The sequence below is a fragment of the Penicillium cinerascens genome, assembly GCF_028974065.1.
Source record: "Penicillium cinerascens strain IBT 15544 chromosome Unknown scaffold_4_segment0_segment1, whole genome shotgun sequence".
Lineage (NCBI taxonomy): Eukaryota > Fungi > Ascomycota > Eurotiomycetes > Eurotiales > Aspergillaceae > Penicillium > Penicillium cinerascens.
This window is the reverse complement of record NW_026695298.1, coordinates 1,220,221-2,196,784: the sequence shown is the minus strand read 5'-3', so window position 1 is coordinate 2,196,784 and position 976,564 is coordinate 1,220,221. Positions and strand designations below refer to the sequence as shown.

General features: G+C 51.7%; 370 protein-coding genes across 370 annotated transcripts; 171 read left to right on the top strand and 199 right to left on the bottom strand.

The window, feature by feature from the left end:
• Positions 1-1,669: 1,669 nt before the first annotated feature.
• N7498_009927 (uncharacterized protein) lies at positions 1,670-2,981 on the top strand (the record flags this gene model as incomplete). Its single annotated transcript, XM_058456983.1, has 2 exons — positions 1,670-2,023; positions 2,124-2,981. The coding sequence occupies 2 exons, from the start codon at positions 1,670-1,672 to the stop codon at positions 2,979-2,981; spliced, it is 1,212 nt and encodes a 403-aa protein (XP_058303882.1).
• Positions 2,982-3,782: 801 nt separating this feature from the next.
• On the bottom strand, positions 3,783-5,156 carry N7498_009926 (LSB5 family protein; the record flags this gene model as incomplete). The annotated part of the gene is made up of 4 exons (XM_058456982.1): positions 3,783-3,795; positions 3,847-4,872; positions 4,923-5,074; positions 5,142-5,156. The coding sequence occupies 4 exons, from the start codon at positions 5,154-5,156 to the stop codon at positions 3,783-3,785; spliced, it is 1,206 nt and encodes a 401-aa protein (XP_058303881.1).
• Positions 5,157-5,764: 608 nt separating this feature from the next.
• N7498_009925 (3'(2'),5'-bisphosphate nucleotidase) lies at positions 5,765-6,994 on the top strand (the record flags this gene model as incomplete). Its single annotated transcript, XM_058456981.1, has 1 exon — positions 5,765-6,994. The coding sequence occupies one exon, from the start codon at positions 5,765-5,767 to the stop codon at positions 6,992-6,994; it is 1,230 nt and encodes a 409-aa protein (XP_058303880.1).
• Positions 6,995-7,213: 219 nt separating this feature from the next.
• On the bottom strand, positions 7,214-8,084 carry N7498_009924 (mitochondrial 54S ribosomal protein uL6m; the record flags this gene model as incomplete). The annotated part of the gene is made up of 3 exons (XM_058456980.1): positions 7,214-7,587; positions 7,644-7,757; positions 7,817-8,084. The coding sequence occupies 3 exons, from the start codon at positions 8,082-8,084 to the stop codon at positions 7,214-7,216; spliced, it is 756 nt and encodes a 251-aa protein (XP_058303879.1).
• Positions 8,085-8,760: 676 nt separating this feature from the next.
• On the bottom strand, positions 8,761-10,353 carry N7498_009923 (uncharacterized protein; the record flags this gene model as incomplete). Its single annotated transcript, XM_058456979.1, has 5 exons — positions 8,761-8,960; positions 9,021-9,542; positions 9,599-9,886; positions 9,939-10,184; positions 10,260-10,353. Coding segments are annotated over 5 exons (1,350 nt in total), but the record flags the coding sequence as incomplete, so codon positions are not given.
• A 333-nt stretch (positions 10,354-10,686) lies between these two features.
• N7498_009922 (uncharacterized protein) lies at positions 10,687-11,530 on the bottom strand (the record flags this gene model as incomplete). Its single annotated transcript, XM_058456978.1, has 3 exons — positions 10,687-10,926; positions 10,974-11,105; positions 11,159-11,530. The coding sequence occupies 3 exons, from the start codon at positions 11,528-11,530 to the stop codon at positions 10,687-10,689; spliced, it is 744 nt and encodes a 247-aa protein (XP_058303877.1).
• A 479-nt stretch (positions 11,531-12,009) lies between these two features.
• N7498_009921 (alpha-keto acid decarboxylase family protein) lies at positions 12,010-13,737 on the top strand (the record flags this gene model as incomplete). The annotated part of the gene is made up of 1 exon (XM_058456977.1): positions 12,010-13,737. The coding sequence occupies one exon, from the start codon at positions 12,010-12,012 to the stop codon at positions 13,735-13,737; it is 1,728 nt and encodes a 575-aa protein (XP_058303876.1).
• A 582-nt stretch (positions 13,738-14,319) lies between these two features.
• On the top strand, positions 14,320-15,323 carry N7498_009920 (HpcH/HpaI aldolase family protein; the record flags this gene model as incomplete). Its single annotated transcript, XM_058456976.1, has 3 exons — positions 14,320-14,559; positions 14,618-14,670; positions 14,729-15,323. 3 exons carry the CDS (start codon positions 14,320-14,322, stop codon positions 15,321-15,323), a joined length of 888 nt encoding a protein of 295 aa, XP_058303875.1.
• A 596-nt stretch (positions 15,324-15,919) lies between these two features.
• Positions 15,920-17,431, top strand: N7498_009919 (uncharacterized protein; the record flags this gene model as incomplete). The annotated part of the gene is made up of 5 exons (XM_058456975.1): positions 15,920-16,084; positions 16,138-16,670; positions 16,738-17,131; positions 17,192-17,294; positions 17,370-17,431. 5 exons carry the CDS (start codon positions 15,920-15,922, stop codon positions 17,429-17,431), a joined length of 1,257 nt encoding a protein of 418 aa, XP_058303874.1.
• Positions 17,432-19,003: 1,572 nt separating this feature from the next.
• Positions 19,004-20,978, top strand: N7498_009918 (uncharacterized protein; the record flags this gene model as incomplete). Its single annotated transcript, XM_058456974.1, has 4 exons — positions 19,004-19,105; positions 19,162-19,256; positions 19,309-19,944; positions 20,039-20,978. The coding sequence occupies 4 exons, from the start codon at positions 19,004-19,006 to the stop codon at positions 20,976-20,978; spliced, it is 1,773 nt and encodes a 590-aa protein (XP_058303873.1).
• Positions 20,979-21,706: 728 nt separating this feature from the next.
• N7498_009917 (uncharacterized protein) lies at positions 21,707-24,688 on the top strand (the record flags this gene model as incomplete). The annotated part of the gene is made up of 8 exons (XM_058456973.1): positions 21,707-21,806; positions 21,855-22,669; positions 22,721-22,942; positions 22,991-23,047; positions 23,093-23,429; positions 24,207-24,404; positions 24,458-24,551; positions 24,607-24,688. The coding sequence occupies 8 exons, from the start codon at positions 21,707-21,709 to the stop codon at positions 24,686-24,688; spliced, it is 1,905 nt and encodes a 634-aa protein (XP_058303872.1).
• Positions 24,689-24,899: 211 nt separating this feature from the next.
• N7498_009916 (DUF2011 domain-containing protein) lies at positions 24,900-25,948 on the bottom strand (the record flags this gene model as incomplete). The annotated part of the gene is made up of 3 exons (XM_058456972.1): positions 24,900-25,247; positions 25,320-25,866; positions 25,923-25,948. 3 exons carry the CDS (start codon positions 25,946-25,948, stop codon positions 24,900-24,902), a joined length of 921 nt encoding a protein of 306 aa, XP_058303871.1.
• Positions 25,949-26,418: 470 nt separating this feature from the next.
• On the top strand, positions 26,419-27,017 carry N7498_009915 (LAMTOR1/MEH1 family protein; the record flags this gene model as incomplete). The annotated part of the gene is made up of 2 exons (XM_058456971.1): positions 26,419-26,657; positions 26,723-27,017. 2 exons carry the CDS (start codon positions 26,419-26,421, stop codon positions 27,015-27,017), a joined length of 534 nt encoding a protein of 177 aa, XP_058303870.1.
• Positions 27,018-27,677: 660 nt separating this feature from the next.
• N7498_009914 (alpha/beta-hydrolase) lies at positions 27,678-28,646 on the bottom strand (the record flags this gene model as incomplete). Its single annotated transcript, XM_058456970.1, has 1 exon — positions 27,678-28,646. One exon carries the CDS (start codon positions 28,644-28,646, stop codon positions 27,678-27,680), a length of 969 nt encoding a protein of 322 aa, XP_058303869.1.
• Positions 28,647-29,224: 578 nt separating this feature from the next.
• N7498_009913 (E2 ubiquitin-conjugating protein UBC8) lies at positions 29,225-30,318 on the bottom strand (the record flags this gene model as incomplete). Its single annotated transcript, XM_058456969.1, has 7 exons — positions 29,225-29,361; positions 29,422-29,603; positions 29,656-29,770; positions 29,824-29,861; positions 30,135-30,137; positions 30,197-30,204; positions 30,286-30,318. 7 exons carry the CDS (start codon positions 30,316-30,318, stop codon positions 29,225-29,227), a joined length of 516 nt encoding a protein of 171 aa, XP_058303868.1.
• A 1,172-nt stretch (positions 30,319-31,490) lies between these two features.
• Positions 31,491-32,192, top strand: N7498_009912 (ubiquitin-like protein ATG12; the record flags this gene model as incomplete). Its single annotated transcript, XM_058456968.1, has 3 exons — positions 31,491-31,749; positions 31,882-32,081; positions 32,133-32,192. 3 exons carry the CDS (start codon positions 31,491-31,493, stop codon positions 32,190-32,192), a joined length of 519 nt encoding a protein of 172 aa, XP_058303867.1.
• Positions 32,193-32,296: 104 nt separating this feature from the next.
• N7498_009911 (3-methyl-2-oxobutanoate hydroxymethyltransferase ECM31) lies at positions 32,297-33,408 on the bottom strand (the record flags this gene model as incomplete). Its single annotated transcript, XM_058456967.1, has 2 exons — positions 32,297-32,917; positions 32,971-33,408. The coding sequence occupies 2 exons, from the start codon at positions 33,406-33,408 to the stop codon at positions 32,297-32,299; spliced, it is 1,059 nt and encodes a 352-aa protein (XP_058303866.1).
• A 1,665-nt stretch (positions 33,409-35,073) lies between these two features.
• Positions 35,074-37,208, bottom strand: N7498_009910 (protein serine/threonine kinase activating protein nimO; the record flags this gene model as incomplete). Its single annotated transcript, XM_058456966.1, has 3 exons — positions 35,074-35,234; positions 35,287-36,582; positions 36,699-37,208. The coding sequence occupies 3 exons, from the start codon at positions 37,206-37,208 to the stop codon at positions 35,115-35,117; spliced, it is 1,926 nt and encodes a 641-aa protein (XP_058303865.1). The 3' UTR covers positions 35,074-35,114.
• Positions 37,209-37,829: 621 nt separating this feature from the next.
• N7498_009909 (aminopeptidase P family protein) lies at positions 37,830-39,811 on the bottom strand (the record flags this gene model as incomplete). Its single annotated transcript, XM_058456965.1, has 10 exons — positions 37,830-37,859; positions 37,910-38,036; positions 38,089-38,207; positions 38,259-38,480; positions 38,531-38,564; positions 38,618-38,661; positions 38,712-39,104; positions 39,162-39,322; positions 39,386-39,550; positions 39,613-39,811. The coding sequence occupies 10 exons, from the start codon at positions 39,809-39,811 to the stop codon at positions 37,830-37,832; spliced, it is 1,494 nt and encodes a 497-aa protein (XP_058303864.1).
• Positions 39,812-40,229: 418 nt separating this feature from the next.
• N7498_009908 (pyridoxamine 5'-phosphate oxidase family protein) lies at positions 40,230-41,082 on the top strand (the record flags this gene model as incomplete). Its single annotated transcript, XM_058456964.1, has 2 exons — positions 40,230-40,293; positions 40,346-41,082. The coding sequence occupies 2 exons, from the start codon at positions 40,230-40,232 to the stop codon at positions 41,080-41,082; spliced, it is 801 nt and encodes a 266-aa protein (XP_058303863.1).
• A 126-nt stretch (positions 41,083-41,208) lies between these two features.
• Positions 41,209-43,153, bottom strand: N7498_009907 (GMC family oxidoreductase; the record flags this gene model as incomplete). The annotated part of the gene is made up of 3 exons (XM_058456963.1): positions 41,209-41,468; positions 41,529-42,743; positions 42,808-43,153. The coding sequence occupies 3 exons, from the start codon at positions 43,151-43,153 to the stop codon at positions 41,209-41,211; spliced, it is 1,821 nt and encodes a 606-aa protein (XP_058303862.1).
• Positions 43,154-45,699: 2,546 nt separating this feature from the next.
• N7498_009906 (SIR2 family NAD-dependent protein deacylase) lies at positions 45,700-46,737 on the top strand (the record flags this gene model as incomplete). The annotated part of the gene is made up of 2 exons (XM_058456962.1): positions 45,700-46,045; positions 46,118-46,737. 2 exons carry the CDS (start codon positions 45,700-45,702, stop codon positions 46,735-46,737), a joined length of 966 nt encoding a protein of 321 aa, XP_058303861.1.
• An 880-nt stretch (positions 46,738-47,617) lies between these two features.
• exg2 (putative exo-beta-1,3-glucanase) lies at positions 47,618-50,348 on the top strand (the record flags this gene model as incomplete). Its single annotated transcript, XM_058456961.1, has 2 exons — positions 47,618-48,868; positions 48,924-50,348. 2 exons carry the CDS (start codon positions 47,618-47,620, stop codon positions 50,346-50,348), a joined length of 2,676 nt encoding a protein of 891 aa, XP_058303860.1.
• Positions 50,349-50,501: 153 nt separating this feature from the next.
• Positions 50,502-54,301, bottom strand: N7498_009904 (uncharacterized protein; the record flags this gene model as incomplete). The annotated part of the gene is made up of 2 exons (XM_058456960.1): positions 50,502-50,777; positions 50,825-54,301. The coding sequence occupies 2 exons, from the start codon at positions 54,299-54,301 to the stop codon at positions 50,502-50,504; spliced, it is 3,753 nt and encodes a 1,250-aa protein (XP_058303859.1).
• A 939-nt stretch (positions 54,302-55,240) lies between these two features.
• On the bottom strand, positions 55,241-58,775 carry N7498_009903 (putative SNF2 family helicase/ATPase; the record flags this gene model as incomplete). The annotated part of the gene is made up of 2 exons (XM_058456959.1): positions 55,241-55,633; positions 55,689-58,775. 2 exons carry the CDS (start codon positions 58,773-58,775, stop codon positions 55,241-55,243), a joined length of 3,480 nt encoding a protein of 1,159 aa, XP_058303858.1.
• A 1,334-nt stretch (positions 58,776-60,109) lies between these two features.
• On the bottom strand, positions 60,110-62,193 carry N7498_009902 (serine/threonine-protein kinase; the record flags this gene model as incomplete). The annotated part of the gene is made up of 7 exons (XM_058456958.1): positions 62,055-62,193; positions 61,866-61,988; positions 61,699-61,810; positions 61,436-61,640; positions 61,224-61,379; positions 60,689-61,173; positions 60,110-60,638 (listed from the first exon to the last, which is right to left on the bottom strand). Exons 1-7 carry the CDS (start codon positions 62,095-62,097, stop codon positions 60,110-60,112), a joined length of 1,653 nt encoding a protein of 550 aa, XP_058303857.1. The 5' UTR covers positions 62,098-62,193.
• A 2,208-nt stretch (positions 62,194-64,401) lies between these two features.
• N7498_009901 (uncharacterized protein) lies at positions 64,402-67,848 on the top strand (the record flags this gene model as incomplete). Its single annotated transcript, XM_058456957.1, has 7 exons — positions 64,402-64,649; positions 64,717-64,951; positions 65,004-66,007; positions 66,062-66,782; positions 66,833-66,883; positions 66,939-67,752; positions 67,811-67,848. 7 exons carry the CDS (start codon positions 64,402-64,404, stop codon positions 67,846-67,848), a joined length of 3,111 nt encoding a protein of 1,036 aa, XP_058303856.1.
• Positions 67,849-68,412: 564 nt separating this feature from the next.
• N7498_009900 (mitochondrial 54S ribosomal protein bL33m) lies at positions 68,413-68,815 on the bottom strand. The gene is made up of 2 exons (XM_058456956.1): positions 68,768-68,815; positions 68,413-68,634 (listed from the first exon to the last, which is right to left on the bottom strand). The coding sequence occupies exons 1-2, from the start codon at positions 68,778-68,780 to the stop codon at positions 68,465-68,467; spliced, it is 183 nt and encodes a 60-aa protein (XP_058303855.1). The 5' UTR covers positions 68,781-68,815; the 3' UTR covers positions 68,413-68,464.
• A 990-nt stretch (positions 68,816-69,805) lies between these two features.
• On the top strand, positions 69,806-70,986 carry N7498_009899 (glycoside hydrolase family 75 protein; the record flags this gene model as incomplete). The annotated part of the gene is made up of 6 exons (XM_058456955.1): positions 69,806-70,072; positions 70,129-70,194; positions 70,245-70,381; positions 70,433-70,581; positions 70,632-70,859; positions 70,913-70,986. The coding sequence occupies 6 exons, from the start codon at positions 69,806-69,808 to the stop codon at positions 70,984-70,986; spliced, it is 921 nt and encodes a 306-aa protein (XP_058303854.1).
• A 115-nt stretch (positions 70,987-71,101) lies between these two features.
• Positions 71,102-72,310, bottom strand: N7498_009898 (uncharacterized protein; the record flags this gene model as incomplete). Its single annotated transcript, XM_058456954.1, has 3 exons — positions 71,102-71,498; positions 71,556-72,043; positions 72,092-72,310. The coding sequence occupies 3 exons, from the start codon at positions 72,308-72,310 to the stop codon at positions 71,102-71,104; spliced, it is 1,104 nt and encodes a 367-aa protein (XP_058303853.1).
• Positions 72,311-73,210: 900 nt separating this feature from the next.
• Positions 73,211-73,867, bottom strand: N7498_009897 (uncharacterized protein; the record flags this gene model as incomplete). The annotated part of the gene is made up of 1 exon (XM_058456953.1): positions 73,211-73,867. One exon carries the CDS (start codon positions 73,865-73,867, stop codon positions 73,211-73,213), a length of 657 nt encoding a protein of 218 aa, XP_058303852.1.
• Positions 73,868-76,361: 2,494 nt separating this feature from the next.
• Positions 76,362-78,228, bottom strand: N7498_009896 (uncharacterized protein; the record flags this gene model as incomplete). Its single annotated transcript, XM_058456952.1, has 5 exons — positions 76,362-76,942; positions 76,999-77,305; positions 77,357-77,605; positions 77,667-77,943; positions 78,023-78,228. The coding sequence occupies 5 exons, from the start codon at positions 78,226-78,228 to the stop codon at positions 76,362-76,364; spliced, it is 1,620 nt and encodes a 539-aa protein (XP_058303851.1).
• Positions 78,229-79,234: 1,006 nt separating this feature from the next.
• Positions 79,235-82,265, top strand: N7498_009895 (uncharacterized protein; the record flags this gene model as incomplete). Its single annotated transcript, XM_058456951.1, has 7 exons — positions 79,235-79,451; positions 79,490-79,497; positions 79,550-80,136; positions 80,595-80,804; positions 80,856-81,465; positions 81,524-81,897; positions 81,962-82,265. The coding sequence occupies 7 exons, from the start codon at positions 79,235-79,237 to the stop codon at positions 82,263-82,265; spliced, it is 2,310 nt and encodes a 769-aa protein (XP_058303850.1).
• Positions 82,266-83,105: 840 nt separating this feature from the next.
• N7498_009894 (choline-sulfatase) lies at positions 83,106-84,597 on the bottom strand (the record flags this gene model as incomplete). The annotated part of the gene is made up of 2 exons (XM_058456950.1): positions 83,106-84,300; positions 84,341-84,597. 2 exons carry the CDS (start codon positions 84,595-84,597, stop codon positions 83,106-83,108), a joined length of 1,452 nt encoding a protein of 483 aa, XP_058303849.1.
• A 928-nt stretch (positions 84,598-85,525) lies between these two features.
• N7498_009893 (uncharacterized protein) lies at positions 85,526-85,774 on the top strand (the record flags this gene model as incomplete). Its single annotated transcript, XM_058456949.1, has 1 exon — positions 85,526-85,774. The coding sequence occupies one exon, from the start codon at positions 85,526-85,528 to the stop codon at positions 85,772-85,774; it is 249 nt and encodes an 82-aa protein (XP_058303848.1).
• A 99-nt stretch (positions 85,775-85,873) lies between these two features.
• Positions 85,874-86,887, bottom strand: N7498_009892 (NAD(P)-dependent alcohol dehydrogenase; the record flags this gene model as incomplete). Its single annotated transcript, XM_058456948.1, has 1 exon — positions 85,874-86,887. One exon carries the CDS (start codon positions 86,885-86,887, stop codon positions 85,874-85,876), a length of 1,014 nt encoding a protein of 337 aa, XP_058303847.1.
• Positions 86,888-87,406: 519 nt separating this feature from the next.
• Positions 87,407-89,569, bottom strand: N7498_009891 (DUF726 domain protein; the record flags this gene model as incomplete). Its single annotated transcript, XM_058456947.1, has 1 exon — positions 87,407-89,569. The coding sequence occupies one exon, from the start codon at positions 89,567-89,569 to the stop codon at positions 87,407-87,409; it is 2,163 nt and encodes a 720-aa protein (XP_058303846.1).
• A 971-nt stretch (positions 89,570-90,540) lies between these two features.
• N7498_009890 (DUF726 domain protein) lies at positions 90,541-91,119 on the bottom strand (the record flags this gene model as incomplete). The annotated part of the gene is made up of 1 exon (XM_058456946.1): positions 90,541-91,119. One exon carries the CDS (start codon positions 91,117-91,119, stop codon positions 90,541-90,543), a length of 579 nt encoding a protein of 192 aa, XP_058303845.1.
• A 203-nt stretch (positions 91,120-91,322) lies between these two features.
• On the top strand, positions 91,323-92,477 carry sec17 (alpha-soluble NSF attachment protein SEC17; the record flags this gene model as incomplete). Its single annotated transcript, XM_058456945.1, has 5 exons — positions 91,323-91,355; positions 91,448-91,571; positions 91,648-91,954; positions 92,013-92,187; positions 92,238-92,477. 5 exons carry the CDS (start codon positions 91,323-91,325, stop codon positions 92,475-92,477), a joined length of 879 nt encoding a protein of 292 aa, XP_058303844.1.
• Positions 92,478-93,635: 1,158 nt separating this feature from the next.
• N7498_009888 (P-loop containing nucleoside triphosphate hydrolase protein) lies at positions 93,636-94,295 on the top strand (the record flags this gene model as incomplete). Its single annotated transcript, XM_058456944.1, has 3 exons — positions 93,636-93,666; positions 93,749-94,041; positions 94,179-94,295. The coding sequence occupies 3 exons, from the start codon at positions 93,636-93,638 to the stop codon at positions 94,293-94,295; spliced, it is 441 nt and encodes a 146-aa protein (XP_058303843.1).
• Positions 94,296-95,206: 911 nt separating this feature from the next.
• On the bottom strand, positions 95,207-97,686 carry N7498_009887 (small subunit rRNA maturation protein TSR1; the record flags this gene model as incomplete). Its single annotated transcript, XM_058456943.1, has 2 exons — positions 95,207-97,515; positions 97,578-97,686. 2 exons carry the CDS (start codon positions 97,684-97,686, stop codon positions 95,207-95,209), a joined length of 2,418 nt encoding a protein of 805 aa, XP_058303842.1.
• A 276-nt stretch (positions 97,687-97,962) lies between these two features.
• On the top strand, positions 97,963-99,631 carry N7498_009886 (WDR46/Utp7 family protein; the record flags this gene model as incomplete). Its single annotated transcript, XM_058456942.1, has 2 exons — positions 97,963-98,595; positions 98,657-99,631. 2 exons carry the CDS (start codon positions 97,963-97,965, stop codon positions 99,629-99,631), a joined length of 1,608 nt encoding a protein of 535 aa, XP_058303841.1.
• A 214-nt stretch (positions 99,632-99,845) lies between these two features.
• On the bottom strand, positions 99,846-100,736 carry N7498_009885 (urease accessory protein UreG; the record flags this gene model as incomplete). Its single annotated transcript, XM_058456941.1, has 2 exons — positions 99,846-100,485; positions 100,561-100,736. 2 exons carry the CDS (start codon positions 100,734-100,736, stop codon positions 99,846-99,848), a joined length of 816 nt encoding a protein of 271 aa, XP_058303840.1.
• Positions 100,737-101,625: 889 nt separating this feature from the next.
• On the bottom strand, positions 101,626-104,217 carry N7498_009884 (LIM domain-binding protein; the record flags this gene model as incomplete). The annotated part of the gene is made up of 4 exons (XM_058456940.1): positions 103,841-104,217; positions 102,879-103,681; positions 102,522-102,809; positions 101,626-102,465 (listed from the first exon to the last, which is right to left on the bottom strand). Exons 1-4 carry the CDS (start codon positions 104,151-104,153, stop codon positions 101,626-101,628), a joined length of 2,244 nt encoding a protein of 747 aa, XP_058303839.1. The 5' UTR covers positions 104,154-104,217.
• A 1,543-nt stretch (positions 104,218-105,760) lies between these two features.
• On the top strand, positions 105,761-108,601 carry N7498_009883 (ATP-binding protein; the record flags this gene model as incomplete). The annotated part of the gene is made up of 1 exon (XM_058456939.1): positions 105,761-108,601. One exon carries the CDS (start codon positions 105,761-105,763, stop codon positions 108,599-108,601), a length of 2,841 nt encoding a protein of 946 aa, XP_058303838.1.
• A 1,542-nt stretch (positions 108,602-110,143) lies between these two features.
• Positions 110,144-111,319, top strand: N7498_009882 (DUF4050 domain-containing protein; the record flags this gene model as incomplete). Its single annotated transcript, XM_058456938.1, has 1 exon — positions 110,144-111,319. The coding sequence occupies one exon, from the start codon at positions 110,144-110,146 to the stop codon at positions 111,317-111,319; it is 1,176 nt and encodes a 391-aa protein (XP_058303837.1).
• Positions 111,320-112,051: 732 nt separating this feature from the next.
• On the top strand, positions 112,052-112,725 carry N7498_009881 (uncharacterized protein; the record flags this gene model as incomplete). Its single annotated transcript, XM_058456937.1, has 2 exons — positions 112,052-112,332; positions 112,356-112,725. 2 exons carry the CDS (start codon positions 112,052-112,054, stop codon positions 112,723-112,725), a joined length of 651 nt encoding a protein of 216 aa, XP_058303836.1.
• A 416-nt stretch (positions 112,726-113,141) lies between these two features.
• N7498_009880 (uncharacterized protein) lies at positions 113,142-120,110 on the bottom strand (the record flags this gene model as incomplete). Its single annotated transcript, XM_058456936.1, has 1 exon — positions 113,142-120,110. The coding sequence occupies one exon, from the start codon at positions 120,108-120,110 to the stop codon at positions 113,142-113,144; it is 6,969 nt and encodes a 2,322-aa protein (XP_058303835.1).
• A 256-nt stretch (positions 120,111-120,366) lies between these two features.
• Positions 120,367-120,654, top strand: N7498_009879 (uncharacterized protein; the record flags this gene model as incomplete). The annotated part of the gene is made up of 2 exons (XM_058456935.1): positions 120,367-120,421; positions 120,488-120,654. 2 exons carry the CDS (start codon positions 120,367-120,369, stop codon positions 120,652-120,654), a joined length of 222 nt encoding a protein of 73 aa, XP_058303834.1.
• Positions 120,655-121,188: 534 nt separating this feature from the next.
• On the bottom strand, positions 121,189-122,446 carry N7498_009878 (PAPA-1-like domain-containing protein; the record flags this gene model as incomplete). The annotated part of the gene is made up of 3 exons (XM_058456934.1): positions 121,189-121,455; positions 121,547-121,653; positions 121,711-122,446. 3 exons carry the CDS (start codon positions 122,444-122,446, stop codon positions 121,189-121,191), a joined length of 1,110 nt encoding a protein of 369 aa, XP_058303833.1.
• Positions 122,447-123,531: 1,085 nt separating this feature from the next.
• Positions 123,532-124,791, top strand: N7498_009877 (peroxisomal membrane protein PEX14; the record flags this gene model as incomplete). The annotated part of the gene is made up of 1 exon (XM_058456933.1): positions 123,532-124,791. One exon carries the CDS (start codon positions 123,532-123,534, stop codon positions 124,789-124,791), a length of 1,260 nt encoding a protein of 419 aa, XP_058303832.1.
• A 562-nt stretch (positions 124,792-125,353) lies between these two features.
• On the bottom strand, positions 125,354-125,623 carry N7498_009876 (uncharacterized protein; the record flags this gene model as incomplete). Its single annotated transcript, XM_058456932.1, has 1 exon — positions 125,354-125,623. One exon carries the CDS (start codon positions 125,621-125,623, stop codon positions 125,354-125,356), a length of 270 nt encoding a protein of 89 aa, XP_058303831.1.
• Positions 125,624-126,367: 744 nt separating this feature from the next.
• On the bottom strand, positions 126,368-130,534 carry sec31 (putative protein transport protein (SEC31); the record flags this gene model as incomplete). The annotated part of the gene is made up of 7 exons (XM_058456931.1): positions 126,368-126,412; positions 126,469-126,767; positions 126,822-129,552; positions 129,614-129,700; positions 129,756-130,095; positions 130,152-130,268; positions 130,326-130,534. 7 exons carry the CDS (start codon positions 130,532-130,534, stop codon positions 126,368-126,370), a joined length of 3,828 nt encoding a protein of 1,275 aa, XP_058303830.1.
• A 327-nt stretch (positions 130,535-130,861) lies between these two features.
• N7498_009874 (RNA-binding protein) lies at positions 130,862-131,529 on the top strand. Its single transcript, XM_058456930.1, has 2 exons — positions 130,862-131,248; positions 131,309-131,529. Exons 1-2 carry the CDS (start codon positions 130,928-130,930, stop codon positions 131,444-131,446), a joined length of 459 nt encoding a protein of 152 aa, XP_058303829.1. The 5' UTR covers positions 130,862-130,927; the 3' UTR covers positions 131,447-131,529.
• A 178-nt stretch (positions 131,530-131,707) lies between these two features.
• Positions 131,708-132,341, bottom strand: N7498_009873 (uncharacterized protein; the record flags this gene model as incomplete). The annotated part of the gene is made up of 5 exons (XM_058456929.1): positions 131,708-131,807; positions 131,939-131,951; positions 132,016-132,078; positions 132,195-132,210; positions 132,282-132,341. 5 exons carry the CDS (start codon positions 132,339-132,341, stop codon positions 131,708-131,710), a joined length of 252 nt encoding a protein of 83 aa, XP_058303828.1.
• A 273-nt stretch (positions 132,342-132,614) lies between these two features.
• N7498_009872 (cytochrome c oxidase subunit VIb) lies at positions 132,615-133,257 on the top strand (the record flags this gene model as incomplete). The annotated part of the gene is made up of 6 exons (XM_058456928.1): positions 132,615-132,681; positions 132,764-132,766; positions 132,881-132,911; positions 132,968-133,049; positions 133,106-133,169; positions 133,223-133,257. The coding sequence occupies 6 exons, from the start codon at positions 132,615-132,617 to the stop codon at positions 133,255-133,257; spliced, it is 282 nt and encodes a 93-aa protein (XP_058303827.1).
• Positions 133,258-133,950: 693 nt separating this feature from the next.
• Positions 133,951-135,149, bottom strand: N7498_009871 (uncharacterized protein; the record flags this gene model as incomplete). The annotated part of the gene is made up of 4 exons (XM_058456927.1): positions 133,951-134,649; positions 134,747-134,845; positions 134,927-134,931; positions 134,990-135,149. 4 exons carry the CDS (start codon positions 135,147-135,149, stop codon positions 133,951-133,953), a joined length of 963 nt encoding a protein of 320 aa, XP_058303826.1.
• Positions 135,150-136,414: 1,265 nt separating this feature from the next.
• On the top strand, positions 136,415-137,962 carry N7498_009870 (phenylalanine--tRNA ligase; the record flags this gene model as incomplete). The annotated part of the gene is made up of 1 exon (XM_058456926.1): positions 136,415-137,962. The coding sequence occupies one exon, from the start codon at positions 136,415-136,417 to the stop codon at positions 137,960-137,962; it is 1,548 nt and encodes a 515-aa protein (XP_058303825.1).
• Positions 137,963-138,382: 420 nt separating this feature from the next.
• On the bottom strand, positions 138,383-139,235 carry grpE (mitochondrial nucleotide exchange factor MGE1; the record flags this gene model as incomplete). Its single annotated transcript, XM_058456925.1, has 3 exons — positions 138,383-138,415; positions 138,479-138,904; positions 138,966-139,235. 3 exons carry the CDS (start codon positions 139,233-139,235, stop codon positions 138,383-138,385), a joined length of 729 nt encoding a protein of 242 aa, XP_058303824.1.
• A 557-nt stretch (positions 139,236-139,792) lies between these two features.
• Positions 139,793-142,117, bottom strand: N7498_009868 (putative G-patch domain protein (TFIP11); the record flags this gene model as incomplete). The annotated part of the gene is made up of 1 exon (XM_058456924.1): positions 139,793-142,117. The coding sequence occupies one exon, from the start codon at positions 142,115-142,117 to the stop codon at positions 139,793-139,795; it is 2,325 nt and encodes a 774-aa protein (XP_058303823.1).
• A 170-nt stretch (positions 142,118-142,287) lies between these two features.
• Positions 142,288-143,282, top strand: sod2 (superoxide dismutase sodB). Its single transcript, XM_058456923.1, has 4 exons — positions 142,288-142,502; positions 142,583-142,989; positions 143,050-143,117; positions 143,175-143,282. The coding sequence occupies exons 1-4, from the start codon at positions 142,379-142,381 to the stop codon at positions 143,260-143,262; spliced, it is 687 nt and encodes a 228-aa protein (XP_058303822.1). The 5' UTR covers positions 142,288-142,378; the 3' UTR covers positions 143,263-143,282.
• A 269-nt stretch (positions 143,283-143,551) lies between these two features.
• Positions 143,552-145,006, top strand: N7498_009866 (uncharacterized protein; the record flags this gene model as incomplete). The annotated part of the gene is made up of 1 exon (XM_058456922.1): positions 143,552-145,006. One exon carries the CDS (start codon positions 143,552-143,554, stop codon positions 145,004-145,006), a length of 1,455 nt encoding a protein of 484 aa, XP_058303821.1.
• A 619-nt stretch (positions 145,007-145,625) lies between these two features.
• N7498_009865 (uncharacterized protein) lies at positions 145,626-148,689 on the bottom strand (the record flags this gene model as incomplete). Its single annotated transcript, XM_058456921.1, has 4 exons — positions 145,626-147,959; positions 148,013-148,275; positions 148,337-148,486; positions 148,563-148,689. 4 exons carry the CDS (start codon positions 148,687-148,689, stop codon positions 145,626-145,628), a joined length of 2,874 nt encoding a protein of 957 aa, XP_058303820.1.
• Positions 148,690-149,992: 1,303 nt separating this feature from the next.
• psf3 (DNA replication protein PSF3) lies at positions 149,993-150,802 on the bottom strand (the record flags this gene model as incomplete). The annotated part of the gene is made up of 6 exons (XM_058456920.1): positions 149,993-150,060; positions 150,112-150,220; positions 150,274-150,463; positions 150,516-150,574; positions 150,626-150,694; positions 150,761-150,802. 6 exons carry the CDS (start codon positions 150,800-150,802, stop codon positions 149,993-149,995), a joined length of 537 nt encoding a protein of 178 aa, XP_058303819.1.
• A 656-nt stretch (positions 150,803-151,458) lies between these two features.
• On the bottom strand, positions 151,459-151,794 carry N7498_009863 (uncharacterized protein; the record flags this gene model as incomplete). Its single annotated transcript, XM_058456919.1, has 2 exons — positions 151,459-151,640; positions 151,695-151,794. 2 exons carry the CDS (start codon positions 151,792-151,794, stop codon positions 151,459-151,461), a joined length of 282 nt encoding a protein of 93 aa, XP_058303818.1.
• A 1,194-nt stretch (positions 151,795-152,988) lies between these two features.
• Positions 152,989-154,682, top strand: N7498_009862 (histidine acid phosphatase; the record flags this gene model as incomplete). The annotated part of the gene is made up of 5 exons (XM_058456918.1): positions 152,989-153,185; positions 153,238-153,447; positions 153,503-153,580; positions 154,040-154,303; positions 154,487-154,682. 5 exons carry the CDS (start codon positions 152,989-152,991, stop codon positions 154,680-154,682), a joined length of 945 nt encoding a protein of 314 aa, XP_058303817.1.
• An 810-nt stretch (positions 154,683-155,492) lies between these two features.
• Positions 155,493-158,081, top strand: N7498_009861 (uncharacterized protein; the record flags this gene model as incomplete). Its single annotated transcript, XM_058456917.1, has 1 exon — positions 155,493-158,081. The coding sequence occupies one exon, from the start codon at positions 155,493-155,495 to the stop codon at positions 158,079-158,081; it is 2,589 nt and encodes an 862-aa protein (XP_058303816.1).
• An 804-nt stretch (positions 158,082-158,885) lies between these two features.
• Positions 158,886-162,011, top strand: N7498_009860 (uncharacterized protein; the record flags this gene model as incomplete). The annotated part of the gene is made up of 1 exon (XM_058456916.1): positions 158,886-162,011. The coding sequence occupies one exon, from the start codon at positions 158,886-158,888 to the stop codon at positions 162,009-162,011; it is 3,126 nt and encodes a 1,041-aa protein (XP_058303815.1).
• Positions 162,012-162,815: 804 nt separating this feature from the next.
• kgd1 (alpha-ketoglutarate dehydrogenase KGD1) lies at positions 162,816-166,140 on the top strand (the record flags this gene model as incomplete). Its single annotated transcript, XM_058456915.1, has 3 exons — positions 162,816-163,013; positions 163,131-165,549; positions 165,602-166,140. 3 exons carry the CDS (start codon positions 162,816-162,818, stop codon positions 166,138-166,140), a joined length of 3,156 nt encoding a protein of 1,051 aa, XP_058303814.1.
• A 385-nt stretch (positions 166,141-166,525) lies between these two features.
• Positions 166,526-169,390, bottom strand: N7498_009858 (Chitin synthase C; the record flags this gene model as incomplete). Its single annotated transcript, XM_058456914.1, has 6 exons — positions 166,526-166,663; positions 166,712-167,348; positions 167,401-167,584; positions 167,643-168,489; positions 168,556-168,917; positions 168,967-169,390. 6 exons carry the CDS (start codon positions 169,388-169,390, stop codon positions 166,526-166,528), a joined length of 2,592 nt encoding a protein of 863 aa, XP_058303813.1.
• Positions 169,391-171,603: 2,213 nt separating this feature from the next.
• N7498_009857 (ankyrin repeat domain-containing protein) lies at positions 171,604-173,610 on the bottom strand (the record flags this gene model as incomplete). The annotated part of the gene is made up of 4 exons (XM_058456913.1): positions 171,604-172,396; positions 172,452-172,971; positions 173,325-173,451; positions 173,527-173,610. The coding sequence occupies 4 exons, from the start codon at positions 173,608-173,610 to the stop codon at positions 171,604-171,606; spliced, it is 1,524 nt and encodes a 507-aa protein (XP_058303812.1).
• Positions 173,611-175,316: 1,706 nt separating this feature from the next.
• Positions 175,317-176,933, top strand: N7498_009856 (sugar transporter; the record flags this gene model as incomplete). The annotated part of the gene is made up of 1 exon (XM_058456912.1): positions 175,317-176,933. The coding sequence occupies one exon, from the start codon at positions 175,317-175,319 to the stop codon at positions 176,931-176,933; it is 1,617 nt and encodes a 538-aa protein (XP_058303811.1).
• Positions 176,934-178,235: 1,302 nt separating this feature from the next.
• Positions 178,236-178,916, bottom strand: N7498_009855 (SDR family oxidoreductase; the record flags this gene model as incomplete). The annotated part of the gene is made up of 1 exon (XM_058456911.1): positions 178,236-178,916. The coding sequence occupies one exon, from the start codon at positions 178,914-178,916 to the stop codon at positions 178,236-178,238; it is 681 nt and encodes a 226-aa protein (XP_058303810.1).
• Positions 178,917-182,041: 3,125 nt separating this feature from the next.
• Positions 182,042-183,583, bottom strand: N7498_009854 (aldehyde dehydrogenase family protein; the record flags this gene model as incomplete). Its single annotated transcript, XM_058456910.1, has 4 exons — positions 182,042-182,325; positions 182,379-182,779; positions 182,842-183,010; positions 183,079-183,583. The coding sequence occupies 4 exons, from the start codon at positions 183,581-183,583 to the stop codon at positions 182,042-182,044; spliced, it is 1,359 nt and encodes a 452-aa protein (XP_058303809.1).
• Positions 183,584-183,997: 414 nt separating this feature from the next.
• On the top strand, positions 183,998-185,204 carry N7498_009853 (uncharacterized protein; the record flags this gene model as incomplete). The annotated part of the gene is made up of 3 exons (XM_058456909.1): positions 183,998-184,113; positions 184,162-184,210; positions 184,278-185,204. 3 exons carry the CDS (start codon positions 183,998-184,000, stop codon positions 185,202-185,204), a joined length of 1,092 nt encoding a protein of 363 aa, XP_058303808.1.
• A 2,193-nt stretch (positions 185,205-187,397) lies between these two features.
• N7498_009852 (sugar porter family MFS transporter) lies at positions 187,398-189,136 on the top strand (the record flags this gene model as incomplete). The annotated part of the gene is made up of 4 exons (XM_058456908.1): positions 187,398-187,486; positions 187,535-187,747; positions 187,803-188,374; positions 188,424-189,136. 4 exons carry the CDS (start codon positions 187,398-187,400, stop codon positions 189,134-189,136), a joined length of 1,587 nt encoding a protein of 528 aa, XP_058303807.1.
• Positions 189,137-190,070: 934 nt separating this feature from the next.
• N7498_009851 (uncharacterized protein) lies at positions 190,071-190,877 on the bottom strand (the record flags this gene model as incomplete). The annotated part of the gene is made up of 1 exon (XM_058456907.1): positions 190,071-190,877. The coding sequence occupies one exon, from the start codon at positions 190,875-190,877 to the stop codon at positions 190,071-190,073; it is 807 nt and encodes a 268-aa protein (XP_058303806.1).
• A 1,724-nt stretch (positions 190,878-192,601) lies between these two features.
• On the top strand, positions 192,602-193,385 carry N7498_009850 (secondary metabolism biosynthetic enzyme; the record flags this gene model as incomplete). Its single annotated transcript, XM_058456906.1, is given in 4 exon segments — positions 192,602-192,744; positions 192,773-192,979; positions 193,007-193,077; positions 193,096-193,385. The coding sequence occupies 4 exon segments, from the start codon at positions 192,602-192,604 to the stop codon at positions 193,383-193,385; spliced, it is 711 nt and encodes a 236-aa protein (XP_058303805.1).
• A 160-nt stretch (positions 193,386-193,545) lies between these two features.
• N7498_009849 (TauD/TfdA dioxygenase family protein) lies at positions 193,546-194,677 on the bottom strand (the record flags this gene model as incomplete). Its single annotated transcript, XM_058456905.1, has 3 exons — positions 193,546-194,151; positions 194,213-194,422; positions 194,492-194,677. 3 exons carry the CDS (start codon positions 194,675-194,677, stop codon positions 193,546-193,548), a joined length of 1,002 nt encoding a protein of 333 aa, XP_058303804.1.
• Positions 194,678-198,033: 3,356 nt separating this feature from the next.
• Positions 198,034-198,453, bottom strand: N7498_009848 (uncharacterized protein; the record flags this gene model as incomplete). Its single annotated transcript, XM_058456904.1, has 1 exon — positions 198,034-198,453. The coding sequence occupies one exon, from the start codon at positions 198,451-198,453 to the stop codon at positions 198,034-198,036; it is 420 nt and encodes a 139-aa protein (XP_058303803.1).
• Positions 198,454-199,912: 1,459 nt separating this feature from the next.
• Positions 199,913-201,163, top strand: N7498_009847 (uncharacterized protein; the record flags this gene model as incomplete). Its single annotated transcript, XM_058456903.1, has 1 exon — positions 199,913-201,163. The coding sequence occupies one exon, from the start codon at positions 199,913-199,915 to the stop codon at positions 201,161-201,163; it is 1,251 nt and encodes a 416-aa protein (XP_058303802.1).
• A 1,021-nt stretch (positions 201,164-202,184) lies between these two features.
• On the top strand, positions 202,185-203,826 carry N7498_009846 (cytochrome P450; the record flags this gene model as incomplete). The annotated part of the gene is made up of 4 exons (XM_058456902.1): positions 202,185-202,273; positions 202,331-202,582; positions 202,639-203,097; positions 203,172-203,826. 4 exons carry the CDS (start codon positions 202,185-202,187, stop codon positions 203,824-203,826), a joined length of 1,455 nt encoding a protein of 484 aa, XP_058303801.1.
• Positions 203,827-204,236: 410 nt separating this feature from the next.
• Positions 204,237-205,185, bottom strand: N7498_009845 (class I SAM-dependent methyltransferase; the record flags this gene model as incomplete). Its single annotated transcript, XM_058456901.1, has 3 exons — positions 204,237-204,851; positions 204,915-205,086; positions 205,145-205,185. The coding sequence occupies 3 exons, from the start codon at positions 205,183-205,185 to the stop codon at positions 204,237-204,239; spliced, it is 828 nt and encodes a 275-aa protein (XP_058303800.1).
• Positions 205,186-205,705: 520 nt separating this feature from the next.
• N7498_009844 (MDR family MFS transporter) lies at positions 205,706-207,316 on the top strand (the record flags this gene model as incomplete). The annotated part of the gene is made up of 1 exon (XM_058456900.1): positions 205,706-207,316. One exon carries the CDS (start codon positions 205,706-205,708, stop codon positions 207,314-207,316), a length of 1,611 nt encoding a protein of 536 aa, XP_058303799.1.
• A 1,048-nt stretch (positions 207,317-208,364) lies between these two features.
• N7498_009843 (NAD(P)/FAD-dependent oxidoreductase) lies at positions 208,365-209,444 on the top strand (the record flags this gene model as incomplete). The annotated part of the gene is made up of 3 exons (XM_058456899.1): positions 208,365-208,753; positions 208,827-209,133; positions 209,199-209,444. The coding sequence occupies 3 exons, from the start codon at positions 208,365-208,367 to the stop codon at positions 209,442-209,444; spliced, it is 942 nt and encodes a 313-aa protein (XP_058303798.1).
• A 414-nt stretch (positions 209,445-209,858) lies between these two features.
• Positions 209,859-211,137, bottom strand: N7498_009842 (pyridoxal phosphate-dependent aminotransferase; the record flags this gene model as incomplete). The annotated part of the gene is made up of 3 exons (XM_058456898.1): positions 209,859-210,302; positions 210,379-210,797; positions 210,855-211,137. 3 exons carry the CDS (start codon positions 211,135-211,137, stop codon positions 209,859-209,861), a joined length of 1,146 nt encoding a protein of 381 aa, XP_058303797.1.
• Positions 211,138-211,672: 535 nt separating this feature from the next.
• Positions 211,673-213,776, top strand: N7498_009841 (gamma-glutamylcyclotransferase family protein; the record flags this gene model as incomplete). The annotated part of the gene is made up of 4 exons (XM_058456897.1): positions 211,673-212,008; positions 212,815-213,002; positions 213,076-213,280; positions 213,672-213,776. The coding sequence occupies 4 exons, from the start codon at positions 211,673-211,675 to the stop codon at positions 213,774-213,776; spliced, it is 834 nt and encodes a 277-aa protein (XP_058303796.1).
• A 6,859-nt stretch (positions 213,777-220,635) lies between these two features.
• N7498_009840 (putative PHD finger domain protein (Ing1)) lies at positions 220,636-222,669 on the top strand (the record flags this gene model as incomplete). The annotated part of the gene is made up of 5 exons (XM_058456896.1): positions 220,636-221,031; positions 221,100-221,752; positions 221,803-222,011; positions 222,073-222,558; positions 222,611-222,669. 5 exons carry the CDS (start codon positions 220,636-220,638, stop codon positions 222,667-222,669), a joined length of 1,803 nt encoding a protein of 600 aa, XP_058303795.1.
• A 166-nt stretch (positions 222,670-222,835) lies between these two features.
• dscB lies at positions 222,836-223,778 on the bottom strand (the record flags this gene model as incomplete). Its single annotated transcript, XM_058456895.1, has 2 exons — positions 222,836-223,462; positions 223,512-223,778. The coding sequence occupies 2 exons, from the start codon at positions 223,776-223,778 to the stop codon at positions 222,836-222,838; spliced, it is 894 nt and encodes a 297-aa protein (XP_058303794.1).
• Positions 223,779-224,092: 314 nt separating this feature from the next.
• On the bottom strand, positions 224,093-226,067 carry N7498_009838 (TFIIH subunit TFB1 family protein; the record flags this gene model as incomplete). The annotated part of the gene is made up of 2 exons (XM_058456894.1): positions 224,093-225,867; positions 225,929-226,067. 2 exons carry the CDS (start codon positions 226,065-226,067, stop codon positions 224,093-224,095), a joined length of 1,914 nt encoding a protein of 637 aa, XP_058303793.1.
• A 682-nt stretch (positions 226,068-226,749) lies between these two features.
• Positions 226,750-228,766, bottom strand: N7498_009837 (Leucine Rich Repeat domain protein; the record flags this gene model as incomplete). Its single annotated transcript, XM_058456893.1, has 3 exons — positions 226,750-228,146; positions 228,200-228,538; positions 228,595-228,766. 3 exons carry the CDS (start codon positions 228,764-228,766, stop codon positions 226,750-226,752), a joined length of 1,908 nt encoding a protein of 635 aa, XP_058303792.1.
• A 3,644-nt stretch (positions 228,767-232,410) lies between these two features.
• Positions 232,411-233,865, bottom strand: N7498_009836 (phosphatidyl synthase; the record flags this gene model as incomplete). Its single annotated transcript, XM_058456892.1, has 1 exon — positions 232,411-233,865. One exon carries the CDS (start codon positions 233,863-233,865, stop codon positions 232,411-232,413), a length of 1,455 nt encoding a protein of 484 aa, XP_058303791.1.
• Positions 233,866-234,903: 1,038 nt separating this feature from the next.
• Positions 234,904-235,932, top strand: gldB (putative glycerol dehydrogenase (GldB); the record flags this gene model as incomplete). The annotated part of the gene is made up of 2 exons (XM_058456891.1): positions 234,904-235,311; positions 235,363-235,932. 2 exons carry the CDS (start codon positions 234,904-234,906, stop codon positions 235,930-235,932), a joined length of 978 nt encoding a protein of 325 aa, XP_058303790.1.
• Positions 235,933-237,635: 1,703 nt separating this feature from the next.
• Positions 237,636-239,962, bottom strand: N7498_009834 (uncharacterized protein; the record flags this gene model as incomplete). Its single annotated transcript, XM_058456890.1, has 3 exons — positions 237,636-239,254; positions 239,312-239,709; positions 239,925-239,962. 3 exons carry the CDS (start codon positions 239,960-239,962, stop codon positions 237,636-237,638), a joined length of 2,055 nt encoding a protein of 684 aa, XP_058303789.1.
• Positions 239,963-242,364: 2,402 nt separating this feature from the next.
• Positions 242,365-244,046, bottom strand: N7498_009833 (oleate hydratase; the record flags this gene model as incomplete). Its single annotated transcript, XM_058456889.1, has 2 exons — positions 242,365-243,442; positions 243,499-244,046. 2 exons carry the CDS (start codon positions 244,044-244,046, stop codon positions 242,365-242,367), a joined length of 1,626 nt encoding a protein of 541 aa, XP_058303788.1.
• Positions 244,047-244,629: 583 nt separating this feature from the next.
• Positions 244,630-245,873, bottom strand: N7498_009832 (SDR family NAD(P)-dependent oxidoreductase; the record flags this gene model as incomplete). Its single annotated transcript, XM_058456888.1, has 9 exons — positions 244,630-244,755; positions 244,814-244,876; positions 244,940-245,028; positions 245,080-245,131; positions 245,193-245,300; positions 245,356-245,418; positions 245,469-245,555; positions 245,610-245,754; positions 245,824-245,873. The coding sequence occupies 9 exons, from the start codon at positions 245,871-245,873 to the stop codon at positions 244,630-244,632; spliced, it is 783 nt and encodes a 260-aa protein (XP_058303787.1).
• Positions 245,874-247,061: 1,188 nt separating this feature from the next.
• On the bottom strand, positions 247,062-248,707 carry N7498_009831 (uncharacterized protein; the record flags this gene model as incomplete). Its single annotated transcript, XM_058456887.1, has 2 exons — positions 247,062-248,553; positions 248,616-248,707. 2 exons carry the CDS (start codon positions 248,705-248,707, stop codon positions 247,062-247,064), a joined length of 1,584 nt encoding a protein of 527 aa, XP_058303786.1.
• A 488-nt stretch (positions 248,708-249,195) lies between these two features.
• On the top strand, positions 249,196-250,655 carry N7498_009830 (aspartate aminotransferase family protein; the record flags this gene model as incomplete). The annotated part of the gene is made up of 2 exons (XM_058456886.1): positions 249,196-249,425; positions 249,482-250,655. The coding sequence occupies 2 exons, from the start codon at positions 249,196-249,198 to the stop codon at positions 250,653-250,655; spliced, it is 1,404 nt and encodes a 467-aa protein (XP_058303785.1).
• Positions 250,656-251,241: 586 nt separating this feature from the next.
• On the bottom strand, positions 251,242-251,843 carry N7498_009829 (uncharacterized protein; the record flags this gene model as incomplete). The annotated part of the gene is made up of 3 exons (XM_058456885.1): positions 251,242-251,308; positions 251,368-251,700; positions 251,834-251,843. The coding sequence occupies 3 exons, from the start codon at positions 251,841-251,843 to the stop codon at positions 251,256-251,258; spliced, it is 396 nt and encodes a 131-aa protein (XP_058303784.1). The 3' UTR covers positions 251,242-251,255.
• Positions 251,844-252,072: 229 nt separating this feature from the next.
• On the top strand, positions 252,073-253,026 carry N7498_009828 (uncharacterized protein; the record flags this gene model as incomplete). The annotated part of the gene is made up of 3 exons (XM_058456884.1): positions 252,073-252,132; positions 252,212-252,324; positions 252,387-253,026. 3 exons carry the CDS (start codon positions 252,073-252,075, stop codon positions 253,024-253,026), a joined length of 813 nt encoding a protein of 270 aa, XP_058303783.1.
• Positions 253,027-253,139: 113 nt separating this feature from the next.
• Positions 253,140-255,373, bottom strand: N7498_009827 (glutathione S-transferase family protein; the record flags this gene model as incomplete). The annotated part of the gene is made up of 6 exons (XM_058456883.1): positions 253,140-253,604; positions 253,655-253,735; positions 253,787-253,964; positions 254,047-254,174; positions 254,359-254,899; positions 254,967-255,373. The coding sequence occupies 6 exons, from the start codon at positions 255,371-255,373 to the stop codon at positions 253,140-253,142; spliced, it is 1,800 nt and encodes a 599-aa protein (XP_058303782.1).
• Positions 255,374-255,713: 340 nt separating this feature from the next.
• N7498_009826 (uncharacterized protein) lies at positions 255,714-256,429 on the bottom strand (the record flags this gene model as incomplete). Its single annotated transcript, XM_058456882.1, has 3 exons — positions 255,714-256,126; positions 256,194-256,311; positions 256,424-256,429. The coding sequence occupies 3 exons, from the start codon at positions 256,427-256,429 to the stop codon at positions 255,714-255,716; spliced, it is 537 nt and encodes a 178-aa protein (XP_058303781.1).
• A 331-nt stretch (positions 256,430-256,760) lies between these two features.
• Positions 256,761-257,951, bottom strand: N7498_009825 (putative ATP binding protein; the record flags this gene model as incomplete). Its single annotated transcript, XM_058456881.1, has 1 exon — positions 256,761-257,951. One exon carries the CDS (start codon positions 257,949-257,951, stop codon positions 256,761-256,763), a length of 1,191 nt encoding a protein of 396 aa, XP_058303780.1.
• Positions 257,952-258,272: 321 nt separating this feature from the next.
• On the top strand, positions 258,273-260,425 carry N7498_009824 (putative cell cycle control protein (Cwf19); the record flags this gene model as incomplete). The annotated part of the gene is made up of 2 exons (XM_058456880.1): positions 258,273-259,550; positions 259,604-260,425. 2 exons carry the CDS (start codon positions 258,273-258,275, stop codon positions 260,423-260,425), a joined length of 2,100 nt encoding a protein of 699 aa, XP_058303779.1.
• Positions 260,426-261,258: 833 nt separating this feature from the next.
• Positions 261,259-262,511, top strand: N7498_009823 (D-mandelate dehydrogenase-like dehydrogenase; the record flags this gene model as incomplete). Its single annotated transcript, XM_058456879.1, has 5 exons — positions 261,259-261,311; positions 261,365-261,579; positions 261,639-262,048; positions 262,111-262,350; positions 262,413-262,511. The coding sequence occupies 5 exons, from the start codon at positions 261,259-261,261 to the stop codon at positions 262,509-262,511; spliced, it is 1,017 nt and encodes a 338-aa protein (XP_058303778.1).
• A 327-nt stretch (positions 262,512-262,838) lies between these two features.
• On the top strand, positions 262,839-263,765 carry N7498_009822 (putative formin binding protein; the record flags this gene model as incomplete). The annotated part of the gene is made up of 2 exons (XM_058456878.1): positions 262,839-262,862; positions 262,923-263,765. 2 exons carry the CDS (start codon positions 262,839-262,841, stop codon positions 263,763-263,765), a joined length of 867 nt encoding a protein of 288 aa, XP_058303777.1.
• Positions 263,766-265,395: 1,630 nt separating this feature from the next.
• Positions 265,396-267,931, top strand: N7498_009821 (putative C6 finger domain protein; the record flags this gene model as incomplete). Its single annotated transcript, XM_058456877.1, has 3 exons — positions 265,396-266,436; positions 266,591-266,984; positions 267,066-267,931. 3 exons carry the CDS (start codon positions 265,396-265,398, stop codon positions 267,929-267,931), a joined length of 2,301 nt encoding a protein of 766 aa, XP_058303776.1.
• Positions 267,932-268,406: 475 nt separating this feature from the next.
• Positions 268,407-270,424, bottom strand: N7498_009820 (uncharacterized protein; the record flags this gene model as incomplete). Its single annotated transcript, XM_058456876.1, has 4 exons — positions 268,407-269,531; positions 269,584-269,674; positions 269,754-270,201; positions 270,256-270,424. 4 exons carry the CDS (start codon positions 270,422-270,424, stop codon positions 268,407-268,409), a joined length of 1,833 nt encoding a protein of 610 aa, XP_058303775.1.
• A 141-nt stretch (positions 270,425-270,565) lies between these two features.
• On the top strand, positions 270,566-271,344 carry N7498_009819 (spliceosome assembly protein PRP11; the record flags this gene model as incomplete). Its single annotated transcript, XM_058456875.1, has 2 exons — positions 270,566-270,577; positions 270,649-271,344. The coding sequence occupies 2 exons, from the start codon at positions 270,566-270,568 to the stop codon at positions 271,342-271,344; spliced, it is 708 nt and encodes a 235-aa protein (XP_058303774.1).
• A 558-nt stretch (positions 271,345-271,902) lies between these two features.
• Positions 271,903-273,981, bottom strand: N7498_009818 (serine/threonine protein kinase CBK1; the record flags this gene model as incomplete). Its single annotated transcript, XM_058456874.1, has 3 exons — positions 271,903-272,215; positions 272,275-273,255; positions 273,317-273,981. 3 exons carry the CDS (start codon positions 273,979-273,981, stop codon positions 271,903-271,905), a joined length of 1,959 nt encoding a protein of 652 aa, XP_058303773.1.
• A 721-nt stretch (positions 273,982-274,702) lies between these two features.
• Positions 274,703-276,261, top strand: N7498_009817 (Tim22-complex subunit TIM54; the record flags this gene model as incomplete). The annotated part of the gene is made up of 2 exons (XM_058456873.1): positions 274,703-274,790; positions 274,862-276,261. 2 exons carry the CDS (start codon positions 274,703-274,705, stop codon positions 276,259-276,261), a joined length of 1,488 nt encoding a protein of 495 aa, XP_058303772.1.
• A 541-nt stretch (positions 276,262-276,802) lies between these two features.
• N7498_009816 (peptide alpha-N-acetyltransferase complex A subunit NAT1) lies at positions 276,803-279,475 on the bottom strand. The gene is made up of 3 exons (XM_058456872.1): positions 279,368-279,475; positions 277,328-279,301; positions 276,803-277,272 (listed from the first exon to the last, which is right to left on the bottom strand). The coding sequence occupies exons 1-3, from the start codon at positions 279,447-279,449 to the stop codon at positions 276,818-276,820; spliced, it is 2,511 nt and encodes an 836-aa protein (XP_058303771.1). The 5' UTR covers positions 279,450-279,475; the 3' UTR covers positions 276,803-276,817.
• Positions 279,476-279,959: 484 nt separating this feature from the next.
• N7498_009815 (MIX23 family protein) lies at positions 279,960-280,719 on the bottom strand (the record flags this gene model as incomplete). The annotated part of the gene is made up of 2 exons (XM_058456871.1): positions 280,536-280,719; positions 279,960-280,471 (listed from the first exon to the last, which is right to left on the bottom strand). The coding sequence occupies exons 1-2, from the start codon at positions 280,606-280,608 to the stop codon at positions 279,960-279,962; spliced, it is 585 nt and encodes a 194-aa protein (XP_058303770.1). The 5' UTR covers positions 280,609-280,719.
• A 662-nt stretch (positions 280,720-281,381) lies between these two features.
• On the top strand, positions 281,382-282,523 carry N7498_009814 (putative formamidopyrimidine-DNA glycosylase; the record flags this gene model as incomplete). Its single annotated transcript, XM_058456870.1, has 2 exons — positions 281,382-281,974; positions 282,028-282,523. 2 exons carry the CDS (start codon positions 281,382-281,384, stop codon positions 282,521-282,523), a joined length of 1,089 nt encoding a protein of 362 aa, XP_058303769.1.
• Positions 282,524-282,788: 265 nt separating this feature from the next.
• On the bottom strand, positions 282,789-283,564 carry N7498_009813 (uncharacterized protein; the record flags this gene model as incomplete). Its single annotated transcript, XM_058456869.1, has 2 exons — positions 282,789-283,039; positions 283,342-283,564. 2 exons carry the CDS (start codon positions 283,562-283,564, stop codon positions 282,789-282,791), a joined length of 474 nt encoding a protein of 157 aa, XP_058303768.1.
• A 474-nt stretch (positions 283,565-284,038) lies between these two features.
• On the bottom strand, positions 284,039-285,336 carry N7498_009812 (uncharacterized protein; the record flags this gene model as incomplete). Its single annotated transcript, XM_058456868.1, has 2 exons — positions 284,039-284,433; positions 284,496-285,336. 2 exons carry the CDS (start codon positions 285,334-285,336, stop codon positions 284,039-284,041), a joined length of 1,236 nt encoding a protein of 411 aa, XP_058303767.1.
• Positions 285,337-288,227: 2,891 nt separating this feature from the next.
• nar1 (iron-sulfur cluster assembly protein NAR1) lies at positions 288,228-290,096 on the top strand (the record flags this gene model as incomplete). The annotated part of the gene is made up of 2 exons (XM_058456867.1): positions 288,228-288,335; positions 288,393-290,096. The coding sequence occupies 2 exons, from the start codon at positions 288,228-288,230 to the stop codon at positions 290,094-290,096; spliced, it is 1,812 nt and encodes a 603-aa protein (XP_058303766.1).
• A 3,388-nt stretch (positions 290,097-293,484) lies between these two features.
• N7498_009810 (fungal specific transcription factor domain-containing protein) lies at positions 293,485-295,496 on the bottom strand (the record flags this gene model as incomplete). The annotated part of the gene is made up of 3 exons (XM_058456866.1): positions 293,485-293,971; positions 294,024-295,389; positions 295,436-295,496. The coding sequence occupies 3 exons, from the start codon at positions 295,494-295,496 to the stop codon at positions 293,485-293,487; spliced, it is 1,914 nt and encodes a 637-aa protein (XP_058303765.1).
• An 870-nt stretch (positions 295,497-296,366) lies between these two features.
• On the bottom strand, positions 296,367-297,628 carry N7498_009809 (TauD/TfdA dioxygenase family protein; the record flags this gene model as incomplete). The annotated part of the gene is made up of 5 exons (XM_058456865.1): positions 296,367-296,542; positions 296,592-296,723; positions 296,783-296,831; positions 296,887-297,404; positions 297,460-297,628. 5 exons carry the CDS (start codon positions 297,626-297,628, stop codon positions 296,367-296,369), a joined length of 1,044 nt encoding a protein of 347 aa, XP_058303764.1.
• Positions 297,629-298,640: 1,012 nt separating this feature from the next.
• On the top strand, positions 298,641-300,365 carry N7498_009808 (MFS general substrate transporter; the record flags this gene model as incomplete). Its single annotated transcript, XM_058456864.1, has 6 exons — positions 298,641-298,898; positions 298,951-299,049; positions 299,133-299,345; positions 299,395-299,892; positions 299,943-300,035; positions 300,096-300,365. 6 exons carry the CDS (start codon positions 298,641-298,643, stop codon positions 300,363-300,365), a joined length of 1,431 nt encoding a protein of 476 aa, XP_058303763.1.
• A 392-nt stretch (positions 300,366-300,757) lies between these two features.
• On the bottom strand, positions 300,758-302,758 carry N7498_009807 (S9 family peptidase; the record flags this gene model as incomplete). The annotated part of the gene is made up of 1 exon (XM_058456863.1): positions 300,758-302,758. One exon carries the CDS (start codon positions 302,756-302,758, stop codon positions 300,758-300,760), a length of 2,001 nt encoding a protein of 666 aa, XP_058303762.1.
• Positions 302,759-303,380: 622 nt separating this feature from the next.
• N7498_009806 (Rpo12/RPC10 RNA polymerase subunit family protein) lies at positions 303,381-303,680 on the top strand (the record flags this gene model as incomplete). Its single annotated transcript, XM_058456862.1, has 2 exons — positions 303,381-303,589; positions 303,656-303,680. 2 exons carry the CDS (start codon positions 303,381-303,383, stop codon positions 303,678-303,680), a joined length of 234 nt encoding a protein of 77 aa, XP_058303761.1.
• Positions 303,681-304,153: 473 nt separating this feature from the next.
• On the bottom strand, positions 304,154-305,499 carry N7498_009805 (anthranilate phosphoribosyltransferase; the record flags this gene model as incomplete). The annotated part of the gene is made up of 2 exons (XM_058456861.1): positions 304,154-305,119; positions 305,179-305,499. 2 exons carry the CDS (start codon positions 305,497-305,499, stop codon positions 304,154-304,156), a joined length of 1,287 nt encoding a protein of 428 aa, XP_058303760.1.
• A 263-nt stretch (positions 305,500-305,762) lies between these two features.
• On the top strand, positions 305,763-306,809 carry N7498_009804 (mitochondrial 54S ribosomal protein uL10m; the record flags this gene model as incomplete). Its single annotated transcript, XM_058456860.1, has 1 exon — positions 305,763-306,809. The coding sequence occupies one exon, from the start codon at positions 305,763-305,765 to the stop codon at positions 306,807-306,809; it is 1,047 nt and encodes a 348-aa protein (XP_058303759.1).
• A 502-nt stretch (positions 306,810-307,311) lies between these two features.
• Positions 307,312-308,718, bottom strand: N7498_009803 (phosphatidylinositol-specific phospholipase C; the record flags this gene model as incomplete). Its single annotated transcript, XM_058456859.1, has 1 exon — positions 307,312-308,718. One exon carries the CDS (start codon positions 308,716-308,718, stop codon positions 307,312-307,314), a length of 1,407 nt encoding a protein of 468 aa, XP_058303758.1.
• A 938-nt stretch (positions 308,719-309,656) lies between these two features.
• On the top strand, positions 309,657-311,636 carry N7498_009802 (glycoside hydrolase family 47 protein; the record flags this gene model as incomplete). The annotated part of the gene is made up of 4 exons (XM_058456858.1): positions 309,657-309,942; positions 310,051-310,671; positions 310,726-311,417; positions 311,481-311,636. 4 exons carry the CDS (start codon positions 309,657-309,659, stop codon positions 311,634-311,636), a joined length of 1,755 nt encoding a protein of 584 aa, XP_058303757.1.
• Positions 311,637-312,270: 634 nt separating this feature from the next.
• N7498_009801 (uncharacterized protein) lies at positions 312,271-313,271 on the bottom strand (the record flags this gene model as incomplete). The annotated part of the gene is made up of 3 exons (XM_058456857.1): positions 312,271-312,984; positions 313,044-313,136; positions 313,194-313,271. The coding sequence occupies 3 exons, from the start codon at positions 313,269-313,271 to the stop codon at positions 312,271-312,273; spliced, it is 885 nt and encodes a 294-aa protein (XP_058303756.1).
• Positions 313,272-313,840: 569 nt separating this feature from the next.
• N7498_009800 (amino acid permease) lies at positions 313,841-315,777 on the top strand (the record flags this gene model as incomplete). The annotated part of the gene is made up of 6 exons (XM_058456856.1): positions 313,841-313,992; positions 314,052-314,526; positions 314,582-314,846; positions 314,897-315,076; positions 315,126-315,513; positions 315,570-315,777. The coding sequence occupies 6 exons, from the start codon at positions 313,841-313,843 to the stop codon at positions 315,775-315,777; spliced, it is 1,668 nt and encodes a 555-aa protein (XP_058303755.1).
• A 780-nt stretch (positions 315,778-316,557) lies between these two features.
• On the top strand, positions 316,558-317,358 carry N7498_009799 (uncharacterized protein; the record flags this gene model as incomplete). Its single annotated transcript, XM_058456855.1, has 1 exon — positions 316,558-317,358. One exon carries the CDS (start codon positions 316,558-316,560, stop codon positions 317,356-317,358), a length of 801 nt encoding a protein of 266 aa, XP_058303754.1.
• A 496-nt stretch (positions 317,359-317,854) lies between these two features.
• On the top strand, positions 317,855-319,514 carry N7498_009798 (uncharacterized protein; the record flags this gene model as incomplete). The annotated part of the gene is made up of 4 exons (XM_058456854.1): positions 317,855-318,064; positions 318,128-318,231; positions 318,282-318,353; positions 318,411-319,514. Exons 1-4 carry the CDS (start codon positions 317,896-317,898, stop codon positions 319,512-319,514), a joined length of 1,449 nt encoding a protein of 482 aa, XP_058303753.1. The 5' UTR covers positions 317,855-317,895.
• Positions 319,515-319,983: 469 nt separating this feature from the next.
• Positions 319,984-320,756, bottom strand: N7498_009797 (gluconokinase; the record flags this gene model as incomplete). The annotated part of the gene is made up of 2 exons (XM_058456853.1): positions 319,984-320,436; positions 320,505-320,756. The coding sequence occupies 2 exons, from the start codon at positions 320,754-320,756 to the stop codon at positions 319,984-319,986; spliced, it is 705 nt and encodes a 234-aa protein (XP_058303752.1).
• A 1,493-nt stretch (positions 320,757-322,249) lies between these two features.
• N7498_009796 (vacuolar protein sorting-associated protein 26) lies at positions 322,250-323,749 on the top strand (the record flags this gene model as incomplete). Its single annotated transcript, XM_058456852.1, has 4 exons — positions 322,250-322,469; positions 322,528-323,000; positions 323,084-323,225; positions 323,523-323,749. The coding sequence occupies 4 exons, from the start codon at positions 322,250-322,252 to the stop codon at positions 323,747-323,749; spliced, it is 1,062 nt and encodes a 353-aa protein (XP_058303751.1).
• A 327-nt stretch (positions 323,750-324,076) lies between these two features.
• N7498_009795 (uncharacterized protein) lies at positions 324,077-329,409 on the bottom strand (the record flags this gene model as incomplete). The annotated part of the gene is made up of 5 exons (XM_058456851.1): positions 324,077-324,267; positions 324,302-328,930; positions 328,981-329,154; positions 329,206-329,272; positions 329,332-329,409. 5 exons carry the CDS (start codon positions 329,407-329,409, stop codon positions 324,077-324,079), a joined length of 5,139 nt encoding a protein of 1,712 aa, XP_058303750.1.
• Positions 329,410-329,796: 387 nt separating this feature from the next.
• Positions 329,797-330,456, top strand: N7498_009794 (E2 ubiquitin-conjugating protein MMS2; the record flags this gene model as incomplete). The annotated part of the gene is made up of 5 exons (XM_058456850.1): positions 329,797-329,869; positions 329,938-330,017; positions 330,081-330,206; positions 330,261-330,340; positions 330,396-330,456. 5 exons carry the CDS (start codon positions 329,797-329,799, stop codon positions 330,454-330,456), a joined length of 420 nt encoding a protein of 139 aa, XP_058303749.1.
• A 444-nt stretch (positions 330,457-330,900) lies between these two features.
• Positions 330,901-331,858, top strand: N7498_009793 (LYR motif-containing protein; the record flags this gene model as incomplete). The annotated part of the gene is made up of 3 exons (XM_058456849.1): positions 330,901-330,949; positions 331,011-331,171; positions 331,238-331,858. The coding sequence occupies 3 exons, from the start codon at positions 330,901-330,903 to the stop codon at positions 331,856-331,858; spliced, it is 831 nt and encodes a 276-aa protein (XP_058303748.1).
• A 210-nt stretch (positions 331,859-332,068) lies between these two features.
• On the bottom strand, positions 332,069-332,908 carry N7498_009792 (RWD domain-containing protein; the record flags this gene model as incomplete). Its single annotated transcript, XM_058456848.1, has 2 exons — positions 332,776-332,908; positions 332,069-332,694 (listed from the first exon to the last, which is right to left on the bottom strand). The coding sequence occupies exons 1-2, from the start codon at positions 332,840-332,842 to the stop codon at positions 332,069-332,071; spliced, it is 693 nt and encodes a 230-aa protein (XP_058303747.1). The 5' UTR covers positions 332,843-332,908.
• A 269-nt stretch (positions 332,909-333,177) lies between these two features.
• On the top strand, positions 333,178-334,436 carry N7498_009791 (ACL4 family protein; the record flags this gene model as incomplete). The annotated part of the gene is made up of 2 exons (XM_058456847.1): positions 333,178-333,734; positions 333,797-334,436. 2 exons carry the CDS (start codon positions 333,178-333,180, stop codon positions 334,434-334,436), a joined length of 1,197 nt encoding a protein of 398 aa, XP_058303746.1.
• A 209-nt stretch (positions 334,437-334,645) lies between these two features.
• Positions 334,646-336,357, top strand: N7498_009790 (putative histone deacetylase SIR2; the record flags this gene model as incomplete). Its single annotated transcript, XM_058456846.1, has 5 exons — positions 334,646-334,871; positions 334,971-335,281; positions 335,340-335,891; positions 335,947-336,126; positions 336,175-336,357. 5 exons carry the CDS (start codon positions 334,646-334,648, stop codon positions 336,355-336,357), a joined length of 1,452 nt encoding a protein of 483 aa, XP_058303745.1.
• Positions 336,358-336,890: 533 nt separating this feature from the next.
• N7498_009789 (tRNA (guanine-N2-)-methyltransferase) lies at positions 336,891-338,582 on the top strand (the record flags this gene model as incomplete). The annotated part of the gene is made up of 5 exons (XM_058456845.1): positions 336,891-337,004; positions 337,155-338,026; positions 338,083-338,288; positions 338,352-338,476; positions 338,529-338,582. The coding sequence occupies 5 exons, from the start codon at positions 336,891-336,893 to the stop codon at positions 338,580-338,582; spliced, it is 1,371 nt and encodes a 456-aa protein (XP_058303744.1).
• Positions 338,583-338,693: 111 nt separating this feature from the next.
• On the bottom strand, positions 338,694-339,496 carry N7498_009788 (HIT family protein; the record flags this gene model as incomplete). The annotated part of the gene is made up of 3 exons (XM_058456844.1): positions 338,694-338,941; positions 339,037-339,130; positions 339,251-339,496. 3 exons carry the CDS (start codon positions 339,494-339,496, stop codon positions 338,694-338,696), a joined length of 588 nt encoding a protein of 195 aa, XP_058303743.1.
• A 634-nt stretch (positions 339,497-340,130) lies between these two features.
• On the bottom strand, positions 340,131-342,513 carry N7498_009787 (B-type cyclin nimE). The gene is made up of 4 exons (XM_058456843.1): positions 342,294-342,513; positions 342,150-342,239; positions 340,764-342,045; positions 340,131-340,711 (listed from the first exon to the last, which is right to left on the bottom strand). The coding sequence occupies exons 2-4, from the start codon at positions 342,156-342,158 to the stop codon at positions 340,614-340,616; spliced, it is 1,389 nt and encodes a 462-aa protein (XP_058303742.1). The 5' UTR covers positions 342,159-342,239; positions 342,294-342,513; the 3' UTR covers positions 340,131-340,613.
• A 688-nt stretch (positions 342,514-343,201) lies between these two features.
• On the top strand, positions 343,202-344,484 carry N7498_009786 (mitochondrial 54S ribosomal protein uL2m; the record flags this gene model as incomplete). Its single annotated transcript, XM_058456842.1, has 2 exons — positions 343,202-344,317; positions 344,383-344,484. The coding sequence occupies 2 exons, from the start codon at positions 343,202-343,204 to the stop codon at positions 344,482-344,484; spliced, it is 1,218 nt and encodes a 405-aa protein (XP_058303741.1).
• An 832-nt stretch (positions 344,485-345,316) lies between these two features.
• On the top strand, positions 345,317-348,260 carry N7498_009785 (putative C6 transcription factor Prf; the record flags this gene model as incomplete). Its single annotated transcript, XM_058456841.1, has 6 exons — positions 345,317-345,632; positions 345,716-346,031; positions 346,091-346,610; positions 346,672-347,163; positions 347,215-347,463; positions 347,514-348,260. 6 exons carry the CDS (start codon positions 345,317-345,319, stop codon positions 348,258-348,260), a joined length of 2,640 nt encoding a protein of 879 aa, XP_058303740.1.
• A 571-nt stretch (positions 348,261-348,831) lies between these two features.
• N7498_009784 (uncharacterized protein) lies at positions 348,832-350,056 on the bottom strand (the record flags this gene model as incomplete). The annotated part of the gene is made up of 3 exons (XM_058456840.1): positions 348,832-349,512; positions 349,573-349,885; positions 349,941-350,056. The coding sequence occupies 3 exons, from the start codon at positions 350,054-350,056 to the stop codon at positions 348,832-348,834; spliced, it is 1,110 nt and encodes a 369-aa protein (XP_058303739.1).
• A 1,048-nt stretch (positions 350,057-351,104) lies between these two features.
• N7498_009783 (ribonuclease P protein subunit p40) lies at positions 351,105-352,711 on the top strand (the record flags this gene model as incomplete). The annotated part of the gene is made up of 6 exons (XM_058456839.1): positions 351,105-351,248; positions 351,327-351,471; positions 351,591-351,836; positions 351,902-352,033; positions 352,090-352,420; positions 352,492-352,711. The coding sequence occupies 6 exons, from the start codon at positions 351,105-351,107 to the stop codon at positions 352,709-352,711; spliced, it is 1,218 nt and encodes a 405-aa protein (XP_058303738.1).
• Positions 352,712-352,968: 257 nt separating this feature from the next.
• On the top strand, positions 352,969-353,697 carry N7498_009782 (uncharacterized protein; the record flags this gene model as incomplete). Its single annotated transcript, XM_058456838.1, has 1 exon — positions 352,969-353,697. The coding sequence occupies one exon, from the start codon at positions 352,969-352,971 to the stop codon at positions 353,695-353,697; it is 729 nt and encodes a 242-aa protein (XP_058303737.1).
• Positions 353,698-354,968: 1,271 nt separating this feature from the next.
• Positions 354,969-356,265, bottom strand: N7498_009781 (glycoside hydrolase family 28 protein; the record flags this gene model as incomplete). Its single annotated transcript, XM_058456837.1, has 4 exons — positions 354,969-355,297; positions 355,363-355,492; positions 355,546-355,968; positions 356,023-356,265. The coding sequence occupies 4 exons, from the start codon at positions 356,263-356,265 to the stop codon at positions 354,969-354,971; spliced, it is 1,125 nt and encodes a 374-aa protein (XP_058303736.1).
• Positions 356,266-357,214: 949 nt separating this feature from the next.
• N7498_009780 (putative amino acid permease) lies at positions 357,215-359,056 on the bottom strand (the record flags this gene model as incomplete). The annotated part of the gene is made up of 5 exons (XM_058456836.1): positions 357,215-357,673; positions 357,731-358,080; positions 358,152-358,729; positions 358,785-358,855; positions 358,907-359,056. 5 exons carry the CDS (start codon positions 359,054-359,056, stop codon positions 357,215-357,217), a joined length of 1,608 nt encoding a protein of 535 aa, XP_058303735.1.
• An 859-nt stretch (positions 359,057-359,915) lies between these two features.
• On the top strand, positions 359,916-361,339 carry N7498_009779 (uncharacterized protein; the record flags this gene model as incomplete). The annotated part of the gene is made up of 7 exons (XM_058456835.1): positions 359,916-360,095; positions 360,179-360,283; positions 360,338-360,565; positions 360,631-360,773; positions 360,826-360,893; positions 360,952-360,982; positions 361,042-361,339. 7 exons carry the CDS (start codon positions 359,916-359,918, stop codon positions 361,337-361,339), a joined length of 1,053 nt encoding a protein of 350 aa, XP_058303734.1.
• Positions 361,340-362,315: 976 nt separating this feature from the next.
• On the bottom strand, positions 362,316-367,470 carry N7498_009778 (bifunctional ATP-dependent DNA helicase/ssDNA endodeoxyribonuclease DNA2; the record flags this gene model as incomplete). The annotated part of the gene is made up of 5 exons (XM_058456834.1): positions 362,316-364,828; positions 364,882-365,143; positions 365,194-365,688; positions 365,743-365,838; positions 365,896-367,470. 5 exons carry the CDS (start codon positions 367,468-367,470, stop codon positions 362,316-362,318), a joined length of 4,941 nt encoding a protein of 1,646 aa, XP_058303733.1.
• Positions 367,471-368,049: 579 nt separating this feature from the next.
• On the top strand, positions 368,050-368,508 carry N7498_009777 (uncharacterized protein; the record flags this gene model as incomplete). The annotated part of the gene is made up of 2 exons (XM_058456833.1): positions 368,050-368,309; positions 368,424-368,508. The coding sequence occupies 2 exons, from the start codon at positions 368,050-368,052 to the stop codon at positions 368,506-368,508; spliced, it is 345 nt and encodes a 114-aa protein (XP_058303732.1).
• A 360-nt stretch (positions 368,509-368,868) lies between these two features.
• On the bottom strand, positions 368,869-369,941 carry N7498_009776 (carbon-nitrogen hydrolase family protein; the record flags this gene model as incomplete). Its single annotated transcript, XM_058456832.1, has 4 exons — positions 368,869-369,225; positions 369,284-369,362; positions 369,423-369,871; positions 369,930-369,941. 4 exons carry the CDS (start codon positions 369,939-369,941, stop codon positions 368,869-368,871), a joined length of 897 nt encoding a protein of 298 aa, XP_058303731.1.
• Positions 369,942-370,172: 231 nt separating this feature from the next.
• On the top strand, positions 370,173-373,329 carry N7498_009775 (exosome catalytic subunit DIS3; the record flags this gene model as incomplete). Its single annotated transcript, XM_058456831.1, has 2 exons — positions 370,173-370,368; positions 370,421-373,329. 2 exons carry the CDS (start codon positions 370,173-370,175, stop codon positions 373,327-373,329), a joined length of 3,105 nt encoding a protein of 1,034 aa, XP_058303730.1.
• A 161-nt stretch (positions 373,330-373,490) lies between these two features.
• N7498_009774 (MCT family MFS transporter) lies at positions 373,491-375,064 on the bottom strand (the record flags this gene model as incomplete). Its single annotated transcript, XM_058456830.1, has 2 exons — positions 373,491-374,783; positions 374,837-375,064. The coding sequence occupies 2 exons, from the start codon at positions 375,062-375,064 to the stop codon at positions 373,491-373,493; spliced, it is 1,521 nt and encodes a 506-aa protein (XP_058303729.1).
• An 836-nt stretch (positions 375,065-375,900) lies between these two features.
• Positions 375,901-378,408, top strand: N7498_009773 (LIM domain protein; the record flags this gene model as incomplete). The annotated part of the gene is made up of 3 exons (XM_058456829.1): positions 375,901-375,979; positions 376,136-378,021; positions 378,082-378,408. 3 exons carry the CDS (start codon positions 375,901-375,903, stop codon positions 378,406-378,408), a joined length of 2,292 nt encoding a protein of 763 aa, XP_058303728.1.
• A 261-nt stretch (positions 378,409-378,669) lies between these two features.
• Positions 378,670-379,839, bottom strand: trm8 (tRNA (guanine46-N7)-methyltransferase; the record flags this gene model as incomplete). The annotated part of the gene is made up of 3 exons (XM_058456828.1): positions 378,670-379,328; positions 379,386-379,573; positions 379,673-379,839. The coding sequence occupies 3 exons, from the start codon at positions 379,837-379,839 to the stop codon at positions 378,670-378,672; spliced, it is 1,014 nt and encodes a 337-aa protein (XP_058303727.1).
• A 222-nt stretch (positions 379,840-380,061) lies between these two features.
• Positions 380,062-380,685, top strand: N7498_009771 (ESCRT-II subunit protein VPS25; the record flags this gene model as incomplete). Its single annotated transcript, XM_058456827.1, has 2 exons — positions 380,062-380,524; positions 380,573-380,685. The coding sequence occupies 2 exons, from the start codon at positions 380,062-380,064 to the stop codon at positions 380,683-380,685; spliced, it is 576 nt and encodes a 191-aa protein (XP_058303726.1).
• A 715-nt stretch (positions 380,686-381,400) lies between these two features.
• Positions 381,401-382,829, bottom strand: N7498_009770 (UPF0075 domain protein; the record flags this gene model as incomplete). Its single annotated transcript, XM_058456826.1, has 2 exons — positions 381,401-382,639; positions 382,698-382,829. The coding sequence occupies 2 exons, from the start codon at positions 382,827-382,829 to the stop codon at positions 381,401-381,403; spliced, it is 1,371 nt and encodes a 456-aa protein (XP_058303725.1).
• A 1,089-nt stretch (positions 382,830-383,918) lies between these two features.
• N7498_009769 (MFS transporter) lies at positions 383,919-385,769 on the top strand (the record flags this gene model as incomplete). The annotated part of the gene is made up of 5 exons (XM_058456825.1): positions 383,919-384,098; positions 384,165-384,226; positions 384,287-384,663; positions 384,778-385,386; positions 385,447-385,769. The coding sequence occupies 5 exons, from the start codon at positions 383,919-383,921 to the stop codon at positions 385,767-385,769; spliced, it is 1,551 nt and encodes a 516-aa protein (XP_058303724.1).
• Positions 385,770-386,154: 385 nt separating this feature from the next.
• On the bottom strand, positions 386,155-388,914 carry N7498_009768 (uncharacterized protein; the record flags this gene model as incomplete). The annotated part of the gene is made up of 4 exons (XM_058456824.1): positions 386,155-386,814; positions 386,865-388,281; positions 388,332-388,768; positions 388,822-388,914. The coding sequence occupies 4 exons, from the start codon at positions 388,912-388,914 to the stop codon at positions 386,155-386,157; spliced, it is 2,607 nt and encodes an 868-aa protein (XP_058303723.1).
• A 550-nt stretch (positions 388,915-389,464) lies between these two features.
• On the top strand, positions 389,465-390,971 carry N7498_009767 (putative toxin biosynthesis protein; the record flags this gene model as incomplete). Its single annotated transcript, XM_058456823.1, has 4 exons — positions 389,465-389,656; positions 389,742-389,880; positions 389,930-390,038; positions 390,092-390,971. The coding sequence occupies 4 exons, from the start codon at positions 389,465-389,467 to the stop codon at positions 390,969-390,971; spliced, it is 1,320 nt and encodes a 439-aa protein (XP_058303722.1).
• Positions 390,972-391,568: 597 nt separating this feature from the next.
• N7498_009766 (ceramidase) lies at positions 391,569-392,732 on the bottom strand (the record flags this gene model as incomplete). The annotated part of the gene is made up of 4 exons (XM_058456822.1): positions 391,569-391,752; positions 391,815-392,320; positions 392,364-392,582; positions 392,646-392,732. 4 exons carry the CDS (start codon positions 392,730-392,732, stop codon positions 391,569-391,571), a joined length of 996 nt encoding a protein of 331 aa, XP_058303721.1.
• Positions 392,733-393,386: 654 nt separating this feature from the next.
• Positions 393,387-394,431, top strand: N7498_009765 (putative mitochondrial carrier protein; the record flags this gene model as incomplete). Its single annotated transcript, XM_058456821.1, has 2 exons — positions 393,387-393,438; positions 393,500-394,431. The coding sequence occupies 2 exons, from the start codon at positions 393,387-393,389 to the stop codon at positions 394,429-394,431; spliced, it is 984 nt and encodes a 327-aa protein (XP_058303720.1).
• Positions 394,432-394,906: 475 nt separating this feature from the next.
• N7498_009764 (uncharacterized protein) lies at positions 394,907-396,484 on the bottom strand (the record flags this gene model as incomplete). The annotated part of the gene is made up of 3 exons (XM_058456820.1): positions 394,907-395,116; positions 395,167-395,232; positions 395,285-396,484. 3 exons carry the CDS (start codon positions 396,482-396,484, stop codon positions 394,907-394,909), a joined length of 1,476 nt encoding a protein of 491 aa, XP_058303719.1.
• Positions 396,485-397,342: 858 nt separating this feature from the next.
• N7498_009763 (uncharacterized protein) lies at positions 397,343-397,621 on the bottom strand (the record flags this gene model as incomplete). Its single annotated transcript, XM_058456819.1, has 1 exon — positions 397,343-397,621. The coding sequence occupies one exon, from the start codon at positions 397,619-397,621 to the stop codon at positions 397,343-397,345; it is 279 nt and encodes a 92-aa protein (XP_058303718.1).
• A 1,399-nt stretch (positions 397,622-399,020) lies between these two features.
• Positions 399,021-399,669, bottom strand: N7498_009762 (putative prefoldin subunit 1). Its single transcript, XM_058456818.1, has 3 exons — positions 399,532-399,669; positions 399,268-399,434; positions 399,021-399,193 (listed from the first exon to the last, which is right to left on the bottom strand). Exons 1-3 carry the CDS (start codon positions 399,559-399,561, stop codon positions 399,025-399,027), a joined length of 366 nt encoding a protein of 121 aa, XP_058303717.1. The 5' UTR covers positions 399,562-399,669; the 3' UTR covers positions 399,021-399,024.
• A 702-nt stretch (positions 399,670-400,371) lies between these two features.
• N7498_009761 (HMG-box domain-containing protein) lies at positions 400,372-401,970 on the bottom strand (the record flags this gene model as incomplete). The annotated part of the gene is made up of 3 exons (XM_058456817.1): positions 400,372-401,622; positions 401,679-401,750; positions 401,800-401,970. The coding sequence occupies 3 exons, from the start codon at positions 401,968-401,970 to the stop codon at positions 400,372-400,374; spliced, it is 1,494 nt and encodes a 497-aa protein (XP_058303716.1).
• Positions 401,971-407,478: 5,508 nt separating this feature from the next.
• On the bottom strand, positions 407,479-407,712 carry N7498_009760 (uncharacterized protein; the record flags this gene model as incomplete). Its single annotated transcript, XM_058456816.1, has 1 exon — positions 407,479-407,712. The coding sequence occupies one exon, from the start codon at positions 407,710-407,712 to the stop codon at positions 407,479-407,481; it is 234 nt and encodes a 77-aa protein (XP_058303715.1).
• A 1,915-nt stretch (positions 407,713-409,627) lies between these two features.
• Positions 409,628-412,472, bottom strand: N7498_009759 (putative PHD finger domain protein; the record flags this gene model as incomplete). The annotated part of the gene is made up of 6 exons (XM_058456815.1): positions 409,628-409,901; positions 409,990-410,861; positions 410,913-411,737; positions 411,795-412,014; positions 412,072-412,169; positions 412,299-412,472. 6 exons carry the CDS (start codon positions 412,470-412,472, stop codon positions 409,628-409,630), a joined length of 2,463 nt encoding a protein of 820 aa, XP_058303714.1.
• A 943-nt stretch (positions 412,473-413,415) lies between these two features.
• Positions 413,416-414,808, bottom strand: N7498_009758 (Rcd1-like cell differentiation family protein; the record flags this gene model as incomplete). Its single annotated transcript, XM_058456814.1, has 4 exons — positions 413,416-413,590; positions 413,645-414,020; positions 414,092-414,247; positions 414,316-414,808. The coding sequence occupies 4 exons, from the start codon at positions 414,806-414,808 to the stop codon at positions 413,416-413,418; spliced, it is 1,200 nt and encodes a 399-aa protein (XP_058303713.1).
• Positions 414,809-415,646: 838 nt separating this feature from the next.
• On the bottom strand, positions 415,647-416,867 carry N7498_009757 (uncharacterized protein; the record flags this gene model as incomplete). The annotated part of the gene is made up of 2 exons (XM_058456813.1): positions 415,647-415,741; positions 415,805-416,867. The coding sequence occupies 2 exons, from the start codon at positions 416,865-416,867 to the stop codon at positions 415,647-415,649; spliced, it is 1,158 nt and encodes a 385-aa protein (XP_058303712.1).
• An 824-nt stretch (positions 416,868-417,691) lies between these two features.
• N7498_009756 (uncharacterized protein) lies at positions 417,692-418,462 on the bottom strand (the record flags this gene model as incomplete). Its single annotated transcript, XM_058456812.1, has 1 exon — positions 417,692-418,462. The coding sequence occupies one exon, from the start codon at positions 418,460-418,462 to the stop codon at positions 417,692-417,694; it is 771 nt and encodes a 256-aa protein (XP_058303711.1).
• A 627-nt stretch (positions 418,463-419,089) lies between these two features.
• N7498_009755 (isopenicillin N synthase family dioxygenase) lies at positions 419,090-420,246 on the top strand (the record flags this gene model as incomplete). The annotated part of the gene is made up of 3 exons (XM_058456811.1): positions 419,090-419,440; positions 419,531-419,966; positions 420,017-420,246. The coding sequence occupies 3 exons, from the start codon at positions 419,090-419,092 to the stop codon at positions 420,244-420,246; spliced, it is 1,017 nt and encodes a 338-aa protein (XP_058303710.1).
• Positions 420,247-420,776: 530 nt separating this feature from the next.
• Positions 420,777-421,552, top strand: N7498_009754 (DNA replication protein PSF1; the record flags this gene model as incomplete). Its single annotated transcript, XM_058456810.1, has 3 exons — positions 420,777-420,803; positions 420,885-421,402; positions 421,459-421,552. 3 exons carry the CDS (start codon positions 420,777-420,779, stop codon positions 421,550-421,552), a joined length of 639 nt encoding a protein of 212 aa, XP_058303709.1.
• Positions 421,553-422,380: 828 nt separating this feature from the next.
• N7498_009753 (sulfate transporter family protein) lies at positions 422,381-425,731 on the top strand (the record flags this gene model as incomplete). Its single annotated transcript, XM_058456809.1, has 3 exons — positions 422,381-422,617; positions 422,680-424,014; positions 424,065-425,731. Exons 1-3 carry the CDS (start codon positions 422,389-422,391, stop codon positions 425,729-425,731), a joined length of 3,231 nt encoding a protein of 1,076 aa, XP_058303708.1. The 5' UTR covers positions 422,381-422,388.
• A 452-nt stretch (positions 425,732-426,183) lies between these two features.
• N7498_009752 (guanine nucleotide exchange factor VPS9) lies at positions 426,184-428,386 on the bottom strand (the record flags this gene model as incomplete). Its single annotated transcript, XM_058456808.1, has 4 exons — positions 426,184-426,229; positions 426,284-426,942; positions 426,997-427,250; positions 427,309-428,386. 4 exons carry the CDS (start codon positions 428,384-428,386, stop codon positions 426,184-426,186), a joined length of 2,037 nt encoding a protein of 678 aa, XP_058303707.1.
• A 645-nt stretch (positions 428,387-429,031) lies between these two features.
• On the top strand, positions 429,032-430,833 carry N7498_009751 (asparagine synthetase domain-containing protein; the record flags this gene model as incomplete). Its single annotated transcript, XM_058456807.1, has 2 exons — positions 429,032-429,709; positions 429,760-430,833. The coding sequence occupies 2 exons, from the start codon at positions 429,032-429,034 to the stop codon at positions 430,831-430,833; spliced, it is 1,752 nt and encodes a 583-aa protein (XP_058303706.1).
• Positions 430,834-432,574: 1,741 nt separating this feature from the next.
• N7498_009750 (uncharacterized protein) lies at positions 432,575-433,189 on the bottom strand (the record flags this gene model as incomplete). Its single annotated transcript, XM_058456806.1, has 3 exons — positions 433,036-433,189; positions 432,859-432,978; positions 432,575-432,805 (listed from the first exon to the last, which is right to left on the bottom strand). The coding sequence occupies exons 1-3, from the start codon at positions 433,141-433,143 to the stop codon at positions 432,575-432,577; spliced, it is 459 nt and encodes a 152-aa protein (XP_058303705.1). The 5' UTR covers positions 433,144-433,189.
• Positions 433,190-433,813: 624 nt separating this feature from the next.
• cpcA (amino acid starvation-responsive transcription factor GCN4) lies at positions 433,814-435,017 on the bottom strand (the record flags this gene model as incomplete). Its single annotated transcript, XM_058456805.1, has 3 exons — positions 433,814-434,517; positions 434,578-434,882; positions 434,944-435,017. The coding sequence occupies 3 exons, from the start codon at positions 435,015-435,017 to the stop codon at positions 433,814-433,816; spliced, it is 1,083 nt and encodes a 360-aa protein (XP_058303704.1).
• A 2,394-nt stretch (positions 435,018-437,411) lies between these two features.
• Positions 437,412-439,274, bottom strand: N7498_009748 (uncharacterized protein; the record flags this gene model as incomplete). Its single annotated transcript, XM_058456804.1, has 4 exons — positions 437,412-438,118; positions 438,188-438,719; positions 438,772-438,970; positions 439,030-439,274. 4 exons carry the CDS (start codon positions 439,272-439,274, stop codon positions 437,412-437,414), a joined length of 1,683 nt encoding a protein of 560 aa, XP_058303703.1.
• Positions 439,275-442,998: 3,724 nt separating this feature from the next.
• N7498_009747 (uncharacterized protein) lies at positions 442,999-444,773 on the bottom strand (the record flags this gene model as incomplete). The annotated part of the gene is made up of 5 exons (XM_058456803.1): positions 442,999-443,339; positions 443,392-444,213; positions 444,269-444,528; positions 444,581-444,641; positions 444,698-444,773. The coding sequence occupies 5 exons, from the start codon at positions 444,771-444,773 to the stop codon at positions 442,999-443,001; spliced, it is 1,560 nt and encodes a 519-aa protein (XP_058303702.1).
• A 1,700-nt stretch (positions 444,774-446,473) lies between these two features.
• Positions 446,474-449,002, top strand: N7498_009746 (GcvT family protein; the record flags this gene model as incomplete). The annotated part of the gene is made up of 1 exon (XM_058456802.1): positions 446,474-449,002. The coding sequence occupies one exon, from the start codon at positions 446,474-446,476 to the stop codon at positions 449,000-449,002; it is 2,529 nt and encodes an 842-aa protein (XP_058303701.1).
• Positions 449,003-449,426: 424 nt separating this feature from the next.
• Positions 449,427-449,681, top strand: N7498_009745 (uncharacterized protein; the record flags this gene model as incomplete). The annotated part of the gene is made up of 1 exon (XM_058456801.1): positions 449,427-449,681. One exon carries the CDS (start codon positions 449,427-449,429, stop codon positions 449,679-449,681), a length of 255 nt encoding a protein of 84 aa, XP_058303700.1.
• A 493-nt stretch (positions 449,682-450,174) lies between these two features.
• On the top strand, positions 450,175-450,871 carry N7498_009744 (GNAT family N-acetyltransferase; the record flags this gene model as incomplete). Its single annotated transcript, XM_058456800.1, has 2 exons — positions 450,175-450,353; positions 450,415-450,871. 2 exons carry the CDS (start codon positions 450,175-450,177, stop codon positions 450,869-450,871), a joined length of 636 nt encoding a protein of 211 aa, XP_058303699.1.
• A 475-nt stretch (positions 450,872-451,346) lies between these two features.
• N7498_009743 (H(+)-transporting V0 sector ATPase subunit a) lies at positions 451,347-454,243 on the top strand (the record flags this gene model as incomplete). The annotated part of the gene is made up of 6 exons (XM_058456799.1): positions 451,347-451,472; positions 451,544-451,622; positions 451,703-451,938; positions 451,998-453,230; positions 453,295-454,069; positions 454,125-454,243. The coding sequence occupies 6 exons, from the start codon at positions 451,347-451,349 to the stop codon at positions 454,241-454,243; spliced, it is 2,568 nt and encodes an 855-aa protein (XP_058303698.1).
• A 487-nt stretch (positions 454,244-454,730) lies between these two features.
• Positions 454,731-455,786, bottom strand: fbp1 (fructose 1,6-bisphosphate 1-phosphatase; the record flags this gene model as incomplete). Its single annotated transcript, XM_058456798.1, has 1 exon — positions 454,731-455,786. The coding sequence occupies one exon, from the start codon at positions 455,784-455,786 to the stop codon at positions 454,731-454,733; it is 1,056 nt and encodes a 351-aa protein (XP_058303697.1).
• Positions 455,787-456,957: 1,171 nt separating this feature from the next.
• N7498_009741 (GNAT family N-acetyltransferase) lies at positions 456,958-457,607 on the top strand (the record flags this gene model as incomplete). The annotated part of the gene is made up of 2 exons (XM_058456797.1): positions 456,958-457,351; positions 457,402-457,607. 2 exons carry the CDS (start codon positions 456,958-456,960, stop codon positions 457,605-457,607), a joined length of 600 nt encoding a protein of 199 aa, XP_058303696.1.
• Positions 457,608-458,066: 459 nt separating this feature from the next.
• Positions 458,067-458,800, top strand: N7498_009740 (uncharacterized protein; the record flags this gene model as incomplete). The annotated part of the gene is made up of 2 exons (XM_058456796.1): positions 458,067-458,167; positions 458,623-458,800. The coding sequence occupies 2 exons, from the start codon at positions 458,067-458,069 to the stop codon at positions 458,798-458,800; spliced, it is 279 nt and encodes a 92-aa protein (XP_058303695.1).
• Positions 458,801-460,252: 1,452 nt separating this feature from the next.
• N7498_009739 (uncharacterized protein) lies at positions 460,253-464,273 on the top strand (the record flags this gene model as incomplete). Its single annotated transcript, XM_058456795.1, has 3 exons — positions 460,253-460,260; positions 460,336-460,733; positions 460,792-464,273. 3 exons carry the CDS (start codon positions 460,253-460,255, stop codon positions 464,271-464,273), a joined length of 3,888 nt encoding a protein of 1,295 aa, XP_058303694.1.
• A 700-nt stretch (positions 464,274-464,973) lies between these two features.
• N7498_009738 (AHA1 family protein) lies at positions 464,974-466,306 on the top strand (the record flags this gene model as incomplete). Its single annotated transcript, XM_058456794.1, has 4 exons — positions 464,974-465,196; positions 465,250-465,332; positions 465,409-466,067; positions 466,186-466,306. 4 exons carry the CDS (start codon positions 464,974-464,976, stop codon positions 466,202-466,204), a joined length of 984 nt encoding a protein of 327 aa, XP_058303693.1. The 3' UTR covers positions 466,205-466,306.
• A 462-nt stretch (positions 466,307-466,768) lies between these two features.
• On the top strand, positions 466,769-467,304 carry N7498_009737 (uncharacterized protein; the record flags this gene model as incomplete). The annotated part of the gene is made up of 2 exons (XM_058456793.1): positions 466,769-466,863; positions 466,899-467,304. The coding sequence occupies 2 exons, from the start codon at positions 466,769-466,771 to the stop codon at positions 467,302-467,304; spliced, it is 501 nt and encodes a 166-aa protein (XP_058303692.1).
• Positions 467,305-467,682: 378 nt separating this feature from the next.
• On the bottom strand, positions 467,683-469,424 carry lys9 (saccharopine dehydrogenase (NADP+, L-glutamate-forming); the record flags this gene model as incomplete). Its single annotated transcript, XM_058456792.1, has 5 exons — positions 467,683-468,626; positions 468,678-468,698; positions 468,760-469,041; positions 469,219-469,272; positions 469,373-469,424. 5 exons carry the CDS (start codon positions 469,422-469,424, stop codon positions 467,683-467,685), a joined length of 1,353 nt encoding a protein of 450 aa, XP_058303691.1.
• Positions 469,425-469,781: 357 nt separating this feature from the next.
• N7498_009735 (undecaprenyl diphosphate synthase family protein) lies at positions 469,782-471,089 on the bottom strand (the record flags this gene model as incomplete). Its single annotated transcript, XM_058456791.1, has 2 exons — positions 469,782-470,771; positions 470,865-471,089. The coding sequence occupies 2 exons, from the start codon at positions 471,087-471,089 to the stop codon at positions 469,782-469,784; spliced, it is 1,215 nt and encodes a 404-aa protein (XP_058303690.1).
• A 524-nt stretch (positions 471,090-471,613) lies between these two features.
• On the bottom strand, positions 471,614-474,198 carry N7498_009734 (putative glycerol-3-phosphate acyltransferase Sct1). Its single transcript, XM_058456790.1, has 3 exons — positions 473,852-474,198; positions 472,933-473,793; positions 471,614-472,881 (listed from the first exon to the last, which is right to left on the bottom strand). Exons 1-3 carry the CDS (start codon positions 474,023-474,025, stop codon positions 471,706-471,708), a joined length of 2,211 nt encoding a protein of 736 aa, XP_058303689.1. The 5' UTR covers positions 474,026-474,198; the 3' UTR covers positions 471,614-471,705.
• Positions 474,199-474,991: 793 nt separating this feature from the next.
• On the top strand, positions 474,992-475,743 carry N7498_009733 (GRAM domain-containing protein; the record flags this gene model as incomplete). Its single annotated transcript, XM_058456789.1, has 2 exons — positions 474,992-475,174; positions 475,231-475,743. 2 exons carry the CDS (start codon positions 474,992-474,994, stop codon positions 475,741-475,743), a joined length of 696 nt encoding a protein of 231 aa, XP_058303688.1.
• Positions 475,744-476,185: 442 nt separating this feature from the next.
• Positions 476,186-477,027, top strand: N7498_009732 (cytochrome b-c1 complex subunit 6 family protein; the record flags this gene model as incomplete). The annotated part of the gene is made up of 3 exons (XM_058456788.1): positions 476,186-476,486; positions 476,697-476,819; positions 476,922-477,027. The coding sequence occupies 3 exons, from the start codon at positions 476,186-476,188 to the stop codon at positions 476,984-476,986; spliced, it is 489 nt and encodes a 162-aa protein (XP_058303687.1). The 3' UTR covers positions 476,987-477,027.
• An 820-nt stretch (positions 477,028-477,847) lies between these two features.
• On the bottom strand, positions 477,848-479,464 carry N7498_009731 (putative cell surface receptor/MFS transporter (FLVCR); the record flags this gene model as incomplete). Its single annotated transcript, XM_058456787.1, has 4 exons — positions 477,848-478,690; positions 478,753-479,101; positions 479,165-479,277; positions 479,339-479,464. The coding sequence occupies 4 exons, from the start codon at positions 479,462-479,464 to the stop codon at positions 477,848-477,850; spliced, it is 1,431 nt and encodes a 476-aa protein (XP_058303686.1).
• Positions 479,465-480,162: 698 nt separating this feature from the next.
• N7498_009730 (involucrin repeat protein) lies at positions 480,163-482,765 on the top strand (the record flags this gene model as incomplete). Its single annotated transcript, XM_058456786.1, has 3 exons — positions 480,163-480,327; positions 480,398-482,593; positions 482,652-482,765. The coding sequence occupies 3 exons, from the start codon at positions 480,163-480,165 to the stop codon at positions 482,763-482,765; spliced, it is 2,475 nt and encodes an 824-aa protein (XP_058303685.1).
• A 202-nt stretch (positions 482,766-482,967) lies between these two features.
• N7498_009729 (uncharacterized protein) lies at positions 482,968-484,491 on the top strand (the record flags this gene model as incomplete). Its single annotated transcript, XM_058456785.1, has 1 exon — positions 482,968-484,491. One exon carries the CDS (start codon positions 482,968-482,970, stop codon positions 484,489-484,491), a length of 1,524 nt encoding a protein of 507 aa, XP_058303684.1.
• An 888-nt stretch (positions 484,492-485,379) lies between these two features.
• Positions 485,380-488,041, bottom strand: N7498_009728 (F-box and WD domain protein; the record flags this gene model as incomplete). Its single annotated transcript, XM_058456784.1, has 2 exons — positions 485,380-487,727; positions 487,822-488,041. The coding sequence occupies 2 exons, from the start codon at positions 488,039-488,041 to the stop codon at positions 485,380-485,382; spliced, it is 2,568 nt and encodes an 855-aa protein (XP_058303683.1).
• A 1,683-nt stretch (positions 488,042-489,724) lies between these two features.
• N7498_009727 (Rho family guanine nucleotide exchange factor CDC24) lies at positions 489,725-492,622 on the top strand (the record flags this gene model as incomplete). Its single annotated transcript, XM_058456783.1, has 3 exons — positions 489,725-490,702; positions 490,764-491,012; positions 491,078-492,622. The coding sequence occupies 3 exons, from the start codon at positions 489,725-489,727 to the stop codon at positions 492,620-492,622; spliced, it is 2,772 nt and encodes a 923-aa protein (XP_058303682.1).
• A 975-nt stretch (positions 492,623-493,597) lies between these two features.
• N7498_009726 (pyridoxal phosphate-dependent aminotransferase) lies at positions 493,598-495,220 on the top strand (the record flags this gene model as incomplete). The annotated part of the gene is made up of 4 exons (XM_058456782.1): positions 493,598-493,682; positions 493,740-494,215; positions 494,277-494,562; positions 494,619-495,220. 4 exons carry the CDS (start codon positions 493,598-493,600, stop codon positions 495,218-495,220), a joined length of 1,449 nt encoding a protein of 482 aa, XP_058303681.1.
• Positions 495,221-501,448: 6,228 nt separating this feature from the next.
• On the bottom strand, positions 501,449-502,551 carry N7498_009725 (putative C2H2 finger domain protein; the record flags this gene model as incomplete). The annotated part of the gene is made up of 4 exons (XM_058456781.1): positions 501,449-502,058; positions 502,116-502,195; positions 502,249-502,440; positions 502,498-502,551. 4 exons carry the CDS (start codon positions 502,549-502,551, stop codon positions 501,449-501,451), a joined length of 936 nt encoding a protein of 311 aa, XP_058303680.1.
• A 4,899-nt stretch (positions 502,552-507,450) lies between these two features.
• On the bottom strand, positions 507,451-508,599 carry N7498_009724 (sucrase/ferredoxin-like domain-containing protein; the record flags this gene model as incomplete). The annotated part of the gene is made up of 2 exons (XM_058456780.1): positions 507,451-508,152; positions 508,207-508,599. The coding sequence occupies 2 exons, from the start codon at positions 508,597-508,599 to the stop codon at positions 507,451-507,453; spliced, it is 1,095 nt and encodes a 364-aa protein (XP_058303679.1).
• A 337-nt stretch (positions 508,600-508,936) lies between these two features.
• N7498_009723 (DUF4129 domain-containing protein) lies at positions 508,937-510,151 on the bottom strand (the record flags this gene model as incomplete). The annotated part of the gene is made up of 1 exon (XM_058456779.1): positions 508,937-510,151. The coding sequence occupies one exon, from the start codon at positions 510,149-510,151 to the stop codon at positions 508,937-508,939; it is 1,215 nt and encodes a 404-aa protein (XP_058303678.1).
• A 243-nt stretch (positions 510,152-510,394) lies between these two features.
• Positions 510,395-511,853, top strand: N7498_009722 (3-keto-steroid reductase; the record flags this gene model as incomplete). Its single annotated transcript, XM_058456778.1, has 2 exons — positions 510,395-510,534; positions 510,608-511,853. Exons 1-2 carry the CDS (start codon positions 510,482-510,484, stop codon positions 511,851-511,853), a joined length of 1,299 nt encoding a protein of 432 aa, XP_058303677.1. The 5' UTR covers positions 510,395-510,481.
• A 652-nt stretch (positions 511,854-512,505) lies between these two features.
• On the bottom strand, positions 512,506-513,793 carry N7498_009721 (mannose-1-phosphate guanyltransferase; the record flags this gene model as incomplete). The annotated part of the gene is made up of 4 exons (XM_058456777.1): positions 512,506-512,525; positions 512,579-513,602; positions 513,687-513,730; positions 513,787-513,793. 4 exons carry the CDS (start codon positions 513,791-513,793, stop codon positions 512,506-512,508), a joined length of 1,095 nt encoding a protein of 364 aa, XP_058303676.1.
• A 672-nt stretch (positions 513,794-514,465) lies between these two features.
• N7498_009720 (uncharacterized protein) lies at positions 514,466-515,488 on the bottom strand (the record flags this gene model as incomplete). The annotated part of the gene is made up of 1 exon (XM_058456776.1): positions 514,466-515,488. The coding sequence occupies one exon, from the start codon at positions 515,486-515,488 to the stop codon at positions 514,466-514,468; it is 1,023 nt and encodes a 340-aa protein (XP_058303675.1).
• A 761-nt stretch (positions 515,489-516,249) lies between these two features.
• Positions 516,250-518,879, top strand: N7498_009719 (i-AAA protease YME1; the record flags this gene model as incomplete). The annotated part of the gene is made up of 5 exons (XM_058456775.1): positions 516,250-516,279; positions 516,343-516,483; positions 516,535-516,649; positions 516,708-518,428; positions 518,484-518,879. 5 exons carry the CDS (start codon positions 516,250-516,252, stop codon positions 518,877-518,879), a joined length of 2,403 nt encoding a protein of 800 aa, XP_058303674.1.
• A 1,236-nt stretch (positions 518,880-520,115) lies between these two features.
• N7498_009718 (glycerol kinase) lies at positions 520,116-522,035 on the bottom strand (the record flags this gene model as incomplete). The annotated part of the gene is made up of 4 exons (XM_058456774.1): positions 520,116-520,382; positions 520,446-520,612; positions 520,664-521,658; positions 521,737-522,035. 4 exons carry the CDS (start codon positions 522,033-522,035, stop codon positions 520,116-520,118), a joined length of 1,728 nt encoding a protein of 575 aa, XP_058303673.1.
• A 1,806-nt stretch (positions 522,036-523,841) lies between these two features.
• On the bottom strand, positions 523,842-524,981 carry N7498_009717 (DUF3429 domain-containing protein; the record flags this gene model as incomplete). Its single annotated transcript, XM_058456773.1, has 4 exons — positions 523,842-524,267; positions 524,327-524,551; positions 524,630-524,674; positions 524,745-524,981. The coding sequence occupies 4 exons, from the start codon at positions 524,979-524,981 to the stop codon at positions 523,842-523,844; spliced, it is 933 nt and encodes a 310-aa protein (XP_058303672.1).
• A 1,055-nt stretch (positions 524,982-526,036) lies between these two features.
• Positions 526,037-535,662, top strand: N7498_009716 (membrane morphogenesis protein VPS13; the record flags this gene model as incomplete). Its single annotated transcript, XM_058456772.1, has 2 exons — positions 526,037-535,478; positions 535,535-535,662. The coding sequence occupies 2 exons, from the start codon at positions 526,037-526,039 to the stop codon at positions 535,570-535,572; spliced, it is 9,480 nt and encodes a 3,159-aa protein (XP_058303671.1). The 3' UTR covers positions 535,573-535,662.
• A 339-nt stretch (positions 535,663-536,001) lies between these two features.
• On the bottom strand, positions 536,002-537,321 carry N7498_009715 (uncharacterized protein; the record flags this gene model as incomplete). Its single annotated transcript, XM_058456771.1, has 5 exons — positions 536,002-536,353; positions 536,402-536,432; positions 536,482-536,549; positions 536,599-536,716; positions 536,769-537,321. The coding sequence occupies 5 exons, from the start codon at positions 537,319-537,321 to the stop codon at positions 536,002-536,004; spliced, it is 1,122 nt and encodes a 373-aa protein (XP_058303670.1).
• A 1,742-nt stretch (positions 537,322-539,063) lies between these two features.
• On the top strand, positions 539,064-540,595 carry N7498_009714 (uncharacterized protein; the record flags this gene model as incomplete). The annotated part of the gene is made up of 5 exons (XM_058456770.1): positions 539,064-539,339; positions 539,401-539,527; positions 539,580-539,703; positions 539,772-540,229; positions 540,282-540,595. 5 exons carry the CDS (start codon positions 539,064-539,066, stop codon positions 540,593-540,595), a joined length of 1,299 nt encoding a protein of 432 aa, XP_058303669.1.
• A 625-nt stretch (positions 540,596-541,220) lies between these two features.
• N7498_009713 (proteasome activator BLM10) lies at positions 541,221-547,230 on the bottom strand (the record flags this gene model as incomplete). The annotated part of the gene is made up of 3 exons (XM_058456769.1): positions 541,221-541,283; positions 541,338-546,738; positions 546,800-547,230. 3 exons carry the CDS (start codon positions 547,228-547,230, stop codon positions 541,221-541,223), a joined length of 5,895 nt encoding a protein of 1,964 aa, XP_058303668.1.
• A 754-nt stretch (positions 547,231-547,984) lies between these two features.
• On the bottom strand, positions 547,985-549,474 carry N7498_009712 (uncharacterized protein; the record flags this gene model as incomplete). Its single annotated transcript, XM_058456768.1, has 3 exons — positions 547,985-548,402; positions 548,464-549,088; positions 549,144-549,474. The coding sequence occupies 3 exons, from the start codon at positions 549,472-549,474 to the stop codon at positions 547,985-547,987; spliced, it is 1,374 nt and encodes a 457-aa protein (XP_058303667.1).
• Positions 549,475-550,922: 1,448 nt separating this feature from the next.
• Positions 550,923-552,712, top strand: N7498_009711 (uncharacterized protein; the record flags this gene model as incomplete). The annotated part of the gene is made up of 2 exons (XM_058456767.1): positions 550,923-551,684; positions 551,753-552,712. The coding sequence occupies 2 exons, from the start codon at positions 550,923-550,925 to the stop codon at positions 552,710-552,712; spliced, it is 1,722 nt and encodes a 573-aa protein (XP_058303666.1).
• An 803-nt stretch (positions 552,713-553,515) lies between these two features.
• N7498_009710 (aldo/keto reductase) lies at positions 553,516-554,744 on the bottom strand (the record flags this gene model as incomplete). Its single annotated transcript, XM_058456766.1, has 4 exons — positions 553,516-554,022; positions 554,075-554,431; positions 554,496-554,646; positions 554,719-554,744. 4 exons carry the CDS (start codon positions 554,742-554,744, stop codon positions 553,516-553,518), a joined length of 1,041 nt encoding a protein of 346 aa, XP_058303665.1.
• Positions 554,745-556,050: 1,306 nt separating this feature from the next.
• Positions 556,051-556,233, top strand: N7498_009709 (uncharacterized protein; the record flags this gene model as incomplete). Its single annotated transcript, XM_058456765.1, has 1 exon — positions 556,051-556,233. The coding sequence occupies one exon, from the start codon at positions 556,051-556,053 to the stop codon at positions 556,231-556,233; it is 183 nt and encodes a 60-aa protein (XP_058303664.1).
• Positions 556,234-556,825: 592 nt separating this feature from the next.
• On the bottom strand, positions 556,826-558,240 carry N7498_009708 (alkene reductase; the record flags this gene model as incomplete). The annotated part of the gene is made up of 3 exons (XM_058456764.1): positions 556,826-557,155; positions 557,210-557,845; positions 557,983-558,240. The coding sequence occupies 3 exons, from the start codon at positions 558,238-558,240 to the stop codon at positions 556,826-556,828; spliced, it is 1,224 nt and encodes a 407-aa protein (XP_058303663.1).
• A 580-nt stretch (positions 558,241-558,820) lies between these two features.
• On the top strand, positions 558,821-560,042 carry N7498_009707 (uncharacterized protein; the record flags this gene model as incomplete). Its single annotated transcript, XM_058456763.1, has 4 exons — positions 558,821-558,962; positions 559,015-559,071; positions 559,127-559,676; positions 559,730-560,042. 4 exons carry the CDS (start codon positions 558,821-558,823, stop codon positions 560,040-560,042), a joined length of 1,062 nt encoding a protein of 353 aa, XP_058303662.1.
• Positions 560,043-560,147: 105 nt separating this feature from the next.
• Positions 560,148-562,322, bottom strand: N7498_009706 (transcription factor domain-containing protein; the record flags this gene model as incomplete). Its single annotated transcript, XM_058456762.1, has 5 exons — positions 560,148-560,540; positions 560,599-560,944; positions 561,013-561,589; positions 561,656-562,236; positions 562,291-562,322. The coding sequence occupies 5 exons, from the start codon at positions 562,320-562,322 to the stop codon at positions 560,148-560,150; spliced, it is 1,929 nt and encodes a 642-aa protein (XP_058303661.1).
• A 359-nt stretch (positions 562,323-562,681) lies between these two features.
• Positions 562,682-563,779, bottom strand: N7498_009705 (threonine aldolase family protein; the record flags this gene model as incomplete). The annotated part of the gene is made up of 1 exon (XM_058456761.1): positions 562,682-563,779. The coding sequence occupies one exon, from the start codon at positions 563,777-563,779 to the stop codon at positions 562,682-562,684; it is 1,098 nt and encodes a 365-aa protein (XP_058303660.1).
• A 775-nt stretch (positions 563,780-564,554) lies between these two features.
• Positions 564,555-566,545, bottom strand: N7498_009704 (uncharacterized protein; the record flags this gene model as incomplete). Its single annotated transcript, XM_058456760.1, has 3 exons — positions 564,555-566,180; positions 566,244-566,408; positions 566,459-566,545. The coding sequence occupies 3 exons, from the start codon at positions 566,543-566,545 to the stop codon at positions 564,555-564,557; spliced, it is 1,878 nt and encodes a 625-aa protein (XP_058303659.1).
• Positions 566,546-567,830: 1,285 nt separating this feature from the next.
• On the top strand, positions 567,831-568,954 carry N7498_009703 (FAD-dependent oxidoreductase; the record flags this gene model as incomplete). Its single annotated transcript, XM_058456759.1, has 3 exons — positions 567,831-567,964; positions 568,021-568,132; positions 568,205-568,954. 3 exons carry the CDS (start codon positions 567,831-567,833, stop codon positions 568,952-568,954), a joined length of 996 nt encoding a protein of 331 aa, XP_058303658.1.
• A 496-nt stretch (positions 568,955-569,450) lies between these two features.
• On the bottom strand, positions 569,451-571,448 carry N7498_009702 (ATP-binding protein; the record flags this gene model as incomplete). Its single annotated transcript, XM_058456758.1, has 3 exons — positions 569,451-569,777; positions 569,836-571,319; positions 571,373-571,448. 3 exons carry the CDS (start codon positions 571,446-571,448, stop codon positions 569,451-569,453), a joined length of 1,887 nt encoding a protein of 628 aa, XP_058303657.1.
• Positions 571,449-572,201: 753 nt separating this feature from the next.
• Positions 572,202-573,074, bottom strand: N7498_009701 (carbonic anhydrase; the record flags this gene model as incomplete). Its single annotated transcript, XM_058456757.1, has 1 exon — positions 572,202-573,074. One exon carries the CDS (start codon positions 573,072-573,074, stop codon positions 572,202-572,204), a length of 873 nt encoding a protein of 290 aa, XP_058303656.1.
• Positions 573,075-573,665: 591 nt separating this feature from the next.
• Positions 573,666-578,035, bottom strand: aarA (L-aminoadipate-semialdehyde dehydrogenase; the record flags this gene model as incomplete). The annotated part of the gene is made up of 3 exons (XM_058456756.1): positions 573,666-573,963; positions 574,015-577,604; positions 577,664-578,035. The coding sequence occupies 3 exons, from the start codon at positions 578,033-578,035 to the stop codon at positions 573,666-573,668; spliced, it is 4,260 nt and encodes a 1,419-aa protein (XP_058303655.1).
• Positions 578,036-578,716: 681 nt separating this feature from the next.
• Positions 578,717-580,653, top strand: N7498_009699 (uncharacterized protein; the record flags this gene model as incomplete). Its single annotated transcript, XM_058456755.1, has 2 exons — positions 578,717-580,461; positions 580,521-580,653. The coding sequence occupies 2 exons, from the start codon at positions 578,717-578,719 to the stop codon at positions 580,588-580,590; spliced, it is 1,815 nt and encodes a 604-aa protein (XP_058303654.1). The 3' UTR covers positions 580,591-580,653.
• A 345-nt stretch (positions 580,654-580,998) lies between these two features.
• Positions 580,999-585,265, top strand: N7498_009698 (putative xanthine dehydrogenase HxA; the record flags this gene model as incomplete). Its single annotated transcript, XM_058456754.1, has 4 exons — positions 580,999-581,244; positions 581,306-581,509; positions 581,564-583,521; positions 583,579-585,265. The coding sequence occupies 4 exons, from the start codon at positions 580,999-581,001 to the stop codon at positions 585,263-585,265; spliced, it is 4,095 nt and encodes a 1,364-aa protein (XP_058303653.1).
• Positions 585,266-586,030: 765 nt separating this feature from the next.
• On the top strand, positions 586,031-586,651 carry N7498_009697 (uncharacterized protein; the record flags this gene model as incomplete). Its single annotated transcript, XM_058456753.1, has 1 exon — positions 586,031-586,651. The coding sequence occupies one exon, from the start codon at positions 586,031-586,033 to the stop codon at positions 586,649-586,651; it is 621 nt and encodes a 206-aa protein (XP_058303652.1).
• Positions 586,652-586,905: 254 nt separating this feature from the next.
• N7498_009696 (Kelch repeat protein) lies at positions 586,906-587,985 on the bottom strand (the record flags this gene model as incomplete). The annotated part of the gene is made up of 2 exons (XM_058456752.1): positions 586,906-587,744; positions 587,820-587,985. The coding sequence occupies 2 exons, from the start codon at positions 587,983-587,985 to the stop codon at positions 586,906-586,908; spliced, it is 1,005 nt and encodes a 334-aa protein (XP_058303651.1).
• A 669-nt stretch (positions 587,986-588,654) lies between these two features.
• N7498_009695 (putative iron-regulated transporter) lies at positions 588,655-590,516 on the bottom strand (the record flags this gene model as incomplete). Its single annotated transcript, XM_058456751.1, has 6 exons — positions 588,655-588,945; positions 589,020-589,550; positions 589,612-589,769; positions 589,830-589,869; positions 589,926-590,095; positions 590,162-590,516. 6 exons carry the CDS (start codon positions 590,514-590,516, stop codon positions 588,655-588,657), a joined length of 1,545 nt encoding a protein of 514 aa, XP_058303650.1.
• A 653-nt stretch (positions 590,517-591,169) lies between these two features.
• On the top strand, positions 591,170-593,166 carry N7498_009694 (fungal specific transcription factor domain-containing protein; the record flags this gene model as incomplete). The annotated part of the gene is made up of 3 exons (XM_058456750.1): positions 591,170-592,021; positions 592,089-592,870; positions 592,923-593,166. Coding segments are annotated over 3 exons (1,878 nt in total), but the record flags the coding sequence as incomplete, so codon positions are not given.
• A 556-nt stretch (positions 593,167-593,722) lies between these two features.
• prm1 (pheromone-regulated protein PRM1) lies at positions 593,723-595,927 on the bottom strand (the record flags this gene model as incomplete). The annotated part of the gene is made up of 1 exon (XM_058456749.1): positions 593,723-595,927. One exon carries the CDS (start codon positions 595,925-595,927, stop codon positions 593,723-593,725), a length of 2,205 nt encoding a protein of 734 aa, XP_058303648.1.
• A 2,925-nt stretch (positions 595,928-598,852) lies between these two features.
• N7498_009692 (uncharacterized protein) lies at positions 598,853-602,854 on the top strand (the record flags this gene model as incomplete). The annotated part of the gene is made up of 3 exons (XM_058456748.1): positions 598,853-599,485; positions 599,541-600,828; positions 600,885-602,854. 3 exons carry the CDS (start codon positions 598,853-598,855, stop codon positions 602,852-602,854), a joined length of 3,891 nt encoding a protein of 1,296 aa, XP_058303647.1.
• A 472-nt stretch (positions 602,855-603,326) lies between these two features.
• Positions 603,327-605,087, bottom strand: N7498_009691 (kynurenine--oxoglutarate transaminase; the record flags this gene model as incomplete). The annotated part of the gene is made up of 7 exons (XM_058456747.1): positions 603,327-603,617; positions 603,677-604,268; positions 604,321-604,393; positions 604,454-604,559; positions 604,615-604,699; positions 604,772-604,840; positions 604,900-605,087. The coding sequence occupies 7 exons, from the start codon at positions 605,085-605,087 to the stop codon at positions 603,327-603,329; spliced, it is 1,404 nt and encodes a 467-aa protein (XP_058303646.1).
• Positions 605,088-605,496: 409 nt separating this feature from the next.
• On the top strand, positions 605,497-607,110 carry N7498_009690 (ssDNA-dependent ATPase MGS1; the record flags this gene model as incomplete). Its single annotated transcript, XM_058456746.1, has 1 exon — positions 605,497-607,110. One exon carries the CDS (start codon positions 605,497-605,499, stop codon positions 607,108-607,110), a length of 1,614 nt encoding a protein of 537 aa, XP_058303645.1.
• Positions 607,111-607,508: 398 nt separating this feature from the next.
• Positions 607,509-609,164, top strand: N7498_009689 (uncharacterized protein; the record flags this gene model as incomplete). The annotated part of the gene is made up of 1 exon (XM_058456745.1): positions 607,509-609,164. The coding sequence occupies one exon, from the start codon at positions 607,509-607,511 to the stop codon at positions 609,162-609,164; it is 1,656 nt and encodes a 551-aa protein (XP_058303644.1).
• Positions 609,165-609,618: 454 nt separating this feature from the next.
• cdc31 (putative cell division control protein Cdc31) lies at positions 609,619-610,475 on the top strand (the record flags this gene model as incomplete). Its single annotated transcript, XM_058456744.1, has 2 exons — positions 609,619-609,885; positions 610,005-610,475. 2 exons carry the CDS (start codon positions 609,619-609,621, stop codon positions 610,473-610,475), a joined length of 738 nt encoding a protein of 245 aa, XP_058303643.1.
• Positions 610,476-610,938: 463 nt separating this feature from the next.
• Positions 610,939-615,604, bottom strand: admB (uncharacterized protein; the record flags this gene model as incomplete). Its single annotated transcript, XM_058456743.1, has 3 exons — positions 610,939-613,244; positions 613,898-615,509; positions 615,557-615,604. The coding sequence occupies 3 exons, from the start codon at positions 615,602-615,604 to the stop codon at positions 610,939-610,941; spliced, it is 3,966 nt and encodes a 1,321-aa protein (XP_058303642.1).
• A 584-nt stretch (positions 615,605-616,188) lies between these two features.
• N7498_009686 (putative AMP-binding enzyme) lies at positions 616,189-617,974 on the top strand (the record flags this gene model as incomplete). Its single annotated transcript, XM_058456742.1, has 4 exons — positions 616,189-616,500; positions 616,557-616,821; positions 616,878-617,014; positions 617,069-617,974. The coding sequence occupies 4 exons, from the start codon at positions 616,189-616,191 to the stop codon at positions 617,972-617,974; spliced, it is 1,620 nt and encodes a 539-aa protein (XP_058303641.1).
• An 801-nt stretch (positions 617,975-618,775) lies between these two features.
• N7498_009685 (NmrA/HSCARG family protein) lies at positions 618,776-619,803 on the top strand (the record flags this gene model as incomplete). The annotated part of the gene is made up of 3 exons (XM_058456741.1): positions 618,776-618,949; positions 619,007-619,418; positions 619,475-619,803. 3 exons carry the CDS (start codon positions 618,776-618,778, stop codon positions 619,801-619,803), a joined length of 915 nt encoding a protein of 304 aa, XP_058303640.1.
• A 650-nt stretch (positions 619,804-620,453) lies between these two features.
• N7498_009684 (uncharacterized protein) lies at positions 620,454-621,368 on the top strand (the record flags this gene model as incomplete). The annotated part of the gene is made up of 1 exon (XM_058456740.1): positions 620,454-621,368. The coding sequence occupies one exon, from the start codon at positions 620,454-620,456 to the stop codon at positions 621,366-621,368; it is 915 nt and encodes a 304-aa protein (XP_058303639.1).
• Positions 621,369-621,665: 297 nt separating this feature from the next.
• On the bottom strand, positions 621,666-622,414 carry N7498_009683 (uncharacterized protein; the record flags this gene model as incomplete). Its single annotated transcript, XM_058456739.1, has 2 exons — positions 621,666-621,928; positions 621,979-622,414. The coding sequence occupies 2 exons, from the start codon at positions 622,412-622,414 to the stop codon at positions 621,666-621,668; spliced, it is 699 nt and encodes a 232-aa protein (XP_058303638.1).
• Positions 622,415-623,610: 1,196 nt separating this feature from the next.
• On the top strand, positions 623,611-624,552 carry N7498_009682 (uncharacterized protein; the record flags this gene model as incomplete). Its single annotated transcript, XM_058456738.1, has 1 exon — positions 623,611-624,552. One exon carries the CDS (start codon positions 623,611-623,613, stop codon positions 624,550-624,552), a length of 942 nt encoding a protein of 313 aa, XP_058303637.1.
• Positions 624,553-624,983: 431 nt separating this feature from the next.
• N7498_009681 (C2 domain protein) lies at positions 624,984-628,890 on the bottom strand (the record flags this gene model as incomplete). The annotated part of the gene is made up of 5 exons (XM_058456737.1): positions 624,984-626,411; positions 626,467-627,954; positions 628,011-628,385; positions 628,438-628,473; positions 628,525-628,890. 5 exons carry the CDS (start codon positions 628,888-628,890, stop codon positions 624,984-624,986), a joined length of 3,693 nt encoding a protein of 1,230 aa, XP_058303636.1.
• A 1,442-nt stretch (positions 628,891-630,332) lies between these two features.
• Positions 630,333-631,371, top strand: N7498_009680 (uncharacterized protein; the record flags this gene model as incomplete). Its single annotated transcript, XM_058456736.1, has 2 exons — positions 630,333-630,468; positions 630,548-631,371. 2 exons carry the CDS (start codon positions 630,333-630,335, stop codon positions 631,369-631,371), a joined length of 960 nt encoding a protein of 319 aa, XP_058303635.1.
• An 86-nt stretch (positions 631,372-631,457) lies between these two features.
• N7498_009679 (homeobox domain-containing protein) lies at positions 631,458-633,267 on the bottom strand (the record flags this gene model as incomplete). Its single annotated transcript, XM_058456735.1, has 2 exons — positions 631,458-632,639; positions 632,692-633,267. The coding sequence occupies 2 exons, from the start codon at positions 633,265-633,267 to the stop codon at positions 631,458-631,460; spliced, it is 1,758 nt and encodes a 585-aa protein (XP_058303634.1).
• Positions 633,268-634,234: 967 nt separating this feature from the next.
• N7498_009678 (uncharacterized protein) lies at positions 634,235-641,302 on the bottom strand. The gene is made up of 6 exons (XM_058456734.1): positions 641,136-641,302; positions 640,705-640,815; positions 636,576-640,375; positions 636,153-636,386; positions 634,447-636,099; positions 634,235-634,395 (listed from the first exon to the last, which is right to left on the bottom strand). Exons 1-6 carry the CDS (start codon positions 641,227-641,229, stop codon positions 634,282-634,284), a joined length of 6,006 nt encoding a protein of 2,001 aa, XP_058303633.1. The 5' UTR covers positions 641,230-641,302; the 3' UTR covers positions 634,235-634,281.
• A 602-nt stretch (positions 641,303-641,904) lies between these two features.
• N7498_009677 (acetate--CoA ligase) lies at positions 641,905-644,202 on the bottom strand (the record flags this gene model as incomplete). Its single annotated transcript, XM_058456733.1, has 6 exons — positions 641,905-641,967; positions 642,029-642,303; positions 642,361-642,490; positions 642,549-642,809; positions 642,868-644,112; positions 644,179-644,202. 6 exons carry the CDS (start codon positions 644,200-644,202, stop codon positions 641,905-641,907), a joined length of 1,998 nt encoding a protein of 665 aa, XP_058303632.1.
• A 3,658-nt stretch (positions 644,203-647,860) lies between these two features.
• On the top strand, positions 647,861-650,904 carry N7498_009676 (putative oxalate/formate antiporter; the record flags this gene model as incomplete). The annotated part of the gene is made up of 4 exons (XM_058456732.1): positions 647,861-648,155; positions 648,212-648,304; positions 648,363-649,234; positions 649,948-650,904. The coding sequence occupies 4 exons, from the start codon at positions 647,861-647,863 to the stop codon at positions 650,902-650,904; spliced, it is 2,217 nt and encodes a 738-aa protein (XP_058303631.1).
• Positions 650,905-653,029: 2,125 nt separating this feature from the next.
• N7498_009675 (putative solid-state culture specific protein) lies at positions 653,030-654,304 on the top strand (the record flags this gene model as incomplete). Its single annotated transcript, XM_058456731.1, has 1 exon — positions 653,030-654,304. The coding sequence occupies one exon, from the start codon at positions 653,030-653,032 to the stop codon at positions 654,302-654,304; it is 1,275 nt and encodes a 424-aa protein (XP_058303630.1).
• Positions 654,305-656,176: 1,872 nt separating this feature from the next.
• Positions 656,177-658,441, top strand: N7498_009674 (uncharacterized protein; the record flags this gene model as incomplete). Its single annotated transcript, XM_058456730.1, has 1 exon — positions 656,177-658,441. One exon carries the CDS (start codon positions 656,177-656,179, stop codon positions 658,439-658,441), a length of 2,265 nt encoding a protein of 754 aa, XP_058303629.1.
• A 985-nt stretch (positions 658,442-659,426) lies between these two features.
• Positions 659,427-659,846, top strand: N7498_009673 (uncharacterized protein; the record flags this gene model as incomplete). The annotated part of the gene is made up of 1 exon (XM_058456729.1): positions 659,427-659,846. The coding sequence occupies one exon, from the start codon at positions 659,427-659,429 to the stop codon at positions 659,844-659,846; it is 420 nt and encodes a 139-aa protein (XP_058303628.1).
• Positions 659,847-660,934: 1,088 nt separating this feature from the next.
• On the bottom strand, positions 660,935-662,559 carry N7498_009672 (NADH-quinone oxidoreductase subunit NuoF; the record flags this gene model as incomplete). Its single annotated transcript, XM_058456728.1, has 3 exons — positions 660,935-662,092; positions 662,161-662,232; positions 662,299-662,559. 3 exons carry the CDS (start codon positions 662,557-662,559, stop codon positions 660,935-660,937), a joined length of 1,491 nt encoding a protein of 496 aa, XP_058303627.1.
• A 307-nt stretch (positions 662,560-662,866) lies between these two features.
• On the bottom strand, positions 662,867-664,988 carry N7498_009671 (SET domain protein; the record flags this gene model as incomplete). The annotated part of the gene is made up of 3 exons (XM_058456727.1): positions 662,867-664,065; positions 664,120-664,379; positions 664,447-664,988. The coding sequence occupies 3 exons, from the start codon at positions 664,986-664,988 to the stop codon at positions 662,867-662,869; spliced, it is 2,001 nt and encodes a 666-aa protein (XP_058303626.1).
• Positions 664,989-665,677: 689 nt separating this feature from the next.
• Positions 665,678-669,457, bottom strand: N7498_009670 (SAPS family protein; the record flags this gene model as incomplete). Its single annotated transcript, XM_058456726.1, has 4 exons — positions 665,678-666,349; positions 666,779-667,444; positions 667,500-667,688; positions 667,718-669,457. 4 exons carry the CDS (start codon positions 669,455-669,457, stop codon positions 665,678-665,680), a joined length of 3,267 nt encoding a protein of 1,088 aa, XP_058303625.1.
• A 1,543-nt stretch (positions 669,458-671,000) lies between these two features.
• On the top strand, positions 671,001-671,710 carry N7498_009669 (putative SNF7 family protein (Cta1); the record flags this gene model as incomplete). Its single annotated transcript, XM_058456725.1, has 2 exons — positions 671,001-671,066; positions 671,126-671,710. The coding sequence occupies 2 exons, from the start codon at positions 671,001-671,003 to the stop codon at positions 671,708-671,710; spliced, it is 651 nt and encodes a 216-aa protein (XP_058303624.1).
• Positions 671,711-672,006: 296 nt separating this feature from the next.
• Positions 672,007-673,790, bottom strand: N7498_009668 (NRAMP family metal ion transporter; the record flags this gene model as incomplete). Its single annotated transcript, XM_058456724.1, has 2 exons — positions 672,007-672,823; positions 672,877-673,790. The coding sequence occupies 2 exons, from the start codon at positions 673,788-673,790 to the stop codon at positions 672,007-672,009; spliced, it is 1,731 nt and encodes a 576-aa protein (XP_058303623.1).
• A 1,307-nt stretch (positions 673,791-675,097) lies between these two features.
• Positions 675,098-677,750, top strand: N7498_009667 (uncharacterized protein; the record flags this gene model as incomplete). The annotated part of the gene is made up of 2 exons (XM_058456723.1): positions 675,098-676,713; positions 676,766-677,750. 2 exons carry the CDS (start codon positions 675,098-675,100, stop codon positions 677,748-677,750), a joined length of 2,601 nt encoding a protein of 866 aa, XP_058303622.1.
• Positions 677,751-678,304: 554 nt separating this feature from the next.
• N7498_009666 (uncharacterized protein) lies at positions 678,305-679,078 on the bottom strand (the record flags this gene model as incomplete). The annotated part of the gene is made up of 3 exons (XM_058456722.1): positions 678,305-678,400; positions 678,466-678,527; positions 678,595-679,078. The coding sequence occupies 3 exons, from the start codon at positions 679,076-679,078 to the stop codon at positions 678,305-678,307; spliced, it is 642 nt and encodes a 213-aa protein (XP_058303621.1).
• Positions 679,079-679,911: 833 nt separating this feature from the next.
• On the top strand, positions 679,912-681,276 carry N7498_009665 (ankyrin repeat domain-containing protein; the record flags this gene model as incomplete). The annotated part of the gene is made up of 1 exon (XM_058456721.1): positions 679,912-681,276. The coding sequence occupies one exon, from the start codon at positions 679,912-679,914 to the stop codon at positions 681,274-681,276; it is 1,365 nt and encodes a 454-aa protein (XP_058303620.1).
• A 689-nt stretch (positions 681,277-681,965) lies between these two features.
• N7498_009664 (cytochrome b5-like heme/steroid binding domain-containing protein) lies at positions 681,966-682,657 on the bottom strand (the record flags this gene model as incomplete). Its single annotated transcript, XM_058456720.1, has 2 exons — positions 681,966-682,510; positions 682,570-682,657. 2 exons carry the CDS (start codon positions 682,655-682,657, stop codon positions 681,966-681,968), a joined length of 633 nt encoding a protein of 210 aa, XP_058303619.1.
• Positions 682,658-683,021: 364 nt separating this feature from the next.
• Positions 683,022-684,721, top strand: N7498_009663 (cytochrome P450; the record flags this gene model as incomplete). The annotated part of the gene is made up of 2 exons (XM_058456719.1): positions 683,022-683,151; positions 683,202-684,721. The coding sequence occupies 2 exons, from the start codon at positions 683,022-683,024 to the stop codon at positions 684,719-684,721; spliced, it is 1,650 nt and encodes a 549-aa protein (XP_058303618.1).
• A 687-nt stretch (positions 684,722-685,408) lies between these two features.
• Positions 685,409-687,708, top strand: N7498_009662 (asparagine synthetase B family protein; the record flags this gene model as incomplete). The annotated part of the gene is made up of 3 exons (XM_058456718.1): positions 685,409-686,191; positions 686,243-686,498; positions 686,558-687,708. 3 exons carry the CDS (start codon positions 685,409-685,411, stop codon positions 687,706-687,708), a joined length of 2,190 nt encoding a protein of 729 aa, XP_058303617.1.
• Positions 687,709-688,731: 1,023 nt separating this feature from the next.
• N7498_009661 (uncharacterized protein) lies at positions 688,732-689,960 on the bottom strand (the record flags this gene model as incomplete). The annotated part of the gene is made up of 3 exons (XM_058456717.1): positions 688,732-689,543; positions 689,599-689,824; positions 689,886-689,960. The coding sequence occupies 3 exons, from the start codon at positions 689,958-689,960 to the stop codon at positions 688,732-688,734; spliced, it is 1,113 nt and encodes a 370-aa protein (XP_058303616.1).
• A 2,527-nt stretch (positions 689,961-692,487) lies between these two features.
• Positions 692,488-699,827, bottom strand: N7498_009660 (type I polyketide synthase; the record flags this gene model as incomplete). The annotated part of the gene is made up of 4 exons (XM_058456716.1): positions 692,488-692,651; positions 692,725-699,094; positions 699,158-699,426; positions 699,488-699,827. 4 exons carry the CDS (start codon positions 699,825-699,827, stop codon positions 692,488-692,490), a joined length of 7,143 nt encoding a protein of 2,380 aa, XP_058303615.1.
• Positions 699,828-700,484: 657 nt separating this feature from the next.
• Positions 700,485-701,371, top strand: N7498_009659 (uncharacterized protein; the record flags this gene model as incomplete). The annotated part of the gene is made up of 2 exons (XM_058456715.1): positions 700,485-700,623; positions 700,680-701,371. 2 exons carry the CDS (start codon positions 700,485-700,487, stop codon positions 701,369-701,371), a joined length of 831 nt encoding a protein of 276 aa, XP_058303614.1.
• A 410-nt stretch (positions 701,372-701,781) lies between these two features.
• On the top strand, positions 701,782-702,786 carry N7498_009658 (NADP-dependent oxidoreductase; the record flags this gene model as incomplete). Its single annotated transcript, XM_058456714.1, has 1 exon — positions 701,782-702,786. The coding sequence occupies one exon, from the start codon at positions 701,782-701,784 to the stop codon at positions 702,784-702,786; it is 1,005 nt and encodes a 334-aa protein (XP_058303613.1).
• A 1,370-nt stretch (positions 702,787-704,156) lies between these two features.
• Positions 704,157-706,000, bottom strand: N7498_009657 (cytochrome P450; the record flags this gene model as incomplete). The annotated part of the gene is made up of 4 exons (XM_058456713.1): positions 704,157-704,455; positions 704,521-704,822; positions 704,881-705,014; positions 705,074-706,000. The coding sequence occupies 4 exons, from the start codon at positions 705,998-706,000 to the stop codon at positions 704,157-704,159; spliced, it is 1,662 nt and encodes a 553-aa protein (XP_058303612.1).
• A 461-nt stretch (positions 706,001-706,461) lies between these two features.
• N7498_009656 (HC-toxin efflux carrier TOXA) lies at positions 706,462-708,356 on the top strand (the record flags this gene model as incomplete). The annotated part of the gene is made up of 4 exons (XM_058456712.1): positions 706,462-706,976; positions 707,048-707,116; positions 707,182-707,256; positions 707,318-708,356. 4 exons carry the CDS (start codon positions 706,462-706,464, stop codon positions 708,354-708,356), a joined length of 1,698 nt encoding a protein of 565 aa, XP_058303611.1.
• A 568-nt stretch (positions 708,357-708,924) lies between these two features.
• Positions 708,925-710,988, bottom strand: N7498_009655 (uncharacterized protein; the record flags this gene model as incomplete). The annotated part of the gene is made up of 1 exon (XM_058456711.1): positions 708,925-710,988. The coding sequence occupies one exon, from the start codon at positions 710,986-710,988 to the stop codon at positions 708,925-708,927; it is 2,064 nt and encodes a 687-aa protein (XP_058303610.1).
• Positions 710,989-711,854: 866 nt separating this feature from the next.
• On the top strand, positions 711,855-713,237 carry N7498_009654 (3-ketoacyl-coA thiolase peroxisomal A precursor; the record flags this gene model as incomplete). The annotated part of the gene is made up of 2 exons (XM_058456710.1): positions 711,855-711,904; positions 711,988-713,237. Exons 1-2 carry the CDS (start codon positions 711,895-711,897, stop codon positions 713,235-713,237), a joined length of 1,260 nt encoding a protein of 419 aa, XP_058303609.1. The 5' UTR covers positions 711,855-711,894.
• A 224-nt stretch (positions 713,238-713,461) lies between these two features.
• Positions 713,462-714,552, bottom strand: N7498_009653 (RraA family protein; the record flags this gene model as incomplete). Its single annotated transcript, XM_058456709.1, has 5 exons — positions 713,462-713,629; positions 713,689-713,787; positions 713,846-714,195; positions 714,328-714,403; positions 714,496-714,552. The coding sequence occupies 5 exons, from the start codon at positions 714,550-714,552 to the stop codon at positions 713,462-713,464; spliced, it is 750 nt and encodes a 249-aa protein (XP_058303608.1).
• Positions 714,553-716,020: 1,468 nt separating this feature from the next.
• On the top strand, positions 716,021-718,017 carry dbp9 (ATP-dependent DNA/RNA helicase; the record flags this gene model as incomplete). The annotated part of the gene is made up of 4 exons (XM_058456708.1): positions 716,021-716,213; positions 716,265-716,341; positions 716,401-716,879; positions 716,937-718,017. 4 exons carry the CDS (start codon positions 716,021-716,023, stop codon positions 718,015-718,017), a joined length of 1,830 nt encoding a protein of 609 aa, XP_058303607.1.
• Positions 718,018-718,190: 173 nt separating this feature from the next.
• On the bottom strand, positions 718,191-719,795 carry N7498_009651 (uncharacterized protein; the record flags this gene model as incomplete). Its single annotated transcript, XM_058456707.1, has 1 exon — positions 718,191-719,795. The coding sequence occupies one exon, from the start codon at positions 719,793-719,795 to the stop codon at positions 718,191-718,193; it is 1,605 nt and encodes a 534-aa protein (XP_058303606.1).
• Positions 719,796-719,982: 187 nt separating this feature from the next.
• Positions 719,983-721,312, bottom strand: N7498_009650 (tafazzin; the record flags this gene model as incomplete). The annotated part of the gene is made up of 4 exons (XM_058456706.1): positions 719,983-720,796; positions 720,861-720,953; positions 721,031-721,049; positions 721,114-721,312. 4 exons carry the CDS (start codon positions 721,310-721,312, stop codon positions 719,983-719,985), a joined length of 1,125 nt encoding a protein of 374 aa, XP_058303605.1.
• A 433-nt stretch (positions 721,313-721,745) lies between these two features.
• Positions 721,746-722,455, top strand: N7498_009649 (mitochondrial 54S ribosomal protein mL60; the record flags this gene model as incomplete). The annotated part of the gene is made up of 3 exons (XM_058456705.1): positions 721,746-721,786; positions 721,851-722,080; positions 722,141-722,455. 3 exons carry the CDS (start codon positions 721,746-721,748, stop codon positions 722,191-722,193), a joined length of 324 nt encoding a protein of 107 aa, XP_058303604.1. The 3' UTR covers positions 722,194-722,455.
• Positions 722,456-722,629: 174 nt separating this feature from the next.
• On the bottom strand, positions 722,630-724,804 carry N7498_009648 (uncharacterized protein; the record flags this gene model as incomplete). The annotated part of the gene is made up of 1 exon (XM_058456704.1): positions 722,630-724,804. One exon carries the CDS (start codon positions 724,802-724,804, stop codon positions 722,630-722,632), a length of 2,175 nt encoding a protein of 724 aa, XP_058303603.1.
• A 922-nt stretch (positions 724,805-725,726) lies between these two features.
• N7498_009647 (FAD-dependent oxidoreductase) lies at positions 725,727-726,977 on the top strand (the record flags this gene model as incomplete). The annotated part of the gene is made up of 1 exon (XM_058456703.1): positions 725,727-726,977. The coding sequence occupies one exon, from the start codon at positions 725,727-725,729 to the stop codon at positions 726,975-726,977; it is 1,251 nt and encodes a 416-aa protein (XP_058303602.1).
• Positions 726,978-729,726: 2,749 nt separating this feature from the next.
• N7498_009646 (uncharacterized protein) lies at positions 729,727-730,355 on the top strand (the record flags this gene model as incomplete). The annotated part of the gene is made up of 2 exons (XM_058456702.1): positions 729,727-730,123; positions 730,267-730,355. The coding sequence occupies 2 exons, from the start codon at positions 729,727-729,729 to the stop codon at positions 730,353-730,355; spliced, it is 486 nt and encodes a 161-aa protein (XP_058303601.1).
• Positions 730,356-730,748: 393 nt separating this feature from the next.
• On the bottom strand, positions 730,749-732,002 carry N7498_009645 (uncharacterized protein; the record flags this gene model as incomplete). The annotated part of the gene is made up of 2 exons (XM_058456701.1): positions 730,749-731,908; positions 731,966-732,002. The coding sequence occupies 2 exons, from the start codon at positions 732,000-732,002 to the stop codon at positions 730,749-730,751; spliced, it is 1,197 nt and encodes a 398-aa protein (XP_058303600.1).
• An 897-nt stretch (positions 732,003-732,899) lies between these two features.
• On the bottom strand, positions 732,900-733,235 carry N7498_009644 (uncharacterized protein; the record flags this gene model as incomplete). Its single annotated transcript, XM_058456700.1, has 1 exon — positions 732,900-733,235. One exon carries the CDS (start codon positions 733,233-733,235, stop codon positions 732,900-732,902), a length of 336 nt encoding a protein of 111 aa, XP_058303599.1.
• A 4,066-nt stretch (positions 733,236-737,301) lies between these two features.
• N7498_009643 (alpha/beta fold hydrolase) lies at positions 737,302-738,255 on the bottom strand (the record flags this gene model as incomplete). Its single annotated transcript, XM_058456699.1, has 1 exon — positions 737,302-738,255. The coding sequence occupies one exon, from the start codon at positions 738,253-738,255 to the stop codon at positions 737,302-737,304; it is 954 nt and encodes a 317-aa protein (XP_058303598.1).
• Positions 738,256-738,941: 686 nt separating this feature from the next.
• N7498_009642 (uncharacterized protein) lies at positions 738,942-739,882 on the bottom strand (the record flags this gene model as incomplete). The annotated part of the gene is made up of 3 exons (XM_058456698.1): positions 738,942-738,989; positions 739,054-739,394; positions 739,444-739,882. 3 exons carry the CDS (start codon positions 739,880-739,882, stop codon positions 738,942-738,944), a joined length of 828 nt encoding a protein of 275 aa, XP_058303597.1.
• An 826-nt stretch (positions 739,883-740,708) lies between these two features.
• On the top strand, positions 740,709-741,446 carry N7498_009641 (EXPERA domain-containing protein; the record flags this gene model as incomplete). Its single annotated transcript, XM_058456697.1, has 1 exon — positions 740,709-741,446. The coding sequence occupies one exon, from the start codon at positions 740,709-740,711 to the stop codon at positions 741,444-741,446; it is 738 nt and encodes a 245-aa protein (XP_058303596.1).
• A 244-nt stretch (positions 741,447-741,690) lies between these two features.
• Positions 741,691-743,219, bottom strand: N7498_009640 (putative mitochondrial carrier protein; the record flags this gene model as incomplete). Its single annotated transcript, XM_058456696.1, has 2 exons — positions 741,691-743,124; positions 743,184-743,219. 2 exons carry the CDS (start codon positions 743,217-743,219, stop codon positions 741,691-741,693), a joined length of 1,470 nt encoding a protein of 489 aa, XP_058303595.1.
• Positions 743,220-743,903: 684 nt separating this feature from the next.
• Positions 743,904-744,497, bottom strand: N7498_009639 (histone H4; the record flags this gene model as incomplete). The annotated part of the gene is made up of 2 exons (XM_058456695.1): positions 743,904-744,205; positions 744,488-744,497. 2 exons carry the CDS (start codon positions 744,495-744,497, stop codon positions 743,904-743,906), a joined length of 312 nt encoding a protein of 103 aa, XP_058303594.1.
• Positions 744,498-745,783: 1,286 nt separating this feature from the next.
• N7498_009638 (protein phosphatase regulator GAC1) lies at positions 745,784-748,009 on the bottom strand (the record flags this gene model as incomplete). Its single annotated transcript, XM_058456694.1, has 2 exons — positions 745,784-746,122; positions 746,177-748,009. 2 exons carry the CDS (start codon positions 748,007-748,009, stop codon positions 745,784-745,786), a joined length of 2,172 nt encoding a protein of 723 aa, XP_058303593.1.
• A 2,594-nt stretch (positions 748,010-750,603) lies between these two features.
• On the bottom strand, positions 750,604-750,825 carry N7498_009637 (uncharacterized protein; the record flags this gene model as incomplete). Its single annotated transcript, XM_058456693.1, has 1 exon — positions 750,604-750,825. One exon carries the CDS (start codon positions 750,823-750,825, stop codon positions 750,604-750,606), a length of 222 nt encoding a protein of 73 aa, XP_058303592.1.
• Positions 750,826-751,196: 371 nt separating this feature from the next.
• N7498_009636 (uncharacterized protein) lies at positions 751,197-751,684 on the top strand (the record flags this gene model as incomplete). The annotated part of the gene is made up of 2 exons (XM_058456692.1): positions 751,197-751,235; positions 751,280-751,684. 2 exons carry the CDS (start codon positions 751,197-751,199, stop codon positions 751,682-751,684), a joined length of 444 nt encoding a protein of 147 aa, XP_058303591.1.
• A 4,972-nt stretch (positions 751,685-756,656) lies between these two features.
• On the top strand, positions 756,657-759,457 carry N7498_009635 (SH3 domain protein; the record flags this gene model as incomplete). The annotated part of the gene is made up of 2 exons (XM_058456691.1): positions 756,657-756,713; positions 756,833-759,457. 2 exons carry the CDS (start codon positions 756,657-756,659, stop codon positions 759,455-759,457), a joined length of 2,682 nt encoding a protein of 893 aa, XP_058303590.1.
• A 320-nt stretch (positions 759,458-759,777) lies between these two features.
• N7498_009634 (annexin) lies at positions 759,778-761,209 on the bottom strand (the record flags this gene model as incomplete). Its single annotated transcript, XM_058456690.1, has 2 exons — positions 761,173-761,209; positions 759,778-761,123 (listed from the first exon to the last, which is right to left on the bottom strand). Exons 1-2 carry the CDS (start codon positions 761,198-761,200, stop codon positions 759,778-759,780), a joined length of 1,374 nt encoding a protein of 457 aa, XP_058303589.1. The 5' UTR covers positions 761,201-761,209.
• Positions 761,210-762,051: 842 nt separating this feature from the next.
• Positions 762,052-766,707, bottom strand: N7498_009633 (uncharacterized protein; the record flags this gene model as incomplete). The annotated part of the gene is made up of 1 exon (XM_058456689.1): positions 762,052-766,707. The coding sequence occupies one exon, from the start codon at positions 766,705-766,707 to the stop codon at positions 762,052-762,054; it is 4,656 nt and encodes a 1,551-aa protein (XP_058303588.1).
• Positions 766,708-769,214: 2,507 nt separating this feature from the next.
• On the bottom strand, positions 769,215-770,069 carry N7498_009632 (SAP domain-containing protein; the record flags this gene model as incomplete). Its single annotated transcript, XM_058456688.1, has 1 exon — positions 769,215-770,069. The coding sequence occupies one exon, from the start codon at positions 770,067-770,069 to the stop codon at positions 769,215-769,217; it is 855 nt and encodes a 284-aa protein (XP_058303587.1).
• Positions 770,070-772,614: 2,545 nt separating this feature from the next.
• N7498_009631 (FAD-dependent oxidoreductase) lies at positions 772,615-773,886 on the bottom strand (the record flags this gene model as incomplete). Its single annotated transcript, XM_058456687.1, has 1 exon — positions 772,615-773,886. The coding sequence occupies one exon, from the start codon at positions 773,884-773,886 to the stop codon at positions 772,615-772,617; it is 1,272 nt and encodes a 423-aa protein (XP_058303586.1).
• A 342-nt stretch (positions 773,887-774,228) lies between these two features.
• On the top strand, positions 774,229-776,520 carry N7498_009630 (uncharacterized protein; the record flags this gene model as incomplete). Its single annotated transcript, XM_058456686.1, has 3 exons — positions 774,229-774,659; positions 774,710-774,740; positions 774,796-776,520. 3 exons carry the CDS (start codon positions 774,229-774,231, stop codon positions 776,518-776,520), a joined length of 2,187 nt encoding a protein of 728 aa, XP_058303585.1.
• A 346-nt stretch (positions 776,521-776,866) lies between these two features.
• N7498_009629 (DUF3455 domain-containing protein) lies at positions 776,867-777,683 on the bottom strand (the record flags this gene model as incomplete). Its single annotated transcript, XM_058456685.1, has 2 exons — positions 776,867-776,974; positions 777,036-777,683. The coding sequence occupies 2 exons, from the start codon at positions 777,681-777,683 to the stop codon at positions 776,867-776,869; spliced, it is 756 nt and encodes a 251-aa protein (XP_058303584.1).
• Positions 777,684-779,034: 1,351 nt separating this feature from the next.
• Positions 779,035-782,778, top strand: N7498_009628 (U2 snRNP complex subunit HSH155; the record flags this gene model as incomplete). Its single annotated transcript, XM_058456684.1, has 2 exons — positions 779,035-779,044; positions 779,096-782,778. 2 exons carry the CDS (start codon positions 779,035-779,037, stop codon positions 782,776-782,778), a joined length of 3,693 nt encoding a protein of 1,230 aa, XP_058303583.1.
• Positions 782,779-790,824: 8,046 nt separating this feature from the next.
• N7498_009627 (C2H2-type zinc finger protein) lies at positions 790,825-792,025 on the top strand (the record flags this gene model as incomplete). The annotated part of the gene is made up of 3 exons (XM_058456683.1): positions 790,825-791,276; positions 791,337-791,812; positions 791,866-792,025. 3 exons carry the CDS (start codon positions 790,825-790,827, stop codon positions 791,982-791,984), a joined length of 1,047 nt encoding a protein of 348 aa, XP_058303582.1. The 3' UTR covers positions 791,985-792,025.
• A 921-nt stretch (positions 792,026-792,946) lies between these two features.
• On the bottom strand, positions 792,947-794,485 carry N7498_009626 (uncharacterized protein; the record flags this gene model as incomplete). The annotated part of the gene is made up of 1 exon (XM_058456682.1): positions 792,947-794,485. One exon carries the CDS (start codon positions 794,483-794,485, stop codon positions 792,947-792,949), a length of 1,539 nt encoding a protein of 512 aa, XP_058303581.1.
• Positions 794,486-795,116: 631 nt separating this feature from the next.
• On the bottom strand, positions 795,117-796,440 carry N7498_009625 (putative plasma membrane SNARE protein (Sec9); the record flags this gene model as incomplete). The annotated part of the gene is made up of 2 exons (XM_058456681.1): positions 795,117-795,176; positions 795,229-796,440. The coding sequence occupies 2 exons, from the start codon at positions 796,438-796,440 to the stop codon at positions 795,117-795,119; spliced, it is 1,272 nt and encodes a 423-aa protein (XP_058303580.1).
• Positions 796,441-796,814: 374 nt separating this feature from the next.
• Positions 796,815-799,110, top strand: N7498_009624 (Sec1 family protein; the record flags this gene model as incomplete). Its single annotated transcript, XM_058456680.1, has 4 exons — positions 796,815-796,889; positions 796,941-797,136; positions 797,353-797,564; positions 797,620-799,110. 4 exons carry the CDS (start codon positions 796,815-796,817, stop codon positions 799,108-799,110), a joined length of 1,974 nt encoding a protein of 657 aa, XP_058303579.1.
• A 115-nt stretch (positions 799,111-799,225) lies between these two features.
• On the bottom strand, positions 799,226-802,502 carry N7498_009623 (telomere length regulation TEL2 family protein; the record flags this gene model as incomplete). Its single annotated transcript, XM_058456679.1, has 6 exons — positions 799,226-799,700; positions 799,761-800,477; positions 800,528-801,071; positions 801,123-801,209; positions 801,260-801,610; positions 801,659-802,502. The coding sequence occupies 6 exons, from the start codon at positions 802,500-802,502 to the stop codon at positions 799,226-799,228; spliced, it is 3,018 nt and encodes a 1,005-aa protein (XP_058303578.1).
• Positions 802,503-802,824: 322 nt separating this feature from the next.
• Positions 802,825-804,376, top strand: N7498_009622 (NEDD8-activating protein UBA3; the record flags this gene model as incomplete). The annotated part of the gene is made up of 5 exons (XM_058456678.1): positions 802,825-802,862; positions 802,919-803,020; positions 803,137-803,216; positions 803,270-803,566; positions 803,622-804,376. The coding sequence occupies 5 exons, from the start codon at positions 802,825-802,827 to the stop codon at positions 804,374-804,376; spliced, it is 1,272 nt and encodes a 423-aa protein (XP_058303577.1).
• Positions 804,377-804,997: 621 nt separating this feature from the next.
• On the bottom strand, positions 804,998-806,777 carry N7498_009621 (uncharacterized protein; the record flags this gene model as incomplete). Its single annotated transcript, XM_058456677.1, has 5 exons — positions 804,998-805,787; positions 805,841-806,070; positions 806,133-806,355; positions 806,425-806,656; positions 806,726-806,777. 5 exons carry the CDS (start codon positions 806,775-806,777, stop codon positions 804,998-805,000), a joined length of 1,527 nt encoding a protein of 508 aa, XP_058303576.1.
• A 1,178-nt stretch (positions 806,778-807,955) lies between these two features.
• Positions 807,956-809,196, bottom strand: N7498_009620 (DNA-directed RNA polymerase core subunit RPC40; the record flags this gene model as incomplete). The annotated part of the gene is made up of 3 exons (XM_058456676.1): positions 807,956-808,933; positions 808,998-809,102; positions 809,152-809,196. The coding sequence occupies 3 exons, from the start codon at positions 809,194-809,196 to the stop codon at positions 807,956-807,958; spliced, it is 1,128 nt and encodes a 375-aa protein (XP_058303575.1).
• A 418-nt stretch (positions 809,197-809,614) lies between these two features.
• N7498_009619 (NADH-quinone oxidoreductase subunit D) lies at positions 809,615-811,183 on the top strand (the record flags this gene model as incomplete). The annotated part of the gene is made up of 4 exons (XM_058456675.1): positions 809,615-810,283; positions 810,371-810,734; positions 810,776-811,090; positions 811,146-811,183. The coding sequence occupies 4 exons, from the start codon at positions 809,615-809,617 to the stop codon at positions 811,181-811,183; spliced, it is 1,386 nt and encodes a 461-aa protein (XP_058303574.1).
• Positions 811,184-812,215: 1,032 nt separating this feature from the next.
• On the top strand, positions 812,216-813,289 carry N7498_009618 (transcription factor domain-containing protein; the record flags this gene model as incomplete). Its single annotated transcript, XM_058456674.1, has 1 exon — positions 812,216-813,289. One exon carries the CDS (start codon positions 812,216-812,218, stop codon positions 813,287-813,289), a length of 1,074 nt encoding a protein of 357 aa, XP_058303573.1.
• Positions 813,290-813,364: 75 nt separating this feature from the next.
• On the bottom strand, positions 813,365-814,677 carry N7498_009617 (putative aminotransferase; the record flags this gene model as incomplete). Its single annotated transcript, XM_058456673.1, has 3 exons — positions 813,365-814,073; positions 814,127-814,581; positions 814,645-814,677. The coding sequence occupies 3 exons, from the start codon at positions 814,675-814,677 to the stop codon at positions 813,365-813,367; spliced, it is 1,197 nt and encodes a 398-aa protein (XP_058303572.1).
• Positions 814,678-815,035: 358 nt separating this feature from the next.
• N7498_009616 (aminotransferase-like domain-containing protein) lies at positions 815,036-816,460 on the bottom strand (the record flags this gene model as incomplete). The annotated part of the gene is made up of 3 exons (XM_058456672.1): positions 815,036-815,498; positions 815,561-815,937; positions 815,984-816,460. The coding sequence occupies 3 exons, from the start codon at positions 816,458-816,460 to the stop codon at positions 815,036-815,038; spliced, it is 1,317 nt and encodes a 438-aa protein (XP_058303571.1).
• A 657-nt stretch (positions 816,461-817,117) lies between these two features.
• N7498_009615 (ubiquitin-conjugating enzyme E2) lies at positions 817,118-817,860 on the bottom strand (the record flags this gene model as incomplete). Its single annotated transcript, XM_058456671.1, has 3 exons — positions 817,118-817,401; positions 817,455-817,605; positions 817,834-817,860. 3 exons carry the CDS (start codon positions 817,858-817,860, stop codon positions 817,118-817,120), a joined length of 462 nt encoding a protein of 153 aa, XP_058303570.1.
• Positions 817,861-818,407: 547 nt separating this feature from the next.
• On the bottom strand, positions 818,408-820,313 carry N7498_009614 (serine/threonine-protein kinase; the record flags this gene model as incomplete). Its single annotated transcript, XM_058456670.1, has 5 exons — positions 820,117-820,313; positions 819,737-819,788; positions 819,468-819,678; positions 819,260-819,416; positions 818,408-819,204 (listed from the first exon to the last, which is right to left on the bottom strand). Exons 1-5 carry the CDS (start codon positions 820,121-820,123, stop codon positions 818,408-818,410), a joined length of 1,224 nt encoding a protein of 407 aa, XP_058303569.1. The 5' UTR covers positions 820,124-820,313.
• Positions 820,314-821,268: 955 nt separating this feature from the next.
• Positions 821,269-821,618, top strand: N7498_009613 (uncharacterized protein; the record flags this gene model as incomplete). The annotated part of the gene is made up of 2 exons (XM_058456669.1): positions 821,269-821,413; positions 821,479-821,618. 2 exons carry the CDS (start codon positions 821,269-821,271, stop codon positions 821,616-821,618), a joined length of 285 nt encoding a protein of 94 aa, XP_058303568.1.
• A 216-nt stretch (positions 821,619-821,834) lies between these two features.
• Positions 821,835-823,314, bottom strand: N7498_009612 (uncharacterized protein; the record flags this gene model as incomplete). Its single annotated transcript, XM_058456668.1, has 2 exons — positions 821,835-823,073; positions 823,129-823,314. The coding sequence occupies 2 exons, from the start codon at positions 823,312-823,314 to the stop codon at positions 821,835-821,837; spliced, it is 1,425 nt and encodes a 474-aa protein (XP_058303567.1).
• Positions 823,315-823,791: 477 nt separating this feature from the next.
• N7498_009611 (putative serine/threonine protein kinase) lies at positions 823,792-826,460 on the bottom strand (the record flags this gene model as incomplete). The annotated part of the gene is made up of 3 exons (XM_058456667.1): positions 823,792-825,797; positions 825,850-825,964; positions 826,017-826,460. 3 exons carry the CDS (start codon positions 826,458-826,460, stop codon positions 823,792-823,794), a joined length of 2,565 nt encoding a protein of 854 aa, XP_058303566.1.
• A 68-nt stretch (positions 826,461-826,528) lies between these two features.
• Positions 826,529-827,473, bottom strand: N7498_009610 (uncharacterized protein; the record flags this gene model as incomplete). Its single annotated transcript, XM_058456666.1, has 2 exons — positions 826,529-827,207; positions 827,265-827,473. 2 exons carry the CDS (start codon positions 827,471-827,473, stop codon positions 826,529-826,531), a joined length of 888 nt encoding a protein of 295 aa, XP_058303565.1.
• A 559-nt stretch (positions 827,474-828,032) lies between these two features.
• Positions 828,033-828,957, top strand: N7498_009609 (aminoglycoside phosphotransferase family protein; the record flags this gene model as incomplete). Its single annotated transcript, XM_058456665.1, has 2 exons — positions 828,033-828,537; positions 828,599-828,957. The coding sequence occupies 2 exons, from the start codon at positions 828,033-828,035 to the stop codon at positions 828,955-828,957; spliced, it is 864 nt and encodes a 287-aa protein (XP_058303564.1).
• A 174-nt stretch (positions 828,958-829,131) lies between these two features.
• N7498_009608 (uncharacterized protein) lies at positions 829,132-830,586 on the bottom strand (the record flags this gene model as incomplete). The annotated part of the gene is made up of 3 exons (XM_058456664.1): positions 829,132-829,976; positions 830,038-830,359; positions 830,410-830,586. 3 exons carry the CDS (start codon positions 830,584-830,586, stop codon positions 829,132-829,134), a joined length of 1,344 nt encoding a protein of 447 aa, XP_058303563.1.
• Positions 830,587-831,200: 614 nt separating this feature from the next.
• N7498_009607 (aminotransferase-like domain-containing protein) lies at positions 831,201-833,285 on the bottom strand (the record flags this gene model as incomplete). The annotated part of the gene is made up of 8 exons (XM_058456663.1): positions 831,201-831,458; positions 831,513-832,337; positions 832,388-832,464; positions 832,520-832,687; positions 832,743-832,785; positions 832,853-832,884; positions 832,977-833,013; positions 833,115-833,285. 8 exons carry the CDS (start codon positions 833,283-833,285, stop codon positions 831,201-831,203), a joined length of 1,611 nt encoding a protein of 536 aa, XP_058303562.1.
• Positions 833,286-833,927: 642 nt separating this feature from the next.
• On the bottom strand, positions 833,928-835,796 carry N7498_009606 (uncharacterized protein; the record flags this gene model as incomplete). The annotated part of the gene is made up of 2 exons (XM_058456662.1): positions 833,928-835,556; positions 835,665-835,796. The coding sequence occupies 2 exons, from the start codon at positions 835,794-835,796 to the stop codon at positions 833,928-833,930; spliced, it is 1,761 nt and encodes a 586-aa protein (XP_058303561.1).
• Positions 835,797-836,464: 668 nt separating this feature from the next.
• N7498_009605 (putative 2-methylcitrate dehydratase (PrpD)) lies at positions 836,465-837,986 on the top strand (the record flags this gene model as incomplete). Its single annotated transcript, XM_058456661.1, has 2 exons — positions 836,465-836,795; positions 836,848-837,986. The coding sequence occupies 2 exons, from the start codon at positions 836,465-836,467 to the stop codon at positions 837,984-837,986; spliced, it is 1,470 nt and encodes a 489-aa protein (XP_058303560.1).
• A 45-nt stretch (positions 837,987-838,031) lies between these two features.
• N7498_009604 (alpha-ketoacid dehydrogenase kinase family protein) lies at positions 838,032-839,439 on the bottom strand (the record flags this gene model as incomplete). The annotated part of the gene is made up of 2 exons (XM_058456660.1): positions 838,032-839,178; positions 839,246-839,439. The coding sequence occupies 2 exons, from the start codon at positions 839,437-839,439 to the stop codon at positions 838,032-838,034; spliced, it is 1,341 nt and encodes a 446-aa protein (XP_058303559.1).
• A 555-nt stretch (positions 839,440-839,994) lies between these two features.
• Positions 839,995-840,370, bottom strand: N7498_009603 (uncharacterized protein; the record flags this gene model as incomplete). The annotated part of the gene is made up of 4 exons (XM_058456659.1): positions 839,995-840,082; positions 840,138-840,206; positions 840,260-840,300; positions 840,356-840,370. 4 exons carry the CDS (start codon positions 840,368-840,370, stop codon positions 839,995-839,997), a joined length of 213 nt encoding a protein of 70 aa, XP_058303558.1.
• A 607-nt stretch (positions 840,371-840,977) lies between these two features.
• Positions 840,978-841,973, bottom strand: N7498_009602 (urea carboxylase-associated family protein; the record flags this gene model as incomplete). The annotated part of the gene is made up of 2 exons (XM_058456658.1): positions 840,978-841,174; positions 841,235-841,973. The coding sequence occupies 2 exons, from the start codon at positions 841,971-841,973 to the stop codon at positions 840,978-840,980; spliced, it is 936 nt and encodes a 311-aa protein (XP_058303557.1).
• Positions 841,974-844,417: 2,444 nt separating this feature from the next.
• On the top strand, positions 844,418-848,257 carry N7498_009601 (GTPase BMS1; the record flags this gene model as incomplete). The annotated part of the gene is made up of 4 exons (XM_058456657.1): positions 844,418-844,550; positions 844,631-844,701; positions 844,760-844,846; positions 844,919-848,257. Exons 1-4 carry the CDS (start codon positions 844,493-844,495, stop codon positions 848,255-848,257), a joined length of 3,555 nt encoding a protein of 1,184 aa, XP_058303556.1. The 5' UTR covers positions 844,418-844,492.
• A 1,521-nt stretch (positions 848,258-849,778) lies between these two features.
• N7498_009600 (uncharacterized protein) lies at positions 849,779-851,420 on the top strand (the record flags this gene model as incomplete). The annotated part of the gene is given in 4 exon segments (XM_058456656.1): positions 849,779-850,459; positions 850,511-850,616; positions 850,631-850,689; positions 850,749-851,420. 4 exon segments carry the CDS (start codon positions 849,779-849,781, stop codon positions 851,418-851,420), a joined length of 1,518 nt encoding a protein of 505 aa, XP_058303555.1.
• A 452-nt stretch (positions 851,421-851,872) lies between these two features.
• Positions 851,873-853,803, bottom strand: N7498_009599 (Major facilitator superfamily domain general substrate transporter; the record flags this gene model as incomplete). The annotated part of the gene is made up of 7 exons (XM_058456655.1): positions 851,873-851,887; positions 851,942-852,019; positions 852,073-852,476; positions 852,533-852,682; positions 852,736-853,170; positions 853,227-853,304; positions 853,374-853,803. 7 exons carry the CDS (start codon positions 853,801-853,803, stop codon positions 851,873-851,875), a joined length of 1,590 nt encoding a protein of 529 aa, XP_058303554.1.
• A 668-nt stretch (positions 853,804-854,471) lies between these two features.
• Positions 854,472-856,844, top strand: N7498_009598 (transcription factor domain-containing protein; the record flags this gene model as incomplete). Its single annotated transcript, XM_058456654.1, has 3 exons — positions 854,472-854,553; positions 854,599-854,653; positions 854,705-856,844. The coding sequence occupies 3 exons, from the start codon at positions 854,472-854,474 to the stop codon at positions 856,842-856,844; spliced, it is 2,277 nt and encodes a 758-aa protein (XP_058303553.1).
• Positions 856,845-857,375: 531 nt separating this feature from the next.
• Positions 857,376-858,066, top strand: N7498_009597 (putative lactoylglutathione lyase (Glo1); the record flags this gene model as incomplete). Its single annotated transcript, XM_058456653.1, has 2 exons — positions 857,376-857,981; positions 858,028-858,066. The coding sequence occupies 2 exons, from the start codon at positions 857,376-857,378 to the stop codon at positions 858,064-858,066; spliced, it is 645 nt and encodes a 214-aa protein (XP_058303552.1).
• Positions 858,067-858,203: 137 nt separating this feature from the next.
• Positions 858,204-860,530, bottom strand: N7498_009596 (CCCH zinc finger and RRM domain protein; the record flags this gene model as incomplete). Its single annotated transcript, XM_058456652.1, has 5 exons — positions 858,204-858,524; positions 858,574-859,559; positions 859,612-860,214; positions 860,270-860,388; positions 860,466-860,530. The coding sequence occupies 5 exons, from the start codon at positions 860,528-860,530 to the stop codon at positions 858,204-858,206; spliced, it is 2,094 nt and encodes a 697-aa protein (XP_058303551.1).
• Positions 860,531-861,147: 617 nt separating this feature from the next.
• On the bottom strand, positions 861,148-864,169 carry N7498_009595 (elongation factor 2; the record flags this gene model as incomplete). The annotated part of the gene is made up of 4 exons (XM_058456651.1): positions 861,148-861,448; positions 861,513-863,944; positions 864,007-864,080; positions 864,162-864,169. The coding sequence occupies 4 exons, from the start codon at positions 864,167-864,169 to the stop codon at positions 861,431-861,433; spliced, it is 2,532 nt and encodes an 843-aa protein (XP_058303550.1). The 3' UTR covers positions 861,148-861,430.
• Positions 864,170-864,970: 801 nt separating this feature from the next.
• N7498_009594 (uncharacterized protein) lies at positions 864,971-874,732 on the bottom strand (the record flags this gene model as incomplete). The annotated part of the gene is made up of 3 exons (XM_058456650.1): positions 864,971-874,532; positions 874,586-874,621; positions 874,677-874,732. 3 exons carry the CDS (start codon positions 874,730-874,732, stop codon positions 864,971-864,973), a joined length of 9,654 nt encoding a protein of 3,217 aa, XP_058303549.1.
• A 176-nt stretch (positions 874,733-874,908) lies between these two features.
• Positions 874,909-877,252, top strand: N7498_009593 (OSTA/TMEM184 family protein; the record flags this gene model as incomplete). Its single annotated transcript, XM_058456649.1, has 7 exons — positions 874,909-875,142; positions 875,224-875,241; positions 875,300-875,353; positions 875,429-875,516; positions 875,625-876,608; positions 876,662-877,032; positions 877,108-877,252. Exons 1-7 carry the CDS (start codon positions 875,024-875,026, stop codon positions 877,250-877,252), a joined length of 1,779 nt encoding a protein of 592 aa, XP_058303548.1. The 5' UTR covers positions 874,909-875,023.
• Positions 877,253-877,825: 573 nt separating this feature from the next.
• N7498_009592 (uncharacterized protein) lies at positions 877,826-879,274 on the top strand (the record flags this gene model as incomplete). The annotated part of the gene is made up of 2 exons (XM_058456648.1): positions 877,826-877,937; positions 877,992-879,274. 2 exons carry the CDS (start codon positions 877,826-877,828, stop codon positions 879,272-879,274), a joined length of 1,395 nt encoding a protein of 464 aa, XP_058303547.1.
• A 1,764-nt stretch (positions 879,275-881,038) lies between these two features.
• On the bottom strand, positions 881,039-886,629 carry csmB (putative chitin synthase; the record flags this gene model as incomplete). The annotated part of the gene is made up of 4 exons (XM_058456647.1): positions 886,209-886,629; positions 882,550-886,152; positions 881,190-882,496; positions 881,039-881,136 (listed from the first exon to the last, which is right to left on the bottom strand). Exons 1-4 carry the CDS (start codon positions 886,508-886,510, stop codon positions 881,039-881,041), a joined length of 5,310 nt encoding a protein of 1,769 aa, XP_058303546.1. The 5' UTR covers positions 886,511-886,629.
• A 1,463-nt stretch (positions 886,630-888,092) lies between these two features.
• Positions 888,093-893,835, top strand: chsE (chitin synthase class Va; the record flags this gene model as incomplete). Its single annotated transcript, XM_058456646.1, has 4 exons — positions 888,093-888,202; positions 888,253-888,441; positions 888,496-893,744; positions 893,804-893,835. 4 exons carry the CDS (start codon positions 888,093-888,095, stop codon positions 893,833-893,835), a joined length of 5,580 nt encoding a protein of 1,859 aa, XP_058303545.1.
• A 568-nt stretch (positions 893,836-894,403) lies between these two features.
• On the top strand, positions 894,404-894,889 carry N7498_009589 (uncharacterized protein; the record flags this gene model as incomplete). Its single annotated transcript, XM_058456645.1, has 1 exon — positions 894,404-894,889. The coding sequence occupies one exon, from the start codon at positions 894,404-894,406 to the stop codon at positions 894,887-894,889; it is 486 nt and encodes a 161-aa protein (XP_058303544.1).
• Positions 894,890-894,921: 32 nt separating this feature from the next.
• Positions 894,922-898,179, bottom strand: N7498_009588 (ATP-binding mismatch repair protein PMS1; the record flags this gene model as incomplete). Its single annotated transcript, XM_058456644.1, has 4 exons — positions 894,922-897,773; positions 897,840-897,926; positions 897,992-898,088; positions 898,147-898,179. The coding sequence occupies 4 exons, from the start codon at positions 898,177-898,179 to the stop codon at positions 894,922-894,924; spliced, it is 3,069 nt and encodes a 1,022-aa protein (XP_058303543.1).
• A 255-nt stretch (positions 898,180-898,434) lies between these two features.
• Positions 898,435-899,994, bottom strand: N7498_009587 (serine incorporator domain-containing protein; the record flags this gene model as incomplete). Its single annotated transcript, XM_058456643.1, has 3 exons — positions 898,435-899,740; positions 899,801-899,880; positions 899,944-899,994. 3 exons carry the CDS (start codon positions 899,992-899,994, stop codon positions 898,435-898,437), a joined length of 1,437 nt encoding a protein of 478 aa, XP_058303542.1.
• A 450-nt stretch (positions 899,995-900,444) lies between these two features.
• Positions 900,445-902,549, bottom strand: N7498_009586 (glycoside hydrolase family 2 protein; the record flags this gene model as incomplete). Its single annotated transcript, XM_058456642.1, has 3 exons — positions 900,445-900,619; positions 900,672-901,088; positions 901,147-902,549. The coding sequence occupies 3 exons, from the start codon at positions 902,547-902,549 to the stop codon at positions 900,445-900,447; spliced, it is 1,995 nt and encodes a 664-aa protein (XP_058303541.1).
• A 596-nt stretch (positions 902,550-903,145) lies between these two features.
• On the bottom strand, positions 903,146-906,429 carry N7498_009585 (KH domain protein; the record flags this gene model as incomplete). The annotated part of the gene is made up of 6 exons (XM_058456641.1): positions 903,146-904,593; positions 904,649-904,973; positions 905,027-905,304; positions 905,364-905,487; positions 905,540-905,821; positions 905,911-906,429. 6 exons carry the CDS (start codon positions 906,427-906,429, stop codon positions 903,146-903,148), a joined length of 2,976 nt encoding a protein of 991 aa, XP_058303540.1.
• Positions 906,430-908,870: 2,441 nt separating this feature from the next.
• On the bottom strand, positions 908,871-911,378 carry N7498_009584 (uncharacterized protein; the record flags this gene model as incomplete). Its single annotated transcript, XM_058456640.1, has 1 exon — positions 908,871-911,378. The coding sequence occupies one exon, from the start codon at positions 911,376-911,378 to the stop codon at positions 908,871-908,873; it is 2,508 nt and encodes an 835-aa protein (XP_058303539.1).
• A 408-nt stretch (positions 911,379-911,786) lies between these two features.
• On the top strand, positions 911,787-912,785 carry N7498_009583 (putative pyrimidine 5'-nucleotidase; the record flags this gene model as incomplete). The annotated part of the gene is made up of 5 exons (XM_058456639.1): positions 911,787-911,852; positions 911,915-911,927; positions 911,986-912,021; positions 912,083-912,508; positions 912,607-912,785. 5 exons carry the CDS (start codon positions 911,787-911,789, stop codon positions 912,783-912,785), a joined length of 720 nt encoding a protein of 239 aa, XP_058303538.1.
• A 379-nt stretch (positions 912,786-913,164) lies between these two features.
• On the top strand, positions 913,165-917,373 carry N7498_009582 (uncharacterized protein; the record flags this gene model as incomplete). Its single annotated transcript, XM_058456638.1, has 2 exons — positions 913,165-913,626; positions 913,690-917,373. Exons 1-2 carry the CDS (start codon positions 913,210-913,212, stop codon positions 917,371-917,373), a joined length of 4,101 nt encoding a protein of 1,366 aa, XP_058303537.1. The 5' UTR covers positions 913,165-913,209.
• An 833-nt stretch (positions 917,374-918,206) lies between these two features.
• N7498_009581 (uncharacterized protein) lies at positions 918,207-919,664 on the bottom strand (the record flags this gene model as incomplete). Its single annotated transcript, XM_058456637.1, has 2 exons — positions 918,207-919,344; positions 919,408-919,664. 2 exons carry the CDS (start codon positions 919,662-919,664, stop codon positions 918,207-918,209), a joined length of 1,395 nt encoding a protein of 464 aa, XP_058303536.1.
• Positions 919,665-920,351: 687 nt separating this feature from the next.
• Positions 920,352-920,622, bottom strand: N7498_009580 (uncharacterized protein; the record flags this gene model as incomplete). The annotated part of the gene is made up of 2 exons (XM_058456636.1): positions 920,352-920,509; positions 920,574-920,622. 2 exons carry the CDS (start codon positions 920,620-920,622, stop codon positions 920,352-920,354), a joined length of 207 nt encoding a protein of 68 aa, XP_058303535.1.
• Positions 920,623-922,453: 1,831 nt separating this feature from the next.
• On the bottom strand, positions 922,454-922,903 carry N7498_009579 (uncharacterized protein; the record flags this gene model as incomplete). The annotated part of the gene is made up of 2 exons (XM_058456635.1): positions 922,454-922,808; positions 922,872-922,903. The coding sequence occupies 2 exons, from the start codon at positions 922,901-922,903 to the stop codon at positions 922,454-922,456; spliced, it is 387 nt and encodes a 128-aa protein (XP_058303534.1).
• A 539-nt stretch (positions 922,904-923,442) lies between these two features.
• N7498_009578 (zinc finger protein-domain-containing protein) lies at positions 923,443-924,455 on the top strand (the record flags this gene model as incomplete). Its single annotated transcript, XM_058456634.1, has 2 exons — positions 923,443-924,170; positions 924,434-924,455. 2 exons carry the CDS (start codon positions 923,443-923,445, stop codon positions 924,453-924,455), a joined length of 750 nt encoding a protein of 249 aa, XP_058303533.1.
• Positions 924,456-925,443: 988 nt separating this feature from the next.
• N7498_009577 (anion exchange family protein) lies at positions 925,444-927,325 on the bottom strand (the record flags this gene model as incomplete). The annotated part of the gene is made up of 6 exons (XM_058456633.1): positions 925,444-925,908; positions 925,971-926,114; positions 926,175-926,378; positions 926,450-926,625; positions 926,689-927,044; positions 927,099-927,325. The coding sequence occupies 6 exons, from the start codon at positions 927,323-927,325 to the stop codon at positions 925,444-925,446; spliced, it is 1,572 nt and encodes a 523-aa protein (XP_058303532.1).
• A 572-nt stretch (positions 927,326-927,897) lies between these two features.
• Positions 927,898-930,136, top strand: N7498_009576 (SET domain-containing protein; the record flags this gene model as incomplete). The annotated part of the gene is made up of 7 exons (XM_058456632.1): positions 927,898-928,089; positions 928,158-928,235; positions 928,290-928,658; positions 928,716-928,760; positions 928,823-929,049; positions 929,128-929,689; positions 929,762-930,136. 7 exons carry the CDS (start codon positions 927,898-927,900, stop codon positions 930,134-930,136), a joined length of 1,848 nt encoding a protein of 615 aa, XP_058303531.1.
• Positions 930,137-931,111: 975 nt separating this feature from the next.
• On the top strand, positions 931,112-933,089 carry N7498_009575 (uncharacterized protein; the record flags this gene model as incomplete). The annotated part of the gene is made up of 8 exons (XM_058456631.1): positions 931,112-931,192; positions 931,249-931,320; positions 931,369-931,501; positions 931,555-931,659; positions 931,717-932,305; positions 932,361-932,376; positions 932,426-932,543; positions 932,605-933,089. 8 exons carry the CDS (start codon positions 931,112-931,114, stop codon positions 933,087-933,089), a joined length of 1,599 nt encoding a protein of 532 aa, XP_058303530.1.
• Positions 933,090-934,080: 991 nt separating this feature from the next.
• On the bottom strand, positions 934,081-935,161 carry N7498_009574 (putative GATA transcription factor (AreB); the record flags this gene model as incomplete). Its single annotated transcript, XM_058456630.1, has 2 exons — positions 934,843-935,161; positions 934,081-934,740 (listed from the first exon to the last, which is right to left on the bottom strand). Exons 1-2 carry the CDS (start codon positions 935,068-935,070, stop codon positions 934,081-934,083), a joined length of 888 nt encoding a protein of 295 aa, XP_058303529.1. The 5' UTR covers positions 935,071-935,161.
• Positions 935,162-937,015: 1,854 nt separating this feature from the next.
• N7498_009573 (1-phosphatidylinositol 4-kinase LSB6) lies at positions 937,016-939,390 on the top strand (the record flags this gene model as incomplete). Its single annotated transcript, XM_058456629.1, has 2 exons — positions 937,016-938,497; positions 938,560-939,390. The coding sequence occupies 2 exons, from the start codon at positions 937,016-937,018 to the stop codon at positions 939,388-939,390; spliced, it is 2,313 nt and encodes a 770-aa protein (XP_058303528.1).
• Positions 939,391-940,411: 1,021 nt separating this feature from the next.
• Positions 940,412-943,873, top strand: N7498_009572 (DEAD/DEAH box helicase; the record flags this gene model as incomplete). Its single annotated transcript, XM_058456628.1, has 1 exon — positions 940,412-943,873. One exon carries the CDS (start codon positions 940,412-940,414, stop codon positions 943,871-943,873), a length of 3,462 nt encoding a protein of 1,153 aa, XP_058303527.1.
• A 535-nt stretch (positions 943,874-944,408) lies between these two features.
• On the bottom strand, positions 944,409-945,456 carry N7498_009571 (porphobilinogen deaminase; the record flags this gene model as incomplete). The annotated part of the gene is made up of 2 exons (XM_058456627.1): positions 944,409-945,142; positions 945,189-945,456. The coding sequence occupies 2 exons, from the start codon at positions 945,454-945,456 to the stop codon at positions 944,409-944,411; spliced, it is 1,002 nt and encodes a 333-aa protein (XP_058303526.1).
• A 734-nt stretch (positions 945,457-946,190) lies between these two features.
• N7498_009570 (med21 domain-containing protein) lies at positions 946,191-946,837 on the bottom strand (the record flags this gene model as incomplete). Its single annotated transcript, XM_058456626.1, has 2 exons — positions 946,191-946,742; positions 946,796-946,837. 2 exons carry the CDS (start codon positions 946,835-946,837, stop codon positions 946,191-946,193), a joined length of 594 nt encoding a protein of 197 aa, XP_058303525.1.
• A 134-nt stretch (positions 946,838-946,971) lies between these two features.
• On the top strand, positions 946,972-947,925 carry N7498_009569 (uncharacterized protein; the record flags this gene model as incomplete). The annotated part of the gene is made up of 1 exon (XM_058456625.1): positions 946,972-947,925. The coding sequence occupies one exon, from the start codon at positions 946,972-946,974 to the stop codon at positions 947,923-947,925; it is 954 nt and encodes a 317-aa protein (XP_058303524.1).
• An 83-nt stretch (positions 947,926-948,008) lies between these two features.
• Positions 948,009-948,782, bottom strand: N7498_009568 (kinetochore Spc24 family protein; the record flags this gene model as incomplete). The annotated part of the gene is made up of 3 exons (XM_058456624.1): positions 948,009-948,255; positions 948,306-948,703; positions 948,756-948,782. The coding sequence occupies 3 exons, from the start codon at positions 948,780-948,782 to the stop codon at positions 948,078-948,080; spliced, it is 603 nt and encodes a 200-aa protein (XP_058303523.1). The 3' UTR covers positions 948,009-948,077.
• Positions 948,783-948,962: 180 nt separating this feature from the next.
• Positions 948,963-949,641, top strand: N7498_009567 (mitochondrial fission 1 protein; the record flags this gene model as incomplete). Its single annotated transcript, XM_058456623.1, has 4 exons — positions 948,963-948,978; positions 949,048-949,066; positions 949,134-949,227; positions 949,312-949,641. 4 exons carry the CDS (start codon positions 948,963-948,965, stop codon positions 949,639-949,641), a joined length of 459 nt encoding a protein of 152 aa, XP_058303522.1.
• Positions 949,642-950,311: 670 nt separating this feature from the next.
• N7498_009566 (putative RING finger domain protein) lies at positions 950,312-951,806 on the top strand (the record flags this gene model as incomplete). The annotated part of the gene is made up of 4 exons (XM_058456622.1): positions 950,312-950,419; positions 950,482-950,981; positions 951,036-951,473; positions 951,542-951,806. The coding sequence occupies 4 exons, from the start codon at positions 950,312-950,314 to the stop codon at positions 951,804-951,806; spliced, it is 1,311 nt and encodes a 436-aa protein (XP_058303521.1).
• Positions 951,807-952,173: 367 nt separating this feature from the next.
• N7498_009565 (beta-class carbonic anhydrase) lies at positions 952,174-952,865 on the bottom strand (the record flags this gene model as incomplete). Its single annotated transcript, XM_058456621.1, has 4 exons — positions 952,759-952,865; positions 952,649-952,686; positions 952,450-952,589; positions 952,174-952,395 (listed from the first exon to the last, which is right to left on the bottom strand). The coding sequence occupies exons 1-4, from the start codon at positions 952,842-952,844 to the stop codon at positions 952,174-952,176; spliced, it is 486 nt and encodes a 161-aa protein (XP_058303520.1). The 5' UTR covers positions 952,845-952,865.
• A 337-nt stretch (positions 952,866-953,202) lies between these two features.
• N7498_009564 (putative aminotransferase family protein (LolT)) lies at positions 953,203-954,659 on the bottom strand (the record flags this gene model as incomplete). The annotated part of the gene is made up of 3 exons (XM_058456620.1): positions 953,203-953,875; positions 953,937-954,528; positions 954,578-954,659. The coding sequence occupies 3 exons, from the start codon at positions 954,657-954,659 to the stop codon at positions 953,203-953,205; spliced, it is 1,347 nt and encodes a 448-aa protein (XP_058303519.1).
• A 1,209-nt stretch (positions 954,660-955,868) lies between these two features.
• On the bottom strand, positions 955,869-957,205 carry N7498_009563 (bZIP transcription factor; the record flags this gene model as incomplete). Its single annotated transcript, XM_058456619.1, has 3 exons — positions 957,089-957,205; positions 956,046-957,039; positions 955,869-955,996 (listed from the first exon to the last, which is right to left on the bottom strand). Exons 1-3 carry the CDS (start codon positions 957,182-957,184, stop codon positions 955,869-955,871), a joined length of 1,218 nt encoding a protein of 405 aa, XP_058303518.1. The 5' UTR covers positions 957,185-957,205.
• An 830-nt stretch (positions 957,206-958,035) lies between these two features.
• Positions 958,036-958,482, top strand: N7498_009562 (tautomerase family protein; the record flags this gene model as incomplete). The annotated part of the gene is made up of 1 exon (XM_058456618.1): positions 958,036-958,482. One exon carries the CDS (start codon positions 958,036-958,038, stop codon positions 958,480-958,482), a length of 447 nt encoding a protein of 148 aa, XP_058303517.1.
• Positions 958,483-958,814: 332 nt separating this feature from the next.
• Positions 958,815-963,576, bottom strand: N7498_009561 (GYF domain-containing protein; the record flags this gene model as incomplete). Its single annotated transcript, XM_058456617.1, has 4 exons — positions 958,815-959,131; positions 959,188-962,869; positions 962,923-963,346; positions 963,482-963,576. 4 exons carry the CDS (start codon positions 963,574-963,576, stop codon positions 958,815-958,817), a joined length of 4,518 nt encoding a protein of 1,505 aa, XP_058303516.1.
• A 1,502-nt stretch (positions 963,577-965,078) lies between these two features.
• Positions 965,079-965,750, top strand: N7498_009560 (uncharacterized protein; the record flags this gene model as incomplete). The annotated part of the gene is made up of 1 exon (XM_058456616.1): positions 965,079-965,750. The coding sequence occupies one exon, from the start codon at positions 965,079-965,081 to the stop codon at positions 965,748-965,750; it is 672 nt and encodes a 223-aa protein (XP_058303515.1).
• Positions 965,751-966,686: 936 nt separating this feature from the next.
• On the top strand, positions 966,687-967,898 carry N7498_009559 (putative alcohol dehydrogenase; the record flags this gene model as incomplete). The annotated part of the gene is made up of 2 exons (XM_058456615.1): positions 966,687-967,496; positions 967,599-967,898. The coding sequence occupies 2 exons, from the start codon at positions 966,687-966,689 to the stop codon at positions 967,896-967,898; spliced, it is 1,110 nt and encodes a 369-aa protein (XP_058303514.1).
• Positions 967,899-968,186: 288 nt separating this feature from the next.
• N7498_009558 (uncharacterized protein) lies at positions 968,187-969,000 on the top strand (the record flags this gene model as incomplete). Its single annotated transcript, XM_058456614.1, has 3 exons — positions 968,187-968,324; positions 968,399-968,770; positions 968,839-969,000. The coding sequence occupies 3 exons, from the start codon at positions 968,187-968,189 to the stop codon at positions 968,998-969,000; spliced, it is 672 nt and encodes a 223-aa protein (XP_058303513.1).
• Positions 969,001-976,564: the final 7,564 nt, after the last annotated feature.

Genomic DNA, 976,564 nt, shown 5'->3' with positions numbered 1-976,564 from the left:
TGATACGTCCCTGACTTGGCCTTTAGGTGCGGAACGTATATAGTTCTCATGAGTTAGTGACCACAATGTTTTAATTATAACTTAGCAGAAATATCTCAAAGTCGGCTATGACGACTCACGGAACACTGCAGGCACCGCATTGCGTCATTTAATTATTTAACTTTACTGTATCATGCATTTAGAATGGGTTGAACCCATACTTCGCTACAGCAAGTGACGCGGTTTGACCTTGCTAGGATTGTGGTGGGGAAAACTAAGTTATAGGGCACGGAGGGTGACATTTGCGGTAGGCTACATCCCAAAGACATAAAGATGGTCCTCTCCTGGTCATGCATCTACTGTAGCTTTGTGTAGCTTGTGCCGTGTCTTCTTGTAGTGCATAGTGTTATGTGATGAGATAGACGTCGCGAAGCAGGATTTTTTAGGTGTCGGTGCGTTGCACGTGCAATTGCTAGCATTTCCATTGTGAATCTTTGCCGTTTGTGTGTAGTTTGTGCCGGTCACAGTCGTAATTGGTGCGTCTGCTGCTGTAGCTTGTGCCGCGTCTTGTTGTAGTGCATAGTGTTATCTGATCAGATAGACGTCGCGGAGCAGGATTTTTTAGGTTTCAGGGCATTGCACGTGCATTTGCTAGCATCTCCCTTGGGAATCTTTGCCGTTTGTGTGCAGATTGTGCCGTGTCTTGTCCTAATTAGTGCGTCTGTTCCAGCAGCTTATGCCACCATCTTTAGATGGTGCGACTTCGCGAGTCCAACCAAATTGGGGCATGGCACGGGTACCGTTTGACCTGTCACAGCAAATGAAGTATTATGATAACAGTGTAGCAATTCTTAGGTGATGTTGTATCAGAATGTGACAGGATATAACTAACGCGGCCCGTCCCATCAGATCGGGGAGTTAGGAACGACATTACGTCATAATCGGCCATACAACGTATTAATTAGAACAGAAGCTTTCTGATTATTGGTCCGATTCCACTTCATCTACAGATCTAGTAAGTACCACCGATGAGATAGAGCGGTGGTCGTCATGAACGTTTGGCCGACATAACCGGTTTTCTGTGCACTACGACGTCGAAGTCGACGGAATTTAAAGAAGCTTTCCCCCTCTTCCTTTAAGATCTAAGATAAGTTTTGAAGTACCTGTGTCTTACAATTGATTGATGAGTGTCAAGTTGTGAAAATAACTGCACATACGTTAACTCGGTCTACAAATTTTACGAACTACTAGGTGGGATCACTTAACTCAATTGGTCAGTGTGAACTTATGCTTAATGAGTCTCCATTTGAACACTTCCGAAAAATCTAACTGTTCATATATAGCAACAGCACCTCACCAGGATCACACTCGAAGCTAGTGAGCAACGACCACAACTATCCGAGATATCCCAAGACACATCGCGGTCTGCCCCATCACGATAGCATCAAGTTGTACCGTCGCTGTGGAGCAGATTTTGGCTGCTTCCGCTTCTCCCACCGAGCGGGCAGCGACCGCTGGATTACTTCGACAAATTGCTAACGTTCTTTCCCGTCCCAATGCGGTAAAACGACTTAATTTTGAAACTTGCAACGATTGGGCAGCCTTGGCCAACAAAAGGGCTGACGTTATCGATCCACCTAAGTATACATCTGACACACATCAAACTCCAGCTGATGTCCGATTACATCCCATGACAGCTTCTGGGACGCTGGGATCTTTGGTCGAGCACCTGATCTTACCACGCGAGGAACTCTTATCGGCACAAGACTGTGATGATGCACTCAACACAATCGTGGGAGAGGGTAAGTGTTTCAGCCAGAAATTGATACCGGTAAATGGATATGTGGAGGCTCGCGCGCATACCACGCAATATCTGGAAAACTATCGCGGCAGTTATAATGCTGTCGTGTCGCCTTTCAAAACGCGTAGCAAGTGGCTGAAACTTATACTGGAAGAAGAAGGTCCCTTGCACCGCACAGCTATAAAAACAGCTTTGTTCGATGGTCTCAACCGATATCTTCAAAGCCTCCTACCTTATCCCAATGTATGGAGAGGTAGATGTGATTCTGCCCTCCTCTGCTTATGGTCGGAGACTGTGGAAGCATGTGACGGTGGTCGCACTCCAACATTTGATGAGGCTTTAGGCGTGGGTATGGGAGGGAGACGATAGAGGGCTGGAGATTGCAGCCATCAACCTCGGAGCTATTACTGCGCCTATACGCGGAAGTGGCGGGGTGCGTTTGACCGACCCAACAGAGCTATGGGCTATGCGATACCTCGATTCCGGATGCTTATACTGCGCCGACTTAATTTTCGGTCAGCTGTACATGTGCGACAGTACACTCACCCCGGATCGGATTGCCATTGCGCTACGCGCATCATTTATTTTCAATGACTTGCAAGACGTGGTCAGTGATCTCATTCACGGGGAGCCGGGCAACATATTTTGGTTACTCGCTGCCAACTGCACACCTGTGACGGCTTCCGATGTTCTGAGCACTGTGCGTGCTGACTGGTTGTGGCTCAATCAAGCTCCACATGATGTTGTTCGTCGGGCAACGTGTCGGATGTGGTTGATCGGGGCGGCTCATGCCTTGTGTAACAGGCGTTATCGAGGATATCGATATTCACAACAACTTCCCCAACCAAGTCGAGATGGTTGCAGCGATAGTCCATCGCGGCGACGATTATGGAACTGGGCGATCGATTCAACGAATCCAGACGAGACTAACGAGAAAACTACATTTAAGGAATCACTGGCTGAGTGGTTGCCAGAGGTGAAGGTACTCGATGATGTGCGTCGCGCCGCTATGAGTGACGCTGAGTTAGAAAAGATTTATCGGCATGCGAGTGATCCGATTGCGGGTCCGATAGAAGAGATACTTGCTGGAATAATTTGGGTGCTCGACGTTGAGGGGCATGCGTATGATCGACTCGCCTTCGAAGCCGACCATTGCATGTCTGCCTTGACGAAAGTCAGCATTGCTTCTGTTGAGGTTTAGATACTGATGCACCTATCACTCATTCATTCATTCATTCATTCATTCATTTAATACGGCCGGTGGAAAATCCAAACGGGCATCTGTAAGCCTATTATCCCAGTCTACGGGATCTGTAGTAGAGTTGTCTTGAAAACCCTCGAAGACAGGGGGCCAAGTTGGACCAGAAAGAAAAAAGAAAAGTAACGCTATCGCTTGTCACAGATTGATTGATTGATTGATTAGTTGTCAGGCCCTTCCCGGCCCTCTTCTACTTCTGTAAAACCAAAATCACTCGTCTGCGCTGATATACTGCAGTCATGGACGTGATCCACCTGGACTGGATCCACGGGATCTATACAATGTCTACCTGCCTAGGGCTCTCGATAAGCTTCCATTTGGGATCCGGAGCTGACTAGGGTCTGGCGTTCAATCTGGCCTAAAAGTAAATCAGGGGATTGGACGATGGAATGGCACAGCTGGCAACTTTCTACCTCAACACGGCAGCGACTTTCCAGCATGTTCCGGTTCAAGGACTTGGAGCAACCATTCAATGCTATGGTTGTGGCGGAGATTTGACTTTGATGAGAGCGAGAATCAGATTGAGTCTTTTTTGTAACCGCTTGTTTACGGGCACAGTGACATTTAGATCTGTTGGAGCTAAAAGTTTTGCATTGATTCCATTGAACATAACATATTTACCGTCTCGAAGCAAACACAAGAAACGTATCTCATCGGCACCGGTAAAATTCATGGGGTATACCACGCTCAGAGCCAGTGTCAGAAAGCTAGAAATCGCGGGTTCATAAACCAAGGGTTCACGGCTTATACTTCTTTCCTGTTGATCTGTTAGTGACTATACGAAAGAATAATCTTCGGGTTGATATACCAGGAATATCCGGTCTTCTCAACTCCAGGGGTCTTGATGGCGTTTGAGTCTCCGAATGGGTCATCATCATCTTCCTCTTCTGGCTCCGTGTCACTTTCGCTGTCCAAAATCCGTCGCGTGCCTTGCGATGAGGAAGCAAGCGAAAGGCTGACGGGACGAGCTGGTCGTGGCGGCTTTGGAGGGTTAACGCTCAGTCCGTTGAAGCTTTCGTTCATTTCTTCCTCCATTTCAGCCTTTGACCGCCAATTTCCTGACAAGACATCGTCGTCACTGTCGCTGTCGTAGTCGTAGCTCTTATCCAAAACCTCGAATGCCATCAAAGCCGTCACAAGCTCCTCGTTGGCATGGATCAGTCCGCCAAGGAACTCCTCGCTCTCGATATGCTGGATGTACCGGAGAATCTGGTGTCGGAGCTTCTTACACATTTCGAATCGGTTGTTGCACTCTGCATCCTCGCTAATACGGGTTGTTTCACGGTTGACAAGCTTCAATGCATTCAACAGATTGGTGCTGGCAACCGAGGCGGAAGCCAGAGTCTCCAAGATCTGCGGGCGCTCCCGTTCAAGGTTAAAGCTTCGGCTACTGACCGAAAGTTTCTTCTCCTTCGACTTGTCCTTCTTGAATTTGCTGGGCTTCTGCTTCGGGCTGCTGAGAGTCCTGGCGGGTCCGTTACCGGTTGAGATAGATACCGTGTGTCCCATTGGAGGCTCGTTCGTATTTGCACCTTCACGTAGAACCTTGGTTCTAGCTTGCGTGGCGGGCTGCTTGCGCTTCGGAAGCTGTTGGTAGAGTGCCGTGATCTTGGCCATGCCTGGGGTATCCTTGTATGTCGCAGCCCACTGCCCAAAGAGAACCTTACATTTCTGTTTGACAAGAGGATCTGAAACGGGGTCCGTTCCTGCGATACGTAGCCGTTCCAGCAATGGCTCGTCGGCGAAATCACGCAGGAACCGGTCGCCTGCATTTTGGATAAGAAAATCGAGAATTGTAAGGGCTCGGAGTTGTCGATGAATGTTGCCGTATTTCCTGGGGATTCTTTAGTCTTGGAGATCAAGGCTACCACGGTCATGACTCACAGCTTCTTGCGCAGAGCCCGACTGGCTTCTGTGGGACCGCTGGCTTGGATGCGAACGACATCGATCAAGTCGACGATACCGCTGGAGTCCTCCACTTCATACTGTTCGCTTGTGAGGACTTCAATCTGCACGGTCACCGCGGAGTAGGGTTTCTGGTGGTAGAAGTCCAGGTTAGTATGCCCGGTCACAAGACCCCTTATCATTCCTCAGCCGACTTACCGATGACTGAAACATGGTGGGCCAAGGTTGGGAATTGCCGGCGAGGAAACACGAAGTGAGTTCAAAGATTGCAACAGTGACCTACAGCGACAAGGCTGCAGTTGTCTACCTCGATCAGCCTGCTCACGCTCCCCGTGCCAGGCAGACGTTACGTATAGAACCCCGCACGGCTCGGATTACACCAGTATCCACGGTGATTGAGGGGGATTCGGCCGACGAGGATATCAGCGGGCTGCAGATGAATTTGTACCGTGGACCAGTGGGTTTTGGGTGTTCTGCTCAACGACGCCCAAAGATCAATGGTGTTATCGGCAGACACGTCGGAGGGAGGTCTTGGCACTAGTCGGGAGTCCGATCAACGGTCGAACAGGAGGCGGCGGAAGCTAGTTCACCGCTGACCAGTGAGAAATACGCACAAGGCACAGAATAACTTCCAGAGGCGCAGGAGACAAAAGGAAACAGCATACGTTAAGAAACCGAAAGTAGACTTTTGACTCCCCGTGACCCCCTCAACCCAATGTGGTTTAGGGCGGGGGACTCTCTGACTATTTGCTGATGATGCGCTGAGCTGAACGTATTAGTAAATACGATATCTTTCTGTCAATTGCCTCTGCTTACTGTTGATGATCTCTCCGAGCAGACCTGACTCCCCCAGCTCGTCCTCGAATTGGTTGCGTGTCCTCTCCCGCCTCGTCATTTGCTCCACCCTCATCCTGGCCCTCAGCGTGGCCCTCAAGACCCGCTCCCGTCTCTCTCTTCTCCTTCCCTCTTTCTCCTCCCAACACCCCGCAGTCATGTCTTACCAGCAAGAACGCTACATCGCCGAGCTCGCCGTCCAGCGGGCCTGCCTTCTCACCCAGAAGGTCTTCTTCGAGAAGGCCAAGGGTACCGTCTCGAAGGACGACAAGTCCCCCGTCACCATTGGCGACTTCGGCGCCCAGGCCCTGATCATTCAGGCCATTCGCAAGAACTTCCCCAACGATGAGATCGTTGGCGAGGAGGAGGCCAGCTCCCTGCGTGCGGACAAGGACCTCAGCGCCGAGATCTGGCGTCTCGTCAAGGACATCAAGCTGGAGGATGCGGAGAGCGACAAGGTGCTGGGCGGGCCCCTGCCCAGTGAGGAGAGCATGCTGGATATTATTGACCAGGGCAACAGCGCTGGTGGCCCCAAGGGCCGTATCTGGGCCCTTGACCCCATCGACGGCACCAAGGGTTTCCTCCGTGGCGGCCAGTACGCCGTCTGCCTTGGTCTGATCGTTGACGGTGACGTCAAGGTTGGTGCCATTGGTACCCCCAACCTCCCGGTGGACGACAATGCCACCATCAACGCTAGCACTGGTGCCCAGCAGGAGGGCTCCTCCGCCAACGGTGTCCTGTTCTCCGCTGTCGAGGGCGAGGGCGCCACCAGCCGCCCTCTATCCAACGGCACCCTGGCCCCGAGCAAGTCCATCTCCATGCGCCCCGTTGGCAACATCGCCGAGGCCGTCTTCTGCGAGGGTGTCGAGGCTGCACACTCCGCCCAGGGCGACAACGCCGCCGTTGCCGAGCGCCTTGGTATCACCGCCCCGAGCGTGCGACTGGACTCGCAGGCCAAGTACTGCTCAATCGCCCGTGGCGCTGGTGACATCTACCTCCGCCTCCCCGTCAAGAAGGACTACCAGGAGAAGATCTGGGACCACGCTGCCGGCGATATCCTTGTCCGTGAGGCCGGTGGCCAGGTGACCGATATCTACGGCAACCGTCTGGATTTCAGCAAGGGCCGGACCTTGGCTGCCAACACGGGTGTCGTGGCTTCCCCCAACGCCCTCCAGGATCAGGTAATCGCTGCCGTCAAGGCTGTACTGAAACTGTAATGTTAAATGAGTCTATTTTATGTCTGTCCAAAGCTCCTGACTCGAGCGCGAACGGGGCTTTTTTGCTAGGATCACGCTTGATGCGTACAGAGTACATCTGTGATACCACGTGAAGGAAGTTGAAGAAAGAAAAGTACATATATGATGGAAATAGAGTATAAGAATACACAGAACGAAAGATGCAATGTTCCTTGAAGCCAAAACACATCCGCTCCCAGTTTATTTGATCTTCTTCGCCTTGAGCTTGATGGTCTCCCCGTTGACGAAGATACCCTTGCCCTTGTACGGCTCCGGTCGTCTCCATTCCCGGATCTCGGCCGCAAACTGCGTCACCGCTCTCTTATCGACACTCTCCAGCAGAATGCGGGTCGGCTGGGGTGTGCTGGCCTGGACGCCCAGGGGAATACCGAGTTCAATGGGGTGAGAGAAGCCGACCTTCAGAGAAACGAACTTTTGTCCGGGGTAAGCGGAGCTGACGGTGGTCGCGGTGTCTTCGATGGTAGCCCTGTAACCGACACCGACCAGACTCAAGACACAAATGTGACCTTCAGAGACACCGGTGATGTGGTTCTGGAGGAGCGCGCGGATAGTACCTGGATTGAGAAAGGCGTTAGATTTGGATAGAACGAGCGTTCCAGAAGACACATACCCCACATGGCACGCTGCGCAGGCACTTCAGGATCCAAGACAGACAGAGTAGTCTTCAAGGTAGTTGTGTCGTGGTTGACGGTAAGGAACGACGGAAGCTCGAGGGTCATTTCACCTGGAATCCAGCCCAGTACATTAGCCTCCAACTCGACATTTCTCGGGGGCAATACATACCCTTGGGGCCCTTGATATGGGCGGCGAACTTGGGGACATCCTTTCCTCGTGCGCGGGAAAGTGACTTGGGGAGATCGACGAGGTTCAATGTCACGTCCGGGGGCACGGAAATCGCGGCGCCTCCGACTCGGGATTGCATCGGGGAGGTTGTTGAGAAGCATTGCGCGCGGGAGGGTGAGAATGCGGGAGTAAGGAAGAGTGGTAATGAGCCGCGCTGGAAGGGCTCCCGGAGAAGCTGCCGGGCGCAGCGTTGGGGTAAGAACGACATGATGTTTGGTGTGTTGGTTTCTTGCGCTGCGCTGCGGCTTCGATGATTTTGTCGGAGTAAAATGCGGCCCGATTTGGTTAGCGTCCACGTGATTGTATTTGGCCTGAGATATTGGGCATCAAGTGATTTTCATAGTGATCATGGTTGGGAATAAACTTCCTCCTGAATTATTTATTCAAATCGCGAAATTCCTTGAACCTGATACATGTTTACTGCCTCATCCGGACCCATGATGGTTTTGAGTAACTTCCCACACCTAAGCATTACACGAGGACAGAACCAATTTTGGCCAACATAGCAGACTTTAGCTTTTAACCGAGTATATTTTGTTCTCACCGTACGATCAATTATTACTGAAAACCCTTGGAAGTAGTTCATAAAATATATTCACTTAAGCCATCCAACCGCGCCCACTTCCCCTCCCCCACCCCCGGAAAAAAAGTGCATTCATTATGTATGGTTGGAGATAGAAGAAGAGAAGAGAGCAGAGTAAAGCGTCCGACTTCGTGACCTTGACTAACATGGTGGCACGAGACCACCAAAAAGGGCGCTTGTTTTTCTAGAGCAGATATCTTACCGATTCATGCCTTTGATTCATGTCTTTTTGGGAAGGCAAAGAACTGTAACAACACTTGACAAAGCACATAATCCAGCTATGAGAAGTTAACACTGACCGAGTTATCGACAACCGAGCATACTTGCCACAAACGCAATTCATCGCATAGTATCCAAATGTTTTGTTGAGGGTCCCAGATATGACAGGACCCACACATGTTCCCAATGTCCAGGCAATACTGGCGATCGCAAGGGCGCGCGACTTTCCGCCATTGGGACCAAATGTTCCGGGGTGCTCTTTTTCGAGTTCAATCGCGGCCACTGTCATATTTCAACCGATAGGCATAGTTTTTGACATCAAATACATGGTAGGGAGCTTACCTGTAGCCTCAATCGATCCTGATCCATTCAGAAAGCTAAATTGGATCCCAATCAAGGTCATTACCAACACATACAGAACAGTTCCCCGGATCACTGCATTTATAAATGGAAACTGCTCACTCCCGGGAATGCCCAAAAGCCAGAGCAATGGTGCTAAGATGGCGAATCCAAATGCAGTTGGTATCCGCGTCCCTGCCCGATCTTTTAACCAACCCACCAATGGAGTTACCACAAGACGTGGAGCCTGCAAGGCACCAAACATAAGACCAGACTGCATACCGCCCCATTGGAACACTTCACGAACATGTAGCGGAACGGTAGCATTGAATGTGGCCACTAAGAGACCAAATATGAAACTGCAGTATATGCCACCAACGAAGTTGGGCTTACTGAAGATACATTTATAGAAGTTCGGCGTTGTCTTGGGTACCGCATAGGTCTCAGACCCATCGGAATCGGTGGAGAGAAGGGGGGAGTTCTCAGAAGGAGAGTCCGGTTCAGTAACAGAGTCACCGGTGGTACCTTTAAAGAGATATGTTAGAAACCGAGTCACCCTTGAGCGAAATGAAAGCACTTACCGGTTCTCTCCAGGTGGTTCTTCTCCACCATCAACAGACGAAAAACTATATCAACGCCGATGATCGTGAAGGCACTGGCCCATGCCACCCAGTACCCTGCCAGCTGGAATAATATACCAGACAGCATGGGCCCAGTTGAGGTACCTAGCGATACCGCCATAGATATCACAGCATAGGTTTTGGCTGTATGTTGAAGCGGAACAACATCTGCCACTGTCGCGAATCCCACTACCCACATGATACTACTAGCAATGGCCAGCACTAATCGGCCCGCGAACAGCACAAATACTGTGTGGTGGAATCAGTCACTGAATCACAAGGTTGGTGACATCAGACATACAAGATGACCCGAATGCTGTCGCAATGTTACTACCAAGGCAAATCACCAGCGCCCAAAGAAACCAGTTGCGCTTCGAGGCAGACTTATCCGCGAAATGTGCCAATGGCATCCGGATAATCACACTGACCGCGGCACCCTCAGTCAGCAGCCAGGAGCTCATGCTCTGCGTACGGGAGGGGTCTAAGCCGACCCGGTCTTCGAGCATATAGGGAAGGATGGGAACGATGAAGCTGGACAGAAAGGTATCTATTGGCATATAAATGACGCAGAACTGTTAGGCCAAGAAGCTTCCATTGCCCAGAGGAGAGAAAGGTGCAATACCGGTGAAGAGTGCCACAGACATTGCTGTGACAATAAACCATGTAGATGACCGCCACCGGTGGACTGATGCTGGCTCCAACGACGGGATATCCATGACGAATTACTCAAGCGAAATAATTCAATTTTGGGTGAGTAGAGGTATGGGTGTCCTCCACGTCTTTGAACATAGACAATGGAAACTGAAGTTGCTTTTCATTTGAGTGACGAAAAAAAAAAAAAAAACAAAATTCCCTGCGCCCCTGGCATGCACGTAATCGATAGCGTCGGGTAGTTTTGCAGCTATAGCTATCCTATGGGACTATCATGTTTCATAGGTGGACGAGTATGCCGTATTCACATCCCTTGCTTCGAAGCTACGTTAAGCGAACACCATATGGAGCGGCCTGCGAAGACTATACACAGTAGTAGTTATTGAACCCATTGGACATCACACTCCAAGGAGCCTCGTGGATTTCAAATGATTGTAATCAAGCATCGCCTCTTTTACACATCGCTCAACAAGCGCGCCAACCGCGTCGCCAAAGTCTGCTCGCCACTTGATGGCTTCCTCATCAATATTTATATTGCCCGCTACCTTATCACTCTGGATCCCGCTGGATGTCATCAAAGTGTCCAGGAACAGGTCATCGGAGGAACTGGCCTGAGCTAATTTGGACTCCTGGGCGGGCTGCCATGACCTCTGCACTTGGAACTATCCAGTCCGACCAGCTGCACCAACTGCTCAATGACGCCAGTCTCGTTGATCACGTCGTCAGAATCGAGCAGGATCGGGTCTGATGGGGACCCCCTTGAGCGGATGTCATTCGCATACCAGTCATATAAACGGCGGGTCCCGCGGAGAGACATCTGTGACTCCATATCGCAAAGAAATAGTCCATATCAACGGCCGACGCCTGTACCCGATGAAACTCCAGTAGGGCACGACATAGCGAAGGAAATAGCCTGGCGGGATGGCGAATCAAGAAGATGGGGATCCATGAGCGCAGGAATTCGTCCGGTAGGACTGTTGGGTTTCCCACAGACACCACGTCTCCGGGTTTCGCGTACCTATCCGGTAGTTGGACAGTGAATGCCTTAGTATCTAGGGGGGAGCTCGGGACTTCTAAAAAGTTGCAGTGTTCTTTTGCAAAGACAAGCTTGCCATCTGCCTCTCCCTGGGCAACATAATGTTCGAGGGCATTGAAGCTACCGTGGAAGCTCTCCATGACTTGGGCTTTCGCCTTCGCAGACCACTCGCTCACCGGGCGATCACTGAGCCCAAGGCTCCGCATCAGGAGCCGGGTCTGGAGGGAAATGCAACTACCGATGTAGTTCTAGTAGACATTGGGCTGTTGATCCAAACGAAGTATGCGAACGAAAAGGTTTGATGTTGTTCTTTGGAGACTGAGAATGAAGAAACGCCGAGACGGATCAGGGATAGCGCCGCTGATTGCCATTTTCAATAGAAAGTGGACAACAGCGTTGCATGAGAGTCATCCTCTGGTGCTTAGCTCCTTTCCTTATATTAGACTTGGCGTCACGGTGCGACGAAAGTGCGTGTGCATGGAGCATTATGTTTGATGCATCTATTCCCTTCGTAATGCACGCTGCGATGCACGAACACCTCATTCGTCTTCGACTTCAGACACATCGCATTCAGAAAGTGGGGGTATCCATGCATGCAGCAAGGACATAATGTAAACCTGAACGGACCGACTATAGCGGTATCCTGTATCCTACACAATCCCAATCACTCCAATCATTCGCGAATATGGACCATCAAATCCAACTGGCAGACTACCTATTTCGACGCCTCTACCAGGCTGGCGTGCGTGCCGTCCATGGCGTCCCGGGGGATTATAATATCACGGCCCTGGATTACATTGTTCCCGCGGGGCTGGAGTGGGTAGGGAACTGCAACGAGCTCAATGCCGGCTACGCTGCCGACGGATACGCCCGAGTCAACGGAATCGGCGCGTTCACCACCACCTTTGGCGTTGGGGAGCTGTCGGCCATCAATGCCGTGGCCGGTGCCTATGCGGAAATGTCACCGGTGGTTCATGTTGTCGGCACTCCATCCAGAGCGTTCCAGAAACAGGGCCGGCGCATACATCATACTCTCTGCACCGGAGAGCCAAGTGATTATACCATCTACTCCGAAATGACGGTCAAGATCACCACCGCACGAGAGAATCTGGTTGATGAAGCCACGGCAACAGCCCAGATTGACCGTGCTCTGCGGGAATGTATTCTTCAGTCGCGGCCCGTCTACATCCAACTTCCCACCGACATGGTCACTGCGCTGGTGCCATCCGCGGCTCTAGCCACTCCTCTCGACCTGAGTCCTCCGCCTCACGACCAGGACACCAAAAGACTGGCTGCGAACCACATTTTGCGAAAGATATACGCATCAAAACAACCATTCCTGTTGGTGGATGCTGGTACATCGCGATATGGAGCAACTGATGAGGCGAACGACCTCGCACGTCGCACAGGGTTCGTAACATGCACTACACCCTTTGGAAAGAGCATCATCAACGAGACTATGGCAAATTTCCACGGTGTTTATGGCACGACAGGGAAAAGAGTTTTTTCGTCCTGGGTGGACTCATGCGATCTTATCATCTACATTGGGCCCCGCGTGAGCAACATCAACACATACGGATTTACGACCATTCCCCGGCCGGAGGTGTCTATCACATTCGATCAGAACTTAGTTACAGTCTGCGGCTCCCAAACCTACAACGTGCCCGTGAAGGCGACTCTACAGGAAGTTCTAGACCATCTGGATGCTGCCCAGCTGCCAAAATACACGCCCTATCCCAACCTCCCGAGCCCACAGCAAGATCTGGCCTCGCTAACTCCTGCCCAGCCAGTGGACGCATTGGCCCATGATACATTCTGGGAGCGCATGTCGCACTTTTTTCGCCCCGGGGATATCATCATGACGGAGACCGGAACCTCTAGCACCGGCGGGCGGGAGTTCGTGTTGCCCGAAAACACCCGGTTGATCAACTCGAGCATATGGCTCTCGATAGGGTTCATGCTTCCGGCCGCACAGGGTGTCTGTCTTGCCCAGCGCCAAGGTCAAATGCAGGGGCGGACTATCTTATTCGAAGGCGATGGCAGTTACCAGGTGACAGCGCAGGAGCTGAGTACGATTATCCGCAAGCGTCTGGATCTCATCATCTTCCTGATGAACAACAATGGCTATACCATTGAGCGGCTGATCCACGGCCGCGATGCCGAATACAACGAGGTCGCTCCATGGCGCTACTTGGAGAGCCCCAGCTGTTTTGGTGCGCCCGCAGATGGATACGATGTGCAGACCGCCAGGGTGGAGACCTGGGGTGAGATGCATGCGCTTCTTGCGGATGAGAAATTCCACACCGGGCATGGCTTGCGAATGGTGGAGGTCATGCTGGACACTTATGATGCCCCTGAGGCCCTCAAGTCCTTGACCGCTCGGAACATCAAGGCCTATCAGCAAAAGAACTAGATGACATGGATTGACCGAGCAACATGAATGCGGGTACTTCACGGTGAATATCATCTTGCAGCACAGAATCTTGTACTCCACTTTTTCCGCGGGTCCGTGTTCACTTCATGCACCTTATTTCGCCTAAGTAAATACCAGGCTGTATTGCTTTCTTTCTTGCCTGAATATCATACATCAGTGCTATTCTTGCTTTTTTGTTAATTGGTATCCACATCGGATCTTTCACTAGTGCTGTTAGTGGAGCATGGCACCTGAGAAGGGAGACAAATCAACTACACACGGGCTTGACGTGCTTTCTATCATGCAGCTCCCACCCTCTGAGCAGTACCATTCACCTCCTTCGCTTCCCTGCACCTGTACCCAAGACGATCATTACTTCCTTCTTACCTTGAATTGAAGCAATATGGTGTTACACGAAGTGGCGGAGATGTAGACACCTGGACGAGGAGCTTACACGGGCCAGAGAGACAATCTGCAGCAAAGCCAACTGCGGCCTCGGTGAGCGACCATGCAGTGGGAGATAAATTATCATGTCTCAATCTTGCTCTGTGCAACGAAGCTGTCTCCTTCATAGCTATCCAAATGACTCTCTTCCCAGACCAAGGCCTGGGAATGGCTGCATACCGAGCCCCGTCCCTCTTTCAACCGCATCATGCCCGTCAAGCGTTGCGTGACGCCCACGAAGGAAAGATCCCTCCTCTCGCTGGTCTTTACCTCGGACTGAGCACTGTTCAGACAGCCCGATACATTTCGCCTATGGGATTTGACCTGGTCTGGATCGACTGGGAACACTCAGCATGTAACGTGGAGACAATGACCACGGTTTGTCCTGAAATATCCTTTTCTCTTACTGGGGCCACGCAGGACTGAATGTTTATAGATGGTCCACGAGATATCCTTCATGAGCGAAGGCAAAACCATTCCGTTTGTCCGGTATCTTCTATTCTACGGCCTCATTTCGGACACTGGACGTTCGCTGACGATTTGGAAGGATCCCCAGCCATGATCACGCCGCGGTGGGGTATGCCCTTGATGCCGGCGCCAGTATCGTCGTACCGCAGGTGAATACGGTGGCCGAGGCCAAGCATATTCTATCGGCCACTAAATATGGAGCGAAATACGGTGGTACGAGATCGGCGCCACCCTATCGTCTAATTCAGGGCATCACCGACACTCCCATAGACAAGTCCAAATCCATCCACGAAAACCAGAATGAACAAGCGGCCGTCGTGATACAAATTGAGTCTCTCGAGGGATTAAATAACCTTGACTCTATATTGACTGAGGTTCCCGAAATTGACGGGGTGTGGCTCGGGACCATTGATTGTCGAGTCTCGATGGGACTTCGCTGGGAGGCTGGGGTGGCGCCCACTGAGCCCGAATGGCAGGATACCGTTGCCAAATTCAAGAAGATCGTGAAGAGACATAATAAACCGAGTGGAGGGTTTGCATTGGGTCCGTCAGAGAAGATGCGAATGATGGGTGAGGGCAAAGCCATGTTAATTGTTGCCGTAGACACCGTGGCATTGGTCGGTATGGTTGATGAGTTGAAAAAGGCCCGTGAAGTCTTCTCCCTTCCCAATTGACTTAATCTCGAAGACCTGCACAATATTGGCCCGGTTTCCTTCTTTACTCCATGACCTTCCGTTCCTTGGCGTCGTGACATGGGTGGAATCAGAAGATTTTCTAAGCAAACTCTAACTTCATAATCACTCAACACCAATTGGATTTCCCTAGCGAGCCGTCTACTGTATCCGCCACATAAATTCCCGTGAATACCATCCACGTTTCTAGTTGCCTGAGTAGTCTCCACTAGGATTGCGGGCTGTTCCTGTCCCCGCACTTGGAATAGGTCATGCATGAGTAATGCCAGTATGTAGGGAATAAACAACAGCCGAACTATGCCGGCGTACTCACCGCTACTTGGGAGACTGGGCCGCGTCGATCACTACCACATGGATCCCCCTTAACAAGGCTGTGAAAGCTGGGTGCTGAATTGGCCAACTGCGAGGAGGTATTGACGATCTCCTCTACAGGCGAAACAGCAATTAGACGCGTCACAAATAGTATTCTGTTACTGTTGTCGAAAGAACATGTTTAATACAAGTACTACCTATATAATATATGAAGACCGAGCCAAATATAGCCCCTTACCCATTCGAGATATTTTTCAATAGTCACCATGGAACGTTCCCGATTTGATACCATCCCTCATGCCCCAAAGGACGAGTTTCGCCAACTCATTACTGATTTTAGTACCGATGTATCCCCGAATAAGGTCGGTCTTGTATCGGGCATGTATTGGAATGAAGAAGGAAATGTGTTGACGCTCCCAGTCGTGGAAAAGGTAGTAGTGCAAAGGGATAAATAGAGGGATACCATGCTGAATGAACGACGTAGGCGAAGACGCGTCTTGTGCTCGATAAACGTTCCAATCATGACTATTTGCCCACCCATGGCAATGCATCTTTCATCCACCATACCCAAATCCTCATATTTGGGGAGACTCTAGCACATCAGCTGCTTTCAGGATCGGGCTCTCGGCTCGCCTCGTTACAGACAGTCTCGGGAGCAGGCGCCAATCATCTCGGTGCGCAGTTCCTTGCCAAACACCTCCAACCTCGGCGTATCTGGATCCCCGATATAACATGGGATAATCATCCCGTAATTTGGCAGCTGGCGAGCGACTCAATGACCCGGGGAGTGAAACCCCTGCAGGTTCGGGTCTATCCATATTATGACAAAGAGACCCACTCTTTGAAATTTGAGAGAATGATGCGTCTCCTCGAGCAGGAGGCTGAGACCGATGATATTCTTCTGCTACATGCCTGTGCGCAAAACCCCACGGGGGTCGATCCTACAAAAGAGCAGTGGAAAACCTTATCCGCCTTTTGCTCCCTCCGAAAGTTATTCCCCTTTTTTGATCTGGCATAGTATATCTCACCATCTCCGTCTTCAAAGTGGCCAAGACTAGCATAGCTAAGAATAAACACACCACAGTCAAGGCCTTGCATCTGGGTCACTCGATGAGGATGCATGGGCAATCCGCCACTTTGTCGACAGCAACCTCGAGCTGTGTGTTGCACAAACATTCTCTAAAAACATGTCGCTGTATGGCGAACGCGTCGGAACATTCCATCTCGTTGCGGCCTCTGCAGACGCCGCCACGCGGGGGTTCAGCCAGATCTCCCGGATCCAGCTTACAGAAATATACTCTCCCCCAGCATTTGGGGCCAATATAGCCACTATGATCTTGTCAGATCCAGAACTCTATGATCAATGGAGGCAAGAAATTTGCATGATCCATGGAAGACTCGTAACAATGAGAGCGGCCCTTGTGACAGAGCTAGAAATACTTGGAGCCCCGGGCGATTGGGGTTATATAAAAAGCCAGGTGAGACGGAATCTTCCCACTCTAATTTATGCATCTCACTCAGACTTTGTATCTCGATAGGTTGGAATGTTTACATGCATGAATCTGAGTGCCAGGCAGATCGCTCTTCTGAAGACTTATCACATCTACGTCACAGGATCCGGCCGGATATCAATCGCAGGATGTATGTTTCTTTGTCACGAAGCTATTTAAGACAACCTACGATCCTACTATCCATCAAAGCTAACGTTGGGTCTAGTAAATGGAGGCAATGTTCGGTATGTCGCTGAAGCATTGACTACGGTCATGAGAGAAGAGTAAGGAGCGTATCAGGGTTGGGGGAAAATATAGACTTTGATGTTACAAGTTTCGTCATTGGCAGCAATTGGAAGAAGCGCGATCCCCTTGAATTGTATTTCTTTGGACCTTTTGGTCAGTTGTAATTGCCGGTTGTACGCAGTGGCTGTGCACTTTGAGGAGGTAAGCAATCTCAATGTCTTTTTTCTAAGTTCCACGTTAGGCCTGGTAAAAAGAGGGATATCGTGAATTTGGCGTAGTTTCCATCTGGGTCATATCCAACTTCAAATTTGGTCAGATCGTAATTATCGGCGGCAAGGGCAATTAGACACAGGAGGCCGTCACTGTGTAGCCAGCTACAACATGTTTGGACACACCCTTCGAAGTCCTTTCGGTCATGGTTGAAGAGGGCGCGGACATTGAATACTGCGTTGAGGGGCTCATCTGTGGGCCACTCGTATGTGCGCATTTCGAAGGTGTGGGACATTCCTTGACCATGGTGGGCGAAAAGTCAATTCCTTTGACGTTGCCCTGCACTAGCCATGGCCATGTCCAAGGGCTTCCCTGTCCTGCAGCCAATATCTAGCGTATGTTCGTACGGGGACAAAAAGCTCAGGACTCGATCGATATGCTAGCTATCATCTAGATCGTTCTTGTAGCCTTAGTCATAAGTGGGTTGTGCTTTGAACTTGCTAGCAGCGCCAAACATCATTTTGGGTTGGAGAATTGCACGCCTGCGGTCGATAATCTCTCACAAGCCAGCGAAGCACCGTTTATTCTGTTCAAGTCGTCTCTTACTACAATGCAATGCTATGCTCTCCTCTGGTTTCCCCAGATATTAGATCCATGTCGACTAACTGTAGTAGTGAAAGAGTTACAACTCGAGGCAAGCTCATGGCCTGCAGGGAACACGTAACGAAGCTACAACTACATTGGACGAGTAACCTTTGTCTCTTTCCGGAATCTGGGGTAGCACACCCTTCAGAGAGGCACTGGTTATGCTTGAAGGGACAGACTTCAGACAGTCATAGGTATAGGCCAAATGTGTCATTCTAAAATCAGAACTAATTTCTCCTTCTTCAGACCTCACGAGATGGCCAAAGTGCCGTGTAAGCTCGAAAGGAAGTTGTATCATTTACGCCAGTTTGGCCGGCCGCCTTCCTTTCCACCTTGGGCAGCATCCGGTGGCTGGCTGACTGCTGCATACGATTGATGTATACCCCGCAGCAATACAGGTCTTAGAGCCCCTGCAGCTGCAGCAGATTATAGTTTTACTATAGACGCACCAATGCGGGTCCTGCCGTCGTACCTAAAATCCAGGCCTTTGTCTCGGTAAATCCTTCCAGCATATGTCATAGCGGTGTGCAGCCGAAAGCCAAGAAATGAAAGGGAAGGGCCAATGGTTAATAAACATGAAAAAAAAGCAGCTTTTTACCTAATGGGCACTGGTCATGGACTGCCTAGTCTTTTGAGTGTTATTCATTCCAACTATAGCCCCTTGCGACACAGTCATTGTCAGTATATAATAGGACGCCTGCTCGTATTTCACTCTCCTTGGCCACCCACAAAGGATTTTAAGACTACGAACAGCCCAGCATGGGAGACACGGGACAGATCGCGGACCCTTGGATGCCACCAAAGACGCCCCAGGCGCTACCTCTGGGCAAACCCAACATCTACCCTTTAGGCGAACGACATGTAAGTAGCCCATCTGAATTAACCTATATGGACGACCTGAGGGCTCACCAGCTCAGGGCGTCAGCGTATCCCTGCCCACATGGGATTCTGTAATTGGATTGTCTCGAAAGGAAGACTGGGTTTTAGACCATCTGGAATGCAGCTATCCTCGGTGAGCCGTAATCTCGCCAGAAGACTGAGATTTCAATTAAGAAAGCTTGTAGGTTCTATATCAACAAGCCGGTTCGGGATCTCTCAGCGGCAGTTCTCCAACGGGCCATTGCCTCTGAAAGCAACACTCGTTGCCTGGTCTTTGCGTCTGCTGATGCTGCTCACAAATGCCTTGCTGCTCTAAGAGCCTCTACGACCAGTGCGGAGGACGAGGACCTGGCGTTATTGGAGAGCACCCGTTTTTTTATGCCTCCAGAGTCAGCCCGGGATGCTACAGCCTGTCACTGGGCAAACTTTTCTGCCGTACTATTCCCATTCTCTCTATGGAAAAAAGCGATGGCGTTCTGGAGAGACACTGGAAGTGGACTGTCCACCCGCCACGCAGAGTTCTGCCTTGGTGAGCTGGATTATCTGGACTGTGATTCGGCAGATCCAGCATTGCGCAGTCCAGCACCCCTCAAAAGGTGCCATCGCCGCACCCCCCAAACTCTAGCCTCTGTCCAAACCGCAGCCGCCGGCATGCCTAAACTGAAGTCCATTCTTGCGAAGCTGGCCACCTCTGACCAGCCAAGCGAGCCGGTGGTACATCCTGACGATGTATTCCTCTATCCCACCGGAATGAACGCCATCTTTTCATTGTCGGAGTGTCTATGTTCAATCACGCCTGACTCAACTGTGGTTGCCTTTGGGTACGGCCGGACTTTTTCTTTTTTTTTTGTCTCTCTTTGCACCCGCCCTTTATACCACTTCTAAGAAAGCCTAACCTGACAAAGTCTCTCATAGTTGGCTGTATCCAGAAACAATCGAGGTCCTCCGAGGAGGTGCGTGGAAGAAGTGCCTCTCGTACAAATATGGAACAGAGAAAGAGTTGGATCAGTTGGAGAACGTGCTCCAGTCGGGCAAGCAAATCGAAGCTCTATTCTGCGAGTTGCCCAGTAATATCTTATTGTCTTCACCAGACCTCCGTCGGATCCGGGCTCTTGCCGACAAATTTGGGTTCATCGTGGCTTGTGATGACACTGTCGCGGGTTTCGTTAATCTGGACGCAATAGCGTGTGTGGATGTCATGGTATCCAGTTTAACAAAGACCTTTAGTGGCGCTTCCAATGTCACCGGAGGAAGGTCAGTTTTCAGTCCCACAATTATCGATATTCGCACGCTCACCTCTCCCAGTCTCGTTGTAAACCCCGGCTCCCCGTACCGCAATACTATCAGGGCAGCTCTATCTTCGAAATATGAGGAGACGTACTTCCCCCTCGACATTCTTGCGCTCATAGACAACTGCAAGAATGTGGTCTGGCGGGTGAGGCAATGCAATGAAAATACCCTCCCGCTGGTTGATCTGCTCAGCTCCCATCGATCAATTGCCACGGTCCATCATCCATCTACCGCGCCAACTTCATCCCTATACCAAAGTTTGCAACGCAAAAATGGAGGCTACGGTAATGTCCTAAGTATCATCTTCCATCGCCCCGCCAGTGCCGAGCATTTCTATAATATCCTTGATGTCTGCAAAGGCTCTAGTTTTGGAACGAACTTCACCCTGGTGATTCCATATGTTCAGCTGGCGAATTACTGGAAGAGGGAAAAAGTCCCAAAGTATGGGGTGCCGCAGCACATCATTCGCATGAGTGTTGGACTTGAGGACAGTGACCAACTGGTAGCAACAGTCGCCAGAGCGCTTAAGGAAGTGGAGGAGTTTGAGTCTCAAAACACTGCGTAATTGGTTGATGTATGTGTTTTTTAAGGTTTTACACAGCCGAAGAAAAGAAAGTTGAAAATGTGCGTGATTTATATCAATTTGTGGGATAGTAATCCTTAATCGTCGTAAAATGACAAAAGTATCTTGAGTCAATGAACTTCCAATATAGCTCATCAAACATAGTTCGATCTTACTGCTGTTTTGCGAGATTCCCGAAGCCCGTTTAGCGTGCGTTGCGATGATGATGTGTAGAGAAGGTGCATGGGAAAAAACATCTCTCAAAGAGACTGCCACAGCCCACGCAGCCGATGCCCCTAGCCAATTTCCGTGCGAGCTCGCCTATTTCTTTTCCTGGCTGGCTGGATAGATGCTTGTTCTGTAGATAATTAGCCTCCAATATACGAGAAGAGACTTCCCACTACACTAGATGTAGAGGGGTCTTTCATGATTGGACCTCAGACTTGGTTTCAAGTCTCTCTACCTCGGCAAGAACTCATTACTATGCCGCCAGCAGTATTTTAGTGAAGAATCTAGAGAAAAGCCGTGACTTTGACTCGGTTGATAACCTTAGGGGGCACAAATTTTTCGCTTTCCCTCTCTACCTGGTCATCTACAACCTGCTCCCGGTGAACTCATTTCATCCTTTCTCCACCCATTCACAGCTCTCTCGACGAGCGCAGGCGCCTGTGACTGGGAGAGTTATCTGAAATAATCGTTATTCGCCGATACATGTGAGGGATCCAGGCAAAATGAAGAGGCACTTATCCCCTTGGCTGGCCCTTGTCCTGCTCTTCGGTGCTCTCACTCGAGCTCTCAAAGACCCCAGCCGGGCGCATATTGCCGAAAGTGGTAAAACTCTCGAGAAAACAAAGTGACTTGCCCTGCTGACCGTTCAAGGCAACCTTCCAGTTTATCAAGAGATCTCAAACGGTAGTAACGTCATTTCCTATCTGTCATCGAAAACACCTCATCAAAACGCGATCTTCTCCGAAGCAGTGCATCTCTTGGAATCCGTGTCGACGTTACCATCATGCGCTCGCATCGCGTCGGTGAAGCTGGTGACCTCCTGCAAATCCTTCGAGGGCAATGATAATGCGGATCGGGTATCCCATGAGACCTTGGATCGCATCCGATCAGTCTATGCTGCTCGCCTCGCAATATGCGAGCTCGAAGGTGCAGGCGCCTCAGTCCCCGCGCCTTGCCTCCCTGTCACCCTTGCGCCTCCAGCGTCAAAAATTCGATTTGGGTTCATGAGTAAGACCAATGCTCCTGACACCGGCACAGTTCTTGTTCCAAAAGAGCTGCTCGAGCAGTGCCTCAAGGCTCTTGAGTCACGGCCCCAGTGGTGGACTTCCTACAGCAACAGTCGGCAGAATGCCATGGTCATTTGCCAAGCCTCGCGGATTGAGGTCGAGAAAGAGGAACTACTGCAACTTCACCGTTCCATATTGAGGAGCAGCATCAAGTTGGACGAGGGGTTTCATCAAGCGTTGCGCAATGCCGTAATGGAAGCGTCGCAGCACGAAGCCTTTGTACAAGCTGTCCAATCACTACAAGGGAAGCTTGTGACAGATATGGAGGCCGGCCAGTCTTTCTTTCAAAAGACATTGAAAGGCTTTCTTCGTGATATTGCACTCGGAATTGACACCTTGAATGCTGCTGTCACATCGGCGCTGGGCCGTGTGCGGTCAGAGACTGCAGTCCTCGAAAAGGTGTGAAAAGTACCAATAACCGTCTATTTGCATGAAATAACTTTCTTACAGAACATTCAAAACGCCTCAGGTCAGGTCAACGCTCTCCAACAAGCTTTGCAATTTGCGCATCAAGATTCCTTATCCAGGAACCAGCTGGCTCTCCGTGCGCATGAAGACAACACTCAGGCTTACCAAGACCTTGCCTCGGTACTACAATTGTCACTTGAGTCACTGGTGGAGACAGACATGGCAAGACTCTTCCAAAGTGTAGGAAGATTAGATGCTTCTTTGGTATGTTGAAGCTCGTGGTGCCATGTGAATGACACTGACAACGACAAGGAATGGCTCACAAGCCGACTGATCCTTGTCCTCAAACAAGAGAACAAAATGGCCGAGGTTGGTTTTCGTTCCATACCCAGTGATTTTTGCTGACTTCGAGAGCGACTACAAACCATGGAGGCAGCCATGGAACAATCGCAAGCAAAGGCGGATGAGCTGCAAAAAGGTCAGAACATGCAAGTCCAAGCGCTAGCAGCGCAATTCCAAGTCCAAAAGGAGATGCAATATAACGCGCAGATCTCCCAGGCCTTGCTGGACAAGGCCGCCACAACTGCTGCGAATCTACACACCATCATCGACGAAGCAGCCACAAAATACAAACAAATACCGAACTTGCACTTCCACGGTCTCTCTACTTGGACACTATGCGGTGTCCTGCTCATTCTCATCGGAGCCCATAATATGAAAGCTGCCGTCAGCGTATTCTTCTTGGTACTCGGTAAGAGTCATGTTCCACGGCCTTCCAACCCACCCGCTCAACTGACTCCAGGGCATTTAATCGTCGCATTTTTTTTGCGCTTCTTCTAGTTATACCTCGCATATTCGCTATTCACTTTTCCCCTTGCGTTTCTTATAGGGCTTGCATATTTACCTTATAGCAATGAGATACCCATTTGATTTGCCCATTTCATGTCGTTTCAAGATGGCAATCTCCACATTGCAACCAATGTCTCGAGGAGGTCGACATAATAATGCCATTCCATTGGCTTTTAGCCTATCATAAGATACCAAGCGCCGGCAATGTGGAGGCTTTAGGGAAATGACGTTTCACGTAACCACGCATAATTAGTGACGGCACAGCCACTCGAGCTGTCAGTGCCAAGATGGGACCTGCGGGTCGGACCCAGATGGAACCATGGAAGCCAATCGTCGCTGTTGGATACTTTCTATTGACCTCAGCTCGTGTTTATCACCCCTGAACATGGCCTAACGTGGCTTAAAGTCAATAAAAATTATAGAATTGGCACGCATGAAGATTATAGAGAGCGGCACGTGCTACTAGTCTGGCCTACTCCGGCGTTAAGCACGTAGTGGTTGTGGCGATGTCACTCCTATCACTTCGCCTTCTACACTCCTGATATCGACGACCACTCCATTCTCATCCACTCAAATTCAATAATCGCTATCATGCCTGGTGTTCGTAAGTGTTCATATTTCACACTGCTTTTCTTCTGATCTCGTCTTTCCACCGGCGCTCCGTACTAACACCACGCAGCCCCCGACGCGTTCGCCCAAGTGAAGAAGGGACTCAAGGCTATCTTCAGCCGTAAAAAGGAGAAGAAGGATATTTCCAAGCCCGAGGAGAAGCCCGCTGCTACCGAGACTCCAGCTGCAACCACCACCGCGGCTGCACCTGCTGCCGAGCCCAGTCCAACCCCGGCTCCGGCTCCGGCTCCTGCCCAGGAGCCCGCTGGTATGCCACACCCCGTGTAACTTCTAGTAACTAAACACTGAACCTCGAGCCAGAAACCACGAAGCCCACCGAGGTCAAGCCCGAAGAGACCTCCGCCCCGGCTGAGACCCCCACCGAGGTGCCAGCCGGCGCAAGCAACGAAGACCGGTGCGTGGTTCAAGCTCTCTCTACCAACCAGAATGTCAATACTAACGAACGACAGACGAGCCAACCAAATAAGGTGCACAGCAGTTGGCACTAGGATGCATCTACGTTCTGTCCTGTCCCTTCCCCGCGCCCTTTAAGGCCGTTGCACATACCCCAGCAGGATCTGTCAGCCCTCGAGCTGTTTCTTTCTTTTTGCCTTTTCTTTCCAAGGTTCTTTTACTTGTTATTTTTAATACCCCGTCGCACTGGGCTATCGCCGTGCACTCGCACCATTAACTCGTTCCCGAGAGCATATAATTTGTAGGGTATCATGGTTAATCTTCACACGGGTCACTGTAGACATGCTTCTCACTCTCCCCCAGATGAATCCCCATCGACATCTGCCATTGGAACATCTTGGCCGTTCGCTGCCGCTTCAGCGGCCTTCTCCTCTCGCGCCTTCTGTCGACGCTTGAGCTTCCGTTCTCGGTTCTTGCGGTTCCGCTTCTCGGCTTCATTTTCCTGGGCGACCTTGGCTGCTTGGACCTTCTTGCGCAATTGAACACGACGCTTCTTGCCGGGCTTCTTGCGTGTCAATGGTGATTTTGTCGCAGGTGCGTCTTCAACCATGTAGACTGGGATGTCTGTGGATTTGGGGGGCAGCTTGGTTTGATGACGTTTGAGGCGAGTCACTCGCCATGGGAGATGGCATCCGGGCTAGGGCATTTTGTTAGCGGTGATTCAATGTAACTCACAATTGAATGGCAGGGGTTTGTTCATATGACTTACCCAGGGTTGGGACTTGGCCCACGTCGTCATATGGTCTCCGGTCACGGCGATCTCTTCGAACTGGCGCCTCCTTTCCTCTTGTTCATCTTCATCTTCAGTATCTTTGAGACCGTACAGGGAAGGAGTGGAGAAATAGTATTGCCAGCCGCGGAAGGCCTTGACGAATCGGCCATCGGCGGGGTTTGTCGAGGGCGAGGGGGATCTCAATCGAATGCGTAATTTCTGAGTACCCCCACTCTGTTTCCCGAGCTCTGCGCCTTTGTCCTTCGTAGACTTTTCTTCCGCCTCGGGCTTTGTAGTTGTATCCTTAGCTTTGGCGGGTGCACTGAACAGGCGGAACTCGAACTCCTGCTCTTCATCCTCATCCTTGGCGGTTGGTGCGGGCTGCTGGGGCTCCTTGGTCTCTTCCGATATAGAGCCGGCTCCAATTAAAGCATCGAGATTGAGTAGCTCGCCAAGCCTGGCTTGGGCATCTCGGATGGCAGACTCGTCGACCGGGGACGGGGAGCGGGACGAGGCCGGCGACTGGACTTCGTCGCGGCGAACGCTTAAAGGGCTGGTTTAGCGAGTAAAATCATGATGGGAGGCATATATGGAGCATACCGCTTGGCATTCGGCAGGTCAAACATGGTGAGCAAGCGTACTGTGCAACTCGAATCGTTCACAAAACGTCGTTGACCAGTGCACAGAAGGTGCACGAAAAAGCTGCCGTCTTATTTCCACGCAGCGGCCACGCACCACCTTATCGGCGCCCGATGACATCGCACGGACTCTCCTTCCCAGCCTCAACTCTCGAACCTCTTTTCTCCTCTCACTGCGCCATTTTTCATTTTGTTGACTGTTGTCTATTCTGCATCGCCCACACTCCTTACTCCACTTTCAAGCCCGTTGTCGCGCTCGAACAAATCCCATCCCTGCATCGAGGGGAATGGTCCCACCTCTACATCGATAATTGGGGTGATTAATCCCTCGTGCCCATTCGCATCGTGCGCCATTGTACTGTAAACGCCTATAAATGGGTATCTGTGCTTCATGCCTTGGTGGCAATCGCCACGAATCTCCCGAGGTGAGTTCTGGCTTGACGGCCCTGTGAGACGCTATGTTGTTCAATGCGTATTACCTGGGTCTCATGCGCGATGCGTGGAACGCATGTCGGATACAAACGAGTTCTAACGATCCTCTTAAGCCCGAGTCTTCACGACTCCTCGAAGAAGACCCCTACCAGGCGGGGTATGGCTACGGAGCTCTCAACCATGCTCAGCAGGCCAACCAGCCGGATCCGGAATACGTGAGGCGCGAGCGGGAGGCTCTGGATGCCATTTGCCAGCGCACTTCTGAGTGAGTACTTGGGATCGAATCTCGGCCTGCATGGGGCATCCCTTTGCTAATGGCTCTTTGTACAGCTCCGTCATCGACATCTGGTCCCTCCAACCACAACCTCATCTCCTACCCCAGGCAACCCTCCACGGCCCGACCTCCGCGTCAGCATCTCCAACCCCCGAAGAGGCCTCGCACCTCACCGTGTCTGCCGATAACACCTCTCAGCGGAGCCGTCCTACTTCGGGCGGCACCGTTCCAAAACACTGGGGCGAGGTTGTCGTGAATCCCAGCAAGAAGCGCTCCCGCCAGGACTTGAACGCCGGCAATGAACCGGCCCGTGATGTCCGTGATGTCTTCGGTGTACTCAAGGTCAACTAAAGCTTGACACGGGTTTATGCAAACCATTTTTTCGACGACAACGATGAACATGAAGGGTTCGGGAAAAATGATTTTTGGGAGTGAGAACATACTTCATAAGACTTCCTAGTGCGCTGTACTTTTGACTCTCTTTGTTTTGATGCCGCTTTTCTTTGTTCTTGCATTAATCGCCGGTCGACTGCTCGCACTTATATAGCCACTCACTTGTCTTCCTTTTGGTCTGATAATACCCATGGTGCAGGTTCTTCTATTATCAGATCCGTCTCGTTTCAATTGTTGGAATTTTCTTGGTAGCGTTTTTGGTGAAGCCAGATGGTAAAGAGACTTGTTGTTTTCATATGTTGTCGATATTTCCTTTGGTGTGTCTTGGGTACGTCTTTTGTCCTGAATCTATAGTTTAGATATATTCTCTAGATGAACTTACATCCATAATCCTCCTTGATCTATATTCTGAGCTCGAATATTGAATTCACCATAAAATCAAGAAGCGGAACCAGCACCAGGTTCCATGAGCATATAAATGTTGAGTGGATTCCCCTCTAAATAGACGTCAATTGTTTCTTGGCCTGTACCTAGAACTCCCCCAATCCACGTCTAGTTACTCTTCAGACAGCCCGTGCTTAGTCATATCGCGAGTTGTATTCTTCATCTATTTGCTGCCTATTGACTAAAGAACTTGGCCAGGCATTCCACAACCTCGTCGACATCATCCACATGGGGATAATGACTCGTCCCCTCTATTACTAGCTCTTGCGTCCACTCCGAGGCAAGGTGGCGACGGACAAAAAGCATGTGCGCAGTAGACTGTCCACTGACGAGGCTGTGTCTCCCATCGGGTCCGTGAGCCTCTTGGCTTTGTACAATCAATATGCGAACGGGCTTGTCTCCGGAACCCAACAACAGCCTATTCTTTGCGTCGAGATTCTGCAACGTCTGTGCGGCCTTGGCTTCCACTCCACGATACCAGTGACCCATTCGTAGCGCATACTCGAAATCCAAGCCAGCGAAGCCGGCTCGGGTCGTAGATTCAAATTCCAGTGAAGTCCGTGGACCGAAATACTGACTCAACTGCTCTTGAATCGACTCTCGGTATTTTATTGCCGTCTTTCGTAGGTCGTTATAATTCAACGGCTCGGCGGTTTGTTCGCCTGTCCAGGCGGCATCGAGTAGAACCAGGTGAGAAACTTCCATCAGGCTATGGTCTTGGAGTGCCATCAACAATTCCAGGGCCACTAGTGTGCCCATACTATGACCGTATAACACGGTCGGAATCGACTGCCGTTTTTTATCACCACTAGGAGCGTGGTCATATATTTGCTGATGGAGTACCTCGCAGATCAGTGCAACGATGAGCTCGGTCATGCCGCCGTTCTCAGGCTCAGGCAATATAGATGCTGGTGACTCGCCGTGGCCTGGAAGATCCACTGCGAGATAGAGATAGCCGTGGTCAGCATTTTCTCCGTTCGCAGTTAGGCGGGCGATGAGAGGAATAAAATGTGTTGCCTGGCAACCCCATCCGTGGACTAAGATGGAGATCCGACGGATAGATGACACCGAGGACAGTGTGTTCGTTAGAAACGAGAGTTGGGTAGAGGGTGAGGTGCGTCGATGGATGATGTCGACTGCCATGGTGAAGCTTTTGTTGCTAGCCGATTGACCAAGCGGGGCGGTTACAGGTAGCGATATATGTATTAAAATGACAATCTACGCTTAACCAAACACAGATTAGGATGATTCGGATAGAGGCGGAGGAACAATATATGAGGGGGAATCTATTTTCGAATATACCACTATAATCTCAATCCAACGAATTTCCATTACAAGTCTCTTAACTATGTCATTTTTCTATTTAGATTCCAGTGGATTAAAAGAATTCCGAAGACTTGTGCTGTTCTGAGGCTATGACACTAGCCTTCTCTAAATAGAATAGGTTCGAGAAGAACAATCCATGTAGAGATAGCCGGATAGTCCACTAAGCCATCAGCATCACCAGCATCACCCGTCTCTGACTCCATTTATAAGCATAGCAAATGCAGAGCTGCACCGAGAACCAAAAAAGAAGAGTGGGGAAATAGGAAACTCCACGATGAATGAAACGCCCGCTGATCCTGCTCCCATGGGCAACAAAGATATAAGAAATATTCGAGGAATGCAATATGTCCGTGCAAATCCGACGTGGCCAAGCAACTGGCAACAGACCAGTGCGTTTAGACGTCGTCCATTGCACCGGCAGGTTCTTCACCGCCGGATTCGTAGCTGCCCGCTGAGCTGAGTTCGTCTTCGGACTCGGTGTCCTCGCCCGCCTCGTCCACTGCTTCTTTGCTAGCGTATTTGGCAACGTATTCTGTGTGCAACGGTTAGCGGCCATGTACAACCATCGAGACCAGCCGGAGCCGATACATACCCTTCACCTTCGCCTCGTAGCCTTTGGGTTCCCGCATCATCAATGCCGCAGCTTCGCCATTGAGGGGATCGGAGGGGTTGGGGTAGCGGAGGAGTTGAGGCAAGAAGACTTCGAAGATGTTGATCATGTCGTACATGGGTGACCACGTTTGATTGATAACGTCGAGGCAGACGGAGCCGGACCTGGGTGATGTTGTGAGCAGAGATTCGGAAATTTCTGACACACTTGACTCACAGCTCATCGATATTCGGATGGAAGATGCGGTTGACAAACCCTATGCTCGGGCTCTTGTAGGGGTACTGATCGGGCAGCTCCACGTGGATTTTCCAGTGGCCACCCTGGAATGGTGCTAAGAAGAGGTTAGTATGGTGCAATTCCGATCCATGATGAGCAAGAACATACTTTCTTCGGGACCCTTGAAGCGCACGTAGAACTCTTGCCTGTAGAGTTGAAGAATTGTATTAGAAATGCTGCGAAACCCCTGTCGCAAACGCTTGGTACATACACTAATCTTCAGTTAGCATTCGAGCAAGTAGTCCAGGTCATATAGTCCTTACTGTTGTCATTCACCAGAGTCACCTCATAGTCGCTCATAAGCCTATATACCATCATCAGACATGTTCTAACCAACTCTATCGTGGATCGGGTTCGTTGGCTCGGGTGCCAGAAAGTGTGATCAGATTTGGGGGAGCGGAGGGGATCGGCGTGCATACATCCTAGAGCAAACGTTAGCAAACCACGAGCTTGACGAGCTCAGCAGGTATTCGAGGCATACTTCATGACCTATATAAGCAAGAAAAACGTCGGTATTAGCATTTGCGGGGACCCGGGTAGCTTATCGGGGCTTTCTGGGGGGATTCTCACATCTGTCTCGATTCTTCGCTTCGGACTGCTCATGTTGATTGCTTGGCGCCGTGTGAGGGCGTTTCTTCTGTGTAGATAAAAGGTTTCTTTGTTGGGAGCTCGTCGGAGCTCAGGAACCAGTACGGTCTCGTAGAATGAGGTCACCGGGCGAGAGATTACCCCCGAATCGACGCGGGGAAGTAACGGAGCGGGGCAGATGGCCGGTGGAAGGCCGACGCAGAAAGTATAGAGCGGGAACGATATGTCAGGACTAGGCCGGGAAGCAGATCAGCAAGTAAGACGGTCACAAAAAAGGTCTGTAGAGCAGAGGAAGAAAGAGGAAGAGGGGACGACGGCGAGTGGTGATATGATGGCTGGATGACTCAGCGCGTGAAGGCGGCTGGATCCATGGAACCCGCGATTTCCTTTCTACATTTCAAGACCTCCCCATATTTGGATTCATTTTCTAAATGCTTTCCTTTCCTCCGCCTGACGCTGGGCCCAAGCAGGTCCGCGCATACGTGGTCCAGCTACTTACAACTCAACACGACATCGATCTCGACTTCGCTGAAACTACCGCCGATCTCTGGCAGTTGGGCCGCGGAGTGGACTTTCGATCTGCGGCCAATATAGGCACAGATCTTAGATTTAGAGATGTTTTCGGGGACTCCGTGGGCCCTTTTCTCTATAACACTGCTCGAGAAGCATTTATCGCAGAATATCGTTATTCTTCTCTTGGAATTATTACTTCGTGGGCCGTGAATGCTACCTTTGTTATCGGGCTCCTCTTCGTGATTCGCGCTTTTCGCCAACGGTCGTCGGAAGAAAGAATCCAGGCTTTCATTGAAGCAGGTCTCATAGCGGGGATACCTACATTCACCATTGGTGTGATCGAAATTTTCCACGTTCTCTCTGGCTGGGGGACCTTCCTGATTCTAGCAGGAGCGATAACGGTGATGATTTCCGTGGTGCTTATTAGCATCAGATCTGGTGATCGAGAAATTCAGAAGGCGACGGACAGACAAAAACAAAAATAGATTCGTGTATATAGATACCTAAATGTACAGTGCCGGGTGGATTTAGACTCAGTCAAACACAAGTCAGCCAAGGTTCCGCTCTCCTTACCCACCCGTCTTTCTTCAACTACTCATCCACCCAACCTGGTTTCTATAAGATCGGCTCTCAAAGCAAGTACCGGACTTCAGGATCTAAATAGTGATTTTACCATGGACCCTTCATCACCCTCGGAGCGCTCCGCGCCCAACTCGCCCTCCAACCCGCCCGGGTCCAGCACGCTCAGCCGTCGTCCCCGCCAAGACCCACAACCTGAATCTGACTCTCCAAACAGGGGAGACGGGCCGATACCTGACGATGACCATGGCGCCAACTTGCCAATGAACATGACCGCCTCGGTGATGCTGACAGGCCTTCCCCGCGATGCGCATCAGGCGTTAGCCGACGTGGAAGCTATCGATGCTGGTAAAGGTGAGACTAGATGCAGCCATGTCCGATGTTCCCAACCTTCCTTTTTCATCACGTCCTACGTTTTCCACTCGCGCTAGAATTGAAGTCCCAACCCTGTTTGTTCCATCGACTGGTAAATTAACACTTCTCCAGTCACCGTGCGCTTCCAGCCGCTGCCATCGGCCCCGATACTGAAGAATCGGGTATTCAAGATCAGCGCATCACAAAAGTTCGAAACTGTGGTCAAATTCCTCAGAAAGAAGCTAGACTCTAAAGATACCGACTCGGTCTTCTGTTACGTTAACAGTGTATTCGCCCCGGGCCTAGACGAGGGCGTCGGCGGATTATGGCGAGTACGTCCCGCCTATCCAAAAGTCACAGAATTCTACTCATCGCAACTGCAGTGCTTCAAAACAGATGACCAATTGATTGTCGCTTACTCAATGACGCCGGCGTTCGGCTGAACAGGCGGCATAGCCTCGCACCAGACACGAACAGATGAAAAAGCTTATGTATAGCAGATGGCTCGATACAAAAACATGCAGATAACAGGGCATTATACAAAGCGTTACTTCCGATACATCTCCTCAACCGCCTTCTCGAACTCCGCCAGCTCTTCCTTCGGAATGGGATAGGTGAATTCCTTGGAAGGGAAAGCGCGACTCTTGACCTCGTCGCGGTATTGCGTAATTCCGCGAGTCGCTTCACCCCAGACGTCGGCATACTTCTTCACGAATTTCGGGACGAACCGACCCGGCTCCCAGTTGCCAGTCATGTCGATCTGGACAAGCACCTGGCCGGAGCAACCATTGCCGGCGCCGATACCTATTGTGGGCACCTTGAGCTTCGAGGTGATCAAGGTTGCGACCTCCTCGGGCATCGCTTCGAGGACCAACATGAAGACGCCGGCTTCTTGCATCACCATGGCATCGCGCAGAAGTTGCAATGCACTATTGCAACTCTTTCCCTGGACCCGGAAACCACCGAGCGCGTTCTGTCGTTGGGGCGTGAGGCCTATATGGCCTACGACCGGGATACCAGCCTGGGTAATTCGCTTAATGGTCGGGCCTAGCTCCTCACCACCTTCGATCTTCACTGCATGCACATGACCCTCTTTGACAAGACGTATGGACGATTGCACTGCTTGTTCCGAGCTCACCTCGTACGACCCCATGGGCAGATCACCCACCTATACGTTTGTCAATACGCGCTTCTTAAATCGATCAACACCGAGCAACTGACAATGAACGAGCTCTTAGCACCACGGGCTACACTCCGACAATGCAAGATCATCTCCTCCATAACCATCTCAGTCGTGTTCTCCAATCCCATCGCCACCATCCCCAGACTATCCCCCACCAGCACCATATCAACACCCGCGGCCTCAGCCACATGTGAACTGGGGAAGTCGTGCGCCGTGAGCATGACAATCGGCTCGCCCTTCTTGTATAGGCTCTTTATCGTCTGCATGGTAACCTTCTTGCGAGCATTGGTAGTTGGTTCCGGTGAGTGGTATGAGCTGTATCGGATCTGGGTGGGCGAGGAGGAGGGAATGGCGGAGCTGAATTCGAGGAGAGGTCGGAGGGTTCGAGGCGCAGTACGCAGTCTAGTCGCACTAAGAATGGACGGGGCAGTCAATACGGTCCGCGAGAGCGGCCGTAGAGCTGAACCAGTCGCCATAGCGTTGTGATATCAAGGGTAGCCCGGCGGGGACGCGGAGTAGCTACAGAAGCGCAGCAATAGTATGTGAGGCTCAACGAGCGTTGAATGGAATCGCTGTCTTCCAGTCAGAGTGACTTCTTTCTTTGTTTGGCCGTAGTCGGTAGAGCTGCAAGGGAGCTGTAATGTCGCGGCAATGACCTCACTCAACGGCCGAGGCAAGTGGGCACCACGATTCTTTGAAGAAAAATAGCTGGTTTAAAAACACTCTGTTCGGCAACACGGCACGGTTTTATATTCCAGAAGTCTCGTTTTGCTTCCCTCTGTCCGGGTGTTCGTGCTGGGTTATGCGGCGTAGACGGGAGCATCTCCGAAAAAAAAGCCGGGGTTGAAGCATCGCCGGTAAAAGCTACTCATTCTGTCAGGTGCTCGGTTGTCCTCGGCCATGGCTACTTGTACAACACCGCTGGATTCAACAAATCGACCTAGTGTTTCTTTTGCTTTTGTGAAAGCTGCTCAGATTCTATTTCTTTTTAATTTCTCTCTACTATAGACTCGTGCTGGGGTAGCTCACTGGTAAAAGAGTGTAAGTTACGCCTGTACGGACTCACCGCCTCCCGTTTGCGCCGAGGTTATTTCCCTTTTGGGTTAGTGCGGGGTGTATAACACAAACAATGTGATCTTTCGATTATTCTTCAATTATGCAAGTGATGTGGCAGAGTTGCTAGCTATGGTGCTTTCATCTTGACATACGACCTACTGTTCTCCAACTTATCTGGTTCCTGCATGTGCATGTCTAGGACACCCGCGTATCTCCACACATGCAAGGCACACCGTGTGCCCTCACATCGTGCACTGACTCTATTCGATCCCCACCGGGCGATCTTTCCAGCAAGTACATGTACACACACTAATCAGAAGCAGAAGCAGAAGCAGTGGATGATTGAGTCCATTGGGTAATACTGTATGCAAAACAAAATCGGAGAGGATCTCCGCCACCAGCGCCGGGTATGGGCGTCCACGAAGAAAAGGACACCGCAGGATGAAACAGGACAGGATAAGAAACAACTAGATAAACGAAACAATTAGGCCCGTAGGCTTTGTTGACAGATGTCATCATGTAACAGGATGCAATGCAGCGCAGTGCTTTCCACCTTCCAGTCATGCTCATCGGACAATTATACCACCTGTATACCACATGCCATTACTTGCCACTTGTCTTGAATCGCATGAGGATCAAAGACGAAGCGGGCAAGTTCCACCACTTGGCCGTCAGAAAGGAAAAGAGAGGGGGTCATTAGCCGGGAATGGCCTCGGCTGCAGGTGCATTGAAGTAGAGGTGCGTTTCCGCCGAAGAGTGCCGGTGCAAAAGGTTGAATAAGAAATACAAGGTAGAAGAGAATCGAAGGGCTAGGAAAGGCCGTAACGAATGGACGACCTCCACCCAAGGGAGGTCAAAGCAGGTAGCAATATAAATGCAGGTGCTGTCGATTGCGTAGTGTTGATGCGAGGCGAAAAGAGAAACTCCGCAGTATGCGTATGTGTCGATGCCGGGGTGTGTGTATGCAAGCCATCACTTCCAAAGGCATGGCACCGTCACAGGAGAAGGAAAAAGACGTGGAAGCTGGAAAAGAAAAAAAAGAAAACCAACAGGAACCATTATGCAGGACAGTCGAAAGAAATCCGAAATCCGAAATTCACCGCCGCATCATTGTGGTATCCCCAAATCACTCGTCAAATTCGTACTCCTCCTTCAGAGGCCGTTGGATCTCGAACAGCAGGGCATCGAGTTCGGCCCAGTTGGCCGTGTTCTGGGCAAAGCGACGGTGTTTTCTGGTCAGGGTGTGCTGTGGAGTCTAGATTAGCAGACGTCAACTCCAAAAGAAGAGCAAAGCAAACCTCTTCAAAGTCATCGAACTTATCACGGCAGTTCTCGCAATATCCAGGCTTCGGGTCCCTCCGTCGCTCAGGTTTCTTCTGCTCACTGTCCTGCTCTTCATCCCGACGACGCTTCGTGCCAGCAGCCTCTGCTTGGCCATTCTTCTCGAGAGCAGCGGGCTTTGTGAAGGTCTGCTGACCCCTAGCGGGCACAGTAGACCCGTTAGTAGGACGCTGGGGAGCAGCCATGGATCCGATACCACCAGTGCCCTTTTCCAGAACCTTTCTCTTCAGCCCATGGACTTCCTTGCTCAATCCTGCTTTCGCGCCTGGGGCGGCGGCAGTAGATGAAATCATTTGAGACCGGATGGCAGATGTGACATTTGACGGTTGTACTCCAGAGGCCGCAGGCTCGCGGCCAGTGTAGAAAGGTCCAGTGCGAGGGAAGTGGGGAGGGATGAAGCTCTCTGAGCTTTTGCGCTCGTGGGGATCATCGGCAAGAGCCTTCGCTGGGGCCTCAGGCCGATTGGGAGGCTGTTGCTCTTCTAAATGCTTGGGCTTGTGGAGTTCCGTCACCAGCTTCGTGTCGATGGTCCGCTCGGTGGCAGCAGCAGATGGTTTTGTGCGATGTTCGTCCATGTTCTGGACAGCCGACTTCTTCTCCTTCTGGATCTGCCGCATACGGTGACGATCATATTCTTTCCGGCTCGGAGGCTCATCGATGAATGGGCACTTGCCCAGAGGCGCACTCCGGAACTGTGGCCAAGCTCCATCTTGGCGTCTGGCAACCTTGGAGTACTCTCGGACCATAACCGGCTTGGTCTTTTCGTTCATGTCGTGGATGTAAACGAAAGGTCCCTTGAACATGAGCAACTCCATTGACGACAATGGGTCACGATCAGAGGGTCCATTGAGAAGCTCCTGACGAAGAACGCGCGAGAGGTCATTTTCGCCTCGTCCGTTGGCCGAGGCACCGCCAGCCTTGTTCCGGGAGACACTATCATTCTGACCACCAATATCATTATCGTTGATCGTTGTGATCATTCGCTGAAGCTTTTCCAAGGCCCAAATCTTCATCCCCATCTGTCGAGCTCGTTGCAAGACATCCATGGATCCTTGTTCCCGACGCGCATCGTGCTTTAACGACGGCTGGAGGTGTGTGTCGCCGTTTTTCTCCAGCAGGGAGGGATTTACGGTTTCCATATGAGCATCTCCATCGGCAGGTGCTTCCTCGGTCGGGCTGGTGGAGGCTTCGGGGGGTATGGGACGCGAAGTGACGACGTGTGTGACCAGACGAGAAAAGAACTTTTCCTCACGCTAAGATTTGTCAAGTTAGCAATGTTGAAAAGGACTTGGGCGTGGATTGCCAATGGAACAAAAGCAGCAATGTCGAAACACGCGAAGGAAAACACAGTCCAGGAGGCAATACTTACAGCTCCAAGAGCAACAACCTGGCGAGAGAACTTTCGACGAACATCCTCCGGAATACTGTCGAAGTAAAAAACAAACTGCGGGAACGCCTTGCGGTAGTGCCGTTGCCACTGTCGAATGGTGTCCATAGTGTCCGTCGACGGCTTCTCGCCTCTCGCCGTCTTCAGCTGCGAAGGCCGATCCTTCTCACGAGCAGCTACCAGCTTCTTTTCAAACGCGCTAGGATTGGGGTTATTGGACCGTCTCGAGAAGAGCTTTGACTCGGCACTGTGGTAGGCCGTCGACCGGTTTCTGGAGGGAGACCGAGCATCCTGCTCCGCCGCGTCCATCACCTGCTTCTTGGGCGGAGGTTGGCCGTAGGGGATTTCGAGCTGCCCAGATCGAGCTCGTTTGGCCGACAGGAGCCCTGCCCTATGTGGAGAGTTGGTTGCATTCGGCACGTTGGCGAGAGGGCGTCGAGTCGACATGTTCAGGGAGGTTTGGGGAGAAGGTGGGATAAATACAGCGGCCATGAGTCTCTGTCCCTCGAAGTCGAACGCGTAGTTCAGGGTCAATGAGGGAAGTCAGTGGTAGAGGGGTATTCGAGGTCAAGCACGCGACGTGATACACGTCTTGCAGGGCCCGGACGAGTTCAAAGGTTACACATGGTAACACAGAGCTCAGTAGAGGAGGCTGATGAGCTCGGAGGATTTCAAACTCCGAAAGGAAAGGGTACAATGAAGGGGGAGTAGTGGGTGTGCAAAGGGAAGAGAGTTGAAGGGCAAAGTCGTGTGGTGGAGCCCTTGGTAGTTTGTTTTGGCTGCGCCGGGACAACCAACAGCGTCGCGCGAAGCATGAACATCAACATTGCATTCTTTGCCCGCGCGACGTTCCATTCAACGCCTTCTTTTTTTCCCACTTTACTTCTACTTTCTATTCTCGATGAGATGCAAACATTCATCTTATTCACAAACTCCCTCTCCAGCACGAGGGTATTTTCGTCCCCAACCACCCCCGGACCGGACCAGCCCCCAAACTTTCACTAAGACAAAACTACTGAGACCGAGATGTCACGTCGGATGAAAGGTAATTATGATGTATTGTACATTTGTTTTCGAGGGTATCTGACTACTACTATACACTAACGAGACCATCTAAGGACGCAGTGCCTCGATATCATCGACCTTGTAAAGTTAGCGAAGCAATCAAAACAAACAAATATAAATGGACGTACCTCCTTGACAGCCTCGGGAGTCAGCACGATCGGGTGCTCGTCTCCAACACATACGCTATCTTCGATACGAATGCCAATGCCCCGGAAGTGTGCAGGCCATCGGTCATCGTCGGGAACGTAAATGCCACTTGGATAAGTTAGCTCCTGTCAATATCAGAAATTGGGGGGCCGGGACGCACGGTTCAATGGTAATACAGTGGCCAGCCTTCAGGTTGTGCCCTCTGGAGTAGCCAGGGCAGTCGTGCACGTCGAGGCCAATATAATGGCCAAGGTGGTGGGGGAAAAGGGTGGAGATGGCCTGCTCGCCGTTAGCTACCCGTTTCGCGCTTCACGGAGGTCCGGCTCTTACGTTGCTTGAGAGGTCAAATCCAAGCTGGTTCAACTGGTCCTTCAAGCCGTTCTCGGCAATGCCGTGCAACTTGTCCAGGGAAAAGCCTGCACTCTCGCGGCAGAGAGCTAAGCAGGATCGGTGCACGTTGAGTACAGCATTGTAGAGGTCCCGTTGGGGATCTGTGAACTTGCCGTTGACCGGCCACGTTCTGGTAATATCGGATATGTAACCTCCAAGCTCCTGTACTTTGCATCAGTCGCTGACCTTCGCCTTGAGTATGCAGTACTTACACCACCGCCATCAACAAGAACCAAGTCGCCGTCCCTGGTCAATATTGTAAGCCTCGTCATTTGTAAACCTCTCTTGGATGAACATACCGAAGGACATCATCATTCCTCGTGTAGTGGATGGCCAAAGCGTTCTGTGATCATGAGTTTGAAGCTCTTGTGATTGAATGGCAAGCTTGCTTACCTGACCGCCAGCCACAACTGGTACAAAAGCACTTCCATCTGCACCGTGCACCTTGAACTGATACTCCAAAAACGAAGATAACTCCTTCTCCGTGCTAAAGGTTCGGCGCATTGACTCGGTGAAAGACCGACCCGAGGCCTGTCCCAATCGGCGCAGATGCACAACCTCGTTCTCGCTCTTGAAGGCCCTCATCTCATTGAGAATGTGTTTCAAGGGCAGGACTTTGCGGTGATCGACAACCTTCTTCAACTTCTCCGACGCAACTGTAGGTCCGTATAGATATCGGTGCAGGGACGATCTGGACGGGTCGAAGCCCGGGATTTCGGAGTAGACCTCGGTGGCCTGGGTGACGATCTTGGGCAAAATATCTCCAATGCGCTCGATGTTTCCAGTCTATAACTCGGTGCATCAGTATTATTCTCCGAAAATTTCCCAAAAAGATTCACGCACCTCATCCGCGTTGAACACGTCTACGGCAGCCCGGGTACCGGACCGTGCTCCATCCCAAAGCTCTGCCCTGGGATCCTTTTCTCGTACATAAAGATGGAAGACGTGATTGTCGCCGGAGCCATCGTTTGCGATAATTGCCAGGGCATTCGGTTCGTTGAATCCTGAAGCCGCAACAAGTCATGATCAGCCCACATCCTTCACAACCTTGATTTGCGGGCACCTACCCGTCAAGTAGAAGAAATTTGACTCTTGTCGATACTCGTGGAAAATACCCGGGGCACGGTATTTCACCTCCGATGAAGCCAGGACAGCGATTGCGCCTTTGGGGAGCTTGTTGGCGAGTCGCGAGCGACGCTGGGCATATTCGAGCGCAGTGACACCGGGAGTAACTACTCGCAATCCACAGTTAGCTGTACAGCCCGGTATTCCGATGCGACATCAAAGCACATACGTTCACCAGGCTCAAGGAGGTGGGGATGTGTCTCGTGCAGCGGTTGGCCGAACTTGAGATCCGCGGCACCGACGGAGGTAGCATACGCTCTACGGCGAGGGATCCTGCTCGGGGCCAGACATGGGCGTGACGGAATAATTGATCGACCCGAAGGGCGCAACTGTGCGCCGACTCGGGCGAGAGACCTGCATGTGGCCATCGTCAGACTGCCAAAATAACCATTGATTGATAACCGGGGAAAGCGTGGTTATCGCGAAGTTCAACGGGGCCGCCGCCGAGTCGGCGGTGTGGGCCAATCACTTTCCACATGTTTCACATCGCATGTTTACTTTACGGCCACTGCGACATCAGCTGTCTAGCTCACTCCCACGGCTTGATTGCTCATTGAACCCTGACTCGTTCGTGCGTAACTGTTTCCGGGTTCGGAAATCCGTCGTGGCGGCCAATCGCGCACCGCGGGGAACGCTGACGCGGATGGACCTTCTCCATGGGGTCGTGGAAAGCGTGCTTATCTGGGTTTATATGATGTAGTGGAATATATAAAAGCTTAGTTATTGCTATCTTGATCTTGGATCTTTCATACTTTGAACCATTCGTCTTGTGCATACATATTTACCATGGGACGCACTCTCACCTATCCCAAGCGGACATCAAACACCGCCAATCGTTACAAACATCGCGGTGCGTAAAGCTTCATAGATAGAAAGCTCATCTGCTGACAATATCCTGCCAGCGACATACGACCTGGGTCCGATTCACTCCATTATCAACGACTCCCATGTCCTCCATGTATCTTTCAGCCCGGGCCCGGAAGACCCCTTCCCCGCCATCCTGCCAATGATCGGCCAAATGGGCTCATTCGAGTACCCATCCGCAAGCATCGACGAGCCTCTGGAGTGCTATCTGCACGGCTACGTGAGCTCACGAATTATGAATCTAGCCCGCAACTCCGAGGGTGACGGCCTCCCGGTCTGCGTTGCAACCAGCAAAGTGGACGGACTGGTCCTGTCCCTGACGCCCAACTCACACAGCTATAATTACCGCTCTGCTATCCTGCACGGATATGCCAAGCTTGTCACTGACGAAGCGGAGAAACTCTGGGCTATGGAAATGATTACCAACTCGGTCCTTACTGGCCGCTGGAATAACTCCCGCGTGCCTCCTGACAAGGCGGAGATGTCTTCAACTGTTATTCTGAAGGTTAAGATTGTGGATGGTAGTGGAAAAATCCGTGACGGGGGCGTCTCAGATGAGCGCAAAGATTATGATAATGAGGAGGTTACGAGCAAGGTCTGGACGGGTGTTGTTCCTGTTTGGGAGACCTATGGAGAGCCTGTTCCCAGTGGTGATAGCAAAATGTCCCAGGTTCCGGAGCATATCACTTCCTATATTGCGAGAAAGAATGCCCAGAATCGCGCTTTGGCTGAGGGCGCGGTCAAGATTCAGCTCCCTGCCGAGGAGCAGCACTAAAGTTGAGGGATTCAGGATGAGCTCCAACTAAGCAATTGAGTTGTAAATATCGGTTTCAATTCATTTATATTTCGATCAGACTTGGTATTATTCACACACCCCGGGCCCCCCGGTATAACCTTGGGGTTAGACCATTGTTTTATTTGCAGAGTTCACCTTAACACTATTTCCTCTCGGTATATATTGCTTCTTGATCAGATCCGACGCCCTCTCAGCCACGGCATAAAGAGTGCTTGTCAAATGCCCACATAGTTGAAATGGCAAGACAGAGGCATCGATCACTCGGACATTCTTGGTGCCGTAAACCTTGAGCTCGGGGCTGACAACGCCACCCTTGTCCCGAGGAAGCATGCTTGCAGTGCCAACTGGGTGGAAATTTGATCGATCTAAAAGGGGGTCAGTCGGCGTTTCGTGCTTTCAGGATGCTGTAAGAGAGTAACACTCACAGGTTGACTTGGCCCAGTTGGTCCACTCAGATTCCGATGCATTCTTAGGAACATGATCTAGACTTGGTGAAAACTCGTCTCCCACAAGATCACTGAGAGGAGCAGTCTCGAATAAGTTGCGGATATAGCGAGCCACATCAGCCTGGGAATTGAGGTCTTGTTCAAACATGAAGTAATTCGGGTTGATGGAGGCGGGCTCGGCAGCATCGGGGGACTTGACGTGGATACTGCCTCTTGAGAAAGGAAGCAGAGGCCAGTATTCACTGGAGAACGAGTGTGCAATGGGAACAAAAACAATTTCCGCATATGGCACTTGTGACTTGAATACCAAATCGTATTGCAGCTGAAAAGCAGACAGGAGATTGGCTTCCTGAACGGCCCCATTAGAGGAGTGGGCCACGGCCTTTGCGTAATCCGCAAGACTGGAGTTAACAAAGGAGGCGACGGCGGAGACGTTCTTTCCGTATAGCTGGTCGGCTGATGGTAGAGCAGAGAAAGTTGGTGAGCCGAGCCAGAACTCTGTCCCTTCGTAGGCGAGACCGTTGTTGGTTTGGTCTTGCAGGTTCTCCCCAACACTGGGGTTGTTGACCACGACGGGGATGTTAAACTTGCCGAGAATTTCCGGGTTCCCAATGCCTGAATGCTCGAGAATCACGGATGATTTCAGAGATCCAGCAGACAGAATGACCTCTTTCGAAGCGTATATCGTTTCACCTCCATCGGGGCCAATAACATCGACTCCAATAGCGACAGCCTCACCGTTAGACTCGTTGGCCCAAAGGATCTTGTTCGCGTAGGTATTTGAGATGATCTTCAGATTAGGTCGGGCTTCAAAAGGCCAGTAGTAAGCTCTGGCCGCATCGGCACGAATATTGGCCTCTCTGTCGACTGTATTGGGGTGAGACGTGAGCCCGACCATGTAGCCACCATTGACATCGCGATTATAGGGGAGACCAATCTTCTGGAAGGTTTCGTCGAGGATAGGAAGCATGCTGCTGTTGGTCATCATTATAGGCCAGCCGACTTTCAACGGACCGCTTTCTCCATGATATCTGATGTAGTAGTCGGCACCACGAGCAATCTGTTCCGGGGTCGGGATCTCGAATCCTTCCGATTTCTTGTAGTATGGCATAAGGCTGTCCCAATTCCAACCCTTGTTCCCAACCTTTTCCCAAGCGTCAATCTGTACTTTCTGGGCTCGAGTGTATGCCATCCCTGCCCCAAGCCAGGATTAGCACAAGTTCTTGGGGAGCATACACAGATATAAGGCATCGCTTACCGTTAATAGTGCTTGTACCACCTATTGCTTTTCCAGCACGCAAGGTCTGCCTTGTTCCTCCGGCGTATTTCTGTACATCAGTCTGGTAGGCCCAATCGATACTTGACCCAAAGCTCAGGCCGTAGCCTTGAACGCTAGTGACGTTGCGATTGTTGAAAACCGAGTCTCCGGCTTCGATGACAGCGACAGTAACATCTCCCATTTCTGAAAGTCTGTTAGCAACAACTAACCCACTGGTGCCCCCGCCAACAATAACAAAGTCATATCGTGAGGGTGAGCCATCCTGATTCTTCGCATCCACCGCACCGAGCAAGAGAGTCGCAAGGGCAAGGGTCGAAGCGAGCATCCTCGCTTAGAGCGATAATTGGGGGAGTCAATAGCAATAGAAAGGCCACTCTTTGTGAAAAACAAGCACTTGTTTATAGAAATAACTAATGCTGTTCCTGGGGTACCGGCTCCTATTATTCAGCGCCATCCAGTGGCTTGACAACCGTTGGAATGTTGGCGCCATTCTCAGAGGGCAACCACTCGGCTAACATGTCACCAATAGCCAGATAGCTGAATGAATGGCCTTCCACGGGTAAATAGGCTTGGTCTGACTTGTTGCACGGTGAAACCTAATCCCGGTGTGGTTGGTCTTTTGCAGACAGCCGAAGCAAGGGTCTCTGCGCCAGTACTACTACAACATCCGTCTAGATGTTACAAGAGGTATGAAACCCCTAGGGATGCCCTGGTTAAGTCACGTGATCCACAATTTTGTTTGCTGCTCGCTTACTGTACATGTTCTCACCGCCATTAGGGAAGTATAAAACCAAAGCCGTTTCCCCGTCCCCGCGCTGTAGCAATGTTTTCCCCATTTTCCATTTTCCATTGAGCGACAGTTGCATGGCCGTGAACTAGCAAAAGGGCCGCCACGACTTAGCATCGTGAGAACCACGGATCTCTGACCATTAACCGCTTCCAGCTGTTCAAGATAGATGCTTCCCCTGCGGGTGGCTGGTCAAGGAAGAAGATCGAGTGACTGCAATCTAGAACTTCGCTATAAATTGGCCGAAGATCCTTTTGCTTCTGTCCCAATCAAAGCTCCATAGCGTGTGGGCTTTCCTTCTTTCTTGCACCGAAACAACTTGGATAATTCTCTCGTGTTGACTCCCCTGAATCACCTAGGCATCGCATCCCTGAGCTGGCCAGCTGTGGCGCTCACTCTGGTACGTCATCGTATCTCGTGGTCTGGCTGCGAACAGTACGCGTCGTTGGATGGGTCGGTTGTTGCCAACCTTCGGAGCGCCGCGTCTAACGCTGCCTCGTCAGCTGCCTCGTTACCAGGGATCCCTCCGTGGGTTGGCATCGGGTTCATCTACACCGAGATACCGGCATTTCCGCGGGAGAGCTTGTTCGGAGACCGTCTTTAGGCGAAGTGAACTGGCGCTTTCATTTCAGCGCTGCCCTAGCTGTCGGTGAAGATATGCACTTCTTGGTGTATATTCTTTCCCACGCTAGTTGCTTTCGCTCTGGGCGTGGTGAGTTTCCCGCCGGGTCGGACTTTGAGAAAAACTTTGGTTCTCGATTATCCCTCTGATTCCACTCTGGACGGCGTTGATTGAGGTGTCATGGGAAAAGTAAGACAACGAAGCCGGGCTGGTGCAATGGTAGCACGCCTGCAAGGACGGTACCCCTACCTCATCTGAGGTAGGGCCCTTATGGGGCCGCAGGTATCCGGGTTCGACTCCAGGGCTCGGTAATTCTTCTTTTTCCATCCACTGATAAATGTATCATCTGTTAACTAAATCAACTTTTGCCAAAATGCGATTAATCAACGGGGATTGTTAAAGGGAATTGTTAAAACTCACCCCACCCTGTTATAATCACCCCCACCTCTCCACTTTCCCTATCCTAAATAGGTTTAGCTTAGTAAATTAAAAACCACTATAGGCTTAAAGTGTTGACAATCCAAGGCTGAACCCTCAGTCGAACTTGGAAGGCCTAGATAAAAATGCCAAGGCCGCTGTTACCGCACTCGAAAGTATTAACTCCGAAGGGAAAGCTGGCAATAAAAACCTTAGAAAGATTCTAAGCTCGCGATAATCCAATACCCTAAGTTCTCTAGGCGTTAGAGAGTATTCTTTCTGTAGCCTGAGCTGATAACTACGCAAACCGCTGCGAATATATAATAGTATTAAAGACGTTATTAGCGGCCTTGGAATAATCATATCATGCAGCAAATATTAGTTCCCAGCATGCCTGCTTCCTTAACACACCAGAGACCTTCATTAAGACATGACTGCGCTTTTCCACCCTCTTTGTTCCGTATGAACTTTAGCATCTCTGTCGAAATGAGAATGACAATAACCAAACCGAATCCTTGGTCGTCTAGGCAAATATTCCACGCACAATAAATCTTCGCGCGAGTATTCGGGAATGGAATCATGCTGACTGAAGCCTCTCGATTCAACTTGGATCACAAGGGTGATTCTTCAATCGTTGGAGTGCCTCATTCATTATATGCCAGTCCCGGCGTTTCAATGCGCAGTGCCGTGAAGATCATGAAGATACCCGTCCAGATCACTAGGGCCGACTGCAACGGTAGTTTCTTCGCCAGCTGGATACTTTTCTTGGAAACAACCGTCATATTTTGTCTCGCCTTCGACGAGCTTCTCGTCTGTTGCAACCCCCGTGTTGAGAGCCTTGCTCCAGATGCAGCGCGAACATTTTGGTTTCAACCAAGTGAATTGCCGGGATAAAGTGTCGAGAGTATCCAGAGCAGTATTAGCCGCAACCCAAGAGTGGGCCGCTTTGCCCACGTCATTCCCGTAATACTTTACCGTATCGGATAAACACCTCTACACTTCACTTTTTCCGTTTCCTTTTCACACATTCTCTCTTCTCAACATCATGGCTTCCGTGGTAAAGCAGGCAGCTCGCATTCCGGCTGCAGACTTAGAGTCCTTCACCGAATGCCTCCAGGGCAGCCGGCGAATCCTAGCTCTTTTGGGGGCTGGCATCTCCGCAGCTTCGGGCCTCCCCACCTTTCGAGGTGCTGGAGGACTCTGGCGCTCGTTCGATGCCACGGAACTCGCAACCCCAGAAGCCTTTGAGGATAATCCGGGACTAGTTTGGCAATTTTACAACTACCGCCGACACATGGCCTTGCAGGCTCAACCCAACAAAGCTCACTACGCGCTGGCGGAGATGTCGCGAAAGAACAAAGATTTCATAACTCTATCTCAGAACGTCGACGGTACCACAACCCCTACCCTGTCTCGCCTTGTCCTTGCGTCCTGTACACTTGCTGCTAACACTTAATATTCAGGTCTATCCCAGCGGGCAGGCCACCCCATGGAACAGCTAAAATTGCTTCATGGCTCCCTTTTCAACATCAAATGCACTTCTTTCTACTGCGACTACACACGCACCAACGATTTCACAGATCCCATCGTTCCTTCCCTGGGTATCCCTCAAAAAGAATTATTTCCCGCTGCTTCTGGGGAAGACAGCTCCGAAGTTGCTTCAGCAGAACAACAGTTCAAACTCGCCAACGAAGTCGACATATCCGACCCAAGTAACCCGCTTCCTGAGCTAAGTGCAGACAATCTGCCCAAATGCCCCAAATGCAACGGTCTGCTCCGTCCTGGGGTGGTCTGGTTCGGAGAACCCCTCCCCCGTAACACCCTGGACTATATCGACGAGTGGATTAAATCCGAGCCGGTCGACTTGATGCTGGTTATCGGTACTAGTTCGAGCGTCTATCCAGCTGCCGGCTACACCGATGTGGCCCGCGAAAATGGCGCCAGAGTGGCTGTGATCAATATGGATCCAAATGATGTCGCTGGCAAACGTTCAAAGGGAGTAGGGAAGGGTGATTGGTTCTTCCAGGGTGATGCCAGTGTGATTGTCCCGGAGATCCTTAAGGGCGTTATTGGAGAGATTTGATTGATGACAAGCGACACACATCATTTTCGTAGTCATTCAAACAGCCGTCTAGGTACATAGCCAACCTTGGAAGTTTGAACTGTGGGATGAAAATTATCTATATTGGTTGAAGTGGGAACATTGGAAATATGTATAAGAAAAGAGACGAGCTCGCCGATCACGTTCGTGTAATATAGAACCACCCGCTTGAATCGCTCATCGTCAGCCGGACCCAGGAGATATTGCAAATTGGCTTCAACACTTTATTTTCTTAGTCTTTCTGGGTTTCCTCCTAGGAATTTTTTAAAACGTCTTTCTAGACAACTTTAAATCCAAGTTTTCAAAGGTCTCATTGAAAACGCCCCGACAGATGGCCATGACCACCTAAATAGGCCCACTTACAATATGTCCTTGGTACGACTTCTCTCCCTCAAGATCCACCCGGGGGCGTTGCTCCGCACAACCAGGCCGCAGACCCCACCGCGATCCAAGATAAACCAGGAACTCAAGGTGAAGATAAAACTCAATCACATGTTCCAAATCCAAGATTATTGCCCAGAAGTGAGCGCCATCCGTCCATTACGTGTCCTGCATCCCGATTAGGACGCCCTCCCCACTAACGCATGGGGCAAAAGCAAAACAAAAAACCCCGAAGTTCACCCAGAACCAACAAACATCTCCAGCACACCTCAACCCGATCCTCGAACCCAAGCGCACGAAGCATACCGGCCCAATTGCTTTAATTACGATTCCGACGTGCTGATTTCGCGCGCTGCACTTGTCCCACCACGTTACGTTCCGCGGGGACCACGCCACGCTGGCATTCCACGTCCCCCACCCCCCTGAACCGAGGATCGGCCTCTCGCACGCTAGCTACATACTGCGGATCGGTTGATCGGTCATGCCGGGCCAATCTCGCAGTCGGGACCGCCATGGCGGGGAGAGGGATCGCGCACGCGAGCGGGAGCGGGAGCGCAGACGGAAGCGCGATAGGGAGCGCGAGTATGTCCAGGGCCGCTATGAAGATGATGGTGCCGTGTCTAGCCCGGGGGCTTCACGTGGGAAGTACAAATTCCGTGGAGAGTCTGGATATGATTCCGGCACGCCTGCGGATAGTGACTACGAGGACCGGAAGCGCGAACAACGGCAACGGAGAAGGCAGCGGGACGAGGAGAGGGCTTACAATGAAGCTGTTGATGAGCGAAGGAGGGAAAGGGCTTACAATGATGCCGTGGAGGGTAGGAAAAGGGAGAGGTCTAAGGCGAAAGAGTCGCCTGCTACGTCACCGGTTAAGAAACGGGATCGAGAGCGAGATCGCGATGGACATCGGAGGAAGAGGGACGTTGATGATGAGGGGAGCCCGACTAAGGATGTGAGGGAGAGGAGATCCCGAGCGAGGGATGAGAAGGGGAGAGAGAGTTCTCGAGATCCTGATGCCGAAGCGCGAAGGCAGAGACGTCGAGAACGAAAGGAAAGTGAGCGCGAGCGCGAAAGGAGCTTGGAGGCTGCTGCTGCTGTGTCGGCGGCGCGCAAACATAAGAGTACCGAATCGACGAGCAGTGCTTCGCACCTTCTCAGCGCGGATGCCCTAGCCCGACTGGCTTCTGAGAATGAACGGGATGACAGGGATGATCGTCGGCAGCGCTCTCGAGACCATAACCGGGAACGTTCCCGAGACCATGATGAGGATCGCAGGGAGCGCCGGCGGCGGAAAAAGGCCGCATTAATTGGAGGTGCCGGCGAGCTCGGTGAAGCTCTCATCGAGGGAAGGTCGAGGCACAAGTCTGGAGCACGAGTCGTGTCCGGTGCCTACCTGGAAGAAGGCCGGAGCCGGGAGATGAACATGCGGCGTCGGGGAGGTGGCGGGCCTGCAGTGGAAGAGTGGAAACAGGAAGACAGCTGGGAGGGCAGCTTTGAGAGTGGCGAGAGACGGCCATTCTGGAAGTTCTGGACGAACTGGTCCAAGAAGAAACGGATCGTGATTGGAAGTATAGCAGCGGTGTTGATATTGCTAGCCATCATCATCCCGGTTGCCATTATCGCAGGGAAGGGGAAAAGCAGCGGCTCGGGCTCCAGCTCCAGCTCCAGCTCCTCTGATTCATCTTCACCTTCCAATTCCAACCTTGATGGCATCAGTGAAGATAGTATTCCGGTGAGTTCCAACAGCTTCATAGCGAAGGAGTTAATGCTGACCTTGACATCCCCAGTCTTATGCAAAGGGTACTTACTTGGATCCATTCACATGGTACGATACGGAGGGTTTCAACGTCACTTTTACCAATGACACCGTCGGTGGTTTGTCTCTCATGGGCCTAAACTCGACATGGTCTGACACTGCAAGGCCAAACGACAATGTGCCCCCTTTGAACGAGAAGTTCCCTTATGGCTCACGGCCAATCCGTGGCGTGAACCTCGGCGGATGGCTTTCGATCGAACCATTCCTTACGCCATCTTTGTTCGACGGGTACTCGTCTGGAGCTGACGTCGTTGACGAGTGGACTTTGACTGCGAAGTTGGGGCCTTCGGCAGCAAACACCATTGAAAAACACTATGCAACCTTCATCACTGAATCTGACTTCGCAGAGATCCGGGAGGCCGGACTTGATCACGTCCGCATCCAATATTCATACTGGGCTGTTACAACCTACCCCGGTAACCCCTACCTCCCGAAGATTTCCTGGCGGTACCTCCTCCGCGCAATCGAGTATTGCCGAAAATACGGACTTCGCGTCAAACTCGACCTCCACGGTATTCCTGGTAGCCAGAACGGCTGGAACCACAGTGGCCACCAGGGCCTGATCGGGTGGCTCAACGGGACAGACGGCGAGCTGAATGCGCAAAGATCTCTCGACGTCCACAACCAGCTGTCACAATTCTTTGCGCAGGACCGATACAAGAACATCGTTACAATGTACGGCTTGGTCAACGAGCCACTCATGCTCGACCTCCCCGTGGAGAGTGTTCTCAACTGGACACTGGTAGCCGCCGAACTCGTCCGCAGCAATGGATTCGAATCCACGATAGTTTTTCACGACGGATTTCTCAACCTCGACAGGTGGGCCCACATGTTCAAAACCCACCCCGACAACATGTACCTGGACACCCACCAGTACACGACCTTCAACACAGCCGAGATCGTCCTAAACCACACCGCCAAGGTCGAAATCATCTGCAACAGCTGGAAACCCATGATCTCAAATGTTAACAGCACAACCACTGGCTGGGGCCCGACGATCTGCGGCGAATGGTCCCAAGCTGATACCGACTGCACCCAATTCTTAAACAATGTCGGCCGCGGTACGCGCTGGGAGGGAACTTATGACCCCAGTTCCTCAACAGCCTACTGTCCAACAGCAGACGAGGATACCTGCAGCTGTGCAAATGCCAACGCACCCGTATCTGAGTACTCTGACGTATATAAACAGTGGCTGCAGACCTACGCCGAGGCGCAGATGTCTGCATTTGAGACTGCACAAGGCTGGTTCTACTGGACCTGGCGCACAGAGTCTTCAGCGCAGTGGAGTTATCGTTCTGCGTGGAAGAATGGATACATGCCTCAGAAAGCATATTCGCCTTCGTTCAAGTGCGGAGACACAGTGCCTGATTTCTCTGGATTGGCTGAGAATTACTGAGTGATGTTTATGATGGACTTGCTCTGTTTTTTGTTTTTTCATTGTGTCTCTTGCATCTGCATTGGATATCCTTTTTTTGGTGTTTTTCTGTATATCAACGCAACCTTAGATCGGCATACCCTCGGAATAGTTTTGTTTTCTTCTTAGCTGTATTCAAAACCAGCCTCCCTGCTCCCACATACCACACTCGTAGCGACAACTGTCCTTCAGTTCCTTGTCTTCCACACATCGCAGTAGCTTGTTCACACGCTCGAAGTCAATCGGCTTCATGATCCAACCATTAAAGCCCGCATCGATGTATGACTGCATGTCACTCTCCTTCAAGGAAGCAGAGACTGCAAAGATGGGAACGTGGCGGTTCTCGTTAGGCGCGTGTGCCTCGTGTTCACGGATGATCTTCGTTGCGTTAAAGCCGTCCACGATGGGCATCTGGGTTCGTCAGCTTGAAATGAATTTACGAGGTTGGTGTACCATACTTGCAGGTCCATCAGGACGGCGTGGAAGCAGAGGGGGAAATCGAAGTACGTAGTGGTGCATTCCTTGCCATTTCTAGTTAGGTGGACAAAGTGGCCGAGTTTCTCCAGGCGCTTTTGCACGATGGCGCTGTTGATGGGGTCGTCCTCGGCGACGAGGATGCGGAGTTCAGAGGGTCGTTGGGGCATTTCAGTGGAGGGGTCGTGCCGCTTAGGATTGGCTGTGCCTTCGGTGGATGTCTTTGAGGGAGGTGTGCAGGATGATTCGTAATGAGCCTTCTCCTTGTGGATGGGAAGAGCGAGGTCTCGAGATTCGCCGGACTTGAGGGATATATCAACGTCCAAGAAGTTTTGAGGGGGAATAGTCTCGTCACCGCAGCGACAGCGAATTCCTTCACTTTGTACTGCCTCATTTGGCTTCTGCCCATCATCACTTTTGCTCTGGCAGGTCTCGCAAGATGTTTGATCTTCATCTGAAGCATTGTTTGGCCGTTGGATATTATCTATCTGACCGCTTGCTGAGTCTTCTTTCGAAGCCTCCTGAGGAGTATCATGTGATTCCTTCTCTGGCAATGGGAAATTGACTCTGATCTTGAAGCAGCTGCCTTTACCCTCTTCAGACCTCAGGCTAAGCTGCCCATTCATGTTTCGAACTATGCGAGCAACCAAAGCGAGTCCCAGTCCGAGAACACTTTCCGTCTCCGTGGCCGAGTCCTTCGCGTCTTTCCCATACTTGGGATTCCGCATGTAACCCGAGTTGGAAACTTGCTCCAACTCACAAAACAGCGTTTCAACAGTCTCTGAAGACATGCCCGATCCGGTGTCGTGAATAGCCACTTCCACCGTGATATGTTCAGGCTTCCAGCACTCACTCGGAACACATGATTCGATGGTAACAGCTCCAGATGAAGTGTGCTGAACGGCATTGCTGATTAGATTGGTGATGACTTGACGCACACGCCGCTGGTCACCGAGAACTGGCGGTAATGCAGCGTGCTGCACAATCTGAAGATCGACGTGTTTTTGTCTCGCTTCTTCCCAGAAGATATCAGTTGCTTCACAAAGAGTCTCTGATAGACTGAAGAGTTCATCTTTTATTAGCCTTTGGCCGTTCTCGGCGTTCGTGAGATCCAGGAGATCGTTTATGATGTAGACGAGAGATTTGGACGCGGAATGTGATCTGGATAGGTTTTCACGTGTTTCCTGATTGAGGCTTCCGTCTAATGCAATTTCCAGGTAATTAATGATTGCGTTCAATGGCGTGCGGAATTCGTGCGCGGAGTTGGCAAGGAGTAACCTCATCAGCTGGTTGTTTTGCATCGCGGCCTCTTTCTCTTGCCAGATCTCGCTGAAAGTTCGGTATAGCAGAGACAAGATGGATGCTTTTCCAAACTCCGCGGCAGACCACTCAGCCTGGCGATTTGGCTTGTCGAGACCATTTTGTGGAACACCTGCAAGGCTTTGGTGGTTCTCATTTTGATTATCGCTGCGAAAGAAAATGATGAAGTCATGTCCGTCGCCCGAAAGAGGTATATATAGTAAGCCTGACAGATGCCGAAAACCGGGTGAGTAATCGAGATCTTCGAAGTCAGAGAGAATATTCGTCGACCACAGCACCGTATCGAGCTCTTTGGCACTCAAATATTCAAGGAGAGCCAGCACTTCTTGTGAATCGAACGGTCTGCCCAGGATCTTGATTTCTCCCAAGATGGATGCGGCGGCATAATCAGCCCCGAAGAGACCAAGGAGATCACCTGATGGGCATTTCACGTTGTCACTGTTTGTATGCTCTGGAGATGCGCTCTGCTCCTTCAACTGAAACGGAAGTGTGTAGGAAAGACGCTCGATGTTGCTGGAGACAGCCACGCTCATAATCCAACACACCTTCTGAAGAAGCGGGTGGAGTTGCAAATCCGCATCATAGGATTGGCATGATATCAAGCCCCACAACTTTCCAAAGACATAGCTCCCAATGGAGATACATGCTTTCATCGGCTGGTCCATATTCTCAGAAGTCTCTGAGGCTACTGGCAAGTAGCAGTGGGATAAGTCCAGGCCCAACCGATTTGTTGATACTCGGTAAATCAGCTCAGCAGTTTCGCTTCTCTTTCGGTATGAGAATGACACTGGGCTCCGCAGATATCGCTTTTTCGCATCGTCGGGGAATACCGACTCTTCAAAGTGAAGACCTTCACATGATTCCAGGTCTAGTGATGAATCGACAGCATCTGCAATGACGAGTCCATTGCGATCGCCGTCGAAATGGAACATGGACACTCGATCAAATTGCGTCAGTTGCTGTATAGTCAGAACGGCGTGCTGTACCAGAACATTCAATGTCTGCGCACTGGCTATCGGATGCAGGATGCGTGGAAGGGCATTCAAAAGCTCGGAATCCAGCGTTGCTCTGCTCTGATCCGGGTTTTTGGATTCGTTGAGACGGCCAACTTCACCAGATTTGAGGGAGTCATGAGGCATTTTTTCTTGTGTGTTTTCGATGCCTGGCTCCAACTCCAGCTCCAGTTCACAGATGACATAATTCTTGTATATATTGCTGGTATGCATGGTACACCACACCCGCTTTGTTTCGTCTGCCACAGCTGCGATGGATAGATCAAAGATTTCTGGCCCAGAAATCTTCACGTCATACTCATCATCCAAAACAAATCCGACATGCGAAAGAAAGATGCTTTGCTGAGAGTCAGGCAGGATACTGCAGATCGACTCGAGCTCGAAGAGCTCATCGGGGGTGTAGCCTAAAATCTCCTTGGAGTTGCTGCTAGCAACTTGTGCAGTCAAGGTACCGCCAGACTCGCAGATAACCAGGAATGCGCCAAACGGTTGAATCAAAGTCCGAACTTCATCTTCATGTGAGTATTGCAAACCTGCTGTCTTTCTGCTGATATCCAAAATCCTCCCGCCCTCCAGATTGGTCTGCTGCAATTGTTCTTGAAGACTAGGAGTCTCTGGAGAGCCCCGACTGTTGGGTGAACTTGACTTCGACTCCGGGAATGGATTACCGAGTGTCGGAACTATTGAAAGCGATGGCGATACCCCAGAATAGCTTCCTCTCTCCTGACGCATGCGAGCCAAATAGTCCGGCCGTTTTGTGGAACCCACTCCAATCGTCCCATTCTTCTTGAGTGCATCGGTGAATGGAGAGAAGGGAGTCTCGAGTTTGTCTAACGAAGGTGTATGAAGGGCCGAAGATGGATTGGAATCGAAAGAAACAACAGATCGGATGGGGAAGACACGCTCGGTTGTATCGTTGGCAAGTTGAGGAAGCTTCAGCTTGGATGGAGGCAGCTCGATAACGGTCGACATCTCGGTCTTTGCATCTGACAAGATGCACACGGATTTAGGTTCTGATAATGTTCGTGCAAGGATTTCTTTGTCGTCGGACTGCTTGTCTTCTTTGTCTTCGTTTTCGGATCCATCGTTAATGACCTTCCAGTTGCCATGACCGTCCGGGCCATTCATTCTCTGTGCGGGTTTGTACACCAGGTGCTAGCTAATATTATTCTCTATACCGTCGATTGAAATTAATGCTCTGGAAACTCTGAACTGAAGGAGGAAAAGAATTTGGATCGGGTGAATTCACCATTTGACTGTGTGGGGGTGGAGATACTTTAGCGCTTAAAGCTGCAGCTCATAAAAGAAGCAAAATAAAGACATAAAAGAGCAATATTCAAAGGGTGACCGGGGTCTAAATGCATTGAATGTTTGAGAAAACTCGCGCCTTTCCCGGAGTTTGGAGTTTGGTCTGTGCCTCGCCTCCAGCTACGAACCAATGTCAAGGCATTTTCCCAGAGCACGAAGCTTTCCATAGTACACGTGTTTCCGGTTTGCTCGTCCGGTTCGCCAGGGACTACCGCCGGAAATGCTCTCGCGATCCATGAACCGAAGGCTACCCTCGAAAGACGCCTCGTACATCTTCAGGCCCAGCCAAAGAGCTTTGAATTGTAGAGAATATTCTGCAGAGTCTTGCTCGGTCCTTGTTTCCGGCCAATGGTATATTTTGCCATTGCCCGAAGTTGTGTCATGCAATTTGACTCGCGGGCTTGTTGTCCGGGCATTTCCGTTCAACCATGTCACAGCGTTGTTCTCACCCTTGGCTTTGCCCTGATGGCTTAGCCTCTACAGTTGATGTACTCCCGGGGGCTGGGCAGAGCCTTATGCGATGATACACGCAAAGGCTGTATGTATGTCTTCATGAAATGACATATCAAGAAAATTACAAGAAATTGGTACCACGCGCCATAGACCGAAACCGAAAAAATAAACAAAAAAGGGTCTAATAGTCACCAGACCTCAAATCCCATGTTCCTGTATCCAACCTTGTACCCTTTAAACCTCCATCAAAACTCCCCTAGAATGCTCCTATTTCATTGGGATCAAATTCATATCACACCAGGCCATTTACCAACGTCGACCATATACCGAATCCTCAGGCGTCGATCGATCAGACGGGAGCCAGCGTTTCCGGTCACGCGAGTCCGATCGTTGGGGAGAAGGAGCAGAGGTGAGGTCGTCCACCGCACGCAATAGCCCAGTAGGCTTGAAGTCTAGCGTATCCTGCTTGTCTTGGAATTTTGACTCGGCGTCTCGGCCGAAGAGGGCCATCATATCGCCCATGGTTAATTTGCCGGCGGCGGACTTGCCCTCGAGCGTCATTTTGGCGAGCTCGCGCTTGCGATCTTGTAGGTCGACGATTCGCTCCTCTACTGTGCCCTTGATGATCATGCGGTAGATCTTGACGTCAACTGTTTGGTTGAGACGGTGCACTCGGTCAATGGCTTGTTCCTCGACGAACTGGGTATCACATGTTAGCCATGGAAATTAAAAAGTCGCATGAAATTTAACTTACCGGATTCCAGAAAGGCTCCAGAATGACGACACGACTGGCAGCAGTCAAGTTGAGACCCAGCGCACCGGCACGCAAACTACAGAGCAGCACTCGAGTACCACTGTTATTCCGCAGTTGGTTGAGACTGGCTTCACGGTGATCGTTTCTCATTCCACCATCGTAACGCGCAAATCCAATGTTGGCACGCTTCAGGAAAGGCTCAATCTTGTCAAGCATTGAGGTGAAGACCGAGAAGACAATGAATTTGTAATCCGCCGACTCCTTGCGGAGAATCTTCATCAAATGACGAACTTTGGTCGAGGGCAGTTCACCGTTCTCACCCTCCTCGGGGTTCTGATAGATATCATCATCCGTGTCGGATTCATTTTCGGAGTCACTCAAGGCAATGGGCTTGGACTTCTTGCCGGACGGAGAGTCCATAACATCGTCGTCCGTTTCTGAATCGTCAGAGCCAATCCAATCTCCGCCGCCTTCGGCATTTTCATCGTCAGAGCCGCCAGCTTTGCCAAGACTGGGCATCTTGCGTTGGTCTTCGGGGACAATCCATTCGGCGTCGTCTTCGTCTTCATCATCGCTATCGATGACGACTCGTCGGTTTCTCCGAGACCGAGCAGGTTGTTGCTCCGCGGCATCTTCTTTGCGGTGTTTATGTGCTTTCTTCGATTTGTGTTTCTTCTTCTCCTTGCCCATAAAGTCGGTATTCAAGTCCTTTTCGCACTCACTGCAGCGACTAGCACCACTCTTGGCTTCGGCCTGGCTGAGCTCGGTTTGGCACACGTCACACTTCTTGGCCATGACACTGAGGCCACCGAAAAGATCGGCCACGTCATCCAGGTCGTTTGGCTTTGATTCCTTCGACTGACTGGACGAGTTTCCATTCTGCAAAAGGACGTCCTTGTCGGCGGCCAAATCACTCTTGACCAGATCGGGGTGGTTGCAGGATTGACGCAGACGCAAGAGGAGAACCAAAGCCCCAGCGTAGTCAACCTTGGAGCCGTCCATCATCTGCTCCAATCTGTTTTCAGTTCGTTGTTCCAGACGCTTGTAAAAGTTCATCTCTCCTTCCATGAATTCGGCGTCCACTCTGATGACCTCGCGTTTGACGATCTTGAAACCGTTGGAGGGCTTCTTTTCGCGTCCCTCCGAACCCTCGGCATCCTTCTCCTCATTCCCTTTCAAGACATCCTTAGTACGGCGTTTCATGAACGCCTTCAAGTAGACCCGCAGGCGCTGAATGGCAAGTCCACCACGTCCGTTGGCGAGTGGCCGGCTAATTTGATCTCTCCAAGCAGCCAGGTCGTCAAAGGGCTTGATCCGAAGGAACTTGATCAAACTCTGCAGTTCATCAAGGTTGTTCTGCATGGGTGTCCCTGTCAAGCACCAGCGGAACCTGGCGTCGAGTGCACAAGCAGCTTGTGTAGCCTTCGCGTTGCGATTCTTGATAGTGTGAGCCTCATCAAGAATGATGCGGTACCAATGCACAGCAAAAATGCCGTTCTTTTTGCTCTTGTCTGAAGCAGCCGTCGCAGACTCCGAGGTGAGAGTGCCGTAAGTAGTAATCACCACGTCGTAGTCGTCTAGCGAGCGGGCCGTCTTGGCTCGGTTGGTGCCGTGGTAGACGCAAACGCGGAGCTTGTGAGATTTCTCAACTTTGTCAAGAATCTCGCCTTCCCATTGCTTGATGAGAGCCAAAGGAGCGACAACAAGTGTGCTCTTGCTGACGGGAGTTGATGATGCAGACTCTTTGTCCTTCTCAAATGAGTCAGTTGTCTTGCTGTGTTCGCCGGTTTCGGAATTGCGATTCTTGAGAAGGAGGGCAATGGCCTGGACGGTTTTACCAAGACCCATATCGTCGGCAAGAATTCCGCCCTTGGGGAAGATTCCTTTGGTGGTACGTCGGCCAGTCTCCTTGTCGCACATCCACTTGACACCATCAATTTGATGAGGTAGAAGAGTAACCTTGAGGCCTTCGACGGCTCCGCTATCATCATCATCATCATCGTCGTCGCTGTTGTCCGCTTCTTCGTCATCTTCTTCATCGGCTTCATCGGCTTCATCCTCGACCTCGCTTTCGGAAGCGTTTTCCGATGCCGCTGTTGCCTTTTCTTTGGGTTTGTCGATCGACTCTGGCTCAGCTGGCTTTGTGTCGTTGACGGTCACACCCTCAAGCTGAGCAGCCAAATCATCAAGATCCCCACCGACATCCTTCTTTTCCATTGGCGCAGGTGCAGCTGACTCAGCGTTTCCTGAAATAATCTTGCTCTTGTTCTTCTTCTTTCCTTTGCCTTTGCCTTTGCCCTTGCCCTTGGTCTTTGGTTTTGATGGCTTATCTTCCTCATCTTCAAAAGCGCCTTCGAGCAGAGCTTTGATATTCTCGTTTGCTTTCTCCGAATCAACATAACCATATATATCCATAGAACCAAAGCCAGGAGCATTACTACTGCTGAAGCTCGGCGCATTGTTGCTAGATTGGCTCTCATCTTTAGTCAGATCAATGAATGCTTGGAGATTCTTTGACGCGTTCGAAGCTTTTGGTGCCGAAGGCTTCGACGTGAAGATCGGTCTTGGGGCACGAGGAGTTGTCCAGGTCACATTTTCGGGGCGTTTGATTGGAGTCGCGCCGGGGGGATATCCCGATGGGTATCCCGATCGATGGTCGTTGTAGGCTGACGGTCGCACGGGCTGGAAGGGATTAAAAGGGCCACGCTTTGCTGCAGCCGATGCAGTATCGGTAGGTGCTGGGTGGGGGTGATAGCTCTGAGGAGCTCCATGATGCTGTCCACGGTACTGCGACTGCGACTGCGACTGCGACTGCGACTGCGACTGCGACTGTGGCTGCGACTGTGGCTGCGGCTGCGACTGCTGGGCGGGGCGGTGATGCTCTGGCCGTGACCCATTTGCTTTTGGAATGTTGAAGAGGTGGTTTGACTGATTCTTGGACTGGTTTGGCTGATTGGAACGGTACTGAGAGGGGCCGATCGGCGAAGGTTTGCCAAACTCTGGGTGTTGTGTGGCGGAAGCCCGAGGTTGTTCGCCCCTCTTGTTCGGAGTGAGGGGATCTGCCGGTGCGTTGCTTTCTCTGGCCATAGTTGTGAGTTCAGTCGTCAGCGAAGACTTGATGGCCAAACGCCTGGGCGGATTCTGAGCGGTGTCAAGAGCTGGCGGTCGTCGAGCAGCTCAGGTGTTATCTGAATCGCAACAGGAATGTTCTCTGTGATCGCAAAATCTTCTCTGCAGACTGGGCGCACGAGGCAAGGGGTGGGACAGCTGACAGCATCGAGGTAAGTTAGCTTTGTGTGGAATCTTGGTGGGATCGTCTTATCGGAATGGTCAAGTCCACCATACTATTCGCCTGAAAGGCTCAAGAGGCATGGACACAGCCTGTCATAGGAAATCAAGCTGCCGAAGGCTAGCACGACTCACCTCAGATCAAACCATCACAGACCAAAGATTTTGACGCGGGGAAAGTGGGAGATGAGGAAGAATCGCGGGTTGAGAGCGTTATCGATAATCAATTTGTTTTGGGCGGATTCCCTGGCAACGGCTGTGGCCTCAGGCACGAAACCTAGTATTCCGAGCAAACTTGACTACACATCAGCGCCTCCAGGCCGATTTGAGGAGAAAGAATGAGGTTTGGTAGAGTACAAGAAGAACGAAGAAAGCTCGGTAGGGAGAGACCCCAAGCCCGAATGGCGTCACCTAGACTACCTGTTCATATCGGAGATAAATTGAGTTTGGTGTTTACTGGTTCCAATGCTGACAAGAGGGATATTTATGGTATTTCGTGGAATATCTAGCACTAAAGACATTACATACGCCTATTTTGCAGCCTCAAAATGCAAGCCCCCGTCCCTTCTAAACCAAAGGAGAAGAAAAATTGTCGTGTGCATCGATGAAAGGATGAGATCTATGAGATCCAAACACAACAGATAAAATAAAACACAATTGTGAACAGAAAATGTTCAAAAAGCCGCCCACAATGACATAAGGGTAAATTTGTCGATCTGTACAAAATGACAGTGAAGAAATGTTAAAGATAGGAAACAAATGAATCGTCGCTGAGTCCAGGGAATCTAGGAGAGTAATGTGGAGATGCCACGGGCAATCCGTCGTTTTCTGCAGATATAATCGCAGGTCAAATGTATGATAAGATATCCATCAAGGCCCGGACATGGCTTCCCATTCTCTGAAGCGCTTCGAAGGTAGAGTGAAGTCGAAATGGTGAGGGCAATCCGAGCCGTCTGAATGGAGTGCGTGGAAGACCCGAATGGACGAGGCCGATTAGCCTCCAGTAGTTCAGGCCAATAGCACTGCCTGAAATTAGAAGGCGAACTGTTGCTCCGGTGCAACCAGTGCTTACCAGCGGGAAATATCAAAGATAATTCCTATCACCGGTTAAATCTTTCTTCGACGGAGCATGCTCAGCTGATGATTTGCCTGGCACCCTCTTTACCCAAAACACCGGGCTCGGTGGGCTTTGGACTGCGGTCGCGGCCCTTCTTCCGACTGAGGAAGGACAGCATGCCACTGTTGGATCCCTTGCCCTTGTTCTCCTCGCCCTGCAACCCCTCTGCGGGAAGGGTTGAGCTATGATTAGCGAGCTCACTCCAGCTGCCGGCCTCTTCAAGTACCATTTGCACTCCACCACCTTTGCTTGGTTTCCGTGTGCCGCTTCGCTGGGGGTTTGGAGGTAAAGGGCGATGAAAGGAGGGAGCTGGAGGAGGAATGGGAGAAGGAGAGATGCGGGGCGAAGGTGGCTGCGGGCCGGCCGAACCATTCGGGTCGAGATTCTCACTGAACATCGTGAAGTTTTCGGTTGGGGGGACTCGGTGGATGGATCCATCCTGTTGCGGGGTTGAAACGTTTCGAACGGACGATTCAGGTTGCGAGGGGTGGCGGGCATGGGGTGTGGAGGTAGCGGTCGTGACAGGAATGCAGTCTTCGGGGTTTCTAGAGAGGACGTTAGTGCAGCCCGGGTAATGTCAAAAGGTTCAGCTCACATTGCTGCAGCAATGGCCTCCGCGGCGGTGATTTGGAAGCTGACGGTGGTGTAGTCGAAAGGTTCAAACATTGTTTCGATGAGGCGATGAAGCTCATCCTCCCGAATCTCTTTGGCGGTGGCATCATCACGGAGTTCCGCGCGGGGTTTCTGTCGACGAGCCCGGGCTTCCAGTGGAGCTTCCTCTAAGAGTAGCTCCTCCAAATCGTACGTCGCATCGAAATTGGTCTTTTCGCTGGAGGGTCGGAATACCGGAGCATACTCTTTGCGCTCAAGAGCGGCAAAGTCGATATCTGCGAAGAACATGTGCTGGGTAAAGCTTTCGAAGCCGATCGCACCGATGCGGCGACTACGGTCCTTTTCCATCAATGCACCCAAGGCCCGTAGACAGGGGACTGATACCGCGGGGTTGGTGACATAGTATTTCGGTTGCGCTTTCTTGATGTTTTCGCTCAACGTTTCCTGGCTGCGGCCTTCGAATGGTCGCTGAAGAGACATTAGACCGAACACGAATTCGCCTGCTATCGAAGACATACCTTGTTGTAGATGCACTCGTAAAAAGTCACACCTAATGACCACCAATCGACTTCGTAGTAGTACCCAGTCCCTTCGTAGACCTCCGGGGCCAAGTAAGCCAGGGTTCCTGATTTGCTCGTGAGAGGTTTTCCAGGTCGGAAATCGGAGGCAACATTCTAAAGCATACAAAGTTAGCATGGTAAAGGACAGGGATCGAGATATTGGGACGTACGAAATCAGCCAAATGGACATGTCCCTCGGAATCCAACAGCACGTTATCGGGCTTGAGATCGCGATGGATGATACCCTGCGAATGGATATACTTCAAAGCGCAGCCCAGCTCGGCCATCCAGAACCGCACTGCTTCCTCCGTGAAGCACTTGCGCGAGATATGAAACCGGAGATCACCGCCATTCATCAAGTCGACCACAATGTAACTGGAGAATGAATTAATGACTGGGCCCAAAAACTGGTGTGAAATCGATCAAGACGTACATATACTCTATATCCTGGAAACTGTAACGCAAGTTGCAAAGGAAAGGGTGGTTCAGATGCTCGAGCATTCTGCGTTCGCGGATAATGTTCCGTACGCTCTCCGAACGTACAACTGCAGATAAAGTTAGATGTTTTTCAGATGAAATTAGTGTGGGGAATGAACATACCCTCCTCCTTGCGAATATATTTGAGGGCAAATGTCAAGCCTGTGTCTTTCCTCTCGACAATGCGAACCTTTCCAAAGGCGCCTTTTCCGACCACGCGAAGGAGGCGGAAGTGGTTGAGGTTGACTGGTGGTAATCAGCATCCGTTGGCCATGCCTGCACGTCTCAAACTCCCCACAATAAACGACCTACCTGCATCATTGCAAGCCACGGGCTTTCCCTGAGTATTTCCCATTGTGACGAGTCGAAACGTGGACCGAGGTATTCTATGCTCAGCTAGAGACTTCCAGCGACATCACACTTGGTCGGAAAACCTCAAAGACGAATCGTGTCAAACGGGCCAGTTGAGTGAGTAACGGGCGCAGAAACGGTGATGATATGCGAGTGTCGATCGTAAAACACGAGGTCCATGGGAGACTGAGAGATCCCGGAGGTAGAATTGCGGAGCGGGGGGTTCGGGTTCAATGGATCGCGGGCGAGTTCGGGCGTCAACGTCAACAAGTGCGCGAATCGAGGGTCAGACTAATGCGACAAGATGCACGCATCAAAAGAACTGGATAAGAGGAGGACGAAGTTATGTATGTTCCAGAAAAACGGCTCGGGCTCGGGAAGCTAAGGAGAACCCAAAACGCGCCGGTGCAGAGACGGGAAGGGAGAAACACGCCGACGGGAAGTGAGACCGACAGGAACAAGAGCGAGGCGTGTTCTTTAGCAGAAAAGATTGTCTCTCTCTCCTTCAAAGGTTGTAGGTTGAAAGAAAGGGGATGCCGAGCGGTCAAGAGGTTCACCAAGCGGCAGTAAGGTGGCCAATCAATGATCTTGGGGAAGGGGCGGGCCCTCGTCTACTTTCACTTTTAGAGGTGTCGATCTACATTTCCCTGTCTCAAAGGGGCTCATCTCCTAAATGGGCTTGGTTGCTCCGTGCCTCTCTGCGTCGACGGACCTTGCCTGGAACAGACAAGTTCTGCACGGGGACCCACGCACACGAAAGGAGGGAGGGAAAAGAGGGTCGCGACTAATTCGACGGAGTTCGACTAAGCGGACTTGTGGAGGCTAGGAAAACCCGTCGCGGTGATTCGGGGAAACGCGTGTCCATCGCAATTCATTCGACAGGGCCCTCGGATACGTGAACCAAAGCGATTCCGCCCGGAGAATCGCTCTCCGAAACTCTGTGCCCCCGACCTGTCAGTGTTTCCGCTGCTGGCGACTGTACATGTACAAAAATCTCGATCCACCCCTGGATCGAACCAACAAGAGAACCGCATGCAACTTGCATCTGACACATCACTCGCCACGCGATGCTCCAAACCTTGACACGTCTTTTATCTCGTGGCCGCCACGTTTCCGACCTTGGCTGAGAGGACGATGCAGGAAATTGCAGATGCATGGAAGCGTGTCTTGGGCCCTGAGTCGTACGGGAACGGCTGTGGAAGTGCGGCAGAACATTCGACACGTCTTTGCGTGCTGACATGGTGTGTTCAGTCAACCCCCTGCAGATTCCCTCTCGGAAAGGGGCACCGTATCCCTGAAGATCATGTAGAGTATTACAGCATAGCCGCACTTCCTGGGAGCAGACACTCCGATAACTTGTGTCGAAGCAACTTAGGGTCGCGTGCTGTGGCAGAGAACGCCCACCTGGCAAATGGTCATTAAAGTTAGTAGGCCCGGCGAGGGGCCCACTGGGCGCGAAACAATCGGGATCATCCTTGTTGGTGGGTGTTTCATCTGCGCCATGGCAAAGAAGATATGGCCCATGCTGACACTGGCGGTTTCAAAGTCGTACTTTTGACTTTGGAGAACTCTAGCATGACTCAGGCTCGGAGTTGATCATATTTTGGATTTTAGGGAGCTCGCAATTAATTCACTTTCCAAGCGTTGTCGATCGTCGGTCTCGGCGCCAAGTTGTGACGCCGAAGCATGCGAAGCTAACCGAGCAGCGAACGGAGAAAGTGGGCTCGGTTGCAGTAGCTCACACCAATCTCCCGATGGTATAAATGGGTCTTGTTGTCTTTGCCATTGGATGGTCGGTGGATGGGCTCCGCCGCCGGCACTCGTATTGAATTCAAATTATCCGCAACGCTATTAATGCATCGTCACTTAAATACATGTACTGTATCTTGTTCTCGATTCAGTTAGTGATCGTGTGCGAAGGAGGTAGGTAAATAAAATCGATATACTTCTGCAACATAACTGAAATGCATATTCACATGTGGTGGCATTATAAATTTCACACCAAACATCGCCTATCAAGAGATAGGAGACTATGTCTATGTATTTTTGCCCAAGACTAATTCGGATCCTTTCCTTGTCATGCCATTGAATGAGAAGAAAAGGCGTCCGATGACCAATGCCTCCGAGTAGTCGGCGGCATCGAAGTCACGGGATGCGCCTTCCTTCGTACGCATCCAACATCCTCCTCACCCCACATCAATCTTCTTTTTGATCCTCCTGGCCGAAAATCTTCTAGTCCAGAATGCAAGAAGAAGGACTCATCTCAACGGCAACTGGAAGTGTTTCGCCATACTTCAACCCTCAGCCAATGGGCTCAGCGCCCTATGACCCATCCAGCAAAGGGCAACCTCTGCTAATGCAGCGCCCCCAAAACTCGGGGATCGATATGACTGGCTTCTCGTTTGCAAAGCCTGCTGCCAAACACAAAGGCTTTTTGTTGCCACCCTCTTCCAAGCAAGGCTTGATCAATCTTAATTCAACCTGGGCTGCAGGTACAGTCGAAGGTCAACATAAGGGCAGCGGACAGGATGAACAGTTGCGTACACCAAAGACCCTGTATGTCTAAACTACATTCCCTTGCTAACGAGGTGGCTGATAAACATTTTTATTCTTTTTTTGCAAGGCGACATGCCGAGCCTGAGCCTCAACGTCTCGAAAGCTTCGGTGAGGACGGTACACCACACTGGGAGCAACGTGATACTTTGCGGACCACTGGACCCAGCAACGGCAAGCAACTGGACACGATGACCGGGACAGCGAGCCTGAAAAAGGACCAGTCATCAGGCTTGACAAATGGACCCAAACCAAGGGTTCACACCATTCTGCCCGTGGGTTCTAGCATTCATATTGACACTGAGGTATGTCCTATTTAGGTATGCCACAATAGCATCCTTTACTCACTGCCTAAAGATCAACACATCCCGAACAAGTTCAAACCTATCAGCCCATGATCAGCATGGGCGAACCAGCTCGGGAACCCCGATTCCACTTGTCTCTCGACCACCGATCCATCCCAACAATGACTGTCGAGTTTTCAAGAGTCGCCGACAGAACCGAAATGAGGCTCTTCTAGCAAAACAGCATTCGTTCACGGGTAAATCGGTCTGTAAACAGCCCACTGAGGAGAGGCTTTTCGAGCTTCTAATCGGGAAAATCAGGCAGCGTGAAGAGAAAGAAGCTGCAACTGTCGAGCTCCAGCGTCAGCTGGAAGAACAGAACCTTAGTTTGAAGGACGAGAATCAAAGATTGAAGCATCGACAGGAAGCAGACAATGAGAAATTGCTGAAAACGGTTTCAGAGTCAAATGATTTCCGGTCCCAGATGGACCACTGGAAAGAAAAGCTTCGCAGGTTCAAGCAGGTGGTCAACGAATTGGGTTCCGAACACAACACTCTTCGAGATGAAGCGAACAAATTCAAAGTCATAACTGCATCGCTTGAAAAAGAAAAATCTGATCTTTTGCACGCCATCCACGATATTCGGATTGAAATCTCACGCGCAGAGGACATGATTGACAAACAGAAAGCCCAAATGTCAGAAAGTGAAGCACGTTTCTCCGTTCTCCAACAAACCCTGAAAGCTTCGGAGGAAATGGCTGAAAGTGTCAAAGTGGAGTTGGCCAGCGAGAAAAACCGATCTGTCATCCTAGAATCGTACATACAGAACTATGCTCGAACTCAGACCCGGCAGTTACTTCTGATCAGAGAGGATCAACGCAAATTGATCGAGAGTTTCAATTCAGGAATCCAGTCCCAATCTGAGGAGTCAACCAGCACTAAGGATGCACTCCTTTCGGAAGTCAGAATATGCGCCGACCGACTCTGCACCTCAGTTGATACCTTGAGCGACAAATGCACCACGGAGAGAATGGAGATCCAGGATTTTACAAATACGGTTCACGATGCAGTTTCTCGGTAAAGTCATTTACGGTCCAGGAACAAAAGTCATTTACTGATACAGGAGGCCAGGTTGGACACCATGTCCACCCGTTTCATTACGAGTGTCGATACAAGCACTGCAATCAATACTAGCGTCTCTGACAAGGTCCAAGGAAAATTGCAATTGATCGAACAACATCTCGGTTCCGATTCAACCCTGTTTAAACAGCTTGGTAAGTGCGAGAGCTCCTCTGAAAATCTGAGGGATAATATCACGGCTATCGAGCCGACACTGCGCACTCTCGATAGCTCTGTCCGGTCTTTGACGAACACCGAAAGTATCCTACTCGATGGTCTCAGTGGCTTTTGCGAGAAGCTAGCCGAGGCTCAGATTCAGCCAGCTAGCCTGGGGTTGGAATTGGAGCTGTCGAACAAGTTTGCCGAGAATACCGCACTGCAGCTTCGACTTCAGGCGTTGTCACTAGAGGCCGAATCTCTCCAGCAGCGACTTGGTGAAACCGAGGCGCAAGTCTACACACTCAACCAGTCATTAACAGAAGCGACGGCAGAGCGCCAGAAACTCGAAGATCACAGCCACATAGTTGAAACCGAAAAACTGGCCATGCAGGGTGAATTCGCCTTGGGTGAACAAAAGATTCGACAAGAACTCGACAAGGAGAAGACAATTGCGACTGATGAGATTAGACACGAATACGAACAAAAACTTCAAACACTTCAGAGAGAAAAGGAGGACCTTGAGAATGGATCTGAAGAGGTCCTTGCCCAGCTCGGAGGCGTTCGGGACTCGTTGGTAAGTATAAAGATTGACTGACTGCAAACATGTCTGCTGACAACTTTCAGGTTGAAGCCAAAAGAATAGTTGACGAACAGCGCAGGGACCGTGAGGCTTTGGTACGTCATCCACGTCATTTTTCTCATATTCTGCTAACTCTGCTAATAATTCCAGGCTGAGGAGACTGAGCAGCAGATTCAAGAGCTCACCGCATGCTACTCCGAGGCTATGGCGAGGCTGGATTCCCAGGCAATGCAAATTGAGCAGTATCAGGTGGTGGAAACCGCATCCGCCATCGAGAAAAGTGATCTTCGGGAGCAACTCAAACAGGCTCAAGAAAAGAATCAAGAACTTGAGCGCACATTAACATTAACAGCCGGAACAACGGACCGGCAAGAACCGTCTGCCAGTAATATCGTCCCATTCGCAACTTTCGGGAACAGAATGTCACCGGAGATAGATCAACAGCCGTACGATGATCCAGCTGACTTTGCAATGCTTTTCATTACAGATGAATCGGCCGCGTCATCACCCTGTGGAAAAAGCACCAAGCCACTCCCAAGCAATACTGAACACACTATAGCAAAAAAAGACTTGCCACGACCAATGAAGGAAGACAAAGGCATCTTCGACATTCCGGGAAATACAGACCAACCCCAATTCACCAGGAAGCGAAAGGCCGTCAATTTCGACGCGGTGCCTTCCAGAAACAATTCCAAGACAACCGTCGGAAAAAATTCGGGCTCGATGCAGGCCCAAGGAGGCTTGGAGGATCAGCCCAACAAATCATCAAAGCACGTTCACAAGTTCACTTACAGTCGCGTCCACACAACATCTACCCAGATTCAACAGGAGGAATCCACAGGCCCCGCACGCCTTGCCATCACTGAGCGGCGGACTAGTCCGAAGGGCCTTGTTTCTGCTAGCAGTGGAAATCATCCAGCTAGCAAGCCTAACACCCGCAGTCGTGGCAGACGCCGTTCACGAGGTATGAGAACTGCGTTGCGGTTTCCTATGGTGAGCTGTATTCTGATAACCGTCACTAGGCGAACGCTACGATGCTCGTTTCAGTCAGGAAGACTGATGCTTTCAGATCAACGATGCGAAAACAATCACTAACTCAGGTCCATCACTATATTTTCAGCAAGCGCCCTAACTTTTACAAGGTTGAGAGCGACTATCCAAATAATATTAGAACATACATATACTGTATTATGCACTTACGCTTTGACTTTGACCCATTCGAAAGCTAATCAGTCTCATTATCGGATCGCGCTCCAGTCATGTCTGTTTACGTCCTATCCCCGTGCTTCATACTGGCCCCAGGGACCCTGTTATCAAAAAAATACAGTGATAGTGGAATCGAAATTTATTTCCAGTTGAGAACCCAAAGCAGTAATGCTCTTAAACGCCAGACACAATGCTCCATCAAAGAGAAGTCCACTGCGGAGCAGTCGAGTGCAGGGACATAGCCCTTGACTCTTCCCAGGATATAATGTACACAAAAATTGACACACGCCTTGAACGTCCCCGTACAACGATTGCCACCATTTGCTAGAGTATCGAGATTCGGTTCCGGGGGAAGATGGAGGTCGAAACCCGGATCATAAGCGTGGTTGTCTTCGAGGTCGCGGTACTCGATTTGAATCGGCGGCCTTTCGGGGTGACAATCGTGCCGAATCAAATAGGTGTGAAGTCGCTTATTTCGCCTTTCCACCCTTGGTCGCCTCAAGGAACAGCACCTTCTTCTTCACGACGGGGTCGTACTTGAGCATGCTGAGGGGTCGGTGCACTCGCGGGCGCATCATTGTGCGGTAATAGCCCGTCATGGCCATGGAGATCAGCCGGACGGCGATCGTACGTGACTTTGCTGTTAGAAGAAGCGTGTTAGCAAGCTGGTCCGGTCTCCGGGTGTTGCGGTGCCGGGGGGCGGGCGTGGGGTGCAATTGATGAGATGAGATGCTTGAAGTAGTTCCAAGGGGCAGAAGTGCGGATGGACTCACCTTTCTTCGCCATTTTGCTCGACGTCCCGGGGAATTTGTCTCGGTGTCCGATGGGTTGGAAATTCGAGCGCGATTACGGGCAAAACCGTTTGTGGTCACGTGGTATGCTTAGTCAGTTCACCGCCCGGCCATCGTGGGCATCAAGGTTGCTTAGTTGACTTCAAGTTGATTATTGTCACTTGGATTTTATTAGTGATGCCGGTTTCCTGCTGAGCGCCACAGCTGGAGCTGTAATTTGATTTCTCCTCGTAACGTGCGGCCGTGTCTCATATGATACGCTGGCACAACACATTTCGTTATTTAGGGACAACCCTTGTAAGTTGTATTGGACTCCGACTGTAAACTAAGCGAATATTGCATGCACCATTAGCCAATTGCTCGATGCTGGTTCGATCATGCAAGGCAAGTGGATTCCCTCGCTTCAGAAGGTTACTTCGGCTTTCCGGTTTTCAAACCGGCATTGACCAATAAAAAATCTCGTATTCGCGCTTCAGGGACACTGCAAACTAGTGGCTGAAACACGGTCATAAGTGCTAGGCTCGACTTGAAACGAGAGGACATTTCAATTCCTAGTTGTGCCTGAAATGCCAGTGAAAATAGAATGCACTTCATAGCCGGTAAGCGCTCTTTCTTGCAAAGAGATTCTTAAAAATCCAAAAGCCTGGGCTCTTTAGTACTTTCTCAACGATTTTGCTTCAGTGCCTCATTATGACGATCTAAAGCAAATTGAAACTTAGCCCCGCCCACCTGCCCACCACGGGGTTTAAAGTCGTCCTGGCTGACCTCAAATACACCCTAGGAATTACCCTCTCCGGTTAGCCTTACCCCAACTGCAGGGATTAGAAACCGAGGGTACCCCATACGAGCATGTAAAACACCATGTGAGCTTGCAGCAAGCTTTATGATCACTACCACGTTAGCAAATACGACCCTTCAACCGCCGGCAGGAAATATATAAGGACCATGTTACCATCGTCAATGGAGTAGACTTCAGGTTTCCTCCGATCTTCATTTCATCGATCCCTAAGTAGCTACAACATGCCATTTGTATTCTCAGCCCTAGTGGCCTCACTGGCTCTGTTCGGCCCGACATTGGCTCAGAGTGTTGATGGCTCGAAGTACAACAACCCAACCGCCGGACCTCCCTCGAGCTTCTTCGCTGCCGCTACCTCAATTCCCGTTGCTGCCCTGCAAAGCGCTGCCGCAAATGCTGACACGGCCGCGAAGGATGCAACCTATCCTGTCGACTACAACGATGGTGCTGCAAAGGTTACTATTCATAGTGACTGGTCTAACTTCGATGAGGTAAGTTGGTTTTAAACCCTTCTCCGGTGAGACTCCACTGATACCCGGGCATATAGGGTGCTGCCTTTGTTTGGGTTGCTGATATGGATGTGGATTGCGATGGCATCGACTACCTGTGCAGGGTACGTGATTATCCAGTATCCCACAGACGTCACCTAACGCATCGGTTCAGGGCAATCAAGATGGACAGCCTCAGACCAACTTCGGTGCTCTAGCTGCGTACGAGGTCCCCTGGATCGTGATCCCCAACAAGTTCGCCACTACTTACCAGAGTGTCCTCCCTGGAAACAACATCGGTGCCGTTATCTGGTAGGACCCCCGACCCAGAATAGACGCCATGTGAAACTAATAGAGTGCCAGCGACGGAAATATGTTCTACGGAATCTACGGCGATTCCAATGGGGGCACTCCCGAGGTTATCGGAGAAGCTTCGTGGCTTATGGCTCGCACCTGCTTCCCCAACGATGACTTGAATGGAAACGATGGCCATGATGGTGTTGATGTGACATGTAAGCTGGGCACCAAGGCATTTATGTCCGCTTTTGCTAACCGTGGAAAGATATCCTGTTCACGGGTAATGACGCCGTACTCCCGAGTAGCGCTCTCAACAATAACTATATAACCAACTTCAGCACTCTGCAGTCTATGGGCGACAGCTTGATGGCAGCCCTTGCGAATAACTTGAACCTTTCTGGAGGCTCTGGGAGTCCTACCACTACGTTGATTACGAAGACTACTACTAGTTCTTCGCCTACAACTACCTGTTCTTGGCCTGGGCATTGCGCCGGTGAGTACCAATTCTGATTGAGACAACCATGTCATTTTCTAATGATTTTTTAGGCGCCTCTTGCTCTACGGAAAATGACTGCTCTGGTGATTTGATTTGCACGAGTGGGAAATGTGCCAGCCCTTGAATGTAATTATAAGCATGAGGACTTGAATTCTGTTGATGTATGGAGTGTGATGCTTTGAAGCTGGCTTTTATTGGAACAAATACGCAACTAGCTAGTTTAGCTCTGGGACTTGCCTTTATTGCTTAAAAAGACATCCTAAAGGACCTCTTTCGAACCATACTCTGTTTTTGTTCCACCCTTGCTCAATAAAGTCTCTGCCCACCTTCACAACCTCCTCGATCTGCTGCTGGCTCCCCCATCCAGCAACGCAACTTCCCCAGACAACAAGGTGAACACCAACATGGATCGCAGTTCGGAATGCCGTCTCCTCACTCAGAGGTCCATAGCCCTCCGCAAGCCCCTCAATCATCCACACTCCACAATCCAGGTCTTTGAATAGCTTCGTTTCGTACAACTCGGCAATCATCTGGGCCAGATCCAGAGCTCTGTTCCCAATTTGGCATAGTTCCCAGTCAACAATGAACAGTGTCGTTTGAGACTGCTCAATAAGAGGAGCCTTCGGAATGAGAACACTGGCGATCACGTTAGCATCCTGTGACTCCAGGCTAGATATAGATAGAAAGACCTACTTCCCAGTCCAGAAGTCACCATGAATAATTCCAAACCCCTCCTCCTGATCACTTTTCTTTAACTCCGCAGCCGCGAAACTTTTAACTTCTTCAAAAACATCACGACTCCGTTCCAAAATGTCAGGAAAGTTCGCGACTGTATCTATCAACATAGAGTAATAGATGTAGAATTTCAAATCTTTCCCCGTTGCGTTCTGGGCAAAGAACGATCTGGACTCTGCCTGTTCACTTTTGCTGCCCCAATCATGAAATGAACGTAGCCAAGATCCAAGGGAGCGACCGAGCGATTGCGCCGAAGATTCTGACACGCCATGAGATAGATCCGAGAGAAGAAAATGCTTCAAATCGAGCGAATTGGGAAGATCTTCCATGACTTGAGTGTTGGTTTCCCGGTCAAAATAGAAGACGCGGGGTGTTTTCACGGTAATGTTTGCCTGGGAGTGGGACGCCAGGCCGTCAAGTGCTTGGAGGATAGCATCTTCGAAGTGCTACCTTCAATTAGTACTCAATTCTTGATTTTCCGTGGAACAACTCACACATCGCTTCGCATCAAGCTTGAAATTGCGATTGGAAGACGCGTAGTCTTTCGAATGCTTAATGACAATGGAATCCGGGGATGAAGAGGGGGTACCTCGATAAACGAAATTGGCATTGCCGCCGGACAACCGGCTCAGAGAGGAGCATGCAAAGGGGGTTTGTGAAAGCTGCTGGGCGATCTGATCGTGAATCTCGTCTTTCTCTTCTGCGTTGGCCATTTTGGAGTGTATTCTTGGGGAAGCTGAGAAAGGTGCATTTTCTACCCGGATATGGATCCCCCACTAGTCCGCACTCGGTGCCCGCGACGGGGCAGTGGAGTGCGCCTTGCCCCGCAGGAGATCAGCCACACCCCGCAGTGACTCAACCTTGGGTGATCTCACATTGTAATGGGGTGGGTAAAGTATGTTGAAAATCATGGATAGATCGTCTGAGGCTCAGATTCATCTGCCTTATCAAGTTCAAAGGCCCTAGGCATCTAGATTTACAATGGAAAAAGATGATTCGTAACAAATGTATTGGGTCCCTCAATCTTAGGGCAACGATCAACAAACATTGCGTCAAGGTCATAATGGCCACATTGCGGATCGTTAAAATCAAGCAAAGGAAAAAATCATATCGCATCGGACGCACGTCCTTCAAGCATCTCCACAAAACAAGTGAGTCACTACACAATGGCCAATAGAATCACGCAGAAGCAAGAACATGCATGCAGCAATCGCAACATTGCACCCCTCCCATTGGCTGCCAGACACAAGCTGCAGCTTATGGAGGGGCACACACTAATGGCTCTATCAAGAGAAGCCAACAGTACTATAGAGCTCAAGCAGAAAAAGCCCCCGAGCCACGCCAAGCTAGATCCTTTCCCATCTGGGAATCCGATTGCTGGGGGTCGATGACTCGAACAGAAGTCCTTTGGGCGCATCCAGGCAGGCCCGGCCCCTCTGTTCCAGCTCACTGGGGGTGTTTGGTTACCAGGTGATTTTCACACACTGGCGAAGACCGGCTTGCGGTCGTCGGCAATCAATGCCGTCCGTATGGAAGTGAAACCTGTCGCAATAAAGACGGTTCGTAAGGCGTATATATCATCAAGTGCACAGTTAAATGCCGTCTCCACACATTTAGAATCGATAGTCTGCACCTCGGCGGCGGATTCGGGAGGATTCGAATCGCTGCTCGGAGCGCTCGCGGTCGGAGCTGTAGAGTGAGCCACGGCTGGATGGGCTGCGGCTCGTCGAGCTGCGGGGGCTTTGGTAGACGATAACGTGGCGCTTTCCCTGGCCTGGGGAGCGCTCGACTCGTGGAGCGCGTTCAATGATCTCGGTTGCGGTGGACTCGGGCTCTGGAGAGTAGGAACGGGGGCGACTTTGCTCAATCACTGGCCGACGTGATGGGACGTAAATGGTACTGGTAGCAGGGGAGCGGACGGGAGAGGCGCGGCCGCGACGAGGTGGCTTGAGAGTCATGCCTGCTTCGACGGCGTCCAGCAGGTTGCGGACTGAGTCGGCATCACGAGGCAGCTTGACTCGCATGAGTGTGCCGTTCTCCTTGTCCACGACTGAGAAGTGTTTTCCGTTTTTGCAGTATAGATATTGCGTCACGTCAACGGCACGAGGGTGGCCGCGCTCACAGAGGCCGCCTTTTTGTTCTTCAAGGGCGGTAGTACACTGGGTGCAGTGGCCGACGTGGCGCTTGAACTCTTCGACAACTAACTTCTCCGCGTCGTCCATGTCGCGGACGACAAGAGGAGGCACGACATTCTCAGTTTGGCCAGGCATGGTGTTGGGCGGGGTCAAACTGGGCTGACGCCGCGAAGGGAACCGGCGTGGACTTTCTATGGTGACGGAGTGTGGGTTTATATGGTATTTGGTCGAGTGGAAGGGCGACACGGTGACTGATTTCGGCGAGTCACGCGAGAGACGGTGTGTGATTACCGTATAGACCAGAGTGGTATGCAGAAGTAAACGGGTGATGAGATACTAGTGTTCTTGGAATGTGTGAATGGAGTGAACGGTGGATGGTATGAGACGAAGGTACTTGGAGGGGGAGGGAAGTATATATAGTTTTCCTTATTGGCAAGGCGCACTGCACTGCAGCCTGGACCCTCAGTGCAAGCAGAAACGATGTAAACGGCAGTGACTTGAGCCCCACCGGTCATGTCCGCGTTGCACTAAGTACTTCCCAAGTCTATCTAGCGCCAACCTAGCGGGAAGCTAAGAGTGTGGCTCAGTTGAACACCGCCCGAGAAGCCCACGGTTGATCCTCTTATTGGCCTCCGCCTCCAGTTTGACGGTCTGCTTTCACCGGGAACTATGTCAACCATGATGTTATCCATGGCCTTGAGAGTTTCGTTTTCTTCATAGCATGAACTAGATCATTTCCTTGTATCTCAAGCCTTGTCCGCTATGTCCACCGCCTACTCATTGACCCCCATGCCATCATGGTCAACCGTGGAGGGTGTGGCTTGAGCCAACTCGTGTCCTGAGCTGAGGTGCGGGTCTCGTGCCCCTGACAACCCGGGAACCTGTTCATGTCACTCACGAACGGCCGTCCATCGTGAAATCACAGCCATTACATTTGCTGCATGTCACTACATCTGAGGCTCGTCCCGGGTGCAGACTATCGCGCTCGATTTTCATTTGCTCCGCTGCCGCTGTCCCCAACGCCAGCGTCTACCGAGACGGTCTTCAAACCACCCTGTCCATTGCTCTGGGGTTTCAAGCAACCGCGCTCAATTCCATTATTAGCCTGTTTCGGCTCGTGAACTCTCTAAGAATAGAGCAGCGATCGTGATGAGACGATACTTTGGACCCCACGCCATCACCCCCTCACCATCCGCTGCTCCCTCAAGCCACAAGCCACAATCAAGCACCGCCCTTCAGCTCCTGTGTACACTTTCTTCTTCCCTCTTTCTACCCGGGTGCTGCATGGCCACAAGCCACAAAGCCGCTTATCTCTGAACCGGTTTGGTGCACCAGCTAATGTCTCTCGTCTCGTGTTCTTGCTGACCCTCGTTCCTGAATACATCTCAATTCCATTGACGCTCAGTCCTCTGCCCCGGGGGCTGCAGGGGGTGTTCGAGCCGGGACAATATCTTCGAGGACTCGAGATGATTCGAGCATCCTCTGACGCGCGGTACCTGAGGACGTTCTATTTACAATTGCCTGTCTGCCTTGAAGGCACCTGCAATCACCCTACTCGTGTTCAACACGGGTCAACGCCCAGACCGTGTCAATCCCCCATCCCGCCCCAAAGGCCACATCGACCTCTTTCTTTCAGGATCTGGCCCCTTTACCCCCCAATTATTTTGCTTGGATAGTCCGACCGGCCCCGAGACTCTAGTCCTCGACCCTTTGTACCCGCCGAGGGTTCATTAACTCCATGTATGAAGACACCCGCCGCCGATATGAACCTATACTGGGTGATGTCTTCCACCAAGCCCTGCCGGGCTAGCTCAATCGGTAGAGCGTGAGACTCTTAATCTCAAGGTTGCGGGTTCGACCCCCGCGTTCGGCTATTCCTACAAAATAACCTGAGATATCTTTTTTTATTCCCCGATAAAATTTTTCCTCGAGGCTCGTTCTGTAGTCTGTGAATGGCTGCGTCAGTTTGGGGATCCACTAGTGGGGACCGGCCCGTCTGCGGAAGAACTGGTCTGCGATACGTCAGAGGCGAATGAGAAACGGAGGGGAGACCTTATGACTGACAGGAAAAAGCAATTATTGTCAATTACGAATAAGGATGGATGGATGCCTAGGAGCAGCGGCGGGTGTCAGGGTCAAAGCGCAAGGCAGAATATACCATTTCGTATCGGGGTGAAGGTTCTCTGTCCTCTCCAGCTGATCATGGAATTGCAAGCTAGGCATCAATGGTTTGTAGGCAAGATGGTGGCTTTTTACAATGTAGTGCTCAGGATCCTTGAGATGACCCTTGATCGTGAAATAAGCAACCACTTGGTCCTGTCTGCCGGACGGCTGTCTTGTTACGCTGCCGTTGTACTGTATGTGCGAGCAAGCACTTGAGAACTTGGCGAGCTGGATTGTTGCCCTCGTGCATCAGCTTGATAGGAAGGTATATCGGGATCCTTAATTACAAAGCTTGTAGATCCCCCAAAAAAGTCCCCTCTGATGGACGGACAACCTTGAGGTACTATAAAGTCCATGTTTCCTCCAGCTTCTGCTCCTTCAGCCCAACTTTCTTTTGGACTCTCTTCGCAGTCATCACTCTGCAGAAGCCCACAAGAGTTTTCTACTCCTTTTCGATTACTATACCCTACTCGTTATCCCGAATGTCAATAACGGTCGACTTAAACTTTCTGGCAGAAACCCTGCGGTTGAACAAGATGTCACTTTCACGGTAGGAGCGATGCTTGAGCTCAGGAAGAAAGAAGTAGGCCATAATCCAGCAGACGCAAGCCGTACCTCCCCAGATGTAGCCGCACTTGCCCGCGAGGTCCCATCCCGTCGGGTTAAGCATCTGTGAGGCTAGAAAGATCATAGGGATCTCTGCGATATAGTAGGCGGCACGGCCGACGCCGGTACTCAAGGGCCGAAGACGAACCGAGGACGTCTCGGAAATAATCGTGTACGAGATCGGTCCTAGCGTACCGGCGAAGACGAAGGAGATGAGGATGCCCAGACAGGCCTGGGTGTAGTTGGTGGAGTTGTTTTGTGGGATAGAGGCGCAGATTCCGAGAATGAAAAGCAGGGTGATATTAGTGGCTGTGCCCCAGAGATAGATGGTTCGACGACCGAACCAGGCGGTAAGGAACCAAGAGAGCGCATTAGCAACGAATTGAAGACATGAGTTAATCAGATTAAGCTGAAAAGAACGGTCGGACGAGATACCAGCTTCTAAGCCGGGAGTCAGTCATCCGTGTCTAAAGGTTATTAGCGGGGGAACTACTTACGCTCGAAGAAAAATGTTGCCTGGCTAGCAATCAGATTACCAGCGAAATTCTGTGACGCGTACATCAAACAGGTGATAATTGTTCGCCTTAGATCGGTACCCTTAAATAGGTCGAAGATAGCCGGGATACCGTCTATCTCAGCGCTGTTCTCAATCGTCCGCTCCATCATGGCAAGCGATTGTTGAGCATGCTCTGCGGATTCACTACCGAGGCGCTCGATAGAGTGAAGGGCCTCCCTTTTGCGTCCGCGACGGATAAGCCACCATGGAGATTCGGGGGCAAGAAAAATAAGGATCACAAGGGGCGTCTAAACAAGTCAGCTCTAGTAGGTATAGGATCTAGAAGGAGAGGGACCTACAGGGAAGATCCATTGTAAGGCGAGAGGCACTCGCCAAGCCCACTGATCGGCTTGCTTATTATATCCTAAAGTAGCGGCCGCGGCCAAAATCGAACCGATAGACCAGCTCATTTGCAGAGTAGCCGTACAGGCACCTCGGAGGGCGAGAGGAACAATCTCGCTGGCGTAGGCAGGGGCGTTGGCAATGAAGATTCCCCAAGGAACACCTTCTAGCGCTTGTCCGACCACAAGGACGGCGAGCGAGTCGGCCTAAATGGATTTGGTCAGGCGATAAGCTCAAGTCAAACATCGGATCGGGCGGGCTACTCACAAAGAAAGAAACGAAAATCGCGGCGTTTATAAGAATCAGGGCCAAGATGGTAGTCCAGCGGTAGCCGAGACGGTCGGTGATCGGTCCAGCCAAGAAGACACCAATAAAAGCACCACATTTACCGGATTGGGAGAGGGCGCTCTGCCATCGGGTTGGGATGGTATAACTGCCATCCACTTTGACACCGTACGTTCTTCGAAAAGCGGGAAGAGCGACGAAGTTACCGTTGAGAAACAAGTCGAACGATTCCATGACCTGACTAGCATTAGCTGTTATCCTGCAAACAGAGTGGAAAATTTCCGCGATTCGAGATCTGGGATCTAAGGGGAAACATAAGTACAGGAAAAGAGACTCACAATAGTAAAGCAATGGTAAATGCCCACAAGCAAGCCCAGGGGTGGCTCTTAACCGTCTCCCATAAGCCCATCTCATGCTCCCGGTTCTCGCCATCGATGGCATCAGTCATTAAGAGATCCTGTTTAGGCAAGACCTCAGAATGGTGAACATCGACATGGTCCCCGCTGTGCAACTCCTCCTTTAGCTTAATGATATTTGTCGACATCTCTTTTGATTTCCTCAGTATGTCACAGTGTCAATGCGAAGCAGGGTAGGAAACAGCCTAGGGGAACGAAAAAGTCGGGTCGTGATCGCATATATATATACATACTACCTAGCCCGATCCCATGGCGTGTAATGGAAAGAGTTGCTCGTTGGCGAAAACAGGACAGAGAAGAGCTAACTACGGGGTACGACATCTAATGAACCGCGATTCCAATAAAGGTATCCGCGGCTACGCTAGCGCTCGGCTAATCTTGACAATGTTTTAGAACGCTATATTCGTCCTTCGCAAGCCTCCCCGCGCTATCCGTAGGTATCGGGGGTATAGGGGGTATCGGGGGTATCGGGGGCATCGAGGGTATTTGGGGATGAAGATACGGGGTTCGCGGAATGCACGGGCCACCTAGCCGTTTTGCGTGGCGGATTCTGACCATGTCGCTGCTGAATAGTAACCAAGGGGAAGTGGTAATCTCCACAGTGGGGCTAGGCGGGGGTACACGGGGAACTGCAATATGGCTAGGACTTCTCTGGGATGACCCCGAGACGACGGGGTCATGACTAAACGCCTTTCTGGTACTTCGGCGGCCCGATAGGCTTTTATTTTCATTAGGCGAAGGAAAAATACGCTCCCATACGTCTGGAGATGGCACGAAGTCCGCTCCAGTCTGACCATTCCATACACTCGGGAGAAATACGCGTATAGGAGAAACTACAAAGAGGCCGACGATTACAACGAACTATCGACATACTCTTGCTTACACTTCACGATGCTGTCATAGTAGCCACTATTTGAAAATATCTCGGTGCATACCCTAAAAGCTATCTAAAACTGGATTCGGCACTTTCTACCTTCCGTTTCAGCCTGCTCTCTTGAGTCTCGTTTCTCATTTCTGGTACTTACCCTGCGCCGTCAACTCTATATTGTCAATCTATACCGGCTTCGATCGCTACCTGTCTAGTCAAGAAAGACGTGTAAAGCCCTTTCCACCCGTTCCGCCAAAGAGGCCAAAATGACGCTCACTTCCAGCATTCCCGGTATTAGATCGAAGCTCGACTATATCGCTTCTCTAGGGTTCGATATCTTTTGGATCTACCCTCGCTATTACAGCCCCCAGATCGATATGGGCTACGACATCTCCGACTACGAGTCTATTTACCCCCCTTACGGTACCGTGGCAGGTGCCGAGCGCCTGATCTCCGCGCAGCATGAAATTCTTCCTCGACCTGGTCATTACCCATACCTTTGACAAGCACAAGTGGTCCAGAAATCGAGGTCTAGCAAAAGCAACCCTAACTGGGACTGGTACATACAGCCGCCGGCATAGTACGATGCCGACGGGAAGAGACACCTTCTTAATAACTGGCGTAACTCCTTCGGCGGCGCGAGTGCCTGGGTATGTCACCCCCATACCGAGCATTACTTGCCCGTGATCACTCGCGCATACCTATGGCTTTGGGACGGCGCGGCGCCCGGCGGAGGCTTCTCCTATACGGTCGGGAGTGGTCAGCCGCCCGCCGACTCGTGGATGGCTACACATCCCCACGCCGGCGAGATCAACGGGGCCTGGCAGCTCGGTGGTGATTGCAGCGTACTTGAGTCCTGGCCGAAGTTGCTGCGCATCCGAAAGGAGAAGAGCAGCATCCTCGCCCGTGAAGAATTATCCTTACTAAGAGCCAAGGACGTGGAGCTCTTCGTCTTCGTGAAGGACGATCGCCGAGGCGGCATCATGTTGATGGTTAACTTCACCGCCATGAAACAGCAGCGGGCCATGCCGGCGGCCTCGGAGCCGGGCCTATTAAGCCAGGACAAGACAGTGCGGAAGCTGGTAGTCTCGCTCATGATTCTGAGGCTATCGATGAGTTGGCTGCGTACGAGGGACGGCTATATGATATTTTTATGGCATAAGTTCGGGTGTGAAGAAGACTCCCGGCGTAGCTAGATCAGACTGGCTGGCAAAACTAGAATAGGCTGGGGCCCTTACGTATTAGGGCCATCGTGATAGACAGTACTCTAGATCAATAGAGTCGACAGCGACCGTTCTTGGGACAACGACAGGCTACTCCATCTATACCGTAGGTACGAAAGTGCCTTGAAGTGGATCCCGCTTAGCCACGTATGGTAGGACTAAATAGGTCTTGAATCTAGAGGTTACTAAAATATGAACCAATCAGGGTCTCTGCAGGGAATGCGGAGGTGGCTTGTCTCCTCTCTTTCACTGTGCCTCCCCTCTCTTTGCTCCATTCTTCCTTACCTCCCATCATCTATCAATCCTCGGTATCCTAACCCGAAATTTCCGCCTAATATATACGAGCCGCCATCTTGATAGTTAACTGTGAATATATTAAAATCATGAATGATCCTTGGTGCAGCAAAGGAAACGTCGAGTCAGGCATAGATCGTATCCGGAGGAAGCGTCGACTTACAGGGGGCCAGGGCCACCCTCGGAAGCGAGCAGCAATCGCCTGCGACTATTGTCGATCACGAAAGACGAGATGCGATAATGCGCGACCCTCTTGTGGTCCATGCTGCCAAGCCGAGATTGTTTGCTCATATTCGGACGCCGCTTCCAATATCGAACTGTATGCGCCCCAAGAATTATTGCGATAAGACACCCTCTAATATTCCCGCAGGGTCCAGCATCCTAGTACGAGCGAGCTGTTAGAACGGATCAATTACGCCGTGGATTTGATCGAGAATAAAACAGGCCTTCTTGGCAGCTGTTTTGCTTCGCCAATCTCTAGCGAAAATGGCAATATTGTCCGGACTACGCCTCTACCAATTGGTGAGAGATGTACGGATCAAGCCCGACATGAATCCACTGCTTCCGTCACGTTGGGTTCGCCATCAAGCAACATCTTTACCGAAGACGTGGATAGTTTTCGGTCGCCCGCAGGGTCCCTTGCAAGCGAATCCATACTTCGCTGGCCAGTACTTCTAGGATATTTAACGAAGAGTAACTCGTCGTTTTTGTGGGAACCTGAACCCAGAGATACTGTCTCTCGAATGGCATCAGGCGAGACGCCCAGTCACGACACCTCGCGCCTGCAAACGGTTCTTGAAGGCAGCAAGGTTTCACAATCTCATGCGATCATCGACGAGAGCCGTGTGGTGGAGCTAGTTGACAAGTATCTTGCCTTTACTCATTCCAAGAATCCCATACTCGATGGCTCAAAACTGAGGCAATATGCTGCTGAGGTTGAAGAATTCGGATGCAGTTGGAATGGGCGTTCGTGTCTAGTGGTAAGCGGCGTCCTGAAGCGTACAGTGCTTTGGGAATAGCTAACGATCTTTTAAACAGCTGCTGGCTTGTGCTATTGCTTCTATAACGACTCTATTCTACCCTACTGAGGCCCTGCTAGAAGGGAGCTCGCCCAAATCGTCTGTATCGCCAGAAAGTGCTTTGGGGGATACATTCTTTAAAGCAGCAAAGAAGCGGCTCAGCGTTCTAGAGCTAGGCCTTACATGTGCCCAAGGACAGTACATGGCCGGCATATATGAGATGAACCGCATGCGAGCTTTAGCAGCCTGGAGCCACTACCAGCAAGCAGGCGTCAATCTACAGATTGTTCTTTGGCGGCAAGCGCAAATGGCTTCGCGTGACGACAACGCCGAGGTTAACGGAGACCGCAAGCTCATAGAGAGGCTTTACTTTTCTTATGTGAGGACAGAAAGGTATGATTTTTACGAACGGTTCGAGATGTCCAGCCACGTTACTGATAAGCCATTATTCTACCAGTGAGCTTCGCGCCGAGATTCCTCTTCCGGAGTGTGGGATTACAATGTGCAACCCCCCAAGCATGTTTCCCTCTCCACCTCTGTCGGCAGCTTTGCCTATCCGTATCGCAAATATGAAAGGACCTGATCCCGAAACCGAGGAGACACAAAGTTGGCTCTACTATCTATCAGAAATATCCGTCTTGCGTTCATATACACGCATGCTGAGAGTTCTCTATAGTAACGTCGGGAGCTGGTGGATACGAAACATTGAGTTGGTTACCAATGTCGCCTTAGAGTTCGAGTCCGAGATACACAAGTGGTAAGTATAGCCAATTGGTCTGTCCTACCCAGCTTGCTAATCATCAATATTCAAGGTCTTCATGTCTCCCGAGTGAGGTAAACTGGGATACGGGGGGTTCCCGGAGTGAGCTGGCTTACATCCTCCACCGCCGAAGCCTCTGCATCCAAGCAGCAATCTACTGCCCCCTACTATATTATACCATCCATCGACCGCAGGACACGTCTGCATCTAGTGCCGGATATTCTCTTGCCCAAAAGTGCCTTTGCACCTGCGTTGAAATAATCAGGACAGCAAACCTGGAGAATAATTGGCGTCACGGTGGTACCTGGTTCAAGTTAAGGTCGGTTTTTCGGAGCTCGTTATTACTTCTGGCCGCCGCTCGCAGTAGGAATATTTATCCGCCACGTGACTGGGTAAAATGGGTGCACTTAGCATTACAAATTCTGGAAGACTGTGAAGCTGAAGCTGCTGATATACGTTGGATGAGAATTATTCTGCATAGGGTGATGCAGGATACAGTTACGCCAAGTTGCTAGCTTGGATCAAACTTGGGTCATCTTGGTCAATCATAGTCAGTCAGTCATCTTCTGCCGCGTCTATCGATCTACTTGAAGTGCTTTATCTACCAAGGGTGTAATATACGGGGTCTTAAGGCATTTATAAGTTGGTTAGACCTACTCACTGTCGAGAGGCAACGGCTGAAACTGTAGTAATATTCCAATTAGCCTAGACTTCATCTTACTATTCGTTTACCACCATGCTGCCTATTCAGCTGAACAATTATTTACATACAATCTCTTTATTTCCAGTTCAGCATGAATAACGATCCACCTGTCTGATAGTGAATAACGAATACCTCTGTTCAAAAAAACTTGGGGGCCCCCGGGATTGGGGCCGGTGGTTTATCGTCGAAGCTGTTTCCTTCTCTCATGCCTGGGATGGCAAGGCCCTTTTGGCCGAACCCTGTTACTGCGGCATAGATTCCATCAAACTCTGGTCTCACGTATCTAGCGTACCAGACGCCGAGGCGCTTGCGAAGGCCGTCTCTGATCTGCACAAGACCCTTGTCGTCGAATCGGTTATCGGTCTCACCGGGGTCGTTGACCAAGTCGAATAGCTCGTGGGGGCCGTGGGGATAGCGATGTACGTATTTCCAGTCGCTGGTGCGGATCATCCGGACAGGGCCATACTCGTCGTAGATGACAACCTCCTTTCGCCCTAGTTGCCCCTTACGTTTAAGTAGGGGTACGAAACTGGTTCCCGGAAGGTCCTGTTGAACTGCCGGCTCAAGACCGGTATATTCCAGTATAGTCGGGAATATGTCATATTGGCTCAGGAGGTCGGAGATGGTCCCTCCCGGCGGGATGACGCCGGGCTGACGGAAAATGGCTGGGATCTTTATCGAGGTGTCGAACACGTTAAGAGGACTCGTAGCGTTGCCTTTTCCCCAAATCCCGTGGTGACCCATATTCATTCCGTTATCGCTTATAAAGGCAACCAGGGTATCTTCTCGGATACCGAGGCGGTCGAGCTCCTGCATCAACTGGCCGATGCCATTATCCATTGCGGTGATAGCGGCGTAGTATCCCCGTAGAAGCTCCTTGCGCTCCTCCTTTTCGCCGTGAGGGCAACTGTCAACCTGGCATGGGTGAATGGGCAGCTCCGGGACCGACGTGAAAGCGCAATTGTCGTAGAGCGAAAGGTATTGTTCCAGGTGTTCTGATCGTTCCCATGGCGAATGAGGGGCCGTGTAGTGCACGCTCAGGTAGAAAGGTTTCTTTTCCTGACTCATTTCTTGCATGAAGGAAATGCCATTTTCCGTAATGAAATTCGTTATATAGCCGTCCTCGAAACGCACGTCGCCGTTCACCACGACATCTGGCCGCTTGTACGAACAGCCGCCTCTGGCAATGCTGAACCACCGATTAAAGCCCTTTTGTGGTACTCTGCTGTTTCCGAGGTGCCACTTGCCACTCAGGGCGCACGAATAGCCCCCATCGGCGAGTATTTCCGTATAGCTCGGTTGCCCCGCCAGGTATTCGATGGCCGTTTTTTCCCTCGGGGAAGCGATACTGGATTTGAGAATCCAAGTCACACTTATTCACGTTTCCTGAGCGAATATAGTCGTGCACGCCATGCTGGGACGGGATTCGCCCCGTTAGAATCGATGCTCGAGCGGGCGAACACACGGGCGATGCGCAGAAGAAGTTGTCACACCGTACTCCTTCTGCAGCCAATTTGTCAATATTCGGCGTATGTATCTCGTGATTGCCGGCGCATCGGACAGCCCAAGCCCCTAAATCATCCGCGACGATGAAGAGGATGTTTGGTCGGATAGTCGTAGGGTCAAGCATATTTACGTGTACCTGGGAGTCGCGTCGAGATAGCAGCGTAAAGATGATAAGTAAATTAGTACGTAGTATTCATTTATATACTAGACAGGATATTGTTAGTCGAGGTGGTCCTCATAACCCCGAGATGCTTCTCTTTATACTCGCTCTACCCCGCAGTAAACTGCTTATGGTCTATCTAATAGTTCTTTGGAATCTAGTTTCTTAAATTAGTGGGCCCCTCCGCGTCTTCCCATGGAAGCCAGCCGTAATATAAACCGGAGCCTGTGTAGGTGTTCCTTCGAATCAACACTAAACTGAACCTGGGTATCCGGAGCGAGTATCGGATCCTAAACCCCCGAATAGCCCCGAATACTAAGGACTCCCCGACTCCCCCGTTACCCCCGGTACCCCCGGAATGCCCTCACCGTGGTTCGCTAAGACGCGTCTCCCGCGAATACCCCCGGGACTACCCCCGGTACGCCCTGACGTCCTTGCCGCCGTCCCAACACCTTTCTTAACCCGCCTCGGCTGGGGCGTTCTTTCCCTATCCCCCTTCTCCGCCCCTGCAGATCGTAGTAGAAGGGCAGGTAGAGAAATAGTGATCCCCGTGCTCCGGGACATGTACCACGGAGTTGAGTAAGGGAGATAAATACGGGGCATAAACCGTAGGGCCGGACTCGGTGCCAACCGTATCTAATCGGAGCTATCCTAAGATTCTTTGATGTGGACTTGCTTTCCTATCGCCTATCATGTTTTTCTCTAGGGGTGGCATCATAGTAATGCTGATCTACGGCTCTACGCCTCTCGGGTGCGGCCGACGCTGTATTCTACCCAAACGCAAACTTGACGGACAACGCGGGCGTGACCATACAGGCACACGGGGGCGCAATAATACAGAACGAAAATGCCAATGTGGTAGGCGCCTCGACCTGGTACTGGGTCGGACAGAATGATACCGGCGAACAACAAGCCCAGTCATTCCATGGGGTGTCGTGCTAGGCTCGACCAGACATCGTATGTTATGTGGATATTTGGCGATATCGATGCTGAGACTTGGGATGATGCTGCTGTCAATGACATGGTGAATGAATTGCCTAGTAACCACTCGCCCTATTTTGCTCCTGCAATCCAGCCGACGCTACGGACAGGCGTGGATGCTTTGGCCCTCGGCGCTTTGACATTCTTGAAGCGGAAATGATAGTTTTGATGGCCATTGATTTCATCATATCCCATTGCGCCTGAGTGTACCAATTGAAAAGAAGAACTATGCTCCTTGGCCCACAGGTCGAAATCAATCTCAAGGCTTAGCCACATGAACAAGAACTTTTCCCCTTGCACGCCCCGAGCGAAGCTTGTCAAATGCCTTGACCGCATCCTCAAACTCATACTTGCTATCAAACTGCACCTTGAGCGCCCCCTTCTGAACCAGCTTCCCAAGCTTGACAATATGCTCCTGGGTATTCTTGAAGAAGAAAATGACATACTTCCTCCTTCCACCGCCCAGGAAAGCAGGCCATGCCGTCCTCCCAACAAACGTAGTCATCGCCGACGCGCCAACCTGCACAAACACACCACCAGGCCTCAAGAAATGATGACACTGAAAGTACAGCTCCGAAGGCAACCCAATATGATCAAGGATATGATCATACATAACCCCTTTTTCCCTCAACGTCCCCACAACATCAACAGCAGTATAATCAATAACCTCATCCGCCCCGAGCCCCTGACAAAGCTCAACATTCCTCGTCGAGCAAGTAACCGCAACGAAACACCCTATATTCTTTGCAATTTGAATCGCAAAAAGTCCACACCCCCCAGACCCCCCGTTGATAAACACCTTATCCCCCTTTTTAACATACCCTAGTAGCGCTTGATACGCCGACTGGCCCGCAATCCCTAAGCTCGCCGCATCATCAACGCTCACGCCCTCCGGCACGGCAGCAATTAGACTGCCGGATATAGAGAGGTACTCAGCCAAAGCACCGAACTTCATCGGCATGCTGTGACACCCGTAGACAAGCTGGCCGGGTTCGAAATCCGCGTCCGGGCCGGCGGTTACCACTCGCCCGCAGAAGTCCATGCCGGGAGAGGCCGGCATGCCGATGACGAGGTGCCGGGCGTGCGGGCCCATTTCAGGGACTTTGAAGTCGGCTGGGTTAAGGGCGCTTGAGATGACCTGGACGAGCACCTCGTCATGACGTGGGGCGGGCGGGGCGCGCGCAGATGCGTCGAAGTACAGGTTCTTCTCCAGGCCGGAGGTGGTGGTGTTGTAGAGCCAGGCTTTCATGGTTGGAGGTGATGGTGAGGTCATTGTAGTGGGGAGGTACGTTTTTGTTTCTTAAATTTCCAGGTTGGTTTTTGCTTTTTCTTAGAGCTTGAAGCTTAGGCTGATTTGTGTTCACCGCTTTGGCGAGGACGGCTTTGAGTTACCTGAAGGAAGGATGTTCGGGCATGGATGCATGGATGCAGGGAGCTGGGGCGCTGGTAGCTAGCTATTTGCGCCCGTGCGAGTCCCTGACAGCCACATCACCCCGCTTGCTGCCATTCAAATACAATGATATTATCCGATTTTTCGGCAGAATTGGTATGAGAAATTGCAGACTTCTTGGACACTGAGAAGGATGCAGTAAGGGGGTTGTGGAACAATTCCCTATTTCGCGGCTGATTGTTTGTGCTGTGTGTGATGTGACATTTTAGGGAAGGATTTTTTAGACTGGAGTATAGAGCGATTTGAAATGCTTACATTTAGAATAGCTTAGCGAGATGTTTCAATCCATGTTCGATGATTGTATCTATACTTAACGCCCACAGCTAGATGTAATATGTCTATCTAAAGAGCGGCATGCTTTCCCGGATGATCCACCAACGGCGAAGAATAATCCTCATCATCCAAATCCATCATCTGAATTCGGTGGTGGGTCATATTCTCTTCAGTCTGGGACTCAATTTGCTTTTCCATCCGCTGTTCCTCACCGAAGCCGTCTTGGCTGTTCAAAGCCTCGCGGACAGTCGAGGAGTCACGATCCTTTATACCCGCCTCGTTTTCGTTCCTGAGCCTCTCTGTCTCCAGCTTCTCATCTTCAACTGCCAGAGCACGCTCCTCACGTTCGATCTCGTTCACATCAACATCTTGCAGCCCGACCGATTTAATGATTCTTCCTAGCAAGAATTGGTATCGAAGGTGTCCACTGATAATGTCGCTCACGTTGAGGTTCTCGACTCCGGGGGCATTTTCAATAGGCTGCAGTCCAGCAACGCCGAGTTGGAGACTGCTAGTCCGGTAGAGGAATCCAAGCACGGAGTCATTCTCCGAGTAGACATTGACAACGCGACCGCTGACAACACTGCGAATACGGCGCCAGGACTCGGTATCTGACGGAGTTGGTGATCCCATCAGAATAACTGATTCGACGAGGCCATAAGCACTCCTCTTGCACAAGCTTTGCAGACACGAGAAGATCAAGCGGGAGCCCAGGGAATACCCGATGAGAGTCACCGGTCGTTCACCTTGAGCTTTGTTGATCAGTGCATCTGCCAGGACTTCACCTGCTTTATCGGCTCGGGACTTTGCAACGCTGAATGGATTATCCACGATGCCAGCGACCTTCATCAGACCCAGCGGAAGCATCACGGCACTCATGATTGTGGCGAAGATCGTGCGGCTCAAGACTTCTCGCCCGGCGACAGACCATGCTGCACTCGTAACCAATGCGGAAATCGCATTGCCCAGCTTCATTAACGGCTCCATCTCCCAACGGAGCGCGAAGACTTCAGAATCGGCACCAATGACTCGCCAGGGGACAACGAAGTGGGATTCTTCTTTCACCCAGCCAGTAACACCAATCGTGACACGCAGTCGATGGTCTTGCTTGGCAGCTTCACTTTCACTCTCAGTCCGCCGGCTCCGCGATCCGCGGACCGGAATGAACGCAAAGTCGTCTACCTCCTTGGCATACTTGTCCATCATCCTGCCCGTCATGCGTCCTCCGTAGGCACCAAAAAGCCCTCCAACAACGACGCCGCTTCCCGCTAAGGTTCCCAGCAACCCAGCTGCTGCAGTGGCGCCAAGGCCTAATCCACCCATGACGGTTCCAATGCCAGCTGCGACCAATGGCGCTGCAAGACCACCAGTGACACCAATCAGCACGGCACCGGCAACTGAGGCAATGCCGACTTTCCATTTCCGGGAATCATCACTCTTCTTCACTTGTTGCTTTGCCTCTGGCTGTGATGACAGCGCCAAAGCAGTATCGAGAAGCCCACGTGCAACCTTGACTTCATCTCCATTCAGCACGTTGATATCTATACCCAAGCTAGATGCGACATGAAGCATCAACACCCGAGAATAGGCACTATACTTCTCCAAGCTGAGCAGTAATAGAAGAAGCGAATGTAGAATGAGCAGTCTTGTCGCTTTGGGAACCCGCGCAAGTGGCGATTCCACGGGATGATAGATTTCGCAAAGCTTCGCCAGTCTTTCTTCGTCCTCGACAATGGGAACATCGTTCGATTTGGCGGCATCTGAAGGCTCTTTGCTTTGTTCCTCTTCATTCTCGTCACTGTTATTGACAACCTCGCCAATTCTCAACAAGACAGCGTCTCTCCAATCTTCAAAGTGAGAGAGAGTCCTCTCTTTAGCACGAGCTTTCGCTCTAGCAGTTCTTGCCGCCGCTTGTTGATTCCTGTTAACCGGCGGTGATTTAGCCCCATCTGGCCTGGGAGGCAGCGTGGGGGCCGCTCCATCATCGTCCTGGCCAGACGGTCTTCGATTCCGAGATGAATCATTTCCGGACGGTTCCTTGGTATTCTCAAATATCTCGAGAATTCTAATGCGCATCGATTGCGCGATCTCCGCTACAAGGACCGTGAGATCGGCCCGCTGGGAACGGTCCAAGATTGACGTCAGATCTTGGCCGCGCTCACTCTCCGCGGGTTCATTGGACTTCTTGGATTCGAAGAGATTGCCATGTTTTTCTTTGAGGTTCTTGAACATTTGGAAACAAAAGCAGTAAGGATTGTTAGAAAATTTTCAGAGTGTTAGGAAGATGGAAATTGGAAGTTGACAGGAGCAGAGAGGGGATGGATGTTCTTGGCTCGGAGGCCGGAGCCTCTCGGTGGCCTTAGGCATAAGTGTTTTCGTCACTGCAACCCTCGTAGAACCAGTTGCAAGTGTCGGGGTGCTTTCCAGAGAAACAGAATGTCTTCATTCCGCAAGTAGTTCCTCGTTCATAAGAGTATCCGGAATTAGGACCCAATGTATTAAGCTGGTTGCCTCTTCACTTGACCCGAGTGGCCGTCGAGGTCGTTCATGTGACAGTTTGCGAAACGAATTTCCTCCGCGATATGCCAATAATACTGATTTCATGCATATGGAACTTCGTCAGGCTAGTATATCATAGATTCAAAACAAAGTATGTAGGTGAAATGAAGGCTCGACGAACATGTTGACCTTGTATGAAGTGTAAACTTAGAACGGTAAGCAAAACCGACATTCATCTCTCAGTCCTAATTGTGATGCACTTGTATCTCAAAAACCGAGTCATTTTATCGAACTGTCGGTTTCGCCGTACAGCAACCTGGTTCTATTTGAGAAAATACTCACTGGTGTATTTCAGCGCGAGTGTGGTCGTTAGCGGCATATAATTTGGTTTCCAACTTCATTGCAGAGACCAATTGCGGTTACAGCCACTCCCTTGTAAAACATGGTTTTGCTTCCACAAGCAATCATGGCAGTAGAGATGCGCTACCATCCTTCGCAGGAACTGAGAATCGATTCGAATTGCAATGTTGCGGGGGAAAGTACATGATGTTTACAAAAAAAGACGATGTATGATCCGAGCTGATCAAAGAATAAGGCAGGCAAGTAGCTGCTCAGGGGTATATTGCAGTATATTGTACATGTATAGTATCACAGTCCGCCCGAAGACGATGCGAGCGAAACACAAAAATGCAGGATCGAGACAGCTAAGAAACCCCGCCACTGCCCGTCTCGACGATGAAATACGGCCCCTTGGTCTTAGATGCTGACCCGAGGGCATTCCCATCCCAAGCCGACCCATCTGGACGAGTATTCCGTTCATTCTGAACACGCTGGACTCTCCGCCTCCTCCCCGTCACGCGTTCTTTAGAGATGGCATCCTTGAGTCGATCAAGCCCAATGGTCGTCTCCTTGACCGCGGCAGGACTCTCATCGCGGATGCTGCGCAAGGGCTCGACTCCTGCTGTGTCGACGCTCTGCATCTCTTTCACGAAATGGATTTGCGATTTGAGGGTCTTCAGCATGGACTGCTCTTCTGCTGCGCTGGCTGGTTGCGGGAGAGCTGAGAGGCGAAGGAGATGGTGAAGTTGTTTCGGAGTGATTGGTGGCTTGGAAGATTCTGAGGATTGGTCCGGGAGGAGAGACCGGACTGACCAGCTTGGCTCGGCGAGGATTGACTCGATGTCGGATGTTGGAGGTTTGGAGGAGTAGAGGCGAATGAAACTGGGATTGCGGGCGAACGACCGTAATAGTCGCTGGCCGGCTTGTAAAGAGGCCATCGTCATGTTGTAAAGCAATGCCTGCTTTAAATGAGGCTGTGAATGCTTACGGATGAGCTCCGGGTTGAAGGTCGGCGCAGGCAGTAAAGTAGAGTTGACCCTCACAGACCGCCTCGGACCCACCGATCGATGCTCTCCATCATACCCCGTGCCCGTCGCCTTCTACCAACTGTGGGTTATTCTCTACAGTGATCACATCTCTACTCGCCATGGCTCAAGATCCCCGTGTTCTCCTCCAAAAAGTGAGCTCGACCTGTCCCTTCCCCACCTTGCCTCTAGGCAATGACGAAAGGCGGGATAGCTAACAAGCGCCTCGCACCCCGCGAGCAACCAGGCCGATAAAGCTCTGTCGGGCGCCTCCGGCGGCTTTAGCTGGTTTGGAGGACGCACAGAAAAGTATGAAAGCGCCGCCGATCTCTACACCCAGGCTGCAAATGCCTTTCGAGTACAGAAAATGAGTGAGCCACCCCGCGTCGCCACGTGTGCCTGCTTCACAGTTCCGATCGCTGACGAACGGTGTTCACCTGTGAGCAGATAAGGAAGCTGGCCAAACGTTTGAGAAGGCAGCAAAGATCCAGACGCAGAACCTCAACGAGCCCGACGATGCGGCAAACACCCTCCAAGAAGCGTTCAAGGTCTACCGCAAGTCTGACCCTGAGGATGCGGCCCGTGTTCTCTCCAGTGCCATTCAACACTATGTCTTGCGTGGAAACTTGCGCCGCGCGGCGACTCAGCAGCAGTATCTGGCCGAAGTTTATGAGGTGGAGCTGGGAGATATGAAGAAGGCGCTGGAGGCGTATGAGAAGGCTGCGGAGTGGTTTGAGGGCGATAATGCCGAAGCGTATGGATTCTTTGCATCTCTACTTCAAGGAAGAAGCTAACGTCTGATTCTGTTTTAGCCTGGCGAACAAGCACTTCCTGAAGGTGGCGGACCTGTCCGCGATGAACGAGGACTACTACAAGGCCATCAACAACTACGAGCGCATCGCCCGCCAGTCCATCAACAACCAGCTGATGAAGTGGTCCGTGAAAGATTACTTCTTGAAGGCCGGTATATGTCACCTTGCCACCAAGGTAACTCATCCAAACCCTCAACTACGACAAGCTGCTCACACTCTATTTAGGATCTGGTCGAATCCAACCGTGCGCTTGAATCATACCGTGAAATCGATCCTACCTTTACCTCAACCCGTGAGCACCAGTTGCTCGTTGACCTGCTCCAGGCCGTGGAAGCTAGTGACCAGGAGCAGTTCGCCGATAAGCTGTTCCAGTTCGATCAGCTCAGCAAGCTGGACAAGTGGAAGACTACTATCTTGCTGCGGATTAAGAACAGCATTGAGGAGGCGGAGGAGGACTTTTCGTAGACGAGATTGAATTTATTTTAGCCCTTGATTCCCCGTGCTGTGCAAGGAATATTGAAATGAAGTACTTTGAAGATTATGCGAGATATTGGCCAAGCTACCCCATGAGAGCGGTGGGATGCATTGTGTACCAGCTAGAGCTTGTTGCTTACTATGGAAGAAAAACGGCGCTAGTAAGTGCATTCCAGTTGGTTTTCATGAGTGTATTCAACTTCAATTGTTCGGTCGGACAACTATAAAACCTTCAGAAGTTCTAAATTAGCGATTCCTATACACCGGGTTTCAAATTGAAGATCATCCGTGGATTAGAAACGCTCTAGACATAGAGAAAGTTCGCTGAAACACATAACCACCCAAGACAAATTAGTGGCATGGCCGCCAGAAGATAATGTCGCATGAACAGCTATCAACGCTAAGACACCCTCACTTTCGGTGACTCAGATATCTATGTTTCAACAACGAACAAGCTTGAAAAGGCCACTGTTGAACCCTTAGCAGAGGGGTATTCTCCAAATATCGTCATTCTATCTTCAGGTGGATCGCTGGCTTGGAAGTGGTAGATAGGAAGGTTAGGGCATTTCTACCCAATTCTCGACACTACTGCGTCGTCCGCACTCTCGATCAGGCTGCTATTTTATGCACATATTCATTGCACGAGCTAATTTTCGAGGGCCATAAGGCTAGCTCATAAATTCGAAGAAAGCCGTATGACTTCGGCTTTTGGAGGCAACAAACATACGGTGAGCTTCTTCCGGCGACTAGCAGATGACGATAACTCGCAAGGTGCAAGCATCTCCAGTATCGAAGTGGTTAGCGAGTTAAATTAGACTTACCAAACCTTTGATAGTGATACAATCACCTTAAAGGCTATAATCAGGGAAAAGGCCAGACTGAAAAAGGAATTCGAAGTTTGATGGGGTATAAAGAACTGCGTTAGTGGTCGCTCTACCTACCTATACCGTAATACCGCAACTATTTACCAATCAAGAGTCGTCAAACCTAAGTCTTTAAAGTTTTAAGGGTACATATAAAATAAGTCCCCCTCCATGTCCCTTCTGCTTTAAAGCCTCCCTCCTCTTTAGATTAACCTTCTCCACAACTTATGCACCAGGTCATACTGCTCAAATTTGCAACCTGAATTTTTTCGCTTGTATTCAAATGATGGCCGGTACTCCAGCTGCTTCTACTCAAGGTAACTTTTGAAATATACACCCCCAGCAGCTAATAATCCTTACTGATCGGATCTATTCGAGCAGCCGACTTCTTCCTTACAGTCGAGCATTCTACTCCTGTGCGCGGTGTTGGAACATGTGTTATTGGGAAAGTGGAACGCGGTTCGGTGAAGGCAGGGGACGTGCTCGACATCCTTCGATGGGGCACCAGACGTCGCACGATGTGTACAAGAGTCTTAAATAACGAAGAGGTAAAGGATCATGACACGGTTTATAGTCGAGTCACGCTGGCGCTTAGGGGGGTTGACACTACAGATGTCAAGCGGGGTAGTGTACTGACCACTCCGCCACCGGCTACTCCTAACCCGATGGACGGCAAGAGCTTTAAAGCTTCTGTACGCTTTTCTAGCCGTAATGAAGGTGGCACTGCTATTGGTAGGACCTAAAATCCCACATCCCTACCGCCTCATTATCGAGCCGTGTAGAACCGACGGGAGATGCTAATCAGATCTAATTAGATACAACGAGTCAGGCACAAATTGTCCTAGTTAATCCCGAGGCCCTGGAGGATGGCCAAGAGGTGGTTGTGCTGAGTAGCAAGGGCAAAAAGATTGGAACTGCGACTGTGTCTATGCCTTTGGAATCGTGATCCTTGACTAAAATTATCTTATGTTTTGCGATCTCTCTTACTCTCCACCGCAATCTTCATTCGCCACAGTAAAGATAAGACCTTCTCTCCAATGCCCTAACCAGGAGAACATCCTCTCGTTCCCAGGAACTATAGCGTTTATATAAAGGACCAATTTACTAGGAGGTCCATCCAAGCATACTGGGAAAACATTAGTGAAGCTGATTTCGATCCATCCTGTATGGCAGATGAATGGCAGACGGAATCAGATGCTGCGTACCTCTATCAAGCCCTGGGGGAATCAACCGGGAACGTGGATTTGACTAGAAGGTTGCACCTATCGCTTGGGCGGCTAGAACCAATCCAGTGACTGTTTAACGAGGGTTGCGGGGCATGTACAGCTATTACTACGTGGCGGGCTGTTATTGGCGGGGTTGTTAGGTTTAAAATCGATCAAAACATTGTATGAACCCAAGGAATACATGCTTTGCCAACCGGCGATAATATCTGCAACAATAACTTCCAACCGCCAATTTTTCTATCTATTGAAAAGAGGCGCTCTAGTGCAGTCCGGTCGGAACAGATAGGTCGAGATGGAGAGTAATGATCACCTTGTTAGACCTGGCACATTATAGTTTCTTGTTTGCTTGGCTTGGAAATAAATACGAGCCTTGGAGGTTTGGTGATGTCTCCAGTAGAGTGGGCATTTCGATGAAATGAATGTTTAGATGAGCTTGGTTGGGCTCACCCCGACTTCACGATCACCTTGGGACGTAAGATGTAAGAAGAAATCTCGTAATTCATTAGGAAATACCTCTATATACTTTTGGGGGTTGTGTCATGACAGGCACTCCGGCCAGGAACTGCTCTCATCATCTGATGTATCCGAGTATCGTTCATCCATCTCTTACATCGGGGTTACCAACACCGATTTATGCGCCGTAAGCCTCCAGAGCAATTGCCGGGCGAGGGAAGACACGCTTGTACAAACTGATGCCAACCGAATCCTGGGGGTTGATCTTTGCGTCGAAGGTAGCCTTGAAGTAACCGTGGGTACCAAGACTCTCCTTGATGTAACCGCTGCGGCCACGGCGAGTCCAAAGCTGCAGAGCCTTGAACCAGGCGACATCCTCTTGGTTGAAGAACATATACCGGATGGTGACGACCTTCTTGTGGATTTTGTATGGGTGACCCGTGAGGATGGCACGCTTGGCAATGACACGCTTGGGGTCCGGTGCAACTACAGTGCCGGTACCGATCAGCTCCAGGCGGTTCATATCTAGAGGCTCCTGCTCCTGCTTGGTGTCCGCGGAGTCGAGGATCTCAGGGTCCTCTTCAGCTTGTTTGTTTCTGAAGACAAGGATAGGGACGGCGCCCCAGGTCATGGGTCCAATCCATGTGGCGATAGCGCTGCGGCCTGGGTGCAAGTAACGGTCGAACTTGTGCACGTTGTTGGGGGTGTTGTCAGCGGCGGAGAAGACAGGCTTGACCACCATGCGGCGGGCTCCGCACTGCACAACGAGCTCCTCCTTGGCTTTGAGCGGCTTCTCGACGCTGCCATTCAGGGTCATGTTGACGTTGACCACGGTGTTCTTGTGCTCGTGGCGCAAGAGAGAGAATAGGGAGAGCGGCTGGGCCTTGTGGCGGAGTGCGGATGGCACCGCGCGAAGGTGGATGTCCACACGAATACCCGGGTTAACACCACCGACAAGGGCTTCACGAACGACACGGTTCTTGATACTCTTGTAGTCACCGAACTGCAACAACCGCCGCCAGTCCTCAGGCTCGAAGGGTCGGTCCTCGGATGTCTCCCAGGGACTGATCTTCATGTTCTTCAAGCCACGGAAACGAGCAAGACGTTCTCTCGCAAGAGCGTTAGGGTGCAATTCGATTTCGTCGGGGAATTCAAGGTCCTCCTCGGCCTCGGTTTTGCGGCTAGCGCGGTAATCCGCTAGCTCCTGAGCCTCGTCCTCGGGTGACGGGTCAAGGAACATCTCTGACTGAGGGTACTCGGAGGGGCCGCCTTCCGTCATAGCGTCGTGGTTGTCGGGGAAAACACCGTCTTCAGGCGCGCCGGCGGTGTCCATTTCCATATCCTGATCATCCTCATCCTCCAGATCAGATCCGGAGTCCGAAACGTCCTCGAGATACCAAGCGGACTGGTATGTTGAGGTACCCTTGGGCAAACGCTTGGGCGTCGGGGGAATGTGAGAGTCATCGTCCGAGAAGTAGTGGTGGTCGTCGAGAAGGACACCCTTCTTCTCTGTGTCGGCCATCGAAACCATGTCGTCATCCTCCATTTCAATCTCCTCCGGGGCAATAGTGGCCATGTCGTCCTGGTCCGCGCTGGGGCCGTCAAGGACCTGGTTGGATTCGTCGGTGTCCACGTTCATCGCATCGTCACGCTTGCCCTTGGTGGGCAAAGGAGCTGATGTGATCGAACCGATCTGGAAGTCACCCCAGCCTGGGATATGTGCAATTCTGTCGGCCTTCAGACCCTTTCCACGAACGATACCGGTGATGACAACGTTATCAACCACTTCAGCATCGGCCTCCGGCCACTGCACGCTCTCAACGAGCATCCAGCTACGCTCATCACGCCAGCGGATTCCCTTAGGGGTCGCTGTGCAAAGAGACCGGATCGCATTAGAGCATTCTTGTCGCGAATCGAGCGACATGACCTTCTCCACAGCCGGGAAGAAATGGTTGACGAAAGACTTAAGCGAAGAAGCCACTTGCGGGCGCTTCTTGGCTGGGTTCACCTTGTCAAGACCCTGAACAACTGTGATAACGTTGGAGATACCCTGGCTCTCAATTGATCGCAAGAGCAGCTCGCCCTCTTCCTCCACTTCCATCTCTGACGATACTACCAGGACCACAAAGTCGGCCATGCGGCACACATCCAGAGCATTCATCAGGTCATACTTGGCCGGGATATAGAGCAAGCTCTGACGGAACCTATCAACTCGCACACGGGTAGGTCCATCGATAGAAACAGCGCAAGAGACGTCTACACTCTCGTTCAAAGCTTGGATCGTGGCGGGGATATCGATATCGACGGACAGCGGGACGATAGCGACGTGGCGGGGCGCTCCATTTTGGCCAGTGAAGATGCTAGTCTCCTGGATCCTCTGCTGATGCTTCAATTGTTGTCTCTGGCGGGCCTGGTTGCGGCGATCGAGTTTCGACTTGAGCTGTTGGTGGGGGGTTTTGCGAGTGCCCCGCTCCGACTCGATTTTGCCTGAAGGAATTTAGTATATGACTGTGCGATATGTGATGCTCCATATTTCAACATTTACTCACCCTTGGCCTGATCCTTCAGAGCACTTTTAGACGCATGCTTGGTCTTGAAAGGCTTTTGGGTAACCTTGGTGGTGTTGCGGTGGTGGTGCACCGTTTGGGTGGGCGCCATGTTGGCACTGGACCCTTTAAAACGATATGGGAGGGAGGCCAGATTGAAGGGAATATAAGACTCTTGGGATACTCGGATCTAAAATCAAAGAACACTGAGATCGAGGGAATCCCACGCAGATAGAAAAAAAAATGGCGATAAGAAAACAAAATTCGCCAGTGGAGGATAAGCGAGCGGTGAGAGCAAGTCTTGGCGCAATTTTTTAGATTTCGCTTTTTCTCCGCGGCTCGACCAGCGATTTTCCCACGTCAAAAAACAGCCAGTACATTCTCGAAAATGGCCGACTCGGGTTCGAAACAGGCTGTCATGACGGCTGAAGATCGTGCGGCTAAGCAACGACTGATTGAAGCCCAGAAAGCCTATGGGCGCGGCAAAGCAGTCTCGACCAAGGCCATTCGAAACAAGAAGCTCCGCTCGACACTCCAGGCGCAAGAAGCGAAACAAAAACAAGCTGTTCTTCAGGCTAAGGATTCAGAGATCCTTCTCGAGCACGATGCAGGCTTCCTTGAGCCCGAGGGTGAGCTTGAACGGACATACAAAGTTCGCCAAGATGAGATCAAGGAAAGCGTTGGAATTGAAACGGCAAAGAAAGGATTTGAGCTGCGCCTCAATGATTTCGGCCCCTATCGCGCGGACTACACTCGAAACGGACGCAACTTGCTGCTGGCGGGACGGAAGGGCCATGTCGCAACGATGGACTGGCGCGATGGCAAATTGGGATGTGAGCTGAATCTGAACGAGACGGTCCGCGATGCGCGCTGGCTGCACAACAACCAGTTCTTTGCAGTTGCTCAGAAGAAATATGTCTACATCTATGACCACCAAGGAACAGAGTTGCACTGTCTTAGCAAGCATTTGGAGCCTCTCTATCTCGAATTCCTGCCCTACCACTATCTTCTGGCCAGTGTTGTGAGTACCTTCGATCTCGATTGTCTGTCACCAAATCCTCTAACGAATGATTTATGTATAGGGCATCAGCGGCTACCTGAAATACACCGACACCTCGATCGGCCAAACCGTCGCCGAGTTGCCCACCCGGTTGGGCCGTCCGACAGCTCTCTGCCAGAATCCTCACAACGCCATTCTCCACGTCGGGCACCAGAACGGAACAGTGACATTATGGTCTCCCAACTCTCAAACAGCCCTTGTCAAGGCAATGGTGCACAAGGGGCCCGTCCGCTCGCTCGCAATTGACCGCCAGGGCCGGTACATGGTGTCGACTGGCCAGGACCAAAGGATGAACGTCTGGGACATTCGCATGTTCCGAGAAGTCCACTCGTACTCGACCTACCAGCCCGGAGCATCAGTCGCAATCAGTGACCGCGGCCTGACTGCCGTCGGCTGGGGCACTCAGGTCAGTGTGTGGCGGGGTCTTTTCGACGCCGCCCTCGCCGACCAGGGCAAGGTGGACAGCCCCTACATGGCATGGGGTGGGGATGGCCAACGCATCGAGAACATGCGCTGGTGCCCATATGAGGACATTCTGGGCGTCACCCACGACCAAGGATTCGCCAGTATTCTGGTCCCTGGTGCCGGCGAGCCCAACTTTGACTCGCTGGAGGCGAACCCTTACGAGAATGCTCACCAGCGACAGGAGGCCGAGGTGCACTCTCTGCTCACCAAGCTTCAGCCGGATATGATCTCGCTGGACCCCGATGTCATCGGCAAGCTCGATACGATCAGCGACAAGAAGCGTCAAGAAGAGCGCAACCCCGACCACAAGCCTCAGGACCACATGGAGAAGCTCAAGAACCGCGGCCGTGGTCGCAACAGCGCGCTGCGCAAGTACCTCCGCAAGAAGGGTCGCGGCAATGTCATCGACGAGAAGCGACTCAAGGCCGAAGCTCTGCGCAAGGAGCACGCCGAGCGTCACAAGAACAAACTTCGTCAGGAGCGCGAGGAGCTTGGACCTGCTCTGGGGAGATTCGCCAAGAAGGACTCTTAATACGTTTCTTGCGTTTGCTCGTCTCTCGAGCGTCGGACAGCTATCCAGATACCCAGCCCTGTGGCTTTTTGATATTGGAGAGCAAGCTATGTAGCTGCATTTCAGGCGTTGGAGGAACTCATGTGTATAGAATCTTTGGACCGGAAAAGCTAGTACCTATGTACCATCATTATTTTATGGCGTCTGAATATATGACCATCAATCCCCGGTACATCTACGCATCAAGGCTCCCCGAACCACGCGGTGCACCCTCCTTCCACCGCTGCAGACTCAGATCATAAGCACCACTCCCCTTCCAAGCACTAATAATCAAATTCACAATGTGATCCATACCCTTCCCATGCTTAACAACCGCAAAGACAGTCGGTCCATCCTCCCGCATCTTCGCCGCATCCCTCTCCATAACCTTCAAATCCGCACCCACAGCCTCAGCAAGATCAATCTTGTTAACTACCAATAGATCCGAGCCCGTGATACCCGGACCACCCTTCCTAGGCACCTTGTCACCACCAGCAACATCGATCACATAGATGATGAAATCAGCCAGCTCGCGCGAGTAGTTTGCAGCCAAATTATCACCGCCGGACTCGATGAGCAGCAGGTCGGTGGAGAATTGTCTCTGCAGGTTCTGCAGAGCGAGGAGGTTTGCGCTGATGTCTTCGCGGACAGCGGCGTGGGGGCAGCCGCCTGTTTCGATGGCGCGGATACGCGAGGGTGCGAGGGCTTTGTGGCGGGTTAAGAACTCGGCATCCTCGCGTGTGAAGATGTCATTTGTGACGGCTGCGATGTTGTATTGGTCGCGCAGGGCGTGGCACAGTGCTAGCATGAGGGCTGTCTTGCCGGAGCCAACGGGTCTTGAGGGCTTGTCAGTGCTATAGTTCGGAGTATGGTGTACGGATCTATCTAGAAACCAAGGTCTTGCTACTCACCCTCCAATTCCAATGGTGAAGGCACGGTCCTTCCAGTCTCGGCCCTCGATCAGCGGCATCTCACGGTTGAGGTACGAGCCTGGTCCATCGAGGATGTCGTGCGAGTGGCCATGGCCGTTGAAGGGATCGTCGTGGGAGTGGCTCACGCCAGCATCGTGGGAATGAGAGTGGGCCATTATGCTCACTGGACCTTTTGATTATAAGAAGGGTATAATTGAGAAAATCTTGGAAGAGGTGTGGCCGAGAGAGCGAGGAGGGGCAGTTAAGCAAGGGTGTGGTGGGGAAGCTGCGATAACAACAATGCCGAGAACCCATCAGACTTGGCCGATGCCGAGCGGAGGTCGCCGCCTCGGCCAACTGTACTTCCACTGTTGGTAACGAAATAGCATTCCAAGTACAGTCCGTATAATTCTGCAAATAAGTTACAATGGCACATTTCCCAATGTCTACAGTTGCAAAGTGGTATGATATGTATGAATTCGTCAATATAGCGGCAGAACGATGAGTCCCGTATAGAGAAATCATCAAATCCCAGGTTACGGGCCCAAAGGACCACCCCAATGCACGCAGACGTAGGTCCAAGGAAACAAAAAGCCCGACGCCAGTGCAATCGCCAACACGGATATCAAAGGATTCGGTTCATCCAAAGGTCAGAAACAGCAAAACAAAGAATCCAGAAATCGTCAAAAACCCCCGGGACATGGCAAGAGAGTTCCAAAAATCGAGCATGCAAAAAAGTAAGGGCGATGATCCCGAGCCAACTGAACAAGCGCTGAAAGGGAGATAGAGTACATTAGAGTCGAAGGTGGATCGGGAGATCGATGGGGACGAGCATCATGTCACAGGTGCCGAACAAACGTCAAGGGGCACGCAACGATTAAGCCCCCATTGACGGCAGATTTTTATCGTCAGAATACCGAAAGCTGAAGGAAACATCCTTCTGAGTATCAAAAACATAGACACAAAAACAAACGGGCGGATATGGCGTCTCGCCCAGGTATCCAAAATCGTACGCCGGCTCCCTGCCTCTTGAAATAATGGGAATCAAAAAATGAAGCGACATGATCAGGCGGCTTGTCCCTTCTGCCGTTTGGTCACTCGAGGGCTAGCCTTGACCTTGGCCGTACCGGGGGCAGATGTGCCATTGACTTCCGGGCCCACGTCATCGTTTTCCATCTTGACAGTGCTTGCCCGGCGGCGTTTGTTGCCACCTACATTAGGGCTGTTGTTGACACCGACCGGAGATGGATGGACCGAGCCTGACATTCCTGGAGGCCCAGTAAGCTGGCTTTGAGCCGGACTTGCGTGCGCAGAGCCGAGATGAGGTGATCCCTGAGCGCCCGGCAGACCGAGATGGGCCATGGCAGGCGAGGCAAACTGCGAAGGACCATTGATGCTGGGATTGCGTGCGGTGGGCATGGGTTGCATGCCTTGCATACCTTGCATACCCTGCATGGCTTGCATTGCCTGTATACTCTGCATACCTTGCATACCTTGCATACCTGGGTTCATCGGAGGTGCAAATCCTTGGTTAGGAACGGTCTGCAGGGTATTGACAAGGTTACGGAGAGCTTCGGGAGGAGACAAGGTCGGATTCTGTAGGGAGTAGTGGAAGAGCATTTGCATCTGAGAGATGGTCTCCGCGACTTCCAAAAATCCCATCACCGGGAGAGTAACGCCATGAGAGTTGACCAGTGACTCCGGAAGCGATGGGGACTGAGCCTGCTTTTGTGTCCGCTTCGCAGCGTTCTTGGAAGCCTTGGGGCTCTGCTTCAGCTCCGAAGCCTCCAGTGACTGAGCAATGCTTCGTGGAATAAACTCGTTGTGGCTTGTAACTGTGATATCGAGCATCTCGAGTTTGTTGTCCATGCCAAATGAAGCCCGTAGTTGTCCGTTTGTGAAAAGCTACAAAACGGCCGTTAGCTAATTGTCCAACTGCGTTTTGGAATTAGAGACCATACTTGGCAATCATTCGTAAACCAGTAGATGAAAGAGGTTCGAGGGCTCTCGACGATGTGTCCTCCATTCGGCAATTCCCGCTCACGGGCACCTTCCACAACCATTTGGATCTGGCGGATGCCACTGGAGAATTGGGTCAGGTAATACCGAGCCAGTGCGGGTGTCGTGATCTCAAACTGCTTCGATCCAGTCTGAGGGTTCCAGACGCCCTGTCGCAGAACACCACCGGGCGAATAGAATCGCTCGACAAAGCTGTTCCAGTAAATAAGGTCGGCTGTCTCGTTTCGACTCTGAATGATTGATCAGCAAGGTTCGTTTTTCAGAAACGCCAACAGTTTCGTTTCATTTTCGTTTCATACCTGGAAACTGCTCAAGTTTTCAGCATAGGCGTGAAGATATAAGATCGATTGACCACTCGGTCGGGCCATTCTTTGCATCATCAGAGCATTTTGATGCTGCTGTGCTTTCAATTGAGCCTCCTGAGCCGCCAGGGCCTGCGGGTTTGGCGGGCCAGATGTCTGACCCGGTTGGCCCTGAGCACCTTGAGGCTGCGACTGGGGACCCGACTGGCCTGGCTGTTGACCTGGCTGCTGGCCATGCGGCAATTGCTGTGACTGAGGGTTCGGCGTACCATGAGCTTGCGGTGGGCCCTGTGACTGTGGGGGTTGGGACGACGGGGGTTGAGAGGGCTGTCTCGGTTGAGGTGTACCACTCTGTGGTGGGCCATGCTGAGACTGAGGAGTCCCAACCTGGGCCTCGTGCATGTTGGGAGGTTGGGCGGAACCACGCTGCGGAGTATGTTGGCCGGGCTGTCCATTGTTTGCCTGAGCCTGCTGCGCTTGCTGCTGTGCTTGCGCCTGCTGGAGAGCGAACATCTGTTGCTGCTGGAGGTTTTGCGGTTGACCGTGGGGTACCTGACCCTGAAGGTGCATCAGGTTGACCGGTCGCATTCCAGGGTTGGCCTGCATCTGAGCCAGCTGGGCAGCATTAAGGCCTTGGGTTCCATTGGGTAATGATACAGGGAGGCCGTGCTGTTGCTGTTGCTGTTGCTGTTGCTGTTGTTGTTGCTGTTGCTGTTGCGCTTGGGCTTGCTGCCGTTGCTGGAGAATCATATGCTGCCGCATCATCTGCTGCTGGTGCATTAACTGGGGATTGTTCGCATCTGGCAGTTGAACAAAAAATTAGCATGCGCCCGGAAGTAATGTTGGCTCGGACGCCATGAAAAGAGCCTGTAAGGCCGCGGATTGATGGCTGGTGCCAAGCAGGCGCGCGTGCGTAACGGCGATAGCAAGACCAAGCGAGATGTATAGAAGTAACTCACAATTTTGAGAGAATGCCTGTTGCTGAAACATATGTTGCGCCTGCGCGGGATTCAGATGGGACATAGCGTGGGCATTGGGCATGGGACCGCCGGGACCCGCGGTCCCAGCGCCCGGAGGCATCCCACCCATCATCGGACCCGCCTGGCTCACTTGGGGTCCTCCTGGCGCGGAAACTCCAGGATGCATTTGCTGTACCATGCCAGGCCCGGGGTGACCGGCATTTGGGTGTTGGCCGGGCATTGGATGATGACCCGGGGGTAAGCCATGCTGTGGGATGCCTTGGTGGGCAGCGAATGGTTGCGCCATCATCATTGCGACAGGATTCACCACGGAGTGGAGGGGTTGTACGGCGAAGTACCGCGACGGCGGCGAGGAAGCGACCTGGGGAGGTAGGTTTATAGGAGTCGCGCGCCTGAAGACTACAGACCGCTTTCTCAGCGTTTCGGAGTGGAGGCCCAGGCGACTAAGGATCCAGTAGACGCGCAAGGCTGAAGCATCGATCGGGACCTCAGCCTAAACTTCGCTTCGCCTCAATGCAGGCCTCGTTCTCCTATAGACCAGCCGGTTAGTGCTGGTGGGGAGTACGGGTTGATAAGAGGGAGTCGAAGTTGGGGGGGGGGGAAACGAGAGGTGGAAGATAATAGGGAGGCGTGGAGGGGCTGGGCCTCCAAAAGTAGGAGAACAACTCACACAGCGAAGCCCGAGTCCAGGGCCGATGAGTTGGGGTTATAGGGGACAGGGACAGTCGCGATCGCCCATGAGAGGAAAGAAAGATGATCGCCCGGTGGGAGCGAAGAGGAAACTGGGGACGGAGGATCCGGCTCCGAGAGTGGAGGATGTAACCGAACAGACAACGCGATGGGCTGATGATAGGGGGGTAAACAACAGACAGAGGTCACCACGATGATCGAGATGATCTGATTTCCGTCACGATCAAGATATCGCCTCTTTTTTTTTCCCCTTTCACCCTGAGTCTTATTTTCTCGCTGGCTGCGATTGCAAAGGTGCCGCGCTAAGCCGCTTCTCTGTGTCACGTGACGTCCGTGTATTTCAGCGCGTTTTTTTTTTTCGTTTCCGCTTCTTCGTCTTCACATCTGCTTCGATACCGAAGACTTCATGGGGAGACTTCTCTCTTGATGATGAGAGAACTCTCCATTGTTGTCATCATATCGTATGATCGTCTACTGAATCTCGCCACTAACAGCCTGTCTGTGCGGCTTATTCGCATCTGGTAAGTCTCATGTGTTTTTTTCCCTTCCTCTGGTTCAAGGATGACAATCCTTTTTTACTTCTTTATCCACCAAATCGACCATGACGAGATAATTCGGACCTTCCTTTCCCGGTTGGTCTGCTACTTGCCAGTATATTTTGTCTGAGAACCATTTCAATTGTCAATCGAATATCGCATTGCAAATTGCGTGAGACGTGGGCTGACCCAACTTTCGCATCAGGTGAACCGCCGATTCTCGATCGACCTTGGCATGGCCTGCTCCCTTATATATTATATACTATAGTTGTGAATGGAACCACGTCAATTGATCATTAACTCTTTGACCTCGCTGTAATTGTGTCGTAGCTTCCACACCGTAATTATCCGCAAACTTTATTGTAATCCTGGCCGAAGATCACTCTTAGCGTAGCGACTGTCTCACGAGGCGAATTCAGGTTGTAGACTCGGATAAAGGCTCCCTTTGAAATCCATGCTCATGTTAGAACCAAGTAATTTTACCCTTCTCGAGACTGCATGCCTGTATTTCCATGCGCTCGATTTTTTGACATATCACGTGATCGTATATTTCTCCCGCGGAGGCGCCTGGCGTCTGGATCCGCACGTCTTTCGCGGCCAATGCAGTAACCTGCTTTCCGTGATACCGCATCTTCGATTCCGGTGGCATCTCGTGCCCCGGATGTATCCGTCAATGCCACTGTTCCGGCTGTCTGTCGCGCGCCCTTGTCGATTCATCGCTCGACGCCGCTATCCCGCGCTCACCTCGCGACCTTTCCACTTGTCGCGACGGTGGCTTTCCGCCCCGAACGATCCACATGACGGTACAACACCTCCCGAAAATGTTGTCGATGACTACCGTTCGTCGAATGTCGACGATATTCTTGCGAACAATGGCTCCTTGCCTGCCTCCGTCGCCGACCAGACCAGTAAGCCTGTTTCAAGACCACATGGCTCCGCCGTGCGCAGAGCCATGAGAAACAGGATATCGAAGCAAGACAAAAAGTCCTCGCCAACGCCAGCAATTCCCGAGTGGTTTCTTCGACGAAACACGGTGAATCGAAGTCCTGAGGATCAAGCTGCGGTACACCATCAGCATCAGGTTGAAATTGTGAAGGCGAAGTTGGTCCCGGAGTCGGACGGCGCATCAAAAGGAGAGCAATCTTTAGGCGGCGATGGCAACGACCCCTCATCGACCGAACCGACGGGCTCAGACAACCGATATGCTCTAGCAGATGCAACGTGGGATGAATTGCGGGCATCAGTCAAAGCTGGTCTAAGACTACCATCTACCCAGTATGCGAACGAACCCCCAGCGAAAAAGTCTCACCTCGTACTTCAGTATCCAGGCAATAATGGTATCACATTCTTGGATGCAGTGGTGAAGCGGCTGGCCCATGAATTGGATACGCATCTGGTCACACTAAATGCCCAAGATATCGCCATACTGTTCAGTGAGCTCGACCTTACTGAATCTGGTGCCTCGTCGGCCATTCGCTCCCTTGGTTATGAGGTTTACCGACCCCCAGTCATGGCTTGGCCCGAGTCTGGAGAGGGCGAAGATGGCGACGAAGACATCTCAGAGATTGCTGCTGCTCAAGGCATTCGCGCCGAGGTTAGCACCCCTCGCTTCATTACCATTGAGGCGAGCAGGGATTCAGGCGACATTCCGCTCCCTAATTGGATGGGGTTGAAATCACTCGTTGCATCAATCAATGGTCAACAGGACCACGATCCGAGCGCCATGCGAAATCTCGGTCAAGGTGTGGAACAACGCTGGGCCGGTCTCATGAACGAGCTCATTTCCCCGGCTGATAAATCACCAAAACCTGCCCCTCCTGAAACAGACGGGGCATCCGAGTCGGGTGCTAGCAATGCGGTACTGGCCCGAGACACAATTGTGCACATTCAGGATTATCGCGAAATTCAGAGTACCAGGGAGGGAGCGAGGATGATTGCCCTCTTGCAGAAGGTTATCCAAGATTGGAGGCGTACAGGATCAAGAGTTTTGCTTGTCGGCAGCACGTCTCAAGATCTCCGTCATTCTTCTGCACAAGATGGCTCGAGGTTATTGCAAAATGTCTTTGACGACAACTTCTCGAAGACTCTGGTGATTACCCCCGCCATGTCTGCAAGGGCCGTTGAAAAAACCTTTGCAGAGGATGAGAAGAACCGTACAATGGATATAAACATTCGTCATCTCCAGATGATGCTGCGCTACCGGCTCAGCGAGACTTCTTCTGCCTCCAAAGATCATATTTTGCTTGACAGCGCCTGGCCACTGGATCCATCGACTGTCAAGAAATCCGGCATCAGAGAGCGATTTTGGTCCTATAACCAGGTGCACTGGGTTTCAACTCTAGCACTAGGCAGTGCAGAATCCGATGAAGCCTTTGGCTTCGAACACATCCGACAAGGCATCGAGCTAATGGATAATGGTGATCGAGTTACAAGCGACTGGTTACAGGAGAAATCCCCCAGGTCGACAGATGCCCCTGTCGACCAAAGCCGAGAGCAATTACTAGCCTCCCTGCGCAAGACCTGTAACAACCACGAGAAGAAGCTGCTCAATGGCGTTGTGGATGCAAAGAGCATCCGCACCACTTTCTCCGACGTTCATGTCCCGCCCGAGACTGTCGACGCCCTCAAGACTCTGACTTCCTTGTCACTGATCCGTCCGGAGGCGTTCACCTACGGTGTCTTGGCCACCGACAAGATCCCAGGTCTCCTTCTCTACGGACCTCCAGGCACTGGTAAGACGCTGCTTGCCAAGGCTGTTGCTCGCGAGAGTGGGGCGACCGTTCTCGAAGTCAGCGGATCCGAGGTATACGACATGTATGTCGGTGAAGGCGAGAAGAACGTGAAAGCGATCTTTACACTGGCCAAGAAACTGAGCCCATGCGTAGTATTCATCGACGAAGCCGATGCCATCTTCTGTTCACGCACAGGAGCTAGCAGTCGTACCTCACACCGCGAACTGATTAACCAGTTCCTGCGCGAATGGGACGGAATGAACGACCTATCGGCCTTCATTATGGTCGCAACCAACCGACCCTTCGACCTCGATGACGCCGTTCTGCGTCGTCTTCCTCGCAGACTCCTTGTGGACCTCCCAACAGAAGAAGACCGCCACTCGATCCTGAAGATCCACCTCAAAGAAGAACAAGTCGATCCCTCCGTCGACCTCGCTGAGCTAGCTAAACGCACCCCTCTATACTCCGGCTCCGATCTGAAAAACCTGTCCGTTGCCGCTGCACTGGCTTGCGTGCGCGAGGAGAACGCCGCCGCCGCGCAACACCAAGGCGATGAGCCCTATCAGTACCCGGAGCGTCGCACGCTGACATTGGCTCATTTCGAGCGAGGAATGGAGGAAATCAGCGCATCGATCAGCGAGGATATGTCGTCTTTGTCTGCTATTCGGAAGTTCGACGAGCAGTACGGTGATCGGAAGGGTCGGCGTAAGAAGGCTCCCGGGTGGGGTTTCTCCACGGCCGGTGAGGAGCCTGTGGTGGATAACGCGCGTGTGCGCTCTTGATTTCTGTGGTTATAGATTTGGGGGATGTACTCCAAGGTTCTCTGGATCAAATTTATCCACCGAGGCTCCCCCGTGTACCATTAACGATACGATAGACATGTACCAATAAAGGGTAAATACAGACGTGTTTGCATTACAAGCGCTCTCTTTAGAACCTCCGGACTGTTCACACACGGGTTCACACGTGCTGTATTGGAGGGAGGAAAAAAAAATTGTCTCGGCTTTTGTGTCATAATTTGTGGACTGAGTATAAGGTTTTTGGCGATCTATATATTTCCAGACCCGAGATGCATCCCGAGGACCCGATAGGCGATGAATACTTTTCAGGAACCTTAAAAAAAACTCAGAACCTTGGAGTTAGCAGCTTATTCTTGTCCTGACAAGTCCAAAAAACAAGAGGGAAGATCTGCATGGCGATGTTTTGGCTTGGCTTGAACCGTTCGGACGATGAGATTGGATAGGCGTCTCTGGGTTGAACATGTTCCAGGAAAGAAATTCAGGTCCAACTCTCATTGGGTAATCACATAACCATTAGTTTTCAAAATGTTCATATCAGGCCCTTCCATCGAGCAGCTCAAGAGAATAAAAAGTCTTCATTATCTTGTCAAGCGGAATTGTTGCCTCGTTTAGGGCATTGCGGGGTCTTGCAGGTACCTTTTAAACTAGGACATCGCTGCTCTGTCAACGCAGGGGCTGATATCAGTGTTACCTCCATAAACTGTGATACCTCATTCGATAATAGTTCGATCCCAATAGGGTGTTGACAAACTCCAACTTTATCAAACGCTATAGATAAATTCTCCGATGGTAATGTAACCATTAAACTAAACTATCTTATTGATGTTCGGGCGTTTTTTTTGGCTCAATAAATTTACTGGGGATCGTCTCCATATAGCTAGTTAGGAACTCTTGGCTTACTCGGCCATCCTCAGCTACTCGAATGAAGAAGCCTGCAAGGTATGATATCAGATAGTGTTGTCTTATATCTTGATCAACAGGGATGAGTTAGCAGCCATAGGTACGCGATATCTGCACAAATCAATAGAACTAAAATACAAAACACGTTTCTACTTCTTTTGGTTTGAAATTTCCGAGTTCTACGAAGTGAGAGCCCAGCGGGATGTAACTTTGGGGGCACATCACTGGAAACAAGTCTGAGCCGGGTATAGATCATCGAGAAGCACCTCCACTACTGCATGTCCACCGCCGTCACACCACACGATCGAACTGAAGACAAAGCACTTTAACTTCCCAGCCTTTTGTCTGATCATCAATCACTCAAACACAACATTGCTTGTTACCAACAAAGCGATCTCATACCCAACTTTTGGTGTCGCCCGCGAAGGGAGGGCACGTGCCCCGATGACATCGCATCCGTCTCCACCCGCCTCTCGAGCTTCTTTTCTTCACTGGTGGTCGAGAGGGATTTTTATGCCCCGGCCTGATCCCGCGACGAAACGAGTGCGCGCCGACCACACCCTCCTGCTTCCACCGTCCTGCACGCCTGCAACGGCAAAAAATTCCGACCCCACAACCCCAGCCATGCCCGGCGACTCACGCGACACGGCCATTCGCGAAGCGAAACGGTTCGTCCGCGACGCCGTCCGTAATGACTGGGAATTCGTGCCCTCCACCAGCTCCGAAGCTACCCGCCCCACGTCGTCCTCATCTACTTCTTCCACGGGCACCCTCTACCAAAACCGACAAGTGAGCGAATGGCGATGCCGCGAATTTGACAGCTCGGGCTCCGAGCTCGAACCACAATCATCGGACGACTCCGATTCGGAGTCACCCTCCGGAGGGAAAGCAGCAGCAGACACTGCGATTGAGCGGCGGCGCAGACGACGCCGCCAGATGGATGAGGAGATGGCGTGGAATGAGGGGATGCGAATGTGGATGGCACGACGGGATGCATGGTCTGGGGCTCGGACACGACGACAAATTCGAGCTAAGGAGCAGAAGCGCAAGCTGGATGCTTCGATCCAGGACCAATCTTCTGTCGACGGCGTTGATTCTGGCGTTGACACCGGTGCGGGGATAACCCCGCCCTTGCAGCAAAAATCTCATGGCGAAGCCGCCGAAGGGCCTGGCTTGGCAACCACAATTGAAAGATCGCTTTCTATCTCAGAAAAGGAGAGGATTGAAGAATCCCAGCGTCGGCAAGAGCAGGAAGAAGGGCAATCTACCGCTCCAGACGACGAAAAGCGCAAGGAATCCACAGAGACCAGCATCACCGAACCCGACGCACAGGTGTCCAATGACCCTTCCCACCTGACGACATTCCCAGCCATCAACGACAGTGACCCGGAAGAGGATGAGGAAGAGCTCGATGAGCCTCTCATCCCCGTCGCCCCCCCTTTCATCTCCTCCGAAAACCCCATCCGCGCAACCATCGGCCCCGCAATCTACCCCTCTATCTACACCAAAGTCGTCGTGCAGGGCATGACCCCCACTGTGCCAGTCAACCTAGCCGATCTCACCAAGGCCATGGTCCAAGGCTGGAAAGCAGATGGACAATGGCCGCCCAAACCAGCCGTTACATCGATTGTCCTCCAAGACGACGCCTCCGTCCCCAAGGCGGCCTCGTCCGATGCCCCAAGCCAGACAAGACGGAAGAACAGTATCACGAACGCGATGCGCAAGGTTTTCCAGAACCCCTTCCACCGACGCGGCTCAACGGATGCTGCTTCCGGGAACGGAACCCCCGGTACTGTCTAGTATATAGTCGGACGAGGAGTTGTCGCTTCGAGTTACGACATTATCACAAAGTACACGGTTGTGTAGTGTTTTTCGTGCAATGCATCTGGCGTCCTATTCGGGGGTTATTGTTTTCTCGTTATCTAATGACGATATTGGTATGCGTGGGAGGTTTTGTGTCGAACGATTTCTCATGACTGTTACTATCCATTGACGATGTCTTAATTCGTGCATGGTTCTCTCGCACTTAGTTCCAGGGAGTTCCCCACGGCCAAAACAAGCAGGTCTTGATGATTCTTGACGATTTCATACGAGCCAAAAAATGCAACGTATTACATTTTGCTGCAGCATCAGTAGTACCTTGTTAGTCGTTGACCGAACTCATCATTGCCATCTCGCCTTTTGGTCATTGACATTGGTTTTATTTTAGCCTGAACCCGCCCAAGTTCCATTGAGGCTGCCCGGGACTTCCATCGAGTAGATGAACACGCTGTGAGTACTCTCACCGTGGCCTATTTAACTCTCTTCCAGGAAGACGATTTGAAGCAATGTATCTTGAAGCCGGGACGAACCGAACTATATAGATGATGCGGGTCATGTGCATGTTCCACTCGGGGCTTCACTCGACCGCCTTTCTTTTCCCACATCTTCACCAACAAGCGCGCATTACGTACCAGACTCAATCATCCTCTACCACGCACGTCGTCTCCCGCTGTCTACATCTGGACTGTTTCATTTACCGATTCAAACAAGATGACCTGGCGTCCAGATTACCCTGTTACACTTCCCGATGGTCGCCTAGTGTGTCACACGCACGGCTTCGTAATCTGCGGAGGCTGCTGTGTCGATTACAGCTTCATGGAAGATACCGACACCGAAGATGAAGACGTGGACGAAAGCGATGCGTCTGATGATACACTGTCTTCCGAGGACATGAATGAAGGTCCTGCAGGCCTCGTTAATACTCTCAGAGTCGGCACGGGACGCCTTATTCCTACAAAGGCCATCCCCCCCAATGACAAAGCTACACCGCAGTCGCTTTTCCCGCCTGTATCAGTACCAAAGCTATATCACCCGTACGGCGGTTCATTCGTCAAACCGACCCCGCAACGTTCCTCATCTATACGGATGGTTCGTGTCTGAACAACGGCGAGGCGAATGCCGTAGCTGGTTGCAGCTTCGTTTTCAAGCCCCTCGTGCAAGCCGGGGGTGTCAACTCTTGTCGCTTTCCTCTTGAGAGAGAAGGGCCTACCGGCGAACTCCACCCGCAAACAAGCAACCGCGCAGAACTGCGCGCCGTCATTGCAGCTTTGCGATTCCGGTACTGGCCTGGAGAAGGTTTCGATCGTCTAGTGATTGCGACAGACTCTGAATACGTTGTCGAGGGTATCACATCCTGGATACGTGGATGGCTACGGCGAGACTAGACGACGAGAGTTGGAGCACCGGTCAAGAATAGGGACCTTTGGGAGTGTTTGCTGGGAGAAATAGAAGAGTTGGATAAACAAGGCCTGCGGGTCTTGTTCTGGCGTATTCCAAGAGAATGGAATACAGATGCGGACTATCATGCCAAGCTTGCTGCAACTGAGCGTCGACCGAGCATTTTTACAGACGTCTCGGGCCAGCTCGTTTGAACTCACACATGTGATTGAGGTCGAATATCAGGATGCAACGGGGTCATAAAATACCAGAGAGATTGAATTTGGTGCGATTTTGCACTCTTCAAAGGGCGGGAAGTAAACAGACTTGGAGTATAATGCAACCTTTTGGTATCTTCCCTAACCATAATCATAACCTTCCGACGCCAGTGCTATATAAATGCAAAATTGAAAATTCAAGGTCTTCACTGCTCTCGCAGACAACCGTGTATAGAAGACAAAGTAGACTCATCCCCGATTCCTCCATGAGACTCAATACTCGCCCCCTCATAAGGTGGGAGCAACCCTAACCGTTCCACACTCTCCGTCATTTCTGCAGTAGCGTTCTCAAGGACTTTTCTTGCTACAGATTCATTCTCCACCAGTGCTGCAATATCGGCTTCAGGCATGATTTCCTTGGAGTCGTGACCGGGTCGGGTGTAGTAGTATTTCCCACCATGGAAGGACCAGTTTCGAAGATAGGACTGGTGGTCATCGAATGCCTGGCGGCGAGCTGCGGCCAGTTGCTGGGGCATCTCCGTCGTCGAGGTATTCGATTGGAGCTTGGGTGGTGAGAATTCATCGGACCCTGTACTTGCAGCGGAATTCGTCAAATATGAGGTCACAGCCACGGCAAAGTCTCGGAACCATTGGACGTAGAAGACGAGTCCATCGGCAGATTCAGTGACACGGTCGATGTAGTCTACCACAAGAAGAGAAGCAGATATCATCTCGATGAAAGCGGCGGTCATGGCTAGAACGGTAGGGTCCTTGAACCTAGTCAGTCTGTTGGAAAGTGGCCGAAGCGCACGATAGGATGACTGGAGAACCGCTTCGAAAATCCTCAACAAAGAAGAGACACAAGCTGGGTCTGTGGCGTCGAGCTTGAACAGCAAGTCCTTGAACACAAATGAGATGCTCAGGATGACAGGACGACTCAAAAGCCACGCAGCAGAGCTGCTGAATGATAGTTCAAGGTATGCAGGGAACACACATTGCAGGAGAACAGCTCGAAGCGTGGGCTTGTCGGGTCGCCCGGCTTCATATGTGTCTTTCATCGCCATGTACAACTGGTGGGCCAGATGGCTTTGTTCGCCCCCGACAAGTGCCCTCTCGGCAATGCCTTGGATGAACCCAGTCAGAGCGTTAACCTCCTTGTTCAAAAAGAGCTTCGGTTCGTATCGCTTCAACTTTGCAACAATATACCCCGGGTCTGTGCACGGCAGAGGGAACAGCGCTGGGTCCGTGAAGAAGGGGTCGACAGGCCGGATGTCACTTGTGAGCTCTTGAAGGAACCTGATAATTCGATGGACAAAGTCGACATAAGCACCCTGGGCAGACTCGGCAGCTCCATTACCAAGCTCTCGGTAATTGTCTTTCATGGATGCCATCATTCGCTGAAGTAAATCGGAATAATCGTGCTTCGTAACGTTCAGATCCCGACTCTCGGACTCTTCCAAGTGAAGGACATGTTCGCGCATGTTTGACAGCACACTTGAGATAAGTGACAACCGACGCTGGCTAAGCTCTTCCAGTGTAATTGTGTACCGCTCACTCTTTTTGTCCTTCGTGAAAGGAAGATTTTGGAGCAGCGGATCATGAGGGCTTCCATTCATAAGCGCTTCGGTGAGACGGTGTTGGAATTTGAGCATTGAGGATCGTTCAACCAGAGATGAAATCCATATGCTCATGGCCATGATTCGACAGTCGGTCAGAATATGTCCGTCCTTTTCGATGCAGAGAGCGACAAATTGCGGTGCAAACTTTCTAGTTTGTAGCGTGTTTCGAAGTCTCGTCCAAGACTCGTCGCCGAATTGACTGAGGTAGTTGTCCCAGTGTTTAAGTCCGTTGCGAACAAGGACCTGGGCGACAGATGTCCAGCACTCAAGGGCGCTCTTTAGAATGGCATCCTCCGGGCAATGATCCGCGCCAAAGCAGTTGGAAATTAGGCGGGACACAACTGGATGAAGGGCTTTCTGTACATGCTCGATGGTTTCCCGCGGAGGAGGATTTTGCTGAACCAGCGCCGCATCGATATCAGCCCAGTCGCAATCACCAAAGCCGAACTCTTGACTATCCTCGTCGGCGCTTGCTGCAACCCCGGGGCCTGCTGGCGCAGGAGGCAGGGAAGAAGCAACACTGTCTTTCTGAGAGTAGGCCACAATTACTTGCAGAGCTTGCGCCACGACAACATTCACACGCGCGAGTTTCGGGTTAAACAAACCCATAATGGAATCGAAAGGAGTCTTGGAGATCAGCCGGTACGCATGGTCCATGGATGGCGCCAGCTCAACAGCAGTCTGCATCCCGCCAAGTGCCATGCTCAACAAACTTTCGATTTGCCGCTGGTTCTGGGAAATGGCACTTTCGACAAGCTGCTGGGAAACCCGTTCATCGCCTTTGCTTTGCGTCTCGATTTCCTTGCGGGCAAGTCCGTGCTGTAGCCGAAGCTCGGTCATGAAATAACTGTGCCAGTCGGCGAACGGATCCAGCCCCGCTAGATCCTCCTTAGTTGAGAGCTTAAACCGAACAAGCCTTGCCCAGGACCGGATGTTGATGCTGCACGTTTCACGATGAGAGCTGGCTGGATGGACAAGATTGCGGATAGTCTCCAATCTCGGCCGGCATCCGTCAGGAACAGCCCAGTACAGGGTGCAAAGGAGATCGTGGTGGTTTCTCAGCGCATCCAGGTCTTCGTGACGAAGAGGCTTCTCTTTTGGATATACACGGCCGTGGTTGGGTAGCAGACGCCAGGCGAAGTTTCGAATCTTTTTGTTGTCGTACCGCTTAGACAAGAAGCGAAGGCCGCTCGCTATAATTTTGAGCAGTGTATGGAAGCATGGCTCACCAGCTCGGGCGTCCAAAGAAGGGTTCTGATCAAGCTCATCGAGGAAGGCAGGCGAACCGCGGCTTTCCTCGAGTTTTAAGTTGTAAAAGGTCTTTTGTGCGAAGAAGTCGTATAGTGTGTCGAGGACTGGCCTGCATTCCCTCCAGCCCCACATATTGATCAGACGATGACATCGTTGAAAAAGCGTTCGACAGTAGGCATTATATGAAATAGGCTGCACCGCAGAATTGGTGTCGTAATTGTCTAACGCAGGAGACAGAAGCCTTTTAACAAGATCCCAATTGTCGTGTGTCGCCTTGAACCGGAATTCACGACGCGCAATACCATGATGATCGATCTCATGAAGCGGTAATGGAGTGAACAAGCAACGCCATGCTGTCTCCAGGTTGACAACATCTTTCTGGTTGCGAACGATGCCCTTGGTGCAAGTCTCGAGCTGGATGTCGTCCAGAATGCCAATGAATGCATCTGAGCTGTGCAGGAGTTGCTGAACGACGACGTAAGCTTCCGCCGAAGGAAATTCTTCGCGAATCCCTATTTCACGTCGCTCCTCTTTCTTGGTTTCTTCAAACAATCGATGCAATTCAGCTATCCCAGCTTCACCGAGGACCAATGCAAGGGTATCCTTGGCAGATGTCTTGACGAGCTCTAAAGCATCATCGGCCAGGGCAGAGCTGACAAGGCTGTGGGAAGCGATCTGACGGATCTGATTTGCAAACACAAGATTGTAGTATGCAAACCTCACGAGGCCATATTTGTTGTAGTCGCCGTTGGTGATGAAAGCCGCCAGCGGATCCCTAAGTCGGAAAAGCAGCCCCGTTACACGACTGACAAAGCCTGTCCGGTCGACAGGGTCGATGAATGTCAAGTGCTCCGTCACATAGTTGATCAAGGATCGATATGCGAGCGACGCAGAAGTCAGGTCAGTCCTCGTCTCTGGAGCAGCGGTAGCGCTTTTTTCAACGCTATCGACAATCATATCGAACAAACATCCCATTTCTGAAGAGACTTTCTCGTTCCAGGCACCGCATTGCAAAGTCCGGTCTCTGATGGGGATTGAAGAGAAGCCAGCCTCTTGGTCCAGATCCCGCTTTGAAATATGCAGCGAGCGAGATAACTCGCCACTTCCAATGAATGTAGATTCATGGAAGAATGTTCCGTCACGTAATGGCGCTACCCCAAAATCGACTGAGTATGAGCGTTGCCAATTGAACAGTCCGCCAAAACTGAAAGATGAAGGCCGCGCCGGCGCTGCGTTAATTGCAGGGAGCGAATCCGAGTCGTCGGAGACCGCTGCAATGATTTCTTGATTTTGAACGAACTCATCTGCGTCAAGGTTGATATGGTTGGGTTGGCGTTTCTTCAAGCGGACACGACTTTGACGATATTCGGTATTCGGAGCTTTGCTGGCCGGATTCCCTGGAGCAGCAGCAGTTGATGAAGGAGTATGAATGGGAGGACCCGCGGATCCAGTGTCTGAAATGTACCGATCAAGAGTCAGACTTGGCTTCAAGGCTTGGGATGCCTGTCTTTGGAAGTCGCGATTAAGCAAAGTCAGAGAGCGACCGAATACGGCTCGGCTCGCAGCCTGGATTTGATTAGGCCCTGCCAGGCTGGTCGCAGCAGGACGAAGAGTGTTTCGCTGCAAAGATGATATTGCAACGTTCCGACGAACGATCCATTGATGGCCTTGTCTCTCTGCTTGCGCGGAGCGCTCTGCGTCCGGGCTTCTGTCCGGTGGAGCTGCGGGCACATAATCATCACCAGTTGAGGGATGATCTGGCAAAGGCAAATTGTCATCATCAGGAACCTGAACTGGTTCTGTGGCAGCAAAGTGATTAGAAATTCGAGAATTCCGAGTAGCTGGTGCAGCCTGTCGAACAGCCGAAGGTTTAGCAACTGACTGGCTTTTACGAGGCTTGGATTGAGGACGAGCAATTTTGGTCTGTTTGATTGCTCCTTTTCTCCAGTTTCGCAGAGATTCATTCGCATCTGCAGTATCGTCTTTCGATCCTAATTGCAAGAACTTGCGCGTTGGACTTTGCCTCCCTCCATCCCGGCGTGAACGAGCTCCCCTGGCCGCGATTCTGAGGAATTGAGGCTGTTTTTTGCGGGGTTTGGATGCCACATCGGGGGCATCCAAAATTCCCAATCTTGGGACTGACGCTGTACGTTTCTTTTTCGTTCGGTGTCCTCCATATGAAGCATCCGTGAGCCTGGTTTGTCGTTTTAAGCGAGCTTTCTTCAACCGTCTCTCCATCTGACGGGGATCTTCTTTCGAATGGACACGTTTCAAGTTCTTCCGTTTCTCGCGGGGTGCGTGGGGAACTGTCGGAAGCATGTAGTCGATTCGATTGTCCTCAAGTATGTCTCCATCTCGGTCGAATCCCATGGGCGTAGCTGCCCGCTGTTCGGCGTCCTCCTCGATATTGTGGGCAAATGGAGGTTGATTCTCTTCATTACTCTCATCGGAATCTCCGAGGTCGATCAGACCTTGCTGAAGATTTGACTGTCCTGGTTTCCGGACAATCTTCTTGGCAATCCCTTTACCATCTGCTCGCTGGGCAGCATGCCGATTTTGTTGAGCGGCCTTCTGTTGCTTGAGTCTCTGCTCTGCATCGATACGAACCCAAGAAGCAGGAAGAACGCCTCGAATACGTCGCTGCATAAGCCGATTTATACTATCTTCACTGTTTTCATCAGGTTCTGCAGAGCTTTGCGAGGCATCGGAATCTGCCGACTCATCGGAATCGATGACCAAGCCAGATTGTTCTTCTGTGGTAGGTTCATCTAACCCCGGCGTTGCTGTCTTTGAATAATCGCCGTTAGATTTAGTCGGCGGTGGTGTGAATCCTGGAGGAAAGCGGAAGACATCCGAAGCACGAGGAGTCCTTGAAGCAGACGAATCCGGCGGACTGGACGGAACATCGAAAAGAGAAAGATCCACGCGGCCATTCGGCGGCGTAGTATTCTGAATCACCACTTGAGGTCTGGTACGAGCATTCGAGCTACCCTTGTGATTTGGCGAAACCACCAAGTGTGATCTCTTGCGTCGTTTGTGCGACTGCGTTCGTTGGGACAGAGAGCCCCGCTGGTCACGATGTCGAATTTCTTGCCCAGTCGAGTCCCGTTCTCTTTGTCGTTCAGGCCTTAGAAACTCTTCTGGCGGTGGACTGGAGAGAGGTGCATCAGGGTTGAAAGCATCTTGCTCCTGGCTTTCGTCCGTGGTTTCTGGGGCATAATGCTGTTGTGCCTCTGCAGGCGGTCGAATGGGCTTCATGCCTCTTTCCCTCATTAGTCGTTGATACTTGGCGAGTTCGAGGGCATAGGGGTGCAGCTGGATTGCATTGCGCTCCCGGAATGACCTTCGCGCTGGTTGAGATAATTGCTGTAGAAGTTCTGGCGGAACATCGAGATTCGTCAGGCTCTCATCGATATCTCCTTGTGGCTTCATTATTGGGACTCTTTCCGGCACCCCTGGATCATCTCCAGGAGGAGAATGAAGGGATGACGGAGGCGATGATAATGGAGAATCGTCTTCCGAGCCTTCTTGCTGTGGATTATCTTGGGTGTTGACATCCTCGGTGCGCTTTGTTGGTCCTGGGGGCTCTGTAACCACATTCAACTCATCGGGCGAAGAACTTCGGGACAAGAACGTATCGATGAGCTCTGGCTGATTTCGCGATTCCTTTGTATGGGGCCGTATAGTAACTTTAGATTGTGAAGGCTGTTTGGGTGTAGGAGATTTTGGCGTGGACTCGTGGCTTCGTGATCTCCTTCCAAGCCTGGCGATTTCTATCGGCGAACTAGGAATATCCCATATCTTGTCATCCGGATCTTTTGTTGTGCTTTGGGGTTCCTTGGCAAGAGAGCTCGGTGTTCGTCTTGGTGATGCCCGTTTCCCATATGTTCTGCGTCCTGGCCGTGGTTTTGGTGTTTGTTCTCCCAGGGAAGGGCTTGCTGAGCGATTCTTTGTTTCAATGGCGGCCGGTACAGCCTCTGTACTCGGATTGTTGCATTGATCATCGCCAACTGTAGAGTCCATGCCATGTCCATTTTTGTCTTTGTCGGAGACACCACTGGAATCTCCAATGTCCGAGAGCGTTGTCGAACCGTAGTCATTGTTGATGTCGGGATACTCATTCACAGCTTCCTCGGCTATGGGTCTCGAAATCGACGGAGGGAGAGGGATGTATTCGAGGTCGATCACATCGTTTGCTTCGTCCACTTCGCCGGCAGGGGCAAGTCGGGCTTCTAGAGAGTCGAATTCGTCCTCCTCATCGGAGTCCGGGACAAACCCCCGTTTCCGCCATGGTTCCATTGACATCCTTGGCGGGGCTCGCCCATGTCTCTAGGAAGTCATCGAATCGTGTCGAGAGAAGAATACAGACAAAAGATCCTACAACCAGCAGCGACTGCAGAGCCGTTGTGTTGGCCTCGACGTGTCGTGGTTGACAGACGCGTTCGATAAGCGAACAATTTGGCGACGCGCCGCTAATCAGCGATAACGCTCCGCATCTTCGAGCCCACTTTAATTCTTCCGTCACTTCGACCTCCAGCGCTCTTCTCTTGAACCTGCGAAAATGAGTCGCAATTTCTTTCCAGTCGTGATGGCTATCGGCGTCGGTGTATTCACTGGTACTGTTCACTCTTCCCCCGCTTGCGATTGACTGCTTTGGTTCTAACGTCATTTTTTCTCCGCAGGCTACTACACCTTCCAACCGACCTTCCAGCAGCTTGCAGCCGAGAAAGCACCGGATAGTCAGCCTTATCCTCCTGTTGTCTCATCCAATAGGAGCACCGACTTCCCCGCTGGTGGTGCTTCGCCAAGTGATGCGAAGCCAGAAGCCGAGAAGGGGCAACAACGCTAAAGGGCTGCCACTTGGAAATGCGGAAACATGGCGCATTCTTGTTGGGAGGAAAGTCGGATGTGAAGCGAAAGCTTCATCTGGGACCTGAAATATAGTCCACAACGGGACAAACCCCACATATTCAGGACTTGAACGCATTTCAGACCCCCCCAAGTGAGGCAATCTAGATCAATCAATGCTGCGCAGGCGCAGAATTCCATGGAATGGCTGCCGAGCTTCAATTGCATCCCGTTTGGCATACGGCGGAGCTCCGAGCAGGTCTAGTCATACCAGACGACCTACCTGGGTTTCCTAAAGGTCACAGGAGCGTATTGGACCATGTACAACAGACGGATGAAATACCGCAGCACTTTTACTATGCCTGAAATGTAAATTTTGCTCTCTGAGCGAAGAAAAGCACAAATTCAACGCCATGCTTTAATACAGGAGAAGCCGACAAAACCAGCCGATCCTCAGATATGATCCAGTCCATTCCCAGCCCAAGATAGTTACCCAAAGCGCCTCTAACCACAACAACATCATTGCAGTATGCTTTTAAACTTCCTCCACCATCTTGCCACTTGGAGCTGCGGGAGGAGCGCCAAACACACGGCCAGCTGGGGTGCCGAGCCATTCCTCAGGCACGCCGACCTTGCAGCCGTTTGTGCCGCTGATCCATCGGACCATGAGTGGATCGGCTTTCTCAGGCTCAAGGTTCTCTTGGTCACCGGGGGTCGTGTCGGTGGCATCCGCAGCGATGGCGGCACCTCGGCCACGCCGCTTCGGGGGTTGTTTTTTGAGCAGACGATTGATTGTATCCATCTATACAGGGTCAGATGTGGAGTTCTTCAATGGGTTGCGCAGCAAAAAATGTGTGTGATGTCAAGCTGCCACAGGGTCGTTGTTAATTTACCTTTTCTTCCTCGTTTCGCTTTTCACTCAAATTCTTTCGTCGCCGAGCCATTTCAGCTCGTCGCATGGCACGTTCCTCAGCCGTCAGGTGTTTCTTGACTTGGGGCTCTATTCCACTCGTCAGCATCTTGTTTAATTTGGCAGCTGACAGCTGGATCTACTTACCCATAGGAAGCTGGAGGAAATCGTCGCCGAGGTTCCCTCGTTGACGCTTGGTCTGCTTGCCACCATCAATTGCAAGCGCATCGCTGTCAAGCTCGTCGTCCAGGTCGTCTTCTTCGTCCTCTTCATCCAGATCGTCGACGTTGACATCCGGAACGGCGCTCTCGTCCATATCATCGAGCTCGCCCTCGGCATCGGAGTCGGTTCCCGAGACATTGTCGTCCTCTTCCTCTTCCTCCTCGTCTTCTTCTTCTTCTTCGTCTTCTTCCTCGTCTTCTAGCTCCATTTCCATGGCTTCGACGCTCTTGACATTTTTAGTACGGGCTGGTGCTGCCGCTTTGTTGTTCCGTCTTGCAGGCGGTTGTGGTGGGGCGTCATCCATATCCACGTCTCCATCAGCATCGGCGTCTTCATCCTCTTCACCGGGAGCATCTTCATCTTCGACTTCGTCTTCTTCTTGATCTTCAATATCGTCATCGTCACTGGAGGGAACCTCGACAATCTTCTTTCTGTTCCGACTAGCTCGTGGCCCCGAGACGATGGGGTTCTCTTGGAAGACATTGACCGAGCGCCGGCCAGGGCGGCCGCCGGTAGCTTCCCGCAATTTACCAGCGGGCATCTTTACCGTGAGGCGAAGACTTCTACCGGGATTTCCAGGCGAGTGAGATGGGGAACGGGAAACAGTCAACGAGGCCGGAGCAGCAGTAATACGAGTGCGCCTCTTGGATCTGGTGACCATATTAGTTTCTGGCTCTTGGGGCTCTTCATGAGATGCTCGTGATCGACGAGAACGACGTAATTCTATCATGGCGATGATAATGATGCGAGGATAGTGGGTTGGAGTAAGGATGGGAAGTGCACTCGAAGTCCGGGGGAGGAACCAGGCGGGGTGAATTTGAAGGTCAATGAGCAAGTGTGTGGCAGTACAGACTCAGCTGCTTGCCAGTGCGAGGGGCGCGGAAGAGCAGTAGAGGGGAAAGAGTTCCCAGCTCCTTCGGGGGTCCAATCGCGGTAACCAGGGCTTCAAAGCGGTGCAAATTGCAAACGGGAAGAGGATAGGACCAGCATGTTTCAGGTGCCACATTGTATGTTCGTAACCTGTGCGAACAAAGCGCGCCGGGTTACATAGGATCTGGGTGTGCTCTCCTGGCTGTTGTGCTCCCGGGCTTTGGGATACGGGGAGATATAGGGTACAGGTTGTATGCATGGCAACAAAACGATACAGGGGGTCGCATCTGAGAACCAATCGGGGGGAAGACTCACCAGTACTTTTTCGCAAAAGTTTCAACGTCCAAGAGTTCTGTCGCTGGCGCCGAACGAACAAATGAAGTAACCATCCCATTCTGCCGGGCGGTGGCTGTATACCCTCGTGGCGCTGATAATGGACACTTGTGCACTCAAGTATCCAAGGATTCAAGCATTACTATAGACCGGAGACTATCATTGAGAGCTGGAGTGGCTTGTTTAATTGTACAGGGAAAACTACTACCTGATCTATGCTATCGCGATCCAATGGCCGATAGGTGCTCATCCTGGAGTATCACTTCATAATCAAGGGCCATCCTAGGCTAACATTAATCTTTAATAGATCAAGAGAAAGCGATAAATGACATAATTTCAATTATCCCTGTTAGATACTTTTCAGTCTAGTGATCGTTGGTGGACGTTGGTGAATGATGAATGATCGGGACAACCCGAGTCGGTGCAACAGCCGAGGTCGGCTCACATGGACCCAGTACCACCCAAAGTCCGGGGAAGTTCCTTCTTCTTTCTCCCCATCTCTCGCTCTTGTCCTGGGACTGTACAGGGCCAGACACAAGCACCATGTCAGATCCTTCATCCAAGCCACCCTCTATCCCCTCATGGCAACGGTCACGATCGGCGCCAACCGAGCAGTCGCCCTTGGCCTCGTCGCTAAGCTCCGATGATGCGCCCGCGTCCACTTCAAGGCAAGACCTGGTCGAGCAGGCCTCTAGGTTCCTCGAAGACGAATCCATCCGTGATGCCCCAACAGATCGCAAGGTTTCTTTCCTTGAGTCTAAAGGTCTGAACCCCGACGAGATCCAACAACTACTCGGCGTCTCCCGAAACCCTGAGGCGACCAGCAGCAGCACGATTGCAACCGAGGATAAGGGCCCTGAAACACCATCAGCCTCCTCATTGCCCTCCAACCGGTCCGAAGACACTCCTCCCTCTTCAGTCACTTCTTCGTCGCCATCCAACACCATGTCTCAGCCGCGCTCGACAACTGCCGCCACCGCCTCTTCCGCAGCACCGCGCGATGTGCCTCCGATCATCACCTACCCTGAATTCCTCTTCCAGCCCGCCAAGCCACCCCCGCTGGTAACTATGCAGAATGTCCTGTATACAATATATGGCGCCGCAGGTCTCGGCGTCACAATATACGGCGCGAGCGAGTACTTGGTGAAGCCGATGATTGCAACCCTCACCAGCGCACGGCACGATCTGGCCAGCACAGCGCAAGAGAACTTGAAGAAGCTGAATGAGAAGCTAGAAGAAAATGTCTCCGTCATCCCGGCGCACCTGACTGCGCGTAAGACCGCGTCCAACGAAGAGGACGAAGAGACCAACGAAGACGGTGACTCAGTCTTCTCCGACCCGACAGAGCTCTTCCACCGGGATATTGGCACTCAGACAACACCCGACGTCGCTCCATCTACCACCATGGAGGCAGAAGATGAGAAAGTTTCTCTTCAGGGGCCGGTGGAAGCAGTGAACAACCATATAAGCCGCCTGGATTCGATCCAATCTCAGCTCAAGGAGATTAACAATTTTGAGAAAGATTCGAGTGACCTCGACGACTCGGCACGAGCCTGTATCACCGATCTTCACCACTACCTTGACGGACTGATTTACTCTTCGCCCAGGCATACTATCTCGACGCCTTCGTACGGTCTGTACAGTAACAATGCAAGCAACGGTAGCAGCTCGACCGGTGTGCGCAAGTCTGAAGACGACGCCATCGCCAGCTTCAAGGCGGAGATTCGCGGTGTCAAAGGTGCCTTGTTGAGTGCCAGGAATTTCCCTGCTAGTCGAGGTGGCAGACTTGGTGGTGTGCGGTGATACTTTTGTACACCTAGTGAATTATTAGCTCCTGTAAATTGTTTGTATATAAAGGTTGACTTTGATACCAAGACATCTGTTTCAGGTTTAAAATACCAAATCCTTATGAAGAAAGCTGTTCGGTTCTCCATCAATGACAGAGACAGGAAGAGGAAGTCAATTTTCATTGTTTAGAACCAACATCAAAAGGTCGCGTATAACAAGGACAACTTACTTGCCGTGCCCGCTGAAACAGCCTCCGAAGGTCGAGTTTCAGAAGCCGCCTCGAGCAATTCATCGATATAGGACTGCGTAGTTAAGTTTGGCTTCTGCCTATATCGATATCCAAAGAGCCAAGTACTTCTCGTTTTTCGTTTCTTTTTGTTAGAGAGATCCTCAATTGAGGGAACAGTATATGCTACTAGCATGGAAGCTCGGGTTTTGTTTTTGTTCAGCAATTGCAGTATCATCCGCAATAAACCACCGGGCGAAAACCATCGATTTTCTCCCAGGACATACTCATCTCGGCACGACCGCCCATCATCGTCCATAGGTCCCAGAGCACCCGGGTCCAACATTTCATCTATCCCGGAAAGGTATCATATTCGTCAATAATCGGCCATGCTTCGGTGACCTTGACATACCGCACTGTTTCGTCCTCATAGTACTCAGTCTCCTGCTCTAGGGCATCCTCCGATGCCCCTAGCAGCGTCTGAAGGCATTCCTCATCAATGGCTATACACACTCGGTATTTATTGAAGCGATCACGCTGGCCTTGCGCATCCACCCAGGCCTCGAAATGATCGCGGATCGAATCAATCAATGCCCTGTCAAACTGCGACGAGTCTTCCATAACGGCTGGACTATGCCGGGCCCAGATTTCGTTGTAAATCGTGGGATCTACTCCGGGCGAGGTCTTATTTGCAGAGGCGCATTCTCCGAAAAATGATTTTTTGAGGCAGGCCTCCAGATTTTGACAGCTGTGGAAAAGTGGGCGTCGGATTGAGGTGAATATGTAGTGCGATGGATGGCATATCCCCAGTTTGAATAGATTTTGCGTTTGTGATACAGCTCCCATGTGAATTCAGTTGGGCGAGCGAAAGGCATAAGTTTGTTTTAAATTCAGAAGCGGGTCTGAGGGCCGAGAGGCCGGTAAGTAATAATCCCAGAGACGAGAGGAGGAAATGTTTGAGGGTCGGCTTTACCGTTAGAGGGCGAACGGCTTCCAACACTACTTGACTCACTCGGTGAGGTTCCAAAGTTATCCCGCAGGGGATCCGGGTCTACAAGGTAAATTGCATTAAACATGATCAATCTACTAGTTCATTTCATATGACGTCTATCTGACATTCTAACCCATCCAAGTCCGGGTATCCGTTTTATGAAACATTGGAAAATTTTCTTTTCTCATGACAGTAATTGATCAGACTAGACTCCCAGGGGGAGAACGCAGAAAATGAAATACGCAGGCATTAATAGTAAAATGGACAAGAAGAACCAAGATCTAGGACGTTATTTTGGGGCCTCAATCAATCTTCAGCCCGATCCAAGCTATCAAGCACCATCGAAGCATGGAGTCCTAGCTGATTGAAGAGCTTCACGGAGTAGCTTTGCTCATGCTAATCAGACGCTTGACACCCACCTGTTACCAGAAGAGTCAGTATTGATGTTAACAGAGTAACGGACAAAAGAACTCACCATCCAGTTACCACACTCGTCAAGTCGGTTGGTCATGATGTCAACGTGGATATTGCGGGCCGTCTCATAGTCGCGGTTTTGAATTGCACGGGACAGGTTGGTCATGTCCTCGATGGTGTTGGGCTTGAGTAGGTCCTCGTTGTTGAGGTGGTCAAAGAGGATGCTCAAGCGGCGCTCGGCATCATCAACCTGGGCCTTGAAGGAGCTCGGGGCCCGACCCTTGACCCGCTCCATATCAGTTGAGAGGATCTCGAAGATCGGCATGGCATTGGCAGGGATGTGAGAGCGGTCACCGGGTGCTAGGATATGTCAGCGATTCTATTTATTTGGCCATGGAAACAAAGGCAACTCACGGTACTTGGGGGTTGAGGGGGGAGGTGCCCGCTGAGACTGCGCCGTGGGCGGACGAGATCCCTGTTGCGGAGGCCCCTGGGGCGGAGGCGGGACTTGGGCGGCCATGGGAGGGGGCTGAACGGCAGCACCGGGGCCAGGCGCATATGGGTTGGCCGCTGGTGGCTGACTTGCTTGTTGACGGGCATACGGCGACGGAGCACCCTGAGGAGGAGGTGCCACCGGGGCGCGAGTTTGCATTTGCGGGCTTGAAGCCTGAGCAGCTGGGTTAGGCGCGTACCGGTTGGTGGGCGGAGGCATGCTGGGCGGGGCATTGTACGGCGATGGGCCCCTGGGGATTGAAGCCGTAGGAGGAGCCATACCCGACGCCATTGGCGGGGACTGGGGAAGGGAGGCGTACGGGTTGACAGGCGGCGGTGGGGACGGTCCAGGGGCCATGCTCGATGTCAAGGGCGATGTCACGCGCGGGGGAAGAGTTCCAGCCTTAGGAGGGGGAGGAACAGACGGTGCCCGCTGAGGCGGTCCTGGAGGCGGAGGGCCTTGGGCCAGGGGAGGTGACTGGTTAGGGAACGGAGAGCTGATGGCCGCGGTAGCGGCAGGGGTGCTACGGCGCGATGTGGGAGCCTTGGCGAAGCCCTCGGGAAGATCGTTCCACGCAGGAAGACCAGTGGCAGTGGTATAAGTGGTTATATTGGTGGCCGGCGATTGGGTGCCGGCACGCGGAGGAGGAGGTACACCACCGGGTGCGGCCGGTCCACCAAACGGAGTCGATGGACCGTAGGCCGGTTGCCTCATGGTTTGAGTCGGTTGGTATCCGGCATTGGGCTGGTAGCCAGCACCACCAGCGGCAATCGAGGCGTAAGGGTTGGGGGGCTGAGAGGGCGCGGCAGCCGGGGGACCATACGGGTTCACAGGCGGTTGGGGAGCAACAGCATGGGTGGGAGATGCGTAGGCGCTTGGCGCAGGAACCGCAGGAGCTGCCGGGGTGAAGGTTTGCTGCGGCTGGTAAAGGCTGGGCTGAGTGGGGAGAGGCTTGAAGCCGCCAGTCCTTGCGGTGGCCGCGGCCTGCGCCTTCTGAGGAGCCTGTCTCATGGCGAACTTGATGCGGTTGCGAGCCACCTCAGCCTCGGGATGCTTCTCAGGCACAAGATCAAGGTACTTCTGCGCAACTTGAAGGCGGCCGTGGGTGGCCACAACGTCGGCATACTCAATATACTTCTCGTACAAGGTGCCGAGGCGCCAGTCCGAATCCTTGGTGCGTTCCGTATCCTGGAACTTCGTGACTTGGCGGAAGATAGTAACCTTCTCGATCAGGCCCTGCAAAGCACGAACATGGATGGAAAAGGTCGAGTTGTCCGCATCGGTATCGATTCCTCGTTGCTCATTCTCGCGCAGCTCCTCAACCCAGATAGCCACCACCTTCTCAAGCTTGGAGCCAGCCAAGAAGCAGAATGAGGCATCCTTCCGAGCGGCCTTATCATTAGTGTTGCGAACCTGCTCCTCGAGGCGGTCACCGAGAGCATCACAGAGGTCAGGGAATTCCTTCTCGTCGGCAAAAGTGCACAGTGCAGCCATCACCTCCTTCCAGTTCGAAAGGTCGGCGTTGTGCACCACATCCCAAAGGTTTTTGCCCACGATGGAGGCGAGCAGTCGCATGTAGTTGGGTCCACCAGCCTGCTTGGAGAAGTAATACTCCTGTGCCTTCTCGATGCACTTCTGACCACCACAGATGGCGATCATGAAAGCATCAGATAAGCGGTCCTCCTGCAGAGCCACGTCGAGGGCCTTCTCAAACTCTCCGAGAAGCAAAGCCCGGGTGATCTTCTGCTCCGCCTCACTTTCCGAACCGTTGAAGATCTGGAAAGGATTGTTGGTCTGAGCACCCTTCGACGCAGCCAGCTCGGACAGGAAATTGTCACTGTCGGGGTTTGCATCGAACATGGATTGCAGGCGCTTGTGCTTTTTGGCATTTGACTTGGGCTTCTCGGTCGACTCGCTGGTCTCCTCGTCATCCTTCTTGTCCAAACCAAGCTTCGATAAGCTGTCAGCGGCCTCATCAGCCGAGTCCTGGAAGCCAAGGTACTCCACCAGGCCCTTGCGGGGGTTGTCAGAAAGCAGAGCTTGCATGACCTTCCACTCAGCCTTCTCTTCCTCGCTGGAAGCGCTAGCCGCCCGAGTCTCACAAAGGCTGCGGAGGTCACCTTCCTTCAGAGCATTCTCAAAGTTCTCGGTAGCATTGCCAACGCTCGCATCAACTTCGAAGGGTGTAATTTTGACTTTCGATGAGCGAGAGTCCTTCTCAGAGGCACCAAAGGAGACAACGCGACCACCAAAGCCGAAAGAGGCACCGCAGGGACGCTCGAGCCAGCGTGGAGGCTTCGGGAGGGAGAACTTGGAGACTTGGGGTTGTGTCTGGGCCTTAGCGAAGAAGTCCTCACCGTCAAGGGACTGGTTCTGGTCGGCAATGGCCTGCGCATCGTCGGTCTTGGTGTTTTGGAGGGTCTGGACCGAGATCTTTCCGTCGAACGATGCGGTAGCGAAGAAGTTGGGGTTGTGCGGGTTCCAGCGAGTCTGGAAAGTCCAGTTGGTGACAACGGGGAATTCGCCATAGGGGGTACCGATTTGCGGGTTCCAGCAAATATTGCGGTTGTCTTTACCGGAGGACAGCAGGAGATCGGGGTCGTGCTCGCACCATGCAAGCGAGAGCACTCCGGATTCATGGCCCTTGAGAGTCTATATTGAAACATGTCAGTTTCTCCGCACGCCATATCAAGATAGAAATGGTTCAGCTTACCCGCTCCGGAGCGTGCGAGTTTCGCAAGTCCCAGACATAGATCATGGGGTCCGACTCGAGGGGAGTAGCGGTGACCAGCTTGGTGGGCTATTCACAAGTTATCAGCAATGTGTTACGACCAGTTGTTCATATGATATCCTACCTTCTCGGGGTCCCAGGCAACTGCGCTGACAGCTTTGCGGCCCATGTTGTTGAGGGTCAGGCTCTCCTTCTTAGTCTTGACATCCCAAACGGTCACGAAGCCGGCACTGCTACCGGTTACCAGAATGTGAGCAACCTTCTTGTTCCAGTCCAAGCATTCAATATCATCTGTGCGAGCCGCATTGGTTCCCAATCGGAAAGGATTCTCGATATTGTTCAGGTCTGAAATGTAGAGCTCGCCCTTCGCACCTCCAGTTGCCAGGAGGTTGGAGTGTTTGGGGTTGAATTGGAGGGACTTGATAGCGCCGGAGTGCTTCGAGGTTCTCGAGATCAACGAATCACTAAAATCAATCAGCCATTGAACCTGGTGATATTGCAGAGGTGGAATCCCGCGCACCTGGAGTTGGCAAGCAGCTTATCGGCGTTCCACAGATCCAACGAGCCATTCTCCAAACCACCAGCAATAACACCACGTTTCGTATCATCATACTCGGTCCAAGCCAAGTCATTGAAGCTAAGCACATCCGTCAGTACGATCGGTCATCATGGAGGTTCGTGATCGGTATCCTACCCAGAGTCGGTGTCAAGCTTAGCTATAGGCTGTAGCTCCTCACTAGCGTCCTGGCGATCCAAGCCCAAATCCCACAGTTCAAGACATGTCTTGTTGGAGAAATCGACGTCGACGGCACCTGCGCGTGTTCCGGTGGCGATCAATGGCGATGCAGCCCCAGGAGACCAGGCGAAGGTGGCCGTCCTTGGGATCTCCCTCAGACGGACCATGATGGAGAGAAGGGGTATATGGAAAGGGAATGGAAGCCAGTCAAGGCACGGGTCTAAAAAATCACAATCAGATCCCACCCCAGTACAAGAAATTGACAATGGGGGGCATGTAGCTCAGAGTAAACCAAGTGGCCTCCTGGAGTTGGAGGGACCGGGGAACACGCGCTAAACTCAATCGGGGACTCGCCAAAACACCCCCGAGGCTTGTCGCACGTGATATCAGTTTCTCTTCTTCGAGCAGAGCTGCGGACAAGCAACAATCCACGTGCAGAACACGTTTGTCCTTCCTTCCACGAGCTGAACATATCCGGATCCGTCATATATTTGCGTTTGGTTGAATTTGCGACAGTTTCCAATCTGATTCGAGCTCGGCTTTACAGCAAAGTCCCCACCATGAGTGAAAGCACACGGCTCAAGAGCACGGTCTACGTGGGCGGCCTAGACCAGGGCGTGACGACCCAGACTTTGGCAGAGGCATTCGTTCCATTCGGCGAAGTGGTCGACATTTCTCTCCCCAAGCCAGACGCACCCAACTCCTCTGACGTCCACCGCGGCTTTGGGTACGTGGAGTTCGATCTGCCGCAGGATGCCAAAGAAGCCATCGACAATATGGACGGCAGCGAGCTCTATGGACGCACCATCAAGGTTGCAGCCGCCAAACCACAGAAGGACGCCAACGAGGGATTGGGCAGCAAGACCGCAATCTGGGAGCAGGTACGTGTGAATTACATCTTGAATTAATCGCATTGCGACTAACTGGATATCGCATTACAGGAGGGCTATCTGGCCAAGTATGCAGTCAGTGATGAGGACCGACAAGCCGCCGAAGAGGCTCAGGCCGAGAGCAGCCGCCCGCAAGACCCGATGCAGGGGTTGGAACAGCTCGACGTTGCCGGCCCGAAGCCCGAATAATGTACACTACTATGATGGCTACGATAATAATGAAAGACCACGAATACATCCTTTTTTCCGGAATACACCATCAAAATTCAGCCAACTAGACAAGCCGGACTATGTACACTCTGTGGTACCGGACACGTCTTTTTTCCTGATGCGCTCAATTGCATTTTCTCTAGGCTTCCAATCTGTCTGAAACAATACAGGCAGCAAGAACTCAAATGAGAAACTTGGAATCGCATTATCGGAGCTTAAAGAAACAAAAAGATGGTACATTTAGTGGTCGCGGCTCTCGGGGCTGTTGCGGTAGAGACGGAGAGTCTTGTCGGTCATGAGCTTCTTGCCGCTTGCGTAGATAGCGGCACCGAGGGCGACACTGCAAGGAATGGGTCAGCATGGGGGAACGGGAAATGCTCGATTCTAGGCGCATGGGGGTGGAGAGATGGAGAAATCTCGTGCATGTGATGCGCGGGTTCAATCGGGGTATCATATCAGATGAAAACGTACCCAAGGACGATGCCTGAATATCAGAGAATAGTTAGATATTGCTTCTTTTGCGTAGGTTTTCTTGGTAGAGAACATACCGAGAGGGATCAACTCCGGGGGAACCTTGCGGAGCATGCGCAGGCGCTGCGAGATGGTGTGGGCTGTGGAACAACACGTTAGTTATAATGGCTCTCTCTATATCTCTTCACATTCTCTCCGCCAGGCCAGGCGAATCAATGGCTCGTAGAAGGTGGTGGTGATCAAGGGGGAGTCGTACCGCTGTGAGCCTCCTTCTGCATGGGAATTAGCCTTAACCGAACCCGATCGTATGATCACACCCGAGAAAGGGTCTTTGAGAACTTACAGGGGCGGGGCTGTAGAAAGCCCGCGAGGGCTGCATCCGGAAGACGCGGGTGGGATACATGGTGGTGGATGGAGGGGAGTTGGATGGTGGAGAAGAGAAAGGAAGACGAGAACCGAGAACTTGAGGTTAGCTGTCCCAGAGCGGGCTGTGACTGGTTCGGGTGGTTTTGGGAAAAGCAGCGACGCTCAGTGGCTCTCGCTTGACCGCCCGCGGTCACGCCCGGCTCTTCACAGCTTCGATCACCCAACGTCTCATCTTTACCTCTCGCCTGACCTCTCCCCTCCTACCATTGCCATTGCCTTTCTGTGTTCTTTCTGAGTACACAACGCCAAAATGGGTGCTATTCCGGACGTTGACCCCGACGAGCCCGTCGAGACCAAGCCCTTCAAGTTCGTTACTGGTACGTCTGCCCACTCCCCCTCCCGTGAAAACGAGGGCCATTTCCCCAATTCCCCTCGAGTCAATTGCTAACTATGCCATAGCTGGTGCGTATACCTTTGATTTTCTCGCCATGTGATTTCCTGTCGGGATATCTTGGATAGGTGTCTACCGACCGGCTCGGACAGTGCGAAGTTAACATTTTCCGATCGCGATCGCAGGCTACGATGCTCGTTTCCCCCAGCAGAACCAGTACGCGACCCCGTTCAATATCCCTCTAGCACCACATCTAACATCTGCGCCCCCAGGACCAAGCACTGCTGGCAGAACTATGTCGACTACTACAAGTGTGTCGAGGCCAAGGGTGATGACTTCCGCCCCTGCAAGCAGGTACTTTCGACCTTCCATACCCAATCCGACTGCGACAGACTCTAATCTACCTCCAGTTCTACCACGCTTTCCGCTCCCTCTGCCCCAAGGCCTGGACCGACCGCTGGGACGGCCAGCGCGGTAAGTATTCATCCCCTGGCAAATTTGACCTGCCCATGCTAATTGAATCACAGAGGCCGGCAACTTCCCCGCTCACCTTGACCGGTAAATAACCAGCTGTTGCTTCGTGTTGGTTAATTGGGCTATATCAAATTTTGTGTATTGACAAATCTTCCAATGTACTCTACCTGGTCATGCGGGGATGCATTTCCTTTCTTCCTGGATGTAATCCGATCACTCGGAGGAGGGGCGTCTATAAACCTGCCATTCTGCTAAGAAACGTGTTCGATTAGCTGATGCTCTCCTGTCGTAAGGTAAACTCCAAGTAGGGAGAAGTTTCGGTGCAGGGACCGGGTCAACTGGTAGTTATCCTTCTACTCTCCGTGCCCTGGCGAGGCGTAATATACGAGGTCAGGTCCAGGAGGGCGAAGAGCAATTCTATGCATGGTCTACTGAATGAATGATGCTCCTCGCGGAAAACGATTTGAATGCGATTCAAGGTGTATCTATGTCTATATGGATCCAATCTCCCCGAGCTGCCATCTAATGCATCTTGTACACGGTGGTCCCGGCCAGGCTGCTGTGTTCCTGGCCATGAATCACCAAACTGCTCAACAGTAATGAAAGTGTAAGATATGTACAAGCTAAAATGCTTGTGTTCCACATGTGCTCCGCCCGAAAGGTCAGAAAGAGGGAGCGGGGGTCATGATGTACGGGGAATAGGTCGTATCAAAAGTGCAGAAAGATATCAAGAGGTTGTGACAGGAAGAAAGAAAAGTGCGCAAACCTCTACAACGTCAATCTAGATGCCCTTCAACTTCCGGTAAAGTTTCTTGTGCTCCTCGAGGAAAAGGAACGTGGCAATGGTATGAGGACCCAGACGAATAAAGCTAGGGACCCAGCCGCGGAACGTCCACGCCAGACCTTCCTTGCGGCAGATGTCACGGAGCAGGCTAACAATGCTCTGGCCGTGGCCTTCAGCGTGGGAGGCAGTCATGACGCGAGTCTTGATTACGTCAACGGGACTGCAGACAGTAGTAGCGACGAAACCAGCCATGAACGAGGCAGTAAAGTGCGTGCCCATGTTATCGCCCATACCGGCCTTGTCCATGCATATTTTCTTGAAGGTATCGTAAGAGGCCAATTGCGAGGCAGTCATGAGGATTGCGCGAGTGGAATTCGGCCACACACCACGGAAGAGCGAGCTGAATCCTTCGGTCCGGGTCATCTCAGCCAAGCCGTGGAAGGCATGGCGGTAGTTTCGGCGCTGCGCCGGGGGCAGGGCTGCGTCGGACTGCATGCGCACGTTGAGCACGTCGGCCGGGTTCCCGACAACACCGCCGATGAAGCCGGCGGTACATGACATGCCGAGGAGAGTAAAGACGCCGGGCGAGGAAGAGGGGGAGTTCGGGGAGGGTGTGGCGAAGTGGGATTTTAATTCTTCATAGATGCCGAATCGTGTTGTGGAATAGGTCATCTGACGCAGCATGGCAGCAGAGAGCTATATGTCCAAACCAATCGCGGTATCGTCAGCCAAAAAAAAGTTTCTTATGCAGGGTGATCATCGCTCATCGGCGTGGATTGGGCGCTGCACATACACCATTGTATAAGGCGAAGAATCCATTATATCTGACGATATGTCCAAACGTGCCCACCATAGTCTTCGGGGCATCGGGTGCGCGTGTTTGTAACCGGACCTAGAATGCGACGAGCGCATATATCAGCAATCGAGTTGGTTGGGGCGCAGAGCGCTCGAACATGTCGGAGCCGGAAAGTACCTTGACTGCAGAGGCCGAGTTAGCACACAGTCACATACACAAGCGCATCGCAAGAGCACATACCCAAGTCTAACGGATGCGTCACGCCCGCCGCAAGGCATGAAGCCGAACCTCCAAACCAAAACGGATAATGCACCTTGGTCGATTTGCTCTGTGCAGGCGTCGACACCGGCGCTACCCGCGAATGGGCCGGAGCCTCGAGTAATTTGCCACTATCAGCCATCTTGTTCGAGTGAAACAAGGGCGCTCGATAGCGAGGGCGGGGAAGAGGGGAGAGTTGTTGCTAGGAAGTCCGGCTCTGGATCATTTTTTTCAAGTTGGCGCTGAACCGTGAATTTTGACGTAATTTTGGGCAACGCTAAATACGGAGACAAATCAGGCCGCCGATGCTCCGCTCGGCCGCCCCGACCGACGGCGCATCTCGGCCAATTGTTCTTCGTTCCTTGATGGGTCCTGGCGCCGCCGCCCAATCAAACTCTCGGTTTTCCCTATACCCGACCATATACAGCCTGTAAGGGACGTACGGCCCTTGCCCTGGGTTCCAGTCTTGATGAACTACTCGCGTTGTCTTCGGAGGTTGAAGTAGACCCCGAGGGAATCTCTCGGTGATCGGATCGACGATATACCCGCGGGGTTTTGACGGTAGTCAAGTGGAAATTCGGCGGCACGTATGCGGGTATTCGGTAGAATCTCGGAGGTTAGCGGCGGGATAGGGTTTACCGAGGGTCGAGGGGCTTCATGGTTTTGCCCCCTCTATATCACGGAAGTAAATCAGATAAGACGGCCTAGGAGGGATCTACTATGACTGTTGGCGTTTTCGTCTATCTGTGATTTATCGATCTTTACTCTCTTCAATGTCAAAGAGCGTTATCTCTATAGACTGGTGATGTGGAGGGGTCAAGATGCAAGCTGTGGATCTTGGAAGACATCAAGTTGAGCAACTTTGTCTTCCGAGGCTTGTTATGCAACGTGAGCATTACTTGGACATTGCCATACCTGACGTCTAGCTTCGAAGCTTAGCCAGGTACCTCGCATAGGTAGAGTAAAGCACCTCCCTTCGTACATAATGCGGGTGGTGGTAAATAGCCAATCGTTGTGAATCAGACTTTCTAGTGATTCCAGTAATAAGCAAAAAGCGAAGGCTATAATACGGATGGCATTCAATGCTTTTTCAACAGACGTTGAATATGTTATGGGAATGCCGATATAATAGGAACCTCTGGACTGCTCGTGCTTCCTCGGATTACCTGAGCTTGCTAGAGGCTGAAAATTCACAGAGTGACTTATTTAACACATAATTCAAGAAGAAGCTTTTTTTTCCATGAAATTGGTCACGAAGACAAGACCCTGTTTCCTGGCAAACGTCCGGCATTGAACCGCGGCCTTCAGCGTGTACTTCGGCGACTCATTTCCCCGGCCCCGAGGTGTTTTTGAGATGCCGCAATTCGCAGCGCCGGCTTTCAATTGACAGCCACTCATTCGTCAGCAATGCGGCTGTTAGCTACCGGAAGAGCCCTACGTGCTAGCAGTGGTCGGTGGTCCATTGCTGCGACTCGCCCTATAATCCCTACCCCCCGATTGCATGCACTTCGCGAGTCCATCCCGGCGGTCACTCGGAACTGGAGCTCGACTGCAGCTCTCCGCACCGCTGATCAGAACCCCAGCGCTAGCTCACCGGGCGCAAAGTCCAATCTGAAGATCGAGGGCGACGCCTATCGCACCGACCAATGGACCAACACCCCCGACACAATCCTATCCCATGTCGGACGACGACTCTACCTCGACGAGAACCACCCTCTCGCCATTACTCGTAAACTCATCGAGAGCCAATTCCCCTCCCCCGTCTTCGGCAACTACTCTGAGAAGAACCCCGTCGTCACAACCACACAAAATTTCGATGTCCTGGGCTTCCCGCCGGACCACCCGGGTCGCTCTCGCACCGATACTTACTACATTAACGACAAGACGGTGCTCCGCACACATACGAGCGCACACCAACAAGCGTATTTCCAGCAGATCAACCGGAATGAGCGGGTCCGCCCAGAGGAAGTCGGATACACAGTGATCGCCGATGTCTACCGACGTGATGCCATTGACCGTAGCCACTACCCGGTCTTTCATCAGATGGAGGGCGCAATGCTCTGGAAGCGACCGGACAGCAATCCTCTTGCGCATTCTGCAGAGACCGCTGCCAAAATTAAGGCTGATGTGGAATTGATTCCGCGCCATGACGTCCCCGTCGAGGATCCCAATCCGACCCTTCACCCCCAGCGGAACCCATTGCAGACGGAGCACCATACCGAGGAGGAGGTTGAAGCTATTGCGGAGCATCTCAAGAGGTCTCTCGAGCGGATGGTCATCAAGGTTTTCACGGAGGGTAGCAAAGCCGCGGCAGCCAGCTCTGGGAGCGAGATCGATTCGGAGCCTCTGAAGGTTCGGTGGGTCGAGGCGTACTTCCCCTTCACCAGCCCGTCATGGGAACTCGAGGTTTTCTGGCAGGGCGACTGGCTAGAGATTCTCGGGTGCGGTGTCATCAAGCAGGACCTCCTCAATAACTCCGATGTATCCAACCGCGTCGGCTGGGCCTTTGGTCTGGGCATCGAGCGCATCGCCATGCTCCTCTTCAACATTCCTGATATTCGACTCTTCTGGTCTCGCGACGAGCGCTTCCTGTCCCAGTTCCGTGCCGGTGAGATCACGCGCTTCAAGCCGTTCTCCAAGCACCCTGCATCCTACAAGGATGTTGCCTTCTGGCTGCCTCCCTCTGCTGTGACTGGTGGCAGCAGTGCTGCTGGCGGCGCGGTGCCTTTCCACGAGAATGATGTGATGGAGATTGTCCGCGGAATCGGTGGTGATCTTGTCGAAGACGTTACTCTGATTGATGAGTTCACACACCCCAAGACTGGGCGCAAGAGCATGTGCTACCGCATCAACTACCGTAGTCTGGAGCGCACCTTGACGAACGAGGAAACCAACGAGATGCATAACAAGGTTCGGGAGAAGCTTGTTGGTGACTTTGGAGTGGAGTTGAGGTGATCGAAGAATGATACTGTACTATATAATCTCTACTATACTCCGAACTGTATAAAATAAGGCATTTTCCTACAATGTTTACAAGCATGAAACAAGAATCAGGGACATCCGGAGGCTATCAGCCTCCAACGGGTGTGTATTATACAGAGATGAGGAGAGAGTTATCGGGAGACACAGATTGCGCGAAACAAGTGAAAACACACACCCAACACGAACCCGGACGCCTCCAGTCACATGCAACAAAGATGTATCATACAGATCCAAGAGATAAGCAGACATGAGAAAGAATAGTTTTCCCCGGACCAACAGCCAGCCGCATCCGAGTGCAAATCCCCACCGCGATCATAACGTATGATATATGGTACAGATAGAATGAAAAGAGGAAGGAGGAAAGGCGAAACGTTATAGTGGAGATGAAGAAATCTAGTCGTTCTTGACAACACCGACCTTGGCAGCCTGCAGGGAGAAATAAACGTCAGAAACCAGCCTCAAACAATCAAACTCAGAAGCATAACTTACGCGAAGAACACGTCCGTTCAGTCGGAAGCCCTTGGTCTGGGCGTACATCACATCGCCGTTCTCCATGCCATCGGCCTTGGCCATGAAAGTAGCCTCATGCAGGTTAGGGTCGAACTTCTGCGCCTTGCCGTCAACCTTCTCGCCAGGGTCGAAACGCTCGAGACCGTGCTTCTGGAGAGTGTTCATGAGGATGTTCTCAGTCATCTTGAGACCGGCAACGAGATCGAGCAGAGCCTTGTTCTCCTCAGTCTCAGCGGCTTCGAGCTGGTCCTTGGGCACAGCCAGCAGTGCCCGGTCGAAGTTGTCAATGCTCTCCAGAAGGTCCTTAGCGAAACGCTGGATGGCGAAGTTGCGCGCACCTTCCATGTCACGCTTGGTGCGCTCCTGCAGGTTGCGGAACTCGGCGACGGAGCGGAGGTATTTGTCCTAATGCTAGTCAGTTTTGGGCACGCGACAGTAGAATTGAAGCTTAGAGGGGAAAACATACCTTCAGGTCAATGACCTCTTTCTTCGTCTCCTCGAGCTCCTTCTGGACGGGGTCCTGCTCGGCATTCTCACCCTCGGTCTCCTTGGAAGCTTCCTTCTCGGTGGAGTAGAAGCGGGACATGGGCTGAGGAGCGAATGGCCGGATGGCAGCGGGCAGCTGTTGTTGCAACCGTGTTGCCCGTCGGAGAGCGAGCGGCGCGGATGTGGAGGATGAGGTTGCCAGAACCGACCGGGCGGCCTGGACTTGTCTGATGAGAGTGCGCTGGAACATTGCGAAGGTAAAAAAAATTAGAATTGAGGTATGGTAAGAGTTGACGGGGAACGGTTATTACGATAGCTGATCGGGCAAAATTCATCTAGCAGCCATCACCTGACCGCTTTAGTTGGCAAAACTGCGCCGGTTGCGACCGCTTTCCTTGACGGGTATCTCGATCTATACGGGCATCTATCAAGGAGAGTTATAATCCCCGTTATGAAGCGCGGGCAAAAACAGTGCTCATATGATTATGAGGTAGGGCATATGATAAAGCTTCTAAGGACACTTTGACCCTGGACTTTTCAACATTTGAAGGTCGTTTTTTCTTGGAAATTAGACCGCACTTGGGACAAGTGCAGCTCTTCTTTCGAGCCTTCCGCCCTGTCAGTTCTATCGCGCTTCTTCTCATGAACTTTTCGGCCAGAGTGACACTTCAAGGCCACTTCATGGCCAAAATCATTCGAGTGAAGATGCATGAGATGACGAATTATTAGTGTGGGGTATATATATTAAATAGCACGAAATACATGTCATTGTTTCATTGCCAAGGAGTGGCGGTCGTTGGGTATAAGCTAGCGGCCCTCGGCGCGCTCTACCAACTGGTCGTCCAAGCCCATGGGCTCCCATACTTCCTTGGCCTTCTTGTTTTGTACCATGACGATATCTCCCTGCAAGAAGGCCACCACTCCACCTCTTCCGGTTGCGCTCGCTGTAATGCGGAACAACGGCTGCCCGGTTTGCGGGTGTGCCTCGCGCAACGGCAGCATAATGAGCCCCTGTTCCACACACCAGTTTTCCAGGATGTCTTTGAATGAAATCTCCTCCTCGATGTGTGTTTTCGGCTTTGGTGGGGGAGCTGCTGCTGCTGCCGCCGCTGCCTCGGCCACAGTGTCTTCCCGCGTGGGAATTGTAGCTCGAGCAGTGGCTGGGCGTGGGAGCTCGGCAGCAGCTCGATCTCCTAGCTCTGCTGCGAGGTGCATAGTCTGGATGCCCTTATTCCATTCATTGTCCACCTTGGCAACTTCGTTGATCTCGGTCGGAATCTGTTCTTTCCACCAAGAGAACCAAGTAGCAACTTCCTCGAGGTTGGGATCATTGGTGAGCCAGATGTAAAGAATCTCGTGCCACTTCGGGAAAAAGCCGGAGACAAGCAGCTCGCCCATGACCACGGTTTGGAAATAGCCCTTCCACCGGAAAACATCCTCGAGTGCGGTCAAATCCTGTTCCTGAGGATTCACGATGAAATCTTCACGGAGATGACGCGCCAAGCGCGGTAGCAAGTGGTTGCGTAGACACACATCGAACTCGCTGCCCAGAGCATCTTTCCAGAGGTCCAGGCCATTGATAAGGCCCCTGTGTAGACTCCATGAATCCAACACCACACGGAACTTTCTCTTGGTGTCTGACATGAGACCCGTTGGCTGCTTAGGATTGGTGTGTTTTTCATCCAAGTATTGCAGCCATTGAAACAGCCACCATGGAAACTTTCCATCGTGCTGAGATGGATGTCGTCGGCTGCTTCGGGGCTTCCACTCCTTCAATGCCCCGCTGAGCTTAGGGACAACCAGTTGATCAAGAACATTGGCAAGTACAAATGGAGGGACGATCGCCTTCCAGGAATTAACCAAGGTAGTCGCAGGTGTCGGGTCATAGACATCCCAGTCATTCATAAGGGCTGAACGAACTCGTGGAAGCCAGAGAGTGTATATCATCGTTTCATAGGGCGATGTCGATTGCCGTTGGAACTCTTCATTCTCACTCCGGCGAGCGAGAAGCGGCTGGAGGCGGGTAAGGTTCGACACCAGGAACGTGGGATTCTGCAAAGGCTCCCACTCCTCCATCGCCTGGCGGAATAGCGGGTGCATAGCAGCGACTGCAGCCTCGGCTAGCTTGTAATCATTCATAACGTCCTGATATTGAGTCTTCATGGCTTCAAGCTTGCCAGTCATTTCGTCGAATTTGGCTGCAATACTTTCGTCATGTTCAAAGAGATCCAGCTCTTCCACGGCGGCGATTAGCCCAGTAAGATGATTGACTCGGGTTTGGTAGGCATCTAGCTCTTCCACTACCTGCGCTTCCTCAATCTCGATAAAACGTTTCCTTTCGGTCAAGCCCTTCCATTCGTCTGCAAATGCCTCCAAATCATGTCGAGCACGCCGGGCGATTTTCAATGCTTCTCCTTCGCCCGAACCGACGAATCCCTGCCCTGCCATCAAGCCAGCAGTCGATGTCAAGGTGCGTTGCTCTTTCCCGGTGGCATCAATGAGTGATTTGAGGACATTCGGCACCTCGAGACCTTCCATATCGGTCTCCATCTCATGTGCTGTCCGGAACTGGGGTTTCTTGGGCCGCGGTACCGGGGTGCCTGTTCCACTGCGAGACTCTGTCTTGCGCCCCTCCTTCTTCTTCCGCCGTCTTAGCTTCTCCTCATCGGAGCTGTCGTCGATTGTCTCGCCTCGTCGCGCGGCGTCTCGTCGTTCCTCCTCGCGTGCTTGCTTGGTCTTTTCCCGGACTGCACCCAGACCGGCACCTTGCGGGCGCGCCTGGGCTTCGATCGGTTTGACGATACCCTGCCCGCTAGACCCAAGGCCCTGTCCCTCCTTGTAACCCATCTTCGCCATCATGCGCGCGGCGAATGAGTTGCCCCCGGAGCCCTTCCCTCCACGGGAGGCACCTCCACCGCGAGGTGCTGTAGCATCGCTAGTGCCATTATTCATTTTGTTCCACGGGTTGCGATTGGCGCTGCCCAAACCGCCCATTCTCGGGGGCGATTCGGAGCGGTCTCGCGCTCTGGCGAAACCTCGAAAGCTGGTCGTCGGGCGGTCATCTTCGCTATCGGAACTCATGTCGGCGACCTTGCGCTTCTGGCCGGCATAGGGCGACGATGGCGACTCCATGTCCCCCAGCAGTCACTGTAAAAAAGCGACAACTTCGTAGCTCGCAGCTCGATCGTAAGGTCTTAAAGTCAAAGCTTATGAAATTCACGTGGGGAACCGGGGCGGAACAACCAGCGTCCGAGGCGACGAAAACAAGATGACGTTAGAGCTCGGTTACTTCATAGCTCTCTGAGATTCCGTTCGCCCTTTTTCTTCCCTCTTACTTCATATATTCTCCTCTCTCTCACTTCACCTTTAATCACTTATACCCAAATATTCACAATGGCTGCTCTGTTCTCCAACTCCGCTCGTGTTGCCCTTCGCTCGGGAGCTTCGGCTTCCTCCAAGGCTGGCGCTGCCGGCTTGACTTTTGCCCGCGGCAAGGCTACTCTGCCTGACCTGTCTTGTAAGTACCTTATGTTGGCGCAAAGATCCTGTTTCACTCTATACCCTAGGCGAAGACAAGTAAACTAATCGCAAATCTAGACGACTATGGCGCTCTTGAGCCCTCTATCTCCGGCAAGATCATGGAGCTGCACCACAAGAACCACCACAACACCTATGTCACCAACTACAACAACGCAGTTGAGCAGCTCCAGGAGGCCCAGCAGAAGGGTGACATCTCTGCCCAGATTGCCCTGAAGCCCGCCATCAACTTCAACGGCGGTGGCCACCTTAACCACTCTCTCTTCTGGGAGAACCTGGCTCCCAAGAACGCCGGCGGTGGTGAGGCCCCCTCCGGCTCTCTGGCCAAGGCTATCGACTCCACCTACGGTAACCTCGACGGATTCAAGGGCAAGATGAACGCTGCTCTGGCTGGCATCCAGGGCTCCGGCTGGGCTTGGCTCGTCAAGGACAAGCAGACCGGCCAGATCGCCATTCGCGCCTATGCCGTAAGTCCCGATCTCTACTAGATGAATATGATGATATTTGATAGCTGACACATCATACAGAACCAGGACCCCGTCGTCGGCCAATTCGAGCCTCTCCTTGGTATTGACGCTTGGGAGCACGCCTACTAGTAAGTTGCTCTACCTAAGAATTGTGAGTTTTCTTGGATGCTAACAGTCTCCTTTAGCTTGCAATACCAGAACCGCAAGGCCGAGTACTTCAGTGCTATCTGGGATGTGATCAACTGGAAGGCCGTTGAGAAGCGCTTCTCTTAGAGTGAGGCCTTATATAGGGGGTGCTGCACCCACCAATTGTCTTGTATTGTAACATCTGTCCGATACTTTCAGTCCAGAGAAATTCCCTTTGTTCCAATACCATTTCCTGTTAATCAAAAAGTAAAATGCCAAGTTTCCCAAGCTCACTAGGTTTTAGCCACAATGTGGCTGATCGGTCCGCGACGGCCCGCCGCATCATGTATAATGTAAGCGCGTCACCACGCTCCACGACGATCCTCGAACACAACATTTATCTTGGACCCTGCGCAAATTCCACACCATCGCAACCATGTCAGCAGAGAGCCCCGGCCAAAAGTCAGGACTCAAGTCCTTCTTTTCCAATGCCTTACGTCCCAAGAAATCCCGCCAAACCCTCCGGAAGGGCAGTCGATCGACGACGGACCTGCGGCTTGCCGCTCGTCCCAGCGTCGAAGAATCTCCCCCAATGCCAGACCTAGCGCCCTTGCAAATTCATAGAATGAAATACAAAGCGGCGCACGAGAATCTCGATACCCAATTGGGCGAGCGCCGCGACTACACAGACATGATCCATTCGCTGGGATGCTTGGATGCGGATGATAACTTCGGGCCCGCGGAGATAGAGGACCCGAATCGAGAACCTGGTGAAGGCGATATTGCGAAATTGTCGTCGAGTTTATGGGCCGCTATCGCGTGGTATCTGAACCCGGCCGAGGCCGCTAGTCTGGCTGTGTCCAGTATCACATTGTACCGACGGTTAGGACGACGGTACCTCGCAGCCCTAGAAGCGCCGGAGAACTTCGGATACAAAATGCAGTTTTTAATCCGCATGGACCGCTCTCTACCGCATCATCTGATGTGTTTCCCGTGCGGACGATACCACACGCGCACGCAGGAAGGAAGCGAGCGTCTACGACCAGCACACGTGCTTAACCCGCTGTTCAACTGTCCCGAGGCGACGAACTCACTGAACCCGCAATCTCGAACCCGAATAACTCACGGACGCATGCTCCCGTTCTCTTTCGTGCAACTGGTCATGCGCGCGCACAGATTCGGGCGCGGATACGGTATACCGGTTGACGAGATGGGCCGGCGATGGAATCGAGATAACTGGACGCATAGTTCTCGCTTCCATATCAATGAAGGCCGGCTTTTGATGCGCGTGACAAGCCAAACATTTGCAGCGCCCGGCCTCCCACCTACGGCACAGCGAATGCTCCTATTCTCGCGCGATGACTATTGGCCCTATTTCTCTGCATGCGCACACTGGCGCGACGGGGAGTTGATGCCCATGTGCAAGTGCGCTCTAGGTCATATCCCTGAGCCGCGGAATACGGGCGGGTTACAAGGCATCGAACACAAAGTCAAAGACCGATGGGCTGGTCGAGGGTTCGATCCCAATTCATTGACAACGCTATGTGGATTCTGTCGACCTATGCGTCGCTGCCCGGAGTGTCCGAGCGAGTATCTGATCGAGGTCAAATTGTGTGAAGACAAGTCAGACCCGCGTGGCGGAGTGTTCAGGCAGGCGATCGTGGTGACTCGGTGGACTGATCTGGGTGATGGAACTACCCCGGATTGTTTGGAGTGGGGTGCTATTAATGGGAAGCATAATGATTATGACTCGTTCCATCACTATTCGAAGCGTGGGATTGCGAGCATATTTGAGGCTGCGTTCACGGCTGATACGCTTCCTGGGCAGCGGGTTATTTCGATGAATCCTAAGAAGACGAAGTTGGGTGAACAGGGCGATGATTGGTATTAGGTTGTTGTATTTTGCAGTGCCTTTTGTGCCTGCTCGAACCCAGATTGTTCTAATGTATTATATTATTTTTGTTTCTTTTGCACTTGGCGTTTGGGTGGTCAAAATGGGATTTGGAGTTTGTGGAAATGAGACTGGCTTGGGCTTTAGAAAAATTCGGTTCGTTGGGAGCGCGCACTACAGAGAAAATTCCAGGTGCAATATACGATTGAAGTGGTTGTGGAAGCCAAGCTTGACAAGGCTACTGTGAATCCAATTTGATGAAGGAGTAACACGTTGATCTTCACTTCCCAAATAACCGGCGTTGAAACATCAAACATTGAACCAATTACATCGTTAAATCAAGACATGAAGCCAACCTGAACCAGCAGGAGAAGGCATAAGAAATATGAATGAACCTTCCAACATAATCCTGCGTCAAACCATCAAAAGATGAGGTGGTCCAAACATCGTTAGCTCTCCGCCACCAGTGCAGAGATCTATAAATCAAACAAGGCCGAGGTAACTACCCAACGCCGATGCTGCCTCGAATCCGCAAGGTGGTATACAAAGGAAAAGAGGGTATCATAAAAATACAGGTCATTTTTTGGAGGATTCAAGCCGGCATCGGCATCGGTCCATCTCAGCCTCTCCGAGACCGACGACCCATGTACCTAGGCCGCCGAGCAGTATCATCAGAATCCACAGTCGTCATCGAGCGAGGCCGTGCAGTGGGTGTATCCATGGAGTCCGGGGTAGAAGCACGAGGCATAGAGAACTGGGGAGGCTCCTTCGTGAGGCGCGTGAAATTCCGGTTCTCTTTCTGTGCGACGACTGTGAATGCCTCATCAACAACAGGGATTGAAGGCTCTGAGCGTTTGCCGCCGTGCTTCATCCAGCCGAAAATTCCTAGCGAGCTACGGCGTTTGTGTTCCATACTGTGGGATGTTGGTGGGCGGTCTGAGACTGTGGCGGAATGGGTTGGAAGGCTTGCTTCGCGGGCTGCCATGAGAGATTGGTGGAACGCTCTTGGTGGGGGGTTGTCTTCGAAATCCCCGCATGTGGTAGGAATGTTGGAATAGAAGTCTGCCGAGTTCGCGATGATCTGCGACACAGGGCGATGGGATCCACCACCCGGGTTCCTAGTTTTCGGGATAATGGGGGATGGCGCACCATCTTCATCATCCGCGAAGTCTGGCATCCTTGGCGAAGACTGAAGACGACGAGGACCATTCGAGCGACTGAGGAAGGTAGGGCGGAAGCTGAAGCGTCGGCGTGGCTCCGGACCAGGTTCCACGGGCTCCGGAATAGAAGCAAGTTGCCCCGGGGCAGAGTTCTCAAGAATTTCGAGGGCTTCCATATTGAGAGTTGGGATACCGGGGACTTCAGGCTCGACGGCGAAGGAGTCAACGCTGTCATTGTCGTGGAATGCAGCCTGGCTGATCACATGGCGAGCTGGTTCATCTTGCTGCCGCTCAATCCGAAATGCATGGGCTCTCTCCTTTCGAGACCGGGGAGTCTGCTTTGCGGCTGCAAGCCAGTCCTGTGGTGTCAATGGTGGGGAAGAGTCAAACTCCATCGACTTTTGCTGAGAAACGCGAGCATTTGCGGGAAATTTTTTGATGATTGGTGGAGGAACTGCCTCGTCCACGCTGTTTTGGTGGAGGAGATCGGTAAAGGATTCAAGGGCAGGGTTGTTAGGGCTTCCAGGCCCAAGAAGCTCGCTGGCTTTGGGAGCTACCGTGTTGAACGGATAGATCACGGGTGACTCAGAATTCCTCTCACCAAACCGAGTAGTATCACTGCAGTTGGTCTGCATGCTATCTGTGACGTCGCTACCAGCTCTGCTGCGACGGGTTGTGAGTTCATCAGCAGAACGGTGGCGTTCCAGCCGTGGACCGCTAAATAGCTGATTACGATTCTGTGGGGGGCTCTTCGGCGCTGCGATGCTTCCGTTTGATCCATTGTTAACGGCTGCATATGCAGTGCTCATAGTATCCGGAGTAGGAGGAAGCCTTGCACCTCCGAAAATCGAGGTATCGAGACGTGGGCGACCCCGGGGTTTGCTCGTGAACAAGTCGCCACCGAAAGTTGGAATTGCTGCATTCGAGGCATCGGTCATGGCCCGCTTCTGTCTTCGCTGGATGATAGTCTGCGACTGCATCCAGCTGTCGACATGGTCCTCTTTGTTCTCCGCTGGCCTAGTTTGGGTAACGTAGCTGTCCAGACTGCTCGTGATGGAGACCGCTTTGCGGACAGGGATATCGAGCTTGTCGTAATCCTGCCATTTCGAGGGCGTATCAACCGGGTTCAGCTCACTGGCCTCACTAAGCACGCTTAATCGAGGAGATCCTGGTTCTGTGGCGTCGTTCATCGTGTGGAAGCTCCCCGACTTGGTCAAATCACTCAGAGCCGAGTGTGACTTGTCGTTATCCGGGATATAGAGACTGCGCAGCGCGGCAGTACTCTGATTTTCATCACGCAAAAAGGAAGGCGCCTTGGGGAGCTGCCGCAAGTCCGACGATTCCGGCCTAGCAAGGCGAGATTTCAAAGTGCCGCCTCTCGAGGAGGTTCGTTCGGGGATCTCAAAAGTAGCCTGGGCCTGAGCCTTGGGCGTCGAGGGATTAGGGCCATCGAGCACGAGCCGACTCGGAGACATCTGTGAAGTCCGTCCGCCGAGCTCAAGCTGCTCGATTTTAGATTCCAGCTGACATATGAATTGGACAGCCTCGGTGACCGCTTGGTCTCGCCTGTCCAGTTCCTGACGAAGTTCCTCATTTGACTCCCGCAGACGCCGATTATCCTTTTCAGCCTCGCGAAGCTCCTCTACTTCCTCCTCGAGCTTGTGCATCCGACTCAACTCCTCCTCCATCGACTTCATCCGCTCCAATTTTTTCTCTAGATTCCCCATCTGCTGTGTGCGGTGGAAAACTTCCAACTTGAGATCGAAATTGAGCTTATTCATTTTGGAAACGTACTGCCCAAAGTTAGTTTGTGCTTATCCAATGGTTCTACCGCGGGATGACCCACCTGGTCCATCTCTCGCATCCCCATCTCCTTGGGCTTTCGCAGTCCGGCGGAGAAGGTGTCGCTGACTTTCCGCGCCTTTTCCGAGGCTGTGGAATTGTTGTCTCCCTGTGTGCGGGGCCTTTCAGGAGTTCGCGGGGCATTGTCATCCCCGACTTCGGATTCGGGTCCTCGTGAACCGCGATGCGCGCGTTGTTCCTTCAACATATCTTGCAGGAGAGTCGAAGTAGGGTTCACCAATATGGGAGTACCTTTCTCTGGTGTTTCTAAATTGATGCTCATGATTAGTGTTCCGTTCTGAGCTGGGCTCCTTGGGATAGATCGTACTGTGGCACTGAGGTGGTGTGCTGGCTCCCCCACGCACCGGTGACTGGTCCTGCAGCCATGATCGGTCAGGGCTCATCCGAGGCGGCGTATACATGTTGATTCTGCCCTTGACGCGGGAAAGCGACGGATGCCGAGGGCGACCGGGCTGAGCTGGCGAGAAGCAGGAATATTAGTTTGATCTGAGCACCATGTATAGATCGAACTCAGTTGAGTAGGAACGGCGTACAAGTTGAGCGATTCTTGGAAGGAACACGGGGGCTCGGGGGGCCCTCGGTATGATATACTGGGGCCTGAGAGTGAGGAGGCTTTGCAGCCAAGCTCCGCCTGGCCTTCTCCATTACAGGTACGTCCATGGCGTGCAAATTATGCGCATACTTGACGCAGTGGGGATCAACTGGCGCGCGGTCTGCGTCCGGAGCAATCAGAGTCCAGTGTAAATCGGTAGATTACAGACGAATCCACCACATCGGAAGATTAATCGACGGATGTGCACTCCGCGCGGTCGCAATTGGATGGACGCTAGACAATGTATTGGAAGATCCGGTAACTTTGGAGGATAAAGCGGCTGCAGGAAGCGAGGGATGCGTTGTTGATAAAAAGAGAAGCAATCAAAGACCACTTGATGGAGCTTAGTGGAGCGAGGAAGGTCCAAGGCAGGAAAAGTGAGGTATACGAAGCGAGGGGACATCAGAGAATCAAATTGTGATGAGTCGGTCCCTCATCGTTCGAGGGAAAGAAAGAGGAGAAGTGGGAAAGTCTAAGTGATTTATTGTTGTGCCCTTGGCAGGTCCGGGTGATACCTGGAATGCGCTAAAACGAAGCAATGGAAGATGCGAAGGGAAATCTGAGCATCACATCACAGATTTCACGGATTGCCAGCCTCAGATTATTCGATGATCTGCGTGTGCCTGACATCAATCGAGGCCAATCGGAAGATGGCCGTGGAGCGAGACGGTCTCAGCTTGTCCTTACTTGGTTTCGCTTCGTTTCTTGGGTGCCACCCGCCTGGTCTAACTGCTTTGGATTCAGGGGGTTCATCTTGTCAAATCCCCTTTCTACTGTACATGTACGTCCCCCGCCCTAGCACGGACCTGTGTTTCGAAATACACTTTGATTCCACGCCAAGGGTAGTAACCGTGAGGTTTCTTGTAGGTTGTACACGATTGTCCACCCGCTCCCGTCGCACATCCGATCCAAGATACAGCGAACTCCGTTCATCAGAGCATCCCCACTCGCTTGCAGTAGCTCCCTATAGTCTTATATAGATCGATATCGAACATGAACAATGGCTTGACAGATCGCATGCTCGGACCCGGACATAGCGTCCGCCCGCCCGATTGCCATGCCCGCACTCCACGTCACAAACCCCGAAACGGTAGCGATGAGACCTGTGTAAAGCCTTTCTTGCGCCTTTCTCGGTCCAGAACAGTACTTTTAATCTATGGCTGATATCTGCCACACCGTCGACATAATACAAAGAGCCTTGGATTTATTCTTCTCTATTCTGGGGCTAGAATTTTCCCTTGGCTCACGGTAAACCCCCATGGAGATGTCATTACCATTCGGAATAAAGTTATGCGATAGATCTCATATGGGCTTCTCGAAACCTAGACGAGCTCAGCTCAGCCCGTATTTCCCCACATCATCCACTATAGATCATTTCCTCTTTGCCTCTCCTGACCAAATTCGCATTTCCTTCGCTCGATCGTGAGCAGCACGGAACACTGCGATATGTCAGTTACCACACTCGATAATCCTTCGATTCATGCACATACATTGCCGCTCGGTCTCGTCCAACCCACGAAGGAAATCCACACCATCTCCCACGGCACCGCGCGAGTTATGGGCATGGTCGGCGATTTCTGAAGCCCGTTTCTTGAACGTCTAGGGAGAGGAAATGGTCAGTGGTGGCAGCTTGTGTAGTCATAAAAACCTACATCACTCAACACGTCAACCATGTCTTCTTCTTCGAACAGCTCGAGAATGCGCTCGCTGAGACTGTAAAAATGCGGTGCTAGTGCGCGCAGGTCAACTGTGCGAGGGTCTGCCTTCAGCGCATTCATAACCCGCTCCGACAGTGCCTCGGGCATGTCGAGGGTAACCAGGCGCGAAGTCCCCAGTCGCGCACTTTATTCCCTCGTTAGAATTGGTACACTTGCAGAAACTTTTCACGTCTTACCCGATAGAAAGCATTTCACCCAGCCATAGTGGAAGGTCGATGCGGGTCCCCGCTTTGATCTGGATTTTGTCAAATGCTGAGCACGACGCGCTAGGTTCCGATTATCATACATCTTCTCCTGGGTTGCCTTCTAGGACACCTAGACCCGGGACTTCGAGCTCGAAAGTACAAGGCAATTTCTGGGTTTCGTGGTGTTAGCGCGGAAAGATCCGAACTGAAAGGTCAACCCTCGGGGTGGAGTTCACCTGAGCATCCGTTAGGACAGAATCAATGTCATAGTAGGACATATTGGCACATCGACTCGGTCGCGATCCCGCAGGCCGTTGTCGTTGGGTGTTCCAAGGTATCAATGATATTCGCGGCGCGTCCCAACGGCACGCGTGGTCACGTGATATACACTGGAAAACGATTCCCAGATTGGGCGTTAGTGCCTCGACACCTCGCTTGGGTCTTGACTACTCTTAAATATTGTCGGGCTTCCTATGGCCATTAATGGAGTGCATTCATTAATGTACTTATGTCTCGTTTTTTTTATTTCATCGCCCTGCTCGTGCCAGTCCATGCCAACTCACGAGAACCCAGTTAACCTATTCCTATGGTCAGATATACACTTGGTAGTGATATCGGATCAGGTAGTATGCTCAATCTATCAGACTGTCTGGACTAGGTCTTATACCTAGACGAGTTACTCTTATCACGAGATGGCTGGCTCCTGTAAAGCCCCGTGAGCGGCCATCATCTCCCCGGTAGCTTAAATCATGGGGGTTAAGAGGAGAGCGTTGATTGGAAACAGCGCAAATCATAGCTATTCGTTCTATATTAAAGTTGGTGAGATCACTATACAGGATATCCTCCATAGTCAACAATCAGCTATGTGATTGTGACCCGTGAAAGATGGTCCACTTCCTAGACTATATCGATCCCTTATTTCATAACATCATAATCACTGTCGACCTCCTTCGAAGCCGACACCGGCACCATGGCTTCCTTTCATAGCGTGGTCATAATGCCTAGCGGCAGAAAACTCAGCGTTATCGATTTCAGCCTGACTGGGACGGTGATGCGGCTTCTCATCGCCCTCACTGTGATGGTCAAAGAGGTGATGGTGATGGTGGGTACTGTTGTCTATTGTCTTGCATTAGCAAATCGAATTATGCAAATCGAAGGCTAAAGACATACTGGCTTTATCATCAACGTACGAGTCACGCTGAGGTGACTCATGCGACGCCTGTTCAGAATATTTTCCTGAGTTGTGGTGGTGGTGTAGGATACTCGACATGGTTGTAGGTGGTGTTTGACAGCAGAGTTTGAAACTGGAGGGTCTCAAGCAGATTCTGAGGTTGAGGCCAACAGAGAATTTTCGCAAAGGGATCTTTATAAGTCCCCCAGAAGGATTATGACGTAAGATGGCCCGATTGCTGGCGAAGCTTTCTCGGCCACCCTAGTGCATCCCCGTCTTATCGGACCGGGGATGATTGTGGAGTGGCGGCATCCCGAACCGGTTGATGATATACTGGGTCGTCCCCAATCTTAAGATCTATTAGACAAGGACATGGGTTACATTAAAATTTTTCATGGCGACAGGTACATGGTGACTGTTAAGTTCCACATTGGATAGGAAGAGGCGGATTATTACATCATAGCATCGGGAGGTGGAGACGGTGGTCGGGAAGTCAGGTTCTGGTACTCCGAAGACTCCAAGAACATGGACAAGTCACACCATCCCGGTAAATATTACTGAGGCAAACCTATGGCTTTATTGAGAAAGTTGTTCATGAACCAATAGTTACTTTGTACTTCCCAGGCACGTTTCTGGTGTCCTTTATTGGTGGTGGCTTTGCTGGATGCATGTACGAGCTACCCTAGCTAAGTATTATCGTCAAAGAATGAGATGATGTGAGAAACCTGAACAATGGAGAATATTGGAGCAGGGATAGAATTAAAATAAGCCCAGGTGTAGTATGAACCCTAGTGTATTGCTTGCTCCTTTCGGCATGCGCCCAATGCAGGATATCAATGCTGAACTTCCTCTCTTTATGTGCTTGTAGTTGTTTTCTTTTATACGCCTATGGCTTTTGTTCTCGCTGAGAAGTAGTCGAAAAAATGGACATCAAGTCTCAATCCCATATCTACATAGACGAGATAAGAAGATATCACAATTACAGCCGGACCAAGGAGATATTACAAAGAGGCCTCAATACTTTATTCTCTTGGTCCTTCAAAATCTCCTAAGAATTTAAACGTCTTTTTTAAACCTCCCGGACAAATAGCTATGACCGTTTAGGCCCACTTACAATATCTTCTTGGTCCAGCTGTAGTGATATCAGACCCATAACGAGCGGAGATAAAACGCTCAGTGGGGCATCGCGATTGTCCCGCCCTGACCCCAACCTCTGGCAATCCTACTTTCCGCGTATACTCTGTCGATCCTGTCACCTTTGGTGTCCTTGATTGTGAACTATAAATCGCGAACATGTCAGACCCGACCTACCAGACAAAGACAACATGGGAGAAGTACTACTCTTCTAAAGAAGGACACGGCTCTCTTCTTAGCCCACCAGTCACTGACAGCGCTGCAGAGCTGTCTCCTGCCTTTTGGCATAATGTGACGGCACTCTTTCAGGAGGATGATTCTGCCATCCAAGACTACATCGCTCGCAAATCCCGCCGGTGGGATTATTCATCTTGTATTCGGGACTGCAAGACTGAAGAGATCTGCTAGCTTCGTGCGGCTGAGTCGCAGTATCGCTGTAACTAAGCGGAGAGAGATGGTGCAATTGGGGTGTGAATTGGAAGATTTAGCCGGTGTTTCGTTGTTGTGTCACGAGAGCGCGAGTGCGACTTCTTCCCATGGATCCCAGTCGTTCCTTCCGCTGGAACTTGAGGCGGAGGAACGGGTCCGGATTCACTTAACCATCCCTGCAGCTATAAAGTGAGTTGAGTTACCTAGAGCCTTATCTCGGGTTTAAAAAACTAATCGCGATTAGCCACATGACTTCGATGGGTATTATGCCCGCGGACACTGGCCCGCGGAACCTTGTCTGGGATAGCACGACCGGGACTCTGTAAGTATATTAATCCTACAATTCCTAAAAGTTCGGTAGTTAGCTAACCGTTATATTATAGTTTCTTTGTGTGATATCGAGGCTGGCAGAAGTATAAGCCAGTCACTTCCTGCAAGCCTTTCTGGCTGAAGGTTTTAGGTCTTGATGAGAGTCAAAGATAGTCAGATCCTGAAGTATCTCCGCCAGAAGTGGCAATGTGGCAGCACGGTTCTGGATAGTACTGTTTGCTTATGAATACCTACCGAGTGGGAACCCATCAGGACCACCTTTGCTCAAGCCTTTGCTAATCCCACCATAAAACTCGCCGCAAAGTGTTTTGCGGAAATGGATTTCCAGAGATAATCGACTTCAGGGGCCATATGAATTGGTTTGCATAGAACTGGACTTCTGCTGCTTGCGCTTGATTCTTAAGCCCCGCTTGTAGTTCCTATTCCTGTTTGTAATGCTCTGCTAATGCAGGCGCTCGGAAGTGTTCACCGAAGACGAGCTGCGCAACCATGCCTACTCCCAAGACCTAAGCTATTACTATAGCGTCGGTCCCGGCTCAGTTGGACCGGCCAGGAAGCTCTTCCTTCCTTTCCTTGAGAGTCTGACGACTCCGTTGGGCAATGGTCCTGGTCAGACCAGCACCGACGCGAATGGTGGCACCTTCACCGTTCCCAACCTGATTATGGCCTTCCTCAACGATAACCAGATCTCCGAGATGACCGCTGCCATGGGGATGTTCGACCATGATCGACCCAGAAGAGGCTCTGGTCGATGATCCCGTTCCCGCTCATCGCCTCTACAATGTCGCTCACTTCATCACGACGCGCGGTACCGTTGCTTTGGAGGTTCTGAACTGCGAGTCCGGATCTAATAAGTCTTCCAACGAGACCTACATTCGCGTGCTGTTCAATGACGCAGTCTATCCGAATGCCAGTTGCCAGAATGGTCCCGGAAAGAGCTGCCTGCTATCCGAGTACATCCGATCCTGCAGAAGAGCAAGGCAGCCGGCAGTTTCCTTGACTACTGCAACGTGACCGAGTCTACGGAGCCCGTGGCTGGGGCTAGCTTCTTCACAGACCTGTCGCAGGACTTTTTGACGTTCGTCAAGCCGTAAACGGGGATGCCTTTTTTTCCTTTTTTCTTCTTTTTTTTCCCCTTTTATGTGATATACTTTGAAACCTGGCTTGATCGACGCCGGCCCTTAATAGCCCATCAATCTCGGGCTTACCCCGTAGATTATCCAGATGCGTGGAAAGGATAACCAATAGAAGAACATCATGACGATGCTCAACAAGACTTTGACAAGCAAGGCCTTGTTTTTGTAGATTCAACGTTTGCGCCCGCGCAATTGGTGAGTTTGGTGGTTGCGTGACCACCAGAGGAAGGATCGGCAAGGGTGCATGCGTGCCTGCGTGGCAATCGAAATCAAGTCAAGGTCAAGTTGGTGCAAGGTGCATATCCTATTGAATGGTGCATGGTATTTGCCACGAGGCAAAAAAGCAACGGAAAAAGCGACCCAAGCAGGCAAAGGGGCCCGGAAGCTGAGGAACCTCGTGCTTTTCCCCACCTTCGGCCCTACAGTACACTGGAGGTCTAAATCGGTCTAACTAACGAATTGAGTGGTCCGAGACATGGTAGCCCCTGCACGAACTTGCTAAAGTGGCTTGGCCGTCAAGTGCCTTGTTTTTGCCCACTTAGTGTGGAAATGGACCCCTTCCGGGCCCAAAGGGGGTGTATGACAATCCAAATTTAGCCCGGAGGCAAAAATACTCGGACTTGTAGGTGACACGGATGAAACATCCACCCTGTTCCCTCGTCCCTGGATTTCTTCTCTTTGACTTCACTCACATGGGACTGAACGACTTCAACCCCTGTCTTTGTCTCCGTCTCAGGCCGATTCGGTCTGGACTGCGACTCTTCCAGCATGGCCTACAACCCTGTCGCTCAGGTTGACGAGGTCGCCTCTCACTCCGGCTCCGATGCATCGCGCTCCCCGTCCCCGACTCGCGGTACCTTCCACCACCTATGCGATACCGACCTGGGAGGAAACCACCTGGAGTCCGCGCAGATCGACGACAAACCGGGCTTGGCCCAGCTGGGTTCGATACTCCAATCCATGTCCTCCACGAGCTACGATATAGTCGAGGCCGATGAATACGATGTCGATCCTTCCCTTGCCAAGCAATCAGTCAACCCCCGGAGCATTCCTCCACTCAATACGACTGTCGCGCCACATTCCTCTTCCGAGACTCCCTTGCACAGTGCATCCAGCGACCTCCACACCCCTCTTAGTCACCCGGTCCCAGATCTACAATCTATCCAGGGCGCGTACATTGGCAATGTAGAGCGGTTGGAAATGAGTGCTGAGCGTCTCAGCTCCAGTTCAGCAGACATTGGCAGTGAAATTCGCAGGATGGACCAGGAGCAGAAACGACGTTCCTGCAGTTCAGCGTCGAACTCAATCAACATGCGGAATGGAACATTCTCCCCAACGGGCGTTGCGTCCCCTCTCGGATCGACCATCTCCACGCGACAGCGCTCTGTGTCTGGCGCATCCCGCCTCGCCCAGGTCGCGGAGCCCGATCACGAAGAGGTTCACTTTTTGGATAACTTCCCGGCCCCGTTACCGATCCTTCCAGACTCGCAAACCCCAGTTTATGCTCATGGCAATGAGGTCTACTATGGACAATATGATGGACAATCTGGTGGTCCTGCTGGGGAGCTTGAGAGGCCAGGTACCGCCGCCTCGGGCGATACCTATCAGCAGGCCCGGACACTGTTTACAGACTTTGATGGCGTCCATTTCGCGCCCTTGGAGGGCGCAAATTCCGGACGGCAGCTTTCCCTGAGCCAGCCGCCCCTTGCCAGCAAGCCTGAGTCTTTCAAGATGCCAAAAACGGGCGAACACATGGTGTACTACCCGGCACCCGTCCCCCGCATGTTGAACTTGCCCCCGAAGCTGTCTCGCAAGCCAATCGCAGAACGCGAACAGCGTCGTATGCAACTCTTGACCTCCATTGTTGCTGAAGATAGAAAGTCAGAAGCATGGGCCAGATCTAAGCAGGAAACGCCGAGTGGTAACCAGAAAGTCAAACGCCAGTCCGCAATTCCAGCGCATCTTCGCGCAAGCGTCTTCTTTGAATCCCCAAGCCAATCGCTCGAGATCGATGCCAAACAGGACTCTGCCGTTGCCACGCTTGACAGCATTCTCGACGCTTCGGCCAATGCACCTGTATCAGCCTTTACTGATCACCCTTACGCTGGTCAGGTTGGCTCGTACGTCTATGCGAACTCGAAGCGCAAGACCATTTCGAAGGATCCGACGAGATTGAAAGAGCGGAATTCTCAGCTTTCCATGGGTCAGCATCAGAGTTCCCAGCGAGGTAGCTCGGTTGGTTCGGAAAATGGAAGAGGCGAAGACCATCACGATGAGCATGATTTAGAACTGTCAGGCAGCGAAACTGAAGGCGATGAGGATTCGCCGGGAAGCGAGGAGGAGGACGTCGAAGATTATATTGGACCACCAAACACACTACTGGCAGAACTGGAGCTTCGGAAACAAGAATTGAAGCAGCGACAACGCACTTTCGTGCCTAAGCCGACGCCGGGGATGACAAACACTCTTCTCGAATTGGATGCGATGGCCCAGATGCAAAGTGAGAAAAGACGCCGGCGGCCAGTTACCCTGGCATGGGGCAGTCACAATGCCGATGATGAAGAGGTTCCATTGGCTATGCTTTACCCTGACAAGGCCAATCTCGACGACGATCGTCCGGTTGGTCTGATGGAGCGACGACAGCTCGAAGAAAACGAGCCATTGAGTTCGCGTCGAGCGAGACTTCGAGGTGAACCGGTCCCTGAAAAAAGTCGTGTCACCATGTATACCGAGGCTGCCGAGGCCCCCGAGCCGGAGGCAGAGAGTGGTGACGAGGTCGAGACGCTGGCCGAGCGACTACGACGCTTGCGAGGACAGAACCCGACAGAAAGCGAATTTGCTCATGATCTCTTGGCCGAAATCGAAAGTCGAGCTGGAATTGCTCCTGCTCCTGCCGCCGCTCCTGCTCCCGGGCCTGTGGTCGCCCCCGAAGAAGAAACTCTTGCACAGCGGCGCATTCGGCTGCACAAGGAGAACGGTGGCCAGCAGGTTAACGCGAAGAACCCGCGCATGCGACGAAGCATGGCCGCTCTCCCGCAAGTTCGACAGCCACAGGTCGTTCGCCAGTCATCATCACACGATGTACTCCAGTCCAACATGATGCAGTACGGGAACCGAATGTCCATGCAACAGTTCCCAACCTACATACAGCAAGACCAGGGGGTGAACATGGCTTCTTACCAACAACCTTATGGCTACGGAATGGGTTATCCGCCTGTTTACCCGTACAACAACATCATGGGAGTGAACGGAATGGTTTACCCCTCGCCTAATGTCTGTGTCCCAACCACGCGGCAGCCCGTTGACCCAACTCAACGTGATGTCATTGACCGCTGGAGACAGAGCATTCGCTTTTAATAATCTCTTACCTTCTTGTTTCTTATCCATTTCCCACTTTGTTCCATCCTCATAGCGTCGTCGTTCTGGCGTACTCTGGTTTTGATTCTGGTCGGAATATCCTTGTAGAGTAGATAACAAACTTATGTATGATGTGGGGAGACAATTTGACTCTCTTATTGGCTTTATCTTTGCCATGCTTTTGGGCTGTGCGCCCATTCTATTCATTGACATGGTTCTTCCGAATTGGAATATTCCCACGTTGGTTATGAAGACAACCCATGGTTCAGCGCCTCGGTGGCTCTAAATATACATTTGTGGCTACAAACGTTCCGAGATCTGACTACTTCCTATCCATTGAATATCCTTCAATAAGTAAGGAGCTGTGAACCCTTTTCATCCTCTTGAAATAAGCCTAAAATGAATACGAAGTATTGCATGCACATGTCAATAGAATCGGGTCCAGGCACGAGGCGAAGCTTTGGTGTAGCCAACGAAGTCCGGGAGCTGCAGCCGATTACGTCTCCTTTTATCGGGCGATCTTTTTTATTTTATTTCGCCCTCACCTCCAGCGCCTTGCATCTCCCTATTATATTTAGACGTGACTCGGTCATTCTTTTCAAAGTTAAACACGAATCATCCAAAAGCTCCAACCCCAGTGGCTTCTGCAAGCCCCACCGGTGCCTGGTATGTGAGACTGAACTCAGTCCTGCTTCACTTCTAAAACCTGCTACAGATGATAACGACCGTGATGGAGTCTAACGTCCCCTAAACACTCACTCCGCTTCATATTGATGCCGCCCGGGCTTTGGATCTGTGGCCACGATGCCTCCGTCCACTGTCTTCTCCTACTGGCGACGCGACCACCGCCGCTCAACCGCACCGCCCGCATCCTTGCCCGCACCGTCTCCGGCCTCGAAAGGAGCGACAGACAGCCCCCTCGGCAACCCCCCTCAGCTTCCTGAGATCCCAGACACTCCTACCCTTACGACACCATTCGACGGCGACCAGTCATACGATGCCCCGCCTCGGACCGGTTCTCCGCTGGACATCGATACCTCGAAGCTGAATTTCAACACATCCGTCGCGCCGCTGTCCTCCTCCGTGAGCCTGGCAGTTCCGTTCCCCTCATTCGAGAAAGAGAATCGCCCGCACTCGAGCCCTGAAGAGTGTCTGCTGCCGGAGCCGGGCTTTACGTCGAAACCCAACAGCTCACAACTACTGGACGGCGGGCTGCGACCAGACCAAGGAGATGGCGAGTCGGGCTCTAAACCAAGCTCACCTTTTCGCCTCTCATTCGGAAAAGGACTACGGAATCTGCAGACGCCAGCCGCCGAGGGACAGAGGCGTTCACCCACCACGGAGCCGGCCAGCCACTTCGGATTGAAAACGCCGCCTGACGAGTCACCCTCGGAGAAATCGATCATGTCTCAGAAGGAATTCAGAGCTGAGGGTGCGCTTACTCGGCGGGCAGGAGACCGTGAATTCTCGGGGGAGCATGCCCACCACAAATCGGGAAAAGCAATGCTTCATCTTTTGAACCCGATGTCCCTTCTTGCTCGCCGACGGTCATCTCAGATGGGCACCTCACGCGTGGACAATCCTAAAATCGGTGCGCCGAGCTCGATTCCTGCTATTCCCGATGACTATGACCCTCGAATCCGCGGAAAGATTGTGCACGACTTCTCTGCCCCCAGACCGCGCCGCAATGTATCCGGCACTGCGGCACCTCCCCCGCTTGATGGCAACAGCAATATCCAGGATGCATCGCCATCACAAGCTGGCCTAAGCCCAGCCAGCCGCTGGAATGATCAGACGAGAAGGCACAGTGATCACTCACCTGTTTTCAAAGAGCATTTCGAGGATGATCGGAATGTCCTTCAACCCGAGAATAAGGGTTATCTTCAATCGTCATTACTGACGAACCCCGAAAATTATAGATACGAAAAATCTATTCCTGTCTTTGCGAGAAAGCTGCCCTCTCACTTGCCCGAGCAGCAGAGCCCTGAGTCCATCAAGCAAAATGGTTCTCCTCCAGCAGAGCTCCCTGCAGAGGAAGCAAAAATGTCTCCTCCTACAGAACAGCAAAATCAACCAGACCAAGATATTATTCCGAACGTGCCACATCTACCCTCGAGCTTATCGAGGCACCTCAAGAGCAATGCATCGCGATTCAGCTTCGATATGGGTGGCGTGGAGTCATCCGTCGAGGAGAAGCTCCTCGAGGAGAAGCACAAGGCGAAAGAGGCTGCACGCAAGATGGAAGATGGATACTTTGATGATTTTGACGATGAATTTGATCACGACATCCTGGACGATGTGGACGGCTTGGAAGAGAAGATTCCCGGTGTTAATGCTGATGCCGACGACGACGATTTCTCAGTACCTTATCTTAACGTCAAGTCCTGGGCTGCCCCAAAGTTATCGCCAGTGGTTGCGAGCCCGATGACCCCTGCACCTCCTGAGATTCCAGCAGATGTGACTGGCACGAGCTATCTTGACCCTGAAGCTGATTCTCCAACCTCGTCTTATTCATTTTCCGAGACGGCAACCCAACCAGAGTTCACTGAAATCGAAGAGTCACACGAAGCACAACAGGCTTCTTCTATTACTAGCACCGAATGTTTAGGAGCTGCACCACCAGTTCCGGACGCCAACAAGCAACAAGAACAAACCATCGATGATGAGGATGATCTGTATTTTGATGACGGCGAATTCGGCGATCTTAGCCTTGATGACCGGGATGGAGGATTCGACGAGTCCGTCTTTGACGACGAGACAAGCCATCTTTATGAACGGAGGCCAGTTGCGCAACAAACAGCGGGTTACCCTCCCCAAACAGAAGAGCCTCATGACGATTCTCCACATCAAGAAATCGATCTGGAAGAGAACACTACTCAAGGTCTCAAGCACATGCCCAGCGTGGCTAGCAATTACATAACGACTTCTGTCAAATGCGGTCCGCTCGGCGAGCCGATACCAAACCTGGGTCCAGCCAGGACTCACGGTGGAGTTCTCACAGAGCAAAACCTGGAGGTTCTGCACAATGCTTTGGCCTTTGCAGCTAATGAAGCAGCCAGCAAGAGCCGCGTCGAACGAAACATCAGTATAAGTGATCGGTCTCTAGGGCCCGAGAGCATCTCCCAAACGTCGCAGACGGTGGATTCCCAACCGGGTTTAATATCGGATGACAGCCGCCTTAGCCAAGGGCCCGATTTCATGGCCTTTGAAGAAACCTACGATGATCAGATCTTTGATGATGATGCGTACTGGGATGACGCGATTGTCGCCGCCGCCAACGCCGAAGCCCTGGAAAACGACGACGAGGGCTTCTACGGCCAAGAATTCGGCTTCTACGCGGAGGCACACAGCAACTCCGGTTCCGAGCTTACGAACGGAGGCTACTTCGGCCCTCGAGGCGTCGAAAGTATAACTCGCAGCCACAGCAGTCGCGGCAAGTTCCAAGAACCCAGCCTCACCCCAATCACCGAACGGAGTGAATGGAGCACGCGCAACTCGGTCATTTCACTGAAGGCTCACGGCGCTACCCATTCCAACCCCTCCCTGGCAAGTCCCGGCTTGGCCCAGCTGGTGGATATGGGCAACCTGGATGACGAATTGTCCCTGAGTGCGCTCATGAAGCTCCGGCGCGGTGCGTGGGGCGGCAGCAACGGCAGCTTGCGGAGTAGCGCCGGCAGTCCGCCTCCTCATACGCTTTCGTCATCTAATCGCGCTAGCTTTACTGGGCTCTCGGAAGCCAGCCCTTCGGATGCGCGGTCTTCTCCCGACGAAGGATTGGCAGGCATGGGCTATCACCAGGACGACCACCCCTATACGGCCTCACCGCTCAAAGATCTTGCCGATCTCCCGATCCGCGGAACGGGCCCGAGCAGCGCTGAAAGCGATGTTGAAATGCTGGGTTCTACATCCCAGCATCTCAGTGTTTTGTAGACTTTCACTGGACATAATCGTGGCTATTTTGGCATCTCCCTTTGCATATGACCCCTTTCTCGACCATCTAATGACGATCTAATGACTGCCCGAGTGATTTTGTTTTCAGGTTGGCATTTGGCATTTTTTCTGCTCCTATGCTTGTTGGTTTTTTGGGGAAGAAGGAAGAGCCGACGAGTTAGCATCTTGCTCATGTCTACACGGCCCGATATCTACGAAGCATGTTCTTAGGAAAGGAACCGTATATAGAACCAATTACAAATAGTTAATTGAGAACAAGACGATGGGCCGAAAACACCCGCAAAGGGCCGAAAACCTTACCCGGAACGGTGGAGTGACTTGCCGTCCCAAAAATATCGGCTACTGCTCGGGCTGACTCAGCGCACCAGCCTCAGGCGCCGCAGGTTCGGTCATTCTTGTTCTTTGATTCTGGCTCTGTTTCCTGCCTCTCTACTCTTCCCCTTTCCTCTTTTTGTATCAGCAGGGTTTCTGCTCTCTGATGATTTCCGTTCCTATACAGGTGTTACGGCAGTACTAGTCGACACCTGTCTTTGGCGCATACCCCTTAAGTACGTGTTCTCTTCCTTTCCTCCGTGTTTCGGTATCTTCGGCAGACCCATCAACAACCTGGCAAACTCGAGCAACTTGGGGAATTTTGAGCAACTCCGGACTAACTTGCGCGTATGTAGCTGGTCTACTCAAGAACGTCCGTGGCATCTTTGAGTCTAAATTTCTTGTTCCCCCCCTTCTTCATCGCCTGCACTACATCGGATCCATCTCTGCGATCACCGAAAAAATCCCGCAATGTTTAGAAACACTGCTTTGAAGGCCACCCACAGCGGTCTGCTGCGTGGTGCAACCTCCTCGACATGTCGTCGGTCCGTTCACCTGGCCTCGAAGAGCTCGACCTTCGGCCTGGCTGCTCGCCGACCTCTCGCTCTCGCCAACCGCGTCTTGAATGGCGCTCGACTTTATGCATCGCCCGCGGAGGGTGCCGGAGTGGTAAGCCAACAACACACCCTGATCACCCATGATCCATGTCGAGATGCGCGATGAGAAACCTCAAATTCGGCCTTTTCGCTAACACTACGGCGCGACTTTGCCTCTCCCTTACAATAGGACCCCAACGATTCCTTCCTGTCCGGCAGCACTGCCAACTACGTTGACGAGATGTACATGGCCTGGAAGCGGGATCCGTCCAGTGTCCACATCTCGTGGCAGACATACTTCCGGAACATGGAGGATGGCAACATGCCCATCTCCCAGGCCTTCACTCCTCCCCCGACCCTTGTCCCGACCCCTACCGGCGGTGTCCCCCAGGATATGCCCGGCACTGGCATGGCCGCTGGCGCTGATGTCACAAATCACTTGAAGGTTCAGCTGCTTTGCCGCGCCTACCAGGCCCGTGGTCACCACAAGGCTAAGATCGACCCTCTCGGTATTCGTGGCGACGCTGAGGCCTTCGGCTACAGCAAGCCCAAGGAGCTCGAGCTCGACCACTACGGTTTCACTGAGCGCGACCTCGACCAGGAGTTCGCCCTTGGACCCGGCATTCTGCCGCGCTTCCTGACTGAGGAGCGTAAGAAGATGACTCTGCGCGAGATCATTGATGCCTGCGAGAAGATTTACTGTGGCTCCTACGGTGTCGAGTACATCCATATCCCCGACCGCAAGCCTTGCGAGTGGATCCGTGACCGCTTCGAAATTCCCGAGCCCTACAGATACTCGGTCGACGACAAGCGCCGCATCCTCGACCGTTTGATCTGGAGTTCCAGCTTCGAGTCCTTCCTTGCCACCAAGTTCCCCAACGACAAGCGTTTCGGTCTGGAGGGTTGCGAGACCCTTGTGCCCGGTATGAAGGCCTTGATCGACCGCAGTGTCGACTACGGTATCAAGGACATCGTCATTGGTATGCCTCACCGTGGCCGTCTGAACGTCCTGTCCAACGTCGTTCGCAAGCCCAACGAGTCCATCTTCAGTGAGTTCGCCGGTTCGGCTGAGCCTTCCGATGAGGGCTCCGGTGATGTCAAGTACCACTTGGGTATGAACTTCGAGCGTCCCACTCCCTCCGGAAAGCGTGTCCAGCTGTCTCTGGTCGCCAACCCGTCTCACCTGGAGGCCGAGGACCCTGTCGTGCTCGGCAAGACCCGTGCCATTCAGCATTACAACCAGGACGAGACCAAGTTCGACACCGCCATGGGTGTTCTGCTCCACGGTGACGCTGCCTTCGCTGCTCAGGGTGTCGTCTACGAGACCATGGGCTTCGAGTCTCTCCCCGCCTACTCCACTGGTGGTACTATCCATATCGTCGTGAACAATCAGATTGGTTTCACCACCGATCCTCGCTTTGCCCGTTCCACCCCATACTGCTCGGACATTGCCAAGTCGATCGATGCTCCAGTCTTCCACGTCAACGCCGACGATGTTGAGGCTGTCAACTACGTCTGCCAGGTCGCTGCCGACTGGCGCGCCGAGTTCAAGCGTGACGTTGTCGTTGACATTGTCTGCTACCGTAAGCAGGGTCACAATGAGACTGACCAGCCTTCGTTCACCCAGCCTCTGATGTACAAGCGCATTGCCGACCAGAAGGCCCAGCTCGACACTTACATCGCCAAGCTGATCGAGGAGGGAACCTTCACCAAGGAGGACATTGATGAGCACAAGAAGTGGGTCTGGGGCATGCTCGGCGACAGCTTCGACCGCAGCAAGGACTACCAGCCTACCAGCAAGGAGTGGCTGACCTCCGCCTGGAACAACTTCAAGACCCCCAAGGAGCTGGCCACCGAGGTTCTTCCCCACCTTCCTACTGCCGTGGAAAACAAGTCCCTCAAGAACATCGCCGACAAAATCAGCGGTGCTGATGCCCCCAAGGGCTTCACTCTCCACCGCAACCTGAAGCGTATTCTTGCCAACCGCAAGAAGTCCGTTGACGAGGGCAAGAACATTGACTGGGCTACTGCCGAGGCTCTTGCTTTCGGTTCCCTCGTTGACGAGGGTTACCACGTCCGTGTTTCTGGCCAGGATGTTGAGCGTGGTACCTTCTCTCAGCGTCACGCCGTTCTTCACGACCAGGAGACCGAGGCCACCTATACCCCCCTGAAGAACATCAGTGATAAGCAGGGCAGCTTCGTCATCTCCAACTCGTCCCTGAGCGAGTTCGGTGCCCTTGGCTTCGAGTACGGCTACTCCCTGACCTCCCCCGAGGCTCTGGTCATGTGGGAGGCCCAGTTCGGTGACTTCGCCAACAACGCTCAGTGTATCATTGATCAGTTCATTGCTTCTGGTGAATCCAAGTGGCTGCAGCGTTCCGGTCTGGTTGTCTCTCTGCCTCACGGCTACGACGGCCAGGGTCCCGAGCACTCTTCCGGTCGTATGGAGCGTTGGCTCCAGCTTTGCAACGAGGAGCCTCGTTTGTTCCCATTGGCTGACAAGCTGGATCGCCAGCACCAGGACTGCAACATGCAGATTGCCTACATGACTGAGCCCTCCAACCTGTTCCACATCCTTCGTCGCCAGCTCCACCGCCAGTTCCGCAAGCGTACGTCTTGAATCCCCTTGCGTTGACACCATAAGCTAACACTTCATTCCAGCCCTTGTGATCTTCTTCTCGAAGTCTCTGCTGCGTCACCCCATCGCCCGCTCCGACATTGAGGCCTTCAGCGACGACTCTCACTTCCAGTGGATCATCCCCGACAACGCCCACGGCACTGCCATCGATGCTCCCGAGAAGATCGAGCGCGTCGTCCTGTGCTCTGGTCAGGTGTATGCCGCTCTGATCAAGCACCGCGAGGCCAACGACATCCGCAACACCGCCATCACCCGTGTTGAGCAGCTGCATCCCTTCCCCTGGGCCCAGCTGAAGGAGAACCTGGACAGCTACCCCAACGCCAAGGACATCGTTTGGTGCCAGGAGGAGCCTCTGAACGCCGGTGCCTGGTCGTACGCCCAGCCTCGTATCGAGACCCTGCTGAACGCCACCGAGCACCACAACCGCCGCCACGTCCTGTATGCCGGCCGTGCGCCCTCCGCCTCGGTCGCCACCGGTACCAAGGGCGTTCACCTGAAGGAGGAGCAGGAGCTTCTGGAGGCTGCTTTCTCCGTTCACCAGGAGCGCCTGAAGGGCGAGTAAATGCCTGATTGGGTTCCCCTGGAGACTAGCGTGTGATTGGTTTCCATCTTTCATTTGTACGACATTTCCCCCCTGCATGAGCTGTCGCTTGTGTTCATAACTAGTGTATAGACCTGTCGTGCTCTTATTGGATTACCGACGAGTTTATACCTAGATCCCCATTGTTTGTAAAATACAAATTTCATTAAGTTGTTGCATTTGAGATTAATGCCTATTGAATTTCGGCTTTAGTTGGTTTTCTAGATTCCCCAGTAGTTCAAGTGGCCCTGAAAAGGTGACTTGGACGGGTATGTTGATAATTCTTGTTGACTAGTCTGACTGTAAGGAAACAATTTCTGGCTTTCATCCATTTCCTCTACACTGTCTGCAGGAGAGTGCGAAGCACTTAACGCCTTGAAAAGCAACACAAAACACCAGTCTTCGCCAGAAACCAAAGAGCCCCGAAGAATCGGAAAATAGACAATCCGGAAGTCCCCCAAAGAATGACTCTGAAATACCACGCTGTCCGCAATGTAGACGTCGTCTGTCAAAAGATTAGCATCTGCTCATACCAAGTCCGCCTCCAACATACCGTCAAACAAAGCTGCTTCATCCCAACATTATTGATACACAAGGCCAAAAGCCCATTGCTGAATGTCCACAAAAGCACCAAATTGGTTCGAAACGATTTATACGAATCATCAAGATTGACCTCGTTGTTTTCGTGCGGTTCAACCCACGGCGCGAGAGCCCGTTTAACCGTGAGTTCGAACTGGACATCAATATCAGCCTGTGGCTTATCCACTTCCTCCACAAACGCCGCTTGAGCATCTGATTTGGTCCGCGCGGAGGGTAACGCATCGGCTTTGTCAGAGCCTTTAGTGCCCCAAGATACATCGTGCCAGTTGCAAAAAGCATAGACCATCAAGATGTTGATTGACGACGGCATGCCCAGGAAGTAAGCCCAGGATGAAGTGAACATGTGCCATGGGTCCATGTAGAGGAAGCTGGCGATGAAGTAGATTCCATATGTGGATACCAGGGCGACTAGAACGATCCCACCGGTCGAGTTTATGAAGGAGCGTAGGAAGCCGCCGAAGCCGTTTTCGAAGTTGAAGTCGAGATTGTCTCCTGTGAGTGCTTGCGCGACGAGGTAGAATGAAAGAACGAGGATGTAGGCTTGGATGATTGAGAAATAGATTAGAGATAGTGTGTATGGGAATCTCGACCTTGAATATCATATCAGCAGGGATCTTGTTACATCGTGAGGCTGGAACATACCCCTTTGGACGATTTCCGAGAGCCAAGATGAATTGAAGCATGAGGAACGCCAAATAGCCAATTTTGAGAATGTTGTTTACGATAGGCGTAACGTCGCCCCCGAATGGCCATCCTTTGAAATGGTTCGCTGCACTCGGGGTGCCGACGATGTCCATGATGACGGAACTGGTAAGCCAGTATGATGCTGCCCGTGAGCTCTTAATTAGTTATAATCCAAGATCTGGGGATATATATCACTTTACCAAGTGAGAACCACGTCATGACAAGCTGGCAAATGTTGTAAACAAGCTGAACATGAAGAAGGAACAAGCGGATCCAATTATGCCCACTCTTGTAAATGCGGTTGAAATGCATTATTGCATACAGACTCGCCGCAAAGGACCCGTTCAACCAGCGGCGCCGTTGACTCAGAAACTCGGCCGGACCTTCAGGCACATCGGTCTCTCCCTTTGAAGCTTTGACGTATGTGAGTTTCCATTGACACCCAGCTTTAGCAACGAGCTCAAAGCAGAGAATGCGGTCTTCAGCTAAGAACATATTCTTCTTGAAGATATTCATCCCCTCAATTCCCTTCTTACCTAGCCTCTCGGAGAGCGTATGATCCCCGTGGAAATATTGCTCCAAGGGTCGACCGACTATAGCTCGATAGCGATATGCTGAAAATGCACCCGGTAGAACGCTCACGTACCCGAAGCTGCTTTCCAATGGTTTGTCGAGGATGTTTGAGATTTTGTATTCGAAGTTCTGGGCTGCTACCAGGGGATTCAGGACCTTTGTCCATCCGCGGCCGAGTAGAGCGTGGATTTCCCCGCATGCACCACCTAGGTGTCGGTCATTGTAGAACGCTTCCCAGAGGGTGAGCAATGATTTGTGTCCTGGTTTGGTGCCAGCGTCGATCAGGATGCAGACTTCTGGGTTCAGAATTCGCCCGAAAGCATTGAATAGCCAGCGATGGGAATTGATCTTTTTGCTGTTTTGCTGTTTTAGGCAGAAGATCATCTGTACTGGTGGGAGGTTGGTAGGGTCGTCGCCGAATGGACGGATTAGTTGTTGCGTAGGTGTGACTGATAACTGGGTTGTATACTCGAACTGACACAAATCAATACCGGTGACCTGTCCGTGAAATATAGATGGCTAGGAGGGAGAAAAACTTACAATGTGAGCAACCGTTTCTCTACCATCTACGTCGTGTTTCATCACACCGTCTTGGTATATTCCGATTGTCGCCAGGAGATCCAACGTGTTCTTGTCACAGGGCTTCAGCCCATCAAACACTAGACAGACGACAATTTTCTGCCAAGCAGGACCTCCCTTGTTCCAAAACTCTGTCTTTTTCAGCTGCACGATATCTCTGACATTCTGCATAACGCCGTGTAAGGTTCTAGCCGTAAGAACCTTATCTTCGTTGTAGTAGGTAATGGCGATGAGCATCTCGGTATGCCGATTGTACATGGAAGGGCGGAGGTTATATCCATGTTGCAGAGTAAATTCGTCCGGGTCGCACGTAGCTGCAGTGTCTATTCAACGTTATTATTTGCATAACAGAAGCAAGCTATACCTTCTCACATCTCAAATGAGTAAATTCTTCAGAAGGGTCTCCCTCCAGATCACGGTATTTTGCCTGGACGGCATTGCGTATTGCGCTAGGAACCGGGTAATCGACACTTAAAACGGTGCCATGAACTAACTTAATTCGACGAGTAGGATATCGGCATAGTATTCCAGAAGTATGCATTTGGCGTTGTGCCCAGCGTTTCGAAGTTGTGGACGCCGTTTCGAGATTCAGATGCTCGGATAGTACAACAGATTCTCCATCTGGATAGCAAGGACTTGATGGAAATACTGCATTGGTGTGGGATGAAGGAGCGTAATATGATTGACTAGATGGCTCTGGTCCGCCAGATGGGGTCCTGGGATGGAGAGGAGGGGGTAGTAGAGACTGTCTAGATTGATCGTGTTCATCGGAGACGGAGCTTCTCTGATTAGGCATGCGTTAGTCGGGCCAGAACGCTATCAAAAGATCCTCCGTCTTAAAAGGTACATACACCATAGAAATACTGATTTTCTATGGGCTGGTTATCATTCGGTAAACGGCGCGTCGGGCCCAGCGGATAATCCATAGTGGATGTCAGTCTACAGCAAAATAGTTCGGTAGGATAGTCAAACAAATGCACCAGATAAGGAGAAAAACTGGTGTTGCGCTTGGTAAGGTAGCAAGAGCAGCCTAATCGGCTGTGGTAGGACACAGGTGTGTTTCACATGCACCGACAGGTTCAGAAATAGCGCAAGGCATAGAGCTGTGTAGGAATGGCTGTTACTAATTGTAGATCTAGACAGATCCTTGCAAGCTGAGCTATCGGATAGAATAGGTAGAGATCGCTTCGGTGAATCCACAGTACCAACTGAAACTCGCTGGTTATTTAAAACCGAGAGAGCAACATTTGAAAGCAGTCTAGACCTATAGGTAGCTTTCGGAGCCTTACATGGAGAATTTGAAAATCACTGAGACATACATTTGTATTGAATGGACTACCTTATCCCAAGGCTGGCCCATGGATTGAAGTATCTGGCCTTGTATGTTTTCCTGGTGATTATGATAGTCAGGTTGAGATGGACTGTGAAAACGGTGCCTAATATGTAACGGATACTATGCGGTAGAGACGGCCCAACCTAATCTGCCATCAACAGCCGTTTGGACCACTTGTTTCATATCATCAATAACGCCAATTTCAAAGTATGCAACGTCAAATGATGTACGAGCTGGAAATACACCTTACTGTGCAAGTTGGACTCTCAGAGTAAGTTATGTAAGAGATCGTCAAGACTAATAATGATCAGCTCAGGCGATGACCGGAGAATTCCGATTTTCTGTCTTCATTGCAGCAGCTGAGCTCCCCAAATCTCATTTATCGGGTTACCACGCCGAGTATAAAGTCTATCCCGGGGACCGACTGGAATGAGCTGACATGAACCTCTTGATATACTAAAAAGGGGGTTTCCAACTGAGCCGGGTTGCATTTTGACAGGTTTATGAACTCGGTGCTGGTTCGAGAGTATTTCAGAATGGACCAACTCGTTTGTACCCGGGCCGTGTCATGCAGCGCGGCCTTGGTTTCAAAATTTCGGAGATTGCTGCTTATCATTATTTTAACTCTCGGGGACTTGCGTAGACATCTGTACCCCTTATTAAATATTTACGAATTGACTCAAGGCCTAAAATGCGGTAAATGCTAATAATCGTAGTGGAGCATGATGCCCTTTTACGACCTCAGTAATTGCCATTACTGGTTAGAATTGAAACTGTCTGGATCGGCATCAAAAGTCACATAGAAGATACTCTGTTTGAGCTGAGAAGCCGTATTTGCGACGAGTATAATGTCATAGTGGCTTTTGTGCCGAGTCTCGCTTCTAGCACCGGCGCTTATATTTAGGTAATAGGTTCCCGGTCTTCAAATCAGGGGTCGAATTGAGAACATCGTGCCATGCCCGTCAAGTTTCAATTCCTACCCTACCTCTCATGGAGTAAGACGGCGAGCCACCAAAGACTATAAGATTACCCCCATGTGCCCTCGATTTAGTACCCAACAACAGCAAACAAACCTCGTCTTCCACCACATTACTTTTAATTGAATTCTAAAAAGCCCTCAACATGAAGATTACTCTCATATCTGTCCTTGCCTTTGTTGGCATTGCCCTGGCTGGCTCTCCGGCTACGGTGCGCACCCCCTCTTGCCTCAAGAATTCGCAAGTCTAACCTGATGCATATTAGCTCGGCGCAGGAGCAACTTGCAATAAGGATGGAAGTATGGGAAACTGTGCTTCTGGACTATGCATAGTATATATAAACCTTGGTTGTCCCCAAAGATTAGGAGAATTCTAATAGCTTCTCGTTAGCAAATGCCCACCGAGTCGACTGGAAAATGCCAGTGAGAGTACATTGCCGACTATGGATTCTTGCAGCAGGGCACAATATGAGCGGAGCAAATCGGTCAAGCCTTGCACATCTTCAATAATAGGCCTAATTTACCGTCTAAGGTTATTCGTCTCACAAGAGAAGAAATCCTTAAAGTCTTTCGCGTATGTGCTATTTCTGATCCATCGTATCTTTCCGGCAAGGGTGAACCTTCGGCCAATACCAATGCCATAAAATCCTGGCTACCTTCGGACAACGCGTGGATCTTGCTGCCGCTTGGATCATCTCTTTTATCTGTTCAAACGGCGTTCTTTTTCGTCAAAAAATTCCAGAAGAACTTTCACAGTCGCCAGACTGTCATGATATGCCGCCATGAGGAGTGGAGTATTACCGCGACTGCAGACACAGAAAGGATCGGCGCCCTTTTTCAAGAGTACCTTCACAGACCTCCACCTTGGTTTCCCGGGATTTTCTCCTTTTTCTATGAGAACAAGCAAAGGCGTCATTCCTGTGCTGGGATCCCGCCATTCAAGGTCTGCACCGTAATCCAGCAGGACATCAAGTGTCGGTTCGTACTCTCTGGTAGACTTAGTTCCTGCCACCGTCAACAGACATAAGGGCGTCTCGAAATAAGAAGATTGGCAGGAATTAGGATCAAACCCTGCTGCCAAAAAGTGCTTTGCAATGGCTGGGTTTTCCGAGTACACTGTGTCGGACAAGGCTTTTTGATGATTCAAGTTGCCAGGGTGAAGTTTGAGACTTTGATACTGGTTGATGACACTGAACACCTTCGTTCCAGCCCCGACAACATCCATAACAAAGTCGTCGTAGTGTGGACAGTCTTGTTTTCCAATGAGCTCCCGATCCAGTAGCAACTGAGCGATCTCTAGGTGTCCTTCCAAGACTGGCTCCTCTGAATAGATTGGACGTCGCACTGCTTTACAGAAAAGCCCCCTTACGTTCTCGGCGGATAATTTGGCCCCCATATCAAGTAGTCGTCTGACAATTTCGATATGGCCACTCCTAGCCGCACCCAAGATCGGGGCTTCGTCCCCATCTTCCCTTGGCTCGTCCCCAAATTCCCTTGGCTCGAACCAGTGTATTTCGGCGCCATGGTCGACCAATAGCTCCACTATACCGAGATGCCCTATGAGGGCTGCCGAGAAAAGGGCACCCGTCAAAATGATTTGTCCCAAGCTTCTTGGTGATGGTAGGTTGCTTGGTTGTCCAGTCGATCTTCAGCAAACGTTCCATTAAGTCTTGATCCCCGTCCTTTGCCGCGGCCCGGAGAAGGCACAGAAAAGGGCGTAAGTATTGACTCTCAATAACATCTTCAACATTACATTGCTGTAGAAGGAATCGAGCCAATTCAGGGAATTGGCCCGATGAATTGTAAATTTCCGTGAAAATGTCAAGATCCTCCCATATAGAGAGATTTTGCCAGTCAATGTCCAATTGTGTTTTAAGTTTAACACCCTGTTCGAACAAGGACTTGACTGCCCGCAAATTGCCGTAAATGAAGGCCTTGCGGAGGGCTGTCTCATATAGACCTCCAGAACTAGCGAAGTCAGGTTCTAGGCCAGCCTTTACAAACAAATCGAAAATCTCAAAATCGAACGCCGCAGCAGTTATAAAGGCGGACTGCGGCTCCTGACTCCCTATGCGGGTATAGTCAGAGGTGCAAGGGTCGCACCCATGCTCAATCAGAAGTTTGGCCACCGATATATGGTGATTCATTGCCGCATAAGACAAGGGTTGAAGAAAGAAAGAGACATCGGAGGGATCAAGGCCGTCAAGCTCAGAAGTGCTGAATTCGAGGTCGACGCCGTGAGTGATCAATAGTCGACCACAGACTCGTGGCCATCAATGGCTGCACATAGCAAAGGATTTTTGGCGCTATAATCTCTGGTAGAAAAGTCGGACAGAGAGTTTGGGTTAATCCCTTGCTCTATAAATATCTGAACCATTTCTGCGTCTCCTTTGCTTGCTGCCAACAGGATTGGATGCGCACCTTGTCGCGTGGGGGGATTCGGTGGGATACCGGCTTGCAGCAGCGTTCGTAGACAGGCATGCTTCCCATTTTCTGCGGCCCAGTGAAGAACCGAGGAGGCGTCGATACCGATGTTTCCATCTCGTGGCTGAAGGATGTCGGCTCAGATTAGATCGTAAAGCCGATTATTGCTCAGAGACCTCAAACGTTTATTGGTCCGGACGACAGCATTAAAATCACTCAGAAACTCTAGGTATTCGATTATCTCGAGGAGAATCTCCGTTGGGAGATTGGTCAGCCGCGTCATGATGAATAAAAGAGAGAGTTTTCGATCTCGATCGTGGACAAAAGTACGGTGATAGAAGTTTGACCAAGGGTCGCACTTCCGCACCTCACAGCTTCAATAATCTCGAGGTAAGGCGCCCTATCATGTGAGCTAAGTTTTGACCACTGAGGCGAATAAGAGAAGGCTTCAGCACGACTAATACCCGGATCGTGCAAAACGTGAAAAACAGGATTGAATTTGTTATGTAGAGCCTCAACTGTTGAAACTCGAAGATGCTTGTCCGTACATGCCATTGCTTACATAGAAATTCTTTGAAATTAATTTTTTTTTTCTTTCAAGATTCAGCTTGTGAAGCTTGCAAACATAGCACTCGAGCATCCCAATTTCATTCTGCCTAGCACTAAACTAGTTCATCGCCCGAGCCAAGCCATATCTCACAACTAAAATACACAAATAACCTAGAATAAAAACTACTGGTTCCACACCGCATTCGATTTCCATAGAAGCGCCGTATTCCACCACCTTCAAAGCTCTGAGCTAACTAACTTGCGTTCAGGCGATTGATTCTTGATTCTCAATGTGAGACATGCTCGACTTCCCCTCCAATCTAATGCTTTCGTTGCTCTCATTCTGTTCCTCCGCGGTGAGAACTTCGTCACCAAATTGGGCGCCAATCTCCTCCAAAGTTTTTTGATTGGTTTCACTGTCGTTGGCGTAAACTTTCCAGTCGATTTGCTTTTGATCGTAATATAAAATCACTGCTATGATATGCGGAACAAGCCCAGACCATCCTTTTGGTTGTTAACGGACCCCACTGGCTTTTCTATTTGTTTAACGTATTATAGCCTAGTGCGGCATGTAGTAGATTTACCCCAGGCTTCATATATGAGATGAGGGTCTTAGTTGTAGAAGGTATAGATAAGCTTCAAGTCTCGAAGTCATCTCACCGTCAGGTTAATCATACGCTCCAAACGGATTAGCAGCTGTGATGATTGAGTAAAGGTTTTGGAGCTGCCACGAAAATGTGTAAGGTGACAAAATTTATTCAATTCTCTTGAAATCTATTTAGAAACTTCCTTTAACGAAGCGCTAGTCAGTGATGGCAGCACGGGGTTTTTAGCTTCAAGTTAGCGGATAACTGTGATAAACATGGCATCAAGGGCTACAGACGGCAGGCTATAGATGGCTGGCTATGGCTGGCTGGCTATAGACGGTACGGGATATGTAGAAGATCCACTTTCCCCGCAATCTCTCACTTCTGGCACCGCGCAAGCCTCCGACCCGTGCAGACCGCCTTTCATTGTGCCGCATTTTCTGCCAGTTCAAACTTGGCTACCATCAACTAATACTTGTTAAACCAACCATTTGGCTCTGAAACAAGGCCAAGAAAATGTTTCAACAGAGGATGTGGTCGTAAAAATCCAAAAATCTTACGCAACACGCTTAGCGTGGCTCTTTGTAGGATTCCTATCGTGCCAGGTAGGCGGTATATTGGATCGGAGGGCGGTGTGTAGAGAGACTTTTGCGGTGCCACTGTATTGTAAGTGCTCCCCAGATCTCCCCTATATCAATTCTCCACAGTGGAGCATAAATAGTGCTAGCTTCCTGTAGTCTCCTTCTCGCCAACCGACTCTGTCCTCTCCAGTCCTCATATCATCCAGTTCTTTATTACATCATCTGGAAAACATAGGTCACGCTTCGTGACCTCGATTTTGCCCTTCTTCAATATGCCTGAAGATTCAATTCAAGATGACAAGCCCACGGGTTTGGATCTCACCGCCGGTGAGGTGGTCCACATCGAGAACGAAGAGAAGCTAGGCGTCGACACCGAGCACGGCGCATATCCTCCTGGCAATCAGTACGAACATGTTCTCGAGGCCCACAAGGTCAACTATCTGGGAAAAGGATATCTGAAGCTGTACCTCGCGTGTCTGCTGGTATACTTAAACTCGACGATGAAAGGATACGATGCCAGTATGATGGCGTCCGTCAATGTCCTTCCCAGTTATCTCGCATACTTCAATCTCAAGGATGCACCTGCAAGTTCGTCTATCGTATTTGCAATATTCCAGGTCGGCCAAATAGCATCTTGCTTCTTCTACTGGACGATGGACGTGTTCGGACGAAAATTGGTCCTGTTTGTCAGCTGCATCGGCGTCATAGCTTGTATCATTATTCAAGGTACCGCTGTGAAACTTTCGGTGTTCATTGGCGGTCGATTTCTCGGCTCCGTCTTTTCGACTACTGCTTCATTGACCTCAGTCGTCTACCTTGTGGAAATTGCACCTCCATTGTATCGTGGCGCAGTGGCTGGCACATTCAACACATTGTACTACATGGGTGCCCTCATCGCTTCCTTCGCCGCGTATGGAGCGACCATCCACTATGACTCCAGCTCGAATATCACATGGAAGCTTCCAACATATCTTCAAATTTTGTGCCCCGCGATCATGGCAATGTTTGTCTATTTCATCCCTGAATCGCCTCGGTGGCTGGCTATGCGTAATCGAGAGGAGGAGGCCAGGGCGATCATTGTCAAATATCACGCTAACGGTGATCCTGATCATCCTGCAGTTGAACTTGAAATGGAAGAGATCAAACATTCTCTTATGCTCACTCGCGAAGAGGAAGGCACTCGGCCCTGGGAAATCGCTCTCGACTTCCGGAAGTTATTCGTAACACGCGCCCGCCGATATAGGACAATTCTCGCAGGCAGCATGGGCTGGGTTGGTGAATTCTGTGGTTCCAACATCGCAAGTTATTACCTGCCTGAGATGGCCAAGGCTGTGGGAATCACCGACACGAACACTCTGTTGCTCTTAACCGCGATGTATTTCGTCGTCGCATGGATTGCAGCCATAATCGGAGCCAACCTCCACGACCGCTTCGGTAGGCGCAAAATCATGACGACTGCTATGGGCTGCTTGACGGCCGTCTTCGCCGTCATGGCAGTGACCACTGCAGAATTCCAGAGGACAGGAAACAAGGCAGCCTCCTACACCATGCTGACCTTTATCTTCTTGTTCGGAATCACGTTCTCATTCGCATTCACCCCAATGCAGCAGGTGTATCCCGCAGAAGTCATGGACAATCAGATGCGTGCCAGAGGTATAGCCTTCTTCGGAGTGAACTCGGGGATTGCGGCTTTCACCAGTGTGATGATTGCACAAATCGCTTTGGACTCCATTTCCTACAATTTCTACACATTCTATTGTGTCTGGGACTTTGTGTTGTTGTTGGTCATTTTCTTCTTCTTTGTGGAAACTAAGGAGCGGACTTTAGAAGAGTTGGATTGGATCTTTGAAGCAAAGAACCCCCGCAAAGCGTCCACAGCGAAAATGTGATGGCTTCGTTCTTATAGTCCATAATCCATATATTCATTATGACAGTCATTTAGTGCAGAGATTAGTTCTTCTAACAAAAATGATCAGGTCAGTCCCTGAAGTGTCAGCGCCCACCACCTTTCTATTGTTAGATAGACCTTCCCCTCTGGGATTCTAGGAATATCATCATCATATTCTTCTTCATGATCTCTCTGTCTAGTGATCTCCATCCTCGAGTTTTTGCCATGGCTCTCTCCGACTTCCCCTGAGTCTCGACGCCATCAAATAATAATGGCAACAACGATAAATACCTCGATGAAGGGCTCGCTAGATGTGACAACCTTAAGAGCAAGTTCATGGCAAGACTGCTGACTGGTAGGTTGGATGGGCCTATCAATGACAGGGCCGTGGCAGATCTGAAAGAGAATAACCCAGAATATCCTCTTGTCTGAATATTTCCCTCACAGTGAGAGAAGTGTCTTCAATTGCGCGAGACGAGAGTAAGATAAATCTTTGAGAAATAACCTCACTCTGCCTTGCATGTGTTAGGTGCTTACAGTCAAATGTCAAGATGGAGGATTCCCACATGTGCCAGTACTCTGCGGTCAAATTGGGCTGTACGGACATGGAATTGGATGATGAATTGAGCTGAGGCTGAAGATCAGTTGAATGAGTCTCCAGCCGTTAATATGACTAGCGACATGGAAAGAACAGATTGTGTACAAGACCAGAGAAAGCAGCCCCGTGCACTGTCCACATTTAAAAGTCTCAGGAACCACCCTCCATAGTTGCTTTGGAAGATCCCTGAGGGGGTGTGTCGAGATGGGAAAATGACGGTATAGACTAAGACTGTTGCTTATAGTGCTTTTTTGGTCTAGCGGTTATTTTGCCCTAATTCTGAGCGATAAAATATGGCGGAATATTTGATCCAAAGCAAGATTAGAACGATTGACAGCAAAGAAAAAGACACTTCATAAAACCAGAATTGTAGTAAACCGAAGGAAACAGACGACTAATACAAGAGGTTACTCGGATTGTTGTATGTGTCTGATAAGACCGACTTACCTAGAAATCAGAGCGAAGGGAGGAACCGCCGCTAATAGTAGTACACGCTATATTGCAAGCATCCTCCCGATTTTATCGAAGCTTTGACCTTTGTCTAATTAGTCGACAAAATCATCTAACAAAACTAATTTGCACATTGAATGAGGTGCCTCACACCAAAATTGCCGGACGATTTCAGGCTTTCACACAAGGAAGATATGTAGCATTCTAGAATTAACCAGATTCAAGACATTGCTACTGTACACCCATGGCCTGGCCTTACCAGGGCACGATAGACCCATCCCAGGCGAAAAAAGTAGCGGACGCATTGTGTTCCAACTTTACAATAACATCTAACTGGCCTTTCACCGATTCAGGGATGGGCATACCCCCAGGACCAGTAGCATTCCCCATGTCCGTTGCAACCCAACCGGGGTGAATTGCGGCCACTGTGAAGCCTTGATCATGGAGTTCATTGTGCAGCTGCACCACGATCATGTTTCCAGCTGCTTTAGAAACAGCATAAGGCCCCCGAAAACCACCCTTGGCGTTTATCTGCTGAGAGAGGGATCCAGATTCAGATGAAATGAAAACGATCTGTCGAGTGTTCCGAGCCTTAAGCGCAGGGAGAAATGCGCGAACGACCCGTAAAGGCCCAATCACGTTCGTGTCATAATATTCACGAAGTCGCTCATCATCCGTGCTTAAGAGATATTCGTCGGCGCCGATGGCGGCATTGATAATAAGTGTGTCGATTTCAGAGACCTGAGTCCCTGCCCTAGTAACAGATTCAGGATCGGACTGATCGAGCAATATCGGGACGACATTGGAACTGTCGAAATCAACCGGTTTGCGCACACCGGCAATGACCCGGTGTGTTGGATCTCGACTGAGTTGACTGACGAATTCACGGCCAATTCCTCGTGACGCCCCAATGACGAGAGTAACTTGGTGCGGCATAATTCAATGACCTGTAAATGGCAATCACTTTGAGATTAAATGACTTGGAGCAGGAACGGGTAGCAAAAAAAGTTGAATCACAAGCAGTTTGTTTTGGGAGAGGAACGGAAGTTGAGGACTGCAGCCCCAACTTATCACTTGAGGCGGGCTTTCGACAAATGAATCACCGGAAATATCGCGGGGCCGTGTTGTCTGATTGGAATCACATGTCACTCATATCCTCAGATCTTGACTTGCATCTATAGCCGTCTAAAACCCCTCCATGGTCGAAGTCTATCTCTACGGTCTTTCATGAGTGAACCTAATAAGGAGATTGGTCTTTCTTCGACCGGTCCCATCTAAACCCACCTCTATCTGTAGGAATTCAGACTCTCCACAGCCCGCCCGTGGGCGTGGGGGAGCCGCCCGCAGCCCATCCGTCAGAGCCCGTAGTAGCTAGGTGGCCTCTTATTTCAAGTACTGTAAATGGTAGAGGGCCTGTCGGTCTAGTAAACTAGTATATTTGCATTTATTAGACGAAAAGCGATGATGATTATGAATAGCGGATTGAAAGCTATAGGAAGAAATTGAATGGTACATTGAATAGATTTTGAATATCCATACCCAGTGCTTCATACAGGATAGTTTAGAGGACCCACACCAATTTCAACCAGATCAGACTCCAAACTCGAGAATTCGGGGCAAAATAAATTGAATTCCGGCGTGGAAATATAAAAGGGTTCGGGAAGTTGTGATTCAAAAGTAGCATTCAAACAATTCTGGTCATTGACCAAATCAGTATTTCGCGCAAGTTCAAAATGCTGTGTTGGCTGTCGTAGACGATTAATGTTGTTAAGAGCGTCGGAAGATGCAGTTCTCACTGAAGAGCACGGTCCATCAGAGAGCCACATGCGCTTTAACAGAATTGCAAAACGACTAGCAATGTGGCAATCGCTAACAGCGGCTTCTTCAAGCACTTGAATAAATTTTTGCACCAAATAGGTGATTTCCGCATGCTCCGTGCTGACGAAAGCGCCAAATACGTCCGCTTTATACAGAAAGACAGCGGCATAGACAGTGTACCTATACCAAAGTTAGCCAACCTGTGCAAAGAAGCCCTGAATTGTATCAGGTCAGCTCATGAAGCGTACACGTAAAAGCGGAACGGCATATAGCGAATCTGTGCTTCAGAGCTTGCCTGGACAGTTATTGCCAAAATATTCCGAGCCACATCCACTGCCTCGAGAATGTATGATCCCTCTGCAGTCGACATGATACCCTGCGGGAACAGTGAGCCAGCAACTTTCGGCCCTGGTGTCGCTGGGTTTGTTTCTCCACGGTTGGGCTGAACAGCCCTGGAAAGAAATGACTGAAAAGAGAAAGCATTCGCATATAAACGAACATATTCCTTGAAAATGTTCATAGTACAGTTCAACTTTGGAGATGCCTTCAGACTGTTCCAACGACCTTCCCAGGCTGAGATGGAGTGTCGGAAATCGTCTAGGTATCGATTATAGTCTCCTCGTCCCACCATCTGGGCTTTTCGTTCTTTAGATGCGTATAAGATATCATGCACGTTGTGAAGTAATTGAGTGAGCTCGATAGTGGCTTGTAACACGTGTGCGTACTGGTGCTCTGCGTCTGCTTGGAGCCGCAGGCTTGGAAAGTCGTTCGCTGTGAAGATTGTTGAAAGTGATGGCCCGCGTGACCAGAAAGACTGTCCCATTCGGACGGATATTTGCCGGTCGGAGATGTATACAACTGTCAGAAATTAGTTAATATATAGGCAAGTCAGCAGCTTCTATCAAACGTACATATCCAGGCTAGCAGCTTTCGATTCTCGAGTTCCTGCTTCTCTCCCACCGCTGTATCCCGGAAAGATGTCTTGTCCAGACGAAGCAAATACGAGTGTCTCACAGCCTGACCAATAAGCGACCAGGCCGTATTATCCTCAACGGCACTTAAGTTCCCTGTGAACATGTTGGGATAGGAACATGTTTCGAGCTGCAGGTAAGGAACCCACTCTGCGAGGAGCAGGAGGCCTTCGACCGAGCCGACTCTGAGAGTCGATGGCGTGGCGAGGAGTACATCTAGTAAATGCCGCTTGAGATATTTCCAGCAATGTCGGTGGATTTCTCTGTACGCGATCTCGTCTTTGGACGCAATTGTCAGAATCACAGTCAGGAGGAACGGCTCCTCTACTGCTGTTTTGCGCGGATCTGTTGACAGAACTCGTCTAGGTGCGAGAGGACAAAATGTGTGGTAGTTTTCAGCGTAGCTAGATGGTCAGATTATATGTATTTGTGCGGGATGAAGGTCTCATACTGATTGACTAGACGGCTCACAGTATCTGCGCCTAATACGCCGATCACCAATGTTTCCGTTTCGGACAGTGTCGATTGCAACATGGGATGCTGCGTGGAATTGATCGGACTACTCCCAGATAAGGAGGTCACTACTGGACCTCCGTCCGCCGAGGAGTCCCTGGTGAAGGGTTGCGAGGCCGTGGAGTCATTTGGGTAACTACGAAGCCGAGTGTCGTTCGCCGCGAGTCGCGCAAGGATCTGGAGAGCATCGCCCGGGTTGGCCAACTCGGCGTAAATGGGATCTTCATCTCCTTTTATGGGATCTCTATTCTGTTGACGGGCCGGTTCGTTGTCTGTTTTACTCTCGCTTAGAGACGATGTGGAGCTTTGCTTCTGGCGTGAGCGTCGAAATCGCGAGAAGTCACCCCCGCGCCGCGATCCGGCCAGAACACATTCATCACCGGTGCGAAAACACTGCAAGCATGAAGATTTTGTCGCGCCGGACAAGTTTGTCCTCGGGCATGTCAGCGAGAATGCACAACGCCGGGCTCGGGGACTAACTCACCGATCACATTTGAGCTTCCGTTGGCGACACCGCTGGCACGCACGGTACACACGAACATTTCGACTCCGAGTCATTGCGCAAAATGTGTGAGCGATAGGAACCTAGTAGTTACACGGAGCCAGAAATGGCCCCAAGCATATCTACTCTGGGGAAACCCCGCTTCCCCGGAATTTTTGGAAACTCGGCAGTAGACGGAATTGGCGTGCGGAATACGGGGTACATAAGCTTCCTAGAGGAGGCCTCATTGGTTGAACCAAGCTATCTAATTACCGAACTCATTTGAATAAGTGTACGACTTGAGTGTTACAATACTCGAGGAATCCGGTGGAACCCCATTCGCCCCCAAGCCCGGACTCCTTGTGTCCGGATAGCATTGCCCGTGGCGTCGTTTTCGCCCACGAATTCACGAAAACGCTTCCGGCCTGCATAAGCCGGCCAACTCGCTCCGCCCGAGAAACATCGGCGCTCCACACAGATGCTCCAAGTCCGGAAGTGGTTCCGTTCGCACAGGCGATGACATCCGCTTCATCAGACCATTTGAGGACCGGCACAATCGGACCTGGGTTCAACAAGATTAGCAAATTTGATCTACTTTCCGCGTCGAAAACGTACCAAACTGTTCTTCAAGGACGATCCTAGATGTCGGAGGTGGGTTGTCGACGATACTAGGAGAGAGGTAGAACCCTTTGCTAGAAGCCATGGGTTGTGGCGGAAGGGCAAACTTGTAGCCTTGAGCTTCACAGTCGGCCATCAGCTCCTGGACCTTCTCATACTGCATTCTGTTTTGCATAGGGCCCATCGTGGTACTCGGACTTTCAGCCTTGCCGACCACTATCTGGGAGGCTACATCCACCATGGCTTTCAGGAAGGGCTCGTAAATGCTCTCGTGCACATAGACTCTCTTCGTAGCGACACATACTTGGCCGGAGAATACAAAGCAGCCCTGCACCACTTCTGGAGCCGTTTTCTCGATGTCCACATCGGAATAAATGATTGCCGGGTCATTGCCTCCCCTAGATTATTTATTGTGTAAGATAGGATTCCCTTCGCGGGACTTTCTGGGTTGTATACGTACAGCTCTAGAGTCACGCGCTTCAATGTCCCAGCCGCCTCGGCCATGATTCTTTTCCCCGTGGCAGTCGAACCCGTGAAGCTAATCTTGTTGACATTGGGATGGTTGACCAGTGTGGGACCAATAGAGTCACTACCGCCGATAACCTGGACAACACCGGGGGGAAGATCTGCTGTGCCATCTCAACCATCTTGAGTGCCGAGTATGGGGTAAAGGGGGATGGCTTGACGATGATCGTACATCCTGTCAATAAGGCTGGCAAGATCTTTCCGATAGACAGCACGAGGGGGAAGTTCCATGGGCAGATAGCAGCAACAACTCCGACGGGAACATGACGTGTGATCGCGATGCGCGTTTCATCCTCAATTCGCTCTTCCGGGATACGAAGCTGCAGGTTGTGATCGAACAGGGCCAAGATCTCATTTGCCTCGCCAGATGCCAAGGCACGTGGCTTTCCGCACTCTGCCATGAGCAATTTGGTGAAATCCTCGATATATGACTTGTAGGCCACCTTCCATTTAGAGAGCTTGCTCACTCGTTCTTCAAAAGCAGTGGCTGACCAGGTCTTGAAGGCTTCGTTTGCACATCGAACAGCATCTTCCACGTCTTGCGTGGAGGCCACAGGCACGCTCCATAGCTTGGATTCTGTCGACGGATCAACGCTGAAGGTGGTCTTGTTGGAGGCGCGAAGCTCCCCATGGACAACGTTGAAAAATATCTCAAAATTTAGGTCCATTTGTGTCATTCTTCAAATTGGGGTTTTTGTGGAAGTGCAAAATTGAATGTGTAAGATCTGCGGTGGTACACGTGTTGTTGCTGGGTCGCGCAGGTTGTATATAAAAGATCTCGAGAGAACATTAGGAGTATATCTCACTGATGCGTTGGACATTGATGTTGCAAGCTAGGCTCGGATTCCTGCGTCTATAGCCCTCGGAACAGAAGATGTGGATGTGGGATCCGACCGTTCGGGGGCGGCTATAGATGGAAGTAGATGGATGGGTCCTCACCAACCCCGGGACCAAGTCTGCACCTTAGATTGGTTGGGGGCGTGGGCGACATGTTTTCAGCGTCATATAAAATAAAGAAGCAAATATGGTTACATTCATCAATAATTCCACCATCAACATTTCAAGGTTCTCCCTCTTCAATCCGTCTTAAAATGCAGACACCGAAAACCCACAAAGCCGTGGTATATGACAAGCCGGGTGAGATTTCTACACGAATCGTGGAGTTGGTCACTCCGGCTCCAGGATCTGGGCAAATCCTGATCAAGATGTAGGTCGAACTCCTCAGCACCACGTAGAAGCACTAACATCAACGCAGGACCCATTCTGGGGTATGCCATTCCGACCTCAGCCTCATGACCAGTACTGTAAGAATCCCATTTGAACGTCAAAATCATAAATGGGGCGAAACCTTGCTAACAGCACCTCAATCAGTGGAGTTGGCTTCCCGAACCCGTAAAGAGCGGACAGGTGGGCGGCCATGAGGGCGTCGGCGTCGTCGTCCAGTTGGGACCGTCGTGTGAGGCTTCAGGTGTCAAAGTTGGGGACCGCGTGGGCATCAAGTGGATTGCAGCTGCGTGCGGCAATTGCATGCCTTGCTTGGCTGGGGCTGATGGCATCTGTGTGAATGCAGAGATATCTGGCTATACATGGCCCGGTACTTTCCAGGAGTACGCCCTAGCCCCAGCTCACTATGTGACGCCAATTCCTGATGGGCTGGCAAGTGACATTGCGGCACCGCTTCTGTGTGGTGGTGTTACTGTTTACTCAGCCCTCCAGAAGAGCAGAGCGCAGGCTGGAGACTGGGTGGTCATCGCTGGAGCCGGTGGTGGGCTGGGCCATCTTGCAGTGCAGTTGGGAGGCCGAGGGATGGGGTTCAAAATAATCGGGTTGGATATGGGTTCTAAGGAGTCCTTTGTCAATGAATGTGGCGCCGAAGGTTTTGTCGACATCTCAAAGTATCCTACGGCCGACGGCAAGAGCGTTGCAGATCAAATCCTAGAAATTACCCATGGCGCAGGCGCTGCGGCGGCTGTGATTTGCAGTGCCAGTAACGCTGCATATGCCGAGGCCCTGTCTTACCTGAGATTCAATGGCACGCTAGTCTGCGTGGGCGTTCCGGGTGAAGCAAATCCAATTGCTAATGCCTATCCTCATTTGATCGTCGGCAAGCAATTGGCCATCGTTGGAAGCAACGTGGGCAACCGTCGGGCGGCAATCGAAACACTGGCTATGGCCAAACGGGTAGCCACTACTCCCTTCCGTCTTGAAAAGGCCCAGAACATTAATAGTGTGTTCGAGGAAATGAAAGGCGGGAAGCTGCAAGGACGGGTGGTATTGGACCTACAGTCATGGACTTAAAACAAGGGTTACAATCCCAAGATCAATGCCAACTGCTCTTCCAACCTAGATTCGAGACAAACGCAAAATTCTATGAGAAAGGCAAACAAGAAATCCATTTGAGACAGCTTGGTAATCTATCCGGAAGTAACCATTAAGGTAGCTCCAGGAGTAGCTTATGATCATCATAAGACTTTAATCGCATTGGGAACGTTCAGCAATATCCAGGTTCACTGAAGGAGTCTCTGGATTGGCAGGTGTCAAGGGAAGTGCGAGGCAGCTATACCCAAGCCCATAATAAGGGCGCGGATTTGCATTTTGGAATTGAAAGACAAACATGAATTACAGTAGGTAGGTAGTTGGGTAGATTTCATTTACCCTGACCCCTCGCCAAGGCCTTCCGTGGCCTAGTTGCCGTTTACGTTGTCAAGCTGCCCTCGTGGCGGGCGACTTCGGAATCGTTGTTATGCCTTCGCGAAGCCCAATACAGCATCCACAGTCTTGGTTCGCGAAGCGTGATCTAACTGACCTCTCTTTTTTTCCCGTGGGCCCCCAACAAGCTCGATACGCAATTAAACGCGTCGCCGACTTTCCGCAACTCCCGCTACAACCAACCCCCTTAGATCGGGGCAGTCGCACAGAACGTGTGTCAGTGTTTCCCTGTCGCCGTAGACGCATCGATCATTTTCCTGCAAGTGAAATGATTGCGCAAATGTCGACAGCCAGCAACTTCCCGTCATGTCCCGTACATAGCTACGTGAGCAGGTAGGCTCGGTTCCCCTATAAAGGCCCGTAGTGCCGTCCGGTGTACTTGGCAAATAGTGCATTATCAATAGTACTACGGTAGTTTCCTTCTCTAGACTCTTTCAGTTTCCACTAGATGTAGATAATCTTGCAGACGAAAGCTTTTTCTCAAGGCAGTAAGGGACAATACAGATAGGTTTTGCCCTGTATGACTACCTCTTTGCCTAAACGGTCCGCAGAATCGTTCCCGGGTGCTACGTAATGCCCTAGTATCCATTAGAGACAGATAGTCACTCCGTTGCTTCTAACTGCCTGTAGGATAGCATAAGTAGTCTGTTGACCGGGTTTATTCCCCGGGTATTGGATTGCTTATAGTGCCGACATGCTGTCACTGAGGATAGTAGCTAGCCTGACTTGCTCACTGGTTGATCTCTAGCGCTCAAAAGCAACTTTGTTGAAAATATTGATAACATACAAGATCTCGATCAGTTCAGCGGCGTGTACAGACCATCGATCCATAGGCCCGACCTGAGTCTGTAAGGATTCGGACACTTCCAAATTGTCGTCGAGGATTACGGCTGCGGCGCCTACATGATCTTGATGCCCCGACGCATCCGAATAAATAACAATGTCTGAGGTAGACCGAAAGGTTTCAGCTCGTTGTGTTGCAATCTCTCTATCTGGTTCAATCCCAATATCCATAAAGGTCTCTGTTCTCTATGGCGGTCGCAGTCTAGGGTCGATCATTTCCAGATCCTACAACCTTTCCAGGTTCATTATCTTCCGCGTAATTTTTCAGCCCGTACCCGAAACTTGACTAGTCCTATTATGGGTATACAAAATGTAAATAGCCAATTATAGGCTATAAATATATTACAGCCAGTCCGTATAAAGCTTAAGTGGTTTTAATTACGAACTGAGAAACAATGTGTGTGTGTGTTTCTAAAGGGGAATCTGTTTTCGACTTTCACTGTATATCTTCCTTTTTGTCTCGCAGCATTTGCAGGTCTGCGGCCGATGTCTGGGGGCTGGTGTAAGTTGTCTCTCTTTATTAAAAGAAGTTACCTTGACTTTGATTCGCGATACCATAGCTGTTGTTCGGGCAGTGTTGAAAGGCAACAGGGTCATTCCAGAACTCCCAATCCCTCTCGGCTGTAGTTAGTAGAAAAACTCTCAGATCAGATAGCGTTTTGCCATAGACATATTTATCAAGAGTAGTGTATAGCCATCTACAAGCGTGAAAGTTGAAGAATGCGAAATTGAAAATTGAAAATTATGAAGGAACAAGCTTTACTAGTGGGAACGGCTATAGAAGGGTAGTAGACGGCTAGAGATAGATGGGGATGGCGGACTGAAGGCAATGGGGTTATGGAAGAGGAAACCTTTTTTATGTAATTGTTATATCGCCCTCCAATATATTACTACATCTATCCCTTTCCACTCCTACTACATTCTCTACCCTCAGCCACAATGATGATCACTAATATTTATCTTATCACGGCTATTGCTGTGATTGGAGGCTCGCTATTTGGCTTTGATCTGTCGTCGATGTCTGCCATGTGAGCTGTCTTCGTCGGGGAAATCAAAACTTATTCTAATCAATATAGCCTTCCTACCAACCAATTTAGATGCTATTTCAATCAGGGGCCCAACGGTCCTCCGTTCAATAACTTAACCGATTGTTCGGGCCCACGTTCTACAGTGCAAGGTGGAATCACGGCCTCCATGTCTGGAGGCTCTTTCATTGGGGCATTGATCTCGGGGTTCGTAACTGATATGTTCGGCCGCAAATCCGCTATTCAAATGGGATCTATAATATGGTTAGTCATGCACCAATTATCTGAGCTGTAAGCAGCTGACATTATGGACGGCCAGGCTTATCGGAAGTACCCTCTGTTGCGCCTCTCAGAACATTCCTATGTTAATCGTGGGCCGATTTATCAATGGCCTGTGTGTCGGAACATGTTCAGCGCAAGTCCCTGTGTATGTTGCGGAGCTCGCACCTCCTCACTTAAGGGGCGTAGTGATGGGTACTCAACAGTGGGCCATCACATGGGGCGTTTTGATCATGTTCTATATTTCCTACGGCTCTTCCTTCCTCGCTGGCCAGGCGGCTTTTAGGCTGCCTTGGGGTCTCCAGATGATTCCTGCACTTATCCTGTTTTTAGGATTATTTTTTATGCCTGAGTCCCCGCGCTGGTTAGCAAAGAACGATCGCTGGGACGAATGCTGCCATATTCTCTCTTCTATTCATGCTAACAACAATCTCGATGATGGGTTCATTCAGATGGAGATCCAACAGCTCAAAGACGCCTGCGAGTTGGAGTGCAGCAAGACCGATGACACTTACTTGGATTTATTCCGGCCGCATATGATTTGGCGGACGCACATCATCGTCTTTGTCCAGATATGGTGTCAACTAACCGGAATAAACGCTATTCTGTATTGTAGGCTCTATTGCTTCCCATATGATTGAACGTCCACTGAAAGTTATAGATATCACTTATATCTTTGGAATGGCAGGCCTCATTGGCAGTTCCAATTTGGTGGCGTCATCCATCAGCTCTGTGATCAACGTGGTTATGACGATACCCGCACTTCTCTTTATGGATCGGATCGGACGCCGCCCATTACTGATAGGAGGCAGTATCTCTCTTACCATCTGGTGGACTATATGTGCGGGCCTAATGGGAGGCTATGGCGGCCCGGCTCCCCCAGGTGGTTTGGACCATATCCCCGAAGAGAGCTGGTTGATCACAGGGGCACCCGCCAAGGTTGTGATTGCTTGCTCCTATCTTATTGTTGCCTCTTTCGCCCCAACTTGGGGGCCTGTTGAGTGGGTGTATCCATCGGAACTTTTCCCCTTACGTCTGCGAGGCAAGGCCGCTGGCTTATCTACAGCTAGCAATTGGGCATTCAATTTTGCTCTGAGCTATTTCATCCCGCCCTCTTTTGTCAACATCACTTGGAAGACCTATATTATTTTCGCCGTGTTCGCCTTCGCCATGACCCTTCACGTTTTCTTGGCTTTTCCTGAGACATCAGGGAGGACCTTGGAGGAAGTTGAAGATGCATTCAAGGGTGTTACTCTAGCATGGAGGATGGGGATAGATAAACGTCAGGATGAGGAGAGAGAGCTCGATCAAAGATCAGAGCAAGAAAAACATGATGGATCTATGCACGTTGAAGAATTTTCAGAATCAACGTAGATTTGCCTATCAGCAATGCAGTTGGAAGACGTCCATTTTTGTTATGACGGGTGGGTGAGCAACGAGTTGAGGCACCCTACTTATGTCCCTTTTGACGACGATTTACTCAGCTCCACTTCAACACTAGCACAAGCTTAGATATTCCGTCCGACAAATTCCAAGGTCAAGCATTTAATGAGTGACTGCCGAATTCTCACAGCTGGGTCGGAGCGCACAGTGTACTACATGGGGGCATGTGATGCATTATGCATACTAGGGGCGTATCAGACTCGCCATCCTAGAGGTGGGCTAACCATTCTGAAGTGGTTACAATTTTCTACCCAAAGAGGGAGACTAGCCACTAGTGCAGCAGTTTCATCTTCAGGAGCTTGTCAGTCCCTTTACGGGTTTCAAGGTCCGAATGATATTTGGACTCCGCCTCCTCTACGTACTTCTAAACTGACGAAGACAAAAACATGCTTGGGGCGCCCCTCAAATCCATTCAGGGATGTACATTCATGGCCACATCTTCGAGCAGACAGCCAGCGGCGACATACAAGCCTACAGGTGTCGCCAAATCTCAACAGCCTGTCTATATAACCTCGATCCAGTGTTCCCCAGGAGCTAGTTAAATACCTTCAGATCCATCATTTGGTCGATCTCCTTGAACTTCCTGCCCTTACAGTGAAAATCGAAAACAGTCTCCCCTTCAGACACACGCGTTGGTTCATGGCCTGTACCCGAAACAACGCCAGCCCGCATTCGATTATCTGAAAATCAGTCTACTTAGCCCTATCGAGTCTTTTTACGTATTATATTTCACCAACCAATGAATCATTGTCAAATACTGAAAACCCTACATAATGCTCTTGAAGCGGCAAGGAGAGATCTGGCGACATGAATTAATCCATGTTACGTAACCCGCCGAGAGAAACCCATTCTCAGGAGTTATGCGCTAGCTCCAAATGACAGGCTGCGAACAATGGGTTTGCACCAGGGAAACGAGCTTGCCGAGCACGCCGAACTCCAACTTCAGCTTGATACTATAGACCATTGACTTCAAGGTTGTTTGCAGCGAGTAGTAGCCCAGATACTCCAAGGCCAAAAGCGCGATGTCCAAAAGGATGATCACAAAGTTGATGGTGAGCAGCTCGTACATTATCTTGATACGCCGCTGCTCTCTTTCTGGCCAAATCTTGATCAACTTCACAGTCTCAAAGATATAAATGCTCGTGAGGACAAATTCCTGTGTGCAAAACCAAGCCAGTTCCATACGCTCGATCACATTATACCCGTCGATAATCGGTTTGGTCGGTACGTACACTGTGGAGAACACCAAGATCGTCGTTGGTACTAGGAGGACGATGGCGTCGAGTATTATGAGCCAAAGCACGAAATTGAGAACCTTGGGATTCCTAACGATCAGGTGGAGGCGGGAATATAGCACTACCGACTGACCGGGGACCATGACATAGAGGCCGATAGTGGCGAGTGTCAGGGATAGCCATGTCGGGGCCAGATAAAAGGAATCCAAGAGATAACCGACGGCATACGGGATGACCCCGAGGACGACAGAGAGCAGAAGGGACCAAAAGTAAAGTCCGCGATACTGAGAGAAAGATGAAAAGACAAGAATGAAAAGTTCGAAGGCATTGTATGATGCAATTGCTAAAAAGACTGCCATCAATGTGCGAATGGTCAGATTCTCGCCGTGATAGTCTCCAAAATCTCCATCGGCAGGCTGCGATGGAGCATTTGGCATCGTATCAACACTGCTGCACAATTTAGTAGGGCATGTAAGGCTTTGGGCTCGGCTGCTATGTGGGGATGTAGTAGCATGAGAAACATTACTCCAGCCAAGACTACTCCGTAGACTTTATTAAGATCCAGATCGCTCGCGTAGCTTACTCAATACACACCAATCCGGAGGATCTTTTACCACCGTGTGCCATAATTATGGGGAAAGGGCTAAAACGAGAAAATCAGCTGATTCTTGGGTCCCAGCAACGAGGCTCGAGAAGGCCAGAGCCTGCGCCTGCAGCCAATAACGGTACGTCGGAGATGACTAGCACTTTCAATTGCCACCCTAGGAAACAAGAAGCTCAGTAGGGAAATTGTGGCGTGGAAAGAGATAGGAGACCCAAGGGTGTCCTTTTCAAGTTCGCGAACTTTATCCACGGTGCATGTTTTAACGAACTCTTCTACACGGGAAACTCAAAAGGGTGGGCAAATGGCTGGCGCCAGGCTCGATCACGGGATACAACTCCCAAGAGAATCTACATCAACGCTCTTCGAGTCTTTGTTATGGATATACTAATGGCAAGCGACCAGTTCAAACATAGTGCTTCGCATCCCGATTCTTCGAAAATCGGTGATGTTGATGCATTTCTGGCGAGCTAACACGACCAAGCTTAAATATTACGAGTAATAAGGGAAGGGTAGCTGAGGAAGTAGGGTTTTACTACTGGACAGGCTCTGCGTGGAAACCGGCAATAGACGGGTCATGGTGCATGACCCAAAAAAGCCGAACCAATTACGGTAAACGAAGAGGTAGACTTCCGCATAACCCAACTTGGGTCGAAGGTCTCGACCCAAAACCCAACCGGTTGAACTTCTCTAACCCGGACCCAACCCGGACCCAATGCTGGGGCCCCAATAAAACCCAACTCGACCCAATTCGACCCAACTTTTTCATAATTCAAGTTATAATTTTCATAACTCTAACGTAATTCACAAGCGAGCCGGCCACCCCAAAACACCATATTAAATGCTGTTTTTTACAACCTTATATCTCAACAATCGGGGCTCTTATAGATAGCAAACTCTAAGGCCATATTCTATACAGTAAACAAAGTACTTGGATGGAGTCTAGGAAATTTTGGTAGCGGAATATATATATTTCTGGTTTATTTAGCTAAATTACAACGTAATTTATGGTATTGTGAGTATACGACATTTTGATCGGCTTGAAATTAATATCCACAAGAAAAAATGCCTATCAATACCAGTATACTTATATTGGAATAAATTAGAGCTTTGGTTGTTGAGATATAAGGTTGTAAAAAGCAGTATTTAATATGATGTTTTGGGGTGGCCGGCTCGCTTGTGAATTACGTTATTTGATATGCCGTACGAAGTTAAATATTAGTAGGACTTCGGTAGCACGGAGCATCCCCTCGGAAATGCGTCACAACAATGGTGGTGACAGTCACGTTCCTTCGTCTGTGGAACACGGTTCTGAGCGCGGCACCGTGGTTAAAGACGTATGTGGGCGGCTGTAGATGGAAGTCAGCGGACCATCACGAACCAAGTCCTTCCGGGTTGACAAACCATCGAGTGCCACGCTCCTTGCACCGAGTCCTTAAGAGAAAAAATAAAGTTCCTCCAGGTGTTCTCCAATAACTGCACTTCCAGCAACCCAAGGTTCTTTGGCTACTCGCGAAATCTTTCTAGTTCCTATCTAAGAATTTGTCGATTCACCTCACCATGCAGATCCCGAAAACCCACAAGGCCGTGGGTTATGACAAACCGGGCGATATTATCATTCGCGCTACTGAATTGAATACTCCAGCCCCGGGTCTGAGTAAAATTCTGGTCAAGATATATGTCAAGCTGCTGGCTGCCATTTGGTCACACTGACAATCCACTGCGGTACAGTACTCATTCTGGAGTATGTCATTCCGACCTTAGCCCCATGACTAATAAAGTAAATTTTCCATTCGCTTGTCCTAGACAAATCTGCGTTGACGCTTATTTCTTTTTCCTTCCTAACTTCATCGCGTCATTAGTGGAGTTAGCGCTCGTGAAAAGCGGGCAGGTTGGTGGTCAAGAAGGCGTGGGCGTTGTGGCTCAACTGGGCCCGTTGTGAAAAGCTTTAGGTGTCAAAATCAGTAACCGCGTAGGCTTCAGGTGGGTCGCGTCCATTTCTGGCAACTGCACGCCATGCTTGACCGATGCAGACGGTATTTGTACCGTCTAAGAGGTGTCCGGCTATACGCCTGAGGTGGTGTTACGGTTTCCTCGGACCTCAAAAAGAGCAGGGCCCGAGCTAGGGATTAGGTGGCCATTGCTTGGGCTGGCGGTGAGACCGAAAGAATCCTTTGTCAAGGAATGTTGCGCTGAGGCTTTCATAGACATCACCAAGTCATCCACAGGAAGCAGGGGGATTAAAGATCAAATCCTGACAATCGTTGGCGGTATTGGTGCCACAGCAGCTATAGTGTGTAGCACCAATAACGCTGCATATCCGCTGAGCTTTAAGGAAGTATAAGTGAGATACGGAATTCATTCTTATTCCATTGAGCAAATTATTTAGGTAAAACGAGCGGAATAAAATATAAAAATGAAGAGAGAAACCCAAGCGAAGGAAGTCTGTTATTGTTGAAGAAGATGATTGTTCAGAGTACAATGACAGGTAGACATTCTATCATTCAAGGCAAACCTTGCCTGACATCGGTATGCTCATTCAAGCCCCAAGCTGTCGAGCTCGAATCGTGAACGGTCGTCCGTCTCATGTCCCGCTTGTATTTCCGAAGGAAGGGACCTCCAACAGCTCGGTGCATAGTGCAGGTGTTATCCCAGATAATGAGATCTCCTGGGGCCTGCCACTCAATCTCGACAGTATTTTCATCGCGAGTGGAGTGCTGGAACAGCTGGTCGAATAGTGTCTGCGACTCCTCCGGAACGAGACCCTCAATGTGGTGCACATGGGCCGCAATGTACAAATTCATCCGACCGGAAGGCTCGTGGCGCTGCACTAGTTTGTGTCTACCCATGGGATAGTCAAGCGGGTTGACACCAGCGAAAGCCTCCGGAGCGGCCAACTTGCGAGAGTGATGCATGGAGTGGCAAGCTACGTAATCGTTGGCCAACAACTGCTCCCTGAGGTCTGAGGAGAGGTCATCGAAAGCCGTCCTAGTATCCGCGAAGGCAGTGTGGCCACCCAGGCCGCTTGGCGGCAGCTCGTGCGCCAAGAGCAGTGAGTACCCGGCGCGGCGAGGATTGAAGCTTGAATCCACGTGGAAGAGGTCATTTCCCTTTGTTCCCGCGATAATCAGCCTTAGAATGTACAAGGGTATGTGCTTGGCACCGAAATACCTTATTTGCTTGTCCGCGCGAGCTCTCGGGGTCGAGGATGGACCCGTCGGCCTCCACGTTGCTGACGTCAAAGAGCTCGGGATATTTCAGTCGGTGTTTGCGACCAGCGGTGATATACGGCATCACGTCGTCCAGCTCTCCAAATTTCTTGGACAATGCAATGTGGTCTTCATCTTTGAGGCCGGTGCTGCGGAAGATGACAACGCCGTACTATGTTATCACCGATCTGTTAGTGGTTGAATACCAGTAATACTGTAACAAAGAGGACCTGGAACATACCTTTGTTACAGCCTGATGGATCTCCTTGAACACTCCATCACTCAAAGGAGACGAGAAATCCACACCACTGATCTCAGCAGCGAAGGTTGCGTGCAGAGGTCTAACGGAGATGTGGGAGAAAAGTGCACCGTTATTGGTTGTGATTGCTGCCTTGGTGGAGGTGGTGGTGGTGATGGTGACCGTCATGTTGAAGCTGTTCTTTATTGGTTTGTAATCTTGAAGATGCCATCAAAACCTTTTCAATTTAATAAGCTCTTGGCTTCCTAATAGCTCTTTGAGTATTGCTAGGTGTAAACACAATCCATTATATATAGGCTTCACGGTTCTGAGGCATCCGCAATCCATAGACAGAAATGAACAAATCAAGTCCACGAATGATGGTAGGCTTTTACATCCGTCTATTGCCGACTCATGCCGTGCTAATATTTATTAGATTTCTCGCCATTTCCTGTCAACTAAAGCCATCTGCAACCGAGAATTCAACTGCACAAGTGGATTCACGAGCGACGGGAGAGGGATACGTCATGTATGAATGCGAATTCTCCATCGCACAGGTTGAGTGTCTTTTGAATCACTAATTATGGAACCTAGCTGTTTGAACCTTAAATACTGCTTAAATCCAATACCACATAATCACCACTTCCTTTGATAATCTTTCAACATCAAGGTGATAGACACTAGAATGACCCACCATCCTTCTATCTGCTATTTTCATACATGTGAAAGAAGAGACCAGGCTGAGTCACTTCTAGCTACTCCAGGGGATTGTCTCGACAATATCCGTGCATCTCACTTATCCCTGGAATTAAATGAGACAACAGAAGATGAACAGCATTGGAACGCACGGATGATCCGAGGTTTGTCTTCCAATCCAAACGAGAATCGAGAATTCATGGTTTCACGAAAATTGAACTCATTCATGGAAGCAACCTTTTTAAGCAAGATAAATTCATCCTATATCCGACTTCTAGAAGATAAATCTCTCTTTGAGCTTCTTCCTGGTGGTGGCCAGTGTACTTATTACCTCAGGGAATCTTTTTTCCGGAGATATATTGTCTGGCCCCTCACCGAACTGCTGCCAAGATGTACTATCGACGAACTTAGGACAAAATTCGACTGTCAGTATCACCGCCTCACTTCATTACATTGCTGTACAGCGCACCGTCACTGCCCTCTTGTGGTCAGTTTGTGGTATCTGTTGAATGATATGGAGAGATATGCTAGAAACTAGGGAGACTGTATCCTGACTGCGGATGCTGCTGTCATATTGTGTACCTGATTAATCACGAGATGGAAAGACGTGTAATTTGTATTTAAAAACAATGCTATGGCAGCTGAAAAGTGCCCATGGACTATATCTATGAAAAAGGGAAAGCCAAAATAGCGCATGCTGCGCCCCTCGAACCGGAATACTATATAATTTGGCCTTGTGAAAGTTAAATTCAATATTTATCTAGAGCCACCTGGAAATTACGAATTGACACCGCGTAGGGCATGAACGTGCAGTTTTCCACTTCTTTGCTCCAGAAAATGACCGCAATCCCCATCTAAAGCCGTCCTTACCCACATCATCACTTACGCCCAATCTATACCCAGAACCGGCCATGATTATCTTACAGTGCTTTAAAAGTCAGGAAATCGCGTCTCCACAAAAGTATGGACGTATCACATCAAGGATCGATACCTCCCGAGAATGGGTAAGGATGGCTGTAGAGACGGCTTTAGGGTTCGACGCTTCCCATGAAAATTGAGGTCATGATGACTTGCGCAAAATGCCTGAAATCCCCCGATCTCTCAATAGCACCCGGGGGAAATAAACACCTCAATTGTGCAGTGGATAAATCCTCCACTGGAGGTTGGAAGTTTGCATTTATTTGTTAAAGATTACAAATTCTTTTAATATTGAGGTTGAGAGCGAACCCCTTCTCTAGCTAGTCATTTGCTTGATCTTTTCGAACTGATAGGCTCTGCGACTAAACACGAAGGAAATATTTAATCGATAAAGCTTGACAACGTGCTTGAACACTACTTTTCGGGGTTTTTGTGCTAAAAGCGCTTGATTGACTGCTTACTCGGCTCTAGAGGGGTGTAGGTGTACAAAGTTGAATATTTAGCTTCGAAATACCCTAATTAGCATCTACTAGCACTAAACAAGCTGCCGCGAAGCTATTTTGGATCATGACTAATTTAAAAGTTTCGATACGCGCAAGCGGATATGCTGCGAGGAAGTCAAGCTTGTCGATATGGTTAGTAGCAAGACGTGTCTAATGCTCGACCAGCTCGCTATGCGCGCGTTTAAGCGATGCAAAACAACTAATATCAAGCGGTTGAAGTAGACGCGATGAATGAAGCGGCATATAATTAATATGATATTATTTTAAGGGTATATTTTGTCGAATAGTGGCGTTAAATAGCTACCGTGCCTATCGAGGATAAGAACTCGGTATATTATGGAGCACCTTGGCTTGGTGGTTAGGTGACTAGAGCCCCTTATCTTGCCTACAGACGTAGATTGGATAACTTTATTAGAATCTATCTATAACCTTAGTCTTACGTTCCGTTCCTTTCTTACTTTGTAATAATGGTGACGGTAAAACTGCCGCCTCAGGAAGTGATCGGCTCCCGGAGCACAGGGTGAGTTAGTCACATCGCCGCCTTGAGCTGCTCTCTGAGCGACCCTAATTTACTCCCTGAGCAGCCTGATCGCGCACCCTAATGCTCAGGCCGACCGGCCCATTCGATCTCATTCTACCTCTCCGTTCTTTCACATGCTCCGGCAATAACCGCACTGCTGCCTACTCGTGCTCCTGGGAGCGGAGCTAGGAAATGACGTGTTTTCGTGATGCTATAGTAACTTTCGGCTTGGTCTTCGAACTTTCAGCTGATCAGCCAGTCTTTCAACTTGTATGAGATGTTAGATATCCCATCATCCACTCTTTCCACGATATATCTAGATCTGTAGCATCCATCTCTAGAATCCACATCTATCCTTTTCTTCCTTCCTTCGTCATAACAGTTCTTCATAACTGTGCCAAGACCTTCCTTTTTAGGACGTATAACTTCATAATCTGAAGAGATTACCAATAGATTCTATATAAATTATACATGAATCATTTGGTTTATGTTTGTCTTATTTGAAGGACCGCAAGACCGGACCGGGCCGCAGTAGTGTGGTCCTATGAGTAAGTAAGGAAGGATCAAGCCCTGCATAGTGCGGTCCTTGCCGAGGTCTAGCCCCAGTACGCTTGGAAGGTCGTGGTACGTTCATTCCTATTTCACCCGTCGTATTCAGCTTGGCTTGGCTTCAGGGTTGTAGGATGTTGTCTGCAAGCTTCAGCCTATTCTCCTCTTGTTATCGCTTCATGAGCAGCAAATACACTGTCTCCTATTGAAACGACCTCTGGTGTATTGCCATACATGCCTCTTGAGGCCCGTCTCTTTCATTACCTTACCGCTCTCAATAGTTCCCGTGCTGGGTCATAAGGAAGTTAGGTTCCATAGGAGTCGTCATCCAATCAAGATGCAACCAGTTGACAGACATGTCATATCAGAAATTGCTCCGTGCCAAACACCTGTCGCTCATAGTTGCCGTCCTCCAACTCGAACTCCTCTTGTAGGTCTGCTTCCACCCTATCGTTTGCACCAATCTCCTGACCTCGCACAATCCAACACACCTTCCACCGATTGTTCTTTTCCAGTGAGACTTTGTCCAAGTCGTGACTCGAAAACCACTTGAAGCGTACTTTGCGATACTGCACTGCACAGACATGCTCGCCGACTGCCACAAGTCGTCTAAAAACACCTTGTTGCCTGGAATGATTGACTCCAAAACCCGGGTCCGCCAGATTTCCCAGTGGGGCCACAACACCGGCTGCGAGGAGCGCTTCTCCCACGGGAAGCTGAAGCCGGGCAGACGCGTCGGCTGCGTCCACCACACCCTCAATGATACTTGCATCCGTCATTGTGTGCTATCCTACTATGACGAAGATGTCATCTCTCATGTCAATAGCGTCTTTGATCCATTCATGGACTGCCTCTGACTTGAGCGTTGACCTGAACCACGACCCAGAATTGCTGAGTTGATAGGTCTTGACATGGCCCGTGCTGACCTGAGTACGCGCCTTGTTGGCTGTGTGTGTTCTCTCATGTGTACCCCGGACTCTCAACAGTCACCAGAAGAGGTGAAACGTGGGGGATTAATCTCCAGTTTCATCTTGAGTCAAAGTCGAACTTGGAACACAGATCCTCATAGTCGATTACCGCTCTAATTCGAGACTAAATATTAGCCGAGCTGGTTTACATAGATAGGAGAGACTATCGTACCCAATTCATTGATCGGGATGATGAGAATTTTTTCCGGTCTTGCTGACTGCAATTTTTCAGTGAATGGTGTGGCCCCTGCCATGGTTGGCATAATAGGTATGCTTCCTGTCGAGTCATCTGTGCCTGGATTCCCGCACTCCATTCAATTGCAGAGATTTTGCACGCCTATCGAAGTTGCGACGGTGCTAGATTTTTCTAGAGCATGATATTTTTGTTCCAAAGTCGTGCGGCTTGAGGGCCATTTAATATCGAGAGCTGCAATCGGGTGACTATGACCTCTTGAAGAGGCAGGTGGCATTAACGCGATCCTACGCCTATATGCTTTTAAAGTCCAAGACTTCCATATCTCAGGACAGCATCACATCATGTTCGGTGGTAAGAATCCTTTCGGGCGGCGCTGACCACGCATGATGTTCAGCTGGTGATTGCGCTATGTCATTGGGCGGCTCTACATGTTTTGTACACGAACCTTTCTTGCTGGGCATATTTACACAGCAATGTTAGCATTTCTCGGTCGGTGGACATTAGCCAAGATTCTCTCAATATCAGAGTTGAGATGGATATTGTATGAAAATGAAAACCACATGTAACATAGATGATGGTAGCATAATCAACATCGGGTGGAGTGATTATCTGCACTAAGCTACATCCGGCTTGTGGGGGATGTCCATTTAACAACCGCCCCCACACTTTCAGACCCCTGCATCTCACATGACGCGCAATACGCTTACATTCTTACAAGGTTGCCTTCCTCGTCACGATCCTCGCAATATTTGCCACGCAACTGACATGTTGTACCACGAGACAGCGCTTACGATCTAACCGATACATGCTTCGAGTCTCTCCCCGAGTTTATCGCACTGGAGATCCTGGAAGCTAGTGCGACCACTATGCTAGGTACTGGAAAGCCTTTGCGGCTACGGTCCGCGTGCACGGCGTGCTATGCTGCTAAGGTAAGTCAGTTAGCGAGTAGAGCGGTAGATATACATGCGCGAACGACCTGACCGTGATTCATGTCTCCAGGTCCGCTGCAGCGGCGAGAAGCATGGCTGTGATCGCTGTCGCCGAAACGGAATTACCTGCGAATACCAAGTGTCGATGGTAGGACGTGCGCCGAAGAAACGACGGACGAAAGCGGATGACGAGATCCTACCCTTGCCTCAGGAACCACGAGTCACACCTAGCGCGAATTTATATCAATCGGCTCAGGATAGCGGGTCTCTCTCCCAGCCAGAGGCCAGCATGTCCATGCTAGCGGGTCACTTACCCGCCTTGAATAATTCAATGGGAGGCTTCGCGATGGGGGATTATCCAGCCATATCTGCTGAAACAGAAATCAATAGTTACTTGCAGAATCTATTAAGCGAATACCCAGACCTGCCGCTGATTTCGCCTGGTGCGACCGATCCTTTTTGGCTGTCAACAGGAAACGTGGTGCTCGATCAATCTTCGCATATGCATAAGACCTCCAATTCTGATGGCGCATCTGGAACGACTGGCCCACGACAACCATCTGTACCTAGCTCACATACGTCAGCAACGTCAGTTATGTCAAATAAAAACACACCGAGTTCCGTGGGCCCCTTGCAGACGGCGGAATCCGTGCGGTCCCGATTAGTGGAACATACTGATACGAGGATCCCGTCGATTTATCGTGATCAGTCTATGGTGTCGCAGTACCCGCATGCCGCCGCTCTGATGAGGATAATCGAGTACTTGGAAGAGCAGCTCCAAATTCCCCGAGTCCCGATCGATCAAGCGATGCGGCTGAACCGGCAGGCAATGACAAAGGTACGGGAAGTGAGCAACACCGACGAGTTTCGACGATGCCAGAGTTGTCCGCTCTTGGCGGCCACCGTCATGGATCTGGTCGTGGGGCTATATGAACTCGTGATCCTCTCCATCCAGCGGCCTCGTGGTGAAGGCGACGCCATTCCCTCGCCGGATCAGAACAACCTGCCCTTAGGACAAAGCCCACTTCAACAGGGAATAGGAACTGTAGACATGACAAGTGACGGGTCGAGTCCCGGATCGGCCATCAGCGGCGCGTCAGAGCCCCCTCTTTTTCAATTTGGATGTCTAGAGTTCGATCCAGATGAGCAGGTGATGTTCCGGGCTGCAATGGTACGGCGTGATTTGCGACGGTGTGTCGAAACGATTCAGTTTTGCATTCAAGAAATCATCGAGCGACAGAAGCTGGCCACGAACTCGCGCGACAGTCCTATCAGTCGTGGGATATCTCAAGCGAGGGGGCCGTCGAGTAATGTGCACACACAGTGGTACCAAGAGATGGCATATCGGGCCAAGGAGCTTCTGTCTGCTCTTCCTGCTCAGTGTGGCCATCATTGAAGAATATATTGGATCTATTATTGTCGGACAAAGGTAGTGGGAAAAGGCAACAAAATTCATTCAGATAGGACAAGGATAATATTGTCACGAGGTTATATGACACCGGAAACCCCAATGGTTTCGGAATTCTGAAGCGGAGATTTACCGGCGTGTAATAGTGTGTAATAGTATAGCTATACCGCTATCATGCCAATCTTTGAGCTGGCAAAAAGGGTAAAATTACTACAATCACACAAAAAGAGAGCCAAATAAAGAAAAATAAATCAAAATTACCAAATCCAACGCTCACGTATATAAGGTGGTATCTCCTACCCAAATAAAATTTACTCGTGCGGGATGATATAACATCCTCCTAAATTAGTATTTTACATCTCAAGCCGCATGATGGTAGCTTCCCACCCCTAGGTAGAGTGAGGTCTTACAGCCATAGGAGCGAGGGAATGATATGATGACTAGAATCTCCTTCGGCTAATTCACGGTTGTTGAGTAAGCATGTCAGCAATGTCCCATAGTAAATGGCGGACCGATACTAGCGCTCCGAAGGACGGGGCTGCAATCGGACGCCGAACAGTCGACTAGCAAGGACGCAGCATGGGGCCGTATTTATGCATAAATAAATCATCTGACTAGGGTCCCTTCATTCAGCGGAAAGTGTACATTTATGTGAAAAGCATTTTTTTGGATTCTTGCACCACTTTGCATTCTGACGTTGTTTTTGTGATCCCAGCCGAGATGTGGTATGAGTACGTGGGCGAGATCATACCTATGAAGGTACTGCTTCTTGCCGGCCTTCTTGGAATTCTGGTACGCCAAATCACCACCTGCCTCGTGCCCCATGATCCTGCTTTCTCTCTGTTTTTTTCGCTTGTCATTTTTTGTTTGGTTATTCTCCTCTTTGGTCCTTCTGAAAGCTCAGCGTCCGAGTAATGCTAAACGCACTTGTCCAAAAACGATCTAGATTACTTTTCTTGCTCTCTCTGCACGCGATGAATCATTCAAACATATAAAGAACGGCCAGTCCATGATCGAAGCCGCTCCATTTGGGATGCCATTTGTCGGCCACGTATGGGCCTTTCTATGGAATCCTGATAGCTTCCTGCGGTACAGCCGGTATGTTTCGGAAGGGCAGAAAGTTGAAGGCAAGAATTAAGGTTAATTTTACTACAGCGAGAGAGCTATGCACGGCATCTTCAATCTCAAGATGTTCGGCGTTGACACCCGCATAATTCACAATCCATCACTAATGAAATCCTTCTTTGCGCTGCCGGGCTCCGTCATTGAGCACAAGACCATGGGATCGAACATCATAACCAAAATCTTCAACTTTCAATCGGCCGAAGTACCTCAGATGATAACCCATTTCGATGAGCTGATGAATACCTTTGTCACTCAGCTGATGAAAGGCCCAGGCTTCGAACGGTCGTGGAAGAGAGACTCTTGATCGACATTGAAGAAACAGTACCGTCAATTGTCAGGCCCCCTTCGGGTCCCGGGGACCTTAGGAGTTGGGAGCGATCCGCCAATGTCCAGGTTCAACCCGACGGGACTATCGAAGCCGATCTTTTCCCTCTCGTCCGGAACTGTGTGGGCTTGTTAAGTTCAACAGAGATGATGGGTCATGCTTTTGTCGATTCTCATCCTGATTTCCTGGAGGATGTTTGGCAGGTAGATGCAAATATAATGGGGTTTGTTTTTGGATACCCAGGCTGGCTGCCATCGATTGCGAAAGCGCGAAAATCGCGGGCCCGCATCGTGGAGAAGCTTATGGCGTGGCATGCGGACATGGAAGCCGTTGGGCCGGTGGCCAACTCGGATGCCGAGTCGGGGCCATTTTCGGACGTTAGCGACTTGATGAAACAACGACAGAAAATCTGGTCTGCCCGAGGATTCTCGATGCAAGCTCGTGTTGCCGTGGATCTGTCGATATTGTGGGCGTAAGTAATCTGCTTCGTGATCCCTCCTGTCTTGGGCGTTATTGTGTGGATTCTCATTAACGTGACGAGGGCAGACTTAATGCAAATTCCAACTCCACAGTGTACTGGATGTTGCGAAACATCTATGCTACCCCTGGCTTGTTAGAGAACACCCGTCGGGAGATTGCCCCTGCCTGTTTAATCAATGACAACAAGTTGCAGATCGACTGGAAGAGACTTCACAACAGTAGTCCTCTTTTCAAGTCTTGTTACTTCGAGTCTCTCCGCCTTGACTCGGCCCCTTGGTCATTCAAGCGCCTCCAAAAAGACTGTACTGTGCAGGAAATAGGGGAAGATGCGCGGTCACCCGAAGCAAAAAGCAAGCCAACAGTATTTCCCATGAGAAAGGGAGATGCCGTGCTTGTCCCTGCTGATCTGCATCATACCGATTCGCGATACTTTCGCAACCCATCTGAGTTCATACCAGAGCGTTTCTTCGTGGACAAAGGCGACGGTCTTGTTCAGTCGGACATCAAGACTATCAGGCCGTATGGTGGAGGAGCAACAATGTGCAAAGGGCGATTTTTAGCAGAGCGCGAAGTCTTGGCGTTTGTGGCTGCCATGCTTACTTGTTGGGATTTAGAACCTGTCAAGGGAAGCTCATGGGATATGGATGGGAGAACAAAGACAAGTGGTGTCTGCAGCCCGAAGGATAAGTTGAGAGTTGGTCTAAAAAGAAGAGTCACTTAGAGGGTTTTTCCTTCTTCTGCCCTAATCAAGACATAAATATCCAAGAACATCTATTTAATCAAGTTTTTGGATAAGTAAGTAGTACAACTTGATTATACTGATTACTTAAGTATACTCCCCTCAGATCATTTATCCTTCGTCTACCTTCCAAGGTTCTTCTCTTGAGGATTGGAAGACAGGCCATTTTTTAACTTAGTCGATGAATCCAAATTTGGCAAATCCAAATGAGACATTCGTGGCAAGTACATGGCGAATCTGTACAAGGCCACTTGTGATTCTGATCTACGGCAATCTTATGCAAATATTGATTTTCAAATGTTTTTTGTCTTTCGTTCTGTGTAGATAACAATGGAAGACTGCGTTCCCTAAAGATGTAGAGTGATAAGGCAGAACTTGGCATTCAAGACATGCTAAAGCTTAGTTGCACGGGCCCAAAACAACTGCATCTCCCAACTCCGCGCACCAGGAACGGGCGATAGTCTATTTGCCAACACAAACTTTGACTCTCCACATCCAGCTTGTTTGAAAAGAGAGAATATCTGGTCCTTTGAAAAGCTGTCATGGGAGATGGTATGCGCTGCAGGATGCTTTGGGTTGATTGTCTCATCAACGTGGTGTTGGTGGTGGTGATGATGATGATGATGATGGTGATTGTTCTCTGAAGAGGTTTGGCCTGTCGCCATGACAGGTTGCTTCACAGTACCGTTCAGCGAATCACGCGTCGCCCAGTCGATGATTAGAAGAACACCGCCCGGTCGCAACCGTTCGGCTAGACGCTTAGTAGCCAAGTCGATATCCTCAACATGGTGCAATGCCATACAGATAGCCACTAGATCAAACCCATTGAGCTCGTCCTCACTCAGTGGAGGCGTCGTGGGTTTGACCGTAGGGGCCAAGAGGTCACCCTGGATGGCTATCATGCGCGACTCGTCAAGGCCTAGATCTGCTGCAGTCGCGCGATACTTGTCTAGCATGCCATCCGACAAGTCCACGCCAATGCATTTGGAGAAATGAGGGTGCAGGGACTTTGGAACGACTTGAGTCAGTATTATATACAATCTTTCCGATAAGCTTGATCCAGAACTTACCCGCGAGACAATGCCATTTCCGCAAGCGTAATCCATCAACTTGGTCTGTCCAGAATTTTCGGCGTCAGAGGTTTGAATACCTATCCACTCCGCGTTACCCTTCAAGAATTCGGAAATCTGGGCCTGCAGATCGTGCACCCATTTGTCCTTGAAGACAAGCTTTGAGGCATCACTAGACACAGTCCACAGTCAGCATTCCTCTCCTCATCTGTAATCATAATCTGACTCACTTCCAATAGTCCTGGTTCTTATCTGCAAGCGTTTTGTCCATCGTCGATGTGGTAGGCAAGTAGAAGCTATCTGTGAGTGTGGTTCGATACCGAAGAAAGAAAGCGAATATAGCCACAAGTACAGCTGCGTGATATCCCCAGGAGTGCATTGGTGATAAGAAGCTGCAGCGGCTAGAACGAAGTATTTAGGTGATGTATTGACCCGGAACCAGCTTAGCTCTTGATTGATTACAAAACAGAACGGAGGCCAGAGGATGAACCACCATTCCGAAATGGTGCTCGGAGTGGGGCACAGGGCAAAGACCTTGTTGGCCAATATCAACGGACCGAAGCAACGGGCCGATAGAGTAGCGGGACGCAGATCATTGTTTATTATTCAGCCAAGTCAAAGGACCGTGCCACAATCCAGATTTGTCAGGGCTAGTTGCAGAGTCCCGAAGGGCCCATTGCGTGAGCCTAATATCCCTTAAGGTCAAGGAGATCTGTACTTATTCCCTTCAGTTGATACACACTTACAGCTTCAGAATTTGCAACAGAAACCAGAGACCGGTTTTTATCATCATGGCAGACAACGCCTCTTCGGACCTGCCTGGCCCCGGCCGGCTAGCACTTACAATGTTTGCTCTTTTCATGGGCATGTTCACTGCCAACCTCGACTCAACGATTCTCGCCACCGCTATTCCTTATATCACCAACGAATTTCATAGTATCGACGATATTGGTTGGTACGGTTCGGCCACATTCTTGACATTTGCTGGCTTCCAAACGACCTGGGGAAAATTTTTCAAATACTTCAATCTAAAATGGTCCTACCTTTTTGCCTTGTTCATTTTTGAGCTGGGTAGTCTTATTTGTGCTGTTGCTCCTAACAGTGTGGCTTTGATTGTCGGCCGCGCGATTGCTGGCATCGGAGGCGCAGGTCTCTGTACGGGTACCTTTGTCATCATTGGGTATACCGTCACCCCGGAGCGTCAGCCTACTTTTATGGGTGTCATGGGGGCTACCTACGCTTTGGCATCGTTTGTCGGGCCTCTGGTGGGAGGAGCGTTCACCGAGAAAGTCACTTGGCGCTGGTGTTTCTACCTTAACTTACCTATTGGTGGTCTGGCTGCGTTCATTATTGTCTTCTTTTTCAAGACTCCCAAGGGAGCAAAGCCGATTGAAGCCACATGGAGGGAAAAGATTCTCCAATTAGATCCAAGTGGCTGTGTTCTCATTATCGGTGCCGTTGTCTGCTACCTCCTGGCTTTACAGTGGGGTGGTATGCAGAAGAACTGGTCCAACAGCAGCGTGATTGGCACTTTGATTGGATTTATCCTGCTCTTCATCGCATTTGGCTTCAATGAATGGTGGCTTGGAGAGCGTGCCTCCATCGTGCCTCGCCTGTTGCGAAATCGCCGAATCTTTGCCAACTGCGCTGTCGTCTTCTTCAACTCTGGCGGATTCTTCATTCTGATCTATTATCTCCCTATCTACTTCCAATCCATCCGAAATGCGTCTCCCATTGGCTCCGGTGTGCGGAATCTACCCTTCCTCATCGGCGGAATCTTCTCTATGATTTCTGGTGTCATCGTCAGTGCTACCCAGAGATTTGTTCCGTTTATGGCAGTCAGCGCAGCTCTCAGCGCGGTCGGAGGAGGACTTATCTATACAATCACCCAGGATACCTCGACTGGGAAGTGGGTCGGTTACCAGATTCTGGCTGGTGCGTCGACCGGATTTATTTCGCAAATTCCCATCATGGCGAACACGGCGTGTGTGGATATGGCCGACATGAGCACCGTCTCCGCGATGACACTCTTCTTCCAGCTCCTCGGCGGTTCATTCTCTGTTTCTGCGGCGCAATCTGTCTTCGGCAACACGCTTTTGCGTAGAATCCAGGTTACTGCGCCTGAAATATCCCCATCCCTTGTTCTGTCAACTGGTGCGTCCTCGCTGAGGGACAGCTTCCCGGCATCAGCAATGCCAGGGATTATGGCCGCATATATGGATGGAATCAAGGGTGCCTTTGCAGTCGCAACAGCCATGCTAGCTATTAGCTTTCCATTTGCTCTTCTGCCCAAATGGGAGAAATTGAGACCGGAGACGCAGGCATTGAGTAGTCCGAATGTAGCTGATGAAAAAGCTCAAAGCCATTTGGACTCAGAAAATGACAGCAAGTCCATTGTTTAATGTTAACAACTTATCTGTTACTATTTGGACTTGATCACTTGTGATTGCGAGGATGGCTGTGAGCATCTAGCAACCATCCAAGATTGACTTGAAAGACTTTTTCTGGATTAATGGATATCGAATACCAAGGCTTGTACGAGGACACTTCTCTATGGTCGAGTTGGAAGATACATGTTTTTAATTTTTGTATTTGAAATTTTAGTTAGATCATCAATGCTGCCTATACCAAATTGAGATGCGATTGACCCTAGTTTAGTTATGTCTGATTCCACCTGGGCAATCGATGTACGTGTCAAATAATAGTTCAAAATATGCGTTTGGAAGAAGGTTTTCTATTCGAGTTGTTCAATATGCCAATTGACTGAATTAGAAAAAGGCCACAGTCGTTGAAAAATAAGACAAGCTCGAAAATAATATCTCCATATTCCAACATTCAAGTCTCAGTCTTCTCATCCGGCAGGTTAGGAACGCAAATCAGCTTCATCTGCGGATGGGTAATCCACGTCTCCTCATCACGCCCCCAACTCTTACCCACCAATTCTTTAGGTAGATGCAACTCCCACTTGTCAATCAACTCTAAAATCAAAGCACGAATGATAATATCTGCCACATAACGTCCCATGCATTGCCGTGGTCCAAACCCAAATCTCCAAAAGTTGTAGCGGGCGTCAGTGCTGTTTACTGTCTGGAATCGATTAGGTCGATATTCCGTTGCATCAGGGCCCCAGAAACCATTTCTGATGTTGAGCGAGTATGAATCAACCACGAAATTGGTGCCAGCTGGAATGACGTACCCATCGATTATTCGGTCGGTGGGAGCTGATTGCGGTACCGAAAAGGCAGCCAGAGGTTTCAGACGGGAGGACTCGGAAATGCAAGTGTGGAATGTCTCCGAACGGACCGAAGCTGAGATCGAACCAATGATTAGTCTCCGAGGTACCCACTCTTGGGTTCTTTATTTGGTCTTTTGAATATACAAAAGAGTAGTTGCCAGGACATTTCCCCAGGGTATTCAATTCCAATCTTCTATCTAATTTTCATATTCACCATGGCAATCTTCGATGTCCTCATCATCGGCGGAGGCCCCGCCGGGTTGTCGGTCGCCACCGGCCTAGCGCGCCAGCTACACCGAGCTGTTGTATTCGACTCCGGGATTTATCGTAATGCCCTCGCAAGCCACATGCACAATGTCGCCTCTTGGGATCATAAATCGCCTGAGGAATTTCGCCAGGCTGCTAGGGAGCGCATTCAGCGTTACGACACGATCCAATTTGAGAATGCCGAGATCAAGAAGGTCGAACGCAATGCAGAGGGAAGCTTTACTGCTATTGACTCAAAAGAGCGGGTGTGGAAAGGAAAGAAGCTCGTGCTTGCCAATGGAGTCCGTGATATTTTTCCAGATATCGCGGGGTATGGAGAGTGCTGGGCACTAGGAATGTAAGCATCATCAAATCCCTTACCTTATCTTATTTTCGGACCGCCATTGCTGATATCACGCGGTACACTATAGTTTCCATTGTCTATTCTGTCACGGCTTTGAAGAAAGAGGCTGCGAAACCGCCGCAGTACTCGCGATTGGGGATATGGCCAACGTCATGCCGGCGATGCACGTCGCACGTATGGCCAGGCGATTCGCCACGACCGTGACCATCTATACACATGGGGCACAAGAACTCACACAGGCACTCGAGAAAGCCAGCGATGGTACGGGTATTAGAGTTGATAGCAGGCCTATCGCGCGCTTGGTTAAAGGACAGGGTAAATCAGATGTGGAGGTTGCATTTGAAGATGGCACGCAGAGAATGGAGGGGTTCCTGGTAATTATCCACCACACCAGACCACTAAAATGTCAACAAGTGAAGGGGAAACTGATCGACTATAGGTTCACAAGCCAAAGACGGAAATCAATGGTCCATTCGCGGAGCAACTAGGATTGCACCTCTCATCCGACGGCGACATCAAGACGACGGAGCCTTTCTATAGCACCTCTATTCCCGGGGTCTTTGCGGCAGGTGACTGTGCTGGGCCCATGAAGGCGGTAGTAACGGCCATGTCATCGGGGACATTGGTGGCTGGCGGACTGGCCGGGCAGTTGCAAGCGGAGCTATACTCAGGGGAACAGAAATAAACATAGGTCATTATTCTTCCATGGATTCGCAGACTAAGATAGGGAAAGGATCTGAAAATTACGTTGTGGGCTTGTTGATTCTGATTTTAAACAGTAATTCTCAATTATAAATGTGATTGTATAATTGTTGGCTCGTTCACCTGGGCACTTGCATCTAATTCCCCTGACGGGTTCCTTGCCGGAATGTAAATGGATAATTCTCCGAGTTTTTCAATCTGCAAGGGCACCGAATCTTCTAGATTGAATTTGAAATCAAATTTATTCATCGCAGAAATTTCTCGAAATGATTCGTTAAAGCTCTCTGGGCTCCATTCTATTATTAGGATCATACAAATTTCCACCATGTCGAAGTTTTTATATTGCAGTAGATGTCTGTTCGGTTGATAACTTCAATCATGCCATATATAATTCTAGCTAGAAGTTTATTAATTCCCTTTCCAGCCTTTGCAACCCCTGCTCAAGTATGTCATTCTTTAAAGCAAAGGTCAATCGGAACCACCCCTTGTCGCCCTCCCCGGTATGATAGACCTTTCCAGGTCCAACTAGCACTCCAACATCTCTCATACGACGAACCATGTCAGCTTCCTCCTCCCATGTCTTTGCGTCAGGTACCAGTCGCGCAAATACAAAGAGCCCGGCCGATGCAGGAATGTATTGAATACCGCGGGTCTTTAGAAACGCCGTTAGAACCTTGTATTGTTTCCCAAGGCGCTGGGAACTGAGGGCGAGTAAGTGTGGCAACTGAGGGGATGCGAGGATTGCTTTAGCGATAAGCGAGCTGACTGATGAGAAATTTAGGCTAGCCGAGATACCGAGATGAAGAATGAGAGGTTGATTCTCCTGGGACACGATGCAGCCCTTATTCCAAAGTCAGTGGTATTCCTTAGTCCTATCTGTTCTGACAGGGCATATGCGTAGATTTTCCAATACTAACCATTCGTAGTCCGTTGCAGCCGAAGTCTTTACTAATGCTCCATACCGTATGTACCCGTGATGGATCTCCGCCTATAGCGGTCACGTCGAGTGACATTATTGGAGTGAAGGGAACTGGAGTCCGGGAGAAGTCATTACTGGAAAAGGTGGAGAGCGCGTAGACCTCGTCGGAAATGAAATGCAGATTGTGACGGGCACAAAACACAAGACAGCCTTCGAGGACCTCCTTGGGATAACATCTTCCTAAAGGATTGTGAGGGTTGGTGAGGACAATCGCTCGAATTGGGCGAGAAGCACTTTCGTACGCATTTTCGAGTGCGGAAATCAACTCTAACGTAAACTGATCCTCCATCTGAGGAAGAGAGACGGTAATTGGAGTGACCTGAGCTCGGATATTAAAGTGAAAGTCGAATCCATCTGCTAGAATCCGCATCAAAGCCTCCTTTCCTTCTTTTTATTCTGTCATGAAACACTCACTCCAATATGGACCAGGCACTAAAACTGCATCTCCCGGCTCACAGATGCTATACATTAGATCATTGAGACATGCCGAAGCCCCGGCTGCAACTGAGATATGCGATGACTCTACCCTCTGGGCGGGCTGAAAATAAGTATTGAAAAAGCTGGCCAAAACCTTCAAAAGCTTGGGATCACCAAGAGGGCTTTTGGGGTATGATAGATTGTCCACCGCAAAGCCATGGTCAACAGCACTCTTGCAGGCTAATATCATTTCATCATCAAGCACGCCATTCTCGCCCATCGACATATCAATTGGCCTAGCGCCCGATTCATTGCGAGGGATGTCGAATTTTCAAAAGTCGAATGCGGGAAGGAGTTGGGCGACTGTCGCGCCAGCATGGGTGGAGAGCCCGGAAGATGGGTCCATGATTGACGAACGCAAATGAAAGGTAGGTAAAATGGTAAATGAGTTTTTTACACCAGTAAAAAAGGGTTGAGCACTTTTGACTGATTTGCAGAGTGGCTGACATACTAAGATACGGACCGATAGCATCGAGTCCGAGCCACATCTTGGATAAGACAATCCAAAGCTAGGAATATTTCGGTTACCAGCGGCCCAATGAAATTGAACATCTGTCTTCGCTGTTGAATCGGACCGTTATTGCGCGCCGGACACAGTCCGCAGGGGCCAATCGCATGCATTTCAACCATAGTGGACTTCACAACTACGGATTAAAAGAATTCATCTCGATTAATGAAGGCCATGCTTTCAGGGCATTTTATCGCATGGTAGAGGTTGCCAAAGGTCCATTATCTCATATTGAATAGCTCTCAAAATGGCTGCCAGCGTCTGGTACTTCGGCTATGGATCAAACATGAAATCGTCTGTCATGATCAACCGTGGTATCATCCCTCTTTCTATCAAGATCGGCGTGGTACCAACGCACATCCTCACCTTTGACATTTTCGACATTCCTTATACGGAGCCTTCGTTTGCCAGTATTGCCCTGCTGCCTTCGTCATCAGAAAAATCGTCCATACCGCCAGTCCACGGAGTCTTGTATCAGCTCCGGCGAGAGGACTATCTCCAACTAGTCCGGTCGGAAGGTTCTGGAGTTGGTTACGATGAAATCAGCGTCGAAGCATACATCTTGGAGGTACAGTCTGATGGAGTGAGTCGTACAACCCAAAAACCCGTTATGGCACAGACTTTGAAGGCAAAATATCCATGGAGGCCAAATAGAGGACCAAGTGAACGGTATATGGTATGTGATGTCTATATGAGCCAGTGCAAGTTTGGAAGTGGATCGGCTCCATTTCATTGCTGACTGCTATTGCTAGGGACTTCTTCTTGACGGATGCAGAGAAAATAGCCTTCCGATCAGCTATCGGAAGTATCTCGAGTCTCTTCCCTTTTACCCAACCCAGTCCGATAATACATCAAGGTTCCAGGCCGTGGGGGCCTTGCTTTTCCTGGCCGTTTGGAGACGGGTTATTCGAGTACTCGCAAAAACAACCAAAATTATCGTAAATGATCGTGGGCATTCTCCTTTGTGGCTGGGGAAGTTAATCGTGATAGTCTATTATCTTATGTGGCTTTGGCATGACCAGGTTCATGCGAGGATTTGGAACGCGGGGCATGGCGAGGTGATCATTTATGAAGGACGAACGGCTTGGTAATATATCATCAGCATGCCCTATAGGATGGAGATGATAGTATAGTCAAATTGATATTAGAACTGATCTAACCTACAAATCCGAATCGCTCCGTAAATTTCCAGCAAACTTGCTCGGACCGAGTTACGGCCCCCGAAAATTTGACCTGCGACTTCATATGAACCTAAAAATGTCACCCCAAAGATAATCTAATCACTTATTCTAGCAGTACAAAGCAGGTTGGAATATGGTGGACTACCTTCAGAGAGCCACAGCTTAATGGCCAAAACCCCCCTTATCGGTCTGTCGCTTCCGAAAACAGACAGCCTTCAGCACTAAGAATCAACCAGACGGCCACAATGATTTCCCCTTTATTATAAGAGGACTCTATCAGAACAACTTCGAAAAAGAGGGTTTTGATCTCGATACTTTGCCTATCGGACAGACAGACTTCATCCGGCTAAGAGAGGGTCATGTCGGTGGTCAATTCTGGAGTGCGTTTATTCCTTGGTAGGAGTTTCCGTTCCGTAAGACCCTCTATATTGTTGATTCCATTAACACTACTGGGGATTCCTGTTCATAGTGCGAAGCCCGGAGATGATGCTACACGCTCCGACCTCGTGGTCATCGAAACACTTCAGCAAATCGACCTCATCCATTCCATGATCGAGAAGTATCCGCATATCCTCAGCCTAGCCCGCACAGCTGACGAGGTATGGGAAGTCTTCCGATCCGGACGAATTGCCAGTTTGATCGGAATTGAGGGATTGCATCAGATCGCCGACAGTGTAAGCGTCCTGAGAACGTATCATCGACTAGGAGTACGATATATCACGTTGACTCATAACTGCGACAATCGATATGCCACCTCGGTCAGTTGCAATTTCGGGACCCCTCACCGGATTCTTTCCTGGCCTTTGATTTTTCTTAAGGGTATTCCTCATGATACAAAAGAGGTACGCATCTTCAGATTCCCCTCGTGCTTCAAATATCATATTTAAATTGCACTCTACAATAGGTAAAGCATAAAGCACTTTCTACTAATGAAAGTACTCGCGGCATGATGCCCATTGGAAACAAGATATCTTGAGTTTTGTCATGAAATGCCAGGACAGCTGAATTTAATATTTTATAATGTCTGATAGGGCTACTATCTGAATACACCATTATCTACAATAGGAAGGGCAGCGTATTGCGACTCAGACGGTAGCTGAAGGGCTTCTGGATCAACTGATCTTCTTCTGTGCTTTGTTTTCAATTCCGGCGCATCGAGTTATGATTTAGTCACCTATGAATGTGCGAAAAAATCAGATTCTTGTACGTCACAATTAATAGAACTATCAAACTGATACCCTCCCTCTTTGTTGCCTTCGTTTTGGCCCTGTGCTGGCAAGCGAAAGCCGTGGACGAAGAGAATCCAGTCTTTCCTTGCTCGCCCTGGTAGAAGAGCTTGGGGATAAGATGGAGGGCTGAATTAGCTCTGTCAACCTTTCCATTTCTTCAACTTTGAGCAGCCACTGCTCTTGACCTCCTACTACCCTTTTCGTATACGGTTGTGTCCGCATCCAGGCCATCCACTTGCGCACAACTTGTACTGCAGAATCTGGCGAGATCTCAAACCATTCCTTATGAGTTTTGGAGCAGCCGGGGCACTTGACTTCTATTCGTCTGTAATCCATCAATTCCATGTGCACCAGGGCTTCAACGCGACATATATGCGGCACCTTTGCCAAATCCAGGAGGCTATCGTGTCCATCATTCCCAGGGTCTGGGAAATGGATTGAAATGTCCTTTTTACATTGCTTGAACCACTCTTTGAGGCGGCGACGCACGTCTCCTGATCTTCCGATCTTGAGGTGTCCAAAGTTTGGTTGTTGCCAAAATATGTATATCGACCCTTCATGTTTGAGATCACTTGGCTGGAGAGGTTTGAGAAGAAGTCTCACAAGCTCCTCAGATAAATTTTGCGTCGAATTCTTTGCAAAATAGGGCTTAAATTCCTGAATTGGATTGATTATAGACATCAGGTTTGGACTCCTCATCTGGGGATTTGCTGGGGCAGATGAGCCTTGACTATCTTTTGATAGTGCCTCTTCCCTCAGAAGGTAAACCCAGCTGGCAAGAGCCGATAACCGGGGTGACCTTGACGAGAGAGCAGTCTGGAAATCATGAAAACATGAGATTTTCTGAAGATCTGCTTTCCATCCTTCAATTCTCTTTGAGGCTGTTCTCCGATGAACTGAACAAAAGATCAATTCAATCAGTCGTTGAATGGCTGTTAAGAGAGCACTGGTCCCTCCGTTGATCAAGTCGAGCACCAGTGACGAAATTGGTTTTGCATGATGCTTTATTAAACATCTCCGAGCTTCTTTTGTCCACGCAGGGCATTGGGAATCATTTTCCATTATATGCTGGAGGACTTCAAGCGGAATAATCTGGAAAAGTGACTCTTGGGCCATATTGAATTCTTTTGTAGGCGCAGAGGGGGCCAAGTTTTTGGGGAATAAACTTGGGGTAATTTCATTGCGCTTACTCTGTGGCTCGGGATAGAGAGTAATTTCTTCATCAACGGCTACCACTGTCAATGTTGTTGCCTGCGAGGTGGCATCAAGGACTAGTACTTGTGTGTTCGACGTTTGCATCGACGAGAACTCCTGCCCAGTAGCCCTATGGGTCAAGACCCTTGGTACCAGCATCACCGTCTCTGGACGTGAGAATTCCGTATTGATCACTGTGATATTCTTTGGTTCCCAGGATAGTTCGGCTTGCGCTTGACGAGATCGCTTTGTTCTGTTGGATTCGAAAAATGCCGGGAACAAAACGGCATCTTCTGGTAATGGCGCTTCTAAAACTTCCCCTATGACTTGCAGATCGGATATGTTTGTGGAGAACAATGAAAGGTTCTTTTTGCGTTTGTTCGGTGATGAAGCATCCTTGCCTTGAGTATTGCTCAAGGGGGCTCGGACCCTTTTGCTTTCATTGGCTTTCTGTCGTTTGAGGTCTGGGGTTAGACGAGAGCCCGTTTTTTCGTGTGAAAAGTGGCTTCCTTTCGAGTTCGTCTTGCTAGTTTTTGTATTTTCACCTAGACACGGTTGTTTGATAGCAATTTCTGCATTGCCTTGGGCACTTATTGGGATCTGACGTGAAATGGCCAAGTCAATATCATGCTCATGTCTTCGACATTGCAGGAACTTCATCATGATTGAAGGACACATTGTTGCATGACTCCGCATGCTTGTCTGGGTCTTTTTGGCACACAGTATATGCTCCTGGTATCAGGGCTTGGCGATATGTTGAGAGTCGGGAACAAGCAGTTCGTCCAAGAAAAGGGTTTTATGAATGCGACCTCGCCTCCGAGGCAGATTACAGGCAACAGTCCATAGCCCACATTCCAGAGTACAGGCAAATGTTCTCAGCCCACATTCTTGGCAATAACTGATAGGATGGACGCCGCTCAGCCGCCCTACCAGTGACGCCACAATGGGCTAGCATTGCAACGTCCTAGACTGGGGTTTAGCTATACACGTGACCGTTCATCTCGTCCAACTTACTGTCTGTATACTCGCCATTTCGTATACATTGAGGCCTGAACTGGAGTATTTACTAGGTATCTTGGTTCAGCACTTGAAAGGCAATCACGAAGCTTCTCTGATGTAATGAATTTTTTCTGGTTGAGATGTGCATGCCCTCGTCGATTCGAATTCGGCTAGTGACTTAATTGCTCGATGGGAGTTTTCGCCCCAAAGTCCCTAAACGGCCCCTACCAGCCTCCGGCCGAGACTCCATAGTTTGTCCGAGGTGGAAAATAGATCATCGCCGAGGCATAAATGGGCCAATCGAACAGCTTTAGCGGGGCTGTGCGGTGATGCCAAGACACCCGTGTTTGAGCGTAACCTATCATCATCGCCAGCTCAGCGGCCTGGGCGGTAATCGCACCGACCCGAAAGGTTCTCACAGTGTTACGCCTAGGGATACCCCACCTGACGACATAAGCCCCATGACCGTTGGATGGGCAGCAATTAGCTTCTACCAGCAGGGTTCCCAAGGATGATATAAGTATCTTAATCATAATATATCATTAATTGGTTATCCGTAAAAGCTCAGCTTCCTTGGATGTACTAAGAAATGGTCCATATCCATGGACTACCGAACCCAATAGATAGAAGTGGCATTTCTAGCGTCTCCATAGACATTCCAAATCATTGAATCTCTGTTTCATATTACCGCCAGGGTGGGGTTTTACGGCGCGCGCAGGTGTTCTTCCAGGTCAGGGGAGTCTTGGTAACTTGGCGCTCGTTTATTGGCTCATCATCAGGTGGCATTGCTGGCCACGTAACACCCCTGTTGGCACTAACTCCTGTAGTCACTAGAAGCCACGGCCCCTTTGTGAAATGAATTCTCGGCACTCATCCTCGTGAGTCTGAACCCCAAATCATCTTTCAGAGGGGCTCAACGAGAACGATCGAGATGAGGAGCAAATTGGTCGAATCGTATGTAGCTACTCTCGGACAATTTTGTTCTGATATGCTGATAAAAGCTGATAGAGACCTGAATGGCGGTGTTATAAAAATCGACGTGGGAGTCTCGAAAGTCCCCTTCGACGTCCATCTGGAGCTGTTGTGTGCCTGTTCGCCCTATTTTGAAAGCCTATTTCAGCAACGATTTAAACAAGCTCTTTCGGACGAGGTCCTCTGCTTCCCAGACGATGATCCGCCGGTTTTTGCCCAATTGATTCTTTGGATATATCGTGGTAATGATTCTCTGGAGGCGCTCCAGGGTAAGAAAATGGACTTCCTGGTTCGGCTTTGGATTCTCGCCAGCAAATTTGAAATGGCAGATTTTCAGAACTCTGTGATAATGGTCTGCACCGCAAAGACCGACGACTCGCCGATGGGCCTTATGAGTCTCGAAACTGTCAGATATATCTATTCTCATACCTTGCCTCAGTCCCCACTGCGTTGCCTCGCAGTGGATATATGGGTGCGAAGGTCAACCAGCGAAAGGTTTGATAGATGGCAAGAGGAGCTCCCACGGCCGTTCCTTGAGGCCCTCTGTCATGGATTTATCAAGGAAAGAGAGAATTTAAAATTTCCGATGACCCTTTCGGTTCTTCCCGAGGCCCGTTACTTTACGCACCTTTCGCCAATGACAGATAGGAATGGAGAGGTTCTGCCGCCAAGAGGGTCTATGGAATTTTCATGTGCTGCGTCGGATGTACAGATGAAATCAAGGAAAATCAAGATTCCTTGTTCTCGTACTCAGACTAAATCAGTGAGCTCGGCTTCAATACCAGTCGGCAATGAAGCGGGCATTGAGGGAAAATCGCATACGGCTGAGGTTTCTGAAAAAGCGAATATCATTGCAAAAACAGATTTGAAATCGCAAAGTATCCGGAGGTGACTCACATATCACCAATCCCAATCTATACTGGGATCATGTGTGGCCGACGGTGTCAGACATGAGCGAAAGGGTATATTCCGTGCTCTTAGTAGTTCGTGGTAAGCGCTGGATCTCGGCCGACCGAGTCTGACCATGAGACATGGTCGCTTACTTCATCTTCATCATCGATAGCACTCGGTTCAGTGGGCTTGTAGTATTGCTGAACCTTCAGAAAGCACCCTCATTCTGGGGCTTGCATTTGGTTTGCTGGGGGTAGTAGTGCCAGCCCTTTGGGGTCAGCGATCGACACATGTTTGTTTACCAGTTGTTCGGGAACGAAGAGCAAATTGGAGAAACGATGAGCAGAGCTCCCTGGTAAATAATTCATTGCAGATAGACGCCGCTTGATGAACACGAGCATCACACGTCTAGTTAGTGCGCATTGTAGAACAGTGTCAACATAAGCGTGAAGAACCAGCGCATTCCGGGTTATATCTCAAGACCCACTGAACGACTTCCAAAGACTTTATTACACTTTGCGCATGGCTGACTTTAACTCAATGACATATCTATCCTCGAACCCTATTTACTTACCTATGCATCGCTATACCTATGGTTTAATGAAGATGCGCTTGTCTAAAATGTGCCATCCCTAACGTTTTTTCCACCAATCCCACCACCATTGTTCGTGTCTCTATTTCTCCCCTACAATGTAAAATCATTCACCAGGCCACTAGTTTGCTCTAGAAACAAAAGAGGCTTTATTCAACGAGATAGAAGAACCAAAGTTGCAATCAAAGTTTTTCGGAACAACGATATCACTTCTATTACTGTACGACATAGCGCGATCCACCCTACGCGACCGTGTGAAAATAATATGCCACATCGCGAGAGTGGAGTCACTAATAGGCTTCTATGCCGCGACAACTCTCATAACTGTTCGCATTTTCTCTATCTAAAAGTAGTTACGTCTATCACTATTTAGCAGGATAGTACCATTACGGTAGACAACACCGCGAATGTTTAGCCAGTTGATTTCACGACATTGGCGCTCACTGAGGTATTCAGAAGGCCCAAACTCCATCCAGACATTAAGACCGAGACTGTTAACAAATTTCACAACCTCATTCAAGACAACCGGCTAGAGATTCCTATAGCAGTCCGCCAAAATGACACCAGTGAACAGATAGCGAGCATCCTAGGGGTACTTTAAATAGTCCTCAATGGTCGTAGTGAGCACATTGATCGCACGAATCACTTCGTCACGATGCGAGCCACTGTCGGTTGCAACCAGCTTACGAGTATTAAGTCTTCCGAGAGTGTGAGGGGCGGCGCCTTCACCAGCGAGAGCATTGAGAATGCCCTATTGCAGAGGATCGAGAACGAGAACATCCCATCTTTTTAGGAGGCGGATTTGGTCGGAGGTTGGAGAATCGGAGAAGCTCTCGAGGTAAACACTAAAGCTTTGAAGAGACTTCTCGTCCGATCGCGATGTGTACAACTTGGGCGTTTCCTTTTTCAGTTTTTCAAGGTGTCATGCGACGGCAGCAGGTATTTTTAAAAGTCTATGATGATTCTGAATCGTAGAGTTCCTTGGTCAATTTAACACTCATATTTTGTGACGATCAGGTACTTACTTGCCACTGCCGATATAGCGTCCGGCTGATAAGGAAAAGAACATAACCCGAGGCAACAACGATTGTGACTAGGAGACAGGCCGCGAGTGTCTATTTCAAGTTAAATAAATATACAAGTCAAAGCTGTAGATCAATAATAGCATGCGTCCAATTTCAAGTAATGAAGGTAAGTAATAGGTCATAATATTGCAAAAAAGGTATGGTTGACCACTTCTAGCGTCTGCACCTTAAATACAAATCGTATAATCGGGCTAGCTGCTCAGTGATCTAACCCTATTAGCGCTTTACCTAACACATCAAAGAAGAAGTCTCTATAGACTCAAGTCCGTATAAAGCCTAGCGAACTAGAAACGGTAAAGTTGTAAGTCGCCATCTTAGGATCCGTAGTTGGTGTCCGGAAGGCCGTGTACAAAAACTTACCATATATACTTATTCTCCTCCATAACAATAAGTCGGTATCTGTTACCTTCGCGTATTGAACCCACTTATGATCAGCTAGCAACGCATAACACGAACTTTGTTTTCACAGGCGTGAAAGCGCTACGTTGCCCGAGGTTTTGTTTCTTGAGATTTCGCCTAGCCGACCAGCCCGTTGGATCTAGGGCATCTGCAGGCTCGGAGTGGCGCGCGTTTTGTGGATCCTAACCATTTCAAACAGTCCTGTCTATTGCCTCCCAACCACCTGATGGGAAGGACCTGTGGCTTATGATATTGACTAAACAGGTTAGATTTTAGTATAGCACTGAGGTATGCTTGTGTGGCCTAATAAGGGGCCATGGTGGACCTGAATTGGTCGATATTAGTCGCGGCAACTAGAATTAGTCAAAGTATACCTGACAGATCTGACGTCACCCTACACACCCTGACTAAGCACTTTCATGCCTGACCCCACAGGCATCAACTCACCTGATCCGATTGCTCTTCTCCGCACGCAAACTCACGATTGTTGCTCCTCCCCTCGCCGTCTTTTTGTTGCCGCACGAGCTCTTGTTGGACGTGTGTGGCACGGAACATCCTATCACCACCATTGTTCTCTCTAATCTTCCTTCTTTCCCTTCCGATCGGGTCAGGTGCGCCCGGCGCTCTTCTAGCGGTGCAACCCCCAGCCTGACCTTGCTCTTCACACCATGTCGGCCGTCTCGGTGTCAGCCATGAATCCCCAGGGTCAGGGAGTACGCCAATCCGCTCGCCAAACTCGTACCAACCCCTCTCGAACCTCCAAAACTATCGGTCGGTCATCTTTCGGGTTCGGTCGAGGCTCGACGGTCGACATTCCTTCCACTCCCCCTGTTCCTGTTGGGTTCTACCCTGCCCTCACCCATTTTACCGATGCGATCACCGCCCTCCCGCGCGAGTTTCGCCGACACAATTCATTGTTGAAGGAAGTCGACGCTAAGGCATGGGCGCTCGAAGAAAATTTGCTTGAGTTACTGCAGGATTCCTCTGAGTCGCAACCTGTCCCTCATCCTCCCCACCCGGCGCCCATTGTCGGTGGGGTGATTCGGGAGGATGTCTTGCCAAAGGTAAGCAGACCTTGTTATCAGGAAAGTGTTTTGGATGAAATCGTATTGATTGCCTTATCTCTACTTAGGAGCTTTCTCAGCCTCCCGAGTTGCCCGAGAGCAAAAACCGCCGACTCCTCTTCGATCGCGTACGGCAAAGCCTCTCCGATCTCATGATGACTACCGACGAAAAGAACCATGTCATTTCCAACGCGAATGAAGAAATGGACCGTCAAATCGTCCGCCTGGATACCGTTTTCCCGTACATCGCGGGTGAGATAAGCGACGAGGCTCGTCTGGGTAGTCTGTCACATTGGGCCTACTCTAATAAGAGTGCTGCGAAGGCCGCGACCAACGAGCGGCCGCGCCGTGAAGCTGTGAACCAGCGACAGGACTTGGTGCACGCGCTGCACGAGGCTGAAGCCGCCAGTCGCAGCGAGCTACGGCGCGAAGCTGTCCTGGCGCGCAAGAAGGAACGTCGGGGGAACGTCGATGCGGACTATGAGGATACTCGCGCCCCTCGCAAGGCGAATACCGCCAGATCCCGAGGAGATAACGCAACGGCAGATCAAAGCGCCGCAGCCAAGCGCCGGAAGGTGGAACGACCTGCGGCAATGGATCTGGGCACACCCATGGAGCGCACCGTCAGCGGCGCAGGAAGCCAGCGGGTTTCATCCAAGGATGGTGCAGAGAAGAAGCGATCTCGCGCGCCCAACCCCAATGCCGCTGCAGCGCGGAAAAAGTACGTACGCCCCCTCTACTCCAATGACGCGCAATTAACCGATCCCCTAGGACCAATGCCACATCCAATGCCGGATCTCCTGTATTAGCACCTTCTCCTCTTATCGGAACTTTCAATGCCCCGCGCGGTGCCGCCAGCCCTGGGCCCAACCCAGCACGACCGCAATCTTCCAGAACTCAGCAAAATGCTGGACAGACCAGCAACGCTCGACAGCGGCCTTCATCATCAGCCTCAAATCGCCTTGGCCAACCTAATGCCTGTATGTTAACTCTACTCCCCTACCCTCCGATAATCATCTAACACAGACTTTCTCTCTTCAGTCAAACCCTCCGACCCCAGATCCACACCTCGCGACGGACCCCTCAAGAACGAAGTCCCTATCCCAGATGGACGAGATTACGACGAAAGCAGCCGAACATCAGTACCAGCAGGAAGCAAACGCGACGACATGGACGGGCGACCCATTGACTCCCACGAGTCCGAAACAAGCAAAGGGCGAAACTCCAAGACCTCAACACCCATCCTCTCCACATTCGCCGAAACTCAGCCTCGCGCGCGGCCAACGCGAAGTAACGACCCGGCACCCAAGCGCAACGCGAAGAAACCCGCAATCCCGGTACCCGCCATCCCCTCCGATGAAGAGTCCCTCCATGAAGGCGACGACGAAGACGAGGATGGTGAGCCCCGGTACTGCTACTGCGATCAGGTCAGTTTTGGCGAGATGGTTGCGTGCGATAATGACGCCTGTCCGCGCGAATGGTTCCACCTGTCGTGTGTGGGGTTGACCAAACCGCCTGGGAAGAATGGTGAGTGTCTCTCTCTCTCTTTTCATGCCTTAACTATACTGACCCGACACAGTGAAATGGTTTTGCAACGAATGCAAAGAGAATATGCGACGGAGTCGCAACGGGCGGTAAATCTATCTGGAATAGAAACTCATATCACACCTCCGCTCCTGAATATCCGGATATCGATATCTACTCATTTACAACGAACGATACAACCCAATTACGAATCCAAGCTTGTTTGTTTCACATAGAGCATTGTTTCACACTAAACTGGAGCATAGCCCCCATCAAATCTTTAAAATGCACCTCTCAATCTCTCCATGAGCCCACTACTCTCCTCCCCACTCCCACTCCGTCTCTGCCCACCATCCACAGAAGTAGAAGCCGCAACCTCTCCCTCCAACCTCCTCCTCAAATCCTCATACCGTTCCCGCTCCGCACTACTCCCACCATTCGCAACACCTCGTCTCTCCCTCTCGCCAACCAACCAAGCCGGAACTCGGAACCCGTGGCTAGAAGGCGAGAGGCCCGGCAGGAGCTCCGCGCGCCACGCAACGCCGACAACCCAGCCCACCACGGATGGGATAAGCATGGCGGGAAACTGCGAAAGCGCGAGCTGCGCAGCTACTAGGTAAGTGGTTGATTTGTCGGAGAGGAGGAGGGTGAGGCTTGTTGGTTCGGGTTTCGGGGTGTTTGTGTTGTTGTTGTTGCTGTTATTGGCACGGGGTGGGGATGTCGTCCCGATGCGGTAGCGGAAGGTGTGTGGGATTGTCGCGTAGTATTGTGCCAGCAGGGCGAAGACAGTTGCCGTAGGGCCGGAGGGGAGGTAATTGAGGGTGTTTAGAGAGAGAGGTCTGACGACGAGGGAGAGGAGGAGGGGTGGAAGGAGTGTTGTGTAAGGCAGCGTGGTGAGAAGGAATGTCTAGAAGATATTAATATCTGTTTCCTGGGCGTTCTTTGGGGAAACTCACAGCCATCTTCCGTTTTCCCCAAGCGCGCTCCACGACTCTCAAGTGATACACCAGCATGGCGGCGAAGAGGGCCTCGGTGGAATTGGAAAAGCCGGCGACTTGCCAGACTAGCGCACGCCAGAACTGCGCGTAGGGCCAGAAGTGTGGAGAGACATGGATGGTGGCCAGGTGCTTGATGTCGAAAAGGGAGAGCGCGATTGATGACGTGATGGAGTAGACAAGGAGGGACTTGGTGAGCGGGGTATTGGTGAGGCCGGATGTGAGCATGTTGAGGCCAGTTGGGGGGTGGTGGTGACGAGCCGGGCTTTTTAGAAGGGAATTGTTGGAGGGCTCATTGAGTTTGTTTGGGGTGGTTGTTGAAGGTGAGTTTGGAGAGTGGAGATGTGAAGGGAGGCCAGATGGCACGTCGGCGATCTGGGGAACTCGGCATGCCGAGTTGATCTATAAATGTACATTAGTCCATGAATAGTCCCAGTACGGGGCACACTAATTTCAGAATGCATAAATTCAAATCAAAGCAAATGGTATTTGTGATATAGTACAGTTCATTCCCATAAACGCCCATTTCTTTTTGGTCTCATCTACAAAGCCATACCGGCGGATTCTCTCGCCATCTCCTCCTTTAATGCCTGGTTATACTTCCCCAGGGCCTGCTGCAAGGCGTGTATCGTGGGACCAAGCAATTGGTTCACGATTTGGGCGCCGCCCTCCACAGCGTCCAGGTTGACCCTGATTCTTTTTGAGGTCTGTTGATATACATCGCGCGCGTGGTTTTTGAGTTTTTCTACCTCAACCTGTCGCTCTGCTTCTGCGTCTTTTGCCACCACCTGTATGCGTTCCAATGCACGGTCTAGAGACTCCGATAGCGACGCAACTTCTCCGGCCCGGTCCGGATTTCCTGACAGGAATGCCTGCCAGAACTGGTGCAGAAATTCGGTGGAGGTCGCATGTGTCAGTGTCAATCGGTCGTAGATTCCTATCGAGAGACCGAAGGTGTCGGACGCCGAGGCCTCGCTCATCTGAGTCCGTCGCTCGCGCACAGCACCGAGGATCTGGGAGAATGCGTCGTGTAGAGCTGCAGATGATCCAACTGGGCGTCGACTGGCTGGTGCATCTTCCATTTCCTCGTCTTCATCGTCTTCAGGGTCCACAAGCTTCTGGAGCGGTGCACTGCCACCAAGCGGGAGACTTTGCGTAATCTCCGCGCGGAGCTTCTGTAGAATCAGGTCCGGGTCCTGCTGGGCAAACGCCTTGTTCTGGTCGTCCTCCTGGGCCTGAGAGAAGAAGCGATTTTGATCGCGGATGTTTAACGTGATACGAGACTGTGCCTCGTCACCGCGAAGGTCTTGTAGCTGGAGCTCCTTGAAAGCCTCTTCGTCCATGCCAATTGGAGCACTCATATCCCCATCGGCGGGCGCGACGTTGGCCATGATTTTCTCACTCAGACTATTCAAGGTGCGAATGATGGGCACCTTGTCCACGCCAGAGGGACGCATGTCAAGATCAGGCCGATTTCCACGGCGCTGACTGTGATGGCTTTCATTTGCAGCCATATCCAGAAAGTGCGGGACATTAGTCTCGCGGTTCGCATCTGGGTTTTCGTCTCGGAGATACTTGTCCAGAACGGCGTCAGTGGCATCTGCTTCTCCGATACGCTCGCCACGCAGCTTTTTGAACAGTCGACTTTGGAAGAACCGTGACCAGAACTGCTGCTCGCTGAGCTTGGGAACATTCTCATCGTACACACGTTTGACGAGCGGGTGCTGCGTAAAAATAAGCTGGATTTGCTCCTTGCTGATATTCAGCCTGGTCACATTGTCTTCCACGCGCGGCTTCAGTGAAGATAGGACGTTATACGAGCCGCGGGTCTGGGCGCGTTCGATAGCGTGCGCTCGAAGGAGATGGAGTCGAGTAGACCAGAACTGCGACATGAACTGGCCGGATGTCAACTTCTCCGGTTTGGTCTTCATAGACTCCATGAACATCTTTTGTAACGCAGGGTCTGCCTTCAACAGTGACTGCTGAAGCTCCACGTCGCCCTTGAGCCGGTTATCGTCGTCCCACGGGTTCTTCGCTGCGGCGGCCGAGGAAACAGCATTCGCGATTGCCATCGCCGCCGAAATGCCTCCTCCACTACCACCAGGCGTCGGTGTCGCCGCTGACGGCGTCCCCGCTTTTCCCGCATTAACTCGGGCGCTAAGCGCATCTTTAATAGCATCAGCCTGAGGGCGGGCGTCTGCCCCGGCTGTGAACTGGAAGGTGTACGTGTCCGGTGTGCCGTTCGGAGGAGCATCTGCAGCCAGTGCGAAAATCTTCAGCATCACCTTGGCAGCCGTTGCGGGGGTCTGCTGTAAATCTAGGCATCACCGAGTCGTTAGCAAAGTGGCGGTTGGCGCAGGTCAAAACAGCTGGCATACTTGTGATTCTGGACACAGGAATCGTCAAAGCTGCGGCACCACCGGTACTCGGGTTCCAGGTGAGTGATTCCTCATCTTGGCTCAGCGTCAAGGCGCCGTCTTTCTTCTTGTATGAGGCTGCTCCGCTCGGAGGTGCCATCGTCGCGTGTCGAGACAGCTTCCACTGTCCTGGGCTGCGACAATGATACCACCCATCTGGATGAGCCAATCTCACCGGGGTAAGTGAAGCAGGAAAAGACCGGTGCCTTTAAGGTGTTTGGAGCAGCGGGTGAATGTGAAAGACGCAGCTCAGAGCCGCAGCTGTTCTGGAATGTCTCACGTGACCCCGCGCGTGGTGTCAATACTTTTGACCACAGGATTTCTCTCTTCTGTTCTAGATGCTTTAATGCCAATTTATCTATTGTCAGACTACTTAAATCTGATGTATGGGCCATATGTCTTATGCAAAAATTGTATGAGTAGAGTGATGCGTACGACGAGTTAATCATATCAACGCCAGATGCAGCAAGATAAAACGCAAAAACGCTGAAGAGATCCTGAATGCTATGCAAAACAAGTAAACAGACGCGATAGAGAGCACGAACCCGAAGCCAGGAGCTAGAATGCCGAAATTCGTAAGCCATGTTGCGCGCCGCCATGCATAGACCGGATATCATCATATCGTAATCGTCGGAAAAACTCAAAAGTCCACCTAAAGACGTAAGTGCAGAGGCAAAATGATCAAGGGTATTAACACCAACAAACAAGAAAAAGAACCAAGAGCAAATCAGGATGCTTTTCCATCAAGCAACACCAGAGAAAAAACCGTTCCAGGGAAAGAATCATTTTTTGAACATGTAGTGTCCGTAGAGGCCACCGACGTCGCCCACGGCCATCGGGATCTTGCGCATACCCCACCATCTGGCACCCATCTTCCAGGAGCGAGAGCCGTCGTCGAGTGGCGCGTTGGACATGGATGACGGGTCACGGACATACCAGCCACGGCGGCCAAGCTCCCGCACAGTCCAGCCCACCGAGGCTCGCTGAGTCTTGCTACGCTCGAGGAGCGGATTGATGATCTTCTCATGGAATTCGATCACCTGCAATGGGTAGCTCTGGTCTGACAGCAGGAGGCACGAGGTGGTGTTGAAGATCGAGCCGATGGTCATCTGGGGGACCTTGGCAAGATCAAGGTAGCAGAGAGTACTGGGAGGCAGGCTCTCCTCAGCACCAGATTCAGTCCGGCGCGAGCGAGCAAAGAATGAGTTCACGTCATTCACGGAGAGATCAGCAGAGGCCAAGCCAAGTTCCTCCAAATGTTTGGTGAGAGGAACCAGTAATGGGACATGGTCTGAAGTAACCCTTGCACCTCCGAGATTCAGGGAGCGCATAGTCCCAGGAAGCTTGGGCAGTAGAGCTGTCACGTCATCCTCTTCCAGGAGGCGGAAGCGGGTCGGGTCCGTCAAGAGGTTGAGGAAAACTAGGGAATCGCGGACGGCGGGGTGAGTGGTCAGGAACTCCACTAGCACAGAGGGACGAAGGCGGGTGCATCGTGACACGCTCAGATGGGTGATGCGAGCCGTTTCGGGGATGGCAAGGAGAGCAGAGTCATTGACCTGGGTGTGGGTCAAGTCGAGGTGTGTTAGGTTGGTCAAACGCGGCAAGAGAAGGTCAAATAGGGATGCCGGAATGGTGCTGCATTCGTGGAGCGAGAGTCGCTGGAGATTGGGCATGCTCATGGGCAAAGGCGGGCCGCCAGTCAGAGCCTCGGTGAACTTCTGGGAGAACTTTTGGGTGGAGCAGCCGCAGAAGTCCAGAGCACGCAGGTTCGGCAGATCCATGAACAGCTTCCGAATAACATCCACATTGATATCCTCCTCGAGGTGCTCCTGCAGAAGACATTCCTTCAGGTTGGGCAGAAGATCGAGGCATTGCATCAGAGTGCGCGAGGTCAAGTTCTGAATCTCGGCGTTCATCTGCTTGGTGCGACCCAGACCGACAGAGGTAAAATGCGAGAAGTCCAGACGGCGCACCAGGGTGCCGAGCGCGGGATACTGCAACATATGATTGAGCGCTTTCGAGAAGATAATGGAGTGCGGGAAGGTCATGTTCCTGTACAACACGCTCAAGGTCGCCGCATGCAACGTGCGCGAGGCCAGGACGCACGAGACCAGGTCAACATTGCGCGGAGTGTAGCCATTGGGCGGCACATCCAGGGCCAGGTGAGAAATGATTTGATCTGGAGGCGGAGGTCAGTACACAAGCATAAATTTGCGCGCGAGCGGGTCTTACCAAGAACCTCCGGTGGCAGCTTCTCAAGAGCCGACGTACCAGGAGCAGGCGACGGTTGCAGTTCTTGTTCCACGACCACGGGAGCCTGGGGCGGCTTCAGTTCTTTTCCGGAATCGGTAGTTTCCCAAGCCCAACCCTTGGCCTGCATACCTCCCAACCCACGTAGATCGCTATAGCTGCGACTCAGGCCTCTTCCACCGAGACGAATCTGCTTCCAGCCTAGAAAGCCTCCACAGGGACAGCAAAAGTCCGGAGTCTGCTGCATTTCGGGGAGTTCCAGTTTGCGCGGCTCCTTTGGGGAGGGTGCGTGGTGGGTGTCCACGAATGACTGCGCAATGCCTGGACGATACGACAATGTCAGTAACCGTAAAATTCAGGTTGCCTAGAGCACGTACCGTCGACGTCTTCTTTGATGGAGCCAAAGGACGGGCGCCTGGAACTGGAGCCGTCGGGGGTGTCGCACGAGGAAGGCGAGGAGTCTCGCGAGTGATGATCGCCACAGCAGTTGCTATTGAGGCGAATGACGATCGGCTTCTTCTGAGAAGCAGGAGGAGAGACGGCCGCCATGGTGTGAGAAAATAGAGAGCGGGCCCTCTATAAAGGGCACGCGGGCTTTTTTTTGTAAAATCGGGAGGTACCTTTGGAGTAGGGTGGAAACGAAAAAAAGAAATTTCTGAAAGGCTGGCGAGTAATAGGCAGCTTCCCCGGATTCCACAAAGGCAAAAAGAGTTTCCCGGTCAATAAGAAGGTTGTTGAAGGGCAAAGACGGATTAGGGCTGTTAAAAATGGGCGCTGAGGGGCGGCGGGGGAAGAAAAATTGGTGAAGCTGTTAGTCACGGAAAAGGCCGACCCGGCGTTGCGCTGTCTTAGCGGGGAAAGGAGTGGTCCACCGATCGCATTCGGTTGGAAAGAGCTTCGAAGAGTCGAGAGAGGGTATAAAGTAAATTGGGGCAAATGGCAAAATGGTGGCGGCTGTACTTCATTTCGTTCGAAGTACTCGAGTACTTAAAAGTAACCCGGGGGCGAGTCTTCGGCCAGAGTCGGTTTAGTTCGTCGTTAGTTAGAAGCTACCCCTGCAGCCCGATTTGCCCTTTTTTTTTTTTTTTTTTTTTTTTGAATGTTCTTTTTTTTAATTTGACCCTCTCGTTATGCAAGCGGAAAACATGGCGTCATCGGGAACTGCCGTCTCCGAACGATCTATCTTTGCTTGTTTGCCCGCGGAGTTCATACTTCAAATCGAAAGCCTAAGAGAATCGCATTATGTTGCGACCCCAACCGCCATTATCCCCGGGAATATCTATGACATAACTCAAACCGCCGGTCTGGGCAAGCGTGTCCGGCGGGCTGGTTCAACCCCGAGCCGCCGATAGGACCAAGCCCGGGTCACCTGGATCACGCCTCAATGTCACCTTTGGCATTTCCATGCCTCATGTCCCATGCCCCTCCAGTATGTACCCCGGAGTGCGAAGAAAAGAGTTCTCGTTACCTAATTGCTACCACGATTCCTGCGCGTTTCATTTGCCCGTGCAGCCGATCCGTGCGGGGACACGCGCGCTATTACCTAATGGAATATCACCTGACCCTTTATACGGCTGTTTCGGTGTCTCAGTGTCCTTGGCACCTACTCCGTAGTTTCCCCTCCCCCTTACACTAGTCACCTTGGTTTCCTGCTCACCGACATTATTCCCGTGTCCTGTCTATTGACCGATGGACTGGCCAAAGCCAGCTTAGCTATGCTATAGCCGACCGGAATCCTTCGGCAGCACTTCCTAGCCCAGCCCTGCATTCTTTGTCTGAGCACCCCCGATATTGGGATGCTGACTAGCACTGCGTCTTCCAACTACGTTGAACAGCAGGGTTGGCAAAGGCTTGATTCTCAAAGTCAACCAGCATACCTCGTACATAACTGTCGAGATCGGGATGCCGGATGACGTTATGCCTGCTGCCTTGCTCCGTCTTTCGGAGAATGATGCGATTCTCAAGGGACAACGTACGATCGACTGCCAACGTAGGGTGGGGCTCGTGGTGATCGCCCTGATCCACTTTGATCTCCGACGTACATGTATGCGCCGGAGGCTTCGTCCCCAACTCGTACCATTTTCCATATCCGGTTGCTTTGCAGTATATGTGTAGTTGCCTCCAAATTCATCCAGGTAATTAGCCCGAGACGGCTGGATCTTATCAAACTAACCTGGGTTGTGTGTCCCGTGGAGCTAACTTGGCTATTTTGGAGAGTGTACGGACACTGACCCTGCGTAGATGAATATATCGCGGGTTGCATCACACCATCATGAGTCCATCCACTGAGTCTTTTTCACATCTTTTATTTCGTAAGCTGGAGGCAAAGCCACCCTCATTTCTCATCGCTTATCTCACTTCACTTTGTCTCCAATCAATGAGTTCGAGCAAAAAAGCGCGGCTCTTACTCGAAAAACATGGAATTTAATTCAAAAGAATAAAACGAGAAACTTGCGGGGATGGTGAATGGCAGGGGAAGGGTATTCTGTTATAAATCTCCAATTGTGGTTTGTGATAAAACATTCGAACGCCTCGCACGAGGCTATATAGTAGTTAGGATTGCCGAGGCTTAGTTAGGGAAGACTACTTAATTGATCACCGATTGAATTACAATCATAACAATAAGAAAATGTTTCGCTGCGCCAGGACGATTACGCATGCTCTCAAGTGAACTCTTGCCTCAAGGCTTGTCCAGGTGCGGAAGGACATGTGTCCACGGGTCTCCCATAGGGACTCCAACACACAAAACAAAAAGAATCAATCACAGATGGGCTCAGTAAAAGGAGCAAAGTCTAAAAAGAAGGGATAGTAGGTCCTGAATAGCAACATCCTGGTTTCGGTTCGGATATAATGGCATGAGGCTAGTTCCTGACTAGGGTTAAAGGGGCTCCACTTTCTGGGAACACGCTTGTCCCTTTTAAATGTTTAGCCCGTTCGTGACTCCACCGTGGATTTGTATAGAGATCACGAACAACATAATACCTCCTCGTTTAGATCTTTCTCATGGTTATTTGGAGCATATCGAGTCCTCATGGGATTGCTCAAACCACCTAGTCTCGCTCCCATCTACGGGATCAGCTACGAGCGGTCTTGAAATTCATCGATCATCCAAGCTAGCCGCATGCCTCCTTTAAACAAAAGTACGATCATGGTAACCTCAAGATTAACCCCATCAATTCTATCTAAACTCCTACATAATGGCCCCAGGCCCCATGCAGCTGCAGGGTTTCTCATCTTGCCGCTTTGTCAAGGTAAAGCCGGGGGTTCGGTGCAGGGAATCGTGCAGGAACCGGTGCCATGTGGCTGGATGCGAGCATCAAACTATAAAATATCCGACAGGTCACAAGACATCACGATCTGGAAATTCCTTACCGCGTCTACCCGCGGCCTAGGGTAGGGCCGGATTTTTGCCACCCGCGCCAAGATTCCCTGCATATTGGGGGAGTGCGGGATGTGCCTGAGCGTTTGATTGAATTTCGCAAGGATTCTTTAAACTTATTTTTTTATTAACTAGCGTCATGTTTTGCCGAGATGTTCGTGTGTTCTAGATGCCGAGTTCATAGTTTGGCGATAAATTTGCAAAACACCATTATTAAATGGGTTTCACAGACCATATGGTCTATTTTCACGGAGTTCATTTTCCTGCCTGCCTTGAGCTGCCAATTGATGTGGATAACCCTTGCAAGGGCAACCCTGTAGACCTCGTTGATTCTAAATGATAAGATCAACCAGCATACGAGCGATGCCATACTGTTATCAACGACGCTTTAATGATCCGAGACACCAGACCGACCTACGTTATTGCAGGATGCGAGAGGACTTGATCCACAAAAAATTGAATTGGTATAGATATGATCAACATTCAAGAAGGAAAAGATACTGCGGACGCATGTCTGCAGTATCGGCACATCCGGCCAGAACAGAAGGATCCAGTCTAGCTGAAAAAAATATGGAATAAAATAAAGCCACGATTAATCTAAATCTGCCTTCAGAAAAAAATAGAACCCGAGAATGGGCGGATATCAAATGTCCCGAAGCCCGGAGGACCCCATTATTCAACCAGGAAAACCATGGGGAACATGCAAAAAGGACTCGAGACAAGTCTACCAATGCAACGAAAATGCAGAAACGCCACAGAAACCTTCCCAAGCGTGACGGAGCGGAGGCTCATAATTCGTAATTTTGGGTGATGTTTACTCAACAGCAGAAGAACCCTCAGTACCGAGGACAGGGTTGACTTTGGGGTTCCACTTGAACTCGAAGTCGTGGCCGAGCTCTTTGCGGACGGCAGCCTTGACAGCGTCCATGACGTGGTCGAAGACACCGAAGTTGGCAGGGTTATTCGTATCATTCTCACCCTCCTTGCCCTGGTAGACACCGGTGCGGACAAGGCAAGTGTTCCAGCCGTACATGTTGCCACCGACGATGTCTGATTGAGGGTTGTCACCGATCATGTAAACATTCTTTGGCAGACGGTTCTCGTTGTGGATCTCTTCCATCCAGTTCTTGAGCACCTCGTCGGCATACGTGTAGGTGGCGCGTTCCGGCTTGCCGTACACGATACGCTCAAGCTCGACACCCGTGGCAGCCTTGTATTGAGCCTCAATGGCAATACGGAAGGCACCCTGGGTGAGACGGGCAGGGCCCTTGTGGGCGGTCGCGAAGACAAAGTCACCCTGAGAGAAATAGATAGGGATGCCGCTGTTCTCAGGATCCTCCGCACGGGTCAGGAGCTTGCCGTTATCGGAGAGGAGCAGGTCAATGATGATTTGGAAATCAGTGGCGTAGTCACGGGAGTCGGCGAAGACCAGGATAGCGTCAAATTTCATCTTAGAGAAGTCGCGGGGCTTAGCATCGGCACGGTCCTCCTCTGAAAAGGTTCCCCACGGGGAAATAGTGGGGTCCCATGCCATAATGTCCTTTGGATGCACGACATGCTTGAAGCCGTAGGTCTCAGCAACCTCGCGAACCTTGTAACCCTCACCACCGCAGACAAGAACAGTCTCATAGTATTCTGCCAGAGCTTGCATAGGGGTGTGCGACTGAATGAATTGTTGAGTGGAGATGGGGGCCTCCAGAATCTCCGACAGCTGCTTGCAGCGAGCCTCCTCGGTCTTACCACCACCGTTGGTAAGAAGAATGTATGGAATCTTGATTCCCAGCTCATTGTCTCCATTGAGCATCTTCAAGGCCTGTCTGGCCTCCTGAATGGGCTCGGTACCATGTGCCAGGACACCGTCAATGTCGAAGGCGAAAGCCATGTTCTTAGCGGCTTCGACCTTTTCCTTGGACATGTCCTGCACCTGCGAGGCTAGAATGTCCTGAGACAAAGCGGGACGTTTCAGCCCCAGGCGAGACTGGCGGGGTGAGCGCGGGATAGGGAGCGATGTGCCAAAGGAGTTGCGCGAGCTCCGGCGCTCCTTCATGGAGGGCGACAGACTGAGGTTATGCATGAGTGCAGCAGCGTCGCTGATAGAGCTGCCGCTGACGGGGACCTCAACGACCTTTCCAGCATCACCCGGGATGAGCATACCACTGGCGGTACGAGACATTCCCGGGCGAGTCGGCCGCTGAGGAGCAGCACTATTAGTGCGAGGCATACCCGGGCGGGTGGCCCCTTGAGGAGCAGAATCGTCGAAGCGAGACATTGTGCGAGAAGAAGGTATTGAAGAAAGCGGGAGGGGGTTTGCGTCGATGGAGGGAAGATCACCGGCGAGGTATACCAGGATCCAGTGGGGATGAGAAACAGTGGGGAGTATGGAGAAAAATAAAACGGGAAGAATCAATCAATAAATAGGAGGATGACAGGAACGGAGATGAAAGTGGAGTATATGAATGGCCACAGGACAAAACCGGTCTCAATTGGGCAAAACAAGAAAGTAGCATCTGGTCGTCTGTATGCATGGAGAAGGAGGGGGGAGGCCCCACTCGGTGGTCGGCACCAACGCGCGATTCCTAGGAATTATCGTCATTGGAATTGGTGTATCGGGATCGCTGATACTGCGGTTGGAGGAGCGGGAGCGCTATGCCCCAAGGATGCAAGGAGGGGTATAGGGTACCTGCGTCAGGGCAGGCCATCAACGCATCAGTTCGCGTACACAATACCTGGAGTTCTCCTCTCCGGTGCGGGCTCAATCGATGGCCGGTGATTGGGCAGACGCGGGCAATCGTGGGCCGACTTGAAGCAGCGCAGGACACCGAGCGGGCCGGAAATGGGCCCCCTCGCCCGAAGCGGCCTCATTATTGGCGACGAGGTCAGTCCGCCCGTGGAACGCATGAGATCGATGGAGCCGATGACGGTCGGGTGGGCCAAATGCCAGAGCTGTTTCGGGGCCTGTGATGTCAGCGCGACATTTGAAAATTACACGGCTGAAATTTTGGGACAAGAGTTGTTCTTAGCTACGGCCATGCCTGCAGATAGAAGAACCCGAGGCCCCAACGGTCAAGGCAGATGTATCACTGAGGGGATCGACGCGGGGATTCCGATGGCCATAGCGAGGTATGAGGTGGTTCAAGGTGTAGAAAGGGTATAGGAGGGGAAGATCAAGCTGCACCTTTTACCCCTCCAATACCCCACCGCCCACCATAACAGCGTCATCGCTTGAAGAGCTCGTTAAACCCCCACTTCGTCTTCTTCATCTTTTTTCCCTCTCTACATTCTTCTCAATCTATTCAGTTCAATCATAATGTCCAACGGAAAGACTTTCACTCTGAGCAACGGGGTCAAGATCCCCGCCGTCGGCTTCGGCACCTTCGCCAGCGAGGGCTCCAAGGGCGAGACCTACAATGCCGTCATGTGCGCCCTGAAGGTCGGCTACCGTCACCTCGACTGTGCCTGGTACTATCTTAATGAGGAAGAGGTCGGTGATGCTATCCGTGACTTCCTGAAGGAGAACCCCTCCGTGAAGCGCCAGGATATCTTCGTCTGCACCAAGGTGTGGAACCACCTGCACCGCTATGACGACGTTCTGTGGTCCGTTGAGGACTCCCTCAAGCGCCTGAAGCTGGACTACGTCGACCTCTTCCTGGTCCACTGGCCCATTGCTGCCGAGAAGGACGGCCAGGAGAAGCCCAAGATCGGCCCCGATGGCAAGGTATGTGGTGGGAAATATCTTGCGCCAAATCTAAGCTAACCAATTCTGCAGTACGTCATCCTTAAGGACCTGACCGAGAACCAAGAGACCACATGGCGCGCGATGGAGAAGCTGTACGCCGACGGCAAGGCCAAGTCCATCGGCGTGTCCAACTGGACCATCCCTCAGCTGGAGGACATGGCCAAGTTCGCCAAGGTGCAGCCTCACGTCAACCAGATCGAGATCCACCCCTTCCTGCCCAACACCGAGCTGGTCAACTACTGCTTCTCCAAGAACATCATGCCCGAGGCCTACTCGCCACTGGGCTCGCAGAACCAGGTCCCCACCACCGGTGAGCGTGTCGCCGAAAACAAGACCCTGAACGAGATCGCCGAGAAGGGTGGAAACACCCTCGCCCAGGTTCTGATTGCCTGGGGTCTGCGCCGCGGCTACGTCGTGTTGCCCAAGTCCTCCAACCCCAAGCGCATCGAGTCCAACTTCAAGAGCATCGAGCTGTCCGATGCCGATTTCGAGGCCGTGAACAAGGTGGCCGAGGGCCGCCACTTCCGCTTCGTCAACATGAAGGACACCTTCGGCTACGATGTCTGGCCCGAGGAGACCGCCAAGAACCTTTCTGCTTAAAAAACCATCAAAAGCGACGATACCTAGTACCATTTTAGGAATACGAGGAATGAATTATATCCTTGGCTGCGAGAGTGGTCAACCGAATAAAAAATCTCTTCTTCTCTCGTAGACCATAACCGACAGGTGTAAAACACGCCCACCCGACTCATCGGCAGCCACGTCCCCGCGGGGATCTACGCCCACTGCCAAACCATTGCGTCCCCTATATGAGACTCGGACCAATTTGCATATGCGGAATTGCAACAGCCTGGTATTGAATGTACAGCCCACGTATTTTCAAAATGCCAAATGTCCGAGGATCCGGAAGTCAAAAGCAACCCTGGAAATAAACACAACCAATAGCGGGGTCAGCCACCCGCCCTCCCCCAAGCCAAAGAATTCCTCAATGTCCCAAAACAACCATTTTCGCAACGTTACACCGTGCCTGGCTACACTTCCTGGCCGTACCTGGCCACGTAGAACATATGGGTCACACCCTGACACTCGCAGACCATTGTCTAATTCGGGAGCATGGAGCACCGTCAATGGAAACAGGAGCAGAGTGCTCCGGCTTATGCACGATTGTGGTCCCGCGTGTGGCTCGAAGTTTGCCCTGCGCTACGGCAGCCACCCAAGTCTTAGCGCTGCACGCTCAAGCATTCCCAATTGGACGTTACCCGGGTGAAGCCGGAGTGCGCCGTTGAGGTTTATAACACCGGGTGGCCGGATGTGTACAGTATTGGTGCGTGCGGGCCGAGATTGTGGATGCGCTTTGACATTCGTGTTTTTGTCTTGTGTTTGTACTCGGTACTGGCGTGTGAGAGTTTGGTGAGTGTTGAAATGGGGTACTAGTTACTGGGGACTAGTGCTAGTGTTTGGATATCCACTTCGACTGAACCTAGACGAGGTGTTGTCCCGTCTGATTGGCAACTCTGCTTCGAAGTCGTGGTCTGATCGTGACGAGAATACGGGAATTTAAGGCTCTAGGTTGGGGGGTCTGTGTTGCTGGACTTTTGACTTCGTTTTCTCGGGCTCAGCATCGACAGCGACTCTGGTTTGTATACTGAGTGCTTTGATGTCGGGAATCCACCGGTGGCCGGGCCGAGATGTGCGTGCAGGGACCTAGGCACGGATGATTAGTAGATCAAGGTAGTTGGAGATGCCGTGTGGTCTTTGCCTGGGTGCTCAGTCAATTCTAACATCGATCTGAACTTCAGGACCAGTGCCGCCATAGACTCTAAACCATTCAAAAACCTGCGAGACGTAGTAGACAGCATAGTCCTGCGAGTGACCTGCTCCACCTCCACTACTAACCCCATACATCTCGGAGACCGCGCCGGACAACCGGGGGAATCACTTTGCCAACACTCCGCAGAGAGGAGGACAAGTCTAGCACGAGCGGGTCAATGCTCAGCCCCAATTGATCAGATAGGAAGCCACCAAGACCGACGTGCATTAGCAGCGGCACAGACGTCATTCCGCATGAACACTTCTAAGCCCTGGGGTCTAGACTGCGGTTACGGCGTTGATCATCAAGCTACGAGAATAATTTCCAATACATTTGAAAATAACAATAACAAAGCAAAAGCAAAACAAACGACCATGGTATCTTGAAAAACAAAAACAAAGCAAAACTCCATTGTGTATGGGAAACACGGCATCAAATGCTCAAGTATACAAAAGCCACCACCAACACCGATCCCGAGGGAATTTCTATACGATCAATTCCGCGCCCGGACCCGGCGTGGCATGGGGGTGCATCCTGCGCTAGACTGAAGCGTGTTCTTCCGTTTCGATCCCTCGCTGGAGGCGTTGTTTGTGCGCATAGGAATACCGCTGACAAAAGACTGTTCGGTGCCAACCGCTCCCTTGGAGACTGGAGCCGGGAGCAAAGATGAGCTGGGAGACTTGGGAACCAGCTTGCGACGAGCCTTGGGGGGAGTTGAGGGTCCATCGGTAGGGACCGTGGCGGAGGGAGGCTTGCTGATGCGGCCACTACCAGTCTTCACGGGGGTGCCCGAGACACCGGTCGAGTCGCCCAGACGCCGCACCCGTCGAGACCGGGGGGTTGCAGCTGGTACAGCAGGGATGGCTGAGCCACCCTCGGACTCGCTGACAGCCTCATGGCTTATCTTCTGCACCTGGCCACGGCTGCTGCGACCACTGGTTGATGCTTTTTTCTTTGAAGTTTTGACTCCAGATCGGACGGAAGTACCACAGGCATCACTCTTGTTGCTGCCACTGTCGTCTTCCTCCAGCTCTGGTGTCTGATTGTCATCTTCGAATTCCACGAGGCGCTCGTCATTCCATGAGACGTTCTTCGGGGCCGGTCGACGGCTGCTGGAACCCTTGCGGTCTGACCGCTCTTGCACTGTCGCAAACTCTTCATTGTCCTGCTCGGCCATAGCCTGGAGAGCATATTTGGGCATGACTGAGTTACCCCTGTTGTTGCGCGTATTTTTCTTGGTAGCCAAGGCTAGCTGTTGGGCCTCGGTCCGCTGCAGGAAAACAAACTCCGTGCCTTTGGCCCGGCGGAGTGCAATAGTATTGCGCACAGCCGATGTATTGGCCGTGGGAGCTTTGACGCGAGTGCTTCGTCGGCATGCAGGACTTGCCGGCGCCGGCTCATCATCCTGAATATCCTTGCTGACTGAACCTTGATGAGCATCGTCACCGAGCATGCCATCGCCCTTACTTAGTGAGGTATCAGCCTTGACCGGAGAGGGCGAGTTCGCGTCCAAATCTTCCAAAACTCGCCGCGATCGTGGCGTAAGCGCTTCCTCGGGTGACTCCTCGGGGCTTGATGAGGCCTCAGTAGCTCCATCCTGGGAATCCATTTGGGCCGCCTTAGCCGCACGCTTGGCCTTGGCCTTGGACAGGAAATCATTCAGCAGCTCGGCATCATCTCCATCCAGTGAGCTGCGGAGCGCCGATCGCACCAGAGTTCTCTCCTGCTTTTGAGTCAGGTCTCGTACGGCCTTCGTAGGTGTTGGCGCTATGTCCTGGCTGTCTTCCTCTGCACTGTTGATAATTGTAGACTGTTCTTCGTCTGTCGGTTTAGACTCCTGGTTCTCAATGGGCTCAGCTTCGGAAGTCGACGAGCCAAGATTCTCTGGCTGCATGGCATCCTGGAAGATTGTCGTCTTAGGAGGGCTTTGGAGATGGCTGAGTGGGGTGGGTGATGCGGTCATTGCCAGATCGCCCTCCACGTCGCCAAGACCATTGTTTATATCGTATTCGGCGTTATTATTGGCGGGTCCATCAAGCTCGCGCGAAGCCACAGTCGGCTTATGTTGCGAATTTTCGTCGAAAATATTGAAAGGCGCGTCGGGCAATTTCCCTGCAAGCCGCCATTAGCGATAAACACAATCCGATATTGTCATGAGACCAAACTCACGTCGCTTTCGCATCTCCGACTCCCACTTGGTCTCAAGAAAAGAACGTCCGGTTTGCTGAAAACGAGCATTTTCCCAGTCGTCGGAGTTATCGGAGCCGACGCGAAGGCGCTTGACGCCGCGCGAGTATGTTGTATCCTTGGATGCGTTGATGGAGATAGATGGGGCGGTGGTGGATGAGTTGATCGCGGTCTGAAATGCGTTTTGCTCCAACGCGCTTGATTGCTGAAGTGACTGCATACTGGAAAAAGACGCGTGGAAACGTTTCCACAGTTTCTTCGATTTGATTCCACCCTGGAACGGAGTCGCTGGTTTGCGTTCCCACAGACGGGGCAATGCTTTGATGGCTTTGATAGGAGTAAACCTGAAGCCGTTTTCTTGTTCGGGATCGTTGGGGCCACTGTAACAAAGGACGTGCAAAAGCACTCACCGTTAGCGAGGTGAAGTTGATAGGTGCAGGATTTTTGCGACTCCAAGTTGTGTATACAGCCGGCCACGCGGGGAATCAAGGAGAGAAACAAGCCCTGGACCAGGGAAGGGGTGAAATTGTTTCTGCTTCGAGGAACAATATGAAGGGTTCAAAGATCAGAAGAATAGAAAGAGAACTCCACCCACCATGGCTGGGCCTGCGGCTGAGCAGTATCTGTGTCCATTGTTGTTGACGCGTGTGGAATGTGTCAAAGTACCCGTCGGGATCTGGGGACGGTGTAGGGCTAAAGGGGGGTTTGACGCTGTATTTGAGAGATAATGGCGATAAGTCTATCCGAAAATGCCAAACGCAAAAGCGCAAAATGCAAGGACTGGTCACAAACCCGGGTGTTTTGATGAGGGCAAATGTCACGATGCCGACGGTTTTGCTTTGGCGCCAGCACGAGACCCACTCGTTGCCCCGTCAACCACCTCATCCCCTCCACGAACTGGCAGGCCATTAGGGCTCCATTTGAGAGTCGCGTGCCTGGGCGCTTTGGTGTTGAACATTATCTCCGTAATTACTGAGTACGGGGCTTGGAACCTTTCAGTTGCAGGTATATTTTGATCTATCTACGAGGACTCGCGACAAGTCTTACGAGAATAATTTACAGTAGTATCCGAAATGAGATTTACTTTCACAGTCTTAGACATTAATTCCTGAGGCCTAGCTCGGAACACGATGGTTTGATTTTAGCCCTGCCATAGTAATCCCCGCAGGACCGTGTGGTATTCACTAATATCGATGAATGAGTCACTGATATATCATGTGTAAACACAAATGGGATATTTTATGCAAACAGATCAAATAAAAGGGAGATCCTAGAAATCTGCCAAGATCCTTCTTGCCCTCCTTTGGGCCTTAACTTCCTCGTCAAATGTAGCCTATGAATAGAGTATTATTTACTATGAACATCTAATAACTTCAGACACTCTCACATTCTAGAGCTCTAAGAAAGGACAGAATACTTCTATTTGATCCTTAATTGCGTTCACTCTGGAATCGGAAGGTACTATAGAGATATGGGTCCCGCGGATGATTAGTATAATCAGGGTTTCCTGTGAATTGTTGGATTCAGGGATATATAGACATAGCAATACGGAGTTCTTTTCACTTCTGATTGGCCGATATTTTACATCAAAGCGGCAGCAGCCTAGATAGGAAAGCCTCGCCCGGTAGACTTTATACTGTCTATAAAAGTGCATAACCGGGAGCAAATTTTGGTAAAGAAGATTAGTTTAGTTGCGGCAGTTACGTTTCCAGTTTTTGTTCGGCCAGCCGCCATTTCCTAAATCCCTACTCGTCGCCAACTCAAAAAAGCGCGGCCCTACCACATTTACCCACCTTCCCCAGCCGCCCCAATATCCGGACTGGTGACAGGACTCGAAACCTCTGTCACCACCTGAGAAGCTCGAATCAGCTTCATGAAAGAAACTCCGAAGCTACTTTCCAGTATCCTTGTGAGGGCAGGGAGAAACGTGAAGATAATTCCCACTATTTCCGATGGGACCTTCTGTAAAATGCTGGGTGTCGACTGATCCCGTGAAAGGATGGTTTGTACCATAATGCGAGTGGAATCACAGCATATTGATTTATATTGAATATTTTGACGGATGTGCATGTGCAATAAAACAGCGAGACTGCCGAGGGTAGGATTAATTATTGAGAAAGCCGTTTCTGTAGACATCTTTGACGTGTATTCGCATCATCGATTAATAGCCCCGTCCTTAAAGGGCCGATGCTGGATTCTGACAGGACTTCCAAGGTTGACCAAATCAATGGCCAGAAAGGGTTAGCCTCAAGTCAGGGTATCTGTTGGTTACGACATTTCAACACTTGGGAGGTCTGGAGGTCTCCAAGCTTAATGCCCAATACTTCATCTATGTACCGCGCATCGCTTGGCTGATTGATTGATTCCCTTATAATTTATCTTTGTACTAGATTTTAGGCATTGAAAAGCATACCGATCCCTCTCCCGGAATCACTAATGGGGCAGCGTTATCTCTGGAAAAGAACAGCACTGAGTGCACCTGTGTTGAAGGACACGGACGCTTTAAATTTGGAACTATTTGTGATGCTGATAACCTTCAAGTATACGCTATGTACGACGGAGCGGGAAAGGAAGGCATTCTGCAATTTCAAAATGACCTTGGTAATTCATGGGAGACAATGGTGGTGTTGACGCTCTCTGCCTTGATAGAAAAATAAAGATAGAAGAGAGGTCGAAGGGGAAACTTCAGCATGGGTATGTTGGCATGTTGGCCTAATAGCCTTCAATTCAAATTGTTAACTTAGTATGTAGTAAGATACTGTTAGCTTTCTCATGTTCGATGATTCGACTTCAGATCTCAAGCTATGGGGCCCCATACTTGGGACTCTGTTTGTCCTGATCGGCTCATCAGCCCTTCGTAACAGCCGCAAGGTGAAATGCGTAATAAGAAAAAAAAAAGGAAAAAAAGGAACAAAGAAAAAAACCAAGCGCTATTCCACCATCGCCCTGCATCAGCTTTGAGATAATTTCGTGTTAATTGTGGAAGCCAAATTCGAAAGTCACTGTACCAATGAAATGATGATTCCAAAACAGAATCACCTCCATAGTAAAGTAGTCCAAAGTCTGGAGATTGACGGGCCAGGAATTTCTCCGGCCCATTGAAGGCCCATGAGATGCGATACAGCTATTCGCGCGGCGTCCACGCTGTAGCTTGTCTCCACACAAGTCCGCTCCGGGATCTCCACAAAAGGTCCAACAAGACCCAAATTAGAAATTGTCCGTGGAATGATACGCGGGCGATCATTCAGGTCTCTGGTCAGCAAGATTGAGCTCATCCGTGGCATCGTTCTTGGAATGGTGATAGAATGCTGCAGAACTTCCGTGGCCATACCATCAGGAAGCTCCAGATGATATAAGATCTCGGCCATGAGCTGTGCTCCGGAGCAGTAAAGCATTGGCTGTTTGACATAGTCTCCTTTCGTATCAGGAAAGCGCCCAAAGCCCCAGAGAACGCGGACATTTGACGGTTGATGAGAGAATACTGGCTGGGCAGGAGTACAGAGATTCAGTCCCCAGCTACTTGTCTTCATTAGAATGATTGCACCCGCTTGAGACTTGCATTGTGAAAAGGCGTTGAGATAGTCAAAAAATTCGATATTTTCGGTTGTGATCGTAAAGGACTCCAACATGGACTCCGACTTGCGTGTACAGAATGTGTACGGATTACCTAGATCAGGATATTTGTTTCCAACTTCCAGCCACAGTGACCAATTTTCATCGAGGTGATCGCTTGGTTGTACTGAACGCCAAGCTGGTGGGAGATTATTCGATCCGATTGCTGATCCTGAGACAGTTGATCCCAATGTAGCAATAACGATGTCATCAGGACCCAAGGTATGTTTCATCTCCATTCCACCTTGTGAGACGGATATGCAAGTAATGGCTCGTTGGTTTTGAGTCACCGATGTTTCTATATCCGTCACTTTGGTGCCAAACTGGTAATCGACACCCTGGCCCTGAAGAAAGAAGTAGATTGGTAGATGTATTGATTCGTATTGGTAGTACCCAGTGATATCCAGACAGGTCAGTATACTTAGACTCTTGAAGTCTGATAGATACTGCCTGATAGAACGTGTGAACTCCATGGCACTGTGCCAGGGCTGGAACCCAAATCTGGAATATTTCAATTTAATCAGACATTCATCGGAACAGGCCAGGTAAATGCTCACTGTATTGACCAGGTCTCCCAGAAACTACTTCCGAAGAACTTGTCATTAAAGAATTCACGAATTTGCTTTCCTTGTAAGTTGCTTTCTTTCTTGATCAGGAGCCGTATTAAGCTCAATTTGTTCTTCAAGCCCAAATTTAGCCTTTTGGTAGGCATGTGCTTGAAGCACCCGTCTCTTTGAGTGACGAAGCAAGTGCCTTGTTTGCTGTTGAGGGCGAGTCGGTTCTGTGCCTTTTCATGTATATCATCCAAAAAAGATCGCCCTTCCGACGTCGCAGATGGGATCATGGAGAGAAGCTCTTGCAAGCCCGGGCCAACAGGAACCGGGATACATCCTGCAAATTGATCGTATCCCGTTGAGGAACTTCCTTCGCGATGTATTGATTGCTCTAAGGAAACGTGGTCATCAAGGATATGTACGTTTGACGGGTGTAGCTTAGCGTGCTTTATCAAATACACCGCAGCTGCCAGGGATGCAGTTCCACTGCCGAGAATCCAGGCCTCAGTGGTCCCAGAAGGGCGTTGATCATAGCGCAGGGATTCCTTCATGAAGAATGTCCCAACAGGCGACGGAAAATTGGACTCTGCGATGGACGAGAGTGCAGCGAAAGTTTCCCATTTTTATGAATCACATAGTCCTACATGAAGTAAGTGGCCGATATCAATCCCCTCCTATCAGCGCGTCTCATGGTGGCGATTGAATGACGTTCAGCACCAAAGCTTAAGTCTAATTACCGGCGCCCCATCACGCCTCCGTCGCTGTAGGTCACTATACTGGGCGAATTTAGGATGCGGTCGCTTAAACAACCCGCGTGTCGATAGAACTGATGACGTAGAAGGCCCTGGGCTTCCCATGGATGAGAAGATTTGTCTGGATCATTTTACACTTCATTTGTTTGCACTGTTTGCACCCTCCCAACCGTACACTTGGGGAGTATAGTGTTGATGAATGTGTTATTCAAATTAGGTGTCGGATTTGAATGATGAATGTATGAGATCTATCTGTTCTGTACTATCGTTGAGGATCTAGATGCTCCAGAAAAGGATAGAAAGATGTATCAAACATCGATAGTCACGTCCATCGATGGCACCCCCTTGTGTTATTTCGTCACGTATCCAGAGTCTGAGAGGGTCAGGAGGGCCGAAAGTTATTACTCAGAGCGGTTGTGAGTTTCTTACCCAAAGTTATTTCTTGACCTGTCATCGACGTGTTTTTGGCAATCGCCACGTACATGTCGGCACAATCATCGAGGTAGACCTAAATAGTCGTGTTGAGCAACCAAAACTCAGGCTCGACCCTAGAGACTCATGCTCACCTCGTGCTTAAGAGCCGACTTGTCAGTCCAAGACTGGATTTGCTCGGCAGAGTATTGCAGGCCCTTCAAAAGATGTCAGTAACATTCGAATGTCTGATACTGTAGAAGTCAGGTCCATTAACCTACCCACTCGGTTAACAGCAACCCCGGTAGTACCGAGTTGATGCGGACCTTTGGTCCTTGAGATGCCTTAAGGCACTTCAGAAGATGCAAGCCTATGACTTCATGTTGGTAACCTCCAACAACAGAAGTGGTATGTCACTCACCGGCAGACTTGGTAACGGAGTACGCCATGCTGCTCCCAGCGGGAGTTATGCCCTGGAAAATTCGGTCAATAAAATGGGCTTCTTCCTTTGAAGGAGTATCTTTAGGGTCGCACAGCAATAGATGAAGTTGTAATGAACACGCCGCCTTCTGAATTGGCGTTGAACGTCGGAAGAGCTTCTCTGAACAAGAACAGGTTGCTTTTGACATTGGTTGCCCAGCACTTTGAAATAAAACATGTTAGAATCAGGTTTGATGTAGTTTAGGGGCTATCTCACCTTGTCCCATTCATCTTCATCCAGAGCATACAGGTCCCCGAAATTGGAAAACCGTGTCCAGCCCTTCAGCAGTTAGTGGAACCCAAGTCAAGAAAGAGAGAAAAGGATCTCACGGCATTGGAGATAACGACGTCCAGTCCATTCAGCTTCTCGATTGCCGTCCGAATTAGCCTGACGCAATCCGCCTGAATTCCTGCATCCTAAATTGTGACACAATTAGCTATTCCCTGTGCAACTCTTGCCAAGCAACGTACTCCTTGGATCGTGACCGTTTTGATGCTGTGTTCGCTCTGCAGTCTCAGAGCCAGATCATGGGCTGCCTGTTCACTCGAGAGATAGTTGATTGCGATATTACAACCTTCCGCAGCAAACTTCTCGGCAATGGAGACACCAAGACCCCTGCTCATGTATCAGGTCATGATCAAAGTGAATTGACGAGTGAGAAGTGAGATAACTCAGGACACGGACCTTGCACCGCCAACAATAAGAACATTTCGGCCTTGAAGTTTGTAAGGCATTTTGCAGAGTGAACTATGTGCGACTTGATCAGGAAAGAGCTTTTGGAGAGTTGATCTTCAGAGGGAAGAGTTTATGGCTCAGTCCAAAGCAAATCCCTGGTTCTTCTGTATGAGGGGTCGAGAGGAACCTCGGGAAACAGTGCGGGGGATTCGGAGGCGCCGATGATCCACTATGCTACGAGTACTCGGCACTGCCGATGATAGACGCGCCAGGCTCGCGAAAGATCACCCATCCAAATGAATAGAAGGGACGAGTTACCAGATAACACGTTATTCTTTAGTCATAAGTCACTTCGTTCTAATGGGGATTGTTCGTTTAGGTCCACAATCATGTGTGAATTTATGAATCACACGACTTCCATGAAGGTAGGTAGCTTTTCATCACTGAAATTGCCCTGAAGAAGGCACTACTGAACAAATTCTTCGTTTCTGATCGTCCGCTTAGATAAATAGCCTTGGTAATATCGCGCGAAAACATTTAAGCCAACGGCTGGGCACCGTTGACGAGAAGAAAGATACGAGTCACAGAGGAAAGTATAAAGGTAGTTTGTAATCTTATCTTAATTGCAATACTATCTGGATGCTATTAAAAAGACTACTTTTGTTTTCCCCTACGTAATGTCTATGTTGTTACGAAGTCACCAAGTCAATTGAAAGACGCACAACAAAGAGCCAAATGTCATATATCACGGAAAATTAAAATATTCCCAATTCGCCAGTGATAAAATCTGATCCTCCAACGGATTGTCGACGTCTGACAAGAAGTCACTGAATTGAAATTCTTGGCTGTTTTGATCATTCGGGCTATGACGTTCAATTTCACCTTGAAGTTGGGCTGATATTGGCGTTTGTTGCCTCCGCGTACCATACCGACCTTTGGGAGGCTTGACGACATGATCATTTTCAGTCCTGCGGAACAGTTAGCTTAGATCACAGTATTGTGTGCATTGAACTAACTTTTGCTGTGGCCCCACGGTGGATGAGGTCAACGGCATGTCTTTCGACGATGACAGAGTTGACTTGTCGATTTCACGATCTATCTTCGCATCGCGCGACTCGCGGATATAATTCATTATACCATCAGCGATGGTCTTAAAGGCCGTCTCCGAAATAGGATCGTCGACAGTTCGCGATTTGATTAACAGAGCTCGATACAGTGCAACCTGATTTATCTTCCAGCTATTAGTATTAAGGAACTTCAGACGTAAATTCACGCACCCAGTATTTTGGCAAGTCCCAAAACTGGGAAAGAGCTTCCATAGCTTTGATGTCGTCTTGCAGTAGAGCTTCCGCTTTCCGTGGAATAGTGGTATCATCAAACCCCTTCTCATCGATTATAGATAAAACCAGGTGCACGTTAGTGGTAGTCATCAAGCACAGGCCAATGAAAGGATAGACACCCGGAAAGACATGGAGCTTGTCTGTCAACAAGCGAAACAATTTGGTGATTGACTGTGAGCTTTGAACAAGGTCCTCAAAACATTCTTTCCACCATCCCGGCGGGGCATTGCCCCAATCTTCTGATATGGACTCCACCTTTTCAGGTCCATCATAAGGTGCATAGCTTCTTGGGGGAAGGAATGGGATATACTCTCGAAGAAGGTAGACTTTCGCAAGGAAGAAAAACAAATATGCGAGGCCCCATATTTTCAGCTGACTTGAACTCAGCATTGACAGTGCAGCAAAGGTCTCCTTCGAGTATCGAAGATGGTCGGGAATCTGCCGGTGCCATTCCTTCAACTTACGGTCAAGCACGGTGAAAGCCATGTCGCTTTTCCAAGGAGCTGCGGGATCAGTATATCGCCCACCTCTTCCATGCCAGATGATGATTTCCCCCAAGATCGACAGTACGCCAGCGAGGGAAACATAAAGATTTCTTGATGCTGCATGACTCAAATCGATGTTGCTCAAGTTTAAAGGTTGGTGAAATCGTCGGAAGATGAAATCCTCTTCCGAAATAGGAAAGTGACAACAAACATCTTTCTCTTCAATGGCACTAGGACGATCTCTACCGTTGGATAGAAGTTTATCGAGGAAGAAGCAACTCCAAAATGTTCTTCGCTTCAGCTCGATCGTGATCGCATCTTCGTTCGCGTTTCGAACAGGCCGGCCCCAATCAAAATAGGATTTGGGCTTGTCCATGATGGACAGGCGGAGAATCTGGGCCATTCTAATGGCGTTTCCCAAATGAATCCAAGCACTGGATTCAGATCCACAGCCAACTTCATACACACAGTGTATGAGGTATGTTTGGACCACATGAAGTGAGACCTCATCGCTGCCTCTTCGAAGAAATTCCCGAGCTCTCTCTTGATAATTCCGAGATTCGTTAGGAGAGCTCCATGGACTGAATCGAGAAGTCAGGGCTAGTATCGAAAACGTGAGACTCAAGGGCAGTTCCCCAGAGCAGAATTTGGTTGAAAAGGTGAGCGGATCCACGAAGAAAAGTAGCGTGGAACCGAAATTATCACGGAAAAAGTCGGCTGATTGTGCCAGCTCAGTGGCTGGTATCTGTGATAAGTCCATGATCTCGTCATTTGATAGATTTGCGGCTTTTTCCTGGATGGCGCTGTCCAGGGCTGGGTGGCCATGAGAGACTCCTGCATATCGGCATTCGATGGACCTATTGATGCAGCTTCTACAGGATGGCCACCCACTAGTGCATCGGACTTTGCGCTGTCTTCAATTGAGGATTTTAGTGATTGGCAAGGCTTATTTCAGGGATGTGGACGAGGTACCCACCGACAGGGAATGCATGCAATTGCGGCTCGCTGACCGGGTAGATGAACTGGACGACGCTGTTTCCTTGACTGCTCGGTAGACTCCTGGTTCATCTTTAGGATTGGTATCACAAAATACCCGGGATCAATTAATGTTTCGGAGGTGAGGGTAGCTCGCGAAAGCTGAATTTCAATCATCACCCGCTTTCCAAAGTTGGCCGCGTGGGGAAAATGACTAAAGGGACCGAGTCCACGGCCTTCGATTCTACGTCTACCGGAAACGCACAGCAAGAAGTGGTTGGCTACAAAACGAATACAAGATGAAATGGAATGTGACTGTTCACGATAATTACATTAACCCGAAAAATGCCAGCGAGGAGGAATCATAATGAGAAGCTTCAAAATGCGAGGTGACTCGAGTGTACAGAGGGGAAGCGCGGAGTGGATCCTTGTGCTCGTGCGCCGGCACTGCCGAGGGGATTTGAACGAGAGCACGGCAATGCCGGCGATTCAATATTCAGGGCAATACTCAAACTATTTAAAATTTCTCCCATGATCTCTAAGCTGACCCTTGAAGCTGCCTCAACGTCAAAAAGCCGAACATGGCCAACACACTACGTTCTGATCATTCACTTGCTCCAAAAATCATAACTTTACTGCATGAAGCGGAAAACCGCTACAGGCAGAACCATCCAAATTCACAGAACCTGCATGAAAAAGCCATTGGAATCTTACCTGGTGGAAACACTCGCTCGGTACTCCATACGGATCCATTCCCTATCTACATGGACCGGGGCGAGGGCAATCGACTGATAGACGTTGACGGTCATGAGTAAGTGTTTCAACTCTCATCATATTGGATACTCATATAACTCCACTTTGTCTCAGATATCTCGACCTTGTTGGAGAAATGACGGCTGGTGTCTGCGGCCATTCCAATCCAATAATCCGCGACGCGATCATCTCTACAACGACCAAGACTGGCCTCAATCTCGGCGCCACCACCGCTGCCGAGGCTAGCTTTGCAGAGAAAATACGAAACAGGTTTCCTTCAATGGAGCGAATGAGGTTCTGCAATTCTGGCACAGAGGCGAATCTGTATGCTCTCAGTCTCGCACGCCAGGCGACCGGTCTAAACAAAGTTATCGTCTTCAACGGTGGATACCACGGCGGCGTCCTGATGTTTCTACATGGCGTTGCCGAGAACACCGTTGATAAGAACGACTGGGTTGTTGGAACGTACAACGATGAGGAAGGTGTACAGCGACTGATATCTGACAACAAGGGAATCGCTGCTGCCGTGCTTGTGGAGGGAATGCAAGGTGCGGGAGGATGTATACCTGGCTCGGTCAAATTCCTACACTCTATCCAAAAGGCTACAAAGGAAAATGGAATGATATTCATCATGGATGAAGTCATGACCTCCAGGTTGGCACCGGGTGGTCTTCAATCGACAATCATTGACCCCCAGGGCAACGCTCCTTTGAAACCCGACATCACAACTTTGGGCAAATACATTGCTGGAGGAATGACCATTGGCGTTTTTGGTGGACGCAAGGAGCTACTCTCACTGTATGACCCGAGGCCGTTTTCCGAGTCCAACGTGCAGAAACAGCCGGCTCAGATGAGCCATTCGGGCACGTTCAACAACAATACCTTGGCCATGCATGTCGGTTTGGTTGCCCTTTCAGCTGTGTACACACCAGAGGTTTGTACAAAGCTCAACGCTCTAGGGGACTGGTTCCGTCAAGAATTACTTGATAGATGCCGGGGAACCAGAATGACAGTCACTGGAGTTGGAGCCGTGTGCAACATTCATTTCGGCGGCTCCCATGAAGATGGACTTGAAATTCTTCGAATTGAGGACTTGAATGCTCGACGCTCCATTGATGATTCAGTTTTGGGAGACATTTTCTGGTTTCGTGCTGTCCAGAAGGGGTTCTGGATAGCTCGGCGTGGCATGTTAGCTTTGACCATGGGAACCACCAGGGCAGAGCTTCAAGGATTCCTTGACTTTGTGGAAGACATTTCTCGAGAATTTCGAAACCTCCAAGCAATATGAACTCGATGGTTATTGCCTTATATATACGCCTGGTGTTGCAACTCCTCCGCCCCACGCAGCCGGGTTAGTTGTGCGTGCGGGCTGATTTGCAGGTAGTCATCACATATCAATATTAGTACGCACTATAAATATAGGGATCAGGAAGAACCGACTCGCCCTCCAATAAGCAGCTCTATCCACGGTACAGGTGTGAGCGTGGATGGTACATATTAGGCCTAGTTTCATAACTAGGTAAAATCACAGGAAGCAATAATCGATTTTCATATTGGACAGAATACACTAATGTTACAACCCATGTCCTACAGAGACCAAGAAGGTATCATAACCTAGAAAGTGGGCTTGAATATTCTGAAAGTAGCCCACCTGGGGATGTTGGGTCCTTGGTGGCCGTTAGGCGAATACACAACTTATAATATCTCCTTGGGTTCCTGTAAAGACGCAGGATGAAGCAAGAGTTCCATCTATGGTTGATAGTTGTCAGATGAGTCTATTCTTATCATTCCCCTCATACAAGGCATTGTAAATCTGTCAAGTCGTGTCTCATTAAGTCATATTTGCCAGAGACATGTGGCATCTCCGAAGTAGGCCCCGTGTACTGCATCACAACAGCTTCTCGTCCAAGTCGCGGTCATCGAACGGGTCTCCAAACTCATCTAGAAGTAGATTAGTTAGTCGATGGCGATGCTTCCAAGCCAATCCAGAGACCACATACGGAGGTTAAAGTCCTTGTCCACCACATGCTCCATGGCCCGCTGGTACTCTTCCTGGGCACGCTTGGTTTGCCATGACGCAATGGGATGTTCTGATCCCGCTCGAGATTTCTGTGCCACGTCACCGGGAACTTCTTTAAAGTCGGCAGTTGCGGAGATATCGGGTATTTGTTGAGGTTGAGAGCCAGGAGGAGAGAGCTCAGACGCGGCGGCGGCAGCAGAAGCGTGGGAAAAGTAGGTTGGGGTGCGGGCGCCTGCTGCAGCTCCATCGGAGTCTGTATGGAGCGAGTCGACAGATGAGGCCATCTCGGAGTCGCCGTCTGGATTCCTTGTGTCTGTGGGAACGGTGAGCGGAGAGTCGGTAATTGTGTGATGCGGATCGGGGACAATCATCGAGATTGGCTTCGAAGAGTCCACGATGGCCCAATCCCTTTCATGCGAAAGTGGGATAAAGAGAACTGAACATACCAATAGCCATGTTTGCTTGCAGAGCTGAGGTGGGCTTACTAGATCGATCGAATGAGGGGGCGGAGAGCGGAGATCGACGCGGCGTGGGCGGTGGCCGATTGGGCACTTGGGTCGATTTTTCTTTTCGTCCTGCCTTCCTTATATTTGCGCAGGGCATATCGCTGAACTATATTTTGTATTCGCAGCATTTTCATGACCCCATCTTTCACTTCCTCCTGGCCTTTAATTTACCGTGTGTCATGAGCGCAAACGCTGAGATTCCCAACGCATGGGAGGACGACTGGGAATCCCAGGCCGATGTAAGCAGCCCGCAGTCAGCGACATGCGAGAGGCATACTGCTTTGAATTTACGAGTGACATACTGATTGTTCGGTTCAGATCCTAGCAACCAAGCCAACCACTGAACCCGAGAAGAAAATCTCGTCCAAAGTCACCAAAGCACAGCGCCGCGCGCAACAGGCGGAGTTCAACCGACAGCTATGGGCGGAGGCGTACGTCTTTGCTCTCTACAAAACCACAGAAAACTTGAGACTAATTCAAATTTCTATGGCAGTGAAACTCCGCAAACATTCCACTTTGTTGAAACGCGCTCCGAGGTTGTACCCCTCAAGCAGGATATCAAGCCGGCCGTCACTCTCCTCAGCAGAAGACCGCAGATTGCAACTCGCCAATCCCCTGCGGGTGGAGTAGATGGAGTTTCAGCTGGGCTTGTGCAGCTCGGTCTCGACGGCGAGGAAGGTGATTCGGACGACGAGTCTAAACCACGAGAACCCACGCCGGAAGAACGCCAAGCGATGGCACTCAAGAACCGGGAAGAAAAACAACGCAAATACGAGGAAGCGCGGGAGAGACTATTTGGCAGTCCATCCGCTACGACTTCCGGTACATCGTCGCCAGGAAGTACGACACCGCCCCGCCAGAACTCGTCAGCAGACGGCAGGGGAAAAGGCAAGGGCCGTAGTGGTCGGGACTACCAGAAGCGAGACTCTTCAGCAGCTTCAAATAAGTCCAGGCATCTTTATGATCCGTCGACTTCTGCTAGGTCGAATGGACCGCAACTACAAAGACGAGAGCGCCAAGGGGACTCTGAGAAGCAACCTGCTCCGCAACAGCCGACTCGGAACCCTCGTGGTCCGGATGGGAGTGGAAGGGGTGGCTTTGGATTTGGCAACAGAGGCGCGCGAACAAGTTAAAGGTACATTGTGCCAGATTATCATCACTTCGCCCGTGCTTACTCCCGCAACTAGCGGTGAGAGCGAGGGCATCCCCTTCTTCCTGCCCATCCAGGAGTATATGTTCCTTGCATTCAAGGAAGTCCGCGTCCCGAATTAATTGCATTTGCAACCTGGGACGTGTTCGGGCGGTTCTCTGTCACACGTGTCAGCGCCGTGCGGCCTGGCGTCGGGTTGATCAAGGGACACTCACCTGCATAACGTTCATAGCTGTCGAGATAGAGCTCATCTGTACTGGTCGTTGCTCGTACATGCTCATTAGTCTCGATGGCATTCACCCATGATGCCCATCTTGTTCCTTCCTCGGTATCTGGCCAACCTCGGTAAGGCTTCAATACGCGACGGAGCCGAAGGACCCATGGGGCAGCTTGAATGTCCACGAAGGAAATTTGCGATCCCATGAAAAATGGCCCACGAGTATGCGCAGCTGCAATCAACTGATTGAACGCGTTTCGAAGCTCCTGTGCCTTTTCGATCTGTTTCTGCTGGTCCTGCTCCTGTAGGACCCGGTAGAAGTTTGGCACAATATTCCGATTGATCTGGGAACTGTCAGCAACGTTCAATGACAGGAGTGAGGATGGCTGCTGACATGGTCTGCCCATAGCCGGCAGTGGGCGCGCAACTTCGCATCTGCGGGCATAAGCGACTGGCCGAGATCCAGGTCCTCGAGCTATGATGCATTAGCATGGTGGTGATGCCCTGGAAAGGATGACACGCTCACATATTCCATAAGCACTGTGCTTTCATAACATCCCCAATCGTCGTGCCGCAATGCTGGCACAAGACCCCGCGGGTTGACCTCCAGCAGGGATTGTGGTTTTTTATACGGATCTACTTCAATATACTGATAAGGTATGCCTTTCAGTTCAAGTGAGATCCAGACACGCTGCACGAAAGGGCTTGGAGAGAAGATCATCGAGTCAGCCGGACATGGATGCTATCATACGGCCATCTGCATAATGCAGTGGAAGCCTAACTCACCAAAAGCAGCTGCCATACAGCTTGAGGTTCGACTCGGGTGAATGGCTAATCGCTGTAGCGGCGGCCAAGCCAGTCGCTTTGGTGTGATATGACTTCTGCGTCTGGCTATCGTCGGCCATGGCTCGATACTGCAGAGAATGGATTAGAAATATTTCACGAATTAAGAGTGAATCAAAAAGCCGATCAACGGTGTTTCACCAAAGAACAGTCAAAAGTTGCAATCGGAAGTGGATGTTGATATGACGTAGCCGATCTTGCGGGGAGCCGCCAAGCCCCTCCGAGGTCTTGCACGCAATAGAGAACAAGACATACCACGGACTTTTTCCTCTCTTTGTCTTCCTTCATAAAGTGTCTCTGGACACTATTCTTCTTGACTCGATCGCTATCCTCGAGTGTATGTCGATGACCACCTCCCACACCTTCATTTTTCCCATTGGCGCCATTTCCATTAACCCGTTGGATTGTGAAATACCGCGCTCCAGTCACCCCGGGATGATCTTGCGGTAGATTGGGACCCGGTGTGAGCACACCAAATGGCTGGTTACCCTGAATCGGAAATAAAGTGTGCACTCCAGGCAAGAGCTCAGCGGGCAGTGATTCAAAACCACCGGTTGTGTCTATAACCCCGCTACCAGGGAAGTATTCCGTGATCTTGATCTTGACGTCGCAGAGATCTCGCTCTCTGGCCGTACGTTTGCGCTTTTTCTTAGCCGGATCTTCGGACTTGGGTGTCCCGGGAGGCCGGCCCTTCAGGCGACAGTCCCAGTAGTGGGATACGAACGGTCTGCGCTTATAGCGTTGAGTAGAGCGGTGGGAGTAGACATTGTCGACGTGAGGGAAATAGGTCTGGAATCTGAGAAACCGGGCCCGTCAGTAATCAATGAAGCTTGAGGAACTGATTGCAACACGAGATCGCATACTGTTCTTCACTCAAAGTGATTGTCTCGTCCACATGGAACAGTCTATCCCTCCAGTACTCCAAATCAGGTGGATCCGGAATCAGCTTGCCCTGTAATTGTCCCGCAAAGCTCGTAGAGGCAGTTGTGTCCGGTGCCAGCCCACCATAATTTGGCTGCTGAAAAGACGGGTCCGACTGCAGTAAATGTATTCCATCGCCTGTAGCAGCTTGCGCATTACTTTCCAAAGCTATGGCGTTCTGCGTCGCATTTTGTAGAGGCTGGTGCGGGTCGACATTGTCGACGGAACGGAAGGACGCGAAGGGTTGCGCGTCGGGGTGGAAGTGGCTAAGCTGCGATAGGCCCTGCGCTTCATCAACGATCCCGATAGTCGACCCTAACGGGCGCGAGGTACGCAGGTCGGAATCCATGAGTGGAGTGCGTCGTGCTGCTTTTGGCAGGTGCGGAGAAGAAAGGGCGGGCGGTTGAAGCGGCGTCGCGAGTTCCGCTTATTGGGATTCGAGCCAACGTCTACAACTGCACACGTTACGTATACATGACAGGAGAAAAATGTTTGCTCTTTATGATTAGTCTCCCCATGAACCCTAAACATTACTCTTGATTTGCAGAGATAAATAGGACATTCAAGGATGTAAGCATAGTCGATTCATGTAGCAGCACTATCTTGACCATATCATTCCCCGTTGAGTCCGAAACTCCATTTCCAGTAAAACCGTGCGGAATAGCGCATGTTCCGGAGATCCTCACGCCCTAGAGACCCTTCTTGCCCGCGTGTTTCTTAGCAGCCTCCGAATTGGCAAATGGGAACCCAGCAGTCCTCTTATCGGCGCCAGTCCGACGGCTGATCTTGCCATCACTGCTCGCAAAAAGCACACACCACAGGCCAATGGCGGCAAGGAATGCGTGCATAGTCACCGCCACGAGGAATGTCCCTTGGCCTCTGGAGACCCACCAGGTGTATGCATAAAGGCCAGTTGTAGCGTGGAACGCTGAAGTCAACATCAGAGTCGGCAGAGCATAAGGCGCCTTTGTATCCGAGTCCTCGGTTGTCACGGCCTCTGAGGTTGTGTTCGTCAGAGGAATCGAGCCCGTGAGCAGTGCGGTCAAGACAGCGAGTGTCAGAAGGCTGAAGCCCAGACACCGAGCAAGGTAGACCTCGATAGCTTTGAAGCGGCGTGAAGATTAGTATAGACTCGGGGAAGCTCAAGAGGGTTGGTGGTGATCACTAACAGGAAGCAGGTCGAGTCTCATCCAGTAGCATGGACACTATCATGCTCGGACCTGTGATCAAGGCCAAGCTCTGCAAGGAAAGCCATCCGGCTGTGGAGTATGTGTATGCGTGGAAGACCTTGTATCGGAGGATTAGCAACTGCATTGAGACTCTCAGTGTTCTCACACTTCAAGCAGACTCCTTGTTTGGATCTCAACGTGCGAGCACTGATGGTGGGCTGGTAACCTACATCCATGTTGACCCCGTCGATATGAATCAAGAATTTATAATAAGAGTCAATCGTAAGAGTTGGTTGTAGAGTGTTAAAGTAAAGTTGGGAGCTTTGCCAGGCAACATCCTGGAAACATACCCCAGTGACGTCATACGATTTGTCTCGTTTGCACCGCAAAAAGCTTGGTATGGATTGAGATAGTTGAACTTGGATTAATAGGAATCGAGTAGATGCTTCAAACTTGTTCGTGTCTCTTATTTAGGTTTGTATCTCAATGCAAAAAGGTAAAATGACACCGTTGACCACCAACTCCAGAAACAAGACCACAACGCCGCATGAGAAATCTCAATGCTAATCACTGGTTCATGCCGGAGGCACGCAAGTATCGAGTGAAGCTATTATCCTGATCCGAAGGCTGATCCTGCGAGCCAAGAGCCTGCTGGTAGCGTTGAGAGAGACCTTCATCGTTGCCTGCACTGGGACCTTCGTAGTCTTCCTCGCTGTCATCCTCTCCATCGGCCAGTCCTCGCTTGATAATCTCATCCTCTTCTTCATCTTCGGCCTCGCTAACAGTCTCGGGCCCAACTTCAGGGCCCTGGCCCTCTCTGCGACCAGATCCAGAGACGTTCATATCCTTCATCAACTTGCCTAGTTCCACCTCTCGCTGGTTGGCCTTATTCTCCTCACGCTCCTTCTTCTTGCGCTCGAGCTCTGGCTTGTAGTCACGCTCGAACTCCTGTCGCTTCTCTTCCACGGCTTCAAAAAATTCATCAACACCGTCACCTGTCATGGAGCTTACGCCCACGACGCTCAAATGGCGATAGAATTCCTCAAGCATCAAGCTCATGCTGTTCAAGAGTGATCCCATATATCCACTGCCAGCTCCAAATCCGCCGGCGGCACCCTCAGCACCGAAAGCACCGGATTCTTCTTCCTCGCGCAAAGCCTGCTGGAATTTATCGAAGTCGGTCATCCATTCCTTAGCGAACTCGGCATCCTTGACATCAGTCTTATTAAAGACCAGAATCATAGGCAGCTTAGTCTTGTAAAGAATACTGCACGCATACAGCATGTTGCTCATAAAGGTGCTGGTCGAGCTGGCGCGCGGGGTGTCGATGATGTATGCGATAACAGTCGGGAAAGAGGAAGCGAGAGTCTCGAGGAGAATGCTTCCTGATGCACTCCACACAAACACTTCGATCTGGCCGGGTGTGTCAACCAGGATGTGTTCGATCGGTTTGGCAGTCGGTTTGCTGGGGTCCGGGGTGGTGCGCTTCTCGAGAAGAGCAATGATCTGGTCGACCTTGGTGGCAAAGAGGTTCAGGGACGTCAGGATACCGCCGTTGGGTCCTAGGTTGTATTGCCGCATCACTTCTTTGTAGTTGATCGAGTCTCGGATATCGATGTTGCTGTCAAAGGGCACCGAGTGTACCGCAGGGTCGAGGTTCATCACATAGGGAACGGACTTTTTTGAATGCAGGTGGGAGTTGATTCTCTGCATGAAGGTGGTCTTTCCCGAGCCTGGACGAGGAAGATTGTCAATCATCCGGTGTTCCCGATTCAAGGTCCTGAAGGGCAGATTGCCTTACCTGCCATGCCCACGCAGACGACGGACACTGGATTCGCCATAGTGATGATAGAAAGCTCTGTTGCTAAGCTTTAGATCGAATGCGTCGTGTATCTCAAGATTATTGTGTCGTGGTATCAGGCGCAAGATGTTGTGGCGATGAAGTGAGGAGCTCAACTTTTTTTTCTCGGAAATTCTGGTCGCGGGGAACCCGACGATCTGCAGCTGGACCGCCCGGCGTGCCAAACGTCATTCCGCCTCAGCCGTTCTCCCTTGAGCCATCACCACACAAGGAGCACAATGACCCTGGAAGATTTCGAGAAGTCGCTGGCGGAGGACCAGGATCGGCGGGAGAAGGACAAGGACCGTCATCGTCACCGCGACCGCAGCCGTGAGCGTTCACGGAACTCTCACCATCACCGTTCTAGCCATCATCGGCGCCATTCGTCCAGATCCCGCGAGCGAAGAAGTGATCGCGATCGTGAGCCCCGTCATCGCGACGACGATGGCCATCGTTCTAAGCGTTCACGTCACTCGACCGACCACGGAGACGATCGCGACCATGAGCGCAAGCGTCAACACCGACATGCAAGCAAAGACGACGCCGAATCCGCACCGAAAGTGACCGAGCAGGAGCCGCCGACTCAGTTGAAGCGAGACTCTTGGATGGAAGCTCCGAATTCTCTTGATATTGACTATGTCCACCGACCGGATCCTAAGCGCGAGCAGGAAGCCACGAAGCCGAAGATGCTGTCAGCTGATTACGAGCTTAAGATTCACGATAAGGAGCTCAATGAGCATCTCCGTGATCTAAAGGAAGGAAAGGCACTCGAGGAAATTGAAGAAGAGCCGGCGCAGCATGAGGTGGATTACACATTTGGAGATTCGGGGTCGCAGTGGAGAATGACCAAGCTCAAGGGTGTCTACAGAGAGGCCGAAGAAAGCGGCAGATCTGTGGAGGATGTCGCCATTGCTCGCTTTGGAGACCTGCGCTCGTTCGATGATGCCCGTGAGGAAGAAACCGAACTGGATCGTCGCAAGATGTACGGCGATTCCTACGTGGGCAAGGAGAAACCGAGCGGAGAATTGTACCAAGAAAGAAAGCTTCAGCACAATGTCCGCAGGGATCCTCATGAACATATTCGTGACCCAGCCGAAGAACTCAAGGCAGAAGGGCAGGGCAAGAGGATGGAAGCTGAGCCTCCTTCAAACACCACACAACCTCTGAACTTGACGTCATTGAATCGCCTCAAAGCTCAAATGATGAAGGCAAAGCTGAAAAAGGCCCCCGATGCGGCTGAGCTCGAAGAGCAATACAATGCTGCCGCCGCTACCTTGGCGAATCGCAAGGAATCTGATGTCGTGGTACTCGGTGTCAAAGATAATCGTATGCTTGCTGGATCAAGAAACGAGGTCAAGGCAGTGGACACAAAGAGAGGCCGTGAAAGAGGTCTAGTCCAAGAAAACGATGACATGACCATCGAGGACATGGTTCGTGAGGAACGCAAGACTCGAGGTCAGATGGGCGGCGAAGGAAAGCGGTTGGCCGAACGTATTACGCGTGATGGCAAGTTCGAGGTAAGCCATTACCACCCAGCAACAATTCTGATTTTTCTTACATGGATCTCTAGAACGACTTGGAGTACATGGACGACAATGCTTCCAAGCTGGCCAAGCGAGTGCATCGATCCGAAATCGACATCAAGAGTGCAACAGTCAACGAGTTCCGCAAGATGAACCGAATCCTGGATAATTGCGCACTCTGTCATCACGAGGACACTAATACGCCTCCGATTGCTCCTGTTGTGTCCCTTGCGACCCGGGTGTTCATGACGCTTCCCACCGAGCCTGAAATTAGCGATGGAGCTGCTACTATTGTGCCCATCCAGCATCGAAACAATCTCTTGGAATGTGACGATGACGAATGGGAAGAGATCCGCAATTTCATGAAGAGTCTGACCCGCATGTACCACGACCAAGGCCGGGATGTGATTTTCTACGAGAACGCAGCGCATCCTCAGCGGAAGCGGCACGCATCCATGGAAGCAGTCCCTCTGCCCTATAGCCTTGGAGAGACATCGCCCGCATTTTTCAAGGAGGCAATTTTGAGTGCCGAGTCTGAATGGTCACAACACCGCAAGCTCATCGACACTCTGGCCAAAGCGAAGCAGGGACTGGGAAGATCCGCATTCCGTCGCACACTCGTGAAGGAGATGCCTTACTTCCACGTCTGGTTTGAACTTGATGGTGGTCTGGGACATATTGTGGAGGATGAGAACCGCTGGCCCAAGGGAGATCTGTTTGCACGAGAAGTCATTGGAGGCATGCTCGATGCGGCTCCGGATGTTATCAAGCGGCAAGGCCGCTGGAACCGGGGTAGTGATCGCCGGGTGGAACCATTCAGGAAACGCTGGAAGAAGTTTGATTGGACTCGTATTTTGGTTGAAGAATAGGAGGGATGTTCACCGCACTTTATCCTTGTATACTATAGCCCCTAGGCGGGCTCAATGCAGGGCTCAGGTGGCAACAATTCAAGCAACAATTCATGATGGAGAGCCTCAAAGGCTTTATTTGAGATTCCTCGGGACCGGAAACTACCCACATCAACGAACCTGGGAAGATTGATGTTCTCCGGCAATTCTTTCATTTCCCGGGGTCAATGGGTCATGCGTATTGACCCCCCCCCCGAACCTGCCGAAGAGAACCATTCTGTCCAGGCATATAGTTTCAACTTTATCGTTGATAGTTGTGCTAGCGCTATGATGTGGCGATTGTCACTATGAGTCCCACTAAAGGATGTAGTAGGGCGCAGGTTCTCCCATTATTAATTAATTGGTGCAATCCTATTCGCAAAGCTCGCAGGGATTCCGCGCGGGGAACCGTCCGCGATAAACGTCTCCGCGTATAGCCTTCTCGGCCGATCCCGCATTTTTCTTATGACTCTCGACCATGAGACCTTCTTTTCTCCTTTATACACCTTTCCTTGCTAGATTCAACATCTCCGGTTAGAATATTTCGCCCTCGAACTCGTTACGACTCACGAAATCGCTCGCCTGTTGTATCGGACCTCCCCGAATTGCCTCTCACGTTTCTTATCGGTAAGTCGTGCGCCTTCTCATGACATATCACCGTCTACTTTCAGCTATAAGGAGCACTCTCTGTCCTTTGAATTGCACACCTAGCGTATTTATCGCCATTTGGTGTTCACAAAGATCCTCGACAAGTTGATCAATAGTCCGGAACTGACAGCTTTCATTGCAGATTTTCCCATAAACGCTCCGTAAATATGGGATCCACAACTGCTAAACCCAAGATCTTGCTTCTTGGAGAAATCGATCAGTGTGTTACCAATCTATCTGGTGCTCCCCAGACAACACTGACAAGCTGAATAGTGCGCAACTGTCTTGGAATGCGCTGGGTGAACTTGGCGAGCTGGTGAAAGCAACCTCCACCAGTCGTGCCGACTTCATTCAAGAGTGCCGAGATGGGAAGTTTGAAGGTGTTGTCGCTATCTACCGTACCTTCTTCTCCTTTGACATCACAGGCCAAGTGGACGAGGAGCTGCTGAACGCGCTTCCAAACTCTCTGCAATATATTGCCAGCTGCGGTATGACTCCACATCAATGGCCACCAGCTCCAAGTTCTAATCTTCCATGGATCAAACAGGAGCCGGCTATGACCAAATTGACGTCCACGCGTGCAGTACTCGTAACCCTCCGATCCGCGTGTCCAACGTCCCCACTGCCGTGGACGATGCGACCGCCGATGTGAACATGTTCCTTATTCTCGGTGCTCTGCGTAACTTCAATGCTGGTATGCACGCTCTGCGTCAAGGGAAGTGGCGTGGCCAACCCGCGCCTCCGCTTGGCCATGATCCCGAAGGCAAGACCCTGGGTATCTTGGGCATGGGTGGCATTGGACGTAACCTGAAGAAGAAAGCGGAGGCTTTCGGTATGAAGGTTATTTATCACAATCGTCGTCAATTGAACGAGGAGCTTTCCGGTGGAGCTCAATATGTTACTTTTGACGAGCTCTTGTCCACCAGTGATGTGCTCAGCTTGAATCTGCCATTGAATGTAGGTGCTTCTCGTTGATGTGCTTATCCATGAAGGATTTCAAGATGTCTGACAGTCTCTAGAAACACACACGCCACATCATTGGCAAGAACGAATTTGCTAAAATGAAAGACGGAGTGGTTGTCGTTAACACGGCTCGTGGTGCTGTCATGGACGAGGCCGCGCTTGTCGAAGCTCTGAGTACCGGGAAGGTGTTCTCGGCTGGTCTTGATGTTTTTGAAGAGGAACCTAAAATTCACCCCGGTCTTATTAGCGATCCGAGTGTGATTCTGGTACCTCACATGGGTACCTGGACAATCGAGGTGAGTTGCGCAACCTTTGGAGTCGCTTCGTGCTTGAATCCTTGATGCTGACTTTTCTGTAGACTCTCGCCGCGATGGAGGAGTGGACTATCGAGAATATCTGTCTGGCACTCACAACTGGCAAGCTCAAGTCTCCAGTCCCTGAACAGGCTGACTTGTAAAATTTTATAGATGTGGATAAATATATTCTCTCTCTCTGTATAGATTGTCCTTTTATGGATTTGCCGCAATATATGAACCATGAAAATAAGACCTTGCATCTTCTTTTTGAACAATTGAACATCCTAAAGTAAGGCTCGAATGTCCCTGAAGTCTCGAATTTCAAAGCATAAAGTGTCGTGTGTCCACCTGCACTCTACGCAAGGCGAAAGCAAATGCAAGTGCGACACGCGCAGTTGTTACCGCTTTTGGACTAGTTTGCCCGCGGAGCTTTGATCTTATCGCACGCCTGAACCTTGACTACTTCGATTTGCAACATACTTGGCAACATGGCCGAATACTGGAAATCAGCGGTGAGTTACCCTTTCGCCTCTTGCTATTATGCCTCTCTAATCAGATCATTTCTATCGCAGCCACGCCATTGGTGCAAACAATGCAAGATCTTCATCCGCGACACACCTTTCGAAAGGACCCAACACGAGGCGAGCGGAAAACACCAGTCCAGTCTGAAGCGCTTCCTCCGCGACATACACGAGAATAATGAGACCCAGCAAAGAGAGACCCAGCGAGCGAAAAGCGAGGTCGAGCGATTGCGCCAGGCCGTTGGAGGCGGGTCTTCCGCGTCCGGCGCCCAAGTGCCTAAACGCGCCGCGGCGCCGGCGCCCAAGCAGGCCGACCGTCCCGTCAGTGTAGAGGAAAGAAAGAAGCAGATTGCGCAGCTGGCTGAAATGGGCGTTGCGGTCCCTGAGGAGTATCGGAGGGATATGGCCTTGGCTGGTGAGTGGCAGACGCTCTCGGAAACCAAGATCGACCCGGATGGACTGGAGGGTGCTGCCAAGTCTATTGGTGTGCGCAAGCGCAAACACGAGGGAGATGAAGAGGAAGACGAGCATGCTCCCGAGCCCATCGTGAGGCAAGGGTGGGGATCCAGAATGAAGACATATCCCGGAACACAGGAGGAGGACGAGGATTTGGATGCTCTTCTTGCGTCTACCAAAGACCTGAAGAAGACCAAAACAGCTACGCCTGCGATCACAAAAGAGGAACCCGAGCGGCAGAAACAGGAGCCTGCCTCTGTTGTGAAAACAGAGGATGAAGCCCCCGACTTGAAGACTGCGGGGGCAGATGAGGCACCTCAAATCAAAACGGAAGAACCCGGGGAGATTTCTACACCCGCAGCTGATGAGAAACTGCCAGCGGAGGAAGCAGCTGGACCTGTTTTCAAGAAGCGCAAGCCCAAAGTCATGAGGAAATAGTCCATGGCAAGGCATACCCGTTTATGAAACACTATCACCATTCTTCCTTGCCGAGCAGTCAACATCCACAGAACGAACTGGTGGAGCTCTGGTATGACTGAATGCAGGACATGCAAATGCGCTGCGACACGCTACTTCTGCGCTCCTGTCATCAAAAAAGCCCCGGTGGTCTAGCCCAAGGCTGTCGCCCTCAGCTAGAGATCTCTTGAATTAGCCCGGGCCATCATGACATGACCAATGAGTTTATTTGGGAGCGTAACATGTCTACACTCCTAACTCTTTTCTTTTCTCGCGGAATGGATGTGCTGCCTTCTCCATTGGAGGTCACCTCGGCATATGAATATCACCACCACGCACATCGAAACCAAGTCATGAATCCAAAGCACATCAAACTTGGAAAATTGAATGCAAAGGAAGATACTAAGGGCTAGTTTAAATACGCTTTGATTGATAATAGTCTCATAGATCACACCGCTAGCAGTATACAACGCCCACGGTCCACTTCCCCACACGTCAAAGGCAAAGAATTTCAAGAAAATGGTCTCATCGAATTATCTACTTTTTTAAGGATTAAACCATGAATGGGTAGTTCAGGGCGTGTTCAGGGTTGGCGTTGTAGTATAGACTTGCCACCCCATTTTTTTTTTCGGCGTCGAAGCGGAGACTTGGATCGCCGGAAAAGAAAGCTCCTTTGGTTCGCTCCAACTTCGCGCATCTCTTCCTGCCTGCCACCGACAACCCCAGACACGCAGAGTTTTCGACAACTCATGCGTTACACCTTTCTAAATACCCTAATACGTTTTTGCCCGGTGAGTACGTTCATTTTGAACCAATCGCGCGTTTTCCAGTCCAGCAAGCCCGCCATCTTCGCTCGAGTCGCATTTCCCTCCCATCCACGCAGGCGCCGCGGATTTCGCTCTCGAGCGCCTTCACAAGCCAGTTATTCCTGAACGAGACCTTTGTCCTCCTGCCCTAAGATCGCTCCCGTGATATGGTTTTCCGGCTGGGTGTGAGCCTGTGAGCGGGGATAGTCGTCCTCGGGGCCTTAGCACGAGGAATGCGACAAGCGGACTCCGATCGGCTGGCACGATGTCTGCGAAAATTTGGCGATCTCAGATATCGAGCCTCTTAACCACGAGCTCGTTGCAATTCACACCGGTCGGAGCTCGGGATTGTGTCGTAGGCCTTGGTTCTGGTCACCGATTGGATTTGCTCTCATCTTGATCACCTTCCACGTGGTGCTGGGTGACAAGGATTGACTTCCTCGGAGCCTCTGCCACGCTGAATGTCATCTTTCTGTTCATACTGGTTCGAATGCGCAATGTGGGACGCGTTTTTCTGCGAGATTTTGACAATCGCTGGATTGAATTCACCACGCAGAAAACTCTTGCTAACGCATCGTGATTGTTAGCAGACCGAAGGGAATAAATGATTTACAAGTGCCAACCCGACCGATCTGGTGTGGTGCCTCTGCTCAGCAACAAGCCGCACGATCTTTGACCTCCAAATTCGGCCTTGTTCCCGCCCAGGGACCACCAATCCTCGAACGCGACGGCCGGGCTTAGCCTTTAATACGATTCTACGCCTCGACTATACGCACCACCGTGTCTAGGAGGATATACAGTTAGATATGTCAGAACCGACGGACCCTAGCCCTGGGGATCCGGCCAACGTGTCCACCGAGTCGAATGCGCCAGCTACAGAGACTAGCCAATCCCCCGCGCAGAGTGGGCAGCCGGCAGAAGAAACACATGCGCCTTCAAATTCAAATCAGGAACAAACTGCGATGAGCGAGCCTCATTCAGTAACCCCGCAACCAGTCGCGGACTCCGATCAGCAAGAGGGCACTGGCAACCCGCAAGAAGGAACTGAGCCACCTGCACCTGCGCCGAATGTCACCACCTCGTCGATGGACCATTCATTACCTGCGATGGACTCTCACATTCCATCTTTGGACTTTGACACGGAACTACCCTCAGTGGGATCAGCCGCAGACGCAGACCTCTCACTCCCCGCGATCGATACAACCCTGCCTTCACTCGATTCTTCATTGCCTGCAATCGGGACTGATATTCCCACCATGGACGAACACGAACATCACTCGTTCGATGACGAATTTAACCACCATGATCACCACGATCACCACGATCACCACGCCGGATCCGCAGACTCTGGGAACAACTTTGACCAGCACTCGGAGTCGATGAATGGCTCGAGCCAATACCAAACGCCCTCCAACGGCACCTACCAATATCCGCAGAACCCCGGCCCGCAACAGCAGGCGGATGGACAACAGCCTCAAGGGCAGTCTCAGCACCAGTTCCAGTCGCAGCCGCCACACAACTACCAACAACAAAGTCCTGACATGTATCACAACCCGGGTGGCTTCTCCTCGGTGAACTCAAACTCCGGGAACAATGGCCAGGGACAGCCTGGACAGGTACCACAGGCTCCCATCGGATCGCCGATGCCCGCACACATGCCTCCGATGGCTTCGATGGGCCAGTACATGACGGGCTATCCGTCGAATGTGCCGCAGAACCCGAATTCGCAGATGCGATACCCACTTCCCGGTGACCCTAACAAGATTCTATCCGGCGGGAGACATAAGAAGGAGGTCAAGCGACGCACAAAAACTGGTTGTTTGACCTGTCGCAAGCGAAGAATCAAGGTACGTAGTTGTGTTGGAGTTTCGTGTTTCGCGGGCCGCAGGCCTCGCTTGTGCCCGCAGACCCCGCCATCGTTTATTTTATCTTCCGCTCACCGCACGACCTCACTTTTTTTTGCGCTTCTCGTCTTGACAAGATACTAATCTTTGGGAAAAGTGTGACGAAGGACATCCGGTCTGCAGAAATTGCGTGAAGAGCAAGCGCGAGTGCTTAGGCTACGACCCGGTGTTCAGGCCTACATCAACCACCCCCTCGGCCATCCAGCCAGCTCCGAACCCCCCCCCGTCGCTGGTCGTTAACCCTCAAGGCCCTCCTGTCCAGTCGGCTCCTTCCTATCCTTCCGCGCCCCCTGGGTACATGCCCGCTTCCTCGCAACCTTTTGCACCGTCCCTCCACTCCGAATCCCCTAGCACCTCGACCGACCAACCAGAACAATATCGCGGAGCTTCCGTTGACCATACCTTGGGAGCCCACAACAACACACAACACCCTACAAATATGCAGAACTCCGGTGATATGCGGCCCCAGAGCTCGGAGCCCACGTATAAAGGTATGCGCGCCTCATTAGAAGCCCTTGATTTCCGGAGGGGTGTTTCTGTGATGCGCGATGGTAGCTAACAGATACTGTCAGCAGTGAAAACACTCCATGTCAATGACCTGGTCGCCTTAAGGGGCATTCAACCTCCACCTCCTCATCCCGTTGGAAACCTCCCTCCCGGTCGTCTCGAAGAAATCCAGGCTGTGTTCCTGGCCACATATGCGCCTGCCATTGACAAGCTGTTGGAAGTTCGCTGGTATTCAGAAAAGGCGTTACCAGTCCTTATGGCAGATTCGCAGCTTATGGCAGACTACTCAGCATTGATCAACGCTTTCAACGACTGGAATCTAGGTGACAGCAACACCCTGGCTCGCCTGGAAAGTTTTGAGGCCTCAATCATCTGGAGAAGTATGGTTCTGTGCCGCCAGGTGCCAAGTGCAGAGAATGGACAGTACGGACAAGACTGGAACCTGCTTGCTACCAATGCCCGACTCAATGCCATTGAGGCTCTGCTTAGCTGGAACCACATGGAGCAGAATGCCCTGTCGCGGCCATTGGGTATGGATGCCGCTACTCCACCTACCACAGCCGATCAGTTCATGCAACGACAGCTGGATTTCTGGAGCGAACTTGGCGATTTCCTTACGCTCCACGATAACGAGGCCAGCTCGGCCAAACAAATCGACGACACCTTGACCCGTTGTCGGTCACTGCTGGATACATATGAAAACCGCGACATCATTTATTCCATTGCCATTGCGCGCCACCTCGGTCAGCGCTGGGCCGACTTCCCCCATAACCTACCGAAGATTGGCTATTCTACCGAGAAAGAAGCAGGCACCAAGCTCTTCGTCGCGTCGAAGTTTATCGAAGAAGAAGCCGAGGGCAAGGGCACCACCCAGATCTACAAGCGCATTTGCTGCATGGCAGTGCGCTCGTGGTGGGTTGCTCGTGAGTGAACAGCTCAAGCTTCAAGCTGAGCTGATTCTCTCATTCTTTAACTGGCCTACTGTACAGGCGGGCCGGTCATTACGAATCTACAGACACGTATCTACGCCCTAGATTCACAAAAAAAGCATCATGGTTCAGGCGTTTGCTTCCTCGGGAAGATTTGACTGTTGATTTGCGATTTTTCCATTGTTATATCGGGGTTCGGGGGACTGGGCAGCGAGCGAGCAAAGCACTATGGCGTTTCCGGCCTCTTCTTCCCCCCCCCGGGACGAGTTTCTCTTGTCTCTCATGAGCATATCTCGCTTTTTACTTATTCGCGGGAGTTCCATACCCAGTGGCACCCAACTCCTGTTGGATCGCTAACGTCCATTAGTTCATAGTTGAAAGAACATTACTAGATCAAATTCTTGCATCGATTGTAGATATCTCAAGACTCTAGTATTCAATTATGTACCGTTGACGTGACGATTTCATGAGAGTGTGCTATACAGGAGACACCTCAACTCTAATCTTCATCTCGCCCGTCTCACCCTGGAATAGGAACCCAATATCCCTTGTCGATTCCACCAACTCGACCTCCCGCCGCACAAAGCGACTCTCATCCTCTGAGGTTGGACCGGGATTAGCCCCTTCCGCCTCATCATCGCTATCACCATCCCAATCAGCACCTTCTTCACCCGCATCTTTCTCGATGGGATCCCACTCATCCGTCTCCCAAACCAACTTGAATCCAAACGGAGGGAGCCCGAACAACCGGGCCACGAGAGCCTTCACCTGGTACGAATTGAAAGAACCCGGGATCTCTTTAACGTGGACTTGCCCGTCTAGCTCATTAGACACCGTCGACACCGCGTCAGAAAGACGGAACGCCATCTTCACCAACCGCGCCGCCACAGACCGCGGATGAATCACTCGTTTCCCCGACCCATCAGCGACAACGGCCCTAGTGATCATCGGCTCACCGTAAATCTCACACAGCTCACTATAGCGCGGATGCTCGGCAAGAATGCTCGGCTCTTCTTCTTCAGAGGTAGCAGAGAGCGTCTTGCCGATGAGGGACAGGTAATACATCTCCGCATTAGAGCGATCCTGCAACGAGATTTTGCTGAAGTTCAGGGTGCGGAGGGTGGACGGGAAGCGGGCGAGTGTGAGCATGAAGGCTTCGTCGACTGTCATGGGTTTGGAGGCGCTCATTGTGGATGTGGCGGCTGCAATGGCAAGGGGAAGAGGTGGCTGGTCGTATAGAGGGTTTGCGGAAAGGCGGAGGGTTGTGAGGCCTGGGAACAGGGTTGGGAGGTGGTTTAGGAATTTCCATGACGATATATTGTTGCGGGAGAGGTCGATTGAATGGACGGTAGGTGGGAATTGGAAATCCAGGGTGCTGTTGGGGTCGGAGGTAATGCTGACGATATTGTTCCCGCGGAGGGAGAGATGCTGTAGGTTTGGAAGAGATGCTAGGTGGCGGATTGATGATAGTGAGGAGATCTCGTTCCACTCGAGGGTCAGCGTGGTGATGCTATTGGGAAGTGGACGAGTGGTTGCTTTAAGTTGGTTTTCAGATGCCGTCAGAGAGGTGAGTGATGGGAATCGAGAAGCCACTTCGGCAATCTATGCGATATGTTAATGTCAGGTACCTCGGTGATGAATTCTTTTCACGTACTTCGTCCCAACTGAGGAGGGTTTCCTCCAGATGCAGTTCAGTGATTCCCTCGAAGACCAAACCTTCTTCCAGAGGTTGGAATCGATTTCCGCTATACTTCGAGTCAGCTCACATATCATTGCAAGACTGAAGAAGGAGGGCTTTATGCCGCAAAGGTAGAGCTGACTCACTTCACCTTCAAGCGTCTGAGATGCTTCAGTTGATTGCAAATTTCCCAAACATCACGCCAGCGGCTCAACAGATTTCGACTGAGATCCAACTCAACGATCTTCGGGCAAGTAGCTGCGATTTGTCCAGCATATTCTTGGACTTGGTCATGAGCCTGATCGTAAGAAGACAATACCCCAGCAAGGCGGAGCCCATCCAGGATGACAATACGCAGCTCTTGTAGTTCCGCCATCTGCCTGCGGATCTTGTCAAAGCCGACCTCCTCGACAACCTTGCTGCTGATCTTAATGGCATTCTTGGGTGCAGCTTTATTCATGGAAGTGCTCCCATCATCTTCCTGCTCAGGCTCAGAGGCATATTTCTCGCGCAGAGCCTCTAAGAAGCTGCGCGGGGGTTCTGATGGCCTGGAGGGGCGGACAAATGACCCCGCCGTGGGCTGGCTATTTTTGCCTGTGAACCGGATTAGTGGACATTCAAAAAGACAATTTTCAATGCAAGACCAACATGTAAAGTAGCGTAATCCCTTGTGTTCGCCCGAGTGCTTGCCTCTACTTGCGTCGTCCCATTCGACGCCGAGCCAGTCGCCCGCGGTGCCCTGGACGCTGCCCACGTAGCGAATGGTGCATAGCTGGCCGTCAAAGGACCGACGTTGACCAACTAGACCAGAAGCCATTCTCTTTGAGAATCGAATTCCCAGACGTAGAGTGAGATTCGTTCAAGTGTGTACACGAACGGCCTGCAGGCGCTTACATAACCGCTTTTATCTCTCTTCCGCAGATTTGCCATCTCCAACTTCCCCAGTTAACAGATCACCATGGATTACCAGGTAAGCACCTTTCTCTCACTCACATCTAGACTCACTAGACTCTCGTTATCATCGGTACTAACACTCTCCAGAACCGAGCAGGCTCCAAGTTCGGCGGCGGCGGTGTCGCCGACAGGTCCGCCACCAACGCCGACCGTCGCGAGCGCCTGCGCAAGCTCGCGCTGGAAACAATCGACCTCGATAAAGACCCCTACTTCTTCAAAAACCACGTCGGCAGCTTCGAGTGTCGACTCTGCTTGACAGTCCACCAAAACGATGGCTCGTACCTGGCGCACACGCAGGGGAAAAAGCACCAAACGAACCTAGCCCGGCGCGCCGCGCGCGAGCAGCGCGAAGGCAAGAACCAAGACCCATCGAGCATGCCCGGCACCATGGGCGTGCAGGTCAAGAAGCAGACGATCAAGATCGGACGGCCGGGATACAAGATTACCAAAGTGCGGGATCCGTTGACGCGGCAGACGGGCTTGCTTTTCCAGCTCCAGTATCAGGAAATCACGCCGGGTGTTCTGCCGCGTGTGCGGTTTATGTCGGCGTTTGAGCAGAAGATTGAGGAGCCCGATAATGAGTTCCAGTACCTGGTTGTTGCGGCGGAGCCATATCAGACTTGCGGGTTTAAGTTGCAGGCGAAGGAGATTGATCGGCGGGAAGGGAGGTATTGGACATGGTTTGATGAGGATAGCAAGGAGTTTTGGATTCAGATTATGTTCAAGACTGAGCGTGAGGAGCGGTTCAGTGGTGTGCCTGGTTTGGCACCTATGCGGTCGTGATTCTGCTTTTCTTCTCGTTCTTCGACATCCGGCTTGGGCCTTGCTACAAAAGATGATTGCTGTCTACGGTGGGGATTGGAGCTCAGGCGTTCAAGGGCTTGTTTTGTGTCTATAATATTCTTGCAAAGCGATGGCATTTCCTATGAATATGAATCGAGACATTGGTGGCTTACACCGCAACTTCACTTGAACTCTTTTGTAGATCTGCAGTGTTCAAATAAGAATAAGCGTTCTTTTTGTATTTCGCAAGTAAGATATGCAAATCAAGACCTGAAATGCAAAACCTGGTGTTTCTTGGGCATCCCGGCATAGATCACCATGATAGACAAACGTTAGATTTCGACAACTAAGAAAAAAAAAATGGCGCTCGGGTCATGATTCAGAAAACATCGCGCTGATATGCTGAAGACGAATTCGTGATAAGGATAGTCCCGAGTCTCCACCAAGCCAGGAGCCAGTAGAGATAACATAGATGCAAGCCCTGCCTGCTTCATCGTGACCCTTCTATATCGGCAGCTAACCGGCTGAGAGTTCTCGGGAGATAAAACGCAACCGAATCTAGCTGCCCTGGAAAGCGTTGAAGGCCTTGTAGGTGTAGCCAATGAAGGGCAAGCTCATCTCGGCTTCCTGGGAGTCTGGCATGGCGCGGGCCTGGGCACGGTGAATGGCACTGGTATCCTCCTGGGGGATCTCGTCAATCGGGAAGTAGGACACATCGATGTTGGAACTGAGACGCGGCTCGAACGGCGCACGAATGCTCCGAAGCTGCTCCCACACAACACCGCGGAAGAACGGATGGTTTTTGATCTGAGTTGCGCCACCATGCTGGCCGCCCTCGCTGCCGATGCGGTGCTCAGGATCACACAAGAAGCTGTAAACCTCTAGTTAGTATTCTAATTCAGGTTTGTTCCATATTCAAAGTTATCTTACCTTCGGATCAACGATTCAGAGTCACGAGAGAGAACCAGCTCATCAGGGAAGTAAAGGCATTCGCGCCAGTTAACGATCTTCCGGTAGGTGTCGTGGGTGTCTTCAGCACAGAACGGAGGCCAGCCGACGAGACACTCGAACATGATGGCACCAACGGACCACCAATCGCAAAGGTAGGTGTAACCCTGGCCGTTGAAGATCTCAGGGGCAATATAGTCGGGGGTTCCGACAGTCGAGTACGCCATGGCACGACGGGATTTTCTCCAGGTGTTGATCTGGCCACGGTTCGAAACAGTCAAGTTGATGGCATCGTTGAAGTAACCAGAATTGCGGTTCCGGTCCTTTGATGTTGAGTTCTTGAGTAGGTTCTGGTAGTAGGCATTGTCGTGGGTCTTCTTGCCTCCGGTCGACAGACCGAAGTCAGTCAGCTTGACGTGACCACCCCGGTCAAGAAGAATGTTATCAGGCTTGATGTCACGGTGCAAGAAGCCAAGCTTGTGGACAGCTTCGATGGCCATGACAACCTCAGCCATGTAGAACCGGGTAATGTCCTCCGAGAAAATCTCATACTTGATGAGCATCGTCATCAGATCACCACCAGGCAAGAACTCCATCAGAAGATACAGGTAAGCCGTGTCCTGGAAGGACGCGTGCAGCTTCACGAGCCATGGGTTGTCCTTTGAGTCCGCCAGAATATCACGCTCGGCACGAACGTGTGCCAGCTGGTCCTTCTTGAACATCTCCGTCTTGATTAAAGACTTGAGGGCATAGATCTTGCCGTCGGTCTTGCGCTGCACCAATTTTACCTCACCGAAAGCACCCTTGCCGATGATCTTGATGGTCTGGAAGTTCTGTGGGGTCTCCTTAGTTCGCAGGAAACGGAGGAAGTCAGATTCCTGCTTCGAAATGGACTCGGCATCCTGGCGCTTCTGCTCGGAGGGGACGTTGGTATCACGGAGGGTCTTGTCAAGGTCCACGGAACTAAAGAACGCACAAGTCAGCGTCGAGTATTGACAAGAGAACAAAATAACCAGATACATACCGCATGTTGCGATCCCGGGCCCTTTCGATGTTCTCATGGAAGAAGACCGTCACCAGCTCCTTTGCGGCCTTGCCTCGCTTGTGCACATTCTCTGAATAGCGATCTGGGAATCGCTGCAGCTCCTCATTCTCCGCCGGGGGTCGAGGGCTACGAGGCACCGGAGGAGCCAAGTGTGCGGCCTGGGTTGGGCCTGCGGCGGGGGAACCGCCGGCGGTACGAGGTCGCTGGGCAGGAGAGGCTGCGCGGTTGAAGAAGTTCCCACGGTTGGCGTTCAGGTCCTGGTTGGAGAATTGTTGAATGAGACCATTGGTGCCGTCGTTGGCGTAACCCATGCGAGTTTGGTAGGCGGGCTGGGGCGACTGCAATGCTTGCTGTTGTGCGTACTGCTGCTGTTGCTGTTGCTGCTGTTGCTGCTGCTGCTGCTGCTGGGCATACTGCTGCTGTTGAGGGGCATAGCCGTTGTTCACGAAGTATCCCGGGGCGTAGGCGGGATTGGAGGGATCGACGTAGTCCTGGGCCCCCTGAGTCTGGTAGATCGGCTGGGGAAACGCGGAGGGGGTGGTGGGATAGGCACGGTTGTTGGCCGCATTGTAGTTCTGGTCATACCCGAAATTCATATTCAGGCGATTCGGGTTGTTAGGATTGTTCGGGTTGTTCGGATCCATGATGAATAGTTTGCTCCTGACACCGGATGGGAGGAGTTCAAACGAAGGTGGGAAAGTGGATGGAGAAAGGAGAGGGCGGGGAGGTGAAAGGAGCGGTGGCTCAGGCGATAATCCACCCTTCCTGATGGCCCCCTGGTTGGTCTGTTTCGTGCTGATGTGCTGTTTCGTGGTTTCGTGGTTTCGTGATTTCTTAATCTACTGGCTGAAGCGTGAAACACCGTCTCTCCTTTTATTCTACGCTCTAGGAATACGGGGACCATGAGGGAGTCTAATATCCGGCCACTCACTGCTCACAGCAGTTTAGATCTAGGATCCACCCGTCAATCCGAACTATTGGAAACACACACCCCTCTTATGGAATTTCAAGGGGGAGGGGCACGGGTTCACATTGTCGGCACATTCCAGTCTGATTGTCAACAAGAATTTTAACGCAGCGACAGCTCTCGCACGAGGCGATCGCGCTAAACGGTGATCCTACATCGGGCACTTTTTGAGATGAAACACATCAATTAGATGGTAGGTCGCAGATAGCATAATCAAGAAGCATTCAAGTCATCAAACTATCCCTCGGTGAAATCTCTGTGGTTCGAGTTGGACAACAACCAAATACGAGAGGCGCCTATAGACCCGCGCACGTGATGCGCGGATCAACTCCCGCGCCGGAAGTCGGGCGCGACTTTTTTATGCTCGTCACCGTTGACTCCGAGACCTGCGATCAACAATGGCCGAATCGTCCAGTTCTGCGGCCTCTGGCACCGCCAAGCCTAAGGCGGCCCCCAAAGCTGCAAACCCTGCCTTCAGAGCACTCGGTATAGTCCCATCTCCGCAACTTGAGAAGCCCGAGAAGCACAGGGAACACTAATGCAATGCGATGCAACAGGCATGCCCAATTTCCGGTTCAGACTTCCTTCCCGAAACTGGATGATATTCTTGACCATCACTGGCTCCTTTGCTGGTGCTATCATCTACGACCGCCGCGAGAAACGCCGTGCGCAGCAGAAATGGTGCGACCTCGTAGCCCATCTCGCAACCGAGCCGCTGGCGGTGGAGCAGATGCGCCGAAAGTTGACCGTTTATCTCGCTGCGCCGCCGGGCGATGGTATGCGCGTCGCTCACGACCACTTTAAGGAATATGTCAAGCCCATCTTGACTGCAGCCGCGCTGGATTACCACGTGGTTGAAGGTCGCCGGGAGGGAGATGTGCGAGCTGGCACTGCGGAGAACATCCGCAAGCTGCGACGGAAGGCTGGTGAGCAGAGTACAGTTGTGTCGGAGCCCACAGTCGAGTCCGCCGTACTTGACCAGCGGGAGCGCATGGGAATCCAGGACGAGCCCGGTCCCAAGGGTGACTTGGTCATCGGCCGCCACACATGGAAGGAATATGTCCGCGGCTTGCATGAGGGTTGGCTTGGACCCTTGGACCCTCCGCCTCCCCCGGTCGACGTTTCGGTTCCCTCCGGAAATGAGGCAGCTGAAGAGGCCATGAAAGACATTGCCACTGGCGATGAGCCATCTGACATGCAGGCGAATGTCGAGACCCTTGAGAAGACCCTCAAGGGGAGCGAAGAAAAGACCGAAGAGAAGAAAGAGGAGAAGGAGAAGGAAAAGGAGAAGCCCAAGCCTATCGGTCCTGCACCTGCTTACATCTATCCTGCCGAATACTCCTCCGCCTCTCTCCCTCCTTCCCTGCCCCAGTCCTTCGACAACTCCGTCCCCATTGAATTCCCCCACATCCTCGGCTTCCTGAACACACCCATCCGACTCTACCGCTACCTCAACGAACGACACGTGGCTGAGAACATCGGCCGCGAGGTTGCCGCCGCCGTTCTCGCCGCAAGCTCAAGACCCTACCGCGAGGAATCTTTCAGCACAGACTCCCAGCTGAGCGGAGCCAGCGTTGACTCCGCTCCATCCCCTGATGGCTCATTTACCGAGCTCTCGCGCTGTAACTACGAGCAACAGAACGTCCTGGAGGCGGAAGAAAAGGAATGGCACAAGTCCGTCCACAAGCGCGACGAGGCCGACAAGGAGCGCGAGTGGCTGGCCGACGTCGTGCTCGACCCCCGCATTGCCTCCCGCATGCAGACCGCCATTCTTTCGCCTGAGGACGAAGCCCGTGCTCAGCGTATCTTCAACCAAACGGAGTACATCCTCGGCCAGGAGCGCCCGGCCACCGTTCCCTACTGGAAGAAGATGTGGATCAAGTACGGCTATGGCGAGGATGAGGAGACTATCAGGAAGAAGCCGATCCTCCCTAATGTCGATGAGGAGGATGCGTAAATACTGCATCTTGATCCGGGAACCCTTGTGCTATACCATAGATGGACGTGGGTGTTTTGTTTTGTTTCTCTTTGCATGGGTCATGTTTTCCCAATTTGCATACACTATCCTCCCCTCGGTTGTATATTAGAGGCGCTTTCTGTCTGTTTTCTATGGGATGTTGTACATGGCAGGGTGCAATGTATCTAGGTAGACCATCTCTACAATCTGATCTGGAACTAAAATGACTTACATAGAGCGAGGTGTTGATTACACCTCACTCCTCAAGCGATAGGAAATATGGATAATAGATACTGTACTGATATATTTTGGATGTTTTTAACTTCTGTATATTCTTTTTTGAGATTGATTGATTGCAGGCATATCATCCCCTTGTGTGGTCCACTGTGTGGTCTATTTCCCCTTTTCATAGACTCCAATCGCAAAAGCCAGTATACGTTGGCTATATTCACAGCCGTACCACAAATACTTTGATCTTCTGACGGAGCAAATTCGGCCGTGGGTGATGAACCAGACGGTGGCTGTGGCATGGTTCATGTCTCTCGTTCGAGTGAAATCAGTTCAGGTCGAAGACGGAAGACTCCGGCCATTTCTTGCTCGCCTTCTGGGCGAAGGCAGTCTTGTCACTGGCCCACTTGTCCAGAATATCGAGGGCGGAGACGGCCTCGTCAATGGTGATATCGGGCGAGTCGAGGGTAGCCAGGAGGTCCTTCTCACACTGTGCCTTCGAGTCAGGTTTCAGGAGCTGACGGGCGGAAAGAGCAGCTTGAACGTGAGCGACGCTGTTCTTGTTGTTGGACAGGAACGACTCGTTGAATTCCTCAAGCTTCTGGGACTTCGGGAGGAGCTCCTCGAATTCGGCGTTAACAACCTCGGCAGTCTGGGCGGGAAGAGGCTCGGAGAGGGTGTCAAGGGCCTTGCGGAATTGGATGAGCTCAAGGTGGAGGGTGGGGTTGGAAGAGTCGATAGCATGAGCAGCCTTGAGGCACTTCAAGGCGAGCAGATGCTTGTCTGTAGAATGTCAGGTTAGCCATGTGCGACTCATATCTATGGACAATGAACTTACTTCTCCTGAGGTAGACCTCGCAGCCAAGGCACTGCGCCTCAATGTTCTTCGGGCTTTGTTCAAGCAGATGTGTCAAGAACTTCATGACATCCTTGAGCGGTTCCTTGGTCTGGACTAGGGTGTTACCAAGAGGATCGGGGTCTTCCTTCTTGACCTCTCCATCAACACTCTTGGCGTTGGCAGCGGCGGCCTTCCGTGCCTCGCGCTTGTCGGCTTCGATCTTCTCCAACCGCTGTTGCTCCTTCTTGGCCTTCTTGAGGGCCTTCTTCCTCTCAGCCTCGTCTGTAGCATCGATGCCGTTGGCACCGCTTGGAATGGGACCGTGGGCAAGGTCTGGCTGATCGTTGAGAAGGAGATAGGCCTTGATAGTCGCAATAGCAATTCTTGTGTAGAATGGGTGCTCGCGCAGGCGGTCTTCCCAGCGCACCATGTCCACGTACGCTCTGACCATACCCTTGCGCAGGGAGAAGCTGTGGAAATCGAACTGGTCCTCCTGCCAAGTGTCAAAGATGTTGTAGACTGCGTGAAGGCGCTTGAGGGCAAGGCCCAGCTTCTTCTGTCGCAGGTACGCTTCACCATCCTCGGTCAGATACCAAACGCACTGCATCTCGTGGAGATCTCCCATCGCTCCACCGACGGTCTCGTTGCGGGTGAACTTGCTCATAAGGTTCAAGGCCTTGTCGTTCTCATTGTTGCGTAGCTGATACTTGGCGGCCTTGGTGTTGATGTGTCGGTCTTTCTCGTCCAGCAGACGAGCCTTCTCCATCTCCTCTGCGGCCTTCACAGTATTGCCATAGTGCTTCCAGATCCGAGCCTTGGTCATTTGGTATTCAACAGCCTTGGGGGAGATTTCAATAGCCTTGTCGACATTCTCCATAGCCTTGGGGAGGTTGCGGCTGAGGTGAAAGTTGTAATGTTGAGCCAAAAAGTAATAGGATGATGCCAAGAACTCGTTGTTGTTGCCATTGGTCTCCGCAGCGCCATTGGCCTGGGAGCCAGACTTTCCAGAGACATATCCCTCCACCAGTGCCTGCACTGCATCCTGCTTGGCAGGGTTGGTGTAGAGCATCTTGATGTTGGCGAAGAGCGACGGGACTCCCTTCTTGAGCATACGCTGCAGATATGAATCCGCGTCCTGCTTGAAATCATCTCCCTCCAAGAAGTCGAGAGGGATGCGACGAGCCGCATCGCCGCGAGGGTACTTCTCCACCCACTCGTCATACAAAGCCTTCAGGACCTTGTGGTCATTCTCCGGAATCTCCTTGGCCTGGATCAAACCATTGTAGTAAAGAGAATTCTCGGAATTGCGCTCCAGAAGGGCAGTGTAAGCCTCTGCCGCCTCTGTCTTGCGACCAAGTCGCAGGAGATAGTCGGCCGTCATCTCCATGACCGCAAGAACATCGGTACACCGGTAGCCGACCTTTTCAAGGTGCTCCAAAGCTCTCTCCAGATCTCCAGACTCCGCGATGATCGAGTTCCTGTATAGTAGGGCCTCGGAGTGCTCCATATCCTGGACGGAAGGGGAGCCCTTCAGTGTGTCCTCAAAGGTGGTCAAAACCTTCTCCGCCTCCGCGAGATCTCCGGACAAGTGGTGGGCAATCGCAAGCGCGGTCCAGTTTTGGCGGAAGCCCGGGCGGGCCTGCAGCATCGTAGTGCGGCTCTGAATGTATCCCTGGAAATCGCGCATCTGCATCTGGAGGAGGGCCAAGTCACGCTGGATGGGCTGAGATTCAGGCTCGAGGCGCAAGGCAAAGCGGTAGGCCTTGATCGCTTCCTCGTAATTCTTTTCCTGCCGGTATAGTAATCCGTAAACGTGCCAGCAGATGTGCGATTTCATGTCATTGCGCAAGGCCTCCTTGGCCAGGACGAACGCCTCCTCCAGCTGATTCATGTGGCTCATGATCAGAGCTTTCATCGCCTGTGTATCGCCATGTTTGGGGTTCTTCTTTAGAACTTGGTCTGCCGTCTTGAGGCCTGTTGCGATGAAAATGCAGTTAGCTCACGGGACCCGGGCGCGGGCGATTGAGCGGGGCAGCGGACCTTTCTTGTATTGCTTCTGCTCAAAGTTGCGAACCACTTGACGGAACAAGGACTGATCCTTGGAATTCAATGGTTGCGGCATGGTGGGCGATGCTGGGTCGATTAACTTGTGCGAGGGAGGAATCGAAGTGTGCGGGGAGCGGCTTCTCCGAGTCCGACCTTGGCAGTGCGAATGAGCCGATAAGATAGGCCCAACTGCGTCAACGATCAACTCGAACACAATTCTACCGATGACTGATTTTCTTCTTACATCTGCACGTAGTGGGCCAGGACGTCAATGCAAGCACCCACGGCAGGGCTTTTCGTGTTACCCTCGAGCGTCTTCAAAAGCTTTTTTCCCTTGCATATTGGTACATGCGTACCTCCAACGCTAATATGCACTACTTCTCATGCAACTATACAACTTAGATTTCACGGAAGGCTTATATGTATATGATGATATTCATAGAATAGCAACGCTATATATGCAGTAATGTACACTCGGGCACAAAGAGAGCCTTAGTCCTGGCAAGACATGAGAGTTGCAAGAGCCCGGTTATCAACCAGACCATATGCAGTTGTGCTATGGCCTGTTCTTGCATAGACAGATGCCTTATCGCCGATGGTTCTGCCGCCAGGTATTCAGATCATCCTCCCAAGACGCCGAGGAGCCACCGCATCTCTCGGTCACCATGCCCCATGTCCGAGACCGAATGATCTCTTCCACGGTGCGTTGGTTGCGAACCAAGTTTGCCAGAGATTCGGTTCGAGCTTCCCGAGGGAAGAAGCGAGCTGAATAAGGGTCCAATCGTTCATTGACCACCCTTTCTCGGTCTCGGGCGGATTCTGTCTCTCGCAGAATCAGATCCGGGTCCTCGGGGTCGGGACTCGTGGCAACACCGGCACAGTAGTTCAAGACGTCCGAGCGAGTCTGCCACGATGGGAATAGTACGTTATCCTTGAAGCCTTGGCACGCATTCGGCTCGATCGGTTTCTGAGCTCTGGTGTCGGTTTGCCGTGTGGCGGTAGACGCCGGGTCAAATCCCTCCCGAGCGGGCGTCATTAACGCATTGAGATTTTGCGAAATCGAATCATCGATAGTCGATCGGGAGATACGGAGGAAATCTGAAGACGAATTTATAGTCAGTTTGGAGGCAGTCCCAGGAAACGATCGTGAAATGCAACGAACCCCGAAGTAGTCTTTCATCGAAGCAGAACTGAGGAGTCAGCGCCGGAACCTCCGTGGATGAGGCCTGTGACATTTTCTTGTTGGCTGGCTCCCCCGAACTTCGATTTGCCGTTGATGCCCAGAACCAATCCAGCTTGGGTGGAGACGCGGGTGAACAGGGCTATCGGCGACAGGATTTAGTGGCCTGGACAGTAGGGTACTATCAAGGCAGGCACGGTGTCGGAATGGAAAGCAGGATGAACTTATTGCGACCCAGCCAGAGCGATGCGATTCCAGCGGGCAAAAATGGCTTGTGAGGTTATCGTCGTTGAACTCGCCGCAGTGAACGCATAGCTGTCCCCATCGGGATTAGCGTCTTCGATGAGTAATATCAGCGAAGTTGGCGCCTCAGGCTGTGTATGAGAGTCTGGTCAAGTTTAACGATCGAGTCATTTGACTAAATTTAGCTAATTGACTCGGATACATCCCATAATCAGAGAAATAGAAGATGGGTATCCCATGAGTCGTCATAATGGAAAGTTGAACTGGCGCCTCTAACGAAATGAGTAGGTAGATAATCAACGTAACCTTGGTCTTTTGGTACGTTTTCCTTTAAACATAGACCGAGATATAACATACGTAACCACATAACAGCTTTATTGTCTCGAATAGACTTTCGGTAGGTGTATGAAATGGAAAAATGGAAAAAGTACATCCAAGTAATTCTACAGGAGGTCATGTGACAGCGCGTCACGCGGGCCGGGATCGTCGCGTCGACCTGGGGCTGACGACTGTGGACGATCGTACATACATTCAAACCCCGATTGATACTTTTGTTGATTGCATTATTTGGATACCCCTGTCAATATGCCCGAACTTGCAGAGGTGTCACGCATTGTGCATTTTATCCGCCAACACCTGGTGGGAAAAACCCTGTCCAAAGTCCAAGCACAGCACGACGACATCGTATATGGCAAGGTTGGGACCAGCGCGGCTGAGTTTCAGAAGGCGATGACCGGCAAGGAGATCGTTGGCGCGGGTCAACAAGGGAAATACTTCTGGATCACGATGTCTTCACCTCCACACGCGGTGATGCACTTTGGAATGGCGGGATGGCTGAAGATCAAGGACGCCGACACATACTACTATCGCTCGGACAAGCCTGCAGATAAGGAGTGGCCTCCCAAGTATTGGAAATTTTTGCTGGAGACCAGTGATGAGCTCAAAACCGAGGCTGCGTTTGTGGATCCCCGCCGATTGAGCCGTATCCGCTTGGTGGATTGTCCCGCCGATGACATTCGCCAACACACTCCTCTCAAGGAGAACGGGCCGGACCCGGTTGCAGATAAAGATATCGTGACAGAAACATGGTTGATAGAGAAGCTGAGGAGTAAGAAGGTCCCCATCAAGGCTCTTCTCCTTGATCAGGTCAACATCAGTGGCATTGGTAATTGGATGGGGTAGGTCTTTCCCACATTGGTTTGGCCAGAAAGTGTACTGACAAGTCTTTCAGAGATGAGATCCTGTACCATGCCAAACTCCACCCTGAGCAATACAGCAACACGTTGTCCGATGACCAGATAAAAGAACTTCATACATCGATCCACTATGTGTGTTCCACTTCCATCGATGTCCTAGCAGACTCGGAGAAGTTTCCTGAGCACTGGCTTTTCAAGCATCGCTGGGGCAAGGGCAAAAAGAACCAACCATCCATGCTTCCTAACGGGGACAAGATCACATTTCTGACTGTTGGTGGCCGTACGAGTGCTGTCGTTCCGGCGGTCCAGAAGAAGACCGGCGCTGTTGCGAAAGAGATTGAAGACGATGGCAATGGGGCGTCTTCGAAGCGAAAGCGGGATGTGAAGCAGGAAAATGATTCAGATGCTGGAGAGAAAACGGAGTCCAAGGGCCGTGGTACGAAGCGTAAGAGCAACCCAGTGGTAAAGAAAGAAGAGGGTGAAGAGAAGGTCAATGTTGGCAGGCGTCGGTCTACGCGTTCAAGGTATTAAGTTGGATTAAAGATAGATATTTCATGCTAGAAATTGAACACGCCATTGAGCCTTGTTGCCTGGGCGTACCCAACTGTCAAAGCAACCCCGCCCAGACCAATTTCGACGACACCGGTTTTGCGCGCAATATACCAAACGCGTTATTGCCCACAGCTTCCGGCTTAACCCTACTGTTCATTGACCTGAGATTTTCGAAGTATTACTTACACACGACAAGGCCTGTGGGAAGTTGCGTCGCAAAACATGCGACAAATGAATTTGATTTTTACATCATAGTCCAGTTGTTGGCCGTGTTTCCCAGGTCGAAATCGATTGCCCAAGACATTAGATCAAAATTCTCGTAATCGTCCAGATTGAGAGCACCAATCTCCCCAGCTCCACCAGTGAGGAAACTGTCAGTATTAGGCGTCAGAACTGACATCGGGCTCACGTCAGTGCTTTTCGCGACATCAGGAGTTGCCTGGAACTCTGATATCGCAAACTTGTCCAAGATCTTGTCCAACTTCTCCGTTATGGCTTTTGCAGCCTGCAAGCAGAACGCTTGATTTCTTTCCCGGGAACTAGCCACACTTCCAAGTTGCGATCGACATATATAAATCCTATCACAACACTCATATTGCTTCCTGTCCTTGATCGCATTATCTTTCCCAGCATGCGGAAGTTTGGATTTCCCGTTCACCAAATCAATAGAATCACCGCGGGGTTCATGATATGTGGTCTTTCCTTGCTATATTCTGCCTTCGTTCAACGAACCATTTATGCATCTCCTCCTTGCTATGATCACCCGCGGGCTATGAGCTGTATGAATGGAAAGGTACCTAACAAAATATCTATGCTCTTGAAGGCTCCTGCATATGTCTTGATTGCTCTCTCTGAATGCCTTGCATCATTAGCAGGTCTAGAGTACGCGGATGCTAAGGCACCGAAGTCAATGAGGTCATTGGTTATGGCGATGTACCTGTCGACTGTGTCGGTGGGAACGTTTATCGCGATGGCTGTCTTGCCGCTGACGGTGGATCCAAAGATAACATGGATGTACATTGCTCTTGGAATAGGAGTTTTCATTTCCGGCACCGCTCTTTAGAGCGTTCCAATTCAGCTAAAGTAGCTGGTGGAGGAAATTTACCGACTCTACGACACTTTCGAGAGAAGCGTCGTAGAGTCGACTTATATTCGCTATATTTCTACGTCCGGCGATGAATGGGAAGTTCGGTGTCGCTATAATATTGAAATCATCGCCGTGCCTTCTTGGCCTTTTTGATAGAATTTCCGGCTTCCACAAGAAGAATATCCTGCTGCAAAAGTCCTAGAGAGATTAAAGTTTAGGGTTACATCGGAAAGCTTGATCCTAGTTATACTGATTCTTGACCTCAGCCATTTAACTGCCATAGGAAGGGTAAGGAAGAGTAGAATTAGCAATGTATTTCATCGCTTATATACATGTACGAGCCTGAAAGTAACAAAGGGTGAACTAATTATGTAGAAAAAAGGGGTTATATATGAGTTCCGAAGATCTTATTGTCTCCAAACCTTTCGCGTGGGAGTCTCATTGTAACCGTCTTTGCTGAAACGCTCGCTTTCTCCATCAGAGGGATATGCGGGCTCGCTGGTGACTTCTATGGTGGTCTCCTGGTAGACCTTTCCAATTGGCGCCATCTCCACGCCCGACTGGACGATGTTATCTGTCGACCCGTCCTTCTCAGCCACCATCCTGCTGTCCTTGCCACCCAGCTTTCGGGACTTTGGAGCGGCCGTGATGGTGGTTAAGTGTGTATCACCATTGCGTCCACGGTCGCTGGCGAATCTGTCATAGGAGCGACCATGGCTGGGTTCGGAATCGATGATCAGATTACGGCGGGTAAGCGTATATAGGGTAACGTCAACGAGACCGGAGCTTGTAATAAGGGCACCTGAGAGGAAATTAGTCACAACGGCACTTTCTTGCAAACAGAGGTAGGATATTGACACCCACCAGCACAGCAGAAAAAGGCGACAGATGGTAGATCGCCGTTCGCGTTTGCCATGCGTCCAGCAGCCAACGGCAGAGAAAGGATCAGATAGACAGTAGGATAGATAGTCATATATCCAACCACACGACGCAGGCGCTTCAGGCTCTCTATTTGGCTATTGCCAAGAATTGAGGACGCAGTAATCTGTCGGCGAAGTTGAAAGTACATCACCGCGTAGAGACAGACAGTGCCAAATTCAGCCAAGAAAATCCAAAAATAATGAGTCCAGAGACGTAAACTTTCGTAGTCTTCGTTAATCCAACACCAGGCACCAGAGGGAACAAAAATATCAGCGCCGTGAGTTGCCAGAGGAATTGTCATTATAATTGTAATGACAAAAGCCCAGATCCCACAAACGAAGGCGACAAAGACTTTGTAAGGCATTTTGATTCCCCAGACGACGAGAAGAAACGTATGGAAGGCGATAGCGAGAACAAAAAGACCGCTTCCGGGGTTTGCAATTTGGAGAAACAGGCCCTGGAAAAAGCAACCCGATGTACCTGACTCAATCTTGTCGGTAAAGATCCATTGCAGACAGAGCAGGAATCCCACTGATTGTATACAATCGGCGAGAACTAGGTTATAGATCAAAATGATGTATTGGTTGTAACCGATATAACTCCGGAAGTATGATTTCCAGAAAACGAGGCGGAACGTGATGAAACTCAGGAGAGATGCCGTGGCAAGAAATGAGAGGAAGGCCATAACAGAAACGGCGATGAGGCCCCTCCGTTGTGTCAGAGGCAAAGGGTCAATGTCTAGCGTCACATCGCTAGTCCATCGAGACATCAAGGCGTGCTCCATTGTACTTTCCGTGGGAGCCGTTTCCCGGCAATATGAGGTCCAAGGAGATTTGCAAATGATTCTGCGATAACAATTTCAAAGGCACACTCTTTTCCAGTATAGCCCTTTTTGGAGACGGAGGGAAATGTACACCATGCCGAGACGAGGATATTGACGTCGTGGTCAAGTCAAAATTAGAAGCCCGGCTTATGTGCAGGAAGCCTATAACGCGTGTGCCCTCCGCAAAAGAAAATGAAATGCGCTTAAGAAGCTTGACAAGCGGTAAAATTAAAGTCGTGGAAAGGAGAGAGGGAAATAGATATTATATGAGAAGGGATTATCTAAGTTGAGCTGAGGAGAGAGCGAAGTCTGCATGTAGACTATTGTCAACAGGGGAAACTCAAAAGATATTAGGTAAAAGGGGAATACGTAAGTTAGTATTTCAGACGGGCCACTTCACTGTAGGAGGCTCTTATATACATACCGCGTTTCGGAGCAGCCTCCCATCCCTGTCGTTTCAGAATAGGCTCTCTCCTACCAGAAATGGTCACTACGCAACTCGAAGCCCATGATTGAGCAAACAACTCCGTAACATCGCAAAGCTAGAACAATAAATGTTTGCTGTACTTTACGCCACAATCTTCTTCAAATGGTAAATAAAAGAGATTTACACGAAGCTTGCCACGAAAAGTGGAATAAAACGGCTGGAGCGGTCGTAAAGGCCAGTACCCACTCTGATCAGCCCCACGCGGCATAGAAGCTTGGAAACTGGGGAACAGGGCGCAAAGTTGTCTTGTCTGCGTGGCAATTGTTTGGACAGATCAAACGTGGGAGAACTGTGCACGGTGAAGAAGGGACTCTTATGGAATTCTGAGGACAAAATCCAGATCCCGCTTTACAAAGGCCTCAGGACGGACATAGCCGCTGTCATGTCATTATGTTTGCTTTTCTTGTGTAGGGCTAGATGCAGGAACAACCTTCTCGAATGCCAGCAAAAAATACTATCAGGTTTCACAGTGGGAATGAGTCCCCACTGCCGGAGAAATGAGTCCCACTACCGGAGAAATGCATCTTCGGTGCTAGCAGTATTCCTCGAACAGGGGCCATTCAAGGATTACACGATTCGCAAACTTTATTTGCGGTGCCCGACAAGCCCCAGGGTTACATCGATCCAGATAAGCTTCATGTACTTGCCGGGCAATGGCGATCTCGACAGGGCAGGAGGCACTATTTGTCCACAGCCCCATATTATCTCGTGCCGGAGCCACCAAAATAAAATAAGCTTTTTCTGCCACGCTTAGTCCAACCCATTATGATTGTGGAGTCTTTCGAGCCGCGCGCCCCTGAACCGAATACGAGGGTAAGGAAATCAATGCCTAGACAGCTACATGTTGATGCAAGTCAGCTTTAGAGCCGCTAGCTGCGATCGTGTGTAAATTTACTATTGACCTGTATCATCTCTATATGCTTCCAGAGTGGAGGGGAATGGTTACCTCGAGAATGTTCAGGTTGTCATTATGAAACATTGGGGCAACTAGAGGCAAAAATAATCCACGCCAGCGAGGCTAGTGTTGATTGTGGCGATCCCTGTCCGATTTGACATGTTCTGTACCAGTCCGCCTGCGTCCGGAGCCAATTCCTTCAACTCGAAGTGATTATTTTAACGCTGTCACACTCTGTTTGAACTGAAATAGACATCATACAAGATGGTCAGTAATCTAACTTCTAGTTCTCGTGAAACAAGCGAGAACGTGGGAATGTAGTGAGGTGAAAGCCCAACCCATGATGGACCGGGTATCATGAAGGGCCTTTGGCACTAGGATTACAAGAATCTGGAATATCCGCTTTAACATTTCCCTAGTATTTAAAATTGTCACGTATGTGCTATGTGCGGGGAGCATGGATCATGATCATTGACTGTCGCACTCAGCCTCGTATACTTAGAACCCACAGCCCCACAGATCGTCGGAATGACCTGATGGGGTCGGCATCAGCTCCAATTATCTTCGAGCACGGAAGAAAGGTCCATAAAGTGGACACTTAGAGCCCTTTATTTCCTAATGGCAATCACATGTAATTGAAAAACAGATATGGGTCGGTGAAGAGTGGGTTGTACTGAGATATTTGCTGCTTATTTCAGACCTCGAGAACTAACTCGGTGATCTTTATTTGTGTCGCTTCATCCCCGAGAAGGAATTTGAGCAATTCTTTTCCGGCGACTTGCGAATCGTCTCGGTCTCAGGAGTGGTATACACCACATTAGAATTAGACTAAGAGAGCAATTGGAGATTAGGGGCTCTGACTGTTCGACCATTAGCCGTGTAAATATATCGGTCTAGGATTTTGTTACAACATTTGCTGCGTCACTGTACATAAACTACGTGCAGCCTAGTCTATCGTTATTTTCTGCGGCCACACAAATCTGGCTCTAGGGTTCGAATAATCTCGAATCTCAAAGGCAGATGCTCCACCCTCTGCGTGTTCTGGGGCTGTTTATGGTGTTATGATGCCACCATAGAGAAATTTGTTATAGTCAAGCCTGCATGCTGAAAATGCACTCCAACACTCATTTCTCTTGCTCTAACCTCTTTAATGCATCAATGAAGAAAAAAACAAACAAGCTTAGGGGCGTGCCTGAATAGATCAAAACAACCAATCACAGTAAGCGATTGGAGGCCAGGGCGGTGAGTTCTTATCGGGGCCGATGTCGCCACGCGATGACAAAGCCGCAACGCCCGTTGGTTCTTACCATATGATACCTTCTCTTTCTCGTCTCAAGTCTTTTTGAGTTAACCCCTACTCTACCCTTGCCCTTTGCAGAAAGCGCGTGGTCTTCCTGACTCTGTTCTGCTCGAGTCTTACCCTGGCGTGGGACTCCCACTTGAAAAGACCCGAAGCGGTGTCCCGCCACCATGAGCGCGATCTTGTCGGCAGACGATTTAAACGACTTCATTTCACCGGGGGTCGCGTGCATTAAGCCCGTGGAATCGCTTTCACAGAAAAGCGCAAAAGATGCAGAGGTCAGTTTTTAGTGGCTTGCGGTCAGTCACCGAACTTTGGACTAATTTCAATCTTAGAACCCCTACGAAGTAACAACGGAGGAAAAGGTCGAGCCCGAGAATCTTCCACCGGCGCAGATTTCCTTGACAGACTGCCTTGCTTGTTCAGGCTGCGTGACATCGGCAGAAGCCGTCTTGATCTCTTTGCAGTCCCATACCGAGGTCCTAAACACTCTCGATGCCCATCCCGAGATTCCTTTGCCACACGAACACCATGGAAGAACGACAGCGAATCCCGAACAAACTGGAGAGGGCAGGATATTTGTTGCAAGTGTGAGCCCACAGGTCAGAGCGAGCTTGGCGGCAACCTATGGCATCTCGGAGAAAGAAGCGGGGTACATGATCGATCAGTTCCTATGTGGCCCGCAGGGGCTGCGAGGCGGCGGAAAACATGGCAGTGGCTTTACGTGGGTCGTGGATACAAATGTCATGCGGGAAGCCGTTCTAGTTCTCACTGCTGATGAAGTCTCGGAGTCGTTCGGCTCGGATCCCGCTGGAAACAGCCCATCTGGTGCTGAGAATGCCCTTCCCAAGCGACCGATCCTATCTTCTGCTTGCCCTGGGTGGATCTGCTATGCTGAAAAGACCCATCCCTTTGTGCTTCCGCATCTATCTCGCCTCAAGTCCCCGCAGGCTCTGTCTGGAACATTCCTCAAAACCGTCCTGAGCAAATCTCTTGGAGTCCCAGCTTCTCGCATCTGGCACTTGGCTCTCATGCCATGTTTCGACAAGAAGCTTGAGGCCAGCCGAGAGGAGCTCACCGACGCTTCATGGCAACAAGGGGAGTTCCACGGGGGCTCTGAACCCGTTCGTGACGTGGATTGTGTGATCACAACTCGGGAACTCCTTTCGCTAGCCGCTGCTCGAGGCTTCTCACTGCCGAACATCCCTCTGCAGCCGCTTCCATCAGGCTATATCCCGCCTTTCCCAGAAAAGTCTCTCGATTCTTTCATCTCATTCAAACGGTCTCCTGCTCAACAGTCCCTGGAAACAGGTACATCCGGGGGCTACTTACACCATGTGCTCAACACCTTCCAAGCTCGTCACCCGGGAAGCCAGCTTGTTACGAATCGCGGGCGTAACGCTGATGTAGTTGAGTACGTGCTCACATCCCCAGAGGGTCAGCCCATCATGAAAGCGGCTCGATACTACGGCTTCCGTAACATCCAGAACCTTGTTCGGAAGTTGAAGCCTGCTCGCGCATCCAGAATGCCCGGTGCAAAGCCTGTGGCTGCTGGGCGACGTCAGCCCATGTCTCGAAACACAGTCTCTGGAACGTCAGGTTCAGATTTCGCCTATGTTGAAGTCATGGCTTGCCCAGGCGGCTGCACCAACGGCGGCGGACAAATTCGGGTTGAGGATGCCAGAGAGGCTATCAATTCTTCGGAGGATGTTCAGATGGCAGATGCTCCTGGAACTTCAACCAAGCCCTCACCCCACGAGCAGCGCGCCTGGCTTGCACGCGTGGACGAGGCGTACTTCTCGATGGAATCCGACTCGGAGAACGAAACAAGCCCTCATTCTCAACTCTCCATCGCGGACAAAGAGGCTCTGATCCACCAGGGATTGGCCCGCTGGTCGGAGTTCATGGGAATCTCGCTCGACAAGCTGGTGTATACAACATACCGCAAGGTTGAAAGCGACGTTGGCAAAGAGCAGGCTCCGACGAACGGGACGGCCAATGTCGTCGAGCTTGCTGGAAAGATCGGAGGTGGATGGTGAATACCATCTCGGTCCATGGATATAATCATTTGGCTTTTGTTCATTACATGGCGCCGGGGTTTTTCTGTTTCAATTGCATATCAGTATGGGATACACAAGATGACTCATTTGTGACTTTCCATCGTCATTCATGGCTGGCGGCGTTGTGATTTAGATATATTGTAAGTGGTTTGTCTGCCTGTTTATTTTGACCACCTTACCACCGTGAATAGCGGCCTCATAACATTATGTGTAAAAAGGCTTGAAGAAATAAGAGAATAAGATGATATATCCCTCCTAGTATATTGTGCTTGGTCCCTCTATAGATTACACTACAATGCTATGTGACGGTAAATCAGGCGCCGAAAACGGCTACTGTGGATGCCATTCAAACGTCCCATTTATCAGATTATTAGTTACTAATGCGCGGGACGCTTGGCGTGAAAGTTGGCTGTGTTGTAAGCAGCGTTAAAGTCAGCGCTGCGCAGGCCTCAAGTTAATAACCCCTTTCACTCCGTTCCTTCAACTTAGGGCATTCTGTCTGTCTGGCTAGCTGTATATCTAATAAGTCAACCCTGCATATCGCTACGAGCCAGACCCAGACCGAGAATTACAGTACTGCGACTTCTAGTTTCTAATCAACTCTGGAATTGGAAGGCAATTTCTGTTTAAATTCAACGTTCATGTCGTCTCATTTCAGATTGCCGGCATCAAGTTGTTTCTATTGCAATCAACAAGGCAAAGATCAAACAGATATCAAACCGAGCCCCTTCTTGTAGGATTCCCTTGTCCCGACAGAACAAAATTCTGTCTCTCTCTACATATGCCAATTTTGTTGTTTGTTTGCCATCCACCGAGTCAATCAACCAAGATTTGTCCTTTTTCTCTCCAACTTGCCTGGACGACTTCAGGATGAGAAAATCTCCTTTCAAATTTTTCCACACGCATTGATGCTGACCATCGATCGAAAAATACAGCTCTGCCTCTTCGCCTCCACTAAAACGCATCCGGCTGATGTCCAATGCAGGGTTCATTGGGACTCCCTGTTGTACGATCGCTATCACGCAATCATCTTGGTGTGCTGCATCGTGTTCACCTGTCGATAAAGGTTGGTTCTGGACTATGTAGACGTTTTTGGTGCCGTCTTTCAGCTTTGACCAGATACTTCGTGGTGTTTGAAGATGGAAAATACTTCGTTGCCAGAGTTCCAGGGTGTCAATGATTCGATGATGATCCAAGACCCCCTGGGCCTGCAGTATCAATTTAGATTTGAGACGAAATCGTTGACTGAGCTTTGGAGAGGGAGCGCGACCAAGATATACTGTGTAGTAGTCTGCATCGTCCTGTTCCAGCTGCCTATAAAAAAGCAACTTCATTAGCATTTTGAGCCCAGCATCAAAACATAAGTCCGACAAAGTGAACAGCAAGCAAGGCCACACTGTTTGTAAAAACCGCGAATGTTTCAAAGGTAATTTATGGCGTACTTTGAGAGCTTTTGTGGAAGCAAATTATCCATGTTTCGTTCAGAAAGTCCTTTGAGGTGTAAACACGTCCTTTCACCATAGCAGGAAATTCCCGGGCCAATAAACCCCTGCTGAAAAGTCCAACTGGGTGCAAGGTCTTGGAAGGTGGCGGAGTAATTAGTACATTTTTCTGCCTAACCATGGGCAACAAGGCGTCTGTTAAGCTTGGCATACGGCACCTTGAGAGCCGAGCGATGCCCTCGACTCTGTGTTGGAAATCAAAGTGTAACATTCTAGACCAAAAAAAAACATCGCCAGCCGTCCCACTTTCCTTCTAGAAGGTCCGGTAAAATCGGTCATTGTATCTCACCAGGGGTACCCATATGACGGAATTGATACTGCAGGATCTACATGCCAGTACGTAATAATGATAGAGGACACCAATAGACTCTGTACAATTTAGAGTAATCAATAAACGATAGGAGGTCTGCTGCCGCCAGAGAAGCTTGCAGAACGCGTTGAGATAACAACGTGAGCAATAATCCCTGACAATTGTTTTTAAGCTATAAACAACCACTCAAAGTCACGATCCTGGAGAACATTCTGCAACGTGCGACGCCCTAGACTCCGAGGTATGTATCTTTCTCCATCAATTTTAAATCTTGTAAAACCAAAAACAACGCAATGTCCTTCAAGTCTTATGTTAATATCCCATTAAATACAATGTTACTTTTATGAATATTCTCATACCTCATAGTAGCATTCTGGAAATTGAAATTCTTTCCGTGTTGCTCTCACTGCTCTATTTGTCTGCGTGTGGACTTCGGAACGTAAGAACAAATAATATTGTCCCAAACACGACAATCAGAAGAATGAATAAAGTTGGAAGTAAGACAAATATGAGCAGTAACGCGCTCAACCATAACGCAGCTTGCTCACTGAGCTGACAATTCGGATAGGAATTTTGGATCCAGCTGGACATGGGCAAAGGATAGGAGCAACCAACAAGTGAGAGTAAGAGATGTTCAAGCATACGATGAATAGGTAAATCTGCTTCTTACCTGAGGAAAGGCTTGGCCGTTACATAGCCCCATAACACCACTTATCGAAGACATTGTTTGGTGGCGGTGGATTTCATTATGGCTACCACGGTGCCTACTTGTACGTACGGGAATCAATCATGTCTGCAGTTTTATGATGCCTACTCGCCTTCTTGTCTGCCTAACTTGGTTCCTTTTTATATTTTAACCTCCAGTCTCACTATCGATCCTTTAAATTTTCAAGCGAAAGGCCATTTGGAGATTATTACACGGTACCATCTAAGTTACCGGCATGTCGGCAAATGCAGTGACCAAAATATCGCTCTGGAGCTGCCGTTCTTGGCAAAACTGCTTTTCGTGGTTCACCAGGACTTCGGGACCTTAACGCCGATCGAACCGACAGATATCGAACCCCCCCCCCCCCCCCCATTTCGGCTTTCGGCGTTTAGCAGTATTGACTTGACCACGACTGACGAAGCCTCCGCTTTCTCATTGCGCTGGTAGGGATTTCCATGTGGAGCTGCAGATTTTTCAAAAGTTACGGCCCACCTCTTTCTGGCTTTTCAAGAAAAGCGTTGGCGCTGAGAGTATTATGAACGCTGGACATTGATGCTTTTCGCCAGTGTTACGGCCCGCAAAGACGGAGGACCACCGAGAGCCAAGTAAGTTAGTTCCGCACTAGCACCCGTCACGTCCATTCTCGTTCCCCCATACACCCCTCGGTTTGCGATAGAACCAATTTTGACCCGCTCAGTAAGTAAGGGGTGGCCAAAATCTGAGTGCAGAGAATATGCGTTACATATGTTGTTTACAATGCATCTTCTGCCAACTTTGCCTGATTTGCGTATATATTGGAAAGAAAAGAAGGGGCCGTTCGTAACTTTTTGCAGAGTTTTTTCAAGATCGCTACTCGAACCCATCTAACGTGGGTGTATTAAAAGCATCAGCAACCCAAAAGTCATCGGAGAAGATATCATCAAGCGAATGCAGGACGTCCACATTGTCTCGAGACAGACTATCTTGCAAATTGAACGGAAGATCTCGAAGATGCTGAAAAAGATCGTCGTCGGGAAAGTTGAATGCCTCAGTGTCTAGGCCACAAGCATCAACTGCATTGGGTTGGTGAAGCTGTATTTCGAGGCTCTGTGTGGTTTCTGACGGCTGCGCGAATCCAGTTACCTCCTCTGTATGGATGCCACCTTGGTTTGATTTCTGTGCGTCAGAGGCTTGTTGAACGAAATCCATCGCTCGATTTATGATGGTTTCGAGTCCGTCCCGGTAATTTTTCAATTTTTGGTTACGCTCAGCCATGACAAATAGTGCCGAGGAGCAGGCACGGAGATCATTTGAGATAGTTGGAGTCCAAAGGCCGGGAGATCGAAATACGCAAAAACTGCTTTTTGTGTTAAAGGAGTGCCCCCAAAGAACAAAGATATACCACTTACCACATCGTGAGACCAGCCATGAAGATTGAATTCACGAGTAGAAATGAGTAGCCAGACGAGTCTCTTTGGCGCATCTGCTTGAAAAACTGGCACATCTGCCCCGAGGCAAAGAGGCAAGTACTTATAAGTTTGTCTTGCGGATGCAGGATACTCAGGAAGGGCTGTATAAGTATGCGGACAGAGTTGTGCCAGTGCATATGGACGAAGTCCCCTTCCTGCAAGTCAAGGGGTGGTAAAGTCTCTTTGAATTCCTGTAAAGAAGACATGAGAGGACCAACCTCTGGACGTAGAGCGGAGATATGCTTGTCGACACGGTAGATGCGTGTGTGGATTCGAGAGACTATCCGTTGCAGCCGAATCAAGGCTATGAATCTTCCAAGCCTTGCTTTGTGTGGCTTTCCTCGACTGTGATAATTGAACATCCGGTCAATCAAATCATCACTGTTCATCGAATCATCTATATTTGGTGGAAGTTCCACATCAATTTCCTCCTCGGCGATACTAAAAGGCCTTCCTAAGGATGATGCTGTGTACCTCTCCATGAGATAAACACTCCAAAAGAGCCGGCGTCGTGAGTCCGCTTCATGAGGGTCCATTCTTCGATAATAAGATTCTCTGTGGAATCCAAAGTCCACGCAGGTTCTCATTGCCGATCCAATCATATACCAAATACTCGAATTTGAATTCGATCGAAGATTGTACAGAACAAGCAGCATCGTTGCCTCTATACTGGCAACGGAGATTGACTCTCTGAGTGTCGGGTCGAACTCCAATGCGGCGATCAGATAATCATTAGGAGCTGTCGAGTCATACGTTTCTGTTATTTGGCATATTGTAGCTCCGATCGCGTAGATCATGAATAATTTAAATCGAGCAAACTGCGCTTCTGGGGTGACTTCAGTGATCTGATACCGTTTGGAATGTAACTCAAAAATCTCGGTCCGATCCAGAAATGGGAGTCGCATATGCATGTTATTGAAATATGCATCGAGAATTTGTGTTCCGGTTGCATCATCTGGAGGAACAATTTTGGATTTAACGGCGTTTGGTAATGGCCCATCGGGCTGCTGAATACTCTCATTGATAGGCAACAGCTTCATTCCGATCGCGTTGTGAACCATTCGACTAACATTCTCCGCCATTGAGAGACCAGAAGATGGCCCGAGGTAAGCGGGTTCTCCGATCTCATCATGGCATAGGCTCAAAAAGCGGACTCCGTCGCCCAGACGACGCTTCTTCATGTCTGAGCGGCGCGACAAGGGATTTCCCGACACTCCCGAGGCCTGCTCGGGTTTATGCACCGCATTGGATGCATTTCCTTCTATCGCTGCAGCCAGCCGAGCTTCCAGGTCTTCGATTCGACGCACTAATGCACCTTTAGACATACCATGGTGCCATGAAGGGGCGCTCACGGACCGTGAGCAAGGTTGGCCGGAGGATGCACAGTTGGAGCAAGTGGGGTACCCAACGCATTTCTGTTTGCGGCGGTGACAGCGGGTGCAGGATTTTGGAATGCGCTTCCGTATTCTTAACTCCGGGTCCATCAAGACGGTATAGAAGGGCCGAAAAGGATGTTGAGGTAAAAGAGAATATTCATGGCTCCCGCGCGAATACGGATCGAACACGAGGTAAAGGCCCTCAGTAGCCGGAATGCGGATTTCGGCACTCCAAACCCGCCCCGTTCTTGGCGAGAACCTTATTCGGTGTAGCCTAACTAAATATGGATTAGGGTACCCGGGTTCCGAGTAGGCGTCGTCGATGGCACGAGATCCCTAGCACAACACGAGCAGCTCAAGTCACTAAATATAGCCAGATGGTCAAAGACTACAGGCAAGCTCGAAAGAAAGCAATACAATGGGATCTTGAACCATATACATAGCGATTTTCACAGCAAAGTTGCGGCTGTCCGGGGACCCGTGAGCAATATGGCTGGAATTCGAACGGTCACTAGACAGAAGAAATAATTAATGCCTCCCTTCTGAGATTCTCGACCGTATCCTCCAATTGAGTCTTTTCTCTGAACCGACTCAAGATGGACTTCACTCTATACTACAAATGATCATGCAGCTTTCTCGACTGAAAGGATTTCCTCATTGGAGGCAAAAGATTTTTGATTTCATGACGCAAAAGCGACTCCCGTTTTAGATGACTTCGAGTGGAGACCTTGGTTATATTTTCTAACATTTCAACAAGAGTTCTCTCTTCAACGACAAAAGTTTATATGAATATTTATCATTTGAACCAAATCTAAACATGGAAACTTGAAATAGCAGGTGCACTATCCCAGGGTCATGGTGATTCCCCCTGAGATGTTATGTACAATCTGACCAAGGCCTAAATCTTCTACAGATGGCAGGGGGCCAGGTCGTCCACGATGCCCAAGTCTTCCCGACGGGACTTGCTCGCAGGATCAAAGTATGGCACCTCACCAACACCCACGGCTCGGTTACCACTGCGTGGGCCGAACCCATCATGATCTCCGGTCGCGGTGTGGAAAACACTGCGGTTGTCCCAAATAGCTGGCACTGATCAGTATCGACTTTCAATTTTTGGGGTAAAAAGACATACCGATATCGTTCGGGCTGTTCCACTTGAGGCGGACCTGGAGATCATGTCCGTATGTAATGAGATCGTGGAACCAAGCGAGCATGTTTGCGCTCTCTCGGCGATTCAGGCCGTTAATTTGAGTAGGAAACGAGCCTGTTTAACCCGCTGAGTTAGCATACAGCATCACGCTATTTGGACTCTTTGGTATTTACCAATAGGGAAAATCGATTTCCATCCAGTAATCGGGTTGGTTCGAACAACCTAAAATCTTGATGAGCGACCATTGATGGCGGTGGTACTTTGTGCGGCAACATACCGGATGAATCGCATAAAGGTCTCCACCGATATTCTTGGGCGACCCTCTCTCCTTGTCATACAGCTGGAACTTGCCGGACTGGGCCATTTTCCGGAATCCATCACCATCATGGGTTGCAGTCAGAGTCTCCAGGAACTTCTGATACGGCTTGCTAATTCGGTCATAAACCTCGTATCCAGAGGCCCAAAGAGTATCGCCTCCAGTCTTAGGGAGCTGTGTCAACCGCAACGACGAATAGTCCGCGGGAGCTGGCTCGAAAGAAATATCACTATGCCAGACAGCTGCCATCTTCGTGTAGTTGGACCCCTTGTATAGCTTCTTGCGTCCCTCCGAGTCGATAGTGCTAATAGCCGGATCAGGGTCGCCAAATTCGCGGGCATCGTTTGTCACGGGGTGGATATGAAGGCCGTGTGTGGAGGGACGGCCTGTTAGCTCACCCATGCGGAGGATGAGTTCCTTTTGGAGGTCGTTCGTGAGGTTGTCTTGAGCGCGGAAGAACACGACACCCCTTTCGGCGACTTAATCAATGAAATGTCAGTCAGAATATTACCGAGGCTTTTTATGCTGCCATACTCATGATTGCCAGGTCGCGAATACGCTTCTCGGCGTCCGGGGTGCGCAGAATGTCGTCGACAATATTGCATGTTCCTTTGGTAAATTCATTTCCGATAACTGGAGTCACCATCACCGGGTTGAACTGCTCGAGTGACCCCGAGGAGTGCTGGCGTGCCGTAGGTTGCATCGTGAGGGTTTAGCCGATTCGATTGCTTTGCAGTTTTGCTTTGCGAAATGAAGCCGTGAGAGTATCAGAATGTCGTATGAATTCTGAAGATGCTGTTGCAAGTTGCTAATCCGGGGAATCGTGCAGCTTCTAAATACCCTCAGGAGTCTACTGTACATAAAGATAGACGAGGAGGTGCTGTCGGCTTTCGGTGTTAAGCCTACTCCTCGAAACGCGTGTCACGCGTCGCTCTTTTGGAGTTTGATAAGGATCCACTAATTTCCCCGAAATATCTGGCCTCTTTGAGGCTAATTAATGCGTTGGTGCGCTTTTGCCAAAGCATGTGTATGAGGTTGCAGGTGAAGTCTCCGTAGAAATCAACCACTACATTATTATTTGATCGCGAGATAACATCATTTAAATCTTTTCATGAACTTAAAATCAGCTGCCATCTTTCTCTTTCTGTCCTTTTACTATTGTTGTAGCGATATGCTGTACAGTTGATCTGGCTGAAAGACCTTTCTTCCCATCCGCATGACGTAATTCCAACAATTCCATTAAAGAATACGAAAGAGAAAAAAAATCAAATAAACCAAACACATTTTCATTCAGGCAGGACATGAAAGCTAGAACCTCGGAAATAGATAGTCATTCGGAAAACGTTTAGGCAAGTCGGCGATAGGAGTGAACACTGGTGTTCGTGGGCACCGCTTAACGCCGATGGGCCGAATTGACCACGACGCCTCCGCGGGGGATGCTTTTGACATTTGTCCAATAAGATTGGACATAAAGGAGCCAAGAGTTGTAAAGCCGGGGAAGCTGAGGAATTACCCCACAAATTGCATGTTGAGCTCCCTTCCAGACCCGTCTTCACTGGTGTGATTGTATATTACAACATAAATACATGGTCTTGCACCATCTTGGCCCGTTACAGGGTGGACGAGTTCATATATCTACCAATATCGACCACCATAATTATTCTACCTCCTTCATAAATGCCAAGTGCTCTGTGATCAATTCGTTTTCGCTCAACATGGCAAATGTGGATGATGAAAAGATATCAGAGACCAGAATGGAGACTGTTGAATCCCAGAAGCCGATGCTGGAGAACATCGACGATGATCCGGTATATTCCTACCATGAACAGCGCAAGATTATTCGCCGCATCGATGTGCGTTTGGTTGTGATGCTTGGATTTCTTCACACCGTTGCACTCATCGACCGTGGAAACTTGGGAACTGCCTCGGTGGCTGGGATGCAAAAGGAGCTCCATCTCCATGGCACACAATATGTCAGTTCCGGTGGTGGTTTTAAGGGAATGATAGTGACTGACAATATTTTAGGGCACAATTGCAGTCGTGTTCTTTCCACCTTACATTTGCCTCCAGATATTTGGCCCCATTCTTGCGCGTAAAATCGGACCGACCCGCTATCTTTCCGGGGTTTGTTTTATTTGGGGGGCTGTTATGGTATGGTCTTCTCGGAATTATAACAAGCAATGCCGCCGACTAATTAAGTTCTCCAGCTCTCTGCCGGTTTTGTGCAAAAATGGACACAGATGGTCGGAATCCGCATCATCATTGGAGCGCTCGAGGCAGGCTTCTTCCCGGCTTCGGTATACCTGATCTCCACTTGGTACACAAGGTATGATATCCAGAAGCGTTACGCTATTTTCTACCTGTTGGGGTGCGTGGCTTCGGCCTTTACCGGTATTCTATCTTATGGCATCACGTTTATGGTAAGCAATCAGCTTTTGCATCCCCGAGATCAACACTGACATCACACAGCACGGCCTCGGTGGCCTCAGTGCTTGGCGATGGATTTATATTATCCAAGGGCTTCTCACATGCGTCGTGGCAACCATCGGCTACTTCATCTTAATCGATTTCCCAGACCGTATGAGAACCAGCAAGCGGAAGTTCCTGTCGGGCGACGAGTACGACTTCATTATCCGACGCATCACCAGAGATCGAGCGGACGTTACTGTTGAGCCATTCAACATAAAGAAGTACCTGAGTGCCGGGCTTGACATTAATATCTGGGGATTTGGATTAATATATTTCTCGACTACGACGACGGCATACGCCATATCATATTTTCTGCCCATCATCTACAACGAAGGAATGGGCTTTTCAATGGGCGCATCGCTATGTCTCTTTGCGCCCCCGTATGCTGCCGCTGGTATCCTGATGTATGCAACATCGTGGGTTGGCGACCGATACCACATTCGAGGGCCAATTTTGATTTTCAATTCACTACTCACTATCATCGGCCTTCCTTTAATGGTTAGTTCTAGCCTGATACTGGAAAGAGAAGCAAGCTCATGAATGACCAGGGGTTCACAAAGGGCAATGCATCACGTCTTGTCGGCGCTTTCTTGACTACAATGGGAGCCAACTCGAACGTGCCAGCCGCGATGGCATATCAGGTAAGTGAATCCATTATCGCAAGTGAGCATTGAGCTCAGACATCTTACTTGGGTTTATAGGCAAATAACGTTCGTGGTCAATGGAAACGAGCCATTTCCACTGCCATTTTTGTCGGCCTCGGTGCATCAGGAGGCATGACAGGATCGTTGGTTTACCGGTCTCAGGATGCGCCGACATATCAGCCCGGTATTCTTACAAGTGTTGGGTTATCGGTGCTGATTATCGTGCTAGTAATCCTGTTATCTATCCGATTCTACATCTTGAACCGGAGGGTAGCTCGTGGAGAGCTCGTCATTGCCGATTTGCCTGGCTTCCAATACACGTACTGAGGGAAAGCCGATGTAGGCAATGATAGTGCCAAAGTGTTAGGGATTGGGGAATTCAGCCTTATTATACTTGTCAAAATAGTTTTGCCGATAAAGAACGTGTATCCCGGCCTACTGATTGATTTTTGTACTGAACCGCGAAACTGTTTTTTTCTAAAGTAAACCTCGGGACCTGCATCCGCTATGGCCCACTCAGCGTCCGCTAGGGGCTGCTCACCTATTGGAAATGGACGAATGATAACTACTGTAGGAAAAAGATTGAATTGCCACCGATTACGTTAGTTAGCAATGCGTGACACCCCATGCCACTAGAGGGGTACGGCCGAAATAGAGAGTAGGGCTAAACGAGAGAGTATAACTGTATAAGAAAGCTTATAGTGCTAAATGCTTTATGATTATGCACCACCGATGTATTTCTGGCACCACCGGCTAATCCTGAGCGCCATATCTACCACACACTTCTGCTCCTCAAACATATGTCCCTGGGAGGGGTAAATGACTAGTTCGAAGGGCAAGCCGTAGCTACGTAGCGCGCGACGCAAGCCCCATGCCTGCGACACGTGGCACCGAGCGTCCGCCTCGCCGTGTAAAATCAGCATTGGTGGCACAACAGTAGCGTTCTCAAGACGGGCTCGCCGTGCAGCGTCTTTGAATCCCCACAAGGCGCTCGCAGCACGATTGCGTGTATCGTCGCAGTCCATATTCCAGGCTACACCGTCGCGCGAAAGTTGAGGCTCGAAAGAGGAACCGAGGTCAGAGGTCAAGGCCATGGCATCGATGTCGCAGATGCTGGAGCCAGACACGGCGGCTCGGAATCGCCAATCACCGTCGTGCAAGCCATTACGCACACTGCAAAGGTTTGTCAAAAACCCGCCTTGGCTATAACCACCCACTAGGAGTCTTTCTTTGTCCGCATAACCCTGGTCTATCGCGCACTGCGTGAGCGCTATCACATCAGAATAGTCATACACGCCAAGCCCACCGATGGAGTAGGACGCGAAAGTCTGCCCACGTCCGCTACTTCCACGATAGTTCGGCAGCAAAATTCCGAAGCCGAGCGACAGCAAATACGGGGCAAGCATGTAGTAGTAGGCGTCGAAGGCGTTGGTGAGGCGAGTGTTGGGCCCGCCGTGGATGAGTACTGCGGTTGCCACCGGGCGACGGTGGTCGCCGACTGAGGAAGCGTCCGGGGTCAAATAGAGGGCATCCAGCTCAACCTCGCCGTCTGTTGACGTGCACGTCAAAAAGTTGCACGTCCCGAAACGACGGCCTGCGAACTCTTGTCCGTGATTCGACATTCGCGTCATCGCGCCATCGGACGAGAATGTAGTGAAGACCTCGGCGGGATGGTTGACGTCCGAAGTTGCGACGGCAAGAACATACTTGCCGTCAGTATCTATTGCAGCGTCGAATGCCTCGAGCTCCTCCTTCCTACTGTATAGCACCGTGCCGTCGAGCAGGCACACGCGAGACTCTAGCCGGTGTTGCACATTGACGAAAATTGCGCCACTTCCGCCCTTGATGAGGCCGATGGAGTCATCTTCTACCCCAAAACCCACCCACTTATCCTGCTGAACTTCAGTGGTAGGGTCAATACGATAAACGCCGAAGCCAGCGAACATTTTGCCGGCGGGAACACCTGCGCAAAAGTATAGATTCCCGTCTGCGGCCCATGTCAGGTCAACGACCATTCCAGGAAAGTGGCACAGCTCTTCCACGGAGCTAAGATCGAGGTCAATAGCTGAGATGGTCGTCCCGGTGAGGTGACACTCTTCGGTGTCGGGCGATAGGCAACTTGAGAAACCAATGCGAGTCCCATCCGGGCTCCAACAGACGCTGTTTACGTGCCTGTCGATCTTGGCAGACCGGACTTGCTTGGTACGCAAATCGACGACCCTCAGACGCGAAAATCGCCAATCCTCACCCCAAGCTCGCACCTTGTAGGCGCCGTCTTCTGCCGAGGCAGATTGGACCTCCTCGTCGGCCGAGAGGAACGCAATATGGGTGCCATCAGGTGAGAAGGCGAATGCTTCGATTTGACTTGCGTTCTTCACCGGCGTTATCGGGTACGCCTCCCCGCCCTGCTTCAATGGTAAGAGATATATAGCCCACTTGGCGCCGGCATCAGCACGATCCGACACAAACGCCACCGCCTTTCCGTCCGGGCTCCATGTGGGGACGTGGTCGCGAAAGAGGCCCGGGGTGAGCTGCAGCGAAGAGTCTGCACAGCCGGTGGAGGCCAGCCAGAGGGTGGAGACGGCGTGTTTCCCTTTACGATGACCCCAGGTGAGTTCAGTTGAGTAAAGGACACTTGAGCGGTCCGGGGAAAGCCGGATGGTCTTTGGAATTTCGAGGTCGCATAGGGACTGAATGAGGTGTTCGTGGGCCTTGGCCATTGCGACAATGCAGATATTCGCAAACTTGGAACAGCTATGAGTGGGTGGCTTACGGGTTGGCATTTATATCAAGAAGTAGGCCCCTGTCAAACTCTCAGCGAAAATCGGCCCGGCCGGACAACCGGACTCCGTGCGACACGGCCAGAGTAAGTGGTTTACGTTTTGCGTAGGCTGCTGCGCCTGCGACCAGTTGTATTGTCCCATATGACTGTGCCCACCTGTAGTCGCAGGCACACCACGAATCTCCGCGATTTTACAAGGCTGCCGCGCCTGCGACCAATTGTATTGACCCATATGACTCTGCCTAGTCGCAGGCACACGAATCTCCGCGGTTTACATTTTGCGTAGGATCCTGAGGTATAGTCCAGGCTTTTCTAGCAGATGGCATGACCGAGAGAAAATAGCTGGATGCTCTACTCCCCAAATATCGGCCACCTGCTGACTCATCTGGGTGGAGATTAGTAAGCACAGAGCACCTAAAATTCCGGCCGCCGCGAAAGAAAAAGAATAGAATCTCGCCGATTCCAGTCAGTCACCAGTCCATCTCCCTCCCCGAATTTCTGTCGCCCCGACGAACGCATCTCCGACCTCGCGCAAACCGCATATTCATTCACACACCAAAATGTCTCGTGAAGCCTACCAGGTGCCCTCTATGGGCACCCAGAACGCCTTTGGCAATGAGGGCAGCGGGTTCAACTCCATGGCCGTCGACAGCCCCTCGGTCGTCTATCTCTGCGGCGAGTGCTCCGCGCGCGTTCCCCTGAAGCGCGGCGACCAGATCCGCTGCAAGGACTGCGGTCACCGTGTGCTGTACAAAGAGCGAACCAAGCGGTGAGTTTCTCTTTCCCCGCTCTCATAGCTTGACATCTTGACTGACATTTTATTCTCTTTGTGCAGCATGGTTCAGTTCGAAGCTCGGTGAAGGAAAGCAATGTTGACTGGAAATATCAGTCCAGATAAAGTCTGGACGCGGAGGAGTTGATGGAATTGGGCTTTTGCTTTTGATTTTCCTTTATGTTCTCACGAACAATGCATCGAGCGGCGCTTTCGGAGTACAAATGCAGAACAAGATTTATGGAACACGTACAATACGTGAGATTTGATGCTGTGGTCAAGGCTATTAGCCTGGTAGGCCTCAACGAGTATAGGAGACCAGTGCGTATGCGAAACTTAGGTACCATGGCTCTTTCTCTTTCGAGCGGCTTTTTGATTTCACCTCAATACCCAACGGGCGAGTTCACTACTCAAACTCATATCCGCGAATTATTATGAATGTACATCAACATCGAAGTCAACTCGAAAATAATATCTCGGAAATTGCACAACGTAATGCCTCTTCACTCGAGCCCTTCATGGAGATAGATCAACTACTCCAATATGCATAATCCAATAAGATCATGCGAACTTGTTGGTGACCTCGATAAACTGCTCGAAGCTTTTCAAGGCTGCGCCGCTTTCAATCGCCCAGCGTGCCCGGCGCAGACCTTCCTTCCAGCGGCCACCACCAGGGCCGCGCTCAGTGATAACCTGGCCATCATCACCCGGACCCATGTTACTGGTATCCGCCTCGCAGATACCGGAGGTAACCAGAAGAGCAGCAACGTTCATGAGAACGAATTCCAGAATAGGGTCGTCACGAGGCAGCTCATTCCGAAGAATGCTCATCAGCTTGGCCGCGTTGTCCTTGGGCATCTTGCGTCCGTAAACCTCGCTGAGTGGGTGGGTAGGTACACCGAAGTCAGAGGGATGAAGCTGGAAGACATCGAGCTTGACCAATGTTTTAGGGTTTTCCTCGTCGTCGCTTGAGTCATCGTCTTGATTACCCGACTCCTTGTACGCTGGATTGGGGTACTCAGACAGTCTCCAGCAGTGGGTCTTTCCAGCACAGCTGATCTCATCCATGTCCTCATCGCCGCAGACAACGAGCGCCTTCTTGGCACCAGCCTGTCTGAGGGCCTCAACAAAGACAGGACCAAGGCTCTGGTAAGCAACACCCACAAGACGCGCTTCAATGGCCCATTCAACGGGGTTTGCCAGAGGACCCATCAAGTTGAAGATTGTTCGGAGACCAAGACTGCGGCGAACGGGATTGGCATACATCATGCCGGGGTGGAAGTTTGGCGCGAAAAGGAATGCATAGTTTGTTTCCTCGTACACTTTGGCCACGTTGGATGCGTTCACGGCGGAAATGTTGGGAGGAATGGGTTGAACGGCATTGAGGACGTCGGCGGATCCAGAGAAAGAAGTTTGAGCGCGGTTTCCATGCTTCGCGGTCATCAACAGTGGCGAAGCAATAATTGACGAAGTAGTCGAGACATTGAAGGTCGAATGTGAGTCTCCGCCAGTTCCGACAATGTCGCACTAGGAATCGAGTGCGGTTAGTCTAAGTACACACATGGGACAAAAAGAGGCTTTCTCACCAGTCCACCGTTGTATTTACCCTCGCGCTTTCCTCGGGCTTTGACAGCTTTCTTCAGGGAAGCTTTATCGATATGAGTAGCAGCCTCGCGCATCCGGTGAGAGCATTTCGCAATCACAGCAGCATCTTTGTCCTTTCCGGTGGAGTGGAGAAGGGTCAACAAAGCTGCCGTCTGAATATCTGACAGACGATCTTCAAAGATCAAAGCAAAGGCAGAAGCGATATCCTCTGCGCTGACTTGAATGTCCGCGGTAGCGGGGTAGGCCAGGCGTTTGAGAAGAGGTGAGATGGAGATAACCTCGGGCTTCTCGTAAGAAGCCATGCCGTGTGAGGAGACAACGAAGTGTTCCTAGTAGCTTCGAAAAAGGTCAATGGAGAGTATAAAAGAAACAAAAGACGGAAGCTGTCGGCATGAGTCAAAAGGGCCCCTCATGCTCATCCGGCAGAATCTTGTTCACCGCTAAACTTGGCACTTTTCCTCTTTGGGCGCCAAAAAATATCTCCCGGACTGCCCTTCCAAACCTCCGAGGTCTCCTAGGATCCGCTCCATCATTGTTCCTCGTCACCCCCTCAATTCTTTCCGCAATGCCACCGCGGGTACCCGTCTCATCGCTCCGGCGACAAGCCCTGCGATGCCCATATGAACTTCGGATTGCCAGGCTTGCCAGCACCGCTGCGGCGGCCATCACACCAGCTGCGCCAATTGAGCAAATGACACGCTCGCCAGCCCCAATTGCGCGTACTCCTCCCACTCAGCCACCATCGCATCGCAGTCCTGAATATCGCCGGTCCCAACTTCTGCGGCAATACACCTCCCTCCTCCGCACCTCCCCTCTCATGGTGCTTTTCCAACACAACAACCTGAAGTCCACGGAATGGGCCGCCATTCGACGAGAGTTGACCAAGGCCTTGCGGAAGGTTGATGAGAAGATTGCCGCTGAGGGTCGGACATCTCCGGAACTGGCTTCCTACATCAAGTTGCAAACTGTCCAAAACAGCATTTTCGAGGTGGCCCTGCGCATCGTCGAATACTTCCGACCTAGCGAGGCCGCGTTGGCTGCCGGCAACCCCCCTAGCGCCGTCGACCCCGTCACTCAGACTTCTGCCGAAATCCCTGCTGTCTCTGGCTCCAGGGATGACCCTTCCCTGACCCACGACTTGTCTCGCGCTGCTCACATTGCGGTGAAGAACATGAAGGGCAAACACGAGCTTGCCGAGATCCTCACTGGCCCTGTGGCCATTCTCTCCATTCCCACTGTCTCCCCCGAACATATGAAGGCGGCACTCTCGATCCTCACGCCCAAGGAAGCCGGATTCCCTGCACCCACTCGCAAGGGCAACCCGGACTACCATGACCCCGTTGTCCAGATCGGTCTACAGAAGCTGAACCTACTAGGTGCTCGCGTTGACGGCAAGGTGTTCGACATCGCCGAGACCAAGTGGGTAGGCAGCATCGAGGGTGGCATGGATGGCCTCCGCTCCCAGCTTGTCATGGCTTTACAGAGTATGGGCTCCAGCGTTACCAACACTTTGGAGGGAGCCGGTAAGAGCCTTTACTTCACCATGGAGAGCCGAAGAAGTGTTTTGGAGGACGAGCAGAAGGGCGAGGGCGAGAAGAGCGAATCGTCCTAGACTGGGCATGGCCGCCCACTCATTCTTGTATAATAGGTCATATTGTTTTTTTTTGCATCCCAAGGGACCCAAGCTTTGTTTTTGTATAGGCTGTACACCATGCAATAAATTATTTGCAATACTCAATCTGAAAAGGGAATCGATATCTCATTCTAGGTCTCTTATTTCCTTGAAAGTTACTAAATAGACTGAACTTTGTACCGAGCATCAAAATCTGGCCTATCATGCCATCATCATCGCCGGCAAAACTAGGTCTCGCAGTATATGAGCCATGATTGAGGCGTCCACTGGGATGTTCCACCTACTCTTCATAGTATAAATTGATGATGCAGGAGGCAATCTTTCTTCATAAATATGCACGGGCTATCAAGAATATCAATATGTCATCAAGAAGGGAAATTTGAAGTTCAAATGCAAGGCATGGCGCCATTTGAAATGCATATATATCTATAAACTGATTGGATTAAATCACAGGACCTCCCAATAGACAGCACGCATAAATCTAGTTTTGTCGCAATCGCAGCTTAGCATTCATACCGACAATGCAACGCACAAGATCCCAGTCACCGTCCAGACCAACCCAGTCAGTGACCAAGATACCAGTGGAAGAATCACCATCATCATTCTCATGACGGCGACAGATGTAGTTTACAACAGCAGGGTTAACCTTAGCCGCAATCTTCTCGGGCCAGGTATTAGTCTTCCAGAAGTTGCTCGCACTCAGGAAGTTAATGAAAAAGGGGTGCGGGCCCGGGTGATCACCGAACGGATAGCGAGACTTGCTGGCGCGGTCGATGTGGTCCTTGACGTATTGGATCTTCTGCTCGATGTTGGTCGGCTCCTGCACCTCGTAGAAGTCCTGGATGCACAGCTGGCCGCTGGGGCAATTGGCATTGGCCGTGTTGTCGGCCCAGGCGGAACCATCGAGACCCCAACCATGACCGTCATGCTTCGTCTTCAGGTCCTCGGATAGGTTGAAGCGACGGAGCAGGATCACCTTACCGCGGGCCTCGCCCAGAGTGGGGATCTTGGGACGAGTCCACCAGCGCTGGTTATCGTCCTTGGCGTAGTGATTGTGCAGGATTTGGGCGAGCTGCTCATCCTTTGCGTCGCCGGGACCCTCGCGCTTCAGAGAGATGATCAGCGTCTCGGACGGGTTCTTGTCCAGGAAATCGTTGACCTCATTCATCAGGTCGCGGAAGTATTTGGTCCCGGTCAGCGAAACAGGGAATACGCTGTGGACGAGAATCAGGTCCTCCTTCAACTCCTGCGGGTACTGTGGCTGGACACGGATGTCGAAGAAGCGCACGCCGTTCCGTAGCTGTTCCCGCGGGCTGACGGCCTGGCAGCGCACCGAAGGCGGGGCGACGTGACAGGTTGGCGAGTTGTGAGTACCGGGGATGGAGAGCGAAGACAGGAGAGTGTCGTCACGCAGCTCACGCATCCAGGCGTGCAGATTGGCTGACGAGTATATCGCCAGGAAGGACTCAGGCTTCACCCACACGCCGGTGAAGCGGTGCTTGGGGTTGTCGACAGTCTTCATGGTTGCTGTCTCGCTGGTGGGAATAGGCACCTGGATAGTGTGTTCTTCACCCTCCGCTCCAAACACCAGGCGCAGGCGCTCCTTTTCGGACTCTTTGAAGAAGTCCAGGTCCGTTTCTTTGGTGGTGAAAGCCTCAATGTGGATGTCCAGCTCCGCCTGCTCATCGAAGGGCTTGTCAGCCTGGCTGAGGGTTGCGATTGGGGCCTCGCTGCGAGTCTGGTTGGTCAGGACCCGAGTGAAGTTTCTCGCCAGCGAGGTGATGTGATCGGTTCCAATGCTTTGCCCCGGGGCCCGGAAGCGCTCAAGGCGCTTCAGGTTGATCGGGGTGTCCGTGTTGTTACGGATGGTCAACTTCTTGACTACCATGGTGGACGATGTAAGCTTGGGGAAGCTTCGTGAAGCTAAACTGGAAGGAGAGCTCAATGGGACAATGTTCGAGAAATACGAAGAGATCTCAGCCGCTGCCCCTCATCGGTCTGCGGATCGCCAAGAGCTGAGATCCATTGGCGCCAGCTGATTCGAAGTCCAAGCCATCGGTGACGCTACGATCTAGGTCCCGCGACCGGTGCCAGGCACAATGTAATCTGATTCGGTCCGGTTCCATAACGGGGGTCGCGACGACCTGAAAGGTCGATGATCTCAAGCGGAGTGCATGACGCAGAGTATGCTTTGCATGGATGTGGAGTTCCCCGGCTTCGGCAGTCATCAATGTGCGAACCACAGTTCGGATACTTGAGAATGCCTTATTCAGTGATCGATTACCTAGCTACGATCAATTGGATATTTGAGGATCCTCCCAACCGTCGGTTCCAACGTCGCCAATCGTCACCCCTTCTTCCGTGCAAAAGCGCACCACACGCATGGTGCCTGCCTAAATTCTTGAACTCGAAAGGACCCCGAACGATGCTGTCGATGCGGATTAGGTGTTGGCGTGATCCCATCGATTGAGAGGCCAGACCCAGAGCCAGTACAGCGACCACCAAAAGAACGGGCGACGGTTCGTGCTTTGTCTTACTTGCTCAAGCTTCTTTTTCTTGCTTGATTTCTCTCGGGTCGCCTGGTCGCTGTTTTGTCTGGATGGGTGAATTTACAAGACGCGTTTATGTCACAAAAGCTACGTAACGGCCTTTTGGAAGGTTGTTTACAGTAACTTATCAAACGCAAAAATTATAACTGTAGAAAGTCGCGAATGGACTAGCTGTGCCGGGCTCCACTTGAAGCGCGGCTGTCCCCGCCTGTGTACGGCACGTCAAGGAATATCCGTTGTGGACACGTTCGATGTCGACTTCTTCTTTCCACCCACAATGATGCCTTTCTGGGGCCCTGAAGAGCTTGGGCGCCCGCGAAAAATCACCTCAAAAAGACCCGAGGGTCCGCGACAAACCTGGCTTGGCCCGCAATGGGTTCTCATGTCGGCGTTGATCGGTGTCTTGGCCTTGTCGGCGGGGCTCTTCATGAGTGACCCGATTGTTGAGTTTGCACTGGATTATGTCCGACCCATGAACCGAGATAGCTATTGGGAGGGGCATCGAGAAGAAGTCAAGGATGTGTTTGTAGAAAGCTGGGATGCGTACTCTAAATACGCCTGGGGTAAGTTCAGGCTCTTTTCTTTCGCATGTCCTCCAAATTGGTAGAGTGCCTACACACTACAGCAAAAGCCAAATAATTTAATATTCCAAAGCTGACATTTGAATTTAGGGAAAGATATCTTTCACCCCATCTCCAAAACAGGGGAGCAAATGAGCCCAAGTGGACTCGGGTGGATCATTGTCGACAGTCTAGACACGCTGATGATCATGAACCTAACTTCTCAACTCTCCGATGCTCGGGAATGGCTCGAGCGGGACTTGACCTACGACCAGGATCAAGATGTCAATACTTTTGAAACGACCATTCGCATGCTGGGTGGGCTACTGTCTGCACACTACTTATCGACTCAGCTCCCCGATATTTCATCCCGTCGTGACTCTGTTTACCTCGAAAAGGCTGTCGATCTAGGAGATCGTCTTCTAAGTGCTTACGAGTCTAGATCCGGGATCCCATACTCCAGCGTGAACATCGGCACCCGAGAAGGCCTTCGATCTCACACGGACAACGGAGCGTCGTCAACAGCTGAAGCCACAACGCTTCAGTTAGAGATGAAATACCTTGCTAATCTCACGGGCAATGAGGTCTACTGGCAAAAGGCTGAAAACGTTATAAAGGTTGTGGATGCTCACCGCAGGCCAGATGGCTTGTTGCCCATCTTCGTGAGTCCTGATACCGGAAACTTTCGCTCTAGAGAGATCCGCCTAGGAAGCCGCGGCGACTCTTACTATGGTAACTCTCTCTACTTTTGTACTATTTAAGGAGAGTGTGGCTAACAAAATATAGAGTACCTAGCAAAGCAATATTTGCAAACCCGAGGACAAGAGCCGATCTACAGCGAAATGTGGGAGGAGGCTCTGGCAGGTATCCAAAAACACCTAGTTACAACCACTAAATACTCCAATCTTCAATTCATTGCCGAGCTACCAAGGGGTATCGGTGGGAAGTTGTCTCCCAAAATGGACCACCTCGTTTGCTTCCTACCAGGCTCAATTGCAATCGCCGCAACCGAGGGAAGAGCCGAGGCCGAGGCACGCAAGCTCCCCACCTGGAATGCTCGAAAAGAAGAGCAGATGAAGCTTGCGAGAGAGCTCACGAAAACTTGCTGGGCAATGTATGCGGTGACGAAAACAGGCCTGTCGCCCGAAATTGCCTGGTTGAGAGTCGACGATGCTGATCTCCAACCCAATCCTGGGTCAAGATCACGGGAGAAAAGCAGCGATGATTTGGAATCTTGGAAAAAGGATTTCAAAATCAAGCCCCTGGATTCGCATAACCTACAGCGCCCGGAAACTGTGGAGAGCCTCTTCTTGTTGTTCCGGGTTACGGGAGACCCTGTCTATCGGAAAAGGGGATGGGAGATTTTCAAATCATTCAAGGAGCACACGCTCGCTCCCGATGGCGAGGGTTACTCTTCTTTGAACGATGTCACCAAGATTCCTTCACCACCACGCGACAACATGGAGAGTTTCTGGCTGGTAAGAACCCGACTTTTCCTCTTTACATCTGAGTATGGACTGAATCGAGTAACATATGCACAGGCCGAAACTTTGAAGTACTTGTACCTCCTTTTCTCCCCTAGGAACTATCTCCCGCTTACGGACGTTGTTTTCAACACAGAGGCGCATGTGTTCCCTCGGTTTGAGCTGAACAAATTCCAAACTGGCTGGACACGAAAAGCGCGCTCTAAAGCATGATAGATCGGTATAAGCATTTGATATGCCCTGCATACTTATTATCAATCTTGAATCGACAAAAACATCCATGTTATGCCAAAACATATCGTTGCTTGTAATATATGGTAACAGTCCTAATGCACGCCTCATTAGCCCAGCTTCTGTCCCTTTGTTAAGGGTGACCCCTTAGCGACCCGCGGCGATCCTCAAATGCATACGTTCGGCGCGCTTTCTCTAATTAGGATAGATAAATCCGATACTGTGAGGTAAATCATTTACTCCTACTAGATGATCTGATGTGGTGAGCGCGATTAGGTGATTCCCTCTGCTGTCTCGACTCGTCTGCTTTGACAGACTGCCATGGAGTGCCCCTCTCACGATGTAGCTGGGAAATACATTTATGCCCTCATTAGTAGTATCCGACTCCTCTTGTTTTATTGCTTCCTTTGCGCTAAATTGTGAAATCTAAATTAGGATTCCATTTATTCGGTGTCTTCAAATGTTCCGATTGAACATTCACGAGACCACGGTGACTAGCCTATTGAGGCACTAGAGCTTACTTGGCCCTCGAACGTGTAATTAGCCCGGGCATCGAATGTACCGGAAAGAAATTTGTTTTTGCCTTGACTTTCCGGCTAGATCGGACCTCGATTGCTTAGTTGGACTGTTCCTCAAAGGTTGCACTCTCGCTAACGCCACCCTCAGAGGGTTCGTGTGCAACCTCGCCCCATCGCTTAGCGAGTTGCTGAGGCTCCCAGTCCTCGCCGTAGCAGCCATCCTCCCACCACCCATGCATGATATCCTGACCCGATAACAACATACCATCGATGGCCTGCAAGTCCTCGGTCCCGTCTAGCCGAGAGTAACGTAGGACCCTGCCACGATCGTCGAGATACACCACCAGTATATGCCCTGGGCTATCATAAGCCTCTTTATCGTAGATGAGCACGTGGCACCATCTGGCCGCCTGGTGAGCCATCTCCACATGAAATTCAACATCGTCTATATCCTTTTCTTTGGCCGTCTCTAGGGTTTCCCGCACTTCACGTTCGTATTCAAGGGCAGAAATTGCCTTCGCTTCAAGGATCTGCGGGATACGGGTTAGGATATCGCGCAGCGACTGTAGGCCGTCGTCCGAACCCGCGTCGTATAGCGCGGCATTATCGAAGACCGTCCCATCGTACTCGCCTTGGCTGATTAGCTCGGGAAAGGCTATTTCTGAGTGGTCGCCGTAGAAAGTGCGGACAAGACGTGTATAGCTGACCCCCTGCCGATCTACCGGATTCCGGACACGAGAGAGTAAGTCCTTCTCGTCCTCTGTAATATCCTCATCGCCCCTCCACATCTCCTCTAGTCGGTCATCATAGGGCTGCAATTTAGTTATTATGAGTCATTAATAATTGATGGGGAGCGAATCAGATAGACTACCATGCGGCCACGCGAGCCAATCTCTAGCCACTTGCCAAAGATTGCCGAGCGCTGGGCTTCGTCCGAGATAGTAGAATCTTCCTTCCATTTTTCCTAGCAGCCAGTCGCGTTAGCGTATAGCCTTCCCTTCAGATTTAGCGTGGTGAATACCAGGAGATATAGGTCGGCGGCGTGGATTATCACCCTCTCTTGACCGTGGGTGCGCTCCAGGGCGTATTCGTTAGACATGATAGGCAGAGAAGGGCTGATGAGGTGATGGCGATGTAATCTCCGTTCGTTTGGAGGGGCTAAGAAGGAAGGATTTTGAAGCGGGGGCGGGCACACAGGTACAGCCTAACACCCAGGGGCTCTACGAGCTCGACCACATGGCAAAGATCGGTCTAGTAACAAGTGCCGCAACTCTAATCTCTACAATCCTGGTTGCTGGGATGTGCAGGTTTTTTCAGGTGATAAATAATTCCTCGGATCCTCCAAATCCGGGGTCAAGCCCCCTCTCCGCAAATAGCAATTCTAGGTCTGCGGGAACCACCGGGGGTTTTTGATGAGGCACGGTCCTACGAAATGGTCCTAGCTAGATAACAGAAGTAACATTGCCTAAACCGGGTGCAACTGGCCGTTCGTAACCCCACCGTGCATGATGCGTTAGGAGTGTTGCAACGGTCCCCATGCTACTTGTGATTTCATCTATCTTCTTGGTCGGTCTCCTACCGTGATCGTCGGGGTAAATGAGGAGTAAACAAATAGCTCGTCAATAAGGAAATCCTTCTCTGTCAAGTTGTATTCTCCATCTCTCCATGATGGTGCGGTCGGCGACGGAATTTCCAGATGGGATTGAAAACACATTATCAACCACCCCTCAAGTGGACCACTACGATGCTGAAAAGGGGAATAACCTCAAAGACCCCGATGGAGCGGGGGCTCCAGAGCTCGCAGAGGTGCAGGAATTGCGGTATGCTTCAAGTTAATACACTGGTTGCTGAGATCATCACTAACACTGCATCAATTCAGACAGGGTCTCAAACAACGTCACATCCAAATGATCGCACTCGCAGGCACCATCGGTACGGGACTGTTCCTTGGCTCAGGTCGAGCGCTCGCTAATGCAGGACCGGCGGGTATTTTCATGGGGTATACGATCATGGGGATACTGATCTCCGGTGTCACACTATCTATTGGAGAGCTGAGCGCACTCGTTCCTCTTAGCGGAGGTGTCATTCGGCCCGCTGCTTATTTTGTGGATCCGGCATTCTCCTTCGCGCAAGGATGGAATGTTACGTATCAGTACCTCATCTCCATCCCTGCAGAGATATCCGCAGCATCGGTGATCATACAGTTCTGGATTACGTTGAATAATGCAATCTGGGTCACTGTCTTTAGCGCGATTCTGTTCGCAACTAACATCTTTTTGGTCTGTGTTTACGGTGAAATCGAGTTCACACTTGCAATTTTAAAAGTTTGCCTTATTGTGGGTATGAATATCATGGTAAAAATGACACCTCCCTTGGTCTTCCTAGTTGCATTTGGCTAAATCCTGATAGGGTCTTGTGATCACCTGCGGTGGTGGCCCTAATCATGAATCGATTGGTTTTCGATACTGGAATAACCCCGGACCATTCGTGCAGTATTTAAAGGTCCCGGGATCATTGGGTCAGTTCATGGGATTCTGGACCGTGTTTATTAATGCAGCATATGCCTACTCCTCGGTAGAGACCATTTCGATGGCTGCGGCAGAGACATACGCCCCACGACGGAATATTCCAAAAGCTGCAAAGCGAGTGTTTGTCCGAGTTTTGCTCTTCTACGGTTTGTCTTACCTCCATCATAGTGCACTCCAAGATCTAACCATGGTCCAGTCATCTCCATCTTCATGATCACCCTGCTGGTTCCTTCAAATGATCCCATGTTATTGAGAAGCACAGGCACCGCCGCCCAGTCTCCATTCCTTATTGCTGCGCAGCGCGCAGGAGTCAAGGTGGTGCCCCATATTATCAATGCCATCGTGCTTAGCAGTGCCTGGAGCTCAGGGAATTCCAGTTCGTTCTCATCTGCTCGTATTTGACCCCTCAACTAAGTGACTTGCAGCACTCCTCGGTGGATCCAGAATCCTCTACGGTCTAGCCCGCGAAGGCCAAGCCCCGAAATTCCTCGCACGCACGAACCGCTGGGGTGTCCCGTATATGGGCGTTGTTGCAATTGGAGTGTGGATGGCACTGGGTTACATGTCTCTCAGTTCTACGGCCGAGGCTGTATTCACCTGGCTGCAAGACCTCGTTGCCTGCGCCCAAATTATGAGCTGGCTTGTGATTTGCACTACCTATCTACGCTTCTACTATGCCCTGAAGAAGCAGGGTATCTCGCGTAGCAGGTTACCGTGGGCTGCACCGCTTCAGCCTTATGCGGCGTGGATGACCTTGATCTCACTGGTTATCATTTTGCTTACGGGTGGCTACACCACTTTTATTCATGGCCAGTATGCTCCCCAATGAGTCTTGCCAGGTATTCGTTGATCTAATTTCCATACAATAGCTGGTCTACCGAAACATTTATTTCTTCCTACCATGACATTGCAATCTTCGCCGGTCTGTACTTCGGGTATAAGTTGTGGTTCCGAACTAAGACTGTTTCTTTGGATGAGTCGCCCGTTGCTCGATTCGTGCAGATTGCGGAGAACAACCCCGATCCACCGGAGGAGCCCGAGTCTAAATGGGCTAAACTCAATATTTTGTGGGCTTGAAGGCTTGAAGATTGACTGATTGGTATCTCTGTTGCGTTCTGCATCGGTTTCCCATTGTCAAGACGCAATTCAGACTTTCAACGGATTTTCTATTGAGAGCTGTGTTTGAGGAATTGAGCAAAAAGCCGTTTCGTGGTTATTTAATTTGGTATAGAAATCTAGTTAAACTGGGTATTTGCACGGGATCAATCAAAGTACAGTACTTCGGCTTCAAATGCACGTCCGGCAGTTGGGGCCTTATGCGGGGCTTGCATAGCGGCTTGTGTTGCCACGCCCACGCCACCCGGCCATCTTCATCGAGGCCACTCGACATCTCCTACGCCACTATGAAACCGGCTGTGGATACCTTGTCGATGTGAGCTGGCCAGACAGTACCCATGCCCAGCAAGACACGCGTCATCATGCAAGAATCCGATCATCTTGACAATCCAATCGATCCCGTTGCGCGACTATAAGTGGATGAAGCTCTCGACGCTAAGCTTTAGCGGTGGCTAGCTGCAGCATCAGCTACACCACTTTTCAGGTTAAATAATCTCGCTTTGGCACTAGATAAGCACGTGTGCTATCGGCGCAACCTCCTTTGCGAACGGCCAGACAAGCAATACCGAATGCTCCAGCCGAAGCTGGACCTTCCAAGATGACGACAGTGCAAGATCCGACACATAAAAGGTGGCTCGAAGGCTCCTGCTCTTTTTATCATCCCAATTGAAATCACAATTTCCTACCGTGTTTACTCGGACTCCTTTCTAAAAAAAACTCTTTTTCTTCACCGTCGCCAATATGACTATCGCTCACTACGGTGTCTGGGCTTGTACTCCCACCAACTACACTGCTCAGACCGAGCAGCAAGACCCCAAATCCCCTCACATCTACCTCCACTTTACCGACGACCCCTCATCCAGTAAGAAGCTTGAGGCTGCCATCAACGTCAAGTCGACCAGCAAGGACACTCGTCTTGTCTTCTGGCTCAACCGCAACTTCTCCCACCCCATCACCGAGCAGCTCTCTAAGCTGAACCTAGGCTTCCACCTTGCCCAGGAAAGCGGTTCAGCCCAGAACGACAGCACCCACGACAGCCATGACGGCCACGACAGCCACGACAGACACGACAGACACGACAGATACGGCAGATACGACGGACACGACAGATACGACCATCACAACCGTCACCATCGTCACAACCGTCGGCAAACCTCCACCCTGCAGGGCCTTGATTTCATCCGGACCAAGAACCTCGTCGATATCAAGGCTGGCAAGGTTCTGGCGCCCGATAACACCGACCCCAATAACGATATTCTGGATGATCTGGATCCCATCCTCACGGATGCGATCAACAAAAAGGCGACTGCTTATATCTTCGGATCATCTTATGGAACGGGTATCCACGATATTCACATGAACCAGGGTAGTTTGCCCAGCTACTCCAACGGCATCTATGAAGATGGAGCCCTGTTGTTCGAGTTCGAAGATGGGCACTGGGAGGCTGTCTTCTTGGCCTTTGCATCGCAGAGGATCCCGACCAACGACCAGGGTGAATATGAGCCTAACAGCGAGTCTCTTGCGGATATCCTGGGTCAATAAATGCGTGAAACGATCTTCTGGGAATGTTGATATTGATATGAACTTGTGGACTGGAGGGTCAAAAGTAGTTCAGTTCAGTTTTGGTAGCAAAACTAAAGAATGGCATTAATAGCTCATTGCCATAATTTATTTCTTTCATACCCTCAAGAGTTTCTGCGAGATGTTCCAAGTGACAACGGAAGCCGGCTATATCAACACGGCAGTGAATACTCATGCCACTACCTACCTCATCAGGTCTCAGGCAAGCAACGTAAGGTTACACATTCTAACTAAGGTCCGAAGACGCTATATTCTAAATCCAAATAAAACCAAAATAATTAAACTTACCTCGTGCATATGGGAGAACACAGTTACTAAAAGTAAATCATAGCAAATCCCCGCTATGATCGCACGGGGTGCGGGGAGATCACGTGGTTACCGTCGGTTACCGTCGGGGCAACCAATTCTACTGATAAATGCCATGCTCCGTTTTATTTCCCTGAACTGATCCTCGAACGCATTTCTGAGACCCCCAACTCTTTTCCCAGGTGATCCAAAATGAATATTTTACGCAGCGGGCGCAGCATTCCCCGCATCCTGCGGCCCAGTCGTCCCCAGACTCTTCTCCGCACTTCATACCCCATACCGCCCTTCGCGACCCGGGGATTCCACGCCGGTTCGGCGCTGCTGGGCATTAGGTCTCAGATCCTCAAGGATGTCGGTGAAGGTTAGTTTCATAATGCAGATTACCTCGGGTGTCTCTACTGGATCAATTGTTAATGGAATTCAGGTATCACCGAGGTCCAGATCATTCAGTGGTATGTGGAGGAGGGGGCACATATCGAGGAGTGGAAGCCTTTGTTTCAGTATCAGTCTGACAAGGCGGTTGACGATGTCAGTATACTGGATGTGCCATGTTCGGGAGGCAAGGCTGACAAGTTCAGATCACATCGCGGTACGAAGGCGTGATTAAGAAGCTTCACTTTGAAGCAGATGAGACGGTGCCTACCGGAAGTGTATGCAATCTACCCTTCACTCTAAGGCTCTATAATTTTGCTGACAACCCTCGTTAGGCCCTCGTTGAGATTGAAGTTGATGATGCGAAATACCCAGACGATAACCCGCACCCTGCCCCCGCAGCGGAACCAGAACCAGCCAAGTCTGCCCCTGCAACGGAAGTAGCGGCAGATACTCAAGCAATTGAACCGTCCCAGACTGAAACACCGGCGGTACAAGCATCGGAATTGCCCACAGAGGTGCCCAAGTCAAAACATGCATCCCTTGCAACCCCAGCCGTGCGAGGGCTTCTGAAGACCCACGGTGTCGATATTCTCCATGTGAATGGGACCGGCAAGGAAGGCCGAGTCATGAAGCAGGACGTTCTCAAGTTTGTCGAGACTCGAGACTCTCCCGCCGCTGCACCCTCCACTTCTCCATCTCCCCCGGTCTCAATCACACCAGACACACGCCAAACCGAGACCCCAACCAACCTAACACCAATCCAATCATCAATGTTCAAGACAATGACAAAGTCCCTGACCATCCCCCACTTCCTCTACGCCGACGAACTCCAAGTCCAGGACATCACTGCCATTCGCAAGAAACTATACAACGACAGCCGCGACCCGAAGAAGATCACATTCCTCCCCTTCGTCGTCAAAGCCGTCTCACTCGCCCTAAACGATTTCCCCCTCCTCAACGCCCGAGTCGACACCAGTGCCGACAAACCAAAACTAATCATGCGCTCCAAGCATAACATCGGCATAGCAATGGACACACCCAACGGCCTCGTCGTGCCAAACATCAAGGACGTCGCCAGCCGCTCCATCTTCGACATCGCCGCTGAGATCTCGCGTCTCAGTGCGCTCGGCAAAGAAGGAAAACTTACATCGGCCGACATGAGCGGTGGAACTATCACAGTCTCGAACATCGGGAATATCGGCGGAACGTACGTTGCGCCCGTCCTTGTGCCGACGGAGGTGGCTATTCTTGGGATCGGGAGGTCGAGGGTATTGCCGGTCTTTGACGAGGCCGGGCAGGTTGCTCGTGGGGAGCTGGTGAACTTTAGCTGGAGTGCGGATCATCGCGTTGTCGATGGCGCTACTATGGCGCGGATGGGCAATCGGGTTCGGGAGTTGATTGAGGCGCCGGAGCTTATGTTGCTTAAATTGCGATGATAGAGTGGATACAGTTGAATAGAATAAATACCGTGATCACTGTGTTTTTTCTGGTAGATCAGCTCTAAGCTCGATGAAGATTGACAGATGCAATGTACAGGTTAGGACCATCGGGGTCGGGACTGTTGTAATTTTTTTGAAGTTCTAGTAATTTTTGAAAATTCTTCATGGTCTGCAGCAATACAACAGTAGAGCCTGGATACTTGAATCAAAAAGTGTCAATGGAATAGGGTTTATTGGTGTGGTAGACCGTTGCTATGTGTCTCCCCGAAAAATGGCGGGTATCAAAGGACGGACCTCGACAGGCCTGCACAGTCACGCCATGGGCAAATGCTAAGAAAAAAACGCCAAAACAGATACAGACCAAGAGCCCGAAGCAGGGCCCCAGGCAAATTCCAAAAGAAAACTCCCAAGACACCGGCGCGGAGGCGAATTCCTCTCATGCAATAAATATCATAGATCGAACCCGTCATACGCTCTCCGCGATCTTTTTGTAAACAGCATCAAAGACACGCTGCTGCACCTGATCCTGCGATCCCTCGACATTAATCGTAATAGCATCCCATTCACCCTTCGGCTCCTCAAGCGCCTGCAGCTGAGACCGAACCATGTCACTCTTCATATAGTGAGCCTGGCGCTGGCTCACGCGCTGCATCAGGACTTCCTCGGTGAGCTTGAGGTAAATGAAATGGATCTGAACGGAAGGCGAGCCGTAGGCAGCAACGCGCATGACATCGCGGTACTTCTGTTTCAGCGCCGAGCATGCGACCACGACGCCGGCGGGAGGGTGGAAGTTGTTTGATTCGGAGGGGGAGAGGGCGTTGATGGCGGCTTTGCGGAGGGAGATCAGCCAGTCCCAACGGTCTTCGTCGGTGAGGGGGATGCCGCTGCCCATTTTGATTTTGTTGGATTCGGTGTGGTACTATTGGAGTAAGATTCGGGTTAGTTCTTCTGGTGGTTTCGGGGTGCGCGGTTGCGCAAAGGACGTACATCATCGCCTTCTAGGTACGGAATTCCGAGTTCTTTGCGGATGCCTTGGCCTACTGTGCTCTTTCCGCATCCCGCGGGGCCGGTGACGACCCAGATGTGCTGGACGGTTGATGGGTCGGTGGGCTTCGAGGAGAGCATTGCGGGTGTGGATGAGCTGGAGTTGGGCTCCATGTCGGGCATGATGTGAGGCAGTTTGGAAGAGGCTACGGCTGGCGTGACCGGAGGCTGAAGCCGTTCCCCGGCGGAGAGCATGTTGCTGAGATGTGAAGAATTGCGGGTGAGATTGATCGAGAGCGAGTCTCCAATTCGGTCCTGGCTTGGTTCCACGGAAATGGGCCGGGTTTGAGTGGATGACGGTATGACGCCGCAATGATACGTATGGAGATCGTTGGTCTATGTAGTTTTAAGTCCGCGTAGGAATTCGTTCAAAATATGCGACAGTGAAGGGAGGGGGGAAAAAGGGAGTCGCGCGACGGGGAGAGAACAGTTACTTTTTAAGTATGACGGTGGATCGACGGAAATTGAAGAAGAGACCAGAAGCCGAGTGGGGGGTCGATGCATTATACGGCCTCCATTGGCCGACAGTCATTACCCGAGTGGAGGAATGTGGGATGAGTCTCCAGCCTTTCGGTAGATCGATCGACGTGTGTTCGGGGCGTTCACCTCGTCGAGTGGCCGCTGTTTTGCTTCTCACGATGTGCGCTGGGTGAAGCAGGCGTGCAACTGTATACAGCTAGCCGTCAATAGCGCGTTTAAACCCCCGCGCAGCATCCGTCCCCGACCCTGGATGTTTCGCATGATGTCAGCGCGGTAAACAACCCCCACGCTAGTGCGACACCGCGGGTTTGGGTCGATTTCATACACTGCCCCTGTTGCTGTGCTGCTGTATACAAATCTACACCTTATCTAGCCTTGATGTAAAAAGTGTGGTCTCGACAAATACGCTTGGCTGGCATTCCCATTCGTAGTATCCATATGAGCCTTGCGCTGAACCTCGCATGTGGACGTGTAATACACGGTGTTTCATGCGTTGGGACACAGGAGGCCGCTGAGTGCATCTTTGCAAGGAGGGAGCTCACCCGTGAAACACATGAATTGGGGCCAAAGTCGAGTCGGTGTGATTTCAGCGCAGCAATCCCTGCTTGGGTCCCGATGATTCTTGAAGGCGCATGGCTGATTTCCCGCTGATTTGATTCTCCTCACCTTTTCGTGTGCAGTGTTACATTGTCCGAGGTCTAAATTCCGGGGAAGCAGGCCCGCCAAGTGCATCTTTGCAAGGATCCCGTCAGCTCATTGCCTCGAAGCGGTCTCGTCGAATCCGCCTCCCCGGTTTCACCTTGCGCGATCTCGCGCGATCTCGCGCGAGTCGTTCCATTCCATAGATTAAATATAGTAGCACTCTGGAGTAACACCGTCAATAGTGACGCCTAGAGGAGGCTGCTGATGGGTATTTGGCCTGTCAGGTCCATCCTATTGGGTGCCCACATGCCGATTCAGTGCTGAGTGCTGGGGGTGTATGTATCTCCGACGCCAGCGCAACGTAGGCTTTCATAAAACCTTTCATTCCAGGATTCGTCAGTTGAGACAGTCTTCACATTGAAGCTCACTGAAGTAGGAAAGTTAAAGTAAAGAGAAAGCACGCGGCCCGAGGAGCTGCCCGCGGGGGAGGATGACTAAGCGGTGAAGCCACGTTCTGGGATCAACGAGCTCGTTCGACCCCCGAAGCACCTCAAGCGCTGCACACGATGGCGTCCCTCTTTTTCTCCACCCCCGTCGATATTGACATTGTCCTCGATGACCTCGATGACCGCCAGACCGTCGATGTCAAGCTCGACAAGAGCCGCCGTGAGCGGGTTCCCCTGTACATGGACGGGGAGTCCGTCAAGGGCGCCGTGACGATCAGGCCAAAGGATGGCAAGCGATTGGAGCACACGGGAATTAAAGTGCAATTCATTGGTTCTATTGGTGCGTCCATCTTCTCCGCTGCAATTTGGTCCGAGACTAACCAAGTGCCGCTCTCCAGAGATGTTCTACGATCGAGGCAACCATTACGAGTTCCTATCGCTGGTCCAAGAACTGGCGGCGCCCGGCGAACTGCTGCACCCGCAGACCTTCCCCTTCAACTTCAAAAATGTCGAGAAACAATACGAGTCCTACAATGGTATCAATGTCAAGCTGCGGTACTTCGTCCAGGTGACTGTCTCACGGCGCATGGCCGACGTCATCCGTGAGAAGGACCTCTGGGTGTACTCCTACCGCATGCCCCCGGAGACCAACAGCCCCATCAAGATGGATGTCGGAATCGAAGACTGCCTGCATATCGAATTCGAATACTCCAAATCCAAGTACCACCTCAAAGATGTGATTGTCGGTCGGATCTACTTCCTGTTGGTGCGGCTCAAGATCAAGCATATGGAATTATCCATCATTCGACGGGAGACCACGGGTTCTCCACCCAATCAATATAATGAGAGTGAGACGCTGGTGCGTTTCGAGGTATGTTTCGAGACCTCGCCGATCCCGTCGGCAAGCGGTTGCGGTGCGGTTCATTGCCCGGGCAATCATTGACAACGTTTTAGATCATGGATGGATCGCCGTCCCGGGGTGAAACCATTCCTATTCGTTTGTTCCTCGGCGGATTCGACCTCACACCCACATTCCGAGACGTCAACAAGAAGTATTCGACACGATACTATCTCAGCCTGGTGCTGATTGATGAAGGTACGTAACTGTGACCGTTCCATCCTGCACACTGTCAATCCTGGTGAAGGAGCTTTATGCATCAACAACAAGCCCCGTGGGGAAATGAGGTGGTATATCTTACCAATAACCGACGGCAATTGAAACGAGTCGGTCGGCTCGGCTGGGGAATCCCACACCGTTTCTCGGTTTCCGACCCTGCCGTCTCGGCCACCCCCACGCTAAACCGCTTTTTGGCAACTTGCATATCCTCCACCAACCCTGTATTCAATACATGCTGTTTTCATGGCCATCCACTAACGTTACACCTTTCATCAGACGCTCGTCGTTACTTCAAGCAATCCGAGATCGCCCTCTTCCGACAAGCCCCCGAGATTGCCGCGACGCCACAGATCGCCCAACAGCAGCAAATCCAACAGCAGGTCCTCCTTCAGCAACAGCAGCAGGTTCTGCCGCCAGGATCTGCGACCGCTGGTCCAGGACGTGAAATCTCTTCGACTAATGGGCAGAGAAAACCGCAGCCCGTCTCGGCGCCGGTGGCATAGTTCCCCTGCAGCATTGTTTACGCAACTGTACTTCTCTAGGAGATAGATCTGTTCTTCATCCTCCTCTATACCCCCACATCGCCCTTGTCACACTCCTTCCCATCCTATTTACCCTCATCCATGTGTCTCGCGGATACAACCCTCGTCACCTTCCTGTCACGATATCACTCTGTAAAGGTAGTCTACGGTTCTCGCTTTCTTACAATATAACGATCACTGCAAAGCTTGGAAATATCCTTTCTCCATGACGTCTGTTTAAGGTGAAGGAATTAGATACATAGAAAGAAAAATACAGTGATCTCAAGATCCAACATGCAAGTCTACCCGCTACTCGAATCGACCAGTTTCCTGCAACACTTTCCCAAGAGCCTGAAGAACCCGTCCATCATCACGCTCCTTACCAGAAACCTGAACAGCCTTGACAACAAGTGGATACAACCACTCGAGATGCTTACGATGGTGACGCGGGATGTTACCATCCCCAGTCGTCGCCGCAACAGTCTTGATAGCAGGCGGATCTGGAATCGCAGAAGGCTCGCTTTGAAGCTGGACCATTTGGAGGAGAAGGTGCAGCAGAGCCTTTCGCGAGGGGAGTCGGCTGGGGCATAAGGCCCCGAAGAGGCTGGTCGGCGATGTAGCTCTTGAGCGAGACGGCGCAGCGGAGTAGAAGGTAGGGGGAGATGGAGCGGGCGAGTAGAGTCTGCGGGGATGGGGTGGAATTGGATTCGGAGACGGGACTGCCTGAAAGCTCGAAGAGAGTATCCATGAGAGCGTAGGCCATTTTTGGGCGCAGGCTCGGAGGTGGGTCAAAGGTGCGACCTGCACGAACGCGATAGAAATCTTGCAGAGGGGATTTTTCGATCGGGGCAGTGGGGAGATCGAAGCGCTGGGGAGCGTAGATGAATGATGAGTGGAAAAGCGCACAGGCGAAGTCGCGGCGGACTGGGTCGGGGATCGCGGAGGCTCCGAGGGAAGGGAGGATGAGCGTCTTCAGCCGGGTGAATGCGGCGATGTCAAATGCTTCGTCGGCTAGAATCCGGGTGTTTGGTAGCTGTTGTGTTTGGAAGCCGCGGGCTGAGACAATGCCGTCGGTGATATCCACGACTCCTTGCCAGAAACGTGCTATCTCTGGTTCTTTTGCCTCGGTATATTGCTTCTCCACATAGGGTACTGCGACCTGGAGCACATTCAAAGATGCAGTTGTTGCCTTCTGCCAGAGATAAGGCTCGCGGTCCTTGCCTTGCCACATGTACTTCTGCTTAATTGACGCACGGAGGTGCTCGAGGGCAATGGCGAGTGCATTATTCGAGAAAATGTCTTGCTTGATACCAAAGTCTGCGATGTACCAGCTGACAAGATCGATGGCGCTTTTCGAGAAAGCAACAAAGGTCGGTCTTCTCGAGTCGTTGCCAGAACTCCACCTTGATAGAGCGGAGTCTGACAAGTTGGCGAGGCACAGAAGAATAGCAGCCTGCGATTCTTGCTTCTCCAGACAGAGAGTCTTGATGCAATCTATCACCAACACCTGGACAGCGGAAGGGCGGTCGATATCTGGGGAGTAAGGTGGATATACCGAGTTCCACACAAGCAGACGGAGGTGATGGATTACCTTCTCGACATGGTCTGGGGTCAAATCATCTTTATAGAGACGGTATATCTGCTGGAAGGACTGCATATAGGCCAGCGCGGCGTCTTGATTGGGCCGATCAAGATCAAGCACGGCGTCATCACCGGCAGGGTGGCCATTTGCCCACAGATCCCATGCACATTGAAGTGCTTTCTTGCTGAGTCCGGTTGGAGATTGCACCCTAATCAAAATTGCACAGAGGCTGGCAAAGGTTGCTTCGCTGAATCTTAGAAGTCGCATATCCGCCAATGCCTGCAGGTACTTCAACAGCCGAGTCCAGGAGTCGTCAAATTTCTCGTCGCTCACAATGGTGTCGAAGAAGTTTGTGATCAGATTTGAGATTCCGTTGATCATCACGACGGTCGTTTCCACTCGCGATTTGAGGCTATCTTCCGGTCCACCCAGCTTGTCCTTCGATTGTAGAAGGTTGTTTTCAATTTCTTCCACCATCTGGAACAAGACTCTGTTCAAACACAGTCTCCACGCTTTTGATGATAGTTGTTGCCCGTAAGCGTCAAAAATTCTGAGCAGGGTATGGATTGCACTGTTTCGGATTTCAGGCCTCGAGTCCGATGCAATGTCCACAATACGAAGCAGCAACAGCAGCCATAGCGAGTTCCTTGAAACCGAGGGATCCTTGTCGCGAGCGAGATTTGCCAACTCTTCTTCGCTGACAGAGGCATCGACATGACTCTCGATCGAGAACTTCTCGATTTGTCCTTCAAGGAAATCGGATACATTCCAGAAAAAGGAGGTGGTTGTCAATGAGATGTTGAAGTCTTGTGTTTGCGACGCAAAGCTGGAGAACGAATTGACCAGGCTCAGAAGGCAATGGGCGGGCAACAAGGTGAGGAAGTCTGAAGCTACAAGATGAAGAGACTTGTATGCAGCGCGAACCAAACGAGGACCGGCTGGAAGAGCCGATTTCCTGCGCTCAGTCGTGGTGGTAAGCTGATCCCCATTCTCAACCTTTGCGATCCCTTGGAAGACTCCTGAGATCAACTCAAAGGCAAGACTCCATCCGTCCGCGAAAGTTTCCGCGTATTGCTCGAGAATGTTCTGGAGAATCTCCAAGCTCTGCTCATGAATTTCAACCACGGTAATTGGAAGTGACTTGGCAGAAGACACGTCTGACGAGTAAAGCGATGCCACTTGGTCTTTCAGAGTTTGGAGATTTCTCATCTGCACCTGATTCTGAATCTTTCCATCGACATCTCGTGGGTTCATAGTCAAGAAGACCAATGAGTTCAGGATCGCGCTAGCCTGTAGACGGAGGTTGGGGCTGACTTCGGTGTTGGCGGAAGTCGAAATAAGGCTTTGCGTCAGGATTTGCCATAATTTGTTGTCCTCCTCATCGAGTGAGGATAGCCTCTCAAGGTTCGCCCGGGCTAGTTCGTTTCCTTTTTCCAAAACAAACTTGAGCTCCTCATCTTGCATCCTTAATTTTCCGACCGTGTGGGACACTCGCCGAGCATTTTGGTGCATTCGTCCAGACTTTCGTGAGGATTGCGGGGTGCTAGGCATCTCGGAAACTTCTTGTTCTGATTCTTTCTGGCGTTCTGATTGCGTGAATGTAGAGAGATTCAACAGTGCACGTAGGATCTCCTGGAAAGAGTCGCTAGGGTAATCACTGGTGCTCTCGAACATCTTGGACGAAGCTGCCTGCACTGCAATAACTTCCGTTCCTAGGTTGGCAGTTGGGATGTCATTCCCAGAGATGACAGTGGTTTCACCGGAAGCATTGGCCGATTTGACCATGGTGCTGGATGATATTCCGATGACGAGTCCAGTGTATTGCAATGTCTCGAGCAGAATTGACCAGGCTGGCTGATCCAAGGTTGGTCCCAACGCAATTCCGAGATTGAGCAAAGCTCGTAGACAAAGCAAGTTCCTTGTGCTCAAAGACGGCGCTGCACTCTCCGCGGCAGAAGAGCCAGAGGAATCCGTGGGCAGTGAATTTTTTCTTGGCATATCTGAGCTCTTTCGCTTCTTCTGGTAACTCTCGTTGGACTGCGAGCCAGCTGCGCTCGGTGTGGCAGGAGTTTGCGTCTTGGATCCGCCCATGCTCATGGGCATAGCGGCCTTTCCAAGTGTCGTAAGGAATGCATCACGCGGAACAGAGAGTCTCAGAAGTCCAGCTACATGAGCTAGCTTTTGGAACGCTCGTACGAGGTTGTGGTAGTATTCATCATCCAGGGACGCATGTAAAAAGGTGGAACAGGCTGCAAGGACAGCAGGCCAGCAATTCTCAACTATCCCGGCACAGGTCCTGATCGCAGAGTATTGGACATGAGACTGCAAGTCTAGCGGGTTGATTGGGACAGATGATCTTTTCCCTGGTGATGCTGCCTGGGCTCTCCAAGCATCAGATTGGAGATCCTGAGAAGAACGGGCAGAATCAGGTCCCTGGTCAGGGCTCACGAGACGATTCTTCCTCTTCTGTTTCAGATCCGGCACCGTGAGAGGAAGGATGAACTTTCCGAGTCCTTCAGCGAAGCTGCTGATACAGTTGAGAACAAGGCTGTAGATATACGTTTCTGGGGGCAGTGGTGGCTCTGTCTTATCGAGAAGCTCAATATAAGGCGTTCTCACGACACTCCACTGGCTGCTGATTCCGGGAACTCTAGTCTCTGCTGGTGGTCCTGTCGATCCGATGACACCTGCGACACCACCGGTCTCAAGGGCAATCTGATCCTCCGTTGCAGAGCGTGAATGCTCAGCGCGTAACGGCACCGTTGATTGATTGCTGACACCAATCAGTGAGGGTTTCTCCGATGCCAGTCGAACAAGAGCTGCCATGTGATCACGAAGGACATTCTTTCTGCCTTCTTCTCCGTCATATAACGAGTAGATCTGCCGAACAACGCCCGCTTCGGCATAGATACCCCGGAACACCTCCATGCACAAGACTCGTTTCCAGGGTGCTGTTCCATCCGGCTCAAGCAAATGAGTTATTAGACCAAATGCCATCTCACATTCGGCCGGCAAGAGAGACATGTGACGTTTCAGGAGCACGAGAAGAATTCTTGCAATCCGAACAGTTTGAGAAAAGGAGTGCCTCTCTGATAAGTACCTTACGGCCAAGGGCATCAAACGCACTCGCAGCACCTGCGAAAGTTCGGGATGTCCCGCAAAGAGGCGGCCACTGTTGAGAATAATACTTTCGATAAGTTCCAGTACAAAGGTTAGAGAAAGCGTCCTCGTGTGCAGGAATTGCAATTGTTCGCCATCGATGAGACGGCATAGATCATCCAGAACCTGCAAAGCATCGAACGCGAATTGACCGACTTCAATTGACTGGCTATCCACCTTGATTGTGGTGGTAGATTTCTCATCGCTGGGAATCCTATCTTCATTCGACACCCTTTCAAATGTCGATACCACCAACTGTTGGAGCGTAGCAGCCGCAGTGCTGCTTACAGCTATCGTCTTGCTCGCTTGCAAAGTCGCGCATATTTCCAACGTATTTGCGAGAAGTTCTCCGGTCAATTCGTTGGAGTAATACTGCAACAGCGAAGGCAACGATTGAAGAATTTTCAATTGAATATCGAGACCTAGATCGTGTTAGCAGCCTTGAATCATTCGTTTGCTTTTCTAGACATACTCAGACTCGTCGTCTCTCTCAGACCTGCAAGAACGTCCTTTAGACGTTGAGATGGTAATGAGCGAGAAGCGATTAATCTTTGCAGACATATTACGCCAATTCCAGCGAGTTTCGCATGTCGCGTATGACAAGCGATGATGAATGGCTCAACAAAATTCGGCTTACGAACAAGATCTATTGGCTCTTTAGCATTTTGAATCCTGGTCTCACAGGGAAGGCACGAACCTGCTGCTATTTGAGCCTCTGATGTTGAAGGCAGCGCTTTCAGCTCATTAAGCGATTGCTCAGCAGCCTATATTTCCTGTGATTAGCGTCGCGTACAAGGGGATATCTTATAAAGGATCGACGAACATTGCGCAAGTCAGCGTTCTTCCGCCTAGACTCTTGAATGAGGTTTGCAAGCTCTGTCTGCAAGAATTGGGAGGACATTTCCAACACAGCGAGGCAGCATCAACGCATGGCCAATGCCGTTGTCCCAATGGCCGAAGGTCTCCGTGTCAACAAGACAGGGAGCTCTGGGACACGGGCGGATCAGCGCGCGGCTTCGAGAAAGGTCGGATTCAAGAGCCCTTCAGCTCAGGTATCATTAAGATACAGAAAATCCTCGTTGAGTTCAGTATGGTCGAGCAACGCTCAAAGATGCGCAGTCAACAATCCCCGGCGTGGCATCTCCAAGTGCCAAGGCTCCGATAAGACCCGTATCGCACGTGACCGATCGGCTCTCCAAGCGGCAGCTGCCCCTCTTCTCCATGAACTCTCCCACTTCTACGTTGTTCCTCTCTTTTTTTCTCGTCACTTTTATTTCTTCGAACCACAATGGCTGCCAAGGTTCCGCGGAACTTCCGGCTCCTCGAGGAGCTGGAGAAGGGTGAAAAGGGATTGGGCGCAGGTACGTTTCGAGTTGTCATAACACACGAGACCATACGTATACTGACGTATTGTTCTCAAAAATTGCAGAGGCTTGCTCCTATGGTCTTGCCGATGGCGAGGATTTGATGATGAGCAACTGGAACGGAACAATTCTCGGTCCCCCTCACGTTGGTTTCCCCCGCATCCTACCTCTGTCGTCATGCACCTCTAACTCGAAGGATCCTTGTTAGAGCGTCCACGAGAACCGGATATACAGTGTCAACATCCATTGCGGACCCGACTACCCCGATAACCCCCCAACCATTCAGTTCATTTCCGCTGTCAACATTCCTTGTGTCGACCAGCGATCCGGAAAGGTGGGGATCGAATGAACACCGAGATACAACGCAATAGCTGAACGAATTTCTTAGGTTGACCCAACTAAGCTTCCTTGCCTCGCTCAATGGAAGCGCGATTTCACAATGGAGACTGTCCTGATTGAGTTGCGGAGGTCAGCTATGTTCCTTTTCTGGTCGTGGGACTTTGTAGTGCTAACATTTTCTTAGATACATGGCTTTGCCCCAGCACAAGAAGCTCCCTCAGCCTCCGGAAGGCTCGACTTTCTAAAGGCTTACATCGTCCATAGGGTCCACAAGCAATACGGAGTATCACGGTCCTGTTCTTTGACATTTCTTTGCTTTTTTCACTTATATGATGATTATCATAGAGCATGTACAGTCTTTGCATAACAGCATCGGCGCGATTTATTTGCAACTCTAGCCTTTACACTTCATCCCAGCTGGTACATACCTTGGGCGCCGGCCTAGTGGGTCTTGTATTGGTGTATAAAACGGCAATCTAGTCACACATCTCCTACCAATCAGCCGACTAGGGCATTGGCTGGAGCGCATTAAGTACTGCAATTTAAGTAAAACAATAGACGTTGCATACAAATTTAATCTGGGTCTCTGCAGCCATGATGCAAGTTGATATGGTGTCACGTGATGATACTAGACGCTTAATCTAATCACATACCTTCTCCAATTCCTTCAAGATCGTCTATTTCACGGAATGCCTAAGTTGGTGACACCAAGTCGCTCGGGGGTTCATCGCTTTGCTTGTAAGCTACTCCGTCTGTCTTTTCCCTCGTTCTCGCACCCAACTAATTGCGATTATCCTAGGTTTGGCGCTCTACCGAGCTCTTCTCCGACAATGTTCTCCTTCGGCCGGTAGCCAACCGTGGCTGGCCGAGACCAAGTCTCTCGTCATGGAAAGATTTCGAAGATACAAACAGCTTCAGAGTCCTTCTCAGGCGGCGAATGCTTTAAAGGCCGGATACAAGGTGCGCTTCCCGCCAAGTGATTTTCGAACCTTGCAGAAGCTAATGTCTCGAATTACGTGGAAGCAGACCCTAGATTTGCTTGATTCGGCATCAATAGGCAACAAGCAAGATTCAGAACAGATAAGCACGATTCTTGCGCAAGCCAAATCCGTGAAGGAGCAGTTCGCAGCCCAACAAAGGAAAAAGGCGAAGATGAAGAAACCGTTATCGCCACTAGAGGAAAGGAAGTTGGAGACGATTCGCTCTGAGCTCGAAACTTGGGAACGGAATGCAGACTCCCCATCGATCTTAAACCGCCCACGGCCTGTGAGCGGGAGACGAAAAGTACCGGTTTTGGTCAGTGCGCGTGGAGTGCCATTCTTGCGCATCAAAAAGCCACAGCCGAAAAATCTAAGTGGAGTTATCCGAAATAAGCTGGAGAAGCGCTGGCATCGGATTGAAGTGCGAGAGAGGTTGCAAGCGGATCTTCTTTTTGCCAAGGATCAAGATGTCTGGGATCGCATAACGAATACCAAGGACGAAGGTGCATGGGCTGAAGAGCCCAAACTTGCTCTAGATGACATTTGTGAAAAGATTCGGGATTCCGATAGGAAGAATCGCGAATTGGCCGAGAGCATGTGGAAGGTTGTCCTCAAAGAACGAGAAGCACTTGTGGAAGAAGAGAAGGAGAGACAGACACAGGCTTAGCGTGGTCTCTTGTCCTATTCTCCTGCCAGCAAACGCTTGATATTCATCGCGAAATGATACCCTTGTTTTCTTCAATTACATTTACTTAAGCGCCTAGAACATATACGAATCCTTGACCTTAGCGTCATCTCAAATGAAGCATAGGATGTAAAGATGTGTGTAGTTCACTCGTATGATTTCATTAGAGATTGGCAACTCGTATAAACATGTCTATGCAGAAACTTTGAGCTTATCAATAGGCGGCATGGCATCCTCATCTCCCTCGTCATAATCGGCCTTGCCAGCCAAACCTTGCTCCCACAACTGTCGCCCAGTAAGCTTCTTCTCCTCTTTCCCAGACCTCTTCTTCTTGTCTTCCGCTTCCTTCTCCTCACGTTCTCGCTGCTCCTCATCCATAATCTCCTGTTGGAATCGTGCATGCCATTCCAAAAACGTCTCTCTGTTGACTGGTGTGCCCTGGAATTTGCGGTTCTCCTCCTCTTCGGCCTTGGCCGCGATTTGCTCCTTCTCGGCTTGCACAGCATTCGCACGGTCAGCCATAAGAGATTCTGCGCTCTCCTTCAGTGCGCTGACGAGAGTGAAAACCATTGCCATTCCCATATTTTCTTCAATCGTGGGCTGGAGAGTCTCGAGGAGGTGCTCCCGGTCCTCTTGGATGTCTAGCCGAGAATGCTTTGGTGCATTGGGTGGGGAGGAGATTTTGAGTTCCGGGGCGACATCGGGGTATTCTTCGGGGTATGTGACTTCCAGGTATATGATGGGCTGCTCGGTTTCTTCGCCGTCATTCTCGGGCGGGTCGAGAGTTATCGATACTTTGTATGAAGTTTCGGAGAGGTCTGAACGTTGGAGACCAGCGTTAGCGGTAGGCGTTCACCAAATGGGACATTGTGTTTGGTAATGCAGTGCAAATCACCTACCTGTGATTTCCTCGGGAAAAATGGAGTCGAGGACCTCGCGCTCCTCGACTTGGTCTTCGCGACCCATTGTGTCTGATCCGCCCGCGGATTGGAATGATATCGGGTGGGATGGTCGAGCGAGAGTGGGTGGGATTACACCGAGTGGTAAAAAAGGGCCCGGTGGAAATCGGCGAGGGGGAATGGGTGTATTAATTTTATAGAGAAGATCGCATCGACTCCGCGCATGCAAAGCCGTGGGCGATGCCCAGTCCCGCATGCAAACCCGTCAAACAACACCAAAATTTTGGCAGCGGAGCTTCACTTTTTACTCCAGTTCCGCATTACATCGGTGAACAATTATTCTTCTTCATTGGTACAAAGCACTTTTCTTCTTTTTTTTTTCGATTGTACACCCGTCCTGTCATGGGAAAACCCAGACCGCAGAAGAAAAAGTCGTCCAAGTCCAGCAAAAAGTCCGTCCTCGGCCCTGGTGGCTCGGTCTCGCAAGCCAAAATGTCCCAAGACCCCTCCGCATTACTCGACCAAGCCACTATTCTCCTACAAACGGGCCGTGCTGATGAGGCGCTGGCAACTGCACAGGAGGCGCTGGACCTCGCAGCTGGAAACGCGTCTGCGCAGCTTCAAGCGGTAAACCTGCTGGGAGAGATCAACGTGGAGCTGGGCGAGATCGATACTGCTCGGGAATACTTCCTTGGTGCTGTTCAGCAAGATCCCAATGGCTCAATACCGGAGGCCGAGGGCGGTGGTGCTGAGAAGTTCTTGTGGCTTGCTCAATTGAGTGAGCAAGGTGGGGCAGACAGTGTGCAGTGGTTTGAGAAGGGCGTGTCATCCCTGAGACAGACTTTGCAGCAGATGGAAGGCAAAACGAGTGCGGAGGACATTGCCGATGCTACAGAGAAGAAGACCAAGATGGCGAATTCGCTCTGTGCTGTTGCCGAGATCTATATGACCGATCTTTCGTGAGTTACCTCTGTCATTGAGTATACAATAGCTCGGTCGCTAACGGTTCTACTTATAACAGTTGGGAAGAGGACGCTGAAGCCCGGTGTGAGGCGCTCATCTCAGAGGCTCTCGTCGTCACACCCGATGCGCCAGAGGTTTTGCAGACTCTCGCATCCATTCGGATATCGCAGCTGAAAACCGAAGAAGCTCAAGAGGCTTTGAAGCGGAGTCTGGCCCAGTGGAAGGACCTTGCCCCCGAAGACCCCAATGTGCCTGATTTCCCCGTGCGCATCAGTCTTGCGCGACTTCTGATGGAAGTGAACATGGAGTTCGAGGCCCTGGAAGTCCTCGAGCGACTGATCTTGGAGGATGACCAGAGTGTGGAGGCCTGGTACCTCGGTGGTTGGTGTCTCTATCTGCTGGCAGAGAAGCAGGAAGCCCCGAAGGATATCAAGGACGACGAGGAGGAATCTCCGAGACACGCCTCGCTGATTGCCAGTCGGGAGTGGCTCAAGCAGAGTTTGAAACTTTACGAACTACTCCAGTACGAAGATGAGCGACTCCGTGATCATGCTATGGAGCTGGTGCGAGGAATGAACCAGGAAATCGGTGAAGATATGGACGACAGTGAAGCAGAGGGTGAGGGTGCGGGTGAGGACTGGGAAGATGAGGAGATCGAAGTTGAATCTGACGACGACCACGAGATGGCCGATTCATAGACCTCCAAAAATTACGATATCTGCATGTGATGATTCTCTTTTTTCTTCTCTTTTTTTATACCAAGTAAATGTCACTACAAATTTCTTTTCATTGTTCGCCACCTGGAGGCCCCGGCCTCGGATAAAATTGTATCCGGTCGATGCAGATGCCGAATTTTGTGAACACCCTCTGCGCGACGCGACGACGAGGCTGCCAAACCCCCTGCAGGATGGATTTGGTACCAGCGCCGAGCGGGGAGACACCGGTGAAGACTCCTGTGGTCGAAGTGGAGGCCGTCGATCTCGCGGAGCAGGTCAACGCGGAGACGGTCGCGCTGGAGGAGGCATCATCCGACTATGAAACGGACAGCGATGATTCTGAGAATTGGGAGCTTATGTCTAACGGTGACAACACTATCCAGATCCTACGTGATGAGCAGCTTCATGATGGCCTCGGTATGTCCCTGAAAGACCTCATTTTCGCGTTACCCCGGACATCCCCGCTATCGGAATCCACATGGAGATTGGGCTAACCTTATACTCATTCACGTATAGTTCCCGGTGCCTGTACCCTGGAAGAAGCGATTGCATATCGAAAACGCTTGCATGATATCGGCAAGGCGGCGTTCGTAGAAGAGACTATCGCGCGAGAAACCGTGACGGCGAAGAAGCTTTGTACGGCATTTGGCATCGTGCCGCCGGCCTTCCTTGAAGGTGCACCGGACGAGGCATTCCATCCGCTGCTGGCGATCGCCATCTCCCGAGAATTCTCTCGGCGACCCAAGCTTCCTCAGTACAACTCGATCGACGATGCAGTCAAGCTTTTGCGAGAGGCTAAGAACATCATTGTGTTGACTGGTGCAGGTGTAAGTACCCCAGAAATCTTGTCTTGGATTCTGGCGCTGACTATCTTCGGACGCTCAGATCTCGACAAGCCTCGGTATCCCTGACTTCCGGTCAAAAGATACCGGTCTCTATTCGAAGCTGGCGCATTTGGGTTTGAGTGATCCCCAGGAGGTCTTCGACATCCATGTCTTCCGGGAAGACCCTAGCATTTTCTTCTCAATCGCCAAGGATATCCTTCCCACAGAAAAGAAATTTTCTCCTACTCATGGATTCATCAAGCTGCTCCAGGATAAGGGGAAGTTGTTGACCAACTACACCCAAAACATCGATAACATCGAAGCAAATGCGGGTGTTCTTCCAGAGAACATCGTGCAGTGCCATGGATCATTCGCAACTGCAACATGCGTCAAGTGCCAGCACAAGGTCAATGGTGACGCGATCTTCAACGAGATCAAAGAGGGCATCATTCCTGAATGCACTGTTTGCCGAAAGAGAATCGCGGAAGAGGGCCTCAAACCGCAAGGGTTGAAACGCAAGCGAAGCACGAACGGTCAGCAGAAAGATCGCAAGGAGTTTGAAGATAGTTCGGATGAAGATGATTATGAAATTCCTACTCCTGGAGTCATGAAGGTTGGTTACCTCCTTTGGCTCACGTGTGCCTTGACGGTTCTAACAATACCAACAGCCCGATATCACCTTCTTCGGAGAGGATCTCCCCGATGAATTTGGTCAGCGTCTGATCCACCGTGATCGGGAACTGGCGGATCTGGTCATCGTCATTGGAACTTCGCTGAAGGTAGCCCCCGTTGCAGAAGTGCCGGGGATCTTACCGCGCAACGTCCCGCAGATCTATATCTCACGAACGGTAAGTCAACTCACCGGGAATTTATGACATACGCTGACCATTCTCTAGCCGGTGTCACACACCGGGTTTGATATCGATATGCTGGGCGATTGCGACGTGGTGGTCTCGGAGCTCTGCCGTCGGGCCGGCTGGGATCTGCAACACCAAATGATACCCGTTGATGAGAAAGTAGAGGTCACTCCCGTCGAGGGATACGAGTCACGACATGTGTTTAAGGCGATTGGCGCATAGCGGCGGAGTTTAGGACACGGCTGAGGAAGGCGTCTATGGATTCACGGTTATGACTGGAAGAGGTGAATTCTCGGCTTGTGCTTCCTCGAATGCATGCTTTTCTGATAGAATCGATTTGGTTCCCTCTCGATCGGGGCATCTTTAATTTATGATGGTTTCCGGGCTTTTGACTGCGTTGGTTTGTTTCAAGAGTTTTAGATTTTTGCTTTAGAGTACACTGCAGAACAAGATATATTGAGCATCAAACGGATAAATTAACATTTGGATACTCAACACCTCCAGCCTAGAGCAAAAAAGATATCTGCCGCCAATATTGAATTTTCAAGTTAAAGCATCGTTTCATTCTGGCTATGAAATTAGACTGGTTGGTGGAGCATGCGTGGTTCCTGGATGCCAGACGCGTTCCATGGCAAAGATCGGGAACCCGATGAAAAAAAAATCGATCCCGCAGCGACACCCCACCACGAAACTGTGCCTCAACAGACCACGACCCACGACAGCAATTATATCTCCAGCCCCGGAGGACATTCGCTATGGAGTATATGATCCGGTTGGCCCAGTGCCATGAAACCTTTCGGGTGCCGGAACTCCAGTCCGTGGCCACTGCCGTTGGTGTCGATCTCGAAATTGTTTCTTACGATGAATTTGTATGTATCACCTTTGAAGTGCACCGCCACCTGGAGAAAGTCTAGGCAGGGCCCAATTTCATAGTTGATTGAAATTGGCCTGTCTACCTTGCGCCCGCGTCACTGGCATCATATTCTGCAGAGTCAGAGCTCGCTAATACCAGCCACTAGTCACCATACTGCATTGTGAAACTACAGAATGATGAAGCAGCACGCGCATTGATTTCGCGCACCATTCTAGCCAAAGATATCTCAGAGCTTTGGGGTCAAGGCACGAACTATGATGAACTGCATGCCGACGTGCGAAAGCGGACATCGCACCTCTGGGCCGACTATCACGGTATCCCGCTTGCATTTGCCTTGTACGGCTTTTGCGGGAAGCGCAGTCAAGACAAAAGGTTAGAGATTATTCGTTCATTCGCCTACATGGGTTTGACCGGCCCAATCCAACTCAAGAATCCTCCCTTGCAGTTCATCGTGATGGAGAAGTACGTTTCGGATTCCGAAGTAAACATCCTAGGCGCATCGCGGACAAAAGAACCGCGACAGGTCTTCCTTGGTCGCTTCATTGCCAAGAGCTGCCGCGATGCCATTGACAAGTACGATCTCAAGAAGCGGCAGTATATCAGCACGACTTCTATGGATGCAGAGCTCAGTCTTGTCACCGCGAACATGGCACTTGCGGCACCTGGAAAGGTCTTTTTCGATCCGTTTGTCGGCACGGGCAGCTTTATGGTCACTGCATCACACTTTGGAGCGCTGACTCTCGGCTCGGACATCGACCCCCGGAGTTTCCGTGGAAAGGACGAGGAGAAGGAAAAGGGGAAGAATATCAAAGCAAACTTCAAGCAATATGACATCGAGAGCAAGTTCTTGGATGCGTTTACTTCGGATCTTACGAATACACCCTTGCGAAACGCTCAGTTGCTCGATGGTATTGTTTGCGACCCGCCCTATGGTGTGCGAGAAGGTCTTCGGGTTTTGGGCACGCGCGATGGGAAGGTCATCGAGCCAGTCATGATCGATGGGGTTCTTAATTACTAGTGCGTGTTTTCATCCCCTTTGACACTGTTCGGCTGTCACTAACGTTGCCTTACAGTCGACCCGGATACATTCCTCCCAAGCGGCCTTATGGATTCGAAGCTTTGCAGAGAGACGTACTTGACTTCGCTGTTCGCTCGCTTGTTCCTAATGGGCGTCTAGCGATGTGGATGCCCACTTCGAACGACGAGGCTGTCGAGTTCCCCGTTCCCATGCATCCGAACCTAGAGGTAGTCGCCGTCTCTGTTCAGTATTTCGGCAATTGTAGGTTGAAACCCCACAGCTGGGCTAGGGACACAATGAGAATTAACGTGGTGATTTCAATAGGGGCTCGACGACTGATGACTTATCGCCGCCTTCCTGACGGGGAGGTCTCTGACATCTCCAAGGGACGAAGCAAGGCTGATGAACGCGGGATCAGCGCAGACGAACTCAATCGGTTCCGGCGGAAGGTATGTACCTGCAATTGTCCTTGCGAAGTGCATAGCTAATGAATTACGACAGTTTTTCGCAAGAAATTACGAAATTACAAGCGAAGCCAAGAAAGCAGCGCAATGAGAAAACCACGACATCATTTCCTTCATAGATGATCGCCCTTTTGTACATTGCTGTCTGAAGGGATATTTACATGGCTCTAGACAAAATCTCAGACAATCTAGCAAAGAGGCTCTACAACTTCCCCCACTGCTTGTCTGATGATCCCTGGCTAAGGTCGATACCCTCATTCTCCTGAATGCGCTGGACCTCCAGCGCCAACTCGGCTCTCATGGCTTGCGCCAACTCTGCGCCCTCCTCATCGTCGAGCTCTTCTCGCTGACCTTTGCCAAACATGGCAAAACCCGGCTTAGCAGCATATGTAGACGGGCGGGGAATGATATGAAAATGGACGTGAGGGACCACCTGCGCAGCACGGACGCCTATGTGTTTGAGTTAGAGACCGAATGAACGAGGGCAACGGAGCATTTCATCAAAGCTAAAATCTGAATAATCCAGGGGAGACAAAGATACATACCGTTATTTTGTACAACATTCCAATGTCTATCAGGGTCATCGCCAAACACGGTCTTGGTCACGACTCGTGAAAGAATGGGAAGCCACTTCCCCATCTAGAAGAGGATTAGTGACATTAGTAACGAGATCAGAGTATAAAACAGCTAAATCAGGAAGTGAGGCGTCCAAATCAATCCTTGGGACTGGCCACACCCAGGAAGATAGAATATACATACCTCTTGTCCCGCCTCAACGCCCATGTCACCCAGCATCTCATAGTGCCGTCTAGACGCTACAAGAACATGGCCGCGCGTGAGAGGCATAATATCCAAGAATGCAAGGACATGATCGGTAGAGAGAATCATATGCGCCGTTGTCTCAGAGGCTGCGTCCGGAGAGGCCAGTCTAGACTCGGCCTCGGTGAAGGGGGCGGGCGGGTTCGTTGCCCCGATATTGCAGAAGGGGCATCTTTCGGAGAACATGAGAAGAGGAATGTGGGGAAACTGAGCTCGGGAAGGAATCCTTTTTGATTCCGAGGACAGGAGTTTGGTGGAAGGAGATATATCAAGGATCCTGAGCTTGCGAAGCGGTTGTTCAGATTTGTGTTCACCGCCCGTAATGCCCTCAGAAGAGTTGGCTGGCGATCGATTGGGGACCGGGACAAAAGCTGAACGGGATGCAAGACTACTATGTCCGGATCACCGGTTTTGTGCGCTGAATTGGAGTGTCAACACTTCGGCACACTCGAGCTTGAGTTGATCGGGGTCAACGGCGGGGCGAACCTCGGCTACGGAGCAGATCCAAAGGTCCAAGTGCTGGTGAACGATTATTCCCCGTGCATCCGATCTGAGAAGAGACGCCTATGTACAGCAATTAAAAGCAAGGGAAAGTAATAGAAAGATCAGAATTGCATCCAGAACCACGCCAAGCAGGAATCACTATCTAGAAAGGAAAACCCCAAGTCTGAAACCACCCAATTACCCCTTCCAGACCAGCCATCCAATGTGCTTGCCAGCACGGAAGATTCCAACTCGGGGTCTTCCACACCGACAGATACAGATAACTCTTCCAAAGAACACCAAACCATCCCCAGGCCTCGCAGCACCCATTTTGTTCCCATCTGCAAGTTCCACACTGACATGAGGCCCAAGGGATTGCACAAGTCAAAGCGTATTTCCAAGGCTCTCGCAGTGAGGCATGTAACCCGAACGAATATAAATCAACGGCTGCAATAAGGTAAAATTCCGATCTGAAAAAATGAGGAAATGAGAAGAACAATAGAATCCGACGCCGGTATCACGACCGCGAATGAGAATGGAAAGGTATCAACCCCATGCACAAGAAAAACACAAGCCGGAAGAAAAAACCACAGGGCTGAGCGCCAGACACCCCCCATCACAGAAGACAAAATGCGGAAGCGCACAAATTCAATCAAGTCATCGTAAGAATATGCAAAAGGTATTCGATACCAGCACAATGAAATGCCAACAAATAGAGGAATTCGATCTCCCTGATCAATAGTCGCGAGAGCCTTGGGGTCGTCATGAAGGAAAGCGAAAAAGTCGACGCAGGGCTAGCATAACATCGTAAATGGTATTATTACTGTTCATCCTTGATGTAAGTGTACGGCTCCGACAGGGAGCTGTCGATGTACATGCTGTGGTACTTCTTGGCCCACTGGCGAGTCAAGATGGAAGCTAGAAAGGAAGGTTAGTCGAGCAAGTCAGATCGGAGGAACGGGAAACTCACCCTTCAAGAACTTCTTGCTGGCATACTTCTTGAAGAAGGCCTCGTGCGACACAGGGCGGTGGAGGTAGTCAATCATTAGGCGGAAAACGGGGTCGATTTCCTTCTCGGTGTATCCAGCGTAGTGGGCGAGAGTGGCGTCCCAAGGCCCGCGCTCCAGGATGAGGCGTGCCAAGTACATGGCAGCAGCGGCGATGTGGCTCTGGGGATAGCTCATGAAACGGTGGTCGAGCAGGCTGATCTCCATCAGGTACTTGCCGAGAGTGCGAGTCTGGATATCGTAGTTGTCGGCTTTGGAGATACGACGCAGGAAATTCATGGGGTTGGGGAAGCTCATGTTGTACTCGAGGGTTTGGAGGACGTGACGCTCGGCATCCAGGATCTCCTTGTCGGAGAAAGTCTCGTCGGCAACGTGGCTGAAGTTGGCAACGTGAGGGGACAGCACCTCCTCATACTTGGAAGCGATGAACATGGCAGTAACGCCGACGAGCTGCAGGCGGTCCAAAGCCACGATCTCAGCGGACAGGAAGCGGTCGATGATGTTGACGGCCAGGAACAGAGTCTCGGGAAGCAGGCGGAATCGAGTGTGAACCTCAATCAGCCAGTCGACGAGGATACCACGCATCTTCCATTCCAAGTCAGGCTGGTGTTCAATGTACTGATGGTTCGGCATCGTGACCATTTCGAGGTCCTTCAGGTAATCGAAGATCTCCACCACATACTCGGCAGCCATCAACGGGTCGTCCAAGTCCTCGGTATCCAGGTCGTGAACAGCTTCCTCCATAGCTTCCTTGATGCTCGTATTGACAACCGACTCGTCATCAACCACATCGGGGACCTTCTGGGTGTTGGGCTTCTTGAGAGGAGGTTCCTCCTCCTGCGACTTCTCATCCTTGGCCTTGGTGACCGGACGCTTTTGGCTACCGGGCTTCTTAACGTTGATCTCGCGATGGCCCAGGGGCTTCCGTGTTGAGTTGGTGCGACCGGGCTTCTGAATACCTCCAGTCTTCACAGTGGCCTTTGAGGTTAAGCCAGCCTTGCCAGCAACGGCCTTCTTTCCATCCTTGGCTCCACCCGCGTCGACCTTGTTCACATTGCTGACATCCCCAAGAGCAGCACGTCGGGTTCCATTGACAGCAGCGGGGGCTCGCTTGCTCGGCAGGGGCTTCTTGATGGCGTCAGCAGGGCCGTCAGTCTGAGCTGCGGCCTTGGCCCGCGTCAGACGCGTCGAAGGTCCGTTTTCGTCGTTCTCATTCATCGTGCCTCGGGTGCGAAGGCTACGGACCTAGATGACAGTCAGCTTTGCCATTCAAGCCAAGACGCGTCGAGTTGTTGCTCGAGACTTGATATCACGTCTCAACGCGATGTGTCATGGTCGGGAACACTTACCTGCGGCATCGTGGGAGAAACTCAAGAGAAGAGAGGGAAGAGGGACACGGCAGAGGAAAAGGAAGGGAGAGAATGGTAATTCTCCTCGTCCTATCGGCTCAGGTCAGCATTCCGTTCGGCATTACCTTGGTGGGGACCTCATACCAGACGGTCGAGATTGAAGTGCACGTACCACGCGTGACAATGCAGTCCCAAGGAACTACACTTGCCTCGAGGCCGATGTAGAGTTGGATCGGATGAGGTCTGAGGGTATGAGTCGCGAGTCACGACGCATGCAATTTGATGATGTTGATCGTGAAGACCCGTGAAGACTCTGGGTCCGTCACAGGGAAAACGCGCGAGAATGGGGGATTGAACGGTCCAGAGGGTTTCAAATCCACACGTGGAATCCGAGTAAGTATCACCCGGGATAGAATGGGGGTTATGAGAGGGGATGGGAGGGTATCTTGAAATGGAATGATGAAGGGAAAAGGAAGAACTCGAGAGGGCCAAGCGATGTTTGGCCCTACCGTGCCTAGCGCGGAAAACCGGTCAGACCTGACTTGACGCCCCACTCTGAAGGTCGCGCGGAGAACAATACCTGAAAGAAATAGGACCGAAATAGGAATGCCGTCGTACTCAATATTAGAATTGAATACAGAATAGGAAAATGAAATCGGAGGAGGAGGATAGGAAAGGAAGAAGTTGAAGTAGATCGAACAATGAAGGGACACGACGGGGGTCGTTACCTCGCAGTAACAGTGAAATGGTAACGAAGTGGAGTGGGTACGCGAGGGCGCGGCCAAAACGTGAGGCGCGAGGGCCAAACAAACCGTTGCCCGGCAACTACAGCGTCTTGGCGCGGCGATGTCACGGGATATCACGTGATACTTCACTTACTGCCTCAGGCCTCCACATCAACCACTGTCACGTGATACTATCACCAGAACTTTTTGTCCGTGTCCCGACTGGTCGAGCTTGTCCTGGTTGAACGAAGACCCCCGGTGGCTCTGATTTTGCGTCGCGTCCATCTCAATTCCCTATCCTGCATCCGCTGGATTCCACATCCAACAATGCTTCAACCCCGACTTGCCCTTCGGGGCATTCGGCTGCCATTCAGGTGTTTACCTGCCGTCCCATCCATTCCCACTCGCCGCTTCGCAACCGTCATCAGTGAGCTCGAAACTCCGTCTGAGAAGCCTTCCACCGCTGGCTTTGACCCTACTGCCTCTTTCGCACCTCCCCCAGCTCGCGGCGATACCGGCGTGAACATTCGCAAATATACTCCGCGCACCCCCGGTGTCCGACACTTGCGACGACCGGTTAACGACCACCTCTTCAAAGGTCGCCCTGTTCACCGCTTGACATTTCCCAAGCGTGGTCATGCCAAGGGTGGCCGTAACAACACCGGCCGAGTCACGGTTCGTCACCACGGAGGTGGTCACAAGCGTCGAATCCGCACCGTGGATTTCTTGCGGATGGATCCCGGCCCTCATCTAGTTGAGCGCATCGAGTATGATCCCGGCCGAAGTGCACATATTGCTTTGCTCCGCAGCAATGAAACCAAGAAACTGAGCTATGTCCTCGCAGCGGACGGCATGCGTGCTGGAGAGACGGTCCAGAGTTACATGCCCGGTATCCCTGACGATTTGTGGAAAAGCATGGGAGGTACAGTTGACCCTGGTGTGCTGGCAGCCAGGACCGCATGGAGAGGAAACTGCCTGCCTCTGCACATGATTCCTGTCGGCACTCTCATCTTCAACGTGGGATTGCGGCCCGGGAAAGGTGGCCAGCTCTGCCGTAGTGCAGGAACTTATGCCACCGTGGTTGCCAAGGGCAGTGACTCCCGCCAGCAGGAGATCGAACCTGAAACCGATCAACCGGAGGCGGAAAAGAAGCCTTTGACCCTCCGTGAAAGACAGAAGCAGGAGCGTCTGGCTCAGCATATTACTATCCGCCTCGCTAGCGGCGAGTCTCGTCTCATCCACAAGGATTGCTGTGCCACTATCGGTATTGCTAGCAACCCGAATTATCACTACACCCAGCTTGGTAAGGCCGGTCGATCCCGCTGGCTCAACATTCGTCCGACTGTCCGTGGTCTGGCCATGAACGCCATGGACCACCCTCACGGTGGTGGTCGTGGTAAGTCCAAGGGTAATGTTGATCCCAAGAGTCCCTGGGGTATTCCGGTATGTACTCATCTTTTCCACGTGCACTTTCATGCCCAATGCGCTCATCACTGATTTCTTTACAGACCAAATCCGGCTACAAGACTCGCCCGAAGTGGAAGATCAACAAGGCGGTTGTCCACCCCAGACCCCGCAACCAAGGCCAGCGTCGTCGTAAGAACAACTAGAGCATTATTTTCTGTCCAGGTGGCAGAGACGGGAACAGTCACTTTCCCATACATGCCTACGTCGCGTTTGAAGCTCATGCTCTTCTCATTTTATACCTCATCTCATTCTTACACGGGATGACTGTACGATATCTTTTTTTTTGGGTACTGTTTTATTGCATCCCAGCGGTCTCTTCATTCTGCTGTTCACCGTCATTGGGAGACTTGTTTCCATCATTGGTTGGAGCTCAGGCAACGAGGCACTGTATAGTATGTCGGCTGAAGGCCACGCACAAAATAACAAAATGGAAGGAACCTTGGAAATAGACCGATATAACGCTACCTAACCAGAAACAAAAGCTGTATATGTTAAATGTAAATTGTCATTGTGCCAAGAGGGTTGGAGATACGATCCGCAGAGACCCGTCGATCTGCCAAGACCCCAGGCAGCGCCGGTGGTGCGTACTCCCCATGTGCCGATCGCCAGGTGTCAGCGCCTGACAATGGAAATTAAGGGTTTCCCCATAGTTCCAATTAGAAGATTATCGAATCAAGAGGAAAAAAAAGGGGGTCTTTTAAAAGCTAATCAATGTAATTCTTGAGGCCAAGAGTCACCCTCAGCCTTCCTTTGATACGAGAGTTCCCCGTCGTAAGAACTTTCATTCCTGCTCATCCCCGCCATCCTCACAAGGCATCAGATAATGCACTCCTCACGCTTGACTCGTGGATGATTTATATCTGCAACCCCCACGTCACTCTGTAGGGGTCACTCGCGTTGATAAGCGGTGGGCTGTTGACCTTGCTATCAGTCCGACTTACGCATCTCCCACTACCGCCCGCTGGCGATCAAGCTATGGACAACCTCCCGCCCTCCACGTACTCGCAGGGAGCGGCGCAGTACTCAGCAGCACCCGAATCCTCTTTCGCAGACCACTCGTTCGCCGACAACGATATCCCCGCCGAAGGCGCCGCCACTGCAGACGGCAGCTACGTACCTCGCCCGAAGCGCATCGCATGTGTTGTCTGCCGACGAAGGAAGCTAAGGTGCGATGGAAGAAAACCGAGCTGCGGAACGTGCTCGCGCTTGGGACATGAATGTGCCTACGATGAAGTGCGCAAGAAGAGTGGCCCCAAGCGGGGGTATGTGAAGCAGCTGGAGGCCCGACTAGGTGGGAACTCTCCCATTGATCACCGCTGCTGGACGCGTCACGGGGCGCCGGAAGTATGTCGCTAACTATCATGGTTGTAATAGCTCAAGTCGAAACCCTCCTCAAGGGCCAGGATACCGACCTTGCGCCGCGAACCTCCCCGCCTCAGCCTCAGCCTCAAGACAATCCGTTCAGTGCGCCCCTACAAGATGAATCTATACTCTCCTTGCCGGACATCTCGGGACTTGGTAATGATATCGGGAGTGCGATGCCTACATCCGCGACTGGAATGGGAGCCTCTCAACCGAGTGAGACGCTGTTTGAAGGCGCTCCGCCCAGCTTTCCCAGTGATCCGCAGTGGGATGTGATCAGTCTGGGTGTGGAGGAACCCCTTCCGACCCCGGATGTTGTCGAAGAACTGTGAGTTACCCTGTAATCGACCCACTGGTTCTCATTCTCACATTATCGGTGCTCCTCAGGGACGCTCTATTCTTTGAGAAGGTCTATCCAATGATGCCCGTGATCCATCGTTCTCGGTACTTTTCCAATCTACTTCTCTCTCCCCAAATGCGACCACCCGTGTGTCTGCGGTACATGATGTGGTGCCACGCAGCATCTGTCACCGACAAGTACTTCTTCTTGCATAACCATTTCTATCAACGTGCACGAAAATACGCCGAAATGGATGAGATGAAAGGGTTCGGAGAGAGTGTCATCAATCTAGCATATTGCCAAACTTGGATCCTCATCGGCACATACGAGTTCCGAATGATCTATTTCCCTCGAGCTTGGCTCAGTGTCGGCAAGGCTGCCAGATTAGCACTGATGATGGGGCTCAACCGATTGGATGGTGCTGGCCTTGATGTTAAACAGTCCATGCTCCCACCCAAAGACTGGACAGAGCGTGAAGAACGCCGCAGAGTCTTTTGGTACGCCTTTTGCACCGATCGGTATGCGAGTATTGGAACTGGATGGCCCTTGGCCATTGATGAAGGCGACGTAAGTAAACCATTGATGTAGTTGCAATTGGCTTTCAATAGCGAAGGCTAACCACAAGCAGATCATGACAAACCTTCCAGCTTCTGAAGAGTCTTTCTTGAAGAGCAAACCACAACGCACCCTACGCCTATCTGATATTATCGCCGGCGAGGGAGTGTCTACCCTGGCCCCGTTCGCGTGTGTGGTAGTTCTAGCTAGTCTGTTTGGTCATAACTTGATACACATTCACCGGCCTCAGCCGCAAGACAACGACCATGATCTCAACGGCGAGTTTTGGAAGCGCCACCGGAGCCATGACAACGTTCTTCTGCACATTGCGCTTTCCTTGCCTGACCATCTCCGACTCCCCAGCGGGATGGATGATGTGAATGTCATCTTCGCTAACATGAGCATCCACACCTCCACAATCTGCCTCCACCAGGCCGCGATATTCAAGGCCGAGAAGAACAAAATGCCCAACCAAATCATCACTGAGAGTAAAAGAAGATGTCTTGTGGCGGCCAACCAGATCTCAAGTATCATGAAAATGGTTAGCCACGTTGATCTCAGTTTGGTATGTCTGATCTTATTTTCGTGCTGAAAATCTTCCACTAATAGCGTGTAGCTTAACCCGTTCACATCTTTCTGCCTTTACATCGCAGCGCGAGTATTCGTGCAATATCTGAAATCCCGACCTGATGACTCAACGGTTTACTCGTCGCTGCAATTTGTCATTTCAGCTCTAAATGCGTTGAAAACCAAGAATCCTCTGACCGAGTCTTTCCTGGTTCAGCTGGATGTCGATCTTGAAGGAACTGGAATTCGAGCCGTAGAAAATCTGAAAAGTGGCTCGTCCTACGCGGTCCAAGCGTTGGTAAGTCTATCTTAAAGCTCTTCATACTCCCAAAGCTAACTTTACTGCAGCAGGCTTGTTGTTCAGACAACGTGGATTCCAACTGTTTATACAGTGCCCGCAACGCACAACAGCCCGACGTGCTAACGGGCTCCCTTCAAGACTCGGAAAATTCATCCGGATCTACGCGGCAAAGTATGACTGGCACGACATCATCTCTTCCCAGTCGACATAGAGATGTCCCAGATATTGATTCCGATCGTGCGGGCTCCGGTAGTAATTCGCAACATTTCTTTCCCCATATTTCCCGTCCAGGTAACGGGACTGGCCAAGGAGGCACCGTGGATGTAGATATGGACTTTTCGCCCGAGTTTGGCCTCGGCGAGAGGAATCCACCATCCGATCATCCAACTCCGTCAACATTTAACTCATCTTCAAATACCTCCTACTCAATATCTGGAGCCGACAGCCAATCACCCGGGAAAAAGCAGCAGAAGAGCGTCCCAAGTTCTGCGACGTCCATCGACAAGGTTCATTCGGTCCACATATCTCGGTCCACTACTGAGGCTCCTCAGGTCCCTGCTTTGAGCTCTCTCGTGGGACAGGTGTACCCAAACAGCACTGGCTCCATGGGAACCACGGATGCGTCGAACGCCTTTCCCATGTCTTCTTCATGGGACATGCCTACTCCAAATTCCACATTGAACAATATGGACTTTGGCAATATGAATGTGGACAACTTAAGTGAGGCTCAGTGGGCACAGATTTTGAACAACAACGGGAATGGTGCTGGTTGGGATGATTGGCGCCCGTCATGATGCATACCAGGATGTTTGGCGTTTCATACTGATACTTCTACTTGGGTCGATTCCATGGTATTTCCATGGCATGGCTTTTGGATACTCTCCTGCGGGCTGACTTTCTGCCGTTTGGTGGCTTCAACTAGACCGGATCTCACAAAGCCGGCACCGGATATGGGCTCCTTGAACAGATAAGAGCATATCATTACAGCTGCCGGGTACAGCAGAGAGCCCATACTCCATATTCCAGACGAACACCCTGCCACTCGACATCTGGCAGGTCTCTTCATTCCACTCGGCGTTGGAAGGTTATGACAATGGACGAATCTCGGCGCACACGGTCTTTCACACTACGATTTGACGATAACGAAATGTAATTAATCTCCACTCAGATTTGGTCTTTGGCGGTCTTTTCAAGGATTCAACCATGTTGATACGATAGTCACTACAAACAAACGCAAAAGTAATCAAAGAAGCTTGTGTATTCTGGGAATCATAATAGTAGGGCAATGAAAAATCCGACCCAACAGCAAAATAAAGTAATCTATCACACCCAAGTAATCCAACGTCAAACGAAATCATCCCGAGATCACAGATTACCACCGGCAGCACCAACAATCTTCAATCCGCCAGCGCCGCCACTGCCAGGCCCATCGTTAGTCGTCGAGTAAGCCAACCAATACCTAGAAGGATGCCACGCCACGGCAGGGACACTAGCATTGATACCATTCGTCGGTACAGAGTAAACGCTCTCGCCCGACTCAGCATGGAAAATCTGCAAACCATTCCCACCACACCCGGGCTCATCCCAAGCGCCGCAAATAAACCGCCCATCGAAGCTCCAGCTGACACCGCGGATACCGCCGCCATTCTCACTGGATAATGTGCGGTGGCAGATCCAGTCTGTCGTGTCCCATAGCGAGATGAGCGCGTCGCTGCCGCCGATGGCGAGGTAGCGACCTGTCGGAGCGAGGGAGACGGCCATGCAGGAGGAGGTGTGTGCGTTGAGAGTGTGGGCGATATCGAAGGAGGGGTACTTCATAATTTTGACGGTGCCTTCGCCTGTTGTTGCGAAGAAGTAGAGGTCAGGGGAGTCGTCGGTTGCGATATGGTTGGAGAAGGTGGTGGCATTTGTTTGGACAGGTTGAGGGTGTGATGAGAGTGCTGTGAAGGTTGATGCGCCAGGTTTGGAAGAGCTGTTGCTCGAGCCGTTCGCCATGATATTTGGACTTGAGGGTGATTGTACAGAGATCGGGATCAAAGTATCGTCCTAATGGGATCGGGGTTAGCGGTTGCGCTGCTGGTCCTATTGGGGTTTCCTGGCGCTCACCTTTCTTCCTACAATCATAGTACTACCATCAGCGGACCAGGAGAGTGTAAATGCCTCGCCGCCGACGTCCAGGCGGCTCACGCATGTCTTGGAGCGCACATCCCAAAAGCGCACCGTTCCATCCGTGGAGCAGCTCGCCAACTCTGCATCTCGGACGGGGTTGAAGAGGACCTTCTCGATGCCGGCAGAGTGTCCGCGCAGCTCTGTCGAGTATCGGACAGCAGGGCGCTCGGGGTTCCAGATTCGAAGTGTTCGATCAGCGGAGCCAGTCGCAATCAGCTGGCCAGCGGGGTTCCATGCGAGTGTACGAATGCTATAGCAGAAGCGTCAGTACTTACTTCCAATCTAAGGATATCAAAAGATCTCACGTATGCGATCCTGGTCCTTTGGCAGCGGGATCGTTGTAGTTCTGGGTCTTCACGCTGCCGAAAACGAGAGGAAAGCGTTCCTTGGAGAGGAGTTCTCGGCGCGGAAGGGGCGCCATAACCTGTCGCTCCTCTTGCTGTTACTGCAGGTCTAGCAATTGGGGCTGCGGTTCAGGCTTAGCTGCATCAGTGGCAGCAGAATGGAGAGACTGGGGAGATTTGGACTACATTCGGAGCTCGTCACGATCGGCCGGTCTTGTGCCGCCGCCAAATTGCCGCATGGCGGGCGGTGTGGCCCCGGGCGGTGTGGCCATCATTGTCTCGGGCATTAACTGATTAACTGGCTCCGTTTGAGACGATGTTAGAACAACACAGAAGGGCGATCAATGGCTACAGTGAGGATACCTGGATCCATAGAAGAGTGGGGATATATCTGTGCATATGGTTATTTCTTGCGGGTGCTTCAGACGAAATACCTTCCAGACGGCAGGCGGAAAATTTCATGATCAAATATTTGAATGAATTTCAACAATGCAAGATTCACTACTTATCTCAAAAATATCATCGTGCGCAAGGCCCAGAAAGCTGTGTTAAGTGCTAGCTAAATTTGGAAGATTGATATGAACCAATTGGCTACGAAGTCATTTCCTAAATTGAAAACGTTCCCTATGTAAAGGAATGGGAAATGTAGATCATATGGCGCGAAGGAGGCGCTTCTCACTTCTCAAATATTATGAACCGCCCTGTTCAAATTAGACATCTAATCGTTAGCCCAGAGAAGATATATTGATTAATCTTATGAGATTACTGTTCAAGTCCACAGGTGACGGGCGATTGAAGTGCCAGAGCTGTGGATAAAGGCAAACAAAAGATGCTGACTACAATCACAACCACAGCAATCAAGCACGCACTGTCCCACGACCTAAATGACAACCACGAGCTTGTCTGGCAATAGTGCTTGCACAGCTCTCCACTTGGACCCAAACTCAAGAGTCGTGGTGTGACCCTGACATCGGCCTATCATCGATAAGGGAAGCTTAATCGAACCTCGAAATTTCGGCATCGAATGTGCTCCACAAATCTCTTCGATTGTGACCGCGATCAAGACGCGCACCTCCTCAGCAACCCCCCAAGAAGCTAAATCCTGCCAATTGAGGATTCTTTACCATGTTTGACTTTGAAGACGACGCGTCAACACGCGAAAAGTGCTTCACAACGGTCGCGGAGCTCCCCACATTCGTCAACCCGAAGCAGATCCCAGCCAAAAAGGCCCCGTTCTCTACGATTTTTAATTACCCCTTTGTGCATACAGTAAGACTTCCTAATTAATCTGTCATTTTAGGTGACCCCTGGGCTTTTTCAGAAGACGATGCTGATGAAATGGAACAGGTTGAAGCGATTCTTCCAGAGGAGATTTACACAACCATCCAGACATCGCTGGATACCAAACTGGAGAAGATTCAGTATGCTCGAGTATTCATGTCCCCTGGCGACCTGCTGGAGCATGAGTTTTTTAACACCTACATCAAAACTGGTACGCCTCATTCATCAAAGATCCCTTGGTGTTATTTTGTCCGTCAGTCCAGACGTTCAGACAATGATCACGTTGCTTCCTAAGTTTATCTCGAAGAAAGAATCTAAAAATATCTCTAGGTGATATTATCATGATCTCTGAAGGTCGCTCAGGCTCAGACAATGTATTTACATTACGCGATGGTTGGCAGCTCCCCAGAAGCATTTTACGCGATGACCCGCGATGGACCGCGATGGACCGCGTGGCTAAAACTCATACCACAGGAATCCTTAAAATTGAACTCGGCAAGGAGTTATTTGAGCGCACAGGTCTCACTGGAACTCCTATTCGCAGTGGCGGTAGAAAACATGGAAAGGAACGATTCTGTATGCACAGGAGCCCAAAATGAGCTCACCGAACTTTTGAAAGCTGACCACATTGGCCTTGGCAGTGATTGAGCTCAACTTACGGCTCCCCTCGATGCTCCATGGCAAGAAGGGCTTTGAGCGAATCGAGAGGGCCTTCAAAAATGTCCTGAACCAGTCATTAGCATGGCTGTTCTGCGACTTACATCAGGGTGACAGTGGGTTTAGGCCATCTAGATCCTCGCAGCAACAGCTAACAGATAACAAATAACAGGTGCAGCAGTCAAAAAGCACCACCCACAGTTGATCGAGTCTGGCCCCCAACAGACCAGGCTTGGCCGAATTCTGGAACCGCCATTATCTGGGGTAGTATCTAGGGAGATGTCTGAACCAGATGTGCAAGAGACATGCGGATCCCTTTCTGAATGGATTGCCATGGTTCAGCTTGGGTCCCCGCGCGTGTCTGCCGACGATGACGTTGATCCATATCTCAGTCGGTACACGGTGCCTGACGCCGGTCAAACGCGTACCACCGATTTGATCAGTTTGAAATGGCATGGTCTTATTTCCTCCAAGTGGATCATGCAGCTATTCGTTGCTTTATTGTGGGTTCCAAAGTTCCATTTTTATCAAAGCATGGTCGAAACTGATACTTGCCCTAAATGGGCGACGGCAGGAGCCATACCTCAAAGTCTCAGACCTCGCCTTCATGGTTTGTTCTATCCGCTTCAGCGCTGGGAAAGCAAGCCGTAGAGGGAAAAGACGGTTTTACCATCGCGGCTTCTCCAAACCTGCTGTCCGGACCAGCTGGCGCAAAGGAAAATGAAGCTTCCGACTCTAAAAATCTCCACGCTATTTGCTGGGAGTACATCGGGGCAACCGCTACCGACCAATGAAGCGAGTGAATCCAGGGTTGAAGCTTGATGCCTTTTTGGCAGCGGCGCGACGATATGATTCCATCATAGAATACATCATGTCCGAGTCTTATGTCGGACCTACCCTTCCCCCCATGCTCTTCTTCTTCTCTTCTCCATACACTCTCTTAAGAACGCTCACTATACTGCATCTTTTGCTCCTCGCATAACTTGCTATACTCTCGCTTCATTGCATCTCTTCAAACATTCCACGCTCATTCTATCACACCAAAGACGACATGGATGACACTCTTTTCTTTTCCGAACTTTCAAGTTCTCTCTACGCCGACTGTGACGACGAGGAGTCACAACGTCTGTTCGAGGCATTTCTCAATTTTGGGGATGATTCTGGGTTAGAATTTGAGGAAGTGGCTGGGGCGCCCCTGCCTGTCTCGCCCTCAAAAGCAGTCCAGCCTACATGCTCATCACCGCCACCGACTGGACCAGCGCCCATGATCGTTGACACAAGTCTTTCTTCTGGCGGCAGCTCTACCCAGCAGCAAACCCCCCCAACACCGCCAACTGCATTGCCGCAGGTCCCGGTAACTTACAACATCATCGAGGTCTGGCCTGGAGTCTACGCTCAGGTCTTGCAGGCATATACGATGACGCCAGTCACCATGGGTCATCCAGCACAGGGCCCATTTGGGGTACCTGCATTTGCGCCATGGCCTATGCATTCATACATATCGCATCCATCTCAGTCATCAATACCGGAATATCCGATTCAGAGTATGCCACCGCAACATCCGTTTCATTTTGGTATGAACACTACAGCTTTACCTCAGACTGCATCTCAGCGCGCACCTGCATCTAACAAGCGGGCATTTGAGTTCGTGGAGCCAACGGTTCCTGAAAAGTTCGTCGCCAACCCTAACAACCATGGCCGATGGGAAATCGATAGCGTCGGGAATAGAAAGTATTTGAATGCGCCAAAGGTCAAGAGACCACGCGTTAGTGGAAACTGATGATGGGTTGGACACGGGCTGCTTATTTTATGGATGGGTTCCTTGTTTCTGCTGCAACAGTTCTTGATGTTTCTTGTTGCACTGTTATAGATAGGGTCTACGGGTGAAACATTCTTCTTTTTGCACTGCTTATTGTCCTTCAATTTGATTTGTGACTTGTCTTTCACATGCATTTCCAAGATACCCTATAAAGTGTCTCCAAAGTCTTTGTAAGAAGATTTCCAGAAATGCAGAATTGACATTTGTTTTTGAAACTACATACCCTTTCTGAGTATATTGTGTAAACCAATGTTGGCGACTACCAACACCGTGGAGTTAGCTCGGTACTTGTTGTATGTGGCTGTCATCTGGCTGACGGAGGCTGTTGCACTCAAGCTAATCTCATGCAGATATTGTAGCCTCTTGAGCACTTTCCCATATCGCGAAAGACTGACGAAAGGCCAATTAGCCCCTCGGTCGAGTTTTAAAAGTGCGCATAAGCCAAGGAAAGCGATAATCTGGACCAATGACACAATTAGGACCTCTGAGTTGTTTATCTCACACTCAGACATGACACTCTTACAGTCAGATATGAAGAGAGAAATGGCAAGAGGTGGAATCCGTTCCACAGCGCAGCACCATTTGCTACGAATAGAACGAAAACGCAACATGCCAGGGCCAGATAGGCTAGCAACGGCTGCCCGTGACTGCGATACGGGTAGTTGTCATAGTCATTCTTGCTCTAGCGACGGACCTGAGCAACTTTATCTGCCTCAAGAGCATTTCTATGAGCGTTCTTAATCATCTGACTTCACAAGGCTGCCATGAATGAGCTTAGCCATCACGCCGCTGTCCCTTTTCTTTCGACATTAGTGCACGGGCACCCTTGAAAATAACACTCGCGTATGAAGTATACTATTTTGATTGTCGCTGTTAAAACCTTCGGTTGAAAGTCGGTCGCTACTCCGGTCTACTAGCGTCGGTTGTTCCTTGATAAGCCACGCGGCTCGGCGAAGCAAAATACGAACGCCACTTCGTATTGTCTTGCATGTGAAAAGATAAAAGAGAGAAATAGAACAGCGATATGGAAAAGGGGGAAACTTGGAAAGGATAGGAACTCAAAGATAACGAAATCAAGAATGTTAAATTACATGACCACCTCATCACTCTATTTACTACGTATAAAACGGGTATTTTACAAACCCCCAGGGCAAACTATGTAAGAAGGTACAAGGAAATAGTAGTAGTACACAAAGCCCTCCAACTCGTCAGGGGCCAAATGCAAGTGCTGTTTAGCAGCTGGCGCCGCTTGGCACATTCTTGCACTTGCTGCTGGTCTTGCCACCCTTGACACTGACGCCGCTCCAGGTCCAATCCTCACAGGCTCCAGAGGCACACAGAACATAGATATCAGTCGCGCTGCTGTCAACAGTTCCTTGCACGTTGCTCAAGGTAAGACCAGTGATGGGGACGCCGCTGGTGAGAGTTCCGGTCGGGCTGCCGTTCTTGTAGTCCTGCTCAATGACGACGCCGTAGTTCGAGATTCCGGAAAGGTGGATATCCTTGTATGTAATGTCCTTGACGGAGCCAGTTGCGCCATAAACGGTCTTGATGCGGACGCCTTTAATAACTAGAAGTTAGCCAAGACGACTCAAGGTCCGTCTTCCTAATGCTGCTTGTACATACCATTCTGAGAGTTCTGGATGCTACAGTTCTCGACGGTGACATTCTCAACGGCGTTGTCGGAGCGTCCGCCAACGGAGCCGATGGAGATTCCGTGTCCTCCAATGCAAGTCGCACCGGTGAACGAAATATCCTATGAAGTATTAGCAGAGCTCACTGACAAACAGCCCACGGGACCATGCGTACCGTGCCCGAATTCACTGCCAAGCAATCATCTTGGTTGTGGACAGCCGGGTTGATGATATAGACACCGGTGCTCGATCCGACGTCGAAAGCGTCGGTGTTGTGACCACCGTTGCTATCGCCATCGGCGTCGTTGACCGTGATTCCACTAACAGTGAGATCATTTGCATCATTGATGCTGAAGACCTGCACGGGAGAGTTCTTGATATAGATGTCCTGGATCTTCGAATTGATCATTTTGTGGGCCGAGAAGAACTTGAGCTTCGTCTTGCCACCGTTACTCCCCTTCCCATCCCACCAGCGAGCCCCGTCTCCATTAAGGATAGCTCCTGAAGTTCCCTTTACGGTGATATCCGTTCCGGAAACTGAGACCAGAGGACCCGACCATTCTTTGTAGCCAAAAGTAGTCTCTCCTTCGAAGATAACCTGGAGGGCCGGTCAGTTGGCGATTCCAAGAGTCGTGACTGATGGATACCTTACAGTCGTTCCCTTATTCAGTCCAGTCAGGTCCAGAGTAGTTCCCGCGGGAACAGCCACGGAAGACAAGACAATGGTCGAGCAAGAAGTCTTGGACTTGATGGCGGACGCGGCACCGTTAGAGCCCGAGAAGGTACAAGTGGAAGATCGCTGCTCAAGTGCGGATGCGGCCGTCGGAGCTGGAGCTGCGTGCACGGCAGCAGCGCCGAGCAGGCCAATAAGGCCGAGTTGGATGCTAGGGACCATGATTGATAGAATGAATGACGTTTGGTATGATAAAATGAGTGTCAATTGGTCGCGCAGTGTTGTTTATGACCCTACAAGCAGAGAAACGACAAGTTACCATTTATACTCCTGTAGTTGTATTCAACGCACTAGATCAGGGACCATTTGATCCGCACGGGAGATTGCCCGGCTTCCGTTGGTATAGGTAAATCTTTATTCCTCCAATGCTATACTAGGCTTTGGAGTGATATCAAATTTCGTGGATTTTGTTTCACGTTCATACCGGATGCCAGTCGTTTGGATGACAAGCCCGTGAGAAATAAGCTCCTGGGGAGAATTGGTGATGAAATGAAACGCGATCATTGGTGGGATAATTTCTTCAGGTAATGCACCTTGCCTTGGAAGCACATAGGTTCCCTCCGTTAAAGTGCTCTACGCCCGGGCGAGCTGGAAATGCTCTTATTTGTCATTGTAGATGGCGGTTTCGAAGAGAGACATACAGCATCCTAAGTGGGGATCCACGTGTCTTGGAAAATGAACCATGGTAAAAGAGCCGAATGATCCTTCGCGTGTGGACTGAGTGCGGAATACCAATAGATGGGATCCTATGGATCTCCACGTAATCAGCCAATATCTTTGACTTTGAAAGCCAGCAAATGAACACCCACCGAGCATTTAGCGAGCGCTCATTGGGCATCGCTGACCTATTACGGAATGGCACTAAGCTTAGCCTGAGCCTAACTGGAGTCTCCTCGGTAAATATGAACCGGAACCTTCATGAAACCGGCGGATGGCCCAAGACAGTAAAGCCCCCGAAAATATGCTTTCTCCGTGTTCCGCTGGTGCGAGAAATCTGTCCGCGCGATATTAAATAAACGTTTCGCATATGTATTATATTTATGAGAGATATCTACGGGCCCCACTATTACGTACCCGAAGAACCTTCGATTCAAACATGGAACACCGTCGGTCAAGCCGAGCTGCCCTTGGGCTTCGAGTGCAGAAGATCCTTCATCGGGCCAACATAGATCTTTCGAGCCCTGAAAATCCAGTCCAGTAAGAGAAGTAGACATACGGCAATGAAAACAGGACCCGACCAGTTCATGTTCGCAGCTGTGACGGGAATCTGAGTCGGGAACGGCACAAAAATGCAGACGAAGACACCGAAGACCAGAGCAAAGATGTTGATCGCCATCCCGTAGCGCCCTAAATTCCAGGGGCCGAATGTAATAGGTCCGCGGCTGGTGTCCAGCCGGCGGATGATCATCATGACGATTGGAATGAGGTATGAAACGTAAAGAGAGCTGGTGGATAGGGCAAGAATTGCGCTGAGTGCTGTCTCCGAGGCGATGTTGATTACCGAGAGAATGAAGATGGAGGCGAAGACGAGTAGGATGGCTCGCTTTGGTACGCGTTGTTGGCGGTCGATCTGATTGATGGTTAGCAAGTCAGCTCAATACAATAGGGGGATATGCGGAAGACGAACGTGAGCAAAGTACGAGGAGAAGGGCAGGCCTCCATCGCGAGCAAAGGCCCAGGTCAGTCGTGAGACGGATGCAACGACGCCGACGTTTGAGATCATGCCAATGGAGGAGATGGCCGTTTGCATAGCGGTGGTGGCTGCAACAGATCTAGTAGCCTGCTTGAAGATACCGATGATGGGGAAGAAATAGGTGGGGTTCAAAGCTTCGTTGATGTTGCCTATGCAGAACAGGATAGCGATGAGGAAGACGAAGGCCATCACGCCGTCTATGGCAATGGTCTGGATCAGGATACGCGGAATCACAACTGCCGGGTTCCGTACTTCCTCGCTCATATGTATAGCGCCATCAAAACCTGAAAAATTCCAAATGGTTAGACATGATGGCCGGGCGGCCTCCTTGTGGAGGATAAGAGGTTTCACTCACCGAGGAAGCAATATGTGACGGTCAACATGCCCAGACACCAGGCAATCCCACCCGACTGCCATCCCTGGTCCGAGGTCAATAATTCGGTGAAGACGAATTCCGAGGTACTGCGACGCGAAAGAAGAATGATCGGTACAATGAGGGCAATGAAGAAAGTGATGTGCATGATGCCCCCAACCATCTGCAAAGCAGGAATAATCTTGATCCCATAGATGTTGACGAGACTGGACAGGCCCGCGATCACCCACATGAAGAGCGTCCCGTGCCACTGCGCAGGCACATAGCCAGGATTGTTCAGCAATACCATTCCTTGGATCTGCGTTGCTAATATGTAGCAGATACTCGTCGTCGCGGCCTGCCATCCGAATACGGTGATCCACCCCTGCATCCAAGTGCTGAATTTTCGAATCCGTGGAGGTGCCAGCACGGCTGTCCAGTGGTATTGCGCACCCGCCAGAGGACAGATGGACGCCATCTCGGCCATCGATAGGACCATCGCCATCGTGCCGGTCAATGAGAGCACCATGCCCCAGACAAGACCGACGGGTCCGCCATTGATGAGGCCCGCTTCGAATGAGCTGGAATGATGGTCAGTTCGCAATGCGTTGACGGAAGGGAGGAAGGCCCATTTACTTGGCGACGGATTCCCATGAGGAGAGCACGGTCAGCGATAGTGAGAGGATAGCAAGCGACCCAAAGCTTCTCTATACAAATGTCAGCTGGGGATTCTGTCATTCGCATTGCGATCTCCTTACATCCATGCGCTTCCCGCTAGATCTGGATGTCGAAACTCCTCCGTTGAAAACACCAGACGCGGTCGCGCTGTGCGAGTGCTGATCGAGGACGCTGGACTGGGCATTTCTCTTCGCGCTTAGGTGATTTAGTTCAATCGAGTGGTTCGCCATGACGATGGTGTTGTTCACTGCTCCCCATCGCCGTAGAACAAGAGAGATGCGAACGGTCTCCTATGTCAGATAGGAGGGCGCGTCCACCTCGAACTCTCATACGCCATTATCACCTCACGCGAACTCTTGACTATTCCGGTGGCTGCCAACGCCCCACTCGATTGGGAGCCGTGGGACCGGAGATGATTCGGTGGGTTCGAAATGGAAATGTTCGGGCCCGCTTTTCTTTTCCTGGGGGTGGACATTCTCGTCTCGGGAGTCAACCCCGCTGTTTCATCGTAGATCCGCCAAGGGAGATGCTACGCCGTTATCATCCACAAGTCCGATCGCGGCTTCTGTCTCGCTGTCCCCCGCCTTGGGCGATGCCGTTCATTTACTTTCCAATTCGGCACTTGGGCTGACGAGTTTAACCCCCCCTGGAGAAACGTGGTAAACGTGGGAAATATGCCGCCACCATCGGCAATACGGCAGGACCAAGCGAGAGTTTGAGTTTATAAATCGTGCTTATTCTCACCGGAACCACGGTGAGGCCTATGCGCGTGTCGCCACGGCCCACGGACCGCTTGCGCAAAGCCCCGACCGGAGTCCGGCGAACACGATAAAGGTAGCGATGGTCATAGAATCCTTGCTCGATGACCAACGGCAATTGTCCTTTGCATAGTGGCCACATGCCCAGGGGGAGGGTTCAAACGCATCCCTAGGGATCCATAATACACTTGTCGCGCATGGTCTACGATCGCATTTCTGGGGCTTCAGGACCGCCGTCAAATCTGCTTTATACCCGCGATCTGCAATCTCCGATCTGCGATCTGCCAATTTCCTAGCCGGCCTGCGAACTGCGGGTTTGATTCTCGTCGCGATGGCCGGCACGTTGCCTCCTCTTTTCGACATTACCGACAACGATGAGGGTGGATATGCTGCAGTTGCGGTCTATACCCTGCTCGCGTTGTCACTCGTGATGGTTGTCGCTCGTCTATCCACTCGGTGGTACATTGGGGGTGCCCTTCATTCCGATGACATCTTGCTGGGAGTGTCCATGGTGTGTGATGACCCGGCTCGTCCTATCCCTGCTCGTCCTATCCCTGCTAGAACTCGCTAACCCGGTGATCCCTGTTCGATTAGCTATTCGGAATTCTGCAGAGTGTATTCGTTCAACTTGCCATGTCCAATGGACTTGGGCGAAAGGTAGCCACCATAGGAAGCCTGGAACTCGTGCGCTATCTGAAGGTTTGTGAACACCCAAGTCTACAGCATCTTCTCGATAACTAATTCAGCACACAGTACGAATATGCAGCACAGATCCTCCTTATCGTGACGATAGCCTTTAGCAAGATCTCGCTTGGGCTTCTTTTCAAGAACCTAATGACATCGCGCCGATTTCTACGAACGAACCAGGCATTAATGGGGATTATAATTGCATGGGCCGTGGGATCCATATTGGCATTGGCCCTGCGATGCTCCATGCCAACACCGTGGCAGTGGAACTCGCCGGCCAAGTGTATCAACCAGGTGAGACTAGCCGTTTGAAGCATACTTGTTTGTTTTCGCACGGAACGCTGATTTTTCCCTTGCAGACTGCACTTTTCGAAGCTATTGCCACACTTAACATCCTCACGGATATTGCGATCGTGGTACTCCCATGCCTGTTGATTCGTTCAGTACAATTGTCTGGATGGAAGCGGTTCAGAATCATGGCGCTACTCGCCACTCGAATTCTGTAAGACGGACACTATAATAATTCCCTGGCGTTCGGTACTGATATCTTATAGGGTGTGCATATCGGCGGGCATTGGAGTCCACTTTACTGTCAACATGCTCAAATCTTCCGATATCCCATGTGAGTGGACCGTCGAATAGTGATCAGTTTGAAATTGATATCCTAACAGCAATTCTAGGGGCTAACACCGACTCGACCATCTGGGATCAGTGAGTATCTTTCTTGGAATACAATTGTACGGATGGAAATTAACGATTTGATTTTGCAGAGTCATGATGAATCTTAGTATCATGACCACCGCTATACCGGCACTCGGACGCCTAGTCATCGAACTTCAACCCAGCCTCTACGCATTCACGATCGACGACGATCCCGCCGACGCACCTGGGGCGGCCGACAGATACAAGTTCTCATCAATGGGGAAGTCATTCAGCCAGGGGAAGAATACTGTCCAGGTGACGAGCGGATGGAGAGAGTCATCATCCAAGGGCGATGGCGAAAGTGTGGAAGGATTAGTGAACTCCCCGATTATGATCCAACAGACGATCCATTTCGAGGTGCACTAAGCTATAATGTTTGGTTAATTATTGGGCCCTTAATGACAGCGTTGGGCCCCTGTGTAGATACTAAAAATACTAATTGAAAACATAGACTTGCCAGTCTCAGATCATAAATTCGGGGTAATATGTATTCTGTAACAGAGGTCTCATACCGTAAGGCAAGGTGGTTTCGTGCTGCCGTTGCCTAGTTGCCTTATGTACACGAGGCATACATAACCTCGGGGGAGGGTAGCTATCAATAATCACATTGATCATATCTATCAAGATGGCAATCTACAACTCCCTCCCAATCCTCGACGCCCTCATCGGTGATGTGCAGCGGGACCCATTTTGCCAGAGCTCGCTTAAAGCGATGGTCTCGGGCATCCTCAACTATTACTTCCCGGTGACCGATAACTTTGCCGTTTGCTACAAGGAGGCCCAAGGGGGGTTCCCCGCCCACTTTCTTGTCCGACGGCTCCACATCAATTATCCAGGCCAACGATTGCTCGTCGATCATCTAGTCGTGGTGACCAGGGCCATGTATTCCAGTATCAGGGAGTCCGAAACCGATTTGAAGCACATTCTTGCGCACTCCGAAATGGACGGCCCACGATGTTGGGCCATGGCTTTTTACGGTTCAGTTGTTCAAATATTCATTTACGATTCCAATGCCCCGGGCGAGGAATGGCTGTCACTGTGGAAGCTTCCGGGGCAGGTCATGGACCAATTCTACTTGCGAAAGGACGGCGAAGCTGTTGATTGGAGGCTGAGGAGAATGCGGGTGGCAGCCGATGCACGATCTAAATATTGAAATTGAGTTTAAAGACAAGGTGAATGGCAGTCAGTCTCGCCGCTGAAGTTTACGTGGAATACAGCCGTTTCTGGCCTCAAAGGCGGTCATGTTCGGCGTCAATTTCACAGTTCCTTATATTCCATGTGCAACCCCATTTCACACAAAAGTTTGCAGTAATCGAGTAATGGAGTTCCGATAGAGCTCACATTAACCGGAAATATCATTCACAATATCCTGAATAATGGGCCTGTTTCCGACAACCGAGTTACCATTAAACAACTTCGTGCCTCTCTTAGCAGGTTGCCGTAGACCAGACGATGGCTGTCGAGAGCCCAGGGGGCTGAGTGGATTGCGAGACGGAGGAGATCCCTTCTGAACAGTAGGGCTTCTCTTAGTCTTTGCCGGTGGGGACTGGAACGGCAGCTGCGTCGAGTCAAGATGCGCAGACTCGAAAACATGACTATCGGCCGCGCCATCGGGCAAGTTATAGACCCAGCCTTTGCCTTCAACAAGGCGGATGTACTTGCACAGAAGTTCGTTACCATCGCGAAGGGTCGATCTACTCCCGACGACCAAAAGCTTGGTGCGGGCGCGGGTAAAAGCGACATTCACACGGCGCCAGTCGCGTAGGAGTTCTCCAACGTGGTTCTCGGCGTTGCTGCGGACGCAGCTGAGGATGACGACCTCTTTGTCACGGCCCTGGAACTTGTCTGTGGTGTGCATCTCGAGGTCTGGCGTGTATCGGCGAAGGCTCTGGCGAAGGGTGGCCAGTTGACTGCGGTAGAAAGTGATGACACCGATGTTACGCGCCGGGATGCCACTGGCGATGAATGCTTCCACAAGTTGAGAGCACAGTGTAGTCTCCATGTGGTTGACGATGCGCTGCCCCTGTGCATTCTCCAGGGCCGCAGCTCCGAGAGGGTCAGTGTTGACCAGAAGAGTTTTGGCGGAGGGTTCGATCACGTCCTTCAACCAGCAACTGCCACCACTTGCCCCGGGGCAGATTTCGTACGGGTGCTGGGAAGCGTGGAAGCCATCGGCATGGAATTGCTTCAGAGCGTTGATGTTTGGAATCTCCAGTGAGCGGGCTGCAACTTCAGGCGTACCGCATTTCAGACGACCGGAGTAGATGAGTGTGTTCGATAGCAGCATGATCTCCTCGCACATGCGGTACTGGTGTTCTAGATTGACCACCGAGTCGGGCTGTGCATCAGATAGAAGCTTGAAGAGACTGACATCAAGTCCTCCTTCTTGCGCTGCCTTATTCTGCACCAGGGGAGGAAGCTGATAGTGGTCGCCAACCAGGATGAAAGTCCTCGCCATGCGAATTGGACCCAGACAGACGGGAAGCGTGATTTGCGATGCCTCGTCGACAATGCAATAATCAAAAATTCGCTGATTGAAAATGTTATGGTTGACACCAAGACATGTCGTAGCCACGACCTGTGGTTTCTCCCAGGAATCTTTCAGCTCTTCGATGGTTTTCTTTGGAATTGCCGCCAGGTCTGCAAACTCCTGGACTTCCGGGTGGATCTTGGTGGTCGCGCCAATGCGCAGAACACGAATGTTGTCATCTCGAATTTTCAGCAGAATGTTGTCTACAGCCGTGTGCGTGTACGACGTCAGCAGAACACTTTTCCCCAGTGCAACCAGTGCTCTGATGATTTGTGCGATCGTGGTTGTTTTTCCAGTACCAGGCATACCCAAAACCAATGCATAATCCTTTGCGCTCATGACCTTGTCAATGGCTTGTTTCTGGTCAACGTTGAGACTGCTAGGGTCGGAAAGCGTATACGCTGAAGATGAAGGCTTGAAGACGGGTGGTTGGCCTTCGACGATGAGTCGTCTGAGATTTCTCGCCTGGAACAGATCTTTGTCCATCATGCAGATCAGGTTGTTCCGGACAATGGCCATGCCATTGCTGAACTCATCCTTGTCGATTCGGTAAACCATCTGTTCATCGGGGTTTTCAAGGGCTGGAGGCTCATCGTTTCCGATTTCCATGATGCCTCGGAACGACTGATTCAAAACTGCGTCGAACCCGGCAGTTCGGGCTCTCGCATTGTGCAGTTTTCGATCCACTACAACCGTGATGTGTGATGCACTCAATTGTACCACATATCCATTTGCTAATGCGAAGTGGCCTTTCTCGTCAGAGATAACGATTGGCTCACCGACGGAAATTTGCGACTCTGCGAAAGAGAAGTTTGGAGGTGCCCGTCGCTTGAAGAAAGTATAGCGGTAGCGGTTGATCTTGGTTCCGTTTGGCTCCTCGCAAGCAGAGCGGGGATCAATCACGATATCCCCAAAGCATCGACCTAGGGGCTCCCGCTCGTTGCTCAGTAAAGTCCACAGCTCTCGCCGGAACTTCACTAGATTGCCCTCTTCTTTGGTGAGAAGTTCATCCCATTTTCGGAAAAAGTCTCGATCACCATGGTTCAAGTGACCGGTAGCTAAGTCAAAGTCCTCACCAAGTGCGCTTGTCTCGCCATCCCCGTCCTCAGCCAGTTTGTGGTAGATGAGACAAGGAGTTTTCGCATAGCATCTATTGCACATGCGCGCCTTCTTGAGCATCGGTGGCAGGGACAATCTTTCACGAATGTATCCAGCCAATCGATTTCGCACTTGAATCATCTGAAGAAGCTCATGTCGAATACCACGTATGCTAAGAGTCCTAGAATTTTCTAGGTAATACAGGAGACCGAAGGTTACATCGACGTCTGCAATCATACTTAGTAAATTATCGCGGACTTTGGAACGGACCGGTACCCACCATAACGATCCGAGAGCAGAAGAGTATAGAGAGCCGTTTGAGCTCGATGAGCCTGGTTTGTGTCCCGCTTTCCAGTCTTCAGCTCAAGAGGAACGACAAGGGTTCTTGTTTCGTCTTTCTCGCGAGAAGCGACCTGGACCGTGGCATCGATGTTGCCCTTCAGTCCATACATCGGTGACCAAATGTGCTCTTCTACCTCAAGCAACTTGTTGATGCTGAGATTGAGTTTGGAGCTATTGCGGTCCTCTACCAGGGAGTTGGCCTATATGAAGGTTAGGAAATCACAGAACGAGCCCTCAGTGGAAGACGTACCTGAGGGGTTGCCTGAAGAAAATCACCTGCCCAGGCCTGAACTGTCGGAATCTTGCCCATTATCTCCTCAACGGCTTCGGCAACACTCATGTTGATCGAGTACAAGTCTTCAATATGCTTCTGCATGATTGACTCAACCAGCGACCTCAGCGAGCCCGAGTCCCATTTGTTAACCTGCAAGGCTTCCTGAAAGACCTCGTGGAAGAAAACTCCAAATGCTTGCGGTTTCTCCAGCTGGCCAAAGGCCTTGACACGGTCCTGAAGGACCGCTCGTCTTTGACAGTCAATCGAGTCTGCCACGACAGTAGCGGAGATGAGATGATCGGGGTGAAGAATGACCATGTGATTGATATTATCAACAACACATTGGCCTGACGAGTCGAAGTCTCCGACCAGATGAATGTATGAGTCTTTACTGCAAGGTGTATCAAACCACGACTCGCGCAGAATGATAACCTTGCGGGCCCTGGTCTTCTCATCCTCGACGGATAGCACCTATTGTTTTGTCAATGACTGGGGCAAACTGCCAGGGGGTTTTAGGTGACAGACCTGCTCGGGCTGGGTACGTCCTTTTGACGTGACATACAGGCTTTCGGCGGTGTCAATGATCTGATACCGTTTTATGGCTTTTCGATCTTTCAGGTTCTATTGATTGATTTCCTTAGCAAATATCTAGATACAAACCCACTAAGAGTGACAAACGTGAGTTGCATCCTCGCCAACTTGCTTCATGGTTTGCTCGATGGCATCCATGTCAAAATCATCATCGAATTCATCCCCAGAAAAGTTCTCCTCTGCAACGGAGGGGAGAGTAGTGATATCTGATCGGTTCACAGCCTGATGCTCCGTGGGGCCGGATTTAACTGCAGTGCCTTTGGCTGGATTCCCATCACAACTCGCAAAAATATCTTGAAAATCGTCGCTAAAGTCACCATAGTCGTCTTCGAAGTCATCTGAGTCATCGCGTTTGGAGTCGTTATTCATGAATTTATGCACAATAGGCATTTTATTGTCGACAGCATGTGGCTGTTTGGGATTACTGGATTGTGGCTTTTCCGCGGCGAGATTTGACCAGGCAGATGAACCCAGTGACTCAAACTCGTTGCGATTAGATGCTGATTCAACGAAAGGGTCCGCCGAGGCATCGGCCATGTCCATGAAGTCTTGGTCAAGGTCGTCGTCACCGAATTCCGATGAGGACTCCTGGAGAGCAGCATCGGCATTTCTCATGTTACCACTGGCTAGACCAAGAAGGCCTTCTTTGGCAGCTTCTGTGTCTCCAAGCCCCTTCCTGTCCGTTATAGGTGACGATGAGCGGCATCTCCTTGCATCCACACGTTGTCGCAGTGGAGAGGAGCCAGGAGGGCCCATTTCAGCCGGCTGCGGAGGCTGCAAGCTCTTCTCGATCTTCTCAAGGAGAAAGTTAATTCTCGATGATTTCGTCTTGCCCGAGTCCAAGACATCGCTAGTCGTGCGACAGAAAATCCCTCGACCAGAGCCTGGATCAAGTCGGTTGACCCGCCGTCTCTTCCCTCGGGATGTCGGCCACTCAGCGGCGCAACTGATTGATCTTCTCAATCCCGAAGAGTCCCGACTTGTTCTCCCTGAAGCTGGCGTTTGAGGCGAAGAAGATAGTAGATTTGCCAGGCGAGGCGGCGGAAGATCTTCGGATCCTTCGACCATGTTTTTGTCCATGTAGTTGTTCCATAACTCGGCGGCCAGGTCATGCTGAGGGGTTTTGAACAGCGCCTGAATTGACTGGAGATCGAGTGGTTCCTTCTGCTTCTTCGAGGTACCGTTGGAGGGAGTGCCAGGTGATGAAGAGCCGTGCCGTCGCTTCCTTCGACGCTTGGCCGGTGTCTGGGACGAGGTATTTGGGTTTGAGCTGGCAGGAATATGCTCCCATATAACATGTTCAACTGGCGTTATTTCGGGTCCCGGGGCGGGGTCAAAAGAGTCCTCGGCATTGCTGATCAGGTCCGCTAGAGGGATTCTATTTGCCGGAGTCTGTGGGCATTCCTTAGCCGGCTTCAATTCCTTCACAGAGACAGCAGAAGCTCCTTGAAGCTGAAGGTTGTTCTTGTCGGATAAAGTCTGCATCGGTTCCACCACCCCATTCAGCCAAGAGCTCTCATTCTCCTTGTTCCCGTGTGCAGTATTGGACCCATCCTTCGAAATCACATTGCCGGGGGTCTCTTCTTCGTCCTGGAAGCGAAAGGCATTCAATTTCGTGCGCGAGTTCGAGGAAATGGGGTATTGGTTGTTATTTGCTGCCATGGTGTCGATCTGATTCTATACAGAGTTTGCTCTCAAAACAGATAACAATACATTCTCGAGGCCTTGGAGCTATGTCAGCAGTGAGACGCGAAGTTTACACATCAGAACAATAATTGAACATACTAGTTGGCGAGAATATTACTCGGTAGCTTTAAAGCCTGGTGAATGTGGGGAATCAAGACAGTGCGAGGCTAGCACTCTCTATTGACAAGTTGGGAAATCAATGAAGATGCGAGATGGGAGATGCGATAAGAACGCGTCGCGCGTCGGGTGTCGCCGCCAGTTCTGTCAGGCATTAGTTTATGCCTCACAAATAGGGCATAAAAAGGCGGCAAGGAAAAATCGCCCAATCGGGGTTAGTGTACTGACCCAGCCAGCTCCCCGTCGGCCTTTTGCGGATTCAACATCAACCGCCGAACCAACCCCTCTCTTCGTTGTTGCTTCAAGCAGTGTCATACCAATTGCGATTGTTGCTGCCACGTTGGCAAGGCGACTCCCCGTTGGCCTTGTTACCTCATCCCGCAACCTCCTAATCGCCGCGCTCCTTCCGAGCTATCCCATTCAACCCCCGTCCTCAACATGATTGCTCGGCCATTGTCGCACGCGCTCCGCTCGCGCTGTCTGCTGCGCAAGCCCCAGAGCGTCCAGGGCTTCTCTACCCGCAGCAACCTTCGTGCTGCCGACCATGGCAACCACTACGACCCCCCGACCGGCTGGCTGTTCGGCGTCAAGCCCGGCCACAAGTACGTGAAGGAAGGCTGGGAGGGCATCTGGTACTACGGATTCATTGGCAGTCTTCTGGCTGTCGGTGTCGCATATGTTTTCAAGCCTGATACCTCGTACGTATCACCCTTTGTGTCTTCCGGACATCCGTTGTGTCGCCTACTCACTTAGGCCTTGCCTTCGGATTCGTGGAGGACTTTTTAAGATTGATTTGCTAACTCTTGTAATAGTATACAAACCTGGGCTTTGGAGGAGGCTCGTCGACGACTGGAGGCCGAGGGCATCTTGGAGGACCCCGAGAAGATCAAGAAATAAACGGCTTGATTCCAGGCCTGTTCTGTACACTGTACATAGAGAGATCGGAAAGGGACTATTTCGGTTAATGCCTTTACCATCTGCCATGGCAGATATGATGTTCCGATCCTTTGGTTAGATGGGGTTTTCGCATGTGTTTCCATTTCTCTTTTCGCCTGCCTGCTGCACTACTTTATATTTCGAACTTCCTCCCACCGCATCAAGACAGGTGGATTAAAATCGAATGGTATCCATCTTTTCTTTGTCTGTTTCGTAAAAAATGTATAGATCGAGATGCAATTTTACTACCTAGGAGCGAATGACAATGCTACAACGTGCAAGTGATAGCATGCTTTCCCCCTTGCTGGCACATATACATATCTAGACCTCCGGGTAGAGATCCGTCCTTCTGAGGAGAGGCATTTCTCGCCGTATCTTCGAGACAAGATCAAGGTCAATATCGGCGGTGGCGAGCTGTGGCTCTTGGTATTCGTCGCCCAGTTGCGCGACCACTTCTCCCCATGGGTTAATGATCATCGAGTGACCATAGCTCCGTCTTTTCTCGTTGTGGGGACCTGCCTGCGCAGCTGCTATGACATAGGATTGGGTCTCGATAGCCCTTGCTCGAAGCAATGGCTCCCAGTGAGCCTTACCGGTTGGGACCGTAAATGCTGAGGGATATGTAATGATTTCGGCATTCTGGCGTCTCAGTGCCAGGCTCATTTCAGGAAATCGTAACTAAGAATGTCAGGAACAATGAGGCCATGGGGATCAGATTTGCCGATACAGCACGTACATCAAAGCAAATGGACAAGCCAACGCGCCCTATAGGTGTTTCAAATGGAGGGAGAATCTTCTGTCCTGGCTCGACGTTCCTACAGCCATCGCATATATCAGCGAGCCATGCAAGTTCGACGTGAGTGCATAAAGCTTACGTGCTCTCCTTCAGAATAGGACCGCCCTTGATGTCCGCATCAAATAGATGTACTTTTTGGTAGTTCTGCGTGATTTCGCCCTTATCATCAATCCAAACTAAGCAATTCTTGAGTCGATGCTTAGAAGCCACGTCATGGACACCGACATTGATGTACATATTTTCCTGCCTGGCTGAATTTCTAAGAGCCGAGACGAAGTCCCTGCAGTCATTTGATTGTGCGAGAGAAAACGACTCTTCGGCCGATGAGGCTATATAGTCCGAGGCCTCGGGTAGAAACAATACCTGAAAAGATGTTAGCTTGCCGCGAGGATCTCTGGAAAGATTAAGGGCCAGATAGTGAATATTGTGAAATACCTTGGCGCCTGCAGCTGCAGCTTTGCGGACTAACGTCTGGCATTGAGAAAGATTGGAAGTTATGCTCGCTGTCGCGCAGAACTGCCCCACGGCCTAAGTCGGGAGGAGGTGGTCAACGATACGCTCTGCGTTCTGCCGACAGAATACTTACTGCAAGAACCATTTCTACTTGAATGTTAGACTCGTCGATTTAACTTTTTTTTCAAAGACGGGTTGGTTGTGAAGTGAGTCTCCAGTGGCCAGACGCTCACGGCGAAACCGGTATGTGATTACTCAGCTATCGCGATTGCGATAACCTCAAACCGCAAAGATCATTTCTGATTCAGTCCTCTTACATAGTCCGTGGCTCACAACCGATCAAAAACTGCTATTCCGGCAGTGATTAACCATCGCAATGAAGAGTTTGAGGAGGGACTTCTCCTCAAATCCGCAAGCTGCTAATGTCACGAGCAAAGTCTTCGTGAGGTCCACGAAAAGTGGGAAGGTGCAAAAGATTGTTCGAGAGCTTTATCTGAGACAAGACATTCCTTGTTCCTCGAAGCTCTGCTCAATATGCCCTTCGATCGCACCGGCTGACGCCAATGGAAACAGTATGATACATGGTTTTGCTGTTCGTTGACGCCTATCGCTAACGCAAGACAGTTGCGCCGTTCGTCCTCTCCGATCGTCCCGCCGGCACGAAGGCATTTCCCCGCGGCCACTATCTCGTCCCCGATACAAATGCGCTGCTGAATGGAATGGATCTGTTTGAGCATACCGGCGCCTTCTTTGATGTCGTTATTCTGCAGACCGTCCTCGAAGAGCTCCGAAACCAGTCGTTACCTCTCTACAATCGCCTTCTCTCCCTCATCAAAACTGATGAGAAGCGCTTTTACCTATTCTTCAACGAATTTCGCCTGGAGACGCATGTGCGCAGAGGCCCGGAGGAGTCGATCAACGATCGTAACGATCGAGCCGTGCGCACCGTAGCTAGCTGGTATGGCGAGCACCTCCGAGAGTCCGCAGCAAAGAAAGGCAAGAAGGAGAAATCTGTTCCTGCGATCGTTGTTATTACCGATGACAAGGAGAACCTCCGCAAATCGAAGGAGGAGAATGTCACAGCTTTGTCGTTGTCAGATTATGTGGCCGGTCTGGAAGACTCTGAGAAGCTTCTGGACATGATCAGCGAAGCCAGAGAAGCACGGGATGCAAAGGGTGCACGCGGGGAGCTCTTCTACCCCGAGTACTATTCGATGTCCAAACTCATGACTGGGTTGCGGGCCGGAAATCTTCACCAAGGAGTATTCAATGTTTCGCCCTACAACTACCTCGAGGGCTCTGTCAATGTTGCAGCCTTTGATAAGCCACTTCTCATTCTTGGCCGTGACAATAGTAACCGCGCGATTGCAGGCGATGTTGTTGTGATTGAAGTATTGCCAAAGGATCAGTGGAAATCCCCCTCGACAAAACTCGTGGACGAAGAGGCAGTGACCCGGAATGACAACCCCGATACTGAGGAGACGGAAGCCGTCGTTTCAGATAGAGAGCGCAAAGCTCTTCAAGATGAAGTCAAGAAAGCTCACAGCAATCGCTCCGATGGAAAGCCGCAACCAACCGCCCATGTCGTTGGAGTAATCAAGCGTGGCTGGCGTCAGTACGTCGGTCATGTGGATTCCAACTCGACCGGTTCCCAGGCCGCTTCCGGCCGGAGGCAACAAAATGTCTTCGTGCTACCCATGGACAAGCGTGTTCCTAAGATCAGAGTTCGCACCAGACAAGCCGGCGATCTGCTGGGTCAACGTATTCTTGTCACCATTGACTCTTGGGACCGGGATTCTCGGTATCCTACTGGGCATTTCATTCGCTCCCTGGGTGAGCTGGAAACAAAAGGAGCGGAGACGGAAGCTCTTCTTTTGGAGTACGATGTACAGTACAAGCCTTTCCCCAAAGCTGTTCTGGACTGTCTGCCGTCGGAGGGACACGATTGGAAGGTCCCTGCCTCAAAAGAGGACAAGGGCTGGACAGGCCGACGAGACCTGCGTGATTTGATCGTTTGCAGTATCGATCCCCCTGGATGTCAGGATATTGATGACGCTCTCCATGCACGCCGTCTGCCGAACGGCAACTTCGAAGTTGGTGTCCACATTGCAGACGTCTCACACTTCGTCAAGCCCAACAACGCGATGGATCTTGAAGCTAGTGTACGTGGCACGAGCGTTTACCTTGTTGACAAGCGTATCGACATGCTTCCACATCTTCTTGGTACAGATTTGTGTTCTCTGAAGCCATACGTGGAGCGTTATGCCTTCTCTGTTATCTGGGAGTTGACCCCCCATGGAGAAATTGTGTCTTCGGACTTTACCAAATCGGTCATTCGCTCGCGTGAGGCATTTAGCTACGAACAGGCTCAGCTTCGCATTGACGACCCTTCGCAAAAAGACGAACTGACCGAGAGCATGCGGCACCTCTTACACTTTTCAAAGATTTTCAAGCAGAAGCGTTACGACGCTGGTGCTTTGAACCTTGCTTCCCCAGAAGTTCGCATTGAAGCCGGCGATGAAGCCGGCGACCCTCTGACGGACGTCAAGACTAAGGCCATGCTCGCCACGAATAGCTTGGTCGAAGAATTCATGCTTCTCGCCAACATCTCCGTTGCTTCGAAGGTTTTCAATTCCTTCTCGCAAACCGCGCTGTTACGACGACACGCCACTCCCCCGCCTCAGAACTTCGAAGAACTTATCAATCAGCTGTCGAAGAAGCGGAACATGGAACTTGATGTTTCCAGCTCTGGAGCCCTCGCCAACTCCCTGGACCGCTGTGTCGACCCCAAAAACCCGTTCTTCAACACCCTTGTCCGTATCCTGGCAACCCGATGCATGACCTCTGCGGAGTATTTCTGTGCAGGCGCCCACGCCGAGTCTGAGTTCCGCCACTACGGTCTTGCCTCGCCGATCTACACCCACTTCACCTCGCCTATCCGTCGATATGCCGATCTGCTCGTCCACCGACAGCTGGCTTCCGCTATTGGCTACGAAGGTGAGGATGGCCATGCTGTCGCCGAAGGTGTCAGCACTCGTGGCAAGCTGGAGGATATCTGTCGCAACATCAACTTCCGCCACCGCAATGCTCAGTTCGCCGGCCGCGCCAGTATTGAATACTACGTCGGCCAGGCACTCAAGGCCCGCGGCGAGAAGATGGCTGCAGGCGGTGATAACACGGGTGTCGACGAAGAGGGCTACGTTATGCGTGTCTTCGAGAACGGTGTCGTGGTCTTTGTGCCTCGCTTTGGAATTGAGGGTGTCGTTCGTCTGGAGGACTTTGTGCTCCCGGGTGAATCAGGTGTTTACTCGGCCGCAGAGAGACGGGAGTTCGCAGTCCACCGGACCACCGAGTTCGATAATGAGGAATACACCCTGCGCGTGGAGGAGAAGGGTCACCCGGAGAAGGAACGTGGAGTGACTGTCGAGCTCTTCCAGAGAGTCCAGGTCAACGTCAGCTCCGTCAAGGAAGAGGGTCGCGCTGCCGGCAAGAGGAGAGTCCGGATTCTCATTACAGGTTCGACCGACAAATAGTCATGTCATGTAGTTTTAGACAAAAACGGCGTTGAATGTCACGGATAATTATTCATTTGAATATATGTACATGTGCAAGGTTGCCCGTATCCATATATGTATACATTTATGCATTTTTGACTCCAATGTTTTCGACGTCAAGCTGTACAAATTGACCTATCTCACACACGCTTGAGAGCAACCATTCTACGTACTAGACTGAATGGCCTCCATAGCTGCGGATCATAAGTAGGCCCCGACGTCGAAGCAGATGCAATAGTTGCAGAACGGTCCAAGGTTTTATCTCCGTTCGCGAGAGATGTTTCACGAGCAGCAGATTCACGGCGTTGTTGAGCTCGTTCCAATGCGCCAATCTTCCAACCGCGCACAAGCCACAGGCACAACGAAGCCCCGATATATACAAAGCCCGTGAAAAGCTGGACATGGAGATAGGACGTGTCGCCATGAGCATCACGGGTTCGAAGTTCCAAGGCAATTGCCTCGGAGACGGTGCAAGGCGCGACTAAACTGAGCCAGGTTATACTGAGACCCGAGGGGAGGTCTCTGATGCCAATAATCTCAGCCAGGACGGGTGAAACAGTGGCCCAGTACGTTCCGGCCACAGTCCCGACAAGAACGGCGAAGAAACAGACCACGACCATGCTGTTGGCGAATACCCAGATGACAAGACAAAACAAGCCGCAGAGGAATGTGAGGAATGTGGCGATGTTAATGCGTCCGAGTCGATCGCTGAACATCCCAACAAACGGACGACCAAGACCCTGGCCGAGGTTCAGGAGTGCAGAGACAACACTTCCCTGGTGGGAGGTAAGGCCCACAGAGAGAGCAAAGTTAGCAACGCTGAATAGTACAGCCACATATCCCAGCATGCTAAAGACACCCCATCCCAAAAAGAGGAGAAATTCCGGCCGCCGAAGGAGCGGGAGATGAAAGGCCGTGAGACGGCTGCCAACGAGCTTATTGCGATCTCGGAGCAGGTTCGCACAGACCAGATTGACGACACATGCAATGATTCCCAAGATGCGAAAAGCCCAAGGGAGCCCGAAGCGGGGGATGATGGCACCCACCGCGAGCGAGTAGATCAAACCACCCAAACCGGAGCCGGCGGCCGTTATACCCTGCGCGACGCTTCGGCGCTTCAAGAACCACTGGGATGTGATGCCGACGCTGCCCACGAACAGAAAGCCCATACCCCAGCCGAAGCAGACCCCCTGGCTGAGGAAAATGTGCCATTTCTGGGTTGCAAAGGACGAGCCGATGAGAGAAAGAGTTTCGAAGAAAACGCCGACGTTCAGCACAAATCGCGTCCCGAGGATTTGGATCAGGTAGGTGGCTAGTGGAGCCACTAGCAAGGCACAGGAGATACTGAGGCCACCGGTGAAGGCGTAGGAGAGCGCGCTGCTATTCGGGAATACGTCGTGGGAGAGATAGTAGCTCAGGAAGACGCCGTAACTCTGCACGATTCTGTTAGTTCGAAGTCCATGCCGCGAGGACGGGAGGCACTGACGCTGTTGATCCCCCAGGTATGCGCGTTGATCCAGAAGACGCAGGCAACGCATACCCAACCGTATCCACCGTCCGGAGGCACATCGCGCTTGTACTTGTCGTCAGGGTCAAGCTCGGCCGGGGCTTGCGACTGGGATTGCGCATTCCCATGCTCTTTTCCCTCCCCATTCAGCGACTCCTGATCATGTTGATGCGACTGAATGGCATCTAATGTCGCATTATCCGCCATTTCTGGCTAGATGTGAAATGAAGACCTCAAGTCCTCTCTGAGGGCCAGTGGCGATGCTTAAACTCTGGACCCAAACCGGATTACCGTTTTCGTCGTGACATAGAGGCAACAAACCTGTATGTTGTTGCTGAACCAGACGAAAGAAAAAGCCGGACGATAAAAAGCCGATCTTATGTTAGACCCATGCTAATCCGTAACGGGGAGTTATCATCGGATTTGAGGCAGATATTTCTACAGCAGCTATAGCTGACGCTCGTGGCAATCTTGAGGTGTAGAAACTCGGAGACAGTAGACGAATGGCGGGGCTTGGTGCCTTGATCATCTTAGAATCGGCAGCTACTTTGCGTCCGAGGAAGAGTAGCCCCTTTGTTTAACGGTGTAGGTGTCGGATCTTGGATGTGGGGGTATCCGCAGTGCCGAGAAGCCGGTGCGGAGAAGGTTAGTTCAGTTAGGTTGGGTTAGCTTTGGGTGTCCTTGCAGGGCACATGAGTCAGAAATGCGGTCTTGGGAAAGTGACTCCGAATCGCATCGACATGTTATCAGATTTGCTTCACATCATGACGGATACCTAGGCATTGTATCACTTATAGTTCGCGGAATATTACATGTAGGGAGTACATATGTACATATGCTTGCAGCAATGCACGTGGAGATAGCCCTAAGCCCTATCCCAAAAGGGCAACTAATTGGCGTTGCCGCGGCGCTGTTTGTTTTGGGCTCCGCAATCGCAATCAAAGATGGGCCCGCCTTAGCTTTCCATAACTCGGCCTTATCTGACGTCGCGTCTCTCCCCGGTCTCCCTACATTGCTGCTCTCCAAAAAGTAGCAATCCCACGATGCATACACATACCAAACCTCTTGGCCAGCGGAAGGTCTCGCCTCCCGGCCCGACTTTCATGTCGAATGACCAGATGGGTATGCGCTTTGCAATCTCCCTTGCAATTACAACTGTCTAGGGATCCCTGGAACCCAAGATGATCCTGCATTATTCATGATAACGGAACTAACTCACTCTGGATAAAGCAAACTATTTAAAAGACCTACGAACAAACAGACCAAATCGGCCAACAGGATCTCGCCCGATTCCAGGCAGGCCAGCTGCGTCAACACCGAATCTCCAAGATAGCCTTCCTCCCCGTGCAGCATCCGCGCTCTCCACCTACCGACAACCCGACAGTCCTCCCCAGGAGAATCCCCGTTCAGGCAGCGCCATGTCCCACCGTCGCACAACTTCCCAGGTTCCGGGGAGTGGTCCTGCTGGCCGTCCCTTAGTACAGGAACCACGATCGGTTTCTGTTCGCAAGAACATGTTCCCCTCTCAAGTGTTTTCGCATCCTGTGGCCGTGTCTCCAGTCCCGTCTTATCGGGAGAGCCGCCATCGACACCAAGAGAAAGAAGAAGCCCGATCTTTACGCGACGCGTTGCAGGGAATGGACATCCAGGATGACGTGCGTATCCATCATGCTGCTCAGGACGAGGCCACGGAGTTGGTGTGGATGCACCAGAACCCTGGCCAACAATTCAAGAACCCTTTTGCGCCATATCGGAACCCCGATACTAACAGGGACGGGTCTATCCGTTCTCAATCTCGAAAGAGTTCCGAGTCTTCCAACAAGTTCCGTCATTCAGTTGCCTCGATCGAGTCTTCAAGTGGTCCTTCGAGTCCGGAGTTTGCAGACAGCCAAGACGCGAAAGAGCGAAGACGATCATCTCTGGCCGGCAATTTGAAAAAGAACCTCAAGGTTAACTTTGCATTGCCAGGGGAACAGACACCTCAGACCAATGTCGATCCTGGCCACAAGCCTCGAACAGTCAGCGGGGACTCTTCCAAGGGAGTGTTTAGAAACCCCGATGATCACATCTACGAAGAATCCGACTCTCCCATTAAAGAGGCAGCTGAAGTAAAGCCCGACTTCTCCAGGTCTGACTCCTCGGCTCTACAAAACAAGCCGCGTAACGTTCTCCCGCGTGCAACAAAGCCATTGCCTTGGTTGCGTGATCGCAAATCCAACGGTTCCGTGCGAGACAAGATCTCCCAGTTCGATATTCACAAGAACCCTCCCAGCCAATCGCGAAACCCTAGCTACATCAGAAACGCCCCAGCTCCGTCACCGCCTCCCACCCAGGAGCAACCCCCAGTCCCCATGAGAGATGGCAAAGAGATCCGTAGTGGTGATATCCGGGCAGCCACGAGTAAAAAGCTCGCGGATCGAAGCGAGAAGTTGCCCATGCCGTCAGCTGTCAGTGATCGATTCGGGCGGCCGATCGTGAGCTTTGACCCGAAATGGCAACCCAGTGATCAGCCGAAGCCCGTTCGCCAGAACTCAGCTGGCCGTGATTCTGCATCGCCGGCTCCCGCGCCAGCTCCTCCAGTGCCCAGCATTGAGATTGCCGCTCCCAGCATTGAGGTGTCGGAGCCGCAACCGGCTTCGATTCCAGTGATCAGCGTCCCGGACATCAAGGAACCCACAATCTCGGAGTTCAGCGAGCCTACTCAGCAGCCAAACAAGTCCTCAAGGCCCTTGCCGCCTGCAACCGGCCACCGACACGCACCACCAAGAAGACAGGCACAAGATCCACAGAACCGCACGTACACCCCGTATACTCGGTCTGGCGTTCCGACTGCCAGCTGCAAGTCATGCTCCCACGGAATCTCCGGAAAGATCGTGACCGCCGGTGGATGCAGGTTCCACCCGGAATGCTTCGTTTGTTTCCACTGTCACACTGCTCTCGAATGCGTTGCCTTCTATCAGGAACCCGAGGCCAACCGTGCCGAGAGACTCGCGAACGCACCGGAGGAGGACAACGGTGTGCCCCGGTTTTACTGCCATCTGGATTTCCACGAAATGTTCAGCCCCCGCTGCAAGAGCTGCAAAACCCCCATCGAAGGCGAAGTGGTGGTCGCGTGCGGTGCTGAATGGCACGTCGGCCACTTTTTCTGCGCCGAGTGTGGTGATGTATGTTCCAGTCCCTTTCGGCTCGAGAGAGACCACTTTGCTAACCATTATTCACAATAGCCCTTCAACTCTCAAACGCCCTTCGTTGAGAAAGACGGTTTTGCATGGTGTCTCCAATGCTATTCCCGTCGAACCGCTCCACGCTGTTTGGGCTGCAAGCAGCACGTTTTGGACGACGTTGTCATCACCGCCGTCGGTGGCCAATGGCATGAGAGCTGCTTTGCCTGCCACGAATGTGGTGATGGCTTCGGACCCGAGGGACGATTCTTCATACGCGAAGGTGAGCCGAAGCGCACAGCCAAGGGCCGTATCATCGGCGGACCTGTACAGCTGGCTATTTGCGAGCGGTGCGAAGGAATCCGGCTCAAGGCGCCGGGTATGTGTTAGGCTCTGTTTATCTTTCAAGACTGCATGCCATGTTATGAATTTACTGCATGATGACCTACTGACATTTGATTTCGGGGTTTTTGGTTTTCGCTTCTACACGTGTGTTTTTATCTCATCCATTGGTGTTCTAGATTGTGACTTCATGAGCAAGCGCGGGTTTAAGTTAGCATTCGTGGTATTTTCAATGCACGATAGAGATTTCGGGGAAACGCCTATACACCGGGGGGATCTTTTTGAATGCATGTAAGCAGCAATACGCTCTCAAGCCCATTCGGGATCTGCCTTGCGTCTGAACACCGCCACGTACTTGTTACCCTTGTTACGGGTAACCTTCTTCGACTCCTCCGTCTCAAACTTCATAACTCGCACGCAAGGATCAGCCTCCAATTCCTCGTCGGGAACTCGCTCCCAGAGATCCTTAATCCCACCAGCCTTCCGCTCAGCTTCTCCGTCCTGATCAGTTCCGTACTGGAAGTGCCGCAACACCCAATGGTGATATTCCTCCACGTCGGTAATGGTATACAACAATCCACCAGGCCGCAACACGTAGGCGTATTCAGCATTCAGAGATTCGGAAATAATGCGCATCTTGTGCTTGCGCGCTTTGAAATGCGGATCCGGGAAGCAGATAAAGATCTTGGAGAGCTGGTGGTGGCCGAAGAAGTTGGGAAGGAACTTCATCGTGTTGCTCCGGATTCCGGCGACGTTCTCATAGTTGCCGGGGATAATGGAGCTCATGGTGCCGGCCTCATCAGCCTGTTGACCTCCGACATTTGCCTCCTCGGCGGCTTTCTTCACCTCGGCGAGAGCTGCCTCTGAGTTTTGGGATGCGGCGGCGGCCTTCAGTCTGTGTTGCTGGGCGCGTAATGCTTGAATCCGGGAGGTGACGAATTCCAACACTGAGATACGGATTTCCATACCTGCAATGATGTAAGCATTTCTCAATGACTAGAGAGGAAGAGAAAAGTAGTACGTACCGACCATCAAAGTCTCAGGTAACAATGGTGCCAGCCCAATGAGCAATCCTCCGAATCCACACCCAATGTCCACGACCTCGACATCCTTTGTCAGCTTGCGCGCACCGGCGAGATTTATTTGGGACGAATCGTTGTCCACGAAGGCAGGATAGTGTGGAGACCAGTCCATGTGCGCCGGGGAGAGGGGACTGTCCAAGAGAGGCTAATTAGCTCAAGTGTCCCAGTGTAGTCCAATTCGTCTACAAATCTGGGAATAGGTATTCCCATCACAGTAGAGAAGCACGTACTATTCAAGTTTGTGATCCGAGAAGGGATTCGCATGCGCGCGCTGGCGGAAGAATCTCTTCTGCGGCAGCTTCACTTCGACGTCGCCATGGCCAACGGCTTGCTGTGCTGCAAGCTCACGGCGGTATTCTTCGCGCTTCTGGCGCTTGATGGGCGGAGGAGTGGTCATATTGAGTGGATTGAATGCAAGGTAAAGTAGTGGAGTTCAAGTCAACTCGAGAATAATTTGCGCCCCCACCTCCGATTGGCTCCGCCCGAGCTCTGCTTATCGTCATCTTCAATTCCATCGCAACTTCAACTTCAACTCCGGCTTCGAACTAACACCTCTTCTCTCCTTCTCTCACCCTCTCTTATACATGTGTCATATAGGTCATCCAGCATCTCCATGACGATGGCAACGACCACCCCGGCCCCATTTCCATTCCCCGCAACCTACAACTTCCCACCTTTCTTTACCCCGCAACCCAACACCAACACCCGCCACTCTCAGCTCCAAAAATGGTCCTCCTTAATCCAAGCCTGGTGCCGCCATCACCGCCAATACCGACTCTCCCTAATCGAAGCCATCGACACCCCGCTCTTCCACAATTCGCAGCTGCGGAAACGGCTAGATCTGCGCGAGGCCCGCGCCGTAATCGACTGGATGGCCAAGAGCGAGAGTCAAGGCGGCGATGGGCGCGCGGAGTGGATCGAGGCACCAGGGAACCAGGCACCTAAGACCGTGGCGTGGATCTGGTGGAGGAGGCCGGAGGAGTGGGCGGATGTCATTGCGGATTGGGTTGAGGGGACTGGGCAACGGGGGGTTGTTTTGACGGTTTATGAATTGATACAAGGGGATGCGAGTGCTTCGCAAGGTATGTTTTACTTTGGGGCCTTGGTTTGGGATATGCTGACGATTTTAGAATTCCATGGGATGGACAACGACGCCATGCTCAAGGCGTTGAATGTCCTTGTCAAGCGCGGCAAGGCGCAGGTCTTCGGTGGTGAAGGCCAGGAAGGTGTCAAGTTCTTCTAGATGTGCAGTGCTTGATATAACCATGGCTATTTGTGGCAAAACCGCTCGGTCTCTAACATTTACAAGTAGAATGTGAGGACCTGTGAGATTGACGCCGAAAATGGCCGCGTCTGAGGCCAACGGCGGCCATCTTTCCCCCACTACTCAGATGGTGAGCGATGTTGTCAAGCAAGTTGCCATTTGACAACATCACGCGCACGCTCGAGACGGCTATAACAGAATTGATTATAAAATGCAACAAATTGGCTACGAAAATGCCAATATAATGCATCAGGAAGCCGTGATGGAGACCGGTGTTGACTATCAAGTAATACCGAGCGGCGACAACTCCTGTCTCTGATGATGAACCTCCTTCGTTGCCCAGTGCCCTGCAAGAAAATATGGAGCAGCCTGAGAGATATGACGTCTTAAGCGCAACAATAGACAAATCAATGTCCAATCATGGAAAAAATTAAAGGTGTTCCCATCTACACTCCTCATCGTAAGGGAATACTTGAAGAACATACTGCTTCTTGCTTGGGTAATATCAAATGGGTGGACAGCCTATAAGGTAACTGAAAACAGACAAGCAACAACCCATGCACCTTCCCATCTTTGGTGGAACTGGATGCCTAAATTTGGCCAAAGGGTGATATCCTTCATACTTATCGAACTCCTACCAGTCTTTCAACTCCATGTAACAATTTCCATTGATGACCTTTGTATCTAGGTTTTACTACCATTTATTATTAAAGACCTTTCCCTCGACAATGTTGATCATGTCTTTAACCGGATGAAGCTTTCTCCCTCTGCCACCAAAGAGCATACCCTTCTGCATCACCCGTCGGTAATTTCCCCCGGGGGATATTTTCCCAAGCACGTATTCTCTTCTGGTTTCGACTTGTGCTGGGACAAGTATTGACCGCCCCACCACAGCTTCCATACCCTGCCAGGCAAATGTAATCGCCTCCTTGGCATTCCCAGGAATACCGGCTTCGTCCAGCAATACAATTCGGGTGTTTGGATAGCTTTTTTGGATGAAATCTGTGATGTTGGGATTGAAGGCCCCTCCACCGCACATGAAAATCTCATCGATATCTTGAGATGGCGCAAAGCGTCGGTAATGATCCACGATCGATTGCGCAGTGATTCGAGTAATGGTTGCCACAACATCATCCGGTGACAACCCCTTCTTCTGCCCCTTTGCAATGAGATCGAAGGCTAAAGTATCCCGGAAATCTTCGCGGCCGGTTGTTTTTGGGGGTTCCAGTCCGAAGTATCGGTGTGTCAAGAATTCATCCACGAGTTCCTGGTTTACTCGGCCGCGCTTTCCCATTTCACCATCCTTATCGTATTCCTGCTCGCCATTGGTATAGTGTCGAACTGCTGCATCTATATAGACGTTTCCGGGCCCAGTATCGAAGTCAAAGCACTCATCCACGCCTCCCTGGCTGTCAGGTGGTATAAAACAGACATTGGCAATCCCGCCAATATTCTGACACGCACGAAGCTTGGTAGGATGGTGCAACAAAAGAGCATCAAAAAATGCAATAAGCGGGGCCCCTTGACGTCCAGCAGCTACATCGCTGATCCGAAAATCGGATACCGTTGTAATTCCCGTCCGAGCTGCCAGAACTGCGCCTTCCGCCATACTGAGAGTAGTCCTGACTTGGTTCTCATTCGGCATGGAAAGATGCCATATCGTCAGCCCGTGAGATCCGAGGACGTCGATGCCGGATTTGTCAATACCATGCTTAGTGGTAAATTCCTCCACGGCCATCGCGAAAGCCTCGCCGAGAATAACGTTGATCTCGGCAATCTCTTCGGGCGATGTCGAATTATGCAAAATCATATTCATCACCCGTCTCTTGATTCGCTGGTCAAGAGGAGTCTCGTCATACTTCAAGAGTTCAAAAGTCACCGGACCGGAAGGGTCCTGCTGGCGAAACCGACAAAGTGCGCAGTCAATGCCGTCCTAAATTGCGGTCAGAGGTTAGGTGTCTCCAGGGTGTTTGCTTAAGAGCTAGGCTTACCATAGAGGTGCCGCTGTTCAGCCCCAGGACCGTCAAGTCCAGTGCAGGCCCTTCGAGGTTGAAGGGATCACTCCGGGTTCCGTGTGGTCCATCTGTCTGTCCGTTCGAGGCAGAGTTGGAAGAGATTGCCATTTGAGAAATACTCGGCCTCGGACTCGAGCTTCAAGTCAGAACGTACTAATCGGGAGACAATTCTATAATAAAAGTTTCACTGGTGTGCGTCTAGGGACGTTAAAGAAGATGACTCAAGTTGACGATGAATACTAGCACCAGACACATTCATTTACGGCAATCAAGTCTCCGAGCCGGCGGGGACAACACCCACTGCGAGTCAGGTAGGTGGTATCCGATGGACTTCACCGTTGCAATCAGTGGCGAGATCATCGGCCTTCTCGGTGGAGCTCCTCCCCGGAAGTTGTCCACATTCGTCCATCGGGGTGGAATACTTCGTATGGCCGAAAGTGAGAACAGGCGTCGTGATTTTCGGACAAGAGACTTATTCTAACTATTACATGGATGTTTTGATTGGCACTTGGTGAGCCAGGAAAGATGTGTGTTGGGCTGAAAGTGATGATGGCCGAGAGCTTCTCTTGGGCTTGTTGGCCAATTCTACCACACGACAGGGAGGGAGCAGCCAGTGGTCCAGAAAAGGGAAACTAGGCCAACCCCTGCAAAAAGCACTTAAAAGCCGCTTTAGAGTTCAAATCCCGCCTCTTGGCGCCTCAAAGGATTCAGCTTAACAATTGCATGGTTCATCAGAGTGCAGGATATCCAGAACCTGTGGGATGAGAGAATTCTTATTTGCAAATCTAATCCATTATACTTGAGCTTCTGAATTTCTAGCCCACTGCTGGTTATCGGCCGCGATTCATTCGAATCTGCTATACTCTGTAGATAGTTTGGAGACCAATCGCTAAAATGGATACGCGGCTAAGGCTTATCACACACGCCCCCACCCCAAGGTCCCGTCACCGGAGGTCGGTATACCCAGATAGGCGGAAAGTCCAGTGTTTCTCCATTCATTGTTCTGAAAAGATAAGGGAAGGAGTTGGCCGATCTCCCACGGTTACATCTATGGAGATTTTAGAGGTCATGGGACCATATAGTATATTAGCGCGACACTCGTGCAGGGACAGGTAGCCCTAGACTAGCCAAATTTTTCATCTTCAGGACTGATCAAAGAATCCCTATAACACGTTATCTTTCTTGCTACATTTCTCCATGTCTGGAGAAGTCCCCGTCACGATGGACAGCCCCCAGAAGGGCTATATCAACGATGAGGAGAGGAATGTAGAATCGAAGTCGGAGGATTTAGCTCCCGAGAGCATCAATCAGCGGCAAGAGATCCTGGCTCTGGACCTCGATCCTGCGTTGGGTAGGAAGATGCACCTTGTGAACAATGTTCGTGATGATCACATACGTGGAGGTCAAGCTCCGAGGATTCCTTTAACTAATTTATATACACAGACCCTGGACGAGATTGGTTGGACACCATATCACTGGAAATTGTTCTTTCTTAATGGCTTCGGGTAAGATTTACCATTTCCTGTATATATTCTAAACATATCACCACACTAAACTTATAAAAGATATGCCGTGGACGCTTTGCAACTTTCACTCCAAGGGATCATCGCCACCCAGGTAGTCTATGAATTTCAGCCTTCTTACAAAAAGGGCCTCACAATCGCAGTGTACATCGGGATGCTTGTCGGTGCCCTATTTTGGGGCTTTAGCGCTGACATCATCGGACGGAGAATCGCTTTCAATGTGTCACTCTTCATCTGTGCGGTTTTCACCATCGTCGCCGGCGCAGCTCCCGACTGGGTCTCGCTTGGATTCTTCATCGCCCTCTCAGCATTCGGTGCTGGTGGAAATCTGGTTCTCGACACTACAGTCTTCTTGGAATATTTACCCTCTAACAAGCAATGGCTTGTAATCTGGCTTGCTGCTTGGTGGGGAGTTGGCTGTACGATCGCAGGGTTGGTTGCTTGGGGTTTTATGCGTCAGTCCCTACTGCCTAACATTCTGACATGAATAATCCTAATACCTGAGTATATTGCTGATGTGAGGCAATCTATAGCCAATTACAGCTGTTCCGACCCAACTACGGCACCATTTACACCCTGCACCAAGGCCAACAACAGCGGTTGGAGGTACCTGATGTTCACCATGGGAGCAATGATATTCGCCATGAGTCTTGCACGAGTCACAATTATCCATCTTAAGGAAACTCCAAAATTCCTCCTCGGGCAAGGCGGGGATGCCAAAGTGGTCGAGAATTTCCAAGAGTTGGCATCGATATACGACCGGCCATGTTCCCTTACCGTGGAGCAACTCGAGGCATGTGGTACCATCAGCTCTGCTCACTCAAAGTCTAGATTCTCCATCGGCGAATTTTGGATCCATATCAGAAGTTTATTCATGACGAAAGAGCTGGCCTTCACGACTCTTCTCATCTGGTTGTCGTGGTCCATGATTGGGCTTGCGTACCCCTTGTTCAATGTATTCTTGCCGTCGTATCTTGCAAGCCGTGGTATTGAGTTCGGGGTCACCAGCACATATGAGACTTGGAGAAATTACGCTTTAGTCCAAGTCTGTGGTATCTTTGGACCCATGCTCGGTGGTCACATGGCAAATTGGCGGCGCTTAGGGCGTCGTTATACGATGATTATTGGTGCTGTTCTTACCAGTAAGTACTCCATCCTCTAAACTTCATTTTTCCGTCATCGACACTAATAAATATCGGTAGTGGCCTTTTTCTTTGCCTACTCTCAGGTTACTTCTCAGGTTGAGAATATCACGTACAGCTGCATCATATCTTTTACTCTGGAGATATACTACGGTGCACTGTATGGATATACTGCCGAGGTACTACCATCTGCTCATAGAGCGACGGGAAATGGCATCGCAGTGGCTTTTTGCCGGCTTATGGGTGTGATGTCTGCTATTATTGCTACCGTTGCAAACACAGCAACTACAGGTCCCATTTTTATATGTGGTGCACTGTATGGCGGTCTTGCTATTTGTGCATTCCTATTTCCATTTGAACCATATGGTACACGAGCCTCTTAGATCCGAGTTTCCTGGAGGCGAAGGTTCTTTATTGATGGGTCAGGTATGTATGGCATCTAACTCTCCCGGAAAGGGATTGATTGGAAGGTGACAGAATTTGGGTTCCATGTGTACTATATACTGGCAGCCTATGTTTTCTCCTGTCAGATGCAATGCACGAGTCAAACTCACTGCTACAAAGAAAAGGGGCCAAGTGGGACGGAGAAATGAAAGTTGAATGGCGAGGTCGGTTCTATAATATGGAGGAGACGGAGGGAAAGGTTACGTGACGGCGTATTGGGGCGCCAAACCCAAGCAGTAAAATAACCGCAAAAGAGAATTCACAGGTCCTTGTTTTACATGCCCAATTGCTAAACCTGAGAAATTACCGGAGACGGTTTCATGCCTACTCTTCTTCCTTTCCGACCATCTCCTCGGACAGCTCGTACTCATCGGCGGCACGCAGCTCCTGTGACATGGCCATGTCGAGCAACCAGTCCACCCGCACGATCCTTGGGGCCCGCTTGACATCGCCAGCTAATTGGCGGAATCGGGGCCAAAGTCGTGCGTGCTTGGACTCTGCACTGCTTAGGAGGAAGACTTCGTTGCGGCCAGAATCATCACCATCCATCTCACTGTCTTCGTCGTCGCTCTCCTCACGTCGAGAATTGTTGGCCAGTGCAAGACGGCCACGGAAGAGCAGACACTCTCCGCCGTTGGCTTCCACAATTGACTTGAAAGCATCGAAGCCACCCCGGATGTCCTCAACGCAATAGACACGGAAACCGCGCAGAAGCTTGTTCTTGTTCTTCTTTGCCCTAATTGAAGCCTTGGCGAGAGAGAATTGGAACTTCGTCTCGGCCGCCTTGTCCACCAGTGGGAAATCGACAGGGTCGAGAAGCTCATCCTTCTTGAGACACTGGTCGACAAAGTCGGTGCTGACAATCATCGGCCCATAAGCCAAAGCATTGACGAACTTTGTGGTACGCAGAATTGTTGGCGCGGCCAGATGAGTGCATCGACGGGCGTCTTGGACCACCATAATACCAAGATCTCGAAGGGTTCGCTTTTGGAATTGTTAGCATAGATCTTGCATATTGCATGGCGTTGCCTTACTTTATCAGCATCTTCTTTCTTCTCATTCCCCTTTCCAACCCACTTTTGGTAGCCAGTAATCATCAAGTGCATCGAGATAGGTGGCCGGGACTTCTTTTGCCGCTTAGGCTCCGTAGCTTGTTCGTTATCACTCTTTCCCTCGTCGGCTTCAACCGAGCGGCGCTTCTTGGGGTTCTCCTTGGGGTTCTCCTTGGGGTTCTCGGACACCCGACCCTCGTCAGACTTGCGTCTACCACCGTAAATCACACCACCGACGCGCTTTCTTTCTTTTTCGTACAAAGCAAGATCTGGGGCGTATTCATGAAGCTTGGCGGTAGCGGCTTCCTTAGATTTGCGACTGCTACCTGTTGAGGGGGTCTCGTTCTCTTTGTCGTCGGGGATCAGCCGAGACCGTGCGGGAGTTTGAAGTTTATTGTTGTCTGAAGGCTGGCGGGAAGTCTTTCCCTTTGCTTGCGGCGTGCCATGAGTGGTCTCAGGGACGTTACTTTCCTCCTTGCGCGGCTTATCGGCAGGAGGCTTCATTGCCGTCGTGTTCTGGTCTTTATCTTGCATGGCGGGGCGCGGGCCTGAGGGCTCAGTATCTTCAGAGGAATAAAAAATATTTTCAAGAACTTGAGGGTCGAGCATCTTCTGTCCCGCAATGTCACCCAAGTTGGTTCGCGAGGGAAAGTGGTTGTAGCGCGGCGCCGACACGGGTTGCAACTTCCATGCAGCGTAGCTGTCCTCCAACCACAAATGGTTGACAACTTGGAGACCCCATTCTCTTGCCGCGCTGCACTTCTCACTGTTTCCATGTGCAGTGATCAGGTGTGTGTTCTCCTGCTTCAATGTCTTGGTGCATTGAGCACCGGCTGCCTCGATCAGGTTCTCGAGGTAGATTCTAGCCTCGCCAACGTAGTTGGAAAGACTGATCTTCAGCCCCTGGAAGCCGGGAATCGGGGTGCGTGAAACTGGGTAGAACAAAAGACGACTCAGTGGCCTTGTGTACTCGTTGAATGTCATTAGATGGAAAAGCCACGCCAGGTTTCCAACAACCTTGTCCAGTCGCGATGCCGTCCGATACACAAAACCATCTCGGAACCGACAGACAAGCCAATTCGCGTCGTTAACATTTCCTGTCACGGTGGCACCGCCTTGCTTGAGGACCGCCTCAATGGACTCAAGCAGGCGCGAACCGATTCCGAGATCCGGAGACAGCATGATGCATTTGCCTTCAAAGACACCCGGCCCATCTCCATTTCGTGACGCACCGTTCAAGGTCGGCATGGCAGATGGGTCCGCAGTTGAAGCACCCGCTAGGCCCTTATTTTCGTTCGACTTGATCGGATCATCGGGGCCGGCACGCAAAATCTCGGGATCCGGAAGAGTGTACGGTCTTTCATTGATACGTTGGCCGAGTTTCAGGCAGTCGTCAAACCTACATCTCGTCAACGGGAGTGCTTTGGAGGGATCTGAAGCAAGACTCACCAATGAGGGAGCACAATCTTCACGCGCATCTTCTTCACTTGCACCAGACGTGCCTTGTCTGAGTCGGCTGTCAAGTCTACCAGGTGAGTGACCGTGCCAGTCATTCGAGAGCTATAGAGGCCACCCTTGGCCAGGACTCCCCCGATAATCGCATCCTTGTCTCCCTCGGGGATGTCACCGCAGGTGACCACCACATCGTTCAAAAAAAGACGCGGATCGGGGCTGTGCTGGCGAGGATTGGCAATCTTGCGCTTGGCCAGGGAGACGTGTACCCAAGATGGTTTGACCACCGGGATGAAAGTCTTGCAGGCGAGGTCGTAGGCGAGGAAGTTGATGGTATTCGACACTATATGGGTACATTCGATTGTATCGTTATTATCGGGGCTGGTTTGATGGATGGATGGTTCGCCGCCGTATTCTTCAATCACTGCTGCGAGCTGATTCGCGTCTGTTAGTCGCAAGTTTCGCGTTTCGTGGGAGTAATACATACCTGCTCAGCGGTTTCCAGGGGGAGGTCATTGGAACAGACGATGCAGACGCGGCACTGCTCGAATAGCCTATGGTCCTCATCCGAATGCGCCATAGCGAGGTGTGATATCAATACAAGTCAGTGGGGAACAAACTTGCGACGCGTTGCGCGTGAGCCTCGACGCCCGGTCACGTGGGTGACCGCGGGGATATGCGCAGCACTTTGACTCGTTTTGGCTTCTTCCACTGTGCATAAAAAGTGAATCTATGAGTTCCAGCTAGTATCTCGATTCTCCCATTTCAACAAATAATCAATATATTGACGTGCATATCGGCGTGGATATTTCCGGGGACAAATCGGCCAGTCCTATCTTCTATCTCTTAGAGTAATTAGATATTTCGAGGCCCATTTAGTAGCGGGTTACCAAAACCAAAGGACCTTTTTCTCTACTATCGGTATTCCACCAAATGCGTTATCCCGAAAGACATGAGGAAACTATGGAAGGTAGATGGGAGTATAGTAATCAACGCGGTGGGACCGGCAGTTGGGTCGGCGCGCAGTGCCACTCGGCGAGTCCAAGGGCCTCGGCTCATCCTCGCCGCGGTCTCCATCCTTTATTACTCCGCGCGGAGACGGATGTCTTCCCCGTACTTCAACAACAACCATGTCGTCGCCATTTCGCATTGTCGAGCATGTCGTGGAATCCCAGTATATCCGCGAATACCCTGGCGCCACGGCCAATGAGCAGGAAGAACCCTTGAAACTGGCCGTGAAACAATACATTCCCCTCGACAACCCCAATCCCCAACCCGGCGATGTGACGATCCTCGCGGCACACGCCAATGGGTTTCCCAAAGTATGTTATTCTGAATTAAACTCTGTCTGTTTAATCGCATGTAATATGCGCCTATCATGAAACCCATGTCTAATACCTGGGGTAGGAACTATACGAACCTCTCTGGGAGGAAATCCACGCTCGATCCAAAGAAGTCGGATTCCGCATTCGAAGCATCTGGATGGCCGATGTAGCTTGGGAAGGAGAAAGCAGCGTGCTCAATGAAGATTCCCTAGGCAACGACCGTAGGTGAACCCGTCCGCGTTGCGAACCGGTATACTAACAAGCAACCAGCAAGCTGGTTCGACCACCCGCGCGATCTCCTCCATCTAGTCAACGTCAAACGGACAGAAATGCCCCGACCAATCGTTGGCATCGGACACAGTATGGGTGGTGCGCACCTGTTAGTACCCGACTGCAACCACATTGATCAAATCCATCACTAACGCTGTGTAGTACACAATTAAGCTTGATGCACCCCCGACTGTTGCATACCCTGGTGCTACTCGATCCGGTCGTACAGCGTCAAACCACTCAGCTGGACGGCTTCAGTCTCCGCGAGAACAAACGCCTCATCGCAAAGACCACTCAGCTCTCCACCCACCGCCGTGACATTTGGCCTTCGCGCCAGGCTGCCGCCGAGGGCTTCAAGCGTAGTCCCTTCTATCAAGCATGGGATCCCCGCGTGCTAGACCGCTGGGTAGAGTACGGGCTCCGCGATCTCCCCACGGCTATCCACCCGCTCGACGGCAAACCCGTCGATGCGAAGAACCCGCCTGTCACATTGCGTACCCCGCTCCATCAGGAAGTCTTCACCTTCTCACGGCCCAACTACAACCATGTCCCTGGAAGCGGCAAGGCCATCAACCGGGTAACGCATCCAGATCTCGATGAAACCCACCCAGACTCGTATCCGTTCTACCGGCCTGAGCCGGTGCGGATTTTCTCACAGCTGCCGCACCTCCGTCCGAGTGTGCTATATGTCTTTGCAGGCAAGTCCTATATGTGTATGCCTCATATGCGAGCCGATAAGCTCGCCAACACGGGTACGGGTCTCGGTGGTAGTGGCGGTGTTGCAGCGGGTCGAGTGCGTGAGGTCTTCCTCGAGGACTTTGGTCACTTACTGGCCCAGGAAGCTGTAAATGAGTGTGCTGATGCGGCGGTCTGCTGGTTGGCCCCGGAACTGCGGCGCTGGCGGGACGAGGAGGAGAGCTTCCGGTCTGTGTGGCATAAGAAGTCCAAGCTCGAGAAGCAGACGGTTGATGCAGAGTGGTTGAAGCATGTCCCAGCGCCAGCGCGTCGGCCTAAGAAGGCGGAGCCTGGGTCGAAGCTGTGAGATTAGACCTGAGCTCTTTGTAGATACGTCAGCTCTCTTGGGTTTGATCGTCTGTCTTGGAAAGCCGGGCAGTGTGGACTGCCTTCATACTCGGCGTTGGAACCACGGCATAGATTACGTGCAGATACAAGATTAGAGACGAGTTTCGTACCCAAGGATATCTTTGTGTTTCTATTTTCATCGTAAAATAACCAAACGAAGTGGGTAACTCATACGAAGTCCAAAGCACCAAAAGGATATCAGCAACACCACATATCTATAGCAACAACCTTACGCCACACGTTCCCTCTTGCACGCCATTGGGGGTTCTGAGTATGCACGAGGCACGAGGCATACCTATAGCCAGCTAGGATTTTCCGTCACCGGGACGAATCGTATCAATAGCACCGAAGTGGGGGCATTCCAAGAAGCCCCTCAACCGGACTAAAAAGCCAAAAGAAGGAGAGAGAATTAGACATAGGAAGTGAAGTCTATTCCGTATTGAGTATCAGAAAGTCATATTTTTGGCAAGTCGAGGTTGCCAATCACGAGAGCACTGATACCATCCGGGCCTAGACTATGAGGGGCATATTGGCCGCACGTTGCTGCCTAAGTAGTTTAGGTGGACTTCTTGTCTCTGGCCACCCCGTTTTCGGACCCCGGGGTTGTACGGATCACCTCGGGAATGTGCCAGAAGTGAGCCCAGCGCAGGTGGTACTCATCCTGGCGTTGGTTCAGGCAGTGCCGAAGCCAGATGCCCCAAACGATGTATAGGTATGCACCAATGCCAGTCATGATGTGCCTGAGAAATATCAAGGTTAGCGGGTTGGTCCGGAAGTGAGTGATGGACAAGGGCAAACATACCACCAACCGTGCCCCTCCAGGAAAATACCCCACGGCAAGCCAACGGTCCTGCGCAACCGGCGGATCTGCGAACAGAACTGGTTGTCCAAGTTCCAGATCAAGAAGCCGCCGAGGAACATGCTCAGCCCGTAAGTAACCATGAACCACATCGTCTTGAGGATCTTGGTGTCGCGCACGTTCTCGTAATGCTGGCGCTCCTTGGTGGGAACCTTCTCGCCATTTCTCTGGCGTTCCAATCGGTCTTCCTCGCGCGATCGGCGCCATTTGGGCCGCAGAGTAACCTCCATGGTGTGCATGCTGCGAAACACCACTACGAAAGTCAAGATGGCGTAGGCATTTTGGTGGAACACGGGGTCCTGGAGATAATGGTAATAGAGCGTGATGAAGACGGCCAGACTGAGTAGACTAATGGCCAGGACTAGACGCACGCCGGTAGGGCGGGAGTAGGAGAACGAGGCATAGCACATCAGACAGGTGGTGTAGATCATGGAGAGCTCGTCGACCAGCTGCATGGGGTCTGTACGTGCGCATTCAACTGTCAGTGTGTACTCGCGACCAGGATAAAGTGTCGAAAGACTTGCATTTGAGGGTGGAATGAAACAGGAAGCTGCCGGTGCCGACGATCAGGTATCCAAGTAGGGCAACCAGAAAGACCTGGTCATGTCCATTGCGACGACAGCTGATGATACCCTTGATGCCCAGCCACATAAACAGCAGGTTGGTCAGGGAGTTGACAATCTCGGCGGCGTAGACGGTGGCATAGTAGTCCTAGGTAGGAGATGTCAGAGCCGTCAGAGCCAATCTTCCCGTAAGGCGCCAACAATAACATACCTCCTCGCACCAGTTGAGAGTGGAAGTGACAGGACTCCAGAATCCAGCCTTAGCAGGCGGATACGGGATGAAGGGCAGAGACCACATTTCGAGGGTCGTAGGTGTTGTGAGGAGGAAAGAAGGTGAATCACAAGGTAGAAGGTGACGTCGATTACACACGCCGCGATTGGCGTCCATTGATTGGCTCCCCGTGCGCCCCCGCGAGATTCCGGAGTCGGTTGTTTTCAGTCTTTTCTTTGTTTTTGGCTGTTTTTTTTTTTTTTGTTTTCTATTTTTGGGGTATTTTTTATTACTAAATGTGAAAACAGCTAGAAACCCGTGTTAGTGCGTTCGATGGCAACCTAATTACTATGTAGTTTTTGAATGCGGCTGAACCCGACTTGACAGGTCAGTCTTATCGCCGAGGCTCCAAGCGCGGATCCGATGACTTCACCACCGGGTTCCTGTCTCACTACCACACCCCAATATCGCGACGCCGCAACAACACTGCTGCATACACATTCTCGTCCGGTCAGGAACTGTTGATCTTGTGAATGCAGAACGCCTCATTCCATCGCCAATTGTGATCGGCCTAGGGCGGCAATTGTCTCGGTTTTGTGCCTGCATGCGGTGAATCACGAAAAACTTCCATTCCGACGCCAACCGCGACTCCCATGAGAGTTCGATCTGGTATCGAACCTCCCATCCATCTAGATCCTTGGGTGGCCACAGTCTCTGGTTGATCCCATGGTCTCGGGCGCCATGTCGAACAATGGCACATTAGCGGTGCCCGCGAAGACGGGCACCTCCACATGTATGCACGGCATCCGCGTCTGCAAAGCACCACCAGCCTGGCTAACATCTCCGCTCGGCAGCATCCAAAACAATATTCCACTTCTCCGCCGGCCTCTGCTCTGGCCTCACATCTTCCATCCTCCTCCAGCCCGCCGATCTCCTCAAGACCCGTGTCCAACAATCCAAACAATCTCTCCTCCCGACCCTCAAAGCTATCCTATCCTCCCCACATCCAATCCGCGGGCTATGGCGTGGTACACTCCCATCCGCTTTGCGAACCGGCTTCGGGTCCGCTCTCTACTTCACCAGCCTCAACGCCCTGCGCCAAACAGTCGCCCAGGCCAATACCCCCATCGTGCTCGCCGGAACAACCGCACCTAAATCCTCCTCCGCCCTCCCCAAACTCTCCAACTCCGCCAACCTAGCCACGGGTGCCGTCGCCCGTGTTGCCGCGGGCTTCGTGATGATGCCCGTGACCGTACTCAAAGTGCGCTACGAGTCCGATTACTACGCCTATCGCAGTCTCCTAGGCGCAGGCCGCGACATTGTACGCACCGAGGGCATGCGTGGGCTCTTCGCAGGCTTCGGTGCCACCGCCGCACGAGATGCCCCTTATGCCGGTCTCTACGTCCTCTTCTACGAGCAGCTGAAGCGCCGTTTGGCCATAATGACCAGCAAGGGCACCGGCAGCGACGGGACACCTCTGGCGGCTGTCTCATCCTCGTCTATCAATTTCGGCTCGGGTGCATTAGCGGCCGGCTTGGCTACAGCCATCACCAACCCATTCGACGCGGTGAAAACCCGTCTGCAGCTCATGCCCGCCAAGTATGGAAATATGGTACGAGCCACACGCCTGATGATCCACGAGGATGGGATGCGCAGTCTCTTTGGCGGGCTCGGTCTGCGTATGGCTCGCAAGGCACTGAGCTCGGCGCTGGCATGGACCGTCTACGAAGAGTTGATCTTGCAGGCCGAGAAGCGGTGGGCGGCCAAGCACGAGATGAGCCTGTAGACTCTTGCTCATAGCCGGAACATTCTACTTCTTGTATTAATAGCTTATAATCTCCGGTGTCCAAATGCGGGGTCCGCGTCTGCAGACGCACACGCACACGCCTTGCATCCGGTCAGGTCGCCACAGTTAACGGTTGCTTAGAGTCGAGCTGCAGTCCATCCAAGATCTGTTGCTCAAATTCATCTACGGCGCAGGATTCTAGTCTGGGCAAGATACACTTTATGAACGATTGGTCAATGGATAAATAGAAACAAACGAAGCCGCATATATGATGCGACATGACAAAAGGCAGAAAGGGGTCATCAAACTCGTGTCTCGTTACTGTCCCACCCTTTAGTGACATGCAGCTTCGAAATCTCAACTCAAAAGGAAAAAGCACAATTTCAAAGGCATATTTCGGGTCTCGTGGCAGATCATAGACACCAACATAATGGCAGTATCGGAAAGAAATATCTACGATCTTGAAAGCGCCAGCTCATGCGAAAATGCGCATCCGCCGGCTGGGACTCTTCTTTCGCACCAGGTACATCTTGTCCTTGTTGCGGTCGTTGACCTTGAGCTCGGTGGTAGAACTGGAGGTCTCTGTGATCACCTTGCCCTCGCGCAGGCGTCGCGAGTGCGCGAAGAGTTCTTCTTGGAAGTCTTCGGTGACCCAGCGCTTGATGATGATATAGTTGGTGTCGTGCTGGAAGGGAGTTAGCACGGTGTAGATATAGAGGGTTTGGCAAGACTTACCTCGTCCCAGTCCCAGGGCAGATTGAAAGCCATCAAAGTCTCGGGGAGAAGGTGTTTGCGGTGGACCTGGATGCACGTTAGTGAGAGTCGATTGAATTATACAAAGAGAAAGACATACCTTGATCCATGTGGTCTTCTTTGTCTCTTCGAATTCGATCTTCTTCTCGTCCTTCCTCTCTTCCCTCTTTTTCCTCCTCAAGATCTCCTCGATCTCCTCTTCGGAGTAACCAAACTCAACACACAGTCGCTCGCGGAACTCCTTATCCCTCTTCTCCGCTTCTTCCTTCTTCTTCTGTGCAATGCGCTCCTGTTCGAGTTTCCACTCCTCGACGGCGGCAGCCTTCATAGCAATTTCCTTTTTCCTCTTTTCCTCAGCCTCAATTGCCTTGCGAGCCTCTTCCGCAAGGATTTCCTTCTTGAGATGCTCCCGCTCCTCCTCCTCCTCCTTCTGCTTCTGAAGCTCCTTCAGCTTCTGTTCCTTGAGCTCAAGTTTCAATCTCTCCCGCTCCCTATCCTCCTCCTGCTGGCGCTGAATCTCTTTCAACTTCTCCTCCCGCAGCTTAGCCTTCAACTCCTCTCGATCAGCAGCCTCCTTCTCCGCCTCCTCAAACTTCCTCAGCCGCCATTGGCGTTCCGCTTGCCGTCGCTCCTCCTCTGAACGGTTCTTCCGTTCATATCGCTGCAGCCGGCGCAGTCGATCACTGATCTCCTCCTCATAGAACTCCTCTTCGTCCCGCAGCAGTCGCGACTCACGGGGCTGGTGACCGTGTTCGCGCGGCGACGCGCTCTTCTCGCGGGTCTTCTGAAGCTCGCGCTCCAGACGCTCGATCTCCTGCTGGTGCTTGAAGATCTCCAGATCCTGATGGATGTCATGCTTCTCAAGCATATGCTGGTTCATAGCGAGCTCGTAGTCGCGGTGGTAGGGGGAGGGTTCACGGGAGACGCCGCTAGCAGCACGCCGCCGTGACAAGTGCACGATTTCCTCGTCCGAGTCCTCCTCGTACTTTTGCTGCACCCGTCGTGACTTGTTGGTTTTGGTGTTGTTTGTGCGCTGAGCCTGCTCGTTCACGATCATCACCGCCGGGACGTCATCGCGATCGCGCGGCCGGCGCCCACCCGTCGATGCCGATCGGTAGACTCGCGTGGCCTGCTGCACTGGCGCCAGGAAGGTCTCTTTTGCCACGTCTGGGTGGCGGTGGCGGGAGCTGGAGCGATGGTGGATGGAAGTGCGGCCGTTGCGGCCGCGCATGGACATGTCGGTCTCGGAGAAGTCGGACTCCTCCGACTCTCCGTCGAAGCGGAAGCGTGTATGAGGCATTTCGGGCGAGTGATCGATGAATGAGACTCGTGGATGTTCAAATGAGGAGTGGCGGTCACGTTGTCGGCCCTGGGCGGGGGCAGGCCTGAGCACCACGAGAAGTAGAGGTGAAAGAGGGGGAACAAGAGGAGGGAGAAAAGAAAAGTAAGAAAATAAGCCCACGAGGCACTAGCGTGCAGAAGACAGTCTCGCCCAAATGCCAATACGAGTAGTGCTTATCGGATCAGCGTTCAGCTGAGGGCGGGGGAGGGGTAGTGGGTTACTCGGGAAAAGAAGGTGGGAGAAGCGCTCGCGGGTATTCGATCTATTTATTGCAGCAAGATCTGGCAGGGACAGGGCTGGGCCCGTTAGGGCATAAAGAGCAAAAGGAAATGAAAAGGTTCAGCCGCAAGGATCATCGCCGTGCCACTCGTACGCTGCATTCCATGCCACTATACTCATGCTTCCACTCCACTCGCCTTGCGTGATGCGATGAACACTATCTCGATATCTATACACCTGCACACCTGGCCCTCCGGTACACACACGCACATATCCATCGTCCTCCTTCCAAGATCTCGGGCATAACATCATACCCAGCCACCAGCCGGGGCTCCACAGTTGGGCCAGTCAAGTCCAGCCCCACCGAGTCTGCCGTGTGCTCTCGAATCACCTCCACAACCGCCCGTAGAGCAGTGCCTCGTCCATCGCGGTGCTTGACTTTTAGTTTATTTCTATCCTTCGCGCCACCAGTCTACCGGCGCTTCGAGATCTGCCCGAGCCAGCGCCTCCTGAAACCCATCTGATACTAAATTAAGCACTTGATGCACACGATGCGATTTCCTTTCCTTTTCTTTTTTAATTACTCACACGGAACACTCAACACTCAGCTTGGAATTGGGCTTTGTCCCTTATACTCCCAAGGGTGAAAACATGAAACCGAAGTCGGGCAGAAGTGAGAACCTTGGGACGCGGTCGGGTGGTCCCGCGCCTGACCCAGGGCACGCGTGACTTTGGCGTCTGACAATCCCAGCTATCCTCGTTGTTGTCATCTTCATCGATCATCGGCAAGGAGTTACCAGAGCACTGGCATTTGCGGTCAAGATCCGGCGACTCGCTCACAATCTGATCCGGCAATATTCCGGTCTTGTGGCGCATGACCCCGGTACTCGCGATTGGATCGGCTTGGTTAGTACTTATTGCAGGGAGACTTACATGGGGCAGTCATAGGTTAGCGTTGGAGGACGACCTTGTCTTCATTCATTCTCTACTCAATATTGACGGCGAGCGAAATGGCCAAGTCGAACAGGTGGAAGGCGACGGGGGGCTCGGAATCTTCCACTCCCATTCCGTGGCCGTAATGGCTCACCATCGCGCAGCGTATGTCATCCGCGGATATAACCAGGCTTCCAGACGACAGATTACCTGGATGATAACTAAGTAGACATGGCACGCAGGAAGCGACACCTTGGGGCTGAGTCAACCTGAATTAACACTTCAGTTGAAGTATACTTGCTCCGCGATAAGCATGCAGGCCATGCAGGCCTGCGTCAGATCGCCTGCAGCGACAATCTTGGAACTCCACTCAACACGGCACTATTGCGACGGCCATCAAGCCCGATCGAAGGAAATGAGTCTGAGATCCCTGATCCTGAAACACCCACAGATTCATATCCTGGTTATCTCAGGATCAAATCCAGATCAACTCGCGAAACGAAATACCCCTCCACCGGTACCTGGAACAAGGATGGAGCCTGTCGGTCAGGTCGTGCACACACGTCATTGGCAGGCCTCGAACGTAGGCGTCGGATGCATAATCCCCAGCGTAGCACAACGATGACGCCAACGGCGCGGACTGGGCGTTTGTGCCACACCTTCTTGTTTTACAGCCTGGGCGCTGGGCTATGACATATTGCGGGTTGAATAGATTAACCGGAAACGACTAGTGCTTGAAGGATCCACTATGTTAATTTAAAATTCTGTCATTTGTTTAACGTGCTTAGTAGGGTTCTTGGCGGGTTTAGGGCTGTTTACTTTGATCGGACCTAAGAGTGCTCTGACAGGTAATATCAGGATTTTGGACATGTCAGTGAACTTGCTATAGTTCATAAAGGGATACACCGATCCAACACAACACCACGGTTAACTCCAACCTGACGACCTCGATGAAAGACAAGGGCGAGATACGGTAGCAGCGGGAATCCTCACAAAAGGTATTTACGGAAGTAGCGCTATTTGGATAATTTGAGTTGTATATTTTATTCATCATGCAAATTCTCACACGAGAACTTTTGGGTATCTAAGTCGTCGGTACAGAACATACTGCTCCCCATCATAGGGAACTGGAAATTGGCCGGACAGGACACGGTGATCCTTCCTACTCCACGCACCAAGAGATGCGATATTTTCCTCCAACTCTCCAAAGTGAAGACCCTCGTTGAACACGGCACAAGCCCGTATCATGGCCATCGCTTTTGCTGCGGATGAACTCCTTCTGGGGGTCTTCACGGCGTCGTTTGCATCTTCCCACACTATAATATTTCCTCGGAGCTTAAAACACCTCACGCGCGACCCCCAGACTTCAAAATCTGCTCCAGATTCTCCCGGCTGTTCTTGTACGTAGTCTCATGATAGTGCAGCTTCTTCTCCAGGTTGGTGATCTCGGTGCTAGCCTCGGAGCTCTCGCGGGTAAGACGCTTGTTGACCGTGTCGATGGGGACATTGACGAACCTATTTCCGGAAATCAGTTACTGCACTTGGCCCGAGAAGGCCATCAATCTTCGCAAAGAATCGGGGAAACCCACATCTTGCCCACACCTTCGTACACCGGTGTCGCGGAGGGCAGTTCCGAAAGTTCCTTCGACGTCAGCTGCAACATGCGGATGTCGCGCTGCTTGGCGGTCATCTGGGCCTTGGTGACTCCGATCTGCTGCTGCGATGCCATCGCGCGAGTTTCAATTTCTTGCAGGAGCTAAGATTTGGATTTGTTAGTCTATGTTCAGGCGCAAAGGACTCCGCGGCAAGGTTGTCATCATGTCGTAGAATGTTTATATATGCGGAATGCTTACCTTCTGCAGGGCTTCGTTGGGGATCGACATTTTGGGGGATGGATGTTGCGTATAGCGTCGTTCGGTGAGGGGTAGAGGAGGGGTATGGCGGGGGTGGTGAGATCGGGTGTTGATGGGTGAGACTCTCTCGGTCCTTTCGAGGATGTTATGAATTGGCTGCTAAGAGGCCGCTATTGTAGATAATGCCTGAAGAAAGCAATGGCGAGGACGGAGTCGAGTCGGAGTGCTTTGGCGGGTCCGCATGGAGGCGGTAGGTGGAGCGGTGAGGATTTGACCCGAAATTAGGGCAAAGTGTGGGGGGTATACGGAGCTTGAGCACGAGTTTAGTTCTAGCAAGTGGCATTCTAAAGGTCACTATGACTTTTTGTACAGAAGTTTTGAGTGGAAATAATCCAATTTGAAAAACGAAAACCCCTTGGTAATGAAGTACACAGCCGCCCGCCATTCTTTGACATAGTAGAGATCTAAAGTAACCCACGAACACCAAAACCTTCAGCACCAATTTGAAAAAACAAAAGCGCCACACGAAAAGACATTAAAGAACACCTGGAGGACATTAAGAAAACAATGAAACAACTTTGAAGGAAACATTTCAAAGCAGGACCTGAACCTAAATAAAATTCCCGCCGGCGCCACAGAACCGTAACTCAATCTCCCATTCTCCATTTCCCTCCTGCGTCCTGCTCTACAAGGCCCATCGGCGTGACCAACGCTCCAAACTCTCACCACGGTTCAGCCAATGGCTCAATGCATCGGCGAGTTATGAGTCAGCCGCTCAGATATCCGGAGACATTTTTGTATCGTGAGTCCATCTCCAATTGGCACTGGCGCGCTTTGAATCTAGAATGATTCGCGCTTTTGGAGCCATGGGGTAAAAGAAGGATCTTGATGCATGCTTGGGTGGTAGTTTCCAGTCATGTGAGAGTTGGGGTATGGGAACGGGCTCGAATGGTCTGATGGTAACGAGGAGGGCAGGTAGCTGTTGCCGGCCTCATCTTCCCAAGTCGGGAATTCGGTGCTAGCATACCCCTGGCCATTCGGGGCCGGGATTGGAAGAGCGTCGCTCCGGTAATTGAGCAACTGGGGGTCCATGTGACCCTCGGCGATGTGGCCAGGCAAAGAGTGGGTTACCTGGGGCTGGAGCAGCTCATCGTGAGTTCCACCAGGAAGACCGGCCAGGCCATTAGAGGCTTCGTATTCGATTCCTTGAGGCATGGGGCTGCCTCGACGAAAGTGAACGTCCTCAACGTATCCCATGTTCTGAAGGGCATGGGGACGCACGGTTGGCAGACCGGAGGAAGGGTCACTCGTGTTCCATGATGAGTCAAGGTAGCCAACCTGTGGTACAAAGGAATCGGGAGAGTCGAATGGAGTGGAAGCTCGAGTGCTGGCTGGGTACTCGAAGCTTTGGTTCCGACTGTGCATACAAGGTACCGTCGAATATTCATCGTTCCAGGTATTAGCGTAAGGGCTGGGGGTATCATCGTACGGCCCCGAAGCGGTCGAAGTTGGGGGTGTAAGCTCACCCCGTCTGCGAGTGGTCGTGGGTGGGCACTTGTTGGGCTTGAACTTATAGGTAGGGTGGGCGCGAGAGTGAGCATCGCGCTCGATTCGTGCCAGCTCCTCGTACTTATTCCTGATATGAGCCGGCTCCATCTTCCAACTCATACCAGCGGCAGTGGAAACAACTTGGTGGTTGTTCTGGCTCAAGAACCGTTTGCTTCGCTCAGCGTAGGCAGATCGGTAAAGCATGAAGGAGTTCATGGGACGAGCAACCTTGCCCTTCTGAGCCTTTTCCTTCAAGCGCTCCTCCGTTGATCTGTGGACCCAGGCATCCATATCCCGGAGCGGGATATTAATCATATGCGCAGTCAGTTCGCTCAGTGGTGCGCTGAGCTGGAGGACTTTACTTGCGGAATTAGTTCCTCGCCGAGAGCGATTATGTCGTTCACGAGGAGATCGACCGAGCTTTGCCTTGGGGGGAGATGCACGACGGCCCAAAGGAGAGTAAGTTGGGGGAGATCCCATTATGGAGATAGACTCATCAGCCATAAGGGGAGGTGTGTGGACAATATTGTTGCCCATGTGCATCTTTAATTTCTCTGGTAAGCGTGGCACATGAGGATCCAGATAATTGCAGTACTTACAGGGGTTGAGGCAGACATGGGAGTTGGGAAGCCGGTAGTTTGGTAGAAGTAAGTGGGAGGAGAAGCATAGATCTATCCATTCGTTAGGACATACACGGTCTTTTGAGTAGAGAGAGCCTACCATTGATGACGGATCGGTACCAAATTCGTCGTGCATCTTGATGTGTTCCATGCCGCTGGGAAGGAAGGCTGGAACGCAGACGCCATTCGGATCCGACGCTCTCTCTGGAGTGAGCTCACCACCAGATGATTGGGGAGGAGAAAGCGGTAGTTCTCTCGGTGTAGCAGCCATTGTGTAGTTGAAGATCTCTCAGATAAGTAAATGGAGATCGTCGGAAAGTAACCACAGTCCGGTTCGCAAGGAAAGATTCAGCGAGGAGAGTGCCAGAAGAGCTTTCCGGAAAGAGAAAAGAAGAAGAAGAAAAAAAGACAGAAGGAAGCGTGCGTCGCTGTTGTGACACCCTGCAGCAAGCGGTCTCGCGACTCCTGAAAGCGACTCAGACACGCACGATGAAGGAAGATGGCAGGTGAGACAAGATACCACAACTGAATTAGCGGGTAGACCAAGTGAAGAACAAACGAAGAAACGGTAGAGAGTATAGTCCAGACGTGTCAGTCTCAAGGGCGGGGCCGTTGAATAAATAAGGTCGAAGGTCAAAGTTAATAGAGAGAAGGAAGGGACTAGGAAGATATGGGGCGAGCGTTAGTCGCGGACCGGAGGCTGAAACTACTGGCTTAAGAGATGAACTGCGAGCGGGAAGTTGGATCTCCTCGTTGCCCGTTAGTGTCTTTGTGGTTTATTTTATTTTTATTTTTTTCTTTCTTGTGTCGGCTTTTGGAACATTTTTTATTACCATTTTTATTTTCTCCATTTAAGTTTATTTCGGTGCTTGTCACAGACTTTGGGTCTTTGTCTCCTCCCGATTGGCCTATTTTGGTGATTTTTCATTCGTCCAGACTATTATTTTCATACCTTTTCTCTGTTATGCTCTGGGGGGCTTCACTCTGATACTGTATCTCTACCCGGTACGGCCTAGAGATAGTATCAACGGCCCATGTTCATATCTCCCTCTTTGTGCCATATTTGGCACGATAAAGGATAGAATTCATTCATCTGGAGGATTCCCTGGGCCCGTATCGTGCGTCAGAAGATTAAGAATAGAGCAGGGCGAGAGAGGAGCCCACATGGGATTCTAATTCGGGCACCTGAATTGACGGGTGCCGGGTCATGGCTAGCTCTGGGACAACACAGTGCTCGAATGTGATGGAGAAAAGGGGACATGGAGCCCATGGACCTCTGGGAACTTTCCAGCGGATGTTGGACAGTATCCGGGGATGCAATAGGCCGGATTTAAATGCAGAAAAAGAAAAGGGTAGTGACTGGGGTTACGGACGAGTTGCCAAATCCCTGGATGGGTTGTTTGGAATGTTAGAAGATCAGAAAATCATAATTTGGGACTGGGCAGTACCGACATGGGGGATACGGTACGTGGAAGTGATGGCGCGACAGAAGCAATCATGGGATGACATTTACACACGGGATGATGCAAGGTTCCAGATTAAGCGATGGCAGCAGCCAGAATCGGGATATCTCTGGGAAATGGGCCTCATTCCACTGTTGGGTAGGATTGAGACATCCTCAATTAAAAGTACTAGTGTCATGCATCCCCGTATTAGGCCTGCAAGTCATTGTAAATGAACTGTCAGCCTTCCTAGAATGGGCGGCATTACCCGCCCATTACGTAGATACGGGCTACCGCGCTAGTTCCTGAGCGGTGGTGTGAACCGCTTCTTCGCCCTTTACGGCCCCGTCGGACATCCTGGACGGTAGAGGCCACACGGGAGACCTCAATCTGGGCCCGTTGAAGGGCATCATACAGATGTTCCGATCACGGTGTCTACCATGGTTGGATTAGAGTAGGGCTTGACAGAGCGCCCCGAGATAGAAAGAGATAAAAAGGCAAGACTCGGGGGACCACGATACAACTCCCTTAGATCTCTAATTCCAAGTGGAGCAGGAGAGTCTTCTGATCGACGGGGCCGTGGACCAGACTTTGACAGCAGTGGGGTTGACTCAGGCCGTCAACTCGAGATCGTCGGCTCTGTTCGCCAAGATCGCCACCAGATTGGGGCATATGCGCCACCTACACCCTCATTGGGTTTTCGATTGGCTTGGTTGATGTATCCGGCAATGCCCGGACTGGCAACACCTGCTGTACACTAAACCCGAGTAGGAAAAGTGGCTCACCCGTCCCAGTCCACCTTTGCCCTAATTCGAGATCTCCCTCGTGTACTTCCAATTTACAAATGCGTCCAACGTTCCGAGATCTTCACCACGTGTGATCGCCCGGGGTATGCCGCAAAGCCCGTCTCGGCTCCGCCGTAATTACGTCGATATGATATATGGTCTGTTGAGTCTTGACGCCTCACTACTCTACTGAACTGTCCACCAGACGAGCGTCTGGCGCTTGCTGGGCGAACGCCTGTACCCCGCCGGATCAAGCTAGTATCCCCATGTGATAACTGACCACTTCTTTGTAACTATGACCGGGGTTGAGTCGTTGGGAAGGGATGCGGTGAGGGTACCTCGACTCTGCACGGCTGGAACTAACCCCCATGGTTGAGCAAATGATAGTGGTGATGGGGGGCTATGGTCCCCGGTGGCTTCACGCAGGAACGCCCGGCCACGTTTTTCTTGATCATCGGTGGCAGTGTGTTCTTTGTTACAATAATGCGGCCCTTCGGTATTTTGGCGTTTGTAGGGTTTCAGAGGTTGAATGGAAGTGCCATGTGGTGGACAAACTTAGAACCTGCAGGTCTGAGAGTAAACGGGGCTGTCCAAGTCTCCCCGGAGCTTATTTTTACCCAGTCAGCACAGTGCTGACAGGTCCCTTCGATCCCTTCGATTATGCCTGAGGGTACCTTATCTCCAAGCCTTCGATTATGCCTGAGGGTACCTTATCTCCAAGCAAGGTACACTGCCCTGGTCTACCGTATCGAAGCAACACTCGTTCTCCGGGCAGTAGTATCCGTTCGTATCCGTTCTATCGCCTACATTGCCGCACCACTTTCTAGTGAGGCGAGATGTCTATTTCATCGATCGTTCATAATGCCGAGGGTCAGTGAGAATAGTTCGGGGAGATTGAATATGGCGTTCGGGCCCTTCGATCCAGAGTTCAATCTGTCAATCCCTGCACCTTCGGTCCAAAGAGGAACGAGATTGGCAACAGGGTCCCTGGCTAGTGCCCCCGTCTAAGCCTCCTCGGGCTCCCCAGCCTTCTGGAAGGTTGAAGAGGGGGAACAAAAGAAAGAAACAACACAACTGCGCTAGCATCCGCCACCTCAGGTCTGCTGACCGATCGGGGACGTACCAGGCACCCCGAGTCTCCGCGGTCTCCCCATACGCGCGTTTCAAGGAGACCTATTTCCCTATTCCGGCGATGCTCTAAGAATATAACACTACGGGGCTGATGTTTCGAAGCTGCTCCGTGTTGTTATTTTCGCTTTTCTATTTGGGTCTTCAAGTCTGGTACTTCAAGGGGGGGCCCGGTAAATGTAGGAATAGCCGAACTATACGTGAAGGATTCATTCTCGAGGAAAATCGAGATAGTTGAGAATCCAGTCAATATTCCCCGCTTTAGTCCCAAGGTCCCATATCATTTCTTTCTCAGTGCCTCTCCTACTGCCTTTCTGGGCCGGGCAAGGCGCCACTAGGTCGCTGCTACCAACGACACATGTCACAGCTATGCAGTCTATATTCACCGTTCACACAATGGTCGAAGATGACCTGCACCATCTACCAATCTGCGGTCCGAGCTGGACTGATAAGCCTTCAAACCCATGGCAAGAACCCCTCTGCACCTACCCGTCTATGAAAGAAACGTGGGAGCCTGGGTACCCTCGGGTTTTTGAGGTACCAAAATTTCAAACCACGGAAAACAAGGGTCGTCATTCGATGTCGCGGTGAGGGCTGGGCCCGAGGCATCTCAATCCCCATGAATAGGGAAATGATGGCCGGAAGGGTGTGGACTGGTGCAGCACGCACCTCACCAGCCTTGTCTGTCCCCCCCTGTTGACCGTTCCACCAAGGATGAAGAGAGTAAGAATCGGCAGCACCTGAGGAGCACAGAACGCCGAACTATACAAGGATCTAACGAACTTCTACTAGCATGACTCGAGCGGTGCCCTGTGCTTTCTCGCTTCCGCTAAGGCATGTATCACGACAGAGACCGAGAAGTCGGACTAATCCTAATGTTGTGACCAACAGCGAGGAAGGCATACAATTGGACACCAAGCCAACGGTCTCCTGCCAGATGGCACAGCAGCTGCATAGGGCGATGCGGGTCGCCCGTGTCTGCTTTCTCTGAGCCCTTTGGTTGATTGGATTTCGATTCCGGCTTAGCTGGTCGCTCCACATCGCCCTTTTTAGCAAACCGTTAGAACTCTGACCTGGCCAACTAGCTCGGGAGATAGTTTGTGTATCGTCTCAACGGACGTCGATCGTTATGCTCAGATCTTTGCCGTGCATTAGTGCGGCCGGTTTGCCGTCTTCCGGGCACGGTGGTTAATCTCTCATAGGCACACATCGTGAAGGATTCCGCCGGCCTATCTTCCATCCGCTCTGGAGGGTTTACAGCAGCCGCGCAGTGATGTATGTTACCACAGCCTCAGCGTCCCAGCACACTGGGAGTCCTAATTGCTTAAGCGAGCTGCACGAGCCGTATCGCCACTAGATGAAGTAATTCATGCCCTAAAGACTAGAGAATAATCCGCCGAAACGATGTGAATCACATCATGATGATCTACATCCACATTCGGCGTGCGCAGGACACGCGGGAGATGACCTCGTGTTCAACCATGGCAAGGGGCTGGAACCACAAAATCGTAGGAATGAAGAGCCGGAGAAGGATACCGATCAAAAGGGAATAGTGCGTTCGTCATGAGCGGCAGAGAAGACCCTGAGCCCCGATCATCGAGCGTCACTCTGGGCCCCAGCAGGTCCCGCCGGTCATTTGATCGCGGCGAGACCGGCCTCGCCGAGAATCCTGAAGGCTCTCAGGGTGCTGCGGGCCTACGGGGATAGGGCCAGCATTTGCGGATTTAGGTTGAGCCTCCGAACCACACATCGAGCTCCTGATCATGCGCGAATCCCCAGACCGGTGTTTGTGGGCCACCCAGAAGGCAGAAAGGATACTCCGCGTCACACTCAGTCTTGTTAAGGGGCTAATATCGAAGATGTGATAGATTCACACTTTCGGGTGCCCCATCACATCTCGTCTCGAGCCTCTCTGACTGTCCCGAGCTCAGCCGAGCTGTGCAGATGCGACTAGTCCACAATCCACGATCCACCGTTCGAAGATTTAGCAAGATCTGGGAGATGCTACCCTAACTATCCCATGTGCCGTGTGGACTCGGTAAGCGGTCGAACGAGACAAAGTACAGTGCTACGGCTACTACCGTCACCATCTCGACGTGGCCGGTCAAGTTGCCTGCCATGCCGTGTAGATCAAGCGGATCAAGGGATCCAGCACGGAAGGATAGGGAGTAGACACAGTCAATTCATAGGACATGAACAGGGACCCAAACGTGCATCTCCATCCCCATCTCCAGTCGACAGCGCAGTGAATGCAATTGTGTCTCATCGGAAACCCCGTAGCCCGTATTCTCGATAGCGTGAGATACCGGCGCAGTTGACAAATACTAGAACGGAAATTGGTTGGCTGTGAAGCATCTCTGCCCTACCCGTTGGCCCCTCCTACCACAAAGAGTAAAGTGCCAGATTTCCAACAGGCACTACACTTTATAGCTCCATGTGGTTCCACTGCAGCTCGATGGCATCACCAGTTAGGAGACTCTTGACAAATCCGTCGTGGGCATAGATCTGACCCGTGGCTCGGTAGCCGGATCGCCTCAACGAATGGACAGGCCGGTCTCCACCACCTAGGAAATAGGTTCCAGTGGTGGAGCAAGACGCGGGGAGCGGCGCTATGATCCCGATCACCTTTTGTCGAACGGTCCAAACTCTGTTTTGCATCGTATAGGGAAAAGGGGGAACACATGCGGGTGTGGGGATGACCATACTAGGTTCAGCACGCGAGGCAGCGAGGATCCCATCACGTCTCTCTGGCCACGTTCTAGTCATTGTCCAGACTCGCGGACGTAACTTCGTATACCCGGCCACTTTTTTTCCCTCGTTTTTGCAATCGCGATGTGATAGCAGCCACAAACGCCACGAATGAATTGCCTCGGGCTGAGATCTACGCCGTCTTGATTTGCCTCGACGATGATCCCGAATTCCTTTGCCTGTTTCGAGCCATGGCTTGACGGGGAAGAGTGTCCGATGGAGGTGGAGATCGAAATCAATAAACCGTTGCCCTGCATCAAGTGCACGGAACTAATTTCATAGTTTGAACGGATTTAGCATCCGTCGTAGATCATGACCCGCTCTGGTCTGCGGTCCACTGGATCACAATTCACACTACTCCGTATACACTCTCGGTCTCAACTGTACGGCATCGGGGGAAACCTCCACAATACCTCTGTCAGCTCCGGATGTCAGCATGACAGCAATCAAAGCTGTGGGTGACAGGTCAATCGGAAAAGCAAATACTACAATCTAAGACGGTCGCAGCTCGGGCCAACAAGATGTAGATCCTGCGCGTCTATCCTAGCGCGCACGACCGGGGCACGTCAGTATGTGGCCAATCGATCCGGGCCGGTTCTCCCGTGTCGTCCCTGCTTATACTCGTTGCTAGTGCCGATTAGGCTGACTCTGGCGGTTTTTTGCGGGCATCCGCGCTCAACGTGTCGACTCGCCAGTCTGGGTCGGCATGTTTGTGTGATGCGATCGCAGCATACATTTGCTGCATCTGATTTGGGGTTCCGTGGTGCTATTGACATTTGGATGGGGGCGTGTGCGATCGATCGATTACACTGTCGACCGGGTACAATCCTTTTATTGTGGTACTTTTGTCAACTTGGGCCTGGAGCTTCGTTACGATGGTGTGGAGATCTGGCGTTATTTGGGCACCTCTGATAAATGTTTTTGGTAACATGAGGATATTTTGTGACACCGCTGTCTCTCCAGTATTCTTACTTGGAATGCTGTTTTTAAGGCTGCAGAGACCTCTTTGTGAGCATATGTTTACCTAGATAGAACCATGAAAGCAATTCTTCCCCAAAAGGTCCACTCCTATTTTGTATTTCAGCTCGGAGGCCCAGATCACAACATTGAGTCAATTTCCGAAGAAGCACTTTTTACATATCAACTCAACCCATTTCATCCATACTATAAAAACAACACAGGTTAGGGAAATGCCAGATCAAATGAAATACTCTATTAGCATACAATGACCTACCCGCAACTGAAAAGATCCAACACCGTCCAGGTGCCATCCGAAAACGCCCAAGTCCCCAACCATCTTAATGCACATTCAATCGGAGGAAATAAAAACGCCGGGATATCCAAGCTCACTCGAGCTCACCAAGTCCCAAAGACAAGACAGAAAAAAAAGAAGGAAAGAGGTTTAGGCACAATCACCCCACGACGCTAACAGCGACCCGTTTTGATATAGACAGCGTGAACGAAAAGCGAGGCTTGCCCAAGAGAGAAAATGCCAAAATTTGCAAAACGGCGAGTGATGTCCCACCCCTACGGAACATCAAGGCGGAGGTGATGCGGGGATAATAACTCCGGACGGGCATCATTCGCCTCGATCTCGATCTTGATCGCAGTCGAGCTGGATCGAAAACCACAGCCATTTTAGCCGCAAAGCCAAATTGAACGCCAGAACATAAACCAACGTAGTATCCACAACGCTGCAGCTTTCTTCTGATGCTTGGTTTGACCTGCATCTATGGCCGGACATTTAATGGAGATGTAACTGGTCGCTCGAGAACAACATCGGGAAATTCACTCGAACGTCTTCTTTTATTGTGTCTGTCTGGGTTCACTGGCGGGGAGCATTGTTACCGTGCTGTGGGGATGGGACGGGCTCTGGGTATTGCGAGGTTGCGGCCGGGCCGAGAGATGGGATGCGGTTCATTGATGGTGACGACATGAGTGTTGGCTGGCCGTTGCCAGAGTAGGGGTGGCCCTGTTGGAAAATCGATGCATTCTCTCGTTGCCGGCGCTCTTCTTGTTCAGGAGTCATGCATTTCACCGGGGGTGGAATCGGTGCATCGGGTGAGCTGCGGCCCATGAGCTTAGGGCTCGGCTCCAATCTGCGGATGGGGGGGGAGCACGGGGGCACCCGCCATGCCGCCTGAAGTCATTGGGCGGGGAGATTGCTTTGTTGGGCTGATTCCCGACATTCCCATGCCGTGGGAACTGTGTGGTGGTGAAGAGTGATTGCCATTTGGGGTTGCGGAGGCAGAAAAGGACGGATATTTGTTAGACATTGTGGGGGTACCTCCATAGCCAGAGTGAGGGCGAGGAGTTGCGTAGCTGTCAAACGAAGAGGTACCGGGCACTGAACCTGATTCGTTGGCAGCGGCTGCATGTGGAAATCCTGCAATAGGGCCGACGTTGCGGTAGCCATGGGTGGGCGACATGGAGGTTTGAGCCGGAGGTGGACCGTAGCCAGAGTGTGATGATGATGGGCGTGCAAAAGATCCAATCGGAGGAAGATGAGGGCCAGGTTGCATAGACTGCATGTGGTGCATTCGAGAGAGCTCAGGTTGGCCCATAGATTGCACTGGAAGAGGAGCACCCATGCCTCTTAACGGAGAGAAGGGAGCCCGTGGAGGGCTTGAAGATGGAAGATGAGGCTGGGCGGCGGGATGGGGACGACGCTCAGGGGAAGGAGGAACATAGAAGTTGCCCTGGACGGGGAAAGATGAAAGAGCTGGCCGAGAAGGTGGCGCATGTTGTGTGTGGTGTCCATTCTGGGCACCAGAAAGAGCCGAATGGGTTTGTTTCACGGGAGATGGCGGAGCAACCTCATCGTCTTCAACCTTGCGCTTCTTCCCAGAAGAAGGAACAGATGAAGGCGAAGCCGAGGCGCTGAGACGGAACTTCAGTGGCGGTAGCTTGGGTCTGTTGGCCTCTTCCTCCTTTCTCTTGCAGTCCTTGCAGACAAGATGGAAATCGTCCTTCTCCGCATCCTCCTTGGAGATGCCGAGACAATGGCTGTGCTGCCATACATTGCACTTTTCGCAAGCGACACTGTGGCTTCCATCATCCTGGTCAATTGTTAGATTGTTGCTTCGAGTGTCTATAAAGTCGGGACATACCAAATTCTGGCCATACACTCCACAGCCGGAGCAATCAAAGATCCACTCGTCATCCTGAGAGAGCTCTGCCAAGTTCTTCTGCGATTTCTCCAGCTCCGCCTTCAGGTTCCGAGCAGAGACTCTGCTCTCGCCCCGTTCAATCCGTTCCTGTTCAGCAGCAAGTCGCTCGAGCTCGGCTTCGTGCAGGATGCGCTTCTGCTCACGATCCTTGATGCGTTGTTCACGAGTCATCATACGGGACTGTCGATCATCCTCAAGCTGCTGTTGTCTCGCCTGCTCCTTGCGAGCCTCAGACAGGTCAGCTTGTTTCTTACGAGCCGCATCAGCAGCCTCTTTGTCAGCTCGCTCTCTTTCTTCCTTAGCAGCAAGTCGGCTCGACCGCTTAGCACCGGCAATTAGTTGCATGTTGAGAAGCTCCTTCTCACGCTTCTGCCGCTTGCGCTGTTGTGCTTCTTCGGCCTTTTCCAGTAAAGGCAATACATGGTCCTCAATTTGCTGGCGTAAAATTCGCTCGTCTGCATCCTTGCTCTTGCGAATGGAGTCCAGAAACTCTTGATATTCGGCAAGGGTGACGCACACGCACTCCCAATTGGGCTCAAACCCGGCAGCTCTGTCCTCGCCCATGTTCTCGTCTTCATCGGCCTCTTGCGCGGCGACATTGGACGCTCGCTTCGATGTACGGGATCCCCGGGAAGATCTGCTCTTCGGCTTCTTCTTAGGGCGAGAGGGGGCGGGTATAGGAGGATCGGTGCGGCGATAGAGACGGTTGTCGTCTAGGACGTAGTAGACACGGCCCTCGCGGTCAAATCCGAACTCTTCAACACGCTTGCAAGGTCAATTAGGATACAACAATTTTCAAAAGCTAGCAAGAGCGCGACTCACCCACTGCAGTTGCTCGGACTCCTTCTTCTCAGGCATCTTGTCGCGAATGCGGTCGGGGTTCCAGAACGTCCATACGGACAACTGGTGTAGGACACGCAGTTTCTGAAAAACATCAAAGTCCAAGAACCTCAGCGGCTCTTCATCATACCCGAAAGGGTTGGTAATATGAGGGGCTTTCGCATTGTACTGGCGCTTGGTGTACTCATCGAAGTTCTCGAACCTGAATTGCGCTGTCAGACCAAACCTCGTCTTGTAAGAAGGGCATCGTATAACGTACGTCAGACCGCGATGTGAGGAAATCCATTTCAGAAGACACAGACCGATCTCCAACAACTTGTGCGAAGGTTCCGGCTTCATGCATTCGTCCTCCAGGTCCTGTCGTTCGCGATGAATGTTAGCCCAGATCCGACCAAGAGTGTCGTGTAAGCATGAATCCATCAATCCCAACCATGCGCCACAATGCGCGACACTCGCACATCTACAGCGGGGAGCAAGTGAACGTACCTCGATTTCGAACTCTTCGTCGATCTTCATGGCTTGCCCAAAGATGGCAATGTATTGCATAAGACTAGCAAATTCCCAGCTGCTCCTGATGCGCTGGAGCAGGCTGGGTTCTTCTGGGGCCTGCTGCTCGGTGGCAGCGACCGCATCGGAGCGGGTGCGCTTTCGCGATCCCATCGCGGCGGAATGAGGCCGTAAAGGCCGGGGTGATGAACGGAGGATCCGCGTGACGGAAGGGCAATTGGTTGAGGGTATCACAGTCACACTGTGAGTGTGCGAAAGTAAGAATAAGATCGGAATAAAGTCCCAGTGGTGACGGTGGGAGGAGTGGCTTTTTTTTTTCTTCGTGTCGAGAGGCGACGGAGATGATCTCAGTGAAGGGCGCGTCGACGGGTGGATCACGTGCGGACCGCGTTTGGGCAGGTTTCTTCAATCACGGCCTTGGTTACTTTTGTATGCCAACAGATTGCTACTATGTTGAATATGGACAATAGGAAGTGTGCTTATTGCAGTTACATTGGCATCCTGGAAACTGCCCAGGTGGAAGGCTCTATATGAACTATTCGTCGAACCATCTAGGTGGCATCCGGGATCTGGGATCTAGGATCTAGGATCTAGGTAATTCAAGTACATTCTTTTGCAGACATATACACGGAAGCAACAAACAAATCGACGACTGCACCGTGGTATCTCTGGCTCAAAGAGTCTATCTTCATGGAGCAATAAGCGGATCGTCGAGGGTAGAAAATGCAACAGCGCCGACCAGAAACCCCACCGACTGTGAGCGCCACGAGAAAAAGAGGGGGAGGAATGGGAATGGAAGCATGTGTCTGAAAAAGCAAGATGCAAGTAAAACACACAGAAAAAAGGACATAGGAATACATAAGTCCCCTCCCATCAACACGAAAATCACCGAAGACCGGAAACTGTCCCAAATAAATCGAAAAAGAACCAGAACAAAGTGAAAACAGATGATGAACCCCCATTGACGGGCGGACTCATCAACTGCTGACCCACAAACTTTTGCGCCTTGTTACCGATACTCGCCAGAAACCTGTCCCATGCATATCGTAAGGTAGAAAAACAAATCCCGCGATGAAAGAAAATGCGTTTACGTATGTTACATGGCCGCCGGGGCTCCGTCAGACACGTTGTCTGAGAGGTTGATCAAGAGCTGGGCCAGACAGCGCTTGGTGGCTGCGTCGTCGCGCAGGACGGAGGAGAAGGTGGCGTCCCGAAGGGGCTCGGGAAGACATTGCCGCAGAGCCTCACGAGCTCGGCTGTTGTCACTCAGACTACGTTGGCCGTTAGAAAGTGTCCATGTATGTCGAACGGAAGAAAGGACTCACCGAAGGAAGCATCGCACGACGTGCTTGAGAAGTCGGACTGTCTGTTGCTCCACCAGTTGAGTGACCATATTGCTGAGGACAGTGCCCACCGCATAGAACCGCTCGTAAGTCGCGCAAATGTATGCCAGGCCGATATCGTCGAGAAGGATCTTCTGAACGATGAAGATGGCAACAGTTTTGCTCAACTCGGACCCGGTCTCCATAATGCGAAGACACAGAGGGATGATCTCGGTCGTCAGGAGGAAGTTGATCACATCCGACGAATCATTCTTCACCAGTGCTCCGATAACGCCCAGCGATGTGAGACGAAGGTATTCGAAGGGGCGCGATTTTGAGGTCGTGTTGAGGAAAGGGTAGAGGAACAGGGGGATATGAGCTGTGCGGCGTGAAGAAAAATTAGCCGCGTTATTCCGATCGTTTGTCCAGTCATAAGTGGTCAGCGCTTACCGTTCAGGAAGAGTGTGCGAGTCTCATTGTGCGATGCGACACATTGCAAGAGCGCCAGCGCATTGCAGACTCGATTTGACGCCGCGGCGGTCAACTGCGAAGGGTTCAAAAGGGGGTAGACAGAGATGATCTCCTGGAGTAGAGCAGTCATAACACCTGCAAGTTGCCGGTGGTTAGTTGCGGTCGGAAAAGCCACCCCCACGATGCGACCCGGGGGAACATACCGAATGAGTGCCAGATGACCAGCGCCAGCTCAGGGACCTGCTCGCGCTTCTTGCTGAGCTCCATCAATGCCGTTTCACGACGGGCGGGATCCAGGAGTTCCGCCACCCAGATGAAGACCTTGCGATTCTCCTCGCTGATGCCACCGTCCATGACGGAGACTGCATTCGCAAGACCCTCTCCGCCCATGCCGGCGACACCCCCCGAACCCTGCGCAGGGTTCGCGGCACCATTCCCACTCATAGCGAGACGGCCATAGTGCTGCTGTTGCGCCGCGGCGGCGGCAGCCTGGACCTGAGCCTGCTGCTGAGCGACCAGGGAGGCGTGTTGGTGCTGGTGCTGGGAGTGCGGCTGGGCCTGGTGGTGCTGTTGCTGTTGCTGTTGCTGTTGTTGTTGTTGTTGCTGCTGCTGCTGCTGGTGCTGCAGCCACGAGGGATCAGCCTGAGGGTACTGATGCTGGTGGGAAAAGACGTGTTGGCTCTGCGCTTGGAGCATGGCGAGCGGTGATGAGTCGTGTCGGGGACTCGTAATACTCCGAAGGGTCGAGCCTCGTCAAAGGGGGTGTGCGGTAGAGATGGAAGAAGTGGTATCGAAGGAAGGATAGAACAGGGTCAGAAAACCAGACACAGGCTGAGGGTCATTGATTGACGGAGACCCGGGGTGGTGATCGTAACCTGAAGAGAGGGAGAGAAAGAGAGAAGTTCGGGTCGGAAGGCGGGGAGAGCGCGGACCTTTCTGTGTGTGCCCTTTTCTCACATTTCTTCACTTCGAGAGTCGCCATCCCACCCTTTTATTTCTATACTCCGATCATTTAGTTTGACTGATTTAACTCCTGGTCTCGATCCAATTACTAGGCTGCTTTGTATTGCACATGCAGGTTTTCCGGAGGGCCCATCCTTGCGAACAGAGCACATTGTACCTGCAAGACCGGCCCCCATCACGGCTCTCTGCTTCGTGCAACCGTCCCTGAGCTGTCATGACAACGCCGTAGAAGCTACAATCTGAACTAGACAAGTGATCCATAGCTTTTTTCTCAAACAAAATCAGATTTCGGGAGTTCCTATCACATTTTCATCCAGTTCTCATCTCTCATATTTACATCTCAAGCCCTTCGTCATGGGCAGGTAAAAGAAAATTCTAATCCAAGGTCCAAACTCATATCAACATCAATAAGGGAAAAACATATCATCCCATCCAAAGGGAAAACCATTGGGGAAGGCCATAATGGTACATGAATCATATTAAAAAGCGCCGTCGAATGCATAAGGGAGTCGAAGTCGAGCAAGCCGCAAAGAGCAGGCCGGCCAAGGCAATTGTGAGTCTTTTGAGAATATCAGCCAGGCTCATCATGAATATCCCGATCATCGCCGTGAGCGTCCTGAGCGTCGAGACCGCCGCGTGTCTCGCGTTCGTCCGCCAGAACTGTCACTACCTGTGAAGAAAGTCAGTATATCTCCTTTTCGACCTTGCTGTTGGCAATCATGGGCTTACTCCGTGTGTAGTCCGAATAGTAATAGTACGAACTCGGGTAGGTATAACTGGTCTTGTCGTCGTCTTCTTGCTCGCGATCTCTGTGTCGCTTCAATCCCAAGCAGAGCGCAAGTGCTCCCAAGATGATGGCAACTGTGCCCCAGCCACTCCACTTGGATTCTTTCTCACTGACTGAGCTCTCTGTCCCTGCTGCTGCCGGCCTGGTTCCGAACCAAGTTCGGCCCGGAGGACGAGGGCGACTGCCTTGTGAATGGTGTGAGTATCGCTCCTCGACGGTCGTTTCGCGTCTACGGCGCTTCCTGATTCCCATGGCTGCAAGAAGAGCGTCCAGGGCGCCCTTGAAGCACAAGCAGCCACAGAGGAGCAGAAGCAAGATGACGCCTGCAATCGTACCGATCACAATGCCCGCAATTGCGCCGCCGCTCAGCCCTCCTCCATTGTTGGTTGCCTTGATTCCGATCAGGTCAGCTCCGTTTGTTCCAACGGGCGCGATGAATCCCTGGGTAGTGGTGGGCGCTGAGGTCTGCGTCACAGTTGACGCGCCACTGCTCGTTTCACGCACACCAGGACTAGCTTCACCAGTTGCCGTTGCTTCAGAGCCAGTCACCGCGACAGAAGAGCTCTCAGCAACACATACGCCGTCCTGGCATTCCTGTGCTGCGTCGCAGCAGGTGGTGCCGCACTTCACCTCACCGAGGTCGATTCTGCAGGTTCCCGTAGGGGCTGCGATGTGACTACTCCAGACAGAGGTTATGGTAGATCGATCGGTTTCGGTGACCACATAGGTGGTTGTATAGTACTGCCAACTGCCGCTGCCACCACTCGAACCCTCTAGACATTCCGCTTCGCCGGCGCTGTTGGTGATGCAGGTCTGGCTGGAGCCGCAGCAAAGCCAGCCGTTATAGCCGCAAGGATTCGAGCATGCTGTTCGCTTTTCGAGGGTGTTCTGTTCAAATTCGAGGGCAGATTCGTTGAGAGATAAGGGAGTTGCGATCACCAGTTGTAGAAAGTGGAGTAGTAAGATTAGAGTGGAGAGCGTCGGAATGGCAGCGAGGGACCGCATGGCGGATGAGGAGCGACAAAATGCTCGCCAGGCTGCTCCTGGTCGGTTCTCTTTGTTCTTGGCTTTTTCGAGAAATGTTCGTCGGGTCGTTAATCGTGGTGCACGTTCGGCGGGGAATGCCAGGCTTCCAATGTTCGGCCTCTTGTATACTCTGGAAGCGATCGTAGATCACCCGAGGAAAGGCGAACAAAGAATTCCAGAGCAAAAGAGAGTTAGAATTTAGAGAGGATAGGAGAGATGTGAGAATGTGGAAGAGAAAAGAGAAGACGAAGAGAGAGAGCAAAACAAGAGAAGGTGTGTTTCCCAGCCTCCGTATACCCAACCCCCAACCACCCCATTTCCTGCTAATCGCCCAAAACACCCAACCAACTTTTCCACTTCAACCTTGTTTTTTCCTTTCCACTGACTTTCACGAAGGCTGGGTTTCAGATTGATTTTCGGGTTACTTCAACCTGACAGGCCAATCCATCACTGCATATGCGCCCCTCTGCGAACACCCCCGCGTGGCAGCGATCAACATGCGGTCAGATCGCCCATCTGCTGTCACTTTTTCAGGTCCCTTCTCTACATATACTTTAATTTACTTTTTAAAGAAACAGGATTTGGCTTTAAGGAGAAAGAGATACTAAAGTGTATGAACATGGATCACCAGAGTCAGAATCGGGTGGTGCCACCAATGGCAGCCCAACTGGCTTGAGATCCCGGGATGTCGGCTGCATTTACAATCAAATGATTCAATTCGAGAGACCCAAACTCCGTGAGGACATCAAAGTGACAGAAAAGTTGGAATATACACAGGGAGATCATGTCAAGATCATATCACATCAGATAAACACACCCGCAACCCCCACAGCCAAGCCAAACACCAAGTCCTGAAGACTCGACGTCCGACCCGACATGGCCGCATTTCCACTGGCACCGTGAGCCGTTGCCGTTTCCACTGAAGCACAGTAGTTCAGGCCGAGACCATGACAGGCCTCTGCGCTCAGGCTCGAGCAGATGGATGTGGCCTGGGACGCTGCGGTGACCGCTTCTACTGTCACTCCAGCCCCGCCGGCTCCACCCACCGTCACTTGATAGCGGCCCAGCAGCGCCCCAGTGCACTGCGCATACTCTGACTGACAGAGTGAGTAGTATGAAGAGCAGATTGCGGCATTGGAGAAAGAAGTAGGCACGTAGACAAACGGGTAGGCCCCGGACCCCGTCGAGCCCGTGATGGAAGCCTCTGAGCCGGCCGCCGTTGTCGTTGCTGTCGCACCACTTGGAAATCTGAAGCTGCTCCCCGTCTCAGCGGCACCCGTGGAGGTGCCAGTCAGGCTACCTGTACAATGAGCTCCTGTAGGGCAGCAGGCGATGTTGTTGGCCGAATCGCGCGAGCAGTTCGTCCCTTGCTGGCAACAGGCGTCCGAGTCGCCCAGGCTGGTGCATGGGTTGTAGCCGCTCGGGCAGCTGCTACCGGAGCGTCTTAGGATTCGAAGGACCTCAAAGGCCCGCTTGGATATAACATGCTCCGGCGCAGAGAAGGGTGCGGTGTCTATCGGGAGCACGGAGGGGAGGAATGTGGCCCAGATCCCGATCCACCAAGAAGCCCGCATTCTAGAGCCCGGGCGGATATAGTTCAGGAGTACCGGATGCGACCGAGTGATTCTGATTCCAATGGTTATTATCAATGTTTCCGACTGCTCATTGTTCGCGGCGATCGAGAGTGCTGTTCGAGAGCTCTTATCGAGGTACAGGGTCGGGATGTCAACAAACTACTCAAAGCAGTAAGACCGGCGTAAGCAGAGGTGCGCAACACGAGGGAAACAAAGGCAATGATCAGATTTGGAAACTCACAATGCACTGACACCTCTATCTTCAAGGTCCTCGAGAAAAATTGGAGAGATGTGAGTTGAGAGATGGAGATGATGTAGTGCGGCCGGTTATTCTCCACCGAGATCCCTGCCACAGCAACGAATGCGGTGCCCAACCAGCCCGCCTTCCAAGCCAGCTCCCCATTTAAATTAAAATAGCCATAAGAAGCCCACGACGCATGATTCATGATTAATGGTTCATGCATTATGAAGATCCTGGCTGGATCCTGGCTGAACCCTGAAAACCTCCTCGTCGGGTTGGGTTGTCTAAGACGAGGGGTCTCACCATGCATAAGCAGTGCCCCCCATGTCCGCTCTTCGTCCCTCTCTGTACACCGGTCACTCTCAGTCTGAAGGCATCAGCAAGTCATGGACTCGACTACGCAAACAACTATCCCTGTCGTCGATTTTGCCAAGTGGAGCCTGAGCGGGTCTGCTCGCCAGCGAGTAGCGCAGAATATCGTCGACGCTTGCAAGAAGGTGGGGTTCGTGTACATCGTCAACCACTCGCTGCCCGAGCAACTTCTGGACGAGGCCTTCGACTGGTCCCGCAGATTCTTCGACTTGCCGCAAGATGAGAAGCTCAAAGCGCCTCATCCTGAGGGATGGGCTGTTCACAGAGGCTATTCCTGGCCCGGCCTGGAGAAGGTGTCGCAGGCGATCAGCCAAGACAGTGATCAGAAGCGGGCTGAGCAGCTGAGAGAAGTTCCCGACGTCAAGGTAAGACGATTCACTTGATATCTCAACGACTGGGAAATATGTACCGTCTCATGCAATTGTCTTCAAGTATACCTTGCTGACTCCAATCAGGAAAGTTATGATATCGGGAGCGAGAACAACCCCACGCAACCAAATCAGTGGATACCAGAAGAATCCCTTCCTGATTTCCGTGCTTTCATGACACAATTTTACTGGGAGTGTTTCCGTGTGGGAGGTGAGATCTTACAGGCTCTTGCCATTGGCTTGGATCTGGACGATAACCATCTGCTGTTGAAGCATTCGGGGAACAATAACCAGCTGCGTCTCTTGCACTACCCGCCCATTCCAGCAGAAGCACTCGAGAGTCACCGTGCGGCGAGATGTCCCGCTCATACTGATTGGAGCTCGATCACCCTACTCTTCCAGGACGACTGCGGTGGCCTGGAAGTCGAGGACGTGAACAGGCCAGGCTCGTTTGTCCCAGCGACCCCAATCAAAAATGCCATTGTCATGAACGTGGGTGACCTTTTGCAAAGATGGAGCAACGGTTTGTGGACTATATTATCTTCAGGTGTAAGTGTCTTCTAACAGGCGCAGATCATCTCCGCTCTACCAGCCATAGAGTTACTCTGCCACCGCTATCTGATAGGTTTGAGGGAGAACAACGGGTGACCCGCAGACGCTTCTCTATTCCGTACTTTCTGGCACCGGATCCGGATTCTATGATCGAGTGTATTCCGTCTTGCATGGGTGCTGATGAACCAGCCAAGTATGAGCCAATTACGCAGGCTGGATACAATCAGATGCGTGCTTCCATGCAGTACTAAACTTGTTTCCCCGCATAATCAGGGAACATGCGTTGCACTGACTGCCATCGTTGTTATTGGTCATTTCCGATTTGCCCGGTTTTCCCAACCACTTGGAAAGGTGCATTTTGATCTCAAAGAATACATTTACATCTCAGTTTTCACCTGAACATCAGACTGGTAGAGACTATATTGAAATACTTATATTTGCCAGCACTGAAGTGCAGATAAAGTACCTGGGCATGTAGACGAGCGTAGTAATGTAAATGTTCGCAATCAGAGGAGCTCGTGGGTAGCATATTCTCACTTGCGATCCCATCTTCGACCTCCAACCAGAAAGATACGGTTTCCACGCATATTTTCTAATGAATGTCTTTATTTTCCATCTCTTTGATTTCAAAAGAGCGTTCTTTTGACTACAGTCGAGTCTATACTCCATTCCTGCCGATCCCCACTCCACCCCACTGACTAAGATCGATCTTGGCGCGGCAATGGATCGCCCGCCAGAGCGCGTCCGCGATGCGCTCTACGATCCTGATCGCGCGACCACAATGTACGGAGAACTGGGCAACAAATTGGTACGTGTCATTCTTAACTAATAACAGCATGTGCTAGAATTCGACCGAATTGCAAACGCAAATTCTGACTACTGGCTCCAGGTGCAACATGCAAAGCGAACCCAATCCCTCGCCCATCTCCCACCCTACCAGACCGAAATTGTCCGCGCCGTGACTCGAGAGGTGCGGGATCTGGACCGCGATGTGACTCGCATGCTTGAGCCCTTCGAGGGCGCATTCAACCCGTCGGCCGACCCAGCCATCGCATGTTCCCTCCTAGTCGACCACCTATGCATGCGTCGAAACAAGCGCTGCCTACTGGCGTACCACCGCGTCCGAACCGAGAAACTCGAGGAACTCTGCTGGACCGGCGTCGACGTTCTGGAACAGCAACAGCCCAACGATGCGTCCGAAGACCGGGGTCCAGGACAGTCTGGTGGCGGGCACAGCTCGCTAAGCCCCGAGGAAGAGGAATACTTCCGGCAATACGGCGACATGCTGGCCGCATATAAAGGTCAATGGACCGATGTCGATCTTACGGGAACACTGGAGCCGCCGAAGGATCTATTCATTGACGTACGCGTGCTGAAAGATGCCGGAGAGATCCAGACGGAGTACGGGTACGTGGTGTCACTTGACTGGAGCTCTTACAACGAAGCTAACGAGCGAGATACAGGGTGATCAACCTCACGAAAAACAGTCAACTCTATGTTCGACAGGGAGATGTCGAGCGACTAATTGCACAGGGATTCCTCGAGCGGTTGAGCTGATTGCGCGGCCGTGGAATCAGGCCACGGTCTGCACGACAGGAGTTGTGTACTTTGAGATACCCCCGCCACGACGTTGATGGTCCATGTGATATGAAATAAAATTTGGAATGCGCCATGACTTGATCTCGCATTCATAGATAATTGACTCCTAATCGAGGATCCGAGTACGAATTCGGGTTCGGGTACCTTGTAGTACTATCGCGCCACTCGTGTATTGTTTGCGCCACGGGCAAGGTGGATAGCACAGGCATTCTAGAACGACATCAAAATATCAAAATAGAGCAAACGTTGAGCTTGGTCATAGCTTCACGTAAGTTGAGCTCGGCCTTCGGCATTTACAATATAAGCGCCGATAACGGCATTGCAGGGGCTTAAGGTACTTCGGACATGGGATGAAACGAGAATAGCGGGGGGGCTAGCGAGGGCATCGCAGCTCCATGGCCCAGATTGTACACGAGTTGTGGAACGAGAACTTCCGCCCAGGTGCCTTAGTGGTCACAGTAGTATTAATCAGTACCTGGCGCACGGTATCAGCACCGGCCCCGCATGCGGTTTAGCCCGGAGATAACAAGACGCTAAACGGATTTCCAGGTTTTAGTCAACCAGACTTCATGATACAATTTTTTGGGCTAATATCTTGTCCTGATAAGCAAGTACCGCTTTGATCGTTCCTATTTATCCTCGTCCTGCCCCGGATGGCTTCGTTGCGCTGGTCTTGATGCCTCCTCGGCACCGTCGCGTCATTTCTGCTGCATCTTAACGCCCCTGCATGCGCTAGTTGTCGGTAATCCCCCGAATTTCTGGCGATCGTCCCCGTGCGGCCGTTTCGCAAACTGATGCGCGTGTTACAACCTCGTGGGCGTCGCGACTCTCGCGCGTCGGCTCTGTCACGCCGCGATTGGGGTTTCGACCGAGAAGACTTTTCCATGCCACCGGATTCCGCTGTGGAACATGCAAACCTGGGCAGCTCGCCCGGTGCGGGTATCGAGACTTCGAGCTATGCTGGATCTAGCTTGAAGACCCCCAGTCGCTCATTTTACCACCGCTCATTGAACACTCCTGCAGGTGGGTACCTTACGAGCTACCGTTGGTAGAGCGAATTTACTGACCATTCGGCGATTCTCCAGACCCGGCACACTATGCATCCGATGGGCTGCGAGAGCAAACTGCGGAGCTTGCGACCTACGGCTTGTCACTGAACAAACAGCCCTCGCGGGGAAGAACCAGTCTTCCTCCCAGTCTGGATACATTTCAGGGCCGACATTCTCCAGCTACCTCTCATGATGAAATCGCCGGCTCTCATCAAACTGTGGGAGGGCGGTCCTTGGAATTAAGATCCACTCCTGTCGACTCTGCCATTGCTTCCTCCGCTCTGACAGAGATGATCCTCCGCCCCTCTTCGGACTCGGACGAGGATGTCACCAAGCCCGCTGTCACGGAAGATATCCCGGACCTTCATCTGCCGACCATCCAAGACGAACCCGAGCCCCGAGACACGGAGCGGACTTCGCTGCTGACAAAGACTCGCTCCAAGTCATCACACCATTACGGAGCTGTTGAGGATGTTGAGAACCAGGGAGGAAGCACCGCTGGGCCCGTCAACGCCTTCTCCAAAGGACTTTCAAGGGTAGCTAAATGTTCGCGGATCGTGACGAATCCCAAGGCCTGGGATAGGCGAATTATATGGCAAGAAGGACTGATCCGCCCCGTCAGTTTAATTCCAGCAGTGTTTCTTGGACTTTTGCTTAACATTCTTGATGCCTTATCTTACGGAATGATCTTGTTCCCTCTGGGAGAGCCCTTATTCGCCGACCTGGGCGCAGATGGCATCTCGATGTTTTACGTCAGTACTATCGTCGCTCAGGTGGTATTCTCTTGCGGAGGTTCCATCTTCAAGGGAGGAATAGGAAGTGAAATGATCGAGGTCGTTCCCTTCTTCCACCAGATGGCATTCGCCATCATGAACCGAGTGGGCAAGGACAATCCGCAGGCCGTGATTGCGACCACCATCCTCGCCTTCTCAGTCAGCTCTGTCCTTACCGGTTTGGTATTCTTCTTGATGGGCGTCTGCGGGCTGGGCTCGCTGATCGGATTCTTTCCTCGCCATATCCTGATCGGCTGCATTGGCGGTGTTGGCTACTTCCTCATTCAAACCGGAGTCGAGGTCTCTGCTCGGTTGCCCGGCTCACTCGAGTATACCATCGATACTCTCCAGAAACTCTTCCACCTCGACACATTTCCTCTTTGGATAATACCTCTGTTCCTTGCAATTAGTCTTCTTGTTTTGAAGCGCTTCGTTCGGTCGAATTTCCTCGTCGGCGCTTACTTCATTGGTGTGGCGGTGGCTTTCTACATCATTATTCTTAGTGCGAGGATTTCTATGGATACCTTGCACCAGAATGGTTGGGTGTTTGATGCCCCGTCATCTAATAACCCTTGGTATCACTTCTACACTCTCTATGGTAAGTGACAGGCACGTATTCCTTTTGGTCAATGGCTCACGTTTTGTTAGACTTCTCTGCGGTGGACTGGACTGCCTTTGCTGATACCATCCCGGCAATGTTTGCATTAACTTTCTTCGGTGTGCTCCACGTACCGATCAACGTTCCCGCTCTCGGCATCTCTACTGGAGAAGACAATCTCAATGTGGACAGGGAGCTTGTGGCACACGGCGTAACCAATGCCCTCTCAGGATTTGCGGGTAGCATCCAGAACTATCTCGTGTACACGAACAGTCTTTTGTTCATCGCTAGCGGTGGAGATTCGCGCTTGGCTGGTCTCATGCTAGCGGCCGCAACAGCAGGAATTATGGTCATTGGCCCGGTGATTGTCGGATACATCCCGGTCATGGTTGTCGGCGCTCTGATCTTCTTGCTTGGTATCGAATTGTTGCAGGAGGCCTTGGTAGACACGTGGGGAAAGCTTACACGACTCGAGTATCTGACAGTGGTCATCATCGTTGTCACGATGGGCGCTTGGGACTTCGTGACGGGTATATTGGTCGGCATCATCCTTGCATGCATGAACTTTGTCGTACAAACATCTCGCAAGTCTGCCATTCGAGCCACGTTCTCTGGAGAGACCACAGGGTCAACGGTCCGCCGACCCCCCATTCAACAGCAGTACCTGCATGAGGCTGGCCAGCAAACTCTCATTCTGAAGCTTGGTGGCTTCCTCTTCTTCGGGACCATCGTCAGTGTCGAGAACACGGTGCGCGGCCTGATCGAAGACGAGGCTTTTGATCGGCAGCCCCTCCGATTTTTGATTCTGGACTTCTCCAGGGTCTACGGACTTGATTTCTCCGCCGCCGAAGCTTTCACTCGCATTAACCGCATCCTCCGCAAGCGCAACGTGCAAACAACTATCTCCGGCCTGAACGTCGAGGGCGACGTCGGCAAGAGTCTACAAAACGTAGGCCTCTTCGAGCCCGAATCTGGCGTCTCCATCTTTGAGGACCTCAACTCGGCCCTCGAATTCTGCGAGAATGACTACCTCAAGGTTTTCTACAACCGCCAAAAAGCACTCACTCGCAAGTCTATCGACTCCACCAACAGCCCCCAACTCCAGACGCCCGTTCCTGTCCCATCAGGTGCGGACAATCGCCAATCCAGTCTATCCGAGAATGTAGTCGGCTCTCCCCGAGGACAGTACTTACAACGGGTCGCCACAACCACGATCCGCGAACACGAACAAGAAACAGCCAGTATGGCCGCACCCGCCTGGTCCGCCATGCGCCAACCTCTCCCCCTCCTCCTCCAAACATTCCAGGGCCTCTCAACCCAGAATGAAGACTTCTGGTTCCCCGCCTGCGCCTACTTCTCATGCGAGTCCTACCCTGCCGGCACAGTCCTCTACCACGAAGGCGACATCCCACGCGCCTTCTATCTACTCGAGTCCGGTATGCTGCGTTGCGAGTATAACCTCCCACAGGGCCGCTACTTCGAGCTTGTCGTCGCTGGTCGACCCTGCGGAGAGTTGCCTTTCTTCAGTGACACTCGCCGCACAGCGACGGTGAAAGCTGAGCACGAATGTGTTGCATGGTGCCTCAGTGATGAGAAGTGGAAGGAAATTCAAGAGCAGCATCCGCGCATCGCTCGTGAACTGTTGACTGTTAGTTTGAAGCTGACGACCGAGCGGATGGACAGTATCACTTCATATGTTCTCACAATGGCAGCTTGAACATCTTTTTGCTTTTTTCCCTGTCTCCTTTACTTTGCATCAAACTGGGCGGCAATTTGAGCGACTTTATTTTGGTGGCCTGTATGCATGTGTGTTTTCCGTCGTCTTGGAGCGTATAGGTACATAACATTGGTTACAACCCTATTTTAAGCTTTGACTACACTTATGCCATCACTAGTCATGAGTATTCGTAAACGAAATAGAGTTGAAGTGTCGTGTCTAAAGGGAAACCCACATCTAGCCAATTCGCTGAAGTAACATATACTCGATATGCAAACATAGTCGTAAATAACGAGTCAACTCAATCGTTCTACGATCATACCACGTTTAAGCTAGCAGGGATCCCAAGATTCATCCACGATACAAAAAAAAGAGTGGAAAGAAGGCTACACTGCATGCCATTCGTAACTGATCACACCCCCGAAGGGAAATGCGAGGGCTTTTTCTATATGCTATTCCGCGCTAAGAGCGAGACAGGCGTCGACAGCTAGACCAACTCTATGAAAGGATATTAGTACATGACACACAATTAAGGGGCTATAGAAAACTCACCTTCCCTCCTTCATCTTGACCACGTCGTCAATGACATCGCGGTCTAGGTTGGGGAACATGTTCGACAGGGTCTCAACAACGTTATTATGCTCGGCGCGCTGGATTCGTCGTGCTTCTGCGTCTTCAGCACTGGCCTGCCGTGCCGCTGCATCTTCTGCGTCTAGTACACGGCTCAGGTTCTTCTGAGCGCTGCTACCATCTCGAGACCGTCGTGGGCGTTCGTCACTCGATTTTCGGCTCTCGGTACTGGAGCGCGGGGGCTGGTAGACGTTTGGTGTGAGGCGGGGCTGCGCAATGGCTGGTTGTGGTGTTGCGACGGGTTGGGGGCGGTCCTGTGATAGGCCTGTTTCTCCATCGTCGGAGAACATGCGGCCGATGGTGGTGAGGGGTTTCTGGATGGTACGTAAGAGCCCTGCGACTGGGGCGGAGGTATCGTCGTCGCTAGACTGAGACGCATCTTTGCGGCTTGGTCCGGCTAGGGGTTGAGATGGGCCGCCCGGTGCTGTTGATTGGGGCGGAGGTTTGTCTGCTAGAGATTCAGACTCACGGTTTTGTTCGGCAATGGCGGAGACGGCTTGTTCGACGTTGCGCTCGAACTCTTCGTCGCTGACAGTGAGACTGGTGCGGTCTAATGTCTCGATGAATTGGATGGCTCCGGACTACAGGAAGGTTAGTGGTTGGGATAGATCGAGATTGATGGCAGTTCTTCTTACCAGCGAAGACAGATAGTAGCCAGCCTCGCCACCGAGCTTATCTTGGTTGCGGAACCGCAGGATGTATTGAATGTTAGAAACGAGATGATCTGGGTTCGCATGTAGCACCACATAGATCAGGAGTGGAATGAAAGAATCGGCGGAGGTGTCTGCCTTCTTGGAATTCTTCAAAAGACCGAATATCACCTTGCAGCAATTCAAGATGCAGATGACTTTATCCCGAGGAGCCCGGTAGCCATTTAGCTTTAAAATTTCTGTTTGTCTGGTTAGAGAAAGACAAGTAGATAGCGCGTAGAAAGACGTAGGGCTTACCTTGTTGTGCCAAGGTCAAGAAACGACGTCCGCCACCGCTCACAGGCGAAATATCCAGATGCTCCTCACGGACCCAGCTGTAAATGCGGATCTTTTGCGCCAAAATTTCATCGCGTTCAATGTCTTCCTGGTGCTGACCCCGCCGCCACGGCCCATGAAGCCGTTCAATCTCTCTTCGCCGACTGCGGCTTGCGCTTCTGGGAATGCTTGGTGGGGCTGGGATTGCTGGGGCAAAGGTCTGCGAGTACAAACGGTTCATGACGAGCTTCTCCATGCCTTCTTTGGCGTTATCGAATTCGCTGTCTGAGACATCTCGCCAGACCTCGCACAAAGCCATTTTATTGGTGATAAATGCCAGGAAATCGCTGATAATCTTCACCTGCTCGTGAACCATCCACTGTCTCTTTCCAAACTCCATTAGGAATGAGCGCAGAAATTTGGCCACGGGGTCAGCGGTCCGGTGACGCAGCTGTTCTAAGAACCGATGGAAATCGAACGGCTGGTCTGGCTCGGGTTCTGGCATTGGTAGTACTGTTGAAACCGACGATGTCCGACTCAATGTGGGTTCATCGGGGCCCATCGACTTGTGAGTGTATTGGGAGACCGGAGAGGACTGGCTACCAGGTGGGTGAGCTCCCGATGGCCCTGACAAAGTGGGCTGGATATGATCGAGACTGGATTTGCGAGGTGGGAAATAGTTCTGACCGCCGCGAAACTGCTCAGCAAGCTCCATCCGAGGCGACATGATTTCTTGCTGGCCTGTAGTCCTATCTGGGTCCTGGAATTGACCCATGATGGTCTGGATCTCTGGCTGAGAATCATTGTCATCCCGCGCCCGGCCATTTCGACTACCTTGTTTCCACTCTGGATCACTATCGCCGGGCACGTCTGGCAGCTCCTTTTCGGAGCTCGGGGCCGAGGTTGGCTCGCTTGGCTGCAACGCGGGGCCCGAAGTTGTGGAGATCGAGTTCAAGTAGGCATCGTCCTTCTCGGGCAGAGGAGGCGGGGGAGGAGTATTCGCCTGGTGTGACGGTAGAGGTTCTGGCACGTCCGTCGCCGACACTGACAGCTTATCCATTTGTCCCGCAAGCGGGTCGGACTGGGACGGGGTTGATGGTAGGGGTTGTGCGGCTATTGTCGAGCTGGTTGCACGATGGCTCGAGTCAATAGGGGGTTTGTGACCCTTCGCCCGTTTCCATATTTTTATCGGTCTGTTCCAAATCCTTCGAGATGTTATTCTGGACGTCAGGGAGGGAGGTGGGGGAAATAGAGCTCTTGGGCTCTTCAGGGGTGAGCTGATCGTCCCTCATCCCGGACGGAGAGGGCGAAGCTTCGGTGGCCGACATAAGCTATGGTCAGCACGCAGACCACGCCAACGGGTTCAGGGAATCCTGGTCTAGCGTGTAGGGGAGTCTTGAAGCTCTCATGCTGATGGTCCGGATCATCGTTCGGCCGGGGGCCGCACCCGTATTCGATTGTAGACCTTTCGATCTGATCGATAAAGACGGTATGCAAGATCGAAAGCTCTTAGCTGCTGCCTATGTTGCTAGATAATTCCTTTCATCCAGATACGAGCTTTAGTAAACAGAATATCCTGTATAGACGCGGTATCTACCTTGGCTACCTTCGACTGTATGCGATGACTAAGTTTCTGCCCCAGGCCCCGCTGGGCATAAAAAGCCCCCGTCCAAGTCAACTCCACTCCCATTGCATCTCGTTTATCATGTGTGGGATCTTTTTTTCCTTGTCAACAAGGAACACACAGCCAAACCAAGAAACGAGGACTCTGCTGGAAAAGCGAGGCCCGGACAGCACCCATACCCACACGGTGTGCAGGGAGGTCAAGACACAAGATGCAGTATCCCAGCCCCCGCAGCATCTTACCTTCATCTCAACAGTACTGTCACTAAGAGGTGATCATGTTTACTCACAACCCCTTATAGATTCGGCTACCCAATCTGTGCTCTGCTGGAATGGAGAAGCTTGGAAGATAGCCGGCGAAACCGTCAGCGGCAATGATACTGAACGCGTCTTCAACCTCTTCTTGCAGGCCGTCGGGGATGATTGTAAAGATGCTCCTCACAAACTAGCCGAGGCTGTTGCAACTATCTCAGGGCCATTTGCCTTTGTATTCTACGACGCGGTGAATGGGCGGCTTTTCTTCAGCAGGGACTGCCTCGGCAGAAGATCTCTCTTGCAGGGGTTTGAAGAAGACGGAAGTCTCAGGATATCCAGCTTGTGCGACGGGTCTCCTTCGGCCCTGTTCGAAGAGGTGGGCTTCGCTGGTATCTATATGATCAATCTTGATGTATACCAAGATGCATCTGCGGCGCCTAAGGGTCAATACAAGATTGAGGTTTTGCCATGGAGCTCTGCTCCTGCTCCTCCGGCAGGTCACATTGTAAGTTTCACTTCAGCTTCAACATTTTTTCGTCTAACATTTCATTGTAGAAGAATCCAATTCCGCCAATGAACATGTCGGTTCCGAGAGAGACACCACCAGCACTGACACTGGACACTCCGTCCGTCAAGGAGCTCGAGGCCAGGCTTCGACAATCACTTGAACTAAGGATCCGAGGCGTGCCAGAACCCCCGGGCTATGTCTCAGGCCGTAGTGCCAAAGTTGCAGTTCTCTTCTCAGGAGGCTTGGACTGTACCATTCTGGCCCGTCTCTCACATGACATACTACCAATCAACGAGCCTATCGATCTTCTTAATGTCGCATTTGAGAACCCTAGAGTCACAGCAGCGGCAAACTTGAATTCAAAACAACAAACGTCATCATCGCCATCTCCCACCTCGGCCTACGAGGCCTGCCCTGACAGGATCACGGGCCGTTCTGCATTCACAGAGCTCCAGCAGGCCTGTCCAGGTCGCACCTGGCGTTTCATCGCCATTGACATCCCCTACACCGAAACCCTATCACATCGTGACCTGGTCAAGCGTCTCATGAGACCCCACAACACAGAAATGGATCTCTCCATCGCATGTGCCTTGTACTTTGCATCCCGCGGTCAAGGAACAAGTCATATCCCCAAAGCAGACCCAGAACCCTACACGACCTCAGCACGCGTTCTTCTCTCAGGCCTCGGTGCCGACGAGCTCTTTGCCGGATACGGCCGCCATGGTATCGCCTTCAACCGCAGCGGTTTCGAGGGCTTGGTCTCCGAGATCAATCTCGATGTCAGCCGACTTGGACAGCGGAATCTCGGTCGTGACGACCGCGTTCTCTGTCATTGGGGCCGCGAAACTCGCTTCCCATATCTAGACGAAGACTTTGTCGCGTGGGTACTTCGCGCTCCTGTCTGGGAAAAGTGCGGGTTCGGGCTTCCTGAGCTGTCAGACTCTGATCCAGAGATACGGACAATTGCCACTCTTGATAGAGAGAAAATGGCGCTCCGGCTTGTGGCTCTGAGGTTGGGCTTGCAGAGCGTTGCTCGGGAGAAGAAGCGTGCTATCCAATTCGGTGCGCGTACAGCTAAGATGGAGAAAGGCCGCACAAAAGGCACCGATACCCTCACCTGAATCTTATGACCTTTCCTTCTCTCCTTTCCTTGTTCTATACACTGATCCTCTTTCCTTGCCCTTCCCCACGAATCAACACCCTTCCCTTCCATCAAGAACTCAGTCCAGCGGTGATGACAAAACATGGAAACAGATACTTCTGAAGCCCCGTCCCACCCAGCTTTCAAATACAAGTCCCTATCTCTCGTCATCTACTTCCATGCCCTTTATGGAGTACCACTCCATCCTTCGATCAAGTGGACGGTTCACCAAACATACTCCGTCCGTTCTCACTCTTTCCCCAGAGCAACAGCAGTCTTTCGAGACGGCGCGTAGCTCGAGGATGGGATGAAGAATCCGGGTATGTGAAGTGGATGCAGTTTATCTTGAGGGCATGGAGGCGACGAGGGAGAACGGATTTGGGGGAGAGATGGGGCTCGTGAAGGTGCAAAAGGCAAGTCTGAGCTGGTTTACTATTATCTGAGTGTCTATTTGTAGAAGCACTGATCGTAGATCGAAGACCCTGAGTCGGTCCAGATCGGCAAATCTCCGAGGCCGTAGATAAGCTTGTTTAGTCCCGAGTGATCAACGTCTACAGTCTCCGATGCAATCAGGAGATATCTAAAGAGCTTGGAAAGAATTAGTGGATCGGTTAGCAGAAGTAACTTACTCGCAATAATCACTACTGTATATTGCGGAATCTCTGATGTAATACATTAAATACAGTGGGAGCCTGCGGAATGTTTTTCTATATATAGACAGCAATTCTGCAGCCTCTGTTCTGGAAACCCGTTTAGCAGATGATTTTTGGATCTGGGCCGTCGACCCAGACTACGTGGTAGACACGGGGAACCAAAGCTCCAGTGGGTACCAAGGCTACCTGCGCGTTCGTCTCCAGCAGCTTATTCACAATTTCTATATCGCGCGGCGTTGGCATGCCGATGAGATCTCCATGAAGGACTTGTGGAAGGTAGCGCAGAAGGACCCTCACAATGGCTCGTTTGTTTCAATGGAAGACGAGGAAATATTTTCTCAGGACTCAACTTGGGAAGTTGAAACCGCCCATCGAACAAGAAACGCGAGGCAGCAAGCCTCCGATTGAATGTGTTTATGTAAAGCCAATGGGTAACTTAAAACAAAATTGAAAATAACTCGAACAGGCAATTCACAGGTCCGCCATTTCTAAGATCAAAATAAGGTGTTATTCTAGACGAAACCTTTTGGGAGTCAATTGACCCTATGAAGCGTGGCAGCGTAGACATGATGGAACGTAATTTTGTAAAAATGCCTTAACTTAACCCTCTTAACTCAGCTGGGAGAGTGCCTGACTGTTCGTCATTTCCCAATTCGTTACGTAATAAATATAAACTAACAACTTAACAGTTTAATCAGGATGTCACGAGATCAAAACTCGTAGGGGGTGTCTTTTTTTTCCCTTTTTTTCCCTTTTTTTTTCCTTTTAAAATATAGAATTGCATTATTAGCTCGGTAAACCAGTTTATCTAAGATGTTAACGTTAGAGTTTGAAGGGGTAACTCAAATGTGTGGAAGGAACCGCCGCAACAAGACAGAAACAATAGATCCAGGCCCCAAAAGTACCAATGAAGAAAGTATCAATATTATTTTTACGTTGAGCACGGGGCCTCTGCAATTAACGTGACACGCCTACGTCTGGTTTTGGTCCCTGTAACTGATCGTGACATTTAATAAAACCTCTTGATATAGCACGACGGTGCACAACGATACTTCCGCGCCCCCAATCCTAACTATAGAGATCAATGGCCTGACCCAAAGTACTATCCAACTGGTCCCGTTTCCCCCTAACCTCCTGGTCACATGCAGGAACCTCTTCAAGAATAGCATCCCCGAGGGCATCAAACCCGCTCTCTAGCATGGTCAAGATTGTACCCAGTGGGGCCGTGAACGGAGTCATGGATAGAATCTCATGTTTTCCAATTAGAGTATTCAATAGCACTTGCTGAGATTGCACGAACTATAACCACGTTAGCAGTAAGATTACCCTTGGGCATGGTAAGCGCGACTGACCTTATGATAAGACTGGCTGATAGCCTGCTGCTCATCCTCGGTGTATGGCGCGTGCTCCGAGGCCTTGCTCGTGTCTTCAGTTATCTGAGTAAGTTCTTGCCGGATGTTATCGATGACTTCCTGTGAAGGGGTTTAGCCGGAACGCCTGCGCAATTACGCTGGACGGTTCATCCTTACTGGCAGCTTGGTGTCGTGGTTCTCGAGATCGATGCTCTGGGCGAGTTCGTTGGTGTTGGTGGCCCAGTTGGATAGGACGTTGAGACTTGATTGTCTGGCTTGGGCCATCGTGGATGTGAGTGACTATGCGTGGTGTAGAGAGTTGGAAGTCTTGAGATGGTTCTGATTGAAGGAAACTTTCTCAAGTGGGGTGGAAGGTTGTGGGGTTGGTGCGGAATCTGCAGACTACGTCAGGTAGGATGTAGAACCCTCGTGGAAGTATAAATTTTTTTAAGTGATCATGTCCAATTAATGTGCTTTTGAGTAGTTGAGTACAAGGTGACGACCATCGCGATGGATGAGAGTGGCGACGAGGTCATCGACTGCAGAAGAATTTGGGTGGCTGGCATGTCCAACCAATTTCCAGATTCAATCGCGGAAACGATACAGGACGGAATGATCTACGCGTCTAAATAGGATAAGAAGTGTGAGAAAGGAAAATTAAATCTCAAACTAAAACTAAAGGGCAAAATAGCAAGAGCCACGAGTCAATCCCAGCACCAGCTACTGGCGAGGGAGACAATCAGAACCGGCTAGAGTGGAAACGAATTGAATATCAAAAGCAAGACGGAAGAGAAGAAGAACTGACGTCTCAGCTCATTAACTTTTGAGAGGCTCAGAGAAGCGTGCTCTGAGGCCTCGGTGAGACGTCGGGGATCAGGCTAGACCCATGCCCCGCGCCCACCACACCATGGAAAGACAGAAAAAACAACGGAAAAAAAACATGTCATAGGAACATTCACTGGTAGGTCTGCTGAGCCTTCAGCTGAGCCTTGAGCTTCTCAATGAGTTGGTCCTTGGCGGCCAGCTGCTCCTTGAGTGCATTAATCGCGGAATCAGCGGCAGCCTGGCGCTCGAGCTTGCGAGCACGCGATTTACGCGCAGCCTCGGTGTTGCGAGCGCGCTTGGCAGCGATGGGATCGCTGTTGTCGAACTCGACGGGAGAGAGCTCCTTGCGGGAACGAGAAATACCCGAGACGGTGGAGTGCTTGGTACCACCGGTGGCGGAGACAGGCGAAGCCTTGGCGGCGACTCGCTTGGGAGCAGGCGACATCGGCAGAGCAGGCTTCTGGAACTCTTCCTCCTTGGTCTCGGCGAGACCAGTGAAGCCGAAAGCGGCGTCGAAGGAGTTCATGGCAGAGCCATCGTTGAAGAGCGAGGGCCACTCGGTGCCCACGTCCGCATCCGTGAAAAGAGGGGACGGGTTCTGGCTGAAAGTGCCAGGCGAGTCGAAGGGAGGAGTGCTCAGGTCAGTGAAAGCGCCCGAGGGTGGGACCGAGTTCTCAAACATCAGGTCCTTGGGCGAAACGGTGCCAGAGGGCAGGGCGGGGGAGAAAGCGCCGTCGGCCTCGTGGCCCAGCGGCAGCTGGGTGAGGTCGAAAGGCGAACCCATACCAGCGTGGTGACCAGCAGAGGGGAGACCGAAGAGGTCGTAGTCGTTGTCTGGTGGGGCAGCGTGAGCACTGGATGCGGAGTGAGAGATGAGGTGCGTGAAATAATTACCTTGGAAGTTCGGAGTCGACATGTTGCGGCGGTAGGCCAGATAGCGGTGTTTTTGTTTGTCTGAATGGAAGGATGGGGTGGAAAGGCGGTTGTACGGAGCGTGGTGCGAGGAGTGAGACCAGTGGGAAGGAGACCGGGGTAGCTTGGTCACTCTGGGGTCTGCAGTAGAGCCAGAGAACTGCTGCTGAAGATGACGGTGCAACTGCAGACTAAAACTGTGTCGTCGAGAGTTGTTCTGTGCCAGAAAGGGCTGCAAGGCAGACGGCTTAAGGGCAGTACTCGGAGGTGCTGGCGCACGCAAGTCTCTGTGAGGAGGCTGCGGACGGGACACTGGAGTGGGGTAGAGTACAAAGTCCTCTAGCGCACTGTTGTTGTTGTTGCTGTTGTTGTTGTTCAAACTGGAAGCCGAGGGCTGTGTAGGCGGGGGCGTGGGGAGCCATGATTGCTGGGAGTAATCCGTGGTGAACGACGTAACGTCGATCGTTGGAATGGTGTTGAAAGAAGAACTTGAGCTACGCGAAGCGATGCTGAAGTTCAGAGATCCTGGAACAGGAGACTCTGAAAAAGGTTGTTGAGGGGAGAAATAGACTGGTGTTCCCGTGGGATCAATAGTGCCGTTCTCTATAGAGAAAGACGAACTCTGAAGCGGAGAGCTTAGAAAGCGTCCATTTTGGATATCGTGTGGTTCAAAATTTAGTTCAGATGTAGGCAGTATTGTGGAGGTTGATGTATAAGTTGATAGAAGTGGTTTGATGAAATCACGGGTGGATGGAAGGAGAAAGAAAAGGCAGGCATCGATCGGGGGACTCAGGCACTTCTTAAGCAAAGTTCTGTGCGGCAGTGGAGTCCGGGACCCAATCACCGGCCAGAGCCGCACGGGGCTTAGTCGATGCCGCAGTCACGGGGTGTGACTCACCGTCCTTTCGGGCCCGCCTATTGGTGCGGCGGGCCCGCACCCGGTACACCCGTGGTACCTCTCGTTCTACGAGAAGTGCGCGGTAGATCCAAGTATAGATAAGTATCGTGGTATCGCCGAGGGGAATTGACCAATAGCGCCCTCACCGGTCTCCGTGAGGCATATCTAGGCATCCGCACATCCGCACATCCGCGATGTTTTGAGGCCCCTTTCTAGGCTCATCAATTATTTATTTACTGCCTACAGATAGAAATAGGCAGCCCTTCACCGGAACTTGCCACGTATACCCTCAGATCACATTCGCGAGGCACTACTATACCCCCGGAGAGGCTCAACCCTTTCCCACGAAAGCGAGGGCCGTCGGAGACATTATTCTGTCTCCGACAAAGTGCCAAAAAGCCCCACCGATCCTTTCCCAATTGTCTCCCCGCTATGGGCTGTGCCGTGGTCCGTGGTCCTTTCAATGCCTGCTTTGATCTTAGCCCTGCCGAAGGGCGTGAAAATTGACTTTCACGCACCCACATATTCGATCATTGTTTCAGGCTTTTTTTGGGGAAAGCCCATTGCATTTCTAGAGTGTGTGCTTGACGAGTCTCCTGCGGTGTCAACGGTTTCCAATCTACTACCCACACAAGGAATCACCGGCATGGGTATCCTAGAATGCACCAGGTGATAAGCCGTGCCTTGAGGCTGACAAATACGCCCTGAGCCATGAAAGGGGCACATGGCCATGGTCAGATCGCTTGACCGACTCCAATTCGCACGCTATCTTTCCGTGAACCGAAACCCGGATTGCTGAGCCCCGTCCATTTTGCATGTGCCCATTTGTGTGAAACGAGACTTCTCTTCACCTCAAGCGATAGTGTTACCCAGGCAGGGAACGGTAGAACTCGGAAGGCTTTACGGCATGGCATGAAACCGGTGGACCATCATAGTGGATCCTAAGCATCTGACGTCGTGCAGTCTACATCTCCAGGGCTCCTGGGTACAGACCCGTCAGGCCCATGATGACCAACGGTGGTCTTCACCGCCGATCACAGAAATATATCGAAAGTGCCTTAACTGGATATCTGGACAGTATTGAAAATGTGATATCAAAAAAGCGTGATTCCAAGGTTGCAGTCTAGACGCACCCCGGAGCCCACTGGCAAATGCATCTCGATGGAGTTCTAACCTTTCCTGCATAATGGTGTGCAGGTTCCCACTCAGCGCACGATGATCGACCCATCGGGGCTCGCTATTTACCACGTCCACTCCAATGACCTTTACTACTACACGGGTGTTAAAAATAAAAAAATACATGTAAAAGCAAACTGAGAAGATTCTATTAAGCATTACCTATCGCAGTATGTGCCACATCCACGTAGTATTAAGAAAGACCGCGCGAGACGGGAACAACGGTAGACAACATTACAGGGGCAATTTGAGCGGGACAGACCCAAAACAAATAAACACCCTTCCTCCTAAAGGGTATCCAACACGAGCAAGCACAAGCACAAACCAAAAAGCGGCAAAGTGGTATCAATCTAGTCGGGCGACACACCACGTAACGCATAATCACGTCGCAAATCGAGGATCGGTTGCGGGACGCTGGTCGTAAAAGGAATGGATTCGGCGTCGATAGAGCACCGCAATGATTATGAGGATTTTTTTAAGTCAAAGAAACAAAAAGCGACAGCGGGTATCTCATTGGCATTCTTTCAGGATCCAAGTCCAGGCAAATAGACCGTGATCACTGAAAGAGGGCCAGTGGCGAGGCAAAGCAAACGAGCAACTGCAGAGAAAGGTATCAAGTCCGTATTTGCATCCTTCAGGAACTCATGCTTGGAGACACAAGCCCTTCAGGGGTATGTTGAGTTGATGATGAATAGGACAAATCCCACCACCGCTCGAACTCTTTACGTCCGGGAGACGCAATTCAAGCAGCAGCCTGAACGGGGGTGGCGGCAGAGACGTCGACGTTCTTGGCCTCCTCGGTGGCAGTCTCGATGGGCTTGGCGGCCTCCTCGACGGCGGGAGTCTCCTGAGTGGTGGCCTGGGTCGCGACAGGCTCCTCAGCCTTGGTCTCCTCAGCCTGGTCGGCCTTGGCCTCGGTCTCGGCAGCAGCGACCTCCTCCTTGTCGAGCTTCACGGCCTTGCTGTTCTTGCGGAAGAGACCGCCGAGCTTGTTGGACTTGGCCTTGGCCTCCTTGCCCTCACCGTCGGTGACCTCGGTGTCGGAGGACTCGGTCTTCTTCTCCTTCTTGCCGAAGGAACCGAAGAACGAAGTGCGGCGCTTGTCCTTGGGGGTGGTGACAGCCTCGGTGGCAGGGGTCTCGGCGTCCTTAGCGACCACAGCATCGGCGGGGGCGATCACGGTCTCGGGCTCAATGGGCTCAACAGCGGCCTCCTCGACGGGGTTCTCGAGCTGGGGAGCAGAGCTGGAGACGGTCTCCTCAGCGGGAGCGGTGGCCTCCTTCTCAGACTTCTCATGGGCGGGGCTGGTAACCTTCTGGAAGAAGTTTCCGAAGATGGAGGCGCGCTTGGCCTTCTTCTCCTCCTTCTTCTCCTCCTTGAGCTCTTCCTTGGCCTCCTCCTTGGCCTCCTCGGTGGTCTCAGCAGGGACAACAGGGACAACAGCGGCAGCTATAAGAAATGTCAGAAAAAAACAAAAAAAAAAACAACAAAACAAAATGTAGTTGTAGAGAAACATACCCTCGGTGGGCTCCTCGACAGCGGGAGCAGCAGCAGCAGCCTCAGCAGAGGTCTCGGTGGTGGGCTCGGCGGCCTTGGCTTCCTCAGCAGTCTCCTGCTTGGTCTCCTCGGGCTTCTTCTCCTCAGCCTCCTTCTTGCCCAGAAGGGTGCCGAAGATGCTGGTGCGCTTGCGGGACTGGGAGCGGCTCTTCGCAGCGGCCTTCTCCTCCTTCTTCTCCTCCTTCTTCTCCTCCTTGGTCTCCTCCGGCTTAACTTCCTCAGCCTTGTCCTCCTCGGTGTCGGTCTTCTTGGCGGCGGCGGCGGCGACGGCAACAGCGGCGGTGGGTTTGGTCAGCTTCTCGAGCTCGGCCTTGTAGCCCTCACTGGAGACGATAGTCTCCTTCTCAGCCTTGGCCTCAGTGGACTTGGCCTCGAGAGCGGCGACCCAGCTGTCACGCTCGGCGGCGCTGGAAGCCTGGAAGGTGTGCTTCTGGCCGGCGACCTTGAACAGGAACTCGTTGGAGCCCTCCTTGGTCACATCGGAGACCTCAGACTGTTCCAATCATTAGTCGGAGTTTGGTGACTCGATCCTTGGTTGAACGTACCAGGTTGAAGATGCCAGCGGGGGTGGCCTTGTCCTCAGCGCGCTTGGTGAAGAACAGGAGACCCTTGCCGGTCTGGCTGGCCCAGGCAGCGGTGGGGTTGGCGACGGCAGCCTTCTCGTTCTGGCGGAAGACGGAGAGCTGCTTGGCCTCGACAGGCTCGTCGTTGAAGTAGAAGAAGCGCTTGGCGAAGCGGAAACCCCTATGCAACAAGCTTCGTTAGCTCCTAGTTCCTGTCACAACGCGATGCTTTTCACTTACTTGACGAGACCGGGACCCTTGTAGCCGAGGGTACCCTCGCTGGCGGGCTTGATCTCCTCCTTAACCTCCTCCTTGACGGGCTCAGCAGACTCGGCGGGCTTGTCAGTGGTCTCCTCGGTGGCCTGCTCAACAGTCTCCTGGGGAACCTCCGCAACAGGAATCGCGGTAGCGGGAGCCTCAGCGGCAATCTCAGTGACAGGAACAACCGCGGGGGTCTCCTCAACGGACTTCTGAACGTCAGACATGATTAAAAGGGTATTATTGGGGTATCGATTAAGAGAAGCTGAGCTTCAGAAGAAAGGCGAGTTTTGGGTATCGGGGTATCTTGAGAAAAGCAAAAGAAATAGAGAGCTGGATAGCTCGGGTATCACAACGACGTAGGAAAGGGGGGGGGTAACCTGGGTGGGAAGAAGAAAGAAGGAAAAAAAGGGAGGGAAGGGCGAAAAAAAGAGAACGGACATGGGGGGGGGGAAGACGCTTTGCTGCCACTCAAAGAGGAAAGGAGCTGCAGGGAGCCCAGAGCCCGGTGGGGACCTGCGCTTAGCTAAAAGCTTCAGGGGAAGTTGACTGTTTTTTTTGGTCTTTTTCCCTTTGTTCTACCGCGTCGCTTACGGCCGTAGAGCCGTCGATTTGATCTTCATACCGAGTGAAACGGTCAGTTCATGCCGTTACTCGATAATAGCCCGTATTCTATTGACTGTACTCCGTATAAAGAAGTGCCGGTGTCTCCTAACTATGTAGGATTACACCATGCGATTCCATGGATGCCCCTAATTTACCCGTGCATCTCGGGTCCCGTCCCGTGCAAATTAACTTCCTTTTTGCCCATTCGGGACCCAGTCGGGGTTTCGGTCATCCGCTTGTACTATGGATCGCCGTTGGCCACCATTACACGGTCCAAGGGGTTGAGTTGACTCCCCTCGATGGGGTACGACATGTACCCAGTACTTTGTCCTACCCGGGGACGATGGGGAGAAAAGGAGGGGGAAATAGGATATGGAAGGCACTGAACGGCCCACACATCCTGCGAGTCTCTTCCCTTCGGCTTCTGCATGGTGATCAGTCAGGGCTAAGGCCGCCTGTCGGATTCGCACGCATGGCGCTGATCTTGGGTCGGATCCTGGTTGCCGGCTCGTCCTCGTCCTCCCAAGTGGCGCGCGTATTGCGAGAGCATCTCATGACCGAAGCCTCAAAGTTTCAACTCTATCGCTCCGTGGTGTGCGAATCCTCGTGGCCAACCAGCACCGTTGCGCAACCCCTCTTCCCCTTCGGGTTCTCGACATGACGTTGCCGTGCCCTAGCATCGTATCATCTTATCCGTTGATACCGGGGTCCCATGACGGTGTCTGCCTTTCGCTATTCTTGACGTGGTACCGTATCACCTCGTGCGGAGAACGTAGACACGGAGAAGATAAATCTGAAATTTCGAACGGATCCACCGACGGGATTGATATTGGTCCCCTAATTATGTCCCCCTTTTTGCACGGCTGCTTGGCTACGATTCGAGAGTCTAGTTTGTCTAGGTTTGTCTCAGTAGTTTCTAGATGTTCCAAGCTAGTCGTCCGAGCCCCACCCGGTGGTCCCGTGTCTTAAGCCATGTATCGCGGTGGCTGGCCAGCCCTACTCCTATACAACGTTGTCGATGTGTGATTGGGTCTTTTTTTGTTTCGTATTTATGGTTGACTGGACTCTACTCCGTAACTGCTACTGGTTGACTCTACGGAGTAGAAACCGTGAGTCATGACCTCCTTGGCTATCACGAAGATCAGGACGGTCCCGACCCTGCCAGAATGCGACGGTCGGAGCATTTCCAGTAATGATAGCCCACACGGTTAGATCCACTTGGACGCACCCACCAATTGTATTTGTTGGCTGCCCCTTTTCTCTCTTCTACAGTACCCGTTGGACCCAGGGAGATACCACTGTAATCGTTCCGCCCTTTCTCGGCAGAAATTCGTGCCCTGCCCTCGCTAAGACCGGTCTATGGTCAGTTCCGTCGATCCTCTCCGAACTGCTCGAGGTCAGGTTTTCTGCCATGCAAGTGCCATGCCCCCTTTAGCCGTTGCTGGTCGCAGTCGGAACAAGGCAGCGGAGCTGCCCGCATGGCACCCGACCCGTCCAATGCGAAGATCCCTCGAGGAATGTCTCGCGGTGTGAAACTTTCCCGTCCATCTAAGCTCTATATGCAAAATCCGCCATCGATTCTAGCGCCCACTAGCCCAGATACCCAAGTCTCAGTAACCATGGCACCCTTTGATGAGGATGTGCGCTCTTTCGCTCCGTGAATCTCGGGTGGATTAGTCGCAGGGCTAGGCGCCCGGAGAATGCTAGACCTGGTAGCATGCCGACGGAGTTCTCCCCATAAAGAAAAACAGAAGCGACACCGTCCTACAAAGTTGCAGCCCACCCATGGAAAAAAAATAGGGGATGGCTCCACACAAGCTCGTAACTGACTCATCCACTTTCTTTGGCGGCGTAAACAAGGAGGCCCAATTATTGGAAGTCCATGCGCTATCCTCCCCAGGCCTTCATTCCAATACAGCGATGGGATAAATCGATTGATAGACCCCAGAATGCAAGGCGCAAGCACAAGTGACAGCTCATCTGAGGTGTATAATTTGGAATGTCACATGCTTTTGACTTCGTGTCACGTGCGATGATATGGACTCGCTTGCCACTAGCGCGGTTTCAAAAAGTACTTAACTGGCCCCAGCTCCCGCCCCTTCCTCCTATTTTTCTTTTCTTCTTCATACTTACCTTGTTTGGGTGGCTGCGATCAATACTGCGGCCCACCACAGATTGGTCCCTGCATTGCACATCGCGGCGGAACAGTTTGTTCAGCGGGCTTATGGTCCTCTGACAGGCGCATTCTTTGGCACTTTCCACTGCGTGGACTTTTTCTTTTCATCAATCCTTGAGTCAGTGACTCGGGCTTGGAGAAGAGACTTGCCTTCTCGCATTCGTAAACTCTGAATAAAAGTAAGCCCCTAAATTATATACCGTCGGTTGTCGTGCGGCGTATGCACTCTTGTCAGCTCTCCTGCATGACCGGTCCATTGATAGAATGTGGCGTTCCGATAAGGGGACCTTGCGAGGAATAGCTTTCTCAGATCACATTCTGACGATACTTCACATTTGACCCAGTACTCACATTCTGACGATACTTCATATTTGACCCAGTACTCACATTGCTGATTACTCAGTTCTCTACATCCCATCGTAGCTGGTCATGGTTTGGGCCATACATACGGTCACTTTGAGGCATGAATATGCCACACTATATGTTATTGCAAGGTGGACTGATTGGATATGTGATGAAGCCATGATTAGAGACATTGCAATAATCTAGACTTATCATTCTTCCCAATTGAAAGAAACCATAATGTGGCCAAGCCCAGTAGCCAGGCCGCAGGATTGACACTTGTCAGAGTTGACTTTCGTCCGGCACCGATACTCGCGTTGGACGGGAAACTTGATATCACCTGGCTCGGGAACTGCCACCATTTGCACTTCGACATGGAAATCTGGCCCTCGTTGACTCTTGCCCCAGTCTCGTAGTGCGTGGGAACTTCGATACGAGTCTCTTATATGCAGTGATGCAAAGTCGAGATAGGCATGTCTTGTTCGCAAATGAAGCCCTTCACTTTAGCTAATTGCAGCTCGTCTTCGGTCTTGCCGCCATCGGGTACTCCGCCATGTCAGCATCGGGACGGCCGATTGAATGCTATTGGACTCTTCTCTGGAAAACACGCGGGAAAGAGCTTATTTACTCAAACTTACTCGTGCTCTTGGTAACCAAGCAATTTAAGGCGCCCAAGAAAACTTTCTAAGTGAATAACCGATAGATAACAGTAATTTTTGTTTTTTTTTGGAAGCAGAGATTTCTGCGTAGATATACAGGGCATATTTCCACAAGTCATTTCTCGTATATACTGATCATGACTTCCTTCGTGCTCGTTGTGTGATCGCTCAGGTCTTCTCTCGAACCTCCTGTGATTGCACAACCCCATCAATCGTAGTAACATCTGAGGGGCCCGTGAACTTCTCAGTGGCGCTAGTAACCCATGTCACAATACTCAGCAGCGCCACGAGTCCAATAGCCGCACTTGTATAATTCATCGATTCCGAATTGACCGGAGCCTCTGACGGGAAGTTCAAGACAATGCTAGAAAATAACAAGAAAAGCAGCCCGATTGCGTTCAAAAAAATAGACATTGGAAGCGGCAGCGCCCATGTGCCATCAAGCTGTCCTCGATGACCGGAAAAGTAACCAAGCAATCGAGCAAAAAGTACCAAGGCGTAAGAAATGTCTAGTTATATTGTGAGCGTGTACGTGAGAGCGCGATGAGGGTTGTGACTTACAAAAGCCCGTGCTTGCAATCGATACCACAGTATCAAAACCAGTCACTGTTCCAAAATAGATGGCATTGAGCGCCAATTGAACCATGATTGTAAGAACCAAAGCATACATTGGAACCTTTCGCTTCAGATCAACCTTGGATAAAAGCCTGGAAAATGGCAATCCATGGTCCCTAGCAAAAGCGAATACCGATCGTGAGCCTTCAGCGGTCAAGCTCACCGACGTGACCAAGGTAATGACAGTAATCATGCTTGCCAGAGTACAGGCTCCACCCTTATTCTGAGTCGAGTTATAGAAAATCTGAATAATAGGGACCCCAGTGCTCGAGTTCGCTGTCGCTTCGATGTTATCGATGCAGAAGCACAGCGTGAGAAGGAAGCAGAAGCCTGTGACGGCTCCCATAACGACAGACAGGATGATTGCTCTTGGCGCATCTCGACTCGGATGTGTCATTTCTTCGGTCATATGGCTTGGAGCATCGTAGCAGCACATGCCGAAGATGCTCTGCACGATCCCGACCATGATTGCCATCGCCGAGCCGAATCCCGTGAGGTTCTCGAATTTGGAGAATACGAAATTGGCATCTTTCTTACGATCATTCGTCGCCAGGAGTGTGATAATGACAACGACAAAGGTACCGATATTCCACAGGAGAATTAACCGGGACAAGCGGTGGAGTGCATGAGGCATGTACACATTCAAGGCCAGAGCGGCCAGAGCCACGAACCATGCGACGAGAACTGTGTGCCATCGCTCAATGGTGTACTGAGGAAACACCAGATTTGCTTGTCCGAGAATGTAGTTCGATGCGAATGAGTTGTTCACTGCGCCCATTGCCAGAATGCCTTATGTCTCTAGTTAGCCTATCATCATAATAACCCGAAAGAATCACCCTTGTATACTTGCCCGTCAACATGAACCACCCCGTTATGTACGAGAGCTGGCGGGATACTCGAGGAGGTGCCAGTACCGCAACCCACGAGTACTGGCCACCTGCGACAGGCCAGCGTGAGCAAAGCTCAGCCATCACCAGTGCAACAAATGTGGTGAATACGCAGACTCCAATCCAGCCATATATGATGACTGGTGGGCCACCTGCTCCCACGCCAATGATGAAAACACCACCAAGCGCAGTCCAACTATTCAGAAAGTCAGACCTTGTCTATCGAGACTTTTAATGGTGGCTCTTACCAAGTCACAATACTGAAGCTGAACCCGATCATATCAAACAAGCCGAACGATCGTTTGAACTCTGGACTCAAATTAATGAACTGTCACAATCTGAGCTAGCCTCTGTGTGGGTCATACCTTGCTGGTACCCGAAATGCTCGAGGACAAGATCCTCGTCCGTCGAGGCATCGAATGCCTCCTTGGTTTGCGCCATGATATTCCTGTTATAAAAGGAGGTGAAAACGCCCGGGCGCCGTTCATCATGATGATGTTGTAAATCAGTCCGATAAAATACTCCAATTTCTATGCGGAGCGCTCTATCCCTAGCGGATAAGTCAAGGGATGGAGATAAGGCTTAGGTCGATAAAGGATGACGAATGATCGTGCAGCGGACGCTCCGCACGAACTAGGGCGAAGCTAGATTGTTTCGGCCTATCCGATGATCATGAATCAAGGCTGTATGCAGTATAATCAGAAAGTAAAGAATTGGATGGCTTCGTAAATAGCAAGCAATAAGCCATGAGTCTGGAGTTTTGTGCCTCAGGCCAATAGCCCCTTACAGATAGACTCAACGCTCCGTCTTTCCTCTGCCAAATCGTTCATCATCGTGCTGTCTGTATGCATTGAGTCTATTCCGCCTTCCTCTATCCTCGGACTCCATATTATGTACCATGAGAAGAGTCAGCAACTATAGGCTACTAAGGGAATTTCAGCAGCTGAGACCACTCAGACACTTGGTTCAGCAGCTCGTTCACGGCGCCTAGTTATGAAGACTTGGCTACGCGGCTCCCCGCAAGATTGGCAGAGTGCCAACCCAAAGAAGAAAAAAGACAAAAGAGATGCTCAAGATCCCCCAGTCCGACTTGCTTGACCGAGCAAGCAGCTTCCAATTTCCCGCCGTTCTTCACTTGAAAAGCAGGTACAATCCCCTGTAAAAAACCCTAGCTAGGATCTAGAAATGTCTCCGAGGAAAAGCTTTGTGAAGGAAACGAGCTGCTGCATAGGCAAATCATTCGAAGGACTTGACCAGAGAGATGTGCTAATGCAACGCATTCGAGGGGCTTCATTTCCCTCGAAAGGATCCCAGTCATCGCCATTTCCCTCGCTGGAGACAAAGATTGATATTTTGGCTGTTTGAAATTTGGATGCATAGGGCTTCGAGTATAAAGCTGGTGGTGAATAAGATGTCCAATCTCAAATCCACCTTATCAAGCTCGGCTCGGGATAGGGTCGATTCGGAAGGAGGGATAGGGCCAGAAAGTGGCGAGATAAAGATAGCATGATAAACCAAACTCATCACGATAGCAAACTACATGAACGAACCAATGCCGATCCACCGGTCCCCACGGCCAAAAGATGGCACCCGCACACGTGAGCGGCCTCCAGCCGGACCGTCTCACCACCTTTCCCCAGCTTCGTCGCCGGAAGGCCAATCACCACCCGGCCAACCCCGAAAATGGAAATCACATCCATCCTCCAGGATCTGGTTCGGAACCTAAAGGCCCAAGCTCGAGTGTCGATGTCACTGTCTACTATCCCGAGATTCCTTCAGCTCGATAAAGCTTTCCAGCCTCCGTCTTGATCAGAAGATTCTCATCCGGCGCGGCATCTCGCAATACTCGCAACGATAAGAAGCTTTATAAAAGAATCATTATCGACTGCCACTATACCTGATTCGGAAAAAGGAACCCTGTATCCTTTGCCGGTATATTCACCCAGACGGTCCGGTTCACGGTGTATAAGCCGATGCGGGGCGTCAACTGCTTCCACCAAGAACCCACCATATATCATCATGGTATGTTGCCTGCGGGGAGAAAGACCCCTTCCCCGCAGGAGAAGAGCTCCCAAGATCTAGGTCCTACATAAAGGAAGTTCGTCCACGGCTTCGTGCAGGGAATCAATCGCTTCTTCACAATGGCACCCAACCAACGCGTTGTCATCATCGGCGCCGGGATCGTGGGCACCAATATCGCTGATGAGCTGGTCTCGCGGGGATGGAATGATATCACCGTCGTCGAGCAGGGCCCGCTACACATGCCGGGTGGCTCGACGTCCCATGCCCCGGGCCTCGTGTTCCAAACTACGCCATCCAAGACGATGACCAATCTCGCTCGCTATACCGTCGAAAAGCTGCAGTCGATCGAGAAGGATGGACATAATTGCTTTAATCAGGTTGGCGGTCTCGAGGTGGCGACGACGCCGGCCCGACTGGAGGACCTCAAGCGCAAGCATGGATATGCCTCTTCATGGGGCATTGATGCTCGTCTTGTGAGCACTGAGGAGTGCCTCAAGATGTATCCTCATTTGAACAAGGATATGGTGCTCGGAGGTTTACACATCCCGAGTGACGGTCTGGCGCTTGCTGCCCGTGCGACGCAGCTGCTCATTGAGAGTACGAGCAAGGCCGGTGTTCGCTATCTGGGCGAGACACCCGTTACTGGTATTGAAAAAACCGACCGCCGGGTGACAGGTGTGACAATTCCCAGTGGCACCATTCCGGCCGATATTATCATTTCCTGCGCTGGATTCTGGGGTGTCGAGATTGGTGCGATGGTTGGCGTACCAATTCCTCTACTCCCGCTGGCACACCAGTATGCGAAGACCACCGACGTTCCGGCGCTTGCTGGACGGGAACTTAACAACAAAATGAACGGAATGAACGCATCCCTTCCTATTTTGCGACATCAGGATCAGGACCTCTATTACCGCGAGCACGGTGGACAGTATGGAATCGGCTACTATGGTCATCGCCCTATGCCGGTCATTGCTGGATCATTGGGTCTGACGGGCAAGGATGTCGATGAAAAGAACATGCCATCCCGTCTTGAGTTTACATCCGAGGACTTTGACCCCGCCTGGGAAGAGTCCAAAAAGTTGTTGCCCGTTCTGCAGGATACCCAGCTCTCCGATGGCTTCAACGGTATCTTCTCGTTTACCCCGGATGGCGGCCCTGTCTTTGGCCAAGCACCCAATATTGATGGCTTCTGGGTGGCCGAAGCCGTTTGGGTGACACACTCTGCCGGCGTTGCACGAGCCATGGCCGAGACCCTCACAAACGGTCGCTCCACGATTGATATGACCGAGTGTGAACTGTCACGATTCGAAGAGATTCAATTGACTCGCTCCTACATCAACGAAACCTCGGCACAGAACTTCGTCGAGATCTACGACATCCTCCACCCCTTGCAACCGAAAGAGTCTCCCCGAAAGCTTCGCACCAGTCCCTTCTATGCTCGGCAGCAGGATCTCGGCGCTTTCTGTCTCGAGGTCGGCGGCTGGGAACGCCCTCAGTGGTACGAAGCGAACGCTGAATTGGTCAAGTCTCTTCCAGCGCAGTGGAAGCCTATCGATCGGGACCCCTGGTCAGCTCAGTTCTACTCTCCCATCACCGCAGCAGAAGCTTGGAAGACACGCAATGCAGTAGCCATGTTTGACATGACCACTTTCCACCGGTTCGAGGTGACAGGTCCTGGAGCCGTCCATCTGCTCCAGAGGCTGTGCACAGGCGATGTCAACACTAACACAGGTGTCATCACCTATGCTCTCCTCCTCAATGACCACGGTGGTATTCGTAGCGACATTTTCGTGTCAAGACTTGCCGAAGAAAAGTTCCAAGTCGGTGCCAACAGTGCAACCGATCTTGCCTATCTCACCCGGGAAGCTCGTCGCCAAGGACAATGGGTCGAGGTTCGCGATGTTACCGGTAGCACCTGTTGCATTGGTCTCTGGGGTCCTCGGGCGCGAGACGTCATCGGCACCATTACCACAGATGATTTCTCGAACAAGGGTCTGCCGTACTTCGGTGTCAAGGACGCTATCATCAGCGGCATCCCAGTCACAGCATTCCGAAAATCCTACGTCGGAGAGCTCGGCTGGGAAATCCAGACCACCGCCGACTACGGTTCACGGCTGTGGGAAACTATCTTCCAGGCAGGCAAGACCCACGGGCTCATCGCAGCGGGCCGTGGCGCCTTCAACTCTCTGCGTCTGGAGAAGGGCTATCGAACCTACGGCGCCGACATGACTACCGAGCACAACCCCTACGAAGCTGGAGTTGGGTCCGCCATCAGAGTAAGCAAATGGGAGGACTACGTCGGAAGATCTGCAGTTGAGCGTCTGGCTAAAGAGAAGCCCACTCGTCGCCTGCGCTGTCTGACTGTTTCCGACGGCCGCTCCATGGTCCTGGGCAAAGAGCCTGTATTCCATAACGGCAAGTCTGTCGGCTATGTCACCAGTGCAGGATTTGGCTTCACTGTTCGTAAGCCAGTCGCTTATGCCTGGCTTCCTAACAAGCTTGGCGAGGGCGAATGTGTCGAGATCGAGTACTTTGGTCGGCGGATCAAGGCCAGTGTCACCGCAGAGCCGCTGTACGATCCGGACATGAAGCGTCTGCACGACGTCGGGTCAGTTATAACTCCGGAACCGATCAAATCTCGTCTGTAATAGATCAGCGATTCGATTTATTCCTTGTTTTTGTTTGTGTTTAGCGACGCCTTTGGCGATAACGTCTTCTTTACGAGTTCGAATGTGAATGATTATTACGAGGGCTTTGCAGAAGAGCATTTTGGAGACAGCAAGATCATGACAAATAGAATATTGGCGTGTCAATTATATATTAGACTCTTGTTGGACATAAATAGCTTTGGTTGAGAATTGAGAGCTCCCCACCGTTGATATGACGTCTGACTCACGAGCTGTTGCCACACGTGTGGCGGTTCCAGGTTCGGGCATCGCAAATCCCAACAAGCTTCAAACGACTCATAAAACGCACATCAACCTCTTGTTTTCCCACTTCTACACCTCAAGCAACAATTTACCGTCTGTCAATTCCTTCAAGTCCTGAACCAACCCCATAAGAACCTCAAAAATGCCCGTCCCAACCGCCGAACTCTACGATAAAGAGCAAGCCAACGAGCGTCAAGCCGGCTCCGCGGGCCACGCTTCCCTCGCCTCGACTGACACCAGCAGCGGTCGCCACCTCGGAACCGGCACCGGCGGCACCATCAGTGCGCCTGGATCCTCCTCCTCGCAGGACGAGAGCGCGCTTAGCAAGGAGGAAGCCGACCGGCTGTATGAGGAGCGGATGGAGGAGGAATATGCCAAGAGGGAAGGCGGTGCATAATGGCGTCGATGTGGAAATATTTTGCTCTCTTGTGGTTGCGACAAGTTGCGGCTTTGGCGATGTTGATCTTTTACCGTGGTGGTGATACATCCGACTGTCTACGCGCGAACATCTGTTACAATTGTACAATACTTTACTGAGGCTGATGAAGCTTACGATAATGAATATGGAACATGCTCTTCTGTTTATCCTAGCCAGGTATCTCTTTCTACCTCTATATATATATTAAATCTCATAATATCACTCTAATTCCACAAGCGGGGATTTCAGAAAGCATGAGTCAACGCGCAACCCGTGGATGTGACACTAGGCTTCAAGCTATTTTATCCCATCGAAGCCTTTTCAGCAATCTTTGAACCAGTTGCATGAGTCACGCAAAGCTTTAGTCTATTTTCCCCGTAAGGATAAGACTAGCAAAGTCGACCTCGAACGTATATATATAGCGGGAGGACGGCCGTGCCGGAAACCTGGAATCAGCGTCAGCACCGTCACCATGAAGACCGATCATCCAATCGTCAAAGAGAGGATCTACCCTCGCCAGGATACAAGAGTCATTATACCTGCGAAGGTGAACTCAATACGAACCAGGAACCTCTACTTACGCCCCCTAGAACTCGCCGACGCCGCAGATCTTTTTGAATTCCGATCGCGACAAGATGTCGCAGACTGGCTGTAAGAAAACTCATTCCCTCACTCTATCAATAAGGCTAAATCAAGTCGAAACATAATTCAGGTGGTCCAAGATCCCCCACCGAAACATCCAAGAAACAGAAGCATATATCCGCAAGAAGATCTTCACGACCCCCGATGCATCCGGTGCCCTTGGACGCCAATTCACTTTCGCTATGATTTCCGGCACCGACCCAACGCAAAAGGTCATCGGGGCCGTGGGTATAAATGGTCTCGCGCCGTCTCCGTCAATTGGATACGGCATTCACCCTGATTTCTGGGGTAAAGGGTTTGTGAGCGAGGCAGTCGCAGGAGTTGTCGATGCGTGGAAGCTTCCCCGGAAAGAGCCAGAGTCGGAATCAGAATTAAGTAGCGGGCCGGAGAAGTTATTTGCTGCGTGCAATAAAGCCAATATTGGTAGTGTCAAAGTACTGCAGAAGAATGGGTTTGAAATCATCAATGAGGCTCATTTGGAGGGGGATACAGTTGTATCATTTGCGCTAATGAGGCCGAGTACCTAGCTAATTGGAATAGCTGATCGGTTCATCTTCTAATGTTATTCATTTGCGTATTTTATAGTCATGGACTTTTGGCCTGATGGAAGTATCAAGCACAAAAACCTGAGCTCTGGAGATAGGCCGAAATGATGATGGGTTCTGAAAATTCATGAGATTACACTTCTCTTCCACCAGGACGTACCATTGGTATGCACTTCTCGGACTTATAATAACCCCAAGTGTGTAACTAGGGAGTTATTGCAGTTTCCGTCTCTGTATGCATATGAATTCTGCCTGAGGCACATAATAGTCCGCACGTGACATCACGTGCAACGCGCCAGCTGGACCGGAGCCAGGAGGAGCTTTCGTTTGAGACTCGACCACCGTTCCATCATCTGTGTCCCTCCTTTCTACCCACCGATCCCTTCGTTGGATCTTTTCCTTCACTTAAATCTTCCCTGGTGGAAAGGCACGGCTCCAGATAGCCACCCTGACCACCATGGCTCCGCCGGATACCTTCTTCCGTTCGTCGGACATGAGCCTGACCCAGCTCTATATTGCCAACGAGATTGGAAGAGAGGTTGTGAGCGCCCTGGGTGAGGTTGGGCAGGTGCAGTTCAGAGATGTAAGTTGCTACTGGATACTGTCATCCAAATATTTTCTCGTTGTGAAACATCCTCGCTGACTTGTTACTAGCTTAACCCGGACACCAACGCCTTCCAACGCACTTTCACCAAGGAAATCCGTCGCCTGGACAATGTCGAGAGACAACTTCGTATGTTTGATTCGCCCCGTTCGAGGACCGTTGTGGTGGATTTTGTCGACAGTCTGCTAAACCCCGCCTTCCCATCATAGGCTACTTCCATTCGCAGATGGACAAGGCATCCATTTCCATGAGATCCTCGTCTGAATTTTCGGATACATTGGCAGCGCCTTTAGCTTCGGAAATTGACGAGCTGGCGGAACGCAGCGAGAGTCTGGAACAGCGGATTGCTTCCTTGAATGACAGCTACGAGACCCTGAAGAAGCGTGAAGTCGAGCTTACCGAATGGCGCTGGGTACTCCGCGAGGCTGGTGGATTCTTTGACCGGGTCAGTACCGAATCTCTGTATAAGCGGCTCCATGACGGATAGACTGATATCGAGAATAGGCCCATACCCAGACGGAAGACATTCGCCAATCCTTCGACAACGACGAGGCGCCTCTTCTTCGTGATGTCGAGCAGCATGCTCCCCGTGGTGCGAACGGCGACAGCCACGGCCAGCAGAGCTTCCAGGAAATGAACATCGGTTTCGTTGCTGGTGTCATCCCCCAGGACCGCATCGGAGCTTTCGAGCGCATCCTCTGGCGTACCCTGCGCGGCAACCTTTACATGAACCAGTCGGAGATTCCGGAGGCGATTATCGATCCCGTGAACAACGAGGAGATTCACAAGAGTGTTTTTGTGATCTTTGCTCATGGCAAGAACATCCTTGCTAAGATTCGAAAGATCTCGGAGTCGCTGGGAGCTTCCCTGTATGGTGTTGATGAGAACAGCGAACTGAGACGGGATCAGATCCATGAGGTCAACACTCGACTGGGCGATGTGGGCAATGTGCTCCGCAACACCAAGAACACTCTCGATGCCGAGCTCTCGCAGATTGCTCGCTCGCTCGCGGCTTGGATGATTATCGTCAAGAAGGAAAAGGCCGTTTATGACACACTGAACAAATTTTCCTACGACCAGGCGCGAAAAACGCTCATTGCTGAGGCGTGGTGCCCGACAAACTCTCTTGCTCTAATTAAGTCGACTCTCCAGGATGTGAACGACCGCGCCGGCCTCTCTGTCCCGACCATCGTCAACCAGATTCGGACAAACAAGACCCCGCCTACCTATGTCCGGACCAACAAGTTTACGGAAGCATTCCAGACCATCGTCAATGCCTATGGTATTCCTAAGTACTCCGAGGTTAACCCTGGATTGTACACAATTGTTACATTCCCTTTCCTTTTCGCTGTCATGTTCGGTGATTTCGGCCACGGTTCTTTGATGACCTTGGCTGCTTGTGCCATGATTTTCTTTGAAAAGAAGCTGCTTCGCGCCAAACTTGACGAGCTGACCTACATGGCTTTCTATGGACGATACATCATGTTGATGATGGGTCTCTTCTCCATGTACACCGGTTTCATTTACAACGATATCTTCTCTAAAGCGTTCACCTTTTTCCCCAGTCAATGGCAATGGCCCGAGGACATCAAGGCAGGCCAGTCCGTTGAGGCCACCTTGAAGGACGGCTATCGCTTCCCTATTGGTCTGGATTGGAGTTGGCACGAGGCGGAGAACTCCTTGCTTTTCTCGAACAGCATGAAGATGAAGATGAGTATTCTGCTTGGATGGGCTCACGTAAGTGCAACCGGAACAGACAACTTCCCCTCCTTAAGAGACAAATACTGATATAAGTAATTAGATGACCTATGCTCTTTGCTTCCAGTACGTCAATGGACGGCACTTCAAATCCAAGGTCGACATCTGGGGCAACTTCGTTCCCGGCATGCTGTTCTTCCAGTCCATCTTCGGATACCTCGTCATCACTATCCTCTACAAGTGGTCCGTGAACTGGGAGCATCGAGGAGAGAGCCCCCCAAGTTTGCTCAACATGCTTATTTTCATGTTCCTGAGCCCTGGTACTGTCAATGAGCCTCTCTTTTCGCACCAGGCCGGGGTCCAAGTGTTCCTGCTTCTCCTTGCCGTCGTTCAAGTGCCGATCATGCTTCTCCTCAAGCCGCTCTGGCTTCGCAGTGAGCATAACCGTGCCCGTGCCCTGGGCTACCGGGGGCTTGGCGAGCAATCCCGAGTTAGTGCCCTGGAGGATGACAGTCAAATCGATGGAGGTTACCGTGATAGCATGGCCAGCGACGGCGAAGGTGTTGCCATGATTGCCCAGGATATCCACGAGGGCGAAGAGCATGAGGAGTTTGACTTCTCTGACGTGATGATTCACCAAGTTATTCACACCATTGAGTTCTGTCTCAACTGTATTTCTCACACCGCCTCCTACCTTCGTCTTTGGGCTCTTTCCCTGGCTCACCAGCAACTTTCTATCGTGCTTTGGGACATGACTCTTGGCTCTGCCTTTGGTCAGGAAAGCCCCGTCATTCGTGTGATTGCGGTTGTCTTCTGCTTCTACCTTTGGTTCACCCTGAGCGTGGCTATTTTATGTGTCATGGAAGGAACCAGCGCCAGTAAGATTCCCCCCAACCAACCATCTATTCTCGGAAAGATATTAACTGTCTCTAGTGTTGCACTCGCTCAGGTTGCACTGGGTCGAGTCGATGTCGAAGCACTTTATGGGAGAAGGTATCCCCTTCTTACCGTTCAGTTTCAAGACTCTTCTCGAGGAAGACCCGATCGATTAAGGTTGTATATTCGGTCTTGTTTCGTTATAGCTTCTCTAAACCATCTTTTGCTCAAGCGTCCCTGTGGGACTCTGTTCTTTCACTCTCCGGGTTTCCTTGTCTCGTGTTTTGTAAAGTATCTAGAGAATACATCACGTCCATGTACAAATTCAGTTCCCCGATGGCTGTAAAAGGAATTCGACTTAAATCGTAACGTAGGTGGAAGTCTACGGAGACCCGAGGTTTATTTTAATAATTTTTTTTATATTGTATTTTAAACTATTTAAACGATCACAAAGGCGCTGATGAATACAGCGACCTCCGATGTGATCACTTCTCAACCAGAACACGAACTCCAGCTTACTCAGCACTCCAGGAGTAAAAGGCGTGGCATCATGAATAAAGTTGATCAAAGATAAGAAGAAATGATGCTGAGCTGCATGAAGCGGCACCCGAAGGGGGGTATCAATCATGTCCTCGTGTCAAGGCAAAATCAAAAAGGGCGCGCTTATTTCTTTTGGTGCTTGTTGTACATATCAATGACCTTTTGCACCTCGTCGCGGGAGCCGAGGAAGACACCACTCTTATCGTGGATGTGCTCGGGGACAACCTCCATCAAGCGCTCCATGCGCGAGTTGACAGCCAGACCGCCGGCGTTCTCGAACAGCATAGCCATGGGCGCGCACTCATACAGAATACGCAGCTTGCCCTTGGGGCTCTTCTTGTCGGCCGGGTAGGCGAAGATACCGCCATAAAGCAGAGTTCGGTAGGCGTCTGCAACCATGGATCCGATGTAACGGGCGCTGTAGGGCTTCTCGCCCGCGGGCGGGTACTTGAGGCTGTGGAAGTACTCGTTGCACCAGTCCTCCCAGAGGGAGCTGTTGCCCTCGTTGACGGAGTAGATGGAGCGCTTGGCAGGCATGACCATGTTGGGGTGGGTGAGGATGAACTCGCCCAGCGAATTCTCAAGGGTGAAGCCATTGACGCCGCCGCCGCGCATGGTGACGACGAGCTGGGCGGAGGCACCGTACATGGTGAAACCGGAGGCGACCAGGCTGGTACCGGGGTGGAGGAGGTGCTCGGGGCCGACGTCCTTGTTGGGGCCCAATACCTCGTCGGGCAGCTGGAAGATACCGAAGATGGTGCCGACGGAGACACCGGCGTCCAGGTTGGAGGAGCCGTCAATGGGGTCGCAGACGACGGCGTACCGGGCGTTGGGGTGCTCGTCGAACTTGATCACGTCCTCTTCCTCTTCGGATACCACGATGCGGCACTTGCCAGAGCCGCGCATGGCGGAAATGAAGATGTCATTGCCAATGACGTCGAGCTTCTTCTGGTCATCGCCAGTGGTGTTCGAGGAACCGGCCAGACCGGTCAAGTTAATCAAGGAGGCACGACGAATGTAGTAGGCGATGGACTTGAAGGAGAATTGGAGAGCGTGGCAAAGTAGGGTGAAGTCACCGGAGGCATCAGGGTATTTGGCCTGCTCTTCAGTGAAGAATCGGGAGAGGGTGACAATATCAGTGTTGATGTTCTCCTGACCAACAGGAGGAGCGCCCGACATTTTGGTGGTTGTTCTAAAGGGAGGGGTAGGTGAGAAAAAAAGGGGTAGGTGATGTATGACAGCCTCGGCTTTGGAAGGGAGGAGGGGCAAATAAATAAGAGCAATCGGACCGAAGCCAAGAACGACCGTGGCAAGTAATCCGAACAGGGCACAGCAGAAACAGCAAGGCAGGTAGATCGAGTGGGGTGGATTAACGTCAAGAAGCGAGGGGAGCAAACCGGTCTAAGTACTGACGCAAACCGCGGGGAGCAGTGACTTCATTCCCGAGTCCCGCTGGTTTTCGTCATGTTTCCCCGCGTGACCGTGGTGCTCCGGTTTTCCCCTTGGGCTTTCTGGTGGGCCGATTCTGCCCGTCCGGAGTCTAGCTGTTGCATTTGTTTTCTAGAGGTCCGTTGAATTGCAATTGGCTATATTCTAAAGACTCACGATGGCCTCTGTGGCGACAATGCCGCGGGGTTGGCTGGTCTCGGTGGCATCGTAGACCACCGCTTTCCCGGTCGAGAGCCTCCGATCCCTTCCTCTTGCCGAGTTCTCGGGCATCGGGAGAGCAAGACACGCCGGAAGAAAGAAATCCCTCCAGTGGACTCTCCACCTTGACCATCATGTGCACAACTGAGATTTATCTTATTTTTGAAAAAAACCCCCTGATAGCGCGGACTAGTTCAGGTCCGACATTCTAGAACCCGTGTTTATAGATTGCCGATCCCGACTCTGTCGGCTCACCTGATGACACCCTCTATTCTAGGATGCATCTGCAGTTATGTAGCTCTTAACTTATGAGCAAGTAAGACTTGTTGATGACCAATTTCGAAGACCGTTAAGCACGGATCTTCCGAATGGAGTTGGGTTGTTGTACAATCAACAGTCAGGGGGGTTTCTGGCTACCCCACCACATGCTTTCGGTCTTTTGTCTAGGCTTCTATGTTGAATCCCCCTCCCTTGGAGCTCATAGAACTCCCCGAGGCAGCCGGCGAGGCTGACAATTGATCCATATCTATCCCTCTAGTATTTGGCCACGCAATTGGGGGCTGAGCTCTGATAAGCCACGTAGTTACATTGCGCGGGGATCAAAGGCGGGTTAAATACGGAATCACCGCCAGGGGCATTTCTACTTCTCTATCCGTCAATTTGAAGCATAATTCGTACCACTGAGCCTCATTACATTTCCATCATGATGACCCCCAGTTCCCTTAAGCTGGAGCCTCTTACCATCGAGGACAACCCGGCCCTCACCGACTTGTTCTTTGCGGCTTTCACCGACCCGGAGTTACAACACGTGTTTCCCAACACGCCAGGCGTGCGCAAATGGGTGGAGGATGCCAACGCCCACGATATCCTTAATAAGCCTTTCCAGCGATACATGAAAGTGATAGATACCGAATCGAAAGATGCCCAGGGCCGGCCGCGGATAGCCGCATATGCCAAATGGGACTTATCCATGCCCGAAGAACGAGGCCGCCGATATCCCCCGTGGCATGAAGAAATGCCCGGTGAGCTTTGCGAGGCATTTTTCACGAAGGAGGAAGCGAATAGGAAGCGAGTCATGGGAGCGACGAAGCATTTTTGTACGTGCTTTCCATTCCGATTCTCCACCGGGTCACTGACTTGTCTGTAGACTTAGATACGGTTGCTACGCACCCGGACTATCAACGGCGAGGGGCTGGCTCCTTGCTTGTCAAATGGGGCTGCGATCTGGCCGACGCTGAGGGTGTTCAGGCGTATGTGGACGCCAGCAAGGACGGTGCACCTTTGTATGCGAAATTTGGATTCGTGGATTACAGCAATCCTGGCGAAGAGATTGCGTCAATGGCTCGAAAGTAGTCGATACCTTGATTATTATGAAAGCGTAGGAAAGGGTGTACATAAGCTGTAAAACAAGCCTATGCAAGACCTTGAACATGAACTCTTCCAAACCCTCACATCCCATCCCCGCAAGAGAAAAAGGCCAAGTTTAATTGCCGAGCAAATCGGCTGCGCTCTTGGCAAAGTGTGACTTGAAAAATAGCGCTTTTTTGCTTGGACCGCAACAGCTAAGATCTAAGCGCTAACATTTTAATCGATGGCGTGGTAAAGTCCATAAAACTTCGTGAAATAAGAAAAAAAGCCCCTGAGGCGCGTTGAAGATTCACGTGACCTAGCCATTCACCGAAGAGACAGGCCCGATGCGGACTAGACCCGGCAGAATGTGGCTCCGGGCCGCAGAGCTTGAAAAACTTCGAAATTTGTTTTCGCTCTTTCTCTTTCTTCACACTGCGAGCAACCATCTCCTCATGGCATTCAATGTTTTTGCTTCGAGACTTGCTTTCTTCATCCATCCAGGATGACCAGAACACCATTGCTGCTGTTACTAATCGCCCGCGCCTGACAGACAGAGAATTTCGGTAAGTTCCGTGACTCGGTTAGCATTTCTGCACACGACTCGGTTGAGCACACCCTCAACATGATGATACACCATAACCAATTCAAACTAGAGTCTTTGACCCCAAGGGGAATGAAACTTTGTTATTTGCACGTCAGGCTGAACACTTGAAGCTTGCTTTGATTTATCACACATTGTCGTCGAGGTGGACATGGAGCTAACTCGGCCTCAAGTAGGACTGACTTGACACATCTTGCAGTATGCAAGCGCATCAACTTTAGATGGTGAGTTACCTGTCTCTTTTCTTTCCTCACCACACCTTACATGATGATCATTTCGTATTATATACGCTGGAAATTACCGTCCAAGGTCTTCGGATCACTGACGATAACTAATGGCTTGACTGATATCTTTCACACCTGCACCTTCTCTCTGGACTTGGCTTCTGGATCATGTGCTAACTGTCATGAAGAATAGGACATTGTCGACTCTCCGCATGGTAAGCCCTTGGCCCATCCTCGCGCACATAAGATCTTCTAAGATCACCCCGTCCAAAGATGAAGCGGCACTGGGCTCCGACGGTCGTTTGACAAAACGTTCCGGTCATGACGGAGACGCCTTTTTTGCGGCAGGCCTAGAAAACCTCGCCCACTGAGACATGCTTGATGATATCTTGGTCGACTCTCACAATGTTTTTTGTGACGAATCGCTAATCATCGCGAGTAGTAGCTTGCTCCGTCGAATTTTGACTGTGATTGTAGAAATACACTGGGTATGCCACCCCTTTATTTTTCAATCACCCTGCCTCTCCCTTTTTATGATGATACCCTTAGATGACGAGTCTTATTGGAGTTATCCATGCAGACACAATCTTTTTAATAACCATTCATGCTTCTCTGATACACTTGTTCATCGAACAATTGCTGCCTCGACATTTTGACAACAGTCGCTAATGTTTTATTGCAGTGAAATTCTTGATGGGCTTCTGCTGTCCTCGACCTCTTCAGACTGTAGGTGTATGTCACGTCACACTTTGTCTCCCTTCTGTCTATGTTACCATGATGAATCGACACAACCAAAGACAAGCATATGTCCAAGCCAGCTTCGGCTGGCCAAGACGAGACATGTCATGACTGATCAGTCACATCTGTCACGGTGCCTGCAATATCCAGTCAGTCCGATGCTGATGGATCTTGAACAGGGAGAATCTCCAATCGGACTAATTTCGTAGATGCCGCTGGCCATCTGCATCGTCTCATGTAAGTTACACAACTTATTTCTTTGTCTTTTTTCTATCTCCCCTTTATATGATGATTTATCATACATTATCACGACGGTCAACATAAGGAATTTAAATTGATGACCACCGCCTGTGACAGGGCATATTATCTGACACCCTTGTTTCAACACATTTGTTCGGTCGCTTTGTCTAGAAGATGATGCTAACATTCGGCCAGTGATCTTACAGGACTTGCAGCCGAGGCTTATATGTGTCCTGCTCTCTGCCTTGGTTTCTCACCGGCCAAGACGGCATAGGAGCCATCGTGTTCAATTAGTGTTCATTAGTGAGAAGTCGATCAATTCATCAGCTATATTTAAACCATCACGTTTCTTTTTCAAAGCGAAAGTACTCCGTAGTGGCCCCTCATTGGCAGACGGCCTACACCCCTGCAGAGGGTCCTTTGCAACAGGAGGTGAAACTCGCGATTCTTCATGATCTGGATGCTGGTTGGGTATTCACAGGGTCCGAGGATGCGGGGGCAGCAGCAGTGGGCCTCTCAGCGACGACGATAAGCGCCGAGCCCGGGCCCGCGTGTGATGAGCACCTTCAAGCTGCATATTCCATTCCCCGCTTCGGCTTGGGCTTTATTATATTTTCTTTGCTCTTTGCTGTTCCAAATTTAGCTCTCGCCCCCCAATGGCGTTCCGTCCGCTTGGGTCTGCCCTAACTGGTCCTGGGGTTTTCTTTTTCCCAGCTCTCCAGCTGCCTCGATAGAAGCCCCTTCGTCTTCTCCAAATATCTAATATTTGCTTGGATGATTTCTTGGTTTCCTGGAGGGCCATGGCTTCGAATCGGGCTGCCATTTGATGAGTACTCGGTACCAGTATGAACGGGTACGCCGATGCGTTCTTTGAAACATCCCTGTTCTTAAATTGGTTACGTGCTCTATACTGATCCCGGAATTCTAGCTGGATGGGCTCAAATCATGCAGGCGACCAGCAGCAGTACTCGAGCTGGTCGTCACCTCCTTTGAACAACCACCCATCGCCGGGTCGTCGAGAGCATGTGGCGCAGCCTCCGCTGTTGACGACGGCATTGAATAGCTCCCAGTTCCACCATGCATCCACTCCTCTATCATCTACCTCGCTATCTAGTCCCTTCACGCAGGCTCATTCTCCATATGTTGCGTCTCCTGCGCACGCCAGATCGACCCCGTCGTCGTCCATGTCGTCCAGGCAGCAGACGGGTTACAATATGCCCTACAATCCGCAGGAATGGGGACCCGTTGGCGGAGGCTCTGCAGGGGATGCATACTCCCAGGCCAACAGCATGCATCGGGTTTCGCCGCAGCAGAGGCCCCAGGCAGGTTGGTCTCCCTCATATAAAGAGCATTCGAAGCACCTGCATTGACCGCGTCTGCCCAGATGTCCCCGTATCGCCGCCTCCTCCGCCCTATTCGCCTCCGAGTAATCGAAACCAATTACCACCGGAGTTCACCGCGGCAAACCCTAACATTTCGGTGACACCGAGGGTGACTCCGCCCCAGAATTCGTCCCCGGAGAGCAATATCGATGTGAATGTTGAATATCAGCGACGCTCGGTCAATCGCCCTCGTCCACTCTCTATGGTATATGTTGATGATCCGGGGTCACGACAGTCACTGCCACCTCCGCCTCCACCTCAGGGACATCGATCTGTTTCGCAAAGCCGGATGGATAATTACGAGGGCGCTCCTTACAATTCTGCTGCATTACAATCCAGATCACGAGTTTCAATGTTCTATGAACAAGGCTTTCCATCGCCATCCTTGAGAGGACATGCCGTGGGACCGTCAGCCGACCAATTGGAAACACCATCAAGGCCTCCTGCGTCCAGAAGAGCGGCTTCTGCAGGGGCTGCTGTAAGTAGTGCAGGCTCTTCGAGGAATCGGTCTCCCTCAAACAGTGGTTGGGAACCAGGTATGCCGCTTCCACCACCGCCTCCAGGACCTCCTCCAACGGCAAGGACTATCAGTGCGAGCGGTTCGTCAGAATCGTCTTCCACGAAAACGGCTCAAGGCCCAAACAGGGTTCGGCCTAGACCGCCGCCAATGATGGGAACTGGACTAGGTAGCATTCCACCAACACCGGCAGATTGGGTTGATGAGGAGTACCTGAACCACCGGCCGAGTAGGGACCATGAACCTCTACATATTGATACTACCAGAGAAGTTTCCGCACCGGATCCAATGGAAAATTCAGACATGGATGAACCAGAGTATCAGCCACAGAGAACCCCTGGAAGTGGCGGCCTTTTCCGAAGTCCAGCCATTCGAGATCCCAGTGCCAAGGGTATTCGCGAAAGGCGAATCGAGCGTCGAAACCGCCAAAGTCAGACCTTTGAAGATATGAGCGCAGTCTCCCCTAGTACTAATCCTTGGGCTGATGCTTTGGAGCAAATCAAGCCAACGAATCTCGTCTTTCCGGAGCACAGACAGAGTCCCGATCATACTCGGAACCCAACATCGTCAAGGTACACCCCTCAAAGTACCCGGAGTATAGGCTCAGAAGGACAACGGACTGCCCCGCGATCTCGAGCATCATCTACTGGTCTTTTTTCCGAGCAGTCGCCGCACTCGATGCCCAAGCCGGAAACCAGCCCCGCTGGACCGTCTGCTGCTTTTGCACAAACTCCTCCATTTTCGCCTGGCGCCTCTTCTTCAACATTTCAAAAAGAAGCACCTCAGGTGGTACCGCCGAAGGCACTTCCAACTCCACCTCTTAATTCGGCCAAGGAGGTTCTATCGCGCTCTCGCGCCACTTCCAGAGGGCCAGAAGACCGACCCATTTCTCATATCCTGCACTTGCCAAATGATGCGATATCCACGATGCAGCCGCTATCTCCACGTCGGCTTCCAAATGCACAGCATACTCAGCAGGCATCATTGGAATCTGTCCTCAGGCAGGAAACCGACTTTGTTCAAGATGCTGTTCAAAGACATCAGAAGTTTATCGAGCAGGAAGCTGCCGCCCTCAATGAGACTGAAGCTATGAAAATCTTCACTGATTTTATCATTTCTGAGTCTCAGATACGCCGTGAGCGGTACGCCGCTATTTGGGATGCTGGTTCGTTTGAAATCGACGAAGTGCGCAGCAAGCTTTTTGAAATGCCGTCTCCCCAAGCCAACCTGTTATCAACGAAGCCAATCAGACCAATGCCCAGTTTGGAAATACCTTCAAACAGAACTAGTCGACCCGAATCAGCCTGGTGGAACAACTACCAGCCCTGTCTCTCACCCATTGCCAGTCTGGGTATGAGCAACGACGAAATGAGCTCAAGGGGCCGTGCACCCAGCCGCTGGTGGGAGTCTAAGACAGGATCCAGTAGCGAGGGATATGATAGAAAGGTTCAACGATCCAAGAGGGAGTCTAAATACATGGGTCTTCCCCGTGACTCAATGCAGTGGGACCAAGAACGAACTCCTTCGAAGCTGGATGATGCGGGTGCGAATTATACAAGCCAGCACGAAGCCTACGGCCCGGGCGAGTACCCCCCGGAGAAAGTTGGCAGGCATGAAGAGACTCCTGTTTATCCAAATCACGGAAATGGGGACCGACACGGGCAATTTTTGGCAACCCAGCGGCTGGACATCTCACGACTCATTACTTTGCCGCCGCCATACCCACGCCACTATCCCGCTGTGAATAATAGCCATCCGGATCTCGTCTCCTATCGAACCACGGTCCGCTCGATCACCGACCTGTCTGAAATCAAGTCGACTAGACAGCGGTACAAGGACGATGTGGAGAACATGGCTCAAGAACATAAGAGTCAAGTCAAAGAGGGCCGGCGCCATTTCAAGTCCAACATTCAAAACCAGATCCAGGAGGGTAGCCTCACATTTGCAGAGGCAGCCGAAGCTGAAGCGGCAATGATTGTCGACGAGAACAAGCGGGAAAGAAGATTGGTTAAACGCGAGCTTGATACATATCAGGAGTCTGTGTTGAACCCGATGATGACCATCCTCAATGACCGCATCGATCGAGCGACCACCTGTATCGATGATCTGAGTAGCAGACTTTTCGACGATGCACAGCACGAGACACCCGACCAGACGCAGGAAGAGGGTGATGAGAAGCCCGAGCTGTTGGAGAAGCTGACGCAGCTGAAATGGCTGTTCGAAGCACGAGAGCAGCTTCACCGCGAATCGTTCGAGCTGGTCAGTGACCGCGATAAAAAATACAAGGCAGTCGCTTTACTACCGTATCAACAAAGCAAGAACGAGGACAAGATCCGAGACACACACGCATTCTTCTCCAAAGACGCCCTCGACCGACGGGTGCAATACGAGACCCAGGCTTTCTCCCGTCTTGAATCCTTCCTGGACGTCATTGAGCAAAACGTCGTACGTGGCGTCGAAAAGCAACTCTCTGCATTCTGGGATATTGCACCGTCCCTTCTCGCTCTCGTTCAGCAAATACCGGACAGTTTGCGTGATCTTCAGATCCAGATCCCGGCCGATGAATATCGAGAGAACCCCAGCTATCAGGCGCATCCACTGCAGTATTTATATACGCTACTGTCACACGCGGAAAAGTCGAGCTATCAGTACATCGAGTCGCAGATCAACCTTCTTTGTCTGCTGCACGAGGTGCGGTCGGCTGTTATGCGGGCCAACCGCAACCTTGCTGAAGCAGAGAGGATCTGGCAAGGGGAGTCTGAGGAAACTGTGCGTCGGGGTATGCAGGAAGTTCGGGCAGATGAAGAGCTTGCTCTTACAACAGACCTCAAGGACAAGGTTTCCACCGTTGAGGGTCAGTGGACCGAGGCTCTTGGGAGTCAGATTCAGGGACTACGAGAACGAGTGAAAGAACAGCTCGAGATAGAGGGTGGCTGGGAAGACCTGGAGCAATTGGAGCAGGAGTGATGGGGTTTTTTTGTTTGACTCTTTGTGATATCCCCATTTGTTCGCTGTAGACCGGGCTTGCACAGTATATAATTCACTTCATTGACCTAGTGCTTCGATCTATGTTCTTTTACGAAGGCGACTTGCAGTGACGATTGTCCCCACCAGTCACGTGCACCGCTTTCTAGAGTCTTCCGTCCCGTCGGACTCAAATATCGTCCCTCTTCTCCCATTCATCTCCTTTTCATCCATCTTTCATTTCTTTCGTCCAGCATTTCGCCTGGACCTATTTTTGAACTGTAAGCTTTTCCCTTTCTATCATTGCCCTGCAAACCCCAATGGAGCTTTCCCCCTGGTTTTGAAACCTTCCTGTCGGAGATTCTCCAACTCGCCCAAATGATGAGACACCATAGCTGGCACCAGTCAGAGGGACGGACTACCATCCGTCTATTTTGCTGAATAGCATTGCGTCCGGCAATACGCTAGCTGGACCTGATATTTGTGGCCATTGCCTCAGTGCAATTTTTCACCCGCTCTACTCGTGAAAAAATCTTCGAAACTCGCCGCTAACCGACGAAATCGAACAGGACCTTCAGAGAAGTGGAACTAGTTGTGCCGCGACTTCTCAGAGGAAAATTGAAGGAGGAGCAGAACCCCCTTCGACTGTCGCAATTTTCAATCAGAATTTTATCACACATAGTCAACATCCTCCACCTCCATCATGGTCCTCCACAACCCCAACAACTGGCACTGGGTCAACAAGGACGCCTCTGGCTGGGCCAAGGAATACTTGCAGAAGAACCTGACCGTCATCAGTGCCGAGGAGGGGGGAGTGTCAGCCAAAGTAGACAAGGTGGTGTCCATGAATGGCGACGTAGACGTCAGCCAGCGCAAGGGCAAGGTCATCACCCTGTTCGATGTGAAGCTGTCCCTAGAGTACTCAGGTTTGTAGAATCGTTCCATCCACCGAGCTTTGGCAGCTGAGACTGTTCGATAGGTAAGACACAGGACGGTGAGGATGTCAGTGGCTCCATCAACATCCCCGAGGTAGCCCACGACACCGAGGAAGATGAGTATGTCGTACGTTCCCTAGAACCCGCCTTTTCTACAGTATTCAATGCTGTGCAGTGGGACCGACTAACGCGACGGTGTCCAGTTCGAGATTGAGAACCACGCCGATGCCTCCTCCAAGCAGCCCGTAAAGGATCTCGTCCGGTCTAAAATTATCCCCCAATTGCGCGTGGCCCTAGCCAAGCTTGCCAATGCTCTCGTCACCGAACATGCCAAAGACCTTCAGCACGCCGCTGGTGTCGACCCAACCCGTGGCTTCACCCCGGCCCCCGTCTACCCTCATGCCAAGAAGGAGGCCGCTCCTGCTGCCACCCCTACCACTACCTCCACTGCCGGCAACGTCGCCGTGAACACCACCACCGTGACCGCGTCCGATGAGATGCGCACTACCGCCGAGGAGCTGTACAACACCTTCACCGACCCCCAGCGCATCACCGCTTTCACCCGCGGTCCTCCCCGCCAGTTCGAGGGCGCCAAGGTCGGCGGCAAGTTCGCCATCTTCGACGGCAACGTCACCGGCGAGTACGTCAAGCTCGACGCACCCAAGCAGATCGTCCAGAAATGGCGTCTGGCCCAGTGGCCCGCCGGCCACTTCAGCACTCTCGAGATGAACTTCGATCAGAACGACGTCGACGGCGTCACCCAGCTGCGCGTTTCCTGGTCCGGCGTCCCTGTCGGCCAGGAGGACGTCACCAAGCAGAACTGGGAGCTGTACTACATTCGCAGCATCAAGCAGACTTTCGGGTATGTATTCAATCCTTCTTGTTCTGGCCTTTGACCAATACGGGTCCTCTCTTCAGATCACGACCCTCGTCTTCGCGGAAACCGTTACTGACGTTTTTGCTTGTTTTGCTTGGTATAGCTTTGGCACTATTCTCTGATCGACTTCGCGGCTTCTCGACCGCATGATACTGATAGAATGTATCCTATCTTTTCGAATTTCTTTTCTCCTGCAACACTATACAAAACTCAAAAGCGCATGGCCCTTTGGGGGGCTTTCGTATTCGTGTTTTGAAAACGCATGCTATCCACCATTGATACATGGTATCGGTCTGGCCTGAAAAGGGCTATAGCGGTGGTGATTTTGGCTCTGTCTCAGCATTAGAGAGACGGTAAGCCATTCTGCCTCGTTCGTGTTTGTTGGTTTTATGTTTGGCCTTGGTCTAGATGCAATTGTTGCCTCGGACCGGGGATTGCAATGATGCTACGATAGAGGAAAGTGATGTGATGCCTATGATAATGAATGAATTGAACTGTTCCCCAGTCCTCTGTTCCCGTACGAATTGATGTTCTCTCCCGTCGTTGCCTATCGTCTCTCACGAGGCAGCCGGTCAACCTCGTTCCTTCCCTCACTTGCTCAACTTGGCTCTTCTTCTCTCCTCCTCTTCCTCTTCCTCTTCCTCTTCCTCCCATCCATCAACACCTAGTGGCCAGAAGCTTTCATAATGTCTTCGGCTGCTGTGAAGCGTGAAGCGTCCCCCGACCGCGGGCTGGAGCTCGTGTATCGAGTGAGAGAACAGATTCCGCCGAGTCAGCAGAGGTACCGTAACGAACAGAACGCAGCACTGCTGACAGTTCACCCCGCGATGAGAAATGCGTCCGAAAAGCCGACTACCTCTTCGGCAACCCAACATACTTCACGGTCCTCCATGCCGACTGGGTCGACACCTCGACCCTAAGCTACACCCATCTCTACAAGGACCTACAGTCCACCCCTTGTCTTCGATTCCAACCTGGGCGTTGTCTGCTTCTCCCGCGCCATTTCACACGCGAAGAAAAGAGCAAGAAGCAAGTAAGGGAGCGCCTTATCCATGTCAAATCCTGGCTCATGTCCATCACGCTTGTTATCACAGTTTTCTACAATGGTCGTTTCCCCCAACCTAATTCGCCCGTCACTACCTGGCCTCGCATCCACTTGGTCGTTCGCCAACGTGTGCCTCGCCGTAAGATGCCTTTGAAGCGCATTCCTCTTGATGGCTAGAGTGATTCTTGCAGGGCGGTGATAATACCAGAGTATCTGTTCCGTCAACTCGGTTGGGTGGAGGCAATATCTTCCGAGCCATCCTGAATCCCTGTTTGCCATTTATTTATTTTTCAGCTTTTTTTTTATTAGCTAGCCAACAGCTACTCCTATCAAATCGATGCAGCTTCCCAGACCAGGATGAATATTTTGCAATTAGCATTCGAAGATTCGACGCGATACGTCTACAAATGCCAAGGGTCATACAAGATACGCTACAGGTGACTATCTCTACAGTAGAACGAACGTAATCAGAAATGAATATGGTGCGTCCAATCGTGATCTCTATCATTTCAGGTTTCCTGTGCTTTTAAACAACCACTAAATTTTAGAACACTCTTACAGAGTACGCTCGATCATCTCAATACCGTAGTCTTCCTTCAGAGTCTTGAGAAGAGGAGCACAGATATCCATAGTCATGGGAGCCAAGACACCCTTCTTCGAAATGGTACCATCAAGGACCTGCTTCACAGCGACACCGCAGGGAACACCGACCAGCTTAGCCATGGCAGAGTAGCCAGTGGGGTTACCGTACTCGCACAGCGTAGAGGTGCGGACCTCCTTGGAGCCGTCCTTGTGCTCGATGTCGAACTTGTGCTGGAGCATGACCATGTCACGCTCGCCCTCCTCGTACTGCATCTTCTTCTCGAGGGTGGCGCACAGGGTATCGAGGGCGTTGCCGCGGGGAGTGGTCTGCTCATCGGAGAACAGGCCGATCCAGCGGAGACCGGCGAGGAGGCGGTCGCGCTCGTCGTTGTTGGGGAACGAGGTCTTGGACTGCACGGCGGCGATGAGGTCCTTCTCGGAGGACGAGGCGGCGCCAAGGACCTGGCGGGTGGCCTCCTTCCAGGAAGTGGCCTTGTCGAAGACGGCGTTAGACTCGTCGTTCAGGAAGCCGATGTCAACCAGGACCTTGATCATCTCCGGGAAACCCTGGAAGCGCAGGGTACCGCGGACGAGGGTCTGGGCCTCGGGGATGTTGTAGCGCTCGCGGAAGGGAGTCGAGTCACGGTTGGGGTAGCCAACGAAGGCGAAGCCGGGGTAGATAAAGTAGGGCTTGGCAGTGGCCATCAGGTCGGGGCCGTCAATGCTGACGATCTTTCCGTCCTGGTAGATCTTGGCGGCGTTGCGGAGCGCCAGCAGGACACCGCGGCTGGACCACGAGAACTTGTAGCCCAGAGGGTTGTTGGAGCACTCGGGGGCGGGGAGACCACCGCAGAAAGAGATGAAGCCGGTGATCTTACCACCCTCGTTGTGGACCTCGGAGATGGTCTTGACGGCGTCTGGAAAGGTTAGTATTGTACGGTCTGCTCATGTCTTGCATAGATGCTTACAGAGGTGGTCAATGCCGGGGTCTATAGAAAGTTGAACGTTAGTATTAGGAAAGAGTCGAATGGCTTCGAAAAAAGAACTTACCCAAGCCGATCTCGTTCATGACGGTGATGCCGGCCTTCTTGCACTCCTCGTCGAGCTCCATCATGGCGGGAGACACGTAGGAGGTGGTGACGACATCCTTCTTGGTGCGGATGGCCGACTTGATGACGGTGGCGTGGAAAGTGTAGGGAATGAGGGAGATAGCAAGGTCGACTCCCTCCATGGCCTTGTCCAGAGCGGCATCATCGCTGACGTCGAGGGAGATAGCCTTGGCGTTCTTGAAGCCCTCGGACAGCTTCTGGGCGCTCTCGAGGGTACGGCAGGCTATTGAAACAAAGCACAATTGTCAGCAATCTGTTTCTCCGGAAAATGATGAGTTCGTAGATAGGATAAGATCTTTTTGGCCTTCCCGGTCCCATCTTCGCGCATGGCGGGGTAACCGGACGGAAAACACCATGGAGAAATAGAGTGATGAGTCAATTCATTGGCAATTGCACGTACCGACGATAACCTGAACACCGGCCTTGTCAAGAACCTCGACGGTAGGCTTGGTGACTGAAAGTCCAACGTGAGCGAGTGTATACTTTTTTCGGTGCAAGCGGCATTGCGGGGGAGCGACGCATTGCGATTGCCCGTTGGCGGTAGAGGAGCATACCAAAGCCAGAGCCCAGAAGAAGGACCTTGGAACCAGCGATTTGCTTGACCATTTTGGATTCAATTGTGGTATGGATGATTGAGATAGAGAGACGTGCTCGGCCAGTTCCCCGTGTGGGTTGAGTCAAGCATCACGTGGCCGGTATCGGCGCAGGGGGTTATCTAAGCAGGTCGGAGACCCAAATAGGTAAAAAGACGAGGTACTGAAGCTGTTTATGTAGGATCTGTAGATAAGGCTGCCTGCTGTATGATGTATGATGTATGATGTATGATGTATGATGTAGACAATAAGTGTAGTGCTGCTAATGCTGCTGGGATATATGAGACCATAATGATCAGTCGGAGCCGCCCTAACGCCACGAACTTCGCTGGATGCTGAAAAGAAAACAGGATATAGTGAAAAGTATGTTCTATACCGCCTTAACTTTGCCCTGTCGCAGGACCATGTTGTCCATGTCTTCTTCGCTAGACTCAGGGCTGTCGCCGGCGAAGTTGCCCTCGGCGTCTGGGTTCTGCCGCGACTTGGAAATGCGTCGCTGCCAGCCAAGCATCACGGGCATGAAGTGCCACAGGTCGAACTCAGGCCACATCACATCGAGGAAAACAATCTCGGTGTTCTCGTGGCACTGCCAGAGCATAAAGTCACTCAACCGTTCGACGCCGGAGGTTCTGACTAGGATGTCCAAAGGCGGAGTACCCTTGGTCAACATGTGATCGGAGAGCGTTTGGCGCGAGATGGTTTCGGGAGAAATAAATGCCGGGCTTTCCCCATCGGATGTCTTGCCCTGCACCGTAGTCTTGGGGTGCTGTGGATCCTGCTGACCAAGGTGAAGAGTTGTAGAAGACGAAAAGGATGATCCGGACTCATAGATCCGGTTGGCGTGGTCATTCCGCAGAATGTTATCATCTTCTTGACCGGACGATTCGGCCGATGTCGATTCCGAGTCACTCTGGGTATCATGTGTCTTAGACCCGAGGGTCTGAGCTCGGATGTTGTGCGCAATATGAGATTCAGAGAAGGGCGTCCGGGCATGTCCGTTGCCAGGATGAAGAGGCTTGCTGTAATCCTCGACGGTGTGACGGATAGCGGTGGTAATTTCGTCGCGAGAGGTGTAAGGGAAGCAGATATTCAGGACGCGGTCGCCATTGCGGCTGGTGAGGTCGACAGCCTTGTTGACGGCAGCCAGGACATCAGGCTTGAGCAGATCGAGTCGGCCCAGAACGCGCACTTTGGCCCCGTACCGGTCCAGGAGGTCTCCATGCTGCGTCATCTGCGAAAGCTTCACCTTGGCCATATCCATGAGTGCATCGACCTCGAACTTGGATCGCTTGAAATTCTCGATACTGAATGCGTAGATTGTGACGACCTTAACACCACTCTTGTAGCAAACATCTAGAATCTAGAGAAAGTGTCAGCACGAGAACAAAAGTCCGCGGATAGAGCTCAACGGCACGGGGGTCGAGATCGGCCGCTGATCACAGAGAGGACCTACCCTTGCCAATGCCTCGAATCCCAGATTATGACCCTCGACTGTCTCGATTCCATGTGACCTGGCAAATCGTCTGTTTCCATCCATCACAAAAGCCACGTGTTGGGGGATCGGGCCCTGGCGGAGCGCCCCGACCAGCAGCTCTTTGAGAGTGTTGATTGCGAACTCGATCGGCGGAGAGGCGAGGAACCAATTCCGGAGTCGCGACAGATGCATTGAGCCCGCCATGGTGACAGCACGCGAGGAGGAGGCTCGCGCGACTTGTTGGGGTGAAGGCTTGACGGCTTGAGAAGTTCGGAGTGGACGGAAAAATAATGCGCGGAACTGGCAAAGGGAAGCGGAAGGCGTTTTCGTTTTTAGTGAAACGGGCGACGTGGTCAGACTCTCGCAACCCGGGGCTGAGCCACTTAATTGAACAATTTAAGTTGGGAGTACGAAGAGAATAAGCGACAGTTACAGGCTGCACTATTTAATTCCCTGCTATTTTAGTTTTGTCAACGGCCGTGCAGCCCCTGTGGCGAGGTCCGCGGTAACTTGCCTCCGGGCCAAGACATGAACAACCTCAACAATTGGTTGGAGAATCCGCATAAAATAGTAATGATATTCTTAGCTCTGCATTATTTCGGTATCACATTCAGAGCTGCCCTCGATGCAAGGTGTTACTACTATAGATGTACGGCTACGATTGATCTACGTGGCACACTGGTTCACAGGCAAACAAAACCAAGGGGATATCTCGCATTGGGGTTATATAAAGAAGCGCGGCAAATAAGTTCAAGTCATCGCCAAATGTCTAATGGTCGACAAGTGGGATCCAACACCAAACGTGGGCATCGTAGCCAGGTCATAAATCCTTTCGGATTTCCTCACCACTGGACGGCGTTCCTGGCCCGGAGCTGGCCATGTCCCAGCTTCCATCCTCGCTTCGTCTCCGGCGTCGCTCGCCCCGCTCTCTCATCGCATCTCGAATCCGCGAGCTAACATCTTCCAGCGGATCCTTCTGGGTCATCGAGCTAAGGGGCTTCAGCCCGTGCCGCGAGCCCGGGCGAGGCCCAGCAGAGCTGCTGCGACTGCGGTTGCGGCTCGGGGGTCTGGTAGAGAAGAAGCCAATGTTGGCTAGGTTGTGGAACGACTCGTTGCGCGGCAAAGGCTCCGCCGAGGGCAAGGCTTCCATTTCCTCGTCACGAGGTGGTTTGATCGTGGGCAAGTCGCTCTTAACTCCTTCGTGTCTGACCTCCCGGAACGGATCGGTGACAATCCGGGCAGCATCAAAGTCTGGGAACAGCTCCGGACCCAGGGTATTGATGGCCTCATCCACTTGTTGGGCGAGCATCGCACGCTTTGCACGGAGTTTCACAAGCGTGTTAGCCGACGATGGGTTCAGAGACAGAACCAGTGGCCGCAGCGACTTGACGATATCCATTCCCACTTCACCAATGCGAAGTGCAGCAAACGAAACGGTAGGGAATATCACCACGCCAATCATCACCACAAGCCAAAGTGGCACCCAGTCTGGCACGAAACCTTGGATTCGGTTCCGATAGGTCCAGTAGGTGAACATAGCAGTGTAGAATGCATAGACGGCTGGAGCGAATGCAAGGGCAATGAGTAGTTTCCAGGTAGCCATGACATCTCTGCCCTGCAGTTTGACAGATGAGGCAGCCAGAGCCTCCTTCGACTTCTTCATCGACAGGTACTTCGTTGCGACGAAAACGGGAGTAAAGAGAAGTAGACCAGGTAGGGTTCCGATGGTAAGGAGAGCCAGCTTGCCCAGACGATAGATCAAGGTGGCAATCACCTGCACGATAGAGAATTTGGCATACTGCACTTGATGATCGCGAATGCCGAGGATGCGAAGCTGTTTGTTGTAGTTGACAATGGATTTTCGGAGGCTGACGATTCGCGGATCATCCTTGAAATGGGCGTATCCTTTCACGAGGCGGCGGTTGAGCTCCACGACCATGGGAAGAGGGAGCTTCTTGCCTTTGTTGTTGTACAAACGGCGGGCTGCTTGGATGACCTATGATTTGTTAATTACTTATCAGGACAGAGGCAAGGTCGGTGGTCTTACCATGAGAGTCTCATAATCGGGGCTAGTGACGGTGACTGCGACAAGACTCTGGTAGATAATATCCAAAAGCGCACCAACAGACTCGCGCCGATCGCCTTGCTTGAACTGTTCCACAATCTCCTTCGGCACTTCGATCGGGTTTCCGAACTCTATGACTGCGCGGGACCGGAATTTGTGTGCGTGGAAGTAGTTCATGCCACAAGGCACAATCTTCAGACCACAATCAGGGTTGTCTGCCAGGGTACCAAGAGCCATCAAAGCCACACCGGCCTTGAGGGGCAGTAGAGACGGACGGTCGTGGCTACCACCTTCGGGGAAAATACCCACGCAACCACCGGCATTCAATCTCGCAAACACGGCCTCGTAGACAGCCGTTTGGTCCACGTGCGGAGCCACCTTAAACTTGGAACCCTTGAAGTCGGAGTCTGGTTTGGCATCTCCCGAGAAGTTCCCATTGCCATCAATGTCCTTTCTCCCAGTCAACTGGAACAGCGCATCCCTGTGCTTGAAAGGCTTCTTGAGAATCAGTTCCTCCGGACCGCGGATCTCCCCGATGGCCGTGCTGTGCGAGGTACCGTTGATAGTTGGCAGCGCGATTGTTCCTTCTTTCTCAAAACCGGGGCCTTCGAAATTGGTGCCGACGCCGCGCAAAAGGGTGGGCTCGTTGACCGGATCGGGAAGATAGACGGTGCCTGTACCCGGCTTCAAGTTATCCATGGCGCGTGCCACGGGCAGCGATCCAATACCACGCGCCAGCAGTCCAATAAACTTGCGTCTGAATGATTTCTCTGCAATGAGCCATGAGATACGACGGTGGGCCTCGCTGCGAATAACGCGCATGAGGACAAGCGAATCGACGAACTGTAAGAGCAGCCGGGGTCAGCACTGTTGGATAAATCAGGGCGGGGAAATGGCATACCTGATTCGCGTGAGGGGCGGCGACGATGATAATGGGTCCTCGCCGGGGAATCTTCCAGGATCCGCGCGGGTGCACCTCGCGGAAGAAGAGGTCGATGAGCACGGAGAACGACCACAAGACCAGATCATACAGCCACCCGATAAGGGGAGGGATGTACGGCTGTTTCTTCCCCATGACGACGGTGCCAAATAGCCCGATCAGTCAGGGTTCGTCCTGGGTAGGTGGAGAAGGTCTCAGGGTGGCGGCGTTGACATGAAGCGTTCCGTCAATATTAGCCGCAACGAGCTCTGAGCTTTGACCCGCGTGGATCTGACGTAAAGTCGCAAAGCTCTTTTCCCCACAAACAGTCAAACACCCTTAGAAATAAATTCCAAATAAATGGCAGTCAGGTCGAGAGAGGTCAGAGCACAGCAAAAGAGAAAGCAGGCTCACCAGGGGGGGGAAGGTGAGCTGCTCGAATCCGGAAAGTTTGGGGACCGGTTTTAGCGCGCTTTTTTTTTTCATGCTCGGACACTTCTAGAACATCCACTCTGCACGTTGACTTTGGTGTCTTGATATCGACCAGTTCCGTCTGCTAAGTATCCGAGTTCAATCCATGGGCGAAAGAGAAGCTCGGTGCGGAGCTTCCTATCCCAACATTTCACGGTTACATTGGACACCAAACATCGAGTCCCAGATCAGGTACCAGGTCAAATATTGGCTCCATTATCAGCTTCGATGGCTACATAAGTGCATAACTCGCTCCTTATTGGAGCCGTCAGGACCCCGCGAACCCAACGCCACCTGGAGGCGCATCTGTTGGGGCAGACCGACCCTTCGGACCTGATGCGGAAGTCTCGGGCATCTATCAAGGCGTTGGGGGTCTGCCCGATAGATATCATAGCGGCATTTGCTCAATCAATCACAATGTAGAGATGTACATGGACCTTGCACAAAGGAATTGTAGAAGAACAAAGGGACGGCAGACTCGTGAAATCCTCTGCAGGGACTTCCCCGCCTGCCCCGCAATGGCGATTTTCCCCCTTCCCCGTTCCAGATCCTCTCTGAGCTTGATCTCCCGAGCTCTACTTGGCGTTGATTTCCAGGTTACCTGCCCGCTTTCTCTTCTTCTCGTTCGACATCGTATGGTGGTCTCCGACCATGTCTCTTAACTGGGTGATGCTTCATGACCAGGAAGGCTTCGTTCGCCTTCCTAACGAACGTCTGATATACTCTTCCCCTCCACGCACCACTCTCGCCGTGACGCCGCCTCCTGGCTATAAGGGAAGTGAGAGCTTGTCCATACAAAGCAGCGCAGGCTGTATCCATCTCACCAACCAACGGGTGTGTACTCCATACGCTTTCTGCTTACCTCCAAGGACTAACTGTGCTTCTACTAGGTTGTCTACCTGCCCGTCCAAGGAACCGGGGACCTCCAATCCTTTTCTTCTCCCTTGCTCAACGTTCGCGACTCTCACGTTTCAGCCCCCTTCTTCGGTCCCAACGTCTGGACCGCCCTGGTTCAGCCCGTCTCCGGAGGCGGCATCTCCGCAAACTTGCCCGCAGTACAAATCAAACTGACCTTCAAGGAAGGCGGCGCCTTCGACTTCCACACGAATTTTGAACGGATTAGGGAACGATTAGAGCAGGCCGTGGAGGTCTCGGGAGAGGGGACTCGAGGGATGCGAGGCGTGGATCTCGCAGCCGTTCATCTGGAGGAGCTTCCGGCATATGAAGGCCCTGGCAATTCGAACAACTTGACTGTCACCAACGATACACCAACAGCGCCACAGCCTAACAGGAGAGTATCCACGGCCGGACCTGAACCAGCGGAACCGCCGCCTTGCTATGAGGAGGTTCAATCGCAGAGCGTGGCCAATGAATTGGAGGAGCGTTTGCGGCGAGCCAGTTAGGCCGCTGGAGCAGTGAAGTTAATCATCAATATAATCTGGGCTCGAGCCGAAGAGCTAGGAAGCCTATATGTACATAATGATTTCCCATTATTAACTAACGATCCGAGAACGGTAAGACACACTTAGAGCAAGAATGAGATGCGCCCGGTGCGCCACTAACTTGATTGACGCGTGGTCAATTGATGGTGAATTCACGTCAAGCATTGACATTGCCTTTCAAATAGCATTAAAATAGTTATACGCAAGTCAAGAGTCTACAGACGACGGTTGTAGATGGGCAGTCCGACTGGCCAATCACGTGCGGCACAATTGGACTTCTCAGCGGCCGGGGCGTCCCGATTTTCCAGTCCGAGCTTAGAAAACCCGCACCTCGTTTCAATCACCAACCCCTACCTTCAATTCCATATCCCCCACCCTCCGGTCATTGCCCCCTACTGTCGCAATGGGTCTCGCCGACTTTTTCACTGACGTCGTTTCCTCCCTGGGCTTCGCCGAGGCTCAGGCTGAGGCACCCGCCGCCGACGCCGAGACCTCCACCCCCAAGGACGAGTCCGCCGAGAAGACCGAAGAGGCCTCCGAGGAGAGCTCTGAGACTGAGTCCGCCGAGGACACCCCTGAGGAGTCCTCCGAGGAGACCTCTGAGGAGGCTCCCGAGGAAGAGGCTGATGCCGACGAGGATGAAGAAGAGGAGGAAGAGGAGGAAGAGGAGGAGCCTGAGGACATCAAGCCCAAGCTCGAGGAGGGTGAGTGACTCCCGTGTTGATATATCGATGCCCTCATCTTCCTTTTCCACGGCCTTCCGCGATGTCCTGCCATGTCGGATACGTGTTTGGCATTCACACGCCTTGGACCTCGTAATCAGCACCCGCATCAATTGCCCAATGGCATCGCAATTGCTCTCAAATCATCTCGCTTCTGGAGTTGATGCACGCGACTGACCAACCGTTCTACAGAATGTGCCAACTCCGCCAAGTGTGCCCCCTACAAGCACCACTACGACGAGTGCGTTGAGCGTGTCACGCGCCAGGAGGAGGACGAGGACTACAAGGGTCCCAAGGAGGACTGCGTTGAGGAGTGTAAGTTGTTCCCGGCATTGGCCTACTACGTGTTCTTAGGATCTGGCGTTGTTGCCCACGAAGAAACCATGGAATCACCAGTCCCCTAATATGCTTTTCCAGTCTTTCACCTCACCCACTGCGCTACCGCCTGCGCTGCCCCCAAGCTCTGGAGAGAGCTCAAATAAACGGGTCTCGAATTTCCTCTGGCGTGCCGCTTTCCACTTTCTCGTATCGACTCGGCCCCTCGATTCTCCATCGGCAGTGCCGGTATGAGCAACCACCGGATTGCAACGTCACGAAAATCCTGCTCCGCTTTGACGACTGTCGCTTTGCCAATCTGACAGTCTGCCGTCCATTTCCTTGGTTTAGAAGCATGGAGGCTTCTCTTTGGTCTCGATTGTGCGCAATATGGTGTTTCAAGGCAGGGAGGAACAAAGGGAAGAATAATAGACCACTCCTGCCCTGCCTTGCATGTACAGATACTGGTTTTCGCCTTTTCGAACTGTGCTAGTGTTTTATTTACTGTCTTAAGACGAATCTCATCTGTTGAAAACGGATAGACGGAAGGATTCGGCGCGAAGCGCTTTGAACTGCCATCAACCACGCATTCTTGCATGCTAGTGCGTAGAAGTACTTCCAAGGTTCCGAGAAGTTCCAAGATTGGAAGTGATTCTTCCTCAACCACAGTGGATGGACTTTGTGAAACAGGAATAGGTTCTCTGGGAACCAATCGATCACGGTACATTCCAACATACATATATTCACTCAGATCATGTACGGCGTCCAACTAAGATCCACATGCTGAGTGGGCCTTGACCCAGTATACATAACCAAATTCCTATCAAAATATGGGGCTTAGGCAGAAACGAAAAGGGGGTATATATTATACTGTTCGGTGGCCCATATTGCAGGACTCCGAATTAGCCGCCGAGACGTTATCAGCGTTGAGATGCTAAAATATGCGACAGAAAAACATTCGTTGCAAACTTGATCAATGTTGCAAATCAACAGACGTATCATAAAAGAGCTAACGCGACGCACTAAGCTCAAGCAGACTTAAGAGTTGACTCGTGCAGCGGAGACGCCAACTCGATTTGTGAGATGTCCTCATTCGGACCGCCGGTGTCACCCTGGCCGGCTTCCGCGACATGCAGCTCGATACCACGATCCACCTCCAGACGACGACGCTGGACATCTCTCCCAAACAAGCCAATAACTATCGGGAAGGGAGCAGCGACGAAAGACACAACAGCAGCGAAAATGAGGGCGTTGCGCATGTTGGAAGGGGGATTTGCCTTCGCGCCAGCCTTGAGAGCATCCTGAATGAGAATGAAACACGCACCAAGCAACTGGCCACCCGTCCAGCAGATGGTGCTTCCAATCTCCGGCGAGAAGGGATACGTGATCTCGACCAGATACTCCAGGACGATGGGGAGAAGCGCGAATGACGAAGCGCCCATCAGCGCCATGACTATGTACGTTGGGGCAATACCAGTGGCACTGGTGGGCGCGAAGATCAGCCCGATATACGAGGCCACCACGATGGGCACCAGCACGCGGATCGAGCCCAGGTAGTGTTTCCATCGGTCTGTGACGGGTGACATGATTGCGGCCGTCACCAGTCCCACTACGATCAGGATCGCGCCTGCAATCCCGGATTCGGTCTCAGAGTATCCGTATGGACTGAGGATCTGGGTCACCAAGGACGAAACGCTATTGAAGAACCCCACATATACGGCGAACGGCACCAGGATCAGCCAGAACTCCAGCGTGCCCAGCAATTGCTTGATCGCGGGCATCAATGGCGTGCGGGGGATGGCGGACGAGGCACTTGGGGGAGTCGGCGGTGCAGCAGGCAGGAAGAATGATGGGATTGCTGCGACGCTGGACTATACGCGGCGAGTTGCTGTCAGTCGCAGGCAATCTACATGCGCGGAACTAGGCAACTCACAATGATGGAGATATAAAGAACCATATTGGGGATATCAGAGGGCTTGGTTGCCCACTCCGAGTCCACAAATTGTCCTATCGCTGCGCCTAGAGGGTTGGCCAAGCTGGCGAGGGCCGTGGCGCTCGTGCGACCTTTGTCCGAGAACCACAGGTCGCTGTAGCGCGTGGGCGCGCACAGGCAGAAGGGCTGTGCCAGGCCAATGAGGATCTGGCCGAACATGGCGAGTCCAAATATACCGCCGTTGGCTCTGGTGCCGGCATAGCGCAGCCAGTTGCCGACAAGCAGTAGCGCGGCGGTGGTGACGATGGCCGGCTTGGGGCCGCCTTTGTTCAGGACCCAGATGACGAAGCTATGCCAAAGAAAGAGTGAGTCGGGGCGATGCGCAGATCTTATCGGGCAAGGCTTCACTCACGGACTGGCGACACAGAATGCGAACAAATAGCCGGTACTCAACCAATTGATAGCACTCTCGGAGACCTGGAAATACTCCGCGGCGGTAGTCGAGATTGACGAGAAGGTGAGCCACTACTTGGATTAGCACAAGTTCCTCGGATAGGCCAGTAAATCCGGGGTAAATTAAGCATACATCCCAACTGACGACGATGTTGAGTAGCACGAGCTGCGCCAGACCCCAGAACCGTCGTTTATAGACCTTGTACGGCGGGCGCGCCGCAGGCGAGCTGTCGCTCTCCGAAGTCTTCGAAGTCAGCATGACCGAAGGACGACGAAGAGCGCATCGCAGGGAACTGGGGCCTAGATAAAGGCGTCCCAATCTTCGTCTTGGCTCGGGGTCCGCTTGGCTTCGGACTCCCACTGAACGCGGACGGATCCGAGGTTGCTTCCACTTCTACATCGGTGGTACATGCGACCCCGCAATCTCTACGTAATAAATTCCCGGTAGAGCGAAAGTACTGTCTTCCTTGCCATGTGCCAGAGTTCCTATCCTGGGATTAGGGCGTTCGCTTAGAAGTAAACGGGCTGGGATTAGACCCCGTGGTTCGCTTGGGCTTGCACATCTGGGTCATCAGGGGTAGCCACGAAACTACCCTAAATACGAGGTGCATAGATCGAGTTATTAAAAGACCCATAGACCACCAGGTCAGATCAGATCAGATCAGATTGATACATAATGCATATCTCTGGAATGATAGGTAGTCGAAAGGCTAAAGGCTAAAGACAGTTCACAAAATGGTGTGGCTGAGTGCAGATCGCGACTCTGCTCCTTCTTTTTCTCCCCGCCATCTTTAATCCCGTTCAGCCACGCCCTTTTCTTTCGTCGCCCTCCAACCTGGTGACGCCCTGCGATCCCCTTGTCAACATTACTGTTTCCCAGAATGTGTGATAGCCGTTTCTGAATTTCCCGATTCATATTACCCCACGGCTGCATTCCTCGCGCCCTGAACGACCGCCATGAACATCAGCAGCCTCCGGTCCAGTCAGTCTTCGTACGGAGACCCGCGATACCTTTCGACACAGACCGTCTCCGATGTCCACGCTCCTTTAGGAAAGACCCTTGTAGACGGCTATCGGGATGCCGTCAACCCTCAGCATGAAGACCGGTCGCGATACAATCCGGTAAGGGGAAACCACAGACGCCCGTTACCTATGAATTCCACGGCCCTGGCTAACATACGTTTGACTGTAGATTAACCGGGCTCATCCGCGGAGCTCCGCGCTTCTCAATGCCAGCGACCCGGTCACGATGTACCTCCTAACCGAGACCGCTATAGGGGACAGCAACAATTTCGAGATCTTGTCCTTCGAGGAAGTGGAGGATCTCAAGAAGGAACGCTCTTTGTTGTCGAACCGGATCGAAGGAACAAAGCGCAAACTCGCCTTGGAGACCAAACTACGCGATGCCGCCCAATCCATCGGCAGACTGTACAGCCCACCGAGCCCCCGGAACAGTGGTGAATACGGCGCCAACGGAACCAAGTCGCATCGCAGAAGCCGGAGCATCTTTGGGCGCTCCGGTACCGCCGAGGTTCTCGATAAGAGCGACTCAGAGCTGGCAACGAGCCAGCGGAAATGTGAAGATTTGGCACAAGAGTTGTGGAAGCTGGAGCGCAGGTCCCAGCAGATAAATCAGCGCTTGCTGGAGCACACTGCAGGTGTCTTGCAGATGACCCATAAAGGGCTGAAGAAGGCTCCCAAGAACGTCGATGCAGCCTCGGATAACCTGTACGACAGGCACGACTTTGACGACCGCAGCCTTTACCGAACTCCGGAGCACCTGGACAACTATGGATTCAACGGACGCATAGAGACAAACAGCCCGGCGAAGCCTTCAGAATCCATGCTGGATATGCAGAGGAGATTGGAGGAGCTCAGCGAGCGCATGTGCAATATGATGGTTCAGGCCACCCCTGATGAATTCGTTGATCCCCCGCCGCAGCCGTCACAAAACAACTCTGCGACAATTGAAGCGCAGTTGGCCTATCTTGAAAATGGCTTGCATTCTCTGGCTTCACGTCCTGCTCCGTCTGTGGGTTCTGCTCCTCAGAACGAAGGGGCGTGGAAAGAACAGATCACCGAAGTCAACACTCGCGTCCAGGCCATCGTTGACCGATTCGGTCTCACTCGGTCGCCAACGCTTCCCCCACCTCCTAGTGCGGTTGATGGTGAAGGCCTGGATGAGCAACTCTCTTATCTTCAGACCGGCATTGATGGTCTCGCAAGCCGAGTGGATGGCCTGCTGGAGCAGAAGAGCATTTTGACCACCCAGATTCAGCAGCAGCGCGAGCTCAACTCCAAGTCAGACGCGGAACGAGATGCTCACATCGGCGACTTGACCGAGCAGCTCACCCATGCTCGCAGAGATCTTGAGCTTTCCGATCGTGAGGGCAAGGCCGCTCAGGATGAGCTCGCTGTGCTGATGGAGCAGCTTGAGGCAATGCGTCACGATGGGTCATCTCAGGATGAGGCCAAGGCTTCCCTGGTGCAGGCAGAGGGAGAAATCGCTCGCTTGCAGAGTGTGATTGACTCTTTGCACGCCGAGGCTGACACTCGCGCGGAGGAAGTGAGAGAAGCTGGCGACCGCGCAGATGAGATGAAGGACGCTCGCGACCGCGCCGAGCAAAGTGTGGCTCAGATTGAGGAAGCTCGTGAGCGCGCCGAGCAAGAACTGGCTCAGCTCCAAGCGAACGTCCAGCAGATTCGCAACGAATCCGACGCGCGTGTGCAAGAGGCCTTGAACAAGCGAGCAGAGCTCGAAGCCAGCATCCACCAAATCCAGAGCGAATCTGATCAGCGTTTGCAGGAGGCACTGGAGCAGCGTGCACTGGCCGAGGAGAATGCCACCCGCCTGCAGAACGAGATGACTGAACTTGAGGGCGAAGTCGTGCGCATCACGACCGAACTCACCATGGTCAAGGCGGAGCTTGATGGCGCCTACGGAACCCGAGCCCAGCGTGCGGCCGAGGTGGCTGGCAACCCCGAGATCCAGAAGGAGATCGATGCTCTGAACACGCGTAACATCGAGCTGGCCGAGGAACTTGCCGGGCTCAGGAGCCAGCGAGGTGGTGGTGATCTCCAGCAGCGCGCCGACACTCTCGAGAAGGAACTAAGGGAAACCCTTGACGACTATGAGGCCATGACCAAGGCCAGCATTGAGTTTGAGAAGGAGCGTGAGCGGTTCGAAGGTGTCATCGACACCATGAGAGACCGCTGCGAGCATTTGGAGACCCAGCTGAGCGAAGAGCGTATCAATTGGATGAACTTGAACAGCCCGACATCCATGGGCCGCGATCCTACTTCCGAGACTACCTCTACCATGGTACTCAAGAACGAGTTCAAGAAGATGATGCGCGACACTCGCAATGAGAACATGAAGATCCTGAAAGTAAGTGTCTATCCCGTCAAGCGAATGCAAAACCACAGGACTAATATTACTGGCACAGGCGGAGCAAGAAGAACGTCGGAAGATTGAAGGCTTGTTGCGAGCCCTAAGAAAGGAGCATGCCCAAGTGACGGGCAAACCTATGCCCAGTCCCGTGGGCACTCCCTTATCATGATGACTCTGTTTTGGATGTGACTGCATTGTTGGGAAGACTGTACATATAAACTCGGCTAACCTTTCGTTGTATAATAATTGTATGAGCGCACGGCAAGCGCGATGATGATGTTGCCCTCATTTTGGCCTCCCGGCTTCGTTCTGTACTCATCCAAGTACCTGCATAGCTCTGTTCCATTCCTTGACACTATTTCCCCCTCGCCATGCCTGTCGACAATGACCGTCGGGCACACTACGCCCAGCAATATCGCCCTCCTCGTCTAGGTCCTTTTCTTGATCCAGAAAGCCTCAAGCGCCGCAACTACACCTGCGACTCTTCCTCTCTGTCCCCATCTACTGACCTTCCAGGCTCCTCTGAGTCCATATTTAATGCCATCAAAGTCACCAGTCCAGAAGGAAGCACCCCAGTGTCTGGAACCGCCTACAATATGGGTCCCGTCATGGAAGAAGGACTAGCAGCCAACATCGCCATGTTCATTCCATCAACTTCCTCCAACGATGACCACCCATCAGCCGAACGCTATTCTGCCGGAAAGGAGAGACGTCGAGTGGACACTGTCTGGTGGCGTAACCAGATGCTATCTGACCAGTCCTCGCACTACACGCCGCACCTGGGCGCCGGCCCCTTTACCGAAACAATTTTGACAGCAGACGCTGCTTGGAACCTGCATCGAAAGGCCATTTCCCTCGATACAGTAGGAGGAAATCAGCATGTTCCCCGGTGGCCTGAGAATCTGGGTTCTGCTGTTTCGACTTTTCGGCCTCAATATCCACCACCGGAGAGACAGCCTACGCCCCCAGGACTTCCGTCGTTCAATACTCCAGAGGCTATGTACTACTCTGCGCAATTCCTGGTCGGACAAAACGGCGGACGCCATATGTGCGGCGTCAGCCAACATACACAGTCATATGGCGATGCGCTTCTGCGGTTCTTTAACCTGTCACCATCAAATGAAACCGCACCGGGTGGTCTGTCTGTTGCTGGAATTGGACGAGCAGAAGATGGGACTATTGTCCAAGGTCGGTTTCCATATCGACAAAGTGGCCACGGAATAAATCTAGCTCGGCAGCTAAACGATCACCCATTTCACCAGAGCAATCTTCCCATCGCTGAGAATGAGACCGAGCAATTGAGACAAGTGATGGGAACTGAGGGGACAAGTACCAAGAGTCCCGTGTATCCTTCTAGGAGGCGTATTCGGATATATACGCCTCCTTCAATTGGCCGTCTGTGGCCATTTTCAGATTCCACTTCTGGATCTGCTATTCCACCACGTCCACGGAAGCAAGGCAGGGCCATTACACTGTTCAGTCTCCAGCGGAATGCGCCTACTCAAAATGGGTCCACATCTGCTCCATCTACGGTGGAATCATCTGTTCATGACGTGGGGGTGATAGGAAATCAGATCTCGCCTACTTCTCCATTACAATCAGTTCATACCCAAGCTATCCCAGGGGACCTCGCAGATGAAGAGCTCCCCGAAACAGGGTACTCGAATTTTGATCTTCTCTCCTGGTTACCCGCTCAATTCTGTCTCTGCTGCTCGGGACGTCGCATTTCCAAGAACCGCCACAGTATGGAGCCTCTCGAGGTCGTTACGACCGGTGAGACATATTTGACTGCTCGCGAAGATCAGCATCGCAGGAAGTGGGGGTCGTCTTGGATTTCGTGCTGGTCCAGTCTCGTGTGTCCTGGTGCTCTACTCTCCGGTCAATCTGCTCGTTGATTATGTGCCCGTATCCTTCCATTGGTGCTATGATATCCTTGTATGGTTCCTGTGGCTTGCTTGACATTCGTCTACTTATTATTACTTCCAGAATACCTGGATCTTGCGACTGCCTTGAGACTTTGTTGATCCGTCTCTGTGTTGACGGCGGATTTAGTCTTTCAGTATATATTAGTCCAGAAATGGCATCCGCTCCATTCCAAGATTCCAAAGGTCCAAATGATCACCGCTTCATTACGCAGTCTGTGCAGGGTGAGCAAGGGGATAGATACCGTAAGTGGTCCGTCCCGTCGAGGGGCCAACAGGGGGAAAACATGCCCAAATGAGCTTAAGTGCTTCATACTAATAAAAAATTGCCTTCAAGAAGGGCCTCATAAAAAATGCCTGAGAGATTAATGAAGAAAACAAGGTGTTTAGGTCCACTACAAGAAGGATATGGATATATGTAGAACTTCGGAGCCCGTGATATTCGTCCAGACGCTATGCCATGTCATTCAGAAGGCAGAAAACAATCGCCAGCAGACTCGCCATGCAAGGTCCTCAAAAAAAGGCAGGGAAGAAAAGCGATAGCTGAAAGGCCAGCAAATAAAAGATATTGGGATACATAGACCTCCGAACGAGGGCGGAGAAAGGAAAACCAGAGGCGTGGACGTGATGATTAGGATAAGAGCCAGAAAGGGGTCCTCGGGATGTATGCAACGTAACGCCAAAAAGAAAGAGACATGATTAGCGTCGTATGCAAGATAGCCTGTCATGGGTGCCATATGTTCGTCAGGAAGCGTCAAGACTTGTGCACGGCGTAGACGACATACACCCGGGGTGGATTATAGAAAGAGAGGTTGGGAGATAAGGTATGTATTGGAAAGAGTGGGATGAAAAAAGATCATATCATAGACCCTGGAAGAACGGACATGCTTCCGTAATTTCCTCCTCGTCGCATGCAAAATCCCATCCGACGATACGTGGATCCACGCTCGCGCAGATGATTTTGCGAGAGTCGAATTGGACTTTGAAGACTCGTGAAGTTGGGGCAGGCGCAAGCTGTCGGCGGGGGTGTGCATGGAGGTGATGATGATGATGATGGCCAGCGGCCAATTGGTTGAGGTGTTGGTTGATTAACGCGACGGGTGGAGGGGGTGGAGGTGCGTCGACGGCCGGGGTTGCGGTAGGTTGGTTGGCGACCCCCTCGGCTGGCGGAGGAGTAGCAGCATTGTTGGTATTGGTGGCAGGGGGAGATTCGCTGCCGGTTTCTGGGTCTGTTGTTACCTCGCCGGTCTGTGCCGAGGCATCCTGAGCAGGCAATGTCATCAGGACCTGCGCAGCTTGCAATTGCTGTGCTTGTGCCGAGACTGCAGCTCGTGCCGCCTCGCTGAGATTGCCGCGGGCAGCGTTGGCCACGGCATCGGCTTGGCGTAACCTGTGACCAATTGACCATGCACCATCACGATCCTTGTGCCAGATCAGAATAGACTCATCGTATGAGCCAGATACAATGCGGCCCCATGCACTGCCACCACCGCCTGGAGGAATCTTTGCACCGAGAGCGGGAATATCGCGAGGGTCGCGAGAGCCAGCAGTATTTGAGTAGTGGCCAGCGCGTCGTAGAGCTCTTGGTCCGAGATCAACGGGGACGCCGGCTGCCTGTGCTTTGAAGAACTCACTCTCGACCTCCTGCGCCTCGAGTCGGAGAGCCTCGTCGGCACCCGGTGGATCGCCAAATCCTGCTTGAACAGTGCGCACAAGGTTATTGTGTCCTCGTAGGCAGGCCACTTCTGCACCAGATACGTGATCGTAGATGCGCACTGTGTTGTCGTTGCTGCCGCTAATAATCCGGCGGCTGTCAAATTGGACACAGGCAATGCCCTTTTCGTGGCCCATTAACGTCTTTAAACAAGCACCGTTGCGAATGTTCCAGACCTTGATCATGCGATCACCAGAAGCAGTCACAATTTCATCGCCATGGAGTTGCATTGCATTGACTGCAGCTCCATGCCCTTCCACGGTCATGAGAAGAGAGTATGGTCGCAGGGATTTGATATGTCCATTTGCAATACCTGCTTCAAGGATGTTGGGCGCCATATCCGTCAGGTCGACGACGTATGAGGGATATGTGGCCCCGCCACCTCTACAGATGCGCGGATAATTCTCATCCATGGCAGAGAGTGCCCGGCGATTCCAAACTTTGACTGTGCGGTCTTTGGAGCAAGTGACCAAGTACCGATGGTCGAATTTGAGATTGAGGACAGAGTCTGCATGTGCGTTGGCGATCTGATGGATCTTTTTCCCGGTTGAGAACTTCCAGAAGATCACGCTCTTATCACTGCTGCCAGATATAATGACATCCTCTTCAGGACTCGGGTCAAACTGAAGACACAGCACTGATTTTGCATGGCCGATCAACGGGCGATGCCACAGTCGCTTCGTCTCTAAATCCCAAACTCGCACGGTTCTATCCCGGCTTCCGCTGACAAGCCATTTCCCTTGGAATTCGATTGCATAGACACACTCCTTGTGTGCTTCATCCATATGAGACGGGTGCGGTAGTTGGAAGTTTTTGAACCGGCCATGATGCCAATTTGCTTCCAGTCTCCGGCGTTGCTTGTAAAGATGGACCCAGTTTACTTTGACGGTCCCATTCGGGGAGCGCGTAAGCAATGAGGACTGGAGAGGCGGCTGAAGCATCGAGGGAAGCGGCAGGATAGAGGCAGGAGCCACATATCCCATAGCATCTCCCGATAATGACCCTGCTCGATCGGCTGCATCGGCCATGTGGTGATCACCTTCATCATCCGCTTCAGTAGACGCCTGGCCGTTGGTCTCGGCCGGTCCTTGTCCCTCAGCACCACGCGAATTCAGCCATGTAGGAGGGACGCGCTTCTTATGTTTGGGCTCCCCCAGGTCCGGTTCTGAATATTGAGGGCGTGCCCTGCGGGTTTGGGGTGACAGTGCTTCGGCATGCTCTTGCTCGAAGCTGCGGACCGCGCGCGTATCCACTCGCCATCCCTCGTTGATGTACAGCACCCTCCATAGACCAGAGTCGAGAATTCGGCATCGCCATGAACGAGATGCGAGCGACGCGGTTAAGAGAGTTTTGGGATCAAGGTAAGAGAAGATCTCGAAGGTAAGTTCCGGGGGCAGCTTGACAACGGGGTCCATATGAAGAAGTGGATTAAGACGGTCAACCACTGCAGAGAGGGTGGAGGTGGAAAGAGATCGCAGGAGACTATACGCGAGTTCTAAAGTTGGAGGGGGCGTTAGCGGGCGGAGAAAGCAGGGGAGGTTGGGCGGGCTTCGGAACATGCAATGCAAGACGCAGTGAGGGGCTCTTACCAGCTCGATCGGCCTCGCTCTGGGCGAGGACCCATTCTGGAAGCATCATGACATTGTCTGAAATGATATCCTTTTCCGACTGGCTTCGCGTCTCGTCCGAATAGCCCTCATCCAACTTGAAGGACGGGGAGAGAGACGGCGCAGCGAACGCCGTAAAGCTGGCCGCCTGCAGCCGCAAATTCGGGCGAGATGGAGAATCCGGGGCTGGCTCTCCCTCCATCGATGCTGTTGTGCGAATGGGGGGAGGCTGCGATAGGATGAGCGCGCCGATGACGGATGAGTCGGGGGGCAAGACCGACCCAGGTGCGATGACTTTGCAACACACCCACAAAGACCACTCGAAGGCGCTAGCTGCGCGCGCGCTATCGAGCCCTTCTTAAAGCTTCAAAGAGGATCACACCCTCTTGCGCTGAAGGAAAGGCGTTGAATGGAGGATGGGGGTTCGGGGTCGGTGCTGCATGTCACGTCACGTTTAGCGGCGGGATCCGCCAGGAAGTGATAGGTCGGAAGGCAGATGGTTCAACACATCAGATGCGATAGGTCGAGGATAAGACGAGGAGAACGACGAGAGATTTTGAGAAGATCAACCGAGATGAAAAATAACAAAAAACATGCCGCCTGAGAGAGAGCAATGTAGGCACTGGAATGGCCGATGGCTGCGGGTCACGTGGTTGGCGGGAGAGAAGGCGAAGTATGCAGAATAACAACGAAGGCGAGGCGATGGAAGAGAGAATGTTTGGGGTGAAGGCAAGGTGTAACCTTGGAAGTATATTGCATTTCTCGGAGACGACTACCCTTTTTCTTAGCTGTAATTTTCCTGGGTATGGATTCGGCCCTGGTATTATGTATACGAGATGTTTGAAAAAAGACAGGTAGAGAGGCATTTCCCATGACACCTTTCGACACTTTTCTCTGAAACAGACACGGAATTGGTCTACAATTCTAGGGCCATCAGCTAGGAGATAATTTCGAACATGCGATGGGCAGAGCTCGAGGGCTGGCCCCAGTAGCAAGTAAGAGACCCTGTCCACCACGTAGATAGGTAGCGCAAGAACAGCCACGGTAGCTAACTAGCTACCTAGCTACGTAGCTACCACACTCAAGTAGGTATGCAGACAGATTCAGGGTATAGATCTCGTCTCAGGTAGAGTGGACTCGTGCCCCTCTCCACATCCCACCGCCCGATGGAACACGCGCTAAACCCAACCGGGCAACTGAACAGCCCTCCTTCCGCTCACCCTCTCCTTTCTCCCTATCCCGCCATCTCATCCCATCTCCCGTCCTCACAACCCTCTCACCCTTTGCTCCCTTCGGGTCGTCCAGCTCGCCTTGGAAGTTGATTTTTCCTTCCTGCCCCGAGTCTGTCGAGAGTCCTAGTGACCGGGCTCCCCCTCGAACTTCATAGCCTAGGGGTTTCAACCTCTCTTTCTTCTTGTCATTTCACACGCTTGCCCGGCCGCAGCGTCGTCTCCGAACGAACACCCACGACCTATCGATTGGGTCCTGTCCCCTGCCGGCGTCGGAATATATTTCAACTGTCCTCCATTCCCCTCCGCAGAAAGTGGCGGCGCGTTTTTGATCTTCTTTCTGTTCATATATATCCTCTGGTCGTGGTTCTTCCGCGGGGAATACTCCCTGTATATACACCACATCACCATTCATTGCGATCAGACAAGTGGTGGCACATTACACCTTAGTTCTCGAAATTCGACCGAACTTGTTCCTGCTCCGCGCAGCCCACCTCCGGCCGATTATCCGAATCGCAGGCAATCAATCCATGATCGGCATTCCGTCCGCTCGACGCTTGTCGCTCCCTTCGATCACTATATATTTCGAGTCTGCTGTGCAGATTTGAACTGAGCCTGGCTGGTCTGACTCATTTACTCGGTCGAGGTACCCGAAGATGATCGACTCCGCAGCAATGAGCGGCATTCCGATCGCGGAGGATAATATTATCAACCGGCGTGGTGGAGAATCGATTTATCAGAGCTGTGTCAACCTAAAGAGGCGGCTCTCGGAAGTCCCCAGTTTTGAGCCTTTTCTGCAGGAGATGGCCGATGAGGATCGTGAACGGGGTAACACGGACCCTGTGTCGTCTTTGTGGAACTGTCTCCGAGCTGGGTACCCGCTACTCAGCATCTATAATGCTTCAGGTCCAGATGAGGAGCTTATTGTCGACCCCGTTAAAGTCCCTGAAGCGAAACGACCTAAAGCGGCAACCTTCAAGTTTTTGCAGGCATGTCTGCAGGACCTGGCATTCCCTCAACAAGACTGTTTCTTGATCACCGACCTGTACGGCGAGAGCACGACAGGTTTCATCAAGGTGATCAAAATGGTGAATCGTGTGGTAGATATACTCGAGATGCAAGGTCAGCTGAAGCGTCCGTCGGAAGTGGCGAACGCGCCGACCGGTGTACAAGCAACTGTCAAGCTTACCAAGCGGGAGCACATTCTCAAGGAGCTTTTGGAAACGGAGCGTGATTACGTCCATCATCTCCAGAATCTGCAGGCATTGAAAAAGGAGTTGGAGGAAACAGGCGCACTCACCGGCGATGCGAGTCATCAGATTTTCCTAAATCTCAACAATCTCCTGGACTTTGCGCAGCGATTCTTGATTCGGATGGAGCAACACTACGCTTTGCCAGAGGACATGCAGAACTGGGGCAATCTCTTCTCCTCACACGAGGAAGCCTTCCGACAGTATGAGCCGTTCATCGCAAATCAGATGCGCTGTGACGAAGTCTGCCTCAAAGAGTGGGACAAAATCAAGGTGGCACCGCGCCATATAGACCTTCAACAAATGGTTGCGCAACCAAAAACGCTCAACGGGTTCTTTGTCAAGCCATTCCAGCGTTTGACTCGGTACCCCCTCATGTTGTCGGTAAGTTGAATCGTGTCGCATTTCTTTCGCAATCGAAGCTAATGTGCTGTTCTGCTTATAGGAGCTTCGCAAGCAATTGGAAGATGAGCAACTTCAAGCCGACATCACGCATGCCATCGATACCATTCAGAATGTGCTAGACTTCGCAAACGAGGCAATTCACAAAGAGCACTTGGCTGCGGCAGTGGTGGATCTATCAGAAAGAGTAGATGACTGGAAGTCGCTGAAAATGGACGCCTTTGGAGATCTGCTTCGTTTTGGCACATTCGCCGTAGTCAAGGGAGACAGTGGCAAGGACAGCGAAAGAGAGGTATGAGCTTGGTGACATCCAATTTAGTTCTGGCACAAAATGGAATTCGCTGACGTGATTCCCAGTATCACATCTTTTTGTTCGAGCGCATTCTCCTCTGCTGCAAAGACATCAACCCGAACAAGCAGAAAACTAAGCTCATGATGGCTAAAGACAAGCCGGGCCTCACAGGGAAAGGAAAGCCTCGTCTTCAATTGAAGGGTCGAATCTACATGGCTAATGTCACGGATATCGTCTGCCTTCAGAAGCCTGGCCTCTATCGTATCCAAATATTCTGGAAAGGTGATCCGGGCGTCGTCGACAATTTCATCATCCGGTACTCTAACGAGGACACGATGAAGAGTTGGTACAAAGAGATTGACACTCAACGGACAATCCAATCAGAACGGCGTACTCTACGGAATACTGGTACCTCTGACAGCGAATTCACCTACATGGAGGGCATGGCCCACATGCCCAATCCTTATCAGCAAGAGTATGATCAAGATGATGTCGGCCGAGATGGGCAATACCACTCTGAATTCACAATGAGTCGGAATGCATCCAGCACCAGCCTAAGAACTCGGTCCGCCACCGGAGGTAGTACCAACTCCGTTCCCCACTCTAATGGCCGAGCTCGCTACACAGGAGGTGATCCTGCGCTCTCTGTGCATACCCAGTTCCCTGGCAGCATGTCACCCGGTGACCGGCAGAACATGAACTCATATTTCTCGCCTACGGAAACTCCATCCACCCGATCCAGTTCCCAATCCGGGTTCTCCTTCGGACGCCAAAATACCAACTCGACAGGTGCTTCATCCGTTTGGAATGAGGAGTCTAATCGCTATACTGCCCCTGCCTTGTCTCGTGGTACCTCTAGAGATGGCTCAACTCCGACAGGATACTACCCTTCCCAGCCCAACGGACGAGGCGCTCAGCGTCCCTCTTTGCCTCCCATGTCTGGGTCACAGGGACCTCCTCCTACCAATGGGTCTGCCCAGCGCATGCGTTCGGCCAGTAGCCCTGATATTCATAACAACATTAATGGACCGCCCGAGACACGCCGGTATATGGGAGTGCACACCATGCAAACTGTGGATAACGTCCCGGTGCCTCCGATTCCAGCGCATATGGCTAACATGAAGGCACCGGTCAACCGGAGCCAGAATAATTCTCCCACAAGTCAACTTCCCATTCGCACACAGCCGCCCCATGTCCACACGACGCAATTCACCGAGCCGGAGTACAACGACTCTCGCGGCTCGGGGCGACTCTCAGATCACGCCACGTCTCCCTTGACCCAGGAAGAAGGAGTCGACCCGTACATGCCAACTCAGTTAAAAGCGAAGGTGAACTTCGATGACAACTACGTTACACTGGTGATTGCAACCAACATTCTCTTCCGTTCGTTAACGGACCGCGTGGATGCCAAGTTGGCTCGGTTTACAAATCGATCTATTGGCAACAAGACCGTCCGCCTGCGGTACCGGGACGAAGATGGTGATTTCGTCACCATTGATAGCGATGAGGCCGTACAGCTCGCATTCATGGAATGGCGTGAGCAGCACCGTGACATGCTCGCCAAGGGTTTGGTGGGTGAGATCCAGCTGTACTGCCAGGTGGTAGATTAGATGGACCACCTTCCCCTTCCATCGTGTCCGCTTTTCTTCTCTGCGAACTTGTACCTATTTACCCTCTCTCGCTGGGAGCCTCGGTTGAGGATTGTCCCGCTCTCCCTTTTGCATCGCTCTAGCGCTTGTTCCCCTTTCTTCAACCCCCTTCCCAACTGGATTGGCTTGATTCTGTTGATCGGTCATTTCTGGAGAGCTGCGCCGCCATTGTCATACCCTTTCTTATCATCATTTGTCCTTCTATCACGCCACTTTCATAGTGGTCTTCATGTGCTAGGACTGTGGCGTCTTGAGCGAGGGCATTCCAACTGCATAATGAGATGATCGTGGCTTGATGTCGAGAGACGACAGGTCTTTTGATTTGCAAGACCCTTTTCATGTCCCGTTCCTTCGGAAACCCGGGGCAGGATCGAATGATGACTGCTATTGATCTCCATCTTCGTTGAATGTCCACGAACGTATAACGCACCTTACTGATGTATGCATACTTGTTGTCTTTGGATTGCGTATTGGTGGCCTGCATGCGAGCGGACTCGACTCGAAATACATTTTTGACATCTATTATTGTTACCGTAGTTATCCCTATTCCTGTCTTCCAGTGATAACGGATCGGGATGCCGTCTTTCGGCTGTATCGGCCATTGCTAAGCTTGGCAGGGCTGAAGTATAGGGGTAAAGCTACCTGGTGAAAAGCCATCATAAGGCCCAAGCTGCGAAATTGCGGCATTTTAATTGAATTCTGACGCATGACGCGTTATCCCTTTAGAAGGGGAATTTCGGCGCAGAACAGTCGGTGCTCTCACCGAATCGTGGCCCGGCATTCAACTTCAGGGAACAGGGCCACCTCATCAATTCTTTTTATAGTGCACCTCCTTTCTCCTCTTTAAAAACCACATCCTGCGCCCCTGGGAAGCCCATCATCCTGTATATCAAAGTCTTGATTTGAGCCACACCAGCCACATCGAGAAAGCCAAGAATGTCGTTCTCCGGCCGCCGCTTGAGCATTTTGCGCCCCTCCAACAACCGCCGCTTCTCACAAAGCAAGGGGCTGTCTGACAACGGTATCTTGGCTTTCGGCTCCCCGTAAGAAATATTGGACTAACGGTCCGATCTTCCAGAGCTACAGTCCGAAACCCATCGCCAGTTCCGCGACGCCCATGAGGGCCACCGTCCCCACGCCGGTCTCGACGCGTCCCGCTCTTCCACCGGGGTCGTCTGGTGCACAGAGCAAGCTTCCAAGCATGGCTACATCGAGGACCCCTCCAGCTGGGCCAACCTAGGCCAGGGTGCCCCCGAGGCCGACGACGAGATCGAGGGAAGCTTCCCGCGCCCGACTTCGATCCCCATCAGCTCTGCTGCCCGAGAATACGGACCGACCGCCGGTATCAAGCCGTTGCGTGCGGCCGTGGCACGTCTGTACAATGAGCACTACCGTCAAGGAAAGGAGAGCCAGTACACCTGGGAGAATGTCTGCATTGTGCCTGGTGGCCGCGCTGGATTGATTCGGATTGCTGCTATTCTGGGCAACTCTTACCTGTCTTTCCCTATTCCCGACTACTCTGCGTACTCGGAAATGCTGAGTCTGTTCAAGAACGTACGTTCTTTTGCTTTTTCGGAGCTTGTATGGAATTGAGAATGCTGACAATGGATCATAGATTGCTCCTATCCCCATTCCTCTGTCTCAAGAAGACCACTACCATATTCACCCCAACAAGATTGCCGAGGAGATTGCTCGTGGTACTCAGGTGCTGCTGACCTCGAACCCTCGTAACCCCACCGGTCACTTCGTGTCGCACGAGGAGCTGGCTGAGATCCAGGACATCTGCCGTGACCGCGCCACCCTCATTCTGGATGAGTTCTATGGCGGCTACAACTATACCACGAACTGTGACGGCAGCACCATCAGTGGTGCCGAGCATGTCGTCGATGTCAACAAGGATGGTCCGTTTCCCCAAAGCTCCGATGCACATGACCCAACCCGCTAACTTGCTCTGTAGACGTGCTGCTGATTGACGGTCTGACCAAGCGCTTCCGCCTTCCCGGCTGGCGTATCGCATGGGTTGTCGGACCCAAGGAGTTCATAGACGCCTTGGGCTCCGCCGGCTCATACCTAGACGGCGGCGCCAACGTGCCCTTCCAAGAGGCAGCCATCCCGATGCTGGAGCCATCGCTGGTGCGCACAGAAATGAAGGCCCTGCAGTCACACTTCTGCGAGAAGCGCGACTACGTCCTCAAGCGCCTTTACGACATCGGGTTCCGCGTACAGGACGTTCCCGAGGCCACCTTCTATATTTGGCTTGACCTGACCTCGATCGACCCGCCGCTTCCCAAGGAGGCCAACATCTCCGACGGATTGAACTTCTTCAGCGCCCTTCTGACCGAGAAGGTCATCGTTGTGCCCGGTATCTTCTTCGATTTGAACCCGGCCAAGCGCCGTGATCTGTTCGATAGTCCTTGCCACCACTTTGTGCGTCTGAGCTATGGTCCTAAGATGGACGTGCTGAAGAGGGGACTGGATGGTATTGAGCGTGTGATTAAGCGGGCGCGTGAGGCGGGGACCAAGAAGTGGGAGGATGAGGTTGCGATTCAGGATGATTAGATTGGCATTTGATGTGCCCTTGCCGCTTGTATTTACAAGTCCAGCCGGTTTGTCAGAACGAAGCGAATCGTATACAATGGATTCTATTTAGCACGTCGGGTTGTGCTTTCAGAAGATGTAAGCAAATGTAGCATTTTGGAGGTTGACGGCAATTCTTCAGCTGGCGTAAACCGAACCATCAACTCGGAACGATGAGTTCGGTTTTGAATCTTCAATAGCCGGCATCTTTATTGAAGGTCGGTGTAATGTTATTTTGATTCTCTTGGAGGGGGTCTCGATGGACCTGCCTTGAAGAAACTGTTTCGATATCAACGATATCAAGAGAAGAAGGGGGTCTTTGGACTACGGTAATGTCGCGTGTAGGACTTGTGAGAACAGGCAAATATTGATTTAATACAACAGATTTGGATAACAGAAGGTCGAGATGGGGTTGGAAAGAGATTCAATGTCGAGTTAATGGAAGTCCTAGAAAAAGCCAGTATACCTACCATCGATAGCCAAGTGTATCTCTATGCATGACCTAATGCGCCCATGACCGGGCTCGCTCTTCGGATTTCTCTTCTTTCTTCTTTTCATTCCCCCTTCCCTCCTCGCCTTTCCTTACACCTTCCTTTGCCGCCTCCGCCTATGCCGCTGTACAAAATGTAACCCTTCGCTTTCCACGGAGATCGCCACCGCCGGCACGAGACATACTGGCCAACAATCTACAGCTCTATACGAACTGAACGGCTCAAACCGGTGCCAATACGCGGTTTCATCACTGAAAATACAATACCCCCAGTACACGCATAACGGACTAATTCCACTCGCCAGACCAGTGAGCGTGCACCGGATGATTTGCAACTAACTCAGGCGGGCAACGCCGTGGGCATCGATTTCCCGTCTCAGCAAAAGTCGTCTAGATTTGCTAGATACGGGTTAGTATTATGCGGGGCGCCAGTGATGGTTGAATACCACTGCTAGTACTGTACTATACCTTTCCGTAGGTCGAGAATGGTCCCACCCGTCCATTGCTACCTTCATTAACTCCAAGGATGCCCCAGTCAGGTTAATGAGTTAGCCGGCGGCCCGATCTGACAGCCCTCCCCGTCAGCTGGCCCACTCGCTTTCTCGATCTCTGGATTTCTCGATGGTAATTTTTCCGGCAAAAGAACCTATATGCGCATGGCGAGCTGCTGGGTGACTGTCCCCTGATGATCGATACACTGCCTCCATTTCCACGACGATCTCGCTCGTCGAGATCGGGGCCGAGTGGATGCCACGCTATCGTCTATAACGGTGCCACTATTTAATCCATTTTATTGGCACCACTATCCCTTAGTCCTCCTGCCATGTGAGGTTGGGGGCTAAATACCCAGGAGAGCCTCAACGGGTACATCATACGTCCACGTCATCTTCTCGCCCTCAAAGACACACTGCAACTGGAACTGTCCAAGAAAGTTTACCGCGAGAGTTTGGGTTCGGTCTGAGCCGTGATGCACACTTGTGGCCGCGAGGCTCGCGTCGGCTCCAATCACGGACGATCGCTCGTATTTAATTTAGAAGAAGGGCACCTGTCCTGCCCCATGCGGCAACGATATGTTCCGTAATCCGAGCGTACCCGTCATGCTTTTCCAGTCACGGATTTCAGGCTCGAAATCCAGCGAATTCGACCTGGCGGCAGACCCCCCCCCCCCCCTGGCCCCATCCCACAAAGCTTGTTTCTTCTGTCGACCTCGACCTGGTATGTGCGCCCCTGGACAGATCAACCTAACCTCGAAGAAGCAAATTGTTTTTTGCGTGGATCGCCGTGAAGAGGTGTCATGTCGTACTGGAGCCTATTTGTGAGACCCAGCATCCACTGCTTTTGTCCCTGTTCGACATCCAATCAATCTGTTTCCACTCGCCATTCCTGATCGGGAGAATGCAATCCTTGCCCGTTACCGTTGTGGGATCCAGGGTTTTGTCCAGAGAAACCTGAACCAGATCGGACGTCGAAGCGAGTCCCGAGTATCCAGTTGGGGGACCCATATATCGGGCCTGACCCGCCTATCGGATACCGTTACATTACGGATCCCCCGGGACCGGCGCTGGCCTGGTTCAGGGACAATGGCATGGCCAGACGTCCAATACAAGTCCGTACAGATATCCCATCGTTCCAGGTACCTGGACCCAAGCGTGGGCCTCCCCATTGTGGAAAGTGGATCCGCTTCGGAACAAGACCGTATTCCGCATCGTATTACTCGGATATTGCACCAGTGACAGTCTGAGAGATTCCATCCACGGAGAAACGCACCCACCACTCCGTTTCCCCTCCTTCCCCCTCCCCAAAGAGCTCTCCAACGTCCCGAGGCCCAAGCTCCTTCACTTAGGAATCAGCAGCTTGGGATTGGAGGCTGTCCTCTCCGAGCTTCGCCAGCTTCCTTCATCTTCCTCTAGCGTGGCCCTCCGACGATCATTTGACAGATCGCTGCGTCCCCTCTCCCCCCCCTGTGTTCCCCTTACTGCATAAACTACTCATCTGGTCGGGAATCGGAGCTTTCACGGCTAGCGCCATGCGTGCTGCACATCGGTACCATTCATTTCATTGAATCAGTCGTGTGACGCCGTGTCCTTGGTACTCTCCGGGCTCTATTAGATTGAGCCTGCTCATTAGCTCAGTAATCACCGACTACCGTGATAGGTAACTTATGTCCATTCATCGAGGAACGGAATCCATGAATTTCAGACAGCCTCGTTCTCCACCGCCCCACAGCGCGCCAACGACAAGCGACCGAGTTTGGCGCCTGGACTGGATGCACACTAGTGTCGGATACGACGTGGCCGTGGTCATTGTTCTGCTCGGGTTCATGTTTCATCGCTGACTTACGGGCCAACGAGCAGGGGACATCCCTGCTCGACGGTGGCCCCCCATTTCTGAGCTGACTACCACTCACCCGCTCGCGCTTTCCCGATGGGAACTATCTCCGCATATTTCTCGCTTAAACGAATTTCCGTACATTGGCCTGGCTATTCTGCGCGCACGCGGTTCCCTTTTCCCCATAGAATTCAAGCAATTGGGGTCCCCTAGAGTACCGCCGAGCACCCTACCTCTTATAACATGCTGGATATACTTTCCCAGGCAGTGTTTCATCTCCCCAGCACAATGACGACAGCCACCAACCCAGCGCGGCGGCAACATGCAGCTAGAAAACGGAGCAGGCCGAAGATGATTCGCCTTCGATCCGATATATCCTGATTCGCAATGCTTTCCCCCTTGGCCAACTCAGCGTTAACGACGGCTTGGCAGTGGGGGGCCCTAAAATTTCCCTCGGTGGAGAAGAGATTCTCGATCGCCCGAGATCGCGAAAGGGGCCGCACGGGATGATTCTCCTGGATTCATGTACAGGATTAATGTCGGAGTCGGCGCAGGAACCCCACCCGTAGGCGACGGGGATCGCTAATGCAGTAACGGCGATGATCCTGTCCGTTCGCCTGCAGCGGATGGGTTGTGAGTGGTGTCTTGCACGGATTTGTTTTCCTGCCAAGCGATCGCCCGGCGAACTATTAGTGGACTTTGGCTTTCTACCGTCGTGTTTTCTTGATTCTGCGGAGGCAAAGTTGTATTCGGGGTTTGACGTGGCGATGCAACGAATGCGCTAGAGACATCTGGACCGCGTTGACATGAAACCAAACCAAAGCCAATCTAAATCCACATTGATGGGACGTGGGATCCCAGTCTCGCTTATCGGCTGCTCAGCATGTCATTTTGCAGGGCCGGCATGCGCCGAGGATCACGTTCAATGGTTCTGGTTTGGCAAAAGATCCTGGAAGAACCAGCCCCTCTTCATCTCTCGGTGAGTGAGCTGCGTGAGTCGGGACTTGCAGAGGGGTCTAGATCGTGTACTGTATAGCGACTGTAGATCGTTGCACCGCATAGCTCCAGGTTCGTAGCGTCTGCTTTTTCTACGTAAGGTTTTGCAGCGCGATTTCCTAGTCGATTTATCCCGTGCATGCGTCTGGACATTCGGTTTTATTATTTTTATTAGAATAGGATCAAACCTTGATTGGTGAAAGGACAATCGCTGCACTTATGTAGATGACCATGTCTGTAGCATCGGCGCGCATGACGCCGAAGCGGTGTGCTAGTTAATAACTTTATGCCGGGCCAGCGAACATCCGAGTTCAACTTATGCTCCCAGTTCGGTATTCCTTATCAGCGTGACTTGATTTCAAGCCACCAGGAGAACGGGGTATATCCTCGTAAGAGTGAACAGCTCAGGCCTCTCCTTAAACGCGGATGTGGGGAACCGCCTTCAGCCTCAATGAACATCATCGCCAAAAACCTACAGTAGTCCAGTCCTTTCGCGTAGACGTACTGTAGATGCCGGAAGGGCAACGAACGTCGCCGTCATCGGGCATGCTAGGGCACCCTCGGCCGAGCCGTGTTAGCCGTTTTTGCCTCATGTCCCCAGTCCAACACCCAACACCAAGCACCCAACACCCCTGTTTAGCTTCTAGCCCCCGGTCTCCACCTCCCTATCCCCAAAGGCCGAGGCATTTGAGCCTTTTCCACCCTGGATCTGGGTCCTGGTTTTCTGACTTTTTGGCTTTCTGGGTCTCTGGTTACTCCCGCCAGAGTCCGGAGACTCCGCATCCACGTTTCACTGAACACCCGTCAAAGCCGGTATTTTTATTAGGGCGGGAATTTTAAACTCGATCAGTATTTCCAGCAAAGAACAAGCCGCTTGCTCATCGACCTTTCGATATAATACCTAGAAAAGGAGATAGATAAATAGCGGAGGAAGAGTTGGAAACCTTCTCCCCACGTATCCGACGCAAACCCCTAAATCCGAGGTCTAATCTGCAGGCTGTCCAGTCGCAGAATTGGCGAGAACGGAAACCGTGTCCATGCTCGACCGGCCGTAGATTGTTTCTCGTTCCGTCCGCAAGTCCATAACCTAAGGAGAAAATAGCGCAATGTCTCACAGGGTTGCGATGCAGCGTGGTGTAGTAGTATTGCCACGAAACGAAAAAAAAAAAAAAAGGAAACCATCCAGAAGTGCGCAGGAGTAGATTAAAAAAATAATAATGCCTGCACCATCGACCCAATGATCTTTCGCGTGGCAAACCCAGTCCAGAGCACTGGGGATATTTATTTTATTTTATTTTATTTTATCGCGATTTGCAAGTCAAGTCCGCACGGCTATTAATCTCCCTCTTTGTCGCCGAGCTACTTAGTGGGCCGGCCCGTTTGGCTTGGTAACAATGTTCATATGACAGCAACAGCCCTGTCACCTTGCACCCTCGCCTATAGCGCAGTTAGACACATCCTACGGCGAGTCCAGGACGAACCTTGACGGGTATATCACCAAGGAGCGTAAGAGTAATCGTGAACTCGGAAAAAGGGACAAACACAGTAAATTCCTCCGTTCGGACGCAAGGGCAAAAATGATGGGGTTTTTTTTAAGAAGAGAAAAAAATAAATAAAAAAGATTAAAAAAGAAAACACCAAAAAGGAAATACTCCCCCCTTGTTCATAAGCGAAAACGAGTAACGAGCGCGCGAATGACAGGCGAACTAAAGTTTGTTAGGGCGCGTAGCCCACTTTTCGATGGCTTGGCCAGCCCTTCTTGTCGGGTATGGGAATGGGGCCGATTCAAAGCACGAGTCATGCACGCCATGCATTCGTATCCATAACCGATCTGGGCGTGCTTTTGCTCTTTTTGCTTACTGTCAGCGCGACTGTGGGCTGATCGTGAAACGGAGCCGACTTGGGATTTGGGATCGATGGGCCCAATCACGGGTGTTCGTTGGATGTTATGTAGGATTTGATACCGGGAGAGGTTTGAAATCAAGAGCGTGTTTGTTATGCGAAATTCATTCGTGTTAAGGAGATTCTTCATATCTCGTTGACATTAGGCCTTAGGACACCTTGGAAAGAAAACCGAGTGACACATCTCATGCCAGGTATCGGGGGATGGATCGAACCTGTGTCAGATAGGAAAAGAAAATGAAGTGTAGAAATAAAACGCCGTCCCCCTCTCCTTTTAAATGAGACAGCAAAAACAATAATGACCGGGGAATCCAGGAAGAAGGCGCCCATTAAGCCGGAGAGGAAAAGAAAACCACGGGAGAATACAAGACGATATGCGAGGATTTCGAGTTCTCGATCGAATAAAAAGAGGGGGATATCGGGGAATATAAAAGGTCGTGACGGGCATCAATCGAACCAGAACGATTCATCCAAAATCTATGCGGAATCCCCGCTTAACCTACGCCCAGAAAACCCCAGTCAGTCCCCTCCGGTTGATTCAAGATCCGGGCAGGGGGTTTGTACTGGAAATTAGGATGGTATCCCACCATCATCGGCTGTCCCTCCGGCAGCTGGTGGCCCGGGAATGGCTGTTGGTGGTACTCGGGCGGCATGTAGTTGGTGCGCGGACTCGGATCGTAGCGCGGCTGCATCATCTGCATGTACTGTTGGTGCTGCTGCGGATGCCCCGGCTGGTGGTGATGGTGTTGTTGGGGGTGTTGGGGGTGTTGCGCGTGTTGCGCGTGCGTCATGTTCATCGGGGAGGTGACGGGGACGTTCTGCGTGACGATGGGCGCAGATTCGTGCACGGGTACTTGGCCCGGAACCTGACCCATCGGGACGCTCTGCGGCGAATAGAACTCGTGGTTGGGCGTCGCAGAATTCGGATAGTACGGCTGCTGCGCGAGGAGATACTGTTCGTGCGCGTTCGGTATTGACACCGTGGCGGGAGTCGGGTGCTGGTACGAGTGCTCCGAGGCTGCGTCTTCCGACGATGGTCGAGTCAACGAGCCCGGGGGATGCGAGCGATGTTGGTGCTTGGTCAGGGTGGTCTTGCGACAGAAACTATGATGGCTCTAGAGTGAGCTTTGGGGGACCCGACGCGATCAGCGGCTTGCTTACCTTCGCTCGCAGGTTGGCTCCTGGCAGATGTATGGTCGCTTGCCCGTGTGGATTCGACGATGGCGAGCCAAACTCGAGGACTGCAGCAGTTAGTGAATGGTGGTCGCGACCATCGGGGCAGAGATGAGCTTACGTCTGAGAAAGCTTTCTGGCAGCCGTCATGGTCACAGACATGGGGCTTTTCGCCAGTGTGAGTCCGCGAATGCACGGTCAGGGCGCTGCGCTGGATGAAGCTCTTGTTGCAATCCTTGACGGTGCAGTGATATGGTCGCTCGTTGGTGTGGATGCGATAATGGCGGCAGAGATCTGACTTGCGATTGAAGGACTGGGGCGGCGTTAGATTTACGGGGGCGCGAAAGTGAAGATCCAACAAAAAACCGACCTTGCCACAATGTTCCCAAGAGCAGTTGAAGTCGCGTCCACTACCGGGAGCCATGACTGCGTATGGACGAATAAATCACGGTTGCGGGGGAAGCGGGTCGCGGGTAGGCGACGTGGAGATAAGAAAAGGAAAAGGAGAGGGAAAGAGGTCCTGGGACGGGGCAGATAAGTAGCCCGGGATGGTCCTGGTCAGGCCGGATGAGTAGCAGCCGGGATGCGTAGGCGAGCCCGGGGCATAATAGAGTATTAATATACGGGAGAGAAGAAAGGAAGAGGGGAAGGGGAGATGATAGACGATAAAAGAGAGGGGGGGGGCGGGGGGGGGGGAAGGGCTCAAGTCATACTATGAGCCTTTCACTGAGCCAGCGTGAGAGCAGCGAAGAGGGCTCTGGGAAGGGAAATAACGGCGCGGATAGGACCGTACTGGGGCATTTTATTTTATTTTATTTTTAAATTGGGAATTTATTTCGTTTAATTATTATTGTTTTTCGTGGTGTACCTCAGGTACCGGGGGTAGACTTTGGGTGGTTCCTACTTACGTCGCTTCGACTTTGGTTGATCGGAGACGATGTGTGACGGATTACAGTTGGTTGAATTGTCGCGAAACCGAAGGGTCGAGAGCGGCCCCCCGCCCGTCCACCAGGTGTAAAGAAAAGAGAGGGGGAAGGGACCGGAGAGAGAGAGAGAGAGAGAGAAGATAGGTTGAGTACGGCGAGTACCCCGTCGGAACTGTGTAATACCAGTTATACCAGTTATACCAGCTATACCAGCTATGGGCGTAGGGGGGCAGTGTATTTTTAGCAGTGCGGTGATAGGATAAGGAAAGGTTAGGTTGGCAACGGAACCTAAGTGCATTGAAATTGCGATTGCCTTGGAAAAACAATCGCAAACCCCACATTACGACTCAGCAAACCCAGAGACCCAGCGACCCAGAGACCCACCGGGGCCAGCCCGGACGACAACTCGTTGGCCCGTGGTGCGTGGGGATACAAGCAGGGTATCGTTCTCCTCGTACTTCGCCTAGTAATCTATCGGCGATTTTCCCATTTCCACTTTCCGCTTTCCCTAGGTACTTGGCCACTTCACTTTGCGGGAATAAAGTTAGACAGCCTTGAGTTGGGATCTGAAACTGCGGCCCCCCTCTCTCCCCTCTTCTAATTCGCAAACCCCGGTCTCTAAATACTGGTTTTCGGTGAATCAAACGCTCTCTTTCGCGATGCGGTCTGGATCTATTCTCCGAGGTTTCCTTGGTCTTGCCACACTGCATGACCCGCATGATGATAATATGTAACCACGACAGCGAAACAAAAAAGAACAAAAGAGAGTCAGCCCCCCCCCCTTCGAAAGCAGGAAATGATATCATCGCGCGCAGCCCATGACATTTGGGAATTCAGCCAGTCACCGTCGCGTTGGATAAAAGGCCAAGCCACGCAGCCGCGACCGAGCTACTCCGGACTTTTGTCCCCTTGCCCCAGGCCGCTTATGTTAGCGACGATCTTCTCTCGAGTAGAAAACAGATGCTCGAAAGGAAACTAGTGCTACTGTGCAGCGGCGGCACTTGGGGTGAGAGCGAAAGTCAGCGGGTCCAGAACCCACGACACAGAAACCCCCGTTAATACTCCGTAGTCCCCGCAAGAAAACGGTCGAATCCCGAGACGTTTACGAGAGATGGCAAATCGTACCCGGGGAAATTCGTGACAGCAAGGGATGGACATGACGCGGCGTGAACGGAGTACGGACAAGTGCTTTCCCCTCGCTGCCGTAAGTGATTCAGGTGTCGAATCCGCAGCTATCGCGAGCCCGTCCCGTTCCTGGTCTCCCGAGTCATACTCATTTCCTTAAGGTTGGGTACCATACCACCATTCAATACGAAGTATAGAACTCTCAAATTCCGATAGATAGATCAGAAATTAGACACCTCAGAGAGATCTGTAAGTGCTCCGATTGAGCTCCTCTAGTACCCGGCACTAGTAGTGCCCGAACAGACGAGTGATCTAGTGTCTGATAGACTTTCTCGAACATGCAGCTTGGGATCCTGATTCGCAAGCGTGGTAGAATGAGAAACAATATCGCCCCCCTGAGCTCGTCGTATGAGTGTAGGGGGTCGTGGGAGTCTTCACCGTATACCTTTCGTATACCTTGTCTACCCGTTTTTTGATTTTGCTTATACTATTTGGCGGGTCAACCCCTTGATTGCTTTTTTCCCTCCATCTTATCGCCACACTCAAAGTTTGCCAGGGTCAGAATGTATTCCTGCACGGGACCTTTTTTTTTTTTTCACATTTCGTAGGTGGCGATGATGGATGTGGAAGGTCGATGTTCTTTTTCGTCTTCACGAGATGCCGGTTGGCCTCGGTCCACGCCATGCCAATCACCAAAGCCCTAAACCGGAGAAGATTCGATCGGCATGCCCGAGAAGGAATGTCATCGAGGATCTTGAGCATGGCCAAGCAAGGCGCAAGCTGAGGCACCTCGGCCGTGAACGTGGGGATTCAACGGGGTAATCTTAAGGCCAACGATCCTCTGATCATCCAACCTTATCAGGTGCTCAAGGGGCGAAAAAGGGGACCGAGTGCAAGCCACGAGGAATGTAGATTCTCATGGCAGGAAATGCGCAATGCGCAACGGGTACGCCAATGTCGGCCTTGTGGATCGGTGTTTCGGGCTTTCGCCTCGCAAGAGTGCTACGAGTCCTAACTTTCTCGTGCATATCGATTGCTTCATGGCTGCGATCGGATGGCCACCGGCCAATGAGAACACTCTCGCCGGTCCAACGGGGACGTTCTTACTGGTTTTGGAATCCAAGTGGAAGCGTCCTGCATCTCTGCATCTCGGTGGCTTCGCAAATGACCCTCCTCAAACGGGAACAAAAAGGATCGTCGGCATCTGCCAATGCCGTAATCCGGCATTTGCCAGCAATAAAAGAGCAGAAACGATAAACAGTCAACAGGCGACGGGTGGATCCCGGACACTGTCCGTTAGACCCGAAAGGGGGCCGGATTCCCCGCTTCCACGGCCCAGCACGGAAATAACATCACGACGGGTCTCGGGGCAGACTCAGGATGGAGAGATGCCCCGACTAATAAAATAACCAACTGATTAAATAACAAATAGGGATGGCGACGGCGACGTCTCCAGACATAGGCACTGTCTTCCGAGTATTCACCGAGCAAAATCTAGAAGAGGAAAGTCGGTATGACCTGTTCCAAGAGCTAGATCATCTGGCTCGATGTATTAAATCTCCACTCTGACTGCCGTGGGAGACATATGCGGAACAAGTGTGGATAAGGGAGACGGCTAACCCAGGAGGTTCTATCAGCCCCTTTCATCCCATCTCCACTGCGACGTTGTGATGAAAGTTGCATATTCCAAAGTTGTTTCTCGGCCCCCAAAATCTAAAGCTTCACCGTGTCCGTGTCATGGGTACGAGCTACCCCACATTTTGAAGTGCAGGGCGGACATGATGGAACCTCCAAGCTGGCGTGTGTGGCTGAGGATTTTCATGCGATGGAAGTGCTATACGAAACCTTCGACTGAGTGGAGACAAGGGTTGTCGTCCCACGGCCGTGCGCTTTATACCCGCAAATGCTTAACTTCACCCCTGCAACCCCCTGTGAGCCGCAGAGCAGCAACGGGCTGGAGACGATGCCTTCCAGGGAAGGATGTTGCATCTCGGGGGTATCATGAACCAGAGATCGGGAAAGGCTCGATAATCTCAACGTTTGCTGCGCCGAGGATGCCGGAATTGCTAATCATCCTGTCCGTGACTGGCTGGTCACACTGTACAGTGGACGATCGGCTCTTACTACCGCCAATGACTCTCCTGTCAAAGTGTCGGTCAGGACGAGTTGGTCTTAGCGCGGGACGGAAACTTTCCAGGGTTCCCTGGGGCTGAAAGCAAGCCACCCATCTCACCCCCTTTACTATATATACCAAAACCTGGAAACCGGGCCAAGACGTGACCCAGGAAGGAGCCCAACAGCTGCAGGGCGTCGAAAACATGTCAACACCTATCAGCGGCGCCGCCACATGCGATGCTGATACGCTCGCCTCCTTACCGATGCATTTCTGATAGTCCGCAAAAGTCAACATCCCCGTCTCACCATTCACCGTGAATGGGAAAAGAGGCCGCCTGATAAGCTGATGAAACCCCGACTCCGAGAAGAGCCGTAACGGGTTTAGGGGACTATTTTCCTGTACAGTCCATTCTTCTGGAAAGCCCCGAGTCCCGAATGCTGACACGCTTGGCGCCTACCTTGCCGGTCATCTGATTGCCACAATATTCTCCTAGGATTCCACCATGACGTTTGGGGCTTGAATGTCCTGTGGCGAATGCAATGCCGGCTCGGCAGTCGGCTATGCATGCCGCAATTTCATGTGTCGGCGAATATGGAATTTTGGAGGATTTGGGGGGAATGAAAGGTACTATTGGCAGCGGGGTTGTAACTTATTATAGCGATAGCTGCATCGTAGATATTGCTCAGTATTAGCCGCCATTTTGGTATAGTTTTTGCCTGATGCCAGCATTGCGATCCAGCGTTGTTCCGCTGCCTCGTGGCACGCCTGTTGCGGGGCCGGGAGTTCTTGATCCTGGTTGTGTGACAATTAATCGCCTGCCTTTATTTCGGTGATGGGACCTAGACCAAGGCAGTCGGCTCAAATGCCTACGAAAGACAATCTCAGGTCTCCAAAGCTGCCAACGTTGCATGACCGGGGTTGTGATTCGACCAAAGGCAGCCCAATCTTATTGACCTCGGAAAGGCCGTGAATCTGCCATCTAACCGACGAAAGGCTTCTATATTTGGAAGACTTGGGCAGGCGGAAGCCTGAGTGGACTTGATACACAAGTCCCGTCCAAAGATAGGTCTTGGTCTACGGGTCTACTATCAAGACCCATGCAAGCTAGACCATGTGAATAGATGAATGCATTCGATCTATATCCTGAGATGCAAAATTACCAACTCGTCAACCTCCGCTCCCGATCAAATCCACCCCGCAATTGCTGCCCCGGCTTGAGCACCTTGCCCTGCAGCACGGTATACCGGATGATATTCTCACACTCCTCCGGCCGTACGCGCGCCAGCCAGATTCCCTGCGCAGCTCCTTCATCATCCTTCTCCGTCTCGCCGCGCTTGTACCACTCAAAGTCCCGGCGCCGGTACACAATCACGTTCGCCGAGTACTTGTGTCCGCCGACATGGCTGATGAAGTAGATACCCACGCCGCCGGGCCGCGTATCGTCCATGTCGCGGTACAGGCCCAGCGGACGGAGGTGTCGCTCGAATTCACGGCGGAGGAGCGGCGCAGATTGGCCGCAGCGGGCGTCGCGCGTGCGCTGTGAGCAGAGGAGGATGACGGCTGCGTGTGGGCATGGGTGTGATCGGAGAGGCGTTGTGATGCTTGTGCTGGCTGGATGTGGTGGCTGTTGCTCCTCTTCAATTGATTGTGAGGGTATCTCTGGCTGGCTGACCAGCGGCGTCGTTGTTGTCAAGGACTTGTTGACGAAGTGCTCAATGAGATCGGGAACCAGTTGCGGCGTGACCTTTTCTACCACGGTGAAACTGGGCAGGATGAGGACGTTTGTGGGTTGTTGTCCTGCCTCGTGCATGTGGTACTCGTCCGGAACCGGCATGTTTGATGCTGACAGCTTGAGTCCCTGAAGAAAATCCGTGAGATACATAGTCGGTGTTTGTGGGAGAGATCAGCTTACCCCATTGCTCGGTTCTATTCCCCCTTTCTCAATCGCTTCCATGACACTTCCAGTCTCGTCTGCAATATCGCGCACCCAATCCGACTTGCCTGTCGCTACGACCAAGTGCGTCGCCCACCCCTTCACATGTCCATACAGCTCGTCTTCGTAATCGATGTCGAATTTGGCGGGGTACTTCACGGTGCATGTTGCACAGTCGTGCAGACAATCTTCTCCGTCAACGGCCGGATCGGGCTTTGTGAATAGCTTCTCACTCTCTGGAACAGATTTGAACCCCTCATGAGCAAGCGCATTATTACCGACGGCATCGGTGTCGGTGTCGGTTTTCGAGGAAGCGAGGGAAACGTTCGAGGAGCTGAAGAGCGAGGACGTTCCCCGGCGGAAGAGATGCATGGTGACGGCGGGTGGCGTAGTCGTTTACAACACAAGTAAAGCTGAGTGGATCAGCGATGTGCAAAACTTTACGTTTTTCGCAATCTCCTGACGCGTAGAACTGAGGACTGACGGCGCAATCTTATCAATCATTCTGCATTCCTGCCAAGAGTCTCGGAAACAACTCCGCGTGACTAAGCCCCCGCTGTTTCCGAATTCTATATTTGGTGTACATAATTCTTTTTTAAAGCAATATTTACTGATTTGACGTCCAATATTCACCCGTAGTTTCGGAGCTATACGGCTATTTAATAATGTACAGGCTGTTGATGGGGTACGCGGGGTAAACATGGGGACCTCAGTTTCTACGACCACCGTAGTTGATAGTGTACGGCAGATCCGTCGGGCTTCCAGTCCGTGTCAGCCGAATGACACTTCCTCCCGAACTCCCGGACTGGACGGATTGTACGCGTCGGAGCGATCGTGTCGACGGCGTGTGCAGTCCTTCCACAAAGTAGCCGCCGGTGGATCGGCCCGAAGCAGGACTCTGCATCCCAGGAGCCGTATCATACCCGGACTGAGTCGCCCAGGTAGAGCCAATGGAGGCAATAGATGGCCGGAGACTGTTACTCCGCATTGGTGTGAAGGGACCATTGTATCCATACTGATCGACGGTATCTGTTTCCCCTTCTTCATCCGAAGGCCCAATGACCGATTCGCTATCTGCACGGCGGTAGCTTGCACTATCGCGGATCTCGTCCAGAACGGGTGTGGCGAGAGACGCCATTCCTCTTAAGATCTCCGCGAAAATATGCATGAGATCGCGGAAATCCGACTCAAGCAGCTCATGGGAGGAAAACCGTGCCCGTTCATAAAGTGTTAGAAAGTCCGCCCCCAATTCGGGTGGGTCAATAGCTCCAAGTGATGTGAGATGTCTGATGTATTGCCGCAAGCCCATGGACGCAGGTCGTTGCAGAACTTCCACCACGCGTGTATCTGGGAAAGGATCTGGCGAGACAGGTCCTAGCGCATCGGCGGGCGCAAGTGAGACTGCCTTTGCCTCGATCAGGTTTGGCAGTTCCTGAATGACCGTGCGATATGGGAGATTAGGCAAGTCTGGTGACGAGGGCGACGACCAGCCGGGGTGCTCGATATGGCCCCACGGTGGATGTACCGGGTCGATCAAAAGGCTTTTGTAGTTCTGGAAGCTATCCGCTTCATCCGACGTATCGCGTGGCCGGGCTTGGTATGAGATGACCGCACTGCGGGCAAGCCCCTCCATGACGAGTCGCCTCACGCCCTTACTCACATCTTCCTTTTCAACGGGGATCCACGCCTTCGGGATCCCGGCTAAGGTGCTTCGGTTGGTGTAAATTCGGGTCGCGTATATGAGGACTGCAAGTAGGAAGGTCACGACATACGCGCCAGTGATGAAGAAGATGTTGGTGAGGCGGCTCGTCTCCCAGCATTGGTAGATGGCGTCGGCTGGGGTGAGGAGGATGAGGCAAAGGAGGAGCAGGGCAAAGAAGAAGAAGGCAGTTGAGTTGAAGAAGCGTTCCAGTCGCCCGGCCATGACTGCCCGCGCATGCTGGACCGCACGGCGTTTCGGCAGGGTTGGTTTGTCGCGGACTGCAAATGCGCGGCGATGCGGTGATCTCCTTGGTATAGGATGATCATGTGATCTATACAAATGTACCACAACAGCGAGACGGGATTATCTTGATCATGAGATTGCAAGTTATTTCTTCACGATATCATCTTTCTTGAATCTTCCTGTTGTTTTTATTCAGATGTTCACCATCTTACTCCCACCACGGTTTAGGTACCTGGTTATCACATGACCCGGCTCCCCGAACTAAAATTGCCGATCTCGAACCTCCGAATCCTTTGATAGGGGCAAGTCATGGGTGAAAACGAGCACCAGGACATTTATGTCCTAGTCACTGGAGCCAACAGGTACGAACTATATCAATTGGCTCAATCTTACCCCGTTATCTCAAAAGGCGAACTAGCAACTAACTGCTCTTAGCGGCCTGGGCTTCTCAATATGCTGCCGCCTCGCCGACGAATTTCTCTCTTCACACCCTGAAACACGATCTCTGACCGTCCTATTTACTACTCGGAGCACGCGCAAAGCCCAAGATACCCAGCGCCGCCTCGAAAAGCACCTCCAATCCTCCTCAAACCCCTCCGCCGCCACACGGGTGAAATTCGTCCCCGAGAGCGTCGACCTCGGCGACCTTCTCTCCGTGCGCGCACTCTCTCGCCAACTTCTACAGAAATATCCCAAGCTCGATGCTATTGTCCTGAATGCCGGACTTGGAGGTTGGTCCGGACTTAACTGGCCAGCCGCTGTCTGGGGCGTGTGCACCGATCTCGTCCAGCAGGTGACATGGCCAACATATAAGGTCGCACCCGTGGGTGTGTTGACGGATAGACAAACGGAAGAAAAGGATGAGCCACCACTGGGATCTGTGTTCTGCGCCAATGTCTTCGGTCACTATATGCTAGCGCATAATGTGGTTCCGCTGTTGAAACGGGCGCGTACTCCCAATGGACCGGGCCGAGTGGTCTGGGTCTCGAGTATCGAGGCCACGGTCAAGTTGTTCGATGTCAATGATATCCAGGGTCTTCGCACTAAAAAGCCTTATGAGTCGTCCAAGGCTCTGACGGACGTCTTGGCCCTGACGTCAAATCTCCCCAGCGCGGCTCCGTGGGCTGTGGATAGCTTCATGCGCGACGATTCCCAGGATCAGTCAGTTAGTTCAAACACGCCTACCATGTTCGTGTCGCACCCCGGTATCTGCGCCACCACTATTGTTCCGCTTGCCCTACCCCTCATCTGGGCTATGTTGATTGCGTTCTGGGCCGCGCGCATGTTGGGTTCCCCGTGGCATCCCATTACCACATATTTGGGGGCCAGCTCCCCCGTCTTTCTGGCTTTGTCATCAAAAGCTGCGCTGGATGCTGCCGAAGCACCCTATCGCCAAGCAGGCGGTGGGCGAGCGAAATGGGGCTCGGGCGCCGATCGGCGCGGCGTTGGAACTGTCATCTGCACGGAGACCGATAGCTGGGGCTACGGCGGTGTTGTTGGAACTCCTGTCGTCGAGGCTGATCGACAACGGCGTCGGAAGCGTGGTGCGATGGACCTCACCAGCGAAGACAAGGAGAAGTTTGAGGAGCTTGGCCGCCAATGTTGGAAACAGATGGAGGAGCTGAGGATTACGTGGGATGCGATCCTGGACCGGGCCGAGAAGAACACCGGCTTGAATTGATCAGAAATACGCTGGTTCCTTCTGCCCTCTAAACCAGTGCTCCGAATACTTGTAATTACCTATACCTGTACAAAGCATAATATAGAATCATAGAGGGATCTTGCATGTCTACACGAACAGGGAAGTAGATCTAGCATCTTTTGGATTCCGCCTCCCAATTATTTACATCAACAGAACCCGCCCCGCGCCCATGTTATCATTAAAAGAAAAAGATATGACATGATTTCTTTGCCCGCCAATTCCCAGAAAGCCAGCAGAACACAAAAGGCGCAAAACAAAAAAAGGGAGCTGGGATGTAGTGGCAATCCCAGGCGACAGCACCCGGGACAAATGAAACGGATGATCAGGCTATAAAAGTAGAAGACTAAAAGGAGGTAGTAATTGCAAAGTGTCGCAATCGCGCATTGTCCACCATCTAGGCTTCGGGATGCGTCGATTTCCAGGGTGCGAAAGGAAAACAAGTGCGAGCACAGCGGGGGCGAAGAAACTGTCGCGGATGACAGGCAAGAAAACAGGGACCGAAGAGGCGCAAGACAGGGGAAGGGAAGATCACGCAGAAAACGACTCCGGTTCCATGCATCAAGACGGGAGGAAGAAAGGTATCGGTGAGAAGGTTGTAAAGGGACGTGTCGACGTGAAGAGGAGAAAGGGATTACATGATAATCGCGGGAACTATACGAGAATTAGCTTTGATCGAGGACTAGAATATGGTGGGATGAACTCACCATCAATGTTCTGCTTGATGCTCTTGTGCGGCAGAATGGAGCCACCGTTGACATACACCTCATCGGCGATAGTCACGTCGTCTCCAAGAACGGTAACATTCTCCAGACGAGCCCATCGGCCGACAGAGCTGTTCCAGCCAACGATGGTGGACTTGATCCAGGCGTGGTCCTTGACCTTGCTGTTCTCCATCACAACGCAGCGTTGCAGACGGACTCCATCACCAATCACGACGTTAGGGCCAATGACCACATTGGGGCCAATACGGCAGTTGTTGCCGATCTTAGCGGTGGGGTCGACCATAACGTTGCCGCCGTGCACGTAGGGTTCGGACATGGGGGCGAGCTTCTTGGGGCTGCGCTTGGCCAAAGAGGTGAGGTACAGGCAGGTACCAGTGAGGAAGTCCTTGGGCTGACCGACATCCATCCAGAAGCCCTCGAGGTCAAAGGAATGCAGCTGGCTGTCTTTGCAGATGGCGGGGAAGGTTTCCTGCTCAATGGAGGTGGGGCGCAGCTCAATGCGGTTCAAGACGCTGGGGTTCATGATGTAGATACCAGCGTTAATACGGTTGCCGACGAACTCGACGGGCTTCTCGACGAAGCGGTCGATGCGCGAGGGGTGGTTGGGCTTGTGAACGACGACACCGTACTTGGAGGGTTCGTCGACCTTGGTGACGACAATGGTACCCTCCTCGCCGTGGGACTTGTGGAAAGCGGCAAGCTGCTGGAATGGGAAATCACAGATAACATCGGAGTTGAGAACGAAGAAAGGCGTGTCGTCCTTGCCCAGGATCTTCTCCGCCAGCTTGAGCGGGCCAGCCGTGCCCAGCGGTTCCGTCTCGACCGAGAATTCAATGTTGACACCGTACTGCTCCTCGTACTTCTTGAGAGCAGAGACCATGATATCGGGGCGGTAATTGACGGCCAGGACGATATCGGTGACACCAGCGGCAGCCAAGCTCTCGACCTGGTGGAGGATCATGGGGCGGTTACCGAACTCGACGAGCGGCTTCGGGAGAGTGAGCGTCTAGAGAACATGGCGTCAGTACCGGGATTGGGGCATACAGATTGAACGGGTCAATGAAATGAGAAATATTCAATCGCAACTTACCAGAGGACGCAGACGGGTCCCGAACCCTCCGACAAGGATGAGAGCTGAGGGTATGTCAGTAATGTTGGGAGGGGAGATATGAGGGGTGGAGTGTACATACCCTTCATTGTGGGGGAGTGAATGTAATTGAAGAGAGATTAGAAGACCAGAAAATAGGGAAGCAATGCGAAGGTGCTAAAGAGAACTTCAGCAAAGGGGATCTTAGACCGAACGGGAGCAGGGAGCAGGGAGCACCACGTTGACTTTATTTTTATCGGGGGGTCAAGGTGGGGCACGTGAGTGGCGGTGATTGGCGGCATCGAGAGGCACGTTTGCAGCGAAAAGGGGTTACTTGTATAAACTCGTGGTTACAGGCGTGTTTGGGTCTGGTTCGAAGCCGGGGCTGTTTGGATTTGACCGTTTCGGTCAATGGTGCCCTCTGGCTCCGTACGGATTCGTGAGAGTCGTTGTGGTCGTGAGGTGTCCTCATCTCGGACCGCTCTGTGCCAGGACCACCTTTGGGGACCACCTTGGGTCTGGCCCCCAAGCCCGTCCCATAGGCTGCATCCTCTGCCATCTCTATAACTGGACCGGCTTTGCCATCGCAACTTCCCCGCGAACTCAGACGCCTCCGTGGTTAGATAGGGTCGTCTCTCGCATCATCTGATTGCGGTCATGGGATAGGTGGGGAGACGCCTCTCCCCGTACCCCGGGGTAACCCTCAACTCATACCACACCCTCCCCCATTCACCCTTCCATTTGACCGAAACAGTTCCCAAGTCCAACTGCTTTTTGCCTTTTTACTGCGTGTCCGGAGGCAGCCGAGGACCACGTTGTATCTCCGACATTCCTGACATGGCACCGCCTGCTGTATCCGTCCCCACGAAACGCAACACCCACTCGCGCACTCTGCAAAGCTTCCGCCGCGGCTGATCGTCCCGGTGCCCACCCGCATCCGTCGCGTCCACTGGCCACCGATGAAGAAGATCGACTTGTGTCATTCCTCGCAAACTCTGCCCGTAGACACGATTTTGGAATGTACTCAGCCCTACTGTCCGCAGCAGGACGATGTCTTGAGGCCGCAGTGTGGCTAGCGATTGCCCCAGACGACCGATCTCCTGATTCTTGGCGCGCTTATCGGCGGGCAGCCAAAAGTTGACCCCAAACCCGGTTCTTGTTTCATCACCAACGACGAGTTCAATGATGTCTAGTTCTTTCTGCCATTGCCGTGTCACTATGCGACGGGGCGGGTGGACTGCAATGATCCCGACGATCAGATTGACTGTCGTGGTCTGCGGAGTGATGGACTGTAGATATATCGCCGTGGGAAGATCCTGTAAATCGCTCACGGGGCCTGGAAGTCGCACAGGTCGAGATAATTCTGATATGTCTCTGTCTGGAGAGACGATGGTAGCTGCCTGTGTTATGTCTTCGAGCCCACTCTCCTGCGTACGGTCCTCTCGTGGTCCGGACAACGATGCATCTGGCGCTTCGTGGACCGCAAACGAATGATCGTAAAACTGTGACAATATAGATTCCTCCTCAGGGGTCGACGCATCGTCCAATGACTCCAGATGGCGTGTTGTCAGAAAGTTCGGGTCGTCGGGTCCAAAGTACCAGGAAGGGTAGTCAATCGGTTGCTCATGTTCCAAGGGCTGTAGAACCCTCCACTTCACGAATTTCTGATCTGTGGATGGGTGACTCCCTTCTGTAGTCTGTGGGCCTTGGAACGGTGGCATGGGCTTGTCGAAAAGCTCGTCGTTGTCCCAGTCCAGGTGATTAGGCAATGGAGCGCCCATCAAGAAAATGGTCTTTCGAGGCATGCTCATTCAGCCCTAGCTCCAAGCCATGCAGCTCTTGAAACGAAGCTCAAAGGCCGGATTGATTAAAGCGGTGCGCCCCAGAGCTCTAGCCCCATGCTTTGAAGCTATGTTGCTGGGGTAAAGCGTTTGTCGCGATATGCACTGGGTGAAGCTATAGATATCGTCGTCACGTTCGAAGGCCTTTAAATAACAGTTTGGATTCAAATTTGTGTCCTTGATGTAACATAGTCAATTGCTCCACGGGGAGAGTTGTTGGAAGAGAATCTTGGAGAGTCATTGAAATTCGGGACCCGAACCATGGGTGCCAAGTCAGGGCCTGGGCATCGCATCTATATACCGGCCGCACTTAGCGACTTAGCGAACTAGCCCCAACTCAAAGCGTCATCTTTCATTTACTTGTTACGTCAACTAGTAACAACACCAATCCCGACCGATATACTTGACCTTTCAAACTCATTAAATATCGACAAACCCACATCTAACTGACCATCGAAACCGGTGGATGCCTATAGGTCCCAGCACGTGACCGCTAAGGGATGCCACCGGCACCCAAGTGGCAACCGACTTTCGCCGCAACTCAGCGGAGCAAAGACATCGTCACCGTCACAACCCCCTCATCTCCGATATACTATCGGTGATGGCAGTTAGCCCAACCCAAGGCTAATCAGTGTCCGATTTCCTATTGCTGCATATTTCGATCCCTCCAGTGGAGCAGATCCTCCTTTCCCACGCGGCCGAGCGCCGCTCGATATCGGACAACTATGGCCTTCCAATTCCCGATCGCCCGGCCTGTGAGGACCATCCCGTTCCTATTCATCTCGGAACCGTTACTGACCGTTGTACTGTCTTTCCAGAATGTTGCCGCCGTCACATCGGACCTCTGGCCCTCCATGTCCAGCCTCTTAGCTTCTCCCCGACAGCTGACCGGCCGAACTCCGACGGCTGGGATTCGCGATACTCGTCCAAGCAACCCTACTCAGCAGGAGAGTGTGGCGGTATGTTAAAACCCCGTAGTGTGCATTATTGCAACCTGCTGACTTGCACAGACATCAAAGCGCGCGCCGTTGCCCGAGTGCCTGGAAACCGTCTCCGCGGAAGCGCTGAGGGCGGACATTGTGAACCGGCCTGCGCAGCGCGGATCGTTCTCGCTGCTGAACACAAGTATGGCCACCCCCTTCCATCTCCCATTGAAAGGTTACGTCTGACTCGCCTTGGTTAGAAACAGCTACCTCTCTACTGAACTCGTCTTTCATCGCACAAGCACGTGGTTTTGCTGCCCCGACAGCTCGTTCCTACTCGACCCTGACACCATTCCGCATCAACGCCCCGAACGCAGCTCCAAAGGTCAATGGTCTGTCCAAAATTCAACAGCAAAGATTTTTGTTTGGAGGACCGGCTACGAACATGCTGGCCCAGAAGGAGAAGACCGCGAACAACAACCCGAACAGCGCAAATGCCCAGAACTCCTTCTACCAGGCTCTCCTGCGTGCAAATATGCCGGCCATTGTCGTGGAAAGATACCGAAGCGCTCAATTCGCAAGCAACGCAGCAACAGAGGCAGCCTATGCGCAGGCTTTGCAACGGGTCGGCGGTGCCGACTCGGCTGGCATTGCAGGAAACCAGAATCTCAGCAGCGAACAGCTTCAGGCTGTTGGCCAGGCTGTTGCTGCACGGAATAACGGTGGTCAGATCGGACTCGCGACCAAGCACAATGGAACCGGTGCCAAGGAGGCTCCTCTTTACGTCGTTGTAGAGGAGTCACTTGGTAGCACCGTCTTCCGTTGGGTCAAGTTCCTGCTCTACTTTGGTTTCTTCGCGTATATGTCCCTCGTTCTGATTACCATCCTGGTTGAGACTACCGGTGTGTTGAAAAACATCCGTGGCCAGCAGAATAACGAAGCCCAGCCTCAGCAACAGACCGTCCGTTTCAGCGACGTGCACGGTTGTGACGAGGCCAAGGACGAGTTGCAGGAACTGGTTGAGTTCCTTCTCAACCCTGATCGTTTCTCGTCCCTGGGTGGTAAGCTTCCCAAGGGTGTTCTCCTCGTTGGTCCTCCTGGTACTGGTAAAACCCTCCTCGCTCGTGCCGTTGCCGGTGAAGCTGGTGTTCCCTTCTTCTATATGTCTGGTTCCGAGTTCGATGAAGTCTACGTCGGCGTCGGTGCCAAGCGTGTTCGTGATCTCTTCAGCCAAGCTCGTGGCAAGGCTCCGGCCATCATCTTCATTGACGAACTGGATGCTATTGGTGCGAAGCGAAACGAGCGTGATGCCGCCTATGTGAAGCAGACGCTGAACCAGCTTCTGACCGAGCTCGACGGTTTCTCTCAAACTAGCGGTGTCATCATCATCGGTGCCACCAACTACCCGCAGCTGCTGGATAAGGCGCTGACTCGACCTGGTCGTTTCGACCGCAAGGTTGTTGTTGGTCTGCCTGACGTCCGTGGTCGTATGGATATCCTGAAGCATCACATGACAAACGTCCAGATCAGCACTGATGTGGACGTTGGCGTTATTGCCCGTGGTACCCCTGGCTTCTCCGGTGCCGACCTGGAGAACCTGGTCAACCAGGCCGCCATCCACGCTAGCCGTGACCGTAAACTCAAGGTTGGCCCTCTGGACTTTGACTGGGCCAAGGACAAGATTATGATGGGCGCTGAGGCGCGCAGCCGTATCATCCAGGACAAGGACAAGCTTCTGACTGCTTACCACGAGGCTGGCCATGCGCTGGTTGCCTACTATTCGAGGTCTGCCACTCCGCTCTACAAAATTACCATTGTTCCTCGCGGCATGGCTTTGGGTATTACCCACTTCCTGCCGGAGATGGACACCGTCTCGCGGAACTACACTGAGTACCTGTCCGATATTGACGTCTCCATGGGTGGCAAGGCCGCCGAGGAGATGATCTTTGGAGAGGACAACGTTACCAGTGGTATTTCAGCGGTAAGTGAATCCGTGATATAATTGCCATTCTTCATCTCGCTAATTTTTCTTGAAGGACATTCAACAAGCAACCGAGACAGCCTTCACGTTGATCACCCGTTTCGGATACTCCAAGAAGCTGGGCAACGTCGACCTGTCGACCAACTACGACAGCCTCTCCTCCGAAACAAAGCAGGAGATTGAGAGCGAAGTGCGCCGCCTCGTCGAGGAGGCCCGCCTCCGCGCCTCCAAGATCCTGACCGAGAAGCGCGAGGAGCTGGAGATCCTGACCAAGGCGCTGATCGAGTACGAGACGCTGACGAAGGATGAGATGGAGAAGGTGCTCAAGGGAGAAAAGATCGATAAGATGTCCTCTTCTGCTAGCGCACCGCTGAAGCTGCCCGACGCTCTGCAAGTCGCCAACTTGAACCCGTCTGCTGCAGCTGAGAGCCCGCCCACAGCAGCAGAGTGAGCACGCTCACCGACCATTTCTCCCCTCTCATTTTTCCTTGACCTTATTTCTCTGACCTGTTTTACTCCGTGCATTCCCGGATCGTTCGGGCGTCTCTATTGAAAATACCAATTTTCATTTTCCCTTTTTTCCCTTTTTTCTCGAATGCGACCCAACGCGATCTGTATTTGATCCTCATGTACATGTACATACAAAGTCTGTATGCCTACTTCCAGAAAAGCGAGCCCTGACTCCTATTCTACATCTACAACTGTCCAAACCAAATAGCCAAAACCCCTGAACTTATAACGTCAGACCCAACCTTGAAATAGTAAACGATAGGGCCGAGATCGACGGCGAGATCGACGGCCCTGCAGAACCGAAAGTCCGGATTAGGGGTACTTTCGTCTCTCGGTCAACCTTGGAATAGATCTTTGATTATCCGGACCCATCTCCACCCGCGATGATGTCATACCCACCAACGGCGATCCTAAATCCTGTGCCTGGTTCGCTTGCGGGTTTGACGCCATCGTCTCGCGATCTGGGGAGATTACAGTACATCCGCGGCTCGTCATCCGGCCTATCGTGTTGCGTAGTCTATATCGATGATGTTATAGTGGGGTATCTAACCATTAATAGAGATGCCTAGATGTCAAGGGCTATGGGCAAGTACAGTATAATGGGAGAATTGAGTGATGAACATATCCTTGCAGAATTATGTTAGTAGTGAAGATGTAGTTGCTTTCGAATTTTTTTTGTTTCATTTGTTTCACAAATGTCCCTTGGTAAATATTTACACAGTGATGCGCTCTCGACGTCGTGCAAGGCGAACCGCCCAAAAGGAACTCAGAAAAAAAAACTGCAAAATAAAAAGGAAATAAACCAAAGAAGCCAGTTCTTTCCCTCCGAATATTCATAACTGGGTAACACGACCATCATCACGGTCATGAAGGTGGCAGCCAGTGGCGTGCCGTCGCTCCCATTAGGATTGGGGCGATCTAATCAGGGGGTCTAAAATATGTATAGGTGGAAGATGAGGTATGTGTGGATGGTCCAGTGTGCCCCCCGAAAGAAAAGTGAAATTCAGGGCCGGGTATCCGTGGCCAAGGTGGTGGTGGGTGGAGGATGCGACGGAAAGATTGGGGAAAAAAGGGGTACGTCGCTGGATCCCGGCCGGTGGTGAACCGGCTTGCGGTCACGCTTGTAGAACAGGAAAAAGAATCGAATATGCGATGCAATGGTTGGATGAGATGGTGTTTATTCGTCGTCGTCGGATTCTTCTCCGACTTCCATCCAGCCGCGCGACATCTCCACGGCCTTGGACCACTGCTTGTACAATTTTGCGCTGGCCTTGGGGGTGATTTGTGGCTCGAAGGTGGCTCGGTTGGCGCGGTTCATGTGCTTCAGGTCGGAAAAGTCCTTCCACACGTCGATGGCGAAGGCGGCGGCGATTGCGGCACCCAGGGCGGTGGTTTCGTGCATGGCGGGCCGTTCGACGGGAATCTGAATGATATCGGCTTGTGTCTGCAGAAAAAAGAGGAATTAGGAATTGGAAAGGGTAAGATACTTTTGAGACGAAAGACGGACCTGCATGCAAATGTCGGAGTTACTCATACCGCCGTCCACGGCCAGCTCTGTCAACTTCTTGCCGCTGTCCATCTCCATGGCATCAAGGATGGCCTTCGTTTGGAAGCATGCCGCCTCCATGGTAGCGCGAGCAATGTGCCCTCGTTGTGTGTGGTGGGTAATGCCCCCTGGGTAATTCATTAGCAATGCCCAAGTGAGTACAAAGAAGGACAACTTACAGATGGTGCCCTTGGCGTCATCAATCCAGTACGGCGCGAAAAGACCACTGAATGCAGTGACGAAAACGCAGCCTCCGCTGTCCGGAACGGTGGCAGCGAGATCACTGACCTTGCGCGAGTCGCGGAAAAAGCCCATGTTGTTCATCAAGAAGGACACGCCACTGCCTGCCACGGCAACACTGCCTTCCAAGGCGTAGACGGGTTTGCGGTCCCGGCCCAGCTGGAAACCGACCGTGCCGAGGAGACCGTGCTTGGAAATGACGGGCTTCTCGCCCACGTTGTAGAGAAGGAAACAACCGGTTCCGTAGGTGTTCTTGGCGGATCCGGGGGTGAAGGCACAGTGGCCGACCAGCGCCGAGGCCTGGTCACCCAGACAGCTGGTAATGGGACATCCCGCCAGAGGCCCCTCGTAGATCTCACCGAAGCCCTCCTTGTCGGCAGAGGGCATAATCTCGGGAAGGCGAATCTTGTTGCGGTCGATACCGAAGAAATCCAAAAGGCGGTCATCGTATTGGAGAGTTTCGAGGTTCATGAACATGGTGCGGGAGGCGTTGGTGACGTCGGTGACGAGGCGCTTGTTTTGCGGGCCACCGTTGAGGTTGTAGATGAGCCACGAGTCGACAGTGCCGAAGGCGGCACGGCCGTCATCGTAGGCCGACCGAACGTCGGGCAGGTTATCCAGCATCCATCGCAACGTCACCGAAGAGGGGTATGTGGAGAGGGGCAGTCCGCAAATGTTCACTAGGTCCTCGGCGCCCTTCTTGGTCTTCAGTTCACGCACCAAGTTCGCGGTCCGTGTGTCGGTCCAAGTGATGGCATTGTGCAGCGGTTCACCGGTCTCCCAGTCCCATACCAGGGCGGTTTCTCGCTGACTGGTGATGCCGACGGCCTCGATGTCGGATCGGGAGTGACCCAATGCGAGGAAGGATTTCATCGCCTCCTCGATACAAATGAAAACCGACTCTACCAACTCGTAGGGGTCCTGTTCGTGCCATCTGCAACCGAGTTTAGATTAATTGATTTCCGTGGGAGGGGGCCAAAAGTAGAGCGGGGAACGGGAGCAGAACACATACCCTGGGTGTTCGTGAATTTGGCGGAACTCGGTCTGGTATTTGGCAATGGGGACGCCCGTACAATCGAAGATGATGAAACGTGTGCTGGTTGTTCCCTGATCGATAGTGCCGATGAAGCGTTCCTTTAGGTCATCGGAACGTCGCTCCTCATCCTGCAATATGGAGCGGTCGCCGTCGTCTGTCTGATGCGGTCGGATATCAACTTCGAAATGGTTGGCATTCTGCTCCCCCAGGTCGACATCGTTGGCGGGTTCAGAGTCCCCATCGACGCTGCCATCAAGTTCAAATGGGTTTCGCATCTTCGAATGTGGTTGTGAAGGGAGGTGGCGATGATGGTGGTTGGAGGGTTGGAGGAGAGGGGTTCACGGGAAAGGTTAAAGAAGTGTGGGGGAATTACGAGTGAGTGGAAGGAGGGGGAAAGGATTGGGATTCTACACAGTGGCGGTGTTGGCGGTACGGGGAGCTCCAAGGAAGAGACCAAAAAAAAAGTGGAGCGTTGACGTACGAGGGGCGACAAGACCTCGAAGGCAAAAAACGAGAGGGAAGCAAGCTAGGAAGGAGAGACCTCTTTATCCAACGGAGTGGATCTGGGACAGGGAAGCCAAGGGAGATTCTGGGAGAGACCTGGGCATCGAAGTGGGGGAGCCCAAATCCGGTTCGGGGTTTTTTTCTGATCAGAAGACCTCGTCACCTCCCCCACTCTGCCTTCAGGCGTACGGAGGACAGATTCATAGATATGCCTGCGGGAAACTCTAGCGGCCGTAGTTCACCGTCAAAGGTCGTGGTCGTGGTCGTGGCGCCCGGGCCGCGGTCTTTGTATACCTAGACCGCCCCTCGGTATAGACGTGAGCCTCGAAGGCTCACGTCGAGGCTCACGTTTATACAAGGAACGTACCCACGAAGTATACAAGGCCCCGTCGATCTAGGCACATGACACTCTCCATTTTTCCCTTGTGTCTCTCGAGCGGGTTCTAGACCCCCTCCCCCTTTTCTGCTGCTATCGATTGAACTAGCGCGAGACTAATTGGCTCCCCATTCACGGAGAAATGCAGATGGCGGCGGAATAATTATGGGAGCTGTAGCGAGCTCGCGGGAAGGGACACATTCCCTGGAGGAATTGATGTAGCCGCAGCCAAGAACAACCCACGAAACCTACGCACCGTACATACCACCCGAGCCTACCCCTGGATGAAGGCCCCGTACGATTGGTATACACAGTCTTCGCCAATACCGCGGCACAAAATCATGCTACCCATGCTGGGCATTTGCGATGTGGTGAACTGGCCCCATCAGGGAGCCCTCGGGTGGTGACGTCTGAGACCTAGGGAGAATCCGGTTAAACCCTGGAAATAGTATATCTTACTAAGAACCTCTCTAGTCCCTCTGTACTTTAAAAAGAATCAATAGGTGAACGGGGACGCGGGGAGACACCCAACCTGCCAGGGACGACGAGAATCGGAGACGTGGGGGTAGATCACGCGAGGGTAAAAAGGACGATCCTGTGGGTTTTGGAATCTCACGCACGCACGTTCGCTGTCGCGACAGGAACCCGTGGACTTGTTATGCAGGCTTCTCGCTTTACCTTCCCTACATGTCCACGCTAGAATCTATTCCGCCTTCGATAAGACTTAGCTTTCTGCGCGATCGCCAAAATCTATTTATTCATGGACCCTTTGCAACCGGGGCTTCGCTTTCCTCAACCAGGGAACTTGGTGACAGGGCCCGCCTGGCTCGCCGATCGAGGCGGCAACCCGTGCTCCGTTGGCATCTTGCTATAGTCGAGTCGAGTTTCCGATTTTTTTCGGGGCGCTGAATCCGGCCTAGACGTGCCGGGTGGGTTGCAAATGCACGTGGTCCTTTGGTCGGACGTGGCGGGCTTATCTGTACGTCTCGACTACTGCGGGTCGTGATATATTTTCTTCCTGTGGCTTTTTTCAGGGCTTTTGGGGAAACTCTCCAATTTAACAAAAGAAAAAGAAACGGCTTCGGCCTTCGTGTGTTCTGTGTATATTCTACAGGAAATCACGGGGAATGCAAACATCGAGAGACAACGCGAGGATCCAAATCCCCGTTAACAGTTACAGGTTCCGCGGCGGATACCAAATTTACTCCTCGTCCTGGCCGAGCTCGGCCTTGCGGCGAGCTTCAGCCTCCTCCTTCTCCTTCTTCTGCAGGAAGATCAGAGCGTTGATCTTGTCCTTGATGGTGTGCTCCGACTTGACGGTCGCTTGGATCTGCTCACGGCCGATCAGGGTGGCCACGATGGAGGCACCGACCACGAAGGTCAGGACGAAGCGGTACATGCCGTACCAGTGGGGAGCACGGCCGGTGGCGGCGGCGCGGGCGTCGTTGTAGTACAGGAAAGTGAAGGCAAGGAACTGGGTGATCAGAGCGTACTCAGTGGGGAACAGCAAAGTAGGCCAGGCCACGGCCGGGGCAAGGACACCGGCAGCGTAACGGCGGTAGCCGAACTTGCCGCCGTAGCCCGCCCACTCAAGACCCCAGTGGACAGCACCGAGGAAGGAGAGGATCTATATTGCCAGGAATGATCAGCGGACGGCTCCGACATAAAACTATCGGTCGCACTTACCACGGCACCGTAGCCAACCTGGATGGGCTCCAGCATGTGCAGCATCAGCTCAGCGCTCTGGCCGGAGAAGATGAGACCGTCACCGAGAGCGGCAGCACGGTTGATCTCGTAGGAGAGATAGACGGTCTCGAGGGAGGTGGCCAGGTAGGGAATGACACCGGCCATACCGAGAGCCATAGCCTCCTTGGGGACGTCCTTCAAGCTGAAGGTGTCCTTGATGACTTGCTATATTCACATTGTACTGTCAGCTCGTGCCCATAAATCCGACAAGTGATAGCCAATGGTTGGAAATGGAGAACGTACAGCCTCAGCCTTCATACCGGCCATCATGTCGACATTCTCGTCGTCCTATAATGCGCAAAAGCGAATTAGCCATTGAATGCTCCAAATATGTCTCACCAGCTGAAATAACTCCTACCTTAGCGGACGAAGAGGCAAAGCGCACGAGAGCGGTGGTCACGGGCTTGTGAGCGGCCAGCGCGAAGCTGGGCTTGATGGCCGGGCGGACGGCACGGGCGGACGAGGTCAGCTGGGCCTTGAAGATGGGAGCACCCATGGAAGAGCGAGCCACGGAGGCATTGGAGCTCGAGATAGCCCGGAGCACGGAGCGGGCGGCGGTGTTGCGGTACAGCATGGCGGCGGGGGAGCTTTTCATATGTAGTCGGATTAGCACGTCACGGGAACGAAAAGCCTCGGGTACGGCGAAACCGCGGGGACAACCAACCCAATTGGCCTGTAAAACAGCTGGAGAAGAGTTTGGAGAGTGGAGATGAGGGTATCTACCCGATAAAGGACTTGAGATCGAAGTCGGGGAGGCCGTGGGTTTCCGAGACAGAGCAAATAAGAATATCCAGAAATGAAGTGACCGGAATGATGAGGTGTGGTCGTCGGGCGGACCGTAGCGACCCGAACAGCAATCGGGTGCCTCAGGCATGTACGGAGAGAAAACCCGGGGATCCCGTGACAAGCACGTGACAGACGAGGGGCGAAGCCCTAGCAGACCTGCCAGCCACCTTTCGGGCCCAGCACGGGGCCGACGTCACTCTGCGTTGGCAGTAAACAAGTGTACACTCCAGCACCGTCATGGAAAAAAGGAGTTCTATGTTTCTACATTTCTATTCATGAGTAGCAATCGGCTATATAAGCTTGGTTAACTTGAATAACTTGCCAGATACAGCAGCAGATAAGCAATACCTGGGTGTACAAGGCACAGTATAAACGTAGGCGGTCGGGGAAGTCGCGGCGGGCGTAATGAGCGTGGTACCTTGGCCTCGCCCGGTTTGCGTAAACGATAGCGGCCCTTTTCTTTGCACGGCCATTGGCTTGGCTTTCGACACCCAACCTTTCTTGTCGCGATCCTGTCGCTTCCTCACTTTCCCTTTTCGCTACATTTTCTCGACTACCCCTCCCAAGGCCCTGGCTCCCGCCCATCCCAGAGGTGGAGGACCCGCCTCGGTATCGCGTGCAGCCATCAGGTCTGCTTGGATGAATTGGAGTTACCTCACCGCTGAGCGCTTCTAGAATTCTTTCTCATGCTGAGTGAGAGCCTTCTGATCCTACATAATCTACAATCTCGGGATAGCTACTGAGTTGCCACGTCTTTCAGAACTAGGTCGACTACCATTCACGACGACCCGCTCTGCTCAGCTACATCAGTACCGGCCGTAGAGCCCAACCACCGGGCCCGGTCCACGGCCACCTTTCGCAACCATGTTGGAGGGACTGGTCGCTAACCTGCTCAACCGCTTCCTGGGCATTTACGTCAAGAACTTCGATGCCACGCAGCTCAACATCGGCATCTGGTCAGGCGATGTGAAGCTGCGGAATCTTGAGTTGCGCCGGGAAGCACTTGATCAACTACACCTCCCCTTAAACGTCGTCGAAGGCCATCTGGGCGAACTCACATTATCCATCCCGTGGTCTAATTTGAGGGGTAAGCCTGTCAAGGTCGACATTGAGGATGTCTTCCTTCTCGCCGCACCGAAGGAGGATGCGGATTACGATGCCGACGAGGAGGACAAAAGAGCACACACATTGAAAATGGAACGCATCGAGAGCGCTGAGATTCTTCGCGAGCGTAATGCGGACGGCATGAGCCAGGAAGAGCAGCGGCGGAACCAGAGTTTCACCCAAAGCATGATTACAGCCGTTGTGGACAATCTCCAGATTTCGATCAAGAACGTTCATTTCCGTTATGAAGACTCTGTTGCTTCACCTGGCCACCCCTTCGCCGTGGGATTGACGTTGAAGGAACTCAGTGCCGTCAGCACTGACTCGGAATGGAATCCTACCTTTATCCAGTCCACCTCTGACACTACACACAAGCTCGCAGTCCTCGGTGCTCTTTCAGTGTATTGGAATACGGACGCGACTCTTTTGGGTACCGGACGAGGATCGGATATCGGCGCAGAGGCCCAGGGTATCAGCCACGATGAGCTGATGGAGAAACTCCGCACGGCAATCGACAGTGAAGAAGGCAACCAATTCATGCTTCGACCCGTCAGCGGTCGCGCAGGACTTGAGTTGAACAAATCGGGCAAGTATGACCGTCCTGCCATGAAAGCACGGTTGCTCTTCGATGAGCTCGGTTTTGTCTTGGATGAGAACCAATACCGCGATGCGTTGATGCTGGTAGACCTGTTCCACTACTTCATCCGCCACCAGGAATACAAGCGATTCCAGCCTAAAATCTCGGTCAAGGAGGATCCTCGGGCATGGATGAAGTTTGCCGGAGATGCAGTTCTCAGCAAGATCCACGATCGAAACCGACGATGGACATGGGACTACATAAAGGAGCGCAGAGATGATCGCCTTTCATACATCAACCTATTCAAGAAACGGAAGAGAGAAGAAGCATTTACCCCGGAAGAAACCAAGGAGCTAGAGAGATTGGAATGGAAGCTCAGTTATGAGGATATTCGGTTCTGGCGATCCCTGGCTCGGAATCAGCTTCGCAAAGAAAATGTCGGCATCAAAAAGCCGGCCCAACACCAGTCTTGGGGCGAATGGCTCTGGGGCAGCAAGAAGGAAGAATCGGAGGAGCCTGCCATGACCGAAGAGCAGCGACAGGAGTTGTATAGTGCCATCGATTGGGACGAAAAGAAGGCCCTTGCGGAAAGTGTCGATGTTCCTCGAGAGTGGGTCAAGTTGCAGGTCAATTGGAGTCTTCGGGCTGGTAGCTTCACCTTAAAGAAGGATCCTCACGGGGCAGCAAATGAGGTCATGAGGCTTGTCTTTGACAATTTCCGAGCCAAGGCCCTCCAGCGCCCAGATTCCTATCTACTCGACATCGATCTCGGAGGATTGAAGATGTACGACGGTACCACTGTTGGTACTCTCTACCCTCAGATTGTGAGAGTCAAAGACTCTCTCCCTGAGCCCGCAAAGGATCAACCCAGCACGGATGATGATGAACTAGCCTCTCAGGCCAGTGCAGATGACATCGAAGATGAAGACAGTCTATTCCATCTGCAACTGGAGAAGAATCCGTTGGAAAGCGATGCGGATTCAGCAGTAAAGGTCAAGCTGAAGAGTATCGAAGTCATCTATAACCCTCGGTTCCTGGTGGGCATTGTTAAATTCTTCCAACCTCCTGAGCGGCACATGGAGTCGATCGGTGCACTCTTAGATACAGCTGGAGCTACGGTCGAGGGCCTGCGGCAACAAACCCGAGCAGGCTTGGAATTTGCCTTGCAGGAACACAAGAAGGTGGACGCGCAATTCGACGTGCACGCACCATTGATCATCGTGCCCGAAAGCATTACGCAAGAAAGCTCTCTGTGTTTGATTTTGGATGCGGGTCATGCCAGTGTCAACAGTGAGCTGGTCGACCGACAGGCCATGCGGGATCTGCAATCAAAACAGAAACGCCAATACGAAGAGGAAGACTACAAGCAGCTCGAACACTTACTTTATGACCGTTTCCTCATCAAGCTGGATTCCACTCAAGTTCTAATCGGACCTGGAGTGGAGGCAACCAAAGCGCAGCTCAACTCGGGTGTCGAATCCAAGAACTTCCATATCATCGACCGTATCAATGTGGACTTCGTTCTTGAGATGTGTATTGTTCCCAAGGTGACACAACTCACCCGGACCCGTATCTCAGGCCATTTGCCAGAACTACATGCGACTATGTCGGACACCAAGTACAAGGGCTTAATGAAGTTGATTGATATTGCGATCCCACAATTCGATGACAGCAAAGACTCTACTGGCCCGGTGGCTAAAGCACCCGACGAAACTGAGAAGGCAATTGCAACCAGAGCCAGATCGGCATCGTTTCAACCCGCGGCTCAACGAGATCTTCCTGTTGTTGACGATGATGAAGCCGATTCAGAAAGCGATCATGCCAAGAAGAGCCTGGAAACTTCTAACAACATCCACCGTCGAGACTTCGAATTCAAGTTCAATGTTGGTCGCCTTCGTGGCTCTCTTTTCCGGTCTGACTCGCAAGACCCGCTCAAGGACCAGCTCCTGGTCGAATTGGTTGCCGAAGGGTTTGGTCTTGACTTCTATATGCGCCCTTACGATATGGTTGCCGAGGTCATCCTGAAGTCCTTGAGTGTCGATGATTATATCGAGGAGAACCCCGTACCAGAGTTTAAAAGAATCATTTCTTCCAAGGGATTCAACGCTGATGAGGACAAGGATCTTTTCCACTTAAAGATGGTTCGGGTCAAGCCCGAGTCTCCCGAATTCGACACGACATATGAAGGAGTTGCAATGAACCTTGATATATCAGTCTCCACCATCAATCTTGTCGTGACGAGGAAGACGCTCCTGACCTTGCTTGACTTCATTCTCCTGACTTTCACGAGTCCACAGCAGCCGGCTGATGAGAACCCACAATCGGATAAGGCTATACAAGAAACGGGCAATGTGGAACAAGTGTCCCAGCAAGCTGGAAAAATTCGCATCAAGGCAAACTTGAAGAGTATTGCACTTATTCTGAACAACGACGGAGTTCGGCTGGGCACCTTGAGTCTTAACACCGGTGATGTTGGAATCTTCCTCGTGGGCGGTGCTATGAGCATCCAGTCTCGGATCGGCAGCCTCACCCTCGTTGACGATGTCAATTTGGGCGCACCAGAAGACTCGGATGTTCGTCGTCTTTTGACCATTGAAGGCGACAACTTCGCGGACTTCAAATATGAGACTTTCGACCCTAAAAGCGATACCTATCCCGGATACGACTCCGAGGTGTATTTGCGATCCGGCTCGATCAAGATCAATTTCATGGAAGAGCCTTATAGGAAGATTATTAACTTCCTCGTCAAATTCGGCAAGATGCAAGCAATCTTCAACGCAGCTCGTCAGGCTGCGGCGAACCAAGCAAACCAGCTTCAAGAAAACCCCTCGCGGATGCGGCTGGACATTGTGGTCAATACCCCCATTGTGGTATTCCCGCGAGTGATGGCGGACGAATGGCCTCGAGACACGATTACTGCCTACCTTGGTGAGATCTACGCTAAGAATGAGTTTGTTCCCATGGACGAATCCAAGGATAGCCCAGCTGTGAATGTGATCTCTACCGGCGTTCGCAACATCCGCCTGACTTCGAGATTTAACTTCGATGAAGGCTTGGTAGAAGAACTAGAGATGATTCAGAAGGTGAACCTCGACTTCAGCATTTGCTATCTGGAACATCAGGCCAACAACCCACGCCCGGACATGGAGATTGAAGGCTCCTTATCCCCTATCAACCTTCGGATCTCTCAGAGCCAATTGAAGTTTTTGCTGGCCCTGTCCAAGTCAATTCCAGGCGCCTTTGCAACTGATGCTGAACAACAGGAACTTGAGGCCCTAGAATCTCTGCCCTCATCGGTCACTGAACCCACACGGGAGGCCACTTCAAAGGCTGTACAGGCTCAGAAGGACATGGAAGCAGCCACAGCTGATGATAGCACGAGCAAGGAGACATGGGTGCGACTTGATATGATTTTCAAGGTCGACAGCGTTGGACTGGAGCTTATCCTGGCCAATGACAACCAGCCTGTTGGCCGTTTGGAGGACTCCAGCCTATCGAAGTTCTCTCTTAACGACACCAGAGTCAAGCTCCGCATGTTGACAGATGGCTCACTGGAGTCAGAGCTTCTGATCCACTCATTCTCCATTCGTGACAGCCGTCGACAGGACTCAAATAAGTTCAGAAACATCATGTCCTTGATCAACAATGACGTTCAGCAACAATTCATGGCTAGCCTTTCCATGTCCCCTGGGCCGGATAAGCATCTTATCGCGATGTTAACCATTGATAGTCCTCGGATCATGTTTGCTCTAGACTATCTATCTGCCTTGCAGGACTTCAGCAACTCTGCATTTACCAGCGATGAACCGGCAGGAGCTGTGCAAGAAGAGGCTGGCTCAGTCGATGAATCCGAATTGGACTCTGAGGATGATTCCACCGACAAAGCCGTGACTGAAGTTTTTGCCGGAGATGGCGCAGGCGGATCGACCACTGTTTCGTTCCGCGTCAATCTGGTCGATGCCCAGGTTATCATGGTGGCCAACCCCGCCATTCCTCACTCCGAGGCTATCGTTCTCGGGACCAAGGAGATACTCATTTCCCACCAGAATGTCTCTACATTGCAGATTCAAAAGGTTGGCATGTTTTTGTGCCGCATGGACAAGTTTGAGACTAGTCGACTTCGCATTCTGGATGATTTTACCCTTGAGTTGTCCGTTGATAGTCGGCCACAGGATAAAGGCTCCGCTATTACCTCGATTGAGGTCCATCTTGAGCCTCTTGTCCTTCGTCTATCTCTGCGCGATATTCTGATGGCAATTCAGATTGTCAACAAGGCCTCCGAGATGAGAGCCCAGAACGCACAGCAAATAGAGAGCGGAGAGGCGAAGAAGATCACTGATGTGCAAAGTACAAGAGCCCGGTCTGGCAGTAAAACATCTTCCACCTTGGCCAACAGAACTCGCCGGCGTTTGAGCCAAACGGTTGAGACGATCGACAAGAGTATCCCGCAAAGCTCAGCCGTTCTGAAGCGTGAGGAGCTGTCAGCGAAAGTCGATGGTGTCCGAGTTATCCTTATCGGTGACTTGCATGACCTGCCGCTGCTTGACTGGAGTGTCAAGAAATTCAATGTGGATGTGCGAGACTGGTCATCCACCTTGAACATGGATACTAGTCTCGATACATTCCTCAATGTGTATAACTTCTCCAAGTCGGCTTGGGAGCCATTGATCGAACCCTGGCAGTTGGGATTCCATATGGCCAAGGAAGTCAACCCAGACGTGTTCTCCATTGATGCTTACTCTCACAAAACGATGGAGCTCACGGTCACATCGGCTACAATCGCGCTTGCGTCCAAATCTTTCCAGTTCCTTTCCACCGATGAAGACGTTCTTTCCAAACCGCGAGGCGCTGATGCCCCCTACCGAATTCGCAACTACACCGGTTTTGATCTCCGGGTATGGGCCGATGTCGGTGCGGGAGAAGATGGCCCGGCTGCTAAGCTGAGCGATGGAGAGGAATACCCGTGGCGATTTGAAGACTCTAAAGCTGTCCGAGAGACTCTAACACCGGAAGGTCAGGGTGGGATCGTCGGAGTTAAGCTGGAAGGAAGTGGATTCGATAGCATCAGCCGCATTCCCGTCGTTCGGGAAGGTGAGAAGGTGTATAGCCTGAAGCCGAAGCGCGACACTGTCCTCCACCGTCTACTAGTGGAGGTCAGCCTTGGAGCTGACAACGTCAAGTACATCACATTCCGCTCGCCACTCCTTGTGGAGAACAATACCCAAATCCCCGTTGAGATGGGTGTGTTTAGTCCCGATGAAGGTCATCTCTTGAAGATTGAGAAAATCCTTCCAGGCGATGCTCGACCGGCGCCCGTTGGGTCAGCATATCTCCACTCTATTGTCATTCGTCCTGACCAGGGCTTTGGCTATGACTGGTCGAACGAGCGACTGTTCTGGAAGGAACTCATTCGAAGACCTACACGGACCATCAAATGCGTCAGCGAAAGTGGACAACAGTCGCCGCCCTTCTATTTCCAAGTTAACGCAACCTATGACAGCAAGGATTCTCTCACAAGCGTGTATCCTTACATGAGGATTCGAATCTTTGCTCCAGTAGAGATCCAGAACCTTCTGCCCTATGACTTCAAGTACCGCATCTATGACAAGAACACGAAGAAGGACTGGACGAACTTCTTGAGGAAAGGTGGCGTGAGCCCCGTTCATGTGGTCGAGCTGTCTCATCTGCTTTTGCTCAGCATCGACTTGGAGGACACAGTATTCCGGCAAAGCGAGTTTAGCATTATCAACGGAAACGCCCAAGACTACCGCAGAGAGCATACTTTGTCACTGAAGGACGAACGAGGTCTCCAGCTGAAGCTGAAGCTCCATTACTTCAACATTCCCGACAGTGGTGGTGCTTTCAAGGTTTCTGTCTACAGCCCATACCTTATTTTAAACAGGACTGGTCTGCCCATGGACATTCAAAGCAAGGCCTTCCTCCAGTCCGCTCGCAACGCTGCTGGCCAAGGACTCCGAGTTGACCCGAGGGAGGGCGGCCGCGCACTCCCATACATGTACTCCTACAACGCCGAGGATCAGAAGAACCGATCTATTCTGAAGGTCGGCGATTCAGCCTGGAGTAAGCCTCAAAGTTTCGAGGCTATTGGAAGTACCTTCGAAGTCATCTTCCCGGATCAACAGGGCAGATCTGAGTTCCATTCTGGTGTCTCTGTTGCCGAGGGCGAGGGCAAGTACAAAATGACCAAGGTGGTGACTCTCTCACCAAGGTTCATTCTGAAAAGCAAGCTCAATGAAGACCTTCTGGTGCGCGAGCCGGGCTCATCGAACGTCCTTCAAATCAATAGTGGACAGTTGGTTCCGCTCCATTTTCTCCGCCAAATCGCCGATAAGCAGCTCTGTCTGTGCTTCCCTGGTGTGAACAACCAATGGTCTTCTCCATTCAATATCGCAGATGTTGGAACGGTCCATGTGAAATTGGCCAAGGTGAACCAGCGCCAGAAGTTGATCAAGGTTGATATCATTTTGGAGGGGGCAACCCTTTTCCTGCACTTCAGCTTTGAGTCTCGCAACTGGCCATTCTCGATGCGCAACGAAAGTGACATGGAGTTCATCTTCTACCAAGCCAATCCCAATTTGGAGGATGACGAGGATGACCGATCGACCACCTGGCGCCCCATTCGCTACCGTTTACCGGCCCGGAGTATCATGCCTTACGCATGGGACTATCCCGCAACGAAGAACAAATCTCTTGTACTGAGCTGCCATGGCAAGGAACGGCACATCAAGCTCGCCGAGATTGGCAACCTGATTCCGATGCGCATCCCGCCTAAGCAGCCTGGGGAATACCAGAAAATCATCGACATCAACATCATTGCCGATGGTCCTACTCAGACTCTCGTACTATCCAACTTCAAGCCATCCAAGAGTATGTACAAACAGCAGAAGGGCCAGTCCTCTTCAACAAGCATGAGCGCTGGATTCGAGGTCAAGGAAATGAATTCGGATGTGAACTTCAAGGCCCAGCTTCGCCTGGGAGGCATTGGAATCTCTTTGATCAACCAAAACTTGAAAGAGCTGCTCTATCTCACATTCCGGGAGATTGAGATCAAGTATCGGGAGTCGAGGATCTACCAGACCCTCAACACAACCATTAAATGGATCCAGATCGACAATCAGCTGTATGGTGGCATCTTCCCCATTCTCCTGTACCCTAGTGTGGTTCCCAAGACTGGAAAGGAGATGGAGGCGCACCCTATTTTCCATGCGATGGTTACTCGAGTGAAGGACGACTCCTATGGTGTTCTGTACATCAAATATGCGACGTTGCTTCTGCAGCAGATGACACTCGAGCTGGACGAGGATTTTGTTTTTGCTATGTTGGACTTCGCCAAGATCCCAGGTGCTTCGTGGTCCGAGGCGCAGGAGGGCACACTGTGTGATGATGACCTCAACATTCCAGAGCCACAACAGAATGACAATGGCCAGGATGTATACTTTGAGCTTCTTCACTTGCAACCCATGCAGCTGGACATTTCCTTCATGCGAACTGAGCGTATCAATGTCGAGGATACCATGCAGCCCTCGAACCCTCTGATGTTTGTTGTGAATGTCATGACCATGTCAATGGGTAATGTCAACGACGCCCCAGTTCGATTGAACGCTTTGATGCTGGAGAACGCTCGTGTATCCTTTGGAAGCCTGGTTGGCAACATCCGTGCCCACTATACTCAAGAGGTCCTACGTCAAGTTCATGTTATTCTTGGCTCCGCTGACTTCCTCGGTAACCCCGTCGGTCTGTTTAACAACGTCAGCTCCGGCGTGGCCGCTATCTTCTACGAGCCATACCAGGGCCTTGTCATGACTGACCGGCCTCAAGAGCTCGGCATTGGTATTGCCAAGGGTGCCACAAGCTTTGTCAAGAAATCGGTCTTCGGTTTCTCTGACAGTATGGCGAAGCTTACCGGAAGTATGTCCAAGGGTCTTGCTGCCGCCACCCTTGACAAGGAATTCCAGGATCAGCGCCGCATGTCCAAGTCTCGCAACCGTCCGAAGCACGCACTTTACGGCATCACAGCCGGAGGCAACGCATTTGCAACCAGCTTGGCCAGTGGTATCGGTGGACTGGCCCGGCATCCCCTGCAAGGTGCCGAGAAAGAAGGCATGGCAGGATTCTTCAAGGGTGTTGGAAAGGGAGTTCTGGGTCTTGCTACTAAGCCCGCCATTGGAGCCTTCGATCTTGCTTCCAACCTTGCGGAGGGTGTCCGGAACACCACCACGGTCTTCGACGCAGAGGGCCTGGATCGCGTGCGCCTGACTCGCTTTATCGGCATCGACGGCATTGTTCGTCCCTATTCCCAGCGAGAGGCACTTGGCCAGTTCTGGCTAAAAACCACCGAGGATGGCAAGTACTTCAACGAGGACTACATCGCCCACTTGGAGCTTCCTGGCCGAGACATGCTGGTCCTGTTGACGTATGCACGGATCATGCTCGTGCGCACCAAAAAACTCTCCGTCGAGTGGGATATTCGCCTGACGGACATTCAAACGATCTCTAAAGAGCGTACCGGCATGAGTATCACCCTCAAGGGCGGTGCAAATGGTCCTTTCGTCCCCGTCCAGGACGAAAGCTCCCGGAACTGGCTGTATAGACAGATTGCTATTGGTACGTCTGACCTAGATTCATCGCAATGAGATCTAAGAAGCTAACAACTTTTGCAGCGGTCAATGCCTTCAACGAGAAGTATAATGGGCGATGATAGAGATTCGCCCTCTTGGCCTTTTGTCACGATGTCATGGAAAACGAACCGCATTCATAGTCCGAGGGGGATAAGCAAAATCGAAGGGGCTTTCTTTTTTCTTTCAGCGTGCCGATCTTGCTTCTGTTCACGTACATACCTTGTTTGCACATTTTTGCGTTTGCGTCTTTGCTTTTATGATTTTGTCAGTATCATGCACAGCGGATATTAATATATTATGATTATCAATTTGGTCTACACGTAACCTCGGAAGTCAGGTAGACCAAATTCAGGGATTGAAGATATTGAACTTTGATTCAGTAGACAACAGTCAATTTTTTTTTTTAGAATATGGCAGCGAACCCGCAAAAGAAATACAAAGAAAAGACAAAGGAAAAGCAGGTCCCTCAAGAATATCACATCTACAAAACTTTTGACACTCGGCACGGCCTACCAAGAACCCTCCGGGGGATGCTCATGAGCAGACCGCGACTCATACTCCACAGTGACATTATCCGTGCGCCGAATCGCGTCCATGGGGAAGTCCTTATCCTGCTGGAGCTGGTCATCGCGCAGAATACTCTCCTGACTCTCCTTACCCTCCACGTTCGTGATGGCGAGGTCGTCTTTCACTGCGGATCGCTTGCTGCGGTCGAACGTGGCGGTATTGTAGTTGCTGCTGCTCTGCTTGTATTTGCCGCTGCCACCGTATGAACCCAAGGTGCGTTTGCCCATGATAAGCTCGAGGAGGGGCTGGAGGGTTGGAATGCAGGAGGCTATCACGACGACGTCGGCTTCGATGCTAGAAGGTGGTTAGTGGGGATTGCGGGATGTTAGAGGAGATATTTACTTTGTCCACATGACGAGATCTGCCGTTCCGTCTGGAGGAGAGTTAGTGCGTTACTGGGTTGGCGAGGATGGAGTGCTCACAGGTGTAGTCGGACTTGTCTGCAAGGCCATTCAATTGGGTACTCTTGATGATTGCCATTGCGCATGCACTGCCCGGATTAGTTTTGATTTCCATGGCGGCTTTACGGCAATACCTACATTGATCCCAGTCCCATGGCGGCACAGAGAGCAATTCTCTTTCGTAGAGACATTTGTAGTTTCATCAAGACTGTCACGGGGTAGAATGCGAGGTAAAGATCGACGAAGGCAGATAAAGCTGGAGTTCTCGTCAGTTTTGAAACAAATAGGAGAGGATCGGGGTAACGTACCTCCAGTGAAGATAGCATAGTCAATGAGTATCCACACATTTCTGCAGGTTGCTCCTCCCGTCATCGCCAGGTGAACATTCCACAAAGCCTCCGGTGGATCACACATGGTGAAGAGAATGATGATACAGATACAAGAGACGGCAGCCGCAGTCCCAACCAAAAGCCACAGCCAGATCTTCTGTTTCAAACCCGGGCATAAAATCCGAGTTATCATAGCGGTCACAGCCAGTTTGGGGATCGTGAACGATAGAATGCCAAACAGGAAGCTGATGGTATTGAGAAGGATGGCCATCTCCAAGTTCTCCTGCGTCAAGTCTTTGGCATGTTTTCCATATCCCACGCTGACGCCGGCTGTTGTCACGCCACAGTAGGCGAGACTCAACACCGTCGAGATCGCGATGAGATAGTCGTCAATACCAAAGCTCTTGAGCATTCGCAAGCGGATGAACATTCTAGCGCCAACCATGACGGCCGTCAGGCCCGTCAAGGTCCATAACACGGCGAGAATCTTTGGGCCCTTGTCATCGTGGACGTTCTCAGGTGTGACTGTCATTCTGGGACCATAAGCTCAAAGCCGAAGTTGAATGGTTCTGTCCAGCTGTATCCAAAAGGGAATAAAAAACGAAAGGATCCTTTTTCTGTCCAAACTGGCCCAGACTGCGCAACCCTATATAAGGAATGAAGCCGATGATTAAGCTTCTCCTGTCATAGACTCAGATGTCAAAAAGCTCTTCACAGCGGAAGTGTCTCCACCAACCGCTCGTACTTTATTTATGGAGTTATTTCTGGACTTTCAGACACATCAAAGCCAGAACGGAGATGTACAAGCTCGTGACCCCTGTCATGTTGAATATTGGGGCCCAAGTGACTAACGGAATTAACAAACGGGGAAACCCGTATGTGTATCACCAGGCTACACGAGGCCAAGGATCCAGTTGAAACGAAGCTAACAGTTGTCCAAGATCAGTCGGGTTAGACTTGTGCAAAGCGGTGCTTTTGACGCGGTACCGAACAGATGGGCCTAAAGTACGGCCCCAGTACTTGCGGGAAGTGGGGATCCGTTGGCCTTAGCGGCCTCTGTAAATCGGGCCGAAGACCCGCTGGACAATTCCCCGCGTCTCTGGGCTTGTGGTGGCGTTGATGGCTTCGTGGCTGCCCCATCGTGTAGCATCCCATCGTTTAGCGTCCCCATCGCTCAGGGGAATGACAGCGGAACGATCGTCTATGGCCTTAACTAGCCGAAGACTAGCCGGAGACTAGCCGGAAGATGTTTCGATACATCAAGCGATCTTCGACTTTCGGTCTTTTGCCCAATGCAGGAAGTGGTGCTGCGACCGGGAGGCTTTTGGTCCAGACCGTGGCCAACGTACAGTCCAAGCTCGGTGGATTTCCTCAAGACCCGTGGGGTTCTTTTCTCCAGGATTCCATGCCCGCTCGCGACGTTGTCGAAAGTCTTCTCAAGGTGATAGGGCACACGTTGGCGCTATTATCTATCCCGTGTAAAATATGTTCAAAGATGTTCATTCCCCAACGAATGGCCATCCGAAGAGCATAAAATGCCTAGGACCTAAATGCAATGCCGGACCATGCTTCACTCATGTGTCGATAATCCACCCCGGGCTTTGACCCCCGGTTTGACACCTGGGCAGGATCCACTAGACCCTTAGTCCCGCATTAGCTTACTCTTCCAGACTCCCCGACTCGTGCGTTCCCCATGGAAAATGATCGTGAGCAGGCCTAGTGGGTGACTGGCGCTTCGCCGAGAACGAGGGTGATATCTACCTCCTTGGCATCAATACGACGTACGACGGACTTTGGAATAACGGCTCGTATCCCTGCACGCCAGACCAACAGGGGCAATGTTTCCATGGCCATTGATACGTAGGAACATCCCTAGTGAAACTTTAGCCTGGTTTGCCATGCTAATAGCTTTCTTCATCCCGTCTTAGTCCTCAATTGACCGCTGGTTGAAGCGTTAGCGCGCTAGGATCCTAATCCGTCAGGAAATTAGGCATGGCCAATGATATCTCCACTTCATTCACTCCACTGAAACTCTTTCCCCTCAACGCGTGGAGACGGAACAAGTGGAAATAACGAATGGGTCCCAGCGAGCTTTGACCGGCTATGATTTCAGGAGACCGGGTAAAAGGCCATCTCGTACTACGACCTACTTGAAAAGGACCAGCTGAGAGCTACCCAGTTCTGTACAGCGTAAAGCTTTTCTTCCATTTATCTCCCTCTCAGTCCATTCAGCCTTTTCCATTATCATTTGCTACTATTCCACCAATTATCGCCATGACTGTCCGTAACGGAAACTCACACGCCACCGGCTCGGCTACGAATGGCTCATCTAACGGCCATGCCAAAGAAGCCTTCGTTGAAGGCTCAGTGGCCATCTCTCCCAATACTCCAGAATTGGTTCCGAGTCTGGTTGACCAAGTTGCCTTGTCCGGATATGCGTTTATCTCGGCAGACCCCACGGCCCGAACGGATCTTCTGGACGCTGCTCGGCAACTGGTTTATGCTCTCGAGACTCCTCGGGAGGCTATGATTCGATTCTGCTGGTCACAGGTATTTTCAACCCGCTGAACATTGAGTGCATGGGAAATATCTCACAAATTGCTCTGCATAGTCGACAACATATGCCTGTCTGGAGACAGCCGTGGACCTTGGCCTGTTCACAATCCTCTCGAAGGATGACAAGCCCAAGAAAGCGTCGGAAATGGCTCAAGCTGCTGGAGCTGACAGCAAGCTTGTTTGTATGCTGGAACTCCCCTTTGACGTTGAAGTTGAAACTAACACTCATGCTAGCTCGTATCCTGAAGCACCTTTGCGCCGTGGGAGTGATTCTCGAGACTGGACCTAACGAGTACCGACGTACCGGACTGTCAATCTCGTTGACGTCGCAGCGATACAGCGATGCCTACCCCTGCATGTGAGTTCAGATCCGCCCATTTCCCTCAAAAGATGAGCCATTTATTGATTGGTACTCTCAAAACCCAGGACTGCCTGTATTACGAAGGGTATACTTGCCGTCCCTGCCCAATTGAAGAAGACTGGCTACCAGAATCCCGCCAACGGCACCGACTGCGCCTTCCAACTCGGCTTCGACACGCCTCTCCACTTCTTCGACTTTCTCAAGGAGCACCCTGAGGCGGCTAGTCAGTTCAACAACCACATGTCCGCGTACCGCCAAGGACGTCCCAGCTGGATGGACAGGGGATTCTACGATGTGCCCGCCTTGATCAACACCAAGCTCGGTGAAGGTGATGCTCTCCTGGTGGACATGGGAGGCAGTGTCGGCCACGATCTCTCCGAATTCCGCCGCAAATGGCCCGACGCCCCGGGACGTCTGGTCTTGCAAGATCTCCCCGAGGTCCTCGAACAGGCCAAGACCATGTCCCTGCACCCCTCTATTGAAATTATGGAGCACGACTTTTTCACCGAGCAGCCCGTCAAAGGTAATTCCCATTCTCTCCCTTTCCTGTGCTCAAGAGCTAACCCATCTAATAGGAGCCCGGGCCTACTACATGCACTCCGTGCTCCATGACTGGACCGATGCAGACTGTAAGAAGATCCTAGAGAACATTGTTCCCGCCATGAAGCGTGGCCACAGCAGGATACTCATAAATGAGAATGTCATCCCGGACATGAATGCCTACTGGGAGACCACCAGTCTGGACATCATCATGATGGCTGACTTTGCGTCCACGGAGCGCACTGCGGGCGATTGGCATGCGCTCGTCGAGTCGGCTGGTTTGAAGATCATCAAGATTTGGACGGCTCAGCGAGGTGTCGAGAGCTTGATTGAGTGTGAACTGGCTTGAATGACCGAGTGATCACAGATTTGGAACCTTGGAAAGGAAATGTCTATTACCCGATTCTCCTTGATTTTCATACCTTTCAATATGGTTGGACCTCAGGCGGAGGTCAAATTATTATGTAGTTCCAGATTTTGTCGGGGAATGTCCATTGTGTGTCTTTTGGGTTGAGGATTGGAAGGAATGTTATTTTAATCTGCTTCTTCATCAACGCCCCATGTGTAATTGTCATTCTGGAATGGGACTGGGGGCTTGGGGCCCAGAGGCCGTATCCCGGTGCCGAAGACTGGGCCCCAGATTGTTTATTCGTATTCCATGAACCTTACAACCTAGACATGAGCTCATTGACTTTGGAATGTAAGCATATATACGTATATAGCACAGGACACGCAACATGGGAAACACGAGGCCTAGGACCTCTTGTGAACCCTTACTCAGAGTGCCAGATGCAAATCGAGCACAGCCCTCCCACTGACTGCACCGACCTTGGAAGCCCGGCTTATTGAATACCATGGAAGTCCACGACGAAGAAATACACGGAATTAATTACTGCATTGCTAGCATGAAAATACATGAACCTATCCACAGAACCGACGAGGCGCACGAATACAAGTCAATTGGGTTTCTGACTTTAAGCAAAGTAGCTCTTCCAAAGAACACCCGACAGATCCTCCAGCTGGTCCTGTGTGAAAGCCTAAAAGTTATATATTAGAAGTATTTCATAGAATAGTTTCAAAGGATATCTCACCTTTGCATCAATGTGCCAGGTATCCTGTCTCGTCTTCTTGAACTCGCTAATGATTGACTTCACGCTGGATCCGACAACGCCGGGGTCATTGGCGGCGCGGGTGCTCAGTGTAGTCAAGGCCTCGGGCATCCAGTGGGGTGGAGGGCTGTTGTACGGGAAAGCCTGAATAAGTGCTCCAAGACCTAGCACTGCACCGTGACGGGCAATGATCAGTCGGTTGTGCTCGGGAGTTGGAGTACCGGCGCCTGAAGAAACTGCGGAGGAAAGCCCCGATCGGAAATTCTTAGGCTTCTTTGGGAGAGGGTTATCTGCCAGGACCTTGGTGAAGCGCTCCTGGAAGCGCTTGACCATCTTTTCACGAAGGAAAATGGGCGAACAGCGGACCATCCCGGAGAGCGTGGCTGACGCTCCGACACGGACTTCATGCTGTGAATCTTCGAGCATAGAGGCAATGCACTCGAAGAGCTTGTCGCGATCTGCGGGCTCCAGCAGAAAGAGTCTGCGGAAGTAGATAATTTGGATGTTGATCATCACACGGAGGCGCTGATGCCATGACGGCGATGTCTGCCCTATGCGAATGAGGGACTGAATGAACTCGGAGTTCTTCTCGGCGGGGTAGGGGATGTTGGGGAGATGGCGGAAAACGTGGTATGCGAGCGACTGCAGCTCTGGATCTTCCTTGACGTCCATCATATGCAGAAGCTGTGCGGTGAACACATCGGGGAAGAAGGGAACGAGCTGGGTGCATTCATGAGAGGACAAAGTCGAATCCAGCCAGAGAAGAACAGTTTTGCTACCGGAGGTGTAGGACGAAGGAGTCTGTTGGCCTGGAACTCGGGCTTGCCGCCACTCTTCGATCTGGTTGAAAACTCCGCGAACGATCTGTGAGAATTCCGTGGAAGGCATGTAGGGATAAGTACCAACAGATGAAGAGGCCTTTTGGGCATCCAGAAGGTGTTGGAGATCAGGGTATGACTCGTGGTATCTTGTGCGGTAGATTGTCGCAAGAGTTTGACCCATTGCTTCTCGCACTCCCTTGTACGGGTGGTCCAAATGTGCGAGGAAGTCATTCACAATTGGCTTCTCAAGCTGGAAGTGCCAACCGGCATCAATGATGCACTGGTGCAGGAGATTGATTTTGGAACTTTCCTTGAAGGCCGCGTTGGTCGACATGTCTAGACGGAAGCTGGCGAGCCAGTCCACCAAAGGCCAGGCTCGGCGGGGATCGCGACACTGCAAGATCATGTGTAGGAAAGTTGTCCAGTAGCCCGAGTTCTCAGGGGTAAGACCATCGGTGAAGATCTTCCGGACAATGGGGAATGCATACTCCCATACCATAGCTCGCCGCTCGACACTGGTATCAGTCACGGAACTGATCAATGCTCCAAGAATCTCTGCCGTTGCACGATGCTGATGCTTATCACTGCCATCCTCGTACACGCTCTGGATCTCTTCCTGAATGTCCTTGAACGTGGCGGCGGTCAAGCCATCCCGAAGCATGAGCTCAAAGGCATACAGAAGCATCATGGCGCAGGACATGCGGAACTTGTCGGCGGAAGGATCCCTTGGCTCCTGCTTCAGGTACATGAAGAATTTGGAGAACCACTCCCGAGTAAACATTTTGCCCATCTGAGTACGGACATTCCACTCCAATTCGTCATACACAATGTCACGATCCACGTTTGACTTATAGGCAGGCATCGTCTTGCCCCATACCAGCCAGCCAGGGAAATCATGATCAACATAGTATTCAGCTTCAGGTTTGGCGAAGCTGGCCAGATATTCTTGTGTCCAATCTTTCTCATAAGGCCGGGTAGCCACCTTGATCTTCGAAGGGAAGCGCTGATGGCCCAGGATGTAATTTTTGTATTCGTGACTGCAGATGGCACGGACATCAATCATGGTGAAAAGCGCAATGAGTGCCTGGGAGTACATGCCGCGCAAGCCTGGATGATCATCGATCGAGCCTGAGGTCACCAGCTCAATCAGGTTCTCACTGGCAATGTAGTCGAAGCGAAGACCCATGGTGATGACAATGGTCGCGGCACGGCTGGCGATTTTCCAATGCGAGACTCGAGCAAGATTCACCAGCTCTTCAGCCAGGTCGGTCTTTTTCTTTTCAATTGTAGCGCGCTTGGTGTTGATGGCCTTTCGCTTCTGCTCGATCTGGTCACTGACATCTTGACCGGGTGCAATTGCTTCCACGATTTCACGATCCAAAATAGCCATCCGTTCCATGGCACGACCGTAGTCCATGATCTGGAAGACAGCACTAGAGCAGATCTTTTGCACAGACGGTCTGTCAACAGCACTAGCATCGATGAAAGTGCGGATCAAAGTTGGTGTGTACTTCCAGTTCCGTCCGACAGTTCTCGCGACACTACTGAGAAGCAACGAGAACAGTGCGCCCTTAATACGCGCATGGTCGTTTTCCTTCACGCCTTTTTGCAGGGCCTTGAGGAGAGGAGCAATGACAAGAGTTCGGGCACCCCAGACAGACTTTAGTGCAGACTCTCCAGCATTCTGAGCATTGCGCCGTGTCTCGGTGTACAGCGAGACGCAGGACTCGGCAAGGTCATAGAGAAGAATCTCGTCAAGCTTAGATCGAGGTCGCGGTGCTGCATTGTGTCGCAAGCGTTGCAGGTGATAGACATTGGCCCTACGCACAAGCAACGCTCGTGGGTAGTCTTTTCGGATGCCGCTCATCTTGTAAGGGTGGATGTCTGCCGCCAGGAGACGCGTCACACGATCCAGGACATGGGCAGACCGTTCAATGCCAACATCGACAAAGTAAGAGCGGAAAGCCGAGTACAGTGCTCCGAAGCAGGGCACATCGTCTTCTTGATGGTCACTCAGGAATCGGTGGGTCTCGTGCAAGACCCAGCCCGCTCGCTCACGAATGGCGTGGATCTCGGTAAACAAGGGATCACCCTCCTCAAGAGGATATCCAGTAGGATACGGGTAGCTTTCTCTGATCGCCGCCTCATCCGAGCTGTCAAGGGCCGACTCGTCATCGCTTACACCGTTCGAGAGGGCCGAGTCATCGACCATCCCAACCTCGTTTGATGCGGCAGATGCGCCGCTCGAGACTTCGGGAGAGTTTCGTGAGGCGGCCTTCGGATCAAAGAGCACCGATATACCGGAAAGAAGCAGTCGCAGGAGCACAAGGTTTCGCGTGACTTCATCAGACCAGTCTTTTCCACTTCCATCTCGTTTGACGCTGGATGTCTCATGAGTTAATCCGGACAGATGCTTCAAAGCCCCCTCCGCTTGATTCTTGAAGATGGCCACAGCAAACTCCAGCTCTTCCCGTTTGGGCACATGCCACTTAATGTGGAGATTGCACACATCGGCTCTGTAACTCCAGTGCTTCGGCTGAATGCCTCCTTCAATATCTTCCTTCTCGTAGAGAGAATAATCATTGGTGTATGTCCCGGTTAGGTTGAGCAGGAGGTGATGAATGAAGTTGGAGATGTGGACGGTAGGAATGCCGCGACACTTCTGTTGCATGTACACTGCGATGTCGAACAGCTCTTGACGATGAGCAAGCACTGCATCGCCAACATGCACCACGCACATACTCAGCATGCTAACGTTCCAGACCAGTCCACGGTCACGGGGCAAGACATCTGTTCCCGTAGTTCTGGTGGAACCAGCACCGTTCTCCTCGATCTCGGTGCGAATAGCTTGAGTGAGAACCGGGATGAACCGCTTAAGAGCCTTTTCGGGATTGACCTTGCACAAGGCATTGCAAATAAAAGCCATGGCGTCGCGTGCCTGGTGAATGACATGATTGGAGACGAAATCAACGATCTTCGACAATGCAATGTCGTAGTATTCAGGGGACAGCGAAGCAAGGAGAGGCATGAAGGTAGCTGGGAGCGTGTTGACGATGTTTTCTTCCGGAGAACCGTTGCGTACACGGGTGACGTCAGGCAAGTTCTCCAATAGTGTGAAGACACGGCCCAAGAACGAGATGGTGAAGTCCCCGAAACCACATGTCGAAGAGCGGAGAATCATTTCTTCTGTCTCATCATCCAGCTCAGTATCGTAGTTCAACTGTACAGCAGCTCCTTGTTCCTCCATTCTTTCCATTTCACCGGTGATCCATTGAAGTGCAAGCATGTTGCAATTGATATCTTCTCTGCCCTGAGTCAAGTCGACCATGGGAATATTATAACAGGCGGATTGTATAAATGAAAGAGCATGGAGAGACTTTTCCAGGTCATTTGCATCGATACCAGGAAGAGCAAGACCGAGAAGAGTGGTCATGTGGCAGCGATAACCTTTGGTTCGAGTAATGACGCGGGACAGTACTTGCATGGCGCGAAGGGAAGACGTTGTCCGATGTACCTCAACCAGGCCCTGGAGAGATGGGTAGATTCTCTGCAAGGCACCGGGAAGAATGAGATGCGGCTCCAAGTAAGCGAGACCTTGAAGGGTAGACAAGGAGAACGTCATGGCAGTGCTGCTCTTAGCGTAGATACCCATGAAAATTACATCCCTCAGGCACAGCACGAAGCGGCGCTTCAGAGGCTCATTCAGTCGGCGTTCGGGCGGAACCTCCATTTCACCACTTTGCTCACGATTCCAGCGCATCACAAAGAAATCTGTTAGATAGTATACTAGCTGCGAGAGGGTCTTTGTCCAACTACCCGAGTTTGAAGGATGGAAGAATGTCTCGACAGCCTGGATAAGGCCCTCGAGCTGGGAAAGAATCGAGTCTTCGGATTCCAGACAAGCCGGAGAGAGAGACATCACAATCCACCGCGCAATGTGGTGCGCAACTGGATGCTTGCGCGTGTCGCGGTCAAGCATGATACCAAGGCCAGACGAAATGTCCACCAGCGCGCTATATGGCGAAGTGGACTGTCCCACCGGAATCTCCAGCAATCTCAGGATTGCCGTGAAGATGAGAGAGGACTGCTCCTTCGTGAAGAGACCATGTTCCGAGAAGGGAATGTGGCCGGCTGGAAGTGAATCTCGGGCGAGTCGAGAAAGGTAGTCAATGTACGTGGTGTCAAATGTTTTGGAACGACCGACGAGCGACCAGAGGTGGAACTGTGTCGGAAGGTGGCTCTGTGGAAGGAGATCGTCTCGCTCTGCGGGAGGGGGCGATGTTGGGAGTAGCAGATTGATTAGCCCAGCGACAACGAAGGCGCCTTCGGAAAACGAAGTTGTGTAGTGCGGCAGGAACTCCTCCAACATCGCGGGCAACTCGCAGGGGTCGATGAAAAGCTGAGAAAATGCGCACAGCTTTGTCAATGTTTTCACGTTTCGTTTCAAGTTGGTCGAGTGGACAAGACCGGACTCGGTCGGGAGAACGAAGGCTTTCAGCTCCTTGTAAAGAGGCCTCCAGTCCAGCACCAAATCTTTGACTGGTCTCAAATAATGCTTGCGCCTGCATGATGGTTAACATTAATGTCATTCCACGCGATTAGGGCAGGTGGGCCTGAACTCACTTAGTGAGAAGCATGAACATGCTCGCAAACCGCTCAGAGGTGCTGGGATCGATGCCAGGAGCTAAAGAAAGCTCATAGTACAGCCTCACCAGATTAATCCGCTCATTTCGAGTCGGATCGAACTTCAGCGATAGCCATCCTCGAAGCTCGCGTGTCCAGTGAACAGCTCCAGGGCTAAAGTCCCCAGCTTCAACTGCAATGTACAGATGACTCAAGATCTCATGCAAAGTGCGATCTCGCTCTGATTCATCTTCTAATTGATATGGAAGATATTGAAAGTAAGGATAAGTCCGCGGCCGAACTCGGGCCTTGGGCTCTCCTCCACCGTTCATGGCAGCAGGCTCACCACCGGGAGAGGTGGCCCGTGAGATTTCTGAGGCATGGGCGAAGTTATCGGACGTCAGAATCGCCTTGGGAGCTGAGGCGTCCATAATCGTTCGTGAGGGAGGGGAAGTTGAGGCGATAGGTGGAGATGAGGGAGGGAGGAGTTGCCGTGGATGTCTAATGGGGCTCTAAAGTAAATGCGTCAGCAACCGCAACGTTCCATGAATTTTCATCAATTTCGTCACAAAAGAAGTAGGGAAGCGCACATCCACCACAGGACTCGGATTTCCTCTCCTCAGGATGCGGAAGGTGAGGTCGACGGGTGCGTTGCACACGGCCGGGTTCGCATGAGGTACTCGTTAGGGCGACCGGGCAAAGTGAAGGCTGGGCAGAAATGGAACCGGGGACCAGCTGTAAGAGGTCCACAGGAATACTGTCCTTCCAGAGTGTCGCAAAGGAAGATTCGTGTTTGCAAGTGATAGCTTGAGATGTTCAAGAGTTAAAGGGAAGTTCTCAGTCGAGATCGGATGACATAATTCCACGTAACGAGCTTCGGCCCTGCAGCTCCCTATGGAGACCCGCGTGGGAGAGCAACAAAAATAGATTCGAACTAAAGTCCCCGCGGGAAATTCTATTTAGATGGCCTTTTCCTCCGTGGATTTACACGTTGATTTTATAGCCGCGCTGGCATTGCAGGGTGCGCCTTACCTAGGCACAGGCCCAACTTAGGCAGACAACGGTTACGCATGCGGGACAGCCGGGCAAGATAGCGGAGAAACTGACAATGAACTGGTATTAATTTACACTTTCCGTTGGTTTGCTATTCCACAATAAATTTGACTTTTGCTGTTGGTGTTGGTTTTAAGCTGGGGGCAAAAAAGAACCAAAGAGAACCCCTTGGATTAATGCGTAGGCCACCATAGCTTGCGCGGCGTTCACGAGACCACGGCGGCCCTTCTGGTGATCTTGGAAACTGTCCATGGCACTAGATACGAGGTACCAATACCACACGGGGTATCCAGATGAGATCCGGTTGACGATCTGAACGTGATAGCTTGTCAAGGCCATGACTGCTAATAGACCCTGGGGCACAGCGAGGCGAAACAGCATGGACCCCGGACTGACCGGAGAAGGCGATTGATTGCCGGACTCCGAGCGTAAAGTCGACGGGGCCTTAAGTGCCCACAGAGATGACTGGCACATAATCACCAGGACCGGTGCTGCCAACAAGAAAAGAGGAAGGTTCGAGACCGTCCAGTATCGGAAGAGCCCAACGTCCCTGGAAACACATTAACAATTGAGCTGGGAATACCACCAGCGGCCATAGAAGAGTTGCTTACCAATAATGTCCCTGAACCCAGCCGTAGATACTGGGCAAGGCGGAGTTACACCAGGGCCGAAGATCTGTCCCAGACATGCAATACGATCGGTAGGCCAGGATCTGGGGTACGGCCATCCCCAAGGCAACAATGCAGCCGCCCACGATAATAACGGCCAACCGACGAGTTTTGTGCAGGGACGGACCTTGGATTAGGGTTGCCCAGGCCACCATAAAGGCATCATAGGCAAACAAGAATCCGCTCAGGATGCCATTGCTGCGAACGATTGTCGCCAGGGCAAAGAGCATAGCGGCCGTGAGAACTTGGATATCCCGCAACGTGGTGATTCCATTATGCTCGGAGATGAGGGACGAGGTGTAAAGATAGAAGCCGGAAAGGTTAAGAAGGGAGAAGATAGATTCGCCATACGGCGCTAAAAGGAACGCCCCTGCCGGACAGATAATGTGCAGGGCAGCCGACAAAAAGCAAATGAGTTTCTGGGCGGCTGTGCCGTGGCCGAATATATTGGCCGAGAGACGGTACAGAGCCAAAACGGAGAGATAGTGCGCGACGTGGGAAAGCACCACACCCACGAGTGCCGTGTTGACCGGCCCGCGGGCGCCTTCAGCCCCAGACATGCGAAGACCTGTGCACAAACGTCAATCATCAAATTGTCTCTATCGAGATCAAATTGTAGGTACCTAAAATGAACCAGCGCAGAAGTCTGGGATAGCCAAAGGCCCACTCTTGTTCAAAGACATATCCCTGGTCGGCGATGTGCAGAAAATAGATGGAATCCCATCGTGCAAACTTCAACGCCCATGGAAGAGACCCAGCCTGACCATCAGGTGTTGAAGCAGCATCATGATAGGAAAGCAGAGTGGTGGAGGTGTCATAACCAGGACCTGGACACGCCACGACGGCGATGAACAACAGAGCTTTCCATAACCAGAAGGCAAGCGTCAAGCTCCGAACAGGATGATCTAGACGCAGGAGGCTTGCCGAGATAGGCGAGCGACCAATTGAAGCCATGGTGGTACGGTCACAGGTAGTGACGTAGGAAAGCGAGGGCAAGGGTCCGCAAAACAGCTCACGGATCGAAGCCGAGGCAATTTACGGGAATCTTGGCGTGCATAATGCATAGTTAGTCAGCGGATGCGCGACGGGGAATCGCGTCAATCCCGATCGGCTTTCCTGACAGTTCCTCAAGGGTTCCAAATGAGTGATACAGAGCGAGTAAGGTAGTTGTCCGACGCCAAATTGACTTCAGCTACTGGTTACACAGTGGCAACATAGTGACGCGAATCATCGCTCCATGCAAAACATCTCGGGACTATCTTGGCAAAAGGTGGTCATCCGCGCGACCGCGTTTTTGAACGGGTCAAACCCACTCAGCAGAACCTCGGATGACTCTTCAGCCTTATGTGCAGCTGGGATTATTCAACTTGTGACTTGACGAGAACAAGATTTCCCGAAGGTTCGCCAAGAGGGCGAAACCGGGTCAGCTCCTTGTCAGCTCCCTGTCAGCTCTCAGACGAGTCAGATGTCGCGAGAGCACGAAGTATGAAAGAAACAAAGTTCCCTCCTCGAGTGGGGCGAGGGCATAATCGGGCATGAGTCCGTCCGAATCCAACCGGGCGAGGATTTTCGGTTCGCGCTAGATTTGCTCCGCGCCGAACCTACAGTGAGCATCAATAATCGGAAAAGGGGACCCAGAACCCCGACCCCGATCCATGTTCCGCTCCTTTCACTCTAGATGTGCCTAGCCCGTTGCCAGGAACTCCACCATGGAAAAGAAAAAGTCTGTCGATGAACCTGACCCTTTCACCCCACACCACTCTTGTAGAAGCCAGTCTAGACGGACCATTTCGTAATGTAACCATCTAGAGCTCTAGCTTTGCACCTGAAGAAGCCAGAGTTTGCCATCGGCGACGCCACGCCCAATAATAACGAGTGTTTACCAGCCGCCAAGCAGCGCCCAGGGCCAACCCAGACTCGCGGGAGGCGCTATTCGTTCCATCTCACACCATGACGTTCGGCCTCGGAGCCTCACTTATGCGTGATGATCGGCCGGAGGTCCGGATGCGTCGGATCCGTTCGTTGGTGCAGTCCGTCAGAGAAGTAGATCTGATGTATAAGGCTGACCGCCCATCCATGTATCCCGCCGTCCCTTCCATGCATAATCGAAGAAATCACTTCCCCTTCCCACTCTTTGATTTTCTTTGCCCCTTGCATTTTGAACCTGGCCTAGCGACCTAGATCCTTTTCCTTGAACGCTCTTCTTGGCTCCTTCATTCCTTCTTTCACTTGGTTCATGATTTTCCCATCTCAGCTCCCCACTGCTCGTTCCGCTGCTAATCCTTCTCCGCGGCTGACGCGCGGACAAGCCTTGATGCGTACGTGGATTCCGGAGTTCCTATAAACAGTAGAGTCGCCGGTTGGGTGTGCGAGAGACCGATGTGGCTCCGCTGAGTCCAAGAATGCTGCTGAATCTTGGCCTCACAGCGGATGCCGCAGCAGCCCATACAAACGATTCCGCCCGCCTTGAATCTCCACCAGCTCCCAACTCTGCTTACACTACCGCATTCTCACTACCCGCGCTGCCATTCCTGAGCGCTCTCTATAAGAAAACCAAGCAGACCGATGGTCCTGCGCAGCCCGCGGGACGACCAACCGGCGAGGACATGATCCCCGTCGCGTCCACGAGCAATGGGGAGTCTTCCAAAGACGTCGCTCCGGTCACCAGACCTCGAACCATTAACTCTGCTTATACCGTTCGGAAATCTTCGCGGCCGAAAACAACCTACCAGCTCGCCCATCCCGCTGCACATGCCCGCCATAAACGACTGAAACTTCGGCCCAAGTTGCTCCTACAGCTCCAGCAGGTGTCTCAGACCCCTCGACCATTGCCCATCCTTGACATTTTACCCTCTACGCTGTATCTACCTCGGCTGGCTCGAAGGTTCCCTGCGATGTTCCGCGGCAGGAACGGGCTCGGTCCCTACGACTTGATTATCGTGACGAGCGAACTATACGAACGCAAGGTAGCAGGCGTTAATCAAGCGAGCTCCGAGGACGAGGATGAAGACCATCGAGAAGTGGTAGCCACAATCTGCCAGATGCTTCAGGAAGATGCTCGTTTGAAAGGAAAGGCAGAGATATGTTTGAATTTTGGTCCGATGTGGGAGGCGACGCCTCTTCCAAGTGGTTCATACGAGTTTGTTGCGCGTACGGAGAATGGTGTACGAATAATGCGCTGGGCGTTGCGAGGGGGAAAAACCGTCGGGTGTCTGCTCCTCCAGGAACCCAGGTGCGCGATGATACCAAGCGATTCACATTCAGCGTCATCGACCCCACCACCCGTCGACATCCCGTCATCGCTTCCATGACAAAGAACCAGCTGGAGGTGTTTGACGAGTATTCGGCAGTGATTCGGTCCGGAGCCGGTGCCGGCACTGGGCATACGACTCCAAGCTCTGGTATGTCTGTGGTCAGCGACATGTCTGATGAAGAACCCAACGAGGCGAACAAGGTTACCCTTGATGACGGCTTGCGTACATTAATTATCATTACTGGGATTTGGGTCGCCTTTCGCGAAGGCTGGTCCAACAACTTCAGCTACGGTGACCCGGTTGCCTCGCCCACCATCAAAACGCTTGCCTCTCCGAAGTCCTCACGGTACAACTCACCGGCCCCGAATGAGAATGACGTGCCGATTAATCGCGATGACCTGAGCCCAATGAAAGAATCCATGAATGGCAAGCGCTGCATGTCGATTTCGAGCATTCGGCGTTCCAATTCTGTGGCACCCACTGACGGTGGGGAAACTTTCGGCAGCCTTTCGAAACGATCCAACTCGACCGGTGCTGCCTTTATGGACCGGGCCAAGCGACGAAGCGCGTCGGGCATTAGCACCCGGCTCAATCGACACAGCATATTCACAGGCAACGGCGAGCCCGGTCGTGAAATAGTCGTTTCTCGACCTTCTTCACAACCCCATTCTTTGCGACAAAATTCCATCGAACTCGAAGATATTCCCCGTCCCGATCATTCCAAACGCAAATCAAAAACCCAGCCAATGACTGAAAACGGCAAGCCCACCGTGGAACCCGATCAGATCATCGGCTTTCCTCAAGCCAACCATCACGCTCGTCATGCCCAATCGCCTCAACCCGAGGCCAAAGACCCCGAGTCAAACGCAAAGGGAAAACGACGACACCGACTCAGCAACATCTTCACGATCTTTCATCGAAAACACGGCGCTCACTGATCACCTTATCGCACGTGGATACCCTTCAGCGACCTGTCTGTATTTTGTCTCAGCATTTTTTCCCCATCCGGTTGCATCTCACTTGGCGTTTCTCTTTGGGCATTGACAGTCGTCTGGCACGCGCTTTGCCGTTTCTTCACTCAATTTCATTTTTCAATGTATGGTTGATTCTACGGATTACTCAGATTGGACACAGAACTTCGCTGCGCTTGTGTGGCGTTAGCTCTAGTGAACACCGATTCTGCACCCATATGTATGTACATCTGTGTCATGTTGTAACGATGCACATGAGTAAATACCGAGTCATTTCCTGCTCAATTACACCCTAGCCTTGTAGAACTCCAGGGCCCAATTATCACATTATATTATCGCTAGATTAGAAATCGTATAGAAAACAAGCTTAAGTCGAAGTATTGAGCATACCAGGAAAGCGCCGAAGGATCGGATCTCAGCAGATATCATCCACCGGAATATCCGAAAAGACGATACGTTTCACCAAGAGCTCATACCAGCTCACACAAGAGCAGTTTTGTTAGCCGGAGCAGCAGTATACAACTACACCCCATTCTTCTTAAATCCAGTAAGGGTTACCACGCCTTGCAGAGCGGGCTAGGTGTTACAATGTGGAGTGGCGTGCTGACAAGATCGGAAGAATATGGCTTACATACTTCGTAGATTTCAAATTATCCTCGAAGCCTTCAAATCGGACCCCTCGTGTCAAGCGAATGGACTATTCAATAAGTCGTACACGTAAATCGTCGAGTTTCAACCAAAGGCGTCCCATGAACATTTCACTGGGTCCTTTACCGTTCCATCGCCGAAACAGCCTTGGGCACGTAGGGCTCCTCCAAATACTGGATCTCCTCGGGGCTAAGTTTAACCTTTAGACTCGCTACAGCTTCATCAATGCGCTTCGTGCTGTTGAGTCCCAAAATGGGACACTCGTTAGGGTGACTCAAAGACCAGGCAATGGCAATCTGTGCCATGCTGACTCCCTTCTTACCCGCGAGCTCCTCGACGCGACCAACAATCGCCTTATCGGACTCGGTCTCGCGGCCACGCACGAGTACCTTGAGCGCTCCGTCGGAGCCCTCGCGAGTGGTCGAGCGGGAGTTCCACGGCCGCGCCAGCACACCACGGGCCATGGGCGACCACGGGATGATCCCGACGCCAGTGTCCAGACAGTAGGGGATCATCTCATGCTCTTCCTCGCGCGCAAGAAGGTTGTGGTAGTTCTGCATCGAGATGAACTGGTGCCAGCCGTTGCGGGCGGCGATGTTCTGCAGGGATTGGAACTCCCAAGCAGCCATCTATGAAAATCAGTATGTTCATCCTCCCAGAGACTAGAAGGGGGCATCATACCGAGCTTGCGCCAATGTAGCGCACCTTGCCGCTGTCGATAACATCGTTCAAAGCCTTCATGATTTCCTCGCGGGGAGTCTCACGGTCCAGGCGGTGGATCTGCAATACGTCGATGTAGGTGCCCAGGCGCTCGACACTGGCGTCAACTGCATCGAAGATGTGCTTGCGCGACAGGCCAACGCGGTTGACGAACTCATTGTCATTCTTGGCTGAAGCGGAGATGGGAGGGAACTTTCCCTCGTCATCCACGCCGAAGAAGCACTTGGTCAAGATCACCACGCGGTTACGCGGGATGTTGTACTTCTTCAGGGCCTTGCCGACAATTTCCTCAGATCGGCCATGAGAATAGACATCCGCCTATTTTGAGGCGTACTTAGCAGCCACTCTTTTACTCATGTCAGAAGGGCAAAATGGGACTTACCGTGTCCCAGGTGTTGATACCCTGCTTGTAGGCATGTTCGATGAGGGGGAGAGATTCCTCCTCATCCAAGACCCATTCCTGCCACTGCTTGCTACCATAGGACATGGCACCCAAGATGATCTTGGAGATCTTCAAGCCCGAGTTACCGAGGCTGTGAAACGCAGGCAATCAGCGACTTCATCTAGAGCGAATGCACGACTACAGTGGGGCGCGGGGCTCATACCGAGTGTATTCCATTTCGGTAGACATGGTGCGTTAAAATATATGTTTTCAATCAACTGAGATTGCTCTGCGGGTAACGAAGGATTGCGTTAGTCAGTTGAGTACCTTGGAGTTCGATTCAGTTCATGGTGATTTATAGTCGGCCATGACCTCGAATTCGACGCTCCGGGAGGGGTTCATAGTAAGGAACTCACGAAAACTTGGACAAGACAAATCAAGCTTGAGTTGAAAGAAAGTTCCAAGGGCGAGTATTATGTTCCAAGTTGAAGCCTTCAAGCAAGGAATGGCTCAAAGATAGCCCAAGGTGGGACTCTTGCCACATTAATAATCCAGTCTCGGTGAAGTCGACGATATGCCGAAATCAAGAAGCGAACGCCATTTAGCCGAGAGCTACCCGGTAAACTTTCTGCCAGCCCACTCAGAGCTCCCAGAAGATGCCCGGTCGGCCCAGAAATCGGATGCGAAGATCCGGGGTAATGTTAAGACTCTATGCTATGATTGCATCGCACACTGTGAAAAGGTAGGCAGAGATGGTTTGCTATTTGTGATACTGGAAAATCCAGCCACGATCAAGATCTACCTTGGATAGTATTCTTCAGGTCAAGTCTTCCAATTAGATTGTAATATGAATGCTGTTTCTAACCTCAGTTTTAATGCACACCGCATCCTACCAGGCATAGAAAGAGAAATCTACGGTCGCTACCTTACCGGCTTCCATAGATCTAAGTCATCATCAGCAGTAGCTTAGACCAGCCCAGGCCGGTAACCAATTTTCGAGCATGAAGGAGAAATATTTGCAGAAATGGAGCACGACAAAAAGGTGGTAATATCACCGTACCCAATACTCAACGTTGCCTCTGATTCTAATTTGCCCAGGACAAATTGCTTCACAGGGTCTGCTCTAAATCATCGACAATTGATATATATTCAAGCCCACATGCCTCATCACCCTGCGCATCGCCATATAAAGTAACCGCTTGAGCTAAATCTAATCTCAGTTTGAGGGCTGATTTTCCTCTTTCCCAAGGGAAATATTCCCTGCCCCTGCGTACCCCAATGAGACCCAGGCATGACACAAGATGCAACACATGCTCTACTATTGGATTTTTATTGTCGCCTCGGGATACCGTGGACGATGGTTTGCCATAGATCCTTCATGGAAATTGTCTATAAGCAAGATGGACTAAATTTCCAAGGGGGGTGAATGCCCTTCCCATTCCAAAAGTATAGGGAAAGCGTTTGCCATCCTGTCACTATATATGCTATTTATACCACCCCCCTTTTCCAGGGTTGATCATAGCAAGAATACTTTCATCTTTCCTTCTTGGTGATGATGTCGTCAAGCTTATTGATGAGAGTGCTAGCTTCTATGTTCGTGGAAGGGCAGAACCGGCTCGTGGAGAAGGTTGTTGGTAAGACGATGCAGGAGACTAAAGAGTGGTCGGAGGATGAAGTGAATAACTGGAGTAAGACTGTCAAGAAGAAAAGCAAGTGGCAGGAGGACGTTTGGGGGTGAATGAAGCGCCGTGGTCGAGGATTTTCATTTCGATTTCTTCTTTGTTGCGGTTCCGTATGTTGAGGATATACAGTAAAAGCTAGAAGCTGGAATTATGATCGGCGGTGAAATGCGAGAAGCTGGGAATAAGCGTTCACTCTGTCAAAGGTTTCGATAGGTATTACGCGATATTAATAGAACGGAACTTGCTCATAACCTTGAAACACATCGGCCATGGAGGCAGGACCCGTTTGGTAGACGAAGACCCTATGTCATCCCGCCGTCTCTCTGTCGAGATTCGAGTGTTCTATTTATGTGCTACCATTAGGGCAATTACTACGCTTCGCTGGACCGAGGTTGATGCTACTTGGCCCGAGTTCTAGCCACGAACTTCAACGGCTACCGCGGTTTGAACCGACCGAAGAGTGGAGCCGTCAAAGTACCTTGGCAGTGCGTTAGCGATTTTCGGAAATGATGCACCTACTCGCATTTTCGCTAGTGCCAAAGTACTGTACTGCATCGTGGCAGACTCGGCAGACACGGGTCGATGGAAGATTCTCTGAGAACAAGATTTATTAGAGGCTATCTATCATCATGTCGTATCCTAGTCTATCTATTTCTTGGCAATGGTATAGTCAGTGTAGTGGAAGGCGTTATCCTCGAAAGGCCCGTAGAACCGGGTGCGGTCATAGGCAGTCAATGGCAGACCCTTCTTCAGTCGGTCGACCAGATCCGGGTTGGAAATGAAGTATCGACCGTAGAGAAGGGCATCATACTTGCCAGACTCCACAACGCCCCATGAGTTCTTGTCATCCCAGCCTCCAGCCGAAAAGAAAGGGGTAGACCCGAAGATCTGCCGGAAATTGTCGAGGGTGACATCCAGGAGTCCCCAGCTCTCGAGGAACTTATCTTTCTCTTCTGGGCCGAAGATCTGCTCGAAACGCTGTTCAAATGATCAGCAAACTTTTCAACCTATCCTCAACGGGGAAAGTCTTACCGGTTCAATAAAACTGACGTATGACAAAGCAGGATGCGCCTTCTTCAAACCTTCACAAAGATGAGTCCAGGTCTCGAGCCTCTGCTCACCACGAGCCTGATTGAACAGGCCAAAAGGCGACAGACGGATCGACAGGTTCTGCTCGCCGATCGCGGCAGCAACCTCAGCCATCAACTCAAATACAAATTGACAGCGCTTTTCCGGGGATCCACCGTAGCTGTCAGTACGCTTGTTGACATTGGAGCTCAGGAACTGCTCGGGAAGATAACCATTGCCCCCGTGGATCTCCACGCCGTCAAAACCAATTTCCATGGCGGTTTTAGCGGCGTGGCAATAGTCACTGATTGTCCGCTTGATGTGCTCAACCGACATCTCGATCGGCGGGTAATTGGCGTATGGGACAGGCTCGGTGGATCCCACGGGAGGGTGCGAGTAGCACTCCGTGGGCGAGTCCCACACACTTGCCGAGGGGCACACGGCTGGCGATCCGGTCATCTGGGGGATCGTGGCGCGGCCGGCGTGCCAGAGTTGACAGAATATGATGCCCCCTTTGGCGTGCACGGCATCCACCACCTTTTTCCAGCCCTCCGCCTGTTCGGGCGTGAAGATACCGGGTACACCGGGCATGCCATTGCTCTGTCGAATACGTTAGCCAGTGGGTTCTACAGTACAGTGCGTAGCCGAGGAAAAGATAAAAAAGAAAAAAAACTGGGTCTGGCAACGGAAAACAACGGAGAATCCGCGGACGGTTAATCCGACATGACATGACATACCTCAAGAGAAGGCGGAATACCCTCAGAGATGATCAGCCCGCCTTCGGTAGCGCGTTGCGCATAGTAATCCACCACCAGATCGCCGGGGATCCAGATACGATTGGGATTCTCCGGCGTACTGGTAGGGTTCAATGGCACTCCGCGGTTACGGGTCAGAGGGGCATGAACGATACGATGGCGGAGGGTGATGGCACCATTGGAAATGGTCAGGGGACGGAAAAGATCCGACTTTTCACCGCTGATGAAGTGGATAGTCATGACTATGGCTTTGTTGTCCCGGTGGGAGGAAGTGCAGAACAGGGATATAGCAACAACGGTGATAGTCCCTGACCCAAGGTTTGCGTGCTTGTCAAATATGTCAACTCGGTTAAACGTGATTAGGGTTCATCATGACAATCCGCTCGTGGGCCGCCTGGTAAAACAACGGGTGCAGCAGACGTGGGAACGATAGTTTGGCCGTTTCGCAAAATACGGGCTTGGGTCTCCACTGGGCGTGGCCATCTGCGGTCTCGGTGGAGAGATTCCGCTCTGGTGGAACCCGCGAAAAACATCGAGATCGCTTGACGGCAGCGTATTAACCTCCGACATCCGAGATGGCCCAAGTGTGTCATGAAATCGGGCAATGGCTGCTGTCAATCCATCAGCCTTGGAGCCACTATTTGGGGTGCGGATCAATAGCGTTCGTCCCGGCTTTTCTTAACTTCCCGGTCTTTCATATGTTTGGGTCCGGGAAACCCTTGATGCCGAGACTTTAATTTCGTCAATGGCTTTATGTGTGAACGTCTCCCATTAATACGTGCCGTCAGGTCATACACCTATCTCGGTTGACACGTCCAACATGACCGTCCGCCATCCAGATGATGTGTACCGCACAGTCAACCTCGTGACACAATGCTTGTGCATTCCTATCTGCACAGCCTTTGTGGCCTTGAGGTTCTATACCCGGCTTCGCTTCAAGCAGATCCTGGGCGTTGAAGATTGTGAGCTTTTTTGTGACATCTCTCCAGCAAGGCTATACTAACGTGACTGCAGATGGATGTCTCGTAGCCTGGGCTCTCTTTATGGGATACTGCGGGATCAGTATTCTCGGTATGTGTGAAGCTAACTCCGAAGACCGAGCGAGTTCAGTCACTGATGAATCTAGTCGGTCGCCATGGCGGAGGATACCACATCTGGGACGTAAGTCCCTCAGAGCAGATCCAATTCAAAAAGTTCTGCTATATCGCCACCATTCTTTACTGCCCGATGGCTCTTTTTGTCAAAATCTCCCTCCTCTCTATCCTCACCCGCATCTTCTCTCCTTACCGTGGGAAAGTTTGGTTCATCTACGGCTTCCTCGGCACCCTCTGCATCTACTATACCGTCGCGCTCATCGTCAAAATCCGCATGTGTGCTCCTGTTCCTTTTTACTGGCTGGGCGATAAACTTCCAGGAGGAGGTACCTGCCTCAACCAGACCGCTGCTCTAATCGCCGACTCGGTTATCAGTCTCGTCAGCGATATCATCATTCTTATTCTCCCCCTGCCGTTGACCTGGTCCTTGCAAATGTCTCGAAACAAAAAGTTGCGTGTGATTGGTCTACTGAGTGCTGGTGGCCTAGCCACAGCCTTCAGTCTCTATCGACTGGTGTTGGTGCTGCAAAGGGGCCAGTCTGAAGACCAGACCATTGTCTTCATGTGTGTCATTTTGTCTGGGTATGTTCACCAATCTCCTTTCCGACCATGGCCAAAATTCTGACTCTATTTAGTAACGCCGAGGGAGGTGTCGGCCTGATTTGTGCCTGTCTTCCCGTGGTGAACGTCCTCATTTCGCACTACAGGAAGCAGTACTCGTCGCAGAAATACTATGACCGAGGTTCGGATATGAACCTTGGTGATCGCTCGCAAGGCAGCAAAGCCGCCAGTCGCTGGGAAAATGCGCCAAACTTTGGTGACGAGAGTCATCTTGTTTCCTTCGCCGATACGCCGGCAACCGATGGTTCGATGCACAATGACGACGGCATCCGCAAGACGGTCGCGGTGTCACAGACCGTGGAAAGTGCAGATAGCGATAGTCGCTGATACCCCTCATGCCTGCGCTATTCCATTGTTCATAACTACTAGAATTTAGATACCTAATAGACGAGTTCCGAATTATGTATTACCCGATCGAACCCTACAGACATTCTATCTCATCGTTGGATTAGGATCGAACAAGCCCGAGTGATGCCACAGCCCATCAAGCCCCGCGTCGAACCCAGCCGACCACGACCCATCAATAAACGGCCACTGAAACATGTCCGTTTCAAAATCATGACCTGCATACGTAGCATTGTCTCTGGCAAACATGGCCCCTTCGCCTTCTGGGACAGGGGTTAAAGTTTGATGCGCGTCACGAGGCTCCGTGCTGATCGACCTCGCGGTCTGCGAATCGCGATTGGGACGGGATCGAATATCCCCATATTCGTCCAGTTTTCCAGCCAATGCAAACCGCCTTGGACTGTGCATGCCAGAATCGGCATGGGTCTGCGAGCTTTTCACGGTTTCGTAGAATCGATTGGCCTCCTGGACGGTTCGCCACTATACGAATTCGGGTTAGCGAAAGGTCCAGGTTGTTTCGTTTGTGCAGGGGGCTTACCCAGCTTCGACCCACGGGCCACAATCGACTTAATCGCTCCAGGTAGATGAGGTTTTTGCCTTTCTCCTCTTCTGCTCGCTCCAGTCCACCGGGATACCTCATTGGTGCGATTGTTCCGTACATGTTGATATGCGCGGCGACAAAGACGCTAAACCCTGAATAAGGGGTCATCACTGGTGCTTCGGACGATTCTAGTGCTGCCAAGACTCCGCTGATGTGCTGGGCAGCCTCAAAAAGTTGCTTAATCGTATGGGGTTCATATCGATCATTTTCATCCATGTCGTGGAAGACATCAGAGTGTGGTTTGAGATTAGATAGAAAGCGATCCCGGTGGAGGAAGAGGATGCTAAGTATCACTGTCAGCGTTGACTCCCGTTGTATCCTTATTCGTGCTGGCAATGCGATTAAACAGACCTCATGAAGTAGAGTAGATTAATGTAGGCAAACAATTCTCCATATCCCAGAGCTACATGTGCCTGGGCACTTGTATCAGGGTATCGGACTGTCCGATCCTGAAGTGATCTCCATTCGTCCAGTTCGCCCTTGAGCTTTTGCCAATTTTGATGCAGGGGTGTGACCGAGTCATCTGCACCCATGGAGGAAAGGGAACGCCGATGCTCATTTGCGAATCTCAAGATCCGCACGAAAATGTCGAATCCTCGCGTGACTATCGTCAGACCGTGTTCGATAGTTAGGTTATTTGCCAGGGGACATTCCTTGTTCATGTCAACGGGCATCAACCTCCTTTCCGGTAAATGGTTGAAGGTAAAGTCTCGATCGCTTATGGGAAGCGGGACGGATATTTGAGAAAATGATAAGGCAAAGTGTTGTCTGGCTCCAGAGCTCAGCTCGCAGTCCTGCGCAAAGCAGCACCAATAGGTTCGGACGAGCTGCTCATACTGAGTTTGAGAAGCGTGAAATTCTTGGGGGCTGTGTTCCATGCTGTCATCCGCCATTTTGAGAAGAGACTGGATCATGTATGTGGCCATGCCTAGACAAGTTATTAGCTGTCATGCTAACCCGGCAATCGGAAAGCTTGTGCCATTGCGAGACATACCACTGTACATCCAAGCCTGGTAAGGTCGACCGGTGCCCCACTCATAGAAAGAAATCATGACCAGCGACTGAGCAAGGTAAAGAGAAGGAGCCTCCATCACACGGTGCGCTAGATGTTGTCGAGCATAGCCCGCATAAGTCTCCTCGTCCTCGAGTTCATCATCGGTCATGAAACGCACGCACATAGAGAGAAGCGAAGCGAGGAATATCGGATCCACCGAATCAAAATTAGAAGATATATCAGATATCAAAGAAGGATAATGTAGGAAATTGGCAACCGGAAACTTCTTCCGATAGGTTTCTACTGCACTGATCACCGTAGATGGCGGCAAGGCCGAGATGGGATTCTCGCCGCTTTCTGAAGCATTTCGAGTGGCACCTCTGAGATTTCGAATGTTCTCAGCTGAAGGTGTCGGGTGAGATGCCTTTCTTCGCTTCTGTGGTACTCCAGACCCGGCAGTGCTTCTCCGGGCTCTTGGTTTTGAGGCCCGCGGGTCTGTCAGGGCGCATCCTTCACTCTTGGTCTTCTCGCAGCGCCGACAGGGTGGATTACCCTCATGTATACATTTCACTTTGGCCCGACTGGGAAAGTCGCTTAGAAGATAGCTTCATAGGGGATTTGGAGTATAGACCTACCGGCAAGCATCACATGATATCGACAGTCTCATTAGGTTGACTGAGCTCGATTCGAGCAAGGAATGAGGCGACTGTCATACAGGGCCCATGGGACAGGAGTGTGGGGGTATTGGAATAATTAGAATATAAGAATTGAACAAGAATATGAGTCTCAGGTTTCATTCCTCACGAGTTCGGAGCAATCGAAGAAAGGAGATGCGGCGGATGAAGCCCGAAAGCTAAGGTGTCGTCTGGCTTCTTGATACGGCATGACAGGTCATGTGACGCAGTATATTTTTTAGCTTTTGTGGGAACTTACGATTAAACGAAAAACAATGACTTAGTAATGATGGTTGATGTCTGATTAAGCTAAGCGTCTATTTATATTTTATGGTATCTATATGCAATGCTCTTAATTCGTAGCGAATTCCTTCGCTGCCGCCGTCCACTGTGCCACCCACGCATTGAACTTGTCGACCTGCAACTCGTCCGTGGCCCAAGAAGTCACAATCCTAACCACCACCTGCCCATCGTCCAACTGATCCCAAATATAGAATCTGAAGCGGTTCTGCAGCCTTTGCGCCAGTTGTTGGGGCATAGTGACAAACACTTGGTTTGTTTCCGTTTCCGCCACCAGGTTGTGTCCCAGGGCCTCGAAATTGGCGGAGATCTTCTCGGCCATGGCGTTGGCATGAGTAGCCAAGGTGAAGAAGAGATCTGAGCGGAAAAGCTCCATAAATTGGACGCCCATAATCCGTCCTTTCGCCAGGAGAGCCCCGTGCTGTTTGAGGTGGAAGACGAATCCTTCGGACAGAGCCTTCTTGACGACGATGGCTTCGCCCATCAGGGCACCGGCTTTAGTTCCGCCAATCCAAAAAATGTCGGTGAGGTCGAAAATATCTCGGAAAGTCATGTCGTTCTTCTTTGAACACATCGCCGTTCCGATCCGAGCTCCGTCCATGAGCATCAACAGGTTTAGTTGTTTACACAGCGCAGAGAGATTGCTCAGTTCGCGCTTGGTGTACACCGTGCCGGTCTCCGAGGCATTGGAGATGTACAGAAGCCGTGGCTTGGCCATATGCGGGAAAAACTGGTTTTGCTGAATGGCCTTTTGAAGATTTCTCGGTGTCATTTTGCCATCGACGGGCGGGACGAGGATGAGCTTGTGCCCAGTTGCCTCAATCGCACCAGCTTCTTTGCATGCAATGTGTCCGGATTCAAGAGTAATAACCGCCTCGTACGGCCGGAGGCAGCTGGCAATGGAGATAAGATTTGCTGAGGTTCCACTGGGGACAAAGAAGATATCGGCCTCGTCTTCAGTGCAGTTAATCTTGTTTCTGATCAATTGCCTGGCCTCATGGGAGTAATCGTCGCCTCCATAGGAGACTTGCTGTGTTGAATTTGTCCGGAGCAGAGCCTCAAGGATTTGAGGGTGAGCTCCTTCGCTATAATCGTCCATGAGGCTATACGGAGGGCATGCCTCGTCTTGGCAGAGACTGGTTGCCGGCATATTGGACGTCTACTCCCCAATATTGTTTTGATTGGATGTTGAGATTTAAAGGTATAATTTGGGGAAGGAGATTGAAGGACGAAAATAAGAATTGAAATTCCTGTAAACTTTTTGACACACCCAAGGTCTAAATAGAACCTGGGGGCAAAGGCCGGAACGCCGGGAATAACTTTCTCGGGAATACCGCCACCCACCATTCCCGAGATTCGGATCCCCGGGAATCCCTTGCAACTCCTATTGAATTTATTTCAAGTAATACGTGGGCCTGGACTTGGAGTTGCATTCTTGTCGAGTTAAGAACCATGCTGATCTGCATACACAGTATATTAGGGGACTTATGGTCGGAAGGTGCCTGACTCGGTAAAGCCTTGTTCGGAAATCCGCGGCTGCTTCCAGACGATTCCCACACCGTCGCTAGCCTTTACGGAACCACAGGAATGACAAACAATAATAGCAAACGCGGAGCTCAATGGAACTGCGGGGATTGCAATCAGTCAGCTGCCAGTTTCGCCATCGACCGAGAATTCCGCTCTAGAACAATGGTCCCATCATCATGCATAGAAAATGCCTTTGTGCGCGGGACGATCTGGTAACCAATCAAGTCACGGAATTTCTTGTTTGCATAAGGTTTGAAACAGAAAATAACTGGTAAATTTCAAGATGGGCCATGCTATATACAAATGGAAAATGCCCTACCAGTGAAGAACCAGTAATATGCAGTAACTCCCGCAGTCCATGCAAACGATAGGAGTTCAAGGCTTGGCTCCTTCAATAATCAATCATCGTCCGGTCGGAGACGTTCCTCCTCGGCATAGCTCTCCTCCTTTGGAACACGCTGGTAGAGGTGGACCCGCCAGCCTCGAATGAGCAAGTAACTAGCCATGATGCCAGACATCACAGCCAGTAGCAAAATGAGCGCAAACATACCACCGATGCTACGGATGGCATCATATGTGGTTGCAAGAGTCTGAGTCGTCTTGCGGTTCTGAGCCTCTGCGGTGCCGTCAAACGACGCAAAGCTGCTGTCGTCAATGGACTTGTCGGTCGAGAAGCCATCAACGCTTTGGAAGATCCTTGATGGATTCTGCGGCCGAGGCTGACTAGAGTATCCTGACCACCCGACGTTCTCCCAGTCTGGGAACCGAGTCCGTTTCACCTGGGATGTACCCATGACATTGCCATTGCGGTCCACTGCTTCGACAGAGACCCAGTCCACGTACCCGGCAGCCATGAACATGGATTCAAATCCGGCCTTGGAGATATTCCCCACGAAAATAGGCTTGTCAAATTCCGAAGCTTGGGCGTAGAAGTTATACGAGACAACGTCGGTAGCTCCATTCCAACTAACCCAAATGGTCGTGACCAGGTTCGTCTCGTCGGTACCCCAAACAGAAGCAACGACGTCGGGCGGAATAGTCGGACGGCCGGTGAATTCGAACTTGTACGCGCGGTAGTTTGAGAAACGCGGCGATGTGAACTTCGCAATCATCAATACATCTCCCTCGGGCGAATGCTCCGAGATGTAGCCACCCTGGCTCCAGCACACGAACATGTTGTTGTTGGGAAGCACCTGGGAGTTTCCACGAAGGCGGGTGAGGTCTCCGTCGGGGCGATTGTAACGTTTAACAACACGAGCAGTCATCGGGGTGGTCCCAGTTTCCACCTCCACGATCAAAGCCGCGGAGATAGTCTCCTCCTGGAACTCCTCATCCGATGCATTGTTTAAAAACGAGATGACATGGTGGGTGCCAGAAGACTCCAGGAACTTGGCATCGTGTTGCTTTGAAAAGAGGAAATCGGAATCAAAGTCACCGCCGTTCACCCCGTTCAGTCGCCACATGATTTTCCCATCGAGTCCGGAGACCATGTAAAGAGTGTTGGTGAAGCGCATAGAGATCAAATAATCGCCTGCCTCATTCTTGTCGACAGAATTGATGTGCACATAATCCCAGCCAGGAGGTCCTTCAATCACGGAGTCTAGGAAGTAATGGACGGTCTCTGACAGCGGAATTTGGTTGTAAGATTTCCAATCGTAGAGAATCTCCGCGGTAGTTGTGTCGATTTCCGCAAATCCACCGATTTCAAGGAACGTCTTTTCATTCGGGCGGCCGAACTCCGTAAGTTCAACCTCCTCAGACAGGTAGACCGTGACCAGCGCGGACTTGCCATCCTTACGAACGTTAAACTCGTGAATGTCAAATACTCCGAGATCGGTGCGCAGGGGCAGTTTCCGGTAAGTCTCGTACTTTTCGTTCAGAATCATGCCGTAACCGCGCTCGCCACCATCGTAACTGTACTGTAGGATCATAGATAGGTAGGTCTTGTTGTCGAAGCTGTTGATGGCTTTGAAGTCGAAGACATTGCGATTGTCGAATTGCATCGAACCAGTCCAGATGAGGATCTATTCCAAAGAGAATCGGGGTTAGCTACCAATAGTTGACGCGACTTCCACAGCGACACGTACACCATCCTCATCGTAGATGTGCGGACCGATCTGGTATTGCTCGTATTCGCTCGACGGTTCATCCGGCTCAATGTGCAGATACGGCGAGACGAACCAGTATCCCGGGGCAGTTCTGTTACGATCTAGGGTTTCAATGTCGAATCTCACGGCTCTCGCGTCCGGAAGCTGCGAATACGTGTTAGCCTCGGTCTGTGCGGAGACGGCCGACAACTTACGGTCATAAAGGACATCAGATCATCATCCGTGTACCGCCAGGCCGCCGCATTCTGCACGACTAGCAGAAATAGGGCGTACCAGATCATGGTGGTTCAAAAGAGTGACGTGGTTTGAAGAGACGCCATGAGGGAACGGCCAGGGGAAAAGAAGGGCGCAGATCATCTCAGAGGGGGGCCTAAGCAGACGGCAAGAATTATCGAGGGATTCGGGTCTATGGCCTCTGGAGCCCGGTGGGGCCAATAGGAGCCGCGAGAAGCATTCACGACCGGGGCCCGATGACGCACGCCTGGCAGTTGGTTCCTGGAGTCCCGTTGGATGCCGGGGTAATCTATCATGATTACGCAGTTTCATCGGGGTTTCAAAGGTGCGATAGCTATCGCACACTACGGAATAGTCATAGTAGCGGGCATCCCATCACCAACCTTAGGAAATGGGGGGATCGTTGTTGTACTATAGATTGTACTTCATCCAAGGACTCCACCACAAAAAGGGGCCCAAAAATTGGTTTCGTTGTACTGTACTTATCCCTAGTTTGATAGATTTAGTCCCCGGCTACCCATACAAATGGGCCCCGGCCGGCGCTAGCTCACCCGGCTCCAGATCAGATCACAAACTATCACTGCTATAGATTTCCGCTCTGCTTAATTCCGTGTGGGGACGTTTTCAGGGGATGGCGGAGTGGCGATCGAGACCCGAGGATCGGACCCTGATCATGTGATTTATCGGTTCCTGGGCGTAGTCTCGAGAACGAGAACGAGATGACAGCCCGGGACTTTTCTAAAGTTGTACGGCGTAGGTTGCTCCAGGGCTGGACGTGATTGTGCCTTTCAATACATTGAAGATTGGAAAGATCAATGCGGGTCCTTTTTGCATGCCAAGAGTGGATCGGGATAGAACACAGTCCGTTCTATGGCAAGTGCGGATAGGACAGACCAGCGGCAATTACGAAACATTGTTCTATGCCAAGAGTGCAGGCAGCAGGCAGGATAGACGGAAACCGTGTGATATTTAGCTTCGAATCGCTCTAAAAACAACGAGGTCATGGAAAAGATCAAAGATTCCAAGTGTCCACCGCTCGTGATAGAGGGGCAAGTCGTTCCGGGCGCTCCAATCACACGTTGACACTCTAAGCCGAATCTCTTCCCCGCACCAAAGCAATGGATTCAATAAAAGGCTGTTGTAAAATTTTGTATAATATCTGATAAGTGGTCCTGATGATTGTCTCGATGTGAAACGCGTTCCGCATCATGATGATATAATATTCCGCATCAGTCCATAAGCTCTTGAACACTACTTCGGTGAATCTCTCGGCCTCGCTTGTTTCTAGTACGCATTTTGAATCGTATCAAACTTCAGAGCCTCTTACCCCGAATGGGCGTAACCATCATCGGCGCTGGCGTCATCGGCCTCTTATCAGCTCTAACTCTGACCGATGCTGACCACCAAGTGACCATCGTTGCTCGTGACTTACCTGGTGATGAATCCCAAGACTGGGCGAGCCCTTGGTATAGTCGCCGACCAGTACAGGAGCCGAACATACGATCTGATATTTCATTTGCAGGGCCGGAGCGGCAATCTTTCCCCATCCTGATGCCAAGGGTCATTCACTCCAGGTGGAAAGCTTCAAATATTTCTGGGCTTTAGCCCATAGAGATCCCACAAGTGGAGTCCAAGTAAAGTCCCAAGTGTCTTCATTGATCAGCGCAAAAAAATCATGAGTTTATCTGACTGGTCGTTGTTCGTAGGTGGTCAAAGCGACCGAGTTCTATAATGATCGGGACGACGACTCTGCGGTTTGGTACAAGACTCTCGTACCGCAATATCGTCGGATTACCACGAAAGAACTCCCCAGAGGCGTCAAACTGGGCTTTACATTCAAGACCATGACAGTCAACCCCACCATTTTCCTCCCATGGATTCAGAAAGAACTGGAAGCCCGAGGAGTTCGTTTTATTCGAAAGGAAATCAAAGACCTCGAGGAAGCAAGGCGTATCACTGGTAACGAAGTGGTCGTTCATGCGTCGGGCCTGGGCGCTTTCGACTTAGCCGGCGACAAGGATGTGGTTGCCGCCCGTGGACAAACCATGTTCGTGGAAACCGACTTTGACGAGCTGATGATGCTCCAAGGAACCCATTACACCTACATTATCCCGCGCATGCACACGGGTGGTGCAATTATTGGCGGGGTGAGCCAGGAAAGAAAATTAGACCGCGAGGTCGACGACAAATTGCGATCCGATATTCTTGCTCGGGTGAAAGATCTCTCTAAAGAACGTCTCGACTCTGTGGATTTGGAAAAGTCTTCGACAAAAGACATTGTCGCATTCCGACCTGGAAGAAAGGGTGGTTACCCGCTTGAAACCGAAGGCAAGGTGGTTCACGCATACGGGTTTGGCAGCTTGGGGTATGTCTATGGATATGGAGCAGCTTTGAAAGTCAAAGAACTGGTGGAGTGTGTGATTAAAAGTCGGGATGCTTTAAGAAGCCGACTTTAACGATAACTGGTTTAACAAAACATGGGCCAATCTTGCCGTTCTTTCAAGACATCAATCCATGTAAGAATAGGTTCGTGCCGATTAGCCACTAAATGATCATCTTGCTTTTGCCACAAGTCAGACATAACCTCCTTCGGAACTGTGAACGACGCAAGGCCACATTTGCATTTTGCTCTAATGATCTCCAATATAGACTCCAGTTTGTATTTTCTCATTCCTTCACAGTAGTTTAGCTGTGTAACGCATAGACCGCGCCGAAGCCCACCGGGCCCACAGTGGAGGCGAGGAAATGTGACTCGCCTATCTACGCTCAGACATCTAATTGTTGATAAGGGGGGCTGAATGAAGGTTGGAATACGATAACGTCATTAGAAACTGGATATCGAGATAACTACCCACCTTAGCCATTGCTTCCTTTCCCCTAATGTCTGCCGTATGGATACTATGAAATGATGTGTCATGTCACATAGCTATCGTGGTCAACCTCCGCATGAACTCAAGTAGACTTCAGCAAATTGCTTTGCCGAAGACCCAGGACAACCTTGATGTGCTCAAACTTCAAGGTAGTCTCCTGAGACCAGGCCAGCAAGCCCGCTGTCTTGATCAAATTCTTGATCTGGCGACCATTGAGCTCAAACTCAGCAAGCTTGTTCAGCTCTGTGTCGGAGAATTTCTCCGTGTTAGCAGTACGAGACAGGAAATGGAACCAGACGTGGCGACGGGAGGTTGCATCGAGGTCCTTGTAGGCCAGCGAAACATGAATTCGAGATTCGAAGGCAGGGTCGATGTTTTCGGCCCGATTAGTGGTGAGGAATAGAATGCCCTTTGATTCATGTTAGACGCTGTCATATACTTCTACTTTTCATGATGGCAAAGCTTACCTCATAGTATTCCAGCATTCGAAGGAAGATCGATACCAGCTCATTCCTCTGCAAGTCGGTAGCACTGCGTGCTTCCATGAAGACGTCTGCCTCGTCGAGTAGAAGGACAGCATCCCACTTGGGGACCATTCGCAGGATATCCTTAAGATTCCGCTCCACGGAGCCGGCAGTTGTACCCAAATCACCAGCGCTCATAACATAGAGAGGGACCTTCATCACCTCGGCGACACTCTCGGCTGTCAGGGTCTTGCCCACTCCGGGAGGACCACTAAGCTGCATGATGATTCCGCGGCCTTTGCCTTGAACGACGTCGTCAAAGGTATCCAGCTTCTGCGACTGGGTCTTTGCAAAAGCCAGAATCAGATCCTTCAAATTCTCCTGCTCCTTGGGAAGAACGAGCGAGTCAAATGCTTGCGAGTCCCACACGATCTCGGACGAGCTGTCCAAGAAGAACTGGAGCCATTCTTTGTCCTTCAGGGCATATCCATAGACCAAATTAGACGTGATAACCCTCTGGTCATCGTCCAGCTCATCCAGAACTTCGCCGTTCAGATTGATGGATTTGTAGAGCTGAAATGTTCGGAAAGCCTGAGCGTCGATGATGATTCTGCTCTGCACTTGATATTTCCGTCGCTCCGTGTCATCGTCACCTTCAACAAACCCGATGGCAATGCCATCATATTGCTTGTAGTGATATCCCTTGTGCTCCTCCCAGACCTTTCCTTGCGCAATCAAGGCTTGTCGAATGATGGACTGATTGGAATGATATGTGAGGGGAGACACCGGCAACGTGGTGATAGGAACAGTGCCTGTGAACGATCCAACGCTGAATTCTTCTTCGTCATATCTGAAAGCGTCGCCGTCGAAGTCGATGTACTTTGTTCTGAGGCTCCACTTACCCGTCTCGCAGTTCAAGGAAGCACTGACAAATTGGTATCCGCGTGTACGGTCACCGATCACGCTGATCACCACGTCGCCGGGCTCGAAAATGCTCCAGATGAGGTCGTGAGTGATGACTGCATTACAAATTAGGTCCTTCTTGCGATCAAGTGTATCCCGGAGTTCCTCTTCGAGGATCTTGTAGAACAGAACAACATGCTTTTTGGTGATTTCGTCATGTTCTTCCTCGTGAGCCTTGGTAAGGGCTTCCCACCGATGAACCAAGGGCTTGAACGGTTTTGAGAACTCAAGCCGCTCCAGAGTTGTCGTGACGCCGGGGTATTTGTGAAGGACGTTGCCAAGGACCTTCTTCAGAGGCTCACTTTGGATCACGACTGAGTGAAGGTCGAGAGCTCGGCGCCCATCGTAGCATTTGGTGTGTCGCAGAATCAAGGCGTACTGGGCAGATTCTTCGCTTTCAGCAGCTTCTTCGACCTCAGGCGGACTCTTGCTCCACGACGTGTACCCGCTCTCGTCAGGCGTCGTTTGATAGAGATTGTGAATTCCGCAAACGGATCCCTTGGGCGCGTATTTGACTTCTTCTTCTTTTCATTGTTAGCTGTAAAGCTTGACTTCGTAGTGACGGGACTTCGCTCACTTTCAGTATCTTTTCCGTTGACTTCGGAGTTGCTGCTGGTGCTCTGCACTGCAGTGTTGACTGCATCCAGCGCCATGGCGACAAGTAACAGTGGTCGAGCTGGACCACAACTTGCAGTACAAGGCGTCCGTTTGAATGTCTCGTACGGTTTGGCTCACAGATAGGCCTGGTCTGGAAAGTTGGCAGTGGAGGGAAAGAATCATGGAAGAGAAAGTAGTTGAACTGAGAAAGAAGCCTTCCCTTTATACACGGGTTTCAGTCTGAGCGAACCACAAGGCAGAATCACCCGGGTTCTGCTGCCTAAAGCTGCTGGACAAAGCAGAGTACTATTCATGTTTTGTTGGTTGGCTGTCAGCCAACTCTTTAGTTAATGCATTGAAGCTTGCCCCACGCTAGCAGAGCCTCGCTCAATTGACTCACGCGAGGCTATCTTGATTCAGTCCCCGACGATTCAGTTTGGGTCTTCATTGGTACTCTTATTTCATCCTTGGTTTGGCTCTTGAGTCATCGACCCCCGGAAACGGAGAGGTCTTCAAGTATATGCCTAGAAGTATATGCCTAGATCCTTCGCCCGTTCAAGTATGGGGGTCAATACCTGTCTCTTTTCTCTTCGAGGATCGGACGGCGAATTAGATACCGAGCATCTTTTAGACGTGCGTGGGCTCGTCCCCAGGAAACTACCAGGATTACAGAGAAATGCTCGTTTATTCATCCTGTCGTCAAATCATCACCCTTGGAAGCTTCAAACCCCGAAATCGAAACAAATGTCTATGTCCTGCTACTATTGACCCACGTCCAAATCTCTCAAATTCGCAAATTGAGCACCAGTTTAGGCATCAGTCTTGAAGGCAACCAAACGAGCCCGAATGGCATCCTGAGAATCCTGAGTATCCAACTCACGCAGAACACCGGAACCAACGTCATAGATCACGCCGTGGACCTTGAGTCCACGTTCCTGGATCGCGTTCAGAACCACGCTCTTCTGGGTCACCACATTCAAACCCTCACGCACATTCAGCTCCACGAGCTTCAGCGCAGCCTCATCGGCCGGCAGAGACTGCAGCAGAGCGAGGTTGCGCTCGCGCACCTGGCGCAGAGGCAGAAGCCAGGGGTCCAAAATACCCAGCTGCTTGTTGCCCATGGCGGCGGCGACACCACCGCAGGAAGTGTGACCGCAGACCACGACGTGCTTGACGCGCAGGTGCTGCACGGCGTACTCAATAACGGCACCCGAGCTCAGATCACCGGGGTGCAGGATATTCGCAATGTTGCGGTGAACGAAGACGTCACCGGGCTGGAGGCCCAGCATCGAGGTTTCAGGGCATCGCGAGTCGGAGCAGCCGAGCCAGAGGATTTGAGGCTGCTGGCCGGTGGCAAGGGTAGGGAAGAGGTCGGGGTGTTCACGCGCCGTCTGAGCAGCCCATTCCTGGTTCTTGCGCAGGCCAATGGTGAACTTGTCTGTTGACGAGTCATCACTGTCAGTCTGAGAAGTGGCAGAGGCACTCGAGCCGGGGTTTTTGTGGTTCGCGCAAGAGAGGGAGGCAGAGGTCGAGAAAGGGGACAATCGGTGTGTGAAGGGGACCGCGGAGGTATTTTGAGAGGGTGAGGGAATAATTGACGGTCGGCGATCTGGGGCGCCTTGCACCAGCTGCGTGGCGCGTGCGACGAAGCCAGGTCGCACGGCCAGTCGTGCGGCGTTCATTACGCCCGATGGGGGAGCAGGTGTTCAGGTGTTCGGGGGGAAAAGTACACAACAGGGATTGCGGCAGCTAAGTGGGAACCTTGGAAGGCCAGGGAAGAGGCAGATCACCCGTATGGCTGACTCTTCACTTGCTCCTCTCCCCGAGTGCGCCGCGCAGATCGGTTGAGTTGACCAGACAAAGGTGTTGGGGGAAAGATTGGGAAACGAGAAAAACCCCGCCTAAGAACTCAAAAGGCAAAAGAAGTGTGTCCACCTGCGCACATACCTTCGGCCATGAGGATCGCGAATCGAGTCGAGCAGAAGAGAAATGAAGGAGAGATGCCGAGAATTAAGACTTGTCCAAGTTGATGAGTTGACAAGTTTATCTAGGTGCGAGGGGTAAAAAGCCTGTTCCTGACCGGGCGAGACTTTCCGTGGGAAAAAGGCGAGATCGGCGGGACGCTGCGGTTGGGCTCTTCTTTTTGCTTGACCGACCTTTGAGACGGTATATTTCTATACATTGATCTCGTTGACTCATTCCATATACACAATGCTTTTTCACCGTGGGTGCGCAAAAAACAGGACATAAAAACACATATATCGATCAATGGCTTAAGCAGCTCCACCACGTCCACCCACATTCATCACGGCCTGCTTTTGCTCCTCGGTAATACGGGCACTCGGCAGAGGCCGGGCTCCGGCGATAGTCGGTGCAGGAAGGAATCCGATCTGCATGAGGTATGACGAATACAGACCGACTAACTCTTCCGTGACACCCGCGCCGGCAGACGCATCAATGCCGGACCAAGCGGCATCTGCCTTCAGCGCGGCAGCAGCGTTGGTATCATCCAGCTCGGGGGCCTTGGTGTTGGAGGGAAGATCCGCTGTCACGAAGTGATAGAGGGGCATGCTTTATAAACGTTAGCTTTAGAGTGTATAAGGATTGGGTAGAGTCACTTACAGTGCATGCTGAGAATCCTTGTCGTCATGCTCGCCATCGTTGACATAGTTCTCGAGGGACTGGGACCAAGGAACGTAGTCGACCTGAGGGACATCGTAACCGAAGGTTTGCAGAGCACCAAGGAACTGGTTGAAGCGCAGACGCGGGTGTCCGGTGACATGGGCGACACCAACAGGAGTACGAGGCGCGTGGAAAGCACAAGCAATGACAATGCGGGCCACATGATCAACCGGAACCATATTCACGGAGTTGTTGATGTTGGGACGAGCGGACAACTGAATACATCCCTTCAACATACGAATGAGGAAGTCGTCAGTGTTGGTGGTTCCGGTGGTCGAGTCACCCAGGACGTATCCAGAGCGGATGATGGTTCCTATCAGGCCTCTGCGGCCGGCCTCCTTCACCAGGTACTCGCCAGCCCACTTGCTCTGACCGTAACCAGTACCGAGGCCAACAGCGCTGCCTTCGAGGTCATCATCTTCGCTGATACCGTTTCCACCGGCTGCAAGGCTGCGCTCAGACTCCTGGACGTAGTGGTCCTTGTCCAGAGCGCTAGTGGAGCTGACAAAGGCAAACTGTTTGGCCTTGCCGCTGCCGCACAGCTTCAGAGCATCGATAGTACCCATAACGTTGGCGGGCTTCAGAGTGGCGTAGGGGTAGACCCAGTGAACAAGGGCACCGTTGTGAATCACGGCATCAACGTTCTCGGTGAGATCATCCCAAACTGTCTGGGAGAGTCCAAACTGCGGCTTGCCGAGATCACCACATAGGGCTTGAAGCTTGCTAGTCCAGGCCTCGTCCCAGAAGCCGTAGGCGCGGCAGGTGGAACGGATACGCTCAAGGGCTTGCTCCTCGTTCTTAGCCCGGACCAGAGCGACAACCTTGGCCTCGGGAGACTTGCGGGTGAGTAGATCTCGTAGGATGTGAGCACCCAGGAATCCAGTAGCTCCAGTCAGGAAGATAGTGGGCTCACTGGTGAGCATCGCGTCTGTACGAGTAGGGAAGGTCTTGGGTAGTTCACTGACCAGCCGGCGCGCATCCTTCGAGTACTCATCATCAGGCTGGTTACTAGCCTGAGCTGCTCCAGTCTTGTCGGGGTCATCACTGGTTGCAAACGATTCAATGTTAAGCAAACGGTCAATCTCACCGGCGAAACCCTTGAGGGTAGGGCTGCGGAAGATAGCGTTCATGCTGATATCAATGCCACGCCACTTGCGGCGCAGGTCAAAGAACATTTGCTGAGCCAAGATACTGTGACCACCAAGGTCGAAGAAGGAATCATCCTGACCAATCATGCGGGCGGTCACATTGGGGATGAGCTTAGCCCAGATTTGAGAAAGAGCTTGCTCAGTCTCGGAAAGGGCCTGCATGGCCGATGAGCGGCGACGGGGCGCGGCCGCACTAAGCTCTGCAGTATCTGGGAAAGGCAAGGCAGGCTTATCAATTTTGCCGTTGGGATTCAGCGGCATGCGCTTGAGCGGAATGATCACAGTAGGCACAGCGTAGGTAGGGAGCTTGCTGCGGAGATGCTCGCGAGCGTCATCACGCAGAGGACGGAAGCGGCGCAGCATACCCACCATACCCTCAGCAGAATCATCCTCCTCCAAGCCCTTGGTTTTCAGCCACTCGGACCACTTGGTCATATCAGGAACGAAGTAGCTGACTAGAGTCGGCTCCTCGAACTTGTCACGACGAACCAGAGTGACATTCTCACGGACCAAAGGGTGGCGAGAAAGATGGGTATCAATCTCACCCAGCTCGATACGGAAACCACGGATCTTGACCTGGTCGTCAGCACGACCAGAGCACTCCACATCTCCAGAGGGAGTGTAGCGACCGAGGTCACCACTGCGGTACAGACGATCTCTGGGGCCGACATAGAATTCGCGCCAAGGCTCACCCTGCGACTCAGCCTTATCCTTCTCAATCCAGACCTCGGGCTTGACGAACCAGTTGGTCAGGAACTTCTTGGCGTTCATGTCTGGAGAGCCCAGGTAGCCTTCGGCAAGACCAGCAGCACGGACGTAGATCTCACCAACTTCGCCGATGGCACAGATGCGTGTGGGATCAAAACGGTTGACAACAAGCATCTGCACATCCAACATGCCACGACCAGCGGGAATGACGTCCTTCATAGTGTCCAGGAAACCCTCCTGGCTGGAGTAGCTTGGGATTTCGTAATAACTGACAGCGCGCTGAGTCTCGGTGGTACCGTACATGTTGACAATGTTCACGTTTGGTGCCAGACCCTGCAGAGAGCGGCAGTCACGCTTGATCAAAATGTCACCCACAAAGAAAGCGTGATGCAGAGCTGGGAATTGAGCAGAAGCACCGCCAACAAGGATCTGACCCATAGCCGGGGTAAGGTGAGTTACAGTGGGGCCATAGTTCTGCATCCACTCGGCAAGCCTTTCATTTTGGATATCCTCCTTGGCCGGAACCAGCAGCTGGGCACCCAGGAACAGTGGAGTGAAGATATCTCGCTGGATGGGATCATGGGCGATACCACTGAGCATAGTGAACTTCTCGTTCGGGGTGAGCTTGAAGGTCTCCGACATCCAAGGGAAGTAATAGGCAAGGGAGAAGTGACGGCCACGGACACCCTTCGGCCGGCCCTCAGAGCCGGAGGTGAAGGAGAGGGTAGGGGTAGAATCGGGGCCCACAACAACGCCAACGGGCTTGGACTTCAGCTCAACCTCTTTGGCAAACACATCCTGGCCATTGATGGAACCACCAACAAGAGTGCCATCATCCTGGAGAGCAAGGGCTGGAACCTCAGTACGCAGCTCCAAGTTCTCGTTGATGAAAGTTCGGACAATGTCCGAGAGCTCGCCAGCATCCTTGGTGGCCTTGGCGATGTTGACTAGGGCACGGGGACGGGCAACATCAAGGTAGATGTTTTGACGCTCTGGAGGGTATGCGGGGTCAATGACGGAGAATGTGGCACCGGCCTTCAGAATACCCATCACAGCCACAACCAGATCTACACCACGGTAGGCATAGACCATAACAACCTCTCCTCTTTGGATACCAGATTCTACGAGGTGGTGTCCGAGGATGTTCGAGGCTTCATTGATCTGTTTATAGGTGAACTCGCGGTGGGGCGAGTTGCTCGACTTGGTTTCAACCACGCAAAGCTTCTCAGGGTGCTTCTCCGCATTTTCAGCGAAGATGTCGTGGATGGCACCTCGGAACTTGGACCAGTTCAGATCCTTGGTGGGGTCCGGTAAAAGTGCGCGCTGGCTCTCGGTCATCATATCGATTCGGCCAACGTTCTCCTCCGGGTTTGCTGCAGCATTTCTAGCAATCTGAGCCAGCTGGTTCAGAATGGTTGAGATGCGTGCACTCGAGAAAATACGCTGGTTATAGTAGGCACCCAGTTCGACCTCCAGCGAGTTATTGCCGGGAGCAACGTTGATCACCAGATCTGTGCTGTCAAAAGTGTTGGCGGGGTATTCTTGCGAAGAAGCTGGGGCATCGTAGGCAGCGAATCGAAAAAGGATCGGGGATCGTTCAGAATTGGACTTGTCTTGGATGTAAGAGCGGAGACTACCAAGAGGAACGATGTCAGAGGCACCCTCGTTGAATGCCTGTCGAGTGTTTAGCAATTGATCCTGCAACTAGCAATATCGGTATTGCATCTACATACCTTATCCACCTTAGCATAAAGCTGGGTGAAGGTCTCGGAACTATCAATGGGGACCCGGAGGACAAAAGGACGGCCATCATCCTCCACGCTCGTCCCCACCGCGATATCCTCGTCACCGGTCAAGCGAGCAACTAGGACGATGAAAGCAGTCAAAAAGACCGTGAATCCTGAAGAAGAAGAGCCAGAAAGCTTCTTCAGAGCCAATTGGGTCTCCTTAGGGAGCTTGATAGACTCGAAGGCCTCAATAGCTCGCTTGATGTCAGGCTGCTGTGTGTCGGGATAGTCTCGAGTCAATGGTGAGACGGTCAAATTATTCAGGCGCTGGGCCCACCTCTCCAGGCGGTCCTGCAGCGAAGCAGATCCCACAGCCATGGTTGCTGTGTAATTACCTCGAGATAGTTGTAGCGGGTATAAAAGAGAAGATGAGTCAATTACCCCCATCCTGCGGAGGGGCACAGAAAAGTCCGATTTCGCCGCCATATGCGGGCACTGATTGGCTACGAAGACTTCCCCACACACAATGGAGCGGCTCACCGCCTTTGTACTTGTGTATAGACTTGTTAAACCGCCTTGTGAAAGGTGTATACAAGATATTCCCATGACTCGTATATGTGATACCGGTATATAAATGACCCATAGAGCTTACAATATCTTCCCATATAATGCACGGCATTGTGGCGTGCGCAGTAAGTCGACGCTGACCGGTCATCGGTGATGCAATGATGATGACTCAGCCACCGCGATCTCTGCCTGAGGCTGACAATCTAGTAGGTGCTCCTTAGCGTCCGGCCGTGCTCCTTCAGGAGTTGTTTTTCTCGTCTGACATCATTGGAGGAAGGGGCATTTCAATTCATTCGTCGCAAATTCCAATGGAATAATACCCCGAAACTAGTCCTCGACCACACTTGCCAAGCCCGGAGCGAGTCGTCGAATCCGGTGTGTTCGAGGAGGCTTACTCAGGGGAACAGCCTATCTCGAGTGCGGTTGCACGACCCTGACATCTCGATATACTGCCGCGCAGGTTTACCACTGGTGTGGTAAACGCGACAAAAGATGATTCCTCATCGGAGTACAGGACTATTGGCAATTATTGTTTTCGTCGCGCTTCTCCTCTTCATCTTCTCATCCTCTCCCATCCCTGATCCAACCGTCGAAGAGGTGGGAGAACCGTCAGGGGCCGCTAAATATGTCCCCCATCCGAAGCTCCCATCATTGAGCGACATTCATTTACCTAACAACATTCATTTGCCGTCGTTCCGGGCCCCTTCGCACGAGGCTCCGCCCGAGCAAACAAACAGCACCAGCGGCGAATCTAAATGGTTTAGCAATTGGGAATGGCTGAACCCATTCTCTTCGGCCATTACGCTGGATGAGAGCCGCTCCGTCCTCCCTCCGTTACCCGAGCGCCGCGCGATATACACATACTATAACCCCAAGTTCAACCCCAAAAAGCATTACGGCAAGGACCTTAAGGAGGACCAGAATGCGGACGAGGAGCTTCTTCTCGCCTGGCGCCGGGCCTGGTACGCGCAGGGATTCCGACCGATCGTCTTGACCCCCGGAGACGCGATGGAAAACCCACACTACGAAGTCGTGCAGAAACTAAAACTCAGCGCTGAGATGGAAAACGAGGTGTTTCGGTGGTTGGCGTGGGGGCACATGGGAAGTGGACTGCTTGCTGACTTCACTTGCTTCCCCATGGGACGATATGATGATAACCTCCTGTCGTACCTGCGACGGGGCAGCCAGCCCGAGGTCATTACGCGCTTTGAAAATTTCCAAGGTGGTCTCTACTCGGCGGAGAAACACCGTATTATGGAAGCAATTAACGGCGCGGTGAAGAAATTGGACGACCAGACTAAATCGTTCCCTGAGTTGATGCCTGCCGAGTTATTCAAGGTCGAGCAACCGAGCTCCCTGGCATACTACAAGTCTGGCACTGTCCACTCGAAGTACCCGGGCGTGCATGAGAAGACTAGCCAGAACCCTGCAAGTGGCCGACTTCAGCTGGTGCAACTGATCAATGGACACCTCCAAAACACTTTCCAGAATTCCTACCCCGCTGGCTTGGCCGTGCTGAAGCCTTTCCCGAAACACACCACTGCTCTGGTTGAGCCCGCATTGCGGTTGGCCAAGGCGCTCATCCAGTGCCCCGAGTCTCCTATGCCGGACTCCTGCCCGCCCAACAATCAAGATTGCCGTCCTTGCGGCTCCGCAAAGCAGCCCATGCGTATCAGCCAGCCCTCCAGCTTCAAAAACACATCGTTCCTCTTCACCATCGGCACACTCCCTCACCCCTACACCCTGATCAGTCTGCAGAAGGAATCCGAGGAAGTGAGCACGCAGGATATCCGCCGTACAACCGAGCGCGATGCGTGGTTGGGCGAAGTGACCAAGGAGCATCTTGGCGAGGAACTGGGTGGTTCATTCCGGGGTGTCGTCTTCAAGCAGGTCGTGGCTGGAGACCAGGCCGTTTCCAACTCTTTGTGGATGACTGTCGAATCCCTACCTGCGGAGGCGGGTCAAAGCTTGCCTCCCGACCTGCTGGATGAGTTCGAGTGGCAATTCGGATTCAAGATTCCCCGCGGAGGTGCCATCGACCCCAACACTGCCGGAGACAAGGAGAGCGTGCAGAACAAGAATCCCAGCCAGCAGGGGGTTGGCCGAGAGTATGAGCTCATCAAGAAGGCTCGAGAGATCATTACGAGCAAGGATACCAACCGGATTGGCGTCAAGGACGTCGCCGAAGCCTGGAATATGGCGGATACCGAAGTCTGGCGATTCGTGAAAGCTTATCGGTGAGTTTCCCCTGCGTCATTGTATATGTTTTTTCATCATCCTAACTTTTCTTTTACAGCGCTCGCAGTGTGGTCGAGCGCAAGCAGTGGCAGGAGCAGGAGAAGTCATTTGCCGGCTCCAAGCCGTGAATTTAGTTGTCTTTGCTATGTTGCTTGTATGTACTTTGTAGAGCATTCCCGGCGCAATGAAAGGAGTTCATAGATTGTTCGAATTCGATGGGAGTATGGGAGTGGTTAGTAATACCGATCACCCCGGGCGCCGATGACAATCCGACTCGATCGGACGGTGGCGATCCCCGCAGTAGATGCGCGGGTGGAGCAGCGAGTGGGTTCCCGGCTCTTGGTACAGGCGGCCCTGATAAGGCATCTCGCCCGCCCGACATGGGGGCACATTCCCCTCCGGTGGCGGTTTGTCTTCGATCTCGCCGACATTAGGAAGGTCTTCGCGGTACCTCCTGCAATATATACCATGGCGACATGAACTAACTACCTCCGCTCGTGAAACCCTTTCGTGTCTATACCATCCCCACACTCAACATGGCGCCTGGTATTGCGGACACGGACTCTGGTTCTGGTTCGGGGGAGGAGAACGATAGACTGGCGACCAGTCTGCCCCAACTGACGGAGAAGTGGGATGACACAATCCGCTTCTATCTCAACGGCACCAAAGTCGCTCTCGACACCGTCAACCCGGAAGTGACGCTCCTGGAGTATCTGCGCGGTATCGGCCTGACTGGAACCAAGCTTGGATGTGCGGAAGGAGGCTGCGGTGCTTGCACTGTGGTATGTATCAGTGGAAAACAAGGTCTCGAGAATTCTACTGACCCATATTTCCTGTTGTTAGGTGGTTTCGCATCTGAATCAGACCACCAAGAAGATTTACCATTCCTCCGTCAACGCATGTCTCGCCCCGTTGGTCAGCGTCGATGGCAAGCATGTCATTACGGTCGAGGGCATCGGAGATGTGAAGAATCCCCACGCCGTCCAGCAGCGGATTGCGGTCGGCAACGGCAGCCAGTGTGGTTTCTGCACTCCCGGCATTGTTATGGTGCGTCCTAAGAAACAATTGAGGGGACTTTAAATGAAAGCTAATTTCTTGAAGAGTCTATACGCTTTAATTCGCAACGATCCTAACCCGTCCGAACAAGCAGTTGAAGAAGCTTTCGATGGCAACCTGTGTCGCTGCACCGGGTACCGACCTATCTTGGACGCCGCCCAAAGCTTTAATTCCCGCAACAACTGCGGCATGGCCAAATCAAACGGTGGTTCAGGTTGCTGCATGGACAAGAATGGCGGCGGTGGTTGCTGCAAGGGTTCTGCGGCGGGCGATGAAGATAAGGACGCCATTGAGCCGAAATTCCCCGTGCCTGATTTCAAGAAATGGAGCCCGGATACAGAATTAATCTTCCCTGCAGCTTTGAGGAAGCACGATTTCAAACCCCTGGTTCTCGGGAACAAGAGGAAGAAGTGGTATCGACCAGTTACCGTGGAGCAGCTTCTTCAAATCAAGAACATCCACCCCGAGGCCAAGTTGATCGGTGGAAGTACGGAGACACAGATCGAAATTAAGTTCAAGGCGATGCGCTATGAAGCGTCGGTCTACCTGGGCGACATTCCCGAGTTGAGACAGTTCACCTTCCACGACGACCATCTGGAAATTGGAGCCAATGTTTCCTTGACAGATCTGGAGGCCATCTGCGAACAGGCCGTTGAGAGATACGGAGCGGCGCGAGCACAACCATTCAAGGCTATCAAGAAGCAGCTGCACTACTTTGCTGGACGTCAGATCCGAAATGTCGCGTCGCCAGCAGGTAACTTGGCCACTGCCTCTCCAATTTCCGACTTGAACCCAGTCCTTGTGGCAACGAACACCGTTCTCATCGCCAAGTCACTCAACGGCGAGAAGGAAATTCCCATGACCGAGTTCTTCCAGGGCTACCGTAAAACAGCCCTGGCTCCAGATGCTATCATTGCCAGTCTCCGCATTCCGGCTGCACAGGAGAAGGGTGAATACACGCGGTCTTACAAGCAGGCCAAGAGAAAGGATGACGATATTGCTATTGTCACCTCTTGCTTCCGCGTCTCACTGTCGGAGACCAACGAAGTGACCAGTGTTAACCTCGTGTTCGGTGGTATGGCGCCAATGACGGTTTCTGCGAAGAATGCCGAAGCCTTCCTGGTTGGTAAAAACATCACCGACCCTGCAACTTTGGAGGGTGTCATGGCCGGATTGGAGAAGGATTTTAACCTTCCATTTGGCGTCCCTGGTGGCATGGCGACTTATAGAAAATCCTTGTCAATGGGCTTCTTCTATCGCTTCTACCATGACGTTCTCTCCAACCTCGAAGTCAAGCCCGAAGGTTTGGACGTTGATGGGATCGCTGAAATTGAAAGAGATATCTCCACGGGAGAGAAGGATCACGAAGCCTCTGTTGCTTATCAACAGAAGATACTCGGCAAGGCATCCCCTCATGTCGCGGCTCTGAAGCAATCCACAGGCCAGGCTCAGTACACCGACGACATTCCTGTGCAACAGAACGAGCTCTTTGCCTGTATGGTTCTTTCTACCAAGGCTCATGCCAAGATCATCAGCGTCGATCCATCAAAGGCGTTGGATATTCCCGGCGTTGTGGACTACGTCGATCACAAAGATCTACCCAATCCCAAAGCCAACTGGTGGGGAGCACCGGTCGCTGATGAGCTCTTCTTCGCCGTGGATAAAGTGACCACCGCTGGTCAGCCAATCGGTGTAATCCTCGCGAACTCTGCGAAGGTTGCCGAAGAGGGCATGAGAGCCGTCAAGGTCGAGTATGAAGATCTGCCCGCCATCCTCAGTATTGAAGAGGCCATCGAGGCCGAGTCATTCTATAATCACAGCCCCTTCATCAAGAATGGCGATGTCGATGAGGCCTTCAAACAGGCCGATCACGTCTTCGAGGGTGTCGCGCGCATGGGTGGTCAAGAGCATTTCTATCTCGAGACCCAGGCTTGCCTTGCCATTCCCAAACCGGAGGATGGTGAAATGGAAATTTGGAGTGGCACACAAAACCCCACTGAGACGTGAGTAGCAGAACCGCACTTTGACACTTTGTGAGCTTGAATTAACATTTTCTGCAGCCAAACGTTTATCGCCCAGGTGACTGGAGTCGCTGCAAACAAGATTGTATCTCGTGTAAAGAGACTAGGTGGTGGTTTTGGTGGCAAGGAGTCACGCTCTATCCAGCTGGCTGGAATTTGTGCCATTGCCGCAAACAAGACCAGACGACCGGTCCGGAGCATGCTGAATCGCGATGAGGATATTCTGACCTCGGGTCAGCGTCACCCATTCATGTGCAAGTGGAAGGTCGGAGTCACCAAAGAAGGCAAACTTCTGGCCCTTGATGCCGATATCTTCGCCAACGGAGGCCATACCCAAGACCTGTCTGGCGCCGTTCTGGAGCGAAGCTTGTCCCACAGTGACGGCGTGTACAAGATTCCGAATGTCTTTGTCCGCGGAAAGATCTGTAAGACAAACACCGTCTCGAACACTGCCTTCCGTGGATTCGGTGGCCCGCAGGGTCTATTCTTCGCCGAGTGTTACATTTCCGAGATTGCGGACCATCTAAACCTCAATCCTGAGCATGTTCGTGAGATCAACATGTACAAGCCTCTGGAAACCACACACTTCAACCAGCCCTTGACGGATTGGCACGTGCCGTTGATGTACAAGCAAGTCAAAGAGGAAAGCAATTTCGTCGAGCGACGCAAGGCTGTGGAAGAATACAACGCGACTCATAAATGGTCGAAGCGTGGGATGGCTCTGGTGCCAACCAAATTCGGTATCTCTTTCACTGCCCTCTTTTTGAACCAAGCCGGTGCTTTGGTGCACATCTACCATGATGGCAGTGTCCTTGTCGCCCACGGTGGTGTTGAGATGGGACAAGGCTTGCACACCAAGATGACAATGATTGCCGCCGAGGCCCTCCAAGTACCTCACGAGAGCGTGTTCATCGCCGAGACAGCGACCAATACTGTGATCAATACATCCGCCACAGCAGCATCAGCAAGTTCCGATCTCAACGGCTACGCCATTTTCAACGCGTGCGAGCAGATCAACGAGCGTCTGCGCCCTTACCGCGAGAAGTTCGGTCCCGACGCTACCATGAAGCAAATTGCACACGCAGCCTATTTCGACCGTGTCAACCTCTCAGCCCAGGGATACTACCGTACCCCCGATATTGGCTATAAGTGGGGTGAAAACACCGGGCAGATGTTCTTCTATTTCACGCAAGGTGTGACGGCCGCCGAAGTCCAGATCGACACCTTGACAGGAGACTGGACCGTTCTGCGCGCCGACATCAAGATGGACGTCGGCCGCACCATCAATCCAGCAATCGACTACGGTCAAATCGAAGGCGCCTACGTCCAGGGCCAAGGTCTCTTCACCACGGAGGAGAGTCTTTGGCACCGCGCCTCGGGCCAGATCTTCACCCGCGGCCCGGGTAACTACAAGATCCCCGGTTTCCGCGACATTCCTCAGATCTTCAACGTGAGTTTGCTGAAAGATGTCGAGTGGGAGAATCTGCGCACTATTCAGCGCTCCCGCGGTATTGGTGAGCCGCCGCTATTCATGGGTAGTGCGGCTTTCTTCGCTATCCGCGATGCCTTGAGCGCCGCGCGGAAGCAGTGGGGCGTCACGGACGTCCTGAGCTTGGTTAGCCCTGCTACACCTGAACGTATTCGGGTTAGCTGTGCTGATCCGATTGTTGAACGGGCCCGAGTCACACCGAAAGAGGGCGAGAAGAGTTTCTTTGTTGCCATTTAGTTGGCTGGGTATTGGACATGTTATGATTCACGGCTTGTACGACATACGCTCTTGAACAGTGTTTAGTATATATCAGAATGTATAGTTTTTTCTTTTTGTTTCAATATACGTGCCCCGATATGAGACGTTCCTTGATCTTCCTACAGTGATTCATACTATGTAGCTTCGACGTGTTATCAGAATCGGCCTTGCGAATTAAGCGGGACGTCATTTCCCTCTGCCACACCCGTAATCAAGTGACGAGCTGGGGGCTAATAGCAACTTCTTTCGGCCCATCGGCTTATTCATTACAGCGGCCAAATCCCCCTCGACAAAGATATTGGAGACCTCAGCTTCCGCCAGCTCACAGATAGGTAACTGGTGGTGCACCCACAACAAGAAGCGGCGTGGGTGTCACCGAAAGGGCACGGATACTCGCTGAATTGCCACCGAGCCTAGTCTAAGTGCTATAATTCGCTCGCTCTAGAGGTCTAACTACCTGTACTATCGTCCGTCAATGGTCCCCTCGTTAACGCCGGGGTTAAGCGGGGCACTGCCTATGTACTCGTACTTGAACCCCACTCGGCTCATATAAATTGTCCACTCTTCCACCTTATATGATTTCTGGGCCTCTGTTATTAACTCCGATCGATCCCTTTCGGTGCTGTCGCTTTACCGTTATTATTTCTAGGTTTTTTCCTGGGCTTCTAGGCATCTCAAAGCTTCGACGAAGACTATTGCAATCAGTACGACTTGGGAATCAAAGAAGTTGTTGGAATATTTATTATGTCGCAACAAGAAGCCCTAGCCCAACACTCGAAAGCGATATACTCCGAATCCGCTCAAACCTATGGAGACGATGGAGCTCGTCACGACTCGGACGACGAGCCTATGGTCTATAGGATTCCAAAGGACTATGCCACTATAGCGCGTCAGGAGCGCGACAGCCTCCTCGCTGAGTGTGCTGATCCTGACTCGGTCATCCTACAGAGCGAATTACACAATTATGTCCCTCGAAGAGAAAACGACTCCGCCGACGAATATACGAAGCGTTACGCCGATACTATGATGGACATGGTTTGTCGCGGCGTTCGGATTCTGAACGATATGCTTACTGGCGATGCGATGCCAGACACATTCGGCACCGCGTCTGGGAAAGTTTTTGATTTAGGCCCCGAATCGGGCTCGACAAAAGGAGAGTATCGAGAATTTAAGCGGTGGCTTTGGGGGGTTCAGGGAGCAGAACAGATTGAGGTGCCGGAGAAGTGGTTAAAGTTTGAGAAGCCAGCCGAAGGGAAAAAGATAAACAGTAATAGCATACTGAAGTTAGAAAGACGTGCGAGGAACAGGAGTCTTGTGAATCTGCTTCCCTCATTTCTTCGCCTAGAACTACCCCATCCCAATTAAGACTACTCGTAGCTCGCTTTCAAAGAGCAATCTTACTTGCCAGTCACGATATGTATCACACGCTGTTCTCATGTCAATGTATCTAAGACCCATTTATGGGCGTACTGTATGCCAATTTCTGAAAGAAGGTACATATACTGCCGCGGTCATTTGTTTTATAGATTGTGATTGGGATGGGAGCTTCTGAGATCCCTGTGGGGCATGTCATGCTGCCCTACTCCGAGGCGCGGTTGCGAGATTATCCGTGTAAATCATCAAGAGAGTTCGAGAACCCACACGTCCCCCAATCGGTTATTTGATTCCCCTAGCCCACCATGAACCACGATAGCATTTGTACCGACGACATCAGCATCAAACCAACCCCGTGCGACAGGAAGTTGATCTCCTTGAAGAACAACTTCCTCCCATTTCTTGCTTCCAATGTCAAATGCCCACACGTCACTCAACATCTTTCCCGCTCCTTGGTGACCCAATGAACTAGGGTCGTGTTCCCCAAATAAGGTGATCAAGTATGACCGGCCTTCCAGACGAACCGGCAGCAAACAACTCACACTTCGCGGTTTCGGGCCTTCTTTGCCATCGGGTGAATAAACGTGCGAAGTCCAAGAGGTTGTTTCAGGGGAATAAATGTCCAGATTTCCTCCCTGTTCGGTATTGCCATCGAACCCGTTCATCCGATACAATTTGCCATCTGCAAAGGCGATCGAAGTACCTCCACGTGGAGGATCAAATGCTGGGGCAAGTTCCGTCCAGTCTCTCCGAGAGAGGCTGAAAGCCCACAGGTCCGATAGCCTTCCCTTTTCGGGGCAACCCGCATGGAGGTAAAGAGTATCTTTCCCGTCACTAGCCATGCAGTGATAGCTGCGAGCGGCCGGGAACGCCTTTGCGCTCGCGTCCGATGGCAAAATACGTGACCAGCTGGCTGCCGCAGGGTCGAATTCCCAGACCGCGCCCTGCTCCTCAACAGGTGCCATGGCGACTCCGCCTCGGCCGGAGAATAAATAGATCTTCCCGTTCAGTGTACAAGATGCAGTCCCAACACGTGGCGAGGGAGATTGGGGTGTCGCAGGCTTGGAAGTAATTGTGGCATTTCCTAAATTATGGTAACGGTTTCAGCGTCATGGTTAAATTTCGCAATCCTCTCCCTCATCAACGCGTCACAACTTACTGCTGCCCAATGAAACAGCGTGGATGTCATTGTCTCGAGGCTCGCGCGGTCGCAGCTCGCCACCAAAAATGTACGCTCGATCACCAACAACCGAGACGATCTGTGAGGAGCGACGAAGGATTTCCTCCTCCAGAATCTGGTGGCATTTAGCAATGATTTTCGCCATTGAGAAGACAAGTGCTCGTATTTTCGTGATTGGAGTGAGTAACAGGGAACAGAGAAGGTGTCAGGGAAGACTTCTTATAAACATGATGCATTGGCTCGACTTGGATCGACAACGGTAAGATTCAAGTGATCGTCCGGAGGTTTCGGAGGCTCTCCAGAGAGTGGGGTGAGGGAATTTAAAATGCGGCCTCCGAAACCTCCGCACCCTCCACAACCGAAATATCCCTCCGGACTCCTCTCCGAAAACCAAAGCTCTTATTATTGATCACCCTTCACGGCCATGCCTCCAACAAAACATTCGCTCCAAAGAGAGCATGCGATGCTGCTATGTAAGCGCAATGGTGGCAACATTGTCGGAGAGGGAGCACTGTATGCGATCAAGTTCAAAAATATCCCGTTCCGCCCACGTGAACTGAACGGTGGGTCCCGAAAGGCGGCTATTGACGCAACTGGGCTGAACGATCCAGTGTCTATTAAAAATACCTGGTTTCAGAGAAATAACTCTCAAAGGATACAGTGCGTAGACAACATCGAATGTAGGACAACAAACTTAAAGTATTTGTCGGCAAGATTACGATGCCATGCCGTCGCAGATATTCCATGTCCTACCGAAAAGAGCTAAACCAGGATTGATCGAAATCAATCATAGCAGATTGCAATGAGCTAGAGACTAGAAGTCAGTAGCCGAGCAGATCCTATCCAGACCCCGTTCCCTCGAACGCTGCAGGCGCTCGGGAGCAATACACTTCGGCAGGTGCAACAAGTGTCCCCGTTGGATCCGTACAAAGATCGCGTACAGCAAACCAGCGAGTCCAACGGCAATCATACTAATGAGGGCCGGCCACTTGAACTGATCCGGACGTGAGAAAACAATCGTGGAGATATAGGAGCAGATCTCGAATAGGTTCTGCCAAGCAGCTTCGATCGACGAAAAAGAGCCTCGCGCCTCGGCTGCAACACCCTATAAGGTTCCATGAAAGTCAGGAGTTGGCTCTCTATTGAAAGCAGACATTGGCAAGGCCGGGAACAACTCACCTCCTGAACAAGAATCTGTGCACATAAATCAAACCCTCGCAAGCCTACCCGGCTGAGAATCGTACCCCCCACGAGACCCGATGCCGAGAGTAGAGGTTGGCTGGCGTAAATCCAGAAAATAGCCATGCCACCTGCTAGGCATATAATCTGCGAACTTGCTAGCCAGATACCAGCACGAATGGGCCCGATTTTCCCCATCAGGCCAGGAGCAACCCAGGTGGCCAGCACTTCAAATATGACAGACAAGGTTCTTGCAACGGCGATCTGCGTCGAGTCATAGCCTGCGGACAGAAGCCAAGTGACCATTTGTCCCGAAAATGACAGAACTGTCAAGTATAGCAATGCTCCAGCAAAGGACGGGAGGAACAATTGATGCCGAAAATAAAAACCGAAGTCTCCCTGAGCCTGCCGTACACCTTGACAGCAAGCTCTCCAGACGCGTACAAAGAAATTATGCTGTTCTGGTTCTACCCGTCGAAATGTGGGTGATGAATGTTTCGTTTCTTGTAATTCCGGCACTTCATAATACACCTGAGGTAGAACGTCAGAACAGTGTTCTACGAGGCTGAAGGCGACGCACTGGATATCATACCTTGGCGATCGAGAAGTACTCCACCACGACCGAACAGACATTCATCCCGAGATTGACGAGAATAGCGGCCTCTGTTGATATACCATCGATAAGAGCGATGAAAAGAGGCCCTATTAGTTTGCAGACCAAGTCAATTCGTCTCATTTGGGCGTTCATAGCTGTGTTAAATAGTAAGTTAGCATGGAATGGCCAATTTATTTTGAAACTGTGTCACCCACTCCTGAGCAATCCGTAATCTTCTCCGGCAACGATCACAACCTGCCAAATCATGTCAGTAGTGATCATCGTTGATTGATTGGCTTGCATAACCCTACCCAATCTTTCTCCACAGAGACCATGTTCAAGACAGAGCATAACTTCTCCAAGCAAGCCAACAGCGTGAGAATCACCAGCAAGCAATTTTTGACCACTCGTTTCATTGGAAGGTCGATTGCTAGCAGATAGAAGATCGCGCACGATGCAGCCACAACAAGCCGTTGTAATACTAACGTGGTCAGTGGTTTTGCTCGACGTATGGGCTTGTCTCGGGTTGTCCGAGAAAGAGTCTTACCGATTGAAAGCCGAACGACCTGCAAACGGTTGCCGACATCGATGTAGTGTCCCACCGCCGGAGCGAAGATGATCGCCGCTAGCCCACGAGAGAGCGCATAGGCAGACATAGGTAGCAGTGTTCCTGGAAAGACCGAGGCCAAATACAGAACGGCCCCGAATTCGAAGACGCGGGAGTTCCAGGTTGACAGGAAGTGTGATGTGTATAGGCGATAAGCTACCCTGGTCGGAACCTGACCTCGTGCATCATCCCTATTCCCCGACGGAGTAGAACTCGAAGCTCCAGCATTTTCAGCATCGGTGATCAGAGGCGTGCGCTCATCAAGAGTTGGTTGCTCTCTTCGGCGGGCGGCCATTTTTCACACGGCTTCTGGGAATCGCTGTCTAAAATCTTTTTGCTGGGCCAAAGATGTTTGAGGATTAACTTTAATGATGACATATACCCTAGGGCAAGGTGCCCTGGGCTAAACTCTGGCGAGATCATCGAAGGTCTGATACGGATCCTCCTGATCCGTCCTCGGCTCCGCTCGTCGCTGTGATCTGATAGCTGAAGCGAAGTGGAGAATCCACGGCAGCTAGTCGCCGTGAAAGTACATCTGGAAACCAATGACACGCGTGGACCGAGACCCGCATCACGTGGTCCTCACGCAAGTCCTTCGATTGCTTAAACGCGGCCTCCGAAAACTCCGAAGATTCTCTCCGCGCTCCGAAAATATCCCGCCGTTTGATGACTGCTCGCCGCCATTATGCCTCTAAAAAGGTCTTTACCTCAAAAAAGAGCATGCGACGCTTGCTATCGAAGAAAGGCACGTGGTTCCCCCCTATGTCCGAATGGAGGGCCTCCTACCCTGCCAGCTGTTCTGACACTAGTCACTTGCATCTAGATTCAATGCTCTCATCCTAACCTAAATGGCCCTTGTGAATGGTGCAGTCATCGGGACATTGAATGCACTTTCAAGAGAGAGAAACCGCAGAAGAAGCAGCGTAACAGGTCTGAACATTTCCCAGTCCGGCACACTGTGGGATTGCGTGTTTTAACACCTTCACCTTTTCGGGTTCCAGTGATGTACAGAGCTTGTTCCATCGCATTCAGCAGCTGGAGGGTGAGCTGGAGGGTGTCCTGTCCCGAGTTGAGCCCACGCCAGATTCGGCGTGTCGAGATGTGACCAATCCCGAAAAGTCGACAACATCGGGCCCTTCAAGCACCAACCCGTCCAACGTTTCCACCGTAACAAGCGATAGGGAGCGAATTGCCGTTTCGAGGAGCTCCCTTTGCCCTACTGACTTGACACAAACACCCGCTAACTCCTGTGACTACCTCGCCAAGGAGTATCTAGCGAAGGGTAGTAGGTCCGCCACTCAATGGGGACCCAACTGGTACTTTAATGGAATACCTATGTCCTCTGAAGCAGGCCGCCGATGGGTCTCAATAAGAACCGCCCAGGAGGTTACATGGGCTGATTTCAGTATTCCCATCATGGAGTATTCCCCGCCTTGGGCCCTTCAGCCATTTTTCTCACCAGAGCTATGCGAACTGCCTGACAAGGACGCCGCTCGAGAGATTATGAGTGCATTCTTCAGATCTAGATTCAGACTACGCTTCCCCGTACTGGACGAAATTCTGTTTGAGACGACGATGGAGACCGCCTACGGACCTGCGGATGGGCCTGTGTTCTCGCCTATGCAAGTCTCAGCCAAGGCGTGTGTTTTGAGCGCTCTATCCATTGCGCCTCGCGGAAACGCGTCGAAGCAAATATCCCGCTCCGTGGATGTGGACTTGTGCGCAGCCAAGGCACAATATCTACTATTACACATCTCTAAGGATAGTAGCTTGTCGACTCTCCAGACAGCACTAGTATTGGTTAGTCCGGGTTGCATCGTGGCTTGCTCCTAATACTTCAGAGATTCAGACTGATATTCTGAATTAGCAAATACAGCGTGCATTCCATGCCGACTGGCAAGGCGCTGCCTTCTTTCAATCGATTGCGTGTCGCATAGTCTGCGCTCTAAGAGGACACCTCTACCACCCATCAAATCCCTTTGGCCTTGAGCGTTCCCGCTCAGAACGCGAAAATGACCACACTCGAATGCTGTTCTGGCTATGCTACATGCTCGACAAAGATATCTCACTTTGCACTGGCAATCCTCCTCTTCTCACCGATGTCTACTGCGACCTCGACCTGCCTGATAACTATTTTGATCATTATACCTACTTACCAGGCTTGGATACATTCTTTGCAGGTGATGACGAAGCCCACAGATATCTCACCCCTCATCTTCCTGGAGATCCTCGCCTTAGCCATCTGAAGGAGAAAGTCTGTCGACAGCTCTTGTCTGCCCGGGCCTTGAAGGATAATGATAACCAACTCCTTCTGAATATACGGCAACTGGATGACGAGATAGAACACTGGCGGCTATCCATCCCTGTCAATTTCCGCCCTGCACTTTCTGTCTCGAAAAATCCTATACCAATTGGATCCGACGAAGGGATTCCGTATATGATCCATCGAATGTCTCTGCAATTGGACTACCACTACTTAATGACCGTCATTCATACGACAGTGAGAAAATGCACTATCGAAACCAGTGACGAGATCCCGGATCTGCATAGTGTAGTTCATTCGAGCTTCGATTTGTCTTTGATGGCTAGTCGCTCAACGCTGTGGTGCTTAAGAATTCTCGTCAGCACGCTTAGGGAAGACGCGTTCCGGTAAGTATGTTCTTGGGGAAGCCTGTGCAAAGCATGCTAACTGAGGCTGGAGGTTCGTAACATTCTATTCGTCTACCGCCGCCCTGTCACTCTTCCTCAATATCGTTATTCATCCCCTCGATTCACAATCACGGATTGATTTGGAGCTTCTTATATCGGCTGCCAACATGATACGAGACATACCTGTGGGAGCTTTGACGCAGAGCGAGATCGCTCGTGTCCAAGAAACTGGCAATTTCTTAATGAGGCTAGTGTGGCTTGGAACGTGTGCAGTGACGAAGGCGGAAAGAGAGTAATGTGAACTTGGCGAGATGTTGCCAGCGGTCAAGTCAAACCGATCAAAATTACCACCTATCCTCTCTATCATGATAGTTACTGTAAAGCTGTTGTTACCTGATTCCCCTTCGCACTTGGTAGTGACAATTTGAAAATCTTTATTATAGAGCATGCCACTAGCAATTCTCGGGATATTGGTGCTAGAGGGGAATGGATACCAGGGATTGGGACGTTGATAGGGCATGGAGGGCCACAGACGCAGAGGCAGAGGATGTAAAGAAGTTTCGTGTAAGATATATTCTTTGGAGTCACGTAATTGTTGAAAAGATATCTATATTTAAGATAGCTTTTTTACCACTTGGTCAAATATAACTCAGCGCCGTTTCGGATACGGACCGAGAAACAATTTATGTGTTATGGAATCTGTTTTTCGAATTGTACTGTATCTTGTTGATGACACCTTCAACGCAGTTCCAAGGTTGGATACGAATAAAGAAGGTTACCAGCTCTGGTATATGCACAAAATTATGCAAACAAAAAAGAAAGAAGTCCAAGCGTCAAACTGACGCAGGCCTATCACCCCTTCGTATCATTGTACTCGACGTAATTGCTCCTTCTCAAAGCAGGCGCCGTATCAACCTGCAAAGCCGTGTCATAATCCCTCTGCCCCGCAAACCCAAGCTTTTCATCCTTGTAAGTCGGCTCACTCCGAACGGCGGGCATATCCGCAGGAGTCTCATACTTAGGAACTGCCTGTACAGATCCCAGGGTATTTTTCGGAATAGCAGTGAGAGGAACGTCGTCGAATCCCCTAGAGCCAGGACCGGGCCTAGAATTGTTTGGTATTGGGTCCATAGCATGGCCGCCGCCCTCGCCGCGATTTCGATCGCGACCCCAGCAAAGGATGAGGGAGCGCGAGAAGCCGATTAGAACAATTACAACCCAAAGCAAGAGGACCATAGTGGCGATGAGTGTTTCTGTTCGTAGGGAGTCTTCGAGCTTGTTGATCACGCTCACGACGACTTCGGTGATTTTGTTGGACGTCTCGTCGTCTGCGTCGGCGAGGAAGCTGTCAGAAGGGTCGGAGGTGGTATTGGAGATACTGGCAGCGGCGCCTCGGGAGAAGGTGTCGTTTGGTAGGAGGGGGAAATCGATGTGCGCATGATCTGAGACCCACGTAAGGCCCCTTTGCACGCCTGTGATCTTCAATAAAACGAGGCAGTTGAAGACTTCTTCGATCGGCTCGTAGAGGAGGGTTCCTCCGAAGGTCTCATTAAGGACACCTTGTGTTTTCTCGACAAAGGCGTTGAGTGTTTCGTTTACCGCATGGGTGCTGGTGTTGACCCATCCGAAGACGTTTTTGTTGAGATCGTCGTCGAAACCGGTGATCGCGCTGTTGGCATCGTTTGCCCATTCCGCGGAGGCGTTTTGGAGCGCGTCGACTACTTTGTCGGCAAAGGCACCCACCTCACTGGTGAGCTCTGGAACTGTTTTCGAGATGACCCGGAGGAGGATATATTGGAAGAGGCAAGATAGTAGAGCAGCGATGGCAATGGAAAGAACAAACAGTGCAGGGACCGAGGTTGCGTATGCGATTGCCCAGCGGACAAGGATCTGCCGACGGCTGTTGCTGAAGCGGCTTGCTGCCTTGATACCGGCGGCGGCGGTATATGGGCGCGAAACAATGTACACTACGTCCATGGGGTCATGGGCCTCCTTTCGGACGAGCTCGGAGCGCTCCTTCATCTGTCGCCATCGGCGGATCTCTTGCCATGTCATCGGCACGCAAGCCAAAACTGCCGCGATGACGAGCACAATAATGAAGACTTTCCGCGCAGTGATAGCGACGTCGGTTACTCCGTCAAAGAAGCTGTTGATTCCATCGTTGTCATTGCAGAAGGTCAACTGTTTCTTGGCCGGGACTGAAAGAGCAGAGCGGTCGAAGGTATAAGTGCCGAGTGAGTTGTTGATCAAATGTTTGACTTCTTCGAATGGAAGCTTGATAAGATTCTCGGTGAAGTTCTGCACCTCACTGAAGGTGGGAATAGAGCTGTTCAGCTCGTTCAGTTTCTTGTCAAAGGACGATGGGATTGTCCAATCATCCAGAGCGGAAATGGAGCTATTGAGATTCAAGGTTGGGATATTAGCACCCAGGGCACTCGCAGCGCTGTTGACAAGATCAACAACGTCGTTCAGCCCATGTTCAAATGTACTGACAGTGCTCTGAATGTCTGAACTGATGCTGTGGAGGGTGCTGTTTACAGCGTCCGCAACGTCTTCAATCAAAGCTACGCTCACAGAGACGGTGGCCCGAACGGCCATGGTGATAAGACAGAGGTAGGTCTGGTACATGATTTTGAGGATAAAAAGAATAATTTCCTCAACACCCGTGATGGTGAGCATGAGCATGGATCCCAGGCCATTGACGGCCTTTTCGATTCCAGAGGCTACAAGCTCGTTGGTTCCATCGGAAAGGTAGTGCGGCATCGACGCCATGGCACTTCCCATCGATTCAACCGACGTGCATGCCGATAGCGCCTCGCGCTTGGCGGATGCCATATCACTTCGGACATCTCCGATTGCTATCAAGACTCGCACGAGCACAAGAAGTAGCAGAATCGTCCAGCGATTGATCCATACTTGTGATAGCCGAGCTCGCAAACCGAGATATGGGGTGAGTCCATCGGGATGCAAGGGAATGATTTGGCCGTTGTTGGGGTCGTGAGTACCATATGGCGGAAGCAGAGGGAATATCGATCGCCCAGATCGTGAGAATACCATCTTGATGCGCTAGGGTCAGGTGTAGAGAGAGGTGTGCGCCAGCGCAGAAGATGAGATGGTGGATGGAGGGTAGATGAAAGAAACAAGGAGCAAGAAAGGGAAATATAGGAAGACGTTGTAGACAAAGAATATATAGGTCGAATCCAGCCAAGTTTTTATTGAAGAATCATAATGAATAGAAAGCGCAGCCTGATGGTGAAGGTATTCAATAGGCAGCCCTGGAGTCCGAAGAAAGGGAAGAAAACAATAGAGGCAGAAGGTAGTCCTGGAGAACAAATATATTTACTGGCAGCAGCCTGCAGAGGTCTGGTTAGGTAGGGCGCCAACGGCACGTACGATGCGCCTGATACTTTTTATAAAAAACCCCTTCTGCAGTTCACGATCCCGCGACAGTGAAACGACCACTCAGAGTGAGTCACGGGCCTGTCGAAACAAAGAAAGCATAGAAATAAGGCCTGCAGACAGATTATCTGAGCCAGAGTTTGTTTCATCTCGCACGAAAGCGCGTAAGTGACATTCGTTGTTGCGAATAGCGCCGGAAACCCAAATATAGCCCTAGTGGGCGCTTAGCAACCATCGCCGACAGCCAATCATCCACCGCCTAAGGGACGAAGCTCGAACAAAGGTTTCTTTCACTACTTGCCGTTTTCGACATCCTCTGTTCAGGCAGAAGCTATTTGTTTGAGATGCACTGCCGGGCAACGCTCCTTTGTTCCTGTGCCGCTCGATATCACCGTTCGGGTCGTTTGCTGACCGAAAGCAAGATCACCCCGAGAACTCGGAATAGGTCAGTATCATTTTTTGCCGTTGAGGGCTTTGGCACTACATAATTGATTGTCCATGGATAAACTGTCGGGAACTGGAAACCAAATCGACTTTCTTTGGGATGTTTGTGCACAGTTATTTGCGAGGGCGCTTCCCGCTTCGCCCAAAACACGTCCGGGTATCTCACATGTCCCGGTATCACGTGTTCATGTTTACCCTAAATTGTTGAGTTTCCATCGTGGGCAGCATCAATTTATGGAGCTGAATAGGCTGGTTCGATGGAATAAATACTTTGCTTCTTCGATATTCTCAAGTCATATATCTTTGGATCTGCCTTTCCGCATGCCCTCATGGGATTGCCAGGCAGCAAACATGTATATATCCTGGCCCTTTACCGGTTACGAAATTCCATCGGGAGGTTCTACTTCGTAGTGACCTTCACAATGGGAGTTGCAATATATCTATGTAATTTTTGCTCTGCGTAATGTCACTAGGGATTTCAAATCTGGGCGTTGGGGTTTTCAACAACCCATGCAATTCTGGATCTCCGTAAGTAGGCCGGCCAATGACATACCTATCTTTGAATATTAAGCCTTTGCCTATACTTGGAATCCTTGAAATTAGCGCATGACAGGTCACTACAAGAGCAAACCACACTGTCGCGGAATTCAGTTCATAGCAATCTTTAGTTTTTAAGATGCCCTGGCTCTGAATAAAAACATGGCAGAAGACTGAAATCAGAAAGAATACTCTCCGCACGTCAAAGGCATCACCAGTTGGTCATGGGGTACTCGGCGTCGGAGCCTGTGGGCGAGCATCTGTGAACACGTATTTGCCCATATTTCAATGCGGAGAGGTAGTCGTGAGCATAAGCTTCAACTTATTTCGCTGTTCCTATTTGCTCGGGCTCCGGAAGCGCATAGAAGCATCGTCAGGTAGCGCGAGGGCCAATGTCTTGACAGAATGAATACATGATAAACGAATAGAATGCCTGTGGCGAAACTTCTCACTCCGTTTCTTGTCGCCGAAGCCGTATCGTTTCACGCTCCATTTGCGATCTGGCTCTGTCCCAGACTTGATTGATCATACCAGCCAAAAAGATCAATAGCTGATTTCGCAGACCAAATCTTCCTCATATACAAAAGCTGCTCAGACGCGTGGATATCTTCAGGTCGCGTTAGCAGTCGCATTTGACGCGTTGCATGAGGGCGCGAAGCTGTCTGCCCGGAATTAGCCGTCACTTTCGCACTCGATATTTCATACTCGACTTCGGCTTCGACTTTCCAGCTTCCTCCACACAACTTACCTTTCTCCCCATACCTTCCTTTCATCCATCTATCCCTTCTCATGACTTTTGCCTGGACCTAGTCAACATGCAAGTATCTCCTTGAAGCAGGTGCAGCAAAAGAAATTCACATCTCCAAACATCGTCTTTGTGCGATATTCATCCTCCGTCACAAACATATTCTTCCCCTTCGCACAAAACGCGTCCTTTCACACATTACTTAGCCCTCGAAGCCACCAGTACACCCACGCATAATATTTCTGGCAAGTCAACCCCGTTTTAAGTGAGTACTGCATCAGATCCTCTTCTAACATCTCCATCACAGCCTGTGCAAGACCTTCGCCTGATAATCTCTGCTGGGCTGACACGCTTTTGAACACCGACCCAGAAGGATCTTGGTAAACTTTCTGCATGCTATACTGTCTGAAAAACTTCGGGCCCAAGTTAACACATCATTTCACAGCTTGTTCAGGACCACTGAGTTGCTGCGGTATCTGCTGGTCTCCGGATTCAAGCAGGAAGCTAACCCAAGGAGTCCAGGTAAGTTTCCACATGGCACATCGCTTGCACACTATGCAGTTCGTGCTGATCAAGCCTGCTGCATAACATTCAGGATACCGTGCCTTATCACCTAAGGCAGTGATCAGAATATTTGCCTGTAAGTTATTCGCTGCAATTTGGGAATCGTGGGGTTGCTGGCTAATACTGTGCCGTCACAGTCATCGACACAGAGGCTTCACTGAGCCTGCCGGGATCAGGCGGCTTTTTCACTACAAAAAGCTGTGTGAGGTCTTCGGAATACCAAGTTGCAGATGCCGGATCTGGGCTAACATGGCTTTTCTGAAGATTCAGTTTGACCTCCAGTATCATCGGCCATGGGTATCTGGCAGAGCCAACAGACCTCGAAAGAGGCTGAGTATGGGATCATCCTCAACGCCAACAATGAGATCGAGGAAATCCCTGGTGAAGAGGGCACAGACTATGTCTCTGCCGAGCATGTGCTGCGCCTTCATGTCCATGAGTGGCGTGAGGATTCACGATCCTTTCATCTGGGAATTGACAAACAGACCCCTCATGACGACTTCAAGGTTTCGCTTGACTATATGAATGATGTCTTGCAAATGTCCTTTACGATGCCTGCTGAATATCCAGGGGGGCGCATAGAGCTCCTTCGCAAGGTTCGACAGCTCCTCAACGACAGCTCACGACTGGGCATCAAGGACGGCTCTCGGCTCAGCTTTGGTATCACACACCACTGGATGGGTGCGGATGCGTTCGTCAGGTTCAATAACAGCATGAGAAAGGCATCCAAGAAGATAGGGGCTATTTGGAAACTCGACGACTGGGGTAACGAAGTTTCTCTCTATGGCTGCACCGCAAGCTGGAGAAAGAAAAGCGAGAATTCCGACCACGTCCACATCAAATTTCGGGTCGACTCTGGCGAAATGGTTGTTTTTACCGTGAACACCGTTGGAAGTGACTACCGGGACATGAGAGTGGCCGATCTGGTAAGCGCAGTGCACTTAACCTTGTTCAATGAGGATGGGCACTGACCATTTATAGGCAACTTACATTCAAATCATGTTGCTCCCGGTTCGGATATGGCTTCGAATCCGATTCTGGCGTGACCTGTACCTCAAAATCCACAAACAGAAGAAGGCGAAAATAGAAGCCCTCGTTACCGCCGCTGCTCTGCAGCTCGACCCATCAGAACCTGATACTGCGGAAGGACAGCTCGCATTAAAGGAGCTGCAGGAGCTCATGATCACCACCGAGAAGAAAGCCACTAATGATCCTGCAGCCGATGTAGTAGCTCGGCAGCATTACAAAATGCAAGAGAAGGATCGCAAGGCTGCGAGACCAGGCACCAAGGGTGCTGATGAGAATCAACAGGCGGAGTCGGGAAGTATTCTGGAAAAAGCGATGTCCAGTGAGGAGGATGCTGACTTGGGGAATGTGAAATTGACGCCCATGTCACGGAAGAAGCAAGGGCAAAAGGCGTGGAGACAGTCAAAGAAGGCCTTAAAGAGGTTTAATCAAAAGGAGGGAAAGCGTTTGCTCAAACAAAACGCTAATCTGGCTGAACAGCAACTTGCAGAGGCTCAGGGTAAGTCTCAGGAGTTGCGTGAACTGAGCGCCGACGACAAACCCGTTGCCTTGACGCACCCCCAATCTATCACCAGCGTCAAGTCTTGTCCAAATTATCCTTTCTCTGATTCTCCTGAACCGCAAAGTCCAACAGAATCTGCTGGATTTCACACCCCTGCACAGTCACCCCGCTTGACCTCGACTTCGGACTCAAGAATCCTGAGCGCCGGCGACGGTGACATCTTTTCAGCTGGAGAGTCCGAATCACCCAGTCACCCTGGTAAGCAAGAATCTACATCCCCTTCCCACATCCTTTCAGACCTAGCCTTCGTCCCGACAGATCGATTGACCACGTTTTCAGAAGCCGGGAAACGCGACTCTGATGCGACTCTGGCTGAGAATATCCCACTTCCTGACGATACTCTGGCTGAGAATATTTTTCTCCTTGAAGATACTCTGGCTGAGAATATCGTACTCCTTGAGGAGATTTTGCCTGCGAACATCCCGCTTCCTGCAGATACTCTCCCTGGACATATCGTTCTCCCTGCACATACTCCAGAACGAAATACAGATATTCCACCTGAGGCTATTAATCAACCTGAGGAGACTTCTCGACAGAATACTTCTTCTGAGGATACCCCACCCGAGGATACTCCACGCGGAAGTTCTCAGAGGCTGAGCCTTCCAGTCAGAAACATCTCCCCTCCAACGGAGACTGTGACGCCAAAGGCCCTTACCTCCACTGATCGATCGCACAAGCTTGGTGAGCAACAAACACCATAAGCCTCTTGCGACGAAACTTGCTAACAAAAGCCCCAGCATCCGAAAAAGATATCATCAGATTCACTCACGAAATTTCACCGCGTTCAGAACGCGATACTCCTTGTCTCACTCCAGAGCTTATCCCAGTACTTCTTTGCGAACAGCCAGAGTCGAACGACTCTATTTCTGAATTGGCCTTGCCATCGGACGACACCAAATCCGATAGTGGTAGTTTAGCATCCACTATCAAGGCGTCCACTGCACTCGTCATGGAGAGTGCACCCGTCGTCGAGATGCATCAAAAAGGTCCCAACTACAGGAAGAACAGGAAGAAGCGTGAAAGCAAGATCAAGAACAAGAAGGCTCTCAAGTTCTCAAAACTGGACACTGAGCTCTCCGAAACACAGGAAAACCCCACCAAGCATGAAGAACCCCGACAGCAAGACGTCGCGGTGCAGGACCCAGCAGTTGCCGATGCTTCGTCCCAGCACCACTGCCAAATGACTCTTGCTGATCCAACGTCCAACCCGGCAGCTTCTCTTCCTAAGAAGTCTATCATGAAGGACAAGGGTAAAGCTCAGGTTTCTGACATTCGGATGCTGGACTCGGCACTCGGCTCACTTGACATCAACAACCCTTTTCCTGCAGGTGGCAGCGCAGAGAATTTGTCAAGTGATGTCGACCAAGAGGCCCTGGGGTCTACGCCGCGCGCAAGGCGGCTGTCTCACTCGGGTCTCGTTGAAGCCGACATAGCATCCTCATCTCCTGAATCAACAACATCTCTCCCTGGCACTGGCAAGTCTCCGATGCCTGTTATCCGTGCCATGACGCCAAGTCCGCGGACTGTGGTACCAGCCGGACACACTGCTCGGGGGAAAATGCCCTTCGCCACCCCTGCCATGACGCCCGGTCCGCGGACCGAGGTACCAGCCGGGGTCCTCCAGGGCGGAATTGCTGTTACTCCCGCTGCGACACCCAGTCGCAGCGCTCAAACTCCGGCACACGCGCCGACGTCGTCAAGCAGCAGCATTGAAACTGTGGTAGCGCCTGTCAAGGGTCAGTTCTTCTACGACCTGACCTACCACACATGGAAATGCGCGCTGCAGGGCTGCGACAAGCACTGCCACTACTGGGACGGACAAACCGTCAACTGCCCCAACTGTGGGCCCCTTTCCACGATCGTGTATTGTGGAAAAGACCACATGCGGGAGGACGTCCTGTGGCACTGGCCGCACTGTGGTGGCTACTCGCTTCAGCGCCACACCAAGCTTAGTTCGGTCCCAGACTTGATCAAGCTTGGCCCTCCAATGATCCCCGGCATCAACGGCTGGGATAGCCCCGAGCGACATCGCCAGGCGGTGTGGTTCAGCTCCAGACGTGAAAATGAAGGTGACTACTTCATTTTCACAGACAAGCATGAGGTGAACAGCTTGGGGCATCCCTCGGGATCTGTCGAAGTGCGATGCTCGTCGCGCGTGTACCTCGTCGTTCATTGCGACGAGGCGGAGAAGGATCGTTTCCGCCGCGTTCTCGCAGTGTGTCTCATGTCATCGGTGCAGAACACCTACCTGGTCTGCTACCTGTTCCGCCTGATCAGGGACAGGTTGCGCTTGAGCGGCCAGTGGAGTGAGTATGTGGATGACATGCTCCGATACCAGTTTCGGTTCGAACTTGGCGTGCAAGTGAACCAACTGGGTGTCGGAGAAAGACACGCCTGCGAGACCGACTGGAACGGTCTAAGCCCTCGCTTTTGTCGTGACCCGGTCTGCGAGTCCGAGCGTGTCACGCTTCTTGGCGATAATGGGTGTGTTAGTCGGGGGTTCGCTCGTCTTTGCGACAACTGGGAGTCCAATTACTGGATCCTACGGGCGAACCGCACCGCGCACCCCACCGCCAGGAGCGTGAATGCTCGGATTTGCGGAGAAGGTTACGACCTTCCGGAAGAGGATCGTCGACTCTTTCGACGGGGCGAGGGCTGGGATGGTTACCAAAGCGGTCCCATGGAGATCGAGGAGCAGTGGTGTTAAATGCCACCTTTAACACCTTGGGCTGGTGGTTGGGGGATCCAGGATCTTGGGGGTGGTCAATTTGTCCGTCTGGAGCTATATGCGGGCGTGTACGTTGTCCCAAGGTTCCAGTCCCCGTTTGATTGATATTCTTGTCGACTGAGAGGAGGAAGTGATGCCCCCCTCCGGCCTCTTAACAAATTCCTGATGTATGATTAGTCCGGTGTTGGGCTGAGTGCCGCGCCATAATAGGTAGTTTAGTTCTTTAATTCAGAGAACATTCAATATCTAGTCGCTTTTTTGTCATATGTAGCTCAATTTACTCATCACTTAGCTTTCGCTTGTAGCCCTTATATTCATTGGTTGGAAGGTATCGATTGAGTCTTTTTGAATATGCATCTGATTGTATGCTGAGGGCTTCTAAGCCCAGCAGATCCCTGCCTCTATAAATCCATTGGACCTGAAAGGGAGTACATGAAAATCAACAGACTTTTCACTGGGAGATATACTGCTTTAGGCCCCGCAGTCGCTCCTTGGCGGTATCGAGAACATCATCGTTCTTGCACACGGCGAAGCGGAGATAAGCCTCGGCGATGTGAGCATTGGCGTCCGTATAGAACTCGGTAGGCGGAATGGCCGCCACGCCCACCTCATGGATGAGGAACCAGCAGAGCTTGAAGTCGCGAGGGCGGCTGGCCACGTGCGCTGGGAAGGGGTAATCCTCTGGGAGCTTCACGGATGCCATGTTGGCCAGCACGAAGTATCCACCCTCGGGATCGGAGTACTGGAATAAAAATCAGCATAGCTCACAGGTTTGCAGAATCATAAGACGAATTCGCGTACGGGAATGCCGAGTTCATCAAACACCTCACAGAATCGTTCCATCTTCTGCTTCATCTCGTTGCGGCTCTCGTCCCAGAATCCAACCTTGTCGGCTTGTTCAAAAGCAACGGCAGCAGCCTCCTGGAGAGGCGACACAGTGCTGTAGCAGATACGGGTGTGCGCACCTGCCACGTACTTGATCAAGTGTTCGGGGCCAATGAGGTATCCGACACGCCAGCCGGTGGCATAGAAGGCTTTTCCGGCGGAGCCAACAGTGAGGGTGCGCTCGTACAGCTCGGGAGACAAAGTGGCGATTCTGGTGTAAGGAACATAGAACAAACGGTCATAGACTTCATCAGACAGGATAATAAGATTGTGCTTGATGCAAAGGTCGCCAATTCGCTGGAGCTCCTCGCGCGAGAAGACCTTGCCAACGGGGTTATGAGGAGAGTTCAGAACAATCATCTTAGTCTTGGAGTTGATGGTGTTCTCCAGCTCCTGGAAATCAATGGACCATTCGGAAGCAGGAGAGGTGCGTGTAGCACCGTCCTTGGGCGGGTGGAGAGGCACATATCGGATGGTACCTCCGGGCATCTCGATATTGCTGATATACCTATTCGAAACGTTCAGCATGCTGGACAAATCGCCAACAGAAATGGACTTACTGGTCGAAGAAAGGCTCGAAGATAATGACCTCATCGCCGGGCTCAATGAACCCCATAAAAGCACTCAGCATGCCTGTTTTATATCGAAATATTAGCCCTAATACATTGGCATGTGCGTCCCATAGGTTCTCACCCTCGTTCGCTCCGGTGGTAATGGAAACTTCGGTCTCGGGGTTCAAGGTCCGCCCAAAGAAAGGCGAGTATGCGTCAGCAATGGCCTTCTTGAGGCGAGGACGACCCTACGTATCGTGAGCCGGCTATCCCATATGCCCGAAAGCTCCTTTCCTTATCTACCTTTGTTGGGGAGTACTGGTTGCACTCCACCCGGTCCAGCGCATCCTTTGCAGCGTCAATAGCGAACTTGGGAGGGTTGTAGCCACTGCGCGGAAAATATAATGTTAGTGTTCCTGTATCAAGATCACCTTGCCGGTTGGGGCTTTCGTCTACTCACAAGAATCCTTGGCCCATGTTCACAATCGGCTGGACAGGCGACGCAGCGGCCGCTTCATTGACAATGGACCTAAAACCACCGATTAGGACTAGATCTTCCCTATAATGCTCCGAAGCTGCGTGTCATACCAAACATCCTGTCGCTGACCAGCGACTCTCTTTGCTGGCCGGAACGGATCAGGCCGCGCAGCTGTTGCCGACATTGCTCTTGCGCCGTAGCCAGTAAGGCGGGGTAAGGCCGAGGAAAGGGACGCGGGGAATCTGGAGGCGTAAGGCGCAGATCGGAGGGCGAATAAAATAGGGTGACCAGGGATCATGAGAGTAGAGGTATGGAGGAGCCCAAGTGTTTGCGATGGGAGAGTCATCCAGGGCTCGCAAATGGCGTGCTCCGCTCCGAGCTCGGGCGATGCGACGCTATTATCTAACAGGTACGTTTGTACCTTTATAGCGCAACGTACAAAGCATTTCCGTCAAATCCAAGTCCTTAGAGAGATATAGTCTACACTCAAAGTATGTCAATATTTTAATTGCATATATTTCCTCACAGAACCCAGTATGATGACCATACTTCACCAGGCACCAAGGCATCAACCCCTCCGGAGTCCAGGCCGAGATTAGTCATCGCGTATCGGTCGCGCTCGACGCGTCTCCGCAATTGGAGCTGAAGATCTGCGATTACCGTTCTCGAAGGTTGTCCAATTCTGCTCGCTCCAGAGCTAGGTCAATATGGTATCTTGTCCGATCTGCGAGAAAATCGTCCCGCAATTGAAGATCAACGACCATATCGACTCCGGGTGTCAAAGCTTCATTGAAGAGCCGTCCTCTTCCCCCGCGGAGCTATCATCCTCCCATAAAGGGCCCGTGGCAAGCATATTCCAACCTCCGTCTGCTCGCAAAGCCTCCGCCCAGTCCAGTCTCTCTAAAGAATCCCCATCACGTCCAAGCGCTGTGACTCCACGTCCCGTCAATGGCAAGAGATCACTGGGCCAGGAAACACCGTATCGGGAACAGCAACATGGAGTAAATCCGCCGAATGGGGAGGCGGCGGAACCACAGGCAAAGCGTCCCAAAGTGAATGCGTTTCATAAAGCCGCCCCGCTCGCAGAACGCATGCGACCCAAGAATCTCGAAGAAGTCTGTGGCCAGGAGCTCGTCGGTCCCAACGGAGTCCTCCGCGGACTTATCGAGCAAGACAGGGTACCGAGTATGATACTATGGGGAAGTGCGGGAACAGGCAAGACTACCATTGCCCGAGTGATTGCATCTATGGTTGGAAGCCGGTTCGTGGAGATCAACAGCACCAGCTCGGGGGTTGCAGAGTGCAAGAAGATCTTCGGCGAAGCTCGCAGTGAGCTTGGTCTCACGGGGAGGAAGACAATTATATTCTGTGATGAGATTCATCGGTTCTCCAAAACTCAACAGGATGTCTTCTTGGGGCCCGTGGAAAGTGGCCAAGTCACTCTTATTGGCGCCACCACTGAAAACCCGTCTTTCAAGGTCCAGAATGCCCTTCTGTCTCGGTGCAGGACGTTCACGTTGGCCAAGCTCACGGATGAAGACATTGTATCGATTCTTCAGCGAGCTTTGAAAGTGGAAGGCCCAAGCTACAGCCCCTCAGAGTTGGTGGACGACGAACTCATCCAATATCTCGCCAGATTCGCTGACGGTGATGCTCGAACCTCGCTCAATTTGTTGGAACTTGCCATGGAGTTGTCAAAAAGGCAGGGGATGACAAAAGAGGACTTGAAACGGGGCTTGACCAAAACCCTGGTCTATGATCGTGCTGGTGATCAGCATTATGACACGATATCGGCCTTCCACAAGTCCCTCCGAGGTAGTGATCCTGATGCCGCGCTGTACTATCTGGCTCGCATGATACAGTCTGGTGAAGATCCTCTTTATATTGCCCGGCGGTTGATTGTCGTTGCTTCTGAGGATATCGGTCTGGCAGACAACAGCATGCTTACCCTCGCCATTTCCACTCATTCTGCCGTCGAGAAGATCGGACTTCCCGAGGCACGGATCAATTTGGCCCATGCTACTGTCGCCATGGCCTTGTCGAAGAAGAGCACGAGGGCGTACCGTGGTCTGAATAATGTCTTTGCAGCATTGGATGAGCCGGGCGTTGCAGGGTTGCCCATTCCTATTCACCTCCGGAATGCCCCGACCAAGTTGATGAAGGAGCTCGGCTATGGGAAAGAGTACAAGTACAATCCCAACTATCTTGGCGGCCAGGTTCAGCAAGAGTATCTTCCCGAGCCGCTTCTTGGTCGTGAATTTCTGGAGGAGCTGGACCTGGGCTCGCTGAGAGATCCTGATCTGAGTAGTACGCGGCGCTGAGGTTGAATGCTCTACCCGTTCACAAACATCACAGTATACCTGGTACTGCTCCACGGTCTGCCATGCTATCCCCCAATACAAACCAGTCAAACAGGAGCTTGACTACGAACTGAACTCATCATGGTCGACGCCTTCCCCGATTAGGCAGCGGCTATGCCTCCCCCAGAGACAGCGATGAACACCTTGTTACATAATCACCAGGGTCGTTCCTGCTCGAACGCCCTCAGTCCCTTCTTCTGGAGAATCTTGCTTCATCTTGAACGCTTTCTGATGAGTGACTTGCAATCTCTCGTTAATCATTCGTTTTATCAACAGACGTGGGTGGCTGGTCCACGGTCCAAACCAGCTTGCCCTAAATCTACCCGCTCTTTTTTCACGAACTAGCAATTGCTATGACGATGAACTACTCGCAGGGCTGGGTGTTCCCTGTGGACATAAATGACCAACCCCGCAACTGGCCCACAATTTACCAGGATGCATATCCACGGACCTCCATTCCATGGACTTCGATTGAATGTCAAAATACATCATATTCTCTTAGTGGAGACTTGGAAGTTCATTCTCTTTCCTTCGCCGAGCCATCCTCTGCCGCGAAACCTGCATCGGAGGAAACATCCTTCGACATCGTATTTGAGGACCCGACGCATCCACGCACTTACCGTGAGAAAAGAGTCCGGTCCAGAGAAGACATTGCAAAGCAGAAGCATGACAGTCGTCTTCTGAAAACCTCCGGCGGTGCATGCATTTGGTGTTATCGCAGCAAGAAGAAATGCGATCCCACTCATATTTGTCATCCATGCAGTTCTAATGGTCGAAAGTGCATTCGAGACCCAGCGCAGCTGAGCTTGCTGGTGCCAGCTATAACCTCTTCAAACAACTCTTCAATAGAGCCTCTGCCCCCCTTTTTCCATGAGACATTCGCTGCACTGTACCCTCTCGGAGTGAGAGCCTTTCAGAAAGCGGAAGCTTTGAGTGTCGTGGTTAATATTCGCCAATCGCCCCGAGGAGATTCCCAAACATGGGCCATGGATCTGACCAGCGCAGATCTGAATTTGCCAACGACCACCAAAGCGGCCCTTGAACAGTTTCTGGCCAAAGCGATCATGTGCGTGCAGTGCACTCAGCTTTCGAGCCTCGAAGAGGTCTATGGTTCCCATCCCCTTGTCCACAAAGCGCTTAAAATAGCGAAGTTGTTCCTCGCCATTTCTTGCATGGCAAAGACTTGTGCTTACGCGCATTCGGATGACCTGGACGCGGCACGGTTGACGATTCTTCTGGCTTTGTTCACCGGCTCTCAAAACCTGGCAGAGATGTCTCAAGTCTTTTCTGTTGAGCTATACGACGCGCTGCGCCGGAAAGACTTACAGGACAGCTATTGTCATGGCAAATATCGACCGCGGACCAAAAGCCCTCTTCATCCACTCTGGGTTGCCTGCGCGCTCTATTATCGAGTCGTTGGCGGCTTGCTGGACTTGGAGCCGAACTCGCCGATCGCCAGGATTTTTCGAACACTCGAACCGCAGTTGGAATGTGTTTACAGCACCATGTGGGGCGTTGTCATATGTGTGTCGTCCAGTCCCCAGCAAACCAACAAGAGAAAGACCAAACAAATTCTCAGAGAGCTGATACCCACTCTGTCATCAACACGGTTTTTCGAATTAAGTTTTTCGACGAGCACAGGAGATCACGGCCACTGGCTCCCGTCTCCTATGATGCCGGGCTGGCAAAGCGATCCGTTTTCCGGGCTAGGGTACGACTCGGACTCAGTTGTCAATGCCGATTTGATGCGGCCTGTCGTCTTTCCAAATCAACCATCGGTCTCTCAAGACAGCCTGAAGTCATCCTCTACGGAGCCGCAGGTAGAGCCTTTCGTGTCGGACAACATCTCCATGAGCGAAACATCAGATTCATCGGCGATTGACCCGGCCTTGCTTAATGACATCTTTGATCCGACGGTGCGCACACGTTTGGAGATGATGGTTTCGATTGAGAGCGTTTGGCAGGAAGTGAACCGTGATGAACTGAACTATTGCTTCTTTGACAATACCCAATAATATCGCGAGCATCTGCATTTTCCGGGCACGATTGATTGATATTGAAATCCTCTCGGCCATTGCTCTTTCTGTCTTTTTTCTATTCTTAGTGTGTGAACATACACATTCGACAATCATGTCACGGTTGTGGATCTGAGCGTTTTTCGCGGCGCTGGAAAGAAAGTGGTCGATACTCGGCGCGCGTTCCATTGTTTACGGTTGGGTAGATAGTTGCTTCCACCTTGGCTATGCTGGATACCCCTTGCTTTTGTGTACATATGATTCCACGCACTCTTCCAGCTCTTGCTGTAACTAGTTAGTTGACCTTGAAATTAAGGAGATTAAAATGTCCTCGTGGTGACGCATTCCGCGCGTGTCAAGAATCCTCCACCGCCAACATCTCACGACTCCACCTCGGGCCGCGAGCCCATCCTTCTTCGAATCCTCCGTGAACTCCACCCCCAGCAATTCCACCATGGCCTCCGGCCAACCTTTCGCGTCGCGTTCGTACGCGGGCACAAAGCTCCCAGACCGCTCGGGCAACGCGAACGCCATGCCCTTCAGCGCGTCCTCGTTCTCGCGGCATCGCGGTCTCGGCGCCTCCGCTCCTGAGTTCAACGCTGAAGGCCCCAAGCAGAATCAGCAGGCTGTTCCACCTGCGCCGCAGTCTCATGCCCCCGCACAGGATACCAATCCGCTCAGCCGGTTGACCGAAGAGCAGAGGGAGGAGATTAACGAAGCCGTACGTGACTTTCCTGCCCGTGTTTCATGTTGCAAAACATCTATCTTGGGAGACAAAGCTCGATAAAGCGCCTCTCTTCACGCAGATTCCCAGGAACAAAGAAGGCTAACTAAACGCAGTTCACCCTCTTCGACCTCGACCGCGACCGCCACCTCGACTACCACGAGCTACGCGTCGCCTTTCGCGCGCTCGGCTTCACCCTCGCAAAGCAAGAACTCATCTCCCTCCTCACAACATATGGCGTGCCCCGCCCGCAAGTCCAGCAACAGCAAGGCGCCGCTGCCCCCAAGGGCAACATCTCAAACCCCCAGCATCCCTCCAACCTTCTCATGCCATTGTCCTCGTTCCAGACCGTCACGGCACTGAAGATTCTCGAGCGGGATCCGCGCGATGAGATTCTCCGTGCCTTTGAGCTGTTCGATGAGGGTCAGAAGGGTTTTATCGATCTTGAGGATTTGAGGCGTGTTGCGCGTGAGCTTGGAGAGACGGGGCTTGAGGAGGAGGAGTTGAGGGCTATGATTGAGGAATTTGACCTTGAGGGTGTGGGCGGTGTTACTCGTGAGGCCTTTGTGGGCATTTGTTGGCAGTAGGAATTTGGGGTTGGTCCTGAGCATGGGTTTTGATAAGGTGTTTGGATTTGTTTATTTGTGTGTCTGGGTGTTTTTCCCTTCCTTCTGTTCAATACTGAAGCCTCGAGATTATGAATTGACATCTCTGTGAATGGATATCCTGGTTTTTCCCTTTGTTGCTACGTAGATATCTGACGTACTGTAGAATGGATTGAGAGGTGATATTCACATGGTGACTGTGGATTCGTAGCCGATGGTACCCGGCGTTCCAGATATCATTGGACACATTTACAGAGTAGTATTATAACTCAAAATCCCTCCAACGAGGGCACAACGAAGATAGATAATGCCAATCCCATAGATCAAATAATATAGACGCCAAATGAAAACCTAGCCCTCCCAGACCAGTCCTGCCTATGATACCAAGACAGGAATGCAAAGGACATAACAGTATCAAACATGAACAATGAAATGAAAACAGTCGTTAACCATAACGCGGTGGCTGCGGCGGTGGCATATTCTGGTACCCAGTAGTGGGATATCCGGGCCACTGCTGCATGGGAGGAGGCCTGCGACCTGGCGGCGGAGGTCCTCGATAGCCGGGATACGGCCCAGGAGCCTTGGCCATGCGGCGCCTGGCTCTGGCCATTCTGCAACGGCTGATGAGACAGTACAGCAAAGCGAGGACAATCAGGCTACCCACACCAACGCAGATGCCAATCACGATGTTCTTGTGCTGGCGGATCCAACCGAGAGCGGATGAGCCCTGGCATTGGCCGGACTTGCATGTGCCGCCTGCATCGCACGGCGTACCGTCCAGGTAGTTCTGGTTCATCTCGATACACGTGTTGCTGCCGTATTGATGAGCAAGCTCGGGGGAGCCGCAGACGAGACTGCACGATGGGGCGTTTGTATCCTCGCAGGCCCAGGTGTCGTTGCTGTTCAATAGACTGCCCATCACCGTGCGGCATTGGTAGTCTCGGCTGGTGCATTGGCCGCTGGCACAGGCAAGACCCTTTGTGGAGCCGCAGGATGTCCCGTCCTTCTCGTACTTGTCGTCTGGGCAAGCGCTGGAGTTTCCGGTGCACTTCTCGGCGATATCACATGGGCCGGTACTTGCGCGGCAGATGGTATCTGCGGCAGAGTACTGGCAGCTGGAGCAGCAGCTATCGTTGGAGTCATCGCAGACGGCGTTGTTCTTAAATTTGCATGTCTTGCCATCGCAGCAAGGGTTATTGCCGCATCCTTTGGAGCCGCCGCAGTCACATTCTTCGCCAGCCTCAACGATACCGTTACCACATATGCTGCCGGTGATGGTCGTGACGCCCCTGTTATCCGAGAGGCAGGATGACTTGATGCTATTGCGGCCGATTGCCGAGCAGATATTGCCGATGGTGCACTGTGAGAAAGTCGTCATATCCGACTCTGCGTACGGGTTCATGATGTACTTGGCATTGGCGTTGCAGGTCGACGAGCTCAGCGGACAGCATTGAGAGGAAGCTTCCAATCCCTGAGCGCAGGTTTGCGAGTCGCAGTCGTGTACAGCGCCGAAGGTATGGCCCGTTTCATGGGCGAAGATCTGCCACGTTGACCCCACGGTGCCAACGACGACATTGGCTCCTGATACAGAGCTAGAACCATCGCTCGTGACACCGGAGGTGCACAGTCGGCCCATCCAGGAAACACCCACTTCGGAATCCGTGGGGCAAGCCGTCAGGAGAGTCCAGTAGGCGTTGTTATCCGAGTGGTCACCGCGCCATTTGGAGAACTCGTTCAAGCGCCAAGTGATATTGCCGCCGTTGCAATCGACGTTCCACGGCGTAGCATCATTGGCGGTAGTAGGGCACTCATATTCGTTCACGGTCAGATTGCGTAGACCGATGGAAACGTTGAAGGATGACTCGTAGAGGCTCGACGCGGTATTCACCATGTTGATGACAAAATCCTTGGCCGCGACCTTGGGGGTGGAGTTGGTCGCCTTGAAATAATCGGTCATTTTACAGTCCGTGGCCACTCCGATGAGAGCGACCTTCTTCGTTTTGGGGCACCCGGCTGAGTCGCCAATGGTTGATTTAAGATTCACGCCGCCCGTGTTTCCGGACAAACCACCTGTGTCGGATTGACGCTTGCTCAGCCCAAACATCGAGTTTAACGAAGTGTACCCCCATCTGCCCTCAGGCCGGTCAATTCCAAAAGGAAAAATCGATTTGCTCAGGTCGGCATTAAAGTCGAGTTTATCCGCCGAACAGCCTGAGGAGTCGGACAGCGACCGCTTGAGCTCGGAGTGTTGGAAGCGGATCATATCAGAGTCCCGATAGACCACCATATACTCGTGTGCCCGGTGTTCGATATCAGTATCGATCGCTCGCTTTTTTCCCAGGTAGGTCGACTGCAGCTCGATGTGGTGTTTGTCGTTGTCGATGCTGAACGCACCCTCGAACAGCGGCTCTGGGCCATCCCTTTTCACGGTGATTCTGGCCCAACCGGTGGGAGTCCATCTGCCCTTGCCCGAACCGACCAGGGCGCGGCCACGGAAGACCTTGTGTTCATGTCGCTGGATAGGCTCGCCCCCGCCCAGGGTGCCATCGGGGCGAATATACTGCACGTAAGCATCGTCGGCCAAGATGTCGTGGTTTGGCTCGAGTTCCAGCTTTATGCGCCGGGCGTCGCGATGTAATTCGAAGGTCAGGTCAAAGTGTGAGAGATGGTCAATCCGGTGAGAAGAGGTGCCAATAACAGGATCGTCGATTGGCGTGACCTGGCGAATGGCTTCTGAAGCTTGAGATCGTGCTGGTCGCGGGTTAGCAGTGTCCTAGCACGGGACGGAGGGTGGGACGTGCCTTGTACGTGTGTGAATAGAGTCGAAACTGCTCCTAAAAAGGGCAGCACGCTCCGTAAGAGTTTCATTGCCGGAGAACGAGAGGATGTAGGACACGCCGGGCAGGGAGATCAGGGTCTCCAGATAAAGTTCAAGGGTCCAGGTCCGCGACCATGGAGACCGGATTCAGGGCAGGGTCCACTTCGGGAAATTGGGGACGGAGATGTCAGAGAGGTGATCAACGAAATCGCTCCAAGTAAAGAAAAAGCAACGAATGCGAGAATGAGGGAATGTAGAGGAGGCGAATCGGCCAAGCAAAGGGAAACGACGGTGGAACTTGGGGCTGAGCCGCCAAGGAAAGGAATCCAAAATTGATTTGGCTTGGCAAGGCATGAAACACTGCTATTCTTGGCTGAAGAATTGTGATGCCTTCTTTCCCAGTCCCTTCACTCGTGCTGGTGGACCTGCTCTGGAATCCCTTGGCCGTGTCCATATGGGCGATTTGTATACCTTCTACTTCGTCTCCCACTGATGTTTGGATGTTTGGATATCTAATCCTCGGCGGCATGATACATCTGATGCGCTAGTTGAGCAAAGTGCGGCATCGCAGCTCCGCAGATCGCACACTCTGCGGTTCCTACAGACCCATCGTCGTCCTCCTCCTCTCCATCCTCCCACCGCCCATCCGTTGTATCCGGCGGCGCAGCCAGGGTCCAAACAGGGACATCGGGTACATCAGGCTGCTGCATTAGATGCGCCCGGTCAGCAACGGGATCGTGCACCGTCCAATCCTTTCGCACCGTCTCCTGTTGCCGGAACATTTTCCCAATGTCCCGTCCGCTGCTCTGTTTCTGGTCCCCCGCACTTTCGACCAAGTTGGTCACGGCGATATTCATCAGACTCAGATCCCAACCAGACTTTTCGGGATGAAGTTTTCGAAACATGGTCAAAACGTGCTCGCCCACAATCCTCTCGGCTAGCGCGTCGATATTCTCATCCACATTGAATACGAACGTAGGGAGCGGCGCTGACCGCGAAATGCGATTGGCGTTGTATGTGCGCGCTCCGTCTGTCTCCGGTGGATTTCGAGGGCGCGTGGATAATCGGAGGGTGCGCGGGTGGGCCAGCCACCGAGGCCCAGCCGCATCGCTCTCGGTCCTGTCGATCAGATCGGTTCTCATGCGTCGGATCAGACTCTTTGCAATGATCGTCAGTTCTCGCCGTACGCTTTCAATATTTTCCAGGTGTCCTCGTCCGTACGAGTCCTCGATACTGATCTGGGTCGGTAGGTCGCGTGCCTCGAGCACGTCTGCATTGTCCACTCCATGCAAGGTACCCCATACGCGCATGCCGATCCCTTTAGGTGCCCCGGGCCCGCCGAGTATCTTCTCTAGTAGCGCTGGTCCCATGTCGGGAAAGAGTCGCACATGTCGCACCGTCACCTTCTCGTCGCCGGCGTTCTTTCCAGTGACCCGGCTTCGTAGCTTCTGTGCAAGTCTTGATCCGATGCCCGGGATTTTCTGGATTTCATGGGCATCCATAAACTCGAGGACGTTGCTTGCGGCTTCATCCCGGGATGCCTCATAAGGTGGGAGCAGAGTGGTCTGCTGGTTGGGTTTGTGGACGCTGCCGACTAACTTTGCCAGTAGCTTGGAGGTAGAAGCTCCTCCAGTAGCCGTAAAGCCTTTCTCGTGTTCAAGTTGCCCTCTCAGGTATCCATTCAAGTGGGAGGCGACCAGCAGTTTCATCTCCAGCGATAGTGCTTCTGGGGGACTCGCAGATGCTTTCGCCGCTATCGGTGGATAAGTAGAGCCAACGAACTTGGTTGCATCGTAGATAAAGCCAACTGTGGGGTCCTGTTGATCTAAATGGAAGAAGGAAGTTGCCAGAGTATTTGCATTCAGCAGTCCGACGTTGTAGTCGATCATCTCGGTCACATCCAAAGAGAGCTCGTCGAAGCCCAGTCTCTCCACTCGCCCGCCCCAGATGAAGCTGCGGATAAATAGATAAAGATCTTTGGACGCATCGCGGAATTTGGTCAAGTCTTCACCCAGGACAATCACAACGTCGGGGCAAATGCGCTTGGCATCCTTGATCAGCTGTAACTTGTGCAGGCCGCGTCGTCGCGCCTCGTAGTTGCAGGTCACGACTATCTGCTTTTGCTGGACTGCTAGGGGCAGTGATTTGAGAGCCGGTTGCTCTACTTCAAACACCGAGGCATAGAAGCAGTCATAATCCTGGATGTGGTTAGTGGCGGGTGCTGCACGGTTGAGGGATGGATTACCAAATGCAGGATGATGCGAAGGTCGTTACGCGTCGGTAATGCAGCCATGGATCTGACCCGCAGTCGCCTCCATGGGTAGACGCGTGGGGTGGATATGAGGTGGACAAGTCGAGATTGATATGCTTCTGAATCGCCGCAGGCGGTGGCGCGTGCGGCTCCGGTAGCTGACTGTTTCTCAGGGCACTTTTTCGACTGTGGCACCAACATGAGAACTGATCCCATGGATCTTTTACTACTTTCATTGATGGGGAAAGGCTAGATTCCTGGTAGGTAATGTGGCCACTTCATATACCATCTGTAGCATGAACATGCTTCTAAGGTTGATTATTCAAGTCGATAGGTACTGATGTTGATTCCACTATAGCCCTGGAGAGTAACAGAGTGTCGTTTTCCGAGCTCAACTCCGAAGGCTGTCACTGGTTAAACACTTCACTCACCCCCGAGGCCTGTCTTTCTGTATTACTGCTTTCCATAAAACCCACCTCGAATCGGAAATTGCCGCTATGCGGGGTTGAATGGGTCGCCTAACATCAGGCTGAGCGGCTGAGGGGAGACCGGCATCCCCCAGGACATAAAACCCTCCTTGTGTCCTTTCTCCAACTTGAAACTCACATCCACCCCATACTGTCACTATGACGAAGCCAGTTTCTCATATTCCAGGTGTTAAGCATGGAGAAAGAATCCTTGTCTCGGTCATTGAGAGCCGAGCTCACAATGGCCCCTCCGAGCCTTGGGCGTCAGTGCCCGTAAACGATCACGACCTATCGCTAGGCTTCAAGGACATCAGCTTCTGGCAGTTAAACAACTATGCAAACCATGCTGCAAAATGGTTGAACGACAATTTGCCTCCAGCTTCCGATCCGTTTCAGTGCTTTGCCTATGCCGGCCCCAAGGATCTTCGTTACTCTATTCTGGCAGTCGCCGCGGCAAAGTTGCAGAAAGTGGTATGTGGGTACGGATATACTCACGAAGCAATGTTATTGACTATCACTCAATTTAGATCGTGCTTCCTTCGCCTCTAGGTACAGGCAAGGCCCAAATGCACGTCCTCAACGCAAAGAAATGCACGCTCTACTTGCGCCCGTCGTCGATGGCAGATCATATTGAGACCATACTTCATGATGCGCCGCACGTGCAAGTCATCACCGTGCCTGACCTCGAAGACTTTATGCAGGAAGCAGAAGCCGTGCCATTTATATACCCCAAGTCCTGGGCAGACGGGCGGTATGATCCATGGATGGTATTCCACACTTCGGGCACCACTGGTTGGTTATCCTGACACCGTTCAAGGCAGTCTCATGCGCATGCTCACACTACACAGGAAACCCGAAGCCTATCACAATGACCCATCATATGATGGCCTCCCTTGATAGAGTGGGAGTATTGTCAGGCATTGAGCCAGGCATAAAGGACCATTTTACCCATCGAAGGACGTATACGCCGCTGCCATCCTTACATGTGGGTGACTCCCCACCATATCTTCCGTCACGTTTCTTTGCTGACTTCATTTAGTTGCTAGGAACTGCAATGGCGTTGGCAACGACTTCATTCTTGCACTCTACCTTGGTCGTTGGCCCACCTGTACACCCTTCGCCTGACATTCTCGTGGATATTCTGCGTTATGGAAGGGTGCAAGCCGGTCTCTTCCCACCTTCCATAATTGAAGAGATGTGTCTGACACAGGAAGGCCTCGATGCCCTGAGACAACTCGACATTATCTATTATGCGGGTGCCACACTAGCTGCCAAAGCAGGCGACCAACTGACTTCCCATACCCCGGTTGTTTGTATGATCGGTAGTACCGAGTGTGGTGGATATCCGATGGCCATGCACGACAAGCGAGACGCATGGAATTATGTGAAGTTCCAGGAGAATGCACCCATTGAATTCGAGAAGCGCGCCAATGATCTCTATGAATTGGTCTATGTCCGTCGACCTGGGTCCCCTGCTCCCCAGATCTTTGAGATATATCCGGACCGTGATCGTTTCGAGACAAATGACCTGTGGGAGAAACATCCAACCTACGAAGGACTGTGGAAAATTGTCGGTCGCACAGATGATTACTTGGCGCTTTCCCATGGGGATGGGTTATATGCCGCAGCCCTGGAGCCTGTAATTGAAGCCCATCCAGCGGTAAAGTCTGCCTTGATTGGAGGCAGCAATCGCCCGGCTCCAGTCCTGGTTATTGAGCTGTATCCCGAGGCGGCAGAAAGGAATGATCGCGACGGATTTTTTTCTTCTTTGCAGCCGTATATTGGAAAGGTCAATGACCGGTGCCATGATTGTGTCAAGCTTTCTAATGAGCGTATCATCATCGCTGACGAGAGAAAGCCTTTTGTTAGGACTGACAAGGGAAGCGTATCGAGGTTGCAGACCCTCAATCTTTACAACGACGAGATTGCTGCTTTGTTTGACTAGGCCGTTTGGCGTGTTCATTTACAATGATCCATATCCGGTTAATACGAGAGGGGCTCGGTGACCCGGGATCTGATTGTAGTCGCCTCAACGCGACAGATATTGCGAATGAATGGACCTGAACACTTTATTCTCTTAGTCCTAAACCTTCTAGGAATGTCTTTAAATTTTTCGATTCCTTTTCCAAGGCCTCTTTCTAAATGTCCTTTGGAATATGCCCGAACAGTCATAACCACCTAGTTAGACCCACTTATGATATCCCCTTGGCCCGTTGTCAAGTTGGCAAAACTGGTCACGTCATCAATGACCGCGAAACCCCGGATTAGCAAAGGCTCGGGGCTCGGGCGTCCGTTTAAGGCCGGGCCCCCACCAAGGCAAACCCAATCGAATGCAGCTGCTTGAGAGCCTTTGACAAAACTGAATTCCGAGCTTATTGGTGCTGGCAAATATTAACCACGGGATTAATAACATGTGCATGAGATTTTACTAGTAGATACATATGCGCTACGCGCGGATGCTCGGGCTCCCGACGTGACAAATGTGCGTGTCATCGTCCACCGTAACAGTCCGAGGGCCGATTGGTTTAGGTAAGGTGAGCGTCCACGAAGCGCCTTTGGTCAGCATTGTGCGATGCGTTGCTCGTATTTCGGCCAATTCAAGGTTTAGACTGATCCTAGAAATTTATGAAAGCTCCCTGAAATCCTCGATTCTTGGGCCGATTCAACTAGCACACTACGCAACCACTACCATTCCCTACATCACCAAGTTTGATTTCAGTCGACTTCATCTAAACTCCCCTCCGCCATGTCTAAATTGATCACCGTCTTCGGCGCCACTGGAAACCAGGGTGGTTCTGTGATTGACGCCATTCTTGCCGACCCGCAGCTCTCGAAGGAATTCAAGATCCGCGGTATCACTCGCGACACCACCAAGAAATCAGCTCAGGACCTGGCTAAGCGGGGTGTCGAAGTTGTCACCGTAAGATTGCACTTGATACCCTAGTTTTCAAGAATAGCCATTGACAGGGATATTTAGGCCGATTTGGGCTCCGTCGACTCTCTGGCCACGGCTCTTGAGGGCTCTCACACCGTCTTCCTGGTCACTAACTACTGGGAAACGATGAATGCCGACATCGAATTCTCGCAGGGAAAGAATGTGGCCGATGTCTCCAAGGCCGTTGGTGTTTCCCACCTCATCTTCTCTTCCCTCCACCACGTGACGGAAGAAAGCAAGGGCCGTCTCACCCACGTTCCTCATTTCGATAGCAAGGCCAACGTCGAGAAGTATATCCGCGCCTCGGGAGTTGGATGCAGCTTTGTCCTTCCCGGATACTACATGAGCAACTTCACGTCGATGCTCAAACGGGCCGAAGATGGCTCATACCAGCTTTTCTACCCTGTTGGCAAGCAAGCCAAGTTCCCTCTGTTCGATGCCGCCAAAGATACAGGTAAGATTCCTCCCATATTTTATCACTCTGGACGTAAACTGAGTCACCTCTTCTAGGTCTCTTTGTGAAGGCCGCAATTAAGCACGCGGATCAGTTGAAGAACAAACAAATCCTGGCAGCTGCCCAGTACTACACTCCTGAGGAGATTGTGGACACCTTCTCTCAGGTTACCGGCAAGAAGGCTGTCTTCATGCAGATTTCTTCGGAACAGTACAAGGCCGCCTTGCCTCCTGCCATAGCGGAAGAGTATCTTGAGAACCAGCTGTTTGTGGAAGAGCCCGGCTACTACTTGGGGGAGCCTCTCGAGCCTAGCCTGAAACTCCTTGACTCCAGACCCACTACCTGGGCGGAGTTTGTCCAAAAGAACGCTTCTGCTTGGGAATAAGTCTAGCCTGTTACTTATTAAACTAGTTGAGCTTGAAAATGAGAATCTGAAATTAAATTGTATCGTTCATAAAACTTTGGGACATACTCAATCTTCAACGGACTTTGTATCCCAGCAACTATGCAATTGAGCATATAATTGTAGGAATCAGTCCTACTGTTCCAAATGAGGCCGTCAATGACGAGAACACAAAAGATGTTTAGATCGTCCACGCCTCAAATTAGCTGCTTGCCGCCCTCCACCTTCTAGTACGGTATTGGTCTTTGGATTCAATTGCAGCAATAGGCAGACATAGTAAACAAGTAGCAAGTATTATCACACATGCAGTTGATCTTTTTTTCTACTGCGTTTTTCGCCTGGAGAGATACCACCGGGGCAGTTTGTCAAGGGTTTCGGCCCTCGGGGTTGATCTCGATCCCGAAGCCGACCGAACAATCGTCATGACTAATTGCGTAGAATGACTAATTGCGCAGAACGTCGAGCAAGTTCAACTGCAGATCTTTTTAGATCATAATAATGGGCTGAATGTATTTATTACCTAGGAAGATTCCTTCAGGTTGAACTCACATTCCGATAACCGTCTTTCTCTCAGTCGCAACTTACATAACCACCACCACCATTTGTCTCGCCTTCTGATAACTACAACTCCAATGGCCTCACCATTTGTTGCCGTTGCTGGCGCCTCCGGCGGACTGGGCCAGCTTATTACTATGGATCTCCTCAAGCGAGGTGTGGCCGTGAAGGCCCTTGTGCGCCCTGACACCGATCCATCTCGCACAGAGAAGCTTCACAACGCTGGCGCTGCCATCACTCCAGTTGATCTCTCAGATGTGCCTGCTCTCACCCGTGAGCTGAACGGAGCAATTTGTGTCGTTTCTTCACTCCAGGGCTTGAAAGACGTCATGCACACCGCCCAGGGCAACCTCCTAGAGGCCTCCGTGGCGGCCAAGGTGCCAAAATTCATCCCTTCCGACTTTGCTCTTGACTTCACCAAGATAAAGCCAGGGTCCAACCGAAACTTGGATCTGCGCCGCGAGTTCCACACCCAGCTCAGAAAGTCGGGTATTACATGGACGAGTATTCTCAATGGTCCTTTCATGGATTTGATGGCCGGCGACTCGCCGATGATCAATCACAAAAGTCGCAAGGTCCCGTATATCGGTCAAATGACGCAGCAGCTTGATTTCACCACCATGGAGGACACGGCTGCGTACACGGCTGCTGTGGCTGTCGACCCGAATCCTACGCCCAACTTCCTCCGCATTGCCGGCGATACGGTTACTGTGCAGGATATTGCAGATGCACAGACCAAGGTGGAAGGTGTACAATACACTCCTTCGTGGATTGGCCCCGTGTGGTTCATGGAATTCGTGATTCGAGTTTTGCGTCTTTTCGGCGGTCAAAATGAGACGTTGCCAATTTGGCAGGGCCTGCAGTACATGACCAACATGCATTCTGGTGCCGGTAAACTCGAGGCGCTGGATAATGATCGATATCCCGAGCTCAGTTGGACCAAGGTGGAGGAATTCCTCCGACAGCAGAAGAATAAGCAATCCAAGAAGTGATTTGACCTTCCAGTGGCCATAAATGACATTTAAAACGTGTCCATTTCTTCAGATGTGTTTCTTGAGACATTTATCTTACGAAGTACATACATGGCGCTTGTGACAGCTCGCTTGCCTAGGCGTATTTTGCTTTTTATAATAGTATTTAGTCACCCTGAAGATTCCAAAAATTGATTATCAATTCAGCCATAGTTAATGGCTTTCCATTCACCACGTCTCCGAGTACGGCCTGAGATCTATTTCATGGGTAAATGAAGTTCGGGGCTGGGTGTGTAAAAACCAGTATGATTCCGCAATCTATGAACCGATCAGCACGACAAGTGATTGCTCCGGGAATGCTAATGTCCTTAGCCATTCAGGATCAATCTTCGAATCCGGGGTGTTTTGACTGATCCCCCTGGTTTTCTCAGTATCGATGATCCCGTCAATGATAGCATGGGAGACGTGAACACCCTTGGGTCCGAATTCACGCGCGAGAGACTGAGACATGGCACGGATTCCAAACTTGCTCACGGCGAACCCGGACAGTCCAGAGCCTCCCTTGAGTGCAGCAGTTGCACCTATGATGAGAAGTTAGAAACCTTTCAGCAACTGAATTCGAGTTCTGTACCGGTGAAAATGAGGGTGGGTGGATATTGCGGGTTGTCTGGATTCAACATCAAGGGAAGCGTGGCCTGAGAGAAGTTGAAAGCGCCCTTGACGGTTGATTCAAGGCTCCCTAAAAACTCTTCCGGGGTTTGTTCTAGGAAAGGTTTTCTCGTGAATTTGCTCGCAGCGTTGTAGATTGCGGCCGCGATGCTCAGATCAGGACCAAACTGCGTCTTGACTTGGTCCATTGCCGAGCTCATACTCGAGGCGCTGGTCACATCTGTAGGTATGCCCAATACGGACCCCCCGCTCTGGGTGATATCGTTGACTAAGGGATCGAGGGACTGCTGCGATCGAGCAAGCAGGACTACTGGGTAGACCTGAGCAAACCGGCGGGCGACGGCGCTGCCTGTCCCCGGCCCTGCACCGGCAATGATTGCAATTGATTTTGGCATCATGGAAACTGTTTTGCGAAATACAAGTCGAATGAGGATTTACTGGCAGTCGACTCAGTTATAATATCTCGAGGCAAGATGACATCATCACTATGAATAAGGTTGGCCGCGAACACGAGGAATTTACAGTTGACTTTGAAGGATTCCAAAAAACCCGGCAATCATTTCTAGGATGTGTAGCGCTCTTGACCCCTCCATGCAATGGTATCACAGTCGGGGGGATTCCAGACCGGCAGGGAAGAAACGCCCGAACGGCTCCACATCCAATCTCGCCGGGGTCATAGCGCCGAGATCTAGACCCGTCTGGATCAAGGAACGGATATCTAGAGCCGCAACACCGTCTCCGTCTCGTCCCGCTGGGTCTCACGATTAAGCTTGCAGGTCACCCGGACGATGGTGGAGTATCATACGTTGGAATGCGGTAGCGAGCACAATCTACGGAGTTTGGGACGAACGGACCGTGGGTGGACCTGGACCGGGATCAGGACGTGGTAGCAGGTTGAGGAGCCCGTTAGAGACGCGAAACAGGGGTCGCTGGTGTGACTGGCACCAACTCCGTAGAAGGAGAGGTATCCATGGATGGTCAGATGAGGGGTGATGACGAACATACAGTTTGGGGCGAGAAGAAGCGACATTGCAGAGGCAATCAAGACACGGACGCGTTTTCGAGCGGCGAAGATCTGGCCCCACGTTCTTTTTATAGAACTCGCTTTGCGCTCGGTGGTTTCAACCTGATCTTCAGTTATTGCGCCCGGTTCAGGCTCTTTTTTATTCGATTTGCCCCCGTGGGTCCATGAGCTGCTTACAGTACAGTACACCTGGCCTTTTTTAGATTTAATTAGAACGGGAGAAACGATCGTGGTCGATCACCATGTGCGACGGGGCTGGTTGTGGCGTCAATAGCTGGGAAAATTCTGCGGCACCGGGGTTTTTGACCGAGATTTAATTTATACAGAGAGACCGGAGACGATTCGGGCTCGACCTGGAAACGTTCATATTAATATCGTGGTTGGCGCTCCCCAACGTGCTTCAGGGCACTTCGTCACGTCGCAGGTGCAGTTGCAAGCGCCGACTATTCTTAGCCCACCCCCCGCCACCGGTAAATCGTTTCCCTCGCACTCTCCCCCACGTTATGCTCCATGACACCACTCTATCCCTCTTCGCCTGACGGGCGATGTGCTTCATGCTCTTCGACAACCATGTCTTGTCTCTCCCAGCCCGACCATCGGGGTATCACCTCACGACCCAAACTCACCCTCCAAACTACATCTCTGCCGCGCACCTTCGGCAGCTCAACCACCGGTCTTTCCCTCTCCTTCACGGCAGGAGCCGGCGCATCACCAACGGTGCGCAACACCTTCAAGAATGCCTACGATGTCACATCTCCATCCTCCACAACAACCTCCCCCTCCAAGACATCGACATCCTCCACCCACCGATTCAACAACAACAAACCCATCTCTCCCTACGTCCACCACCCTCCCACCCACCCGTTCAGCTACCGTCCCTACCAGCTGCCCATAGGAGTGCGCAGCATCTTGCGAAACTCCCCACTTGAGTCAGCCCGGCGACGCTCGGGTTCCGTCTCCGCAGGCACCAGTGGGCCCGGCCCGGGCACTCGCCGTGTCTTCTTCCCCGCCAAGAAGCAAGTGAGCTACCGGCAACCACTCGAGGAGGAGATTCACACCGAAACATACACGGCGAAGCATCTGGATCTTATCCACGAAGAGGCTGTGCACCAGGCACCCACGCCCGAGCCAACAGCCGACCCCGCCGAGGATGACTCGGATTCGGGCAGTGCATCCCTTTCAGAAAATAGCACCTCCGACGAAGGCAGCGCTGATGAAACTGGGCTGCGCGATGCCTCGCTCTCCAAGGTCGAGCGCAAGAAACGTCGCTCGATGGGTGTTGAGCGGCAGGTGCGCGCTGTAGCTTTGCTAGATGGCTTGGAGCCGGATTACTCTTCCACGCCGCAGACGCCGAGGCAGGGTCGTGTGAAACGGCGGAGAGAGTGGAAGTGGACACTAGGACCGTTGCATACGGAGTCTCAAAGTGATGTTTCGGACTCGTCTCAGCGGACGCCGTCGGAAGGTTCTGCGTACACGCCGGATGAACAGGCAGAAGCGCAATCCGGCCACTGAACCGGTGTTGACGACCTTGCCATGACCGCTTATTTTTCTTTTTCTTGCATATACCATTTTTGCTTATGATTCATGTCTTTGGTCATATAGAGGCCCTGGGGGCTTTTTGGCGGTTTACTAGCGAATATTTCCATCCCGGTTCCCGGGCATCATTTCTTATAATTCATGGACGAACTTCTCATGATCGTGCTTATTTTCCTTTTTAATCTGCGACTTGAATCATTCGCTGGAGCTAGAGCTCGTCGTCATTTAAGTTTAGATTATCACATCATCAACGCCAGCGTTACGAAACACCGACTCTCCTAAGGAAGATTCTCTCACTTTAGCGTGAATTGTACAAAGTGGGATTTTTGAACTAGGTTACCGAGACATTCACATCGTGATATACAAAAACACCCATCACACACCATTACAAATTTCCAAGTACAAAATCAAGTCTCCGTCTCAATGTCAGGCTCACGGCCAGTAAGACCACCAGCCCCAATCTTCTTCTTCATTTTGCGCAGCACAAACTTCGCCTCGTCCTTCGCGAACTGCGCATTGCGCGCAGGGCGCCACTGCATCAAGCCACGCTGCTGACGCTGCTCACTGCGCTTATTAGCCTTATTCGAGGTGTCGTTACCCGCCTGCGACGACGAAGCAGTGGCAACGGGGCTAACAGTCGACGGTCCATTCGATGACTCCCCGTCCTCCCCCTCGGACTCGTCAGAGGTAGAGTTGCTATCGGCTTCTCCGTTTTGCGAACCAGAATGGGCGGAAGGCTGCTCCTTGATTGGTGGCGGAGTTATAGGGTCATGGCGAGGCTTGTCTTGTCCAGGCTCGGCGACCTTGCGACCGACTTCGTCGGTGTAAGCGCGAGGATCGTGGCCGAATGCACCGCTCCAGTCATGTCCTTCGCGGTCGATCCAACGTCGGCGTTCGGCGGGGTCGGCTTGCTTTAGGACGTCGCGACCGTCGACGAGTGATTGTTCGTGCTTTTCTTGGACTTCGCTCGGGACCTCGGTTGATACGCTGCGAGATCGTACTCCCTGTGACATGCATGCCTCCCATGTTTCAAAGGTCTCGCGCGAGTCGTTGTCTACCACGAAAGCCTCGTGTGATTCGTCGATCCCGGGTGAGAATCGGCAGCTGAATTGGAGGCGTCCGACTTCTGTCAGATCTTCCAGGCCGGGAACTTCCTTGGCGCGCCAGTTCGCTTCGGTGATGTAGTTCTGTGTTAAACGAGGACCGGACTTTGTTGTCCAGATCGGGATGTCAATGTCGGTGTGTTCGTTGTCAACCAGATGCTGCAGCCAAAGGATGGCATATGCCGCAGCGCCTCGTTTACCCTTGAGGTGGAACTCGAAGACCACGGGCGAACGATAGCGATGCTTGACTGGCAAACGCAGGGAATCGCGGAAGCTCTCATCCGATGTATCGAAGACTGCATCCTCGCCATCCATGTGGCAGATACGACGTGTGAGCTTACCCACGCTACCGCCAGTGCGCGTCCTGATCTTGACGTTACGGCCGTAGCCTTTGGCGACAACCTTGTCGCTGTCAAACTCGAATGTGCCAACGTCCCAGCCGAGCATGTTGGGAGGCAGCTTGGTCTCCACGTGTCGGAGCAGTATTGAGATACGGATTCGTCCGAATCCAACGCCGCCGTCCAGCGGATACCACCGGGTGACCTGGGAGCTAGTCTGGAAGAGGTCGGACAGTTTAATTGGAATGACGCCGAGGATCGGGTCGTGCTCGCGGTATCGCTGGTCTCGTACGGTGACAGTGACCACGCCTGAGCGCCAGTCGCGGATGAACCGTTCTGTTCCGGCGTTGAAGATGGGCTTGGAGCTTACGGCCTTGGCTCGAGTACGGTAAATCTAAGAAACAGTGAGTCGGAGCTTGCACTGAAGTTAAAGAGTGGTAGATACTTACCAGTTGGTCGTTGAGCATGATCTTGCAGTAGCTCGTGGGCAGGTCACCTCCCTGCTCTTCGGTGTTCTCACCAAACGGTTTCGCAGGCTCATACTCCTTACCCTTGCGATTTCCCTCACTACCCTTGATGTTGGCAAGTTGCAGATTGACAATCTGGTGCACGACGATGTGCACAATGCCACTAGGCCAGATGGGGTCCGGAGGAGTATGCATAACCGCATCCTCCTCCTCATTAGTGATAGTACCCTTCTCGTCCTCGAAGGTTGGGTCACCTTGGAAGCTCTCGGGAAGATCCTTCTTCTTGCCATCGGTGCGCAACTCTGGTCGAAGCTTGGGCTTAGCAAAGTATCCGACTTCCCAGTGTAACTGGCCGGGCATTTCACTATCCACATCAAGACCCTGAAGCTTGGAGACCTGCGGGTACATCCGGCCTGGGTGTTGGAGCAGCTCGTGGATGGGCATTTCCACCTTTCCGACAATGTCATCTGCAGTGTTCCGATCCGAGTCCCAGAGCTCAATACTCAAATTCTCGTTCGCCTTGATTAGTTCTGGAGTGACCAACAGCGCGGCGGTCTCTTCCCAAATTGGGTTGAGGTCATCCGTGATAACGCGCGTGCAGTACATGGGCTTTCCGTATTTGGAGAAGGAAAGGTTGATGTAGGGGTCGCTACCACCACCTTCGCTACCGCGGCGGTCCTGCTTACTCAAGCCAACGGCACGATGGATACGAACCCACATGACGCCTAGAGCCTGAGTATCTTTTTCGATATCATCACCCTTCAGCAACATGCTCAAGTCCATAGTCATCGACTTGGGAGCAGCAAACATCGCACAGGCTGCGCCAATAGCATAGTTAACGAAGTTCGAGATCAGCGGCAGGTTGAGAATATTGACACCCCTCCGCACCATAGGCACACAGGCCGCCTTAACATGTGGAATACCGACAAGCGTAAAGGTCACCTCCTTCGCGAACGGTGGCTCGGGCGTCAACTGCAAGCGGAGACGGACTGTACCAACCAACTCGGTCAATTCGACAAAGACAGGGAAAGGTACGCCGAACAAGCCGCGAATTCCCAAATAGAACACCAGGTGCATATGCATGTTGCGAGCTTTGGAAGAGGCGGTCCCGGAGGTTGGTATTGCGTGGTATGCGAAGGATGCCTCCATATTGTAGTAGCTACCTCCTTCTTCCGCGGCAGCAGCTTCCTGTGGATCCTTATTCTTCCTGTTCTCGTCACGGATGTTGTCCTTGAGGTTCTGGACATGATCATCTGGCAGAGCGCGCATGCTGAGGATGCGGAAAGGGTTGTTACCCTGGTCGATTTCCGCAATTCGGACATTCTCAACGACCTTGGGGGCAGATACTTGCATGATGTCTTCAATTGTATCTGCCGCGGGTTGCAGCATATCGGGATTGACGAGGCCCCAGATGACGCCGAGGAAAGTATTCATCCATTCCACTGATTCGGGGAGGAGGTTGGCAGTTGCCTTCATAAAATAGTCAGCAAAATGTGGCGCATAAAGCTCGGAAAGAAGCAACGTACAGTTTGTCCGCGGAGCTGTTCGCTACTCCACTCCATCACCTTGCCCCTCCGGACAACTTCGTGCATCCATAGCCATACGCCACTTGTAATGCATCCAGCAAGCGGAATGAGGCCCCATAGAGAACCTCCAAAGGTCCGTCCTAGAACGATGATGGCAAACAAGATGGCAATACACAATTCCATCGCACGCTTTTCCAGCTTCTCATACATCGGCTGATATGAAACGGTGGGCGTGGGATGGAAGAGCACATTAGTCCTTTCCCCGCGAATGGGTACATCGGAGGTTGTTCCCTCCGCGATGGGGTCAGGGGGCGCGGTGATGTCCTGGTTCTCCTTATACTCGGAGAAATCTTGATCGTGACTCGTTTGTACAGACTGATGGTTGTCAGTATGTTCGATATACCAATTGGAGGATGCAAGCACTCACGGTGGGTTGTCCGATATTAGCGTTAGGGACAGTCAACTAGAGTCCAGTCAATCAGTGTTTCACGTATGTTATTTCAGACGCCCATACCCTGGGGTTTTTGACTACTTCCATTGAGTCTTCATCCTGATCCTCCACGCCAATCTCCTTGCCAGTAGTGGGATCGGTCACGTTGCGAATCTTGGCCTGCGAGATCTCGCGTGGCTTGTGTTTCATGAACTCTCCATTCTGCGTATCCTCGGGCTGTTCTCCTCTGCTCTCTTGGTCTTTTTGTCTCTGAGCTTTTTCCTTCTTGGCCAGGTTCTCATCGTCGATTCTTTTGTCGCGCTCGTGCTTCTCCTGGTCGAGATGCTCGATGAATTTCTGGACGGTTGGAACGGGATTGGTACCACTCCAATGCTCTCCAACGCGGTGTCGCTCAGGCTCTCCGATTCCCTGTTGAGTCCCGGAAGCCATGGCAGAGGCTTGCGTCTCAATGAAATATGTACAGTAGAGTCGGCCGTCCAGAGGTAGGGGGGCGATATTATCGTAGAATGTCGAGCAGGATTCCCTCACGTTAAACCCCGCTTCTACCGGCAGGAAACGCAGGAATTGATACTAGAGGAAGGGGTTAAAAGAACATAAAAGCAAAAAGTCGTGAGGTTGGACATCAGCTCTGACAGCTCTCCCCAGGAACTACGTCATCGGCGGGCGGAACCCGGAAAAGTGCGATGACGATGATAAACGCGCTGCCATTCGCCCATAGTCTATCTGTGACTGATAGCGCAGAGTACAAGAGATCGACTTTCTCCACTGCGGAGCTGTTGCTCTCCAGTACGGTACGGTATATGCGTGGCGGAATCCCTTGGCACCGCTCATATCCGTCACACCTTGATATAGCTGTTTTTCAACACTGCCCAGATACTGCTATATTTTCACGCTCTTATAGCATTTTGAACCAAAATACTGGGAATTGACAATACCACGTTGTATTCTTTTACATCTTGCTTTTACCAACACCAATGTAGCCACTGGTCGCTCCTGTCTGATGGATCCCCCGTACATGATGTCACCAGGGGGAACTATTTCGCCATGACTTCAATACTTATGCAGCACAATACACGGTTTCATCCACAGAAGTCTAGAAATTTATTCCCCGGGATCCAACAGCCTTGGAAACTCTGATCGAGTGAGCGTGTCCACCGACAGGTTGTGCTGTACAGGCATTGAATCCATCAAATGGGCGTCGAGACCCCAGCCGACGATCTACAGTACAAACCCAGCGATCAGATCACCCCTGGGGCAGACCGCGTACACCGACGAAGGGGCTAGTGGATGATGATAGCTCACTTTCAGCGAGTCATCGCTATGCTGCGCGCTGATCGTGTGCCGGAAACTGTACCAATTTCATTCACCCTGACCACGCTGCCGATTTCGGGTGTCATGGTGGTTCATTTGCTATTCTGATGATCAGCGATTCTGTTGGTTATTGTTGAGTGAGCGGTTGCGTCGTGTTAAGAGATTTTTTCTTTGAGCGAGTTGATCCAATGTCCGTGGGACACCTGGGTAGCTGGATATATAATTGCGCATAGTAGAGGTCCCAAGGAGCAGAGCGGGAAGGGATTGTCAAAGGTAAGCCGAGAATGTCAAGTATTGCAAATAGTCCGCATTTGCACTGTATTTGAATGCCATGGATCTATGCTCGCAAAGCTGTATAGTGTTTCTTGCAAAGTGGAGGTTGATGCTGGCATGGGATAAGTGGGTTTTCTTATCACCACGGGACTCGAGCTTCCTCAACTTCCACCCCAGACATCTCCCCTCATTACTTGCCGTTGCGCACCAGGGAATCTCTTCTCCATTCCCAAATCGAGGGTCGTTGAACACGAAATTCTGCATTCCATTTTCCACTCTCAGCCGTGATGTCAACACCGGACGAGTCTCCGGCCCAGCGAGCCGCACGCCTGCGCCGAGAGCGCCGAGAGGCCAAAATCAAGGAGGGAGGCTCCGCGCGCTTGGACAAGATCACTAGCCTCAGCGGTCGCACACCGCAAGTTGGTACGAAATGAATACCTAGAGCACGATAATACTCTGCCCCAGCTACTTGTATCATTTGACTAACTTGACGCAACTGCAGACCGTGAAGAAGCCTCGCCATCCCCTCAGCCTGCAGTCTCTCCGTCTCCTTCCCCTCTACCGCAGTCTCGACCCTCGCCGGGCCCTCAGCCGGATATGCAGTCGTCACAACAACAACTTCAGGCGCAGCAGGAAGCCTTCCGCGCCATGCTCCGCCAGGCAGTCCCCGAGCAAGGCCAGGGTCAACAGTCCAACATGCAGTCGGCAGAAAACATGCAGGCGCAACAGGAAGCCTTCCGCGCCATGTTCCAACAGGCAGCTCCCGCGCAAGGACAGGGCCAACAGCCAGACAACATGGCGGAGGACCCAACTATGAAACTTCTTCAATCCCTGATGGGATCCATGGGAGGCGACCCGAATGCGCCTGCGCCAGGTGGCCCCGGCGGGGCACCCGGACAGCCCCCGTCTGGATTCTCACCAGCAGATATCGCGGGCGCTCTTGGGGTTCCGCCGTTCCTCGCAAACATGCTGGGTGGTGGTCAACAACTGACTGAGGCGGAGCAGAAGACCGTTCGGATATGGAAGACGCTGCATGTCCTCTTCGCACTCGGCATGGCTTTCTACTCGCTGTTCGTCATCAGCGCGTCTGTTGCAATGTTCGGAAGTGCCCCGCCCAAGCCTGCCACGGCACAGAACCCATTCTTGATCTTCGTTACTGGTGAAATGCTCCTGACCGGTGGCCGGATGTTACTGGGTGGGAAACAGGGTGGTTTAGGGATGGTCGTCTCGCTCTTCAGGGATTTTGTGCGCGATGGTAGCCTCGTCGTGTTTGCGCTGGGTATGGGGGCGTGGTACCATCGCGGATGGCAGACCGTCGAATACTGAGGGCTATGAACTACGTTATTCTACGATTAGCGCTGCATAAAAATTTGAGTCATATCTGGACATTAATTCGTTACTCGTGAACTGTATCATGTAGATGGGCTCGACAGAGACCGCTGAGAGGGCAGGACGGCATTTCGCAGAACGCTCATGGCTGATGAATCGAGTCCCCAATCGCCTACCCATTGTTGCATGCGTGCTCCGTTCTTGAAGTGTTCTGCTATGTGTTCCACCCGCGCTGTCCAGGTGGAGAGCGAGCAGTCGCAGAAGCCACAACGACTTTGGGCATTGCCACCTATTCCACGCCATGCATCGAGGTCAACAGGGATCTTGGTACAGGCATGGAACTTGCGCAGATGCTGCCACAAATAGTCTTTCCGACTAAAAGAACGCTCAGTTGTAGGCTTGTCAGAACAGATATGAAACTCGTGTTCTTCCCAATGTGCCGACGTGGGGAAAGGAGTATCGCAGAAGCAGCATTCAGCAACCTGAAAGGCATAGTGTTGCTGGAGGTCATCGAGGTTCGGCGTACAGATCCAGGAATCGAGCTGAAGATGAACGCTCTTCTCGTGCCGTGACCAGTCATGCCTCTTCCTGAAAGACTGCATGCAAAATGTGCATTGGTATTGACCTTCCTCTCCTGATAGATGTTGTCGATCCCGCCGGCGAGAGCGCTGTGTCTTAGGTAGCATAGGAAAAGACAATCCGCCTTCTCCTCCCGACTGATGACTCCATGCTGAAGACGCACTTTCCGATATTTCCGACACTCTGCTCCCAAAACTGGAAACAGAGGATGCGAGATGAGAAGACGTTTCGTCGAAATTGAACAGATCCATACTCGACATATCGAGTTGAAATGGGTCCACGGCTGCATCGGCCTCGACGGTTCCCGAGGCCATGGCATCTTGAATGGCAGATTCGGGAGCCACTTCATCTTCCGGAGGTGATGCTTGCCATCTTTCCATGGGTGTCAATGAGCTTATTGTGCTCGTGACAAGTGGCGACCCTGACCGGAAACGAAAGGGTGTTGCGATGTTTGACGTTTGGATCTTTTGCTTTTGCCGTCGGCGTGCATTCGCAAACCAAGTTGAAATGCGCTTTTGCGAAAACCCGGTTTCATGGCAGAGCTGGGATTTTTGGTCTTCATTTGGGTAGGGATACTCCTGGTTCCTTAGGAACCACTCCCGCAACACCCTAGCTCCTTTTCTCACAAATTGTTTGGATCCGCTGCGGTCTTTTGTTGTCTCCAGGGACTCAAGGATATTGTTGCCCTGCTACCGATTGTGAGAATTGAAAGGGGACACGGTTGAAGAGGATACGTACACTATCCTCCGTTTGTTCCGGAAGGCCATGCAGGTGGCCCAGAACGGGAGAGAAAGTCTCGAAGCCGGATGGAAGCCGCTTTGTTCCCTTGGCAAGACTACACTCCCGGAAAAGAGCGACACAGCTAGAGCAAGAGGTGACAGGATTGGGGTTTGCATCTGTGGTGCGAATTATAAGACACTGTAGCCGGTGTCTGCGGCAATGTATGCAGGGCACTGGAGGTCGCCACGCGCCATCTAGCCACTGCGAGACATTCGAAAGGTTCTGCAGTTGAGCAAAATTGGTTGGAATACCCGTCTGCAAATAATGCAGGGTTTCGTTTGGGGCTCCTGATGATTGCAAGACTGAATGACCTTCGCCTTCCAAGTTTGAGTCGAGACACCACTGAGGCCAGTCGAAGTTGGTGGGTTCAGACGAACAAAAACAGAAATTGTTCAAAGCATCCCAATCAACGGTTGGGTTATCGGGTGTCCAGTTGCCAGATACATCGGCATCGGACATACCCTGAAGCCCCGAGACTGGAAGTGACTGAGGTAAGTGGTCGGATGACGAGGGGTCGAACGGTGGCGGATCCATGGCGAATGGAGCCCACTGTATCGCTACAGTAGCATATAGACAGGATAAAGTCTGCCAAATCTTACCATTCCTTTTCCGTTTAAGTGCTCACCCAGTTGGAAATCAAGATACAAGGCGGTGAGAGATGACGGAAAGGATGGAAGAGAGTGCTTCCATGTTGACTTGGAAGCTTTGGATAAATGCATAGCTTATGCACCAAAATCCTGACACTATCTAACTTACTGCTACAGTAATCTTGCTTTCCTTTGGAACGCTTTAGCTCACGATGCCAAATCCGTACAGGGCCGTCCACCTGGTAGATATTATATACCTCGCCAGAGAAATCCATCCTACCACCATAAAACTAGTCTCATCCGTATTATGCTTCTAGGCCTTTCTTGCGGAGCATGTCCGAGGGATCGTAATCTCATAGTGAGCTTCAGGTGCGCTGAAATGTGCCTGGGGTGGATCTCTCATGGACGTAGAGCCTCGAAGACCCAAAAAGGGACCGTGGTGAGAAGAAATTGCGATACATTTCAGAGCTAATAGTGACGGTCATAGCCCATTACAATAGTCGTAAGTTTATGAGATTATATGTGTTGAAGATTGGAGCCCTCATCCTAAGGCTCCAACACTCGCAAAGGAACGTTTGAAGCATGAAACTCCATTTCACTATGATTAATTTCCCTCGATTTTCTTCTGATTTATCTTTCATGTTGAAAACTGGAAATAATCGATAAGAAACTGGAAAAACCGAAAAGCTTAAACAAGAGGATTTCATACTCTCAGCCCCTGCGAGTTCATATTGCTCTTTAGGTATCTAGTTCTATCGGACTACTCGCAAAAGGACGCTGCGATTTGTTTCAAGGGAGCACTCTCTACGGGAAATAAAGGCAAGGCGTAATAATAAGATTGTAAAGTACAGTACATTCATGTCGGGGTGAACATAGGAAACAACTAGGGGGAAACAAGGGCATGGGGGACTCGAAATGCGTAACACGGAAATCACATTTTCAATAATCTTTCCATCACATCTTAGTAGCCGCCAGCCATGATAACTCCATAATATCTGCGGCCCATCTCCACGGTTTGCAGGACACGAGCATCACCGGTAAGTGGTAGACCGAGTACTGCTGAGGACTCAACGGACTGATTGAGTGTTAGCGACTGTATGAATGAAGTAGCAGAGGGAAAACAAACCTGAACATCCTCATGTGTAATCCAGCCGGCAACCGCCCGGCTCATCTCCTTGAAGGCTACACGCTCCTCCAACCCATCCATGCCCTTGCCGTTGCGGACGTGGTCGCCCATCTTCACGAGGGCATTTACCAGACGGCTGAGACGGATCGGGTCACGTCGACCACGGGTTGCAGTGGCCAGGCGCAGGAAGTCCTCGTAGATGCCACCACCAGAAGCCCAGTTGCGCATCTTGCGCTCAGGGCTCTCGCCGAAGCCGGAGACCAGGCGCTCGAGAGTGACGTAGTCGCGCGAGATGACTGCGGTAGGACCGACAGCGCGACAGAAGGTAGAGTGGGCGTCGTTCCAGTGCTTGCCACGGATGAGACAATCCACTTCCCGCGTAGCTTCGCCACTGTCACGGGCGTGCAGGGCCTTAGCAACCCAAATCCAGGCCTCAGGGAGTTGGAGCTCGGTGGTCAGGTGCAGCCAGGCAGACTCTGAGCCCCCAGATGGCTCGGGATCGGGAAGAAGGGCGCCGAAGCGAGAGAGGGTCTCTTGCACAGCACGTTTGCGTTCTTCATGCTGCGAAAGGTGGAGAAGGACAAAGAGCGCAGGGCCGAGCTCTTCGCCAGCAATAATCTCGGATGCATAGTCCCACGTAAGACGGTCGGTTTGAAATTGATCGATCTTTATCGCATCGTGATGTCCCAAAATGGTGGCGAGAACGCGGTGAAGTTGGAAAGATAGCCGGTTGGTCAATCGGTCGCCAGAGACAGACTCGGGGAGCAGAGCTGCAGGGAGCTCAACGGATCGGACACTCTTGCTGCCATTCGCAGCCGAGTAAGCCTTGAGCAGCACCCATAATGGAGACTCACGGCCAAGAGTGTCTGAGCCGGGCTGGACAGACGCACGAGTGCTAGCACCGTGCGAAGGATGGGGGAAAGCAGGCTCAAGGCCGGTAGCCATGTCGGCGAGGAACTTGGACACGGCGGCTTCAATCGGCTCATCTTCAGTAATGCCGTACCAGAGGCGGAGACCAAAGGCCTGGAACCAATCCAGATCGAACCGCTCGGTAAAGGTGAAGCTGGAGGCTCTGTCTTCGAGAGCCCCACCAGACTTGCCTTCACTGTGGAGACTGTTGCCCGCGACCAGTTCGTAAAGAGCCCGAACAGGCTCGCTCATCTCTGAGAGCACATTGTTCTGGCGCCATACGTCGATCTGATTAGCCATGTCGGCCCGCGAGGTGGCATCACGACCAATCTGTGCAACCACAGTGGCTAAGTGGAGGTCCTGAGTTTCAACCAAGGCTTTGCATGCCTCGTCAACACGATGGGAGCACAGAAGTTGAACGGCGCGTTCCTCCGGCGAGCGAATGAGATCGACGGAATGAGCGTGTCGCTCACGAATAATGGATTCCCAAAGTCGGGTCAGCCGGTCCTTCTTGATGCGATGCGCGAACTTGGACCGCAATTGCAGTGGCACACCAGCTGAAATGTCATCCTCGATGTCATCGTTGAAAAGGATATTGGTCAGCTGCCACACCAACCGCTCTTCATCCTTGACTGGCGAAAAGGCAAACTGGCGAAGGTCGATCTTGGACATCCAAGCCATAGGAATCCCATCAATACGTTGAATGGTGGACTGCTGCTTTTGAACATCCAGCATCTCCTTTGACTGGATGATCGTTAAAAACCAATTCCGAAATCGAACAGCGAGGAGGTACATACGTTGCTGAACTGGTTATAGCCCATCACGGCGATATCTCTGGCCTCACTGAAAACCGAGAAACGCTCTTGCCAGCGCTGGTCAGCATCTGGCAGAGGCTCCATGTCACTTTTGGCGCAAACGAGAGAATCCATGGGACCCCAGCGAGGCTTGAAGGAATCGTGGAAAGCGACATCTTTTGCGTCCATCTTCGTTTCGTCCCCGGCGAAGGTTTTGGGTTGCTTGTTGTAGGGCCACTGCGTTCGGAAGAAAAAGAGTTTAGCTCAAAGGGTTCTCAAATTGGGTAAACTATCTGTGGGGGTGAAGGTCAAGTGCTAGATACATGATGATGAATAGAGACAGGGTAACGTGTAGTGGATCAAATAAAGGGCCAAGGCATCAAAGAGAACGTGAAATCAAGTATAAAGCAAGAAGGGGGTGCGAACCTCAAAGCCCTTGGGCTGCGTTTTTGAAGCCTTCAACGGAGATGGGGCATTCTGCTTCCGCGGCTGCTGGAACAAAGAATTCATCAGATCGATACTGGTCGAAAAACCCGTCTTCAGAGAACTCGTCGACTTTTCTTCAGGCGAGCCATCGTTCAGAAGAGGCCGGTCGGTAAAGGCATTCGCCTGGATCTCGCGCAGGGCGTCACGGTTCTGCTTGCGAGGGCTGATGGTTCGTTGCAGTTGCTCAGTCCAATCACCACTGAGATCAAGCCGAGGCTTGCCGGGGGTGCCAAAAGGCCTTGTGATAGGCTGGGTGGTGTCCAGATCACTGCCGAAGCTGTGGCTGTCTTCCCGCTCCACGGTGTGATGAATGTTAGGAAAGGAACCCGCCATGTCCATCTCCTCGTCCTCATCAGATTCAACTACCGAGTCGCCAGATCGCTGGCTCTCGGTGACGTCGTCGTCATGCTCAGTAGCTGAACCCGTGGAGCCTTCCTCTAAAAAAGACTCGGTCTCGCCCTCAGAACCCATCTCCTCATCTTCCGCCTCCATAGTCTGGCCGAAAGAACCGGGGACAATCTTGCGCTTCTTGAAATCGAAAGTGTCATCATCAACGCCAATCATTGATCCAACGAAGGACTCATCAATCGAAAATGTCGCAGACTGCTCAAAGCTTACGGGATGATCGGCCTGGGCCTTAGGAGTGCGAGTATCATCAGGGCCTGCACCAAGGGTGCTTTGGTCAAGGTTCTCACCTTCTTCATCCGAATCATAATCAAGTCCGTAGGTGGTGAAGTGAGGCACCTCAAAGACCCATGTGCCAGTCTCACGCTCATAAGAGAGGAACTTAGTGTCGGCCACCTTCCGCAGACGCTCAATGTGCTTCTCAAAGAGTGGGCCGCCGTTAAGAGGGTTTGTGGCCTTCCCGCCTCTACCGCGCGGCCAGGAGTTCTGGATGCGCAAAGTAGACGGAACGTTCAACCCCTTGCCCATGGGAGGCTTGACACCTTCCTCCGGGTAGACCGTGATTCTCCGCAAAGCGATGTCCACAATGTTACCGAAAATGTTGTCCAGGTCGACAGTGGTAAGGTCGACAGGGCCGTTGAAAGTGACCTCACCACAGTTATTACGGCCGACAGTGAAGTCCACGACGCGCTTCAGCTGCTCGCGGCTCATTTTGCTGAGCTCATCGAAGGAAGGTTTCATCCAGTAGTCGCCCGGCTTGGGATCCTCGCCTTGAGTATAGGAGACGCGCGTGAGGCTAGAACTAGGAGGGCTAGGTTCACCATTCTCAGGAACGACGGCAAGATCGCGGCCGGCGGATTCCATTTCCGACCGACTGGCCATGCCATCAATGCCGTTGAGGCTGCCACTCTTACGAGTAGAGCGGAGGAAGCCAAGCTCCTCAGGGGTAGGCTCGGGGCTCTTGGATTCAACACGCACAACCTCACCACCGGAAACTGGGGGGGCAGCCGGGGCCGAGTCGAAGCTGACCTTCTTCTTGAGCTTATCAGCCGGATGGGCCGAGTCATCTCCGTTGATGATGGTCGCAGGCGAGGTGCTGGCGGGGCGACTGAAGAGATCGTTGCGCAGGCTGCGGTCGATGGTTAGACGTTTTAGGCTGCCGCCGTTGCTACGCCCACTGCCATTCTGCATGGCCCCGGGAGCAAGGATGCTGTCCGAATCGGGATCGAAGGTCTTGCGAAGGTTGCTGGTAGAGTAGCTCTTGCTGAAGCTACGTCCAAAGCTGCCATTGACGCTTCCGCGGAGGCTGCCACTTCCGAGAAGACTGTTGCTAAGCCCAGATGGAGTGCTGGTAGCGCTGGAAGGCGAGGCATAAGTAGAGTAAGAGAATCCGTAGCCTTGACGCTTGGGAGGGGTAATAAGGCGGTTGGCAGCAGTGGGCGTAATCTTGTAAACAGGCAGTGGGGTTCGCTGCTTCTGCTTCATGCTAGAAGAGAGAGGAGTAGCCAAGGGACCGGGGGACGGTGCACTTGGGGTCGGAAGACCCGAGAAGATAGACTGACTACCATACGGGTTGCCTTCAAGCAAAGACGCATTCAAGCTTCCAGGAACAGGCTGGGACTGTTGCTGCGCAGGCTGCGAAGCACCAAACAAGCTGTTCCCAGCGGGCTGTTGCTGCTGAGACTGACCACCGCCAAAGAGCGAAGAGCCTCCGCCTGGAGCAGACACACCTTGTGTGCCGCCAAATAGACCACCGCCGCCAGTACCAGCTGAGCCAAAGAGGCCGCCAGGTTTCTGCTGCTGTTGGGTTTGAGAGTTTCCAAACAAACCACCAGTTGCACCACCGGACTGCTGGTTTTGGGTGTTGCCAAAACCGCCGCCGAACGCGCCGCCAGTGGCGCCAGTGCTAGAGCCGAAAAGTCCACCAGGCTTTTGCTGTTGCTGATTCTGCGTATTGCCAAAGAGGCCACCACCAGTGCCAGCAGCTTGGGTTTGAGTACCACCGAACAAGCCACCACCAGCCTGCTGCTGAGGCTGACTCTGCGCGTTGCCAAATAGGCCGCCGCCAGTGCCAGCAGCTTGGGTTTGATTACCACCGAACAAGCCGCCACCACTCTGTTGCTGAGTGTTGGTACCAAAACCGCCACCGCTGCCGCCAAATAAACCACCTGGCTTCTGAGCCTGGTTTTGAGTTTGGTTCTGGGCACCGAAACCGCCACCAAAAGCACCTCCTGTAGTGCCTTGATTCGGCTGGCCAAATGGAGTAGATGTGGCGGCGGTGTTGCCGAATTGCGTGGAGGAAGTGGCGGGTTGCTGGGTACCAAATCCACCGAAGGTAGAGCCCGTGGTTCCTGCGGCACCGAAGGGCTTGGTTTGTTGCTGGTTGTTGCCGAATAGCGAGTTGCCGGTGTTACCTGTGCCGCCGAAAGCACCGCCAGTTCCAGTTCCTCCGACGTTGGTATTGGCTCCAAATCCACCGGTAGTTCCAGTGTTACTACCGCCAAATAGACCCCCTGAAGCGTTGGCGTTTCCAGTGTTTCCGAACAAGGAGGTGCCAGCAGGCTTGGAACCGCCAAACAACGGGTTGCTGTTGTTGGCAGGCGTAGAGCCAAAGGCACCAGCAGTCGGAGTGCTTCCGAAGCCAGCCGATGGGGTCGAGGTTGCACCAAATGGCGTAGTAGTGCTAGCTCCAAAGCCCGTACCGGTGGGGTTCTGTTGCGCTCCGAACCCAGTATTAGTTGCACCAAAGGCAGAGGAACCGAAGCCTCCGGCCTGGCCACTACCGTTGCCGTAACGACGACCTTGCTGGTAATCCGCGAGCCTCAGTTCCTCAAATGACCATTTGCTGTAGGGCTGCATGAAGCTGATACTCTGGTAGTGGTTTGTGGCACTGGTGTTGCTATCCTTCTCGGTCCAAGGGTTGAACGGGGTGCTGCCAGTGCCTTCACAAGTAGGCAAGGCGCCTTGGAAGGCCGTGCCACCACCGCCAAAGCCAGTACCCGTGCCGGTGGTTCCTGCTCCGGCTCCAAACCCACTAGTGGCACCACCACCGAAACCACTGGTGGCCGTGTTGGTGGCTCCAAACCCTCCAGTCTTATTGGCTCCGAAAAGTCCTCCACTGGTGTTGGTGTTGGTGTTGGTGTTGGTGTTGCCGAATGCACCTCCAGTGCCGAATCCTCCACCGGTGGCTGCACCGGTACCGAATCCGGTAGAAGGAGTAGTTGTGCTGCTTCCAAAAAGACTTCCACCAGAGTTGTTGGTAGTGCCGAATCCGCCGGCACGATTTTGACCGCCGAACATTGTATTAGATTGATTTTGTGTATTGGCTCCGAATCCTAGAAACAATGATAATGTTAGTAACTGCCATGCGAGCTTAACCTGACCAAACAGTGATAAAATGCAGATGTAGTTCAAAAAAGAAAAAGACAAGCCCTAGGGCCCAGATTGTTCAGGCACCGGGATAACCACGGGGTTCCTCATTTGAGTCAAACCCGCGGTCAATGGGCCTGCCAAAGAGGCTGGCGCATGAACGATATCCACGGGCACAACAGAGGCCATTGACATTGGCGCCAAGCGAGGGGTCGATCCGGCGCGATGAATAACAATCGCGAGAAAAGGACTGGAGAGCAAGGACTTCGAGGCTCTGGTCGATTCGAGCACGTACCTCCGCCGGTGCCGAAGCTGCTAGACGCGGTGTTTGTGGTGTTGGTATTGCTGCCAAACAAACTGCCGCCGGTGTTTCCACCGCCGAATGCAGAGGTTGAGGAGCCAAAGCCTAGATGACGGAAGGGGATCGCGGTCAGAGACTGATTTTTCAAGTCGGCCCTTGTAGATCCCTTCTCTTATCGCGGTGTCGCTGAGCATCGAAAAAAAATCCGGAGTGGATTTCACGTGGCACGGCGAAGGTCGTCAGGTTGGAACGGGTCGCCTTGCGCGTGTCATTGTCGTCGCAGGATCGACGTCAGGAGCACCGAGGGTTTGTTTTTTTTCCTTTCCGGGACAGGGAAGGCATCAAGGAAAACAACGTTGGGAAAGCATTGGGAAATTGAAGGATGTGAAACGATACAGCTCACGGCTGTCGCGATGGAAACCTACCTCCGCCAGTATTGTTGGTGCCTCCGAAGCCAGAGCCCGCTCCGAAGCCGGTGCTCTGGTTGTTCTGCCCGAATCCTCCAAAACCGAAAGACATGTTGTCGGGTCGGAGTTGAGGATTCTATGCAAGCATGAAGTGAGGTGCGCGCAGGTTTTAAAGCCGAGTCAGGGTGAGGGATCGGTGCGGCGGGCGAGAGAGAGCGCGTGGGAGGGAGAAGAGAGGGAGAGACGCGCCAGAAATGGTGAAGTTTGCCAGCTCAGGCAGTGAGCTGACTCAGCGCCGGGAACACAGTCGGGACACTGTGTTCCATCACGTGAGTGCTGCCTGACTCGGCCTCATGCGCCTGCACACGGCGATGGACGATTTCTCGAGGGAAGACATGCATGGGAAAGCGCATAGAGCTGCCTCGTTCAGGGCTCGAGCGCGCGGTATGCATTTCATTCGGTCCTTTTCCTCGTGGCACGGCTACAGTACCGGAGAACTGCCCTCCGAGCTCTACTCGGAGCCTACCCTACACCAGCTATGATTACGAACGTACCACCACGTTTGAAATCCAGGGCAAAATCCTATTCACATAGCTACTGGATAGACTAATCAGGGAATCTCAAAAAAATAACGGCGAAACTGAAAACCGGAATAACCGAATCTCGTACGCCCAGCTAGGGCCAATAGACCTGCACCTGTGATGTGATATTAGCTAAAGCTCATCCATGTTAGAGGATAAACTCACCCTTCTGAAACATCAATATCATAAATTCATGGATCCAATTTTTACTTCTTGCGAGCAGCGTGGACAGTTTCAATAATTTTGTCCACAACGCTGGGGTCGGAGAGCTATTCGAGTACGTTAGTATTAATCGAAAGCGGAAAGTGAAAGTGCTAGAAGAGCTCTTACCGTTGAAGTGTCACCAAGACTGTCCTCCTCACCACTGAGGATCTTGCGCAGAATACGGCGCATAATCTTTCCACTGCGGGTCTTGGGCAGGTCATCGACGACGAAGACAGCCTTGGGGGCGGCGAAGGGACCGATCGACTTGCGAACCTGCATCACCAGGTCCTTGAGCACCTGGTCGCTGGTCTCGTTGCCCTCCTTGAGAGCAACGAAGGCGTTGACAGCCTGGCCGGTGAGCTCATCGGAAATACCGACAACGGCAGCCTCGGCGACCATAGCTGAGGAAGGTTAGTTTCATGTGGGACCATTTGAATTTCGCTAACGAAAAAACTCACAATGCTCGAGAAGAGCAGCCTCAATTTCGGCAGTGGACAAACGGTGGCCAGACACGTTCACGACGTCGTCAACGCGGCCACGAATCCAGTAGTAGCCTTCGTGATCGCGACCAGCGCCATCACCCGTGAACTAGGGAAAGTGTTAGCTTTAATCCGCACGTGAGATTCTCGCAATGGTGTCGTCTTACGTAGTAACCCTTGTAGACGTTCAAGTAAGTGTCCATATAGCGCTTGTGTGCACCCCAAACGGTGCGGGCCATGCTAGGCCAAGGCTGCTTGAAGGCCAAAACACCCTCAACATCGTTGCCAGTGATCTCCTCGCCGGAGACAGGGTCGATGATGGCGGGCTCAATACCAAAGAAGGGCAGAGAAGCACTGCCGGGCTTGGTGGGGGTGATACCTCCAAGAGGGGTGATCACGTTGCAACCAGTCTCGGTTTGCCAGTAAGTCTACATTCAAAGGTTAGACACAGCTTCTTCGTTTCTAGAAAGGAAAGGGAAGACGAACGTCGCAAATATGGGCCTCTTCCTTGCCAACAGCCTCGAAGTACCACTTCCAAACCTCGGCGGCAATGGGCTCGCCAACAGAGCCCAGGATACGCAGAGACTTCATCTTGTGGTGGATGTGCTCGTTACCAGCGCGCTTCAACAGACGCAGGGCAGTGGGGGCGACATAGAACTGAGTGACATCGTACTTGTCGATCACGTCCCAGTAGCGCGAGAAATTGGGGTAGGCGGGGGTACTCTCGAAGACAACGGTGGCACATCCGAGCAGGAGAGGAGCGTACACAACGTAGGTGTGACCGGTAATCCAGCCCACGTCACCACCGCAGAAGTAGCGGTCGTCATCATGGATGTCAAACACGTACTTGCCGGTCATGGCCGCACCCAGCAGGTAACCGGCGGTAGTGTGCATAACACCCTTGGGCTTACCGGTAGAGCCAGAGGTGTAGAGCAGGAAAAGAGGGTCCTCGGAGCTCATCGACTCGGGGGCAATGTAGTTGGGGTACTTCTCGACCTCGTCGTGCCACCACAAGTCACGGCCCTGGGTCCAGGGGACCTCGGCACCGGTGCGCTTGTAGACGAGGCAGGTGTGCACATCGGGGCACTGCTTAAGGGCCTCATCGACAATGCGCTTGGTACCAATGACCTTGCCGCCACGCTTGCCCTCATCAGTGGTGATGACGACACGGGAATCAGCGTCAATGACACGGTCCCGGAGGGAGTCGGAGGAGAAACCGGCGAAAACGACGGAGTGCACGGCACCAATGCGCGAGCAGGCGAGGAAGGCAACGAGGGCCTCTGGAATCATGGGCATGTAAATGGCGACCGTCTCGCCCTTCTTGACACCGCGCTGCTTCAGCGCCCAGGCAACGCGAGAGACCTCGCGCAGCAGCTCGCCGTATGTGATGGTGCGGCCCTCGTTGGGCTCGTCGCCCTCGTAGATGATGGCGACCTTGTTGGGGTTCTTGAGCGCATGGCGGTCGACGCAGTTGTAAGAAGCATTCAGGCGCCCCTCGGGGAACCAGGCATTGTCGCCGTTCTCGAATGAGCCGAAGTGGGTGGTCTCAAAATCCTTCTCGAAGGTGAGCAGCTCACGGGCCATGCGGGCCCAGAAGACGTCGGGGCTGCGAATAGATTCATCATAGAGTTTCTTGTACTCGTCGATGTCCTTGAGGTGAGTTCCGCCGGGGCGCTTGTTGTGGAAAGCTTTGGGGACGTGGAAGGTGTCGACCTCGTGCGCCTCCATCACCTAGACAGAGTCAGTCCCGTTGGCGCAAAACCGCCTGGGATTAGCGGTTGGAGGGGGCTGCCTTACCACCGAGGGCTTGGGAGGAGACATGATTGCAAGCTCCTATATATGGAAAGAAATGCTAGGAGTTGGGAAAGAAGCTCGGCGCAAACCTCTATACGTGAAGTCAGAGAGAGGGGCACAGTTTAAGCGCAGAGGATCAATAAGGTGGGGGGATCAGCACTTACTCGGACTCCGGTCTGCGATGAAAGGGGGGAAGGGTATTGAGGAGGAGGAAAAGAATAAAAGCAGGAGAAAGAGGGTCCGGCGACGGTTTAGTAGTAACCTTTTCAAATGGCTGTTTCCATGACATCCACCTCCCCGGGTGGAGATTCCTTACCTTTCCGTACGCCTGTCAACTTTTCAGTGGGCTACCGATACGGCGTGGGCCGTGCGTTTCGGGATGTTTTTTTTTTCAGTCCTTTCCACTACATTTATTGCTCGAAAGGGCGAGATCGGTGAGATCTTACGAATGGCTTCACCGAGATCTATCTGTACTACAACGCACGCGATTCGAATCCAGTCAATGGTCGAAAAGAGTGTGCATGTTCGGCGATGCGGGGTGACCGCAGTGCTTCCGTTGCTCCGGGGAAGCTTACAATCGGGCCCAGCCCACTAGCACTTTTGGCTTGCCTTCCCTCCATTTCAATGCTCCCGTTCTCCGTGAACCATTCGTCCGACCTGATCAACCCCGGCCCTAGGCTATTCCCCCTGTAATTCGGAGTGGGGGAGAGCTAATCTCCATCTCGAACCATGATGCTATGATGCTATGACGCTATGAACCAAGCTCATTACCGTCAGGCTTGCCACCGTGATGACATAGGATCAAACTTTCGCACTCAGGCAGCCAAGCAGAAGCGCGGAGACCACATCAGCTGGACCGTCCCTCTACCCACACAATTGGGAAAGCTTGCAAACCCGTCTGCAACGAGATCGACGAGCGCGGGTGCGGGGGTGGCGCTGACTCAGCTCGCGTTCGCCAGCGGCAACTTTGCGGGCGTTGATTGGCGGTGCGGCCTGGTTGACAAGGGTCGGCAACGAGCGCGGTTTGGAAGTCTATTATCCCGGGTTCTGGAAGTCTTTATCCTGCCAAAGTATCCGAGATTGCGAGTCCGTACCTGCCGAACGGGTTATGCCCAACTGGGTATACAGTCCAGCTGGGTAGACAGCCCGATACTACCTTGGCCCCGTTAGCTAGTACACACGGGATGATCCAGGCTCCACGCGTCCATCTCCGGCTAGGTAAAAGGTCGGTGACTAGCACAAACGCATTGTGGCATTGATTGTGGGGTGGGAAAATGTGTGTGGGACCGAGGGGTTTCCCGTGTACGGCCCCTGACTAGGTCTTGATTATTTACCCGCCTGGGATATTCCCAGCCCTGGCCCAGCTGCCGAGATGATCATCGGTTGCATCGCGGATGGAGCCGGTCTAGGTCTTGTCCATGTACGGAGTAGTACAGGACTCTACCGGTTGCACTCTGCCGTGCAACAGTCACGGTAACATGTGAGAATGGAGACCAGTGGGATTCCCCTAGAGCTAAGCGCAAGACGTAAAGTATCTAACGTTCCCAAGCTGGAGTTTAGGGCATATGAAGCGTGCAGTAGTCGCAGCCTAGAGCCTGCACGTTCAAATGCGAGCCGGTGCCAGCGCAGTCAAGAGCTCCACTCATCCCACTTCGCGTCCCAACAGAATATGCAGCCTCGTCTTAATTATTACACCGTATGCCCGCCGTATTGCTCTCGGTCTGAGTCGTCGCTGTGGGAGCCTTAACCCAATGAGACGTGGGGAGTCTCTGCTCAATAAGTATGCCCCATTATTCCACCCGCGGTGGCCCTGGTCGTACCGGTCTTGATAATGGACATTGCCGAGCAATTGCCGGGTGAACTCCGCGGTCTCCATTAACGATCTCGCAGATATGGTTCGGCACTCTATATATACTCGCCCATTGGTCCATGGCGCATTCCAAAGCTTCTAGGGCCTTTTTTCGAATATTGGGGAACAGCCTAGGGATCTCCGTGCGAACCCGATGCCGATCACGCGAGCACCGAGGTCATCAAACTGGTTCCTTAATTATCGGGTTAGCACAGCGCCTGCCGGCACCAATTTCCCAGTCACCGAGGCCGAGCATGTCCTTTCGGCCGGGATTGCACGATCAACGGCACCATGAAGCCGAAGACAGTCGCGAAGCCCATCCGAGACCCCGGTGTCAATTGGAACGGCGTGATCCTATCACGAATGCTTACAACAATACCAGAATGCAGAGCTAGATTAATACAAGCTACACTGCGTCCCCAACATGGCCGTGATAAAAGCTGCGTTTTCGCACCGCGTTTATCTGATTTATCAATTGGAGGCACATACTTGACCTTGCCCGCCTCGATAATTTTAAGTGACACAATTGCCGAACATGCAACTACACTTGGCTGGATTATTTGTTTAATCAAAGACTGCGCCGACACAGTATATCACACCATTGAATGGTTGAAACTGCCGAAATGGCCTATCGTGCTGAAAGTTGATTTTGGGAGACGTCAAATCTCTACGTGGGCTTCATCGTTTGGAAAATTGTCATCGTCGAGCTCGGTGACAGCCCATTCGCCCTGTCGGATATGAATGAAGGAATGAATGAATGAATACTCATACTCGGTTCTGTCAGCTGTGAGGCCGATTTGCAGGCAGAGCCCTGTATGGCAGCCGGGACAACTACATTACATGATTCTCACTTCCCACTAACTTGCTGATTACCTACGACTCACCCGAATTCTTCGTACCGGTGAAGCTGGCAGGCTACAGTCCGGTGGTGCCGCAGCCGCAGAGATCCGCGCTCACGCCTGGAAAATCCGATCCAACCTGACATCCCCGTTCTTCTGTTGTCTTGTCGGATATGCTGTAGCCGGTCTATTGGTAGTGAAGATCCTCGTCATAAGGGTTGTCTGTGCTTCTGGAAACAATGCGAATCGCTTCACAAGAACGCCGATATTTGCCCGCACTTCAAGAGGAACAAAAATGGATTCCACTGCGAACGGGAACTTTCAGGAGATCTCTTTTTCGGCCAGCAAGCTATACTACATCTGGAATTTGACGTCCCACTGCGGTCTTTAAACTTTAGGGAAGGTTCCGGCGAAATTTTGGTCTCGGGATCTGACTTCCTAAGGCAAGACGTAATCCCGAAAAGGTCCTTGCCGGGGCCATGTCAACGGAAGGCCAATGCATCACGCATGAGCTTGAGCCCCATCAAAGGAACGAAACCAATAGATCAGGGGACAAATGTAATAATAATCAGCAAAATGAAATTGTCGGCAGATGATCCGACTCGGATAGCTTTACCCGTGATGCTTCTCCAAAGGTCGGGGTTCACCCACACGTCATCATCGACCATACTGGGCCAAGACTTCAAGATTGTCATTCAGGATCCGCTGAGCCCCTTGGAAATATCCAATTACAAGCTTAGTTGACAAGTATTTCTAATCGAGCAGCGGATTGCCATTGCGTAAATCGGCCAATGGGCCAATGAGAGCTTGTCTTCGCAGATCCTTGCTCTTCGAGATCAAGTCCACAGATAACTCACGCCAGGATGTGTTTCCTAGCCCGTAAATGGCATTTTCAAAATCTGAAGAGGGCGCGAGTATATCAAAGTTAACTTTCATTCTGGCAGAGGTGAAAAGGACACAACTTGCGCCTCGCAACATCAAGCTAAACACAAAGACAATGTTGAGTACCGAGGCAAGTGAACCAAACGAGCAGAAACCTGGGATTCCGCCTTCACTACAATTACCAATTTCCCCTGAGGAATGCACTGGATATCCCGAAGGAGGATGGAAAGCGTGGTCCGTTGTGTTCGGAGCGTGGTGTGCCATGATCCCATCCATGGGGCTATTGAATACCCTCGGCGTTTTGCATGCTTGGATCAGCACCCATCAATTAAGGGACTATTCTGAATCTAGTATTGGATGGATATTTGGCGCCTATGGCTTTTTTCTTTACTTTGCAGGAGCCCAAGCTGGTAAGCCAAGATCTTATCATTGTCGAGACCGTGTTGAAAATAAAAGTTCTAATCAGGGCCCATTTTTGATGCTTATGGCCCAAAATATATCGTCATATCAGGATCTGTTGGTATCGTCGCTTCGTTGGTTTGCTTTAGCTTCAGCACAGGTGTGTCTTCAAGAGGACTTCCCAGGTTCCACGGTCAAGAGGTAACTGATAACCCCAGAATATTACCAAATATTCCTTTCCTTCGGTGTGCTAGGTGGACTTTCTGCCTGCATGCTATTTACGCCAGCTATTTCTGCAATTGGCCACTGGTTTAACGTCCGTCGGGGCTATGCTACTGGCGTTGCCTGCACAGCTGGTGGGATCGGAGGGGTACTTTTCCCTCTAATTATTCTCTTTGCCGCTCCCAGGATTGGGTTCCCATGGGCAATTCGGATCATTGCACTCGTCTCTGCTGTGGTGTGTACAGTTGCTTGCATTCTTCTGAAGACAAGACTACCTGGAAACAGCAAGGCAGGAACCTCCATTGATTTCCGGGCCCTCAAGGACCCTAAATATGCCTCCACGACAGTCGCGGTATTTCTAGTCGAATTCGCGGTATTCATACCCATCACCTACATTGCATCCTACGCAGTGCATAGGGGCGTCGGGGACACAATCTCCTACCTTCTGATCGTATTCCTCAATCTCGGCGCCATCCCAGGCCGCTTCCTACCCGGTCTAATAGCAGATAAAATCGGCCGATTCAACGTAATGGTGCTGACATCAGTCATCTGCGCAATCTTGACCCTGGCACTGTGGCTCAAGGCCGGTGATAACTTGGCTGCGATTATCTGTTACGCTGTGTTCTTCGGCTTTTGGAGTGGAGCTGCCATCAGTCTGACGCCAGTGTGTATTTCTCAGGTCTGTGCCACCGAAGACATTGGCAAGAGAACTGGGACCACCTTCACAATCAGCAGCATCGGGACGCTTACGGGTATCCCAATTGCAGGGGCGATCCAGCAGCGGTATGGACAGGGGTATGGTGGGTTGATTGTCTTTGGCGGAGTGCTCTATCTCGCGGCAGCTATTGCATTCGCGTTGGCGAGGGGTGTTTGTCGAGGGTGGCTTTGGAGGAGCAAGTTTTAGGCTCATTGTGATGGAGATACGGTGTGTCTTGACGCCTTAATTTTATTATTTCCTATATTAAATCAGTCCTTATGCTTTCTTTATTATAAATTCAAGTCTATTTGTAATTATTTTAGGTGTGGTTTCTATAAAATAGGATTAAACGTAGTAAGTTAGAGTCAAGTTGTATTTTTTTTGAGAGCCAAATGTACTTTCGCGGGTTGGCCATGGGTTTTATGGGCTATCGGCGGGCAAGGAAAAATGAAAACACACCCTAAACCCACGTTTGGCAAGGTCTAGTCACTCCCCACCTATATCGAAGGCTGTGCCTTTTCTGTCCAGTCCAACAACTTTCCACCTCCACGACTTCATTTGACTACGGTACAAATGGGTCAGTTCTCATCTTTCACGAGATAGTCTGTCGTAGACAGACCGTATGATGCTCCCTGAGAAGCTATCCCACAAAAAGCTAAGCCAAACAGATCTGGATCTCCCCGCCTCACTCTTACTTTCGAAGCGAAACGGGATTTAGATATCGACGTTCAAGCGTGGTACCCCATCACTTTCACAATCACGCGGGGTGCAGATGATATCAACAACAACCATGCATTATCCACTGGGACCCTATTGAAGATGGATTTGGCCAGCGGGGCATAATCCTGCTTCGTTATAATTATCTATTCACGAACAAACTGCAGCCTGTTCAAGTCGACCCTGAGCAGTTGCGGGCAAAGCTATTAAATCCACGAGAAGTATCCACGTCAGACCCATGCTTCAAACAACTGGACCTAGGCGTCAGCGTTTCCTGGGAGACAGCCTTGCCATCTATCTACTTCGACTCCTTCCTACCAGGACAGTTTTACGAAATCTTCTGGGTGGGAGCACAAATTCATTTGTGGGACTGGGGCACATTAGCGGAGCACAGTAACCGCAAACTCAGTCCCAAGTCCCCTACGGTGGTACTTCCCGGCCGGCCATATAAGTCACTGAGCATTACCGATGTTGAAAGCGATATAGACGATGTGGGTCCATTGTCACCTTCGCCCGAACCTATTTTTGCACCTGCTGGGATGAGTGGCGGCCCTGTTTTCAGCCTTAGCATCGTTGGACCCGCTACGCTATCGACGAAAGATCGCACTCCAGCAGGCAGACTGCGTTATCCGGTCACAGTCACACTCTCATACGATGCAGCTCCGAATGCCCTGGACGGAAAGCCGGTTACACTTCATACGTTCATTTTCAAGGATATCGATTGCCGCCAGGATGGATTCAGGCTCTACTTTGAAAGAAATTACCAGTGGAGTCCACATGAACTCGGAGGCCTTTTTACGCACCACAAATACAGATTTTCTACTTCTGTTCCGGTAAATGTTGGCCGCAACGACCAAAATGAATTCGTGGCCCTGATGCTTGGTGAGTCGTGGTCATTCGCGCGGGAGGTGAGTGATTTTCCGAAGAATGTAGCGCCCGGCGATAAATTCCGGTACCGGTTCAAGGGAGCCTCGCTTGACTGGTGGGATTGGGGACATTATCGAGGTCATGAAGATACTGTGGTGTGGATTGATGCCAAGGTCCGCAATCCGACAGATAATGGAGGCCGGCCTGAGCTAACGGTGCCGGCTAATAACTGGGTCGAGTATACACTAGTTGAATGAGATCCTCGTTTAGGAAGCATAGCGGCACAAATAAATTGCTAATTTTAAATAACTAATGACAACTGGACGTTCATTCCTGTGCGGGATGCCCTAATAGCGGCTATGTCTCGCTTCCTTGTTGCATATTGGCTTTGCTCGAAGATGAGCGATGCAAGGCTAACGACAGAAGCACTGCCTCGCCGAGGGTGAAGACAAAGTTGTCAATAATGATACAACCGATAGCCCCGTACCAAACAGAAAAAATATCCCAATTAAGATAGCCGTCCAATTTCTCTTACGGAAATAGAAGACTCTATATCCACATCACCGAGACTAACGTGAAGACAATAGCTTGCACAGCCAGACCCTGTAGACTCAGCGCGTCTGGAAAAGGTACAGCCAGAATCTCACGGGCTTGACGATATATCCCCAAAACACCTACAGCGGTGAGAATCGGGTAGATGAGCATGGAGTGCAGGGCGTAAAAAACCGTTGACTAGAATCTCCGGCCTTCATCGTCGATCGGCGAGGCGGCATTGATGGCAAGAGGGGTGATTGAGACGAGGAGAAAGCTTGTGTAGCAGGCGATTAAGGAGACTCTACGGCTACTGTAGAAAAGAACTTGTTTGAATACCACGAGCTGAGAATCTCAGAGATCGCATATCGTCTCTTCTTTTGTGTATTTTGCAGATCTTTTTAGCTCTATCGATCAGACTAACAGAGGATATGAAAGAAACTTTCCCATACATTCAGCCCTGCATAAAATTAGCTTTAAATTAATATGGAATGTGGGGTGGCAGGAGAACAAGAATAGAACGACCCTGCTGCAAACAAACCAAACAGACTAGGGAGAGGCGCAGGCAACAGGAAACGCCGGCTGATTCGTCATGACTTCTAAAGAGATTCATTTCCTTGCCTCTCCTGGTGATTATATACATCTGCGTATGCATGTCTTCCCTAACTATGGGCTTGGGTGGTCAAATGTGGAGATCAGGGGCCGTGTAACTTTACAGAAAGCTGGTCGCCTATAATTGCACGTCGGCTAGAATACCGATCAAATAAGAGTAAGGGATGGATAACTACGCATCAGAGGGCCGGATGCGTTCTAATACTGACCTGTAAGCCACCTACATGTGATACCTCTTGCAGTTATCCATGATACAGGCCAACAAGTGGAAATGTTAGCTAGTATCATTATGCGTCACACCGACTATTTTCAAAAACGGATATGTCGTGTAAAACCGGATGTGTATGTTTACGCTGGGCCAATCAGTAAATTACAATATCAGGTTCAGGTGAAATCGTCTAGGAAAGCATGCTGGAAATATTCTATCAACCCCTGGAATCCCTATCATAATATAGGACTCATTCATCTCAGTCATTCTTCATACATATTATTGAATGCCACCCCGGAATTCCCCATAGCATAAAGATCGGCGCTTACTCCTTACGCGTGGCTGAAGCTCGTCAATATCGATCAGGCTCCAGCGATTATACTGTAAACAAACACGCAGATCACCGATGCAGATCAGGCGGTGAGAGAGTTACTGCTGTTCACGGCTGCCGCAGTCAGCCCAGTAGTGGAAGATGAATAGCGCATCGCCGATTGGTACCATTTTATCACACATTCCTTCTCGGTTCTACTGCCAGGGGGCTTTATTAGATTTGGTGGCTGCTTTAGTAAAATTACAGGTTATGCGTCAAAATTACCTATCCTGGTGGATTAGATTTCATATTTACCAATCTCAACCAAGTTGCCTCCCAATCGTTCTTTCCTTTTCTCCAATTTACTAGTCTCATCTTCGTCACTTTCATCCTTCGATACTGGATTCTCGAAAATGGATTTTTTCTATTATTATATATCTTTTCTTATTCTTTTGGTACTGCTATGCCTCGAAAATGGCATTTGCAACATACGTTTTCTGTCACGCACCGCCTTCAGCAAGATCTCAGAGTACTTAATATCCCAACCTAATCTTACACTCTCAGATGTATGTCACTCATTAACCCGACTCTAACGACCTAGAAATTAAAAAAAGCTCTCTAGACCTCTTTCTCTCCTCACACGCAGCTTTTGCCGTCAATAAACCTCGACATCACTCTGGCCGGCCTTTTTCGTGAACACGACATTTCAGACCCTATCGTTATGGACATATATAATGGCTACTCCCACATCGATATCCACCCTCAAATTCTTCGTGAAACTGTCTATACACAGGACGAAGATGTTGGTCTGCCGGATAACAGCACGGAGTCATTGCAGCGATTCCGAAATATGGCTCTTACCTACAAAACGGTCAAATTTTTGCTAGGTTTGGGCCCAGTTGATGTATATCTGTACCATCCAGTCAACGTTCCGGCCCAGATTGAGCGAATTTTGTCACCACTTCCAGTGAATCAACGACCACAAGTTCACTATATTGATTTGAACAAGCCAGACGTACAAGAACAATTACGACAAGTCACTCACGGGAAAAAGCTATGGTACTATCGACCGAAGTCGTATATGTTGCAACAAGACACACTGGTCAGTCCAGATTTTGCGTACGCAATCAACGACAAACGCTTCCTTCTACACCCAAACATTCCGACTCCACATCTAGAGATGGCTAGCTTGCAAAGTGAGGACCTTAGCACCTCAGTCTTCAACACTAGGTCTTTGCCATTTGTGGTCAAGCTTCGACGTTGCAGCGGGAGTCAAGGGACTTGGATTGTCACTAGCGAAGACGAAAGACAAATCATGCTCGCTGCCATGAAACAGTACAGATCTCGCAGAGTATCTGAAGTCCAGATATCAGACTTTATACATTCCACGCAACCTCATTATTCTGTGAACTTTTTTATAGGTGCGGCTGGCCCATCCAATGGAAGTACGACTGTTACTTTCCTCGGCGCCACAGAACAGATCTTTTCCAAAACCGGACGCTGGGCGGGTGGAGTGATTGATTTTCAATCACAGCAGAGTATCAAGGAACAGCTGATGGGTACGATCAATGCAGTGGCACGCACCATGATAGGTTCTTATGTAGGCTGGGTGGGAATTGATGTCATATTCGATGAGCGCCGTAATCGGACAGTGGTTGTTGATCTGAATGCGAGATTAACGGGCGGCTTCGTTTTATGTTTGCTTTCGGGTCATTTTATGAAGGAAAGAGGCTTACCTTTTGCTCAGGCACAGAGCTTTCACTATCAGGGTAAAGCGGCAGATGTTTATACTCTTCTAGCCCCGTTTGTTCAGACGGGACAAGTTGTCGTGGCTGCGGTTACGGAGACCCTTCCGAATAACTGTACAACACAACTAATATTTGGTGGACAAAATCGGGATGAGCTTGCTAGTATGAAGGATATCATTCGAGAAGGATTGGACCGCTGTCCAGATAGTTTCAATAGTTACAATATTAGTTCCGGCTTGGAGTGGTAGATATCGGTTAAGCGCCTGCCGAACATACACCCTATGAACCATGTACTGTGTATATGAAGATGTGAAAAGAACTCTCCATTGTTACATCCCTTTTTCTGGCACTTTGTAGGGTTGTCTGGTTACATAAGAAATAATTCCATCGGATCATCAATATAATCCGGTCTCCACTGCTGTATTCGTTCCGACACAAAGAGTGTACGGCCGGACCAAGAAAATATTGTAAGTGGGTCTAATTAAGCGGTCATAGCTATCTGTCCGGAGGGTTGAAATAGACGTTTAGAAAGATACCTTGGAATTTATAGAGAAAGGACACGTCAATGGCGCTGACTGCTACTTTATTCTCGCCACACTCTCCACTCCGATGAGGTCGCATTGACCTCGGTCACCGATAGGATGTAATTAGGTAACATCATTTTGCCTTGTGGTTTTCATTGCATAAGACGAGGCTTAGTGAGGAAGTTTCACACTAGTGGCCCGCCGCATCGACAGATGGAGTGCCAATCACGAAGCCAGATCTCCATCGGTGAAGCCGCTGACTTTTGGTTGCACCGGAAATTGGCTCCGTCTGTCTTTTAATTTGTTGATCTAGTAGGAAGGCGCCGATCTCTACACAGTTGTAACATCAAAGATCTCGTACCTGAAAGTACGTTGTTCCCCGTGGACTTCGGCGCCCGCCGACAGCCTCCGGCAGTGTCTGCTCCGCGTACGCCACCCCCCATCTGCAGATCGGAATCTGGGGAGCCGGCGGAGCAATTCTAGAAATATATTAAAGTACATGTCAGACCCATGTCCGATGACTCGTTGCAAGTCACACTCAGAATTCGAAGAGTCTTCTGAAAACATCTATACCAGTTCCAACAAGAACAAACATTTGGAGAAACAACATACCACAAGCCAAGATGTCTGGCAACGATACAAGGAGTCTCAAGGAGAAAGTGCGGTCAATCCTGCCCACTTCCGACTCGAAATCCAAAGCTTCTGATAATGAATCCGTGAGAACATTCGAGTAAGGTGTTCTCGATTATAGTGACGTCACGCCTCTGACCGTTGGCAGTGACCAAGCTTCAAGGGTTACTCATGATACTGCACCGACTCCCTATAATGGTATTCCTGCACCTTAGTTGAGCCCCTTCAAGATATTAACCTGTTCCAGGAGATCAGTGCTTCGGCAGTTGTTGTCGGGGGAAGGGTTTCCCTCGGTAAACACTTGGATGTCTACGGAGTATTGATATGTTCCACGTGGGCTGGGCTACCGGAGTTTTCTGATATTGAGTTGAGACAATCTATTATGTCCATGAGCTAAGATTTTCGGGGCAAGGGTTCTATGAGTTTTTTATGATTTTTGTGGTTTGTACCTACAGATACCAATTCGCTTCAAGGTCGGGTTTTCCCGCGGGATCTGCGATGAAATTTGAAATTACTCAATGCTCGACTTATTGACTCTTTGGGCCAGAGTGTGGGCTAAATGCCTACAAGTAGAGAACAATTGAAGAATGTACCTGGGCATGGAAGGTTGCTGCCGATGAAGAAATTTAGGTTTGGTAGATGTTGCAGGAAGGCGCCCGAGCCGGAATGTCCGCCTTGCTCGTTTCCCTCCTCACTCTCCGTTGATGAGACCCATAGTCGCTGGCCCAATTGAAAAACTATTAATCCAAGTCGATTGAACAATCCTTCGTGTATAGCTAGGTCACTGGATTGAGTTTCCGTGGTCCCCACCCGTGGACCTACGGTCGAGCTGGATGTCGTCGGACGGCGCTACAAGTCCACAAAAGATTCATCACGGGTCTCTTTTAGAATAACTGATAGCAGAACCATAAATATTGCAGAATACCTGTCTAGGACTATTCGCATTCAAACCCCTGTATTCGCAGAATGTCTGCAAGGCGGCCGATCTATCTGAACCCCGCCTCAGGCGAGCGCTGTGAATGTCCTCCGGTTGCAGGCCTCGCCGAGTTTCACCAATCGCTGCCAAACTACGCCCCGACCCCTCTGGTTTCTTTGCCTGAACTCGCCACTGAGCTCGGTATCCGTGCAGTATATGTCAAGGATGAAAGCAACAGGTTCGGACTTCCGGCTTTCAAGGCTCTCGGTGCATCGTGGGGCTGTTTCCGAGCTATCGCCCGCCAAGTTGGCCTCTCGAAGGCAGCCTCTTTAGAAGAGGTTTCTATCCGAGCTAAAGCGAACTCAATTATATTGATCGCGGCCACGGAGGGTAACCATGGAAGAGCAGTTGCATTCATGGCCCGGTTGATGGAAATCGAGGCGCGGATCTTTGTTCCTCGCTCTATGGATACGTCTACGCAAGGTTTCATCGCGGGTGAAGGGGCTCTCGTGTCTGTTGTTCAGGGGTGCTATGATAAGGCAGTGCAAGAAGCATATGATCAGGCAGCCCAGACTAAGCATGCACTTTTGATTCAGGATACTGCATTTGATGGGTACGAGGATGTCCCTGCCTGGATTGTGGAGGGATACTCGACTATGATAAATGAGGCTGAAGAGCAGCTCTCCCAACTCGGGTTGTCTGCCAATGTGGTGGTAAATCCAGTTGGCGTCGGGAGTCTTGCACATGCGGTCGCAAGACATTGCAAGTCTAGGGAAGCACCTGTCTCGGTTGTTGCCGTTGAGCCGGATTCGGCTCCTTGCCTCTCGTCCAGTTTGCGTGCTGGGAAGTCGATTCCAGTTCAGACTTCCGACACTATCATGGATGGAATGAACTGTGGGACTGTCTCATCCACCGCTTGGTCTGATCTGCAGCGTCTTGTCGATGCATGTGTCACCGTGTCGTCCTATGAGAGCCACTGTGCAGTTCAGTATCTCACTTCCAAGTCGGTGGCTGCCGGTCCTTGCGGTGGTGCGTCTCTAGCTGCACTCCGCCGTCTGGCTGCAGACGAGCAGCGGTCCGCCCTTCTGAACGAAGGTTCCGTTGTAGTTCTTCTAGTCACCGAGGGCGCACGGAAGTACTCGATCCCACGAGACGTTTCCATGGAAGATACAGTGAGCTTGACGCAGGCACTCACCCAAATCAATTCTTCTAACCCTACTTTGTCCGTGGCCGATGGCGTGGGAGAGAGTGAGATTGCCGATTATCTATCCGCATGGTTCGCCCATCGGGATATCAAATTCCATCGCGTCGAGCCAATTGCCGGACGACCTTCAATTGTTGGTGTTCTCTATGGAAGCGGAGGGGGTAAATCGATCATGTTCAATGGTCACATCGATACGGTTAGCCTCACCAGCTATGAGAAGGATCCCCTGTCAGGTTATCTGCGAATGAAAGACGATAAGCAAGCAGTCTTTGGAAGGGGTAGCTTGGATATGAAGGGTGGCCTTGCTGCGGCTCTTGCTGCCATGGCGTCAATCAAGGCTAGTGGCCAGATTCCTCGTGGTGACATAATTGTTGCAGCAGTGTCCGACCAGGAAGATGCCTCTCAGGGAACTCAAGATACTATTGCAGCGGGGTGGCACGCCGATGCAGCAGTTGTCGCCGAGCCTACCATGCAGGTCATCGCGACAGCGCACAAGGGTTTCGTCTGGGTTGAGGTCAATATTTTAGGAGTCGCTGCCCACGGCTCCGACCCAGTTGCAGGTGAAGACGCCATCCTCCACGCAGGATGGTTTCTACGAGCCCTTGAGCAATACCAAGCCCAGCTTCCCATTGATGATCTCTTGGGCCAGGCCTCTATGCACTGTGGTTTAATTCGTGGTGGGCAAGAGCCATCTTCGTACCCTGGAAAATGCACCATCACGCTCGAGTTCCGTACCGTCCCTACTCAAACGGAAAAATCTATCTTGAAGGACATGAATGATCTGCTGCAAAGTGCGGCTTTCGAAAACCCTCGTTTCAAATATGAAGAGCCTCGTGTGACTATGTCTCGGCCATCAACAAAACTTGCAAGTGACCATCCTTTTGTGGAAAAGGCTGTCGCTTGCGCATCTAATGTTCTTGGACGCAGTCCTGCGGTTCAAAGCATGCCTTTCTGGTGCGACGCTGCTTTGTTAAATGCAGCTGGGATCCCGTCAATCGTGTTTGGGCCTTCTGGCGAGGGATTACACAGCAAAGAGGAATGGGTGGAGGTCGAGAGCTTAAACCAGATGGAAAGGATTTATAGATATTTGGCATTGGATGTCTGTTGCTGAGAATAGACCTGTACATAGTGAGCACAACTTATAGAGCACAAGCTCTTTCCAATCAGATAACCTGCGACGACTCAGACAACCAAAGATCTTGGCATGCGCCCTGCCAGCTTACACCATTTACGATAACTTTTGGTGTCATAGTAGCCCCGTGACCCACGAGCCCTAATTGGACGAGCGAAGTATATAAAATGTGCACTGTGAATAGCCTCAACGTATCTACCTGTTCTTTCAAACTGGCTGTTCTTTGTCAATGTGCATATCTCGAGTTCATTCGTCCCATATTCAGCCATTATGTACTCTTAGGGCTCACGTTGCATGGTACTTCTTCATCTCACACGTGCGCACGCTGAAGACTATAGGGTCATGTTTCGCTGGTAGAAAACGCAGTTGGATGCTCATGTGGACATGTGGCATGCCGTATCCCCAGGCATTTATTGCAGCGTTCATGTGATACCCTGAGAGATCGCACTAGGGTGGTTTGGGTCGTTGCGGTGCCTATTGCGTATGAGTCGCGCATCGCATCGTCGCCGAGCCTTCAGTCGTCTCGTACTGTCGCGCGCCTTCCAGTCGTATTGTCAAAGAAGGGTCCCCACTATACAGCAATCTGCCCACTTCGTATGGTTTTGTCGAGCCTTACAGTCGTCCGTATTGTTAGATCTGCTTTTCTGCTCGCAAACCACTTCCACCTTTTTCTCCGCTTCAGCCTCATCATCACACTGTTTGACTCTATTTCATTCAATTCCAGTCAATATTATCTGTATTTGGATCGTTTTTGCCGCTCTCCAACGATGTCTGGAGCACGCCCCCGCCAGGAAGATGAAGCCGACGAATGGGCCTGGGTCAGGGAGATGCTCCGAGCCCAGGCCGGCCCAGAGATGGGCAACAATGACCAAGAGCAAATCGATGAAGAGTCCTTCCCAATGGGACGAGTCCTTCCCCCGCGATGTGCAACTTCGAGCAAACACCAACCGAACCTTACGAAGACATGTCCGACGCCAACTCCCTGGTGACCTTCGAGCGCACCATCAGTTCCGCCAGTCCCGTCGACCCCGCGGTCGACTTCGTACCCACCCCCATGGAGTTCATGGACGGGGTCGCATACCGACTTGGCAACGCCTTCTCCATCATGGAGGCCAGAAGAACCCTCGCAGCCCGCGAGCAGGCTGCAGCTGGAATCGACCAGCCCAGCGCGGATAACGAGCCCGTCGAGGCCGCCGCAAGTGCATCCGACAACGTGTCGGTGACGGACCTGGACTGGGTCCTCGAGCTGCCCCCATGCCCCTATGCCAGCGATGGCTCAGGCGAGGAACTTGCTCTCCTCAACCAGCAGTACGCCGGCCTCAACGGCGTGCTCCAGGAGGTCCTAGCGGCCGAGGAGGCTGAGGATATGGATGATGCCGAGTAGGGCCAGGGTGGATGGGCCTGGCAGTGATACGGCGGATCATCCGGGGGTGAGGAGCTCATCATTCGCTGAAGTACTTTGTCATAGTCATCTGGCTCACCTGGTATGCTTGTTTGTTCGTGCTAGTTGATGTTGTTTACTGACGAAGATGCAGAACCCCTTCGTTGGATCCTGTGGCCTTTTAAGCTCTGGGTGAGCTCTGTTTCCTGTGAGTTTCTTCCCTCCTGATATGAGACACCGAGTGAGTACTAACCGGGGCAGTAGAGAAGAACAGGAGAGAGACGGTGTGAGGTGTCGGGTTCTCTGTTTGTCGTCACCGTAGAGTGGTGAAGTGACGAAGAAATGTTCCCGTGCAGACGCTGGTCTGCCTTTTTTTCTTCTAGTTTTATTGTGATTATGACATATTATTACCAGTCATTATTATGCGAGAACGTCAGGAACCTGGTCTTGGCCGTGTGGGTGGATGCGTAGTGATGTAGGCAGGAAGCTGAGACTCAAGGGAAGTAAGGGATGTGTGGTGACAGAACGGGCAACCTTCGAGGTTATACAAATGCCACGCACGACATCGGGGCTTCTTACAGCACTGCCTTTAGCCTTATCTCTTCCCCCTCCCGGTTCGTGGTATGAGGTTTCCAGCTTGCGTTCCTAATCATCGGATTGCCAGTCTCTGTTAATGTCAGATAACCCCAGTGGCAAAGGTACTTCCTGGTCCAACCCACGATCAAACAGTACACCGGCAAGTGACTACTACCTGGGCGGCATTTCAAGGTCGTACTGTGGCGTATGCGCTCCTGTCAGTCTCATTGACATATTATACAAACGTAGAAACCAGTGAAGACATAAAATGCATCAATTTGCTACCGACTGTACATGAAAGGAAAGGACCTAGACGCAACAGGAAGGGGATCGAACAGGAGAGAATAGGGAAAATATAGAGACAACCTCAACCTCATCCAGCCTGGTAAATTAGCTGGCGAAGGGAGGTCCAGAGAGATCTAGTGCTAGAAAAACCGACCCGTTCCTGCATCGTTTTTGAGAGACAAAATGGGAAAGGGGGGCGTGATAGGAGGAGGTAGAAGGAAGAGAGGATTTTACATGCCGGGGGAGATCAGCTTGCCCTCAGCACGACTATCGGGGTTCCAGCCACCGGCGTAGGGAGAGGCACCGAGCTCCTTCTCGTACTCGCGGATACGTTTCTCCAGTTCCGGGCGGAAGTGGCGGATCAGACCCTGGATGGGCCAGGCGAAGGCCTCACCCAAGGCACAAATGGTGTGACCCTCGACCTGCTTGGTCAATTCCTGGAGCATGTCGATCTCACGCTCGCGGGCGTTGCCGGTCTCCATGCGCTGCATCATCTGCATTGTCCACTTGCTGCCCTCACGGCAAGGAGTGCACTGGCCGCAAGACTCGTGCTTGTAGAAGGTGGACAGGCGGGAGATAGCGCGGACAATGTCGGTGGACTTGTCCATGACAATGACGGCCGCGGTACCCAGACCGCTCTGGGAGTCCTTGAGAGCATCGAAGTCCATGAGTTGGTTGTCGGCAACGGACTTGGGGATAACGGGAGTCGAAGAACCACCGGGAATCACGGCATACAGGTTGTCCCAGCCGCCGCGCACACCGCCGCAGTGCTTCTCGATCAATTCGCGCAGTGAGATGGACATCTCCTCCTCGACGGTGACGGGGTTGTTGACATGACCGGAGATACAGAACAGCTTGGTACCTGCGTTACGCTCACGGCCAAAGGACGAGAACCAGGTGGGCCCGCGGCGGATGATGGTCGGGACAACGGCGACGGTCTCGACGTTGGTGACGGTGCTGGGGCAACCGAAAAGACCGACGGCAGCGGGGAATGGGGGCTTGAGACGGGGCTTGCCAGCCTTGCCCTCAATGGACTCGATCAGGGAAGTCTCCTCGCCGCAAATGTAAGCACCCATACCGCGGTGGATGTAGACGTCGAAATCGTAGCCGGTACCGGACGCGTTCTTTCCGATGTGGCCGGCGGCGTAGGCCTCGTTGATAGCGCGCTGGAGAACGGTTGCCTCGTGATAGAACTCGCCACGGATGTAGATGTAGGCGGCGTTGGCGTTCATGGCACGGCCGACCACCAAGCAACCCTCAATCAGCTTCTGGGGATCCTTGCGCATAATCTCGCGGTCTTTGCAAGTACCGGGCTCGCCCTCATCTGCGTTGACAACCAAATAACGGGGTCGGGGGTCCTTGTCCCAGTCCTTGAAGTTCATGAACGACTAAATTGCGTGCCGGGTCAGCCCGAAAATCAAACACCAAGCGCGTGTCACTGCTGAATCCCACTTACATATTTCAATCCCGAGGGGAAACCAGCACCGCCACGGCCACGGAGGCCAGAAGCCTTGATCTCCGAAATGAGCTGTTAAAAAAGCATCAGCAACGCCAATTCCCGAGGGCCCGTCGATCCGAAGCAGATGTAACCCACCCAGTCATGGCCCTTCAGCACCATGTCCTTTGTCCGGTGCCAATCTCCGCCATACTTCATAGCCGACTTGAGGTCAGCTCCGTGGTGTCCGTAAAGGTTGGTGAAGATCCGGTCCTGGTCCTGGAGCCCGCCATGGTGTCGCACGGGAGGAGCCTCCTGCACGGTTGCGAAGGAGCGGGCGGCCGTCCCTTGGGCGCGGAGGGAGCGGGCGGAGAGGTGGGAGAGGGAGGAGGTGGAGGGAGCCGCCGCTCGAGATATCATGATGGCGGATTGAGGCAATGCGTGGGGGAAGATCGAGCGGTCCTAAAGAGAGAGGGAAGGGGGAGCTCAACGCAATTCCTGCGCTCTGATTAACGATCCGTCTTTAGGTGGCCCATGATTGGCCGGTGGTCATGTGATATTGCATTACTCAGCATATGCCTTTTTCGGCCATGACGTTCCTTCCTCTTTGGGAATTCACCTTGTCTATGTACATTCCTTATTTACATCTTTCCTATGTATTTCGTTGATCCTCTTCATTTCTTGCTACCTGTTCCATATATTTATTTTCATACCCATGTTCACTAGCTCACTCCTTGGGTACGTACATCACCGCCTGCTTCAATATCTTCGGGCTGTTCGTCACCAGCACCTGCAGTGGCTCCAGTGGAAGCATCACCATTTCCTCTTTCGCCACTCTCCATGCCCACTGCAACCAGCCCGGCTCCATCCACCCACTCTCCGCAGAGATCCAGGCTACTTGAGCCCCATTGAGCCATGCACCTGCCATCTCGTGGTTAACTACCTGGGCTAGTGCATCAATGTTCTCCCGTCCCTCTTCTGGGTTTCTATCAATGCCCGTGGGCGATGGGTATTGTTCAAGAAGGAAATCGATCCACTTAGTGAGACGCGGCGAAAGCCTTGGTCTCGCCTGTGGTGACCCAGAGGTTGCCACGAGGATACCCAGTACAAGCGAAAAGAGACCCTGCGGGTCAGTCCCCAGGCCCGGGATATGTTGGCTTGCGTATCCGAGAACAGCACTAAAGCAAGCCTGGCTGGGGCCCTGCATCTCTTCTGGCAACAGACTGTAGAGCTCTCCAATTCGGTAGAGTTGACCGTTCTTGGGGAGGAGAGATGGCCGTTCCAGAATACGGACCTGGATCTGAGACAAGATATGCTCCGGGAATTGACCGTCTGGAATGAGTGCCAGGTGCTCTTCCAGCATGGGTTTGACACCAAGCCAATCTTCGCCACGATTGAGTTCTCGTGCACGTGTTATTGTCCATGTCGCAATTACCAATGCCGTCTTGTCCAGAGATATCAGGCCGTCGCGGTATGTCTTGGCAAACATCTGTTTAATGTTCTGCGGTTGGGAGGGCAAGTCTTTTCCGGACTCCTGGAGCATCATGATGTGGGCAATCAGCTCAACACTGATCTGGGCCAGGGCTGCCAATGAGCTGCGTCCATTGCCGTAGGTCTGGGGAATAGAGATGCCTGTTTCGTCGATCACGAGGCTTTTGCGTTCACGCTCATTGCCGTGCATGATAGCCAACGCATTGAACAGCGCCGGTGAGAAGATTGAGTGTTCCATCGGCCGGTATGGAGACAAAAGCGGGTAGAACACATTGAAGATATAGTAGTGGTCATCAGTGTTCTTGGCCACTTCTGGGAACATCTCGATCTGACGTGCCTTGGCCTTGCTGACCGGGCTGTCTGAATCCACACCCAGTTTGATGATGCGGTAATCAGTTGGGTTATTGGGGATACAGAAACCGTAGTTCATCAACACTAGTTCATGTCAGTGGTTAATCAATAAAACATGGTTTAACTAGATATGCTTACACTGTTCATTGTTCCGGGGTCCGTAGTTGTTGGAGATTTCCTCTCCTGGCCGGACATGCTCCCGGAGAACCAACCCAACATCCTTCTCTCCAGCGCGCCACTCGACCTTTGCAAGTGGCCGGTGGTTGGGGAGATCGATCAGCGGCAGCAGAACTGAGATTCCAGTTTCAGGGAGGTCGGATGGCTCCACACTCTCAGCCAGAACCTTTACTGAGAATGCGCGAGATGTTATGATGGTCGAAGCCCAGAGATAGAGTTCCCTATAAAGTCAGCAATGGGAATCAAATAGCCCAACAAGCCTATTCAATTTCAAACGTTATTACTAACCAGGTATAATCCTTGACTCCCGCAAACCCTAGCTCCTCAAGTTTCGTAATGCAATGGTCATACTTCTCATCCCAGATGTTGTACCTGAAAAAGGAAGCCTCCGGGATTCCAGTCCCATCAAGCCAAGCCACATCCTCCTCGGCAAAGCACAAGGGTGTGTTCAGTTGCCCCGGTTGAGGAAGTGTGCGCAAATACGGGTACCAAAACCCGTCTGGTCCACGCAGAAACTGGCCCATGAGGAAAAAAGCGAAGGTTTCTTCAGTTCCCACAGCGTCAATGAATGCCCGCGGGAACGCCACATCGTGGTTGGAGAACGAGCCCTTTGCGGACTTGTACTCAATGGCGTTGTAGTAGGACATTGTGATGCCCAGTGGGGTGCTGATTGCCCGTGTCTCTGGCTCGACGGTCTTGGGCCAGTCGGCTTTGACTTGCATGTGGATGCCGCGCTCAGCGTCATGGGCAATGCAGACGCTGTCGTCTATGTGGCCCCCGTAGCTTGCTGACCATCTTTCGAGTTCTTTGTGAAGATCCAGCGAATGCATTTTTGCGATGCTGTAGAGAGATTGAATGTCGAAGTTGGTAGGTTTTTAAAGGTCGCGAAATATAATCGCGGAGAATGAATGAAAGACTTCAAGACTGTGGAATATGAGAGAATGAAGAAAAGGGGCTAGTTCTTAATGATAAAGGAAGAGGGATAGACCCCGGGGCAGGGTTATAGTGAGATATAAGAGTGAAGACCGAGTAAGTGATATCACTCTTCAAAAGATTTGGCGGGTGGGGACCCACTTTTTTGTGTGCGCGGGACTGGAGCAGGAGAACCTAAGATCAAGGAGTGAAGTGTAGATACACTGAAGGGAACTTCCGGTTTTTTAATGTAAATCATTGCAAACATCAATTCTCTCTACCACATCTATCGTACAAGGTCATCACTTTTCTCCTAACAAGAACCGTCCACTCGACTCTCCACACGATGCGTAAGGAATTAACACCATGGAAAATGAAATGAAAACAGTCATCATGCAGATCCTCCCAAAAGATTAACCAGAGATGGAAAGTATGTACAGCTGCCATGCCGCCGAAACCGGCCTGGATGTAAAAATCCCCCAACTAGCGAAAAATGGAAGAATAGCACTCCATGAGATTCTTCCTAACGATGAGCATCGTTATATGCGAGAGCAGAAAGAAATGCGAGACGCAAATATGAGCAAAAGATAAGATTATCACCCCAAGCCTAGTTGGAGGTTGAGGATTTGCGGCCTGGGACTAAGATCTCCACCAGTCCATCATCCTCGCCGTCACTGCTGTCGTTTTGGTCGTCGTCGAAATGGGAGCTCACGGCCCGCGGTCGGCGGAAGCCGCTGTAGCGTGTTTGACCCGGCAGGTTGGAATAACCCAATGACTCATTGATAATGGCTTCGTCTTCATCATCCGAGTCGATCATCCCAGTGGCACTGGGCCCCACCATCTCGCCCATCTCATCGTCCTCATCCTCGACTTCGAGGGGCACGCGGACATGTCGTCGCACGGCTTCTGATCGACCGTCGCCATCCTCATCGGATGAGTTGGACAATGAGTCCGGCGGGCTGAACCCTGACCCGGGGAATGTGGGAGAGACCATGTCTGCGCTGGCCGGGAAGTCGGAGTTGGGGAACGCCGAGCCTCCTTCGGCATCGTCGTCAACTCCTGCAATCACGAACGGATTACTGGGCCATTGAGAATCACGGCCCTCATCCCGTTCAGTCCTTTCCTCATCCTCTTCACCGTCTGCATTCTCACTTGCTTGCTGCTTTTGGGCCGCAAGACGTGCTGCCAGTTGGCGCCGAGCTCTAGAAGGACCAAGGCTCAGGGGAGCAGGAGGCGGAGGTAAGATAGGAATGGGCTGGCTAGCAGAAGGCGAGGTCACCTAGAAACAATCAATGTCAGTAACACGTCAAGACTTTGACGGTTGATGAGTTGTGGCAGATAATGACGGTAAAGGGGGTTATGAAAAGAGCACGAACTCAAAGCGTGAAGCCCGAGGTAGACAAAACATCAATTGACAAGTAGGATGAACGTGAATAAGAACTGGGGAAGGCACCCAGAAACTCAATCTCCGCCGATAGCCAACTTCCAAATAGTAGATAGTGAGAGACCATGGGTGAGAAGACAAGTGTAACTCAGGAGTTTTCGCCCAGTCAAAGCGCCCGTAACCCATCTTGTGCTCGCATCGCTCGGCCGTCGAGCAAACATCGTACATTGGGGGAAAGGGAAGGTGGGTGGAAATCGAGGGGCGTACGCGAACATCGGTCACGACTCGCACCTGTCAATGTTTGGTGGAGGGGCGTTTACTCACATTCTCAGAATCGCCTTCAGCAATGCCGGCGTCTCTGTCCTCTTGGTCCTCCATTTCTTCATCCTCATCATCGCTCGAGCTGCCAAAGCCGCTCAGGAGGGCGGATCCACCACCGCCGGATGCTCCTCCAGAGACACTGCCCTGGTTGAGGTCGAAGCCTTGGAAGGAGGAACCACCGATTCCACCATTTAGTCCAGCTTCAGCCAGGGCATTAGAGGTGTTGTTGAAACCCTGGCCAGAGCTAATAACCGTCTGCCTCGGCCCAACAGACATTTCTGGACGGACGCCGCCCAGAATAGCATTATCCCGTTCCCGGGTTTCGGAGAGGGTTTGCTCGACGTAGTCAATCCAGTCTGGATTCAACACCGATTCCATAACGGACCGTGAAAGCAGCTCTGGCGGGTGGCGTTCGCTGAACTTGACGACCTCCTCCGCAACCAGGGTCAAATGTCCCATGTAGCCAAGGCGGATCTGCTTGGTCTTCTGGGCCTCATCACTGCGCTTCTGTCCTGCGACGATGGCAGTTGTGATCTGGCCGTGTTCGAATACGTTGATGGCTAGCGCGCGGTTGTAACCACGTTCCATGGGGCCGTTGAAGACCTGCTGGACCACGTCATACACAACATTATGAAGGAAGTTATTCCACGGGAATCGGAAGAAAAAGCCCTGAGATCATACAGTTAGGGGGCATTTGGGTGTTTAGGGATTGTTGTGCACTTACCAGTATCGTGGGAACGACCTTATTCTCAACGAACTGGATCTTCAAATAATCTCCAACCACGGGGCGTCCATCTGTGTCATACTGAATATACTGCTCAGCAGCGTCTTCGGCGCCTCCGTCATTGGCCGTTTCGGTTTCCTGAGTGGGCTCAGCATCAGCTAGCTGAGAGGTGGACTCAGCTGGCTGTTCCTTGGAAGCGAAAAGGGGGGGGCCGGCACGTCCTCAGGCTGAGCAGAAACCGGATCCTGGTTCTTTGCATCTGGCGTGGATGCTTGCTTTTCTTGAGATTCGCTTTCAAGCTTGATTTCGCTCACCTGGTCTGCTAGACCAGTAGGAGGTGATGGAGCATCTCCCTCGATGTCGGTTTTTTCCGCAGAAACTAACTCGGCCGCAGTGTCCTTTGAGCCTTCCGCTTTGCCCTCTTCCTTTTCGCCAGCCAAATCACCAGAGGCACCGACATCCTCAAAGCCCTCCTCTTCACCGGCATGCTGCAGCTCAGCCTTGCGAGCCTCCGGCGATCCAGTATCCATAGCCGAGCCATTTGTGAAATCTACGGTGGTATCGTTGTAATCAGCACCCTCGTGCTCATCGCGGCGAGGATTGAAGAATCCTTCGCGAATCAACCTCTCACGCTCCTCGTTGCGATGCCGGACATATTCGTCACTGCCAGGCTCATTGAGAAGACCCATGTTACTGCAGTGAAGCAATTCAGCCATCAACTCGCAAGTCTTGAAACGATCGAAGCCAAGAGGCTCGATCTTGGCGCCCCATGCAGAACTCAGACGACCTCGGTCGACAGTCTTGAGCTGGGTGCCATCGTAGACCGTGTGCTTGGAGCTTTGGATCAGAGCCATGAAATCGGGAATGTGCTGAGCGAATGTCCGAAGCAAGTGTCCGAGGTAGATGGGGTCGTAAGGTGTGGGCATGGATTCGGAACCACCCAGATTCTCCGGGTCATAATCCGAGTTATTCTTGCGAATGACCTCGATAACTATACCGACTCCCACGGTCAGCGGGTTGCCGCCCTTTAGCATCGCATTGACCAGCTGTTGGATGCACTCAGGAGATACCAGCTGGCGGGTGAGGCTGTTGGGGCCGATGCACGACTGGTCGTTGGGAGTCGCATTTGCGGAAATTGTGATAATCGCTTTAAGGAAGTCGCCTGCGGAGGTTTGCACCGAACCTGGGTAATCAGGCGCGAGGAATGACAGCAGAGTTGGGATCAGGTCCTGAGATTGCAGCCAGTCCACGGTGCCTTGGCCACCCTCGGCCTTCTCCAAGCTGATGATCTTCAGCAACAGATCCATGACCATGGGGTTGTCGACATGCTGCAGCAGTGCTGCAACAATTCCATCCATCGACTTCAAGAAATCGAACATCTCCTCAGTCTTTTTATCGAGCAGGGTCTCGTTCACTTTGGTGAAATAAGATGCCTGTATGGAGTCGAGAGGCGGGGGTCGCCGCAGGAAACCCCAGAAGTCGCGAAGGGAGGAAGGGTTTGCCATAATAGACTCCAGAATAGACCATGTCTCCGAAGAGAGAATCTCGCACGCGACATACGCATGCTTCAAGCGAGTCTTTTCGACTTTTTCAAGGTCATCAGAGTCCAGAACACCCTTCAGCGGGTCCGACCCTTTCTCTTCCTTCTCTTCTTCATGTTCATTGTCTGCTTGTTCGTGTGTCGCAGACTCGGCGCCTGATTCCTTCGCGGCGCCCGATTCGTGGGCTTCGTCGTCATTTTCTTCGTCGTCATTTACCAAGCTTGGTGCAGTGACATAGTCCATAAGCCGTTTCAAGACATGATCCTCGCGCAGGTATTCTATGAGTTTCGTATTATGCTGTTTCAGCTCCTGGATGATCTCCGGCTCATCCAGCAGGTCCTCGAGGGTGATCTCGGGCTTGTCCAATAGGGTATCGATGGTGGAGATACTTGCATATCCCCCAAAACGCCAGAACATGATGGATTATATAGCCGAGAAGCACGATTCATGGGACGGTTCGTTTCGTAGGTCTCCGAGATGTCGTAACGGAGCGGTTTATGGTACACGGGTTGAGTGCGGGATGGGAAGGAGGGCTTCGCCGGCAGGGCGACACACCAGTGTGTCCACACACAGAGAGTCGCGCAAGCTGGAGAAGGCAGCGAATTCAGGCCGTGGCGAATAACAGAGATCGAAGAAGCAAAATGATATAATTCGAAGCGAACCTGGCGCTTGGGTCCGGGGTTAGCGAGCGATCGAGATGGGGCTGGTTGCATCGAACAAGGAACTGATGGGTGTGCACCCCGAGGTGCGGAACGTCACGAGAGGGGTCCAGACAGGGCTGAACGACCAGGCGACGGAGGCCGATGGGCAAAAAATGAGTTGGCCACGTACCTTCGGAGCTAAGGGAGTGACGAAGAAAAGAGGGAGAGGATTCGAGGAAGTCAGGGTTTGAAGTTGTAAGGGGAAAAAGAAAGAGGGGCCGTTCCAAGTGCGGGAATGCAGGACTTGCCGACTTACTCAACACCGGGCCATCCAGGAATAGAACTTGAAGTGCCAGGAAGATGGAGGATGATGATGATGATGAACGGGCCACGAGCCACCAGCAGCAGGGACACCGTGAGTAATCGCCGCAATCAGCGGGGATCGCAGCCCCGACCAACACAGATAAGCACGGTTCATACAAAGTCATTATGGTGGATATTCTGTGGGGTCCGTCTCTTCGTTCTCTTCCTCTTTCTATTCTGTTTGATGCTAGGATAGTGTATTTCAGTCATCGCTAGGTAGTTCTGTTCCGAGTTCCCTATACCATCACCACCTATACGCGGCCGGGTATCCCTGTGTATGGGGCTCGGATACATATTCTTCGGGCCACTGGGAGGTGAGAGGCCACACATATTGAACTGCGATCTCGGAGGCTGGATTTGTTTCGTCACGCAGACACTATACACTGACACCCATGAACATCACTGCCTTCTCACCAGTCTCTAAAATTGGTCATCTGGGCGATGATGTGGGATGTGGGTATGGGCAGACATGTACCAGGTACTTCCCTACTTGGCCGAGTTACGGGGGGGTGTTATGTATCCGCGACTCAGTTCGGTCCCGTCCAGTGCCCAATCCACGCCCAAAAATCCGAAGTCCCGAATGACGATCATTGTGCATCAGATGGCATTGGTTCCCAGCAGATTAGACTCCCATTATATTCCCAGTATATTGTACTTAGACCAATAATAATCGTTAACTCGATCGTGTCCATAGAAGGACGGATCACGTGCAGATATACGATGGCCTGAGGCCGTAACTGACGTCGCCCTCCGCATTTATCGGTGCCTGTGTGTATGTGAACAAGTCGATCCGATTCAAGTACTCGTCGACAGTGATCTAATCAGCTGCACTACTCTCAACTACGTGTGGGTCACTAGCAGTTTGATTAGCAACCACGAGCGTGATCTCTACAATCACCATCACCCCTCATCACCATCTTGCATCTTGCCCCTCCCTCGTCCTCTGATCAGTCACAATGAATCGTCTGTTCGGCACGAAGAGTGCGGCTCCCAAGCCCACTCTGGATGGTGCAATCACCAAGGTACTACCTTCAAAGTAGTGAATATATTTCCCCCCTACTAATGCCCCCGCCCATGACAGGTCGACGGCCGCATCTCCAGCCTCGACGTCAAACTCGCCGCTCTCAACTCCGAACTCTCAACCTACCAAGCCAAGCTCTCCAAGATGCGCGACGGGCCCGGCAAAAATGCCCTGCGCCAGAAAGCTCTGAAAGTGCTCCAACGGCGGAAACAGTACGAGGCACAGCGCGACCAGCTCTCCCAGCAGTCGTGGAACATGGAGCAGGCCGGCATGATGCAGGACAACCTGAAGAACGTGATGACGACGGTGGACGCAATGAAGACAACGACGAAGGAGCTCAAGAAGCAGTATGGCAAGGTCGATATCGACAAGATCGAGCAGATGCAAGATGAGATGGCCGATTTAATGGAGGTGGGCAATGAGATCCAGGAGAGTATTTCGCGGGCCTACGATGTGCCCGAGGAGGTTGATGAGGCGGATTTGGATGCGGAGTTGGAGGCTTTAGGTGAAGAGTCTATGTTTGAGACTGGTATGGGCGAGGAGGCTGTTCCGAGCTTCTTGCAGGACGAGGTCGCGCCGCCGCAGTTCATTGATGAACCACCGGAGCAGCAGCAGGTAAAAGAGCCTGCCGGTGGCCTCGGCTAACTCTTGATGCAGTATTCATCGGGAATGGCCAGGTACCAATTTGCGCTACGATCATGGGATGCGGAGTTGACGGAATACTTTATATTACTGGGTTCAAAGTTACGACTATGCGATATCAATCTCACATGCAGCGCTTTGCTTAATGTTCTTGTCATTTATGTAACTGTAAGGTGCTCTTGTAAGCCTTATGACGCGGTAGCGAGTGTATACAGTGAACGCAAGTCCGAGAGAAGATGCCAGTGTAGTGTGCTCGAAGTCGAGATATGCAGGTGGTAGTGCCTGAGCGAGTTTCCGAATTAAGACGATTCACCCAGCCCAAGCAATACCAGCAGCGCAACATTCATCACGACGATGACTAGCCAGACGAACACTGTGAGGATAGAGAGGGCCCAGTGATTGCGCATGGGGAATCTCTCCGTCTCCACCTCACCGTCACCTTCGCTGGTCTGATCAACAGACACGGTCATATATTTGTTGAAGCATGTAAACCAGATAAGGGGGGCTGAAACGAATGGCAGGATGACACTGAGAACCACCTGACTCGCGTTCAGGGTCGCGTTAAGCCCCTCCTTGCCCACAGCCCCAGCGATAATAATGCTGGGAATAATACTGACGGAGCGAGTAATGAGACGACGAAGCCAAGGTTTGATGCTCCAGTTTAACATGCCCTCGCTGACCATTTGGCCTGCCATGGTACACACAATGCCGGCAGAAATACCGGACAGCAGAAGAGCCAGAGCGAAAATGAGACCAGCCGCTGGGGCAATTGATGAGGCAAGTAGCGTGTGAATGCCGAAGAGGTCAGCTTGAGCGCCGCCTGGAACATTATAGAGCGAGGCGCCCGCGACAATGAGAATGGCGCTGTTAACGAAAAGAGCAAAGGTGAAAAGCGACAGAGACAACTCGATGATCGAGTACTTCATGCAGCCATTAATCGCTTGGATGGAAGGGCGGTATTCAACTTCACCACCAGTGCTTCCTAGGGGCACAGTGGACTGCACGTAGCCCGATTTGACATCGAAGTCTTTAAGACGAGACTGAACCACTCCGCTGCCGAGGAAGAGGGAATGCGGCATAACAGTCGCACCAAGGATACCACAGCTCTGGTAGAGACTATACTTCAAGGTTAGTCCCCGTCCACGATTCTTGACAACGTGCCAACTTACCCACTGGATTGAACAATCGCCGACGACGGGAGAAAGCCACGGAAGACTTCCCCAATTGACTGGTCCTTGATGAGTGACAGCTGAATGCAAAAGCAGACAACGACGGAGAGCACGAGGCCCATGACGAAGAACTCAAAGAGGCGCAACCCCCACATAGACCCGTTAGGACGCCAGAAGATGAGCAGAAAGAACACATCCACCAAGGTGATAGCACATCCGGCTACCAGAGGAATATTTCCTAGCAGATTCAGCGCGATGGCAGAGCCAACCACCTCCGCAATATCCGTTGCAATGATGGCCGCTTCTGCTAAAAAGTAAAGAAAATACACCAGCCAGCGAGGGAGATGCTCGCGGCAATTCTCAGCCAGGTTGAGACCAGTCACGGAGCCCAATTTTATGCACAGGGATTGGAGAAGAATCGCGAAAAGGTTAGACAAGAGAACGATGAACAGCAACGCATATCTGTACTCAGCGCCGGCCGACACGTCGGTGGCATAGTTTCCCGGATCGATATATGCGACCGCGATGAGGAAACCAGGTCCGATAAAACTGCCGAACTTGGCCAATACGCGCGCACAGCTTGCAGTTGACGAAAAGAAGAAAGATTGGAAAGGACGGTGAGGCGATCCGCAGGCCCTCGTAGGTGGTTCACACCCCGAGGACGCAGCGACCACTTCACCGTTCGGGGTCTTTTCCTTTACGGGATCCGGGTCTTCGAGACTGTGCGGTCTTGGATCTATGGATAGTGTATCCCCCGTGCCTATACCATCACCGGCAGCGTGTCTGCGGTGGACTCTAGAGTTGGCGAGGCCGTTGAAGTCATTGCGGGTGGTGGTGTCCGGACTGAAGGGCCGCGGACTCTGATTCCAGGCCGGGTGGGCGAGAGTGTCGTCGTTGCGCGAGGGGCAGTTCATTGCGTGTTTGGCTTGTTCGTGGTGGGCGCAGGGCGTTGTCTTAAGTCCTTGCAGTTGGAAGCAAGTCGGAGCGCTGATCGGAGCAGAACACGCAGCAAGTACCCTGGAGGAGAGCCCGAACTTGCCCGATCTTCGTGATGTCGTCGCGGAGAGCCAATGAGCGGTTCAGGGCGGGTCTTTGCACGGCAGCGAACGCTCGGGCAAGAGCTAACAAGATTTCGAGTTGGAGTGTTGCCTGCGCATTGTCTCGATTTGGGCTCAAGATTGGTCTGGGGCCCATTTTAAGAATCGCCCGCTTTTATCGACCTATCGCCAGGCATCGCAAACGGCGGATGGCGGATTACCCGAGAATGTTCCACCAGAAACGGACGACCCATGGGTTCAACCATACATGAACACACGACCCTCATCCTAGGACAATACGTGGTTCCAACGTTCCTAGCTCAGGAGATCTCGAGATCTTGGGGTTTTGAGATCTTCTAGTGGTCATCAGCTTACTCTGCATCGCTGCACATAAACGAGAGCGATTGCAAACGGGGCCGGCCCGGCATGCGGCACCCGCCGAGTGCATCGACATTACGCCGAGACCACGAGTACTGCAAGAGTCACTTGGACTCTGAATGCAATAGTCCGTGGAGTAAAGTTTAGTCTTTGGTTTGGTAGGTGAAAAGTGGTGAGTTGATCGTAAACTGGATTGAGGCAGAAAGTAAATACACGCGGATAGGGTTACCGGGGACACCCAGACACACAGGTCGGAGACAAAACATGCAAGGATGACATGGCCTCGATGCAAGAACCCCGGAAAAGAAGCCAAAGGTACTGTACAAGATGATTCAGAATGACATCTCCAGTCCCAATTTCGAGTCCACGTTCACCGCCAGTGGTGCCGGTTGCCCCTCGCAACGTCTTTGCCCGCACGTTGTTTACTTCCCCTCCTCCGATCCCAGCCAACCCCAGGGATTGCCTCATTGCGTAACTTGTTCCCAGCCAAGCTTAGTGGAGTCTCGATCCTCGATGTTGCCGTTGGCAGCAAGACACTAGCACACGCCTCATATTGCCCCCGGCTGCCCGGCTTGTTTTCCTCAACTTCGCTTTTATTCCCCTTCCCTCTCACTCTGCATCGCATTTGTTTTCGTGTTGTTTTCTTCCTTTCTGTCCGGGGCCGTTACTCGACTGCCCATTAGTTATTATCAATTTTTGTTTTCAGCCTGATTTCTTGCATTGAAAGCTCCCGTGAGTGCGACCTGCTTCTACCCGTGTCTGGCGTTGACTGACCTGTCGCGGTTGCTGGTCAAAGGTGATAAGCGATGGCACCCAGTACATCCGGTCCGCAGATCTTCGACGACGCCAGTCGACCCCCCGTCAAATCGTCGGTTTTCCGGACCATGTTGTCCAGACCTCACAAGAGGAACCAGTCTGCAGACGACGCCACGCCCCAATTCCATATGAACACACCAGTGGGCACCACACCCTTCCCTTTTGCTGGGGGCCCTGCTCCAGCCCCGGGCCATCTCCCACTCGCGGAAATCGCTCCGAATCGCGATGCCGGAGAAACCAACGTGCCTACTCACCAGCATGGAAACAAGAACGGCAAGATTGTGCATAAGAAAACCAAAAGTACCGTTTCTCTGAAATCACTGAGAAGCTACATGGAGCGAAAGTCCGAAGACACACCCCAGGAAGAGACGGAGGAGAAGTCTCCAAAGAAGACCAAATCATCCACCAGTCTTTCCGTTCTTTTGAAGCGGTCCCAACGGGGACGCAAAGCCAACGGCTCCAAGCAAAGCCGTGACAAGGAAAACCGAAGCCCGACAGACCTCGTCGATAGCATGCCATCACCAGCCTGGGCAGCGCCCCCAGCCTACCCGGAATCAGTCACTCGGTCACGACACAATTCCACTTCCGACAGACAACGCAGTGTCGCGGAGGAAGTGTCCCTCTACACCCCCAAGGGGTACGGTCCAGCCCAACAACGAAACTTCTACGATTACCAACAGCCACCGTCGCTTGCCAGACGGGGCGAGACGAAGCCTCGACCAAAGTCGGACATCCTGACTGGGAACAGAAGGATGAAAGATTTCCTGGGATCCGTGCAGCGCACACCCTCGGGAGATAGCGATAGTACTCGGAGTGTCGCTGCGTCATCCAAGACTAGAGTATCTGACCAGTCTCAAAAGGCCTCGGCTTCCGAATCCTCCGCTCCAACCCCGATCAAAGAAGAGCCGAATCCCAAGAGATTGTCTCGAGTACAGGCCGCAATCTCGGCCTTCAACGCGAAGGAACGTGATGCGGATGTGCACAGACACTTGAACTCGAAGGATCTGGAGAGTGAATTTGAGAAGTTGCTGGATGCGAGAAACATCCCCCACAATATGAGGGACAAGATGCGCTCTCTTGATACCAACATCAAGGCCGATTTCATTCAGAAGGACCGAACCGAAAATGGCACACCCCACAGTGCTGGAACCTCGGAGAGCCGCCGTGGACGTGGAAAGGAATCCAAGGACGACCGCCGATCTGAAGACCGCAAGGGTTCGCGCTCGCGCTCTCGGAGCCGGGGCTTCACATTCGGCAGAGGCTCATCGTCTCCTGGCAAAAAGGCACGGCCAGAAAGCGGAACATTTAGCCGGCCACGATCAGTCGACCTGTCGCAGCCCGTCGGTGTTTATACGGCCCTCAGCGCGGCTGGGTCTACTGTATCTCTGCATGAAGCGGCGGTTGTTGACACCGCTGCTGATCCATCTGACTTCGTGCACTATCTGAGGGAGATTCAGAAGCCAGAGATGGTTGAAGTTGGAAAGATTCACAAACTTCGACTTCTTCTTCGTAACGAAACAGTCGCTTGGGTCGATGGGTTCATCGCTGAAGGTGGCATGAACGAGATCGTTCAGCTCATCTATCGCATAATGAAGATGGAGTGGCGGTACGCAGACCTGATGCCGTTGATTCGAATGATTTGCTGATTAGACTTATAGAGAGGATCACGAAGACACACTTCTTCACGAAGCTTTACTTTGCCTGAAGGGCCTCTGCACCACCTCTGTGGCTCTCGCGCGTCTGACCGCGATTGAGGCAGACCTCTTCCCCGCATTGCTGAAGATGCTGTTTGACGAGGAAAAAAAGGGCCCAAGCGAGTTCACGACACGGAGCATCATCATGAACCTCTTGTTCACACAGGTCTCTGCAGTGAGCCCCGATGAGATTCCAGGCAAGCGTGTTGAGCGAATCCTGTCCTATCTACGAGACCCTTCACCACAGGAGGAAAGCCAGCCAGTCTCTTTCATCGCCAATATCTACCAGTCCCGACCCTATCGTGTCTGGTGCAAGGAAGTCTCCAATGTAACCAAGGAGGTCTTCTGGATCTTCCTGCACCACCTGAATGTGATCCCGCTCCCCAAATCCGATCCCAAGTCAGAGGATGTTTTCATCGAGAAACGCCCCGCGGATCCTCGTTCGTACTACCAACGGCACTTTCCTCCCCCTCGTCCACCGGTCCCCGCTGCTCCATATGTCGGCGGCGTCGAATGGGATGCAACCAACTATCTCGCCTCACATCTGGATCTCTTGAACGCCATGATCGCCTCTTTGCCCACGACAGAAGCACGAAACCAGCTTCGATCTGAGCTTCGCGCTTCTGGCTTTGAGAAGGTGATGGGCGGTAGTCTCCGCACCTGCAAGGAGAAATTCTATTCTGCCGTCCACGACGGCCTTCGGACTTGGGTTGCTGCCGCGGCCGAAGACGGCTGGGCATATACTTCCGTGCGTGAGGGTCTTCGCGCTGGTGACCCCGGCTCTCCTACCAAGTCGCCCAAGAAGGCGCCTGGTAGCCCCAAAAAGATCATGCTCGATGAAAAGCCACCTCAACTTCAGCTGGCCCTCGATATCCCTAACAACCGCCTTGCTCCCGGTCCAATCTCTGTTCCTGGAACACCATCGAGTGACCTCCCCCGCTGGCTTTAAACGTCCAACTAGATATGATCTGTTGGACCAATTCTCTTCTCTTCTTGTTTGTTTTTTCTCCCCTTTCATACTGTCAATCTTTATACGCCTCATGACTCGGAGTTTCGGTTATCTGTTTGAAAGGCTGGCACCAGCTCATCCCGGTCGCTTGGCTTTGCCCTATTTGGAGTTTCTTTTGGTCTTTTCTTGACAGGCGTTGGCATAACTGGTGTTGTTTGGAGTTGCATATTCACTGTCCGGAGGGTTTTTTGGCAGCCATGATGTAATGAAGTCAAGTTACGGTGCAGGTGGCGGGGGAAGATGAGAGACATGATTGATTGGTATGCTCCAGGCTCTCATCTTCTCGACGGATAGTGACGCCTGCAGTCCTGACTAGCTTTGCTCATGACATTTGATCAATGACAAGCACGAGAATTAAATGATTCGTCAATTGAAACTTGATTTTGTAAACTGCTGTAGTGGATGAAGATGCGAGTTGGGGAATCTATGATGGAATTATACAGTATGACATAGCATCAACCATATACAAGAATACGGTCACCTCGGTACCATCTTCACGATGATTCGTTTCTTTCCTCGGCAGGCTTAGGGCCAGGGGGCGGCGGTGCAGAGAACACGGCGCGAATACTAGAGAAAACCTTTTCACGAATCTATACGCATATCTGTCAGGCCATAATCACATCGATTGCCTAGGGGCTTTCGGGAAAGTACTTACCCCATCGAAGGGCGTATCTTTGGTATCCCAATTCATAAAGAGCACTGCGTAAATCACAACAACTGTACCAAACACATTCGTCAGTAATCCAGATATTCATATATTCTCAACAATCGAGAGATCACCCACATCCAATAATACCCCACTGCGCCAGCTGCACACCCTTGATAAAATTGGGCCGCGCATACTTCAGCGCGGCGCGCCGGCGGTACTTCCGCTCCAGCCGGAACTGGTGTTTCGGCGAGAGCTTCGACATGTCTGGAGGCCACTGCCGCTTAGGCTTGTATTGGCTATAGCGGTCCTCTTCAAAGGCGCGAGAGGATCCATGTTTATCGGATGAGAGGCGGAAGGGTGAGGATTGCTGGGCGGCGGAGACTGTGAAGGAGGGAGCGGGTGTGCTGGAGAAGAAGCGCATGCTGCCTCTGCAAGGTGGCGCGAGTTTCTGAATGACATAGTTGTTAGCTTCTAGTTTGAGTCGAAGGTGCGAAGGGTACGGTCGTACAGTGAGTTGCCATGTTGGTTGTCTGGTGATCTGGGTCTTGAGGGTTGCGGTCGACGTTGAGCAAGCGATGCGCGCCAACGGGGCGGCGGCCGTGAAAAGGTGTCCGGTCATAGAAGATGCAGGGGGCGACTCAGGCGTGGAAAGATTGCGTCTCGTTTCTGCGGGACCAAAGTTGGCGATGGAAGGCGGAAAGGTTGACTGGGGAAGTCGCGCGGGCAAGAAATAATTTGATCTGCCGCTCTCCCGCAGGTTCTCCGCATCCGCGGCCACGAGCGTGAATAGTGGCCACTAGGATAATAGAGCCCACGAGAGCTTACCAACAATTGTTGAAGCTTCGAATAATTAAAACTAGTAGTATCTCGTCAAGAATGTCTGCAGACTAACGCCAAGAATTTGTTAAGCTACGTCTGATACTTTTCGCCCCAACTTCTATGCCTACTATATACGATAACCTTACTTGACACACTTTAGCCTCTTGGTTCTTCCCAAATCTCTTCCTAGGCCATTCCTTGAACTTCTTCCTAGAAGTAATTTTTCCTTTTTAAAAGCATTTTTTAAACATTTTTTGATTCATCTCGAAATTAACACGAAAGTCGCCTAATGGCCGCTATTTACGCTCATAGTAGCTTCATGTTTGTTATTCTCATATTTGAACTCTTGGTCCTGTCAAACGCTCTTAGTCCAAGTGATAGCTGGATTTTTTTCATCTCAGTTTCTTCAGATTCACGTTTATCCTTCTATGCACCTTGCCTTCCAGTGTTGATTCACTTCGCGCTTTCAGCCAGACAAGTCCATGAAAAAGATCAAGGTAGGCCTCTGTCTGCCTTCATACGAGTGAAAATATAAAACCTTGACCGGGGGGCTAACATGAGCCGCACTTTCAGATGTTGTCAATTATCTCAACGTGTCGCCCTCGCCCTCGTCAACATCTGCAACCAGCTACGATGTCACTCATAAATCTGCCTCCAGAACTATTGAACCTCATCATCAACAGATTGGCGGATAGCCTTGAGGCACGAGTGAGTCCTCTCGTACCGCTCAGGGCCATCTACTCGCTAAGTCATACCTGCCGAACCTTTTGGGAGAACTTCATCTGGCGTTTGTACCGGTACGATGCTCAGCGACTAAGAAGCTCAGCTCTTATTTGGTCAGCAGCCAAGGGCGTCATGACCACAGCGGAGCAGTCTCTCGCTCAGGGGGCTAGCCTGCTTGCAACGAACCAGCATGGTCAGTCTCCGCTGTGGCTCGCTGCCCGTAACGGGCATGAGGCCATGGTTCAATACTTGGTCCAACAAAATGGCGATGTTCAGTTTCGAAGCCCAATTGGAATCACACCACTCGCAGTCGCTGCACGTGAAGGATATGTCAGTATCGTCCAATTGCTCATCCGGTTTGGAGCAGATCCCAACACTGAATCTAACGACCACGCATCACCTCTTTTGTGGGCCACCCGGAGCGGAGAAGTGGAGACAGTCAAAGCCCTTCTACAATTGGGAGCCGAAGATCCCAAGGATGACCCTGGCAATTTTTGGCGATGGTCACTGGCTGCATACCGCTCCGGGGCATGGAAGCACCTGCCCGAGATATGGGGCATGCAGTTGCTTGGTCTTGAACTATCTGATGAAAGGCTCTTGAGCGAAGACGCTCTGGTTCATGCCGTTCGTCTTCGCTATGTGGCCATGACGAAGCTTTTCCTGAAAGAGTTAATGCTGGATCTTGAAATCGGAGCACAGAATCAGAACCAGGAGACAAGAACCCCGACGATTCTGAGCCTTGGCTCTCTCTCCACTGCTTTGTATTTTGCCATCTGGCACGGCGATGAAGATATTGTGGAGCTGTTGTTGGAGCGAGGTGCTGATACCAACACTCTCTACAACCCCTGGAACGTTTTCAGTCTACCATTGACCCCTCTTACCCTTTCTTTGAATCGTGGCTTTCTCGGCATCGCAGAGCAACTCTTGGACCACGGAGCGGACCCGAACTGGGTGATATCCACGCCTGACTTGAGCATGTTAGCATGGGTGACTCAAAATAAGCTCGAAACTGTTGTTTTCAAGATGCTAGAGAATGGCGCCAACCCGAACCCCTGTGGCGGCGTCCAGCCACTGCTCGTGGCCATCTGGGCACAGAGCCCGGTGATCGTCAAGACTCTACTCGAGTTTGGCGCAGACCCTAATACCCCGGATCGATTCTGGTGTAGCGATGGAAAGAAATCTCGCTGTTTTAGGAGTACTTTGCCCTATGCTCGATGGGTTGGTAATCAGGACATTGTGGACTCTCTGGAACAGTACGGAGCAGTTCATAGTTGACTGGAAACCCTAATGGACCGATGGACCGGGATTCACTTGCTAGCAGTGACTATGAACCCACAAACATGAGAGAAATAGGAATGGATAATTCTTTTTATTAAAGGGTCTTATTTGAACATGTTCAAAGAGAAGGTTAGCAAGAAAATTGAAAGGGGACCAAAATCATCCCTGCAAAGACGTTTATGGAATTGCCTAAGAAGAGAGTGAGAATCCATTTGTATCTACGTTTGCAGAATCGGAGGTAGTAAACGACTGGAAAATGAACCCTCAATCACGAATTAAAAAATGGAGCTAGAGCTATTAGGTGGTTTTGATAGGTTAAATATCTTATAGCTAGGATATACATTCTATTAGATTAGCAACAAATTCTTTTTCTTATTCGCTCGAGGAGACGGGAAGCAAAGTTGAAGTGCATTCACTTTAATTATAAAGAAAGCTGCTTGCTACCTTGAAATCGAGTGAATATAGATCGCTGACGAGCATAAGGAATTGAAAACATGAGCAGCGGGTAACTTCTGTTCATTCCTAAGTACCTTTACTACGTGATTACTGGGTCCAACTGGGCCATTTTACGACCTAATTTACTTGCACACCAACATATGAATTTGAAAACTGGGGCGATGTAGCTACAAATGTATCACAACCGATCTTGGTTCAGATTTGTTGCGTTGGAATCAGATGACTCGCTCCTATCTTTTCGTCTTCCTCGGTATCGTAGGTGGAAAGCTGAATACTTCGTTTTGATAGTCGAGAGTTGACAAGAACAGCTTATAGAGATACCTGAAACCCACACAGCTTACCGACGAAGCGATTGCTATACCCGCCCAAAATGGATGTCCGATGCCCTGGTCCGAAATGGTTCTGAATTGGAGTTGGGAGATATTCAGGGTCGGCGAAATGTAATCAACAAAAGCGTCCCTTCGCTGATAAGACAAACCCACAACGAGAGCGGTCGCGGATATAGTAACCGCTCGCTTTGTCCAGCGAGGGAATCTCAACTGCTTGAGACGGGATGTTGCGCGCTTACTCTCCACGGGAAGGGGGTGATAAGAAATGGGAGAAGCTTGTCCAAGGCATCCGGTAACCGTGCCGACGCGGTATTGCTGCATTTTTGCCATATTCAATTCGCTGTGGCCGGCATATTCGTACGACTCTGTGCCATCGGTCCCGGCACAGCTCTCGAGTGCCTCGATACCACCTGGATGGTCCGAGCTGAAGGTCGTGAGATCGTACACTGTATAGCTGGTCAGTTTAACTTCCAGAGGGTCATGAAATAGGGAAGTATTAGCATACCATGACCATGAACCGCTATCCACAGAGACCCCAGAGTATTGTGTCCGGCCAGTTGCTCGAGTGTGATGCTTTCGCCGAGCTGGGACATTGTGGACATAATCGTCGTTCGGTTATGGCACGAAAAGAAAGACGAGAATTATCGACAGGCAGATTCGTAGGGGCCAAGGTCTGTTCATCGCTTGAACGGCACCGTCGCCACTAATCTGTCTTGGGGCTAAGCTGCCGCGCCTCCGTATGCGTCGGAAGTTACGCTGGTATGATTGCCGGAAGCTGTGGGTCAACGGCCTTCCCAAAGCGACCTTTCGCCGCATTCCCGAAAAAGAACAAACTGATAATAATAACAGTGTTGCGTTAAGTGCACGACATGAGTCGTTCTCATCAACGAAACGTCCTGCCCGCTGTCCTCGTGGCAATCGATACATGATCATAATTGCAAATCAAGCCAAAACAAAATGCACAAAGAATTTTACATTGGACGCAAGGACGGTGAACGTTTTTACAGTCTGGATGTGTCGCCATTCACCAGCCTAGAGCAACTCACAGGAACTCTGGCTGAGGTCTTTGCATTCGCTGATACGAAATGTATGTTTCCGCTATCATGTTCTCTAGCATCCTAGGCTAACTCGAGATAGCATTGTGGCTCATTGACCAACAACGCAACCATCTTTCGACCCTCAAAGATGTGCAGGAGACCAAGGACACTGTTGAAGTGCGAGCAACACGTTATGAGGCCGTTCGTGAGCCCCCCGGGCCTCGCTTGCTGCCCTTCGTTGGCAACCACTACGAATTATACCCAGACGTTCTCGGAAACTATGACCGATTGTTCTCACTCTATGGCCCCATGATTAAGACCGTCAACATGGGAACAACCATCTATCACACCAATGACCCGGAGATCGCCCGTCATTTGTTGCGCGAAGACAAACTCTTCACCAAATCCACATCCGACGCATCACACCCACTGCACTACATGAGCGACCAAGACTGCCTCTTCACCTGCGACAGTGCATCTCCTGCCTTTGTGCCGAGCCACAAATTTGTACCTCCAACGATGTCACCACGCGCTGTGGCTCACTTTATGCCGCTGATTCAAGATGCCACACAATCCATTTTTACTGTATTCGACGAGTTGGCCGAGTCTGATCTGGCGGTCAACGTTTACCAATTTATGTTTAAACTAGCAGCACAGATTATCTGGCGGGTTGTCCTAAATCAAGACCTGAAACACTTCGAGACGCTGAAGACGCCGCCATCGCTGCCTATCCGACTGTTTGGTCAGTATCTCTCGCTGATGAAAAAAGCATCGTTGCAGCCGCAATGGTTCAAGTATCTCCCTTTTGGAGACGCTTCAAGAGTGAAGGCCGTCCGTCAGCAGGTTCTTGACATTTGCGAGGATGCCATGAGCGCCAGCATCAAGAAGGATGGCCCACCTCTATCTCTCTCCGATCCAACGGCCTTGCAGAGCGCCAGTTGTGTCGCCGATTTCTTGTACCGCGCCCGTGACAAAGATGGAGAAGGGCTGCCGTATGACCTGGTACTTGGCAACGTGGTGGTGACTGCTGGTGCGGGATTCACCACCAGTTCATCTCTACTTTCCTGGGCCCTTTATGCCCTTCTCCGGTATCCTGAAAACCAGGAACGCCTACTGGAGGAGATAACCAGCCACCGTGGTAATACTGAAAAACGCTGGACGTATGACGAAATTCATAGCATGAAGTTTCTCGATTGCTTCGTCAAAGAAGTTCTTCGTCTCCACAGCCCCAGTTTCCAGACCGCACGTAACGCCAAACGAGACACGATCCTGCCGGGAGGGTATTTCATTCCGAAAGGTTCCATCGTCATTGCGTGTTTTCCTAGTATACAGAAGAATCCAGCCCACTGGGAAAATCCTCTGCGATTTGATCCTGACCGCTGGATGGAGGAAGGTCTCGCGAAACGTATGGCACGTCAGGGGTCGTACACGCCATTTGCCGCAGGAGGTCGAGGCTGTGTGGGGTTCAATTTGGCACTCACACAGGTCAAGATGGTTCTGGCAGAGTTGGTGTATCGATATGAATTCGAAGACTCGTCGCCAGAAGCGGTCGTGTATGATCCTGAGTTCTTAGTGGTGCGGCCATTAAACTTCTACGCCGGGCTGACGAGGCGGAAATAGTGGCGGCCCATGTCACATTGGGCTAATTGGAAACTGTGGCTTTCAAGATTTTAGCCTAATTATTACTGGGTGTGTCGAAGCCTGCGTGCTTGTCGTTGAATAATTGGTCGTCTGACGGGCAGGCACCGGCAGCGCGATATTCCACTGGCTCGCCGTCTAATGTCATTCGGCGAAGGCGGACAATACACACATGTGGAAAGACGCCAGTTTGAGGCGCAGAAGGACCCAAAATTTTTGTATTCAGTATCTTGAGACCGTCTCTATTCACCTTCTTATCGAGACCGAACACATCTATAACACATGAGCCACCTATTGAAGACCAGTATGCGTTCAGTAGTTGTAACTCGTGACAGAGTGTGACCACGTACATATTTCTGGAACGCGTATAGCGAGGATAGGCAGATGGACCCAGATGACGTGGAGTTGACCGATTTGGTTGCGGCCGGCGGCGGTAACGGAAGTGCTAAGGACCGTACACGACCGGCTAGGGCTCGTTATCGATTGAGTGAAACGGCTCGGTGCCGATTCAGTTATGCCCGCCTTCAATCATGCCCTGAATACGGATCCTATACTCGACGAGGCTTTTGCCGGACGGCCACTAAACAGCCAGTTAGTTTTCGTAAAACACTTACTTTTGTTGTCATCTCTTCCGCAATATTCTTTTGATCAGCGCAATTGTGGGAAAAAATGTGCGGGTTTTCTGCTTGTATTTTGCTTTCAGAGGCAAGCATCAATGGCCACAGTAGCTGCACGGAGCGTACATGTGCTCGTTGCAACGGGGAAATCAAATGCGGCCACGAAGCCAACGGTGCAGCGAAGGGACTTACGGCAGACCTCAAAGCTTCCATCAATCTCATCAACCACCGTGGCCCGGATGACTCGGGGATATGGGTCAGTGCGAACGAGCAAGTCGGGCTAGCCCACTGTCGATTGTCCATCAACGATCTATCCTCCGCGGGGCGACAACCACTCCACAGCAGTGGCAACCAAATTCATGCTGTGGTGAATGGTGAGATTTACGACTACGATCGCCTTCGCCGTGAATGCGAAACTGTTCACAACTATCCTTTCCAAAGCGACAGTGACAGCGAGCTTGTTTTGGCGCTCTATCGGATCCACGGCGCCCCTGACTTTCTCACGCATCTGCGCGGTGAATTCGCATTTGTCCTCTATGATAACCGCGAGGGAACCCAGCGCGTGATCGCCGCACGCGATCGTTATGGAATCAAGCCGCTGGTGTATACTCGCATCGGGTCGAAGCTGCTCATCGCTTCCGAGGCCAAGGCATTCTTGCCCTTGGGCTGGAAGCCGCACTGGGACGTCCGTGCAATTGCCGATGCTGGATGGATGTTTGATGATCGAACGCTGTTCCGCGGAGTTCGAAAGGTCTTGCCTGGACACTACCTTGATATTAACGAACAAGATGGTCTGCGGCAAGTTAAGTACTGGGATGCTGAATACGAAGACAAGGTTGGTCCATTGAACTTCAATCGCGGGCCATAACTGATGGCCATTCCACAGAGCAAGCCCGAAACTCGCACCATCGACGAAATGATAGCTGGCGTTCGCGAAAGGCTGGTCGAGGCTGTCCGTCTTCGCTTGCGTGCTGATGTCCCCGTCGGCATCTACTTATCTGGAGGGATCGACTCTTCTGCCATTGCCGGTATAGTTACGGAACTTGCACGCAACGAAAAGGTCAAGATAGGAAACGAAGAGGCTACTCGTGTCACCTGCTTCAGTGTGGCGTTTCCTGAGACATCCGGGTTTGATGAATCACGTACGTTTTGCTGCGCATGAGCATTCCCACGAAAAAAGGGACATACTAACAGATACAAGACATTGCCGAGCGCACAGCTGCCTGGCTCGGAGTGAAGACTATCAAGAAGACCGTCACTGAGGACACTCTGGCGGAAGACTTTGAAGATGCTGTATTCCACTGCGAGCATCATCACTTCGATCTCAACTTTGTGGCCAAGTTTGCACTCTCAACTCTTCCCCAAGAACACGGCGTCAAGGTCGTCCTGACCGGCGAAGGTGCTGACGAGCATTTCGCTGGCTATCCATACTTTCCCGGCGAATTCCTACGCGAAGCTGATGAAGCCATGCCCAACTCCCAACTGTCTCAAAACAACGACCTTCGAAACGACATGTTCAAGTCGGTGCAGAGGGAAATGAAGGGAATCTGGCAAAAAGCCGGTGCAACCGCGTACAACGATAGACCAGCCTTTGCATCCATTGCCGGAGTGGGCGCAACGGATATGAGCGACAATCTGTTGGCGTGGCATCCTACGGCCCCTATCTTTGCTACATGGCTCCAAAACCTACAAAGCATCCATGACTGCCGCAAAACGGTCCTGAACTCGCACCCGAGCGACGTCCAGGCTAAGATGCGGTCGCGATGGCACCCCCTGCACACAGCTATGTACATGTGGAACAAGAACTCGCTGGCCAACGTTCTCCTATCCTGTCTCGGCGACCGCACGGAGATGGCACATAGCGTGGAGGCGCGCACGCCCTTCCTCGACCACCACCTCGCCGAGTACGTCAACCGTCTGCCGCCCAGCGTCAAGCTGCGGTACTCGGCCGACACGGCGAGCGATACCGGGGAGCTGGGCCCCATCTGGACCAAGTCTAGCGTGGCCCTGCAGTCCCTCGACGAGAAATGGATTCTGCGCCAGGCCGTGCGTCCATATATCACCGACGAGCTTTACAAGCGGAAGAAGCACCCTTTTCTTGCGCCAACTCGATGGGCCGAGGGCGGACCATTACATCGCAAGTTCAAGACGTTACTGACGCAAGAAGCTGTGGAAAAACTGGGCTTTGTTAACTGGGAAACAATTGAGGAGGCTATGGAGATTGCTTGGGGCGAGACGGCAGACCCAATGGCCTTCCGACGTTTAGTATATTGTGGTGCTTGGGTGACGCTTAGCCAACGTATGGGTGTGGCGAAGGCGGACGAATCTGATTGGGAGGCCACTTTACAGTAGCTCTCTGGCTTTGTGGAGAATATCAATCACAGTAGTGTGGTTATTACATTGAATAGAGGGAATTGATACACTATCAACTTCCACGTACGGCTAGACCTCGAAATGGTGTGGTTCCGGTTTCAAGGTTTGGAACCGCGGAACCGCAAATGCATAATTTTACCAAGGATTTCCTTTTTCGGATAGATAAATTGATGACCCAACTTAACTCCTCTTCGTTATTAAACTATTATATGGAAATTCTAGCATTGAAAAATATGTGTCCCCTTAGATTGAGTAAACTCCAAGCACTTGGTGATTGTTTTGGTCAGAGGAGGCCGTTCATGTAATGGGTGGTGAGAAATGTGTACTTCGATCTGGCTACTATCATCTCGCCAGACTTTTTTTTATAAAATTAATCCCTGCTTTGGCAACGTAGAAGCCGTCTTGGTAGACTACTCCTTTCAAACTACTTGTTATTGTTTTTGTACTCTTCAACTATTACTACTAATTACCATATTGAGAAACCGCTTCTTGGTTAAGCTTGAGCCACTCGATAATGGTATTCGGGTCTTCCATCAGAGCGCGTTTTTAGTCATGATTGGGAGATAATTATGTCGTTTGATGTATTCTATTAGCCAATTTCCATCAACATCGTCACTGTAAGCGTAGGACCTCTCTGATCCATAGAGATTAGCAAATCTTGAACTGATTCCTCTTCTACTTGCGTAATTTATGGTCTGTACCCCTTGCTCCATAAAGTTTATGAATGCCTTTCATCCGAGCTGCAAGAGTTGTTCGGGGGATATCAAAAGAGCGGGCAGCAGCAGCGACCATGATAATTCTGCCATTTTGAATAGCTCTAACAGCTATAAAATCCTGCCTCCCTGTACACTAATTTTCGAGCTTTTGTACTGCATTTTGGGGGCATGGCAGGCGTTTAAGGATGGGCGGCTGCGTAGGGGCAGAAAATTCGAGGTGGATGAGGGACCGCCGGGATCCACGTTAGTAAATCTTCATTTCGTCTATAACAGGCGTGCAAAGCTGTCACGAATGGCTGATCACAACCTGCGCTATCTTGATAAGGTCCTCTGCTTCGATCAGAGCCTCGACTTGGCCTTGATTGGGCCGATTGCGATATCGGGACTTGATTTTGTTGACGTGCTGCTGAAGCTCTAGAATCTGGAGAGTCACTAGGCTTTTAAGCAGGTGTAACCTCTCATGTCGTTTGACCCGATACGTCGACACGGAAATTTCGACGGGACCAGCAGAGGTATCAGGCTCGGGTTTCTGCTGAGATGAGTTTGTGTCGTCGAGACTACACATATGCATGGCCTTGTAACAGTTGGCCGTCTCTCTGCAGATGAGGCTTATTTGGCGGGCCGCCATGGCGAGCAACATGTTCTGCTCTACTCTAGCCGCACATCCCTCACACGCTATGAATATCGCCAAGGTCTCAATGGCATTGCGAACGTCGGCGAGTAATAGGTCGATTCGGTTCTTGCGCGAAGCAGAGTTGGAGACTAGTCTCTCGACAAAAGATATGGAGCTCATCAGACAGCAGTAGCTGTCGGATTCTGTGCGCGTTTTGTCCCAAAGCTCGAGGGACGGCGGTTCTGAAGTCGAGCGTACTGTAGCGTGTTCATCGGTATTCATAGCCCAAGCGATGACGCCGTGCGCCGTGTGAGGTCCAGCCCAATATCCCAAATTGCCTGCGCTGTCCGTAGCTGATGGGCCGAGTAGTGACGTTAAACATGTGTTTGCCGTCGATAGTTCCGGAAGCTGGCCAGGCGGTGCTAGCGTGGCACTGCGATCCCCTGCCGGAAAAGAAGATTCGCTTGTTGTGAGGTCAACGGCGGCTATAGGAGGTGTCAGTCAAGTGGGTCAGGGACATTCGCAGAGCCAAGTACTTACAAATCCCAGTACCACTACTACTCGAGCTCGATCTGCCGTGATGCATGGGAGTATCCATAATCAAAGACGTAAGCAGAGATTCGTCGATGGAGCTGTTGTCGAACGTGATGTCGTACAAGTCGTCCCATGCCGATTCCTTGCCATAGTCTACTTGGCGGTTACGGACGCAAGGCTCCGTTTCACCGCACGCAATTCGTTCTGGGGCGATCGCGTTACGCTGAATTGTCTATTTAAATGTAGTGCGTTAGCGAGTCGCTCTCGTGATCATGATATCGTTCGTTACTCACTGCCCGACGGCTTTTATCTCTTTCCTGTCGTTTGTTCCTGCCCTGGTTTTTTGGATACATGCAGTTGAGTCCCATCGCGACGCATCTTTGGCATCCTTCCCGTCCCCCAGAACAGCGTGCCTATAATTCATGTTGTTAGAAACCTAACGCGACAAGACACTGAATGTAAATATGCTTTATGGCTGCAGGTAATGGATAGGGACTTCGAACAGCCATACCTTTCTAGAGCGGCAAAACATGCAAGAAATGTGTATCTTGTCTCGGATGTTACGGCTGACTGCATTGACAGGATCCGGATTCTCGATGTACTCCAAGTTCCCTCGCTCATCGTCGGTCGAGACCAGCGTGCCAAACATGATAAAATCTCTAAAGCGTCGTGCTTGGCGTTAAAAATTACACAATAATGACAGGGGCTGCTGCAGCAGATAAAGTGCAAAGCCATAGTTATAACGACCACGACCACGACCATGCAGGATGGACTGACGGGCTGACGGGCTGACGGGCTGACGGGCTGTGGATCTATGAGGCTTCGTGGTCAAAGCGTGGGGTCAGGTTGCAGTGGTGACCCCAACTTGTTTCTCGGGCGCTCCGGAGCTTTAGCTTGCATGCATTTTATGCGAGATAAGACATTTCAGTGGCCTCTAAATGGGCACGGAATATTCGACAATCGTTTAACTCCGCGCCACTCGCAACGTTGTTCCACAAAAAAAAAAAAAAAAAAAAAAAAAAAGGAGAAAAACAAGTCAGGGTGAGACAAGCGACTACCTGGAAAGGCCTCCATTTGGTGAGCTTTAACTGCCGGAGGCCACCCCTGAAAGAGGCTATACCGGTCAGACATGGACTGGTATTGTATTTGGGGAATTGATACTACAAACCCCCTACCCCATTTTTCGGGCCTCCGTACCCTAATTAAAATTAGCTTAGGGTTTGTCTCACCATCTCTAACTCTATCCTTATATCCTAATCTCTCCTTTATCTCTCTTTCTATATGCACTATAGCCGCCCTTCTCTTAGGCTTCATTGCTGTCGTGGGCGACGTAGGCCTGGCCTTAGGCACCCACCAGGACGCGGTCAAGGGCGAGGAGAGCGAAACGAGAGCGATTTAATGGGATAAAAGTCAGGGGCTTTACTACGTTAACCAGAACTAAAAATCTCTGCAACTAAGGAAAACTGACACTTAAAAACCTAGGATGATGAATTAATTCTGCAGAAAGATAGGCGTGTGAAGTGAGACAGGGGGGTTGGTAGTTTCAATTCCCTGAATTTATTGAGTCCCACAGCAAACAAAAGTAAGGCTCGACCCATGGCTTTGCCCGCGAGACTGACGGCCTAGGCCGTTGGGGTAATTAACTATAGCGGCGGGATTATATTTTTGTCAGCACCCCTGCGTAACTAGTTAGTTAATGCTGTCTTGGCGACATACTGGAATGCTGGGTCAGGGTGGTGTTCCTATGGTCGCATTACGTTTAGAGTTTTCGATTTGCGACCTCCATTAGTGCCCTGCGGCAGGCGAAATAGTTGCGCCAAGGCCAAAAGTCAATTCATACGTATCTATTCTTGTCCTTCGGTTGGAATTATGTTATGCGAGGTTAAAGCGGGCGGACCGGCCCGATTCATACACCGCTATAATCCTGACGACCTTAGTTTTTTTTTTAGAGTGATTGAAAGCATTTTTAAATTAAAATAAAAGGATACTGAAGGCATCATGACGCATGGCGTGTGGAGACGCTTTAATTAATTGAATTGAGTGTAACTTTTATTCCCCCACTATACTATACCTATTCCTTAGATATCTCCGCTGACCCCCGTTGCGGATACAGCTCAACCATCCCCAACAGAACTAAATGGGCGAGCCAGGGCTCCGTCTTTCCGACGATGCTACCAAGTTCATTACCTACAGTAGCCCATAAGGGGTGCTTACTGCGTCAAGGATGCACTGAGCTGCCAGCCAACCAAACAACCAGCTACACTCACACTTGCACGGCCGACATACCCGCCTTACCGCACCATTACAATACAGTCCGCCAAGTACGTAGAATCATCCACCCTGAAATTTGTTGGGCCTCATTTATATGTCTAGCAAGACTTGTGCTGGGAGACCCGTCTCGACCCTGTATTTCCCACCCTCACTGGCACTCTTCCACTTCTGATATTGCCACAGATTTTCATCTCCCCTCAAGAAATCCTTTCCTCCTCTACGATATTAACTTTTATCCTTTTCCTTTCTTCGTAATATATTCAATTAAGCTTGTCTGGTAATGCGGTGATATCTCTTGAAGCCCACGTCCACCAGCTGCTCTCTCCGCCAAACGGCCGTAAAACTCCGGGTTGACCATTCGCCTTCAGGAGCACGCCCCAGCTTGTCGCTGCAGGTTACGTTCGAATTGCTTTTGGTCCCAGGTACCGCATGAACAGGATCGCTCTCGTCTGATTGCCCAATCTCAGTGGCACCAGTACCGACAGCAGCTGTCTCGCAGATTTCCTTGATACCCACCATCAGTAATCATGTATGGCACAGGAACCGGGCCTCAGTCAGGCATCTCCACGCCCAGATCCAATTCCTCCCTCCGGCCATAGGCTGTTCGTTCCGACACAAACTTATCTAATCATCTTCACCTATCGTAACATTGACCAACTGACTCTTGGCTGCAATTTTGGCTGCTACATCAGCCAGCGGCATGGCGCTGAGAATATCAAAGACCGAAATCTCACTGCGCATATTCTTCAGAGCGCGGTTTCGAATCTCGACGGCCTGAAGCGAATCAACTGCGGTAAGAACAACATATTAGCCGAGTCGTTACAGTATTATGGTGTAGACAGAGGGGATTATTGCACTTACCACCGTAGTCAAAGAGAGGTTTTTGAGCATCTACTTCTTCCAAAGGGACACCCATGGCCTTGGCGACCAGCTCCTTGATGTTTTCCTCCACAACCGCTGCAGCGTCTGCCATACTCGTAGCATTGGCCAAGAGGACGCCTACCTTTTCCTTCGCCTCGCCGTTCCCGGCTTGGTTTCCGGCTTTGACGATACGGAGCGCGAATTTCTTGTCCCAGGAGAAGCCCCCGGTGCTCTCGTTATGCTCGATGCGGTCGCCTAGGCCCAGGACCACTTGGGCGGGCACTCCCTGTCCGTTGGTGGTGGAGCCGCGCATGATCGCTCGCATTACGACGCCGAGCTCTTGAAGGTTCGTCTGTAGGCCACGCCAGCCGTGCTGGTATCTGGACAGATAGCCAGCGAGGTCGCCGAACTCGCCTGCTGTGGTAAAGTGCGCGGAGTCGGAGACCAAGCCGACGTCGATGCTAGTGGCATTGATGCCGAGATGGTTACGCGCATGATGGGCTAACGCATCCTCAAAGGTATTTCCAGATGCGTAGTTGGCTTGCGCCGTGTTGCCAATGACACCAGTGATTGAGGAGAGCAGGATGAAGAACGGCTTGTCACCAGGCCAGAGGTTGGCCAGGAGGTTTCGTGAGCCCTTTGTCTTGGGTTCAATCGCGCGACTCCATTGCTCGAAGGACATGTTGTCGAAAATGCCATCTTCCAATACCATAGCTAGTTGGATCACTCCGCCAACTCTTCTGCCGCTGGATTTGAGGCTGTCAAATACCGTGGCGACACTGACAGCATCATTGACGTTGCACGCGAACGCTTCGGCTCGTACAGAGCGGTCGGCAAGCTTCTGCAGAGCCTTTGCATGCTTTGAACCACCTGATCGGGATAGGAAGACCAGGTTCTTGGCACCGCATTCAACCATCCAGTTGGCAATGTCCAAGCCGAGAGCACCTAAACCCCCGGCCAGTACATATGTAGCTTCGCTATCGAGCTTCAACTCCTCTGGTCGAGGGGCAGGCATGAGTACCGGCATGGTATCGCTCAAGGACACGACGACCTGCTCGTTCTGGATGCTGCTCCCCGAGGCCGAAAGATTCGTAACAGGCAGCACGGTCAGCGGGAAAGGCCCCTGGAGAATGTACTCGATAAAGGCCTGCTTGAAGAGCCTGCAGACGATGTCTGGTCTGCCTCTGATGAGTGCGGCTACATCGATGCAAATGAAGGTTATGTTGGATTTCGAGGCCGGAATGTCCACTCGGGAACTCTCGCCGTTGATGTCGACAAACTGGCCAAAGTCGTTCAAAATCAACATGGCTCCAGCAACATGCGGGCCACTTTGTTGGCTGACAACAACATCGATCCCACGGTTCTTGGTCGCCTCTTGGATGAGTGGCACGAAATTGTCCAAAGCCGAGTCGAAGATGTGGTCCGTAGGGACTCCGTACCGATCAGCCAGAATATCTCGCTCTGCTCTGCTGTGGACGAGAGCGAAGATTTCGGTACCAATTGCCTTGGCCACCTGTATCAGGCTCTGTCCGACTGGGCTAGCGGCGTGGTCGAGCAGCAGTGCCTGGTCGCGACTCAGATGAGCCCTCTCCACTAGCGCGTACTGTGCAGTTATCAACGGCTCCACAAGAGCCACAGCTTCCTGTGGTTGAAGGCCAACCGGTAGCGGTGCCACCAGGGCTTCGCTTTGACGGACATGGGTTCTTGCAGAAGCGTGAGAGAAAACAATGGCCTGTTGACCGAGCTCTAGTGACTTGACCGAGTCAGATAGACGGGTGACGATGCCAACACCGTGGTGAACAGAAGCTAGCGTTTGGCCCTGTCCAAGTCCAGCGTACTCAACTTTGACTTCAACTTGACCATCTTCAGGGGCTGAGTCGGCCTCTTCATCAGTAATCCAGATATATCCATGAACGTCGTTGGCAGACTCGCTCGCCTTGAGCGGCTTACCAGGAGCACCCAGAGCAGACCAGATGGGCTTAGCGTTGTTGCCCGCCATCTGGAGTTCGTTGTCGAAGCCAGCATCTTCTGTGGCACGAGCGACGTAGATCAAGCGGTTGCGCTCAGCATATTCCATCTCCGCAGCCTCGACCAGACTCGTTCGCCAAACGTTGGTAACCAGATCTGCGTATTGCGCACTGGAGATATCCGCAACCGTGGATAGATCGAGAGACGGCAGTATGGCGGCGGGGTACTCGTTACGCATCACTCGTAACAAGCCCTGGCTCGTGGCGAATTCCACACCGTTCGACCAACTCTCGAGCACACTCCCGTGGGTAATCCAGAAGAGGTGACCAACTGTGGAGACGAGCTTCTTGAAGGCGTTAAACTGGTCTTCGTCCCAGGCATACACTAGTGGGCTGTCAATCTCGAGGAGGGAAATGACGGACTTCCCGTCGAGGGAAGCGGCACCCTGCAACGTCAGATTTGTTCGTCCGACGGACACGCCGAGGCCTGTAAGCTTATCCTGAATCGTGGCTGCGAATATCTCCCCGGCATCGGACAGAGATGCAGGCAAGAGAAGCACCACTGACTCCGGCAGCTCAGGCAAGGTGGAGAGAGAGCCATTGTTTTTCGAGGACAGTACGTAGGTCTTCTCCCGGGCGACGCGGGCAACGCACGACCCGGGCACGACGAAGTCTTCGTGTAGCTGACCAGCTTGGGTGAGACACACCAGTGGAGCCAGCTTTGCGAGCACGGCGGCGTTCTTAGCAACTTCGGGAACTCCCAAGCCGAGGACGAGATCAATGGCGTCTGGGGCCAGCGTCTCAAGTAGTTCGCCCTCCGGCATCCATTTGTAGAGGATGGTCGTGTTCTCAGCATCTTCTCCAAACGCAGCTCGCATAAGTTGCAACCCAGGCTCCGATGTGGCCAGGGCGATGATCTTCTTGGGCACATACGCTCGGTTCTTCAGGTCCAAGAGGACATCAATGTTGGAAGGGGCCTCGTCAAACAAGGCGATAAGTACTGTGTTGTCCGACTTTTTGAGGAACACCGAATCGAGAAAGGTGTCAACCGACAGGGCCTTCTTCTCGGATGATAATACAAGCTCCGCAAGATCCTCGTTGCTCGTCACGAAGGAGAGATCCGGAATCCAGGTGATCCCAGCGCAGTTCTTGACGGCGGCCCCGGAAGATAATGATGTACCCGCTGTCTCCAAGCCAGCATCGGACGTAACCTGACGCAGGGCAAAGTTTTTGATGGTAAGCTTCGGCTTTGCCCAGTCCTGATCGGAAACAAACAGTTCAGTGGTCATCTCATGACCGGTCTGGGACAGTAAGCGACCATAGCCAGAGTAGAGCGCTCCGGATCCCTGTGGCTGATCGCGGGCGATGTACAGGTCTTCGATGGCATAAGGCACCGCGGACTGTTTTGGGCGGCCGGCATCGAGGGAAGCAATCACCAGGTGAAAGATAGAGTCCAGGGTAGCTGGATGGATGATATGGGAGGACTCGTGATGGCTGGGCATTGTCGACTTGGTATCTGGAACAGCCACAGTACCGTAGGAGGCGTCTTTCGATGGCACTGCCGTGAGAGAAACGACATTACGGAATGATGGGCCGTATTGCATCCCGATAGTCTCCAAATCGTTGTAAAATTCATCCACATTCACAGATGAGGAATCAGGCTCAGAGAGCAGGGTCTCGCGTAAAGCCACCTGTTTCTGCCACGAGGCATCCACATTGCCCTCTTCCACCTCGCTCGGCCCCTTCTCGTACACGACAGCGATGGTTCCAGCACAATGTTTTGCCCACGACGAGCCCTTGGTCATAGAGTAGACGGTGAAGACCCACCAGTCGGGTCTGCCGCTGTGCGGATGCAAGCTAATGCGCGTCTCCACAGGCACCTCGTCATCTAGCGAGATGACCAGGGCACGCTCGAACGTGACATCCGTCATCCGGAAACCCTCCACCGTCTTCGAGGAGTCGGCGGTGCGCAGCACGCCCTCCAATGCCATGACAAGCATGCCGGCTCCCGGATAGAGCACGGTTCCCGTTATTACGTGGTCCTCAATCCAGGGGTTCTCGGCGATGCGCAGGTAGTTTCTCCATTGGGGCTCGTGGGTACTCCATGAATATTCCGCCATGCCGAGAAAGTCATTGCGCACCTCGGAAGGAAAGCGGTAAGCGTGTGATGAGTACGATTCGTGCCAGAAGCTTCGTGTGTGATTCCAGGGATACGTGGGCAGGTCGCAAAGCATCTGAGAAGTGTCTGAGTGCTGGTGCTGGTTGTTCACTGCGGCCAAGTCAACCTTGGTGCCTGCAGCCCATAGTGTCCCGGCGGCGTTCAAGGACGTCTCCGTTGCGTCTTTGCCGCGAAGAAGCATGGAAGCGTAAGGTGCGGACTTGGCGAATTTGTTGTTGGCCACGTCGATGATCTGACGCAACGGTCCTTGCAGGGCAGCGTGAGGACCGACCTCGAGGAAAGCTCCCCATTGCACCGCTACGGGGCGGGTACCGCCTGGGACCAATTTCTTGTGCTTCAGCAACGCTAAGACGGCTTGTGAAAATTGCACGGGATTTTGCATATTGCCGACCCAATATTGGGCGTTCAGTTGCTCGGCGGAGGTTACCATAGACCCTGTAAGAGAGGAATACATGACTGGCCTGTTGTTGCTGTTTGTTGTCTCATCTGGCTGCTTGGGCGTGATATCGCCAATCATCGCAAGATAGCTTGGCGAGACATCGCGCATGTGTGGAGAGTGGTACGCGGTAGTGACCTTGAGCTTGCGGGCAAATTTCCCGTCGGCGGAAATAATGGTTTCCAGCTGGTCTATGGCGTCGACATCTCCCGAGAGTGTCACACTGGAGGGACTATTGACGCAGGCCACCACCACAGATCCGGGAGCGACCTTCTCAAGGTACATCAGGGCATCGTACTGAGAAAGACCCACAGCCATCATTGCACCTTTTTTAGGGACGGCGGCAGAGCTGATACCTCGGACGTAGGCCAGCTTTATGGCGTCTCGGTGTGTCAGGAGCGATGCTGCATAGGCGGCGGCAATCTCACCACTTGAGTGTCCCACGGTGGCTGCTGGAGTTATCTTCCAGAAATGAAGAAGGTCGACCAGTGCGACCTGAATTACCGTGCAGAGAGGCTGGCTGTACTCCGGAAGGTTGACGTTGGGGTTGGGCGTCTTGCTCAACTCTTCTAGGGCATTCCACATGCAGCCGAAAGCCTCGAGATAAGTCTGCGAAGTTTCAATGCTTTGGCGCAAGATGGGATGCTCGAATAGTTCTCGTCCCATAGCTGGCCACTGGGCACCTTGACCAGTGAATACCATGACAAGGTTGTCGCCAGAACGTTGCGATCGAGTGGCTGCTGGTAATCCTTTTGATAGTCTCTTTGAGAGCTCTGGTATCGAACTGGCAACAGCAAAGGTTCTGTGCTCCATATGAGAGCGGCGCAGTGCAAGTGTGTTTGCAAGATTGTCCAAGCTGGCTATGTCGTGGTTGTCGTCTGAATCGTCACCTTGCAGCCATGTGGCGAACCCTTCAGACACACGCTGGGCTCCGGCCTGGTCCTTGCCGCTGAAGAGGAACAACTTCTTCGATGCGCCATGGCCGAGCTCGCTTGATTGTGTAGTCGAGATACCAGAATCTGAACCCGACGTATGTATGTCCACATTATGCTTCCCAGTCAGACCCCTGTCTTGGAAGTAGTGATAGGCATCGTCTAGGATTACGTGAGCGTTGGCACCGCCAAACCCGAAGGAGTTGACGCTAATGCGACGCAGTCCTTGCGCCGGCCATGTCATGACATCCTGCGGAAGAGTAAGATGCCAGTCGCTCAATTTGAGTTTCGGGTTCACCCGTTCCACGCCGTATGTGGGGACCAACATTCCTTTTTCAAGGAGCAGGATAGACTTGAAAACGCCGGCAAGACCGGCACATCCCTCTGTGTGGCCCACAGTAGGCTTGATACTGCCAACATGAAGAGGAGGCTTTCCGGCTGCACGTCTTGCCGCACCGAGGGTCTGGGCGATGGCGGTCAATTCAAGAGGGTCGCCAATCGGCGTCCCTGTGCCGTGGCATTCAAAGTAGGCTGTTTCTGAAAGGTCCAAACCTGCATCGTCGTAAGTCTGATTTATCAGGTCGGCTTGTGCTAAAGCGCTTGGCTGCGTAACACTGGGTGTTTTGCCATCAGCGTTGACACCCGAACCGCGGATGACGGCGCGGATGGTGTCGCCGTCGCGAATGGCATCCGACAGACGCTTGACAACCATGGCCCCAATGCCATCGCCACGACCATAGCCATTGGCACGGTCATCGAATGTGTGAGAGATACCATCGGGGCTGAGCATGTGCATGGCAGTCAGCTGGTGTGAGGTGTTGGGGTTAATCATAAGGTTGACTCCAGTGACGAGAGACTACAGGAATGAAGTAAGCCATCAACATCGCGTGCCCAAATGCGTGTTTTTGTCCCAACTTACCATATTCGTTTCTTTCAGCCGAAGTGACTGACATGCAAGGTGAAGAGCGTATAGTGAGGAGCTGCAAGCGGTATCAAGCGTCAAACTGGGGCCTTTGAGGCCAAAGAACCATGACACGCGATTGGCGGTCATGGCTTCGCTTAGACCCGTTGCTGCGGGATGTCCGATGTCGTAAATATCGTGCAAGGAGATCATTTCGTAGTCGTTTGTCATGCAACCGACGTAGCATCCCGTACGGCTGTTCATCAAATCCTCGACTGGGATGCCAGCTAAAGGCTCATACTCAGATTAACTCTCGGTTGAACAAACTGGACGGCTCATATCACCTACCATTTTCAATGCTTTCGTAGCACACTTCCAGTAGCATCCTCTTCATCGGGTCCATGGAGGCAGCCTCCTTCGCTGTTACCGAAAAGAAGGGGGCGTCAAAGTGGCTGATGTCTTGGTCAAGGAAGTATCCATGCTGTGGACCGATTCCTCCTTTGCGGTCTGGATCAGGATGGTGCCACACCTCGCTGTTCCATCTATCATTGGGGACTGGACCATGACCGGTCTTGACATTGCTGATCATATCCCATAGTGAGCCCAGGGACGACACCCCGCCAGCAAAGCGAAATCCCACTCCAACAATGGCGATAGGCTCCTGCTTATCGGGATTTGATAATTCCATGGTGCAAAACTGGTGAAAAGGAACGCCAATGGACTAGGAACCTAAAAAGGAAGAGGATGGCAATCGTGAAGAAGGTTATGGAAGCCGGTAGCAGACCTGCTTCTTATGAAATTTGTATATACATTGGAGACTGAGTTGAGACATCTCGCTTCTCATTTTTCAATATATTTTCAAGAGCCCCGTTCACTGATTGGGTTCCAGTCTCTCGTAACCGAACGACGGCGAGGTGCCCGGGTTAGGCAATGTGGATGGTCTGAATGGCAAAATTACATTTACTAATTAGGTAGCGCCGACTCGGAGAAACCCAGCATTGCCCGCGGCCCGTCATAAATTAGGGGGTTTGTCCGCTCCATTAAGACGGGCCAGAAGGAAACATCCACTTCAGGTAGTAGCGATGGTCTGAATGGCAAAATTACATTCACTAATTGGGTAGCCTCAACTCGGAGAAACCCAGCATTGCTCGCGGCCCGTTATAAATTAGGGGGTTTCTCCACTTCTTTAAGACGGGCCAGAAGGAAGCATCCACTTCAGGTAGTAAGCGATGGTCTGAATGGCAATATTCATTGGAAGTTCTTTATCCCACCTTACTAGGTTAACCTACCGACCATCAACTCTTTGAATACCGGGTAGAGTTGCACTCGATACTTTACGAACAATATGAGAATCCTGTGTCTGCACGGGTTTGGTAGCTCCGGCGCCATTCTCGAAAAGCAGATGTCTAATCTGCGGCGGGAGCTGGATCCCAGCTTCGAGCTTGTCTTTGTAGACGGACCGTTTGAGTCTGAGAGAGGACCTGGTAAGTAGACTCTGTGACGGCTCTCATCTTCATCCCGCTGACACTTTAGCATATAGGCGTCTCGGAATACCAGCCCGGCCCATACTATTCCCACACCCAAGGCTATTCTCCAGACGACGTAGCACAGGCAATCGGTGACCTCGAAGAAATTCTTGAAGACCAAGGCCCCTTTGATGGCATCTTCGGGTTCAGTCAGGGTTCGGCCTTGACGTTGTCATATTTCTATCAGCAGCAAGCAGCCGGCAACCCGGCCGCAGTCAAATTTGCATGTCTTTTCTCGACTGCCATGCCATGTAGCCCTGATGCAAGTTTGGGGTCCACCGTTATTTCACACCTTCGAGCTATGAAATATGATATTACGGATCGATCAGAGGGCTACGGCAAAGATCTGACGAGCGAAGAGCAAGAGTTTGTGGAGATTCTACATCGGACAATTGTCGACGCCGCTACCCGAGATTCGAAGTTCCCGTGGACGGACTTGGACATATATCGCCACGGAGAGCTTCATGCCATTCCTCGGATCCTGTACTCGTCAGCGCTTGCACAAAAGATTCAAATTCCAACTGTCCACGTGTGGGGTCGGAACGACTTTTCGTACATGATCAAAATGGCCGAGCTATCCCGCAGCACATGTGACGAGTCCATGTCAAAAACAGTTTTACATAGTGGGTTGCATGATCTGCCAAAGAAACAAACCGAGATCAAAGCTGTACTTCGAAAAATAGACTGGGCTATAACCCAGGCATAGATCTACACAGACTCCTCACAATTTGAGAGGTAGAGAAATTACAAGTCAGGATTCCTTTCTGTAGTTTCCAAGGTGCTGTACAGCGACAGGGTGGTGTAAAATAGAAGACAAGAAGAACATTTCGAATCAATTGAATCAACCGCAAGCAGTTAACTAGAAAGGGTCACCGGAGATTTAATAGGTTGAGGCCCAGACGAGCTAGTTTGTAAAAAATTGGCGGACACTCCCAATTTGGCAAAATGCCGATATTGATGCCAGTCAGCCCCGACTCGGCATTGAATACAAGACAAAGACATACCACAACAACCCTACGATCTTATTCAACCCATATCTTTATCTTTCCTGAATGACTTTAATTTTGGATTCATTATCCCACCACCATATCTCAGACCAAGAAAGGGACCAGAACCATGAGAGCTGCACGAGTTCGACCTACGTCCCCTGAGGGTACGCCTTACGGTTTCCCTGGAAATGTAGCTCCGTCTTCAGCCATTGAAATCCACGATGACGTACCCAAACCACAAATCTCAAAGCCTGGCGAATTACTAGTTCAAGTAAAAGCCTCTACCGTGTACAAGGACAACCTCGAGTGGAACGAACTGTACCCCCCGAGCCATGCTACCTTGGGAAACGACTTTTCTGGCATCGTCGTTGCCATTCATGACAGCGAGCAGGACTTCCATGTCGGCGACCACGTGTACGGCATGACGCATGCCAATCGCGGGGGTGCATGGGCCGAGTACGCCATCGTCACGACGGAAGAAGCCGTCAAGAAGCCGGACAATCTGTCGTGGGAGGAGGCCGCCGCAATTCCCGGCAGTGCTCTCACGGCTGACCAGGCCTTGTTCAGGCATGTTGGACTCGAGACAACAGCCGCGGGGAACGGTGGACAAAAGAGGGTTCTGATCACCGGCGCTGCCGGTGGCATCGGCACGTTTCTCGTGCAGTTTGCCGCTCTAGCTGGACATCACGTCGTGGCGGCGTCCAGCTCCAACGAGCAGAACGAGTCGTTCTTGCGCTCCATCGGTGCCCACGAAGTGGTGGATTACAAAGACTTTGGCGCTCTGGACAAGGTCGACGTGGTTGTGGATTCCGTTGGGTTCCAGGTTCTCGCAGACTGCTGGAACGTCGTCAAGCAAGACGGCGGCACCCTGTTGTCCTTCGACGCGTGCAGCTGGGGGTACAGAGAAGCGCACAAGGAGCAAGGAATCAGCAAAGGGAAAGAAGGCGTCCGGGCACTGTACATGATTGCTGAGCCGTCGAGGGACAGCATGGCGCGCATCACGGAACACGTTGAGAAGGGAAACATAAAAGGGCGTGTAGCGAAAACGGTGTCTCTCAACGACGTGCGGGAAGCGTATGAATCGGCTCATTCTAGAGGTCTAGGGCATGGAAAAATCGTGGTGTTGATCTGAATACTCTTTCTCGGCCTCGATGAAAATGGGATGAAGGGGGTTGCAATGGGAAATATGCTGCAACCTTGACATCACCTTTGTCTACGTTTAGCTGGCTGGATATACTCTCACCGTTTGCGCTAACAAGCCTAACGGAGCTGCTCTTCGATCAGTTCATCAATCATACAAAAGCGCACGCTATGAAACTAGTACTGATAGTTCATCAAAAACTCTCGTCGACTGCGAAGTACCAAGTATGATTTGTGCAATCCTACAATCAATGGTATAAGGAGAGTGCTAAATTTAGAAAGTCCGTTTCATTCAATTACCACTCTGTTTAGTGCCATTACCATCTTCGTAAAAGCCAGAGAGCTATTATATAGTGGCCTCCCAATCAGACTCGGCCGGATTCGCGATGCCCATGCGCCGGCTCAGCGTCACCCAAGCATCCCAATGTACCAAGCGCCTTACCCAAAGCAATTTTATAGCCTCCTGGATTATCGCTAATCAACAAAGCCGGTGCGTTTGATACCGTGCGAATAGTCCTAAGCAACATACTGCTTTGACGACAACAGCTTGTTTCTGCTAGGTTTTGGCTGAATTTCAGAGCACTTGAAAGGTACACGTTAGTAAATATTACCATAGATATACCATTCAAATAGTCTTGGTTTTTACACGTTTTGGGCTAGGCTGAATATCTGTAGCGATTCCATCCACTACAGATTACCCTTTTGGAACCACGGCAAAAGATCGTTTTGGGAAGCCGGCCGTTAGTAAGCGCAGCCTGCTTACCTCCACCACACCTGCAGCCCAAGACAGATGAACAACATTGAAGCACCGAATAGATGTTGCCTTTACAAAGCTATTGTCGAAGATCTTTCTGTCGCTCCATAACAGAATGGCGATGGCGTCCACAACTACTCAGAAAAGCGAAGTATCATCACACTTGAACAGTTAGCCGACCATGGGACTCTAGACTCGGTATGGATAGCGGTTCATGGCTGTGGTACGCCAATGCTTTTCCACAGCCTGATATCCTGGGTGCACAGCTGGCGAGCTTTCCTAGTGTACTATCTCACCAACTTCAGCTCGGACCACCCGGGCGGCGTTGAAGCGCTTCAGAGCAGTGCTGGTAATGATGGTACAGAGGCGTACTATGCTTATCGACAATCAATATGTATCTGGCTTCAAGGCAGTATAGAATTTGCTATATATTTAAATGACCACTACTGAGCTTGTTTGCATTGTACCGTATCATGCAACTAGAAGACTGGGTCTATAGCCATTTGCATCAAATTGGTAACCAGGCCATGAGCTACCCAACCTGTCATAACTACCAACCATCGCACCTCCATTTGAACTCGGGTTTCAAGAGTTGACTTCCTAGTCGCTTACTTGTGTCGCTTCTCCAAGCACAACATCAAGGGGCCAGATTGCAAACTGAAATGCTCATACAAGCCATCTTCGAAAACGCCTTCTGGGTCGGCTTGGTTCGGGGGGAAGCTGAGGTTGTAGCGCATGACGAACGACGCCACAGTAACTCGAATGTTGGCTAACGCAAGACGCTTTCCGACACAGTTCATGGGCCCCAGTGAGAACGGCGCAATGGCGTTCTTGTCTGTGACCAGCTCCGGGAGGCTGTACCAGCGTTCAGGGATGAACTCAGTCGCCCGGGGAAAGATGCGATCGTCTGTGATAATTGTGTCAAACGATATATACCAAAGCAGATAGTTTGAGATAGAAGAAACTACTTACCTCGTCCGATGACGTACTGAGGGGCCATCACTTGCGTGTTGCCCGGGATAAATCGACCAGCGATCATAGTGCCCTCGGGAGGAGTCACCCGGGTCGGATGGCTAGGACTGGGTGGGTACAGGCGAAGAGCTTCTTGAACAATACCATTCAGAAGGTCAATGTTCATGATTTGGTCATCCATCAGCATCTCGTCGGGATTTTGGGGAACATGGGGTTCCAATGCTTTCCGGAGCCTGTTGGCGAGCTCAGGTTGTTGAGCAAGCACGAACAAGGTGCAAATCATGGTGATTCTCGAAGTATCGCTAAATGGCGTGTTTAGTAAATTGCTTTGTAAAATATTTTATGTCTTCTGCGCCTTACCTTCCAGCGTTGACAAGTAGGTGTGATTCTCCAGCCAGGAGTTGTTCCGCGGTATCATCGAAAGGCAGAACCCCTTTCTTATATGGCACAAAGAGGGTACTCATCACGTCCGGCACCTTGGGCTCAGTCTTGGCCTGTTTGACGCTGGTTAGATTTCAAATTCATAACGTCTAACTGAACGAGGAGCACAGACATTATATCTTAGAAGCATTTGCTCGTGGCAATATTTGAACATAGCCTTCAGGTCCTTGTTACCGCCGGGAGCCGAGCTCCCAAGACGGACAAACCACATTGGCAGATGACGACCAATGATACTCATCCCTTTGTCGAGGACCTTCATTGCCCAATGATGGTCCTTCGAATCTAGCAAGCCGAACGAATGTCCAAATGATAGGTCGCTCATAGAGTCCCAGGAATATAACCCCAGCCAGTGGGTTATATTTACAGGTTGTCCGGCGTGATCATCGAGTTGGGAAAGCATATTGGCTCTGTATGGATGGAATCGAGTCTCGTAGCCCCTGACTGCCTTGACAGAGAAGGCTTTAGTCCAAATGGCTCGCCGTTCGGAGTGCTTTGCAAATGTCCGGCGAAGAAGTACTGAGTCTTGTGGTTTGCTGATATCGTACCATGTGCTCTTTTGACACACTGAATCGGCCCCGAAGATATCTACCACGGCATCCGGGTGCGTAATCGATATCTCCTGGCTGCCAACACGCACAAAGTAGCCGTATTTTTGGTGCAGCTCCTCAAAGGCCTTATACATTCGTAGTCTCTTGATGCGAAACGAGATCCAAAACGTGGCGATGCGGGCGATGAAAGGTCCAGGGAAGGCGTTGAGCGGGTTCAGAAAAGCGCGATACGCGAGAAGGGTGCCAAATAAACCGGCCAGAAAACACCCATCATACACGAGTGTCTGCAACAAGGCCTCTACCAGCGGTGACCCCAGTCGATACAGCAGAAAGGTCGAAATTGCAAACAGGACGGTGTGAGCTTGGATGTAAGCGAAGCCATACATGTGATGCTCTCCATGAAAGAAATATGTAACATAGCTGAGAGCACCAGCGATGAAAGTGAGCAGGTGTATGTCTGGATGCATGATGTACTCCATGTAGGGAGACATGATAGGCGACTGTGAAAGACGATGTCTATCTCTATCGCACACTGACTCCGAGTTAATATCGAGTCTCAATTTCGTCTCAAAGCCTTGCAGAAGAAACGATTCCGATCCCAATATCAAGTAGATTAAATGCCATCTTAACTGGCACCACTGTTCTGGCGCTCATGGTGAAACGATTGGCAGGTCGGACAAATACCTAACGGGTCCGGAAAGAGAGCGGCGAAACACCCAATTTGAAAGAGGCCGAAGGACCCACGCTACGCCTAAAGCAAGCGGCGCAACGCCCGATTTGACCACTATAATAGTTTCAGGCACACAATGTTGCACTGCTCGCCCCATCTTGTCACTTCCGCAAGGAGCCCGTTCCTTAGCCTCCTGCTCCCATCCGCTCGTTTGGTACCTTGTAATCGTCTCAATCTCCCACAATCATCAGTTCTGTGTCTTGCTGTTGCACGCACGCCACGATGGGCTCAGATCTCGAGTCTGGCAGCGAGCTTTCTTCGCGACATGTCCCTGAAAAGCAGCCACCAGCCACTGACGGTCAATCGCCCTTTACCGAGCTCCTTACCGACACCGACACCGCTGGCTCGGCCACGCCAGAGCACGAGGCAGCTGCCGTCAAAGCAGTCGAACAAATGAGCAATCTTCGTTGGTTCAGCGTCTGCGTTGGGCTGTACTCAACTGCTTTCCTATACGGGTTGGATTCGACTATCTCCGCCTCCGTGCAGGGCCCCGTTTTGGCTTCCCTCGGCAACCTGAACCTGCTGCCATGGATCGGCACTGGATTTATGCTCGGCTCTGTGGCCACCATCTCGCTGTTCGGCTCGCTGTACAACAAGATCGAGGTCAAATGGCTGTACTTGGGTAGTATCCTCACCTTTGAGGTCGGCAGTGCCATCTGCGGTTCAGCTCCCAATATGAGTGCCATGGCTGTCGGTCGAGTTGTGGCAGGAATAGGCGGCTCTGGTATCTATCTTGGGTAAGTGCATCTTCCACCTCCTAAATGACAATGCCACTGGCGACAAGTCGAAGGCTGACCATCGAGAAAAGAGGTGTGAACTACATCTCGATGTTTGTGACTCCAGCTAAACGACCATTCTACACTGCTTTAATCGGCACGTACGTCTCTCCCATTGACTAAGCCTTTGAAGGCGGAACTATTTGAAACTGACAAGCGTAATTAGATTCTGGGGCCTAGGCGCTATCCTTGGACCCGTCATCGGTGGTGCATTTGCTCAGAGTAAAGCAACTTGGCGATGGTGAGTGCTGATAAAAGAAATGTTTCTTCTATCTTCATCTTCAACTAATAATAAACTCAAGGGCCTTTTATATCAACCTCGTTATCGGGGCCGTCACTGCCCCGATCTACATCCTCTGGTTTCCGCGCTACGGCGCACATCGCCACGAGCCAATACTTCCGCGCATCAAGAACCTGGACTGGCTGGGCGCCTTGCTCAATGCCGCCACGTTTTCCCTCTTCGTCACTTCGTGTACGCTCAGCGGCTCTCAGTGGGAGTGGAACTCGGCCACCGTCATCACCCTCTGGGTCATGACGGGTGTTGTCGTCCTGGCTTTTGCGCTGCAACAATGGACCGCGTTCTTGACGACGAAGGAAGATCGCATCTTTCCCGTGTGGTGCCTCAAAAGCCGGTCGCTCGTCCTGTTGTTTATCGGGACTGCGGGCACCAGCGCCATCTTGAACGTCGACATCTACTATCTGCCTCTCTATTTCCAATTCACCGCCGGAATTAACCCTATGGAGGTCGCGGTTCGGCTTCTGCCCTTTGTGTGTCTGATAATATTTGCCACTATGCTCTCTGGTGCTCTTTTACCGAAATACAACCTTTACGCCGCTTGGTACACCGCTTCTGGCGTAATTGCCTTGGTCGGGGGTGCGCTCCTAGCGCGAATCGACCCTACAACACCTACAAGGGATATCTATGGATTTGAGGTCCTGGCAGGGTTCGGGTGTGGTCTGACCTTCCAAGCCGCCTACGCAATCGCTCTTGTCAAGGCTCCAATGGAAAAGGCATCCTCGGTCCTCAGCTTCATCAACGTGGCGCAACTGGGCGGCGCCGCCCTATCATTAGCGATAGCAGGGTCCGTGTTTCACAATGTCGGTTTCAACACTATGCAGAGCGCCCTCGGCGGGAGGGGCTATACCTCCGCCCAAATCCACGAGGCCCTGGGCGGCGGATACTCGCCCATTATCAACGAAAGCACCCCGGAGGTGCGCGCCATCGCATCGGATGCCATCGCCAGCACCCTCGCGAAAATCTACATCTTATCAGCCGTTGCAGCGGCGGCAATACTCGTGTCGGGGCTTTTGATGCGGTGGGAGAAGGTGAAAATGGCTTGAAGCGCACCCTACCCAGAAGATGCGATCTGCCTGTGCAGAAAGAATCTCGTGAGTTAGCGGCTCTCGCGGAGGGAGAGTATGGTATACAAGGAAGGATTTAATAAGGATTTAATAAAGGATTTAGGACTGCTTCAACTGTAATTCCTTGTTAATAGGGATGTGGTAGATAAAAGTATGGGTATCTAGATAGGTGATTCTAACAGATAGAACCCTCATCGCTCTGATAAAAGCGGTGAGGGGCAGTAGTCAGATCGAGAGAGTTCCTTCCTATAATTCCTTTATCATCATCCTATGAACGCAATTTGTTTCAATAATTTGATCTAATTCACTTCCGTAAGGAGTTCTTTACTTAGTTGCATACCGTTCCCTATTTTGCCGATCTCTTCTGGTCCCATCCCATACCTGGGTGGGCATGTCAGTACGTAAAGTCAAGGCAAAAAGGATTGAGTGTAGCGACGTTACGTGTAACAAATTTGAATTATAATCTCTTCACAAGAATTTCAAAAAGTGAAAGTTATACTAATCGCTGATAAGCTCCTGTAGTACATTGTTCCCTCGTTACTGCCACTCACGCGACAATGATCTTATGAATCTCCTTCTCCCGAGCTTGCTCGTATGCACAGTTCAGACAACACCTGCTGCAGAGGATTGCAGATTCCCATTTCGTCAAGGACAAGAACTGCGCAGTTGGATTTCCAGCTGTCTGCACGATTGAAATGTGATCACCGGATCGTCCATCGGCTGTCAGAACTGAATTGGTCTGTACTTTACCCACGTATTCTTTCCTCAGAGGGGCCTTTCTTGAATGCTTGCAAGGGTAAGCATCGAGAAGTCCAAAGAGTTGATCCACCCGTTCTCGAAGATTGATAGATTTCTTCTCTCCCCCGACAGTCACAGAACATTCTAATGCCAATCCTTGAATATGCTCTAAAATTGCCAATGAGAGGCCCGAGTGAACACCATCCTTGGTTGGATAGACAACGTCCACTGGTGTCATCTTCGAACAAGATTGATTAGATTGTTGTGTCCAGAGATTGTAATCGATCTCGGCAAAAACTCGGCTGTGGTATCGATTCTCATGATAGACAAGCCCGTCCATAAGCTCAAGACCACGGTTATCGTTCAGGTCGTTCAAATTACTGCCGAGGTGCAGGATACTGGATGGAACAAGGGTTGTTGTGCCTTGTGATTTGACGACCAAATTCATATCATCCCAAGAGAATAACTTGTACAAAACTTCTCTTGGGGTCAATGTAACCTGTTTGACGCCCCGGTTTTGAACCGCATCAGAGGGATACCAGATCTCGCGATCAGAATGGGCTTGCCAGATAGATCCCTCGTGAGGAAGTACTGCCATGCTTGCAACTCCTTCATCTATAATACGAAGAAGTGCATCTGATGGGTCACCGTGGAAGTTTGTATTGTCGACAAGTGATGCGAAGTTCTTTACTTGGTTTGACTTTGCGAGAGACTTTTTCAGCTGCAGCAATGTTTCCGAAAAAGACGGCCATTTGAAGGGCAATGAAACTCCCAGTGCAGTCTCACAGCGTTGGTGAAGAGTAGACCGGGAACGCTCACCAAAAAGCAAGCCGAAGAGATTGGTTGAAACATGTGACCGCGTTCCGGAGCGCTCACCCAAGGATATGAAAATCAAGTCTGAGAGGGAGAGGATACAGACACCCATTGCTATGAGGGCAGATGGCGAACAAATAAGTCCCCATTCTTGCAGATAGAGTTGCATGTATGCAGCGAAAGGAGCTTCTCGAGAGAATTTCAACGTACGCGAAGGCTGAGTAGGCCTTACGGGTATATCAAAAAGTGATTCAATCTTCCCCATAAGTTGCACTTGAAGCGCCTTGTGCCCGAGAGAATCCGTGATTTCGATGGTAATAGAGGAAGACCGGGATCCTTGATGAATGATCAAGTTTTCGACTGTGACAATACAATCATCGGAGAATACAGTCACAGCAAGTGCTGTAATGTATGCTATACTGGCGCAACCTCGTACACGAACAATGCATTTGTCTTCTCGTATAGCTCGGGAGAATTTGGACAAGATATCAACCATTCCGTCCTGGCTCAACGTTGACAAAAGGCTCGGCGGTGCTTTCTGGGGAAAGTATCCATAAGCCTCGTGTATACGACACACCTCCTTAGCAAGAATGGTCCCAAATCCAATAACTCCTAGCTTTTGAGAAAGGATCACAGTGGCTCGTTGCAACTGCTTAGGACTGCTGAGGTGGGCGGAGTTCGGTAGCAAGATTTTGGAAAGTTTGTAGAAGATGGTCGCCGTGGAATCGTCGCCGTACACATTCTCGAGACATGTTGCCAACAGCGCAACGGCTTGTCCACCAGACGAGTGGGACATCAGAGAAGCAGCATCACCCTTCTTCCAGCCGATGGTCACACCGAGGCGTTCCAAACGTCGACTTCTGCATCGCTGGAGGTGATCGGGGATCTGTGCCCTGAGCGGTCCGCTGATAGGAAATGAAGCACCCAGCTTTTCCAGCTGGATCATGGCCGTAGGTTGCACATCGTCTGCGGAGAGTGCACCGAGCACTGTCGTGAAGGATCCCAAACCCAATAGTGTCAGGTTGCTCACATCGAACTGGACGTCAACCGAGTTGGACATGATATCTTGAAAAGCCCGAAGCCAGGATAACGATCGCTGCCCAGTTCAAAAGATCGCGAGGAGGGCGTCATTCTTAAATACAGCAGTTCAGCTCGGGACAACACAGGCCCGCGGCGTAAGAGCAGGCGCTGATGTTGGCGCCGTTGTTGGCGCCGTATCCTGCAGAAAAGTATCGGACAACATTATCGAATGAATGATGCTATTCTGGTTTCAGAGCAGTACTTCTGCACTTCTAATCTAAGTCAGTGAGCGGCAAGACGGCCCGTAGCGCTGAAGTAAAGGCATTGTTTCAGGCCGGCGCTAGTTAGTGCGGTCGACAATTATCAGATCAAAGATGTGGGAAGAAAAGAATTGCATTATTAGGAAAAGTATGAGATCTAAGGTATAGCATAAACACATGTCAAGGACAACCGTGGTAATAATGGCTCATAATAAAGGTCCACGGGTCGTGCAAGACACCGGGGTCCCGGGGTCTCCACAATCAGGGGCCCCGAGAATGTAGAGAATGTAGCTCGGAGCGCCTTGAGCGATCACATTCAGACCGTGGCGCGAAGGTGCCGAGACGATCTTGCTCGGGCAAGGCCCCGATCGGTACAAGACGACCAGCATGACGTGAGGAACCGAGAAAAGTTGCGCGTTTCACATGTTTCACATGCGGCGGGCGTCGGTGATCCCGTGACTGGGGCCGGATCAACGATGTTGCGATGGACCTCGGCACTTTGTTAAGGTGTGAGCAACGGCCGACCCTGCGACAAGGGAAATACAACCGGATCCACGGGCTTGCTTTATAAGAGCGTCTTTCTCCCTAAATCGCGATTTGTGTTCTTCATTTCGTCTTGTGCTTCTATCCCTCCTTCCCCTCCTTCCCCAACATATCCCCAGGTTTATCTATCTCACATTGACGTCATGTCTTCAGGTAAGTACTCGTGCTGCTTTAGAACAGCTGCCACATGCAGCGTACGGCTTTGTTGGAATGTGTGAGCTAACTGTCATCTCCAGCTCAGCAACGCCTGAACCAGGTTTCCTCCCACTTCGGCCCCGCCGGCAAGAAGGGAGCTGCCTCCATCACCGAGAAACACCCCGATGATATTGTCGTGACGTGTGCTCTGCGGACTGCCCTGACCAAGGGTGGCAAGGGTGGCTTCAAGGACACCGCTGCTGCTGACTTGCTCGCCGGTGTCTTCAAGGCCGTGATCAACAAGAGCGGCATCGACCCCAACGTCGTTGAGGATGTTGCCGTCGGTTCCGTCCTGCCGCCCGGTGGTGGTGCTACTGAGTTCCGTGCCGCTGCCCTCGTCGCTGGCTTCCCCGAGACTACCGCTGTCAAGGCTCTGAACCGTCAGTGTTCTAGCGGTCTGCAGGCCATCGTTGACATTGCCAATGCTCTGCAGTCTGGCATGATCGATGTTGGTATCGGTGCTGGTGTTGAGAGCATGTCTTCTCAGTACGGCCCCGGTGCCGTCACCGAGTTCTCTGAGCTCCTTGAGAATCACCCCGAGTCCGCCAACTGCAAGGTCCCCATGGGTGTCCTGTCCGAGAACATGGCCAAGGACCGCGGCATCCCCCGTAGCTCTCAGGATGCTTTCGCCGCTGCCTCCTACCAGAAGGCCCTCAAGGCCCAGAAGGCCGGCCTCTTCGACGAGGAGATTGCTCCCCTCGAGGTCAAGTGGACCGACCCCAAGTCCGGCGAGGAGAAGACCATCACCGTCAAGGCCGATGACGGTATCCGTGACGGTATCACCGCCGAGTCCCTCGGCAAGATCCGCCCGGCCTTCGCCAAGGACGGCTCCATCCACGCCGGTAACGCCTCTCAGATCTCCGACGGTGCCGCCGCCGTCCTGCTCATGAAGCGCTCCACTGCCGAGCGCCTGGGCCAGAAGGTCATTGGCAAGTACGTTTCCGCCAGCATTGTCGGTGTCAAGCCCCTGCTCATGGGTATCGGCCCCTGGAAGGCCATCCCCGTTGCTCTTGAGAAGGCCGGCATCACCAAGGATGATGTCGACATCTACGAGATCAACGAGGCCTTTGCCTCCCAGTGCGTGTGGTGTGTCAACGAGCTTGGTCTGCCCCAAGAGAAGGTCAACCCCAAGGGTGGTGCTATCGCCTTCGGTCACCCTCTTGGCTGCACAGGCTCTCGCCAGGTGAGCACGCTTCTGACCGAGCTCAAGCGCACCAACAAAAAGATCGGTGTCACTAGCATGTGTGTTGGCACTGGTATGGGTATGGCTGCCGTCTGGGTTGCCGAGTAAATGCGGACCCGTCTTTCATTTTACACTGCACAGCGATTTGGATTTTTAGATCCACAAATTCTTTGATGTATTGACTACCTTCGAAGATACCACGAGATTGAATTTCATGTACATTTTTCACTTCAAGATTGCTCATTGCTCTTTAAAACAGTATTGTCTACTTTGTAAGGCTTAGAGTTGTGAATGTATGTGCCAACTAGGAGACTAGTAAAACAGTCCGTCTATCACCGAAACTTCTTGAATGCATCTGTGACAGTCATTCCTTGCTCTACGGCTTCCTTTGCCTGGTCATCCATACTGATTAACTTCGGCATGAGCTCGAGAACGGGGCCAAGCAAGTCGCGAGGAATGACAACCACCCCTTCCATGGGATCACAAAAAACAATATCTCCCTAAATGTAGCCGTTTAGTTCAAGCTCACCAATAATGTTGACGAAGTGTTCACACTTACTGCATCAACCGTCACACCTCCAATGGAAATAGGAACATTCCGCACACCCGCTTTCGCTTCGGCACCTGTACCTACAGTCGAAGTGGCCCGAGCCCAGATCTAGCGACAAGAATTAGTCAAAATGTCGGAATATCAAATATCGGGTAAATAAACTCACCGGAAGTTCGGTCGCCTGCAATTCTCTCAAGTCACGCACTCGACCACCCACGACGGCAGCCTTGATACCAAGAACCTTCATGCGCGTCGCCATGATCCCACCCGTTACAGCGCAGTACTGATCACCCGGCTGCTCAATGACGATAATCGAGCCCGCCTTGGACGGATCCTCCGCGGCAAAGTCTCCTGCATAGTCAACCCAGTGCTTGCCCGGCGGGAACCCGTGTTTTTCGGGATTCTCCGTGGCGATTGACGGCGGACTGGCGCTCTTCGGCAAGAACTTGAACGTCGTTGCTGGTGCCGCGACTTTTCGCGCAGTGTCGTTTCTTCCGACTTGCGGGGAGAAGGGGGCTGGTCAGTCAGATCAGTAGGTGCACTATTGCTCTATTGCAATGCGCTGGCATGAAAAGACAAGGTGTGCCTCGTGGTATTGATTGTAAAGAGCTCAACTGGGGCATCCCAAAGACCCCTAGGTTATCTTACTCAAATCAGCCAGGTAGCCGGCTCGGGGTGCACTGCCTTCCGGCACTTTCTGTAGCTTCAAGAGAGCATCTGATACCTGCGGAGTAGAGTATGTTAATAACCATGAGAAGAGTATTGACATTCAGCTGAATAGTAATTTTTATGGAGAGTCCATTGCAGGTCACTTACATCGCAAGCTGTGTAGTTCTCAACCAACGTGGAAAGCTGTTCATTAAGAGACGCCATTGCGGGGTACGGGTCCGAGGTGCCTTGATTTATACCGATGGATTTCGGGGTCGAGATGCAAGAATGATGTACAGTCAAATATGCAGAAGAGAAGTTAGGGGCAAGACACGAACGGGAAGGTTATTGCAACTGCCGGTCCGGTCAAGCACATGCCCGTTTGTCCGGGTCTCGGAAATCGACATCATCGGCCCACATCCGAGGATATCGCGGTATGGAGTGAGGGAGATTTCGGACCACGAGTTGGGTCATATATCTCGTAATAAAGAAGAAAGCACAAAAAAAAATAAAAATAGTGAGTATTATAATGGATTTGAATCCGAATCTTCTAATATTTTATTTCCCGTCTTCCACCGTTCAAGGATGCCCTTGGACGCCAAAGTATCTTAAGCAAATACCCGCGAGAAGCAGGCAACAGCTTCAAACGGCTTGCCCAACCTAATAATAGCCCCCCACATATAACATGATATCTGGCAGTAAATAAAGTCCACACTCTGTAAAGTCATATTATCTGTCTGAGGCAAAAAACAAAGATAGAAAAAGCGCAAAACTTCTGGTGAACCAGCCCAGAGGACTTCATCCCACCCAACCTCTGCTTCGCTATTCGTCCAAGATCAACAAACTGTGACCCGGTATCCTACAACGAGTTCCATATTTACTAACTGATAATAGATCTTTGCCATGCTATGGCGTGAAAATGCCGGGCTTCCCCGACTTACACCAAGGGCAAATATCGAGAGCCGATATATAGCAGCATTTGATACATGGTTGTAAACAAAGAGCAAACAGGCTGCTCATAGTGCATAGAAGTCATTCCACCGAAACATGCTCTGAAACGGTTGCCAACGATAAATAGCCCCATCAAAACGTAAGCGGATCGGGTGTTGCAAAGGTGGTTCTGGATTGCAGCAAGCATACCGCCGTGTACTGGCAGTTACCAGTCACGATAAAGAGAAGCGAGTCGAAAACAACCAAAGATATAGTGAAGATCGAACTGGCAACGCCTGACCAGAAAATGGATCCCATGTCCGGCTCAATTTTTGGCAAAAAAGAGTATACAAAAAGGGGCACAACGTGAAGGTCTTGCCATTGGCTACAGTTACGGATGGATTAGCGGCTCGATCAAGTGCCTATGTCAAGCAAGAGTTTGATCGCTAAGTCGGCAAGTTCGACATTACTGGACGTAGTCCCGATATATGTCATTTCTCTTCAGGTCGCGGTTTCCACATCATCATAATTGGTCTATTTGATTTTCCGGTGGACGAACGTGGGCTTATGACCAAGGGATATGGGGTTTTTGTCATTATTTTAACGATTGATGTCGTGTGCAAGTTATTTTGGCTTTTCCACATCAGTGATCTATGTGATCAGTCAGCACCGTAGAATCGGTCACCGCCCAAAAAAAATCTCACCGCCCGCCGAGATTTCCTAAATCATTCTTTCGCCTTCAGATTACAGCAACACAGCAAATATGAAACGCAAACTGGATGCCAATGATGTTCCGTCCCCGGAGCCCAAGGGCACCGAGGAGCAGGATGCCGACTTCGAGACTCTCAACCTCGACCCGCGCCTGCGTCAGGCCCTGATTAAAGAAAAGTTCACCAAGCCTACTCCCGTGCAGGCGAAGGCTATTCCGCTGGCTCTTGAGGGCAAGGATATTCTGGGTAAGCTATCCCCCAAGACACCTCACATGTACAGCTCGCTGACAGAAACAGCCCGCGCAAAGACTGGGTCTGGAAAGACCGCTGCCTACGTCCTGCCAGTCCTGCAGGCCATCATCCAACAAAAATCTGTAAGTCTTATCGGGCCTCATCAGCAACCGGAAAATTTGCTGATAAGCTCATCAACTAGGCCGATCCTTCCTTGAAAGCCACCACCGGCCTTATCCTCGTCCCAACTCGCGAACTTGCGGAGCAGGTCCAAAAAGTCGTAACCTCGTTCACTCAGTTCTGCGGAAAGGATGTCCGGTCCGTCAACCTCACACAAAAGGTGTCCGACGCCGTGCAGCGGACAATGCTCGCCGATTTCCCGGATCTCATTGTTTCCACCCCGACTCGTGTCCTCGCCAATGTCAATAACTCGGCTTTGTCACTGGAGAAGCTCACATACCTTGTGATTGATGAGGCTGATTTGGTTCTGTCCTATGGATACGATGAGGATATCAATGCCCTCTCGAAGGCCATCCCTCGTGGCGTGCAGACTTTCCTCATGAGTGCTACGCTCACTTCCGAGGTGGACACTTTGAAGAGCCTGTTCTGCCGTAACCCGGTGGTTCTGAAGCTGGAAGATAAGGAAGAGAAGGGTGCTGGTGTCAGCCAGTTTGTGGTCAAGTGAGTTCACTCTTACATCATTTGCCATTATTGTCGATGCTAATAAATTTACAACAGGTGTGCCGAAGACGAAAAATTCCTTCTCACATATGTCATCTTCAAGCTACAACTGGTGAAAGGAAAGGTCATCATTTTTGTCGGCGATGTTGACCGCTGTTACCGCGTAAAGCTTTTCTTGGAACAATTTGGCATCAAGAGCTGTGTTTTGAACTCGGAACTTCCTATCAACTCCCGGTTGCACGTCGTCGAGGAATTCAACAAGGGTGTCTACGACATTATCATTGCGGCGGATGACCAAGAAGTCATGGGAGTGGCCAAGTCGTCTAAGAAGTCTCGTGAGGCCAAGGAGGATACAGAGGATAAGGAGGAGGTTGGCTCTAGCGAGGATGAAGACGAGCCCGAGGAATCAAGTGGAAAGCAAAAGTCCAAGCGACGCAAGATGAGCGGCAAAGAAAAGGACTACGGCATTTCGCGCGGCATCGACTTCCAGAACGTCGCCTGTGTTCTCAACTTCGACCTCCCCAGCACCTCGAAATCATATACCCACCGCATCGGACGTACCGGCCGCGCCGGCAAAGCCGGCATGGCTCTCTCGTTTGTCGTCCCTGCCGACCAGTACGGCAAGCACAAGCCCACTTCCGTCCCCAGTGGCAAACATGACGAGACCCGCCTCGCGAAGATCGTGAAGCGTCAGGGCAAGCTCGGCCACGAAGTCAAGCCCTACCATTTCGAGATGTCGCAGGTCGATGCCTTCCGCTACCGTATGACCGATGCCCTGCGCGCCGTCACCCGTCTCGCTGTGCAGGAAGCTCGTGCCCGCGAGATTCGCCAGGAGCTGATCAAGAGCGAAAAGCTCAAGCGCCATTTCGAGGATAACCCGGACGAGCTGCGCCAGCTGCGTCACGATGGAGAACTACGCGCTGCGCGTGTGCAGCCGCATCTGAAGCACGTACCTGACTATCTGATGCCAGCGAAGGGCCGCAAGGGTATCTCGAAGGAGGATGTGGGCTACGTTGGGTTCTCGAAGACGAATGTGAACCGTATTCGGAAGGCTAGGGACCGCAACCGTGGTCGTGGAAAGGGAAAGAAGGCTGGCAAGGTTGATCCTTTGAAGACATTTAACCGGGTCCGGAAGTAATTTACATTGGAGATGGAAGATCAGGATATGATACCATTGTACAGTTTTGGAACTAAAAAGGAATGAATTTCTGGCGCATCTAAATAGTACTTCCTTTTGTAAGTCCGAGGAATGGACACATACTAGTCTTTGTACGTAGTAGATTATACAGACAGTTATCCTCGGCGTGTCAATCAAAACGGCCGGGATGGCCTGGAAATGGCGCGAGTCTCTCTATCAACATCAGTATAAATCCACTTTCCCCGACCTTCTTTCCTAATCGCCAATAGGCCGCGGTAAGTCTTGTAACCCGCATTGAACTTCATATTCCAGTTTTCACGTGCCCTTCTGAGATTTTTCTGTATTTGATCACCTTCCTCGCCCCGAGAGACATCAGGGGCAAGGTCGCCGGAATGAAGCTGGTCGTCCACTGAGTCAGTGGGAATCTTGAATCCTGGTCCTAGACCAATCCACTCAATGTCTCTCCAAGACCCGTTCCATTCAGGGCCGGATTCTCCACTGCGGTACGCACGACCGTTTGGGTCGGTGCCTCGGAATGTTAAAGCCTCTATCCATTCACTACAGCCTTCCATGTCGAGCCATTTCAGGCAGTAAGTGGTGCGGGAGAGCTGGCGTAGAATCGCGGCTGCCTCGGCCATAACATCATTGCCGTGGGGTTCACTGTTCGATCCACGGGAGCAAGAAATAGTAGATGCGCGACATGGAATAGGCCAGTGAGCCAAGGACAAGTGGGTGATTGTGGGTAGGCGCGAAAGAAGATGGATGAGAGCATCCCATTTTGCAGAATTTGGGTCTGGGTGCGCGAAAGATAGATAGCGGAGATTTTTGAACCGTGGTTGATCAAGGGCTTTGGGAACAGAAATAGTTCGGGAACTTGTAGTAGCTGTAGAAGTTGTCTCTTCGGAGTGCAACTCGTCTTCCCAAGAAGTCGGAATAACCTCCTCCGCATCGCGCTGTGACGCCAGCGTCACTGATTTCGCAGAGTAAACAAGGTCATTTGTGATTTGCTTCAGGGAAATCCAACGTCCCAGAGCGCAACTGAGATCCAAGCGGACTATTCCAGCATCGGTATTGACAGATTCATCTCCATCTTCGCCTTCGCTAGGCTCGGCCAAGAAGAGCGGCTTCAATCCCCGCATCAGACCCTGCTTGCACCACAGGTACATCGATGGGGTCTTCGCATAGACGGCCACATAGCTAAGCAAAAGCTCCTTCATATGAGCTGGGATCTGAGACAAAAACGGCCCATCATACTCCAGATGCCAAGCCCAGTTCGAGACCATAGATTTCAAGACTGCATGGCTGAAACTCTTCTCTCCCGGAAACACAGTGCCAGGAAGTCCTTCTAGGCGATATATAGGTATTTCAAAGCTTTCATAATAAGCGGTATCCTCCGATGCTTGGGAAGCACTGCTTTTTCCTGCCAGCCAGCTTTCAGGTGGTGGAGGTCCGGGTGTGAGGCGCACACGGCGGCCACCGATTGCTGTGCGGCGTGCGTTCGGGCGAGGGCGGGGTGGCGCGGTCTCGGGAAGCTCGAGGAGGTTGCGTAAAGACGGGTGAACAGAGCGTAGAGAATCAATAGATCGTTGAGTAGACGAAGAGGCCTGTGGATTGTATTCGGGAGAGCTGGTCACTTGAGTGCGCCGGAGGTGGCTGATCAAATCATTGACGGAAGTGACCGATCGTTGACCTTGGCCATGATGACGACTCGAAGATGCAAGTGAATGATGAGGGGTGCTGACTGGTTTGGCAAACGCTCTTCTGTGCTTTTTGGGCATGAGAGGTCGTTTGGTCGAGAGTTGGAGGAGGAAAGTGGCGATGATGCGGCTCCTTATCTTTATCGCCCCCACGTTCAGGAAGAATATAGTGATAAAGCGGCTTCGCGGCTAGTTCTATCGTGTCAAATCTATACACTATGTACAATGATTAATTTACAAGCTGAATCGGATATCTTGGGTCCATGGATTAGATATCCCGGACCCAGGAACCGTCCTTCATATGGCCTTCCCGCTTGGGGCCCTCCTCGAGCCAGGTCTCAACAAGGCCCTCCTTGGGATCCTCATCTGGGAGGCCGCGTGTGCGTCGCACATCCAGCACAAGATTTCTAATCTTCAGGGTAACCTCTTTCCGGAGCTCAATCGCTTCTTCGTTGTTCAACAGCTCGTCACTCAAGACACCTACAGGCAGATCTCGAGATCGGGGATCGGTCGCCTCAACCTTGGTTTTGAGTTTCTGCCAGCGCGATCTAAAGTCCCCAAATTCAGCTTCGGAGTCGACTTTTGAGCCAAAGGTCACATCAATTTTTTTTCCGGGGCGAGGGAGGAATCGAGGGAACTCGCGGCTCTCGTGCATGACCTGATCGATGCCCTCAATCCACATCGGAACCACATCCGGGCACTCGTTGGCTTCGAGGATAAGTCGAGCAATTCCCCACTTGAAGTAGCGCATAGTCTTTCGTGGCGCCTGGTGAATCTTGCCCTCGGGGAAGATGTGAACCCACGAGTACGAGTTGCACGAAAATGCGGAGGGCGCCATGTGTGCATCTTCGCCATTTGTTGTGAATGCAACAGGTAGATCCGAAAATGGGTCTATGCAGACGTTCTGACGGCTGAAATGTTGGAGTTCCGGTGCAGCGCGGTGGTGGTCAACGGGGAAGGGACCTTTGGAGAGCATTCGGATGGCCTGGGTGATTGCAGGTTGACCCAAGCCACCAAATGACGAGTGCGCCCGGCGATGCGTCGGGAGTACCTGTCCCATGGTGAAGAAGAACGAAAGGGGCCTGTAAAGCGCGACTTTCGTCAGTATAGGTGGCCAGTTATGGCGCTGCTTCAATCCCAACGTACCTCCCCTGGTAACAAATATCGTAACTTCCGAACGACCACCTCTTGTTCCAGAATCGCATGGGAAGCAAACCCCATATTAACGGATCGTCCATACTAATTGCCCGAAGTTCATTAGTCGTCAACTCCCGATTGTAAATCATCCACCGTTCGAGGATCACGAATGTACGTACACGCTGATATGGTTCGACACTAGTAAGACACCGATTGATTAGCTGTCCTGTTCAGGTCTGCTCAAAAGTTCCAGTGTAAGTACCTGTAATCAATCCCTTCGTTCTTTGAGCCGGGTCCTGCCGAGAGTCCAACAATGCCGTGAAGGCCTCGCCGCCGTGCACCTCTGCGGTGGAAAGTACAGACAGAAATGCGCGACATAGTCCGGCCACTCCCCACATGGTCGTGTTGGACATCGCCCGCCAGGCGAAGGACGGAGAGTCCGCCGTTGCGCCGGAGTCCATGTTGCTGGGTGGAGGCGACTCTATAAACAGTCCATAGACGAAATCCAATTCACGGAAAAATTGCCAGGGGCGTCAGTCTTAAGACCCGTTTCCAGGCGGAGGAATGATTGCGCAGGAGGAAAGGTCGCAACTTTCGGCGAACACAATTATCGTTCGGGATCATGTGACTGGCCTAGATGTAAATATTGATCCTGCGTGTCTCCGGTATGTTAAAATGCTGGCTTTTATGGATTTGACGAATTTTCAGATTGCCTGGATACCTCAGATAATAAACTCTACTCAGATATACCCCAGTTTTCACGTAAAGCTGCATTTTTGTTTTGCGCAACAGAAGAGTGAATCTATAGTTGGAGCCGCGCACGGGCCAATTGGGATCCCGACTTCAAGCACGATTTTCCTCGCCGCAACACTCCGCTTCTCTCAACATCCAGCCATGTTCAAGCCCACCAACGCCCTGTTCTCGGGTCTTCTCTGGTATGTTCCCGTCTCGGGGTGATCGACCCTTGGAGAGCTAACACCGTTTCTTTTCGTTCCACAGGAAGACCCCGTGGCGCCTCTCCGCACCCCAAAAGGCCCGACAACGCAAGCGCCTGCGCGCCGTGGACCGTGTCGTCGATACCCTCAGCGCTGCCCTGGAGCGCAACGGCTACACCACAAAAGCTGTCAACCGGTGGTTTGCCGAGATGCCCCGCGAGGAGGAGATGCTGCCCAAGGACAAGTACACTCTCTTCGATAAGAAGGAGAAGTCCTACCGGAAGAGCATTCACAGTATGTCCATTTCTCGCCCAGGTGGCTTTTTCGATTTAATACTGATCAATCTGTCTCCAGAACTTCCCAAGTGGACTCGTGTCAGCCAGCGTGTGAACCCCCCTGGTTTCTAAGATCTCGACTCTTTGCACACCTCTCACCATTCGCCGACGCATACTCTGCATGACACTCAATTCGGCATCTGTATTATACACGCGACTCTTGACCATGCTTGCTCTATTCAATAGGCTGGTCCGAGTTGAAACATAGGAAGGATTTCCGGAGTTTTTTTGGTACTTGAGAAAATCGTCGCGGCCGCTCCGGAGGATGCCGACGGCTTACAATGTTCATTGTTCAGCGCTTAGACAATTCAGTCCACATTCAAAATGACTTGTATTCCGGTGACTTGTGTCCTTGGGCTTCTAAGGATAGGACGAAAATGACAGGCAGGTGGTAGGTAAGGATATGACACAACAAGTGATCGGTATATCGAAGGACCCTCCAATGTCATGAAAAGCATAGGGTGATGATAACCGCCACGGTGTACTGCACTGACCGGTTCAAACGAGTTCAGAGAATAGGCTGACTAGGTCGTCGTGTCTGTTGAATCTCCGGAATCAATTTGGACGATACCGTGCGACAACGTCGACCAATATCGGCTGCCAGTCCTTTCACATAATTTCGATTCACGCGGCCCTCGTGTAAAGCTTTATGTAGTCGGTAGCCCCGGCGAACTTGCTGCCAATCTTCGAGCTTCTCTTGCCACCCTGCCCCTCCTTCATACCAGGCGTTCTTCTGCCTCGTGGACCGTTCGAATCCCTGAGGAGGCTTTGGCAGGATCCAGCTTGCAGGGTCGATTTTCCCGTCTGGTGGCTCTTCGCACGAGTCCTCATAAAGCTCCACTGGATGGAGAATATCGTGGACCCCGGACACTCTTCTTTGCCTGTTGACTGCAGCACGCCATGAGTCGATGCGTCGAGTGTTTGCTCGCTTGTGTACAGCCAGCGGGTACTTCGGCCGACGGTCTAGACATGGGTCCGGATATGGGACATTGAATCGAGGATCTCCCCATTGCCGTCGTGAGTCTTGAGGGACTCGCGAGATAGGATCAATCACAAGCCAGGTCTCGCGGTTAAGCCAGTGATTGGCAAGGCATGCAAAATGATACGGCTTCTGGCCGGGAGTAAACTCGTTGAATATCCATACCAGTTTTCGATCCACGCCATCTATCAGCCTTACTTCCCAATCACTCAGTTCCGCAGAAGGGATCTGAGCGCCTTTCAAGACTGACTTTGGCACGTCGTCGAAGATAGGGCTTGTCTCAATGTTCTCTGCAAATGGCCAAAGGCCGCAAAGGGCATTCCTCGTGTGATAGGGCTGCTCTGTCTCTCGCAATGAGTGCCATGGATGATTCAATCTTTTCCCTCCCTTCGGTGATGTATTTATCGAAAAATGAGGTCGTGTCGGTGCGGTGTCGTACTTTGGCTTCCCCCAAGTTGAAAGCTGTTCACCTGCAAGATGAGCTTGGTTTGCAATACGATCTCGGTTGAATGCCACGGATAACCTGCCAATCGAATTCTTCAAGAGACCCCGTTTTATTGGCTGGTTTGAAATAACATCACAGGCACTCTGCTCCGACAGAAAGCTGGCCAGTAGGCTGGTCATAGGGGTCCCAGGCGGACCGGATGAATCCCTCAGATCATGTAGCCCTGGACTCTTGGTTTTCACCTGCATCTGCGTTGACCACACTCGATATTTACGCAAATTATGGTGCTGATGAGGTTTAAGGTCAATCATCCCTATCGATACCTTGGGTGTTTCGTGCGACTGGGAGCAATCGTCAGATTTCGCTGTTCGAAAGCTGCTTGGTCCTGAAAAAGATGGGTCCCGGCATGAGACCCGATCCATGTCTATAGATAACTGTGATAGTAGTTCCATTGAGGTTTGTGAGGCAGATCTCAAGTTGGATGGTGACTGGAATTTGTTGCAGATCTTCGATGGCTGCTTGACAGGTCTTTTGTTGGATAAAAACCGCGCCGCCCGGCGCTCATGAGGGGTGCATGTGTCTAGCCTTGGGGGCAGACTGGAAATGGAAGGAAATATGGATGGCTGCTCGGCGTCTTCATTGTCTGCAAAACATTGCTGCGAAAGTGGACTGCCGTCTATACGACCTGTCCTCGGAGACTCGGGGAGTTGAACAGACTGAGGTCGGTCGTCGGATAAAGCGCCATGACACTGTGTGGGCGGTCTCGGGTTCCATATCTCATCAGCAGTAGGGAAATCATAGCTCTTGAAGCATTCGGGCAACCATGCCAGTAGTCTTCGATTTCGACGTCGTTCTTCCAACGCCTTCTGGTCAGGATCCCACCACACCCAGCGGTAATCGGTCCGAGTTGTTTTCCACGCCGTCCATTCTCCAATCCATGCGAAAATTTGCGTGAAAATCTCTTTGTTCCTCTCGTGAGTCTCCAGTGGCACCCAGCCGTACCATGTTCTTGCGTATCGAGCCGTGGTCGTTTTGCCTTCTGCTAGCACCTTGTGTCGGTTGAAGGATCGTATGAACTTGCCCGTCTTCCAAAAGACAACAGCAAGAAAAAATATAATAACCACTCCGGCAAATAGCTCATCGAATACCTTAGGATCGATGGATGTTGTCACCGGAACTGGTTTGGCCGATGGGCCTTTGCGGAGACGCGGAGTCGATGGGGTAAGCGAGTGGTTCTGTCGAGGTTTCAGTGGCGCCATCTGCTGGTGCTTAGCTGGTTCTCTTTAAACGATTGTAAGCATATTGACGGGGTGCATTGCCCGTGAACGAGTGTGCGCTTGAAGCCATTTTGCGGAGTTGGAGTTCTGCGCCGCGTGAGGAAGCCGCTCGCCTCGAGATTGCCGCATCATTTACATTGGTACTGCCATCTTCATTTTCCATTCCAACCTTGGAAGGTTCGCATGCTCCCGTTAGACCTCATCCTAGGTTCTGGTCAAAGTATGGACAAGCTGGGAATCGGACTCGACTTTCCGAGTCGGAAATGCCTCTAATATGCCGAAACAACAAGCATCCTGCCACCTAGCATGTCCGAGGGCGATAGACCTACATCATCCAGACAGATAGCTCTCACTATGGATTCTGGGTACAGAAATCGGGGCGACTTTCGCGGTCAGCTCCATTTTGGCGGCTGGTTCATGTACCAAAATGCACCAGATACAGTCAGATGCGGGGTCTCCCTTCGACCCTATTGGGGGAAGTGTGGAAACAAAACACTCGGTCATTTGGCTGAAAATCTCAGCCCTGCTGCACTAGGAGCGACTGTATGGAAATACCGTATTTGGCTTAGGCTCTCTCCGTCAAGCATTCCGCATGCAGCTTCGTGGCCCGTGGCGCGCTGAGTCCTCCACATCAGGTGTTCGCGCCAGCTGGAACAACTCGGCGACCGAGTCATAGTTCTGCTTCTTTCTCCCCATCATTACCGCTCTACCAGGCACTAAGCGTCTGTGCATGTCTTGCGATCCAATCCCAGCTTGTCCCGCAGGGTAAGCTTACGGCGGTTGGCGTAGCGTCATGATCTCGGCTTCCTAGTTACACTTTATAAAGAGTCCATACTGTCCCTTTAGCTGAGCGCTGTATCCCAGGAATCGCATTGAATATACTCACATTCCTACTTCTTCTAACATGTCTCCCCTCCGAATCGCCATCGTAGGCGCAGGCCCCGTCGGCCTTACACTCGCCCGACTCCTTCTCAACAAGCCGGACATTGAAGTCACTGTTTTCGAGTCAGAGAAATCCCGAGAGGTTCGTGGACAAGGCGGAACGCTCGATTTGCATACAGACACAGGCCTTGCAGCGCTCAAAGAAGCAGGCCTGTACGATGAATTCCTCAAAAATGCTCGTTTCGATGGTGAAGCCTTGGTCATTTGCGACAAGCACCTCACCAAATACGTCAACTTTTCTGGCCATGAAGAAGGCTCCACTCGTGGCCGACCTGAAATTGATCGGAAACTGCTTCGTGAAATGCTTCTCGACTCTATCCCGCCGGAGATCATTCGATGGGGCTATCACTTGCGTGCTATCGATGAGAGCCGCAACTTGATCTTCGACCAAGGTACAGAGACTGGCTTCGACTTGGTTGTGGGAGCCGACGGTGCCTGGAGCAAGACTCGCAAGCTGGTGTCGGCCCAAAAGCCAAATTACTCTGGCGTCACCGGAATCACCTTCGCCATCCCCAATGCCAAAGAGACTGCGCCGCAGTGCTACTCATTGACCAATCGCGGTTCTGTATTCTCCTATTCGGATGGCAAGTCTATCATGAGCCAACAGCTTGGTAACGGCAGCCTGAGCGTTTATGTCTGGAGTGTACGACCAGAGAGCTGGATGGACAACATGCCCTTCGATATTAATGACATTGAAGCTGTCAAGAAGTCCATCAGGGAGGAATTCCAGGGCTGGCATCCCGACCTTCTCAACTGCGTAAACCACGGTCAGGATCCAGTGCCCCGTCGTCTCTATATGCTTCCTGTTGGCTTCAGCTGGCAAAACCGCCCCGGTGTCACCTTGATCGGCGATTCGGCTCATGTCATGACACCTTTTGCTGGCGAGGGCGTTAACCTTGGCATGGAAGATGCGCTAATGTTATCTCGAGCCATTATCAAGGCATCCAAATCGGCAAACCGGAGTGACATTCTAACAGAGGAAATCAAAACATTTGAGAAGGACCTGTTCACACGGGCCGAGCGAACAGCATCATTGACGAATGATTTGATGATGTGGCTACTTTTCACCGATAGCGCCCCGCGGTCTGTCGTCGAAAAAGTCGGTGTGCGCGTAGCGACTTTCGAACATCGTTCTCTCGTGATGAAAGCTCTTTACCCGTTCCTGGTTGCATCTATATACGCCTTCTACTTTGTGTTCAAGCTCTTCCATTGAGCTTCATGTCAGACTCCGCGGCGAGTCCATTCTTCCAAAGTTTACTTCCCCTATTAGCCGGTACTATTCTCAAATACTAATCTATTCATGTGTACCTTACGGTTACCTCCTTCCTATCATGTAGGAACTTGGAATATGACGTACCCTTTCGCCAGTGTTCCCTTACACGTCGGCATCTCCTGACCTGAAAATTGTGAACTAATGGAAATCCAATTGACATGTCAAATATTCGTATTCTATCCATTTTGGGATTGCCATACAGGCAACCGAAGGATGTGCGCTGTTTAGTTACGACATCAATTTTCACCTGAAGAGGCCCAAGTGTGGATTCCTGCATCTTGCCGTTTTGGTTAGGGGCAATCCTAGTTCATCCACCAGAGCAGACTAGAGCTCGATAGACCCAAGTCAATCGGAAACAAAAAGACTCGGGGATCTCCGGGTCCACCAAAGTTGAAACCCAGTTCTACCGAATCGGGTAACGGGAAGGACCACAGCCACACCGCCATCAGCCACTTATCCGTTTCGAGCCACTTCACTAGCCACTTCACTAGCCACTTCACTAGCCACTTCGCCCACATGAATCAGCCCCAGCGGCACGGCACAGCCACTATTGACGATCCAACTTGATCGGCATTGCATCCAAAGAAACACAACCTGTTTCGTCTCACCCTTTGCTTTTTGTTGGGACCCTCTTCGGCCTTTGGGTCTCTTCACCGACCTGCATATCACTCTGATATCCCCGATTCAACGTTCTCCGAGTACCCCTGTAAGGCGATGATCTTGCTTCTCTAGGTAACACACGCCGAGTCTGACAGGGCTAGATCACGCGACGCCTCGGAATTAAACTTCTGTACATGCAGCGACCACATCATGGTTTGGAGCTCTCCAATTTTTTGATGCCAGACTGGTCTCTCACGGATGCACTCTGCGGGGATCGGCAGGCATGTCCGTGCTGTTTGTTTTGGTTCCGTGATTTTATGTCCCACCGGTTAGCGAGTTCCATCGCGGAGCTCCGGAGCATGCCCTACGCACGCCCTTCTGTTATCAGCAATCATCACTACGGACCACCGCTATGGACGCGAAGCCCAATCTGATGTGCACTATTGATTGGTCCGTGCCGGATCGGCGAGGCGATGATCGTCGACCCTAGCCCCATTAGGGTTGGACGAGCCAAATGTAGCACATTCTGGCGGAAGCTTCCCTCCTCGTGGCACGCATCATGGGTATCAACCCCGAAATCGACATCCTAGCGCACACATGGCGCTTATGATCCTTCGTCATGATTCGCTAGAGCATTCCGCGGCGGATACTAGCAATGAGCCTCGACCACCCGAAAACAAGGCCCAAAAGAGTGAGGCTGATGATGCACCTCTTCCGGATTGCAATGGCTGGTGATCATTCGGTCGACGGAGCGGTCTCCTCTAGGCAGCACTATTGCTTTCGAATCCCAAGACGCAATGATGATTAAACAGGACACAAAAAGAAGCTTACAAAATGTTCGAGATCGATCCTACGGTTAGGCTCTCGGAGTGGCCGACGGTTGACGTGATTCCCCATTCAAGGGCCACAAAGCTCCACACTAGCCACAGTTCACCGTTGGGTGAGGCTTGCACCTCCTTTCCAGAAGGGGCCCGATCCTGCGCTCGAACTTTTGCGGTCTGCTCTGCTCCCTTTGTAAAAATCTATCTTACCACGGGCTCCATTAAGTGACCGTGTCTACAATTGAAAAATCTCTCGATCGAGGTAAATGCATCCTCGTCCCCGTCTCATGCCACGTTAGAGACAATGCGTTCTCTATGACAGCTGCCACGGGCCGGGCGGTTATCGAGAGAAGCAGGTGGTGTCGAATGACATCGAGCATGCAGTGGATCCGTGCACAGAACTATTGGAACGCACCTCAACTAACCTGTTCGGAACCCCTGCACCTGAACGTCGATCGTGCATGCCAAGGCGCATGTCAATGGAATCCAGGCCGTGTCCCCCGAAGAAATCGACATCAGGCCGCGAAGGGACTGCATGGCGGTGGGAACCCGATGCCGAAGTGCTTCAGAGACGATCCACACGCTAGCATCAGATCTGCAGGGTAGCCTCGATCTCTCAGATCTAGCGCATTTCTCTCTCTCTTTTCCTCTCGTCGCGCTGTTCTACATTCCCACCGTCAATTGGATTCCACAAACGAACGAGTCTCCACAGTTCGTGTTCCGTTCTCCCGAAAACGTGCTGCTGCAAGGATCCTTCTCCTGCCGAGCAGCACCTAATCGGACGGACGATCTCTCCCCTTTCCTTCTTTGATTTCTGATTTCAATTTTGTGATTTGGGTGGGTTTACGGTCGCCATCTCCGTATCCCAGGAACCTGGTCACCGATCATTAATCATCGCCATTGTGTACTTTTGCCGGTGGCGATATCAGCTAGTTCCATCTGTGTCCAACACCTAATCTGGAACATGAATCCAGGATATTCCTGCCGTTGTATGCGTCTCGGCTGCGGCCGGGAGATATATGAAGACCGCATGAGGGCGCCTGCTTGACATACTTTTCTTCAGACTATCGAACGACCACCGTTATAATCGTGCCGCCTCCCTTCTATCGCGGAAAAATCATCCTCGTCGTATCTGACCCTTTCCTCCCACCTTCTCGAACTCTATCTCTGTTCCCACTTCATATACTTCACGATCTCCCCCTTCCTTCCTACTGCTCTCTGATTGGATCACAGCAGCATCCCGCTGTCCAAACCACCAACCTACAAAAATGGCTGCTCGCGAGTTCAGTCTTGCATTCGAAACCACTCCTCCAGCCGCAGTACGTCCAGCTTTGCCATTCACCATCCCCGTCGTCATAGCCGTTCGACCAATTGGCACACCCACAAACGTGCAGCACCTGGTGGTGAATGCCTCATTGCGCGACGAAGCCGGAACCGGCCCAGCTCTCGGACTCAACGGCAGTCTGACCGCGAGCGTGATCAGCCGCGCCGGTACCCCAACAAGCGGCTATGCCAAATTCCCTTCCCTCGCCATCTCACGGCCAGGCAAGTATCGGCTGCGCGTGATGCTGAGCGCGGCATCAGTCAACGGGGTCGTCACCAAAGAGTTTGTCGATTCGGGGGTCATTCATGTTCACGCAGCTGCGCCGGCTGCTCAACGGCCAAGTGAGTCTCCTTTCTCCTGTCAGCCTCTTCCCTCCCTTCTTGCTGTTCCCCTCTCCCGATGCGATGGTACCGGACTTCCTCTAGTTCATCACTACACCCTTTCGCTTCCGTTTCTGGACCTTGCTAACTCTGAAAAACTTTAGCTCCCACTCAGGTTGTGACGCTTCAACGACTTACAGTTGAAAATCTGGGTATCTCCACTGCGGACATTACCAAATGGAAATCAGCGTGATCGGACGGGGATTGCAATCATTTTTTTGGGCGTTCTGGGAGCTTCGGTGCATTATTGCTGCTTTCTGGTTTCTTTACGCATTCTCTTCGGACTTGCGACATCACTTCATGGGAAAGCGCAATGACCTGTTAATTTTGGCTAGTGATTATGAATCTAATAAATAGAGGACCTCTATTATACCTATCATGGTACCTGGGATGTTCCGATTTGTGGAGAAGACACTGTCCCGTCATATCACATATGCTAGTACTTTAAGACTGATTGCGATGGAGTGATGAGGACCCTTAATCTATTCTATTATGAAACAAAAGCCAGGTCCAGTGCTTGCACAAAAAAAACATACAGCGCATGCCCACACTTCATTTGTCTATTTGGAAATGCCTTTTCTCGTTTTCAGGGTCCACTGCCAGTTACACAGCCGGTCGACCAAGCGAAGTGACTTTCGTAATTGCGAAGTTGGCACAGACTCTGCGCCGACCCAAGCATATACTGTAGTAAGCTTGGGTAGTCCCAGCCCATACTCTCAGCTGCAAGTCCCATCAGACTCGTTTGGTCTTCACGGCCAGGGCGACCCGGGCCGGTAATATTCTGTACTGCGTAAGCATGGGAAAAACGAAGGTACTTTTGAACGACAGGGGAACCTACCGGCTTCATATTGATGTCGAACAGCGCAAACTTCGATTTCGGGGCAAATCGCCGAATATCAATTCTCAACGGTGCTGCCGTCTGCAACAATTCCCCAACCTTTTCACATTCCTTCATGATCGCTGAATATGCGGGGTCTGCTTCCATTTCCGCGGCGGTCACGGCACGCGAATTGACGGTGACGGCCACTTTCCCGCTGTACGGAGCGATACCATCAACATGGTTGAAGCGGGTAACGGGTGGCAGAGCCCAGTGGCTCGCATAGCGATCCGACCATTCTGGTCCAAGTGCCGACTGTTTAGAAGGAGGCATGACCGTGATGGTACCTTCCTCTCCACTGAGATATTCTTCCAACAAGACACTGGGCGACTCATCGAATAACTGAGCGACATGATCTGCCAGCTCGAGTGGATTGCGGCAAATCTTAACGCCATGGCTACCTCGTCCACGAACAGGCTTCGCAACAATCGGGTAATCATTTTCCTTGATCGAGGAGAGGACACTGTCCAAAGTTCGCAGCACAGCAGCAACATCATCTTCCGTTGACCCGGGATCATTCACCGTCCACGATCTGGGTAAAGTCAACCCACCGTATTGTCGCAGTTCATCATTCACAAACGACTTGTCGTCGTACCGATCCACACAAAAGGGCGGCTGGCCAATGACTCTGATCCGGGACTCAAACGGTGCCAATTTAGAAGATGCCTGTAGAGGATGCTCTGCGAAAAGCACTGTGTTGGCCCAGAGATGCGTCGCACCCTTCTGCAGGGCATCAAGAATGCCCTCCTCGGTATCAGGGAAACACCACTGGTCCTGGTTCACCGGATCTGGAGACTCTACCGGCGTGAGGACAGAGATTCCTGAGCGGGTCAATGTATATGCGACATCTGAGCCAGAGTCTCGGTATCCTATGCATATTATTTAGTCAAATATAGACGACCAGGCTGGAGATTGTGTAAACATACCACCGGGTTTGGGCGGCTTGCTAACACCGCCATACATGGGCGGTGCGAGAGCCTGGTACAAGACCGCGACCACGGGCTTTGAAGAAGCCGTTTGGGAATGATGTCTGATGGTCTGGCCATGGCGGCGCAGTATGTACGTGGAAGAGTATACGGGTCGAGCTGGCCGGGCGTGGGGGTTAAGCAGACGAGCGGATCGAGTAAAGCTTGCGAAACTGTACAAGAACCGAATGCCAGATGTCATTGTTCACGCATACTTGCAAATGGCAGGCTCATAATTGGGCTTGGGCTCTTTAAATGAGGGGTGTAAAAGCCGTGGAATTGCGGGGAGTCGGAGAGGTCCCGATGATCGGAGACGGAGCCGACCTCGCTGGATCACTCCGCGCGGAGGAATCCTCCAAGGTGCGCTTAGCGGCTATACTTTACAGAGGAGAAGCATTACGTTGAGAGTGGGATTTGAATGGAAGTTTGTGACAATCGGGTGCCAGCCCATTAGATTTGGAAAAGTTATGGACCGGAATATGCCTAGCGCAAAACATCAACCAGGAGACCATCTGTGATCACTCGATAGACAGCAAAAGGAAAGAAAAGGCCGTTATAAGGTAAAACGCCATTCAAGGCTTGGCATGAAACCGGAGGGTTTGGTGCAACGTGCGCCAAGTGATCGTCACGAGGCGCCGACAGGATATCGCTCCCCGGGTGCAGACCAGTCTTCTGACGGTGTCCACGCCCGGGGGTGATCCGAAGGGTGGTAAGAAACATTTGCTTCCGGCGAACCAACTGTCGATTCTCATAATCATCCGGGGTTGATCAAATGTCTTGCTGGAGACGGTGTTCCCTCATCTCCCAAGGCAGGATGGCCCGATGGTGGTGGTTTCTGGGGTAATGGCACAAAATGGCAATTGAAATGGTGATCAAAAAAAATGTTTACCATCCTTCAGCTCTCCTTGTCGTTGTGTCGCAGCTTCCCGAGGCCGCTCGCCACGGTTTCACGCACACTGAACCCGCCGAAGAGCCAGTCATTTGAGTGCCGGCCGCAGTGGTTGATGGTCCCGCTGTAGCGACGGTAGTCATCGCTGTTCTTGCGGGTCGGAGTTGACGCACGCTTGGCGATATACTCCGACTTGGGCGAACGGGGGGAAATGCTTTCAGGAGACATATTGACAGGGCTACCAGAGCAGTGACTCTGGTCAAAGTAGGAGCCGGCCGGGGTGGTCCTTGGGATATCGCGAGGTTGAGACATGCTTGAAGTGGCTTCACGGATGTCGGTCATGGGGATCTCAATAGGAGTGGAAGATCTGGAGCTCGACCGGAACAACCTCGAGAAATGACGAGAGTGTTTCTTCTCGTTTGAGCGCTGGCTGCCCCACGATGACGTGGTAGTTGCCAATGTTTGTGAAAGAGGTCTCTTTGGATAGTATCCGCTTTGGTATGATTGAGAGTGTATCCCTTGAAGGGTAAAGGAATTGGTAGAGTATTGAAAGTGGGAGGATCGAGGTAAGAAGCGAACAGGGCAGCTTTATAAGTCCGAGTTCTCGCGGGGAGCCAATTTCGACTCCCTGTGATCGTCCTTTATGGTCCTATAGGGCAGCCAACCAAAACAATGCGGGGAAGCCTCAAACCTGCCTCGGGCCCGAAGGAACGCCCGGGGAGATAGACAGCGAATGGATTCAGCTCGAGTAGCGGAATATCCCGCGGCATACCAACCGGAGGAGCAGAAAGAGAGGGTGCGGGTTCCACCGGTAAGGTTTAGCGGGCGTGTCGGTGAGATTGTCGGGGGTCAAGGAGAGAAAGGGTCGCCCGGCCGCCAAACGGGCCAATGCGCGTTTGCGTCTGCCTTGGAGCCTCCTTCAACACTCAGTGGGACCGTGCGGATTCACCGCTGCATCATCCGGACACGTCTCGAGTGCGACAGCGGGTCTGCATATACGGTGTCCCATGGAAGGGGCCCGACTATCTTGACGATAACACAGGTTGGCCTGCGTTTGCGTCCATCCTTCGCATAGGGCCGTCTCATCACCCCGCGGAGCTACAGTAGGCAGCCAGAATACAAGGGAAGATCGTGACTTCATTCATCGAGTGGGTCGAAAGATATGGCCAATACAAGAAGATGCCGGGGTTGGAGACATGATTGCCCGAAATGCGCAAAGGGCAGCCCTACAGCAGTACAGGACTCGCTATCTCTCCCACCGGTGCCAATCAGCGTCAGTCAGCTGAGACACGAGGCCCTCTAGCGGCCTTCGAGAAGAATTGACGCAACCTCCATGTTGCGCCCTGAGTCACTGGGCCGCTCATGCTGCATAAGCCAAGAAACACGGCTGAGCCGTAGCTGGGAATCGGCACGGTCACTCCGAGACCCATGTGCGAGTCAGATGGGGATCCAATGGTCCCCGCATCTGAGTTTCTCGGTCAAGGGACACTAAACGAAGCAAATCATACATAGCGCGGTCCCGCACATCCAATTCAGTGAAATGATAGGGTAGCCCCGGATGATTGATGCCGAAGAGGAAACGTCAACAACAATTGTAGCCTGAGTCATCAGGCATATAGGCACACATCCCTGAGGTTAACAGAACTCAGGTCAGTAGGGCCCTACTGAGACCTCAGTGGGGTGCGTGGGCCAGTGCTCAGTAGGGTGTACCCTGTGATTACAGCTCAGTAGGGCCCTACCGAGACTTCAGTAGGGTTAGTGGCCTGAGGCATAAAACACACCAACTTTTATTTCAAAACACGTACTATAAGTTACCTTACTATCTTTCTCCGCGTACCCAAAACCCATAAGACATCGTTTTTACCCGTCAAAAATACCGGTTTCCATCTCCACTAATTCCAAACTAGGAAACACCTAGTTCTCATCATCTCTATTATCTCTATCAACAGCCAATCGCAGAAATACCTCAAGTCAAGAATACTCTGGAAGTAGAGGAACAAACTCAATTTCAGCAGCAAAAATTGCATTATAGACGCATCGCTTAATAGTGTTACTAGTTACTCAATATACTAAATAATTCATTAGTTAGTTATTAGTACAAATAGTGACTGGGAAGATATGTATTTACCTATGCTGAGTTGCGCTTACAAAAGATGCGATCATCGGTTAGATCAAAAAGCTCTTCGTCTATCTCTCTTTGAGGGCCTTGCTCAATAGAAATAGGCGCAGTATCTATAAGATCCTACACCCGAGTAGAGCGATGTTGCCACTCGGTTGATACGTACTGCGCATAGTTGAAGAAGTAGATAGTAAGAAGTAAGAACCAAGTACAAGGTAAACAAAACATAGGCAATTCAGGAATCTAAGCCCATAGATACCACATATTTCATACTATTATATCGATTACATCAGCCAACAAAAGGGACACCCTACTGAGCACTGACCTACGCATCCCACTGAGGCCTCAGTAGGGCCCTACTGACCTGAGTTTTCTGGTGTCCCTTTTTTTAGCGCGTTTTCTACCTCAGGCCACTAACCCTACTGATCTGTAATCACCAAGCTTAAATATCCCGTTCTCTTAACCTCCTAGCCCTCTTCACGGGTATGTTTACACGTCTTCTAGTTATCTTTTCATATATTTTCAAGGTATCTCTTTAGACAGTTCTAACTATCCAATATTGGATTTCGAATAGGTATTGTACATTTACTTTCCGTTTTTATAGTATGTAGTTCCCTGTAAATCTCCAAATTTCAAACTCCGTGATCATCCCTGAATTTCAATATTGCAATGCGACCCCAAATGCAGCGTGTATGTATGTACCGAATTCAACTGCCGCCACTCAAACTCTCCCGCTCCTCCTCAAGAGTCCATAGACCCGCACTGGGCCTTCTCCACGAACGTGGCTGCTCCGAGTGGCTCCTTCGATGTCTCCTTTCCGCGACCAGACGTGTACTATCAATCGCGGATAAATCCGGGCGACCTCTGTCCGACACCGCGACCGGTTGCGCCGCTAACCGTGGCGGCATCCAACCAGAAATCATCGCTTGATCTCTGGCGGTCATGGTTGTTGGCATGACGAGTAAGGATCTCGTCTTATCCAGAGGGGGACGACGAATCAATCGTCGTAAAATGCTGCGATGAACAGACTTCCTGGCTTCGGCTGCCGAGGCAGAGACGTGGATATTCTTGTCTCGGCCCCTGCCTAGAGGCAAGGACCAGATGCGATGAGTCCGTGGCGAACGCACAATTCCAGCCATCGCGGCATCATCATTGGGCACTTCCTCTGCAATAAGAGGCACTATTGTCGCTTCTTGAAACGTCCATGGCGAGTGGCCTTGGGCTCCATTTGGTGGCTTGAACACGCGAAGTTCAAGTGTTCGTGGCTCGCGCATGCACAATTCTGAGCCGCAGTGAGGCCATGTATGGTGTCTTCGATGATGACGGATGCGCGCCATGCTCTGAATTTCTTTAAAAGGTAGAATAGGGTCGGGGTTAAGGGTTGGGTGTTTGCACATATTTTTATCCAGCCTCCGTCATCATGAATATTGAAAGTATATCGGACTTGTTGATTTCAGCAGATAGTTGTGGTCGGAATATAAGCAGGGGTTTAACTACCTGCCTGGCAGATACCCAGGTTATAAATCAACGCCCTGTGGCTGACGCCTCCACTAGCTTTGCACGTGTAGGTGCCCCGGAGATCGCCCGGGTGACCAGGTAATCACTTGGGGACTGGAGATGACCCAAAAGTACGCAAAAATAGGTGGGTGATTTAGATCGATCAATAATACACGGGAGCTGGTCATGAAGGTGGGTATATGTGATATATATCAACTGAGTATGCCCGTAGGTTACCTTGTAAGCACAGAATACACTTTTTCCGTTGAAGAATAAAATGATACCAATTATAGGCCTCGAAGGAGCTATGACCACGTCGACGCACTCCCATTTATTGAATCCAAGGATCAGGGAATGACTTTCGGACCTGATGTGGTCAAAAGATCTCGGGTGGCCACTGGGGCGATGATGCCGCCCTGGTCTTATGACTGCCGCACCCCGGGTGAAACAAAAACAGGCCAAAGCCTTTATATTCAAATTTTCGCAACTAGCCATGAATTATGATCTGAAATATTTAGCTAGTCATCGAGTCAAAACTCGTTGGCCATTAGGGTATGGGTACCGTAGTTTTCGAAATCAGTTATACCACCATTCTCTTCTTAATTCCCGAACAAGATTCGGATATGCGCTAGTCCTAATATGGAAGAAAGACGGCCGATCAACAATTGCATGAGGTACCATTAATGCCCTTTTTATTATGTATGGGTCACTTGGGTGTTCGTCTCCGAAAAATCGACCTGCATCCGAAGCTTTTGAAAGCCGAGATCCAGGGACTCATTAGCAGAGTGAGAATTATTTATAGCTATCCATGGCCCACTGTATCTCTTGGACTATGCTCTGTGGTTGTAACAGCTGCACATTGTGACTGCAATGCAGACGAATAAATCTGCTGAGACGAGAAAGCTTCAAAAGCTCTTTTTGCCAGTCCTCATTCATCTCGCGCCATCTATCGAGACATTTTCGAAACAGAGCTCCTTCTTCTTCTGTTCCGTTGCCTGCGGCCACTCCAAAGTCATACATTTTCTGGAAATCTCCAGGTGAATCCGCAATGATTACACTGACCGGATAATCTTTCAGAAGTAGCTTCTCGAGTTGCTTCTTGGGGACCAATGCCCGTCTGTCGTTCAGCACCGCCTGCACCTCAGCAGCCTCAGTGACTTGATGTCGGGGATCGGCCTGCTCGTCTTTGACGGCTTTCCACTCCTCTTCGGATAGGACATGGGACGTTGAAAGACCGGTGGTTTCAACAAAGTCCTGGTCGCCGAGAACTGGACTGAAAACATCCGCGCCCCACGCCCCACTATCAAAGAAACGTTCAGTATTGCAATCCACGAATACCATGCCCACGATATCATTCGGCCTAAGTTCTAGAAACTCGCGAGAAGTGTAGCCTCCCCACGAGTGAGCGACAATGATAAACGGAGGTTCAACACCGGCGTTCTTTAGGAGAATATCGAGCTCTGCCGCGACTGATGCTGCGGATATGCTTGAGGGTGTCTGGTCGGGACCTTCACTCCGACCCATTCCTGAACGATCGTAGTTCAACCATCGAGCAAATGGAATCACAAGCTTTCGCACTGCCACCCATTCATCGATCGTGCTGCCAACGCCTTGCATGAGAACGACGATAGGCTGTCCAGGCTTGCGATCGGGCCCCGAAACGGACATATAAAGGTTATGGGAGCCGATGGAGATAAGTCCATCCTTGTCACCTTTGTCCCAATCAATTTTAGAAATTGGTTGCATTGTGAACTGGATGCGCATTCAAATTGAGTAATCAATTGACGTCGAGTTGTTTGACAACAGGGAAGTGAAAGATGCCTACACCCCCGCTTTTAAACCAAGCGGCACGCTTGCTCGCTTATATTAAGCGTACCTACAACGGTCCCACTCAGCCTCGGCCACGATAATCATGCTGCCTTGCTTACCACGCCTAGACGTTTGGAGCAGAGACGATAAATCAAGTCTAAACGTTAATTTGGACGCCTGGATTTATTCCTAAATGAAGCTTGTCTCCGATTCGACGCGGCCATAGCTCCAATATTGTGCTGTAATACGAGCCATTGGCACGAGGTACATGGAAGGCACTGTTTACGCTTCATGAAATTTTGAATCATTTAGCATAAAAGGGGTGGAGAACCCATCAACCACCCAAGTGGTCGAGCGGTAACTCGACTATCTAATCTTCCTTGGTCTAGTGGTCATGATTTCCGCTTGTCATTAACACTGATAAGCGCGGGAGACCGGGGTTCGATTCCCCGAGGGAGAGTTTCTTTTTTGGACTATTCATTTTTTACTGCTGCTGAAAGTTATGTCACGATTTCAATTGAGCTATTTTGATAGTTTGCAAGTAGTTCTTGATGCGACTTGAGATGCAGGGCTGCCATATGCTAGATCGAGAATCTCGAGAACCCATTCCTGCCAAAGTAGGCCTACTTCGAGAGCTCATCCAAGCCGAATGATTTCATCATGAACTGGTCCTATTAGTCGGTCAGCAAAAGCTCAGCTTCTTTGAGAAAAGATAGAACATGCCCTCAAATCAACCATCTCACCCTCAACAGGCATATTCTTTGCACTCTCTGCTCTCTCGCCGACCCAAATGCGGCCGGTCGTACCACCCAAAATGTTGTCAACAACCTCAGTTGCATAAGTTGCAAGTGGTGTGCTAGTCATTCCATCGGTTGCACGCACAACCTGTGCAATGGTGTTTTCGATTGCCTTGTATCGCGAGTTTGTGGGAAGGGCCCAGTCTTCAAAGTACGAGCGGCCGTTTGTCGAGACGACGCCGGTCACGACGGATAGAACCTTCACGCCGAAGGGTGAAAGTTCAAGACGGAGTGTCTCTGCCATGTGCTCCTGGGAGGACTTGGAAGCGCCATAGGATCCTAAGAATTGAGTTAGGGTCTTTGATCTCGGAGTAATTTGGATTCTTACCCATAGTCGGAACTGCGCCATGGCCGCCAATAGATGTGATGTTCACAAGCGTGCCCTGTGCCTTGATGAGAAGAGGCGCAAATGTCTGGGTGATGGCCAATGGACCCCAGACATTGATTTCGAAAATCCTCTTCGCAGCGTCGATATCCTCGTCCAGGAGAGGCATGAAATGGTTGCGTCCAGCGTTGTTGATCAGGTACGACAATGTGCCGCCTGTCTGCGCAGAGACAGCCTCCTTCGCTGCACGAATGTGTCTCTCGTCGGTCACTTCTAGTGTCAACAAAGTGACATTGGGAAGGCCCCGCAGAGCACTTGTTTTATCCAGGTTACGGGCTGTGGCGAAAACGTGGTAGCCGCGCTCCAGGAAGACGAGGGCCAGGCTGGAGCCGATGCCACCGTCACTGCAGCCGGTGATAAGGACCGATCCCGTTGGAGACATTCTCTAGGCTGAGATGGACCTGTGGGGAAAAAGATGGTCTGGGTGGGGAATTGAGGTGAGGCTAACTGGATTGTCAGATCAACGGGAGGACCCATTCTGAAGTAGGCTTACGAAGTGCAACCTCGCGTTAACTAACTAGTTTCTGTTGACAAAACAGGTTTTGGGATGCGGCCTTCCATCTGGGACGCCTCAGACGAGGCTTAGTGCGTCTGCGAGTCGGCCTATAACACACTAAAACAGCGGGTATTGCTAGTGCTGAGGGAAAATTGTGCCAAGGGAAAATTAGTGCCCTGCAATCAAACTTTCAAGTAGACCTAGGATTCATTTATATTTATTTACCTGGGTGTATGTATCTCATCGTATGAACTTTGACAGCGGTTCATCTTCTCGAACTCGAGACCGCGTGTATAGATCGAATCGCAAGTGTGGGGTAAACAACCCCCACTGCGGCTTTCAAGGTTGTCGCGGGTAAATAGCTACACACAGGTTGTATGACCCTTTGAATGTGTCCTAGGTAGAACTGTGCTCTCCTAGTTCGGACACAACATGTCCTTTAAAGAAAGGGAAAGAACGCAGAAAGAAAGCAGTTCACTCAACCCGAACTCTCCATGACGATCTCCCACTTCTGCCTAAGGCAGCAGTGTCGATCAGCTCCACCATCGTGAGCTCCCCTAATTTTACCACAGTACTCTCTTTCAACTCCCAAGCGCCTAAGTCACGCTTGCCCACCCTCCTAACCAGGCTACAAAAAGGCCTCAGCATCCGTGATCTGGCACGCCACTACCCAAATAACCCTCACCAACCCGCGCTCAAAACAACCACCACCATGTCAACGAGCGCGTCCTTCACGTTGGATCTACCAACAATTCTCTGCCTGGCCTTCTCCCTCTCCTTCATGCCAATCGCCTACTTTCTCGCCAAAACCCTAATCCCCTCCACCCAAACCCGCAACCGCATCCTCTTCTTCTGGCACGCCTACGACGCCCTAACCCACCTCTTCATCGAAGGCTCCTTCCTCTACGAATGCTTCTTCAGCTACGCCACTGTCGCCGGCATCCACAACACGGAGCCCTACTTCCTAAACCGTCCCGACCGGATCTATGGCCCAGCCTACGGCACCAACCCCAGCTCGCGCCTGTGGCAGGAATACGCCAAGGCCGATCGCCGCTGGGCCGGCGCAGACGTGACCGTCGTTTCTTTGGAGCTGTTGACCGTTTTCCTGGGTGGTCCGGCGGCGGTTTATATTTGTTATTTGCTGTGCAGGTCGACGAATGAGAAGATTAGCGCCAAGGCACGGGGCTCGGCGAAGTCGACGCTCTGGTTTGTTGCGACGGCGCTGGCGACGGCCGAGTTGTATGGTGGCTTTATGACTTTTGCGCCAGAGTGGCTTACTGGGAGCTCGCAGCTTGTTACTCAGGATCCGGTTTATCTTTGGCTGTATCTGTTCTTCTTCAATACTCTTTGGGTGTGGATTCCTCTTTGGGTCCTCTGGGAGGCGGGTAAGGAGCTGCGGGCTGCTTTTGTTGTGCAGGAGGTGCAGATTGCTCAGAGGAAGAAGGAGTAAATGGTATTCTGGGGTTGTTCTGGACGTAATACAGGTGGTGGCATGAACTGCCCTGGGATGTTGGGGTTCCATTGGATCGACCGGATTTTCTTGATGTCATTGGAGATACCTACTTGCTTAATAAATGGTTGAGTTGGAATATCATGCTGTTCATAAATTATCAAAATAATGCTTGTTAATTATACAACGAATGCTAATAAAAACACAAAAGAAATCAAGTCCCACCTTATTCATCCAATGCGAACTATTCGCCCTTATGATACCCCCTCTCCTTATCCCAAAACCAATGATAGAACCTCTTCCACTCAGCAATCTCTTCTTCGACATAGTCACCCACCATCTCGGCCGTCTCATTGACCTCATCCGACATGGGTGGTACCTTCAGGCCAGAAGAGGCATCCACTCCGTGCCCTGCATCCGGAGCTGGGGTAGCGGCCGCAGCAGCATTGGAGGTCATGTCAGCGGACACGCCGCCGGAGTGATTGTTCAACACGTCTTCGGCACCTTCGCGTGCTCGTTCGACCATTTCGCGGGCACCTTCGCGTGCAACCTCGCTGTATTCCTCGGCCTGCTCGCGAGCACTTTGGAGCAGCTCATCGGGAGACGGATAGCGGCGAAGCACGACGAGGAGAATATAGTAGGTCTTGACAATAGACGCATACACGGCGTCCTTGGCCAGCATGGTGAACCCGTGAGAGAAGAAGCCCTTTAGGACTTCGCCTCGCAGGCCCGAGTACAGACCGGGGACTCCCTCGGCACGATAGATCTCGCTGACGGCAGCAAAGATCCTCGGAGTGAGCGCGGCTAGAACATTCTTGGACTCCGAGCCCGGTCCAGACTTTGGGCCATTTCCCATAGCCTGTGCCCTGGTCTTGGCCAGAGAGAAAGGATAGGTGATCGACGAAGCAGCAGACTTGCTCAACGCCGCCAGGAAGAAAGTCACCGCAGGCGAGGGTTTCTCGCGCTTGGAACGCGGGAGAAGGGAGTATTTCAGGACCTCATTCAAGAAGAACGTGAGGGACGGGTTCAGCGTCAGAATCAAGGAGGCCGAATACCCAGACCAGAATCCACCGAGTCCCTTGTCCTTGCGGATCTGGGCAGCAATGTCCGCAGTTGTTGCATCTTTAGCCCCTTTCCCACCTTTGCGCGCTGCCGTCTGCTTGCGAGTAACGATGTTGGACAGTGGCGTAGTAAACAGCTTGGAAAACGCTCCAGCCACGACGCCGACAGCCAGCTCATCAAGAATTGGAAGTACGATGTTCTTGTTCTTCGCTGCTTTGGCAGCACCGACGCGAGCGACTATCCTTCGCTGCCGGACGATCGTGTACGCAAGAAAGAAGAGGAACGAGTCCGCGACAGATTTGCAGGTGTCTTGGGCGAGTCCCGGGTAAAAGCCGGCGATGCCTTGCTTGAGGTAAATCTTGTGTGCTGCATCGAGGATGCCATCGTATTCTTCATCTTCGTCTGACTCTTCTTTTGACTTTTCTTTGTTGGCCTGGGTTTGGAGGCGTGCGACTATCACGTTGAGAGGGTAGACGACGACGTTGGATATTGCTGAGCCCACGGCTCCCGCGACTGCGTTTCCTAGGACTGGTAAGGCTGGTCCGCGGAGTGCAGCGGACTTCCAGTCTTCGTTTGGGTCGCGGGCTTCCCAGCGGTAGGAGGGGTGGAAGGCGTCCTTGATTCGACGGGATAGTGTTAGAGAGCCGAGGGAGAGAGTATAGAACTTAAACTTACAAGCTGTGACTCGTATGCGAGCTTGTATTCTGCCATGATGGCTTCGGATGGAAGGAATACAGCCTGTCTTCTGATGAGAAGGGGACGACTTGTAAGATCGGACGCTTTGGTGAGACGCTTGGTTCTTGAGTTGGCTAGTCAGTAGCCAGGCCTCTCGACACGGACAATTTCATATCACCAGGAACGGATGATGGATTATGCTCAAGGAAGATCGACCAGCGACCGTCAAAACAGAGTGCAGTAGTGCTTATGAATGTGAAGACGCCCTCTCCAAAGCCGAGGCCGCGGGCATCGATTACATCATGCCGATCGGGGTGGCCCGTGGCCCGTGCAGCCCGCGGATGGGCCCATTCTTGATTTGCATCGCGTGGAGGCGATTTAGTACTTCGTACTGTCCTCCCTACAAATGAAGAATGACCACTACAAATGAAACATGATCTGGCTAATGTAATCGTTCCATTATTCTCAGAGAGACCATCGAAAGCGACTTAGCAGCTACCTAAAAAGAAACACCGCGGCACGAAGCCATTTCCGATATTGATATTTTAGCGAAAATCAAATCCCTTATTCCTCCCGAAACCCCGCCGGGAGCCCGGAAACCAGTCAAGCCAAAAAAAAAAAAGAACATCGCAGAAGCAAAATTGAAACCATCACACCGTAGCGCGTTAAAGGAAGAGTCTCCCGAGTGGAGAGCTCCGAGCGGCAATGTCAAGAAGACATTTAGCCACCGAAACCGTACAGGGTACGGCCCTGGCGCTTGAGAGCGTAGACGACGTCCAGCGAGGTGACGGTCTTGCGCTTGGCGTGCTCGGTGTAGGTGACGGCGTCACGGATGACGGACTCCAGGAAAGTCTTGAGGACACCACGGGTCTCCTCGTAGATCATGGCGGAGATACGCTTGACACCGCCACGGCGAGCCAGACGGCGGATGGCGGGCTTGGTGATACCCTGGATGTTGTCGCGCAAGATCTTACGGTGACGCTTGGCGCCGCCCTTGCCGAGACCCTTGCCGCCCTTTCCACCTGTGGATTGTTAGTGTATATGTTGGGATATTATAAGAAGCACGAAGGAAGAAGACAGCGACAGCGACAGCGAGGTCCTGTTAGAGGTGTCTGCAGCATTGTGGAATGGCCATGTTGGGCAAGGCGTGAGATGCATTGGAGCCTGAGGCACCCACGCGGGATCCCCAAAGTCACGTGTATCCAGGGGCATCGCCAACATCATCCAGTTGCATCACGAAACAGCGACCGCGGGTCGATATGCGAAAAGGAAGAACAAAAAGAAACAAATAGCGAACAACTTACGTCCAGACATATTGGCAGAGATGGAATTCGAGATGAATTCGATGAAGGGTTGATGGGAAAAAGGTGAAGTCGACGGGTGGTAAGACGCGTCGAGGGGTTGGCGGAAGAGGATGGAAGAAAAAAAAAGGGAAAGGCCAGTGAGAGGGAGGGGAGCGGGCAGGACTTAAATACGTTGATGACTACGCGTGATTTGGGGGGTGGTGGGTGGATTACTTAAGCACCTGAGATCGCATTCTGCAATGCGGCGGTGATTGGGCGGAGGCGAGGGAGGAAAAAGGGCGTTATGAAGGGCAGGTTTCGAGCGTGTCTTGCGTGGCATGGGAAACTGCCCGCATTTCGGAGCGCGCTGGAAGGCGGGTAGATCACGTGGTGATTAGATAGTAAGATCGCTGTACGTTATGCACGTGACTCGGATCGACTTGTGGAACAAGTATAGGAATGCTGCACACAGCGAACCAGAGACAGATATTCTCCGTTCTACTCTTTATCTAGTTAACCCGTTGATCAAATACGCTAGTCTTCTACGGGGCTGGCTTCCAGTTCAATCGCGTTCATTCGTTTCCCTTGATCTCATGACTACTTCGACTGGCGTATCATCTCTCATGCCAGTCCGTCGCGAGCGTCCATCTTCTCAAAATGATCCCTCAAAAACTCCGGGGACACCATGCAAAGCAATGAAAAAACAGGCCGGCAAACACAATGCAAGAGCGGAGGCGGGCGAACTAAAAACAACTTTTTGGCGAAAATGAAAATCTGCCAGGCAGAGAAGAATCGAAAAAGCCTCCGTATGGTTGTGTTGCGTGAAGGGCACAAGCAAGAAAAAAATCAAAAAGAAAAAACTTCATATCGTCATCATGCGTAATGAAAACAAAGGTAGGAAAAACGTGAGGGTGACCGCATCGTCAAAACTCGCGTCGATAATTTCTCCGGACGCGAATCATGGTGCCTACCAACACAGTTCGATGATCTGGCAATCGATTATCCGCGGTTTATTATGCATCGCAAAAACTTCGATCACCTTTCCATCTGCTGCGGGTGGGCAATCCACTGTCGGTCCTGAGAGGAGGGAGGAGGGAGGGATGATAGATCAACCATGCAGAGTGAAAATCACAGGACGCCGACGCAGGGCGCATATGAACAATCAGCAAGGGAGGGGATGAAAACCGAGTCGAGACTCATCTCCAAAAAAGAAACTTCGAATCCCCTTTTCAACAAAACTGTCAATACGATGAATAAAACAGAGATCGGGCGCGATGATAGCCGGACTCCGGTGGCGGTCAGGCATCTTTATGTGACTCACCCTCTAATGACGGGGGACGACTGAGGGTCTTTCATGAATCCGTTTTGCAGGGCCTGGTGGTATGGGTACCGGTAAGGCGAGGGCGACGTGCGCGGGGACGTCCGTGGTGAAGCTCGCGACGAAGCTCGCGGACTCCTAGATGCCAGGGCCGGTGACAGGTTCGAATGACGGGATTCACGGGGCGCATCAGTCACTGGCGGTCCCAGAGGGGCAGGAGACCGAGGGGACAGAGGGGGTGAAGGAGCACCCGTAGATAATTGCTTCGGCGGTTCCTGGCCGTTCACGTTCACGACAGGACTCGGATTCTGCTCGTTCGAGGATTTCGCGGAACCATACTGCAAGTCAGGTTAGATGCTGATCATCAAAGGGTAAAGATTTTTAAAACTTACGAAGCAGTACTTGTCCACCAATTCTTTGTACACCGAGGACTCGAGACACGGTTTGCTAGAAACCAATGAGGAAGGTTTCAGATCCTCCTGTCGGGCTTCTTCGATCACAGCAGAAGCCTCGCTCGACACAGTCTCCGCACCGGACTTCGCCTCGGGGGTCTGTTCAGACCGTGCCCGAGCAGTCACCGTGGTCCGATCGAGAGGAGTCTTGCTCCGCATGGCAGCCGTCAATGATGCTCCAAAATCATAGCGATTGCTGAGCCCCTGTCGATTCTGTGTCTCTCGACGTTTCGGCGGTCCGATTGTGTCGATGTCATCCGACGAATTTCGGTTCAGCGGGGACGCTTTGTTACCCGTAAACGGGTTAGAGAAGGGCACGTTCTTGCTGATATCCGAATAATCGTCGAACGATGGAGGCATCGAGCGGGGACGTGTGGAGTGGGATGTGGCAAACGTTCGGCTGCGGGGAAGAGAAGGGCGAGCTCCTCCCGATGGTTTGTTGGAGGCTGTCTTGGGTGATTTGATGAAATCAACCTGATAATTCATTCCGTTGTTGTTATCCCAGAGCTCCTGACCGTCCACGTTGTAACGAACACAGATGAACATGGTCTTGTGCTCTAGGTTGGCCTGGTCATCCAACTTGATGTCGAACGAAAACCGATCGTACCCATCGTGAGCATGCTTCCGACGCACGTCATGGCAGAACACAGCGCCTACTTCGGACGTGGTCCTCCAATAATCAAGCGTAAAGCGAGCAGCCACGTGTTTCTGGAAGGCAAAGTTTGCCACTGCAACGGAACCGATCAAAACCTTCTTATCGGCGGACAAGAACACTCTTTCTAGCTGAACAGGGAGATTGGACCGAGAAGAAATATCCTTCGGGGCGTTGGACAGCCGCAGCTCCCATTCCCACGACGGTGTTTGCTTGTCCTCGTCCCGACCGAAAGGAAACTCGTGATCGGCATCATGGTTCTCGACCGGCGATGTTTGAGCACTTACAGCCAAGGGTCGGTCAAGCTGCAGGAAGTGACGAATGTGTTCCAACTGCGAGTCAAAGTGCACTGCCTTGGCATAGACCGGGGTCCCCGGCATGCTGGATGGCCGTCGTCGAGCCGATGCGGGACGGAGGGCGGGACGAACCAGCTCACCAGACTTCTTCCTGACCATCGGCGGCTTGGTCGTCATTTCCGCATCGCTATCATCGGGAGAGCTAGTTAATGCTTCCTCCCGCTTCAGTTCAACCGCCGTTTCAGTCGATGATCGCGAGTGGGAGATCTTTCTCGCGGACTTGGACAGTCGTAGGTGGTTGGGCTTGGGATCCGGGTTAAGTGTTACCGTGGATGAACTTGAAGATGGAGCTTCGGTTCTCCGCTGTTCGGCCGGGCCCATCTCTTCTCTCTCGGGTGAGCTTTCCCTCCTCTGACCAATTGACCGGACAGCAGCTTCGAGCTCTTCCAGTTTGATACCCTCACGGTACGGCGACTCCTCGTCACTCGAGTTCGGGGCGGATTCGGGCGGCGAGATCACCGCCCCGACAGGAATCGCAGCATTGCTCACTGGTGGGGGAGATTGACGGAGACTGGCATGAGGGTCAATAACCGGTGACGACCGGGAGGTGGGGTCCGATGAGGAATGCACTGTCGACTTGCTGATCGACGGGCTCCTTCGGTGTCGACGAACGTACGAAGTAGATGAGTAGGAACGGGAGTTCTGCAAGCGCGCGGAGGCGGAGCGAACCAAGCCAGGTCGTTCGGGGAGAGCTTGTGAGGAAGGCTCAGTTTGTTCAATGTGCTGCGCGGAGAGCAACGACTTCAACGGCGCAGTGTATGGCATCCGGCCGACTTGGGTGTCTCAACACAAGATGGCGATAGAACAGGATGATGCGTTCAAGGTGAAGTGTGCTCAAGGCAAGTACTGGAGGAGCTTCAGTCAGTATTGGACTCATTTAATTTTAGATTCCGTGGCGAGGGAAGGCAAGACGGACAGGGAGGACGCGGAGAAATAACCATGCATTGGACAGAATGGCGATCACGAAGACCGGGGGAGTAGGTCGAGGGGAGATTCAGACAGGGTTGGATGCAGACGGCCGCAGAGAGGAAAGCGCGGACCAGACAAAGGTGAATGGTATCACAACATGAGAGGAAAGAAGAGTGACACCGGAGGCAGTGAATGAACCGGTTTGGAAAAGCAACGGGGAAAAGAGGAGAGCAGTGGTAGGGAGGCAAAGACAGAGCTTATCAACTGCGTACCGTTGAGTTATTCAGATAAAATTCGGGTGGGGGTTGACCGGTGGCGATATTATGAACGCGGTGGGGTGATGTGACGGCGCAAGGATCGTTTAAGAGTGCAATGGAAAAGAGAAAAGTGTAAAAAAAAAAAGTACAGGAAATGCGAAGAATGTACAATGCAGAAGAGGAAGAAAAGAAGAGAATCAAAGCCGCTCCGGTGTGGCCGGGGTGAGGATTGGATGATCGATGATCACCTCACTGTACCTCAGACGTACCCGCGAAGTCGTAATTGGAGGCGAATCAGAAAGCCATTCCCCGCTATGACCGTTGAAGTGCAGCGATAAGAATTTTGCCCGTGTGAATGACCCAGAGAATCCCGCAGGAAAAGTAGGGGGGGCGAAGGGGGGGGAATGGAGAGGAATTGAAGCCCTGGAAAAGGTCGGGAGATAAAAGCAGGAATTATAGCTTCTTTTCTGCTCTCACCCTTGGGGCAAGGAAAAAAAGTGGAACAAGATAAATAAAGACGGTTCGCAAGCGCCCATTGGAAAGGTCGCTAGGCCACATCGTCTCCGCTCGATACTACCACCGTGCGTCCCGTATAGCATGGTTTAGGGGCACGCCGAGTGGGTCTCGACGCTGGAAGTCACTTCCAAGGTATCTCTGGGGTTTTTTTTTTTTTTTTTTTTTTTTTTATATGGTATTATTTTTTAGCTCTTCACTTGCACCAGTGGACTCTGAACTCTGGACTATGGGTTCAATTTTCCGAAACATCCGCAACATGTGGCTTCATTCGCACGAGGGCCTAGGGCGATCTTCATTGGCGTAGTGCATCACCGATCACCCTTCCCTCTTTACACGGTTGCCTCTAGCGCCGACTAATACCCACCCTCCAGTTTTCGGTTCCCTGTTTCTGGTCTGACGTACGGCGAATTGTACTACTTCCACATCATCCATCTGATCACTTGCACACGGGGGCATATCTGGGGATCTGCGATAAATTGAAACAAACACCGGTGAGCGCGGTACACAGAACGCAGCACTCGGAACACAGAGCCTTCTATCAACGCTTCCTTCGGCGGCGAGGGGCCCGAGTGTCTGGATAGTTCAACACTCTCAACCCATTTTGGATCGACCACTGATTTTACCCTTCTCCGGAATTTTGTGGCCCGGCGAGACAGACACGCAGCGCCGAAGCATAAACCACACCCACTCCCCAGGATTGCTCTAGCCCCCATGGCGGCCGTCACCGTACGCTCAAATGTACTCCGTCGGATGGCCTGCGCACATCTCTCCCCCCTTGACGGGTTCCGAGAGGTTACAAAACGCTGCCCGATAAACCATGGAACCCAGAAAGCGGGCATGATCCAACCAAGGGCGGCAATTGAAATCTACTCTAATTGTTGGGGCTTTTTGACTTTTTTATCTTTGACGGTTCGGTGTACCGCAGAATGCAAGGAGGCATTCACCTGTGCGTAGATCTTACATTGAAATCTTGAATTTGTCGTGGGACGCGACACCGAATTCCTATTGATTTCCTTTGTCGGCTACAGAGGCTACCCAAACTCGATACCGATACCTTTTGATACCGTGGAGGAGCACAGTCACTGGAGACAAGAAATATCTCCGTGACATGCATTATATCGCTGGGTGGATCGACGGGCTGCACTCCAACGTCTCCACTTTATGGTGTGCCGCAAAACCCGGAGCTGATGGGGCCGAACCGCCATTTTTCTCGCGACGCGACCGGCAATGGCTTTTCAGATCGTGGGATGATAGAAACGTCTGTCAAAGAGATCTCGGATTCTTATCACGACCGTTCTCGCGACTCGTGACTCATCCGGTGGTGGATGAATACTTCCACGCATTCCACAGAGCCTGAGAGAGTGAGAGTACGGGCAAGTGCATGACGTCAGAACGCATCTGGCAGGCCCGAGAGTCGCGCACTGCCTTGGTTTAGTTTCCTTGGCCGAGGGTCTGGGCCCCCCAACCGCATATCCAAGTTCTTTGCGTAGTCTACTGTACTGTAGTTACTGCTCCCCCGTACAACCAACCTGCTGGGCCCTGCTCGTGGGGAGTTGGTCATCCTCAAATCAGCCTCCTGTCTTGACACTTTCTATGTTCCCTGGTTCCTCGATGCTTGGAACTGGGAACTACCTCCCATGCGGCTGGTGATGGGGTCATCCATCTCCGCGGTCCGTGCTATTGGTGGGCCTCGTTATCGATATCTAACTGTGAAACACTGCCGCCGGAGGCATTGCTACCAGGGCCGAGTGCCACAGTCCTAATGTAGTAGTCGCCCATGTCCTTTCCGACAGCACTAATCGGCGTTTCACGATACCCGGTCAAGCGTTGAGGGTTGAGGATTCGGGAGGCGCATGTCTCACCCCACCAAAACGACACGGGAGTTTTTCCCTCCTGCATATTTAGAAATTGAAATTGCAATTGCAATTGTACTATCGAAATTGTTATCTAAATTCCTCTGCGCCCGGGCCACCATTTTTGTTCTCCATCGGCAGAGTTTTCACTTTGCCACTCGATCCCCGTTGAGTGGCAGTAACCCCGTGGCTTTATCAGACCCGATTTTCATTGAATGCGCTAGCACTCAAATCGGCAAAGCCGGCCCTGAGCTATCCCCAGATAAGAGCCGGCCCCCATCGCGATGGTCGAGACTCTGCACACGTTCATCTGACAACCATCCTTCCTGCGACCCTCCTGCATGGGGTCTGTTCGTGCTGTTGATCCCCCTCTCCAGCTTTTTCATCCATCTCCACCTTCGTCCCCACCCTGTAGAAATGGAGGGGCGCAATGTGGCTTTCTCCCGCGGTTTCCCTGTAGCTAGACCCTTGCGAACGCTGAAACTAGACGACCGATATAGTATGCTGATAAGGGTGACCTAATCTACTCTGTTGCAAAGGTCGAAAAGAAGGTTTCCGACGATGCGGTAGTCACAGCAGAGCCACAGTGCAGCGATAACGCCCGTTGGCTGGCCTTCCCCCCCCCCCCCCTCCCCCTCTTGTCGTCAACAGAATCCCGGATTTCCAGTGCGTTTTTCGTCCGATACCGTGGCCAGCCTGGTCTTTTCGGTCTTGTTGACGGTCGGGTGCGTTTGACTCGCCGAGATCGCACCATGGACAACGTGAGCACCCTTCAGAACGTTGATCGTCGTGATCCCGACCATCACACTTCACACTACAGAATCACGCCTTGTCCCGCCGTGAACATTTGTCGTGAAACAGCCAGGATGGCCGCACCCGAGCGGTCGGACCCGAAGCTGTCATAGCGCGATATCTGCTTGGATTGGCAGCTTGGCTCCGAAAGTTCAGCCCCAGATCTTAGTTTCTGACACGCCTGAGCGCTTACTCAATCCTGCGTTACGATCTACAACCTGAGATTAGATTCGTATTTGTTTATTCTCGACGGACTGAGCCCCCTACACCGCTCGCGATCGAGTTGCTTAAAGCGTCGTTCAGGCCATGTTAAATTCCCTTTCACTCACCGGCCAAGATACCCATGCGCTGCTATAGGGCGCGGGCGTTAATGTGGCTGAACCTTGATTCGCAGCTTGTTTCGGCACTAGGCTTGCCGACCAAAGTTTTCTATACAGCTCTGTTCTGGGCATCTTGGAGCGAGCTTCGATTCCATCACCATGGTATCGCATTGCGTGGCCCCTAGACGGTGGTCTTCTAGCCTTCCGCCACAGCTTCGCCAAAATAATCGATCAATTGACAAAGGACGTGGCGGGAAGACAGAAGAGCGTACCGCGTCACTTCTATCTCCAACTTCAACTACCTCGTGTGGGGCCTCACGGCATCAGGACTCTCACGAAAGACACCTTATGGGCTGGGGAGTGAAGCGGACCCGGCCGTAGAGGATCCGATCTGGGGAAGCGCTGACTGCATGAGGCTCCTTGTTCTTAGCTGCGGGGTTAATGCTCCTCGCGATAACAAAGCAATCCCATAAATGGGAGAACGCGGTCTGCTACGAGTCGGTTCGGCTATATCTCGGTCTGAGTGGTATAGCGAAATGTCGGTGTGCTCCCAAGGTAGTGCACGAGCTGACCAAAGCCCGGCTCTCGCAGAAGCATCACTCTTCTATGGCCAAGTATAAGCTGCTATACCGTAGTACATATGATAATGCCTTGGGAGAACACTTGGGAAACTTGCAATGCTAGCGGTGTTATCGGTTATACTTTTTGTCCGACAACGCGAGGGTGCCCCCTTTCCCATAGCCCTCTCTGTCCAGCTGATTGTGCAGTATCTCGCATATTGCATGTCGCATCACGCAAGCGTAGCTTACGCACCTTGTATGCATTTGATTAAGCACATGACCTTATTTCTATCTTACAGGGATGCTGACATTGTCACCGGGATGATCGTTGATTACAGGAAGTACATAGTCAATGGTCCCATGCAGCCCAGTAACACAAAGGGTTGACTTTCCCAGTCCAGCACAAACGAAGCGCCCAGACTATCAGGGACCGATGTTCAGTCCGTGCGGAATTGCATATACAAAAAAAAAAAAGAAAATACTTCTGTATCCACCTCCCAGATGTGGTCCCTCCTTGTCCTGAGACGAAATAAGTAACATATACTTCGGCTCGCACGCTTATGCATGGCATAGGAGGCCGACCAATGACGTCCGGCCAAGCCAGTTTCGACCGCAGCCTAGACTTGCGCGCGGTAGTCAGTGCGTAGAAAGCCGGCGCCACGACTTGACGGTTGGCGGTTGGCAGTGGGGCTCTCCAGGCTACAAATAGACTGGGGCCCTGCACTCCGTACATACGCCGGTGCATTAGTGCGGCGAACTGACAATTCCTTTGCATAGCGCGAGGTCAGTGCAGGGCATCATCCGTTTTAGGGGATGCTCGGGCTTCAGGGGCATCCCAAGGTTCAACGTTTGATGTGGGGGATATGCGATTGCAGGTCCGCCCCGATGTGCGGGATCCATTTTCCTTTCCATCGCCGGGGTCGATGGGAACTTTTTGGCGATTCCTTATAGACTGTATGATATGGTTCCGCCATAGTATACATGGCTGGCCTCGGGCCCCGAGTTCGGATCCAAAGTAGTTCCCGTCTGGGCCTGGACGATCGTTGGTTGCGGCGCCAAATCATTTTCTTCAAAGCACGGTTCGCCTGGATACTGACGAGTGTACCGCTTGAAGCGTCGGTGATCATATTGGGAGGCCAATACCTCGACTAAGGAAACCAATTCCCTCTCCAATGACAACGGGGCGGAGATTTAGTGCTGCAACCTTTCAGAAGGCCGAACGATATGATATTCTTCGATCTATATCCCGTTTGTTATGCAATTTTTATCTTTGCGGGCTTCGAAACAACCGTGGCGGGAGAGGCGCACGCCGTTGTAGCACGATTTAATGGCCAGAGTCCACTTAGGAAGCACGCCTTGAACCAAGACCTCTGATGATGAAGGCAGAGCGAATCAACCCCTTGACGGGGACTTGGCGGCGGTGCCACGGCGCACTAAGAGGAGCTGATCTGGCTCTTCATTGGGGCCAAGGTGTCCTCCAATAAATGAACCTATTATTGTTGGGACTGTTGCTACGCATGTCATGTTGGGCGTAAGCTGTTAGCTAACCTACCTAGGTAGCTAGCTATACTTGTCACATCGTCCAATTCCCCTTGTCGTATTCCACGGTTCCCCAGATATTTAGTAGAAGTGAGGGGAAGATCTACGCATGGAGGATGGAGAAGGGAACCCAGAGCTCACGGCCCTAATCTCCTACCCGCACAGGTACGGGCAAGTGGAGCGACTGATTGTGGGGTCCTGGGCTGTTGAATTCGGGCAGTGCTCGGCGCTCGGGGTCTCAAAGCGCAGTCTATCAATGTGGCTACCGGTGAAACCCACATAGTGGATGCCGAGACTCTTATCGGCCCATAGCAGGTATACTTCTGGTCTTGACGCCTAACAACAACCTACCCAGCTAGGTATCAGTCCCCGCGAATCCCATCTACCTATCAGTGCAATCCCGCGGAGATGATGTGAACTGCATATGGGCCCTGCGCCCCCTCTTAATTGCGGGGTGCATCTCCATGGCGCCTGCCACTTCCATCTTTAACTTCCGGAGCTCGAGAAACTCAACCCCGCGATGTCAGGCTCAAGCTCAACACTCTAGCGTCAGCATAATACCCATGTATGCATCCACGGCCGCCGTCACGAGTTGTCTGGATAGACAGGAACCTCCCTGAGGGGACCATTCACACACCTCACCTTGAACCTCCCCTCTTTTCCCCACCTCAAGCTTCCATTCTGTACTCCTCTCTTCTCCGTACTATTGTCAGCCACACCCGCCAACGATCAGACCCCAGATTCTTCATGTTGGGTGCATCACAACTAACCCTCCCCGCTTTGTCTTGTCAAGCCTCGCGCTGACCGTTTCCCGCTTGCATCGCGCATCAGAATATCCGCGCTGAATGATATGCTGCACCTAGAGCCCCGGATGCAGCAGTAGCACAGATAAAGCTCCTGACACTCACATGATCCCGGTGCGAGGCCATAGCTTCCGGTGTTCCGGACAACTGAGCTTGAGCGTCGTCCAGGGCCATAGCCTTGAGGACAAGACCGAAAGTCAATTGTTCGCCTCCACCAAAGAACACTTTTCACACCGCTGTGTTCAGGAGACATTTAGTGGCATGGAGCGTTTGGCCATGGCCGCCACGATCAGTACACGAGGTTCGAAAAAACTTTGTGTTGGGGCCTTGACTTCTCGCCCCTTCAGTGGCAACCAGTCGAGAGTCTAATGTTCCCCGGGCCAACCTGGCCAGGGGTCGATGCTCAGGCGAGGTACCTCGATGGTCACTTCGATGTACCGCTGTCCTTGCACTGCAACTAGGCCAGTGAGGGGGGTACCGGGGGCGTTGGGGTGCGTGTCTTGCATTGCCGCCACCACTGATCTGCAGTAACCGCATCAAGCGATTGTTTCTGTTACGCGAATGTTGAATAATAAATATTGGGTTGTAGCCTGCGTATGGAGATATTTGCCTCTAGAGGAGGTGGCTATGATTGTGTTGGGAGGATACCAGACTGACGCTCGCATTAGAGAAATTTGAAGGCAAAGTGCTTGGGAAGTATGGACCTAGGTATGGCGATTTCATTATGAAGACACTCTAGCGCTCCCGAGGTCGTTCTCAGTTGATATATACTTGACGTTATATGTTCATCATTCGACACTGTTTCTAATCTGGTTAGAGTATGTAGAAATTTCGACTACTGCGAGAGACATTAGCATCGACAGCCCCTTAGTAAGGAACAGGAGGTGGTAGACCTTCAGACTCGCAGGCCTTCGGGGCGTTCGGGCAGCAAAGAATCTCGAAATAAGTTGTCTATACAGACACACTAGGACTCTACAGTGTACAATGAGCTGCAAGATATTCGCGGCGTCAGCTCATGTCGTGGCCGACATTCTCGCGGCGCAATCGAGACCGTCCGGTACAACGTGACCAGCAAATGCTTGATTTGATATAAAAACAATGCCGCAACCTCGTCACAGCTGGATATCGACCAATCTAGAAATAGAGCTGTGATGCTGGCTCACCTTCCACTTTCCTGGCGTGCAGTAGCTCACGAAGCAGCTAGCTTTCGTTTTGAATCAGTAGATTGTGGGACATTGGCGAATATATAGGCACATGGTGAGCCTGGTTCTTATTTGTTCATAAATAAATAGCGAGAAGTGTATCCCCAAGCCCAACATCCATCGAGTGCCGAAGGTTTTAGGGTGTTGGAAAATCTCTGTGTTCTTCGAAGCTTCGGAGGACAGCAGAACCTCTTCCTCGTGGCATCCACAGATGAGTCTGCGATGAGACAGTGATGACGGCGTCGTTACCCAACATCGTTGGCCCGGACAGAAACAAGCCATTCAAAATTGGGAGAAGTTCACCTAGGCCAGAGCTTCTCGCCTGGGATTAATCGCCCTCATGGGCCACATGTGGTCTGTGATCAAGTTAAGGGAATGGAAGAACCAGTTAAACCGCGACACCCAGTAGGACGATGGAACAGCAACCTGACCGTAACGTGAATCCACCGATAATTCAGTCAAGAGTCGCGAAAGAGCAAAGCGCAAAGTGATCGTGGGGTGAAGGACGAGAAAAGGCGGGATCACGATAAGATCGGTGGAGCCGAGATTCTCCCACTTCATCTCCGCCGCGAGCCGTGGTTCCTACCTTCGTTCCTGGGATCTGCTCGGTGGACTTGTTTACCTCCTCAAGGTGTACCCAAACCTCGGTACCTTCACTCCCATGTCTGAAGCGCAAGGTGCTGGGTTGGCCGGCCTGGAAAAAGAGCTGGGATGCTCGGTATGTGCGCCAAATTCCCCGATTCCAGAACCCTTCCATTTTTCCTGCGCCCCTTGCGTAGAACCTTCGCTAACGGTTATATCACTTGGAACTAGATCTGTACTGAGCTTCTCTACCAGCCTCTCACACTTCTTGACTGCCTACACACCTTTTGCGGCTCCTGCTTGAAGGAATGGTTTTCAGCACAAGGCTCGCGCAGGCGGCCCTCCGGCTCCTCCCCTCGTTTCACCTGCCCGTCATGTCGAGCTGAAGTACGCGGCACCCGCGCAAATGCCACTGTCACGACGTTGCTGGATATGGTCTTGGTCGCCCAACCGGATCGGGACAGATCTGCCGCTGAGAAGGGAGAGATCGCGAGACGATACAAGCCGGGGGATTCTGTGATTCCGCCGCTCCAACCCGACGACGAAAGTGAAGAGGATGAGGAGGACCAGCGGGTGTTGGAGGAGATTCGGGAGCTGAGTCTCCACGAGAGTCGGTCACAAGCAACACGAGAGGCTCAGCGCACGACACAGCCAGAACGAGCGCGGGACAGGAGCAGCAATCCAGAGAGACAGGCAGACGATGGCCGGTCGCGACGGCGACGAGAAGACAATTCAGAGCGACAGCGCACGACTCGACCCCAGGGTGACTCGGAACGAACCAGACGTGTCGAGCATCAATCAAGCTTGCGTTCACTACTCAGTATGTCTTCGGAAATGGAGAGCATCGAGGAAGAGATCTTGCGGCAGATTATCGAGGAAGGTCTACTGGATGATATCGATTTGGATAACGTTGATCCAACCCAAGAAGAGGAGCTCACTGAGCGCATAGCGGATGCGTACCGCAGAAGGCATATGCAGCAACCACACTCTCGTCAAGAACAAAGACGCAGGCAATCTCCTGAGCGTCCTGCGCGTGGGCACTCGCGATCACAATCAGCTCAGAGACCTACCGAAACAAGCACGACGACTCGAGAGCCTAACGATCGACGTCCACCTATCTCGAGGCCGCACCTTTTCGATCCGACCACGACGCGCCCGACTCAAGGTCACCAACGACGGAATTCCGAGCAAGCTAATGGTCAACGTCGGACGTCACCCGTTCGAGTGAATCAAGGGTCAACCTCGGAAGATGTGCTACGACCTGCTGTGCGATCCTCCAGTGACATGACCGCGGAGCGGACTCGGAACTCTCAAACTGAGCGAGCAAGAGCGTCGTCATCCTCGAACCGACCTAGACGAGCAACGGAATCGGAACAGAATATCTCGGACACATGGATGGGTGCAGGAAGAGCGGGGGGTTCCTCCAGGCATATTATCAGCCAATCCACTACGAACTCACCAACCTCGATTTCTTCACCACCCGCGGAGACTCACAGTTCCACACCGACTGAAAGTGCTGTCCCAACTCTACCATCACCGCTTGCACCACCTAGGTCTGAAAGGAGGAACCGACCATCCACGTCACGATCAAATGCCGCCGCTTCTCCAAATGTCCAATATCCTGAACCCGCTATTTCCTGTGACGGCTGTGGGAAGGCGAACATTCAATATGACCTACACGTGAGATGCCCCAAGTGCAAAGACGGGAATTATCATCTTTGTCTGCGATGCTACCGTTCTGGCAAAGGCTGCCCCTCGTGGGACGGCTTCCGTTCATCTGCGCAAAAGACTTTCGAGCGAATCCTTGCATCTTCAAATCACCGACCAGCGCAAATACGTGAGACTGGACACATCTTCATTTCCATCAAATATGAAAGACCGCCCGAAACAGCCCAAATAACCACGAGCGGTGACAGACAAATGACTCGCGACAATCCATCACGCCGTCTGGAAACAGGGTTCTTCTGTGCAATTTGCCAATCATCAGCAAATGACTGTTTCTGGAATTGCCGCCAGTGTAATGAAGGAGACTGGGGCTTTTGCAACCGCTGTGTCAATCAAGGCCGATGCTGCACTCATCCACTGTTGCCCATTCGACGCATGGCCGGCCACCCGGCACCTTCTGCCCCGACTAACCCGGGCGATACTACGACCAATGCACCAATCTCTCTGGACAAGGAGAGTTACAAAATCCTCTCCTTTTCCACCAAATGCGATATTTGCACCTACCCAATCCCCGCTTCAGTGACCCGTTTCCATTGCCTGCAATGTAACGATGGCGACTACGACGTCTGCACAAACTGCTACCTCAAGCTCGTCGCAACGTCCAAAATCAGCAAAGAAAATGGCCACAACGGCTGGCGCCGCTGTCTAGCCGGACACCGACTAATTGTCGTCGGTTTCGAGGACGGCGACGATGGTCAACGACGCGTGATAGTCCGAGACCTAGTTGGCGGGCACGCCCTGAAAGATGAGCATGTCAGCCGCTCACCCTCTTCATCTCCTGAGATTGGCACCGGCGACTGGAGCTGGAAGGAAGGCCAAGAGCGCCGCAAAAAGGCCTCTCGTCTGCGAGGCCCCCTTTCCTCTCCAAGCAGTAGCCCTGCTGTTGATAGTGCGAATCAGAATTCAGGAACGCCGACGTCTCAACAGGCCCCGCCCTTTCGACGTTTCCCACCCGATGGTGGTGTCGGTCTCATCGTTCATGCTTTGTGGTCTTGGTACCCCGAAGAAGAGGTCCAGGATGAGCTGGTTTTCCCGCGAGGTGCCGATATCAAAGAGGTCGAGAATATCAATGATGATTGGTTCTGGGGATGCTACGCTGGTCGTACGGGACTGTTCCCTGGAGCACATGTTACTGCCATTGGGGAAATTTCATAGTTGATATTTTTTGTGACGGATTCGGTTTACGGCCATTTGTTCAAATGTTGCACTTAGCTTTGCATGATATGATAATGACTATGATGAAGTCCACGAATGCATGTATCTTAGCTTCGCTTGTATCTGTTGAGAAATGCTCAGTCGTCTTCTACGTGTGAAGCTTGCAGGGTATCTGACGCAAGTCGCAATAGTTTTCATCTCATGGCGTGATCATAAAGTACTGGTATCTGATAAAGTACATGCAAAATCGTAAAACTCATACCTCCCACTATGTACAGGACAAATTATCGAAAGAAAAGAGGGCAAAACATTCAAAAGCCCTACTCGAGCAGAGAAACCATCAAACGCTGGTAATCACCCGAGGTCTCGCCACGAACACGCTCAATCAAGTCCTTTCCAAACCTATGACGATAGGCACGTTTAACCTGCTCCTTGTGGTTCCTGTCCCAGTGAACCCTGACCACGCGCACAACCAACCGTTCATCCTTGGTGCCCATGCCGGCCATGCACTCTTCAAGCAAGATGGCATCGCGCATAGCAGGATCCTTCGCCGTCCGGAGCATATGCAGCAGTGCGCCCTCCATGTGACCCGCAAACTCTTTCTCGATATGCTTCTCGAGATCGGCGTGGTACCGCGCGTGGAAGGCCTGGTCGATGGCGCGGATTTCGTTGTCCGAGGAGCGCGCAAAGATACCACACACCTCGGCGACGTTGTTGACCATGCGAGCAGAGGTGGCCTCGTGCAGGGTGCGTACCTCGTTTTCGATGGCGTGCGGGTTGGGCGGAATGGACTCGTCGTGTCGCTGGGCACGGAGGACCGATGCGAAGAGGCCGGCTGTCTTGAAGGACAGGTCGCCTTCGACGTCCTTGGTCAGCGGGCGGTGGTAGGTGCGCTCGTAGGCGGTCTTGATAGCGTTTAGGTCGGCGTTTGACCGGCCCAGTAGAACATCGTTTAGAAGCCATTCTTTGGTACCGATGCCCTCGATGGCTTCGCGAGCGCAGACTGTGTCGTACATTAATGGGCCCTCGATCACGGCCAGCAGGCCGTCTCGGAGGTGTCCACCGCACTCGGACTTGACGTCCTTGTAGAGATCGCGTTTGATGTGCTGGGAGTACGTGGCGCGCACGGCGGCCATCTGCAGCGGGTCGAGCTGCGCGAGGACATGGATCAAGGCCTTTTCGTCGGTGCCGAAGCCCTTCATCGCTTTCCGTAGCGCATCGGCTTGGGGGCTAAAGTCGCCCGGCGCTGTTTGGCCAGGGATGTAGCCTAATGATGGCACAGAAGGCGCTGCGCCATATGGAGGCATGCCTCCGTGTGGTGGTGCTCCATGTCCAATTGGGGGTGCGCCGTATGGCGCGCCATAACCGGGACCACCGGCGGGCGGCTGGTTAGGAGGAGGGGCATATCCCTGCGGCGGTTGGCCATAAGGTGCCTGGCCATGAGGAGCCTGGCCATATGGAGGTTGCGGAGAGGGAGCACCGTAGTATGCGCCCTGCTGCGGTGGATGGTGGCCGTAGCCTTGTTGAGGCGGGTACTGGCCTTGCGGTGGAGGAGCACCCGGGGGCGCACCGTATTGCTGTTGGGGATAGGGAGGCTGTTGGCAGCCTTGGGGAGGACCAGGCGGTGCACCGTGTGGAGGTTGTCCGTATGCGCCGTAAGGCGGCTCTGTAGTCAAGTCAGCAAAGTCCCCGCAGTTCGCGATGAGGTCACTCACGGTTTGGCGGGGGATATTGATAAGACATTATGGGATGTTTTATTTCTCTGGGGTATACAACAAAGCAAAGACGGAACCAGGGGCAACCAGATTTAAATAGCCAAGTAACCCATGGATCGCGACTTTGGTTAGTGTGGCGCAGTTGTGCTCGGTGGGGTTCACAGCCTTCTAAGGCGGATGTTCTGGAAACGCTTGACGTATGCCAATGCTGCCAATGCTTCGCGTTTCCAATTTGACTTTGAGCTCGCTTATTACTTGATCCGCAGGAATTATCCTCAACGAGATCTTGATGTGTTCAGTCACGGTCTAGAATGCACAGGTACATACTTCCAAGTTTGCAGGAGTCGAACAAGATACCTCGCCACCTGCGAGATGAAATCAAAGAATATTGAAATCACTCATTTTCTGAGCCACAGACGTACTTTAGCAGGCTCCAGGGTTTCTGGTCCCGAACCCGGCTCAAAAAAAAAAAAAAAGAAGGACCGAACCTCGGGGAATTTGTCCGAGTATACACAATATATAAAGATGTAAATCAGAAGAAACCAATCATCCATTAAAGTCCTGCTTATAATATGGAGAACAAAAAACAAGGCATGAGCATCCAGTAGCTACGTACTGGGCCACAATCATCAAGATCATATCATCATGCACGCCATCAATACCGACGCCTCGGAAGCCATGATATAGTGGTTTTAATAGAGACCGCGAGGTCAATGCAAGTCTTGAACCACAAAGCGTACCTCCGGAAATGGACACAACAATCTGGGAATTATTCAACAAAAGAAAAACAGATAGGGTATTTATAGAAATCATGTAGACAGAAAGAGAAAGATCATGGATATCATCAAGGAAATCATATCGTTCGGGGGAATCATTTATTCAGACGCTAGCGGTGCGTCGCTTGACCTCACTCGGCTTCTGCGCATAGGCGATCAGCATGCGGAACCCACTGCCTCGTTTCTGGCACTCGCGCAGAACTTTGCGGTCGTTCCACATGCTAGGGTCGTTGTCGCCGGTGTCGGGAAGGACGGGGTCTTCGTAGCATTTCGTATACCACCAGCGGCCAACGCGAGCGACAATCTTGGCGATCGACTCGTCGTTTGCTGGGGATGGAGATGGGTCGGATAGGAGGTCGCCTAGGGAAATGTTGTCCTCGGAGGGAGAGGACTTGGAGCCAGTTTGTGTTCCTTGGCTTCCAGTAGTGGTGACGGAGATGGTAGGGAGTGATAGGCCAGTTGAGGCCGTAGTGCCTGTTGCGGACAGGGACCGGTTGGATGAGGAGATTGTGGAGTCGGATGATCGGACAACCATCCCTGCCACGGGGATGCGGACCATGCACCGGCGAAGATTGTCAAATCCTTGACTACCAATGAGGCGCTGGACGCTGTCGCTGGTCGGCTTGAGGCTGATGCTTGAGTTGGCGAGGTAGGTCTGCTCCTTGAGTCGGCGGACGGCTTTGCGTGTACGAGCACCCATGTTTACCATGTCGCGATCCAGAATGCTCATCTCCAGGTAGCCTCCAGTGCGAAGGACGCGCTTGCATTCATGGATGATGTTGCTTTGGACATGTTCCGGGCTTGCTGCAGGAAAGCGCAGAACGGCAACCGTGAAGTAGTCCTTGGGGAAAGGCAGAGGGTTGTGCAGTCCGGCGTGATAAACGGTATGGTGGTTGGTGGGAGGCTGCCACGCCGCAGGATGTGGAAGTGCAGTAGACACTGGTCGACGGCTCAAGCTGTATACCTCGGCATCGGGATAGGTCAAAGAGCAGTAGAAAGACCAGTCGTCATTACCGAGCCCATCGATCACGAGAATTCGTCCGTGTGATCCAGTCTTAACATGATTATGAGCTGGGCTGAAGAGAACTCGTCCGAAAGACAGCCAGCGGCTAGTCATCAGGGAGGCGGATCGCATGTTTGTACGGGTCACAGCATCCCAATCACGTTCCGCAGAGCATGGGACGGACTTGCGATTCTCAGAAGACTTTGCCTTTGTTGGAGTCGGAACCGTGGCAAGAGACTGAAGAAATGTGGACTGTTGTTCACGGACTGAATCCAAGGGGGCTTTCACTGTAACGGCAGGGCTATTCAGGTTTTCCTCGCTAAAATGTCCATAGCTGGAGATCAGATCACTATAGGACGGCTGAGTCGAGGGTGCGAGGGGCGAATGCAAGGCAGAAACAATCCTGGAACGGCGAAGACGAACAGAGTCACTGCTATCACGGATCAAAGTCTCGGCGGAATTGGAAGTTCCCAGACGAGAAGGGTCGGTATTCAGCTCGTCCTGCAGGGCTCTGTGTGCCATGTTTGCAAGCTCGAATTTACCTTCCTCTTCAGGGACGTTGGACTCATCAGGCTTTGGCTCCTCGGGCGAAAGAACATGGTCGATAAGATCATCATACTCGTTCCAGACCTCGTCTTCAGTGGGCGCGGTATTTGGACGTGGGACCACTGCAGTGACTGCTGCCAAGGCTCCTGAGCTGCTGGACGACTGAGATCCGTTGCGTGGAGAGAAATGGATGAATTCATCGCCCGAGTACGGGCCAGACAGCAAGTCCAAGGCACTTCTCTCGGGACTCTTGAAAGTTGGACTGGAAACAAACTGCCAAGGCATTGACTGACTGATAGGGACGTCTGCAAAGAGCTTGCCAGCAGGCTCGGTGGATGGAGGGAATCCGTTGGAGCCTTCCCAAAGGGGAGCCATGAGTGAGGGAGACTCAGCAACGCTAAAAGGCCGAGAGAATGAATGCATAGTAGGTTTGTGTTGACGATCACGGCTCGAGACTACCTGAGGAATACGGCCCACCGATGCTAAACGTCTAGGACGACGATCCACAGGACTACTCTCAGGTTCCCGGTCCATCAAGTTGCCGTTGAACATCGCGGTCCGGGGCGACGGACGCTCATCTTTCTCGAATTCCGCATGCATTTTAGGCGGAGATGGAAGCAATACGGATGGCAGCCTTTTCTTGATGCTCAGGCCTGCCGGCACAGCGGGCAAAACGAGAACTTCTTCTTCTTCCGTTGGCGGCGAACCCTCGATTTTGTTGAGTATGTCGTCGAGCTCATCGGAGTCGGTATCAACGAACGCATAGTGTGCAACAGAACGATTGTTCAGAACAGGCGAGATTGCAGCGTGAAGTTGGGCAGCGTGAGAAACTGGAGTCGGAGTCGGAGCCGGAGTTGGAGCAGTGCTTCGCTCATTGCCGCGGTTTTTTTGAAACAGGTGCCATAGAGATGGTTTTCCCTTCTTGGCCAGCTGCCCTTCTTGCTTCGCGGGCTCTTTATGCTGGGGAGTAGGATCGGGCTTTTCATTCGAAGTTCTTCTTGGGTTCTGCGAAGGAGCAGAACTTGAACCATGACCCGAGAGGAATGCGCTACTCGTAGCGGCTTCGGAATTTGCATACAGCCCGCTCGTCTTGCCCTTGGGAACTGGCATTCGTGATTTGGAAACATTCTGACGCTCAGAAGCCACAGGCTTTTTTTCCGAGATTTTGGTTTGTGTAAGTCCCAAACTCGAGCTTGACTCGCTAGGGGTCTTGTAGTCGCTGAATGCACCGGTTGATGTTGCTAATGACTCGGACGACTGGACGGTGGAGGACGTGAGCGGTGTCGGACGTGGAGGGTTCGAAGAGGTCACACTGATACTGCTCATACTCAGCTCACTTTGGGTGCGTGAGAGTGTTGCCCCGTCGAGACCTCCACCACTAATCACCACGGGCTCCAAGCGACTCGAGAGGAACTCGTCAAGATCTAGATCTGGTCGGCTCAACGTTCCCCCCTTGCTGCTAGCGACGGATCGTGGCGTACTTCGAGTTGTACTGGTCGATCTGGTTCGGGTACCGCTGCTGCTGGCACTCGACTTCCTTCCTCGCTGGCCATATTTCCCGTATCCTTCATGGCCGGTGCCTGCTGCAGGGCCTTTGCGTGTCTGTCGGGTCGGGTCATCGGATGGTTCGTCCAATTCTGGCTTGGATTTCTTTGGGAAGAGACCGAAACGCTTTGGCGTGGGGGCTCTTTTCGGATCCGTCTTCTCTTTCGGGGGCTCCTTGGTCAGTGTCTTGGGAGATTTGCGTGCCAATACGGGCGAGCCAGCTTCCCGTGAAGGAATTCGAGTCAGATTATTGGAGCCCACAGAATCCACCGAAGTAGCAGCAGATGGGTTTGGCATCGGGTTAACCATGGCTGCAGATCGGACCTTTTCTGCAGACTCTCGTCGTTTATGACCCGTTGACTTGAGGTAAGGCAGATTGCTGTGAATCACAGGAGAGGCCTCCAATTCCAAGCGATGCGTTCCATCTCTGCTTGGCCGCGGCGGAGTCTTTGTGATAATTGGCTCTGTAATCGAGGGGGCTGCAGGGGCTCGATGGGAATTAAGAAGCTCTCGCTCTGCCTCTTCCACTTCTTTCCTAGCCTTTTCAACATCTATATCGATATCGGAATTCTTTGACGGACTGAAGTTCACAGATGACTTCCTGGGTGGCGGGCTATGAGGAGGCCCTTGAATCTTTGTAGGGATAGACCTGGTACTGGGCCTTCTTTGAGTACTAGAAGTAGCAGCCGCACCTGGGCTTGGACTTGGACCGTGAGATCTTTGAGGAATCACTGACTTTGACAGTTTTGCATCTGATAGCTCACTGGAAGCACTTTGTGGGCTGGGATATGCAGTCGGAGGAGTGAAGACAGGAAGTCGGGTCTGTGAAGGACTAGGCTGTCTTAAACGGCCAATTTTGCTTGACTGGGTGATTCCTGGGGAATATGACGATAGCGAGGTGGGTGTCGAACCACGACTCCATACCCCTGGCGACTCCGAGTATCGAGTTGAAGGGGTGCTCGCAGATGGAAAGAAGGGCGTGGGAGGTGGAGGTAAATTTCTAGTATCAATGATGGTACGAAGGCTTGCCAATTCTGCTGGCCCAATCGTCGGTGTTTCCGCTTCTTTTGTGCCGGACGAAGACGCTGACGGGCCAGCCGAGTCCGCATCCCCGAATGTAGGCCATCGAGGTTCCCTAATATCATTAGGCTGGGAAGTCTGCGGGATGACAAGGCTAAGCTTCTGTGATTCATTTGGCTCCGCATTCTTCCCTATTGTCGCAGCCTTTCGGCGCAGCACGTTGCGGGGTCGTTTGGCGGGAGGAACTTGGTAGACGGGCATGAAAGCAGGCGGACTCGTTAAATCAGAGATAGAAAATGATGATAGAACGGGCTGTGCCTGTATTTGCGGAGATAACGGCGCAGGGGACACTGAAGGCAACGAGCCACCAGTGCTTGGGCGGGGGAGCATCGATAAACGGCGATTTGCACGACTGGTAGGTCGAGGGACCGGTGCCAGTGTTGAGCCAGTCTCTTCCGCAGCCGAGGCTGATGATGCACGGCTCCTTTGAGGCGTATAGTTAACTGGTCTTGCAATATGTGACCGTGGAAGTCGAGGCGCACAGGCGATGCCGGGGTTGGCGGTCCCCGGCTGCGACACTTCTGAGAAATCCGAAAAAGGATCATTTGAAGGCATTCTACAGCCTCCATAATGGTGCGACGACATGTTGCGACGTAGGATGGAGACTTCAGCTCCAATCTTGAGCGAAATAACCGAATATTGGGTACATGTGTGTCAAAAGCGGAATCATAGCGGACATGGGCGGATCGAAGAACTTGAACTTGATACAATAATTCGTCAGCATCAAATCCCAAGCACAGCAGTGGCAACATCAACTTACATCATCAAAGCCATTACTTTATAAGGTCTCCAGGACGTGAAGCGGGTGAATTAGTAGAAACGAAGTGGGGAACGAGTTCGCAATAAGAGCATCCCAAGGCACATATAACGACAAACTATAAAAGATGGAATTAATAAATATTAAAGCAGAGTCATTATGAGGATGAACGGGGAGAAAAAGAGGCCGTTGTCAGGTAGATAAAAGATAGATGGAAATTCACCGACTCTGGCTGATCGGCGCCAAAGCTGCAGCTGCTTCGCCACAGTCTGGAGCAGTGGCGCACCGAATCTCAGGGATTTCAACTAGCCTCGGCCACGTCAGAGGGAGATCCATACGAGCCCCACGGAGCTCTAAAAATAAGCAAACGAAGAGTTGAAGACTGGCAGGAAAAAGGAATAATTCAAGACCGGAAAGAAAGATCGGGGATATTGCGTAGTCAACCGAAACACGGACTTTTTGTATTTGCTGACTCGGGATTCCCCTCTCAATGTGGGGGGAATAAAAAGGCCTCCCGGGCATATCAAACACACAAGAGTGGCATCATAGGTTTGTGCGATTGACGGCGGCCCCGGTACTGAGTGAAGCCGTCATTGGATGTACAAATTGTGACTACCTCTGTGACGAGTCGAGACGGAGGCGCCTGGACCTGTAAAAAACATGGCGCTCGTGGGATTATGCAAACGGCTCCAGAAAGCCTTGCGCTACAAAAGTCAATCCTATCACGTTTCGTTCTCCGTGTCGTCGCGCACGGAAGCCCGCATGGGAACCGAACCCGGCCCACTACGAGTCTTTCCCCGGTCAAACCTTGGACCCCGGCGTTCTGCGCATCGGATGGCTATCAACGGAGATGATTGAACACAACATGACAGGCTGCAGCCGTGGCGTGAGAGGCACATCCCGCGTTTTGTCTTTTCTGGATGGGCTTCATTTCCACGAATCTCGGCTCAAATACGTTAAATGGCCAAAACGGATCAGCCGTGAATTCAAGCTGATGGTGAAAGTTGTTCTCCCGTCGCCTGCAAATGCGGTATCGGAGCCAGTAGAGTGCAGGGGACACCGCATCTGTGTCGCCTCGTTGACAACTCATCGATCGGGGACGCCGAAGCCGATCTGACTGCACCGTCGATCCGCCCCAAAGTTCATTGCTTATTCCTCCCCAAATTCGTGCCAACAATAAACAGGCTCGGAGAATTTCCCAACGTGCCAGGAGCCGCAGGCGCAGACTTTTCCTGCCCAGTGCGCTCATGCTCTGAGCGTAACGTGACACGCGAGACCTTGGACGATCTATACGTCTCTATGTACTTGCCACCTTTAGGTGATGTGATGTATACTGTCTCGTCTAGACAAGTCCAAACGAATTTACCGCGACATGACAAGTTTCACCCGAGACATCGAGCCGTTATCCAGAGTCTGGTACAGCGAAAGGCCCGTCCCGAGCCTTTCGATCGGGGGGCCTTAAAGAAATGGTCCCAAGGTTGGATATAACTAGTGGGGGCCCGCTCTTTCCCCAAAGCACCGTCATCTCACCGAATTCATTTGGACTCGGGATACGTTCAGCCAGTAAGATGCGCAATGAAGCCAGTAATTCGCCCCTAGGCGGTAGGTGGCCCCGTTCGGGACCACTGCGGCGGGGTTGGTCCAGCGGGCAGTGATGCTCCACACGGCGCTCCAGCAATGAAGGCGTTCTGCACTCTCATTGACGTGGTTACTGCCTATCGACCTGTTAGCCCAAGCAGCCACCGTTTAAAAAAAACGACTGGCGGCCACCGATTCGCTGCTGGTGCCCTGTCCCATGTGGAGACCGGCGGTAACTGTTTCGAGAGTAGAGTCCCGAGCCCACTTTCTGCGGCATTCCTCATACTTCTCTTCTCGAGATCCGCGCCAGAACACGGGATTAGAAGCCAAGCGCAAATGGGTTCGTCGATCCTAGAGCGCCGATCTGGAGGGAATGGGCCAGAGGGAGGTACCTTTTGAAACCACACTGGTTCGCGTTCAAGCTGCAGGAACCAGAGCTAATGCACCTTTCAGCTGACTGCGCACGCGGGGTCCACGAGCCTCGCGTTTCGAGTTTCGAGTCTCGGTGCTTAGCCCTTATCAAGAAAGTGCTCTCTTGGTACGTGCTATCGTCTGTTTCCTTTACATTATTCGTATAGCAATTTCGCTACTGATATACATGATCGTCGAATCACCGATATGAAAATAATTTGATTTGACTGATTGACCCTCGGATTCCCTGATACCAACTCAGCACGAACGCCCGTAAAGATCCCGATATGTAAAACAAAGAAAAATTCCATGTCACATGGTGTACATCAAAAGCAAGATCACGCGTCTAGGCGGCAGTTGTGAAACGCTTCTTGCGAGCTTCCATCGCAGCAACATCCTTCTCACTCCAGCTCTTCGGCTGACTGCTCTGCGCGTTGTTTCCACCGCCGCTTCCGCCCTTGTTTCCGCCGGCGTTTCGGTTCTGGTTGCCCGGGTTGCCTCGGTTGCGATTCCGGCCCTGGTCACGTCGCTTTCCTCCGCGTCCACCTTGGCCCTGGTCGGCAGGGCCTCTCTTGCGGGACTTCTCGGGAAGAGCTTCATCAAGACCCCGAACACCAACATTGGTGCTGGCCTCATCAGTACCGCCGGTGCCAAATCGCTTTGCGCGCTCCAGCTGCTTCTCGGCCTCCTTCACAGCAGTCTCCTCATCCTCAACGATGCCGAACTTGGCAGCACGAGCTTTGCGCTTCGCCAACTCCGCCTCCAGGTCGGTGGTAGGGAGACCCTTGGTGTAATCGACAGTGGGCTTCTGCTCGACCTCGGTCGCAGACGAGGGGGCCTCGCCCGTCGCGGCGCCGGCGCCGGCCGATTCTACCTTGAGCTCATGAGAGGTAGCGGGATCGGTATCAAGCTTCTGGTTGGGCACGGCGACGGGGTTGGCGACAGCGCCCTTGCCGCCAGCAGCAATTGATTTGGCACCTGCCTCGGTGGCCGGCTTTACGGCAGGGACATCGTCATCCCAATCAATGACATCTTCGGCAGCATCGGTCTTGGGGGCAGCTGGAGCTCCACCCGAGTTCTTCTCATCGTCTTGCTGGATACGGGCGACCAAATCGGCCTTCTTTCCAGTGTGAGGGAGAGACCGGGACTTCAGAATCTCGACCAAGTCGGCATTGGTCTTCTTACTGTAGTCGGTCGCCATTTCGTTGTCAAGGATTGCGGTATGGGAGACGGTCTTGGATGAGCGGGGATCGGACGTGGGTTCAGGTGGGTCAAACGTGGATGGATATTATCACAGTCGATCCGCAATCATCATGCGACAAATGCGAAAGTAAGGAATGGATGGAAATGGATGAGTGTAGTGCTGGGGCGAGGACGCGACCCGGCAGGCGCGTTCTCCAGGCTCCCCTCCACGTGACCAGCACAGCCACATGGTAGGCTTTGTTCTCATCTATAATCGTCACTTTCGCAAACTTCCACGATGGTTCTCCTTATGCTCACAATTAATTTACAAATCACAGCATTGGTTGATTTTTCTATCTCTGGCAAGAAGCAGGTGGCAGATGCCTCCTACCTATCATCGAATGCGTATAGACATACATATGAAATTGGCCAGTGATCAACACATGTCGGGGCCTCCGAGTGGAGGAAAGCATGGACCCTTTCTCTTTTGCCTTTTGATGAAAGCCCGTCAAAGTAAATCGGCTCTATATCGATACAGACTAACAAGCTTGCAAGAAAGCGCCACTGACAGCTACCAAATTCTCCGTGAGCCGGTCAAAGCGCCACTTTGGCGAAATCTCGAGTTGCCAAGTCATAGCTTGACCCGCTGAAAATCTGCGACATCCTTGTCTATGAGTCATCTTTGCCAGCTGTTCGACCAGATATAGCTGAGGTCACCCCGATGTGGGGCGTTGGGATATGCATGCACTGCGCCACACCCCGTACCTGTGCCACTTGTGGCCTGAGGCAGAACAGAAATCACGACTCTACTCACTATTCAATTAGACTGAGTGTCAATGGTGGCTTCCATGGAGAAGAAATGTGCACAAACATCGAATCCATCATCCAAATCTTCTGGCGCCAGCATTCATGTTGGCTAGAGAGGCTGGCTGCCCAGGTGTTGGTACAGTGACACAGCAAAAGTATTAACACCCCCTAGACCCACCCCCCCTTATTACCTAATATTCTGCCGGCCTAAAACTCCATGAATTTCTATCTAGTAGGGCGTATACCAGCCCTGGCTCTCAATAATAGCTTCCACCCGGTGCGGCATCGTCTCAGATAGATGCGTTAGGTGCTGTATTTCTAGTTCTTCCCATGCTATCTGTGCTGTCTCCACTAGAATAGCGTAGGACGCGCTATTATTACGCATATCAATAAGATCCGGCCGTAACTCATAGATTTTAGCCTTCAAGAGCGCCCATAGGTTCTCAATAGGGTTTAAATCAGGCGAATAAGGCGGCCATTCCATTACCTTAATTCCTAGCTCGCGTAGAGTATCGCGGACAACGTATACAGTATGTGTAGGCGCATTATCATGCTGAAAGATACCACCCTCATAATTCATTAATGTAGGCAGCATTCGGAGATATAAATCTCGAATAATAAAGCGATCAACGCCTCCGCGAGGTGCTTCAGGGTTTCCAAATAGAGGGATAAGGCCAGTGCGTTGTGTGCTGCTAGAAAAAGCCCCCCAAAACATCTGCTTAACTTGGTTTCCTTTTATAGGAAGACCTTGACATTGTCTCTCCTTAGGCTGATCTCGAGGGCGAATAAAAGTCCATTCACGACGAACACCAATACCGCGCTCAATTATACATTCGTCAGACCAATAGACACGAGCCCAATCTTCAGCAATAAAGTGTCGATAGCGATGCGCCCATTAAAGCCGTTTTAGCGCATTTTGTTCGGTCAAATAGGGCCGCCAGCTACAGCGCCACTTTCGCATATTCTCGGCGTTTAAAAGGCGTCGGATCGAGTCATATTTAACCAAAAATTTAGGTCAGTAAGCATTTAAAACTAAAGGAATATAGCTAACCTTATTCGACACATTTGCAAGCAAATCAACGCGGGTAATCTTAGGATTTTCCTCAATAGCGTTTAACAAACGCTCACGATCAGCTTCATCAAGCTTCCGTGGGCGTCCAGAGCGTGGTTTAGAGACACCATCGAGTCGTTCGCGGTCCTTTTTAATAGTATAGCGTATACTAGAAAGAGAGACCCAAGGATAGCGCTTTTGAATACGTTTATAGCCCCATCCCGCAGCTTGGGACAGCTCACATATACGCTCACGTAGCGCAGGTGTCAATTCAGACCGCGGTGCCATAATAGATAGCAAAATAAGGAGATTCAGGAGGTATAAACAGAATAACGCGCAAAAACGCGAGATTATTGAGCTACTACTAGCGTGTTCCTAGGTAGGCGGTGAGAGGGCGGTGTAGGCGTGGGTCCAGGGGGGTGTTAATACTTTTGCTGCGTCACTGTACATGATTACCAAGATCCAAATTCAGAACACTAAATCATATCCCCATTCAAATGTTGTGAAGAAAAATTCTCGTTGATATTGGCTTTCATATATCTTCAAGTTTTGTTGTTTGTTTATTATATACATATAATTTGCGATGAAAATGAAGCTATCTAATACAATATCACCCAGGCATCTAATTGCATGTAATCAGTTGAAAAAAAAAAGAGCTCTATCAAGAAAATCAAACGGAGTGGGGAGCGAGCAGTTTTGCCCTTACCTAGGCAGCACGTATAGCTTCCAAGGTTTCCTTTCCCTCGTTTTGGCTGTATATCGCGCGGAAGAAGTCTCTGAAGGCCGTCGCTCCATCTTCTCCAAACATCATCTGGCCGTTGCTGTAAGTCTCCTTCGCCTTCTCCTTGGTGCGTACGAACATTTCATCCTCGAATTCTTTCATCAAGGGATCCAGCTCACTTTGAAATGAGGCACCTTGGTCTTTGGCAGCATGGTAAGCCTTGATGATGGCATGAGCTAGCAAGAGCGAGTCCCACATTGCCAGGTTCACTCCTTCGCCAGCCCAGGGACACATCAAGTGTGCAGCATCTCCGATGAGCGTTGCGTTTGGCTTGTGCTCCCACGAGACACCAATTGGTAGCGTATATAATGGTCTGATGTCCAAAGCGGCCCCCGGGTTGTCGTTCGTCTCTTCGTCGCATGCAACACTAACCAGCTCCCTGATCTTGGGACCAAAACGTCCCAAGAACTCATCGTTATTCAAGAGTAACTCTTTTGCATCTGAAGCAGCGCGGCCCGCCAACCCTGCTGAGACGGGAAGATGCTCATCCGGTGTTGTCAGGAAGATGAAGATGCGGGCTACGTCTTGCGGCCCACGCTGGGACATGACGCCGTGCCGAAAGGCAAGCGCAGCGAAGCTTCCAGGGCCAACCAATTCCGCCAGATGCGGATATTTTGTCGAAACGTGTCGAAATGTAGTAGTAATGTTCTGTATTCCTGCGTACTGGGGTTTGATGTCTGATAGCATGTTGCGAACCTGGGACCAAGCTCCGTCGGCACCGATGACCAAATCAAATCTTTGTTTGCCATTGGGCCCAAAGTCCAGTTCCGTCTCAGTGCCATTCGGTGTGGATATGCTTGTAGCTGAGTAGAGCTTGTAGCCGTATTTGATGTTTTCGGCCGGTAAATGAGAACTCAAGAGTTTTGTGAGAGCGTGGCGGGAGATCTCGGGGCGATCACTCAGTTCTCCTTCGTCCTGGTGTAGAATGTTGCCATCCTTGTCCGAGACCTTTTGTGCCTCTGAGCACTCGCCCGTGAGCTGGAGGAATTGGTCGTATAGTTCGCACTCTCTGATGGCAGCAAGGCCAGATTCCTTATGGAGGTCAAGCATGCCGGAAGGCTTAGCCAGCTCCTCATCGGTGGGTTTTTGGCGAAGCTCAAATATAGTGGATAAGATCCCACGTCGGTGTAGCAAAAGACCAACGGTTAGTCCACCGGGACCACCGCCGACAATGGCGATTCTTGGTGGAGAGGACATAGTATGGGCACTTTCAAAAAGATATATAGATGCAAGATGGTAGCAACCCAAAAGTGATCGATTTTTGCACTGTCGAATAATTTTAATTCATGCAATGACGAGCAATTTGAACCTTGAAAGTGCAGCCAGCCTACTTATACTTCAGTCGCTGTCAGAAATCGTTGCCTCCTCGGGCCTTAGAAACCCCCGATCGGTCACATGACTGAGCCCGACCTCACTACTCGGGTCTTGGAATTTCCCGAGCTTCATCTGCCGATTTGAAGACTGCCCTGTGTACGACACGGGAATTTCATATTCGAAAAGGCTGTAGATCTTGCGCATGGGTCCTCGGCTGAACACGCTATGTCAAGTATACCTCCCGACTCCGAACTTGGCTCATCGCCGGCCCCGCCCTCGGTATGCTCCCGAACAAAGTCTCAGCGTACCCTCGCCTGCGTGCTCTGCCAGCAGCGCAAGGTCAAATGTGATCGAAAATTCCCTTGCTCCAATTGCCTCAGGTTTAAGGCAGAGTGCGTTCCTGCGGCGCTGAATCCGCGACAGCGAAAACGCCGCTTTCCTGAGCGGGACCTTCTGGAGCGGATCCGCAAGTATGAGGATCTCCTCCGCCAGAACAAGATCACGTTCGAACCACTCCACAAAAGCACAACTGGAAATAAAAGACCCCCCAACGCAGCAGTTGATCATGATTCGGATGGTGAACTACCAGACTCGATGAGCATGGATCAGTCATCTCCCTCCACATCCGAAACCCCTAAAGAAATACATGAGGCCAAGTACGGACACTCTTCCTAGAACAGCCTTTGCGTGTGGCTAACTGCCCCAGGAATTTTTGGCATGCTCTGAGAACACAAGGTGTATGCTGATTTCTATTTTCAAATCCCAAGTTCGTTTTACTGATGATCGAGACAGTTTCCACAAAATGACAATGAGAGGGAATCCTCACATGACGAATTGAGCCTGGATGGAGTCAAGAAGGCATGGGATCAACTATTTGCTGAACATGACAATCTTCTTCTCTTTGGTTCGCGCAAGACGGCTGTCGAACTTTCTACTCTTCACCCTGAACCAGTCCAGCTATTTCGGCTTTGGCAGATCTATCTGGACAATGTCGATCCTTTGCTCAAGGTTACACACACACCTAGTCTACAAAGCCGCATTATTGAAGTAGCCAGCAATCTCGCTGGTGTTAGCTGCACTTTTGAGGCACTCCTGTTTGGCATATACTCCATTGCTATCATGAGCATTACAGCCGATGAATGTCAGACTGCATTTAGATCGTCAAGGGAAGAGCTCTTGGCCAAGTATCAATTTGGTTGCCAGCAAGCCCTGTTGAACTGCGGCTACCTGCGGACCGGCGATCGCGAATGTTTGACTGCGTTTTATCTCTTCCTGGTCTCCATTGGACGCAGCACAGATCCTCGATCTATGTCCTCCATGCTCGGCATAGCGATGCGCATTGCACACCGTATAGGGATTCACAGCGAGGTGGTTTGCTCCAAGCATACACCTCTCGAAGCCGAAATGTGCAGGCGACTCTGGTGGTCAATCAAACTCTTCGACACTCGCATTGGTGAGCTAGCTGACTACAAAAACGTTGCGCTGGCTCCCACTTGGGACTGTAAAATCCCTCTCAATGTGAACGATTCTGATCTTCGACCTGAAATGAAAGAACCCCCACTGGTTTTGAATACATCTAGTGAGGCACTTTTCGTCGTTGTGCGCAGTGAACTTCGCGAGTTTGTTCGCCATGCTAAGTTTCATTTTGACTACCACACTCCGAATTTTGTCTCCGCCACCAATGATGCTCAGCGGCACTCTAATCCCGAAAACAGTGAGCTTGACGCTTTGGAAAGGATGATCGAGGATAAATATCTGAAGTTTTGCAACCCGGAAAATCCACTTCATTTCATGACGATCTGGACAACTCGGACTTACATTGCGAAATACAGACTTGTAGAGCATTACTCAAAGCTTTTGGAGTCGTCTTCGGATGTGACCGAGAGGCGGCGTGATTTCGCTGTTTTCCATGCCATGGAGATGCTTGAAGGAGATACTAAGATCATGACTTCACCTCTTACCAAAGGGTTCATTTGGCATGTGAATTTTCACTTCCCGCTCCCCGCATATATCCACATACTGCAAGACTTCAAGAGGCGACCGACTCACACGCAAGCTGAGAAGGCCTGGGAAGTTATGAGTGACAACTTTGATGCTAGAATCAATGTCCCTGAAGACATTGACTGCCCACTCCTCAAAATATTTTCCAGGCTCGTTCTTCCGGCTTGGGATGCATATAACGCGGCATCCACACGGTTAGGAAAGCCTCCAGTACCTCCCAGGATTGTATCCTACATCCGGGATGACATGGCCAGGAAATCAGGGAACCCTCAAGATGAAAGCCGTGAACAGGCCCTATCCCACGACTCTATCGGCATAGATATCGATGGCTCAACAATGCCAATGCCCATGGGATCTGGTAGCTACAGCTTACCATACAGTGGAGGGCCGGATGGATTCGCAGGAGGAGGTCTTGGTCTTCCCGAGTACGCCCAGTCAGATATCGATTTTAATCAACTTGACTGGGCACTAATGGACTGGGAGTCTAGTGGGCTTCCCAACTGGTGCAGCTGGTGAATTTTGTTCAATAATCACAACAGCAAACTGCTCTGAGCTGGCTGAGAGTACGACTTGCTGACGCGCATCCGGAGGCTTATTCACGTGTACATTATAGCTAGTTCATCAATTCAAGTAATCTGAAAACGCACAGTATCCCAGGTCATCTACTGCATTGTCTTAACGTTCAAAATAGTAAGCCGTTCAGACTTGTGGGCCTATATCAAGTAAGAGGGCAGTCAGATTTGCCTATATTCCGCAAGGATAAATCATCAATACATTGGAAAAGTTCTTGATAGGGCGTTCTTCTAATACCAGCCGGCTACAGAAGTTCAGTAAAAGCCCCTCGACGAAATCTTCACCCCGGTTATCCATAAAACCAGTACTCGGCAGCGTAATCGACAATAACAGTATCGTTCAAACCAGCACATGTTGACGGAGCGCCTCCTTCAAAGGTCATAACTCGGTACACCTCCTAGTATTTGGTTAGAGGATGTTTTATCTCAATCGGCATGGATGAACTGTAGGTTACTGACCTTAATTCCCTGTCCATCCTTGCGCTTTAAACTTAGCCAGGCAACATCTTTGCTCGCAGTCTTGGTTGTATACACCCTCGTAGGCGCTGAGACCGATGCGATCTTCGCGGCAACCATCCAGTCATCATGTCCACTGAGCTTCAAATTAAAGAAGGGGTCCCCAGCGGCATCGAAGTAATGTTCGCCAACTATGAGGTACGAAGAGTTTGTGGTGCTGCTCAACATCTCTGCCATGAAGGCTAGAGATCCAAGGGGGGTGCGAGCAGCAATGGCAGGAAGCTCATGTAACAGATTCATCGAGGTAGAGGCAACACAGGAAGCGTCGAAAAGGGTGGCTGCAGCACCGATTGCCTTGGGAGTTGTAGTGTTTCGGGAGGAGGCATGGATGGATGGACACGAGTAGTTTTGAATCCCGCGACCCACGGTAATGTACTTGAGAGTCAAGTGCGATGACGGGTCAGGGAGGGCTACCTTGGTATCTTTGAGAGGAAGGCATGCATGTGCCAACGAGCAGTTCCCAAGGCTGATGTGCCCGAGCTCGTTGGCAATATGAGAAAAGGTATTGGCCACTTGCAGCGGGCCAGGAAGGACTGTGGCTTCAGCCAACATCATGGTCAGGATGAGTAGCAATGGTGAAAAAATATGCATGTTGATGGTATTTCCCTTCATACAGTCGAGGATGATGGGTTTCGGAGGACTTGATCGCGGTTATAATATGATGAGAATGTGAAGACGAAAGGTCGATGGCTCTGAGCACAAATTCAGAAACACTCAGGGGGTTTCTAGTTAATGAAGTGAAACCTTCCGTGGGCTCAGATGACTTCGGGAATCAGGACGCAAAAAGCTTCGAACTGTTCTTTGAGGGGAAGTGCCTCGTAGAAATAGTACGCAAGGCTTTATTGTAGGCCAACAGAAATACGATCTTAATCGCCATGGAATATAGCTCATCAGCCTTTAAGTCCGCCTTGTATGGAAGGAACCACGGTTCGAGAAACTATCTATAGCTACTAACGTTGGAATAGGTTCCCTGTGCGCTGGCAAACCGGGTGGGCTTCTCGGAGCTAGAAAACTATACTAAATTGGTTCTCTTTGTTGGCTGCCGGCCAAAGCCTCAAAGCTTAGCGAGCCGGTAATAAGCCGGTATAACAAGGGGCTCTTAGCTTACAGTAAGTAGCCAATGTAAAGCCTAGTTTGATGTAACAACACGGCGTAGTCTAAGTACATGTTACATCCCGAACCATCTCATGCTAGCCGCCGGCAACCCTTGGGAGTGTTACCTACGAGAGTTCAACAACAATTGCCCCGGAAGAATGTGAGCCAAACCCTCAAGCACTACCCAATCGAGGCAATGCTAAATCTGCCTTGGAATATTCAGAGCTTCATTATAGCCCGCTTGTCTTCGATTTGTAGACATGGCTATCAACATATGTCCACGGATGTTGGTAAGATTTGTACGCCTCATGCGCTAAGAAAGGCTATTAAATGCGGGCTTATCCCTCATAGTCACAGTCTCGCTCAGATACCAAAGTACATATACATACCCGTGGTATGAAAATAGTAACTGACTAAGACTACTCCACTGATACAGTTCGTGTGTGACATAAATAGTCCCTAAGCGCCCATGGGCGCCACGAATGTCGTGTAAGGCATCTTGGGTTCCCCACCCCGTCTTCACAATTCCATGCACACCAAAGCGAGTTGGTCCTTAATCCCTGTTTCTCATCTTAGGTTGATGGCATTGGTGTTGATTGAATGACCATTACCCCCTCTCGACAAATGCCGTTATTCATCACGTGATACAAATGTTTATTTGTCACGTGATCGTGCTATCTTAGTCATCTACTAGCGCGACTTTGCTGGCGACGTGCATTTTGCACTCCATCGCGGATCATCAGCAAGAGCTACCCCATCATCGATGCTGCCGTTTTCGCGGTGCTTTATCCGAATGTAGCCATTCTGCGCGATCATAATCTCATATTTGACTTGACTCTGCATCACAATGTCCGACGGTAGGTTTTATGGAATTCCCCACTGCGGCCCGGTACTGACTCTCTTTTCAGCCGATATTGAAGCTGTCCGGCGGCTCCAGGCGGAGCGCAATGCTGCTGCCGCTGGCAAGAAAGGTTCTAGGACCTTTGATCCGTCCGGTCAACGCACTGACAATTCGACCAAGGCCTCCCTTACCGAATCCTTCGATACGACTCTGTACGAACGGGAAGGGGCGGACAGGTTTACCGGCTACGACACCTCTATCGCTGTAAACGGTGACGATGAAGAGATGGAAGATGCGAACGGCGGCCACAGCTTGGTTGGTCAGTATACCGCAACCCGCAGTCAGATCGATGAGATGGCACAGGGAAATGGTGTTGAAGAGGAGGATATTCTTCTGGGCCGCGAGAAGGCCGCGCGCATCGCCGACCGCGAGACCGACTATCAAAAGCGCCGATTCGACCGCGGTGGTCTGACTCCGACGCGCGCCGACCCTTTTGCTGCCAACGCGAACGCACATGCGGATGAAAATGGCCAGACCTACCGAGAGGTCATGGCTTTGCGAGAAATCGAGAAGGAAGAAGAGCGTGTCCAGAAGCTGATTGCCGAGAAGCGTGAGCGTGGCGAGGATGTCTCCGAGCGTCAGGCTACTCTGAAGATGATGGAAAGCGACAAGGAGAGTGCAGAGGCTGGATCAACTGCTGATGCTGATGCTGATGCATCCGCTAGCAGAAAACGCAAGAAGCGCTGGGACGTTGCTTCTGAAGCTGCTGCTGGGCCAGAAGGCGAGCAGGCTGAGGCGAAAACCAAGAGGTCCCGATGGGACGAGACACCCGCACCAGGAGCCGCTGAAGATGGATCCAAGCGCCGCTCGAGATGGGATCAAGCACCATCGCTCACAGCAGCAACCCCCGTTGGCAACGACGGCCTTTCCACTCCTATGCACCCGTCCCAGGGAGGAGCGGCTATGATTCCCACAAGCTTCGGAACTGACTTGAGCGGTCGGAATGCCCCGTGGTCTGATGAGGAACTTGACATGATGCTGCCTACCGAGGGCTACAAGATCTTGGATCCCCCTCCGGGTTACGCACCAATCCGGAACCCGGCGCGGAAGATGATGGCGACGCCGGCGCCTATGAGTGGTGCCGGTGGAGTTGGAGGTTTCATGATGCAAGAGCCTGAGAGCGTCCGCTCCATGGGCAAGGAGCTTCCTACCGATATCCCAGGTGTTGGCGATCTGCAGTTCTTCAAGCCAGAGGATATGGCCTACTTCGGGAAGCTGATGGAGGCTGGTGACGAGAGCTCCATGACTGTCGAGGAAATGAAAGAGCGAAAGATCATGCGATTGCTGCTCAAGGTCAAGAATGGCACACCACCCATGCGAAAGACGGCATTGAGACAGCTTACCGACAATGCCCGAAACTTCGGAGCCGGTCCTCTTTTCAACCAGATTCTTCCTTTGCTCATGGAGAAGTCCTTGGAGGATCAGGAACGTCACTTGCTGGTAAAGGTCATTGATCGAGTGCTCTACAAGCTGGACGACTTGGTCCGGCCTTATGTCCATAAGATTTTGGTCGTCATTGAGCCACTGCTCATTGATCAAGACTACTATGCCCGTGTGGAAGGTCGAGAAATTATCTCCAACCTTTCCAAGGCTGCTGGTCTCGCCACCATGATCAGCACAATGCGACCTGATATCGACCATGTCGACGAGTATGTCCGAAACACCACCGCCCGAGCCTTCGCCGTTGTGGCCTCTGCCCTCGGTATCCCGGCTCTCCTCCCCTTCCTTCGTGCGGTGTGTCGCAGTAAGAAGTCCTGGCAGGCTCGTCACACCGGTGTCAAGATCGTTCAACAAATCCCTATCTTAATGGGCTGCGCCATTCTCCCGCATCTTAAGGGCCTTGTTGACTGCATTTCGGACAACCTGAGCGATGAACAGGCTAAGGTCAGAACTGTTACCGCCCTGGCCGTGGCTGCTTTGGCCGAAGCCGCCAACCCCTACGGTATTGAGAGCTTTGACGAGATTCTGAACCCTCTATGGACTGGGGCCCGCAAACAGCGCGGTAAGGGTCTTGCTGCATTCTTGAAGGCTGTTGGCTACATTATTCCCCTCATGGACGAGGAATATGCCAACTACTATACTAGTCAGATCATGGAGATTCTTCTCCGAGAATTCTCGTCTCCCGACGAGGAGATGAAGAAGGTTGTTCTGAAAGTGGTGTCACAGTGCTCAAGCACAGATGGTGTGACCGCTGGCTACCTCAAGGAACACGTCTTGACCGACTTCTTCAAAAGCTTCTGGGTCAGGCGCATGGCACTCGATCGGCGAAACTACCGCCAGGTGGTGGACACTACTGTCGACCTGGGCCAGAAAGTTGGAGTTGGTGAGATCTTGGAGCGGGTCGTCAACAACCTGAAGGACGAAAGCGAGCCCTACCGCAAAATGACCGTCGAAACAGTTGAGAAGCTGATTGCCTCGCTGGGAGCGGCGGATATCTCTGAGCGGTTGGAGGAGAGACTCATCGATGGTGTCCTTTACGCATTCCAGGAGCAAAGCATCGAGGATATTGTCATCCTAAACGGCTTCGGTACTGCGGTTAATGCTCTGGGCACACGCTGCAAGCCATACCTTCCACAGATCGTCAGTACTATCCTGTGGCGGTTGAACAACAAGTCTGCTACGGTTCGACAACAGGCAGCAGACCTCATTTCGCGCATTGCGATGGTCATGAAGCAGTGTGGTGAGGACGCCCTCATGGGCAAGCTCGGTATTGTGCTTTACGAATACCTGGGTGAAGAGTACCCTGAGGTGCTGGGTTCAATCTTGGGTGCTCTGCGCTCCATCGTCACCGTGGTCGGTATCAACCAGATGCAACCACCCATTCGCGACCTTCTGCCCCGACTCACTCCCATCCTGCGAAACCGTCACGAGAAGGTGCAGGAGAATACCATTGACCTAGTCGGTCGTATCGCCGACCGTGGCCCCGAGTCCGTCAACGCCCGTGAATGGATGCGTATTTGCTTCGAGCTGCTGGATATGTTGAAAGCCCACAAGAAGGGCATTCGTCGAGCAGCCAACAACACCTTCGGCTTCATCGCCAAGGCCATCGGTCCCCAAGATGTGCTTGCTACCCTCCTCAACAACCTCCGTGTCCAGGAGCGTCAGTCCCGTGTCTGTACAGCCGTCGCGATCGGTATCGTCGCCGAGACTTGCGCTCCCTTCACCGTCCTCCCGGCCTTGATGAATGAGTACCGCGTGCCCGAGCTCAACGTGCAAAACGGTGTTCTCAAAGCCATGTCCTTCTTGTTCGAGTACATCGGCGAGATGGCCAAGGACTACGTCTACGCCGTCACCCCCCTGCTCGAGGATGCGCTCATCGACCGAGACCAAGTCCACCGACAAACCGCCGCCAGCGTAGTCAAGCACATTGCGCTCGGTGTCGTCGGTCTCGGCTGCGAGGATGCCATGCTCCATCTCCTCAACCTGATCTTCCCCAACATCTTCGAAACTAGCCCTCACGTCATCGACCGAATTATTGAAGCCATCGACGCAATCCGCATGTCTGTCGGTACCGGTGTGGTCATGAACTACGTATGGGCAGGCTTGTTCCACCCAGCTCGTAAGGTGCGCACGCCTTATTGGCGCCTGTACAATGATGCCTACGTGCAGGGAGCCGACGCGATGGTCCCCTACTACCCGGGCTTGGAGGATGATGGCATGGACCGGCCGGAGTTGTTTATTATCGTCTAAGGACGACATTGTAATTTGTCGATCTGCTTTCTTCTTATGCATAACTACCTTCGGAATCTTTGTGTTTGCTAGCCGGTTTTTCTTTTTATCGTTCTCTATTCATGCAGGGACATTCGGACGGTCGGCGTGGTTGACTGTATATCAAGTTTCAAAAGTCACTAGGGAATTTATTCCAAGGTTTCACATATTCTCTCTGCAGCCGATAGGCGAGTACTTGCCTGTAATCAGACACTTATCGGTCGGGGGCTTTGGAGGCTGAAACACGTCATATTCTAGCCTGTCAACCTGATTCTCCAGGGCTCCGCCTCGTGAGCAATGCCTGCAGGCGTACTTGTGGTTGTCGCACCATTCGGTGGCTGCATATGGCAGTTGCCTTTTCTAGCGACGGGGCCGATGTTCTATCAGCAAAGATAAGAAGAGCTCCGTGAGATGATTTCATGGAGTAGCACATGAGATGATCTGGTTCCTTCGTCAGGTAGTATTGGAGGATCCGCCCACTATATATCTGCTAGAGATATAGTGCACCTCGTTGACAGATCCTTATTAAGAACAGAAAAAAAGCCACGTTTACCTTCAAAGCAATTAACCTGTCGCATCAAGCATATCGAACTACATTTACATCGAAATCACTCGATATACCTCACGTGCCTGACATGGAGTCGATCGCGACCGTTCCCGATCCTCCAGACCCTGGTGGCAGTGATAGCACGCTCATCAACGACAATCATGTCAATCATGACTATCTTCTTCCTCTCGGGGGAAGCAGCAGTCCGGGGTCCTCTACAGACCTGGTCCCAGGATCACGAAAAGATACGAACTACGGTATAGCAGCAGGTTACTAGTATAGCAGGCAACGCACAACCAAACTTTTCGGAATAAAGCGCAAACCGTACCTCATCCACGGCCTAAGGAGGGGGGACATAGGCCGTCCCCCTTTTTGCCAACTCTCCAACACATTTGCCACCGGGCCATAGTAAATGGGACAGCGTAACCACAAGGGGTCCAATACATACAACATACATCGCAATCGCAGTTCATCCACATCCACATACCTGAGGGGCAGGCCAGTGCCAAGAGACGCCAAATGCCTAAGCTTACCGTGCGAAGGCTTGGCACAGGACGTGGCCGCGTAAGCTCTCCAGGGCTCCATCGGAGGGACGTCAGGCGCGCCTCTTGGCTGTGGGGAATCTCTGCGCGAAAATTCTACCCTGAACTCGACTTCCAGCCAATAGTCACCGACGATTCCGTGCTAGATGAGACCCTTTTTCTCCCCCCCTTCTTTTTTTTTTTTTTTTTTTCTCAATTTTTTTTTTATTAATTTTGATTTCCTTACCTAGGTATACTCTGCGTCTGTGCTTTAAGATTTTAATTTTCTTTTTCTATATAATTGTGCGCGGGGAGGCATTTGGCCTGCATATCGTAGGCACCAGAGTCGTGGTGAGGATTGTATAGACCGGGAAATCATTTTAGGCAGAACGGATTCCAGATCCCGCGCGAAGGTAGCAGAGTATGTAGAGCTCATTAAACTACACAGCCTCCCCCTGAAATATTTCCAAAGAGGATCCCCTGTGGTTGCTGAACCGGGGAATGGGGATCTGTGTAGTTCGGTATCAGGTACTATCTCCAACTCGGAATTACCTGGGATATACCGTACGCCATACACCGTCGGAGAAAGATACACACAGACCTTGAGATAAGGGGGTCGTTACATGGCGTTCTACTGGGCCCCTTCCATGCCCCCATCCACCACCGGCCCCCTGTTTTCAGGGTCTACTGTCCCGTTCGGGATCAAGGTTTAGAGTTTTGGTTTTGGGTTTTTCTTTTCTTTTTAATGTTATTATCCTTTTTTGTTTAATTACTGTAGCTTATAATTTACGCAGTGGCGGCGGACACGGCTGAGGTGTGGCTCCCGGGACAGGGAATGGGCTCTTTGGCAGCAAGGACTGTGGATCCAAGTTGAGGTTCATAGATCCTGAGATCGTGGAGGCGTCAGTGGCACGGTGGCACATGCAGGGAAATGGACGCCGAAATGCGGGCTCCACTCCTATAGACACGGTGCTGGTACTTTTTTGGACGGGAGGGCGTTTTACAAATGTGTAAAGAGTCGTGGGGGTTTGACGAGGGCCATAGACGTCAGGCCGCGTACACGGGTGTACCTGTCAAGCTCAATGCAAGATACCGCGGATTCATGTGAGATGGTCGGAAACGGCCAAATCGCGAGGCCAATCATGGTGAATCAGGACAGGGATCGGAGGTCGGGGATTCAACTACGAAGTGGACAGTGCTCAGTGCTCAGTGCTCAGTGCTCAGCTACAACATACATCCGCCAAGTGCTTTGCAAGGGACCAAGCACCAAGACCCTGCAGCCAGATGACGGCGAGGAGCGAGGGGTGTATCGCCCTCGCGCTTCCCGCAGACGTCAACATCCAAATGCTCTTTCACTTCGGAATTGGCAAAGTTCGGCCACCAAGTGACATAAGCCAAGCAATAGATTACACTCCACCTTTCTGCAAGTGCGTCAGTGAGCAGGGGGAGCTTGCGCCGGCGACCGGGGAGTGAACTAGCAGGGATGGATGTCAAGAGAGAGAGAGAGAGAGAGAGAGAGAGATAGAGAGAGAGATAGAGAGAGAGATAGAGAGAGATACGGAGGGTTAACGCGGTTGTGGATGGACAGCGCACACCGTAACTTTGCGAAACTTGTGCGGAGAATGGAAGCCTCATGTCCAACGGGAAGCACCGGATTGTGCTCCGCAAGGTTTGGTGGCGGGGGTGGGTGACAAAGCAGCCACCAGAAACCCCCCTCAAGTTCAGCGTCGACGTGTCCGTGGTATACGGGTATACGGTGAGAAGCCCGAAGTTCTCCGTTGGTAAACCGGTTCGGGTCACATCCAGGCCGTACGTAATGGAGGAGGGAGCAGGGGAAATTGCGTTCCGTGACTAGCGACTAGCGACTAGCAGCGGTAGGGTGCTAGCGCCTGATTCGGGGATTCTGGAAAAGACACGAATGGCAGCAGCTCGAGTTTCTCAGGAGGGTTAGAACTCGCCGGCCACGATCTTGAACGATTGGGGGTGGACGGAAGGCAGCCAGTCAGGGCTGAAGGAAATCCGATGGTTGAGAGGGAGCTTACGATCCACCCTGCACCGGTGCGTTTCAGGTGGTTTTAGCGTCGACCCTGAAGGTGGCAGTGTCGTTAGCGCGGTGGAGACCGCCAGGATCGCACGCAGGGATTATGCCTTTGTATTTTCGTACTAGCCCTTAGGGGACCAGGCCAACGGGCCTTTGCGGGGAGTTCCATCACGTCATGGCTCAATTGAGAATGGCTTCATGTACTCGGTCCCCCTACCCTAACCCGGGAGAGCCTACTGTAGGGCGAGGACCCGAAAGGTTGAGATATAAATATCAAACCAAACAGCCTCCCGGCCTGGTCGAACACAGGAACCATTCCACAGTTCTCAGGTGTTCAGGGCCCCCCCATCCATACCACGTTGACCAAGACAAACCCTACACGGGACAAGCACGCGTCAGCTCCTGGTGGGTCCCTCAACTCTATCATGTACTATTGGTCGATCCCGCGATGCCAAGCTCGGCTATCGACTATCTGCCGTCTCCAGGTGGATTCGCTGCACATACTTGTGCGGCGATTACCGGGTTGGGTCTGCACAAAAATGTGGGACGTCGAACCGTGCGCCCGCCTCAGTTAAACTATACGGGTAAACCCCTGCGACGTCCGGTATCGGGTGTACGGGATACACCCGCGCACCCAATCAGCGCTTGTCCACAGACCTTTGTGAGCAGCAGAAACCCCGTTATCCTTGTTTTTTGAAGGCGCGGTGGATGCAGAATGGAGTCTCACGCTCAGCCAAATTATCCGGTCTGTGACCCTGGACCTTCCTGCCTTGCCCAAAGTTTGTTCGATGGCAAAATCTGGTTCTGCTGACCGGGTGTTGGGGCGTGTTCTATGTATAGAAAGTTGGTTGTGGTTCTGCAGGAAAGGAATGACGCGGACGAGGCACCTGGATGAGTGACATGCGAATTGCAACCATGACGGTCCGTACTGGATAGAGTCCAAACAGTGATGTGCACCGCACATGAGACAAAGTCAACCTTGAATTTAGAGGACAATCTCGCTGACGATCTGCCGTGTGGGCACCGCCAAGATCGGAGCCCCGTGCAGATGACAGCCGGCCAGGATGGTTGGTTTCTACTGTACGGTTGGTTCCTGGTGATCCTCTTCGGATCGTCGATGTCATCAACGTGCGATCGCTTATCCCCCAGAAGGTTGTTGTGCATCGTCCGTTCTGCCCGTCTTTGGACATGCGTATGAAGAGTCCTTCATTTCCTCCATTGGGTTGCGTAGAACAGATAGAATGGCGGTCCGTGTATTTCGCCGACATTTCAGCGTGCCTCTGTGCGTAGGTTGACCGCTGACCGCCCTTTGCATCATTGCTCCCCTCAATTTCCAGCGCCATCCTCGGGAAAATGGAGAGTTTACCGAAAGGCAGGCCGAGCAGGGATTGGGCCTACCCCATTGGGAGAGTACACGAGAGAGGTGTCAACACGCGTCATGGCCATGGCGTCAAAAGGGCGAGCCGTGTTACAGACTGCGTTCTCGGCGGGACCAAGCGAAAAGCGGTCAGCGGAGGCGTCGTGTGTTTTGCCTCCTTCATGCACTGCTCCACTCGTCCCGTGTTGTAAGCTTGGGCCTCCTTTCCTGTCGACGGTGGGGAGATACACTTTGTGGATTGACTCTCGATCTCCCTCTGCTCATCCGGCTCACTCCGTTTCCCTGATTGGATCTAGGTTTGGTTCCTACGGAGTGGAATCAATAAAAAAAATAAGGAGACTTTCCCCAGTGCCTTGTCAGAGATGGCGGTCTCTCTCGGTTAAAAACCGAGGAGCAATAGTCCCGAGAGTCGACCGTACTATTGGAACCCTCTAATTCCGCACAGGGCAACACGGCATCGTGTCGAGCCCATGATGCAATGATGCAATAGTATTGAGGCCGGTGAGGCGAGCGGGCTAGACACGGCTTGGGCAGGGGACGCTCAGACTAAAGCCCAGCGCAGTGCTTGTTTTGCTCACTTCGCGCATGGAGTCAAATTTCCCAGGACTCCATCGGTTCTTGAACTGTTCAAGCGCATGAGTCCGGACTCGGCCAGAACCACGTAGCAAGCCCGAGTGGATTTCCACGGCCCCTGACGGGAGAGCAAACTCCGAAATGAGTGGACGAACCCGGTTTCCAAGTCCGTGAGGTGATGCTCCCGAGAAAGCACCTGAAATGAAAGTCGGTGGTTGGAGTAACCTCTTCCGTACCGCAGTGTAGAATACATATGTAGAGTGAGCGACTCCAATTCTCAAACTCGATAGCGTCCCGGCATTCGCGGACCCACGGCTACTTTCCGAGGCACGCTTGTCGATCCGTGGAAACGCCTTTGCTTTCCGCATCCGGCGACTGGGTATATGGTTTGTCTCTCGGGTTCCAGTCTCCAGGGCCATAAGTATCTGGGCGAGCTTGTTTTTCTGGAAAACTACGGTGACCATGGGACGCCGGTGGCGTTGCGCTGGGTTCGTCGGGAATGCGGAGAGACCAATGTGATCACGCAACACCGGGCCAGGGGAAGAGAAAAAAGCAGATTGTCTTGAGTCGGTCCACGGTTCCGCTCAGGGTGATTTCCGATAGCTCTCCGCAGTGGCGGTGGCTTTGGGTGAACAGCCGTACGGTGGGAACCATGTAGCTTCTAGCAGGAACTCTAGTGACTCAGGGAACACCCTTCTCCCCGACCACCGGGATAATTAGAGTATGGTTCAAAGTTAAATATCAAAAGAGGGGGGATATTCTTCAGCCTCCCTCGGCTGCTCTGGCTCGGATCAGATCCTTGTGATTCCAGGGAAGCTTGGTATACTGTCATCGGGGAGTTTACACCATCCTCGGGCATCCTGGCTTCACCATTGCCACGGGCCACCATCTCCACCATGAAATCGGCAGGTGTGATGCGTCCAATTCAGACCCGGTCGCATCTGCCGCGCTATTTGCAGGAGCCGCGCCGCTAAGGTCCCCGTGGCGGGATATGCTGGTCCGCTCTCTGACATCGGCATTGGCCCCTCTGTTGAGGGCATATACGAGGAAATGACTTGCACAGTGATACAGGTCGCATGGCGGAAAAGGGTTCAGGCTGGGACCCGAGCCGTCCTGCAGGTGAAAAATGGAAAAAATCAAAAAAATCCGGCATTCCGTCATGGCGTTCGCATCTTACGTACGGGATAAGGTCTCCCTAGTGTTAGCCGAACCAAAGTCTGATTATTTCTTTGGTAGTCTGTACATCCTTCACGAGTCGTTCTCGATAGACTCACGGGAAGGAAACGTCATCAGGTGCACCTGTGCACCTGGGCATTTTTGGAGACCTGACGAATTCCTACCCGTCAAGAGGAGAGAGGAGAATGCAGGCGTCAATAATGCTCGAGGCTATTGATTCGATAAATTCTGATCGGGGCTTTACATCTGAAGTAAGGTCCTCCTCACGCTAACCAGTTCTGGCCCGTGTCAAAGGCCCCCTCTTTCTCTGATTTCCACTGATTCCCACGCCCACATACATGGCTGAAAGCCCTGCGTGTGAATCGTCACCTTTTTTAGTCCACTTTTATGATCTTTGCCTCTGGGAGGGTCTCGCGGTGCGCCAATAATGAGCGACCCAAACTTGTCCCCGTGGGCCCCTCCCACATTTGGGTTTGCTTTGGGTGCCCATCGCCCAGAGCCAACGACTCCTTTTTTTCACCCTGGGATGCGAGTCCGGAGGTTCAAGCTGGTAGAAGATCACTCCGTGATGGCAACCGTATCCCGCACCCCGAAACCGGGTACGATGTGCAATGGGAGAGTATCAAATGGCCGGCTATAACTCCAAATCTGACTGGGTACCGGGTATAGGCTTTGACGTATGGGATCGCCTTCCCCGCTACCTTGAAACACCCTCAGGGCGAACCTTGGTCGCTGCACCGTGAGTTTATTCTTTGGTGTCCCTTTTTTCCTTTCCATATTTTCCGGGTTGGGAATAGCGTACCTCAGACACGGCACGGCTGGGCCAGTTATCGGTTGCCCTCCGTGCGGGTGCTGGACATTCCCTGACCAAATAGTCTTCCCCTTTACCTTTGGGCCGCTACACTTTCCCACCGCCCCCCACTTCCACCACTTCCACCACTCCCACCACTCCTACCACTCCTACCACTCTCCCCTTTCGTGAGGTCAGCGACTGCTTTTTGGGTCCCATGATTTCCCTCATCCCGAATTGCCTTTTTGGCACTTTACCATCCCCCCTTTTCTTCCGATAACGGAGTTCTTCAATCCTACAGTGCTTCACTCCAAACCAAATGCCTGGGACACGGGTGGTTGGGACATATTTGCAGCGCGTCTAATTTTTGATTTCTCCAGATCTTCCATTCCTCAGCTTAAATCAGTGTGTGACGATCAAACCTCAATATGTCCCGAATATCATGTATAGTTCCGAAATCGAATAATGGGGATAAAGCCAGAGGGTCCGAGGAGCTGGTTCCCGTTAGGAGGATCACTTTTCGCACTAAGCAATGCCTCCAATCCTGCAAGATAAAAATAAGGATCCGAATAAGTTGTGGTTTGGAAGGAAAAAAAAAAAAAAAAAAAAAAAAAAAAAAAAAGGGAAAAGCCCAAAAAAAAGGGAAAAAATTAAAAAAAGGGTAACGTTACAGTATTGGAACCAGCGATCTGCACCGTCTCCCAGTGCCACTGACGACGTGCCGCTGGAGTATCGTGCCTCCAGTAGTGTTTGTCCCTTCTTAAGCTTCGCCGATCCCCTTTCCCCAGACTGTGTTTCTCTTCACCTGCTGAAACTAAAAAATTATTGAAGGGATCTTCGGGCTTATCACTTTCTCTTTTCACCTCTCTATACTCCCCCCTCGGATCAACAACAGACGATCAGTCTACCTTCCCACCCCTCGCACACACGAGGGAAACAAGAGCCAGATCTCCGACTTGCGCGCGATCGATTCGCGACGTCGCGCTTCGCGCCCACGACTCCATGACGATGGTAATGGAAAACCAGAACCGCCCGTATGGCGGCATGAGTTTCGACAGTGTGTACCACCACAATCCGCCGCAATTCACAGACCCTTGGGCCGCACACACCACTTCGCACTCGACACCTCCGGTCTACGCAACCTCCATGGGCAACAGTACCCTCCCCATCAACACTAAGGAGGATGTCGGCCGGACCGCCGCTATGTCCATGCCCTACCCCAGTATGCCCGTGTCCGCGCCCTCAATGGTGCCCGGCAGCAACTACGCGACCACCGGCTACGGCCCCGAGGTGATGGGAATGCAACATGAGGTACCGCGCACCGGCTTCGAGCAGCCTTCGACCTACTCCACCGCGCCGCCCATGAGCAGCTTCGCGCCGGCGACCTATGCGCCAGTTAGCTACACCCCGATTCACCCATCCCAGCCCCAGGACGCCCGTCGCATGTCGCATTCGTAAGTGAATCCTACGTTCCGGTGCCTGTGGCTTGCTTCTAACGCGAGGAATTGTAACAGAGATGCTCGTGTGGCTTCTACAGCACCCGCACCAACGCCCACTTTCGGCGACGCGCTCGACGCCAGCCGCGGAATGGTGGCGCTCAGTCAGGACCTGACTCCTCGCAACATTTACGGCCCTCGCGGTGCGAGGGCCTCAGCCGACTCCTATGGCTTCCCTTCTGCTCACAGCTCTGCCTCCTCCATCTCTTCGGGCGGCAACTACCCCTACTACAGTGCGTCGGTGGGCTCCGTCGACTCCTCCGTAACCGACTACAGCTCGACGACATCCGAGTCTTACGAGTCACGGACTCTCCCGCGGCCTGCCAGCCTCCTGGCTGGTAGCGCGCCTCCGGGCCCACAGTCTATGATGAGCCAGTTCAGCTCGAAGATGCCCTCCAACACGCAGAAGAAGCACAAGTGCAAGGTGTGCGACAAGCGCTTCACCCGTCCTTCTTCTCTGCAGACACATATGTATAGCCACACTGGCGAGAAGCGTGAGTTTGCAATTCCCCGAGAATCAAGAAAATCAGTACTGACCTACCAAAAGCCTTCGCATGTGACGTGGAAGGTTGCGGGCGACACTTCTCCGTGGTTTCCAACTTGCGCCGACACAAGAAGGTCCACAAGGGCGAGAAGGAAGGTGACTCTCCCGACGAGGACGAGTAAATTCAACTCGCATGAATGCTTCCCTTGCTCGCTCGTTTAATTCGAGCCCTCTTTCTCTTCCCAGCTGTGCGTCCGTTGACGCGCCCGATATCCCACCCACAGACCCGCCTCCCGAGCTAGGGCGTCCAACTGTGTTGGACGATCTTGCTCTGGCCATTCCTCCTTGTATAACAGAATGGATTCTATCCTGTTCCTCGTTTTCTCGCGTCTTCCTCCCCCCTGACTCACCTGGGGGTCCTCCTTTCATCTTCGGCAGTCTGTGGGATCCAGCGGATTCGGTACAAGCAGGGAAGGAAGAGCTTCCTTGATCCTTTTTCCCCCCTTTATTCCCACGTTATGACCATAGAGGTACCGGCTGGCTTGCGTTCCTGGTTTGATTTTCTCATTTTCATTTCTTATTCTTTCGCTAGACCTGGGAGTCACTTTGTGCTTTTCTCGATACCAATGGGCTTGTGATGATGCGATGCTTTTTTCCTTTTTTTTTTCTTTTCTGGGACCCCCTTTTCTCTTCTCGTCTACCCTTTCACAGCAGGCTTTCGTCTCTTCTATTCTAATATTTCTCTGCCTTGCATATGCCTCTGCATGGTTTAGATAATACCTTTTTTCTCAAATCTCTTTACTCCCTTCCTGCTTTGATCGAATGGACTTTCTATCTATCTCACTCCCGGCTGGCTTTTTTTGTTTTGTTTCGGGGTTTGCCCTCTGCTTCAACCGGGTCTGCTATGTTTCAACAATTGCACGTATCGTGCAGCCTGGGAATGGTGTTGATGTGATACCCGTGGCATTGGTGCGAAAGCGTTTTGATTTATCAACGGCGAGCCTGGCGCGGGCCACGATTGCCTGCCAGTGTTACGTCCGAACTACAGTCGCTATAGTTATAAGATATTGTCTAATCCCGCTTCTGTGAATACACCAAGTTTCTTCCTACATAGTAGTCTAAAATCGTAAGCTATGCTCTCCCGTCAAAGCCGATCTCTCGCACCGACATCCTCAGCCGCAGCTCGTCCAGCTCGACGACCAAAGACAGTACCGGAAGTCAGTCCGCTTCCACCGGGATAGTTGTCATGGAAGATACCACCAAGCATCTCCCCGACGCAGTACAACCCCGGAACCTCAGCCCCGGTAGTTTCAGAAATGACTGCCGCCGTCTCAGGGTTCACAGCCAACCCACCAAACGTAAACGTAATACCAGAAGTAACTCGAACCGCCAGGAACGGCGCCTTGTCAATCGGCAAAGCCCAATTGGACTTCGGGATACTCAACCCATGAGTAGATAAACCATCCTTTACCGCAGGATCCCATTTCCCCGGCCTCACAGACTTGTTATACTCCTCCACCGTAGCCAAAAACCGCTCCTTATTAACCAATCCAACTTCAGCACACGCCTCCGCAAGTTCCTCCAGGCTATCCCCTTTCAAATGCCTCGTAACCTCAGCCCTATACTCCTCGGCCCTCAACCAGTCCGTCGTCTTCGCATCCCAGAGCTGAAACGCAACCTGGCCCGGCTGCGCCAGAATCCGCCTCCCGATCATCGCATACGTATAGTTCCGCATATCAGACCCCTCGTCCACAAACCGCTCCCCGTCCCGGTTCACCATGATCCCGAGCGGGTAGCCGGACTTGGTGAACTCGTTCGATAAACCCCGGTCCCCGACATGCGCGGGCGAATCCGCGTCCCACGCGACACTGTGGCAGCCGGACCAGTTGCCCGCCGCCTTGGCAGACACGTCCCGTTGTGCGATTTGTAGTACGTCGCCCGTGTTATAAGGTGTTCCTCGGACGTGCGCAGCGTCCCAGCCCGGCCCGAGGTATTGGGCTCGGAGTTGCGGGTTTGCTTCGAAGCCGCCGGCTGCGAGGATTACTGCGCCTGTGGTGATGGTTCGTTTCTGGTGTGGACGGCAGAGCACTTCGACGCCCGTTATAGCGCCATGCGGGTTTGTGAGGAGAGCGGTGGCTGCCGTGTCGACGAATACTTGTACGCCGTGCTTCTGTCCTGCGCGTAGATGGTCTTCGACGAGACCCTTTCCTCCATCTTCAGTTTTCAGCGCCAGTCCGCCCCAGAACTTCAGTCGACCGTTGACTTCGTACGCCTGTCGATTAAAAGACAGCTGGAAGCGCACGCCGTTCTGTGCAAGCCAGCCGATGGCTTCGCGAGAGTCCTGCACTAGGACCTTTGCTAGCGCCGGATCGGTACGCCCGCCCGTCATACGATTTAGATCATGCGTGAAGTCTTTCTCAGAGTAGATGGGCATGTCGATGTGCGCGGCCTTCTCCGGCGGCGTGTTATTGACCAGCGGGAGGAGGTCGGCGAGCCCATTGTGCGCGGTGCGAAAGGCTCCCGCTGTGAAGTAGGTGTTGCCGCCGGCCCAGCTGGCGGGGCATTTGTCAATGATGACTACATGCGCTCTTGGGTTTGTTTGCGCTGCTGAGAGGGCGGCGGAGAAGCCTGCGTTGCCGCCGCCTATTACGAGGACGTCGCAGGTTGATGGCGGTGGCGACATTGTGGGTGTTGCGGATGATGATGTAGATGCAATGTAATGAGATTGAGATGTCGGATGAAGAGGTTTCCTTGGAGGTTAAGGAGCTGCTAGTTGATATAGCTTGATCTGTTGGTGTATAGTTGGGTTCGGAGGGTGAGTCTCCGAGGTCCATCCCCACACTCCCCGCATCTGGGGGGTTGAACTCCGCAGTAGGGGAATGTAGTTTTGAAAGTTCGCACGGTGTAAAATAGGTCGGTGGAGTTTCAAAATGTCAAGCCTGATTGTCAATACCTAAAGAATGCCACCGGGCTTTCTGATAATAGGCGTAGGCTGTGCATGCTGGAAGTTAATGACAAGTTGAGATCAGCGACAACAGTGACGTCGATAAGATAACCTAAAGATAGAGAACTCTCTGGCTCGATTTACAGAGCTACACAAATCTTTAGTGAGTCAAGATCCATGGCGGAGAGAATAGAATGCAATTATGATACTAAATCGGTAGTCTAATTGCCCGTTCAAGATTTTGCCAACAAGACGGCATAAGATGCAGGTCAACGCCGGAAATGATTATTGATGAAGGAAAGGCTCAGACAAATTGATGATTATCGAGTGGCATAGCACCGGGCATATCCCAACTCCAGCCGTAAAGGGCTTAGTGAATGCGGTCCAGCTTGGCCCGGTTCATGGCAAGTTGGTCGTCGACAAAGTCGCTCTGCAGATAACGTTAGCATAAACCCAGAACAGCTGAAAGATCTGGTACTGACCTTGCCCGTGATGCGCTCCAGATGTCTGTTCTGCTCATCGAGCTCCTTGCCGGTGGCTTTGGCGAGACCGTTGAGCCGGCCAGCGGCACCACCGAGAAGATCCAAGTTTTGTTCAATCTCGTCCTCCATTGCCTCGTCCTCGCTGTCGGCCTCAAACTGGTACTTGGCGCGCTCGGTCACATTGGCCTTCTTGCCCTTGCTCTGCTTGCCAGCCTCCCGATCGATGTCGCGGAAGACTCGTTCCATACGGGAATTGGTCTGGTGTGCTTCAGCCCGGGTACCGTCGCGGAGATCACGCTCCTCTCGGTGGGTATTGAGGATCCGCTCATCACGTTCTCGTCGGCGCGAGGCACTGGTGAATGGGTTGGCCACGTGAACGGCGAACATGCTCTTATTGAGCGTCTTCAATTCACGCGCCTTCTCCTGTGCAATACGTCCCTCGACGGTGGCCATGTCCAAACTCTTCTCGGCATTGTGAATATCCTCACCTTGCGCACCCAGACGGGCCAGTGTAGAGCGACCGGTTTCCTCTGCCTGTGCTGCAACGCGAAGGGCATTCCGTGTCGAGGCGACATCTCCCTGCTTGACGAACCGCATTTCCTGCTTGGTTGCCTGAATGCTCTCTTCCTCCTCTTCCTCCGCTGTGAGCTGTCGGTCCTGGAAGGTCGCCATACTGTATTCGTTGCTGCCGCCACCGTAATTGGGTCCACCCTCGCTGTAGGGCGGCGGGGCGGTTCCAGGAGGACCGGTCTGCTTGCGGTCTTTGGCGCCGCCGAAGAGTTCGCTGCGATCGGCATCCGCAGCACCGGGGTCATTCGGATCGGTGCTGCCCAATCCTCCATAGCCACCAGAACCGTACCGAGATGCTGGCCCGGCGCCAGCGCTCGGGCTCGCACCGCCGAAGCGGTCACTGCCGTATCCGCCCTGGTTACCGTAGCGGTTGGGAGTGTAGCCGGAAAATTTGTTGTCGGATGGGATTGCGTGGGGTCCTCCTGCGGGGGCGGGGGAGCCCATCCCGCCCTGCTCGGATGGAGGGAGAGGAGCTACACCGATATTCATCTTGGCTCTGGTGTAGGGGTCCGTAGGAATCGGCTGGGCGTAAGGGTTCGCTCCAGGCTGAGGGCTCTTGTCCTTCTTTCGCGAGCCAAACAGGCCCCGGCGGTTGCTGTCATCGTCGTCGCCATCGGATTTCTTGAATCCAAACCGGCCCATGTTGAGTGTAGTTATGGGGTCAGACGGGAAGGGAAGCGCTTGAGAATCGAAAAGGACACGAAACAGGCGAGATTAATAGGCGGGGGGAAGAAGTAGAAGAGGAGATGTTTCGGATGAATTTGATGTGCTCAGGGGAGCTTTTACGAGTCTCGACCGATGTTTACAATGGTATGCAGATGACGAGAGTTACACGTATTCAAAGGGCGCAGAGGCACGGGTGTGACCACACCCATACGGCAGACGTACGGAATGACTCAGCCACCTCATTAAGCCCGAAACGGCAAAGTGAGCTTCGTTTATTTTTGGCGACGTCTTCTGCCTGCCACTGCCACTGCCACTGCCACCTTTATAAGTCTCCTTCCTTTTCCTCGGGCATGATGGCGCCCTTGGGAGATGCAGATCACTGCCGTGACAAGGCTCGCAGAGACCTGCTCGCCCTGCTCGAAGGCGTGAGTACCAATGCTACTCTACCCCCAAGCCTCCTCTAATGCCGTGTGCAGGCCAGGGGCAAGAAGAACCTCGTCATCAGCCAGGAGCTGGCGGGTCCGGTCGGCTTGTTCGTCAAGTTCTCCGTGCTTCAGGAATACGGTGTAGACCGCGTGTTTCTGCTGGAGAATGCAAACATCGACTCCTCCCAGCGCAATGTCGTCTTTCTCGTTCGTGGAGAGAAGGCGCAGCATGTGCGCACGGTGGCTGGTAGGTCGTGTCTCCATTCGCCTCTCAGCGTTGCTGCCTCTCGTAGACTCGGGCAACTGCCCTTGGGAAAATATCAGTAAAAGACGCAGACGTCTTCCTACTCTACGGAATCAGTCAAAAAGATCCCAATACTGTCCAAGCTCTTTTATCTGGCTTTCATTCCCGTCATCGTCCGTTTGATCGCTATCAGTATGAGCTGACATTCAAGTACCATAGAGCAAATCAAACGTCTACAGAACAATGGAAATGTTGAACATGAATTCTCCATCCTTTTCGCTCCCCGGCGAACCCTCATTAGCAATGCCGTGCTGGAAGAGGCCGGCATCATCGGCGATGTCAACATCGCCGAGTTCCCGCTCTACTTCTTGCCATTGGAACAGGACATTCTATCATTAGAGCTGAACGATGCTTTCAGTGATTTGTACCTGGTAGGTTTACCCCGTGGCAGCAGCTGGCAGCTTGCGCTGTACTGACACCGCCTAGAACAAGGACCCGGGCTGCATCTTCCATGCCGCCAAAGCTCTCATGGGCATCCAACAGAAGCATGGCTATTTTCCTCGAATCGTCGGAAAGGGCGACAATGCACGTCGTCTGGCAGATCTTTTGCTGCGGATGCGAAAAGAGCTCGACGCCGAAGAGAGCTCTGGCCTTGCAGACCCGGGCGCTCGAGGCCTTCTCCCGAGTGCAGACACAGAAAACCTGATCATTATCGACCGCGACGTTGATTTTGGAACTCCACTCTTGACGCAACTAACCTACGAAGGTCTAATTGATGAGTACGTCGGCATCAAGAATAACCAGGCCGACGTTGATACCAGCATTGTGGGACAGGCGCCTGCACCGCAGTCTCAGGAATCATCCAAGACGCCCCAGCAGGCCAAGCAGGGACTGAAAAGAAAAATTCAGCTGGATGCGTCCGATCAATTATTCAACCAACTCCGAGATGCAAACTTTGCCATTGTGGGTGATATCTTGAACAAGGTAGCTCGCCGCCTGGAAAATGAATACGAAACCCGTCACTCAGCCAAGACCACAAACGAGCTTCGAGATTTCGTGAATAAACTACCGACTTATCAATTGGAACACCAGAGTCTTCGGATCCACACAAATCTCGCAGAGGAGATTATGAGACTCACTCGATCCGAGACCTTCCGGAAGGTGTTGGAAGTCCAGCAGAATTATGCCGCAGGCGCCGATCCCACATATCAACACGAAACCATCGAAGAGCTCATTGCCCGTGACGTTCCGCTGAAAAGTGTACTTCGTCTCCTGTGTCTAGAGTCCTGCATGTCAGGCGGACTCCGCCCACGCGACCTGGAGAACTTCAAGAGACAGGTCGTCCAGGCATATGGCCACCAGCACTTGCTGACCTTCTGGGCCCTGGAGAAGATGGAGCTCCTGCAGCCCCGGTCCTCAGCTACAAGCATGCTTCTCCCCACGTCCGGCGCGCAAGCCGGCACAAAGACAAACTACGGATACCTACGGAAGAACCTGCGCCTGGTAATTGAGGAGGTCAGCGAGAAGGATCCCAACGACATCTCTTACGTCTACAGTGGATTCGCTCCACTCAGCGTGCGCCTAGTCCAATGCGTCCTGCAAAAACCCTACATCCTCTCCTTGGTCAAGGGCGGGTCCCCTGCCGCGTCAGTAAACAACCCTAGCGCAGCATCTCCCGGATGGCTCGGATTTGAGGATGTCGTCAAGAGTGCCCGCGGCTCCACCTTTAGCCTTGTCCAGAAGGGAGACGATAAGGCTGTGCGGGCCCGCCAGACCCTCAGTGGAAATGCCGCTACCAAGACGGTGTATGTCTTCTTCCTTGGAGGTATTACCTTTACGGAGATTGCTGCGCTGCGCTTCATTGCTGCTCAGGAGGCACCGCGCCGACGGATTATTATTTGCACGACAAATTTGATTAGCGGCGATCGCATGATGGACGTTGCCATTGAAAAGGGCAGCTTTGCGAAAGCCGCGTAGTGCTTATCTCGGGTCTAGCGTTTACTCAGGTAGTAATTCATGATACCATATCTCGATGCATTGTGACACTCGTATATTTTCGTAGATAATGGTTCTACCTAACACTGCTCTTGGTCTAGTATTTGAATCCGGAATTGACGCCCATCAACCGACCCTGGTACCGCTCGATCACCTCCCCAAGCCGAACCATCACGCCAGCAGCGAGTGTTCGCACTTGATCCTGTGGATCGGTAGGGGCGCCAGGGGTTGATTTGCCTGCTGGCATGCGGTCGAAGACACCCGAAGCCCACTCGCGTAGCTCGATGACTTGAGTTGCATGCTCGGTGACGAGTCGTTCTTCGCCATTTGAACCCGAGGCAATATTCAAGTCCACCAGTGCGAGGAAAATATTCAACAGTGCTGCTGTGACGGTCGGTTCGCTTGATACTGGGCTTGTGTGGAGTGCGAGGAGCAAGGAGAGGGTCGCTTGAGTCAGGGCTGGTAGGTAAGGTGTATGAGGTCCAGATGTGGATAGGGTGAGGGAGAGCGTTTGGAGGAAAAGGGTGAGGATATGGGGGACGAAGAAAGGGTTGTAGGAGGGAGCGGATGATCTTCAAGCTCGGTTAGCACGTCTGTACGGTAGAATTCGTGGAAGTGGAGAAAAGACGTACGAAGAGAACTGCAGCATCATGATCTCGAACCGGCCTTGAAGCGGATAAAAGAACCCTTCGGCGAGCACCTTGTACAGATCTTTCACAGTCGACTTCTGCCTCTCAGCCTCACGCTGTTTGCGCTGCTTCTCGACTTCCATGCGTGACGAGAACGTGCGCACTTTCAAAACGTTGGGACCGGTGAGCGAGTCCGCCGCATCGGCCGCGAGTGGCTGAAGCGATGTGCGCGACATTTCTCTGGTGAGTTTTGCAATGGGAGACTCGTTAGCCCCCGTGAAAACAGATTCCAACGCAGGCGATAGCCGTTTGGACGGGAACGAAGTGTCCTTTAAATCCGGTAGACCCAATGCCTTGGCATCGGCTTCACCATTCCCGGCGACTTCACGAGCACTTAGACCCAAAGCTGTGAGGACAGCAGATCGTTGAACTTGAGAGATGTCCCCATCGAAGAAGATGGAAGTAAACCAGCGGCCCATCTTCAGTGGCTGCGAGACGATTAGTGCAATCATACTCTGAAGGCGAGACTCGTGGAATTGCGGATGATTATTGTCATTTTGAAGGCCCACGATGGTGAGGGCTAGCTCCTCGATTTGCTCGGCAAGTTCGGTGCCGAATCCTATCTTGCGTCGGATCAAAGAAGGGGCGGTGGTTATGGCGAGGTGGTGACGCTCCATATTCTCAGTGTCTCGAAGATATATGATCAGGTCACGGATGTATCTGAGTAACTGTTAGAGAGACATGTATGCAGCAAACAAATGTGTACTTACACAGGCGCTGTTGCCTTGTTTCGTTGGACAAGAGTAGGATCCTCATCGTCATCCTCTGCGTCATCGTCAGGTTTTTCATATGGAATGAGATCCAAGTCCTCGTCTGTTTCCTCGCCACTATCAACGATCTCTTCGATGGCAACAATCTTGCTCGTTTGAGGACGGCTGGACCGCGCCTTTGGCTTCTTGGATTGATGAGGGCGAGCTTCTTGAGCGGGTTGCTGTGCAGTCGACTGCTTCTGCAACGACTTGATAGACTCGGGCGACCCAAGCTCATCGCAGACTTTGATAAGACTCAGATACCAAAGCGCTTCTTCACTTCGCATCTCTTCGAGGTCGAATTTCATCGCCTTACCGGGCTCTTCTATGAGCTCTGACATTCCAGTGCCAATAATCATGCCGAGGAATCGGGCTCTTGTTGAAGATGCCGCGATTCGGTTGGAGACAGCATTGAGAAAAGCTCCTGTGCGGCCTATGTCATTCAATTGATTCGAATCAAGATGGTTCAGACGACCTGCTGCCAGAAGGATAACTTGTGCATTGGCTGTATCATGTTAGCTGCTGAATCATAAACCAAGGCTACATGATCACACACCGTTCTGTGTGACGTTCGGAACGTGTTTTATACAGAACTTGTCTCCGAACTGCTCTAGACTGCGCACGAGCAAAGAACCGAGCTCATCTAGCGTAGATAATTAGCTTGAAACTTTTACGTATACGCGGGAAACTCACCATTTCGATCACTGTAGGTGGCCAAAAGAGCTCGGCGTAATCCTATTGTCTGGATGGAGCCTCCTTGGCTCTTTGAAAGCCATTCTGAAATCTGGCTCTTCAAGAAGGGACGGTCCCCAATAATAGCTGAGCATAGCGCCGCCACTCCCGCGATGACACTCTGAGATTCGGCTGGCGAACGAAATATACCAGCAAAATCATCTTTAAAGTAATGTTTTTGAATATCACGGAAGATAGCCTCAACCACGGAAATTTGCTCTGACTGTCTGAGGCTGTCAAGAAGACGCCCAAATTGCCCTAAGCATGTCTGGTCCAGGAGTAGACCCGAGTAAATCTCTCGGACTAATTGATCTACAAGAATGTTAGAATTTTATCATAATGACAAAAGAGCGGACATACCAGAATAACCCAGGCTTAGCGCTCTCCCCGCGAGAAAAGCGACTGAGCTCCAATCTCCCTCTTTCTCTGCTTTGAGCTTCGAAACCATGTGGGCAATATTGCTGCCCAGCCACGATGAATACCGAGGGCCGTCACCTACCCAAGTGATCGAAGATGGGAATTCAGCCTCCTTGGAAACTGTAAATGCCTCCGCTGCCGTCGAGAGAATTTTCCCAGCAGCCACAAGTGAGACAAATTCTCTCCAGGCAACTTGCTGTCCAGTCCGATTGTCGTAGAGAGAAGATGTATCTGTGTAAAGACGATAGAGAAAATCCTTTGGCTCTAACAAAGCCGCAATCACAGACAACAAGTCTCGAATGATAATGGGGCTGCTCGAGCCTTCTGCCTGCAGGGCCGCAGCCCGAGCGGTTGCGATGAGGGATCGGAGCTGGGCCACAAGGGAACCGATACCAGCCACGCTGCTGAGGCATCTTAACAAAGCAGCACGAGACTTTGTATCTTTCGCTTGCTTCTCCTTTGCATTCAGTGATGCCCAATGCGCCGGCACAATGGTGCTGACTAAAACATGGAGGATCTGGGCGGTTGTAGGACCCGGGACTCGAATATCGATACTTTGGATCTCTCTGGATGCATTGAATGGGTCAAGTGCAGCTAGAACTGCTAAAAGCTCTTCTTGTGATGGATGAGACTTGAGCACATCTATGGCTTGCTCTGATGATATATTTTGATTAAGATCGAGAGCGGGCCTCATGGGACCGTCATGGCGACTTTGAGACTCGGCAGCGACCAAAGGGGAGCCGGAATCCCGCTTAACGGTTTTTACCGCGGTCAAAAGGTCATCCATGTCGAAAGTGGTGGCATGCAAGAGCAGTTTAGTTTTGTTCCCAGGTTGCCGGAGCTTGTATGGGGCAGGTCACGTGGACCCTGCCCGCCAAACGAACGCCGCATGTTGACTTCCATCATCCCCTCCATCTCAGCTTCACTTTGTTCACGGAGTGTTGCGAGAATATAATTCGTCGAGATTTATCTATTGGCAAGATCAGAGTTATCCCGGTCGAGGTTCTGCTGCTCTCCAGGAGTTTATCTCGGACGCGGTGACTACTTGCGGTGACGTCTAGACCAATTTGTGCAGATCGCCGTGCTGAAACAGCCATACTTCATTCAAAATGATTGTGACAGACGCGAATTCTCAACAGAACCGATGGTGAGTTCGATGAATCCGATGATCACGTGTCCTCATTGTTTACTCACATCACCCAGGAAGCACCTCCATAAGGTCCTGACCAATGCCGGTCCCTACTGCGATGAAGACTGGATTCCAGGAGAAGAGACGATCACTGCGTTGGAGTCTTCAAAAATCCTGTAAGCCCGTTCATTATGTGCCCCACAACTTGTGCTAACGGGGGACCTAGTGTGATGTTTGCCAACCCGTTATTGTCGTCCCTACAACTCCGGATCAGCAACTAACGGTTCTTTAGTGGAGCTGGTGGCTTAGGCTGTGAGATCTTGAAGAATCTTGCATTGTCAGGATTCAAAGATATCCATGTCATTGATATGGGTATGCTTTCCTCCATGCTACTTTCGCAGAGCATCTCTAACACCTATGGACAGATACTATTGACATCTCCAATCTCAATCGACAGTTTCTCTTTCGTCAAGCTGATATCGGCAAACCCAAAGCCGAAGTCGCTGCTGCCTTTGTGGAAAGACGGGTCAAGGGTGTCAAAATCACGCCCTTTGTCGGCAAGATCCAAGATAAGGACGAGGACTACTATATGCAGTTCAAAATCGTCATCTGCGGCCTTGACAGCATTGAGGCTCGTCGCTGGATTAACTCGACCCTGATCGGAATGGTTGACATGGAAAACCCCGAGAGCCTGAAGCCTCTGATCGATGGCGGAACCGAAGGTATCTATCGACCAGACTTTTTTACTAAGGACTGCTGAAACTGACCATAAAAAAGGGTTTAAAGGTCAAGCCCGTGTGATTCTACCCACTCTCTCATCATGCATTGAGTGTCAACTCGACATGCATGCTCCTAGACCCGCAGTACCGCTGTGCACCATTGCCACTATTCCTCGCCAGCCTCAACATTGCATTGAATGGGCTCACCAGATCGCGTGGCAGGAGAAGCGGAAGGATGATACCTTTGACAGCGATGACATGGAACATATCTCATGGGTGTACAATACCGCCATGGAGCGGGCACAGCAGTTCCACATCCACGGTGTGACCTTCCAGATGACTCAAGGTGTCGTGAAGAATATTATTCCAGCAATCGCATCTACCAATGCCGTGATCGCTGCGTCTACGACTTCCGAGGTGCTGAAGATCGCCACTTCCTGTAACCCTTACCTCGAGAACTACATGATGTATGCCGGCGAGGAGGGGGTCTATACTTACACATTCGAGGCGGAGAAGAAGCCCGATTGTCCCGTGTGCGGCAATCTTGCTAGAAAGATGATCGTGGACCGGAACTCGACCCTGGGCGACTTCATTGACAGTCTCGGCGAGAGGGCCGAAGCGCAGCTGAAAAAACCCAGTCTCCGTACTGAGGAGAAGACTCTTTATCAGCGCTTCCCACCCCAGCTGGAGGAGCACACTAGGCCCAACCTGAAGCTCAAGCTGCATGAGCTGCTGGAAGATGGCGAAGAGGTCGCTGTGAGTGACCCGGCCTACACCATTGACTTCCGGTACAAGGTGATCTTCAACAAATAGAGGCGGGGGAGGCTATTAGTTAGCTTCGGTTATGTAAGTTCCTACGTTATTTAAAGTGATTAGGCATTATTAATAAAGTCTAGTATCGATGATTAGCGAATAAGCTATATTCTTAGTGTTTAGGATAACTTACAGAGACTAAATATGGAAAAGTATAAGGACCTTCTTTTTCTTAAATAAGATCTTAAATGTGGCTATACTATATATTCGCGAATGCTCTAGTAAACATACATTAATATATTATTACTTTACTCTCATGTTTCTTCGCCTTTGTACCTTAGAGGATAATAGGAGTATAAAGATAAGAGTGCCCTTCAGACCTATCAGTGCTTTTAGGCCTGTATAGAGGACTGTGAATATCATACATATATGTGTAGATTAAATGGTGGGCTTCATAAACAATGATCTCAATGACAAGACCATGATACATAATAGGGATTGCCGTATGAGGGTGCTTGGGCTTAGGCTTTAGTGGCACTCCCTTGCTTCCCTTGTCCGGTTTTGAGCCTCCATATAAGCCCGTAGCCTCTCTCTGTTTGCCTCCACAAACCTCTCAGTGCCCTCAACTAGCTTCCGATATCTCTCAACAGCATCCCAATCCCCTGCATAACACGTGTATTTCTACTTAGCCCGAAGTCTGCATGAGGCACCTAGCTGAAGTGTCGCTACGCTGGTAGAAGCATCCTTCTCGCCTTCTACCTCTTGCTGATCTTCTACTGGCGAGCCGCCAATCCATCCTGGTGTGTCATCCAATGCAGAGATATCATCTTCTCGGTATGTGACGAGCAGGGGAGCTTTTTCAGCAATCGAGCCAATCCTCATCATCGCAAACCCATTCATCGACTCCGTCCACCTTGGCAAGACAGCCGCATAGGTCGCGATCGACAGCAGTGCAACAAGATATATAACCAGCAACGTCGATATAACAACCATCCCACCGAGGGATATATTCGGCATCACCGTATCCTGTCCAGGATCCGAGTACACGGTCACCGTTTGACTCTGGACGCGTTCCATCCACACTTCATTGGCAAGGAACAGGCCGCCAGTGAACGCGTTATTGAGCGTCGAAATTTTGGTTCCATTTTTGCTATTCAAAATCATCAACCAGTCGACAAAGGAGCTCCAGTCCCGCCTGGTGCCCGGGTACCATGTTTGGATCGGGTCGACAGTAAGGGTAAAGTCCCTATATAGGAGGTTCCAGAGAGGCGGCAGCGAACAAAAGTCGATATCGATTGCATCAGTATGGTTTATAAACTCTGCGTCGTTCAATGCAATGGTACATGTTGCCATGTAGGAGCTGGGTGCTGCGAAGATTGCCCATGCCATGATTAGGAGGGGGCCAGGGTTTTGCAGTGCCTCTAGGTTTCCGTTCAGGGTTGCGTAGACGAGGTCGCGCTTTGAGTACCTTCTACAATAGTCAATTAGTGATTAACCACATGCAAATCTGGACAGAAAACGTACGTTTGCTTTACAGATCCGTAATCTAGCCCGATTGGATCCTTGGCCTGCAGCGGGCCTGGTACTCCCGCGTTTATGTAGTTTGGTAGCTCAAACCAGCCCGCCCTCATGCGTGCTGTGATTTCTAGGAGGGTCGTACCAAAGCACCAGTCCCTTGATTCACTCTGTGAAATTTTGGTATAGAGATCGTCGCACTTGAGAGTCACGTTGAGGTAGAGTACTTCGGTGAAGTCCTGTCGATCTCGAGTAGTCTTTCACGGTGATTTGTAGAACTTGTCAATCATTTAAAGCCGACGGGAGCACAGGCTTCTACGCCCCACCCGGCACCACTGTACTGAGTTTGAAGGCCATAATTAGGCGCGGAGCAATTCGAGGGAAAGTCCGAAGGCTGCATATAAGTAACTTCCGCGCTGGAGTTTAAGCGAGGCGCAAACCGACGAAGGATTCCGGTGTTGTATCCCATAGGCAACGGGCAGAGAAACGGATCGGACATGGAAGAGAGACTGGCTAACGTCTTCCTTGAGTCGCAGTGTGCTTAGCCAGCTGGACAGCTCGTATTCGTAGACTGCCAGATCTGCTGATCGTACCTGGCTCCGGAGGCTGCGCTCAGCACCGAAATAGTCTTGCCTGAGAGATCATCTAGTGTCAAAGGGCTCGTAGTGATGCCATCTATTATGGCCCATCTCGCATTTCCGCCCGTGAAGATGTCGAAGATTTCCGTATGAGAGAGGTCTCCTACGACCTTGATCGTCCTCGAGGAAAGAAGTAAGGCTTGAAGAGGTGAGACAAGACCTCCAATGACATGGAGCGCAATAGCAACTAAAAGAAACGAGCTGCAATAGCGAGTCCACTAGCGTTTTGGACTTCGAAAAAGTTGCCAGTATAGACCTGTATCAGTCCATCCTTTATCTGCAAGGACGAGAAGCTGCCGCGTGGTCATTTTGGATGCTTTGCCATGGCGCTGGACGAACACGACCGCTGCGGCGGAACACACAGCCGACGTCAGGGGAATAGTCAAAATTGAAGCAACAGACTGGACGACTCAGGCCCTTTGATACAGTTTCTCATTGGAGGCATAGGTTACTGTATCTGGTCTGTAATTCCAAGAGGTCGTGTTCCTTGGGATCTCGTATGCCTTAGTCTTCAATGACCGGTTAGATAGAATGCACAGAACAGTCCACGAGGACGTGGCTAATGCTGCGTAGAAGCATGCCAGTAGCAAGACCCAGTATGAGCGTTTGAGGGTAAGTGCGCCATCCGTCGATCTATCATTTTCCGTCTCCTCGTTGTTTTTGGATGGTTGAGATTCAGGGCACACATCGTCATGAGAACGGGCGATTTCAGAGGAAGCTCTGCTATGAGAAGATACCGGAGAATAAGTTTGACAATCCATGCCGCATCCAAATTTCCCAACGTCCTGTTTCATGATTAAAAAAAAAGCCCATGAAGCGTTTGCATGGGGGGAGGGGGCACGTCTATTACAATTCCGCAGAGCCTCTCATAGCCCCCGCACAGCCCCAGGGACCGTGGAGAATAAGGCTTAGCCCAGGACGATCACACCCCAATGAAGAAGACGGCGCTGGAAAGGCATACTTGGATCGCTACTTCGCCTTAGTATCGCTGCACTAAATACGTAAAAGTTGGGTTGGGGGGGGGGGAGGAGCCAGTGAATTAGCGGCCGGTTCTAGCGCCGTAGTTCCTGAGGTGTTTGTTGCCTTTTCCTGGGGGATGCTTGGGTAATAGGTCGCACATGCGACATGGTGGTTTGCCTAAGGATTGGGCAAGGGTTTATTAGATCTGTTAAAAAAATGAATTATGGCTAATATACTATGTACTAGATCCATTAACCTCTTAAGGAATTTGAGGAATTTGATTATTCCTTAGCTTATATAGGACTTGCAGAAGACCTACAACGATATGACTTGAATGATAGCTTCATTTTATTCCCCAGTATTCCAAGGGTAGCTGCCGGCCTTCTTTGCTCTAACAACAAATATAATATCCGGACCCCGGCCTCGTAAAGCCAACTTTTGACCGAACTTTTCGTAAATGTACAGCGTAAACGAAGCTCAAAAAATCCCAACGCCAGTCAAATGCATTATATAAGGAACCATGGCTTTACGCCATGAAATCATGCAGACCACGCTTCCACCGGGCGCACTTCAGCTTCATCACCTTCACAGCCTCCAGGAAGAGAACGTCGCTCTCAAACTGGCCAGTGCTCTCAATGTTGAAGATGAAGTGATCCCGAACACGGCCCAACTTGACCTTGCCCTGGAACTCTTCATGGCGCAGGCACTCACGGCTGACGGTGTCATTAAAGGCATCCTTCACAACAGCCTTCTGCTCACCGGCATGGCCCTCATATCCGCTTCCGCTGCGTGCAGCCTCCTCGGAAGTAACAGGTTCAAGACCAATGACACCCTTTGGGAAGCACTTGACGAACTTCTTCGCATCCTCACCAATGATGGGACGCTCGATCTGGATATCCGGTAAGAGACGGTAAGTGGCGGTCGCAACGGGCGAGAACTTGGCGTGATCGGCACCAATGCCTTTCACACAGTGCATTTCCATCTCGATCTTCTGGCCGGGGCGCATCTTGGCGATGAGGATGTCCGGGTTCACGGGGCGGATCGCACCGTCATCAACGAAAAACTGCTCCTGACGACCGACGGGGTGGAACGAAATGTCCTTGGCATAGACGTGAGCGTTGTTGTACAGCTTGCGCGGGTCCTGCTCATCCTCGTCGGCATTGGGGTTTTTGGTGCATTCGACGTCGAGGTGCAGAACAATGGTGTTATAATCGCTGGGGCCTTCTGCGCTGGAGCCTTCCTCGTCCTCGGACGGTTTGCGGAACCAGTGCATCCAGTTGATGCCCTCCACAGAACCTTTGAGCGGGATCAGTCCCAGACGCTGCGCAAGCACTTCATCTTGGATGACGGAAGTGTTGTTGTGAACGAAGACATATTCGATGGCAAGAGTCGGGATCTCAGCCATGAGGATGCGGCGGAAGGCATTCGCGACCGCGGCGTCCAGGCCGATCAGCGAGAAAGAGGCTTCGTACGGGTCATTGCGGTGGTACTCGACTTTGAAGTTCTGTTGCTAGCTGTGAGAATGGGGCGCTTTTTGGGGCTCAATTTGTATTATGACAGGTCCATACCTTCTTGAAACCATCCAGCGCCCATGCGTGCGACTCTCCGGGCCAATGGCCGGGGAAATCCGTGGAGGGGATGTTTGTGACAGTTTCTGGGTTGATGCCAATAATCTGCGATCGGTCAGTGAAGAACATTCCGGAAAAAGCCGTATAGACCTACACGGCGACGCTGCAGCTCCTCCTGCGACGGAACAAGAGGTGCCATGGTGGGCTGACTGGGGGTAAAAGGTGGAAGGTGGAAGGTTGAAGAGGATCGGCGATAAGAATAATTTCTCGAAGTATTTTCTGGGCGCCTGAGGCAGAAGAGGTCCTCTATTCTGTGACCGAGTAGTGCGGGAACAGAGCACAGATTGTGGTGGAACTAAACCAAAAACAGCATAGCTCCGTATCAATGTGCACACTATAGACGACCATTTCAGCCAATCACAAATCCGCTGATGACCTGGCGACCCGGCAGCTCGAGCACGTGACTGCTGCCAAAATGGAGCGCGACTTCATCTTCGCCTTCGAAGCAGGCTACCCTTTCCCGCCGAGAGCCCACCCACCTTCCTCCAATTGAATGCGCCTGGACTGAGGTTCTATCCTCCTTCCTTCTCCTTGGACCTCTCCTCTCACCCGTCTCCATGGCAGCCTCTTTCGCTCGCCTGGCGGGCAATTCGCCCAAAAGGCTCTGTCTCCGCCCCTCCGCCTTTCTCAACACATCCGTGCCTCGTTCCCGTTCCATAGCGACCACTGTCCCCCGCAGCAATGCCGATGCCGCCAGCTACCAGGCCACTCGATTGATTCCGACCGACCCGTCCTTCAGCCACCTTGCCAACAAGCCGGCCACCACGGCCGCTCAGGAAGCCGCTGCCCTCGAATCCGAGGCCGAAGGCATTGACCGCAAGATTCGTCACTACACCGTTAACTTCGGTCCCCAGCATCCGGCTGCTCACGGTGTGCTTCGTCTGATTCTGGAGCTCAATGGCGAGGAAATCGTTCGCGCCGATCCCCACGTCGGTCTGCTTCACCGTGGTACCGAGAAGTTGATCGAGTACAAGACCTACATGCAGGCCCTGCCTTACTTCGATCGTCTGGACTATGTTTCCATGATGACCAACGAGCAGTGCTTTTCGCTGGCCGTCGAGAAGCTCCTGAACGTCGAGATCCCCGACCGTGCCAAGTGGATCCGCACCCTGTTCGGCGAGTTGACCCGTATCCTGAACCACCTCATGTCCGTCCTTTCCCACGCAATGGATGTTGGAGCTCTGACTCCCTTCCTGTGGGGTTTCGAGGAGCGTGAGAAGCTCATGGTGAGTACCCGGCAATCCAATGGACGCTAGAAAAGAGTGCGCAAAACAGCAATTGTGAATTATACTGACCCATTGTTCGCCGTACAGGAATTCTACGAGCGCGTCTCCGGTGCTCGTCTCCACGCCGCCTACGTCCGCCCTGGTGGTGTCTCCCAGGATATCCCCATTGGTCTGCTGGACGACATCTACCAGTGGGCCACCCAGTTCGGTGACCGTATCGACGAGACCGAGGAGTTGCTCACAGATAACCGTATCTGGAAGGCCAGAACCCAGGGCGTTGGAGTGGTCAACGCCACTGATGCCCTGAACATGAGTTTCACCGGTGTCATGCTTCGTGGCTCCGGTGTCCCATGGGATATCCGCAAGTCGCAGCCCTATGACGCCTACGACCAGGTCGAGTTCGACGTCCCCGTTGGTGTCAACGGTGACTGCTACGACCGTTACCTCTGCCGTATGGAGGAGTTCCGCCAGTCCCTCCGCATCGTCCACCAGTGTCTGAACAAGATGCCCGCCGGCCCCGTCCGCGTCGAGGACTACAAGATCTCCCCCCTCCCCGTGCCGCCATGAAGGAGAACATGGAGGCTTTGATCCACCACTTCCTTCTTTTCACCAAGGGTTACTCCGTGCCCCCGGGTGAGACTTATTCTGCCATTGAGGCTCCCAAGGGTGAGATGGGTGTGTACCTGGTCAGTGACGGCAGCGAGCGTCCTTACCGCTGCAAGATCCGTGCTCCTGGTTTCGCCCACTTGGGCGGTTTCGACCAGGTTTCTCGTGGTCACCTTCTCGCTGACGCCGTCGCTATCATCGGTGAGTATTTCCATGCTCTGCGACACCTGACATCGCTAACGTTTCTTTTCTCTAGGTACCATGGATTTGGTGTTCGGTGAGGTCGACCGGTAAAAGCACCTCTACAACGCAATAATAAAAAGCCCGAAAAAAAATGAAGAAAGCCTTGAAATGGCCACTTTATAGACGGCCTGGGTGCCATTTTGGTGGTTTAAAATCAGGGGGAGGGGATACCATGACCCCTCTACGTGATAACCCTAGATCTCAACTCTGGTCTCCGGGTGTACCAAATTCTCCATGTTTTCTTCTCATGGCGTTGTTCTATTATGTCCTGTCGTTCTCCTTTGTCTTTTTCTTTGCCTCTCATAAGCCCTGTGTATAGTGAACATCCGATTCTTCTGAGACATTCGTTTTAATCCGTTATAGTCTTGGTAGTATAAGTATCCCGAAAGTGCTAGGGCCAGGTTAACCTGGCGTAAACGATTAGAAAAGGAGTTCATATTAGTTCACATCAGAGCATTTGTGCAGCTCGAATTATAGACTGTGGTTGGCTGGATCGCATAAATGCCTGCATTGGGGTTCAGCGGTGGATCCTCGGACGAAGTGGCGAATCGGATCCCATTGACTTGTGACTTTTCATTCAATACTTGAGCGACTCGCAGTGTCGCACATTTGCTGCACCTGCAGGAGATCATCCTCGGAGGGCTCGCGCATACTCCAAGGATGTCAATGCGCCCAACGAATCGATCATCTCTTGAAGGATCAGATTCCTTCCCGATCCGCAGCAGGAGGCGTGATGGTTGCACAGAGTGCCGCAGGAAGAAAGTCAGAGTATGTCTCCTTTCATATACTAATATGGGACGAGACCTGACACTTTATTTTTAGTGCGACTTGCAGAAGCCGGTATGTTCGCGCTGCAAGCGATTTCCCAAGGAGTGTTCTTACAACCTGAGCATCATTGCCCAACCATATTCAACACCAAGGGTCCCAGCCCGAACCTCGGAGCACTCTATCAGTGCAGGTGTTCTAAAACTATCCGTGGACCTAAATGCTTTGGTGCATCAACCTCAGTTTAATACTTCACCATTCCTGGTCTCCGAGGAATCCAAATTTCTCATGCATATCTTTAGCACCCAGACAGCCAACATGCTATTTCCAGCTGCTCCAGAGTTCTTCTTACAAAGAGTGATTAGTGCTGCCCTGGAGACCCCACATCTTCTATACGCGCTTTTGGCCTCCGCGTGCAGCCATCATAGTCGCCTCATGCAAGACTCAGGTCCAAGGCCGAAGGTGACCTGCCTGAAATATACAAATTTGGCTATATCTAGCCTGCGAACATCACTCTGTGATACCGACCAGGCACTGACGGCACAAACAGTCACTACGGCCATGGCTCTGTGCACAAATGATGTCTGTAATGGAAACATGCATGCATGGCGAACTCATCTCCGAGGAGTACTCCAGCTTCTGGTCACCTTTCTGGAGAAGGAGAAGCGGTCCTCGGCCATGAAGGACCCTTTAGTCAAATGTCTTGTGAAATGGTTTCGATCGATGGATATCCTGGCCGCTTTGTCCGGACTTGATGGGGTGTGTCTCCATGGTCCCGAGAGTGGGGGGTTGGATGGAGCTTCGGATCTACCGAATGGTAATATCGATGAGATTTGTGGCTATTCCTTGGAGCTGGTTCCGATCATGGCCCAAATTTCGCAGCTTGTTCGTCGCCGAAATCTTGACCAGGCCAATGATGCCGTCCTGGACGACTTGACTTCACTCGAAATGAAGCTTCTCTCGTTGGCGGACAGATTTGTCCCAGATACCATATCGCGTCACGGTGGTGTTACTTCAGCTGAGCTGCGAAGCACCCACCATGCTTTTGTCCATTCAGCTTTGCTTCACCTCCACCGCCGTGTTCTAATGCTTCCAAAACATGACATCAAGGTCAGAACGGACGTCGAAAATATTCTCGACGCCATCGGGAAGATTGCACCCTTTTCGTCATTGAATGTTCTTGTCCTCTGGCCTATATTTAGTGCCGGCTGTGAAACGGATGATCGCAGCGAGCGCGATGTGATACAGGAGCGGATGAAGAACATGCAGAGTTTCGGGATGGGCAACTTCACGCGAGCTTGGGAACAGATACACAAGTTCTGGACATCAAATAGTCCATTGCCGTGGGATGCCTATTTTGCACAGCTGGGATGTGAGCTGGTTCTCTTTTAGCCCGTGCATAATGATGACTATGATAATGAACCTAGAAAACTTGCCAAGTGCTATAATGTGGAAAGATCGATCTCTTCAACTCATAGTTGGAACCCCCTCAAATCCATTCTTCATGAACCTCTTGAGGGCCTCAAGACCATCCACCATGACCTGGCGCTCGGGGGCATAGCCAACCCGTACAAATCCCTTGTAATCGTGTCCATCACCAAAACACTGACTTCCTGGTACCAGCATCACCCCGTATGCATCGAAAAGTTGTTGACAAAACAGGACATCATTAACAAGACGTCCATCCTTAACGAATTTGAGAAATGCCGTCGTTCCAGCTTGCGGTCGCACCCATGTCACAGCCCAGTCAAACTCCCGCACAAAGGCCTCCAGAACATCAAGATTCTGTTTGGCAAGGTGAAGGTTGCGCTGTAGCAAGTTGTCTACACAAGGGCTGGACAGTGCATATGCGGCCACGCTGTCATCTAACTGACCAACTGAGATCAGAGTGTAGTCGCGCACAGAGGCGCAGGACTCGATGATCTCGGGATTCTTTGAAGCTATCCAGCCCAGTCGGATACCCGCTAGGCTGAAAGCTTTGGACATGGATCCCGTGGCGATTACCTTGTCGTAGCCGAAGTCTAAGATAGAGTGCGGGATCTCTGCTTGAAGCGAGTGGAAGAGTGGTCGATAGACCTCATCGCAATGGATGATTATATCGTGCTGACGCGCAATATCGACAATTTCCTGCAACGCCTCACGGTAAAGTACAGCGCCAGTAGGATTCTGAGGATTGCTATACCTGAATTAGTATTGGAGCTCAAGAATGACGGAGATAAGCACCCTTACTTGATAATAATCAACTTCGTATTCGGCCTGATCAACGACTTCAGCTCTGCCAAGTCAAGCTGCCAACCGGTTTCCGGCGAAGTCTTCCACAAGCTGACCTCGGCACCAAGAGACTCAGGAACAGAGTAAAGTTGCTGATACGTCGGATAATGGCAGATAACATGGTCCCCACGACCGACGTTCGTGTAAAGAGCGAGGAAGTTGGCCTGGATTGCTCCGTTCGTGACGAGTATGTTGTCTGCAGAAACCGAACCATGGTTGTCGGTTGAGTAGAGCTTTGCAATATTGCTCCTCAGATCTTTGGAGCCTCGAATTGCTCCGTAGACCTGCTTTTGAGAATAGTCTATGATCTCTGCTTGTTGGCCCGAGAAAGTTCGCAAGTCGTTCAGAGAGACTGAGGCACAACATGTCTCTGCGAGATTGTATTTGGCATCGTTCTCGTAGAGATCCATCCACTGGATGAGGATGAGTTAAGGATGCTCGGATTTTAGACTAAGGTATCAGACTATGGTACTCACCCGCTCCACAGCGAATTCGTTGACTTTAACCATTTTGGATGCGTTGGATAGGCAAGTGAAAGAATTTGGACAAAGAACAGCAAGATGAGAAGATGTAAAGATGTAATTCAGGGAGATTACGATGGCACCTTATATGTCCCCTCGTTTTCTTTCCTGTCCCGATAGATCCAGGCGATTGGTTAGATCGCTTCCCTTGCCAACTTTGGAAGTTGGAGTAGTTGCGCCCCACACCGGCTTCCCATGGTCGTCCCAAGTGGCTCTACGCTTTATCACGATAAAATACCAGGAGACTTGTTCATGACGTATAAAAGATTCCCACGATACAGACCGACACAGCCTATTCAGGTTAGGTTATAGTAAAGGGGAACTTGGACACCGAGTCTTTAGTTAGCTATACATGGCCCCCATCTTGCACTGCTTTGATAACAACCGCCAGTCTCTTCACACCCTCAACCAGTCGTTCACTATCTTCCCACATGAAACACAGTCTTAAACCCCGATGCACGCTCCCAGGTGCCAAGCAACCCGGGACTATGAAGATGTCACCGCTCCCTACTACAAGGTTTTGCGTTTTCTCTGCATTTTGGCATATTTCAGCAGCAGTGAGTGGCTCAGAAAGATTGAGCCAAATATAGTAACCCCCGGCCATGGCGCCTTTCTCATGATCCGGTGAGAAGGTGACACCGAGAGGAACCAAAAACTCGCTGACGGCGGACGACATCGTGGTATACCGCCGACGGCCTTGGGGAATGAGCTCTGTTGTGACATACTGCTGCACGAATCCGCTCTCAAGGAGCTCGTTGATAAAAGTGGACATCAACTGCGAAGGAGCACCGCCAGATCGAGTTTGACCACTGAATAGGTAACGGTTAGCTTTGCCGAGGAAAACTGCATGGAATGTAAATCTCTCACTTACGCTTGAGACAGCCCGTAGACAAAGCTCGCGGTTCCTTCAGCCCAACCGACTCGGCAGCCAGGACCAATGAGCTTACTGAATGATCCATTGCTCACGGCGTTGCCAAAACGATCGTGAGGCCCATTATCGAGAGTGCGGTCGATATCGACAAAACGTTTCAGAGACTCCCCAATGGTTCCGGTGCTAGACCCAGGAGTCCAGCAGAGAAAGTCGTACACATCGTCACTTATGATGAGAGCATTGTACTTTCGAGCAATTCTGACCAGTGACTCGCGTCGTTTGATTGACATGACCGTCCCCGAGGGATTTGAAAAGCTGGGAACACAGTAGATGACATGCGTGTAGATCTTCCTGTACTCCATGTGTGGCTTAGCAGTCTTCAATAATTAGCAGAATCCCCCAAGAGATAGCATGTGGACATACATAGTGACCCGATGAGCTTTCATTTGCATGGCTACTCTCGAACCTCTCCAGGGCCTCCTCAAGAGCATCGACATCCATACCCGATTCATCCTCCGGAACACCGCCCATCCGCCCATGGAACCCGGAATCTTCAAATATTCGATACACGAGATGATAAGTCGGCACCGGGAGCCAGATACGTTCGGTTCGCAAGGGATCGGTAAAGACCTGCAAAATACTAGCCAAATTCTGACTCGCGCCGCCGGTAATACAGATCCGCTCTGCCTCAATAGGTTGCGCAGGCGCATAGAAATCTGACAGCCATTTGGCTATATTCTGACGAAGAGGGAAATGTCCTTCGTCGGGTCCATAACCGAAAGCCTCTTCCAGGATCGATTTATCGGATAGTTTCTTGGTGGCGGCTTCCTTGAAGCGGTTGATTGGAAGGAGATGCGTGGCTGGCCATCCTTTGAACAGGTCAATTGGAGCCAAAGACATCCTGGTGAGTGGAAGATGGCCAAGTACATCTCTCTAATTCCAGGGAGTTTGATTCTCTATATACGAGGTGCTCGAGTTGATTTGGGGACGGACCCACCAGCAACACCGGGTCTTCTCCGTTTGGAAATCGAAGCGATCTGGCAAATCATGTCGTGGGGAACTGCTTTCCACAACGGAGGTTATTGGCGCCAACGGCTTACTTGCGTATACTAATACATTCCCTTTGCAAAAGATGGCTGCACTATGTCGAAGGGAGACTCCTAATTGCGAAACTGGATGAAGCCAGGGGCTAATATTAGGAAACTTGGTGAATTCATGCATCACTTAGCATCTTACAATTACTAGGATGGGTATCACATCTCATCACTATTGCTGGATTGCATTGCACGGTGTGGGATCGTGCTCTCTAACGCCATGACGCCCATCAACCCCCTTGCAAACCGAGCCCGAATGAAAACCGCAAACCAGCGCCAGAAATAATGCATGAATACAAGAAGCAAAGTCTGAAATGGGCAAGTAGGCCAGCCACTATCACCGTTACCCGGTTGACTTCCCTCGCTCCAAGTATCAGAAGAATTCGGCTCAAAGGGAGTCACAATATAGCCTTCAAACCCCGCCGTCATCGGGGAACTCAAAATTGCCCCAGGGTGTTTCCCTTCATACGTTGTCGTCCTCGTAAACAAAGGGGATATCTCTAATACGGCGGCGATTATATGCGACGAATTCACTGTCACCGGGAGGTCGCTCGTTCCGCGAGTTGGCTGTCAACATGCTCTGAATACTCATACAGACGCTCTCGCAAGTCTGCACCGGGGACCAGCCGGAAGAGCTGAGAAGGTCCAGGCAGATGATGCCGTTGCTATAGATATGTGGATGCATCGGAATGGGTCGCGGTGTATCGGAGGAAACTGGCAACTCGATGAACTGGACTTCGGGGGGTTCTGTGATTATTAGCAAAGGGGAAATCAAAGGTGACGAAAGGAACGACTCTTACCGATTGGATATTTGTTGCTGAAGGAGAATTTCAACCGATATGTCTGGTCCTTGTACAGAGGGTTGTTATCTAGGACTTTAATGTCCATTTGCCATTCCTCCAGGTTGTCTGACTTGGCGATTGAGATTCCCGGTGGGGTGTGCTCTTTCATCTGGAAATGCGAAATGTCAGATTATTTGCTATGCAAATATCATTTCGCCAGTCCTTCGAGGTATGTCTTGTGAAAAGATGCGTAGAGTAGAAACCGGGCTCGATATGAAGAAATGCGGGGAAGGTCGTACCTTCATGAGCTCCTGCAAGTGATAAAAGGGTTAACAGATCTGTACCTGGGTGGGGGGCTTTCTGAAATCACACGGGGTGCAAGAAACGAAGAGCTTACCTTGCCCAAACGCTTGCTGGCGAACATGGTCACGGTCAAGTCGGGTCTTGTCAAGGACAAGTGTTGAAGCGGGTCAGACACCGGGAGCTTAGGTGGAGTCGTGCGGAACGATCGGGCGCGATACCGAGCTAGAGCAGAGGCGGGACCTTCCGCTTTCCGGTGCACCCTCGGGCGTAGGAAGCTCGGAAGAATTTCAGATAGAGGTACAGACGAAGTGGTACAAAGAAAGAACTCGTTGGGTGACAAGCGGGGGAGATAAGATTGTGCTGCACGTGACAGCCCACTCTATACTTGATCGCCGTCGCTTTTCATTCGCTATACACCTCGACTTTTCAGATGTTCCCTAGAGGGCTGAGGACGAAAAGCGATCGAATTACGATCCTTCTTTGCTGTGGTAGTTGCTTACTGCGAAAGAATTCAACATTCTCAAGACACCCCCTAGGCGGATATCATTTCCAACTGACTATGTGCAGACTGTACTGACAATGGGGAATCACACGACTATATGCAGAACGATGGCAAATTACAGGACATAACGCAGCATACGTGCGAAAGGGGGGACATACGCAGGAAATTAAGCATGGGCAGCTTTCTCGCGTGCCTCACGCTCAACCTTTTCACGCTCCTCATTCTCCTTGACCTCGCGCACCTTGGCCAAGACAACTTCGCGGAAGATAGCACCGCGGGCAATCTTGCTGAGACTGCGCTTCTTTCTGGTGCCGTCGGGGCTGGAGTCGCCACCAGCCGCAGCCGGAGCTGCGGCATCTCCGTCATTAGAGTCGCCAATGTTCATGGGGCTGGGGATATCTTCCTCGCCCTCGTCGACCTCTTCCTCGTGTATCTTGAGAGCTTCAATGCGGTTGGCCAGCTTGACGATCTCGATACCACGGCGGAGACGAGCACGAGCAATGTAGGCGCGAATCTCGGGCAGCAGATCGAGGTCGCTGGCGGTAGTACCAGTCAGCCACACGTGTTTCAGAGCTTCTTCAGAGGTCACACGTTTGCTGGGGTTGGGGTCCAGGAGGGTAAGAATGAAGTCCTTGGCGTCCTGGGAGACGCCCTTCCAGTAGCGCTCGTGGAAGATGATGCGGCCCGCCCGACATTCCTCGATCAGGTCGGTTAGGTTCTCGGAGCGGAAGGGTGAGTAACCACACAGAAGGGTGTAGGTGATGACGCCGAGCGACCACATGTCGACAGCCTTGCCGTGACCCTTCTTGAGCATGACTTCGGGCGCAGCGTAGCCGAACGAGCCTGCCATGCTAGTGAGCTGTTCTGAGGGGCTCTCCAGCATCTTCGCGATACCGAAATCTGCCAAGACCAGCTGGGAGTCGGCGGCACGCGTGAGGTAAAGAAGGTTCTCAGGCTTCAAGTCTTCGGGTACATCAGCAAGTTGGCAGAATGTGCCCGTACGGCGAAAGAAACGTACCTCGGTGGACGATGTTTTTCTTGTGCAGATAGTTGACGGCATCCAGTACTTGACGGATGGTCTGCGACGCGTCTTTCTCCGTGAACTTGCCGTAGTCGCAAATCCGGTCGAATAACTCGCCGCCTGTGGCTAGTTGTGTGACGATGTAGAATTTGTCCTAAAGCGCCGTTAGATACAATCCTGCCGCGGCGTTTTGGCAAATGCTCACCTTGGACTCAAACCAGTCGACAAAGGAGACAATGTGAGGGTGTTGAAGCTTCTGCAGCATTTCCAGCTCGTCGTAGACCATGCCCTCATTTCCGCGGACGTTCTTCTTGAGGATAATCTTGACCGCAACCTTCTTACCGTCCTGGGACTCGGCCTCACGGACGATGCCATATGTGCCCGCACCGAGCGTGCGTCCAAACTTGTACATGGCCCTGTTGGGAGTATATGTCTTAGCGCATAGAAAGTCAAGGTCGGGCGGAGGGTTCGTACTTCTTCTCGTAGCTCTCTGGCTGTCCAGACAGCTTGTTAAGCATGTTCGCGACTGAGGAAACAAGAGTCAGCGTTGGCAATTATAATCGGGAGCACAAGCGCACGCAATACGCGACCAAAGCAGCGACATGGGCTGATTCAAGGGGAGTACAGGCATTGGAACCAGACCATCACACCAGAACGCAAAGCAAGTGACGATACAATCGGCAATATAGCTTCCGACAGAAAGAGCGAGGGCGAATAGCAACATCCCGATCCTGACCCCCAAGAATTTGAAGGGCAGGCATGTGAAAGAAGCTGAGGCCGAGAAGGAGCCAACGGGTGCGCGTCACAGGGCAGGGGCCAAAGAGCTCAAATCATAGCGAAACAAATTGACTCACAACTCATGATGTGGGAATAGGGCTGCAGACGCCCTAGACGACCGGACTAGGTATGCGATGGGTGTGAATGGACAGAGGTGACCCGTCAGGTAGCAAAAGTGGGCTGGTGAACCCCGCAACGGAGAGAAGGGCGGGTCGAAAAGAAGAGCAAGAGATATGAATTGGGATTGAAATCGCACGGAGGAGAGTAGAGTCGGAAGCTATCAGGGAAGGTCAGCGAGCTGAAAAACGACAGATCTCAGCCTGCACTAGGCGGGGGTGAGCGGGCGGCTCACGCCTATCGCGGGAGAGAGGGGAGAGGAATCCACCAGGAATCTTCGAGGATCGAGAACTTCGAGATCGGATTGGAAACACGATTGGAAACATGAACGTACCGGAGCGAGAAGAGCAAATATAGGGAAGTAGAGGGCGAAAAAAGGGATCTTCAGTTCTAGACGCGCGATAAGGCGACTTGGGGCTGTAGGGTTTAGCGGGCCCTTGGCGTGCGTGGCCTTCCAAACGGTTTGCACCGCCACACCTGAAAGTTTGGGTTCGAATCTTGGGGGCCTAAATTGGTAGCTAAGGGGGCTGTCCATGGTCGAGATCAGCCTCACCTGCAAACTGCGCCATACGGTCCGGAGACTGAAGTGGATTCGTGGTCGCCAGGCGCCCGTATCAAGGCATTGTACTATATCTCCGGTGGGAGAATGTTGGACTGGTTTATATGTTTCACCATCGAGCAAAAACATACCATGGATACGATATCCTACCTTGTAATTTTCTCTAGATCATCTATAATCCCAGTGAAAAGATGCGTACCCTTCGTAGCCCGTCCTTTGCCTAAGGTTTGCAGATCTCGGGATCGACTTGCTACACGCTCGATCGAGTCATTCTCGCAGTGCCAATGATACGAAAGGAAATGACAGATGAGCGCAAAGATATCCTAGGGGTCTTAATCAAAATCAAGAACTACGACCTATCTGATTTGTAGCACATCGTGGACGTTACCCCACCGAGCGGTCACTGTTGCGCGGCAGCGTCATATCCCACGCCCCGGACGTCATAGGCTCGAGAGCGCCTGTCTGGCATATATAACCATGCGAATGCCACACGACAACTTTGGCTTTCTTCAACCTTGGGACCTCCGTCCCTTAAATCCAAACAACTGCAAAGATGATTCAGTTCGCCGTTTACCTCACATTGCAAGTCGTCCTATTCCTGGCTTGGGTCTCCGGTTATCTGGACCCGTACCAGAAAATGATGCAGGAGATTATCCTCGACGCCATGGGCGAAACTAAAGTTTCTTATGGACTTAAAAGTAGGTTATGCCGATTTCGTTGATATCACAAGGGTGGATCCGATGCTAATATGATTTATGTGCAGTGAGCTTGACGGGGAAGAAGCTTATCGAAGATGAGAATTTTAGCAAGATTCAAGACCAGATGGGAAGCGAGCTTGCAGGAACGTTTGGAAAGGGTGGATTTGGTGAAGGAGTAGGCTCCGTGTTGAGCAAGAGCCTGTAAATGAATGGTTCCACAGGATCATGGAACATTGAACTATGACGAGGAACCTCCAGGGGCTCGATGAGATCTTGTACAGATGGGTTCAGATGAAATCTACCATTCTCACGGCATCCACATTTGGCGCCAGATCATTAAGCTCCTCCATAGATCAAAATCAGATCCCCACCAGTTTTGCTAAACAGCAGAAATACATAGGTCAAGCCTTCCCGTTAGGCCTCAATTGTCCAGGCTCAGCTCGGTCAAAACCATGTTGCAGAACTCCTGGTAGTACCGGGCCCCCTTCCAGGTACTGTTGGGTGACCGCACTCCCACGGTGCTCCATCCGTCGGCACGCAGGCGGACAATCCGCTGCTGTTTGGTTTCTTTGTACAGAATATTGCCGAACTGGTCCATGGATGGCTCCGGCTCCGGCTTCTGGTCCTCCTGCTGCTGCTCCTCTTTCTCTCCAATGTCTTCTTCGCCCATGTCATCGGTGATGGGTCGGAAGCTCCAGAAGGAGGTTGCTCGCTGCATCTGGCGAGCACGGCGCGCACGTTGTATGTCCTTGACCTGGTCCACATGCTGCTGGATTTCTATGATGTTGGTCGAGATTTGCCCGCGCAGGAACTCAACACCACGATTGAATCGAACGATCCTAGCGGCATGAGCTGGGGTGATAGTACCGTCAACCTCTTTGTGGCCATCGGGGTCTCGTGAATAGATCGACGAGGGCGTGCTGAACTTGCACGGAGAAGAACTATCAGTTAACAACGGGGTGGTGGTAATCGCGCTGGTGGTTAGGGCCTTGATGTTTAATTTGCTTGCTGAGGTGGTCTGCAGGGGCAGTGGCTTAGGGCGAGGACTGAAATCTACCTCGTCATCACCATCATCATCTTCATAGATGACTGCCCACGCCTTGGTTCGAGCAGCTTTATGGATACGAAGAGGAGAAGGTGTGAGACGATAGTCCTTCGTAGGATCGTTGGACTTGCGGGGGGTCTTGGGCGGAGACATATTGATATTCTCCCTGTCAATCGCATGTTTTGGTGCGGCACGGTGCTTTGGCAGAGTCAGTATGAAAGATGTGGCATGCTCCGACCCGGAGTCTGAAACGAAAGGATCGTCATCTAGATTCGACAGCGAGAGATCAATCATGTGTGTCATACTCCGAATGAGAGCAGGACGCTCAGGTGAAGCTTGTTCCGGAGTATCAACCCAAATGAGAAAGTCATTGGGTGTGTACTGAGGGGTCTCCGGTGGGGTGAGATAGGAACTGAACTCAGGACTGTCTAGATCACTAGGAAGCTTAGGCAGAGAAATGAGCATTGGAAGAGTAGCGCCACAGTCGAGGAATGAGTCGAGAGCCTGGTGTAGGAGAGAAACCTTGTTGTGTGAGTACAGGTGCGCTGCACGGCCGAGGAACTCGTAGCTGATCGCGGCATAGAAGCAGAGGAATGTTTTGCACACAGGCTCAATCTGTAGTGAAGAAGTCAATTGCCTAATGCATAAATTCAAAGGCATTGGAACTTACAGGCTCCTTAGCCACCATGAGCAGATCGGCGCAACGGGCTGCACATTGCTTATACTGCCGCTGGAGATACAGACTCTTCACGCCGTTCAATGCAGTCTTCCACTCCCGGATAGTCTGAGGGGCCGTAGGTGTAGATGGAGGGGCAAAAGATACCGGGCCAAATTTGCTCGAAAATCCACCGAACATGATGTATGGCTATCAATAAACACGTAAAGACGAAACAATGCGTATCTGGGCCGTCACGGGGGCAAGCAGGTTCTTCGATGGTTGGAGGAGACGAACAAGAACTCAAAGAGAAATCCAGGATCAATGAAAGAAAGAAACACGTCTTCGTGTGTCGTCACGTCTATCGTCACGTCAACATGACACGAACCCCAATCGGGAAGATCGTTGACGCTTTTCGTCTTTCATCTCAAGTGAGGAACAAACTCTATGAACAGCAGGATTCGGGTCAAACAAACATCAGCGCTGTTTGAAAATGACAATACACAGGAAAGGTCGTATTTACAGCCTACAAGTTCCTCAACAATTTGTCCTCTGCGAAAGTTCTGGTCTCCAAATGTGAAGAAATGAGGTATCGTCATAAATGCTTCGTTAAAATTCGAATCAGAAATCTATCTGTGACTATGGATGCAATGATGATAACTCTAGCGCATGTAAATATCACTGGCCTGCTTCCGTGGCATGCTTTGATTCATCTGTCTGATGTCCAGAACTTGCTCTTGAGAGTGCATCCCCCGTAGCTGCCAAGGCATCGAGGAAGTCACCAAGCAGACGATCCAGCTCGACGGTGACGGTATTGTCATCAATACCTTCCATCAAGCTCTCTGCACTAGGCGGAATAATCGAAGGGAAAGAGAGGGAAACTGGCTCATGTTCTTTGGCAGAGGTTGCTGGGGACATCGCCATAGACATAACGTCACGGCGAGCAGTCTGTAAAGGCTCATCATAGACGGGAGACCCGGGCTCGGACGAAATGATAGGGCTTTCTCCGGGACCATCCAGCACGGGAATCGCGGTAGGGAGTGATGGTACATCATTGGAGTCGATTGTCGACGAGGTCTCACTCCACGAAGGGGGGTCCTCTTCATCCGGCCCCGGCCCATCGAGGATTCCACGGGAGTCATCTTCCACGTGATCGGAGGGATCTCCAAGGGCCGAGCCAAAAGACGATGTGGATTGGTGTAGTGAAGCCTGCGGGGATTTTGGTCGATCAAACCGGAAGGGGTCATAGTCTGAGTCAGACATGGTAGATTTGTTCGAGGCTGAGGTCGACGGACGGGATTCCCCTGGCGCGTCGTTTTGCAATTCCTGAATATCAGGCAGCGGTGCTCTGAGGGTGTCATAGCGGTCGGAATTTACTAGATCGCTGGGCGTATTTTCGCCCATGACAGGGAACGTCCACTGCATGGTAGCACGCTTTTCCGCCTGGAACGGTTCCTCGGGCGCTGACTCGGGAGCTGGAGCCTCCTCGGTCTTTGCCTCGGTTTGATCCTCAGGCTCTGGGGGTGGGTTGAATGAAGGGAACTTCCAATCCATGGTCGGAGGGCGAGGGCCTGATTGGGGCTGAAACTCTTTTTCCTGAGATTCATCATCTTCTTGACCACTGCTGGATGACTGCGAGCTATTTTCGTTCGAATTTCGGTGAAGACGGAGACTCGAACGGTTCGCACGGATTGTATCAGCATTAGCCAACTGGAACGGCTGTGCTGTCGGCGCACCAGCTGCATAGTGGGAGGAGTCGAAAGATCCAATATCAATGTCAATCAAAGTGGACATCACTGAGGACCGGTCCGTCTCCGTGCGCAGGGGAAGGTCAGAAGTCGGCGCGGCGGGTTGTATGGGTACAAAGTCGTTCTTAGTTTCGTATTTGTAACTCGGCATTTCTTCGTTAAAAAGGCCTTCCATAGCTGCGGCGCCACGACGCACGCGTTCATCGAAATTGGCCTTTTGCTCGGGGTCCATATCAGATACATTCACATCTTCACCAGAATCATGTTCAGAGGATGGCGTGGATGGGCTGATAGATTCTTCCATCTCAGCCAGAGACGCGGCAATTTGATCCAAGTCAATGACGGAGAATCTTCGTTCGAACCCATCGGTTGTGCTGAAATTCCAATCGTCAACTGGCTCCTCAGCATCTGGCATTTCTGCTGCCGCTGCACCCCCAGGATTGAACAAAGAGATACGTTGGCCTCCCCGTTGCGACCATTGGTAGTAATTGCGGACTAGCTCGCTCACAGACGACGTAGGGTATTCCTCCTCTGTTCCAGCGATGTATGGATGTTCCAGAATCTGTGCCATTGTCGGACGGTTCGCTGGATTGGGCTCAAGGGCGAATGCGATGAGCTCTTGGAGACCTTGACTGTAGTTATCGTTGTTCAATTTGGGAGCTGTCCTGTTCAGTTGACGACCGATCTGCATTGGCTCCCGAAGACCTGCGTTGGGTGGGCTTCCGTTCGCAAATTCGTAGAGCGTGCACCCATATGCCCACACGTCCACCTCACTGCTGTAACGGTGCGCGGGTCCGCGGCCGAACATCTCCGGCGGCATCCAATGAGGTGTTCCAATCCACGTTGATCTTTTGTCGCGCTGGGACTGGAGGATACCAGCGACACCGAAATCACAGATCTCTAACCGGCCTTCCTCATGAACCAAGATATTGGCAGCTATTCAAACCATTTTAGCATCGACTGAATCTTAAGAAGCAGAGTTAATCACCTTTAACATCACGATGAATGATCCCGGCATCGTGAATAGCGCGCAGGCCGACCGCGAGCTCTCGTGCGATGGGGATAATGTACTTCTCGTTCAGTTTGTCGCCAGTTGCGCGCATCTTCGGAATGTTAGTCGAATCGTACCCACCACTTCAAGTGAGTGGATCTTACCAATGTTCGGACACTTCCACCGGGGCAGTATTCGCAAACTAGCCATAACTGGGAATGAATAGAGATTGCCTCAATGAGTTCGTTGATGTTTTGGGCTCCAGAGTCCTTCACTTGCTTCATGACCTTAGTCTCGTGAATGAAATCCTTTATGGACTCGTCCCTGAAATCTCGCTGGGATTTGTAGTCTAACGAGTCAATATCGAGAACCTTGATAGCGACAAGGCGGCCCGATGGCACCTGTCGACCTTTGTAGACTCGACCATATGCACCTTTGCCAATCAATTCTTCGAATTCATAGGGAGGCACTTCGGTCTTTGCACGCCGACACATCTCTTTGACTGCTGTTCCCTGCTCTCGGGCCAGCTTGATCGCTTCAGCTTTGTGTCGGGTGATCGCCGCCATGGCGGACGACGGGTCCAATAAACGCGATCCGCGAGTGTCCATCGTGCCTGGGTTGGTTATTGAATGTGAGGGGAGGTTTCGGAAGTCAATATGTTATACTTGACGTTGGCTCAGAGCTGATTGGAGGAGTGCCGTTTCTTGAATATCTCCGACAATGGTGCCTTTAATCTTTGCCTGAAGCCACTGCGAGGCCACGATCGAGCTTTGGCAGGATACAAGAAGGGATGTGACGGGGAGATTGTTGATGGGAGATCAGAAGGGAGGAAGTCGTCAACAGGGTGAGGGGGAGTAAGCCTGTCGATGCAAGGAACGCGTGACGGGCTGCCTTCACGAGTGACTGGCGTAGTTTGCGAATGAACGCCACCTACTTCCTCACAGTCAATTTCTGATTTGCAGTCCAAATTCAACTGTAAGGATTCCTCGAGCTCCTCGTATGAACAGCTGTCACCAGGGAAGTTTGCCTCGGGGGCATCCAGCGACTCTGTTGTTCCCACACTTAGGTGGTCGCAATCGTTTGACAGGCTTTCAGTATCACTTGCAGTGCTGTAAAATGCGCTCAAATGTTGCGAATTGACAGCAGGGGTGCGGTTACGGGGAGACCAAACAGCGTCTGTCTCAAGCAGTTCGAGCAACTCAGCAAGTAGGATGCTCGAGTGGACGGCACCTCCTTTGAAGAGACCGTCGGTTAAAAGATCCAGAGGTGGCCCTTCGCCGTTGTCACCTTCGATATCACAGACACTATGATCCAGAGACTCGATCCTTGGCAGTCGGAAACGGGCCGTGAGGTTCCTGCTTGGTCAGTTTCAACAACTGTATCGGCACACAATTGTCATAGGAGCTACATACCACGATGACTTTGAAATACCGCTATGAGGGGCGCTTTTCCCTTTCAATGAGGTAGATAGCTGAGATCCTGGCCTGTACCCAGGTCCTGTGCTGGACGAGCCAGACTCTTTGTCTTGCCTTTCTAGCAAGTGCAACAGAAGCTCTCGATCGGTTTGAGAGAGAGACACTCCGTCTTGCGGGTGCCGATCTGTGGATTTGCAATCAGCCATGGTCTCGGAATGTCACATATGCAAGCTGGGCTTCCTGAACGAGCCGGGAAGCAAAAATCAAAGTGAGGAGGATGAAGATAAAGAGTTTGAAAAATATGTGTCTCAGTAGGACAGAAGTTGAAGAAGAGCAAGGCGCATAGTAATGGCAGAAGGGTAGAAGGCGAACCTACATGGAGAGAACAAAGAGAATGCCGAAGTTCCTGATACGAGGATATCAATGGGATTCTGATTGCGACTTCTCTATTGAGCTGGGCTCCGCTGCCAGTGCTAGGATGATGAGATTATCGGGACAAGGCAATCGGAACCATTCATAGAGATATGAAGATGGAATTAGAGCCTGTTGCCAGTCAAGTCGGAGTTGTCGTTTCACGCGTGGGTGTCATCACCAAGGGGGGCACGTGATATTCACACCTGAGGCTGAAACGGAGGTACCGTTTAGAGGCCCTTGGGATCCACTCTGGTATACTTCTCTTGCTTCTCTTGCTATTTTTATTTCTTTCCACTTCGATCGCGTCTCCATCAAGCTGGATTCCAATTTCTTCAAGGGCTATCTTTAGTGATGTCTCCAAAGTTTACAGTACTCTGGGCCGCGTCTGGATTCACGCCAACACATCCAGACGCGGTCCAGGAGATGGCCAGTGAGAAAGCCAACCGCCTTCCTGCCAAAACACACCGCGTTGTGCAAATCGGCCCAGGTGTTGCAGTCAAGTATGGTCTGCTAGTTTCCAAGAAAGAGGCCGAGAATATGATGATTATGGCCAAAAACACCAGCATCCCAGTGCCCAAGGTGCTGGCGTACGGCACATTCGGTCCATTTCCCCGGTCCGCTCGCGATAATGTCATCTGTGATGGACAGTTCTACGAGACGTACATTTACATGGCCCTTGCAAAGGGCCAGTCTCTCGACAAAGCCTGGGATTCTTGCACCAGACCAAGCCGAGAAGCCATTTCGAAACAGCTCACTACATACCTCCTAGAACTGCGCAAATTAGAAGGCTCATACATCGGTTCACTCAACAGTGGTGCCGTCCTGGACATGGCGTCTCCGTCGATCAAAAGCAAAGGTAAGTGTGACTTTACTCGAAGTCTCTGGACACTTCTAACTCCATGCGTTCTTCCGTTCAGGTCCATTCAAATCAGAGGGTCAGTTCAACACGGCACTCAGCAATGCCTACATCACCACCTTGGGTACCAGTGGACTTGACATCCGGACTTTTGTTCGGGAGCTATTGTCGAACAACGACCACAAGATTCATTTCACTCATGGTAATATCAAGCCCCAGCATATCATGGTCCACAATGGCAGAGTGACTGCAATTCTGGATTGGGCACTGAGCGGATTTTATCCCGAGTACTGGGACTTCGCAAAGGCTCTTGACGGCGATGGACTCGGCGATGAGAGGGCAGTCTTCATTATGAATACCTTTCCCCAGCAGTACGCTCTCGAATATCTCGTCTATTGCTTCCTGACCGAAGTCCTGTGAACACTTGGGGCGGTGACCAGGATGATGGCCAGGATGATGATTATGATTATGACGATGATGACGACGATGATGGGATTTACAAATAGACAGAGACAAAATTTTTCAATTCTAACTTGATCTTCCTTGACTTTTATTATTAATTAATTAATTTCGTCGTAGTCAAGTCTACCCATATCATAGAACAAAGCACCAGAGTGCAATCGCAGAGATCAATGCCCCTGCACGCATTCCAACTTCAATGCGAATACCGGCAGACTTTTTCCCCGCAGACTTGGTCCCGGTAGAATTGGACCCAGTAGAATTGGACCCAGCAGTAGTTCCGGGAACCGCATTTTTGCCCGTTGTGATCTCGACGATATCATCACTAGCCGCGTTCCAGTTCCGACCGGCCAAAGAAATCTCGTCATTCTCCAGATCAAACACTGAGTATACCAGAGTGATGAAGTTAGTCCCTAACACGATGCTACCTTCATTCTGAAGTTCCTTATTCTCGCAAATGGTAAAATAACAAAGATCATCCGTCTCGTAATCGGATTCGCCAATGTCGGGATTGCCGCTCAGAAATGACCAAGCAGGGAGTTGGACATTCAAATCCCCGAAGTTAAATCCGATCGTCGCGTTCTCACCGACAGAACTACAAGAAAGGTTGACCTGTCCATTATCATCTGGCACGCCTGTTGCCCCGATCTGGGCAAACAAAGCCTTAGCCAAGTAGTCGGGCACATATGTCATATCGACTTCAATATCGAACACCGCATCGAGCGGGAATTTGTCCGATACCATGGCGGTTTCATTGACTGAGATGCCGGTCATGTTGATACGAAGGGCTTTGGTAAGATCGGAGCCATTGACGATGGGAAATGTGTAGAGAGGCTCCTCGTATTTCGCTTTGTTTATACCCCCAAACAAGATCATGTTCGACCACATACTGAAAGCTGGAGAGTTGATCGCGCCTGAGTCTGCCAGTGCCTGGGTAAAAGAGGTGGAAGACGTATTTCCATATCCCAGGCTTATTGTGTCTATCATGGCCGGAAAGTGTCAGCGCGCACATGAACGAGGTATGAATCGTCTTCGACTTACTCGAAGGGAAGCCCCACTCGGCCACTCCCATTTTCATGTCATTCACCTTCGCGTCTCCAATGGTGAGGACATCCGTCACGAATTCACCGGTCAACTGTGAGCTGGAATCGTCGTAAGAGAACTTTTCGTCAAGCAACTTCGCACTTGTCGAAAGGGTTCGGTTGTAAGCACCGTCACCTCCGCAGGTCGTTGTGTCTGTAAAAACGCTGCAGTCACTGGAGTTGACACCCGTTACCCAGCATCCATTTCCCCAGGTACTAAAGATGGCAATGAGGCTCTGTGGTGGGGTGCCAAGAGTGATGTTTACGTTGTAAACATCCCACTAAAAGAGGTTATCAGCCAATGAAGGACAAAAGCGAGCACATCGCTTACTTGAAAATCGGTTGCGATATCAGCGATCTTGGACCTTTTCAAAAGCTGGTTCGGGACCGGTCGATCATGTCGAAAGGGGACTGCAACCACTGCTGGTGCGTCTCTGCTCTCCGACGAGAATCCGTTGACTAAGGCTGCGCCAGCCAGCGCGAATAGCCAAGATACCCCACTGCGCATATTGAACGATTGGGTTTAGATGATCGGACCCGTTGTCGCACTCGAGCTGGAGGATACGAAAAAAATTAATATCAATATTTTCTATACTCCTGCAAGTCGCGGCTTTAAAGCTCTCTCAGGGGCAAATTCATATTACGGCTTCGGCGAGCAGAAATTGCCTAGCGAGTCTTTTAGTGGCAACAAGTAATGCAACATAACAATTTCCAAGGGTCTTTAGTTAAGACTCCGTTCCTTCGTTTTTGGATTCGAGCCTCATAATACTCGGTTTTTACTGGTTGCCTCGCCTTGAACGGGCCCTGCTAAGACGCCCTATGCCGGGCTCCGATGGGCCTCCGGTGCCACAAATCCACGGCAAGGGTGGTTAGACTGGTTAGACAAGTTTGCTGAATCTTATGGAAAATTATAACAGACTTGTACTTTCAAGCAATCATACGCATGGCTAGACACTTGTTTGTGCAATATGTAAATTAAGGCTGAAAGTTTCCCCATCTCGTGAGGTCTTCCCGCCATCTAGAATCTAATGCTAGATACACCTGGGCAATAACACACCAAACTTGGGGAATCAAAAATCGATTTCCTAGCCCGTCAAAATTTGGGGGAGGATTGCTCCACATTTACAGCTTGAACTGATCACGCAGGCACTCTCCGAAGCGCGAGATGGCCTCGTCGATCTTTTCCGAAGAGGCGGCAGCGTAGGTCGCACGGAAGAACATCTTCTCCATGACGGCTTCGCTGTCAGCCTTGAACCAGCTTCCTCGGGACAGGAGAACGCAGTTGTCCACGGCAGAAAGGAAGATCTCTTCTTCGATCTCCTCGCGGGACTTGCCCGCAGCAACGCCGGGGTGCTTGTGCCAGTCGATCTCGATCCAGTGCTAGGAATATGTTAGCAGTTTTCTGGGCCTCGGTAAAGAGCTTGTGAAACTTACGAACATGCCTGCGGCAGGAGGCGCCCAGTGGGCAATCTCGGTAGGTAGGTGCTTCTCGCATGCGTGTAGCAATGCGTCACGGCGGTGGGTATATTCCAAGCGGAGGTTAATCAGCCAGTCCAGGTATCCGGAGTGGCCCCAGTGCTCATCCAGGAGCTTGAAGAGAACCATCTGGGCGATACCACTGGGAGTCTGCGCGGAAACCTCGAAGTTACGAATGAATCGCTCAATAATCTGCTCAGAGGCAACAATCCAGCCGACACGGCTACCGGGAGCGATGACCTTGGAGAACGACTCCAACCGCACAACGCGGCCGTCGACATCAAGGCTCAGGAACGAGGGAACGAGGGACTTGATGAATTCGTCGTGGTTGGCAGGTGGAGGTGGGGCGGGAGCATCCTGACCAACGTAAGGTTGCATCTGCAAGAAGTAATAGGGCTCGTCCTCGACAATGATAACGTCGTGCTTCTGCGCGACCTTATATACCGCCTTGCGGCGCTCAGCCGACTGGGTTGCGCCAGTGGGGTTCTGGCCTGTGGGGATAGTGTAGAGGACGAAAGGTTTGCGTGCGCCGCGAGCTTTCTCGTCCCAGTTGCTGAGGAGGACATCCATGGCCTCGGGGATGAGGCCCTGTTCATCAATCGGGACGCCCGCGGCCTTGAGGCCCAGCGGGAAAGCAGTCTCTGCTGCACTCGCAAATGTGTACTCTTCCATCAAAATATAATCTCCACGCTCGCAGAAGAGACGGAGGGCGGTATCCCAAGCGTAAGTGCTACCGGCAGTCAGGGTACATTGCCAGTCGGAGTAAGGAGGGTGGTGGATAATCTGACAAGTGTTAGAGGTGATATATAGGGTGGAGGTCATCTTGCTCATACCTCGGTGTGCTCGGTGACGAATCGAAGAAGTTGAGCAGCTCCGGTAGCTTGGCCATAGTTGAGAGCAACTTCAAGGTCTATGCACCAAACACCGTCAGTTACACCATAGTCGACCAAGTTCAAGTCACATACCAAAAAGGCTCTTTCCTTCTTGAATATCATGCTTTCCGGCGTGCAGAGTCGTGCCGGACTTTTTGGTAGCTTCGGGAGAGAAACCCGGTGGCGTGGGGACCTTCATATCGAGGCTCTCCAACGGGAAATACTCAGCAGACGGAAGACCACCGCCGAGAGAAATAATCCCTTGGGTCGAGGTTAGCCAAGCAGGTGGAATTGAATAATTTTCAGTAAGTCTTACCAGGGTTCTTCAGGAAGCGCGCAGCCGTCTTCAGTGTAGAGGCCTGGTAATAGGTTTAGTATGAGCACCACAAGCTTATAAGTCGCAAATCAAGTATACAGGATACAAACCTTGCGAGACTTGGCCTCAAGAGAGAAGTGGTCTTAATAATATCATTAGCACGCTACTAACAGAAGTATATGACGCGGCGCAAAACAATCAATAACCACCGCCCACATTCGGGACCAGACTTACGATCAAAGCGCTTAGCCTTGGGATTGGCGTAACAAGCCTAAAACCACCCAAAATGTCATTTATCAGCACTCAGTTATTCACCATATCCACATTGTATATTTAGTTTCCAATGACTCCGCCACATTCCAGGTACCGTACCGGGCTCTTGAACATATCACTGCTGGAGGACGCCGCAACTCCAGTGGGCATTTGAGCCATCTTTGCACGCCATGCCGGAACACCATTGAACGTCAAAGGATCCGGAACAGGCACGGCCGAGGTATCAGTAACCCCCACCATATCAACCTCCAGCGGCGCGGGCGGGCTCATGGCGACAGCGAACGGCTAGGACAGGTGCGATTTCGGTATAGGTGCGTTGTGTGCGAGGCGGCGGGCGAGTCGATTTCAGCGCGAGTAAAGGGAGGACCGAATATGAAGGGCGTTGCGATCAGGTAGTAGGTGGTCAAAAGAAAGAAAGAAAGCTGCCGGGGAGCGGAGGCGAATTCCAGTCAACGGTCGAATTTACAACCTCGATATCCACTCGGCTTCGCGGTTCCGATTGGGGTGGCGTGACTCATCTATGTAACCTAAATCTCGATGCTTTTTGGAGGATTTAAGAGAGGGCCAGTCGGCACTGGCAATGTGGATTTCTGTTATCTAATGCACCCCTGCGCGGGGTGCAGCTGGCCTTGTCAAAGGGCGTAGGGGGGTGCGGGCGAAATATGAGGGCGTTTGGTACCTGTACCCTGAATACCCGGAAACCCTCCGCTAATCCGCCGATCTGGCGGTGTAAGGACCACCGATACTGAAAGCCGAGTACGCAAACCCCGCCTAGATAAGGCTATCGCCGGCATCGGCGCGATAAGCTTATTGCGCTCGGACTATACAAGTATGGGGCGTAAGGTGTAAGGTGTAGGGTGTGAAACCATATTCTATTCATTGCGGAGATATCCCGTTCATCTCTTTAGTATCTTATGCTTTCTCGATATACTTTCCTGTAGTACCGTCCAGTTGCGCCTCCAGAACGGCACCCTTTCCTTTCAAGACACTTTGAATAGCTTCCGGCAGCTGTTGTGACAGTTCCGCCACGGTCGAAGCGCGACCTGCCCAGATCTCACCACCTGCAGCGGCCTTGGCGATCCCTGCATAATCGGGTGTAGGCGCGAAGGAGATATTCAGATCTTCATTGGTAGCGCGTGATCCATCGCCGTTGGGGTGGACCAGCAGCATGCTGCGGCGCGGGGCATTCCAGCCCTTGTTATTCAGCACGATAGTAAGGACGGGAATATCGTAGCGGCGTGAGATCCAGTAGACAGACCCAGGCACAGAGAAGAGATATGTGCCGTCTCCAACCACCTGGACGACGAACTTGCCCTTGCCCTTCCCACCATGCTGCACGTCCGATGCCAGCTTGATGCCCAGAGCACCACCGCCAGACCAACCCAGCCCACCTCCACCGCAGTTAATCCAAGAGTTCGGCAAAGTGGCCGAAATCTGATCAGCGACAAAATGAGCAAGAGTGACGGCTTCAATAGCCCAAATGGCATCATCTGGGCACCCCTTGCGGACCTGCGACATCAGATAGTGGATATTCAATGAAGCACCGTCGCCGCCTTCTGGCATTACAGCCAAGTCGGTGATCTCCTGTCGTCGCTTGAGATAATCCTCCTCTCGAACTTGTCCCATATTGATGTTTTCCTTGGTGCCAATAAACTGCTGCAGCCGACCATTGGACGCAACATAGTCATTGATCTGCTTGAGCGATGTAACAGAGTCGGCGCGGAAGGAAGCCATGGAGTGAATGTAGTGAACAGGGATTCGCTGCTTCAGAGGATCCACATCAATGTGAATAATCTTGGCCGACTCGGACGGCTTGTATTGAGTAGGAACCCAGGGCACATCGCAGTCGATCACCAGAATCAAATCAGCAGTCTTCACAAGATCATGACCCGGATACCGCAGACCCAACCATGCTGGGTGGTTGGCCGGGAAGCACATATCACTGCCACCGGTGTCCAACACTCGGATGCCCTTGAAGCTGTTCGCCAACGTAACCAGCTCCGTTACTGACTCCGCCTGTCGGCCCGTGTATCCAACCACGATCAATGGGTTTTTGGCAGCAGCAATCTCAGAAGCAATGAGCTCAACTCCAGACGCAGGCAGAGCGCACGGCGCAACAGGACCCCAGACCTTCTGGTTAAGCTGATACGGCTCGATATCCTCCTCCATGATCTCCCGAGCTCCAACCAAATAGACCGGTCCCTGGGGATCACTGGTAGCAAACTGCAGCGCCCGATTGACCATCTGCTTCACGTTCTTGCCAGACTTCAGCTCCCCCGAGTACCGGCAGTACTGCGCAACAATCTGCTTCTGATCCGGGACATCTTGAATCCAATGGATGTATTCCGTACGCGAGCCTCTCATTTCGCCTTCGATTGTGAACGGAGAAAGACCAGCGAAGATCAAAACTGGAGCACGTCCGCACGAGGCGTTATGAACAGCGGCGCCCAGTCCTTGCGTCCCGACGTCGACGTGAACAATAACAGCTTGCGGTTTGCCGGTCAATCGTGCGTAGCCGTCGGCCATTGAAAGGGCAACCATCTATTGCAAACAATCAGTGGGTGCTGTATTGTTTCCGAAAATAGCCGATAGAGACGGGGGTGGAGCTTCGAACGCGTGGGTTGGAAAGTGGTGTAATTGCTGACGTACCTCATTGGGGCAGGTGATAATAGTAGGGAATTGATCTTTCTTCTCTCTCTGGCCTTTCACCATGGCCTCGAGGATGGAGGGGTGATCCGACCCCAGATTGACAAAGACATGTGTAACGCCGCCCTGGTTCATTGTTAACGTTGTCTATGCAATTCAATCGAGAATGCAGGGATCATGTACCTCCCAGAGGGCCTCGAAAAAGGCAAATGATGCAGTATACGTCCTATCAGAACATTAGTCTAGAATCAGATAAGCAGAATGAACGGGGCATTCGGACATACATGACAGCGTTCTATACCCTCTATCACGTTCACAGAATCACGGGTAACAAAGTAGACTCGTCACGAAAGTTGAAGAATATCAGCAGGGAATAAACGCGAGGGGGAAACCAGGGAGGACAAGTTGCTGATAAAGCAATTGATTTGGGGAAAGCCGGAGCATCTCCCCTTGCCTCGGACAAAAAGCCGAGGTGGAGGGGAGGAGACGTGGGGGGATCTACATCTTACAGCTCATCGCGATCCTCGCCCTATCACATCCTCATTACTTTGGACATATTGGAGTCGAGGTCAATCAATACGGTATTTAAATCCGAGTGCGCAGAGTTGTGACCGATTGCTCTCACATCTCGCTTGTCAACGGGGACTTCTGTGGTAAAGAGCCGACGCACTTGAAGTGTTGTGTTCCACCAGGGTAGCAAATCAAATTAAGCGGTTATCTTCTTGAACTTGGACACAATAATGACCGATCCTTTTATAAAATAACCTTTCGCACGGAAAGCAATCAAACTATGCATACCTACCATGTCACTTCCGTATGATCAACCGATCGCCGATATTGCTCACTATATGTTCCATTATGACATAGACGAGAATGACCATGCGGTATGGAAAAGGGCGCGAATTGCACTACTTGACACCCTGGGCTGTGCTATCGAAACTGCAGCCACAAGTGTCGAATGTCGAAAGCTATTAAATGCCGGGCGCGGCAAGGCATCCACCCCCAATGGATTTCGGGTTCCAGGGACTGGCTTGCAAGTAGACCCTGCTCAAGGCGCCTTTGATCTTGGTGCTTTGATCCGGTACTTGGATCACAACGATGCGCTGGGTGGTGCAGAATGGGGTCACCCTTCAGGTAATGGATAGTTCGAGGATGAAGTCCGACTGAAGTTGACTCGACGTTGCAGATAATCTTGCAGCTATCCTTGCTGTGATGGATTGGCTATCGCGAGTATCGGCATCGGAGCAATGCACCCATGCAGGACCACCGTTGACAATGCACACGTTGCTTATTGCTTTAATCAAGGCCTACGAAATACAGGGCTGTTATCAGATGGGCAACTCGTTTAATGCTTATGGAATCGATCATGTGGTATTGGTTAAACTTGCATCGACTACCGCTGTTTCTTGGCTGCTTGGGCTCACCGAAGAGCAAACTATGGCATCTATCTCCCATGTCTGGATGGACGGACAACCAACTCGTGTGTATCGGTCTCGCGGTAACACAATTCCACGGAAAGGTTGGGCAGCAGGCGATGCTTCTCGGCGAGCAGTTGAGCTCGCTCTTTATGTTCGGGCAGGCCAACCCGGCGCGGCAGAAGCCTTGACTGCGAAGCCGTGGGGATTCTGGACGCGGACCTTTGGAGAACAAGGTTTCCAGTTTCCTCGGCCGTTTGAGACGTGGACAATCCAAAATATGCTGTTCAAAGTTATGCCCGTGGAAGGACATGCAGTTTCGGCTGTTGAAGCGGCCCTTGTCCAGCTGCGCAGGTTCAAGGAGAAGGGTATATCAGACCCAGTGACGCATATAAGGAGCATAACGTTGCGCACCACTGCTGCAGCCGACTTGATCATAAAAAAAACGGGCCCATTGCGCAATGCTGCTGATCGTGACCACTGTCTTCAGTATGTCGTTGCATTGACCTTCTTGAAGGGCGCTGCCCCTGATGCCTTTGACTATCTAGATACAAGCCCATGGACGGCTAGCGAAGATCTAACCCGTCTCCGGGAGAAGATCTTTGTTGTCTCCGATCCCAATCTTACCCAGGACTATTTGAACCTGGACAAGAAGAGCATTTCCAACGGGCTCAGTGTCATTCTCCACGACAGCTCCGTCCTTCTGGAGGTATTGGTCGAATATCCTGTTGGACACGTGCGACATCCAGAGACAGAGGCCGCTGTCGAAGCAAAATTCCAGCGGAACATGTCGTACATGTTTTCACAGGCCGAGACTGCGCATATCCTTAACTCGGCCCAGGAGAACGATCTGCCAGTCAATGATTTTGTGGACTTGCTTGCTCGTGCAACAACCAAGTGGAATTTATAGAGCCAGATTGGATCACCTTTCCTCCACGTACGCCATATACATACTTCAATCGATTTTTCCAACTCCCTGCAAAGTCAGATAGACATCCGTGCCCCATCCCCAAAGACTCTGAACTGCGATACTGCCACCAAAATATTCAGCATATGCGCGGCTCAAAGGCAATCCATACCCGAGTCCTGCAATACTGCTCAGATGGCCACCACTAGCTGCAATGGTATTCAAAGCATCCAAATTACCGTTTTCGGAGCCACGGAAATCCATGTCTGAGAATGTAGTGAAGCTGTAGGACCAAATGTGAGGCAGAACCTCGGGTGGAATGCCACCGCCACGATCGCGGATGCGGATTGTAATGCTCTGTGATGATGCGTTCGGGGAGCCCATAGCCTCATCGAGTTCAAATCCAACGTCGGTGTCCCCTTGAATTGGACGCTCATTCCCTGGAACGTCCGGAGCAGCCGCAATGGTCACCTCGATAGGTTCGCGCTCGTTTCCAGACTCAATGGTCGCCCTAAACGCATTCTTTAGGAGTTCTGTAATGATGTACTCCACGTGGACTGGGATATGGGCAAACGCAGCTTCGGGCTCGCCTCCGATCTCCAGACGGGGACGCACTCCGTATTTGAGTTCACAGATCTCCCCAACAAAGTCTTCGCATAGCCGGATGATACGCGCCGGTTGAAGCGCGGTATCGATCACGCCGATGTAATTGGAGGGGATTGATTCCTTGGGTTTCGGTGGCTCAGAGCTATTTTTGGGTTCTTCGCCAACCGGCTGCGAGGCGAAATGGAGAGCTAAGTGTTGCTCGGCGATCAGACGGGTGCCGATACGCGCACGCAAATGGGTGTCCAGGAAGCGTGTCACATCTTCCGGGTTGACGTATTTTCGGCACTCGAGAAATCCACGGGCGAGGACGGGGATTGTGTTTGCATGTGTCTGGACGAGATCGGCCAGCACATCTCCGAACCGTTGCTCTTCCTCCAATGTGGTTATCCGGCGTTGCTGGTATGGGAGGAGAGTAGAGAAGGAATGGAGGTAATTGTGGTAGATTTTCGACACGTGCGGGTTGGAGACCACAATAAAGGGCAGGTTTCGTAGAGCTTGGATTCGCGATGCCAGTCGTGCCGGAAGGAGAGAGAGGGTGAAATTCGCCGAGGCCAGGAGCGCATCTTTAGACAAAGGCGGGCGGCCATGCCTGTAAAATTGACAATCTGTGAGCTTTTGTTTCGGTCGGATCCTTCTTTAGGTACCTGGATACTTACTTAAGGAGGTCTGCAAGAGTTAGCGGTCGACGAGGGCTGGTAGCCAGTGTAGCAACCTCATCTTTGGCGGCGTCGGGATTGGCCTGCCGGGGGCCCCAATTGTGATTCGTCTGGGTTGACGAATGGCGTCGTATACGGCAGTTTGCAGAGAACAGCGATCTTTGAGCTCCGAACGGCTGAGCTCGAGAGATCATGGCTGCCCTTGTCCCTTCCAAGGTTGCGTGGGGGAAAGTGTGAAATGCGAGGGTGCGGAGATAAAAGTGAAGGGAGCGGTGACGGGGATCCGCACCATCGGTCAACGGATATCCTCGGCCTTGAGCCGCCCTGCGTGCCACCAACGATGACACACTTCCAATTGCCGGTTTCTCCGATAAAAGTGTTCTGTAATCACCATGTTACAATGCGGTCACTTACTTTCAATTGAACCGAGTATATCTTCGAGAAACAGCGACAAAAAAAGGCTCTACATTCTAGCCCTGTGGATACGGGTATACAGTTCCAAGGCTTCAGATCATATCCATGAATTTCGTTAACAATGATCATCAAAAACACCGGAGGTGATGGCTCTCACTCCCAGACCACTGGTAATAATATTAACAGAGTGTAGCAGATGACGGTTGGACGTAAAAATTGGTATCAAATCATCGTGCTAAAGCAAAGAAACCCCTATTCCACCCCCACCCCAGTCGCATTGTCCTTGGGTCGGCGGACGTTTGCCGATCGGTCCAGTTGCGTTGCTCTCGCGTCGATTATTGGGTCGACACTACACCGTCCTGCTCGACGTGGATGTGTTCGGTCGAGTCGAGGGTCTGAGCCAGGTCCTCAGGGAACTCCGCACTATTTGAGTGAGGGTCAGCGTAAGAATCAGAGTTGATGGACGCAGAAACCGTACGTGAAGCCCTTGATGAGGCTGTATTCATGTTTGATGATTCCACCCTTGGCGCGAACGTCATCCTTGGCCCTAGAAAAAAAAAGTTAGCTCCGGCGCCTTAAATGACGAAGGGGGAAACCAACTTCTCGAGCTCTTCCGGGGAAGACCCCTCCTTCAGAGTGATCTGGAAGCCACCAATGTTAGTATCAGCGTTGTAGACAGACAGCAGCTTCACCTACGTTGTAAAGAGGCATAGTTGAAGATCGATATAAACGCAGTAATCCGGCGAGAGCAAGATGGAGAGATATGAAGCACAGGGAAGGTGTGGGCTCAAGCTAAGTTGGAGATAAGGAAAGCGGAGATGGAGGGAGGGGAGGGGCTTCGATTTATACTGGCGGAACGCGCCGTCCAAGCTGATAAGAGGGGCTGTGGGCTGTCTTACGCCATTTCTAGCTTTCCAAGTACCTTGGACACTGCCCTGCCGTTTTGGGCGCCCCAGGGCAAACCGCGTAGGCTTCTACGAACATTTTACAACGGAAGTTACACTGCCGTGACCGGGTCTCCGCACCTGTCCGACCCAAGGATGTCGTGATTTCTTTCGGACTCGGGGTTACAATGATCTCTCGCAAAAGTAGATGCCTGATCGGCCTGACAGGCAGCGCAAGTGGCACTTGCGCCCTTCGCTCCTCCGAACGCTGAATGTGTTGCCTTGCATCGGTAAATTGATTCTACATAGCCTAAGTTAATGGAACAGGGCGGCATGCGCCCTGATGACGCACGCTATCCTAGAACGCGGGGCAGGTCACGTGGAGATACCTGAAGTCATCGCGGTTCCACGTCTGCTTTTAACCATTTAAGCTATTAAAGTCCGACGAAGTTATCCTGTTCACGAGGTGGCATGCTCATTCCGTGCATCCCCCGGTATTTAGGGCTCTCCGGTGCCTTCCACCCCTTCAGGACCTTCTCATCCGTCAATTGATATACCTCCACTCCAAGCGGACGGCAAGTAGCCCCCATACCGCCCTCTTTGTCATCCCATCCCCAGTTGGAAAGATCGCCTGTATCAAGCATGATTAGTCCGTTTCCAATTTCGCTCATGTGGGGTGGTTAAAACATACCCCCGGGGCACGCCGACAGCGCACAGAGGACGTCCACTTCGGCAAAGAACTCAAAGTACTCTCCGGCTTTTGCGGGGGAAGTTTCCATGAAGTACTTTCCTTCCTCGTCCAGCCCAGTCACCTGGAACACATTTAACACGTCATGAACATCCAGTTCCGTCAATCCGTAGGGGACCACCGAGCGCGTGAGGTTCGAGTGGCAGTGGAAGTCGAAGGTCTCGCCGCCCATCAGGAGATTCACGTAGGGGTCGCATCGGGTCCCCAACAAGTCATGCACTCGTCCTCCGAATTGCGTGTTGCCAAATACAACATCCGGTTTTCTTTTCCCATCCGGTCCCAGTACATCATGCAACTGTCCGCCGCCAAGCGAGTCTCCCGTGATAGTCACGAGAGGCCGCAGATAGGGCAGATTGGACCACAGACGATCACCGACGGAGACGTGAGAAGCGTGGATCTGTCGGGTACGTGCAGCCCACATTCTCTCCCGTGGGTTGTTAGCATTCCAGATGTTGAGATCACCCACCTGCGGGCCCTTGGGTGTCGTTAAGCGGCAGATGTGGCCGGCAGGCACAACCCATGCCTGTCCGGAGCATGGTCGGATTGTAAATGATTCCTTGGGGAGACGTGCCGTTGGGTCTGATGCGGTCTCGGAGATAGACCGGTAGAGATGCGAGGTAGCGTGGATGCCCGAATCCGGGGGTGCAGTATAAGCTGGGGGAGGTCGACGACGGTCAGACATCTTGCAGCCGTAGTATACACCTGAGAGACTGAGAAACCAGGTTTTGCTTTGCGGACGCTTCTAAAATCCTGGGCACCAACTATTACATAACTACTACCGTCTCGGAGGCGTCCGATATCTAGTCCCGTGGATGGATGGGGCTCGCCCCGCATACTAAGTTGATATAAGATAAAAAGTATTTTAGCATCTCCACGTGTTGGTCACTTGACATGAAAAGTTCAGATACACGGAATTAAAGCCCCGAGTATCGACTAAATTAGCCAAATAATGACAAACTTACTATTCCGTAACCAATAGCTTCCAGGGGTAAGAGGGGCTTTGAAATGCATCGGCCCGATGAGAGGGGTAGAGTCCTTATCGAGAGGAAACCGGCCCGGTCGACGATAATTATTGTGGCCTTATCGCCTTAATGTAACGTAATCGGTAAGCGAGTGGTCCATGTAAGCGAGCGGTCCACCCACCCGCCCTCTATAATTTTAAACTGCTTATTTTAAACCAAAACGCCTTTATATTAAATAAACTATCTAACCGGACAAGCATTTGCCTTATGCCCTATCTGTCTGCATTTTCCACAGGTTGGTAAACGTCGTCGCGCTAGTGCTAGTGCTGGTAGAACTGCCTGCGCTGATGCTGCTGGTATTGCTAGTTCTGGTGCTGGAGGCTCTGGAATAGGCTCAGGAGCCTGTGTAGCCTCCTGAACTGATATTCCAGCATTATAGGCTATATACCTATTAACACGAGCGCGCTTTTGCTTCACCACTGCGTTTGCAGCACGTAAATCCCGGTTTTCTTGCTCAAGTAATATGCCGTTTTGTATAGCAATCTGGCAGCCTTTGATAAGCTGGTTTAACGCAGTTTTTGATGGTGTTGGCGGGCTATTTGATCTTTGTTTTAGGAAGGCTTTGATTGAGGATGCTTGTTTAAGCAATTCGGTGACGTTGGCTGGTGTTTTTGGTGTAAAATTACTTGATTGACTACCTAGGCGGCTTCCTGGGGGTGTAGGCGTATTAAGCTGTATATTAAGCTTTGAAAGCACACGGTCGGGGTCAAAAGGCACTAAACTAGCTGCTGCGAAGCTATTTTTGATAGTGTCGGTCTTAAATGTGTCTGCGCGAGCTTATGGGTATGCTGCGAGGAAATCAAGCTTGTCGATATAGTTAATGCCAAGCCGCATTTTCTGATCAACTAAGCTTCCGTATAAGCGCTTTAAGACTGCAAAACAACCAATATCAAGCGGCTGTAAAAGATGCGAGCTATACGCTGGCATACAGACCGGAATTATATTGTTTTCTAGGCAAAGCTGGTCGAATTGAGCTGTCAAATGGCTTCCGTGGCCGTCGAGGACTAGTAGTCGATATTGACTGATCGTATAACTAGTTGTAGCTAGAATAAAGAGCTTTTCTAGCCACCGAAGGCCAATCTCGTCTATTGTCTATCCGTTTGGGCTAACCTCAAAGCGCCAGTCTCCTAGAAGGCCTTCAAACCACGCTTAGTTGTATAGCTTGCCCTTAAAGATAATCGTAGGTGGAAGCACCCACCCAGAAGCACTAATTGATTCGATTGTAGTAACCCACTCCCGGTTTCCTGGCTGTAAAACTGATCTCCGACCATAGTATTCTGACCGAGTAATAACCTTAGCTATCGTAGTAAGACCCATAGCGAAGCCTGTCTCGTCGAAGTTGTAGATATCCTCCGATAGGATACCGTACTGCTGAATAGTAGCTTATATAGTATTAAACCACTGCTGAATAACCCTTAGGTCCTCCTGTAGTGCTCGCTTATAGTCGTATCGACGTGAAAAACGTGCTCGAAGCATAGGAGTGCGTTTGATAAAGTTATAGACCTATTTTTCACCAACTATCTCGATTGGTGTAGTTCCACGCCTCGCGAGTAGTAAATTAGCCATTTCTCTCACTGTCGAAGGCCTAGGCGCACCACCACGGTCATCCATTGAGGTAATACGCTTAGTGAGCGTTTCCTCTTCGATTTAGGTCAATTTATGCCCATTAGCGCGAGATTCAGCGCGATTTGTAGTGCCGCGTAGTCGACGGAGAAGCGTAGTTTTAGGCACGTCAAAACGACGTACTGCGTCACGTATAGAGCTGATTTCTTGGTTTTTTATAACCTGTATAGCTAATAAAAGCCTGCCCTCTTGATGGGCTGAATTTCGAGAGGATTCGGTGCGTTTTGGTGGCATGGTTGGTGGTTGAAGATAGACGGTCGCGTCCAGACGCGAAAAAATGGGTAGGTGGACCGCTCGCTTACATGGACCACTCGCTTACCGATTACGTTATTGCCTGCCTTGATGCCTTTATGCCTTGATGCCGTCGAGGAGCTCCCTTGACGCTAAACCTAAATGGGTCACTCTTTTTTTCTGCCGGCGCCATAATCTTCCGCCCCGAGATAATAATTTTGGGGCGATCAAGTTCATGTCGCCGTTGCACGCCTAGTCTTCGTTGTTCTCTTCAAGTTAATTTCAGAAGAGCAGCTGTGAGGTCCGGGACCTCTTTGCTTGCAACATGGAGCAGCAGTCGAACAGGGCCCATCGGCCCGTGAAGGAGAAGAAGAAATACGAGGGTATGGTGCAAATCTGCGGAGGTTGATTTCGAACCTCGATTGAGAAGCGCAAATCTTGCTGACAGTTCTTGATCATACAGGCAACAATCCAAAGGCATTCGCCTTCTCCAAGACAGGAAAACTCAATAGGCAGGCTGCGCGGTCGCACGATGTACGTACGCCCGTGTTTGCAAGTGGTATTTGGAAGCTGACGCTGGTTGCTGCTCTAGGTCAAGGAAAAGAGACTGCATGTGCCCCAGGTGGATCGCATGCCTGAAGAGGCTCCTCCGACGGTCGTCGCAGTCGTTGGCCCCCCGGTGTAAGTTACAATTTCAGTGCTACTTGTTTTGTGAATCCCAAGTCTAACCTGAAATCTTCTACTACTCCAGGTTGGCAAGACCACCCTCATCAAGTCGTTGATTCGCCGCTATACCAAGCAGACTCTCAGCTCGCCCCAAGGGCCGCTGACTATTGTCACCTCGAAGAAGCAGCGCCTCACCTTTATGGAATGTCCGTCCGATTCCCTCGCAGCCATGATCGATGTGTCCAAGATTGCAGATGTCGTCCTTTTGATGATTGATGGAAACTATGGATTCGAGATGGAGACCATGGAATTTCTGAACGCTTTGTCTACCAGCGGTATGCCGGGAAATGTTTTCGGTATTCTTACCCACCTCGATCTTTTCAAGAAGCAGAGCACCTTGAAGATGACCAAGAAGCGCCTGAAGCACCGCTTCTGGAGCGAACTTTACCAGGGTGCAAAGCTCTTTTATTTATCTGGTGTCATCAACGGCCGCTACCCCGATCGCGAAGTGCACAACTTGTCTCGATTCTTGTCGGTCATGAAGACCCCACGCCCTCTCGTGTGGCGCAACTCCCACCCGTACGCGTTGGCCGATCGCTTCCTGGATGTCACACCTCCCACCAAGATCGAAGAGAACCCCAAGTGTGACCGTACCATCGCACTTTATGGATATCTTCGAGGAACCAATTTCCCCGCCCAGGGTGCTCGTGTGCATGTTCCTGGTGTTGGCGATTTGACGGTATCTGGAATCGAAGGTCTGCCTGACCCGTGCCCGACTCCCTTCGCCGATCAGCAGATGGCCAAAGCGACGGGCAAGAGTAATAGGCGCAAGCTTGGTGAGAAGCAGAAACTGCTGTTTGCTCCCATGTCCGATGTTGGCGGTGTTCTGGTCGACAAGGATGCTGTGTATATTGATGTCAAGACCAACACCTTCAACCGGGATTCTGACGATGACTCCGAGGACGAAGATCGTCGGGGTCTTGGCGAGCAGCTAGTGGTTGGTCTTCAGGGCGAACGCCGATTGCTCGGCGAGGCTGATCAGGGTGTGCGTCTCTTCCGTGGCGGTGAAGCGATCGACCAAGCCGATGAGGATGATGAGACTGGTCGGAAACACAGAAGACATGCCCGGATCGCTGATACTGAGCGTGATGGTCAAGCTGCGTCGGATGACGACGAAGGATTCGAAAGCGCTGAGGATGACGACGAAGAACTGGCCGGTGAAGAGGACGATGATGAGTTGAGCGGGGAAGAAGAGGATGTTTCAGCGCCCGCAGACTTCGAAACGAGCTTCAAAGAACGCCAGAATGGAAACTCTCGTCGCGAGGAAGGAGATGTTGCCTTTGCAGACAGTGATTCCGACCTTGGCTCCATCTCCTCGGTTTCAGACCAGGAACTTGAGAGCGGGGACGAGGATGAGGAAGAGGGTGATGATGAAGACGAGGAAGATGAAGAGGGCAACGTTCGATGGAAGGACAACATGCTGGCTAATGCCAAGGCTCTCCATGGAAAGCGCCCACCCTTCCGCGTCAATGACCTCTCGCGAATGCTGTACGATGAGTCCATCACCCCCGTCGATGTGGTCCAAATATGGCGTGGAGAGGACGACGAGGAAGGTGAAGAAGAAGAGGAAGGTGATGATTTCTTCAAAAAGACCAACACCGAGAAAGAAAACCAAGCCGACTTCCGTGCCGTTCCCGAATATGACTACGAAGAGCTGGAGCGGAAGTGGCGTGATGAGGAATTGATCGAATCCTTGAGACGTCGTTTCGTGACTGCCAAGCTTTCGGGCGATGGCTCTGATGACGAATTCGATGAAGGCGATCTGGACGACCTCGATGATGACGATGATGAGGGTGATGGAGCATTCGAGGACCTCGAGACTGGAGAGACCTTTGACGGCTTCGATGAGGATAAGGGTGAAGACGAGAATGAGGATGAGGATGACGCAGAGCCCGAGGGCCGTATGGACTTGGAAGCTGAGCGTGAGCGCAACGCTAAGAAGAAGGAAGAGTTGAAGCTTCGCTTCGAAGAGGAGGACCGTGAGGGCTTTGCCAATGCGAAGGACGGAACCCGAGACGGTGTCGAAGGAGAGTTTGGCGAGGACGACTGGTACGATCTGCAGAAGGCAAAGATGCAGAAGCAGATTGATATCAACCGCGCCGAGTTCGACACCTTGGACCCGGCCTCGCGTGCCCGCGCCGAAGGCTTCAAAGCTGGCACCTACGCCCGCATTGTCCTGGAAAACGTGCCTTACGAGTTTGCATCCAAGTTTAGTCCTCGATTCCCCCTCATTGTCGGAGGTCTGGCCCCTACCGAAGATCGCTTTGGATATGTACAGATTCGTATCAAGCGTCACCGCTGGCACAAGAAGATCTTGAAGAGCAACGACCCGTTGATCTTTTCCCTTGGCTGGCGTCGTTTCCAATCGCTGCCCATCTACAGCACTTCGGACAGCCGGACTCGAAACCGTATGCTCAAGTATACTCCTGAACACATGCACTGTTTCGGCGTCTTCTACGGTCCGCTCGTGGCACCCAACACTGGTTTCTGCTGCGTCCAGTCATTCTCCAACAAGAACCCCGGATTCCGCATTGCTGCGACCGGCGTTGTACTCAACGTGGATGAACACACCGAGATCGTCAAGAAGCTGAAGCTTACTGGAGTGCCATACAAGATCTTCAAGAACACTGCCTTCATCAAAGACATGTTCAACTCCTCGCTGGAGATTGCCAAGTTCGAGGGCGCATCCATCAGGACAGTCTCTGGTATTCGTGGTCAAATCAAGAAAGCTTTGAGCAAGCCCGAAGGCTACTTCCGTGCTACGTTCGAGGACAAGGTCCTGATGAGTGATATAGTCTTCCTGCGGGCATGGTACCCTATCAGGCCCCACCGTTTCTACAACCCAGTGACGAACCTTCTTGACCAAGAAGAGGGTACTAACGAGAACGGCTGGCAGGGAATGCGCTTGACCGGTGAAGTTCGCCGCGAGAAGGGCATTCCTACCCCGTTGAACAAGGACTCGGCATACCACAAGATCGAGCGTCAAGAGCGTCACTTCAACCCTCTGCGGGTGCCCAAGCAATTGGCTGCCGACCTGCCTTTCAAGTCTCAGATCACGAAGATGAAGAAGCGCAACGACCAGACCTATATGCAGAAGCGGGCTGTCGTCCTCGGTGGCGAGGAGAAGAAGGCGCGGGATCTGATGCAGAAGCTGACCACCATGCGCAACGAGAAGTCAGCCAAGCGTGCGGCGAAGCAGGAAGAGCGACGCAAGGTCTACCGAGCAAAGGTTGCCGATAGCTTGGAGAAGAAGGAAGCTCGAGAAAAGAGAGAGCGCGATGATTACTGGCGTCGTGAGGGAAAGAAGCGGAAGAATACCGATGGAGAGTCTGGTGGTGGACGAGGTGGAAAGAAGCGCAAATAATCGCGAATGTTCATACTGCACATGTCATGAAGGGCATTGGTATCTTTTGTCTTGCATAGATGGCGTTTGGACCCCAAAATTTACTTGTATATCGATTCCCATGATGGACCTCTTCCTTTGTTCCTATGCTATGCATATGTACCGAATAATGGCTGGCAACTCTCGGATTTCCCTTTCCGTTTTAGTGCCCACCTCTTGCCGCTATTTGATTACCGAGTAAAAATCGGCACAGGAGCTACGCAGGACTGATTTACCAGATTTGGCCCCCAGTTTCAGCCCCCTAATTGCAGCCTCGCTATGTTGTGATGAGCGGCACAGCCTACATGAAATAAGCTTTACCAAGCTGTGTCTATGGTGAAGGGTCCGTCTCTAATGTTGAAGGCATTAAAGACAGCTAGCGAGGCCTGCGTGGAAGCTTCAACTTCAACTGTTCAAATCGTAATCCCTCTCAGAGATGTTTTGAGCAAGCAGCAGCCGCAGCAGCAGCCTGATAATCTTCTTGTTGCCGCAGTTGATAGATGCAACGGGCCAATTGATTCGGTGTTTGCCGGAGCAATGGCATCCAGCAAGACTAGCTCAACGATGGCGCGACTTGACCACTTCCGGCATCACTATCACCGGATTGATTGGCTCGGCCATCGACGATGCCTATGATTACTAGATTCTGTGTGGTTCTGACCGTTGCCCAGACCTATCCTTTAGCGGCTTTCCAATCACTGGCGGTGGTAAGACCAGCAGCTGCAATTATCCCTCTAGCGGCTGCCCTTGGGAATAAAAATTGTGGATGTTTTCTCCGCCGGAAGTTAACTAGTGGGGACTCGGTTATGTACTTGTCTTTTTACACTTCTCTTCGATACAGACGACACCATATTGATGCCGTTGAACGACAGATTCTTCACAACTGAATTCGTATTCCATCTCTTTCGATCTAAAGTAATTTGAGCGTCGTAGAGCAAAAAAGACGAAGTAATTAGTTGCTCCCGCAACTGGTACGTCACCACGTGACCGTGTCTCGCACGCGTCGCCGCAGAAGGAAAGCCGACGACGCCCTCTCACTTGGGAATTACCAGAACTGCTCAAAACTCGGTCTTTCGCTCTTGCTGGTTCTCTTCCGGCTACAAGTCTCGAGTCCCTCCTCAAAACGGCACAGTCTATTGGGGCTGTGTTCCCTTTGGCTGAGGCTGCTTCTTGACCGTTTCGCCGCTCGTGCTCAACCCTGCGCGTGCTGGTCGATCGACACTGGATCGAGCAGATGCTCCTGACACCCGCAGCACCATAAGTGCACCCTCCCGGCGATTCTCGAGGGTGTTGAGATCCTGGCCGTTGGGTTGCGCACCCTTGCTTCGCGTTGGACATTCTCAATATTGTCTCAATGCGGTGACTAGGCGCAAGCAATTACGTCTTGCGTGCTTAGATTGCTTGTGCATCCGGATTACTAGGCCATTGAAACTTTGTCGCGTATTGCTTGACTTGTTATTTTGTCCCCTTTTGACTGCATCCCCACAGAGAGTCTACTTGATCATGAACGACTCTCGTGGCGCCCCGTCGAGTCGCGGGGTTCCCCATGTGGAGGCCAGTGCGAACAGCCCGTTCGTAAACACGATGCCACCAGCGCCAGGAGAACCAGATTGTTCGGAGGAAATTCAAGTCCCACGATCCCCTCAACGACTTTCCTTGCAGATAAATGGGTTAAATGCGGGCTCTCATGAGAAGTACGATCCGAATACCACATGCGTTGAATCATCAGAACGCGGCAGCGATACATCGGGCGACAGTCGGCAGCCAGAACTGCAGTCCGCAAGCACCTTTACGGATTACTTACCCAGCATCCCCTCATCCTCGTTGAACGATCCCAACCGATCCATGGATGGGAAATCGCAAGCATCCACAACAGACCAGGATTCCCAGGATACATTGAAGTCACTCCCGGTCAATGGACATGGAGGGTTAGGTGTCTCTCATGCAGATGTGAAACTGGAGAGAGAGAGCGAGGACTCGCTAGGTCCGTTGCGCTCATCAAATCAGTCGAGCTCGCGATCGGGGGTGGGGAAATCTACGTTGGGCCATAAAAGAACAGCTACTGGGGACATCAAACCTATCTCATCCAATTTGGGGGCACTTCAAACCTCCGATACCAATTGGACTACGCGACGGCGTTCGAAGAGCACAGGCTCGCCGGCCCACGGGAGTAGAATCGCACAGGTAATATTTCCCTTTCGTACTTGACCACAAGCACTGCTGACGCGCATGTAGTTGTCGGTTCATATTCGTACCCGACTCTCATATGCGGCTGCAAAGATAGAAAAAGCTCGACAATCGCGAGAAATCGCGGAGCTTCCCCCTGCGCGGGCTCGCAACCGTCTCTTCATTGAGCTCACCGGCACCAAGTGGTGGCATACCATCACCAATCTCCAACCCAACACCTCCACCCGGTCTAAAACCATCATCAACAGACACACCGCGGCCTACCCTATCTCATCACCGTTCACAGTCAGCGATCTCTTCCCCTGGCAAACTCCTTACCATTCCCAAATTAGCACCCCCCGTTGATATCATCTCCTCAAACGGAGATACTCGTCGCCGGCGACCTAATTCTTATTTGGCTTCAAAATCTTTTGAGCGCAGTCCGTATGGGCGCCATCGACGACATCATTCAAACCAAGAACATTTGATCACTCGGCCCCTGAACGGCTCTCCATCGGTCCTTGGACCGGGGACACCTTCGATCCCGCCATATAGACAGGCGCCTACATCCTCACAGGAAGGATTTTACGGATCAAGAACCCAATCTCAGAGCACTTCAATGGAACAGGACGCAATTGAAACACTCATGTTCATGTCCAGTCCCGAAAACTCGGGGTATCGCTCCAGCCCTCGGCCTTTGCAGCCACCCGCCGCACAGAGAAGTCTGAACGAGTCGATCTATTCCAAACATAATGGAATGAAAAGCCATACCCAATGCTCACAGGGCGAGGCATCTCATCCTGGGCAAGGACTCCCATCAAAAATCCATGGACTGGGCCTTGAAGCCGGCGCTGGAGATGAAATTGATCGTCTTTTAGATCAGATGGAAAGCGACAGTGAAGATGATGCAAGGTATGCATCGCATCGTCTTGCGGTCAAAGGACAGGTTTCTAAAGGGCATCACCCACAGTCGAGGTGATTTTTGATTCTGTTAATGTCGCGATTGCTTTGCATCGACTTTTTGTTGCAACCTTTTGCTTTGGCATACTCATACATCCTCGATGACAGTACAGAGGATTGCATTTACATTAAAAATGTCGGCCCGACAGCGACGTTGGACAACTTGCTTCGAGTCTGAGATCATTGTTGAAGCTTTGCATGCGCATTGAACTAGCTCTATACGAGTGTACACTACATAATGGAAGGCCTTCCGAGGTCCACGTTACTTTTCCCTGTGCTTACCCGGTGGCCTGGTGCCAGCTAAGATGGCCGTGTGGCACACGCTCCCATTACCCCTTTAAGAGTAGCTCAGGTGCTTGAACGGATCGATGAAACATAACCGAAAATACGCTTTGTATGCATTGTTCTATAAATTAGTCTATGTCTATGTGGATTCTATATTCATGCAATGATATTATTTTTTCACGTCATTTAATGTGCGAGCTCCTATCACGAAGTCAGTATATCAGATCCCAGTTCATCAATAAGAACAACACTTACACTCGCCATCTTGCTCCTTGCCCGAATCTTGGGTCCGTAGAAAGCCAGGACCCAGGGAACGAGAGTAAGAAGCGCGCCCTATACATATTGTAAGCGAATATCCAATCAAGAACGGGTTGAAAAAGACGTACAATACCACCCAAAAGACTGGATGCACCAGGGAAACCGAGGTTGTTAAACATCGCAGCCGTCACGAGTGGGAACACGCCACCGAGCAAGTTCCGGCAACAAGACTGCGCCGCAATTGCCGAACTGGCGTATCGGTGGTATGTGTCCGCCAGGTAGTTGAAAGTGGCCAGGTAGATCGAGAAGATGCCCATGGTCGCACAGCCGACGGCGATCGCTGGGACGATCCAGGGAATGGATGGGAAAGATGTCCAGCCGAACCAGAACAGACCAATGGGTAGTAGAATCGATTCGACGCAGACAAAGTAGAGACGTCCTTCGGCGGAAGACGAGAGCTTGCCGAAGTGAGCGACGATTTTCTCTTGCCAGATGCTGATGATGGTGATGATGATGACGCCGACACACATGGCTGGATATTTGGATTAGTTTATAGGTTCGAGGAGAGGAAATGGCTAGTTAGCTCACAGGTAAACACAGCGCCTGCCTGCTCAACGTTGAAGTCGTGGTTCTTTTTGAAGACAAGAGGCACTGAGCCGAATTGGAGGTAGAGAGTGGCCCAGCTAAAGGACACCCACAAAGAGAAGAAGAAGACAACGGGCTCGGTGAAAAGCATGTCTGTTGAGCATTAGCAATCGGTTCCCGCACATAGATTTCCCGGGGAAACTCACGGAAAGGTCGATACACCGAAATCTGAATCATAGTGGCCAAAGACGCCCGCTGCTCATCGCTCTTCACCTTCCATCGAATACGTCGGACACACTTCTCTTCGCCCGACTCTTCACTCGACAGGATGACGCCAAAGTGGCCGGCCTCTTCGAGCTTCTCGTAGTAGGTGTTCAACTTTTTGGCTTTGCGGCTCAACAGGACACTGCCACGAGTTTCTTTGAAGAAAATGAAAATGATAACGACGAAGACGGCAGATACAATGGCGTGCGAGTAGTAGACCCAGCGCCAGGTAGTGTGGGCGACGATAACTCCGGCGATCAAAGGTGCCAGACCCGTTCCGAAGAGGGCTGCACCGGAGAAGAGAGCCATCGGGGTGTTTCGGTCCTGTGCGTGGTAGATATCACTGATGACACCGCCCACCATGGTAGAAAAGGTAGCTGCATTCGCGTTAGACCCGGAAATATTCATATGAAGGAGGATTTGGGGAGCATACATGCACCAATACCCTGGAAGAAACGAGCGACCAACAGCCCGGCGAATGAATGTGTACCTCCGCATGCAACCAGCATCGCTATACCACGTTAGTAAGATCAAACCCCGTGGAAAGAGAGAGAGAGAGATAGAGAGCAATCCCACGCACCGACGAAAAGAATACCACTGGCAACAAAAATGGGTCTGCGTCCGTTGATTTCCGAGAAGGGAGCCAGAACCATGGGAGCCAGGGCGAATCCAACGCAGAAAATAGTGATGCTCAAGTTGTACACCACGTCGCTAATGCCCCATTCTTTGCATAACTCATCCGATGCCGGACTGACCTCTCCGGCAGAGTAACCAGCCAGCGCGGTCACCGCGCAAGAAATATAGGTCATCATGTCCTTGCGCCATTTGGGCCACAAAAACGGCGAAGTATATTTTTCCAAGCTCGGGGCATCAGGAGGCGCCGACTGACCGGGGCCCGGGGGTAGTGTAATGGACGGGGTCGGCAACGGCGTTTCTAGCTCGAGATAGCGATATTCGATATCCTGGGGCTCGGCTAGCGAACAGTCGGGGCTGAGTTCGCGATTGTCCATAGTGACGGGCACCGGTTTGGGAACCTCAAACGTCATCTATCCAACGTAGGCGACTCCCCTTCTTTTTGGGTATTTTAAGCCCTTTATAGGGCCGCTAGTTATTAACGCGTGGGCCTCAGACTCGAGAAAAATAGAAAAAATTGGAGAAATGATTCGGCATCTCCACCCGGAAGTATGGATGGATCCTTGATAGGGCTTCATCAGAGGGGGTATGTTTAAGGCTAGGGGCTTGGCCACTGTAGGGTGTGAGCCATCACATAATAAAGACGGCATTCTAGCCGAACCTGCCGTAGCTAGTTACGCCTTCCGACGACAGGTTTTGGCGTAGGCGTATGACAAATGCGAATGGGATCCTTGACCGTTTTGGGGAAAGGTTCTCCACTTTTCGAGATCTCCAATTTGGAGAAAAATCCGAGGTATCGAGATATTGGGGAAACCACAAAACCACCGAGGACCGATGATAACCTATGATACTGAAGTCCAAGAGTAATAATGATATCAAAGTTCCAGGACCCGTAGCCGAGTAGATTGTACATCTGGCCACCCCAGATCTAAAGGAGACGCACCGTCGCCGCACGATGCAAGCGGTGCCGGAGTCTCGCCCGTCCTCCCCGACATCTAATCGGTCGCCGTGGTTCAACGTCACACCACATCATGGGCTATGAGCGATGAGCAGCAAGCCCTATCAATGCCAGCGCTGCCCTCGGGCCTTTGCCCGCTTGGAGCATCTGCAGCGCCATGATCGATCTCGTACGTTTCTTTGGCCGATGTTGAGTCGCCACTAATCCGCTGCAGATACCAAGGAGAAACCGTTTGTCTGCGCGCAATGTCCCAAGGCCTTTACGCGCAAGTAAGCCACACCTCCAAATCTATCTCCTCGGCCATTCTAACAGCATTCCAGAGATCTCCTGGCTCGACATATACGGCTTACCCATCAGCCGGGGACCAGCCCCGCCAGCCAAAACACTCAGTCACCGTCCCCCGCTCATCCAGTCCCGGATGGCTTAGATGCCCTGGCGTCGGTGGTGGCCGATCATGCGCATCTAACTACGCTGTCGGGGAGCAATGACCAGTTTCCACCGCTGTCTGTACATCGTACACCAATGATGGGCGGCCAGATACCGAATCCTCAAACCCCATCTGCTGCGCCAACAACGCCCCTGCCGGAATCCGACTTTGGTTACTCACTGAGCGGTGTCCCACCGGGATCATTTGAAGGAAATGACTTTACTTCCTTCCTGGACAGTGTTCCCCTGCCCAGTCACCCTTTTTCTCCAGCCTTCCAGCCTCTTCCTCTTTTCCCATCGTTGCCATTTTCTCCAGCAACAGACTATGACCAGTCGGAGAGAGAACCACCGTCAGAGACCGCCACTGCTTCAACCCCATCAAGCTCTATTTTACCTCGACATGGCGCGCAATTGCCTTCTCTTCAGCCGGAAGGGTATCAGACCACCCTAAAGGCTCGGCAGCCAACGGGTTTCGTCCTGGTCACCGCTCAATGCCGGGACAAGCTACTTGATTCCTTGAGGTCATATTCCAACGTGGTACCTGACCCATCCCTCCCTTCACGGCATGCTCTATCTCGATGCCTAACGGGATATCTGACGGGATTCCACGATCACTATCCAATCTTTCACAAGCCGACTCTAGATGTCGAGTCCATAAGTCTTCCGCTTTTTATATCCATGGCATCACTTGGCGCACGTTACTGCCGGGAACCGGACACCAGCATGCGCCTCTATCAGGTCGCCAAGCCGGTCACTCTCGAGCATTTCCGGCGGGTCTTTCAGTCGGGGACCATGCCCGCGGCGAGTGCAGCACGAGACCTCGACATGCTGGAAACAATCCAGGCTCTCTTGATGCTCATATCTGTCTCTTCGTGGTTTATGAAAGACCCACCCTACCACGAAGCGATGTCAATAAGAAGCCTGATGGAAATGCTGATGCGAAAAGATGGTCTCAATCGCTTGCCTGAATACGACGGTTCTTGGGCTAGTTGGATCTGGCGCGAGCGTGTGAAACGTTTAAAACTCATCGTCTTCTGCTTCTTCAATATCCACACAATCGTATTTGACATCCCTCCCGTGATTCTCACGGAAGAGATGACGTTGGAACTACCTTGCACCGAAAAGGAGTGGCAAGCCCCCACCGCCGACTTATGGCAAGCTGCGCGCAACCAAAGTCCTGGCGAGCCAAAGTTCCAAGATGCACTCTCTTCACTGTTCTCGCCAAATAGTGGAATGGAGCAATTCTCTTCGCTCGGCGGCTACGTTCTCATCCACGCACTGCTACAGGACATCTGGCTCATGACCAAGGCAAATCGACTCGCTCTATCTCGATGCAACCGTTTCGGTTCATCCATCGCTCCGACACCCGATCTCATTGCCGTCGAACAAGCCCTGGAACGATGGTGCCAATGTTGGGAACGAAACCAGGAGTCATCGATTGACCCGCTGAGCCCACACGGGCCATTATCCTTTACATCCGCGGCCCTGCTTCGGCTAGCGTATATTCGGCTGAATGCCGACTGCGGGTCCACAAGACAGTTGCAGACGTGGGATTCCGTGCAAATAGCAACCAGTCTCAAAGACAACCTCCACGTTCTCCGCGGAGATCGACTCACCCGAGCAGCACTCCACTGCGCCCACGCCCTCAGCACCCCCGTTAAGCTAGGCATTGGATTCGTGGCCCACTCCCAGGTGGCGCTGTGGTCAAATCAGCATGCCCTATGCTCGCTTGAATGTGCTGTATTACTGGCTAAATGGCTCGAAGCAGTCACTGTCCCGCACCCAAGCCCCGGTTTGACGGAGCAGGAGACCCGCCTACGGGACTTTGTTCTGGAGATGGTTATGGAGGTCCAGCATGGCGTCTCGCGCGACTGGTTACTGGCTACAAATACCAGACTCAGTGCGGCAGTCACCCGCCTTTGGGCGCGCCTTTTCACGGCGGATTATATCTGGGATATGGTTAATCTGATCGGGCGGTCGTTGGACAGTTATGCCGATTTATTGGAGCAGAATACGTCGCCCGGGTATACTTAGTGCCGTATAACCGAATATAATCACATGAGATTCAGAAGGGGAACCTCGGAAAGGACCCCCGGAAGCATTAAATTATGAAGTCGTACGCGTGGATCTACCCCTGTGCCAAACCTGCCAGCCCTGTACGTTTGAGCACATGTTCAATCATGTAATGGGTGACTGACTCACTCGTGCGGCAACTCGCTCAGCTCCGGACACTCCAGCAACGTATGCTTGATCGTCTGATTTTCCGCAGAGTGACGATGCCCTATGAAGGTGGGCTGGATATGATTGTTCTTCGGTAGACTGACAGGATATAGTACAGTCTAGTATCTACCACGAACACCACCAAAAAGGCATCCATTTTTGTCGATTCACCTTGCTCCTCTGAAAGTTCTCGGTTCTGGAACCAGACCTCGATATCTCGATATCTCGCGACTTCAATGTATGAAATGGCCCCCGCAGTGGAGACCTGTAGTTCCCCTCTTTAGGACCCCCATTGCTCATCTACATCCCAGGGCTACAGTCTACAATATCCGGTGAACAGCAGCCATGGCAGACAATTCATTCGCATCAGTTCCACCCAACGAAGTAGGCGTCTTCGCTCCGGGCGGTCCAACACCATCCTTCAACCCACGCGCATCGCCAACAACAGCCGACTACCGCCTCAATCATATAGCACTCCGCATCAAAGACCCGGGCCGCTCCCTACACTTCTACGTGGATCTCTTAGGTATGCGAGTAGTCTTCTCCATGAACTCGGGCCCCTTCACGATCTACTACCTGGGCCACCCGCCACCAGAGACAAATCTAGATGAGTGGGCAAAAACCACCAGTGAGGTTCCCGTCATGACGCGGACGAGTGGTCTTTTGGAGCTTTATCATGTGCATGGGTCTGAGGATGGAGATGGGTCTGTGTCGACGGGCAATGTACCGCCTCATTTGGGCTTTGCGCATTTGGGATTCACGGTGCCGGATGTGGGCGTTGCGTTGGAGAGGTTGAAAGAGGCGGGGGTGAAGGTTTTGAAGGATGTTGGAGTTTGCACTAGAAAGTCGGTGCCGTTGTCGGAGTGGGAGGAGGAGAGAGGCGTTGGCTGGGGGCAAATTCATCCCAATTATGCATGGTTCTTTGAGAAGTTTGCGATGGTGGCTGATCCGGTGAGTTTGGGAAATGCGGAGGAGAGTCTCGCTGACTTTATATCAGGATGGGTACTCGGTGGAGTTGATCCCTCAAAATATCTAAGCTACGATATGATTACCCAAGTGGATATACAGGGACTGTCATGCAAGGTAATGAAACGGGATAAAGCATGCATTACATCCCAAGCTGTTGTCAAATGGCCTATACACAAGTTCAATGGTACATGAGTTTGGAAGTAATTACTCCATTCCCCAGTTATCATCCTCCGCAACGTCATAATCCATATCGCTGCGTGTCGGTGCCGGGACCGGTGCCTCGTTGGCCGGAGTCGAGTCCATGGCCATGTCCTGGTCCTCCTCGAAGCCGTTCTTGTCTGTTGATCCAGACGGGGGAAGAGTGACCGGTGGGTTGGGAAGCCATGAGAGTTGGACCTCGCCCACGGAGGGAATGTTCCAGGGCGAGAACATGAACTTCTCCGCTTGGTAGCGCTCCTTGAATGCCACGACCACAGAGTCGGGCTGGCCAGGGTTGGGCTCGATGGATTGGTATTCGGCAATACCCTGAGTCACGGTTAGCATATTTCGTTTTCTTCGCTCATTGATGACTTACAATCAAGTATTGGCGGAGCGCTTCATCCTTGTCCGAGTTGAGCTCCACGCCCGTTACTGCGACGCGGCGTGGTCGGTTGTCCAGACGCAGCACACTACCACGACCGCGAGGAGCAAATCCACCGCGGCCGCGATAGCCACCGCGGAATGAAGGATCGTATCCTCCACGTCCCCGGTAGGTGCCACGGCCCCGGTAGCCACCCCGACCGCGATAGCCCCCGCGCCCAGACTCGGCACTGGGGTCAATACCGAGGGTCTTGGCCTCTGCCTCGAGAGCAGCCAACTGCGCACGCAATTTCTTGGTCTCGTCGCTCACATTCTCATCCCCAGTGCCCTCCATAGATTGGTCTTCCGAATCTGCACCATTGCTCGACACTGCACCTCCAAGGCGCTGCAGCAGGCGAGCTTTTTCTTCCTGTTGCTTTTTCAGGAGTTCGTCGCGCTGGCGCTCGAGAGCCTGCTTGGCTTCTTCGGTCTCCTGGCGCTTTTTCATTTTTTCTTCGTAGGATTTCTGGGCTTCCTCTTGCTGCTTTTCAAACTCTTCAGGGTTAAATGCAGGGGCTTCAGGTCTCAACTGATGAGAGTCACCGTTGTTCTCATCATGCTTCGGTTTGTACCAGTAGACTTTGACAAAGCGGTTATCAAAGATCACCTTGGGGCTGGACCATGCCTGCTTGGCCTCGCCGAAATTTTCATACTTCACGAGTGCCAGCTTTTTGTACGGCTGCAAGGACACCTCAACGATGTTGCCGAACTGCGAGAAGAATTCGCGCACTGCCTCCTCCGAGAACTTCTCATCGGGGATCTGCTCGACCACAATCGTCGTTATTGACTGATCCTCGTTGGGTCCGGCTGACGAGAAGTCGGACCGGCCGCCTCGCCGTCCGCCGAAGGCACCGCGGCCACGGCCACGGCCACGATCACCACGGCCCCGGTCGCCGCGTCCTCGTCCACCTGAGTTCATCATTGCCGACTTGGGGTCATATTCTGGCAGATCAGTCAGTACATCGGCAAATAAAGACAGGAGGATCAGTCTTACCATCACTCCTTCCGGCTCCAGCTTCACCATGCTGGTAGGGACAGGCATCGCCCATGTAGCAGATACCTTGAGTATCGTAGAACGGACAACGCTGGTTGCTCACCTGCTCGGATCCAGGCTGACCCGGAGCGGGCATCCCTGGCATGGGCGGCATTCCGGGCATTTGGGGGAATCCCATCTGCTGCTGCATGGCCATCATCGCCGCCATCGGATCATTGGGGTCGAACTGCTGGAACCCAGGCATCATACCCGGGAATCCACCGGGGCCGTTGGGCGGGAACTGCTGACCACCTTGCGCATGACGGCCGCTTCCCATCCAATCGCCGCGAGCACCTCCACGGCCTCGTCGCGGGGTCTTGAAAGCCCGGTTCTGCGGGACGAGTTCACCTTGCTCCTGCTCGCCCTGGAATCCTTCATTGTAGGTTCGCTTCCGGTTATTGAAATCACCTCTAGGGCCAGTGGGGGCATTGATCGCCTGTTGGGTTGTGGGAATAGCTTGTGGGAAGTCTTGGGGAGGCTGCTGGAGCTGGGTCTGTGGCGGCGCTGCCCGAGCCTTCTTCGGGCCAAAAGAGTTGAAGAGTTCGTCAACAAAGGGGGCAGTGTCTGGTTTGTGTCAGCAAAGAGAAGAAGTGTGGCGAGATGGATAAGTCGAGCGCACTTTCGCGGAGGAAATCCTCCAGGTTTTCGACAGATGTTTGTCGGATTTCGTCGTCTGGTGCATCAGACCTAATGAGCGCAAGTACGTAGTCTGCAAGGACATCCGAATCCGCATCCGAACTGTGAGCAGAGCGAACGTAGATTAGCCGGTGCTTCCCTTTGGCAATGAGCTGCGATCGGGCGTCGCGTGGACTTACATGTCCTCGAGTTTCTTGACCACCCATTGCTTCACATCGTTGGCTTCATCTTCGGTGAAATGCATTGTGACAAGGATTTGGCGATCGCCAGGAACGAAGGTAAACGGAAGTCAAAAAGATTTGGCGTTCAAAGCGTCGCTAGTTGCAGGGATCCGGTGTTACTGCAAGGTGCGAGAGCTCGGCGACTCGGCGGTCGCAACGGGGTGTGGGTGTAATGAGGATAAAGGACCTCGAAACTGCCAGAGAATAAGAATCACTATGAATATTCAACTCCAGCCACGGCGCGAGATCGTGGTGGGCAAGTGAGTCGGGCAGCGCAGAATCCGCCGAAAACGCGAAGGCGCGATACCAGTCACGTGATGATACGGGAGGCTTGCAGGGTCCTTTGATTGTACATGCATGGGACATTTCTCTTCTTTGGTCTCTGTTGTCTATCTCGAAACAATGGGGTTGTCTATCTCGAAACAATGGGATCAGATGTCGTGGTTAGCAGGAAAGCTACCAGGAACTCGGTGTGAAAACATGCTGCACTATGGCTGTAGTCTGCCAAGTTACGTGTCGTTCACATCTCTACCAGATTGTCCCAGTAACGTCAACCGGTATCGAGCTGGCTGGTATAAATTACTCTACAGTGGGCTTACGGGAGCTGCAGCGCTGATCTAGTGTAACATGTATATTTACATGTACTTAGCTAGAAGGCAGCAAAACAAAACAAAACCCCAAAAAATCAAAACGATCATCAAACATCAAACTATAAAAACAGAAGCAACCGGGTAGCATCCAAGGTGCCCTGAACATCCCTTGGAGCTCCACACTTATCTAGAGTCGGCAATGACCGGAGCAAGCCCGTATCGATACGGGAGTAAAATTTTGGTTGAACCGCGAAGTTGTATTGAATTCATCAATCTCATAAAAAAAGATTCCATTTGACTGGCAGAAGAAAAATCTGGCAGGCCGTGACATTTTTACAGTCGGTCGTAGTACTGAAGAAAGAAGAGTTAGGAATTGAATCATGAAACAATAGATAACCGGAGTGTAGAAACTTACGTTCTCGTAACCGGGAACGACCTCCTTGAGACCCTTGCGCTTGCGCATCTCGATGATGACCTGTCCGGGCTTGGTGGTGGGATCCAGGGGCGAGCCACCAGGGAGAATAGCCCAGTGATCGAAGACGGACTGGGGGAAGGCCTGGCCACCGGTGGCGGAGCGCAGATCGGCAGGGAAACCGAAGGACTCGTTGACGGGGAGGTAAGCCTTGACCATGAACAGAGGAGTTCCGGGGCGCTGCTCCTCGGAATAGACGTGACCACGGCGGCGGGTGAGGACACCGTAGATACCACCCATAGCCTGCTCGGGAACCTGGATCTCGACGTTGAAGATGGGCTCCAGGACACCGGGGTCAGCCAGCATGGCAGCGGCGTACAGGACACGACGAGCAGTGGGGATGATCTGACCACCACCACGGTGAATGGCATCAGCGTGCAGGGTAACATCGAGGATGTTGAAGCGGACGGAACGCATGGGCTCCTCAGCAACGGGACCCTCACGGGTGGCCCACTGGAAACCGGAGACGACGGAATCCTTGATTTCGTTCAGGTACTGAACAGCCTTGGTCTGGTCAACCAGCAGGTTGGCACCGGTGGTGTCGGGACCGAAGCACCAAATCTTACGGGCATCGGTGACATCCCAGCCGTACTCGTCGGCGAGGACACGGGCACGAGCCTTGAAGTCGTCCTTGGGGCTGACCTTGCCAGCCTCAATGGCGAGGGAAACGTCCTCCTCCATGGGCTGGGCAGTCATGTACAGACGGTTGTGCTTGTTGGGCGACTTGGACAGGGCAGTCATGCTGGACGTGGCAGTGACGGTCTCACGGTAGGAGACGACGGGGTCGGAGATGCGGAGAGGAACACCAGCGTGGTCCTCCTCGAGATCCTTAAGACAAATCTCGAGGTGGAGCTCACCGGCACCAGCAACGACGTGCTCACCGGACTCGTTGATCATGGTCAGGACACAGGGGTCGGACTTGGACAGACGCTTGAGACCCTCGACCAGCTTGGGCAGATCCTGGGCGTTCTTGACCTCAACGGAGCGCTGCACAACGGGGGAGACGGAGAACTTCATGACCTTCATGTTGTGGGCGGTCTCGTCGGTGGTCAGGGTACCGGACTTGAGCAGGAACTGGTCAACACCGACCAGACCGACAATGTTACCGGCGGGGACATCCTCAATGGGCTCGACGAAGCGACCCATCATCAGAATAGTACGCTGGATGGCCTTGATGTACAGGTCCTCCTTCTTGCCGGGGGTGTAGTTGGGGCCCTGGATGCGGACCTTGACACCGGACTTGACGGTACCGGCGTAGACACGACCGAAGGCGTAGAAACGACCCTTATCGGAGGTGGGCACCATCTTGGAGACGTACAGCATCAGAGGGGCAGTGGGGTCACAGTCGCGGATACCAATGCAGGCACGGTCGTCCGTGGGACCCTCGTACAGAGTCTCGGCACGGTACTTCTGGGCAGTGACGGGGGAGGGCAGGTGGATACAGATCATCTCCAGCAGAGCGTCGGCAGCGGGCAGGAACTTGCGCATGACGAGCTTGAGGAGAGCCTTGCCCTCGAGGTCCTTCTCCTCGGTGGCGAGGGAGATCTCGAGCTTGTCAAGAAGGGTGGTGATCTCATCACGCTTGTTGTGGTTGACGGCAGCGAAGATCTTGAAGATGGGGTCCAGGATGAACTGGTTGAAGGCACGCTCAAGGGGCTTGCCGTCAGCCTCGCCCTTGTTGGTCCACTTCTTGGTCTTGGGGTTGAAGTAGTTGTCGCCCCACAGACGCTCAAGCATCTTCTTGCGGTCGACACCGAACTTCTTGGCGTACTTGACGGCGAACTGGCGGACAGTGAAGCACCAGCCGTGGAGACCGGAACCGAAGGCAATAGTACCTCTGTCGGGGTAAACCTGGACGTCACCGAGAGCCTTGTCGAAGTAGGTAGCGATGATGACGTTGACGGACTCGATGGTACGGGAGAAGGACTGGTACAGATCCTCCTTGGAGACCTGGAGCTCGAGCAGAGCACGGTCAACCTTGTTGATGCACAGAACGGGCTTGATGCGCTCGGTCAGGGCCTGACGCAGCACAGTCTCGGTCTGGACACAGACACCGGAGACACAGTCGACGACGACCAGGGCACCGTCAGTGACACGGAGGGCAGCAGTGACCTCGGACGAGAAATCAACGTGACCGGGGGAATCGATCAGGTTGATCAGGAACTCGGAACCATCAACAGCCTGGGGGATCTCCTTCAGGTCCTCGGGGTCGGGGAACTTGGCGTAGAGGGAGATGGCAGTGGACTTGATGGTAATGCAACGGTCCTGCTCATCGGGACGGGTGTCCATGAAACGGGCCTCACCGGCCTTGGCAGCAGAAATGATACCGGCACGCTGGACCAGGGAGTCGGAGAGGGTGGACTTTCCGTGATCGACTATTGGGAGAACATGCGTCAGCTACCAGCTCGTTCAGATCGGAACGGCGAGAGATGCTTACCGTGAGCAATGACGGACATGTTACGGATGTTAGCCCGACGGTCCATCAGTTGACGGATCTCCTCAATGGTGAAGCTGTAGCAGACATTGTTAGCCAAATGATTCCCAAGCCGAGAGATGAATTTTTTTTTTCATCGAGGCAGAGCGAGGACGTACTTAACCATCTTGACGGTTTTTTCCTCAGATAAGCCCTAGAGGCGGGGGTTTGATTTTTTTGAGAAAGAAAGAAGCAAGACCACAGACAGATGATCAAAACCGAGCAAATAACTCGATGGTGATCAAACGATGCCTATGTGCAACTGCTCCTGCGGAAAGGGGATGGGGAGGGGAGAAGAGAAGAAGGTGGGAGGGGGGGAAAAGTGGGAGAAAAAAAAGCAGGCGAAAGTGGGGACGCTTTTTTTGCCCCGCCCGGTTTTGTGCGTTTACACTACCATTACTTACTGGCTCGCACACACCCTCGCGGCTTATTCTATTTGCGAGCTACTACTGCCCGTATTCTACTATGCTTCTTTTGCTTTGAAATCCCATTCGAAAAGTATCTATTGACTCATTCTGGAGGCATCCATGGTTCTCCGGCCTGTGCACTTGAGCTGTCGGAGCTCGTAATCGAACCGCGTCTGCAACGAGCAGCGGAACCCGGGCAGTGGAAAACCTTGCCGGGCAGGTCCTAGTTGCTCCTCATTGCCCCTAGTCTTTCCTAGCAGCACTCAACGTTACCCAGGAGATGAAAACGCTGAAACGAGTGCAACCAATCAGCCCCACCACTCACCGCCTGCGCGGGGGCTGTGGATTAATAATGCGCGAGATCTTTCCTACATCTACCGGAGGTTGCAAGGTCCCTTACCTCGTGGTTGAAGGGTCAGAGAAGTATGAATATGAAAATGAATCTATGTCATTATACAGACACTGCCAACGGCCCCGGTGTCTTATGTCCAATGTGCCCAAAAACGCCATATAGTAATGCATCACGATCCCAGGATCGTCCCGTACGCATCCTCCACCTCTTTTGCAATCTCCAACAGAGTCACAATAATGATCTGATGCGTGACATTGGGCAGCTTATCCCGCTGCAACCCAATCCATTCCAGTGGCGGTGTTGCCTCGCCCATGTCCCGCAGCTGTGGCGTCTCGATCACCGGTGGCTCCAGCGCCGTGTAGGTGTATTTCGATTGCGGCACGTTGACCACTGCCGTGATCTTCTCTTGCTGTTCAGAGCCCTCGCCACCGCCCTCGCTGCTGCTGCCGGGACCGCCAGTAATACGCACGGCTGACGGCGGCAAAGGCTTGCCGAGTCGGGACGCTAGGGCGCGCGAGTGCGTCTCCCACATGTCCCGAATGAAACTGATACGCGAATAGTTCCAACCCACATCCACTTTGCCTTCGAAGGTACTGCGGAAGATGTAGTCGATCTGTTTGGTGCCGGGCGCCTGCCAGGTTTCCATGCATGCCACGAGTCGTGGCACCTTGAGAATAGTACCGCCGCGGGAGCCGGCTGCTCGTTGGGCGATCTCGTCCACGGACAGGTCTTCAAGTTGAGCAGAGGCGAGGCGATTGATGCCAGACAAGGCAACGCGTAGTTGACCCAGAGTGAGTCCCAATGCGCTATGAATCTTGTTCGATTCGAGCGAGACGGAAAATCTTGCCTGGGCATCGTAGGCCTCCATCTTGAAGATCTGATTGTCAAAAAACGAGCTCGGGAACACTCCAAGATTGACATGACGGATGTTCACGACCACACCCGTGTGCAGTGAGATAGGAGTTCTTTCCGACTCTTCGTCCTTCTTTGCGAGATTCTTGGTACGGGCCTCGATCCGATCTGGGAGAGTAGTGGATTTGCGACGGAGATACCGCTCGACCTCCCGCAGTGACGCCTCATACGCTGCTTGTTTGTCTTGAACCAGGCGTTGCCAAGCTTGGAAGAGTGCCAGGGCTTGGGATGCTGTCAAGGAAGTACAGAAAACCTGGACTTCGTCACCTTGCAAGATACTGAATAGTCGCTCGCTTGCCTTCCCGGAAGCCTCGCGGACGTTGTACATAAGGAAGTCAAACATGGCAATATGAGCGACCAAGAACGGCTGGTAGTCGAACGAAACCTTGGCCTGGAGATGATGGAATGCGACCGAGGCCTGGATAAGTGGCGTGTGCCAGACTTCTCGGATCTCCTCCGGCCATTTGATGGATGTGCGAACCTTGAGAGTCCGTAGCTCGACCACACCACTCATGCGGCCCTTGCTTTCGATACCAACACTGTCGAAGTTGATACACATGCTTTCCTCACTATCCGATGTCTTGTTGGATGACATCCATAGGTTATTGATGGCAAATTGTGCCTTGCCTAGCGTAGAACCCAAGTCAAGCTGAATCTCTAGCTTCTCAATGGCGATGGTGGTGTTCCAAGGGAACGCCGAGGCAGCAGCAACCTGGTGGTATCGCTGCACGATGTAGGGTTGTTGTGCGTCCGGCTGCTCCGGCTGAGGCTTCGAGTTCGTGCGCGGCTCATCGCTGGATGGAATCCAGATCTCCTGGAATAGCAGTGAATCTTGCACCTGCTTGGCGTTCAACGAGACTTTCATCGGGCTCACCCGCAGAATAGCCGACATGCCGCTTGTTCGACCAAGATGCTTGCTATTCATCAGCGACAAGACCATAGACTTGACTTCGAAGCTTGCTGTGGATTCGTTGGAGTACACATGCTTGACTGAGGCCTCCAGGCTGTTGAATGCCAGGGAGAGGGCAAGGAAGCGGCCCTGTTCAGTTGACTGCACTGTATTGACGGTCACGTACACACTCTCGAATCTTGCCGTAGCTGCCACTCTGGCGATGGGCTGGCAACTGAGACTAAATTCCTGCTTGTAGAACAATAATCCAAGGTTCACCTTGCAGCGTCCAAGAATGGAATTTGGATCGGGAGCGCTAAATGCATTATCTTGCATTAGCATTTGTGACTGTAGCTTTGCCGTGGTAGATGGCCGTCGAGATCTCCCTTGCTGCTGAGTCGGTGGCTGGCTCTGTTGCTCGCTCTGTTGCTGCTCTCCCATGATCTCCTTGACTGTAGCGGTCATTTGTTTGACCAAAGGAACAAGAGTCGGGTATAAGACGTTTGTGGATGGATCAACCTTTAGCTCTGCGTTGAGAGCCGGGTCATCGTTACCATTTTCTTCGAAATGAACCTTCAGAGCCACTCCCGGTGCGCGTAAAGTCGCCGTAGTGGCCGAGTCCCCTTGTACATATTGACCATACTTCGCTTCCGAAAGCCGGTTACCTTTCATCCCAGCTGTCAGTAAAGTTTGGGAATTGTGCTGTTGCTTTCCTTGGAGCGTGACAGTAGCACCCGCAAAGTCAACGTCCACGAGAACAGATCGAAGTCGTCTTTTGCCAAAGAGACTACGATCCTTGGTGGTGTCATCGAGCGATGGCTTCGTTGCCCAGGCTGCCTTGCCCTTCCTTAAAGCCTCAGTGGCGGATGCAATCGAGTTCCGAATCATGTTGGCTGGAAGAATGAATTCAGATGTCGCACGAATGTCCAGTGACTTTCCAGCTGCCTGGAAGGCGAGCCATAGCTCTTTTCCACTTGAGTAATATGCGACATTGAAGACCAGTTCGGGCATGAGAGCAGAGTTGAGTGAGCGTTTCTTCCTGTCTGCACGGAATGGAACCATTTGTAGCTTCATATCCTCGATGCGCAGTTTTGCCGCGTTCTTCTTTTTATTAGACAGCTCGACTTGGTGGATCGAGAATACCAGGTCCTCAGGTTGGCGACCAGAGCCACTAGATAGTGGTGTTGACATGTTCCATGCAATTTGGATGTCTCGGAACTGCAAAGAGTACAAGGAATTCAAGAAGGGCTGTGTCGATGCCGCATCATCCTCCACATGAATTTGAGGGATGTCAGAGGAAGAGATGACTGTGTCATTGTGATTGCGGCGTCGGAGTTTCCGGAGACGTTCGACTTCGTGCGACAAGTCCAATGTTTTGATGCGTTCCTGGGTATAGACAGCAATGTCCACTACTAATGCAGCGGTTTCGGCAAAGAGGTCAACATCGAATTGGTCACTGGTGAAATGGAAGGCACGCATCACTTCCCCATTCTCGCGAACAGTCGAGTTTCCTAGTAGTTTGATACCTGCAGTAAAGCCGCCGTAGGAAGTGGCCTTTGTTCTCTCCTGTCTTCGCAACTCAAACTTGATTTGAGAAGCATCGATACTGAATTCCGGGTAGTCCATTGAATAGCCTCGATCCAGACCATTCTGGAGCCGCATTTGCATCATCCCGAGGCTGAATATCATTTCCGCAGAGTAGTCCTTGCTGTTCAAACCAGGTGCGACGGCGTGAATCTCGAATCCAACCATTGTCAGGCGGGACTTGTAAAGAATCACTGTATCATCCAAGGGCGGTTTGGGTTCCGCCTTGGTCTGCTGCGACGAGAGCACATCGCCCAGGTGAGACTGTAGAACATCGACGTTTTGTTTCAAATCTGACAGAAGGTGGGAAACATCGGGTCCTGTCAAAACGGCTAAAAGACTTCGCACGGCGCTGGCCTCCAGACGAATGACTTCAATCGTCATGTCGACTTCAAGCTCTTTGCGGCCAGACTGGACATTCGCAAGGATCCGGCCATTCGTAGGAGGAATTTCAAGGATCGAGAGGGCATTGTATCTGTCGCCCTCGCCAGATATGAACATGTGTGAATTTTTCTTCAGATCAAAGTCAACCTCAATCTTGGATGCTTCAGCAGGCATGACCGACATCCGGGCTACCTCGCCAGAAACGAGATAGGTCAAGGACGGTAGAAGGCTAAAGCTCAGGCGATAGTCGTTCAAAAACATTGCAACGTTGATGTTGTCACTAATAGGCTTCTTAGACACCGGGGCTTGGACGGGTTCAAATTTCGGCATCTTCACAGTGTCCATGAGCTGTCGGATGTATCTGACTTCGTCCTCGATCACACGATCTGCGGTATGTGCCAGGCTAACAGGGTCCTCTTTCATGTCATAGCGGAGCCTTTGGCACGAGCCAGCAACCTTCCAGTCACGTTTGCACTCCAGTTCATCCCCATCAGAGACGAGCGAGAAGTAAAGGTACGGATCGGCAATTCTCGACAGCATGAGACTTCTGGACTGACTCAAAAGTTCTGATGAGCAGGCTTCAGCACTAAACAAGAGAGCGAGACTTTCGTGATTTGTTTTTTTGGTGTTATGAGAGCTGTGCACAACCGAGCTTCGCAGAGACCTCGAAATTAAGGCGAGCTTCACATTGATGGCATCGAGAGTGATGGATCCAAAATCCGTGCCGAACACGATCTGCAATTCCGTTGACTTTTTGTCTCCAGTGGTGGGTGCGGCTTCAGCTGATGAAGATTTCAGCGTGACGGTCGACATGACTTTCGTTACTCCCTCGACAAGATCCAAAATCTCCCATCGCAAGCGAAGAGCTGCCGAGGCACAGTAGGATTGCAACGTAACAACCTTCTTGCACTTCTCCTTGTCATCCTCTTGGAAGGTCTTGTTCGGCATAATAGAGGTTACAGTCGACAAATTCTCGACTATGAAGTCACTTTCCCGTGGGCCGGGGTCCAAAGAGAACCTGAATGTTTTCACTGTGCATGACAGAGACACCGATGGCTCCGGAGTTGCGGGCTGAGGCTCGGAGAATGACCAAATTTTGCGCATAACATAGCTCTTTTCGACGTGGGCGAGATCCCACGCCCGCCATTGATCGAAACCAGTCAATACTGTTGACTTAGCATCAGGTGGCAATGGGATGTTGTCGCCCAAGCATTTTCGTTCGAGCTCCCTCTTGTGGTGGACTGGCAAGCTCGTGTATATATGGCGAATGCGAGAAATGATCTTCCACGAATCGTGTTGCCGCAAGTGGGCCGAGGCAACTCTTAGCACGTAGGAGATGCGCGCCAGGAAAATTGGATCAGGAATGTCAGAAGCTGACTGTGTGGTGAAGTAGATAAGGTATCGCAAGCGCCGTCTGCTCAAAGCTGACACATGTTGGAAAGCCGAAGCAACGGAGTCAAACATCATGGTAGCTCGACGGACAAGGAAAGCCAAGCGTTCCACTGACCTTGCGGAGGTCACAGTACTGATATGCCGCATCTGAAGATGGGAGCGAATGTTGGAAGCCGTGACTAGCCAAAAGTTCAGGTCACGCAGATCGCAATTGAAAACAGCTTTCTCCTGGAAGGCATCGGTCCGGCTACCCTCGACGGAGACCGACAGGCGATCGGCCGCGGCATGAGCCGTGATGCCTTGGTTGAGACCTTCAAGTAGATCTCCTTTTTGTCTTTGCACTCGTTTCTGAAACTCTGCCCATAGACGGTAAATTCCAATGGAATATTCATCTCGAAACTCAATCTGCCTATTTTCTGGCGACTCAGAGACATCAAACATCCGCAACTGGATGAATGGGATGCGAATCGCAACGGCCATGGCCTTCTTGGGCTGATTCATGGACTTGTCATAGCCAATAATATCCGATATCACGTCCTTCTGCAACGAATCGATGATTTGAACTGGGTGCTTCGGCTCAAGCCCCTCCAACAGAGAAGCCAAGCTGAGAAGGAACCTTGGGGTACAGAACCCCTTAATGCCCAGCGGCAATTCCAAAGCGAGGTTAGTGTATGATGTTTGATCATCCTCAAATGTCAGGAATATTGACTTCTGGCTGATTTCGGCATCATGATCTTTTCCAGTGGTGTCATCGTCGTTGGGTGGCGACGGAAGCTCAGACGTGTCCAGACAAAGCTTGTGATATGAGAATTGTGGCAGAATCCAAGGGTTGGAATCTCTGATTGCAGCAGATGAATACGGGCCTGCCTTGGAGCGGCCAAAGCTCTCGCTATCCTTCAATCGGCTGGCTGTTAAGGTGGACCAGCTTGTATCCCGTCTTGGCGGAACAGGTCTTGACTTTTGTTCCGAGCTTGACAACGGACGAGGGGCGCTATCGTTGGCGCACGATTTGTGGCTTTTGAAGCTCGAGGTTTCTGAGTGTACAAAAAAGCTTTTCGCGCTTCCGGCTGCCTGGGCACCTGAAAATCCTCGGTAGGACGGGGTGTTACCCAGCCGCCTATGTATAGGCTCTGGCATTGATGGTATCGCCATCGTCGGAGGTGCGACATTGTCACCGCCCACCAAGGATGATGTCGGTCCTACCTCTTCCCAGTCAAAAAGTAACCATTGTGATCGATGTGTCCGCTGGTCATGGACTTTAATGTGCTCCTGCTGGAGGCGTCGGTGCTCAGCGATATCGTGCTTACGCAAAGCCATCTTCAGACCTATGGTCAAGCGCACAAGGCCCAGGGGTGCAACGGTCTTTTTAGGAGATCGTAAGGCCTGAGCCACTGACTGGCGGTCAACTGCGGCAATCGAGATGTCGGGCACCAGCAGGCTCATGCGTTTCGAAAATTTGGAGTTTGCCCAGTCATTGAAGTTGGTCGACAACTGTTTAGTGCTCAAAATAATGGCAACTTGGTCCAGGATCACGGAGATGTGAATGTAGCTGATCTTGGCTCTCAGGAATGTCACATCATAGAGAACAGGCGGGAAGAGTGGTGGCAGCGCATTTTCGTCGTTATCAAACGAGAAATCGAAGCTCTTCAGACTGGATGCCAGACATGACAGAAACTCTGTGGTGCATTCACCTAAAATTCTTCCCACGTCGAAATCCCAATTACAAACGTAAGTCGGCTCTGAAGGCGGCAATCCGAAAAGGCGATGTCCATAAACGTCGATGCCGTCAATGAACAACTGGGTGCCAGAGATGGTTGATGACCCATCCGGTTGGGTTGATTGCAAGTCCAACTTAAGTGGGCTGACTGAAAATTGCATATCCATGTAGTAATTGGTGAAGCGCAGATCGATGTTGATTGTGGTGGCAGAAAGCCTGGAGCATTTCATGTTATCATAAATGCTCTCAGGGAGCATAACGCACGGGTTGTCCACGGTGACATGGACTAGGACATCCATGTCATTGGATTTCCTGTTTGGATTGATGCCAGTGGGGTTTGACGGTTGCTCCCCCGCGTAGGCCATCTCCTGGTACTCCTCCAAGGTTTTGAAATGCATATCATCACCAAAGTAGTTTTCCTTAACGGCCATGAAACTCTTGATCAAAAACCCGTAAAGGTACAACCGAGGTGAAGATCCATTGATGTTCAGCACAAGGGTATCGATCAAGTCTGGTGCTGTGGAAGAGAAGTAGTTGTATGATCCATCGATGAAAAGCTCTTCGAGAGTAGCCATGGATTTTCCTGGAAGGAAAGTATGCAATGTGTCCCATGCAGGAGTCAGATAATCCACACCACCATCCTCCAAGTTGACCTTGAACTCCACTGCATTCTGGTTGGGTTGAAATTTGTTCAATGGGATCATCACATTCGATGTCAGCTGCTTGCCCTTGATGACAATGAAACGGTTATCTTCGAGATCAGAAGGATTGCTGATAATGTTTCCATCGTTCACATTCACGAATAATTGGAGGTTAGAGAAGGAGAGATCGATGTTGTAAATGAAGGGCACAAAGGTGTAATACTCGGATGGTGGACCCGAGGCCCAATCGCTCACCAGATCAGTCAGAAGAAAGATGTGGTCGCGCAAGATGAAGAGCTCAAGACTGTGGCTGTAAACGGAAAAGCTCCATGATCGGAGACTGTTCCAACAGATCGGGTTGGACAAGTCACAGGTTACCAGCTGTCGCGGACATTGCCATAGTAAACCGTGATTCACACTGGACGACAGCCTAGATTCGCGCAAGTCAAGGGATAGCTCATTCCGAAACCCAGAGCTCGAAGCTACCATATCCATGGCATAATTGATAGTGGAGTCGGGGCCAACAGCGAGAGAAAGCCATCCAAACGGCCGAAGATCGGATCCAATGTGCGCTTTTTCGGCATCTTTCGCCCGTGAATTTTTCCTTTCCTTTTGCCGTCTTGCCCCGCAGGATCCTCGGATAGCATCTGCGCGTCCTTTCCACGTCCAATCCTTAGACTGCTCCCGAGTCGGAATGCGAAGTGTGAGCTCTTTGTTGACTTCAATGCGCAATTTGAAGGATGTACTTTGTCTGAGAACACCTGGTGCCAATTGCTCTGCAGGTCCGGAGCTTCGATAAAAGTTGGGGAAGAAGGTGTTTTGCAATCCGACCCGCTCCCTGTCAGTCCATGGTCCGTAATTGATGGATCCCCCGTTGAGCTTGATATCCATGCCCCATTCTGGAGGAAGAGCATTGTTGATGTTGTTTCCCTTTTCCCGGGTAGACTGAGCAGAGGCCAGGTGCTGCGGGACTACCCGTCCTGGAATGTCCCAATAGTATGTCAAATCTAAGGCTGGGCTGTCGAGGATGGTGGAGAACCTAGCATATTCAACTGAGTTCCATTCTTCATGGTCATCCTCATGATCTTCGTCCAAATATCGAGACAGGCCAGTCCAACGAACTTCGGGAAACTCTGCCTCGCTTCTTGGCATACTGCTAGCCTGTCCGTTGACCTGAAATGACTCCACAGATGTTTGGAAGTAAGGAACCAGGTCGCGAATACTGTGCCACATTTTGCGCTTGTGCACCTTGTGCTTCAAAGGGAGCATTTTTCGCTTGGATGAATCTTCATGCTCTTGCTCTGCGCCCAGCAATTTCGCAGTTGCAATCTGGTTTTGCTTGAAATCAGGGTTTGGTCGCATCTGAATTACCGGATGCTTGAACTTTAACGAAAAGAGTTGTCGATACAAGTCCATAGGACCTGCATTGCAGGCGGCAATAGTTCCCGCTGCGCGATCAAATGTCGCCGTCAAGACAGATCGAGTATTCTCATTGCCAATCACAATGGCCCCCTTGTTGCAGTCAAGCTTCACAGGAAGGAGCTCAAGCATACTTGACACTGGATCGGAGAGCTCAGCATCGCGCAGTTCAGTATTTCGCGATCCGAAAGCTTCCCGTTCACTGGGGCTGTGATCCGAAAGAGTATCGAACGTCGATTTGGTCCGGTGGAGATTTGGTTGTGCTTCAGTCGGGGAGGCCGGCTGGAATATGCCGCCCCCAGTGTTGCCGTCCTTGTAGCCGAAACCAGCAAGAATACTATCATAGGCCGGAGACCGGTTGTAGATAAACCATTCCAAGCCGTAAGCCTTGATTGATATCCGGCATGGCAGCTCGATTGTCTTCTCTACTCCACCCTGCTCCTCAACGCTGTCGTTCCTGCTAGTTGCACCTGTGCGTTCGCCATGGACGGAGTCGTTGCGTCCCTTTCCAGACGTATCCGGTCGACCAGTCTCATGTTGTATGCCCGAAAGGTTTGTGCGCTCAACCTTGCGCTTCCAATACCGCCATGTTATGAACCCTCCGTGGATGAAGATTGTCTCGTTCGCACCATGGTACCGAATCCCCTTGAAGAATATTCGTCCACCAAGAAGGGAGACCTGCAAGGAATTTATGTCGACGTAAACGCGGTAATAATGCCAGGTGTATGCTCTGATCGCGTAGGAGAGGAGCGTCGCGAACAGTCGGTTGAAATAGAACAGGAAGAATACAGCACTTTGCGTCGTATGAGCCACAGAAATGTATTGTAAATCTCCAGGGGTACTTACAGAATACAGGAAACAATAAGCTCCAGGAGAAAGAACCTAAAAAGACCTCATTAAGCAACCCAAGCTATGGGAAGGCAAGGGTTCAACAAACCAATTGAAGCTTGGATCCGGCGTCAGGTAAGAGGCCGTCAAGCTTGTACTGGCCATTGCTCCGTGAATCCGCCAGCTGGCGCAAGCATGTTCGACGCGGCAAACTCGCGAGGAACGAGCCCGAGATAAGCAGAGCCGTCGCAGTGGGAAGTTGATGGCGCGAATGCGAAATGCGGGCGTTGGGCGGTGTCACGAGATGATCGTCATCGGCAACACGCCTCCTTCTTGCAATAATTTCCAAGCTTGTTTCTGTGAGCTCCGCCCCCCACCTCGCAGTTAGTCGACCATGTTCTGCGTCTCCGCGAAATGACTTGGTGCTCCTAATAACGCGGCTCTCCAAACCCGCGAATGTCCTCTCCCGCCATCATGAAGGGCCCTTCTGGCGGAGGCACTGGCTCGAGCCTGGCTCGCGCGATCATTATCACCTCTGGCGTCTCATCTCTCGTGTCGTCACTGCTGTCTCTATTGTACGCGTTATGCCCCTTGATTTCCGCATTAATTTGTTTTTGTACTCGGCTCTTGAGCTAACAGTCTACTTTGACTTACAGGTCCATATGGCTACAAACGTACGAGCTTCATGCACGACACTGGGCTGTCCCACAGCTACTAACTAAGATTCTGTAGTAAAAATTACCGAAAACCATTACTCCAGCGCTATGTCGTCCGTATACTGTTGATGTGAGTGTTGGATGGCAGCCTAGAGCTCAGGGGCTCGACAACCGAAAGAGACAAGGCAGTGCTGATTGTGATCAGGGTGCCGATATATGCGGCTTCATCATGGACCAGTATCGTGTCGTTAAAGGCGGCTCAGTTCCTGGACCCGATCCGCGACATTTACGAGGTACTAGGTGTGATTCAGAGCGAGACAGAGCCAAGGCTGACGGAGTTTTGCGCAGGCGTTCACCATTTACACGTTCTTCCATTTGCTGATTAACTTCCTTGGGGGGAGCGAGCAGTTATCATCATGGCCCATGGCCGACCTCCGGTGTCTCATGCATGGCCACTCAACCACTTCCTACCTAAGATCGATATCTCCGACCCACACACCTTCCTTGCCGTCAAGCGCGGCATTCTCCAGTATGCCTGGTTGAAACCCATTCTGGCGCTGGTTTCCATTGTGATGAAGGCTACCGACACATATCAGGAAGGATATCTGGGTCTCAGCTCGGGCTACCTTTGGACGAGCATTGTGTACAACATCAGTGTCACGCTGAGTCTGTACTCTCTTGCCATGTTTTGGGTATGCCTGCACGACGATCTCATGCCGTTCCGCCCTGTTCCAAAATTCCTGTGTGTCAAACTCATCATTTTCGCATCGTACTGGCAAGGTTTCTTCCTGTCCATTCTGCAGTGGTTGGGAGCTTTGGGTAACGGTGTCGCCGGGTACACTCCAGACAACCTCGCTGCTGCGATCCAGGACGCGCTCATCTGTTATGAGATGCCCATTTTTGCAGTTGCGCACTGGTATGCATTCTCATGGCACGACTATGCAGACCCGACCATCTCGGCGGCACGGTTGCCGGTGAAGTTTGCGCTGCGGGATGCCTTCGGGCCTAGAGATCTGGTGGAAGACACGAGGATGACCATACGGGGGGAAAATTATCAGTATCGAATCTTCGACTCGGGCGATAACATCATTGCACACGAAGACTCCGGTTCTCGGGTCAAACGGGTGATGGATGGGATGCGCTATGAGCGAGGAGGAAAAGGGAAATACTGGATCCCCAAGCCTGGAGAGAACAGTAAAACCGGTGAAGCCAACAGCCGAACCCCGCTCCTATCAGGAGGCGATTCCAGCCACCGCAGCCGAAGTGAACGAAGTGCCAGTTCAACCGAGAGATTCCGGACTTACAGTGAGATTGAAATCTCGCTAGACGACGAAGATGAAGGATTGTTCACCAAAGCGCGGGCGCTGGAGTTTGGCGACTGGAACGTACGTGGATCGCTTCGCTGCTACTAGAGATTCCGATGCTGACAACCGAATAGTATCCAGTGATCACAGCCAATGAAGTCCCAAGAGATCAGCGACTGCACACTAACAGGAGCAGGAGCTATCAGGGCTCGAATAATACCGAAGGCGATGTGAAAAAGTCCCGCTCGCACCGAAAGGGTCGGGCATCGGGCAGCGAAAGCCGACGAAATCACAACACGAGTTCCAACAAGTCTAGAAGCTCAGACGCGCCGCGTCCCTTGCAGCGAAACGCCAGCTCCACCAGCTCACACAACTCGCACAGCACCCGTCGCGACCAGCTAGTCGATCTCGTGGTGGAGGATGTGGAGGCTGAAGAGGAAGACCGAGCTCAAACACAGAGGGAGACTGGCTCCGCGTGGGCGGCAGGCGAACCCCGGCATTTCTCGTAAGTAGCCCGTCAGCCCCATCTATTGGTTCACAAGTATACTGTAGTTGAGTTGACCCCGTCCTCATTTGCCAGGAGACCATCAGGACAACCAATCGAAGAAGAGAGCGGGTCCGAACCCACCGGGGAATCCCCAGCTGAGGGCATTCCAGACGAACGTCGTTCTTCTAGGCCATGGGCCTATGGTGGCTTGGAAGAGGATAATGTTTGGAACAGATAGGGTTTATAGTGTACTGATGAGATGATTGACACCATGGCCTAAATTTCGGGGATGCATATCGTAGCGTTGTCCCTTTTCACTCTCCTCCATACAACCGTCATATGGAAACGCGGCATGAAACGGATACATGTGGGCACAATAATGGCATTTTCCTTGGGGCCGAAACAGGGCCAATGCAGCATTCTTTTTACGCGCCCGACCCGTGGGTCCCCCACATGTAAGTATAGCCAAAGCTCAACGATAAGCAAAGTTGTGACAGATCCACCATCAATCAACGAATGAGACCCCACACTCGGCTCCGCGGGAACGATCATCATCGCCTCCGCATGGTGATGGTGTGTGTGTGACCAGGGTAATTTGCTCTCCTGAGCATGGCTCCAGCCCCTTAGCGGCAGCCCGTCTGACACTATCCTGATGGAGAGGATCCTCATTCTGTCCAGGGTGGGGGTCCCGTGCTCGTACGACTCTTCTTGGTCCTTTGTCTTCTATCCTTATCATCCTTCCTTTCCGTTGTGTACATTTTGAGTCCCGCCTTCGGGGAAGGTGATGGACTAACTATTCGCGCTGGCCGCCATGACGCTGGCTTTCGAGCAAGAGGGATTGCTAACCGGCTGGATACGGTCATGCTGGGCATGTTTTTACCCGGGGGAGGCTGGCCAAAGTGGTCTGCGAGCTGAGAATAGAGGTAATTCGCAATTGGGTTTTGTCAATGATCATTAACTTACCACACTCGCTCTAGGTGTCGAGCGGGAGATGCAAGTATGCCATAGCCAACCGCATCTGGTTCCTCCCATGAAGCTGGTGGTGTACGAAGACCTCCCAAGCCCGAGAGTATATCATCAGCAGCGCAACTCGCTGTCCTCGTGGATCTCGGATGGAAGAAACTTGGCCTCGCGGGCATCTACTCGGGCGAGCATGTCCTGGAAGAGACAATCCACAGTGCCGTTAAAGATCGGTGCTCCATCGGATTTCCGCAGAGTCGACTCTTTCTCGTTCCAGCCTCCTTCTTTGCCGATGAAGTATCAGCCCCTCGAGCTGAGTATTTACCGGTCGGGTAACCGCCTGTCAGACTTGCCCGAATTTGACTCCTTCGATTTTGATGAGGACCGTCATCGCCAGATTCTGGCTGTACCTCCGCGAGCTCTCTCTCCAAGTAGAGTTCCAGCCCAACGCTGCCAGTCAGCCAACCCGAGAGTATCCATGTCTCGCAAGCCTGTCGGTTCTGGAAACCGCAGGTCATTCGGACATTCCGAGAACGTGGCCGAACCAGCCGAGCCGGTTCGCATTGCCAATGCTTTGATCCCCCATTTCTCTGTCTTTACACCAGTCAAGACTCTTTTGTCGGAGGGAGAGTTGATCCCTGCTGCCACGCATGTCAGGCCCGAAAAATCGGAAGAAAGCCAACTCACGCTAGACACCGAATGGCCCGACCATGTAAACGACGAACAGGTGTTCATGGATACAGAGCCCAAAACTCCCCTTCCTACAAAGGATGATGAAGAAACTTCCGACGATCCGTTCAGCGAATTTTCATTCCATAAGGATTCTCCGTCGTCCGCCAGTTCACGCACGATGCCATCTCGGATATCATCGCTGCATCGTCCCATGACGGCTGACAATCGCAACATTATCGCCTCAATCCCTCTGCCCAACCGCGTGACCCATTGGTTCTTCCCGAACAGCCCTCCTTCTCCCAAGCAAGTCTCTCTCGCTGATGAGGATGGATTTTCATGGGAAAGAGCACGGACTTTGAGCGGCAGCACTGTCGCTTCAACAGTCACTACTACCATCACTGGTGGTGTGCAGACCCGAAATCATAAGGCTTCCATCTCTAGCACTTTCACGAGTGACACGACACCGCGAGCCTCGATCCATGTCACTTCGCGGTCGGGGGACAAGGACTTCGAGGCTATGTGCAACCACCCTACTATCCCCGAGGGTCGACCCCAACACTATCCTCATGTGCCTTGCAAAGGCCAACCTATTCGATACAATGACTCCACTGTTGGGTTGGCTTTCTAGGCTATCTAGATAGTGGAAAAATATGTATCTACTTTTCCTTGACTCTGATTGTTTGTTTCGGCTTTGGTGGTCTACATCTAAGCTCGAAGCTGCTTGGCTCTTGGCCTCTAATTATTTGTTGCTTCTTGCTTTCGTGCTGAAATACCCTCCTTTGGATTGCGCATGGCTTTGTTTTCCATTATGTTAGACTTGGGGTGGGGATAATTGATATGGGTGTTTTCCTTGAATTAGATAGTTGAATTGACAATGAACTTGCTTTGAATAACTAGTCCTGGACTCAACTGGTTCCATTAATGTATTAACCCTTTATATATGTACTAGGTCCCATTTGCATTACTTATGTTAAATATGTGGTAATACAACATTGTTGTTCCGAGGTCATGGACACCCCGACCTCTTTCGCAACTAAGGATGTCGCGGGTCTATGGCATTCAAGTAACAACAGCCTTCAGTACCTAGCCTTGGAGATATGAAAGACAACTAGAAATATTCTTGAAGGTCCCCTTAAGTTGCCTTCAATTTAATTGTTAAACAACAGAAATACATGCAATGACCACACCGAAAGGGGACCAAGAAAACGTACGAAAATTCTTCATTGGATTAGGCCAGCCGAAGCACCCCGATACTTTTTTCTCGAGGCCAAGATATACAACTTAATTGAAGTCCACAACTACCTTCCCATAATGTTGTCCACTCTGCAGGAATGTATATACTTTCTTCGGGTCATTGAAATGGAAGGTAGTTAGTTAGCTCTAGGGGCTGTCCCGAGCATCGTCAGGGCAGAGGGAAACTTTGCTCGGGATGTCGATAACGAGGTTTTCGTTCCACCCAGGAGCGTGGTTAATGTATTGGAGAGGAAATGGCACATCGGCGTCAAAACCACAAGAGTACTGAGTACGGACAACCTCTCTCCAAGTTCTATTGAGGTTTCGCGTTGTCATTGCGAAAATCTTAACTCTAGATCGGAAACTGGACCGCTATTTATGTTGTCTCTCATTGCCTCGGAGAAGTTCAGATTAAGGACACATTTAGGGGGAAACGAGCGATTGTAGGCACATCTCTAGCTGGTTGTGCCAGGTTATGTGTTTTTAGCCCCCATTACCCCCTGCCCAATCACCCCGCCTCGGAGCTGCTATATCCAGTCAAAATGCTTGTGACGCGTCCCTGACCCATATGACACCGATGGTGTATTAGTATGTATGAAGTTAGGAGAGTGGGCTCTCATGTATTGCTGGGTATCTATCCGGCCATATTTTTGGGTGAGGGTCGAGACCTAGCACGTCGCGGGTTGATTAGTTTATACGTCATCGCTACCGTTGAATGAAGCGCATTCTGCATACAAGCGCCCGCTAAAGGACCGTGGATGGGGAATTGCGAAAGTTCGTGTAAAGTATTTCCTGAGGAATCTACTGTAGTACCTGCATTTGGGACTATTGGGACGATGTAGGTCGAGGAGGGCAGACCGAATGTAATTCCTGGGATGGTACATTGACAACCCTGTCTGGCAGAACTACATAGCAGTACGTGTATAGACTCAAAGCAGTACAATGAAACCAGAATGTTGCATCGTTCTCATTAAAACTACTAGCCCGAAAGCCCCGGTAAGATCAACTCGCTCAATGTGCAGGGCAAAAAGAAAAATAAAAACAAGACACAATCCTTTAAAACGCCAGACATGCCGAAAGACTATTTTTTCAAGAAATTGCGGCGCTGTAGATATGCATATTACAGGAGAAATTAGGTGCGCAACTGAGTGTTGCCAAATCACATATTGGCCAGTTCGTGGTCAATCTGGCGGTCCAAGAAGGCTCGCTTCTCGCCGGTGATCGAGGTTTGGAGGCGTTGTTCGACGAGGACGCGGACTAAGGCTTTGTTAGTTATTTGGAGCTTTGAAAAGAGTGGGGAAGAGACTTACCCTGCTTTTTGGTAACTGTGTCGAGGTCAACCTCTGCCAGGCATCCACGAATGGCCTCGGTAATGGACCCCTCATCGGGTCCACTTCCACTGGCAGCACGGAAGTCAAATGCGGTGCTAGCGGGTCGGGAAGGAGGGTACTGGGCCAGTGGGCTGCGAGAGCGTGAGGCGAGGAGGTTATCAGTGCTCACCACACCAAGACTGTGACGGCTTTGGTGGCCTGGGTGATCCTGGTAACCGCCCAGGTTGGCAACGGACATGGGCCGAGAAGCCGGAGCAGGGTGGCCACCGCTCATCTGAGGGAGGTCGGTGTAGCGGGAAAAGTTGGACATGTGGGAGTTGCGGTTACCGGGCACGTTGCCACCGACGAAGGGAGCCGGTGACTGCGGAGGTATGTACGGACCAGCGTGACGTCCTTGGCCGGGGAAGCCGGTCAAAATGGTCGAGGCTGGCTTGACTGACGAATACTGCGAGTGCATATCGTCCATCTCCATGGCCATGTCATCCATGTAGCCACCAGTGTAGTGGACCTTCTCTTGGCAGCCGGTAAGTTCACCGCGGCGGCCAGGAAGGTTGTTGGCTAGGGCGTAGTCGTCCCAACGCTGCAAAGGAATGCTGCGAGGATCGAAGGTCTCATCCTCCACCGCAATGACACGCTTATCACCTTTCTCGCCGATAACCACGCGGGTGCTACCCCACGTGAAATCATCCTGCTTCCAGAACGAGTACAGCGGCAGGACAAAACTGTAGATGGGGAACGCCAGGAGGTAGATAATCATCCATCCGATGTGCTGCCACTGGCGTTTGAAGAGGAAGATGATCGCCTGAAGACCGTAGATAGCCGCAAGCATGATGATCGAAATCAATGGGAATGGACCGGTGTGACTACCGACACGGTAGAGCAGATATCCCAAGTAGACACACGTAGCAGGCAGAATGACTGTTCCCATAAGATCTACAAGCACGACAAAGCGCATACTGAAGCAGCAGAAACCGCAGAGATCCTTGAGAGCCGCCAGCTCCACCAAGTTGTGGAGGGTCGAGTTAATCCAACGACGTCGCTGAGACATGAGCACACCCCAGGTCTCAGGGGCAGCTGTGCTTGCGTAGGCGTCGGGAATGAACTTGTATCGCATGGTAGGGAAGTGCTTGGTCATGAGGGTCGTCAAGAATCGGTCCTCACCCAAAGACAACAAGTTTTTCTTGTGGAGAGTGTCGACATCGTTGTCTGCGTATTCCTGAACGACCTTGTCTGAAATGATCAAAGGCCGGCCCTTGTCCGCGGTTCGAAGACGATACATGGTAAAACTAGATGATAGTTAGTGGTGGTAGCGTACGCAAGACTCGAAACGGAAGCTTACCATCCAGGCAGACAAGTAACGCTACCAAAGAGTGACTCGAATGCTTTGGACAAGTGATGGGAGATGTAATATTCGTACACCTGGATCATGGTCCACCAGCTGCGTTCCTCGTTCTGAAGGCTGGTTTCACCACAAATTCCGGCAATCTTAGCATCGGCGGCACAGGCTGCCACTAAACGGTTCAACGAATCTTCTTTGACGCTGGTATCGGCATCGACCATGAAGCAGTACTCATAGAGCTCCGGGTCCACACCAATGACGTTGTTGATCTGGTGGAAGATCTCGAGTTCCATGGGTGACATCGGGCCACGGTGGTGAACTCGGTTCAAGAAATGCATCAGAAGCACTTGCGAGTCTCGCTTGCCACGGTTACCGGGCTTCGATTTTCTCTGTTCAGACTCTTTGCCGACCTTGACCACCACGATATAGGGCACAACATTGCCCTCGTACTCGTACAGACCAGAGTAAACCTTGGCGTAGTTGAGCTGGTCACTGCCCTGGCCAACAGATTTGAAAGGCAGCGCAGGCGGATCCATCTTGGGGTCCACGCCGAGGATATCAAGGACGATCTTAGGGGTCGGCCGGTCATTTCCACCACCAACAATCATACCATCACAGATCACGAAAATCAACTTTCTCTTGTTGTCATACTGCAAGGCAGTGAGCGAGTCAAGGCCCTTCCGCAGGGAATCCTCGCCTTCGGTGTAAGCGGGGACCATGCAGATGACGAACTTGTCCTGGGGTGCCGGTCGGCGTTTGGAACCTAATTGCAGAGCCGCCAAAAACTTGATAAGGATAACGCTGCAAATCAGGATAGTGAAAGACAAAAGAATCCAGTTGTTCACCGTGCACCTAGGGCTGTCTCTGAAGTCAACCTTGCCTTTGTAGAAGACATAGTCCAGACACGTCTGGGCTTTCCTGAAATCTTCCGTATCCGGCCATATGTCCGTCACATCAGTTCCCATGTTGTCCTTGAAGAGCTTGGTCACGGAGCTTGGCAACCAAGTGTAGGGGTCTTCATTGTTCATCAAATTGGCAGTGTAGAAGTAGTTTGTGAGATCGTAGATCTTTTGATCGTTAATGACCCAGTAGCGTTGGTCATTGTTGGCTTGGTTCTGAACGGTATCTCTCGTCCAAACCAGCTCGCCTTTGTAGTATTCAGAAATACTAGGCAGGAATATGTTCTGATACCAAGTGATTTTGTGCAAGGCGGTATTCGGGTTTGGTTCAAGGTACGGTCCAGAATTGTGCACGGCGGTGGGATCCGAGACGGCAGTGGTGTCGTTATTCTGCAAATTAACGTAATCTTTCGTGACAAAGTCGGAGCAGTACACAGTGAGAGGCGGAGGGAAATAAGCGTCCATGTTCAAGCCAGCAAACGGCTTCATGTTGGAACTAGTCGTGTCGGTGCCGTCGTCACTGTGTTGCTTCCGCCAGAATTTGGAAATGTCGTACACCCGGCCGTGGATACTGACGAAGAAGTTGTTATCTTGGGTATGCCAGCTGACCTCCTTATTATTCCACACCTTGTCCTTGTTGGGACATAGGAGATCACCGAAGGCCATAATATAGAAGCAGACAACCCCATTGAAGATCAAGATCAAGAAAACCAAGACAACTTTCTCTCTCCACGCCATCCGCACATCTGGGCGCTTCATGCGACCAACATAGCGGAGCAAGAAGGATGGGATCCAGAAGGTAAGAGCCCAGACAAGAGCAGTCCACATCCGACGACCAAAGGTGATATTCTTCTTCTCAATGTGCTTCGGGTCACCAAATTCAGGATCGAGGTCGCCAATGTATCGGCCGTAGTCGTCGTAGTAGGCAATATCTCCTTTGTTGTCGTCGCCTTTGTGGCCAAGACCATAGTCACCAGGATTGGCAGCATGGGTGTACGGGGCACTGGGAGCAATTGACTTGGCACCTCCCATGACACTTGGAGCCATCACTGATTGTTGCATGATCAAATCGTTCTGGCTGCCAAGTAGGTTCGTGCCCTCGCCGACAGGATAGCCGTCTGGTGTGAGGCCGGGCTCGTACACGGCAGCACCATAGCCGAAAGGATTTTGAAGAGCTTCAGCCGGCTTCAGATCGAGCATGGACTCCGCCTCCCACCATGCACCCTCCCTCATCCAGATTCGCTGGTGGCCAACGACGGCGTCGCCGTTACTCCAGCCTCTCTCAAGGATCCAGTTTTCGACACCATCCTGGCCTTCAGTGCAGCCAAGTCGTTCGTAGCGAGCCACAAACTCCTCGACGTCGAAATCAGCAGTGAAATCGAGTTGCTTAAGACGGCGGTTGGCCCACTCGGGAAGTCGCCAATCCCGCAACTGGCGCGACACGGCACCAGCGGACCAGGCTGCAGAGGAGATATTGAGCTGACCGGGCAGGTCATCAGTTGGGTGGATGGAGAGGTGGTACCAGACACGGCTGCTACCGAGAGTGGTGGGAAGGTCGAAGCGTCCACGCTTGCCGAGAGAAATACCCTCCGTCTCGACCGGGAACAAGAGCTGCCGCAAGAAGGAATCCGCCTCAGCCTCCACTCCGACCTTCTCCAACACTCCTTGGCGCCGGTCGAGTTCGTGTTCACGCTCCCGCCCAGCGGGGCTGGTCGTGCCACCGAGATCAGCCTCGACTTGTGTTACCGCCGTGTTCATTTCGGTGACGACGGACTGGCCGACGGGTGGAATGGTGATTCCATCTTCCTTCATTTCAGCATTCAGGCCAAGATCATCGTCAAACACGCCTCTCATTGCGATCGCTTTGCCCAGAGCTGGGCGCGGGATGTCAATCACAGTCAGGGTGACCGTGTCTTCGTTGACGACATGAGCCGCGCCTGCACCGCCATTGCTGGAGTCATTCTCGATCGCACTTTGGATGTCAGCTGTAATGGCTTCGTTCGCTTTGCTGATGACCCAGTCTACGAGAGCTTCGTAGATCCCGGCAATCAGGACCTCACGCTCGTCGGTGGAACATTTGTGCAATAGAACCTCAGGATCCACGCCCGAAAGACCGCCTACATCTTCACAGACTTCCTCCAGCTCTTCCTGGTCAACCTCCAATCCAGTTGCATTACCGAGCTTGAGCAGGCCTGCAAGAACGGTGAGCAAACCTCGGTGAGTAGCTCCTCTTATGCCAATAGCCTTCAAGTGGGCTCTAAAATCCTCAGCCGAAGCTGTATCATCGGCGGTGGGCAGATAAGACGGAGGTGAGTAAGTCCCGGATCGGTTGAGGAGGGCATAGGCCGAGGGGTCTTGCAGATCCAAGAATTCGCGCTCAGCGGGGGTGGAAGCAGATGTCAGAAGGTAATAGAAAGCATCGAATGCACGGAAGCCCGACTCTTTGGGGATCTCGAGGAGACCCTTGCGCACATTGATGCCGGAGGTCGACAGGGCCAGAGAAAGACCGACGACGGTCCCCTGAAGTGTCAATGTGTAGGAAGCGGAGAGGGCAGAATGTAGAGAGTACGACGGGTTAAACGAGGTGACGGCGGAAACGAAGGGCCGTAGAGCGGCCAGAGCAGTCAATGCCACCTCCGGAGTGGAGATTGGCAGCGCCGAAATGAATGGCTCCAGCAGAGACGGAGTCGACTGGTGGAGTGAGCTGCTACAGTGTTAGCGTGCTTTTCCCAAGAAGAAGATTCGGTGGGCGAGTCTTACCAAAGAACCACACAACCATCCTCTGCTCGCCTCCGGGCGTGTTCCCAGGCCCGGACGGCCATGTCGCGATCGACAGTCGCACCACTGCGGCCATCGGGGAGGGTTGTGGCGGCCGTCACCCAGGTGTTCACCACCAAGCTGGTGCCCGCATCCAGCTGGTATGATTGACCGGCGCTGTAAAAAGAGTGGAGGGCATTCAGCAGAGTGGTGGTCGAGACCTGGGTTGCATGTTGAGAGGCCGGCCGAGGTCCAGCCGAAAGCCCGGCGGACTGGTTGGAAAAGACCGAATAGCGGTTCGACATGGCGAGCCTGGAGTGAGAGGACAGTCCCAGCGGTCACTGAGTTCCCAGTGTGAAGGTTACCACACCAGCATCGAGGGGAGAACTTTCTGGGGGAGCAGTGACAGATCGCAGATCGCGCGAGCTTGGAATGGAGTGTATACGGGGTGATCGGCAGAACAACAAAGCGAAATACCCAGGGTGTATACTCCGAAGAATTGAGCGAGCGACAGGAGGGAAGTTGACCGAGGGGAGGGAAACAAATGAGGCAGAAGGGAATCAACAGGAGAGAAAAACGGAGATAAGGTGGTTAGAAAGTCGTGGGCGTGGGGAGAACAGGTGAAAAATACGGAGTACGGGGTCCAAGTGGAAATGTGACAATACCGGCGATCTGGTGATCGTCCTAGGAGCTGACAAGCTTTGCTTTGCTTCGAGGCCTGGAAATCCGTACGCGTTTCAGGAGCAGACGAGCGGGAGTAGAATATCGTTCATGCTTCCATTGCATGGCCCTAGGATACGTAAATGCGCTTCCCATTGTGATTGCAAAGGCGTGTTTACTATTTGCTTCACCCGGGATCTGTCAGGGTTTCGCGGCGGCATATACTTCTGACCCAATCAGGCGATCCCGAATGGGGCTCCCGACCCGTTCTGAACTAACATCTATATTTGGGATGTCTCACAAAGAGGGGGGCCCGTACTGAGTACTGAGTATGTTCCCGTTCGCCACCTAGGGATATGTACCGAGCACAGCTCCATCATACGGCCAGAATGTTCAGCCAGGAACCCCCTAGTTTCACGGCCCCGTCGAGGAGATCGATCCACCTCGTTAGGCCAGATTTGTCTATAGCGGATTCCAACGTTCGTCTAGTTTTTGACATGTCCGAAGCCGATACTATTTATGTATCACTTCGCATTGACAGTAAGGGATGCAAAGATTATTTCGGCTGCAGACGAAATGCATGTAACGGGGACGGAGTGGAAACAGGGACCAGACCCTCTTCGGGTGGAGCCGTGTTTATGTACTTGAGACCCGAACCGATTAGCGCGTAGGGTGTCAACAACTGCTTCTGTGGCACTGTGCCGTTGGAAATCTCTGGTGTTCCGACCGATCGGCCATACGATGGCATTGATTCATCCACCAGGCGCAGTGGTGGAATACTCGTCGTATAGGCGAGTGACTAGAGCCCGGTAGCTTCGTTTTAGCTCCCAATCCACACCACATGTTCTGAAAAAAAAAAGTGGATATGCCGAGACACCAATCCATCCCCTTCGATTACCGTCTATTTTCGGTCCTCTCGGGTCTTCTTAGTGCGTTACCGGTATCAATACACTGCGACACATCCCCCGGACCTTCTTATCTTTTTTTGTGATCCCCGAGCTTGCTTCTCTCTTCTTCCTTCGGTTCGAGCCTTCTCATGAACGCTACCTCGACCCATTGCTAGGGGTCTTTCATTCCTCCCGACATTCCAGACACCACGTTCATCTGGACATTCCGAGACGTATCGAGACTGCCACGGTCGATTTTCTAGAGGACCACCCCTGATCGGTGGTCGTACGCTCGTTTCTCCATCCCGCTGAAGCCTCAGTGCGGATATCAGCATCCAACATGGCGGGCAACACCACCGGAGGCACTCCGGCCCATGCCCAGTCCTCCTTACCCTCGCTCCCCGCACATCTCCAATCTGATACTCATCTGACAGCACATCTCGCTAGCCGGTACGTCAATCGCTCCTGCTCCGCACATCTCCATATGCTAACCAGCACAGCTTCCATGTCGGCTTACCGACTGCGCATCTCTCTTCCCAGGCATTGATCTCACTGAATACGTACACCTCGGCAACAAAAGGCCCAGATGGCGCAAAGGAAGGCAGTGCCGCTGGGGAAGCGGAGGATCTGGCGCGCCGTGCTTTCACCCGACTGGGAGCGCGCGCGGAGAACCAGGCTGTGGTGTTTTTGTAAGCGAATCGCGAGAACGTGATACAAGGAATAACAGCTGACTCGGACTTCAGAGGAGAGAGTGGATCCGGGAAAACTACCATTCGCTCACACTTGCTATCTTCCTTTCTGTCATTTTCCTCAACTCCGCTCTCTTCTAAGCTATCGTACGCCGCCTTTGTTTTCGATACTCTTACCACCACCAAATCCGTGACCACTCCGACAGCCTCCAAGGCCGGTCTTTTTCTTGAACTGCAGTACGATGGCTCCTCTTCCGTCAACCCGACCCTTATCGGTGGTAAGATCATCGACTACCGATTGGAGCGGAGCCGCCTTTCCTCCGTGCCCACCGGTGAGCGAAGCTTCCATGTGCTCTACTACCTTTTGGCTGGTACAAGCGCTGCCGAAAAGTCTCACCTGGGATTCGACAATTCCATTCACATTCAGACCAGGGGCGGCGGTTTGTCTTCGGGCTCGATAAACCACAAGCGTTGGCGTTATCTCGGTCACCCGACGCAGCTGAAAGTCGGAGTCAACGATGCAGAGGGTTTCCAGCACTTCAAGACCGCTTTGCGTAAGCTCGAGTTCTCTCGGGGTGAGATTGCCGAAATCTGCCAGGTTCTGGCCAGTATCCTTCATATTGGACAGCTGGACTTTACGTCCGGGCAGTCTACGACTACGGGTGCCGAGGAGAGTGGTGGTTACTCTCACGAGGGCGGCGAGATGGTCACGGTTGTCAAGAACAAGCAGTCCCTCAACATCATTGCTGCATTCCTGGGTCTCAGTGTGGAGGCCCTGGAAAACAGCCTTGGTTACAAGACCAAGACCATCCATCGTGAGCGCGTGACGGTCATGCTAGACCCCAAAGGCGCAAGAGAAAACGCCGACGGCTTTGCTCGCACTATTTACTCGCTCCTGGTTACCTGGGTCATTGAGACTGTGAACCAGAAAATCTGCGCCGCCGAGGATAGCGTGGCAAACACCATTTCCATCGTCGACTTCCCTGGATTCGCTCAGGCTCCTTCCACCGGGTCGACGCTGGACCAGCTGCTGAGCAATGCGGCAACCGAATCTCTCTACAACTACTGCCTGCAGTCCTTCTTTGAGCGCAAGGCCGATATTCTGGATCGTGAGGAGATCTCGGTGGCTGCGACCAGCTATTTCGACAATGTCGACACTGTCCGCGGACTTCTAAAACATGGCAATGGTCTATTGAGCATTCTGGATGACCAGACGCGCCGTGGGCGATCCGATACCCAGTTCCTCGAAAGCGTTCACAAGAGGTTCGACGGCAAGAATCCGGCTATCTCGGTTGATTCGTCTGGCGCGAGTAGCACTGGCTATGTGTCGCAGGCTCGCTCGGCCTTCACCGTTAAGCATTTTGCTGGCGAGGTGGACTACTCTGTCCATGGCTTGATCGAGGAGAACGGAGAGATCGTTTCGGGAGATTTGATGAACTTGATGAAATCTGCCCAAAGCGACTTTGTTCGAGATCTTTTCGGCCAAGAAGCATTGCAGACTGTTTCTCACCCGCGGGAAAAGACTGCCATTATGCAGGCGCAAGTCTCTTCGAAGCCAATGCGGATGCCCAGTATGGCCAGACGCAAGTATGACCAGCAAGCTCGCCTTGGCGTTCCTGCTGTTTCTCGTACCGATAGCGAGGAAGCGGATGATCACGACAGCCAGGCGGCCAGCTCCAGGCGCGGCGCTGGCAATAGAAAGAGTGGTATGATGGGCCATACGCAGGGAGCATCTGGCCAGTTCCTTTCTGGGCTCGAGATCATCAATAAGTGCCTGAGCGCGCCGAACCTGAACCCGTACTTTGTCATCTGCTTGAAACCCAATGACCGCCGTATTGCAAACCAGTTTGACAGCAAATGTGTGCGTATGCAGGTTCAAACTTTCGGCATCGCCGAGATCAGTCAACGTCTGAGAAACGCCGACTTCAGCGTCTTCCTCCCATTCGCAGAGTTCCTGGGTTTGGCGGAAATTGGGAACATTGTGGTAGGAAGCGACAAAGAAAAGTCCGAGGTCGTTTTGGACGAAAGACGATGGCCCGGCAACGAGGCCCGTGTGGGAAGCACCGGCGTCTTCTTGAGCGAGCGGTGCTGGGCAGATCTCGCCAAGGTTGGTGAGCGGGTGGTCCGCTCCTACGGAATCACAGGCTCTGATGAGGACGAACTCAACGCCAGTGGAAATCCGGATGCCAAGGTTCGTCTGCTCAACCCGGCTGATCAATCGCCTGGAGCCTTCATCTATGGGGACGAAACGAAACAAGGGTACTTTGGCAGCCGCGACCTGGATGGACGCTCTGATGCCGGTGCCTCTGCCTTCAACTCCGGCGATATGTTCCGAAACTTCGAGACGAGAGAACAGATGCTGGAGAAGAATAATGAGAAGAAAATGGAGGAGGTCGACGAGGTCCCAGTCTCAGGATCTCGCAAACGCTGGATGGCACTGGTCTATCTCTTGACCTGGTACATTCCAGACTTCTGCATCAAGTTTTTCGGTCGCATGAAACGCAAGGACGTCCGCGTTGCCTGGCGTGAGAAGCTCGCAATCAACATGATCATCTGGTTTGCTTGCGCAGTCGCCATTTTCATGATCGTTGCCTTCCCTGGATTGGTCTGCCCGACTCAGCATGTGTATTCGAAAGGAGAACTTAGCATTCACAATGGCAAGGATGGCGAGAGCGAATTTATCGCCATTCGTGGTGTTGTGTTCAATCTGGGCGATTTTATCCCCACTCACTATCCCGATATCGTCCCGCACAAGGCCCTTCAGAACTACGCTGGAACCGATGCGACCAACCTTTTCCCTGTCCAGGTTTCAGCGTTATGCCAGGGTGTGGATGGACATGTTGACCCCAGTGTGCCTTTGGATTATCGATCTAACCTGAATGACACCACTCAGACTACAAGTTCGACGAGTTTTGATATCAACGCCAAATACCATGACTTTCGTTACTGGACCAACGACTCCCGTCCGGATTGGTTCTACGAGCAAATGGTTATGCTGCGTGCCAATTACAAGAAGGGCTACGTCGGCTACACTCCCAAGTACATCCAGACGCTGGCAACTGACGGCGACAACATCGTGAGCATTAATGGGAAGGTCTACGATATGACTTATTACATTGCGGGCCCCCGTGTCCCACGTGAACCAGCGGGCAAAAACGTCTCCACCAGCGGTATCAATACGAACTACATGAACCCTCTCCTCGTTCAGCTCTTCCAGCAAAAGTCTGGCTCCGACGTCACTGATCTCTACAACAATCTTGATTTTGATTCGGGCATGCGCGAGCGCATGCAGCTGTGTCTTGACAATCTGTTCTTTGTCGGTCATGTTGACACGAGAAATTCGCCTCGCTGCGAGTTTGCCCGGTACTTCATCCTTGCAATCTCGATCGTGCTGTGCACTATCATCACCTTCAAGTTCCTTGCTGCCTTGCAATTTGGAAAGAAAAACCTGCCTGAGAACTTAGATAAGTTCATCATCTGTCAGGTGCCTGCATACACCGAGGATGAAGACTCTCTGCGTCGTGCTATCGATTCCATGGCGCGCATGCGTTACGATGACAAGCGCAAACTCCTGTTGGTTATCTGTGACGGTATGATTATCGGCCAGGGTAACGACCGACCCACTCCTCGCATTGTCCTCGACATTCTGGGTGTGCCCGAGGCCGTCGACCCTGAGCCTCTCAGCTTCGAGAGTTTGGGTGAAGGTATGAAGCAGCACAACATGGCCAAAGTCTACTCGGGTCTCTACGAAGTCCAGGGTCATATTGTTCCCTACCTGGTTGTCGTCAAGGTTGGAAAGCCTTCGGAGGTATCTCGCCCGGGTAACCGTGGCAAGCGTGATTCCCAGATGGTGCTCATGCGTTTCCTCAACCGTGTCCACTACAACCTTCCCATGAGCCCGATGGAGCTTGAGATGCATCATCAAATTCGGAACATTATCGGCGTCAATCCCACATTCTACGAGTACATTCTGCAAGTCGACGCCGATACGGTGGTTGCGCCAGATGCCGGCACACGATTCGTTTCCTCGTTCCTCTCTGATACTCGTCTCATCGGTGTTTGCGGAGAGACGGCCTTGTCCAACGCCAAAACGTCCATGATCACAATGATTCAAGTATACGAGTACTACATTTCTCACAACCTTACCAAGGCATTCGAGAGTCTTTTCGGTTCCGTTACTTGTTTGCCCGGTTGTTTCAGTATGTACCGCGTCCGTTCAGCGGAGACCGGCAAACCACTTTTCGTCAGCAAGGAAATCATTGATGCTTATTCGGAAATTCGCGTGGATACCCTGCATATGAAGAACCTGCTACATCTGGGTGAGGATCGATACCTGACAACACTCCTTCTGAAACATCACCCCAAGTTCAAGACCAAGTACATCTTCCGGTCCCATGCTTGGACTGTGGCACCTGAGAGTTTCGCCGTCTTCCTGTCTCAGCGTCGTCGATGGATTAACTCCACCGTCCATAACCTGATGGAACTGATTCCGTTGCAACAGCTGTGCGGGTTCTGCTGCTTCAGTATGCGTTTCGTTGTCTTCGTCGACCTGCTCAGTACCGTCATCCAGCCTGTCACCGTGGCCTACATCATCTACCTGATTTACTGGATTATCACGGACACGAATAACATTCCATGGATCTCATTCGTTCTTCTGGGTGTCATCTACGGTCTCCAGGCATTGATCTTCATCCTCCGACGCAAGTGGGAAATGATTGGCTGGATGCTCATCTACATCCTAGCCATCCCAGTCTTCTCGCTCGCCCTGCCACTCTACTCCTTCTGGAACATGGACGACTTCTCTTGGGGTAACACGCGTATCATCACCGGAGAAAAGGGCCGCAAGGTCCTCATCTCCGACGAAGGCAAATTCGATCCGGCCTCCATCCCCAAAAAGCGCTGGGAAGAGTACCAAAACGAGCTATGGGGTGCGGAGACTTCGCGCGACGACCGCTCCGAGGTCTCGGGCTACTCCTATGGCACCAACATGGGTCCCTTCCACCAGCAGCAATATCAATACCCCTCCCCGGGTTCTCGCCCTGTCTCACAGCTGGATCTCCCGCTGCTTAACTCGGGTTCGCGCATTTCCGTCGCGCCCTCTGAGATGATGAGCCGCCATATGGACATGGACATGGGTATGGAGGACTTGAGCCACCTGCCCTCGGACGACTCCATCCTGAGCGAGATCCGCGAGATCCTCCGCACGGCCGACCTGATGACCGTGACGAAGAAGAGCATCAAGCAAGAGCTCGAGAGACGCTTCGGCGTGAACTTGGACCTCAAGAGGCCATATATCAACTCCGGTATGTTCCTTTTTCCCTTTTAGCAATCTCTCCGAATCTTTACTAACATACATTTGTAGCTACCGAGGCTGTTCTTTCGGGGGTTCTTTAAAGTCACCTATTTCTCCTCGAGTCAAAACGTTTCCTAATACGGAACGGATTCGACCCTGTGTTACTAATGCCTACTTTTGATCTTTCTACCGGAGGCATTTTCTCTTTTACGAGCGACTTTTTGCATTGACGAGGGCTGTTCAAGCGGGGGTTTTTTTTGTGCTTCGGGTCTCTTTTTTCTTGTTCATAAAACCGTTCTATCCCGGGAGCATAGCATTCAATCTGATAATGCCCAGAGGGGGAATCTCTGGTGTTTAATATCGACCTCCTTTATACTAGTAGACACTCTCCTGCGTAATTTGCCAAAAAAAAAAAAAAAAAAAAGGTCCAAACGGCCAACCTTGGACACGACGTGCATGTGCCGACATCAACGAGAGGCTGACAGCGCGCCACGCCAAGTGGGGTTGCAGATCGGCCTCCGCAATATTTATATCGAGTTCATATCTTCAAAACAGCGAAACCTCACCTGAGAACTCTTAAACAGAGAAGACATAAGCGTATCCACCTTTCTGCAAACCCAGCCCCAAATATATATCCAAAAAACTATATAAACATCTTATCACTCCACCATGACGGACCCCACCACCGAACTCCCGTCCACCGAAGAACAACAAAAGAAAGAAGCCTTGGCCGCCTTCACCGCAACGCTCCACTCCGTCGGCACAAACCTCGAAGCGCCTCTCCGCGACCGCGCAGCCACGATCACATCCAACGCGGCAGCGTTGGACAGACAGGAGGCCGAGCTGGCGGAGCACACGGCGCGACTGGCGAAACAGAATGCGCAGTGGTCGGGATTTGCAGATGAGACGCGCGAGGGGTTAAAGGAGATTGGAGATGTGCAGAACTGGGCGGAGATGATTGAACGGGATCTTTTGGTATTGGAGGAGATGATGGATGGTGTTGAGCTTAAGGAGGATGAAGTGCATGAGGAGGAGATGGACGGCGGTGGGATGAATGGGGTTAATGGGCTCGGTGAGGGGAATGGACAGTATGGATTGTGGAATGGAGGTAATGGGAAGAAGAAGGAGACGAGAAGTTGGTTGCACTGGTGGTGAACTTTGTATATACGAGAGCGTACTGGGTATAATCACTCTTCCTCCACGTATCGCCGCCACATATTTAAACTGCTTCCCGCCTCGTCTTCGTCTTCACCTGTGTACTCGTCCCATTCGTCCCATTGTCCCAGACTCATCAAGTGCCTCATCGTCGGTCGGCCGTGAGGACAGTTCCACGGCTTATCGATGGTTCCCATGTTTCTCACCACCCGCTGCATCTGTTTCGTGGTCAAGGTTTTCCCGATCATGATGCTCGAGCGGCAGGCGCGCATCGCGAACATCTTGCGTACCTTCGTGGGCCGTGGCACGGCGATGTCGTTGGTGACGGGGGATTCCGATAGAAGCACAATCAACTCCTCCAGATCCCGCGAGCCGAAGACGACCTCTTTGCTCAGAGGCAGCGAGACGAGCTGGCACCGTCGTCCTATAGGTTCCTCGCCGCTTTCGTCGATTGTCACGATGAAGCCGTTCTTTTCGAGGGATGCACGGTTCTCTAGCACGATTTCCTCCTCGACGGCGGTCAGGTCTAGTCGCTGTGGTCGCACGAGCCGCTGGTTCTGGACAACTGTCTCGGCCTGCAGACGTTCAAAGTTGAACTTCTCATCCGAGGCATGCTGGTCGATGATGAAGAGCTCGTCGTGATCCACACCGGGCCGGACAGTGATGATGAAGCCGAGGTTGAATTGGCCGATGATTCGCATCTGAGCAAAATCCGTCTTGCTCACTGTAAGCGAGAGTCGATCTTCGGCGGTTTTCTCGTCTGTGAGATCGGCATCATGTTTTTTGGATGATATATCGCGTGGGTGAAGGCTTTCTCGTAACTTGGTCATCTGTGACTGGAGTCGGGTCATTGATGCATCGATAGTGCTGACTAGGTTGACAGTAGCATCGCGATGTGCGGCGCCCTTGTTCATTTTGTTCGCGCGACTGGCATTGGTTTCTTGGGGAAGAACGGCGTTTTCCTCGGCTTGGTCAATGAGTCGCTGGACAAGCGCTTCTTCTTGCGCTTTTTTCTCAACTTCGTCGAGAGCAGGTCCCTCTGCACCGGCAGATTGCTCTGTAGGGCTTTGGACTTCGCGGCCAGTCTCAATATCGTCGTCGTGGCGATCCCCATTGTCTTCCGGAACGTATTCGACATCTTCAGGTTCTTCTTCGGGTTCGTCTTCGGGGTCTGCTTCAAGTGCCCCTTCCTCCTCCTCTTCGTCTTCCACTTCCTCAGCTTCATCGTCAAGAAAATTCGCTTCATTGTCTTCACTTGAGTCCTCGGCGTCTTCCTCGTCATCCTCTTCATCCTGCGTTCCCGGGGCCGCAAAAGCCTTCATATGCTTTCCAAATATATTAGGCCGAGACGGGGTATGGATCCGTCGTTTGCGTTGTGGCATTTCTTTGGTCGAGGTCCCAAACTCCGAGGTTCGCTTGCGTGGAAAGCCACTACCGACCATAGATGTCACGGTGTGGTCTCCGATGCTAATGGTGGCCATTTCAGCCGGCAATCGACGGGGCCGCATGCGATCAAAGGCGCTTTGGACAACATTGGGCGCATCTTCTGGGTCTCGGAGCTGCTGGGCCGGTGTCTGTTCTTCTTCGGAGAGTTGGGAGGAAAGCCCTATAGGCGGCTTGACTGTTTGTTGAGGCCTTATTGGTTGTTCTTCTCCTTGTTTATGAGTATCATCAGCAGGCTCAACGGGCGTGGAGTCCGGCTCTTGCTCTGGAGAGACTGCTGGTAGTGATGACCTTGATGCTTTCCGAGCTACACGAACGGTCGGTTTAATTGGAGATGAAATCTCAATTTGACTCGAGGCATCCTGTGAGCTCATGAATTGCTTCATGTTATCTCGCACACCGGAAGGAGGAGCTTCCGTCTCCTCCTCAGCAGATGTATCACCAATCGCATCTCGAGGTGGCCTTGTAGGGGTTCCGGAAGCGCTTCGACTGACTTGTCTAGCAGTGACAAAGCCCGGAAGGGACCCTAAGGCTTGCTGCTTAGTCGACGGCGTTTTAGAACCCAGCACCTGTGACTGGGGAACCGTCTGATCCGCCGCCTCGAAGAGTTGTGTAAGAGACGTCTTTAATGACTCGATCAAAGCTCCAGCATCATGAAGTAAAATGGTTCGCTTATCTGGCGACACATTCACATCGTAGGCATTCGTATCCATTTGAAAGTCGGCAAAGATAAAAGGCGACTGTGAGACATTAAAGGACTTGTAAACCTCGTTAAAAGCCTTCGCAATCTGCGGCAAGCCACACGGCCGAGAATTGACAAAGAACATTTGTCGATCCGGAGTCTGGCGCCCTTCTCCAAAAACGGGACGTGATATATGACCGCGAACCTCCATTTGATTGACTGGCTCACTGCTGGCCGCACGGCGAGTCACAGAAGAGGGCTCAAACTCCAGCTTTAGGTCAAGTGGAATCAACGCAGAGAGAGTCTTGGCTCCGTAGACGTTCGCAATATTCTCCTTGGTCGTGCGGTTCCCGTTTGTAGAGAAAACCACCACGTTTTTCGTCTTACCAACGGTGTTCCGGACGCTGAATCGTACCCCAGCACTGATACAGGCGTAGGCGTGGAGCAGGTTCAACACTTTCCCGTATTCTCGCTTGATGTTTTTCTCCAGTTCGCGCCGGCGTACGGGAAGTCGCTTGAAGATCCCTTCTACAGATGCCGTTGTTCCCTTTTGTCCTGCCACGATCTGTGTCTTGTCGAGCTTTCCTGACGGTTCAAAGTCGAGTCTGTTGGCACGGGGGACTTGATCTGCCTTGGCTGTGACGATGTGGAATTCGGAAAGCGCGCAGAGGGACGAGAGGGCCTCGCCGCGGAAGCCGAAGGTATGGAGGCGTGACAGGTCATCGTATGAGGATAGCTTTGACGTATAGTGTTTTAAGGCTGAAAGGAAATGTCCTGTTAGTATCCGCTTTCAAAAGATCCAAAAGGTAAAGACCCGAAGCTCACCAACGTTCTCGTAATTCTCTGGTGAAATCCCACTTCCGTTATCCTGCACCTCGATTAAATCCAGACCATTGTTCTTGAATCGGACCTCTGAAAGGAAAGGAAGCGGTTAATACCAGATACATTAGCTTGCGCACATGTAAGAGAGCACCGACCGACGGTTGTTGCGCCCGCATCGAGACTGTTTTCAACTAGCTCTTTGGCGACGGAGCACAGGTCAATGATGACCTGGCCGGATTGAATTTGGTGGACCTGGGGACATGCTGGTCAGAGACAACGTTTGTCAGTGCCAAAAAGCCAGATCACGCACCGAGCGAGCCTCGATGGCCTGGATAGTCGCCATGGTTCATGCCATGGTGTCGGGTGAAACGAGGCGCGTCGCACTCTACGCGTGAAGCTCCGCCAAGAACTTCCCCACACGAGTTTCTTCTGAACTACAGATCTCGCTCGGTCTGGGCCTTTGTTTTTACCTACAGTCTACAGTGTCTGACTTCCTTATTCAAAACTGATAGTAAGTTGGTTTCTGCCAATGATTCAATGTACGTTACATAAATTAACTATCGCTCAGAACGCGCGGGGGTTCAAACTCATGGCCAATCTAAGCAGCAAAGCGATCTGGAAGCAGAACAGGCGCGACCAGGGTCCACATGTAAATAGCGTAGCACACCCAGGAGCTGACAATCTTGACCCAGCTGGCCCAGTAGGTTCGACCCACGGGCGCAAAGTCAATGGTTGTGTCGACGGTCAATCCCTGTGTCAACAAGGTGGCTACCCAGGTTGTGGCGAGGAAGAAGATGATGTGGAAGAGAGAGTAGTTATACTGAGTCGAACCACGCTCGTCATCCTTACTGCTGGTTTCGAACTCGTCCTCGTCGTCACTCTCATCCAGAGCACTGGCTGGCAAACTGCCGCTCTCCACGGCTGCCCGGAGAGCTTCGGCGCGCATCTCCCGACGGCTGTTGGGCTGCTGCGTGACCAAACCGTGCTCATTATCATCCTCACCCAGCTGGATGTAGTTGTGACCGCCCTTGGATCCCAGAGCGATGCCTTGAGTAGCAGCTCGCGTGGTTGTGTACGCGATGGTGGCCATGGTTACGATCGCACCCAGAATGATCGTGAGGGCTCGAGTGCGGCTAGAGCGAATCAAGGGGTTGCAGTTGTTGTCATCGGGCTTCATCGAGACGGAGGACAGGGTGAGATAGGTGCAGTAGACAGTGACCATGGCGGCTTGTGCCAGGCCCGCACGTGGGTTGGACTCCTGCACGGCGGGCTGCACCGATATAAACGAGATAATCAGGAACAAGATCAGGTTGATCGAAATAACAGCCTGATTCATGGAGCACGAGCTTCTCGCGAAGAAGATGAACATCAAGATGGTCATGACGATCGAAGCCAAGTACATGCCGAGCGTCGACCCGATGAGCAGGCCTCGCCACAGGCGTGAGTCACTGTCCTCGATCTTCTGCAGACACAGCTCGGCCCATGTGTGCGCAAGGTCCACCAAAAGGATCAGACCCAGTAACAGGAAGAGCATAGCACAGAAGAACGCAATGTAGTTGCCATAGACGAAGAAGAAGGGCTCGGGAATGAAGAACGACATGACGACGAACCCAATCCAAAACAGAACCTTCGGGCCCCAGAAGCCATTTTGCAGCGCGGCACGGCTATCTCTGGAGGTCTTGACACCGAGCAGCAAGAGAGCAAGGATCAGGTGGAAGAGACCGAGGCCGAAATTGATGCGGTGGACCGCCACCCAGCCGTGACATTCTTTGCCGTCGCATTTAATATCCATGTAATCAAGTGTTAAGTGTTGGAGTTTCTTGAGTGCCCAGGGAGTGAGCATGATCCAAGATGCAATCGAGTTGATCAGGAGGACAAAGGCATATGCGATTCGCGTCGCCATACTGTGTCCGCGTTAGAACGTCACCCTCCTTTTTTCTTCCTCTAGCGTCGTGGCGTCATACCTGTTCTGAAACTTGCCGCATGCACTGCAAACCGCAGAGCAGGTAGCGGCACCGCAGCATGAACCGCCGAGGGTGATGAGCTGCGGAGAGAGAAGGCATCAGCGAAGCGCTCTTCGAGAGACTCGGCTGGGAGGGTGACTTACCGTGCCCACACTGGGCACCGCCAGTAGCGGCAAAGACAGGAGAGCGCCCATGGTAAAATCAGACCAGGTTACGCAGGACGTTGAGGTTGGTTGTCGAGGCAAGAGAGGAGTCGCAAAGCGGAGGCGACGATCCCAAGATCACCCGCCTTCGTCATGTCACATGATCGGAAAACAACCCGTGGACCCACAGTTCATTGATTGGCCCTAATTTGCTACGCAATGATATTCCTTCTATTCCTCTTTCGAGTCGTCCTTTTCTATGTCTTTTTCATGGCATACGCTCAAACTTCTCATTGTGCTACAATTGGGAGGTGCTGATATCTGGGCTAGATCGTCAAGCCCAACGGGCGAGGATCGATCCCCAACGGATAATGGACCGAGTTAGTGAGAACTCGCTGAACGCCAATGCTTCTTTTAAGACAGTGTATTAATCAACCTCCTTTCAACCAAAATTGCTGGTCTCCTTAGTTCCAGAATTATTCTTTGGAGTAAGGTTCCCCATTAGCTCCGGTGCAGAGAATGCAAAAGCTTCTTCAAACCCTTCGGTCCTTGAGCTTGCAAATGCTGATAATAGTAGTCACTAGCAGCATCCATAATAGCCTTGACCTTGTCAACGGGAACCTTAGCCTTGCGATCATAGGAGTACAACCCATTAACCTCCTGCTCAACATCACACCTGGCAGGAATCAGTATACTTATCGAAGCCTCTCGGAGCAGATGTAACTTACAGCTGCGTGTACACCATACCACAGGTATGCCCACCCTTCACGACACTCATAACCAGCTTCTCAAAGCGCCTCAAGAGGTCTTCCTCATCAGCGGCGGTAGTGTATCCCCAGTCCCGCTCTCCAGCTTTAGCATCCTTGGCTGGGGCGATGTTGACGCCGCCGAACTCGGTGCAAATCACGGGTGCGCCTGCTTTGTGCTGGGCACCCGGGTCCAGGAGGGTGTGTCCGGAGAAACCGGAATAGATCGGCTTGGTGAACATGTCGTGGCCTGCCTTTGGGCCTAGAATCCCCCCATCCATCTTTGAGCATGTGGCTGATAACTCTGGGGAGTCGGCGTAGTCGTGGTATGTGGTGAGGTCAGTCAAGACGTGCTCCCAGCCGCAGTTGTCGTTGATGGGACGGCTAGGGTCCAGGGTCCTATCTTCTCGTTAGTACATCATTTTTATTCTTTATTTGGTGATGGGGTTCGACATACTTGGTCAGGTAGTACAGTGAGCGGATGTGGTTGCGCTGGCCAATATTATCCTTCAGGGAAGTATAGGCCCAGCTCTCATTGTTCGGTGTCCAGGTAATGATGCATGGATGGTTGAGATCTCTCTTCACAGCCTCGGTCCACTCGCTATTCATTCTTTCGATATAGTCACTTCCGAACTCATAGGCATTGGCCATCTCACCCCAAACGATGAAACCCAGCCGGTCGGCCCAGTAGTGGAATCTCGGGTCTTCGACCTTCTGATGCTTGCGGCATCCATTGAATCCCACTGCCTTCGCCATCTCAATATCGGCCTTCAAAGACTCGGAGGAAGGAGGCGTCATGCCTGTCTCGGGCCAGTAGCCCTGATCCAGGCACAACATCTGGAAGAGAGGCTTGCCGTTCAGTCGGAAAGTGCCATCGCCAGTGGTCCAGGATAGACTGCGCATGCCAGTCGTTGTCTCGATCTCATCAACCACCTTTCCCGAAGCATCGTACAGACGCAGAACCAAATCATAAAGAATCGGATGCTCCGGCGACCAGAGAGCCACACCATCATGCCAAGCTCCATCAACATTGAATGGCGCTTCACTCCGCAGCTCTGCAGCATTAGGAACTTTCATGCTCAGATCCACAGTAGCCCAGTTCCGCTCCGCAGGAAGCGAAGCCTTGTTCTTGCCAACCAAGCTCCCACCAAGACTCGCCTCAATCTCAACACTACACTCAGCACGCGCCTTCCGGTCAGACACCGCGATGTGAGCATGAAGCTCTCCACTCCCAATATCATCCGACCGGAGAACAGTCCCGCCGCTACCGCAGGCCAACCGCATAGCGGGCACACTCTCAACCCAGACGGACTGCCAGATGCCACCCGTGGGAGTGTAGAAGATATTTTCCGGAACAGGTTTCCAGAACTGTTTCCCACGCGGTTGGGCCAAGTCATATGGCGAGTCCCTGACGCGCAGGGTCAACCGCGCGGTCGTCGTCTCTGAGCGGAATGCATCCGTGACGTCCACGTCGAAGGGGACATGGCCGCCCTGATGGCCGCCGACGAGATTGCCGTCCACCCAGACGGTGCACTCGTAGTCGATGGCGCCGAAGCGGACAAGGAGTCTGTTTCCGCGGGCTTTCTCGTCCGCGGTGCGGATGTCTTGCAGTCTGCGCTCGTACCACATTACCTCGTGGGCTTCGTAGAGGTTAATGCCAGACGCGAGGGTCTGGAATGCATAGGGTACTTTGATCTCCCGTTTCTGGCTGTTGTCTGCTTGGGCTGGGATGCCTTGGTGTTGCCATTGTTGCGACTGGCCTATGTCGGCGTCATCGAAGATGAAGTCCCATGCTCCGTCGAGGGAGACCCAGTTCAGGGCTTTACGCTGGAAGTCGGGGCGCGGGTATGATGCAGCCATCTTGGGATGTTCCTGGGTGATCAATTGCAATTGAAGTATGGGAAGTGGTGACACGACTTAGGTGATGTTCGACCCCGCTTGGTAACGTCATCTCGAGATTACCCCCACGGCTCACGATCTACGGTCTACCATAATCTAGCTTAGCTATGTCGTGGAAATCGTCTAAGGTCATATCTTATTGATGGGGATATCAAAAGAGTAAACACGGACTCAAAAACCAATAACAAACTCCCGCGAAAACCGGACTGACCCTTGGTATCATGTCGAGTATAGACTGAGACTCAATCCCTTTCCTCCCATGCACACCCAAATCATCAAACACAAAACAGGGAGGGGAGAGAAAGGAGAGGGAAAGTATCACGTCCTCTCTCGCCCCAAAAAAATCCAAAGACAAAGGAACGGTAAATTCCGCCCCAGTTCACGCAGATCTTGGATATCTCGTTTTCTTTTCTGACGCCTTCATTGCTTGCGTTCCGTGGTATCAATCAACAGAAAATCAGAAAACAACCAAATAAATCAATGATAAAAACCGAAACACACACGCTGGAAATAAATCAACCAAAAGGGTATACTGCTGTAAATGGATGTTTTGGGGTTTAACGCGGTGGCCCAATCGGGGCCGGGTATCCAGAAGTAGAATTTGAAGTGCTAGGGCGACCGCTGTCAAAAGAGGCGCGTGGGTCATGCTTGGGCGTCATGTCGCCAGGCGCCGTGCCGAAGGGAAACTTGGTGTCGAAGCGTGCGGGCCAGCCATTGCTGTTGCTGCTCTTGTGACTGTGCGAGCTTCCCAGGACCGGAAGGTCGTCTTCGGGGAGGTTCACCCCGGAGTCATTCCACGGGTTGCGGTAGCCGCTGTCCCGCGATTCCATCGAGACCAGCGATGCCTTCGAGGCATTGCTCGAGGCGTGCTTGAAGAACGAACCTGGCGAAGCCGAGTGGTTCTTCCGACCGATGAACGAAGAGAAAGACGAGATGCTTCCGGGCTTGCGGAGACGCTCGAAGATCGAGCCGCGCTCGCTGGTCTCGTCGGCGAAGCTAGGTCGCGTGGGTGAGTCTGTCATGAGCGGGGCCGGGGCATGCTGCAACAGCTTGGAGTCGAAGAAAGGCAGCGACTCCTCGAAGGAGTCCGACTTGGGGCGAGGAATCGCACCCTTGACGGTGTTCGCGTTGAGACCGTGAGCAACAAGACGGGAAATGAGGAAGTCGATGGCATCCTTCAGACCACCAGCATTGTTGCGGGTGTAGCCGAGAACCACACGGTCCTCCGGCGAAGGGGTAGGCGAGGATGAGCCGGAGCCGGAGCCGGAACCAGAGCCCTCCTCCTTAACTGCAAGATCGGCAGTGGTGTCCACATTGATATCAACCTCGTACTGCTCCTTAAGCTTGGTCCGAACGTCCGCCATGAAGTCTGGCGACTTGAAGTAACCCCGTAGCTCCACGGAGCTCTGGAAGTGAAGCTCATGGCTCTCCGGAACCATGCCCAGCAGAGCATCGACAGCTTGAGGGACCTGGTACTCGGGGCCGGAGATGGTCACAACATCACTGGCTAGCTCGGTACTGGGGAACTCAATCTTGCAATTCCACTTCTTCTCCAACTCGTCAATCTCAGTAATGCGGGCCAACAGCTCGCGGTGGTACAGGCGGTTGATGACAACTCTCTCCGAAACATACTCGGCGTCAACCTTCTCGACCATATCCATGATCTCCTGCTTGACAAGGTCCAGGCTCTGGGCATTGCGAGCAGGAGTCCGACAGATCACATTGTCAACCTTGATGTCGTCATCTTCCTTGCCCATGCCACCCCGGTCCATTGCGTTGGAAAACTTGACAAAGACCGAGTATTTCTTCATAATCCGCTGGATATGCTGCCCACCGATGCCGATGATTCGCTTGTGGTACTGGTCAGGGACATGGAACGAGATGGAAGCGGGCATTTCCTGTTCGACCAAATCCAGACCGTTCTTGGTAGACTCGTATTGGTTGCCGCACACGTCGATATAGAAGTTATATTCGTTAAAGCCGTCAAAGATAATCTGTACGTTGCCTTTTTGCTTGTTAGAGACCGGTGGACAAAGGTTTTCGAGTTACAAGAGACTCACTCTGGCCCATGATCTTGTTGATCTTGCCGTTCTTTTTGCCACTGACAAACTCCTTGTGCTCATTGGCCAGCTCAATCTTGACGCGCATTTGGTATTGGCTTCGAGTGACGAAGGGGATCTGGTTGACAACGGTCATGGCAGCCTTGACGGCATCGTCGGATCCGTTGATGGTGAACGTCAGGTTGTCGAAGCTGACTTCGGCTTCCGAGTTGGTACAAATATCCGAGAGCATCGATCGAACATCGGCAGTGGAGGGGGCACGAACACCGCCCTGGGCGGGATCGGGCATGATGATCCACCATGAGGCGCTATAGAATTGTCCGGCCTGAAAAAACATTAGCGAATACTCATAATATGCGTACCGCATTTCCAACGTACCAGAGCCATGATCTCCCGAACAGTACGCTCGACATGCAGGACCTCGGTGCCTTGAATCCGAACAAGACCGCGCTGGCTGCCCAGTTGCGGGAAGAGAACATAGGAGCCGTTCATCTCCATAACCTTGCGAACCTTGTCCAGCCGGTCGAGCAAGATGTTGTCGATCTTGCTCGAGTTGACCACAACGTCCTTGACATAGATCTTGACTCCCATCACCAGCTCTCGAAGCTTTTGCTTGGCCCGAGCAATCTGCTCCGGAGACTCGCCCGTGATGTACACTTCATCTTCACTTCGACGGTTCGCTCCGGGAGGGGTATAACCAAAGATTCGTGGGAACGGCGGGGGAAGTAGATAGCAGTGCCAGTCGCAGCTTCGATGAGCTTGATGTTCTTGCGGGTGCGGCCACAGACCAAGGTGTGCATGGTCAGCTCGAGCTTGATGGCGTCAACATGGCGTTTCAGCTATCTCCGTGTTAGTCTGGTAGCCATCCAACTCGTATTCACAAAAACCCACAATTTGATCGATCATGATCAGAACCCGGGTCTTAGCGTGCTCGGAGCTCTCCATGTCACCATAGATGGCAACTCGGAAACGCTGCTCCAGGCCGCTATCAGACGCATACCCATAAGATGAAACCACCGCACTGTCCGCATCGTGAAGTTTGGGTGTCAGCAGAAATATGTCGGTGCCGGTGTAAGCGGCCAAGGTGTCCATGTGCTCGAGCACACTGGCCCGAATGCCCTTCGGGGATCCATCCATGATCAAATGCATATCCACGTCCACGGTCGCGCATCGCTGATAGTTGGCGAGATGTTAGCAAGGGATAGTCTCAAAGCACCACACCCAACGATGCGGGTGTGAAAAAGAAAAATTCAACCACATACCAGCATGATGGGGGTCTCATTCAAAATCTTGGCCCGCATCTTCCGCACCGTCTCTCCATCACCAGTGACACAGACGTTGGTCACCAAGCCGTTGGGCCGCCGTTGTAGCGACGGTGAGGCCTTGGGCTCTGAGGATGTGAACGAGGCCTCGATCCGGCCACCACTGGTTTCCGTAATCTGTCGGCATAACATGTGCAAGCCGTCGACGTTGCTGGTGTGTACCGGCAGCTGGTGCACGGGCGTGCCCTCTGTGGTGCCTTCGGGGAAGGTCCAGCGCTGCAGAGCACCGGGACTGGCGTGGAGCACGTCCTCGACATCGGGACCGGCCAAGGTGGAGGAGAATGGGACGTTGAACGATAGGTTGACGGTGGGATCGATACTCGTCGGAGGAGTCATAGGCGGAGCACCGTGTGGCCGGCGAAAGGCCATGTCGGTGTGAGGTCTGGACATCCCGAAAGTCGGCGTCATTCGTTCCCAACCATGACGGGCCTGGCCCGTGAAGTTGGATATCTTGTGCATGACCAGTATCGGAGGATTTCACACTCTCACCCCTATGATATCGAGGGGAAAGAGGGAGGAGAGTTTGGGGGGGGAGGAGGTGGAGTGGAAAGGTTCAAAGGTAAGGCTGCCGTTCTCGACAGGGATAGGAATGGCGCTCGCTGTGTGGGCGTTTCGGGAATGGTGGAAACGAAGATCGATCGATGGGGGGAACGGACCAACACACCGGCGCATAGCCAAGTACCTAATCGAACACACCAGAAATCGAAGGGAATAATAATGTATTATTGATTCCTTCCGTTGACCCTAGGTGGTGGTAAAAGGTAAATGGTGGTAAATAACGTCCATTGTAGACAATCCGAGTGTCGTCAGTTGTGCGGGTCATTTCAATACGGCAATTCCAGCGGCCAGTAGCCCTACGGAGTATATTTCGGCCTACTAATTGGTGAAGAGTGCCCCCTATTTTTCAAAATCTAATAACTAGGTTTGAGTATAGTTATACATAGTCCAGCTCTGGGCATCAGGAAGTGTCTCTCCGTTTAAGTGCATCTGTCGCGGCCGAATCCACATTTCAGCACTGCCTCCCTCGCAAAGGAGGAATGCGGCCGATCCGAGAGAATGCCGTCGTAGGGGTTTCCGTCTTTCTCTACCGGGTCTGCGCAGAGCTACGATTGACCGTAGATCCTATATCCTACCCATTAATACAGATCTCTAGAGTCTATATAGAATTCTTCTCAAGCGAGGGTCACGTGAGCACCGGTGAGCCTGGTCAGTCTGGTGAACCTGCTTTTTTCTGCTGGGGAAAACAGCACTTGGCTTTTTGGCGTTGCAGATCCAGAGTCCAAGTTTCAGCCCGTGAATCCTCGGGATCCGAGTCCTTCCGCGTCTCTGTATGCACGTACTCCCCGAACGGCGGGCGGTCTTCTCATAGGTCCCGGGACAGAGAGCCTTGTACGACGCATGTATCTCGGCCGGGTCCACTATCAGGGAAGCATGATGAGTAGTGATAGGACGCCCAACACTGGCCCGGCTGGCCCGGACACGGCCACCGATCGAGCCTGTCGAGTCTGCGGGCCTGCGGTCATCAGCCCCGGCATGTGGATCGTGGTAATACCGCTGATGCCTAGGGGACCTCTGTCACAAAAACACCCAATAATCGACGTCGTGTCAGTGATGTGCGGTGGCCACGGGGCAGATCCTCAGGAGAGCTGCGAATAAAGTACCCCATGTAGTCCCACGTCCCCTCTGTACTGTTGTAGTATTGCGGGCCACGTACGCTGCCTGAGGAGGACAAGTTTCCCCAAGTGGTCGACGTCATTTTCTCGTACAGGCCCGGAGTGGGTCAAACACTCTTCAGCTTGGCCTTGATACATCAACCCCAATTCCGACTGGATGGACCGCCGTAGAGCCTGCTTTGAAAGCTGACTGCATGTGCCATCGCCACTCGCCCCCGATTCTGGGGCCCCAGAAGGGATGCATGGGGGCAGTCAAGTATACCTCGGATAGAATTACGATCAAAGTCAGTACCTAACGTTTAGGAAGGTGCTCACCCCGGGCGCTTTACTGGGAAGCCATTGGCTACTATAGTCAATATTGACCTTTTCTTCAAACATCAGTGTCTTTTGTGGTTGAAGGTTGATGGTCATTTTGTAGATTGATGAGTCAATTTCAGCACCTTGGAAAGCCCAACTGAAAAGACCATCCACAACAGGTAATCAGACAGGACGAGCTAAAAATATGAAAGATTGTTCAAAATACTACGAAGCTTTCAGAGCCCACAATACAATTACCCACACGAACAACCCGACCAGGGTGTTAACAATTGTTTGTTATATTCTGTCTCAGCTTGGTCCCTTCCCCTCTCACTTTATACACCGAACATCATCTCAGGTGCCAAAGCACCGATTTTCCACTCGCCAACTGAAAAAAATATTGAATCAAAGCACTACAGAGGGGCCACCCAGGTAAAGAGCCTGGTTTTGGTCTAAATATATTTTGCCAAATTGCCAGAGCCCCTTCGAAACTCTTCGGAAGAGAACACAGAACCAACTCAAAAGAGTCAAGGAATCAAAGCTTAAATCCTACCGCGAAAATCCACGATGCTCACGATGTCCATGGCTTTCTGGACTTGCTACTATTGAATTGGCCCAGGTCGTTGATACTACCTGATCGATATCAGGGGCTCGTTTGGTCAGAGTCAATTTGGAACCTCAACTCGTAAATTACTCGTTGGCTAATGAAACAGATGAAGTGATCATTCGGAAATGGAAATTAAGAATTAAGACAACTGGTTGCGAGTCTAGGATATTCAATGAGAGACTTGGAAGCAACAGGGGTTTAGACTGTGGTATCAATGCATAAATCACTAAGATTTTCGTTAGGCCGAAACCCATGACTACTCAAAAAAAATACGCCCAAGGCATGCAGATATGCAGATCACAATGCATATAGAAAAAAGCCCATCAATAGTGCTGCGGAACACGCTGAATCGACTCCGAACCGCCATCCACGGCCACGCGATTTCCATCGTCGCCTTCGAAATACCGTCGTTCCCGGACGTAGTATGGACGCTCGATGTACTCGCCCATTTGTCTCTCGTCCACGAAGACGCTGGCATCACGACTGGGTCCAGCGGGCCGCATACTTCCGACACGCTGGACGACGTCGTGGTGCGGTTCTTCATACCGAGCTTGCTGAGGCCGAACACTCGACGTTCGAATCACCCTCTCCTGGGGAAGTGGGTGCTCCTCTACATATGTTGGGCGTCGAGGAAGATACTCGGCGACTTGGACACTGCCACTGCGGGCATAGGGATCATGGCTCTCCATGGGTGTAGTGTATGTTCGCCTTTCACCTGCAATAGGGCGTGCATAGTCTGAAGTGACACGTCTATAGCTTGGCTTTGGGGGAGGCATCTCCTGCATATATCGGCGTTCGACATAGGGTTCATGGACGACAGACGGAGCGCGGACACTGGCAGTGCGGACGGGGACTCGATCTTCGTAGACGTCTTTTGGCATTTGAGAGACTGGTCGCGGAGGAGGTGCCATTGGCTGGGATCGTGACGTGGGGACCATTTCATACTGATTACCATGCTCGTCGACCACAAACCGGCGTTGGGGCGCAGGCATGATTCGTGGAGGGGGAGCTTCGTCGTAATACGGGTCCCGATAGACGGACTGCTGCGCGTCATCCAATGTGATGTACTGAGGTCCGTACCCAGGTGGAACTTCTTCGTAGTACCTAGGACGTTCTTGAGGTCGTTCGATGACAGTGTACGACGCCGCACGGCCGCCATGGGGATCGGCCTCGATATATTCCCGAGGATAGTCCGACTGCCTGGCATACTGCAAGCTGGCGACTCTTCGAAGATCCCCATCATCACGTGGAGGGCGCCTGGTGCTCAGTCGAGAGAGTGTACGGGGCTGTTGTCTTTGATCCACAGGGATTTCGTGATATGGATCAACGTCGTAGACTGGCCTCCGACTCGAAATTTCCTGTCTTTCAAGTACTGGTGTATACCGTGGCGACGCAATGTCGATGTACACCGGCTGCTGCTGCTCGGCGTGTCGGCTTTGAATCATGCCAGGGTCATCGGCAAACGGCGGAGGAGACACTGGTTCCTCTTTAACGTAGGTATCGGAAGGTTCCGGGTCCTGCCTTCTGTAAGACACATTACGAGCCTCCTCCCCGTTTCCTTGCAGCCTTCTTCGCTTTCGTGAAATGGGATGAGGAGCTGGTCCACTGGGGCTCTCGCGACCGGAGTCTGCATCGGAATACACCTGGCCTAACCCCTGCTCACGCCTCTCATCCCGAAGCTGTTGGACAGATGGTACTTTGGCCACAGCCAAAGGCGAGACTCGTGACGGCCGTGGAGCTGCTGGGGACGTGATGTGGTTCTGGCGAACTATGGTTACGTCCGCAGGCGACGCCGGTGCCTGTACGTCGCGGTTCCGATGGACGTATCTGCCTCTGCCATCACCGTTTGCTACTCCGTGCTCATAATATCTGTCATCGATGGGTGGTGCTACTGGAGCCGGTGGAGAGTATTCTGGTTCTTCCAGAGCTTCCAACTGTTGCGACTCACGCAGTCGACGGGACATCTCTGCTTGACCGGAAGATGGCTGCTTTTGAGAATAGAGGGCACGCTGGTCAGCAACAGGGTAAGCATCTTGCATTTCCTGATCAGATCCAGGTTGGTTCAGAGATTCAAGTCGCTGTAACTCATCTGCGTAATTCTCTACAGGAGCACGTGTAGAGAGACCAACCGCCTGACCCGGCACGACCGGAGAGGCTTTTCGTTGACCTCCATCTGGAGAGTCAGGTGCTCTACTGGAGTAGAAGGAGTTGTCGTCGAAGGAATCTCCATTTGTGTCTGATGGCTCACTCATGGAAACGGGCGCAACGACCTGGAGAGCCCTTTGAAACACTTCCGAGACATTGAACTCGGGTCTTGTGTCCTGGAGCGCAGGTTTTTGTTTGCTTTCTTGTTTCTTCTGTTCCAGTTTATCACGTAACATCCTTTCTAGCCTCTGCCGTTGTAGCTGAAGTTCAGCCCTGACTAAATCATCGGATTTTGTCAAGAATATGGGATCGATTTCTGAAACGGGTTTGGAGGCCAAGCGGGCGGAGGGAGGTGTTGGGTTTGCGGAGGCAGTCGAAGGCACATTCTCAAGCCCGGGAGCTTGGGTATTCGGAGAGCGCGCTATTCCCAACAGTGGCGTGTTCTCCGACCCCAGGGGCTTGTTCTTAACAGCCTGCTGGGTAGAAGGACCAGTCTGGCCATTTCGCGCCCCCGGTTTGCGCACAAACTGCTGGGGAACCTTGAGACGCGGGTGGGAGCCCGCGAAAATCTCATCGCTGATCTTGAGAATCCGCTCGTATTCTTGCACCTCACTTGCTGTTATTGGCGCCGCCGCAGCCATTGTACCTGCTTTAAGGTGAGTCGAGACCCCATGCGCTGTAGCCATGATCTTGGAGAGCTTGAAGAAGGGGTTTTAAGATCACGGGACAGCTTGGGGACTGGGAAAAGAAAATCACTGGGGTAAGTCCAGTCTCATAGCAACTTGACCAACGATCAGAGCTTTGAATACAAGATCCAGTGGGCTCTATTTCATTAGTGAGGTGAGTAGCGAAGGAAAAAAAGTGACAGCCGCTGCTTGTGAAAGTCCGCTTTTCCGTTGCCCGCGCTAGTTCTGATTAGGTAACCGCGTGTTGTCGCGGCGCAAGGTGATTGATTCCAAGGTTCCCGACTTCCTCGCCGTATAAAACTCTCCATGCATCGCGCATTCCCTTCACTTTCTGCTCGCTTCGTTCGCCCCGTCTCATTCTCTCCTCAAATATCTCCTGCTTTCCTACCTTCTCAACGGTATTTTACAATGGCGGCCAACGGCGCAAAAGGCAGTGACTCACGGCCTGTGTTTTTCTTCGACATTGACAATTGCGTACGTACATGCAGGCCATGGTCAGAGTACTCACGGTGCTAACTCTCGGTTTTTTCCCATAGCTTTATTCGAAAGGTACGATTGGGTTCTGTGCCCAAAACTAAACTGGACAAGAACTGACCGTGCCATGCAGCATGCAACATCCATGATGAGATGCAAAAATTGATCAGTGAGCAACAATTTCCATATCAGGCGGTGTCCGTTGGCTAACTCGTCTTTTTGTGACCTAGATAAATTCTTCTGCAAGCATCTAGATCTCAATACTGAGGATGCGCACATGCTCCACCAGAAATACTACAAGGAATACGGACTCGCCATTGAGGGCCTTACCCGCCACCACAAAATTGACCCGCTGGAATTTAACTACGAGGTTGACGATGCCCTTCCCCTCGATAAGATCTTGAAGCCGGATCCCAAACTGCGGAAGCTGCTCGAGAGCTTGGATACTAGCAAGGTGAAGCCGTGGCTTCTCACCAATGCCTATGTGAATCACGGCAAGCGTGTAGTGCAACTTCTGGGCATTGAGGATCTTTTCGAGGGTATTACCTACTGTGACTACGGGAAAGTGCCATTGGTTTGCAAGCCTAACCAGGAAATGTACGACAAGGCGGAGAAAGAGGCCGGTGCACCGAGCACGGAACAGTGCTATTTTGTCGGTAAGTTTGTCAAGTTGAGTGCTGCCACGTTTGTCGGCGTTGGTAGTGTATCATCTCACCCGACTGGGACTGCCATGCTGACCACGTCAACCTCATAGATGACTCACACCTTAATTGCACACATGCGCAAGCACGGGGCTGGACTACTGTGCACTTGGTTGAGCCGGGCATCCCAATTCCACGAGTCCCCGCCTCGAGATACTTGGTTTCGAATCTTGAGGAGCTTCGGATCCATTTCCCCCACCTCTTCAAGTCCCAGGAGAGCAACAATGCTTAGATGATTTATTATTATTTTTGGGATCGACGACTTTTCTTCTCTATAGAGGCTTGGAAAATTTCGGATCCACAGTCTCCGAACTGTAAATAGTGACTGGACTTGTTAACGAGATCCTGGTGTTTCTGCCTATTCAGGGTCTACTTATACCAGACAGCATAGACCGAAATTGTACCTGTTACATTACGAGCAGTGAAAGACGAATTCTATTTCTATAATGCTTTTAGTGCAGACAATTCCTTTTCAGCTAACAACAGGGTAAAAGACTCAAAAGACTCGCGGAGCCATTTGTCGTTGCCTCAGGCCATAGGGGATCGGCGCGCGCGTGGCAGACTCCTAAATGCTCTCCGTCCTCCGTCTCCCCTCGACAAGCACCCTCGGCCATCGCTCAACAACTCATCGTGGGTCTTCGCTCCTTTAACTCACGATGTCTGGCCGAGAGATCTCACCCGGCTCCGTGATCACCCTGACCGACGGGCGCCAGGGTACCGTCCGATTCATCGGAACCACAAGCTTCGCAGTTGGAGATTGGATTGGAGTGGAATTGATCGACGCTACTGGCAAGAACGATGGTGCAGTTCAGGGCGAACGTTACTTTGAATGCGAACCAGGATTTGGCATGTTCATCCGACCAACAGCCATCGGTGCGGTTATTCAACAACCTCCGCGGGAGAGTAAACAAAGCGCCAGGGCCGGCCCCAACGCGCCTGCCAACCGACAATCAATATCTGCAGGCGTAAAAAAGCCCAGTGCGCTGCCTCCTACCGCAGTCAAGCGACAAAGCACCAATGCAACTGGAACCCCGACGCCGGCGCCGAAGATGGCCCCCCGGGCCTCTCTAAGGGTATGTCTTGGATTGGATTGTTCTGGTTGGCCTCTGCTAGAATACTGACAGTGTTCTTTGTAGTCGCCCACAAAGTCCCCTACAAAACAGCTATCTGCTTCTTCTAATCGCTCATCGATCGGCGGCGCTCCGCGGACTTCGACAATTGCATCAGCCCGACCGAGGCCAGCTGCCACAAACAGAACCTCGATGGGCCCATCTAGCACTCAATCGGCTGCTTCCCGACCTTCGCGCCCCTCAGTGGCTGGCACGGCAACCAGGACTTCGAGACCTGGGTCCCAAAGTACCGTGGCCTCTGGGCTGTCCAAGCGCCCGTCCCTTCGACAGGCGGCCTCCACAAAAGCATCCGATGGAGGCGACACAGGGACGAGTAGTCCATCAGAAGAGCCCACCAACGCCGAGTCTCTTGATATCGAAGGAGAAAGAACCCAAGATGGAGGAGCGGCGCCAGCGCCAGCATCTGCCCCTAAAACGTCAAGGCCGTCTTTGACTGCTTCGCGCTCAGCAGCAAATCGACCCGGGCCTGGGACAACTATGGCGCAACGCCAAAACCAGAATGCTGCCGTCTCCCGTGAACTGGAAGAGCTTCAAGCTAAACTTCGAGTCATGGAGAAGAAACGGGCTGAAGATCGTGAAAAGCTCAAGATCCTCGAGCGACTGCAAATGGAGCGCGATAAGTTTGAATCGATTATCCAAAAGCTGCAGGCAAAGTATCAGCCGCAGCAGATGGAGATAACCGAATTGCGCAAGAAGCTCAAGGACACTGAGGCTCGCCATGAGGAAGTCGAGCGAATGCAAGCCGAACACGAATCACTCATGGAAATGGCGGCACTTGACCGGGAAATGGCAGAAGAGACAGCCGAGGCTTTCAAGCATGAATGTGATGCCCTTCGATTGAAGATGGAAGAGCTTCAGCTGGAAGTGGAGGTTCTCCGCGAGGAAAATGAAGAGTTCAGTCAGATCACAAGCCCTGAAGAGCGTTCCAGTCATGGGTGGCTGCAGATGGAAAAGTCCAACGAGAGACTCCGTGACGCGCTCCTGCGGCTCCGCGATATGACCCAGCAGCAGGAAGGAGATCTTAGGGACCAGATCAAGGAATTGGAGCAAGATCTTGAGGAGTACTCTGCAGTCAAGTCTGACTATGAGGCTACGAAGGAAAGGTTGTTGATTGCCGAGACCAATGTGGATGATCTTAAGCAGCAACTGGAGACTGCTCTTGGGGCCGAAGAGATGATCGAAGAATTGGCTGACAAGAACATGCGGTACCAAGAGGAAATCAATGAGCTCAAGAATGCCATTGAGGATCTGGAGTCGCTCAGAGAAATCAGCGACGAGCTGGAGTACACCCATATTGAAACAGAGAAACAACTCCAAGAAGAGATCGATTATCGTGATGGCGTGTTCAGCGAACAAGTTCGGAAGATATCCCAGCAGGATGAAGTCATTGAAGACCTGGAATACACCTTGTCCCGCTTCAGGGAGCTGGTGACAAATTTGCAGGGCGACCTCGAGGACATGCGGGCATCTCAGCAGATCTCCGAGACAGAAGCCACCGATCTCTCAACCCGATCGCGAGCCATGATGGACCTGAACATGAAGCTCCAGGCCTCGGTATCAAAGGCCCAAACGAAGTCCATCGACATGGAACTCAATCGAATGGAAGCGGAAGAAGCAGCACAACACCTTTCGATCGTAAAACTGTACCTTCCTGAATACTTTGATTCCGAGCGGAACGCTGTTTTGGCTCTTCTTCGGTTCAAACGTGTCAGCTTCAAGGCCGGCATGATGAACAACACCATTCGCGAGCGAGTTGCTGAGCAGTCAGCAGCGTCGACCTATGATGAGATCTTCAACGCCCACGAAGTCCTTGAGCATCTCCTATGGATTTCGACGGTTTGTAACCGTTTTGTGAACTATATCAGTGCCTGCTCTCCAGAGCAATTTGCCAGCGCGAAGGGTGCTTTGTTTGAAATGGAGCCGGTCGAGCGGACACTGAATCTTTGGATCGAGAGCTTAAAGAAGAACGACGTGAACATGAAAAAGTTTGCGGCTGAATTGCAGCGATCCATTGCTCTGCTGGTACATCTCGCCGAAACCCTCCTTCCATCTGGTCCAGAAATTTTTGCAGATGAGTTGTGCATGCGCGCAACCCTATCGCAATCCTACCTTGACCATGCTGCATCCGTTGTTGCGCGGTTGAAGTCTTTGGTTCAGTCCAAACTTGCGACCCCGGAAGAGGGCAGCGAAGAGAACTCATTTGCCCTGGGCAAACTCGACTCTTTTGTCTCCCAGGCGCGTGGGTACAAGGTTGCTATGGGGAAGATTTCTCGATCTTTAGAGGACCTGCGTACACGGTCTCTTGCACTCTCCAAAGACGCGGACGAGCCTTTCAAGAAGACAGAAGCGTATACCCAGGGACTCTCAGAATTGACTCGAAAGCTGGGCGAGAACGTTGTGGATCTCACCAGTGATGAGAGCCGTACGGATCCATATACACTGGAAGAGATTCTGGAAAGCATGTCACGGGCATTTTCAGATTCTGTACAGTCTGCTGATGGTACATCAGAGAATAACGATCCTGTCTCGCTGCTCACCAACAAGCTGCGCGACATTGGCAGCCAGTTGGATGAGCTCGATTCGATCTCAGCCGATCTCTCTCGCACCACGGAATTCGAGAGAGGAGCAAACCCTTGGGTTGCCCGGTCGGGGGAGTTGAAATCTAACAAGACAATTTCGCCAGATGCCGACGAGGAAATTCGACGCTTGAAGAACGAAGTTCACGAAGTTTCCACTGCACTTGGTGTCAAAGATAACACCCTTGAAGAACAAGGTATTAAGATTGAGCTCCTCGAATCACGGATGCGCGAGGCCAGCAAGAAGGCGTCTATGGTGAAGGATCTTGAGACAAAGATTGAAGAATATCAAGCAACAACCGATGGGCTCGAGAAGATTGTCGATCAGCAGAAGAAAGAGCTTCAAACGGCCGAGGCGGAGCGCGATGAGTTCAAGTCTCGCCTCGAAAGAATGAAGCGGATTTCTGGAACCGCCGGTGTAACGACCTCAGGCGATGGTATTGTCATCGACAACGAGGCTTCTCTGGCCGCAATGCAAGAGAACGAATCTCTCCGTGCCGAGGTCGAAAGCCTTCAAGCAGCCGTGCGTTTCCTGCGTGAAGAGAATCGTCGCTCGAACCTTCTCAATCCGTACTCGATACAGCGGTCGACGGAGATGCACGCCTGGCTGGACGCACCACTCACTCGTGCTACCCCAACCGTCGAGCAAGAAAAGGTCCAGCGCACTGCTTTGGAAAGTCGCGATGTCTTGACCCATCTGCTGAAGCTGACGAAGGAATCTCGTGTCTGCGACTTGAAATCCACAATGGTGCCGCCAGCGAGCGGCGACAACGCCAGCACCAGTGCCAACCGTACTACATGGCGCCCATCCAAGTCTCGTCTTCGGTACCAGGTGCTCCAGCAGCGAGAAAACTTCGAACACTGGTCTGAATGGCGCGACGATATTGTCCACCATGAGCGTGAACAGGACCGTCTGGCTGCTGCCAAGCGGGAACGCGCGCTTCGTGACCGCACTCCTAAACATGCCCACAAAGCCTCTGTTGAATTCCCTCAGGGTCTTGGGCATGGAATGATGGGCCGTGCATGGCAAATCCTGGGCATGCAAAACCACCGCAAGAACATTTCAATCAGCGCACCCGCCCCAGACGGAGTGGAAATAGTGTCCAATGAATGATTCTCCTACTTTCCTGTATAGGAGGCATGGGCGTTGACAGTGGCCCTTGTGTCTTGATTTCATCTGCATGTGCCTTTCCGTCCATATTTAGCTTCTTGTTCTTACTTCCTGTGCAGCTCATTACCCTTTGACAAGATACCCCGGTTGCACATACTGCCAAATACACACATATCTTCTTCGTTATACAGTCCTTCTGGGATTTCTCCCGCTGGTCATTAAGACAGTCACCGGCATGGCCGAAAGCAGTATTTGATAGAAGCTACCTGCCTCGGTATGAGCAAAGAGAATGGAGCTAATCCTTCCCCCAACATAATCTGCCTCCGCCGCTGCGCTCTATGCAGCCAGTACAATTGCAACAACTGATATGCCTCGTCCGCTGATAGGCACCTGGATGTCGGAGATGCGAGATGCGAGAAGTCCAAGATATTCTCTTGCAAAGATCACTGTTTGACAAGATGGTAGAGGCTAATGCACTTTTCAATCAATTAAAATCTGCGGCGTGGGATCAAGGCCTGTAGAATCCCTCCAAAATCAACTCTTATGTAGAGAATTCACGGTACATCCATCCACAGCCATCTAGACATCCATGGATTTCTTCACCGCCGTGATCTCCCGCATGTACAGGGGCCCCCAGTAATGCCAAACTCGAACACAAGAAATATTGCATCGATCTGAACCAATAATAGTGCTGAACGTCTGATGTTAGGGAAAAAATGAAAATTCAAGATAGTCAATCGATCCGTTGACACTAAAAGTCTGCTGGAGTGGACTTGTCGCCGTGTCCGAGAGATGCACTGTTTTATCTAAATCCAACCCCTTCTATGGAGATAATATTAGTCGTCGGAATATCCTACCTCCTCCAAAGACCACAACAAATGGCTATCTTTATCCGGGTTTTCAACATTGCAACCATTCGGAATAATCTCATCAACCCCCTTGATCTCCTTCAATCTCAAAGAACCTGACTCAAATCGGGCCATCAACCCAGCCACCTGCATATCGTGTGCTTCATTTGCACCCTTTTCAAAGCCTCGAATAGACAGATACTCCAGGCTATCTGGCATACCGTCCGTTAGCATGACACTTGCTCTTTTCGCATCATCGATCTCCACGCCCTGGGCGAAGTAAACCAAAAATTCAATGCTGATACTCAGTTCTTTCAATGCCACAAAGTCTTTCAACGACGCGTTGCGGTCCCAAATCGATGTCAAGTATTGGTGCATCTTGAACTCGGGGTTATCTTCGAGTCCATCGGGTCCGTATGCGTCAAACTGGAATTCACCCGGGCCTCCATATTCATCCCAGTCGACGGGAAAGGAGCCACGCGACTGTGCTTGACCAGGGTAGCTCCGAGTGAGTTCTTCAGTATCTATGTCGAGAACTTTTAGCGTTTTTTGGTGTGCGGATAGCGCTTTGATAAAGGCTTTTGGATTGAAAAAAGGAATTCCTCCATGAAGGCTTGCCCTTCCTCCGGTGGTATATTGGAGTTCGGTAAGGGTTTTGCTTGATGCCATCACGCATAAGAGATAGTTCGAGCCCAGACACGAGTGGTTGATTTTGATTTTGCTGATATTCGAGCTTGTTTCCTCACAGGTCTGTTTCCCGTTGTCCTCGTCTGATTCAAGCACATCGATACCAAATGACTCGATAGATGGGAGTTTGTTGAAGAGCTCGAGACAGGCAATCAAATCTGTCCGGGCATAGAACCGCTCATCATTGGCATAATGATTTTCTTTATTGATCAAATAGACATCACGCAGTTTCTGAAGGAAGCGAGTTCCCTCTGAGCTGGAATTGGCATGTCGGAAAACTTGAACGAGCGGGAATTCTTTGGCTAATTCTTCTCCTTCCTCAAGGTTGTGGTAGTGATAGAAAGGCTGTGTTAAGGCCATGGTCTCAAGATTTGGTGACATGGACACGATAATGGCGGCAATAGCTTGTGTGATGAAGATGGGTGTAATGCCAAATTCCCTAGATGCTGGATGTCAGATTTCTGTACAGCAAATCACCAGAGGGCCCAAGAGAGCCTCCTACCAGACCCTACAGCCTTCAGGGGTAATATAGCCCAAGTCCTGGCTTAATTTGTTTTGCATGAGCATATTGATGATTTTCTCTTCCTTGTCGCCCTGAAAGCCCGCATTTTGTACCGCACGTCTGAGAAGACGCATGTCATCTGCGCTTAGGTCGCGTTGATACGGTAATTCAGGGTAGTCATCACCAGTCCTAGGTTTGTGCAGGTACTCAATCCGCTTCACGAAGTGACCAAGACAAGGTCGCTTAACAATATTCATGAGCAGCTGAAATGTATACTCGAGATTGTCTTGATCGTCATTGATAAGGATTTGCCGGTATGCTTCACGATCGGTCTTTTCACACGACGAGTGGTCAAAACTTGAACCGGATAGTTCGGTCGCATGACAATCGGAAAAGGAGCGTAACACGGTATTGAATGATAGGTTGGGGAACCTTTGATATAGCCCGGGTGTTCGAGAGCGTACGGATTTGAAGACGGAGCCCGGTGCCAAGGGGCGAAAGGTGAGCAGCATTGCGACAATGCAAACAAGTACTGAGAGAATAAATTTTATGTTATGAGACATAAATGATGTTTTACATATGACGAGAAATGATCAAACTTCGCATGTTTGAGAAGATCTTCCCCCTTTTAAGGCCCCACATGTTGATCTAGCCGGAGAGAGACTAGAAAAAGATGAATATTTAAGCGGTAAAGGTGGCCAGAGGTGGCACTAGACCCGACCCTAGGAACCTTGACGTTAAGGTATATACAAGCCCGAGAGGTTTCCAGAAGTCCCACACGAGTCACGCACCACAAGCGTGGGCAAGTTTGAAACTATAGTGTCGTATTGTAATACAACTGCTATATGAATTTAGACCTTCTCCGACAAGGGCTCACATTCACTAAATTTTCGAGCCTTTCGTACGAGCCCACTGAACTCATAATCCATACCCCAGTAGAGCGCTCAAGTTGTAACGATAACTAGGATGACAATTCCAAGCCATTGCCAGTGGGTAACATTCCGACCCTTGTCAGTGAGCCATTTGGTGATGGCCGAGTAATCCGGCAGGATGAACATTGCGACCAGGTCAATTGGAATCGTTGCTGCGCCCTCGATGATGCCTGGAACATTCAAATGCTAGATCTGGAGATCGAGCCAGCGTTTCGGGGAATTGATGTTGCATACATAACCATCTCCAGGCTGGAAGACCTCCCTTTCCATTCATGCCGGACATGATAGCACTGCCGAGGAGGCCGCTAAAAGCCCCCGATACCTGGCAGCAATGTAGAGAATGGAGATGCAAGCTGCGAGCTCTTCCTTTGTGTACCATGAGTAGAACGGAAATAATGCGCCAGCTGCAAGTAAGTCAGGAGGTCTCTTTTCCATGAAAAGACCCAGGTGACTCACGGACGAAAGGTGCTTCCACAAAGCCCTAAACAAATTGCAGAGCGAGAAGTCCGCGATTTTTTTGAACGGCTCCTGTACGGGTACTCACAACAGCCCAACAACACATCACAGTCGGCTATTGAATTGTAAGCAGCCTCTTCATCAGCAATTCTTGTGTCGGACTCTCACCAAAATGATGGACGGCCTCATCTTGTTAAGAAGCATATTGGTCGGCACCTGAGTGAGGACATATCTGACGAATAAATTGTAAGTCATCGAGCCTTCGAACCGAACCTCAATACGAGGAGTTCTCACTGATGATAGTGTTATATTGATCCCCCTCCAGACCAAGGTCTTCCTCTAGAGTCCCCAGCCGTGCGGTTGCGATGTTGTTGCGATCGAAGTAGTTCAATACATCTGTTTTTACGGTAAGAAAGTGTCCTACGTATCATTGGGAAATCAGGGGTCGTGTACAGACTAGGATCATCAAGGGCATCAATCGCATGTTGAGCTTCCACAACAAACACCGTGACGCGCGTGGAGAAGTTGTCCTCATTCGAGACTGTACCTAGCAACTTCCTGAGACTCCTTCGATCTTTAAGCCGGCGTGCTGAAAATGGCCTCTAGCACTCCCTTCTTTCGCACCGACCACACCAATACACCACCTAAGAAAGGCATTCTTGGAAATCGGGGATCGACGGCTATACCAAATGTAGATTAGCGTGCCTTAAATCAAGATTCAGGAAATTACAGCCAGACTAAGAAGATATTGTAAGTGGACCTAGATAGGCGGTCATAACTATCTGTCCGGGAGGTTTGAAAAAGACGTTTAGAAAGATACCTTGGAAAACGGAATCAAAAGATGTCTAGAAAGACGTTTAAAAAAACTCTTAGTAGGAGATTTAGAAGGACTAAGAGAATAAAATATTGAGGGCCATTTGTAATATCTTCGTGGTCCGGCTGTAAGTTGCAAGAGTGTGGAGTTAAAAACTGATTTCAATTCCACTGTAGTATAACCATCCACACGACGGTATCTGTCGTCAACAAAAACCTTGGATTCCCGGCAAGCTAGTTGTTATTCTCAGGCTACGTGCACTGACCTCTAGTTACATTTTTCTCTGCGCGCTTTTTAGCCTCTGGATTTGTTGCCGTGCGTCATCCTGCAGGGCGAATCCTCGGCCCTCCAATTGAGAGTATGCCTCTTTCCACTGCTCGTTGCTCATATAATCTGGGACGCCTGTATCGTGATCCAGATTCCGGTGGTATAAGCTTTGCGCGGAAAAAAAAGGCATCTCGCTGCGCAAGTTTGTGCGCAACCACTTGCGAGCGGGAAGACTGTGCAAGGACATGGATTTTATCACGAGCTGCAAGCCGGTACGTCTCATCAGCCGCACGCTTTCACTCTAGGACAAAGTTGGCATTTTGGCGTACTTTCTCTGAGCGTTGTATAAATCCGGCTGGATTTCATGACGGGGCTTCGTCTCCCATTGCGCGCCAGCATTAGCATGGAGCACCTCTTTACGGTGCCGCCATGGCCAACCCTGACAGGGAAAAGCACGCTGCTCAAAGAGCAGCCCATGATGCTCCTTTCGGAGAAGGCCGTCAGAGGCATTCCAGTAGTTTGCACTGGGATCCATTTGCCGGTGCGTGCGTCGACTGAAGTAAAAGGCTTCCTTGAGTTATTCAATGGTGAGAACCTCGTTCTCACCACGGGGGAAGCCCGTCGGAATCGGTACCGGGAATTCCAGGACGTTGGAGATTGTGGACAGCGTATCTGAGGTTTCTCCGTCACTCTCAATACCGTGAAGGTCCATCAGCCTCTGAGGTTCAGGCGCGCCAAAGGGCGCGTTGTCTGGCCCCAGAGGCCCGAGGGTAGATACTCCATCTCCCAAGCTGCCACGGAGGTCCACCAACACCCGAGGCTCAGGCGTGCCAGAGGGCACGTTCTCTGAACTCAGGTGCTCTGTGGTGGATCCACAGAGTTGATTGTGCTTGCCAAAGGTCTGCGGAGGACCTTTGACACGAAATGGCGGACTATATTGGCCATGTTATATACTGCTGGCTGTGAGATGAGAAGTCAGCAAATTTGCGTGTCACAGGGCCCAGGGAGGTACCAGGAACGGATTCATTCGAGGAGGTACTCCAGGATTGAATTCAAATCAAATCATTGGCTTGCCTGTATTTGTGTCCGATGTTATGAATATAACAATTGACGGCGTATTCCGAGGTCAATTCAGTTCCTGTGCTTAGAGAAGGGGAAAGCGTCAGCTTGAGACGGTGCAAATGTGAGATCAAGAGTATCAGTAAAGACTTACATAGTTCCCAACTCGAGAGAGTGTGGGGAAAGAACCGAGTCGGTATACAAGATAAGAGAACCCAGCTCAGCTTCAAGAAAGAAAGGGAAAGCGTCAGATCAAGAAAGGATAAATGTGAGAGCAAGGTGATATAAATGTGAGAGCAAGATGGTCTAGGTGAGGACTTACATGTTTCCCGAATTGAATATCATATCACTTGAGGAAATTTGAAACAAAAGTATGGTTGAAGGAATAGAGAAGCATATTATCCAAAAAGTATCCTCATATCTTCACTTGTCCCCCCTTATTGAGCATCAACCTTTGTATCATTCATGTTTAGGGCACTGGTTGCCGGATCTTCGTTAGTATTCGCAATGGAATCAGAGGATGGTGAAATTGCATTGTGTGTGGATGACGGAGGGGTCGGGCCGCGTCTCCTTGGGCTCGGCTTTTCTCATGGGTCCCAGAATCTAGTGTCGAATGGTGGAATGAGAACTCCAATTCTTCCCAAATGCCTCCAAGACAATCCCCCTTCTAACCACAGCTCTCGTCACAGAGCGTATTCTACCTCTCCCGAAAATTGTTCGACAAGCACTCATCTCCCGATACTGCCCTGTCAACCTCCAAACCGCCGTCAGCTCAACCCTACAAATAGGGAGTGCCTGACTCGGTTGTATCTTGGATCTCGGCGTACGCAGCCAGAGTTGCCTTCCCCAAACTTCACGTTACGCAACTTCAACCTCCACCTTGATCAGATGCTCGAAGTCAATCCGCCAGCTCTATTCTACGCTGGTGCCATGGGTGAAGCTCTGGCCATTATCCACTGGGCCGCTCACGTTGACGGTTTTGACATCGAATTTGTTCTCGGCAGTGAGGGCGATTCAGGCACAAGCTACACCAAGGACATCTTTCTTTCCCTCGACCTGACTCCAGATCAAATTTCTTGCATCTGTTCTAGCAAGGATCTAGATGCTGCGATAAGAATCAACTTCGAGCACCGCACCACACGTATGTGGGTCCTTGACTTCAACCTGTGTCATATCTGGAACGAAGAAATTGCCTGGGAGAACCCAGTTGGGTTCATCTCTCACCTTGTGTACACGTTCTTTCAAAATGAACCATACTACCCGCGACCCACAGACCAAGACCTATGGCAAAAGTTCTCCGGCTGAGCTGTCCCTTCAATCTCATTTTACCTTGTGTTATTACACATACTCAACGGTAACCGCATTGCTGCCTAGTGTTCCTATGTAAGTATGACCACCTGACACAACCGTAGCTACGTAACTCACTTCTCGAGTGGGAGGACCATATTCCGGCTTATTTTGCTTTGGTTGACACTGATTTTCTTGGGATAAGACTCAGGTGTGAGGACACGAGTACATAAGAGAGCAAATCGGGGTCAAGTTTCCGTTGATCTTCGATACTGACCCAAGTCAGGCACTTACCAAAGTGTTCAACAAACAGTTGATCATGAAAACACGATCATTGCTTCTCATGCACGACATCAATACACAACTCCTATTGGGACCCGCCGACCTTATGTCAAGCCTCTACAGTATCTTACACTTGCTCTGGTGGAAATCTCTCAATCTTGGGAAGTAACCGAGAGGCAGGTGAAAGCTATGGCCGGCAAGAAAAGGGCGTGGTACCGATTTATTTACAAGGCATGGCAGGGGAATCGAGTCGCCCATGATGAGGGGGTAAGAAGGCATCAACGTGCGTTCTTGGAAGCATTCAAGAAGATCGGACATTAGCACTCCTAGTCTAGCTTCCCTCGCTTTTCTTCTTCTTTTTATTCTTATCGAGAACATTAGCTTTGTTGTCAAATGTGAGGGCTGCGGGCCGGCAAGTCACGAGTTTCCCCTTGTGGCGGCGTATGATTATACTGACAATGGGAGGTCAGTGGAACACAAGGCGATTTCCAATTACTGGATAGTGAAGCAAGAATGTTGAGTAAAAAGGGTCGGCAAGACTGGAATTGCTTAGAATGTCGCCCCGTTTTCTGTTCGTTCTGCCGGTAGTCGGCGTGCGAAGGATTGGGGTGCCTCTGGAGAAACCTGTGATCTCGCTCGATGATCGGAGAGTTTGGCAGAGCCTCCACGGCATCTCAACGATGAATACTGCCAGCTCTTTGTCTACTGACTCCCCTCCTCTGCTCCGAGTACCGGCGCTCAAGTCCGTAATTCTGAGGGTGCTTCTCTCCAGGGAACCGGGGTGGTCCACCAAGACTAGCCAGAACGGCTTTATTGTTGGCCGTCATGTCATCCAGTATACTGATCTCGTCCTGCGAGAACCATTTAGGAATGACCCAGACTCGAAATGGAATTAGAGCGATGATCAACACAGGAAAGCCTGGCAAAGGTGGAAATCTATTAGTCACTCTGGAGAGGCCCATGTAAAGGAAGGATCACACCTATAGCAGCGATTGTTTGGGAGATGGCGACGCAGGCCGCGATTCCAGTAAGTTGACACACAATCCACACAAGAATCTTGTGGTTCCGCACTTTCAGAAGAGGTTCGTCACGCTGTATGAAACGATTCTCTAGCATTAAGTAAATCGCTTTTTGCACGATGCCGCTGGATCCAATGGAACCCCATCCGACGATAAAGAACACCCCTGCGAAGACCGCAGCAGGCATAGTGTGGAGGACTATCAAGATGGGGCCCGTCATAGTACCAATAATCGCTAGTCCCATGACAAAATGCGACACACGTTGTTCTACCACCGCAGTGGCCTTGACTATCGAGCGGCGAATTTCGGAACCTTCTCCTTCCTCGGTTGACACAATGCAAAGATCGGTTTCATAAATCGTCAAGGAATCTGTGTGTACAGGTGCCTGGCTCGGTTTATTAGCACTAACTGAATATGTTTGAAAGCTTGAAGGGGTTGCTTTCATACCTGTGGAACCAATCCATTAGGGAACGGAATACCGATAATGCCCGCAATAAATGTCGTACACCCAAGGAGGAAGAAGTCCCAATGGAACCCCGCGGGCTTTTTTAGTGGAAATTGCCGTGCCTGTGCCGTCAGACTGCTGACGTTCTAGCCATAAGTTAGCGGTGTAGGCAGGAACGACTTCGTTTAAGGGAGAGGGATCCATACATGATCAAAGTAAAAGAGCAACATGACAAGGAATCCAAACGGCAGCGCTGCGAAAACCCATTTGGCGTCCAGTTCCCAAAACTGAATTAGCCAACCCCGCGCCTGCGTTGGATAAAATGCTTTGCTGATGGGAACACGGGATATATCCGCCGATTTGAGCGGACCGGGAATGTGCGAAAATCCAACCCAGAAGATTGTGCCGATCTAGAAGGAACAAAAGTCGATGAGTGGGTGTGATTCCCAGTGGTGGTCAGGCGTGCTTGAAACAATCATACCACATATGCATAGTCCGCCAGCAATCCTCGAAAAACAGGCTTCCAGACATTACTGGATCCAATCGTCTCTAGGCTGTAGATAGTCAAGAAATAGAGGATTGCGATCACACAGCTCATAAAACCAGCGACAGGCCCTTTGCTTGTGAACTCATTGATAAGCTCCTCCACACCCTTGCCTAGATTCGGGGTCAGTTATAGTTCTTCCTGGCATTCTAAAGATGGTGACAGGCATGACAGACTGATGTAAATGGTTCCGACATAAAAGCCGAATGTCTCACTTGAGAAATCCGTCACATAGCGCATATAGTCACATATGTTGCATAATGCAACGATCCAGTGGAAGATAGCGCCCCAGATGCCCACCCAGCACATAAATTGGGGGTAAATTGAGGGCTCATAGATATGTATGATATCATATACCGTGTAGTTGAACAATGATATCAACCCCGTAATGCCGACGATGGTCAAAGGCTGCGCTGCAAGGATACTGAACACCATCGCCGCCAGGGCGGAAGAGAAAAGCGCTTCGTTAATACCATAAAACTGTCCAGTTCTCCGGTACATATCAAGGGTGTAGGCTATGGCCGGGAGTATGCTAAAGAACAGGTATTAGCCTTTTTGATCTGGTCGAGAGCTGTGGTAAACCCACTTCACGAAATACATGCGAATGATGCTCGCAACGGTTCTATATGTCCACGCATCTCGAATGTCGCTCCAGTAATAGGGAAGGCGTCTCCGAACATCGTGATACATTCCCCTTCCGATTCGAAGGACACGCACGCTCTTCCACCCGGTGAGGTTGTCGTACGTATAGGATACAGCTGACTTCTCTTTTACTAGATGAGAAGGCGTTTCAGCAGCATTTGACGTCGGCATGATGGGCAGGCATCCACAGATGATATGTAAAGAAGGTATGGGGAGAAGGAGAAAGTTTGCGGTGACGACAGAAGAACGACCCGTATATAAATCAGCTTTCACTAGGAGTGGCGTGTTAGTTGCTATTTCGATGGCCCAAGCCAGACATGCCCTAACAAGATCCATCCATCCCGTGTTCCGAAACTAGTGTTTTCTGTCTTTGGTTTGTAGGACTCCACCCACCTACCCGACACTCCTCGCCCCATTGATCCTCAGACCCGAGCAGTTCTGGGATAGGCACTCCTACTACAGCTGTATCTACGGAGGTAACTACGGCTCGCTATATCGTTAAGCTAGGTTTTTTGAATGATACTGTAAGTGTGTTTCCACTTTATGAGATACCACAAGCAGCCCCAAGTTCCCAAAAGTAGACGATAGTAACGGAAAGATCCTGAAGCCATAGCGTCACCATGAGCTCGTGCCAAGCCTGCCCTTTTTGTAATGGCTAAGTCAGCACATTCTGCCCGGGCAGAATGGCTGATGTGGGGACGCATCGATTCAGCCGTCATGGAACAAACACTAAATGACCGACTATGCATCCGATCGTGCATCACCCTGTGGTGACGAAGTTATTAGAACTCTTCGAGAACGCTGATTTTTCTACACAACTTGCCTCCGAATTAGCTTCTTTCGGCCAGCGCGATGAAGGGGTCTGCCTGCGTATTGACGCCGTGATATGCGCTAAGCCAAATATCACCGTGGATGATGACAAGTCGCTCCCCCTGGTATGAAGAAGTTGACAGACCCTATGGAAGGAACCTTCGGCTAATGGATAAACTTGGTTCTTTCTTAGGGGTGGTTGAGCATGGAAAAGGATCGCTATTCAACCATAACGCCCAATCACGCTGCCTTCCTGAACCTCGCGGCAACAGTGAGTTTTCCAACACGAGACAAGTGAAAACCAAATACTAACTTTCTTGCATAGTCCAGTTCTGATCCATATGCTCGTTGTGGTGGTTCAGGGACGTGCCCGTCTGCATCCAGAAACGAGCTTGGCAACCCCAGACACAAGACTGTCAGTGGGCTGCGACCATCAAAGTCGTCTGCCATAGCAGTGGTGACAGAGGATTCAGGGTCTGATAGTGATACTAATACTGGGGTTCGTCTGCGACCATCCAATGTTAGAATCGAACCTTCATTTCGGCAACTTCACAGCGATACTCGCTTTCCGCAGCGCAAGAGACCCACGAAAAGCACCACCGCGCCCACTTTACAGCCCTCGACCATTGATAAGCTCGTTTCAGGGATCTGGCGTCAGGTGCACTCTCCAGTCAACCTGAGCGTTTCATTTCCGGTTCATTTCCTAATTGTTATTGGCCGTTATGATCTACCATCGCTGACTGAAGTACAGGACCGTAGAACAGAATTCAGTCTCCGGACTGGTGTTAGTCAAGCAGTACGTGCAACATTTGTTTGTGCTGCGGTGATCTTGTTCGCTTCTAATAGCGGCACTCATAGGTTTTCCAAGAAATCAACGGTCTATGCAAAAAATACTATGACCAGAGCCGGTCATCGCGGGCTTTGGAAATGGTAGTGCAGGCTTACTGGGTGGAATGCTATGAAGCAAGAATTGCATCCATTCGTCTTGATTGCCCGACCTATACGAACGCCGAAGCTCGAATGGCAGCCCTAAAAGAAGCCTGCAACACACTAGGCTGGCAGGAAAAGGAGCTCAGAAACAGGATGTATGTCCCTTTTGCGCTTCCCGGTTCATCCGTGCCTTCTCCAAGCTGTGTGAGAACTCATTATTAATTATTGCCTAGGGCTGTTTGGCGTGGCTACAAGGAAATAAAAGATTCTGGGGGCTGGGCTAGCCTGATCTTTGCTGGATCCGGGGTTTATCGCTTCTGCAAATATAGGATCGGCTTTGACAATGGCCTTACTACTCGATTGCGCCATACCGCTTTTAGTCTTGAAGTTGCCGCCGATACTCTCCATCCTGGATGGCGAGACCTTCTCCATGTTATTAACCAAAATGAGTCATGTCGGTACTCCGGTCACCCTCATGAATGGGTCACAGTTGATACTGGGCCAGCGCTGCCACTCAAAAGCACTTATTCCCACCTGGCGTTATCCAATGGCTTCAATTACGAGTTTGTGGACGACTGTATGATCGACCGAGAAGTGTTTGGGGAAGATGACCCTCGACGCGGGCTAGGCATAGACCCTGGTATTTGCCAAACGTGCAAGGAACGTCAGTCTGATGATGGGATCAGCAACCACTGTTCTTGTTTCCCGTCTTTGTTTGGTGGTGTTCGTCATCCTCCTCCCGTCCAATTATATCACACTGCTAGTGGGAAGAACAATGGGGTGATCGCCCGCTGTGTACGTTGCAAGAAACACTTCTCGTCTATTTATCGGTTCGACTTTGGGAAAACGTTCACTAACTATTAGAAGCCATTCGAACGAGGCACGGCTATTGCCGAATTTGTCGGTCTCGTCACTTACGGGATTGACGGTCTAGACGTGATGATAGGCGGAACACAAGAACGACCGTATCAGATCTTCCAAGGACAAAAGGGCAATTTCACTCGTTTTATCAACCACTCGTGTCGCCCCAATAGCCAATTCCAGAGGTTCTATTGGCGCGGGATAGAACGCATACTTGTGGTCTCTCGCGGCGTGTCCGCCGGCAGTGAAATAACGGTCAATTATTCGGATTCCTACTGGAGAAAGCTTCAGAAAAACTGTTTATGTGGGGAGCCCGGCTGCCGTTTTGCTCATCGAATTGAGACTAATGCGGCGAGCTTGCCATCTCTGCAAGAAGCATGATGTTGCATATACATTTTCAGGGTGTCCCAATGTCAGTGGTGTTACAGTATTGACTGTCCACAAACCCCTCGAGTTGAACGTTTTGACAATGTTACCCCAGACTATTATACGGTATCAATCAATCACCTAGGTCTTGCATTATTTGTTCGAAGATGGGCAGGTTTAAAAGACGTTCAAAAAATACCTAGAAAGATATGTAGAAGAAACCATAGCATAAGGCGTTTAGGTCCATTTACAAACATCTTGTGTTCCACGGTAAACAACACGGAGGAGCACGTGCCATCTGACCTGTAATAATGCCAAATACGAAGTATGCTCGTATCCAGGGATGATAGTGATATTCTCGTGCACTCGACTAATACTTTGATCCTTATAGGCTGTTGAAACGCATTATCGAAGCACTAGATGAAGCAAAATACGGAGCAGGAATGAAGTATTTATCCAAGTGAAATGCTTCTTACTGCCTTCCAAGGGTTTGTATTCGAGAGTTTCTTCCCGGACATCACACGTTAAGATTAGTTGCAGTTTTATGCATTAAACTCTAAAAACGGACCTTGCAAATAACCAATTAAATAGGCGTGTCGCCCGCTGCAGAGTCTCAAAAGGAGAGGACCACGCGTGACAAGCGCCGCCCGAAATGCTTGGCGCCGTGACGTTGCTCGGCAGAGGTGGAGCGCCGCTCTGGTCTCCGTTATCGCGCCTCGTAGGCGCATTACGACGCTCCCGAAACATGCGACTTGGCCCTCGCTCTTTTCACTTCCCCAGACCTGTCGACTCTTTCTAAACACACCCCTGTCCTTCTTTTCTCCGGGTCCGATGTCCCTCCTCTGGCCAACGCATCCAACGACTGAGATTCTGCGCAAAGCTCCGCTTCCATACGCGTGACCGCACCCTGTTTACCGCACCCTGTTTACCGCACCCTGGTTACCGCACACCTGTTGAGGGATATAGGAGGGAAGCACCTCGATCACCGATATGAACGGTCCTCTCCATTCGACCGCCCGGATTGTCTCCGTTGTCGCGGGCACTCTGGTAGCTCTGTCCTGCGGAACCAATGTAGGTGATCTGGAGTTCTTGGCATCCCCGGACGTGACGGTTGACTGCTTCCATAGTATGCATACTCGGCGTGGGCCCCGCAATTCGCACATCAGATGAAACTCTCGTCGACCGAGAGCAACCTGATCGTGAGTTCCATGTGACATGGCGGAAGACCGATGTTGACAGTTTGGCAGGGCGCGGCGGGAAATCTGGGGATGTACGCCATGGGTATCCCCATGGGTCTATTGACTGATGCGCGTGGGCCACGACTTATCACGCTGATCGGTTCAGCTCTCCTGGCGCTGGGATACTATCCAATCTACCTTAGTAAGGGTGCCCTCCTCCACAATGGCGCCGATAAGATGTTCTGACCGCAACAGCCTATCAGAGCGGACCTGGATCGGTCCCCATTATCTTTATATGCTTCTTTGCCTTCTTGACAGGTACCGGTGGCTGCTCAGCCTTTGGGGCTGCCATAAAGACGGGTACGTCAAACTGGCAATTCAGACATGCAAATGTGAAACTGACCCATTGACTCTCAGCGGCTTCCAACTTTCCTGACCACCGCGGTACCGCAACGGCTTTCCCGCTGGCTGCTTTCGGCCTGAGCGCCCTTTTCTGGTCTAACATCTCAACTCTCATCTTCAAGGATGATACCGGTCGCTTCCTCCTTCTCCTGGCCGTCGGCACTTCTGTTCTTTCCTTCTGCTCAATCCCGTTCCTTCGAATCTTCCCCCACGAGCCTTACTCGTCCGTGCCGCACTCTGGCGCCGCAGAGCTTTCCGATTCTCAATTATTACGCCGGCAATCTGTTCCAGACGTTCCCGATTTTAACAACCATAATGCCACTGGTTTTGAAAATGGACAATCGGCCCATCCGCGAACGCAATCCATCGTCTCGATCCACCGGCAGGCAGCCCATCCCCATGACACTGACGAGACTTCGTCGTTGGTGTCCAAATCCGATATCAGACCGTCGTTTGACACTCTGGATGATGACTACCTCGATAACGTGGCTGTCGAGCCCCACCACCCTGATATCAGAGGTCTGTCCATGCTCAAACATGTCGAGTTCTGGCAACTTTTCATGACCATGGCGCTTCTCTCGGGAATTGGCTTGATGACCATCAAGTGAGTCCGGAACCTCGAAGGAATAAGAGTTGAATTGCTAATAACTCTTGTCTAGCAACATCGGTAACAGCGTAAGATCATTGTATCCATTTGCTCATTTCTTTTCTAACCCCATTCCAGGCCAGAGCTCTGTGGAATCACTACGACGACAGTGCGTCCTCCAAGTTCATCCAACAGCGCCAGGTCATGCACGTCTCCGTCTTGTCGTTTGGAAACTTCCTGGGGCGTCTTTCTAGCGGTAAGAAACGCATCCGTTCCTCTGAGTCCCACACGCACTGATGAATATAACTCACGGCAAGGCATTGGCTCTGATGTCTTGGTCAAGAAGCTCAACATGTCCCGCACTTGGTGTCTCCTCATCTCCTCCGTGGTCTTCACCTTTACTCAACTCTGCGGATCCTCCATTTCCAACCCGAACACGCTGGTCGTCGTCTCCAGCTTCACGGGCATCGCGTACGGTTTCCTGTTCGGCGTCTTCCCATCGTTGGTTGCACAGACTTTCGGCATCGGCGGTCTTTCCCAGAACTGGGGTGTGATGACCCTGGCCCCGGTTTTCAGCGGAAACGTCTTCAACCTCCTCTACGGCGCCGTCTACGACCGCCATTCCGTGATCGGCGAAGATGGCGACCGTCAGTGCCCCGACGGACTGGCTTGCTACCGCTCCGCCTACTACCTGACCTTCTTCTCCGGCCTCGCTGGTATCTGCGTCTGCCTCTGGAGCATCTTCCGTGAGAAGCAGATCAACCACTCGATTCACAGAAAGAGTAGCCAGCGCCTGGCGTAATCGATCTTTTCAAACATGAGACAAGAGGTATTATCAGGTATTTATGAGCTGACCTGAGTCAATGCTGTCTTGTTCTCCCTCGTCCTTCGGGTATTTCTTTTCTAGATCATCTGCACATCTCTTGAGATCCTTTTTTGCAGGTCAAGTAAGTATACCCCTGGTCTGAAGTCCAGACTGATCAGGCGTTGCTGTCTCAGTCAATTATACATTCATTGCCTTCCCTACCCCTTTTCTCTCCATAGACTTTGATACTCCATGCATTTGCTGGTTTCTTTTCCATGTTTCTTTCGAGCAGTTTAGCCTGTGGGATTTGCTCATCTTGAGGTTGTACATAGACTTGTTCTGAGACTAATCGAGCTCCGATGGAACCATGGAATTGTCTTATCTTACTATCTTATACTAAGCCACGAGTTGGGCAAGTATTTACGTAGCCGAGACCTAGGAGGGGAAAACTCGAGAAACAATTCGGCTCGTTGAACAGGGCTGTCATATTGGCTCAAGTATGAAGCATCTCACGCTGCCATTCTATCAAAGCAACCGACAGCATTCCCAGCATCGCAACCTAGCAGACCCGGACTTCAAAGCGAATTAACCCATCAGAACGTGATTTTCATTGTTTTTTTACAGTGTACTGCCACGCTACTCTGTAGGACCTTCCACTTGTGTCCGCAAGCAAATAAAGAAAAAGGGGAAGAAGAAGAGTACCATTAGAAGCATACTAGGAGATTTCGTACACAAACCCGCGGCGAGAAGCAAATTAAAAGAAAAGGAGACCCGTTGCGACACATCCGACAGGAAAGAAAGAGAAAAGGAAATTAGACAAGTATCGAGCTTTTTTGTTGAAGTTCCAGCCACCAAAGACGAAAGTCGGGAGGGTATCAAAAAGACCAAGAGGGATCGGACAAGGCAGCAGCCGCACGGTGATAGAAAACAGGACCGAAGCAGCGGCTCAAAAGCACAGAGCTACCGTGAAGTTGGACACGGGAGGTCGTTAGTCTGATTTGACTTGCGACGGCGACCCCTCCGGCGACTGTTCTACCATATCCGCCAGTCGAATCCGCTTGGCATGGGGCTCTGAGTTGTCGTCACCACCGGCACTGATTTGGTGCTCGAGCTCTTCAACGCGTCGCTTGAGATTTTCCTCGCGACGTTGAGACTCGTCGAGAGACCGGCGCAAGCGAGCCTCGGAGTCGCGGGCGATCATCTCCGATCGGCGCGCACTCGCGTCGCTCTGCTCGAGCTCCGCGACACGACCGCGGAACAGCTCGTTGATCAAGTCGAGTTCACTGACGCGTGTCTTGAGAGAGGTGTTGAGGGCCAAGAGGCTCTCGTATGTCTGGGGAGATTCGCCGAGCTGGCGATCAACGGCGGAGGGAGAAGGTTGCCGGAGCGGGAGGGAAGGGAGACCGCCGGAAGAGTTCAAGGTACCGTCGCCCCGAGTGACACTGTCGAACATGTGCTGCGGCGCGATGTTGGAGTTGTGGCTCTGCATGGCGGCAAAGCCAGGTGTCTCCGTTCGCGACAAGGGGGGAATTCGAGCGATCCGAGTGGCCCGGAGACATCTTACGCGACGCGCGACGGTAGCCATGGGAGCCAAGAGGGGGTGTTCCCGCATCGGGTTGTCCTGCGAGACCGTTGGCGTCGACGGGGCCTCCAGACTATAGAAGATCGCGGTGGTCAGCATCGCGGAAATTTCTTATCTAGGGACGAGAACGCGAAGGGGGCGGCAGAAGTTTCAGAATCGTGGACTCACCTTGCGTTTCGGGCCCTGCCCAGTCTTCACGCGATTGCGACTCTTGATCACATCAGTCTTCAGGCTTATCGGACGAGCCCGCCCGTGCAGCTTGAGGAACAAGCCGCAGGCATTGCACAGCACGGAGCCGAGTTCGTCCCTACGCCATAGAGGCGTGGTGGAGGTGCCGCAGTTCTGGCAAACGGGCTGTAATTGGGGACGCTTGTCGTCAGTCAATGTGGTCGCCATAGTGTAAGGTAGACAAAGAGGGAAGGACGAGAGGAGGGTGGATGTGCGATGATAAGATTGGGAGAGATTTGACGGGTTCGATAAGGATTGCAGCGCACGGATCGGGTGGTGCCAAGCCCCCAGCCAGTCGCTGATAAACCCGGCATCGATAAGCGCGATAAGGTGCAAATTCATGAAACTCGACTCGACCGGATTGGAACTGATTGGAACTGATTGTAACTTACCGGGCCATTGCCTTGTCCTGCCGTAGTAGCCGCCGGTGACGAAGTCGCGTAGCTCATGTTCGCCATGTTCCCATTCACACTGGATTCCCTGTAAGATGTAAGATAAAAACCGGTCAGCCAATCCAGTCTCCGCGCTCATTGGGCCCCCTTCCTGCAGATGAAAAGAGGGGCTTTCGGCGGAATAGAGGGGGAGAGGGAGGTCGGCGCTGGTCCTCTTGATAGATTCAAAGCCGCCGGACTCCCATTTTCGTTCCCATTCCCATTCCCGTTCCCATTCCCGTGGACGTGGGACGTACCGTAGATTCGAGGTGGGCGCGGACGCGACCGAGGCAAGTGCTGCCAGTCCGGGGAGCGAGTCGGGAAAGTTATCGCGATAGTCGAACTTTCCAATGCTGCTCAGATCCGGCAGCGCTGATGAGAATGGCTTGGGGATATCCGGGCCCGTCGAGGGGCTGGCGGCAGAAGTGTCGGACGGCGAGTCGAAGCGGGCGAGGTCGGGGGTCGGCACAGACGAGGCAGGTTTGAGAGCCGGGTCGATGGGCGACGCCCGGTAGAGGATGGAAGCCACAATGGAGGGCGTGGGCGAGGATTCAATTCAAATCCGGCCGCAGGAGACCGAACGGGAGGACAGAGGCGGGACACGAAGGGTTCGTGAATCGTGCGATGTTGTCTGAAGGCAATGGAGAATGACACAAGGCAGATAGAATCAGGGAAAGAGCAAGTCGGGGAGAGAGAAGAGAACGAGTCGATGCGATCCGATTCACGGCACGGTGATAAAGCGCCGATGCTTTCCGGATATCGAGGGCAAATTGGCAATTGGCTTTCGAGCAAAGCCAATGAAAGAAACGAACAAACGGAACAGGAAATGAATCCGTAAAGCAATGGATCCCGGAGAAGACAAAAGCCGTGGAGCTCGCGAAGATGGAGAAGCGCAGAAGTCTTATCCTGCGCCGATTGTTATTATCGCGCGTATCGAAATTTATCACTTATCGCGCGCTGCATGTTTCTGGTCTACTGTAATTTTCCCTTGGAATGTTCTGCCCTGCCTCCCCAATCTATGCATAATTTCTGAGCCAAGGCTTCATATTTCATTCATATCTAGGGGTCTATACTTCGAGTATTCCACCTCGAACTATGGCCCATGACAGAGATCATTCCTCGATTCACGGGTCCGGCCTCCAAATGTCTATTTATATGTGCACCAGGCTACCTGGGCACCCGTGTACACAGTACATAAGTAGGTGCTGCAGTCGATCTATACATAGGTTGTATTTCTCCGGTCTTCTGGCCAGGTCAGCAAGTGGGTCACCAGGCCCCAGCTTCTGTCCTCCAATGTGAAGCTGTTCAGACAAGCGCAGCCCCTTTTATGCGGTGGGGACCCGCTCGTTGGTGGTGCGTAAGCGTATTACCACGCCGTAACGATCCAACGGCGCCTTCGGGGCACGTGAATCGCGAGCAAACCTCGTTGCAATTGGCAATTCTGCCGGGAATCAGCCCACCGCCGCGGTAAATGACGGGTCACATCAACCCGAGCGCCCCCTGCCTCGTACGGATCCATAATAATCATCGGTGACGGGTGCAGTTATTTGCCTTGACGCTCTGCTTTTAACCACTTCCACCCCCGTCATTCTTGTCATGGATTGATTTTCTCTTTGTGTCCTTCGTTTCTTTAACAGATCTTTGTTATTTTTTTCAGCCTTTCATTAGATTCTTCATCCACCATGCCCAAAAATCGCCCTGCCACGTCGGGATATGCCCGTCTCGCCCAGGAGGAAGAACGCGGCTACCTCCACGACGACTCCGAAGATGACGACCTCGGTGCCGCCCCCTCCACGGTCTCGACTTCCGCCCCTCGGTATGCCCCCATTTCCTCTCGAGCCCAGATGCAGGCGTCCGGTCTCGCCACGCCCCCCGGGCATCGACGCAGACACAGTGGATTCCAACGCCGAGGGCGTCGGAACTCCGGTGTTGACATCAAGGCAATCAATGCGCGCTTTGAGCGCTGGGCGGAAGAGATCGCCGCCAAGTTTAAAATCAATCGAGTTAAGGGCAAGACCTACGAGGAAGAGAAGCTGGAGATCTACCACTCCGTCTTCCAGCCTCCTCCCGGTGTTCGACCCGTAACCACGGAGCAGCTAGAGTCGGACGAATTTGAGGGCCTTCAACGGAGAGCACGAGCCGAATACGAGGAGATCATTGAAAGTGTCCGCCTAGCGATTGAGCTGGACGTGCACCCACGAATGATTTCACAGGGAAGTTCGGGTAGTTATTTTGCTCGCAACCCTGAAGGCAAGGTGGTGGGTGTCTTCAAACCCAAGGATGAAGAGCCCTACGCATCCCGCAACCCCAAATGGACCAAGTGGATTCACCGGAACTTGTTCCCCTGTTTCTTTGGCCGAGCCTGTCTCATTCCCAACCTCTCCTACGTCTCCGAAGCCGCCGCGTACGTCCTCGATGCCCGCTTGCGTACCAATATGGTCCCTTACACCGACATTGTTTACCTTTCCTCGAAGTCATTCTTCTACGATTTTTGGGACCGGCGCAAGGCATGGAAGGGGAAGAAGATACTGCCTCCCAAAGCCGGCAGCTTCCAGGTTTTCCTCAAAGGATATAAGGATGCTAATATTTTCCTCCGCGAGCACCCTTGGCCCGACCAGAGCAACACCGGCTTCCGCGCCGAAGATGCTCCGAAGCGCAAGAAGCACCCGTGGAACGAAGCCTGCCGTCCGTCAGGCGTGGAGTCTGACGACGAGGATGACAACGAGAACGGTTACATGCCTTCGCCAAATCCGCGTGACGAAAGCCGTGAGCGTCGATTTAACTGGACCGAGAACCTCATGCAGTCTTTCCGCGAGGAGTTGGAAAAGCTAGTGGTTCTGGATTATATCATGCGAAACACGGATAGAGGTTTGGATAACTGGATGGTCAAGATTGACTGGGGCAATGAGCAAGTCTCCATTGTGGCGGATCCTCCGCAACCCAACGAGAACACGCCCAAACACGACGAGGACGAACTCCTTCCCCCTCCCCGACCGATCTCTGTGAATTCGAATGGTGCCTCCCCCCATCCTTATAGACGACATGATCCAATGCAAGCCGTCAGTCGAACGGGAACACCTTTGGCATCGTCGGAGCAGCAAGCTTCGATTCAGATCGGTGCCATCGACAACAGTCTATCATGGCCATGGAAACATCCAGACGCAGTACGTTTTGTCTCCCACAAGAAATAACGCTCCCCAACTTCCAGTACTAATCAACTCTGCAGTGGCGAAGCTTCCCCTTCGGCTGGCTTTTCCTCCCGGTTTCCTTGATCGGACAGCCTTTCTCGCAAAAGACCCGTGATCACTTCCTGCCATTGTTGACGTCGACTGCGTGGTGGACCGGCACGCAAATGGCTCTGCGTCAGGTGTTTTCCCAGGATGATGATTTCAAGGAAAGCATGTTCGCCCGGCAAATAGCCGTCATGAAGGGTCAGGCCTGGAACGTGGTTGAGACCTTGAAGCAGCCTGACCACGGCCCTCTCGAGTTGACTCGAAGAACTCGGGTCTGCGTGTGGGATGACTTGGTGGATGTGCCCGTTGCCATTCCTATGCAAGCGCCAACCTCCGAGATGCAAAGACGTCAGACCGCAAAATACGACCCAGACGAAGAGGAGATGGATATCGGAGCGGCGAATTCATCTCAGCAAATGCCCGAACTTGAGCACGATCTTTTGGGACTTGGCTCTGATCTGCCCAATCCGAACCGTTTCGAACTCTCCCGGGGCCGCAGTGATGGTGACACGCACGAAGCCACCGATTCATTCGGCAGTCCCGCAGCCTTGAACGAAAACGATTTCCCTCGACAGACCGCTGACGGCACCTATGCGAGGTCCCTGGATGGGTGGCCTTCGCTGCCCGCTAGACCGAATAAACATCGCAAACACGGGGGCTCTTTATCCTTCCGCGTGCCTCATGTCAACACATTTGGCAGTGACGACCTGGAAGGTGATCTCGGGTATGCTGCCGCCGAGGGAATGGAAGGCAACCAGCGCAAGGTGATCGTGGAGCGCCTTGAGGCCGTCAAGAGCAAAAACCCCGTCTTCACCTGGTGCTAAGAACCGCATTTCTTTGCACAGTTATCTCCTCCTTTCCTCAATTTCCTCCATTTTCCTCCATTTTCATGTCCATGCATTTCCTCTTCTCAACTTTTTTAATTCGCAAATGTTTTCTTTAGCGTCCTTTTTTTCTGGAGCCGCCTCAAGGCAATCGCCAGGTCCCTGGCACCAGTCCCTTATGTTCTTGGTGTCAGATCTTAAATGTCTACCGGACATTCTGCATATTTCCATTTCTTTCCAGTTCCTTTTTTTTCCGCATGCCACGTTCATGATTGGGGAATTTGTGTTGTATATAGACCTTCTCTGGTTGTTCGGGTTGCCTTGGATGGCGCATTGATTGAGCGCCTCATGTAGCATATATGACGAGACCTAATTCCATGATACCATCGTCCCTATTAAACCCTTCAAAAGTATCTGCCTAACTTTGGATTACCTATGGAGTCTATCATCAAAAATCGAACTAATGAGGTTCACCAACTTAGTTGGAGGCAGAACAAGCGATATTTTGTTTGCACCGCCTTTCCAGAGTATCTTGGGAAATCAACGTCTCGAAAAGTACTCGAGCAAGACGTCTGCCTCGACATTGTGCTCGTCTTTCGGCTAAAGTCCCCTTGAGATCTTCTTATACCTTATCCCGGCAACGGAGAACCTTGGCGGCTCGCATTGATAAGTGTGCCCTTATCGGCGGGATCGCCCGAGCGGCCTGTGAGGTCATGATCACTGCGGACAATCCCTCTCTTCTTTGATTTCACGCACGTCCAACTAGATCAGAGCACCCGGCGCGCCCTGTGCCGACTGCTCACTTCTCTCTCTTCATTACTTCAAATGTCGCGCGACCCTCGGCGATCTACGCGTCTAGATCCCCCCCCTCGTTTTCCTGGTCACCTGGACCTTGCCCTCTGACGAGCCTCACTCCATTTTGCCGCCTTTCATTTCCTCGATCACTTCTTCTCCCAAATACGATCACCACTAGGCGATCCGGAGTGACTTTATAAGTCCGAATATTCCCACCCCAGGTGCCATGGAGTCACAGGCGGCGATGCTCCTGGACCCCAAAGCCTATAAAAAGAGACTCCAAAGCAATGGTAATGATCCTGCTACTCCTCTCCTTCCCAGAGACCAGCAACTTTTGAATATCCAACCGTTCGACAAAATGCCGCAGGTCCCAGATGAAACTTCTGCTTCTCCCCCTCCGGACCCCATGGACCTGGACTCGACTGAATATTGTGACTTACTTCCTACAGGCGCGTCACAGCAGAATATGACCCGATCTCCCCGCGATTCTGCGCCGCCTATTGCGCCGCCAGGAACTGTCCCTCTTGTCCGCTCTTTCCAAGTCGAATCCCGCAACCCCTCCAGAACTACCACTCCGGCCACGTCTAGTCCGGCCCCAAGCAACGCGCCAAAGCCAGAATCAGATCCGGCTGTGCAGTTCAGCAATGTGAATGACGAAGGCAACGAAAGCGATGCCAAGCGGAGCTACTACGAAATTAGCGACGCAGAAGATCTTGCACGTCCTCGAAACTTGATTGAGGGTGTATACGGCGTGGAACAGCGGAGGCATCCGCCGATGGTCAAAAAGCAGAGGCTGGAGGAAGACTCCAAGGCTGACTTTGCGAAAAGGCATGTTGCAGTTTCGGGCGACAGTGGTCTCGGCCAATTTATGAAAGACGGCGAGACCAAACCAACACCGCCACCTCCAGCAGCCGACGTGGTGGACTTGACGGCATCCGTCTCAAATGACGACGATGATTTGCAAGTGACCGGATCTAATGACCTAAGCTGCCAACGGGTGTGCTTTGGCAAGGTTGAGAATGCCATGGTCAATGCCAACCTGGTCCCAAAACCGCTTGCAAACCCCATCTTTGGGGACGAGGCAAATACATGGCCAACGATGAGACTTCATGTGCTTCGCCAGCCGCGCAACGACGCTCGGATCGATGTCGCAGATCCGCACAAGAAAATCTTCGGGGTGGTGGATGCGAAAACAGCGCAAGCTCTGTGTCCTTTGCTAGATCACCCCGCTGTGCCTCTGGAAATTACAGCGCGCTTAGACATGCGCAAAAAGGTGCCAGGGGAGGTTGTCTGGGGCCCCACTTCGGGAATCTATCGGGCGTCGCTTATACTCTATGGCGAGCGACGACATGCAGCCAGTATTGGCAACCATCTGGGCCAAAGGAATGTCTGGCTGGGCACACCTCAATTTGTGGAGAGTGGCGTGCCGTTATTTAATCCGCATGCAGAGCGTAGGCAGGCGCTGGCAGCTGCAGCTGCAGCAAGCAACAATGGTCGTGATCGACCAGGGCAAGGTATCCGATACGAAGTTCGAACAGCCGAGGAGGTGAACGATGCCGTCATGAAGATGTTCGATCAACTTGTTACTGCGGATATCCCATCAATGGAGGCTCCACCGCAGGTGAAGACCCCTCTTCTGCACCACCAGAAACAGGCGCTTTGGTTCATGACGGAGAAGGAAAAGCCCCGCAAATTTGGGCCAAAGGAAGAGGATAACAATTCGCTGTGGCGTCTTGAGATCCGGCCCAATGGAAGCAAACAATACCGAGACATCATCAGCGGTATCGTCGTTGACCAGGAACCTCCGCAGATCCTGGGCGGCCTTTTGGCCGACATGATGGGCCTCGGAAAGACGCTTAGCATTCTTTCCTTGGCTCTTTCTTCACTCAAGGAATCTCGCGAATGGACAAGAGAGATGCCTGACCGCCATCTCGTTCGCCAAACCCCAGGCATTCGCAACACCAAGACAACTCTCCTGGTTGTGCCACTCAGTGCGGTCAACAACTGGGTGGGCCAGATCAAAGAGCACGTCAGGCCGAAGACTATTACATACTATGTCTACCACGGCACATCACGCACTGCCAATGTGGACGAGCTCGCTGGCTTCGATTTGGTGATCACAACGTATAGCACGATTCTCAGCGAGTATTCAGGCAGGGGTACCAAACGCGGAACTCCCTTGAAAAAAATGAACATGTTCCGCATTGTCTTGGATGAGGCACATACGATCCGCGAGCAGGGGGCTCAGCAGACGAAGGCAATTCTCAACCTTTGCTCTCAGCGTCGCTGGTCTGTGACCGGTACGCCCATCCAGAATCGTCTAGAGGATCTCTTATCGGTCACCAAGTTCCTGAACTTGTTTCCCTACGACGACCGTGCTCGGTTTGGTCAGTACATCTTGAGCCCGTTCAAGACCGGCGATCCCACTGTGCTGGCCAGTCTGCGTGTGTTGGTCGACTCGTTCACGCTGCGCCGAGTCAAAGACAGGATCGATCTTCCACCCCGTGAGGACAAGATCATAACCCTCGATTTCTCCGAGAAGGAACATAAGCTGCATGAATTCTTCCGCAATGAATCCCAGGTTATGATGCGCGTCATTGCGAACGAGAGCAAAACAAAGATGGGCGGTCGAATGTACCACCATGTGCTCAAGGCCATGATGATTTTGCGTCAGATCAGTGCTCACGGTAAAGAGCTTCTTGATGTCGACGAACGCGAAAGAATCAAGGGCATGAGTGTCCACGATGCCATTGATTTGGAAGAAGGCGGCACCGACGACAGCCTACTTGCGATGAACAAAAAGGCCTATGAAATGTTCATGCTCATGGGACAAGACGGGGTTCCACCATGCCAGATTTGCAACACCCCCTTATCCGAGCCTCTCACCAGCTCAGGGGCAGTTGATCCTAATACGCCAATGGCCATCTTCCTGCCGTGCTGGTGTGTCCTTTGTCCTGACTGCTTCAAGGGCTGGAAAAATGCGTTTGACTCCACATCTGAAACGGAGCTTCAGTGCCAGGTCTGTGGTGGCTGGATACCTATGAATTATGCCACCATCACTGCAGGTGGCCTCGAAGAACAGCAGGTGCAAGGAAGCGCCAAGAAGGCGAACAAGATGCTCGGGGAATACGAGGGCCCGCACACGAAGACTCTCGCGCTGATGGAATACCTGGAAAAAACTGCAGAAGATAGTAAGCAGTTGATCGGAGAGGCTCCCATCAAGAGCGTGATCTTCTCGGCCTGGACTTCCCATCTTGATTTGATTGAAATTGCTCTACGTGACAGAGGCCTGGGCAAGTGGGCTCGCCTTGATGGCACTATGACTCTTCAAGCACGTGGTAAAGCGCTGGATGCTTTTGCCAAAAACAACGAGATCACGATTCTCCTGGCCACCATCGGTGCTGGTGGTGTCGGCCTCAATTTAACCTCGGCGTCTCGGGTGTTCATCATGGAACCCCAGTACAACCCAGCAGCAGTGGCCCAGGCCGTGGATCGAGTCCACCGACTCGGCCAGCACCGCCCTGTGGAGACGGTGCAGTTCATCATGAAAGGCAGCATCGAGGAAAAGATCCTCGAACTAGCCAAGAAGAAGCAGCAGCTGGCCGACATGTCCTTGAACCGCGGCAAGCTGGACAAGCGCGAAGTGCAAGAGGCACGCATGCGGGAATACCGTAGCCTATTTAAATAGTTATGTCTTTTCTTTCGGCGACATTATACTCTCTCGGTGGGGGTTTTTTGCATTATTTCGCGGATACAAACTCGGATTCGGATGGGGGTTCAATGGCGGTCTTGCTCTTCACTTCGTTTGATACCCGGGGAAGGAGGTTGATCTTTTAGGCGCTGGAACTTTCCTTCATTATCATATACTGCCTTTTGTTTTCTTGCTACGCACATACACCGAATGTTTTTCACGCTTTATGGCCCACACATACATGTCCCTTTTTTATAGAAAGATTCTTTTCCGTAACAAGAATGCACCAGCCACCACACTGGATCTAGATTGTGCATACTTTCAAAATCAGATTGGGTTTGTTTTACAGATCTGAACAGTGCCTGCAAAGATGAACTTGGGGAACTGGTACAGTACCTAAATAATGCCTCTTGAGGTATTCTACAGGTTGAGTAATGACTCCGAGTAATGAATACCGCCCGACAGAGAATACTAAATGTCTACGAAAACGTGAGGGGGTATTCGATTATAGTTACACAAGGCTGCAGATCAATCAGCCCTTAGCCGGCCGATCGGTGTTGATTTCATTCAGAATTGCATCCGCGCCGGCTTTCACAAGCCTTGCAGCCAATTCTTGGCCGAGTGCAGTGGCCTCCTCCTCGGTCTGCACCGTTGTATCGATGGAATCCTGGACACTTTGAGCGCCATCAAGACTCACAACTATCGCAGTGATCTTCAAGAGATACCGTGACTTATCGACCCATTCCGTCTCAACACCAATGGGAACACTGCAACCGCCTTCAAGAGTGCGCATGAGAGCCCGTTCCGCAAGGCAGGCAAGAGTCGACCATTGATCAGCCAGATTGGCAACCAATGCTAGGGTTTCGCCGTCGCCTTTCCTGATCTCCAGACCAAGCGCTCCTTGACCGACCGCATGTAGAATGCCACCGTCCTTGGAGCCCATGTACTGGTTGATACGATGCTTGAGGCCCAGGCGCTCGAGTCCGGCTGCAGACATCACCATGCAGGTATACTCACTTTCGGGATGATCGACCTTGGCCAGGCGCGTCTCGACATTCCCGCGCAGGTTTGCAAAGCGCAGATGCGGGTAAAGACGACGAAGCTGAGCAGAGCGACGCACCGATGAAGTGCCAACTACGGCGCCTTCGGGCAGGGTCTGCAGGCTCGTATAGGGTAGACCGTCCTTGACGATCAATGCATCGCGAGGATCATCCCGAAGTGGAATTGGTGCGAGTTGGCACGAATCAGGAAGTGTAGTCGGCATATCTGGGTTGGGTTAGAGGTGCTTGTAGGCGAGAAAGGAGTAGCCTACCTTTAAGACAATGGACGACGACATCCAGCTCGCCTGACGTGAGCTTTTCTTCCAATTCGCTTGTCCATAGGCTTTTGGCTCCGAAGCTGTAGAGCGCCGTAGACTTGTCCTTATCGCCGAGAGTGTGGAGTGTTTCAATCTCAAAGGTTCGATCGGGCGCTATCTTTTGCAGACTGTTGCGGATGCCCTCGGCCTGGACGACGGCCAGGTTGGATCTCCTAGTGCCAATTCGGAGAGGCCGCAGGGCCGCTGTATCTATTTTTGCCATATTGAAAGTGCCACGGTGTTCAGAGGGGTTAAAGAGGGAAACGAGAAGAGCTAGGAAGTCCGCATCTTTGAAAGTGTGCGGCCAAGCCCCCACGGGGCTTAGTGGGGCGTCACTAGTATCTATACGATCCGATGTTGGATTGAACATGTGCTCACGAGTCTTAGTCTATTTTATGAACAAACTGGCTCGGGGCTCGGAGGCTTTCATTTCCGTTCTGGTCTCGCCGCGCGACAATGCCATCGATTCGAACCAGTACAGCTCTCTGTTTGCCCACACCACACAGACTGTCCAAAAATGCCAGCCATCTCGGTCCTTCCATCCCTTGGTCAAGTCGATAGTCTCAAGCTTCCTGAGACTGTTGGCTTTTGCCAGATAACCCCATGACTCAGGACCATGTGTTAAAGCACATAATGTTCTGGGTTGAGCCTATCTCGTGTAGAGCTCGTAATACCTTGCTGCTCTAGCCAGGCGAGAGATGATGTCCCGAAATGATTGAGAGTTAATAAGCAATGTTTTCAAGCTCATCATCCTCCCAAGCTCTGCCTCCGTGGTCCGTGTTCTGTCCTTCTTCGTCGACATCTGTGGAGGGACAGAACAAGCCCACTTCAGTCCCATGCACGGAACTCGTCATCCACCACTTTTGAGCATTCTCCACATCCCAGCTGTGAGAAAAACTATAGTAACATATCCTGGGTATCTGAAGCCCTCGTAATGAAATCATCCAACACTTCCTTTCACCTTTGGTATTCCTTATCCCCATAAATCCCCACCGAAACAGCCCCAAGAACACTCTCCAGCCTGCCCCTCAATCTCCGCAGCTCCTTTGTCTTGGCCATACGCTCCTTCTCCACATCCCGTAGCTGCGTCTCCAGCTCACGTATCCTTGACTCCTGCTCTGCCTCGGAGGCACCGATACCGGGCAGCACAGAGATTAGGTACTCAATCTGCTGCTCCTTGATGATAAGATCGCGCGCCAGCTCGCGCTGACGAGCTGCAAATGTGCGGGGCGAATCGGGTTGCGGTGGGAGATTCGGGTCCCCTTCAGCTTCGCCTGTTTCTCCTGCTGTGCCGGGTTGTTGGGTGGGTGGGGGAATTGGTGATGTTTGTGCTGCGCCGTCACCTGCTGCGCCTGCTGCCACGGAGGCAGGGACTGGTGGTGCGTTTGTATTCTTGGAGATCCTAGCTAGGGCTGGTGCGGCGTTGGGGACATTTGGAGGTGGGATAGCCGGGGAATTGTCATGGTAGGTGGTGAGATAGCCGAGCGTTGCGTAGAATTGAGTTGCAAGCTGTTTTATTCAGATGTTGTTCGAAGCACACTGCTGTGGACCTTGAAGCTTACCTGGTCAAGACAAGTTTGCAGCTGGGTGAGGATGTCCGCCATTGTGGTTGATCTGAAGGATTAAATGGGTAGCGGAGCGAGAAGCAGAGATGCGACTTGGGAGAGGCCGAGATGCGCAGGAAATGCGGAGAGCTCCAATGCGGTGAAGACGCGCGCTTTCACCTCGACACCACTCAATGCGACGTCTGCGCCCGCGCCATGGCCTCGCTGCCGGACTCTCAATATGCCAATATTCTGAATCGATAAACCTTCCCCGGCCATTCTCCAGCTCTCGAATCAACAATGAGATCACACCGTTCACCCGCCGGCTCTTCAAGCTTCCCTCGGCACCACCCACGCCAACCCAGAACCACAACAACCTAACCACCTTCCTCTCCTATGCCGAGCGCATATCTCTTCCCGAAACAAGCACCGTCTATGTAGGCACCCACTACGAATACACGGTCCTCCAAAGCCTACGGCGCTATTCACTCTCCCTGCAGCGGATCGGCGGCCGCGACGATGCGGGCATCGACCTGGTAGGCACCTGGCACCTGCCAGAGCGGGAGCGGGAGCGGGCAGTTCGCGTGCTGGTGCAGTGCAAGGCACTCAAGAGCAAGCTCGGGCCGAACCTGGTGCGCGAGCTCGAAGGGACGTTCCGCCAGGCGCCTGTCGGATGGCGCACGGACCAGACGGCCGGCGTGCTGGTCAGCCCGCGCGAGGCAACCAAGGGTGTTCGGGATGCGCTAGCGCGGAGCTCGTATCCGCTGTTTTGGATGATGGTGGAACGGGACGGAACTTTGAGGCAGGCGCTTTGGAATGCCCGGGCCGAGGAGCTTGGCTTGGGGCCTCTTGGGGTGGAGACCCGGTATGGGACGCGGGACTCTGAGTCTGGGACTCTTACGAAGGAAGTCGCTTTGACTTGGGATGGATGTGATATCCCGCATATGGACCAGATTGAGCGGGACTTGCTTCGCTTTGAGGACCAGTGGGTAGCATCGTGGGGGGCAAAGTTGCCGGTGGTCGAGAAGGATGTTCTTTTAGATGCCGTAGAGAAGAGCTTCCCCGATGGTCATCCTGAGTCCGGACCAGATGGCATTGTGTCTGAATCGTGTCAGACAAAGGTCCTGCATGAACTACAAAAACATTGACGACATTCGAAATGATACCCAGGCAGAGGGCGAAGGAAAATGATTCAAAGTGGCATGATCATAACATGATAATAAAGCTTCAAGGGTATAACAACTCCAATCAAAAATCCACCAAAGAACTCCAGAGACAAACGGTCATGTACCAATCATAATTATCCCTGCATCGTGGACCAGAAGTAGTTGGCATAGAAGAAGCGGGAGAACTTGGGATCGATGTTAACGACGTGCACATCGCCCTTGCGACTGTTGCGAATAACCGCCCGATTGAAGTTGCCCGCCTCGTCGGGCTCGATATCGACGCCCAATGAACGGAAGATCTTGAGGCGCAGTCTGCAAATCGATTAGCAAAAGAAACACGGCGCACAGGCTGCGCCACTCACATTGTCGCGTCATCCGCCTCGCGCTCGCGGCGCGTGGCTTCGTCGCCCTCAAGACCCTGTGATTCCAGGTCTGCTAGCTTCTCCTTGAGCATTTCCAGCTCGCTCTCTAAGCGCTCACTTTCGACCTCTAGTTCGGAGGCTGCCTTGGCGATGCGGAATTTCTTAGTGTCCAGTTGCACAATCTCTTCGGCGTGTTTGCTGGAGTCGTGCAGTGCCACGGCCTCTTCGTGCTGGGTATTTAGGGAGTTGAGTTGGCGACCGAGTTTGCGCAGCGAGGACTCGGCCTCTCGGATGCGCAGGTCGCGCGACTGTTGAAGCGTGGAGAGCGAGTCATTGATGCGCGTGACGGCTTGTTTATCCGGGTGGATATTGAAGTTTCCGATGGTGTGGTGGATGAGCTGTCCAATGTATTAGTTGAATTCATTAGTTCGGAGTCAAGTGAGCACGTACAGTGCCGGGATCCTCGTCGAGCAACATGGTGGGCGTAGTTGAGAAGAGTGAAGCGGGACAAAACGGGTGTTTTGATTGTTGCTGCCGCAACTGCCACGATGCACCGCCACATATACATTTCGCCGCAAGTGACGTTCGCCTCCGCTTCTGCCTCGGGCTTTTCCTCCATCTTTCCTCGATATCCAACAGTTCCTTCTACTTACCAACATGTCTAATCTTCCTTGTGAGTTCTCTACTGTGTTCTTCCCTCCGTGTCGTGACTCTTTTCACTGACTCAACGCCACTGTCACAGATGCCGCAGATGCGGAAAGGTCCGTTGCCCTGTGGCACGCTCGTCCAAGCCCCCTGAAGATTGCGAACTGACTCGCCTACATCTAGCCCGCTAAAACCCGCCGAGCTCCAAGTGCTGCGCGCGCAGTACGAGAAGGAAGGCGACTATGTTGGCATCCAAACCAAGTTCAACTTCGCCTGGGTACAGAACACCATGACCCCCGCGCACTTGATGGAGACTCATGCTAACCAGTGGTCTCCGCACTTGCGGGGAATCTTCTAACAGGGTTTGATCAAGTCGAACGTGCGGTCTGACCAGCAAGAAGGTGTCCGCCTCCTGTCAGAGATCTTCCGCGGAGCACCGGAACGACGACGAGAATGCCTGTACTATTTGGCCCTGGGCAACTACAAGCTGGGCAACTACGGAGAGGCCCGACGATACAACGATCTCCTGCTCGAGAAGGAGCCGGCCAACCTGCAGGCGGCCAGCCTGGGTTCGCTTATCGATGACAAGGTGGCGAAGGAAGGCCTCATGGGCATCGCGATCGTGGGAGGCTTGGCAGTAGCCGCGGGAGTTGTTGGTAGTCTGATTCTCAAGGGAGCCAGAAGACGGTGAGCGTTGGGGTTGGTATTGGCGTCTGCAAGGGCTGTGGCACAGCCGGGGCTGTCCTTGCGTCTGCACCGTTGTATAATTTTCACAGTCTGGAGCTCTACTTTCAGCCTCTTTCGCATTGTCGGCGTTTCTTTGTCTCTATCTCTACTCTTGTGGCTTTGCGTCTGAGCCATCGTACATAGGTACTTGCCTTTGTTGAACCTACGAAATGAATGACATGGAAGTATTTATTTTGCTACACTTCCCCCTCTACTTTGCCACCTTGCATCCCAAATTTCCGATCCCAAAATTAACTACGCTGCCTAAACCACTGTTGCTATTTTTGGCGTGCAAGCAATGAAACTTGCATCGTTGTGAAGCTTTTAACAGTTTCATCGCGCCGTTGAACTTTTGGTATGGGCCACCTTAAATCTTGCCCTATCGCGCTATAGTGGAAGGCAACCGGTTCCGACGTCATCTCCTCCGCTTGCTGTTTTTCGCCTTTGACACGTCAAATTTGTCGTCTCTTTTGTTTCTACGTTTATTTCCTATCTCTCTCTGAACGAGGCGCCGATGTGTGCAGTTGCCCCGCGCTGATAAGACCATGACTCGTGACTGTTCCGCGCGCCGATTTAGTCTCGTCTCTTAACTCCCCCGTCTTCTCCCACCACAACCAACTCTTCGCATCCATGCCATGGCCGATAACGGCGATCGCGTGTTCTGCCATGCTTGCGGAGGGGTTTGGTCAAGAGCCGATAGTGATCTGACCTGCCCACACTGCGAGTCCGATTTCACGGAGATTGTACGCGCCCGTTCTTGTTCCCCGTCCGTTGTATGCAAGTGCTAAACCTCAACCCTCCATAGATTGAAATTCCTCCCGATCCTGATACTCCCCCACCAGAACAAGATCCAGAACCTCGTACACCACCTATCAATCCGTGGGCAGATCATAATCCTTGGGACAGAGACGAGGCGGCTGGACCGCGGCCATTCGGCTTCATGGACTCTGGATCACCCGGATACTCTCAACACACCTATAGGTCCCCCGATGGCCGCTTCACCTTTAGCAGCACCACCATCGGTGGCGGATACTCTTCCCGGCAATCCGCCGCTACTGCTCCTACCAACCCGCTCCTTCCGATGATGTTCGAGGGTTTGAATGCATTATTTCAGGGTCTGCAGGAGACACATGAACCTCACGAGGCCAGGAGCCCGGGGCTTGACGACCCATTCATGGCACATTCGTCAAGTTGGCCGAATATCGACCCGGGCGTTTCAAATGCGCACGCCGGCCATGAAGGACTATTCCCGCGTGATACAGATAGAGCGCAACCCATGACTCCGCCAGTAGCCTCTTTAGCCGAGTATGTTCCACCACCTCCCTATTTCTCATGATATCCAACTGACGGGGTTTCAAGTCTCCTAGAAGCTTTCCGAACCGATTTTGGGGGACCGAGACAGCAGGGTAGACATGGTGCCCGCGGCGTAGCAGGACCGAACCCTCTCGCCATGCTCTCGGCCCTACTAAACATGGACCGAAACGGCGACGCGGTCTATTCCCAAGAAGAGCTCGACCGGGTCATTTCGCAGTTGATCGATCACAACAACTCGGGAACTGCACCGCCACCGGCATCCGACTCGGCGATCAGGTCCCTGCCCACGAAAAAGGTCGATCGGGAGATGCTGGGGTCTGACGGGAAGGCAGAGTGCTCGATCTGCATGGATGCGGTGGAACTCGACACGGAAGTGACGGTGCTGCCCTGCACTCACTGGTTCCATTACACCTGCATCGAAGCGTGGCTGACCCAGCATAATACCTGCCCGCATTGCCGACGGGGCATTGATTCGGTTGAATGGTAAGTGTTCTTTCTGATAACGCACCGGGCCGAGACTTGTTGGAGCTGACGGAATCTTTCTTCACAAGCACGGGTGAAGGCACCAGCGAAAACCCAGTCATCATCGAGGACAGTTCTGAAGCACCTTCTTCCGGCCGAAGAAGACGGCGCAGCTCGCCCTTTTCCCTGCGCAGCAGTCGATCATCGGGGTCTAGATCTACTCCGCAATCACCGACTCCCGAATCCAGCGAGCCCCGCAACAGACGTGGAAGCCGGGGCAGTCGAGGTAGTCGAAGTGAACGCGGAGGAATTACCGGCTGGGTCTGGAGCCGATTTGGAGGCAGCAACGAGTGAGTATACGAGTTTGATAGACGATTCACGGCATGCAGATCTGTGGGCTTTTACTTTTCATTACATATTTCGGGGGCCTTTTGATTCCAGGCCGGGTTTCCTCTTGGCGATTCAGGTTGTTTTAGCGCTCGTTTCTTATCCATACCCCTTTCTTTCGTTTCTCTTGGACAGGTGCGATTCTACGGCTGTCTCATGGCTGGTCTATGGGGGTTTTTTTTGAGTCGGTGTATATATTCCCTTCCTGTCTCAATCCAACAATGGATCTTTTGTATTATGTGGGTTATTCACAGAGTGACTACTGACTCGATATAAACCTTGGATGGCTCGCAAACATTGAAATCAGTACATGTAGCCCTTGCCGATGTCCCTTCTAAAATTTAATAATCTTTCCTGTCTCAACTTCATACAGATAACCCGTGATAGGGACATCCAAAACCAACGGACTCTCCTTCAACAGTTTTACATCATCAAGAACACTCTGCCTCAGATCTCCAAAAGGCAAGAAAGCAATATGATCGACATTCTGATGCAGGTCAGCGCGGATCTTGTCGCGGATCACCTCGTCGGTAAAGGTCAGCATTCCACAGTCCGTCTGAGATCGTCAGTACGGGTCGACTTGGTGTTGATAGCGGGGATTTATACATACGTGATGCACGATGATGATTTCACGGGTTCCGAGAAGCTGCTGCGAGATGATGATGCTGCGTAGTGCGTCGATTACTCGACCACCTGCGTTGCGGATGACATGTGCATCGCCTTCTTCGAGACCTAGGGCTCGAGCGGGATCTGGTTCTGTTAGTGCCTGGGTTATAATGAAGACGGGGTTAGTCCGGCGGACGACTTACCCAGGCGCGCGTCCATACATGCCACTATGGCTACTTTCCTGATGGATAAGATGGTTCAGCCTTCTGGTCTGTGAAATGGACTAGAGAAACACTATCGAAAGATGGCATACCGCTGTGGGGGAAGCGCTAGATCTCCTTTGGTAAAAGAGGCTGCATACTTGGCGTTGGCGATTTCGGCTTCTTTGGCGACAGACATGATGACGATGGATATTATGGGTTTCAGATAGATTGATTACGCCCTAGGTACCTTGGGGATAACGACCAGATATAAAGGGAGCAAGATTCCCCGCACATTTTTGTTCTCGAGAAGATGAGGTGATCTTTAGTTACTCGGGCTCTGGATGACGTGATAAAGCATGTCGAGAACACACCAATGAAATCGCGAATGATTTGAGTTTATGACTTTTGCGAACAGATCTGGAGCTGACTCTTGAAAGACAGATGATTATTTCTCTCAACTATATTGAAGCGACGGCATCTCACAGGTCGCACTCTAGATGCAATTTAGGAATGCATTCACATGAAGGCGCTCAAAAAGGAATCCAAAGCCAGGCCTATTTGTGCGCCTTCCGAGCAACCTGTTCGCACAGGTCGCGCAGAATGCCTCCCAGCCACTCAAAGTCACTCTTCTCCAAATAAATCTGTGCACTCAGACGAGTCCACAGCCACGATCGATGTGGGAAAACGGGTACGAAGGTTTCATGCTCGGACATCAGGGTCTTTTGAATCCAAACATAGACGCCAGGTGCTTCCTTTGATGTAACGGTCACAAGTGCACCCGAAACGGGCTCGTCCGCAACAGCAATAGGCAAGCGCACCGTCATCATGGCACACTGCCGCATGTTGCTGGTCTCTCCCGGCTTCAGATCCGGCTCCTGGAGCACATCCGTTCCGAGGATAGATGCAACTGCGTCGGCGGCTTCGTTGGCGAGTTTGATGCAGTAAGACATGATGGCTTCTTCTCCGCCGCAGACTTCTTTGCGGAACTTCAGTGCTGCTGGTACACAGACGTAAGCGGAATCATCACTAGTTGCGACAAACTCGAACAACTCTTCGAAGGGAGTCTTTTCTTTGATGGCGTTTGGGTCCTTAAGAACTGATTGCGGAGTTTCGGCCGAGGAGGGATCGGAAATGAAACCCCACGATGTGGGAAGGGTACTGCGCAGGAAGTGCTGATTGTGCTTGGGGACATAGAGAACAGCACAGCCGCGAGGAGTGTAGAGCCATCTGGAGAAAACGATCAGATTCGAGGTCTTCAATGTCAAGAACCAAAATGGAGGTATCCTACTTGTGACAATTAGAGACGAGGAAGTCGGGCTGCAGCTTCTGCATGTCAAGCGGAATATGCCCAATGCCGTGGGCGCCATCGATAACGCTCAGAATACCCTCTTCCCGGCAGATGGCAGTGAACCGCTCAAAGGGGAATCGACAACCGGGGTTACTGACAATAGTGTCGAAAACAGCAGCGCGAACCTTGAGACCCTCCTCGCGAGTCTTGCGCACAACTTCACGGAACCAGCGCTCGAGCTCGTCCTCAGCGATAGGGAATTCAAAGCGCACCTTCCGAGACTGGAAATCGGAGTGCTCCTGCAAGGAGACAACGCCTTTCTCCACGGCTCCGTACACGGGCTCGAAGTAAACGAGGGCCTCTCCGGACTGGAAGTTCAGGTTATACAGTATCGTTGCGACGCCAGTGGTAGCGTTCTTCACAAACACACATTCCTCTTTCAGAGCATTGAGAACCCCCGCGACGGCTGCGCGCGCCTCGTTGAGGTACTCTGCATGGTATGTCCGAATATACGGGTCCGGTCGCCCATCGGCGATGTCCATGAAGGCCCGCTGGGCATCACGGACAGCCGCGGGGTGTGCACCGAAAGAGCCTGTTTGTCGTGTCAGAACGCGCACGACGTGAGTGACACCAGTACAGACCGTGGTTAAGATTCTTGTAGGATGGGTCAAACAGCCAATGCTTCAACATCGGTTTCCCAAAGGGCGTCAGTTGGTTGGCCATGGTATCGAACAATGCAGGTCTCTATAAAATCTGAACCTCTTAAACTTTTGAGTCTGCGTAGAGGAAGCAGCAATGGCTCTTGGAGGACCAGTGATGAAGTAAGACAATGCGGGAAATCGAGGAAATCGAGGGAATCGAGGGAATAAACCGTTGATATCCCGATGGAACGGGTATATTGTTACCACCCTGTCATCCAATGTTGACTCATATCTTTTCCCCTAACCAATGAATGCCGGAGCCATATCGTTTAAGATCCACCGGGAGCTTTTGTGTGGAAATCTACTCGCCAGCGTCTACTCCGACCGACCGGAGGGAGCGGGAGTCCGATCTAGCCACCATTAATCCTTGATCCCGATCTCACACTATCCCAGATTCACTTTGACAAGTTGTATAGACTTCTTCTGGGCCGTCTTACCGTCTGGCCTCATCACCAGGTCCGACAACCGTCCGCCAGTGACAACTGGGCATTCCCCGCGTTACCGTAGTCGGGAGGGAGGGGTGTGATGGGAACGAGTTCCACCTGTGGGTCGCGCCAGCTATGCTCCCCTCCGTCGGTAAACGAGTGGGCCATGTAAGCGAGTGGGCCACCTCAAAACGCCATAGTAAATGCGATAATTTAAGAATAGAATATCTCAACAATCACAAGGTTATTCGGCTTTATCTTTAGTATCCTACTTACTTCAAGCATAAGAAGCTGATTTTAAGAGCCTAGGTCAATTTAATTCTGATTTGACAATCTTTACCAAAAATACACCGTAATTTAGTTCTTTGACCTTTAAATATATATTATCAATTCACCACATCTTGAAAACTTTCGAGACCTTCAAAATACGTTAAACTTAATATGAAGAGCACAAGTATATAGGAAGACTTTACGAGAAGCTATGGTTGTTGAGATATGAAGTTGTAATTTATCGCATTTACTATGGTGTTTTGAGGTGGCCCACTCGCTTACCGATTACGTTACCGTAGTCGGAACATAAACAATTCATATTCACTATGGACAATATTACTGTCAGCTGTCGTTTGGGATAATCGGTTAACTTGATTCCGACTACGTTTCCAGAAAGAAACTTGGGAGCAGAGATAAGGGTCTTTCACGGGTTATGCGGAGCTGTACTGTTGAAACGGGGACTTTCCCCATGGGGTCTGAGGGATCAACGACCATTCGATAAAACAGTGATTAATTATTTCCAAATTATTGCAAGTTCAGAATATGAACTTCGGGGGCGTAAATTCCCACGGATTATGCGAAGTTGCCAAGAGTAATGCCTGCTCAATAGCTTGTTTTCGGAATACCGGTCCAGGGCCGACACAAATGCAATCGAGGGATAGAACTGTCACCAAGTTAGCCAAAGGATTGTAAGGATTCTCCGTCAATCTCACATCTTAAAAAGGTCGAGAGATTAAATGCCGATGGTGCGTCAATACGTGGACTAGAGTATGGGGAATCACCGTCGATGTGAATCCCCCTTTGTTGCAGAAGCCTCTGCACGCCACTGGCATCCAGCCATTCATCAGGGCCCGAGTTGAGGACGAGCTGCCACGTTCTCGAGGACCGCGAAAGCATGTCCTGGGAGAGGTTCTCCCTCTTGTTGTACAACGGACTGAGAGCCCTGGTCTTGGGCTCGATCAAATCCCCGATGTCGTCATTGATGGCCAGGTAGAATGCTGATATTAGACGATTGCGCTCGGATAGTGTCAGTGGCTGGCCGAAGATTTTTTCAATCCTTGCATTGTTTGGTGTGTCCACCAGTAGTCGGTATCCGATCTCGCAGCATTCTCGTACAATGCGCTGTGAGAGGCTCCATCCTTCTTCTTTTATGAAACTGGCGGGAGATATAGTTGCTGGAGGGCTCGGGAATGCTGAACCCGCAGAAATTGAAGGCACAGAAGGCGTTGATAAGAAGAGTCCGAATGGAAGCATTGCCTGGTCTTGATAAGGAGGCGTACGGGGCCGCGAAGCGGGCCATTGCCGTGAGTTGAATGGAAATTGAAGCGAGTCATCCGGAATCAACGAGGGAACGGATTCCAAGAAATCCGAATCCAAGTTGAGGTCAATATTTTGTGGAGCACTCTTCTTGCGGCTGACAACCGGTGTAGAAGTAGCTTCGACCGACGCAGCTTCATCGGCATCACCACATCCCTGTTTGGCGAGCGCTACGCACTGCCGGGTGATTCCCTGGAGCGCGGACGTGATGCGTGGGTGTCGCGCAAGTATATTTTCCTCGAGAAGAAGACTGCTGAAGGAAAGGAACGACTGGCTCAACTCCTCAATGCCCTCCTCCAACTCCTGCACCCGGGTCTGCAAATTATTGATCGTGCTTTCTTTTCGCCGGCGATAAGCTTGCTGTGCGATACGAAGCTGCTTGCGACGTCTCTGGACATAATGAGCGAATGCGCTGGCGACTTTCTTGTCAGTTACCTACGTCTGGAACCTCTTGATCGTCTGTGACGGTCCGAGGACGGCCGCGTTTGCGAGGCGCCGGAGTTGTAGTTTTCGTTTCAGCCATCACTTCCGCCATTGTTTGTTGTTTGAGCAATGATTTGAATTAATAAAATTCCACGAGCAGACTAAAACACATTACTGATGTAATGCAGAAGCAAAATGGCACGCGAGTGGTCATGGCGACGGTTGATTCATCAAAGCCGAAGCGAGCGGAGTGTTGAATAATCGGAAAAATCAGGGCGATTGCTAAGCATCTCGCCCTCCAAGCCCACCGACACTCTTGGCTCGCCATTTGCATCGCCGAACATTGAACGAGAGAATTTGTAATTTTGTATGTCTTGAAAGCATCATTCATGGTGGCAATTCTCATGAGTATTTCCAAATGTTTGTACACGCCTGCTAAGCTCATCTTGTGGCGTTTACTACCTGTACGACATTTCCGAATCGGTTTTGGTTGGAATCGATGGAGCTTCCAGGTAGCTCCTCCTTGTCCTCTACAATGATAGTTGCCAATTCTTTCTTTTCACTTGCGGGAAACCCACGGCTGCCTGAAGAATAGACAAGGAACCATGTGATTCATGAAAGTGTACTCGGAAAAGCTTTGAAATAGTTGGGTAGTGTCCTGGTCGGTCTTTATACTTTGGCCCTAGAAGAACGTTCTGGACCTATCGTCGGACTGATAGCGTCAACCATCGCCGAGGTCAACTGTGCATCAGTTCTTCTTCCAATCGATCAATGATCCAAAAGACATTTTGTTTTGTCAGAAGATTTCGTTTATTCAACCTTACTTCATCCTACCCCGTCATGACGGGGACGTGTCTATAAATGAGTCCTCGTCGACATGCGAATGCTCATCTATCCAGTTTTTCCGTCTTTTGGACCTCTATTGACCTTGCCTTTAACACCCAGCGTCACCCAATTTTCAACATGCCTCTCTGGCAAATCTACCACCCCAATGGGACCTTCGAGGACCCAGCATCCAAAGAAGCCTTCGTCCAAGACATCACAAAGATGTACACCGATGTCGGACTGCCGGCCTTCTACGTCGTCGTCAACTTTGTCACTGTCTCAAAGGGCGACATTTTCGTCGGGGGGAAAGTTCCAACTGAACGACCCTTCATCCGGGTGGTTATCACGCATATCGCGGTTCACGCTCCGAACGAAGATGCCGCCTACCGACGCATTACCTCGCGGATCGACACTATCCTCAAGCCCCATGTCGCGGATAAGGGATATGACTGGGAATACCATGTCGATGAGACGGAGCGCCGATTGTGGAAGCTCAATGGCATGATTCCGCCACCGCACAAGAGTGAATCGGAGCGGGTCTGGGCGAAGGAGAATCGCGCGGTTGATTACGATGGGGCATACTAGGCTTGGATGGTATGGTCATATGTACCGGGATAAATCGTACCTAGGTCCAGTGTGAAATTATTGGATGCAGTATATCCACTCTTTGAGATGACTTGATCTCGCTCGAGTTTTCCTGGGGTTTCCGTCTCACGCACGGTCCAGGCCGGACGAAACAGATAGATACACATAATACAGTTAAATGCTGTTAAAGACATGTAATAGTACATGGGCGAGCCAGATCCAGCATCGGAGTAAACCGCGAATCTAAGGCTCAAGATGAGAACATATTCATGCAGCAGAAAGCCTTGAAGAAATCGGGCAAATGCAAACGTAGCTGAAAATGCACAACACATTTACCGCTTGCCCTTCTTGCGGGGAGCGACAACCTTGAACGCGGCGGTGGCAGCTTCCTCCTCACGAGAGACCTGGGATGCAGCGCTGGCGGTCGATCCCTTTTTGGCAACCTCGCTCCAGCCACCGCCGTTCTTCAGTTCGCCCATAGCACTGGGCGAGACAGGCTCGACGACGCCCTTGTCGGCAAGCTTGCGGCGGCGAATGAATTCTTCGGCAAAGCGGCGGCCATCCATGGTCTGCGAGTTGGCGTACACGGAGTCGGAAATGATCTCAGCCTCGGCAGGCAGGAACAGCAGTTGCTGGACAAAGTCGTCAACTATAGATAGCATTAGCGTTGTGCGGGATTAAGACGAATTAGGAATCAATATTTACCATTGATATTGCTGTTCAGCCCCTTGCCAAGGGTGAATTTGGCCCACTTGGAGAACTCCTCAACGGCCCGATTCGGATTGGACTGGGGGATGCTGCCCGCGGTCACGGTGCGGGTAGCAACGACTGGACGAGGCTTGGAGGCAACGGCGGGTGCAACCGGGATGGTTCCGCTGGTAGAGCGAGGGCCAAGAGGCGCAGCGGGTGGGGCCTTAGCCTTGCCGCCAGCACCGACTGTAGTCCAGGCACCGGAAACAGTTGGACCAGTGGCGGCAGAAGGAGCAGGAGCCTTGCTGGCAAGATCGGCGTAGCGCTTGCTAGCAGAGGCGGGAGGACTAGGGGTCGCGGTCTGTGCCGCCGCCACAGCGGCGGCGGCCAAACGCTGCTTACGAGCCTCTTCTTCCTTCTGGATCTGAGCGAGGGTCTTTTTGGTGGCAGTGTTGGTAGGTGTAGGCTGGGTCTTGGTGCTCCACGCGGAGCCAGTAGTCGAGGTAGGGATTCCAGGTGATCCAGCGCTGGCCCAGTTGGCCGACGAGGGGAGACCAGGAACAACATGGGCCTGGGCCTGACTGAGACGTTCTTGTTCGGCGAGAAGCTGGGCACGACGAGCGGCTGCGGCGACTTCCTCACGCTGAGCAGCAGTACGAGCTTCCGCCTCCTGGATTTCCTTCAGAGAGGGCCCCTTGGGCAGCTCGTGGGTATCCTTGGCCCACGGAGCAACGGAGGTGGCAGGAGCATCAACGGGAGTTTGAGTCTGGGACCGAGAACCAGCAGCGAGAGCATCGGCCACATTCTGACGGTTGCGCTGAGCGGCAGGTGCCGGCAAAGGCGATGCAGACGGCGGGGGAGGGAAAGCTTGGGGCATGGCGCGGTCCACCTTGCCCCATACTGACTCGGGGGCTTGTTCTTGCTCCTGCTGCTGTTGACGCTGGGCAGAGGCAGCCTTCTGGACTTGCTGAGACAGGGTGAGAGTAGGCTCCGAGGTTTCGAGATCCGAGGCGAGCATCTCCACTGCCACTTCCGAGCTCGTAGCGGCAGCTTCAGCTTCAAGCTGCTGGGAAACAGTAGCGGGATGGGTTGGAAGACCTTCTGCGGTCCGCACCATATCGCCTTCCTGGGCCCGCAGGGCGTTGAACTGACGCAAACGTTCCTCACGAGCCTGTTGAGCAAATAGGTCGTCGGGGTTAGCCTTGTCAAATTGATCCTGTTCCTCCTGGAGCTGAGCACGGTCCTGGAGCATCGATGCGACTTGCTGGGAATGGAACAAGCTGTCGGACTGGCGGCTAGATAATGAAGCCCCACCGAAGGCAAAAGGATCCTGCCGGCCAACATTCAGACGATCAACGAGGGCAGCAAGCTGATCCTGGTTGCCGATATCGGTTCCTAGCATCCCAGGAGTGAGATTCGACAGCCCACCCTGTCTGATCGGTCCAGCGGCATCAAAGAATCCTGGGGCTTGCTGGGGCTGCTGTTGTCCCTGATTCGGTGCCTGGATAGGAGATGGCTGGTATACGCCAGGGGAGGTGATGCTGCCAAAGCTGGGCTGGCTGTGGAGGCTATGGGCACTCGATTGGTGCTGAAGGGGGGGCTGTGCAGATGCCGGAGCACCGGGGACGTGCATCTGCTTCATGATAGCTTGTTGCTGAGCGAGATGCTCCTTCTGACGGGCCATCAGATATTGTTCCTCCTGCTTGCGTCGCTCCAGTGCATTCTGCTGTTCGGCTGTCAAAGTCGTGCCGAAGCTGGGGAAGCTGCCAGGGAAAGGAGGCTGGGCAGAGCCGGCAGGTACGGCACCAGTCCATTGAGGGCCGTTGGGTTCTGGTCCGTGAGGGATACCAATCTGAGGGACAAGGAATGGCTCACGCGAGTTTCCGATTCGTCGAACCAACTGCGCTAGGGGCTCGAACTCGATGTCCTCGAGTTTCTTGATCTGCAAATCAGGGCTGAAGAATCCAGCCTTAAACCAATCGTGCATCTCAAGCCCGGTCCAAGGCCCTTGAATATTGCCTTGCGGATCACGGTAAATCCAGCGCATCCGATCAGGCATGACCATGGTCCGCTGCTGGGCAGAAGGAACAGTTCCACCTGGAGTTTGAGCCTGGGCAATGTCGTGGGTCAAGTTCGCAGGGAGGGAACCGACTGCTGAAACAGGAGTTTGAGAGGCCGAGTTTGATCCAGGCTTACTTGCCGACCCATCCAATACTGCCTGGGATGCATCTTGTCTCAGAGCATCATCCATACCCACGGACTCGGGGCGGCTGTGATCATCTTGCATTCCCGAGAAGAGCGCGCCCAGTTTGCTAGACCGACCAATACTAGCGGTGCCAGAAATTCCGGCATGCGGGCTAAAGAAGCCACCACCTGCGAGCGCAGACAGGCTTGGTGATTGAAGCTCACCACCCATCGAACCAAAGATAGGATCACCGAACCCTCCAAAAGCCGAACGCTCGCGAGTCGGGGTACCAATAGCACCACCAGAAGACCATGCGGAGGGTCCACCCAGACCAGAGAGACCACTCAGACCCCCAAGACCGGAAAAGTTTCTGTTGGCGTTGGCACTCGAATTTTGGCTGCGATCGATCGTGGGCAGATCCATGCCAGAACCAACACGTTTCATGGAACCAAAGGGATTAGAAGGGTCGCGCAGTCCGCTCAACCCAGGGTGCTGGGGTTGCTGAATATCCGACCCATCGGTATCCACATCCTCCGGGTCTACCGCAGTTTTATCACCGTGGGGACTTTGGTAGGGGTTCGTATTGGTCGGGCTAGTCGGCTCATGTCCCTGGAGAAGGCTGGGGGTGGGGTTCCGCGAGTTCTCATGGCTCTGCATCAGCTCCCGGAACCCGGGAATGCTCGAGGTCATGCCGAATGCACCAAAACCAAGATCGGCCTGAGACGGGGCCTCAACATCTTGAGACCCGCCGAGGGCAGCACTGCCACTGCGAGGCTCATCGAAGGGATTGGTTTCGCTTCGGCCAGCCCGTATCTTGACCGCGTCTCCCCATGGAGACTGTGAGCGCGAGTGGTCATCGTCTTCAGCAAGACGCTCGAGGTTGCCCAAAGCCTTCTCCCTTGCAGATCCCGCGATGTCCTCCGAGCTGTCCTTGGAAAGCAACCCCTTGAACCTGCTCTCGCCTCGGAGGCTTCCGAATCCCGGCTTCTTCTCAGTCGGGGGTGTCTGCGCGGCGGCATTTGATCCGAGAGAGAAAGCCCCAAATGCGCCCATGGGAGAGAAGTTAGCGTTTTGGGAAGCAGAAGCAGATCCCCAGGGAGAGCTGGGTCCGCCTACGGCCGTATTCAAAGGGTTGGTAGAGCTGCGTTTCAAGGAGCCGAATGGAGAAGCAGGATCTGGGCCGCTTTCCTTCGGTTTTTCGTCCGGTTTGGATTCTCGGAAGTCGGTCTTGCGACGCAACAGGGCTGGAGGAGGAGTAGAGGTGTTTACTTCGTCACGGAAAAAGCGGGGATTCGAACCGGTAGGAGACATGGGATTGCCGATGGAGTCGCCCGTTTCTCGGCGTCGGGCACCCGGGCGGGCGGCGTTCGGAGAAGATGTACTGTAGTTATTAATGTGGCCCTGAGTGTATGAAATCGATCCTTTACGACCACCAGTCACTGGAGCGGTATTTTCCTTCGATGCGTTGGCTGGCGGCGGCTTCAGAGGCGAATTGACCGAAGCGGAGAACAACTGCAGAGATTTAGTACAAACACACAGCTCGTGGAGATATAAGAACGGCCGACCTCTTTCTCTCCATCAGACATATCGGTCAACGCCAGCGGCTCTGCCTGTCCACCGTGATCCCAGCACACTTCGGGCCCCGCGGAGGTCTTATGGTCGTCCCGTTTCCCCCACGCCCCATTCGCGGGGGTTGTCACCATGTGAGGGTCCCAGTCGGCCACGAAGTAATCCTCCACATTCTTGCCCAAGGATCCAGACTCCCGCTGTGCCCTGTACATGTCCAGGAGTTGCTCCTTGGAGTATCGGGCTTCCCCGTTCCGCAGCGCGCTAGACATGGTATTTGAGCTCATGTGGGGAGGCATGTAGGCTCCGGAGGTAGGCGTCGAGGCAGATGCAGGCTGGCTACCCTCCCGGGTGTGAGTCGGGTTGGTAGCGACAGAGGGGCGCCGGAAGGTCTGAGTGGCTCCGTTCATGCGAGTTCGGGACCTAGTCCAAGGTTAGCATCGGATATCTCAAACCGGATGAATTGAGTATCAACAAGGCGGCCAGGAGGTCCAGAACGGGGCGGGCAAGCTGGACACTGGGTCACGGGGGGTGGGAAGACAAGGCACGATTGCATACCATTCTCCACCGGCACCTCCATCCCCTCTCCTACTGGGGTCCTGGGTGTTGCCAGCAGCGGCTGACGCGAAGCTCGAGGGAAGTGGTGTAGGCATTATGGAAGGTAGGCTGTTCAGGAAAGAGGAAGATCGTCCACAAAACAACCGAGTATGAAACAGTTCGTCGCAAGAGTTTCTGGTGGCGGATGTGCGTTGTGTGATGCGAACGAAGATGCGACGCAAAACACGAGAGGTTGGAAGAAAGGTGGTAAGGGTGGAATGACAGCTGAGATGCTAGTCAATCGACGAACGAGGTAGGTTTGTAAAAGAGTGGGAAATGCAGAATGCGAGCGCCAGACGAACAAGGTCGAGAAGAGAGATCGTTTCGTTTTCGCTTGGGTTTGGATGGAAGCAAAAATGATTTAGCGGGGATGTGGCATTAAGCGCGCCGAGGGTGAAATTACCGTGTATTCAGAAGCATCAGTCGCGTGAGCACCACCCTTTCTGGGTGTATTCTGAAATACAAAATTACATCGCCTGCAGCCAGCCACCGGAGTTGATGTCTTCAATACACACAATACACACTCTGGCCTCCGTCATCGCCCCTGTATCCGGTACTTCCAGTGGACTCTTTCCGCAATGTAAAGTATTTTCCGTCTCGTCTCAACACGGTGAGACCCCTTATTGACCCCTACCGTCTAGAAAAGGCGACCATGACTCAAATACAAAAACTATCCATTTACATCTCCCTGATGGCTTGGAACGCCAGTGTGTGGCATTAATCCACGGGACATGCCTGGTGAGCTACCACCACACACCTTCTCCAATTGGATGATGTACGGCTTCCAAAACCGTTAAAGTTGCCTTACACTGGGCCATTTGCGACGAGTCGTGCTTCTTTGATGCTGCGGCCCTTGCGCTAATACGAACGCATAAGAGCCCATAGACGCACCTCCATGCGACTTTGAGACGCCTCAAAGATGAGGTCCTGAATGGAAGGGGACGCGCGCATAGCTGGCATCCCTTCTTGACTTGTCCCAGCCCCCGTTGGCACCAGATATTGCATCGCCCTTGTTGCAAGGAAGATTCAGCCTGCATAGCTCCCGTTTGAATTGGGACTGGGACCTGGCTGGATGGAGAATTACATTATTCCTTGCCTCACACCTCTATATCAACTTTCTTTGTTGTTCTTTGTTCAGCTGTAGGCATGCTACTGCTTCCAGCCGTTGCTTACCTCTATTCTGACTTACAATGACTTACAAACTTCAAGCTTGCCATTGCTCACTGTCTTACCTTATAACAACATGATGGGCTCTGTGTGAAATCGTTGTAGACGCAGTCTTGACATATTAAGACCTTCCTCCGCCCTCTTCGTTGTCTTCTTTGCTTTGCAGGACAAGACAGTCTACTCAACGCTTACTCTTTTTCTAGATTTAGGCTCTCTGTCTAAGCTTACTCCATTCGACGATCTCGGGCACTTCAAAAGGTAGCGAGGTATCCAGCTGAATATCTGGCTCGATCTTCGAAAAATGCGGAGCAGTTCACGTCAAAGCTTCCCCCACCAAGAGTATTTCACCGGCAGATCTATACACAAATTATCATCTCGCGGTGTTCCAATCATGCAAGTGCCAATCTGGCTCGGTGCACCCTACGGTGAGATCTCTCCCAGCAGGCGGCGGTCTTCGCGAGCATGGCCACCCACCGACAAAGGTCGTCCTGCTACGCCCAGTACCAGCGACCTTTCAGAGTCCAATCAGGGTCATAAATGCTGCCCCAATTGTTACCACAGGGCACATGATGCGGACTGTTCTCGAAACAAGAAGAAGCGCCAAAGCAACAATCAAGGACAGAGACCACCTGCTCCTTCCCCAGCCTTTTCGGCTTCGTCCAGCACGAAGGTAGCAACGCCGCTGCCACATCTTCACCATTTGCATTCAATCTCCGGCTACCCTGTGATGGCTGCATACCCTCCGGATCCCATTCACAGCTACATCCACCCAGCTCACGCACAGGCAGCACCATCTCCGCAGCAACCTGCCGAGATCCCACGAGAAGCTCCTCAAGCAATGTGCACCTGCCAGCAGCCTGTGACTCCTGAAACTGAGTCGCGGAACTACTATTGCTGCTGTCGCACGGGTGAATATCGCTCTGAATACTCTGCCGATTTTGATGACGTTGCTTCTGAAGGCTCTACGGAAGCTGTAGCTGGGTTTGAATATGAAAACCCCGGTGTCGCCTGTTACCACCCCTTGTACCTAGCTGTCCCGGTTGGAACAGCCCCTATGGAGTAGTCTATGGTGTCTGTACTGTTTTGGAAGGCCTTGAGGGGAAAGCATCTTAGATTGCCTGTTTTGTCTATTCGGTTCGGTATTGACTGATATGGACCTGTTTCCTTTGGCTTTTAATTAGAGTAGTTAACAAAGAAACCTTGGAAGATTTTAGTCAATTCCTAGTGAATTTAAACGGGATTAGAAATTGAGTTCTTTTCAAAGTGACTGCCTAGGTCCCGTTTTCATGGAGCAACCACTATAGAAACCTCCCGATGTCTTTCCGATATTCTACCTGCGTAGGTGTCACCGAAATTCCGGATATATATCTCACCAAGGTACGTACCATACCAGGTCACATCCTTGTGCCTTTACTAGCTCACGCCTAGGAAACACTCGGCATGAGAACAGCAGATAGAAATAAGTAGCCCGAAATTGTACCAATGGCTGTTGCTTTACGCATGTTGTAGCTAGATAGGTACTCGGACAGCCCGTCAAGATCTCATCCGAGGATCAGGCGAATTGCGGAGGGTTGGGATTAGACTGCCAAATTAGGTAGCGAGCTTACCCCTTCGCCATGGCAAAACTAAACCCATGCTGTATAGCTCCCAGAGAGCAACTCCAATTTGGGGAAGAGCACGGATGGCGGCCCTGACCAATTAGTAAGACCGCTCGCCCGCGGACCGAGGTCCTCATGGGTATGTGACGTGAAGCGTTCACTTCGGCACACTTGATAGATAAAACTGCCCACCCGGAGCTCTTGCATTATTATATCTTCAACATATTGAGTACCTACCTCCTCACTTCACATTTCGTCCAATCTGAATAGTAAATCATTGCGGTCTCCAATTCAACCGCTTTCGTCATTGGGATCCTCGGTTATCGATAAGAAGATCCCCGCACCGACTATCACCAAGGCCGACCTGCCTGGAGAATCTTCTACATTAATTCAGTTCCAAAATGTCCAAGGCAGTGTATATCGAGCCCATCGACGGCAAACCCGGCAAGCCCGGCCAGGTTTACTATCCGCTCACACTCCGCACTCACCCCAAGCCTTCCCCGCAGGGCCGCGAGCTGCTTGTGAAGTTGACTGCCGCATCGCTCAACCACCGCGACCTTTTTCTTCGCCAGCACCTCTACCCTGGCGTGACATTCGACGTCCCCCTTCTGGCTGATGGCGTGGGTGTCGTTGTCGGTGCTGGCCCCGATGTCTCGAATCCGGAAAAGTGGCAGGGGAAGCGGGTCATCTTGAACCCCGGTGTCGGCTGGAAAGACTCGCCTGATGGTCCGGAAGAGGCCACGGGATACAGAATTATGGGAGGCACCAAAGTCTACAACAAAGGTACTCTTCAAGAGTACATTGCCATTGAAGACTCTGAGGTTGAAGAAGCCCCTGAGCATCTCTCAGACGCAGAGGCCGCTGCTCTCCCTTTGACAGGCCTGACTGGATGGCGGGCATTGGTCTCCAAGGCTGGTGAGAGAAACTCCAGCAATGGCGCTGCTATCCTAATCACTGGTATTGGAGGTGGTGTCGCATTGATGGCGCTGCGGTTCGCAGTGGCCCGAGGCGCTCACGTCTTCGTGACAAGCTCCAGTCAGGACAAGATTCAGAAAGCTGTTGACCTGGGTGCAACTGGTGGAGTGAATTATAAGGAGCAAGGCTGGGATAAGAAGCTATTGGGCATGCTTCCGTCTGGCAAGAAGAACTTTGACGCCATCATCGACGGTGCTGGAGGAGATTCAATCGAGAAAGCTGCCAAGCTGCTTAAAGTTAGTACCTCGTAAACCATGTCTTCCACAGTTAACCCTCCCTCCTCCTCCTCCTCCTCCTCCCCCTTCTCTTCTCATTGGCGCACCTGCTGACATTGACAGGCTGGTGGCATCCTCTCCATCTATGGCATGACAGTGTCTCCCAAGATGCCATTCTTGATGCAGGCTGTTCTCAAAAATATCGACGTGCGTGGAACCACGATGGGTTCCCGAAAGGAGTTCAAGGAGATGGTCGACTTTGTCAAGTCCAAGAAGATCTATCCAGTCGTATCGCGAGTCCTGGATACCAAGATAGACGACTTGAAGGGCATGGATGGGCTGTTTGAAGATATGAAGCAGGGCACCCAGTTTGGCAAGTTGGTGATTCACTTTGGAGAGAAATCCTCGAGCAGCAAGCTGTAAATATGAATAATATCGTGCTGTCTCTTTACAAAGCAATGGGATTGTGAACGTCCCAAGGTTCCACCCGTGAATAAATTCAAGAGCTTGAACTTGGCAGTAGCCAGCATTTGCCAGCATTGCCTGCACCTTCCTCGACTCACTTTTATCAACAATACTCTCCCACCGCAGCTTCTCTTCCCTTTTCCCATCATAAACACTCTCTATCCCGGTCATATCATTGACAAACATCGGCCTCACTCTTTGACACCCTTTTGATACCCATTCCATTCATTGCCTCAACCTGCCACCATGAGCCACAAACCGCGAACTTCATCTAGCAAGATACTTCGCACCCACTCCCGGGGCACAGGTCCTACCCCTCTGCCTCAGGATGCGTCGATGTTGTCGTCCGAGGCATCTTGGTCCGAGGATGACGATGACGTCCTGGTACTTCCCTCGTCGACAACCCCTCTATTGTGCTCCCCATCATGGATCTCAAAGCTGACCCCCAATCGGTTCAGAAATTCAGCACCACCCAGTTCGCCTTGAAAGCCACTAACGACTGCATACAACGCAAGTTTGCAAGGCTGCAGGCTAACGCCCTCCGTCTCAAGCGAGAGCTGTGGCTGCTCCAGCGGCACGTCAAGAATTTCAATCACCCACTGTACGAAACATGGGAGGCTGATATTCTTACACGTCTCATCGAGGTTGCCCACGCGCACCAGCGCCGCCACAAGCTTCACGCGGGCGTTGCCATCGGTGAGAGCACGGTTGCCGAGCGCGAGAATCTCTACCACGCATATAACAATGCTGTCAAGCAGATTCGTGAGAGCACTCTCCTCAAGATCGGCCTTGATGAGAAGTACTACGAGGCACTGTTGCGCTATCATGAGGTATCCAAGGTCCTTCTCATTGACCGGTGTCAAGTTTGTCCCCTCTGCTCACACACACGCGCGCACAGGTCGCACCGTATCGAAGTCCGAATCCATTCCAGACGGAAAATGCCTTTGCCAAGTGGCTGATCGACGAGAGGGAACAGCGGCCTGCGAAGTTCGACTTCTGGGCCAAGCTGTTCCCTGTCTGCTACGACCGAACTGTGGAGGAGAGCGCCAGCATGTTTTAAGCAACCTCAACATCTTTTCCACTACTTGAACCTAACGAGCTCATTAAGGATGGCAGCTTCGGACTTTGTGATTTCGGGGGTAGGGTCCGGGAAGACAAGGAGTTCGTCGTGGGATTGTGCCAGTCATTTTCCTGTCTTCGTGGCTTCGGTCAGCTACACTTCTTTCATTTCAGCATTGAATTTACCAAGCGTATTGTTATGTCCATAGGCCTCAATGCAATGCTGTCCACGCAATACCTGAGTATCCCATGAGATGAGGGTCGGAGATGACCGAGCAACAAGTTCTCTTTCTCAGGTGGCTCAAGTCGGCTTGCATGGCAGCTTGTCCTCGAGAGGACACACCGTACTGGATAGGCTTCAAGTGCAACTTTACATCCAAATCAAGTATATGGTAAGTAAGCATTGAGCCAGCACACGACTCACATGTTCAAATGAAAAAGAGCGAATGCAGGGTCTCTTGGGAATCACCGCAATTAGCCAGCAAGACTACCGTAACACTACGCACTACTTCTATCTCAACTAGGCTACACTAGCGTCTTCTCCCACCCTTTCTTTCTTCTACCACTCTCCATCTCTTTGCAAAGACTTACCAACAAGGTCCAAGTCATTATCGATTGTTTTACTACTATAAGCTGGGCACGACACAGCATTCAGCTTGAGAGAATAGCCGGACCTCGTTTCATTCGAATTGTCTAGGAAGACGTCGATCAGGCAAGCCCTGCGTGGACCGACTCCCGCAGTTAGTTGAACAGGGTCTCAAAGTGGCATCGTGGCATTTTACACTTTACGCTTTACCTCGATCCTCCCTGTTCAGCTCTCAATTCTCAGAACTTCCCGACACGACCATGGATTGTCACCGTAACAGGCGACCATGCCATAGAACACCACTCCCAGAATTCCCAGAATTGAGTCTCATCTAAGAATAGTATCGATTTCTTCTGACTGCCCCTGAGTGAAACAACCCTTACCAGCCCGGTTAGCACTGCCCGTAAGCCGACTGGTGAACTGGCGAGCAGGATTGCCCGTCGGCAGCCAATGAACGGCGTGCGGGGCCGATTCAGGGTCGCCGATTCGTCCCGGCTCGGTAAGGTTCCGAAGCCTCACGTTTGACGATGATGTGAGCGTGCAGCTACTGTTGGCCTGCTATCGAAGCATAGGATATGCGGATGAGGCTAACAGTTTGCGACACTGACATAATCGTTGTTTCTTTTTTTTTTTTGGGACATTTAGTCTTTTGGTTCCACCCAGGACCCTTGCCAAGTTAAAAAGCCGGCCTATAAAAAGACCGCTCGGTCAACGAGAAGATTCACGCCTGCCCGATCGGTAGATCGCAAGATGCAATTGAGTTAGGACCCATGAAAATGGATAGTTTGGCGCGCTGTTACGGCCGAGGTCCAAGCATCACAGGCTGCTGCCTACCTTGGCAGGTATTTGTTGGCGTCAAGGTTCAGGGGGACTTGGCAGCAACCGCACAAACCACAAAAACAGGATCGAATGAAATAACAAGTTCCACCCTTTTTGATGGGCGTTCCGTAGATACAGAGCGCCATTTTAAAAAAAAATTGAAAATTGAAAATTGAAACAGGTGGATCATCGTTTCGCTTCGGCTCCGACGAGGACGGGGATCCCGTGCTCCACAGGGGCAACAGGGCCATTGAAGTTGCCTGGAATAGCGCGCGCCGTCATCGTGTCGGCGAGCTGGATGTGGTATAGACTGAGAAGCAAGAAGAACAAAGCTTGGAGTCGGAGTGTGAGGGGTCCCGAGGACCCGACAGAGCCCACCGTCTGCCAACCAGCTCATTTGTTGATTGTGCACTCCACTCGGTTCACGGAGGATCGGTTAGGTTAGCGGGCTGGCGCGCTCCACCTCATGCATATATCTTGTGCAGCCTTCGATCATTGCGGTGGCGAATGGTTTGATCTTCCCGAAGCTCTCAAACCAGTGGTTCACTTCAGCTTCGGCTCGGGCTTTGTGCAGACCTCGGTGTGGGTATGTTCGGGAGGGGAGACGGATCAACTTGAAACGGTCGTACTTCGGCGGAGGTTTCAAGCCTTGACGATCACTAGGCATAGCCGATCGCTACAAACAAATCCGAGCACTCCAGTTTTCTAAAAGTCGGACAAAACTACTGTTCGGATAATTTTTTCGGCTTTTCTTTGCTGCGGGAGAACCTCTCTCTGCATGTACGTGCATAAATATATCGTGGGTTGCAATGGATCGTCGTGTTGCAGCTACTTCCGTAGCGCGTGTTACATTTCACCGCAAATCTCTTCAATTGACATTCTGCAACGAGAATCGTTACTGCCTGGGTGTTCACGATGTTGGTTGATTTCCAGGCTGTGTTTTTCGGAGTCAGAGAAATAGTGCAAGCCACGAAGGCTACAACGTCGAAAAATAGATCCTGAACCCGAGATCTGTCTCACAAAGCCGAGCCATCTGCCACCGGTGTGAGACCATCACGATGCTGAACCCGAACAAGGAAGGTCGATATCATTGCGGCGACTCCGCTCAAGAAGAAATTTTAACTTTTTTGGTAACCCACCTTCAAGATGTTAGTTGGGCGTCGGTCAGGCTTGGCATCACTATAGAAGCTAGAAATAGGATCTACAGAGGGGGGGGGGGGGGGGCACCAAGGTTGTGGGTGGTTCCTCTCTAGCACCGTCAGCCGCTAGCAACGCCCCGAGGATGATGTACAGTGCCCGCCATTCCTACTGTGGATGGGATCATCAAGCTTGAACCGGGAAGCGCTCCGTTCAATGGTCAGAGAATCCCCAATTCTCCAGGTGTTGGTGGTGAAACCCTTCCTATGAAGTTTCTGCTGCTGAAACACGCTCTGCGTGGACAGGATCGGCTGGGCACACGATGTGGAAAGCGGCCGTGAAATCGATTCTGGGAATGCGGGATGTCTTTGCTGTAGATTGGGGTTGAAGCTTGAGCTCCCGAGATGGAGTCTTTTCAAGCTCGTCCGTGCTGTCTTTATCTCTTGCGAGCATTGACCGAGTCTGCTAAGTTTTCCGGCGTAGAGGTGCACGTTTCTGACGCGAAGGTGCTACACACCTCCCTCTATGTCAGAAAAAATCTTTATCTACTTAGGTGCAGGTTGACCGCTCTTCCGATGGTCGATCTTAGTGCACTAAATCTACATGCCAATAAATGGATGCCTGGAGACGGCAGGGGTGTCTAGCGACCGAAAGGAGACCGGGAGCTGGCCGAGATGGAGGAGTCGCTGGGCATTGCAGCCGTTGGCCTCCTTCTCCTTTTCCGCAGTAGGGGCTCAACCGAAGACACTAGACAGTAAATGGAAGGACCTTCCAAAAACGGACGCGATAGAGTGTCAGCACGACGTACTCTGTCGGCGACCTTGGAATAACAGACGAAGAGTCGGTGGAAGGTTGGAGCTAACTGTATGGTGCCAGGCCAAGCGGAGAATCTGGCATCCTGAGTGGTCAATTGGGACCTCGCTCCGGGGCACCAGTACCCCAGAAAGAACGCCATCGAAGCAAATTAGATCATTTTAGCAAACTGATGTAACTGCCCCCCTTTTTCATGCTTGAAGACCTCCGTTGATTTGAAACTCATAGTTTCCGTCGAGGCTCGGAGACGAACCTGTAGAGTACGGACCAGGAACTGGCGGCGTCAGGCCACAGGGGTGTGGCTGAGCATCCAGTACCGTAGCCTCAAGGAGCTCCGGGCCCACCGTACACCGGATGGTGTGCATTTGTCCATCCCCCCAAAGTCCCATGTGGGCGTCCAGCAAGATATTCCACCCGAACACGGGAGCGTCGCGAACCACGGAATCGTAGGCGTTTGACCCGGGAAGAGAGCAGCAAGGGCTCTGAATCGAGGACCGTTCGCGGTTTCAGGTTCATCGAAGTCCACTTTGATTGACATGCAAGGTTCCCCCGTGCCCTGGCGTTCCCCTTGAATCGTCATAGACTTTGAATGTTGCGCGTCCCAGCCATCGTGGAGGGCGCAAATCTAATTTAACGGTAGAACAATAGTGTCAAATGATCAATGTCGATGGTGGGGATCCTCGCAGAAATTGCAAATTGGAAATCCAAAAGTAGGCAGGAGCCGATACAAACCGACGCACTATCAATCCGGAGAACTATCCAAGAAGGTTGGTGCTCCGAAACGCACGACGGCTCCGCTTTTTTTGCCCGGTAAATTCATAGCATGGGGCAAATCGGGTTATTTCTTGCATGCTTGGCACTGCTATCTGAGAGAAGGAGATTTCTGAACAGCGTCGAAAACAAAGTATATTCCGCGGAAGCGAAGGGGGTATGTGGGTATGGCGTCGAGGATTGACTGCCGCAGCGCTGGCAAACGTGCGCGGTTTGTGTCCCAGCGGGGCGTTAAACACAACCCTTGGAAGGGATAATTAAGATCTGATACGAACTGATCAAGTTCATTTCCTCCTTACTGAGTTTGTTTGATCGCATTGAAATAAGATTAGAAAGCAGGGTGGAATGCAATAATTAATTGAAAGCCGTTGACGGGAGGCTGGAGAACTATCCGCGTTGGACTTAATTGGCGACCACGACTCGAAGCTTCGTGATGCGACAGAGTGCGCTGATCATTGACCCATCCACCGTCGCTTTAACCCCCACTCCAGTGGTGACTCCTGGTTCAGTCGCCGATTGACCTCTCTCCACCCCGAACCGTTTCTACTAACTGCTATTTCAAGTATAGTGCGGTCCACCGCGGATGTCTTCCTCGTGGCGAAATCGTGGAGTTGGGTGCCACGGGAGGAATGTTTTTTTTCTTTTTTTCTTTTTTGGGCGCCGTGAAGTTCTTATCCGTTATCCGTTCCCAGCTTCTTTCTATTCCCTTCTGTGGGTATCTGTTTTGATTTTCAAGTGGTGGCTGGAAATTCAACTACTCGATCGGGATTAGGTCCTGGACCCGAACCGTTAAACCACAGTCGCAAAAGTTTCTTTTCGGTTCTACGCGAGGGTAAAGGCTCCATGAGGCTTCCGAAAGATCTACGATCGGGATCCTTACCTTCCATGACCTCATTGGAGTGTCCAAAGTTATAGTACCTTTGCACACACTTATCCCCAAACGTGGAGTCTGCCCTAGTTTAGGAAGATTAGCACCAACCCCGTGCCTTCTACTATACTCTCGGGGTAATTCCACCCCGAGTTATTTCCAGTGCTACTATTTCCAGTGCCACTGCACAAAGTTTATGTACAAAGCGACCGCCACGATCGACACGGTCGTGTGCGTGAGCCGTTCGGATGGCAATTATCTAGAGAACAGATGAAGGTCGGGCAAGACTGGTGAGATACAGCACGTTCTGGAAATAGAATCGGGAAATCTCAGAAGGTGACAGTGCAGTGTGACGCTGATGGTGAATGATACGGTCCCTTCGACAGGGATTCCAAGCACGGAGGAAGGCGGGATACTTTGACCGTGCAGGTTTAGCGTGGACCGGGGCCATACTAGATACAGCGTAGTGCTTTGCCAGCCACCCAATGAGAGTGGTGAGCCCTTGCATTGTCAGGCCACCAAGTCACCTGAAATGCAAGGTGTACTATGTTTAGCTCCTCGTTTTACGGACGCTGCACCTTTGTGTCAAGTACTGTATGGCCCTGAACGGTGACGGGTTGAGGGTTTACGGGTTACGAGATAGAAGGGCGGGATTGGGAGAGTCAGATGACAACACTTCAAACTCTCTTTTCTTAATCGGGCGGTATCCAAGAGTCTACTGAGGGAGATGTGTAGCGAAAGTATGATCGTGGTATGCTTCGAGTAGTCACCTCGTGTGCGCCAACGGCCCTCGAGGAGATGACTTAAGTCGTGCGCGTGAGGTATCAGCCTGACTTTATGCATGATGTTATGATGACACACTAGAAGACAAAAAAAGGCCGTGAGGAATTCGTTCACTACTCAGGGTCGGCCGAGCCGGCGATGGCGAGGGGCACCAATTATTGTGCTCAGAGAGATCCGCGGTGGAGTCGCGTATCACCGGAGAAAGCATTAGCAAAACGCAGGACCCTGCCCCGCTAGAAGGGGGGTTCAAGTGCTGGTCGGTTAGCTGAGGGCGGGTTGGGTGGTCGGGGCTTGGCGTCCACCTGTTCGGCACGGGTAACCCAAGGGTCGTTGGGACCCAGCAAGGGGAGCAGAACTCTGGTAAGATCGGATTGTTGGATAGTCATGATGAGGAGACGGCCTGACGTCTCCCCACTAAGTTAGGGCGGGAACTAACCATGCTAATTATACCAGAAGGCGTTGCGGGAGCCTCGCTATGATTGGAAGGGAAAGGGATGAGGAGAAAGCCGGAAAGTCTGGGATTCTAACCGTGATTGGATAGAGCTCAAGGTCTGACATGGCTCTGTAGCGTTACAACCTCCTTGGGTGGTTGGGTTTGGGCTGGGGAACCCCCAGTTGCAGAGGCTGTGCACTTTGTGTTTCCCCCCCCCCCCATGAAGTCACAACATTAGAAAAAATGCCGAACCGTGATCGGGCTGAATCTGCCGTGTCCTTGGTTGTTACCTCTAATTCTTGCTGCAGCTCTGCCTCGGTAATTTTTTTTCTTTTTCCTCTTCATGCCGTTCAAACCTTGTGGGATCCACTTTTCCACCCAGATTGGTGTTGATTCCGAATTTCTCACATCAACACGGTCTTGGTATTACTCAGGTGTACCCCCACTCAGAATTTTAAACGAAGTTTCCAAGGAACTTGACAGATTTACATGTAGGAAAGAAGAGGTCCGACCAGCAGATCCTCTGGATCTACCGGTCGGAAAGTTCGGAAAGCCACCACGGGCGCTTCTTAGTGGCTTCCGGCTCGCTGGACTCCCGCCTATATACACCCACCTATAGGTACCCGGGTTGGTCCTTGGGTGTCCATTACTCGTCCACGCTAGGAACCTTTGATTATCGAGGTTAGGGCCGTTGGGTACTTTGCAGCATCGGCAGGGAGTGAATGACTGGGAGGCCAGTGGGATGACCCCCCGAAACTGGACCGTGTCACTGCTCTATTTGCCCCGGTGTAGCGTAGAATGATATAGCCAAAGTTAAAAATACCTTACCTGAGTGCCATGATGATGATGCCAAGTTTCCGAGTTGCCCCAGTTCATTCGACATCGGATGCTCTGTGCATCCCCCGCCACGATTTCCCACTAGTCCCCTAGTCTGACTGCTTGGGGCTAAGAGTGGGCAAACCCAGAAAACAAATAAATTAAATTAAATTTTTTCCTTTTTTGATTTTACCATTTTTGATTTTTCTGGGTCCAAACGGGAAAAAGCGAAGGAAAATACTCCACAGCTCGTGGCCATGTACAGTTTAGGCCCAAGTTGCACTCTGACCTGCGACTGCTAATAATAATCACACATCGTATATGACCCTCGTTGCTTTTAACCCTTCTCCGTCCTTGCTTCCATCTTGATCCTTTCACCTCCTCCCTCTATCTTTCGTCCCCCCACCCAGTCTTCTCTATGATACCTTGAAAGGTCCACATTCGCTCACCCACGTTCGCTCTTACGCTCGCTTTTTGCTGCTACGAGAACCACGTTCGCTACGTTTATTGCTTGGATCCCCATTCGTTCAGGAAACAGA

What these genes read in the sequence shown, in the direction of transcription:
- N7498_009874 (XM_058456930.1), top strand. Translation starts at nt 130,928, where the DNA reads ATGAGTGAAAGCACACGGCTCAAGAGCACGGTCTACGTGGGCGGCCTA. An exon ending in AGACCGCAATCTGGGAGCAG is followed by an intron (nt 131,249 to 131,308) that starts GTACGTGTGAAT and finishes ATCGCATTACAG; the next exon opens with GAGGGCTATCTGGCCAAGTA.
- sod2 (XM_058456923.1), top strand. Translation starts at nt 142,379, where the DNA reads ATGGCTGCTCTGTTCTCCAACTCCGCTCGTGTTGCCCTTCGCTCGGGA. An exon ending in TACTCTGCCTGACCTGTCTT is followed by an intron (nt 142,503 to 142,582) that starts GTAAGTACCTTA and finishes TCGCAAATCTAG; the next exon opens with ACGACTATGGCGCTCTTGAG. An exon ending in GCTTGGGAGCACGCCTACTA is followed by an intron (nt 143,118 to 143,174) that starts GTAAGTTGCTCT and finishes AGTCTCCTTTAG; the next exon opens with CTTGCAATACCAGAACCGCA.
- N7498_009816 (XM_058456872.1), bottom strand. Translation starts at nt 279,449, where the DNA reads ATGCCGCAACCATTGAATTCCAAGGATCAGTCCTTGTTCCGTCAAGTG. An exon ending in GCAGAAGCAATACAAGAAAG is followed by an intron (nt 279,302 to 279,367) that starts GTCCGCTGCCCC and finishes TCATCGCAACAG; the next exon opens with GCCTCAAGACGGCAGACCAA. An exon ending in CGAGGTCTACCTCAGGAGAA is followed by an intron (nt 277,273 to 277,327) that starts GTAAGTTCATTG and finishes GACATTCTACAG; the next exon opens with ACAAGCATCTGCTCGCCTTG.
- N7498_009787 (XM_058456843.1), bottom strand. An exon ending in CAGCAAGAAGTTCTTGAAGG is followed by an intron (nt 340,712 to 340,763) that starts GTGAGTTTCCCG and finishes CTTCCTTTCTAG; the next exon opens with CTTCCATCTTGACTCGCCAG.
- N7498_009762 (XM_058456818.1), bottom strand. Translation starts at nt 399,561, where the DNA reads ATGTCGATCCCCAACGAAGCCCTGCAGAAG. An exon ending in CCAACGAAGCCCTGCAGAAG is followed by an intron (nt 399,435 to 399,531) that starts GTAAGCATTCCG and finishes TCCAAATCTTAG; the next exon opens with CTCCTGCAAGAAATTGAAAC. An exon ending in TACGAAGGTGTGGGCAAGAT is followed by an intron (nt 399,194 to 399,267) that starts GTGGGTTTCCCC and finishes TTCCGGAAATAG; the next exon opens with GTTCGTCAATGTCCCCATCG.
- N7498_009734 (XM_058456790.1), bottom strand. Translation starts at nt 474,025, where the DNA reads ATGGGGAAGAAACAGCCGTACATCCCTCCCCTTATCGGGTGGCTGTAT. An exon ending in CCGCCCCTCACGCGAATCAG is followed by an intron (nt 473,794 to 473,851) that starts GTATGCCATTTC and finishes CTGCTCTTACAG; the next exon opens with TTCGTCGATTCGCTTGTCCT. An exon ending in CCGATTATGAGACTCTCATG is followed by an intron (nt 472,882 to 472,932) that starts GTAAGACCACCG and finishes AACAAATCATAG; the next exon opens with GTCATCCAAGCAGCCCGCCG.
- N7498_009678 (XM_058456734.1), bottom strand. Translation starts at nt 641,229, where the DNA reads ATGTCTTTCGGTTTTGGAGGATTCGGGCAGAACAACCAGAGCACCGGC. An exon ending in CAGCTTCGGCACCGGCGGAG is followed by an intron (nt 640,376 to 640,704) that starts GTACGTGCTCGA and finishes CATTGTTTCTAG; the next exon opens with GATTCGGAGCCAATACACAA. An exon ending in GCTATAACCAGTTCAGCAAC is followed by an intron (nt 636,100 to 636,152) that starts GTATGTACCTCC and finishes ACGATCATCCAG; the next exon opens with TCAAAGGAGATGCTGGATGT.